The 1153433-nt window shown below is 44.8% G+C and overlaps 1 protein-coding gene and 1 pseudogene across 9 annotated transcripts; both read right to left on the reverse strand.

The window, feature by feature from the left end:
• Positions 1-143056: 143056 nt before the first annotated feature.
• On the reverse strand, positions 143057-678155 carry ZMIZ1 (zinc finger MIZ-type containing 1). Of its 9 annotated transcripts, XM_086922442.1 has the most exons (23): positions 677976-678155; positions 543786-543878; positions 431265-431348; positions 323179-323288; positions 304903-305016; positions 297150-297255; positions 193330-193474; positions 192647-192761; positions 191463-191680; positions 189783-189978; positions 187557-187844; positions 186521-186703; positions 185061-185229; positions 179885-180071; positions 177713-177923; positions 175637-175742; positions 175207-175367; positions 173265-173332; positions 172718-172786; positions 170464-170708; positions 169636-169799; positions 151152-151403; positions 143217-143469 (listed from the first exon to the last, which is right to left on the reverse strand). In XM_086922442.1, the coding sequence occupies exons 4-23, from the start codon at positions 323236-323238 to the stop codon at positions 143362-143364; spliced, it is 3165 nt and encodes a 1054-aa protein (XP_086778568.1). In that variant the 5' UTR covers positions 323239-323288; positions 431265-431348; positions 543786-543878; positions 677976-678155; the 3' UTR covers positions 143217-143361. The 9 variants fall into 9 exon arrangements, with proteins under 9 accessions (XP_086778565.1, XP_086778564.1, XP_086778562.1 ...); XM_086922439.1 differs by lacking the exon at positions 151152-151403 and having other exon boundaries at positions 143057-143469; positions 170464-170723; positions 186521-186700; positions 187557-187826; XM_086922438.1 differs by lacking the exon at positions 151152-151403 and having other exon boundaries at positions 143057-143469; positions 170464-170723; positions 187557-187826.
• Positions 678156-764568: 86413 nt separating this feature from the next.
• Positions 764569-765948, reverse strand: LOC147711718 (endogenous retrovirus group PABLB member 1 Env polyprotein-like; annotated as a pseudogene).
• Between the last annotated feature and the right edge of the window lie 387485 nt (positions 765949-1153433).

Consider the following 1153433-nt stretch of genomic DNA (forward strand, 5'->3'; position numbering starts at 1 on the left):
TGGTTCACCCCTGTCACCCTCTGGTTCACCACTGCCACCCTGTGGTTCACCACTGCCACTCTCTGGTTCACCACTGTCACTCTCTGGTTCACCACTGTCACTCTCTGGTTCACCACTGTCACTCTCTGGTTCACCACTGTCACCCTCTGGTTCACCACTGTCACCCTCTGGTTCACCACTACCACCCTCTGGTTTACCACTGCCACCCTCTGGTTCATCACAGCACCCTCTGGTTCACCACTGCCACCGTCTGGTTCAAGACTGCCACCCTCTGGTTCATCACTGCTATCCTCTGGCTCATCACCCTCTGGTTCACCACTGCCACCCTCGGGTTTATCACTGCCACCCTCTGGTTCATTACTGCCACCCTCTGGTTCGCCACTGCCATCCTCAGGATAATCACTGCCACCATCTGGTTCATCACTGCCACCCTCTGGTTTGCCACTGCCACCCTCTGGATCATCACTGTCCCCCTCTGGTTCACCAGTGCCACCCTCTGGTTCATCACTGCCACCCTCTGGTTCACCACTGCCACCCTCTGGTTCATCACTGCCACCCTCTGGTGCATTACTGCCACTCTCTGGTTCGCCACTGCCACCCTCAGGATCATCACTACCACCCTCTGGTTCATCACTGCCACCCTCTGGTTTGCCACTGCTACCCTCTGGATCATCACTGTCCCCCTCTGGTTCATCACTGCCACCCTCTGGTTCATCACAGCACCCTCTGGTTCACCAGTGCCACCCTCTGGTTGATCACTGCCACCCTCTGGTTGATCACTGCCACCCTATGGTTCAAGACTGCCACCCTCTGGTTGATCACTGCCATCCTCTGGTTCATCCCTGCCACCCTCTGGTTCATCCCTGCCACCATCTGGTTCATCCCTGCCACCCTCTGGTTCATCTCAGCACCCTCTGGTTCACCACTGTAGATTAAGGGGGGAAAGCACACCTGCCTAGCCTCAACTGAGATGAATTAATTTGGGGCTGGTTAATGTGTCACTGAATTTGAGCTTCAAGTCTGGCACCTGCTTCCTTAGCTGTAAGTGCTTCCTGTTTCAGTTTAATTTTTTTACAGGAGAATTGTGCCATACTTGTAACTATTGTCTGACCCTGCTTTGAGGGTCAGAGCAGGGTCAGAGAATAGTTGCAAGTAGGCAACTGAACTCTGGAGGGGCCCCTCAGGAAGCACTACAGGGAATGGTTACAAATTAGCTTGAACTTTTGCACCTGCTGAGTGCTTTCAGTTTTGCCAAAATTTGTTTTTCTGCAATTTCACGAGATTCGTGGGGCGCGAATTCACGCGAAATCGAACTCTCAATCCGCGAATTTGTGCAAATTAGCGGATTGTTTTTTTTTTCGTGTTCGCAGGGTTTTTTGAGTCTTTGTGGGCCACTTGCAGCCAAGTTACCCATGCGGTCGTACATGGGCGCGGCCATCTTGTGCGCGTTGCATATTTCCGGTTCCGGGCGCTATTGGCAATCTCGCGTTGTGTGCGGCGCGCTATTACGAGTTTGCGTGTGTTTTTGCGTGCTCGCGGGGAAAATATTGCGTGAACTTACCCACGCGGTCCTCTATGGGCCCGGCCATCTTATTTTTCATTCATTGCTGGGAAGGTCTAATTTTGTTCTAAAATGGTAGTTTACAGTACACCTAGCTTGAGGGGAAAGATCCGCAAAATTTGCCCATACTTATTTATCCTTCAAAAGGAGACTCAGAGTACGCCCTTTCAAAACTATTGTACTGTCGATTCTGAAACTGAAAGTGTGACTTTTTGCACTACACAGCGTACGTACCTTATATTTTTTTCACAGTGGTGTTTTAATATGACTTCCTGTTTTTCCATCAACATTTACAGGGTGGCTTTCACACTGCAATGGAAAAAAGGATGAAGTCAGGCTTCACATTAGCGAGCCCCAATTCAGCATCCGCCAGGCAGGCAGTGGACAGGGTGTCTTCTGGTCATACAACATTGATTTGGATCTTTCCCCTCAAGCTAGGTGTACTGTAAACTACGATTTTAGAACAAAATTAGGCCTTCCCAGCAGTGCTCCCAGACCCTTAAACCCACACGCTAAAATGTAGAATACCCCCAATCAGACCCCAAAAAACGTGCAATACTGCTACCTGTCTAAGGCCTAGTGGAAAATGGTGACAAAACGTACTTTGAAAGTAAAGTAGGCACAAATCCCCCCTTTACCACCATGGTATTTCATCTAACCACTTGCAACCAAAATTAGACATTTCTCGACAAGTGCTCCAAGAGTAGACCCCAGAACCCAGTTGCCAAAATCTCGAACACCCCCAAACACATGTAATACTGCTAACCCTAACGAGCCCTAAGTTAAAAATAGTGTCAAACGCTTTCTTCAACTAGGCCCTGAGGTTCCGTGAGAATCGTAACGACGTTTTGGGCTTGTTCGGATATGGAAGAGTTTAGTATCTACGAACCGCAAATGATGAGATTAGTGGGTGTACGCGTTTTCGCTACACTACTTGGAAGGGTTCGTCTTATTTACGGGTTTCTCCATCTGAACCCTCGGGTTCCATTTTTGATACGGCATCCATTTTGTTTCTTGCCCTCACGTAGCCAGCGAACGGACAATATCCGCTCAATGGCCCTGGGATTCCCAAGCTCTTGCGGAAGATGCATAATCCTATGACACGGCAGAAGCAGATGGCTCCGCTCGGGGCTCATCTTGCCGTGCCGGTCTATTGTTTCAGCCTTGCATGCGTTAGGCTCGAATCCTTTGATCCTGTGATCACGCTTCCGATATTGCCCCCACACTCTTTTCAATCTGTTGTCTGTCTTTGTTTTCCTTGCACCTGTTTCTGTCCCTTCTCTTATCTTGTTTACGACTAGAATGGAATGTGCTTAATGGTGGGATAGCGTGCTTTTACAGTTGGGAACCGGCAATGTTTCTGTAATTATGTTCCGGGCTTCTGAAAACATGAATGCGATCCTTTTGAAATTTACTGTGGGAACTGAGTTGTAACCTTTTGTTCGTTATGTTGTGCAATGACGAAAATGTGTATAAAAGGAGAGATCCACTTTTGCAATTTGAAGCAGACTCTCTGGACATACACTCTGTTGTACTTCTAGCGATTTCTGTGTCCCTGCAGTAAATAAACGCTGATCTTTGACGCCGAAGGAAGTGTCCCGTGTCTCTGTGATTTGTACGCCGGAACAGGTATCCCACGAAGGTTTCAGGTGTTGTCCCCTGGCACCGCTGGGCCTTAAAATAGCCCAGTCCTTCAGTTGGCGCCCAATGTGGGGCGACATCATGCGGTACCGGTCCAAAGCCTGACGATCGTGAGGAACTTCATGTGAAATCTCCGAGGGAAGGTGCACCCCGCTTCATCGATCCTGTTGTCGAATTAAGTGGTCCGAAGATTTTTCCCGCGAAGATTCCCGCTTCCTGACGGCTGCGACGGACTGATGCCCTGACTGTCGACCTGTTTTGGCGCCTGGCGTAGTCCTTTGTACGGGGAGACGATAGACGGGCCTTCCTGGTGACGCCATTGTTCTTTCAGTTAAGTATTTGTGGGTCGCTCCCAGTCCGTAGGTTAATTCTTTGGTTCCTTTTTGGGACATTTGTTTCAAATTTGAAAACTTGGCATTTGCGTGACATTTGCTTCGTATTTTGAAACTTGGTTGTTGTTGTTGAAACTTGGTTGATTGCATGGTTCCATTGCATTTGTGGTCCTTAGTTGTTGGTTCTATCTTTTTGGGTTTTTCTTTGACAATTGCAATTGCCAACAAGCACTGGCGTTGCCAATAGGTTTCGCATTTTGAAAGTTGGAGCTATTGGTTTTGTAAATGACATTTTATATTATTTTTTTGTTATTGGCATTGTCAATAACAATATATAAATATAAAATGTCATTTACAAAACCAATAGCTCCAACTTTCCAAATGCGAAACCTATTGGCAACGCCAGTGCTTGTTTGTTCTTGCCTTTTAGGACAACAGCAGTGGGCAAACAGAGCTGTAAAAGGCAGCATTTTTGTTGCGGAAGTGCACCTCCGGACTGCTTTCAGTCCGGCAGGAATCCATCCTGTTCGCTGTTTTGTGACGGGCATAAAAAGGCAGTCTTCCTGAAGCAATTTAAAGAAGAAAAAAAAAGAAAAGTACGCTGACAAAAGGCTTAAACGCACTCCTGTAACAAAATATTTAACTATTTTCCATACAAATATGTAGGTGGCTTAGTGACACTTTCCCGACGGAGAAAAGTGGCTTTGTTTTCTGTGTCTTGGTATGACTTGCTTGATTTGTTTTTATGTCTGCTTGCTTCCCCTTTCTTTGAAAGAGGGTCCCATCTCTTCATGGGACACTTCACTGATAAATCTATTGTCCTGGCCCTGCCTCTGGGCCACACCACTACTTCCTTCCACCACTCAGCCCTGGTATAGACAGGCCTCTGCATGGAATACGGTTTTTACACAATGCGCGAACCTTCTTTTACATCCACACAGCAACAGCATGTGAAAAAAAAACGGAAACAGCTACAGCAAAGCCGCGATTCATATGTAACAGTGTCAACCCAAGACACATCAACAAATATTACCAAATGTAGGTAAACTTTGCCTTAGGTCGAGTTTTTCCATGCGGCGATGAAGGGCATCTAATGCTTGTTACCCCAGGGCAGGGAATCATCTGTTTGTCGATTAAGACAAGTACCTGCTCCTTCTGTGTGCGTCTTTCATGTCGAAGCACATTCACGTTTTACCGTGTGTCTGTGGCGTTTAATCCACCTGTTTTAGTAAGTGAGGGATGTACTGAACGTGGCTGTATATACCTCACAGGCCGCCCCCTACGATTGAATGCTGTAACACCCTATATTTGATATTTCTTAATACATATACACCCACACCTCTCACACATATATTTAATTGGTTAGGCCATTACAGGCGCATTCCGCTGTAAATAGCACTTGGTCACACACATTTATACACTCGGTTCGTGTGCACTTAAATCAATTAATCAAAACTTCAGCGCAAATACTCCGTGCAAAGAATTATGTATCGAACAATATATTTGTCTTTGTGCTCATGTTGTAATTACAGCTCGCCACAGCCTTCTATCCCTCAGACACGTTATACCTCACACTGTCACAAAGCATGTCTCTAGCCACGCCGCCCTGTCACTGCACACTCCAAGTTATAAATAAAGATAGGCATTATATCCTGAGGCTGCAGCACACTATACATCGCTTGCTTTAGGGAACCTTTTAAAAGCTGCCCATTTGCTAAGGGCAATATCCATTTGAGAATTAAATGCAGAGAGCTTTGGAGGCCAGCGCAAAGTTTAATCATGTCCAGATTCGCATTTCAGCGTGCAGGGGGCGTCAAACCTCCTGCTCCAGGCCGTGTGTTTATCATTAGCAAAATTGAATATCGCTGAAACCCATTTCATTAAACGCACGACCTGATGTAAACCTTTGTACCGGGGACCTCGGTGAGACTGGTTTAAAACCTTCTCCACCTAATGATGAGTACTCATGGTTAGATTGTACAGGCTGGAATGGAGCCATACTACACACGTTGCCCGCCATGTTGAATTGCGCGAGCCCATGTGGGCTACTGGGTTTATTTTTCAACAATCAGTGCGTGTGATTTCCAGAAAAAAAACTGACATCGCAGAACACAACCAGATGTCACAGTGAAGGGTATTTGCCATGTAGCAAGCTCACATTAATGAACACACAAAACAGACATACTCCAAAGAGACCCACGAGCACATAAACACAATCGCACAACAGAGACACGCAAATACTCGGAGATACACGCATACACAACGCACACAGGGCAGCTTTAATTTGTTCTAATGTATTGTTAGTATGAGACCCCTGTGTTCTTGTTTTTGTTTGTACTAATTGTGAGCTAAAATATGTTTACAAACTTGTGATCTGGATGTTGTTTTGGCGGGAGGGGGCATTGCCGCATTATTGTTAATCCCACCGCCTGCACGAAACTTTACTTCTGATGACAACATCGGCAGCTTCTGGCTCCAGTCTCCAGATGTGTGCCCAAAAAACGGGAAAGCGTGAAAAGTAGGAGAAAGCTGCTCTCTTTAAGTCCAAGGGTGCCCTGGGAGGTGATAAACGTGGGGGTTCAGAGTGCAGCAAAGAAGGATGAGAAAACATGAGAAGGAGCGAAGGAGAGAAAAGTCGTCGGCGAAAGAAGCTTTCAGGGGCGGGACTGCGGATCCCTTTGAAGAACGGCCTCGCGGCCGTGAACAGGGATGTAATTAGGGGGGAAGAGTGGGGAGGAGAAGTGAGGCCGGATGGGGGCGGGAGTGTGAGCGAGGGGACAGGCAGATTAGGGAGATGCGCGTGAGAACCTGGTGTGGGGGCGGGAATGCGTGTGAGGGGAGAATTGTGGCAGGCAGATGCGCGGAGGGAAGCCTAGTGGGGGCGGGAGAGCCTGGTGGGGGCAGGCGGATTAGGGAGATGCTCGTGCTTGTGTGGTCACGTGACCCGTGTTTGTGGTCACGTGACCTCACATGCATTGGAAAGAAACCGCAGTGGAAACCGCAGTGGTTTCACTATTCGATCAAGCCCTTGAATTTTCGCCTATTCCATTCGCAAGCGAATGGTAATAGGCGAAACCTAAAAACCGAGGGTCTCGTATTTTTGAGAGGATATCGTAATTCGATAACCCTTGAAGTTTGAAACTCGGTTGGTGTGCACGATGCCTGGCCGTAGTATTTTGTTTGGTTTCTTTAAATGTTGCAGCACGGATTCCCGGTTGGAGGACTCGTGTCCGATACCTCCAGTTGGAACTCCGATTTATGAGCTCTATAGTCGACATGGAGTAGGTCCCATTATATATAATGAATTTTGGATCCATTATACGAGAAACGATGGTGTCCTTAGTTGGCTACCCCATGGTAGTTTTGAAACTGAGATTTTAGATAATCTCGAAGCAAAATTGTTTAAAAAGAAAGCTAGGCCAGAAATGTTTGATTCCTTTCGGTTATGGCGCAAAGAGGCCAAACAGAAATAAATCAAGCAGATTAAGAAAAATAAGAGAGAGGGTATCATTACGATGATGCAAGGTGCGGAACAGCATCAGCGAGACAAAGCAGAGAAGGAAAAGGAAGTTTCCACCAGACTGCATCGCATGGCGGTGGATAAATGTTATCCGGCTTTACCGTCAAGTTCTGAAAAGAAGGGAGAAGAATCGAAAGAGGATCCTTTGTTATCTTATTTATTAAAGTCACCACCCCCTTATGTACAGGGTACTACAGCCCCTATAGTTCCTCCTGTTCTTCCACCTGTTGTTCCGGCGGCTGCTGGTCAGCCTGTAGTTGGTCCTGTTCCTCCGAATCCCCTTGTTCCTCAAGTGGGCCCTGCTCCTTTACCTCCTCTTCTTCCTACTGCTCCTTTGCCTGTACCTTCTCAGTCTATTGTTACTACTACTCCTGTTGCCTTGGCTACTCCCACTGCTCCTACGTTCAGTCCTCATATTGTTGCTCCTGTACTTCTCTCCTCTTCTCCTTCTGTTCGTAACCGTATACCTAATTCTGTTGCTAATCTCTATTCTCCACTTTTCGGATCGTTATTTGAATCCGATGCCTCTGAAATCTCTCAGAGACGGAGTCAAATTCCTGGTGGAAGGGAGAGTGCGACGCTTGTAACTATGGCGCGCAGGTGGATTAGACACCCTGCTAAGTACACTTCGCGCATAGTTTTTGATACGTTCTCTCAGTTTAATGAGCCCACGCAGAGATTCGTGTTTGAAGAGATGTGCAAATCATTGAGAGAAGAGTGGGATAATGATGAGCTAGATAACGTACCGCCCGATATGACTGAACTTCAGAGTCAATTTTCGAACGGTATGATTGTAGGTGGTGATGTACGGCGTGCATTAGAGCGTTTGTTAGCTTTTAGATCTACAGTGCCTTCTCGAGTGTCGTTTGACGACGACTCCGATGATCCGAAAGCGAAATCTGGTTATTATCCTATGCAAGAAGTTCCCCCAGTGTGGATGCCAGGTGATGCTACTGCCAATCCTGCAATTTTGCCACACTTCCAGAGAGTTTGGATACATCTCCCACGGAAGCGATCAGAAGTCTTGCAGGTGAAACAATCCTTGCCTGACCCGCGGAAAAATCCGGCAGGTTATTACAAGGAGTTATCCCAATTAGTGGATGCTTCTATTATGAACCTTGCTGATATCGACATGTTGTTTGGTAACGTAGTACCGCAACCGATTTGGGCGAAAATTCGTCAAGAGAATCATGCAGCTGAGTTAGGTGGTGATTGGGCTGCAATTGTAGCGGCCGATGGACAGCAAGTTGGTGGGGCTAAGCCTGAACAGTTAATTACGGATCTGCCCCAAAGAATCATTACGCTCATGAAAACACTTATGCCAGCGATGAGGGTGAACTGGGATAAATTGTCTGCTTGCAAACAAAAGAAAGACGAGAGTGTCTCTGATTTCTTTACTAGGTTTGAGGAGGCATTTATCGATCATAGTGGTCAGGACATGAGCACTGAGGGAGGTCAGCGATTGTTTGTCGATAAGTTTGTGTTAAATCTGTTGCCCGACCTATGCAATAAATTGAAAAATTTTGATAGTGCATGGGCTGTTTCAACCATGGCTCAAATATTAGCAACGGCTCAATATTATGAGAAGAGGGAAAAAGAGGAGAATGATCGTGCAGATAAGAAAACGAAGGAGTTAAAAACTAAGGTTTTATTGCAGCAAGCGTATCCTCCACGCTCGAATCAGAATGACTCGCAACAGCAGCATGTGCAGTATCGACCGCAAGCACAGTCTTCTAGGATGCAGTCACGCTCTGACTCCTCTGCATCCAGATCTATGCTTGGGTATAATCAGTGTGCATATTGTAGGGGTGAGGGCCATTTAAAGTTTAATTGCCCTGTTTTACGTGACCGAACGAATGGTGTTTCGGTTCGAGGAGGTCGTGGTGGTCATCAGCAAGCATCTCGAGGTAGAGGTCATGGCACCTCTCAAAATCAAAATGAGCGTTCTGCTCCTTCATCGGACGCGAACAATTGTTTTGATCAGCGAAATACATCGTCTGGTAGATCTGCACAGTACCATGTGGATGACTATTATGTTGAGCATGAGATTGGTGCAGACAACAATTACTAGGACAGCCATAGACAAAGAGAGGGAGTAGTATCAGTTCCGGTTGATCAGAGAGGGCCTTACGTTGCAGTTGCCACATCGGGCGTAGTTGAGCCTTTTCTATTGGACACTGGTGCAGCAAAAAGTTCCATCATGCATTCGAAACTCCCTGGCGCACCTTTGTCTGGCTTAACGAATGTTTCCGTTGGATTCTCTGGCGCCCTGGTTAGCAATCCAGTTTGTAGCCCTTTGTCCCTTACGATAGGGCCACGTGAGCTAGAGGCTCCTTTGATTTTAACTACTGGTTGTGGTGAGAATCTCTTGGGTCTGGATTTGTTGAAGCTGTTATATGCGACTCTGTACTGCTCTCCTACGGGAGTGGAGCTTACATTAGGTCAGAGAGTGATCTCTCCTATGTACTTGTCAACTGATAAGCTCCCGCCGGAATTGAGTTCCCTTCCTGAGTCTTTATGGGCAACAGGTCCCAATGATGTGGGCCTACTGGACATACCACCTTATGTAGTCCAATTAAAATCACATGTGAGATTACCACGTATCCCCCAATATTGTATCTCTTTTGATGGCGAGCGAGCGCTATTAGCGATCATTTATGACTTGATCGAGAAGGATGTTATTGAAGAAACTCGGGGAAATGTGTGTAATAGTCCCGTGTTACCTATTTTGAAACGAACTGACCCATCCAAGCCTCCTGTGTACCGTTTTGTAATTGATCTGAGAGAAGTGAATAAAATCGTGATCCCACAGTTTCCAGTGGTGCCTGACATTACAGCTTTGCTGACCCTGATTCCAGCCTCTGCCTCCTGGTTTTCGGTGATTGATCTAAAGAATGCTTTCCTTAGTATTCCGATTGCTGAGGAAAGCAGAGATCTATTCGGCTTCTCATTAGGTGGTCGCAGTTTTAGGTTTAAACGTGCACCACAGGGCTACTGTGAGAGTCCATCGATCTACAGTCAAGCCCTTAAGAGTCAACTAGATGCATTTGTGTTACCTGCTGGTGCGGCCTTGACTCAATACGTTGATGAACTGTTAGTGGCTGCCGACACTGAGCAAATTTGCAAAACTGCTTCGGTATCGTTGTTAAAGCATTTATGTGACTTACATCACAAGGTGTCACCTTCTAAGCTACAGTATTGTTGTCAAGAAGTAACCTATTTAGGTCACTTATTGTCAAAGGAGGGAAGAAGGTTGACCCCAGAAAGAATTGCAGCGATTGCTCGAATGACTGTGCAAACAACTCAGAGAGATGTACGTGCCTTTCTAGGTATCACCTCATACTGCAGACAATGGATTCCAAACTTTTCATTGTTAGCGAAGCCATTGTTAGCTCTCACGTGCAAGGACGTTCCGACTCCTTTGCCATGGACTGAAGAGTGTCAGAAAAGTTTTTCTGAATTGCGTGATGAGTTGTGTTCGGCTCCTGTGTTAGGTACCCCTGATTACAGTAAGCCGTTTACACTATACGTTCACGAGAGAGAAGGTTGTGCGTTAAGTGTTTTGACGCAGCAATTTGGCGGCAAACAGCGTCCATGTGCATATTTTTCCTCGACTTTAGACCCAGTAGCTAGAGCATTGCCGAGTTGTCTAAGAGCGACAGCGGCAGCTGCGGTGTCCATTCGACAGTCCGCAGGTCTGGTCATGGATAATATGCTTACAGTGATGGTTCCGCATGCAGTTGACACTCTCTTGAATCGAACGAAGACTCAACACTTGACGAGCGCAAGGTTGTCCAGTTATGAGTTGACACTTTTGGCAAGTCATATACAGATAAAACGTTGTAATGTGTTGAATCCAGCGACATTGTTGCCGATTAATATGGAATCAGGTGATGTAGCACCACATGACTGTTACTTAAGAACTGAGGAAGAGACGAAGGGTCGTATTGACCTGAAAAACACTCCATTGGTAGATCCCGATGGTACTCTGTATGTTGATGGTTCATGCTTCAAGTTGCCGAATGGTGATGTGACGACTGCGTATGCTGTAGTGACGTTGACTACGGTTGTGAAAACTGCGAGATTGAGTCAGAATTCGGCGCAAGCGGCAGAGTTGATTGCTTTAACGAGAGCGTGTGTTTTGTCTAAAGGAAAGCGAGTGAATGTGTTTACCGACAGTCAGTATGCATTTGGCGTAGCGCATAGTTTTGGTCGATTGTGGCGAGAGAGAGGATTCATGACGTCGCATGGCACGAAGATCCAACACGGACAGCTCGTGAACGATCTTTTAGATGCACTTACATTGCCTAAGCAAGTGGCAATCATTAAATGCAGCGCGCATCGAAAGGTTACAGATGATGTTGGTCGTGGTAATGCGTTTGCAGATGAGATCGCTAAGGAAACGGCCAAGAATCTGACGAATCGAATGTATGTTACGAGTTCAGTGAGATGGCCGGCGGAGACTGGTATGTGTGAGGACACAGTTGAGAGTGTGAAAGCGATTCAGAATGAGGCCACCGAAACTGAAAAGGCTAAATGGAAAGAAAGCACGGGGAAGTTAGACATGAATGGATGTTGGGTTGACTTGTCAGAATATCAGAGATGGATGTTACCGGAGGCGTATGTGCTTGCCGTTGTTACTATGGCCCACGGCATGTCACATATTAGCGCGAAAGGTATATGTAAGTTGTTGTCTCCAGTATGGAAGAATGATGGGATTGCTAAGTGTGCTGAGAGAGTGGTCAAGACCTGTATGGTATGTTTGATGCATAATCCTGGCAAGGGCACCCCCACTCCACCTGGTCATTTTGCTCCTCCTACATGTCCCTTTGAAGTTATCCAGTTGGACTTCATCCATATGGAGAGATGCAATAATTTGAAATATGTATTGGTTGTGGTTTGTGCGTTCTCCAGATGGATTGAGGCCTACCCTCTTAAGGATAATACTGCCCTGTCCACAGCAAAAGTTCTACTCAAGGAATATTTTCCCAGATATGGCATGCCACGGATCGTATGGTCAGATAATGGTAGTGAGTTTGTGGGAAGTGTGATGAAGAGTGTGTGTGCGGCTTTGGGTATTCGCCAAAAATTTCATAGTGCTAACCATCCTCAATCGGCGGGTTTGGTGGAAGGGTACAATGGTACTCTGAAACTGAAACTTGCCAAAATTCAAGCAATGACTGGTTTATCATGGCCTGATGCATTGCCTTTAGCTCTCTTGTCAACCAGGGCGACTGTGCACTCTCGAGTAGGGCTTAGCCCATATGAGATTGTGTTCGGCCGTCCTGCGAATGTTTGGGGAGTTCCAAGGCCTAAGGAATTTTGTAGAATTGAATATCCAATGTTGATTGACTATCTTTACGATCTGACTGCTAAATTGAGTTTGATTCATCAACAGGTTTTTGAAGCTCTACCGGCACAAACAGAAGGACCTGGACATCGGCTCCAACCTGGAGAGTGGGTCCTCGTCCGCAATTTTGGGAGAAAACGAAATCTCGAGCCAAGGTTCGTGGGACCCTACCAAGTCTTGTTGGCAACGAGGACTGCAGTTCGGCTGGACGGCAGAAAGCACTGGGTGCACGCCACCCACACGAAGAAAGTCCCGCTCCCATTGCCAGCAAATAATTGGATAAGGAAAGGGTTTGCCCCGACTGAGACCGATGTCATTCAAAACTATGTGCCATTTAGTGATGCTCAACCTGTAGAGATTGATCCAGCTCAGTCAGATACACCTGTTGAATCATCTGGAACTGTACCTTCGTCTTCAGCATTGGAGAATTCAAGTTCTGAATTGTCACCTGAACGATCGAACATTGTTTCGCCATCGGAACCGTTGTTTGAAGAGCAAACTCGACCTGGGAAATGTCGATATTTTCTTCGATCGCGTGATTAAGGACAAATAAAAAATTCCCTTTTGTTTTTGAATTTACATTATCCCCTCACTGTTGCTATGAACATTGTGGACATTTGCATTTTTCCTGATTTTGAGTTCTTTTTATATATCACGTGTGTTCCTCTTCTGTGCAGCTAGGAGACTTATATTAAATTGAATGCTTAATTGATTAAAACCTTCCATCTGGGTTGGCCGTAGGGCCGTGCGGGTACCTACTTCTGTTTAGCAGGTTTCTGACACTAGGTCGGTTACTTTTGTCGGTTTCTGGGAACTCCTGGGAATTGATAATCGCTACTCAGAACCAGGTGCGTCAAGAACGTTACGGACGGTCTTTAGAGGATGGAGTTCTCTAAGCTGTCAGAAATAGAGAGGATGTCAGCGCAAAGATCTAAATTGCATAAGATTTTACGAACAAAATGTTTTTTGTTTCAGATTTTCATGTTGTTCCTAACTGTGTCTATGTTACTGGTGGGTGGAGTGTATTTTGGGATTCAGTCGCTATTGCCTTCCACTTCACCTACCTCCCCCTCTCATGATCTGAATTCTGTTCTCGTTCCCACTATTTCTCCACATTCCTTTCATCTTCTGCCCCAACATGAACAGGTCAGACGTGCGGAATTTATGAAAAATTCCTTTGTCCAACTTTTGCATCAGCATCAGTTGGTGATGAACACTACCAACTGTTGGGTGTGTGGGTTAATGCCACATACCATGGATAAGGGTATTCCGTATTTGGTTCTTCCCTACAGCTCCCAGGGATCAGCACGAGCATTCCAAACCATGTTCCGTAGTGCACTAGATTCCTACCCCCGTCGAGAGCCACGCTCCACAGACCTTGGTTCTGGCCCGTACCATAAGTCTTTGGCGATAGCGATTGCTGATCTGGATAGAGATATTTTTGATACATCGCTTATTCCAGAGGAAGAAGTGCGAGTTTACAAGGATCTGAGTGAGGCCGAGTATAGTATGTCAGTGGGTGATAGACAGCTTAAGAGCTCGTCTCCGATCTGGATCGTACCCCACCTTGGTCATTTCTGCCTGCAAGGTCTTGGTCGAAATCCGAGAGCTCAGCTTGGGAAGAGTGCTTGTACTGAGACATACGTTTTACCGATGCTCTCTTCCCCTGTATTTCTGACTGCCAAGGGTACCTATTTTGTGTGTTATGATCGCGCTTATACGTGGTTGCCTTGTGACTTCTCGGGCACCTGTTATATCGCAAATCTTTTGCCACCGACTTTCACAGTTGCCTCAGACTATCACAAGACAAGAGTTGTGAGAGGCGTTATTAGCAAAGAGGACACTGCCGGTCAAGAAGCAGGAGACTTCTTTAAGGGTTTCCTACCGTTTTGGGGACCTATGGTTAATAGTAGGAACCTGAGACAGTTGACTCGTGTGGTAGAATCGACTGCTAACATAACTGCAAGTGCTCTTGGTAATCTGACAGCAGAGCTTCAAGCGGATAGACTTATGACGTTACAGAACCGTATGGTTCTAGACGTTGTACTCGCAGATAGAGGTGGTGTGTGCAAGGTGATCCATTCGAGCTGCTGTATTTTCATACCTGATAATGCTCCAACTGTTTATCAAGCCATCTCGAAGTTGCATAAAATCTCCGAGTCCATACACCTGGATGAAGGTGATTGGACGCTTCTAGGATGGTTTTGGGGTCTGATGTCGACTTGGGGTTGGAAGATTCTGATGATTGTAGGGGTTGTTGTGACGTTTCTGTTCACGTGTTGTCTTTGTGTGCAGTGTGGTCCAGCCTTATGTGGCCTTTGTGCTACAACGTGTATAAGAAGGCCATCTGTTACCAGAGAGACATAGATGGATAGAATAATGTTCCAGAAACATCTAAACGATCTGATGAATATCGATATTGATCCTGATATCGACTAGTGCTTGCCTACATGAGGGCAAAAGGAGCGTCTGAGGTTCCGTGAGAATCGTAACGACGTTTTGGGCTTGTTCGGATATGGACGAGTTTAGTATCTACGAACCGCAAATGATGAGATTAGTGGGTGTACGCGTTTTCGCTACACTACTTGGAAGGGTTCGTCTTATTTACGGGTTTCTCCATCTGAACCCTCGGGTTCCATTTTTGATACGGCATCCATTTTGTTTCTTGCCCTCACGTAGCCGGCGAACGGACAATGTCCGCTCAATGACCCTGGGATTCCCAAGCTCTTGCGGAAGATGCATAATCCTTTGAGTGTGCCTTTATGACTAGGGGAATGACACGGCAGAAGCAGATGGCTCCGCTCGGGGCTCATCTTGCCGTGCCGGTCTATTGTTTCAGCCTTGCATGCGTTAGGCTTGAATCCTTTGATCCTGTGATCACGCTTCCGATATTGCCCCCACACTCTTTTCAATCTGTTGTCTGTCTTTGTTTTCCTTGCACCTGTTTCTGTCCCTTCTCTTATCTTGTTTACGACTAGAATGGAATGTGCTTAATGGTGGGATAGCGTGCTTTTACAGTTGGGAACCGGCAATGTTTCTGTAATTATGTTCCGGGCTTCTGAAAACATGAATGCAATCCTTTTGAAATTTACTGTGGGAACTGAGTTGTAACCTTTTGTTCGTTATGTTGTGCAATGACGAAAATGTGTATAAAAGGAGCGATCCACTTTTGCAATTTGAAGCAGACTCTCTGAACATACACTCAGTTGTACTTCTAGCGATTTCTGTGTCCCTGCAGTAAATAAACGCTGATCTTTGACGCCGAAGGAAGTGTCCCGTGTCTCTATGATTTGTACGCCGGAACAGGTATCCCACGAAGGTTTCAGGTGTTGTCCCCTGGCACCGCTGGGCCTTAAAATAGCCCAGTCCTTCAGCCCTAACTCCCCTTTGCCATCATGGATTTTCTCCAAACCACTTTTATCCGGTATTAGACATTCCCAGAAATGCCCCCAGACCCGTCAACCCGGGGGAAAACAAGTTTAACACCCCCAAACAGCCAAAAAGCAAAACGCAAAAAGTGATGTTTAGCAAATTTCGGGCCTACCTGGAATTCAGTCCAAATGACTCTGCAGCTAGGCCCTAACTCCACTTTTCCACCATAGATTTTCTGAAAAACAAATGCAATCAACAGTAGCCTATGCCAGCAGTGCTCCCACAACCCAAAACCCACCCACAAAAACCTAGAAGCCCCTCCAAACAGCACCCCAAAGACAGGCAAATGAGCAAAAACTCAAAAACGTTTTCACCTCCGATTTTCTCCAAATCACTTTTATCCGTTATTAGACCTTCCCAGCAATGCCCCCAGACCCATCAACCCAGGCAAAAATAAGTTTAACCCCCCCAAACAGCCAAAAAGCAAAAATGCACAAATGGGGACTTTGACAAATTTATGCCTACTTCCCACATACCTCCATGCGCGCTCTGCGGCTAGGCCCTAAATCCCCTGTGCCACCATGGATTTTCTCCAAACCACTTGCAATCAAAAGTATCCCAACCCAGAGTTGCTCCAAGACCCCAAAACCCCCCCACAAACACCAGGAACCCCCCCAAACAGCCCCCCCTGAAAACACTAAAGTGAGCGAAATGTCTGAAAATGTAGAAACTTTTTCACCTCCGATTTTCTCCAAACCACTTTTATCCGGTATTAGACTTTCACAGCAATGCTCCCAGACCCGTCAACCCAGGCGGAAACAAGTTTAACACCCCCAAACAGCCAAAAAGCAAAAATGCACAAATGGGGACTTTGACAAATTTATGCCTACTTCCCACATACCTCCATGCGCGCTCTGCGGCTAGGCCCTAACTCCCCTTTGCCACCATGGATTTTCTCCAAGCCACTTGCAATAAAAAGTATCCATACCCAGTGTTGCTCCAAGACCCCAACCCCCCCCCCCCACAAACACCAGGAACTCCCCCAAACAGCCCCCCGAAAACGCTAAAGTGAGCAAAATGTCTGAAAATGGAGAAACTTTTTCACCTCAGATTTTCTCCAAACCACTTTTATCCGGTATTAGACCTTCACAGCAATGCCCCCAAACCCGTCGACCCAGGCGGAAACAAGTTTAACACCCCCAAACAGCTAAAAAGCAAAACCGCAAAAGTGACACAGAATTATTTAGCCCTCAATCCCAGATCACTCCGTGCTCGTTCTGCAGCTAGGCCCTATCTCCCCTTTGCCACCATGGATTTTCTCCAAACCACTTGCAATCAAAAGTATCCATACCCAGCATTGCTCCAAGACCCCAAACCCCCCCCACAAACACCAGGAACCCCCCCAAACAGCCCCCCGAAAACGCTAAAGTGAGCGAAATGTCTGAAAATGGACAAACTTTTTCACCTCCGATTTTCTCCAAACCACTTTTATCCGGTGTTAGACCTTCCCAGCAATGCCCCCAGACCCCTGCAGCCACCCGCCAAAAAGCAGAACACCCCCAAACAGGCAAAAAGCAAAAATGGGCCTTCCTTCAATTCAGTCCAAATAAGCTCTGCAGCTAGGCCCTAACTCCCCTTTTCCACCATGGATTTTCTGAAAAAAAATGCAATCAAAATTAAACTGTGCCAGCAGTGCTCCCAGACCCCCAAACCCACCCCCAATAACCTAGACGCCCCCCCCCCCCCAACAGCACCCCAAAAACAGGCAAGTGAACAAAAACGGAAACACTTTTTCACCATGGATTTAGTCCAAAACACTTGATTCCGATATTAGACCTTCCGAGCTATGCCCCCAGACCTCTGCAGCCACCCCAAAAAAAGCAGAACACCCCTAAGCAGGCAAAAAGCAAAAATGCAAAAACTCATACTTAGAAATTTTTCAGCCAACCATTCAACATCGGTCCAAACGCGCTCTGCAGCTAGGCCCTAACTCTTCTTTCCCACCATGGATTTTCTTCAAATCATTTCCAATCAAAATTATGCTATCCCAGCAGTGCTCCCAGACCCCCACACCCTCCCCCACAAATCTAGAACACCCCCAAACAGCCCCCCAAAAACATGCAATACTGGTATATTCAAAACATGGCAAATTGCGCTGTTCACAAAACATTGCTGTTTTCAGCACTTCCACTACTTCGATCCTCTTGAAACTTACCTGGACAGTCACTTGTTCCAGCGATTCACAAGAATCTCAGCAAGGCAGAACAAAATCGAACCACTGCGCTCTTTGAAGAAGAAGAAGAAGAAGGTCTACGACTAGTTTTCACTTAGTTTTCACCCAAACACACGCGCCCGCAAAACACCCAAAAAGGCCAAAATTCTGCCAATTCTGGGCCAAAGAACACCAACCCCCCCTAAAACATTGCCAATATCATTATGAACGAGCCTGCATCGAGCCCCGAGCCCTAGAATCAGCGTGAACCATACCAACCTAAACCCAAAAACCCTAGTAAATCGCACTGAACCCTAAACCTTAAACCGCAGGTATGCTTTGTCTGTATTTGTCAAACAGCCTAGATATGCTACATCATGAGTATGCTTCACTCAGTGGTGCCTGCCTTGACCGTCTGCATGGCCCTGCCGCAAGCATGGGACAAAAATCTGTTCCGCTCAAGAATTTGCGATTTTTCGGTACTTTCGCGAGATTTGCGAAATACTGAAAAACAGCAAATTTTGCAAACATAACGGATGTTTGGCCCAAGCTTGAGGCAGTACCATGCAGAGGGTCAAGGCAGGCACCACTGAGTGAAGCAACCTGATGTAGCATACCTAGACTCTTTGTCAGACAGACAAAGCATACCTAATTGTATGCAGCAAGCCACATAGCCCCAATTTTACATGAACTGCTGTCTGGAGTGGACTCTGCCTGGCATAACAACAACAGTACACTGCCTCAACCTCGACCAATACATACCACTAATAGACAGACATGTAGTCCTGCTGTAGTAGTTGTTGTAGACTGGTTTACCTGTTTGCCACTCACGAATTGGCCATAGTTCTTCCGTAAACCGACGCTGATGATCCATCCATCCCAGTGAGTGACTGTACAGAAAAAAGATATATTATTTAATCAATCATTTTGGTATATTGGCAAATGAGTCCGCTCCAAGGACAGTTTGCATATTTTGTGAAATGCAATATAGTGGCCCCTGAATTTGAAGTACAATTTTAAACAAGGTAAAAAAAAACAGAGTTGTTGACATGAGTTAAAAATACTGTGTGAAAAATTAAATAATAACTAAGACAAGACATATGAATCATCATTTCATGCACAAAAACAAACAGCAATTGATTTCATCAGAGCCAGACAGCCATTGCTGTCCACTGCATGCCATCTTCTCAATTATTCATTACCTGTTCTACTTTTTGTCTGCATCTTCTTCAGAAAGTGAGGGCCCACAGGGCAGCCTCTCCTGTCAATATCAGAAGTAACTCTGTCAGCAATCAGCAAGCATGTAGTCAGTCAGTAATTTCAGTCCCACTTGAGGGGACTCGTCGTAATCCATCCATCTGCCTTGAGGGAAATGGATAGGGGGAGTCTGTAGGAGGAGTATAAAGGAGCATGATTGAGTTGTGAACTTGTGAACCTCAGGAATGCAGACTGCGGCACCTTCAAATCAATAAGGAATATAAGATGAAGACAGTGCTGCTGATGGACTTGTTGTGATTAGGTGATTAGAGTTTTGTTGTGGTAAAAGTTGCAAAACAAAGAAAGACACACAGGAATAAAAGTGAATAAGGACGAAAAAAAGGAAGTCATTTTCAGGGCTCGGTGTCAGGGAAGTAAAGCTCGTCCTCAAACTCCATGAATTGAGAAGGGAGTAGGCCAGGTAACAGAGAAGAACTTCTGTCACCTAAGTCGGTGTCCTCTTCTTCCTGCGTGCATTCACGTACTTTGTAATCTGGTGGTATCAAGTGCTGATTCATCTTGATCAGTGTTAACCTCTCCACATTTTTGGCCGAGAGGCGGGTCCTTTTTGAAGTTACAATGGCACCAGCAGCACTGAAAACACGTTCAGAAGACACGCTTGCGAGTGGGCAAGACAAATAATTTATAGCCAGGTTGGTGATCAGTGGCCATAGAGCCATTTTCCTGTACCAATACAGCAATGGGTTCATATTAACAAAGACCTCTGTTTGGTCATCCAGATCGGCCTGCACCATCGACTCAAGGTTCTCCACGGTTGTTCTACTTTGCGTACCATCTGTGGGCTTCGCAGCATTGGAACGAGCAAACCCTTGATGAGTTAGTCAATCCGCTTCCAACAATATTATCGCTGGGCCTTGTACATGTGAGGATGATGATACGGTTGCTGCTGGTGTCGTTAACGGCTGTGAGGGAAAGTGACTCCCTTCACCCACAGATTCAGAAGTGGAACTTGACACTGGATGGCCTGCTGATTCAGTTGGACTTCTGACGGCTCCTTGAATTCTCTGCCGATCTTTTTCGAACCTAGTGGCTGACACAGCTAGCCAATGTATGTACTTTGAAACATCTGCTTCATCAAAAAGATTGAATGCTTTGCTGGCCACTGAACCGTGGATCCAGAATAGTGGCACAAATGTAATGTTGTTCTGTATGTATGTTTTTAAGCCTTTCATTGGCTACTAGGCGGCTTAATAACCTCTCAGACAACAGATATGCGTCTTGCTTGTCAACATCATCTCTGAACGTTGAAGACACCGCCTTCAGTTGGTGCTCTAGCATGACCAACAATGGGATAGCTTTGCTCAAAGAACAGTCCCCCTGCTGACTTCACACGTGAAGACCACAAAAGGACGAAGCATGTCTGTCAGGATTTTAACTAGCTTCCATTCCTCCAACTCTAGCCTCATGCCTTTCATAGTAGAACCTAGTTGAAAGACATAGTCATTGATTACCATGCACTGCTCAAACAGACGGTCAAGCATGTAAAAGGTTGAGTTCCAACGTGTTGCCACCTCCTGGATGAGTCCTTTGACTGGCACTTTACGTTCATGTTGAAAGCTCCTCAGCTCCTTCCGGGCCTTAAAAGAATGGCTGAAATGTGTGCAGATTCTTCGGCAGGTGGTCAGCAACTTCTTGACTGTGTTTTCATTTCCCAAGAAATCTTGAACAACCAGGTTTATACAGTGCGCCAAACACGGCACTCTGAAATATTCACCTTTGTGCATGGCCTTAACTATATTACTGCCATTATCCGTGGAAACATAACCAACTATGCAATTTCTTGGTTGCAGCCATTCAGAGACCTTACTGTTAAACTCCTCCAAAATGTTTTTTGCAGTATGAGTTTTCTCCATGGCAAACCTGGCTAATGTTGCATGTTTCCGAGTAGCTTGAAAAACTGTGTCCAGGTCAACAACTGCACTTGACTTATCTCTAACCCCTGCAAAAGACCCTGCAAAAGAGACCCAGTGTGCAGTGATGCACATGTAATCAAGGGCTTGGCAACTGGTCCACATGTCTGTTGTCAAGTGGATAGTGTGAACAGCACTCTTCTGCAAAGCTGCCCCAATCACCTCCAGCACATCTTGATGTAGTGCTGGAACCGCAACTCTGGCAAAATAGGATCGGCTAGAAACCTTCCATTTAGGGCAGACTGTTGCCACTAATTCTAGAAACCCTACCCCTTCCACGAAAGAAAAAGGGAGAAGGTCCAGCGTTAGCATTTTAGCCAGCTTTGCGTTATACAGACGTACCGTTGGGTGGTTGCATTCAAATGGCGCCTCCGACCACAACATTCCGCGAATGGTGGGCTGGATCATTTTACGTGATGATTATGATGACGTCTTCAAACCAGTTCGGCCCAGTGATGTAGTTTTTCGCATTGGTGTCCCTCCCAGACTCTTAGTGTGCCTCATAGATGTTGCAGGGGTAGAGGGTGTGGGCAATACCACTGCAGTGCTGCTGCGACCAGAACTGGGTGTACCAGAAAAAATGTCTGTCGCTTCTTCACTTCCCCCCTGCACGATCAGCCTCTCATCATCATCAGATGCAATATCAAGGGATACATTTGGATTTGTTTTTCTTTTGCCTTCCTCCATCTTCCTCATGTGTGCTTCCCAAATGATAGTGTGGTGTTGCTTGAGATGACCTCTCTGGCATCCGGTACCATAGTTGGTACCAAGCTTACCCCGACTAACGGATACTTTACAAATCGAACAAACGACCATGTTTTCCACCTTTGCACTAACAGTAAAGAAGTCCCAAACTGGGGACTGGTGATGTCTGCTGAAGGTGGAGGTGCCACTTTGACTTTCAATGCCAGATGAAGTGGAGGATGGGCGTGGCTGAATTCCTTTCTGTTGTTCACTTACAGCACCACTACTTGAGGTCGAGCTGGATGGAGGTCCATGCCGGCCCTTCTGATTAAAAAATATGGAAGCTGTAGGTCGTGTTGGTGTTGTAGTTAATGGTGGTGGTACCAGTGCCACGCCGCCCATATCCCGCTCAGCAGCCATTCGGGATAGGGTCAAAATGTGTGTCTGCTGCATGCCCGCTGGGGCTGGAGTGACGACTGTGATGACTGGGTCATCGTCAGACTGTTCATCAGCAGCAGAAGACACCACTTCTTGTTCCTCGTTATCACCCATAAGTCGAAGGCTTGCGGGAGCCTTCCTTTTAGGCTTAGGTACCTTTTATCGGCTCATGGCGTGACTAGCTCTCAGACTGCATTGCTGGGTTCCAATCACAATCAAGGTCATCAGAATGAAGGGGGCTTTAAGAAGAACTTGTAGTAGTAGTAGTATCCCTCCTTGATCTTTTTCTTGCTGGGGATCTGGAAGACAATGGATCATCATCATCAGGAGGAGTGGCTTCCTCGGTTGATACCGCCTCTTAAATATCAATTTCCTGATGTACCCCTACTTCTGGAGGAACAAGCGTTGTAGGCAGTTGTGCCGCTCCATGAACCTCTAGTTGCACCTCTCCATGCACCTGTCCATGCGCCTCTCCTTGCGCCTCTACATGCGCCTCTCCTTGTGCCTCTCCTTGCCCATGTACTTGCGCTTGTCCTAGTTGCACCTGTTGTTGTCGTTGCTGCTGTGGTTGTTGGACCTACCTTGGTGTGGTGGCACTAAGCCCAAAGAAGCGGAGGTGCTGCTTCCAGCTTGGTCCCCGGCGGACACCGCTGCTGGCGTAGTTTTTTTTCTCCCAAAAATGGTGTAGATGGGCACACCAGTCTCCTTGGTAGGTGGTGCCACTTGCTTCTTCCGCTCCTTTTTTCTGGCAGTGGAACTGGCAACTTTTTTCACTGAGGCGCTACGGACACCTTTCTTTGGGGCCATCTTCTTCAGATGTCAGAACAGCAGGCCGCAGTTGCACGAGTTGCAGTGTTGTCTTGTCTGTGGCCACACGTGATGTCATGTGACGTTGTGCTGCACACACCGCTGCAGGACTACTTCCTGGCACTGGGGGTTCTCTTGAAGCCTGAGGAACATCAGTTAAACACCCTAAAAAGTCGAAAAACACACAAAAATCACCCGAATCCAATGCCATCCATGCCCTCAATGATGTTTAAATTCAAGACACCCCACAGAAAGACTAGGTCCATGCACCACTGAGTACCCCTGGGCATAATGGTTGAAAGCAAGGCAAACTGGGTGCAGGCCTGAGCACACTGCCTGGCTTCAAAATGGCCCCTTGACCCCCACCACATGGACAGCCCCTGACTGTACCAGGCCTCAAAATGGCCCCCACCCACATGGTGTAGTGTAGTTCCTATATTCCCAATAGGCTCTGCGCATTGGAATAACAAACAGCAGTGTAGACGTAAGACTGAGGTCATCTAGGTCTCTACTGACTATGTTAGACTTAATTAGTATTTCCAGCTAGCTCAGAGGTCACTAGAAACATTCTCGAATGAATAGGGAGGGGTTAACTTCCCTGATTTAGACAAGAAGGGATTAGCTTCTGACAACCATATAACATGACAACTTTGCTCCCCCAGAATAAGGAGTAAATCTCCAGAGTCGTGTGAACACAATAGACAGCTATTTCACTCAGTCAATCGTGCATACTTAGTTTCACCAGAGTGCAGAGAATTAGAGAAACGGGCGTTTTCAATAAAAGGTGTTATTTTATTGAGCAGTCTTCTTTCTCATGGAAGAGAAATGAATTGCCACAATTGCAATACTTATCATGAAGTAAAGTGCTTACAGTAAAAGGAGTATTGTGAAATAATACTGTAAAAGCATTGATATGGTTTCTTAGCCATATGATACTTTAAAACAGATAAAATATTTACATACATAAAAACATTGACTAACGAACTCAAATGGTGCTTCTAAGATATGTCTACCTGACCTAAGCCTAATACGTGGGAAGGAGTAAGTCAGTTGCAGTTTTAAGTTAAGTTGGGTTTTTGGCAAGAATCTGAATCAATAATTCTCTTTAAGGTTTGAATCAGCTCCGTACCTTGGTTATAGAATGAAGGAGGTCTTGTATCTCGTTCTCAGGACTCGATCTCCCAGTAACCTGCAAGGGTGACTGGAAACACCGGAGCTGGATTTCTCGGCGTGAGAAAAGGCAGCTTCTTTCCCGGTGTGTCAAAGGGAGGGACGACTTCCTTCGGCTCTATAATCAGCTGGGCTTCAGATAAGTAGATAGCCGCTCTGCTCCACACCATTGTGTGTCGCTTAAGGCAAGTGTTGGTATATTTATACCTGCAAGGTGCCGTGTTTGACGTAAGGTTGGACATAAGACGTCAATAAAAGATGTCTCTAAGAACGGGCCGTTCTTTTAGTGCTTGCAGGAGTTCTATGACAAATCAAAACAAAGGCATGGGGAATTCCCAGGTTGCTGGAGGTTTGGTTTGTTGAAAGAACTCGTTGTGCTCTCTAGGAGTCTAAGGAAGGAGCCTTGCCGTATTTGGGATGCAGGGGCTATGACTAAATATGGGTATGACTCTTATGCCTTTTAAGGACATGATTTATTATAACCATATAAGGGCATAAATCTGGAATATTTAATCAGGGTCCTAGATACATTCACAACACCCACTCCACGCATAATGTCCATCATTACTAAATACTAAGCAATATAGAAACATATAGGTATGCATGTGTTTTCCAGCCCACCCCAAAATACAATGGATGCATTTGAAATGTATAGATACATGAAAATGAGTATTATACTGTCTGCTTTCAAGCAGAGTTATCATTCAGGAAATTCAAATATAAATATTGGCTGAATGAATTGCGAAAATTACATTTATGAAATGGCTCTGAATACAGAAAAAAGGTTGAGACCATTTCATCACATAGTTATACAAGATTGTTCATATGCTAGAGGCTGATTCAAAATATTGTCTCTAGAGTCTCTAAAAATAGAAGTTCTGTTCTCTAAGAATAGTTCTACTTTAATCAGAGTACCATGTGACAAAAAAAATGGTAAATATTTTGGAAATTTGGGAAAAATAATTTCGCTCTCGGGAAGGGTGAAAAAAATTGTTCCACTGTTTTTTGGAGTTCTGTTTATCAAAACTGAAGGCCGAATTCAGAGTTCAGGGAACGCTGTGAGCTCGCTTTTTCAAATATTATTCTCGTTGTTAGGGGAGAACATTACTTCTGATAGGCCGGCAAAAAATGCGTCTACAACAGTAGGTGAAAGTTGGGCCAACTCCGAAAAGGTGGAAATAGTGCATATGTGCGATGCATTGCCATCATCGATGTCTGGATCAGCAATGTTCACAGAAGGTTGTACCTGTGTGGTGCCGCTTTCATCGCGTACCTCACCGCCACCTAATCGTAATGGTGAAGTCTCAACGAATGCCGTCATCAGAATAGGTAGCCGCTGGGGACAACACGTTGCATGAGTCGTTACAGGACAAAGCAAAGCATCGATATCCATTGGTACTGCTGATGGTAGTGTAAGACAAACGTCCAACACGCATTCTTCTCCGCATAGCAGACATCGAAGCACAGGTAAGATGCAATTTTGCCAAATTGGTCTGCAGGAAAGAAACCAGGTAGTATTCAGATCTCTTAGCTGGGCCAATCCGAGGACTTTAGTGATACGTTCTCGGTATCGTATTGCTAGGATCGTTTCTTCTATCGTAGCCAGAGTTTTATCTGTGGCTTGGCTTGCCATATCGGAGCAGAAGGAACAAAAATAAAATTCCTGCTACGAGTCCCAAAATAAGAGGCAGGCCACCGAAGAGCGAATGCACAAAATTCGGGAAGATGCCAAGAGCTGCTTCGAAGGGTGTTAGCAGTCCCGAAAAAATTGTCTTAAATACATGTGCAATGCCACTGGTATCTGACATGTTTAAGATTTGACTTAACATTTCTACGAAATGCATGGGGCAATTTGTCGATAATAGGGTATGTATCTCTGCCGCTGTCCTTACAACTTGCAGGTCATACGTTTCTTTGGACGAGGTTAAAGGCACAGTTGTCTGTAAAAGAATAGACTTCATTCTGCTTAAAGTATCAATTCGAATAGAAGAGATATTCACATAAGGCCATATTGCCGCCTCCATGTTTGGATTGCTGTTTGGATACAATACTTGCATACAGCAAATGACCCTGGACATTACAGTTACGAGATAGGATTTTCCTGGCACCATGCCACAGCAGCTGTGGTCCCTTTTTAGAACGTAGCTACCATTGGATAGTTGTCTGAAAAATGGCTCTATCTCTGTAGTAGGGGTGCCCTGCAGATGACATGAAAGGTTGTTTGATGAACCTTCGCAGGCCCCATGCAAGTTAATACCTTGACACAGGAGAGTACTGCTCAGTGATTTTTTACAATTATTACCGCTAAGAAATACCTCTTTTTTCCCTTCACTGTAACATTTGTGTGTATAAGGTAAATCCCAGGTCGATTTGATGTATCCTATACCCAACCTTTCATACAGGCCTGCTGGTATATATTTTTGGCAGTATTGAAACTGAAAAGTTGTTATCGGGATTGTAATGGTGCCATGTATTATCCATTCAATGACAGGTCTTTCTGACATTGTCAATGGTAATCTCTCAAGTTTTTCAATGCTCAGTATCATATAGTCTGCTCCTTTTTGTGGCAAACTGATTTGTTTATCAGTAAGGTTAAATATAGAAAATAATGACGTTGTGTTGCTTAAACGCCATGGCACATAGCCTGAACACAGGTTTTGCAACGTCCAGCCTAGTTGTACAATAGAACGTAATTGGGACTGGCCATGTTGTAACATTAGCATGTCCTGCTCTATTATATCAATAGCAGATGATACAATGCTGTCCAATGCATAGATTCTGGAGGTCAGAGTCGTTAACCCATTGTCCACTACAGAAAGTGATTTTTCCAAATGAATACGATCAATTTCTCGTATTTTTCTGCAGTTTCAATTTGTTTTAATTTCCAAGCTTCATTATAAGCTGCGTATATACCGGCGTATATGAAACGTTTTTGACCCTGTTTGCGAGGTCCCATTATGAAATCTCGCAAGTTAGCACCTTCTTTAAGTAAAGTTAAGTGTTGCCTAATTTCGTGAAGTGTGGATTTCTCTAGCCAGTCAAGGCATAGTTTTCCTACACTATATGTTGTAACTATCCCTGGATGTTGTCTCTGGTAATATCTAGGATCTGGCCTGTTCTGTTTGAACCCCTGTATTTTTTTCAGGAATCTATTTTGACAGTTATTAGTGTCTGTGGGCCAGATCAACCATTTTTTTCCAATCAGGAATTGTTCTGTTTTGTTTTAAAATATAGGACACGTCTAACCCCTCATCTGTAGTAGTGTTTCTATCAGGCATAGGCTTTGGTATAGACAGGTTATTTAAATCTTTTATCTTGGCTAAACCAAGACAGGTTGTTTGCTGAATTGTGTCATTCAGGAACATTATTTGTTCTGGGATCATGCAGGCTCTGAACAATGCTTCTACACCTTGTACCTGCCATTCTTTTGTACCCCAGATGGTTTTTGTTTCAATGTTTTTCCAAAACTCAAAACCAAATGTAGACATTTTATCATAAAAAATTTTCAGAACAAATCAATTTAGTATTTGTCAACATGTTTTTCATTCCTGTCTTATTTAACATTTTGAAATAAAAAGTTTCTGGATCAGTGTAATTAAACCCTGAAAAGTATGGGAATTTTTCATAAAATATTTTTGAACTGCCTATTGGCGGAGTTGGACAATGTTCCCATTGATTATAAGTAAAAACATTTCTAGGATTTGCAGACTTATGCAGATAATGGTTACCATAGTGGTTGTAACAATACATTTCTTCATAATTCGATGAACCCTGTAAATAATCCTGTTCTGTAAATTTTGCTGACATTTCTAAATCTGACATCATATTATTAATATTTTCAAAGTCCCAATCATCAGAGAAAGAACTTGGTGTCACAAAGTCACTTAATGAAATCTTGAATTGGTGTGGATATTTCAAGAGCTCTACAGGGCCATAGATTTTATAGTCAGTTCTGTCCCATGCTATACCACCAGGTATAGGCTTTGCTGTGATGTTCACTGATGATAGTTCTCTTTTCTCTATGTGAGAGGATCTGTGTGGTTTCAGGACGAAGTTGATGTTCTGACTTGCTGTGTCCATTGTACTGTATTTTCCACAATAAATGTTCCCAACCATAGAACCATGATGAGCCAAAGTAGTAGGAAAAGTACACCTAACACAATCCATAGTTCAATCCAAGGGGAAATCAGATATGTTTCTTTGAGTTGATGAAAGGGCTCTGTAATTCTCTTTTTGAAAGTTTTTGTTTCTGGCTTGTCTCCATGTTCACTCGGATCATCGGAAAAGTCATCAAAGTTGATAAAGTAGCCAGATGCAGTTTTTTCAATTGGTGGGATTGCTTCCGGATTTCCATTGATCTTTGCATTTTCTTTAGTTACATTTGTATAGTCCGAGGCTACATCGTTGTAGACTGGTGTTTCTTCATGAACTGTTGCAATTTGGGTTTCAAGAGGCACAAGTTCTATGGGTTTGTTGCATAGTCCTTTTTTATTCACTGAAGGTTTATCGAAAGTGATTAGTCTCTCAGTTTGAACCTCTTGGATTGTAGGAAGATTTGGTCTTCTGCTCCTTTTTGGGAGTCCACTGGGCCTACTGCTTATTATTGGCCACATGATTGTCGTTTCACCAGGTCGATGGATACAACTCTGCTCTCCTTTTTACCAGCAAATGGCGGTAGTACTACTGATCTTGTTCTGCTGACAGCTAAGACAGGTACTGCTTTTCTGTAAGAAGGCCCAAATTCCTTCTTCACCGCAATCTTTTCTCTGACCATATCCCCAATCTTTGGAATTCAGACAGGTCTTGCTGGGACAGGTGGTTCTTCAGTGGTTGTTGGCTTAGACTTTATGTTACTTAGACTTTTTCTTGTTTCATTCAAGTCCTGTAAAACAACCAAACGATCTTTGATATCAAAGGTTTTTTCTTCCACCACTGAAGTTTGACAAGCTAAATCCTGGATTTTCATTCTAATGCCGAAAAATAGTTCGTATGGAGTGAAACCCTTTAGAGAATTTCTTGGCAGATTGTTAAGACTACGTTGGACACTTGTTAGATGTTTGACCCACCCATCACCCGAACCTAATACTCTCGATGTTATAGATTGCTTTATGTCACGGTTTTTTCTTTCCACAACCGCATTTCCCTCAGGATGGAAGGGAGAAGAGTACCGCAATGCAATGCCCATGCTGGTCATGGCCTCTTTGTAAGCTCAAGAGCTAAACGCAGGACCCTGGTCAAAATGTAGCATGCCAATTGCGTATGTGCCGATAAAGACTCGCAAATCTTTTATAACAGTTCTGGCGTCAGCCGAGCGCTGGGGCCACATCTTTAGTGAATCTAGTCTTAATAATTATGGGACCGCATTCTTCCGTGTGGATGTCTGCGTATAGATAGTCTAATGCTGTCTAATAGAGGTGTCTGGGCAGGTGTCTGGTCCGGTTCACCACTGCGATCTCTGTTGCAGTCCTGACAATTCATTGCAAAGTTATAAACTTGCACGCTCATTCCCGGCCACCAGTACTGTGCTTGTAATTCTATTAGAGATTTCAGGATCTCTTGGTGCCTCAGACCCAATCCCATGTGTGCTTCTTGTATCAAGAAGATTCTCCGGTTCGTGTTTGGAATTACTCTATCTCCCACTCCAGGGATTTGAGCAAACAAACGGAACGGAGTTCGCATCAATTATGTATGTATTATTGAGTGGATAGTTGAGAGGTAATGCTGCATAGTCGCCTTTTAATGAGGCTTTTACTGCCAGCATGGTTTTTTCATCTATTTGTTTTTCTGAACGCTTTTTAGTGGCTACGGAATTCGGTTGACCAGCTGCCGCTGTGGCTCTATCAGCCAATGAATTCCCTGCAACGTAAACGCCATCACGTTGATGACTCAGTGTATGTATCACATGAGTCTTTTGTAGTTCTTTCTGCAAAATAACTACTTGTTCCCATAGTTTTTTATGCTTTATTGTGGCACCTGTGTCATACTTGTAACCGTTTTGAATCCAAGTCTGCATGCTCTTATTGTAAGACTGGACGCAGTAATGTGAATCGCACACTATCAGTGTGGGGAATTCGCGATCGGCATTTTCAAGCGGCATTTTTAGAGATCTTATTTCAGCTCGCTGAGCTGTACAGTTTCTGAATGATTCGGTTTTAGTGATCATTGGTCTGAATTTACCTAAGCGCCACCGACCTTTAACAATCGCGCACACGTTATTGTAAATTTTCTTTTTCACAACAAAATGTTGTGCAAATCTGTCTGTGTAGATTACACAGGTGTATTGTTCGAGAGGCAGAATTTCAGTTGGCAGAGGATATTCATATTCGTATTCTAGATTTTCTAGTTTTTTCATTTTTGGGTCAAACGCGTGTTTCACGTCTTCAGCAGCAAGAGAATTTTCCCATTGTATCCATTTTGGATCTAATACCACAGCATTTGGAATGCGTGGTCTTGTTACTACCTCAAGTGCTGATACTGCTGTTAAAACATATGCTCTTGCCTTAGGCTAGGGCTCTTTCGTTTGCTACAGCAGTTTGAACCGCTGTCAGAATTTTTTCTGTAGAACTGAATTTCATTTCAGCTTGTGTGTACAAATGTGATTTGTAAGCTATTGGTACCGTTTCTCCCTCATTAGAGGTCAGGTATGTGAATCTGCATCTTCCTGGGATGACTCGGATTACAAGGTTGCGTTCGTTTGCGCGTGTTTGCAGTTTTGTTTTAGTTAACATGTCTGTCTGTAATGATCTCAAAATTTCTGTGTGTTTTTGAATCCAATTAATTGGTTTGAAATCAGGTTTTATTAATTCGTAGAGAGGTTTAACCCTCTCTGCATAATTTAGAATGTATGTTCTTCCGAAATTCAGGAAACCTAGTATTGATTGTAAATTCTTCAGCGTTTTAGGTGCTTGGAGTACTGCACATTTCTCTAGGAAATTGTCTGCTAGGCTTTTGCCTTCACTTGATAATTCATATCCTAAAAATAGGACAGTTAGATGGGCTATTCTTGACTTTTTGAAGTTGCATTTGTAACCTTCCGATGCGAACCCAAGTATTATGGTGTTCACTCTTTTCAAGTGCGTCTCCAGGTCATCGTCTGTGAGATAGATGTCATCGACATAGGATAAGGCCTCATCATCATACATTTGTAGTAATTCTGTTACACTTGCTGAGAATAATCCTGGGCTATTTTTGAATCCCTTTGGGAGTCGACAGAATTGTTTTACGCGACTCCATTATTGAGAAAGCGGTCAAATACCTGCTTTCAGGTGCAATGTTTTGACAGAAGAATCCATTAGAGATATCTAATGTCATTTTATATTTTTTGCGCACAATGTTATTCATTAGTGCTGCACTGTGTGAATTTTGGACTGCAAAAGTTTTACAGCAGGAGTTTAGATGTCTGTAGTCCAAAACTAGACGATATGAATCGTCAGGCTTGGAGACAGGAAACAAAGGATTGTTCATTTGTGAGGTGCATGTTTCAATCACCTCTTGATATTCAAGTTGATCTAAGATCTCCCTGAATTGCTTTTTAGCTTCTTGTTTAACTGGGTACTGCCTTTGTGCAGTAGGTGGATTTTTTAGCTGGATTTTGTGGGGAGGAGAATCCTCATCCCATCTTACATGATTTTTATATAAAGCAGGGGCTTGGGCCACTGCTCATTTTCTTGCAAATGTGTATTTTTTATGAATTGGGAAATGATTTGAGAAGGCAGGTATAATCATTTTTTCGCCATGTGGGCACTCCCTGACAAACTCTGGTGGCCAGTCTTTCTCTACTACAAGGATATCATAGCCTTTAGATAGATTCTCCCAAAAGAGACCTTTAATTTTCCTAGTTTTATCTCCCTTTATACATAATGTTATTTCATATAGTTCATGGGGCACGCTAACTCACATGTCTGCAGTTTCCACTTGACTGTATTCATTCGTGTCCACTGTCTCCAGAAGATTCATAAGGATCTTGCGAGCTATGGTCACTTCTGCTGCGCTGTCTAGCATTGTCTGGGCCCACTCCCCGTTTTTCAGTTGTGTGCTCAGGATTCTCGGCATGTTTCATTTTAATACTTGCTACCTTCTTTCTAGGAAATTGTAATTTTTTACTTTGATGAGCAGGTTCTTTGTCTTTGGACTTGACGTGCTCTTCCTTGTGATCTGACCGTCCTCTTCTTTCCGATTTCTGTGAGGAAGTCTGAAAAGATCGAGAGGGACGTGTATCAATATCTTGATATCTGTCAGGTTTTCTTAATTTATCCCTATTTCTAAGGTTGGATCTTTTTTCAGAGGGCTCCCTTTGGGGAGACTTGCCCCCCTCTTCTGGAGATCCATTTCTCCGTTGGGGAGACCTTCCTCTGGACTGAAATTGTTTTTCTCTGGGAGTGGTTTGTTTATTACCCTCCCACTTCTTCTTTTGAGAATTAAGATTGTTTTTAATAAAGGTTTTTTCAGGATTTTCAATTAGTTGGGGTTTTAGTCGGTGGGTTGTACCGTTAAGTGTAAATTGAACTAAATCTCTATATGCTGTTAATTTTTTTATTTTAACTAAGAGTTCTTCGTTTGACATTTTTTCAATGTCTGGATGTGGTGTGTAGCTAGCTAGAACCGGCCATGTGGCTCCTAGTCTACCTAGTGGACCGAGCCTGGTAATGTGATTTTGATGTTTTAGGGCACCATTAAATAAGAGCAGGTGCTCTTGGTATGTTAGTGGAATTTCAACTTCCTCGAAAGGAGAGTATTCCTCTGGAGATTCCGCTATTTTATACTAGTGGAACTCACGTGTCACAACATGTGCTGCTGGAAAACTTATCCAGGAATAGAATACCTCTGTCTGCCGATATTTATGGGCCTCTACCACAAATACAACTGTACCACCTCTCGATGATACCCCATTTTCTAAAAGTTTTATAGTTATGGTTTTTCTTATATTGACTGGAATGAGTATTGCATTCAGGTCGTCATTTTGGATAACTGTGTCATCCGCTAAGAGTTGAGCTGCTAGTCTAGCTCTCTCCCTCTCATCCTCACTTACTGACATTTTCCATGACAAAAAGTTTTTTGTTGCAGATCAAGTTTCAAGGAAACAAAGATTAGGTGCACAATATTTTGAAACACTGTATCCTTCAACGTTGACTATTCCGTAAACTAATACATAGGATTCTCATCCTACTAAGTTCCGGCGGATATTTAACCTTTCACCCACTCCAGACGTCTATTGGAGTTTTTACGGGAAAGAGGGTCTGTGTGAAAAAGCACCCCTGACTTACTCTAGTATCTAGCGTTAGATTATCGCCTTACCAAACGTTGGGCACCATGTAGTGTAGTTCCTATATTCCCAATAGGCTCTGCACATTGGAATAACATAAACAGCAGTGTAGACGTAGGACTGAGGTCATCTATGTCTCTACTGACTATGTTAGACTTAATTAGTTTTGCTAGCTAGCTCAGAGGTCACTAGAAACTTTCTCGAATGAATAGGGAGGGGTTAACTTCCCTGATTTAGACAAGAAGGGATTAGCTTCTGACAACCATATAACATGACAACTTTGCTCCCACAGAATAAGGAGTAAATCTCCAGAGTCGTGTGAAAACAATAGACAGCTATTTCACTCAGTCAATCGTGCATACTTAGTTTCACCAGAGTGCAGAGAAATAGAGAGACGAGCGTTTTCAATAAAAGGTGTTATTTTATTGAGCAGTCTTCTTTCTCATGCAAGAGAAATGAATTGCCACAGTTGCAATACTTATCATGAAGTAAAGTGTGTACAGTAAAAGGATTATTATGAAATAATACTGTAAAAGCATTGATATGGTCTCTTAGCCATATGATACTTTAAAACAGATAAAATATTTACATACATAAAAACATTGACTAACGAACTCAACTGGTGCTTCTAAGATACGCCTACCCCGGTGTACCTGACCTAAGCCTAATAGTGGGAAGGAGTAAGTAAGTTGCAGTTTTCAGTTAAGTTGGGTTTTTGCCAAGAATCTGAATCAAGAATGGCCCCTTGACCCCCACCACATGGCCAGGCCCTGCCTGTACCAGGCTTCAAAATGGCCCCCACCCACATGGCCAGGCCCCAACAGCACCCCAAAAAGTCTAAAAACACTCAGAAATCACCACAATCCCATGCCATCCAAGCCCTCAATGATGTTTTAATTCAAGACACCCCACAGAAAGACTAGGCCCATGCACCACTGAGTACCCTTGGGCATAACGGTTGAAAGCAAGGCAAACTGGGTGCAGGCCTGAGCACACTGCCTGGCTCCAAAATGGCCTTTTGACCCCCACCACATGGCCAACCCTGCCTGTACCAGGCCTCAAAATGGCCCCCACCCACATGACCAGGCCCCAACAACACCCCAAATAGTAAAAAAAACACTCAAATATCACCACAATCCCATGCCATCCAATGCCCTCAATGATGTTTTAATTCAAGACACCACACAGAAAGACTAGGCCCATGCACCACTGAGAACCCCTGGGCATAACGGTTGAAAGCAAGGCAAACTGGCTGTAGGCCTGAGCACACTGCCTGGCTCCAAAATGGCCCCTTGACCCCCACCACATGGCCAGGCCCTGCCTGTACCAGGCCTCAAAATGGCCCCCACCCACATGGCCAGGCCCCAACAACACCTCAAATAGTCAAAAAACACTCAAATATCACCACAATCCCATGCCATCCGATGCCCTCAATGATGTTTTAATTCATGACACCCCACAGAAAGACTAGGCCCATGCACCACTGAGTACCCCTGGGCATAATGGTTGAAAGCAAGGCAAACTGGGTGCAGGCCTGAGCACACTGCCTCGCTTCAAAATGGCCCCTTGACCCCCACCACATGGCCAGGCCCTGCCTGTACCAGGCCTCAAAATGGCCCCATCCACATGGCCAGGCCCCAACACACCCCAAAAAGTCAAAAAACACACAAAAATCACCACAATCCAATGCCATCCATGCCCTCAATTATGTTTAAATTCAAGACACCCCATAGAAAGACTAGGTCCATGCACCACTCACTACACCTGGGCCTACTGGCTAGTGAGGCTTTACAGTGTAACAGTGAGCTAAAATTCCATGACATAAATGAGAATTAAGTTTAAAAAAAATTCAAAGAAGCAGTTGCATCATGCACCCATGACTAACCCTGGGCCTACTGGCTAGTGAGGCTTTACAGTGTAACAGTGAGCTAAAATTCCATGACATAAATGAGAATTAAGTTTAAAAAAAATTCAAAGAAGCAGTTGCATCATGCACCCATGACTAACCCTGGGCCTACTGGATACTGTGGCTACCCACCCCAATATATATTTTGTTAAAGTTGTGAAAAAAGTTTTAGAACTGTAGTTGCCTCAACTGCAATGCCCCAAACAAACAACACCAACTTACTTGTAAAATCTCAAGTCCAAAAGTGATCCAAACTCCAAAGTCTAAAAAGTCCTCAAATACAAATATACAGCAGCAGCCACAAAAAGCAATCCTTCCAGCTCCACAGCCAAATCAAAAGTGACCAGGACATGGACAAAGCACTGGGAGGAGCCTGCTGGACAGGAACAGGAAGTTGGAGACTCTGGGGCACTTCCTTCCTCCCACCCCACCCCAAAAAATGGACTCCTGCACCAGAAAGTGCAGCCAAATGTCAATCTGAGGAGTTATTCTGATCGAAATCATCATTTTCACAAGGTTTATGCTTCCTGCGGTGGATTTCTTGTGCAGAATTGCAATATTTGCAATTTCGGGAACGCGAGCTGTTCAAAACTCCCGCCGGAGGTCAGCTATGCGCGCATCTACGTGTTCGGCATAGTTTACTCCCGCAATGCGTGATCGCGGGCCTTTATGACGTACTCGCGTTGTCAAACTCTCGCTGTGCAAGATGGCAAGCCGCGATAACGTAATTGTGTTCCAAAAACTCTTGCACAATCACGCAGCAAGATCGAAAATGGCGCAGCACAAACAAAACCGGGAGAAAAACAACTCGGCGGACTCAGAATCACGGTAAGTCAACGCGGCGCGCGCGATATTGTATTTTTCAAGCGCGACCAAGCAAAATAATTCGTAGCTTGCGAATTCGCAGATTTTTGAGCAAATTCACGCGATTTGCAGATCGCGAAATCGTCAAAAATCCGCAAATAAGCCAGTGAAACAGATTTTACGCCCACGCTTAAACATCATGTCAATCACGTGATGATGATGAATGATGACATACTGAGTGATTTGTAAGTATTAGTTACTCACCATGCAGCCGCTAAGCCACCCATGGCTGACACAGAGAAGGGCCTGGAGCGGAAGTGGGCCTTGCCGTTGGAGGGATGCGATTATCGGTAGGGTATAGTCATCTACAACATTATGTTGTGCTTAGTTGCAAATGACTGAGTTAAGTGAGTATTCCATTCTGAAATACAAGTAAAACCCCAAACCTTTGAATCAAAAACCGTGCAAAAAAACAGCCCTTGTTCTTCCCATGGCTTGTTTTTTCATTTACATTCAGTGCATTGCTCTTCTAGCATTATTATTATTGTATTCTTAATCTTCTTCAGCCTTGGCTTTAGTACTCTGGCACAGTTTAATTTTCTTTTACATCCTCTTCATCCAGTCTGACTCTGCTTTCACCTACTGTGATGCCATCCAGGCATCCATCCATCCAAACATGGCTATCATAAACCAGATTTCTCTGACACAAACAACATTCATTTGTCATAGATATAATATATAACCAAACACCACCCATGCCATGCATCCTCGCTTGCCTTAGAGTTTGACCCTTCAACCCCCCCAGAGGATTCCTTTGATCCATACAGTTCACCCACCCAGACAGGCATCCATTCTGCTTTCTCTTTCACCTTTCACCCATCCTTCAACTACCCATGCATCCTATTCCTATCATCTCCATCCGCCACCTATGCATCCCGGGACCTCTTCCTTCACCCATGCATCCTTCTCTGCAGTCATACTTAGTAAGTCTTTGTCATAAAACTGTCTTTGCTGAGTTGAAGAAAGAATATGCCATTAGTTATTCAACCCCCACCACTAATGCTAATGTTTAAGTAAAGGGTGTCTTCTTCAACTGTTCAGTGTTCAAAACAACAACTTAGCCTCAGCAGAAGTAAAGTGTACTAGAAATGACTGAGTGCTGTACACTCTTGCACTAGTGTATTCATCATTCTCAATAATTAGGGATATATGAAGTACCACTGCCTGCCACTGCTGCTGGCTCAACCCTGTGGCAGCTGCATCCGCTCCCTCCGGAGTGGCCTGGCTCTCACCGCTCACCCCGGCACTGGTGGTCGGTACATATGGGGGGAGGGGGGAACATTTTTTTTTTAGATGCCATATATACGCCACCCCTGTTTATTTTTCTCATTAGCAAAATTGAAAATACATCATTATTAATACATGAATACACCACACACTTCACTATCTACAATTAGGATACTAAAGTACAGTAGACAGTATGTCCTATCAAAAGAACTAACTAATATCCGGCTGGGCATTTTGTTGGTGCCAATTTTTGAAAAGCCTCTCAAGAAGAGGACAACCCAAAGGACTGGACTCAGTGACTAGAGCTATTGGTGCATCTCATTTTTTTGAAAGAAGAAAGAGTAGCAAAGTGGGTGGACATGAGTTCACTCTTAGTTGGAAAATAATGGTGCCGTCCTTCTACTCCTCCTACTTCCTTCCAGCCATAGTGCACAGTAACAATTGCTCAGGGTTACTGGTCACCATCAATTGCTGCTACTAAAAAAGTACTAGGCCTGCATTTCAAAAAGTAAAATACACCACTTTGGGGTGTTCTATGACCACCATTACTGATTGAGCATGATGAGACAGTAAAAGAAACTAAAGCTTTCTCATCTCAGAATTTACAAATTTGTGGATATTTATAATACTTTACTTGGGCGTGCAATCTGCACAGCACATTAGTGCTAAGTAGTAGTAAGGAGTCCTTACTAGTACTAGTATTAGCCTAGGATCAATGGGTTCTCTGAGTCTTTCAGTACCACTACTAGGCAATCCACATATAAGGGGAGAGGAAAAGCTGAGTGAAACCCAGATGAAAGCAAGCTACAGACAGACTAATACAGAGGCAGAGCAGAAGTTAGTTAGATGCAGTTTGACTTAATGTAAAAAAAATATGACACTAGAAGAAACAATGTCAGTAGTCGTACTAGTACTTAGTAGTAGGTAATGGACCAAAAACAAGAATTTAAAAACAGATAGATTGAAGAGGATTTTGGAAAAATGGAAATTAGGAAATAATTGAGCGGAAAAAGTTAGGGAAATAAATGTAATATGACCAAACCAGGAGGACTTACTGTGTTCAGCAGCAGAGCCAACAGAGCCTGAGGCTGCTTCCTGATGCTCAAGGAGGCCCCTCCAGCTCCCACACCCGCTGCAATGCCAGCTCCCCCAGTCTTCTTCTTGCCCCTGGATGCTGATCATCATGTAAAGAAAGATACAAAAATTATCGAGTCGCCGTCGGGTACCATCCGATCATTACTATTTCAAATTTCAAATCCGATTCCTGAAAACTTAAACATACCAAGCCCGCCTATTCCAGACTTTGGAATGAATTGCAAAAAAATTATATTTGCTTCTAAATTCTAATCTCATTCCCAATCATCTCATTAATGCATAGATGGGCGCATGCATATTGCATCCAACAAATTGGTTGAAGAACTACAAAAGGTTGTACCAGGACTGAAGTCATGTGAGAGGACGCAGGGCGCTTGGCACTAAATTAAAAAATAATATTAACTAACTGCTACCCCTATCTTAGTGACAGGAGGACACAGGACAGCCTGACAGGGCAAAGGAAAGGACTGGAGTCTACCCTATCTGGATTACCTACCTAACTTAAATTCTCTAACCTAACCAGCCCAAGTGAGCGTAAAGTTGCAATCAAATACTATTACTTAGTAGCGCCGACTCGAGCACCTGTCTGAAAGTAACAATCACATAATACAAGATATTTAAACATAGGTTATCTGCATGTTCAGCAGCAGCATGTTAGCCCCAGGACCTCAACACCTAGCAGGCCCAGCAGGTCCTGCTTCTGGTCCAGGATATCGGACCACTGGTGCTTCAATTGGTTATGGGTGCTCCCGACGCCAGAGCAGCGAAATACTGCCCGGCACACGTTTCCTCACCACCGGTGACACTCCCGGAGCCCGTCCCGGACCCAGGCCTGCCACCTGCTGCCAGGGTTAAGGGGAGGTGGAGTTGCACAAAGAAATACAGTGCGGCCACTTCCGCCTAACTGAATAGGTTCTGAGACTGCACCCCTTGTGGGCGCCGCTTCCGCAAGGAAGGGGGTTGCGACTCAGACTCCGAGTCTTGCTCTTACTCTTTGGCATGGTTCCCGGACAGGTGGGGGCAGAAAAGAAAAGGTAGGAGCTTAGAAAGTAAGTAAAAGAAATAAAAAATGCAAGTAATAAAAAAGAGTGAAAAACGCAGTAAAAAACACACAAAAGTAGGAAAAAACGCAAAATATAGAATCAGGAATAGAGAGGGATAGATAATAAATAAAATAGTTTTAAAAAGTTTCTAGAAAGAAAGGATTGAAAAGATACAGGGAGGACAGAAAACCAGGCCACAGAGCCATAGCAAAAAGTGAAAAACAAGATAGCCATACCCATTGGCGATCGCATGGGTAACTTCGCGCAATATTTTCCACGAGCACGCAAAAAGCGTCCAGAAACACAATACACGTTCCCGAACAGGAAAAACGCATCACGAACAGGCGGAAGAAGCAACTCCGTGTGCTTACGGAACTTCACGAAGCTTGCAGAATTTTTGGGCGACCTTGTGGAATTCTGCGTAGCGCAACTACACAAACTCCGCCCAGGTTTAAAATGTATATACAAATATATATATGTATATACATATATATATATATATATATATATATATATATATATATATATATATATATATATATATATTCACTGAAAAAAACATATATAGTTAGGAATTAGCATTTACAAAACCTTGAAAATTCACTGAAAAAACCATGGGTTATAGACCATATATAGTTAGGAATTAGCATTTACAAAACCTTATTTTACTCACACAAAACCATTGAAATTTCATATATAGTTAGTTGCACTAACTATATATCGCGCACCCGCAATCCACTGCTGATCATGTCACATATTACATCATTCATGACATGATCAGTGACATCACTGATGACATCACTGATGACATCACTGATGACATCTCAAATGACACCACTGATGACATCACTGATGACAACATCCAGTGACTTTATGTTTCTGAAAAGTCAAAATATGTCTTACATATTGAAGAATGAGTGGATGTATAAGTGTCTGGATGAAGGATTTTATAGGTGCATGACTGACTGTATGAGTGAGTGATTAAATGTGTCTCACTGAGTGCATGGGTTAGTGACTAAATTGTCTTAATTTGTGCATCATTATATCTGTTGTTCTGTAAACTGCTGCATGTGTTGATCAGTAGCTTTTTGATTAAGTATATGGGTTATTGATTGGTTGCCCAAGTATTTGTATGGGAGACTGAGTGTGTGTGTGGGTGGCTGGGAGGTGTATGACTCTGTGCATAGATGTGTGAGCAGTTGATTCACTAGATGTATGGGTTCAAAAGTGCATGTGGAAACAGCTGCATGGGTGGTTGACTGTGTGCATGAGTGTATTGGTGAGTGAATGGATATCTCAGTGCTACATGTCAAAGTAAGTACATATGTAAAACACAGTACATGTGAGAGTTGACATATATAAATAACTGTGCATAAGAGCCAGTGAATTTGTGAGTGGCTGTATGGATCATTGTGAACTTGTATCAGGGTGATAGAATTCAGTTTTCGAGGCTCTAATTACCCTATGATGACGTGTGAGTTAGCATCATATGACTAACTAAGGCATTTACGTAAACGCACTTATGCTTATATCCAAATGTATGCGTGACCATATTAGTTTCTTAGCTTAGCCTGTGTGCCACCATTTTGTGTAACTCTCTGTGCCTGCGGGTTCTGCTCGCTCATGCCCCTCCCGCAGGAATACAGAAATATACTAAGACAGCAGTTTTCGTTTCTCGGCTTACTGTGGCCGAAAGTAACAAGTTCCGCTATCTGCAATGTTCTCATGCCCAGAGGCGCTGAAGCCTAGCTCCATGGCCTTGAGCAGAGATAATAATGTATCCCTCGCAGGTGCAGATGCCTGCTGTATGAGAGCATTGTTCACTGGTCTGGGGCTCAGTAGTTTTCCACAAGGGGCGTACCCTATTTACTGTGTTGCATTATAATGTATTGCTGTGATGCAGAGAGTCAGTCCTCTCGTTCGCACTCTTAGGAGTGAGGTCGGACAGGGCCCTCTCATATGAGTGTTTATTTGGCCTAATAAAAGACTTTTGTTATACTTCTCCACTGTCCGGCTGACTTCCTATAAGGTAATTATAGGTGAGTGCTGTAAGTCACTCGGGTGGATTTGAGCCACGCTTATCAGATGGCGCCCGAATAGGGACCCCGCGATAAGGATCTTTCTCACCCGTAAGTGGGTAGCAGAAGACCGGGGACCCGCTGGTCGGCACGGTGGGTCCGGGATCCCATTTGATGCCGAGCTTGGTTCTCGCAGCGCTGCCCCACCCTGCTGATCGGGAGAGGTCCCGGTTCGGATCTTACGCCGGGGTCCAGAAGGCGGAACTTGAAGCTGACCGTGTTGGTCCTGGCAGCCGGAGGTGGAGAACGGTAGAGGTCGGTGCCGCCAACGGAAGGTGAGTGGTCCACCTGTGATTGCTGCAGGAACAGGAGTGTTCCGGGAGACTAGAGTGTCTCCGATGGTTTGAGGAGCTGGTGTGCTCCTGGGGCCAGTGTGCTCCGGGGAACTCAGAGTACGAGTTGGTGCTCTGACAGACTTGACGGGGTTGGGGGACGTATTTCGAGGTAATTGTTTGTAGCGATCCGACCGGATGGTACTGTGGTGACGGCGTGGCTCATTGTGGGCAGACTCTGGTGCGCTTACCCTGAACTCCTAGTGTGGTGATTCAGTGGAGGTGTGATCTGGGTTTCCCGCGGTAAAGTGCGCAGTGATCCGCAGTGCCGCACGGGTGGCGGATTCGTTCCCCTTCCTCAGAACAGTTAGTGTACTGTTCGGTCTGCGGTGGAGTCCAGGTTCCCCAGGACTTGGTCGACGGGCCTTGTCCCATTTGGTAACACGTGTTTGGAGATATTGTATATGTGTACGTGGTTCTTTGGTGTACGTCTATATGTTTGTGTGTGAATGAACTCGAGTTGAGATTCAAGATAAAGTAAAGATGCCGTGTTTTAGCAAGTTGCGATGTTTTGGATGTTGTTGTCGACCCTCAGATACTAGACTGGCCGAGAGCCAACCTGCACCCCCTGAAGGGACACCGAGTTTTGATATGTATGTTAAACATGGACTGGTCCCGATTATGTTTGGCACTTTGTGGCATCGATACACAGCTGATAATGTGGATTTACAATGGCCTTTGACGGGTTCTTTTGATGAAGCTAAGTTGGATTATTTGCAAGATAAACTGTTTGCTAGGCGTAGCCGTCAGAGTATGTTTGACTCTTTGCGAATATGGCAGAAAGAGGTCAGGAAACGTAAGATGCGAGAGGAGAAAGAGGAGTATAAAAAGTCCACCCAGACTATGGCGCAGAAAGCGAGGGAACAGGTGGGGAATGAGAATGCATTACGCATGGAGCGCGCTGATAGACTTTGTAGGTTGAAAGAAAATAAAAGTTACGTAGTACGAGAGGACGACCCAGATGAGATGGAGGACATTTTGAATGCCCGACCCCCTCCCCCTTATGCCCCGCAGCCATTGTACCCCTCCTTGCCACTTTCGGCCCCTAGTAGCGCCATTCCGGGTCCTTCAGCGAGTGCCCCCCAACAATCCCTGCCCTCGACACCCCTCGTTTCTCTACTTCAGCCCACTTCACCCGCCCCCTCACCATTTTCCTTAGCACTCCCTACCGTCTCAGCTAGTACCACCCCCAGTCAGGAGATGCTAACACCGAGTCGCGGCGCAGGTAGCGGATTGCTTTCACAGGTACGGAAGTTGCTTACACGTTCTACAGTTGGTTTAGATGAAAAAAGTGTGGTGGCTAATCAGGCATGTCAATGGGCCAGGAATAATATTTATTCGTTCGAAGACATTTGGTCCACCATGAAAGATTTTGAGCCCTTGATGCAGCAGCACGCTTTGTGGCACATGGCTGGTGTATTGATACCGCTATGGGAACAGGGATATGGAGGTGTGGCTCCGGCGGTTTTGCGGGATATACAGGCTGGAGCGTACAGAACGAACACAGGGGTGAAGGAAGTGATGAGTAGTCTGCGCGCGCTATTGCAATACAGGAATGAATTGCCCTCTGCCGGTACACCCCATTTTCCAGGTCTCCACCCGATGCGAGAGGTGCACCCTATTTTTCATCCTGAGGTCCCTGAGTTGTTAGACCCACTGACGAGGGCTGTTACAAGGAACAGAATTGATGCGCATTTTCAGGAGCAATGGGTGTATACGCCATGGAAGAGAAGTGAGGTGTTGTCATTGAAAGCTCAGCTGCCGGATTCTAGAAAGAATCCGACCGCCTATTACAAAGAGCTTACGGAAGCGGCGTCTTCTACTGTGATGACGTTGGCTGATGTTGAATTGTTTTTTGGGCTTTTGGTCCCGGTTGATGTGTGGCGACAAGTGAAAGGTACGGATCATACGGAGGAGCTGGGAGGTACATGGCAGGAGTTGCAAGATTGGGACAAGGAGCGTAAGCCAGGGGAGAAGCCGAAGGCTGAGATATTGGCTTTGCCAGGGCGTATTATAAAATATATGCATTCCCTCATCCCCCCGAAAAAGGTAGATTGGGACAAATTGACGGCTTGCAAGCAGAAAAAGGATGAGGCGGTCTCTGATTTCTTTACGAGGTTTGAGGAAACGTATATGGATTTTAGTGGGCAGGATGTGTCACAGGATGGAGGGTTACGGCTCTTCGTCAACAGGTTTGTCACAAACTTATTGCCTGAGATATCGGCCAGACTGCAAGCGTCGGAGAGCACGTGGACAACGTCCTCTCCTTCGGGAATACTAAGTATGGCGCAATATTACGAGCACAGGGAAAATGAAAATAAGGACAAACAGGAAAAGAAGGCTAAAGATTTGAAGACGAGGGTTTTGTTGCAGCAGGTGGCAAGAGGCAGAGGAAGGGGTGCAGGGCTGAGCCGCGGAGGTGGATTTGGAAGAGGTGAGAGCAGGGACAGGCTGGGACCGAATCAGTGCGCGAAGTGCAAGCAGGAGGGGCACTGGTGGAGGGATTGTCCGCTGCTGCAGGCAAGCGCTGGTGTAGGGCGCGGACGAGGAAGAGGTGGCGGTGATTTTGGGAGACAGGCTGCGCGATCTGAAGGAGGCGGGAGACCGGGAGGCAATTACTTTGACAACGGGACAGATAGACAACAGTCACAGAGGAGCGGGGGCCAGTATTATAACGATGATTATTCAGTGGACGATTTGACAGGGTTTTCCCACAACTAGGACAGCGTAGGACAGAGCATGGGACCAGTACTTATGGAAGTGGATCAGAGGGGACCTTATGTCGAAGCCGACTTACTAGGGTCTCAACAGAAATTTCTCGTGGATACGGGTGCAATGAAAAGTTCAGTGGCTCGTTCTCGGGTCCCAGGGGCGGCTCTGTCTGGCAAGAATAACATATCCGTGGGTTTCGCAGGAACTCCGGTGATTAGCCCCATTTCTAAACCTCTCACGTTAACGATTGGTCCTTTTACTGTTGATTCACCGTTTTTATTGACATCAAATTGTGGTGAAAATTTGTTGGGTTTAGACTTATTGAAGAGATTGCATGCTACCATCTATTGTTCCCCGGATGGCGTATACCTTACTCTAGGCCCCAATGTTGCCCGCCCACTACAGTGCTTTTCAAAAGACGACCCGCTGCCACCTGAGTTTCGAGGCATACCAGACAGCTTGTGGGCCGTCAGCGATAATGATGTGGGAAGAATGGACATTGCCCCGGTGTCAATTAGAGTGAAGGTGGGAGCCAAATTGCCCAGAATTCCACAATACAGAATACCTAGAGAGGGTGAGAAGGCCTTGTTACAGATAATTCAAGAATTGATACAGTCTGGAGTTGTAGAAGAGACTGATTCGAATATATGTAACAGTCCTATTTTGCCTGTACTTAAAAGACGATCACCTGATGCAACTGATAATACTCCTGATGTCTATAGATTTGTGATCGATTTGCGGCAGGTGAATAGAGTAGTGGAGCCACAGTATCCGGTGGTCTCGGACATCACTACGATATTAACAATGATTCCACCTTCGGCCAAATATTTCTCTGTCCTTGATTTGAAAAATGCTTTCTTCAGTATTCCAGTACATGAAGATAGCAGGTATCTCTTCGGATTCTCATTGGCTGGCCGAAGTTTCCGCTTCAAGAGAATTCCTCAGGGGTACACTGAGAGTCCTAGCATATATAGTCAGGCTCTAAAGGCACAATTGGATGATTTGGAACTTCCACCTGGCAACGTGATGTTGCAGTACGTGGATGATATCCTGATAGCATCGGATGACGAACAGGGTTGTCGGGATGCTACTGTGAAATTGTTACACCATTTGGCTAAAAGGGGGCATAAAGTGTCCCTTCCGAAATTTCAATACTGTCGAACGGAGGTCACCTACCTCGGTCACCTCCTTTCGAAAGCGGGGAGGAGATTGACGCCGGAGCGCATAAAAGCGATCACTAACATGCAAGTACCTAACACGCAGCGAGAGGTGCGCGCGTTCCTAGGCATAACATCGTATTGTCGTCAGTGGATACCTAACTATGCGTTACTAACAAAACCCCTATTGTATCTGACTACCAAAGAAGTGCGCGAACCCCTACCCTGGACCCCCGCATGTCAGGAAGCGTTTGAGTTACTAAAAGAATCTCTGTGTTCTGCGCCAGTTCTTGGAACACCTGATTACCAGAAGCCTTTTGTCCTTTACGTGCACGAGGCGGAAGGTTGCGCGTTGTCTGTCCTAACTCAGTGTTTTGGGGGAAAGCAGAGACCGTGTGCGTATTTCTCTGCAATGCTCGATAATGTGGCAAGAGCGCTGCCGAGTTGTCTGAGAGCCACAGCGGCTGCTGCGGTCTCTATAAGACAATCGGCAGGGCTCGTGCTGGGGACAGATCTCACAGTAATGGTACCGCATGCTGTGGATATCTTACTAAACAGGACACAGACACAGCATTTAACAAGCGCTCGTCTGACGGGTTACGAGATGACTCTTTTTGCACCCCATGTGACAATAAAAAGGTGTGCCACATTGAACCCCGCCACCTTGTTACCTATCCCCACAGACACTGACACAAATGGTGACATACATGACTGTGTGTATAGGACTGAGGAGGAGACAAAGGGGAGGGTGGATCTGACAGACAGGCCCATGGAAGAACCAGACGGGGAACTGTATGTTGATGGATCCTGTTTTAAATTACCAGACAGGACATCGACAGCAGCATATGCAATAACAACATTACAGACGGTGGTAGAGACTTCTAGAATACCTTACAATTCTGCTCAGGCTGCTGAGATTATTGCCTTACTGAGGGCATGTGAGTTGAGTGAGGGGTTGGATGTGAACGTTTACACTGATAGCCAATACGCCTTTGGCGTGGTTCATAATTATGGGCGACTTTGGGCAGAACGGGGATTCTTGACCTCCCATGGACAGCGCATCCAACATGGTCCACTGATATTACGACTGTTAACGGCATTGACATTACCCAAACGATTGGCTGTGATAAAATGTAGCGCACACAAGACAATAGTGGACGATGTCGGGCGAGGCAATGCTTTTGCCGACGAGACAGCAAAAGAGACTGCTAGAGAAAAATTACCACGAATGTTTGTGGCAGGGCCAGCACGATGGGTCCCAGATATTCATATGTTCGCAGACACGGTACAGAGTGTCAAGAACATACAAAGTAAGGTGACGGATGAGGAATTGAGAGCATGGAAGGATGGGCAGGGACGACTGGATGCGGATGAATGTTGGACAGATGTAACAGACAAGAGAAGATGGATGTTACCGAATGCGTATGTCCTTCCAGTAGTGACGATGGCACACGGGCCTGCCCATGTGAGTGCGAAGGGTATCTGCAAACTATTAGACCCGGTGTGGAGCAATAAAAATATCTCTAAGATGGCCACCAATTTGGTTCGTCAATGTATGGTGTGTTTGAGACACAATCCTGGAAAGGGTACCCCTGTCCCAACTGGAAATTTTGCACCCCCCTCTTTCCCTTTTGAGGTGATCCAGATGGATTACATAGAAATGGAAAGAGTCAACAACTTGAAGTACGTCCTTGTAGTCGTATGCGCCTTTAGTAGGTGGGTGGAGGCGTTCCCAACGAAAGACTGCACGGCTATGTCTACTGCTAAAATGTTGATAAAGGAGTATTTCTCCCGCTTTGGATTACCTAGGGTGATCTGGAGTGATAATGGCACGTCCTTTAATGCTGAATTAGTGAAAAATATATGCAAAGGTTTACACATCACCCAGAAGTTCCACTCGGCCTTGCATCCTCAGGCAGCAGGACTGGTGGAACGCTTTAACGGGACGCTCAAGTTAAAAATGGCCAAAATATGTGAGAGTACAGGTCTCCGTTGGCCAGACGCACTTCCCTTAGCCTTGCTATCCACAAGAGTCACTGTAAATGCAAAAATGGGCGTCTCCCCGCACGAGGTGGTATTTGGCCGCCCGGCCAATATCTGGGGAGTGCCCCGACCAAAATGTTTTTCCGAAGTTCCTTATCCTCTGTTGACAGACTATCTGTATGCTTTGACTAAAGATCTTCGTTCTATTCATCAGCAGGTAGCAGACACTCTGAAGCCGTTGCCGGAGGGGCCCGGACACACCATCCACCCAGGGGACTGGGTCGTGGTGCGACGATACCAGCGGAAGTCCTGTTTGGAGCCTAGGTGGTCGGAGCCTCGTCAGGTGCTCCTGACAACGCGCACTGCACTACGAATTGACGGCAGAAAGGCGTGGACCCATGCCTCTCATGTGAAGAGGGTCCCGCTCCCGTTGCCCTATGATCAATGGGTACAAGATGGCATCGCTGACCAGGAGTTTGAACATATTCCGAGGTATGTTCCTTTCTCGGATGCTTCACTGATTGGAGAAGAGCGAAGCGGCATTGAAAATTCTGTGAGCTCGACAACTCCCTTTGTTGCTAGCAAAGAGATACCGGAAAGTTCAGCATATGCCACGGAGACACCTGCTTTGTTCTCCGACCCTGAAGTGCCAGGGAGCACTCGCTACAATTTGAGGCCCCGAAAGAAATAAGTGCAGTGCTGGAATATGATGGACTAAATACTGGAAGAAGGGCTTAGTGGACATTCTGAAAAAGAAGATTTAGTGGTAGGGATGGACTTGTAAGAGCCCTGGTGTTTAGCCGAAGATTGTGTTCTTTGAGACTATAGAGTGGTGCGGGGCCCAAATAAAGTGCTTCCCTTATTTCTAAGTATTGACCAAGCGACGTGGGAATAGGTATGGACGGTAAAAGCCTGCCTGTGAGGCTTTGAAGGACACAGGGAGAAGATCCCTTTTTAAGGGTTGAAGAACCCCTCTGGCCGGTGGAGGATTGTCTGGGACTATTTTTTTAGTAGCAGTGTGATTTTTATTTTTTCCTTTGATTCTTGATATTTTTTGAACGATTATTAAAAATGTATCCCTTTGGGCGGCCAATTCCTGATGAGGAGCAGCCTTTCGCAGCCCCCCCGAGACGTGAGCCCGATTCCCCCTGGTTGGCCCTTCCCCGAAAGGGAAAGATTGTTGTAATAATAATTGTTTTAATTGCCTTTCTGGTGACTCTTGGAATACTGTTTTTCGTAGATAAACATTATCCCGTTCATACATTTGCACCCACACCTACTGCTGTTCTAGAACATAAAATGTTAACTGTTGAATATGGTGAGAGAATGATACGTAAGAATTATAGGGATAATGTTTTTATTAAAACTTTGCATCATGCACATGCCACTACCAACATGACAGATTGCTGGGTATGTGGGCTTTTGCCTTCTGCTGCCTATAAAAAAGATAGGTTCCTCGCTCTCCCTTTAACGCCAGTGAATAGCTGTGTGGGGTGGTATACTCTTATAGGTCTTGTTAAATATTTCCAGCAGCCAGATTCCTTGACTCCACTCCTGCAGAATAGGGGGTGGACAATGACAATGCGAGTGCGGCCCTTGCCTTCAGCTTCCCTTGGACGAATATACACTGATGGACGTTTTGACCAGACTTTTATACAGACATGTGAGAAAAAGTTGGGTCGCTTCCTGACACCTAATGATACTGATCGACTAAGGGATAGTTTCATGAAATTGAACGCCACTTTGTCTTATAGGCATCCCCCTAGGAGTAACGACAGCTCCAAAAGTTTGATACCCTTGGCTGTGGTGGGTCCTCCTCCATTTTTCTGTATAGAGGGAAGGGGTCCCATCAAGGTTGGAAATAGCTCTTGTAACGTGACTGCTTCAATACGCCTGCCCGTTAGCCCTTCCTTGATTGCCCCACCCAGTGTCTATTTTGTTTGCGGTGAAAATGGGTACTTATGGTTGCCCGAGGGTTGGGGTGGGGTGTGCTACCTGGCTTATCTGATTCCTCCCGTATATGTGGCTCCCTCTGATTACCACAGAACTCATCGACGATTCCCCAATACTCCAGAGCAGCCGCAGAGGCAGCGTAAAAGGAGGGACCTTCAGGTAGAGGACGTTGATCAGACAGATACCTCGTATCAGCAGTGGACTGATTTTTCTAAGGGTCTGCTTCCTTTCTGGGGTCCTATATTCAACAGTAGAGCTATCAGACGACTCTCTAGGGTAATGGAGAAGGTGGTTCTGGTTGAGGCTGACATTACCACTAACATCTCTGTTGAGGTTCAGGCTATGAGATTATTTACGATCCAGAATAGGATGGTCCTTGACGTCATACTAGCTGATAGGGGCGGGGCCTGCCGCGTCATCGGGACCTCTTGCTGTGTGTATATCCCTGACTCCGCCCCGACTGTTAACTTGGCAGTACAAAAATTGCATAGATTAGCGACTGAACTACACCAAGATAATGGAACATGGTCTCTCCAAGGGTGGCTCTGGGGTGCCTTTTCTTCCTGGGGCTGGAAAATACTGATGGGATTGGTTGGAGTAGTGAGTGTAATTCTGTCATGTTGCCTTTGCATATATTGCCTTCCTCCATGTTGTTCAATGTGTGCTGCAAATATACGTCCGAAAAAGAAGTTACATGGTCAATATGCCACTTCTATGATTACTGAAATTCCTGCTGATGCAAGTTTTTTAATGTTTATTGCAGAAGATGTTCTCGACTGAGGTGGTACAGTTCTGCCCCTAGAATGGATGTCGGCACTACCTTTGGCAAATAAATGAGGCTATAGTTAGCCAATGATGCTAAAAGGAGGGTCTGATAGAATTCAGTTTTCGAGGCTCTAATTACCCTATGATGACGTGTGAGTTAGCATCATATGACTAACTAAGGCATTTACGTAAACGCACTTATGCTTATATCCAAATGTATGCGTGACCATATTAGTTTCTTAGCTTAGCCTGTGTGCCACCATTTTGTGTAACTCTCTGTGCCTGCGGGTTCTGCTCGCTCATGCCCCTCCCGCAGGAATACAGAAATATACTAAGACAGCAGTTTTCGTTTCTCGGCTTACTGTGGCCGAAAGTAACAAGTTCCGCTATCTGCAATGTTCTCATGCCCAGAGGCGCTGAAGCCTAGCTCCATGGCCTTGAGCAGAGATAATAATGTATCCCTCGCAGGTGCAGATGCCTGCTGTATGAGAGCATTGTTCACTGGTCTGGGGCTCAGTAGTTTTCCACAAGGGGCGTACCCTATTTACTGTGTTGCATTATAATGTATTGCTGTGATGCAGAGAGTCAGTCCTCTCGTTCGCACTCTTAGGAGTGAGGTCGGACAGGGCCCTCTCATATGAGTGTTTATTTGGCCTAATAAAAGACTTTTGTTATACTTCTCCACTGTCCGGCTGACTTCCTATAAGGTAATTATAGGTGAGTGCTGTAAGTCACTCGGGTGGATTTGAGCCACGCTTATCAAGGGATTGTATAAGAGAGTAAATATGTGTTAGTATATGTTTGAATAAGTAAGGTGTGTATAACTGTATAGTTGAGGAAATGGAAGTGTGATTGATTCTTTGCATGACTGACTAGGTTGTGAGTAACTCCATGGATGAGTGACAGTCTGTGAGTGTCTATTTACTCTGAGTGTATGTAAGATTATATTAGAGTCTGAAGAGGTTCACCGTATTATCACATGAATGATGTCATCAGTGATGTGATCAGTAATGTCAAATGAGATGTCATCAGTGATGTCATCAGTGATGTCATCAGTGATGTCATTTGAGATGTCATCAGAGATGTCATCAGTGATGTCACTGATCATGTCATGAATGATGTAATATGTGACATGATCAGCAGTGGATTGCGGGTGCGCGATATATAGTTAGTGCAACTAACTATATATGAAATTTCAATGGTTTTGTGTGAGTAAAATAAGGTTTTGTAAATGCTAATTCCTAACTATATATGGTCTATAACCCATGGTTTTTTCAGTGAATTTTCAAGGTTTTGTAAATGCTAATTCCTAACTATATATGGTCTATAACCTATGGTTTTTTCAGTGAATTTCAATGGTTTTTTAATAGCAAATATCAAAAGCTTTAAAATGTCAAGTACGTGGTAGGTAAAAACATTTTCGTGTTTTAAAGATGGCTCTGGGCAACCGTGGAACTCGGACGCTTGACTGCTAGGGCATGGGCCCCATTCCCAAAAGAGTCCCCTCAGCCTTGAAGATTCTACAACAGTCACCGGGACCCCCGACTCCCGTAGACTTCCGGTGGGGAGCGACTGCCATGATTGCTCGTGGAATGGCCACGACATAGCCACGAGATGGTGGTGCTCTCATGCTGACGCCAGCTTCAGTCTGAAACATCCAGAAACACTGAAGACTACCAATTCGATCAGTTCCGGTGGAGCCCCAACGTGACCCGGTAGAGAAGAACTTGCCCTCCCCTCTTTGACTGATGGTTCTTGTTGCCTGTCCCTTCTGTTGTCATTTAACAGAACTTTTTGGACTGCTGAAAGGGGTTGTGTTCCGACCGCTGGTTGGTGGAGACATTTTGACTATATTCTGGACCTGCGTTGTCGCGTAATGCGTCATATGACGCACCGCGTTAGCGCACCCGGAAGTGCTCCGGTGCGCGAGGCGCAGCTTCCCGGAAGCGATCCAGGGCGCGGCGCGCAGCGCATAACGTAAGCATAACAGGTCATGTGACTTGTTAATAAAACTTTTCATTGGTTCATTTTACTTTTGTTTTTCTAATGATGGAAGGCTTGGTCATATGACCTAAAAATAACACTTTTCATTGCTTTCGAACATTTTTTTTTCCCAAATGATGAAAGCCCCACCTTTTTTTTTCTCACTCTGACTTGTAAAGCAAAGGACCCAGATGCATTTACAGTTTATCACTAACAATGTTCCAGGCTAATGTATTTTCCCGGGAAATTTACAACTGTCCTGCAAGTAAAATATTCCTATTTCGAGAAAAAGGGCGTTTCTTCGTCCCATGAGGGAGCCGTTGAACAAAAGAGGCTCGGCCTGCTGTCTTAGTCGCTGATAGGCATGAATATCGGATTCTTATTGATCACTTTATGTTGCAGAAGTGGAAAACACAACAGCCCTTGACCATTTATCTTTACTGCATTCCTGCGTGTTATACCTTTTAACCGTCATGTAATCGGGCTGCTTTGGGCAAGATGGCCGCTGGAGCATTGTAGGGAGTAGTCGCATTACACTCCCTCTCCTGGGCTGACTGTTAAAGCTAGAACTAGACCAGGAATGTTGCAGTAAAATGCGAGTATGTGGATAGCGTATTGGATGCTCCTGAGGCTCTGGAAAAAGGCACAGAGGAAACGCTGGGCAGGACCTCTTAACTCGAAGATACTGACAATGTCAGCACGATCAAAGGAAGGCAGCGGACCGGGGGCCATCCCGAAGACCTCACAGCCAGGCAGAAAAATCACCCCCGCATTAAGTGCCACACAGAAAGCACAGCAGCGGAAGATTGAGCGGGAGAAAAAAGCCGAGATTAAAGCGCAGATTGGTGCGGAAAAATGCGCTTTGCTACATGGGGAAAAAGGAAGTATAGCGGCGGAAAAAGAGCGTGTAGAAAATAAGCAGAACACCAAAACCCCCAGCATACTGATTAAGGAGAAGGAGACATCGTTGAGACAGCCTACCTTATCGGAGACCTTTACACGGAAACCCTTGGCGGCTCTGATCGGCGGGCCTGGCGGAGATGCAAAAGCGGGGCTTGTGCCCACCCTGGCGAGGCAGACAGAGGAGAAGGCAGCCGGGGATGCAAGTCACACGAAGACCGAGGAGAAGGCAGCAGAGCGTGGCGGGGACCCGCCGGGATACAACAGCGCGGGCTCAGCAGGGCAGAACGCTATACAAACACCCTACGCGGAAGGCAGCATTGGGGTTGCTGAGCAACCAGGGGAACACGCAGGAGCGAGCACGCCCAGGCCCAGGTCAGAGGAGGAAAGAACGCTGGGAGAGACAGGCCAAGTCACGGAGGTGGAGGCTGCCGCTGAAGCGGCTCATGGAGCAGCAAGATACATGGAGGAGAGGAAACTCCAAGGATCAAAAGGTAACGGCAAGAGTAATGGTGAATTAACATTAAAGGGGATTGAAGGCATGAATAATAATGCCTCAATGCTGGACGCGCTGCTGCAAGTAGAGGCTGAGATAAGTAGTAATCTGAGGCCAAAAACAGACACGAACTGGGGAAGTATGATGAGCATAGATTCACAGAAAGAACGAGAAGGGGACAAATTCTTTTCAGTAAATGAGGGCTCAACCTCATCAAGTGCTGAGGAATTAGGGTCCTCTGAGATATCATCATCAGAGGAGGAAAGTACTGAGTCTGACACATTAAATGCACAGAAAAAGAAAAAGTCTGCCTTAAAACGCAATTCAAACGCCAAATCAAATAAAAAGCTCCTGTGGGACTATTCTGCCACTACAGGCCTTTTTCAAGAGGGGATGCAAGGGTTTCAAGGATCACAAGGGGTACAAGATAAAGACATGGCAAGTGAGGAGGATAATCTGAGAGAACAAGCCACCCTGAACCTGCTAGTCAATATGCTAAAACAAATCCAGGGTGAAGCCAGGGCAGAGAGCCGCAGAGCTAGGCATGACACAAAAAAAATACAGGCCTCCATCAGGAAGATGAACAAAAAGTATGAGGAAGTGGAGGGGAGAGTGGAACTGGTAGAGGAAAGGACGGGAAGATTGGAGGACGAGGCAACTGAGTGGCACAAATTTAAGAGGGATCAGACAAAAATAATGGAAGACCTACAATGGAAAGTGGAGGACTCTGAAAATCGTCAGAGACGGAACAATGTAAGACTTTTGGGCCTGGAGGAAGGAGTGGAAGGGCAAGACGCAAGGGGGTATGTGATCAGGCTTCTAAAGGGAGCCTTCCCTGAGGCTAGGTGGAGATGGGAAGACGAGGTTCAAAGAGCCCATAGATTTCCACTGTCAATTAAAAAAAGGCAAGGAGAGTCCCAAGAAAATATGCCTAGAGCAATGCTGGTATTTTTTGGCAACTTTCTGGCAAGGCAGGAGGTGATGGAAAAAGCTAGACCAGACTCTAAAAGATCCGCTGAAGGGGTTACATTCTTTGCGAGGCCTGATTTTTGCCATGTCACTGTCGAGAGGCGATGGCGCTTAAGACAGTTAATAACCCCTTTTCAACAACAAGGAGCTGAAGCATATCTGATGTTCCCGGCGAAACTTAAGGTTATCAGTGGTGGGCGCACAAGGTGGTTTTTTTCTGAGATAAAAGCAGGGGAGTATCTCGAAGAGCTAAAGGAGCAACGTAAGGGGAAATAAGAAAGATCAATAAGGAACAAGACTATGGAATATGTATCAAGGTCTATGGACTGTAAATTCGGGACAGCTAGGAGGGAGAGGGAGGGCGACGCTACAATGCAAGCAGCCAACACATAGGTCAGGATTGACCTATTTGCCTGTAGAAGGGGGGGGTGGGGTTGCCGTGGGAGGGAAGGGGCGGGGGGGAGTGGGGTGGGAAAGGACCAGGTAAAGTCGGAGAAACAACACAAAAGAATAGAATGGAATGAGATAAAATTTGCAACAAAACAGAACAAGTGGGTAAAATCTTTAGGAAAAATTTATAAGGTGAAATGGCGTTAAGGATTGCAACAGTGAATATATGTGGATTAAACGATGGAGGGAAAAGACAAAAGGCGGCGTCACTGTTCAGACTGCTAAAACTGGATGTGATTTGTTTACAGGAGACGCATATCCTGGAGAAAGAAAAGTTCAAACTGGAACAGTTGGGATATGAGTTGTTGGCTAGCACAAATCAAGATACCAGAACAAAGGGGGTGGCTATATTAGCAAGGAGAGGGGCTATTAAACTTAGAAGGAAAAAGGAAGATTCTGAGGGGAGATGGGTTATCATTGAAGGGGAAACTACTGCTGGGAATTTAACAATAGCATCTGTATACGGCCCAAATGACGACAACCCGGAAATGTTTGAATGGCTAGATCAGGAACTTGCACTCTGGATAGAGCCGGTAATTTTGTGCGGTGATTTCAACATAAACGGCTTGCATGGCTTGGGGGGGGCAGGAGGGGGGAGATACGTAGGCAGGAAAAAGAAAATATGTAATGCTGTAATCAATATGCTGCAGAATAATGCTCTTTCAGATTTTTGGTCTAAACGCAACCCATTCGGGTCAGGAGCTACCTTTTATTCGGCACCCCACAAAATGATTGCCAGATTAGATTATATCATAGTGTCTAATGATATAATAAACGGGGCCCAGATAGAGCGAATACCGAGAATGATTTCGGACCATAATCTATTGGTAATAACCATCCCATGGGTAGACAGAGGGAGTATTAAACCCTGCACTTGGACATTTGAGAGAAGATTACTGAAAGAGGAAGAATATATCAACAGGATGAATAAATGGATCACACAGTTCTGGGAAATAAACAGGGGATCGGCTCCAGCTAAAACCGTCTGGGATACATTTAAGGCCGGAATAAGGGGGGAAACCCTGAGTTATACCTTAAAAAAGAGTAAGATGGAGAGAACAAGGTTGGACAGATGGGTAAAAGAGATGAATAGTTTAGAAGAACAATTAAGTTGTGCAGTGCGGGGACAACACACAACTGAAATAGAGGACCTTATACTGGAAATAGAAGTCAAGAAAGCAGAAACGGGAGAAGCCCTCTTGGCAAAGGCGGCGGGGAATTACCTGGCTAAGAAAGAAAAGTGCTATGAGTACAGTGAGAGAGTAGGTCATCTCTTAGCTATTAGAATTAAACAAAATCTGGCTGCAGGGGAAATCAAAGAAATTAGTAATAGCGATGGGATAGTGCTAAACAAGACAGAAGAGGTTCAGGAGGTATTTAGAGAATTTTACGAGAAATTATATGATCAGAAAACAGAGGATATAGGGGATGAGTGCAGGGACTATCTGACAGGGATATCCCATGAGAAACTGGACAGGGAAGAAAGAGACAAATTAGATCTACCGCTAACATTGCAGGAGATTAAAATGGCAGTGAATAACTTACCAGGAGGCAAGGCTACAGGGCCAGATCAAATACCAGCTGAATTTTACAAAACATTTTGGGAAAGACTTGGGGAAAATATGCTGGAGACTTTTAGACAGGCACAGTTGCAAAAATCAGCATCTCAGTCTTGGGATGATGCAAATATTATTGTGATACTGAAAAAGGATAAACCCCCACTAGACCCAGGGTCATATAGACCTATTACTCTCCTGAATGCAGATGCAAAATTATATGCCAAAGCTCTAGCACAAAGATTGAGTCGAGTTATCGAGAAACTAGTAAGCAAGACACAACACGGTTTTATTCCCGGGAAAGGGACTACTCAGCACACCAGGCAGTTAATTACTATACTAGATGCTGCTGAGGTAGCAGGAGACCCTGTCGCAGCCATATTCCTTGATGCTGAAAAAGCATTTGACAGGGTCTCCTGGCAATTTTTGTGGAATGTAATGGACTGGTTTGACATAGGCAAAGGGTTTATTAGTGCTATACAGGTGTTGTATTTGCAGCCAAAGGTGAGGGTGAAAATAAACAAGACATATACTAAAACGGTAAAGATCACACGTGGAACTAGACAGGGCTGCCCGGCATCACCCCTACTCTTTGCCTTATATCTAGATCCGTTTCTCAGGAGACTAATAGGTAACATTAACATCTCGCCAATAGTGATACAGGAGACAGAGTACAAAGAATTTGCATACGCAGACGATGTGGCACTGATAACTCCGGAACCAGGAAGGGCCATCAGGGAAATAGAGCAGGAAGCAGCAGTTTTTGGGGGCTTATCAGGATACTCAATTAATAAAGGGAAAACCCAGATCATTCTGAATGAATTTACACCCTGTGCGGATCCCAGAGTGGTAAAGGAGGCAGTATATTTAGGAGTAAGAGTGTCGGCAGACTTGGCGGAGTTAGTGAAAATAAATATGGAACCGTTATTAACTAAGGTAAAAAGCAACACAGAAAGAATTCACAACCTGCACTTGACACTATTGGGTCGCATAAATGTAATCAAAATGGTTACGCTACCTAAACTTCTTTATCTGTTTAGGGCTATACCTCTATTTTTCGAACAATTTTGGTTTACCAAGCTGGAAAAAATACTTAACAGACTAGTATGGGCACAAGGGAAAACTAGAAGGGCCTACAGACATATGACACTTACACGGGAGAAAGGGGGATGGGGAGCACCGGATTTCAAATTGTACTATTGGGCAGCAGCTCTGCAATACTTTCAAGGACTAATCGGAGGGGGTCGGGAATACACAAATGTGTACAGAACCATAATGGGGGAGGCCGCGGTTGATGGTCTTCTGAACACAATTGATTATAGACTCTTTAAGAACACCAGGTTTAAAACACTAAAAGCTGTATATATGATCTGGAAAGCTGTGGTGAAAAAAGTGGGTATAGGCAGATTTAGCAGATATACTAGGTTAATAGATAATGAAACCCTTCCGGGGGATATCTTTAGGGATGGAACGATGAGGATATGGAATGAGAGGGGCATCAGGAAAATAGGGGATCTCCTGGATATAGAAGGAGATATAGTAGAATTTGTAGATTTACAAAGCAGATATGAATTACCCACTAACCCTTTCTTTAAGTATTTACAGGTGAGGAGCTACTTGAGGGATAAAAAGGGTGGTCGGATAGGTTTTAAACACTGTAGGCTATTAGATTGTATAGAACAAAGTAAACATTGTAAGATACGGCAGATACATGCAGAATTGTACGCATACAAAGTAGATGACAGAGAGAAATTTTCAAAAAAATGGACAGAAAAAGTGGGGACCTCCCCGGAAGGATTTCAGAAGTCCCTAGATTTAGGAAGAACGGTTTTATGCTCGGCCACGCTGCAGTCACAGCACTACAAAACATTATATTGTCTCTATTACACGCCGGCAAAAATAGCGCAGTGGGGTGGGACAGAAGGTACTACATGCTCTAGATGTAACTCTACGGAAGCTGATATAGTACATATGTTCGCCCAATGTCCACAGCTGTACACCCTGAAAACGGCCATAGAAGAATTCCTGGGGAAAGCTCTCGAGATTAAGATAAAATTAAGCAATGAAAGATTATTGCTGGGGGTGAAGACTGAGGAAGTAGAAAATGACTCTACAAAGTTTTTGTTTATGGTGGCAGCGGTATATAGAATTTGTATTGCTCAGGCTTGGCTTGATAAGACACCTCCTACATTCCAAACATGGATAGCTAGATTACTAGCGGCATATAACCTAGAGAAGGCTATATATGAGAGAAAGGGGAAAAGAGCAAAAAAATTGGGAGAGGAGATATGGCAACCCATCACGAGGTGGAAGTATAAGCAAAATAGAGTAGGGGTTGGCTAAATAGCTGTAGGAAGGATTGGCCTATTCATTTTTTTTTCTTCTCTTTCTTTTTTTTTATTTATTTACCTATTTATTTATCTTTTTCTGTCTCTCTCTTCCTCTTAAGCACAAATTTTGGGGAGCAGTGCTGTAAGAATGTATTTGCCCGGCATTTAATTTTACTCTATATTGTATAGGTTACATAATATATGCATTTTGTGTTGAAAATTTGATGTCTGTAATATGGGGGGGGAAAAAATTGTTTTTAAAAATGTTTCAATAAAAATATTTAAAAAAAATAATAATAATAATCGGGCTGCTTTATTTCACTTGCCTTTTACTGATTCGAAAACAGTGGCTATTATTCAAAACTTTACCAATCTAGGTACTACTACCATGTTTTGTTTTAAAAACCTTTATTGTGAAAATGTCAGTATACAAATACGGGCCTATAACCACGTGGGCCGGCCACGGAGCAAACTGGAATCGTATATGATGAGGGGACATTTACACTGTAGAAGAACGTAACGGGCGGGCCATTAGGTTGCAAGAACTAAGGTGTCTAACAGTTGCGGAATCGGTGGACGTACATTTTATAATTAAAGTACAACAGGGCAAGTTACAATAAAATTATCTAGATATACATTTGCGGGCAAGTACCATGGGTGACGTTAATTCGAACTTTCAATAGTACAGTAATCAATAACACATCAGAACTTAATATCAATAGGGATGTCCAAATGTTCAATCAGTACTCGTCCCCGCCCGCCATGTGCTTCAAAACTGCATACGTATCTCGTGATATCAAGGTTGGGCAACCAGTACACAACAACGAGTTACGAGTCCCATTTATACCGGTGCCATTTTGGGCGAGGCCGGGCAGGTCCAGGATATAGTCAAAATGTCTCCACCAACCAGCGGTCGGACCAGAACCCCTTTCGGCAGTCCAAAAAGGTTCCGTTAAATGACAACAGAAGTGATAGGCAACAAGAACAATCAGTCAAAAGAGGGGACGCTTTCGGGAATGGGGCCCATGCCCTAGCAGGCAAGCGTCCGAGTTCCAAGGTGTCCCAGGGCCATTTTAGTGGACCAGGCCCAAATCCAAAGAGCCGGCCGCCATTTTGAGAGTCCTGTTGCAGCCGCCTATCGCTGCACCGCAAGAGTGGGCGCAATTCAGCTGGATGGTGGGCGAGACGCTGTAGCCGCAAGAGCGGGCGCAACTGAACTGGATGGTGGGCGAGACGCTGTAGCCGCAAGAGCGGGCGGTAAACAGCTGAATGGCGGATGAGGCACAGTGCAGCAAAAGCGGGCGGAAAACCGCTGAATGGCAACTGAAACGGTAAAGGGGCGCCCCATTGCAGCAGAGGAGCCTCCACCTGGGGAGGCCCGTTCACGCCGCCTCCCCCCCCCCCCCCCCCCAGGGCGCCCCACGCCGTTTTTTGGTGCAGCATTGTAGGATGCCAAGACCAGTGCGGCAAGTAAAGGACATCACCTGGGTGCCGTCCAGATCTCAGCGCGTTGTGCTGCCTTCGGACTATTCGCACAACAGACCGCTACTGACGCCACCTCACAGCAGCCCATTGTTGCTTTGTTTTAAAAAAAAAATGTTTAACGTGTTTACTTTGTTGGAGCGTTGTATATATTTATAAGTTATTAAAGTGTTATAATCCTACTACTTTGTTGGAGTGCTATATATTTTTAATGTGACACATAATTGTGAAGACTTTGATGTACAAAAAGGCATCACTGGAATCCTCCGCTTCAGGCTCGGTCCCACACACCCTCACAGTGAGAATCCCCTCCCCAATCACAATACAGGATCGTTATCAGATAGTAGGAACGCGTGTGGTGTGACGGATCTCATGGGGTGGGGGCCTTGATCTACTGTAACTCCTTTGAAGAGGGGTGATTCTTTACAGTTGGGGCCATAAACTACATCCGCAGGGCTAGGTGATAGCCTGGGACCGGCATGGACAATCAGACACAGAGGAAGAGGAGTGTCAGAGGGTGCGGTAGTGAATAGGGTGAAAGGGAGGTGTCGGGCGGGCACAGGGTGTGATTCTCTGGGAAGAGCAGCGCAAATGGGGGGAGGTTTATGGCCCATGCATGAGAGAGAGAGCGGGGGTGACCAGTGCGTGGGGGAGATGCTTGCGAGGGTGGGGAGCCATGCTGAGGATCGGCGGCGTGCAGAGAGTGGGTCTGGTCAAGGCATCTAAAATGGCTGCCGTGCACGACAAAAGTGTGGCATTGGAAAAAAGGCAAGATGGCGCAGACAATGTTTATCAATACGGATTAATTTATAACAATTATTTTTAACAATATATTTACTCGCAGTGACCAAATGGCGGTCAACACTTCCTGATTTCCTTCGAATCGAACGTTAACAGACGTCACGCAGCAAAAAAAAAAAAAAAACGCTCACGCGCAGCCGCTGGAAGACAAGTATCAACATATATGAGCATCCTCAGCCACCCTCAGAAAACATAAGGGGTCAGGATACGTCTCCCCTACCCCCTTATACCCATTTCTCACATTGTTTTTCCTCCATCTTGTAATTTAATTAAAACGAAACACAAAATGGCGAATTCCCGTTTCGCGACCCGGTTCGCTACCCGGTTCGCGAACCGGAAAGCGCTTCTACCGCAAAAAATCATTTTTTTTTATTTGCCCCACGGGACCCTTTAATAACCCCAACATCATTCCTAGGGGGTCAAGAAGGGTCTACCTTGCCCCCTTTCATTAAATTCCCCCTTCGATTTTCTCCTCCTCTTGTCTCTCGATCCTACTGAGAGACAAGATGGCGGCCGTTCCGGACTGTTTAGAATGTTGACAGACACCGGAGAGCCAATCAGCTTCGCTTCGCAACGTTCCGTTACGCGAAAAGTTCGCGAACCGGAGCGCTACCCGGGACGCTGTCACAGATATATCTGTTTTTTAAAACGGTAATTTCTCAAAATCCACTGGAGCACATATCTTGAGACCTAGCAAAGGCACATCGGGCTAACAGTCCCTACAATTTTGCCAAGTTTCGTGCAAATCCATTCAGCCGTTCGAGCTAAAAGTGAGGCCAAAGGCCCTATGGAAAAATGAATGGGAAAAATGTGTTTTGGGACCCCCCTTTTTTCTCAGCCCCCCCTTGACGAAACCCCCCCAAACTTTCAGGGGCTGCTCAGAAACAAGATGTGCCATTTTCCTGAAAATTTCAGCCGATTCCGTCCACAAACACCAAAGTTATTAGACATAGAATTTTCAAAAGTCCCATAGAGAAAAAATCCTAACTATATATACCTACTGGCGACCGCCAGTAGGTAATATATATATATATATGATTGAGCAAAGTGCGCAAGCGCTTCAGTGAGGGCTCTCCGCAGCACCTTAACCCTCCGGTTTGTATATGGCACCCAGACGGTGATTGAAGGCTCCCTCTGGGTTCAAAAGAATGTCCGACGCGTTTCGGGGCCAAAAACCCGCCCCTTCTTCATGGACTGTGAACGGAGATCGTCAGGCTCAACTTGCACTTTTCAAAACCATTTTATTTGAAAGAAGGGCGTTGACCGCCCTAAGTGGGTGGAGTTTCGACACCAAGACTTGTGGTAATTGAAAGAGCGAAGGTAAGCTTCAAACATCGCTCTTTTTGTTCCCAAAGATGCCATGGTCGAAGTGAGGAGCTCCGTTTCAAAAGCGGAACAAGCATCCAAGCAATTGAATCCTGAGGCAATGTCAACTATCATCGCCTGTCAGCACAGCATCTTTGGGAACAAAAAGAGCGATGTTTGAAGCCTACCTTCGCTTTCCTACTCAAGGATTTTAAAGACATTAATACAAGAGGGGAGACGCCAACCTACTAAAGGTTCTAACAAACCACTCAACATGTAAAGACTACAATTACCACAAGTCTTGGTGTCGAAACTCAACCCACTTAGGGCGGTCGACACCCTTCTTTCAAATAAAATGGTTTTGAAAAGTGCAAGTTGAGCCCGACGATCTCCGTTCACAGTCCATGAAGAAGGGGCGGGTTTTTGGCCCCGAAACGCGTCGGACATTCTTTTGCACCAAGAGGGAGCCTTCAATCACCGTCTGGGTGCCATATACAAACCGGAGGGTTAAGGTGCTGCGGAGAGCCCTCACTGAAGCGCTTGCGCACTTTGCTCAATCATATATTTATATATATATATATATATATATATATATATATATATTTATATATATATATATATACAACAAAGTTCTCTTCTCCTGAAAAGAACGAGCCCACGCGGTACATCAGGAAACTCGCTTTAATGAACAAGCAAAGGCATGATGCATTTCGTCTGGAGTGACTTTCTCAAATGCCGGCAAATTAAAGTTTTCACAGGTGTCCACATTGAACACTACGTGCCTCACTACGATTGGCTGAGGCACTGTGACAGGTAGAGGGGGATGTCCTGAAACCTACTGATGGTCACCAGTAGGTAGTTATAATTAGGACCTCGTTTCTATTTAAAAAGTGTTCATATTTTGCCAATATTATTGGTGCTGTTTGACGAATCTTCGCAAAATTTTCAAAACGCCGGTCTTGAAAGTTTTGGGGTGATTCGTCAAACAGGTGCCGAGAAAAAAGGGGGGGGTCCCAAAACACATTTTCCCCATGTTAATTATATAGGAACTTTAGACAAAGCTACAGCCCGTACTGCTCAACGGAATTACACCAAATTTTGCAAAAAGGTAGACATTGGTCAGAAAGTGACCTTTCTTTAAAATGATGTAAATCCGTTCAGTAGTTGCTGAGCATTTTCTTTAAATCACCCAAATTCATGCTGGGTGCGCAAATCCAGCCGAAAATATTTTTTTAAAACAAACGCGGGCTCCCGTTCTTTGTTTTCAACAAGCCCACAAGTGGGCCAGGTCCGCAGGGCAATGCCTAATTAATTTGTGGGTGCCCCTTCACCAGTGCTTTTTATTTAAAATGCATGGTGGGCTACTGCCCCCCACGCTGTCTTAGGGACCGCCACCTCCCCAGGGCATTTGCATTTTTGTGCGGGGGGACATCGAGGGCCCACCAAGCCCTAGGGATCGCAACCTCCCAGGGGCTTTGAATTATTTTGGGTGGGGGTGCCTCGCAGGCCCAACCAAGCCGGGGACCACCACCTCCTCGGGGCTACAAGATTTAAATTTGGGAGGCCTGGGGACCACCACCTCTCCAGAACGTTGAATATGTAAATTTAGGGGTCCATAGTGGACCCCATCCCTGGTGGCCACCACCTCCCCAGGGCTATTTACATGTTGGGGCCCGCCTCCTGAGCCCTCAATGGCCCTGGGGACTGCCACACCCCAGGGCCAGCTCCTGCAATGTCCCGGGGTGCCCACCCCAGGGACATTGCTGTTTGCTATGTTAGGGCGGGAGCATGGCTCCCACCTGCTATAGCAAACAAAGCTTTGCTTCTTGGAAGCTAGAGCAGGAAACTTGCTCTTGCTTCCCAGAAGCAAAGCAGAATTGATTTTGAGCAAGGGGAGCTGCGTGTTAGCAGCACCCCGTGCCCAAAAGCAATGCAGGCTCCCGCAGGAGACGGGGAAATGGCTGTGGCCACTGGGGCATTGGGGCTCACCCGTGGTCCCCAATGTGAGGGCCGGACCCTCCCTGCACCACTCCACAAACACGCCTCCTGGCACGTTCTAAGTTGGAGGATTCAGTCTCCTTGAATCCTGAGGGTCCCTGGAAGCCAATTAGCCCACCAAGTACCTCCAGTAAGACCCACACAGTGGGATTGTTGAGAGGTGGTCATAGGCCATGCCTCTTTTTACACCACTTTGCAAACACACCTCTTGGCTCACTGATGGTGGGGAGAGGAGGTCTCTTGTGTCCCTTATTTCTATACCCCTCATGCCTCTTTCACACCCCTCTTCCCTCTTTCTGCACCCCTCTTGCCTCTTTCTACACCTCTGTTCCTTCTTTCTGCACATCTTCGGTTTCTTTCTGCATCTTTCTTGTTTATTTCTGTATCCCTCTTGCCTCTTTCTCCACCCCACTTCCCTCCTTTCTGTTTCTCTGTTACTTTTCTATGCATTTCTCTTGCTTCTTTTTGTACCCCCTTGCCTCTTTCTCCCCCCCTCTTCCCTCTTTCTGCACCCCTGTTGCCCCTTTCTGCACCTCTGTTCTTTCTTTCAGCACTTCTTTTGTTTCTTTCTGTATGTCTCTTGCTTCTGTCTGTACCCCTTGTGCCTCTTTCTGCAAATCTGTTGCTTCTTTCTGCACTCCTCTTGCTTGTTTTTGCACCCCTCGTGCTACTTTCTGCACCTCTTTTGCTTCTTTCTGTACTTCTCTTGCCTCTTTCTGTACTCCTCTTGCCTGTTTCTGTGCTCCTCTTGCCTCTTTCTGCACCCCTTTGGTTATTTCTGCACTGCTCTAGCCTCTTTCTGCACCCCTCTTGCCTTTCTGCACCTCTTTTGCTTTTTTCTGCACTTCTCTTGCCTTTTTTTGTACCCCCTCTTGCCTCTTCCTGCACCTCTGTTGGTTCTTTCTATACTGTTCTTGCTTCTTTCTGCACATGTTGTTTCTCTCTGCACTTCTTGTGCTTCTTTCTACACCTCTCTTCCTTCTTTCTGCACCACACTTGCCTCTTTCTGAACCCTTCTTCCCTCTTTGTGCACCCCCCTTGCCTCTTTCTACACCCCTCTTGCCTCTTTATGTACCTCTTTTGCTTGTTTCTGTACTTCTTTTGACTCTTTCTGTACCCCTCTTGCTTACTTCTGCACCTCCTATTTCTTTCTGCACTGCTCTTGCTTCTTTCTGTACCCCTCTTGCTTCTTTCTGCACCCTTTTTGCCTCCTTCTGTACCTCTGTTGGTTTTTTCTGCACTGCTCTTGCTTCTTTCTGCACATCTTTTCCTATGTCTGCAACTCTATTGCTTCTTTCTGCACTTCTCGAGCCTCTTTCTGTACCTCTGTTGCTTCTTTCGGCACTTTTCGCGTTTTTCTGCACTTCTGTTGCTTCTTTCTGTACCTCTCTTGTCTCTTTCTGCACCCTTCTTCCCTCTTTCTGCATCTTTCTTGACTCCTCTTTCTGCACATCTCTTGCCTCTTTCTGCGCCCCATTGCTACTTTTAAACTGACATCAGGCTCAGCAGTGCACACATGCAAGTGCAGACAAGTGCCGATGGTCCGAGGCCATGCCCCTTTTTACACCACTCTGAAGTCCACTTGTGTCCTGAGCCCTGAGGAGCTCAGGACACAAGTGGACATCATCCCCGAGTAGCAGTGCGCCAGGAGCTTCGTTTGCTGAGTGGTGTAAAAAGGGGGCGTAGCCTCGGACCACCCTCAGCAATCCAGGTGTGTGGCACTTACTGGAGGTACTTGGTGGGAAAGCTGGCCCCCAGGGACCCTCAGGAAGGAAGGGGACTTAATACCCCAGCTCAGAATACGCCAGGAGGCGTGCTTGCAGAGTGTTGGGGAAAGGGGCGTGGCCTTTTTCCACCTCTCAGCAATCCCACTGTGTGGGGCTTACTGGAGAGAAGAGGTAGGCTAGTTGGCCCCTAAAGGAACCCCAGCAGTGAAGGGGATTTCAATCCTGATCCAAGAACGCACCAGGGAGCCCGTTTGCAGAGTGGTGGGCAAAGGGGGCATGGCCTGCTATGAGAACTTAGCAATCCTGCTGTGTGGGACTTTGTGGAGGTAATAGGAGGGGTAGTTGGCCCCCAAGGACATCCTTGGGGGCCAACTACCCCTCTTGTTACATCCAGTAAGTCCCACACAGTGGGATTGCTAAGAGATCTTCGGAGGCCATGCCCCCCTTTCAGTGGCATAACAAAACTTGAGGGGGCCCCCTACAAAACACATGGAGGGGGCCCCCCTCCCCCGGTGGCCCGGCCCACCACCTACCACTTTGCCCCACTTTGGATGGATGGACAGATGGGTCGGTGGACGGTGGTACGGATGGATAGATGGATGTGGATGGATGGATGTGTGGCTTGGGATAGATGGTTGGATGGATGGACGGATGGATGGATGGATGAGCGGACGGAGGTACGGATGGATGGATGTAGATGGATAGGTGGAGGGATGGGTAGATAGGTGGATGGACAGATGGGTGTGTGGTGGCAGGGTGGACGGATAGATGGATGGATGAACGAATATGTGTGTGTGGCTAGGGATGGGTATGTGGCTGGAGATGGATGGACGGGTGGACTGAGGTACAGATAGAAGGCTGGATGAAAGGATGGGTGTGCGGCTGGGGATGGATGGATGGAAGGATGTATGGATGAAAGGATAGGTGTGCGTTTGGGGATGGTTGCATGGGCAGACGGATGGATGGGTGGGTGGGTTGATGGATGGATGGATGGATGGGTGTGTGACTGGGGGGATGGGCGGACAGACAGATGGATAGATGGATGAACGGATGTGTGTATGGCTAAGGATGGACAGATGGATATATCTGTCTGGGGATGGACGGATGGATGGACAGAGGTACGGATGGATGGATGAAAGGATGGGTGTATGGCTGGGAATGGATGGCTGAATGGATGGACGGACAGAAGGATGGATGCAGCAGCGGGTGATGCAGTTAAGCTCGGCGTTCGTGTGTTGTTGACTGATGTTGTAATAGGATTTATTTATTAATTAAATTTGCTCTATTCTATGGTCTATAGATCCCCCACCCTCCGGCGCTTAACTTACAGGCCGCTGCTGGATGGATGGATGAATGGATAGTTGAATGGATGGACGGGTGGATGGAATGATGGGTGTGTGGCTGGGGATGGGTGGATGTTTGGTTGGATGGATGGATGGATGGATATTTGGGTGAGTGGAATGGGTGGGCTGGATTTGAAGGTTAGAATGCACATGACGTAGTAGGCAGTGGGAGGCGATGGGACACTAGGGCCAGCTGGGGTCTGATTTCTGAAGTAGGCATGCAGCACTAGTGGCTGGGAGGCAAAGAGGCGCCAGTCATAGACCCTCCTCTCCCCAGGCCTGTAAGGGGTGCCACAGTAAGCAGACCCTTCCTTAAGCTTCTCTTGAGAGTCTCGACACCCCAAAGGGACCACGAGCCCTTGCCAGACTGTCCCCGACTCATCAGTGAGTGGGGGCCCCATGCCACCCAGACTCGGCCTGTGATTCTCTGCCCCTAAAGGCTTCTCCACAGCCTCTCTCCAGCGCTCAGGTATGTGCGGGCGTGTACATGTATGTGGATGCTTGTCTATGTATGTGCACATATGTGCCCGCATGTACATGTGCGCTTGCATACCTACATGTGTGTGTCTTAATGCGCATATTTGTTTGGGTAAGTCGGAGTGCCTGCATGTGTTTGTACTTGTAAACATGCATGCGTTTGTGTGTATGTATTTCCCCTCGGTGATGCTGTATGGCTATGTGCGTGCTTATCTGCGTGCAAATCTATGTGAACGTGTCCGTGTTTGTGTGTATCTCAGCGTGCCTGTGCATGAGTATGTATATATAGTTTGTGTGTGTTTGCGGCTGCACATGTCTGTGTTTGTGAATTTGTGCCTGCTTGCCTACGTCTCTATGTGTGTCTGCGTGTGTGTGCTTCTGTGTATGTGTGTGTGCGTGTTTATTCTGGTCTGTCTGTGTTTATTCTGAAGTTATTTTATAGCACATAGAAGGCCCGGGTGGTGAGAGTGCTTTATTGAGAACAATATATGTGACAATAAGTAATAAGCATAGCACACATTGAGGTGCAGGAAACACAACATTAGGAGCCCAGCCGGACACAAGATGGCACAGTTACTAACCTGTACTGTTGTGATGCACAGGTGTCCTCCTCTGTGTTGTGTGCTTTGGCTAGCGTGTATTTATTTGCTGTCTTCTTTGTGCATGCTTCGAAGCTGATCTCATGGCATGTCAGCGCTATATACACTGGATACACATATTCTAGTATGAATAACAAAATCATAGTCAATAAGAAAAAACACTACACCAGCGCATTCTGTACAACACGGACATACACACAAATGCAGCAAAATTAACACAGCTGATCCTAGTGACAGGGAAGGACTAACAGAGGTTTGGAGAAAGAGACATTCAATCCTCAGACCACACAGAGCAGAAAAACCAAGGGCAGGACCCAGGTGTGTGTCTGTGCTCCTGTGGGCCTGTGTATCGGTGTGTGTGAGAGTGTGTACCATTCCGTGTGTCTGTGTGTTTCTGTTGCTTTTATCAATGTCTGTGTATAACTGAGTGTGTGTGTGTCTATCTGCACTTGTGAGTCTTTGTGAGTGTGCATATGAGAGTGGAGGGTGTATATATAAGTATATGTGTATCTTTGATGAGTGCCCGGCTGAGTGTATCACAGTGAGTGTGAGTGCTTAGTTGTGCGTGTTTGTGTGTGTACGTGTGTGTGTGCCCCTAACTGCAGCAGTGGGTCCTTGTGCCTGTGCATATGAGAGTGGTCTGTGTACAGAACATATCTGCGCATCTGTGCTGAGTGCACAGCTGAGAGTATCACAGTGCGTGTGTTTAGTTGAGTGTGATTGTTGGTGTGTTACTGGGAGTGTGAATGTGAGCCTTTGGTTGAGTGTATCCATCAGTATATCAGTGTGTGTATATCACGATGTTATATGTCTAAGTTGTGTGCATGAGAGTGGGTGTACACTGAAAGTGTGTTCGTGTGCATTAGTGTGACATCACACTGTGAGTATCTTGTGTACATGAGTGTGACAGCAAACTGTGAGTGTGTTTGTGTGCATGAGTGTGACAGCACACTGTGAGTGTATTCGTGTGGATGAGTGTGACATGTTCGTTTGCACGAGTATGACTGCACACCGTGAGTGTGTTCCTGTGCATGAGTGTGACAGCACACTTTGAGTGTGTTCCTGTGCATGAGTGTGACGTGTGTTCGTGTGCATGAGTGTGACAGCACACTGTGAGTGTGTTCGTGTGCATGAGTTTGACATGTGTTTGTGTGCATGAGTGTGACAGCACACTGTGAGTGTGTTCGTGTGCATGAGTATGACAGCACACTGTGAGTGTGTTCATGTGCATGAGTGTGACGTGTGCTCGAGTGCACGAGTATGACTGCACACTGTGAGTGTGTTCCTGTGCATGAGTGTGACAGCACACTGAGTGTGTTCATGTGCATGAGTGTGACCTGCGTTCGTGTGCATGAGTGTGACAGCACACTGTGAGTGTGTTTGTGTGCATGCATGTGACGTGTGTTCGTGCGCATGAGTGTGACAGCACACTGTGAGTGTGTTCGTGTGCATGAGTGTGACAGCACACTGTGAGTGTGTTCGTGTGCATGAGTGTGACTTGTGTTCGTGTGCATGAGTGTGACAGCACACTGTGAGTGTGCATGAGTGTGATGTGTGTTTGTGTGCATGTGTGCATGTGTGACAGCACACTGTGAGTGTGTTCGTGTGCATGAGTGTGACAGCACACTGTGAGTGTGTTCGTGTGTGAGGAGTCTGTGCTTGAGTGTGGTTTTATCACCGTGTGTATGCGACCGTGTGTACCTATGAGCCTGTTTATTTGAGTGTATAACACTTCGTGCATATCACGTATTTGTGTATGGAAGTGTTTGTGTTGTGCTGGTATCACTGTAGGTTTTTGTGTGTGACTTGTGCTTATGGGTTTATGTGCCTGTGAGAGTGTGTGTATATCTGTGTGTGTGTCTGTGCTGTGTGCAATGTGCAGGCCTGTGTGTCCTCTGAGATGTTATTTTAGCCACTGGAGTGAGTTCACAAGAAGGGGAGCTTGAAGTGCCCTGTCTTTGAAAACATCCATCTCCGTGCTCTTCAATAGTGAATGTGCCTCTGTATTTGTCACTAGTGAGTGCGTGTGTGCCTGTCACCAGCCACTGTTATTAGCATGCTGTCGCCGCCAGGGTGCAGTAAAGAATGCTAAATACTTCTGTGACGTCATCGGGTGAAAGGACGTTGTATCACATCTGAAGAACTGATGCTGATTGTATTGCAGCTGTTCTATAGCGCTTACTACACCGACGTGGGGGACTGAAGCGCTTGTCTACTTGGGCAGTATCTACACTATGTCCATTGGCCAAGCGATGTCACTTCCGGCCATTGTGGTGTTCACGATGGACGGTTCTCAGTGACAGATGGACCAATCCGGGTGCAGCGCTGTGGCCCCAAACATACTGTGGTTCTGCCCACAGTGTTACTTCCATCGGCGCCTCTTATAAAGCACTCAACGTGTTCACTTTCTACCCAGAATCCTTCAGTCAGTCACACGTACAAAGCAGGCTAAAAAATAACACATTTCAGTGCCCCATCTGAGGACTGCGTCAGATCTGGTCCGGTACTCACTCTGAACCACTCCAATGATGGATTTGCTGTTCTGCGACAGTAAATGCCTTCTACAAACTTGACTTCATTTGTTCGTCCTCTGTGGCTGTGAAATAGTTTCCAAAGGGTGCCCTGTCTGTCTGTCTTTCGCTTCACTTCCATTGACTTGTAAAAGGGAAGCTGACAGTAGCTGGAGTGAAGGCCCTTTCTGTGCAGTGCCCTCTCTGGGGCCCCCACCCCCTGGCCTGCTCGTGGCTCTGACTGAAGAGAAACAATGTTGCTACTTTGTTTCTCTTCAGTCCACAGCGCATGCAGGCTGCTTTACAGGCTGCTTTAGGTAGAGGGAGTCACAGCTCTCTACCCAGTTCTCTACAAGTGCTAAGGGGGCCCCCTTCACTTACTGAAGACTGGGGGTCCCCCCCGCACCGCATGGGCTGCTGGGGTGTTTGTTACACCCCTGCCCCCTTTCTCCACCACTCTGCAAACTCACCTCCTGGTAGCCTACGGGATGGGGTATGAAGTCCAATTTACTCCTGAGTGACTTTGGGGACCAAGAAGCACTCTACCAAAGAAAGAGGTAAGTCGTACACAGCAGAAGTTCTGAGCACAGGTCGGAGGCCCAGCACCCTTTCTCCACCACTCAGCAAACGCGACTACTAGTTAAAGAACTGTTTGCAATGTAATAGCTTTAACATTTTGTGAGTATTAGAGCTATTAGCGTTGTAAATGCAAAAGTTGTTACTAATGTTTTTTGGAGTGGAGTGGATGTACGTTGTGTGAAGTGAAATTATGTGGTATGTTGTGCAGTGAAATTATGTGGCTAGAAAGTATGTGGTGTTTAGTGTATAGAAATTATGTAGAGTGGGAGTATGTGTTATGGAGAGTAATGATGTGGTAGGATAATGTGAGACGGCACATATGAGGGTCAGTGCAGTACCTGTTCGTCAGGAACGGCAGGTTAAAAACACTCCGCGATTCACACAAAGCCCAGTGGACTACAGGGCGACGCTGTCAATGATAACCCCGCCCCCTTGTCATGTGTCCTTACAGGAACCAACCCCGAGGCGGGAGGCGGTGGAAGGGGGCGGAACTGCCCCCGGAAACAGAAACCTAGTGCCGGTAAATACAGCACGAAGGAGAAGGGAAGGCGGGGCATCTGCAGGAGATGAGGAGGACAAGCAGGAGAACCAGAAAGGAGAAGAGACTAAGAAGACCCCAAGTCAAGTGGATGAAACCAAAGGACCAGAAGGAGAAGAAGAGTAGAGTGAGAAGTGGTGGAGCCTATCGGCGGAGCTGTCGAGCAGAGCCGGTGAGTCACTGAGAGAGAGAGAGAGAAAGGGGTGGCGGGAGCAGGGGAGGTGGGTGGTGGGTGGTGGATGAATACCAGGGGTGGGATAGGGAGGGTCTGGGTGTACAGCACGTAAGATGCACAAATCCTGAAACACCCTAAACCTCATGTCCACTCATAGGCACCATAGTCCCCCCCCTTTCCATAAAGTTCTGCGCCCTGTACCTTATAGTTTGTATATCAGGCATTCCCTTTTTTGCACATCCCACAGTCCAAAACTGTGTTCACCCTCATATCACCGAGAGGGTGTGGTGACGGATAACCTTAGGCACAGAATTAAAGACAGGACAACAGCTGACAGCTCGCTTTTGTTTCTTCCCTTTGTATGAGCCTCCGGAGGCCATCCCCGTTGTCAGGAGCCACCTCTGGACGAGACCAACCAACCGAAGAGGCCAAGGGAAGCGAACAACAGAGAGAAGAAACAACTGAGGAGAAAGAGGAGTCTACCAAGACAGCTTGCTGTTATTAATAAACCAACTAAGATTGCCGACTACATCCAGCCTCCGCGTCTGTGTATCTAGCCCGCACTCCCCCCACACTCACAGGTAGTCTGTGTTATGGAGTGGTAAACCTCAGGTTTAGTCTTCCTCGAGTCCATAGAAGCTCAACTATGAACTCAGTGAGACAAAAAAAAGAAGGAATCACTGAGGAGTACTTGTGGACCTAGTCAGAGGTATGAGCAGGGCCACTGGAATTATGTGACTGTTTGGCTCCACCGACTTTTGCACAATTATAAATTTTCTGCATTACCCACACAATTCATCATCTGCTCCCTAATCTGCAGATTTGAACAAAAAAAGCCTTGTTTCTAGCTCAAACGGCTCAAACGTTACAAAAAATGCAGCGGCAAGTGTTACAGCATGGTGGAGGCCCTTTGCAAACCAAGAATGGTCATCTGTTACTTATTGCTTAATAAAGGGTGTTAAATTGGTATTAATGATGTTCAAGCCACTCTTGCTTCCTTCTACGCCTCTCTTGCCTCTTTCTGCATTTCAGTTGCTTCTTTCTGCATATTTCTTTATTTTTCTGCACTTCTCTTCCCTCTTTCTGTACGTCTATTGCCTCTTTCTGCACCTCATTTGCTTCTTTCTGTATTCCTCTTGCCTCTTTCTGTCCCCTTCTTCCCTCTTTCTGCATTACTCCCCTTTTTCTGTACCCCTCTTATGTCTTTCTGCACCCTTTTTGCATTGTTCTGCACCTCTGTTCTTTCTTTCTACACTTGTTTTGTTTTTTCAGCATCTGTCTTGCTTCTTTCTGCACCCCTCTTCCCTCTTTCTGCACTTCTGTTGCTTCCTTCTGCACTTATTTTACTTCGTTCTGCACCTCACTTGCCTCTTTTTTGCACTTCACTTAACCTCTTTCTGTAACTCTTTCCTTTTTTTGCACCTCTCTTGCCTCTTTTTGCACATCACATGCTTCTTACTGCACCCCTTTTGCCTCTTTCTGCACCCTTCTTCCATCTTTGTGCAACTCTCTTGCCTCCTTCTACACCTTTGCTCCTTCTTTCTGCACCACTCTTGCCTCTTTCTGTAACTCTGTTCCTTCTTTCTTCACCTGTCCTGTCTCTTTCTGTACCCTTTGTGACTATTTCAGGACCTCTGTTGCTTCTTTCTCCAATTCTCTTCTTCTTTGTGCACGCCTCCTGCCTCTTTCTGCACCCCTTTAGCCTCTTTGTGCAACTCTCCTAAGACTTTACGCACCCCTCTTGCCTCTTTTTCAATCTCTGTTGGTTCTTTCTGCACCTCTTTGGCTTTGTTCTGCACTTCACCTGCCTCTTTCTGTACCCCTCTAGCCTCTTTCTCCACCACTGTTGTTTTTTTGCACTGCTCTGGCTACTTCCTCCACCTCTGTTCCAAATTTCTGCATCCCTCTTGCCTTTTTCTGCACCCCGTTCCCTCTTTCTCCACCTCTCTTGCCTCAGTCTGCCCACCTGTTCCCTCTTTCTGCATCCCTTTTGCCTGTTTCTGCTACTCTCTTTCCTCTTTCTGCAGGTCTCTTGCCTCTTTCTGCACCTCACGTGCCTCTTTTTACACCTCTGTTGGTTCTTTTGCATTGCTCTTGCTTCTTTCTGTACCTCTGTTACAAATTTCTATACCCCTCTTGCCACTTTTGCACTCCTTTACCTGTTTGTGGACCTATTTTGCCCCAGTATGCACCACTGTTCCCTCTTTCTGTATCTCTTTTGCCTGTTTCTGCCACTCTCTTGCCTCTTTCTGCACACCTTTTACATGTTTCTGCACCTCTGATGCCTTGCTCTGCCTACCTGGTGCCTCTTTCTGTACCCCCTTTGCCTGCTTCTGCAACTCTCTTGCCTCTTTCTGCAGTACTCTTGCCTCCTTCTGCACCTCACTTGCCTCTTTTTGCACCACTGTTGGTCATTTTGCACTGCTTTTGCTTCTTTCTGTACCTTCTTTCAAATGTCTGCATCCCTCTTGCCTCTTTCTGCACCCCTTGAACCTGTTTCTGCACCTCTCTTGCCTCTGACTGCACCTCTGTTCCCTCTATTTGTACCTCTTTTGCATATTACTGCAACTCTCTTGCCTCCTTCTGCACTTCTCTTGCCTTTTTCTGCACCCTGTTGCTTCATTCTGCACTTTCCATACTTCTTTCTGCAACTGTCTTGCTTCTTTTTGCACCCCTGCTGTCTTTCCTCACTCGTCTTCCCTCTTTCTGCACTTTTCTTGCTTCTTTTTGCACCTCTGTTGCTTCTTTCAGCACTTCTCTTGTCTATTTCTGTACCCTTGTTGCTTCATTCTGCACGTTCCATACTTCTTTCTGCAACTGTCTCGCTTCTTGCACCCCTGCTGTCTCTTTCTGCACTCGTCTTCCATCTTTCACGACTTTTTGTGCTTCTTTCTGCACCTCTGTTACTTCTTTCAGCAATTCTCTTGCCTCTTACTGTACTTCTCTTGCCTCTTTCTGCACCTCCCTTGCTTCTTTCTGCACTGCGTTTGCCTCTTTCTGCACCCCTGTTATTTCTTTCTGCACCGCACTTGCCTCTTTCAGCACCTCACTTGCTTTTTTCTGCAGATCTCTTGCCTCTTTCTGCACCTCACTTGACTTTTTTTAGCACCTCTGCTGCTTTTTTTCTGCAGATCTCTTGCCTCTTTCTGCACCCCACTTTTCTCTTTTTGCACCTTTCTTGCCTCTATCTGCACCCCTGTTCCATCTTTCTGAACCTTTCCTGCCTCTTTCGGCACATTTGTAAATTTTTTCTGCACATCTCTTCCTTCTTTTTGCACTCTCCATGTCTCTTTCTGTACCTCACTTGCCTCTTTGGGCATCCCTCCTCCCTTATTCTGTACCCCTTCCCTCTTTTTGCACCTCTGTTGTTTCTTTCTGCACTCCTCGTGCTTCTTTCTGCACCTTACTTGCCTCTTTCTAAACTTATCTTGCTTCTTTCTACACCTCTGTTGCTTCTTTCAGCAACTCTATTGCCTCTTTCTGCACTTCACCTCCTTCTTTCTGCATCCATCCTGCCTCTTTCTCTACCTCTTTTGCCTCTTTGTGTACCTCTCCTACTTCTTCTACTTCGTCTACACCCCTCTTGCCTCTTTTTGCACCTCTGTTGGTTTTTTCTGCACTGCTCTTCCTTCCTTCTCTACCTCACTTGCCTCTTTTTGCTCTTCTCTTGGTTCTTTCTAAACCTCTGTTTCTTCTTTCAGCAATTCTCTTGCCTCTGTCTACACTTCTCTTGCTTGTTTCTGTACCTCTCTTGCCTCTTTCTGCACCTCTGTTGCCTCTTTCTGCACTTCACTTGCTTCTTTCTGCACCTCTCGCGCCTCTTTTGGCACCACTGTTACCTCTTTCTGCACCTCTCCTTCCTCTTTCTGCATGCCTCTTCCCTCTTTGTGCATCTCTCTTGCCTCTTTCTACACCTCTCTTCCCTCTTTCGGCATCACTCTTGCCTCTTTCTGCACCTCTTTTGCTTCTTTCTGTAGGTCTCTTCCTCTTTGTGCACGCCTCCTGCACCTTTCTGTACCCCTTTAGCCTCTTTGTGCACATCTCGTACCATTTTACGCACCCCTTTTGCCCCTTTTTCCACCTCTGTTGGTTCTTTCTGCACCTCTATTGCTTCATTCTGCAATTCACTTGCCTCTTTCTGTACCCCTCTAGCCTCTTTCTGCATCACTGTTGGTTCTTTCTGTACTGTTCTGGCTTCTTCCTGTACCTCTGTTCCAAATGTCTGCATAACTCTTGCCTTTTTCTGCACCCCTTCCCTCTTTCTGCACCTCTCTTGCCTCAGTCTGCCCACCCGTTCCCTTTTTCTGGACCCCCTTTGCTTGTTTCTGCTACTCTCTTGCCTCTTTCTGCAAATCTCTTGCCTCCTTCTGCACCTCACTTGCCTCTTTTCGCACCTCTGTTGGTTCTTTTGCACTGCTCTTACTTCTTTATGCACCTTTCTAGCAAATTTCTATAACACTCTTACCTCTTTCTGCACCCCTTTTACCTCTTGTGGACCTCACTTGCATCTGTATGCCCCGCTGTTCCCTCTTTCTGTATCTATTTTGCCTGTTTATGCCACTCTCTTGCCTCTTTCTGCACCCCTTTTAACTGTTTCTGCAACTCTCTTGCCTCTGACTTCACCTCAGTTCTCTCCTTCTGTACCTCTTTTGCCTGTTGCTGAAACTCACCTGCCTCTTTCTGCAGTTCTCTTGCCTCCTTCTGCACCTCTTACTTCTTTCTGCACTTCACTTGCCTTTTTCTGCACCGCTGTTGCTTCATTCTGCGCTTTCCATACTTGTTCTTGCAACTGTCTCGCTTCTTGCACCCCTGCTGTCTCTTTCTGCACTCGTCTTCCATCTTTCACGACTTTTTGTGCTTCTTTCTGCACCTCTGTTACATCTTTCAGCAATTCTCTTGCCTCTTACTGTACTTCTCTTGCCTCTTTCTGCACCTCCCTTGCTTCTTTCTGCACTGCGTTTGCCTCTTTCTGCACCCCTGTTATTTCTTTCTGCACCGCACTTGCCTCTTTCAGCACCTCACTTGCTTTTTTCTGCAGATCTCTTGCCTCTTTCTGCACCTCACTTGACTTTTTTTAGCACCTCTGCTGCTTTTTTCTGCAGATCTCTTGCCTCTTTCTGCACCCCACTTTTCTCTTTTTGCACCTTTCTTGCCTCTATCTGCACCCCTGTTCCATCTTTCTGAAGCTTTCCTGCCTCTTTCGGCACATTTGTAAATTTTTTCTGCACATCTCTTCCTTCTTTTTGCACTCTCCATGTCTCTTTCTGTACCTCACTTGCCTCTTTGGGCATCCCTCCTCCCTTATTCTGTACCCCTTCCCTCTTTTTGCACCTCTGTTGTTTCTTTCTGCACTCCTCTTGCTTCTTTCTGCACCTTACTTGCCTCTTTCTAAACTTATCTTGCTTCTTTCTACACCTCTGTTGCTTCTTTCAGCAACTCTATTGCCTCTTTCTGCACTTCACCTCCTTCTTTCTGCATCCACCCTGCCTCTTTCTCTACCTCTTTTGCCTCTTTGTGTACCTCTCCTACTTCTTCTACTTCGTCTACACCCCTCTTGCCTCTTTTTGCACCTCTGTTGGTTTTTTCTGCACTGCTCTTCCTTCCTTCTCTACCTCACTTGCCTCTTTTTGCTCTTCTCTTGGTTCTTTCTAAACCTCTGTTTCTTCTTTCAGCAATTCTCTTGCCTCTGTCTACACTTCTCTTGCTTGTTTCTGTACCTCTCTTGCCTCTTTCTGCACCTCTGTTGCCTCTTTCTGCACTTCACTTGCTTCTTTCTGCACCTCTCGCGCCTCTTTTGGCACCACTGTTACCTCTTTCTGCACCTCTCCTTCCTCTTTCTGCATGCCTCTTCCCTCTTTGTGCATCTCTCTTGCCTCTTTCTACACCTCTCTTCCCTCTTTCGGCATCACTCTTGCCTCTTTCTGCACCTCTTTTGCTTCTTTCTGTAGGTCTCTTCCTCTTTGTGCACGCCTCCTGCACCTTTCTGTACCCCTTTAGCCTCTTTGTGCACATCTCGTACCATTTTACGCACCCCTTTTGCCCCTTTTTCCACCTCTGTTGGTTCTTTCTGCACCTCTATTGCTTCATTCTGCAATTCACTTGCCTCTTTCTGTACCCCTCTAGCCTCTTTCTGCATCACTGTTGGTTCTTTCTGTACTGTTCTGGCTTCTTCCTGTACCTCTGTTTCAAATTTCTGCATAACTCTTGCCTTTTTCTGCACCCCTTCCCTCTTTCTGCACCTCTCTTGCCTCAGTCTGCCCACCCGTTTCCCTTTTTCTGGACCCCCTTTGCTTGTTTCTGCTACTCTCTTGCCTCTTTCTGCAAATCTCTTGCCTCCTTCTGCACCTCACTTGCCTCTTTTCGCACCTCTGTTGGTTCTTTTGCACTGCTCTTACTTCTTTATGCACCTTTCTAGCAAATTTCTATAACACTCTTACCTCTTTCTGCACCCCTTTTACCTCTTGTGGACCTCACTTGCATCTGTATGCCCCGCTGTTCCCTCTTTCTGTATCTATTTTGCCTGTTTATGCCACTCTCTTGCCTCTTTCTGCACCCCTTTTAACTGTTTCTGCAACTCTCTTGCCTCTGACTTCACCTCAGTTCTCTCCTTCTGTACCTCTTTTGCCTGTTGCTGAAACTCACCTGCCTCTTTCTGCAGTTCTCTTGCCTCCTTCTGCACCTCTTACTTCTTTCTGCACTTCTCTTGCCTTTTTCTGCACCGCTGTTGCTTCATTCTGCGCTTTCCATACTTGTTCTTGCAACTGTCTTGCTTCTTTCTGCACACCTGTTGTCTCTTTCTGTACTTGTTGTTAGACGGGGACCTGGAGGGTCGGCCGAGGACAAGGGGAGAGGCCTCCGGGGAGGGCCATCTCCAGCGATCGTACAGACAAGTAACTTCCCCCCCACAGACGGACACCACACAAGGATGAGTTTAACGTTCTTTATATGCAGTTCTTGAAGCAAGGTATCACGGTACAGTGAGATCGGGACACGAGGGTCCTCTCGATTCTAGTCTCTGGAAGGGAAGGGGGTAGTGGGACAGTCTTGATACCGATCTGGTATTGAGGTGCACTGATGGATAGCTCACAATCCTCGAGCTCGGAGTTCTGGAGGGTCGGGCCGCGGCAGCGCCAGCAGGTCCCTACGATGATGTAGTTGGTAGAGGGCCGCGGCAGCGCCAGCAGGTCCCTTGGGCGACGGAGGTTGCAGAGGGCCGCGGCAGCGCCAGCAGGTCCCTTGGACGACGGAGGTTGCAGAGGGCCGCGGCAGCGCCAGCAGGTCCCTTGGACGACGGAAAAAGGCTGCAGAAGGCCACGGCAGCGCCGGCAGGCAGGACGATGGTTCACAAGGCAGGGCTGCGGCAGCGCCAGCAGTCCGTCAAGGATGAGTTCTTCAAGGTGTCTCTCGACTCCAGGATACAACTGCCTTCCTGCTCTGGAGGTCCGGGATGAGAGAGTCCAGACACCCAGCAGGGGGTGGAGCCAGCGCCCGGCGAGGCTGGGGGCGATCGGCACCTGGCGGGGGAGAGCCATCGACACTCCTCTCTCCCATTGACCTGCCAAGTGGTCCGTTCACCTCCTGGGTGGATGGTGGTGCCGGGATGTCGGGGCCTGGCCAGGCCCAGGGTTGGGGTTGAGCTGAGGCCACGCGGCCTCGTGGTGCAGTGTCCAAGATGGCGGCTGGGCCGGGCAATGGTGCTGGTGGCGGCCCGGTCCAGTGACACAGAGATGTCCGGGAGTAGGCGTCCGTAGGGGACGGGTTGCGGGTTGCTTCTGTGGGTCGTCGGGGTTGTTCTTCGGGGGACCCCAGGAGACCCGGTGCCCAGGCTCTGTCATGCGGGGAGGGAGCAAGCCCTTCACGAGGCCTGTCCAACACTTGTCTTCCCTCTTTCAGTACCTTTTGTGCCTGTTTCGGCATCTCACTTGCCTCTTTCTGTACTTTTCTTGCTTCTTTCTACACCTCTGTTGGTTCTTTCAGCAATTCTCTTTCCTGTTTCTGCTTTTCTCTTGCCTGTTTCTACACCTCTCTTGCCCCTTTCTGTGCCCTATTGCCTCTTTCTGTACCTTCCTTGCTTCTTTCTGCACTTTTCTTGCCTCTTTCTGCAACCCTGTTGCTTCTTTCTGCACCTCACTTGCCTCTTTCAGCACAATAGTTACTTTTTTCTGCAAATCTCTTACCTCTTTCTGCACCCCTCTTTTCTCCTTCTGTACCTCTCTTGCCTCTATCTGCACCCCTGTTCCGTCTTTCTGAGCCTTTCCTGCCTGTTTCTGAACCTCCCTTGCCTCTTTCTGTACCACTTTTGCCTCTTCCTGCACTGTTCTTGCTCTTTTTGTACCCTTCGTGTCTCTTTCAGCACCTCTGTTACTTGTTTCTGCACTTCTCTTTTTCTTTCTGCACTCCTCATGTCTCTTTCTGTACCTCTCTTGCCTTTTTGTGGACCCCTTCTACCTTATTTAGCATCCCTCTTCCCTCTTTTTGCACCTCTGTTGGTTGTTTCTGCACTCCTCTTGCTTCTTTCTGTACCTTACTTGCCTCTTTATGTACTTCTCTTGCTTCTTGCTACACCTCTGGTGCTTCTTTCAGTGACTCTCTTGCCTATTTCTGCACTTATCTACCTTATTGTTGTACCCCTCCTGCTTCTTTCTGTACCTCTCTTGCCTCTTTGTGCACCCCTCCTACTACATCTGCACCGCTCTGGCCTCTTTTTGCACCTTTGTTGGTTCTTTCTGCACTGCTCTTCCGTCTTTCTGCACTCCTCATGTCTTTTTCTGCACCTCTCTTGCCTCTTTGTGCACCCCTTCTACCTTATTCAGCATCCTTCTTTTTGCACCTCTTTTGGTTGTTTCTGCACTCCTCTTGCTTCTTTCTGTACCTTACTTACCTCTTTCTGTACTTCTCTTGCTTCTATCTACACCTCTGTTGCTTCTTTCAGTGACTCTCTTGCCTATTTCTGCACTTATCTACCTTATTGTTGTACCCCTCCTGCTTCTTTCTGTACCTCTCTTGCCTCTTTGTGCACCCCTCCTACTTCATCTGCACCGCTCTTGCCTCTTTTTGCACCGTTGTTGGTTCTTTCTGCACTGCTCTTCCTTCTTTCTGCACTCCTCATGTCTTTTTCTGTACCTCTCTTGCCTCTTTGTGCACCCCTTCTACCTTATTCAGCATCCCTCTTCCCTCTTTTTGCACCTCTGTTGGTTATTTCTGCACTCCTCTTGCTTCTTTCTGTACCTTACTTGCCTCTTTTTGTACTTCTCTTGCTTCTTTCTACACCTCTGTTGCTTCTTTCAGTGACTCTCTTGCCTATTTCTGCACTTATCTACCTTATTGTTGTACCCCTCCTGCTTCTTTCTGTACCTATCTTGCCTCTTTGTGCATCCCTCCTACTTCATCTGCACCGCTCTTGCCTCTTTTTGCACCTTTGTTGGTTCTTTCTGCACTGCTCTTGCCCCTTTATGCACCCCTATTGCTTCATTCTGCACTTTCCATACTTATTTCTGCACCCGTCTTACTTCTTTCTGCACCCCTGTTATTTCTTTCTGCACTAGTCTTCACTCTTTCTGTACCTTTCTTGCCTGTCTCTGCATCTCAATTGCCTCTTTCTGAACTTTTCTTGCTTCTTTTTACATCTCTGTTGCTTCTTTCAGCAGTTTTCTTGCCTGTTTTTGCATCCCCCTTGCCTCTTTCTACAGTCTTCCCTCTTTGTGCAACTCTCTAGCCTCTTGCTACATCTCTCTTCACTCTTTCTGTAACCCTCTCCCCTCTTTTTTTATCTCTGTTGTTTCCTTCTGTACTGCTCTTGCCTCTTTCTGCACTTTTATTGCTTCTTTCTACACCTCTGTTGCTTCTTTCCGCACTTCTCTTTCTCCTTTTTGTACTCCTTGTGCCTCCTTCTGTACCTCTGTTGCTTCTTTCTACACCTCTGTTGATTCTTTCAGCAATTCTCTTACCTCTTTTTGCACTTTTCTTGCCTCTTTCTGCACCGTCTTTCCTCTTTGTGCAACTCTCGAATCTCTTACTACACCTCTTCCCTCTTTATGCACCACTCTTGCCTCTTTTTCTACCTCTGTTGCTTTCTGCCCTTCTCTTACCGCTTTATGCACCCTTCGTGCCTCTCAGCACCTCTGTTGTTCTGTCTGCACTCCTTGTGCCTCCTTCTGCACCTCTGTTGCCTGTTTGAGCATCTCTTTTGCCTGTTTCTGCAACTCTCTTGCCTGTTTCTGCAACTCTCTTGCCTCTTTCAGCCATTCTCTTGCCTCCTTCTGTACCTCTGGTGCTTCTTTCAGCACTTCTCGCCCCTTTCTGCACCCATGTTGTCATTCTACACTTTCCATGCTTCTTTCTGCATCTATCCTGCTTCTGCAACCCTGTTGTTTCTTTTTGCACTTGTCTTCCCTCTTTCTGTACCTTTTTTGCCTATTTCTGCATCCCAATTGCCTCTCTGCACTTTTCTTGATTCTTTCACATCTCTGTTGCTTCTTGCAGCAATTCTCTTGCCTCTTTCTGCAGTCCTCATGCCTGTTTCTGCACCCATTGCCTCTTTCTGCACCCATCTTTCCTCTTTGTGCAACTCTCTAGCCTATTTTTAGGTCTCGACCTACAGCATTGCTTTGGCAATGCTTGTTTGTGTCGAGATTATAGTGAGGCTTTCAAAAGTCTACCCAAACTGCTTCGGATTGGGTACAGTTCATGTGAGCGAGGCGCGTGCACAAAACACCACAAGCCTCGGCATCAGAATTGAAAGGATCCGCTCCCCCGCCCCCGCATCAGACTTCAAAGGAATGCGCTGCCCCGCCCCGCCACAGCAATGCCGAGAGCTTCATCACACTCTCCTAACGAGTCTTCCTTCTCCCGCATGTGACCCTACTTGCACCCTCTCGGATCCATCTCCATTCTTTTCTGCTTTTCCCTGTTTCCGTCACACACTCCACTCCTTTGTATCTCCTTTCTGGCCTCTTTCCTACTTAACTTTTCATCCTTTCTCCTTTAATCCCATTTCCACCTTCCCACAACCCCTTTGAGCACTGTTATCCTAATATTTGTGTTTCCCTCTGTCTTATAATGTCTGCACTGCCACCATTTACTTCGGACCCTCACACACCCTCACACCTCCTTACCCTCACATACCCTCACTCACCCTCACACCCTCCCCCTCACCCACCCTCACTCAGCCTTACACCCTCACCCTCACACCCCCTCACTCACCCTCACCGTCACACCCTCACACACCCTCATACCCCTTCACCCTCACACCCCCTCACCCTCCCTCACACCCCTCACCCCCTCACCTTTAAACCCTCACCCACCCTCACACACCCTCAAACCCTCACCCTCACACCCCTCACCCTCACACCCACCCCCTCACCCTCACATACCCTCACTCCCCTCACACCCACAACCATCTCCCCCTCACACACCCTCCCCCTCACACCCTCCTCCTCACACATCCCTACCCTCACACACCCTCACCCTCAGACACCCTCACATACCCACACACCCCCTCACCCTCACACCCCTCACCCTCACACACCCTCTCACCCTCACACACCCTCTTACCCTCACCCACCCTCACCCTCATACCCCCTTACCCTCACACACCCTCACACCCTCATCCTTAAAGACACCCTCACCCTCACACCCCCTCACCCTCACATCCCCTCACCCTTACCCCCCTCACAAACACCCTCACCTTCACATCCCCTCACACCCCCTCACCCACCCTCACTCACCCTCTCACCCTCACATGCCCTCTCACCCACACACACCCTCTCACCCCCTCACACCCCCTCACCCTCAGACCCCCTTACCCTCACACACCCTCACCCTCACACACCTTCACCCTCACACTGTCTCACCCTCACACCCCCTCCCCCTCAAACGCCCTCACCCTCACATGCCCTCATTCACCCTCTCACCCTCACACCCCTTCACCCTCACACCCCCTCACCCTCAAATACCCTCACACCCCCTCATACCCTCACACCCCCTCATACCCCCTCATACCCTCACACCCCCCTCACACCCCCTCACTCACCCTAACACCTTCACATACCCTCACCCTCACACACCCTCACCCTCAGACCCTCACACCCCCTCACCCACCCTCACACAACCTCACTGACCCTTACACACCCTCACACACCCTCACCCTCACACCCTCACGCACCCTCACACACCCTCACTCACCTTCACACACCCTCACCAGAATAGCATAACAAAACATAGTATAGCATAACAAAAAAAATCATAGGATAGAAAAACATAGTATAACAAAACAAAACATAGCAAAACACAACAAAGCATAGCATAGCATAACAAAACACAACAAAACATAGCATAGCATAACAAAACATAGCATAACAAAACAAAGCATAGCATAACATAAAGCATAGCAAAACAAAACATAGCATAGTATAACAAAACATAGCATAGTATAACAAAACATAGCATAGCATAACAAAACATAACAAAACTTAGCAAAACAAAACATAGCATAACATAACAAAACAAAGCATAACAAAACATAGCATAACACAGCAAACCACAACAAAACATAGCATACCATAACAAAACACCACAAAATAGCATAACAAAGCATTGAATAGCATAACAAAACATAGCATAACAGCATAGCAAAACATAGCATAGCATAATAAAACACAACAAAACATAGCATAGCATAACAAAACATAACATACCATAACAAAGAATAGCATCGCAAAAGACAAAACATAGCATAGCATAACAAAAAAATCATAGGATAGCAAAACAAAACTTAGCATAGGATAACAAAACATAGCATAACAAAACATAGCAAAACACAACAAAACATAGCATAGCTTAACAAAACACAACAAAACATAGCATAACAAAACAAAATATATAATAGCATAGCAAAACATAGCATAGCATACCAAACACAACAAAACATAGCATAGCAAAACATAGCATAGCAAAACAAAGCATAGCATAATAAAACACAACAAAACATAGCATATCATAACAAAACATAGCATAACACAGGATAGCATATCAAAACATAGCATAGCATAGCAAAACATAGCATAACAAAACATAGCATAGCATAACAAAACACAGCATAGCATAACAAATCAAAACATAGGATAGAAAAACATAGCATAGCATAACAAAACAAAACATAGGATAGTAAAACAAAACATAGCATAGCATACAGCATCACTCAGGGGCACCACCACAGCATCACTCAGGGGCACCACAACATCACTCAGCTCCACCATAGCATCAAACTGTGCAACCATTCAACAACAACTGGTTCAAATATGTTCTCTCAATGTTTCAAGCTTTATTACAAATGTAACAAAAAGATGTTAATATTTCACTTCTGTTCTTGGATTTTCGTCACAATGAAATACACTGAACATAATCTTCACAAAAGTTATTTGCAAAACTTTAAGCTATTGCCATTATAAATTACAATAACTTTTATTTAAGTATTAATTATTTAAAAAAATAAAAGCCATTGTTATTTGTAATATCAATACATGTAAGTCACGCAAATACAACACATATTGCATTACAAATGCTATAGGTGTCACATTTGCGAAAGTTATAGCTATTGGCATTGTAAATAACAAAGCTGTTAATTTCGCAATTTTCAAAAACAAAACATAAATAAAAAATGTGTCATTGAGAATACCAATAGCTCAAACTTTCCTAATGCGAGACCCATTGCATTGCAAATGCTTGTTACATCTCTCTTCACTCTTTCTGCACAACTCTTCCCTCTTTTTGTATCTCTGTTGGTTCTTTCTGTACTGCTCTTGCTTTTTTGCTGAACCTTACTTGCCTCTTTCTGCACTTCTCTTGGTTCTTTCTGCACCTCTGTTGCTTCTTTCAGCAATTCTCTTGCCTCTTTTTGCACTTCTCTTCCTTTTTTCTGCACCCCTTCTGCCTCTTTCTGTACCTCTCTTGCCTCTTTGTGCACCTTTCCTACTACTTCTGCACCCCCTCTTGCCTCTTTTTGAATCTCAGTTGATTCTTTCAAAACCTCTGTTGCTTCTTTCAGCAATTCTCTTGCCTCTTCCTACACTTTACTTGCTTGTTTCTGCACCTCTCTTGCCTCTTTCTGCACCCCTCTTCCCTCTTTGTGCATCTCTCTTGCCTCTTTCTACCATATTCTTCCCTCTTTCTGCACCACTTTTTCCTCTTTCTGTACCTCTGTTGCTTCTTTCTGCACTGCACTTGCCTGTTTCTGTACCCGCAGTGCCTCTTTCAGCACTTCTGTTGCTTCGTTCTGCACTTCTGTTCCTTCTTTCTGCACTCCTCGTGCCTCCTTCTGCACCTGTTGCTTCCTTCTACATCTCTGTTGCTTCTTTCAGCAATTCTCTTGCCTTGTTTTGTACTTCTCTTGGCTGTTTCTACATCCCTCTTGCCTCTTTCTGCACCCGTCTTCCCTCTTGTGCACCACTCTTGCCTCTTTTTGTACCACTGTTGCTTCTTTCTGTACTTCTCTTACCTCTTTCTGCACCCCTCGTGCCTCTTTGAGCACCTCTCTTGCTTCTTTCTGCACCTTTTGCGCCTTTATGCACTCCTCATGGCTCCTTCTGCAACTCTTTTGCCTCTTTGAGCACCTCTTTTGCTTCTTTCTGCACTTCTCTTGCCTCTTTCGGCAGTTCTTCTGCCTGTTTCTGCACCCGTCTTCCCTCTTTGTTCAACTCCCTAGCCTCTTTCTACACCTCTCTTCCCTCTTTATGCATCACTCTTGCCTCTTTTTGTACCACTGTTGCTTCTTTCTGTACTTCTCTTACCTCTTTCTGCACCCCTCGTGCCTCTTTGAGCACCTCTCTTGCTTCTTTCTGCACCTTTTGCGTCTTTATGCACTCCTCATGGCTCCTTCTGCAACTCTTTTGCCTCTTTGAGCACCTCTTTTGCTTTTTTCTGCACTTCTCTTGCCTCTTTCGGCAGTTCTTCTGCCTGTTTCTGCACCCGTCTTCCCTCTTTGTTCAACTCCCTAGCCTCTTTCTACACCTCTCTTCCCTCTTTCTACACCTCTCTTCCCTCTTTATGCACCACTCTTGCCTCTTTTTGTACCACTGTTGCTTCTTTCTGTACTTCTCTTACCTCTTTCTGCACCCCTCGTGCCTCTTTGAGCACCTCTCTTGCTTCTTTCTGGACTTCTTTTGCGTCTTTATGCACTCCTCATGGCTCCTTCTGCACCTCTTTTGCTTCTTTCTGCACTTCTCTTGCCTCTTTCTGTACCCTTGTTGCTTCATTTTGCACTTGCCATGAGTCTTTCTGAATTGGTCTTGCTTCTGAGGAAATATAAATTTCATGGTCAAGAAATGTTCCCTAACGTGTACCCCACCGTCTCCATGTACCAGATTAAAGTGCATGTAACTTCCCTCCTGTGCCAGCTATGAAGACGCAAGTACATTTGCGTCCAACGTTAACATGTCCTCTTTCAGATCCACCCTGAATGGGTTGAATATTCTGTTCCTAAGTATGCCATGCCAACGTCTTTTTGTGGTGTACTTTACACGTTTTTCAGCTCTGGCGAAGTAGGCCCTGAATTCTGCCATCGAGCCTTTTTCCTGCTTTCTGACTCTGAAAGCTTCAGCCCAGGCTGTCTCTGTACCCGTGACCTCTGCCTTACTCCCTGTGCGGCTAACGGCGCTTAGCTCAGCCTGCTGCCTGCCAACACTGTATTCAACCTTCGAATTATCTGTTCCGCTCCTCGAAAATGCATTCCTACCTACTAGTTTAAGTAAACATTCCCCCAGCTGCAGAGCAAAGGGCCCGGCCTCACTGTCTCCGTGCAAGTAATTCATAGCCTCTGTTACCATGGTAGGCCCATGCCCCTCGCATCTCATGCAGACACTTAGGCGCTTATACACGCACTCACAGTCAGTATAGAATAGCTTCTGCCCCAGAGACCTTTTCCCTCTAGATAATATGGTTCCCAAACATCAGATATCAGATATGATAGAGTACGAGTTGATCTGACATGCCAGACTTCTGTCTCTTTCCGCCAGTGTAAATGTCAAGTCCCCTGCACCCTCCAGTTTCACGTCAATCACACGTCATGCAGCTGCGCGCGCATCCAGGCCTCAGATTTCTGCTGACATTGCAAGATTCCGCTAAGTACCCACCTACTTGTGACACCTACCTATGACGTTTCTAGCACACACCTCTATGTTCACGCCTAGCTCACGCCTTCTAATTACGTATTACTAACACGTGGATGCTGTTATCTTGTTTCTCTCAGCTGTTACGCCTACTGTATTGGTTTCTATAATATGACTTAAGTATATAAGCTATGTATTGTCAATAAAATATTGCTCTATCCCTTCCTACACCCCAGTGGTGGTAGGAACATGATATCCGGTCTGACCATTCCTTTTTAAGGAATAAAACCCCTAAGAACTCTAACACCACGGACTCTGCCTCTTTCTTTCCGATTGAGTTATTATTGATTAAGTACTTACCTGCATAGAAATTAGGACGGTAAATCAAATATTTACCACATTATTTTGGCGCCCGAACAGGGACCCCTCCCCCACCCCACGCGCCGGTTGGTGCGTTGCAAGCTCTGTCCCCTGCCATCAGTTAGACGGAACTACGCGTACTGGCAGGATTTCCTGTATCTCCCTCTGGCCCACGGAGGTGACGAAGACTGCGATCAGCACCCAGACGAGGCGGTGAGGAGTGCGGAGGATCCCGACCAGAGCCTAGCCGAAAGAAGTAAGGTCCGAGGTGTCAAGAGGCCCACCAGTTTCCGAAGTATCCACGTGTCGAGTCGAGTTGAGTCCAGTCCGGTCCAGTCCAGTCCAGTTTTCCGAGGCCTTCCGATTCCGTGCTTCCCGGTGAGTACCATTGCTGGGACGTATCTAGACGGGTGCATTATTATGTATCCGGTAAAGATGGGTTTGGGTACACAAACGCAGTCTGCACTGTTTTAGACAGTGTATCTGTACTGTTTAGCAGTATATCCGTTGTTGCAGTTCTTGCACTGTCGTCGACAGTGTATCTGTGCTGTTTAACAGTACATCCAGTATCTAGAGTAGAGATCTATGTTCCAAATGTTTTTCATGTGATTAATGTCGTGGTATGAGTGACTGTTCGATGTACATTATTGTGTTTTTGTGTAACTAGTTGTATTCAGAAGTAAGTAACAAGTACCGAGTATCCAGTACTAAGTAACAAGATGCCGTTCTTCAATAAGTTAAGACAGATAGGAACTAGGAAAGGGATACTAGAGGAAGAAATTCCTATCCCCCCTAGGGACACTCCTGGAAATTTCATGTATCATAAGCATGGCTTAGATGCCATATTGTATCTAGATTTATGGGCCGATTATACTAAGCATCTAGACGAGAGACACAGATGGCCTGTTACCGGAACATGGGATGCTGAGTGCATCATGAAGGTAGAAGAAGCACTGTGGAAAAAGAAAGCCAGACAATCTCAGAAAGACGCCATAGAATTTTGGTGTAAAGAATCACATAAACGTGCTGAAAAAGCACTCCGTAGAGAAGACAGACATAGAGAAGAGTCAGATAAAGCCCGAGAAAACAAATTAGTTACTGAAGGGATCCGAGTAAAAGCAGAACAAGTAGACCGCGCACGAAACAATCTCGTAAATGGCATGTATCTTGTGGCCGAGGGTTCGCCTGAAGCCACTTCAGAAATACCGAAAAATCTGCCGCCACCATTGGTTCCAACTAAAGTAAATCACAGGACTACTAAAGACATATTTCTGAATTCCTATCTAGACGATGTAGCACCCGCTTACACCAACTCACCCGCCCCGCCTACTGACGGTGACGGGGATGGAGGTGGCAACCCGCCTACAGACCATATCCCGCCATTACCGCAACAAAGTTCCCCCGTCCGACAGCCTGTCGTTCCTCCACCTCCACCACTTCCCTCACCTAAGGTTAAGATACCAAATCCGTTTTTGCCTGATCCTATTAAGAGACAAGTTCAAGTACACATACAGACTCCACAGAGGGATAATGCCCAAGCTTCCGCCTCAGGTGGTGCAACCGGGGGTCACCAGACCCCGCCAGCAACACACAGATTACACCTTAGAGACATGCAGAAGCACCCTACACTCCAGTCACCCCGTCTCGACATACTCAAAGAACAACTTCCAGTTTGCAGATACGATCCAGTACCAGGCAAAGACGATAGAATGTTGATAGCATCACTACGTTTGCGACAAGCTACAGATTACCTAGTGTTATTCTCAGGGATGACTGATCACCTAGATAGAATATATCATTTTGTCCAGACTGGGGAAAATCCTGAAAGTATTAAGGAGGCCCTGGCACATCAGAAAGTAGAGAATCAAGCATATATATTACGTTTTTTCATAAATTGCTTAATAAGAGAACGAGACAGGCCTGGGACAGACCAGGATGAAATGGACGCACTAAACAAGTGGGGTCAAAATATAGCCGATGGAAAGCACGATAAAGTGAATTGTATAGCGAGCATGTACAAGAAAATCAGAAAAGCAGTAATAGAAATACACGAAAAAGAAAAAGAAAATGCTTCCTCCGAAGAGGAGGAAGGACCTGAAGAACAAGAAATAACTACCGATACGATAGCATATGTAGGTAAGGGAACTTACCTTAGGAAAGGCATTCGTCCAGAAAGCAAGAGAGTTTTTCTCTCTGACATATCAAAACCGAATTCTCCTGAACATCAGTTCCAAGACACTGATAAAATGCTTCGAGAACGAATGGGGTACCATGTACTCAATTCTATGGATGAACAAGAACTAGCCCGATCAGCAGTACTATGGGCTGACAATCCTAATATATACAATGATGACACAGTAGCGCAGACATTCCTGAACCTATCTCCAGACGAGCAGAAATTAGCAGGTACCTATATGATTCAGCACCTCCTCACGTTATACAGAAATCAACATTCTGATCCAGGTCCTTTACACGATACATTAGAAGCACTACTCATGGATAGATGGAGAGGTCTAAGTACCAAGTTAATACAAATAATTCTAGAGCAACGGCATAGATTCAACACTTTCTTAGGCCCACAGTACGTTCCCGCTCCGCCCCCAGAAAGAAAAATGTATCATATGGAGCGTCTTGAAATACAGAACCCTTTACGAGAAGTACATCCAGTTATGGGTGCCGATAATGCTTTGAAACGTGTGTATGTACACACACCTCTGACCAAGTTAGAACTATTGGAAATGAAAAAGCTAGTACCCTGTCACGATAAAGACCCTGCAGGTTTTCACAGAGAACTTAAAGACATGTTACTGATGGGAGATTACACATATGCAGATATCATGAAAATGTTAAAGGTACTGCTGCCCACCGGCATCTACGAGAAACTGAAGGAAAGAGAATGGGAGGTGGGAGACAAAAAGATTATATGGACAGAAATAGAAGACGAGGAGAAACTTCGTACCCCAGGGCTAGGCCTTGGGGAGAAAACTAAAGCATTACCAGGTTTAATAGTACAGGTTCTGCCAAGATTACTGACAACTAGAAAGGAAGACTGGGACGCAATTTCGGCCTGTAAACAGAAACACGATGAAGATACCAGTGACTTCTATTCAAGATTCGAGAAATGTTTCATTATTAATAGTGGCCTTAAACCAAGTAGCGAGTCGTACCCGCATCTTTTTGTATCAAAATTAGTCGAGAATTCCCTGACAGCAGTTAAAAACCGTGTATATAAAGTTGAAAGTACATGGCAAGCAAATACGCCATCACAAATGTTACAAATGTTACAATACCACCAGAACAGAATTAGAGAAGAACAGGATCACGAACAGAGACGTATGAAAGACACGAAAATGAAAATGTTAGTAGCCCAGTCGGTTCCAGCCGACGGCCAGAGAAAGGGTACGACCCAGACCCAGAATTCAGCAGCTCCCGTTAAGGGGACATGCAATTATTGCAAGCAGCCAGGTCACTACGTACATGAATGTCCAGTCCTGAAACACAATATAGCAACAGGTAAAACTAAAGAAAGACCGCATCCGCCTAGACAAGATCAGGGTCAGCAACAGACTTCACAGAATTCACAACCTATGCATGCTCCACCACATACAGCACAGACAGCAGCGGTATCACAGCCACAGTCACAGCCCATAGCCGCAACGCAGCAAGTTTCACGGCAGATGTGCCAGTATGCCCAATCTGATTATCCCGATTATCAACGGTACACATGAAACAGCCTAGAGAGGGAGGTTGGCTTGCCTCTTATTGAGATTCCTGTAGATCAAGAGGGTCCTTACGTACACAGTCGAGTATTGGGAAAAGATAGAAAGTTTTTAATTGACACAGGGGCAAGCCGCACAACAATCAGCCATAATGAAGTCCCAGGGGCACCCCTCTCAGGCTCACAGAATGTTTCCCTTGGTTTTTCAGGACAGCCTATTATAAATGAGGTATCGAAACCGGTCCCCCTGGCTGTGGGTCCATTATCACGCGTTACCGACTTGTTACTTACGAAATCATGTCCAGAAAATCTGTTAGGTATCAAAACATTGAAGGCTCTAGGAGCTGTGATATGTTGTTCTCCGGAAGGAGTTAGACTTTTCTTGCGAGATTTTAAGGGTCACTATGTATTACGAGAGTTTGATGTCAGATTGAAAAATGTACCGAAGCACCTGTGGGCACAAGGCCCGACTGATGTAGGCTGCATGCACATTACACCATACCGTGTCACACTGAAGCCAGGTGTTGTTTTACCCCGAATCAGACAATACAAGTTACCACCCGATGCTGTAGTGGCTTTACTGGAAATCGTTGAAGAACTCATTGCCCAAGGAGTGGTCGTAGAGACCGACTCCAATATCTGTAATTCCCCTATCATTCTGATTCTTAAACGTACTGATCCCAATGCACCGCCAGTATATCGGTTGGTGATTGATTTACGAGAACTGAATAAATGCATTGTTCCACAGTACCCTGTGGTTCCCGACATCTCTTCCCTATTGACTGCTATTGATTCAGAAGCAACGTTCTTTACTGTAATTGACCTCAAGAACGCCTTCTTCAGTGTGCCCATTGATCCAGAGAGTCAATACCTCTTCGGATTCAGTTTAAATGGACGAAGCTTCAAATTTTCACGCGCACCTCAAGGATTCACAGAAAGCCCCAGCATCTATAGTCAAGCACTGAAAAGACAACTCGATTGTATTCAAATGCCAGTTAACACCGCTTTACTGCAATACGTCGATGATCTGTTGATCACCGCACGAAGTGAACCCGAATGTGAACAAGCATCACTGACAGTTTTACATTTTCTGGCCGACAAGGGACACAAGGTGTCTCCTTCGAAGCTACAATTCTGTGTTCAGCAAGTTGTGTACTTGGGTCACTTGCTGTCCAAAGTGGGGAGACAGCTCACTCCTGACCGTATCCAGTTAATTGTAAATATGCCACAACCCCAGACACAAAAGGAAGTGCGGGCCTTTATAGGCCTCACCTCGTACTGCAGACAATGGATTCCCCAGTATGCATTTCTAGCTAAACCACTCATTCAGTTGACAACACAGGAGGCAGCGACTTCGACTGCCCTTCCCTGGACTCAGGAACATACACAGGCCTTTGAGGAATTAAAGAAAGCTTTATGTCAAGCACCAGTTTTAGCGACACCATGTTACAGCAAACCTTTTACACTTTTCGTCACAGAACGTGATGGTACAGCGTTGTCTGTCCTCACTCAAGATCAAGCCGGTTCACATAAGCCTTGCGCTTATTTTTCAAGTACATTGGATTCAGTAGCCCAGGCGCTCCCTGCGTGCTTAAAGTCAGTAGCAGCAACAGCTCTAGCAATCAGACAGAGCGACTCAATTGTTTTAGGACATCAATTAACGGTACAAGTTCCACATTCTGTAGAGGTTCTTCTAAACCGAACTCAGACCCAACACTTGACTATAGCACGACTGACAGGTTATGAACTGACGCTATTCCAGCCACACATAGAAATCAGACGCTGCAGCATCCTGAATCCCGCAACATTGTTGCCTTCGATTATGACTAATTCAGCCCCGCATGATTGTATAGAGATCATTAATGCAGTAACAAAGCCCCGACGAGACTTAACAGATGTACCATTGACAAATCCAGACCTGACACTTTACGTGGATGGTTCATGTATGAGAACAAGTACAGGAGAATTAGTGGCCGCGTATGCAGTGACCACTGAAACTGAAGTAAAAGAAACATATCGTATTGATACACTGTCCGCTCAAGCGGCAGAGCTCATTGCTCTGACCCGAGCCTGTATACTAGCCAAAAACAGAAATGTTAACATATACACTGATTCCCGTTATGCTTTCGGAGTCGTACACGACTTCGGAGTGTTATGGCAAGAACGAGGTTTCCTGACCTCCCACGGTGCCAAGATCCAACACGGTCCCCTCATTCAAGCACTGTTAGAAGCAATACATCTGCCTTCAGGCATATCCATCATGAAGTGTAAAGCACATACTAAAATTACAGATTCTGTTTCCCAGGGTAACGACCTGGCAGACCAGACAGCAAAACATACAGCATTGACTCACACTCAGACAACTGACGTGACAAAGACAATAGTACCGACACATTGTATGACAGTCAGGGATCCCACACTAGATGTAATCGATATTCAGACACATGCTACTACAGATGAAATAAAGAAATGGACTGAACTAGGAGGGATCCAGACAGATCAAGGTTGGATGACGAAGGGAAAATCTACATGGTTTCTCCCCGACTCTATGGTTCAAGTCATAATAAATACAGCACATAGTCCAGCACATCTAGGAGAGAAAGCGATGTTAGACAGTTTACAGAATCTCTGGTACAACAAACACCTACGAGCAGCAGCAAAACAGAAAGTGCGTACTTGCATGATCTGTTGTCAGTTCAATCCAGGTAAAAGCGTCCCTGTAGAGCAAGGTGGATTTCATCCTCCCGATCACCCTTTTGAAGTCCTCCAGATGGATTATATCCAGATGGATCGTTGTCGAGGATTCAAGTATGTCCTCGTAGTTGTTTGTGCACTTTCCCGTTGGACCGAAGCATATCCAGTCTCAGATTACACTGCCCCGACCACTGCCAGGCAGCTGGTGCGAGAATTCTTCCCACGGTACGGCTTGCCTCGTGTCGTGTACTCAGATAACGGACAGCCATTCTCATCCGAGCTCATTAAGCAGGTTTCCCTTCTGCTAGGATATCAGTGGAGATTCCATTGTGTCCGACATCCCGAAGCCGCTGGCCTTGTAGAAAGGCATAACCAGACACTAAAAACACGCCTCGCTAAAATATGTAAAGAGAAAGGGGTCGACTGGATAGTCGCCCTGCCAGTTGCACTGTTCTATATGAGAATGGTCCCCCATTCGAGATCAGGACTATCCCCGTATGAAGTGGTCTTTGGACGACCACCGAATATGTGGGGGACGCCCATGCCTAAGAAAATAACCGATGTAGATTGTAATATGCTGACAGATTACCTTGCCTCCTTGATGTCTGCATTCCAATCATGTCGTTCACAGGTTGCCGCAGCCTTTCCTGACAACACAGATGTAAAGCCACATGATGTCCGTCCCGGTGATACGGTGCTAATTAGGAACTTCGACAGGAAAAGTCCGCTGGAGCCCCGCTGGAAAGAACCGAAGATCGTCCTCCTTACAACGCGGACCGCTATCAAAGTGGAAGGACGAAAGGGGTGGATCCACACGAGTCATATTAAAAAATGTAATGAACTGCTGCCAGAAACCGACTCGTCCACCCCCTCCAAGGACTGCCTCGATACTAAAGACTTTAAAGTTACGAAACAAGAGAAAACTCCCCAAGAGGAGTATTGCATGAAACTTCGATCTAGCAAGTCAGACAGTTTAATTGTTTAAGTCCTCCCCTAGGTGAATCGGTTAAATAGTTTCTGACATGTATCCCCTAGATCGAGATAGAGAGAGAGAGAGACAACTCAAGAAACATGCATATTGTAAATCACTCCGTAGTCACTGTATAGTGACATTACTGATTATGTTTTTTCTAAGTCTTCTGATTATTGTTGCTAGTATATTGCTTCCCATATACTACCCTATCTTCAAGCGTGAACAATCTGCTTATAATGTCACTGCCGAACATTCTTTTAGCGAGTTACCCCCACATGAACTATCTTACAGACTTGCGCTGCGCAACAACACCTTCATTAGTATGTTACATCACTCCCATCAGACTAACAATGCTACAAACTGTTGGATATGTGGCCGACTCCCCCCTTATCAGAAATACAAGGGAGTTCTGCCCCTCTTTCCGTACCCGTTCACACACAATGGCTCTTGTGGAGCATGGTTTAGAATAATTAATTCCTTAGATCCTGATATTGCTGTTTTCAAAGGAAACTGGGTTTGGGGAAACTTGAACTTAGTTCTACTTAACGCCTGTTATCCTGACAAAAAGGGACTTCCCACTAGAATAGGAACTGATCTAGAAAATGAAGTATATGGATTAGGTAATTATACAATTAACCTTATGATTCTTACTGTCGAATCCGAAGCTGCACCAGTTCTCCCTGCTATGTCAGTATTACCAGTCAAAGGTGATTTATGTGTCAGAAAGAAGGGTTCAGTACACTTAGGTCATAGCAAATGTACTACTATAGTCGAATTCAGTGATCAAGGCAAGTCTTCCTTTAGAGCTACTCGTCATTCCTATTTTGTTTGTGGCCATACCGCATAAATACGCTTACCTCCAGATTGGGATGGTACCTGTTACATTGCATTCCTTCTGCCACCTGTTTTTCTAGCCCCTCCTGATTATCACAGAAATACAAATCTAGTAAAGAATAGACTCAGAAGAGATCTCCCGATTGTCGACTATACTGAAACGGCATGGGAACAATACACAGATTTCAATAAAGGATTCTTTTTCTTCACAGGCCCGTCCAAAATAGTAAACTAATACGCAGATTAACTAGAACACTCGAAGCAGTAGTGAATGAAACTGCCTCCGCCCTGGGTAACTTAACAGAGGAGCAGTCCGCCATGCGGGTTGTTGTTCTTCAGAATCGTCTTGTTATTGACGTCATCCTAGCAGATAGGGGCGGAGCTTGTAAGGTCATCGGGTCAAGTTGCTGTGTTTTCATTCCAGAAAACGCGCCTACAGTATATAAAGCTATTACACGTCTTCATAAGATTGCAAGTTTGATACATCAGAATCCAGGCACCTGGACTTGGTCCGGTTGGTTCTGGACAACGTTGACCGCTTGGGGATGGAAGATCCTATCCTTCCTAGGCATTGCCCTTGTCATAGTATTCAGTTGCTGCCTGTGCCTACAGTGTGGGCCGGCGATCTGTGGACTATGTGCCACATCGTGCATTGAACATTCCAGTTTTCACTTAAAACGCGGAACGAAGAAAGAAGAGCAAATAATGTTACAAGAACAGACTGATCGGTTCATGAGAATCGATATATCATGAAGGGTCCGTAGGGAACAAGGAGGGAATGAGGAAATATAAATTTTATGGTCAAGAAATGTTCCCTAACGTGTACCCCACCGTCTCCATGTACCAGATTAAAGTGCATGTAACTTCCCTCCTGTGCCAGCTATGAAGACGCAAGTACATTTGCGTCCAACGTTAACATGTCCTCTTTCAGATCCACCCTGAATGGGTTGAATATTCTGTTCCTAAGTATGCCATGCCAACGTCTTTTTGTGGTGTACTTTACACGTTTTTCAGCTCTGGCGAAGTAGGCCCTGAATTCTGCCATCGAGCCTTTTTCCTGCTTTCTGACTCTGAAAGCTTAAGCCCAGGCTGTCTCTGTACCCGTGACCTCTGCCTTACTCCCTGTGCGGCTAACGGCGCTTAGCTCAGCCTGCTGCCTGCCAACACTGTATTCAACCTTCGAATTATCTGTTCCGCTCCTCGAAAATGCATTCCTACCTACTAGTTTAAGTAAACATTCCCCCAGCTGCAGAGCAAAGGGCCTGGCCTCACTGTCTCCGTGCAAGTAATTCATAGCCTCTGTTACCATGGTAGGCCCATGCCCCTCGCATCTCATGCAGACACTTAGGCGCTTATACACGCACTCACAGTCAGTATAGAATAGCTTCTGCCCCAGAGACCTTTTCCCTCTAGATAATATGGTTCCCAAACATCAGATATCAGATATGATAGAGTACGAGTTGATCTGACATGCCAGACTTCTGTCTCTTTCCGCCAGTGTAAATGTCAAGTCCCCTGCACCCTCCAGTTTCACGTCAATCACACGTCATGCAGCTGCGCGCGCATCCAGGCCTCAGATTTCTGCTGACATTGCAAGATTCCGCTAAGTACCCACCTACTTGTGACACCTACCTATGACGTTTCTAGCACACACCTCTATGTTCACGCCTAGCTCACGCCTTCTAATTACGTATTACTAACACGTGGATGCTGTTATCTTGTTTCTCTCAGCTGTTACGCCTACTGTATTGGTTTCTATAATATGACTTAAGTATATAAGCTATGTATTGTCAATAAAATATTGCTCTATCCCTTCCTACACCCCAGTGGTGGTAGGAACATGATATCCGGTCTGACCATTCCTTTTTAAGGAATAAAACCCCTAAGAACTCTAACACCACGGACTCTGCCTCTTTCTTTCCGATTGAGTTATTATTGATTAAGTACTTACCTGCATAGAAATTAGGACGGTAAATCAAATATTTACCACACTTCTTTCTGTACCCTGGTGGTCTCTTTATGTACCTCTTTTGCCTGTTTCTGCAACTCTCTTGCCCCTTTCTGCCATTCTCCTGTCTCCTTCTTCACCTCTGGTGCTTCTTCATGCATTTCTCTTGCCCCTTTCTGCACCCCTGTTGCTTCATTCTGCACTTTCCATGCTTTTTTCTGCATCGGTCTTACTTCTTTCTGCACTTGTCGTCCCTCTTTCTGTATCTTTCTTACCTGTTTCTGCATCTCACTTGCCTCTTTCTGTACTTTTCTTGCTTCTTTCTACACCTCTGTTGCTTCTTTCAGCAATTCTCTTGCCTCTTTCTGCAGTTTTCTTGCCTCTTTCTGCACCCGTCTTCCCTCTTTGTTCAACTCTCTAACCTCTTTTAAACCGCTCTTCCCTCTTTCTGCACCACTCTTGCTTCTTTTTGTACCTCTGTTGGTTCTTTCTGTACTTCTTTTGGTTCTTTCTGCATCTCACTATCCTCTTTCTGCACTTTTCTTGCTTCTTTTTATACCTCTGTTGCTTCTTTCAGCAATTCTCTTGCCTCTTTCGGCAGTTCTTCTGCCTGTTTCTGCACCCGTCTTCCCTCTTTGTTCAACTCCCTAGCCTCTTTCTACACCTCTCTTCCCTCTTTCTGCACCATTCTTGCCTCTTTTTGTACCTCTGCTGGTTCTTTGTGTATTTATTTTGGTTCTTTCTGCACTGCCATTGCCTCTTTCTGCATCACTCTTGCCTCTTTGAGCACTTCTTTTGCTTCTTTCTGCACTTCTCTCACCTCTTTCTGCACCTCTCTTGCCTCTTTGTGTACCTGCGTTGCTTCTTTCTGCACCTCGCTTGACTGTTTCAGCACCTCTGTTGCTTTTTTCTGCAAATCTCTTGCATCTTTCTGCACCCCTCTTTTCTCTTTCTGCACCCTTCACGTCTCTTTCAGCACCTCTGTGACTTCTTTCTGCACTTACTCGTCTTTTTATCTGCAGATCACTTGCTTCTTTTTGCACCTCACTTGCCTCTTTCAGCACCTCTGCTGCTTCTTTCTGAAGATCTCTTGCCTTTCTACACCCCTCTTTTCTCTTTCTGCACCTGTCTTGCCTCTTTCTGCATCCCTGTTCCCTTTTTCTGCACATCTCTCGACTCTTTCTGTACCTCTGTTGCCTCTTTCTGTACCTCTCTTGCCTCTTTCTGCACTTGTCTTGCTCTTTCTGCACCCTTCGCGCCTTCTTTCAGCATCTCTTGTTTCTGCACTTCTCTTCTTTCTTTCTGCACCCCTCCAGCCTCTTTCTGTACCTCTCTTGCCTCTTTCGGCATCTCTGTTGCTTCTTTCGGCACCTCTGTTGCTTCTTTCAGCACCTCAGTTGCCTCTTTCTGTACCTCTGAGATAGAGGTAGTTTTAATCCCCCTACCCTATTATGTACTAGGACCTTATAGGGAAGATCATGCCAATCACAGGGGTACCCCAACCCATAGTGTTCCCTAGTGTATGTAGGTGTTTTCACTATATTCTAAGTGACTTTTAGCATAGCACTGGCTCCAGGCCTGGTTAGTCTGAGTCAGTTACCACCAGTAGCAGTCAGCAAAAACTTGGGGTCACAGGATGACTTTGCAACAAGGAATCTTTGTGCACCTCTCTCGGTTCTTTATGCATATCTCTTGCTTCTTTCTACACCTTTCTTCGTCTTTCTGGACTTCTGCTGCCTCTTTCTGCAATTCTCTTGCTTCTTTCTGCACTTTTCTTCCTCTTTCTGCACATGTCCCACCTCTGCAGGAATAGTTAAAAAGTAGCATTTAAAAAACCTTTGAAATTCACTTAAAAAAAACAAGTTTTAGGGACGTTCTAGTTAGTTAGACATTTCAATCGTACAAAACCAGAGAAATGTAACCGTTATAGTTAGTTGAGCTAACTAGAACTTGCGCCCCCCGCAATGCACTGCTGATGACGTCACAAATGACATCATTCATGACATGGTCAGAGACATCACTAATGACATCTCAATTGACATCACTAATGACATTACTGATTACATCACCCACGTGATATTCTGATGCATCTCCTCACACCCTAATATAACCTTTGATACACCTACTCTAAAGTACAGACTACCATTTTCGAAACCATAAACACGCCAATACCAGTTACTATATACCCACTCACTGATTCCTAGGTCTACATTCACATCTACTCATTCACCCATACAGTCATTCATACATTCAGTCACTCACCAATACAGCACTATCATATGCACTCATACAACTACACAGACACTCACACCACCAGTCATCCATAGAGTTACTCACACACCTAGTTAGTAATGCAAAAAATCAATCACACTCTCATTTACTCACCTATACAGTTATACATATACCACCTCACTTATTCATACAAATACTAACATAAATATATAAAACATATTTAAACTTTACAGAAACACACAGTCACTGGATGATGTCATCAATGATGTCATTTAAGATGTCATCAGTGATATCACGGACCAGGTCATGTACGATGTAATATGTGACGTCATCAGCAATGCATTGCGGGAGTAAGTTAAAGTTAGCTCAACTAACTATAACGATCGAATTTCTCTGGTTTTGTACGAGTGAAATGTCCAACTATAAAGCCCCTGAAACCTGTAGTTTTTTCAGTGAATTTTCAAGGTTTTTTAAATGCTAATTTCCAACTATAGTGTCCCTGAAACCTATGTTTTTTTTCAGTGAATATATATATATATATATATATATATATATATATATATCTGCTCCAAAAGCCCCCCCACCAAGGAAGGTGGTGAGTCAAGATAAGTTCAATTTATTTTTGCACAAACAGACAAACAGGACGCGTTTCGGCAAGCGTGCCTTTTTTACCTGTGTCAACCTGATTACAGAGGCTGCCGCCATTTAAAGCATTCAAAAAACAATCATATTTTTTCTTGTGAATTCACAAACACAAAAGACAGACAAATTCATCCATGTTACTTTGGCGGCCATTTTAGAGTGGCTTCATATGCAGTTAAAAGAGCAAACATATCACTGCATATTTGTATACAGTCCGTTTCCATTCTTATGTAACCATTGTGAAATTATTACATTTTGAAAATAAGTAAATTATTAACTCTAAGGCAATGATTGACAATTTAAAGTCCTACGCATACAAATTATGCAGAAAACAACAAAATTGAGCCCTGTATGGGCATGCACCACTTCAGGAATTATAGAAAGATAAAAAATAAGCCCTGGATGGGCTAGTAACACTTTACCAATGGTTTGTCTAATTCATGCATATAAAAGTTAGAATTACTACAATGTAGAAATAATACATGATACATTTGTGAATCTCAATCAATGACCACCATGGATATCCACTCAATATAGAAAACCCTAGTTTACTACAAGCAGAACAAACATTTGCAATGCAATAGGTCTCAGGTTAATTAAGTTTGAGCTATTGGCATTGCTAAATATTGCAACACCAACTGTAATATTCCATGCAGCACAAGAGCAGTGATGAATGTGTGAACAGGTGGCCGTGTTTGCCCGTGCATGTGTGTGTGTGTGTGTGTGTGACACATTGTGCACGGATCCATGTGTGCACATTTGGATGTGTGTGTTGGCTTGAGAGCGTGTATGCCTCGTGTGTGCATGGATCCACGTGGCATATCTAAACAAACTTTTACATGTTTCTGTGTGGCATTGAGTGTGCGTTTTTATGTAGCCGAATGGAACCATGTGCAATTGTGTGGGCTGCGTGAGTGCCTATATATGTGTGTATGCATCTGTGGGCTTATATTTGTGTTTGCTTGTGTACTTGCATGGCAATATAGAAATGTGTTATTGTGTAGGTGCTTGCATGTGTGTGCGGTCTTATATGTGCCCTGGTGTATTTGTGTGCTTGTATGTGCTTGTGCTTCGATGTGTGCGTGCTTATATGTGCCCTGGTGTATTTGCGTGTCTGTGCTTTTATGTGCTTGTGTTTCGATGTGTGCATGTGTCTTCATGCTTATATGTGCCCTGGTGTATTTGCGTGTCTGTGCTTTTATGTGCTTGTGTTTCGATGTGTGCATGTGTGTTCATGCTTATATGTGCCCTGGTGTATTTGCGTGTCTGTGCTTTTATGTGCTTGTGTTTCGATGTGTGCATATGTGTTAATGTTTATATGTGCCCTGGTGTATTTGCGTGTCGGTGCTTTTATGTGCTTGTGTTTCGATGTGTGCATGTGTGTTCATGCTTATATGTGCCCTGCAACAATGGTTATTTAGTCAACACTGTGGCCCCTGCCTAAATACTAATGCAGACCAAAAAAAGTCTGTAATCGGAAATAAAAGGGCAAGGAACAGCAACAGATGTAAGCAAAGGAGAGAGAAAGGGGAGAGCTTCGTGGAGTGGCTGCTAGGCTGCGTTAAACGATCCCTCTAAGTGCTCCGACGAGTATTATCTGCCAGGGCCCCTCAAGGGATCCATTCAATTGAAATCATCTGGAGTCAATCAAATCAACTTGAATATAATTGGAGGTTTAAGCACTGCAGGTGAATATAGAGATCATTTGGCTGCCGTGTAATCAACACTCCCCCCACGCCCCCCGCCAGAAGACAGACTTGGCAGCCATATGCTCCAATGATGGTCGTCGATTCGTGAGCAAGGACCGCGAGACCCCTCGCTCTCCCCTGAAGATGCTCGTGCTCCTTATCCGCGGATAGAAAGCGGCGCGTGCGAACAGATGAGCAGCTGGCACTGCAGAACCCCGACACGTCCTGCAATGACTTAATACTGCCTGGTCGCCCTTCCAGGCTAACTTATGCTCACACGCGTCAGGAGGGGAGGGCTCGCCTTTCTTCTGCTCTTGCGACTTCGCATCCGTTCCACACTGTTGGACGGCATCGGACCGCCCAGATTACTTGACCATCCGTGAGTAACCAATAAGGATTTCTAAATGGATTCCTTCATTGAAAAATATTCAAGCACATTTTAGTGCTTAATAACCTTTGTTGTTAGCTTTTCATTTTTACTCTTTAAGCGGCAATACTTGTTCTCTGCTCACTTAAAAAGCTATTTGAAGTATTAAATAAACACTTCAACACTTTAAGACTACACGGTACAACCAACGCCGCATCTCTGGGCTGCCAGTATTTATTTGTCCTAGCTTAGAATATGCACTCGGTCTTGATTTTATGCTGAAACTAAGATACAGGTAGCAAATTTAGTCTCTGCATACCCACGAGGCACAGATGTTTTCTTATTTATCCCGAAAAATCCCTGTCACATTCCCATTTCTTTCGTCAAGGGCTATAATAAAATGTTTTACCCTCTAAAAGGAGATTTAGAAGCTGACAGCGCTATAAGGCCTTTAAGACTGATTTTTGTATCCACGTTTTTAAATGTTTGGTGACCACAAAGAAGATGAGATGACAAGCCACGCGTCGAAGCAAGCTGGCCGAGCCACTGCTGCAACCAGAAGTAAACTAACGTCTGCATGCACTCTGTCCTATCCAACACCAAAGGCAGCCAAGGTCAGCTCCCTTAAAAGCACCCAGGCGGGTAGTTTGTCCAGCGCCTAAGCACTACCACGGAGACCTTTTCCAGGTGTTAGTAAACAAACAGCAAGATGGCTCAAAGTTACATAATTGTACATAAGCAGCAACATTTCTTTAGAGTGTGTGAGAGCTGCAAAAATCCCACTGAGAGAGGTTTGTGTGCAGGGCCGGACAGGCCTTTTATTCAACAGGCATTGCCTTGGTGGGCTGGAGCCTTGCAGGCTTCTAGAGCGAGAAAGAGGGCGAAGAGGTGGAGAACGTAATCAGAAAGAGAAGGAGTAACAGAATGGATAATTGAGAGATAATGTGAGCAGAAAAAGAGCGTAGCTGGGTTGAGCATTTGTCAGGGCAGCTTTTGATTCCCCAGTGAGTCCCTGCGCTCATGAAAGCCCAAAGGACCACGCACTGGTAAACTCACAGCCGGTGAAGCGCCACTTTCCTAAACTGAGCTCAATTCATGCCAGTGCCTTACACAGCTTTGAAGAGCAATGAAGAGAATTGTCAACCACCACAACTGTGTAAAATTTAAAAGTGCTCGCATTTACATTGCGCGAACCGGACCTGATGGCATTAAAGCGTTTTCTCAGTGCCTGCCTGTTTATCAGCGCCGCGCGCCTCTCTGCAGACTCCCCCTGTATTCCAGAGAGGCGCGCGATGCGATCCGGTCAGCCCTGGAATGCTGTGGAGACAAGACCTGGCCGCGCGCACAACGTTATCCTATGGGGAAGTCTTGTCTCACTTCGGTGTTCTCAGACTGCCGAGACGCCGACAATAGTTCTCTGGCGAGAACGACCTTTCAGCGCGTTACTAGCCGAGACCTAAAAAGCACACCACAATGAATCTCAGGAATCATAATCTTATCATCCCAGGTGTATTGATAATTCCTCTTCAGAGTTAAGACTAAAGGGAATGATGGTGTGCAAATCAATAATATATCTCGATTCAAGTCTGCGCAGTTTTTGCAGCCTATCTCCACCCCGTTCACTCGCTGGGACATGCTCAATGCAATAGCATTTCAGCAGTGAGTGGTCACTGTTGTGAATTTCAGAAAAATGTCTCGCCACCGGATAGGTGGGATCCTTATTCTCAATAGCTCGGGCATGCTCCAAGATTCTCTTTTTGGCGGGATGTTTAGTACTGCCAACATAAATTTTAATGCAGGTGCATACTAGACAATAAACGCAGAAAGGTGTGGTACAAGTTTGAAAATGATTTATCTTCTTCATGACCTTTCTGCCTGGCAACTAAAATGTTTGAACCTTTGTACTGTTCTTACATGCCTTGCACTTAGAGCAGGGAAAGAATCCTGTCATGGCATTCAGCTTGGGGACAAAGGCAACTGGTTGATAATGACCCATCACTAGGTGATCTTTCAGTGATCTGCTACGTCTAAAAGTTATCTGCGGTTGTTCTGGTAATTCCTTACCAATATATATATATATATATATATATATATATATATATATAAATATAGTTACCTGAGCTAATTATAAGTTACGCCTCCACAATGCACTGCTTATGACCTTCCATATAACATCACTCATGACATTGTCAGTGACATCATTCATGACATTCCAAATGACATCATTGATGATATTATCCAGTGAGTGTCCATGTCTTCTAAGTTAGAGTGTTAAACATATATACCAAGGTACTACATTAAACTTGTATACTTTCTATACTACTGAGTGATACTATTTCTAACATAAATTAGGTGAGTGGCTGTGTGACAGTGTATGTCTGTGAGTGCGTTCTAAGTGTCAGTTTGGGTGTGTGAGGGGCTGTATAAGTAGGCATGTGAGTAGCTGTGTGGGCGAATGAGTGGCTGTGTGAGTGACTATATTGGTGAGTAAGTGGGTGACAGTGGCCGTATGGGTGAGTGAGTGACTGTGTGAGTGGCTGTATGGTTGAGTGAATGAGTGTGTGACTATGGGTGATTGAGTGGGTGTCTGAATGTCTTTATGAGTGAGTGACTGGCTGTGTAAGTTACTGTATGGGAGAGTGAGTGGCTGTTTGGTTAAGTGAGTTGGTGTTTGAAAGTCTGTATTCTAAGGTAAATTGTCTGTGTGAACAGATGTATGGGTGGGTGAGCAGATTTGTGATTGCTTGTATGGATGTGTGAATAGGTATAGAAGTGGTTGTGTGGGTGGTTGTGTGAGGAAGTGTTAGTGGTTGTATAATTGAGTAAGTGGCTGTGTTGAGAGGTTATATGGTTGAGTGGGTGGGTGTGTGAGTGGATGTATAGGTCAATAATTGGGTGTGAGTGTAGCTAAGTGGTTATATGAGTAGCTTTATGGGCAAGTGAGAGGTTGTGTGAGTGCCTGTATGAGTGAGTGAGTAGGGGCCTGAGTGGCTCTATGGATAAGAGAATGGTGGTGTTAGTACTTATAGGTCTGTGAAAGGGTATGCAAGTGGTTGTGTGGGTATGTGAGTGGGTGTAATGTTAGAACCGGGCGTCTCTAGTTGGCAGAGGTAATTACCTTAGCCCAAGTAGGGACCCTCACTTCCAGTCAGGGTGATGGAATAACCCTCTGAGATAACCCCTGCTCACCCTCTAGGTAGCATGGCGCGAGCAGTCTAGGCTAAACAGAGGCAATGTGGATAACATTTGCACTTAACACAACAATAATCGCCAATCCACCACAAACTGAGACCACACAGGTAAGTATATTTTTATAAAAATATATAGCTTTATCTAGTTTCAGCATGTAAATGAAGCAGTTGCATGATAATCACTTCTGTAGACAACTTAGCATTTTATCTTAACCCCTTGCATGCTGATGACGAACCCCAGCCGTCATGCACTACGGTGCTCGTGTGCTGATGACGGCTGGGGTTCGTCATGGCCCGCCCCTGTTCATTTGTTTACCACACAGGGGCGGAAACGGGCCAGCAGTGAAGGGGTTAAAGGTTGCACTTAATTCTTAATGGTTCTTGTAAATAGGCCGTTCTCAGAATCAAAACAAAACAGTCTCAAGTCTCTCAAATCAGGGGTCTAAAACTATGGCCCCTGATCTCTATTCAGTCCGCTCTCAAAAATGAGCAGTCAAAGCAGTGCCAAAGCGAAGTTATGTACAGCCAGCCTTCATAGGCATTTAGCCCCCAAGCGCGGCAAGCGTGCCTCACCCGGTATCCTGGGGACTTCTTTTCTGCTGTGTGGAGGCTTCCGCGTGCGCCGGATGGTCTCAGGCGCCTCGCGCCTAGAAGCGCACACTCGCCCTTGCCCCGGCCGGTCCCCTGGTGCTCTCCTGCCCGCTCTCGACAATCCAACGAGCGGCGGGGGATGCAGCACACCTCGGGGGACGACAGGCCCGGGGTGAGGAACTCACGCGGACTCACTCCCTCGGCGAGGACGGGTCAGCCAGCTGCTCCGGCGGTCGGCTCCTCGCTGGGGGGGTAATCAGGTCGCGATTCCCTCGGCGGCTTCCAGGCTGCTCCACGCTGTGGGCCAATCAGGTCGCGGCCCTCTGTCGAGCCCCTTCAGTACCCGGGAGTCAGCCAATGACAGAGCGGCTCCCGGGACAGTCAGGCGATGACGCTCCGCTACTTCGGCCAATCACGGCCCACCACCGCTGAGGACGCTGCGCCGCACGGGCCAATCCCGTCGCGGCGTTAGTGAGGGGGCTCGGCTCCCTCCACCAATGGGAGCGCGGCGTCTTCGGTCTCTGGCGCTTCAGCTCCCCCACGCAAGGCAATTCACGTAGGGTGTTTCTGGCCCCGAGCCGCGTCGGTGATTTGGCGGCACGGTTCCCTGGGTCCTGGGATCGCTGCAGGACGTCTCTGTGGCCCCCCAATCAGCAGGGGGGGGGGGAATCCTCGTTAAAGGACCACACCACGGTCTCTCCTCGCTCCTGGGATCTGTGCCGATGAGCACAGCGAGCTCCAGACAGCTGGCAATGGGGACCCACGGGTTGGGGCCGCTCCCCACGCGATCTTTCTGTAGTTTATGGCAAAGCTTCAGGAACCTTTAGCCCTGGGTTCCAAGCAGGAGGCCAGCTCTTCTCAGGCCCTTGGAGATTCAAGTTGCAGACACAGCACACAGCAAAGTCTTGGCAGTTTCAAGCAGGCAGGGTCACAGCACACAGCAAAGCCCCTTTCTCCTCCTCAGCTTCCAGTCAGACAGCAGAACAGGTCAGCCCTTAGAGCACACAGCAAGGCAGTCTTCTTTTAGTTCTCTCACCGTCCTCCTTCCAGCAGAGGTTCCTTCTTGATTGTAGAATTTCAGAATCTAACTTCTGTAGTCAGGGGTCCTTTCCTTATACCCCTGCAAGCCTTTGAAGTCTTTGTGCAAGGGGGCTCTGGGCACTGGAATGTTTCTGGTGTTCTTCTTCTTGTCAGCTTCAGGGCCAGAGGTGACGGTGGGCCGGCAGGGGAGTTCGCCAGCACGGTGGTCAGGCAGACACAGCCCAGTACTATCAGGCGCTTCTTCCTCCCCTTCCCCTGGCAACAGATGTCGCCTTTCACCCCTGGGCTGACTCCAACCCCCTCCGGGGCCCTGCAGCTCCCGTCACGCAGGCATTCCACACACAGGCCCAGGCACACAGAAAGGTTTAGACAAAAGAACAGCCACTTCTAAAAGTACTATTCTCAATTCCAGGATCTAAAAACAATCCTCACTAAAAGATGTGTCATTGAATTCTGAGTTCAGGGATATCTTTCACTTATGTCCCCTCTTGTTCCTATGAGCAGATAGGCTGGTATCCATTGGGACCAGCCTCCCCCATGTTATCCTAGGGAGCCAGACAGGCCCTGCGCTGGCAGGCCTCAGACACCATTTTAGAGCTACTCATGTGGGTGGCGCAATCTGCGCTGCAGGTCCACTAGTAGCATCTGTCATCACCAGCCCTGGCACACCCAGTGCACTTTACTAGGGACTTCATGGTGATACAAATATGCCAATCAGGTATACCCAATCAATATGACAATTTACAAAGGGAGCACTTACCCTCTGACACTGATCAGCAGTGGCAGAGGGTCCAAAGCATCTAAATCAGCAAAAACGAAATCCAGCATAGCATCAAAAATACATGAGTCAGAGGCAGAAAGATGGAGAAAAACCACGCCAAGGATGTCAGGTCTAACAGTGTATGAGAGGTTTTATAGGGGTGATTTGCCTTTGCGGATGAGTTCATTAGAGTGCCATCAATTATGTAATTAGTGATGTCATCAATCATGTCACTGACCATGTCATAAGCAGTGCATTGCAGGGTGTAAATTATAGTTAGCTCAGGTTACTGGAACTGCTGAATTTTCCTTGTTTTGTATGAGTCAAATGTGAGCGTAACTATGACATCTCTGTTACCTTTGGCTTTTTCTGTGAATTTCTAAGGTTTTTTAAAAACTCTACTTCCTAACTAAAATGTCCTGGGGAGGTGGCGGGCCCACCCGCCTATATATTTGTATTGTGTCCTGGAAAGGTGGCTGTCCCCGAGGCTGCAGGGGGGGGGGGGGGGGGGCGGTCGGACCCCCTACATGAATTTAAACATTTGCCCCAGGGAGGTCACGGTAGCCGGGGAGTGAGGAGCACTGCATCAGCAAGCCCATGCATTTTTATATTTCCTAATGCCCCTCGGACATGGTCCACCCAGGGGTTAAAGATTACAGATGAGCGGGAGCCCGTTCTTCCTTTTTTTGGCAGAAGCCATGGTTCCAGCGGGGCTTGCACCATAAATATTTTTTTTTAAATGTTCATTTGCCCTGCTGGACCTCCCCCAAGAGGCCTAGGGGATCAGGGTGTTTGTACTCTGCCCCTTCTGTTTTTTTAGGATTTTTTCTTGGACATGGCTGAAGCAGAGTCCTAAGGTGGATTGCAACACTTCCTGGTTAAAGTGCTAGCAGCCAGTCACATTTCAGCTTGAGGATTGTTGGATCCTCTAAGGATTTGCATCCCTATATATATATATATACACATTTGGATTTCCCTTAATTTAACAGAGCCTAATTTATTAGCAAAACAATTTAAAAAAATTCTTTGGATAGTATACCTGCCTCCTGGCAGTCGCCAGTTATAGGTAGGACCATGTTTCCATAGGAAAAATGTCTTCACTAACTTTTCCCCAAAAAAGTGTGCTGGTGATTCTTGTTGCGCATGGAAAGTTTAGGGGCATTCTTCCCTGATTTTTCAGCGGGAGTCACGCTGGATCCGTGGAACTCACCCAAAAGTAAAAGCACAGGCTTCCCTGGTGGTAAGGGAGCATGCAGGCCTAAAGAAAATTGAAAGGACGGGGCACACGGGCCCCACTCCTTGGGCATTTTTATGACATGGGGACCAACACCTCCTTGAGGCTTGTATTGTGTAACGGGGGTGCTTGGAATCCCCGAGGACCACCACATCCCAGGGGCTAAACTATTTGTAATGGGGGGCTTCACAGACCTCCCCCCTCAGGCATTGGGGACCACCACCCTGGGCCCAAATACTATTTTTTAAATGGGAGGGGGGGATGTGCGGCCCCATTCTGAGACATATACGGCCCCAGATACCACCACCTCCCCAGGGTCGGCCCATGAACTACAAAGGAGAGGGAGTTGTGCGGCCCCCCTCCTAAAGCCATACATGGCCCTAGGGATTGCCACCCCCAGGGCAGGATCCTGCTATGTCCCACAGTGCCCACCCCTGGGAAGTAGCTGTTTGCTGTGACTTTGACAGGAGCTTTGACAGCTCCTGCCAAGTCCCTGCAAACACTTCGCTTCCAGAAAGCAAGAGCTGATAAATGCTCACTTACTGGAAGCAGCACTTTTGTCTGTTTCCTCGCTCGCTGTCAAGCGGGCAGGAAACCAGATGAAAGGATTGCTCCTGCACGGAGGGATCTGCCATTCAGCAGCTCCCTTCGTGCAGGAGCAATACCAGCTCCAAATGAAGGTGAGAAACAAATAGAAACAGGCAGAATAAAGATCAACTACGAGCAAAAATTGGCAAGATAAAAAAGAGAAATGAGCAGTAAGAGGAAGAATAGAAGTCAGAAATGAACAGAAAGAAGCAGAATAGAAGTCAGAAAGAGCAGCAAGAGGCAGAATAAAGGTCATACACAAGCAGAACGAGGCAAAATAGACATTAGAAACTAGCAGAAAGAGGCAAAATATAGGTCAGAAACGAGCAGAAAGAGACCCCCTCAACACCCTCAGCAGCCAAGGAGACTTCATCCTCCAACTAGTAGTACCCCAGGTGACGCGCTTGCAGGGTGGTTGAGAAAGGGGGTGGGGGCCTCCCACAAGTTCTCAGCACTCCCACTGTGGGGGGACTTACTGGTGGCAACAATAGGGGTTCTTTGCCCCCATGGACACTCAGCAGTCTAGGGGACTTCATCCATCAACCTGTAGTGCGCCAGGAGGTGGGTTTGCAGAGTGGTTGAAAAAGAGAAGGTCTCAGCAATCCCGCTGAGGGACTTACTGGTGGCAACAATAAGGGTTCTTGGCTCCCAAAGACCCTCAGAAGTCAAGGGGACTTCATCCTACAACCAGTAGCGCACCAGGATGCATGTTCACAGAGTGGTTAAACAAGGGGGCAGGGCCTCTGACAAGGTCTTAGCTATCCCGGTCTGGTAGACTTACTGGTGGCAACAATAAGGGTTCTTGGAGAAGTGTGGCTCAATCGTTAGAGCGGCAGACCCTGATGCAGAGGTCTGGCCCGGGACCAGGGTTCAATTCCCCGCCTCGGCGGGTCTTGGGCTCAAAATTCCACGGACCTGATAATTCTCGCCTCGGTGCCTATTCCAATCATGGAGTCCCACTCTGCAACTCTGGGCAAAAGCTTGCTTAATCTCCACAACGGCCCCCACAACGCTAAGGATGCCTGGCCTCCACCTTGGGGGTGCCCAGGAGTGGACGCCTCACAGGGAAAGCCAGGATGGGTTCCACAGCGGTATTCGTACAAGCGCCTGAGACCCTTGCGGGTGAGTAGTGCGCTATACAAGTATCAATTTACATTACATTTACATTTGGCCCCCAAGGGCCCTCAGTATCCAAGGGAACACACTCACTCACACATCCACTGAGACTCTCATGCACTCACTCACATACTCAGTTAACAGATTACACTTAGGAAATAAAATTAAAACACAATAGAAATTCACTTAAAAACCTAAGGTTACAGGATCGTTATATTTTGAAAATATAATTTTTTTTAAACCTTAGAAATTCACTGACAAAACCAAAGGTTACTGGTACATTATAGTTAGGTTCAGATTTCACTCGTACATAACCATAGAAATTCAGCAGTTATAGTTACCTGAGCCAACTATAACTTATGCCCTCACAATGCACTGGTTATGACCTCACATATTACATCACTCATGAGATGGTCAGTGAAATCACAGATGACATATCAAATTACATACACTCATGCCCCATACAACCTCACATACACCCACTCCCACACAACCACTCACAAACCCATTCACAGACCCATACAAGTACTCACACACCCACTCGCTGATTCATAGAGCCAGTCAAAAATCAAGTCACTCATATAGCCACTAGTACCTACTCACTCAACAATACAGCCACTAACATATCAAGTCAAACAGTCATGCAGACACCCATACAGCCACTTACACATCGAGTCAGTTTGACATACAGCTACTTACACACATACTCACTCACCCATATAGTCAATCATGCACTCACCCATATAGTTACTCACACATTCACTCACTCATACAGATACTAACACATTTACTCACTCACCTATAAAGTCACTGGCACAAACACACATTCACATATACAGCCAGTCACATTCACTCATTCATCCATACACTCACATATCCAAGCACTCACTCATACACCACTTATGCACCCACTCACTCACCCATACATCCACTCACACACACCATCACTTGCCTATATAGTGTCTCACTCACCCATACACCACTGACAACACTCCTCACTCCCCCACACAGCCGCTTACTCACCCCTACAGCTACTCACACACCCCTACAGCCACTCACACATCCATACAACCACACACACACTCAGAGCCTCTCAAACACCACTCACAAAGTCACTCACATAAGGATTACAAATAGTAACACTCTTTAGTAGTATACAAACTATACTCATTTAACTTTTGTAATATCTTAGTAAGTATCTTTAACACTTAGAAACATTTAGAGAACACTCACAGGATGATGTCATGAGTGATGTCCTTTTTCTATAGTTTTGTGTGTGCAAATTCTGAATCTAACTATAACATCCCTGTAACCTTTGGCTTTTTTGTGTGATATATATATATATATATATATATATATATATATATATATATCCAAAACTACAAGTTGCTCTCAGGGTTGCAGTGGCCCCGAGGGAGGTGGCGTGAACGCCGGCCGAGCACGCCGGTAATCATATAAATCCAACGGTTCAAATGTATTGTACCACGCCCTCGGAATCCCGAAAAACACCACACAAATCAGCAGAGTCCAAGGGTGTTTATTAACACCTACTACATGTTTCGGCATCCACGAAGCCTTGATCACGTAAGTGCCGTGCAAGCATGCAAAACATAAATACTGTACAAAAGTGCAGTAAATTTAGACACTAGACAGTGGTCTCCAGTTGTAAATCATGGCAGCCATCTTAGAACAGTCAAAATACCAGTGCACACAGTTAGTTTGTAACACAATCAAATGATATGCAGTGAACAAAAGGACACACCAGAATGCATAAACCATACATGATTAGAAAAGTAATGAATAACGGCAGGGCTCAAATTATAGATGCGCTAGGCGAAATGGTGGTAGCGGTTGTCATGGTGATACCCAGGGCAGGAACGCCGCATCTCGCTACGCAGCGCAATGGATTGGCTGGTGAGAGATAGTGGATGGGACAGTGTCAGCCAGTACTTCGACTGAACCCAGACACATAGTGTGGGTCTGGCGGAAGACTGGGACGGAGAGCCTGCTCCTACTCCGCTAACCCAAAACAGTTATCAGGTAAAATACCATACTTAGAAGGGGGTGTGTCGACCTCTGGAAAATGATCAATGAAGAAATGACAATAAATCCAGAGTAAGATTGGTCCAGTTACTAGGTAAGATACCCCTGTGTTAACCACTGGCATGCAAATGAAATATGACTGAAACTGGAAAACCAGTACCATGGCAATGTCTAATAGTTCAAGGTGATGCCCGGAGTGGGCGTGCTCTTATGGTGCTAACAGGAACGTGATAGACTCTGGGCCTGGCGCAAAGTGCAGTGTGGGGCCTCTGTCCCTGTGGTGCTACTGCAAAATCAAAAAGCAAAACTTTAAAATCAGACATGACAACATCGTATGCATGCTATTAATAAACAGACTTGCCCAACATGAAAGAGGAATTCATTAATGTGGAGACAAAACTGAACTGGCAGAGGAAAGCAAATCAATAAAATCAATAAAAATCATCTTTCAAATGAACTGCCAATTCTTCATCGTGGTTCAAGCCCCCGGGGGCCTTGGTTTGAAAATTGATAATGTATCTGGATTCTGTTTGTCTCATCCTAAGCAGTCTGTTACCACCCCTGGGATTTCTGTTGATCTGTTCTAGGATAAAAAATCTCATGAGTGCTGGATTAGAGAAATGATGATCGCTAAAGTGCCTAGCCACAGGATATTTGACATCCTTGTGGATAATAGCACGATAGTGCTCCTGTATACGCTTTTTGGCATGGGCGGTGGTACTGCCAATGTACCATAGTCCACAGGGGCAGACTATTACATAGACCATGAACATGGTGCTGCAAGTAAGAAATTGAGTGATCTCTTTGGTAATGCCATTGTATTCTACTTTTTTAACCAGAGTGCTGTTTTTACAGGCCTTGCAGTGGCCGCACGGAAAATATCCCTTCAGTCCCAAATCTTGGCTGTTGGAATACTCCGTGATGTCACTGTGCACACAAAGATCTCTTATGTTTCTGCCTTTCCTGTAGGTAATGCTGGGTCTATCAGGGCTGAGATTCCCTATAATTCCGTCACTTTTCAGGATGTTCCAGTTTCTGGCTACAATTTTCTGGATCTGTTTCGACTCTTTGTTGTACATTAAAATGAGTCTTGTGATGTTGTCTTCCGGAGTAATGTCATCCAAGACACTCTCGGTTAGAGTGTCTTTGCGATTGACAGCATCCGCCTTAGCTATGGCTTTTTTCAACACCCATGCCGGGTAGTCACGGTCTTTGAAATGATCCAGCATTTCCCTGGCGATCTGCTGGTAACTGGCATCAGTGTTGCAGTTCCTCCAAGGAGTCGAAACAGATCCAGAAAATTATAGCCAGAAACTGGAACATCATGAAAAGTGACGGAATTATAGGGAATCAATACAAAAGGTGTGCGGCTGATGTTAGCTAAAAGATACTGGGTATGCGAACAGTTAAATTTTAAAGACAGATAAAGAAATCTTCACTGATATTAAGACCATTGGGTGTTTTGCTATTAAGCTCTAAAATGTATTTGGTTTCCAATTTCCTGAGGAGGTACTCACGATTGCCACCCCTTCTAAGGGGCAAGACAGTATCCACAGCAAAATATTTCAGATGCTGTATATTGCTGTTGTGATGTTCCTGGAAATGTCTTGCTACCGGATACGTGGCATCCTTGTTGGTGATAGCCCGCATGTGCTGGAGTACCCGTTTGTGAACCTGCAGCTTAGTGCTCCCCACATAGCACAGGCCACATGGGCACTCCAGCACATATACTGCAAACTCGGTTTTGCAGTTCAAAGCTTTGGTGTTATTAACAGGTTTAGGTTTGAATGGGGTGGTGTATGTTTTGGTATTCACTCCCTGCTTACAGGCCTTACAAATAGCACACTTGGAAAAGCCTGTCCTGCTGCTAAGCCAATTCTTGGTCTTTATCACCTCGGGGCTGCTCCTAACCAAATCATTACTCATAGAGCCCGCTTTCCTGTAGGAAATGCTTGGAGTTTTTGTTAAGCAACTACCTAATACTGGGTCATTCAATACCAGTGGGCAATTTGTTGACAAATCTACGGAGGGTTTTGTGTTGCCGATTGAATGTAAACACTAGTCTTGTTGGTTGTGCTATTGTTTCTTAATTGGAATTAGCCTCAGACGTTTTTGGCAGTAATGTTACTGAGCGCTGAAGTTTATCTGCCTTCTCCATTGCTGTCTGAACTACCACTTCAGAGTACCCCCTTGATATGAACCTTTGCGTAGGGGGATGCTGTTGATATATATATATATATATATATACATATACATATACATATACATATACAAACACACACACACACACATACATACTCAGTTATAAAAAAAACAAAGGCTACAAGGACGTTATAGTTGGGCTCAGATTTTGCACGTACAAAACCAAAGAAGTTTAGCAGTTAAAAATACCTGAGCTAACTATAACTTATGCCCCCGCTAAGCACTGCTTATGACCTCACATATTACATCACTCATGACATGGTCAGTGACATCACTGAAGACATCTCCAAAGGCTGAAGTAGGCAGAAAGTACAGGTAATTGCAATTCATATTTGTTTAAGAACAGCTTGGTCCTCTTGGGCTTCTTCCTTGCATGAATGTTCAAACAATAATATTTTGGTAATGTGTCTGTAGGTGACCATGTTGGTGCCTTGCAAATATCTATGGTATGTTGCCTGGGAAAGTTATGGTGGCATCTTTTTTGTGTGTAGATTGAGCCAGAGGAAGGAGCTATTTGCGCTGCATAGTAAACTTGAAGGCTTCACACAATCCATCTAGTTATGCCCCATTTTGAAAATGGCTTACCCAGTTATGCAGGTGTGAAGGAAACAACTGTGTTGCGTAAGCGTTTGATTCTGTTAATGTAGCACATGGGTGTACATTTGACATGTAGGAAATGTAATGCTCTTATTTCCCTGCTTGAAGGAATTTGAAATATTAGAATTTAAATTGTTTTATTGAGCTGAAAGTGTGATATTAACTCTGGGAGAAAGCTTGAATGTGTATTTAAGATTATTTTTTTCTTTGTGAACTTAAATGAAGGCCTCATCAAATGATAGTGCTTGTTATTCGACAGAAACGCAGCTTTTTAAGTTAAAACTTGCATTCTGCATGAATGAAGTGGTTCAAATGATGCTGCATTATTTTAAGACAATATTAAGATCTCAATTGAGTACCTGACGTACTTTAGTTGTATAACCCTCCTTAACCCTTCCATGAATGCTTTGGCTACAGCTTTTATAGAATTTCATTTATAGTAATTAACAACGATTTACAATTTGTTGCATAGCATGCTCGTGAAGTGGGTTGACTTAAAAGTAATGGGAATTTAAGGTAACTTAATTCAATCACTGCAGAAGCTTAATTGTGCAACTTGGTTGTTTGGGACGGTAAATTTTGTCTTCTTGCAGTATTAACAGGTCTGGGCTGATCATCAGCTTGAAATGCACCTATTTTGTCATCTAAAGCGACTGTGAGAACCATAATTGTTTGGTCAGTGTTGGTGCAACTTTGATTATGTCCTTTACTTCGGACAGAAGTTGAAAAGGTGGAAAAGCGTACATACATATCCCTGACAATTATTTATCTTTATTTAACATATTCAATACAAGAAAAACAGAGCATACCTTACAAAGAATGCTAACAGGTCAGTAGATTGTGTACCTCTTGAAAGTCATGTTGCTTCAAGTTGTATGGTTTCCTTAACAGCACACCAAACTCCCTATGTCCTTAAATTAATCAAATGTACACCCCTTCGCATCGTTAATGGGGTAGTGCATTGAATATTACTGCATAACACAATATATATTTGCGGTATTGCAATTATAATTAGGTAGTTTTGTTTTCTTGGTTAATGTTGCTATCCGACTTATGTGATACATCTTGTTTTTCCAGAAGATAAGTTTGTAGACGACCCTAACTATCTCTGGGCCTGGAGGCGTTGGGGTTGTATGGAAGCATATCACTCTGAGGTATTTTGCAATATGCAATGTCCTTCAACCGTGCCTTTGATTTTAAGAGGAAGGACCTTTGCCCATCTGACTCCTGTTCATCATCCTAAGAGTTTGTGCTGTGAACTTGCGCACAGCCCGGGGAATTGTTTTAACATATACTAATAGGCTGTCTGGATAGATATTTGAATTGTGATGTTTGCCATTGTGGTAAGTTCTTAAAATGTATTAAACACTGCATGCAATTAACTGAGACTTCCTTGATCTGTGCCCAGCAATATGTCCGTTTCTGGTCTGTCACTGATTTACCTAAATCGTCCTCCCAGGCTTGTCTAGGCTGGTTGGCTATTTGTTTGTGTAAGATTGTAAAGTTGGATATTTAATTCAGTTTGGTTAGTAATAGTGATTATATAATAATATATATAAATTATATATATATATATATATATATATATATATATATATATATATATATATATATATATATATATATATATTATATAATCACTACTACTAACCAAACTGAATTAAATATCCAACTTTACACATATATATATATATATATATATATACATATATATATACATATATATATATACAAACGCACATACATACATACAAACTTACACACGGTTACTGATTGGCGCTCCTAAGGGTATGCTGAAAACACAGATTGAGCTTTTCGTCTAAAACACAAGAATGTGACTGTTGATTTGATTTCGGTACTGCCTATATAGGTGTGAAGAGTGATATATTACCTTCTTTAAATAGTTTTTCCAAAGTATATATTGGTAGTTTGTAGAATTGTATTTTCGACTTAATTTCTGAAGCCAATAGTAAAAGTGGGTTCTCTTGAATTTTAGCAGCCGGCATGTATAATGTGAGATTACCAACACGTTCACCTAATTCCCCCCAAGCTCATTTGGTAACTCACAACGTTATGTTCTCTGGGAAGGCCATATCTGCCTTTCCATAGCACTTTTTTTAGTGGGATTGGTGCATCTGTAGCATTCCCTGCAATCAGATTGGTGGGGGGGGGGGGCAAGATGCCACCATCAGTATTTGCGTTGTTTCTGTTCACATTAATAGCATAGTTAGTTCATTGACTGTGGCAGCAGTATCCCTCTCCACTTGCTCTATGGTTGTGTGTTTCCCATTTATCCCTGCCAGTTTAACCATTTATCATTCCCTTTATATTGTGGGTAAAAAACCTGGTCATACAATATGGCCATTTTCTGTTTTTAATTGTGGAAAACAGATCTGTGTTCGCATGACCTCTGAAAGTAAAGTTGGAGATTTGTGGGTTTTTTTCTCACATGCGTGTTTTTGTATTGTGCCAGTTAACCGATTTTTACAGCAGTTGTTCAATAGGGGATCTCCTGCTAGAGGTATTTTTTATTTATTTATTTTTATTTGTTATTTTTAAAGTTTTATATAGCGCGGACAAGATCTTTGCAGATATCAGAGCGATTTACACAGAAGGGGTACATGAGGGAGCATAGTCAAACAGGTAGTTCAGAGGAGCAAACAGTACAGTCATGAACATCAATAATACAAACTTGAGGGTCCACAGTTTGAAATTTAGCAAGTAATAGATTTGCTTCCACACAATGAATTACTTCTTACCCTAATGCCTCTGAGAAACTGCATAAATGGAAAAACCCCAAAGGAGTCAAGTCAAGGCTTGCAATTCCTGTGGCGAAATGAGGGTTTTCAATGATGATCCTCACACGAGATACATATACTGCCTCTACCCAGACAAGGCAGAAGGATGCAAGAGCTGCAGAACTTTTTCTGCCAAGAACCTCAATGACTGTGAGGGGAGATCTCTCAGATGGCTCCAAAAGAATAAAGCATCGGAACACCCCTCTTCAGGGGGTGAATCTGAGGCTAGATCCCTTAAATCTGAGAAAAAAAGGAAGCCTGGTGAAGAGGATTCCTTAAGGGTGTTAGAGCGTGATGTGCTCTCTCATTCGTAGGGGTGCATCATAATCATGGGTAGTTCGCGCCCGCATATAATCCTTTGTCGTGTTAACATTGGGTCATTAGATTGTGTATTGTAATAACGTGAAAAGTGAAGTTCTAGGGATATTTCAAAGAAAACATGAAGAAATGAATGTTGCAATATATGTGGTTAGATGAAAACCTTAACGTGTAGGGTTTATACATGTGGCTAAAAAAAATTCTCACAATTAATGTGCTTGTGTAATGTCTTGATTTGACCGTGCTCAGTAATAATGTTCATTTATATGTGTGCTTTATAAAATGATGTGCCATTTCTTTTGTTGGCTGATTTCTGTAGGCCTTAATTGTATTTCTCCCTGGAAGCTCTTGTATTAGACTTGCTATTGAATTTCATGTGAATGTGGAATTTGTTCTTTCTCATGTTTCTGTTGCAGGTGAAGAAACTCATCCTTGTTAGATAGAATAATGTCTTTGTTTTAGGAGTTAGGCTTAGGGAAGAGAAGATACATTGAACGGCAATGCTGATAATGAGGGACAGTGTTTTTTTCTCATCGGAGAGAGCCTGGGAATCAAGGTCATCGAGCGAAGGCCTGGGAGCTTTGCTGCCGCATGGAAAGTTACCTACAAGGAGGTGACTTGCTTGGATGGTTTGAGAGGTCTCGTTGCATCTTGGGATACTAACTGCAAGTTCATGTAATGAAGTAGGGACAGTGTTCGGGGGACTTCTGCCTTGCCCTGAGAGAGAGCATCTTAGAACGAGCTCTGTAGCTTTATGCTACTTGACCCACTCAATGTGTATGGACTTATTAGGAAGCCTTCACGTGCTGACACCTTTACAGAACTTGTCGGGGAAATGCTAAGTAGGGCTGGCATGTTAGTGGTAGTGTAGGGACTGACTAATGCTTTTCACTTACAAGCCCCATTGAAGGGAAATTTGGATGTCGTACCCCTTCTTTTCTGAATCCTGATTTTGGAACTGATTATTCTGTGCATGTTGCACCATCTCGACTTCACTCGTAGGTTTGGCTTTGTATCAGTTCCAAAGTATTTCTACACCCTCGTCTTGAGGTGCTTGTATGTCCAATTGTTCTTGGCTTTGTAAAACTTACTAAACTCGATTGATATGTGACCATTCGGTGTCATAGTCAATTGGAACAGTAATGATTGATAAGCTAACGATTTTCCCCCCTCCACACTTCTATGCAGACAAAAATAGATATTGGCCTACGGTTCCAGAGTAAATCTACAATATGTAACCCGGCTTCTTCAAGGGCAAAGACCAAGCCTAAAGAACCTTCCTCAGCATGTAATAAGTGAAAACACCACAAAAAGCTCTGAAAAAATCAAAAGGTATGTCTATCCAAGAAAAAACAAGGGAAAAAGAGGCTTTCTCCATCTTCAATGCCTCCAAATTTATAACCACTGACTAAAAAACCTGAAGTTAATCTCACTGTCGACAAGGAGCCCATTGATGTCATCAACAATGCCAGAGAGATCCAATGCTCTTAATATGAGGATGTACAGTCAGCCCTCAGCTTCTGTGGCGGAATGTGCAGTATGTATTCTTAGATATGCCAGACAGGGTCAGGTGTACAAAGCACCAATTCGGAGTGTGACATCTCAGGAATGCTTTTTGCAATGTACAATGTTGCGATTTAGTAACGGGTTGCTGGATTGCAAAATAGGATTCGAAGTGCATAAAGAATCGCTACTTAGAAGGGGCGGTTTCTTCCAAGAAGTTATCCTCTACAGTAAGTAACATTCAATCAATCAATCAATGACATTTATAGAGCGCACTACATACCCGTAGGGTCTCAAGGCGCTGGGGGCGGGGGGGGGGGGGGTGCCGCTACTGCTCGAACAGCCAGGTCTTCAGCTTCTTCCTGAAGGAGAGGTGGTCTTGGGTCAGGCGCAGGTCGGGAGGGAGGGAGTTCCAGGTCTTGGCGGCCAGGTAGGAGAAGGACCTTCCTCCTGTAGTCGCTCTTCGGATGCGGGGGACGGCGGCGAGGGCGTGGTTGGCTGATCGGAGGTGGCGTTTGGGAGCGTAGAAGTTGATTCGGCTGTTGAGGTAGCTCGGGCCTTGGTCGTGTAGGGCTTTGTGTGCGTGGGTGAGGAGGCGGAAGGTGATTCTTTTGTTGACGGGGAGCCAGTGAAGGTCTCTCAGATGTCCGGAGATGTGGCTGGTTCGTGGGATGTCGAGGATGAGTCTGGCTGAGGCGTTCTGGATCCGCTGGAGTCTCTTCTGGAGCTTGGCGGTGGTACCGGCGTAGAGGGCGTTGCCGTAGTCCAGTCGGCTAGTGACGAGGGCCTGGGTGACGGTCTTCCTGGTCTCGGTGGGGATCCACCAGAAGATCTTCCGTAGCATGCGTAGGATGTTGAAGCACGCCGAGGAGACGTTGTTGACTTGCCTGGTCATGGAGAGGGAGGAGTCCAGGATGAAGCCCAGGTTGCGTGCATGGTCTGTCGGTTTGGGTGCGGTGCCCAGGGCGGGAGGCCACCAGGAGTCGTCCCAGGCGGAGGGTGAAGAGCCCAGGATGAGGACCTCCGTCTTGTCCGAGTTCAGTTTCAGGCGGCTGGTCGTCATCCACTCGGCTACCTCTTTCATCCCTTCGTGCAGGTTGGCTCTGGTGGCGGCGGGGTCGTTGGTCAGGGAGAGGATCAGCTGGGTGTCGTCGGCGTAGGAGATTATGTTGAGGTTGTGTTGGCGTGCGATGGCCGCGAGGGGGCTCATGTAGACGTTGAAGAGGGTGGGGCTCAGTGAGGATCCTTGAGGGACGCCGCAGATGACTTCGGTGGCCTCTGACTTGTACGGTGGTAGGCGGACTCTCTGTGTTCTTCCGTCGAGTAAGGAGATGATCCATTCCAGCGCCTTGTCCATGATTCCGACGTTGCTGAGGCGCTGTACTAGGGTGCGGTGGCAGACCGTGTCGAATGCCGCGGAGAGGTCTAGGAGGATGAGGGCCGCTGTTTCTCCGTTGTCCATCAGGGCTCGGATGTCATCGGTGGCGGCGATGAGGGCGGTCTCGGTGCTGTGATTGGCTCGGAAGCCGGACTGTGAGGGGTCGAGGGATCCATTCGTCTCGAGGAAGGCGGCCATCTGCTTGTTGACGGTCTTCTCGATGACTTTGGCTGGAAACGGGAGGAGCGAGATGGGGCGGTAATTCTTGAGTTTGGTAGGATCCGCTGTGGGTTTCTTGAGTAGAGCGCTGAGTTCGGCGTGCTTCCAGCTCTCAGGGAAGGTGGCGGAGTCGAAGGATGTGTTGATGATGTCTCGCAGGTGGGGTGCGATGACAGCGACGGCCTTGTTGAAGACGTGGTGAGGGCAGGGGTCGGTCGGTGATCCGGAGTGGATGGAGTTCATCGTGCGGATGGTGTCTTCGGTGCTGATCGGGGTCCAGGCGTGGAGGGTGGTGGTGGGGGGTGGTTGTTTGGTGTTGGTGTGCGTTGGTTGGTTGTTGAAGCTGTTGTGAATGTCTGCAATCTTGTTGTGGAAGTATGAAGCGAGGGAGTTGCAGAGGTCTTGCGATGGGGTGATGTCGTTGTTTCCTGCGCTGGGGTTGGATAGCTCTTTCACGATGTTGAAGAGTTCCTTGCAGTTGTGTGCGTTGTTGTCCAGCCGGTCCTTGAATGCAGTTTTCTTGGCGGCGCGGATCAGCTGGTGGTGCTTCCGGGTGGCCAGCTTGAAGGTGGTCCTGTTGTCCGGTGTAGGTTCCCTTCTCCAGACTTTCTCGAGGGCTCAGCAGTTCTTCTTGGAGCTCTTGAGTTCGTCGGTGAACCACGGGGCTTTTATTGCTGCCGGGTCTGCTGGGCGGGGTCCTCAGCGGGGCGAGCTCATCCGTGCAGATGCTGATCCACTTCGTGAGGTTGTCGGAGGCTTGGCTGGGGTTTGCTGAGCTGGCAGGAGGGTGCTGGCTCAGGGAGGTGGCGAGCTGGTCTGCTGTGATTTTGTTCCAGCTTCTGCGGGCGGCCTGTTGCTGGTGGTGGTGGGTCGTTGCTCTCTTGAAGGTGAAGTGGATGCAGCTGTGGTCCGTCCATTGAAGCTCTGTGGCGTGGCTGAAGTCGATGTCTGTGCAGGAAGAGAAGACTGCGTCGAGTGTGTGTCCGGCGAGGTGGGTGGGGGTGGACACCAGCTGCTTGAGTCCAAGATTGGCGAGGTTGTCGAGCAGGGTGCTGGTGTTGCGGTCGTTGTTGCTCTCCAGGTGGAAGTTGAGGTCCCCCAGGAGGATGTAGGGCATGCGGGCTGACTAAGTCGGCGATGTCCTCGCTGAATTGGGTGCGTGGTCCCGGAGGTCGGTAGATCAGGGTGCCTCTGAGGGTGGTGTTCGGGTCGGTGTGGATCTGGAAATGCAGGTGTTCGGCGGTGGTCAGGGTGTGGTCGGTGCTGGTCGTGAGACGGATGGTGTTCCTGTGGATGATGGCGATGCCTCCTCCCATCTGGTTGGCGGTGCGGTCCCTCCGGACGATCTTGTAGCCCTCTGGGATAGCGATGGCGATGTCGGGAGCTGAAGAGGCGTTCATCCAGGTCTCTGTGAGGAAGGCAACGTCAGGGGCTGTGGCGTCTAGGAGGTTCCAGAGTTCGATGGCGTGTCTGTGGACGGAGCGGGTGTTGAGCAGGATGCACTTGAGGTGGGTGCTGCTGGTGTTCGACTTGGCGGGTGCTGGTGCGAGGCAGGTCCGGATGCAGGAGAATTTGCAGGCGTGGCAGCTGAAGGGTCCGTGGGTGCGTCGTGGTGTGGCTTGGTGGCATCCTGGGAGTCGGCCGGTGTTGAGTGCGATGAGGGTGGCTGCGGAGTACGTCAGGCGGGTCGGTCGGGATCTTCGTGGGCCAGGGGTCCTGGCGCTGGGCGCGATCCGGTCGCGGACGGGCGCAGAAGGGCTTACCTTTGGCGCGCCTTCGGCGCACAATCGGCGCGCCCGCTGCGCGTGACCGCTGCGCGTTCGCACGGTCGCCATATAAGGCGAAGTGCGCGGGTGGGCGGAGCAGCTGGGAGGCGGGAGCAGGGAGGGTACAGAAGAGAAAAGGGGCGGGGCAAATGGCGGTGGCGGGAAGCGGGGAGGGAGAGCGGAGGGCGGCGAGGTAGGCGGGCAAACAGGAAGGAAACTGTAAACACGGCACAAAGATTACAATAAATGAAACAAGCACAGATGGAGGGCAAAACAAATGGAGAAAACAGGAAAAAAACGATAACACGGCACAAAAAAATACAAGCACAAATGGAGGGCAAAACAAATGGAGAAAACAGGAAGAAAAGCGATAACACGGCACAAAAAAATACAAGCACAAATGGAGGGAAAAACAAATGGAGAAAACAAATGGGGAGCGACCAAGGCGGCAGCGAGGCCGGCGGCGAGGCAGTTAGGCAAGGCAATGGGGCACACGCAGCAGCTGGTGGCCGTGCGGCGCGGGGGTGTCCACAGGTCATTCTTACATCCCACATTGAACTTTTATTAACTCCCAACATGGGGTGTTATGCCACTTGCATAAGGGAAGGTGTCCCTTTGCATCAACTTGCCTTTTGTGAATGTAAATTTAAAAAAAGGTTGTTGGAACTTTTCAAACTTTTATTTTTTAAACCAGAACTTGGTTTCCTTTATGGAAAACAGGCTGCATGTTAAAAAAAAAAGTATTTAAAAAGTAGTCACAGATATGGTGATCTGCTGACCACCCACAAACCACAATGCCTGTGATGGCCATCAATTGTAGCATGTCGCAACTTGAGACCGAACTCATGAATATTAATGAGGTAGGTCAGATTGCTTAACACTAATATTTGTAAGTAAGTCGGTTCATAAAATTCAACATTGGTCGCTAAAAAACCTGGTCACAATTTGCTCCCAGTGTTTTGTACATCTGGCCCTTAGTCGCTTATGTATCTTCCTGAGAAAGGGGGGCACCATGTTTGGGATTTTCTGTTCACAAACCGAAAATAAGGAGAGTGATGATAGGAACAGTGAGTGGAGTCTCAGTAATGTGCCTTAGCCATTTTGAAATCAAAAATGTAATTTCATCTGTGACACAGGTCATTCTTACATCCCAATATCAAAGGATCAAATGATCCTGGAAAGTTCATACTTTGTAGCATTTGTTTTTGTTTAAACTGCTTTCATATAGTCTTAGGGCATATATACTAGAGTTGCATTAACCGCATTGCTACGGCGGTAGTTCTGGATTATTATTTAACTAGCTGTTTTAGTACTTTTTGATTTTCTACAATACTTATCTCTAGAGTACATAGGCAAATGGCGCTTCGCTCAGGGAAAGGAAGAAATGCTGAGACTAGTACTATTGGGGGGACAGTGACTGGAACCCTTGATCAGTTCATCACTAGGGCTGCAGACGTGTTAGAGTATGAGATAGCTTTAACAGAAAGCAGACTCTCTCTAGATCCCCTGTTTGCCAAACAATCATCATTGGGTTCTATTAGGTCTGCTGTAACACCTGAACAGTCCTTCATCGCTCAACCCAATGGTGTTCTCAGCCTGAGAAATAGCCCAGTATCGGTAGGGTCTGGAGGGTCGGCTGTCTGTACTTCATTGAATACTATTAACAATAGTACACCACCTACAGAATCCAGGCGGGTAGAAGTAATCCTACTTACCCCATCCATTTCGATTAGCACTAATGTAACCACCGAGTCGAAAACTAGGAAAGGTACTAAAGCCAAACAGCCTACTGGTAAAAGAAAGCGTGGGGGTGGTCCCCAAAAGGGTAGATGTGCCATAGTCATTAAAACCACTAGGCCACATCCCTCCACACCCACTATTGAGAAATCCTCTACCCCTTCCATTGATAAAAGCATTTGGAATTCCAAGCAACCTCCTAGCTCACAAGTTGCCAAAGAAACAAAAGAGGGCCTTTTGGGACAAATAGAGCAGCTAGTGAAATCCCTGATGCTACCACTATTAGAAAGAATAAAACAAATTAATGAGAACCTGGCGAAATTAGAAAAAGTTGTCACGTCGAATTCCAGTATGTTGGAAAAAGCCGTGAAGAGCTTACAGGGTCCTAGCCCCCAAGCACACCATAGAGAGGCCCCTGGCCATAAGAGACCCTCAAACGATATTCCCAAAGAAGTAGTTGGTAATGCGGACAATCGACAAAACCTACTCTGTCCTGAGAGTTGCACAGATACAAGAAAGACAACCCATAGTAGCAGCAGAGAGGGTGCAACAGAGAATGGTAGGGATGATGGAAAACAGTTCGTGACTCCTGATCAGGTTGGGGAAATACATCCCAAAGGGAATAATGTTCTAGGTACAGAGGGTGGGAAAAAGCAGTTCCCTTGTATCGATCTACCTCCTGAGTCTGTACCCTATACGGTAATACTGACAGGTGTCTTAGGTATTAGAGATGACACACTAGAAACCCATAGAGAGCTGAAAAACAAGGTCATCTACTGGCTAAATAGGAACAGATCGCTCCCAGCTTTCACTAATGCAGAAATCATACATGTTAGAAGGGTGAGCTGGTTGGGTTGTAGACTGAAGGATATAGCGGGGGACTGCATAATCATGAACTTCAGGGATCCTAGGGTGGTTATGTTTATCTGTAATGGGACAGGGCCTGGTGGGGAGGGTGGAATCCAATCTTTTGATTTGAATTATTTTTATGCTCGTATATCTCCCCACCTGCAAACCATCCCGCAAAATTGGCGAGAGAAACAACTTGGCAGATCTAACCCCGAATGTTTGTATGAGTTCTGTCCCCCACCCCCTCACCCCCTCCCCCTGTCTAACAGTTATTATGAGATTCTTTCTGGCCTGGAGGGGGTGGACTGACTGGGTCATGATTTCAAAAGTTCTACAGTGGATCAGCATATGGTAAATATAATCTCTAGCCCGGGCAAGGATAAAATTAGAGGAAACTACAGAGAGGAGGGAGATGATTCAGGGCGGGTACCGCTTGATAGAGCCTCCACTTTGGCTGGCGAGGGGACAGGTTCGTCCACCGGGTTCCCCACACTGATTTCTGGGGAATTTTGTGCTGTGGATTCAGTGGGGGGGGGTTTCTCGAAGGACGGCCGTAAACATAAAAGGATGGTTTCTGAGTCTACTGAGTGTGGGATTACAAGCGTGGGAGGGGTGGTCTCCAAGAATTCCCAACTGGCTGTGGTCCCCAACCAGATTAGCCAAGCAAACGTAACACACAAGATAAAAATCGTCTCCTGGAACATCGTAGGATTAATGAGTAAAACATCTATAACTGAGTGGATTGAATTAGTGGAGGAACATGACATCTTGATCTTCCAGGAGACGTGGGCTGTGGCCCCTATCCACCGTCCAAGGTACCTAAACTTTTATAAAGCGGCTGCAAGAGGGAAAAAAGGTAGACCATCAGGGGGCCTAACCATCTGGGTTAGGCAATCTATTAACTATAGACCTCTTGAAATTATTGGAGATAGCCCGGACATTCTTGTCATAAATTTGAAACGGCCCGACCAGCTAGACATCCTTATTGTAAACGTGTATATTAGAGGACAGCCGGGAGGGAGGGGTTCTCCAACCTTCCTAGATCTGGACACCTTTTTGACACTGTCAGGTTTGATTGTTATACGATAGTAGCTGGGGACCTTAACTGCTCGTTCGAACCCCTAAACCACGATGGGGAAACTCTCTTGGTTGAGGACGTCCAATGGAACATTCCTCCTCTGGATTTGAAGCCAATTAAGAAGTGGACAGGAGCAGCCCTGCAGTGGTTGGGTTTCTGCTTGGAGCATGGCTTTAGGGCAGTAAATGGGCGTTCCACCTATGATAAAATCGGTAGGGCAACCTTTGACAATGGAATATATACAAGTCGTATTGATTATATCCTCATCAAGATAGAGTACTGGTCTATACTTGATGATATGCTGATTCTCGACCGTCCAGAGAGCGATCATAACCCGCTTTTGTTGAGCCTCCACTTAAATGGTGGTGAAAAGAGTAATGATCATACTGAGATAGTTACTGCGGATGACCTGCTTACAAATGATGTGCGCAGGGTACGTTGGGCTAGGATCATAGATGACCCAGAGGTTCTAGTTAAGATAAATCTGGAGGCATCTCGGACTCTGTGTGTCCTGCGATCGCTCCCTACTCCGGAAGATATAATCGGGAAGACAACCGCACTCCACGAATTACTTTTCTTGGAGTTAAAATCCTATTTTTCCAAAACCAGTAAACCTCAAAGGCCCAAAACCCAAGTGCCTGGCAAATCTTGGTATAACAAATCTTGCCGTGAATCTTATGGCCTACTGGCGTTCACTATAAGGTCTGGAAACATGCCAGACATTAGAATGGCCAGGCTCAACTATCGCAAAGCCCAAAGCCACGCCAAAAAAGAGTGGGATGATCAACACTGGCAGAAGCTCCTCGAAGCTGGCAGGTTGAAAATCCTGACAAAGTTTTGGCATATAGTTAAGTGGGGAAATAATGCCCATTCTCAAGATCCAGTTAACCATGTGTCGCCTGAGGACTGAGTTGGGTATTTTGAAATCCAATTTAGGGGGTTGGAAATGGAAAGAAATTGCTCTCCAAATGAAATATGTCCCTCGTCCAAGGGTCAAGTTATAATGTTTGATTGCAAAGATGTGGAGGATGCTTTAAGAATGGTTCCTTGTGGAAAAGCCCCGGGAATAGACTGTGTTCCAGCAGACCTTTTCAAACATGATTTAACAAATTGGGTGCCATACATTGCCTTTCTGGGCAATGCTATTGCGAAGGGGGCACGTATTCCGGATTCCTGATGTGGAGCGGAGATCCTGCCAATATTTAAGAAGGGGGATCGCTCCGCCCCGGGAAACTTTCAACCAATAAGTCGGATAGATTCTATTCAGAAAATTGTTGCAAGGATGGTGTTGGCAAAAATACAGAGCTGGATAGAACTTTAGGACATCCTGTCTCCCTTGCAGGCTGGGTTTAGATTCTGCAGAAGCACAAATGAGCAGGTGTTCAGGTTTATACTGATTTATTGGAGGGTAGTTTGTTTGGGAGGTGGCACCATTTATGCCGCCTTTGTAGACCTTAAGTCTGCATTCGACTTAGTTCCTAGGGCTAAATTATGGGGGGCACCAAGTAGTATGGGGATGCCCCAGGCGCTCCTGGATTTAGTGATTAAGTTACACAAAGCAAATTTTGCGCAGGTTCGCTGGAGAAAGCAAGGGCAGGTCACTAAGAGATTCCCTGTGTCCTGGGGTGTACGACAAGGGTGCATACTAGCACCAACCTTGTTTTTGCTGTTCATTAACAGGGCTGTGCAGCACTTTTCAGCTTTTTCTACTGATGCTCCGGCTTTGGGTGGCTTCTGGTTTCCGCAACTTATGTTTGCGGACGACACCCTAATATTGTCCAAAACACAGAATGGCCTGCAGGCGGCGGTAAATAAATTTGAGGAATTTTGCCAAATTAATGATTTACAGGTGAATGTAGTAAAAACAAAATTTATGATTCTTACAAAAAATAGACCAGTGGTTGGCCAAGTCACAATGAATGGCTCACAGCTAGAACAGACTAACATTATGACTTATCTAAGGGTTGTTTTGGAGAGTAAGCTTAGCTGGAAGACACAGATTGACACTCTTTCGCTCAAGTTTGCCCAGTTATCGGTGTGCTTAGTAAAAGAACAGAGGTCTTCACAAACAAAAAGGATAGGTCCTGCTCTAAAGATATTTAATTCCAGGATTAGTTCAGCAATCCTGTACAGCGCGGACCTCTGGGGTTTTGCGGACCTTACCCAGATTGTAAGAATCCAAAACAAATTTCTAAAAAACATAACAGGCCTCCCCCGTTCTAGTCCTTTGAAGCCACTTTTAATGGATTTAGGATGCAACCAAATCGATGATGTGGCACATTTTAAACCGGTGGCTCTTTGGAGGAGGAATGGCACTTTTTGCTAAGGAAATCTTGGATGTTAGATCCGTTGTGGGTTCGGGCAACATACATTGGTTTAAAAAAGTAAGAAAGCTTTTAGAGAACATGGGATTGAGTAACCTGTAGATTGATCCAGCAAATAACCCCTTTCCATCGAAAAAAGCCTTTAAAGATTTATATTAGCAATCAGTTCAACTAAAATATATTGCACAGATAAACACCTCATCCCTAATAGGAATGTTCCTAGAACACAAACTTGATCCGTCCTTAGAAGACTACTGGGACACCATCACTAAGACTAGTGATAGGAAGTTATACCACCAGTTTAGGATCGGCTCACTGCCAATAAGAACATTCACAAAAAATTGGAAAGGTCAGGGGGATGAACTTTGCCTTTGGTGCAGGGACCAAAATCGGCCACATATTTTTTATATGTCCTGCCTATTCAGCCCCACGAATAAAATGGCTTAAACCTATCTGTCAAAATATTGGCACGAGGGTGGAGCTGGAGGCCCTAAGGATTCTTAGGACCACCACAAGGGAACCTTTGGTAATTGCTATTGCAACATTTCTTGGTTGGGTGTGGATCATTAGGGCCTACCATCAGGTAAGGATTTGATCCAGTATAGGTCTGTTTTGTATAGAGTTATTTTAGAGTACTATTTATTTTATCTTTTAGATACCTTTACATAATGTATTGTTTAGGTAGTAGTACCTTTTATTCTTGGTATAAAATCGTATTATGTGTATATATTGCAACATTTTTAATGGTTTTTTAGGTCGAAGGCCTAAAAGGCTGCGCTTGCGCAGTCTTAGGCCTGAGATTTAATGACTCTCAGTAGCGCAGAAGGTCCCGCCTCCCTGCCCCGTCTCTCCTTCATTGGCTGGCTTCCTAAACGGAGGCCAGCCATTGGAGGAGAGATGCGTCACTCCAAACAAGCCCCGTCCTTTTCGGATTTGGGGGCGTAATTTTTGATGTTCTTTAGACAGTGACGTTGTCTGTCACTCAGAACTTCAAAACCACGCCCCCAAGTCCGAAAATGGCCGTAGGATTCTAAATGCCATTTTCCCCTGATCGTCTCTGCTAGAAGTCGCTGTTACGAAGCTCTTGAAACGGGTAAGTATGTTGTTGTTGTTTTCGTTTAGATGTAAGCCATGTTTGTTTTTTTAGGCTAATCTTATGTTTCTTTTCTTTTTTCTAGGTCCAACATGGCCCGTGGCGTCTCCCTGCAGCGATGTGCACCACTGTGCACGGAGTGGTTCCGATCCGCGGCTCTTTTGCAGTTTGAGGTAAGCTATCTTTTCTTTTGCAATAATCTTATGTTTTTTTTGTCTTTTGTAGGTCCAACATGGCCCGTGGCGTCTCCCTGCAGCCGTGTGCACCGCTGTGCACGAAGCTGTTCAGACGGGTATGTATGTTGTTGCTGTTTTCGTCTAAAAGTAAGCCATGTTTGTTTTTTTAGGCTAATCTTATGTTTCTTTTCTTTTTTCTAGGTCCAACATGGCCCGTGGCGTCTCCCTGCAGTGATGTGCACCGCTGTGCACCGAATGGTTCCGATCCGCTGCTTTTTTTTTAGCTTCAGGTAAGCTATCTTTTCTTTTGCAATAATCTTATGTTTTTTTTTATCTTTTAGAGGTCCAAGCCATTTTGTTTATTTTGCTAATCTTATGTTTATTTCTTTGTTTTCCAGGTTTAACATGGCCCGTGACGTCCGCGTGCAGTGGTGTGCACCGCTGTGCACGAAGTGCTTCCGACGGTGGGTATGCTGCTATTTTTGGATGTTAAAGGTAAGCCATCTGCTTTATTTTGCTCAGCTAATGTTGTTTTGTCTCTTTTCCAGGTTTAACATGGCCCGTGACGTCTGCGTGCAGTGGTGTGCACCGCTGTGCACGAAGTGCTTCCGACGGTGGGTATGCTGCTGTTTTTGGATGTTAGAGGTAAGCCATCTGCTTTGTTTTGCTCAGCTAATGTTGTTTTGTCTCTTTTCCAGGTTTAACATGGCCCGTGTCGTCCGCGTGCAGTGGTGTGCACAGATGTGCACGAAGTGCTTCCGACGGTGGATATGCTGCTATTTTTGGATGTTAAAGGTAAGCCATCTGCTTTATTTTGCTCAGCTAATGTTGTTTTGTCTCTTTTCCAGGTTTAACATGGCCCATGACGTCCACGTGCAGTGGTGTGCACCGCTGTGCACTAAGTGCTTCCGACGGTGGGTATGCTGCTGTTTTTGGATGTTAGAGGTAAGCCATCTGCTTTGTTTTGCTCAGCTAATGTTGCTTTGTCTCTTTTCCAGGTTTAACATGGCCCGTGTCGTCCGCGTGCAGTGGTGTGCACCGCTGTGCACGAAGTGCTTCCGACGGTGGGTATGCTGCTGTTTTTGGATGTTAGAGGTAAGCCTTCTGCTTTGTTTTGCTCAGCTAATGTTGTTTTGTCTCTTTTCCAGGTTTAACATGGCCCGTGTCGTCCGCGTGCAGTGGTGTGCACCGCTGTGCACAAAGTGCTTCCGACGGTGGGTATGCTGCTGTTTTTGGATGTTAGAGGTAAGCCATCTGCTTTATTTTGCTCAGCTAATGTTGTTTTGTCTCTTTTCCAGGTTTAACATGGCCCGTGACGTCCGCGTGCAGTGGTGTGCACCGCTGTGCATGAAGTGCTTCCGACGGTGGGTATGCTGCTGTTTTTGGATGTTAGATGTAAGCCATCTGCTTTATTTTGCTCAGCTAATGTTGTTTTGTCTCTTTTCCAGGTTTAACATGGCCCGTGACGTCCGCGTGCAGTGGTGTGCACCGCTGTGCACGAAGTGCTTCCGACGGTGGGTATGCTGCTATTTTTGGATGTTAAAGGTAAGCCATCTGCTTTATTTTGCTCAGCTAATGTTGTTTTGTCTCTTTTCCAGGTTTAGAGGTAAGCCATCTGCTTTATTTTGCTCAGCTAATGTTGTTTTGTCTCTTTTCCAGGTTTAACATGGCCTGTGACGTCCGCGTGCAGTGGTGTGCACTGCTGTGCACGAAGAGCTTCCGACGGTGGGTATGCTGCTGTTTTTGGATGTTAGAGGTAAGCCATCTGCTTTGTTTTGCTCAGCTAATGTTGTTTTGTCTCTTTTCCAGGTTTAACATGGCCCGTGACGTCCGCGTGCAGTGGTGTGCACCGCTGTGCACAAAGTGCTTCCGACGGTGGGTATGCTGCTGTTTTTGGATGTTAGAGGTAAGCCATCTGCTTTATTTTGCTCAGCTAATGTTGTTTTGTCTCTTTTCCAGGTTTAACATGGCCCGTGACGTCCGCGTGCAGTGGTGTGCACCGCTGTGCACGAAGTGCTTCCGACGGTGGGTATGCTGCTATTTTTGGATGCTAAAGGTAAGCCATCTGCTTTATTTTGCTCAGCTAATGTTGTTTTGTCTCTTTTCCAGGTTTAGAGGTAAGCCATCTGCTTTATTTTGCTCAGCTAATGTTGTTTTGTCTCTTTTCCAGGTTTAACATGGCCCGTGACGTCCGCGTGCAGTGGTGTGCACTGCTGTGCACGAAGAGCTTCCGACGGTGGGTATGCTGCTGTTTTTGGATGTTAGAGGTAAGCCATCTGCTTTGTTTTGCTCAGCTAATGTTGTTTTGTCTCTTTTCCAGCTTTAACATGGCCCGTGACGTCCGCGTGCAGTGGTGTGCACCGCTGTGCACGAAGTGCTTCCGACGGTGGGTATGCTGCTATTTTTGGATGTTAAAGGTAAGCCATCTGCTTTATTTTGCTCAGCTAATGTTGTTTTGTCTCTTTTCCAGGTTTAACATGGCCCGTGACGTCTGCGTGCAGTGGTGTGCACCGCTGTGCACAAAGTGCTTCCGACGGTGGGTATGCTGCTGTTTTTGGATGTTAGAGGTAAGCCATCTGCTTTATTTTGCTCAGCTAATGTTGTTTTGTCTCTTTTCCAGGTTTAACATGGCCTGTGTCGTCTGCGTGCAGTGGTGTGCACAGCTGTGCACGAAGTGGTTCCGACAGGTAAGTGCTATATTTATATATTGTTAGGGAATGTGTTTGTGTTTTGTTACATTATATTTGGACTAGTTTTTCCTTTGTTTGTCTTAAATAGCTAGTAGTTTCTTTAAAAAATATAACTAATGTTTTTGTAATTGACGCTTTTTTAAGGAAAGTGCTTTTGATGTATTTTAGGTCCAATTTTCTTCAGGAGACTTCTAGAATTCACCGTTTGTGATGCAGCGAAATTCAGGTAAGTGCTATATTTATATATTGTTATCTTAACCAGAGCTGGTGATGCTGTTTGAAATAAGTCACTGTTGTTGGTGAGATGTCGCTACGCTGCGCGGCCTGGGTTTTATGTAATCCCGTTTAAAGAGAAAGCAGACAGATTTGAGTGAAATCTCTCTACTTTGTTTGTGCTTTACGAGTGTATACGTCCACTATTTTTAGATTCAGACGTAAATCACTGCAGGGCAGCTTCTTTGCTTTTGAGCATGGGGACTGTAGTAGGTGGTTGGGCCCCTTGCGATAGAATATCTTGCATCTTTTGGAAAGCTCAGTACTTGTTAAAGTCCAGTCAACTTGCCGGTAATCACCCGCTGTCTTTTCATTAGCACTGAGAGAGATTTGTTTGTATTTTTTTTCTTTTTTGTTGGCGTGTGTTAAGTAAGCCATCTACTGTTTTGTGCTTTTCTAATGTTCTTTTCTATTTCTTTTTCTAGGTCTACCCCAGCTCGTGTTTGGCTAGTCTCGTCTCTGTGCATCGGCTGTTCTTTGTGCGTGTTAAGTTGTATTTTGTGCTCATGTAATGGATTTTTTTGTATCTTTTACAGGTCGACCTTGGCTCCTGTCCGGTTCGTCTTGTTTTTGTGCAGTTGATGCTGTTTGCACGTGTTAGGTATGCCATTTTCTCTTTTGTGCTCCTTAAACTTATTTTTCTGTTTCTTCTCTAACTTAAGTAAGGCATGTTCTGTTTTGCCACATGTATTGTGAAAACTTTACTTAAAGGTAAGTGTTATCGGGTCTACCCCTGCTCGCTACTACTAACTATACTAATGCACTAACTGTACTACTCACAATTCCCACGACTACTACTCACTGTTAATAATAATATTACTCCCTACTACTCACTTTAATACTGTACTAATAACTATCTACTGCTCACTCTCTAAAACTACATAACAAATAATAACTCTACTACTATTACTCACTCTAGTACTTATTCAACAACTCTTACTACTCTATACTTACTGTAGTACTAAATAGCATCTAATGTATAGTACTTACAGTAATACTGTACTACACACACTGCTATACACACTGCTATACTCTTGAATACTCAACATTACTCACTCTATACTACTCACTCTTTACTACTAAAAATAAAAATACACTTTAGATATGTAAGAGTGTTGCTGTGCATGTAAATGTGTGTGGCTTTAACACTCTTTACTACTCACTCTCTCACTATTTAATACTCACTCTTTCACTTTTTACAACTAGATATCTAATACTCTATTTGCTAATAACTCTCTCCTACTCACTATCAACTACTCACCCTACTACTCTACCACTTACTCTTTGTGTAAGTGAAAATGCAATAAATCTCGTATATGCAAACAGTTAAGCTATTAGCAATGTAAATAACAATGACATTTACTTAAGATTTCGAGAAAAAAATATCATAAGCAATACCAATAGCTCTACCTTTAATAATGCCGAGACCATTGCATTGTAAATGCTTGTTAAATATTGGATTGTACTTTTGTACTGTACTATTTTTTTTTACGTTTGTGTCTATTATGATGAAATATTCGAAATAAAGACGAATGAACTGAACTGATTTGAATTGGAATCTTAGTGCAGTCGCAATCTGGTTGACCTTTTGCGTAGATTTTTGAAAGTTAATCGTGTGTGCATGTTATTTGTCAGTAATTGGTGATCTGTACTTAGAGTTTGTTTCCTCCAAATTTGTATTCTTAGGTCGTCTGTATATTTTATTCTAAAAGTAAAGTGCAACAGCAAGTATCTGCTTTAAAAGAAAAATATACACACTTAACATACAGGTTTCATCTGAATACATATTTATTAGATAAATATTATGTTGTCACATCCAGCTACATACAATTTTGCAAGACTAAAAATCACAATTTGTATTTTCTGACCAGTCTGAAGTATGAAATGATGTCATCGTACATACAATGTACAAAGGAAAGGATATGACCATTTGTTTGCATGTGCTACTTTATTTAGATTGTACCTCGGTGTTTATCGTCTTAATAATTCGTTATCTGAGCATGATATCAAAAGTTGTACAAAGTATGAATTTGGTTACAATCTGCTTTTTTTCCAGCTCATTATCATTCCTCATTGTCCCACGTTCATTCTTCATCATTATTTTGTAGCACCTTCAAAATACAAAGGTGAAAGAGAAAGACAGGTACACTTACACCAAATATTACACATATTGATAAAACAAAAAAAAAAAACTAAAAAACAAAAGTATCTTTTTTTCCACAAAGGGTCCGAGTATATTACACAAGAGAAACAAATGCGGAGATGTCACGAACGCCAGCACATGGAGTTCATTTTCCACGCAGGATGGAGTGGCAAGCTTTTTTTTCCTTCTTTCTTTTTTTTGCAAAATAAAAAACAATGCACATTCCAAGGAAAATGAATGCATTTCTGTTAACATTTCTTTCTTCGTCATTTACATATGTACAGAGCAATGTGTCCCTTGGGTCTCTGCTGCAGACTTTATTTTCTTTAAATGTTTGTCAGTCCGTTGTTTTAAAATCCCTTTACAGCAAAAGAAATAAAAAAAATAACCTTGCAATTTAATCAGATTCTATCCAAGGGTGGGGCCTACTTTCCGTAGTGAGAAAGTGAAAGAAAATTTACAACAGAAAGAGAACCAAACGTTTGAACCAGAATTAGAATGGAGTGCTCCCTAAACTCACAATGCAAACATTTTAAAACTATTTTGATTACCACTGCCTCCCATCTTTCTTGCTGGCAGTGGACATTTTAAATTAAATCAGTTGGCATTCATTCTAAAAAAGACTTTTCAATCTTAGTCCTGGCAGAGATAGTGTGAGCAACTGCCCACCACCTAAATCCATCATAGATTCCATTGAACTGATAGAAAGTGTGTGTTAACCATCCGATTCATAAGCTCACTATGTAGGTACTATTAAACATTCGATTCATTGGCTCCCTATGCAGGTACTCTGTGTACCAATGTATGCCCTTCAATGCAGACAGAATATGCCCTTCATCTTGCAGGTGGTGCCCTTGTGATTTGTATACAGGTTATTCTAGTGTTGCCTGACACATCTGACCGCTCTGGGCAACTTTCTGCTTCCCGTCATCTCCAACACTATTCATTCTGAATTCACATATGTATGTAAACATGTGTGGCTCATATGCACAATTTCCAGGGCATGCCGATTTCTGGAATATATCCTCATATTTCTCCAGCTGCAGTTTTGATCATAGATGGACTGAACGACCAAATTATTTCTAGAATTAGAGGCGACTTACTCCTGAAGCTCAAATAAGAATGGTTTGTGAAACTTACCCATGGTGTCAGAAAACTGTCAGAATATCATGGTTCTGTTCCCTGCTTTATTTCCATACTAGTCTATTTGTGATCAAAGAGCTTCATTCCGGTACAGGTTAAAAACAAAATGGCAATCTACAACGTAAGCTCAGCTACTTACATCAGAAGCATAAGAATGTCGCAGGCTATGTAATTTACAAAAAAACAACATTCAGAGGCTTGGTGTAATTTGTCCAAAAAAGCATTATGTCAAAAAAATATCCATGCAAGTACTATCTCAAGATGAAGGCATACTGAAACTATGGTAAGAAAATGCAACAAAGGTAGCACACGACCAAAAAAGTGTAGAAGGCTGCTGTCATCAGAAAATTATGACCCCGCAAGGTTCTCAATAATAGGGGCAACTAAGTGGATCACAGATAGCTTTAGTTAGAAGTGCCAAAGGCCAGCATGCATATGGATGTTTGTAGTATTTCAGCACAATGAAGGCTTTTGGACTTATCTGTAGGGACCAAAAAAAGAGACCCTGTCATATGAATTGATCCAACCCTACAAGTTAAGGTTGAAATAGGATGGAAAATAATAACTAAGGCAAAACTGATGATTTTCGATGAGGCTGCGGTATAATACCAGACAAGAAATTTGCTTGGTGGAAAACGACCATTAAATTCACAGTGATCAGTCATGCTCAAACTTGAAGAAAACTAAAATACATAGCGAACTTGCATCCTGATGACAATATTAATGCACAGAAATTGTATGCCATTTGATTCTCTATGGTCCTCAACATTCTATCATGACCACTGTTTGCATCCGAAGCTAACACTCAAAGTACCTTTCAATGCCAGTTTGTTTCTTTTTCCTATATTTGTCTTTTTGAAAGTTACCCTGAACTGCAATTTGAAATCCTGTTTACCAGTTATGGAGCGGATTACTCCATAGCCAATTCTACCATGCTCATACATCTTACCAAGAAGGCTGGCTGTTGGATTGAGTTCATTTCTGGAATGCCAACAATCACACTCCAGCAAGTACCTTTGATGGCCATTTACAAACACATCACTTAAAATATGCCTCCGATAAAGTGCTTCACTTTTATGCTATCAGACAAAGGGACCATATTTTGTCTGTTTACTCAACACTAAAAAGAGTTTTCCTGGAGTGTGATATTTTGGCTCCACAATACCTTTGAGGAAGTACAGAGAATGTTCTCTAGACTAGAAGTGGAAAATCTCAGGACCGCAGGAAACAAATTCATCCTCTTTGGAGCATATCCAAGCTCAGTAACCATGTGAAACTCGCAGATATACACTTTGTGAATATAGGTCTTAAACTGACTCTAATTAGTGCTTATAATTTGTTGGCAAGTATGGAAAAGACCACATGCTTTCTTATCGCTAGCACAGCTGTGACCTAAGGAAAGGCATACTTCTACAAGTGCTAGTGTGTCACTCAGCAATATGAAAAGGACTTTCTTCCAGCAAACTGATATGCTGTTCATGGGAAGCCAATATGAACGTGTGTGGAACTTTTGCTGAGCATACCTTAGATTACACTGCATCTTGGAAGGTTTCAATACATATCAGTTGCGTAGGACAGTTGTAGGTCTGCCTGACAGTGTTATAAAATACTATAGAAACAGTTAACAATGATGGCTTGGTGAAATAGCATCAGAATTTAGTTATACATCAATTGAATTGATCAGAGCAGAATTGGAAACAAATCGCTTATAAAGTAACTCCACTTGAGTTTGTGCCAAACTCAATACAGGATCAAAGAATATTTCCCAATGACTGCAGTGAAAAGACCTGGGAAATTGGTCAGAGGTTACTGAAATTTGAAATGTTGTTCTAATACGCACTGCACGTGGCTAGTCTAGAGAACAGTTAAGAAAGCTACAGGCAAAATCAAAGAAGCATTTGCATTCTGTTTGCAGCAGTCAGAGACCAAGTAACTTTATCCTCCCCACTATTATTTATACATTTTTTTCAAATGAAGGGTAATATGAGCCTGTGGAGCCGGTCAAACGAAACAAACACATTTTTAAAAACACAGATGAAGTGCCCCCATCCTGCAAAAAGGGACTCCAAGTATTTAAAACACCAGCAAAAGTGGACCAAATGAGATCATTTGAACAGTGATTATCGTTATTATTATCAAAGACATTATTAAAATATTCAGAGATTATTTACAATAGCGGGTTATGGTTTCTTCTTTAAAAGAACTGATTTTGCATACTGAGCAACACTTAAAAAAAACACAAATAAAATAAAGGAAAGAAAAAATAAGGCTGGCAACCTTCTTCAGATAGTTTCACCACTACTGCTAACAGAAATGGGGGAGGAGGTGGAAGCTTACTTACTGATCCTTCTCGTCCCCAACACTTCCCCACCCAAAAATATAAATGGTGTTGCAGATCAATCTCTAAAAACCGTGCATGTAGAGACCAATAGAGGTCACTTGTTTTTTCAATTTTTGCTGTTGCTGCGATCGCTTTTTCATGTTTTTTTTCTTAAATAAAAAAATTAATTTACAAATACAACTTTGGTACTTAATTTAAAAAAAAAAAAAAAGCAAATGCCCTAACATGTGCCATCCTATTTACATTGTGAACAAGAAAATGGCAAGGTGAAAATGGAATTCTGAAAAGATTCAAAAACAGCAGCGAAAATCAGCTGGCACTTTAAAGAAAATAAATTTAAAAACATTTGCTTTGAAGTGGAACAGATTAAAAGATATGTTTTTTCTTCTTTTAACCTAGACAGGATATTGAAACATGATCGTGATCTGTGCAAAAGGTGGGAGAGGATGTGGTCTAAGAAAACAGGGTTTAGCACCCAGATTGGCACGCATGCACGTTGTTGATATATCAAGTGTACATCGTTTATCAAAGGAGGCAAGGGACAGAAACACAGACAGCACGTGGGGCCAGTGAACCAATGGAACACATGCAAGAGATGCCACCAAACAACCATAACAGGCCAAGAAAGGCTTGGTACCTTAGTTCAATGAGGATCATTGGGATACCCCTAATTTTGTGGTTTAAAAAACTCTAATAGGTAAAATAAAAGACTAGACTGTGTGTACATTATGTAAATTAAAAAAAGTAATTTTGACTGTCAGGTTAGAATGCCCCATGTTCCACCTTATAACATGATAATGACGATCTTGTAGATGTTTTCCTTTCGACACTCCCTTCGTTGCTCCATCTGACCGAGGGAACCAGAAGACTTTCCGGTGGGGAGTGAAAGCAAACCGCATTCTCTCTGCTAGGTCCAAGAATATCTGAATGGACATATACGCCAACTCTACCTACCTAAGAAAGGACAGAAGGTTTAGAATCTTTAAGCAAAACCAGAGGGATTGTCCGTGGACTAGACTAGACTTAGGCCCGGTAGGATTGCTGCTACTTCCTTTTGAGTTCCTTTCCATTATTTTCGATAGACTGGGTACTGACTGATTTAACTGTGTTCAATCACTTCACCCCAAGTCTGAACATGTTCAATGTTGGTGAGGGAAATATAGCCAGTCTTATAACTGCATGCCCATCCAATCTCAAAGTCCATCTGATATTTGAGAACCTCCTACTTCGCAAAAGGAAGAACTCTGATGAGTGGTGGCCAAGGAAGGGGTGGGAAGACATGCCGGAATCCGGGCACAAGGCAGCAGGTCCATCTGTTTCTTCCCAGTTCATATTTCGCTGGACACCACTGCTTAAAATCCGAACTGTTCTTTTTTCACGATTAAAAAAATCATTGATTTTGTATATATATATATATATATATGTTTTAATATTTATGTGTTTGTGGCAGAAGGGGTCATATATATATTTATAAAGCTGCGCCACTGTCTTAGCAGGCTGGTTCTGACTCCTTAGGGATAGTCAATACAAAACAAACAAAAAACCTCTACAACATGGTCCATTCCTGTCTCCACGAGCTTTATGGCCAGCTGGTGTGGGATGCAGTCCTTCCCATGCCGTCACTCAGTGTCTGTCGAAGGAGGAGGAGTGCGTAGTACTGAGGGTAGAGGTGGCGGTTCCTCATTGTGTGGCTGTGCAGTGCCACTGACTCAGCCGAGAAAAGACAACACCAGTTTTGTTTCAGTTGTTCTCAAAGAGGGATAGAAGGTCATCATTGCTGTTGGTCGGCAGGTCAGGGGGATCCAGGTAGGAGAGGAGTTCATCAGGATTGGTGAGTTCCGGAAGCAGCTGTAAACAAGAGCATAAGGTAAATTGCACAGATTAATGGTGATGTGTAGAAGTGCAGGTCAACTGAAAGCACATATACACTTGCATTAAAAGGTAGAAAACGACAAAACCAATGGCCGACAAAGACTCCTTAATATTAACTGCTAATATAAAGCATATCACAAATGGCATTTACCCATGATGATTTAACAATAGGCGTTACTAAAACCCATCTCTATGATATTTATTTAAATAAGGGCAGAAGTATGAAAACGTCAATGGACAGCACCAGATGTCAAACCTGTGAAAGGGAGTTTACACACTGATCTGCAAGAGGTAGCTGACGGAGTAGAGCCGTCTAACTGACAAGGACGTCATGAAGGTAGCAATATTTGAGGCATTTGATTAATATTAACATGTATGGACAGTAAAAGGAACCTTCGACAGGATGTCATGCTGTTGGCCACAACAATAATTTGTGGGAGCTATAGCTTGTTGCAGCATAATAATATGTATCTCCTCGTCTGTCTTCTCATATCATACGAACACAGATAGCATTCAGATATTTCTCATTCCCATCTTTCTCAGTCTACTTCATGACATCCATTTTCAGAATGTCCATCAGAAACTCGGCATTGTGACACTCTGGCGACTCATGCTGAAAAGTCAGCCAAAATCCAGCCAGTCCAAGTCGTAGCACCCAGTGCCCCATTTGGAACCATCCATTTATCCAAAATGCCTTAATCCTATACCCACCTATTTGAAATGTCTAAGTGTGCTTTATTTTCATCACCACTGCTGAATCTCAAGGTATCCACATTTAGTATGCATCTGCAAAGTTACCTCGACTTCCTTTGCACACTGTCAGGGCCCTTATCAAAAGGCTTGCTAAGAGCAGATTGAGTTTCTTAACAGCTCTTTAATCCGTCTGCCCAGATATTGGTTCGGATTGTTGGACAAGGTTATTTGCGTCACCATGAAAATCTTTTTCAACCTCCCTAGGAACTCTGACATCTCTGCCGTCAATATCAAGCCTTGCTGGGTATCCATGTAGAACTGTTTTGCATACAAGTTCTGTGCATTGCTTTGTCATATTTAAGGTGTTCAACAGCACTGCTCCAACGTACCTCTCAAAACCACCTCCCAGATAAACTCCCATCGCAATCTGCAACCACTGAAGTACAACCTTTATGTTAGCCCCAAATCTGCCTTCAAAACATTCAGATTTTGGTTTATGGCACGACCATGTCATTCACTTCTCAGCCTTACAAACCCCACCTTCAGCAGAAAGAATATCTTAAGGACCTCAAGGCCTCTCTTCATTCCATTCTCTCAACACATATTCCTTCTTTTGTACTGTATGCCACCAGGAAACATTCTAACTGTACTAAAGTACCTCTGTAAATTTGCTTAGTTTCGTGAAATGACTCACAGCTTCTCTATGACCACAAGAAACACATTTCTGCAAGTATGCCGATCAAACAACCAAACATATACAAAAACAAGACTGCAAATGAGTAACTACAGACAGAAAGATCTCTTCCCTTACTTTCACACTAACTTGGGATGGAGATTTCCCAGCTAATTCAAAAGAACTCCATGTTCATTAATATAGAGGGCTCTTATAAAAAATGTTTATCATATTATATTGAATAAATATTACAAGAAAGACACTATAGTTCGAAAGCATCCACCTCAGCCATTTCTATATGTCAGTTTGGCCACAAAAAGGCAGCTCTCATTATGTCTCGCCTGTGACAGCGCATGTGCTGCATCCGCTCCGGATTGAGAGAGATATATGAAAGAATGGGCTTACAGCCTGCTCACTGCTTAACATTCATTGCCACATTTACCCATGATGCGTTAATAACAGGCGTTACTAAAACCCATCTCTATGATATTTATTAATTCACAGCAGAAGTATGAAAACGTGAACTGACAGCAGCAGATTTCAAACCTGTGAAAGGGAGTTTATACACTGATCTCTACAAGAGCCAGTTGAAGAAGTAGAGCCTTCTAACTAACAAGGAAGTCATGAAGGTAACAAGATTTGAGGCATTTGATTAATATTAACATGTATGGACAGTAAAAGGAACCTTCTACAGGATGTCGTGCTGTTGGCCACAACAATAATTTGTGAGAGCTATAGCTTGTTGCAGCGTAATAATATATATCCCCTCGTCTGTCTTCTCATATCATACATACACAGATGGCATTCAGATATTTTTCCCATTCTCTTCTTTCCCAGTCTACTTCATGACATCCATTTTCAGAATGTCCATCAGAAATTCGGCATTGGCATTGGATGACATTCTGGCTTCTGCTTGATTGCTGTCCTTCCACTGATCGTGCTGTGATTGAAGTAATATTTTATTTTATTTTCTCCCTGTCTTCCTTGTTAAACTTTTTGCCATATGTTGCTGTTTTACTAAGCCACTTGCAGAAAGAAACAATTTTCCCCTGTGAAATGATTGTTTATTTTGAAATATGTAATCTGCTTTCATTATGACAACAGATCGTATATGCTTACAAATGTATTTTCACCAAGACATGTACATGGGTGCAATCGCTTTCTTTATGCAATAGTATTTTTCTGTTAATCGTTTTCTTTTTCATGCATGCGGAGATCAACTGACTTGCTCACAATCACAGGGGAGTTGTGCCAAGGCCAAACAAGCATTGGCAAAGCCAATAAGTTTCGCCTTCGAGGATATTGGCTCTGCCATCTGCTTTTTTTCATGCTGTACAGCATCGGAATTTCCGACTTAGGAAATATTGTGTAGCAATACTGTATAGCAGTATGGTTATTGTGCAGTATGGCTAAAATAATTATTTAAAAAAAGACTATGAAATCAACCAGCCCAGCCCTAATGCACGTAAAAAAAAAAACATGCATGAGCCCTAGCTTCTTCATAGTGCTTTTTAAAATTAGTTCTAGTCACACTGCAAAGCATCTGCACTGTTGTACAGCACGGCTTCAAAACATTGCCATGGCCAGTAACTCTCAAAAGCAAGACCTATCGACTTTGCCAAAGCTCGTTTTGCGATATTAAGAAGCAATTTAGGGTACAAGGTTTTTTTTTTTTTTTAAAGTGGGCACCATCAAGAAACAGCAAACAGAAAATAATCACTAATTCTGTGTAAAATTGCACCTTCAATTGTTACAACCCTTGTGTACTTTCTTTTTCTAACCAAGTATCAGAAAAACAAAATGCATCGCTACTGCTGAAAATCTACATTTAAGCATAAATCACAGGAAGGTCACAAACCTCTTGCTACTTTATTTGCACACATTATCATTCTTCTGAGACAGAAAATCTGTCTTAATACAGGAAACTGGGTAAAAAGTGTTGGGGTTGTAGAGTATTTTTTTCAAGAGCCCCATTAAGTTTGCCCGTTCCTAACACAGATTCATCGGTCACATAGTAAGGTTGGAGCTATTCCTTTAGGAGAATCACTCGTTAATCCGCGACATTACTCATGAAAATTTAACCCCTTCCATGTTGGTGACAGAACCGTTCCATCACCAGCCTCGGTTGCGCTGTGCTGGTGACGGAGCGGTTCTGTCACGACCCGCTCGGCACGCCTGCGCGGCGCTGATTTCGCGCCTGCGAGGCTCATTCTGTTGAGCGGGCGGGGCCGTGATGGAACCGCTCCGTCACAAGCACAAGGCGCCCGAGGCTCGTGACGGAGAGGTTCCGTCACGAGCATGGGAGCGCCCAGCGGCACCCCCTTCCCCTAGCGCTGCGGCGGAATTGCCGGAGCAGCAAAGAGGTTAAAAAGAGAAAGCCATGAATGATGAAAGGCGTAAAAAAAAACAGTTTCAAAAGTTGCAGCTTTTGAGAAACCCATAAATTACACACGGTTTTTAAAGTCACCAGAGAAGAAGTTTAAACGTAAAAAAAAAACACCCTAATGTTGGTTTTAAGGATATTCTTCCTTTGTTCACCCCTTTCAGTGGGATTTTTACGATTGGCAGTAAGTGCTTAATACAAACCAGTAGCGGTATTTTGTAGATTGCCAACAGACAGTGTCAGCCAAGGTTACGCCCGGCACAGTACTGGAAACAAAGGGTCCCAGGTACATTGGAGAAACTTGTGTGGTAGGGAAGGGATGCTTACTCTCCTAGATTGTAAGAAAGGGTCCAGGAGCAAAGGACATGAAGGCACAGTCGTAACCACAGGGAATGAGGAAACCTAACATTCTGTGCAAACATGCATCCAACCTTCTCTATGGACACCATTCGCTCTGTCTATTGCCACCTGGTCTCACCCACAGCAAGCATGTAACATAACAAACTGTGCTCCACATACAGTCAATAGAATGCTAGATTGTTAAGATGTACTGTTTTAATTTTAATTAGGGAGAGACTATGAGGCTGATGCCTTCCAAGTGTGCTGGTAAAAAACACTATACCCCTGTCTATCAGCAGCCGCCAATACTTCAGGCATCCTACAGCATGATGTAGGGGGGCAGTAACCACTCTCTACTATCAGTCGTGGTATAGCAGGCAAGACCTTGATTTAAATTATGCTCAAATGTCTAATGTCAAGCAAGGTCAAAGAGCACATCCAACGGCCTCGCTATTTGTCTAGTCCACTCGTAGACAGACAGAACACAAAAAAAGAACAAGCCAGGCCGACACAGCTTTTCCAAGGCAAGCTATGCCTTTAGTCTCTACAATAACAGACAATTAAAGTTACTTCAAATTTGCAGAAGATAGAAGGTTGTGTGGGCCAAGCCTCTACAGGGAAACTTGGCCAAAGATGTAGTCAAAAAGCGGCATGATACATTCTCTGGCAAGGCAGTGTAAGCAGTCCTTTCTGGCAAGAGCCTGGTGCATAAATATTTTCTAGTCCCTTCCTGAATAGACATTTCAAATATGAAGTGCAGAAATTAGGGGTGTGCTAAATTCAAGTAATTTGCTTTAGCATAATAATGCAAACTGTTGGCAAACTACACAAAATGCAAATCCATCATTTTCACACCATATTTTAGCATAAAATGCTTCTTCACATCTTTTTTTTGTCATGAGGATACATTCATACGAAACACCTTGAACATCCGCTCTCGTTCTGTTGTTCCTGTGTGTTCATGGTGAATTTTTACTGCAAATGGTGTATAATTATGCGCAGTGGCAATATGGCATAATTTGGGGAATTTTACCAAACAAGTGTAACACGGAATTGTGCTAGCACCAGAAATGGTTGTCAAGGACTGCTGAGAAAAAAGCTCTACCCCTTATGGTACAGAGAGAGCATATTGGCTCCAGTGCTTGAAAAGTGTTATGGTCTGTTGACAGACTGACGCAATAAGTAGAACACCTACACTGTGACAGCATATTAAAGAAGCCATGTGTGCACTTTGCAACCACACATATTATTTTAAATCCACATGGTGTGACCAAAGCAACCAATTCACAAATGTACAGAGACTCCTAAACGACGTGTCACCAAATCAACCACTGATTAAACAATTGTGCCAAAGATACCAGCCAACTTATACATAGATCTGCTGATGTTACTAAGCAACATAACGTCTGTCCTGACAAAGCAAAGAACTCACATGATCACTGTGACACAAAATGACCTGTCCACTTATGCACTGTAACAGCAACAGCATCATATAATGTAGGCACTGTTATTGGCCATGCACTCAGTGGTTCATGGCAGTGATTAATTTGTAAAAAAACGTAAGTGCCAGGGCTCTTGTTAAGAGGCCACTATAGCTTGCACCACCCAATGCCCTTGCCAGCGCTGCCAATGGCAGTACCAACACAACAACAGACCATCATACTCCTACAAGCATGACAATTCAGACTATTACAGGACCCCAAAGCTTTAAGATATGCATGGGAGGCAGGCATTAGTCATTTTACATGTAGGATGAGTTAATAAACAGCTGTTGTCAGTGGCAGCTGGCATGTACCGGCAGTGGTGAGGTGAGGGGCACAAAGAAATAGTAATAATAAAATAGACCTACATTCCTTGCTTGCAGCGTGACGTCCTCCTCCCTCGGGTGACTTCTCAAAGCTCCAGACCCAGGAAACTGCACTACCCAATCCTGGCGCTGCTCTCAAAGAATGAGAGAAGTGCTAGAATTGGAGGGAGCAGCCTCATTCAGCACTCTAAATAGCACTGGAGGTCTGTGCTTTCTCTAACCCAGCTGTCTAAGACAGCTGGGTTAGAGAAGTTTAAAATGTGCATGCCTGGCTGGCCATCACAAGACGGTCAGCCAAAGAGACATGCACATTTTAAACTTTATTGCACAGCTCCCTGCTGCTGGCAATCGGTAGCAATAGCCCCAACCCATCTTCTGACACTTTGGGACTGGTTGACGAAAAATAAAATGGTAATAAATAAACTTTATTTCCATTTTATTTTTCATCTATGGGGATTGTGGGCCGATGCTCACCCAATCAAATGGAGGAGTCGCCCCTGGTTGTTTTGCTCAACATTAAATTATACAAACACCGCCACCATGGGGCAGACTGGTATAAGTGCCGGTGCTGACAATTAACTGCTGGTGCCGAGCACAGGGAACCACTGGCTCAAATTAAGCACTGATCCACAGTACCCCTTGTTAATGTGCTGTGTATCATTAGAAAATAGTGCGACAATCCTTATCACGCGATAATATGTTGTGATACTATCAAAAGAGTCGAAGTGAATTCAGAACAAGGCCTACCAAAAATATTTTATTGAATCCAATAGAACAAATCCTTTCTAATAATTATTCACAGTAACAAATGTGTTTTAGCCTATCATCAAGGGCTTAACAAACAGAATGTGTATTAATTTGAACACATTCATGCACAGAAACAGAGGATTAATAAAGAGCATAAAATGTCTGACTTCCGAGTGGAATTTCACAGAAGAGGATAAACGCATTGGCAGATGTAGGTACGCTCACTATCTTACAGTCTGTGCTTGAAAGTGGCTGCTCACTGAACGAGGCTCCATACAAATGTCAGATTCTTCCTACAATCTTAGGAACTGACCAATCTTAACAGCAATGAGACTACAAAACGTAAGTATGCTCCAGCTGAACAGGAGTTTATAATCAGACTATTTTCCAAAGCGTATAATCACCCTGACTATAGCACATGCTTTGCAATGTACTGTACTCTTAGGAAAATATTAAATCCCAACACTTAAGTTTAAAGTGACGTACCTGCTAGGAATAGGAGCTAAATCAATCTAACAACACTACAGGGCCACGGTTATTTGAGTTGCTAAACTCCTGCTACAAATCATCACATTAACATTAGCACCATAAAGCTGAAATAAAGTGTTGCCAAAGGAGACGAGGAATAATTCACATTCATAGTAGAATTATTTGAATTCAGAGGCACCTCAACTTTAAAGGTATAGACAGGTGCATATATGACTCATGCAACTGGAGAAAGGGAAGGAGATTAGAAATAACCTTATTAGAAGACTTTCGGTGTGATTGATCCAATATATGGTACAATAAACACTGAAATTCAACCTTTAAGACGTTTCTGCTTCATTTATCATTATCAAGAAAGATGCCTATGGTTTTCGCAGGTTGTGCAGATGCTTACAAAACGCTGCTGGAAGATCATCTCGCCTTCAATGCAGATGTACCCACAACCCCAATTCCCGCCTCCCCAACTGCCCCTCTTCAAGAGACCAAAAGAACATTCTCAGGCAGGCAGAGAGTGGTTATGAGAAACTTACATCCAGCGAGGGTTCCGTCATGTCGGGCGCTCCCTGTCCTCCCGCCTGACCGTGTAAGGCCGAGGCGGGGTGAAAGGTCAGGTCACCGTGTGGATGGTTGCTAGGAGCGGCCTGTGGCGGCTGCCGGGACAGCTGTGTAGGACCACTGGGATGTAATGGCTGCCCTGACTGGCTGCTGGGGTGGTGGTGGTGTGCATGCAAACCTTGCTGCAGGGAACTATGTAACTGATCAGAGCTGCCAGGATGAGGCATCTGCGAAGGAGGAAAAAAGCAGGAAAGAAAGTGAGGCCAAACGATGTCCGAAGAAAAATTAACACACCCTTTGTGGATTTTCTTTAGGAATAAAGAGACGGTATCACAGATAAGCGAGAAAAAGACCATTCCCATCCTTACAGGTGATATCATTTTGTCTCTTCAAACTGTGTATATGGCTAAAGCAATGGGTATTATCCATCCAGGAACTATTTAAAGTCCTTCTTGTTCACCCAAGGCCATTTCTAAAAAAATTTGGTCAAAACGTTTACTTCTGTTTACTGGTTCATGTATTGGGCACTCTACCAATGCTAGGATCACAAAACAAATGTCTTGTATCCTACACATGGTTCACGAGAAATCCTTTTATGGGAACATGGAGAGCTGGTCTACATACTTCCCTGTGTAGTCCCCAGCATTGTAACTGGGTATGCTGAACAAGCTACCAGTCAGTGCTACTCCTTTTAAATGAAGACCACATTCAGACTAAACTAACTTCATATTCAAGGGAATGTGCCTAAGTATGCAGAATAAATAGCATGGATGCTGGAGTGTCACACTGCACATGTAATAGCCCTTATTCCTAGACCCTCTAACATGTTTAAAATTGAAATCTCGCTCAATACTTCTCACAAATAATGTGCGCCACATAGAAGATCCTGACTCGACCATCAATTTATAAGTAGTTTCTCTTCTTCTACCCAGTTAGTTCGGTGGCAATGATACAACGTGGTAAATTCAAATGAGCTTTATTTACAGGTCCAGCACAAAAAACGTCTTTGAAGTGGAGCTCTCAATTTCTGAATACTCACCGTTGTGCAATGCACCATAAACTGGTAATATCATTATAAGAAATCAGTGGTAGCAACCTTCCCATCTTTCATTTCTCTCAACATTAATCATGGTTAATATAAAATAAAGGATAAAGTAATATAGAAAAACATATTTCTGAAGACTTTTCTCTAAGGACTTGGACAACCCATGGAGAAAACCAATGCCATTAAGATAAAGCCTGCAAAGAAAAATCCAACTCTACTATGATTCCAGGTCTCTTTGTTGATTACTGGACAGATTTTGATCTTAAAAACAATCTACATTTGAGAATATGATTATACCGAATTCAATGCATTGGGGACTCACTTCCATTGTCGGCCCACCTTAGATTAAAAGAACTGGTCGTTGGTTGATACAAGAAGGCACAGTCAAAGCTGAGCTGGCGGTGGAAGAAGGGCTAATACCCGGCTCGCTCATATTCCAAAAAACAACGGATTACCTAACAAAGTTATTGTTTAGGAGTTGACGACTAATTGCTTGAGACATGATTCAAGCAAACAGGTTGTGAAAAAATAGACCAATATAAGCGTGAACGACCTCCAGGGATTGTCTATCTCAGGGGTGTGGAATTTTATGAAATATGTACTTGTCCATGGGACAAGTAGCTTCATAAATCTACAAGTCCTGTAACAAAATCCACTTGTCCATTTGGTGCCATGTAGTGCGCCGTCAAATAATGGCTGAAATCTATTTATAGAAGAGCTCTGATAATAGCCTCTCTGGTTATGTCAGGCTATTACAATGGAAGGATTTTAATTTTGGAGTTTTTCACCAGCTCTTCTCTAATTTTTTCCCATACTGAGAAAGGTCGGCAATTTACCCCTGACAATGGCAGAAGTAAAGTTTCTTCCAGGGCCGGGAAACATTTGTTTGTAGAAAAAGTGAACTTGTAAACAGTCAACAGATTTCCGCTGGAGCATATTCATATTTGCTCATGCTAAGATGCAATTCTCAAATATTTTCTAGGACTACGGTTTCCTGGCCTACTTAAGGAAATTCATGTGAATTCATGAAAAACATAAATCTGCATTAATACAAAGACATTTATCATGGGTGCACTTTTGTGACTTTAACATTTGAGCCCCTAATTAAATCGAAGTTAACCAAAACCTTGTGTTTTTATTAAAATGCTATCTCTTCCTATCTGTGAGCTGGCTTCATTGTGTGTCACAGCATTCTGCTCTTTTACAAAGTAGTTTTGTTCAGAGCCAGGAATCTCTATGGCAATATGGCCTTTATGAGACCAAATACTAGCGGTCTAGTAAGAATGCGCTGGCATACAGCACCACGCCTACCTGATAATCCCAAGGTAGAGAAAGGAGCATAGTGTAGGCCAAGTGAGTAACCAAAAACTTAAAATACCCACCACGTTGATCCAAAGTTCTTATGACACCAAGAAAGCGAAAAAAGTCATTGGAATCCTCACTAGAATAGCTCTCTTGTCTCTTCCATCTAAGCATCTATCCACCCACTGATATCTAGCATTTCACCTTTACATTGGCACCCATTCATTCTTTTATCCATTAGCCTTTCACCAATCTGTTCGTCCGTCAGTCCATCTGCTCATACATTCCCAAACCTACCCATCCATCTCCAAACCTATCCATTTCAACCATCCATCCATCCATCCTTTCGCTCATCCATACACCCTCCCTTTCACTCATTTATCCACCCTCCCTTTCACTCATCCCCCCCATGACCCATCCATCAATCCATCCTTCCATTTATCCTTTACACTCATCCATCCTTTCGCTCTCTAATCCTTACACCCTGGAACCCATCCACCATCCCTGTCACTCAACCATCCTGGTCACTCATTCATCCATTCATCCATCCATCTAGCCAGCCTCACTTCCACTCACTCATCCTTTCACCCACACATCCATTCATCCTTTCACATTAATTACAAATCTTTGTCTGCCGAGCTGCAGACAGAAGAGGCCCATCAAGAGCTCCACCTCTACTGTAGCTGCTAAAGTGGGGCGTTCACGAAGCCCCTGTTCAAACCTATCCTGCCATCTCCAAACCTATTGATCCAACTGATCCATCCCGCCTTCCTTTCACTCATCCATCCTTTTGCTCATCCATCCTTTCACTCCACACATCCTCCTTTTCACTATTCATCCATCCTTTCACTCATCCATCCTTCCTCCTTTTCACTCATCTATCCACCTACCATTTCACTTCCTCCATTTATGCTTTCGCTCGTCCATCCACCCTTTCACCCGTCCATCTTAAGTTTCCCTCATATATCCATCCACCCTTTCACTAATCCCTCCATCCACCTTTACACTCAACTGTCCACCCATCCATCCATCAACCCTTCCACCCAGAAACCCACTTATCTATCCCCACCCACTCATCCATCTATTCATCTACTCTCTCACCCATTAATCCACCCTTTCAATAAGCCGTCCATCCTTCCACTCATCAATCCACGTTCAACCTATCCATCCACTCACCCATCCCTTCATTCACCCTTGCACTTATCCTACCATTCTTTCAAGCATCCATCCTTACATCATCCACTCATTCATCCATGTATCTATCCTTTCACTCCACTCATTCATCCATCTATCCATCCAGCCTTTCACTCATTCATCCATGCATCTATCCATTCACCCTTTCACTCAATGTATGCATCTATCATCCACTCTTGCACGTATTCATCCATGCATCTATCCATCCACCCTTTCACTTATTCATACATGCATCTATCCATCCATGCACCTATCCATCCACCCTTTCACTCATTCATTCATTCATTTAAGCATCTAAACATCCACCCTTTCACTCCACTCATTCATCCAACTATCCATCCAGCCTTTCACTTATTCATCCATGCATCTATCCATTCACCCTTTCACTCATTAATGTATGCATCTATCATCCACTCTTGAGTGTATTCATCCATGCATTTATACATCCACCAGTTCACTTATTAATCAATGCATCTATTCATCCACCCATTCACTCACTCTCCCACCCACCCTTTCAAGTCCATTATGGGCCTTTGTCTGCGGACCTGCAGACTGAAGAGGCCCATCAAAAACTCTACAGCTGCTGTAGTTGCTACAAAGGTGTGTTCACAATGCCCCCGGTGCAGGCACAAAGTGAGATTAGAGGCCTAGTGCAAGGACAGAATTGGGGGTGGCCTTAGGCCTGCATGAAAGCCCATGGGGAAACTAATGAGCTTTAATGTAAGCCCTTGATGAAGTAAGATATGAGAGGCCAAGGGGAGCGGGTCAGGGATGTCAGAGAGTGCAGCGGAGGGTGGAGTGGTGGTGTTAGCAGGTTCAGGCACCGGGTGTAACATAAGGTGTACAGGAAAGGCAAAGTGCCAAGGAGGGGGTGCATGAGAAGGGAAATCAAATTGAGTTGAAGATGAGCATGGATATTGGAGCCCTATGAGGCCCAGGAGTGGAGCAGAGAATACAAGGCAGGGGTCACATAGTTCAAGTCAGAGCAAGGGGCCAAGAGGCACAAAAAGCAGCCTCTTACATGCCATTGCTGCAAGTGTACTGGAGCTGTAGAAGCTCGATGTGATCTCATGCTTGAAGAAAATAAAAGGACCAGGGGAGGGCCTGGAAACCACACGAGCTTTTCGAGCTGGCTCCAACTTTGAGCTCTGCTTTTATCATTTTGTTGTTCTGCTCTGGGGAAATTAAAGTGCAGGCCCCAGCTTTTTTCATTGACCCTTTCACTGCCAATAAACTGCTCAGACCAACTTATTTACTGGCTGTGACCTACAGGGCTGAACAGCTGTGTATCGTATTACTATAAAACTGTCTACTTGTCCTTTGGACAAAATGTAAATTAAAACCTCTTGCCCTCCTAAGAAATCTAGATGTCTTGGGCGTCGGGAGATAGGAATTCCCCACCCCTGTATCTACAACATGCTTCTGAAAAGCTAAGGATGCTGTTTGAAAGAGTATCGATAGAAAGGACATGAGGCAGACCATACATTTTGCTACTAAAGAATATCCAATAATAGTTCACCAATATATCCCTCATAGGATTCAATATCGGAGGCATTCACACTGTAAATGGTGGATCAAGACAGTGATTTGTGTCCTAAGTTCTGCTGAATCAGAATGTAAGGCCTCCTCTAGCATCCTGATTATGAACAATTGTTACTTACCTGTAAACAGGTGGTTCTCCAGTATTGGTGTCTTTCATAGATTCACATGCTTGAATATTCCCCGTCGTCGGAGTGGGAGTCCCACGGTAAATAAAATAGCAATAAATACTAAATATATAATAATATATAATAAATATATATATATACATAATAAGGAAAAACCCAAAAAATGCATACAAGAAGCATCTGGTACCTAACCAAAAAGTTCCACATAGGAATGCATGGGGATAAAGAAGTTCCAATGCAGCCTATCCTCGTCATTATGTTAGTCCAAACTGCAGCCAATCAGGCGCCAGCAGCCCTCTAGAACCTTCTCCTCAGAGCTCAAGCCCTCAGATTTTCGTAGCACAAGAGTGACCACAGCGTCTATGAGGAGAAGAGAGCCTCTGAGGGGAGGAAGGGAGGGTCGCATGTGAATCTATGAAAGACACCAATACTGGAGAACCACCTGTTTACAGGTAAGTAACAATTGTTCTTCTCCAGTATTGGGGTGTCTTTCATAGATTCACATGCTTGAATATAGAATAGTAAGCAGTCTGTATCCGAACACAAAGTTTCCAGAATGCAATGTATACACAAAAGGTTGGAATCAACAGGTGTAAACCCATGCCATAGAAGTTATACAACTATATGTATACATAGAGAAGACATGCATAAGACTGGAAACCATAGGAGGAGGGTAGAACAGAGGCTCACCTTATTGGAAAAGATTACGGAGCACAGCTTGTCCCACTGCGGTATCTCCTTCAGCCATGGCACCCAGATTGTAGTGCTTTGTGAACGTGTGCCTGCTGGACCACGTGGCTGCTCTGCAAATCTGATGCAATGGAACTCCGGCAAAGAGTGCAGTCGAAGAGGCTACAGACCTGGTAGAGTGGGCTCTTACTGCAGACTGTAAAGGCTTTCCCGCTTTCTGATGGCAGAAAGCAATCGCCGAAGCCACCCAGTGGGCTACTGTAGGTTTGGTGACTGGTCGCCCTTTTTGAAAAAGGCCATAGGCCACAAAGAGCTGATCCGATTTTCGGAACTGGGCTGTTCTGCTGATGTAGAACTTTAAACATCTTCTAATGTCCAAAGAGTGCAAGCGTTGTTCCGCAGGAGATTGCGGGTTGGCAAAGAAAGACTTCAGTATAACAGGCTCATTAATATGGAAGTCTGACGGCACTTTTGGAAGGAAAGTAGGGTTAGTGCGTAAAAGCACAGAATCCGGTTTAAACTGCAGAAATGGTTGTTTGATCGTGAAAGCATGTATATCACTCACTCGACGTGAAGACGTCAAAGCAAGTAAAAGCGCAACCTTCCAGGTGACATACTTGAGGTCTGCTTTATGGATTGGTTCAAACGGTGCAGTCATTAATTGTGATAGGACAATGATGAGGCGCCACTCGGGAGGGGGACGCCGAACTGGAGGAAAAGTCCGAAGAAGTCCCTTGAAAAATTGACGTATTAACCTGGATGAGCATAAGGAGGCGGAGCCATCATGGCGGAAGCGTGATATTGCCGCCAGAAAGACCCTTAAAGTAGCATGTGACAAACCCGACTGAGCCAGATGGAGAAAGAAAGGGAGGAGCTCAGCGGGCGTGGCACGCAAAGGATGTACTCCGGCGTCTGCACACCAGTGGCAAAAGCGTTTCCATTTCAACTTATAGGTCTTTATAGTTGATGGAGCCCTGGCCTGAGCGAGGATGTTACGACACTCCTGAGGGATGATTAGATGTGCAAATTCACAGTGCTCAGGTTCCAGGCTGACAAGCTCAGGGAAGAGGGGTCCGGATGGTAGATTTGACCCCTGTTCATGGAGAGAAGATCCATTCGAGGATGAAGAAGAATGGGTTTGCATTGAGACAGGAGTAGCAGCTCCGAGAACCACGCCTGTCGTGGCCACCTGGGAGCAATCAGAAGGATGTGGCAGGGTTCTCTCCGCATCTTCCAAAGTACTCGAGGCACTAGAGGGATCGGAGGAAAAGCGTAGGCGAAGAGATTCGACCAATCCATCAAAAGGGCATTGCCTTGGGATCCTTTGTGGGGATGCCAGCTTGCGTAAGCGGGGCATTTGCGGTTCTCTGGAGTCGCAAAGAGGTCGATTTCCGGGAATCCCCAACGGTGAAAGACCATATCGAGTGTTGGCTGGTGGAGTTCCCACTCGTGGTTGGATGATCGGGACCTGCTTAGGGAATCCGCCAGGAGGTTGGACAACCCCGGAAGATGAACTGCGGTGATTTGGATTTGATGATTGATGGACCAGTCCCAAATCTCCTCTGCCAGGCGGGATAACACCGGAGACTTTGTTCCGCCCTGCTTGTTTATAAAGTCCGTCTGTATGAGAACTGACTCTCCCTGCAGCACTGGTTGAAATGATTTCAGGGCCAAAAAGATAGCCATAAGCTCCAACTTGTTGATGTGCCAGGTCTTTTGATGCAAAGTCCATTTCCCTTTGACGGACAGGTCTTGGAGGTGAGCTCCCCAGCCCTCCAGGGAGGCATCCGTCGTTAGAGTCAGATCTGGGGTGTTGGACAGAAAGGACGTGCCTGCCGCTAGCTGGTGTGGTTGTGCCCACCATTTGAGCGCTTTCTTCATGGGAATGGGGATGGAAACCTGATCGTTGAAGGAACCGGTGACTTGACGCCACTGTTTGTCCAGAGCCTGTTGGATAGGTCGTGCTCGTAGTCGGCAATGAGGGACAAGAGCGATGCACGACGAAGCCATCCCTAGAAAGGACTTCAACAAACGGACTGAAACGCACTTCTTTGCTAGAAGTAGCGAAACTAGTCGGAGAATCCTTTGCTGACGTTCTCGGGAGACAAATGCCTTGGCTAGTTTGGTGTCCAGCGTTGCTCCTAGGAAATCCTTGCAAGTTGTTGGCTGCAATTGAGATTTCTCCAGATTGATGGACAGACCCAAGGAACGGAATACTGTCTGACAAACTGCAGTATGGTGTAGAAGTTGTGAGCGGGATTGTGATTTCAGGAGGCAGTCGTCGAGATATGGGAATATCTGTATGCCTTGGAGACGAAGAAAAGCCATGACCGGAGCCAACATCTTTGTAAAGACTCGGGGGGCCGAACAGAGGCCAAATGGAAGGACCCTGAATTGGAAATGAAGGTGCCCCACCTTGAAGCGCAGGAACTTGCGATGACCCGCTAGAATTGGGACATGGAAGTAAGCGTCTCGGAGATCGATGGTAGTCATGAAATCTCCGACTGAGAGCAAACGCAAGATCTCTGCAAGCGTTAGCATACGGAAGGTCTGATCCTTGAGATAATGATTGAGTGCTCTCAAGTCCAGTATTGGTCTCCATTCTCCGTTCTTTTTGACGACAAGGAAAAAACGGGAATAAAACCCCTTCCCTCTCTGAGACTTTGGTACTACTTCCACCGCACCTTTTTGAATGAGAAGGCGAACTTGATGAAATAGTTCTTTGAGGTGCGGAGGTGGCGGTCCGGAAGGTGGCGTTGGAGGAGGTACCTCGACAAATTCCAATGCATGGCCTCTTTTCACAATGTCGAGTGCCCAACGGTCCGTAGTAATGGAGGACCATTGAGAACCAAACAGAGAGATTTGACCTCCAATTCTCCGTTCGATAGACAAGTCATTGACGTTTGTTGGATTGTCCTCTGAAATTAGACTTCCCTCTGTAAGTTCTGGCAGGTTGCTGGCGGGAAGACTGTTGGCGGTTACCGGTGAAATGTTGGTTACCTTGGTTGAAGGACCGATATTGACTGCTTCCTCCACGAAAAGTGGATGTAGTGCCACGTCCTCGAGCACCCCGAAAAGGCTGCTTCTTAAACTGAAGGGTACCCAAAGCACGTGCAGTGTCCGTGTCCTTTTTAATGGATTGTAGCGCTTCATCAATATGCGCTCCAAATAATGACTCGCCGTCATATGGCATATCTAGGATTCTTGCCTGAACTTCCTGTCGAAACGAAGTTGAGCATAACCAACCCTGACGACGCAGGACGGCCGCTCCAGCGAGTTGGCGAAAACCAGTGCAGGCTACATCCACTGCACAATCAATAAGTTCTTCTGCCGTTCTTTCTCCTTCTTGCAGAATTTTCTGTGCTTCTGCCTTGGAAGCATCCGGGAGTAACGCCACATAGGCGGACATGTCAGCCCAAGCCTGACGGTCATAACGACCTAATATAGCCATAGCGTTAGCTACTCGAACCGTTGTAGAGGACATGGAGGAAAATTTACGCCCAATAGCATCTAGGCGACGGCCCTCCCGGTCCGGAGGAGCAGTGATTGTAGACGCCGGATTCTTTGAACCTCGTTGAGCTGCCTGCGTGACGACAGAGTCGGGCTTAGGTTGACCTGTAAGGCATGCTGGAGATCCTACAGGAGCTTTGTATTTCTTCTCTAACCTCGGCAGTTGTGCTGGTAGAGAGTTTGGCGTCTTCATTATTTTCTCCCCTTCAGACCAGATGAAGTCTATAATCGGGACTGTGTGGATCTGTTTCAAGGGCTGGTTCTTGAAATCGTATAGGAAGCAATCTTCCTCTCTGTGTGCTTGTGGTAATTTGAATCGTTGAGCCGCCCTGTCCATTAACTGGTGGAAGCCTGCGATATCTACTGGAGGAGAATCCCCTGTTGGCACCTGAGAAGGGGATGGTGTTTGAGCACGATAGTCATCCCACTCCGCTAAATGTTCTTCACCATCCTCATCTACTTCCGAAACTTCACCATCCTCACGCTCTGGAGGATTCTCGTCATCATCATCCTCTGGATAAATTGTAGTGTGAACCCGAACTGATGTAGTTCTGTGAACAGTTACAGGCGACGCCGGTTGAGGAGGAGCCAGAACCGGGTCAGAAACTGGATTCAGCACCGATGGAACAGCTGTAACCTGTGGCGTTGGTGGGAAACGCCGATTGTAATCTTCCAACATACTTTGGAGGTTCTATATCATTGAAATAGGCAACATCGCAGTTGGAACTTGAGGGTGAGTTGCTTGATGTTGGCCATACTGATCTTCCTCGTCGTTACTGAATTCTTGGCACTTAATATTCAGATCCGAAAGACTCTGAGCTTGGTCATCAGACTCTTGATCAGAATCAGTAGCAAACAGCGGAGATGGAGGATTAATCATCTCTCTTTCTGTAAAAGTCTCGAACTGAGTTTTGCTGGACTGTAAAGGCAATAAAGGCATTGAAGCAAATGAAGAGGCTGGCGTGGAAATTGTGCCTTGCGTACGCGTCGACGGCATGACATCAGTCGACTTCTGCGATGGAATTGACTTGGAAGCCATCGTCGACGAGGAGACCGTCGACGGAGTAATCTTCATTGGCATCGTCGGAGCCATCGTCGACGGAACCTTCACTTTCAATGTCTTCGTCGACGGAGTCGTCGTCGACGGAGTCATCGTCGACGGAATCATCGTCGACGGAATCATCGTCGACGGAATCATCGTCGACGGAGCGGTCGTCGACGGAGCGGTCGTCGACGGAGCAGATGGAACAGGCCCTCTCGTCGACGGGACAGACGTCGGCGGTGCGCTCATCGTCGAGGGCGTCGACGGAGTCAGAGTCTTCGAACTTCTAGTCGACGACGACCGGGTCGTCGACGAGTGAACTTTCTTCGTCGACGAAGATGAAATAGGAATCAAAGAAGACACGGTCTTAGAACTGAGAACCACTCTCATCGACGACGAAGACGTCGACGCCAAAGCTGACGACGATCCAGAGGCCAGCGTCGTCGTGACCGTCGTCGTCGATTTGGAACCAGAGACAGCCATTCTCGTCGACGGAGCTGGGACTACCGTCGTCGACGAAAATTCAGTTTTCTTCACAGAAAAACTGGACATTGAAGCAGAAGGAGCCTGAGAGCTTTGTCTCGTGGGCCCAGACGTGGTAGGTAAAGGTGAAGACACCGCAGGGGTCAAAGCGAGGGAAACTTTCCTCTTTTTAAGAAATGGTGAAGGCACCTCCTGCACACTACCACGCTTAGAAGCTGCTTTAGAACGGCCTGACACAAGACTTTCAGCATCAGAAAGTATATTGTCCTTGTCCTTTAGCCTTTGAAGCCAAACAAGTAAACGGCCTTCTCTGTCCTTAAGAGTTTTCTCTGAGAATTTTCTACAGAGCTTACAGGTGCCTACTTCATGGTCCGGGTAAAGGCAGTAAATACACTTACTGTGTGGGTCATCATGAAATAATCTCAGCTTTCCGCAGGAGGAACAAGCTCTGAAGAGAGACTTCTTACTTGAAGACATTGTGGAGAAACTGGAACACTTGAAGAAAGAAAACTGAGCAGAGCTCAGGGAGACTCCCTTACACACGACGTGCGGTAGAAAATCTGAGGGCTTGAGCTCTGAGGAGAAGGTTCTAGAGGGCTGCTGGCGCCTGATTGGCTGCAGTTTGGACTAACATAATGACAAGGATAGGCTGCATTGGAACTTCTTTATCCCCATGCATTCCTATGTGGAACTTTTTGGTTAGGTACCAGATGCTTCTTGTATGCATTTTTTGGGTTTTTCCTTATTATGTATATATATATTTATTATATATTATTATATATTTAGTATTTATTGCTATTTTATTTACCGTGGGACTCCCACTCCGACGACGGGGAATATTCAAGCATGTGAATCTATGAAAGACACCCCAATACTGGAGAAGAATGATCTTCTCAGCTCTTTCTTTAAGGATGTCAAAAAAAATAAAAGGCAGAAAAAATTAAGATCTAATTTGAGCTGAAATTTAAGAACACCTGAGGAATGGAGTTTCACACTCACTGTCTCAGAAACACTTCGTGGGTTCCGGTATTTTATTGTGTTATTGATGAAAATTGCTGCAGCAAAGCAGTTGTGGTAGGTGTTCCATAATAAGAGGGAAGGTGAGATTTAAGCCATTCAAATAGGTATCTGGCTTCACCACTAGAAAATAAACGAGACCTATTGCACTGTGTGAGGGTGAGGTGTTGAGGGTGAGTGGGGGTGGGGGTGAGTGAGGAGTTGAGTGTGAGTGAGGTGTTGAGGGTGAGTGAGGTGTTGAGGGTGAGTGTGAGTGAGAGTGAGTGAGGGTGAGGGTGAGAGAGTGTTATTGTGAGTTAGGGTGAGGGGTTGAGGGTGGATGAGGGTGAGGGTGAGGTGTTGAGGATGAGTGAGGGTGAGTGAGGGGTCGAGGGTGAGTGAGGGGTCGAGGGTGAGTGAGGGTGAGCGAGGGTGAGCGAGGGTGAGTGAGGGTGAGTGAGTGTGACTGAGTGTGACTGAGTGTGACTGAGTGTGACTGAGTGTGAGTGAGGGTGAGTGAGGGTGAGTGAGGGTGAGTGAGGGTGAGTGAGGGTGAGTGAGGGTGAGTGAGGGTGAGTGAGGGTGAGTGAGGGTGAGGGTGAGGGTGAGTCAGAGTGAGTGAGGGTGAGGTGTTGAGGGTGAGGCGTTGAGGGTGAGGCGTTGAGGGTGAGGCGTTGAGGGTGAGGTGTTGAGGGTGAGGTGTTGAGGGTGAGGTGTTGAGGGTGAGGTGTTGAGGGTGAGGTGTTGAGGGTGAGGTGTTGAGGGTGAGGTGTTGAGGGTGAGGTGTTGAGGGTGAGGTGTTGAGGGTGAGGTGTTGAGGGTGATTGAGTGTGAGTGAGTGAGGGTGAGGTGTTGAGGGTGAGTGAGTGAGGGTGAGGTGTTGAGAGTGAGTGAGGTTGAGGTGTTGAGGGTGAGGATTTGAGGGTGAGGGTGTGAGGTGTTGAGGGTGAGTGTTTGAGGGTGATGGCGAGTGAGGTTGAGGGGGTGAGGTGTTGAGGGGGTGAGGGTGAGATTAAAGCACATGCTTGGAAAGTTTTCATTTTCCTGAGCTATTGAACGCAGAGCTTGGAAGCATTTATAACTTTTTAAACAAAAAGTAATTCCATTCACACAAATATGCCTTATCTTGCTTTCTAGGTCATTCCTTTTGGCACATACTTGTACAAACATTCCCAAAATAATAGAAGAAAGGAACTCCGGGCCACGGGAGGTGAGGGCCGAGTTAATTTGATTCAGAAAATAACATTTGTGTAGTGAAAAAAAAGTGATTCAAGGGCTCAACGTGTGCCTGTGGGGCTATCCCTCCCACCGAGAGCAATTCACTGCTAAAGCGAAACCCCCCTCGGCAGAGGGGCAGGGGGTGTTCTGGGATTGCCCCCTGCAGCCTCTCTTGGTTCATGTCCATGGCATTAAGCCCTAGCAGAGGAAAGGGAGATAGATTTAACTTGGATTGATGCTGTGTTTTTTCTTTCTTTCAAAAGAAGGTCCCCCCCGGCGAAGGAAGGAGAAATGACGTTTCCCCGTTTATTTGGGAGGTATAACATTGGGAAACCTCAAACCAGTGTGTGAGTCAGGTCTTGAAAAACCAAGTGTAAAGCTAGATTGTGGACACTAAGCAGTAACGGGACGGAAAACCAGTACTATAAAACAACTGAAAAAGTAGGATTTAAAGATGCAATCGTTAGAGGTGTCATTCTACTAGGTTGTAATCTGCTAAATGCAATGTTCTATTTTATACAATTTTATTCTGGCAGTTTTAGCAGGGACGGTATCATCCAAAGGTTTTCTTGTGCCAACATGAAACACAAAGTTATTATTGGGTGGCTAAAATGTCAAGCGTGCTATGTATGGCTAGACTCTTATTTAAGAAACCTCTCTGTTTGGCACAGCGTTGGGATTGCATTTACAGCAATGTGTCAACATGACCAAATGGAGAACACTGCCACCCATAATTCCACATATTTGCAGTAGAACACATTCAAGCACACCACAAAGGTTGCTCCTCCACTGCCACAATTCTAGTGGCGCTGAAATTATCATACAGAAGTGGATATTAAGGTAAGGTTATGAATGGGTCGACTTTGACAATAGCTCCAAAATGTCCCCACCTCACAACCTCTTGAGCCATTTTAGAATTCTCTACATGGGAGAGTACAAAATAAAGCCACTGAGCAGTGTCTAGGCAAGATTATTAGGCACCACAGAAACAATCCACAATAAGATGTTTTACAAACTGAAAAAACATTTAAGCGTGATGTGAGGGCGAGGTTTCTCAAGAGAATTGAAAGACAGATAGGGGAGGTTTGATTCTTAACATAAATGTTCTTCTGTTCTTTTAATGGCAACCCCCAACTTGAAGTTTCTAATACTTTTTTGCAGGTGTTTACCATCGCACTTGCATGCAAGGCACCAGAAATTGTGCTAATTTAAGATCTGTGCACGCCTGACAATATGAACTATAGAGGCAGTATTAGGCAAACCGTTTCAGGTGCCGGTGGTACTATACAGCGCCATGACTAGAGTGCCACTGTAGAGCCATATAGAGAAACGCCTAAAAACAAAGTCAACCTTAACGGGCAAGTCAGTCAGTCAAAAATTCTTTAATCGGCTAATAAGAGCACAAGATGAATACACCAGGAGCAATTATTAGAGCAAGACGAATGGAACACCATAAATGCACAGCAAATACAACTTATGCATACACATATCCCTACAACCATATTAAAATAAAAGGATAAATTATATCAATTAAAAACAGACTATAAAAATTCAACGTGTAAACTTCATCAGAGAAGAGTTCTTGTGCATTTCATCAGTGAAGGTACAAATTCATGTACACAGGAGGCATCTTACGCCTAATTATTATAGTGCCAGCGAAATAGCTAGCAACTCCAAAACAAATCATGGACGAGGAGCTCATGTGCAGGTATAGTAATGCTGACCTTGCTTGGACAAAATTGGCATGAGCTCTGAAGCGGAAGGATGTATTTTTGGCGCAGATGGACATAAAATTCACATAAAAGATGAAAGTGCAAAACGTCACACGGACATGGCTTTGAGTCTCAGGGCTTCAATAAGCCTTTTGGAAAGGTTAATAGCCAATGGATACGACTCAATCTGATTAACAGGAAACAATCAAGCCACAAACCATTCACGATTTAAAATAAACAAAAATAAACAGACTACGAATGAATAAGAACACAGAGCCTATGAAAAGAAATATGAATGTCGGATAAGTGAGACATGTTTGACCACAACTGCCAAGTGAACCACCACATCAGGGGAGACCTTCCTTCACTTCAGCTAGTCCTGGATTTTGAAGGCAACAGCACTTGGTAGCACGAAAATGCAAAATTACAAGTTCCAAAAATGTAATGGACTGTAGACTGAAAGTCAGGTGCTCTAGGGGGTATTTGAAGACATAGGTACCACTTGGAAGCGGCGAATCATGCGGCGTCAGCTGAGTTACATTAAACCTCTGAAGAATGCCGCAACCGGAACTCCGACAAAAGCATTAAATCATGGGGAGACTAACATGGGTGCAGAGACATGGGGGGCAGGGAGATGGGGCACGGGGATGTATCCTGCATTACCTCCCTAAAACAAGGCTTTTTGAAGCATGACTCGTTTGCCCTTTGCCACGGTGTAGGAGCGTGTGATTTTGCTTGTTTCTCCAGGCGTGCGCTCAGAAGCAGTACACACTCACGCCACAGGCTTGTGAGCCACACCTAAACAAGTGTTAAACAAGTGACGTGTCACGTTGGCGATGGAGGGGGGGGGGGTGTTAATTAAGCATTTTGAGGCTCGCGCTTCTCCTACCTGCCACATGCTCATAGACAGCCGGATAAACAAGATGTCACCTAAATCTATTGTGCACGATTTAAAGGCACAAGGGTCCTCAAGAACAAAAGAAGGGAGCGATCCGCAGCAGAACGATGAGCCGCAAAGCGGCCATATTAAAAGTGTGCGGAATATAAACAGGCCACGAGGCCAATACATTTCAGCAGGCGGCGGGAGCATATTTTAATTTAAAAATACCTCAAACTGGAGTGAAATCCATCCTGTTACGGCCGCAGCAGGGGGCGGAGCGGGGAGAGAAATGTAATTGACACGGCCGGCCGGTCGTGAAACTGAAAGCATGGCCGGCCGGCCGTGAAAGCCTTTGATGCGGCAGGGGGAAATGCGAGACGGCGGGAAGGGGGCGGAGCGGGTAAACAAAGACGGACATGCACGCGCCCGTGACTTTTAAGGTCAATGCGCATGCGCATAAGCTTAATGCGCATGCGCATTGACCTTAAAAGTCACGGGCACTGCAAGGAATCGCCACGATTCCTTGCAGTGCAGATAAAGAGTGGATAACTCGCAATACTCTCGCCTTGCTCGATGCGCATGCGCATCGACAGGCGAGACCTAAAAAGGCTGCTGTGGTCTCGTCCTGTGAGCCAGACCAAAATGACTGATGAGGTGGGTACAGTCCGACGGTTGTACAGATACCCAAGTTTCTTAAATTAAAAATCAGGCTTTGATCTGGAAGCTATTGTGAGTCCAAAGGCATGCTAGAATCAGGGAGTGTGAAGGAGATAAAATGGTATAGGAGGATTTCGTTCCTCCTACTAAAAAAAATTTAATAGCAGAACCTCATTCACTTTTATTTATAAGCAAAAAAACAAGTCAACGAAACCTAGTACTGGTAGGCTACGGCTCCCAATATGCGTCCTAGAAACACTGGCCAAGTCACTGTATGCTGCCTGCTGACACTATTAGATGTCTTCCCCTTGTCAGTGTGAAGAATATAGCCTGTCCTGAAATGTAATGCATTTAGATTTCCCTTACGAACCTCGCCCAGACACCCAAACACCTTAAGTCTGCTAACGCACGGTAAAGGGATTAACAAGATAATTTTGTATTGAAGACGAATAGCAACACCCAACACATTGGTGAAGAGGAAACACAAATCAAATTGTATTTTTTGTAGACCAAGATGATTTCCAGTTTACAAACTTGGGCAAGTTAATTTTAAAGCAAGGGTCTGTGAGGGGAAGTCCCTGTCCCACGTTTATGATTTCTGTGTGTATATGTGTACAGTGGAGACAGCCGATGGCCTGTTAAATTGCAATGTATATATATTTTTATGATTTCCCTTAACTTCCTAAGAAAATCAGAATCTTTATCAGGGTTTGAGGTAATGTTTAAATGTTTTCCAGATTGCTTTACCTCCAGCCACACTTGTTTTAAAATTTAGTGTCAACTTTAAAAAAGCATTTGTACATGTTTAAACTAAAATATCCACAGAAAACATTTTGCATTAAAAATAGTTGTAGTAAGTTGCTGAACTTGTTAAACTGATGCCTTTTGTGTTATTTGTAACATTCTGTAAGGTATTAAAAACATCTAATTTTGACAGGCTTTATAGCAGCTGCTCGTTTTGTACTGTTATGCATTAGGAATGGGAAACTCGTCCAAATACAAGTCTTGAGGCACATAGAAAACAAAAGAAACCTGACTGCAGGGTTACAGCATAGAAAAAATAAGCTTTGAATTACAGCACAAACCTATCAGCTTCATGTTTGGTAGAAGAAAAATCTACAATTGTTAGAATTTCCTTTCTCATTATAATGCAGCGACTAAACAAAAAAAACAGGTTCCTTATGAAAATATCACAAACGTGGTCCAGTTCTTGGTTCTTCCTCACAAAGGTGGGGATGTGGTAAAATCAATCCCAAATCCCAGCTGCTGTTCCTAGGACCTATGTACCCCCAATTAAACCCATTCATCCCTATAAGCCCTTTATGATCAATTATGCAAAGAAATGTGATCATGTTCATTTAATACTGCCAAGGGATTTAACCATGCCTTCTCATGATCTGCCCTCGCATGCCTGAAATCTCCTCGAAAAATGCCATGTAGCACTTATTCTCCAATAAGGCTGTAGAAACTCATCTTTTTTTCTATCCTTCCATTACTTCCTAATTCACCCTCTCTCTCTCCTTTCTTGGTTTCCGGTACTTGGAAGACAAAAAGTAATTTTTAAGTCTCCTACTGTGATAAAGTGCTCCCATGCATATGTGACTAGAGCTGTGCTATAAATGCAATAAAAAAAAAAATAACACTGTCTGCTTTAAGTATGTAGTGTATCCCTTTTAACCTAATGACTTAGCGCTATTATATCATCTCATCATACATGAACTCAGAGAGCACAAGTATTTCTGATGATGCAAATTACTGAAACCTTGAACGTTTATGTGGAAATCTGTACTTATGGCACTAAAACAACTAGATGTCATATTTAAAATGTGGAATTAAGTAAATTTTCCATGCAGATCATTCAACTTTGCAATTTCAACATCTCATTTTTTAGATCGGTCAGATTTTGACAGTAACACTGCTCTTTGGAAAGTACAAGGCTTTAGTTCGATATGAAAAATATTAAGATGGTATCAGGGCCACAAACAGTGAGGTTTATTCTAATTTCAAAGGCAAGCAACAGAGAAGACCGGCCAGAGATGAGGTCTGGGAAGCAGGTTACTTACAGACTCTTGCATTGGATGGCTTAAGGGCTTGTCCAAGGCCCCCATACTGTTTGGTAAGTCTGGTGGATGGGACAGCTGTGGACCATGCATGAAGTCATTCATGGTGGTGCCCCCGGGGTTCCCATGGGGGAAGTCAAAGTTGCCATGGCCCTGGTAGGCGTTGCCTAGAAGAGAAAAAAGTGGAACAATTTGTTTTGTACTTTCTCCTTAGTAGCCCTAGGGGCAGTTGAGTGTGTAATGTAGGAGAGTGTATTCTAATGTGTGCATATCGCATAAGCAACAATCAGGTGTTTTAAAAAGTTCACATTAAAATTGTGCCTTTCACATAGAAATACAAACATTCTGTACAATAGAGCTAATGATTGTGAGAAACTTAGAGCTGTTATGTCGCTAATTGCATTAAAGTCTGGCACTGGGATCAGTCAAAAGTCAATACAGTTTGCTTGCATGCCAGTATAAAACGCTAGTCTTCTAACTCTTCCTTGGACAGTCTTGGCAGATAAGCCATACTGAATCTGGCAATGCTTCAGAACTGTGTTCTCCTCTTGTGGAGGTCTGCAAAGATCACTGGTATGGCACCGCACTGAAGCAGTTGAGAATTCTGTGCTGTCACTGTTTTTACTAGGTTTTCTATGTGGTAGAGCGAGAAGAGTATTCCCAAATAGGTTACTGAAACACTTAAGCATAATGTTGTTTCAAAGTCAATGACTTGTCAGGATGTTCTCCCATTCCGCGCAAGGTCTGGTCTTCCAAGAGGACAAGCTTTGACATAGAGAACGCACATTTTGTTTTTTACAATTAGTTTTTCACCTAGCAGTGAAGACCTACCTTGGCCAACGTATTCAGGGTTGTTGCCCCCGGGTGGTTGCTGGAGGGAGGAGTAGGGTGACGGTCCAGGGCCCAGAGCTGCTATCATTTCCATCACATTAGGCATGATCATTTGGCTGGGGCTCATGGTCTTGAAACGCTTGGAGGGCATGCCATCTGGGTCATCTTTAATGTGGATCTCAGACTTAATGGCAACCGGCCGCCAACTGCACGTTGGGTCGATCGTCACTTCTTCAAACTCAGAGCTGCAACACACAGGACTATTTGAATAAGAAACATTTTCAAGAGACTGCAAGCACCAACAGCCCAAAGAACCTCCAAATTCTGGGGCAGAACATCGCCCAATACGGCGTGGGGCAAATACAAAGGTGCCATAGTTTCAGGGCTTAACCAAAATGCAGGTTTAGCAGGGCCTGCAGTCTTGTTTTAGGCAAAAAAATATACAAATGAGACATGCAGTCTTCGTTTAATATCAATAGCATCAAATTAAACAAGAGCCAAGGTAGGAGAGGCACTTCCTTGATATCCAAAACGCTGAGGCTGTTGGGTTTTTCCTCCCCAAATACCAACCTTATGAAAAGGCAACTTGAAATCCTGTTTTAGAGTGAGCAGGAAATGTGTTATGTAAACAGCAGTTTGAAAAATATTCTCCCAGTCTACTGCAGCATGAAACAATTTTTTCCAAACATGTGATAAAACAAATATTTGTTAAAATCAATGGTCAATAGTTACACAGACATGCTGGTATAGTGAACGTTTTTAATGAAAGATCAACTCTAAACTCCCTGAACATTTGCCCCTGTTTTCCTTGGTGCTCAAACTGCCTTGGGCCAGTGGTGGTCGGACATAAATTGTCGACATAAACAATTCTATTCTGGGGAGCGGTGAGAATTGAAAGGATACCTTCCAAGATAAAATAGTAGTTGCATTCCAGTGCAAACAACAACCAGGATAATAGAATAGTGGTTAATGGAGGCAGACTGCTTAACTGTTAAAAAAACAGGTAAACAGCTTTCCGAAATTCCCATAAAAGTAATACAAGTAAAACTAAACTTAAGAAAACTAATTAATACGCTAAACAAAAATATTGTGGCAAGAAAATATAAAAGATTTGCTTAAAGAAAGCAGAACGGCATGTATAACTCTTAAAGGGAGGCAGTTCTGGTTTGTATAATATTGACCAGTGTTGGTTTTGCAATAATTATTTTTAGGAGGTTCTTCTAGATACCATTTTTAAAACTAAAATAGGGATAGTAATTTCAAAATGGATCACCCAGTGATTTATCTGTAAGATACTAAGATGTTTTGAAATATTCTGTGCACTGCAAATGGGGTCAGCATGTTCAAGATAAACTTATAACACAATCTATTTTAACACAGGCAGAAAACGTAGTTTGAAAAACGAAACCTGCTGACTTATCGTGGCTCTATGACAAGAGTTTTGGACTCCTGTGTCCTCTTTCAATGCGCTCATGCTCACATGTGCCATTCATTTTTGAGAACACATTTTAGCCCCTCAAGCAGACACCTGGGGCCGTATTATGCATTGTGATTGGATGCAACCGGCACACCTTTTAAAAGGTGCGCCGGGCACAAATAATCACAAAGTGCCCTATTATGATGTATGTGCTGCCCCACAGCAGCCACGAACTTGCACTGCCCTGGGGGCAGCACATACATGTGAAAACACAGAGCACCTGCTCTGGGTTTTCACAGTGCAGGCGGCACCCGCCTGAATTTTTACATGGTAGTAGAGATCCCCTTGCAGGCAGGTGGAGTCAGTGACTGCACCCGCCTGCAAGGGGATGTCTGGGTGGTCCATGGGACCCCCTTTACCTAGAGGGCTGCTCTCAGGAAGTGCACTGACATTGCACCACCTTGTAAATGGTGCACTGTCAGTGCGCCTCCTGAGAGCTGCTTTGACTCTGCGTCCGCGTCTGTAATATGGTGCAGGCGCAAAGTCAAAGGAATTCCCTTAGTTGCATAGGGCACGCCCCTATGTAAATGAGGGCACACCCTCTGAAGGTAATGCTGGTACTTTAAATGTGCCAGCACTATCGGTATTATAGAAGGGGACGTTCAAGCATCTGTGCCCACTTTTATAATACCAAAGAGCCCCGGAGGCACGCAAAGCGGGTGCAAACGCCATTTGTGCCCCTGGGGCACTTATTGTAATACGGCTCCTGGATTTTCCTACTGATACCATGCAGCTATCAGTGCAATGAAAAGAACGAAAACTAACTGTAACACTTACTTCTGAATGGCGTTGAGAATGCCCCACATGTACTGGTCCACCTCCAGACCTTCCAATAGCGCAGTTTTACTGAATAGGAGAGACAGGAGACAAAAAAGGGCGTTGAAGCAGCAAACCTCTCATCATTTTATGCAAGAATGTCACCAATAATCATGTGGTCAGAGCGCCAGTAAAGTGCGGAATGTGGGGCACCCATTCACTGACAATGCATGAAGTTTACATTTATACAAATAGAAGGAAGGCAGAAATGGATGTTGGGAGTGTGTTGATGCACATGGTGCAATCTGCATCTACCCTCTGACATGTCGCTCTGTGCTACCCATGTCTAAGCACTTAAAGGAGACTATGTATTCAGTTAGTGTAACCCAGGTCACAAAACCACGTACCCCTTTATACTAAGCCCCATTCAACATGGGCCAACTGTAGTCTGGTTAATATTTCAATGTAACTCAATCAGAGTGCTAGTTTCCTCGAAGCTTCCTATCCATAACAGTGCATCATGGCCAAGCAAAAATCAAATGTCGAAACTCCATTCCCATGTACATACTTGCATACAGGACACCGCCACGTCCCTCGCTCACAGTTCAGCTGTAGGTAGGATTCGAGGTCAAAGCACTGCAAGAAGTACAAAACAGACAAGAACATTAGGCGATCCACCGAAGTACAAAGAATAATGGTTCAGGATGTTTCAGTTTTCTCATACATGTTCGTGGGAGTTTCAGGCTATCTTATTTTTTCCTTTCAAGTTGTGATATCAAGAATGCTACCTAAAAGGCAGTCGAGTCCTCTTATGTGCAAAATAGAAACTAGAAGGTGTATCACATATCAATTTAAAATAAGAGAAACCCCTAAAACAATTGGAAAAACATTTTTTCATTTAAAATGATTCGTAATTTACTAGAAAAATGGTTACAAGCGGACTTCATGACCGAGGATAAAAAAAAACCATCAGAATCAGGTGATGACATAACAAAATACATGAACATTAGCTATTGCCAACAATTTTCCAGAAATGAACAAGGTTCCCCATTCGCTTCACCAGCCCTAATCATTTACCCCTCGATGTCACAGACTCCAAGACTTCCAGAATAAGGCAGGGCAAACAGTGCTAGGTACACGCTGATTACAGATATAAAATAAGAAATTTGTACTAACTTTTGTTTCTGTATTTATTTATTTTTTATACTCCAGACTAACTGAGCACAGCATGCTCCTAGGCTCCGACTGTCAAAGTGGTGTCAGTCTCATTAGATGTTTTTGTGACTACATGCAAGACTCATAAATAAGTCTGCGCGGACTCATTCCCTCAGCCTTGGCTAAAGGCTGTCACCCTCTCTTTTTATCATACTACTGCTGTACCTATGTAGCATCTCATTGCAACACTAGCTGTATATCATAACTCAATGCCGCACTATCCATGTGGCAGCTCTCGGTTGCACTGGGTTATAAACAGCTCACAGACAGCACATATGGCAGCCATCATCTGCACTAGCTCCGTACGGCAACCATCCACTGCACTAGCTCCATATGGCGGCTATCAACTGCAATTTTGAAGTATGACAGCTATCCACTTCAATTGTTCCTTATGGCAGCTATCCACTGCACTAGCCCCGTACAGCAACTATCCACTGCACTAGCTCCATACGGCAGCTATCCACTGCACTAGCTCCATACGGCAGCTATCCACTGCACTAGCTCCATAAGGCGGCTATCCACTGCACTAGCTCCATACGGCGGCTATCCACTGCAATAGCTCCATAGTGCAGCTATCCACTGCACTAATTTGTATGGCGGCTATTTACTGCACTAGTTCTGTACGACAGCAATCCACTGCACTAGCTCCATACTGCAGCTACCCACTTCACTAGCTCCATACAGCAGAGAGCACTGATACTCAATTTGTCAGCTCACCAAGACGCTTAATGTTAACTCTTTGAGATAATGGATTTATGGTGTTATACAAGGCACTAGCCTTAAATGGAAGCTCAGTGGTCCTTCCAGCAGTGGTGGCCCACTACCTCTAATTTATGGCAACTAAATGCTTCTCTGCCAAATGGACGCTCACTGCCCTCTACCAATATCATCACACAATGTCTGTCAGGTGGCTCTCTGCTCCTTTGGACGTCCACTGGCTATCTGGCAAAATGGACGCTTGCCGGGCCACAATCCACTTCCAACCCTTTTAATTTGTACTGCCCCCACAGCTATACAAATACTCTATGTGACAGAAATGGCTTGACTCACTGCCCCTCGAACAATTTGAACACTCATTGCAGTCGCTAGCCAGATACACATTTACTGCTTCTTTAGCCATATGCATTTGTATTGCCTCTCTAGGCACACAGACCTTCACTGTCACTGTAGTTGTTCACTACTGCTTTAACCACTGCACAGATAGCCACTTGGAGACTAACGCGTCACAGGAGCCAAGATTCATGCGTTTTAAGGTTACATCCGGAATCTCGTCATTAGCTGAATGGGGACCTTACCTGTACATGCTTGCAGTCATGACCTCGCGCTGGGAGTTGAATCCGCCGGAATGTGATTGGACACTTGAGGGACACCTTGATTGCTGTCTGTTCCACACCGTCCTCACTGTTTAGAGTTGCATTACCTGTTGAAGCTGCCACGCTGCTGAAATTTCTCTTAACTGTGATGAAAAGTTATCACACATTACCACTGGTTTCAGAAATATTTATGGATTTAGCTTCTAAGGCATGCAGTGTGGATTCCATTGCGGCCCTAACAAACAAGGACCACATCAAAAAGCTCCCAGTCAAAAACCTAAAGTCAAATCTGACTGTGCTCCACACATTACAAAAATAATATTCCAAACGCAATACATTTTGGTTTTCAAGAGAATCCATTTCATGTTTCATCGATACTCGTATTGTTCCAGCTTTCAGAAGTCTGACTTACTTTTTGTGATGCAATGTTCTGCTGGGAGAAGCCTCTTCTTTAGTAACCCCTGCAGTACAGAACGTACTGACGGCCGATGCACCAACTGTAAAACGAACAAGTGCGACTGCGAAGGAGAAAAGAGCATAGCATCAGGGACACAGTATCAAGACTGTTAGAATTCTTAAAAGCAGTCAAAGAAATGGTTTCAAAATAACAGAACTTTTTTATAACTGCCAGCGTGGAGGACATTTCTAGTGGTGATCCACCAACTTCAGTTAAACTTTCCCCCCATTGCTGTTCCAAACCAAAGACCTATAGCTGCATGTTTGTGAGACATTATTATTATACAGCACATCTTTCACAGATTCCTTGATCTACGGGTGCCCTCATAATGTAATATTGAAATATAACCCCTTCAGTGCTGCCGTCGGCCAACGGTCGTCGCGAGCACTACCTTGCCAGTGCTGTGCACGACCGTTGGCCGACGGGCCAGCATTCGTTCTTCGAACGTTCAGCACTGGGCGCTGAACGTTCAACGCTCCTATGAGGATAAAGTACCACTGCCATTTAGCATCAATAATTCATCACAATACACGGGTAGTTGCTAGGCATTGAGGTTGTTATGGACAGACAAACTGCTTATGTGTGGTTTTGTGAGAGTAAAAACTTTCACACAAGGAAAAAAACAGTGTGGTACTTAGGTGCGTTTTTGTGACTGCAACGTAACCCTCAGAAGGGAAAAAGTGTGGGGAGCAATGTAACATTGTTAAACTTTCTGACTGTCCTTTTCTCTGTGCAGAAGCAGCATGGCATTGGTGGCTTTTTCCCAGCAGCTTTTTTGCTCTTGAGGAGATGCACTGAGCAGGGATCCTAGTACTATGTTTCATAGCATAAGAGTGTTGAGTTCTGAAATCAATGACGAAGTAGGATTTGCTTTTTTTAGGAAAGTTGTTGGTTTAAGCTGACCCTGGGGCCACTACTGCAGTACAAAGCATATATATAGAAGGAGGACTGAAAAGAAGTTTCTAGAATTGGGCTGAAATATTTCAGTAATTACTTCGTTTTAGGAAACCAGATGTAGTCTGAATGTCAGTATGAGGCAACCCTATTTCATTTCAGTAGTGCATCACAAAACAATCTGTCGTGTACTTCTCATTTTTAGTAACAAAAAAATATGTTGACCTTTTTTTAACTCATGCCCCCTCTTAGTGTGGGTCAAAAAAATGCCAGGTTTTAACTATTGCTTATTTTCAGGCAGTCAGTTTGCAGTATGAACTATATAAAAACCTATATAAAAACCACACCATAGCAGCAGATTTCAGCTCAAAAAAAGACAAGTGAATGAGCTGCAGGGATGTTCCTAGACTCCTTTGGATAGTCAACTTTAGTTTCCTCAAGGTACCTAAAATTCTTCAAGCCCCACCTTCAAAGGTAAGATTTAATTGGGGTTTTTAAAAGAAAAGATTCCACTGAATTCCCTTTCTTCTTTGGTCTGGTGTCTGCTTAGTTTCGGGATGTATAACAAAGGTGTACACTGAGGACTATGAAGCTACCAGAAGATTTCCTTCACTGATAAAAGTGGTACAAAATATGGTTTCTGACCAATAAAATGGTCATAGAAGGTTACAGAAATGGGCCATTTTGCAGTCCGAACATGGTAAAAGGTGGTGGTGAGCAGTGACACAGAACAGTAACTGTACATTACCGAAGGCAGCAAATTCAATGTCTTTGTTAAGACACGTACAGATATCATCACAAAGTTTTTTCAACGTTCCCTCTTGCTATCCCCAATGAGGACAGCAAAAACCTTCTACACAGATGCAAAGACTTGACCACAGGCCTTAAAGATTCAACTCACCTTTCTTAACCTAAATTCTTGTCAAGATACAAGTCAATTTGAGCCCTAAAGAATAACTTGGAGTGCATACCATGTGCACACAAAGAGCACCACGACAATCTCTATAGTCACCAGTTAATTGAACTGAAAGTCAAACTCAACCCTATGTGCACAAACATCAGGTAAATAAAGTCACCACATTCCCCTCCTTCAATCCCCATAATCCAGGACCTGACGTTCCAGAAGATTGTACTTACACAACAACATGCTGTCACCGTGATCTGTATGGTGTTCCTGCCTGGCTGGCATACGTGCTTCAGGTGAAGGGGTTTGTGGGAGGTCTTGTTGTCCCCACGTTCGATGGTCAGTGGAGTGGCATTGACACTGACCTGGACGGAGGCCGGCCAGTTTGTGTTCATTTGCCGGTCTTCGTGGTGGTAGCACTTGAATTGGAGCTCAAGATCAGACCTGCACATAAGGGAAGAGCACAAATAACTTCTGGTCAGCATTCCCTTTCATTAACTTCAATGTAACGGAGGTTCAAAGGGGAACATCTTTTGCGAAGTATAACAGGAGAGAAAGTATATTTTCTGAGAGCATTCACCACGCTTCCCTTTGCTGAGGGATAAAAGGGACAGCCCGAATCTAAAGCTATGAAAATTTTCAGTGAGCTCTGCTCACAATCAAGTTTTCACAATTCCAAATAAGAATTCAGAATAATGTTTGCATAGATTTAACCATAACCATGTCCGAGTATAGTGTACAACAAGGGACATAGTAACAAATGGTCAACTACTCAACGTCAAACAAGCAAAACAAAAAAGACTGCAAGAGAATTCTGGACCATACCACTAGATGGTGGAATAATGCACAGCATGTGAAACCAGAAAAGATTCACGCTGCAGAATTCTCAATGGTGTACAATGACGGACATGGCTGGTGGTACTTGGGTTTTGTCAGTGTGACCTAGCAGCTAACCTTTGTAAGTAATATGGCTTGAGGTTTGCCTACTACTGAACAGTTTTATAGTTATGGCAATCAAAAATAACGAGAGAGAATGGACATCCTCTGTTGTGTGCATTATTTAACTACATATTAATTAGGGGGATTCATAGGGCAGGAGTGGAATAACTTAAAAAAAAAAAACAACAGAGTGGGGTACATAGCAAATGGAAGCTGCAAGAGCAAGTCATACATGTAGCGTAATCCCTGTCTTCAGGTCCTTATTAAATGTTTTCACCCCATTACTAGACCTTATGACCAAGCTTATAGGCAGATGAAGAACAATGACCCCTCTGGCAGTTTCTACCACTGGACTGATACTAGACTGTCCGTGGCACGTGGGAGATGTGTCTACTCTCTGCACTCCCAAAGCAAACTGAAATACCAAGCTGGCACATTAAGTTTTATTTCAGCGTATGTCATGTATTGCAACAACTGCCTCTTGGATGCAGGCGGGCAGCAAGGAGCCATTTTGCTGTCGCCAGCAGCCACAATGCAGAGGTATAAATTTGCAGGCGGTATCTGACAGCCCTCCCCGGCGCTGATTACCTATTAATAAGAAGCTGCAAATAAACTGCTGAAATCCGCCACACACCACCGTACACCCAGGCATAATGACATGCCGGGCTGCCCAAACGACTGCAGAGAACGGCGGCAATTACTGGCCTTCCGTCCGCCCCCCCTTCGTGAGTATGAGTTTAGGAGTGCACTGAAGTGAGAGCTGTGGCCACAAGGGAGGAACGAAGGCGGCCATGTCAAAGGTTGCCATGGTTACGAAAGCAATCAATCTCCCTAAAAAGGGTAGTTTTTTCAGGGCACACTGACTAGGAGGTAAAAGCAGATAATAAAGCTCGGGGCTTTACATGGAACAGAGGGGCTCTCACCTATGTCTTCACAGCTGCCATACAACAAGCAGAACAGTGTCTCCACTGTGAATTTGAAGACGGACAGACGAGGAGCTGCCAGAGTGAGTTTAATGAGAGATGCTGCAGCTCATTTGTTGGTCTGCATGCTGGGCTTAGAAGGGGTGAGGAAATGTAGATGCTGTTGGTCAGCCACCCTGTAAAATGAATGTGTAGGTGGACAGGGCAGTGTGACCTTCTTCTTGGACAATAAATGCTGCAGGTTAGGGGATCTGCATTATGGGCTGGAAATAGACAAAGGCAGGTGTCCTCTGCTTGGATAGTGGTAGATGATGCAGGTCACGGGTCTGTATCATAATGGGTTTGGAATGATTGCTTACCGCAATAATGAAGTTCAACTGACCTGGTCCACTTTAGCCCCAGAGCGGAGAGTCACATTACGGTTCCCCCATTCCTAACCCACTATCATGTAATGCCTAGCAGAAAGGCAGCAATAAAAGTGAGTGGAAAATGTAACCCTTTGGAAGTATTCAGTTTCTCTCATGCCACAAGATGCATACTCACCTCCACATCAGCGTCTGGTGGACTGTCGGCCGCAAGTGGAAGACATGGTTGCTGACGGCCAGGTTATGCTCCAGCCGGAAAGGCTCCAGCACCACACCATCCCGCACGGGGAAGGTCAGCCGCAGCTCGTCAGCATGACTGGATGGCATGGAGGATGGGGAGAAGGTGTGTACTTTGCCTTTTGCATCTGGCAAGGATAGAGGAGGTCAAAATGTGTCAGTGGCACAATAGAAACCAATGAAAAGCAAAGAGCTAGTTAGTCATCTGAGCTTGACTAGATGCTCTACAACCTCTTACCACCCATCACAAATCTATGCACTAGCTCCTATGGTAGTCATTCATGTTACAAGGCAATTTAGTCTTCGCTATGAAGCGTGGACTACTGTAGAGGACCTCCTTTCCCATTGTTATCAATCCTGTACCTTGCACACCAAAGCAAATTCACACCATTAAAACTGCTTTAGAGCCTAGAGAAGATTCTGCTTGTAGAAGGAATATATATAAAAAAATTCAGACATTGTTCAAGTCCACGCTTACATTTTTACACATGCATAGTTTAGCCACATTCACAAGCTTCATCTTCTTTTCCTTGCTGATCTACAAGCCTGTCTTGGTAAGGATTCCTCCTAACCCCACACATTGCTCTCCCACCACAACCCATGGAAACGCCCCAGGGCTCCATATTTGCTGTATGCAGATGATGCTGCTGTTGTGATTCTTATGCCCACAGACACCATATTTATATAGATAAAGCTGCGCTTGATATCTAACAAACCAAAACCAAGCGTTATGAAAACCCAAGTACAAAGATAGACTCTTAATGTTTCATCCAGTAAGCCACAAAAGATGAGTAACTGACAACACATATAAAGTACTAGCCTTGCTAAAGGGGTTTCCTGATGCCGTTCTGAAAACGTTCTAGCCAAACAGGTATATTTCAGATTTTTTCGAAAGCTTAAAAGTGTGCGAGAAAGTTAAATGTCTAAAGGAAATGGTTTCCATAACAATGGTGACTGGAGGGAGAAGGAGCGACTTCCTCTGACACAAGACTGTATTTGAGCGTCATTAGCCCCATCTGGTGTTTGCTGCAAACATTTCAAGTTGCCACCTGCCGACTAACTTTGGTACCCTGGGTAAGTGTAGTCCTGCTGCTGCTATAAGGATACGAACACGAAGCACAGCATTTTGAGCACAATCCTGTCACTGACAGGAAACCCCTGAACTGCTGCATGTGGATCCTTATGGAGTCCGAATAAGGGGTTCTCAGAGAGCCTGTTTAAAGGGGATTGCAAGACTCCAGACGACAGTTTATATCAGCCCCCGCAACCAGAGCTCCATTCTTCATCAATAGCACTAATAGTAGTAGTTTACGAGGTTGATATTATGAAATCTGTTTTTGACCATCGTATGTACCCGAGGATCCAGAGAGGCTTCTTTACCTTATTTAAAAAACGTGACTGAATAGAGGAAGTACGTGGAGATTGAAAAAGTTGATGAGAGAAAGGACCATTGTTACACCCATAAATTTGTGTATTTGGTTGGAAAAGGAAGACTCCCAACCTCACCTTTTGAGTCCGTCCTGCCAAGATGTATTGGAACAATCGACACTTACTATAATCTAGCCATTCCATTTGGATAAGCAACTAACAAAGGCTACAACTTCCTCAAATAGTCCTCACATTTTCTTTGTGATTTACAGTGGATATTCTCAAACATATTTTTAGGCCTTCATGTTGCCAGAGTTGAGGCAGCTGGTGTTGGCCAGTATTTACATGTACCCATTGCCCCTCTACACCCGAAAACTGATCTCATTAGTCGGCTTTAATCTGATGCCCTGGAACTGAGTCACCCACCATAAAGTGTTGTGGTGCACGGGGGTGGTGTGATTCAGCAGGGGAAACCAGCGCTAAGCTTCTGCCCATAACAGTCATATATCTGCAATGCCACTGGGCTGTTGTAGAAGTTTGGATCCAAGAAGGTACCAGAGGAACAAATTTGAGTGGGAAAAATCAAAGTGGTAGTGGCACTAAGCTCCTAGGTATCAATACTGAACTAGAGTGATCTTGATATTACTCATGTTTTTAAGTGAACAATGCTACACCATGAGTAATGCAGAGGACTTCATTAAGCTTCAAGTTCACGAAACCTAAAAATATTTGCTTGTGCGTTCAGTAAAAAGGACCGGGGGGGGGGGGGGGGGGGGGTAGATTTGCCATTATGGGATATAAAAATAGAAAAATCGGAACCCTAAAAACATACCGAAAGTGTTAAGCTGAAATACTTTCACAATGAAATATTTTATTTTGAAAACACAAATGCACAGGTTTGTGTTAGGCTTAGGTTTGGCATTGGTTCATGGCATGTTTTAATGCATTTCATATCACGTTTTTAGAATTATAGTAACAGAAATCGTTTCTGTTCTTCAAGTATAAAAATGTCGTTTTCAATAAAATTGTTTTTAGGCTATATATTTAAGTTTTTGACCAGTTAATTATTGTGCACATCTAGCATTTGGGAAATATTAGCTTTCCTAAAAAATCCTAATTGTGTCAAGTTGAGACAGGGAGGCGGAAGAGCATTGTAAAGCCACTAATTCAATGTAATTGGTATTTTAATGGTTGGATGATGAAGAGGAAATGAATGAACAACTGATAAATTGTAGGACATTTTGTTTGCTGTTATTGCAGTTGACACCCTAACAGTGACGATACGCCCAGACGTGGTTCCCATACTCACTGCGCCACTGGAACCAAGATACCTGGCTGATGAACCCAAATCAGGGCGAAACAAGTCTTGGCTTGCTTTTGTTCTCGTTCAGGGAGGACCTGGCCTGGCAGATGGGATGGACTGTTCCTATTGGACCAGGGTCAAGAAAGATTTGCATACGAGGCTGAGGCTAATCAGGAAGTCCATCCATCCATCCATCACCTTATTGCTGTTGCACATGCACAAGAAGACAGGCCTCCTAGTAACCCTACGGCCAGAGATCTGATATTATTACATTTCAGTTGATCTAAAAACATTACTGGGGGATCCGTTGAGCTGGACTGTGAATTCCCGCAGCACTTCTTAGAACAACATCTCCTTTTGAATTGCAATCCTGCACTGGGCGGTCAAAAAGAGATCACATTGATTCCCTTTCCAACAATTCACCCATCTCTCTATGACCGAATACTGTCCTCTGGCTGCCGCAGTCAAACGCTACCAATAACCCTGACAGCAAGCTGACGCTTTTTATTTTTTGTCCAGATACAGCCAGCTAATGGATGTGATGCTCTATCGCTTCTGGTGGCGTGCGGCCACGGTGGCCTCTGCTGAACCATACTTTTACTGCAATTAGTAACCTTTCACTCCACAACGTCTTGTCCCCAGCACCACGAAGCTAGGAAGATTGTGTTACCCTGTTGGCTCTTGCAGTCAAATGCGGCAAGGGCAGCGAGTGGCTACAAGAGGCACATACATCAATGAACGCACAATATTGAATATTCTTGGTATAGACGCTATTTATATTCCCCTCTCAGGCAGCGGCTCAATGACATACATCCCTTTGTCCTTGAACCGGGTTACTCCGCGGCCAGAATATCAATGGAGGCCATTAGAGGAAAGCACTTCGGTGATTACTTCAGACAGTGTAACCTAATGGATCTGTGTTTAAGGCCGTGAGCGCACATGTGTCCAGAACAATAAATGTACCGTCTGTGCAGCCTGGTGACCTAGGGTGCATCCTTCAAAACAACATAACATTTAAGAGGGTGCTATGTAATATCTGTGGTTATAGAAAGACGCAACGGTAATAAGGTGAGGCAGTGTAACAGCAAGAGCTATCAAGGAATACATCTGTAATAATAAAAATACCAATAAAGGGGCAAAATGTAATAGCTAGTAGTTCCTAGAATGAAACATATGGTCTAAAGCACATTCCAGATGCTACTCATGACAAATGATATGCTTTGTACAAGCGACTAACACAATATACCATCAAATGAGCAAATGCAGTGATCACAAAATGATACCAGTGATACATTTAGGAATATTCCAATGATGTGCAAAGTGGCTTGTCAGATCCGTGTAAACTTGGGACAATTCTCACTACAGATCCTGGAGGACACTAGAACTTCCAGAACACGTGTGCACATAAAATCCCAACCTCTCTCCTAGCATCAGCTTTACCACTCAATCTTCTCTGCACACGTGTATGGCTATGTATGGAAATAACGAGCAAGTCTACCTGGTTTGCCTGATGCAACACAATTGACACTACTTGGCGTTCAGGTTGGCTTTACTCTTGTGCTATGATTTTTACGTCTATGTGTCTGTCCAAACTTTTTGAATTATGCTACTAATCTTTACCGATCAACCTAGCTGAAAGGCAGCTTCGTGTATCTACCATAATTTCTGTGTACAATGTCTTTCTCCTGTTACTCCCCATCTTCCTAATGACCAGATACCACCTTATGGCACCTTATTCTAGACCTCACACCTGTACAACTCAAGCAATACAATGTCTCAGCAGCACGTCACCACTCTCCAACACTATACATATGTGTGATCTTCCATCTCGCTTCAGAAAATGAATGTTGCATGGCAGAAACTGTAAACATGCGTTGATAATCCCTGCCTACCTTTCTGTAGTTTCCACTCCTTGTCCTTGCAACTGAACAGCACATGGGAGTCTACTTTAGTGCTGAGGGTGGAATGAGGGGTGGGTCAACCTAGTGATAAGATCTGCGGTCAAAGGTCTCGGATGTCAGTTTTGCCTCCCCTAACATTCTAGTGAATTGACATCTTTTAGCTGATGCAGAATTCGTACTTTCTTGCTAGCTTTCCTACGATTTATTCTGAAGAAAGGGCCTGCAGATCCAGACATAATATTCCTGATTTATCCTTCAGTACTTGGAACAACTCTACCTGTGTCTTCCCAAATTAAACAAAATACTCTAGATAAGATTCTGTATATGCCTTCCAGACCCGGCTGTCATACGCAAGCTCCGGATTGCTGAACTGCAAGCCTACTGCAAATGAGACACAAGGAGTGGAGGTGCAACGACAATTTAACTTCATACTTTTCCTTATACATCCCAACGCACGTCACTTTACAACACTACTCAAACCTTACATGTTCATGACCAAAATCACGGGTCATTAAGGCATGCAAGCAAGTTGATGCTTGACTCACTTGGAGGCGGAGGCAAGGAGTTCATGTTTGGCTTTATATCTGGGGGGAATGGTGGCTTCACATCCTGGTTGGGCGACAGATACGGTGGCATACTGCTTCCTGGCGTCATGGGAGGCGTGGGGTTTCCTGGAACAGGTGAGTGGGGGTAATTTGCCACAGGCCGCGAAGGCTGCAACAAAGAGGTAAAGAAAGTAAATATTTGAAAAAAATGAAAATACAAAAAAAAAAAGTAAAAGGTGAACACTTCATTAAGTTTGCTGCGCCGATCATCCAAAACATGAGGGAAACATAGCAAGTGCGATGAACTTAGACAATCCCATAACTGGTAATGTCATGAAATCCCCTACACAACCGTTGAAGATCAAGTAGGCTCGATTAGACTTGCAAAGTCCTAAAAGGTCCAAATTATGTGTAAATATTTTGGAAATGACGGTATTAAGGCTCTCATCCCGCTCCAATATGATACTTGGAAAGCCGTATTCACATGGGGAAAAAAGAATTAAAGGTTCCAGAAAGTAAAGTGAGGTGTACTGAAAAGCCAAGACTAGCTCTGACAACTACATCACAAAGTTGACCTCAAGCATCATGAATCAAAGCCTGTGCCATATCAATCTGCATGCAAAGATAGAACAGGCCAGTATGTAGGCAAGGTACCATTTAGAGATCCTTCCTGGTCCAGAGGAAAGTAAAAGAAATGAGAGCCTAAATAAAACAATGAAGTGTCAATAGGACCGTCACTGTCAAAGGGTCAAAACGTGGCGCCTATTGCTAGTGATTCCAGGTGGTGAAATGCACACTGCAAATAAAGCAGTGCAGCATTTGAGTGAGCAGAGTTTGAGAGAGCTCAGGTGAGCATACGGCCAGGAGAGCGCAGCAAGTGAAAATAGAGATGTAGGTTAAGAGAAGAGTGCCCCGTTTGAGGGGAGAGCTTCCTTTAACAACAGGATAGAGTACTGACAGACAGATGTTGCAACGTTTGAGAACTCACAGTAAGACAAAGGACAAAAGCAGGCAGAGCAGAACTTGAAAACAGTCACTCCAGATCCTAGGAACACGCACTGCAGCACCTCGATCGTCACATAAGTTGTCATCATGAACATGATCACAACATCTATGTTGACAATGAGTGCCGTGGGAAAATGCGTCATCACAACTAAGTCTGACAAATCATGCAATAGCAATAGAAAACTCTAAAACTGTTGCCATTTGATGAACCATAATTGGAAAAGTTCTCCTGGCAACTTACATTCTCCAAGCATCCATGACGACTGTCCATGTCACAAGAGGTGTCAATTCAACAATGATCACAACTGCCCCATCGCAGCAGTCTTTCTGGTCATAAGGACAGTCATATTCACACAACAGCCTTTATCTACACATGTGCCTTGGCAACAACCATCATTACCACACACCCATCCTTCTGTCCGTAATATAAATCGCTCAACTGAAGAGGGCCTTACCTTGTAATATTGCCCCATATTGACGGCCTGTGGAGGATACTGCCCCGTATTCTGCTGGCCTGGCATTCGCTGGCCGGAGTAGTTAGGCGACGTCAGCGGGCGTTGAGAGTTGGGTGTTGGATACTGTCCAGGCTGCGTTGGAAATTGGCTGTTTGGTCCATATTGCTGATTTCCATAATTCTGCTTTTATACCAAATAGATTAATAGGGGAAAAAAGACAATCAAGGGTTATCATTCCATCACTTACACAAGAGAACATGGACTACTCGCTCTCGAGCTGGTGTAAAAGATAATGTAAAGAATCCATTAAACAAAGCATGTTAAAGTTTACATTCTAAAGAAAAGCCTGCTTCTGAAATGAAGCGTCCGAATGGAAGCGAATTTGAAATGTTAAAATATGAACCACCAAAGGCAAGAGGCTCAGTCAACTGTGGCCCTCTTCCTAACTGAAAATGAGAAAGAGACAGGACTCGACTAAGCTTTTGAGTACCTTCATTTGTGATATAGCTGAGTCTTTAGGGAAACCAGTAGCCAAACAGAACAAAAGAGAATGCGTAGCCATTCACTAAGGCTGTGTCGTGGGTCCAATAATTCTCATTGGAAATTAGCTTTTGCAGTGCCAAGGGTTTTTCTATGAAATATGCACCATTCCAACTGGATCTGTGTGGCCGCAGTGTTTTTAATGGCCGGGTATATGAGTTCTTACAGAGGTGTTGTATTGTGAGTTTTTTTTAACCCTAGTGCTGTGGGCTGATGCTTATGGTGACCGGTCCACAACATTTGGACACATCAAATTCATTTTTTTTTTTAGAATCAAGATTAGCCAAGTGTTGAAACTAGGGACAATGCCTCCTCATTTTGGAGAAGCCCAATGAAACTGCCCAGATTATGGCGTTTAGAAGGAAACCTGGTTCTACTCTACCACAGCAGAAAAGATTCGATACTGGGGATAAGCAGAGGGTGCAAACTCAGGAATGCTGTTGTGCCAGACTCAAACATAGGTGTCCTTTCACAACGCGTACTTGCAGGTACTGACCTCTCCTGGGTATGGCCTCTTCATGCCCTGGATGGGCAGCGACTGTGGGCGGGGACCTGGGTAGGCTTGCTGGGGCATTCTCTGATTATGGGCGCTGAAGGGGTTCATGCCAGGCCGAGGCTGATTCATGCCCATCGGAGGACCACTCATACTGGACGGGGCCATCCCAGCACCCATATTGCCTGGGTTCATGCCGCCTTGCATCGAGGCGGGCCCACGTGCCCCCTGCTGGCTCATGAACTGGTTGTTGTAGGCTTGAGACGGGCCCATCTGGAAAGAGGAACAAACCTTCACCGGAAGAGAAAAAAACAAGAATAAAATGCGACATGCATTACAAACGGGGAAAGGGCGGGGAGGGGAAACAGATCATCAGGTAGGGGGAGAGGGTCATGTCGCATTTTCTATCATGTTCAGTACTCTGCGGCATTGCACATTTGCAATCCAAATGGATTTCTAAACGCAAAGAAAAAGTATGTTTGTTAAATCATTTTATAAACAGAATTAGATAAACAAGCAGCACATACAGCTTCTGAAAACAGTACGCACACATGGGGGGAGTTTTAAAATTTGAATTGTACCCTGGTTCGGAGTGACTGGCCTGGCGACCCGCAGCATACCGTATACATCAAAGAAATGATAAAAGTAAATGTGACAGGGTCTTATACGAATCAGATGTCTGCCCTAATATGCACTAATGTGATTAAAAACACATTTGAAATCACCCACAGGCAAGAAATGGTATATGGTTTAAAGTGTAATTGGTGCATGGATTGCATCTGGGTCTCCAACGCGTATCTGAAATGAACCCCCCCAGTACAACCAATTTATAGAATACAAATATGTCAATCCCTGAATGCTGTGGCTTAGTATTTATTTTAGGTGTGGACTTTGCTTCTGTACACCACTTTAAAACCTAACATGTGTTTATCCTAAAAAGCCTATTAGCTTCAGTAAAGAGCAGCAAGGAACTGCTAATGTGGGGTACAGTCGTTTTCGGATGTGCTGAGGGGAGCACAAGTGACAGAAAAGAGGACACCTCAGGCCGGAAAGTGGACGAAATGCCCAGAAACATTGAATGGAACACAGGAACTCTCTCATCCGCACAATGCTACACTCGAGGATGAAAAGTTTGTAGCTAACCACGCCGCCCTTAGTGTACCTCACTGTACGAGACAAAATGTATTTTGCTGAAGACAAGCTGATGGAAGGCAGCAGAATTCTAATAGCACCTCTTCACTGTAATGATCCCTTTATAGGAAGATCATTCTCTGCAATATTAATTATAGAAATTAATCGGAGTGTGTATGAAGTGCAGATGTAATATACCGTTTCTGATACAAATAACCTTCAACTGGGTGTTAAAATGTGTTTTCAAACACAGAAGGTGCACACGACTTCTTTCTACCTTTTTGCAACTTTCTCAGACTCTTATTCTGTATGGAATAAATGTGATTTTATGTGTATTATTAAGTAACTCTTGAATGGAAATGTTGTTACCAAACCGGATTGTAAATCTAGAAGTGTTTAGAGTGATCTGTTCCCAAACCACTATTTACCATGCATCTGACATGGGGCTGCTCCTCCGCTATGGCAGGGGAGCTTCCCTTCACTGCCTTTCAGCATGGAAAAAAAGGAAAAATAAAATAATAACACAATGTTATTATGATTTTATATTTCTGTGCTGGGGCAGTTTTGTGGGGCGGGGCTAGGCTGCGCAAGTGGAGTGGGCGGGGGGATCGTGGTGGCACCCTCCTAAGTGCACATGAATGTTTGGCTGGCCCTCTGGGGCTGGCTAAACATTCATGCACACTTTGCATGTTCTCTAGGCATGGGAATGCGAGCCTCAGTGGAGAACATGCCTAGGCTTCCATACCCCATCAGAGCGCAGAGCCATGGTGCTCAGACCAATCACAACACTGCAATTAGGCTTACAGGAGTTTATACTGCTTCCTGTTCCAACAGAAGCCAGAAAGAGGATGGAAAAAAAGCGGCAGCCTGCCAGCAAGTAAGTGATGTACCCCCTTCCCAGCCCCACTACAGATTTGCAGGAGCAGCCGCGACTGCATCTGACCATTACTTTTCCTAGGAGGTAAGTTCACCTTTGTGTTTTGTTATTTTCCAAAAATTCAGTGAAGGATAACAAATGGTACACTTATAGCAAAGCCAAGAATCATCGGGTAGGGAAAGCTTTCAAAATATTTAGGGGTAGACAGGTTCCGACTTTACCTGCCCGTACTGGTTCATCTCCTTGTTCTGCGTCTCCTGCAGGGCTGCCACCGTTGCTGTGGCAGTGGCGGTTGCAGTGGCTGCTGCTGCAGCCACAGCAGCAGCTGCAGCAGCAGCAGCCGGCTGGGTAAAATCCTGTGACCGGCCATGCTGGGACATAGACATCCCACCAGGGTTGTTCGGGCCACCAGGATAACTAGGGAGCAGAAACCATAAATAGATTATTTTTAATCCTCTAGATCATCTGGTAACAGGTATCAGATGATTAACAACACATTCATCATTATATAATTTCACAATATTTTATAAATTCTCCTAAAATTGGGTTAATTCAACAATTCAAAAAACAGTCAAGTTTATAGTATCAGAACATTTTTAGCAAGGGATCTACAACGTGCAATCCAAATTAAAAACATCAATCACTCTTTAAGAACTATGTTTGGAACCACCAGTGTTCTAGAAAATATGTTTCAAAGTTATGGCTACATTTGCTTCCTCTGATGCAGCTGCAGTGTCAGAATATTTTTTTTAGCACTTCTCAGTCATCCCGTAAATTTCCGATAGATTTTTTTCCTGCCCAATCTCCCATAATGTTGGATAATTCATGGGAACAGAAAATGATCAGTTTCATACTGGTCCGCCCATCTTCCATGTGCCTTCATCACTGCTCAACGTGGACTGAGCAAATAGATTTTAGCAACTAAGTCCAAAGTTCCAGAGTGATGTTGGTGGAGTGGTGTGTGGCCTTGGCATAAACAAGCTGTAACAGTTAACATGCTCATTGGGAGTTCCATTGAGGGTAAATGTAAATGTGCAGGTTTAAAAAAATATATATTTTGCTCTAAATGTTATGGCTGTTTTTGCTTATAAGTGCTCTAAATGTATTTCTGCGGAATAGAGAATGGACATAACAAGATATCGAGTGAATTGCGCACAATTACACAATAATAGTCCCCCGGGAAAGTAGAGATTAAAAAATCAGTTTCAGGATACGCATTCACTGCTTGCAATCTGCTACAAGGAAACTAATTACAGCTGTTATTCAACTGATCCAAATATTGCCTTTTTGTTAATTTTTATAATATTGTGTTAACAGCTCTTACTAGGATAGGTGCAAAAGAAAGTCAGGTTAAAGCAAATTCAAAAGTTAGGCAGATGATGTTAATTGTTTTGTTTCAAATAGTAATTACAAGTCGGCTGGCTGGCAGGCAGGCACGCACGCACACTCCCCACAACTCCCCCCTCCCACCCCCTCTCCTCCATCCATACACACCTTCTGGTTTAATAGCTACCAACTTCTTCCTGTAACCGGCTAATTTCGATTGGAACAAAAGTGTAGCAACTGTTTAAACTATATCCTATGAGGGAAGATTCTCTCAAAGGTATGTAAACTTTCAAGGTAATAAAGCTTACTTGGTTTAGTAAGAAAGGCCTATCGCTGTAGATGAAAGAAGATAATATTTAGTATTTATGGTTCTATAAAAATAATGTTTCTCTTGATTTCAGCGTGGTGGTCATGCATGTGCAACTCCAGGCAAGGGTTGTATTGTTATGAAATGAAGTTTAAATTCGAAAGGGACTCTATTTCTGTCGTTCTCTGCTGCAATCTGGGTGATTTTGTCAAGAGTTTGTATGGCTTGTATTCAGAGAGTTACAGGAACACACACAAATGGGTCTTACCTGCCCCCAAATCCTCCGCTGCCAGGGTAGTTTGGCCGCCCATACATGCCCTGCTGTAGGTAAGGCTGGTTAGAGCTTCCTTTCGTTGTAAACTGCTGCTGCTGTGCGGAGTACTGCGGGGAGTTCATGCCTGGGTTGCTGTTCGTCATCCCAGAGCCCATGGGGTTCCCTCCAGGGTTCATGGGGTTGTTAGAATTAACCATTGGGTTACCCAGCACCTAATGAAGGGGTGAGTAAATCATGACTTGAAGAATTTAACATTTGCATCTAACTAAACCATATTCTAGGATATCTAAGCCTCTGTAATTCAAAACATGCCCTACTCCAGTGGTCATCAAATTGCTTAGTAGGCGCAGATCCCTTGTGTAAAGAAACTTGAATTGGGCCCACCATGAACGAGACCCTATTTATTTTACAATTATTCTATAAAATTAGTAGCAATAAACACATAACATTCAAACTTTGCAGTTATTTATGGCTGTCCCTCTTAAAATTTTTATCAAATACACGACTACCAATATACTATGGGAAGCTTCGTCTCTCTGATGTGTTAAAGTATCCACAATATGACCCTATACCAAAAATGGGGGAGGGAATTTGAATCTTTTTTCCACCCACACCTGCCACACCCCTTTGACACCTACTCCAAATCCAAGACATGAGTGACAAAAGATGTTACTGATATTCAATTCCAGAGAGGCTCACTGTAACTGTTTGTTTTGCTAAAAATATAGCACCGTTTTAAGCATAATGCCCGGCGCACACACCTCCCAAGATGAAGCCCAGCCCCCCACTTTGAAGTTGTTTGCCCAAGTCAATTGTGGATCATGTGTCTGATAATAAAAACAATAGCCTCTCATGGAGACCTCTATAATGGTTACAATAAAACAATCTACCATAACCATCATCTTGTGTGTCGATTCCTTCTTTGGTAAACAATATAATTGACCTCTCCTTCAGCCCAGGTTGACCATGAGGATGCTAAGCAGCGATCTATGCAGGAGGAGAGTTTCCACATGTACTGTGGAGCATTCATGGCGATGTTAGGCTAAGTTAATTGCCACTTTGTTTCTTGAATTCCTATAACATTTATGAGATGTAGCTAACAATCCACAACGTGTTTCAGATTCAAACCCACACAACTGCACATTTAATTGGGGAATTGGGGCGTGTCCAAAGCTCACCTGGCTCTGAGAAGTGTTTGTGACTCCCCACACCGTTGTCACCACGGAGAGAGAGCCTGGTGCCTGGTTAGTGTTCTGCTGCCATGGAACAGAGTCATAGGAGAAGGACCCATCACTGAAAAACCAAGGGGAAACAAACTTGTAATTTGAGAACTATCTTGTGTGAAAAGAATGAAAGCATTATTAATACAAATAAAAAAAAACTATGTCAAACGTAGCAATGACAGCAAATTACCTGACTGTTACACAAAAATAAGTAATTCATGACCAAATGGCAAAGGCAGAACAATAAATTACCATGCTGAACATACAGACTAACAAGAGACCTTAATATCAAACAAAGAGTAACTACAAGTGAACTTGATATAAAACTTGGGGGGGTACTACCAAGTGACCTCTGTATTACAACCAGAGCCTCAACGAGTGACCTCATTACAAAATGAGTACCGCCAAGAAGTTGCCATATAAAAAAGCCAGAAAGATCAAAAATACACTAACTTGAAGTACCAGGACTTTAGAGAGTGACCTTACTTTTCAAACAATGAGGCTACCACTAGGAGACCCACATATCAAACACAGAGCATTCCAACAAGTGGTCCCACATGGGTGGTTGACAGATGCCCCATGTGTACCTTGGGTGCTCATTGCAGTTAGTTTATGGTTTGCTGCTTCGCCTGACTTACCCATGCGACAGAGTGGGTTTCATTGAGCTCATAGAGTTCATGGGGGGCTGCATAGGGATCTTCCCTGCGGGGTCGTTCTGACGGCTCTTCTGGTGGCGGAGCAGCAAGAGCCTCCCCAACTCTTCACACCAAGAAGAGAGCAGGGCTGTAAAAAACATAAGAAACAAAGCAATTAAGTAATTAACTTGAAGGACAAAAGGCTGCTAAATGTTGTCAATAAGTATGCACACTGGCTGCTTAGCGATCACACCAGCTTGAGGAGTCCCTGTACCCCTGCAGAGACGTGGAGTAATTACACAAATATTCTCTGAAGGTGCACAGAGGCAACCTTACAAAGTACCAAACATGCCACTAGGAGCACTCAACATTCTGACGTTCAATAAACATATGGACTAAACAGGTTAGAGTGGATAAACTCACTGAATTTGTAATCTAACTACACCGCACATTCTGTGAGAATACCACTCTTCACATTCCATAAGATTACCACATTTCACTTTTTAGAAGACTATCACTACATTGTTTAGATCACCACAGTACACACTACTACTTCCGGTCAGTCAATTAATACAACATTTGACTAGTTTCACACTTTGAACTTTTGGCATTCCCATACTGTGCTTTCTAATAGATTAAAACATGGCACATTCTAGCGAATTTGTACAGCAGCGGTCCTTTAGACCCTCAGTGAAGCCCTTATGGAAGCTGTGGACCCCAGCCTAAATTATTTCTACAACTTGAACCTGAAAGCAATACATAATAATATGGGAAGAAGTCTACATGAACAGCTACACAAATTAGGAAATATTTCATTTAATTCACAAACAAATATATATCTCTAAGTTTAAATTTTAAAGGAAACATTGGAGCTTTTCAAAATGTGGTTTTATTTCTAAAAGACAAAGCGATATGCTAGAATCTTGCATGCCAGTCTATCTTCCATAATCTCTTTGTTAAGATCATACCAGTACTTCAATTGAGACCATCAATCATTCATACTCGATTCTGTTTGCTGTACTTGCAATTGAATCAAACTATGGATACCAACTTAATTTTTACCCTCCTATTTCAGATTCCTTCACAATTACAGGGAGTCTTAATATTTTTAATAAAGCTTTTTTAGATACATACCCTTTATAAATAAGCTAATATTTCCCTTTCTAAACAGTCGCTTACCCCCGAGTGGCGCCGCATGCCCCCAAGGGTCTGCAGACCTCGGATTAAGAATCACTGTTTTTTTTTTGGGGAGTTACCACACTGTGCATGCTGCTGAATTACCAGGCTGTATACTTGTGAATCACCAACTGCACACTAAGCAATTAACACACCATGGTTCCTTACAAAATATTACATATAGTATGCATTGACACAAATTCTAATACTGTGGATTGTAGAAAAAGAGAAAGACAGCTGAACTGTGTATTTAATAGGTGCCATGCTGTGAATTCTAACAACGCTATCACACTGTGCATTCAAATAATTCACCACACTGTGCAATATAGCAAGTTATAATGTTGTGCACTCCAATGAATTTCTGCCTATTCAATTGTGAATAGCCACACTATGCATTCTAGCAGACTGCAACGCTATCGCAATCATCCGTGTATTCAAGAGTGCATTTTATGTAAGGACACTACTATGCACGCCCAAGGATTGTAACACTGTTTAGTAGCAGTTTCTGGTGTAGTGCATTCGATTACTACACTGTGGGATTCCCACAACTCACATTCAAAAGGATTCATGGGGTACTCATTTTAACACACTGTCCAAATGCAGAATTTTGCGAATTACCACACTGCACACTGTAACCTCTATCAAGAGGATGCAAATGTTTGCGGACTAATAAACTGTGTCCGACTGACCTACCACTGTGCATGTTTGTGTAGATTCCTCCACTGCTCACTGCCACAAAATACTAGTTTTCACTTCCAAACAGTAAGCATGTGAAGCACTTGTATAGGTGGTACTCCCACATAGTAAACCTATAAACTGACATGCACACCGCAACAAGGATCTGATTTGTGACTAGTCACCTACTGGGGGTGTTCTTCCGTTGCCTTGCTCTCATTCATCCGTCCTGTGTGCTCTGTGAATATGATCTGCAGTTTTTGTACCTTCCTGGCTACCTCCCAACTCTTCATCCATCCATGAAACAGATTCGTGACTAGACTTTAAAAATACAGCAAAAAAAGGGAAGGCACAGATGTGAAAGCGCTCTGCCTTTGTCTGCCTCAGTGGTGCAGGACTGTGATGATGGCAGCGGCACTTAGCAGCATCAATATGTCCAACGCGAGGATGGTTTACAGAAAGGCCTGAAGAAGATCGCGTCTGACGCGTGGCGAAGGAAAAGGCAATGTGACACTAGGGGTGACTCTCACATATTTGTTGTTGAATATCTGTGCACCCAGTTGGTCTAACTATTGTCAATCTCTACTCTTGATATGAGTGTGCTTTTTGGGATGTCACTTTCTGATCTCGAATGCAAAATCATTAGACACTAATCCCTTTATGAGTTTATGTTCCCCATAGGCACTCCTGTGATAAATCCCCCGCTGGGTTTCTCAAGCTTAATACATTATAATATATTCCTCTCAATATTTCCACATCCGTCAAATGAATTACTCTTGATTTCAAGGTTCATTTCACTGAAGATTTTTATTTAATTTTGTGTATTTTTGTTGTGTCCTAAACCAATAATATATTTAGTACCCTCCTCTCCCCAATGCATTTTGGACCTAATGTGCTCCTTCATCAGGGGGAAACTCTGCTTATCATCTCTTGCATTTCTTTTTTTTGGACTTGAAATGTCCTCCTGTTTGGGTATGTGTGAATGTTAAGAGAGCTTCAAGGCCAAGGGAATCACTTTCAACCAGACATTTATTTATTTATTTATTTAGAAAGTTTTATATAGCGCGAACAAGATCTTCGCAGATATCAGAGCGCTTTACAGAGAAGGGGAGCATGTATACGCAGATACATCAATCATGTTAGAAGTACATTGAAGTTATATCATAAAACAGTGAAGTAAATCAAATTCAGAGTCAAAATAAAAATACAAAGGGTTCGAACAAATAGTACAGATGAGTAACGAGTCTTTGTAGTTTTATCTCCAGTAGTGGTTCAAGTGTATTTAGCCATGAGGATCGCTTTTACTTCTTTCTTGAAACGTATGGAGGATGTGATCAGCCTGGTTTCAGGGGGAAGCGAATTCCAAATCCTGGGAGCCATTCCCGAGAAGGAGCGTTTATAGGTTTTTTCCTTGCGGAATCTTTTAGGCTTCAGCAAAAGGTTGTTTGTACCTCTAGTGTTCCTGGTGCCTCCAGAAATCGTCAGCTTCTGTGCGAGGTATCTAGGTGAGCTCAGGTGGATAGCCTTGTGCGTCAAACAAGCGATTTTCAGGTGTATTCTGGCTTCAAACGGCAGCCAGTTCAGGGATTTGAAGTCAGGGGAAATGTGTGAGTGTTTTTTTGATCCAGTGATAAGTCTCGCTGCGGCGTTTAAAGAGGCTCTTAAGGGTGCCGTAGTAGCTAGGGGGAGACCGCAGAGTGCGGTGCTGCCGTATTCTATTCGAGGTATGACTAGTGAATGTACCGCAGTTTGGAAGTCTTTGGCTGGAAGGAAAGGTTTAAGTTTCCTAAGGGTGTTGATTTGGTAGTTCGCTCCCTTAGTTGCTTTGTTGATGTGTTCCTGCATGCTGAGATTGGTGTCAAGTGTTATGCCCAAAGATTTTGCTGAGTCCACAATGGTGGGTTGAACATTAAGTGCTGTGAGGTCTTTAAGCCACCTTTGTGCGGTAGTGATCTTCGCGGGTGGTGAGATCAGAAGGAACTCTGTTTTAAGGGCATTGAGTTTGAGATGATTAGCGGCCAGCCAAGATTGAGTGCTTCTGATCGTTGAGTTCAAGAGCGTGATGTCTTTGGGTGATTGTAGTTTGAGATAAAGTTGGGTGTCATCAGCATACATGTGGAAGTGTACATTGGATTCTTGCAGCAAAGTGGTTAGAGGTTCCATAACTAAGTTGAACAAAGTTGGGGATAGGGAGGATCCTTGTGGTACGCCTAGCGATACAGGTCTTGGCGCGGACATCAAGTTGTTGCTCTTGAATTTCTGCGACCTGTTTTGCAAAAAGGACGTAAACCATTTGAGCACAGTTCCAGATAGGCCCATTCTTGTGTTTAATAGTTCGAGTAAGTTCTCATGTTTGACGGTGTCAAATGCGGAGGAGAGATCAAGGAGGATGAGGAGGCAGGTGTCGTTATGATCTAGGATTTGGAGGGCGTCGTCGATTATGTGAGTCATAGCAGTTTCAGTACTGTGATTTGCTCGGAAGCCTGATTGATGAGAGTTGAGGAGATCAAACTGAGTAATGTGTTTAGTCAATTGTATTTGTGCGCATTTTTCCAGCAGTTTGGCAAGAGTCGGAATGTTGGTAATGGGACGGTAGTTGTTTAGGTCAGAGGGGTCGGCTGTAGGTTTCTTTAGCAAAGGTGTGACTTGTCCGACTTTGAGGGAGTCGGGAATGATCCCTTGTTGAAGTGAGCTGTTAATGATTTTGGTCCAGAGTGGAAGGAGCGACGGGGTAAGGACTTTGACAGCGTTAGCAGGAAGGGGGTCCGTGAGGTGATTGGATGGTTTCAGAGTGCTGAGCAGTTTGCCAATTTCTTCTTCTGAGTAGGTGACAAAGGTTGACCAGTAGGCATTGTTTTTTGGTTTAGTGGGTGCTATGCGGTGAGGTTTGGGGAAGAGGCTTGCGTCCATGAGGAGATCATTCTTTATGTTGTCAGTTTTTTGGTTAAAGAAAGAGGCGAAGTCTTCGCAGGAGGGAGCTTCGCGCATGGTGTTGAGAGGTAGGGGTTGTTCTTTGGATTGTGTTCGGATAAGCTCAAACAGCTTTCTCGGACGATTTTTGGCTTGGTCGAGCTGACGACTGAAGAAGTCTGATTTTGATCGTTTTATTTTCCTGAAGTAGGCATTTCTCTTTTTCTTCAGGTTTTTTAGGTTCAGTGCAGAGGGAGCTGATCTCCAGGTGCGCTCTGCCATTCGCATTGCGCGTCTATCGTCATTGAGACTCCCGTCGTACCAGGGGTTGGAGATTTTTGCGGTGGCTTTTTTTAGCTGCAAGGGTGCGACTTCGTTAATTATTGAGGTCATAGTGTTAAGATAGTGATCAGTCAAGGATTGGACGTCCTTAACGCCAGCAGGAGGAAGCAGTAAGTTGCAGCTGTTGGGGGGCAGCGAGTTTGAGTTTAGCTTTTTCATGTCTCTTTTCCAGACTTTGGGCCTGGCGGATTGAGCAGGGTTAAGTTTAACTTTTTCATTGATGAAGAATGTGACAATATGATGATCTGACCAGTCACAGGGTTGGATAGATTCGAGTTGGATAGAGCCCTCTTTGGAGATGATAAGGTCAAGGATAGAGCCTTTATCGTGTGTTGGACTGTTGCAAATTTGGGTGAGGTCAAGGGCGTTAAGGAAATTCTTCAGACCTTTTACCACCGCATCATTGTGATCGTTCCAGCGGAGGTTGAAGTCACCAAGGTATATTTGTGTGAGTTGTCGCCCGGAGTTGGTTGAGATCATGTCCATGATTTGTTGGGAGAAGGTAAGGTTGTCACCGGGTGGGTGGTAAACGCCGTGCAGAGTGCAGATCTGTTTGCCCTCACTGACAATATCGAGGCAGATGTATTCACAAGACGTTGGGGATGGTATGGAAGGGGAAGTTACTTTCAAGACAGAGAGGTTGCTCCTGTATATACATGCGATTCCGCCACCTTTTTTATTGCCAGACCTATCAAGTCTAGTGATGTGGTAGTTGGGGGGAACCAGAATGTCCATTATAGGTGTAGAAGCTTCTGTTAGCCATGTTTCAGTAATGATGATTAAGTCAAGATCCAATTTTAGGATGAGATCGGCAATGGCGGCGGAGTGTCTAGCGGCTGATCTGCAGTTGAGCAGAGTGCATTTGAGACGGGGTGTGTCGATGGCAGAAGGGTGTTCTAGAGCGAGGGGGACATTACTCAGGTTACTATGGATAGCGATTCTGTTGTTCAGTGTGGGGGGTCTAAGGGGGTTGGAGTGAATCGTGGGAATGGCAGTGAGAGTGTCGGGTGTGATGCTATGGGGACCTGAGTCATAGGAGCGGAGGAGTGTGGTTGTGTCTAGGTCTGAGAGAGTGTTGCAGGAGCGGTGGGGGCGATTTTCGCGATTGTGAACAGGGATTGAGGTCCAATGCGGTGGGAGTCGAGTGCGAGAGTTCGCCGCCCGGTTGGAGGACCATTTGGGAGGGGAGGTGATGGTGGAGGCGCGTGAGTGGTGTCTGGGGTGTGTGCTGAGTATTTGTTTGATGCTGTGAATGTCTTGTTTGATCTGGTGGAGGGTGTTGGGTGAGGGGTGATTGGAGTGTGATAGACGGAGTAGTTGTTGTTTGATGATGAACATGTCTTCTTTGAGCTGGAGGAGGGAGGCCGTAATGTGGTCTATTGTGGGAAATGTGTTGGAGGTGGGGATGGGAGGGTCGGGCGTGGATGACATAGGGGAGAGGTTGGTGGCGTGGATGAGAGTATTGGTGGTAGGCGTAGAGTGCAAGGTGGAGGATGGGCGTTTATTAGTGGTGGAGGTTGGGTAGTGGGGGGTGAGACTGGGGAGGGTAGCGGGATTGTAGATGGTTCTTTTTTGAGAGGGTATCTTTGTAGTCAACAACACTTTCTTGGATTCTAGGACTTGTAGTTTTGTTTTCCCCATTTTAAGCATGGATCTAAATGCAACAGATTGCAGTGAACAGTGGGAAACAATACAACACATGCGTTTGTTGCCCTCAAAGTACGAGAAGAGCAAGAAGATCAGTGAACGAATGAGGAATGAGAGAATGAATGAATAGTGAGATATCTACAGCACACAGCTACTCTGAGGAGTGTCCCAGCTCTGAGTAGAATGTAAGGGAGCAAAGGATGTTGAATTGGTTAGTAGTCATCCACTGGAATACAACTGAAAGGCAATTGGCTGGCCTTTCTTAAAAGACACCAGAAGCTGAGTGCCATTGGCATAGGAGATTATCTTGGCCCCAAAAGAATCGACAAATGACGCTAGAGGGCCATATAGATGTTAAACATTGTTGGGCTAAGGGCTGAGCCCGGGACACTCCTACAGAGACACTTCTCTTACCCGACGAGAAAGGTGGTATCCAGACCTCTTACATCCATCTTCGAGGAAGGATTTCAGCCACTTCAGCGTTGTGCCCCTGATGCCTATGTCATGAAGACGGGCAAGCAGTGTGAAGCTGAAACACTTCATTAGTCCTAACAAGGCAGCAAGATCACTTTTATAAGTTTAGCCCCTCCAGACTTACTCAGCATGTCGAGCACTGTCTGTGGTGTGCACAAACTGACTCAGGCTCTTGTGCTGCATGTTGAATAGATTTAGAAATACAGCAATGCTATTTGCTATGCATTTTTTCTATGTGTTTGGCGTAAGGGACTCAACTGTGTACATACTGGGCTAAATTTTAAAAAAAATAGATGCACATTATGACACACGTAATTTGCTTGTATGCATGATAGTAATTTACACTTTGTTATTCCACAGTCATCTCATGTCCACCTAGCACATTGAGTTATGCCTTATTTCTAGTTATATGTATGGGTTCGCAGGCATTGCATAGACCAAGTGCACCGGTTAGGAAATCAGAAAAATAATGACTTGTTTCTTCTTTCAATTATAATTCTCTGTGCAAGTCTCTTGCCTCTACACACCCATTGCAATTTTTCAGCAGCACTCCCACAATGTTGAGCTGAAGTCAGTGGAGAAAATGCCTTAACAAATGTCTGAATTCACCACTTTGTTAAAACTGAGTGGGTATTCACCATATTTGCAAAAGATCATCCAGACTACTCTTCAGACACACCCAATTTAAGTTAAAAACAAGGCCTATATATTCTATACATTATCCAGTAGACTATACAGTAGTGCATTGCAGTAATTTACACGTTTCATGCTTAGTGACTCAAGAGTAAATTATGCAGTGCAATCTACACTTTTTACTTTCACATTTTGGAGTCCGTCCCATACAATTCTTAGATACATACATTACACATATGCAGCGTTATTATTTTCCGAAAGTTCAGAGCCTGGTACCACATTCGCTGTGAAAGGCGATTGTGTTAAACTCGTTTCTCTAACCCCTTCATCAGAATAAAATTAAAGGGGAAACTAGCTGCGTTTGAAATGTTTGTTTTATGGTGCAAATCAGGTCTTGCACTTCAGCTCTCAGGGAGTGCTTATTCGAACATTAATGGCACTCGTCTAATTCACCACTAATACTTTTTGGGGTCCAGAGTAGCGCGCTACTTACCAAAAAGCGCTTTGAAGCCTCCTCAGGTTAAGTATGCGCTATATAAATGCAATTACAATTACATCTACTTGCACTGAGTGGTTGGCCTGCCACCGCTGCTTGTTGCCAGGAGAATGTATTAAAGAGGCAAACAGAAACACCACCGGCTGCGCCCCTGCTTTAAACGAGGACAGGGATGTTTAACCCTTTCGCTTCGGCGGCTATTCCGCCGCAGCGCTAACGGGGCGGGGCGGCCGCATGCTGGTGACAGTACCGCTCCGTCACCAGCCGCGTTTGCGCTGTGCTCGTGACGGAGCGGTTCCGTCATGGCCCCGCCCGCCTAATACAACGCGCCGCGCAGGCGCGGCGGCCGGGCCATGACGGAACCGCTCTGTCATCAGCACAGCCCAACCGTAGCTGATGACGGAGCGGTTCCGTCATCAGCAGGGGAGGGGTTAAAGCTTAAGAGGCCTAAGTTGCTGACACCCGCTGCGCCCTTGAGGGCTTAACATGCTGCATTTGGCTTGTCAACAAACGTTTACCTGATTCCACACAGAATTGCCACTAGGAGGAGCAGCAACGGCAAATTAATAAACAAGTGTTGGTGGGCTCATCTCTAAATTAGACAGACAGCAAAATGTTGCAGACTGTCATAAGTGTCATAAGCGCCGGAGTTGACAATTAAGTGCCGGTGCCAAGCACCGGAAAATACCTGCTCAAATTAAGCATGTTGTAAAGAGATTGTCCAGTCCAATTCTGCCACAACAGACAACGGATACACTACATGTGCAGAGATTGTCTCACTACTGTCCTCTTGACGTTCACGTCCGATAATCAGAATGGGTGAATCTGCTTTGTAACTTAAAAATGACATCTGCTATCATTTCTACTTTGCTAGTAACCAGAGGTGAACACGCTGGAGGGTGCCAAAACCGCTGCAAATCCATCAGTGTATAGAGAGATGTTGTGAGCTGTGGACACCATGCCTATCACCCTAAGTTTATTTCACCTTTTACCTTCTAGTTTCCTTTTTAGTGTATTCCACATTGTCACCTCTATTAGTCTGTTGGTGGCTGAGACAGACACATCCGCTTAGAACTACTGGATGATTACACTGCTAGGGGTGAGAAGTGGGAGGTGTACGGCGCTACCTTAGCCGGTGTTTGCTGGATACAGTCTTTTTATTCATTGCTCTGAACCGCAATTGCTATTTTTAAAATTGTACAATATTGCTACAGCACTTACTATTTTTAACTCGTGATTTCTCCACCTGTTTCCTTCTCCCGCCCCGGTCCGCCGCGTCAATTGTGGGCGTTTGTGCGGAGGGTGAGGAACCCACCACTTCCTGATTCCTCAGCAATCGGGTCAGTGCTCTAGTTGTTCTTGCCCTCTCCCTACGTATGAGAGAAGGACAGCGGCCGCGCAGCGGGCGCGCCGAGTGCGCCCCGAAGGCGCGCACAAGGCAAGCCCGTTTGCGCCGGTCCGCGACTGGACGCGGCCAGGGGCCAGAACCCCTGCTCCAAATGCTAATGAGACGGTGAAAGGGTCGCGGTATTCGCGGAACATTTACTATCACTACGTCCTACCCCTAACGCCGCCTGTAGACACAGTATGCTGTTGGAGAATCTGCTCCAGGAGGGCAAAGTATGCCACTTCAACCCTTTAAGTGCCTTAGAGAATGTGAGGGTAGCAGGCCTACTCTCCATGTTCTTAGTGAACATTCGCTCATTTAAAAAACATAGTCTGGACATCTATGATGTTCTAACTGACTATCAGCCGGATCTGCTGTTCTCAACAGAGACCTGGCTGGACGAGGCTTCAGCTCCGGAGATTCTAGAGGCCCTTCCATCGGCGTATGGTCTTCTAAGGATTGATAGGGGGGTTCAGAGAGGGGGGGGGGAATTGCATTGGTGCATAAAATTGAGCTTCCGTGCTCCCTTGAGCCAGTGAAAATTAGCAACAGTGAGTCAGGCTTATTCTCTATTATAGTTTCCCCTGAGTGTACTATTAAGAGCTATCTTATATATTGCCCCCCAGGGGGGTCCACGCAATTTGTGGAGAGCCTACTGGAAACTGTGACTCAACCGGCTTTACGTTATAGTAAATTCCTTATGTTAGGTGACCTGAACCTGCATTTTGAAGATGTTAACTGCTTAGAGGCACAATCAGTTATCGCCTCTCTGAAGTCCCTGATGTTTAAACTCTCTGGTGGAATGCCCACGCATCAGGCGGGGCATCTCCTCGATCCCATTTTCTGTAATTGGGATGAAATCAAGGTGCTTCAGCCCATCAGGATTCCATGGTCAGATCACCACCTAATTCCGTTCTCAGTGATGAGCTCACCTAGAGAAGATAAGCTTAAGAGACTTACCCTACCTAAACGTAGGAATTGGAAAAAAATTCAGCCATGTGGCGTTCAAATGTGCTTTAAATCAGGAAACCCCATTTCTTAGTAAGACTCTTGAGGAAGAATGGAAGGATTATGAGGAATGGGTGCCTAAGGCATTAGATGAGGTGGCCCCTTGGACCCAAAAGGACCCTGTACGTGGGACCAGGTCAGCCCCTTGGTATAGTGAGGAACTGCGCACAGCTAAAGCTGCATGTAAAGGTATGGAACGTTCTTGGCGTAAAGACTATGATACTGCCTGTAAGGAATTATACAGGAACAACCTAAGGGAGTACCATAGTCTGATCAAGAAGGCAAAAAGAAAATTTGTTAAAGAGAGGATTGAGTTATCCGAAAACTCCTCTAAAGAGCTCTTTTTAATTCATAAGGAGCTAATGTCACTTACGAGAACAGTGACCAAAGACCTCTTTTCCACTGAGATATATGAATCCATCGCTGATCACTTTGTGAATAAAGTGGAGAAGATTTATTTGTCTTTTGAGGAGAGTTCGGACAATGACGTCCCTGTCTCGGGTACTGGTCAGAGGCACACTAAAGAAATATGTCTCAATGAGTTTAAGGTTCCTCCAAGGGAGGAATTGATGGGACTAATCAATAGTATCCAATCAGGCTCCCCTATCGATGTTGTTCCTCCTAAGATTCTCAGGAATCATTTAAATCTCCTGAGTAATCATATTGGTAATCTGGCTACCCTATCTTTTCATGAAAGTCATGTGTTAGAAGTATGGAAACTAGCCCAGGTGGTTCCTATAAAAAAGAGACCTAACCAGAGCATATCCCAGCTGGACAATCTTCGCCCCATCTCCCTCCTACCTTTTTGTGCCAAAGTGGTGGAGGAATTGGTTAATAACCAGTTGGTGAAATTTGTGGAGGATAATCATCTTCTACACTTCTCCCAATCTGGTTTCCGGGCGAAACTTTCCACAGAAACAGCCCTCCTCTTCTCCACAGAATTGCTTCGCCAAAAATTGGATGAGGGGCAGACAGCTGCCTTGACATTGCTGGACCTGAGTGCGGCTTTTGATACTGTGTCGCACTCTAGGCTTCTTGCCCGCCTGAGCGAGGTTGGGTTAGCCGGGTCAGCCTATCAATGGATGGGCTCTTTTCTGGCAGACAGAAAATTTCAAGTTCACTGCCCCCCTTTTAAATCCATGCCTTGTTCTCTTAGACAAGGGGTACCTCAGGGCTCCATATTAAGTCCTACGCTGTTTAATTTGTATATGGAACCTCTTGCTAGGATGGTGGTATCTTATGGGGTGGATATTGTGTCATATGCCGATGACACCCAACTGGTGGTCACTCTATCACATAATCCAGTTGAGACAGCAGATAACTTCTCCGCTTTCCTGTTGGCACTCGCTGGTTGGATGAAGACCAACTGCTTGCACCTCAATGGGAAAAAGACCGAACTGCTAGTGATTGGTTCCCTTCCCTCGGTCTGGACGTCGGCCTGATGGCCTTCTGACCTGGGTCCCACACCTACCCCCTCTGTTACTGTGAAGAACTTGGGTGTACTTCTGGACACCAACCTCTTGTATGCCGAGCACATTGGAAATGTGGCGGGTAAGTGCTATGGCATACTAAAGGTCCTCCGTAAAATCCTGGATCTATTACCCATTAAAGCTAGGAAAACACTAGTTCATGCCATGGTCACTTCTCATCTTGACTATGGGAATGCCCTATTTTGCGGCCTGAATAAAAAAGGTATGCACCAACTTCAATGTGTCTAAAATGCAGCTGCCAGACTTGTCCTGAACCTGCCCAGGAAGTCGTTGGGAAAACTTGTGTTACAGACCCTGCACTGGCTCCCTATGCGGGAACGTATACTGTTTAAAGCCATGTGCATGGCTCATCGTATTGCACAGGGCAAAGGCCCAGTGTAGCTCCAAAGGATGCGGTCTATGTACCGTCCCAAACGCATGTTGAGATCCATGGGTAGCATGCAATTTCTGGCGCGGATGGGTGGTCGCTCCTTCAGGTACCTAGCCAGCAAACAATGGAATGAACTCCCTATTGAGCTGCGGATGGAACCATCAGAATCTCGGTTCAGGCTCAAACTCAAGACCCACTTATTCCCCAAAATCTTAATCGGAGGTCCGTTCGTCTTTCTCTCGTCCTCCCCCCTTACTGTAAATCTGTTTCGAGTAGTCCTAGTGGACTGCATCCTCAGCGCGGGGACGCAATGTTCTTTAGTGTAACCAGGCACTTTATAAATGGTTTTAATATTATTATTATTATCCCCAAATTCCAGGAGCGTGCCAACTAAATTGATCCCCATGAGAGTCCTAGGCAGCTGACGATTGTTTTTTCCCCATCTTTCGTTATTGAAGGAGTACTCTCCCTTCATATCCCACCAGGAGAAAGTTCGGTTGTACCAGTAAATTGAGAGTTCTGAAGTATAACTTTTTACTATACTGTGATTTAAAGGTCTACTGTTCCCTATGTGTAACCTCCAAAAAGCCCCTTATAAGACCACTTTACCTCTCTCTTAAGGATATGGTACATGGTGTGTGGTAAAGAGCTTACAAAGTGAGTAAGTATGTCTCGCTGCTGCTGTGGTAACCCCGTATTTTGGAAAATTGCCTTCCCATCCTTAAATAAGTAGCCGTTTCTCAGATGTAAGTAACTATTGCAAAAATATAACCTAATGCGACAAGTCAACTCTCTCTAAATTATCTGGGGAAGAACCATGTGAACATTTTCTCTATGGAGAGCTAGAGTCTCGATCTGTGAATGATGCTTGCATTTGGATTGGTGCAGCTCCACCAAAAACTGATGCCTCCCAATAGCCAGTACTTTGTGGTTGAGGACTAGACTGGCTTTTCAGAATTTCGATCCAGAGTGGTGCCTGTTTCCTTCATCTGGGGCTAACTTGAGAAAGTTGGCTTGGAGCCAGGCCAGCCTGCCTGAATTGCATGCCACAAGTAAAACACTCAAGGTGACATACCAGGAGACCAGTCAAACAAGGTGACTACCGCAGTTCTGAATGAGCCATAGCATTACAAGCCTCAATTGAAGGAGTGTTACGCTCACTATACTATTGTGAGAGTGTTCCGAGGTATGCTAGATGCCATCCACAACATCCATGTGTTGGCAAATGGCAGAAACTTTCCACAACTTTTAAGACCCTTTATCCCACTAGCATCCACTGATTGGCAAAAGTGACTTCTTAGAAGAAATTCAACTCTGGGAACAGCCAAGTCAAATGAAAACCCTCTTGAGGACACTAACCATGGGCTGCCACGCTCAACTCATCCCAAAACAATAGTTAATGACCTCCAAGGAACCAGCGATTTAAACTAGTTTTGTAATGTGGCAGGTTTCAATAAGCAAGCCGAGCAACTAAACAAGGACATCAAGAAACCTGCAAAATCATGAGTACAATGGCAGGTAACCAACATACAGGTCGATTGCACTACCCGGTTGGGGCCTAATCATAATAGTGAGGGTACTAACGGCACAAATGAGCAGCAGGGCACTGAAAAATCCTGACCATGCAAGTCAAGAACTAAGACCTTGGTCCACTTCCCTTCATTGATGGCCTCCAACAGGTAGCTTACCATGGCCAAAAGGACTGAAGGGCATAAAAAAGATAACTCATTCAAATTAAGCATTACAGCCCACTGCCAAGGGCAATAATGGCCGTTCAAGGCCCTGAACCCAATTCATAGGCCCAAGGTCTTTCTTCAAGAATCTCATTGTGATGAACTTCGAGTCAGAGCTACCTGTTGTGCTTGGACGTCCAAGAGCTTACAATGGCCCATTTCAGTACTTTGCAGCCTGAACCTGAAGCTTTGCAAAGGTTAAATTCGCAGTTAGATTATAAAAAGCCCATATGGCCCTCCCCGCCCCTTTCATAAAGTTCACAGAGATTATTTACATAGTTAATAGTGGGAAAGTCCAAAAAACAAGACTGTTCGGCTTCACAGATCCTGATTCCACTGCAAAAACGATATTGATAAATGTTGAACTATCTGGATATAAGCTATAGGTTTTTAGTGCCGCTCATCATTTTACCCGTTTGTGTTTTAACAACATATTCTTTTTAAAACCAAACCTTTGAGTGGTCACCGAGCTGTAATGACAGAGTAACTACCTGTGCTGTGCTACACTGAATCAGATACCCGGCTCTACACTACCTCCTAGGTTCAAGGACTAGACTGCTCTATGCAGATCCACTGGACACTCGAAGAACCTCCTGGGCCCTTTCTTACTCCGGCACTCCTAGTCCTTAGACTCTCGAGGACAGGAGAGGTTTCAGTGTCTTAAAGTTAAGGATACACAGGCCAACTTAAGGGAGGGAGGTGTAAATAAACATTCAGCATGTAGCGCCACCAGAGGAAAAGTATTTTGTGTGAACGTTCCTCCCCACCGCGCCCTAACGAAGAGACATGCCTGGGCTGGGATATTTCCCTGCTGCATGAAATCCTATCCTGACGAGTGTCAAGAGGCTTTTATCGATCAATAGACTTATTTATAACAACTTGGTAAGAAACGGCGGGCTGTGGTACCAGTGTCCACCGCTGGGCTGTGGGTAAAGCATGGAGTAGGAGGGGAGGTGGAGGGCACAAGATAAGCCGTGTGGCACTGCAGGACAGATCATTTGAGAGAGCAAAAGGATCTCTGCAAGTAAGACTGCATTCCCCAGTATTGCTGCACTTAGAAGATTCAAAAATACTGTTTGCTTTTTGGTTTGTACATAGCACTTTTTTGAAAGACGCCCTAGGATGGCGGTTTTTAACGTGTGGTCCACAACGATATTCTGGGGTCCACGACGGTTTAGAAAAATAAACAATATTAGCAGCTTAAGATGTATATGCATAAAAAAATTTAAATTGACAATTTTAGAACATTTTAAGTGTCAATGAATTTGAAATTGAAGTCTAAAAATAAGTAAGAATCCTTAGCTTAATACGTGGGAGCAGCACAAGTACAGCAAACAAAATCCAGAACAGATGACTGGTGACTAAAAGTAGCACTCTTATGAGCTGACAAAAAGAAAACATGTCTGTTCCAATGGGATGTTGCCACTGAGTCCGCTGCAGGTAAAAGCTGTCGCTGAAAGAGTACAGTCGCGAGACTGTCCTGGTATACAAACAGATCTGAAACAACCAATGAGTGTGTAAAGTGGTTTTAAGGCTGCAAAGGGACTAAAAGGATGCAGAGGAACCTGATAAGAAGAATTAAGACTTTTTGCTCGAGTGATGTCTGAGGTCAAATCTGTTCACGGCCTTACTGGTGGGGTAAATACCTGTGCCTAATTAATCCTCCTGGGTAGAGGGTAGAGAAAGGAGGTGTAGTTCTTTACTGAAGTTAGCAATTGTGACTGGAACCTTGTAGTTGTGAATCCTACTGAATTGAGAAGTATTTTGTTCTGCTTTGAGGTTGAATAACTTTCATTTAAAAAATGATAATCACTGGCCTGAAGAATATATTAATGTGTCAGCTGATTTACCGTTGTGTTCGGAGCTCTTGTCCTCCGTTCTACCTCCCTGAGAAAACTTTGACTGCGCACGATAAGACTTAAGAGCAGAAAAGGATGTACTTGGCCCAATTTGAGGAGCCACAGAAGGAGCGATCGCAGGACATTAGTGGGACCAACCTCAACGAGCCTCTCTTTCTTGTTGAAAGAGGTGTGATATGATGGGGGTTGCACTGACGGTGGTGTTGGTGGTAGTATCAGTGATGGTCTTCACTTGGTTATAGTACTAGTGATGGTGTGAAATCATATGGCATTAATGGTTGTAGTACTGGTGGCTCTATCAGATGCCTGCATATTGACACACATACATCTCGTGCAAAACTGCTTTTTTTTGTTTATTGCACTGGGATTCCATGGACCAAGGATGGTCGCTCAATGTGATAAACAAAAAGCAATTAGAAAGCCATGTTTGGGTCAGGTTGGCACAAGAGTTAAGACAAAAGCATTCTCAAATGACGATGTAGTTAAAAAAACATTCTGTAGCCCCTGCATTAATGAGAACAAGGAGTGAATGTGACAAGAGGTGAGATAGTTGAGTGTACTTTATAAATACACAATAGTCCCTCATGCATTACAGTACCAGCACTCTATAGGCAATAGAATGATGCAACAGTCAACAGCAGGACAGTGAGAGAGATATTCCTCAGATAGTGCCAGTGAAACACTACATAGCATGCACTGGCGGCTGCTGTTTAATAGGGGTGTCGAGGATTTAGAGTGTGGTGAGGCTTTAGGGTGTGGTAAATGAACAAAACAAATTAAAAAACACTTACCTTCAGGCCGGCCAGCCGCTGTCTCTAGCTCCTGTCCAGCAGGAACCAGGAAGCATCCAGGCTCCTGAGCCCCCATGTCAATCACAACGCTGCAATGCACCGTTGTCATGGGCCCGAGCGCTGTGGTTCGACGCTCAAATGGGGAATGGGACCCCGGGCATGTTCTCCACCCAGGCTGTAATGCAGCCTGGGTGGACACAGCCTGGGTGGAGAACATGCAAAGTGCGCATGACAGTTTGGCCGGCAAAACATGCATGCGCACTCGGAGTGGGCAGACCACTCCTCCCCCTCGCCCCGGCTCTGTCAGCCCCGCCCACACCAGGAAACAGAAAACTAAAATGATAACGTTGGTTATTATCATTTTATTTTCCTTTAACTACTACTCAGAGAGCAGTGGGGAGCCGCTCCTCATCCTTAGCGGAGGAGCCCCCACTGATGTCATATTTTTAACACACTGAAAAGTCAAATAAATGAATACCTTTACCAACCACTTGGTCCACCGGAATATTTTGTTCACAATGAGGGACAGCACCGGGTCTTGCATAAGCTTCTCTGAAGAAAGTTAAGGCTTGAGAGACTACACTCAAGGATGATGTATTTGCACTTTTATGATGTAGATTTTCTCTCTCATAGTTTCCCCACTAGTAAACTGTCCTCTACTCTGTGCACAAAGGTCTGGAGATTAAGCTAGGTTAAAGTGAAAGTGTGGGACAGAAAATTTCACAACGCTAAGAAACTACAAGCAAAATGTGCACTAAATGTAACAGATGCAGTCTTACAGTAGGGAACTACGGCCATCAAGAGACAGCAGAATTTCAACAGGTCAGGGTAGACTAACAGAAAACAAACATATCAAACTTCATGAAGCACGTGGCAAATCTTCATACATGCATGCGGGTCAGCCTACATCTATAAAGTAACTCAGTCAGACGGGATAGGCTACTTCTGTGGGTATGGCGGGCTCTTGGTAGGATCAGCAAGATGCCTGAAAGTTGGGGCAGTCTTGAAGTTTAGAAATCAAGGGCAGGCTACAAATAAGGGTGGTTGGGATGCCGTTAGTCTTTGGCGAGACCCTGCAGGCTTGAGCAGGTTTGCAGAGTTTTTGCTCTTATGCATCACAAAGGAGGACCTGCCTTGACAAAGATGGTGAAGGCAATTGGTGTTGGCAAGCTCATCGGGGTTATAAAGTACAATTCCGGCAAGGAAAATCCTTCAAAGTTTAAAATTTAAACATTCCTTATTAATGTGGCAAAATTCAACGCAGGACAGGAAGTTGGCATATTATCCACTAAAACAGAGATGGGGTTGAAGACGTTAATGAAGGGGCACGCTGATGGCGTATTAGGCTGGGTTTTGTTATTGATGAATACCACTGACCGTTGCCTTCTCCAGCTACTATGAGTATAATCTTTTCACTCTCTACTAGATGAAACCCAAGCCCTGGGACGTCCTCCTGGCTGTTCGCATCTCCCCAGGGAACTGTATACCTGTTTACCTGAAGAAAGGGAGCATATGGCTTTGAAGGGAGTAGAACAGTAAAGCCACACAAATGGCCACAGCTGTTTCCCTACAGCTAGAGAGGGGCCGAACCATCTGCTTCCACTGGTTCGATGTAATTCTAGCCTCCCCCAGAAAGCAGGGCAGGTGGCGAATTTGAGGTGCTCAGTTTGCACGACCTGCAGTTAAAAACTCATAGATACCGACGGCCACCTCCTTCTGAAAAGCAAGGTGTCCGAATTAATCTGACCCACAGTTCAACTGATAGATAAACAAGCATTTACAATGCAATGGTTTCGCCTTTGGAAAAGTTAGAGCTATTGGCATTGTAAATGACAAAATTTGTATTTACGTGTTGGTTTTGAAAACAGATAAATGGCATGGTCATTTACATTGCCGTTGGCTTAATCTATTGCAAATCCGAGACCTATTGTACCCTACGGACGACAGCAGACAGCAATTACTACCACACACACACCCAGAGCCACACACACACACACCCAGAGCCAGCCACACACACCCAGAGCCAGCCACACACACACACCCACACCCACACACACACAGCCAGAGCCACACCCAGAGCCACACACACCCAGAGCCACATACACTCACCCAGAGCCACATACACTCACCCAGAGCCACATACACTCACCCAGAGCCACATACACTCACCCAGAGCCACAAACAACCACCCAGAGCCACAAACAACCACCCAGAGCCACAAACAACCACCCAGAGCCACAAACAACCACCCAGAGCCACAAACAACCACCCAGAACCACACACACCCACCCAGAGCCACACACACACTCAGGAGAGCAAGCACAGCGAGGGGGCAGGGAAGCAAGCACAGCGAGGGGGCAGGGAACTAAAAGTAAAATACTAAAAATAAAATATTCCATGTCGCAATTAAAGTTACCATCACCCAGTCACTCGTTAATGACTGTAAAAACAGCATCATCGCCTATGTACTAAAGGGAGGAGTAAAGAACCTCAGGATGCCCTTCAGTGTAAAAGTCTTCATTGGCTTAGGGTGCAGGTGAGCCTTACTTTTGTTTGAGAAAATGATTTGAGCAGGCCCTGTCCCGTCCTGATGCTCTATTCATTAGGTAAAGACAGGCACCAAGAAACAAGTTAAAATAATACAATAAGATGCACACATGCCACATCAAAATGTTGCTATGATATTTTTCATCTTGGGGTACATGATTCATAAGCTGGACTTTAGTGCACCCAATAAGTTATTAAGTACCATAAAGAGAGAGATAAGGGGCCTAAGATAGAACGTCAAAGGCTTCATTAAACTGGAAGGTTTAAAAAATGTTGCTAAAATGTATGTGTTCTTGCTGTTTTCTGCAATCCTGTGGTAGGCATGCCACAGAACAACTGTTGTACTAAAACTGTTTTGCCCCCAAAGCTGCAACGTGCTCTGCCAGAGTCCTTGGATTTGGAGTGTGCATATCTTTTCATCCCTTTGTTGTCCAAAATATACTGGGGTGCGGGGGGTTGCAAAGATTGTGTATAAGGGAATAGCGAGCCAGGAAAGAGGACTTTCTGTCGGAGATAAATAACAGGGCAAGTCTTATGAAAAGCTTCCTGTTTATGGCAAAGTTGAAGTTCATCACAATTCCAATGTTCTTCACCTTGGAGGCCATATAAAATCCCCAAGAGGTACACACCATGTAAATAGTAATAACTGGGAAAGTTCTGAGGAGTTTGTATGCCGCTGGCAGCATTCTTGTATCCACCATAAAGGAGTCATGGATGGTCAGAGACTCAAACAGTTGCATAAGCACCTGTTGGCACATCAGCCTCAAATTCCAGACAACATGAACTAAATGTTAAGTTGCTCTGAGAACCAGAACATTTAACAGACCCTGATATCAAACAAAACAACCTAGGTCTGGACTATAGTCTCTATTAACATTAGGAAATTCCTTCCTGGATTGCAACTAGTAGCAACCTGCATGAGTCTCAATCTGAGACCTTAGCTCTCAAATCTCCTAAAAAGGCATCAGTACTTGCATGAGCATTGAAATGATTCTCTACAATTAACATATTTTGGGGCTGAGCAGCATGTAGGGGCATAAAAATTCACTTTCATCTTAGCTGACGGACAGCACCACCACAGTAGAAATATTTCCTACAAAGTTTAGAATGGACTCCAACCGTCATCAACAACTGATGGAATGCAAAAGCGCACAGCAGAATGCACCCAACATACGAATCCTCAAGGCAGCCATTGCCAGGCTCACACGTTCACCAGGTGAACATCCAGGGTGAATTAAGAGATCACAATAAATAGTACAAAGAAACAGCACAATGACATTAAGAACAGTTCGCTGTGGTCCTGCAATGAGCAATTTCCACTGCCAGCTGGCAGAAATAAGACCTGGGCAAAGGGGGGGGGTGACTTCCAGCTTTCAGGACTCTCTCCAATAGGAGAAGGCATTTAAATACACAAGTAGGGCTTTCCTCAACTACACAAAGCTAAGCTTCTCCCACTCCACCATCAGTACCGCCAGCGTATGCAGCTGCCAGACTCATTCCTCCAATAAATATTACTTTTTATGTCAAACTTAAACACTGTAAATACATCTTTCTCTGTACTTTAACAGACATGCACGAAGCCCGGGGTCAAGCATCTGAAAGTAGTTGTGCAAACATCTGCACTCGACTGGCACAAAGCCACGTCCTACTTCTGGACTGAAGGATTATTAAGGCAGCTTTGTGTTGTTGGATCTGTAATCTAACAGGCTGCGACAGGGGTCTACAGTGGAAGTCTGGACTGTCCCGATATAGCAATATGTACATGGACTGTGAGCATCTATACCTGTCTGGTCAAATACAGACTCTCTTACATGTCCGTACAATTGCACCATCACTATGCACACGTACACAACTTTTTAGACCAGGCAGAGTAACAAAACGGACAACTGACTTGTGTACTAGCAATTCTGCCACGGACTCAAAAACAGAACCCGAGCCCACGAGCGTCTGCCCAACTAGATCCGAAACCCTATGGTCTAGTATAATAAAGAGTAGTTTCAGGCTTTTTTTAGGATTATTGAAGGAGTAAAGCTCAATTACATGTTCCTCTGCCCACAGAGGCACGCCAATGAAACAATGAAACTCACAAGAAAACCTCACAGACTTCTAATGATTGCAACTTATTTACACTTAAAGGATAAAAATCAAATACATGCTGGAGCGTCAACAGAGCCGGTAAAAAGTGAAGAGGTTTGAAACTTTATTTCACTCTGCACTGCTTTGTTTCTAGACTGTCAAACGTAGGGCTCGGCGCCACATAACCAGCAAGGAAGGTTCGGGGTCGAAATGGCTTTTTTTTCAGAAGGCACGTTAAGCACTTCGTGCGTCTTGATTTGGCTTAATCAGTTAGACTTTTTTTGACAAACGTAAAAAAAGTATGTAAAACTTCCAACGAGACAGCATGACACGAGAAATGCTTAAAAAAAAACAAATAACTGATTTAATTTGATGATTTTAAAGCTTCTGCATTTACAGAACGTTGTTACTGGTTCGAGACCCATATGAGCAAATTCAAAAGATTGAACTTAAAAGCAGTTCACTCGCTTCATTCACTCCCCTAACTTTTCTGCTGAACAAAACAAAGAACTGGAAACGGGCAAACCAGTGCCCCCACAGTAGATTCCCATGGTAGATTCCTGATCTCCCCTGCCTGCCTCAAGCCTTTGTTCACTGAAAGCAGTGCCTGGAAACCTGAAAGAAACTTAAGTAGACAAAAACAGCAGTCAAACAAAAAAAAAGTGCAAAACAGCATCTTGCCATCCAGGCTTATTATAGCAGGCTGTGGCTTCGTTTAGGCTCTCGCTTATAAGCCTTACATTTTTGTGTGTTTGAATGGCAATAGTTTTCTTCATGCAGTGAGCGTGTAAGCCTTGGATGCGGCTAGCACACCGGCGTGCAGACGGAGTTTAGCCAGCCACGCAGCTCAATAGAGTGAAACGCAAAGAGCAGAAACTTACAGGATGGTAGTCTGAGGCGAGACGACAGGCAGGGTTTCCAGCATGAGATGCATGCAGCGCACCGTGGTGCGGAAGCACAGTCAGCGGCTGGGGCAGGAGGCTGCTTGCTGCAGGAGGGCGAGCAGCACCGCGGCAAAGAGTTGCCAAAGGACAAACCGCCCTGCCATGGCGAGCGGAGCTGGGGGCAGGAGGGTCCGGAACCAGTGGCTGAAGTCTGCAGAGCGGTGCGACGGGGGCAGCAGCAGCACCTCCGCTCGCGCCCCTCGCGGCTCCTCTGGTCGCTCCAACTGCAGAGGCTTTCCCAGCCTCGGGGCAGGGGCCGTGACGTGCAGGACTGCGGCGGGATGGGTGGAGCTGGGCCAGTCAGAGTGCAACGTTGGGAATCCATGGTGGGTCGCGAGAATTAGGCCATAACACTCAAGCTGCTCTAGGCACCTACGAGGACACGGGGGGGGCGGGAGAGGAACGGACGGCGGGAGAGGACACAGGCACGAAAATTGGCACAAGTGCGGCGTGGGCAGCCGCGGATTAAAAAAAAATAAAAAAAAATGGCGGCAGCACCTACGAGGACACGGGGGGGGCGGGAGAGGAACGGACGGCGGGAGGGGGCGGGAGGGGGCGGGAGAAGACACAGGGGGCGGGAGGGGGGCGGGAAAGAACACGAGAGGAACGGACGGCGGGAGGGAGGCGGGAAACGGCGGGAGGAGGGACACAAGGCAGGACAGCAGCAAACACGGCCGGACCAGACACGGGGGCGTTCCCGGCGTCGCGTGACGTCGGCAAAAGCCAAAGAATCTCGGGAACGCCCCCGTGTCTGGTCTGGCATTGACGGACGCCTCTCTGTTCCAATGGCTAGCCTCCATTTATGGAGCTAGCCAATGAAGCAGAGAGGCGGGTTCAAGTCACCCATACTAGAAACTACAGATTTCGCTGGAGGAGGAGCCTAACGGCTCCGCCCCCCAGCGAAACCTAAAAAAGGAGATAAACAGAACTGAGGGGGACCTAGGCTCAGGAGGTCTCGGAACAAACCCAAACCGGTCATGTTAGGGAGGGATAGGAAGGGATTTTTTTTTAGCAAAAATAACAAACTTTCCCAATACATTATACACAATGCAAGCCCCAAAAATCCACTTTTCAAGCTATCGCACCCAAAATTAACACAGTCAAATGCTGAACGGACCTTGCAAAAAAATGTTAACTAACACAGAAGTACTATCGTTCAGTTTACGGCTTGCGAGTCTAAAGTGCTTGATCTACTTTGAGATGACATGGGTAACCAATATCGAACAATTTTCTGGAGATTGATGTGGAAACAAATCTGTATTTTGAAGACTGTACCATGGATTGTTTGATTTTCTTCTGTACTTGATAGTGGACGGTGTTTCCACTATTCTGTGTGGTGTAAAGGTATGGACATTTAGAAACTGCAGCAGTCATCCAGTGCATAGCTTGGCTCCGATAACCTAGTATTCATGATGTCAGTGGGTGAAAGAGGGACGTTTAGACAGCCTCCGCAAACTTGAATAACAGGGCTTAATCTAATCGATTGCGGCAATGTGTTTCACAATTTTGCAAGCAAAACGATCAATACCAATTTTGATTTTCTTAAACGGTGGGCGTTTCAGAGTCGTAACATTTGAGCGCAAATATCCCCCCAAGTAATAGATTATGCAACTCAGAAGGGGATGAGAACCTTTCCCCCACTGTGGATGGCCTAATAGACTAAAAATATATATTAACATTTGATATGTGCAGCACATGCAGGGCAACCCAGGAATCTCGTGTTGGGGAGATATGGTCAGGATATTAGAGTTTTAGCACCATTGGCATTGTTGTGTTCCTTTAAAAAAAATAATAGTCGTTATGGAAGATCCAGCTAAAATACATTACAGAAATCAGAGCCGAGGGAGATAAACCTCTTCATTGGCAATAGATGGTCTGGGAATGAAAACAACGACAAAGTCACAACAGGCGCAGCTAGAAAAAAACATGCACAGGCTACTGAGTTGATGGTGGGTGGATCAAGTGAAGCTCCCTTCGTTTTAACAACATGACTGTTCACCACTCTTTCCTATGTGGATCCCTCGCCAAATTCAATTGGCTAGTAATTATGAATAAATAGCAGGACTCGTTCTAGGGGAGAAAGATCTCGGTTTTATTACCGCTCAGTTAGTTCTGCTTGAGGCACATCCAACCATCCATTGCTTTCATACATTCATGGATTCAACAACATAGGAGAGAGAATGCAGCACTGTGGAACAACATAGTTCAGCATTTGTAAGGAACGCTTGGCCAGAAATCCCTTAAACCTTTGCAAATTTTGGTACATCAGGCCCACTGCCAGCAACTGATCTTTCAGCTTTAAAACTTTATCAAGAAAACAACCAGCACATACATGCATTAGTTAATCACGGGGATGGTACATGGGATCTTCGAAATTCATTAGCTACTAGAAAAATCTCTTTAGCAATATTTATTCTGTGTCTCGAATATGTAAATGGTAAAATGCCAAATTTTTGCTTTCTAAATTTTACTTTTTAAAGACCGGACCGCTACTGTCCACAGTCCTTGGACAAGATTTTCAGTTGGAAAACTGTGGTAACCAGACCATTCAAACACCAATATTTCTTTCAAACCCAATAAGTCTAATTAGGCTATTTTAATGGAACACACAGAAAAATAAGGTCAAATAAGGGACCCAAGGTCTTCTGAGTCGCCTCACGGTGTCCTTAATTCTCTTTCAACTTTGCTTCTACTACTTTTCATATTTCCCTGTGTTGTTTCTGTGATTTAGGCAATTTGATCGCGGTGTAAGAAGATGGACTAACATGAAGGATACTATGTCATAGTACATAAATTCCAAAAGGTTTTCCGTCACAGAACAAGAAGTCCTTATGTGCTGCTGTCTATTTTGTTTGTCTACACTAAACTCAAGATGATCCGACCATACAGTGATTGAAGTAAGTCTAGTAGCACATGGTGGAAATATTCAGTTGTTTGTTTTTTGTATAGCCACTGAGCATGCAATACAAATCTGCTTCTATTGTGGTCATTTGTAAAGCGCACACTCTGCCTTCGCTCTAGCCTTGTGCACATTCAGCAGTCCAACAGCTACTCACATGTTTCTTAGATAACCATGGCAGATCAGAACCTAGTTCACTTTTGATGATGTGTTAAAAGTAGTGTGCTCAGGTCATGTTCTCCACTAGGTGTCTATGGCATACACAAGCATCTGTGGGTATATGATTTTGCAATGTTTAAAACCTTTAAATGCAGGAGGGCTTCACCACCTGTTTAAGCTACCTTTCACTGCCCTATGGACAGAAATGTGCGGGTGTGGTGTTATTAGAAAATTTTGAAAGGTACTTTAAAGCCAAAAATGAAAAGTAACAGAATGTGTTGGCTGTATGTTACGAGATCCCTTCAAGGTGATCTATGGTATGTTATTAAGTGGTGTGATGTGAGTAGAGTTATAGTCGGCACAGCAAGAGTCAACAATACAGCTTATCTAAGCTGAGCTGGATTTCAGTAAGGTGGTCTTGTCCAATGGTCAAGTATTTTCTGCCTTTCTGGCAGCAATTACTCCATGCTCACAGAACATCATGAAAATAGTGAATATTTTTAAAGTACGAACGTATGACTGAATGAAATGCAGGTCAACAACCTGGCTCATTAATATGAAGTTAGACTTAAAGACCACATCAAACCTTGTTAAATGTCTGAAAAGAGAAGAATTCACTGCCAGGGAACAGCGTCATTTAGACACGCCCCAGGTTATGCCCTTCATATTGCTGAAATGTGATAGAAGAAATAATCATACATAAACACAACAAACTGTGAGAGCACTTGTGGTAGTCCCCACACTGCTCTGCCAATGGTGCGCCAATGTGACCATCTTTGGGTCAGACCCTGGGGACACAGAATCGTGCGGATACCACACAAACCAGCAACCTGCCTGCTGTCTCGCCCACATAATACATGTCCATTTGCCGAGCTTCAATTCGGCAAAGCTTTATGTATAATGGGAAGATGGGGAGGGATGGACAGCCTCCAGGTGAGAATAACTATTGCCAACTGCCACCTGAGGCCAGTGAACAACCAGGAATAGGTAGAAGACAGATGTTTTCATGCTATTCCCACCTCTAAATCCATCACGTTTCAGCTTCCCAGCATCAGATCCATTACATCCTTCCTAGCGTGAACTTAAAAACAAGAAAAAGTTTTTCAAACAAATCAGCTCTCAAATCAAAGGCCATGAACCCATTCATGAGCTTCTCAGAGCTTTAAATCACCAACACAATTTAACAACTCATTTTTTTTCGACTTCTGAAGGACAAAAGTATACATATAAGCATGAAAGAGCCCATGGCAGCATTGATCCGAGTTCAAAGCAGCTTCACTGATCGTCACTTCACCCTGGTAGTCTGACCACTATATTAATTTCCTGTATACAGAAAAGGATGGACCTGATATCCAAGGAACCTCTGTAATTAGGACAGTAAAAAAAAATGGGGCTTCCTTTGGAATTACATTTGAAAACCGTTGTGCGAAATCTGAAAGATCACATAGCATATAACCTGTAGAGTAACATACAATTTAATCATTGTAAAAAATGACGCAACACATTTTAAATATGTTCACCTATCTCACACAACTCCTTATTCATCATACAGCTATCTGGTGCATTCCATAACACGATAATCACACCTTGTGTTTCCAACCACATGCCCACAAGGTATAGCATGCTACTCACAAGGACAAACACTTAATCCCATATCGGGGTATTAAGCACTGTGCAAAAAAAGTGCTGTTTTTGTTTTAACAATTTTTTTTTGAGAAATGCAATTGTTTATGTACACGTGCATGCATTTTAGCGGTATGTGTGTATGTCTACAAGGGAGTCGGCCTGAAAACACAAGTACTCCTACGGAACCCTTGAAAAGAAAGAAAGAAATAGCTCTGCAAACTGTGAGCAGTGTAAGGAGACATGTACTTGGTCCATGGGCTATGTGAGGGCCAAACACAAGAAGAGGACATGACGCCCGCATGCCGTGATGAACGGCATCAAAGATAATTAAAGTGACACTGAAGTTTACCAATGGTAGGAGGTGGGTGGCCGGTAAGCCTACAGAAAGAACACAACATGTCTCTTCGAGACAGTGCATGCACTGTCTAGCCGAGACCTAATTACTTGCCCGGATATGGCCTAAAATACTTTTTATCTGAAGCTGGAGACAATATCTGCACTTTCGTTCACGTTGGCTATGCTCACTGGCCAAGCAAGGGTGAGTTCCTCAACTCGAGGCAGACATTTGTGAGCCCACAAGGAGAAAACACAAATTACTTCACCAAACTTCAGCGACTGTGTCTGTTGCAACTCACCAATGTTGATGAAATTACGACAGTGCTTGAAACTGCTCATTTTAAGTTTATTATCCCTATAATTATGGACCGTAATCTGCCACGTCTCTTGCCAGGGATGTTGTCTTTATTGAAACCTGCTAATTATTTAAAGATCTAAACATACGAGTCCCTATCTGTAAAAATGAATTCAGTAAAACAACTAATTCAATAGGAAATCCATAATCAATTTTTATATACATGTATTCTTTTGGACAATGAATCCCTAAACAATTACCTCCATATTAACATGTTTTTGTCTCACCCGGACAACGAAAATAATCCTTTCCCTAACAGCTTTTCTTTTTACCTCCGAGATAATTTCCAACCCTGGCAAGGACTAATCGCCTGTCCTTTACCTTCTTCCATTCTGTAATGATTACCACTAAGGTCACATCTTCTGAGGTCCTTAGGCTAAATGCTAACCCAATCTCTAGCACAACACTTGCCCTTAGTGTAACCCTTACCCAAAACCAACCCGTGACAAAATCCTTAATCCTGACCCTAAAGGGTAGGCATATCCTAATACCTACCCTGTACCCTAGTCTCATAATTTATACTGACTTCAACTTCAACTTCAACACAAGTTTATGGCCTTGTGGATGGGAGAATGGCACTTTTTGAAGAACCTCCCAGAATGGCGCCGGCCGGGTAGTAGCACGGAATGCAGATTGTGTGGCTACCATTCAGAAACAATGGAACATATCGTCTGCGCATGCCCTGCACTGCTCACAGCCAGACGGTCACTGTTGCGAGGCCAATGTATTATGCTGGGCGTAAGATGTTGTCGCCAAGCAATAATGGCCGCTCTCAACCCTGACAACACCAAGTTAAACATTGGACTTTTGAAATTTGTCCACAAAGCGTTAAAACTCTTTGAAGCCACACTCCCATCCAAATTCTCCCCACCATAGTAGAGCGGCCAATTTAACAGACCCAACATCCAAATTAGAGACTATAAGAAATCCAGTTAGGTGCTGTATTAGAACTTTATCAGATCTTATTGGCTTCGCGAATTTTAAATCATTTTAAATTAATTGTTTTAATCTCTTATTACAGTCATCTCTATTACTCAATTGTTGTCATGTTTTAAATTGTAAATGTTTTTTTTTAAACCAATCAATAAAGATTATTATTACTGACTTCAACAAGTACAAACAAAAAAGTTTGTGATTACTTTATTTTTGTCCATTTGATGTGTCGAAGTCTAGGTGAAGAGATATTCTATTGTCATTTGTTTAATGACTGCACGTTTGGACTATTCAGCACAGGACTTGGTTGCCTGTGTGGTCCGCCCAGTCTAAAATCTTAATACACCCTTCACATGGAGAAGGGCCTCACCGTAGCAGTGAAACTCTATCATGAAGTCATGAAGTTCACAGGGGCAGAAAATAGACTGGGACAAAGAATACCCCAACAGTGAAGCAGAACACATTAGATCCACACATGCAGTCCGGGAGACAGTGACACATACACACTGTAATGAAATCCAGGACTGAGTGACCCCCATCCCAAGGATTGTTGGAAGGTGATAAGCCCCATTGACAATTCGGAAGTCTAGCCATTGGCATTATCTACAACATGCAGACAACAGCCTGTGTACTTAAGATACCCAGGAGTGCCTGAAAGTCATAGTAATGGTGAACACTACAAAAAGTAACAGAAACAGATGTGCAGCAGCCATGTTGCTACAACATTCTTACAAATGGCCTCTATGACCTTGGTATCAAGAGGGACACTTGAGACGAGTCTCTAGCTTGCGGGATCGGGAGGGAAGAAGGACGCTTTTCAAACATGTGCCACAACTCCTTCTTTGTGATGCACAGCAATGAGTTTCATAGCAAAATGATATTTTTATGCCTGCCTGGACTCCGTTGGCCTAATATTCAAAATGTGTGCCAAGCTGATGTGGAAAGATGGATCACAGCAGCTTTATGTGCTGCCTCATCTTCCTAAAAGGAAACCCGCTTTCCAGCCCGGAATTAGGAGACTAGACCGTTGAAGCAATGTCTCTCAACCTTTGGGGTGACTTTACTTAGGGGGATCCCCATTTGGCTGATTTTATTTTAACATTGAAAGCAAGCTGTGACGGCTCTGGAGAGGCTGGGGCTACATAAAACAAGCATTTACAATGCAATAGGTCTCGCAGCACTAAAGTTTGAGTTACTGGCATTGTAAATGACAATGCTTTGCATTATTATTTTTTTTAATTTGCAATTGGTATATAAACATTGTTTGTGAATGGTTAGCTGTTGCTTATGCTAAGCAAAGTTGGCAGTGCTAGTGTTGCTTGTTATAAGCATGCTGATTTAAAGCGCTCTGATACCTGCGGGTAAAGTTTGCGCTATATAAAAGTAAAAACGAATAAATAAATTTTAAAAAAGCCTACCTGTACCACGTTCGTTCTTATTCTGCGATGCCACATATCTTTGGGTCCCTGTACTTATTAACTGCACCCAGCTGTTGGAAACCACCATGGCAGGAACGTGTTGCAGGGCAGACACAGGCAATGTAGCCACTGTCCTGTGGCTGCATTGCGGGGTAACAGTGTAGGGGCAGGAAGGCAGGCAGTTGGTAGTGCTGTGCCATAGCAGTGTAGTTCTTTGTGTATGCTGGGCATGGGGGTTGCTATTGGCTGACAAGAAGTGGTGAGGAGGTGCCGGTTCGGTTTGCCTGCTTCCTGATGTTGGGCAGGCGACAGGTAAAAAATAAGTTTTTAAAAAGGAGGCGGAGGACATGACACCCAGTGGAATTAAGGTACAGCATGCACACTAACCTCATTTTGAAGACTCTCTGGAAAGGCACTACATTGGAAACACCGACTGAGCATCTTCATTTCCCAAGTCAGTTAAGTGGTCTGAAAAAGGCTCAGGAGCTACAGGTGCTTTACAAAAAGCATCACTTAAATAAATGCATAAATACACTAGAGAATGTGCTTGTACTGTGCTGTTTAAAAGAAAGAAAGGTATGAAGGAAGGAATACATCAAAGAAGACCGCAACAAATTCAGGCAGGAAGGTGAGTAATGGAATGAGGAATTAAATGAGTAATGGATAAAGAAGGAGGAAATAAGAAAATAATGTGAAAGGAAGAAATGAAGGGATAGAAGGAATGAGGGAGAAAGGAAGTGGATGATGTGTGATGGATGAATAGAAAGAAGAAAGGAAATGAGGAAGATAAGCAGAAGGAAGGGTTGAAGGTAAGAAAAGAAGAAATTGAAGAAGGGCTAAAGGAAGGACCAGGATAAAAAGAAAGAATTGTATGAAAGGAGGAAGAAGGAAGAAATGCACCAAGGAACGGGAGGATGGGAAATGGATGAGAGTGTAAGGAAGCAAGAATAGAAAGAGGAAACAAGGCATGGCTGAAGGTGCTTCAGAGACACCTGAAGGCGGGCTGACGTTATTTGAGACAGACAGACAGATAGTGGAAACTAAAGAGGACCGTTTACAGACACTCAGAGACCAACAGCACAGTCAGGCACAGAGTATAGTCAGACACAGACGGACCGAGGAAAGTAACTAGACAGTTTACTGACACTCCGAGACTCACGGGACGGTCAGACACTGACGGACAAAGGTAGCAAGACAGTTTACAGACACTCAGATACCCACAGCACAGTCAGACACAGACAGATCCCGGTAACTAGACAGTTTACAGACACTCTGAGATACACAGCAGGGTGAGACATAGACAGAAAGACATTACTAGACCGTTTACAGATACTCTGAGACCCACAGTAAGGTTGGGCACAAACAGAGGAAACTAGACAGTTTGCAGACACTCAGGACCCATGGCATGGTTATACAGGTAGACACTGTCAGTTTACTCACACTCAGAGACCCACAGCACTGTCAGACACCGACAGACAGACAGAGGTAAGTAGACTAGGTCCACTCAGCAATTCATCCTTCAGAGGACGATAAAATGAGTCTCATTGAGTTGGGTAACCATAAACATCTGTTATCAGAGCCAAGATACCAAGGGTGAACGTGTGCTTAACAAATACGCATGTTATGTTAAGTTACGTTATGTTATTTGTGTTGGTGTGTTTGCAGGGTGCTTTAGCTCGAGGCACAGATGGTAAATAAGACCGCGAGACAGGGGGCGCCCGAGGTAGTGAGACACACAGAGGAGCCCGCGGGGTGGAGAGGCAGAGACAGAGCGAGGAACAGAGAGAGTTTCCAACAGACATGAGGAGGGGGGCCCGAAGCACGATGTTTGATTGATGGGAGGTAAAGAAAAAGAGGTGACTGTAAGAAATATGGCGATGGACGCACGGACTGAGCTCCAGACAGACTACCAAAGGCACCAACAGCTGCTCTAAAATCAGGTCTCACAGAGCCCGGAGAAGCTACTGGCTGCGTGCCGCACACCCTGTGTACCTTGCTGCACAGTGTACGTACCTCACCCGCTATTCCCTTTGTACCTCAGAGTGCTGCCCCTGTACACGACCCTGCTGCTCATAGCGCTGCTCCTGCTCGCCTCTCGGCGCTATCCTCCGAGTGTTACCCACCGTACCTCTCAGTGCTGCATCGTGTGCATCACAGCACAGGCTCCCAGTGCGAATGGTAAAGAGTACAAAGGTCTACTGCATATACTAGTGATTAGCCAATGGCTTACGTGGGCTACCCATTGCCCCATGCTGCCTGCTGTAGATGGTGAAAGATAAACGATAATGAGACAACAGACCCATGGAAGAAGATTCTGCATGAGAGCCTCTATAAATAAGTATGTATATCACATATAAAATGTTATTAAAATCAAAAGGTCTTTGCTAACACCAGACCCAAAGAAAACCCAGAGGAGTTTATTATGGATGGGCTGAAGGGATTCAATAGAGAGAACATTTTCACTGAATTTTCTCTCGCTTAATGAATGAAAAAAGCTGCACGTTCTAAAGTTTAGTAGAATATTCACCGAATTTGCAAAGTGAAGTCATAGGTTGTTCAAGCAGGACACTCGTGGTAGAAAAAGTAAACTGAAGTTTACATACAAAACCCGAGCTTGAAAATGAGTACCTTAAAAGCTACTGCCATCTTCCCTTTTAAAATCAGATGTTTTACCTCCCCTCTGACCCCCAAACCACCGACACAAACATGAAGCCCACGTGTGGGAGCCTCACTTGTCAGTCCTCTACTTGGAATTCTGGATTGTGTTGACTTGACCCCCCCCCCCCCAAGGGCCCGACCTCCCCCCTCCTCCCGAGAGGGTCTCCCGGGCTTTGAACCTTCAGCCATTAAAAGGAGCCCGGATTGAAACGTCAGTCTCGCGCTGGACGGGCATCAATCAGCCAGCGGAGGCCCCCGCCGGAGCGCGCACCCCTGCCCTCCTGCACGTGCTCTTCATGTCCGCGCACTACTGCAGGCTGGGTGGCTGAGTGGGTTCATTTCCTGCTCCGGCTGCAACGAACGCGACCTGTTGCGGTGCCACAGCTGAGGCTAATAGGAGCCCGGAGGCAGCGAGCTCTCTTCCGCCCAGATCAGCCAAATCTCTTGTGACAGGCGGCATGTTGTAGGGCCACGGGCATTAAGTGGCTACAGTCGGCAGAGGGGCACAGGGCAGGCGCAAAGACACGCCCAAATCAGCTTTAAAATGGCTGCGGGCGGATGTAATATTACGCAGCACCTCATAAGCGTAACTAAATAATAACACACTTCCTGTAATGTAATTTGTTTTTAAAGGGCCAGCACTCCCTGCATACCATTACGAGTTACCAGGAACAGTGCAAGGGGTTTCACGGCTCAAGTGGCAGACTGCGTTGTCCGGCGTCGGAGGAGGGGGCGAGGGAGGGCTGCTGTGACGTCAGCCTCGTTCTCGGAGTCCATTGGCCTCGGCCTTGGATGTTCCGCGCGCTGGAGGGCGGACACAACTCACAGTGACGCGGGGGTGTGTGTGTGTGTGTGTGAGACGGCGGGGGGTGGGGGGAGTCTATGTGTGCGTGCGTGTATGTGCGCTCGTGTGTGTGTGTCTCTGTGTGCGCATGCGTGCAGGGGGAGGTGTGCCTGTGTATGTTTGCGCTTACCAGTAGACAGGAGATGGCCACGGCGAGCGCGTTCTCGTGCGCGCGGCCCGCTCCAATCGCCTTTAGCAAGATGCGCGCGGCCAGCTCCTGTCCCCTCTCCTGGGAAGCAGAGTCGCTCACAATAGGTCTCTGGCGAGACCGCGCTTTCGCACAGTTCAACGCCACGAGACCTAAAAAGTGTGTGGTTCTTTCAAACTGTTAAGAAGCACAGCTTTAGTTTACACTGTTCACTCAACCATCCGAGTGTAGATTGGTTTATTTGCACAGAAGGTAATCTTCTACACCACTCTCTCTCTGCTGGACATATTCTATCATCTTCCTTTTGTGTCTTTGCTCCAGTTATACTCATGTCACCACAGTCCCTTCAGTTCCCCCTAAGTGCAGCAGACAACCAATAGTTTCCTTAAGGATGTGGAGAAGTGTAGCTCACTGGTTAGAGGAGGCAGATCTGGAAGCAGAGGTCAGCCCGGGACCAGGGTTCAATTCCCGGCTCAGCGGGGTCTTGAGTCCTAAAATGTCCATGGACTCGACAATTCTCGCTCCGGTGCCTAATCGATTCACGGGTTCACACTCTGCGACTCTGGGCAATAGCTTGCCTAATCTCCACAACGGCCCCTCGCGGCGGGATTCCTGGCTTTCACCTTGCAGATACCCTGCCGGGGTTATCTCACAGGGAAATACCAGGACGGGTTCCCTAAGCAAGCGCTTAGAAACCGCTCGATGATTTGCGCTATATAAATTCCTGTACATTTACAAGGATTCATTTCTGAAATTTTTTGGGCCGATGGTACTAAGTTGCAATACATGGTAAAGGGATTTAGAACCGAATTGTCTCACCAGACCATCTAAATTAATATGTAGACAGCCACAAAGCAAGCAGTGCATTTGTGAGTGTGCCACTAAGTACTTCTCACATACATTCTTTAAATAGAACAGTTTGTATTGTGTGCCGAGACTAGACAGACACCCAGTTGTTATTACTGTATAATTTGTATATATGCTTAGTGCAACCACACAGAATGTAAAAACAACACAGTTTGTGTCATGTCTTGTATAAGGAGACTGTACACACCGTACGATTGGCAACATGTTTAGATCAAGCACAAACAGAGACAGGAAAGACCACAACACCCAAGAGATCTATCATGTGAAATATTGGCTATCTTTACTTCTTGCCAAGTGATAGTGAATTCCTGAGAGCACTCGTGAACAAACGTGGGCATGACAGTGTCTGCGCCAACTAAATCGCCTGTAAAAGCAGAAACACAGGCTGGGTCACACAAGCGCTTCGATATGAGGGCTTATCTAGAGAATACAACAAACATTGGTATTGCTGATTTTTGTTGAGCACAACTTCATGGTTTGGGAAATTGCTTATCAATCTATAAAAAATGATGAAAACTAAAATATTGTTAACCTCAAAAAGTGCACATTGCTATAACAGTCCTTGTCACTGAAGGGAACTATTTTGTGTGTGGGTGTGCTTCTTTGGAAGGACACAATACTGTAAGCCACAGCGCAGTTAGTCAATAACCTACTGCCCCATGCTGCAGTGGACGGAACAAACATGTGAACAACACAATAGCAGACCAATAGATGAAAAGGGCCAGCTGACTGTCCATATATGTATACTAAACAAACAATTATATCAAAATCAAAAGGTCTTGGTTAAAGCCAGACCTAAAAAGTGTAGGAAGGATTTCCCAAAAATGTGAACGCGGGGCTAACAGAAAAGATTTTAAAAATGGCCAAAATTCACAACTTCTGTCTTGCAATGAGATTAAGTATCCTAATGTCCACTGAATCTGGTAAACGTAGTGGTAGGAGCCTGGAGGGGCGTACTACTGCTGTAACCTACACTTAAAAACAATCACAGCCCAGTTGCAGGAAAATATCTTCCAAGGCAGTCAACTCATGATTTTATAGGGATTCCCTGCTTTATCATGAAACGCTGTCTTAATATAAACCGCTGATTACTTTGTTCCTGGAAATCCTGAGTCGCATGATCTTTAGACATATGGTCTCTGCCTTGTTTGAGAGTTCATCTCTTTGTTAGACAAAGAGAAACTCCCCACTAAAACATTACAATATAAGTACTTTTGAGGGCTTTTAAGGTATTATATGATGAACACCATGGCCATCCATATCTACTCTATTCTGCTAATACTCATTTTTTGACAGGTATACATAACACGTTTGGAACTGGGCGGGTCTAGAATGGTATTATTCCAAACTGCCCAAATTGGAATTAAATTGGGCACATCTACATTGATTTGACCATGATCTCTCCTATGGTGCAGTAAATAGAAACGCCAATCCATAAACTCATGATTTTAGAGATACAAGAAGGGGGATTATAACATGGTAAAAATAAGTCACTGGAAAATTTGTAAAGTAGATGCACAGCTCGTATTGACTGAAGTTAAGTCTTTGTTAAAGGTGCTCCATAAGTGACGTCAAGTGTCCTATGACGTCGTAACAATCCAAGGCATGTGTAGGACCAGTGGTTCACTGGTACTATCCTTATGTGCACACTTTTATTCTACTGCGAAACAGAGAATTCGTGGAGTTCAAAATGTTTTTCGTGATTTTATCTTGATAGGTAAAGTAGCTTTGATACAGTGTGAAAAGCATAAGTTCCAACAGGAATGAACCTAACCTGAAAAAACATCTCCCGTTCTCACAGATGGCACGGGTCAAAAGAATAACTTCTAACCCACACAAAGCTGAACTAAGAATAGATGAAATAGCAACTAAATTTCACAAAAGAGGGTACCCTACAGCCATCATTGAGGAATCCAAGCAGATGATTTCAAAAATTGAGAGAAACAAACTACTACAACCAACCGAAAAGAAACAGCAAAACCGTATAGTGGTAGTTTCTAAATATTCTACATCTAGTGCGAAATTCAAGAAAATCATACTCCGACACTGGTCGCTGCTTAACCTTGAACCTGACTTCGCCCACATCTTCACACAACCTCCCATGTTTGCTTTCACCAGAGCACGCAATTTAGGTGAACTACTACAACACAAACCCACAACTACAACTATATTCACAGGTACTAAACCATGCCACAACTGTGGAAACTGTAACATCATCATAAAGGGTAACAAAATCAATCATCCCATGAAAGGACATGAAATTAAACTTCGAGTTCACGCCACGTGCGATTCCAGCAACGTCATTTACGCTCTCAAATGCCCATGTGGCAAACTATACATTGGAAAAACCGAGCGTAAAATCAAGGTCAGACTCACTGAACATAAATCTAATATTCGTCTGAAAAATGAAAAATCTACTGTGGCAACCCACTTCAGTGAGCAAAAACACCAGATTTCGCAAATTAAGTTTATCATTGTGGAAACCATCGCCAAAAATGAAGGCAGAGACAATACTAAATACTTACTCCAGAGAGAAAATGTCTGGATACAAAGACTCTCTACCCATAAGCCATTTGGTCTTAACGATAGAATAGAACTGTCATGTTATCTATAATACTGCTCCTTGGTCAATCTAGTATATTCTGTACTTTTTCTAGTTCTTTTATGTATACCAGTGATACACGAACACTCTCTTTTCCATTACACGCCTCTAGACTCCACTATTTCCTTCAATATCCTCACCCCACTCACTTTCCCTATGTTGATCCTGTCACATAGCACACCACACTAACGCCCTTACGTACCACTCACAACCCCACAGGTTCGATTCTCCTGATACCTGGTTTATTTTTTCCAGTTTATCTTCATTCTAAATTCATTTTTTACACCTTTGATCGGTTTCACTGTGCCTACATTTATTCTTTATTCACCTAATCCTCTTTATCTACTACCACGCACACATGTTATCTACAATATTATCTATACACGTCGGCTCGGCCCCAGAGTCTTTCGTCCATGCCAATCCACCACATGAGCGGAACCTTTTAGCTTTATGAAACGCTGGCAATGGCGATTATGTCTAACCAGCGTCTATGAGAGGAGAATGATCGCGTTCACCACACCGCGACTTTTTCAGGTCAGTTTACCGACCCACTTTTTCTAACCATGAACTTATCTTTTGCTTAACCCCATTCGTATCACCAACCGTTTCTTCGCTTCTCATTTTTTATCACAGCTATAACCAAGGCTACTCAGCAATTAAACGACACGTAAGACATTTCATATTTTACCCCTTTTTAAAAAAACACACACACTTGGGAACGGTAATTTCTTAAGGTGATCCCCTAACTACACACCAACCACGATCGCGTGTCAGGATACTGTACACCCTTTGCATTACTTATCACACAAGAGGCATACTGAGAGGATGTTCTTTATGTTTTATTTTTCACAGCGTCTTTTCCCTGATGAAGGGCTTAACCATTAGCCCGAAATGCATTGGAACCAATTGAAAGACTGTGTCATATGCTGAATTATATGAGAATAATGCATATATAATGTTCACGTTTTGGAAAACTTTTTTGCAACCTATTCTTTTGAATTAAAATCACGAAAAACATTTTGAACTCCACAAATTCTCTGTTTCGCAGTAGAATAAAAGTGTGCACATAAGGATAGTACCAGTGAACCACTGGTCCTACAAAAATAAGTCACTAGCATGAGCCTGGTTGAACTCAGGTGTAACAGGAGCTTCCTTACTATAATATCGCAGCAGCAGACAAAGGAATTCAAGCACCGAGAGAGTTAGTGAGAATATGGGGCATGGACCACCATGTGAACCAACCATTGATGCCTTCGCGCTGGTGTCTAATGCTATTCTTCTCCTTAATCAGGGCATGCATGCTTAGTGGAGCTTTGTCAGTAATATTAGCAAAACTGGACAGGGAACACCTGTATCATAAATCAGAATTATGCTCATGTGTCCAACCCCCAATATCTCAAACAGCACACAATAAAGAGGACACGCCATATGCCCCTTCTCCCCACTCACAAGGCAGCCATTCTATTAAATTATAGGACTTTCGTTTGATGCAACAATTACTAGGTATGCCGCTCTGTACACATGCCGTCACTTATTCATCGTGTTGTTGCAGACGAGAAGTATGCACAGACCATGCTTCAGAGAGGAACGAACAACAAACTGTAACTGGCGAGCCCCCTTGGAAATCCTACCAGTTTTGTAGTTATCCAGTTGATTCCTTAACAGAAAGTAAAAACATTCTATTCTTGAGTAGCAGGAGACCTTGGGGTTGTGACTGTGAATGTACATTAAGAAGCCAATACAAATGGCACACTTAAGCCTTGTGGCTTCTTTGGTGTCTCCTACAAACACATCAGGCACAAAGATGACCTCCTTAATTAAATGTATCAATTAAATGTATCATTAAACTGCCTTTCCCTTTAAAGAAATTGGAAGAAGCACACTTTATTGGAACCTTATTTGAACGGTAGACCATAATAACACGTGAAGGAAGATCCTTCTGTCTTTTCTTGACTCGCAGACAAAGCAAAGACTTTAGCTGGACCTTGACCTTTACATTTCTATTTGTCTATTCTGTCCCTGACTTTTTGTATTCCATAATGTTTCTCGTGTCCACCACTTTTTGTGACTGGCTGTTTAGTCCACCACACTCTTTTCTGTGAAAGAATATTAAAGAATATCATCCAGCACTACTCTCCAGCCTTTCCACTCCCGTCATAAATAACCGCCTCCAGTGCTATGAGACTATCTCCACTGCAAAATGCAGCCTTTTGCATTAGGTGTTTTCCCTTTAGTGTACCGAATGTCTATTATCTCCCCCTCCCCTCCTTCCCTTCTATTATGTAGATTTTTGACCTTTAACTCCTAATACTGGATTTAAACCAGCCACCGTTTCTGATCCCGCCACAAAAGGCCATGAGCTGTTTCAAATGATTTTTTTCTTTGGGCATGTGAACTACAGAGCTCGACACACAACTACGAACTTGCTGCCCCTTAAAACGAGATGCTAACAGTTCTAAAATCTCTGTCCGTTGCATTTATCTCTACGCAGAAATGTGTGTAGCATAGGGGCAACACTGTGAAAGCTGATGCCCGAGCTAGCCGAGAACAATCAAACAAGACCTTCCATTTGTTTTGCTTTTGGGCAAAGTCTCTTCCACTCAGGGCTGTGATGCTTCGAGCTCACATAAGTGCTAAATTCTAAGACTCTAAATACATTTACAGAAAGGCTGCTAATGAAAGAAATAGGGTTATGCCTCTACTTGTAGTCATAAACCACAAATTTGCCTTATCCATGTATGGGTGTCCTAGTGATGTTTGGCACCTAACCATCACTCCCTGTGTACTGCATTGGTCTCTGAAAAACTCTGTAGTCACTAGCTCCACCCGGCCTCGAGCATTCCTCTGGGCCAACCCTTGGCATGCTCTAAAAGCATCCTCTGTTCTCCCTGGAGACCCAAACCCATCTCGACAAAACCTGGGCTGCAGGGCCAGCCTGGCTGGCTGCACTGGATATCGACAGGCTTGAAAATCCATACTGCTCAGTACGGCTGCCGCCAAAGGTAAACTCTGCCTCCATTTATGGAGCACTTTCCGCTCTGGAGGATGCTGGATTGCCTGGCTCCTGCAGAACTTCTGCAAATTATCTTCAGACAGAATGACACATATAAGCTCGTGGGTGTTGAATATATGTTAGCATGTGGATAATGCCTGTGATCCGGAACTCATTCGTTGTATGGCAATTACAATATCAAGCAGCTTACAATTAAATGTTTTCCTACTTTGCTTCAGGTGAACTAGAGTTTCACATTACCTCAGGGGTGTGTCCATCATAAAGATCCGAGGGGTTCTCCAACAATCTTTCCCAAGAGCTGCAAAATCTGCAGAAAGTTGCAGGCTGACTGTAAAATTGTTCTCCTCTATGACTCCTTCTGCACAGCTTGTGATGGTGGTACAAAAGGGGGTGGTGATGGACGGAGCATCTGACCTTTTGGCCGCCATAAGTGTGGCAGGGTATGCTCAGACGTGAGTCCCTTGCTCACTTTGCCACTGGATTCAAGCAAGCCGGGCTGAAGACGGCTGGAATGCCAGAAACCGGTCCTCAGAAGCTTGTTTCCGGTACAGGGAAGACATGGCTTGGCAGTTCGGGCTGGACTGTTCCCATAAGGCAAAGGGTCAGACTGGTTTGCATATAGCCATGTCTGAACTGGGGTGGCAGAGTGGGCTAAAGAACGGTGATGGATTAAACCCAGATCTTTTGACTGGGTGTGAGTGTTTGATTCAGATGCTCCGTCCATCACAACCCCCTTTTGTACAGCTTGTGATGGTGGGCCACTCATTTATGAGTACATTTCCAAAAACTGCATACATAATTCTGTCCAGCAAGGCAAAGGTCCCTTTTATATGGATCCAATCTGCCCCTTTTCATTCCAGATCAAAGCAATGCCGCTTACAATCATTACATTCTTATCAGTAGTTGGGAATATTTATCCATACTTCTGACCGTCACACCATTTTTCATTGATGGTTATTTAAGTCTATTACCAAATATTTGTTTTGAACTTTCACTTGCAATTTATTTCCATTTACAAATGTTACTCTGATGACAAACGGCACTTCTCCACCAGGTTTCACAGACTAATATACCATACAAATGGCTAAAAAGCTTTCAAATATGAATATCAACTTTTGTCACACAAAACAGTGTGAGAAATGCGATAAAGTACGTTTCTTATGGAGGATTTATCCTACATTTGAGAAACTATGCAATACAGTGGTTTTCAATATTAACACATTAAATAATAAGTAGACGCCTTTTGATGTGTGGGGAAATGCCTAAAATCGATGCTTTCTGAATTTGTAACAAAATTTGGTTTAAACCTATACTGGTTTTGTATTTTTAATTTACCAAAATAACTGACGTGCATAACTCCTATTTCTGGGCTAAGCAAAAGACAAGTAAATTAAACCTATACAACAAGCCAAATAATAGAAAAACTACTCTTAATGTGGATGGAGCAATGAGCTCCATTTGAAGTTGGTTTGTAGGTTTATATAATTGAAGGCAAGGGAATCAGTAGCACTGCAACACATCAATGTTAATGATTACATTCCCCAGGGTCGGTCTCCTTCAAACCTTTCATGCGGGTTACAATGGTGTGTACCTGTGTAAAAACTACCTTTCCAGAGGGAATCTGGATCTTCCAACCCTTCCCCCTCTTCAGCTCAGCCACCTAGGGCTGGCCAGTAGGGAGGCTGGAGGACTAACTGGCAGGGCACTGTCACTAAAAGGGATGAAAGGTAAAGGAAAGGACAGTCGATTCACCTGTCGTAGAGACTGACTTTATCAGCATGATTTCCCATCCCTGCCATGTCAATGTGCCACCTGCTGTTGAGATCTGTGCACAAGTTGAAGATTGCAGGTTGGTTTCCAAATCCTAACTTTATTACTCTGGGGTGATGGGGTCATTTTTGGTCTGTGGTACATCAACAATTAATTCGAGAACCAGGTAGCAAGCAGAAGGAGGTAAAGGGAAACTTTTGCCTTTGAAAATAAATCTCTGACATCACACCGAATAAATTAGTTTTGTCCAAAAAAAAATGATCTGCTTATGATCACCATAGGTAACTGCCATGAGTATAAACTTGACAGATAGTAGGATTTTACAGAAGAGCAGATCATGTTTACTGTGCTTGAACCTACAAGTCTGCTACTACAGTGCAACCCTGAAAATCTAAGAGTCAAATTTCTATGATTAAACACATGGTAGGCTGGTCCTATCTTCTTGAAAGCCTGCCCCAGAAATATGTGCGGCTTGATTCCAAAAAAGTGTTCAATATTGTGGTACTTTCTCCTTAGTGGCAAAAGCCAGACTCATGTTGCTTTCAGGACAGCAATATTGAATTGAAGTACAACATTGTGCCAATGTCTTGCTAAAATTTCTGCAGAACACGTATAGAATTAACTGTAAAGTGCCAAAATGTTTTTCTCCTTCGTCCCTGCTTTTCTTTCTGTTTCCCTTTTGATTCCCGAACATCTGTTGTGAAGAGATGAATGTATACCTATGTAATGTGCAGTTATCCTAAATCATTAACTAAAAACACGATCTAAAAAACTAATCTGAAAAAGAAGATAACGCCTACCAAGTAATAAACCAAGTGTCTCTCCAGAATAATTAGTGAGACACCCATGCAGTAATTGGGGATGGACAGATGTGATTGCAGACTACCCACTTGGATATGCTGTATCTGCTCTCTACACCTTTTGACTTGAATGCTCGAAGGGGGCACCCTGCACTCCTGGTCCGTATTGCAGGGCACAAATGTTCTCCAGGAACAAGAAGCCGCAATATTGTCTCTTTCCACATCGATGACCACAGAAGGTTTAAGTTATCAATGGCTCCAAAACACACTGCTTTAGACGTACTCAGACGTTCAAGGTAACAGGTACCGGGTGGCCTTGACATTTAGGATGGACACACACTGACAGTCTGGTGAATTCTAAAACGCTGCCAGGGCAAATGATTCTAATCCTCATAGAGGAGGTAACTCGGCAGCCGTTTGGGCAATCCAGAAAGTATTGCAGTTACTCTAGTGACCAGGCTACTGATGTATAGAGAAAGATTAACTGACCATCCTTTCTTCAGGTAATACAGACAGCAAGATATCCCTCAATTCCATCGCTCCACCATCCAGTTGCATTAATGCGAGTTACATACAGGACACTCGCCAAGTTATGCCCCGGGACCAATTCACAGTGAAAGGCTTGACAATCTAATCCCTCGGTGACAAGGTGTACTTTTCCTGGAAGAGCCACACATGCTCAAGTGAGCGTCGTAGTAGGAGAAACGATGAACCTGTCATTACAAAGAAAGTCTCAAATGTGAATTGTATACATAGCTAAAATCGGAGCGGTCCGTGTAACGGTTTTGTGGCACTTGCAAGCCATGCGTCTCTGCAGCCTGCCAGAAACATTCATGTGCAATAAGTGGCGGCCATGCACCTCCCGGCAGAGTCAAAGGCACACATAAAACACAGAATGGATGCGTTTCAAGGGTGCTCTCGCAGAAACAACAGTGGATACAAAGCCACCAGTCGATAAATCAGGACAGACACAGCTGCGGATTTTTCTTCAAAAGCCCATCTCACATATCCCACCGCTCCCACTGTGCAGTAGGCGTGGACGACCGGTGGGGTCGAAAAACACATGCTGTCTACAATTAGGCGGACCAGCTGGCCGGCGTCCAAGAGCTTCTTTTCCATCTATTTGCAAGTAAAGTTTACACAGCGCATGGTGATCGGGGGCCTTTAAAGGGGCAACAATGTTGAGCCAAAAATACAGCAATCATTTAAGTTTGCGCTGAGACATAGAAGTCCTTTACGTCCCATGTTGCAAGAAAGTTAATGGAAACAATGAGCTCCAATTATATAACATGTCTTTGCCCAATGTCTAGTGAGCCTGACAGGCACTGTTGGAGCTGCTGCAGCAATGCCACATACTTAGGACATCACCACACCTAGTGTTTGGTATTGCCTGAATGCCCCAGAACACTATTTGCTAACAATTGAGATTTCAGAATATTCAGCTGCGATGTTATTGTCAGACATAATAGATTACGAGTCTTATTGTGCTTGTTTTGGGCCCCACGCCACAGTGGGCAGTATTAGGCACAGCAAGCAGGTGGGCAACCCTCTCTCCGCCAGCTCACTGCAGCACAAACCTGTAGATGTCTGGCACTTACTGCTTTCTAGATTAACCAGGCCAATCCGGGGCCCGCACCACAAGCCCTGCCACCTTCTACGTTCATAGTACAGGTAGGCCAGGGAAAAACTCGGGTTCAAGTGGAAGGCAATACTATGCTTTGAATCCTAAAGACCCCTTAGAGCACAACAACATGCCCCTGGCACTAGTGGTACAAATAGGAGAGTTTGTGTAGGACTTTAACATCCCACAGGAAACCAAGAAGAATTCCCAGATCCTGCCTCAGACAAAGCCTTCATAATGCCACGCTCTCCCAGCAGAAACCAACTAGGTGTAGCGTGACAGAAGAGCATCTGTGAAACGGCAAAGTATGTCGCCATGTTAAGGATCTCTGCCTAGATCCGGTTGGGCCATTAGGTCACAAATTCGTATTCTGGTAATGCCAACAAAGTCTTTCAATTCAAATTACATATACGGAGTACCATTTAACCGAGTAGTAGTAGTTCTGTGAATCCTAACATATATAGAGCTCCTAAAAACAGAAGAAACGGTGCAATGAATGTGCAACAGTAAATTGTGCCCAAAAACATTCGGAGAACTGCTTCTCAGACTTGGTCTATAATACAGATAATTGGTCATGACAGGCATTGACTTTGGAGTTAGAGATACAAGAGGCAACAGAGATGAGGAAGCAAGGGCGTGGGATAGAAAGTTATTTTCAGAAACACAGGATTTTTTTGGGCAGACGTAGGCATCAGCTTCAATAATTGTTTAAATATAGAGCAGTCATTTATGAGGATACAATTGACTGTGGATTTTTGACCAATTTAGGAGCACGTATGTAACTACATAAGACATTTCAGAGGGCTTTCTACTGTCCTGATAAGATGCTGATCTGTTCAACCAGGTTTGAAACTTCAAACATAAACACTGAAACAGTTGATCCAACGCATTTGAATGTCGAAAAGGTTTCAGCAGTATACAGTTCAATAAAGTTATCTGAAAACACTTGCATTGTATAATCGCATAAATAACTGTAGATCTGTGCCTAATTAAGCTTAATTGGGAAATCTATTGACATTTGTAATCTCCTTTACCTCTCAATCTGGATACCTACTGATTTGGAACTCATGATTGACAGTAGAAAAAAAACATCCAAAGAAGGCCTATGTTCCGTCTTTTTCTACATTTATAAAAAAAATACAGGCAGGAAAATTAATAGTTTTCTGTCTGTATTTACCTGTAAAAACAGTAAAAACGGAAAACTGGGTACCCGAGTTATAACATGTGCTACATCTCAGGACTCGTTCTTCTTTTGCTCAAAAGTAACACTGTCCTTGTCACAGGGCACTGTGTGGTCTCCGCCGAGATCTTATGTCAGGGACGATGCTTCCCAGGAGACAGCCTTGGTCACGCGCATTGCCTCAAGGAGGCGATTTCCGCTGGCCACGCGCTCGCGAACGCGCTCAGCTGCTGTCTCCTGGGAAGCAGCTACACCACACGCGCATGCGCAGAAACAGCGACAGACACACACGAGCGCTCATGCACGCACGCACCCACACATACAGCGAACCCAGCGTCGCATGCATACACACACACACACACACGTGCACCGAGCATCCCCCCCCACCCCTCCGTTGTCGCACCCCTCCCCTCCGCCGTCGCACCCCGCCCCCCACCCCTCCGCCGTCGCGCACACACACACGCAGACATACAGGCATTCTCTCCCCCCCCCCCCCCCCGCTCCGCTCACCGGTCAAAGGCCCTCCGGACACGCAGACATACAGGCATTCTCTCCCCCCCCCCCCCCCGCTCCGCTCACCGGTCAAAGGCCCTCCGACCGCGGGGCTCTCCCTCGGTGCTCCTCCAGGCACTCCGTGGGCGCGGGCTTCACAAAACGGAAGTCCCGCCCCACGCTAGGTTTCGTTTTCTCAGTCCCGCCCCACGTTAGGTTTCGCTTGCAGCTCGTTGGGTATAAAAGCTTGTCGATCCAAGTGTGTGTGTATTGCAGATGTTATCCCTTTTTACAACAAACCTTGACCTCACCAGAGATTCGTAATTGTCCAAACATTCCTCTATCTTGGTTAGTTTTTGTGTAATAGGAGATAGCAAGGTAGTTAAAATACTCTCAAATGTCTTCCACTGTTCTAAATCACAGTTCGAGTTAATACCATTTCCCGCTGCATAATTGGTATCACCATCAACCAAATCGGCATTAATTATAGGACTGCCCTCCTCGGGTGAGACACTGTCACGGGTTTTGTTCGACCTTGCCACTTTTGCTCTACAAGGCTCTACAAGGCCTTTGTGGTCCTCCTCCCCGCTTCCTTTTTACTGCCGGTTCCAGAGTTAATCATTTGGTAGAGGTTTTTTTATTTGGGGATGTGGCAGATGCACGTGTAGAGACGCTGGCTGTAATGTTACTTTGGGTCAGTGGCGATTTTGGGGAATCCTCTAGTGTTCCAAGGGGATATGGAACTTCAACGCCAACCTCAATATTAGTCGATGGTATAATAATGATTACATCTTTATGAGCTGGCGAGCGAGCTGTAGCTATAGTCCCTAGGGAAGATCTCCTATTTAATAACTGGACCAGAGACAACAGATGCTCGGTACAGAGGTCCCCTAAGAATAAACTGATCAAGCGTCCCCACCACGCTGCCACCATGAGAAGTACCTAGGTATTTCCTTTCCTGTTTGCTCATCTTTAATAACTTAAGTGAACTTAAGCCAACTGGTAATGCAGAGTAGTGAGTAGTGAGTGCAGAGTGGTAATGCAGAGTAGTGAGTGTAGTGAGTGCAGAGCAGTGAGTGCAGAGCAGTGAGACCAGAGCAGTGAGTGCAGAGTAGTGAGTGCAGAGTAGTGAGTGCAGAGTAGTGAGTGCAGAGTAGTGAGTGCAGAGTAGTGAGTGCAGAGTAGTGAGTGCAGAGTGGTAATGCAGAGTAGTGAGTGCAGAGTAGTGAGTGCAGAGTAGTGAGTGCAGAGTAGTGAGTGCAGAGTGCAGAGTAGTGAGTGCAGAGTGCAGAGTAGTGAGTGCAGAGTAGTGAGTGCAGAGTGCAGAGTAGTGAGTGCAGAGTGCAGAGTAGTGAGTGCAGAGTAGTGAGTGCAGAGTAGTGAGTGCAGAGTAGTGAGTGCAGAGTAGTGAGTGCAGAGTGGTAATGCAGAGTAGTGAGTGCAGAGTAGTGAGTGCAGAGTAGTGAGTGCAGAGTAGTGAGTGCAGAGTGCAGAGTAGTGAGTGCAGAGTGCAGAGTAGTGAGTGCAGAGTAGTGAGTGCAGAGTGCAGAGTAGTGAGTGCAGAGTGCAGAGTAGTGAGTGCAGAGTAGTGAGTGCAGAGTAGTGAGTGCAGAGTAGTGAGTGCAGAGTAGTGAGTGCAGAGTAGTGAGTGCAGAGTAGTGAGTGCAGAGTAGTGAGTGCTGAGTAGTGAGTGCAGAGTAGTGAGTGCAGAGTAGTGAGTGCAGAGTGCAGAGTAGTGAGTGCAGAGTGCAGAGTAGTGAGTGCAGAGTGCAGAGTAGTGAGTGCAGAGTGCAGAGTAGTGAGTGCAGAGTGCAGAGTAGTGAGTGCCGAGTGCAGAGTAGTGAGTGCAGAGTAGTGAGTGCAGAGTAGTGAGTGCAGAGTAGTGAGTGCAGAGTAGTGAGTGCAGAGTAGTGAGTGCAGAGTGCAGAGTAGTGAGTGCAGAGTAGTGAGTGCAGAGTGCAGAGTAGTGAGTGCAGAGTGCAGAGTAGTGAGTGCAGAGTAGTGAGTGCAGAGTAGTGAGTGCAGAGTAGTGAGTGCAGAGTAGTGAGTGCAGAGTAGTGAGTGCAGAGTAGTGAGTGCAGAGTAGTGAGTGTGCAGAGTAGTGAGTGCAGAGTAGTGAGTGTGCAGAGTAGTGAGTGTGCAGAGCAGTGAGTGCAGAGTAGTGAGTGCAGAGTAGTGAGTGCAGAGTAGTGAGTGCAGAGTAGTGAGTGCAGAGTGCAGAGTAGTGAGTGCAGAGTGCAGAGTAGTGAGTGCAGAGTAGTGAGTGCAGAGTGCAGAGTAGTGAGTGCAGAGTGCAGAGTAGTGAGTGCAGAGTAGTGAGTGCAGAGTAGTGAGTGCAGAGTAGTGAGTGCAGAGTAGTGAGTGCAGAGTAGTGAGTGCGGAGTGGTAATGCAGAGTAGTGAGTGCAGAGTAGTGAGTGCAGAGTAGTGAGTGCAGAGTAGTGAGTGCAGAGTGCAGAGTAGTGAGTGCAGAGTGCAGAGTAGTGAGTGCAGAGTAGTGAGTGCAGAGTGCAGAGTAGTGAGTGCAGAGTAGTGAGTGCAGAGTAGTGAGTGCAGAGTAGTGAGTGCAGAGTAGTGAGTGCAGAGTGCAGAGTAGTGAGTGCAGAGTGCAGAGTAGTGAGTGCAGAGTGCAGAGTAGTGAGTGCAGAGTGCAGAGTAGTGAGTGCCGAGTGCAGAGTAGTGAGTGCAGAGTAGTGAGTGCAGAGTAGTGAGTGCAGAGTAGTGAGTGCAGAGTAGTGAGTGCAGAGTAGTGAGTGCAGAGTGCAGAGTAGTGAGTGCAGAGTAGTGAGTGCAGAGTGCAGAGTAGTGAGTGCAGAGTGCAGAGTAGTGAGTGCAGAGTAGTGAGTAGTGAGTGCAGAGTAGTGAGTGCAGAGTAGTGAGTGCAGAGTAGTGAGTGCAGAGTAGTGAGTGCAGAGTAGTGAGTGCAGAGTAGTGAGTGCAGAGTAGTGAGTGCAGAGTAGTGAGTGCAGAGTAGTGAGTGCAGAGTAGTGAGTGTGCAGAGTAGTGAGTGCAGAGTAGTGAGTGTGCAGAGTAGTGAGTGTGCAGAGCAGTGAGTGCAGGTGCAGAGTGGTGTGTATTGGCAATGTAAATGACAATGCCATTTATTTATGATTTAAAGAAAAAAAAGAAATGTCATGAGCAATGCCAATTGCTCTACCTTTAATGATGCCGAGACCATTGCATTGCAAATGCTTGTTAATTTCTGTTGTGAAATGTATGTGACGTGTATTATTTACACTGAAGTCAACACGTTTACATTATTTTTTTTAGCATTGGGTCCCTCTTTTTCATTCTGATGGTGAATTAATTTGTATCTGCAATAATAAGATCAATAATGAATGGACTAATTATATATAATTATATATATATCTTCCTGTATTGCCTTGTGTGTGTGGGTTAGTCCTGGAATAAATCTGTTTGGAAAAAATATTGAGTCTGTTTTTCACTTCCTTCTTTGAGGCTCCACATTTTGATCTTCTGTTGAACACCCATGTCCATGACATCTCTAAGCATTTGTAATGATGAGCTTCTGTGGTGTACGGCTTTTTTTCACTACTTCTAGGACCAATGTGATTCTTAGGATGGAATACACATACCACAGATGATTCTGCACTAATTAAAGTAGGGGTTGTGATCACCAGACTGGGGTGACCATGTTTTACACTAGGTAGAGTTATACATGTATGTCCCCTGTGGGAACAGGCACATTCTGAGACAGCATATTCAACACAATTTAGGCATAGACATAAAAATGATCAGCCACATTATGCACCACCAGCAAGTCAGGCACTTATATCAGCACAAGACAGGGTCATCAAATAAACACATCTTTTATTGGGTCTGAGAAAGGGACAGCTACATTCTGCACTAGTTGGGATTTGGGATGTTTTCAGAAGCACATCTTCACTATACAGTCTCGGTTTGGGAAAGCATCTATCTCCTCACATTCCAGCAACCTTTGTGTCTAAATAAAGAGTGAAAAATGAGGAACTATATATATTTTAGGGGGATACATATGAATTCCCAGTGGCTCCAAATGATGAAACTCCATGAATGGAATTTGTAGTGAGAGAGCATGTTCTTGGTGGTGTTGGGAGCTAAAAGGTCCCACTATGATCCATATAACTGGATTTGGCTGCATTTCTGGTTTGAGAAGCACAGTGCATTCCCATTTTTAAATTCTATTTTGCCTAATAGACTATTTTGAAATATTGCAACAGCCACAATCTGATCTCTAAGTGTTCAGATAACTCCCTTAATAGATGCATCCCTACACATACCCAATATTATTTAAAGAGTTGGCCTTTCCTCAGAGACTACCCAGGGCACAATCAAATCTCGTCCCTGCCTCCCGCACTCGTCCTCTTTAATTGTCTATGTATTGAACATTTTGGAGGGGTGGGAGGAAGGTGAGGTGGGCAAGCTTAAGCATGTCCACACGATAACAAAAACAAACTTAAAGCAGACATTCCTTGCTGAACCGGGAAGCCAGTGGTTTCTGCCCACCATCAACACCTCTCCAGCCTGGCTTAACATCCAAAAAGACCTGGCTAAACCCTTATCACTTGCATCCCTAATACCTATAAAAAAATGAAAATAGAACACTTTGCTAACATCATCTCATGCACAGTACAGGCACTACACAAAGTTTATAACAAACTACCCAACAGAATGCATCACTCGCACCTCGCCTCCTTATTGCACAACGAAAACTTCAGAACACAGGGTAGAACACTTTTCATTGAAGAATGGGCACAAGAGTGCATACTGTCAGTAGGGGACGTTGGCACCCCCTCAGAAACCAGATCAAGATGAATTTCAATCTCAATGACATGGACGTCTTTCACTTTTTAAAAATCAAATCACTCATAGCTAGACGTAAACCGCCAACCCATCCAGATCTCCTAAAGGCCCTAAATACTTACAAGAAAGGGGGTCACTTGGCATCCAAAATATACGCTCTACTTTACCCCAGTAAATCTACGTTAACCAAACCCATCCACAGTAAATGGGAAACCCTACTGGCTGATTCTGGCAACTCCCATGTGACAACACCTGACTAGTCGTCCATTTGGGGAAACCTCACCACCAACGAACTAACTCCCTCACTGGCACAATGGTGTTACTGAATTGCTAATATGGTCCACTGGAACCAAGCCAAACTTTACTAGCTAGGCCTACGACCCTCAGACACCTGCTGATGTTGCGAGAAGGAAGCAGGGGACTTGAGGCACATGCTTTGGAAGTGCCCCTTCACTAAAACATTCTGGAAGAACATCAGTGATACTATATCACAAATTCTTCACACAAAGTGGACTCCAGACTTAGCGGCTATTACACTAGAAATACTTACACCGGCACTAAAACAAGCACTGAACAAACACGGACAAGCCTTATGGGATATACTAGTCACAACCGCTCTCAAAGTCATCCTCTCAAAGTGGAAGGACTCATCCAAACTCTCCTCCCAAACCTGGTGGGAATGGGTTCAATTCACCAGAAGCGCAATTATTTCACTGAATACATATCTTAAATTCTCTCTACAGATTAAAAAGAAAACGTGGACCAAAGTAGACAAGTTTATATATCGAATTATCCCCACCATCCAAGTAAGGGAACACTCGCACCCACCCACTCCCTACCCTCTCCCTCCTGCCCTCTTATTTCCTATATACCTCCCTCCTCCCCAGTGCCCCACCCCTCACCCTGACATTTCCTGACACACCCTGCTGAATTCCTCACACCCTTTTTCTTTCTGCCTCTCTACCCATTCAACACACTCAACAGCCATTGCTATACAAACAAGATACCGTACAGTCCTCTCTTAGTAACCAACTCAACCCATTCACCACGCCAACGCCAATCAACTATACTTGAAATAAAGGCCAACAAAACTGTACAGGTAGCTTTACTCACACTACCTTAATGTTCAAAATAAAAGGTGCTATAAATACCAAATGTATAACGACCCACTTTATCAGCTTGGAGCAGCTGAATGGCTTTGTGTGCCCTTCCTGGATGAGAACCTGTAACTGGCATGTTACACAGAGATGGATGCAAAACAAAAAGACTTTTCAAGCACACCGTGGGAGACCACTACTCGTTAGCAGGTGCCCAGGAATTTCTCAATTAACTAGAGATTCACGGACATTCACAGCAGATAAGGACCCTTCATACTTCTGTACGATGCTAATTTCACGGCATATTACGACACCCAAGTTCACCCTACTCTCCCACTTTGTACATTGTCTAACATTGTTTTTGTTGTGTATATCTCAGATTTGTTTACCAATCTCTTCCTTATTTATCTGTTGTTGGTTGCGTATTATCCACTCCCCCACTTAACGGCAATGTTTACAGTTTCTCTAAAGCAGGTAACAAAAACAAGCGATGGAGAATAGGGCCATATGCATAACAGAAAGTGTGGGAAGACATACAATCAGTGTTTGATAACCTCTGGGTTTATATGCGCAATTCAAGGGAAACTATATGGTATATAACCGCATAGCAAATCAAATTGTTGCAAAAATGAATGTGCAACATGATGTTGTAGTTTCAAGAAATGTAAGTTAGACTAGCGAGCAGCAGTGCTGAAGAGACTATCGGCCAGATTCATCAATGTCCCAATTTGCGAGTCCTTAATAGCGATTATTAAGGAATCGCTATTAAGGACTTGCAAATCGGGATTCATGTAGAAATCGCAAAATAAATTGCGATTCCTACAACCTCCTTATTTGCGATTAGCAAATTGCTAATCGCAAATAAGGAATGAATGGGGAGTCATTCCTTATTTGCGATTAGCAATTTTAAAGGACATGTGTGTGTGTAACATCCAACTTAGAAAAATGCACCAAAGCGCATTTTTCTAAGTTTTCGCTATTTACCACGAAGTCTGACTTCGCGGTAAATAGCGGCCAAAAATAGTGAATTCGCAATTTAAAAATGGTTAATGAATTGCATTTAAGGAATCTCAAATAGAGATTCCTTAAATGCAATTCCTCGCAATTTAGCGATTTCGCAATTAGCGATTTCTGCATTTGGGGTGATGAATCCCAAATGCAAAAATTGCGCTCGCAAAGGGCCAGATTCTCAGAATCTGGCCCTTTGCGAGCTCATTTTTCTTTGATGAATCTAGCTGTATATGTTTCATGTTTCAATGCGTCATTAGATCATAGAGTTTGCAAGTCATACAAAGAAAAAATATACATGACGGTTCAAACGGACATCAACACAGACAGGAAATGTATGCAGCTACGTTCATAATGATAGAGTAGCAAATAAATCTATAACCAATGTGGAAACAGGAAATGAAATTACCCTACCAAGTGTATCTAAATCTAAAGCTTTTCACCAATCTGTCAAAGAAAACACAGCTACAATAGTATCGCCGCAACAACGTAACTCGAGAACTAACATGCCTCCATCGCATTTCACTTCATCCCTATCCATGAATGGAGGACTGATAAGGATGGTGGGCTGAGATGTGAAAACAGCATTCCACGTGCATCCTGAGAGCCTGCACCTGCCAGAATTAGCCGCGGCGCGCAGCCCTCCCCTCCTTTATTCTACCTTCTGCCATTTGACAGCAGGCTGCACCCCGCGCTACCCACAGTCCCCCGCGCCGCTCGCTCCCGCGCGCACATAAACAGTCACAGTGACAACAGCGAGCACGAGCCACCCGGCCAAGATGTGCGTCCCCCCCAGCCCCTCCCCCACAAGTCCCCGTGAGCCGCGCGCCCTACACATTGAGGAGGAATATTAAGGGGAGATAAAGATCCCAACTTACCCACCAGTTGTGTGTCATGGAGTCAGGTGACGCAGCTCGCCGCCGCTAACCGCCCTTGAGGTCTAGGTACAACGGAGGCCACACATATGCCTCGAAGGTGGGGGGAGGCGGGAGGCACCGATGGCGGAACAAAGACGGCCGGGCCAGCCTTTAATCCTGGCGCTGAGCTGGGGCCAGCGGCAGTTCGCTGGCGCGCGCGCGCGCTCAGAGTGCGCCGCGTGCGTGCCCGCGCGCGCCCCCTCCCTTCTCACATGCAGAGACGCATACATGAATAATTCAGTGCCCGTCTCCTGGCTCCCCCGCGCGGCCCAATCACCGGAGCCCGCGGCTAATGGGCTTCTCCGGCGCTTGCCAACGGGCATCTTTTCTGCGCTCGCGGCCCCCACGGAGACAATGAAGGTAAACCGGCTCCGGCCGGGCGACCTCGCCCGCGCGGACCCGGGCTGGAATTGGAAGTTAGAGGCTCGAGAGGAACGGCATCTTTGCTGTATGGCCAGGGCTTCAACATTAACAATCCAATGAGCCCGAGGTATTAAGGTGCAGCCTTTCTTCCAGGGAAAACAAAAAACCTGCAGTGGGTAAAGCTACCTTGTTTTATCACGAGGACGTCACGTACCGCTTTTAATAAAATATATTTTAGGCCAGTCGGCACAGCAACTCCCTATATACAGACCCGCAAGGCGTACTCCCATACCAAACATTACAATAAAGTGGTATTCATCAATAGCCCGAATCCTGGTACGCACTACTTTGCACGAGATGCAGAGGTGTGGCGCCGCCACCTCAAGTAATCAAACCACATGGAAATAGGGCATGACACGATAATTTCATTTTTTATCCCCTTGGATTGGAAGCTGGGGAAAGGAGAGTGGGTGTCCGAGGAAAAACAGAAAGAGCAAGAAATCCTCACCTCAGCTGTGTCAGGGCATTGGTTGTCTCTGCTCCTGACTGTACTGATCCATCCCTGGATGTCCCTTATGCACACCCCCCCTTCCTCCTTCACCTCTAACACATCTGAACAGACACAGCTACTTAGCCAAAAGGGAGGGAGACAGAGAGACAAGGGAGGAGGGGTGGCAGAGTGGGGAAAGAGAAGTGGGAGAACCAGGCAGCTCACATTTCAAACTAGCATCGAGGGGGAGGTGCTTAGTGCATCAGACAAAACCGGTGCCCTGGAGGGCGGCCAGAGCCCTTGAATGACCCCCCTTCCCCCATTGAGGCCACAATGGGAGGAGGGCTTTTGAGGACTGGGTCCAAATATTCTGGACTCCCGAGTATCCCTCCGTCCACAATCCTACCCGTCCCATGGTAATTACGCCAGACCTCCATACACTACTGAACAATCACGTACAAATACAGTACCACAAATAAAAGCTTAAAATCCCATCAAATAGCAGATGTCCGCCACCTCATTCCACCCCACGTGGCCAGCTTCTCCAACCGTCTTGGACAGGGCGCTGCCTCAAAATGTAGCAGAGTTAGGTCAGCAGACTTTAGGTTCTCTAATAAGGGACAGTTTTTTCTCTCCACTCTGGCGGAGGCTAGTGTCAGGGCCGCAGAGTTGCACATACCAATGTGTTATATCCAGGGCCAGGTTGCCCAGGCAGCGGCAGACGCTGTGCTATATACCATGCCGTCAGTCTCTGTGTAGATCACTTCTGCCACTTGTTGGACCTTCTGGCGTGCTTTGATGTGCCTTTCCTCGTGGGTCTGGGAGTTCTCACTGACTGCATCCATTTGTGGGCAGGCATTCCTTTCTGGTCTGGTATGAGGGGCCCTTGGATTATATATGAGTTTAAGAATCTGGGTGTCCTGGTGAGTGACTATTAGGACTTTGCTGTTCATTTCATAAATCAAGGGCGAACTCCCCAAATAATAGCTATAATAATTATTAACATAATTAACATTATCCTGAATTTTATTCGATTTGGTTTTAAAGACTAAGGTCTAAATAAAACAGAGTTTTTCTATAATAAGATATTACGCCCAAATATCCATAAAGACATTTCTCCACACTCTGGATGGAGAATGTGACAACAATAATTGGGCATTTATTTTTTAAATAAAACTTATTATTGAAACCTTCTTTTTGTAGGAACCCTCTGTGACCTCAACCCATTTCATGCCCACAACTGGGTACTCTAAAGGCACAGAGACCCCTGGATTTAGATTAAACATCTAGTTCTGCGAGCAAAGTCAGGACAAGACACCTTTGCGTATTTCTTGCTTATGATCAAAGATATCCATTCTACAGAGACTAATTGCATTCCACAGTACAGAGGATAGCAAGGGAAATGTGGAGGATAGTCGAGGCGATTGGCTATTATTATCCAATAATATCTGTGCAATAGCTTACTAACTCATCTAAAATTCTTCACAATGCATCTATAGGAAACTGAATTTCTGCCTGTATGAGGTTTATAAAGGGATCAGAACAGTTCATAGCAGAGTCTCTATTCAGCACTAATGATCCCCGCCTTATCCTGCAGTTTTCATCGCCAATTGACTGTTCCAATTAGAAGATGCCTAGAAACACAAATGCCATAATTATGTCTTAATGTTTTTGCATTTTATGTTCTCAGCTCAGAAAAAGGGCACTGGCCGGTCAGTGTAAATATTAGCACATGCATGCAGTTGTGAACACATCAAAACCGGCAAACCAAATTGCTTCAGTGCTGGTGCTAATGCGATTTGTAAAGGCAGTTTTCAACAGCTGGTCAGTTTAAATCACTAGCGAAATCAGTCCTTATCAATATAGTTTCGAACTGATGGTATATTATATCCATCTTGTGTTACAAAATTGTTCTAACAATGAATTCTTGGGTAATATCTGTGGTTCTTGACAACAAGAGGACCTGGTGCCACAAACGGTAACACACAGCAAACTTTAGTATGGCAGGTTCTACTGCAACCTTGTCCTGGGTTAAAGGTGCTCTATGAATGCTGTAAAATACAGCATTGCTGGGGCTTAGCAGAGGAGTGCCGTCCCACTGCTCTCAGAGGAGTGTAAAAGGGAAAAATAAAATGATAATAACAAGGTTATTATCATTTTATTTTTCATTTCTACCTGGCTGGGTTAGGGCAAGGGGGGGCTGGTGGCTCAGGGAGGAAGAGTGGAATGTGCACACTAAGTGCACAGGACTGCTTGGCCGGACGTCTCGGGCCGGCCAAACAATCCTGCACACTTTGCATGTTCCCCACCCAGGCTGCATTACAGCCTGGGTGGGGAACATGCACAGGCTCCCTGGTGATTGTCTCAGTAGAGCCTGTGTGCTTCCGGACTCTTCAGCAATGAGGCAGACAGAGGCTTGAAGAGGTAAGCAGTGTCTTTTTTGTTTTTAAATATTTTGTCGCCCCCACTCCCCTGCCTGCCTTCGCCCCGCCCCTGTTCTCTGCCAGCCGCCACTGCAGCACTGGATAAATGAGATCCTAGGTAGTGCAAGGAGAACATTAGAAATGTGGTAAACAGTGGTGACAACGCAAAAGCAATCACAATCTAATACTGCATCGTGACAATTGTCACTTCAACTTTCCCCATCAACACAAGTCCCTTTGCCTTACAGGATTTCTTCCTGTCCGTGACTGGAGGAAATGATGGGGGAAGAGGCTAGGCACATTTGATAACCACCTAAGAGCCCCAAGCAAAAACTATTTTGATGAGCATGCAATGATCTGTTTGAAAAATAAAGTGTGTGCATATACTACAACAATAGAAGCTGGAGCGACAAATGTGACTATGTAAGGAAGGCACTCAACTGGAGATGGGACAGAGAACAAAAGGTCATGACTAGTATAAAACTAAAACAGCATGCTGCGTTGTGGATTATAATTTATTCATTGTTTAATGTTCTGCTGTTGGCTAAAAATGCTGTAACTGATTGTAAAAATAATTTTGCTAAAGTGTACAAGACCGGTGAAGCAACTGGTAAGAAATCAAACATAGCATTAGGAGAAGCAAGAAAGAAAGTCATCCTTTTTCCTCAGTCAGTGGTATGGACATTAGGCTACGTATGACAACATAAATAGACCTGCAGATGCCCTCAGAAAACACAGAAGAAACTGCGAAGCTCACAACAACAAGCATTTACAATGCAATGGTTTTGCCTTTGTTAAAGTTAGAGCTATTGGCATTGCTCTTGACATTATTTTTATTTATGTTTTTTTAAACATAAATAAATGTCATTGTCATTTACAATGCCAATAGCTTATTCTCTCGCAAATGACACACACAAACACCCACAGAGAGCCCCCCCACACACAGAGCCCCCCCCACACACACACCCACACAGAGCCCCCCACACACACAGCCACACAGAGCCCCCCCACACACCCACCCAGAGCCACACACACACCCAGAGCCACACACACACCCAGATCCACACACACACACCCACACACCCAGAGCCACACACACACCCACACACCCAGAGCCACACACCCAGAGCCACACACACCCAGAGCCACACACACCCAGAGCCAGACACACCCAGAGCCACACACACCCAGAGCCACACACACCCAGAGCCACACACACCCAGAGCCACACACACCCAGAGCCACACACACCCACACACCCAGAACAACCAAGGTCAGCCTCTTGTGCTAAAGAAATGGCTAGGAAGGACACAATTTCAGATTCTCGCGTTTGTAACTCATTTACAGAGGTCCCAGCACTTCTAGACATCTGCGTGCTTCGTGCCATAACTTTAAGTGGACTTCTGGTTTGAGGTGTAGGGCAACACCCGTAGTCAGACAGTTTTTACCAGTTTTATTAGACAGACCTTCCTAGCAGGCTGAAAGCCCCATTACAGATCTGTGATGGTCATGTTAGCGCTACACCTTGAACCATGAACCGAAGAACACAGATGCATGGCCTGAGGGTGGGAATACAGAGGACGCTGCCTACGACCTTCCAGATAAGGGGCTCTTGCAGAAAAAACATTGATTGGAAGGTCTGTAGGATGGAACTGTACAAATATAGCACCCTAGAAATGTGGTGTGACTATAGACAGATACATGTATCCCTGCAGGGCTATAGTAACAATATTTGACGCACGGCAGCTCAGCAAGCCGTCTTCTGGGCTGCTGTATGTCAAAAGGAAAGGGAAGGAATGCTCCATATTTACAAGATACGGCGCATTCCTGTCCTTCTTCCCTGCGTCGGCGCACAAGGGGCTGCCATGCGCCAACGCAGGCATCCTTACTCCATGGTTCGAGGGTGTTTGCGTTGTGGGGGTGATCGTTTTTGTGCAGGAAGGGAAACTTTCCTGCACAAAAAAGCCATGAGAGGTGTTTTCCTCTTTCTATGCAGAATGAAGCACATCTAGAAAAGGGAAACATGAGGAGAAATAAAGGTATTTCTCGTTGTTGCGCCATTCCTACGCCTCCTCTGGGAAAGCGTAGGAATCTGACGCATTTCCAGGTTTACTTAGTAAATCTGTGAACGCGTCAGGTTCCATGGATGTTTTATGGGAACACGCTCAGCAACACCCATGGAACGCCACTTTCATGCAGAGTAATGTGTGAAAGGAGGCCATATTTACAAAGCCATGAATAAAAGCCACGCAGGGTGGCTTCACCTGGCTTGTGAATATGGGCCAGCACACTGCACCGCCGGTGTGTCAAAAAAGTGACGCCTGCGTTCATTGGGGTGTGCCTGACGGTACATGGAAGTTTGCCCCCCTGGGGTGCGGTGTGTGACCATAAACAGAGGTGTGCGCCCCTGGAGATGTTGTGTGACTGCGCACACAGGCATGTGCCATGTGGACACGTGGTGTGACTGCAGCTAGACATGTGCTACCCTTGGAGGTGTCACGTCACCACAAATAGGCACATGCGCCTATGGAAGTGTGGTATGACGGCAGAGCGCCCCCTAGAGGCGTGGTGTGAATATTGAGAGGGACAAGCACCTGCCCCCCGCTGAAATTGTGGTTTCTTGGAAAATATACGTTTATTCGCTTCCTGGTCTTCCTGGCTTCAAGTTTTTTTAAAAATATTTAAATAAATGGTTTTGGTTTTTATAATGAACAGCAATGCAGAGAAATGAGGAGAGAGAAGAAAACGATTCAACCTCCGACAGTTGCATAATGTGTAGAATAATGTGGTCCACACAGATACTGATGATGAAGGCATGAGATACAGACACGAGTCCCCTGCATAAGAGATCGCAGCCTCCTCGTCGTTGAAATATGTCTCTGCCGGGAAACGGGGCCCCGAAACCCAGAGCCGGGCCTAAACTCAGGAGGGAGTGAGCGATCCGCCCCCTCCCCCGTGCCTGCTGTCAAAAAAGAGTCCACGCCGAGGAGAGGCCGAGCCGGGCATTTCACAAGCAAACTATTGTTGTCACAAACAAACCCGAAGTGACTGCCCTGGAGGTGGGGGGGGGGGGGGGGGGGACTCAGCTCTGTAACTGACTCCGCTGTGCCGTGAGTGTGGTATGTGTGCGTGCGTGTGTGCGTGTGGACGCATCTCCCACGGCAGAGCTGGGACTCACCTCAGCCCCCCCCCCCCGTCCCTCTCCATCACCCCCAGGAGCCCCCCGCTGTGTGGCACCCCCTGCCAAGACCAACAACGCCCCACCGCGCCCCCGGAGATGGTGCCCTAATGATGCAAAAAAAGACAGTGCAGGTGAGTGCGTTATTTCCGAATTCTTCATTTTCTGTGTCTTATCTACATGTTATGATGCAAAGGGTTAATTGGGGGGGGGGAGATATATCAGTTCCTTTGATGGTTATAAATAACACGTCATCGGCGGTAGCCCGTTTCTAAGCGCTCCCCACTTTTGACAGCTAGGGAGCCTGACACAGGCGGAGATGAGGCAGTCTGCCCAGGATCACACACACTGTGTACTGGCAGCGAAGCTGGGATTAGAGCCGGGATCTGAGGGTTTCCCGTCGATATTTTAACGGTCGGACCTCGCTGTATCCGGTGTGTGTAAGATCCCTGAATATTGTAGTGACATTGTACGGTAAGAATTAAGGCTATGAAATAATGACGTGCTTTATTTGTAGCGCGTGCTACGGCGGATTTTGATTATTCGGTTGCAGTCAATTAAAGGTTTCATTATACTCCAACCCAATGGTACTCCTTTTATCGACTTGTGAAAAAATGAAAGGCAGAGTTCACTCTGCGTAGATTGAATAAACCTGGAGCCCGCATGAAACTCACACATCCCCGCAACGAGCTCCTCCGTATCTGGTGTTTTAATTCATTGAGTGGAAACCCGTCACGCCGACGAGCATGGAAACGTGTCTATTTGTTGATGTTTTTAGGACGCTCTAAATGTGAGGATTTTCCGACAGATGTAATTCCTAATGCAACTAGTGTCAGTGCGTTTGTTTCTCGGGGGCAGTCTGTTTCTGAGCGCCCATAGTTTTGGCAGAGAAAATGAACGGGGCACAGACAAAGCCAAGCGAGATTTGCCCAGGGTCACACAGTTCGCAGGTGGAAGCCAGATTCAAGCACAGATCGCCCAAACCGGCCATGATCTCTGTAGAAATATAATGCATGAATGCTAATAGTGATAACGTGAGTTCGATTTGTGCTCATTTAATGATATTCTCAATTGTAAATGTTTACCAGACTTTCTACTATTAAACGAGGTGTACTTAAGACCAACCCAGTGTCACAGCTTAAGCACGAAGAAAGATGTATGACTCGTTACAATGTGTGTTACAATGTGTGATCTTCGGCGTGTGTCAATGGGTTATAGGGAACGCGCCCTTCTCCTTAACGGAGGGGACCCTGAGGTACCCCACCGTGTGCTTCACGGAGAGGGGGGGGGGGGGCATTCGGTACTGGTGAAGGGTGTGGGGTCGAAAGTACTGAGGCCTGCAGTACTGTCCGTGCCTACCAAAGGGCATCGACCTCTTCAGGGGTAAAGGAACCCATGGAGAGAGTGAGAGCGGCTACTGTGTTGGCAGGAGAGACGAGATAAAAGCGAGTCCCAGGATCACACAAAGCTTGCTGTCAACAGGGTGGAGCTGGGATTAGAGCATAGAGCTTCTAAATTGTCAACGTAAACATTTAGCAACTAGAAAACACCCCCTTAACCTGAGGACATCGCTGCAAGAGGTTCTCCCAGAGCACGTTTATTTCAGGAGATCGTTCGCCCCTTCGTGTGAAGTTGCTGCACGCGCTCCGATGACAGCATGTTCCTTATCTTCACACATACATCCTTGCCATGTCGATAACAGTCTAATATCTATCCGCATGTCCGATACATTTCGACAAAGGCGCTCTTTTCTGGGTGTTTTTAATTAAAGCGCGTGTGCAGGATTGAGTGGGCGGGGGTGGGGGGTGCGTCCAGGTCACGGGGTGAATGTCACAGTTAGTGTGCCCTGCTTGTTTTACCGGGCCGCGGGCGGGGCTCTCTCACCCTCAAGAGCCTCGCCGAGGACAAGACGCTGGGCTCCTTCTTCCTCTTGGGCAGTACGTGCGGCCGGCGCCCCAGCCGCGATTAGGCCGCCATTTTCCCCGACGTCCTCGAGGACGCTTCTCCCGTTGCCGGGCAACCCTCCGGCCAGGCTAAAGCTTGATAGGCTGGCGAGACAGCCAATGGCAGCGCGGCCCTGCAGACGAGCCCCCCAGGCTCCGGGTCGCGCTGCTGAGGCCGAGGGGAACTTCTTTTTGCCGCAATCCGGGGTAGCCTCCCGGGAATTCACAAATAAAAGCGAGGTGGCACTCGCTTGGGCGGACAAAGCGCTCCTCAGCGCTAGATGCAAAATACAGCGCTCTCAAGCGCTAGAACAAAATCAAGCAAACACGCAGAGCAGGAAGGCAGGTGCACGGAGAGCGGGAGGGGGGGCGGGGGGGGCAGGGGCGGGAACAAACACGCAGAGCAGGAAGGCAGGTGCCGGCAATGCCGGACCAGATTCGGGGGCGTTCCCGGCTTTCAGCTGACGTCGCGTGACGTCGGCAAAAGCCAAAGAATCTCGGGAACGCCCCCGTGTCTGGTCCGGCATTGACGGACAGGCCCCTCGTCCAATGGCAAGGCTCCGTTTACGGAGCCAGCCAATCAATGACGAGGGCCGACCCAAAGCCACACACACAACTCAAGAGGTTTTTTGGCACATGCGCAAAGCGCATGGCCAGTCAAAACCTAAAAACAACACTTTTGGGGAACTACCAATAGTATCATATGCAGCCAGGTTATTCTGGCAAGTTGAGCAAAGTGCACTATATTGTGCGACTGAAAATGAAAAAAAATCACCAAAAAGCAGTAGATGTCAGAGTCCACCACACATGTGTTCTAGCCAAGACTCTAGCAATAAAAAACCAGTAACATACAAGGAAATGCCAGAACACAAATCCACATCCCTTCAGGATTCCGTGCATGTCCCCAAGGTGAAGTGTCCTGGTGCCTCTTTAGCAACGCTATAATGCGGCTCATTTTGTTGATACCAATAATTTTCTATTTGCTTACCAGTTATTCAGTGACAAAAATATTCCAAATACTATGCCACAGCTAGTATAAATTCAAACACTCACAAAAAAAATATTAATATCAAATAAGACCTTCATCCTATTGCACAGAATCATAGAAGTACACAAGTAGCTGGGGAAATTAACAGTATTAGAACGAAGGTCAAAAGAGAAAAACATGCATTTACGTACAGCCAAGACAAATCAACACTTCCACAGAAACAGAGAGACATACTGTACTAAACATTAATGCCATGTCCAGCTTTCTAAATGGATCTTGGATCGTTTCCACACTGAACTTATACAAATAATATCAACAACTTGAGTTACAGCCTCCGGCACAATACACTGCCATCATTTCCACATATTAAGTGCATACATGTTACACATGGCTCAACTGCAGAATATCATCTGCTGCAGAAATAATCTAAGAAGCAACTGGACAAGTTGTTCAGGACAGTTTCAACTGCAATGACAAATTTGGTATTTTGAAGAATCACTGAAAAACATGATCTTGCAGTCTATGAGGTATGTACAGCCCTCACACATACATACATATCTCGTCCTCAGTCGTAACAAACATGAGCATGATAGATTGAAACTCACTTTCTCAGTCCACATTATCTCTGAATGAAAATACATCCAGATGTAAGAGAAAGCTATAACATTAGGAAATGTGCCCACCCCTCTGAATATAGTTGAACTCAGATTGCTACAGCTAATGGCAAAAAACTGCTTCCTTGACATCAGTGATTTTGTCACCGTCTGAACTATTCTGAGACAGCTTACATTTAAAAGAAAGGTCTTCTGCGTGCTAAAAGTAATTTCATAAGATTAAGGATGGGCTGGCATCAGAAGATAACATGATGTATTTTGACTTTTACCTGCACACTGAACCCAGGGTAGATGTCAGCCCAATGGAGTTAGGAGCCATTCTTGCACAACTGTCAGTAGGAAAAGTAATGCTATTTGCAACCAGGTCCTACCTGATGTGGAACTTAACTCTGATAATAGAAAAAGTCTGGCTGTGGGGAGGGCCTACAAACAATGCGTTCACCACCATGATGGACCATCAAGCAATATAGCAATGATGTAGAAGTAAAAATGCTACTTGCAGCTGATGATGTCCCCATCATCAGTTTCAAGTTGCATTTTTAGTACTTCTACTTTGGCTCTTAAAATAGGACTTCAGTGTAATTCACAAACTTGGAAAAAAGTACAATATCGCTGATTATGTATCTAGATATCTTTTTTGTTGAACAATTACCCAACCTTTTCCAGCAGAGAAATAAATCAGTTTGTGGTGCCAACAGTCAAATTCTTCAGCAATAACAATTGAACATATTGCATAACAGCCAAGTGAAAATATCACTCTATAAGTGATTTGCAAATTGCTGATACAGCACAGATGGAAGCATGTTAATGACGTGAAGAGATACACAGTAAGTGTCAACACAGAACAATTTAAATGTTTCAAGCACACAATGAGGAAGTTTTAACATCTGATGGGATTTTGCTATACAGAATCCACAGTTCATTTGAAAATCTGTTGAAAATAAAGTAATGAATGTTTTACATTTAAGCAGCTGAGTAGTAAGTGCCACAAAAAGCACTTAAAGAAAGGGTGGAGTTCATGATGTTCGAAACCTGGGGCGAAAACAAGTGATGAACCTCTGCCAATGTCAGACATTTCTTAAATGTTTTTCTATTGCCTCTTGACAGTGAGCTTCATCTCTTGTCCTCTCTGATAAGTACTCAAGAGTAGTAAATCTGGTGGCATCCTCGGAGAGGCTACCAACTCCTGAAGTAATGTATGCACAATGTGGATCCCAGACACACTGAAAACAGATAACAAGCGTCCGTTGCACTGCCATGAATTTACAAGATTACTCAAGTATGTCTATGTGGGCATAAACCACTGAGAAACAACACCACTGCAACCATAACAAAATGGCATGACACAGTGATCTATGTCAGCAGTCAAGACGATGATTGAAAGAGCTACATCCAGGAACACAGAGGCAATGATGGCTTGTGAATGGATTAAAAACCAAGAGGGTTATGCATAGTTTCTAATTGATGAGAATGCCACCTCACTCTTAGAAATACCACATCTCTTGTCAAAGGGTGGCAATCTTAGTGAGGCCAGCTTTTAGAGCTCGAGTCTGACAGATCAATGCTCAAGTAGGTTTGGTACTGGTCAGGGACCACAGCTTTGCAAGACACGCTTAACCAAGTCTCAGGCAGGACAAAAACACACTAAAGAACCATCCTTTCCAATAATAAAATGCTGCCACATGGCTGTAGGTCACCCATGGCTACCGCCCCTCATGCAGTCGTGGCACAGTCACAGGGCAGAAAGTGCCCGCACACCTATCTTGCATTGGGGCGAAGAATAAAGCAAAAAGCAGGTGGCCAGGATGCAAGACACTGTGCTGAGAATTCTGCCATGTACCACTAGCTGTTTTCGTACGGTTACCCAAAATAATGGCGCCTGATCATTTAAATATTAAAGTCAGACTCGTTTTATATTGGCATGAGGCTTGTCAATGCCGGTTGAAGTACGTTGACCCCCTGAGCGTGTTGTTCGTCGATGCTCATCCTGTTGCATGCTCGTGTCTTCCGCTTGGCACGTGCATGCAGGGTTTACTGCACGCAGACACTTCTTGTCGCACGTCAATCTAACACTATGTCTTGTATATTTCATTAGTAAAGTGACGCCTTTATTTTGTCTGCAAGATGACACACAGACATCCGTGGCTGGCTGGCACAAAGCCAAAACATTATCAGCAGTATTTCAGAAGCACAGAGGCAGCCAGAACAGGCTTCTGAAGAAATGTTGACAGCTGGTGTGAACAGAGCAAAGACCTCTGAATAGTGGTAACTAGTTAAAAATAATTGATCGCATACCTTTATCGACCACCAGACCTAGATCCAGGCTAGAAGGGTTCCCAGAAGAGGCTCACACAGAACCCTCCTAGAAGGATGGGGGCTCATGCAGTAACCTGTGTGAAGGGTGGAGGCTCATGCATGAATCTGCAAGAACAGGAGGAGACCCACCAGCAACCCGCAAAAAGAGGTGGGTGTTTTCTCATGAACCTGCAAGACGAGGTGCATGATCATTTAGAGCCATGAAAGGGATGACATCTCAACCAGGAACTTGTAAAAGAAGTGGATTCCTACAGAGAAACGACTCACATTGAAACGTGGGTATGGTGTGGAATTTAAAGTAGGAAAGTGATGAGACGGAGGCTCGTACAGAAAACGGACAACTGAGGCAGAAACTTATGCAGGAGCTGCAACTGGTGGAGAATGACATAGTAGCCTAACACAGGGAGTTGCAGCTCATGCAGGAACCGGTCACATCAGTTTGGAGGCTCACCAGGAGCCTGAATGCGTGTCTGGAGATTCAAAAATAAACCTGTGGCAGAGGACAGTCGTATACACAAAGCTCTATGTATCTAGACAGGTGAAATAGGTCTGATCCCAGAGTTTCCTGCCAAACTTGTTCAGCTCTCTCTGCAGGCATATATTCATGAACTCCAGCAACTGATCTCTATACAGGCCAAACACAAAACCCATCAGCAGCTAATATTCGGAATATTCAGCTTCAGTTCTGTGGCCTTGGTCCAAGGCATTGTGCCAGTAACTGCCTGGTGAATGGACTAACCATTGAGGATCAAGAGGAACTGCGCTGCAATATATGTCTTGATGTAGTATTGTTTGTATGGCTTAAACGTAGCTACAAATAAATCAGGTGATGTAAAGTGTTGACCTGTGGACACCTCTCAACAGATACTGGTGATTTTTAGGCCAATTATGCCCTGAGCAGGTACCCCATAGCAGGAGAGGAGCTTAGAAGAACCAGAGTGCTTAAAGCACAGTGACAGGGATGATAACAAGATTCTCTTTGATGCTCTAGGCTGAAACATTTAATTGCTGCATTAGCGTGATCTTGGTCAGGTCACTTCGTACCTTCATTTGTTAGACGGCAAGTCCTCTGATGGGCTCTTCTGATCAGACAACTTTCCACATTCATGAACAGAGCACCACTGGGACTAACAGCATGTCATGACATGTTGCTTGTTCAGCTCTCTCATATGTTGCCACTCGCTTCCTTCAAAAATGGAAGATGGCAATCGGGTAAAGGGAGAGGGCACAGACAGAGGAAAGAAGAATGAGGCCAAAACTGTGATATTTTGGTACTGCCATTTTTTAATGCCCCATGGCTCTGGATATTGTGTTTTTGTTGGCTACGGTTGATAGTTATGGCCCCAAACATAGCTCAATGCTTTTCTATGGGGACGCAATTGAACTCAATGTTAATTTTATGTGTCCAACCTTAAAAGCGCTTCGGAAGTCCTTGGGACTCAGAGTAACTTTTGTGCTTACTATCAGTACAGCAATCAATTAAATGGTACAACATTATCTGTGAAACCCTACATTCCTTGGACAATCTGGGTACTGGTGATTACACCTTGGGGATAAGCGGAAGAACACCAAGCGTAATTCTTTACTGGCTAAGTTTAAATCTGTACAGTGTCACTGACAACAGGTGCCTCAGTGTCCTCTTGGATTTGGACTTCCAAGTGAAAGCATTGGTAAACAGTAGAACTTTCATAGGTGAAATGTTTGCTAGATGGTTCACCAGCGACAGGGATATTTGTCCTTATATTCGCGTATATAGGTTGGCTATAAAGTGTTTATACTATTTTAAGTATGCTTCATGCAACAAGGAATAACAGGAGGAGGAAAGTGGTGGACAGGAAATGGGAGGGAATGGATTCAGGGTATCAAAAAGTGCTTCTGTGTCAAACACCATGCAGGCACACCCTTCTAGCACTTTAGGCATCGCAATGAGTATGTAATATGCATATTATAGTACAAAACTACAATCTACATAGGCTCCACACCCACTCTCCCTCTTCAGTAATGGAAGTGCACCCTCCCCATCTCTCTTACCAATAGCACAGGCGCCTCATTCATGTCTAGCACTCTACTGAGTTATGGGAACACCCCTGCTACTTTCTGCCACATCTACTAGTCTCAAAACTGAAATCTCCCTGGATTGGCTCTCACTGGTCCTCGCCTCTCAAGAGTACATGTTCCACATGCACACAGCCTTTCTTCTAGACTCCATAGACACACCACTGACCTTATGTCATTTCTGTGTACTCCTAGACTCCAGCGAATGAACTCTTCATTGCCCTACTCTCTTGTATTGGGAAAACCCCAGGCACACCACTTACGCTTGCCACTCTATCATCCATGCTGAATAATCAGAAAACAACACTTGAATTACCCCATGCTCTCTATAGAGACAGAGGCAAATGAATGTATGAACACCACCCTGTCCTGAGTAATGGGAGACCCCACTTGTGCTATATCCACTTGTACTCTGTCCAAAGTGCTGGGGTACAACCTAGATCCTCCAGTTCTACCACTGGCAAATTCACATTCCCCGTTGGCATATTGGTAGCTCTGGCACTCTGGTCTTAGAAACAGAGTTCATGTTTTAGGACCATTGCGACACAAACACTGACACACACACTGACAGACACATTAGAAAGTGCCTGACAACCTATGGAAATGCCTGAAATTAATGGTACAACAAAGACATTTACAAGGTCGCTGAGTGCACAGTCTGATGTATGAGAAAACATTATATAGTTTTAATGATTAAAGTCCAAGCAGTCTCAGGCCACGTGTGGCTGTATGCAGAAAACAAAACTGATATCACAAGTCTGAGAAGGTCCAGCATCAGAACAAACCTAGGGCACCCTATGTCATGCCTGGGAGTGAGTCCATACGCCTTGCTTGTGATATCCGGAGCTCGAGAGAATGCGTAGAGGCCAGTTCTAAACATGGGTGAACCATGCTTAGGAGTGGATATCTTTAGGACTTGAATTGAGTGACTTGACACCAAACACAACAGTGTGCGAGCCCGAGTTGCTATGAGCATCCCTAGGCCTGCGTCAAGCTGATCAAAGTCTGAAAAGGAGGGAACGAAGATAGTCCTGTAAGTGAGCACTGCGCACCTGAGAGTGAATTACCCTGATCTCAGCCGGACAGCTCGGGACCACTAGTATTGGTGTGAGAGACCAAAAGCCTGATAATGGGAGATCCCAATTGTGAGTAAACAGCACTACATCCAGCTGTTGCAGCCCCAGATAGGTGGCCATAAGGTCAACCTGAGAGTGAATGAACCTAGATCTAGACGTGAGTGACCCCCCGTCAGTAAGTGGCTGCAAGCCCAGCTTTAGAGTGAGTGAATGCAGGCTCAGTCTGTAAAAGAGCCGCCCCATACCAGAGAGGTGCACGCCCGATCCCAGCCTGAAAGTGTTCGACTGTCTGTCTCCTTTCCCTAAGTAAAGGACCTAAGGCATGGAAATGAGTGTTTCAGCGTGTGCCAATCTGAAAACAACTTAATATGTTTTTACAGAATGGAGGAATGAGATTACAGGTTTACACAGAAGACGGCCTTAAATTTCTCTTCTCTGGTTTTGTGTTTTTAACTCCTGGATACAGTATTGCAGCAATTTGCAACATGACAATATAAAATACAGGAAATGCTTCAAAATGTTCTAGCTGACATCATTATGCTAATAATGTGCGATAGCCAGAACAGAGCACAGACAAGCAATTTCAAGCATAAGCTACTACGCGAGTCACATACCACCCTAACAATTCTGGGACAATCTTGAGAGAGTACTGGTGACATTCGGCTCCAGGCCTTTTGTCTGAGAGAAAGTTAGTCACTGGAACTGGAACGGCAACATTCTTGCATGTCTGGAATTCTGTGGTGTATTTGGTGAGCCTACAACAGGATGCCCATCCAATCTACGACTGGGACCACAATGGCACACCAGTGCCCACCTTCAGGAAGCAGAATTAAACTTCTGAATGTGACCTAAATGGCCCCTAGGAGCCAGGATGTTGGTGCTACTAAAAAGTGATGTGCTGATTTTGATGCTACTCTCCACACAGACTCCATAAATTCTTTCAATGTGCAAACTCCTCAAATACATGTCCATCCATGTGACAAAATTTCTTAACATGCTTTCCTTGTGCTCCAAGCACCTTGCACTGTTTCTGCATCAAGGTCCACACATTGTGCTCCAAGCCCCTGATGCTGTCTGCACATGTGCATCAACTCATCACACCATCGATCCAAAAGTCTAAAGCTCGAATTATCCACATTTCCCAAATCATACAGCCCTTGTACACCAAGCAACCCGCACTCTTTGGTAACCTGCAGCCTACTCCTCACACCTCATACATTTCAAGACCATCACATTGTCTTGATACTTCAAGTTCTTCAAACTTCTTGTCTATGTGACCTCAGCTCCTTAACTTTGCCTTGTCCCTGTGCCACCAGATCCATGTACTGTCAGCACATTTGCAACAATCGCCTTACATACTTTATCAATGTGCCGCAACTTCTAGCATTCTCCCAAGGAGCTTAACATCTTACCTTATTTGTGTGCCCCAAGCTTCTTACAAAATGTGTCACTTTTTCCATGTGCGCTTCTTAATTCTTTACACTGACTGCCATATACACCAAGCCTCTCACATTGGCTACAGTGTGTCCCAAGCTGCTTATGCTGACCACTTTGTGCCCCATGTCCCTAACACTGTTTGCCATGTGCTCCTAGCACCTCAACATGTCCACGTGATCCAAGCTCACCACATGCTCATCATGGGACCAAGTCTGCATATGCGAGACAATAGGAATTATGATTCTGATGGCGGAATCTTCCCAAATTTTCTCTTAACACACCCAACTCAGAAGGTACATGATTTTATAGGCACCTCAGGTGGCCTGTGCTATACTGCTACATACACAAATGGACGAAACTCCACCACCATCGCAAGATGGCTTGATGAGTGTATGATAGCCACTGGCATCTTTAGATCACACATTTGAAGCCTAGCCAGGCAGATTCAGTCAGCCACCAATCTGAGGTCAGTCAGTTGTGTGCATATAATTAATTCATAAATGCAACTGTTATTTACAGTATTTAGAAGTGGAAAAAGACAGGTGTGAAAGTGATACATAGAAACAAATTATATTAGTAGGTCAATTCTAGTAGGCTGATAGCAATCAATCAAATGAGAAGACTTTTTAATATCGAATACTGAAGGCCAACGTAATAAGGGGTTGGATGGCACACAGATGGAACTATATTCTACAAATGAAAACACCTGCATGGCCATTTGGGCAGGGGGAGCGACTGGTTGGGCATTGAACGAGAGGCTTCCCAAGTAAGTCTCTAGTACTCTCAGTGTAGTGTGTCTCAGAGTCACATTTCAAAGCAATGGCTACATTGCACTTCGTGCATTCAAGAGCAGCGTGCACCTTCAAAGCACACTTCTGCCAGCGTTTTGACCTATTTAAACGGGGGGAAGGAGCTCCTGGCACCTCTGTAGAGAGTGGGAAGCACTTTAGCGCTCCCCTCCTTTCTTCTCCCAAACAGACGTGGAAGATCAAGTGAAAATGCTGCAGTCTTCCAGCTGCAAAGAAGTGCAAAGCCTTCCAACCGGCCTTTGAGGGAATAGTAAGGTGGCGAGAATTCAAAGGCTGGTCAGGTAGGAGTGGCAAACTTTGTGCCTTTGTGTCTGCACAACTGCGAAACCATACCAGAAGCGCACTCTCCTTACATTGGAAACGACGAATCCTCTGGGCTGTAGGGTAAGGTCGGAAACCAAGGCATAATAGGGAATTAATATGAACACCTACAGATACACCAAAGTGTCAATTAAATGCAAATGTATCTAGCACGTGCACCGTTGGCCACCCACGGAACAAATGGATTGCCTTGGCGTCTGAGACGCACGCGGCCAGTGACGCAACGACGCTGACGTGCTGCCTGCAGGCGTGACGTGGCAGTTTGCTTTGACCGCTGACGTGATTACTGGGGCTGTTTTCCAGCTTGAATCAAGTTGCGCGTGAAGGCCGCTAAGCTCTTAGCTGGCAGGACCGGTTATTATGAGCGCGAGGCTGACAGCCAGTGAGAGCTTTCTAATCTTGCAGGTGTTGACCTGACACGTAGATCCTTCGGCGGATAGGGCCATATTGCCTCTGCGGTGCGGACGTTATGTTTCAGCGCGCCCAAACCGCCCGGGCAGCGTGCCTGGGGCCACAGCCCCGCCGCAGTGTGAATTCCAAGGCCACGTTTGCTCTTACCAAAGGACGAGCCGTGGCCTAGGTAAAGAGAAAGGCTCAACTGCAGGAGAGGGTTTCTTCTTCCGCGTTGCGCCTTCATGACTGAAACCGCCAGTGTATTCTGTCTGACTCTGAGCTGTACTTAACATTATAAAACAAAGATCTCTGTGCTAAAGAACTTGAACTTGGAGCCACAGCGAGTTGAAGGAAAAAAATTGACATTTCCAGTAGGAATGGTGCCAAGGTTTGACAAGCACAAGAGGGGCTAGTGCTAGAGGAAGTCACGAGTCAAGTGTGCCTGAAAAGGGCAGTAGACCTAAGGAAGAATCGACTTAATGTCATGCAAGTCTGAGGAATGGAAGCGAAAGGGTGGGGCGGTAATTAGCATTTTGGAGTTTACTCAGGTATATTTATTTGTTTGCAGAAGACTCCCTGAAGGTAAACAGGATTATCAAAGGCAGGCAGAGAAACAGGCATACTAACACTGGCAGACACTATGGGAAAAAATGTAGTGATGCTATTTCATTTTCTTGCCCAGGTTCAAATGATTAATACAGGGCATACAACAGAGAATACAACAAATAAAGCTTTTTAAACTTACAATTCAATGACCATACAGTTGATGGCATTTAACATGGTGGTGCGTTTTGCCATTACTTTATTAGATGGGGGAGTGAAATTGGGTTCCCTCTATGTGACCTCAAGTACTCTGCTTTCAATTAAGATAGGGCACTTGTCACAGCTGGGGAAAGGGTGTTTCAACAAAACATTCCACAACACACTTTTGTATGGAGTGCTAGGCATTTGAGAAAGCCTTTTGATACATCTGTCCAATACAGCATACCTGTCAGCTGGTTAAATGCACAATGTGTTGAATTTTACTAAGTCTTTACGCATTCTTATCGAGCACAAGGATCCTTAAGATAACAGTACAATGCAAAGCACATTACAAATAAGAAAGTAAGCAACTGTGCAAGTGAAACGATTATGTACATCAACACATCAAAACCACATCATGGCACAAAAGGAGGAAGGTAATACAGAACGAGAGAAAAGGAGGTAGGAAATAAACTAGGGAGTGGACAGAAGAGAAGTGGATAACAGAAGAAGATTTAGCTCAGATGATTGAGCAAAGGAGAACCAGAAGAAATTACTGGTAGCTAGAAAGCACTCCAGATGTAATTTGAACAAAACAGTTTTCAGTTGAAACTGGAGAAATGTTTCCGAACATCTCAAATCAACCAAGAGAGAGAGATCCAGAGCTTTGCAGAAAATTTTTGCCTTGGCACTTTTTGTGTTATGTACGTCTTGGTTTTTAAAATTAGGTTTTGGAGACTTCTCAGCTTTCTTTTTTCCCCCTGATAAGTTTAGGGTAGTGTGAAGGTAACTGGGCTGTTGTAGATGGAAACATTTATAAGCAGGCTAATTTGAATGTAATCCTGACTTCCTGTGGTACCCTGTGCAAATCTCTAAACCATCACATTTCCTTGTTCCCAGTATTAATCTGTATTCCACAGCAATAAATACCTACACCTCTTTGGCCCCATTAACTGTTACCACCTCCGTCTCTTAGATTCCCTTTGACCTGTCTTCCTATCCCCACTCCGGTGTCCTCTCTTGCTTCCTTGTCAAAGTAGACGTAAAAGCAATTAAACATATTTGTCTACTTATTTATGTGTCCTTTGAACTGCTGCCAATGTTTTTGGAATTCTACACATGTTTTCCTGTTCTCCTTGAGTCAGGATTCCTACTCGGATTAAGGCCATGTCGTTGTCAAAAGTATTATGATGTTCATTAAAACATTTTTTTTGTTATTCACCTTAATTAACATACACTGGTTTTAACTTGTTACACTAGTACTGTCTACTTCGATGTTCCACCAAACGCAGTGCATGGAGGCATATCAAGCATTCTGCTAAAGTTAATTGGAATTTAATGTACTTTAGTCTGAAAGATGGAAAATTAGCATTTGTAGTGACACAAAGAGTGGCGGGGGTGCCCCATTATATCGCACGTGCTTTACAACATGACCAAAAAATTGCATCCGCTGCATCGACCCAACTTCTAACTCACAAGCTTAAGTGTAGGTAAGCTGATGTTGATTTAAAAATAGAAAATATATACCAATATTGAAGATGAGGTGGTAGGTATTGCAGTGGATGGAATATATTAGTAGGTCGAAATTATTGACCTCGATTTAGTGTCACATAGGGCAATAGAAAGAGAGGGGGTGGCAAGATGGCAGCTTCAGAATGGTGAATTAAAACAAGGGGGACCAGGGCACTAGAACTGCTGGCTAAAGGAGTACATCAGCAGCTATCCACCCACACTAACAAAGACCACCAAATGGCAACACAGGAACCACCAAAAAGATCAATAACACCCAGATACCCCACGGAGATCTCTAACAACTACCTGGCTAATTACACATAGACCTATGGCTTCCACCTGCCTACCCATGCACAAATCCACAATGCCTATCGAACCACTACCAGTGAGATTGATGTAACAATTGGGTTACACCCAAGAATACATCTACCATCCTTACCAGAAAAACAGCTGAGCAGCACACATCCAGCTATCATCAAATATTGCACCAGCACCGACCTTCAAAGTCCAAGACAAAACAAAAGCCATCAAACAGCTAACCCCAGGGAAATCCTGGTGACCCACCTAGCGACTCAGGAAGAGATTCCCGACACCCACCAGCCTATCTCCGAGATATTGCTTGCTAACTACACTAAGACCCATCCCAATATCCCGTCTCCTACCCATCTTCCATCCAACATAACTCCAGCCCCGTGTTGGTTTAGCAACAAAAACATGAAATCCTAATATGCTAAACAATCCGTTTTTATGTGTTGGTAGGTATGTTTGTGTATGTGTTTTAAGGTATGTTTATGGTTATAGGTGCTTATGGACATTTACAGATATGCGCACACAAACACTTATTGAACACAATCATGTGCACACAGATTTTAAACAGTAAACAAGATATCCATGTGTAATGTAACTGGTGCTCGTGTAATGCAATCCAATACCTTCTGGGTAAGGTTTGCGCTGTATAAAATAGCACAACCAAAAAAGCAGCATAGTGCTTCTCTGGCACCGACAGCCTAGTAACGGGGCCCTGAAAGGACTCCCTGGTGCTATGAGCTATATTTAACCTAGTGCGGACTACACAGCCAAATGCGACTCAAGGATTGATATGGTGTGTGCAATAAAAGTCTTTGTGATCTTGCTTCCAATTTGGACCTCTGGTGCAAATTCTGAGGGCACCTCTTTCATGTTCACTTTTCCCATTTAACATGTCCTTTTGTGGGTCCTCTCTATGTCTCAGCCATTTTGAAAATAATTTTCATTTATCAGTGGCTGTGGCCAAGACCAAGTCTTTAGAAAGCTTTCCTGGGATCAGGGATTTGCAGTTTTTATAATATAGCCAACTATTTTTTGCTTTACAATGTATTGTAGATTCCATTAGGCACTTCACCCATGGGCATAGTTACCATTGGTACAGCAGGTGCAGTGGCGCCAGGGCCCATTGAGTCCCGACAATTGCTGTATTTTAGTATTTCAAAAGCAACCAAAGGGAATAGTTTTCTTGCTTGCACGAGGGCCCATGGCATTCTTGCTACGTTACTGATTTTACCACTTAATTCCTTAACTGCCGCACCATTCCATGCCAGTCACTCCCAGACTTTGCTTGCGCCTTGGGCACCTGGATGGGGGTATAGGCTACTTGAACAGTTTCCTCTCTGTGCAATAGCCATTTATCAAACGCACATCACAGAATACTCTTTAAGCGCTTTAGAAATAATAGGTAGTGTTATTGAGTTAAGAAGGTGGAAAAGCAGGCTCAGCACTGATGAGATTCAAACCTTTGACCTGCATTTTACACAAAAATCATTGTAGGGGGTGCTCAAATCACTGAGCCATTTTGTTGGCTACGAAAACAAAAAAAACGGGTGGGCTACTTTGTCCCCAATATAGTCACATGATGGTCGATCGATACTAACGCATGCTGAAGGTCAAGTACCAGTAATTACACTGCCAAGGGCTAGATGGAATGTTGCAATACCGTACTTTCCCCACCCTACTTCAAATAATCCGTGCAGCGAAAATTCCTAGTTGGTTCACAACAGTGATCCTCTCAAGATGCCTGGACAAGATAAACACTCGCTCTTAAGATCTACAGTCACCTGTGGTCAATATACTGAATCCAGACAAGGTCTCCACCGCCTTTCATCCTTCTGGGATTGATAAACTGAGCACCATTAGACTGACTAATATAACATCTATTATTTGCCTTACTTTGAATGAATAATAACAACTGCAATATTAAGCACATATTTTAAAAAACGAATTATTATTTTCTTCTTTTACAGAGAAACTCCTTTGGGGGAAATCCCCAGCTATTCGATGATACAGAGCACAATTCAAACTGGTCAGGTGGAAAAGTCCACGACCTAACCTCCCAACGAAAAAAGCCCACAATTTGCTGGAAATTATCTGCTCTCCGAAACCCATAACAATGGCAATAGATTGTCAAACGTAATGTTAGCAAAACAGCAGGTATATCATGGAAAGCCTCCAAGGACTATTTTTTTTATTTACTTATTTCTTTGCAAAGATACGCAATTTACATATAAAAGTAAAAATACGAACTTCTAAAAGTGGCATGCAGGTTTGCAAAAAACAAAATTAAGTACAATGCAGGTCACTGCTTTTCAAGTGGATGTGTACATGTGCAATAGCAAATTGAATGCCACCACTCACAGTGAATTAGAGCGAGTGCCTGAGGTGAGGTGAGCCGTTGGACCATGCTGCAGGCTGTGGTGGGTGGAGCAAAAAGCAAAAGGAACTTGAGCAGTCTGTTGGATGAAGATAACTGACCAAAAGTCACTCATGTATGTATGTATGTTTTTGTATAAGGTAGATTATGGAAACACATTTTGAAAAATACGAGTCTGGCAAGACAGCTAAAATTGACTCTATCATCATTGGGGGCTTGTTGTATAATTAAGGAGCTCACGGCTCTGAACTTTTTCGGAGGTGGCCCTTGAGTGAATGGCTGACCCTGGATCCTCTCAGCACACTTGAAGCATTTCTCCCACCAGGCAGCAACTTCACCAGGCCCTGTGTGAGCAGCAACCCAAACCGCAAGCGGCTCCTGGTGGTGCCTTGAAACCCCTGTGCGCTGCCTCTGATGAGGCAGCCATGCCCGGGAGGGTATCATATTACTCCTAGCCTTCCCTCGGCCCAGCCTTCACTTCAACAACAACCAAACAACAAGAAGTTCAAAACAGTAGGGCAGGTGGGTAAGATGAGCCCCTACGCAGATGGTATCAGATCTATCCTGTGGTTGGTACCCCTGGGAACCTACACAAAGAGTCCTGTTTTATGTCGTGTAAGAGTGCGCCACAATGTTCCAGCTTAGGCACAATGCAACCGAGTGCAAAGTCAGGCTCTTACAGAACTGAAATCCTAGGGTGTAGAAGCTCTGAGAGGGGCGTGGGACTCGGGTTATAGATCAGCGAAGTGGAGCAAGGCCCTCAGATTACATCAGATAAACCCCAATAAATGGCAATTATTTCTGGATGTTCTATCTTGGGTAGCTTGTACAGTTCAGAAAGCATCATCTGAAGAACTGCTCACATTTCTAGATGTCTCATTTGAAGTACTGTGCCTGGGATTGAGAGTTCATATGAAGTACTGGACGCCTCAACCACACCCGTGTACTGTTTCATAGGCCATTTCAAGAGAATTTTGGGCAGTCCTGCTGGTCATTCCTAGAGTGCTTTGTTTAATTTTGCAAATCACATCTGATTACTCTGTCCACCATTCAATGCTTAATTTTGAGCCGGTGCTCAGTACCGGCCCTTAATTAGTTTCCGGGGCTCGGCACCGGCACCTAATTGACAAAACCATACTTAGAACAGTTCACCACATGGTGGCGCTGCTCATCTAATTTAGAGATGAGCAGAACAACTGTAGTTTAGGACTACAATATACATTAAAATTGCTAATGCCTGTCTCCCCAGCTATTCCTTTAGCTTTGGGGACCTGGAATAATCTGAACTGTAGCATTTACATGTGAGAAAGATGGTTAGTAGTTGTTTTGGCAGCAATGAGAAGGGCGATGGCTGGTGCAAGCTGCAGTGGCCTCCTGGTCAGAGCTCTGGCACTTAATATTTTACAAATTAAGCACTGCCACCATTAAAGGTCACATGTCCAAAAGAGAAACATTCGGTACGTGTGTCAAAAATGGCATCTAAAAATGAACTAAAATGGATGCTCATATGAGCCCACTTTTCTATGTGTAATCCATACTATAATGTTTAATCAAACTGAAAGTGAGTCATTTTGACGATTCACAGTTATTTTATCACAGCTTTCACAGTAAATCATGTCGGGAAAATTGTGGCAAACTAATTTCGGGTTGTGATCAATGCAAGTGAAAAGAGTGCACAAATTATGTGGGCAAGATGCATGTCGATCACTCTGCAAACTTACAAATGGTGACCTTTTTATGAAGTTATGATGTTGCCAGTGAACCTCCTGAGGCGTCTGTCAATTACAGATTCTAAATCTCGCAACGACGAGTCATCCATTCATCAATAGAATACTCTGAGTTTGATAGACCACCTGTCATTTACAGTGTTGTAAGATTAAGGTATTTAGCAAAAGCACTTTATGAATACAGGTTTGTCCAAGGAAGAATTCTACGCCATCTCTGTACCTTTCCTTGATACAACAAAAAGGTATCACGTCCTAGAAATGCCATTAAAATGGCATGAAAAATTAACAGTTTTTGTAGATCTGGTCCTTTTCACTCTTCAAAACCCATTCGGCTAAACACATTTTTAATAGGAACCTACACTCCTCTCTTTCTGACTCAAACATTCATTCTAAGCCTCTGTGCTTGGGATGCCATTCTCACCTAAGTGCATCAAGCCCTGGTGATCTCACTGAATCTCTTGGCCACTTTCGCTTCTGTGGACCACCTTTGACTTCTAAACAGATCCACCACAATCGAAAGAAAAGCACCCTAAGTGCTTTGATGATTTACCTCCTTTTTAAAGCACAGAGAACAACACAGGGCAGTTTCTATTTGCTCGCAACTGTGCTGAGCTGATGTAACCAATGTCCAGGAACTTTTTCTTGTATGTAGTTTTGACACCTGGTAAGTGCTTTAGAGATAAGACAAAAGTTACTTACCTGTACAATAGTTTGGCAGCTTGAAAAATCACACGCTCTGAAGATATTCTCCCAGCTAGTGACTGGAGTCTGAAAGTTCCGTTTGTTTTTATTAAACTCATCATGTTTGCATTAGAGATCTGAATTCAGAACCCTTTAAAGCAGGCTATTAAACCCAAATGTATCAATTCACATGCTGCCAGGGGCCACGTATCTCATCTGCGAGGAGTTGATATCAAACTATGCACACACAGTGAGCTGGAAACCCCAGCCAAGAGAAGGTTTGAAACGCATTTGGTGGAAGCCTTTGCAGCCAGTGTTATCTTGGGGAGGGGGGTACACTCACCCATGGACATTGGCTGCATCCACAGAATCCAGTTATTTGTTTTTGGGATAGACAGTAGGTGTCTGCTCTGCCCAGTTTGAGTCTCGCCTCCTCTCCTTGCCCCCCCCCACCCCCACCTCCATGTGAAGCCATATTGTGATGGGCTCAAAGCGCTGCCTGCACAACAGACCTCACACCATCGTGGCCACACCCCCTTTTCACATAGTAAAACAAATATGAAAGTTGACAGGTCTGTAACCCCTCTTGAGAGGGCATTCCTTTCTCTTAATGCTACTTTACAGTGCCAGTGATACTACCGCCAGAACGTCCAGGGCCTCAATGGTACTTGACAGGCTCTGTCAGCATATAGCTCCAAAGGCACCATCACCATGGATTTTGCCTCATTTATAACTAGATGGTTTCAGGTATATTTTCCCATAAACACCTTGAGCATTTTATGGAGGACTGTCTAGTGACTGTTCCAATGCAGTACTGAAGAGGCGTCACCTCACCCCCTGCTGTTCGACTGTCCAGGTTAGGTTCAGGCAATTTATGGTGCCATTCCTTAGCAAACCTTAAAACAATAACGAGCCAAAAATACCTTAGCCCGACGCCAATGGGAAATTCAGTTATTTTTCAGAGCTTGGCAACAGCATGTATATTATTTGCAGTGGGCCGTGTCTCACCGGTGCTTAACATCGGCAATTCTTTAAAGGGGGCCTCGAAACGAGTTCGTTTCGGGCTCTGTTTTGTGCCCTGGCACAGGCGGACTGTAGTGACAGCAGGCACATCAATGTGAGCGTGCTCACACTGCTCACTTCTAACTAGTGGAGAAGTTACGAATGACGTCATGCCAGGAGAGCGTTGTAGGGGGAGGGAAATCCTCCAAGAGAGCCATTTTCTCTCTGGATTTCCCCTCTCTTTTTGAAACTCAGGAGAGGCAACATTATTGTGGTGTCACCAGAGCTTCAAGTGGGAAGCTTTTTTTAAAAATTATATACAAGCCATGGGTCTTGCTTATTTATCTTATGCAACTAACAACCATTGACAAAGCCAATAGTCCGGACTTGATGCAGGTATATCAGAATGCAATGACAGAAACAGAAAAATACAAGTGGGCAGCACCCTATACTAAGCACAGATTGTTAGTTTACGCGTTTTAAGCCACGGCCTTAATTTTATTATCCACTCCCCTTTGAGACCCCCCCCCCCACGTTTTTTTTGTTCATCCAACTTAATGCCCTGCTTTTATGGAAAACCATGGTGTGTGGGTTATTGTCCGTACTCTTCCCCCAAATCACTCACGGATTCTCTCAAGCCGCCCCCTCCAATCCCGCTAAAATTATCAACAAGTGAAAAAGCATTCTCCAAAAGGAACAAACTGAAAGGAACAAAATGTGTGCAACGGTTCCATCATGTGAAGAGATTTACAGAGAAATGTAACTCTTTACAAAACTACCTGCCCGAACTCCTCAGGGTTGGTTAGATGCGTGAAACATAGCCACACAAATGTGGCAACACACACGTGCCTGCGCTTCGTCTCCCTCGGTTGGTACAATTCGGAGCGCTTAGAAGATTTAGCGCTATAGAAACAAACTAGGCATTAACATTTATTTTCTCTCACACCCCGCCTGTAACTCTTAATACAATTTTCAATTCAACCAGCAGAATATTTTTTTTTCTTTGGGGGGAGGGGGTTAACCTTAAGAGACCAGAGACTCTGACTCTAGTAAGGAATAAAGAAATGCCAAGAAAGCTTTCAAACAAAACGACGCTCCCCTCCCCCTGCCTTCACATTCCCTGACTCACATTTGAAGGCCACCCTGCTTGCTCAATCCCCCCCCCCTCCCCCTCGGCACCCTCCTTCTCCAGAGAGGGGGGGGGGGGGTCAATGCATTCCTAACCAGCTGCATGTGCTGCTGTCGCTGCCAAGCCGGCAGCGCGCGGCTGGCTATCCGCGAAGGCCCAGCGTCTCTTGACCTTCTCTACGGTCGCAAGGCAGGGACAGCCACTGCAAGGTCACGACACACAGGAAACCGGAGAGACGGTTCTCTCCGGAGGAAGTGGCTCTGGGATCTGACGGGCGAGGAAGGGGAGATCCGGCTGGAGGTCCTAAACAGCTCCAGGAGTCGAAGACTAGCATAAGGCTCCAGCCCCCCCCGGGCCTGGAGAACTAGGCAATGCCTGACCTTGGAATGGCTCTCCTCCTCTGGCTAGACACCGGCTGCACAGGCCTGTCAATCAGATCACAATACGCGATGAACCCTGACCCGGCCCAGCTAGAACAGCGTCAGCCTTCGCACAATATCTGTTTTTCAGACTCTAGGCCACCCCAAGGCAGGGGAGTAACGTAATGTTAGGTTGGACACCGGCAGGCGAATTAACAGCGGTGTACAGCACACCTGCAAATTGGGTACCACGAGCCAAGAGTAGCGCCTCTTATTTACAGCGGTCGGACACGGCATTGCGAAAGAAATCGCCATAAAAAATATCAGTCGAACGACAGGGTGGTACACAGTGCTCTGAAAAAATACTGGACTTTACCTAAAACTCCCCAAACAATGTAGGACATATTACCCCCTATAATACTGTCCTCCTTAAATGGCCGGCAGAACGATGCTACGATGCGGGCTGTATCCAGGTATGCAGGTCAGTTAGAAGCTAAGGGTTCTTCCAGGACTTCTACACAGAAATGCATGCAGCTGTCTCAACATTTATCCAATAAAAGCCAGGCCTCAGTATAAAATATTAAAGTTGAAAGAAAGCACGCAGAAATCAGGAGGTTTGCAAGAAGTTTGCTCCAGAAGTAAAAACCATCATCTTGCCTTAGCCATGTCAACTTTTGCGTTCAGAGAAGTAGTCATTGCTAGAGACTCCATTCAGAGTAGGGGGCTTGGAATATCTGCAATGAGAAGTGATGTATGGAGTAGAGAGGTAGGCCGCACAAATTTAATATCGCACAGGCTTTTCTGCGTACTAGGTATCACGCGCCTCTCCACCTTGTAGTCTATGGCTACAGTGTTTATTGCAGCACTTGAAAAACAATATGTGTCAGAGTGCTTGTCAGGAGGCCACTGCAGCCTGCTCCACCCATTGCTTCTGCCGGTGCAGCCAATGACAATACCAACACAACTACTAACCATTACACGCCTGCAAGTGTGACACTTCAGACTATTCCAAGCCCCTAAAGGTATAAGAAAGGCTTGAGTGGCAAGTTTTAGTAATTTCCGAGGTATACAAAATTAATAAACAACTTTGTTGTGCTCATCCCTAAAACAGACAGACAGCACCACCATGTGGTAGACGCTCATAAGCACCGGTGTTGACAATTTATTGCTGGTGCCGACCACCGGACACTACAGACTCAAATTAAGCACTGGTTTGCTGAGAAATCCTGCTGCCTTACCAGGGTAAACTAAGTGATCCTGGGGAAATTGATTCACCCTCTGCCACAGGGCTCTGGTTACAAAGCCGGTACGAAATGGAGGGATCAGCTGAGGTAGAAGACAGTGGTGAATTCAGGGGGAATGGACACTGAGGTGTTGAATATAAGATGATAAATATGAACATTGCCGGCGCCATCTTGTGTAACATAGGCCTTTGCGTGCGCGTAAGCGGCAACCATTTTGGACATCACGGCCATTTCATACACTGCTGGTCACCTGTGTGTCACCCTGACCCCGCCATCATCCCACGCGCTCCGATTAAGCCCGAGCACACATACTGGGGTCATGAAACCATGTCAGCATGACAGTGCCCGGGAGTCACTTCCCGCGCCAAACCCACTTGTCCTTTCATCCTCCATGCACAGGCAAGCCCCCTTTTATAACCTCCTTCCCTGCACCTGGCCACTCAGTCCGGTCCCAGGCACTAACCGACCCCTGTGGACATTGTTTATTGCCTACACACGCTTGTTTCACCAACAAAGGAGCCTGACTTTTTCAATAACCCAAACCCTTAGATCTGACCGATCCCAAGTACTTTTAGATCCTGTTGAAATGTCCAGCTGCGAGATAGCGATCATCTGTTATATCTGGGTGGGGGACGATTGCAGCAAGGCCTGTGTGGGAACTAGCTTAAGGCGGGGATTCCAAGGATTTTTGAATATGCAATAAAGTGATGTCAGGAATGTTTTACCATGTAATAAACAGACAGAAAATAGTATAAAAGGCCATGCCACAGAGATGCAGTTAGAGCACCTCCGGACGATAGCCCCGGTGTCCGAAGTGATGTAGTCTCCTCTAGAGCAATAAACTTGTTCTTCGCCTTCCAACTCCCAGCGCCTGCCTCGTTATTTTGATCACTAATCTTAGAGTGAATTAGAGGTGGTTTGCACCAAGCGGCAACAAAAGTCTTGGGAGTCTCGCTGCTTTTCATCAATTGGCGCACCAACGTGGGGGCCTTCAGAGACATGTGGGTCCGGTAGACAGGTCCTAACGACGGAGTGAAAGTCTGCAACGATCGGGAAAGTGCACCTGCCTGAAAGAGACCCTCATCTCACCGGTTCCGAACAGACCTCTCTAAAGTGACCCAAGGTCCTGACTGGGACCTTGCAGGAACGCTGCATCTTTGGAATGAGAGGACAAACGGGCGCTGGAAGGAGACAACGAAGAAACTGTCCGTAACGGTCCGGGTAAGGTCGTGATACACGACGGAGAATAATTGTTTGATTGTATTGAAATTGTTCACTCGAATACTAGTATTCCGTTCTTTGAAGTTATTGGTAGTAATTGAGGTATTCCCTGCTTACAAACAAGCATGAAATAGGAATATTCCATCTTTGTAGGCAGCCAAGTACAGGTAGACCTCTGTCCACGACCTATTGAGATATTTATTTTGACCGCTTGTACATCATGCCTGTCTTCTCAAAATTGTTTGATTGTTTTGTACCGGACCGTTTGTTAGAGGTCAGTCATCCAGCACCGCCGGAGGGCACCCCTAACAAGGACATGTATGTCAAATATGGAGTAGCCATCGTTGCTTATAGCAAACTATGGCACAAATATACAAGAGAGGACCGGGTAAATCAGTGGCCACTGACGGGATCTTTTGATCTAGCTAAAATAGAAATCTTAGAAATAGCGCTGTTTAAAAAGAAAACTACGCAAGCCATGCTTGACAACTTCGGCCTATGGCAAAAAGAAGCAATACAACGAAAGAAAAGAGATGAAGCCAGGCAGGATAAGGAAACACGAAAGTCTGCTTACCAGAACTATAAAAAGTTAGAAGATGATATCAAAGAAAGAGAGAACGATAAAAGTGAACAAGAAGCGAAAATATCGGCCAGTGCCCTGTTAGAACGCCTTCAACTCTGTACCCAAAGTTACCGTCAAAACAAAGAATAAACGATGACCTCTTACTGGGTCCACCGATTATCTACATGCCACTTCCTTATGCCCCTAATCATTCTGTAGTTCAACAAGAACAGCATGGTACCAGCGGAGACGCCACGATCATTTCCGCTCCAATCGAGCCACTTACACCAAGTGCCTCATCAACGAACGCATTAGTGATAATAGGACCAATAGAAAAAGGGTTACCCCCGGGTTCCGCGATTAAGTACACACGAGCGGACAAACATTGATAAGATAGTCAAAACCCTTGTAAATAGGACAGAAACAAAAGAGTATGTGACTGACATATGCAATTCTTATAACGCAAGCCACAAGCGGTTCTTCATTGTGCGCTTCTGCTACTATGCTCTTACTGCCTATGAAGAGAAATATCAGGATGTAGGACCAGGGAGGCTAATGGCTCTTTATAGAAAAGTCGACATAGGAGACGAGAACAACAGCGAGGTAGAAGAACTCTTCTTTTCCACGTTAGAAGTATTCCGCCACCTCGTAGAACAAGGGCGGATAGATGCAGACAGAGCATCGAAGCCAGTGACTCCCCCAATAGAGAAGCTAGATAACATGATGCCGATAAAAGAGGCTGCCCCATATTGAGTCCCCCCGAGAGGACAAGGACTCATGATGACATAAATCACCAGGACGCTAAAGGGAGGGTAGTGTACAATTGGTTGTATCAGCCATGGGACAGACAGGACATCCTGACATTCCGTAAATCTCTTCCAGATTTACGGAAGAATCCCACTGCCTTTTACACTGAATTAAGTACCGCTTTGGGGTCCACGATAATGACACTTGCCAACATTGACTTGTTCTTCGGGTTATGTTTGCCGGCCGATGTGTGGAAGCAGATCAGGAAGATAAACCACACAGAATTGTTCGGTCATACCTGGGAACAACTCGACACATTAGACAAGCAGCGGAATCCTGGCCAAAAACCAGTTAAAGCTATATTGGACCTCCCCGATAAAATAGTGCAGAAAGTAAAAACATTGATACCAGAGAAAAAGATAGACTGGTCCATAGTGACAGCATGCTGCCAGAAACCACAGGAGGATGTCTCAGAGTATTTCTCGAGATTCGAAACAGTGTTCTCCGACTACAGTGGACAGGACATGTCCACTGCGACCAGACACCACTTATTCGTGCAGAACTACGTCAAAGGATTACTACCGGAGGTATCCCAGAAATTACAGACTAGCGAAAGTAGTTGGGCAGCCTCTAAGCCAGCGGCAATTCTCCAAATGGCCCAGTATTATGAGCATCAGAAAAACGAGAATGACAGAGCCACAGAAAAGAAAAAGAAAGATTTGAAGGAACGAGTAATGATAGCTCAGATCCAAGGGGTGAATACAGGATGGGAACTGTATAAAGGAGGATACTAACAGAATGTCCCTAGAGTGCAGCCCCCTAGAAATGACTCAGTAACACCATATTTACAATGCCAGGACTTAGGACAAGACCAATGTGCATTGTGCAAGGAATACGGACACTGGAAATCTCAGTGCCCAGCCTTATTAGGAGCTAGTAGAGGCAGAGGGATGAGAGAAATACCACATGAACAAGGAGGAAGAGGGCGTGGAAGAAGGTATGCGAATGAAGCTAGCGAAGGAAGGCCAGGAAGAGTGAACACATTTGACCGCCCTAGACAGAACCAGTGCCAACAGACAGATAATGACAATATGTATGACTTTGCATAGGATAGCCAGGGGCAAGGGAGGGATCCAGTCGAGCTCCATGTTGACCAGCAAGGCCCTTATGTCACCACAAAGGTCCTGGGCACAGAGTCGCCATTTTTGGTAGACACAGGAGCAACATGTAGTGCACTATCCAAATGACTGATTCCACAGGCACCCTTGTCTGGCTCACATGTAACCTCAATAGGATTTGACGGTACGCCCTCCACCAACCCTTTGTCCAGACCGATCCCCTTCAAACTTGAAAACAACGTTATCGACACGACGTTCCTTCTCTCCTCCAACACCCCAGACGCCATTGTGGGTCTCGATCTACTAAACACTTCCGTGCGACTATCAGATGTTCGCCGGACGGGAGTACGAGTCATCTAATATGACAATCACGAACACCCAAGAGATAATCCATCCCAACACATGTACCTCATTTCCGAGGCAGACACGTCCCTACTAGACACTTTACCCTCACATTTGTGTGCTAGGGCTGATTCTGATGTAGGACGAGTGATGATCGACCCAGTGCACGTGACTATACAGCCAGACGCAACATTACCGAAAATACCCAAGTACAAGATATCGCCAGAGGGCGAGAAAGCCTTGACCGAAATCATACAGTCACTCGTAGGGGCAGGAGTGGTGGAAGAGGTAGTGAGCAATGTTTGTAATAGCCCCATTCTACCAATCATAAAGAGACAGGGAGAGGGAGATGGAAAGGCCTACCGCTTCATCATCGACCTGCGGGAGGTAAACAAAATAGTAGTACCACAGTATCCAGTAGTTTCTGAATCACCACCATCCTAACCCTGATTCCGTCAACTGCTACCACTTTCACAGTTATCGACCTTAAGAATTCCTTCTTCTCCATACCCATTCACCAAGACAGTCGCTATCTCTTTGGATTCACTCTAAGATCCCGCTCATATAGATTTTGTCGAGCACCCTAGGGGTACACAGAGAGCCCAAGCATCTATAGCCAGGCGCTCAAGAGACAGTTAGATGCTGTTCAATTACCGGACGGAGTGGTGTTGATACAGTATGTGGACGATATCCTTCTAGCAGCAGACACCACTCTACTAGCTGTCACAGCCACCATCCAACTCCTACACTTCCTTGCAGACAATGGCCAAAAAGTTTCTCGAAAAAAATTGCAGTTCTGCCAGCCACAAGTGACCTATTTAGGTCACCTCTTGTCTAAAGAAGGAAGAAGACTCACACCCGACAGAATCCAGACAATCCTAGACACTCCCATTCCCAAGAATCAGAAGCAAGTCCGCTCTCCGATAGGCCTCACCTCATTCTGCCGACAGTGGTTACCAAACTTTAGTCTCACTGTAAAACCCCTTCTGTGCCTCCTAGCCAAAGACACCCCCTCACCTTTTCCCTGGACACCCGAATGCCAGTCAGCATTCAAAGAATTGCGAGATGCCTTCTATTCAGCTCCTGTTCTAGGTACCCAAGACTACTCCAAACCATTCTTCCTCTACACTCATGAAAGGGATGGATGTGCATTGTCAGTCATAACACAGTTGATTGGTCACAAACATCGCCCATGTGCATACTTCTCTGCCACCCTCAACCCAGTAGTTAGAGCGCTGCCAGCATGCTTGCACGCTGTGGCGGCTGCAGCCGTATCCATACGCCAGAGTGAGGGAATAGTGCTTTCCAACCCAATCACAGTGTTAGTACTCCATGCAGTCGACACACTACTGAACCAAACCAAGACCCAACACCTGACTTCCACACAATTGGCAGGCTAGGAGTTAACCCTGCTAGCACCACACATCACCCTGACGCGATGCACCACTCTCAATCCTGCGACATTGTTACCCCTACCCGAGACCGACCCTGGTGTGACTCCACTACACGATTGCGTAACCCTCACTGACGAACAGACAAGGAGTAGAGTAGATGTCCAAGACACTGCCTTCCCAGAACTAGACGGCTCGTGCCTCAAACTTCCCGATGGCACCACCTCAGCAGCATATGCCGTAACTACAGCCCGAACCATCCTAGAGACAGCCCACATTGCCCAGCGATCCGCCCAAGCGGTTGAGCTCATTGCCCTTACACGAGCATGTATTTTAGCGGCTGGCACTACAGTCAACATATACACTGATAGCCAGTATGCCTTTGGGGTGGTTCATAATTTTGGGCTCCTTTGGAGGGAAAGAAGGTTCCTGACATCATACGGCACACCCATCCTACATGGAGATCTAGTCTCAGCATTAACGGAAGCAGTCCTCCTTCCCAAGCAGCTAGCAGTAATTAAGTGCCAGGCTCATAAGAAAGTGACCAACCTCATTGGCCAGGGAAATGCACTAGCTGACATTACTGCCTGAACCACAGCCCAGGACAGAACCACGACACGGATGTACGTGACAAGGTCACAAGCAGAACAATGGACTGATGCTAGAACGACTGTAAGGGACATACAAACGACAGGCACACAGGACAAACTGGCTGAATGGGCTCGGGTGGGACTGAGAGACGAGGAAGGCTGCTGGAGGACAAACGACGGAAACAAATGGCTGCTACCGAATGCTTATCTGATCCCCATATTGACCATGGCACATTTACCCGCACACATAGGTTCTGCCCCCATGGCCGAATTGATCACCAGGGTATGGCATAACAGCAAGATAACAGAAGGCGCAAAACGACTAGTACAACAATGCCTAGTATATCTGCAACACAACCCAGGGAAAGGGACTGTAGTACCGCAGGGAGGGTTTGGAGTCCCCGACCATCCTTTTGAAGTCCTCCAAATGGAGTACATCCAGCTAGAAAGGTACCCCGGTCTTAAATACGTAATGGTGATCGTGTGCGCTTTTAGTAAATGGGTGGAGGCCTAACCCCACCCATTACAACACCGCCTTAGCCACAGCGAAGGCGTTACTAAAAGAATTCTTCCTCCGATATGGCCTTTGTAGAATTTCATGGAGCGACAATGGCCCCACATCGTAGCAGAAGTTATACAAAACATATTGAAAGGGTTGGGGGTAAAGCAAAGGTTCCACACCGTTTTCCACCCCAATCAGCAGGCCTGGTAGAGAGACACAACGCCACACTAAAACTGAAGCTAGTAAAAATAGTCGCCACAACTGGGTTGAAATGGCCAGACGCTCTCCCACTGGCATTGCTATCAATGCGCTCCACCCCAACAAAACACTGACTAACCCCCTATGAAGTGGTCTTTGGCAGGCCTATGAACATTTGGGCGGCACCAAAGCCAACTTCCATCCATGATATCCTGGACATACTAATGTCTGATTACTTGTACAAATTGACGAACGCCTAACTCTTATCCACCAACAGGTGCTGCATGCCATTCTAGACGTGTCCAGGGGCCCAGGACATGATATCCAGCCTGGGGACTTCGTGCTGACTCGAAATTTCCAGAAATCGAAGAGTCTAGGACCCAGGTGGACGGGCCCCTGGCAGGTCCTGATTACCACCCGAACTGCCCTCCGAGTGGAAGGAAAGAAGAACTGGGTGCATGCGCACCATTGTAAGAAGATACCTCCAACACGGACGGCCCCCAGAGAAGTGAACAGCCAAGAAGAGCTCCTGACCAAAGACCAACCCGCCCTGAGTTGCTATCCACAAACATAGACACTTGAATTGGAAAAGTTTCCCGACCCCACGGTACCATCCAAGGAGGGGTACAATTTAAGATTGACGAAAGGAGAGTGATCCGACAAGCAGGCCACTAACTGAGTCAAAGGTCTCAGATCGGTAGCTAACGCTACAAGGCTACTAGGAGATACGCTAGACGAAAGTATGTGGTCCTGCCATTCGTCGAGTCTCTTGAAGGTGATGGAAGATCCTGGACGACCAAAGAACCACTGCGACGACTCCAAACTTGCCGAACTGCACAGTGCAAAGACAATAACTCTTGTGGCAGCATCTCTCACCTGCCTCTTGCTGATTGTTGTCATCTGGTACCATGAAGAAAATGCTCCCGCTTACAGAACAATGTCACCCACCATGCAACCCACCACCAAGAAAGAACACTATCTGGTGTCACTGTCACCGCGCCTCCGAGAACGGCGCAAAGAGTTCTGGAACAATTCTTTTGTACAATTGTTGCACCAACACAATCTTGCCGCAAATGCCACCAACTGTTGGATCTGTGGGTTGCTACCTCATGCCACTGAACATTCCATTCCTTTCATCCCTTCACCCTTCTCTGTTCATGGATCCTGCCTTGCCTGGTTAATGCTCCTGCAAGAGAGCTACAAAGGCAATGCCACGTCCGATTGGACCATCAAACAGTTTTACAATGAGTTCTGATTGAACAAGACTGGGAGAACCTCTGCTCCCTTCTGCCCTCTGACTTCGAATGCAACCTTTTCTATGAACATCCCCGCAAAAAGAAAGAATTGAAATGCAGGTGTACCACAACCCAGCCAGTCCCACCTTTTCCTATCTGAAGAAACGAACTGCTGCAACTCTAACAGTGGCCCTATCTGTGGTGAACGTCTCAGGCCTCATCTGCATGGAAGCCACAGGACTAAGATCGTAGGTCCCTGCTCTTGCCAGATAGTAAGGACTATGAACACTGCCGAACCCCCTTCATTTGTTGCATCACCCAACATGTACTTATCTGTGGTACCAAAGCCTACACCTGGCTCCCAAAAGGCTGGGGGGGCACTTGCTACATTGCCTTTGTTCTGCCGCCAACCTACACAGCATCTGCAATCCATCACAGAGAAAGGCGGTCCAAAGACACAGAACAAGCAGACTCCGCCGCGTCACAGTTCCTTGATGCAGCAAAAGGACTCGTCCTGCTATGGGGCTCGATGGCAAACAGCTGAGCCATCAGACACCTATCGCTAGCAGTGTAAACAGCCTTGAACGTCACAGCTGGCATCCTCACCAACAACACAGCCGAACTTCAGGCGGTCCGCTTGGTAGCTTTGCAGAACCGTCTTGTTCTAGACGTGGTACTAGCAGAACGTGGAGGAGCATGCCGCATCATCGGTGCCAGCTGCTGCACTTTCGTCCCTGACAGCTCGCCATCAGTCTACAAGGCAATTGAACATCTCCACAGGCTGGCATCCGAGATCCACAATGAACCAGAGACTTGGACACTGGGAAATTGGTTTTGGGGCATATTAGAGGAATGGGGTTGGAAGATATTGAAGGTCCTCTTGGTTCCGATCTTAGTAATATGTGGCTGTTATCTGGGGATACATTGTATACCGCCCCTGTGTTCTCTTTGTTTGCATTTTCTACGCTCGAAGACTTTGGACACTCAATGCGAAAACATGAAAGCAATGTATGACAGAGAGGTACAGGACATTATGGACATTCACGCAAACTGACAAGCTGGCCCCTATATGTTCAAAGGGGCGACTGTTGAATATAAGACGATAAATATGAACATTGCCGGCGCCATCTTGTGTAACATAGGCATTTGCGTGCGCGTAAGCGGCAACCATTTTGGACATCACGGCCATTTCATACACTGCTGGTCACCTGTGTGTCACCCTGACCCCGCCATCATCCCACGCGCTCTGATTGAGCCTGAGCACACATACTGGGGTCATAAAACCATGTCAGTATGACAGTGCCCCGGAGTCACTTCCCGCGCCAAACCCACTTGTCCTTTCATCCTCCATGCACAGGCAAGCCCCCTTTTATAACCTCCTTCCCTGCACCTGGCCACTCAGTCCGGTCCCAGGCACTAACCGACCCATGTGGACATTATTTATTGCCTACACATGGCAGGGCTTGTTTCACCAACAAAGGAGCCTGACTTAATCAATAACCCAAACCCTTAGATCTGACCGATCCCACATCCTTTTAGATCCTGTTGGAATGTCCAGCTTCGAGATAGCGATCATCTGTTACATCTGGGTGGGGGACGATTGCAGCAAGGTCTGTGTGGGAACTAGCTTAAGGCGGGGATTCCAAGGATGTTTGAATATGCAATAAAGTGATGTCAAGAATGTTTTACCATGTAATAAACAGACATAAAATAGTATAAAAGGCCATGCCACAATGATGCAGTTAGAGCACCTCCTGACGATAGCCCCGGTGTCCGAAGTGATGTACTCTCCTCTAGAGCAATAAACTTGTTCTTCACCTTCCAACTTCCAGTGCCTGCCTCGGTGTTTTGATCACTAATCTTCGAGTTAATTAGAGGTGGTTTGCACCAAGCGGCAACAAAAGTCTTGGGGGTCTCACTGCTTTTCATCAGAAGCAGCGAGGAGAGTGGGCATGCACAAGCAAGGGATTGGAAGTAGAGTATGACACACTGATGGGAAAATTATCATGGGTTATATGGAATTCAGGTGAAAAGGGCTACGAGAGACAGGTGTGAGGCAAGGGCAGAGAACGGGCATTACAGAGAGAGTGGAAAAAGGTGAGCTTGGAACATGAATCTGAGTTAGACAATGGCAGAGGGCAATAGCAGATGGGAAGTCAGGCAGAGGAGAGAGGAAACACATGCAGTGAATGACCATGAGCGAAGCATGGAAAAAGATCAAGAGAATATTCCAGTGATTGGGAAGTGTTAGATCAAGTTGACCGATCCATTACATTTGTGTTGTCTGAGTGAATCTCACGAAGGATGAAAGGTATGACCAGACCAGAGTCCTGAGCTTTTAGTGCAAGGGCTGAAGCTGCACCCTACAAATGGGACCCAAAATAGCCTAATACATCTGGAGGTGCCTATATTTCTGTGCCAACTGGTCAATTATGGCTGAGTTTGGACTAAACAGCTCATTTACATCTATTTTTCTCATTTGAAAAGGTATAAACAGCTACAACACCATGTTATGCTGATTTGTATGGTGCACGTCGCCCATGAGGGTATCCTATTACCTGAAAAAGAAGCAGTGGAGAACTATCAGGAGCAGTTTCTTGTAGAATTCTAATTTGTTGCCGGTGGCTCTGATGTGAAGAGGAGGTCTTTCTAGACTTTGGGGGCTAGGTAGTAAAAGAAGCAGACCCGGGCTCTGGCTCAGTGGAAGCAGAGGACTTGGGCTAAGAGAAGGTATACTGAGCCTTGGTGTCTAGATGGTGTGTGGAACTGGTTGAGGAATGCCGGGCCATGCTTATGAAGTGCCCAGTAGGTGCATGAGGAGTTTGACGAGGGCACATTTGTGAATGGGGAGCAAGTGGAGGTCTTGAGCTGTTTGGATAAGCGCTGGTGTGCTTTGTGGAAGTTTGAGAGTGAGTCTAGCTGCTGCATTCTGTGTAACCTGGAGCCTCTTTGCGAGTTGAACAGTGATAACACCATGTGTGCTTCTGTCGGCCAACGGCCGCCGCGCGCACTACCTTCGTAGTGCTGCGCACATCCGTTGGCCGATGCGGCCCCTACCACTCAGCTAAACCGCCGCCCCGCTGCGGAATTGCCGCCGCGGTTAAGCGGTTAAGGACTAAAGGGGTTTTGCCGTAATCTTGTCTGCTGGTGATAAGGGCTTGCATGATGGACCTTCAGGTACTCTGTGAGAGCCATCTGAACACATTTTGGAGGAGCATGAGGGTGTAAAATCAACGCCTCTACGCGGGAACCACGGCCAAACTCCAGAAAAGACTCCAACGCTTACAAAACACCTCCGCACGCCTCATCCTCGGAATCCCCCGCCACAGCCACATCCCTGTCCACCTAAGAGACCTTCATTGGCCCCTGATCAACAAGAGGATTACCTTCAAGCTCCATACCCACGCCCACAAAGTACTCCACAACGCCAGACCGGTATACCGCAACAAACGACTCACCTTCTACACCCTGAACCGCCAGCTTCGCTCCGCAGACCTCGCCCTCAACAGCATCCCACGCATCCACCGAACGACGAAAGGCGGCAGACCATTCTCCCACCCCGCCGCCAAGACCTGGAACACCCACCCCATTCACCTGTGACAGACCCAGGCACTGCTGACCTTCAGGAGACTCCTCAAGACCTGGCTGGTCGATCAGTAGCTGCGTCAACCCCCCCCCCCCCCCCCCCCCCCAGTGCATTGAGACCCTCACAGGTGAGTAGCACGCTCTAAAATTGTTCTGATTGATTGATGCAACTGAGGTGAATTTGTTGGCCATTGAGATTTGATTATTGATCAGAACCCCCAAGTTGTATGGCCAAGAGGTTATGTTATATTGATTTGCATAGCACACTAATGACCAGAGAGGGTATCCAGGCGATTGGGCAGGTACGTGGGTCCCCAAGGTGCATATATGAAGAGCCAGGTCTTCAGCTTCTTGCGTAATTCACGAAGTGAGGAGGATTTGATATGTTGAGGGATGCATTTTCATTTCTTGGGTGTGATGTAGAAGAATGAACGACCTCCAGGTTTGCTTTTGAATGATGCAGGAACTGTGTGCAATGAGAGTTAGGCAGAGCGTTGGTGTCTGGTAGGTAGGTGGAAGTGTATTCGGCTGTTCAGGTATTCTGGTCCTGTGTTGTGTAAGGCTTTGTATGTGTGTGTGAGGAGTTTGAAAAGCCTATGCTTGTTAATGGGCACCCAGTGAAGCATCCTGAGGTGTGGTGTGATGTGGGTGCAGCATGGGAGATCGAGTATGAGACTTGCAGCGGTGTTCTGGGTGGTTTGGAATCTGTGCAGGAGTTGTTTGGAGAGTCCAGCAAAGAGACTGTTGCCATAGTTCAGCCTGCTGTGATGAGTGCTTGCATGATGGTCCATCTCGTGTTCTGAGGCAACCATTTGAAGATCTTTTGCAGCATGCATAGAATGTGGAAGCAGGAGGTACATACAACATCATCTTTGGCTGTCATGTTGAGCTTATCATCTAGGATGATCCCCAAATTTCTTGCATGGTCTGTGGGTGAGGGTGTTGGTGTTGTTCCAGGGGAAGGTCTTCTTACAGAAGATCAATACTTGCTTCTTGTCGGAATTGAGCTTCAAGCAGTTGGCTCGCATCCAGTCTGCTATCATGGCAGTGCAGTTGGTGAATTTGGTTGTGGTCGTGCTTGTCTTGGCTGTCACAGAGCATGAGTCTGGTGTCATCTGCATAAATGAGAGAAATGTCTTGTGGTCAGATGATGTTGGCGAGTGGTGTCCTGTATATTTTGAAAAGGGTTATGCTGAGGGACGATCCCTATGGTACAGTGGTGTAACGAAAGGTGAGAGGGCCCCCTGCAAGGTACACGGAGGGGGCCCCTCCAGATTTATTCTGGGGCTCTCAGGCCTGAGTACTGTGCTGAGGAGGCCCCCGCAACTCAGGGCCCCATTGCACCATGGGGGCCTGTGTTCCGCCCCTGCTATACTACTACGGGTGACAGCGGATCCTTGTATGCCAATATCATGAACTCTTCTGATGACAGTGTTATGAGAGACCGTGTTGAAAGAGGTCAAACAGATGAGGACCGCTGTTTCCCTTTGGTCCAGGATGATTCAAATGTCATCAGTGGCCGCGATGAGTGTTATTTGGCTGCTCTGGTTCATTCTGATTCCTGATTGAGTGCTGTCTAAAAGATGGTAAAGTTTGAGGTTGGTTCTAAGTTTCTTGTTGATGGCCTTCTCAATCACCTTGCCTGGATAGGGGAGCATGGAGATGGGTTGGAGGTTGCTCAATTTATTCGGGTCAGCTGTTGGCTTCTTGAGGAGGGCGTTGATTTCTACAAGTTTCCATTCACCCGAGACAACGGCAGACGTGATGGAGGGGTTGAAGATGTGGGTCGGGGTGGTGATCATTGGTGATGATCCCAGGTTGTAGATGTAGTGGGGGCATGAGTTCTTTTAGACCCCCTGAGTGGATGGTCTGCATGACTGCCACTGTGTTGTTTCTGGTGAAGGTTGTCCATTTGGTCAGGTCGCCATCTTGGTTGGTGGCGAGCAGGTTAGCAATGAGTTTTCTGGGGTTGGATTGGAGTGCGAAGTTGCAGTAGATGTTTGCGATTGAGATGGTTGGGCTGGGTGTCAGGCCTAGCCCTGTTGGCCACCAGACCAAGGACAAAAGAGAGGTGTCTTTACTGAATAAGACCACTTTCGTTTTGTTGGTGTTGAGTTTTAGGCAGTTGGTTTTCAGTGCAATGAAATACAATATAATGCAACATATTATTATAACGCACATATATATTGACTTTTCAGTGGTTAATAGGTGGCAACCAGAGTACTTCCATTCATCCTCTTCATGGTGGACAAACAGTGTTAATAATTTCTTCTAGTTGGACAGAACTTCTCTAGGTAGGAATATTAACTAAGCTAACTTGTAATAAAGTCAATAACTGTTAAGCCATAGACAAGGTTGTCAATGTTGTATCTATGAAGAGTTATGCAAAACTGATTTTGGTAAACACATTGGAAACTCATGATCACGTCAAAACAAATCTGGCTTGCATTAATTACTTGGAGGCACCTAATTTTACACACGCAAAAAGATTAGGGTAGAAGAACTATAAGTAGTTTGCAGCGCTTAGAAGAGATTAATACCCCAGTATTGCACTGCATTTCCCGGGGAGCTCTAAATCAAAACAAGCCGCCAGGTTGATGCAGCACTTTCAGAGTCCCAGCAAATTTTTTAGATAAACAAAAACCTGCCAATCATCTCCTGCTATATATTCTGCTTAAGTGATATAACACAAAATGCCACATTACAGTTTTTATGGTTTTCTTGAGGTCCATCACCACAAAAAAAGGTAAGAAAGGATAGAAATCTTGAAAGGGCATCACCTCAAACAGTCTGCGAGAGGGGCATCCGTCGCAGGCAGATAGTCATTTTGAAGCACTCCGCAAGTTTGGTGTCAGTCTCAAGTAATCCACCACATGGTTATCAATCGCGACTGTCATTAATCACTAGGCCCACCAAAGGATGGAGATCAACCACAAAGAGAGACCATTACCAGACCACTTGTGCAAGCGTGTGGCCATCCCAGAGCATTTGACTTTTCCAAAGTACCGGGTCAGAGTCACAGTGTTGCTAGAACGTTACCCGAGGGAGTATTGCATCCAATAGTACTCACTGAAGGGTATCTATTGCAGGCCGCAATTGAAGCAAGAGCATTTGGCTACGTAAAGGACAATACTCGATCAAACAGAAACCAGTGCCTGGGCATTTGGTGAAACTGGTATCCATATCGAAATACTCAGTTGAGTGGTATCATTCCCAGATCTCTCAGTCACGTGGGTATCAATCCCGCTCATCTATAAGCAGCTTAGCGGTCAGTGTCCGATGTCCACCATGCCACACATACTGAGGTGGGCTGAATTCAAAGGCCCAAGTCAAGTAACACTCCATAGCATCAGGAGTGGCGAGTGTCAATCCCACGGCCCTCGGCAGTGGAGTGTCAATCTTTGCATAGCCCTTAGCTTGTAGACACCATTTCCAAGCCTCAGCTAGCAGGTGCGTTACAGATGAAATACACACACCACAAAAACACAAAAATAGCACCAACCCTTTTAGAATCACTGAACTGGCTGGTGAAATGTCCTGAAATTTGTGTTGAAAAGCACGAACCGCTGTATTTCAAAACAAAATATGCTATTAATTCTCCCTTGAAATGCAAGTGTGTTGCCCGGGCAACGGACCATTTCTGCAAAAAAAAAGTATACATCAGTAAGAGGAAAGAGGTAGGTAGGGGGTTAGAAGCAGGGTGCCCCATTTCATTCAAAAAAATCCGAATCGTACAATACAGCTTATTTTAGTACATATCAAAGCATAATCTTACAAGAAGGATACCTTGATATCTCAAACACCCTTTGATTGCTATCGTTGGCATCTCACTGGCCTTTTCATCAGGCAGTTATAAACCAAAGTAGGCGTCCTTTATTAGGCACGACGAGCCTGCTCTCTGCACTTGTAAGCAAATTACATTTCTAGGAAAGTGTGAAAGGGAAGTGTGACACTACCATGCAACTTCGATAGCTACAAGAAAGGCAGAATGGTGTTAATTTGCCAGTGCTGCTGTCGGCAGAAATTCAGAGCAATTAGTGTACCTGCAAGGCAAGTCTCAGGCTGCTGTCTGCAGGGCTATTAAGCACTCTCTCCAGTAGGTGTCAGCGCAGGCCCACGAATTCTCTGTTCTGGAGGAGGGGAGACTATGCTTCTATACGGGAATATCAGACTACATCATCCTCTGGTACAAAGCGACGGCACTCCTCTTTATCACTGCCCTTGGTCCTCCCCTTCCACCTACCCTCATACAAAGCATCTCTTATTCTCACTGGACATTTTAGATTACATTCATCAATAAATATCTGGAAACTGCAGGCAGATACACCATTGAAATGGGGTTGAGTTACATTTTTCATGTTAAACTGTATTGAAAATGATTACTTGTTATTTTCTGTCCCCCCCCCCCCCCCAAAAAAAAAAAAATGGAGCTGCCCTTGTAAATAAAATGGGTGTCAGGGGAAAAAAAGCAACACTCCTCACAGTAATGCCTTTCTGTAAATCAGAGATCTCAGCTTTGAGTAAATCGGAGATCTCAGTTGAATGGTCATTAAGTACCGGAAAGGGAAACTCTCCTTAAAATAATTTACTAAACCATTTAAAAGTTCTTAGGTGGCTTTAAGTTTCTTGTGTGTGCCTGGCAATTCAGTTTTATGAAATGGAGCCTTTATGGTTGTTTAGGTAGAGCGCAGATCTAGCACCAAGAAGTGGTGCTGCTTTTCACAGACAGCATTTTCATTACACCAGTCACTCGCCGGTAAGTACAGAATACAGCCAGACACAAACTCAACAGAACACTTTCGAGTGCAGTCAAAAGGTACCTAAAACCATAAAGGGTACCGAGATCCCAAAAGCACTGCAGGACCATGGAGGCAGTGCCTAATTTGTATAAAAATAAAAAAAAAAGTGCCAGGGCCATTGTAGGGAGGCTACAGCAGCTTTCACAACCCATTGCCCCTGCTAGCTCTCGCATATACAGTATCATCACAACTACTAACCATCACACTACTACAAGAGTGACAATTCAGACTACTCAAGGCCCCCGGAGCTATGAGACTGGATTTGGTAGCAGGAATCAGTCCCTTTAATGTTTATTTAATGAATAAACAACCTTTGTGTGCTCATCTTTACCTTGGACAAACAGCGCCACCATGTGGCAGACTGTCATAAGTACTGGTGTTGGCAATTAAGTGCCAGTGCTGAGCACCGGAAACCACTGGCTCCAATTAAGCACTGCATATAAGTGGCTGTAAAGCTCCGTACAAATGCATGTTACGGTAACAACTTTAGGCATCGGTATTTGGAGGTGATTTCAAGAATCACACTTCACCTGGTTCAATAATCCTGGCAAATGGATGTCAGATGTGCTGAGCTGCACCTGTTTTAGGCAAACTGGAACCTTTTAAACAATTCCAGAGGGCTGGAATGCATATCCTATTACAGACAAGCAGATGTATCATTTAAACAAAAAAGTACTTTGGCACTATATTCCTTAGTGCTCGTTTCCTTGTGGGGAAATATTTTGCTAAAAAATTGCCAACAGCCACATTATTTTTTGAAGAGTTTCTCCCCATTCCCACCCCAAAAGCATATTTTTTTTATTGCTAAGAACGCACATACAAATCATTTTCCGGATGGGGAACTACTGGCAAAATGTTTGTTATCACCCAGAAACTCGCAAGTTTGTGGTTGTTCACCACATTTTACAGGTGGACCCACCCAGCACCACCAGCATACTAGCCCCAAGAGCTGATCCTCTCAAACGAAAATACCATCATACTGGTAAAATTTTTATGTGAGTAAATGCCATACAAAGGGCTACATCCCATGAGTCCCGATTGGGAACCAGGAATGGGTTTTAGCTCTTATTACCTGTCTGCATTTCCTTTATTTGCATTAGTTTCACTCATGCACATAAATACATTTGAGACTTTGGTTGAATGTATATTGCCTAGGGCCAATGCTGGGGTTATAGCCCAACCCGCCGGGGTCTAAAACAATCCACTGAGTCATTTATCCACATCTCCTGCCACAGTACTAGACTAGAAACATTAATACATTTTTTTCATACCAGTTTCTGCTAGTGCTGTAGTCTTGTTTCTATACAACTAAGCAGAACTCATCATCATTCTGAAGTCCATGGAACCTGTGTAGAGCTAGTAGAAAGGAGGCTCAAGATGTGTAGATCCAATTCATACTTAAGTTGCAGTCCTATTCCCCCACTGGACTAGCTGTCTCATGCACAAATATCTTTTTATGCAAACGATGAAGCATGTCACCTGATCACGAAGAAAACAGATCCGCTGATGCCTGCGTTTTTTGTGACTCATTCCTCCATCCACCTTTTCGGTTCACTTCTGATCGTCTTTTAGTGCATATTACCCTGTTTCAAAACTGACAGCATAAGCCTTTGCTGTGTCCTTTATGGAAATCACAGGTTATTTTAAGACGTACAGATGTAAACTATTATTGGGTACACAGTAGTTGCGTGTCACACTCCTTCAGTGGGTGATAGAAGTGAATCTTTAAAATTGAAAAACAAAATCTATTGGCTCAGTTCAGAATGCCTCTGAGTCAGGAGTCCGGCATCTACTCTCCATGATGACACACACCTTTGTAGTAGATTTCCAACTTAGATACGCTAACAAAGAATACAAGGAGTACTCTCGGAAATGTCCACTAGATGTATATTACCAAGGGTGCTCCAAACCCCAAAATGCATAGTGTGTGGAATGTCCATAGGAGTAAACCATCACAAATTGTACACTTTCAAATTAACTGGTTTTTTTTTGTTTTCTCCATACTTTTTGCCTTCTGGAGAAACCCCTTACTGTGCAGCCCCATTAAACAGTGGGATTTTCCTCCACCCCACCAAGGAGCCTAGCTTATGTCTGCCTCAAACAGGAGTAACTTTGTGTGTGTCACTACAGTGGGAAACCATGTGCAACCGGGAGGCGGATACCCTCAACCACAAAAGTTTGTCAGTTATCTCCGACTTAAGCATCATCTTCACTGAAACGCCCGTCACCTGTCCGTCATAAACTCAATTTTCCGTGGTACGTGCACTTTAGAAAGATAGCATTCTACAAGTCAGACTTCCATGACAATCCATATTCTGTGAATAAGTATTTGGGTTTGGGGAATACAACACGCTTTTCTAAACACACAATTGTGTGAACTTAAGTCATCATATTGCTACTAATGAACCACACATCTTCCGTTAGTGTAGTCTCTTGGTGCTTCGGGCTGTCTGGAGATGGGCATTGTGCTGCTTTTGGATGTACGAATCTGAGTAAGTGAGTGTAGGTGTGATATTGGATTAGTGTTTTGCTATTGGTGCGGTCTATGTGTGTCTTGTGTGTGGAACATCTACGGGTTCTTCTGAGATGGATCTCATACTTCTTCCAGGATGATAAAGGGTGGCTGGTGTACAGCGTTCACCTTATGTGTGCTTGCTAGGGTCTTCTAGGTTCTGTATTCCATGTTGTGGTGGTTACCTCGCTGGTGCGGACCATGTTTGTAGTACTCCCTTGGGATCACGTTGCTTAGTAGGTCCATCTAACGTTCTCATTTAGAGATTCTCGCAACCACCCACCGGCTTCTTGCCACACCAAAATCCCTCGAAAAACGAGTTTTGTTTGGGTTCTGCTTACGAAACCATATTAATCAAGTCAATTTAAAATACAGTGCGTAGCATGAGTTTTGTGCCACAATAAACAAAGCGGTGCATTTCAGGCTGTGTAAATCACCTTTGCAAAACGGAATACTCCTTCCTCTATCACAAAAGAAGAAAACAAAAAAGTCAGGCTGCACAGTAATACTTTTGAGCCGACTGCCCTTTGTCTAGTTGATGATGTCATCTACCTGGACTGGGACTGATATTAAGCTTTACCACTAAACTCGAAAGTGTAAGTGTAACTTTATGCGTTCAAAAGCTAAGAAATGTTTCTGTGTGGAACAGACTCCAGTTTTCTCTTCAGCAAGAATTGGTTGTATAAAATCACCAAACAGAAAAACTTCCTAGCTGGAATAGTTGTTAACGAACTCGGGCCTCGTGTGATGCAAACTTAGAACTGGTTTGGACTCCAAATTCAGCATGATTGCCCTGCCGGGAAACTTCAACAAACTACAAAGAAAGAGGATCACTTTTGTCGGCTGAATCTAACTCCTCAATTTTTTCCAGATGCCCAATCTAAATAAATCTCTTCTACTTTTACTTCGAACTACCTGTTGCGCTGACTGTAACTAATGGACCAACACAGAGAACAACATCCAAATCCCATCATAACTTCCTGATTTCAAGAGGGCCTGTAAAGGTGGCTGTAGAACAATGAAACTGAAAATGGCGCCGCTCCCATACAATTCTTAGGAAAATAATGCATCTAAATATCTGCCACTTGAGCAATTTGTACACTACCCTCCAATTACAATAACAGCACGTGGTTCGAGGCGAACAAAAGCTGCAAAAACACCTTTTGTAAAAACAGACTCTAAATTATATACTGCTAAAAATCTGGTAAGTGCTCAAATATCTCTCTACAAAAACTTTGAAAGGTATAGAATTCATAAATGCAGCCATTTTCGCTTAATAAGATTTTTAAAGTCTGTATTTTGGAGTTTTTATTGTAAAAGGTATTTTTTTAACCTGTATTTTCACATGCTACTACAGTTTGCACTTAAAGAAGAGTAAAATCTGCATGTGGAAAGATAGCAACAACGTTCATGAAAAAAAGTGTGCTTTCCTACCAGCAGATTTTGGAGTGAATTTATCTCTGTTGGCAGCACATACGGCAAGTAGCCGGTACCCCAGGTCTAGATCGAACCCTTGTTGTGCCGCTACTCTGCTTACAACCTACAGAGAGTGAGAAACAAAAATTAGATTCACAGTAATGGCACAGACGTATCCAAAGAAAGTTTGTTCCACACTATGGATATTCACACCCAAGAACTTAGACCCCACACTCAATGCTTGTGCACAGAAAGCTCTTATGGCCTACACGCATGCATCTGTGCAGAAGAATTTACAAACTACTGTGTGTGTGCTACAACTTACACCATATGCTTACATGGAGCAAAAACCTAGTGAGGGAGCAAGGGAACTCTGAATATAGTAATGGGTTAGGGAACGATTTATGATAGTGTACAAAAGCGGCTTGAGTGGAGGTAGAAACATGAGTTTTCCTTCAAGGTGTTTCTCTAGAACTAGAGGTTTTTTTCCGTATCAGTTTTGAATGGAGTGCTACTTAGACAACTTAATTTTCAGCTCCTTTTTCTGAGCGAACAGGCATACTCGATATGCAGAGTGATGTTGCGTCCTCTTCTGGTCATTTCTTAATTGCATTCTTTGATTTGAAGTTTAGATGTCTTTGATGCTAGTTGCACTCTCCCACCCCGAAAATATGCACTGAAGAGTTACTGTTCTACACCTTAGGTGTCAACAACGTAGAATTTACACCCTATGATTCATGTGTCTGCACTCAGTACCGAAACTCTTGCATTACGTTCGACCTCTCAATAAGTTACGTCTTATACTGCTGGTGTCTACACCAAAGACCTTCCATCCTACACCACAAAATGTTACACCCGTTTCCTTATGTGCCTACTCTCTCTTTATGCGATATGTGTGTGTACTAAAGTCCTCATGTTCCATAGTTCTCATGGCTGCATTTACCAGTTTATCTACCACTCTGTCAATGTCTGCACACAGTATGTTAAATCATGCACTTGCGAGTTTCTGTACGCAGAGCCTACATTTTACATTGGATGTGTCTAACTCCAGTAGATTACATCCGATTTGACAAGCGTTTGTCACTTGTTAGCCAATATGGTACTACTGCAAAGGTCTATACTAAAGAAATTGTGTCTTGCAAAGGATATCAATTCAGGCAATGATGGTGTCTGAACATGAAACAAGTTACATACCCTTAACTATAGTTTTGCAGTTTTATGCTATTCTAGATTATATGCTGTGTTTAATTCTACAATCCAACGGTTAGGCTCAAAACAGCCTCTTTTTTACGACATAAATGTGATTTTGTGTGTTGGCTGTAACCATGCTTGGAATGACTCAACATACATCGACTCAAAGTCCACAATCCACCAACACTAAACGCCATTGTAAGATTTCACGGCCGTGTTTGACAGAAGCATTCACATCCATTATTGTAGATGGGTATCATAGCAGACCTTGCAATATGTTTCTTACCACTTAAAGTTATATTTTGCACTGTGCCTTTCAAGAGCAGCTACATCCTACATTGCAGAATGCTGGAGTCCGCAGCCTGCATATCACTTACCTGAGCCTTTACGCAGACGATTACTGTCAATAATGCAGTGGCTTGCCACAGACATCACAACCTGAACACCGCACAGTTCTGCAATCTTCCTTGGAAAGCCATATCCCATTACAGCCCCACAAGAGCTGGGTTGCTCTTATTCTGTTTAGCGGAGTCTTTCATACAAAGGTGACAAGGCCCCCACAGATATACACCCTACCCAACAGGTCGTCAAGATAACAATGACAGATGTCCTTTTGCCAAAGGATACAGGGAGCAAATCTGAGGAGACGCAGAATACACTGACTGGTCTGAAAGGTTGTGCCCCACTACCACAGCGATGTGGTGGACCAATGAAGAACATTATCGGTGGAATTCACCAATCAGGACTGCGTGCAGCGGAAGATGAGAAATGAACCTATAACGTGGTCAACTGCCACGTCATTCAGCTGCCATGGCCATCCCTTTCACCCACCACGCGGCACAAAGGCCTTTCGTCGACCTGGGCTTGGGCAGGCTGATTATTATGCACCAGGGCTAGTCACCGTGGCCACTTGTACGCACGCGGCATCCAAAACATGCAGCTGCGCCATCTCACCAAGTGACACCTTTCATTAGCACTCTGAGGTAAACTAACCCGCGCCGCGATGGCAATTTAATTACTCCCGACTGTTTTCCAACATCCACTTTTCTTAATTAACAACAAAGACTCCGATTGTCATTATCAAGGAGAAATATTATGGATTAGGCCATACAATGTTGAGGTTTCAGAGGCGGATAATTTCCAAATTGGAGGGAAGATTAATCGCGCTCTTGCAGAGGTCTTTTTTTTTTGTTTAAGCATCCAATCTACGAAATGGAAAGGCTCCGGAATCGAGCGGCTCCGGGAGTGCATTTTAATGATCAGACATGCTAATGCGGCTCAGATGGCGAACGCTTTAAAATACGCTTACACAACATGCGGCGCCGCGCGCGCTCCTCCCTCCAAAAATACAAACAGAAAAAAAAAATCTCAGGCGGCACGCAGGAAACGCGCCTGGGCCAAAGCACGCACTCACGCACGCCGACTCCTTTCTCCCGCCATCTGTGGCTGCGCGAGGAAGGTGATGGCGGGAATGCAGCGCTGGCGCGAGCAGGGATGGCGGCAGCTGTGAGGGGAGAGAGTGCAGCCCCCATGCGTGGCGGCGGCTGCTTCTGTGGTGGAACATTCCAGATGGCTGGCGGCGGGCTCTGTCCGCCCAGTTCTTGTGCTAGTGTAGGACTGGTCAGCCTCTATTCGTCTCCCACTCCTGCCCCAGAAGTTCTTACATCTGGAGCGCGTGCGTCAAACCCCCCCCCCCCCCCAACCTCTTTTGGGGGGCTGCGTTGCGAAGGGAGAGGTAAGTGAAATGGCACACTCCCTGGCTCGCAGAGAGGCACTTTAACTTCTCATAGATGGGGAACATTCACAGCTCCGCATAGGGCAGAGTTCCTTGTGCATTGAGCCAATGCAGGCTCTGTGCTCCCCTGGATAGCTGGCAAGACTGCTCACCTCTTAGCTACAACCCTTCATCCTATAAAGGGTACAGCTACTTGGAGAACAATCCAGACTATGGTCTCCCCTCGCCCTCTGAGCATAGAGCTCTCCTTTTCAACAAAGACAGATCCAGCATCCATTCAGCAAGTAGACTGGATGGAACCACTACTGCCTTCACCACGGAATGGGAACTGAAACAAGGCCAACTACATCACCAGTGCTTTACGAGGGATGAAAAAGGTGGGGCGATCTCCAACAGAGGCGTGACAAAGAAGCACAACTAGGAATCCCTCTAAAAATGCTGAGTATATGCAACCAGTGAGGTTACCCAAGGCACTCCAATTCAAACATGAACATTCAGACTATAAACATGAGATGCTTAGTGCATAGGCAGGCAAATTAATGTTACTCTAGTAATACCGCTAAGCACCAATTGTGGGTAATTTTCCTCCTAGCAAAAAATGAAAATAGATAGATATATAGACAGATAGATCAGATTCCCATTTGGCACCAGCATTGCTATACCACTGGAAATACGGAGCAACCTTCCTACCCTAGTAAACGTTCACTGTGCCTCTGAGCGGTGCACCTGTATTGACATCTGCCAACAGCATGGGCCTGCAGCACCTGATTATGCATACTACCTGCCTTCCAGAAAGCGCTGAGAGGCGCTAATGAAGATGCAGCTCTGTACTCCAACTAACTGACAGTAAGAACCTAAAGGGTTGCAGTTTGCAATGTTCATGTCTCCTGAATGCTCGCAGCGCGAGAAGGGAAATACATCTGAGCCCCCTGCACCCATTCAAGACCAACACATTGCAGAAAAAAAGGATCCATGAGGCAAGGCACATCTGTATATCACATACAAATGCTAGTAGGATTCGATAAAAAACATTATGTTTGCCCAAACTAGTTATTTGTCATTTCTGTGCAACTGTTTAAAAAAAAAATAGAATGTATTTTTTTTCTATTAGGGTAAGTTTGTATTTTTCCCGGTGAGTTAAAGGCAAGAATAGAATACTTGCTAAAGATCAGTTTCAATGTCTGTTCTGTTTTTTACTGCTGGGGCAGAGCCCAGCAGGTTTAGCTCTGTATAAAGCCCTGCCTAAAACACTGCGTCGTGTGCAATAGCAGCTTGATTCAAGAACTAAAGGATTCTCAATCAACTGTAAATTCCAGAAGCACAGTGAGCTATAGATGTCAGGACAAAGTCAGGATGACCAATTGATCTGCAACACTGGGACCATGAATAGGGAAACAAGTGAGAATACATTGATGGGAACCACCCATGTCATGATCGCACCTCTGCGGAAGGGGCTGTGGATCTCAGTTAAGCGTCTTGCAAACAGCCAGCACTAAACTATGTGATCTAACATCTAACTTTCATGGACAAAAATCCCAACATCTTAAATTCTGAAACATGACTTGACCACCTTGCTAAAACAACTGATATAGGTTCCCGCTAAGCTCACTCACGGCCAGAGCGGACAAGGGTTATTAAGACCCAAGCTCCCACTATGACCAACAACTTAGAGATAACCCACTAGGCATACAGATGGGTCAGGTTGGGAGGTCAGAAGGTCAATCGTGTACCCTCCAAACAACTCCCCCACATAAAATTAGGGTTGGGAATGAATTGACAACTTATGAGAGCCTCGACATGGATGCAACACAAATAGAGACTGAAGTCTGCACAAAGCACCAACAGAGGTCAAGTAAGTGGTAAATGCAGCACTATACAAATAGCCAGAAACGTAACATAACTGGAGCATGTTACATCTTGCATGCTTTTTGGCAGTAGAGGTGATGGGTCTGCCATCCTATCCTCCAGGTTAATTCCTGCCACTCGATGCACAGGGAGTTAATGGTGAAAATCACAACAGCAACATCTTGGGACCCATACTTCATATCTTCTTGGTACATGCCTTTTTGAATATGAAAGACGTTCTCTGAAAGACCAGGAGAACAAGCAAGCATCGAGGTCCTTCAGACAGGCTGCAGTACGGCCCACTCTCAAACCTACTGGGTAAGAGGCACGTTATTGGAAACACTAATTCAGTGACTGACTGCTTAGGGTTGCAAATGGCCACAGATTTTATAGGTAGTACAAGCAAGGTGCAATACTAGCAAAAGTTGTACTTGTCTGGGGATACAGCAACAATATTGAAGATATTCTACAGACTGCATCTTAATGTAATCTGAAATACTAGTCACCATCTCCTAAACTAACTGTGCAAAAAGCACAGACCCAGTGTAGGACTAAAACTTTTCCAGTAAGTTTACAACTGAATGGGGAAAAGTCACCCACTGTCAACTACACATACAACCAAGAAAAAAAGACCTCCTTATAAACTGGGGCGTAACATCCGAATCGTAGGTCCCAGACTTGAGCGTCTCAAATCGGATGCTCTAGCACAAGGAAATCAACATTCAATTCATAAAAAAATTAATTTGACTTCAGGCCAGTCCATGGGAAGCAGCCATATACAGTGAGTTGACAATGGGTGGTCCATGGCTCACTGCTCAAATATGCACACTAGATATCTTGAGCAGGATAGCAGGAAGGCTTAAGGTACCCAGTAGTAGACCAAAGAAACACATTTTCATTTACATCACTTGTGTCTCTACGTGATCAAAAGCACACATTTGAGGGAACCCAGCCTGGGCTTAACATTCCCAGACCGAACAAGCTAGAGTATCTCAAAGTCAGACAAAATGCTGTGGCAACAAGACCACAAGGCACATGCTCTTAAAAAGCTCAAGCACAAATAATAGCCGAAACAAGATTAGGGCCAGGCACTGCTGTGTTGAGACAAGATCTGGAAACAAGAGCTGGAGAGAGTCTACCAGAAGGGGATAAAGGTGATTTGGAGGATGGGGACAGAAAATGGAGAGCGAGAGAGAGAGACAGCTAGAGAGAGAAAAAGGAGATGGAGAGTCAAATAGGAGAGGAGACTACATGGGGAATGTGATAGGGATCCAGGAAGGAAGATGGGAAGCTCGTTGAAGGAAGCTCCTCCATATCGTTTATGCATTGGACAGAAACATGGCATGGCTTGGTAGTTCGGGCTGGACTGTTCCCATGAGGCACAGGGTCAAGGCTGATTTGCATATAGCCAGTGTCTGACCTAGGGTGGTGTGGAGTGCAAAAAAACGATGGATTTAGGCCCAGATCTTTGTACTGGGGTGAATGTTCTGTATTCAGTCCATCAACTGTGTTTTTTGCAATTGGACAGAAACAGAGCAGAAGATGACATTCACAACAAAGTAAGATCTACCACTCTGAAGCTACCTATAGCTGGAAGCATCTATGCGAATAAAGCAATTTAAACCACTTCAACACACCTACAATGGCATTCCTCAACCCATTCCAGCTTTGCACTATATCTGCAGTATGGTCTTTCTTAGCCAGTACAGCAGGATTAAAGAGGTGGGGCTGCAACGTTACTATTTCAAGGGATGGCTAAGTATCACAGCGCCAATATCCTCTTTACGTCTCCTGTTTAAAACCCGACTGGGCAACTAGCAGGATTTAGTGTCCAAATTCAGATTACAAACTTTGCGTAAAAATCTGTACCTATGGATTTTTCGGGGCATGTTTCAGTAGTATAGACTTTGGAATTTTCTTGGGAAACATTTTTGGAATGATTAAAAATCTGCAGAAATCAGTGCACGAACACAAATTTCCAAGGTTATTCCTCATTCCAAGATTGTATGGTCATAATGGTGAAATAATACCACATTAGCATACTCGGCTATACCAGTCTTAATGCATCAGTTTATTGTAGACTCGTGAACTGCCCCTAACAGAAGGATCTTTAATTTGTTAACCAGTTTGATTTTGTTCCATTTTTCAAACTTTTTGCAACGGTGCAAGCTAACAGAGGCAGCAATGCATGCCCACAGTGCAGCAATGCCCAGCAGCAATCCAGAAAATGGAAAACTGCCAGTACCTTTCGATACTCTCATGCCAGGCAGGCACCTACGGCTACTGCCTTTCACCATGCACCAGAAAAGTGAATCTCCTGCTACAGATTTACAGAATAACACAGCTTTCGGCTTTTTTCCAATTGTTATTTTTAGGAATCTCTTCTAGGAACTTGAAAAGACAGGTTGTTCCAGCCTTTCCGGGAGCAGCACATTCTTGCCACAATTATGCAATGATGTTTTACTTTGCTTAAGGAAATGGTGCAATGTGTCAGGTCAGGAACTAAGCAGTAGCGCTGTACTCCCTCATAAAATACTTTTTAATAAATCAACATGTGTTTTGCATACAGGTGTTCAGTTTGCTTCTTTTCAAATCTGGTTGATCATCTCCCTTACTTTCCACCAACAGAGGAATAGAGCACCCAATCCCCCGACAAAAGGCAACCATCCAATCCCTCCACTCCACACTTTGATTGAAACATACTCCGTTCAGCTCTGACTGAGGCAAATTTTGCCTGACCGAGGCAAGATTCCTCTCTATCACAGTTCTCACCGATCCTCAGAAGTAGCACAGCTCTGCCCCGTCCCTTAAGAGAGGCATAGTGCCATCTCCAACCATTGATTCCTGAAAACCTGATCTGAGGAGCCTCCTCAGGGCAGGTGAGAAGCAGTATTTGACCTGACTGTGAGGCTATGGCATCACGGCTCCAACAGGTTCTGGTGGCAATATCTGGACATGGCAGTGGGTGGAGGTGTGAACCACCGCAGAAAGGGCACCTACCGTTAAACAGCCCATCAGGCTCTGCTCAAAGGGTCTCTGGAAGGCTCGAGGATCCCCACACCAGTCCAGCAGCTCAGTGGCCGCATTCTGAAAGTTGGCAGGATTCTGTAAGTGCTGAAAGAGGAGCAGACGAGAAGAGGATCAATGGCCAGTGGTGATCAACAAGAGAACGACAGAAAAACCAACATCCACCCCACCCTCATTTTACTTCTCAGAAGAAAAGTTCAAAGAGCAAAGGCAGGTCAAGGTCTGTCCACTGATACCAAATGTGTGGTACTAAGGCCAAACGAGATATTGCAGCCAAAAGTGGTGGGAAAGTCAGAGAAGTGAGGAACACCAATGTCCTGCCCGTCAATAGTTGGATTCCTACTCCACATGGTGAGATCTTTGTTCTGATATTGCTTACCAGCATCTCAGTCACAAATTTATACATAAGAATGTGTAAATAATTTGGGATAAGTAAAGGAGTAGACAGGATAAGGGGCACTGCACAGTTCAAGACATCACATATGAGGCTAAAGAGAGCATCGGGGTAGGGGAGTAAGAAGCTAGTTACTTACCTGTAACAACAGCTGTGAGCTTGAAGCTTTTCTAGGTTCTCTTTGCTGTGTATTATTTAGGCCCCTGTCGTGAATTACAAGTCATGTTGCCTGGAGCTTGAACAGAGTTTTGGGCGTGGGGATTAGGTACAGCTTCAGAAGTAACAGGCTCGGGAAACAGCGTTTACATTGCATGCTTTACATCGCATGCCATTACAACATGGTCGTTACGACGACCGAGTTGTTACATCGCGAACTATTACATCGTAAGTCGTTACAACAGCTTGCTGTAGGGGGCAGAAGGTGTTGGATTTACAATGCAACACCTTCCCTGCTGTTGCACAAACTGGAGTAGGAATAGTAAATTATACTACTCCTAAATACAGTGTGCCCCCTACAGCAAGTCGTAACAACTTGCAATGTAATGGTTCGCGATGTAACAATGCAGTCGTAACAACTGCGTTGTAATGGCAGGTGATGTTAAGCATGCATAGTAATGACATATGTTCGAAGGCACAGATGAAGAAAATGAACAGTTTCTCAACAAAAATATACAGAAGTAGAAAGAGAGGCCCTGATGATGATGTTGCTATAGTTCCTTATAATATAACGTAGTTCAAGATTGTAAAACGTTGATCACAAGGGACCAATCTATGCCAGATTTAAAACTAAAGCTATGTAAATGACTCCTAGTATGTTCTCTGCATCTGAATGCATCTTCTGGGTGTCTTTGAAGGTATGGCGTGGAATTTGGTATCTTTGGCCAACCCTGAACAACTCTAGCCTAAGTATTTTTCAAACCCCAAAATAAAATATTCATACATGTCCCTTCACCCCTAAGGAGGGTGTGTCCAGCTGTTTGTTCGTCAATACAAAGACACAAGAGATGGGTCATGAGCCCCCAGACAAGCTCCTCCCACACATTCAATCAAAAAACTGCTTTTTCAAACATGAATTCTACGAAGATGAGCTATGTCTGCACCACTAACCCGCAGTATCTAAGGTTTTCACTTTAAATTACACCGCTACTCTCACCGAGTCCATAAGCGCACATATATATCTCTTGCCCCATAAAATTCTTAACCAAGACACAATGTCCTTCCGAAATAGTAAAATACACACATCTCTTACTCCTCTCGTCCCGCAGAGCTTTTCACTATATGAGCATTTTCCTCCTCATCGCCTCTTCATCGTACTTTTCATTCTGCTAAGGTTTTGTAAACTGGTGAGACCGGCTCTCCTTTTTCCTGTGACAAACAGGTCAGACTTTACAAATGTGACACAGTTATTGGTATGTCCAACATTCAATCGACAGCGCAAGCCTCTACACTGCCCATGTGTATTGTCAATGCAGATTTCAGGATTGCCGGCCCTGCCTTGTCCCCACCTGCTACTATTTTAGTCTTCTTCACTGCCTCCTATCCAAGGTGCACTGACTCCACAGCATTTTCTAGTTCCGTACCTCGAGTTTACCAAGATCCACCACAGACATAGCCGGTGTCACTAAAAGGCAGGCCATTACCAACATATGTTTAACTATCACTGCCAGCCCCCGCTCACACCAGAGGCCTCTCTGCGTCCACCAAGGCCCCATCAACTACATCCACATTTTTCTCCTCAAACACAACGGGCCCAGTCATTACATCCACATCCCACGGCTGGACCCTATATGCTGCTATCACTACTTCCTCCCCTTCTATCATTGCCCTCTCGTCTGCCACCAAAGGTCTACTCGCTACCTAGAATGGGTCCACCACCGCAGCCACATGCTGCTCTGGTGTCACTCCCTCCATGGCACGCCAAGATCATCACCGTACTCAAGAAACCCAAGGCAGACCCCAAGGACCTCAAGAACTTCTGGCCCATCTCCCTGCTCCCATTCCCAGCAAAGGTCATCGAGAAGACCGTCAACTAACAACTGACCCGCTGCCTCGAGGAGAACAACATCCTGGACCCTTCCCAGGCTGGGTTCCGCAGCAACGACAGCACCGAGACTGCCCTCATCGCCCCCACCGATGACATCAAGTCCCTGCTGGACAACGGAGAAATGGCGGCACTCATCCTCCTGGACCTGTCAGCTGCCTTTGACACGGTCTGCCACCACACACTACGAACACGCCTCCACAACGCCAGGATCCAAGAGAAGGCCCTGGACTGGACCACCTCCTTCCTCTCCGGCAGAACACAGAGCGTCCGCCTTCTTCCCTTCCGCTCCAAAGCCACCAAGATCATCTGCGGCGTACCCCAGGGCTCATCCCAACTCCGTTTAACATCTACATCGCACAGGTCGCCCGTAATCACGACCTCAACATAATCTCCTATGCCGATGACACCCAACTGATCTTCTGCCTCACCAAGGACCCCCACACCGCCAAAACAAACCTTCACGAAGGAATGAAGGCCGTCGCTGAATGGATGAGGAACAGCCGACTGAAGCTGACCTCGGACAAGACGGAGGTCCTCATCCTCGGATCCACCCATTCGGCTTGGGATGACTCCTGGTGGCCAACCGCACTGAGAACCGCTCCAACACCCACCGACCACGCACGCAATCTAGGGGTCATCCTCGACTCCACCCTCTTCATGACTAAACAGGTCAACGCCGTCTCCTCCTCCTGCTTCAACACCCTCTGCATGCTCCGCAGGATCTACAAGTGGATCCCCACTGAAATGAGAAGAACGGTCACCCAGGCCCTCAAGCAGCAGGTTGGACTACGGAAACGCCCTCTACGCAGGAGCCTTGGCCAAACTGAGGAATAGTGCTCTTCTGATCGGCATCATTTGTACCGAGACTCCATTGCTTTTTCATTGCCATCTCGTGTCAAACACTTCCGCACGACCCACCTGGTCGTTTCTGCTGATGCCTGAGGAAAATCTAACTAACACGACAACAGTCATCTTGCAGCCTGCATTTCTGCCCAGGAACTGTCGCACACCCAACTCCCCCTGTTCTTGCAGTTCAACAGAAAGCCATGAGACACTCACACCCCCTGTGTAAATGATTTGTTTTCCATCTCCTGCTCCCAGCCTGGTAAACATCCTTGACATCGTGATCAGGTTATCTGGACAATGGTTTGACTGCTGGGCCTTGATCAAGGTGATTAAACAATGACCTGAAAGACTGAGCCTTGATCAAGCCGAGTGAACAATGATTTGTGTTCCAAGCCTTGACCACGTCACCATCTACAAACGTCGTCTGGATCTAGTTATCAACTACAAACACTGCCCTGTTTGAACAATTAACTAACAGCCAAAAGATTGAGATGAAAACGTATAAAAGGCTTATAAGCTGCGGAGTAAAGCAGCAGCCTCCTCTGTCTTGTTTCTGAAGAGCTTGGGACTCTGTTCCATAGACCGGGCTATTAGAATAAATCTGGGTTCCTCCTGCATACAAAGGCTCCTGTGTCTCCTTTTAGTACGTAGAAAGGGTATGGAAGGCTTGGGCGGTTCCCCCGCCGCAGAGACCCAGTAAGTGGGTTAATCCGGTTCTTCAAAACTCCTGAGATGGCTCCAACTCATCCAGAACGCCTCTGCACGCCTGATCCTCGACATCCCTTGCCGCAGCCACATCACACCCCACCTGAGAGACCTGCACAGGCTCCCGGTCAACAAGAGGATAACCTTCAAGCTCCTCACCCACGCACACAAGGCACTCCACAACACCAGACCAACGTACCTCAGACGACTCAGGTTCTACACCCCCACCCGCCAGCTCTGCTCCGCTCTGCCGACCTCACCCTCGCCACAGTCCCCCGCTTCCGAAGAGTGACCTCCGGCGGCAGATCGTTCTCCCACCTCGCCGCCAAGACCTGGAACACCCTCCCCATCCACCTACGGCAGACCCAAGACCTGCTGACCTTTAGAAAACTCCTCAAGACCTGGCTTTTCGAGCAGTAGCAGCATTCCCCACTCCAGCGCCTTAAGACCCTCATGGGTGAGTAGTGCGCTTTACAAATGATATGATTGATTGATAGCCCTAAACGCTGCCATTGTGGATGTCTCTATGGACTGTACTGCACTCCATGCACCTGTAGCCTCCAGACTCGACCCTTTGCTCCCTGACACTCCACAACGACAGACACATTAAGCTAAGGTATCATTTCCTCCCCACCCTCATAAAAGCGGACTGCTATGTCCCCTCCGAGGGCTTCCAGCCATTCTCTGACAGAGATGATCATGATGTGGAAGAACACGTTTTTTTTTATTTTTTATATACATATAGAGTTGTACAGACTGCACCTTATTCAGCTCCAGGGGTGCAGGCCCAGTCGAGTCTTTGCCACAGACACTGAGGGGCCCCTTCAGCCACAGCGCCCTACATACACTCTACAACACACAGGGAAATGCCTCTTCTGCTCAGTTGCTTTGAGATTAAGAGCGCCTTTCAGGTGTGTGTTGTACGGGCTGGTCTGCAGAGGTCAGTGCATGTATTTTCTTTTTTTCTATATCCCTGTTTTCCGAACCAGCTAATTACCAGCGCTGCACAGCATGAAAGATTCAGGTACTTCACAAAAAAACTAAAAAAAATGTTAAGATGGGAAGCTACAGTGTTGGTCAGCTTTGCCTTAAAAAAAACTTCAAACAATTTTCAAAATATTCCCAACACTAAATACAATAAAGGCCTTCGCCTAACATGCCTGTGCGTGAAAGCCACAAGTTTGAGCCCAGACAGTGTGCATTAGACCTTTTAATCTTTTTGGAGGACCATTTTTTCTGTTTGAATCTTCAACCCTGAGAGACAGTTTAGGTTGTGAAATGTGCATTTAAAGGTGTAAATTATAAATAGTAACAAAAACAATTACAACAATAATAATAATATTATAACTATGAGTCCTATTGAGAAAAACGATGCAAGGGTCATATAAATATAACAATACAATAAAACAAATACTGTCAGTGGGTTGAACCACTGGACTGAGTACCCAATACCAAACGCTCTCCTGTGGTTGTCAAATAAAGGTGCCCATCGTTTCCAGGCACATAGGATCAGACAACCGTGGCTTTGGCCGGAAGACCTGGGCCCACTTGCGTTAGACTACACACTAAACGCTGCCACACCTCAAAAGAATACCCCTTTATGGCCACTGTGCTAATGCAGACAGGGTAAGAGCTCTGAATGTAGGTACAGCGCTTGGAAGTAGCACACTAGGCCCTTAAGTAAGAAGAACAGTCTACTGTTGTCTGCTGCGGGTCCAGCACAGAACGAAGGTGGACTAGCTACAGAGCAGTGCACAGGCTCAAAGAAAAGAGCACAAGAATCGAGTCTACCCTACACTGAAACAGCTGCGCAGACGCACCCAAGATCACACTGACTGTCTGCCTTAAGTTAGAGGCGACCTACACAGACAAGAGGGGTTAAGAAGTTCACATTAACAGCAGCGCGAGGCAGAGTGGAAAAAGCGTGTCTTGCTCGCGAGGAGGAAGAATGTGGGACCGGGCCAGAGGCCTGTAGTGGCCCGCCCTGGAAAGAGCTGCAGAGGAATAATGACTTCCAGGCCCTGAGCTCTGGAGCAAGGCAAGGAGGCTGGAACCTTGGTGATGACTCAACAGAGCACTTTTTTGGGGGGGGGGGGGGGGGGGGGGTGGAGAGACACTAGGGCTTTAAGTCAGATTTAAAAAGTGTGTGTGTGTGTGTTGGGGGCGGGGCTTCTAAAGAGGGCATTGCCTATGTAATTAAGGGAGTGTCTTAAACGCCTAAACTACATTTCTGTGATTCCCATTGTGGCAACTGACCGGTATTTGGTATTTAAGTTCCTCTCTCAGCTTTCTATTATTGAATCTAGATACATAACACAACAACTGACATACTCTGAAAACCAGCCAGGACTACTGGCTTTGTCAATGGTCGTTAGCTGTTAATAAATGAGTAAGAACAATAATAATATTGAATGCATTTCAACCCTGAAATTGTGAGACTGAATAAAACACTACTGAGGCTTGTGGAAGGAGTAGTGATCTTCAGAGCTTCTAAATCCCTTCAGTTATATTCACTCAAGGTCAGATATGCACATCAATTTTCTCTCCACATCTTGTTCATCTGCATATCTTACTTACACTTCATCTTTTTCCTGTTCATCACCCTCTTTTCACTCTCTCCTGAATGCACTTTCTCTCATCTCCTTCACGTCACCACATGCCAAACACACAGCGCACGCACTCACCTGTAAGTTCACTTTCGGTTTAATCAATATTTTGACAAATGTGTGCCTCCTTCATACTCAGTTGCACAGAATCACCATTACTATTGGAATACGTGGCCATTGCTCAGTGTGCTCTACAGAGAGGCCAAGGATTGGATGACCATGTATTCTGAATACCTTTCTGGCCCTCTGCCAGCCAGTGTGACAAAGTCACACTGCCCTCATTCAGCCTTCACTCCAGAGCTCTGAGTCGTGGCCCATTATAAACAGCTAGAGGTGACTCATTTAAAAGTATGCACTATGCAAGAGTCACAGCCTACACAAAAAAGAAATACAAAATTCTGAAAATAGCTAACACTCTTGGGGAATACATGATTAATAAAACGTGAAACATAAACAGGAACTAAATTGCTGACATGGATTACTTTACCATTACATTAATTGTTCAGAAACTGGATGTGTTTTTGCCAGTAAAGTTAAGGACATGAATATATGACCTGATGTGGACCCGTTTCAATATCCGTTTAAATTAGTACCAGGTCTGAGACCCGGAGGGATCCAGTCCACTCAAAGTCCCGACAAACACCCTCCTTTCAGTCTGGAATCTCAAAAATCACTCCCACTCCAAACTCTTAAAAGCACCCGGCAGCAGCCTGAAGCTCAGACAAGGCCCCTCCTGGCGGCCATGTTCCGAGATAAGCACCTGTCTAATGGTGCAAAGCAGAGACAAGCACCACCCTCAGACACTCAATCAAACAAGCACACTCCAGAAGGCTGGACTGAGACAAGCACCCTCTGAGTGCACTTCTCAATGAAAGCAAGTGGGGCTCACCGGCACCCATTTTTGGGGAAGACTGAAAAACGGGCACAAAGACAGAAAGCAGGGGCCGCAAGAGTGAGGTAAAAGGACAGCAGCGCCTGGTAGTGGATTAACCCCTTTCATGCTCATGACGAGCCCAGCTCGTCATGAGTCACAGTGGAGCTGTGCTCATGACGAGCTGGACTCGTCATAACGGCCGCAGCCCGCCCACGCACGATTGATTCCCCGCCTGTGTGGGAGAATTAATCTGTGGACGGGGTTGTTACGAGCCCAGCTCGTCATGAGCACAGCTCCACTGTGACTCTTGACGAGCTGGGCTCGTCACGAGCACCGCGGCCCCACCCCCCTCACCCCGCGCCGTGGGGGAATTACCCCCGTGGTGAAGGGGTTAAAGATAATTGAGGTGAACTCAACACTATTAGTTGATTTTGTGTGCTCACTGGCAAGCATTCTTTTACAAAGTAAGCACTGTTGTGTGGCCTGTAACTGTGACAAGTGGCATTACCATGAATAAGAACCTTGCAGCCAACCTGGACAGACACAAGCACCCCCTCAATGGCCTGCCGCTTGGGTGAGCTCTCTCTCCAGTGGGCCTGAATAGATACAGGCACTCAGTCCAGCAGCGCAGAACCAAGTGAGGCTCTCTCCTCCAATCCTGGAACTGAGAGAAGAAGCACCACTCCCCTGGCCTGAACCCAAAACACACTGTTAGAACTCTGACCCGCAAGAGACAAAACCCACCACAATCATGTCCTTGAACCCGCAAGGCATCATCACACAACCCTGACCAAATTAAGCACCCTCCTCGCTACCTGCACCCAGACTGGGAATGCCCAACGACAAACACTCAAACCGGAAGTGCTGTAGTGCTTTGTTCTTGTAGGTCAACCTTAAATGGACTTGTATAAAATGTACTAATGTTACGGTGTCAACGAATGTCAAATATAGCCACAGAAACATTTCGGAAGGCTAAACACACACTTCACTACTACCTGCCACATTTCACCATACTACACTAACAAAAGTCACTTACTACAATTTCCCTATACTGCTTTTATTCGGTGAATCGGGTAAAGATTTTTTTATGCGAAGGGAATGAGGGTAAAAGTTAATAGCTAAACATTTAAACCACAAATGCTTGACCTGAACACCTGGTCCAGACAAGCAGCCATTCATTCGATCAATGATTGGCTTTCTGACTACGCAGTCCCCTTTTAGGAGGACTCAAATTACAAACGTAATATTGACAGTTCTGTGATTCTCAAGATGTATATAATTCTGACAACCCCACCAACAGAAACATGCAAAACAATAAAAAGCTGTACGGAAAAAACAACAAGCCTGTATCACGTAGAACACCAACACAGACAGGGCTCAGTCAGATGCAGGTTTAAGAGTAGACTCTACTAGTGGGTGAACGATCATGAGTTAAGGGGGTTTTAGGATTAAGCTCCCACATATCTAGAGGTGATCAAAAACAATAAAGTAATAAATAACCTCCCTCAGAATATGCACTTGTGAGCTACCTGCCACATGCTACAGTCGGTAAGCAACCAGGTAATCTCCCTTGGCAACATGTCGCAGTGTAATTATTGCACCTAGGACGGCTACACACACACAGAAGGCTGAGTTTCTATTTTAATGCACAGTTATGTAGCTTGTAAGTGAGGTTTAGCCAGGAGTATAGTAGAGACTCCTAACACTTGAATCAAACACTGACCTCTACCTGGTGACGTCCACCAGTGAGTACATTTACCCTAACTTAACGTGAAACAGTAGCAAGACTGTTAGTCTACTACAGGTCAGCATGCCTGGGTGGGAGAGGTAGTACTAAGGAACAAGGGATCCCTAGAGCCATTCAGGGACCTTGAGTAGTCACCGAACAGTGGTCCCGAGACACACAACATCAGCAATCTTAAACACAGAATGGTTGTTTATTAGTAACAAAAGAAAAATTACAAAAAAAGTAAAATCAAACTTATTAACAATGGTACAGTGGGTGAGGGTGCTCTCTTTTATGTGATACACACAAGTGATATTAGAGGTCAAAGTGCGTATCCAAAACAAGAACAGCACAGCCCGTTACTTGGTGATAAACTGAGCAAATAGGGTCCTTAACAACAGTGAACCTTTCAATCATTTAAGTGAGTCCATCAGGATTCAAAGGTTTTTTTAAGATCCTGAAAGTTAGATGGGTAAAGCTTCAAGGCATTTAGGGTAGAAATACTCTAAAAAATGCACGTGAAAAGTTCAAATTAGGAGTAGCCACTATCGAGCATGCTTAAAATAGCCAGGGACGCGTACACTGGCTCCAGCAATCCGAAATGACAGAACCCTGTGACAGGTAGAAGTTACAAGTCTTGCTGACTTGCCAATTAAGGATTGATATGGGACAACGACCTTGATTGCTGCACAAGGTCATGTATAGGAATTCACTATAAAGCAGACACAGTCATTCACTGGTAGGCCTTGTGGAACGATAGAACATGATTTGCTCCTCAGATCCTTGATGAAACAGGGACTTTAATATCGGACGCTGAAGGCATCAATAATCCCTTCGCTGTCTCCAGTGAACATTTTATGCTGTCAACATGCCTAATAGCATGGCGGCCGCCTTCAAACCTACGAAGAACTTCCAGTGGAGCGCCTGAAGAAGGGTAATAGTAGTGGCCTTTGATCCGCCACCAGAAGTGGATGAACTGATGCTCTCTCCTCCATGCAGCTGGGCTAAAGGCACCCCAGCTGAACTCTTAAGCTTATGGCCTCACTCCTCCCACCTCACATGTTGGCTATGTTTGACTAGGCCTCTTGAGGATAGGCAGGAGTACACGGTTTTAGAAAGCTATAAATGGGGCTATACGATGTCATGAACATTTTGGGGTCAAAGGTGGGAGCATTTCCATATTTCTTCGGGATTCAATTCACAAGGGTAGGCCTAATTAAGTACATCTTGCTATGCATATGTAGTCATGTGCATGTATATAATAATAGCCCTTAAGTATTTTGACATGCAATGATACAAACTACACCGTGTATGTCTGAGAGGTTGATCTATTTAAATGATAATCAAATATTTTATATAAAAACCGCATTGAATAGCCTTCATGTCCTCAGATGACTTCAGACAGCACAACTCGTTTAAACTACCTGGATAACAGGACAGGCACTTGAGGACATGGCGCCCACGTTCCTCTGAGAGTCAGTAGGGTAGGCCGGGGAGTATCCAAGTCATAACACAACAACCTTTCCCAATTGCGAGTATCATTTTTCTCTCGTCCACAGATACCTTTTAGCCCTCTCCCATACCCCAAACTCCGTCCTCCGCCACAAACAAAGCCCTAGTTACTGTGTTAGTACACTGTGTAACCGAGCCATGGCCCTATTGGCACCTCTGGCTGACGCAGGCAGGCCAGTGCGCGCCAAAAAAAGCGCCTCCATCGAATGACCTTGCCGAGTTTGTTTTTCCCACCCTTGTGGCGACGAGGATTGCACAAGAGTTTGTCACCACCGTAAGTGAACCTGCGAAAATCCCTCGCGCAGCGCATGAGTCACCGTCAACAAAGGGGAGATAGTGAGAGAGTCCTCCACGGGCTGGTACCGGCCCGCCGCTGGCATCACGTGCCCTCCCATGCAGACCGCAAGCCGACCGCAGGTTCCAGGCGCCCTGGCATCTCGTAATCCCGGTCTATAGTAAACAGCGAAGGGAGAGGGCCATTTAAATATATACACGCGGCGCTTCGTGATGGGTATAGTGGGTGCAGCGGGAGAGACCGCTGGGGGCGGGCAACTGCATGAAGTATGCGAGAGGCCCTGGATGCATGCAACGTGTGAGAGACGGCCTAAAGTATGCAGGGTATAAGACATACCTGTATATAGCATGTGTGAGATGCCCTGGGAGAGCGACATTTGTGCATACAGTGAGTGCCAGCAAGACCCTGATTATATGCTGTGTGAGGAGAGGAAGAGAGGCCCTGGCTGCATGCAACGTGTGAGAGGCCCTAAAAGTATGCAGGGTATAAGACAGACACGGATATGGCATGAGTGACATGTGCTGGGAGAGCGACATTTGTGCATACGGTGAGTGCCAACAAGACCCTGGATATCTGCTGTGTGAGGAGAGGAAGAGAGGCCCTGGCTGCATGCAACATGTGAGAGAGGCCCTAAAATTATGCAGGGTATAAGACAGACCCAGATATGGCATGTGTGAGATGTGCTGGGAGAGCGACATTTGTGCATACGTTGAGTGCCAACAAGACCCTGGATATATGCTGTGTGAGGAGAGAAAGAGAGGCCCTGGCTGCATGCAACGTGTGAGAGGCCCTAAAAGTATACAGGGTATAAGACAGACACGGATATGGCATGAGTGACATGTGCTGGGAGAGCGACATTTGTGCATACGGTGAGTGCCAACAAGACCTTGGATATATGCTGTGTGAGGGGAGGAAGAGCGGCCCTGGCTGCATGCAACGTGTAAGAGGCCCTAAAAGTATGCAGGGTATAAGACATACCTGTATGTAGCATGTGTGAGATGCCCTGGGAGAGCGAAATTTGTGCATACGGTGAATCCCAACAAGACCCTAAATATATGCTGTGTGAGGGGAGGAAGAGAGGCCCTGGCTACATGCAACGTGTGAGAGAGGCCCTAAACGTATGCAGGGTATAAGACATACCTGTATATAGCATGTGTGAGATGCCTTGCGAGAGCGACATTTGTGCATATGGTGAGTGCCAACAAGACCCTGGATATCAGCTGTGTGAGGAGAGGAAGAGAGGCCCTGGCTGCATGCAACGTGTGAGAGAGGCCCTAAAATTATGCAGGGTATAAGACAGACCCGGATATGGCATGTGTGAGATGTGCTGGGCGAGTGACACTTGTGCATACGGTGAGTGCCAACAAGACCTTGGATATATGCTGTGTGAGGGGAGGAAGAGCGGCCCTGGCTGCATGCAACGTGTAAGAGGCCCTAAAAGTATGCAGGGTATAAGACATACCTGTATGTAGCATGTGTGAGATGCCCTGGGAGAGCGAAATTTGTGCATACGGTGAATCCCAACAAGACCCTAAATATATGCTGTGTGAGGTGAGGAAGAGAGGCCCTGGCTACATGCAACGTGTGAGAGAGGCCCTAAACGTATGCAGGGTATAAGACATACCTGTATATAGCATGTGTGAGATGCCCTGCGAGAGCGACATTTGTGCATATGGTGAGTGCCAACAAGACCCTGGATATCTGCTGTGTGAGGAGAGGAAGAGAGGCCCTGGCTGCATGCAACGTGTGAGAGAGGCCCTAAAATTATGCAGGGTATAAGACAGACCCGGATATGGCATGTGTGAGATGTGCTGGGCGAGTGACATTTGTGCATACGGTGAGTGCCAACAAGACCTTGGATATATGCTGTGTGAGGGGAGGAAGAGCGGCCCTGGCTGCATGCAACGTGTGAGAGGCCCTAAAAGTATGCAGGGAATAAGACATACCTGTATGTAGCATGTGTGAGATGCCCTGGGACAGCGACATTTGTGCATACAGTGAGTGCCAACAAGACCCTGGATATATGCTGTGGGAGGAGAGTAAGAGAGGCCCTGGCTGCATGAAACCTGAGAGGCCCTAAAAGTATGCAGGGTATAAGACATACCTGTATATAGCATGTGTGAGATGCCCTGGGAGAGCGACATTTGTGCATACAGTGAGTGCCAGCAAGACCCTGATTATATGCTGTGTGAGGAGAGGAAGAGAGGCCCTGGCTGCATGCAACGTGTGAGAGGCCCTAAAAGTATGCAGGGTATAAGACAGACACGGATATGGCATGAGTGACATGTGCTGGGAGAGCGACATTTGTGCATACGGTGAGTGCCAACAAGACCCTGGATATATGCTGTGTGAGGAGAGAAAGAGAGGCCCTGGCTGCATGCAACGTGTGAGAGGCCCTAAAAGTATGCAGGGTTTAAGACAGACACGGATATGGCATGTGTGAGATGTGCTGGGCGAGTGACATTTGTGCATTCGGTGAGTGCCAACAAGACCCTGATTATATGCTATGTGAGGAGAGGAAGAGAGGCCCTGGCTGCATGCAACGTGTGAGAGGCCCTAAAGGTATGCAGGGTATAAGACAGACACGGATATGGCATGAGTGACATGTGCTGGGAGAGCGACATTTGTGCATACGGTGAGTGCCAACAAGACCCTGGATATATGCTGTGTGAGGAGAGAAAGAGAGGCCCTGGCTGCATGCAACGTGTGAGAGGCCCTAAAAGTATGCAGGGTATAAGACAGACACGGATATGGCATGAGTGACATGTGCTGGGAGAGCGACATTTGTGCATACGGTGAGTGCCAACAAGACCCTGGATATCTGCTGTGTGAGGAGAGGAAGAGAGGCCCTGGCTGCATGCAACATGTGAGAGAGGCCCTAAAATTATGCAGGGTATAAGACAGACCCAGATATGGCATGTGTGAGATGTGCTGGGAGAGCGACATTTGTGCATACGTTGAGTGCCAACAAGACCCTGGATATATGCTGTGTGAGGAGAGAAAGAGAGGCCCTGGCTGCATGCAACGTGTGAGAGGCCCTAAAAGTATGCAGGGTATAAGACAGACACGGATATGGCATGAGTGACATGTGCTGGGAGAGAGACATTTGTGCATACGGTGAGTGCCAACAAGACCTTGGATATATGCTGTGTGAGGGGAGGAAGAGTGGCCCTGGCTGCATGCAACGTGTAAGAGGCCCTAAAAGTATGCAGGGTATAAGACATACCTGTATGTAGCATGTGTGAGATGCCCTGGGAGAGCGAAATTTGTGCATACGGTGAATCCCAACAAGACCCTAAATATATGCTGTGTGAGGGGAGGAAGAGAGGCCCTGGCTACATGCAACGTGTGAGAGAGGCCCTAAACGTATGCAGGGTATAAGACATACCTGTATATAGCATGTGTGAGATGCCCTGCGAGAGCGACATTTGTGCATATGGTGAGTGCCAACAAGACCCTGGATATCTGCTGTGTGAGGAGAGGAAGAGAGGCCCTGGCTGCATGCAACGTGTGAGAGAGGCCCTAAAATTATGCAGGGTATAAGACAGACCCGGATATGGCATGTGTGAGATGTGCTGGGCGAGTGACATTTGTGCATACAGTGAGTGCCAACAAGACCTTGGATATATGCTGTGTGATGGGAGGAAGAGCGGCCCAGGCTGCATGCAACGTGTGAGAGGCCCTAAAAGTATGCAGGGAATAAGACATACCTGTATGTAGCATGTGTGAGATGCCCTGGGACAGCGACATTTGTGCATACGGTGAGTGCCAACAAGACCCTGGATATATGCTGTGGGAGGAGAGTAAGAGAGGCCCTGGCTGCATGAAACGTGAGAGGCCCTAAAAGTATGCAGGGTATAAGACATACCTGTATATAGCATGTGTGAGATGCCCTGGGGGAGCGACATTTGTGCATATGATGAGTGCCAACAAGACCCTGGATGTATGCTGTGTGAGGAGAGGAAGAGAGGTCCTGGCTGCATGCAACGTGCGAGAGGCCCTGAAAGTATGCAGGGTATAAGACAGACCCAGATATGGCATGTTTGAGATGTGCTGGGCGAGCAACATTTGTGCATTCGGTGAGTGCCAGAGAGACCCTGGATGTATGCTGTGTGAGGGGAGGAAGAGAGGCCCTGGCTGCATGCAACGTGTGAGAGAGGACCTAAAAGTATGCAGGGTATAAGACAGACCCGGATATGGCATGTGTGAGATGTGCTGGGAGAGCGACATTTGTGCATACAGTGAGTGCCAACAGGACCCTGATTATATGCTGTGCGAAGAGAGGGAGAGAGGCCCTGGCTGCATGCAACGTGTGGGAGAGGACCTAAAAGTATGCAGGGTATAAGACAGACCCAGATATGGCATGTTTGAGATGTGCTGGGCGAGCGACATTTGTGCATTCGTTGAGTGCCAGAGAGACCCTGGATGTATGCTGTGTGAGGGGAGCAAGAGAGGCCCTGGCTGCATGCAATGTGTGAGAGAGGCCCTAAAAGTATGCAGGGTATAAGACAGACTCGGATATGGCATGAGTGAGATGCCCTGCGAGAGCGACATTTGTGCATACGGTAAGTGCCAACAAGACCCTGGATATATCCTGTGTGAGTGGAGGAAGAGAGGCCCTGGCTGCATGTAATGTCTGAGAGAGGCCCTAAAAGTATGCAGGCTATAAGACATACCTGTATATAGCATGTGTGAGATGCCCTGGGAGAGCGACATTTGTGCATACAGTGAGTGTCAACAAGACCCTGGATATATGCAGTGTGAGTAGAGGAAGAGAAGTCCTGGCTGCATGCAACAACTGAGCGGCCCTAAAAGTATGCAGGGTATAAGACAGACTCATATAGCATGTGTGAGATGCCCTGCAAGAGCGACATTTGTGCATACAGTGAGAGCCAGCGAGACCCTGGATGTATGCTGTGTGAGTGGAGGAAGAGAGGCTCTGGCTGCATGCAACGTGTGAGAGAGGCCCTAAAAGTATGCAGGGTATAAGACAGACCCGGATATGGCATGTGTGAGATGTGCTGGGCGAGCGACATTTGTGCATACAGTGAGTGCCAACAAGACCCTGGATATATGCTGTGTGAGTGGAGGAAGAGGGGCCCTGGCTGCATGCAACGTGTGAGAGGTCCTAAAAGTTTGCAGGGTATAAGACAGACCCGGATATGGCATGAGTGAGATGCCCTGCGAGAGCGACATTTGTGCATACGGTTTGTGCCAACAAGACCCTGGATATATGCTGTGTGAGTAGAGGAAGAGAGGTCCTGGCTGCATGCAACAACTGAGCGGCCCTAAAAGTATGCAGGGTATAAGACAGACTCATATAGCATGTGTGAGATGCCCTGCGAGAGCGACATTTGTGCATACGGTGAGTGCCAGAGAGACCCTGGATGTATGCTGTGTGAGTGGAGGAAGAGAGGCCCTGGCTGCATGCAACGTGTGAGAGGCCCTAAAAGTATGCAGGGTTTAAGACAGACACGGATATGGCATGTGTGAGATGTGCTGGGCGAGTGACATTTGTGCATTCGGTGAGTGCCAACAAGACCCTGGATATATGCTGTGGGAGGGGAGGAAGAGAGGCCCTGGCTGCATGCAACGTGTGAGAGGCCCTAAAAGTATGCAGGGTTTAAGACAGACACGGATATGGCATGTGTGAGATGTGCTGGGCGAGTGACATTTGTGCATTCGGTGAGTGCCAACAAGACCCTGGATATATGCTGTGTGAGGAGAGGAAGAGAGGCCCTGGCTGCATGCAGGTCTAGTCCAGAGACCCTGCTTTAAAGTCCAGAGGCCCTGGCTCTGCATGTTGGGTGGAAGCAAGGGCCTGGAAGTATGCAGCAAGCCTGTGAGGGTTCCCCAGCGTGCTCTGGGAACGGCACCCTACGTTCCCAATGCCAACACATCTTTTTAGCTTCCCAGCCAAGGTCGCTAACTCCGCTATTTGCATCGACAACAATAGGGTGAGAAAGTAGGACCTGACTTTTTACGTGCTGGCGATTCAGATGATTTTAAGGCACCCCTGGACTTAAGTCTAAAATACAACTCCCGAAGCCCTTCAAGGGAAAAGCGCCCCCGCCCACGTCACTCCGTGGCATCTCCCTGCCCACTCATGAGCCACGGGGCACGTTCAATTGCATGCCCACCCTTTTGCAGGGTCCGCTCTTACACCTGCATCTGACTGAGCCCTTCTTTGGAAAGTGTACCATGTGCTTGTCCCTGGAGCCTTTTGGGTGTTAAAAGTTCTCAGTGGTGTAAGAGCTACAGACATCTTGATATGACCGAACAATCACTGCTATGGCTGGGTTTTGCGTCCTCGTGCAGTGATGGGCTACTGGTCTGAAGTGCTGTGTGAATTCTTACCTGGAACATTGTGTCCAGTTCTGGAGGCCTCAACAGCCGTGTTGTGTTGATTACTTGGCAGGAGAAAGGGAAGCAGAGGGACCAATAGAAGCCAAAGAAGGGGACAGAAAGGCAAGAACGAAGGTGTTGTGTGGATAGATTAACCTTCCCAAGACACAGGAACATCACCAGATGCAGCCACGGGGCACCATAGTGTGCCCGACCTTGATAAATAGCAGGAGGGAACAGGAGAGGGAGTACAGGACATCAGCCGGAGCACTGTGTCCAGCTCCAGGGGCCTCATCTGGAGCGCCAACTCTGGAAGCTTTATCTGGCATTTCTATTCTTGGAAATCTCATGTCAGGAAGGATAAATGGGAAACGGCAAATACCACGACCGCCGAACAACGCGTTGCCTTTGCAAAGCGGGTGGAAAAACGAAAGCGTCTGAACCAATCATTCCATTTACAACGCAAGTCTTTCCAACTTTCCCTTCTGTTGCGCATACTGGAGTTGGAATAGTAAATTATACTATTTGAAAGTCCAGCGCCCCCTAAGGCAAGTTGTTGTAACGACTTGCGCTGTAAATTGAATGAGTGATTCAGATTAATTCGTTGTTCTGCCCACATTGTTAAGGAACGCGTGGGAAAGGAAAGCGTGGTTGTGTCATACAACCATAAAGACAGACTGGAGACAATCCAGAGGTGGGTGACCAAAAAGGCGACTTGCTTATACCACTCGTCCTCTCTAGTGATGTGCTAGGTTGTCAACATACACATACTGGAAGACCATATGTAAGGCAGAAAGAGACAGCCACAGATAATCCACACTGACGCAAATCAATACAGGGGACTCCTGGGACGCAAGCAGCAGGATAGGAGCCTGGAGAGGCCACGGCGGAGGGATACATACCTGTTTTATGCACTGCAGCCTGTCGTTGGTCTGCTGTATGTGTCTGTCCATAGAATTCATTCTGACCGTCTCCTCCAGGCCTCTACCTGGAAGCCATTAACTGCGCCAATCTATGAGAAAATGAAAAAGAGATGGAATAAGACACTAAGTCTGAGCTGGTGGTGCAACAGTCGAGTCATCAACTTTCGGTGTTCATTTTCATATGGCTCTACTGTCAGCTACAGGCATTACTCTTGTACAGCATTAAAGGACATGATTACAACATATAACAAAGGATGCATTTCATAGTGCCTAACTGCACAGATTGGCTTATAGGCACTTTCCCTTTAGTGCCCATCAAGAGTGAAATGTAATTGAATGGAGAAACTGGAGGTTAAAGAGACAAAAACAATTATGGAAAAGAATATGTGTTCACGTGTGCACGCACTATATTTAGAAGGGTTTGAACAGGACATGCTGAAAGGCTGACCAGCATTACCAACATGCTATAGTACACGATATTTATACACAGGTCCACAACACACACACTTGAGTTGAAAAAAGTCCCCCTTCAAAACAAACACAAATATACACACTCGTCACAAGCAAAGCTTCAGACACGGGTGTACTCAGGTGAGTACACGGTCCAATCACATGTTAAATTAAGGAGCATAAACCCAGATATGTACACAGGTGGTTATAACTTGCACAGGTTCATTCTGAGCAAATAATCACACAATACGAAGCCTAGCCTTGTGTGTTGGGAAGAGTGATGAGGAATCCTGCACCTCATTTCAGCCGTGGGGCGCTGGTTGTTATGGAGTAGCGAGTGTGCGACAATCGTTGCATCTGTCGGTGAGGGTTGTACCAAGCTGGCAAGGCTGATGGCTCACAACTCCATATAGGTTTCTTTAATCTACGGGTACCTAAGTCTAGTGCATTGCTACTCTCAGTATAAAAAATCTTGTCTGTCTCACTGGCCCTGGGTGACAGTGGGAAACTATTCCTGCTGATGCCCAGGTGGGGGGATTGGAAACCGGCAGACTGTCAATGCTCGGCAGCCACCCACTCTTCCCATGAGCCACCATCATCCTGCAGAAAGCATTCCAGGTAGCTGGCACATCCTCCCCTCCCCAAACCACGAGCCACCAACACAAGGAATTGCCTGGTACAGCTCACCTGCATCCTTTATGGGCCCCACTTGAGACATGCCAACTTAAAAAAAAAAATCAAATCATCATGTGAGGACTGGGTGGAGCCATGTGGGCGTGGCTTCCGGTGAGAACTGCATGGGAGGTACTTCTGCCCCTCGTCCCAGTGCTCCCCCACACAACAAGCATTGGAAATGCAAAAGGTCTCGCATTAGAAAAGTTTGAGATATTGGTCTTGTAAATGACAAATATTTTATTTATTTGTTGGTTTTTATAATAGCTAAATTGATAGCTTTGTCATTTACAATGCCAATAGTTATAACTTTCGCGAATGTGACACCTATAGCATTAGGAAGGCAACATGTTTTGTATTTACATGACTTAGATGGCAGCTCTGGTCATTAGGCCACATCTCTAGAGAGCAGGAGAGTGCAGCAGGGGAGAGAAGCACAGCAATGCAATAGGTATCGCATTAGGAAAGTTTGAGCTATTGGTATTGTAAAGGACAAATTTTTTATTTCTGTGCTTGTTTTGAAAATAGCGAAATTAATAGCTTTGTTATTTACAATGCCAATAGTTTTATTTTTCGCAAATGTGGCACCTATTGTAACACAATATGTGTTGTAGCACTGAGTGGTGTGAGGGTGAGGGGTTTGAGGGTGAGGGGGTGTGAGGGTGAGGGGGTGTGAGGGTGAGGGGGTGTGAGGGTGAGGAGGTGTGAGGGTGAGGGGGTGTGAGTGTGAGGGGGTGTGAGGGTGAGGGGGTGTGAGGGTGAGTGGGTGTGTGAGTGTGTGAGGGTGAGTGAGGGAGGGTGAGGGTGTGTGAGGGTGAGGGTGTGAGGCTGAGTGAGGGTGTGAGGCTGAGTGAGGGTGTGAGGCTGAGTGAGGGTGAGAGGGTGGTGAGGGTGAGTGAGGGTGTGTGAGGATGAGGGGGTGAGGATGAGTGAGGGTGAGGGTGGGTGAGGGTGGGTGATGGTGAGGAAGTGTGAGTGTGAGGGTGACTGAGGGTGACTTGAGGGTGTGTGAGGGTGAGGGGGTGAGGGGGTGAGGGTAAGGGTGTGTGAGGGTGAGTGGGTGTGTGAGGGTGAGTGGGTGAGTGGGTGTGTGAGGGGGTGTGAGGGTGAGTGAGGGGGTGTGAGGGTGAGTGAGGGTGAGTGAGGGTGAGTGAGGGGGTGTGAGGGAGGGTGAGGGTGTGAGGGTGAGGGTGACAGGGTGTGTCAGGGTGAGGAGGTGAGGGTAAGGGTGTGTGAGGGTGAGGGGGTGAGGGTGAGAGGGTTGTGAGGGGGGTTGAGGGTGTGAGGGTGAGTGAGGGTGTGTGAGGGTGAGGGGGTGAAATGGCCTTGGTACTGTGTGAAGCAACATCTAGGTCCCTTTGGCTGTATCCTGTATGAAAAAAAATAACACCTCAAATGGCTGGGCTCCGCGGTTGCAATGGACTGTGCTTACGACACAATTCAACAAGCACTGGCAAAGGCAGAAGCTAAACGGCTGAGAGAGGGGCCACATCCTGCACAACAGGAAGAAAACAAACAGAAACAAGTCGGGCAGCACAACAGGGGCTGAAAAAAGGGGAGGCTGAATCCACTGACTTTCTTTATATCCTGACACTGTGGTGCTGATATGATTACCTCATTTTATGTTCCTCATTTCGATGCCTCTAATGACAGTGAACCCTTATATTTGTACTGCACTTACATGTTAAAATGATAAAGTAAAAGAAGAAAAAAAATACTCCTCGTAATAATAAAAACACAATGCATCGTAGCCCGCAACTCTGCGTAGTAACACGTGAACACCGAGATTCTGGTAAGAATGTTATATAATAAATAAATACAGAAAAACATCTAAAGATTCAAACAGCACAATGCAACAGAAATAGATCTGTGCGGCTAGCTTGGGGTACTAAAATAGTACATACAAGTCTTCCGAACTGCTTCGTTTACATTAGGATTCGAATGAAATGATACACCTGCTGCTGTGTTAACATGTTCATCACTGCAGAAAACTCAATTAACCCGACTACGGGTCAACTAATTAGCAAACGTTTTAGATGTCGACACATTCTTAAATACAGACTACCATGCACGGCTGTGTGAGGGCCCGTGCAGCATTACCATAGCGAGTGATCGCTGACAAATGAGCCGCTCGCGCTTACACATCAAGAACACCCACTGCCTGCAACGCTTGGGCAGGCAGGAAACATTCCTCAGATGAGCGGCGACCAATGGCAGCACCAGCTTGGAAGGTCGGGCCAAGGCATGCTGCACACTTGCGGCGGCATGTAGGGCGACGCTTTTAACCGGTATCGAAAGTTAAACACGAAGTGAAGCAGCAACCAGAAAATTATAAAAATAAAACACATTCTACAGTTTTGAAAAACACGCCACAAGCGCCACTTCCACAAAATATGCCACCCAAAAACAAGTTTTGTCTGCAAGTTTTTGGATTAAACTTGTCTAAATCCAAGTTTTATAGACACGCACGACAGGCATTATTAACCGATTGAGATCTACATAATATCATCCTGATGCAGGGTTGTAGAGTATTTACACATTGGACCAAGTCAGTAGATTTGAAATTACTTAATACATTTGTATCCAGAGCAAGAGCAAGTGTAAGATACAAACAACATTTAATACAACAAGACGGAGGGCATTGCTGTGGGGAGGGGGATGAGAAATGCGACACGGCCGCAGCAGGGGGCGGAGCGGAGAGAGTGGTGATGAGGGAGAGACACAGCCTGGCGGCCGTGAATAGTGTGAAGCAGCAGGGGCCTTTGAAGTGAAGCTAAGCTTCCCTTCAAAGGTTTGGGAGGAGTGCGGCTGAGGCAGAGCGCACTCTGGGGGAAGCTTGTGGGGCGGAGCGGGAAGAGCATCTGGGGAACAGATGGCTGGCGATTTGATGCTGTGCATGCGCATTTTAGGTCAATGCGCTTGCGAATTGACCTAAAAGCGCACGGGCACAGCATCAAATCACCATTTTAGTTAAACCTCTGTTTAAGCCCCTATAGTCTCGCTCCGCTCAATGCGCATGCGCATTGAGAGGCGAGACCTAATAAAAAGCTAGGTGAAGCTGCTGCCGATGTCCTGTGGTGTTTTTACGCTGCTTAAAGCCTTCAAAGAGGAGCTGGAAACCCACTCAGTGCAGGGCTGTCCAGTTCACCTTCCCTGCCACTATGTGATATCTGTTCTTCGCAGAGTGATCGCATGAGGGAAGCAGCTATTGAGTGACGCATAGTGGCACCATGTGAAATAGCAAGTCTGCCACTTCCCCACCCTTCCCCCTGACTCCCCCTTTGTCCTGTCCTGGTTGCCCTCCATTTCGAATGCTGGTATTCGTAGGAGGGATTAGTCGTCAATATCTCCATTTTCCTGCTCCTGGATGAACCTGCACTGCAGTTGCGCGAGTGTTTCTCAGTGTTAATGTACGCATCTGTCTGTCCGCACCGGTCTCTCTAGCACTGTCGCTCTTGGCTAGCTTGATCTACAGGCATGCACCTGGCAGTTCCAGCATGCATGTCTGCTGCATGTATGATGGTGTGATGCGGCTGTCTGCGGTAGATCTGTCTGCATTTGCAGATTAACTCTCTGAAATTGAATGGTGAAAAAACGGAGGTCTTGGTGTGAGGAAAAAACCCACCCTTATGGGATCCTCAACATTGGCCGATAAATCAGGATGCCTGGAAGGTGAAGAACCCTGGCTTTATTTTGAACTGGCCCTTCATTTACAGCAGGCACTGCAGCACCTCAGTCACTGGAACCATTTTTAGAGCAGGGGGTGGGGTGTTGGCCATTAACTTCACACACTAAAGAATTTGGAATGAGAAAAAAAGTGCGAACAGTAAATGGTCACACACATGAGCGAGAAAATAGGCGGAAGGTCTAGTGGAACGTTTTGAACTGCATTTTTGCACATATATGGCAAAGCCATTTGGTAGGTTAATGCCAATCATATACAACACATGCTCCATTTAAATGGTCTTTTTATGCATCTATATAAACAGAAACAACCACTGGGCTTGATATTGACTAGGGAAGAGAGAGTGTCTAATCTCCTTCACGGCTAAGAATGGTCTGTTTTGAACGCAAGCATGGAGAACCATGGCACGTGAACAAGAAAGAGCACTGTGCCACGAGACTTACAAATCCAAGTGACAGTCTCAATTCCAACCTCCACGAGGGATTGGTTCATGTAAACATGTGAAGTGAGGCAGATGTTCTCAGCAAGACTCACATAACCAAATATGCCAAAGGAGATCATCTCATTTATTTTAGTACAACCTACGAGTGTACTAAGTTTTGCCAGCATTATATCTCTATCTACGCGCATTTACAAAAACGTTAGGCCATTTACACCTAGAGTTTACAAAAAAACAGGAGTTGACATTTAAGCAGCAATTAAGGTTAAAAAAAAGTCAAGATACTTAGGTGGGTTAAAACACTTGCTTTGAAAAACCATAGACCATTTACGAAAAGAGGGTTAAGACCGATACTATATGTCTACATTGATTGCACAGTGCTTATCATGTAGCATAACATGTAACAAACTTTAGGTGGGGGTTTCCTACTGGATTTATGATGTTATATGACCATTGATTCGTCTGTGTTTATGTGTGTATTGTACAGAAAACCAATAAACGACGTCTTTAAAAAAAAGACCGATACTATATGTAAAAAAAAAAAATAACACGGCCTATGTATGGTACACTAAGCAATATGCATCATTCTAGATCACAAAGTTAAATAAAACACAATGGTACTCATTTACACACCAGTGCTAAATCAGTAGGAAATGCCCAACAGCAGAAATATAATTTCCACTCGACTTAAACTCACAATTTTTAATTTTAAATACAAATTAATTGGACCACAACACTGTTTTTGCATGTTTTTACCACTTCTTACTTCCATATTTACCACCAGCGTTCGCAGGTCTAAATGAGGGACAGTTTATGCATGCTGTGATAAAGTTGTCCTAGTCACTGATGTGATGAAATGTTTTTTGTGAAAGCGGTATCACACCCGTATTTACAATACATGCAAATGGCAATGTGTGTAGATGTCGGATCTCCGAAAATGTTGTGCAGCATCTTAAAACGTGCAGATGTGTACAATGGATATAAAATGTAATTCTATTCTCATTCAGTGGACATTCATATTAAAAGAAAGGTAGTGAATTTTAGGCTTGCTGCCTTTTCAATTAAAACACGAAAATCTTTCTTCCCTTCAGACTTCAGGTTAGAGTGCCACATTCTTGAAACATGTATTCCATCTGCCCTTTTGGGTTTAGTCTCTTGATTGGGAGCTGATTCACAAATGTATCGAATACACAAATCTTTCAAGAGCCCTGAAAACCTGTGATTGTTACAGGTTCATAGGATTTGTCCTGAAAAAGGTTTATGAATTCCATAGTAGAGGTGTGAAAATTATGCAAGGAAAATGCTTCTGTATTGGTGAAATTCCACTCCTATATAATTTTTCCCCAATATGAAATCAATTTTCCCCACAAAGAAACCCATTTGCTTATACCCCTATAAATGTGAAGGTGTTCCCTTCCTATTCCATCTTGAAAATGAGTACGTATATTTGAATGTTTCAAGAGTGGAAATGGGCTGTGGTGAAGGTTGTGAATACTAACACATCCATGCTTGGAACACACACTACCCACCCCGACACGATTTACTCTTGCCAAATTACACCATATTGGGATGTTGTTCTGCTTGACTACAAATTGACTTTTGTGAATTTTAATTGGAAATCTGCATTCCTGAGGTAAGCTATCTGCATGGTTAGGTACAACTTGCCCATGAAAATGACTTTTGCGAACCGATCCCAAAAAGTCAATATACCCTCATGTGCACGTCACATACTATTGGAATATGTTGAAATACTTGTAACGATTAGCATGCAACAAAAACAAACGTATATATGAGCGTGTGTGTTGGAAAACCTTTGCTGAAGCTTCACACACTCCTGCACATATTAACAAGATAGAAAAATGAGATAACTTTGTAATTCCAAACACAGAAAGGAAAATAAAACAAACCTTTCAATGTAAGAATAATCAAGAGTTTTCAGACACAGTGGCCTGATATCTGATAGTAGGCCTTTAAAACCACAACAAATACAACTTGTTGAGGCGATTTCAGGAGCCTCCAACCTTTTCACTAACGCGAGCTACTTTTGTCAAACAGAAATAACGCCGAGCGACTGAAATTATTTGTGCAATACACTTCAGATAAGCGTAGATTAGTTACCACCCTATGCAAGATTACCAGCCGTGATCTCCTCAGTGCAGGACTGGCAGCAGTAATGTAAAAAAGTCTTCATCAGTTTGGAATACCTCTACAAGGGTCATGCATTACGGCAACAGCAATGGCCCAGCACAAACGGGATAACGTTAGCAATACATCTCCCAATTCTGCATGATTTATCATTCAGATATCAGCTTTAAATATATTTTTGATATTATGGGTTCTGAAAATACACACATTTTCCCCTCAAATACACACGTTTCAATGTTGGTATACGCTTTTTGATTCAACCAAGCAAATGCTTCTAATTTAGCAGGCTGGACTGCACACAGGAGAACTTCTCACAGGTAGCCGGAGAGCTACCAGTGGCTCAGGAGCTAATCGTTCGAGAACCCTGGGCTATTTATTGTTTTTCCTGCATCTGAAATCTTACGTTTACATGAGTGTGTTGCAGAACCTTCTAACTCCCCTCAATCCAACTCCACTGCCCAGGAGCTGGCTGCCACTGAAAACAAACACAGGCACCAAGTGATTGATTCACCAAGGAGTATCTACTTATGCTTGTCTGCTGGTACTTTTTTTTTTTTTTACTACAAATGCAGAAGGTACCATTTATTGCTGCCGGACCTCAAAATGTGACCGGAAGGAAAAGATAAATCAATATGTAGTGGTGGTGCTGCATCAAAATCAGCCCATTTGAGTCCTTCTACCATTCCACTCCCAAATGTGGTGTCCTCTTTGGACTCAATATGCATTAAATGTTTACCGGTCTCGAAGATGGGCACCTGTTGGAGGTGGTCCGGCAGTGATGTTGAGAACAGTAAAACAGTTTGTGTATGTGGATGTTGTGAAAGCCACCAGGGTGAAGACAAGCAACTCCTGAGGTTCTGATGTACATCTACTGATTACCACTCCATAGCGTCACTTCCCAGGAGTGGGTACATGGGGCAATATATCAAGGGCCAGAAGGATGGTGAATTTACACTAAGGTAATCACAAAATGGCAGAAATTATTTTACTGGAGGAAGGAGGTTATGGCAGAAGATTACAGTGATGAGGCTTCTCACTTTCTTACTCTGTGCCTGCTTCTTGAATCACCACTGTATTCATTGCTTTGCCCATTGTGGTGCCAAATATGCCATAACAGAGACACACAAAAAATGTCATGGACACCCCATTAATAAAAATCTCACAAAATACAGAAATCATTTTTGCCACATGTAAGAAAGAAAGTGTTGGTAACAAAGAAATATGTTAAATGGCACCTCAAGGGAGGAACCAGCACCACTCTAGACTTGGACAAGTCCTTGATTTGTGACTAGAAATTCATGGGTGCTTTTTTTACAGTTGCTTTTAAGTGCTTGGAGGGGAGTGAGTCTGATATACAGGTCTCGTCCTTCCAAGACTGTATTCATAGGTACACAAGAACACGACCTGCAGTTTTTTAATTCCAAAAGCTTATTTTCAACCAATGTGTGGTATGTTCATCAAAGCGGCCAAAACCCTGGAAACACCAGCTTATCAGCCAAGTGTTTGAGAAGAAAGGGTCCAGTTTTTAGGAGACACTTTTTGGCTGTCAGTGGTACTTTACAATGCAATATCGGACTTTGAATCCACCGGGAGTTGGAGTGTTGTTCACAGCATTACCGTAATGAAATATTACTCTAACTTTCGCTGACGAACCTCAATTTCTGGGTGAGAGAGCGATCAAAAAAATGTATGTGATAATAAATTGTGAGTAATTCTATGCGGATAGTTGCCTTCCACACAGCAGTTACATTTACATGAACATCAGCCACATCCTTGAACACTGTTTTGAGGAAAAAGATTAAGTTGGTATGCCCAATGAACACTAAAAGTTTTGGTAAGGAAGGACTTTTGATGTTGTGCCAGAGTCCAGTAAAGTGACCACAATCGTAAGCGACACGTGGATGCAAAGGACCGGAGGCGAAGTGGTGCCTGAGGAAGCGGCAGTAGTCCTAGTAACAAGCAGGCGCTCTGGGTTGGCCAGTGTACACATGGTTCCTGTCCCTGTATTAATCTGTGTGTTGAGGACAAGCCAGATGCAGATAGACTATCCTTGGCAGGAGCATAACGCATGCCCCTGAGATGCACAGGCGCAAACCTCCAGCGGGACCCAAATCTCAAGGGGGGTCCCAATTCAGTCAAAACCCAATGAATATCTGTGAAATATGGAAAGCCTAGCTAGCCTCATCACGACACTGGTTGGGCCCCATCATTTTGCGTTTCATCACTGAGCCTTGGGGGAGCCTTCCAGGGGTCTCCAACCTTTTCTGTATTGAGAGCTACTTATATTCAATAAAACACATTAACAGCTACTGATATTATTAGTGCAGTATAACTTCAATTTCATTATATGTATATTAATTCAACCAAGCAAAATCATTCTAATTTAATAAGCTGGGCTGCACACAGGTGAGCTACTCAGAGTTAGCTCAAGAGCTACAGTAGCTCACGAGCTACTGGTTGGAGACCCCTGCGTGACCAGAGCAATAAGGTCAGAAGAAAAAGCAGTGATAGCATCCTCAACTGAAGCCTTACACCGTTCTTCTATAGGACCCAGCAAGGAGGCGCATAAAGTCCTAAAGTGGGGAAAGGGTGGCACATGAAGTCTCGCACGGGGACTCGTTTACATGAGAGGTGTCCGGAGGGTGAGAAGATCTCATAGCTTGCAGGGGCAGAGGAAGATAATCACGTGTCAGGTTCTACCTGACCCATCACTGACTCTTTTTTCAGTCCAGCCAGTCCTTTTTTTTTGTATCTCAATTCTTTATTGACGTTTTTTCAAAATTACATGAACAATGATGAACATTCAAATATCCTCATATAAACAAAAAAAAGTCAAGGATACATTAGAAGATATGAGCAGAATAAAGCAAAACTAAATAAAAACAAATTAGTAAAAGTACCAGAGTTGCCTACATAGACAAATGAATGACATAAGTGGTGCTAGCCTGGCAGGAAATCTAAGAGTTAATTCCCATGTCAGTCTATCCCTCTGGGAAGACAAGACAGGCACAGTATATCAGAAGGGCTAGGGAGGCTCGTACCAACGGAATATTTCACTACTTGCTGAAAAGACATACGCATTGTCCTGTGGTGGCCCAGGCTCACGCATGAGAAACGCAACCAGGCCTCCAATCAGCCTTGTAATTCGGGACTTGTAGTCCTGCATATCCCACTATAAAATAAGGACTACATGTACCAGAATGCACAGCAAAAACAGACTGGGTGAGCTGCTCACACATGCACTGCTTTAAATGGGTAAGTACTGGGTATCTTTAATTTAAAAAGGAAGAATACCTGCACTTTTGCAATACTTACAACTCGAGAGCAGCAGCACTTCTTAGTAGCACCAAAGTACAGAAAGGACATAGGTACTATAGCATACTAAGTACCTGCACTTCTGCTTTTCAACTGACAGCACTGCACCCATGTACCCAGGAAACACCACGACTCTGCATTCTCTCTCGCTGGATCAGTGGCTTTATCACCCCACCAAATGACTGTTCGCCCCCTCCCCCTAACCACCGCCGGCTGAGGGGCAGCTCTCTACAGGTACAACAGCAGGTGCAATGGCACTGGGGCCCATGACTGTGAGGGACCCCTTCACCCCAATAAGTGCCTATTTTCTACTCCCCTAACCCAGGAGATGAGGGTCTAGCTTCCTCACCTGCATTAGGGCTTGCTGTGCCCCTGCTACGCCACTGTCCCAGTGCCGTGTTGTACTCCAGTTGACATTTGCTCCCATCACCCTCCCAGGCTCCCGTTTCAGTAGGCGGGGGACACGCATTCCCACGGCCCTTTCCTTTTCCGTGAAAGGTGGGGTAGGAGCAGCCGGCGAGCCTGCACTTCAGGTTTATCAAGGGGCAAATGGGGCGCTGCGGGTCAGCCGCGAGCCCCGCTCTCCGGGCCCGACCTACGAATGCACATCCGAAACTACAGCACCTGGGGGGGGGGGGTTCAAACTCCAGGGCGAGGTCCCCCGGTGGAGCGGCCGCGGAGGGTGTGAAGGGGGTACTCTCACTGGACGGCTAGGGGTCAGGCTGATGGTGCGGGCAATGGCGTATCACAGAATATTAGTACTGCCCCCCCCCCCCGCCCTCACACACACACACACACACACACACTCCTACACACACACCACCACCCTTGACAAATTGTGATGAAGGGCCTCTGAGCATCCAATAATCACACTGACAATCACAGGCTGTAGACCCGAACAGGCCTTTAGCGAAGGGAGGGGGGGGGCTCCCTGCTGTGACTTGCGTTACGCCCTTGCGCATTGGCTGGGTTGTCGCTAAAGGGGGCAGTACCTAAAGTGCAATGATTATGGTGCACTGAGAGCTGAGAATTTTAGGTGCACCGCAAAGCCCCTGAAATGTTTTTGGCTGAGGTGCAATGTTAGAGCTACGGTCTTGGGTGAAGGAGGGCAGTCACGGCTAGACCAGGCGTGGGTAACCGCCCTCTGCTGTCCTCGGTAGGCACCGACTTCCGTCAGCCATGGCACAGCCGCGCCCGAGCGAGCTCACCCACCCCCGTGACCTCCACATGCACAAGGGTCCACCCTGAGAAACAAAACCGCAGCGACAGCGGGGAAGCCGAGCACTTGCCAACAAACAAAGGATGCAGGAAGGAGGCCTCGACGTGTTTACAGATCCATCCCGGCTTTGAACCGGTGCCACGGGGCGAGTCACACGCACTGGCAGAGAGCGCCCGCACTGCGAGGAGACGGGCCTTGGCAGACGCTGCCCAAACTACCACCAAGGCCTGTGCATCACCAAGGCGCACGAGGGAGGCCTATGCACCGGGGGAGCTCCGCAGCGCCCAGGAAGTGCGCACTGCCTCCCCTTGGGGTCTCACGTGGAGCCACCGCCTTCCAAGGCTCCCGGCCGGAGGAGCCGTTTCCAGCAGAGAAAAACATTGGTTCAGTGATAACTCTTGACATGCGCATTTACGCAAAACACACCAGCTGACGAACTCTGGAAGTTTCCAGTCTGCAATAGGAGAAATGCTCCTTTTTCACTGAGCGAATATACGCCACCCGCCACGCGCTCGCGCTGCCCACCTCAAAGGTCCATCTTTCTAGCTCACTTTAATCACACCGATAGATTCTGCTACATTGGTACTACCCATGCCGAGCGAGGCAGGTGGCAACCCCGTTGCAATTTTTTGCAATGAAGTCGTTGGGCAAATCTTTAGCATCTGCCAACACCATTTCCAGCTCCAGCCGTATTTCCCAAGGTAGCCAGTTTACGGTTTTCAGGGCAGTAAACTTTTTTGTAGACTAGCCGTGGTATTGCAGCAGCATGTGGGTTCCTAGATTTTGTGGTCCAAACCAGTATACCCTGAAATAGTGGTCCGGTGGAATAAACTGAGCACTGACCCTCACCAGAGAGGCACAGAGATGCAATACTACCCTCGGATGACATTAACTTACCCACAGCCACTACAATGTTGATTAACTGGACTTTTATCCAACTATCATATATATTGATTTGACTTCAAACATAATTTCGCTTTCACAATATAAACATATAACGAGTCAAGACTTTGTGTGGAGACTCAGTGGCAGACCCCAATTGGTAACTTTTTGCTTTAAACTCATGAAATCTTTCCGTATTGTCCCCTGGGTTTTCCAGATTTTTAAGTTCGCAACTTTCAGTTCTTTGGACATCTTCATGATGACTACCGTGATGAAGTCCCATTAGCAGTGCCCCTGGAATTATGCGGCAGGGGAAGACCAAATTATTTGGCAGTGCTGGCTGAATTATACCTTCACACTCCAAGCTGAGACCCAGGCGCTTCCTTCTTTTTATCAAGCTCCCGGTAGCATAGCATCCAACAACCATTTCAGGAGGAGGCAGCCTTATAGCCAAGTGACGTTCTGGGAGCTGCCACAAGGTGGCAGTATTGCACCACCTTCACGTAAAACAGAGTTGAGATGCTGCAGGTCTCTAAAACATTTGTCGCTTATATACATTTTGAGCGAACCCATTTTTTTGGTAGAAAAATGTTGCCACACAAGAAACTGCAGGACACACTATTGGCACATACACTGCAGATGTAGACGCGGTGAAACAGCGCAGCGTACATCATAGCGCGGGACAGAGAACGGTTCAAGAGCGTGCTCGCATGGCACGGATTAATGGGGCCCCCTTGTGCATGGATGGGTTGCAGAGGGTCTGTCTCTCTGGTCTTATGTCCCCTGGGCGGTTCCATCTTCGTGGCAGACGGGGCTCTCCTAGTAGAGACCGTTACTCTGTTCCTCTGCGAAGTGCTCGAGTGACACCTCAAGATTCCCCTCTGCAGGGATGTTGTGCCGGGACCTGGGTACGTAGCTTCAGTGGAATTCTCTCCAGGTATTTTCATCGCTGCTCTGGCTCTTGTCAGTGTTTTGGCTTCACGCGACGCTTCGCTTCACAGTTGGCTGCTTGCAGCTCCAAAGGATCCGAGCAGAAAACAAGCATAAGTCAGAACAAGAAGGACATAACCCGAGGGGTGGGGAAGAGGGGCGGTGGACCCTCGGGGGTCCTAACAGCAGGCCTCGAGACAGACGTAAGGGCACCTTGATACATTTTCCTGGCCCACAGGGCCGTGTAGTAGGGCGAACCACTACATATTCCAAAACCAGATGAAGACTTATCCAGGAGCGTGTTGACAAATCTGGCGGGTGGGTGGTAGATTCGATCATCCCTGCTTACCATGGACTCGAGTGAAGTTAACCCGTTACTTTCCCTGGTGCATTATATGCATAAAAAGTGTTTTCACAAAACGTAAACATACTCCGCTTCCAGTCCCGGCTCGCAATTTGAACCCGCTATTCGCACACAAATCACTGCAGCTGGCCCACTGTCCTGAGGCGTCTCCAGAGCGACATTCGCACATTCGAGCAGAACAATTAGGGTAGATTTCACTCAACACCCCCCCCCCCCCCTTGCCCCCACCCATCCCGCGGACACTTCTCATCCACCGTTAATTTGGGGTCTTGTCGTAAATGCTAGTCTCTCGGCGCCAGGACACCTTTCTGGTATTTGCACACGTACAAAGTTCGAACAAAACATAACATTTGAGGAGAAAACGGTTTGCTTTGCAGTGAATAGCTGCTGCACGTGCCTTGGTCTGGAGCAAAGTTCTTGGTGTAGGACTGCAGGGTTAGACGGTGATCTGCTTGCTTGCTATTTCTAGCTTTTATTCCATCATTCATTTACTTGCTATTACATCAACAAGGCATGGGAAGGGTAACAATCACTGTTGTATACAGCATGAATGATAATGTCAAGGGTTGAAGGGGAGGGTCTTGACTTATCCCCCGGCCCCACCCCCTCCCACACACTTGGGAGGCCTAGGAATCCGGTACAGGCCAGGTAATTTTGGAAAACACACTTGTGACGCATCATTTTAAAAGGACGTCCCGGCGAGTTCGCTCTGATGACTCTTAAATCGGTACACGTCCCCTTGGAGGCCTATGGTGGCTGGCTGTGGGCCCCACCGGTTTCACAGCCCGGCCCTACTCGGAAACCAAACATGGCTCATCCCAGACGGCCGGGGCCGCCGCCTAGGCGCAGGCGGGCACCCAGATTGGCGGAGGCCCCCAGGGCTGGCACCTTGCCCGTCCCTGCGACTTTAAAGCAAGAGCCAGGCTCTGGGATCAGCGTCTGCCAGCAAGGTGCACGCGGATTAAGCATTTCCCACGAGTCTTTCGCACAAAGCTGCGACGCTGATCCGGAGCGCGGAGACTGCCAAGCCAGGCCCAGGCTTCCCCGGCAGAGGGCGCCCTTTCCCCGCCAGAGCCCGGCCTCAGGCCCCGGTCCCCCGAAGGATGCGCGCTCTGTTGTTCCTCTAAGCCCCTACAAGCCCCCGACAAATCCTCTGCCGCCGCCTAACAGGGAGCTCGGGAGCTGACACTGCCTGCCCGACCCGCTGCCTACCAATGAGGCTTCCCTCGGAGCTCCCAGGCTGGGGGCGGCGCACTAAGCAGGGGCAGTCATCCCGTGTGACAGAGACGCACCAAGGAGGCCTCAGTCAGACGCGTTGACAGCCTGAGGGGGGCGGGGCGGTCTGAGGGTGGGAAATAATTCTAGAGAGCCCCCTCTGGTAACAAGTACTGCATTTTCTATTGGGGATTTCGTTTTTTTCCCTACACAAGAACCAGAAGAATTGTCAAGTTACAGGATGCTGGAAATTAAAATAAGCATCAAGCATTCAGGAAGACTCTCGAATTTGGATCATGTCAATCTGTATTGGTATTGATATACGATTTGACAGAGGAAGTCTTGGTTTTATTAGTGACGTGTATTCAATCACTTCAAAGATGTCTATGGTCATCTATCCACAAATGTATGTTTTACATAGAGGTGGATGAATCACTGAAATCCAGTCTAGCTCGAGTCAAATGACAGCCTCTTGCTCTGGGAACCTTGAACCCAAAATGAGCCGATCTTTCTTGGCAAGTGAAGTGGCCTGGTGGCTACAGCTACACACCATGTATTATCAGGAGGCGGGTTTGAATCCCGGCCTCGGATCAGCATCCTGTGAATTCTGACAATTCTTCCGGTGCTGCACAAAAACAGAAGATGTAACACAGGCTGTACTTGTTATGAGGTGTGTTTGTGCCCTTGGGCAAGGTTCTTGCTAAAACAAAACTCCCCAAAATAAAATCTGAATTCTGCTTCCACAAAATCTAATCTGATTTTCCAAGAATTAAGTCCAAAGCATTAACCCATGGTGGCAGAAAGAGATACTAATCTAGTGTATGAATGTAATATTGTGAAACTGGAAAATCTGTGATTAAACACAGCTTCTCTGCTTGACCATTTTGTGGGAAACTGGACAAGTACTTTATTTCACCAAGCTTTTTTGTTCATTACCACACAAGAGCACCTTTAAATACAGAGTTCAGAATGTGCTCTAGAAAACCCTTGCCTTGTGTTTGATTCAATAACCTATAAAGTTGCTATCTACAATACAAATCTAGGCCAGGTATACTCTATACAGGACAACTGACCTGCTTCTTACTTCACTAATAGCATTGTCACCAGGGTGGGTGCAAGAATGTTTCCCAGTACATGTTTAAAAACTCCCAGTTTAATGAACATTTTAAAAATAACCTGATGTGCTATGATGGAATGCTTCTGTGTGATAAAGAAACACTGTTTATTGAATTTTGAAAACAATTTATCACACTCTATCATAATATTTGTTGCATGATTTTCATGCCAAATATTGTCTGGGTTCTGCTCATGCACGGCCTTTTAGAGTCTTCGCTAGGCTCTGATCTCCACGTCAATCTGTTGGCTCGCCCACCGCTAGTTTTACATTCTTAGATATAGATACATGCATACATTTTTAAAGATGCAAAAAGACAAGACCAGAACATAGAGCACCTCCATTTTAGATCTAATAAAGAAAAGTCAGAGACCGGAGCAGAAAGCCTGTGCGCATGCCTGCACAGTAGAGCGCACCTTGGAGAACGCTTTACCCATGTGCAAGCTCTTGGAGAGGGATGCACAAAAAAGAATGATATTAAAGTACATCATGCTCGCAGTAACACAGTAACACATCAACCGGCATGCTCAATGCTGTTGGTAGCATGATTTGTTGTCTATAGCTGTTCCATATGGTCCTGATGGGCACAAAGAGACTAGTTTCATAACCACTCTCCAGCCAAAGGAGGTGGGCAAGAAATAGGGCTTAGGCCGGGGGGTTATTTCGCCACATGGCCAGCCAATTCCACACATTTGTACACTGCAAATGATAGAAAACTTCACGTGGTTCTGTCAGGTGTCACAATTCTGGAAAGAGAAATCCTCTCGGGAGAGGATATGGCCTAACAGCTAGGGCAGTCGATCTCGAATCTTGGGACCCAGGTTTGAGTCTCGGCAACAACGCTCAACATCCTGCGATTCTGAGCAAATCACCTAATCTCCCTGTGCCCAGGCCCGGACTGGCGGTAGCGGGCACCGGGCGTTTCCCGGTGGGCCACCAAGGTGGGGGCCAGGTTTGGGCCTCTGGGGGGCCATTTTTTCTACTGGGCCGGCATTATTGGCCCGTATCAATATAGGCAAAAACTGGCCCTAGGAAAAAGCAGGGCTGCACCCCTCCTACCCCACAGGGGGGGCGGCTGAGCAGTTTGCCAGGGCCGGTTTCAGTTCCCAGTCCAGCCCTGCCTGCGCCTCACAAAAAAATGAATGTATCACTCTGTAAAGCAACTAGTGCTCATGCAAATCCCTCTGATACCCGATACCTTCGGGTCAAGTTTGCGCATACAAAGCTCACAAAAAAAAAAAAAGTATTGCGAAAGATGAGATTTACTAAGAATGAATATTAAGGGTCAAATATTGATCCCTATTAGGCAGATTATGAGAGCATTGGGGACTTCTAATTGTCCACACAACACGACACAAAGAGTAACTCATCAATAACATGTATTATTCGGCTGTCTATAACACACAAAATACAAACAGTACAATAACTTCAACTGACATAAAACACATGGAAAAACAAAAGTTCACAGTGTTTACATATACAGACATGAAAACATAAAAAACATATGTAGTCAAATGTCCACATTTATGAAGAAGTTTAAGGTATCCTTGTATTGTTTATATTTGTAGGATAGCTGATGTAGGACACAGGATATTCCCGTTGACGTTTTGACCCTCTGATAACGTCTTATTGGTTATAGATCTTAGTGGGTCTTACTCAGGACTAAAAAATCAAAGGGATAGCCTGCAGGGGAAGAGTCCAGGAACACAAAATGTGCGTCCTATGGAATATCATAAATGTATATTCCAGGTCATCATGGTACCCAGCAGGGTTACACAAGGTGAGTAAAATAGAGTGGGTATCACCTAAAATCCTTTTCCTTGGATACAAAAAACCCTTTAAACTGATTTCTTGGTTACTGGTATGAGAGACTAATTGTAATCAGAAGCTGGCAGGTTGCTGTACAGTCTCTTTGGGGTACAAGACTCCCAATGAAAGGCAGTGGGGCACACAGGCATTGCCCATCGGTGATTCCTTGAGCTCAAATCACTCCTATTAAGACCACGAAAAAAACGCTCCTGTTTCAATTCATAATGTCATTCCATTCTGCAGGCCGATGGAAGCAGGTGAGGATCTGCCCCTGGATGAGGTGCCTCATGAAAGAACAGACATACCATTTGTAACGATGACCGGGACTACGCTGCTGATGAATGAGTGAAACCTCCATTTCTAATCAGGGGTTTTGATCAGTCATTTTCATTAACACTTGATCAATAAAGTCACATCTGTGCGCTTTACTACATGAGAATGTGGTTCAAGATCTGCCTTATTCCTTCTGTTGCCATTATCCTCTCTCATCTAGATCACAGCAATTCTCTTTGTCTATTTGTTTCTGGACGTTGTGTGGCCAGGCGGCAGAACATGCAAAATGTGGCAGCCCATCTTAATTCTTGGCCTTCAAAGGACTACTCAACTATTAGTACTTCATTGGTGTTCCATCATCAAATATTTATCTTTAGGAGGGTATGTCTTGGTCATCGAGTGATACAGCTAAAGGGACCACTCTGTCCTCTGAATTTCACATCTATGATCCAACCAGCAGCACCTCATCTGTACCGCCTGAAGGGCCACGGCCCCCACCTTTTTCCAGGCAAAAAGAGTGTGTCAGGCTGAGCAACGGTCCGCCTGGCAGACATTCTTTTTGTTCAGGTCAGGCAGCCAGGAGCTAGACATGTGCTAAATGCGCAGGCTCCTGGCTTCCCGAGCGGAACTTTGCAAGGATGAGGATTTCACAACCCTGCGGGTGTGACCTCCTCAGCCTGGCAAAAGTGCGAGGCCCTCCCACTAGTGAAGAAAGTGAGCGTCACTGATTGCCTCAGACCTGGGAACTTCAATTTAAACCCTGAAGTGCCCAAGGCCGTGTCAATCAGTCAGACCTCGTCACAGAGTGGGGTGGGGTCAGCAGTCTCACTGACCCTATCCCACTCATAGGAGATTGGGACTGCCACCTTCCCTCATCAGTTGAACTTAGGCAGCAGTTCCAATCCTCCTGGGACCTCCAAGGCTTCCTGTCGGAGGGCTGTTGTTGAGGTAAGTTTTTTGTTTGGTACGTGAGTGTATGTATGTATATTTGTTAGTGAGAGGTGTGTGTGTGTGTGTGTGTGTGTGTGTGTGTGTGTGTGTGTGTGTGTGTGTGTGTGTGTGTGTGTGTGTGTGTGTGTGTGTGTGTGTGTGTGTGTGTGTGTGTGTGTGTGTGTGTGTGTGTGTGTGTGTGTGTGTGTGTGTGTGTGTGTGTGTGTGTGTGTGTGTGTGTGTGTGTGTGTGTGTGTGTGTGTGTGTGTGTGTGTGTGTGTGTGTGTGTGTGTGTGTGTGTGTGTGTGTGTGTGTGTGTGTGTGTGTGTGTGTGTGTGTGTGTGTGTGTGTGTGTGTGTGTGTGTGTGTGTGTGTGTGTGTGTGTGTGTGTGTGTGTGTGTGTGTGTGTGTGTGTGTGTGTGTGTGTGTGTGTGTGTGTGTGTGTGTGTGTGTGTGTGTGTGTGTGTGTGTGTGTGTGTGTGTGTGTGTGTGTGTGTGTGTGTGTGTGTGTGTGTGTGTGTGTGTGTGTGTGTGTGTGTGTGTGTGTGTGTGTGTGTGTGTGTGTGTGTGTGTGTGTGTGTGTGTGTGTGTGTGTGTGTGTGTGTGTGTGTGTGTGTGTGTGTGTGTGTGTGTGTGTGTGTGTGTGTGTGTGTGTGTGTGTGTGTGTGTGTGTGTGTGTGTGTGTGTGTGTGTGTGTGTGTGTGTGTGTGTGTGTGTGTGTGTGTGTGTGTATGAATAGATGTGAGTGAGGTGCATGTGTACTCCCTCATGGTAAAATTACCAGCCACCACTGCATTCAACAAGAACCATAAGGTCTTCTTATGCTTGCCCACTATTCGCTCACATCCGTAAGCCCTGGGTCGGTGGCTGCTGCTTCAGACGTCTTGTGGCCAAATATTTCTTCACTTTACACCTACAAGAAAACAATATAATGTTCTCCATGTCTCTTACAACTTGACACTTTACTACTAGAACTTAGGTTCTTGCACTACGATCTATCTAGACAGTCCAGAGTCAGGCCTTCCCTTACGGCACTTACACAATTTACAAAAGGCAACTCAAATCAGAAATGGCCAGTAGGTAAGAGAGAATGGCATGTAACGGAGGCAGACAGATGTGAAGGAGGCAGACAGATGTGAAGGAGGTAGACAGATGAGAGAGAGGCCAACAGACGTGAGAGGGGCCAACAGATGTGAGACAGGAAGATGTTAGAGGCTAGCAAGTGTGAGGGGCCCCAAATTGTGAGAGGATGACAAATGTGGGAGGGCAACTGCTGTGAAATACTATGAAGTGCGGTATGCCTGGAACAGTCAGATACTAGTAGGAATGAGATGCAGGCAGGTGTGAGATGCGTGCAGGTGTGAGGCGCAGGCAGGTGTGAGGCGCAGGCAAGTGTGAGGCGCAGGCAAGTGTGAGGCGCAGGCAAGTGTGAGGGGCAGGCAGGTTTGACATGCAGGCAGGTTTGACATGCAGGCAGGTTTGACAAGCAGGCGGGTTTGACAAGCAGGCGGGTTTGAGATGCAGTCGGGTTTCAGATGCAGGCAGGTTTAGTGGTGCTGGCAGGCGTCAGAAGACGGTTGTTGTGAAACACCATGAAGGGTGGTGCTGGCAGGTGTGAGAGGGCAGCAGGCAAGCTGTGACCTAATGCACAACACACGATTTCTTGCCTGGGAGCACCTTACAGTTTGCAGCTGTCACAATCCCCAGCCCACCACAACCACACAATGAAGAACCAACCCTGGCTACAACTACACACGTGGAAACAGTCAACCACACGCCATAAACAAAGAACACCACAACATTATAACAGCGTCCTTCTAGCAAGATGACAAGTCACCTCTGAAGGCAGAGTGCTGAACCCGAGAGATTAATGTTCGACAGAATCAGGGGCACTCAGGCAGGGTACACACATAGTTGAATACAACTTTATTCCGAAAATCCTGTGAAAAGAGCACCCGGACGAGGCATCTTAGGGACGCACACCGAACTCATCACACCGGGGAGGGAGGGCGGCTGGTGCTAGGGATCAGCGGGGGCAATCGACCCATGAGTGAGGTCTCCACTGACTGTGCCGCGTCGAATCTTGAAAGGTCCCCAGCCGAGATTTGCAGTCACTTCAAGGGGCACAATGAGGGGGAGGACTCAGTCACCCTCTATTGTCAACCCAAGCTCAGGACACGAGAGCCCCGAATCATTGTGTTAATCCGCCAAATAACCATCCCACTCTCCCGTTGGAGCCCCAACATTAGATGCTCGAAAGCAGATCACAACAGCAGGCCGGATCTCGTCGCAGCACGTCCCTCGCGCCCCCGCGCGTGCGCCGAGCGCTCGCATCTCGTGGACGGAAAAGAATGGGCTGGCAGCCGGCAGGAGCAGCCCCGCCGGACTCCTCGGGGAGACAGAGCAGCGGGGCGAGGCGCCAATCAGAGGCCGCATCTGCAGCCTGATTACAAAAGCCACCGGCGGCGGCTGCGGGGAGGGCGGGAGGGGGCGCAGCTCGGCGCGGAGGACACACAAAGAGGTGAGGCGCGGGGGAGAGCGCGAGCGCACCGCGCGCCGAGTGCAACGTGTCTTTGACGCCGAGCGGCGGCCTGCACGTGCGAGGAGCGCGCGCCCACTGGAGTAGCAGGTACAGCGCAGTACCAAAAGAGACGAGTGCTCCTAGTCCAGCGGCAGGTGTTCCAGATGAACAGGTGCGAACATTAAAGCGAACACCTTTTGCCATTTGCTAAATGCGGACGGATCTAGGCCTTTATCATACATGCCAACATTTTAGAACAGGAACGTGGGAGATTTAAAATAAAAAAAATCGGGAGAATGAAAATTCCCCATTGACTTATATTGTAGAAAATGCAGTTTCAGGCAGGAGACAGCTAAAATAAAGCAATTTTTGGCTTGAAAAATCGGTAGTGTCCCGCCTGAATCAGGTCTAGTGGCATGTATGGTTTATCAGGGTGATCCTATTTATGTGAATGAAAATTTAACACTCTTGGAGGGTTGATATGTGACAAGCGGGCAACCATACTGGAGTATATGGACGCATTTTGTAAGACAGACGGATCATAGAGCGTGACAACGGCCAAGTACTTTATGTCGCAGCACCGGTTTGACTTTTTCATTGTAAACTCTCCTTTTTTTTCAGCTGATTTTTCTGAATACAAGAGACCACCCATATGTAAGATAGTGTGTGCCACTTGGCAGCAATAAACGCTCCCTATATCATCAATAGGGAGCAATTGATTCTGTAAGACTCTATGGTTAATGGCAGTTGCATTGAATTGCAGGGTAGAGAAATTTTTTATGGACTCTGGGGAAGAGATCCGTGGACTTGTACTGCATAAAGTCCAATATGGCAGTTGCTTTTCGTGTGCTTCTGTGCATACGTGTGCTTCTGTTAATATGTGTGCTTCTGTGGGAAGTGCAGGCTCATGCATGCAAGAGAATTAACTTGGCTATGGCGTGACCACGGTCACCTCTGCCGGACTACCCAGGTTTGGCACTGGTCCTGGCGAGGCTTCCCGCCCAGTCAGAGGAATACACAGACAAATCCCACATGTGGATAAATAATGGTCCCACTTTATTACAAGTTAATAGAAAATTAGTTACAGATACCACAAATTCAAAGTGAAGGTTAGTATTCGTGGTATCACAAGGGGACAGCAGTCGGGGTCCTTTGCTGTGGGCTTTGTACTATAAAAACCCTCATTATCCGGCTACAAAACTGATTTATATAATAAATAATGAGAAAATAAGGTCTGGCGTGTTTGAATGATAAGGCCCCTAAAGGCTACTAAACAGCTGTAACAAATTCACCTTTTCTCTTTCCCAGAAACCATGTTGCTTCGGTTTAAACAGTGAAAGCCAGAGTTGGGACGAGCAAAAACATTTTGATCCGGACATCACAAAGCTGGGTCACACTGTTATTTCACAGAATAGGGGGTGGGAGGTAGGATGTGGAAAGCTGGACACAAATAGAGAAGCACCAACCCATCCAGTCATCCTGTGGATAGTACAGATAGATTTCAAAGAGTTATGTTGAAGAGCTCCCTGCCCCCAAGATGACTCTGAACCTCACTGACCACACTTGGTTAAAAGCATTACAATGTATTCATCTTAATAAAAGTATACGTTGCGATAGGGATACGTAGAGTGCTCCTCCCTGATCAAACCAAGCTAACACTATGCAATATATGGCCAAAAAAGTCACTTCACCAGCTGATTAAAATGCACAGCTTGGTGGGCTGGAATCAAAGTTCTTGTTAGCAGCGGTCCCATACAGAGGTCACGGGGTTCGAGGTGGAAAAAGGAGGAAATGTGATATTGAATCCAGATATTGTCCTTTATGCCCTGCATGATCATTCGCTACAGGAAGAAGCTGTTTTCCTGCTCTTCAGATAGAAGCTGCAAGACGTCTAGCTAGTCCCTAAACAACACCCTGCAAACCAAAAAATCCACCTCTGCAAAGCTGATGCCCAGATTTTGAAAGAAGCATTTCTTCTGATGGGAGGTGGAGGCTTGTCCTGCTCCTCCGAGAACTGAATGCAAATTATAAGGCATGGGCCAGTGTTCTTCTGAAGAGCTAAACCGACCCAGCACCATGGTGGACTTTGTACAAGGCGCAGCTACTTGCTTCCCATCTCTCTCTAGCAGGCCACAGGCAGGGAAGACGGTTTCACTAGGGTCTGTTAAGTCTGCCTTCTAAAGAACTGTCGTTATGGCCACAGGCATCTCAACAAAGGGAGCCAGTGATGAGTCCAAGGCCTCCTGCATGCTCTTGTCCAGAGATTATGGGTACAGCCTGAACAAAGAGCCAATGGTTGATGAAAGAACTGGATCCAGAAGGCCAAGTAAGAACAACTAGTTTGATTATGTCCAGGTGTCAGACGAGCAACTATATCGTAGTGAGCTTAGCTCCTTGCCCCGGAAGAGAACATTTTCCTACCCTGCAAGGAGTCCCCACTGCCTGTGTCATGGCCTCCACGAGGGTTTCTGAGCGTTAGGCCACTGGATTAGTATTTTTAGGTTTGTGAACTTTACTGGAAAATTTGTCCCACATTCAGAAACAGGGCTCAACCCTGCTGAGCTACCCTGATCAGGCGCGTAACACCCATTGGACTCAATGGGCTTCAGCCCCACCCTCCCACCCCTCGTCGAGGGTGGCAGTCCGGGATGAGACCGCTTCCCGGGCGAGCACACACACAGCCGCACCGAGCACTTCACAGGTCTTTAAAGACCATTTGCATGTTAATGAGGCCTTGCTGTTGATTCACCCCTTCTAAGAGCCCCTGCAGCTCCACTCTGCATGTTGCTTAAAATTCAGCCCCCCCCCGAATATTTTTCTTAGCCCCCCCCCCCCCCCCCCCCGAAACTTGGCTCTAGTTGCGCCTCTGACCCTGATACACCTTAGTGGTGCATCTGACCGGCAGCATGACACGTTGTTGAGTGCTAATATGCTAAAAGGTAGCAATCAGGTGCACAACACCCATAGGGTTCAAAGGGCTTCAACCCCCCCACCCTGTTGTGTGTGTCAGCCCAGGCTGAGACAGCATCCCACACACATGAACAGACAGTTTTGGAGCTGCTGTGTGCTGGCTGGTCTGGCGTCCGATTGGAGCTGCACCGGTCTTTAACCCAGAGGTCTTCAAACTTTTTGATGCAGAGACCCCCTTGTAAAACCTTTTTAGGGGTAAGCACCCCCTTCTGACAAAATTTTCTAGAAACTGGTACTCCTCATCATCATCTTTTGACAACCATAAATGCGCCTGTTAGACCTCATCACATCCATCCATCATTCATCCACCCACACTTTCACACATCCATCCATCCTTTCATCCTTCCATCCATACATCCATCCTTTACCCATCCACCCTTCCATCCATCCACCCATCATTCATCCACCCACCTTTTCACACATCCATCCATCATTCATCCATGCAACCTTTTATCCATCCATACATCCATCCACCCTTTCATCCTCCCATCCATACATGCATCCTTAATTCATCCACCCTTTCATCCATACATCCATCCACCCACCCTTTCATCCATCCACCCACCCATCATTCATCCTCCCACCTTTTCACACATCCATCCATGCATCATTCATCCATGCAACCTTTTATCCATCCATACATCCATCCATCGGTCCACCCTTTCATCCTTACATACATCCATCTATCCTTCATCCATCTATTCTTCACCCATCCACCCTTTCATCCTTACATCCATACATTCATCCTTCATCCATCCACCCTTTCATCCTTCAATTCATACATCCACCCTTTACCCATACACTCTTCCATCCATCCACCCATCATTCATCCACCCACATTTTTACACATCCATCCATCATTCATCCATGCAACCTTTTATCCATCCATACATCCATCCACCCATTCATCCTCCCATTCATACATCTATCCATCATCCATCCACCCTTTCATCCATCCACCCACCCACCCTTTCATCCATCCATCCATCATTTATCCCCCCACCTTTTCACACATCCATCCATGTATCATTCATCCATGCAATCTTTTATCCATCCATACTTCATCCACCCACCCTTTCATCCATCCATCCACCCATCATTCATCCCCCCACCTTTTCACACATCCATCCATGCATCATTCATCCATGCAATCTTTTATCCATCCATACATCCATCGTTCATCCATCCACCCTTTCATCCATCCATTCCCCCATCATTCATCCACCCATCTTTTCACACATCCATCCATCCATCCATCATTCATCCATGCAACCTTTTATCCATCCATGCATCCTTCATCCAGCTACCCTTTCATCCTTCCTTCCATCCACCCTTTCATCCATCCATCCTTTCATCCATCCACCCTTTCATCCATCCACCCTTTCATCATTCATCCACCCACCTTTTCACACATCCATCCAGCCTTCATCCTTACATCCATCCATCCACCCATCATTCATTCACCCACCTTTTCTGTGCCTTTCTCATGGGGGAGGGGGGGGGGGGGGGGGTCAGTATCTCTCTGCGTGTTTTTCCTTCTTTCCCGATCATGGGAGGACATCTCTGTGCCTCCCCAGCTGGGGGCGGGGGATGTGTCACGGGACCCACAGCTCCAGGCTCGAAATATCCATTGACCTCAAAGGGCAGGCTACACTACAGCCTGCTCCCCCAGCCCCCCTCCCCCACTTCCCCCAGCTCGAAACGGCTTCAGGGACACACACAGCCACACCCGAGTACTTGACAAGTCTTTTACTTGTTAATGAGGCTTCGATGTTTTTCACACCTCAGTGTGAATTAGGCCTCGCCATGAGCACCCTCATCAGCCCAAGCCAGGGACAGAATCTGCGACCCCCTTCAAAGGACTCCACGACCCCCTGGGGGTCGCGCCCCACAGATTGAAGACCTCTGCTTTAACCCCTTCGCCACGGGGCTAATTCCCCCGCGGTGCGGGGGGTGGGGGGGGCCGCGCACAGCGCCGCGGTTCTGATGACGAGCCCAGGCTCGTCATGCAGCACGGTGCTCGTGTGCTCATGACGAGCCTGGGCTCGTCATGAACCCGCCCGCGCAATGGAACGCTCAGCACAGCGGGGGAATTAGCCCCGCGTGTGAGCGTTCCAAGGCTCATGACGAGCCCAGGCTCGTCATGAGCACCGTGCTGCATGACGAGCCTGGGCTCGTCATCAGCACTGAAGGGGTTAAAAGACCATTTACTTGATAACAAGGCTTTGTTGTTTTTTCACTTGTTCCTAGAGCCCCTGCATCTCCACCCTGCCTATTCCTTAAAGTTGCAAGCTACTTTTGCTGCCACAATGTGAGAATGCATTTCCTGAGAAGTAACCTTAGGCTTTGCTTTTTTGCAGTTTTGTACAGCTCCAACTCCACCCAAAGGTATTGAGGCACTTTTGCATGAGCGCCAGCTACATTATACAAGGACTGAAGTATTAGCTGAAGAGCACTGGCAAATCACAAGCGAACTGGGCTCTCGCCATTTCTGTAAATCCCACGTGGATAACGGAACTCTCCAGCATTGACCAAATACAAATCTGAACGGTCGTCGCCTAATCAAATGAGCACGATTATCACTCCACACACTCAAACTGCTCCCATCCAGTGAAATACTCAAAGCGTACAACTCACTCAGTAGATAACAAGTGTATTCAAATGAGTTAGAGGTCTTGTTCCATCAGCAAATACCAAGTTGGAAAGGCTCAACCTCCCTTACCAATCAAAGCGATACACACTTTCAAGGCACAAGGCTTTGCATGGCTACGCCTCACTTCATACGCGTACCACAGTGAATAATATTTTACAAATCTAAAGTGAATGTGCAATACAGCAAGGACTGAGTTGACAGTAGAGGAGATCACACAATTTGACGAAACACAATCAAATGCTATGCCGCTCTCCGATCAACAAAACCTGAGCAACAGGGTGGCCGCAGTCTGCATAGTCTGTGCAGTTTAAACCAAATTTAGCTATGTTTAACACTGAAACTGCCGAAGAGGTCCTGACAATGGGTTGATGATCATAAAGAAAGAAATAACTTGCCTCTAAAAACGGTTCGAAAGATTCAGACTTGTAGATTCACCTGCTGTACATTAGTCACTTGTGATGCTGGCTCCAGAGTAACACACAAAAATACAAAATATATTTTGTGGGTGTCAACTACAGGCGGAGTCACTCAGACTTGGGGTTGTCCTTCAAAACATTCCTACACGTCCCAGTGTGCAAATATCTCCTCCTCCCACCGTACAGAAAATGATAATAAAATGATATATTAACTCCGCGTCAGGAAAGTGCCCAGGAATAAAAGGTAGAATCCACGCTGAGTCAGCCATTGCATAGGCCACCGGTGGTCCTGTGTGAGCGGTCAGAGAAGCCGGTGCGACAGCTCAGTGACTTGAGCACCTGCAGGGGTCTTGGTTACCCGCAGGTCACATGTTTTGACTCCTGAGGAAATCAACTTGCCTGTTCACATTTTCAACGCTATTAAAATGAGCACCATTGAGTTGCAGTTGGATAGTAATCCCTGCTGTTCAAGGAGGGACAGTTACGTTGATGTTAGCTCTAAACAGGGCCGGATTAGCCCATAGGGCAGTGAGGAAGCGCCCAATGGTAGGGACAGACAAGTCATTGCGCGGGTTGCTTCTTTAGCTGTTTGTGGGCTTGTTTTGTGGTCTGCAGGTCGGTGTCTACTGTTCATTTCCCAGATATTAAAACAAACATTGCCTGCAGCAAACTCAAATTCATGCAGTCTTCCATACTTTGCATAATTCTTGATCGGCATGGATTTAACACAATCACTGCTGCAGCAATTCGTCACGGATGCTGTACTTTCTGAAATCCCATTGTTCATGACGAGCTCAGCTCGTCATGAGCACACGAGCAGTGTACTGCATAAGGAGCTGAGTTCGTCATGAGCATCGAAGGGGTTATGCAGTCTTCCATACTTTGCATAATTCTTGATCGGCATGGATTTAACACCATCACTGCTGCAGCAATTCGTCACGGATGCTGTACTTTCTGAAATCCCATTGTTCATGACGAGCTCAGCTCGTCATGAGCACACGAGCAGTGTACTGCATAAGGAGCTGAGCTCGTCATGAGCATCGAAGGGGTTAAAAGTTAAAAACGGACCCTATTTGCAAATATGGACCACATTTTTATCTATTGGATTTCCTAACGGAGGATCTTTTTTTTGTTGGTGCCCAGGCATATTCGCAATCAATCAATCAAACTGAATTTGTATAGGGTACCTACTCACCCATGAGGGTCTTTGGGTGCTTGAGAAGCTGCTGCAGGAGGCTCAGTTGAACAGCCAGGTCTCGAGTCATCTTCTGAATTCAAGCAGAAAGAATGCAGTCTGTAGGTAAAGTGGGAGGTCATTCAGGACTTCGCAGCGAGGTAGGAGAAGGAGCGCCCTCCACTGTTGCATTTTCTGTGCCAGTCCGACAATGGCACTGCACAAATGCTCTGTACTACTAGTAGTATTATAATCATGCCTCAAGAATATTCCCTCACTCAAATAGCTCATCATCTACTCACAAAGGAGACGAAAATTTACTGGAGTTTGAGTACTTCAACCTCTTTAGACAATCCAAACATTATTTTCCAAGGCACACGGTCCCATTGAACATGTTGAAATCCTGCAGGCTTGAAACCTTTGAGAGGCAGTTGGCAGACACATGGCCCGGACCTCTTCACTGTATGTTTGCTTTTCATGTGCTGAGAAGGAATCAATCCAAGGACCTAAGCTTGGAAACCCCACGCCCAGCATTTCTATTTGTGTATCATTTTACTAATCCTTGTGTTTACCTGGGCACTATATATGTTTGACTTGTATTGCTACTAACATAGTTAGTAATTTAATGCTGCGTGGCGGGCTCTCCCGAACATGCATCTGGAAGGCTGGTGCGGCTGTGGCACAGTCAGCCACACATTTGTGGCTCATGTCAAGTTCAAAACCCGTCACAGTATTCAGCTAATTAGCAAACATCACTTTGCATGAAGGGGTGTGGGAACAAACCCTTATACAGTAAAAAAAAAAAAAAAGCAATTCTACATGTACCAGAATAAACTCTGCTTTTGCAGTGGCGGCTGTTCTATTCTCAAAGCAGTGAGGCAACGCAAATACCATTGGGGGGGGTAAATAAATCAAAAGCACTTACCTGCCGCTGCGGTCTATGCCTCGGTGCTCCTCTTCTGATCCTGTGCACACTACACAGACTCCCAAGGGCCAATCACGGTGCTGGTCTCCTGCTGTTAACACCAGTGTGAAAGCAGTGCCATGTTTGGCCTGAGCAGGCTCAACTAACGCTTGCTCAGGCACTGAAAGTCTATGCCTTTTCTCCACCTGGCTGTGCAACGCAGCTGGGTGGAGAAATGTAAGTGCGCATGTCGGTTTGCCCATCCTAAGATGGACGGCCAAACCGGCTTGCACACTTATAGTGCACAACTCTCCTCCACGCATGATAATAAACTGGTTTAATTATAATTTTATTTTTCAGTGTGGCCCCTGTGCTTTCGGCTAATTGACCGAGACGGACTGAAGGTGTCATACGTGGCACGTTCCATCTTGGCAGAACTGCAGTAACCTTGTGGGCTCCTTTCTGAAAGGCTGAGACCCTTGGAGCAGAGACGAAAACATGCAATAAATGCCGCTAGCCAGATAGCAAGACGACGATGCCAGGATCATTTGTAAATGACCGGTACTGCTGGTAAGGGTAAGTCACTTAACAGATTTGCTTTTGAAAGGCTAGTGTGCCTTGTTAAAAATTAAGAGGGATAGTACAGATTAACCCCTTCCATGCTCATGACAAGGCCAGCTCGGCACCTCATCTCCGAAAGGCCAACTTGGCTGGGCAGAACGAGTCCGAACAATCTCGGATCAGCATGAGTACGTTTCAGCCATGTCCCTTACACCCTCGTGTGTCTGACTGACTCTGCCCTACTGTGCCATAGGATGAAATGTAAGTGAACATAAAAGACATAACTGTAGTATTTGCAGAGTGCACTTTGAGCCCGAGGGAACTCTTGACGCCATTGACGTCTAAAAGATATTCCTTCTTTCCCGCCTCAATGGTATTCAATTGATCAATCTCGGAAGGAGGAAAGACTGAGTTGACAGGCTGCGATTTCAGCCCGTGACCATGGGATGAAAGGGAGACCACTGTAGAGAATGCACGAGTTCCCTAAGCCACCTCCCAGATTAATACAATCATTTTATGACAAGTGAAAAAAACAGTACCTGAAAGGTTCATTTTACCCACACTTTATCAACACTGTGTCTAGGGGAAACCTGGCGTGTCTAATAACTAACTGATGTCAGGCAGCAAGGGACACATTGTTTTCTGAACAAGAATAGCATTCCTGGTTCACATTCCCTTGAATAACATTTGTTTTAGATGCTACATCGAAATAGAAAGTAGATGGCCCTGACATTTATGATGTTGTCAATGAGAAATCATCTCAGGTCAGCTGCATACCATAAGTGGTTGACAGATGAAAGGTTTCTCACACATCCACAGGTGATTCAATGTGGCAAAGCCAAACTCTATCTGGCTGGGTTTACATCTTCCGGCTACTGAGAGTGGTGACACCAACAGCTGGAAATGACGTTAAATCCAAAATAAATAAATATAATGAGGGTATCCATGCCCAGCCAGTGATTTACGACTGCTTCCAGCTCCTATAGGCAGCGCCTTCGCATAAGTGGCTGTTGCATATTAATTACCAAGTTAATTAATGGTGTACTGTATAATCACGCTGTAATTCATTAGTCGTCTCTCGAGTGCTAAAACGCTGCATAGCGCTGAGCAGTAGGCCTGATCCAGAGGGCTGTGTCAGGCCGCTCGGAGGCTGGCACTTGAGATGACACATAAAATGAGGGGGCTGAACCCTCGGGAAGGGCAACACCACCCACCTTTGGCGTTCACATGCATCTGGGACGCCAGCTCCGCCGCGGCTAATGCAACCAATAACAATATAAATAAACTGGGGACTTCGACTACGTGAAAGTCGCCGGGCGGCTCCTCCATTTGAGCGGAGGCGCGTCGCCCCACCAGCCCCAGAGCTGAAAAATAAAACGATAATGGAGTTTATTTGTTACCATTTTATATTTCAGAAACCCGTCCCGAACCATCAGGATTGGGGCTGGGCCAGTGCTGCCAAGTGGCAGCAGCAGGGAGCTGTGCGCTTTAAAATATGTATGTCTCTTTGCCCGGCCGTCTTGGGAAGGCCATCCAGACATGCACATTTTAAAGTTCTCGGCCCCAGCTGACAGACAGCTGATTTCAAGAAAGCTCAGGCCTCCAGTGGTCTTGTGAGCACTGAGTGAGGCCGCTCTTTCCAATCCTGGAGCTGCTTTCATGCGGAGAGCAGCGCCAGGATTGGGTAGTGCAGTTTCCTGGTCCGGAGCTTCCAGAACACACCAGAGGGAGGAGGATATCGTGCTGCAAGGAACGTACATTTATTTTATTTATTTATTCGTTGTGCTCCACCGTCGGTACATGCCAGCCGCCACTGAAAGTCACTCGCTACTGTAGAGGCCCGAGTAAGAAAGGGAAACAGACTTTCCCCACCCAAATAACCAAGCACACATCCCTGCTTCCGTTAGACTATCCATGCCACCTCCAGTGGTCAAACTGAGGGAAGACATACATTGCATAGGGCTGCCATTTTGAAATAGTGTTTGCTAATTGGCCAGATGCACACCTGATCCAAATACCCTCCAGCACAGATCTCCTTCTTCAGGGTTTTATGTGGATGAGAAAAGTGGGGAACTTTAAAAGAGGTGGTCTGTGTAGTTCTAGGCGTGACTTAAACATGTAAATGAAACTTTTGTGCTTCCCATAGTTTGCCAACCGATCAGATGTTGGTGTCTCTGAGCTTTTTATTACTGCATCCAGATATTTGAACACAACTGCTGACTACACCTAAGATCAATCTGGACTCTTGGCGCTGTCAACGGTGGTCAGTGGGCGCTCTTCAGAGAAGCAGAGGATTTGCTGACCGTGTGTTTGGAATACCTTTTGATCCACTGACAGGCCCTGCAAGAAACTCGCACTGCCTTCAGCCTCAACTCCATTGCTCTTAATTGTGGCCGTTATAAACACCTGGAGGCGACTGAGATCCTGTATGTACTATACAAGAGTAATATACTGCACAAATAATTATACAAAACGCAAAACCATGGGAATCGCTAACACTCTAATGGAGTGCAAGATTCAGTAAAATATGTTAAATGTAAACGGAAACGAAGTCACTGACGTGAATTACCTAAACATTTATTACATTGATTGTTCAGAAATCCGAAGTGTTTTTTCCAGGTACAGTTAAGAGCAGAGCATAAATCTAAGGACAGGTAGGGACCCGTTTCAATGTCCGCTCTCAAATACTATCAGATCTAAGACCCGAAGGGACCTGGCCCACTTAAAGCCTTGGGTTGGTTTATATCCGGCTAAAAAGAACTGCTGCTTCTTTATTGGTAAAACCGGAGATACAGAGCTGTGTTCCCTTATTGGATAATACGTGGAGACAGAGAGCTGCTGTTCCATTATTGGCTAATACATGAAGGCAGCCTCAAACTCCACTTCTGTGAGACTGCACCCAAGCTTGGGAAGCGAGAGCAGGCTGGCAGGGTCCTTAAGTCTGCCAATGCCCTGCTGCCCCGATGCTGTGGCCTTACCAGCAGGGTCATGCACATGGGTCTTTCTCTTTCCCGGGCATGCTGCTCACCTCTGGGTCCGGTGTGTCTTCCGGTGGCTGCCTCGCGGACGAGATGCACCAGGAAGTTCTTCATGGGATAATGATGTTGGGTTTGGAATTGAGTGACCAGGAGATTGTTTGGTATTTTCTTCCCACAGCATGGACCTTACGCCTACTTTTTATTTTGATATAGCGTATACAAACAACCTTTGTTATTTAAATAGGATGTGAGTCAAGAAGGTTGTTGATCTTGCCCAGAAAACAAGTATCACTTACTGTCTGACATCACATAATTATCAAAGCCTGAAAAATCACCAAATTGCCACTAGACCTATGCGTCGAGGAATCCTCATAGGACCCACCAGCTCTCCACTGCACAGTATTTTCTTAAAGGTTGAGTAAAGAGTATGTCTTAGGTACTTGTTGTTTGAGGAGGGGAGGGCAGAGGTCCCGGCCACGCCTTCTGTTGGGGAAATTCCTTTTTCCTTGCAATTTATGGTAGAGAATCAGACCTGGGTAGCAGTGAAGCGACTCCACATCAGTCTTGTTCCTACAGGCAGGGGTCATGGTCTCTTATGTGCTGTGGCGGTCCGGGGACTTCTGACCCTACTCTTAATGCTAGAGTGAGACCCCCGGCAGTCTGGTGGGGGTGGGGTCTGGTGCCTCTTCTGTTGGTGGGCGGGAGAGAGTTGTCCTGGCTGGGATTGCCCCACCATGTATCTGGGCGGCTTCATCCATATGAAATTTGGACGAGTGGAAATTGGTTTTATTTCTAGTATGCCAGGTCCATCCAATTATTTCTGCTGACGCTCGGTCTGAGTAAGTCGATTGGTTGAGGTGCATTAGCTTAGTTAGAATAAATTAGAACCTGTATAAATATTGTATTCAACTTTGTTCTTGAAACAGACTGTGTTTTAATGTATTTTCCAAATAAATTCCAGGTGGGTGTAATCCATGAGGAAGTATATAGTCATTGTCTCCGTTGAATAGGGGGGGTGGGGATCAAATTGTGCGTTTTGTAAGCCTTGTGATTGACTACTACCTGGTAACTGATAACTGGGCCCCCTGGTAAGACTGGTCCAGACACACCTCTTAACTTCCTGGTAAATAGGTGCTTTCCTATAACGCTCTGCCGCTTTGATGGGTTACTTCCTGAACGTGCTACGGGGATCACTTTCTGAACGAGCAACACCTGTCACTTGAAAGCTGCTGCTCCCCGACTGGTTAATATCCAACACCCGATGTGATTCACATTCACGACACCTGCTCGGGGTTTTGGTCCCGGCACAGCGCTTCCATCAATAGATTCTTCCTGCCGGTTGCCTCATTGGGTCCGTCCCACGTTGCCATGACGCCGACATCATCCACAGAAGCCCCCTGACCTGCCTCTGGCGGCCACTGTTTGCCATGCTGGTAAGTGAACAGAGGCTGCTGTCGCTGCTCACAAAACTCAGCCTCTTACCCCCCGACACAGCCATGCTCATGGATTCGATGGATTCTCTGTAGGGGGTGGCTGTCTTCATTCTACGGCACTTTATCTCTATTTACAATCTATCCTCGCTAGGCTCAAGGCGTAAGCCATTTTATGCACCATTTGCTCGCCTGTGTACAGTTTATCCTATGGACACTTTCAGACCTGGGTACAATGGCTGCTATGAAAAGCGAGTGCAAGGATTACGCACTATCATTTCCTGCACGCAGTGTGGCACAGCATGTGCCCACCTCCCCAGACTGCCTCCCTACAGTGCCTAGATGTTATCTTTTATGCGCCACGCGACACCTTTTAACTCAAAAAACATGCACAGATACTCACAGTTAATGGGCGTCCTGTCCCTTAGCTTTGAGCATATGTGCATGTTTGGTGAGTGGCCAAGGTCATAGTGTGACTGTCGGTGAGCTGAGACCGTGCAAGATGCAGAAAGACGTCTTCGCTGCGCAGGCTGCATATTCGGTGATCTCATGCTCATGAAAATGTCAAATTGACTTTCAGAATTGAAAGGTTCGGGACATAATATTTCATGGCATCCAGTTGGTCCCTAACCTTGGCCACCTCAGTCGCCAGTGTCGTCACTCGTACACAAAGGCTGCAGAACGTCTTTGTGTATGTAGAAAGGACGACTGCAGCGTATTTTGGGTGTACGACGCACCACAGAATGTTTCTGGGTGTATGGGGTGCAAAACATTAATTTGAATATCATTGTTTACTTGGGGAAGGGAAACAAAGCCCCAGGGTCATGTGAAGATGGAGCAACTGAAAAGGACTACAATGTCTTGAATTTATGGATCCAAGTAGCCCCAGCTCTCTCTAGAAACTTTATCTCCCATCACAGTGGACAGGAGGCCATTGTCCAACAGGGCAGACCACTGGTGGGCGGCAGCCAAAGGCTCACTCACATTTACTATTTGATGCTTATGAAGTCTGTGTATGGTCCTGGAGTTACTCCTCCACTGTGAGCAGTCCTTGTTCTTCTGCAATCTGCAGCATCTTTGGTTTCTTTGGCAGAGAAAGTGTATGGTCCTGGGCTGCTTCTGTGTCTCCTTCGGCGCTGGGAGAAAGGATCTTTAAGCAGGCCAGGCTATCTGCTTGAGCACTCCAAGATAGCATTGCTCTGAGGAACACACACAAGATCCGCTGATGACGTAAATGTTGTAAGTATTCTGCCGAATGAGCGCAGTGGTTCACTGCTTAGCCGGTTTCCTGAGTTGAACAGGACCCAAGCCTCTGGTCAGGGCTGGTTCTACATCATGTATCTTGACAGAGACCGGTATCAGACAACCCAGGTTCATGGCCTTTATTCCTTGGGCTTGGCACCCATGAACTGGCTTCTGCCAAGCATTTTCTGTATTTGACCCCAAAATCCAGACAGTAAAAAAGTTGTTCTGCATGAAGGCACAATATGGGGTAGTCCACCAACTAACCAAGGCCCTTCTTGGGCCACAGGGAACCATGACAACAACCATATAGACTTGGTCACTTTATAAGGGTAGGTCTTGCCATGGAAAGACATGGTCCCGGGTGCGCCATCATGCATGCAGGGTACTTATCTAAGATTTAACAAACACACCCAGCGTGGACGCAAGCTGAATAATTGGGGTTCTCACCATGGCTTTAAAATAGTTGGCGATGTTTCTCACTCCTAGAGATACAGGAAAACGGTTCTTCCTACAACTATTTCTATACAGGGCCAACATGCACAGGGGATTACTTGGAAGGTTACTCTGTAGGACTTTAAAAGAAGTAACCCTTTGGTTTCCTCATACAAGTTAGCCTAAATCAGCCTAGTTAGACCTTAAACATCTTACTGGCCACAGGAGGACAATGCCATTGACAGGAAGAATTAGAGGAGAAAAGGGGCACAGCGGAAAATGGCAGAGGATGGTTGCTACAGCAGTAACAGCCAAATTGGCCTATCATTCACCAATCAAGGAAATCCACACCAGTAATTGACAAAAAACACCCAACCCTGTTAAACAACTTTTTGATATATGCCACAATGAGAAAGCAAAAAGATATTTTTAACACATCAGCAGCAGTATTTGATGCGCAAGCCAATGCTAGCCATTTCCTTGGCTGAATGCGACACTATCTGGGCATTAGGTACCAAAATCACAGGAATTATTCAAGGCTATTTTGCAATGGATGCCTCTGGAGCAGGGTGGTTCATGCAAGCCTTTCACATGTCCGCAGTACTGGTCATTGGTTTCCAATTCACTGCTACATGGGAGTAATCATCTTGCTTGCTCTCTAGTCCAATTCGATTTCTGATCTCTGCAGTGGGGATGACGCAGTGGGTGCGTATTTAAGAATTAAAGCAAAAGCTTGATCTCAAGAGCACAGAGTCACCTCTTGTGTTCACTGGTAAAATCATCATTTGGCACTTGCCACATCTTTCAACACAGATTGGAAGAGATGTATGTACTTTTTTTGAGAGTTCTACCGAGTGCAACAAACTTGTTAATCAACAATGCTACCACCAAACAGTGATACTTATATTGTGAGTAGAACACATAACCCTAGTCTCTTCTACAAATATCCTCATGGTAAACTGAACAGAAATAAGTTGGAAAGGTGCAAATCTTTCAGTTTATATGTTTACAACAGAACAGTTTACAAGTGCATTCAATTTTTTTGCTGGGGGGAGAAGAGCAGATCTACACAAATCCAGCATAGAGCATCCAAACAAAATACAGACAACGCAGCTTCTATTTCTGAATGGATTTGTGTGCAGTTGCATAATCACTAGTGAATGCTTACAATATGAAAAGATCCATCAAGAATGAAGAGGAAGTAAACAGAGAGATGTTCCAAACTGGAACCTAACACCCCTGGGGTTTGACAGCGGAAATATATACTTCTTGTTTACTTGATCTCTATAAACCAGCCTTACTTACACCTGTGGGTAAAGTGCATGGAGGGAGCGTCTGAAAGCTCCTGACTGAGGCAGGGGTACATGGTGCAAGTTGGTCATTCCCTGTCCTTTGCGTGCAGTCTGAGGGGGCGTGTGCCAATTCCCACCGATGGCAGCTTCTTGCGTGTGCCTGGCGGCCCTGCTTGCAGCTTATGCCTCTGGATTCTCAGCACACTTGACACTGTGTCAGATTTTGCCAGCTCATTAAGTACGCGCGCTCTTTCCCAGGAGTGATTGACACATTAGGCTCTTGTCGACAGATCAGTTTTGGGCATGAACATCAACTAAGAGGCTTGGGTGGGCGAGGCGAAAGGGATGTTGCTGTTCTTTCCATACATGGGTGTAGTGCCTCAAATCCCGTATTCTAGAGACACTGGTGGGTGCACTGGACGCCAGGCTTTGCCTTCTCTTCGCCTTGTTAGATGTACCTTTGTTTACCCTGTGGGCAGGCAGTAATGCCTCCAAGGTGGCTGGTGACCAACTCAAAATCCATTGAACTAGCATATAGCAGTTGGCGACCCAGCAAAGGTTTTAGGAACTCTTTGCATTGGAAAAGGCCCGCCCCAGGTTGGTGACCCTTGTGAGGCTTGCACCATTAACTTGACACGTGCAAGATTCCACAACCCCGGTGTGGGGCCTTGCAAAGACTTGCTGCAGTAATGCCGGAGAACTGTCGTGCCCGTCCCGGGGGACTCAACTGTGACTGCAGCGCCTCTAAGGTAGGGGGCACTCGCGAAGTGCTCTGAGCGCATTAGACTACAAACGACACACCACAAATTGAAGAGAGCGCCTTGTTTTACAGTGAGCGCGGGCATCTCATTAGTCTTGCCTCCCGTACACTGTCTATGTGCAGGCCATATAAAATACAGCAGGCAGGCTAATTAAAATATGACAGATCCCATCTTCAGGACCGGCCTCCCAGGATAACATGTTTTCTATTATTAGCAATGAGCCTTATCTGCTCCCCTCCCCCCAGACACCCGATCCCCACAAAGGCACCTTGCCGCCCCCACCGCCGATGCCACGGCAAGCGCTTCACGCGATCACAACCAGTGATTTGTCTGCGTGGCGCTCGGCGGACATACATTTTTTTTTTAACTTGCCCAGCGCGTGTAAATTACAAGACGCTGGCGGGGCGGGGGCGCTTGGCCTGCCTTCGCTCAGTGGATAACCCCGTGGCAGGGCGGTGCCACGACGGATGACGGATGGCACCGGTGCCTGCAGTACCAGCTCTCGGGGGCCCTCCCAGGGCAGACAGGGAGGCAGCTGCGCTCTAGAGACGTCAGGGGCCTGGCCTGCCCCGGCTCAGGTTATCAATGGCCTACAGTGTTCCAGCCGAAGCCCAGCTACCCCCTGCAGCCATTACTTTTACAGCTGAAGGCGACCTTCGTCTCGCAGCAATTAGCCTTCAAGCCACACACGACTTCTTAGAAGCCAGGCGTGGGGGTCTGCTGAAGCCGCACGGACTGCAGCGGGGTTCATCTCTATATATTCGCAATTAGTTTACCAGCTAGTGCTGCGTTTCTGTGGCCTCGCAAGGTGTTTGGGAAGCGCTACACAAATACCATTTCAATAGCACCCTCGATTAAGCTTCTAACTGGAGCATAGCCTTTTATAGTCCCGAACAACACTGGGGCGAGCCCGGAGTTGTACCTCCGCCTAGAGTCACGCTTGCCCTAGCTGTGACTACCTCCTACGACCACGCCCATTCTTTCGGCTCATGCCAACATTGTGCCAGCGTTGAATGGAGCAATGCGTGGCTAGTACAAAACAAGCATTTCCTTGCTAGAAAACGGAGTCACTTCTCATAGCCTTGCTTCGCTGCTCTGGCAAGTTTCTTGCAGAAGGGTCCGGCCTTACTGCTAGCGCCGAGGGTTTCTTTGAAAATGTAAGCAGCGCCGTGAAGCCTCTTCAAAGCCCATCTAGGCGCTGCAATGCTCAGCCTTTCTTCTAGCTAAGACCTAATGCCAACAGAGCATGCTTTCTTGTAGTGCCGAACTCTTACAAGCGGATACAAAACGAGGTGATGGAATACTTGAAGGAATCCCAGCATTGCTGATAACGCAGGGCCGCATTCCAGCACACATCTTGTCACCTCAGTTTCGACCCAGCTATATGCAAATCAGTCTTGACCCTTGCTCCAATGAGATCAGGCCAGGTCCTCCTTGAACGGGAGCGCAAGAAACCCAGGATCGGTTTCGCTCTTATTACAGCCAGGTAATGGTTGATTCCCTTTTTATTAAGGGTGGAGGTCGCTTTAAGGGGTCAGGGTGGGAAGGTTGGGGTACTTTTGGAAAGGGGGTAGGTTTTTAGGGCTCCGGGCAGGGAGAGGGGTAGGTTTAAGGGCTGGGTTTGGGGGGAGTTTTTAGGAGTGGGGCAATTTTAGGGCTCAGGGTGGGTGGAGGATAGGGGTAGCTTCTTAAGTGGGGGCAGAGTTTTAGGCCTCGGGGCAGTGGAAGGGATTGGGGTCGTTTTGGAAAGGGGATGTTTTTAGGGATCAAGGCGGGGGTGGAGTTCTTTTAGGGACATCAGGGTGCCTGGATAGTCTATGGTAAGGGGCATAGTTTTAGGCCTTAGGGCAGGGGGAAGGGAAAGGGTAGTTTGAAGGGCAGGTTTAGGCCTCATGGTGGGTGGGGGAGGTCAGGGTTCGAATTTTAGTGCTTAGGGCAGGGGCGGTGGGGGGCGGGTTAGTATATGGTAGGATGCATGGTTTTAGTACTCAGTATTGGGGGAGGGGAGGGGTAGTTTTAAGGTCAGGTTTAGGCCTCAGGGGGCGAGGTAGGGGGGTTTGAAATTTAGTTGGAAACCTTAATCACACATACCCCCTTACCATTCATGCCTTTACAACTAAAATGCATGCTAAAGGCATGCATGGTACAGGAATTCATGGTTGAGATGCATTCGTGGTTCAGGCTGCGTGGTAGAGGCACAGGTGGTTTAGCTATCATTCAACCCCCGTTCACACAATGCTCTTTTTTTACACAAATATAACTCTTTTTAATAAGATTTTGAAACATCTGCATGCAATCTAGAAGCTGGCCAACCGGTTCCAGCACAAGGCATCATGTCATACAGTGCGCACATTTGGGCCCATCGGGGCCTAGGAGTAGATGTCACCATTCCGGCCAACTGGCATGAGATCACCCCTTGCCCTGAGCTTTCTAATTGAGATTGCATTTAACCAGTCCTCTAAAAGCCAGTGCGTGGGCTACAGGGGAACAGGAGTGAATGCGGTAAGACAACTAGCTCAGGGGATTGTGTGTCAATTGCAGTGATAATCAGGACGCAATTTACCACTCGCAAGTTCCTAAACAGACTCGGACAAAAAATAGGCCCATTCACCTAGTTAAACTTGGCCCCATTAGCAAAGCAGATAGCAAAACATGGGTAGTATCAGCAAAATGAACAGTAAAACCCGGCCTGTGGCCATAAAACTGGCCAAAAACGGCAAAAAAAATTGGCTCATACACTGACCAGTCCATCAGGGACTGTTGACTGCTCTGTAGGCTAGTCCCACCTGGTTAGACCGGAGAGCCTTTGGAGTGTCCCCCCCCCCCCACTCTTTTTGACTGCCTCCCTCCATTTTCTGTACCCACTTTTGCTGGCTCTAGAACTTTGTGCACCTTAACACTGCCAATCAGTGCTAATGTGCGTGTAAGTGCTCTCTCCTCTAAAACATGTTAACATTGGATCGTACCCAATTGGCATATCTAATTTATTTAAAAGTCCCTCGTAACCTGCACTACAGTTCCCAGGGCCTGTAAATTAAGTGCTACAAGTGGGCCCGCTGCACTGATTGTGCCGCCCACGTAATTAGCCCCCTAACCATGTCTCAGGTTTGACCTGCTATTGCATGGCCTGATTGTGCAGTTTGCTGTCACTATGACTTGGTAGGTAAAACTACATGCCAAGCCTTAAACTTCCCTTTTTAATACATATTTCACCCTAAGGACGGCCCTTGCCAACCCAGAGGGCAGGGTGCTATGTAAGTAAAGGGAATTACATGTGCATGTATGTTTTACAGGTCCAGCTTTATCATATGTGGTATGGGTGGAATACTAGGGATAAACGTGCTTTCCTGGTAAGGTTGGATTTAACACTACTAGTGCAGAAATGCCACTTCCGGACAGTGGACATTTTTCTGCTCTTAAATTTGCTCTATGTGACCTTTAGCCTGACTACAATACCCATTTGGACACCCCAGGGTGAAGGATCCCATTTGTGCCTTCCTTCCAGACAGCCATAAACCCAGGAAGGACTGGCTTGAAAGGAGTGCTGGTGCACTTCAAAACCACTCTTTGAAGTTTCCCCCACATCAAAGGCACATTTGGGTATAAGTACTGGGTCCCTAACCCTCCCAAATCAGACACTTCTGGACTTATACCTAATCTCTGTCAGACGAACTGTGGCGCTGCCCAAAGGACTCAACTGGACTGCTTCTCTGGAAGGTCTGTTTTTCTAATTGTTGCCCTGCTGCTCTAGGACTACTTGAAAGGGAGCTAGGGGTCTGCCTTCCCTCCGAAGTGATCTACAAGAGTTTGTTAGCTTGCCTCTTGTTTCTGAAGTCTCAGAGACACCAAAAACTTCCTGCCGTTCTGCTGGTGCAGCTGGACTCTACCTTCTGTGAGTCCTACCCTTACTTGAAGTGCCCCCCTCCAAGTTCTGGGCCACAACCGGCCCTGGCAAAGTGCTCGGCCGGCCCCCCTCCCCACTCGGGGGGGGGGGGGGGGGGGGGGGTGTAGGTGCCACTGAGCGCTTTGCCACTTTTGCTATGCTGCAAAAAAACGTCCCTGTAACAAAATCGCCCCCCAGGGGCTCAAAACCGGCCCCCACCCTGGCGCACCAGGGGATTGCCCGGTGCCCGCTATGGCCTGCTCAGGTGTGTGTTATTCAACTGAGTTTCTGCCAAATCCGACGTAGTATGACACAAAGCCTTGCTGAGCAGCCTCTCGGAAAGGACGCCAGAAAGTTTTGCTATGAAGACTGTGCCCCAGGATCCAAAATACTATGTTCAGCGGGCCCAAGTGATTCCCTATAACCGGCCCACACTCCATCACGGTCAGCCTGAACTTTGGATTTGCACCAGTACCTCACAACCTGAAGAAACTTTTTTAGTGATACCCGATACCCGATAAGCACGTTATTGAATTTATTTCTTCACAATTCCATATCTCAACTTCTACTTGATGGATTTTTAATTGTTTTTGACTTTTTTTTTACTCCGATATTCTCTATTTATCTAAACTGCGGTGAAGTCTTTTTGTGGTGCGTTGATGTCTTGTTGTAGGAGTGACTGCACACATATTTTACACATTGGCCTCTAAGTTAAGCCTGCCTACTCTGTGCCAAGCTACCAGATGGTGAGCACATGATAAAGTAGGACTGTGTTGTGACTTACCCTGACTAGGATTGCGGTCACCATTTGGACAGGGTGCATACCTCGGTCCACTAGTGACCCAATTGCTAATGCGCGACCCAAAAGCGATTATTATCGCTTAAGGGGCGCGAACCAACAAACCAATCACAACTGAGGCGCGCCCGCTGCGACACTATTGCGCGCGAAGGACCCGCCTCAGTGTTGTCATCGGGGACAGGCACGACCACCATACATGTGGCGTGTCCAATGGTGGCCCGCCTTATTAAATATGAAGGTTGCGCCTCAGGAGGGGGCTTAGAAAAGGAGTATCTATCCTTTCGGCCTCTGCTGTCTATGCACGTGGGGGCTCAGGCCTGCCACTGCACTTGCAAGATCGCGAGACATTTCTCTGCTGTAAACCTCATTCCGGAGCAGACAAACCGAGGATTAAAAATGTGTTTTGACAAAGATAGAGCCGCCCCGGTGTTCGCGGAGATTCGGCGCCCCTGTTGCATTTCTTTTCACCTAGAGCACCTGGCAGCTTCAGATAATGCGCGGCTCTGCTGGCGGCGTCGCAGCACGGCTCAGCTCCGTCCCACACACTGCTAAAAATAAGGCGAAAAGGCTTTTCATTCTGCACCTCCAGCGGGCTTCCTGGAGGAATCCGGGGACAGGAATCCAGCCGACCGGCAAGAAGGCTGCACAGAAGCGGCCACAATGCAGGCTTGAAGAGCGCGGCATTCTTAAAGGGTACGCAGGCAGTGGGTTGTATAGCGCTTCAAGCCACCGTTTAGCCTGCTTCTAAGTGCTTCCCATTTTAAGCACACAAGGGGTGGAGGGAAATAGGAGGATTTGTCCAGGATCAGATAAGAGTGCTTTAGTGTCGAGCCAGGATTAGAATCCCGATAACACATGAATGATGACGTTTTTCCTTCTGCTCTTAATAGTCACATTTTCACAGGTATGTTTAAAAACTCCGTATGTTTTGCTTTGAACATTACATTTTACTAACTGTTATGTGCTGCGTCCTCCGAAACAGTTGAGGAACCTTTTGACTGCATTCTCGTGGCGTCTGCATCCAAACTGCAAATTAAACGACGGATGTACCTGCCTGTTGTTTTCACTTTCCTGTGAACCTTCACCAATTACCTAGCTTATTTAACCCGACAACGCCGGGTTGGAAATATCACCGGCTATCCGATACAGTTACACGTACACCGCCTACAGCCCTGAAGAGTCACGAGCTAACAGCTCGCTTGACGAAACACGTGTCGGCTGGTTATGTGTTCTTTTGTCTCGATGTCACCCTTCCAGAACAGGAGGGCCTAATACATCTTAAGAAGTTTGACCTACATGTGTCTACCTTGTCTCATTACTCAGGACTTGCACTTCTTGTTCTTGGCACAAAGGAAGAAAACCTGTATGACTAAAACACTACAGCGTGTGCACTGGAATTGTGTTGCGTTATGTGCTGCACTGTTTGAGATTTCATCTGACAATAAGTGACCTAATAAGAACACACATATAAATGCTGGAGCGATGCCCATTTCTTGGCATTTTTAATTTGCGTGAGACTAGGCACAAAATGTAAAATTGATTTGCCAAGATCACACAATGTGGTCGAGTGGGTGAACTAAATTAAAATCCAGGTCACCAGCTTAATCACCGAAATTGGGGCCACTTTCACTTTCAAGTCACATAGGCCTTTGCAGCAGGCACATTTACCTTCTGAGCCATTGTAGGGATGCAGGTCTACTGGTCTATGTGCAACAAGTGGCCCCTAATCTAAGCAGCAACCAGGACCCCATCTCTAGTTCTCCTTGCAGAGCCCTGGGCTGCTGTCTATATATGGGAGATCCAAATGTCACCAGCCAGCATCTTCAAGTGAGTGTCTTTCCTGCCTCTTACAAATGGCAACAAGAGACAAAGGGTTTGTTGCCCTTTTGTTGTGCTTCAGGTCCAAAGACTAGTGATACCCTATAGGTGAACCATGCAACCTACACAAAGCAGGTCTTCTCCCAGGCCCTCGAGTGTGTGGTATAGGTAGGTGTCTGAATAAATGACCCATTTCTAAAGGGCGCATTGTTGTGCTTGTAAAAATTGTTATGAACTTCCCCTGCAACACACTCACCTCCTCTACTCTCTTCCCTATCTGGTTTGGATGGATGGAATCCACACAAATCTCAGCCATGTCTGTGCAGAACCTGTTCAGGGATGAACACCTTCTAGACTGGGATGTTCATGGATGGCTTGCCCATCCCGCTCCAGTCTTGGTTCTTGTAACTCACACAAGGACAAAGCCTGTGAATCGCTCCTACCTCTAATTAGCTGAAATCCCACAATGTCAAAGTTACTCCTCTGTTGACTCTGTGAGTACTTGCTGCTTTTGGTCAGGTCTTCAAAGTCTTTTTGCCTTACTGGACGCTGGACCTGCAAGTTGCTACTCTCCGCTAAGCTGGAAGAAAGCATGAGAGGCGCTACATCCCCTGCTGCTTCGGCGGTCCGGCTGCCGTACAGACTTTTTGGCGGACAGGAGCATCCAGGACAGTGAGAGGAGGCTCCTAGAGGAACCTCGCACTATTCTCGCTCAGTCTCCACAACCATAGATAGAAGTCAAAGACAACTACGAGTCTCGCCTGGAACGCGGCACATTTAGGTTAACATCACTAGAGCAGCAAGTCGGCCTGACTTTCTCACTCCACGCAACAAGGGAACCTTATATAATACCTAGTGTCCCTCCCTCTGCTAGTCACGCCCCCAGCCTGTTATTCCAGCATGACTTTGAGAGCAGGCGGCTCAACTCTGCCTAGGGCTCCAACCAGTGTTTCAAATATTTTCACTGTGGCACAGTCCACAGTCCCTGCCAGGTAGTGCAACAATACATTAACTTGCAAGCTTCGCTCTACACCCTCAATTCAGGGTTTGACAAAAGCATTGCAAATCCAACTCTTAACTTTGACCCATCTGGGACCACTCCAACTATGGACTGAGTTATGGAGAGTCATTCATGCCCATCACCTACAAGGAGCGCACATGGATCCTGGCAAGTTGGACTTGGGCACCTAGTACTGAAGGTCCCCAAGATAATGGCCTCTAAGGGTTTGGACATCCACTTACACCCAAAGCAGAAGACACTCAAACTTTCAAGTAGGTCACAGTGGTGCTGGAACAATTTTTGAGTGGGGGTGCTGGCCAATATAGTCACCTCACTAAAGGCATAGGGAATATGTGACAGCCTGTCTTTGAAAATACAGAAAATGCCACGAGAAGAACAACATTCAAAGATCCCCTGTATTATTTATTCTGCATCTAAATCTTTTCAAGTTGTATAGGGGGAATGCAGCATCATTCACACCCCTAGTCCGAGAGCCACTGGTAGGTCATTTGCCTTTTTTTATTTTCTAATACGCTTTAGTGATTCAAAAAATCTATATTTTAACTGGGGAGAGGAGTTGGCCTAATGGCTAGGGTGGATGACCTAAAATCTGGGGAATTGGGTTTGAGTCTCAGCAATGACACTGAACATCCTGTGATTCTGGAAAAATCACTTAATCTCTCAGTGCCTAACAAAATTGGATGTGTTCTCTTGTAAAACAACTGGTGCTATGTAAAGTGCTCTGATACCCGATATGGGTCAAGTTTGCGCTATATAAAACTTTGTAAAATAAAAAAATGTAAAAACAAAAACTCTGAGGTAAGTAATACACTGATCAACGGATGGCTTGGTCTCTCGGTGGCCCGGAGCGCTACATTTTTATGTCAGGGGTGAAAGCATAGCAGTCAGAGAGACCTATTGTTAGCAATTCTGTAAGATAAGCATAGAGAGGGCTTTGGCTCTAACCAGGTCTTGCTTCTCTGCAGACCAGTAGGTCACTAGCTATGGATGCCAGCAGCTGCCAGGGATTCCAGTCACTAGACTGTCTAGGACACATATTTTCCAGTAGAAGGGAGAATGCACTAGTTTGGAGAATGCAGATGGGGAAATGCGATGCAGCAAAATGTATCAGTTTTTTATATCAACTTTGGTTTAATTCAAGAAATAACAATGATACGATGCCTAAACCATCAGTTGAGCGTGAAACGTACACACTGACTGTGACATCGTAATCTACATCACGGTAGCAGCTGTAGCAGTGCTTCATTTCAGCCGGTGGTTTCCAATGCTTGGCACTGGCACCACATTGTCAGCACCGGCACTTATAACAGTCTGCCACGTGGTGGCGCTGTCTATTTAATTAAGAGATGAGCAGAACAACAGTTGTTTATTAATCCAATATACATAAAAAATGACTACTACCTGTCGCCCAAGCCATTCTTAAGGCTTTGAGAGTCTGAAATAGTCTGAATTGTCACACTTTTAGGAGTGTGATGGTTAGTAGTTGTTTTGGTACTGTCATTGGCAGCGATGGAAGTGGCAATGGGTGGCGCCACATGCAGTGGCCTCCTGGCGAGGGTCCGGGCACATTCTTTTTTCAAATTAAGCCCTGAGCAGTAGTAAATCACCGTACCCTGCAGGCACCTCTATAGGATACCATGTTAAAAGTCAACAGCAGCCCCAAAATTGTACTTGGTATTTAGCTCTCAGGGAAAGGCTTTGGATCATAATAGACTCTGAAGACTGTTTTACCAAAGCAAACCAGGAAACAAACCACCACCCACTCCAAAAAACACACACCAAGTCATTACGTCCAAGGGAGTTTTCTTCACAATTTGTAATGTCTTGCGATAAGCAACAACGTGCTCGTTCTAACTTGCACTGTACTTACTCTTGGGAGTCTATTACAAAGGCCTTCCTTTCAAAACAACAAAGGCAGGGCACGGATCTTTATTGTTTTTGGGAAAACTAATCAGGTGATTCTTTTTTGGTTCAAACCCAGCACCATTTCCCATGGGCTGAGTGTTGATTACTCACCTTAACTACCAAGAGAGTCAAAGTGGCCTTGGAGCCATAACTTTCAATCACAGACTATCAGCATCCTGGGCAGTAGGGAACCAATGCATCCCACTTTTGAGCCTGTCGGAGGTTCCTGCAACTTTGGCGTCCGCGACACGCTTGATTGTGGTCTTAACTGCTTTTCTGTAGCAGTCAGGCTCACCAGCGGGTTAAAATCCTAGGTGCCCCCAAGGCGGAGGATAGAAGCAAGGTGAGCAATGGACACTTAACCCCTTCGATGCTGATGACGAGCTCAGCTCGTCATCAGCCATGGGTGACGTGTGCGGATGACGAGCTGAGCTCGTCATCTAACGCGGTTAATCGAAAACAGCCGCACAGCGCAAAAATAACCGCAACAGCGATGCGGTTAAGCAGACACTACTTTCTTACATTTTCCATTGACCAACGTTGCCAACATGAAGCGTGGCAACAGGTGTTGTACAGCCATTACAAGACCTTGGAGTCTTCAAGAGCTTCCTCTGGCTGCAGCTCTGCCTCTTGCCGTACAGAACGGTCCTCAGTTATCACCCTCACAAGTAACAGGCGCAGTGTGCGCATAACAAGGCACACGAGCAGAGGTCTCATGGGCTGATGCACAGGAAAGGCGGGACAGGGGCTGAGGGGCCTGCAGTGAAACTTCCTGCACAACAATGTGTCTAGGCAGCGTCAACCACGTGACTTACGTGGCCCCAGGCCCAGCAGCCTTTGAGAGGTATAGACTGGAGATTAATAAAATAACTTGTTGGGCACTGTTTTGGAAACGAGGCGGAGTCCAAAAGAGGGACTGCACAGAATTATTGACTGAAGGTCATCAGCTATACCAAAACAACCCAGCTTTCCTAGCCCCATCTTGCACTTCCGACCTGATTGTGCCTTCTAGTGTCATTTCTAGCTTCCTCTATTCGGTGCTCCTCTTACATCTATGACCCAATCGAGGGAACTAGGAGTCTGCAATAATTCCTGTGAGAGCAGAAAAACTGACGAAAGCAAGTAGAGAATGAGATAGAAAAAGCAAGAGAGAAACAGTGACTGAGTGAGCAGGGGTGAGTGTGTCGACTTTCGATATGTGAATTGGTGGCAGACAGTAAAGAGAATGGGAAGAGAGAAAGAAAAGAAAGAAAGAAGGGAAGAGTAGAATAAAGCACAATAATGCAGAGAAAGGAGTGATGGAAAGAGGAAGAACGAAAGGGTGCCAGACAGTGCTTGAAATGGAAAAATAGAAGTGTAGGTACTATGTACCAGAGTACCTGCTTGTTTTTGAGAAGTGCCGGTACTCTCCAATTAAACGTTTTGCATTTCTCTTGAGAAGTGCCGGTACTCTCCCACTCCAAAAAAAAGTGTTGGTACTCCGTACCGGACACTACCGCCCCATTTTAAGCACTGGTGCCAGAAAAACACAAAACGGCTAAATCATCAATGAATAGGAAAAAAGGCACAGAAGAACAGCAAATTGCGAGCAAAAGCAGGATAAAAATAGACAAGAAGGAAAAAATAAAGAAAGAATCTGAACTTCGAGATAGTATAAAAAACTGGATGAGCAAAATAAAAAAAGTTTAGACAAATTATCAGAAGAAAGTCTCGGAGACAAAAGTACAAGTCGTCGGATGGGTCGTAAAGAGGTGCAAAATATTAATTTAAATTGTAAACGTTCGTCTGTGATGGTTGAAACAAACGTCCCACAAAACGACTCCCTAGTCATGCCCCGACCCCGCCATGTTCTTTTTCATGTCCCTCTCCTTGATTAGTCAAGATTAGATGTGAAAAGTTTGACGCCTAGGAGAAGCTTCCAGTTAGAGTCAAGTCCATGTTCCGAACACTTTATAACCAGCATCCTGGCCAGGATGAATAGCAATTATACCCCCCCCCCCCTATTCTCCATTGCCCCCACCCCATTCACTGGCCTGGAATCAGCCAGGCCTCAGATGGCTGTTGCCATGGCAGCGGTGCTCATTCAATCCTGGCACATAATGAAGACAATGTGTTTTCCATTTAGACGAGTTTTTCGAGCTGAGGAGCCTCCTGCCTCACAGCCCCTCCCTCTCGGACTGGGGGCTAATGCGATCAGCATCCTTCCCTGGCCTTTGAGTGAAAGGCCAATGTGCATCTGAAGGCGCTCCAGCGACATGTGGCGTGATGTCAAAGCCTACGTAGCGACATCAGACAAAGAGGATTGGTTGGTCTTTGGAGGCGCTCTGTCAAGAGTTGGCATTGTTGGTATATCCACCACCACCAGAGCCATGGCCCGAAGAGCCAGACAGGTGAGAGATGTTGGAAGACCAAACCCGACAAAGTGAGCCATCTGGATGAACAAGGCTAAGTCCTGAGATTCGGGATAAGGTGCCCAACATGAAGAACATCATGGCTGGCGGCCTGACACTGCATTGAAATCTCCTGTGGATAATCCTCTAGTGGCAGCTTAGCATGTAGGCCATGTGGCATTTAACTATTGGTATAGTGTTTCATATTTTCTGCTGCAACACAGTCTTATGATGTGGTGATGCATAAAGAAGCCAAGAACTAGACATTTGTGCCATATCTGAAAAACACAATTTAATAAAGATTTAAGGTATACAAGACTAACTTGGTAGAGGTGAGGCCACCCCGAAAGGGGCTATGGGCCGCAAAATGAAAATCCCAGAGAAGAAGCAATGGGTATTTGCAGCTCACTAGACCTTTCAGTGTACTTTAATGACATCTTTGTGGGAATTCCATTTTTTGCATGGGTTACACCGAGAAGGTGGGCCCAAGGGCTGAGAGCAAACCAGTTACACAGACAGAATGTCGAAAGTTGCTGCCACGCACAAAGGCATCCCTAACAAGGTGGCATGAACAGGTAATACTATCTGGAGGAGACAGGTGGATTTCTGATTATTGAGAGGTTTATAGACCACATAAAAAAGACAGTTTTGGTGGCTTTTAACGCACGGCACTACCAAAGGAACAAATGACAGAACGGAGAAACAAAATAGATACAAATGCAGAACTGATAGGAAAAGTTGAGCAGCAAATGTTAAAGATTACCTGGCAGTGTAATGGAAGGCCTGGCCAACAGGTATCCTGACCAGGAAGGGGTAAGCAGAGGGCAGGAACATCACCCACGCTTATTCATCTGACTATTTCTTCAGGCTGGCCTAGTCCAAGGAATCCAGACTCTGAGGCAGCAGTCTGAAACGGATTCGCAGGGGTTGACCATTTAGCGATAGGAACCTAGCCCCATTGCTTACTAGGGAGGCAGGCTTGGGCGCAACGATTAGTGGCACCCTATTCCAAGATAATAGGGTACCAGTACTACACCATTTCTCCAGCTCCATTAGCCCAAACCTGGTAGGAAATGGCTCAAGCAGTGTTACATTCATTTGGAAACAGAAAATATACAGTCTGCAGGAGCCAGGGATCGGCAGAAGGAAATGACAGAGCTGCACGTCAAAAGAAAAGTTCTACAGAAAGACAGGCAGTCTATTAAAACGTCCTCAAAAGATAAACTACAAGAATGGGTTAGACCAAATGGAGACTGCAGAGCAAAATTGATCCCTGTTCAATGAATACCTATTAAAGCATGAAGCATCTGCACCCAGAATGTCGCCATTTATCACCTCCTGGCACTGTTCGACCTGGGAGGCCTGTCTCTCCTCAGCGAACACGGTGCAGAATGCGACAGGGAAGGTTATCATGTTTTAGACACATGTTAAGTGGTAAACCATATATATGCCTTGTATGGGACAACCTTGTCGCAAATATCTTGGTGGAAAGCAGATAATTGCAGCATCCACGGGTGAACCGTCAGCCACTAAGGCAGGCTCCTACTGTAGACCTAGAGCCCTCTGGCAGCAACAAAACGAAGGCCCTGAAGTAGCCAGGAGGTCGTAGTAGGGGGTACTGGGGCAGGAGTGTCGGGGAGGATGGTGAAGAGGTGGTAAAAAGGCGTGCAAAGGAAAGTGAGGTCGGCTATTTACTTCCCTTACGGACCAATCAAACACTCCAGAGGATGGATCCGATGTAAAGTTTGATTTGGAAGATGCTGCCACTGGATACAAGTGTGCGAGGGCTTTTAGAGCCAGCCGGTAATGTAGGACGCAACAAACCTTTCGGGCCTATGACAAGGCAGACAAAATACAGATGATTTTCAAAGTGTTCTAGATATGCACCTGATTGGTAAACAAAAAATGTGATTACACTTGTGACGAGAGAAACAGAAAATAGGATTATACTTGTGACAAGAGAAGATCCAATGATAAAGAAGAGCCTTCTTGAAAGAGGTTTCACAAGAACACATTTTGTATAGGTGTGTCAGGAAGCAGTCAGGCCAAGAAAAGTGTCATGGAAGAAAAATTGTGAAACTGGGACAATGCAGCAGCAAACAATTCTTACCACGAGCTTGGGAGACACAAAAAAGAGAATGAAAAGTAAGCAAATACTAGAAGTCAGATGGCAGCAGAGTAAAGGATCAATCGGTTAATAAAGAGAAATTAAAAATAACCGAAAGTAGCTAGATGTAACTTTCAGCGGAAAGATTACAAAATAAGATAAGCCGGTGAGCCCTAGGACAAGGGTAGGGATGAAACCAGAAAACGACTGGGAATGAAGTCTTCTCGGGGAATGATGTCACTAGATGCACAGAGTGCTGACATTTACCAAGAAAGGGAGCCAGAAGACACCACAACTGATTATGAAATCTAACACTAATGATAAAAATAGCAGAGACAAGACACCAGAACCGATGATAATACAAGCAGATACAGGAAACTCGCAGACACCAAAACACATTACGAAATTAGCAGACGCTGTGCACAGAAACACCGGAACATACAATTAAATCGAAAAACAAAGGAAGCTTGATTACAGCACAACAGATTGTGTGATAGCACCAGAAAAGGTGAAGAAAAGAGCAGACACGGGTAGCGTGGAGCTAACAAACTGTTAGTGGCATCCAATCAGAAAGAGAGCAGAAAAAACATAACTGGTGCAGAAATCCGTAGAAACAGACAACCCGAAGACACCACACAGACTATAAAACCAGCAGACACCTGAGACCTTAAAGACACACAACCGATGATTACAGCACACATCGGAAACCTTGAGACACACAACTGATGGGGTAATCACAGCAAACACAGAAAACCTGTTCGACACCAAAAGCGATTATGAAATCAGGGAACACCGACAGAACAATGAAACACCGGACCAGGTGACGAAAAAAAACGCAGGCAGACAGAAGACAACACAGCAGATCAGAACATCACTTTAGGACACCAGAAGAAGTGAAGAAAAAAGACAACAGTCACAGGAAACCTCGAGATTCAAGAGCAAATGATAAAATCGGGTCAAAAGGGAGCAGAGGACAACGAACAGAGGATAAAAACAGCTGACACAAGCAGAGTGCTTTAACAGAAACAGATGATGAAGTCCCCAATCAAAACAGATTGAAGGCACCCCACAGAGATGATGTTCACTCCCAGATCTGGGGCTTCGGAATGCCATTCTTGCTACTGCCCCAGAGCTCGGAGGCATCCCTTATATCTCTACGCCACCCCCCAAGTCCATTCACAAGAACGCCAGTGCCAGCTCTGCCAGACACTGGAAACAAGCGACGCTCTATGAGACTCTATGAAGATGTACTTATGATTCACCCAATTGAATATTACATTTTTTAAAAAGCCAGGAACTCGTCTGCTGACTTCTTTCTTCTGTTTACACTGGAAGGGAACATGGACTTGAACAGATTCCCAGATACTTTTCCACTGTTTTTTTTCTTCATTCTTTTTAGAGCAGCGTGGAACAGAACTTCCTGGCGCAAAAGGCAGCTTTCCAGGCAGCAGATCAAATCCAACTTTGTACACGTCTTGGAATGGGAAATGCAGTGCTCCGGCACTACTGGGGCTGCAGTGAGCAACCAGCTGGCCAGGTTCAGCAGAGTGCACCAGAAGATGCTTGCGCTAGGGCGGAGGAGCTGATGCGCCCTCCTGAACAAGGATCAAAACCTTCATAAATTTGTTTTGTAAACTTTTAGATGTAGAAACTCTGCACACCTATGGTCCAGTTTAACGGCCAATAAAGGCGTTCCAATCGAGAGCTATGAGCGTAAATGAGAAACAAGGCATGTGATGTCAGATCTGATCAGGTTCAAGTGTGGGCAGGGGTGCTGCATTAAGGCCAGCTCTCCAATGTTGCAAGCTAGACTTAAATGATTTACTAATTTAAGTTGATTAGCAAGTACGCTGTACGCCTAAGCGATCAGGGGCCTTTGGATAGAAAAGAAGCAAATTTATAATTTCATCTCGTTTCTTCTGAGAAGCAAACCCTCTCGCTCAATAGCACACGCAAATCAAACCCAAGTCATGTCAAAGTCAGAGTACCAAAAACATTACACGAGTCCCGAAAACAAGAACTAGCACAAACACTTAATTAAACCTATGCAATCATGAGGGGCAGCTCATCTCTCCAAGGCTTAAGACCAAAGCTGATGTACACACCAGGGATGGATTTGCTCCGTAAGTTAGACGCCGGAGTAACTCTTCTAAAGAATAAGACAAAGGGCAGGGGGGAGTGATCAAACGTGAACAATATTGCACTACTGAAAGGAATAAGACAAGAGTCTGTACATACATGATAAATAGCCGGGCTACGCCCAGTTCTAGGGCTGATGCATGAGCAACAGCTCTGCAATGTAAGGCACAAGACTGGGGTTGTCGGGAGCCTGCAGACCATGTAGACCTCATCGTCCATATTCACTCTCACCCCCCACATCGCACTCCCATCACACCACGCCACACCTGAAGGAGCTCCACTGGCTTCCCAGTCACAGACGAGCACTAGTCAAACGCCTCACCCACACTTACAAGTCGCTACAAAGCACTGGCCCAGCACAGCACACCACACCAAGCACATCTTTTTCACAAACCTTCCAGACACCTCCACTCTGGCAGGTTCCTACTTGCACAAATCTAAGCAATATGGAAAACCAGATCCGGCAGTCGAGCCTTCTCCTACATCACTCCTAAGGTGTGGAACAACCTGCCACTGTTCATAAGAGCCTCCTCCTCACTTATTGCATTGTGTAAGAGGGTGAATACCTGGCTTTATGAGTATTGTATTGTATATTGTATTTATATAGCGCTATCACCCAGGGGTCTCTAAGTGCTTGCCTTGGGAACCCGTCCTGGCTTTTCCCTGTGAGATAGCCCCTACAGGGCATCCCCAAGGTGAAAGCCAGGTATCCCGCCGCGGGGGGCCGTTGTGGAGATTAAGCAAGCTTAATGCCCAGAGTTGCAGAGTGTGAACCCATGATTAGGTCAGGCACCGAAGCGAGAACTATCGAGTCCGTGGACATTTGAGCTCAAGACCCTGCCGCATCGGGAATTGAACCCTGGTCCCAGGTCTGACCTCTGCTTCAGGGTCTGCCTGCTCTAACCAGTGAGCCACACTTCTCCCCACTAGGGCCTAGATGTGCCTAGACTCACACCTGCTTACGCCAGGATTCCCTCCCAGTTGCTAGTGCGTTCTTCATAACAGATGCTAATCAGTGCTAAAATGGCAGACCCCAAGTATAAGATTCCAAAAACATATCGTCGGCTTTCGACTGCACATTAGCTCCAGAGGTGGCAGGTTCCAAATGCCTGGCAGGGATCTGTCGGGCACAGTGGGTGTCATGTGCTTGACTGTCAGATCACATGGCCGTTGTAATACATTCCAGCATTTGTACAGCACTACATACCCTTTAGCAAGGCTACAATGCCCTTTCTGGATGGCCGAGTGAGTGGCTGTCCTGTCTTCTGTGCATGGTTCTTTGAGTGTAGCAGCGCTTATGCTGGACGATGACACAGAAAGTAGTTCCACAAACCAACACTGGTGCATAGATGGCACTTCCCAGCATGTGATTGGAGGTCCTCAGCCCTGCGGGCTGTGGTACAAGATTAAAAAGAGCAGACGCAGTGCTCAATCCAGCACTTGGCAGTAAGGTGCTGGACTGAGACCACTGTAGGGTGACGCTTCTCACCTAACAGTGACAATCCATCTCAGCCCTACTCTGTAGAGATCACCACTAGGGGCAGAAGGGTGTTGCATTAGATTTTTTGTTTTTATTGTTTTTGTTTAGCGCTTACTAGACCCGATACATCGGGTATCAGAGCGCTTTACATGAGCCCCAGTTTAGTTACAGATGAACACATTATTATTTTTTTTGTAAGGCAAGGGGAGATTAAGTGATTTGCCCAGAATCACAGGATGTTGAGCATCCTTGTCGAGACTCAAACACCGTTCTGGAGATCAAAGGATGACCGCTCTAGCCATAAGGCTACATCCTCACCCCTGATTTGCCCAATGTATCACGATCTACTCGGCTTAGACTGCCAATTAAGATGAGCGAACAAATGTAAGAGAGCTTGTGGAAAGTGACTCCTGTCTACCCTTGATTTACTGCATAAATTTGATTTTAGCTAGGGCACGGAACAATTTATACGAGGTTTAGTCAATGCAGTCACTACCAAAACAATGTTCAGGGTGTGAAGTGTTCCTTGCCCTGCTTCTCGAAGAATAGCCAATCTGCTCCATACGTAACTTGTTCGCATTTGTTTGCTTGCATTTGGTCAATAATGAAAAGCATATTCACAAGCCTTCGTGGTAACTGGACTGTCTAGACCACGGGTTATGCCACAGTGTTCTCAAAGCACACCTACTTGGCACCATAGGAGAAGAACAAGTCCTTCTCCGGTAAACTGGTTGAGCCTCTTCCACAGTTGGCATCCTCAGCTTTCAATGCACTCTCCCTTCTTAGCTCAACCTCTCACATCCATGTTAATAAGCCAAGCCACCTCCAGAAGAGTCAGATCCATACGTCTGCTACTCAGTCAATGTAACACTGGCACAATAAGTTAATACGCCAACTACATGACTGACCCCACCTCCGCCCTGGAGATCTTTCAGTGAATTCATTCCCATAGGTAATGCCTCAGAAACTCTCTCTCAGTCCACCCTAATTAATGCGCAGTCCTGTTGGGGATGCGCCTTGCAGACTCTCTCAGCGTGAAGTTGCAGACTTCGGGATAATAACATTGCTGTGCAATGCTGGGACTTTAATTTCATATTGTAACACCCTAATGGATTCATTGTTTCCAAGGCGGCCCAATTGCTCTTGCTATTATCTTTTAAACACCTGTATTACCAAGACGTCTCGCTTGAGCAGGGTAGAGATAATTTACTGATGAGCGGGAAAAAACAAGAAAATACAGCGAGGCTAACTCACTGCATAGCAGTAGGTTTCCCCGACTGTGAGAAAGTTTATCTCAATACCACAGGCGGGACTAATCCGCGGGAAAGGCTTTGCAAAGATTATTCCAAGAGCCGGTGGGACCACGGCAGATTTGCCCGGACAAGAGGGCGGCACTTTCGCCTCACACGTGCCAACACAAACACTGTCAAAAGTTGTCTGACTGGTACCTTTGATGAATGCAAGAAAGGGGCAGCAAATAAATGCAATGTCTGAGCATTGCAGCGTCGCATTTAACAAGGGCTACTCTAGCCTAGTTCTGTGGCACTCATATTGACCTCAGAAGGAATACAAGTTTCCACACAAAGCAAAGTCAGAGCGACTCAGACCCAAACATGTATTCAAACCAATAGGAGTATCTAGGCACTGTTTATGGATATTTATTGTTTCTTAAGTCAATTGTTTCATATGATCTGACATCAGAAGGAGGAAATATTAGTGCACTGCCGCGATTCGAACCTGTGAACATAGGGCTAAACACAGCCTGCCACAGTGGATAGGTTAGTCCACTTACCCATCAGGCCTACTATGTTGGCCGGTTACAATAGTACATGAGCGAGCACAGTGGCTTACAGAGCAACATATTCCAAACTCTTTTGTGTCTTGATGCTACATAGTGCTCGAGTCTGCTCTGCAAAGCAAATGCAGGGGTACGCAGCATTGTGCTTAATTTGTATTAAAAAAAAATTAAAAATGAGTAGGACGACTGAGGCCACTTCAGCTTGCACAACACATTGCCCATACCATGTTGCCAACGATCCTAATAACACATCTACTAACCATCACACTCCTACAAGTGTGACAAGTCAGACAATTCCTGGTCCTCAAAGCTATAAGACTGGCTTGGGCGGCAGGTAACAGTCATGTTTTAATGTATATTTAATTGATAATTAACTGTTGTTGTGACCGTTTCCAAATTAACCAGACAGCTCCACCTTGTGGCAGCCAGTCACAAGCCCCAGTGTTGGAATTGACGTGCTGGTGCTGAACACTGGAAACCACCAGCTCAAATTAAGCCCTAGGTACAGATTATCAGGGTGTACCTTTTGCCTGCTGGGAGTGTGTGAGTGCTGGTGCCACAGTCATGCCCAGGACACTGCATCTGTTGGTTCCTGGGTACCAGTATAGACACACACAGACAAACCATGGAACACTCCATTATGCAACAAGTTGGTAGGCAGTGATTCTGTGGTTCAAGCGTACAAGACAAAATAATTGTTATTACTTTCGTTGTTTTATGCAGCGCAACCAAGTCTCTTCTATAAATCTATGTGCCTGTACATTGTTGCTATAGTGTGAGTAGATTAGGCCTTCTGTGGGTGTGGCCTACATGGACTGATCGATTTTAGATTGGACTAACTGTATCTAGGGGCTGGTTATAAAACTGGATCTGTGTACTCACCTTGATGGATGGCCATAAAGAAAGCATTTGGTGGACCAGACACAAGCTCAGGCAAATAAACTGTATCGAACACAAAAGCACATAGATGTGTACAACCACAGGCAATCAGTATAAAGTGCAGAAACACACAACAAACACACACATACAGTTACAAAGAATGTGTGATCTGACACACATACAGGTACGCAAGGACAAGCTGGCATACAAACAGACGGCCAAAAACACAGTCAGGCAAGGTAGCACACAGATAAGAGAATCATTACTGAATCACAGACAAGCAAGCACTAAGACTCAAACACGGACACATGAGAACACAGCTATGCATGCACTAAAATAAATGTGCCAACAGTCTGTTAGTGGATACACGCGAGCACACACTTCCTGAGACATGAACAAGCAGTCACAGGTGCCAAACATGATCGTACAAAGTATGCTAGCAAACACAGAGACACTGCTGCAAAACCATTTATCATGACACACATGCCCAGACTGAAGGCAGGCAAAGAAAGAAGCCGAAATATGTGGCTAGCTAGATACAGACAACAAGCAGGCATGTGCCAAGTCCCAATACAAGTGGAGAAGAAGCCCCCATGCCAAGTCCCATACATGCACCCCAATGTTCCTGCTGTATGCATGGGGGCAACAAAACACACATATAACTTTCATTTGGACATACTTGTCATAAAAGCAACTAAGTGCACAGGTTACATTTCACACACTCCAAGTAAGCAGCAGCCTGCAATCTGACTACCAGGCCCACAAAGGCAAACACAAAGAGGACACACCAGAACTGCTGTTGTATGTTGTGTCCCTCTTCCTTACAGCATGCACTTTTGAGGTTAACACTAGTGAGATGCAAACATCATTCATGAGGTCATTGTTGATGTAGTATGGCATGTTCTGTATTAGGATTGCACGATCAACTATATTAATTCATGTTTTTTTGTTAGCGTGTAGGCATCCGCAACATTACATACGCTTGTACACACACAACTATGTTTGCTTTCAGGTCTGTGTAATCATCTTCCCAGTTCAGCGCTGAAATGACAGGGAAAATATCGCAACCATATGTGAATTCTTCACACTTTCGTACGAAATATGCAGACTTTTCGGCTCTGATCCAGCATGTCTTGCACGCCACTGAAGGAAGGGAGTAAGTACAAAATGCAATGCCAACTCAGCTCGTCTTGTCTGCGGTGCTTGTTGATGTGGCAGCCAGCATTTCAGGGCGCTACAGAAGTCCAGGCAACGAGACTTGCCTACATGGACAAATTTCACAATGTGAATAGTGGTTGGATCTCTTAATGAATGATGCCTTGTGATAGCCTAATGGTAATACATCGCCAGAGCGAAACATGTGTCAGCTTTATTATATAAAAACTTTTATGGCCTGAGGTAAAATAGAAACACCAGATGTCTAAGAGTGTCTACATTTTCTAAAGTGAGTGCAATCGGTCTCTTCGAAAGTCTTGAGACAGCTATTCGTCGAGATCTGGCTTAACAAAGGTCAATGACCATAAGTTAACAGAAGGCTGCCCTTACAATAAAAGGTAATTGGCTGCCAAGGAAACGGACCAACTGATGCATCTTATCTAAAAAAGAAATTTAAATGAAGGGCACCTATCAGCACTTGGCATGTCCTCCTATGGGTGACTGAGGGTTAAAAATGTAAGCAGGGCCAAAGGAATTATGTGTTTGTGACGCTGAAGCTTTTTTTTTTTTTTTTTTGCAGAATTTGCCACATATTCCACCCATCTTTTCCCTAGTTTTCAGATTTCATCTAAAAAGTTTTTTTTGGTACGTACACATGGGATAGAAGTTAAAAAAACAAATGAGCCACGTGTGGTGCAACACACTGGAAAACACTTTGCAAAATGTAAAAGCTGACCTTTAATTTGCTGATTGCTGCATTCGGGGAATAAAATGGAATTAATGTGGTCAAGCTTTTGCCCAGACGCTCATAATACTCCCAGTTGATGGGCTGTGGAGGGGCTTTTGTCTACAGCATAGAAAAAAATTCTTACATGTTTAAATGTAATTCAAATGGGGTGGATATAATGATTCTCTCTATTATGAAAATATTTTGCTTCATTATTCATGAAAATAGCATTCATTTCAAAGGGGTGCAAACAAAATATTGAAAAATCACAAATATTGTAATTGACTTTTTAGGGCCTGATGTCTTGAATGCTATGCAGACGTGCTTACAACTCTGTTATGCAGTGCTGTTTCATTATGGAAGAGGGTGCTTCCACGAACACACAGGGTAGTCACAGTGTTAACAGGACATGAAATCTGATGGTTAGTCCCAATTTTTATTTTATTTCTATTTTACTTTATTTTATCTCATTTATGTCTGTTCACATAACCCTGTATTTACACCTACCTTCACACACCCCTCCTCATTAATTTTTATTCTATTCTTATCTTACGTCATTCTTATTTCATTTATTCTTTTTCATATAACCCTACAACTACACCTACCTCACACACCCCCCCCCTCACCGACCCACCCCACCTCCCCTAACATGGAAAACACGGGCAAGCACACATACAAAATTAACTACCCACCCGAGCTCACCAAAAAAAACGCCAAATGCTTCAAACACAACGTACTGAAGGCCCACCCTGAAACCCCTTTCGTGGACTCCTACTTCTCACTGATCAATGGAGCCACGAGCACCGATATCATCTTCTACACCACACGTAGAGCGCAATGGAGGAAAGCGTTCCTCTCCCTCCTCACTATCTCCACCACGAGGAAATCCGCTCATGGCCTAACACTCTCTTGCACACCATCCCAACTCTTCCCAGGCAGAGCTACCATCACTATTTACAACAATGGGATCATCCTATTCCAATCCACCGATAAGAACCTTGACCTACTCGACAACTTGTTCCCCACCTTCAAAGAACATATCTCCAATAGGCAGACCTCCAATCCAAGCACCTTGGACTACACAACACCCCCTACCTCGAATCGCCTATCTGACCCTCCTAACCGTGCACAGCATCAGAACGACATGCACCCCCACCCCCAGCCTCCCATTGTAGCCACTTCACACCCCACAATTACAGACGTAGATCACTCCCCCTCTCACATCCCCCACCCCCCCCACCCCCCACCTCGCACCTCCTACTTTCCCCGCAGAATTCCCCACCCCCCTTAACTCATCTCCCCCTCCTCGCAACATGACCTTCTCCCACCCTATCCCCCCCACTCTTAGCCCCTACTACACCACTCTCCCAACTAGTCTCTCAGAACACAACACCCACCTTACCATAACTCCTCCCCCTCTCTCTCCCCCCATTCTCAGCCCCCACCACCTTACCTGCACCCCAACCTTCCCTAGCCTACACTCATCCCCCAATTTAACAACAACAAGGGGCCCCAAATTTAGTCAGCAGGGACCTCGGGGAGCATACTTTTTAACAAACAACATTGGTCCCCAACATTGAGAATTTCAGCACAAAATAACATATAGACGGAGTCAAGCTATATGTTATTTTGTGCTGAAATTCTCAATGTTGGGGACCAATGTTGTTTGTTAAAAAGTACACTCATCCCCCAACTCGCCCTCGCCGCCTCCCACCAACGCCCTCACTTATACCACAATCCCCCCCCCTTACTCCTCTCACTCCCATCACCCAGTTACTCGCTCACCGGCCGAATAACATCCTACTTACCAATACCGCAAAGCCCTGCACTAACACTAGCGCACCCCTCCCCCCACACTCCAGCTCCAGTTACAATCATCCACCATCGGCTTTCATCCCCAACACCACCTCCAATCCTACACTGGACATGATTATGTCCACCCTCCTCCAAGTCAAAGAAGAACTTCGCACCATCAAAGAACTCCTCCTCATACACCCCCCTACAAACACCACTTCCTCGTCCAACAAGTCCCACAGCGTCCACACTGCCCCTCTCGCTCAACACTCCCCACTTGGCCCGGCATCCCGGCGCGCAACCACACCAACCGCCCCCGCCGCGCCCTCATCCTCTTTCGGTGCACGACATTCACACCCTCCTCCGCTCATATGGCCCAGTTCCCGTTAACCACACTTCCACCACACACCTCTCCATACCCACGATTCTCTCAAATCCCCTTAGGCCCCCCCCTCAAAACAACAGATGCTCCGTCCCAGATAACCTTAGAAAAGTCCCCCTCTCTCTAGAACCCTCTACCACCCTTTTCACCCCCAGACTCAAATGTATCCTACTCAACTGCAGATCAGCCCCTAGACACTCCTCCGACATCGCAGATCTCATCATAACAATGGACCTTGACCTAGCCATTCTAACGGAAACCTGGCTATCTGAATCTTCCACACCCATAATGGACATTCTTGTCCCCCCCCAACTACCACATCATTAGACTCGAAAGGTCCGGCAAGACAGGCGGGGGAATCGCATGCATTTTTAGGAGCAACCTTTCCGTTGCTCAAGGCACCTCCCCTTCCCTCACCTCCTGTGAACTCATCTGCCTCGACGTCAACAGTGAGGGCAAACCTGTATGCTCTCTACATGTCATTTACCACCCGCCCGGGGACAACCTCACCTTCACCCAACACCTCATGGACACGATCTCAGCCAATTCCGGACTACAGAACACACAAATCTACCTGGGTGACTTCAATCTCCACTGGAACGACGAGAAAGACGCAGTGGTGAATAGTCTTAAAACTTTCCTTAATGCGCTTGAACTCACCCAAATCTGCAACAGCCCGACACATGACAAAGGCTCTATCCTTGACCTTATCATCGCCAAAGAGGACTCTACCCAACTGGGGCCAATCAAACCCTGCGATTGGTCAGACCACCACATTATCACATTCTACATCAACGAAAAAGTCAAACTTAACCCGGCTCAACCTATCAAATCCAAGATCTGGAAAAGGGACCTCAAGAAACTTATCCCCAACTCCTTGCCTTCACACAGCTGCAGTCTCCTCCTTCCCCCCACCGGCGCATCAGACGTCCAATCTCTGACCGACCTCTACCTCACCTCTATGACTTCAATAATCAATGAAGTCGCCCCCCTGCAGCTGAAGAGTCTCCACCAAGAACTCAAACCCATGGTATGATGGCAGACTCAATGAAGACAGGCGTGCCATGCGAATGGCTGAGCGCACCTGGAGATCTGACCCATCAGCACTGCACCTTAAAACTCTTAAGAAGAAGAGAAATGCCTATTTTAGGAAAATCAAGCGCTCAAAATCAGCTTTCTTCAGCCTCCAGTTCGATCAGGCAAAAAACAGACCAAGAAAATTGTTTGAACTAGTCAAAACTCAAACCAAGGAACAACCTCTACATTCAAACATCACCTCAAGCGATATACCAACCTGTGAAGAATTCTCTGCTTTCTTTAAGACAAAGACCGATACTATAAGAAGTGATCTCCTCAATGATGTTTGCCGTTACTCCAACCCCATCGGCATAACTTCCACTCAACCTAAAAACAATGCCACATGGTCATCCTTCGACACCTACTCAGAAGAAACAATTAACAAACTGCTGGGCACCTTGAAACCCTCTAATCACCTCACTGACCCCTTACCTGCGAATGCTGTAAAAGACTTCACCCCCTGCTCCTCCCACTCTGGACTAAAATCATTAACTGTTCCCTTCAACAAGGTCTCCTCCCTGACTCCCTCAAGGTGGGGCAAGTCACGCCTATACTCAAGAAACCTACAGCTGACCCTGCTGACCTTAACAATTACCGCCCTATCACCAATATCCCTACCCTGGCCAAACTGCTGGAAAAATGCGTTCAACTCCAACTGAATAAACACATTGATCAGTTTGACCTCCTCAACCCACATCAATCAGGTTTCCGAGCAAGACACAGTACGGAAACGGCCATGACACACATAATTGACGACGCCCTCCAAATCCTAGACCGCAATGACTCCTGCCTCCTCATCCTACTTGATCTCTCCTCAGCATTTAACACCGTCAAACATGAGAACCTACTTGCGCTGCTAAACACCAGAATGGGTCTATCGGGAACTGTCCTCAAATGGTTCACTTCCTTCCTACATCACCGGTCTCAGAAGTTCAAGATCAACAACGTGCTATCCCCAGCTGTGCCTGTTTCATTAGGCGTCCCTCAAGGATCTTCACTATCCCCCACATTGTTCAACCTAGTCATGGAACCACTCACCACCTTGCTCCAAGCATCTAATGTACACTTTCATATGTACGCCGATGACACTCAACTCTACCTCAAACTACAACCCCCGGAAGACATCAAACTTCTGAACTCTACGCTCAAAAACACCCAATCATGGTTGGCCGATAATCATCTCAAACTAAATGCTCTGAAAACTGAGTTCCTTCTAATTTCACCTCCGGCGAAAATCTCCACCACTCAAACCTGGCTTAAGCACCTAACTGCATTCAATGTCCAACCCACCATCGTGGACTCCGTGAAATATCATTAGGCATCACTCTTGACGCCAACCTCAACATGCAGCAGCATATCAACAAAGCAACTAAGGGAGCTAACTTCCAAATCAACACTCTGAGGAAACTTAAACCCTTCCTCCCAGCTAAGGACTTCCAAACTGCAGTTCAAGCCCTAGTCATTCCACGCATAGACTACGGAATCGTGGCTCTCAGCGGACTCCCCCTATCAACAACAGCACCCCTAAGAGCCTCCTTGAACGCTGCAGCGAGACTTATCACTGGTTCTAGAAAACAGTCGCATATTTCCCCTGACTTAAAATCCCTGAACTGGCTCCCTTTTGAAGCCAGAATACAGCTGAAAATTGCCTGTATGACACACATGGCTGTACACCACAAGTCTCCCAGCTACCTCACTCAAAAGCTGACTTTATCAGGAGGCTCGAGAAACAACAGAAGCACAAAGAATCTCCTCATGAAACCTCGAAGATTCCGGAAGGATAAAACTTACAAGCGCTCCTTCTCAGGAATGCCACCCAGGATTTGTAATGCCCTCCCTCCCGAAACCAGGCTTATCTCCTCCACTGCACTCTTTAAGAAAGAAGCAAAAGCCATCCTTATGGCTAGTCGCACTTGAACCCTTTTTTGGTTGTCCCGAAGACTGTGCACAGACTTTGTATTATTGCTTATTCTGATTGTCTATTGTACTAAGTTGTTTATCAGATTTTTACTCTAGTTTGTTACTCACCTACTACCCACTACTATCTTGTACCCAAAAGTTTGCTTTTGCCGGTCTATCTTATTGTCTATTTGTTCACAAGTTGTTTATCTGGTTACTATCCTAGTTTGCTACCCACCTACTACCCATTACTATCTTGTACCCACAAGTTTGCTTAATCTCCCGCTTGTTTCCCTTACCCCGTGTTTACTGTAAAGCGCTCTGATATCTGCAAAGATCTTGTCCGCGCTATTTAAAACTTTGAAAATAAATAAAAATAAAATAAATAACTGGGCACTGCAGAAGAGAAGCAGCACCCCCTTTATTAAAGTAATTGTGCGCATGTGGGCTTGTTTTCTGCTGAATGCAGTGTCACAGATTTTACACAAACTATTTAATTTGGCAGATACAAAGGACATTCCTAATAAAATGTGCTTCCATGCATGGAAATGGCATTATTTGTTGGGCAATAACTTTTTCATAAGGTTATGGCAAAATGTGAAACATTTGTGTTTTAGTTTGCATTGGAATCACTTCAGTATGAATTCATTCTAAAATGGCAAAAAAATGCAATAGTATTACCCGAAATGTGCAGCCTAATTTAGTCAACCCCGCTACATCATTTTGTCATCCGATCCCACATGAGTCCAGAGTCCTGGAATATACCAAGGACCCCCTCCATAAGGTGAAGCAACACTGACAATGCCGGGTAAAGATGAGATAAACATTAAGCCCCCCATCAGAACTACCCCCATGGCTATGAATGCATAGCGGATAGGTCCTGGAGCAACAACTGTCCATTCGTCCGTGAGACCCTGAGTCAGACCTATGTATAAACTAGCTTACTATATATACACACATCTCAGCAGGTACTCGTGCAAGATGGGCTATGTTCAGCGTCATAGTAAGTATTGCTAACTCCTCCAATGGTGGGCTTCCAAAGGAAAATTTATCTATTTTACAAAGAACATGTCTGCACCCAACCTCTAGGAGGTAGAATAATGCAGAGCAAATTAATCTAAAAGAGATTTACCATTTAAAAACAGTGAAGCACGCTAAACCCAGGGCCCTTAGAAATATCCGGCAATTGGGAACCCAATTAAGCGTCGGGGTTCACAAAATCCTGAGGCATAACCTGCCACAATCAATGGCAGTGAAAGTAGTGTGTTGCTATTTTGGTGTGTGTATCGTTGGTGTGAGCGGTTGTAGTTCATTGCGCCCAGAGACGTGGTTCTCATAATACAGTGCAATGAGCTTCAATCACATTCAGCACAAACATCAACCCTCATCCATATCTCCAGTCACAAAAACACACAAAAAAACACACACACGCGCGAGAGAGAGAGAGAGAGAAAAGTGCTTGGTGGCGTATTGAAAAGTACTCTCTAACACAATCTCCTTATAAACATAGATTTCAACAACCCTTCTCTTACAGTCCCAACACTCACATCTCTCATCTAACAAGGGTCCTCCTGAAAGCAGGCGCTTTGTGCCTCAGTCCGCACAAACTATCCCCCACCGCTGCCAACACACACACACACAAAAACCTATGATAAATGCTACTCTTGTTACCATGGAATAAGAGCATTGCGACAGACAGAGGTTTTCTACTGCAACATCTGGTACTTCACCTATTTTAATTAAAACCCACCGAGGCCTGCAGGAGGCTTCGGGAGGCAAACGAAAGCCCACCGTGCTGAAAATGACGGGGGCTCTTCAAGGACGGCCATCTTGGCTTTCAGTCACTGCTGGCGGGAAGCACGGCCAGCATGTCAATGGCGGGGCCGGGGAAGGGGAGAACAAAGGCCTTCAGAGGCAGCCTTGTAAAGATTGAAAAGCCTGCCTGGTGTCGGGAGAAATATATGGACAGCCAGCCATCGAACCTCATTCCTTCCAGCCCCCGCTCCACCGCCCTCCCCGCCTCACTCCGTGCAAGGCAAGGTTAGCTGAAGGCAATCATTCTTCAGGGGGGCCCTCTGCCGAGGGGGAGGGACGGCTGGCCCCGTCTCATCTGAGGCAGCACCGGGAGGAAACACATCTTAATGGGTGGCATCTGTAACCATTCCCTGCCTGAGCATTTGATTTCATTCGAAAGGTGGACAAAATACAACTCAATCGGTTTGATCCGGAGGGGGGAGAAGAAGGGTGGGGGCGATTGTAAGCCTCCCCCGCACACTTTAAGACAGGGTTTTCCAGTAGCTTTCAACAACAATGGTATCGGTGATAACAATAACCGTGAATATGTTGCTTATGGAAACAGACGTGCAGCCTCATGGCTCCGTGAACACCAGGGGATGCTCAATCTCTGTACCGCGAAGAAAAACAAGAGAGCCGCGAATCGAACCTGCGACAATCGTTGTGCACAGGCCACTACCTCAGGCAAACTCCAAAGCTACGTCTCGGCTTTAAAACAGGGGTTAACGTGGCGTCACGGGACAGGTCGTATTGGAGTAGAGCTTTATCCACACCGAACACGTCATTTCCTGCCTCTCTGTGTCCAGTGCACCAGGCTGATGCAGACTCCAAGTGCAAGAAGCTTGCAGAAGAGGGACGGTGGTATGTAACTCAGTGCCAGGTCATCTGTCAGCGACAGGCGTCTCATTTGCATTAGGGATTTCTTGGGCCTCCCAACGAAGTCAGACATCGAGATAGACATCAAGAGTATGGATTATGTAATAAAGAGAGACATCTAAGGCATAAGGCATGCTTGCAGAAACAGACTTCTAGGTGTACTTGTCAAGCATCCTGAGAGAGGACGTGGCCTAAGGGCTAGGACGGTCGACCTCAAACCTGGGGAAACGGGTTTGAGTCTCGGCAACGACACTCAAAATCCTGTGATTCTGGGAAAATCACGTAATCTCCCCGTGCCCAACAAAAAAATGAACGTGGTGCCCTTGGGTAATGCACGGGTGCTCACGTAAAGCGCTCTGATACCCGATACCTTAGGGTCAAGATCGCGCTAAATAAGACTCTAGGAAAAAAAATCATCAGAAACAAACTTTCAGAACATGGACTAAAACGCGGAGAAAGACACCAAGGACATGGGTCAGGCATCAGAGACAGATTTCTAGAACATGAACCTGGAACAACAGACATCAAGGGCAAGTATCCAGCATCAGAGACATGGACCAGGAACCAGAGGCATGGGCCATGCAGTAAAAGCAGATTTCCAAGTCCATGAAGTCTACAGAGGACAACCGCTCGCAGAAGAGTAGGATTGTGGTCAAAACACCCCTAGTGCATCGATAATGTCTTGGAAATATAATATGCAGCAAAAACTGACAAAAGAAACCCATAAATAACTTCTGGTGACTGCAATTTCCCTTTGTGCCTGCCCAGGGAACAGGGGAAGAAATACATTTGGGTTTAGGATGGGTCCTACATGATCCAGATTAATGCAGTGATTAGCTCTGGCTGTACCCCGGAAGCTCTGTCACAAAGTTCTACCATTACTGAGCATAAGCAGGACAATTCTCAGCAGGTAAGGTGACTTCACAAATGGTATAACTATAGGAAACTGAGAGACCAGGTGGGCCTGGCGGTCGTCTTATGTTGTCAAACTGTGCCTAAACCAGAGTTTTCGTGTCATGCATCTTAAAACTGTGAGGTTTCTTCATCATAGTGGTATGCACCAGAGCGAAACCCATTAATAAAATAAAATGACCTCTTGATGGGTTTTATTTCTTTATTTACTGAAAGGTCGTACAAGTCTAGTTTTATTAGCAGGCCTACCTTTATGTGCCCGTTAACCAGTATGAAAGATGCAAAGGCAAATAGAGATCATACCCCATCGTTTTTTTCTTCTTTTTTTATAAACTTACTTTTCCATTTTTTTTTTTAAACAAACCGGAGAAAATCAGACACAATTTTTTGCATCATTGAAAACTCCACAGTGACTTGGCGAGATAGACGTAGGGGACATTACAGAGGTATAAGCAGCAACAAATCTAAGGCACGTCACTCAAGCTTTCTTGGCTGCAGCCACATCATTAATCGCCTGTCCACATGTTGTTTGCATTCTGTGAGCAACACCTGGAAGAAGCCACAAAAAGAGCCGCTGACAACACCGTACAACACTCTCTTGTAGTTCCACTTTGGTCACCAGTAATTAGCATGTGTTCTAGGCCCGTTCGGCTACAGAGGAGGGATCTGAGAACGTCTCCTTCCCTTGTCGCACAAGATCACCCAGGGGAAGGCGACCACATCAGATCTTTGTGTCGCCGAGTAAGATTTGAACATGTTATGCCGTTTCCAAAAAGCAGAGTCGATTCTCTGGTGAAAAGCGGAGAAGAATGCGCTAGCGCGCTTAAAAGAGCGCGTGAGCATTCCCAGACTGCTGCCCTTCAAGTGCCTGTGAAGTGCCTCTAGTCACAGCAGAAGGCTTTTTTTGTGTGACAAACACATAGATGAAGAACTCAATGGTGAAGAGGAGTTTGAAAAGAAAGACACATCTGGGAATTCAGAGACATTGTGAGAAGAGGGTGAAACAGGGCAGCCAGGGCTTCTCTGGGTGGGATGTGGAGGAATAAGCATAGAATATTAATTAAGGTGTTTCAATACAACACCATGCAGTGAAACAGTGCATCCAATAAGATGGAGACTCAGTGCTTCATTTGTACTGGTGTTTCCTCGCGCTTAGCACTGGCACTTGTTATTTAACCCCAGCATATTTTATGGCATTCCACCACGTGGTGGCAGTATCCATCTGTTTTTAAAGTGAGGGTATTAGCAGCATTTTTAACAATTCAATATATGTTTTAAAAAAATAATACCAGCAAGCGCAGGCCATTCTTACAGATTTGGGCTAGCTAGTGTATTCAAAATTGTTACGTTTGGCAAAGAATGATGGGTAGTAGGCATTGTCAGTGCTGGTAACAGCTAGAACTGGCAAGGACAAGCCGCAGTGGCCTTCAGAGTTACATACTGGGCCATGGTACCTATTTTTTTACATATTAAGGGCTGTGGTGGGTAAAGGTTGCTAGGCAGATACAGAAGCCCCCGCTTAAAGCTGGGCACTTCACAGATCTTCATCTTAGCTCTTTTTGGATTTCTTATGACGATTCCTCAGCCGATCTTTCCTAGTCCCCCAGTTTTGACTTGCACTCAGTCTGCTGCGAAAGCAACACTTGCAAACCTGGACCACTTCTGGCTGACAAGAAGACTTGTAAATAAGGATTCCGGTTTTCCGTTTTTACAGATAAATACATACAGAAATCAATGTATTTCCTGTCTGTATTTAATTTTAAAAGTGGAAAAATACTGACGTACCATGCGGTCTTTAATGAATTCCAGAGAACAGCTGAACAGATAAACAGCATGGAGAGTTAAAAAATAGGATGAGATTTCCCTAAATAAAGGCATATGCGAACATATATTTTTAGTAGTAGTAGAACGCTAATATTTACCTGTGAGTGTAGTTTTTTTTTAAACGTGACTGCTTAATTTGCAAAACATAACAGGCATCCATGTATGAGTGCACGTCCAAGAGTTAAATAAACGTGGAAATATACAATTTTACAGCTCCATTTATTCTCAAACACAGAATAAATATGGATAAACACCAATGGGATGATAAAACAAGAAATATGGATAAATACAGACGGAAATGTTAAAAAAGAAATACCATAAAACTGGGAGACCTACTTGTAAATGACTGTGATCTACCACTGTAAGATGCTTTTGTTTTGTTTTTTCTCACTTGCATACCTTTCAGTCAGGACTCCATGTTTACTCTTTTAGGCATACAAAACAATATGTTTTTTTGAATTTGCTTAATGAGAGGAAAACCCACGTGCTAGTGGTAACCCAGGCCAGCAGCAAGAACCAGAAAGCAAATCTGTGACAGCTGGGGAATCCCCAGTTTATGGGTTTGTTGTGGATTTCACCCCAGCCTCAAACATCTTCACTCAGTCAAAGCGAAGCATTCTAGAGGGCTATTGGTTTGCAGAGAACATGGTCCAACGCTATATAGTATACCAAAGGCAAAGGAAGAGCTTCTTTCCGGGTACTCCTGTCTACAATGGTACCTCTCACCACTTCACAAATGCTCACCAAAAATGACAATATATTTAAAAACCTACTATAGATCAGTAATAAACCTACAAAAGCACATTAAACGTTCAAATCGAATGTCTAAAAATGTAACTATAAGTTTGAACATGTTTATATGTCTGTGTGCTTTTAACAGTACAATGTATCTAGTGTTTCGGAACATTGTTTTGGTTTTAATTAAATAAAGAATAAAAAAATAAAAACTCACTTTCACTTTCACATCACTAACGCCTCACTGGCGGATGCAAATCTTGTTCCGAATCATCTACTTGATTACGATCACAGCTTACCAAAAACAAAGAGGAGTGATTGGCGCCACTCATAAAAACACATGTTCCTCTTTTTCCTCTGAAAGACAAGTAGGTTTGGCGCATTTCCATAGTGCAGGCAGATTATAAAGCAGTCAGCTTCATGCAGTCTGTAAAGGATGCTAAGCCCCGCTCGAAGAGATTGCTAAATCCCTTGGTGCAAAATGGAAGGCTCCGAAACGCAATAGCGGTCGATGATCCAATCACGTTGAGAAATCCCCTGATGAAGGCCAGGGTCTGGGAGTGATCGGGATGATGATGGTGGACGTGCTCCCTGAACACAAGGTCTGCAGCGACAATCAAGAGCTAGGCCTCTTTTTGCCCTTCAGTTAACCTTGTTAGATGTCAAAGTGCCCTAGAAGCAACTATTCTGCCTAAAGTAATCGATTAATGGAGAAAGATTCACTCCACTAGCTGCCATATCTCCTCAGTGCCAAGCACTACGAAAGCAAAGACTACGAAACACTACAAAAATGATGTTATGTTATTTCAGATCAGACTGCTCAAATGGTAGTATTTTCTCACCTCACACAATTCTGAAATATTGAAAAACATTGACAAATATATAAGGCACAAGGGGTAAATTGCTGGGAGATATTTTCGTGGTTCAGCTCCTGGGGGTGCTTTGTAGATATGATAGGAAATATTCAACTTGATATTCAACACGCGTGTGCTGAGCGATTTGACTCCAAAATCGAAGCCAAGGCAGAAGCATGAAAGTTGGTTATGGGGAGCCAGGGCTAGAAAATGAAATAATATTAGCAGACTAATAATGTATATACATAAAAAGTAAAACTGTACATTTTAAACTGCTCTGTAAACAAGAAGAAATTGGAGTCTAAAATGTAAGTTGGTGTTCTTATCTTCACTGATGGGAGCAGCGCAAGTGTAGCAAGCAGAGTCTAGCATACATTAGTGGCTTTGATTGAAGACCTGACATGTAAGACAAAAAGAAAGCCTTCTTCAAGAAAGAAAAAAGTGACATACTGTGAGAAGTTGGCCTGGTATATGCTGACCACTAATTATAGTGGGCACATTGTACCAGTCCAACCAACCCTTATTGATGATTAGGTTAAAGACAACCTTTATTGGAAGCTATCCTAGTGGTAGCTATGTAGAGCAGCCTTCAGGCTAAGCCTCAAAGGAATGTGAAGCAGCTTGGTTTACCAGATCAGAACCTCCTGAATGACCAAATGAAAGGAGAACCACACAACTTCCCTCACAACTTCGTGGTAGACTGCTGGCCTACAAATTGCCCACATCCAGGATCCCCGAAAAATTGTGTCAAGAACTTAGGAATTAAAATTGACTGCTCATTATCTTTTTTCTGCAGATCCAAGCCTTGATGGGGTCATGCTTCAGTGCGGTCTGCAGGCTGAAAAAATTCCAACTGCTCTTTTCCAAGGCAGCAGTCAGAAAGGTGGCACAGGCTCGAATTACATCTAGATTGGACTACAGTAATGCGCTGTACCTGGGCCTTCCGGACTACCTTTTCAACAGACTCCAGGTAGTACAGAATGCCGCAGCTAGACTTCTGCTTCTCTCCCCTCAATATCTTATATGACTCCTCACTTAAAGGCCCTCCATTGGCTTCCTATGAAACAGAGGGTGATGTTTAAAGCCATGGTCCTTATACATAAATCCTTGAACAGGACGCATCCATCTTATCTCAAGGAGAGAATTAGTCCATACGTTCCTCCCCGTACTCTTTGCTCTTCTTCGACTCACATGGCAAGGGTCCCTCGAATTAACCGTCTCCGGATGGGTGAGAGATCCTTTGCATATTTGGGTCACTGCGCTTGGAATAGTCTTATTCAGTACCTGAGGCTGATGGACAGTCTTGAACTGTTCAAGAAGAAACTCAAAACCCATCTTTTAAATGACTAGTCCCTTTTCTTGTTGTCTGTCCTCCCTCTGCCCGCCCCGGGACACTCCGCCGAGTAGCCGCATGCTTTATAAATTGTTCTAACATAACATAACAACATTGCAGCTAGAGATAGATAGCTAAACTTGGTAATAGACAGATAGATAACCAGATAGATAGACCAAAGAAGATAGATAGATTTTAAAAGAGTTAGATAGATAGATAGATAGATAGATAGATAGATAGATAGATAGATAGATAGATAGATAGATAGATAGATAGATAGATAGATAGATAGATAGACTGGTAGACAGACAAGGATCAAAGGATCCAGATACACATAGTGATAGGTAGAGGGGTAGATAGACATAAATGTAGATATATAAAGCTAGAGATGCACAGTTCAATTAGTAATATAATAGTTAAATATCTATATAAGCTCGATAAACAAGAGCAGTGAAAGCAGCAAACTAGAGAGAAATACAAGCAGAACACACAGAATAAATTGTATAGCCGCAATCTTCAATTAAAATATACACAGTGGTGGAATTATACATGCATTTCTTAACATGCATTCTAAAGAGAGAGAATTAATTCATAAAGAATAGATTCTAAGTGACACAATCTGGTATACTCAGAAACAGTAACAATCAGCACAAAAAGCAGCACCAAAAGGAATTTACAACATCATTAGCAGAAGGAAGAACAGATAAAGCTGGAATGTGACCTGTCACTGAAGAGCTGGTAGAAAGTGCCCTTACTACTGTGAAGGCAACACTTATGTAATAATTAAGTACAAACAAAAACAACGAATCTGAAGGGATCTACCTTCTGAGCGGGTGTGCTCCTTGCGAAAGAGCAAAATGCAGTCACTCAATGTGAAGTTAACCACTTGCTAAAGTAGGCTAACCCACTGCCCCTTGCTGTGTGTTGTAGTGGGCGTAAATAAAATGTGAATGACACAACAACAGGCCAATGGATAAAGAGCTGGCTGAAATTATATTTCACATTGTTTTTGTTTTAAATCACAAGGTCATGGCTAACGTCGGACATAAAGAGGACAATTCTCAAGTTTTAGCAGTCATATGATGCCACCTAATGGTGACGAGCTAAGACTAACACATTACTTAACCTTGTTCAAGGAATGTCCCTGCTGTCAGATGGAGTGACCAAAATGTACATTCGTTGCCAGGGTGAGCACTGATGCTTCCACACCAGCCGAGATGGGACTAGCAAGTGTTGCTTAAAAAAGACGTCCTTATCAGCGGGTCGCACATGGAGGTGAATGGCAAAAAGACCTGGATTTGGAATACTATATCAGTCACCAGTGGGACAAGTGCAATATATATTATACAGTAGCAAGCAGCGCAGTTTCTTTCATCTTTTAAGGACGAGCAGGGCATAGTAGAGCTTGACGCTGTAGGTCTCCACCTGACAGTAGCAAACAAGGACCCCAAGGTAAATACATTCAAATGAACACATCCATAAAGCTGTGTGCTTCAAAAGAACTCGGAACAAAAATTCAACACATTGAAGATTGTGCTTGAATAACAGAGTATAGAAAAAGAAAACGTATTTATTGAGTCGATGGCCGACCATAATCTTAGGTAAGTAAGAAAAAAATGATTTAATGTGTGCAAATACAACTTTTGAAAACGGATTGTCCCGTCAGTAGATTCCAACTACTGGGCTCCCCTAAAAAAGGAGGTAATAAACAAATGTGATGCAAGAGAGAAAGGTTGTTGAGCTGTAGGGGCGCAGTGGGGTAGTAGCAGTGGAGTGGGTGGCTAAAAAGTGAATGATACTCAGTGGGTGGTGGCGAAGGGGCAGGGCAGAAAATCAACAAGAGGCTGGAGGTAGAGGTTTAAAAAAAATAAAAGCCAAAGGAGGAATGGGGAAGCAACGCAGGAGCTTGGGAGTGGGAGCATCTCTGAAAAGTGCCAGGGGCAAGGACTTGAAGGGATAAGCAGCACGCGAGGGAAGAGTGCAAGAACACCCAGACACATGCATGGAATCCTGAAATAATAACAAAACAAAGTAGTACCAGGAAAGATAAAATGTATCCCGTCAAAAGGATGGTAGGTAAGATATCCCCCCGGGGTGGGATAAATAAAAGAGGAGGAAGATAAGCAATCAAATGAGAAGGTAGTAAATGAGTGTCACAAGGAAGCCAACTTATGGTAAGCACTCTCTGGTCCAAAGCTCACTGAAAGTTTTTGGTATTGTCCACTAGAGGTATTTCGAGACAACAGAAAGCTTGGCAGGAGAGGCCTTAAAAAAGCATATAGCGGACTGGAAGATAGTAAAAGATTACAGGAAGAAAACTTAACAGAGAAATTAAAAAAGAAGCCCAAGCAGCAAGAGAGAAACATATACATTATAGAATGTGGGAGTCATTTATTGCACTCTCCAGAAGTCCGCATCTGTGCTAGCAGAAAGCTATAAGCGATAGACATGTTGGAAATAGGGGCATAGGAAAGTCTACTTATTGCAGTAGACAGACGTAAAGAAGACGTATGGAAGCTTAGAAATGGGTGGGGGTACTAATGGTGGACAGGGCAAGGGTATTCCCCACTGTCACATTGTTTCTTTTACACAGTTCTGAAATTTCGATATTTTCATAGACTTCCATCACACTAACTTTTATTTATCTTTAAACTGCAGAGCAAAAGAAGTCTGGTAACAGTAAAAACACCGAAAGTAAGGAGAGCCCAACAGTAGGTGACGACAAATGACAAAAAAACACAATCTAGGAACTGTGGGTATTATTAGAGTAAATATTAATAAATCATTATTATTTAGTTGCATGACTGCAGGCCATATGAAACAAATTAATTGCATTCTACAGGACTGTGTTTCCTTAAGTTGGCCAGGCTGGGCCCTGACCCCATCTTGAAATTCAAAACGTGACCATTTTTCCATTCTTACTGTCTCCACATGCAGCAAAATTTGAACAGAAATATTATTGAATGTACTATGTATTGAGCTTCTGTCATAATCCAGTGTCGTTCTTTGTAAGCATCAGATGAAACTTTCTTCTCAAAAGTTACTGTTCAAGGTTCTTCCTGCCTGAATCTCAGCGGACTGGTTCATTTCATAAGTCTCTCATTGTTGTACATGTAACAGGATTTGTACGGTCAAATGCGATAACAGAGCAAATGGGGACTAATTTTTATTTATTGCGGGAGTGGTTTTAGCTACTGTTGCATTTTATTCTGTATTATGATTCACTGAGCCTATGTATCAATTTACTCACCTCATGCCGACTTTATGATTTTATTGTGAAATTTCCTATAAACGAGGTCTCATTTTGGAGGGAAGCCGGGGTTGCTTGCCCCGATTCTTAAAGAGCAGACTTGTAATTATCTTAAGTCAAATATTAAGTCTGACTTCATGCTGCTTTCGACTGAGTTTCATGCTAAAGCCTTGTAGATGGGACTATTATGATTGTGACCGATTTACCATATTTTGCCTTGTATATGATCTTGAGCTTTTAATAAACCTTCATAGTTTCTAACTTGTATCTTGTCTCAAGAAAGCTTATTTAACTTAATGTGCTATCTGATGTATTACCAATCCTAATCTATTCAGGAGCACATTTCCTCATACGTTCTTGAAGGCAGTACCTCACCTGATTCTGTGTAGAAAGCGTCATCAGTACTGATGGCAGAAGTTCACAAGACACAGGCACAGCTCACACAGGATTAGGTAGGGTTTCACAAGACATAGGGACATCCCAAGACAAAAGCATGGAGGGTTTGCGGGCATCCGTGACATATAGACACTGTTTTGTTGCAAGAACTGCTTATGGGGGTCATGAAATAGAACTGGGTGTTGCGTTGTACAAGGCAAACTTTCCTGGAAATTGATTTCAGAGCGCAGTACAAACAGCGTAGGATTACAATACAATAGTACACCTATTCGAAACAATAGCGATAATAATTAAAAAGTATGCCGAACAATAGGTCACAAATGCAGGGGGTCACCAAACTGTACAGCACGAACCAAAACAAAATAAATTAATATAGACTGAAATAATGGCATCATAAGACCATACTTAAGAGTCACATAGTTACACAGCAGGTAAGAACCATAGTTATGGTTCTGACAGGTTAGCAAAAAGAATAGAAATCAGCTATGCAAGGCACTAAACAATAAAAGGTGCAATATTCAGCACTGGCGTTTTAAAGCCCTAACAGATGAGCTTAAAAAAGTTGAGAATCAACAGGACTACAGATAAAGTGGATAGGGAGGGAGCGGTAGCAATGCACTGTAGGGAGGAAGCAGGCATGGCTTCACACGCAATTTAGGGGATTGACACTGCTGATTTACTGACTTTCAATAATATGGAGTAAGATTATAAAGCATAGGTGCAGGAAAGAACAAGAGGCTAGACCCACCCAAAAGCTGGCGAAAAAAGTTGGTTGAGTATTTTAAGGCAGTACCATACAGAGAACTGTTCCCCTGATCAACCCCATGTAACTCCCCAATTAAATACCAGCGCAAAATTCCCATAAATACCAACATTTTAGATCAGGCAAGTGAGAGATTTTTAAACAATAGTTGGGAGAATGCAGTTTCCCCGCTGACTTTTGTTGAAGCAGAGGCAATCTGCCTGAATCAGGTCAACTGGTATGTAAGGTGATAGAAAACCAGCATTTCATTTTTGGCTGTTTAATAACAAAAAAAGAGTTCTAAACTCTGCTTTTGTATGTGCTATGTAAAACTTTTAAAAATAAAATGTCAAAGTCTCTCATATGCTCTAATTTTCCCCTCCAAGAATGAAGGCCAAAGTGTTTACCTTTGATGTCGCAGGTAATTCTTGTAGGGGTAAATCTGGAGCGTGCATGACAGGCATCGACACTTTATGTTTGGCAGTTTTACAAAACTGAGAATCGGGTTTCTGCATGCAGGAGACGGGAGACTAGCCTTGATATTGGTAGTCTCCTACTTGACTCGGGAGGGTTGGCATGTATGTATTCCTCACCTTTCCCGAATAATCTTATTAATCTTATAGGGAACCATATACAGCCCTTGGTTCTAAGTCCGTACATAATAACTCCACCATCCACAGGCGGTAGTTTAAAAAGTCCCAGAGCACACCAGCTAACTTGGCAGGCCTATACATCTCCGAGGCAGCTCTTCTGGAAACAGGAAATATTCCAGACAGGCAGAATGCATACTCCCCCAGTCCTGCACGACTCTGCGAGACAGATCTATTCATCCTTAGCCAGCACAACTAGACTAGATTGATCCATAGCCTAGTTCCGTCCAGATCAGTCGACCAGGACTGCAGAATGCAGTTCTTCTCAGCAAGTCAAGGCTCTTTAGTAGGGGTGTAAGAAAAAGTTGTTTTTTAACGAAATTCAGTACTATGGTGTACATGCATCTCGCTTTTTTTTAACACAAGCACACATCTTGAATACAACAATCTTGAAAGATAATGATTGGAGACTGGTTTGGTGAGAAAATGTTCATCAGTAAGACATTTTCTCCAAGAACCATTTACCCTTCTGCAAAAATTAAGTGAAATTATGCAATGCTACATTTTGCGGCTTTCCCATAGCACTCAATTCAGTCAAAGCACTAAATTCAGTCAATTCTTTGTCGTCATATTCATTTCTCCAAGGTTCACTCCTTAGGATGTCTACTACATCACCATTTGGTGATGACTGCGTATCTTGGACATACAAGAGACTGTCGGTGGCACCAACACCGGTGTGGCATTCAGGGACGAGATCTCTTTAATCACGCAGACAAAACTTGCCACCACTATACAACAATAGATTGTTCCCATATCCTCAGTAAACACCTCTGGCCACACAGGCTATAAAACCCTTGTTTTAATTTACATGATGAAACTTAGATAGAAGAGGATGACCCCCACCTCCTGTCCCACAGGCTCACAATTTGCCAGCTCAGCTCCTCAGCCTGGTGTGGTCAAGTGCCAGGCGCGCACTTTGACATCATCGCACCTGCTGAACCGGAACTTCTACACACACCTTAGTGGGGTGAAGACACTGAAGCGACCCCCTCTCAGGATCACTCAAGATGCAACAAGCAGGAGACACTACTCTCCTAACCCAACACAGCCAACAGCCTCGAGAGGCCTTGCACATGCCACACTCGAATGACGTCACTTTATAAACAGACGTGCGCTGTCACTAGGGCCACGGAGTGGGGAAACCGCATTGTGGTTGACAGTGAGGCAGAGAAAAAGCCACACTCTCTCGCCTGCTCTAACTGTAATTATGCTGAATTTCCACACGCGGTTGCAGAGCTGTGCTTCGGCTTTCACGGTGTAATATCCCCCGCGCAGGACCCTCGTGGGCCTGACTTCCTAATAAAATGCCCGTGTCTGAAGACATATTGTCAGCGCAGGACAGGCCTCCTAAGGCATTTAATTCAGACTGCATGTGAAAGCATTTCCAGCTCCCATTAGCCCGGAGTCTTCCAGTAATAACCGATAGGCCTCCCGCACTTACGCAGCAGGGGAGCCCCGGCGCGCTCCCAATTAAGGGCCCGTTGCCTGGAAGCCTTGCACCGTAAGCTAATATTTCAGTAATGTGTTTACCACGGAGCAAACCGGACGGCGGGGAGCGGCCGTACCTTAGCAAGGGACACGGAGCGGGCTCCGGGGGGCGCGCGAGCGAGGAGAAGCGCAGAGTGCACGTGACCAGAGAGGTGGAGAGCGGACTGCGGGGGGCGTGCGAGCCAATAGGAGCACAGAGTGTGCATGACCACAGTGGTGCATGATGGTACGGCCTACAAGCCCAGCCTAATTTGCCCTCTCCCACTGCAACACCTTATGTTCTCTGTAGTCTCCAGCGTTGTCTCTGCAATTACACAAAGAACACGTCCCTGTGTCTCCTCACAGCCTTAAGTCTCTCATGCCGAAGCTAAAATAGACAGTTATCTTCAAAAAAGAAAACACATTAATGGTGCACTGCAATATATCTGCATTTAGACCAGGGAAAACCAATATGGCGTATAACATGCGTTATTTAGAGCAACTATACCAAAAAAACAAATTCACACGTTTATTATTACAGTATCACAAAAAGTACAGCACCAGTGACATGAGAGGAATGCTTGTTACTGCCTCAGAGATTGCATACCACAATTATATTACACACGGAAACAACTCTGCAAATTGTGAAGGACTCTTGATTATGATTTTACCTTACTTCACAAATGTAACCCCTGCATCCTGGTTTTTGACAATTAGCTCTAGTGAGTCATAGCCTCCCTATAAATAGAATATTACACTCTGCACATCAGCATGCATACTATGTAGCATAATCATTCTGTTCATGAGAGAAAGAGTAGTGTGTGTGTGTTTATGTGTGTGTGTGTGTGTGTGTGTATATATATATATATATATATATATATATATATATATATACGCCCACAGACACACACACACACAGGTGTGTGGGTGGGTGTGTGTGTGTGTGCGTGTGTGTGTGTGTGTGTTATGCCCACAAGGACATGCAGGCACTGAGCTGGTGGGTGTGCCTCACCCTACCTATGGTAGGTTGGTTAATTGAAAAGCCAGGTCTTTAGCTTCTTGCAGAATTCTGTCTTAATCTGGTTCTGTGTATACATGGGATGTGTGCGAGTAGGAGTATTTCGGAGCTGATGGGTCTGGGTGGTTGGTGACAGGAGATGCAGCTGTTCAGGTAGGCGGCCAAAGTAGTGGTGCATTGAGCTAAAAAACGGTGTTGGATCTAGCCCTGATCTCTTGACTGGGTGAGAGATTTCTGCTTAATTCAGAGACTCTGTCCCTCACCACCCCTTGTTGTAAATATTTTTGTCCACCCTAAGCGTGGAAGGGTATACTCAGATGTGAGTCCCTTGCTCATTGCACCATCAGGATTCAAGCAAACCGGGCCGAAGACGGCTGTAATGCCAGAAACCGGTCCCCGGGAGCTTGTTTCCTTCCCAGTGTAAGAATTGGCTTTTGTAGTTTGGTTTGCCCTGTTCCCATCATGCACTGGGACAGGAACAGACTAATTTGCATACAGCCAGGTTCTGAAACTGGGATGGTGCAGTGAGCTAAAAAACGGTGTTGGATCTAGCCCTGATCTCTTGACTGGGTGAGAGATTTCTGCTTAATTCAGAGACTCTGTCCCTCACCACCCCTTGTTGTAAATACTTTTGTCCACCCTAAGCGTGGAAGGGTATACTCAGATGTGAGTCCCTTGCTCATTGCACCATCAGGATTCAAGCAAACCGGGCCAAAGACGGCTGTAATGCCAGAAACCGGTCCCCGGGAGCTTGTTTCCTTCCCAGTGTAAGAATTGGCTTTTGTAGTTTGGTTTGCCCTGTTCCCATCATGCACTGGGACAGGAACAGACTAATTTGCATACAGCCAGGTTCTGAAACTGGGATGGTGCAGTGAGCTAAAAAACGGTGTTGGATCTAGCCCTGATCTCTTGACTGGGTGAGAGATTTCTGCTTAATTCAGAGACTCTGTCCCTCACCACCCCTTGTTGTAAATATTTTTGTCCACCCTAAGCGTGGAAGGGTATACTCAGATGTGAGTCCCTTGCTCATTGCACCATCAGGATTCAAGCAAACCGGGCCGAAGACGGCTGTAATGCCAGAAACCGGTCCCCGGGAGCTTGTTTCCTTCCCAGTGTAAGAATTGGCTTTTGTAGTTTGGTTTGCCCTGTTCCCATCATGCACTGGGACAGGAACAGACTAATTTGCATACAGCCAGGTTCTGAAACTGGGATGGTGCAGTGAGCTAAAAAACGGTGTTGGATCTAGCCCTGATCTCTTGACTGGGTGAGAGATTTCTGCTTAATTCAGAGACTCTGTCCCTCACCACCCCTTGTTGTAAATATTTTTGTCCACCCTAAGCGTGGAAGGGTATACTCAGATGTGAGTCCCTTGCTCATTGCACCATCAGGATTCAAGCAAACCGGGCCGAAGACGGCTGTAATGCCAGAAACCGGTCCCCGGGAGCTTGTTTCCTTCCCAGTGTAAGAATTGGCTTTTGTAGTTTGGTTTGCCCTGTTCCCATCATGCACTGGGAGAGGAACAGACTAATTTGCATACAGCCAGGTTCTGAAACTGGGATGGTGCAGTGAGCTAAAAAACGGTGTTGGATCTAGCCCTGATCTCTTGACTGGGTGAGAGATTTCTGCTTAATTCAGAGACTCTGTCCCTCACCACCCCTTGTTGTAAACACAAGGACATGCAGGCACTGAGCTGGTGGGTGTGCCTCACCCTACCTATGGTAGGTTGGTTAATTGAAAAGCCAGGTCTTTAGCTTCTTGCAGAATTCTGTCTTAATCTGGTTCTGTGTATACATGGGATGTGTGCGAGTAGGAGTATTTCGGAGCTGATGGGTCTGGGTGGTTGGTGACAGCAGATGCAGCTGTTCAGGTAGGCGGCCAAAGTAGTGTAGTGACTTGAATGTGTGTGTATGTGGGTAGTTTGAAATTAGTGTGTGTGTGTACTGTAAGCTCCCTTTGGGATTGTGAGATAAAAGTTCTGATTGAGAGGATGGGTCTGGTTTCCAAGTTCTGGATGGATTGTAGTCTTCAAATAAGTTGCTTGGTGATCCTGGCGTTCAGTGTGTTCCCATAGCTGAAGTTGCTGGTGACTAGGGTGGTAGTGACAGTTATCTAGGGCTGCTTGGAAGACATTTGAAGATCTTCCTCAGCATCTTCAGGGTGTGGAATTACAATGTAGTTACTGTTAGGGAAATAATTTTACTCGACAGTAATAGCACTGAGCTGTGCAGTCATGTTCATTTTGCAGTTGGTAATTATTACAAGGTTCCTGGGGTGAGTGCAGGGTTTGGATCCAGGTTCTGTCGGCCACCAGTTGGAGTCCCATGGTGAGGTGTTACAGCCAAAGTTCATTAATTCTTTCATGTCAGATTTGAGCTTGAGACAATGGTCTTTCATCCAGTTAGCGTCTTCGGTCCTACAGGAGTTGAATTTGTTTCTTGTGTTTGGGGCGGGCCCTAGACGGAGAGTGTGAGTTGCGTTTTATCAGCATGGGAGACGATGTTGATGTCATGTACGAGGATGAGGTTGACAGGGGGACTATATATCCGTTGAAGAGGGTAGGGCTGATCGATAAACCTTGAGGCAATCTGCAGATGAGTTTGCTGGCTTCCAAGAGTAAGATGCCCGGCTGACAGCTTGTGTTCTATCTGTTAAGAAGTAGTAGATCTAGCAGAGAGCGGGTCCTTGGGTGCCTATATTGTGTGAGCCCTTGATGAGGATGGGGTGCGAGACCTTGTAAAATACTGCAGAGAGGGTTGCTGTGTCCCCTCTGTCAATGATCATGCGGGTGTTGTCTGGGATGGCGATGTGTGATGTTACTGTACTGAACATATTTTCTGCCACAGTAGTGATAAGAATGTGAACTCAACCCAAGTTATTTAAAGCACTGAACTAATAAACACATTAACCCATAATATTACTGCAATGCAAAGGTCAATTTGAGTTTAGTACAATAGTACAGCAAAAGTGAAAACACGTTTTACTGTCTTAGATTCCCAGAAGCATTTACTTTGCACATGAAATCAACTCTCCTAATAGTCATGACATCTCTTGAATGTGATTTTTTTTTACCTGTGTGCACAAATTTAAACCCCTTGCATCCTGGCTTTGGTTAAATACATTTGTTAAACAAATGCACATGACAACATACCATGACATAAACCATATGCGCATATGCTATTTATCCCATACTTGAGGGAGGAGATGGGCACCATGACTCACTCGAGGCTTCACTTCTTGTGAGTCGTGGCCCCACTCCACACTCAACAATCACGTAAACAGCATCTATAAACATGAACATATTTTTTTACTACCCTTTTAGTGCCCTTGTTTATTTTTACGTACAATAGTTCAAAAGTAATATATTCACTTATCTCTGTCTCCGAGATCAACAATATTAGAAATAAAACTTAAGGAAAGGGCAGTGAAAAAAAGGAAAAAATGCAAAATGGACATCAGAACAATGAAAGAAATGCTGCTGTCTGGACCAGTGAGTAAGGTGGGGAAGGTTTGAGAGGTAGCACATCTTGCAGGCTAAACCATCCCACATGCATACAGGTTAAAACCTTTCTTGACAAGACAAAAAGTCTCCCAAAGTGCTGCCTCCATCTTCTGATGATGGCTCCCAACGCTAGCCTATTGAGGGGTGTGTGTGTGGGGGGGAGGGGGTCAAGCCAATCAAGGATTGAAAATCAAGTTACCACTGACATATAATATAGTCCCCTTTGAATTGAATGCAGCCAGTGGCGTAGCAAGGTCAGGTGGTACCCGGTGCAGAAGATTTCTAGTGCCCCCGGCTTGACCAAATGGCAAAAATATGTGTTTAAAACACATATTTTTGCCATTCTGTCACCCCCTCTCAGGGATGACACCCGGGGCGGCCCGCACCCACCGCACACCCCTTCCTGCGCCACTGAATGCAGCAAGCTGCTCAATCGGATATCATGAAAATCTGACGTGGACCGACCTCCGTAGAACAACATAATCCTGGCGGAGACAATGACAGAAGCAGAAGAAGTGATGGCTGCTTACAAGGGGGGGCTTTAGCCCAGCAGAGCACTTATCCACTTACATGCAGCTGAATTTTAAAAAATGTCATTATTGGAATTATAAATTACTGAAGGAAGCAATTCACTTTCTTTAAAAAAAAAAAAAAAAAAAGTAGCTCACGATTTGGCTATGACTGGCGGAGGACGGAACAAAGAGGATGTCCTTGAGTACAGACAGGTTTGCGTGCGTGTCCGAGCCATTGAGGCGAGCTAAGACTCATTTTCATTTCAGAGCATGTCCACCGGCTATTCTCATTTCCCACGAACTTGTGAGCATTCAAAACTTGGCTGGTATAGCATTGCATTATTTACACTGTATCCTTACTAAGGAAGAGCCGGAAACTCAGCAGCAATACTGCTATCTGCCTGCATGGAATCTCCCCCCCCCCCTCCTCCCCCCTAATTTACTTTTCAGGAATGAACCCTACAATGCCCGGATTGTGGCACCCATTTTCTGCACACTGCTTGTTCATACTTCATGCCCTCATCAGGGCTGACTCGAGAGAGATAGATAGATAGATAGATAGATAGATAGATAGATAGATAGATAGATAGATAGATAGATAGATAGATAGATAGATAGATAGATAGATAGATAGATAGATAGATAGATAGTCCACTGCCTGCACTGTTAAAAGCCAGGGGTTGCTCAATGCCAACTTGACAAATCCCAGGTCTGCCTACTCTTGATTCCACTGCATTACTCTTTCACTGCCCTACATTTCTCATCTTTTCATCTAACTCTTGAAGGTTCTTCTTCATCGGTCTCCTTTTCATAACTCCTTTCTCCCTTTTCCTGTTCTGGGTCTACGTCTGATGATGAAAAACAGCAGGGATGTCGGAATTATGTGGCACGGGAGGACCAAATTGTGTGGCAGGGTCTACTAGATTATGCAACAACTTAATGTGGCACACACATTGTGATAGTATCAGTTCATTAGTTAGTCATTTTTACAAGTCAACACTGGACAAAGCTGTCACCTCATTAGTACTAGTTTGACATACAAATGCAGCAATAGGCATCCGAAAGGTGAACTGACTCATACTGTGGATGGACACACCGAAGCACAACCCTGCTAGATTTATCCTAGGCTGCACAGAAACCACACTGATGCGAACACACCCTCGAGAACGCCCACATTGCTTCAAGGTCGCGCCTGTGCCAGAAGAGAGTAGAAATACAAAGTGACAAACTAGGGTTGCACGCTATAGGCATATGGCGCAACTGGCAGCCCGAGACGGCACACCTCGTCCCTCCTCGTCCCTCACATGCGATGTTCCTCGTACAAGGGAACCCGACGGTACCAAGCAAAAGATGGGGGGCAGCCCAATAGGGGCGATCGGAGCGGGAGGCAGTGCTGCCTCACCCCTCTTGTTTCGACACCCGCTCAGAGAGAGAGAGCTGACGCTCCCGGACACCTGGCGGCTAATCTTCCAGGACTCTGGCGGCCTTTGAAGGTCTGTTATGGTAACTGCCGCCTTGACTACCACCACGGTGGCCCCGCGGCCTCCAGGCAACATCAAACGCCGGAGGAGGAAGTGGCAGCGCCTTGGCCGGCCTCCAGGAGCAGTGGCAGGAGCGGCTCTGAACCAACCTGCCCGGCAGCCGCCATTGGCCTCTCGCTTTCTCTCCTGGCTTCGCACGAGGGATGCTTTCCTGGCCTGGCGCCCAAAGCGCGCCGACTCAATGCATGTCTGTCAGGTGTTGTGCTTGGCATGACTTCACTGCGCCCGTTAACATCCCACTGACGCCTCCAGGGCCCCGGGCACGTACCAAGCCCACTCCCTGCTGGGGGGCTCCAAGGATCCGCTCGAAGATTCTGCAGGTAGGTGTAGGCGTGACCATCTGTGCTTGGACCCGCAGCTTCGAGCCGCCCTGCACCACGGGCCTGGACTGGAGGCTTCGGACAGCTTCCCTAACGCACGTCACAAGCAGCCTGATCTCTGACGCTCAAACAGCAGGGTTCATTACCTACCTCAATGATACGCGTTTTATCCATCATGAAAGGGTACACCGGTACTGGGCACCACGCTCCAAACCCACTCAGCAGCTTACAGTGCTTAATTTGTAAAATATTCAGTGCCAGGGCTCTGACCAGGCGGCCACTGCACCTTGCACCACCCTTTAGGTGCCACTGCCAAGCACCGGAAACTAATTAAGTGGCGGTGCTCAGCATCGGAAAGCTCCGGCTCAAATTAGGCACTGACTCAGCTATCCTCCTCCTGCAACTAAACCTTTCCTTACTGAGCGATAACATTATGAGCAAGTCGGGGGTGACTGCTGCTTCCCACCCCTTTCAGCCTCTTCGCCATCCTACAGCCACAATTGTTCAACACCCTACACCCAAACCTCACCTGTCTTGTACCCAGGGCCTGTGTGGAGAGCGCGCGAGCATACGCTGGAAAAAACAAACTATAAATGCTGCAAAAAAATAAATAAATAACGGAAAACGGATGTCACGGGGAGAGGGCCTTATCCCAAAAATGCAAAAGTGTCGTCCAGAAAACTTATGACATTGTAAACATGCAACGTCACTCGCACTGCATACTGCGAGTTAGTTCCCCAATTGTATTGAAGCACTGAAACCTTTCTGGCCAACGCAAATGGCGCACAGCAGGTAGACATGCCCTGCCCTCGTGAACCTAATTTTGGTCACTCCCCTTTTTCAGGCAACTTGTGAAAAAAGTAAAGATGATCTAAGTGCTGATCTAATGATACACCATTAATGCAACAGCAGGAAATTGACCCACTCTGTAAACGCCTGCCAGGTATTGCCACACTTGCTCCCACCACGAAGCCCCTAGCTGGTACCCCTTCATCTACCAACCCCTGCCAAAGCTCCCACCACTTACAGAGCACACCTTCCATCCTGGGCTCACTTTGATTGTGAAATATCCTATGCCCATTAAATTCCCGACTGCCCACCTTTCCTCCGGTGCCTACTGCAACTGGAATATATTGAATATATACAGTTGGTGCAAAGACATGTTCCTGCGTATGGATTAAGATTAAACCTGGTCCTCTGTATACGTACTGGCACCCATGCATTTTGAGATGGACACTGTGGAATTATGGGAGAAGTGGCCACTAAATCCCTTCCAATTATGTAGGATCTGTTATTGCATGGGTTGAGGTTCAGTCAATGCGACCACAATACATCTCTGAACAACCTTGGAAAAACAGACCACAGGATTTGGCCTCGTTCCCATAAATGTCACTAGTAAACATTTATTTAAATAAAAAAAGCAACACCCAGCCACATGGGTTGAATACCACAAGTAGATTAATATCCATGTGAAACTGAGCCGTTGACATGATTTCCACACATATATCATTGAGGCGGTAAGTTCTGCAGCGTGCCTTGAATTCAACCTCTCTCATCCACAGTCACCCTGGAAAAGAGCTCACATCCCTGGGAAGGAGGAAGACAGAGCAGCATTTGCACGCCGCCATGGTGATGGAAATGCTGCTCATTCCGGATAGCCACATTCTGAGGGGGAAATCTGCAGGGACTTCAGTGAGGCGCAGGGCAATGCAACTACAAGCTCCACTTCTTCCGGGATACTTTGGGGCAGTCTAATTGAGGTCAGGAAGAGAGAGGCCAGGGCCTATGGCTAGCTGGCTATGCGAGAAGCTTCTGGAAACTAGGTTCTATGGTGATGATGGCCTAAACAACTTGAGAGCATGCGCGGGTTCTAGTTAATGAGCGATACAGAAATGAAACGCACACAAACAATGGAAATTTACATCTACTGAGAGGGATCAGTTAAAAGGAGGTACCTCTGTGCTCTCTTGCAATTCAGGGAGGTATCCACGCTAGTCACATTGCCGCAACAGTTTGAATCAGGTACAGAGTGACCAATAAAGTCAAAGATCCACCATGAAGCTCAGAAAGCACCATAAGGCAGCCTGGAGCTGGCAAAACCAACGTCTCTGAAGCCCTCAACTGTAAGACCAGGTGGATTCAGTCAAGTCACAGGAAGGAAGCTGCTGACTGGCATCATAGAACGACCAGATGCAAGGCCCAACAGGGGACCCGAGCAGGGAGTGCTTATAGAACGTCCCATCATAAGCAGCAGCACTGCCTGCTCAAGGAAGAAAATTATTAAGTGACTTTTTTTAATGCGCACTTTGACTCGACTGAAGCTCAAGAGAACACAGCCAAGACTGGAAAAAGCCAAGCGCGCAACAAAAGCTGCAGCAAGCGTATCGATTAGGCTGGTGCACCAAAAAGAGGAGGAAGCGCTCGTTCTTCGTTAATCAATGGCTCTGTGTTAATTAATTGGCAAGAATGTCTATAGTATCAGCAGAAACAGAGAAGCACTGGCAGACAACAAGTACTTGCCCATCTACTGACAGGATGAGGAAAAGCCGTGTACAAGTAGATGTTGCGAGACACGTCGCAACCTCAGTAATCGGCAGATATGGGGGGCTGCCCAGAAAGGGAGCCCACCCACAATAGAATAACTCATTATCTAGGCAAAGCAAGGTCGGGCACACATGCAGTAACTCGCCCCTGGTTTGCGGACGGATAAAAAAAAGATTTGCTCCAATTACTCTGACCGTTTTGCACAATGCAGTATTGCACTATACATCTTTTCAGCGGATACTCTAGCATACTAGTGTAATAATCGTTCCTGCTTCATCCCAAAGTGATATCTGAAGACAGTACTAAGGACCCAGTGGGGACTTCTTATTTAACTTGTGGCGGTTGCCTGTGGAGGCACCAGCGCACGTTTTAAGACAATGGGACTATGTAGCACTTAATGTGCTGTCCTGGTCCCCCTCTGCAGCCTCGTTTCTGAACACAGCAGAGAGAGGGACAGTGCTTTTTAGCTTATTTCCACAAAGGCCCATGGCCACCAGTGCTTAAAGTGGGTTGGAAAAGGTAGGGGTCCCAAAAGGGGCGTGGCCATGACACAAATAGGGCTCCTGTAAAGTGGATTGCCCTCTGTAACAAAGGGTGTGGCCTAGTAGAGGGGATTAGAATTCTGTGTTACACAAATTCCTAAATAGTCCTTTCACAAAATCATAAACAACAATACTAAATAAAAAAAAAGCCCCGCTGCTTTGTGTTTCAGTAAAGCAAAACGTTCCAGCAAAGAGTTTACCACAGGGACATCAACTCGGAAATTTAAAAAAAAACACACACACTCAACAGAAGTTTGCATCAGTTGTTGTGAATGGTCTATCCCAGTAACTGCAGAGAAACACGAGTTTTTCACAGTTTCTCTACTCTCCTATAGTCTGATCAGATGAAAATGTGCCTCAGAGATGTTTTAAACCATGGGCAAAGTGCAGGGCCGGACTGGGAACCAAAGCCGGCCCTGGCAAAGTGCTCGACCGGCCCCAGACCCCCCTCCGGGGATTGGGGGTGCCGCCGAGCTCTTTGCCGGGGCCGGTTTTCGGCTGATTTTGTTGCAGGGCCGATTTTGCAGCTATGCTGCAAAAACGGACCTTTAACAAAATCGGCCCCCAGGGCCCCAGAACCGGCCCCCACCCGTGCGGCGCACCGGGGGATTGCCCGGTGTCCGCTACAGCCAGTCCGGGCCTGGCAAAGTGGGCTCTGGTCGAGGGCCCCAGCCTTTCAGAGGGGCTATCTTATACAGCTCTGTTCTGTAGAGAGTCTTGCCCTGATAATTCTTGAACAGATTGTTTTAAATACAATTTTCCTTTATTGTTTAAATGGGTGATGTGTGAGAGTCTATTACAGACATTTTGCAAAGAAAACACATTTAGAATTTGGACGAGTGTGACTGTGCACTGTCAGTGACCTGGCCAAAGAGGGCACGAAAGAGCAGAAATTGGTTAATATATTCAAAGCTGTCCCGCACAGGGGCCCTCAAAATAAGTTTGGCCCAAGGCCCCTACAATACAGAATATCATAGCTACTGATAGTGGCTGCATATGTATCAAAACCACCTTGCCGAAGTTCCATCAAAGGCTGGGGAAGGGTGGTTCCTCGCCGATGACATATATGTTTCCTGCTGAGGACGAGAGCAAACACGGACAGCCCCATAGGCACCCGTCTCATCACCTGGTTTAGACAACTGCCCGTGCTGAGTACAGAGAGGACCCGGCCCACTGAAAGCCCTGATAGCCCCCGAGGTAGATTAGCCAATACAGTGATCATTGAGGGAACAGGCAACCCATCTTCCACATCCATAAGCCACAATAGACATAAAAGAAGGACTTTTGCTCTCCCTTACTACCACTGCTGACTCAGCATTAACACCTGCCTCAAAGCCTCCTTGATCCTCTAGCTTGAGACTACAGAGTCTGCATGAAGCTCTAGGGTTACCACTGTCTCTGGACAGGGAGGAGCCTGCACTGCCCTAACTCTGCAGATAGAGACACTAGCCTGAGAAACGTAAGCAGAAAAGTGAAACAGGTAACCACCTCCTTTTCACCATTGCTTCTATAGAAAGGCATATTGGTTTGTGGCCATGGGATTGTGCGGGCTGCTTTGAAATAATGGCGTCCACCCATTGGATGGCTGATCCCGGTATGATGGTGAGAATGCTTAGCATAACATAGGCATCAAGGCCCAGTCCTGGCACAAAGTTGATCACTCACTGCCGGTTTCAAAATCCTTAGCATGATAATGCCAACCTTGAAATGCGGCTGGCCTTGGCAAAACCAGCTAAGCTCATTCTTGGCATATTTTTGGGCATCAATGGCATGGGATGGTGGTTCAGGGACATGCCAGGCAGAATCCATCTATGTGCAAACGTGTATGGGTAAGTACTTGTATGTTTAAAGGAGATACTTTAGTGAATATCATTATCATTGTATAAAACCACAACATGTTACATTCGTGTAACCAGCCGGATGGGTGTCCACATTTGTGTAGTCCACTGTAACATGAGCAGCATCACTGCAGTGTGAGCATTAAAAACGGGACTAGCTCTACTAAATCAAGATGTATCTCTATTCTTTTTAACTTTCTACTATGCCCTCTTCCAAAAGGATTCTCAGTTATGACAGATGCTTAATATCTACTCACAAAGGGAAGGAACAGTGAACAGTGTTGAAATTTAGAGTGGCCGGTAGACTTTAAGGCAAATGATAGCCCATGCAGAGTTACATTTATGAATAGCCTGTAACTACGTAGAATTATTTTACGGAAACAGTGCTTAAAATACATTATTTTTATGTCGTTTTCTCAAACATACCTTAGATTATGCAAGATGTTATGTTATGTTATGTTATTTGTGTCTTTTATAGCGCTCGGCTACTCGAAAGAGTGTCCCGGCGCTTTATTGACAACACTCATGTGAAGGTTCAAAGATGCTTGTGACAATATGACAGTACTGTGATAGTTCCTAGTGTACTTTAATACTGCGATATGAATGCACATTTTTTTCTATTGTTTTTAATGGGGGGAAATCTCAAGACCCCGAACTCCTAATGAGGAAGGTGGGCTCACTTGCTTTGCTCTCACTCAAATTCTGGTGCTGGTGGTGCAAGGGCAGTTTCCAAGGGAAGAATTTGGGTAGCAGCATTTACTTATGTATTATAAATTAAGCACTGGATGTAATATCTCTTTAAGAATGTTTTCACCCTTATTTCAAAAAGCCAGACTGTGGCTTCAAGGATCTGCACTTGAAAAATGCTCTGCCTTGCCATGATCATATGGGGGAAAGAGGCTGAAAGTGCAAAATATATTTTACGAAATAAATAGCTCAGCACCATCAACAAGCAAGAAATTCTACAAATGCACCCCCCTAAGAGGATCTAAGTGGGTAACAGGGACTGAGGACTAACAAGGATCCAAATTCTTCCAACAACCGACTTTAAGGTTTAAAAATAAGGCATTTTGGTTGATCTGTGGTGTTGTAAAATGACCATTTTAGAAATTATTACCCCAGACAGTGTGTCAGGCAAGCATATGCAAGAAGGGCCTTAGCCCGGGCTCCTCGTCTCTTATGGTCAATAAATAACCAGAGACCTTGCCTAACTGCTGGTTTAGCTGTCCACTTTCTCCTTTTTTTTCCAGACCCAAACGCTATCTCCACAGAATGTGCGGGTGGGGAGGGAGAGAAAGAACAGAGCAATGGAGGGGGAGAGTGCTGGGGAGAAGAGATTGAATGCTAATAACGTTCTTAGAATACCGATCAACAGCATAGGAGGTGGTAAGCGGCAGCCCCACCTTTCTCCCGCTCGACATCCATGGAGGAGTACACTGAAGTCAATTTCAGGACCTTTTCATGGTGGACTGTACTGCTGTTGCCTTAGTGCCAACCTGCGATGCTTCTAGTCTGTGATACCCCTGGCTTACAATGCTGCAGCTAGGTAGATGTTACTTGTCCTGTTCAATGTAATAGGACTAGATATGTACCGACACATCCAATCAAGAGGAATATTCATTTAGCAGATTGTGTTCAATGATCCTGCATTACATTTTGTATTCTGATTTGTCAATCTGTGCCACAACTCTATTACCTTATGCCAGAGGTCTTCAAATCTTTTGATGCCGAGACCCCCTTGTAAAACCTTTTTAGGCGTAAGGACCCCCTTCCGACAAAAGTTTCTAGAAACTGGTACTCCTCATCATCAACTTTTGACAACCATAAATGCGCCTGTTCGACTTCATCACATCCCTCCATCATTCATCCACCCACACTTTCACACATCCATCCATCCACCCTTTCATCCTTCCATCCATACATACATCCATCCTTCATCCATCCACCCTTTCATTCTTCCATCCATACATCCATCCTTTACCCATCCACCCTTCCTTTCATCCACCCATCATTCATCCACCCACCTTTTCACACATCCATCCATCATTCATCCATGCAACCTTTAATCCATTCATACATCCATCCACCCTTTCATCTTCCCATCCTTCATCCACCCACCCTTTCATCCTCCCATCCATACATCCATCCTTCACCTATCCACCCTTTCATCCATACATCCACCCACCCTTTCATCCATCTACCCATCATTCATCCCCCCACCTTTTCACACATCCATCCATCCATCCATCCATCCATCCATCATCCATCCATCCATCCACCCTTTCATTCATCCATCCTTCATCTGTTCCCCGTTTCATTCTTCCATCCATACATCTATTCTTCACCAATCTATCCTTCATCCATCCACCGTTTCATCCTTCCATCCATACATCCATCATTCATCCATCCACCCTTTCATTCATCCATCACCTCATCATTCATCCACCCACCTTTTCATAAATCCATCCATCCATACATCCATCATCCATCCATCCATTCACCCATCCTTTACCCATCCACCCTTCCTTCCATCCACCCATCATTCATCCACCCCCCTTTTCACACATCCATCCATCATTCATCCATGAAACCTTTTATCCATTCATACATCTATCCACCCTTTCACCCTCCCATCCATACATCCATCCTTCATCCATCCGCCCTTTCATCCTCCCATCCATACATCCATCCTTCATCCATCCACCTTTTCATCCTCCCATCCATCCACCCTTTCATCCATACATCCATCCACCCACCCTTACATCCATCCACCCACCCTTTCATCCATCCACCCATCATTCATCCCCCCACCTTTTCACACATCCATCCATGCATCATTCATCCATGAAGCCTTTTATCCATCCATACATCCATCCACCCTTTCATCCTCCCATCCATACATATATCCATCCTTCATCCATCCACCCTTTCATCCTCCCATCCATACATACATCCATCCTTCATCCATCCACCCTTTCATCCTCCCATCCATACGTCCATCCTTCATCCATCCACCCTTTCATCCTTCCATCCATACATCCATCATTCATCCATCCATCCACCCTTTCATCCATCCATCCATCCATCATTCATCCATCCACCCACCCTTTCATCCTTCCATCCATACATCCATCATTCATCCATCCACCCTTTCATTCATCCATCACCTCATCATTCATCCACCCACCTTGTCATAAATCCATCCATCCATACATCCATCATCCATCCATCCATTCACCCATCCTTTACCCATCCACCCTTCCTTCCATCCACCCATCATTCATCCACCCCCCTTTTCACACATCCATCCATCATTCATCCATGAAACCTTTTATCCATTCATACATCTATCCACCCTTTCACCCTCCCATCCATACATCCATCCTTCATCCATCCGCCCTTTCATCCTCCCATCCATACATCCATCCTTCATCCATCCACCTTTTCATCCTCCCATCCATCCACCCTTTCATCCATACATCCATCCACCCACCCTTTCATCCATCCACCCATCATTCATCCCCCCACCTTTTCACACATCCATCCATGCATCATTCATCCATGAAGCCTTTTATCCATCCATACATCCATCCACCCTTTCATCCTCCCATCCATACATATATCCATCCTTCATCCATCCACCCTTTCATCCTCCCATCCATACATACATCCATCCTTCATCCATCCACCCTTTCATCCTCCCATCCATACATCCATCCTTCATCCATCCTTTCATCCTTCCATCCATACATCCATCATTCATCCATCCACCCTTTCATCCATCCATCCATACATCCATCATTCATCCATCCACCCTTTCATCCTTCCATCCATACATCCATCATTCATCCATCCACCCTTTCATCCATCCATTCACCCATCATTCATTCACCCATCTTTTACATATCCATCCATCCATCATTAATCCATCCACCCTTTCATCCATCCATCCTTCATCCGTCCACCCTTTCATTCTTCCATCCATACATCTATCCTTCGCCAATCTATCCTTCACCCATCCACCCTTTCATCCTTCCATCCATACATCCATCACTCATCCATCCACCCTTTCATTCATCCATACACTCATCATTCATCCACCCACCTTTTCACACATCCATCCATCCTTCAGCCTTTCATCCATCCATCCACCCATCATTCATCCACCCACCTTTTCTGTGCCTCTCTCATGGGGGGGTGGGGGTGGGGGGGTTCAGTATCTCTCTGTGTCCTCTTCCTTCTTCTTTCCTACTCATGGGAGGGCATCTCTGTGCCTCCCTGCTGGGGGCGGGGGACGTGTCACGGGACCCACAGCTCCAGGGGCGCAACATCCATTGAACTCAAAGGGCTACACTACAGCCACTCCACGAGCCCCCCCCCCCCCTTCCAGCTCCTCCCAGCTCGTGTATGTGAGCCCGCTGTAACAGCTTCAGGGACACACACACAGTCACACCCAAGTACTTGACAGGTCTTTAAAAGACCTTTTACTTGTTAATGAGGCGTTGATGTTTTTCACACCTCTGTGTGAATTAGGCCTCCGCTGTGAGCACCCTCAGCCCAATGCCAGGAACTGCACTCTGCAGAATCTGCGACCCCCTTTTCAGGACTCCACGACCCCCCTGGGGGTCGCGCCCCACAGATTGAAGACCGCTGCCTTATGCTGACAATGCGATGTGCCACTGTATATTTTGTTTTTATAAGAGCTCCATTTAGGAGGTGAGCAAAGTCCGGTTTGCCCTGATTTAGAAAGGGGACCCTTGTCACTAAGTCTCTTGCTAGGAGTATTTTTGCTCAAGAGACTCGACTTCATGACATTTCTTTTGATGCATTTGACGGAGCCTTATGCGTATTCCCTATATTGATTTACCATGCATTTTGACTTTAGTACTTGGTGAGGGGGCTGAAAGGGAGACTGGCTGCAATTAGGAGAATGCATTTGGGGTGGAATGGAGGGCGCCCACTGACAATAGAGTATCAGGCATGGCAGCTTTCACACGGATCCAGCACCCCAGTGTTTAATTTGAGCCACTGGTCTCCAGTGCTTGGCACAAGCACCTAATTGTCCACACCAGTAGTTATGACAGTCTGCCACATGGCGGCGCTGTCTGTTTAACTTTGAGATGGGCACAACAGGTGTTTATTAACTCAATATATATTAAAAATGGTTGATGCATGCCATCCATGACATTCTTATAGCTTTGAGAGCCTAGAATAGTCTGAACTGTCACATTCGAAGGAGTGTGATGGTTAGTAGCTGTGTTGGTACGGTCATTGGCAGCGCTGGTAGTGGCAATGGGTGGGGCAATATGCAGTGCCTTCCTAGCCAGGGCCCTGACATTTATGTTTTTTATTTTTTTTTTACAAATTAAGCACACACTCCTAAAACAAGTAGGATCGCCAGCAACCGTCTTTACCATGAGGGTGGAAGACTGATCCAGGACATAGCTACATTAGAGCTTCCTGATAGATGGTCCTAAGTGCACCACCCTCACCGCTTCAGTGGCTCAACAGCTGTGATGCGCCACCAGCCAATCATTGGAAAGGGTGACACAATGAAAACTGGTTTCATACTCGCCGCTCTTCGGAGTCCAGAACTTTGATGAGTTCCTGACATAACTCAAGGAATATGATTGAGAGACTCATTTTTACAATTAGGGTTTCAAATTTTCCCCACTTTCTGCACGTTTCACCTTTTTTAGCCTATCAGTCAATCATCCTTAAGTCAAAAAAATACCCATACATGTAATATGTAGATTTCTTCGTAATACTTTATTCGATAGATATATATCATAAAAGTACAAACATTTAAGAAATACATAAAACAATCCATCCAATAGTACTACAATTCCACCCAGAACAGCAAGGGTAAAACAAAGGTAAAAACAGTACATTCTTTCTAAAAAGAGAGTTATACATTGCCCAACAACCTTGAGCGAATTAACCAAGCACCCGCTAGATATTTGGCAACCCCGCAGATAATAAACATGGAGGCAGTATTGGTTGAAATAATACGCAGGGCTGATCTATGATCCTTCACTCCCAATTCCCTGCATACTGGTTTCAACCATTTAGCTCTAACATGCTTATAAGCTGTACATGCAAACAGAAAGTGGCCAAGGGTTTCCTCTGGACATGGGCAGCCGGGGCAATTTAAGTCATGCCCTCCCTTGATCTTCCACCCCTCCATAAATTTTTTAAGGGGCAGGATACCATATCGTAGTTTCAAAAACAAAGTTCTATCTCTAGGTAATTGGATAAAATCCAGAAAAGGTTCTAGCTTCTTTGTGGATTTATGATCCAAAAAGTTGGACGTCAGGGTTCCCTGATTTGAGTTAGAATTATCCTTAGCCTCAACCCAATCCCAATAAAGTTTTTTAACAACTTGTTTGGCGGGGGGGGGGGGCATTGTGAGACCCAAGACTCTCCCAAACCTAACGATATTACCAGCGTTTTGAGCTTGTTTAGCCACTTTATTTTATTTGCGACATTTAGGGAAATTAACTCGTCCAACACTCGAGCATATTGTGCTAGTTCTTGTGTCTTTCTAAGGCGTACCCAGTATAACAGCGGCCTTAGTTGGACTTTATCTGTAATTGATTTTTTACCCATATCAAAAAATAGTGGTAACAAGGGGGTTGAGACTGGGAGTGAGACTAAATCCCTAATGAACTTATTCTCCGCAGTAGCCAAGGCCTTATGTAGATTTATTTTTGACTGACAAGATGTGCTAATCTTTTTTGATATATGTTTTGATTTGTAATCTCTCCTTTTCCCTAGCAGTACCACGATTCTGGAGAGACACTACCAAGGTACAAGAGATATGAGGCTATTTTAAAGTCTATTTTTTTTTAAGTAACAGGAAATTAAGACAATATTTAGACCTATGACTGCCTGTATGCATCTGTAAAATCACTCTAGTCCACTCCACACTTAAACTAGGATCCGCAGCGGCCCGTCCGTAAGGTCTGAGGGGTGTCTGTCAGGCTGAACAACGGTCAGCCTTTAAGACACTCGTCTGGTTCAGGTCAGGCAGCCAGGAGCTAGACATGCACCAAATGGGCAGGCTCCTGGCTGCCTGAGCTGAACTTGACCAGGCTGAAGATTTTACAGCCCTGTGGGCGTGAACTCCACAGCCCAGCATAAGTGCATCAAGGCCCTCCCCTCATGACGAAAGGGAGCGTCACGGATTGCCTCAGGCCTAGGAGGTTCAGTTTTAAGCCCTGCTGTGTCCAGGCCCGAGTGTCAATCAGTCACACCGTGGATTGGGGTTAGCAGTCTCACTGACCCCACATTGTTTTGAGATTGAGATTGCTGCATTCCCTCTTTGGATGAGCTTAGGTTACAATGAGGGAAGGCAGCAGTCCCAACTCTCCTGGGATATTTGAGGCATGGGACAGGTGCCCAAGGTCAGCCAATGAGGGAAGGCAGCAATCCCAATCCTCCTAGGAACTCCAAGGTTTCCTTGTTGGAGAGCTGTTGTTGCAGTCATTTTTGCGTGTATGTTTTTTGTGTGGTGCGGGCATGCGTGTGTGTGTGTGCATGTATGAATGTATGTGTATTTGTTAGTGAGTGTTGTGAATGGGTGTATGTGTGCATGTGCCCCCTCCCTGCTAACATTACCAGCCACCACGGACTAGGGTTCTCCTTTCTTTACTTTTGCTCTTCTGCCGCTATTTCGTCTCCCTGCCCCTTTTGGTCTCCGCCGCTTCTTGTTCCCTTTTTTGCCTCCATTTTTCTCTCCATTTTTCTCGGATTCTTCACTTCTCTTCTCGCTTTACATTGTATCGCTGCATCTTATTTTACCCCACTCCCTTGCTGTCTCATCTTTTTCCCCTCTCTCCAGTCCTGATTACCACTATTTCACAATTTCTCGTTTCTCTTTATGTACCTTTGTCCCTTTCTTTATCCGTCTTTCCTTTTAGGCCTGTATGTGGATGTCACATACTCGCTCCATTATCCACTAGCATCCTAGGTGCCTTTTTCTTTTGCTCAATAGTTCTACCCCTCTCTCTTCCTGTGCCTCTTTTTATTTTCCTGCGTGTCTTTCTTCCTTTGTCTCCCTTGCTGATGTTTCGCCTTACTCCTCATTTTTGCTTCTTCTTTGTCTTTCTCTTCCGTTTTTCCGTTTTTAACAAGCCTTTTTCTCTTTTCTTTTATTTCTCTCCCTTCTCTTGTGTGTTTTTCCTCGACAGTTTTATTGCTCATTTTCTACCATTGTCTCTCATGCCACCTTAGTTTTTCATGCCCCCCATTTCCCTCTCCTCTGCCCTTCTGTCTCTCATGCCTCCTCTCTCGCCTCCCATACACTCCCTTGTGTTTATGAAATCTCAGGAAATGGCAGGGCTCACATTCCAGTTCCACAGCAGCAAGAGAGCCGGTGACCTGATGCCACAGCTTCAGCGGTGGGGGGCACAGAAGAGGGAGACACTGGATAAAGTTTCCTCGTGGAATGCAAGAGGAACATTTCTTTCAGGCGCCAGAAAAACAAGGGAAAAAGGTCAGACTGCAGGACTGGGGCTGCCTGTTTTTTTCCACAGAGTTTGGCCCCAGAACTCGGGCTGGAAACGCGATCATTTCATGTGACACACTGCACTCATTTTAACAGCAGCGTGGCGGGAAGCCAACACCCCCACCCGACCCCCACCCTCCCACATCACGATCACGGGAGCCGTGCAGCCGAGGTCAGCATCAACATGCACGGTATTGCACACTGCAATCCACTCCTCTGCTCCCCCTCGTCACAGATCACCGTCCCTGGGAGGCAGCAGCAGTAGACACAAGTTAGCAAAATGAGGGTCGAAAAGATGTGGTGTAGGCAACCCGCAGCACAACACCTTCCTCCCACCACCAACCACAAAAACGTCAGGGGCATTTATATCTGGTGTAAGAGCGAAACCACAACGCTAAATATTTCACAGAGTGAAAGTGTGGGTGAGTGGGTGACAGAGTGTGAGTGAGTGAGAGTGTGTGACCGTGAGTGAGTGAAAGCGTGTGAGTGAGTGAAAGCGTGTGAGCGAGTGAGTGTGTGTGTGTGTGTGTGTGTGTGTGTGTATACACACACACACACACAAAGGATTTCCAAGGAATGCGCACATTTGCAGTTTCGCTCTTACACCAGATATATATTATCACAAAAAAAGTTTAAAGTGTCTTTATAGATAGATAGGCGTTGAAATGGGACAAGAACTAACCACTTATATATAGCACTTATAGTTTTGTCTATTAACTAAAACCTGCTCCCCTTACATGGGCTGCTGATGACCTTAGATATTACCTTGGGGACCATAGTACTCATTAGTAATTTGAAAAAAATGGTACTTTACATCTACTAAGTGATGTCATCAGTGATGTCATTCAACATGTCACGAGTGATGCCTTATGTGAGGTTATAATCAGTGCCCGATGGGGTGGAAGTTAATGTTAATGGACTAAACCAGAACTGGAGTATTTCAGTAGTTTTTTGAACACTAGTTCCGGTGTCGTTTCAACACCTAACTATAACATCACTTTAAGCATAATTTTTTTCAGTGCTTAAAAAAAAATTATATTCTAAATTGCCTGAGCTCCCAACCCTCAGTGAGTTCCCAGCCCTTGCTGCACAAGGCCTTAGGCAGCATGCAGTGTGAATTGCCTGCAAGGTCTGGCCTTACGGACATGCCCTCTGCCCAACACTCCACTGGCACCAATCCGTGCTGCGCATGACCATTGGCCATGCAGAGGTGTTGGCCGCACCAACTCCTCAGAAGGCAGCCAAAGCCCACCCCGGACCATGTGCAGGTGGGGTTGGCCACTGGGACAGCATCCAGTCCTCTGCAGGCTCGCCCCTCTGTCTACGCCGAAGCGCCGATGCGCACAAAGATTGCCTACCAAAATATTTTTACTCTTTTAAAATTAGGCAGATGTTATGCAGCTGAGACGATGAATAGGGTGAGTAAAGGAACGTGGAAAGGGGATGCTGAACTAATGCAGGAGTCTACCTCTTCAACTATTTTAGTTCCTTTAAAAATAAATTTACTCAAATTTGTAACCCGCTGGTTTTATGCCTTCATTATCATCTCAATGCTCATTTACTACAGCCCGTTCCCCAGTAAAGGCTTCAAATTCCACAGCTCCTATGACAACAAAATGGCATTCAAAAGATCCTCATGTTTGTCTTGAATACAAGGTGTTAGTCCCTCTAGTTATTCTTTAGAACTCTGTAGTGAAGCTGTAGTTGATCACGAGGGAGTTAATTACGAAAACTGCTACTGGTGTTGAAAGTACGTTTCACTCTGCATGTCAGAATGCTGTCCTGAGATCGATGAGACAGATATTTGAGAACTCACTGAAAAAGTGTCCTGATTTTTGCTTTGTAGAGGATGAACATATTTTTTATGACAAAAAGAAACTAATTTGTCCACTTACTGCAGTATCATCTGCATGAAATGCTTTTAGTTTTACAACTTTGATTCCATCAAGATGGCATTCAGGTGTGCATCACTTTTGTCAGCGCTCTAGTTTGTCAATAGAACACTATGTTGAAGCTGCAAAAGAACACTAGGGAAGTCAACTAGCAGGCTCATGCTGGTGCTGCAAGAACATGGCAGAGGAATATAGCGTAAACTCACTGAAAACGTGTTCTCTTTTTAGCTTCTAGAGCACCTACCATAACTTCTATTGCAGAATCAATGGAAACTACTCTTTTCTCTCAGAGGTGGTTCATCCAATCCTAGCAGAGGATCCGCATTTTTCTCACTATAAATTTACCTTTGAACACACCACAATATCTAAAATGAGTACAGCACCAGCAACAAATGATTTACATTATGTCGTACAACTGCTATCACCCATTATATGTGCTCCATTTTGTGACCTTCAATACTTGGAATTTACTACAATGCATCTCAATGGGAACCATGTCCCAGAGTCCTGTAATGTCTGCTACCTCATGTTGTCCATGTTGTGCCCAGCCAATCAGGATTGACCAATCAGAGCACAGCTGAACACCAACAGTCCAAATAACACTTCCTTTTTTTCGTGGTTAATCACTTCAAGGCAACCGGGCGCTCTTTTAAATGATAATTTCTTCAAAACTATTGAACAAATTTACACCAGTAAATTAAAAGCACACTTTTTGAGTAAAGTGAGTAAAAGTCCATCATTGTACTATAGGTGCTGCAAGTCCATTCAGGTTTTTTTTCCATGTATCAGAGACCAGACTTGTATATGCAAATTAAAATGGAAAATCAATGTTTGGGACAACCCCCTGCTCTGGTGCTCCACCCAGCCCCCTTGCCCCACCCCCTTTTTTCTTGGCCCTTGCAAGTTTCATTGAAGGATATAAAGTGGATACAATGTTTTTGTTTTTTATGTTCTATTCAGATTTGTCAAACAGCATCAAAGTTATTAACAAAACAAATATTCCTTCTCTAGCGAAGTCTAACCTAACTAATCATAACTATATATTCTTGTAACAAGGGGTGTGCAGGGTTAGAATTCCACCAACACAACAGTCAGACTTTGCTCAGTTCTACCTTTGTGAATGCCACACAACTTAAATTGTGAGTTAAGTTTTTCTATTAGAAAAATGTTTTTGCTGCCTAATTCTCCAACAGACCTGTTTTTGTTTGCAAGAGACTTTATGCAAAAAAGGTATTTTTTTGCTCTCATGAAAGCTACTACTTGTTTTTTCATTATACCTTCCAGGGGTTCAAAACTCTCTAGCTATAAATACAACTGCAAAATGAACGATTTCATACAAACACTAAGGCAAAGCCTTGTACGGTAAATCTAATCAGAACTTTGCCAAACGTAATAGCAAAATATACATCACCCATCTGTACACAGACCCTTATTGAAGAATCTTGCGAACAAATTAAGTCTCAAGCAAAAGTTGTGGGCACATTCACTGAGAAAAGAAAAATGCATTTTGTACAGGGCTGGCCATCGGCTGAACAGTTACAATAACTTTGCCAAATCTGTATTTCATGGATGCTTTCATTTCCCTACATCTACATCTTAAAATTCTTAAGACATTTTCACTAAGCTGGGCTGAGATAAATAGTCTAACACATTATGTATATGAAAAGTGTGCTATTGTTATTGGCACTTCCTTGCTGTTTTGATCTATCAAGACAACAAGTTATGTGTCAAAAGAGGACCAACTGGAGGGTTTGCTAAATTATGTGACAAGTACATGCAACGTAGGGGTCTAGAGTCGGCAAATTATATGGCAAATGGCGTTAAATGCAAATTAAGTAAGACATTCAGTGATATTATCGAGTAGCTATTTTTAATGTTAACATTTGAATACAATGATACAAAGCTGAATCCATCGTATACATTGCTGATAAAAGAAAACTATGCACATTCTACACAAGCCATTCGAAGTATCATTCATCAATAATCATTAATTTGATCCTGCATGGAAGAGCTGGAATGCCATTGTAATATCTGTGTAAAACATATACAACGTTGCGCTTAGCAGAAAATAAGCCTAAATGTATACACTTCTGTTATAAAAGGTGATCCTCATTCATTTCGCACGTCTCACTTATGTTTTAAAAGTTGCTTTAGTTTCACATAAATAGAGCCTCTGGAAGCTTCTTTAAAACAGTATAGTCTGTTTAATAATGGTACAAGTTTCACTAAAAAGTACTTTAGGAGTCAAGGCATAGGAGCCTACAAAGAAATTCAACATAACTTAGTTTTCGTATGAAGCCCACTATTGAAATGACTGCTTCTTTAGAGAATGATGTCTGTGATGTGAACATGAATTTTTGTAAAAAGCGAAACAAACAAAAAAATCTTCATAAAGGCACATTTTTTCATTCTATGCTGTGAAATTTAAATTCAAGTATTTAAGGCTTAGGTGTCCTACTTCAAGCAAAAGTCTCTGCCATAGTGTATCAAAGGGGGATGTTTACACGGTCTGGGCAACATTATTATCACAATAAATGTCTGTTTTTCAGCAATCAACAACGTGAGGTGACTAGTTAATTTCTGCAAATCATCTGTTAATGCACAACACCCTGTGTGCAACAAATTCACTAACGTGTGATCTGTTTGAGAGTGAAACACATGTTTTGGGAAACTCTGCAATTCATGAATTTGATGTGGCTTATATAGAGTATTTGAGCTCACATTGAAGCATAAAACACCACAAAATTGCATATTTCCAGTGGTTCTTGTAATTAAATTGATTCTTGCAGATAGAGCTTTTTGCCAGCCTTCAGAGTTGGCAAGTGAACTCATGTCCTGTGTGACACCAAAAGTAAAATTTGACGTTTTAGCCAACGGCATTTGGTATTGTTCTGAAATACTATCAGCACTTATAACTGGAAAGATGACACAAGTGCCATAATGCAAACTCCTGCTAGCTAAAAAGATTGGTTGATGGTACCTCACAGGACATGGCAACGCATTGAAGCATCATTTGCCCAAAGCATCTCAAATTCTCTGGAACACCAATTAGAGAAAAGTTACACTTGGGTTAAGTGGATGTCTTTACCCAAAGAAAAAACTTTCTGTCCAAGTTTTTTTCTAAATTGGAGCTTGTCTCACAGAGCGTTCCACCGTCATGGCCTCAGTGTTTTTAGGCTTAAGGGAAGGAGACGGAAATCATACAAAAATCTCCAGCCCGAATAATTTCATATCTATCCCGCATACTTTGACACACCTCCTCTAACTTTCTGTGTGACACCCTTTATTCCACCATATAAAGTATGACACATTGGAACTGACTTTTCAGTTAGCTTCTTCGAAGCAATAACAATCAAACTCCGTATTCGCAAAGGATGTACTATGCTGAAAAACTCTTTTCACCATATGGTCTCACAATAATGGGAGACAGACAATAACATGTGGTGAAACGCACCACTGGTGCAGTAAACAAACTGTAATAAATAAAAAAAAGAACAGGCAGAAGACACAACTGAACATTCTTCAATATTTAGCCAATTCAGTCAGGCCCTTAAATCACCAAATAGTTTCTGACAACATGTTTTTCAATGAAACAACACTCATTACAGAAAATACGCAGTTTCGTCATAGACGACCAAGTCAATAAAATCTCAAATTCAAGCCAATCGTTTGCAAACTATTACAATTTCCATTAACAAACAAAAGAGGGCAAACTTTTAATTTCAATGTGACCAATTGAGCAAAGAAAAGTAAAGTCCGAAATAAAAATATAAACATCAAATATCAATTTATTCATAAAGTAACATTTCATTGCAGATAGTTCAGGCACCACAATAGCACTGAAATAAGCAAAACATTCTGTGTTGAAAATTCAGTCCTACTGTTTCTAATGTACATCTACCAATGTTCATTTGTAAAATCTTCTGCAAAACTATCTTGACCTTCACAGTAGGCATCATAATACTTCCATAGTCAAAGCTAAATTGCACTATATACTGATTTATAAACTGGATTTAATTCTTGTATGCAGTATATTTAACTGTTACATTTGCTTACATTGTGGATGTTAAACTGGACACTGCGGTGCAGACCCATATCATAGTTATCATCTAATATTCTAGTACATTCATCTATAAAACAATTCAGTGGATAGGCACAATTTGTATCGTCTGAATATCAATTACATTTTCCCCTTTCTTCTCTCCTCTTAATGATATCTGAAGGATTTAAGTATGCAATTTACCTGTGTATATAAATGTATTGGAAACAGGTAAATATCTTGTCATTTCTAAATTGCAGGCAGTGGGTTATAAAATATTATACATTGGTATGAGTTTGACGACAAATATAAGTCATGCATATGTTGCATTTTTTATTATTAATATACTTATATATCACAACTGTTTTCAATTGCCTATCATGTTTAATATATGTATTGTTTAAAATATTTTTTAAATCTTATACTAAATGACAACAAGCTCACCCACATGAAGGGCCTACATCTAGGGTATGATTCTTGCTTCTGGTGACTGGTGCAGGCTGTTGCATTCTCAGAGTGGGCAGAAATGGGGCCCCACTTGCATAACGTTCCAGACTTTTTACCTATAGAGGGACCCAGGGCTTTGCCAAGATGGAGGCAAGCAAATCCAATCAACTTTTAAAACTGAATGTATGTGCTATTGGAGCCAAAAATAGGGGATAATAAAGGCTCCAGGGGACTCCGATGAAAGAGACAGATGTAGTGAAAATGTTGGGCTTCAACATAACTGCATGCCGACACGCAACCTGAAAGATGTATGTCAGCTTCCGCACGTCACCTTCCATTCTAGTTTTCTAGGAGTTGAGTTCTCGAAGGGATATCTTAATGAAATAAATCTGTGACTCAGCAAAAAAAGCAACAGAAGTACAGCTAAGTTTGCCTGCCACAGGAGAGCAGGCAAAGACTTGAAGGATCGACAACAGACAGAGTACATCTCTTCTCTTACCTGGGAGTTTTCTTGTGAGTCCCTCACCACTCCCCAAAGTGGACTTCTGCTTCCTCACGAGCCTCACATCACAAGACCTCCCATCTTCAGAGCAAGGAAAGAAAGCAAGAAGAGTGGGTTAAATAGGGCTTTCTCTGGAGCAGAGTGTACTACATTTTGTATTGATACTTATTACATGTATAACCCAACAAAAATCCTTTACATGTGTTGACGGTAGATCAGACAAAAACAGAAAACATGACTGCAATAGAGAGCAGGTTCATTGGGAGAGCGAGTAAAGGGAGGCTGCAAACAGAGAAACCCCATAATATCGGCCTTGAGTTGAGGGTTGGGATGTCTTTGGGAGCCATCTGACTGACCGAGGTTCTATCTGAGGACATCTGTGAGGGTTCTGTTGGTGGACTGGCTGTGAGGTTAAGGAGTTGGATATTTCCGGGAAGAGGTGCCAGTAAGACCCTGAACGATCTACCACAGGAAACCTGGGAGCAATGATCTGGTGAAGGGATTCAGATCAGAGGTGGGTGCAGGAATAGAAGAAGCTGGTTTGGCAGAGGTAAGATGGGCAATGCCACAGAAAAAAGTAGTCTTTGGCACAGCTGTAGATCTACATTTAATGTCCCACTGCACTGAAACAAATGCCTTCACAAATGACTTTGTAAACATGCTAGTCCTTGCAGGATTTAAAATGGCAGGAATAAGTAGCAAATGGACTGTTTTTGGTCTAAAATGCATATGGCAGATACATAATTGAATGTGATAAACAATGTGATGACTGAGCGCACTTTTCAGACGTAAATAGTCTATCATATATTCCAATGGAAACATTTACTAGAAGAAGAAATAATATATCAAGCAGCCAATACCATGAGGTGAGAGTGCAATAAAACTCTAAGTAAATGCAGCCAAAACCGTATCTGTGTATATGTTAAAGCAGTGCCCCCCCCCCACCAAATAAAGGTTGGGAGCCTATTCTTGGTGAGTAAAAGTCCAAGCAATAAATAAAACAGCCTTTAAATTCTGTATTTATCTAGTCCTATTTGCTGCACTTCAAATGCAGAGATTACTTGTCAGGCTATGTCTTCTGACAAATTGCTTCTTCTTATAATATGGGGATTGGGGTTTACTAAGTCCTCACACTTTGCAGTCAGAGTAAGAAAAGTAAAGTAAATTATGTGGCAATCTTGCTGGCGTACAAGGAGTGGAAAGGAAAGGATGCAGGATGTCATTTTTTTATAACGCAACAAAATGCAAATAACTGCAATCAAACTATGAACATTTAGCACTTAAGAAAGCCAAAATAAAGCACAAATTGTTTGTAATCCTGAACTGTGATGGAAACAAATTTTATTAGGCTCAAAATAAATCACAGCATTTTACTTGGTGCTGCACACATGATAAATGTTCACTGAAACCCGAATTCCACACATCCTTTGTATGCAATAAACTTGTATCCGTAAAACTGTATGTCTGTGCCAATTCAGTGGTCATTTCAATGGAAATCGTGCAGTCTGTAAATGACAGAGCGATTTGTTTCCAAAAGTTACCTACAATAGAACTGCAGAAAAAAGGGACGCAATGAAAAATGCCCTAGCTCCCCTTCAAATAAGATTAACATCCCATACAACTGACGAATCCCGCTGTTATACGCCCGAGACCCCAAGTATTTAAAAAAAAAAATTATTTTATGAGTTTTATATAGCGCTGGCTAGACCAGTATGTATCAGAGCCCTTTACATTCAGTTACACAATGTTACAGAAAATGATAACAAGTAGTCTGTGATAACTGCAAGCGGAAATGTCGAGCTACGTAAAACTTGCTAACTAATATCTGTATGGCCTAGCAGTGTGTTGCGTGTGTTAAAGTGTTGTGTCAGAGACTCTAGGAGGTGTTGTGGTTTGTTCCCTTGTAGAAAGAGAGCAATGATTATTGGTAGTAGTAAGGCGCTTTATTCGATAAAATTTTATCATAAAAGCGTACACAAATAAAAATCCAATTTGTAGAACATGGAGCACTTAAATAAACAAAAACAAAAACAAAAAAGCAAAGATTATTAGTTGGTGGCAACTGCTTGAATTATTCACTCGCCTACTGACATTTGTACAGTGCAAAAGACGTTAATAATAAAAAAAGCTAGTATACTCCAGCTGGCCACAGGAGCAGAACCTTTAGTGGCAAAGTTCTGCCTATTTGGTATACCTTATATCAAACGCGCACAGCAGTCACTTTGGCACTATGTCCAGTACCAATGCTGCCTTTTAAATGTACAGATTTAATGCACTCCCCTCGACGTCCTGCCCCAGCTTTGCCAGTGAAAGGCAGGTTTTCAAGGTATTCAGGCCCTAAACCCATCTCATGCTTCCAGTAAATCGGTGAGCACTACTTTTGAAGGGGGTTAGACATCCTTTTTTTGCTGGGTTTTCTTTAATTTTTAGAATGGTTGTGTTCCATCTCAGTCCCAATTTCACTTTTTCCCCCAATCCTACTAGGCTCTCTGATAGAATCATCATTAGCTCTGGCATCTTAGCAGATAGTCTGGTTTTATTTATTTTCCTTTTATTGTGATTTAAGCCACTCTTATGTGTCTGACGAGAGGAAGATTCTCGACTGAATGAAAGGCATATGAGTCGAAGTCTGTCCACCAACCCATCAGTCTCAATAGACCCTATGAACGTTTTAGCGACTCACTCTTGCTAGGAGAAGACATCTGAAGGCAAGACCTGAGACGGGCAGGTTCATAGATGGTTTAGTTCAAAGCAAGTCTCTTGAAAGCACATGGGCTCTCTCAGATTCGACAATAGTCTCTGCTGATTCCAGCACACAGGCCAATTTCGGGTTGGAAACCTGCAACAGAGGTGGATTCTTTACTTCAGAACATGCATCTCTATATTGGGAATTTTGCAGCACCTCAACCCTTACTTCCAGACTTCTTAAACACACAGGAAGCAACAACAGGCTTATTTGCTTTGTATGCTCATGACCCGTCCCCTCACAGGATGAAAGGGAAACTTCCGTTTTGCAAGAATAACTATAACGTGAGAGATTCTTGCTTACGAATTAGTATTCCGTACATACTCTTGGAGTATAGAGCATCACAACCAATTATAATTTTGGTTAAGTGGCTAATCCGGAGCAAGCTAGGAGAGGTATGTTATTGTCGCGGAACACCTTGTGGTCATTGCTGCAAAACTCAGCTCCTGTGTCCACAGGCCTCGAAACCCAAAGTAATGTTACGTATTTGGGTTGGTAAGGTCCAGTATTTTTCACCTCTTGTTCCAAAGCAAGGCTACACTCAGCTGTTGTTTCAAATACTTTAGAGCATAAGTTGAGTTAGATCACGCTCCTCACAGGACACTGCATCATGCATATCCTTTGGCACACTTCCAGGCACTTCCAAATCAAAGTCCATCGTGGGTAGAAGGCCAGCAACTGGCCAGTCTGAATAGAAGGCCTCGCCTGGATCACTGGGTATTGAAAGTAGGACCACAGGAATGACATGCATTAGGGCCCAGGGCACAAGTCCTAAAAAATGAAGTGGGGGGACACTGAGGTCACGACAGGAAGTGACGTCACGAAAGGTGGCTTGCACCATCAGACTCATTGCTTCCCCTCGCCCACCCCTTAGATGCGATTGCATCACAGAAGCCAGCGCATGAGCAGCGTTCTGAATGAGCTCCGATCTCGCTACAGAGAGGCCAAAGAGTGAATGTGTGGCTCCATTTGCTCCAGTTATCGAGCTCCCGTTAAAATAAGTGGAGGGACGCCGTCCACCCGCGTGGTACCCCGGCTCGAGCCTTGTTAGGACCTCAGCACTGCGCAATTAGGCATTTGTCACATAATCCACCATTTACTGCGTAAATTGCAGATTTCTACCAAAAAACAGGTTGTACATCACACCTTTCAAATTAGTAAAAGGCTGCATGCGGGATACAGCTGTATTCAGTGTTAAAGAAATGAAATTGTAGCTAATATCCACACATGATGGACTGATGGAAGGACTTTATCTACACCCAGAACAAAACCCCATCCTGTCTGAAATCCAATTCAAACAGAGCAGAAAGACTGCCTTTTCCTTCTCTTGAGAAGGTTTTGTTTCACTATTCATGCAAATCCACATTTTCATCAGATATTCTCTTATCAGCAATTATTTTAAGATGGCACTCAAAGCTTCAAAGAGTTCCATTTTTTATCCATTTTTAGAGTAATATTTTGAAACCTAAAACGGACTCCAGAACATGGGTTTGAAACCTACCTGGGATGCACAGAATAAAAGGGGTGCGCCTTTAATCATTTAAATACAAGTGGGTACATGGGGCTACTTTCCTTGCAGGAGTAACAGTATATTTCTTATAAACCATTACTTTGGGAGATTTGAGGATGGTCCTGTACTTCTACGCTAAAGAAAATCAATAATTGCTGCTAAATAAAACTTAGAACACAATTCCAATATCGCTTAGTAATAGTGCTGCAGAATACGCTGCATGACGTTCTTTTAATCACCAAAATGCGGCATAGTGCTTTCTTAGCTGCATAATTTAGTGAAGGTCAACCCTGAACACACCACTCGGATACAGACTGATCAGCGCCCACGGATCAGCAAGATATCATTAAACTGCTGCACACCCACGGCCTAGATACAGTCAAATCAATGAACGCACATAAAAGTAGCACATCCAGACACTATACACCTCAGTGGTTGCATATTGTAATCCTCCTTTGCCACATAGTTCAGGTGAGCCAAGCCATACTTCCTGAGTCACCACTTTTTAGCATCTCTACCAAGTCTGCATGTTTTGAAGCTTGATTCAGTTGCTCGTGGTTTTCATGGTAAATGCCCTTGTTTTAATTTGTTATGTTTAGCTTCATTGACAATCCTTCGATTTTGGTGTTTTTCACACTGAAAGAGCTAGTGTTGGAATTCCTGTTCCCTTTGGAGGCCTGTTACCAGTGAAACAGAACCATCATTGATGCCAGCCCACACTGCTGCAATACACTCGATATGGAACTTTCTGAAAAAAAAACACTGCGCGACTGCAGACGCCGCGCCAGGATTGCGGCTACAGCCGGTCCAATGACGTACACCGCTCCAGCCCTTCGGAAACTACCCCCGCCGTTGGTAGCTATGTATGCTAAAAATTACTTACAAAGACTCAGTAACTTGATTACATTAGCAGAAACCAGACTAAAGCACAAATGCTACAGAGCTGTTGCAAGGTGCATACATTAAAATGCGGTAATGCTCTAGAAGGCTTCCGCAGAAGGACTGCCGTGCTATATTCAAATGGAAATTAAGTTAAACCTTTCGCAAAACCTGCCAGGACAAAAATTTTAATCAACCTCAAAGGGAAGAGGATAACTGTCCAATGGGGACTAGTGCTATCAATGAATGTCCAAATCCACACAGAGTGGACGACCTAGTTCCTTAACTTCATGAAAAAACAAGCATTGCTAAGCTTTGGCTTCCAGGCTTTTGGCTTTACCAATGCTAGTTTTGCTTCTTCATTGCTTTTAAAATTGTTATTGTTGTATAGCTTACTGGTCCCTTGCCAATAGAAAAAAAAATGGTCCAACAGCAAAAAATGATGAAAGAGGAAAATTGTTGTCAATCACACAGAGGTTATTGTATGACTGAAGAGGTCTGACCTACTGCCCTGTGATGTATACAATAAAGGGCAGACGAAAAATGTCAATGACAACAAAAGACCACTGAATGAAGAGGGATGGCTAAAATCCCCAATATGTTAATATATTAAATGGATAATTTTAGTAAAATCAAAAGATCTGGGCTAACTCTTAGACAGAACACTGAAAGCCACCAGTTCTAAAAAGACAAACTCACAATCTGCTTGTAGAATTAGTTCAAGCTTTCCTAATATTTCAGGTCCATTAAACATCTACCAATTTAGGAAAGAGTGTCTAATGTTGCAAATCGGTCCCCTTTTCGCACATTTTTAGTGTTCATTATGCATCCTTTTTGTATTTTTGTTGTTGTTGAAAAAATGCTCGTTACACAAGAACGGTACAAAAGGGGGTGGTGATGGACGGAGCATCTGAACCAATCAAACCCTCACACCCAGTCAACAGATCTGGGTTTAATCCATCACCGTTCTTTAGCCCACTCTGCCACCCCAGTTCAGACAGAAGAAGTCACTGTCATGCTCAAAAGATATGTGAATAAAATAAGGACAACAAGATTAACCCCTTCGATGCTTGTGACGGAACCATTCCGTCATCAGTCACGGCTGAGCTGTGCTGATGACGGAATGGTTCCGTCACAACCACACCCTGTTCTGGAATGTCCAGCACAGGGGAAAAATTCAAGTAGCAGCCAAGGAGTTAAATAAAGATTACTGCCCAACAGCTATAAGGAGCACTTATTTTACAGTTATTTTCGGCAGAAAATTAAACCCATCACAACCCCACCATGAAAAGCTGTCTCAAAAAGTACAGTTCTGGGGTTGTCCCTAGGCAGCACAGGGGCTACAAATGAAAGACTTTACCGGATCTACTAGGCCCCAAGAACCAAAGTTGGTATAATCACACATAATTACATCTGTGTAAGAACGAAATTCGCCCTTTTATATGAGCCCAATGACATGCATTTCGTAGGCACAGAATACATGTTTTAAAAAAGGTTGTGAGCCACCCCACCACCCCCAAAGACCCACCCCAAAATAATGGCATGATTTCTTTCCTATTTATTGTAACTTAGTTAATGGTTGGCACACCTAGTGGTTTAAAGCATGCAGTCCAACACTGATGCCTTAATCACCAGCTGCGGCTCATCAAAAACACAAGTATCTCAACAGTGGTCAAGTGACACCACAGGTGAAGCAGCAGTGGCTCAGAGTGCACAAAGGTCTCAGAAACGACCCATCAAATTCCCACAAACCAATGCGATGAACCAATGACAGCCTGCAAGTGCCAATGTCAGGCATCTAAGAGCCAGCAAATGTCAGCAGTGGGCTATGGGTGACCCACTACTGACAGCAGAGATCCATCAAGACCTCACAAGAGCCAGCCATGGCTCAAGCAGTCCCCACGTACCGAACAATGGCCGATAAAGAGAACCGACAAGCACACACAGCTATCCCTTTAAGGTCCTACAAGGGCCACACTGACTCAGTGAGTACCAGCAGTGATTTACATGGAACCTTACTAGCGCTAGGAGCACCTCATTCACGTAAGTGTGCCAGCAACAACCCACTAAGACCCACTGAACCTATGCAGTTCTTCTGTGAACTCCTAATAGAGCCAGAAGAAGTCTATCGAAAGCCCAGGAGTGCCGCTACATATCATCCTGAGCCTGAACACTAGTGTGCACATAGTGCATCACAGATAAGGCCATCTCTCCTACTTCAGTTCCTGCCGGGGGAAACAGTCTGTGTCGGCAATGTAGAACAAACTCCCAGAGTGACACGAGTGAAATGAATGTATGCAGACTGGGAAAAACTCGAGCACACCAGTCACTCCGAGCACAATCAAACAAACCTGCAGACAGAAGAGCAGCATAATTCCCCAGCGCAGGTGTCCCAGAAACACATTGTTATTTCTGTGCAACTTTCCTGTCAGGGTACAAAAATATCGATCTGTCAATGACCCCTCTGTGCACTGTATCCGAGAAGCAAAATAGTTTTTCACAGAATTAAAATGGGTTAAAATAATGGGCTCCTGCATCTGATATGTTCCACCTCTCTCTAGTGCACACCCACAGACTTACAGATCTTTGTAAAGATACAAAGAGAACGAAAATATCCCCTTACCAGGACTAATGTGTCCCCTTGTCCGCGATTACTATCAAATTGATGGCTATGTTATTGAGAGTCTACATCCTTTCTGTTCACGCAAGATCACAAAATTACCCTCCTCGTACATTAATATTCTCCACACAGGGGGCTCGGCTTGTCAGTATCCCAAGGTAAATATGGTTTTCGTACACTGTTATCCTATTGCCCCCAACAGATAATGCCGTGCTCTAGTTGGGTACAGAACATGCTGGATGCTAATACAGTTTTGATAAGGATTAGGTGTAAAAGACAAAGAAAGAATATAACGAAAAATTTTAAAATATATTGCAAAAGAAATAAATGTGATTTAAAAAAAGAATGGAGAAACATAATGAATGAGAAAAGGAAGATGAAATAAACAAAGAAAAAAAGAAAAGCAACTTTACTTAAGAGGAAAAGAGACAAGGTAAAAGACGAAGAAAAAGACATAGTAGTAAGAAAGAAGGTAAAAAAAAAAAGGTTTGTCATGGATAAGCATTTATTACTAAACTTATATACCTAAAGTCAGGTTTCATTTGACGAATTTAAGAAAACATTGGTAAAAAGTAAAAAACTGTGCTAAGTAATAGGCTTAAATGGCCTCGAATCGGCCCCAGTCCTGTTCGTGGTTTACTGCTTGAGGCTGGGAATAAACACATTACCTTCTGCTGTAGTGGTCTATCAAAGTGTGCAAATTCTGCAGAAAAGGCAAGGATAGCCAAGAGAGCTAACGCGTCACAAGAGATGGAAAAGTATCACATGGTAAGCGAACATAAAGACATATTATGCATTAAATACTGACAGAAGAATTAATTACACACAACGTTTACTAGCATTCAGACAAACCCACTGGCTTTCAGAACTCCGAATGGAGCTGCCACCATAACTGCCACTTTATAGAACTTTCTGCACCACGGGCACCATTTAGCAACTAAGGCGTCCACGCGTAGGTCTCTAATGGCACTCTTCTTGTAAAGGCAAACTGAGAAAACAAAACTGCAGCAGCCACAGGGAACCTTCTATGCTCACTTTCAGACTGTGCAGCTCTGCGTCTTAAAATGTTGGAAACATGTCTCCTTGTTACATAAACACGGCCTTCTAAAAATAAAACGCCCCTGGTCACTTAAGGGCTGAGGCATATAATCAGGCCAGAAGAAAAGGACAGCTCTGCGGCCGAAACGTATCTACAGACCTGCTTTACCTGAGAGATTGCTCAGCTGTGCTAGCCCTGAGCCGGTAAAATTCCTGTGACCAAATGGATACACTCTCTTAGCTAAGCCTGGATGGTCTCCAGAGACACCGGGATAGCTCCGATGCTGCAGTGCCTGAAGCGGCCAGCTTTAAACCTGTACGGTTTGTGTAAACGCACAGATAGTTCTGCTGTGTTATACAGAAACTTCTAAAAGCCTTGTAACTGGAGAGATAGTTCTGATGTTTAAAGTCAATGTCTGAGCTCCGTCTGACCTGCCAGAGACTTCTGTTGTCCAGACCCTGAGGGGGGCCAACCAGTGAAAAGCTTGCCCTCGGACTAACAGGGGCTGGCTCCCTTTCTCGCTCTCCATCAGTCCTCGTTAATTTGTCAAAGCATCTAGTCCCTCCCTTTTCATGCTCTTGCTCCCAGTCGTCCTTGGAAACTTGACTGCCTCCGTTGTTGATTCCAGTTTCGATTTGTTACACTATAACTTTCGAGGTGAGTAGCCGGAAGAACATGGTTACCCTGCGCTTATTGTATATACTTCTGTCAACGCGTTATGGCAATAAAAGAATGTTTTGTGACAATATAACCTTTTTTGAATTAATAAAAGGATTCTTTAAAAAAAAAAAGAAGCCAAACAATATGGGTGCAGTAGGTCTCTGTTTGATGATGGCTGGATAGATTGTGAATGCTATTAACACATCTTTCGTCAGACACACAGTAGTACAGGCCACTGGTACAGAAGAAGAAAATTACCAGTGGTAACCAAAACTTTACAAAAAGATATCCAAGCGCAGGGTGTGCCTGCTGTAGGTACAGGGGGCCACATCTATGCCAGATTTTAGGTGATATACTTAAGATAATTTTATGTAAAAGAAAAACTCAATGGCACTTCATAGTCCATGGACATCCTGAAAATCTGGCATAGATCTCAGGAACCCATGGATGAAACTCCTATTCAAGTATATCAATAATTACTCACTGAAAGGGTTCTAGCTTAAAGAAACAGTTCGACTCAAATGTTGTTCAAGGCTGGGAGATCTACTTGCTCATGAACTCGACATTACATTCTCTTTTGGCCTTCAGGAAACTGTAACTTACTCTAGAATAATAATTCTGCGACAACAATTTTGAAAAGTGGGTACAGCTGCCAGCCAGTTTAACATATCATGACAAGAAGACTCTTGAAATCCTGTAGTCCAACCAACCAACATGGTTGCGTCCCACAAGCGGCACAGAGGTTCTTTATAATACGCTTGTCACTCTCTACAGAACACCACAACTTTCACACAGAAGGATTCAGTTTCACAAAATCGTTTATTGAATTCAACACTTCTTAAAAAATATAACACCTTGCCCAGACACTTTTTAAAAAACATTGTTTGTAGTAATCTAGGACCCTAATGAAGACTTAGGGGCAGATTTATGATAACTGGCGCATCCCCAGGGATGCGCCAGTTATTTTGCGCCGCTGCTCCGCCACCCATGGTGCGCCGCATTTACAAAGCGGCGCACCATGGGCCAAAAAAACTGCACAGATGCGTGACGCATCTGTGCCGTAAAGGTGGCGCATTGCTGGAGTTGCGTCGCAAGCGCGACGCAGCTCCAGCAAGGCTCGGGGGTGCCCCATCTTTACAATGCTGCGTCAAGACCTACGCCTGCTTCAAGCAGGCGCAGGGTTTTGACACAGCATTGGCCTGAAAGTGACTGAGTGAAATCTTATAGATTTCACTCAGCCACTTTTGCGAGGCGCACCCGCCCCGGAACGCCCACCCTGCGCCGGAACGCCCACAAGTGGCGCAGGGCTTTACAACGTGACGCATCTGCCTAGATGCGTCACGTCGTAAATGGGTCGTAGGGATGCGCCACGTTTACGCCGCAGTTGTGTGACGCAAACGTGGCGCATTCCCAACATAAATTATCTCATTAATCTCAACAGATGTGTTGAGATGAACGCAAGTTAATTTCAGAAGAAAAATTAAACTGGACTCACTGCCACAACTTTCTTTAGAGGGCCAGTGAATTAGGCAACATAGCCAATTAAACATAGGAAATGTCAATAGGTCTTGTCCACAGGACCTATACAAAACTTAAGCAACAGAAACAGCTGATGGACATTGATAAAAGATGAGGTTAACAAGTCTATATAGGCTGCCCTTCGAATTGCTCAATCTTAAATTACAGATTCACTTTGGAATCCAGCTTGAACACTGTGAGTTGAAGGCAAGTTTATATCTTGCTTGTGAGAGAACTCTTGTCAAAGCAGTTGGAAATGGCCTTTGTGATTTCTTAATGTACAGAGAAACTCCGGGCTAAAATAATGTAGCCAGTTCTGCAAATGTAAGATGGTTGAACAAAGTCAATGTGAAAAGTTTGGAAGATGTCTTCCTTGCGGACACGTAGCTGAAAATTAAAAAATTACTGGTGGGCTTAGGTTGGTTTTCCCCTAAATTTAAGTAAACATTAAGTGAAGGCGGCACTCGGCTGCATGGTAGAAAGATACTCTGTGCAAGTGCACATTTTCCATGGCTCCCGAGAAAAGCACAAGAGTTCTTTATGAGCGTGGGCTCTTTAGACACTCAGGCTGCCAAGCTGCCAACCGCCAGCACTTGGTCCCCTCCCAAAAGTCCGCGCCGGCCCACCGCAGACACACCGGGCGCGCGACATCTGACTGGCACGGACGTCGTGGGTCCACAAGGCTTCGCAGACGCGCACCCAAGGGGAGACGGGTGGGTCCGGTTTCACCAGCCCCCAAAAGTCTCCGCCTTCTGTGAGGGAGGATAATAATCAGAGCAGCATGTAACCGAGGCTTCCCCTGCGCGCCCCTCCTCCCGTCATGGACTGCTCCAGTGCGACCTTGAGAAGATGGCGGGCTATTCTCAGAAAAGCGAGACGTTTACGCGCGGCGGGCCCGGCTCTGGAGGCCTCCAGTCCTGGTGCGCTTTCCCAGGCATCCGATGTCAGAGCACTGGGCTGTGCAGGAAGAATGGGGTGGAGGGAGCACCACAGGCAGACCACGTGCTGCAGGAAATTCTATTCTCCATGTCTATTGAAGTGCCTTCCCAGTGTGTTCTTGTGGTTTGAGTGTCTGCCATTTATTGCAGTATTATCCTTCTACATGTATTTTGTACCCTTTTGTAACATGCACACGTCACTTTTCTCTTGTAACGTACATTGTTTGCTACCGTCTGCATTTTGTTTGCTTTTGATACTTGCACAAGTGCCACCATTGCCTACGTAACGTTTATTCTTGTATTTTGAGTGTCTGCCATTTATTGCAGTATTATACCTCTACTTGTACTTTGTACGCTTTTGTAACATGCACACGTCACTTTTTTCTCCTGTAATGTACCGTTTGCTACCTCTTGTATTTTGTTTGCTCACAATTGTCACTATTGCCTCATGTAACGTAATGTTTGCTTTTGTAATTTGTTAATTTGCTTTTGTAATTTGTTCACTTATAATTTTCTCCTCATGTATCATTACTGTTCCTATTGTGAAGCGCTCAGACACCTTCGGGTAAAGTCTGCGCTTTATAAACACGCATAAAATAAAATAAAGGTTTTCCATTGGTTTCTCCCTCTGTTAGCTTCCATGTCCATCCAAGACCTTTTAATTGATATAATGTTGTGGACCAACTTGTCTGCTGTGAGGAGGTCCAATTGGTCGCACCCTGCATCAGATGTCCAGTTACTTGTGTTGCAGCCCTAAGCATCCCTCATAGCAGTTAGATACTTCATATGCTCAGGGCTTTAAGTGGGATGCAAAAAAGTTGGGGGCTCTAAAAGGGTCAATTTAATTAGGGATGTGGCTTAGACACGGAAACTAAATGTTTCTGATCCTTACATTATGAACATCCCACACTTCACTGACCAGTATTTTGGGGCAAGGTTAAATAAAATGTGAAATATGAACAGGAACTGTATCTCTAACATGTAATATCTTACAATTTTGTACATTATTAGTTCAGAGATCGATCAGTGTTTGCCAATAAAGTTAAGGACATTAAAACAAGGCCTGATAGGTACCAGTTATAAGGTCTTACGGTCTCGCTTAGCCAGCACTTGAGCTGTCTCGTCGAGACATGCTGTATTAAGGCATGGACTTGAAACTCCACCTACTTTGCACCCATCTTCACTGTCCTTTGTAAATGGTGGTTTTTCATTGGTCAGTAGGCTTAGTAGCCCCACCCTTAGTACCGCCTTTTCTCTTCTTGTAAACTTCCATGAGGACACCCAGTTACATGTGTTGTTACTCAGTAAAGTTTAATTACAAACTGTGAGCTCAAATAACTTTCTTTGCCTGCCTTTGCATGCAGGACATGCTGTCCTGCACCAGTTTTTTTTTAACCATCCTTAAGTTTGACCTCTTTCCAACACTTAAAAGAAGCGGCATGCGATATGAAGGGCCGTTGTGTAAGTAAAACATTTTTATTTGATTTCAGAACGCGCCACACTGCGCTGTCTCTAACATGGTGTCCTTGCGCCTTTCTCTTGTTTTGCGCTCTGCAACCAAACATTTGTTAAATTATTTCAATGACCTGCAGACCTTAGCAAATTCTCCAGTTTTCCCATAACACAAGTGCACACAGTAAGCAATGGTGCCTGCTGGCCACTTTTACATGAACATGGGCGCACACAGTCGCCAATGGCGCCCGCCGCCAGCTTTTACATGAACACAGGCACACACAGTCACCAATGGTCTCCGCCACCTGCAATTACATGAACCTGGGCGCACACAGTAACGGAAGGGAAGAGGAGATCGCAGCGCATGCTGCACATTAGAGAGGCAAGGGGTGAAGCACATAGGGCTTTAGGGCCAAGATACCCATGCATGTAAGTGCTACCAGTTCGTTAATTTCTTTAGCCCTCTTCTTCCCAATTTACCAGTTGTTAATGTTATAAAACTGGTCGTGGCAGCGCATGCACGTCAGTGATTGCATTGGTGCTACCCTAGGTGGAGTTTCAACACCGTTTGCTCTGATCGCCACAGTTCAGTCACTTGTGCATAATAATCATTCTGCACTATGTGATGTCCCCCTAGCTGACCAGTTTTAAGGAAAAAGCTGTGTTGCCTAATAAATAGGTAGGTCTGCTCCTTAGTAAGGTAGCTATTATTAGTGCAGCAGGTGGAACTGCATCAGGCTCCATACGTGAGGGGTCCACTGTACCGTGGTGTAGCTATATTTTACTACCTAAGCAGGTGTCGGGGAAGCAATTTACTTGCCTGCGTTAGTCCCCATGGTATCCTTGTAAAAGGTGTTTCTCTTTAGACTTCGATTATGGTATTTCAGCCTGCTACACAAGAGACATGGGCATTAGTGGCCCATTGGAAGACTTCGTATAGTAAATTACTTTATAAAAGTCCCAGCACCCACGTGATTCATTATTAAGAAAATTACGTGGGTTGAGTAGTTGATTTTTCGAGAGATAACATTTTTAATCTTGTGTGGCTATTATTTTTATGGCTGGCCCTACATTTCATCAGGCTTGGGACCTAGTATTGGAGCAGCAACCGGTTATGTAACCTCGAGACGTGGACAAGTAATAAGCCTTTTACATGTATCACCATAAATTTGCACACTGCTGGTTTTGGAGTACCTTGCTTTTCTGTACAGGAAACCTGTGACTCTGTGTGCCAGAACCAATCCTTTTCAGACAGCCTGCCTCTTACGCTGTGGTAAGGCAGGTTCGCAAACTTCCTTTTTTACCTAGCCATGTTGTGGGTGCAATACCATATGTGGCCAAAAGAGGTCAATTGGGACCTCTATTGGTCACATATGGTACTGCACCCTGCAACATGACTATGTAAACAATCATTTGCAATGTAATAGGCCTCGCATTTGTCAAAGTTAGAGCTGTTGGTGTTAAAAATGACAATGTTTTTCACTTTTGCTTTTTTATACCAATGGCAATAGCACTATGCAAATGTAATTACTCAATTGCAAATATTAAAACAAAAGTAACATTTTTTAAATTTTCAATTCTAACAACTCTAACATTAACAAATGCGAGACCTATTGCATTGCACTCACTGAGCCATGCAGGCGCTATATCAAACATGTTGAACAATTCAAGGGCTGTGTTGACCGTGTTATACCATTTATTTCACTGGGCCCTCACTCATTTTGAGGGAGCAGCAGAGTTCAACCCATTTCCACCAGCCACTGCATGCAATACTGAAGGACCAAGGAATGCAAGTGCAGAGTGAGCACCCAGCATCAAAGCATCAATTCACGAGTGAAACAACGGTGTAGGAGCATTGATTAATACAAGTGCAATGTGAGCTCACAGCTTCTTACAGATTAATGTAGGTGCAGAGCGAGCTCACAGTATAGGAGTATCGATGAATGCAAGTGCAGTGCGAGCTCACAGCATGAGAGTACAGATTAATGTAGGTGCAGAGCGAGCTCACAGTATACGAGCATCTTTGAATGCAAGTGCGGTGTGAACTCACACCACAAGATTACAGATTAATGTAGGTAGAGAGTGAGCTCAGAGTAAAGGAGTATCGATGAATGCAAGTGCAGCGTCAGCTCACAGCATAAGCTCACAGCATAGGAGTATCAATGGATGCAAGTGCAGCGTCAGCTCACAGCATAAGCTCACAGCATAGGAGTATCAATGAATGCAAGTGCAGCATAAGCTCACAGCCTAACATTAAAGATTAATGTAGGTGGAAAGTGAGCTCCTCATAGGAGTATCGATTAATTTAGGTTGAAGTGCAAAGTGAGCTTTGTGTATCAGTGCATCAATTACATCAAGATCAGAGTGAACTCACAGCATAGGAAAGTCTACTAATACAGGCGAAGAGTGAGAGCCCAGAGTCACAAGAGTAGCTCACATTACGTTTAACAAGCATAGAGTCAGCATACACAACCTCTGCATCAGTTAGTGCTGACTGGGATCAGTTATCATTGTCTCAACTGTTGCAACTGAGGGGTAAGCGGACAACAACTGTAGCAAATGCAAGTTTAGAGTGCGCACGCAGCAGCCAGTGCACTAACTAGCTCGTGTACAGAGCGCACAACAACCACATCATGGCTAATTTTAAACACACAGTGAGTCCTGAGTAACAGACACATTGATACATGCAAGTAACGAACAAAAAGTACACTGGTCAATGAAGGTGCGCGCGCGCGCCCACAACAAGCACTAGAACCAAATATGTAACTGCAGAGTGGGGACTCAGCAGCCAGAGGATCGATATGAGCAAACAATAGAAGCAGCTAGTTGTGCAAGGTCCACGAGAACACAAACACAATGACTGCACAGCAGCTAGTGATAGACAAGCACGTATTAAGCTAGGCCACTGATTAATGCTTTCACTTGTAAACTTACAAGGCCTTTCTAGCGAAAACCTCAATTTTTTCAGTTTTTTGTTTTAATTGTGCAAATATTTTTGTTGGCGATGCTAAGTAAATCTCAAGACAATTATCACAGAACATCTAGAAAATTTAGATTGTTAAGAAAATTCCACTAAATGGTAACACTTTCAAAATTCATTTTCAACAAAAAAACAAGAAAAAAGAAGCAATGTTGCCTAAATATACATTAACTCTTTTAAGAAAAGTTTTGCACAATGATCGGATTCTGTTTTTTGCATAAAAAATTCAAGAACCAGAAAATGTTTTTTCCACGAATTTGCTCTGAAAATTGGCAATGGAATTGCCATGGGAATGCTGATGTTAATTTCTGAAGAAATCTTAAAAAGTAAACATCCTCCTAAAAAAGCCCCAGAACTGACGTGCGTTTTCTCAAAATGTTTCACTTATGTTTGGTCAAAATGTATGTATTTTTCAAATATATATTGTTACCCCAAACATGTACCCCCACCCATTCTCCTGCCACTCACACATAGGGGAACATGACTTATGGCTGGTGCTAAGGGGGTTTCTACATTAACAGCAATAGAAAGAATCTTTGTTGCGACACCTTTTCACTATTAAGGAATAGATTCAAATAGACTATTACTGACACATTTGTATTAAATTTAATTACATGCGAGTAGTAATTTATAACAACACAAATTTAATCAGATTATCTCCACGTTTTTCTACAGTTTTTGCAGGCCTCTTGTGTGTTCTAATGCATAATTTGAGGAGGATTGTTTTAATAAGTGCTTTAGTGCTTTGGGCATTGGTATCACTGCCGTCACCACTGGATTGAAGTGTATAGTGTTGGCGTCTCTTAATATCAGTGCACAATTGTATTTCTCTGCATATTTGTGTTACAAACTTGTGTTGAAAAAGTTCTATGGTAAAACAAGAGTGCATGCATCAACACCACTATGTAATAAAGTAAAGGAGCGTAAATCAATATGCGCGTCTGTCTGTCTGGTAACACAAAGGTGTAAACATTAACAGAGTACACAGTAATATAATTCAATAACACCAGGGACCTGAACAATACTTGCAGAATCCACTCATTAATGCTGAGGCAGGTGGTGGATTTTGACTGACAGATCTAACATCACCCAGATTACAAACAGTTCTTAGCTAATCTCCCCATAGACAACCTAACTATATCGATGTTTCACATGAAGACCTTTGACTACAACGGTTGGTTAACACAACCAACATGCATTGATTCATTAATCAACTGTGTGAAAAACAGCAAAAGCATTCTCATAGCTCTATTAGCATTGACATACCTGGCAGTAGCAACATGTAAAATATGACAGACACCATGCCAGGACCAGACCCTTACCACACAACAAACTACAGCCACACACAAACAAATATACAGCCGAGAGATCCACCTGTAAATGTGCAGTCCAGTTCTGGTGTACAAGATGCCACTTTAGTAGAACTTGCATCCTTTTCAAAACGGTAGAAACCATAATGTGGGCAAAGAACAACATAAGAGTGACTAATAGTGTTTACACCTGTCCCTCTCTAGAGGGGTTATGCAAAAATGTCATCTAGTTCATGGAGAACATTGGCTAAACACTAAGCCTGCCCTGCCGCCAATGGAAAAACACAATGAAACAAAAGTTGAGATCACACAAAACTAAGTCGTAATGCACCAGACAATAGAGGCAAAATCAAGTTTCATCACACAATAATTTGAAAAAAGTAAATAATGTTTTAATCATTCATAGTTTTAGTGCATCTGAGGTCTAATTTGAAGCACCTTAAACTATTATCATTTGAAGAGACATAAATACCAAGAGATGGAGATGTTTGGCAGATGAGGTAGTACACCAACAACTTGGCGGAGTACCCTATCCGCCAAAGTAATGGTCCGCCCTCCTCTGTATTCAATAGGGAGTACCGTCATATTTCTGACAGCGGTGCTGCCAAATGAAAGACAGAGTTCCCCGATTCGGCTGCAAACTGGTATTGGTTCTCTTTGGTATTCTAGGATGCGCAGTATTTCTACATGCTGTATTACTGCACCGAGGAGTGTCAAGAACATACACCAGGTAAAACGCCTTCATAACTCTGAGAAAACACAACTGAGCAGCAATTTCCTATAGCACAGCGGCAATCTCTTAATGTTGCAGGAATTTTCATAGGGGCAATCTCTTAATGTTACAGGAATATAAATGGGGCAATCTCTTATTGTTACAGGAATACCACAGGGGCAATCTCTTAATGTTGCAGGACTATCACAGGAGCAATATTTTAATGTCGCAGGAATTTTCACAGGGGCAATCTCTTAATGTTACAGGAAAACAAATGGGGCAATCTATTAATGTTACAGGAATACCACTGGGGCAATCTCTTAATTTTGCAGGAATTCAACAGGGGCAATGTCTTAATGTTGCAGGACTATCACAGGTGCAATCTCTTAATGTTGCAGGAATACCGCAGGGTAAATCTCAATGTTGCAGGAACACCGCAGGGGCAACCTCTTAATGTTGCAGGAGTTCCCACTGGGGCAATCTTTTAATGTTGTAGCAATACCACAGGGGCAATCTCATAATGTTGCAGGAATACCACAGGGGCAATCTATTAATGTTGCAGGAATAAAAAAGCGGCAATCTCTTAATGATGCAAGATTCCTGCATAACATAAGTAAATTAATACACACTGAGACATTGGGATTTCCAGGTGTCAGATTGCCGTTTTAGGAGTCTCACAATTCCCTGAAGGGGGGACCGTTTTTAAGGTGAGGTGAAAAAAATAGAAAGAAATTTCAAAAAGTTACAAAGTACACGATTACTATGAAATGCTGTAAATTTAAAACAGCTTTCAGCCGTCAAGCCTGGAGAATTAAACATGTTCAATTGTGGTTTCCCCCCTGAATCAGTGCTTGAAATGGAAAAATAGAAGTGCAGGTACTCTGTACCAGAGTACCTGCTTGTTACTGAGAAGTGCTGGTACTCTCCAATTAAAAGTATAGCATTTCTCTTGAGAGGTGCTGGCACTCTCCCTCTCAAAATAAAAAAGTGCCGGCCCATTTAAAGCACTGCCCTGAATGCACCTAGGAGTACCTCCAAGTCATGTTTGAAAAACAGAATTCCTCCAGATTTCACTTGGGACCCCACCTCACAACTTTCGTTTTGTGTTTTGTGTACACATCACTTACTCGTGAAACTGTAAACCATTACAACACACTAACAATAATACAACAGATGTCGAAGGAGCAAAATATTAATTAACACGGGACAAAATAAGATCAAGGGAAATCCTTAGAGAAGGAATTGAGATTATCCAGGAGGCTCGAGCCTTCGATGGACCCAGAGAAGTGGGAACCATATAACACACTGTGCCTCCTCCGCATATAAAAGTCTTTTTTTTTTTTTAATGTGTTGGGCAGAAATTCCGTTTCTCTGCGATGAACCAAGTCCCTCGCTGCAGCCTTATGCGCCCGGATTCTGCATGGCGAAGTCGTCCTGTTAAGATATTGGTTTTCGGATTACAGAGATGAAATGCCTCCCACTGGCCTTTTTTTTCATCTTTAACTTTTTTCTTAATAATTTCCAAGCCGGCACAGCCAGCGTCTCCCGCCGACGCATAGAAGTGAAAGACTTTATCAGCATACACTCGAAATACAGTGATAAAAAGAGACATCTCGCCGCAGTTAAGAGCAGGCCTGGCCTCTCACGGAGGAGATACCTCATCACCGAAACATGTCTACTTCCAACGGGGGAGAGAGAAAAAGCCCAGCAGAGATCAAACATGTACCAGGCACATTCAAGGGAGGGAGGGAAATCGACAAGCGAATTATCGCCGCCTTCAGCGTAAAAACCCCCGCCCCTCCTCCCTCTAAAGTGTGCTCTGGAGAAAATAAAAAGACTTAATTAATGTACAGCACACTCTGCAGCATAATGTCCTCTCGGCGCTTTAAGTAGTAGCTTCAATTCACTAAAGAACAATCCTATCCTATAACATACAAACTCTACATAAACAACCACATTGTCTTCGGTATACCCTTAGACTTGCCTCGTTTGGAGGGAACCACCTTCCTTGGACTGAACTTCACCCTATGAATACGTAAAAGGCCTCCCCTGAACTTCAAAGGGAACACATCTCATTAAAAACCTTTCCACCCTCCATAATTTTTTTAAATTGTTCTAGATTCCAGAGGGATCACTTTCCAGAGCAAGTTAATCTAGTACTTGGAGGTTGAGAGGAAGGTCTGTGCTGACTATTTACATTTTACCTTTTGTTTTCTTGCCCTCTTCCAAATCATTTAGGTTTTGTGAGGCGCTGCAATGTAGCCTTGTGGCCCTTTTAGAGTGCCAGTCCACTGGGCACGCGGTGGGCACGTGTCGGGTCAGGTCCAGAAGCAGGAATATACCCCAACCCAGCTTCTCAACAGGAGTTAGACTCAGTCTGATTATCTAATTAGTGCAGGATGGGTAGTAGCTCCCTAATTTGCACTTTTGAGGAGTGCCTCGAAGACAACTAAATTACTACCCTGAAGCGCTACAAAAAAAATATATAAAACATTCTTAGGACTTCAAATGGAGCAAAGAGGCAAGGTGAGACATACCCTTCTAAAATTATGTCTGGGTACCTTTCTGCAGAGCTCTGATCGAGCTGGCCACCATGATTTCTTAGGCCATGTACCAAGACCTCCCATAGGCCTCTTGCACGGTCTGAGTATGGAAAAGGGATAAGGTAGATGTGCAGCACAACCTTAACTCACTTACTGGCCACCAACGATCACTTACAGAACAAGGCATCTGAAATGTTTACGGTGAGTTAGTGGCTACTCAGGTTACCCCTCTCATCCAGGGATTTATACTCATTAATTTTACAATACAATACCCACTCACAGAGGGCTAAAAGAGTTAGCTTTGCTCGGAGTAACATGATGCATGTGAAAGCAGTGGCCAATCAAGGAAAATATTATTGGCAGCAGCCAGTGGGACTGGTCACTCTGTCCTATTGGGTTCGGCACCGCTATGCTGCACTATAAACATTTTTTTCAAAGTGAAGACATGAACATGCATGTGGGAGAATGATTCATGACACTGCTGATAGGTATGTCATCACAACATAGGCCCTCTTACAGATTGAGGTGAGCGCCATTTTGTTTCATTTTTTTTACCATTCCAAGATGGCAGACAGCACTTGGAGCCGTAAGTTTAAAAAACAACATTTTTGCTTGTGAGAAAGTGAATTTTTAAAAAAAGGCGAAGCCTTGCAGCACATGGCAGCTGGCTGGACCCCAGAAAATGTAATAGAAAGAAAATGTTAAAAACATTTGCATGTTAAGGGGGCAATGTAGCAGCTGGTGGGAGAGAAGAAAATGCTGGACTGGATCAAACAAAAAGATGGTGTGGATAAAAGGAGGTGCTGGATGTGGTGGGCGCAAAAAGGAAAGGCTTGGGGAGGGGGAATGACAGTTGTGCATGTGTTTGGTAAGGAAGTAGCAATATGGAATATGTTGGGGTGGGTATTGGGGGGCAGCACATCGTTCAGAGAGCATGACAACATGCACACTTTCATTGAGTGTTTACAGAAAAAAGTAGTTCCCGAATGTGAGCATTCGAAGATTGCAAGCCATCTAATAAAAAAGAAGATGAAGTAGTTATGCTCCTTGGGGGAGATAATAGTAAGAACAAGAAGGAGCAACATCAAATAAAAAGAAAGCAAATGAGAGTGACAAGAAAGCCATCCAATAGTAAGCAATGTGTGGGATCTAGACTAAAAGCGGCCCGTAGACGAGACCTAATGTATTTATACAGCACACTTCACAAACTGAATCGTTTCTTCAATACATTTTGCCATCCAAGTCAATGGGCGTCATGCCAACCTCCAAAGGATGAAGCTTTGAGTCCTTCACATGTTTCCTGTGAAGCCATAACTAGCCAGTAAATATGCCACTGTGGGTAACTATAAGCCCTGTTCAAAGTTCTTCCCCACTCTGCTCTCAAAAAATAAAAAAGTCAAACGAAGCAGGACATTTTTAAAGTAAGACATCTACAGTGTGCAACTTTGTGACTGCCACCTGAGGAGTTTTTTATTTTATTGCTTAGGGGGTGGGGTGGGGTAGATTTCTAATAGATTTCAATTAAATATGGGTGTTGTTTACTGCAACCAGTTGCTGTTTCATTAGTTTATATTATAAGCACTTGCACAGCACTCCTCTGCGACTGGCGTGCCCTGCTGGCGACGTGGGCTCTCTGGAGGGAAAGTTACTACATGAATAAGGCAGTGTGGGATGGGGAGGCTTGATTAGGGAGATTTGTACTGTCATCTTTCCATTACTTATGAGTAATTCCCTTACTCTGAAGTCCAATCTACCGTACTCAGTCACCACCCATTGAGGAGCGCTGCCTCCTTCGACAGACTATCAGTTGTCCTACTTCCCTTTCCTAGACAGAGAAAATAGAGTTGAGAGCTTTGTTCCCACCTACCAAGATGGATAAAAGGAGCCATCCCTCTGCAGAAACTCATCTAACATCCTAAACCTCCTTAATCTCAATGGCCCCACAATTACTAACCACGGTGTGTGGGAGGGGGGTGGGGCTGGTGACTGGCCTAATGACTGGAGAACCACATTATCTGTGGCGTGGTTCCTTTCATCCACCATGATAGATGTAAACAAACTCCTGAGTTTATTTTCTATGTCTAGGAAAGGGAGGTATGGCAACTGAATGAATGATGAGTGGAATGAGGAAGAGTAGACTCAGAGTAATATAATTACAGTAAGTAATTAAAACATTACTTTCTAATCCGCTTCTTCATTCCAGTTATTACTCACTGTGTAATACCAAAGCTAAAAACAACTTGGACCACTGTCCGCGGGATCTAAAAAAAGAAAAAGAAAACACTACCGAATGAAAGCTTACATGCTGCAATCATGCAGCCATAATTCAGGAACGGATTCCATTGCCTTTGTCATAACATGGCCGAAAAGACTAGGAGTCCGAAATCTCCATAAGCTTGAAAGTAGATCGTAAAGCCCAAGTGACCACTGTACAAGTGTCCAGAATGGAAGCCCCCCGGACCTCTGCCAAAACAACTAAATGACTCTGGTAGTCTGCCCTCGGACTCTATCTAGCAAGGCAAGTGACTTTCTTCACAAATTGGTACAATGGTGGAGTGTACCGAATGGCGTAAGTAGAAGGTTAGAAACAACGGGGCCCTGGGACTAAAGTATCAAACAAGTAATCCATCTTTCTAAAAGAAGAATCATATTCCAAATATCAAAAAAATGAAGACAGACATTGTAATATCGAAACAATGCATGGGCTTTTAGTTTGACTAAGTCAGCGTACATAATAATTAAGGTTGAATTACCTCCTGTTCTGGATGCAAAGAAGAATGAACCTTGGGATCAAAGCAGGAGTTTTACCTCAGAACCAGCTTATCCTCAAAAATCATCAAGAATGGAGGTTTGCATAAAGGAGAACCCACTTCTCCTAATCTTCCAGTCAAAGTAATGGTGCAAGAAAAATCACCTTGCATGTAAATAATGGAAAAGGAGTGGAATCCATGGGCAAAAAGGAATTTTCTGAAGAGCAGACAATACCAGTAACAAATCCCAAACTTGGACCCAGCTCTGTACTGCAGGCGGTAAGCAAACAATTTAAGCAACTTCAAAACACAAGTGTTCACTGACAAAAACATTTCAAAGGCATTCCCAGGCCCTCAATGGATATGCACTGAAATTGCTATAAAGCAATAGCCAAACCTAGAGACAGAGCCTTCTGTAGGAACAAGAGGATGTTTCACCTCATCATAAGAAACTGCATCATTTCTAAAAAGTTGACCAGTGTTGAGTGAGCACATAAAAGTGAACAGTGGCTTGAAGTGAAGTCTGTCCCACAACGGACGACCTCCCAAATAAACCTTTCCTCTTCCAAGCCATCAAGAGCAAACATGACAATACTGTCTAACTCAGAGCAGGTGATGTCAGAGAAGAAAGTAGAAATAGGGACATCCATTATACTTACAGTGGACTAAGAAAAGGGGGTAACTAGGATGAGCGGAGACAAAAGGGAACTACCATAACCACCTGAGGCCTCGCTTTCCTGACCTTTATCAAACCACTCTAAATCAACAGACAAATGTGTAAAGGTGTAGCGTAGTGCCTGCAGCCAATAATATGTTAAGGCAACTATCACCCAAGCTTCTCCTATCTGAACCTGGAATAAAACCCTGGACAAAGAGGATTCTCCTTACTGGCAAACAGATTATTACTATGTGACTCCATCTCCTGCACCTCTCCATGTAGACTAAAGGAACTAGACAACAGCCCTGGAAGGAAGGAACCGCTCTGCTGGGTTTGCATCCCAATGTGTTGCCCACTCTCCCCTTATATTAATGACTAGTAAAGGCACTAAATGTTATTCAGCCAACTGAAAAATCATTATGCTCTTTGGCAGAGTGCCCGCTTGTCTGTTTATATAAGATCACGCTGTCATATTGTCGATTTTCAACAAGACTGGATCACCTTGAATCCAAGCAGCAAACCCGAACAAACTTCCTGGCTGCCTACAGGTCCAGTTCAATGAATGTGACCTGCATTGTGGAGAGCGTTTGCCCTGAAGGCACAAAGAGTCCTTTGTTGTCTCCATCCATAATTACCGGGGTTTGTTGAGCTAACTTTTGGAGCTGGCACCAATAACCGGGTTCCTGTCCTCAGAGGTACTGAAATCACCCTCCACTGAAGCTCCCTTCTGACATGATGACTCATCATTATCAGAGATTCTAACTTTGTGGAAACTACATTCCAAAATGAAAGGAGAAGCTGGAGAACAAACTCTAATTGGACCTCACCAAGGGAACAATCATGACTATAGCTGCCACAATCCTTTTAATTTCAAGACAGACCGAGGTGTTGGTGCAATAAGTATGTATGACTGTCTATGGTAGCAACTGAATTTGATGGTTGTTTTTATTGATTAGTAGTTTCTTGACATTATGTCTTACCGGCAGACTTCTGCTGTGTGTTGTTCACACAACTACAAAGATTTGCACGCTACTGAGTTCTGCTATCCTGACTGAATTGATGCAACTAGTTAGCATAGCGTCTTGGTTGTTTGTTACAGGTTTTCTGCATGTACACTCTAGGTACCAAGGGTAAAACACGCTGTCGTCTGAATGGAAATAGCCTAGATTTCCAAAGAGTGTCGGTCCCTCACGATGGAGTGGTCCGACACTCTTTGGAAATCTAGGCTATTTTGCTTAGATTTGAAGCAATCACTCGTATTGTTTACTAATTGAACTGACGCTTCATATTGGACTCCGACTCTGGGTTCCGTCCCCAACTTTGTTCATTGCAAGTCACCGGTTCATGAGCCCTCTCCACACGGGCTCAGTTACAGCAAATTAGGCTTGTATCGTTTAGGCATTTACTAAATGTCCTGATGATGATCCCCATAACTATGTAGTGGGATCGAAACGCCGTCGACCTTAATTGTGCACCTTATACATTTATATACCATGTGTCAATTAACATGAAAATGAAATTCTCTGTTCTACTATTGAAATTGTGATATTTACAGAACCGTAAGCTTTTGCCTAAAAGCCCTTTGTGTTTCACTTTTTGTGTTTGTTTTAGTAGGGTACAGGCTTGTGCCCCACTTTGTAAATTGTTGATGAATTTGTCGCTACTACTCTTAACTAAAGAATTGACCTCTGTCCGGCTGGACATGTCACATCAATATAGAAAAGACTGCGTCTCTATATATTTAATTTTATTCTTTTGCTTGTAAGGGACCACTGTTTTTAAAAAGAGTATACTCTCAAGGTCCCTTGCTGACTTGATAGGGTGCCCTTGTTGCTTTCAAATAAGGATCCAATCTCTGGCTTTCTTTCTCTAGATTCGAACTTAAGTAGCTACAGGGCTTTAAGTGAAACGAAAAAACTAGGGGGTATATAAAGGGGAGGTGGCCTATGTACTTAAAGGCGTGGTTAAAAAATACTCAAGCAAAAAATGTGTGGTTAGCTTAGTGCGCCACCCAACTGGTATTTTGTTGCTTCTGTTACTGCATACAGATATATAATACAACAAGTAACAATATACCTACAAGAAGTCAGGGCTATTGACTTTGGCAGTTAGTTGTATAAGATAACTAAGCAACAATGTCTCGTTGTATAGAATATTGAAAATGCTTCAGTTTTGAAGTGATGAGTGTGAAAGATCTATAGCGAGTCTCTTTGAAATTACCTCAAAGGAAGTCAAGGGAGGTACCACTGCTGCGGAGTTCAGATTATTTTTTACACCCTTGGTTGAAAAATGCAGAGCCCCATAGAGACCCGTCTCAGCACCTGTTTCTTTAGAACTGCCGGTGCTGAGCCCCGGCAGGATCCGGCCTACTTAAAGCCCCGAATAGCTCTCATTCCAGAATAGTTGGGTACCCCTGTTCTATGATCACTTGCTTGCTCGCTTGCTCCGGGGCCTGTCCTTGACACCCAGAATCACTGGCATGCAGGGCTCAAGTCGGGGTACCACGCGGGTGGACGGCATCCCCCTACTTATTTTACAGGGAACTCAGTAACTGGAACAAATGGAGCCACACATTCACTCTTTGGCCTCTCTGGTGCGAGATCGGTGCTCATTCAGAACGCTGCTTCTCGGATGCAATCGCATCTAAGGAGTGAGCGTGGGGATGCAATGAGTCTAAATGTGCAAGCCACCTTTCGTGAGGTCACTTTCTTTCGTGACGTCAGCGTTCCCCCATTTCTTTTTTTTAAGACTTGTGCCCTGCTGGCATGTGTTCCAGAGCTCACTGTACTCTGTGCATGCAGCCCAAATTTTGACTCACTGCCTCACTAATTTGTCACTAAATTACTGGTGTGCTCATAAGCAAGCACAATCTCTGCATACGCACAAGGCTCCCCCGTTGACTCACCATTCTGTGCGCGCTTTAAGCCTCGCAATACTAGAGTTGAGTGCAACAACCATCAACTCACTGAATCCACACTTGCACCTTTACTCTATGCTCACTTATTTACTAGTGCTTGCTCTCTCGAAACGCCCCCAGCTCAAGGGGTCACGAGCACCCGCTCCAGCACCTACAATGCCCGTGCATGCGCCTCAAACGGGATTTCATTGGCTGGCTAGCGCTTCCTCGGCGGCCTACGGCGCTCGGCGCTTGAGCAGCGCTCCTCTCCTCTCCGCCCAGTGAATCTGCGGCCTACCCCTGCCCCTTTAATCCCCGTGGCAGCAGCTCCGCGGTGAAGACTCTCTGGGGAAACATTTGTGCCAGCTTATCCGGGCTGAAGGCATCTGTTCATTTGTTTCCTTCTGTGGGCAGGGGGCTGGAAGGGCTGCAGAGCGGGAGGCTGAGAAATGAACCGTGCCTGAAAGGATGATGGGCGAGAGGCTGCGGAGGGGAGGGGGTGACGGGGGGGGCTACGGCCGCGCAGGGGAGGGGAGGCAGAGGAAGGGCGCGTATGCTTACAAGCCAGAGTCACACACGACGGAGAGAGGGGTCTTAAACCACAGACAGGCCAGGGTTACCACGCGGAACAAGAGCGGCCATTTAATACTATTACTGGCTGGGCCCCAGGGCCGGCTTTAGGACAGTGCGACTGGCGCAGCCGCACTGGGCGCTCACCCGTGTAGTGGGGTGCTGACCTCAGGGAGGGTGCTGTGTTTAGCAATAACATGATTGGAGAGATCAGGGGCACTTTTGCCCAGTGGTGGTGAGAGAATTTGAGTAGGCGGTCATAGGGTGTGGGGGTCCCAAAAATGATTATCGCCCCGGGTGCCACCAGCGCTAAAAGCCGGCCCTGCTGGACCCGCTCAGTGGCGTAGCAACGGTGGGGGGGATCCACCACGGGCAGCACGTGTTTTGAGGTCGTTGCCCCCCCCCCCCCCCCTTACCTGCGGCCTGTGCAGGAATCACTCCCTTTCATACGGCAGTCTAGCTACTACCCCTGGCCTGCTAGTCTTACCCCGCTCTGAAGGACGCTTCTCCTCCTAGCGCTACATTCACAGGTAACCCCTGCTGGCCATGTAAAAAGGTGCATTTAATCAGCGGTGATAGCACTGCCATACCAGAAGTACCGCAAAGATGTAGTCCTTTATTTAGAGGTTTTATAAAGCGATAAATGCCCCCAACTAGTCGCCGCGAATCACTAAGATGGAAAACAGACAATAAAGGAAAACAGGAACTCGTGAAATATATGCAGGGGGAACCACATGTCGTAGTAAAGGTAAAATGAGTTTGGAGTCCAAATATTAGGTAAGAGGACTTGAGGGACATTGGATTGTAAAGTTTATTAACCGTATATAACCTGCCAATAAATATAACATGATAATGTTCAGATAAAAGGCACCTGGTCTTAGGCCTCTGACCGGGTAACCCAAGATCAAGTTTATTAAAAGAGGGAAAAAGACTGCTGAAGGTTATAGCTCAATGGGCCTGCCCACCAGCCGCACAAAAAAGTGCTTGCAGAATGTAAAACTTGTGTTCCATTTGTAGTTCTTCTGGCAGGGAGCTTCACTGAGGTAGGCTTGTACATGCAAATATCTACCGCCAAATATGGCCCGGGGCATTACTTTGAGACCCTCGGACTCATTAGTAGCCATCCTTTTGTACATGGTCTCCTTATCTTAATGAAAGTTCCCACAGGCCACACCACAGCGTACAAAATATAGGTGCCTTGAAACAACCACTGCCCGAGACTCAGTCATTGCTCACTTTGGGCCTGATTCTCAAACGGCACTTTGAAGTACGTCCTGTAGTACTACAAAACGCACTTAACGAACTACGCGCGGAGCATGGACTCTGGACTACTTACACTTATATGTGCGAAGTTCTGCGCCCTGACTGCGGAGTCTCAGGGTGCAAAGTAACCCTGTGCAGTTTAGGGAGTGCAGAGTCGTAAAACCACACAGTTTGTGATTATCGAAAATGAATAAGCGTACTACAAAGTGTTCGTTTACCTTTGCGAATCATGCCCTCTGTATTTCGCAAGTACTGCTTACTCTCTATTCCATCAAGACAAATCCTCACACAAGCCAAAAACACCTGACCATCTGCTTTCTGCCAGTGGGCGCTCTGCGGGTAAACAGGTAACCAGGATGCGGCTTCAGCAGCCCCGTGTCTCCGGGGCTCCACACAACCACCATGTTTGCACTGTATGTGTAAGCTTCGGTTGCCGCAGGCAGAGACCGAATGAGGAGTATCACCTGCCAGCAGGCAACAACCTTGCAGAGGAGCTTGCGCTGACTTTTGTGACTCAATCTTGAGCTTCTCGCGAGGTCAGGAAGACCCATGAAACCCCTGAACATGTGGCTGAATTATTCACTGTAGAAGCCTGATCCTAGGCCCCCCTGCAACAACCGCCTGTCCCCGTGGACACAAAAGCTGCTCATTTCTCAATGACACACAAGTTAACAATGTCTCTAGTACCAGCTTCTTCTCCACCAGCATCCTTCCTGCATCCTCTACATACCAGGATCTAATGTGACTTCAGCCTCTCCTGGCCTTAGGCTGGACCACGGCAACAGCCGGACTTTGAGATTGAGGCATGTCTACAGCACACCCAAAATGATGCTTGAAGAATATCAGCGAAGGAAGCCATGCCATACTTTGCACTCTCCTTCAGATACACTGCTTACAGCACCTCCACTCACACAATTTTTTTTACAATTTCTGCTTGGCATACAGTGGAAGTACTAAACTCTGCATCATCCATAGCACTACAAGCCATTGCAGCACACAAGCGGTTAGAAACCGGATTTCTCCTCCTGTAATCAGGATTAACACCTTTCACCTAAATTCATGTTAAGCCTGGAAATGGTAGGTGCGCATAGCAGTACATGTGTTTACAAGAAACCACTGGCATATAAAGCATAAATACATTAATTCCTGTGTGAATGATGTGCAGACATCAAAGGAGAGGCTATCTGAACAAATTGCTTATTTTTGAGGAGGTTGTTCCTTTTTTTGAGACTGCACATTCTTTTCTCTAAGGAAGTTAGTGCTTAGTTTGTAAAAAAAAAAAAAAGACAGTGCACTAGGTATTTCTCAGGAGGCCACTGCAGCTTGCACCATCCACTGTCCCTGCCAGTGCTGCAAAATGCCAGTACAGGTACTATCGCCAAACTACCACACTCCTGAAAATGAACCTGTATTGACTATTCCGGGTCACTCTAATCTGTAACAATTTTTATTTATTTATTTAATTTATATAGCGCGTTATAACCCAGGGGTCTCTAAGCGCTTTGTCAGGATTGAACAATGGCCTGGATGTGCTGGTATTATTTTTATAGTATTAAATTGTTAACTAATATGTTGGTGTGCTCATTTAAAAAAAGATCCGGATGGCACAATTATTGTCTGAGGAGGGATGACCGCACACATTGTCTTGTGTTCTTAGAATTTCCAAAACTTATTTTCTTTGACTTTTTGTTCGTATGCAAAGATCAGCCATAGGCAGAACGAAAATAAAAAAAATGAACTTCAAGTGTGGCGGCCCACAGATCGCGTGTAGTCAGAATGAGTAGCACAATGAACCCAGGGCTACTAGGTACGCAAAAAGTTCTGGCAGTGATGATTTTAAACAGACAACAGGGCTCGGTTAAACAGAGAGGCCCTTGCGACTTTACTGCATCCTCTAAGGCAGCGAAAGGGTCCATCTAGGAGAGTTGTATGTTGGAACAGAGTTTCTCAACGATGACTCCCTAAACAACGCGGTCTCTAGGACGACCGCGTCTCAACCACTATTTTCTTTTACTACACATTCCTTTACCACAAATTTTCGTGGTAAAGGAATGCATGGTAAACTCACTCCCTAAAAACTAAACCGAACCCCTCCCACTCCCTAAAAACAACCCATACCTCCCACCTCCCACCCCCTAAAAACTAACCTAAATCCCTCCCACCCCCTAAAAACTAACACAAACCCCCACCTCCTAAAAAATAACACGAACACCCCACCCCTAAAAAGAAACACGAACACCCCACCCCTAAAAAGAAACACGAACCCCCACCCCTTATAAACTACAACGAACCCCTCCCACCCCCAAACCCCTCATACATGTCCTGTCCCTGTCCGACACTCCTCTCAACTCCGCTCATCCCGAACACTAGACCGATTTAGCCTTACCACGTACATGTGTGGTTAAGGCTAAGTCTTTGTTTGGGCAAGTCGTTGTTCGGCTTGCGTGACTCCAGAACTCATTGTTCCAGAGTCCTTATTCAGGATGTTTCCCGCAATGGGAGCATTAACGAAGAAGTGGTGGTCTCCTTGGCACCATTCTAAGATGGCAGATCTGCGAGAGGCGTTGATGAGCAAGCGTCTCTTGGAAACACTGAGAGAAAGATCTGGTTCCAAGAGAAGATAAGGTCGAGAACCAAAGAATCAAGACCATATGTAGCAGAAACAATAGAATACGGAGATTACCATTTTTAAGATGCCAAAAAGCACATCCCCCATCGCGGAGAGCCAAAATATTACATTTACCCAGCAGCAATTTCTTGCATTCACTACATTTTGACGAGCACGGCCAGTGATATAGCCATGAAGTCGGTAAAGTGCTCCTGGCCCAAGGTTCTGAGGGGCCACACTTACCACGATTGTAACTCTTTTTTTTCACTAGCTAGCCACAGTATTGGGTCCATTTCTCACGCTTGCATTAGGGCTCATGACGCCCTTGCTTCGCCACTGAGTGTGCAACCACACAGCACCAACACCTGCTGAGCTGCATCTGGAACAATAACTTTATGAATATGAGGCAGGCCATAAACTGAACATGCCCAACTGAATGATACTCCTACCACCGATCCGGGAAGGTGAGCCCGGTTGGATACACACACATGGTCTGCAAGTTGCACATACAAACCTCAGTCGCAGGAGCATTCACCCGATCGGCTGTCTTAACGGGTAGTGACTCTATTCTGCGGACAAACAACATTGATTGACAAGTACATTGGCCAGAGCCAGGCTCTGGAGAAAGGCTGACTTCCGCGTTGCCCGCGCGCGCCTCTCTGTGCCGAAAAACTCCCCTTTTTTTGCATTTAACTAACTCCCCGCACTGCCAGCAGTTTCTTATGAACTGCGACTACCTTGATTTATCTACTGTCGCTTCTCCCTTTTGTAGGGAAGAAGGAGAATACAAAAAAACCCTCTGAAAGTAATCTGGGGCCTGTGAAGCCGGTGCCCACTGTGAGAGCGAGAGGCAGAGCCGGCGGTATTTTTAGCCCGGCGCACAAAGCCCGGCCTGTGTGCGCATCTCTCGCAGGGCCTCGCCACCGAATTATCTCACTCCGCAGCCGCCACTTCCATCGACGCCCTCTGACCCCGCCGGATGAATCCGTGGCGGGTTATGAATTTGTGATCAGACTCCCGACTGACACCGTGCGCCCTGGCTGAGTGTACACAACGAAAGGCAACCTTAACAAGACGAGGCGCGTACGGCAACCCACAGCCCTCTCCCAGCTCCAGTTTCCACTTCAGCACAGACCACATCATTGAGTGCACCAGACAGAAGGCGCTATAGCGCCCACGGCGGACCCCTTCACTAATAGACGCACCCTATAGATTGGCAGCCCAGTCCATGTCTGCTCTGGCATGTAAACGTTCTTTTCTGATGTGGTATTTCGTTTTGAGACAGTTTTTGAGCGCTTGCATTTTTCGAACGTAAGTGAGGCATAAGTTATTTGCCAATGATCTATCAATTTGGGGGAAATGGGATAGATGTGCATACGCCAAGAACTCTTGGTCCTGAAACAAACTTTAGCAAAGATTTTTTTTTCAGAAAGATAATAAAAAAGCTCTTAAAAGTCGCAGCCATGTCTATATAGATTGCAATGCCTCTAAAATATAAATTCTGACGGAGGATGTTTCCCATCTCCTTAATTTCTGCTTTGAAGCGGCGTCCAGAGTCGGGTTCACACAAATTCAATTCTCTGCATTGGCCCTTGGCTTAATAATTAAATTGAATACACTTAAGTGTATTCCAGAGGCACACATTTCTAGTACTCCATTCTTTGTTACAGATGTTATTTTAAAAACGTAATTGTTGAGGTACTTACCTGTATAAAACAATTCCTTGGTTCGCAGATTCCATTAAAAGGAATTTTGGCAGCACCCCCCAAAAGGTAAGCTGAACCCCTGGGTCCACAGTGGCCAGCTTTGGTCAACTTTGAGAAGACCACATCTCCTCTGCATGCCAAGGGCCCTGACTGACAGTATAAGTCACCTTCTACCGGTATTGTCTCTTACCCCATCCTTTTCTCTCTGGTAAATTTCAGTGAGGGCTAAAGAAATCAAAGGGCACTCTGAGAGATCTCTGACGAAGGAACATGCTTGAATCATCTTGGAGTTGGGCCACCATCGTGGACTCTCCTGACCTCCACCCAGACTAATCAGAACATGATGAGGAGATGGCCGGTGACCTGAATATAATGAGGGTGTGGTTACATTTGTTTTGTTCATAACTCTCCTAGGGGCCATGCCCCTTCAGATAAGTTTTAAGGCATGGGCAAAGCTGGCAGATGCGCATGGCCCCCACCTTCCAAGAGGCCCCCCTGGAAAACCGGATCTCATCTCTATTTGACCTCTGTCTTTTTTACTTTTCTATCTTTTTATTATTATGTTTTTTAGAGTTTTATATAGCTCAAACGTGACCTGAAGATATCGGGTATCAGAGCGCTTTACATGAGCACCAGTTTTATTACAGATGGACACATTCATTTTTGTTAGGTAAGGGGGGGTTATGTGGTTTGCCAAGAATCACAGGATGAGGAGCGTTGTTGCCGAGACTCGAACCCAGTTCCCCATCTTTGAAGTCGACAGCTGTAGCCGTAAGCCTACATCCTCTTCCGCTAACCTCTCTGCCTACTGTTAAGTAACTCTTTCTGTCAAAACCAGTGCCATATTAAGGATTTTTGGGTACCAGACAAGACATACGTCACCTGCTTTTATGTGACCTTTTTCAAATGTAACATTTAATTTAGTATTTCTTAGCATCATGTGGGCTTGAATGTAAGTTTGTTTCATACAAGGGCTCACAACAATGCTTTGCCCAGGGCTCCCAAAATCATTAAAAGGACACTGTGCCCCCATCAATTACCTGAATGCTGCTCCATGCCCCAACATCAAAATATTTAGTGTTGGGCAGACTTCACCATCTACCCCTGACTCAGGCTCTAATTTCGAACACTAGGGTGCAGCTACTGGGCTCTTTCAGCTCACCTGAAATGTGACCAACTGGTTCTAAGTTCAATATTCTCCCCTCCAAGAAATTCCCATGCGGGTGTCTAACCAGGCTGAAACATTTGCCACAAAGTATGTTGGGCAGCCGCCACACAGACTACCATTTTTAGTTAGTTCACATCTTCACCATAGTTCAGGGAATGAGAGGCAGTGGAAGGTCTTAAAGCAAAACACAATGCACTCAGAATTCATATTCTTTATACCTAGAAGGAGCTAGGAAGTAAATCATAGGGCCTTGGTAAACATGGGACTCCGGGAGGCCTATGAATGGCAGCGGATTGATTCTCAAAGAGGCATCAGTACAAACCCAAGGGCCTCAGAAGAATTGGAAATCCAATCTGAGCCCGCTAACAAAGAAGATGAGTGATCTGGGACAACCGTTTAATTTAGCGGTGCCTCGGCAACTGTGTCTATGAAACATTACGTAAACTAACTATTCAAGTCTCTTATCTATCACCATTTAAAAATACTACAAAATATACCTGTTAGAGCATTTCCATGTTTCTTGGTTGATGGTGGTGAACTGGTTTGGGCTACTGTTCAACACTTCAGTTTGTGGGAACTGCTTTCCAAAAAAGAATGTCCCAAAGTTATTCCAGGAGACAGAAGCACCATGGAGAGCTACAGAGTGCCGAAACTTGCACATCAATGTCTTGATCATTAGCCTGAGAAGTCAGGCATCACACAATTCTACTCAAAGAAGCTCCTGTTTGGTCCTTTCAGGTGCAGCTCTTTGAATTGCTGGATTGGTGCTCCATCTCATGTTATTCATTCTTGGTATGTAGGCCAAGTGGCCAAGATTAGGACTCCCAAAATTCAGTCTCCATCCCAAATGCCATGTAAACTGGTGCCATTCTGGGCAACTGCCCGTTCCGCCCTACAGATTTCTCAGTTTGGGTCTTGCCTGAATTGAAAAGCATTGGAAGATGGCTACCCACCATGTTTGTGTGATGCCCATGTTAAACTGATTACCTTTTGCTTTGAGAAACATCATTCCAAGATGGCCAGCACACATTTGCATGCACAGTCATAAATTAAAAAATACACAATATGTAGATACATATAGAGATTTTGGGTCAGGCCTCTTCAGCCGTCATTCAATTCAACTGAGTTTTTACATTTTGCACTTGTCCACAGAATAAGGCATGAAGCATCAGGTAAGCATTCTTCAGCCATTGGCTCTCTTGCTATGCGAGTGACTACATTTTTAGCCTGAACACATGTACGAAAAAAGTTACATTTAGTGGCAGGGCTGCTGGGCTAATACTTTATTTTGCTGATGCTTTCTTCTGTCCATCATTTATACTTTTTATTTTTAATTTATTCTTGGGTGTTTTAACCAGGTCTTCAGCTACAGGAATTCAGATCCAAGAAAAGCAACTGTTTATGTACCATACCAATCATATATTCTTGTTGTTTACAGTACAACTACATAAGGGTTTATGTACTAGTACTTAAGTACACTTGCCTGCTAGAAAACACCAGTATTGTTCTATTATAATTATAGGTAGTTGTTAACTATTTTAATATACATTTTTATTTCGAGCTGAAGTAACTCTATTTATAGGCCAGCAGGTTACATATTTCTTCTGTTTATCTTAGTTGTATATGATTGCAATAAAAAATTTAACCATCACACCAGTTTGCAAGATTCAGACCTATTGTATCAATGCTTATTTTAAAGTGTGGTGTCGTTTTTAGGTCTAATTTAAGAGTGGAAATGTCTGTAAGACCTACTGTACTTCAATTCTTTGAAATATAAAAAACAGGCATTTGCAATGCAATAGGTCTCTCATTTACGAGAGTTTAAGCTATTGGCATTGTAAATGACAATGCCTTTTATTTATGTGTTTTGCCAACAAACACATATAGACAAGACATTGTCATTTCTAATGGCAATAGCTCAAAGTCTCGCAAATGCAAGACTACTTTAATATGGTGGCCGCGACTCCTTTCTATAGACACTGCTAGCCGTATTTAGCTGTGTCTAAAGAAAGGGGCACGACCAGCATTAAAGTGAAAGCACAGCATTGGGTCCTTTTACAAAAAAAAAGAAAATACATTTGTTCACAAACAAATGTTTTTTTTGTAAAAGCACCCCATGCCGTGCTTTCACTTTAACGGTGACAGCACCCCTTTGTTTAGATGCAGTTCGCTGTAACCCGAATATAGAGAGCAGCGTCTAAAGAAAGGGGCGTGGCCATTATTAAAGTGACATGTGGCCATAACAGTGGACCATGCTGGCAAATAAATAAAGAAGCACAACCGCTATACTTAAAGCGGACCACACTGCCAAGTAAATAAATAAAGAAGTGCGGTAACTATAGTTAAAATGGATCGCCATTACTAATCTATGCTACTATTATAAAGAGAGAACTGTGTCCTTTGAGCCAGGTAAACTCGAAAAGTACACCACCAATCGCAACACCCAATACAGCGTTGGAAAGGGGGGGTTCAGTAGATGGACATAGGCTATAATAAAAATAAACGTTATTTAAAAAATAAACAATAAAAAAAAAGTAGTCCCTAAGAAGTAGCGCCGGCCGTGTGTGCTAACAACGTGCGTGCTGACATCATCGGAGGACAGGAACGCGAGGAGGAGCGGACAACAGTGCAGGGAGGAGCGGACAACTTAGCCAGACTGGAGGGAATGAGGTACGTGAACCGCGAGGAAGAGCGGTGAAGTAAGGCGGACTGGAGCGGAATGGAGGACAACAGCGCATGGAGGAGCGGAGAACGTAGCAAGACTGCAGCTCCATGAGGTATGTGAAACGCGGGGAGGAGCGATGAAGTACGCGGGGAGGAGCGGTAAGTGAGGCGGAATGGAGCGGGATAGCGGACTGCAGCGGGGCGTGTAGACTGGCTTGGTGTAGTGGGGGGCGGTGAAGTGAGGCGGACTGGAGCGGGATAGCAAAATAAATTATAGGTTTTATAACGGATTTCACATTTGGTGCAGACATTTAAGTGAGAGTAGTGGGGGGCGGTGAAGTGAGGCGGACTGGAGCGGGGGCCTGGGTTTGTGCGACTGGGAGCAAGCGCTGAGGTAAGGTGCACGCAAGCCTGAAATCCTGCCCCCAGCCCCGGGCAACGCTGGGGCGGGCTGCTAGTTAAAATATAAAAGCGCTGCCTTGTAGGAAAGCATGTCGTGGGTGGAATAGGGGAAAATCATTAAAGATAATTGTACTCACAAACTAGATAAAGCAGACCGCGCAACAACACAAGTAAAAATTCCAGCCCTCATAGGAGGTTACAAATGCAGACAAGACGGAACCAATGAGGGGCTACTAAGCCTATTCATGAATCAAATGCAACAATTTAGTAAGGACAGTAACAGGAGCCAATTGGAAAACTGTGCGGGAAATGGGCAGAGTTTCAAGTACCTCCCCGACTACAGCATGCCTTGCAGTGCAGTGCATGCGCTGCCCAGGCTCGACCTAAAAAGGACTTTGTTTCCACCCGTAGGAGTACTCTTTTCTCCTTGCATCATGCTATTGGCTTTTAATGCATTCATCATTATGCCACCTACAGAATTCTTTTATTAACCATACGATTACTTAAAATCTTTACAGTAAAACACAATAAATAGCTAAAATACAATAAAATACATTATACGAGCATGGGCGCAGTTTTTAACAGAATGCTCCTCAAGGAGACAGGGTCACCATGAGTATAAGTTGTGTATATGCTCCAATTCACCCCAGCTTGTACCTAAGACCTGTGAAACAAGAAAAAGAACCCTATTTGCATGAACTTCGTCAGTTATTGTTTCCAGGTTTAGTTAAGCCCCCTTCGAGGGCCAACTTTCTCTTGTTGTCTATTTGGCCACTCTAAGGGTCCTTAAGTTAGACAGCTTCCACCAAAATAGAGCGCCCGCTAATTTAACTACTATGTAAATGACGCTCTCAGTTCAGCCGTCGAGTAATTTTCTTATTTGGTTAATGAACTTGCCAACTCTGGCTAGTAGGGAGGTTGCTATTTCCAAAAAACACCAGTCCGAAGCTTCCCTGCACGTTCTGAGGCCCTTGGCCTTTAGAGATGGGCACAGCAGACGATGACGAGCAGCAGCTAGTTTTGGGCAGCAGCATAAGAGATGTAGCAAGTTTCTATGTGATAATTACATAGCCGATAGAAAACATTGTCATCTTTTCGTGTCCATTTTGGATCTGACAGCTTACATTGCATTCTGGATGGCTCCTGAAGACAGGGACAACCTTGAGCAGTGGATCAGCTTGGTAGGAGTTCTAGAGCAAGTAGCAGATAAGGGGTCAAAGGGAGCATAAGAGAAGATGACAAATAGGAGAAAAAGACCTACTCCTCTTTACATCTACGCAAAGAGCTGAGCAATTGTCACTCACTTATATAGCAATGAACTGAGCTGAACTTAAAACGTCCACTCTAGTTCCTATCAAAGGAATCCATTTGTGCTCAATATCCACGACCTCTGTTTATATATGGAAAGGACAGAACTGAAAATGCACTCCCTTTTACGAAGAAGGAAACAGATTAAGTCAAATACACACTCCTCGTTTAAAAAGAATCGTTAAAAAACGAAATAAATGATCAAGGGTTTAAAGATTAAATTCCCACTTTCTGCTATAGCAAATATTTTGAATAAATTGTTACCAACTCCTCCATACACCCACTCCCCATTACATTGAAGAGGTTAGTTGAATACATTCTCACTACCCTTTATATCAAAGTTTATTTGAACAAATGACAGCTCACCTTTATAAGAAAAGAAAGCAGATGAATACATTACCACTCCCCCATATATATATAAGAAAAAAAGGAGCTGAACCGAAGGAATGCTCCATCATATTTGTTCAGAAGAGAGCTGAGCACGATTGAAGGCCACCCTCCTTTCTATGTAGGTTAAGATCTAAAACTGATTGTAAGAGCTAAATCACCACAAAAACCTTACAGCGAAGAATCACAAACAGGCACAAACAATGAGCCGGTTCAGAGTCTAGAGTCAACAGCCCTGGTTTGAAAATGGGAATGGTACCTACAGTGGTAGTCATCATCAGTGTGGCCTATGCTAACAAAAAGATGTGACCGTCCATCTCTCCTAAAGGTTGGATGGAAGGGACCTTTGGCAGCAGGTCCAGCTCTCTGGTACGCTTGGGTATAGATCAGCCAACAGCCCTGTGTGGCCAGTCCTGTACGAGGCGAGCTTCCATGGTAGACAGCTACACAGAACGCACAATGTGCTAAAGCAACATACAGGCCTCCGAAGGAAAGCTGCTACATTCTGCACTAACTGAAGCCTCTCAAACCGCACCAGTGGATGCTCTGCCCTGTGTATCTGGTGCTGTGTGATCCCAACGCAGGGGCACTAAGGGAAGGAACAACTACTTTAAGAGTAAAAGTGGTTTACTCAGCCTGTGCCACAGTGGAATAACCACAGGATAACTTATAGTAGACGTATAGGCATATGCACCTCAGAGTTAGTCAGTACAAAATATTGAGAAAGGAAAGTGTGACTATTCTGCAGAGTCAGGGCCCATGTTGATCGTATTTGTGTTCATTAACAGGAATCATGTCAGAACTTTAACAAACACTTTGCTTGCACCATCCAGAGAGGTGATACTCACTTGCAGGTGATTAATGGGCTTTCTTGTTCTTGTGGCTGTCAGTCTACAAAGCATTTTTCTTGTCATGTAATGCAATGTGGATTTGTAGAGCACTGCTCATCACCCATAAGGGTATCCGGGCATTGATTAGGCATGTAGTGAGGCTGGGACTGAGTACAGGCAGTCGTGATGGTCCCACAAGAAGACTAATTGAATTCAAGAAGTGAGGAGGAGGCCTTGATGTGCTAGGGGAGGTCGTTCCAGGAGTTAGCACGGTAGGAGAATAATCAACTTCCTGTTTTGCTTCTGTGGATGCGGGTGTGTATGTGTAAGTGAGAGTGGTGCTTAGAGAATGTATCAGGTGGGCTGGTGTCACTTAATCCGGTGATTAAGATATGCGGGTCCTGTGTTGTGCAGCGATTTGAATGCATGTGTGAGAAGTTTGAACTGGCAGCGCTTCTAGAGGGGGAACCATTGATGTGTTCTGGGTTTGGCACAAGGGATCGAGAACAAGTCTGGCGGCAGTGTTTTGGATGGTTTTAAGTCTGAAGAAGATGGGTTGAGATTCCGGTGTAGTGTGTGTTGCCGTAGTCCAATCTGCTTGTGATTAGGGCTTGTGTGATGGTACGTCTGGTGTTCAGTGGGAGCCAATCAATCAATCAGGGGTTTATAAAGCACGCTACTCACCCGTGAGAGTCTCAAGGAGCTAGGGGGTGGGCAGCTCTGGAGAAGTCGAAGAGCCATATCTTGAGGTCCTTCCTGAATGTGAGCAGGGTTGGGGAGCTTCTGATGTTCAACAGGGGCCCGTTCCAGGTTTTTGCTGTGATGTAGGAGAAAGCTCTCCCGCCGGTTCTGTTTCTGTGGATGTGGGGGACCTCTGCAAGGGCGGCGGAGCGGAGGTTCCTCTTGGGTATGTGGAAGGATACTCTCTTGTTGAGATTTTACATAACAAGCAGAGGATTTGGTAGAATGAGGATGTGACTATGTTGACTTGGGACTTCATGGTGAGGTTGGTGTCTAGGATGTGGCCTAGGTTCCTAGCTTTGACTCTGGGGTGGGTATTGGTCCGAGTTCAGCGGGCCACCACGTGGAGTTTGAAGGTGAGCTCTTAATTCCAAAGATGAGCACTTCAGTTTTGTTGGTGTTGGGCTTGAGCTAGTTATCGTTCATCCAATTGACCACGCTGGTCATTCATTGTTTGAAGTTTATCTTGGTGGTAATGCTAAAATCTGATAAGGAAAAAAAGAGCTGGGTGTCAGCAGCCTAAGCAACTACGTGGATTCCATGGGATCTGAAGATGTTAGCCAGAGGAGTCATGTACATTTAAAAACGTATGAGGCTGAGTGATGATCCCGGTCAGACTCTGCAGATTAGATCCTTGGGTTCTGATGTGAAAGGTGTGAGCCTAACCCGTTGAGTTCTTCCTAGAGAGGAATGAGGTTATCCATTTAAGAATTGGTTCTTGTATTCCCGCTGTGTGTAGTTTGGCGATGAGTGGGTGGTGAGAGACTGCTTTGAAGGCAGCCGAGAGGTTGAGGAGGATCAAGGTGGCGGGACGGCGATCTGTCCACAGTCAAGGAAGGTGCGTAGATAATTAGAGACCAGGACATTGAAAAGAAAAGAAGAGCGAGATCTCTGGATTGGAGAGGGAGAAAAGCCTAAGACACTGGGGGAAGTGAAGGTGAATTATTCCCCATTGAAAGATGAGAGCATCTGGGAGTTTACCAGGCAGTTGGCTTCAAGAAATCTGTAATAGAGAATGATTGCGTCCTATCCAAGCATTCAAAATCTGCCGCACACAGGTAATGATACACTTTGTTCCAAATTCTGAGGTCAATAAACAATCAGAATTCACACAAAAACACTGAAACATCTGTTAACTAAAGATAAGTATCATACTCCAGAAGAAATCCCAACAACCAACAGAACCATCAACAGGAATGTCAGACAACAAACAAGAATTGCCAATACCCAAAAGGACATTTTCAACAACCAAAATGAATTCACAACAGGAACTTACAACAAGGAGGTAATTTCCAAAAATCAACAGCAATCCCAAAAGACAGCCCCCAACAAGATCACCCAAAACTGAAAAGACTGTCGGAACACCCACAGATTTCCTACCAGGATTCCTCAACAACCAAAAGGAACAACTGTCAGCAGTCACTCACAGCAACCAACAAGAACTGACAACAATCTAAAGAAATTCACAGGTGGCATGCACTGAAGTTGCAATCCACACTGTCATTCCAATAAAGGAAAACCATAATTGCCATTCAATGATCCGTTCAAGTAAAGTCAAACATGAAATTAAAGTTCTTCTGATCTCCAATGCAGAACGCAAATCAAGTCCACATCAATGTCAGATTCATGCATCATAACATGAATCATACTGAATTCCTGTTTCCGTGTTGCTAGTTCTGCATCTAAAATATTTGAATTCCCAAAGTTTGCAACACTTCACTTGCTCATTCCTGACGACACCCATCCCAGAGACTAATGGTTTCAAGAGAAAACGAGATGCCCAGGCGACAGCGGGAGCCCTTGTATACACCTCTCACATTCCCCATTTAACATCCAACGGGATCACCTCAAAACATATTTTACATATAACAGATTTATTTTGAATAAGCTTTCAACTACACATCCATACTTCATCCGAACATTCGACCCAATAGAATTCTGTCAAAAATGCTAGGAAAAAGTGAAAACTGTACATAAAGAAGACAGATGATTCATAGATCTCACAGTGTGCACTAGGCCACACTTAACACTTTCAGTCTGAAGATGCGAACCCAGAAAACACTTTGACATCTGTGAACCACACCACACACAGACTGCTTTTTTGTGTACACCCCCACAGAACATATGTGCATGTCGGCGCATACATATAATCAGATGCCCAAGAGTTTTCACTGCTGGAAGTCCTACTCAAAACAACTCCCAGGGACACATGTGCAACCCATGGTAGACAACGATTTTCAGGCCTGGAGGTCTTCATCTGAGGCCGCACACCTGCAAAAATGTATTCGGGCAGAACAGCTGGTGTTTATTACCTATGGGTCCACACACACTCACACATATATATTTACTCAGGTGTGCTTCTGGACAAGGCCTCATTTTTTAATCAAAGAGACACACTGATCACAATTTAAGGATTAAGCCAAGTGCCAACGATGCTAGCATATTGGCTCAGGGAGTTAATCGCAGTCCCCATTATGATCTGCAGATCAAGCGCTTGAGCAGGTTAATTAAGCCTTCTATTCTTCAGTGGTCAGTAAATAGAGTACATTAAACTAACTAATAAGGACACCTGATATGTACAGCACTTAGAAATAGCGAATGGATTAGAAGCGCTGCAAAATATATATATATATATATATATATATATATATATATATATATATATATATATATATATATATATATATATATATATATATATATATATATATATATATATATATATATAGCTTTTCCACAACACAGTAGTTACTTCAGGAAGAATGCAATTTACTTATTAAGGGAACATCAGCATGTTCTTTCTCTCAGTCGCTTTGTGTTCCTCTGCCGACAGTATTGCGACTCCTTTAAGCCTCCCCCTCGCCCTCGGCGCACACGCACCCCCCCCCTTTGCCTGACATCAGAGTCCAGAGCATAATTATAGATCTGGAATTTGTGTGGCTGGCTGCGCATAAGCATCGCTCCGCGTGCGAGTTCAGTGCCAAATCGAATGCGCGCAGCGCGCGCTGCGCAGCAGATGGACAGGGAAGGCCACAGCACGGGGCCACCCTTCACGCGCCCCACTTCCCCCAGCGAGCAGAGGCCGCCTGCGCTCTAACGACTGCCGCGCGCGCACTCTGCGAGACCACGACAGCACGGCGCAGAACCTGCCAGAGTACACAAGGAGGCTGGAGGCATCCATCGGGCCCACCTCTAGCGTACTTACATATACTTATAATAACAGAACCAAGGCAAAGCACTCCTGTGCACATGCGTTGCAGCCAAAACTTGATCGAGTGGGGCGTGACAAAGATGCCAAAGACCCTTGCGCGAGGGAATTCTCACCTGCCACCTAGATCTGGGTAACTGGTGACAGCAATAATAAGAGTACAACTGCCGCACGTGCTGCTGGGCACGCATCTGCAAAGAGCACCTGCTGCATTCAAGACCCCACACCCCCTCTCTCTTAAACCTTTTGGGTTTCCAGGGAGGTTGAGATCAAGTGATTTTTTAAGAGGTATCATATTGAAAGCAATGGAAATTTCAAATAAAATATCATGGGTGGTGAAGGCAGGTTTCCAAAATGCAAGCAAGGCTTACTGGCTTGGCCAGTGCTTTTTATGTCGAGCCTGGGCATCACATGTTTTCCTCTGTGAGCCATGCTGTATTGGATTATATACTTGAAGCCCCGCCCACTCTCTGCCCATATTTGCTTGTCATTGGCTTGTGTCATTGTCCTCCTTAAATGCTGGCATCTGATTTGTTATTAGGCTTAATACTGCCTTGTTTTCCTTTATAACCTCCAATGAGTACTGGCCCTTTTACTTCCATTGTTACACAGTACGTCTTCGTTAGTCTGTAAGCATGATTTTCTTTGATGAATTTCTCTCACTGCAGGAGGGCCTCTCGTGCGCAGTTGTGACCACTGGCTCCTTCATTTAGCTTGTAGCAAACAGGGAGCTCTTCAGGGTCCTTTGAAGACACAAGGGTCTCAGTGATGCCTTCAAGCATTTGGAATGCAATAGATCTCACATTTCAGAGTTTAAGCTAATGGCATTGTAAATGACAATGCCTTTTATTTATATTTAAAAAACCAAAACATAAATAAAAGGCCTTGTCATTTACAATGCCAATAGCAGAAACTCGCATAAATGCAAGTCCTATTGCATTGCAAATGCTTGTTTAAAATGTTATATTTATATGTGGTTTAAATCAATGGAAGGTGTTTTTCTCTTCTTGGAAGACAGCGATGGAGGAGTCAAAAGGATTCCAAAGCAAGGGGGGTACCCCCTCCAAATAATGGGAAGTTTAGAGGTACATGTGACTCTCTGCAAAGTATACTCGTGATAAATCGCCTCCCTTGTTCATGGCTGCTCAACACTGACCAGGGTACTGGGCCCACCTAGACTCCCAATTCCATGGCACATCTCAAAACGAAGTCAGCCAGTCCACGGAGATCAAAATCATGTCAGATATTTAAGGTACTCGCATTGACTAAAGCTTCCTCTTCAGGTTTAAATGGAAACAATTTACCCAGGGCACAAGTCCTAAAAAAATAGTGGGGAGACGCTGATGTCACGACAGGAAGTGACGTCACTAAAGTTGGCTTGCACAATCAGCCTCATTGCCTCCCCTTGCTCACCCCTTGGATGCGATTGCACCAGAGAAGCCAGGGCGTGAGCAGCGTTCTGATTGAGCTCCGATCTCGCCCCAGAGAGGCCGAAGTGTGAATGTGTGGCTCCATTTGCTCCAGTAATCGAGCTCCTAGTAAAATAATTGGGGGACGCCGTCCACCCGCGTGGTACCCAGACTCGAGCCCTGAATTTACCATAGGGTTATGCGGAAAACTGTCACATTTCCTACCTTCCTAGACCAAAGTCTGAGATCTCTAAAGAGACCTTCATATGGAGGGCCAATTTTGATTGGTCCTTGAACATTTTTACCAGATTCCTGCTCTGACCGTCCAATGTATTCATACCTGTTCTACACGACTCAACAGTTAAAGTTAGACACCTAAACAAACCTCTAACGACATGCATTACAACTGTTGCAGACCGAGGACCAAGATTTGCCATTTTTTACTTGGTACTATTATTTATATTTCATCAGAAATTTGCCACCTAGCCAGTCAGCAGAGAGGCCATGGCTTGAATGAGCACTTCTAACTTGCCTTCTCACTCACAGGAGCAACTTTGGTGGCATTTGTGTGCAGGGTTCAATTGATGCATTGCTGTGTTTTAAGTCTGGCAGTAGGCCAGCCCTTAGACAAGCACCAAATGCACAATTTGACTCACCAGAAAGCCCAGCGGCACATCAGATTGTAATGTTTTGTTAAAAAAGAGAGAGCGAGCATCGGGGGAAAACAGTCCCCCCCCAAAAAAAAAAATACGTCTCGTGCCTCTGTACTGTTTCCAAAAGTCTCCCCTTCCCTCATAACCAGATATCAGACTGGCCTGTGCAGCTACAAAATGTTGGGGGTTCATAAAATGCATTCAAACTTTCTTATTTTACTTTTTGTGTGAGGTTCTGGTTTCTTTTGGGAAGTTTGATTCAAGACTGATGGGCGATATGCTAAGGCAAAAGCTTTTTTTTTTCTTCTTGTAAAATGGAGGGTGGTCAGGGGAGGGACCAAGCCGCGCCCAAAGCAACCAATGACTCGACCTCCCCTGGGGTACCCCTGTGCTATTCATCAAATGTTTTCCAGGTCTGTGGAGAAAAAAATCGATGTGCTTTTGTGCTGCAAACGGTTCATTACGACAGGAAAAACTCTGAAACAAAATCGATTTCCTTAGATATGTTAACACAATTCAAACAGTAAGTTGCTGGGAAAACTAAAGATGCTGGGGGGAGTGAGACAGAGAAGGTGATGCGTATCCCACGAAGCTGGAGTGATCGGAGACCAGGAGTAAACTAATAAGTTATTGTCTGATGTAGTATAGGGAAGAGCTCACCTGGTTAAAAACCACACCCTGATCTGTGTAGCTTCAGCGGTGCAGGTTCTAATACCCGCAGGTGTGACCCAACCAGTGGTATGCAGGGGTGTGGAATTTATTGAAATATGTACTTGTCCATGGGACAAGTAGCTTCATAAATCTACTTGTCCTGTAACAAAATCCACTTGTCCCTTTGGTGCCATGTAGTGCACCGTCAAATAATGGCTTCAATCTCTTTGTAGAAGAGCTCTGATAAACGCCTCTCTGGTTATGTCAGGCTAATACTATAGAAGGATTTGAATTTTGGAGGTTTTCACCAGCTCTTCTCTAATCTTTTCCCATACTGAGAAAGGTTGGAAATTTACCCCTGACAACGGCAGAAGTAACGTTTCTTCCAGGGCTGGGAAAAATGTGGCTGGAGAAAAAGTGAACTTGTAAACACTCAACAGATTTCCGCTGGGGCATATTCATATTTGCTCATGCTAAGATGCAATTCACAAATATTTCCTAGGACTACGGTTTTCTGGCCTACTTAAGGAAATTCATGTGAATTCATGAAAAACGTAAATCTCCTTTAATACAAGGACATATATCATGGGTGCACTTTGGTGACTTTAACATTTGAGCCCCTAATGAAATTTGAGTTAACCAAGACCTTTTGTTTTTATTGAAATGCTATCTCGTCCTATCTGTGAGCTGGCTTCATTGTGTGTGACAGCATTCTGCTCTTTTACAAAGTAGTTTTGTTCAGTGCCGGGAATTTCTATGGCAATGTGGCGTTTACGAGACCAAATACTAGCTGTCTAGTAAGAACTCGCTGGCAAACAGCACCACGCCTACCTGATAATCCCAAGTTAGAGAAAGGAGCACAATGTAGGCCAAGTGAGTAACCAGAACATTTAAATACCCCCCGCGTTGATTCAAAGTTCTTATGACACCAAGCAAGCCAAAAAAAGTAATAGGAATCCTCTCCACAATAGCTCTCTTGCCTCTTCCATCTAAGCATATATCCATTCACCCACTGATATCTAGCATTTCACCTTTACATTGGCGCCCATTCATTCTTTTATCCATTACCTTTCACTAATCTGTTCATCCATCTGTTCATCTGTCTCTCGATCCACTCATCCATATCCAAACCTACCCATTCATCTCCAAACCTATCCATTTCAACCATCCATCCATCCTTTCGCTCATCCATACACCCTCCCTTTCACTCCATCTATATACCCTCCCATTCACTTCATATATCCACCCTCCCTTTCACTCATCCTTCCACCCACCCTTGGTCCCATCCATCAATCCATCCATTTATCCTTTACATTCATCTATCCTTTCGTTCTCTAATCCTTACACCCTGTAACTCATCCACTCATTCACCCTTTCCTTCATTATAACATCCTTTGTCCATCCACCATCCCGGTGACTCATTCATCCATCCATCCATCTAGCCAGCCACACTTCTACTCACTCATCCTTTCACCCACACATCCATTCATCCTTTCAAATTAATTACAAGTCTTTGTCTGCCGAGCTGCAGACAGAAGAGGCCCATCAAGAGCTCCACCACCTCTACTGTAGCTGCTAAAGCCTATCCTGCCATCTCCAAACCTATCGATCCAACTGATCCATCCCGCCTTCCTTTCACTCATCCATCCTTTTGCTCATCCATCCATCCTTTCACCCCACACATCCTCCTTTTCACTCCTATTCATCCATCCTTTCACTCATCCCTCCATCCACCCCATCCATCCTCCTTTTCACTCATCTATCCACCTACCCTTTCACTTCATCCATTTATGCTTTCGCTCATCCATCCATCCTTTCACCCATCCATCTTCCGTTTCGCTCCTATATCCATCCACCCTTTCACTAATCCCTCCATCCACCTTTACACTCAACTCTCCACCCACCAAGCTATCCGTCAACCCTTCCACCCACCCAGCCACCCACCCATCCATCCATCCCTCACCCAGTCAGCTATCTATTCATCTACTCTCTCACCCATTAATCCACCCTTTCAGTAAGTCATCCATCCTTTCACTCATCAATCCACCTTCAACCAATCCATCCACTCACCCATCCCTTCATTCACCCTTGCTCTTTTCCTCCCATTCTCACACATCCATCCTTACATCCATCCACTCATTCATCCATCTATCCATTCACCCTTTCACTCCACTCATTCATCCATCTATCCATCCAGCCTTTCACTCATTCATCCATGCATCCATCGATTTACCCTTTCACTCATTAATGTATACATCTATCATCCACTCTTGCACGTATTCATCCATGCATCTATACATCTACCCTTTCACGCATTCATACATGCACCTATCCATCCACTCATTCATCCATGCACCTATCCATCCAGCCTTTCACTCATTCATCCATGCATCTATCCATTCACCCATTAATGTATGCATCTATCATCCACTCTTGCACGTATTCATCCATGCATCTGTATATCCACCCTTTCACTCATTCAGCCATGCATCTATCCATTCACCCATTCACTCATTAATTTATGCATCTATCATCCACTCTTGCACGTATTCATCCATGCATCTGTATATCCACCCTTTCACTCATTCATACATGCATCTATTCATCCACCCTTTTACTCGCTCACTCACCCACCCACCCTTTCAAGTCCATTATGGGCCTTTGTCTGCGGACCAGCAGACTGAAGAGGCCCATCAAAAAGTTCACAGCTGCTGTAGTTTCTACAGCAGTGTGTTCACAATGGCCCTGGTGCAGGCACAAAGTGACATGAGAGGCCTACTGCAAGGACAGAATTGGGGGTGGCCTTAGGCCTGCATGAAAGCCCATGGGGAAACTAATGAGCTTTAATGTAAGCCCTCGATGTGTAAGATATGAGAGGCCAAGGGGAGCGGGTCAGAGATGTCAGAGAGGGGGCTAAGGGGGGTGCGGTGGGGTGAGCAGGTTCAGGCACTGGGTGTAACATAAGGTGTACAGGAAAGGCAAAGTGCAAAGGAGGGGGTGCATGAGAAGGGAAAGCAAATTGAGTTAAAGGTGAGGCCCAGGAGTGGAGCAGAGAATACAAGGCAGGGGTCATACAGTTCAAGTCAGAGCAAGGGGCCAAGAGGCAGATAAGGCAGCCTCTTACATGGGGCCTGGAAGCTACACGAGCACGAGCTATTTCCAACTTCAAGCTCTGCTTTATCATTTTGTTGTTCTGTTCTGGGGAAATTAAAGTGCAGGCCCCAGCTTTTGCATTCACCCTTTCACTGCCAATAAACTGCTCAGAGCATCTTATTAACTGGCTGTGACCTACAGGGTTGAACAGCTGTGCATCGGATTACCATAAAACTGTCTACTTGTCCTTTGGACAAAATACAAATTAAAACCTCTTGCCCTCCTAAGAAATCTAGATGTCTCGGGCGTCGGGAGATAGGAATTCCCCACCCCTGGGTATGGGTGACCCAACATGGGTCCTACTGTAAGCAAGGAATATTGTCCCACTGACTGCCGTGTGACTCCTAAAATACATCACTAATCAAGGTTCAATGGGCCTCTCATGCCTCTGTGCCTGGTACAACTGTACCTGCTGCACCACTGACAGCTACGCCCCTGGGCTCAACCTTTCAACTTTTCTGTACCACATACAGAAGCATAATATGAGTATGTATATATATATATATATATATTGAGAACTCGTTAACTGATCTTTTGTACTGTACACTACAGGGACCAGCTTCCACAGTGGTTTGAACCAAATAATAATAATGAAATATACTTATAAAACACAACTGTTAACCCTTCAGGGGTGTCCTGACCAGATGAAAGCTGTGTCAATCTGAACCTTTTTTTTGCTTTCCTTCGAAAGTTCTCTTACCTTGATCATTACCGGTGACCCTCTAATTGAAGGAAACACTCAGTTACCAATGTCAGTGTCCTTCAGTAGACACACCGTGGTTGATGGGAAAAAAATGATGACCACCGAAAGTTTCCACTAAAATTATTTTGGGGAGTAGCCCCTCAAGTCGGTTTTCACCCACTCCAAATGTGCGAGAGTATGAGTATGCCACATTTCATCCAGGGTGCATAGTTGCAAAATGGTGGATATGTGCTTGTCAGCACAAAAAACATGGAACTTTTTCATCCTCCATTCCCACTCCTTCTTCACTTCTATCTGGAGATAATCCAGAAACATTTCCACAATGGAAGTCTTCTGAAAAACTGAAGAGAAGATGACAGACAATAGCTACCCTACTTCACAAGAAAGAAATTCCTATTGGAGTTGTTCTGTCTAGTTTCGGCCTGGAATATACGAAAGGACCTAACTTAAGTCACCTCTTCGTAAATGAAGCAAGCAGTAGGACAATAAAAATGAACTCAAATTCAATGACTTATACCCAAAACTTGAGCCATGCCTGCTTGCTGATTGCCAATGGCCTTCTGCTTAAGTACCTCAAAACGATTATAGAATCTCGTACTCAACCCCGACTGACAAAGAGCTACACATCACCAGATATATGTGATTCTGATGGTGCTCTGTTGACAGTACAAGCTGCACCATGCCCTTCTCCCAGAACCTGGATCAATATCTGAAGATTCCTCCTTGGACTAGTTGCTATTCTGCATACTGCCTTCCTGTGACTGACCAAAAAGAGCCAACATATAGCCCGAATAACCCATCAGCAGAGCCCACATGAATTCCTTCACCCAACTCCCTATGGACCAGAAATGTAAAGAGTGAAGCATCATACCCATGAAAATGTGTAGGTGAGCAGATCCATGGATAATGGCCACTTAACCTGAAGACGCTCACCTTCAACGTGTGACATTTTGTTAACCCCTTCGATGCTCATGATGGAACAGTTCCGTCATGAGCATCGGTCGCGCTGTGCTCATGACGGAACCGTTCCGTCATGACCACACCCGTGATTGGAATGTTCAGCACCGGGGGAGAATCGGCGTCGCACGCAAGGTGTTAAACGTGGGATCCCCCACCTCCTTTGGGCATCAACATAAGTCAGCATGGGCTCACTACAAGCCTTGGACATGGAGGCCAGAAATCTTTCCCTGATCCGCACTGGAGGTCCTATCTATCGAATGGCATGGTTGACAATGTCAGAGCCAGTCCTAACTCCCACTATCTTTGAGGACGCCCCAGGAGACCGGGCACACTGGCCTAAAAGCTCTTCCTTGGGTGTCAAGTCTACACAATTAGATTTAGGAAGCCCTTTAGAGAGTAGTCATATCCCCTACAGCAAACCCCTCCTGGAATTTATTGTATGGCCAGTCTGCTCTCCTGGTAACCTTGGAGTGATTGCATTTTTCAACCACTTACATTAAAAAGTGCAATGCAGGATTAGTTGGCCATTACGCCAACCTCAAGGAGTTTTCAGATCCATGTACCGTAGAGGGATTCAAATACCTGGACTTAAACTAGTGGGAACTCAGACAACTGAGCTTTATTCTACCTTGATATTGCTTCATTCAATTAATAATCATTGGGCGGCAAGCTGCTGTCAGTACACCAATAAGGTAATTCAACTTAAACGTTGCCTTCCGGACCAGGGTATCTCCTTAAGTTTCCATGTTAGTCACTTTCTGCAGTCTAGACAGCTCAGATTCCTGTGCACTCTTAGACGACAACAATGGTTTTAAGTTTCCCTTTTGGGACATGTTACGCTGAAACGTACAACATCGTTCCACACAAACTGCCCTGAAAACTGCAGACCAGAATATTCGTTGAAAGCCTGGGAATCACTGTTTTTTGTTCAGTGGCTGTACACATTGGATTTTTTTTCCAGTCTGTGCAGGGTTTTAGCCCTCTCGACTTCCACTTCCGAAAGATACCTCTAGGTGCCGCTGTTTCAACAGAGTCTGCACATGGGTCAGAGTGAGCACTGATTACTCTTGCTGCCGACTTTTCGAAATGATCCCCAGGGCACTAGAAGTGTTCCAAAGCTATTTTTTAGAAGGGGTAGTCGGTACTAGTTAAGTACGAGGGGCTGGTGACACGTTGCACATCAAAATGGAAACGTAAACGCCAAACGTCAAGTGTTTATCAACTACCTACAATTACTGGTACTCCTCTGTAATTAAACATGGATCACTCCGCCCCCTCATACCCAGAATCGTCTTGATACAGAACCTGTTCTTCGAAATGATCTTTCTTCTCTATCAGACGCATCCGTTCTCAGACTGCAGAAAACTGTCTTACTTCGGGAGACAATCACTGAATGAGAAGCAGAGAGAGGCTTGGCACGTTGCGTCACAGGTTCTGCTAAAAACAGGCTCCTTCAGTGAAGGCCACTGTCGGCAGAATGTGAACAGGCCCACCACGGTACCTTCACGTGACACCGTGGCCCCTCCGTGCGTGGGTGCTGCACGTGAACAGTTGCACGCTAACCATCAGGAAAGGGTGGTAAATCCCCCCCCAGCTCCTCCACACTCGGTGAAGGGCCCAGGAGTGTATACCTGCCTGCCTCTGACTCACAGCGCCTGCCTGCAACCGGAGTTTTTACTCACAACCTCTGCTTCTGCTCAAACAGCAGGTCCGAGTTCAAACATGGCGGCCTCCTTTCACGCCCACGTGATCACAACGGATGCCATAGCCAATCAAATATTACAAAGTCGGCGACAGACAGTGATACAGTAGGCATGGTTGCGACCACAGATACACCTTGAACTCTCACTTACTATCTCCGTGCTACCCCGACATTTTTTGACCTCACTTAGACCTATCTTCGTTTCACGAGCACTGCCACCCCGTATTTTGTCTCTAGCATCTTCCGCAGCGCACTTCAAGGCCCTAGGGCCAGAGCCCCGACACTTCTGTTGCCCTCTTCCCACTTCTGCCAACTCCTTCCTGCACAAATGACGAGGTACCCATGGTTGCCTACCCATTGTGGGGTGCTGCTCCACCAGCCAGATTGCCATGAGCGTTTAGTGGTACTTTCTTAAACTCAAGGACAGCCTCGATCCCTTTTCCTATTTTCAGACACGTAGGCCTGCTCTAAGCGCTTTAAATGCGCCCATTATGAGAAAAGCAAATTACGCTGGACATGTTTGACCTACATGAAAGCTTGAAAAAAGAAATCCACATGTACGTAAATTTGTTCTTGTGACATTTCATACAGATTGTCTACCTGCCCAGGCCCAACCAAAATGGTTGAAAATGCCTTGCTTATTTTACAATTAGGGAGACAATCATTCAGGAAGGTCCCAAAGCAGGAGAGACGCACCCAAAAATTGTGAGACTAGAGGTAGAGTGCAGACAGCATATCCAAATGCCATGCTATGCGACTATCGTATAAGGCAGAAGGCTAGAGCCTGCGGGACAGAGCACGGGGTACGGCTGAAGGTCATGTCACCTGTGCAGAGTCCATTTGGCCTGGTCAGTGGTCGGCCCAGAAGCCAATAAGAGTAGGGAATCTTTAAGTGCAGGCTATGACTAAAGGCCAAGCTCGCTCCCAGGTACTGCAAAACTTCCACAATACAACACAAGCATCAACCAAATACCACACACCACTTAGAGACTTTCCTGAAGTCTGTATACACAATTCTAAGATCCAAATGTAGTTCAACCGAGGCATCCTAATGTAAAAGTACATTATGGGGTTTTCCTAAATGAAATATGGACTAAGCTTTTCTGGTAAACAGTTCACTTCTCTGGACCCAAGGGACGCCCCAGTGCTCATGTAGCCTTTGTCTGCAGAGTAAAATATTTCTGAGCACAGTGCCCTCAGTTGGGGTCCATAATGGTCCTTTGTGTGCCCTAAATGTAGTTCATTTTTCATATACTGAGCAAGTTCAGCTAATCTAAGTGGGAAAAACAGCAGTTGTTCAAAACCCATATTTCTTGGAATGATGATCTGCCCACTAAATTATTTTTGATAATACGCAGCCCCTAGATCATCATACCTGTGAAATACAAATTTCAAATAATGAGATTACCTATTTTCTTGTTAAAAATATCATATCAAAAACCGTCATGGGCAGCGAGTATTATTATAGTCCGATCTGCCATCTCGTGTTTTGGGGACACTTTTAAAGAACCCCGCATTGGATTTCGAGGTTTACCATCAAGTAACCAGAGCCATTCAATGCCATCGGTGAACCATAAGGCACAATTACCAGTTCTCTCCCTGCTATGGATACACATGGATTTAAATATATTTTTCTTTCTCATTGTATTGTAATTTATGTGGCCCTTTCCTTCCATTTGCAAGGCCAAGGGGGTTAATATAAATCCACACAGACACCTACGCACACAAACGTACCCTCCATTTTCCTGTCTTGCAATGTGAACATTATTTTTGTAGAGCATTTACTATCACAGATGTGCCATTTTGCAGCGCTGTCAGTACAAGTGTTGTTACTGCCTGACAACATAGCAATGTTCATCTGAATCAGAAATATAAGGAGCTGAGATAACCTCGAATTCCAAACGATGACGTACAGTCAACAAGCACATGGCAGTAGCTAACATTAATTTAGTGAACTCTATGAACAGGCTAACGTTCACAACATACTGAATAATGGACCAGTTATGAGCCCTATTAGAGCAGATTTTTGTGCCTCACAAATTCAACTAATGTGAAGGTTATACAATAGCCACCTGCTAATATAGCCATTACATAGGAAAGGACATCCAGCTAGAGAATGTGCTAGGAGGTCAAGGAAAAACTTGTTAGCGCTATATTAAAGCAAACTTAAAATAACAGGATGATGGGGAGCAGTTCTGTAAGAACAGAAAGACAGAAAAAAAGATAGCAGTTGATGGAGAGAGGGTAGTATTAGACAGAGAGGGGGGTGAGCAGGAGAGAGGGAGGGAAGGATGGAAAGAGAGAAAAACGAGAGAGTCACAGAGACATGTAGGCATGTGGTTTGTGAGTTTTGCGGTGCAAGTGCGGTTCATGGCTGGCTGCATCTGCCTATGACATCCGCAGTGCAACTGGGTGCATACGTTTGAGATGCTCACTGTGTGTTTTTATTCGTATTTCAGAGAGAAAACACGAAGAAACATCACATCTTGCATGCAACAAGGGCATATCACTTTGAAAGCACGTAGGCTCATACCTTTGGGGTGATTTGCCAAATGAGGTATTGTGAGTAGTACTGAGCAGCACTGAGATATAATACTAAAGACAAGAAAGGCCCCCGCATAATATAAAGCTCCATAACCCTTCTTAATTGGCCTTCTGGCTTAAAAAAGATCTTTCACGCCCCACCTGCTAACTGATAAGTTGGCAGCCAGACCCTACTAGCACAGGAAACTGCCTGATAAAGAAGAAAACTCAAACTTGTTCCTTAAGGTGAAATCAATTTATATCTCCAGATTTTACAAACTAGTCCTTCAATCGAGTAATTCGGAGAGAAGCAACGAGCTGGAACAATTCCCAAGTAAAATGATTCCCCCTGCCCTATTTCATCTGGAGGCTGAGCAGAAGTAAATGTGTTTTCGGACCTCAGGGGAAATACACCGAGAGCTCGGACCGTCTATGGGGGTAATTGAAAAGCATCAATAAATGGTACCCTTCCTGCCTGGTGCGTTCCTGCCATCTGCACAATAACCAATGGCAGAGGTGACAGCTGAGGGGGGGAATAAACAGAGTGAGCAGGCGTCCATCTTGTAAGACCATTTTGGTGCTAATCCATAAAGGGGCAAGAGGGAAATAGAAAACTACAGTAGAGAGGTTTCTGACAAGCAGACAGGGCGACAAGGAAATCTGGAGATAGTCCGACAGGCAGAAGAGTAGTGGGCCCGGGGCAAAGTCAGTTGAAAGCTGGACTTGTTCATCACCTCAATGAATTTTCAGTGACACTGACTTGCCTGGATGAATCCTAATTTTCAAGGAGAGGACTCTGGGTAGATTCTGCATTTGAACACCAGCCGGTTTTGATCTAAATTTGGAATCCGCATGATCAATGTCAGGAAAGAAAGTCAAAAGTTCTAGAAAAAGGTCTTCTAGCATCCATACTCCGGAAGCTCGTAGAGATCAAGCTGTCATCATCAGTGAGAGACTGTTAATGGGAGGGTGTCACTGAATAATCCTGTGGGAGTTATTTTTTTATTAGAATTGTAGGTGCTTTTTAATAGGTCAATTGTAATTCAAACGAAAAAGCCATGATGTGCAGAACTATGTTTTGCTGATTAGGCTGCAACTCCGTTTTAAAATAACATGGCTGTTGTTTCATAATATTCAGTGTGTGTTTATATTTCTCATTGACCCCGCACAAAGTAAAATGTGCACAGTTTGTTTTCTACGATATTTTGTTCTTCAAAAACTCAGATGGAAGCCTTCACCTACACTACAAAGATCTTCCTGCTCGCATTCATTTATGAGCCGTTCATTGGTCATGTAACTCATTTTGTTCTCACACCTCCGATGACATAAGGTCAGAATAGGTCAATTATTGATCATTTTGGGTAGACGGTGCCTGAATTGTGGTATTATATGACGCTTTATAATGTTAAATTGTGATACGCCGCAATTTCTACTGTTTTCTATGGGGACATTTTCAATTAAAACCCTTGAATTTGGGGTGGGGGCCTACCCATTTCTTTATAGATTTACTGCACACCTCACTATCTTCTTGATTTTGTTTATTGCTGCCTCTATTTTAACTCTGAGAACCTTCATGCCAATTGATTTCTATGTCTTTGGTTGATTTATTGAGACATCTATATATTTTGCCTGTCTATATTGCACTTTAATATTTTAATAAACCTTTAAGGTTTTTCTAAATTACTGATCCGGACTCCTTTTTAGGAGTTCGTTTTTACTTATTGATTACATTCTGAAATTGAGTTTTGAAACTTATCATTAGGGATTTATTGTAGAATCCATTTTTTAGGATAACACCGTCCCTGACCCCTCCTATGGGTGTTATGAATATCATGTGGATTATCTAAGTGATAGTGCCCACATGTATTTGAGGCTTCACCAATCACCGCAGATGTCGAGACCAAGCCAAAGACAAACGGGGAAGGCGGGAAGAGAAAAAGAGAAAGAGGTGTCTTTTTCCAAAAATGTATTGAAATGCCATCTGGCAGCCCAATCTGGTAGGTACAGACGTGCATCACCAAATTGATCTTCTGTTATTTTCCCCAAAACACCAGAGACTCATTTGTGCTTTTTGTGCAAAATCAGCCATCTCGCCTTGAATGAACAAGACAGAGTTAGCATTTGGCGAGGATGTTTGCCGCATAGGTAGAGGTGTCACCACAACTGAGACTACAGTCAGTGTTCTTGTGACAACTTTCAGTAAGAGTCTGTCATGTGAAATATTCTTTTTGCAAGTCGTGCTACTTTCATACAAAAAAGTAAAAGCAAAATCCTCTTTTAACCCCTTCGATGCTGATGACGAGCTTAGCTCGTCATCAGCTACGGCGCTCGTATGCTGATGGCGAGCTGAGCTCGTCATGTAACGCGGGTTTTCGAAAAACCCAGCACACAGCGGGAAAACCGCTAGCGCGCAAGGGGTTAAAGAAAGGAGGTTTTACTAAAATTCTGCAGGCTCGCACAAGGAGTTACTGCACCCGTGTAGGTTACCTTTTGCTGTACTTGATATGTGGTATAAATGCAGCCAATTCAAAGTTGCAACAACTTAAACAGGAGTATTCCCCCATACCAACACAGTATGCAGTCATTACAACGCAGGATTTACCACGTGTTACACTCACCACGCAACTGTTACCACGCAGGGAAGTACCATTCATGCCATTTTCTGACACTGTGCAATGTGGGACTTTACCAAGTACATACGTGATTTAAAATGCATCCCTTAATTCCCTTATTAAAATGGAAGGCGTTTTAAAAGGATCAAGGTTGGAGAGCAGAGGACGGCCCGGGACCAGGGTTCGATTCCCGGCGCGGCAGGTTTCTGGACCAGGGTCAGCGGACTCGATAATTCTCTCGCCTCGGTGCCCACTCTGATCAGCGTTCACACTCGGCAACTCTGGGCATTAGCTTGCCTCATCTTCACTAACGGCCCCACCAGACCGCCGGGGATGCCTGGTCTCACCCTGGAGATACCCATTAAGGGACCATCTCACAGGGAAGCCAGGAAGGGTTTCGCAGCGGTCGAAGCGCCTTGGGACCCTCCGGGTAAGTAGTGCGCTATATAAATGCCTATACATTTACATTTACATAAACGCAAAGATTAGTAATGGGTTGTCAGGTCTTGTAAGGGTTGAGGGATGGGTAAGGGACAGTGAGGAGCAGTAAATGGTTTTAGGGTTCAGGGTTCAGGGTGCAGGGATGTAAGGGTTTTTGGGTTGTTTAATGTTAGGGGTAGGTAAGGAGTTGTAGGAGATTTTTCGAGTTCGAGGATGGGTAAGGGTCGGTGTAGTAAAGGGGTTGTATGGTTCATGGATGTGTAAGGGTACAGTGAGGTAAGGGTTTTAAGGTTCAGGGTTGAGTAGGGCCAATTAAATTGTCAATGTTGATTCAGGGTTCAAGGAAGGGTAAGAGTAGTGGTAATAGGGTTTTTAAGGGTTCAGGGATGGGTAAAGGTGCAGGTGTGTATGTTTTTAGGCTACGGGGTTAGGTAAGGGTAGGTGTAAGTAAGGGGTTTTAGGATTTTGGAGTGGGTAGGGAAAGTAAGGGAATTATTTAGGGTAGGGATTTTGAGGGAGGCGTAAACTGACTTAGGAGGGATCTAGAGTTAGCACTTTGTAATCACATTTGAAATAATTATTTAAACTGAGAATAAATAAGCGTTTGGTCCATCCATTCTAAGCAGTCTTGCACAGACAAGTATACTTTGTATTTCAGTTATTGGTCTTTAAATGGTGATTTCAAAGTAGGATCAATGGAAAATATGAAGCAGAAATCATTCTAAATATTTTTATTTGAGTACAAATGTTCTGTCTTCATGAATGGGAACCTGGAAGTTGTAGATCCTAATCCTAAAATGGGTAACATGAATAGGTTGTGCATTACCAATGCACAGGCACGAGCCAATAAGAGACAGTCGAAAGAGTTCACAGGTGTATTGACATGTGACTTCACTGTCTAATTATTGTGCACTAAATAAAAGGGGGGGTGGCCTTTGCAATATCCTTCCTGAATAGCACCACCACAACTGCTGTAAATTAGATTCACACTTTGTCACCCTTTCCACAGGGAAGAATGCCATTATGAGACCCGTGAGCATCGCAGACAAGTCACATCCCACGACTCCATGTTTTCGCAGAGTTGACCAATGTTGGTCTGCGAAAGCCACAGACAGACATGAGATAAATCTACAGACATCTAATCGAAAAGGGACTCATTTGTTAACTTCAATGACGACATTTACCCTCCGAGATGTTTACGAATCCCTCTTTTGTAGACCATACAGAGAGAGTCCTTGGACTAGTATGACGATTCCTTGCTCGTCTTGGGAGATATGCTTTTACACCAGGGGTGTCCAACGTATGCCCAGGATGGCCGTATCCCACGGCAGGATTTTAGGACATCCACATAAAATGCATTTACCTTTCATTAGTCTAATTGGAACTCATTTACATAGCCTGTGATTATCCTGAAAAGGCGGCATGGATTCAGCCCTCCAAGACCTGCATAACGCATTCCTGGTCTAGACTCTCATTTAAAGGGATGACATCCAGGACTCAACACAATACTCCAGATGTGGCCTCAGTAACTGACCACAATACTCCAGGTGATACACATTTTAAAAACAGTGAACCAAAAAAGGCTGAATCACTTTTCATGGGTAGAAAATAAATCTCAAGCACTCCCTTAGTATTGAGTCTTCCTATGTTCTTTATTTGTATAGTGTCCAGCTATTTTCTGTATCTTTCTCCACTCCACACACTAGCTAACACGTGTTTCGTCTTAGGCGGTAAATACGCCACAAGACTTCGACAGGGCTAACAAAACATTGCCACCACGAATCAAAGTTTCTATGTAGAAGTATGTATGAAAGATTCGGACAATACGTATACTTCACCCATCAGGGAACTGAATATAGATGTTTATGTGTAAAGGAAACAGTTCTTCACAACTGAATCCTTTACACACACATCTTTATTCAGTTCCCTGGAGTGTGAAGTCTACGTATTGTCAGAATCTTTCATATATACTTCTATATAAAAACTTTGATTTGTGATGCCAAAGTTTCATTAGCCCTGACTAAGTCTTGGGGTGAATTTACCGCCTAAGACAAAGCATGTGTTGGCTAGTGTGTGAAGAAAGGCACAGAAAAGTGCTGGACACTATACAAATAAAGAACATAAGAAGTCTGAAAACTAAGGAAGTAATTGATTATTTTGGAGTGGTTGATATTTCTTTCAATTCATGGACTTAGTTGCCATTGAATTAGACTTGGTGGCTTTTCTTCCACCTTCGAGCACCAGTGAAATATTGTGGGTATATAAATTGTATTTGTTCAATCAGATATTGTATACTGTGTGTGTGCACTAAATAACCAAGCTGCCATTTGCATTTGAATTAACTTTTCATAGTTAATTTGACTTTAACATGCCACGGTCACAATGAAAGAATGTGAAGAGGTTAAAAAAAAATCTTGTTGACACAGGTTAAACATGGATCTGTGCTGCATGTGCCTTAACCCACTGAGACTTCTGAACAATGAAGTGTATATGCCATGTAGCAAAATGTTTTCCTTTTGGCTCCAAGTAAAGTCACAGTGTAAAGGAAATGTAAAACAGCGCATGAGGTTTTCTCCTTGGTACATACCTGCTTGCCTATCAGCATAGATGAGCATCTAACCCCACATTATGGGGTGTTTGAAGCAACCACACACAGCCCCAAGCACTCATAGCAGGAAAACATAGCGAAAAGCTCAAAACCAACTCTAGTGAAAGGTGGAGCAAACCAATACATCACTGAATGGAAAGGGTTTTAGGAACTGTTTGGATACACTAGTTAGTGACAGAGTGTAAAATATCACCAATTACACAAGGGGGAATAACATGCAACCGTGAAATCCGATGAGCCGGATTAACGGTGGGAGCAAAGTTATTTCCGCTGTAAATCCATTAGCACATGCAGTTACTGCAATTTTGGTTATCAAGGCCTCCCCTGTTACTTATGAATCCTATTCGGCTGACAGTATTTTTTAACCACAGGCAGCATGTGGCTTGTTACTACAAAGCATGGAACATGTTCTGGTGATATGGCCATTGCCCAATGTCAGGTGTGACACCTTCATTCCATTCTTGGCTTCTTATAGCTAAAAGCACGATGAATGCTGGGATCTTTAAGCCAATACTCACAAAGTTAAAAGTGAAACTGCAAATCGCAGAGCACAATATGCTGTCTGAAAGTGCCACTTGGCATGTGGCCTCTTGGCAACTAAGAGCCTAATTACGATGTTGGTCGGGAAGCCTCTGACCACTGATCGGAGCCTTTCCAACCGACATGGTAGGTTTAAACTCAGACTGCCACATCAGGATGATGGCAGTCGGAGTTTAAACCGGCGGGGGAATCCGACTCGGTTTTGACAGGCTCGTACCTGCACCTTAATCCCTTCAGGACAGCGCTTTCACCATCGGGATTATGATGTTGGTTTCTGACAGCCAATCCATGTCGGCCTTTATGACATGGACTTTCGGAAACTAACTTCCGGGGGGCTGCAGGTCCTCCGCAATTGGGCTTGGGGGGGGCACCTCAACAACCCTGCACCGCGTGGCAGGCACTGTGAGGTGCCTTCCACACGGTGCAGAGATGTGTTCAGATTTACATTTTGGAAGTTTCTGCTGTGGGCCGTTTCAGACATGGACGTTTTTCATCACACCATTTGCAGTCACATCCTAATGGGGTTGTCGGAACCGCCGACCTAAGTTCAAGCAGTTCCTTCCGACCGACATAGTGATTAGGCCCCAAGAGTTTTCACCAGTGTTGCTAAAAATGTACCTGTATTATGCTATAGCCCTCACCAGGACAGCAAAAAACCAATGACAAAACGAATTCCACCGAGGCGTGCAAGAGATTTTGCTTTCTAGAGAGTGCTGAATTATAACCTAGAATCATGCACTCAATTAAAGCCCTCACTTATATAATATAGGAGGTGCCTCGCGAGCCTAAAAAATTGACCGGACCTTTACCATGGGACCGGTGTTGCAAGCAGAGTCCACACTTGCTAGTACGGAAATGTATATTTATGTCTTCGTTTCTCCTGAAGGATGTACATCACCTTTCTCCACTCGCCCCATATTCTTTTTCTACAACCATAAACCTCATGACTGCAGGTTCCACACCGGGAGCCGGATGTCATTACAACAAGGCCACAACACCAGGTTTTAGGTCTCGCCTGTCGATGCACATGCGCATCGAGCAAGCGAGACTATGGGGGCTTATCAACTCTTTATCCACACTGCAAGGAATCGTGGCGATTCCTTGCAGTGCCCGTGACTTTTAAGCTCAATGCGCATGCGCATTGAGCTTAAAAGCGCGTGCACGTCCGTCTTTGTTTACCCGCTCCGCCCCCTCCCCTTCCCGCCGTGTCGCATTTCTCCTCCCCCCTCCCCTCTCTTCCCTCCGTCTCGTTTGTTTAATTTAACCCGCTCCGCCCCCTCCCCTTCCCGCCGCCTCTCCCTACCCGTCTTTTTGTTGTTTGGCATAGTTTTCAAGATTCGCTATATTTAACATTTGTTGCTGCGTTATGCATTATCCTACGCATTGTATTACTTAAGTTGGTAGATACATGATGCACCACAGAGTAGCAGTCTGTTTTCTGTGTTTTTTTCTGTCTACTTTCCCACAGACGCTACTCACACAGCGAAGTCACGTTCCTCAGCAACAAGCTACAGCTGCGGTTCGGATCGGCTACTTAAACCCACTCGAGAAGACTGCACTTCAACCACCCTTCCCGCCGCCTCTCCCTACCCGTCTTTTTGTTGTTTGGCATAGTTTTCAAGATTCGCTATATTTAACATTTGTTGCTGCGTTATGCATTATCCCTCCCCTTCCCGCCGTGTCGCATTTCTCCTCCCCCCTCCCCTCGCGCCGTGTCGCATTTCTCCTCCCCCCTCCCCTCTCTTCCCTCCGTCTTGTATTTTTTGGTAAATTGCAGGCACGCGTTTATTATTCTGTTGTGCTTGGTGTCCGCAAATCCCTTTTCATGCACCCTTTTTGTTACGCAGTCAGAGTGAGCAAATGTTTTGCAGTGGTCTCCCTCATGTACTGCTCTTCCCCCTCCGTCATGCTCTGTGTTGCTCTCCCGCATGTACTTCTCGTCCCCCTCCACCATGCTCGGTGTTGCTCTCCCGCATGTACTTCTCTTCCCCCTCTGCCATGCGACATGTTGCTCACCCATGTGCTTCTCCCTCACCGGCCTCAGTGATGCGCTGCTTGACCTCGGCTTTGCCTGCTCCCGTTCCTCACCTGCCTCAGTAATGCGCTGCCTGACATGTGCTTCACCCTTATCTGCCTCAGTAATGCGCTGCTGGAACTCCTGTGCCTCACCTCCTCCAGGTTGCTTTCTTGCCAGTAGTATTCCTTGCCTGCTTCATGTTTCGCTCGTCAGTTTGCTTTATTCCACCCCTCACTGCTCGGTCACCCGTTTGCTTTACAACCCCCCCCCCACCTCCCCCCCTACCTCCCCCCTAACCTCCCCCCCCCCTACCTCCCCCCTAACCCCCCCCCTACCTCCCCCCTACCTACTATGTTCCTTCCGTACCTGCAATTGTGTTGCTTCCACCAGCCCTGCTATGTTGCTTCTGTCCCAGTGGTCTCTCCTGCCAAACCAGTGTTACATTCCCTCACCCACTTAAAAAAATTCACACTTCAACCAATTCAATTCCAATCAGCTCCGCTCCCTCCCCTTCCCGCCGTGTCGCATTTCTCCTCCCCCCTCCCCTCTCTTCCCTCCGTCTTCAGTAGAAATCGTGGCTGTAGAATCAAATAAGCTTTATTGCAAAAAGACTTCCCGTGTCCAAACAATGTTACAATCACTTGAGGTATTGAGGCGGGGATTTGCAAATTGATGCTAACAGCCGAAGAGTCAGTCTTGAAGGATCTGACTGGTACAGGTATTCAGTCTGCACGGCACCCCACCCCCGCATTGTCCAAAGTTGCCAAGTTTTCAGTCTTAAGTGTGACATTTGCACGTTTTCAGTGTGCTCCTGTGTGATATTTCATTGCCTTATAGTCTGTGTCACTTTCTAATGGCGAGTAAAGCGGTTATGTCCGTGTAGAGAAACGTTGCACAGTAATGGTATAGAAATAGTCTTGAAACAATTGCAAACTCTTTAAACGCTTATGCTGTAACACAAATTACTTTCCTTTACGGACATGATCGCCATGAAACAATAGTGGTGTTATTTATAATAATATAGATGTATTTTATTGGTATATCTCCAGTTTGTTTAAACTGTGTGTTATTTTCATAAGCTACATCAGTTCTATTCAGTGATGAAAAATTATCATTCTCAGTATTCATCTGGACATGAAATGCAGCTGTGCAAACTTAAAATAACTCTGTGGGGGTGTGTTCTTGGAGGGGAAGGGGCTCATGCTAAGTATTGCCTGAGAGGCACTTATGCACACATCAAGCCTCTTTACATTCACCCCCAAAATCTTGCTAAACCCTACGATCGTCAGGTTTTTAGGTCTCGCCTCAACCCCTCACCCTCAACCCCTCACTCACCCTCACTCTCACTCATCCTCACTCACCCTCAACCCCTCACCCTCACTCACCCTCACCCTCAACTCCTCACCCTCACTCACTCACCCTCAACCCCTCACTCACCCTCACTCACCCTCACTCAGCCTCAACTACTCCCCCTCACCCTCACTCACCCTCACTCAGCCTCAACTACTCCCCCTCACCCTCACTCACCCTCACTCAGCCTCAACTACTCCCCCTCACCCTCACTCACCCTCACTCACCCTCACCCTCACTCACCCTCAACACCTCACTCACACTCACCCACCCTCACCCTCACTCACCTTCAACACCTCACCCTCAACCCCTCACTCACCCTCACTCACCCTCACTCACCCTCACCCTCACTCACCCTCACTCACCCTCACCCTCACTCACCCTCACTCTCACCCTCACTCAGCCTCAACTACTCCCCCTCACCCTCACTCACCCTCAACACCTCACCACCTCACCCTAACTCACCCTCACCCTCACTCACCCTCAACACCTCACTCGCCCTCACCCTCACTCACCCTCAACACCTCACCCTCAACGCCTCACCCTCACCCTCACTCACCCTCACCCTCACTCACCCTCACTCACCCTCACTCAGCCTCAACTACTCCCCCTCACCCTCACTCACCCTCAACACCTCACCCTAACTCACCCTCACCCTCACTCACCCTCAACACCTCACTCGCCCTCACCCTCACTCACCCTCAACACCTCACCCTCAACGCCTCACCCTCACTCACCCTCACCCTCACTCACCCTCACCCTCACTCTCACTCACCCTCACTCTCACTCACCCTCACTCACCCTCACTCTCACTCACCCTCACCCTCACTCACCCTCACTCTCACTCTCACTCACCCTCACTCTCACTCACCCTCACTCTCACTCACCCTCACTCTCACTCACCCTCACTCACCCTCACTCACCCTCAACACCTCACCCTCGCTCACCCTCACTCACCCTCACCCTCACCCTCACTCACCCTCACCCTCACTCACCCTCACTCACCCTCACTCACCCTCACTCACCCTCACTCACCCTCACTCACCCTCACTCTCACTCACCCTCACTCACCCTCACCCTCACTCACCCTCACTCTCACTCACTCTCACTCACCCTCACTCACCCTCACTCACCCTCAACACCTCACCCTCACGCTCACCCTCACGCTCACCCTCACTCACCCTCAACACCTCACCCTCACACAGTGCAATAGGTCTCAGACCATTTCAGTTAGAGCTTTTACAAATGTTTATGGCTTTTTTTATTTGTAATTCTTTAGCATTGGCTACAGGAAACAAAAATGCTAAACATTTACCAAAAAAACCCATAAACAATTCTAAAAGCACTAACTCTAATGGTGCGAGACCTATTGCATTTCCAATGCTTGTTGTTAAATGTAATCAAGTGTGGTGAATTGATTAAATTCAACAAGATCAAGGTAAAGTGCTTGCCCCTCATCCTACTCCAGGAACCACTGCTCTTAAAGTGCAAGTGGGTAATGCCCTGCCGCAAAGTTACGACAGGGCAGTCCTGTTAGCGTAGCTACAATTTAGTGTTAAGTTTGCTTCTTCTGAAACGACCTCTCGGGTGCCTGCATGAATAATTATTTTTTTGAAACAACTTATTTTTTCGCATTTCACAAACAGAAAAAGTGAAATCGTGTATCCATTAAATTGGGAACCATGGTGATGCCGGCAAAAAAGCCTAAATAAAATAAATCGGACAACTAGGCAGTGCAATTTGCCAAGACAGCGCCTGCATCTTGTGACTCATGCGGGTTGATCCGACCACCTTAGCCTGATTTTCACCGTGTTTTGTTTGTTCTACATATCATACGCGTCAGCAATGACGCCGGTCTCCTCTCGTGCTGCTGGCGCGCTCACAAGAGCATCATTTGCTCCCAGCAATACGACTGGATTTCTCTGATAAGAGCCTGGGAATGCTAGGGCCGAACGAAGGCTCAAAATGCTGTTAATTGTATGTGTACCCTTTTATGCATCAGCTGACGGGTGGGGGGAGAGGGGCACATTAGCCCTGCTTGTTATTCTGTGGTGGTCGGCGTCTCTATGACGTCAGAGCTGTCGAATATCACAATGACGCCCCGGCTTAGGCTGACAATGGCACTTTTATCACCCCAGTTCCTCGCCTCACCGCGTTTTCACCTCAGGGTGAGTGCCTCCCTACCCCTCACACCTTCCCAACGGTTCCCCTAGCTCGCATTCCACTACATCAACATGGAATACGAGCCACGTACAACCCAACATAAAAGTGACCTCCGTTTCATCTGTGAGATTTGTGGATTTTTATCCTCTAGTTTATTTTTAAATATAAATTACAATTATTAACTTTGAACTTTACAAACGCGGGTCTAGCCGCAAACCCATTTGTTTGATGCATGTTGTGTAATTAATCGTTTGGTAAGTTAAACAAATTAATGTTGTACGAATGTTGGAAGGTTCAGATATCATAAAAGTCTTGTGATGTTATTTAACTGTTAGATTAATGAATTCATTCTATATTGATAAAAATTAATGTAATATATTTTTTGGACAGAATTGTCAGTGCATTATTAGCAAAATTAGCAAGTCTGTATAATAACAATAATATTAAGATGATTTATAGAGCACCTTGTTACTCCATTCACAGTGTCCCCACACTACCTCTACTTAGACCCGAACACCAGTACTGGCCCTACCTAGAACGCTGGACCAACCTATTGTTTTGTAAAGAGCTACGTCTTAAGTTTCCCCTCCTGTCTCGAATATAAAATCATGCTATTCCACAGTTTAGAGGCCAACAGGACAAAAACGTCGCCCATGGCAACGTCACAAATCAAGAGTGTTTTGGTGAAAAAAAGAAAAATCAAATTGTGAAAAATAGTAAAAGTTCAACATTTTGCATTTCCTGGTAGTGGGTAGAAGCAGATTCTACCGGGATCCCAAAATAAGCGGGCACTCGTGTATGAAGGTACTGCTGTGACTGTCTTTAAGCACTGAAAAGGAGTGTCTGGGGCAATATCTCACCTCCAAGATCATCTTCTAGTGTTATTAAATTTCTGTAAAATAAGCAGCAATTCCAAAAGAGTATTTTTTTTTTTAGAATCTCTTGAATGTCTGCATATGTCAGCAGAAAATATTAGTCTACCATGAGAATTTCAACTTTTTCCTCCAAGTTTTCCTATTGGTTTGTACTTAGTAAATGCTCGATTCATTGCTGAACAATATGTAAAACAGTAACATGAATGTGTTTAGGAGTTGCAGTTTGTTTTCAAACTTTCTTTGGTGTGCCTAATCTGCAACATGTTTTCCAGCATTTTCCGCTGTTCATTGAAAAGAAAGGCAATTGTAGCTTCTAAGATTAGGGGAGTTGTGGAAAGATAGGCAGAAAACAACAACTATAAATCTGTGTCAGATTTATAAAATGACTGTTGAGTCTTCTGTGGTTTGTAAAAACGCAAAAACAATATTTAATGTCACTACAATTCTCTAAATGCTCCACTCCCAGCCTGAGGTTCTCTAGCAATGGTCACATACATGTGGTATAACTGCAGCCTTGCTGGTTCAGGAAGCCTTCTTAGGAATAGGGACCCTCGCAGGGCCGACCTGGAATTTCAATTTGTTCCTACCATGCAGCAATAAATAAATACATACATACAATAAAGGCAGAATGTTGTTGACTGCTGCTCAGTACACTCCCCCTCCACATCCCCAAGCAACTGATGCACATTATCGAATTTCTAAAAGTGCCCTGCAAAAATACAAACTCCAGAGTATCGACTTCCAAAATATAAATATACATAGGTAAGTATGGCGTCACTATTCATAAGTCCGCATCTACATTACACACACAGATTTTGAAATCCACACCTACGCACCTGGAACAGCTATCTACCCAAGTGGTATGTAGCTGCAGGATTATGGTGTCCTGGATTTAATATTTTTGCATAACAATATCTTTGTCCCAATACGGGGGAATACAACTGTCCCCCCACTACTCAATAATTTTGGGTGGGGATCAAATGGCGGGATAAATTACATGAGGCCTTAACGCTCCTGACCCATGGATGGGATGGGCTTGTGTGGTGCTCGTGAAAGGTGTTGTAACGAGACCAGGGTGACCTGAAAGCTTCCACAACAGAGAGCTTTTCTCACTATCCAACAGTGAGCCCGCTTCAAAAGGAAATGAATGAACTATAGTCCTCTGTAAAGCATCCCCATAGGGAACATTTTTATAATCTTTCATATTCTCTCATATCTAGAGAGAAGAAAATTAATTTTTGTGAACAGCTGGTTTGAAACCCGGTTAGAACTGCCTCAGTATAAGAGCAGTGCAGCCCGAGTTTCTTTTTTTCACTGCTCTGATGAGTTCTGAAGCAGTTGCATATGGTGGATGCTATTCCACCGCATACCCTGGGTCGCCAGAGACCTGAAAGAAGTGGTGGAATGGCACATTAAGACCACTGATTCCCATGCCGTCCCTCGTCTCTCTCAGGTCTAGAGGCGAAAGGGTGGGCAGATGCCAGTTGCCACCCCTTAGGTCTCCAGGTAGCTAACAGGAGATGGTGAAATGGCCTGTGATCTTGCCTGTCTTTCTCTTATTCTTTCTGGTCTCCAAAGGTCAGAGAGAGGCTTGGTAAGGTGGTAGGCGCTTAGCTCTGTCAACTACCACCTTCCCTGCATACTGTTGGTCTGTACAGACTGAAAGATGCAAGAAATGTCTCTCCCGGTTTGTAGCATCTCAACCCGAGCTGCTTGCATCACTCACTCCATGTTAACAGTGGCTCTGATGGCCCCATAATTAGCAGAGCCACTGTCCGCATTATGCCTACTATCTGCTATTATAGTGAGATCAGAGAGCACAGTACTCAGGTTGGAAAGGAAAGGGGATCCCAGAGGGTGGTAGAAGAGTGTTGCAGGACACCAGGTATTTTATAATACATATCCGTAGACGCCCCACATCTCGATGTGGGAAGCTGTGCCAGCCAGCTCCTTCCAACCAATCAGATTTCACTGTTTCAGATTTCTTACATTCTGATACACATGTAAAGCAGAACCAGTCAAAGCAGTTTGGGTGGAAAAAGCATGATCTTTTACGGTTTAAATCTGCTATAGATATAGGTTTTGTGTTTTTGCAGAAGTGGAGAGAAAACAATCCTATTGAAATACCATTGAAATTTGAAGTAGTAAAGCAACTTTTGGGACACCTCCTTCACTTCTACATACCCAGGACCTTAACCAATCTTCACAAAATCTTACATGCTCAGAAGTAGTAGGAAAATCTTTTTGAAAACTATGCAGATTCTTCAAATGGGGCCTAAGTTCACACACAAAAACAATACTTTTCCTATGTATGAACCATCTTGACAGCTACTACAAAGGCGATTTTGGAAAAGGGGGTGGTGATGGACAGAGTTTCTGAATGATGCAGAATACTCTTACCCAGTCAAGAGATCAGGGCTTGATCCATCACCGTTTTTTAGCTCACTGCACCATCCCAGTTTCAGAACCTGGCTGTATGCAAATTAGTCTGTTCCTGTCCCAGTGCATGATGGGAACAGGGCAAACCAAACTACCAAGCCAATTCTTATACTGGGAAGGAAACAAGCTTCCGGGGACCGGTTTCTGGCATTTCAGCCGTCGTCGGCCCGGCTTGCTTGAATCCTGATGGTGCAATAAGCAAGGGACTCACGTCTGAGTATACCCTCCCACACAATGGGGGTCATTACGATTGCGGTTTTTCCGCATCCTCGGGGCTGGCGGAAGCCACCGCCGGCCCCGAGGATGCGGAAAAACCGCAGCGGACTGACCAAAGACCCACCGCCACATTAGGATGGCTGGTGGGTCCTGGTTTCCGTCCGCAGCTTTTCCGCTGCGGTCGGATTACAACCGCGGCAGAAAAGCTCTAATATGGTGACGGTGTCTTCCAGACACCGTCCACCATATTAGGATGGCCAGTGAGTTCTGCTTTTCCGCGGCGGGTTTTCTGCCGTGGAAAAGCATACTGAACTTCACTGCGGGGGCCCGTTGCGGGCCCCCTAGGTGAAGGGGGGGGTGCACATGGGGGGTACCTATGGTACCCCCCTGCATTTGCATGCAGAAAGTGGCAGGCACCGCACGGTGCCTGCCTCTTTCTGCATGCAAATGCAATGCGTGCATTTTTAACATTGCCGCGGGTGCAGCTTGAAGCTGCACCCGTGGCAATGTTAAAAATAGAGGATGTGACCGCCAGGGTGGCGGTCACATCCTAATTGCACAGGAGGGAACTCCGCATGCCATGCAGAGGTTCCCTCCTGCTCTGGGGTCGCGGACGGACGCAAGTCCGTCCGCGATCCTAATCGACCCCTTAGTGTGGACAAAATCGATTTTGGAAAAGGGGTGGTGATGGACAGAGTTTCTGAATGATGAAGAATACTCTTACCCAGTCAAGAAATCAGGGCTTGATCCTACACCGTTTTTTAGCTCACTGCACCATCCCAGCTCAGAACCTGGCTACATGCAAATTAGTCTGTTCCTGTCCCAGTGCATGATGGGAACAGGGCAAACCAAACTACTACAAAGGCACCATCTCAGTTTTCAATTCAGAATGGAGGCAGCATAGGTGATTCTTCGGCTATGGCTATGTCAAGTTCTACAAAGCTGATCCATATCTTATTTCTTCTAATAAAATTGGTACTGTTTGATAAATCCGCATGAAATTTGGCATGGGTTCGGTTCATCAATTGGAGGTTAACTTTCAAATGTGTGCCTACTGGTCTAGAATGGAAATGTTTGGGCACTCACAAAGTTGCTCCCTTCCTCTCTGAAGTTCAATTGTTACTTTCTGGTATGGCACAAACTACTAGGGATGACAACTGAAAAATGCTTCAGATTGTGTCCTTTCTGGTTTGATTTTAATGCTCTCAGTAGTTTGATATTTTGTATAACAAAAAGCTGCCGAGTGTGTTTCACAGAAATTCTTTTAGGTACATTTATAAAAACCTGTTTGCAAACTAACTGGAAATGCCACAGCATGCATCCAGTACTGCTCAGCATGGTTCTTTTTCCTTGAGAAATTGGTGTCCATTACCCAAACCTTAATTTGAGCCAGTGGATGCTGATGGGGCCCTGGCATTCAATGTTGGGGACTTGCACTTTTATTTGTCCAGAGCAGACATTTCCAGAGAGCTTTTCCAGGAAAAACACGCAAACAGGAAAGTAGGAGAAAGAGAAAAACATAAAACATTCACAAAGGGAGAAATCTGTAACCTGTAAGAGTGAGATAAAGGGAAAGGGAGTGCTCGTAGTGGATTTAGCAGGCCAGGATGGGTTCAGGACTACACAGTCTTAGTTACTGAAACGCCCACATTTAATAGCGCCGACCACAGGCTTCTGAGCAGGGCCTTGGGCACCAGGACTCTATTTTCCCAATCGAGCACTGCCATTACCCCAAAACTATGCTCTCAAAAAACTTCAGATGAACAGATGTCATTTGTTAGGACTCAATTTTTTTTTTTCTTTAAACACATATTTGCAAGATGTGAGCTAGGCATCTCTTCCAAAAAGCACTGCTCATCATCTCACATGTCAAAGTCGACATCACAAATGGCAAAATGACATCACGGGTGACAGCACAGATCACATAATTAATTACATCACTGAAGTCCTTGTGAGAGCTTGGTCACTGTTTGAAAGCCTGGTTCAGCGCCCAGAATGAAATGGGCAAAGGAAACTGTCTTTGGGTCCTTCCTCCCTGTTGTTTGAGCCTTGAAGACAGAGTCTGGAAAATGGGCAGGCCCGGGACTCAGAGCCTGGTGTAGGGTTGACAACCATATCCAATGGATTTTGGGAGTAGGGATGTTGAATGTGACCCTTGCACCCATAGCCCGTTGGCTAAGGCCCAACAATGAGCCCGTCTTTCAAATTGGGCTACTAAGTGCAGAGTCGGCCGACACACTTTAGAGGTGGTGCAGCGGTGGAGGGGCCGCGGGGGTTAATAATTTTCCTGTGTCAAGCCTCGGTCTTCCTTGTCCCAGCAGGCACTGCAGCAGCATCAGACTACCTGTGCAATCCCCATGCTGCTCTCATGCTATGAGAGCAGCACGTGGATTGGCCTGAGCGGGCTGAACAAACGTTTCGCTCAGGACCGGGAGTCTATGCTGTTTCTCCAGCTCAGCTGTTCAATTCTGCCGGGTTGGAGAAACCTAAGTGCCCATGCGAGTTTTGCCGACCTGAGACGGCCGACCAAACAGGCATGCCCACTTAGAAGTGCACATAGCACTCCTCCCTTCCCCTCCCTCGCACCTGCCCCTCCCTACAGCACTGGCTCAGTCAGTGGGGTGACGCTACTCCACTATTGTGGAGGAGCCACCCGTGGCTAAGTGTACAGAGTGGCCTAAGGCCAAGCTAGCCCCCACAGCCATTACTAAAGTGAGTGCTGGGCTCAACAAGCTTTCACACTGATTTCCCCGACCTGAGCAAGCAACACCCTTGCTCCCTCAGACTGCTGGTTACAGGCAAAGTTGAGCGCTGTTGAATGTGGAGTGTAGGAGAAATGAACACCGTCACTGATGCGTTAATTAATTATGTAAATGACGATGTGATAATCACTGCTGTTTTATCTGACATCATGTATGAGTAACATCCTCCTTGGTTTTGGTTGCTTAGCTCTCTAGCACGGCGATCTACTGTGGTTTTTAGGGTTTGGATTGTTGCCTCTTAGTAACACTTGTATGCTATTTCAGTGTTATATAAATATAAATGATATGCACTGATGCCAACTGGACCCAATGCATGACGGAGACTTTCTGCTGGTTCCGGTTTTCGCAGACCAGAATTAACCCAGCTGGGACATGAAAGGTTCGGTTTTCCACTAGATGTACAGCCGCACCTACAACTTCACTTAGTCACGCTCACTGAAGAGCCCGGACGGTGAAAGCTACCCTTGTGGCAGGGGAGCCGGCTAACAGGTTTTTGCAAAAGCCCTCATGGAGCGTGAGCCCACGAACTGCTGACGGTGAGCACCTCAGCAGGATGGTCTCCACAGGGATGAGCCACAAAAACAAGGCAATGTGCGTTGTTGGCTTTCCTCAACCCACCTCGCCCTCCCCTTTCGGCTCAGAGCGTTTGAACAGAGAGACATCCACGCTTCCTGTTACATGACGAGCGTCGTCTATTTTTATACCTGTACGATAAGACAATGAGGCGGCCCTCTCCTGGGCCTGTAGTGCGCAACCTCGGGGCCGCACGCTGCGCGCGGCAGCATCTCGACGTCAGTGACGACATGCGGCGGCGCGAGGCCGACGCGTCGTAATGGATGGGAGGCGTAATAAATAACGATTACGGCGTAAAACGGCCTTTTAGCCTGCTTTAACATTCAGCCACCCATTCTTCAAGGAAAAACACTCACTCGCGAGGCTGCGGAGCGTGGATTTCCCTTGCGATAATGGCGCGATATGGGAAAACTGCTGGACTAACGGCGTGAAGAGCTTCACACAGGCCAGGCAGTGAACTCCACGTGAGTTACTGGCATTCTGCAGACAGAAGCAAAAAGAAACAGAAGGCAGTTCCACTAAACAGAATGGAAGTATTCACTTTGACAATAGGACGCGCTCTTGATAAAAATATTCGTATTGTCTTGCATGATTGACTGTTAATTCTTTTTCAGCGTTCTGGTACTAATTATATTTAAAACAAATGCTACGTAAACAGAGACTTAAACGCCACTAAAATGGTGATTGGCTGCACACCACCTTTTCAAATGCTCCACATCAAGCTGAAATACCTGTACTTCACATTCTGCATTTTTGGCAAAGGCACACAGTCATGAGAAAGATCCCCACTTACAACTCGAAAGATTTTGCATGAATAATGTTGTGTTATGGGCAGCTTCATGCCAAGATTGTAGGCATGAAAGCAGACAGTTACAATGATCATGAATGCACCAGAAGCTGTTCCCTCAAATAACTACTCTTGTGGAAATTTCCCTTTTTTTGGAGTGCCCATTAGTGTCCGAAGGAGAGGAGATGTAGGCACAAAAAAAACTCAGCTGGTGCCGAAAATTATGAACACCTGTCTCCATCAAAAACTTCAGCAACACAGCGTGAGTGGCAGGACCCTTGCATTCATGGAAGACCAGATTGCATCTCTTCCAAATAAGAATATGGCTCGAGTACACGCCCACTCTGGTGACCGTGCTTTCAACAAAAATAGCCAGTTACCTTCAGCAGGATCCTAACCTATTTCTTTACAAAATTCCATAACAAACCTAACCAGCCAGAGGACTTCAGCAATTAATGGTTTCGAAAGACATGTCCTTAACCTTTATAACTTATAATTGTTTAGACCATTTAAAGTTAGACCAATATGTCATTCCATATCATCCTTTTGAACTAAGTGACTTGTGCACTCACTATCCTTAACCCTTCGGATTATTTTTCATTGAAAGACACAATGAAAAATGCATTTAAACTGAAATTTGTCCTAGAAATGTGAAATCTTCAGTTCAGTCAGCCAAGTGCAAGGGCTGGTATGATACAATTCATCAAGGGCATTAGTGCAAATGCAATGTAAGGGGCACGTTTTTTTTTTAACACGGGTGGATACGTCACAGCACCATCTAACTAGCAGTCTCACTCATGCATTCCGAATGCATTATTTCAAAAGGTAAATATTTCTTTCCTTTGATAAATAAGGATCCCAGCAATTATCCAAACGCTGGGGCTAAAATTATAAGGCATACTTTTAGACCTCAACTTTGGTGTAAAAGACCCTAGGACACTAGAAATGGATTCCCTCAAGCTTATGTTACACAGCTAGCAAAGTGAAAAGTCCAAAAGGAGGATGCAGAGTAGGGAAATTTGCAGTGAAAAGAGTATAATGGCCATCACCACCAAGATTAATAATTATTCTTCTCAGTCAATTAAGGGTAAAATGAAAAATGCTCTTCAAATTACCTCATAAATCCAATGAAGCAAGGACTGTCCCAGTCTGGAGACAGTACAGCTATTCGTTACTAACAAGCAGAGTGTAACAAAGACTGGATTAGGACCACTACACTAAAGACTAATCAGAGAGTGTCAAACTCAACATAGTTGTTTATTTGTTCTTAAATTCAATATGCTTGAGGAATTAAATTCATCTAGCATCCTTCCCTTGAGACACGAAAGGGTCACCACCCTAGTACTAGATGATAATCACGGACACATCATTCAGTACGGAGTCTGGTTGGAAGCAGCCGGAATGTCTTTATACAGTCTCCAGGACAGGGAGACCAAGACACTGGAGCAGTGGACACAAAGAGACAAGAAAACACAGACACTTGGACAGGACCCTGAGCTGTGGAATCCTAAAAGGGACAGGGCGCTTTGCCCTGTAATAATAGCCATTTGTCCCTTTGGTGATGTGCAGTGAGGTAACACATTATGACAGCATTCTCATTATGTCAGAGCACCGATAATCGTCTCTCAGATTGAATGCATGCCCCTACCACACATGCCATACCATGCGTTGACATTTACAATGAGTGGCATTAAATCTAGAAACTTAACCACACATGTTTTATATATATTGCACATGTATTCACACAAATGTACATAGACATTTTCATTTTTCGTGGTGGGGAATATATATATATATATATATATATATATATATATTATATATATATACACACACACATACATATATATAAATACATACATACACACACACGATCAAGGCTACCGTGTTGTAGCCGAAACGCGTCATGCTGGTGACAAGGGAGCAATAAAACTACCTGTGAAAGGATTCTGAAGCGTTGTTGTGGTCTGTACCTGCGTTGTGGGATCGTCGTCCAGAGCCGGTCGGTAGGAGTGATGAACGGATATTATATATATATATTAGCAACCTGACCCGGCTTTGCCCGGGGCAGAAGGGGGCAGCATTTTTAGCCTCTGTGCACCCCCCCCCCCCCGACATTGCCCAGACCGCATCCCTCCCGCCCCGACATTGGCGACATTGGCCATACCGCCTCCAGCCTCCCGCCTTGCGCCTTGAGCCTCCTGAACCGTAAAATTACCATTATCTCCCTTAACCTCTACCCACCCCTTAAACCTAAAACTACACTTTCCTCCCTTTACCTCTACCCACCTCTGAATCCGAAAATCAACCATCCCACCTTTTACTTCTAACCATCCCTTAACCGTAAAATCACCCTTACCTCCCTTTAACTCCACCCGCACCTAAACCACTTTTTGTTAAACAACATACAAAAGGTGCCTGGGTGGTAAAGCACTCCCTGGTAAATGTAGAAATACCTGTGTGGTACTTACCTGCGTTGTAAATGCTGTTTCCACACTGATTATGCCAATGGTCGTATTATACCAGGGTATGGATACTAAGAAGGCTCTGGGGTTTTATCACCTTTCAGCGAATCTATATTCAGGTGCTGAAAGTAAGCTGGGTGCTTTAGTTACAGGAATGGCATACCCTGAGAGTCTGTGCACATCTACAAAGTCTTTTCAGAGGTCTTCACATACCGGAAAAGGTTGAAAATGTATTCCTGACAAAGGCAGGCGTAAAACTTTTTCGGGTGGGGAAAATAGAAGGTGTCAGAAATGGGAATTTGCAATCGCTCAGCAGCTTTTTGCATGTGCAAATATTTGCATATATATTTGCTCATGCCAAATTTAAATTCACACAAGTGTGCTAGTAGTATGGTTTCTAAACCTACTTCTGAAAAAGTTTGTTAATTCTTGAAAGTCGTAAATCTGCACCAATGCAAGGACACAACTGTGGGTGCACTTTTTGTGCCTTTTATTTAAGAAAGGGGCTCAAAAAATGTATTTGATATTGCTCTAATGTTGTCCATGATAGTTTCCCCCAATTCTTCATTAACTACACGCAAGCATTGAACATTTTAGTCAACAATGCCTCGTAGAAATGTTATTTACGGTTGCTGGATAGTTTAGTAGCGTTTTTTGAAGTTGCACACTTTTTATGTGCAGATTTTATTTTGAAACCAAATCACCTATTTCAGGAAGCATTCTGGCAGCATAATTAGCCTCAAGATGTCGAATTCGGCACACAGGCCACTGCATTTCTTAAGATCGCTTCCCTAACAGTAAAGGTTTATATGAACCAGATTTACTTAACAACTTATAGATTCAGATACAAATGTTGCTTTAGAAGCAAACAATCATCCTTCAAAGATCCATATTCTGGTACTGTACACTGGCAGAGAAAAGGATTTGTGCTGCAGGGGGGTGGGCCTACTTGTCAAGTTGACAAAAAAATATGAAAACTACTTGTTTTTTACACCCCCACCCAAAAAACATGTTGTGGACACCAGGCAATAGCAATTCCACACCTCTGCAGGGAGACAGATCCTGGAACAGGGATATGAGAGATATAGAGGGAGATGAGTCAAAAGAGGGAGATGAGTAAAAAGAGGTAGATGAGTAAAAAGAGAGAAACTAGGGCAGGAAGGCAACCCAACAGTGAGACAAATGCTGGGACTGGAAGACTTGCATGTAGAGATCACAAAGTCAGCGGCATCAACGTGAAGACTCGTACCCAAAAGCAAGAAGACAAGGAGACTTCTATGGAAGTAGAAGAAAAGTCTGACCCAGGATCGGAGAGACTTGGGCACAAGGACAGGGAGACTCGGACACCTGAAAAGGAGGCTCGGATGCTGGGACTAGAAGATTCGGGACTGACCGAGGAGACTTCACTATCTGTGACTTGCATGGAGGCTTCAGGTCCTGGGCCCAATTTCTACACAAAAGCCAACCACTCTCGTGAAATTCCCAACTGCATCTCACACAAGTGTATTCGCAATCCTACACACAGATACAGGGGAAGACTGAAACTCCCCACCAGCTTCAGACTTCATCACTGATCAACACAGAAGCACTGAGCAATGCATGAACCATCTCCCATCCATGGCCACTCTATAAAGAAACCCAGGGCCAGGACATGACACTCTACTAACTAAGACAACTGTCCATGCAAGAGGCAGAGGCTGTGCTTTCAATATGGCGCCAAGCTTTGCCTTGAAATGTGCACGTGGGGTCTGGAGAATCTTAATTTTCAGCACGATTAAAAAGCTAAGTTTTACCTTGCAGGCCTACAACCCATACTATAAGGGGATAAAAGGCTGAGTAGGATTCTATGGTTCAGCCTCCACCCACATTGCTCAGAAATTCTTCCCACATGAATCACAACATAGACAAGGTGCCCAACTTTTCCCTTCTTTGTCGTGTACTGGTTCCTGATGTTACTTTACTTGGTATTTATTTCAATAGCACATTCATGACTGCGTACCAGGTTTTTCACTTCTTCCCAGAAATTGTCCCATGCGGTCAATACCCTTTCATGATTGGTGTGGGTTTAATTGTTGAATAGCACAATTCATGGTAAATCTATTTTAGTTTTGGCTTACAGAGGACTCTCAAGTAACTCAAGGCAAACCTACTCTATATACCATATGAGGGGAGTCGGTGATATATGAAATTGTAGCATAGTTATTGTGGTTGACGAGGAAAAAATGAAGTTTGGCAGATGCGCTGTTAGTACTCCATGCATTAATGTCATTTATGCTTTAGCTTAGCTTGTATTCGGGTTCTATGTGTGGTAGTCAGTAATTTTAGGTCACTGTTTTCATGCATTTCAGAGTGAGTGAAGAAAGAGTGGCATATGGCTTTCTCTTCCCAATGCTCCGTCCATCATCACCCCCTTTTGTACCGCTTTTGGCCGCCATAAGTGTGGCAGGGTACGCTCAGACGTGAGTCCCTTGCTCACTTTGCCACTGGATTCAAGCAAGCCGGGCTGAAGACAGCTGGAATGCCAGAAACCGGTCCTCGGAAGCTTGTTTCCGGTCCAGGGAAGACATGGCTTGGCAGTTCGGGCTGGACTGTTCCCATGAGGCACGGGGTCAGACTGATTTGCATATAGCCATGTCTGAACTGGGGTGGCAGAGTGGGCTAAAGAACGGTGATGGATTAAACCCAGATCTTTTGACTGTGTATGAGTGTTTGATTGATTCAGATGCTCCGTCCATCACCACCCCCTTTTGTACCGCTTTTGGCCGCCATAAGTGTGGCAGGGTATGCTCAGACGTGAGTTCCTTGCTCACTTTGCCACTGGATTCAAGCAAGCCGGGCTGAAGACGGCTGGAATGCCAGAAACCGGTCCTCGGAAGCTTGTTTCCGGTCCAGGGAAGTCATGGCTTGGCAGTTCGGGCTGGACTGTTCCCATGAGGCACAGGGTCAGACTGATTTGCATATAGCCATGTCTGAACTGGGGTGGCAGAGTGGGCTAAATAACGGTGTTGGATTAAACCCAGATCTTTTGACTGGGTGTGAGTGCTTGATTGATTCAGATGCTCCGTCCATCACCACCCCCTTTTGTACAGTTTCTCTTCCCAATGACACCTTTTCTGAATAGTGAAGACATTTTCTACATGTCATCCCTTCACACTTAAAAGATTTGCTGCACGTTTTCCCTCCCATTAGTTCATACTGCATAACTAATTTAAGAATGTGCAGTGGAATCCCAGCTACATGTTTTGTGCGGAACCTAGAAATGTGTTTACTTTAACTTTGAAACTTTTGATGCAATACAGACTGTAGCAAGATGTAAGCATAGTACACTTATTACACTATTTGAAGCCAGAGAAACAAAAATAAGTGAGCTTGCCAATATCATGACACCAGGTATGGTATGGAGAATGTACAGGGCTTCAGCCATGTGTAAACAAATAGGAGGACCCCACTCTAATTCATAAAGGACGGTGGGGAAAGCAATTTTCAGAAAAGAACAAACGTCCAGAGTCGGTGGACAGTGAGGATGGTGTCTTATTTTAGTGTTGGACAAATGGGCAACCTAGACAATAAGAGAAAAAGGAGGGAACAATTTTATATGTCTTCCTTCAACAGCGTAAGGTGTGGTTTGAACTCCAGAGAAGATTGGGAGAAAATAATTCTTAATTGAAGATACATACAGCACTATACCCCCCATAAAAATTACGAATAGAAAGGGACAACATGGTCTATTAGATATGCCTAAACATTCGTGCAGGAATGCATATATAAAATTATAAATAGGATTCATAAAAGATAAACCCACAGGCCCTGAAACATTCAAGAGCTAGGTTTCCCCACTATATCCAAGGTAGACTCTAAAATTAAATGCGCTTCCCACGAATAAAACTATAACTGAATGTGATTGCAAACTGAATAGATAAACATAGTAGACCCAAATCAAATAAGAGCAATGTTTCCGTAATTTGCCTAGGTCACGTCTAATAAGTGTTACGATTCTTACTAAAGAAACCGAAACTGGGTTATATCCATAGATAGAATATAGAAATCAAACAAAGAACTCATAAAATGGGCCAGCACAAAGTTTAGAAATAGTAATAAGAAATATTTATTCAGGATTTAAGCAAACACGTCTAAGCGATCCTGGGAATCACCCCGCAGAAGGGATCGCATGACGTGAGTCTGTAATCTTTTATAAGCATTAATTGAGTTAAATCGTGTAAATACAGAACATCAGGAGAAAAGAGGGACTTTCTTTGACAGGACTCGCGGCGACACATAAGCATCGATGTATATATGTTGGCCCCGCCCAGACCAATTAATGTGGTCTGCGCAACAGGTTTTCTCATTACGGGTATATCACGAGCACTTCTCATTACGGGTATATCACGAGCACTCCGCCGCAGCAACACGTCCTATAGCAACATGTCCCATGAGCAAAACCATGAGGTAGTTCACCTAGCCAAAATACTATATGATTTAACAATAGGGAAAGAGCGGTAGCGTTGCTAGAGTAACGCGTTCGTCCCCAATCCTAACCAATAGGATTGGCCCTAACAAGTAATTTAGCCAATTGGAGCGAGCTTGCTAAAACGGCGATTGCCGTAGCTCCCACTAGAACATAGAGATATCACAGCAAACCAAAACAGCGGTAATTGGGCGCCCAAAAGTAACGCGTCCCATGAATAAAACCGCCATATAGTTCATCTTCAATAAAACTATATTCTGTGCCCGGAACAGGTGTTATAACCGCAGGGACATAGAACGGCAGCGTTACCATAGTAACGCGTCCTTCCGCTTTAAACAAATAGGCTTTGTCCCAACAAGAATTTTAGCCAATCGGAGCGAGCTCGCGAACTCGGCGGTTGCCATAGCTACCGCAATAACATAGAGGCATCGTAACCATTCAAAACAGCGGCAATTGGGCGCCCAATCAACTGGCACTTACTATTTAGGCTGCCAGACGTCACGGTTCGTTCATTTCCAGAGAACGCCGTGCGGTGAGAACAAGGACGGGCTGCCAGGAAGGAAGGAGCAGGGAGGCCGACTGCAACTATATTGGTGAGTGAAATAATCATAGCGCAGACCCCTACGGTATAGATTAGAGTAAATATAGAGACAGAACGTCTATTGAAACAGCTTGGTCCGTGTTGGCCCCTTACAGTAATTAACTAAAAATCGAGTCAAAAGAAATCTTATAATAGAGCTACATGCAAAAGAGGTTTTTGCCCTAATCACACCATTGTAAAGTAAAGAAAAGAATATATATTTAGATCTAAATATAAACAATAGTGAGTGTATCTAAAAACAGGAATATAACTCTTGGTACGCAATCCCCTACAGATATCATCAAACAGAAGAGGAGAATCACGAAACATTTACCGTGTGTGGCAAACATCCTCACCTAATTGAAAGAGGTTTTGGGGTTTTTTTGCAACCAGCACTCCGGCTCCCACGGTGAGTGCCATTACAGTGAAATTTATAATAAAACCAAGAGAGCGCAATAAGAAAGTTAGGTGATACATCCTACAATATTAATATTAATTCTATAGGGAGAACAGTGCCGGACGATCGACTATATATCTGTATGTCTTTATTTAGAGACAGAGCAACTTTGCGAATAACCACTAGCAAAGCCAAATCCACCAGCGGTCCAAATTTTCAAAAAAAGGGACTCCCCGTGGAACCAACTAGTTCCATCCACGTGGATAATAAATCCATTTGGATCAACAAGGTACGCACTCAATCACAGGAGGTACTAATTTTTAGTGATGGAAATTTGGGAACACCATGATGGAAGTACACATGTCCAAGGGGAAGGCAAAAGAGAGGGCAGTATATATGTACTAATGACACCTGTCAAGAAGAAGAACATGTGATTTGTATAAAAGAGACACACAATGTGCAGTGTAATTCAATAGATATGTGTGTAGATCATGAGTAGTAGTAGAGTATTTTAGATCGGGATGACGAAATGCAACAATAGACAGATGAATAATGTAACAGACACTATTTTCTGTTTGGTAACTTTGTGTTTTATGATTTTAATTGTCTAGAATCAGTCCTGATGAAGGTGTACTAGAAAAAGCCGAAACGCCGCGTCGACCTTTTGATTCTGTGACATTTTATCCAAGACATTGTGATGATCATGTTTATTGCTAAATGTTTTTAAAGTGGTTTTTAATATTTTGTAAAGTGTAATAAAATGTATATACTGTTACCAAACACATGTGGTGATATGCTTTTAATCAAAAAAACCTGTTTAATACTTGTCGTAGTGTTGTAACCAGATGCACAGTAGTGGTTCAAGATAACTGAATCAATTTTTAATAATCTATCACTTTCCCGTGTCTACTCTACAAACTAGCATATACGTAATTTTCCTGAAAGGGACAAACAATTATATAAGTGTGTGCCTTTTGCTTTCTCAATAAGTGTGTAATTTTTTGCCTTTTCCATGGTAATCATGCCCCTCGTGGATTGATATTTATCACAGTTTATAATGGTGATGCCCATTTGTCCAACACTAAAATAAGACACCATCCTCACTGTCCACCGACTCTGGACGTTTGTTCTTTTCTGAAAACAGGGCTTCAGCCACCCAGAGGCCAAATCAAAGCACTGAAGAAGGACAGACAGCGGCGTAGCAAGGCCCTTAGGCGTGTGCTGCCCACAGTAGCCTGATCAAAGAGCCTTTGATTCTTTCGGCCACAGGTAAGAGCGGGGAGAAGAGGGGTGGCTGCCGCCCCCAAACCATGCTGCCTGGGGTGGTCCGCTCCCCCCCTCTCCTCCCCAAGCTACGCCACTGAGGACAGAATTAAAAGAACAATTAGGATGGAGGAAAGAACCAGGGTACAAGAAGTGGAATGTGGATAGAGCATTGTAAATAGGACAGTATTTCCCAAAACAATAGAATCTCTCTGGACGGAGAGAGAGTGCCCTGAGAGTAGCCCATCTTATGAGTTTACTGGTAGGTTGTAGGATAAAAAGGTGAAGGAGAGGTACTGGATAAGAAAGAACTGGAGACAGGAGGGGATGAGGAAGAAATAGTGGTGGGTCTGAGACATGACGAATGAGAGTAATCCAAGCTACACAGTTAAAAATCATTATGGAATATGAATGGGTTGGAACAAGGGAACCCCTGTGGAGCAGGATGTCAGGATCCTTTTCGATCTCTTTGTAAGACTTCTGGCTGAGATTGTGGAGTTTCATGGGCTTGCACTATTCTCACACGCTGATGATCCTCAAATTGTGGTATCCTTATCTTTCAAGGACAATTGCAATACAGAAGCGCTCAGTGCCTTTTTTGGTTGGATAAATCCAACTCACAGAAATGGGGACAAGATGGAAGTTCTGCTGGGGGGGGGCGATCATCCCCACCTCTGGGGTCCCCATCTGTGGACATCAACCCTATCCCCAGTTCAGGAGAAATCTGGGTGTATAGCAACATGACAAACTGTCTATGAGTCATCAGATCAACAAAGTAGCTGCCACCTGCTTCGGCATCCTTAAATGGCTAAGGAACATTCTGGTAGGTCTCCTCGTCCCTGCTCATAGAACGGTGGTCCAGGCTCTGGTGATCTCCAGACTGGTCTATGGCAATGTTCTGTATCTGGGTGCTGCAAAATCTTTGCTCAGACCGCTCCATATTGAACAAAACTAGGCAACTTGCCCTCACCTCCTCAACCAGTATGTTATATACTCTGCAATGGCTGCCCATTGAACGGCCCTATGTTTTTTGCACAAGTGCCGTTGTAACACAGGGCCCATGTATCTGAGACCTTTGCCATCTAGATACATCTAGCCATCAGGATCTGGCAGTGGTTCCCAGCATTAAGAAAACCTGCAAAGATGGCTGGGCATTCGCCTACCTGAAAACTAAGCTCTGGAACAACTTGCCACAAGTGCTGAGAGTCTGAAAATCGCTCACAGCCTCTTGCAAGCTGCTCAAAACTTGGATGTTTCGACCCATTTAACTGCAGTTAATTCTGGCACCTCTGTAAACATCTGGTTTACTCTGGCTCAGTGAGGAGGCTAGCGCTGGGAAACCTTTTTAGGTAGCCATGAGCTCTACGAATCAAGGATACTAATAATAATAGTAGTAGTAGTAGATAAGCTTTATTTCGATATAAAAACATATCATAAAAGCTGCACTTCACAATGATAAAAAACATAATTTAGCACATGCAATACAGTAAACAACATATTTCGCAATATACAGTATAAAAAACAATCCAATTAGTCAAATGGTTTTGTTAAGAGGGGGGAAAAGGAAGGGGAAAGCATACTACTGTATCAACAGTTTTTTTGCAGTTCTTAAGCGCCAGGCCCAGCCTAAGAATTTTGCCAGACAGCAGGCAAAAAAGGGTCTTGCGTCAGTGCACAGTATGCGCAGGGCTTCTAAATGAGATCTTGTTCCCAAACTCCTACATAATGGTCTCAACCACAACTTCCTAGGTGCTACATAGGTGTTGCATTCAAACAACAAGTGTGCAACAGATTCAACCCTCATTTCGCAAAAGGGACAGAATGGCACAGTTTGTAGAGGCGGTTTCCAGGTTGAGGTAAATTGACCAAGAGGGAGTACACCTAACCTGAATTTAATGTACAGTGCTCTGTCACCAGAGTTGTGGATAGAGTCCAAATAGGGTTCCCTAAAAGGGAGTTCTTTAATTAACAAGAACTGGGCGACAGATTTACAGTGACTAGAATTACACATTCTTTCGTTGTCCACCCACGACCAGAAGGCTTTTTTTATTACTTGTTTTGAGGGAGCTGTTTTACTATCCCAAGCATCTCCTAGCCCCAGTTTGTAGAGGAGGGACTTAACATCCCTAAGCCAGGTAATCTTATGGCATCCTGGAAGGGACAGAAGATCTTCCAGAGCATCTGCGTAGCTGTGGAGTTCAGGGACATTCCAGATTCTAGACCATAATAAAAGAGGGCGTAGTTTTGCTTGGTCACATATTGAGCGGGAACCCGCATCTAGCAAAATGGGGATTGTAGGAGTGCTGTGGGGCAGCCTCAAGAGATCTTTATGAAAATTATTATCAAGGGAGACCAAGGTATCAATTTTCTGTGAGCCCCACAGTTCCGCGCCGTATAATGCCGCGCTTACAACCCTAGCCCTGTAGATATCTAGGACTGCCCCGATGGGTTTCAGTGGCGATGCTCGCTGTTGTTTGAGCAGGGCTCCAGCTACCCTCTTGTGAGCAAGAAACACCTTCTGATGGTGTGCCCTCCAGCTCATAGAGTCGGATAGCCGTATACCCAGATAGTCAAATTCCTTGACTCTCTCTAGATGAACAGAGTCTAGAACGGGGGAAACAACTGTTTTTTTGGGGGGGTTAAGGACAAGGAACTTGGTCTTTCCTATATTTATGGCCAGGCCTTTATCATCACAAAAGGACTTGAAGCTAGATAGCAATTTTTGGATGCCCACTGGAGTCTTAGAAATTAGAAGGGTGTCATCCGCGAACAGGAGCGTCGGAATTTTCTTCCCCGCCAGGGTCGGCGCATCAGATGGATCTTGTGAAAGATGCTCCACCACTCCGTTAACATAGAGAGAAAACAGAGTGGGGGCAAGCACACAACCCTGGCGGACGCCCCTGTTCACCGGAATGCGAGGTGTTTTTTCGCCCTGTGAACCCCATCTAATTTGGGCGAAATTGCTATCGTGGAATTTTATCAGTAAGGCTAACAGGTAGGGTGGTAAGCCTAACTCATTAAGAACATTCCACAATAAAGCTCGTGGGACCAGATCAAACGCTGTGCGTAGGTCAATAAAGACCAAGTACAAACTGCCCCCCCCCCAACACCACAACTTTCCAATAGAGCATAAGGAGGCGAAATGTCTGCTCAATAGTGCCAGTCCCCGTTCTGAAGCCTGCTTGGAGGTTGGACAGTATCTGATTTTCCTCTGCCCACTGCAATATCCTGGTCAGAACAACTTTGCCCGCCACCTTTTGAGTTGAGTCCAGCAGGCTGATGGGGCGATAATTTGCCGGATCGTCTCTGGAGCCTTTCTTAAAAATAGGGACCACTTCCGCTCCCCTCCAGGAATCAGGAAAAGAGCCTCCTAGCAGTGCCTCATTTAGGAGGGAAGTGATCAGTCTGCTCCACCACGCCGGTAGGTTTTTAGCAAATCGCCCGGGATCCCATCAGGGCCAGCAGCTTTGTTGGAAACAATACCCTTAATTGCCTTTTCTACCTCCTGTCTAGAAAATGGACCATCACTGCTCATGAGGACGGTTGTAGGGCAAGGTAAAGGAGCCAAGATATGATGGCAAGCCCCCAGTGGGATGGAATACAGCTTGGAGAAATGTTCCAACCATACAGCTCCGGAGATGTTACAGGTTATTTGCCGATCAATGGGCTTTTCCCTGGCTCTTAGCATATCCCAAAACTCCTTAGCGTTTTTCTTTTTACTTGCTTCGGCCAAGTCCCGCCAGAAGTTTAGATCATATGCCTCCTTTGCTTCGATCACAACTTTCTTATAAGTCTTCCTTGCAGCCCTTACATTATCTGGCTCATTATTTTTTACTGCCGAGATAAGAGCCCCCTTCGCTGCCCGGCATTTCGAGGAGTACCACTTGGTTCTGGACGTGGAAGCACCTTTTGGGGCCACCTTGGTGCTCGGTTGAGAGATAATAAACAAATCACTCAGAGCCTCTATGGTCTTTGTAAACAAACGTAGGGTCTTGTTACCCGTGGGGCTTAGTGTATCGAGCTTGGAATCAGCCTCTAGGAGAATAGACCCAGCTTGTAATAGCCTCTCTTCGTCCGCCGAGACTCTTGCCCACTTTAAGCGCCTACTACAGTTAGAGGGAGCGATTTCACGTGAGGTTTTCCACTTGTGGTCTGAGCTAGCATAGGTCCCATCTTGCCATGGACTGGTGATCGAAAGAGAAAGTGGGTTGTGATCACTGTCACTGGATACAATAACCTCCATATCTTGGTGGAAAGTCCACAGATTAAAATTGAGCATGACAAAGTCAATTCTGGAAGTTCGCCCAGTCCTGTTATATGTATGGGCTCCCATATGGTCCGATTTGGATCGGCCGTTGGCTGGTCTCAGATTATGTTCCAGACAAAGGGCATTGAGATCTATTGCGCTTTGTGTCCATTTGGGAATCGGATCGATGGTTAGGATAGGGATACCTCTCCTTGAGTCCTCTTCAAAGGTATCCAGAATGTCTTCCCTAGACAATGGCTCAAAGCAACAATTAAAATCACCCGCAAGAAGGACATAAGAGTCAATGTTGCAAGAGGCTAGTTCATTGCTTAGGCCTGTTGATGATAAACGTGAAGGCCCACCATTGGAGCCCCTCAGATAGATGTTAGACTTCTAGGGTCCTCCCTCCTTTGTGGTGCAGTGATAACCATTGTAGGTCAAGAGATTTAGTAGACCTTTGGGTAACACCTAGCCTTAAGGCAATACTAATCCAAATCAATAGACCGCCTGAAGGGCGACCTTTAGAGCCAGGTTGTTGTACGGCTGGAACAAAGTAGGTCGTGAACCCCACTCTGTGCCTTGGTTCTTGGCACCAGGTTTCCTGTAAAAGGCAGATACTATAGGGTTCTAGGAGGGCAATCCAATCTGGATTCTCAAGATTGCGGACAAGCCCAGCCACATTCCAGCTCAGGATTTTTATTGACGGTGTGCCAGAGGTGTACTGTGAGAAGGGATAGATAGGTGGAGAAATTTCGAGTGCAGCCTCTCTGAAAGCATTTACACAGGAGTCAGAATGCTGCGGTGAAGGAGTCTTGGTTGTATCAATCCTGTTCGCCTCTGCTGCGCCCCCTTGGATTAATGGTTGGGGAGTCGCAGTAGGTGAAACTGAGCAGCCTTCCGAGACAAGTGGGTCAGAAATAACAGGGGACATCAACCCTTCCTTAGTGTTTAAGCCACTTGTAGATCCCACTAGGTCCATTGGGAGATCTGGGGATACGTGCTCAGATGGACTTCGGGTGTGCAGGGAAAAAGATCCTTCAGAGTTATGTTGAGTGTATTGGCTAGAAAGTCAATCCACCTCCTCCAGGCCACCATATCTGTTTGAGGTAGGAAAGCCGATCCAAGGTGGTTGGAATAGATTATAGGCTTTAGGGTGGCTCTTCCAAGGTTGGTGCTGAACTAAGGACCAATCATCCGCCGGGGTATGCTGGACACGGGGTGGATAAAAGAAAGACAGAGGTCTGGGTATGACCGGGGACCCTTCAGAACCAGGCCAGGAGCAGATGAATTGTGCCGTATGGGGATCCTCAAAGGTCACCACTATACAGTCCCCTGGACTGGATTTCTTTGTTGGGCCCACCCAGCGAGTTCTTCGAACCATCAGGACTCTGCTTCTCCGGCCATTGGGGATAGGTCTATTAATATTTAACCAATACATTATTTTATTTTTCAACGACCAGTGGTTCTCATGCTGGTCTACACCAATCTGAGGAACACCGGTTAGTACCACCACATAGTCGTTGGCCTCGGGGGGAAGGTCAATGTACCCCCCTCTGAAGTTGTCCTTTGAAGGAGGATCCTGTACGGTACTCAGAGTAGGTTTGGGCTGGGCGCCAGGTTTAAGCTTTCCTAATTGGGAATTTGGGGCTCGTTGGGGAGCCTTAGGTTTGGCGGCAGGTGGAATTTGGTTCACCGCCACAGACCTTGGCTTGGGTATCGGCCGTGAGGGGGCTGGGGCTGGGGGTGGGACATCCTGCCGTGAGGTGGCAGGGGTTGAGGGTGGGACATCCTGCACTTGAATGTTGGGAATTGGTGGTGTTATATCTGGCACAGGGTGCCCCTGGTTTTCAAGAGTTCTCAAACCAAGAGTGGCCAGAGCAATAATACTTTTTTCCATCTCGAGCAAGTTGTTCTCTATTCTCGAGAGTCTAAGGTCAAGAGGGGAAAGAAGTTTCTTTAGGGATGACCAGACCAGATCTATAAATTCCCTTTCATTGTTGCCCAACCCTTCAGTCTGCAAGCCCTCAATCTTTTGGTCGATACTAGGTGGGGTGACATCGGAATCCACTGTACCTCCCTCCCTCGGGAGTTGAGACCCCGTGCTTTTTTCTTGACTCACGTTAGGTGACACGTTAGGTGACGGTGCTCTTGTGGAGGTTAGGTTTTGGGGAAGCACAATTTTCGCTTTTTTGCGTGCGTAAGCAGTGCCTGTTCGACGCTTCCTTTTAGGTGGATTACCAGTAGTGGGGTTTAAGGATAACTGAGGGATAGGGGTCGGGTTCTGGGAGCAAAATGCAACTGGGAGGTTAGCTTCATCTACGTTGGAATATCGCTCTAGCGATGGAAAGGGGGTGGAGTTGGTAGAGATCCGATGGACATCAGCCTGTGTAACTACACATTGAGGGATGGCAGGGCGTTCCGGAGTAACCGAAGTGGCTATGTGGCCTAGGGAGGATTTTTTTGAGAGCGCTATCACTTGTGACAGTCTTCTGGCAGCACCCAGTTCTAATAATAATAACTTTCTCTCTCTTCTCAGTGCAATAGTCTAAAATGTCACCGTTTCTCACTAAGATCTAAGCGTATTGATGAATATCAAGGATTTTTTAAATGCACATATTATTCATCAATACATACACCCCACCAGTGTACTCAGGTTGTACCAATGCCAATCCAGTCATGCTTTATCCCACCCATGCATCCATCACGGCGCCCTTGTGTGCATTCATACCTGTGTGCACCAATGCTAGTCTTTCAGTGCACCCAGATACATGTGCACCCATCCAGACTTCTGCATGCATTGATGCCTGTGTGAGCTTTGTCTGTGTACACAGGTGTACCTCAGTGAGTCATCTTTGAACAGGAAGCCGTCCGTACGCGTGTGTGTGTGTGTGTACACGTGTGTGTACACGTGTGTGTGTGCGTGTATGTGTGCGTGCATGTGTGCGTGCATGTGTGTGTCCAACAAAGAGAAAAACGTGATGGACAGAAATGCTTGAATTAACCTAAGCCAATACCAAAATGCCAAAAGATTTGCTGTTCAGACAGAACACAGTCTGGCATTTCAGTTTTAAGTAGTGAAGTAGTGTGGCTCACTGGTTAGAGGCGGCAGACCCGAGAGCAGAGGACGGCCCGGGACCAGGGTTCGATCACACTCGGCAACTCTGGGCATTAGCTTGCCTCATCTTCACTAACGGCCCCACCAGACCGCCGGGGATGCCTGGTCTCACCCTGGAGATACCCATTAGGGACCATCTCTCAGGGAAGCCAGGAAGGGTTTCGCAGCGGTCGAAGCGCCTTGGGACCCTACGGGTAAGTAGTGCGCTATATAAATGCCAATACATTTACATTTACAAGTATTTTATTAGCTTTATGAAAATAAGAATTGAAAAAAAATACTGAATAGGAAGTAATTGAGTATATAAATATAACCTATTCAATTACCAGCCCTAATATCAAAGTGACTAACAGGAAGACAATGAAAGGGCTACTAACTAGTCAGTAAGTCTGTCAGTCCAACCAAGCAAAATATATACATATATGAAGAGATAAAGTCCAGGGAAAAATAAAATATACAGAGCAGCGCAGCATACGAAAGGCTGGCAATATAACTGTAAAGAGATTTCTAAAACAGAAAGGGTGGGGAAGGTTTCATGTGGTTTCATAAAGGTTTCTGCTCTCGGGTCTGCTCTCGGGCGGCAGACCCGAGAGCAGAGGACGGCCCGGGACCAGGGTTCGATTCCCGGCGCGGCAGGTTTCTGGACCAGGGTCAGCGGACTCGATAATTCTCTCGCCTCGGTGCCCACTCTGATCAGCGATCACACTCGGCAACTCTGGGCATTAGCTTGCCTCATCTTCACTAACGGCCCCACCAGACCGCCGGGGATGCCTGGTCTCACCCTGGAGATACCCATTAGGGACCATCTCTCAGGGAAGCCAGGAAGGGTTTCGCAGCGGTCGAAGCGCCTTGGGACCCTACGGGTAAGTAGTGCGCTATATAAATGCCAATACATTTACATTTACAAGTATTTTATTAGCTTTATGAAAATAAGAATTGAAAAAAAATACTGAATAGGAAGTAATTGAGTATATAAATATAACCTATTCAATTACCAGCCCTAATATCAAAGTGACTAACAGGAAGAAAATGAAAGGGCTACTAACTAGTCAGTAAGTCTGTCAGTCCAACCAAGCAAAATATATACATATATGAAGAGATAAAGTCCAGGGAAAAATAAAATATACAGAGCAGCGCAGCATACGAAAGGCTGGCAATATAACTGTAAAGAGATTTCTAAAACAGAAAGGGTGGGGAAGGTTTCATGTGGTTTCATAAAGACCCATGTTTACGTCTTGTAAACATGGGTCAACATTTCGAGTTGAACAAGTATGTAATGTAATGAAAAGTTCTCGCTGTATTTTTATACATCATATGGCGATTCTCGTTGATTAATAAATAGAAAAACTGAAGAAGAAATCGGTGCACAAGTGTGCTCCGGGGGACCCTGAAACAGTTCCACGTTTACAATAAAACAGACAAGCTTAAAACAATGGTATGGAATGTGTCTATTGCTAGTGGCGCATACTGACTCGATCATATCCACCAATCACTTCTGGCTGTCTATAAGTATATAACTGCATGTGCACCTGTAGGGGTGCCTAGATGATCTATGGTCATGGCTGTCCTGCGTAGTTTAGTCTGGATGTACATCTATGTGTTTGCTGTTCTGCCTGCATGTGTGCTTTTAAAGTTATTCCAGAGCCCCCTCCGCCCCATTCAGCTCCTCCCCACTTCGTCTCGTACTGTGACTTCTGCTTTTAAAGGTAACCACTTGTAATGGGGCTAAACGTCAAACGAGTTTTAATTGGTCCTCGAGAATGGTGGGACATACTCTCAACCTCGCACACAAATAAATGAATTAATGCAGATGTCCGCGTGGCCCACATGGTCTTAACAGGGGAGACGGCAGCATAGCGTTAGTGCCCAGCAGCAGGAATGGTTGTCGCTTCGCTATTTCGCTGTTTTGCCGGGCGCGCACACCAGGCCGCGTTTCCCAATTAACCTCTAGGCACCCCAGACCTCCTTCACCTCCCCGACGCCTCGCAAACGTAGAGTGGTCGTTAATATAAGGAAAACAAAGCAGGTCAGGCCCCACGAGGTGTATTAAAGTGCCTACGAGGAGCGAGAACACACGGCAGCGTCACTGCGTAATAAACTGGCAGCCAACAAGAAAGACAACCGTGCACACACATACACACAGAGCAGCTTCCAGCAACTGGAGACCTGCGACCACTGAGAGGGGGGTATGGAAGGGGTAATGAGAACTATGGAGAACGGAACAGAATAGGCCACAAACTGGCCATGCACGCCCGGTGAGTGCATCTAAGGAGACCAGCGAACCAGTAATCCGAAGGCGTCAGTCCGGTTGGACCAGCTCCGCGGATCCCTGGCAAATCTTTAACAGCCAGAAGCAGCGACGCACAATGTCAACACGGGCTTTCTCTGGTCATTCATTAGCAGGGGGCGGTGCCAGACACAGCTCGCACTTCGCGCACCTTGCTTGCTTCACCCTGCTGCAGGCTCTTTCCTTGCACAAGAGGCTCTGTGCAAGGCGGGGGGAGGGGGGTTGTGGGTCTGAACGGCAGCACAAGTTAAAGCGATCTTGGAAGCATCCTCGGCGATGACAGCTGGGAGTCACCGCAGCAAAGGCACACTCCGAGGTCAGACAACTGCAGGAGCAGCGGAAGACGAGGCAACTGTAGGCTAGGGATGTTCGGTTTGTAAGCAGTAAGTAGAACGGAGGCGATCCGCGGTGTCCTGAAAAAAGGCAACCCAGGACACAAACTGGTGAATCTACAAATCACGTGGAAGCCCCTCTGGATACTTTTAACAGGCTCTGAGGAACACACTTCTCCCGCATGACCAAAGCAGTCCAGAGACCACCGCATAGGTGTACACCCGAAATTGTACTGAAGGTTATGCCAATTACGTATAGACTGATCTACCAGTGTAAACGAGGGCCATATAAAGAAACTAAACTTAAGATCCACCCTCACCAATGGTAGCAGTTGTATGGACGGGTTTCTGGCAGGAACATGTGAGGTGAACGTGAGGCAAAAAAAAAACACACATACACACAAACAAAAAGAACCCATGGCATGTCAAAGGGTGGAAGAGAAATCTGGCGACTAAATACAACCTACAGCGCCACCACGGGTGGCGAGAGGGCAGCCCGGGTGCGCCTGGCACTCATTATCAGCCACGAACACACACCAAGTGCGTCCCGTGAGGCCTGGGGCTGTCGAGCACATGAGCGGCCTTCCGGCGCTGCTCCGGATGAGAGCCCGAGGCCGGATCCCCGACCTCGGCCAGGTGCAGGCAGGCTGCGGCCTAAATCCGGCGCAGCTCCTCGTCCTGGAGGGGGAGGTGCGACCGCAGGGAAAGTGCAAGTGGCCACAGGAAGGAGCTGCTGTTTGCTGCTGCCGGTCGGGCTCCCCCAGCCTGCCTCGGCCACATAGAAAACACAGGGCCCCTTCGCGCTGAGCTGCTTTCTGTGCCAACTTCTTAGCACTTCCGGGTCACAGCAGAACACTGAACCGGGCGGAGCAGATCAAGTTCACCAACACTCAAGTAGCGATCAAGGAGTGAGATGGGCCACTCCCTCCCACAATAAGAGGGCTGCAGACACAGACTGCATTCCTCTGCCACAGTCTAGGGCACGCTTGTGCATACGCAGGGCTTTAAGTGGGATGAAAAAACTGGGGGTCTCTCAAAGGGCCGTGGCCAGTGTAATTAGGGGCACAGCTTTAAAACACTTACGCTAAAAATCTGTGTTTAATATAGTGTGCCATCCAACTTGTATTTTGCTGTTTCTGTCATTGCATCCAGATATGTGATATGATAAGTAAAATCATGCCTACAACAAGTAGGGAACATTGGCTTTGTCAATGGTTATTAGTTGCATAAGATAAATAAGCTGCAACTATGGCTTGATACATATAATATTGAAAAAAATTCCAATTAAAGCCCTGGTGACCCTACCACAATGTTGCTGCTCTTGCCTTTCAGGAAGAGAAGGGGAATCCAGAAAGAAAATTACTTTTTAAAGAATTTCCCTTCCCCCACATCGCTCACCAGGCATGACGTCATGCCGTAACTTCTCCACTTGTAAGTAGTTTGAGCAGCGCACATCGATGTGTTTGCTATCTCGCAACGGGTCTCTATCGGGCTGTTTTGAGCCTTGGCACTTTTTTCCGGACTGCAGTGACAGCAGTATGCTGTCACTGCAGTGCCAGAAAAAAGCGGACCGCCTGTACCTGGGCTCAAAACAGAGCCAGACAGAGACCCGCTTCGAGGCCCCCTTTAAATAACTGCTGGTGCTCAGACCCCTTGAGACCCGGCCCACTTAAAGCAATGGACACAGGGTACCGACTGAAGTGCCACGTTGGTCACGTGTAAAGACAAGCCTTCGCAGCCCTCGGACACACGCAGGGTGCCAGCAGCCACGCAGGGGCAAGTCGGTGGGGGTGGCAGTCGTCTTTTCCAGTACTGCTCCTTTACTACACCACAAAAATTAGGCTTTGTAGAGCGTAAGGGGATGGAGCCTGCAATATAATGGAGAGGGGTGGCCATGGGGCGTGCAGCCCCGTGCACACTCTTCCTGGCACAAATCTGTGAAACCCGACGACCTTTAGGAAATATAGCCGGCCTTCTGCACTCCTATTTGTGGGTTTTGGGAGTCACCTTAATGCACAGCTATGTTTCAAATCTAGATTATCAGCTCCTCTGACCAGTTAAGTTTTTGCCTTGTGGCGTCCAAATATCTCTACAGAATCAAAAGTCAGAGTCAAACTTTGGGATCCGACTGATTTACAAGTTTTTTAGAGAAGGACAGAGCGTATGTGGACTTTTACATGTGTTGTTATTATCTGGTATGGCATTATTCAATATCCAGTATAACATTCTGCTCCAGTGGATTTTTGAACATTAACCCCTTCACTGCGGCGGCTATTCCGCCGCAGTGCTAAGGGGGCGGGGCGGAACAGCGGTGGGCGCATGCTGGTGACAGAAGCGCTCCGTCACCAGCGTCGGTTGCGCTGTGCTTATGACGGAGCGGTTCCATCATGGGCCCGCCCGCTCAATAGAACGCTCAGCGCAGGCGCGGAATTCGCGCCGCGCATGAGCGGCGGGCGGGCCATGACGGAACCGCTCCGTCAGCAGCACAGCGCCACCGCAGCTGATGACGGAGCGGTTCCGTCATCAGCGCTCAAGGGGTTAAACACATACTCCAGTCTCAAGGGTTTTCACCTGTACTTTTTCTTCAACACTGTTCTGCTCTAGAAAGTTTTCAACCTTACATCATCTACGGATGTCATTCTGCTTTTTCTGTAATTTCACCTTGAGATCATTCACTGGCAAAGTTAGTCTTCCTAGTTTTTTCAACCATATTTGAATTCGTTTATGATGTTCTGTTCTATGGAGTTTTCAACTGCACATCATCCTTTGGCAATATGTTGGTCTGTAATGGTTTCAACTCTAGATCATTAATTGATTAATGTCTACTGGCAGCAGAATAAACTATCATTCATTGACAATTTTCAACTTCTTAGTTCAAGCAGCGTGCCTATTTTATATTGAATGGAGGACCAAGCGGTCTGAAGTAAAAGTAGAATGATTGTTTTAGAGGTTGGGAATGGTTTGTAAATCAGAACACCAACACCCTCCTTTCCTCCCGCTCTAAAACACCATCACCAGTCATTCCTCTCTCTCTCTCTCTCTCCTGCTAGTATGAGTGGTACGCCATCAACCACCAGGGTACCGACAGATGCAAGCAATAGACTATGGTATGGAACGGTACAGTTAAAGATTGTACGCAGAGTAGCCATATTGGGCAGACTGGATGGGCCTAGCAATCATCAATCTACAAATTCTACATTTTTAAGTTTAGGTCATCAGTAGTTGCCAATGACCACGAGGGTCTTGCTGCCTAATTGCGAAGACAGCCATTTTTCAAACAACGCTGCGCCATTTAGAAACCTCGCTGCTGGTATAAACGTTACGATATTTTCTTTGTTCCTCGAGCTGTTCTCGAAGAGTCCATAGTCTAGCGGTGGGGACTGCTGCCTGCGGCGTTATCACAGGCAAACAGAGGGAAGCTAATGGCGTCAGGCACTCCTGGCAAGGTAATTATTATAGGACGGTGAATGCAAATGTGCCCTCAGCTGTCTTGCACAATGGCAGAGGTCTGGAATTTGCATTTCAACTTTTGCAGCGCTCTGCAAGACATAAGACTTTCCAGATAACAATGTACTGGGAATGCAGAAAGGAGTAGCGGCTTTGAAAGCCTGCCCTTAGGCTGGTGCAGTTCTCCCTGAAATATATACCCTTTACTTGACCTCTACCCCCACCCAGTAACTCTGTTCCCTCCCCATCCTTCCTTCCATACCCGACCTCGAGTTGTTTTTCTTCTTAAAAGCAGAAGAAAAATAATCTTTACCAACATTAAAATGGACACCATTTTACATTTGTTAAAACGTGGACATTATGCCTCACTATAAGCTGGTACTTCTTTATAGAAAGGTACCCTTGCTATCTGGTAAAATGTCCAGTTTTAATATTGCTACTAGAGGGGTTTTAAATGCTCAATGCTTTACCAAATGATGAAACAGAGGCAGTTGAAATGAAGCAATTTTCAGAATTTCACAGAATTTGACCCAAGCGACGACGCCAGTAGAAGGACTCTTGATTCCCACTTCCAAAATGAACAGGCGCGCAGGTGCAGGCTGCAAAATACCCACTGTGGGATTACTAAGAATTTAAAGTAGCCAAATGGCTCACCATTGGTTGGCTCTATGGTCACTCATTTGCTTGCTTCTTTTTCAGCATTGCACCTACAAGATCTGGGGTAGCTATAGCAATATCGTCAGCGTATGCTAACGTTTTTGTGGCGTTCCCCTGCAATATGATAGGTGCTATATTGTCATTTTTTTCCAGGTAGCAAATAAAAGAATCTATATATATATTGCAAAGCGCAACGGCGAGCAATTTCCTTATCCCAGTTTGTGAAATTTTGTGGTTGCCTCTCAACTAGAGCAAAGCTGCATCACCATCTCCCTCACAAGCTGGATTCTATCCTGCCAATGATTACTTTTAGTGAACAGCGTTTGTCTGTTTTACTTAAGTACTCAGTGAGAGTGTGCATGTGTATTCCAACTCCCTCACTGATGTGCTTTTTGACCACTGCCAAAAGCACGCCTCCGTGCACTCCATGTTGCAGTCTCCTTCGCTTTGCACATTCTCTCTCTGTGCTTGTCCCCCACCAAACTCCAAGACTTTCCCTGCGCTTCATTCTGCTTCCTCGCTTCTCCCCCAGCCCATTTACGCTGCTTCTCTCCCCCTCCCCCTCCCCCACCCATTCCTTGTTGCTTCTCCCCTACCTGGTCCTCCATTGTCCTCTACGCATCTCACTTTTTAAAAATATATTTTTAAATTTTTATGTGGAGGACAAAGAGGCAAACTGGTGCTGGCCTCTTTGAATTAATAAAACAAAGAGCTTTTGCTTTGCTGCTTTTTTCTTTACCAACACATATTTCAGATGGGTAAATAAAGATGAATAAAAAAAGTACTAAAAATGGTACAGTGTCACTCTGAATGTTCATGTGCCTAAGCAGGTACGCACGTCACAACGTGTGTACGTGTCAGCCGGGTCATCGCGCCTTACTGCAGCTACTGTACAGCATTGACAGAAAGCCTTAGCAAAGCCAATGGGTCCCAAAGGAAAGACCTACTGACTTAGCCAATACTTATTTTTAAATTTAGATTTTAGTACTTTTAGTTCTGCTTCTACCATATTAAGATTAAGACTACTAGTACCAGAAAGAAAAGAAAAAACCTTGACAGATCATCTACTCCGGCATGACCGTCTGACACTTCAGAACTCTTATTACTAGTAAAACAAAAGCTGACTTCTTTTAAAATAAGCTTTGACAAAGCCAATAGGCCAGACTTTGTCTCCAAGGTATTTTCTGAATATTATTTCATTATTATTATTTTTTATTTTCATTATAGCGCTAACTAGACCCGAAGGCATCAGAGCACTTAACATGTTATGTGATAACGTTTACAAGAGATGCACGAGGGGAGTCATAAGAGTCATAGTTGCACAATAAATCATTAAGTGGTTATAAAGTCACAAGTAGAAAAAGAAGTATACTATAGACCCTTCCACATATCTTGTATTGACTACAGAGGCACTGGAATTCACTGAGATGCCCTGTGCGATAGTAAATATGAAGATCAGAAATGAACCCGGTCCTCCCCAGCAGTAAACAAGGTGTCATTTTGTTGAAACACTTCACAGGCTGAAGTAGTACAACACAGACCTAACACTACCTATTCTCACCCCTGGCAGAAGGAGGAGTTATCTTTTAGCTGCTTAGAATATAGGAAGATGGGTTCCTTCAGTTATTTTATGAAAAAAAATCACTGATATTTAAATGAAAAAGGAGACATTTCTCTAAATAGACCTATACAGGTTCTAAATCTATTGGTGGCTGTAAACAGTTAAAAGCACATTAGTACCTGAATTACATAGTTCAATGTAAGTTACCTCTTCCTATATTATTTGTACTTTACCCAAGTTGGTAGGTATATGGGCAGCCCAATCTCACTATAGTATAGGTTGGATGCAGTTAAGCCAGCAAAGGCTTTCAGTACTACCATACACACAGGTCCCTTTCCCGTGTTTCTACTTTTCTTTCATCCACCTTACTACCAAATCATGTCTAATAGAGACATTATCCTGTAAGAAAAATATATTAAAAAACACACACTTGGGTCTTAGTTTCCGAAACCCACAAGTACCATTAATAATGCCATACTCCAGAGTAAAATAGACCAATTCGAAAAAAAGAAAAACAAATAATTTGGACTAGATTACATGGGTTTTTAATGACAGGGCATCTTAAAGGCAGAAGAATTCCATTTGGCCTATAGATCCGAAAGGCTCAGCTATATTTGCAGAAAATCTGAAATCGAGCGGGACTTAATTTACATTTTACACCAATGCTCTAGAACCTGTGTGGTATTAGAAATCAATACTGCAAAAAGACATGCTCCAAAAATGACTAAGATACTGAAGGCATTGAAGTTCTTGAAGAACAAAGTTCGACTAATGTTAAAGAAGCACTTACCAAACTAGACAAGAATCTCAGTCTAAAAATCTCAATAATAATTATCAAAACATCAAAAGAATATAGCTGCCAATGATAAAAAAGAACACTTACCTCTAAGGCAAATATTATCAGAATCCCAAAATACAGGGGCATTAGGTCAAAATAGAAGTAAATGTATGACTTTTTCTGAATCTTTCATGCACCCACTCACAGACCCACTCAGACACTAACTCACTGACCAGCCCAGAGAGTCACGCACCCACTGACAGACCCACACAGATTCATACATCCACTCACAAACCCACTCTGAGACTCGTGCACTAAATGACAGACCCTCACATATTCTCATGCACCCACTGACAGGCCCAGTAAGAGACTCATGCACCCACTCATAGACCCGCACAGAGTGACGCAGTATTATTATACTAGTTTTAAAACTCTAATATTATCCCTCTTACTATAAATAAAACTTTTTAACTGTTTATATAGGTCTTTTACTTCTACTAAAATTGTACCAGAGCCGCATACACATCGTGCATTCGGAAAATCATGCCACTATGGTGCACGGAGGTGTCCCATCTTGCCAAAAACGATTACAATGAGCTTTAAAATATTCCCCTTTGTACTTATATTAATTTTATTGCTATAGTAGTTAAGTACGTATCTTAAACAAACCCTATAATTTGCGTATATACCGGTTTAAGCTCTGGTAAAACCATGCTGCAGTTGCGAACCCACCACGACAGGTGCGCAAAGCCCAAATTTTTATTTTAAAAAATGTATATATATGAAGATTATATTATTAAACAGAGGTTAGAAGAACACTAACAAACCTCACATACAATACTGGTTGTGCCTTTTGAGACAAGTATGGCCAGCTTATGGAAAACAACTCCCAAACTTTTGACATCGATTTTCACTATCTATTCCTCATATAAACCAATAAGACGACACGTCCAGTAGATTAAAAAAATCAGTTATTTCATATTTCATGTACCCAACTGAAAGTTATCATGTTTAGTGGAGATATACCTCATTATACATATGAAATAGTATTTTTAAAAGTTGAAATTCACTGAACAAACAAAGGATACAGGGACTTTATAGTTAGGAAATGGAATTTTAAAAAAATCACTTAAAAAGATCAAAGGTTACATGCACGTTATAGTTCGGAAATAGAATTTTAAAAACTTAGAAATTCACTGAAAACAATAGTGGCCACAGGGATGCCGCAGCGAGGCCCACACCTCTGCAGCACAAAACCCGAAAAACCCAACAGCCACCCACAACCCTTGCCCCCACAAAGCACCACACACAAACTCACACACCATACCATTTTCTTTACAAGCTTCAAAACAACGCATTATTTGGGCAAAGTGAGTAATGCAGGACGACGTACAGACAAGAAACACACACATTCATTCACTTGCTTAGAGCAACCAGCTTGACAATGTTGTAAATAAAAAATGTTCTATTTGTATCCAGTGTTTAAAGTAGTAAGACATACAGAAAGGAGTACCACATTCAGGACTTCCTATCATGTGAAATGTTGCTCTTCAGTACTTCCTGTCACCTGACATGGTTCACTTCCTACAGGATCTTTTTATGTTATGCTGCTATTATTTCACACCACAGCTAGAAAAAACAAGCAAAGCCAATAGGTCACGTCCATGCAAGAGCTATTGGCTTTGGAAATGTGTTTTATCCATGTTGTACTAGGGTTTCTGCTGTTTAGCATGGCTAAAAGTTAGTGGTGGAGAGGGGAGTGTTGTAGAGTGTCACACAGTGGAGTGGCGTAGAGTGGCGTAGAATGTTTTAGAGTTAAGTGGAATGAGTAGACTAAATAGAGTGACAGGGTGTAGATTGAAGGAGCACAGAGTAGAGTAGTGTGGCACAGAGAGGAGCAGAGTGTTGTGGAGTCGTATTGAGTGTCGGGGAGGGAGTAGAGTGGAATAGAGTAGAGTGTCATAGAGTGGAATAGAGTAGAGTGTCATAAAGTGGAATAGAGTAGAGTGTCATAGAGTGTAATAGAGTCGAGTATCAGAGTGGAATAAAGTGGAGAGACATAAAATGGAGGGGTGTAGAGTGGCACAGAGTGGAGTAGCATGTTGTAGAGTGGAGTGTCGTGGAAGTGGAGTGTTGTGTTGTGTTGTAGAAGTGGAGTGTCGTGGAAGTGGAGTGTCGTGGAAGTGGAGTGTCGTGGAAGTGGAGTGTCGTGGAAGTGGAGTGTCGTGGAGTGTTGCAGAGTGAAGTGTCGCAGAGTGAAGTGTCACAGCGTGAAGTGTCGAAGAGTGAAGTGTCGAAGAGTGGAGTAAAATTTAGAAGAGTGGAGGGGCACAGAGTGAAGGGGCATAGAGTGGAGAGGAGTGGAGTGGCATAGTGTGTAGTGGTGTCGTAGAGTACAGTGAATCAGCTTGTCGTAGAGTGGCGTGCCATAGACCGTCATAGAATGGAGTGGTGTAGAGTGGGATGACATGATGTAGAGTACAGTGCAGTGGGGCGACATTATCATACAGTGTAGTGGCATGTTGTGGAGTGTAGTGGCATGTTGTGAAGTGGAGTGGCATGTCGTGGAGTGGCATGTCGTAGAGTGGAGTGGAGTGGCATGTTGTGGAGTGGAGTGGCATGTCGTAGAGTGGAGTGGAGTGGCATGTTGTGGAGTGGAGTGGCATGTCGTAGAGTGGAGTGGCATGTCGTAGAGTGGAGTGGCATGTCGTAGAGTGGAGTGGCATGTCGTAGAGTGGAGTGGCATGTTGTAGAGTGGAGCGGCATGTCGTAGAGTGGAGCGGTGTGCCCTAGAGGAAAGCGGCGTGCCCTAGAGGAGAGCGGAGTGCCCTATAGGAGAGCGGCGTGCCCTAGAGGGGAGTGGTGTGCCCTAGAGGGGAGTGGCTTGCCCTAGAGGGGAGCGGCGTGCCCTAGAGGGAAGCGGCGTGCCCTAGAGGGAAGCGGCGTGCCCTAGAGGGAAGCGGCGTGCCCTAGAGGGGAGCGGCGTGCCCTAGAGGGGAGCGGCGTGCCCTAGAGCGGCGAGTCATAGAGTGCAGCGACGAGTCGTAGAGTGGAGTGGCGTAGAGTGGAGTGGCGTAGAGTAAAGTGGAGTGGCACAGAGTGGAGTAGCGTGGAGTGGCATAGAGTGGAGTGGCAGAGAATGGAGTGGAGTGACATGTCATAGAGTGTAGTAGAGTGGCATGGTGTGGAGTATGTATGGTGTGGAAGCACACTACCATTGCAGACAACATAATTGAAATGACCATCACATTTGTACAGACATTAAGCTTTACTGATAAAAGTATACAGCGCATAAATGATAATATGTGGAAATTTATCACTTAGTGTATTGATGTGTTTGGGTCATAGTGAAGTAGTGTGGCTCACTGGTTAGAGGCGGCAGACCCGAGAGCAGAGGACGGCCCGGGACCAGGGTTCGATTCCCGGCGCGGCAGGTTTCTGGACCAGGGTCAGCGGACTTGATAATTCTCTCGCCTCGGTGCCCACTCTGATCAGCGTTCACACTCGGCAACTCTGGGCATTAGCTTGCCACATCTTCACTAACGGCCCCACCAGACCGCCGGGGATGCCTGGTCTCACCCTGGAGATACCCATTAAGGGACCATCTCTCAGGGAAGCCAGGAAGGGTTTCGCAGCGGTCGAAGCGCCTTGGGACCCTCCGGGTAAGTAGTGCGCTATATAAATGCCTATACATACATACATACATTAAAATATGTTTCCACCATCCAGACATTTAAATTTTGGTGTGGGCTAGAAAACAACCTTTGCTTTCACAGAAAGATTGTCACCTAAATCTTCTCACTTTGAAGTCACAGAAATAAAACTATAACACCAAGCTCCCTCAGAAGACAGAGCCTGACATTTGATCTCCGTTTTTGAATGCACAACAAATGTGTCAAGATAAGAGCAAGATTTAAAGGTCTGTTTACAGAAAGTGAGCACTCACTTATTTAGCAGTCTTATATTCTGGACTAACCTAATGAGGACTTTGCAAGAGGTCAAGTTATCAGGGATCCAGATACAAGAGAGTGATTACAAATAATATGAAAAGTATTAAGCAAAACCGAAATCATAAAATCGATCAATAAAAGTGCTTCATGTATGCGTCAATAAAAAGTGCTACGCCTAATGTCGATAAGTAAACAGAGAAGGATGGATAGCTGTAACCAATATAAAAACACAGAAAAACTATGCAGTTAAGTCCATCGAGAATTAAAGGGCACGTGTTTTTACATTCAAAGGTTTTAAGGTGGAGTTAAAACAATACATATATGAATTATTCTTTAAATGCTTCATAAGACGTTATGACTTGAGGCACAAATTGATGGAGTTAGAGACCTCAAGACAAGAGAGCCCTCGTGAGAAGGATCATTTCAGTGTCTTTGACTTTTCGAAAGATGGGATTTCAAGGAGGTGTGAATCTGAGATTTCAAGGAGACGTCAAGATGCCAAGGTCTGGCCTGTCATTATTATGTATGTCTCAATACAGTTACTTTAACATAGCTATTTCTGATTTTTCGCTGTTTTTTTATGTTAACCAATTGTGTTACTAGTTTGGTATATCTAATAGTGTATTATATTTTCTACGTCCTTTATCTACATTTAACAATATACTTTTTTTAATTTCATTTTATGTACATCTATTAATCAATTTATTTTTTAACTTTTTTACGAATAAGGTTATTTGTTTATTCCCTAATCAGATGCATCATATAATTTGATAATGAATAATAAAATATAACCATGTTTGTGTAAAGGTGGCACTAACCCATGAAGAGTCCTCAAATAGCCAAGCTCTCCTGGAGAGGCGTGCACTCAAATGCAGTGTTTCCAACTCCAATTCTCAATCAGGTGAACTTGAAAGGGACCTCACATGGTCCAGCCAGACAATGTACCTCCAGGAAAACCTTCAACCAATTAAAACACCTGACAAATGACATCAGAACCTGCTTCCATGGGCATGGTCTTAATGCGTTTTGCACTTAGGCTACAAAAAGGAAGGGTACGGGATGGCATACGTTCTACCAGTTATAAGGGCCAAGATTGTCAGCTTGTCATGAACAGAGAGAAAGAACCCCTTGTACGAACCAGTTTACCACACTTTCCAAACCGCTTAACTTTCATCTCATTATTATCAAAGCTCTCTGTCTGGGTCTTTACAATCCTGTTCCAATGCCACAGTGTGCTCAATCTTGAAATGTACAAGTTAGATGCATTTATATCGCCTCCATTCCAACATCAGTATGCACAAGCCCAAATAATCACTCACAGAGCAAACTTCCCAATGGATAGAACCATGTTACCTAATTAGAGAAAACACAAAAGGTCTTGGATACATCAAAGCCCTATGGTGTTTGTGAATTCAACACACCTTTCCATAATGACTCGTACTGTAACAATTTCTCACAATTTCCTTCTCTTTGGTGTATGAAACCACTTCATAAATTAAAAAAATGACCTTTTAAATGTTTCACCCTTGACGAGTTAATCATTTTTGCTAGTTAACAATTCAAGTACATTGCAATATTCAGGGTCCCGAAGTACCACTCGCTTGGCCTCTACTCGCCTTCTTTTCTTACCCTTGGCCTGAGACAGCCCGCATATCAGTCACATTAGATAAGTGTCACTTCATTGCTGAACGATTCCTGCACATAGTAATGCATTTATTTACCCTAAGAAACAGATCTGCATTGAGGGTGGATACTCTGCTCATAGACTCCCTGGTTGGACCCTTAGCCCAGACCTATTATGCCCCCACAGCCACACAGGCGTGCATTTATTCGTTCAAGCTACACAGCTCTATGCCTTGAGATATCCCAATAGAGGAGGACTTTAACATTGCAAATTCCTGACTCAGACCCCTGGCACTGCTTACTCAGACAGATCAAATAGATCTTTAACTTAATGGGACATGAGCTGGGACTCCACACCATTCGAACAATAAATGAACACAAATACACTTCATTTCATTTGGCTTTCTGTGACGGATATTTCATATAAACAATTGTTGGTTCCTGGGGTCGGGGGAGAGGGACTGGGAGGTTCCTCACATGGAGTGGGCAGCTTGCTTCCAAAAGGGGAAGGCAGGGGGTCGATGGGATGGTTGATGTTTGGGGTTACATGATATGCTGAATATTTTCAAAGGATTCTTCCTCGGATTCATCATATAAAACCCCCTCCCTTCCAGTGTCTTTGTGTTGATATAGCATCCAGAAATCCTGATGAGGGGGAGACGGTGAGCAAAGCTCTTATTGTTGTGTAAGCTCTTGTATAGGGCCAAAAAAGCCCCCTTTAAAAGCTTCTTTTCTTATATACTATTCAGCTTGATGAAGATGACAAAAAATCTCACCCACAATGACGTGCAGCTGAACATCAAACATTTCCAATAGAAGAACACTCGCTAATCTCTCTCGAAATAATTAAAGCAAAGAAAACTGCAAACCTGCAAATTTCCTCTGATATCCAACCACTTATATGCTTAACATGTTCCAAACAATGCTCCGAATACCAATCTCGAGGAAGTAGAACCTTAAACCTGATCCAAGGCAAATTTCTCTCAATGGTGTAAAACAATCACACATGCAGTGTGGCTCTTCGAAGCTGATCTATTAGATATTGTTAGAATAAAACAAGGAAAGCAACACCTTAATGATGCAGAAAGACGAGGTGGACTGTCTAATATAAATGTTTGTCCTTAAAATGGCTCTTGAAACAACAGGTCAGGGCTATAGAGATCAAATGTCTTGAGCATTGCTACTTCCTAGAGGCTCAGGAGGGATAATGGGTGTCTAATGCCACAATATGAAATTATTTGAGTAGAAACATAAGCTCCACCTCCGTGAGACACGTATTCCCTGTACCAGCCTAAAAGCACTGAATCACTGACACTGATGGTCTAAACACCAACTGTGCCTTTTTAAAAAAAAGAAACACATTTACAGATTGCAAACGTAGAGTGTGTCATCTGGCGAACTAAATGCTACAGCCTATGGATAGAGGAGTCAAAAAAAAAAAGGTGTCGGGTCTACCTTTTTGGAGACGAGTCTAAACGCTACATTGCAATAACTCCGCTTTCCCAGTGGATCAACCCGTGTGATCCCAGGAAGATCATATTTGTGTGCATCACTTTTCTTATCTGCCAAAAAATAGACCATTCAGAAACAGACCAAACGGCAGCACGATGTTCTACTGAAAAAAATGATTTCTTTAAAATGCATATTCATCAAATCTCTTATATTGACGACTAGTGAATAACGTACATGAAAGGTGAAGTAGCTTCACCCAAAACACATCAATAAAATAAAGCACATTTTAACAATCACTTATTTTTCTTGGCAGTAGCCTGCAAGGTTATCTACGACATGTTTACACTGGAGAGCCTTAGAGAAACGGGTTCACTGTGCAGACGTTATGCTTCCCCAGCCAGCGGTGTGAGAACTTCCTATCAAATTCTCTCCCAGACCGGAACTTGACCTACTCTTGCAGACCGGAAGTAGGCACTGCGTGACAAGTCAAATGGTTTCCTTTAGATGTTCCAGGGATTGGGGTGGGCTCCAAACCGAAGCAATGCCTTTTTGAAAACCACAGCAGGCACAGGTCTGTGCAGTTACAAACTTTTATTGGATTTAAGTGAAATGCCTAAAGCGAGGAAGGTAGTCGGGCGGAAGTTATTACCCGGAAGGCCTGGATCAAAGCATTGCCTTTCCGGGCCACGTGCGGCGGCAGGTATATCGCTTTCTCTTTGCGAAGGTCACAAACGACCGTAATAGCCGGGCTCGAGGAGGTGCGTTTTGTAACCAGTGGGTTTGAGGCCTGCACGTGGGGCGGCTCAAGGTGTCTTGCCAGTCTCGCGCGCGGCAGAAACCGCGGCACAATTACACCCTTTCCAGCGTAATCACAGAGACGCCGAACAGGTGCACCAGAAATATGACAATTTAAGTGCCGCGGCAAAGCGCTGATAGGCATGATTACACGTGGGGGAAGATATATATTTTCAATCGCCCCTTTCTTTGTGTTATTTCAGACATCAGAGAGGCGGTTCCTTCGGACTAGTTTGCCCTAAATGAGGAGAATCTTCAAAAAGACTTTCGATTTCAGATCCTCTTTCTAGCAAATCGTGAACCACGCGACAACCCTGCAAATGACTGAAGTCATTTCGGTTCCTGTGTGAGTCATGCGGAATGTGAGAAGTTCCCAATTTCACAACGTTCAGTGAGCAGAGCGCATTCAAGAAATACTAGTAAACGTTGTTTTCTTCAATGATTCCTTTTTACAGCATTACTCCTGCCCAAAGCATGCCTCATAAAATTAAGAATTACGAAACGAGAATACTCCTTATGATGGTTTGATAAAAACTGCAAGAGGCGGGCGCACAACATACGGAGTCTGAAGCACACCCCCTCACCACAATCCAAAAACAGAAGCTGGGAGACAGTGGCTGCGGCTACACAAACTACCCTCAATGAAGAGACTACGTCATCACCCTGGGAGGGAGGGCACTTCACAGATGCACCAATGGGCAGAGAAGAATCCCAAAGAGTGATGAGAGCCTATGCCAATAAAGGCACTGTAGTTTAAACGAATGACTGACAGTGGGTATGTTATATGAGAAACTGCAATACTGAGCCAGCACTGATTGCCTTCTGCCGGTGTATCAACTGATGCCGTTGCTTATCACGCAGTGAAGAAGAGCACTCACCAGATCCACTAGAAGGGAAAAAATTGTACCACCGGGCGACTATGTGTGTTTCGATATCCTCAATAATGATAATGCAATACGTTGTAGTGTCAGAGGGTATCTCCCCGGTCCATCAGTGTACGCAGATCAAAATGCCCCAGTGACCGAGGGACCACCACGTACTTGTGAACAGGAAACAATGCCATATCAGTCAGCCACTCTGAACGTTTCTGTGTTCATCAAAGATAATGCAATACAGTTTAATGAAATAGGGCCTCTTGCCTGGTCCATCGGTGTACACCGATCAATATGCACCACTGGAAACCATGCCATTATCAGCCAGTGAGTGAGTGGTTGCTTCAGTATCCATCACACAGAACAATACAATGCCATTTTATCTGAGAGAACTCAACCAGTACACCTGGGGAATTTTACGTCGGCACCTTTTTCTCTCCCGTGCGGGGTCCCAAAGGGCTCTTCTTTGAGCCCTACGCTTTTTAATATTTGTGTCGCAGATTTAGCGCCCTTGATTAGAAGCTTCAATCTTATTCCGAGAGGGTAAAGGTACCTTCAAGGGATTTTGTTAATACAGTTTAGAACATTTAGTTATAGATGCTGACTTAAGACCCAAATGGATGTTGGTCTACTGTGCAATTAAGCAAAGAAAGTTATTAGTTGAATTTACAATAGTCACACAATGATCTAAATATAAAGAGCGGAACAGACAGGTGTATATATAAAAGAGTTTGTATTTAATACGGCTTTAGGAATCAAAAGAAAGGGTAAGAAAGTATATGTCAACAATGTTACAAGAAGCATATATTGTAAAAAATAAATAAAGACACTTAATTGAAACAATTGTATGCGCTTTTCTTCCTTAATGCAAGTAACTGCATTAGTCCTGTCCAAACTAGACTATTGTAACAGTTTGTACATTAAGGTTCAGTCTGCCCTCCTTAGGAAATTACAGGCAGTACAGAATGCGGCTGCAATATTGATTTTGGATATTCCAAAAATTTCAATTGGTTAGAGCTGAACTGAGAAAACTCCACTGGCTGCCAGTTTGCCAGTGGATAAAATGTAAAACTCTCTGCATTGCTCATAAGGCACTACATAGAGAAGGACCAAAGTTACAAGAAAATCTGTTTAGATGGTATTCCCCAAACAGAGTGCTGCGGTCAGCAAATGCTTACCTTATGCAGCCAGCCAGGATACAGAAGATGAACTGGGGTGGGAGGAGTTTAGCCTTTAATACCATCAAAAAATGGAACTCTCTCCAGTTATATCTCGGAAAAATTACCCATCATCTGGAATTTAGGAAACAGCTTAAGACCTGGCTATTTCAGTAGTAAGTATAGGGGACACAGCACTTTTTGTCTGTTAACGCCAAGACACCTGAGGGTATTTGTGCGCTGTACAAATTTCATTAACATTAACATATAGTAACAGAGGACCTCACATTGGTCCGTCATTCTGGTCATAGCTACATGCCCTAGTGACTGCTTCTACATTAGTGTTGAACAATGCAGTATTAGCCATGCACTACAGGTGTTTTTATATCCAGCAACTATAGCAGTGCACCACCATCTGGTGACATAAGACAAAGGCCGGTCCATGACCGCAGATACAACTACTTGTCTGAGTGATTGAGGGCAAAAATCATATGAACCTAAGAGAAGCAAGCAATACAGTCTCATCCAGCGAACAGGGCGCTTCATATACCATCAAGTGATGGAGGGCTGCTCAGCGGAACCCCTCAGTGTAGAAAGAGGAATATGGTGCAAAGACTGAGGACGTATCCCATAGTCACCAAAGAAAAACATACACACCGACAGAGTATCTAACATATCCAACAATGCAATATCACACAGTGACCAAGGATGTTTTTCATTGTTTCATCAGTTACAGAAAATGCTAAACTATTCAATGTCAGATGGCAACTTACCAACCCATCAGACACCGTGATGTAACCTAGTTTCTGAGGGCCTCCTATACATTCATCAATGAGGACACTGAGGCAGCGCCTTGTGACTGAGAGCATCCACGATTCCCACCAATGACAACATGTGAAATCGCATTCAGTGACAGATGTGAATGAATGGAGCCTCTGCTATACTATGGAGCGATGCAGGATGTCATGCATATTCATCAATTGAGGCTCAGCTGTGTCAACTAATATAGGACAGCAGCCTCCATGTCCTTCAGTGAGAGACCAAATGACTTCTTGAGTATCCACAAATTGAACGCTAAAGAATTATTTTATCTCTAAGAGTTGCAAGCAAACTCATCAGAGGAGTCAGTGATTCAGGAGCACGTTAAACCCTTTAAAGAAAGCTTATAACTCAAACTATTTAATTGGGTTCTCAGCAATTTTATTAATGGAGTGCCATCACTTAGGGCTCCCGCCAATGGAAAACCATATAGCACAAGCCAATCACTAGGCTGCAGTCATCAACTCCATTAAAGCAAGGTTGATAATGCTAGCTGCCAATACTAGACTACCAGCCCCCACCACTGTCGGAATGCAAAAAACTAATTCAGAATGAAGGGCTCCAGCACACCCCAGATTGTTGGCTTCACACTACAGGGAAACCCGGGCAAGATTAAAAGGTGACACAGGAGCTCAGACAGAGAAACAGTGCCAAGGAACCACAGAGAGATGAAACCAAGACCAGTACTTTTATCTTGTGTGATTTAGCACTACTCCAACAAACAGATCAACATGCATTGCATGAGCAGTCTTGCTCAGTTCTGTGAAGATAAAGGATCCTGAAGCGGCGGCCCAGCTGTTGGTTCTAAACTAGTCTTCCATGTGTACCCAGGCCTAACCTTGTCTGGTGCAAAGTTGCCCACCTTCTCTGGAGGGGTGAGTCTTTAAGGGCTTTTTTTTCAGGAACAAGTCTTTGCAAGGGCACTCTGGTCTCATCCACTAACCACAGGAGGGAACCACTAAACCATGCTGTCTAAGAGGCCCTGAAAGGCAATTACAGCCGCAATAATTTACACCTCCCCACACGCAGTCCAATACTGAAATCCAGCGCTTACCTTCCGCCTATCCCAGGATGCCCGCGCCGCGCCTGCGCATTGCTGCGCCTCCTCTGCAATTTTGCCGGGAGCTCCACGCCACAGAATAATTTCCTGGAAACAATGGAAACGTGAGAAAGGTTAGATAACGTGCGCCCACCCCTTGCCTTCAACCGAGCGATCAGAGAAGCGCATTGCTCCGGAGCCTTCCCCTCTGTTCCTACCGCCTCGGCCATCTGGGCTGGGAAAATAATTTGTTTTTCAAATTGCTGTGGCGCGTGCAATAGGGCTGAGCAGAGCAAGCCTAGCGTGAAACAGCCTCCACACCTTCCAAGGAACAATTCTATGCGCTCGCCGAACAACTAACTTTTTGGGCGATTTTCAGTGCGATTGCGGCAGCGCCGGCTCCTTGCGTCAATTACATAATGATAGGGCATGCGAGCCAGTAAATGTCATGGCGGGAGCTGACTGTGTGGATGGAAACCTCCCCGGCGAGCTCAACCACTCGTCGTATCACGCAACCTTCATGGTGCGGGCCAGTCCCTGGAGGACACCACCCACTGCTAGAGTGTAGGGCGTGGTGCACGCCCCCTGCGGTCACAAGCACCTAGCAAAGTGCAGTCAATGGGCATGAACGCTCAATAACCGAGACATGGCACTGCTTTCACTTTAAAGCACTTGTAATAGCCAAGGTTTGTCACTTCTCAGCGGCCAGCATGCACTATGGGAAAGTGCTCCACCTACACTGAACCCATGCAGGCAGACATTCACCACAAATATCCATGCGGATGCGCACGAGCAGTCACACACATCGCAAAAGTGTTTGTGTGTGTGTGTGTGTGTGTATATATATATATATATATATATATATATATATATATATATATATATATATATACACACACACACACACATCTATATACATACACACATATATATACACACACATATATATACACACATACACATATATATATATATATATATATATATATATATATATATATATACATACATATATACACATATATATATATATATATATATATATATATATACACACACACCCATCATACGTCCGAATGCACATGCAGCCGCGAACTAACTGCACCATGAGTAATCCGCTACCACACAGATCCCTAGATTCGCAAAGCTACCATCACAGGTTCACGACCTGACTAGTATACCTCCAGTACAGAGACATAGCAAGAGTGAGAGATCCGCAAAAATACAATATCACATGGTCATGGAAACAATGACAAATCACATTCAGGCTGGCATCGAAGGCAAACGCAAAGGTCCAGCTCAACAAACACGTGGCCGCACAGACACTCACAAACACAGAAGCAACAATTTAATCGACCAGGGGCACACACAGTATACAAAATGGTACTTACAGAAACACGCAAAGTACATGATCAATGGTGTCAAGAACAAAGTATTGCCAATAAACACACCCAGCCACCCTCCACATACCAGTATTTGCAGAAGAAAGAAAAAAAAGTCACAGAAAAAAATTGCAAATAATCATGGAAAGACGAAGACTTGTAAACATGAGTCAAGAAAGTTTTTATTGAAAAGTGTGCAGTATCCAACACCCAGTTGCATATCTACGGTTATGACAGGCCACGTCTTGATTTATTTATTTTATTTATTTTTAAAGTTTTATATAGCGCGAACAAGATCTTTGCAGATATCAGAGCGCTTTACAGAAACAGTAGGTAGGATAAACAAGACTCTTGAATCAATATGAGATTCTGTAGACAGTGAGTTGCAAAAATAGGGTATCAATCATATAAGAGTATACAGAGTAATAACAATCAAGAAACAAAAATAATAAATTGATGCACAGCAAATGCCATCTCTAGGACCGTTTGAGACAGTTGTAACATGAGCCTCTCTTAACCACTTCTAAACACATTTGGCAAAATACGGTTAGGCCAGACTGAACGTCTTTAGTAAGATATGTACAAAGATGAAGAGAGAATGAGAAGAGTAAGAAAAACACAAGAGCGTGTATGTTGAGTAGAAGTGGTTTAGGTGTGGGTCCCAAAATGACTTTTCCCATTAAGTGCACCATTGAACTTAGTTGATTCTCAATAACTGGCGGTCACCGCACCAATTTTACATATCATATATATCCGAGTGAGGATTTCTGTTTATTGCTTAGCAAAAAATAGAGAAATGTGTGCCTCCAGGGAATGATCATAGCAAAAAACCCATGAATGTGTCTGTTTCCATTATTAAACACTTAAATAAAAGCAGATAAAGAAAAGAACATTCATGAAATCTTTAAAAAAAAAAAAATAATATGAAAAGGGGTGACAGTCATTGAATCGACCATGGTACACAAACAACCATATTATTTACGACTATTCATTCGCTGTTGGACCCAATAACACTTACCAAACAGCCTAGAAGTGCATGCCATTCCGAGGGATGGAAAGCAAAAGACACACAAATGATGGACAGAATGCGGAGCAAATCAAACATTCACCCCCAGTCAAGAGATATGTGTTAAAAATCCATCATTCTTTTGCTCACCATGCCACCCCAGTTTAGACCCAGCCATATGCAAATCAGTCTTGACCCTGTGCCTCATGGGAACAATCTAGCCCTAACTGCCAAGCCAGGTCCTTCCTGGACCAGAAACAAAAATCCTAGGGCCAGTTTCTATGCATCATCCCTCATCAGCCAGGCTAGCTTTAATCAAGTGGCGCAGTGAGCATGGAACCCTGGTCTGGGCATACCTGGTACACTTAGGGCGTGAAAGCAAAAGACACACAAATGATGGACGGAATGCAGAAGGGATTGCAGCACTGGAACAAATGACTCTGAGTTCCACACCAATATGACTCTGATTGGACCTTGGTTCACTTCTCTCTGCAGTGCAGAGCTTCAAACCTGATTCATATTTCCAAATAGCGAATGTATGAGATTGCAAAAATAGCACTCGCCTAATCCCAACAGCGCCGACCCAAGGCCCAGGACTTTTTAAGGAAAAAAGATGCGAGCTGCCGGCTCTTCTTGCAGAACAGCAAAATGAAATGCAATGACCCCTATTAACCCCTTCCGTGCGGGCGGTTTTCCATGCCCATGCTGACTCCGCCTTGCGCGGGCGGAGTCATGACGGAACGGTTCCGTCATCCGCACAGCTCACCCGTAGTGCATGACGGAACCGTTCCGTCAGCAGCATGGAAGGGGTTAAACACGCTGCTGACACCTGCACCTAACGTGCTGCTACTGCAAGGAATCAATACATACTGACAGATCGCAGCCTGACCAGGTTATATGGATTCAGGAAAGATACGTTCAATGGCTGACCATGGGGCGAGCACGCACAAGCGGAACCCTTCAAGGTCTTCCAAAAGGCAAGGAAGGCCAAATCAAAAAGGATCACCACCTGTGATGTTATAAGTAGATCAGTGAAATGTAAATTACAACAGCGTAATTCTCGTAATTTTTGGAATTTCGCATTACACTTGACACAATATTCCCCAAATTATGCAACATTGCATAATTAAGCTCCATTTTCAGCAAACATTTCATGCTAAAATATAACACCAAATGACAAATCTGCATTTTCCATAATACACATAATTATCTGGAAATTTCATTTAATTACACAAAAGCAAGTTGGTCGAATTTCGCACACCACTAGTTATATGGCGTTACAATCAGAGGTGTAGACAACTTCACAAGCCACAGGAAGGGGCATCACGGTGGTTATGTACCATTAAAATAAAAGGCACTGAATCATATAAAATTGTAGATACCTACTAAAGTACACAGTAATCTGCTAATAACCACTTCGAGACTTGACTTCCGTTCTGGAAATGCTGCCTTTCGTATAGGTTAGTCTGCACCCCTCAAAAATAAAAGCTACTAAGAACAAAGTAATGAGGACATCCTACCAACGTACGCTGAGCTATGACAAGATGACGGGCCTTATGCCACTTTTACTAAGTCTATGCTCCCTAAATCAAAGCCAGCATTATTTGATCCTGAAGAAGTAACTTACATTGCTACAGTGAGGGCGAAAACCACAGGTTTCTTGAAGGAGACCGAAGGATCATAATGGGTAGATTCTAAACAGTCGCAAGCCCAGAATAAATTGATTTAGGACACCCAAACTGATGTATTTAACTTATAAAATTATATAAAAGTACAAAGAAAGTACATTGAATGGCCGGAACAATATACAGGATATAAAAGGGAATCAAATCTAGTAGCCAAAAACTAAAATATTATTTCACGAGAATGAAAATTCTTTCTGGTTTTTGCCCAGGGGGTATGAAAGAGCCCTAGAAAGGAGGTAAGTGCCCCGCTGCTCCAGGGAGCCATCTTCCCCCAAATGCATAACAAGGTGATTCAACGAAGAGCACACTGGAGGTGAATCTAATAATGGTGATTTCCAGAGCAACAAAAGTGGTCATGACAAACTCACCACTGAGCAACACTCCTACCACTCCATCACCACACACGATTGACACGCGCAAAGAAGGCAGCACTAGCCGTTCAAAACCCACTAACTCAAAAATCCTCCTGGTCAATAAAGACTGTTTAAAAAAGAAAGAAAGAAAGAACAGTCTTACCGCCTTCTATGAACTCTTAACTTGTTTAGGGTGCAGGGAGACAGACAGACACCATGTATCACGGTGCTTACAATTCGAGAGTAGACGCTTTACAGATGCATGCTCTGGTAGGAGATTGCCTTTTGAATGAGTCGCGGTTTAGCCTTAACCACTTCGATGCTGATGACGAGCTCAGCTCGTCATCAGGCTTACCAGCCGTGTGCTGATGACGAGCTCAGCTCGTCATGCAACGCGGTAATTTCAAAAATGCCGCACACAGCGGAAAAAGCTGCCGCATCGATGCGGTTAAGCACTTATGCTTGCAAAGTATATAATAAGCAGCCTTGTTGGAAAAAAAAGTCAATGTTACTCAGAATCAAAACTTTCCAGCTAGCTCATTGATAAAAGCCCTCACCATGAGAAATGTGGTGGTATGGCCATTGCAGGAAAGGGTGTAACGGTAACGCAACAACACAGCCTCTTGCAGCGTGCTGCACCCTCTAACTTCACCCTTTTTCCCAAGATTGAGATTTGCAGACCTTCAGTTGCTGAGCAGAAAGTAATGGGGCAAGTAGATTGGTAAAGTGGGAGAAGACCACTCAACACATAATTCCTGCCTCTACGTGTTCCAATAGGAAAAAAATAGGTGCTATGCATTCACAGGTTAGCTCAACGTTAGTGAGCTTAGAAATGCAAAATAGCCACCTTCTGGGATAAGGGTTCTCTGCTGCATGTCCCCATTTGTAAGCAAGACATGTCTAATGACGAAACTAAAGACAGCACAAGTTGTCAGTGTTGAAGGGCCACCGTAAATGGCCTGGAGCACTCACCCGCCTCAACATCGGGTACAGTATAAAGTGTCCGTGGCGGGTACAGAACAATGGGTGGAAATGGAGAAAATATGCAGGAAACAAGTGAATGCGGCAAGGACGACAAACCCTGCAACCGCTGACATTCACTTACTAATAATGTTCACCCTCACGTCCTGACAGCCACCAATACATCACAAGTAGCTCCTAAGCAGCCATTAGTAGGTTGCTGACTGTTTTCTACAACTGGAGCTATTATTTGTGGCGCTGTGGTCGATGAGGACAACTGCATGGTGGGAGGCAAAATTCCCAAAAAAAGCCATAGCACCTTCCACCAGGAAAGTAAAAAAAAATCTAATAGGAAGCGGCAGGCATCCTGTGTGAAGCTACTGCACTACCAGGTAAAGGATTTCTTGCAATTACTGACGACAACCTGCAAAAAAGCAGGCAGAGAGCCACTGGCCATAGAAACGAGGTGTACGGGGGGAGGGGGGATCGGAACCACGAGAAATCAATAGGATAAAGTATTCAGTGCAGCACGTCCCTAAATCTCAAAGAAAAAAGACAAGGATTTGCCGGATGCCAAACACCATATAATTAAGACAATAAATGCCCTGCCTTTTTCAGAAAGTCTCTGGCAAGCTTCAAAATTGCAGCATTTGGTTTCTCCATGAAGGAGAATAGAAAAAACACTAGCAAAACAGTACTTCCAAAACACGTAAAGATCAGAACATACGTCACGAGTTCAAATCTCAAAAATGGCAAACTTCAGTGCCAATCCTTCCGTGCTTGGTAAATTTAAATCAATTCAATTGGGTAATATGAACCCTTCTTACTACTTACAGTATGTATAGACAGCAAACACTTCAGTACACACAGCGTTAAAAAAAAATCAAGTTACTCATACTATCATGAACACCTTCCAAACACAACTGCAAAAAACATTCTCAGAATGATGTAGCTAACACCAATGGGAAGTGTGTCGCCAAGAAAGCCATTAGCATTCCGGGCAAACAGCAATTTAAACCAATTCTTCAATGAGGTTGTTCAATGTATCCCTCCAAAGAGGCAATATACCAGCATAGAGCGTGTTCAACATATGTATAATACAAGAAGCCGGTTACCATACTCTGAGAAATGAACAAACAAAAATGGCCCCCAGTAGCCTGTCCAACACATTCAAAGCACGCTCATAACGCAAGTTGTAAAGCGGCATCTCTCACGGTGCTGTCCGTCTCAACCAGGCTCAAGTTTCATCCACTGATAAAGGCCAAGACAGCTAGTACTGACCACAGTGAGGGTTACCGGATACAATGCACCCCCAGGCTTCAAATGGTTCTACCTGGTGAACTTGAGACTGCAAAATGGCCGCCCTGTCTCCCAAACAAACAGAAAGTGCATTCAATTATTGATGCCCATTAAACAGAAGGAAAAAATTTAACAGCTCCCGGATTTTTATTAATCATTAATGCAGTTTCCAATGGAGCATTTTTTCCGCCGGGTTTCTGTTGCCGCTGTCGCATCGTATTGCAGCGTGGCATGTCTTTAAAAATAAATAAATAAGTAAACGAGGCTTAGTCCTGCAGGCCTTCTGCAACGGGGCCGTGGTGGGGGTGAGGTTGGGGGGGGGGGGGGGGGGCGAATACATTCTAGGCCAAACTGTAACCTTTGGCAATTAAAGCGGCAGTACAATCCATTAAAGGCAGGTGAATGAAGGGGGAAGAAAAACTGGGTTGTCAGATAGGAGGCGAATCGATGACGCAACATCGATTGGCTACTCTGCGAGCTTTGGCTGCTGCATTCACGAGCTAATACAATCACACCGTAGGCAAAAGATAACGCAGGTCGATGAACACTTGCACCATATTTCTGGCTGTGAGAGCTGCTCCGGGTTCAGGTTAGGAAGATTATTAACGATCCCCAAAAACATAAAAAACGAGACACGTTTGCATGATGCATTTTTTAATATATAGATCACAACGTGTGTGCGTCGTGCCCCTTTTGATATGAGAGTCTCTCGAAACGTTGCCTAATACATTTTTACCATTAAGTGAAAATGCAGAAAGATGTTTTGCGCCCTCTCAAATAAGGGTATGGTACAAGCTTTGCTGTGTTTAGTTTTTTTTAAACTGTGCCACACGGGATTCTACAAATGTAAGACGCTAGGAGCATGCGTTCTAATGCTGGTGAACAGACCATCTCTGGTGAGAGGGGTGTGTGCAAAGAGTGGTCACTGAATGCCAGACTGAGCAGCTGTCCCCAAGGCTGAGCATTCGATTCAGTGACAGCGCGCGGTAGGTCGGGGGTGGGGGAGGGCGGAGGGGGAATCTGGGTAAATGGAGGGCAATGAGTGAAAGAAATCATGTTACACGGAGAAGGAGGGATTATCAGTAAGACAGACTGTTACAGGATAGAAGAGATCGTATAAAGTGAAAGGGGACGTCGAGGAAGGAATGAGTCATGGGGAAATAGGACCAAACACGACAGAAAGGAGTGTAATGGTAGAGTCCAGAAATGCCAGAAGGGCAGACGAGGAAAGAACACAGGAAGAAAGGGAGCAGAGAAGGGCACAACGGCGTGGAAACGGGACAAATGTGAGGGAAGGGAACAAAGACGAGGGAAGGACACCCAGACGATGAAAGGTGACAAAGACGACAGAACAACGCATAATGGTTCCAGCCGCAGATGATGCATTGGCCACAGAGGACGTATGGAAATAGAGGCAATCATAGTGATCAACATTGATATAAAGCAATCACAGATAACATGAAGGGTCACAGAAACTAGATCATAAATGTTGGAAAGGATTGTAGCAAAGGGTGTGACGGTAATTGGCAGAGGACATTTTATGCAGTGTTAAGTTTGCGTTACTCTCAGAATTAGCCAGGGAATAAAGGTATTTTTGTAACATGATTATTGTCAGCAGGATACACCCCTCTTTCGGTGGCCATGTTATCTTCATCAAGGAAATTATGGCAACAAACACAATTAAAGACACAAATATGTACAAGTCCCATGCCAGAGTGAAAGACATTTAGTTTCAAGGGTTTGACAAGAAAGACGCACTGTTGAGAAGGCTCTACGAGTCTTGCACAACAAACAATGTCCTTTGAGATCCCTACAATACTGCATTAAAAGAAGTGTTAAGCCAATACACCAACGTAATAAAGAGGGACCTCCCTTCAGGATGAGGAGCACAACTTCTCAGAAAGTAACGGAGTCTCCCCATTGGAGGAAAAAATGGACTCCCCAATCAAATGAACATGAACTTTCCCAATTATCGGGAAGGAGGAGCCCCTTCACAATGGCAGCAAGAAGATGTCTAATCAAGAGAAAATTGAGTGTCTTCAATAGAAGGAAAGAGGCGCATCCCCAATAATAAAGAAATGAGTGTCCAAACACGAGCAACGTGTCCACAATTAAGACAAAGGTGTGCCCCAAGAAAGGTGTGAGTGAGCTACCTACCAAATCAAGAGAGTGCCTGGAATCTGACAACAGTGGTAAAGTTAGTTTGGTCACAAATGACAGTTGATGGATACTACAACGAGGCAAGAGAGGCGTCCCTCTGATAGGCCGGATAGGGCCCGCATCAATGGTCAAAGAACAGCACCTTCTCTTGAAGAGATAGCTTAGGCAGACATCTTGAAGAGCAAAAGAAACATCAGTCTAACGACAGTAAAGCGCCATGCTCCAACAGAGGTACATATCTCCCTCAAGACAGTAAGTGCCCTGAAGCAGTCAAGCATTCTCGCATATGATGGCCGAAATATCCAACCGACAGTGGCTCACCTTTGTCAAAGACTTCAGGTTCCTGTGCCCTAACTGAGGCAGCAGTCAAGCGCACCAAATCAACAACTGGAACTCTCCCAAGCGTCGAGAGGCGCTTTACATCATAGTGAGCTCTACGCATTAGAAAGTCACACATTAGGACAAAAAGGTAAGAGCAGAGAGAACCGATCCGCCAGGGTGCTGTACAGCACTGGGACTCTAGGATGGCAGCTCTTGTGAGAGCTGCGCTCACCGGTGCTCGGCTTTCACCTGATTATAAACAAAATATATGCACCAGCAGGCGGCATAATATCACAACATGCAGAGATACAAACACAGCCACTGTATGGATACATTCAGGCAGAACATTTCTGAGCAGTTGGTGGAAATGACAGCGTTCCTGTGGGCAAAGGTGATAAAAACGTGAATATTTCATACTGGCGGATCACACTGCTGGGCCTCGGGGGACTGGAGCAATTTGAACTGGCATCAGCAAATGCATTTCCCATCTTCAGCTGCCTGTATAATGAGCTGTGTGCGACTGCCAATCATCTCCCACGGCCCCGGCCTGCTCGGCAGCCAAGCTGCTCTGCTCGCCAGAGAGAGCACAAAACACACAAGCCACCGCTGCCTGCCAGCCAGAGCATCTGCACTCACTGCCAGCCCCCACCTGAGCCCCCCAGCATCGGCTCCAACATAAATGTGTGTGTGTAGCATGCGAGCATGGGCGATGTGCGTGTTTGTATGTGGTGAGAGTGTGAGACTAGCGTCTGTGTGGGGGGCATGCAAGCGTGGGGGCTGCATATGTGAGGTTTGGTTATAAGTGGAATATGAGGTACATCATGCAGGGACGGCTGCTCCTCTGTAATGGCGGATGAGCGTCGCTCCACTGCCAGCACAGGATAAATAAAATGATAATAACACGTTGTTAATATCGTTTTATCTTTGTCGGAGTTACTACGTCCGACAGGAGGGGCAGCCAAGGCAGGGAGGAGTACTCTGCACTTATAAGTGCACATATGTGTTTAGCCTGCCGTCTCAGGCCGGCGAAACAAACATGCGCACTTCTGTTTCTCTAACCTGGCTGTATTGTACAGTTGGAGAAACCCCAGAGGCTACCAGGCACCGTCTGAGCGGTAAACTAAGCCACTCAGACCAATCTTGGTACTGCTCTCATGCTAGAGAGCAGCATCTGGATTGGGTGGGGAGTCTGTGCCCTTAGGCCCATCAACTTCCAGCTTCCGGTATGCGAGGAGCATAAGGAATGATGAAAAGCAGCAAGACTTTCAAGTCTTTTCGTTGCCGCTTGGTGCAAACCACCTCTAATTCACTCTAAGATTAGTGATCAAAATAACGAGGCATGCACTGGGAGCTGGAAGGCGAAGAACAAGTTTATTGCTCTAGAGGAGAGTACATCACTTCGGACAACGGGGCTATCGTCAGGAGGTGCTCTAACTGCATCTCTGTGGCATCACCTTTTATATGCTTTTTAGTCAGTTTATTACATGGTCAAACATCCTTGGAATCCCCGCCTCAAGCTAGTTCCCACACAGACCCAGCAGCAATCTTCCCTCCACCCAGATCTAACAGATGATCGCTATCTCGCAGCTGGACATTCCGACAGGATCTATAAGTACGTGGGATAAGTCAGATCTAAGGGTTCGTGTCTTCGATTAGATCAGGCCCCTTTGTTGGTGAAACAAGGCCTGCCGTGTGCGGGTAATAAACTATGTCCACAGGGGTTGGTTAGTGCCTGGGACCGGATTGAGTGGCCAGGTGACGGGAAGTGACTCCGGGGCATTGTCATGCTGACAAGGTTTTACGACCCTGGTACATGTGTTCAGGCTTGGTCAGAGCGCAGTGTGGATGATAGCGAGGCCGGGGTGACTCACAGGTACCAGCAGAGTATGAAATGGCCGCGATGTCTAAAATGGTTGCTGCTTACACGCACTTAAAGGCCTTCCTTACACAAGATGGCGCCGGCAATGTTCATATTTATCGTCTAATATTCAACAGTCGCCCCTTTCAACATATAGGGGCCAGCTTGTCTGTCTGCGTCAATGTCCATAATGTCCTGTACCTCTCTGTCACACATTGCTTTCATGGTTACGCATTGAGTGTCCGAAGTCTTAGATCACAGAGAATGCAAACAAAGAGAACACAGGGGCAGTATACAATGTATCCCCAGACAACAGCCACATTTTACTAAGATCGAAACCAAGAGGACCATCAATATCTTCCAACCCCATTCCTCTAATATGCCCCAAAACCAATTTCCCAGTGTCCAAGTCTCTGGTTCTTGGTGGATCTCTGATGCCAGCCTGTGGAGATGTTCAATTGCCTTGTAGACTGATGGCGAGCTGTCAGGGACGAAAGTGCAGCAGCTGGCACCAATGATGCGGCATGTTCCTCCACGGTCTGCTAGTACCACGTCTAGAACAAGACGGTTCTGCAAAGCTACCAAGCGGACCGCCTGAAGCTCAGCTGTGCTGTTGGTGAGGATGCCAGTTGTGACGTTCAAGGCTGTTTTCACTGCTAGCGATAGGTGTCGGATGGCTCGGCTGTTTACCATCGGGCCCCATAGCGGGACAAGTCCTTTTGCTGCATCAAGGAACTGTGATGCGGCGGAGTCTGCTTGTTCTGTGTCTTTGGACCGCCTTTCTCTGTGATGGATTGCAGATGCTGTGTAGGTTGGCGGCAGAACTAAGGCAATGTAGCAAGTGCCCCCCCCCCCCCAGCCTTTTGGGAGCCAGGTGTAGACTTTGGAACCACAGATAAAGTATATGTTGGGTGATGCAACAAATGAAGGGGGGTCGGCAGTGTTCAGAGTCCTCGTTATCTGGCAAGAGCTGTGACCGACGATCTTAGTCCCGTGGCCTTCGGTGCAGACGAGGCCTGAGACGTTCACCACAGATAGGGCCACTGTTAGAGTTGCAGCAGTTCGTTTCTTCAGATAGGAAAAGGTGGGTCTGGCTGGGTTGTGGTACACCTGCATTTCAATTCTTTCTTTGGCGGGGATGTTCATAGGAAAGGTTGCATTCGAAGTCAGAAGGGAGCAGAGGTCCTCCCTGTCTTGTACAACCAGAACTCATTGTAAAACTGTTTGATGGTCCCATCGGACGTGGCATTGTCTTTGTAGCTCTCTTGCAGGAGCATTAACCAGGCAAGGCAGGAGCCATGAACAGAGAAGGGTGAAGGGGTGAAAGGAATGGAATGTTCAGTGGCATGAGGTAGCAACACACAGATCCAACAGTCGGTGGCATTTGTGGCAAGATTGTGTTGGTGCAATAATTAAACAAAAGAATTGTTCCGGAACGCTTTGCGCCGTTCTTTGAGGCGCGGTGACAGTGACACCAGATAGTGTTCTTTCTTGGTGGTTGGTTGCATGGTGGGTGACATTGTCCTGTAAGCGGGAGCATTTTCTTCAAGGTACCAGATGGCAACAATCAGCAAGAGGCAGGTGACAGATGCTACCACAAGAGTTATTGTCTTTGCACTGTGCAGTTTGGCAAGTTTGGAGTCGTCGCAGTGGTTCTTCGGTCGTCCGGGATCTTCCATCACCTTCAAGAGACTCGATGAATGGCAGGACCACATTCTTTCATCTAGCGTATATCCCAGTAGCCTTGTAGTGTTAGCTACCGATCTGAGACTTTTGACTCAGTTAGTCACCTGCTTGTCGGAGCACTCTCCTTTCGTCGATCTTAAATTGTACCCCTCCTTGAATGGTACTGTGGGGTCGGAAAACTCTGCCAATTCAAGTGTCTCTGTTTGTGGATAGCAACTCAGGGCGGGTCGGTCTTTGGCAGGAGTTCTTCTTGGCTGTTCACTTCTCCGGGGGCCGTCAGTGTTGGAGGTATCTTCTTACAATGGTGCGCATGCACCCAGTTCTTCTTTCCTTCCACTCGAAGGGCAGATCGGGTGGTAATCAGAACCTGCCAGGGGCCCGTCCACATGGGTTCTAGACTCTTCGACCTCTGGAAATTTCGAGTCAGCACGAAGTCCCCAGGCTGGATATCATGTCCTGGGCCCCTGGACACGTCTGGAATGGCATGCAGCACCTGTTGGTGGATAAGAGTTAGTTTCTTTGTTTTGTACAAGTAATCAGACATTAGTATGTCAGGGACATCATGGATGGAAGTTGGCTTTGGTGCCGCCCAAATGTTCATAGGCCTGCCAAAGACCACTTCATAGGGGGCTAGTCGGTGTTTTGTTGGGGTGGAGCGCATTGATAGCAATGCCAGTGGGAGGGCGTCTGGCCATTTCAACCCAGTTGTGGCAACTATTTTTACTAGCTTCAGTTTTAGTGTGGCGTTGTGTCTCTCTACCAGGCCCGCTGATTGGGGGTGGAAAACGGCGTGGAACCTTTGCTTTACCCCCAACCCCTTCAGTATGTTTTGTATAACTTCTGCTACGAATTGGGGGCCATTGTCGCTCCATAAAATTCTACAAAGATCATATCGGGGGAAGAATTCTTTTAAAAACACCTTTGCTGTGGCTAAGGCGGTGTTGTCACGGGTGGGGTAGGCCTCCACCCATTTACTAAAAGCGCACACGATCACTAGTACGTATTTAAGACCGCGGCACCTTTCTAGCTGGATGTAGTCCATTTGGAGGACTTCAAAGGGATGGTCAGGGACTCCAAACCCTCCCCGCGGTACTTCGGTCCCTTTACCTGGGTTGTGTTGCAGACATACTAGGCATTGCTGCACTAGGCGTTTTGCTGATTCTGTTATCTTGCTGTTATGCCCTACCCTGGTGATCAATTTGGCTATGGGGCAGATCCTATGTGTGCGGGTAAATGTGCCATGGTCAATATGGCGATCAGATAGGCATTCGGTAGCAGCCATTTGTTTCCGTCTTTTGTCCTCCAGCAGCCTTCCTCGACTGTCAGTCCCACTTGAGCCCATTCAGCCAGTTCGTCATGTGTGCCTGTCGTTTGTATGTGCCTTACAGTCGCTCTAGCGTTAGTCCATTGTTCTGCTTGTGACCTGGTCACGTACATTCGTGTCGTGGTTATGTCTTGGGCTGTGGTTCGGGCGGTAATGTCGGCTAATGAGTTTCCCTGTCCAATGAGGTCACTTTCTTATGTGCCTGGCATTTAATTACTGCTAGCTGCTTGGGAAGGAGGACTGCTTCTGTCAATGCGGCTACTAGATCTCCATGTAGGATGGGTGTGCCGTGTGAAGTCAGGAGCCCTCTTTCTCTCCACAGGAGCCCAAAATGGGGAACCACCCCGAAGGCGTACTGGCTGTCGGTGTATATGTTTACTGTCGTACCAGCTGCTAGAATACATGCTCGTGTGAGGGCAATGAGCTCTGCTGCTTGGGCGGATCGTTGGGCAATGCGGGCTGTCTCTAGGATGGTTCGGGCTGTGGTGACAGCATATGCAGCTGAGGTGGTGCCATCGGAAAGTTTGATGCACGAGCCGTCTACCCATAGTTTCCCATCTGGCTCTGAAAAGGCAGTGTCTCGGAGATCTACTCTATTTTTTGTCTGTTTGTCAGTGAGGGTCACACAATTGTGCAGTGGAGTCACACCAGGGTCATTTTCGGGTAGAGGTAACAATGTGGCTGGATTGAGAGTTGTGCATCGCTTCAGGGTGATGTGTGGTGCTAGCAGGATCAACTCGTAACCTGTCAGTCGTGCGCTAGTCAAGTGTTGGGTTTTGGTCTGTTTTAGTAGCGTGTCGACTGCATCGGGTACTAACACAGTGATTGGATTGGAGGGCACTATTCCTTCGCTCTGGCGTATGGATACTGCTGCAGCTGCCACAGCGCGCAAGCACGCTGGCAACGCTCTAGCTACTGGGTCGAGGGTGGCAGAGAAATATGCACAAGGGTGATGTTTGTGACCAATTGATTGCGCTAAGACGGACAATCCACATCCCTCCCTTTCATGTGTGTAGAGGAAGAATGGTTCCTAGAACAGGTGCTGAACAAAGCGCACCTCGCAATTCTTTGAATGCTGACTGGCATTCGGGTGTCCAAGGGAAAGGTGAGGGGGGTGTCTTTGGCTAGGAGGGAGAGAAGGGGTTTGACAATGAGGCTAAAGTTCGGTAACCACTGTCGGCAGAAGGAGGTGAGGCCTATCAGAGAGCGGACTTGTTTCTGATTCTTGGGAACGGGAGTGTCTAGAATTGCCTGGATCCTGTCGGGTGTGAGTTTCCTTCCTTCTTCCGATAAGAGGTGACCTAAATATGTTACCTGTGGTTTGCAGAACTGCAATTTCTTTCGAGAACCTTTGTGGCCATTTTCTGCACGGAAGCGTAGGAGTTGGATGGTGGCTGTGACGGCTAGTGGAGTGGTGTCTGCTGCTAGGAGGATATTGTCTACATACTGTATCAACACGACCCCGTCTGATAATTGAACAGCATCTAACTGTCTTTTGAGCACCTGGCTATAGATGGTCGGGCTCTCGGTGTACCCCTGGGGTGCTCGACAAAATCTATATGAGCTAGATCTTAGAGTGAATCCGAAAAGATAGCGACTGTCTTGGTGAATGGGTATGGAGAAGAAGGCATTTTTGAGATCAATAACGGTGAAAGTGGTAGCAGTTGACGGAATTAGGGTCAGGATGGTGGTGATGTCAAACAAAATAGGAGTACCACAGTACCCAGTAGTTTCTATCTCCCGCAGGTCGATGATGAAGCGGTAGGCTTTTCCATCTCCCTCTCCCTGTCTCTTTATGATCGGTAAAATAGGACTATTACAAACATTGCTCACTACCTCTTCTACCACTCCTGCCTCTACTAATGACTGTATGATTTCGGTCAAGGCTTTCTCGCCCTATGGAGATATCTTATACTGGGGTCTTTTCTGTAAGGTTGCGTCTTGTTGTTTTGTCACGTGTACTGGGTCAATCATTATTAGTCTATGTCTGAGTCCGCCTTAGCCCACAGAGCAAGGGTAAAGTGTCTAGTAGGGATATGTCTGTCTCAGAAATGGGATAGATGTGTTGGGATGGATTATCTCTCGGGTGTGGGTGATTGTAATAGAAGATGACTCGTACTCCGACTGGCGAACACCGGATAGTCGCACAGAAATGCTTCAGTAGATCGAGACCTATAATGGTGTCTGGAGTGTGGGAGGAGAGAAGGAACGTTGTGTCGATAACATAGTTTTCAAGTTTGAAGGGGATCGGTCTGGACAAAGGTTGGTGGAGGGCGTACCGTCAAATCCTATTGAGGTTATATGTAAGCCAGACAAGGGAACCCTTGGAATCAGTCGTTTGGATAGTGCACTACTTTTGCTCCTGTGTCTACCAAAAATGGCGACTCTGTGCCCAGGACCTTTGCGGTAACATAAGGGCCTTGCTGATCAACATAGAGCTCGACTGGATCCCTCCCTTGCCCCTGGCGGTCCTATGCAAAGTCATACATGTTGTCGTAATCTGTCTGTTGACATTGGCTCTGTCTAGGGTGGTTAAATGTGTTCACTATTCCTGGCCTTCCTTCGCTAGCTTCACTTGTGTACCCTCTCCCACGTCCTCTTCCTCTCTGTTCATTTGTTATTTCCCTTATCCCTCTGCCTCTACTTGCTCCTGATAAGGCTGGGCATTGGGATTTCCAGTGTCCGTATTATTTGCAAAATGCGCATTGATCCTGTCCTAAGACCTGGCATCGTACATATGGTGTCAAGGAGTCATTTCTAGGAGGCTGTACTCTAGGGACATTCTGTTGGTATCCTCCTTTATATTGTTCCCGTCCTGTATTCACCCCTTGAAGTTGGGCTATCATGACTCTTTCCTTCAAGTCCTTCTTTTTCTTTTCTGTGGCTCTGTCATTCTCGTTTTTCTGATGTTCATAATACTGGGCCATTTGGAGAATAGCCGCTGACAGAGGCTGCCCAACTACTTTCCCTAGTTTGTAATTTCTGCGATACCTCCGGCAGCAGTCCTTTGACGTAATTTTGCACGAATAAGTGGTGTTCGGTCGCAGGGAAACATGTCCTGTCCACTGTAAATCGGAAAACACGGTTTCGAATCTCACGAAATACTCGGAGACATCCTCTTGTGGTTTCTGGCGGCACGCTGTTACTATGGACCAGTCTATCTTTTTCTCTGGTATCGGTGTTTTTACCTTCTGCACTATTTTATCAGGGAGGTCCAATATAGCTTTAACTGGCTTTTGGCCAGGATTCTGCTGTTTATCTAATGTGCTGAGTTGTTCCCAGGTATGACCGAGCAATTCTGTGTGGTCTATCCTCCTAATCTGCTTCCACACATCGGCTGGCAAACATAACCCGAAGAACAAGTCAATGTCGGCAAGTGTCATTATCGTGGACCCCAAAGCGGTACTTAGCTCGGTGTAAAAGGAAGTGGGATTCTTCCTTAAATCTGGAAGAGATTTACGGAATGTCAGGATGTCCTGCCTGTCCCATGGCTGATACATCCAATTGTACACCACCCTCCCTTTAGCGTCCTGGTGATTTATGTCATCATGAGTTCGTTGTCCTCTGGGGGGACCGAATATGGGGCAGCTTCTTTTATTGGCATCATGGTATCCGGTTTTTCTATCGGGGCCCTGCCATTGTAGAAGTCTTATCCTTAACTACACGTCCTTGTTCTATGAGATGGCGGAATACCTCTAGTGTGTACGAGAAGAGTTCCGCTATATCACAGTTATTTTCATCTCCCGTATCTACCTTTCTATAAAGAGCCATTAGTCGCTCTGGCCCTACCTCTCTGTACTTTTCCTCGTAAGCAGTGAGTGTGTGGTAACAGAGGCATACAATGAAGTATCGCTTATGGTTTTCGACATAGGAGTTGCATATGTCGGTTATATACTCTTCGGTCTCTTTCCTATCTACGAGCGTTTTAACTATTTTATCGATACCTGCTCGTTTGTTTTTACTTATTCGTGGGATCCTCTGCAACCCTTTCTCTTTTGATTCAGCTTCTACTGACCCGCCTTTTGATGAGGCATTAGGCACAAGAGACTCTGTTGGTGCTGAGGCTATGGGAGTCAAGGCAATAGTGCTGCCTTCAACTACGCTTTGGGATTCATGACGTTGTATTATAGGATGGGTGGGGGCATAAGGAGGTGGCATGTAGATGATTGGAGGGCCTAATAACAAATCATCATCTACTTTCTGTTTAGTTGGTAACTCAGGGTAAAGAGTCGAAGGCGTTCTAACAGGGCACTGGCCTGATATTTTCGATTCTTGTTCATTTCTATCAGTCTCTCTTTCTTTTATATTTTCTTCTAACTTTTTACAAGCTTGGTGAGCTGCTTTTCGCATCTCTTTATCTAGTCTAGCTTCATTTCTTCTATTTCGTTGGGTTGCTTCTTTTTGCCACAGACCAAAGTTGTCAAGCATGGCTGGCGTAGCTTTCTTTTTGTGGAGCGCTATTTCTAAGATTTCTATTTTAGCGAGATCAAAAGATCCAGTCAGTGGCCACTGATTTACCTGGTCCTTTCTCATGTATTTTGTGCCATAGTTTGCTATAAGCAACGATGGTTAATCCATATTTAACATACGTGTCCTTGTTAGGGGTGCCTTCCGGCGGTGCTGGATGACTGACCTCTAACAAATGGTCCGGTCAAAAACAATCAAACAATTTTGAGAAGACAGGCATGACGTACAAGCGGTCAATATAAATATCTCAATGGGTCGTGGACAAAGGTCTGCAGTACTTGTCCTTCGCTGCCTGCAAAGAGGGAATATTCCTATTCTACATGTTTGCAAGCAGGGACTGTCTGAATTACTACCAATAACTTCAAAGAGCAGAATACTAGTATTCGAGCAAACAATTTCAATACAATCAGACAATCAGTTTTGTTGTATATCACAACCTTACCCGGACCGTTATGGACAGTTTCTTCGCTGTCCCCTTCCAGCGCCCGTTTGTCCTCTCACTCCAAAAATTTGGCATTCCTGTAAGGTCCCAGTCAGGACCGCAGGTCACTCGTGAGAAGTTCGTTCGGAACCGGTGAAGTTCAGTTGATCGGCCGTCAGACGAGGGTCTCTTTCAGGCAGGTGCACTTCCCGATCGTCGTTAGGACCTCTCTCACCGGACCCACGTGTCGCTGATGGGCCCCGACGTTGGTGCGCCAATTGATGAAAAGCAGCGAGACTCCCAAGACTTTTGTTGCCGCTTGGTGCAAACCATCTCTAATTGACTCTAAGATTAGTGAACAAAATAACGAGGCAGGCGCTGGGAGTTGGAAAGCGAAGAACAAGTTTATTGCTCTAGAGGAGAGTACATCACTTCGGACACCGGGGCTATCGTCAGGAGGTGCTCTAACTGCATCTCTGTGGCATCGCATTTTATATGCGTTTTAGTCAGTTTATTACATGGTCAAACATCCTTGGAATCCCCGCCTCAAGCTAGTTCCCACACAGACCCAGTAGCAATCTTCCCTCCACCCAGATCTAACAGATGATACCTATCTCGCAGCTGGGCATTCCAACAGGATCTAAAAGTACGTGGGATAAGTCATATCTAAGGGTTTGCGTCTTTGATTAGATCAGGCCCCTTTGTAAGTGAAACAAGCCCTGCTGTGTGCGGGTAATAAACTATGTCCACAGGGGTTGGTTAGTGCCTGGGACCGGATTGAGTGGCCAGGTGCAGGGAAGTGACTCCGGGGCATTGTCATGCTGACAAGGTTTTACGACCCTGGTACATGTGTTCAGGCTTCGTCAGAGCGCGGGGGTATGATAGCGAGGTCGGGGTGACTCACAGGTGACCAGCAGAGTATGAAATGGCCGCGATGTCTAAAATGGTTGCTGCTTAAGCGCACTTAAAGGCCTTCATTACACAAGATGGTGCCGGCAATGTTCATATTTATCGTCTTATATTCAACAGGAACAAGGCAGCCGGCAGCAGGAGTGGAGCGGCTGGTAAGTGGATTTAAAAAAAAAAAATATATATATATATATATATATATATATATATATATATATATATATATATATATATATATATATATATATTTTCCAACCTCTCCTCTTCCCCCTTCCCCCCGCCACCCTACTGGTTTTAATCGGTGTCCGCCACCACTTGGTACACATGTGGATTATGGCATTGATGGCTAAGTGTAATGGTGTGGATCCATCACAGTGTGGGCTGTGTATACGAATCGAAAGGCATGGCACTGGAGGGAAGTGTGCGTGGGTGCACGTGTGTTTGTGCATTAAGATATTTCAGTAGGAGCTGTACATGAGCGGCATAATGTTTTCCTACCTTGTACAACCGTTTGTACAATTACTAAATTCGCTGTGATACGAACGCCCGTTAGGGAGGCTGGACACAAACAGAGGAGCCGGCACTAGATGGACTATAGCCTGTAAATGGGACTGCTCAGATGTAGGCCCAGTTAGCAGTGCAAAAACTGTGGAGGGAGGGTTTGAGGGTTTGAGTGAGTGGTGCAGGCACTAGAGTAGGAAGGGTCGGTTAGTGACACGGGTACTTGCAGGAAGTAGCTCAGGTTTGCCGGGCAGGCGGTGGTGGAGGTCCTCAGTCGATGGTGCTTTCCCTCGAGAGGAGGCAGTTAACAGACTTCCAGTGGTCAACATCCTCTCTTCCTCAGCCCTTGAGAAAGGAAAAAGACTTCCCTATAGAATGCTTGAACAGACATTTATTTGAACCTTGCAGTGCCCGGATTTCGACCAAACATAACACTTATGTACAAGTCATACGCCTATGGATGTCATATTAATGCATATACTTTTTCCTTAAATATTGCAGCACCAATGAAGCCATTTGACTTCGACTGATGGGAATTTCGATAGGGTATAGTAGAAGCTTTCGGCATTAGTCTGCGCGGGCTAAACACATAATTGTCAGAATCATCCCTGTTTTATATAAAGTATTTCCATTTCACTACAGAGTATGGGAAAACATCTGTGCTGTTGCAACTGGTGTGGTATCAATTGTTGGTTCACACACCTTGCATATCTGCCGCACCTAAAATGGCCTATAATGGGAGTCAAATTCCGTTGTGACTATAGATCCGGAGGATTGGGTGCTTTTAACAAGGCACATACAATGTGGTCTCTCACGCTTTTGCCTTCCTTGAATGCACACATTTGTTTTTTTCTTTCGTGTCAAGGTCGTCAGAAACCAAGTCCCACTGGCTCTAGAATTTTTTGATTTCATTAATACGAGTACAGAAAGTAGTTACAAATATCATCCTTTGTTTGGTGTTGTCTTTTTTTTCTTTAGGTTCTAGCAAGTTGGCTTGTGGATAACACTGGGTCCTTTTTCCTGAACGTTTCAGAAGGCCCAACGATTACCCTCTCTCGTGCAGTCTCTTTAGGCAGGTGTCAGATTCCTTCAAATAATATGCCCTACATGAACAGTTCACGTAAGGACGATTATCACATACGTTTCTCGGGTGGCGGCTGGTGCATCTTAGCAATGTGTTACGTTCAGTTTCTTTACGAAATAGTGTGGTTAACAGCTGTCCATTCACAACTTTAATGCTGATGTCTAGAACATGAATTTCCTGTCTGCTGTGGGCTAAAAGGAATGTTGTCTTCATATCTACTGTTAAGTCATTCATAGAATCAGCCCAGGTCTGCCTCTTCGCTTGTCCAAGTCATCAAGACGTCATCTATATATCTTTTTCATAGCGTGATATTCACTAGGAAGGGATTACTATTGGAGTATTATATAGGTGCATCCACATTTGTCCATGAAAAGAATGGCAAGAACAGGGTCGAATCCTGCTCCCGTTGCCACTTCTTTCGTTTGGCAATATGAGTCATGTTGTAAATAGCTTTATCTACTTAGTCTGTTTTCTCTGTTTCTTATGTGGAACTTTAGTGTGTTCCTGATGTCATGATTCTATGTGAGAATTGTTATGCTGGCAGTTGATGCTTGGCCAGATTGTGATCTGCATGTTTTATTCTGTGCTGCGCATAAACTTGATATCTGCAAGTTTTACCTGCGTGACTCATCACTACAACTTACAACAAGTCACCTTGAAAGTCAAAAAATGTTTATGTCATGGCAATTGTATGTAGGTGGACTATAAAATCAATGGGGACATGGAAAGGCTGTTCCTTAGATCTAAAAACTCTCGGATTACTGATAAAGCAGGCTTGAGTGAGATGTTTGTGTAGAGCAAAGCAATGTCCATGGCCACAAGAACTTGATTTGAGGGCTCAAAAGTATGGTGTTCTATGAGTTTTAGGATTTCTATGGTATCCTTTATATCTAGTAGTGTATGCCCATGGTTTAAAAAAAAAATCAACATATTACATAGAGGTTCGAGAATGGACCCACAGCCTGATAATATTGGCCCCCCTGGTGGTTATTCCATTTTCGTGTATTATTGAGAGTGTAGATCGTGGGCATGCGCTGGTGTTTTGGTTTTCTCAGCCGGTTTTTATCACACTCTTGCTATTTCTTTTTAAGTGATTCCAGACTCATGCTTTTATCTTTACTGATGTTATATAGATATAATACTTTTAAGTGAAGAGCTGCATGACATCACGAAACCTCACTTGTTCAAAGACTAAGACTTTTTGGGACATCAAATGTGGAGGGGGTGTGAATGTAGAGGGTGTCCCGAGGCCTCTATCAGAGCCCTTCCTTTGAAATCGGCTCTTATTGGAATAATGTGTTAGCCTTATCTTTCTGAAGAATTGATGCAACTCCATGTTATTGTTGAAAGCATTTAGAACTGTTGTGGGGATAAAAGAGAGCCCCTTGGACAAAATCTCTTGTTCACCCATGGATAGAATATAATCTGTGAAATTGATGATATGATATACTTTTCACTGTAATTGGTCTACATCCGCTCTTCCTCAGCTCTTGAGAAAGCGAAAATACTTCCTCAAGTTCATTCAATGCCTGAACAGACATTTTTTTGTTTGACCTCGCAGTGCCCGGATTCCAGCCAAACTTAACACTTATGTGCACGTCATATACTCAAGACTAGCATATTATTGCATATACTTTTTCCTTAAACACCGCTGCACCAAGGAAGACATTTGACTTTGACTGATGGGAATTTCGTTAGGGTGTAGTAGAGGCTTCCACCATTAGTCTGCGAGGGCCACATTTTTAAGTGACAGAATTATCCCTAGTTTATATAATGGATTTCCATTTCGCTACAGAGTATTAATATGTACCATTTATATAAGGAACCATACAGCAGTATAACTTGATGACCAGACTCTATAAAGTATGTAGGTTTGTATCACATCACTGAACACAATGGTGGATAGAAAGTTTGCATTGATCAGTGGTGAGTGTGTATATAGACAGATATATGGACCGAAACTTACACAGCAGTGTCAGTGCAGCCTTTACCATGGCACTACTGTATGCCTCCTTATCTACATGCAGTTACATTATCAGTAAAAACCGAGAAAGCACAGCGGCCTATGCCACAACCATATTCAGTGAGAAAATTACAAAAAACAATTTGATGGACAGAATGTAGATCAATGTCTTACATTCACCCCAGTACAAGGATCTGGGCCTAAATCCATCATTTTTTGCACTCCACACCACCCTGGGTTAGATAATGGCTTTATGCAAATCAGCTCTGACCCTGTGCCCCATGGGAACAGTCCAGTCCGAACTACAACAGCCATATCTTTCCCAGACCGGAATCAAGCATCCGAGGACCGGACCGGTTTCGAGGTAACACCTCTCATCAGCCCGGCTAGCTTGACTCCAGTGGTGTGGAGGCTCTGGGACCCACGTCTGAGCTACCCCAGTACACTCAGGGAGAAAATTACAAAAAACAATTTGATGGACAGAATGTAGATCAATGTCTTACATTCACCCCAGTACAAGGATCTGGGCCTAAAGCCATCATTTTTTGCACTCCACACCACCCTGGGTTAGATAATGGCTTTATGCAAATCAGCTCTGACCCTGTGCCCCATGGGAACAGTCCAGTCCGAACTACAACAGCCATATCTTTCCATATTCAGTAACATATGCGGCACATATGCATGAACCAACATACAGTTTAAAACAAAACGGTCACCCAGTCTTGAGGGGAAGCTTCCAGTCCTACCACTCTTTCTACTGCTGCAACACAGCTCACTCTAATGTGACTAAATTTCGGTCTTTGCTCTGAGCTGGATTACTCTTTTGTGCTTGGAACAGGTTTGTATTACTTTTCCACTGTACAATTCTAGTTGCAATGATCATCTCATCTACTTCAAAAAAACTTGAGGACAATGTTTGATATCTCGCCTCCCAGAGTTTAGGGACCAAGAACAAGGATCTTGACTGTTATATTTATGTATGTACAACAGGATGCTACGGTATCATATATTCACTGGAAATACTTTTGTTAACATATGTAATGGTTGGATCAATATCTACCAAACATTATTAAAAAAACATAAAAATTGCATTTAACAAGCACTTGTAAACTGATAACATCACAAACTAAATGAACTGAGACTGAAGCCACAAAAGATCCCCCTTTTTCTAAATAAGCAAATGATTAAGCTGTCAAAGCCTACCAGCAGCTTTTTGGAATGGAAGCATCTCGAAGACCACTGGAGATTTACAGCAACTAAAAGAATGATATATTTGGAGTAAAGGGGAGAGGATGTAGCCTAATGGTTAGGACGCTGGAATTCAACTCTGGGGAACCGGGTTCAAGTCTCGGCAACGACTCTCAACATCCTGTGATCCTGGGCAAATCACCTAATCTCCCCATGCAAACATGGATGTGTCCTCATGTAACGCAACTGGTGCTCATGTAAAGCGCTCTAATACCCGATTTCGGGTCAAATTCGCACTAAATAAAACTTCGAAAGAAAAAAAAAAGTTCTATCTTCAGGCTAACAAAGAACTGAAATGCCAACATCAGAACAGCCATTACGCTCACATTTCGCAAGAAACTGAAGACCTAGCCCTTCCACTCATGCCACTGACCATCCACAACTACTCAGCGCCTGGAGACCCTCATGACTAATTAGTTAGCGCACTGTAAATCATCTTACTTTACATCGCAACTTGGGTTTAATTTCATTCAACAAGAAACAATAGCTATGGGACTTAAAATTGAAATTGTATTTTTGCATTGAACACACAATACGGATATACCCTTGAGCAATACATGTGAAACTGACAATGCAGCACGAGAAATGAAGGAGCAAATGGTCCATCAAATTTCACCTAGATTCATGAAATGTACCCAAAGTTATTAATTAAACAATAAATTATGTTTGCAATAAAAAACACTAACCCTACTATAACTACACAGTGGCCAGCATTAACTGTAATTCATTACAGTCAAGCAAATTACTCTTAGAAAGCAAGTGCACATATTTATGTCATTGCAATGAGAATAAATAGGACTCTATAAAACATGTTATTGCTAACAACTATATAAAGTCACACTAACACATATAATATTATTATAACAAAAGTTCAAGTGGAAAGTTATTACTATACTGCAGCTTAACTGAAGACATCACTGGTTACTGCCTCCCAGATTCCATGTTAGAATCGTTTTACAAGGAAAACAGCCAGTTCCTCGTTGACAAGGCCAATTTAATGAGATGTTAACTCAGCAAACTGATTTAACCTCCAGGTTCTGGTTAAATACTTTTGTTTACAACGTCTATATATCAATTACAGTATGGCCAGACCTGCCAAGCATCCAAGGTCCATGCGTGATATGCTTAGTCAGTCCAGGTTTTTTCTTTGAATTCTGGGCCCTGTAGTCTTATTTATTCCATTATAAACCAGGACTACTAGAAGAAAACCTGAACTGGAGCAGCACATAACCCAGGGAACTGGAACAATTGGCAGCTATCCGCAAAAACCATAAAGGTGGATCCACTGAGCACTTAATGTTTATTTTTAGAATTAGGAGGGACATTCAGACCTTCCTTGAAGCTTTACGGCACTTATCCACACAACAATGGTATGAAATACTACCTTACACTCAGCATAATTCCATGCTAGTAACAGTAAAGGTGGCAAAAAAGCACTTTATTTTTAGTGCATTCAAAATACATCTTCATGCATTTATACTACAGTGCAAAGGTCAAATTTCAATTTACTACCACAGTACAGCAAAATGACATGAGAAAACAATGCTTGTGTTTCAAGGAAAACATATTTCCATGACTTGACCAAAGGGAAAATGTTGCTAATTGTCATGAGCCCTATTCAGTGAAATTTTCTTTCCATGCAAGGATTTATATTCTTGTGTTCGGTTTCTAGTTAAATATCTTTGTTTATGGGCACCAGACTCTATAAACCAGCATGGTATAAACCACATATGCAGATGGAGAGAGTAATACGCTATTTATTACCTTCGTCGAGAGGCACCATGACCTACTTGAGAGTCGTGGCCCCTCCATGATAATGAACAGCGTACAATACTCTGCGCACCTGTATGTGTGGACAGACAGACAGATAATCTTAATCAAACAATGGTGGACTGCTGGCATGCACCTAAAGGGAAGGGGCTCTGGACAAATAGGGGGCTGCCCTCCTTGTCTCGCGCTTTTCTGTCCTCCATCAAATCCATTACAAAAAAAAGAGGCCCCAACGCTTGAAAGTGGTTGCTGCCCTGACAGTGTGACATACCAGCAACCCTTTTTGTGTACCGGCGCCTGTATTCAGCGACAGATTTGAGGGAGGACAGGATTTTTTAAAATATATATTATACTATATAATATATATATAATATATATATGTTATATAATGTATATATAATATATCTTGACATCTCAAAAAAGGCAGGAATGCCAGCAGGCCACAGAACATTGCGGTGCTCGGAAAAGTGCGCAGCCGCAAACACATACAAAGTTCGCCTATCGCTCTCCTCTCGATCGGGAAGAGACCGCCACTCTAGGACAGCTTTATTACAAAGCCAATTATATTATATTTATCGATATAGATACACATAGAGTTTTATATAAATATATCTATCTACCCTAGTCACTGTTGGCCCCCCCTGACCCAACCGGCAGCAAAACGCATTGCCAGGTGCAAGGTACCCACCTGAGCCAATGAAAAACATGAGAACCGCTCATCCCCAGTACTAAATATGCGCTCACACCGGTGATCATACATTTTCATCACCATATTTTACATATGTACTTATTGAGTACACTTTAAGAGGAATGCACGGCAGGGCACTTGTACTACACATGCATATTTATACAGACACCACTGGTAAGGCATACATATATGCAAGGACCCTCAGACAGCCTTATGTCCATATTCATGGTACTTGCATAGTGCATGCTCTCATAGAGTGCATATATACACATCCAGTCATTCACCCCGAGCTCTCCATAAACTCCTTTTATACAGCAGCGAACAAGTGGCAGGACAAAGACGAAGTATTACAAGGTCGTAGATCTGCCCCCACCCAGACTGAGTGAGTGAGTGAGTGTGTGTATGTATATGTATGTATGCATGTGTGTGTGTGTGGGTGGGTGTGGGTGTGTGTGGGTGTGTGTGTGCGCATGTATATATATGTTTGTGTGTGTATATATATATATATGCATGTGTGTGTATATATATATATATATGTGTGTGTATGTATGTGTGTGTGTATATATATATATATATATATCTATCTGTGAGCAAGGGCATCCGCCCGAAACGCGTCAGATTTGCAGCTCTGTAACAAATAAACGTACCTGTGCCTGATTCTTGGGATTCGTGTTGTCTCTGTTCGCCGGTGGTAAGAAGGATGGGCAACCCAAACTATCCTTGAGGGCTCGGGTAAAGTAAGAGGGATGGGTAAATGTGCCTTCTCAAAAAGGTGTACAGAACAAAAAAAAAGCAAAAAAACTAGTGTATATATGAAAATATTCAATCTTTATATTATAATTTTAAAGGGTACTTATATACAATACATGCAATGAGACAAGAAGGTAATTATTCTGCACTTGAAAACCTTCACTGATCCTCTACCAGTCCGAGGAAGTGTTTATTGATACGCCATAAAACTTGCGTACGCTCCTTCAGAGCTACCAAGATTAGTTAATTCCCAGTTCTACAATTCTAAAGAAATAAAGCCAAGCTGGGTTGACTGTTTTTAGGGTCTACAACCTTAATACTATACAGTCCTGAAGATGAGCTTTATTAATGCAAAACTAGAGACCGAAACGTCGACCTACACACTTTTTTCCTTGATATTGATTTGTGGTTTATTTCGAGAAAAAGTATTGCAATTGTTACAGTGAAGGTTTTCAAGTGCAGAATAATTACCTTCTGGTGTCATTGCAAGTATTGTATATAAGTACCCTTTAAAATTATAATATAAAGATTGAATAATTTCATATATACACCCGTTTTTGCTTGTTCTGTACACCTTTTTGAGATATATTTCATATGATTGTTCTATCTTGAACAGTGTTTTACCCGTTTACAAGAAATTGCCTAAAGAATTAAGTTTCATGAAAGAAATCAATCAGCAAGCATACTGTCTATCCTGCTTCCTAATGTTACTATAAAATAATTTTACTATTCAATTAAATAAATCCCTTGAAGGCACATTTTCCCGTCTCTGTTCGCCGACCTGGAAGTGCGGAGACGGCTTGTTTTTGAGATATATATATATATATATAGATATATCCCTGCATAGCTATGGGCCCCAGGTGACAACCAATAGAGGAACGGCTGCTAGGGTCCCTCTTCCTAGTGACCCTCACTGCGCTCGCATTGAGCAGCGTCAGCCACTCAGCCTAAAGGTATCTAAAGGCTCGGCCCGGACTGGCCGCTGTGGGCACCGGGCAATCCCCCGGTGTGCCGCAAGGGTGGGGGCCGTTTTTAGTTACAGGGCCGCTTTTGCAGCATAGCTGCAAAAGCAGCCCTGTAACAAAATTGTCCGAAAACCGGCCCGGGCAGAGCTCCGTCGCACCCCCTGGGGGCCGGCCGAGCAATTTGCCAGGGCTGGTTTTGGTTCTCAGTCCGGCCCTGCTAAAGGCTACTGAAGAGCAGCTCTACCTTGCAAGGCGCACACCTCCCGGATACTCATGGGACCCCTGATCTCTGCTCCCCGCAGCCTGCAGAGCCCTCAACGCCTCGCGCTCCAGCATTGTCCGGAACATTCCAGATGACTCTAGCGAGGCCCCGGAGAGCTCTGACTTGAAGTGCTTCCGACGTCAGCTGCTGAAGTGCCTGGAGCTTAGTCGCTCCGCGGCACTCTCCCCCCCTCGGCAGTGCTTGAAATGGAAGTACAGGTGTTCCTTGCCCCAGAGTACCTGTTAATTGCTGAGAAGTGCTGCTACTCTCCAATTAAGTTCATTGGAGCAGTGCTGAGAAGTGCATGTACTCTCCCTTACAAATGAAAGAAGGGCAGGTCCTTAACACGTGGACCGGTGGTTGTATGGGTGCCTTCCCTTGAACCTTAAGCTCTCTCCGTGTTTCACAGGGTCACTCTGGGCCTTTACGCCACAGTGCACCGATCTCCAAATCAACATTCCCATATTGCACTGGGTAGAAGAACAACAGACAGACGACGGTTTGCTGAAACACCACACAGACACATCGACTAGGCAAAATGCCACCCATACTGACAACCTGAGCAGGACTAGAAATAGAGCTCCCGGTTTTGTGGGATTGTTCTATTTGACATTTTCATCTGAATTTTACCTTCATAGTTCTTTTTTGTGGTTATAAAATAATGTTGCAACTATTATATATTCACATTTATTTATCTGATATAAACCTGGAACTCGACGGTTGTAGCGCTAGTCAAATACAAGTGAACAATACACCTGAAACATCACCTGAAAACGGCGTTGGACTCATCATAATGTGTGACCTGTTGGTCCACTCTAACTCGTGCCTTCCTTCAGTGTGTAAGAAGCAGACCTCAGATTTGGAACTGCTGAATGAGGTTTGAAAGGACCTGGGATGCAGTCTTGCTGTGCACATTTTACTACATTTTAGTCCCTTGAAGCGACCAGTCTGCACAAACCTATATATGATAACAAGCATTTGCAATGCAATCGGTCTCGCCTTTGGGACCTCAAAAGTATTTCGGCATGCGGCACATTTTCCTGGGTGTTTTATATGTTGCTCTCATTTAGCCGTGCACAATGCCCAGTACGTGCTACACTAATGCTGCTAAGGTTTCAAATTGCTGTGTGTGTTATTTTCATAATTTCTCTGTAACTATGAGTGACATTTTAACGACTACGAGTGACATTTTCTCGCAAGAAAATCAAACAATGAAGGCAATGGAATGATATAAACATCAGAAACTACACAAATTTGAGCATAGTTGCTAATGTTTCAGATTTCCTATGTGTGACATTTTCATAGATTTAGTGGATTTATGAGTCATTCAACGACTAAATGTGTGACATTTAGAGTGGCCGTTTCTAGCGACCAAAATCATGCAATGCAGTCCATGGAAACATCCTTCACCTTTTTTTTTTTAATAAAGTTGCTCTGTGATTAAAAATGCATAACTTATTCTGCATGCTACCCATCTTATCATTAGCCTGTCTGTCTATGCAAAGACATATCTGAATAAAGAATATTGGTGTAAAACATCCTTGTTGCTTTTCAAACAGTGCATTTGAAGCTGGCAGCCGAGTGGGGCTCTTTAGGCAGATGTGTTAGATACATCCAAGCATAGACAAGCGGATGCACAACAGCCCGCTGCTTACAATATTAAGCGGGAAAGTCAATTAAGTCTGTGAAGTCCGAAATGCACCTCATCGTTACAGATGCCTTTGTCTAACGTCTACAGTGGCAAGGCTGCTTCCACCTCTACAGGGAGGCCATCTTCACAGCAAATAAGGAGACTGCACTTGTGCAACGGTTATTTCAAGTTCCAACACACCAGTCTAAATCTTCATTGACAGGTGTGAGGGAAAAGTGATATTTTTTCCAGTTTTATATACCAAGCACTCTGCCAAGACAATTAAGTCTACTTACATAAGCAATAAATTACATTACACAAGGTCAGATTCGTAATTTTTTAAGCACAGGGAGATTTAGTGATCTGCTCAGAATCCCAGGATGTTGAGCAGGCGCCGGGACTCGAGCCGGGTTACCAGTTCCAAAGTTGGTGGCGCTGCATCTTCTCTCCAAGTGCATTCTGTTGAGGTTGGTGCTCAAATATTTTACTATGATATTTCAATAACTACATAAAAAAACAGTATCATCCGTCTCTTAAAATATAATATATTTTCTGCAAGTCCGCGTGCTTTGGTATACTTGCCATCTGTCCCAATTCAACTGAACAACGCCCTGATTGATCAAGAACTGACTAATAACGAGGCGTGGAACGCAGGCGAGAGAGGCGGGCTCTACTTTGATAGGCAGGAGCCTGCGAAGTTCCGGGAGATTCCCCGCCTCTGTAGCAGGCTAGTGGTGACGTAGCTCGTCCGGAGCGCGCCACATTGGAGGCAGAGGGAGCCCAGAAGAAAGCAGGGATTACGGGAGTGATGGGGTTCCCGGGAGAGTGCAGGCAAGGCATAATGGTGCGAGGAAGGTTCTCCAACTTACAGAACATCCCGTAGCAGCGCAGCAAGAAAAGAGCCCAGTGAGTGGGGGGGAGTGGGGTGTGCGCGCGTGTGTGTGTTGATGTAGCTGTGTGTGTGCATGTCAGTGTGTAGCTGTGCGTGTGTATATGTGTGGCTGTGTGTCTGTTAGCTGTGCGTGTGTATATGTGGGGCTGTGTGTCTGTGTGCGTGCGTCCTGATCATTGTGCCTGCGTGTGTGCATGGGTGTATGTGAGTGTGTGCGCATGCGTGAGTGTGGCTGTGTGTCCACGCGATTGAGAGAGGCGAGAGGCTGACTTACTGTGAATGAGAGACAGGTGATGTGCACGGCCCGGGGCTGGGCGTGCGTGCCCACAAGTTGACATCACCGAGGGAAGGCACATGCCCATCCCCTGTCCAACATTTCCGGCAAGTCGGCAACAAGATGTCTTTCTCTAGACGTGAGACCTAAAAAGGACGTCCCAGCAAGTAAAGTATAGAATGCATGCCTTGATACTCACAGCAGTAACTCCTTTAGTCATTCACTCAGTCGCTTAGCAGTGTTCGCTCTCATCAAACTGGCAGAGAATCGATTTAACCACATCTCTCAGTAAGCCGATTTATCACCTGCGCACTTTACAGTTTACACCTAGGCCCTCGCTTAACAAAGGGGAAGATCTGTACCAAGAAGTGAGAGAGAAAGAAGGAGAGAGAAAAAAAGATAGCAAGAGCGAGCGTGAGAGCGACAGACAGAGCGAGAGAGAGAGAGAGGGCAAAAGAAAAAGAGAGCGAGAGAAAGATAGAGAAAGAGAGAGAGAGAGAGAGAGAGAGAGAGAGAGAGAGAGAGAGAGAGAGAGAGAGAGAGAGAGAGAGAGAAAAGCTCAGCCACCCTTGACCATAGCTTACAAGCCGTATGTGTTAACCAGACTCCAGTGGAAGATGAAGCTAACCTACATCTAAAGCCATCTTAATAATATGCAGGTCACTTACATAGTGTTACTAAATCACCTTACACATGGGCAGGGATAGAGATCATTCCAACTTTCAAGAAGCATTTGCAATGCAAAAGGTCTCGCATTTGCGAGCGTTTAAGCTATTGGCATTGTAAATGACAATGCCTTTTATTTATCTGTTTTGCTAATTAACCCCTTCGATGCTGGTGACAAAGCCAGCTCGTCATGGGCGTTGCCTGCGCTGCGCGCATGACGAGCTGGCTTTGTCACGGAACGCGCAATTTTTGAAATTTCAGAGCACAGCAGGAAAACCCGCTAGCGCGCATGAGGTTAACATAAATAAAACACATTGTCATTTACAATCCCAATAGCTTAAATGCGATACCTGTTTAATTTCAAAGAAGCGTGCGCCATTGTCACAGGCTGTTCAGAAAGTGAAAGCACCCATGGTGCAGTGATTGTTGCAGAATGACAGAAGCCAATGACAAATATGAGTGGCGAGTGGGCGGGGCTTCTATTCCATACTCCAATACAGCGTGCCGTAGAGCAGTGCATGCACTGCCCAGGCTAGACTTAAAAAGGACCATAGGGATAGTCCAAGCAACTACAGACCGATCAGTCTTGTAGTCTTTAAAAACTTTTTTGTAGACCAATACTATATAAACAACGAGGCTGGAAGGAAGTTCATGCAAGCCCTAAAGATGGTTTGTGGAGTTTAGGTCTGCCTTTGACCTGATACCGTTGGAAATAATTTGGCTAGTTCTAAAAGAAATTGGTGTCCCTGATTTTATTCTTAAAATCATAAGGCTGTATGATGCAAAGTTTTTTGTGGGAGGGGGGTTAATATAGTACAAACTACACCCCAAGGTATTAGAGCACTTAACATGAGCACCAGCTGTGTTACAGATGGACACATTCATTTTCTTTGTTAGGCACGGAGAGATTAAATGATTTGCCCAGAATCACATGATGTTGAGCATCCCTGCCGTGACTCGAGCCCGGTTCCCCAGCTTCAAGGTCGACACTCAATTCAGATGTAGGGCATGTGATGAGCTGATGGACAGAATCCCTATTTGCAAGGGAGTATGCAAGGGGGTGTTCTGGCACTAATACTATTGTTATTATTTATAAATGGCGTAGTGGATTTTCTCAGTTCATGAAAGAAAGATTCCCCAAAGTAACTTGGGCGCAGGTCTTCTGCCCTCCTCTTTCAAGACAATTTGCTATTGATCTTGGAAGTCCCCCAATCTCTGGGATTTATTAGATAGATTTTCAGACTTCTGGAGACAGCGATGGTTGGAAGTAAACACTGCTGAGACCAAATTAATGATCTTCATCGCGCACAAGTCCTCTAGGGGTACCCTCACACTTAGACTTAACAGGGTAGAGTTCGAAGTAATTTTGAATATTTGGGTGTGAAAGTTACTGATGCAATGTGCTGCGACATGCAGATAAACAAAAGCACACTTAAATTGTAACAACTTAGGAGTCTATTAGGATGGCGGTCATCCGCCCACGATCGCAACCCAGAAAAACGCTGGTCCCATTAGCATGGTGGTGACGACCACGGCGGTGAGATTTTCCGCCTGTCACTTTTCCGCCCTTAGCAGTTCGCACGCTTGTCTGGCGGGCAGAGCTGGACTGCTAAAATGGGGCCAGAGCAGGGCCAGGCTCTGCCTGAACAATTATGATGCCGGCGGTAGCCGGCTTTCCACTGCGGCAGTAGGACCGCCATGGAAAGGCATGCAGAGAATATCTCCGGGGACCCATTGCGGGCCCGCAATGTGTTTGGGGAGGTGTGGGTGCACGGGTGGTACCCATGGTACTCCCCTAACATATTGCTGTACCAGGTGGCAGACACTGTGCTGTGCCCGCCACGCAGTGCAGGGATATGCAGGACATGCTTTTTTGGACATCGCAGCGGTGTTGCTGACAGCAGCAACCGCCGCAATGTTAAATGCAGCGATCTGACCGCCACGGTCAGATTTTGACTGCGGAGTATAATAATTGGACCAGCGGTTATGCCGCAGTCCTAGTGGGCGGTATTTTCCTGATACCATGGCGGTCGTAGTGATTTTCCGACCGCCATCCTAATAGACCCTAAGTGTGGATTCTAAAAACTCACAAAACTACCCTGTCAAAATCAGTTCTACCTGCTCTGCAGATATATGATGTACAAACATTGGGGCAACCTTACATGGCGTAGAGCTCTGGGAGTACTCCAAGGATCCTAACATGGTGAAAGTAAAAAAAGTGTTTCTCCGGTCTTTGGACATTTTACCCCAGAGTACCCCATCTCTACCACTTCAGATGGACATGGGGATCAAAGCACTGAGAAAAAAATAAGCGGCGTCCCAGGGCTCCATCTTCTATTTCACGCCGACTTCTTCCAGCCAAATGCGCATGCGTGGGCGCCCGCGCATGCGCATTCCTTGCAAGAAATGCGCGGGCGCCCGCGCATGCGCATTTGGTTGGAAGATGTGGACGTGAAATAGAAGACGGAGCCCCGGGATGCCGCTTATCAGGTAATTGCTTGTATTTTATTTTTTATACTATTTTATAACTAAATTAGGGATGTAGAAGAGGGCGGGAGGGAGGCGGCCTGCGCGTAGTGGGGCTACGCGAAGCGCGTGGGTGGGTGTAGTTTCCTGCCCTCTTCACGAAGCTTCACGAAGCTTCGCGAAGCCCCACTACGCCCACCCTTAGTTGTGGTACTGCAATATGCAACTGCTCTCAGAATTAAGAGATCAGGTACCAGTAAGACCATTGGTTTTAGTATGTCTAGATTTCTTATATCTATGTGGCACCTTAGGAGGACATTTTGTAACGATATTATCAACTAACTTCTATTAGTCTATCTTATTAGTCAACAAGGAATTTTATTATACGAGCTCATACTATAAAAAGTGTTCTGTTTTATTTCTCAACATGAATTCAGCGATATGCTCTTGTGGAATTGTCTATTGTCTGCTTCTGAACATTTTAGATAAGTGGCCCGTTAGTAGGGAAATTTGTATCATCAATAGTACTTGAATTTGGATGTGTTACTCATGTATAATGTTTTATTGATTTTTATACATTATCTTTTATATCAAACTGTATAAATTGTGTTTTATGTGATTGTTTATTGGGGTTGTACTCTGAATAAGCATTTTGACTGACTGACTTACTTAAGGACGGTGGCCATTTACAACCTCCTGGGCAGTGCTTAATTTGTGCCGGTGGTGTCCGGTGCTCCGCACTGGCACTTAATTGTCAGTACTGGCTCTAATGACAGTCCACCACATGGTGGTGCTGTCTTTTTCATTTTGAGCTATGTTTATTGAATTAATATACTTTGAAAATGAATAATACTAGCCTCGCTTGCCATTATTATAGCTTTGTGTGGCCTGAAATAGTCTGAATTGTCATACTTGTAGGAGTGCGATGGTTAGGTGTTACGCTATTACTGCCATTGGCAGATGTGGCAGGGTTTGTGTGGTGCAGGCTGCCGGCTTTCCCAGAAGGGCCCTGCCACTTAATTTTTTACAAATTAAGCACTGCCTCTGGGGCAATTTAAGAACCACAAGGGAGACCGCACCACCTTCCAGGGAACAACGCTATATGATTTCGGCGTGCTTGCTGTTGTCCTTGTTGAGCACAGCATGAGGTCATACAAGAGGAAGATGTTAGATGTTTTAATTCAAGTTTGGAAGTCCTGCCCAGTTTACTTTAAAAATGCCACTACATTGTGCATCCAGGCATTACTGAATTCAAAACACTTGTCAGAGATTGGAATGGTGTCTTTCTTGTAGAATGCCTATGGTAGAAAATGATGGCATGAAGAACTTCTGCATTGAGACACAAACACAGGAATAATTTAACACCCGGAAAACTGCCAAGTAACTCATTATACCTTTGCTAGTACACCTTGTGTGATTCTTTTTGTCAAGTGTACATAACTAGCCCAAATACTGTAAATCAAGAACCCATTAAATGTTTATTTACATATTCAGTACACCCAAACAGTAAGCTATAGACGTGAGCCAATAGCAGTTCTGTATCTGTCGGATATTCAAGGTACCAAGGTGAAAACTGGAATCCATATTTTCCTGGTTTAATAGAAATTTTCCCGCATTAGGTCCTCTCCTTTTGCATCAGCTGTGCTTCTTGGAGCAAGACTCTCTTCCTCCTCTTCGCTTTTCCACCTGTGTGTGAAGTCCGCACATCCATCTGCTTTCCTGCTACTGCTTAAACGAGGTGTCTCTCAGTGCATTTAAATCCAAATGCCGATCATTGGGCCTACATAGCAACTGATGGGGTGATCTGCACTGGTTATATTAGAGATTCCAGTTATGTGTTTGTGTGATACCCAAAGCCTCCATCTCCATGTACCGCCTCTTAGACCTATTTCTAGAGGGAAGCTTCAGAGCTTGGTAAAGAAGGGGTGTCCGACCATTGCCTCCAAAGAGGGCTACAGATTCCAGCTATCCTGAACACTAAAGGTGGTTCCCGAAATTAATTTGTTAGAATATTCTGACCATTTATCAAAAACTCCATATCTATTTAATAGATCTGTCCAACAATTTCCCGGGGACATTACAACCGTTTACCGAGAGGCTTCAACGTCAGTTTGCCAGAACATCCCCACCGTTCAACCACAACATGCCGACATTTTAGCAATAATGGTACCTTAATAGGCTTGTTTGTGTCTTGGCAGCACAACTCTGGAATAATCTTCATTTTGGCAAACTAGCACCCCCACAATCATCTAGAATATCCATATTACTTGACCAGAATCATGGCATAACGCTGACTATCCTCATTGGTGGAGAGAATTGCATCACTGTGCCTCCATATTACCATCAATGTGGCTGCAAAACATTAACCAAAGCTCTAGAATATGATCATCATGGCAAGGTATTTATTAATCATAACTTCACCAGAATGCCAGAGAATATATGATGCCACCCAATCCCTTTGGACAACAAAGATTTTTGCCTGAACACCATCAGCGTTCTCCCATATTGAATGATCGGGCCGGCGAAGAGAGCACTTCTTTTGTGTAGCAGACAGAACGTCTTGCTGCCACCATGTATCTGCCCGCGCCAAGTCTAGATTATGTCTGTTAGCCAAGCAGATGGTAAAATTGATCGCAGATGTCCCAACGTGATAAAGAATAAGAGCTATTAGTAGTGTCTAAATCCTACTCTTGGAAGCTACTTTCTTAAATGCACAAGGCATGGTGTTTCGGAAATCACATGTGCTACTTCTAGCTTCTAAAATGTTAGCAGATGTTGCTCTAGCGGAGGCAATTTCCATGTTGGAAAGGTGAAATTGTTCTTTTTATATTCATGCCAACCATTTAGTCCATGGGGATTCCTTTAAGATGACATGGGGCAACACAAAACTGCCCTGCACAAGACCTTGGCCTTGCTCCCAGGATAGCCTGTATTACACCTTCCCAGCCTGTCACACTCTGGGCCCCTGACTGCTTTACCGCCTTTCATGAACTGCCTGCTCCAGAATACACCAGGCATTTCCCTTTTTTAACCAGATCAATCTTAGTTTACAGCTGGTCAGTTATAACATATATAGCAACCATCACATCTCAATCCAACAGTTATCCATATCTTGCTTTTTTTACTTTTCTGCTTCTCCATCCACAGTTCCCATATTGTTTCCCATGCCTTCCCACAATTTTGACTTTGACATCACCCTTTATCCGCAATAACATTCCCTAAATGTCACTTTCCCTTTACTCCAATAACTTAGCAATAATCATTGCAATAGTAACTGCAGTGTGCATTGGTGTCTCTACAACGTCCACAATATCTTTCACCATTGCATGTGCTGCCCTTCTTTGTGTTTCTCTGCGAATCTTTTAAATTTAAACATGTTCATTTAGTGGTGCCAATAGCTTTGAAGAGTCCGATAATACATTTGCGAGCATAGCTGTATGATCACATCTACAGCAATTCTAATTTGGAAGCCCTGTAAACTTTTCTATTTCGTGTTGAGCATATTAAGGCAGATATAAATTAGAATACTGCGATTGTAGCATGTTTGTGGGCATATTTAGGTTGTGCATCTGCACTATTGACCAATCCCATCTCATGCTATTATAATTCCTGGAATGTCCTTCTCAATTATATTATGAATGTATTTTTATCAAAAGCTACTTAATTACTCATAGCAAATTGTGTCTTGTCCTAGGTCCTCTCTTGATGGATGAGACTACTTTTTTTATTTACTTACCTGGTTTTCCATTAACCCCTTCGCCTCTCTAAATATTTTTTCAACTGTCCCTTGTACACACGGATACAGTGCAAAAAATAAAAGGACTTTCATCCTAGGCATAAGTTACCCAAAACCTGTGCTTGTGCTCTCTTGTGCAAGTCCACTTAACTTCCAGAACACTAACCAGTTCCAGTTTGCCGCACTGATGTTAGAATATGCGCTAACATTCTGCCTTACCAACTTCTGAATGTTAGCGTGCATTCTGCCATTGGTACCCAATATGGCCAACTTTTTTTTTCACACAGGAAAGGTATATATCCCTACCCTCTGAAGTTTTTTTTAATATGTCTCTAAAGAATTGCTCTTAAGACTGACAAACAATTAGCCTTAATGCATCTCTGCCAGAGATATGGCACTCTTTCATATAGGGCTATTAACTACTCACCCGGCGCTAGGTGTCCTAGTCTTTTAATCCCAGTCAAGCTCAGGTTCAACAACTGGTCTGTTGGTGAAAACAGCCCTGATACCAGAGGTTGTCTCATGAACTAGAGGCGCAAAGCGTCCATGGTTTTTCCTCCCGCATTATTTATATGCCAAGTGCGAGACTCAGTGTACGTAGGTGGAGAAAACACAGGAGCTGCACCCGATCAGACAAGCCACCCAGAGCGAGCCCTGTCCTCCTTGGGCCAGTTGATTGCAAGGAGAATGCCTTCAACCCCCAGGGGTGCGATCCTTCTCCAACCTTGACACCCACTGTGCAGCCACGAACACAAGCACCCTCTTACGCTCCTATTCACCCTCCATCCATATCCCTAACAAGCTCACAGGTAAACAAATCTATGTGAGGGCCTTAGAGGTGTTGGGGGGAGGGTTGTGTTGGGCAGCAGACTGTGCTTAATTTGAGCCGATATTTTCCAGTGCTCAGCACCTGCACTTAAAAGTCAACACCAACCATTGCTACAGTCTGCCACAAGGTGGGGCTGGCTGGCTAATTTGGAGATGTTCCGAATGTGATGGTTAGTGGTTGTGTTAAAATCATTTGCAGCATGCAAGGGGCAATGAGTGGGGAAAGCTGCAGTTACCTCATGACTCGCGCCCTTTTTTTTTTTACATATTAAGCACTGGTGGCAAGAGCTCACCACATCCTTCCCATTTTGAGTATATTCCTGAATTTGTCGTGCCCCCATTTAGAGCTATTTGGAAGCCTAGAACAAATTCGTTTGGGTGGTGACTAATACAAAACTACAAGCCGAGCAGGAGCCTTGCTCTGGAGAGCGCGTGACATTCCATTCATGAAAGTCTCCTCTGGCCCCAGGCTGCTGCGTGATGACGTACCAGAGCACGACAGACATAACAGACCTATTTTCGGGACAGACGGTTATATTTTCGACGGCAGCTGAAGTAACACATCGTACCTTCTTAGTTTCCTCGGCGCGGGAAGCAGGTAACACCCAGAGCGGCTGTGAAAGCCAGTCAGGGGAGCGCCAGAGGCGAGAACCAAGGGTGAGGGGAAGGGGGCGGGCGATGGAAGAGTTCTCTCTCTTCAATGTTTGGTAGTATTTTCACCTGCCCCATGAAGCAGAACCGGCGGTGTCACCTCGGCTGTGGCACAGAGAGTATTTAGGGCCAGAGCGGCCGACCTTGACGCTGGGGAACCAGGTTCGAGGCTGGCAGAGGGCTCAAACATCCTGTAATTCTGGACAAATCACTTAATCTCACCGTGCCTAAAAGTGAATGTGTCTGTCTGTAACACAACTGGTGCACATGTAAAGCGCTCTGATACTTTAGTGTCGAGTTCGGGCTATATAAACTGTACACACACAAAATTCAGGCCGAGGCAGTTCTGCAACTTTTTAAGAGTATAAAACACACACACACAAAATCACATACTACAAATCTACGCATCATTTAGAGTGCGAGTAGCCGCAAGTAGATGGCAGGTGCAGGGTCGTACTACGACAGAATATAAGCATGAGTACCATACAGGGCCGCTTTAGCGCTGGTGGCGCCCGTTGCGACAATCATTTTTGGCACCCCCACTCCCCCATGACCTCCTCCTCGGATTTGCTCAAACCACCAGGCAAAAGTGCCCCTTATCTCTCCAATGATAAGTTATTACTCAAAACAGCGCCCCCTTGGAGGTCAGCGCCCCACTCCACAGGTCGGCGACTGGTGCGGCCGCACTGGGCGCCGACCTGTGGAGTGGGGCACTGACCTCAAAGGGGGCGCTGTTTTGAGTAATAACTTATCATTGGCCCGGAGTACCAAAACAAAAGTGGCCCCCAGTAGCGAATCGAAAGCAGCGACCTGCTGAAATGGCTTCTGATCTGACCATCGGAGAGTCCACCTCCGGACCCAGGTCACATTTCATCCCTGCCTCGTGGCACTGCCCCTCTACCCAGCTGTCTCCGAGGCACCATGCACTGGCACACACACGTGTGTACCTGAAGCCAGAGGTGACTGCATGGTTTAAGTGCACTGAATGAATATATCACAGTCTAGGTGATGCAAGTCAGTCACTATTGCCTTCCGCAGCTGAGGTTAGCTGGAGCAGCCAAGCCAGAGTCTTTTGCATGTCCACTTTCTCCAGCACATCCCGGCAGCTCAGTACGTCTCACCAGGTACGACCTGAGATGAGACGAATCCAAGACAGTGAGCACTGAGTGTTCCACTTTGGAAACAGCTCTTTCTGTAAAGAGAAAACACATCTGGGGACTGAAGAGTACACTGCGTACTAGGCTGTGCTTCAAAGAATGTGTTCTCATTTTCGAGAACACGCAAGCCCTTACTGTGCTTCTCACACTGCACTTTGTGAACATCCTGGATTAGCGGAACGTGCTCAAGTGGAAAGCTCCAGGACAGACAGCCGTCAGTCAGGGAGCCCCCTTGCCATCTTTCGAGGTTAACCAGCGGGTATGCTGCATCTGAAACATCTGCTTGAGTTGGCTGGGCTTGGCGCCAGGCCTTCTTCTTCCTTGAGATGGTGATGTATGGCCTAAGACGAGGGCCTGAGACAGTGGCACTGGGATGGTACTAGCTAGACAGGGCAACAGGATTTGAATCGTTGAAGCCAAGAAGGGCACCAAGATTTGAGGAGGCGAGACCTGCTGCGATTTGAGAAATAAGCGACTGCAATCCAGGGTATTGTAGCAGGTTTTCGGACCGTAAGGGCAGAGGCTAGTATCAAAAGGGGTGCCTCCTTCGTTTGAGAGGAGGAGCATCACCCCACATGGAAAAGCCCCAGGCCAGAGCTGGAAAATAAATTGATAATAAAGTTTATTTATTACCATTTTGTTTTTCAGCCACGGACCCGTCCTGAATGGAGTGACAGGACGAGGGCAGGGCCAGTGCTGCCGAGTGGCAGTAGGGAGCTGTGGGCTTTAAAATGTGCAAGTCTCTTTGGCCCGCCGTTTTGCGACAGGCAGACAGGTGCATTTTAATCTTCTCTAACCTAGCAGACAGCTGGGTTAGAGAAAGCACTGGCCTCCAATGCACTTGAGAGCACTGAGGCCGATTCCTCCAATCCTGGCGCTGCTCTCATGCTGGTGAGAGCAGTGCCAGGATTGGTTAGGGGAGTTGGCTGGGGCCTGTGGAATAGAGGCGACCAGTGGAGGAGGATGTTGCGTCCCAAGGTTAGTGTGTTTTTATTACTATATATTTTTTATGCGTCCTGCCCACCACGCCACGCCCCACCACCATTGGTACATGGAAGCCGACACCTATTATCAAGCCTGTAGACAGTGAGCTTGGGCTCAGCGCCAAGTTTACCTGCAGGGAGGCTTGACCTGTTAACAAAGACATCTGGGAAACTAGGCACAATATCTGGCCATAAAGTCAAAGTAGGACTGCTCCATTTGAGGCAGGTAAACTGGGCACAACAAACGGCCCACAGGACTGGCTGGGCCCAGCACATATTCTTCATTGGGTGAGGCCCGGCCTCTCACCAGACATTTGAGACAGCGAGGGCGAATCTTGTCCCAGGTCCATGAGGTAGAGATAGCGACACAAAAAGAGGCCTTGAGACAGCAATGCAGGACTTGACGCCACATCGCTGTCGGTGGGCAATGCTGGGTACAAGGGCTTGAAGGGCCACTTCAGACCACTCATCAGGATTACAACAAGGATGGCTACCGCGGACTGTCCGCGGCTCCGAGCAGCCATTGTCAGGGCAGGTGTACCACTCCTTGCTCCCAGAGCGCCTCACGTCAGCCGCGGTTGGTCTCCCAGTGGGCGGGAAGCACGGTGCCTCTGGGATGCGCTCTGTTACCAGGAGCTGGCTGTTACTGTCACGAGCCAATCTCTAATTGCCAGTTTTGGTTTTACGAAAAGGGAAGATTATTCCCACGAATGCAGGATTTTGACTGGAACTGCTCATCAAAATCTAATGGAGCCGTCAGACACGAGAAGTAATTTAAGCCATCAGTTCTGCAGACGGCACTTCTCTGCTACATGTAAATAAATAGCTTTTATCATCATTCGCGCACCCAAAGACGAATCAGATAACCGAACTGCATGTCGAAGCCTGCCTTGCTTGAAGCTGGTAGGTGTCCCAGTGGGTTCATGTATCTGCTGCGTAGATTTATGTCACAGGCCCCGTTTCCAGTGGGTCTGTTCAACCAGTGTGTATCTGTCTAGCCTGAATAACATGATTACCAATGACTTGGATTATAGTCGTTTTTTGGATACAACAATGACAGCAAAATTATATTAAAAAAGCAATTTTTTTCATTTCTGTCATGACATGCTCACTATAGCCAAGTGTGCAGCGACACCACAAACAGATATGATCTAAAGGAGCAGCGAATATAGCCTTACGGCTAGAGCGGTTGACCTGGAAACTTTTGAACCAGGTTCGAGCCTCTGCGTCGGCTCACCATCCTGTGATTCTGGGCAAATCACTCAATCTCCCCATACCTAAAAAAAAATGAATGTGTCCATCTGTAACAAAACTGGTGCTCATGTAAAGCGCTCAGATATCTTCGGGTTCAGTTCGCGCTATATAAAACTCTTTTAAACAAATTGAATACATTTGCTTTAATTCAAGAAGTCTCATTAATTAACATGATTTGGTCCTGGGCACTTTTAGAAATGTAGAGTATTAAAGTGAGGTGCCATCTCTTCTGGAGAGCACCCGCTCCTCTTAAAGGAGCCTCCTCAAGCCCACTTGAAGTGCCTCAACAAGGTCCATTGTGGGAAAAGCAGGTAGAGTAGGAGGCCCCCATTTAACTGGGTTTGCCATGACCGGGGAAACCATCAATAGCTCTGCTTCCGGCAACCTGCGAGTCTAAGAACTGAAAATGGTCACTTGAGTTCGCCAATGGCCATGGGGAGAGGAAAAACTTAAAAATAGAACTATATTGGCTGCGCAGGAGAAGCTCAAGAAATTCAGAGGTTGCACAGAAATGCACAGCTTGAGGAAATTCAGAGCATAGGCTGGGCACACGGCGAACACAAGTAGAGAGAATTGTGGGAAGACGTTGAGTAATCAGTAGCACACGCGGACTAAATTCAGAACACACACTGCATAAATATAGAGCATGTGTTGAGTGAATTTTAAGCACACTCCGGGTAAATTCATAGCACAAGTCAAGCAAATTTAAAACACACATCAGGCGCTCGAGAACAACAGTACGCTACTTTCCACAACGGAGAACAAATCTCTTCTCTACTTTGGTCTGACACCGGGTTAAAGTGCACCCGATGGATTTTACTCCAATATAATGTCATGACCTATACCAAAAAGAGGTTAGCTTATGAAATGGACTGAGAGTACTATTTATTCTACTCACTAAACCCAAATACTGACATCTGCTTCATTTGAGGGCAAAGGTCAAGTGTGCACGGTGCGTTATTACTAACCGCTTGCATGCTTAAGCTGCATTCTTATTGGCCACCCGCCAGTCTCTCCTATGACGCATCGCCCAGATGGATAAACAACATGCCTTTCAACACTATAAAGAACTGGTTATCTGTCACATCAAAAACCAGAAACAGACCCCAATACACCTATAGGAAACCATTGCTCACACTAGTATGGGTGGAGTTGAATTGGTATCATAGCTCAGTAGCACCTGCTGCAAGAAGAACTATTGTGTCCGGAATCAGTGAAATCAAACAAGCCTCAGAGCTCTTAAATCAACAGATCGTAGCACACATTATGTACAGTCTGCTCTCTGGGACCACTTGTGTTTGTGTATTGAACGCAACTTTCAACGATATTTGCATCTACAACGCCTTGGGGCCACCTGGAAAATCACAAGATCACCGAGCAACTTCCAGAAACCATTTGCAATCTTTAAGGGCAACACAGGAAGGGTAATGGATCCGTTTGACATTCCAGAATGCACCCCACCCTCCTTTCTCTGAAGGAGTAATTTGCTAACCCCCTTTTTAGATCTGACCTGGTCACAGTGGGCTGCAAGACCACATACAATGGGCTGAGGCTTTGTCCCAAAAAGTATTTTTTGCTCTCTCCTCGTGCTATTGGCAGTGTGGTGTATCATTCCGCCTCCTATGGTCTGTTTACAATGCATTGCAAGTGTGAATATTCTCTGTGTCAAAATTACACTGAATCACAGGACAATAATTTTTTTATCTCATGAATTTAGACATGAATCATGTTTTCCCTCCAGCAGGATTCTATACATTAGTTGGGACCTAAAATTCAAACCACTACCTAATTGGCTTTGCCAATGCTTGTTTTCCAACGCAGCGTCTTAATGCATGAATCTCCAGCCCAGATGGGTTGAAAGGGCTGAGCAGCAGTGCTTAATAGGTAATGAAATAAGTGCTAGGGATCTCGTCAGGAGGCCACTGCAGCTTCCACCATACTTTGCCCCTGCCATGCTGCCAATGATAGTAACTACACAATTTCTAACCATCACACTTTTACAAGTGTGACAATAGGGACAATTTCAGGCCCCCAAAAATATAAGAATGGCTTTGACGTCAGGTAATAGTCATTTTTAATGTATATTGAATTAATAATTAACTTGTTGTGGTCACTTTTAAATTAGCCAGGCAACGCCACCTTGTGGCAGACTATCACAAGCGCCGGTGTTGACAATTAAGTGCTGGTGCCACAGGCTCAAATTAAGCACTGCTGAGCAGCTGCTGACAAATGTTGTGTATAACCTACAGGTGACCGGTTTAAATGCCACAGTGACAAATCAGCCATTTACCTTCATAAGTTTCATAAAATAAGTACCCTGGAGTTAAGTCACGATGACACCAAACGTTAGGAACTGATTCAGTTTGTGTCAATATCACATTCTAGATAAGAATAAGACGTCATTAACGAAGGTCAGCATAAAGCACTATTACAATCCAATGAATACATTGTTCACTAAGGCAATTGCTCTGATGTGAAAGGAAAGCAAAATGTCCATTCAAATTTAAAGAAAGGAAATTTTAAAACTTAAATCTTATTACCTAGTGAAAGACCAAGCCCTACTTCCCAAAAACAGTTAAAAAAAAAATAATAAAACTCTGGGTGTGCCTCTCAAGAGGTAACTGTGCGCTTGTGCCAACAGAGCCTTAGATGCTGAAACGAACAAACTCATTAGCCTCAGGCCTGGTTTTCTTTCCACCCTGACCTAACTGTCCGCACCTGACCTCGAATAACCCGCCATTGGCCAAAATTTGGCTGGCCAATAGTGGTTGAATATGCCGCCAAGCTGCATCTAAATGTCCCCTGCCAAAGTCAGAGCATCTCACACTTATTTGCCTGTGACATATCTCACTCTGGTTGCTACTCTTGGTAGGACCAGAAACCAGTGGCAAGATTGTTCAAAGACGCTCAGATGAAAAGGATGACAAATTTACCATATTTTAACCCCCTGGCTGCGGACGGAATTCCGCACCTGTGCTGGACATTCCGATCGCGGGCGTGGTCACGACGGCCCCCAGCCGTCATCAGCACGCGAGCACCGTGACTCATGACGGCTGGGGGCTGTCATCAGCACCGAAGGGGTTGATGAAATTCTTCAGTAGTTCACACCAATTGAGCAACCTGTATTTCTAAAAGTATATCATATGGAAATCCCTTCTTGAAGGCCTATGCAACGCCTTGAGGTCACGTCAGGCATCTTACCCCGACTCGTACTTTATAAGGGGGACGTAAAGGCTACTTAAGCAGGTCTGAAAATGTTTTTCTGTAAGTATCTCTGCTAATCTAAATACCATCTTTTTCTGGCCGGATGGACCAAGAGATTTATTGGACTGGGAGATTACACACTGTGGATGACCATACAAACAAGCATTGGGAAATCCAATTGATCTGGAGTTGACCACTAGTCTTTTGGCTGTATCAATGCTGGTTTTGTTTTCTCATAGTTTGTGCACAATGTTATTGCTGTGAAAGCTGCCAGGCCCGCATCAATAAAAAAAAATTAAAATGTAAAAGGGGAAATTGGCAAAAAGCAAAAGAAATTTGGGGGCCTCAAAATGCCCACATTGCGATAGTAGTCACTCACAATCAGGAGGATTATTTGTGAGTGGGGGTGCTCCACGCAAAAGGGCAGAATGCGGTCAATCACAATGAAGGTAACAAGTGGCTGAAGAGGGGTGACCAACCGCTGTCACATGTTGTATGCTGTTGTGGGCGGGAGAAAAAATTGACTGACACAATAACAGACCATTGGATGAAAAGAGCTGTTGCAAGCCCTTATATGCAAAAATATTACTCATATAATTTTTGTAAAATTAAAAGTTCTTGGTCAGTGGGAGACGCAAAAACAAAGCTTAGCAAACATCAAATAAACGAATGGTTGAAATTGACTAATCAAGCGAGCAACTGCATCTAGAAGGTACCCTTGATCTCTGATCATAGACCGTAGCCAAAGTTCATTTCCAAAGACATTGGAAGGGCGTGGCTCGGTAAGCAATGTGGCTGATGTCAACACACAAGTTGAAGAACATTTATTTTCAATTAAAATGATTAGTTGTATTTTTATATCATTTTTTACCTTCCAACTACTCTGGGGCTCTAAGGAGAACCTTCAATTTTTAAGACAGTGAGAAGTTGTAGGGCAGGTGATACTGCATGGATCCGACGCAGGTATGGACGGTTGTGTGTGGCGATAAAGTCGACATATAAGGATTCTGCACCGACTACATCAAAGCCAATTCTACATTTACTAATCTTACCTCCACCTATCATCACCTTGTGAGATAGTGTCTATGTTAGGTGGTGGATGCAATATTATTGTCATGCGATACAACATGTGAAATATAGTGGGGGTATACTATGTGGAGAAAACCCGCCTGAAAAAGTCTTGAGCCTTTTTCTGAAAGTTTTGTAGATGAGGCCTGGACTGTGAATGCAGCGCCTCCTATCAGGTGGTCAGGAGTGGTCTCACATGGCTCCACACAGCCCACAATTGAGTACAGGAAAGAAGTCCTTAAATCCACTTCACAGACCACAGCAGAACGTCAGAGTGGAGGGGCGATAGAGACATAGTTCCATTAGCAAGACCTTCGATTAATAAACAAAACAAAGCTTCAGGTACTCCGAAGAAGCTCCTTGTGCTCGTGGACAAATAAGTTGAGTTTGGGAAGCAGGGACTTCTTGGCAGGCAGCCTGCATAGTTATGCCTTTGTTAGCCCAAGGCATGGTTGCCATCGCTTAAGTAGGGGCCCAGGGAGGCACCGTCATAGTATGGGAACAGAGTCCAGAGTGGAGCCAAGAATCTCACAGGCCGCAAAGCACAGAAAATGGAGGCATCCTGGGTGCATCGATATGCGAACTGGGCTCAAGAATGCGGGAGCTATAGAGAGAACAGCCTACGGGGCAGCCCAACTCGGGTTGGCTCGAGCTCCATTTCCTTATCAAACCTGGGAGAGCCCATTTAAGCAGATGGGGAGTCCGGCTGTCAGTCACGCTCTGGTTTTCCCTTTTAATACAGCCGAGGGCAAGGGAAGACGGACTTGGTCAAACCTGTTCTCCCAGACGTGGACTTGCTGCTAATCGTCCCACTGCGAGAAGAAATCCAACTCCGGACAAAAGACAAACAAGGCGAGGAGTCAGCAGAAACCACCCCATGGGGCGAACCATTCACTCACTTCGAGTAAGAAGGGAGAGCAGGCCCAGGAGTGGGGGAGGGAAGCCTCTGTGTCCTCTGGGCCTCATCCGCAGCCTGCATAATATGCATTCCTCTAGCTCGGCTCCACCCCCTCCGCCCTCCGTAGATACCCTGGTGCAAAGCGTGGTGGTGGGGGGAGGGGGGGGGGGGGGGAGAAAGAAGGTGTCCTGCTCAAGGTCCCTCGCTGAACGGTTTCACCTGGGCAGGCGCGTGCACGTAAACTGAAGCAAGGCTTAACAGGTGGAGGCCGCAAGTCAGGTCCATGGTCATACATTGTACAATTACACAATACTAACACTCCTACGGACGACCCCATTCAGAGCAGTAGAATCCACTTAACCCAGGAGGGAAGAAGTTATATTCTTAGCCGAAGAAATAAAATACCTCCAGGCCTTAGGGCCCACTACTCTACTGTGGTACGCAGTAGTGTATTAAATACAATGGTACATTAGCTATACTCGGCACGGTCTGTAAGGGACAACCGCAAGGAACCTTCTCTTGTAAACCCAGAAACACGGACCTCAGCGCAAGCTCGCCAAAGGTCGATGCATATGGCGCAGACACACAAAAAAATAAATCGAAGCTCACCTCAGAAAAATATGCCTGCCATTCCGAAAAAAGTACTGAAATTAAGTAAGTCTTACAGAGGCTGGAGGCTTTTCCTACACTTGGTCGGGCACAGAGTGTTTAAGTGTAAGTTAAACTTAAACACAGAGTGCCTCTCACCCTCAGCCATGTGCAGCCTGGTTCTCTCACGCACGTTTCCCCTCAGACTCACCTATATCATAAAACTGTGGTGGGCAGAGAGTGGAGTGTAAGGCATGCCGCTTGGAGAGGACACCCCACGCTATTCCCTTGCCTCTTGTGCTATTTCTAAACTATTTATGATAGAAAATAGCATTTTCGTGTGCGTAAAATAAGCTTTTGCCATTCCCACTTTTTTCCCCTTTCTAATCAATTTTCATGATGTTGGCACACAGCAGGGTGGGTACTGAGACAGCCTTTTAGGCTTTTCAAAACATCCAGGACGTAAATAAACGCCACTCGCAGCAAGAGATAGCCAAGCCGTTTCCACAAGAAATTAAAGAGAAAGAACAGTGGTGTTACTGAATAATGACGCGCTCATTTGGTCTAGCGCCACTGCCGTGCGTTCCACGCTTCCGAAGGGTCACTTCTAGAGCAGAGACCTTGCCCAATGGGTCTCCAAAGGCCGCTTCAAGACTTTGGAACTGTGATATGCAAAATATAACGATTTTTTTTTCGTTCACGATAAAGCACAGGAACCCCGACCAGGCTGTTCCTTCGTCACGCTGCCACCCACGCCTGTGGCTTCTTATCGCTGCTGTGCGACTGTAACGGAGGGGGAAATGCGACTTCCGTGACCGCATCGCGGCTGCGTGTCCATGCAGGGCTCACCTCACTGGGGCTGGAACAGAGAAACCAATATTCTGACTGTTGGGTAGTCAGAGTCTGCGGAAGCATTAACCCACCCCTGCCCGAGACGGACCACGGTGAACTGTGAAAGGACCGTATTCAGATGCCATTCAAGTCAATAGTACGGCAGAATATCAAATCGAGCACAAAAAGATTGTACTCCAGATCTACATTACCTTGAAGAAATATATACATATTTATATTTACATGGCAGCAAAAATATGGGCCGAAACCACGTTCTTTTTAGCAATTGTCGTAATAAACGCATATTTACACATGTATTACTACATGGAAAAGGTAACATTCAAGTCTATTGCTCATCGCTACAATATCAGCAAAACTGTCATTAGACAAGCAATGATTAAAGTCACACATATACATATTGCATATTACAATTGCTTTCAGCATGGAAACAGTTCTCAGTGTGGTCAGGAGGCCTCTCCAATTGATTTTACCTTGCTGTATAAAGTTTAGCCTATGCATTTTTTTGGGGGGGGGGGGGGGGCGTGTGCGTCACTCACAGGATGAAACATATGCAGGTAAGAAAGGTAATCATGACCCACTGGAGTCTTCACCGTTTGTGAGTCATGCTTCCCACCTTCCCAGACAGAATAATGTCAACAGCCTATTACGCTCTGTGTGTAGACTATATACACATTCAAGACACACATATGTGGAATTTAGTATTTTAAATCAGCACTTAATTATATACTTGCCTTCACTATATTTTGAAAGTCAGTATTCTCGAAATGATCTTGTAGTAGCACAATATTTAACCCAGGTGTTCTGGTAGTGAACCCTTAACGAGATTCCATAGGCCCCTCCTTAAAGTGATAACCCTCTGCCCCTTTTATACCCGTCGAATGCCAGCTAGCTCCTTCAGGAGAGCCCTCATCGGGGTCCTGCGCTCTTGTGGCACTGTGGTAATGCTATTGCCGAGCGGGCATTATGGTCAGCATTAGGCCCTCCAGGGGCATAGGTTAAGCAGTGCTCGCCTTGTGACTCGAAGGGGCAGACCACTCGAAGGGGCAGACCACTCGAAGGGGCAGACCAGAGGCTAGCACGGCAGCCCCGGTACCAGCACGGACTTGACCTTTGAATAGTTCACAGCCAAAACGTCACTGCAATTAACACCTCCCTTCGAAAGAAAGAGCACATTTGAACTCGAGGCCACGATCTACTGTTTTTCAAGCACAAAAGATTCGAAAAATCTTTTATTGTTTTTAATTGGGATAAAGTGAATCAGCATGGCTGAGCAGTCCCAAATGTCGAGGAAAGCGAGTGGGTAATAGTGAACAAGAGTGTGGGAATTGAAATATCATTCCCGGAACAAGAAAAGGATTGCTGCGGAGTGCAGCAACATGTACTCCAAAGCCGCCATGACACTTCAGGCATGCGCACTCCGTCCGTGACGCAGGCCCGCTCGCACACACCTGGGTGTCACGTGACGGGCGTGTGGGCCTTCCGAGGGCAGGCCCCGGACGGTGCACATGGCACTGTATTAAAGGTGAACGCGCGTCGCACGTGCACTCGTGGAATGCAGTTTGCCCAGGTGATTGTGCAAAGGGCAGCGCCGATAAGGAAAGACTTTCCACGCAGCATCTCAGATGCGGAAGAGAGGCCAGAACGCACGGAAGGGGAGTCACCGAGATGCCTAGGAATAGGGCTGGCTGCACGAGGAGCTCACGGCACAGTTCGTGGGAGGGAGCCTGCAACACTCACAGGGCTCCAGTTTCTTCAGACACGTGGGGGTAGGGTCTTGGGGGGCTGCAATGCTAAAAGTAACACGATTCTTACAGAGTCAGGGGTGTGGTGGAGCGCTGCAAAAAATAATAATATTATTAACCCGGTATTTGTAAAGCTTGAACTAATCAGGGGGCCGTCAGAAAGATTAACTAACCCCTTTATGAATGCGGTGCACATTTTCACACTGTGTAGGCGATTTGAATAGTGGGCGGGATTCAGACGGCCCGACCATCCTCCGCATGCAAGCCGTTAAGTGAGCTATTGCCCAGAGTCACATGGTGCTGGGCTGGGCTGCCACCGGAGCAGGAGATCGAACCGTGAGCCCTGTGCTCCGGAGTCAGCTGCCCTGGCCGCTGTGCCACACCTCTCCCTAGCAGCAATATCACGTCTAGAGGAACAGTGGGGTACAAGTGGTGCTGCAAACCTCACGGCCAGGCCATCCCTGCAGGCACAGAGGTGTGATGTTTACAGTAACAAATACAGAGACATACTGCGAACTCCGTCAGACATTACTACAGCACAGCTAGTGCGATGTAGGGCCATTCAGGAGAGTTTGCCCTTAGCGTTACATACGCCACACTGGGTGAGACGCAGACGGCCTTTGTTACCCGCTGTGACCTGGCAAACTAAAAAACATTTCTGTCTTGTACATTTAAAGGCCTAATGAAATCTATATCTATATCTATACTAATATAATAAAGGGAGAGCCCAAACCTTTGAGGCGGGTAATCTCAGGAACCACAGCACCAATCACAACACCCAATACAGTGTTGGAAAGGGCAGTTGCAGCCGAAGGACATAGGCTATGCAGACGCCCACCATATAGATTTAAAAGGTAAAAGAACCGTGCCGGCAAAGTAGTCCCTAGTGGGCGTGTCTGCGTTGTGCTGTGGGCGTGTACTGGGAGGGGCGGGACAAACGCTGGGGGCGTGTGGTACGCTCCGCCCTTCATGCCATGTCTCATATCGTGTGCTGTGGGCGTGTGCTGTGGGCGTGTGCTGGAGGCGTGGGAGTGTGCGGGCCGCAGGATTACAGAAAAAAAAGCGAGTGTTGTGCCCAATATTTCATTGTTTTTTCTTCCCAGGTTCTGTACATTCCAGCTCCGGGTGTGCTTGCCCCGCGCTCCCAGTGACGTGCACCTGCTTTACTGTATGGAGGTCAGGCATGGCGCTATTCTCAAGGGCCGGAAGGAGCGCAAACAGGGGCCGTTGTGCAGGAAATGTAATCTCGCCGTAACTTCCGGTGACGCCTGAAGCGCACACTGGAGATTTTCCACTTCTGTTGCGCACAGGCCTCGCGCCACGCACATCCGGACACAAGGCCCGCCTCCACGGAAATAGCATGAAAGGGACTATCCCTCCCCCGGGAATATGTGATGATATTCCGCAAACCAACATCCCGCATACTATCACTCGGCAATTTTTATAACGAATGACTATTACTCCGCAAAGACATAATTTCTAAAACTTTTACAACGCATATGACTTTATCACGCATGCCATTATAACGCAAATGCATGTGTGATAAACTCATATACATTGTAAAAGTACATTATTAAAACATCAAATATATGTTTGTATATATATATATATATATATTTATACATCTCACAGTTTTGGGTCCTTCTGGGATCCGTCCCGTTGTCAGTTGGCGCAATTCCAGCAGGCACCCCAGCCGGTTTGTGTGATCAAGACACCGCCGGGTGTCGAAACGCGCTGCGGTATCATGGTTAAAATACTGGTGATTTTCACTTTCCTTCTGAGTGTGCAATTATATATATATATATATATATATATATATATATATATATATATACTAATATAATAGGAGAGAGCCCAAACCTTTGAGGTGGGTAATCTCAGGAACCACAGCACCAATCACAACACCCAATACAGTGTTGGAAAGGGCAGTTGCAGCAGAAGGACATAGGCTATGCAGACGCCCACCATATACATTTAAAAGGTAAAAGAACCGTGCCGGCAAAGTAGTCCCTAGTGGGCGTGTCTGCGTTGTGCTATGGGCGTGTACTGGGGGCGTGACAAACGCTGGGGGCGTGTGGTACGTTCCGCCCTTCATGCCATGTCTCATATCAAGTGCTGTGGGCGTGTGCTGGGGGCGAGGACGTGTGCGGGGCGCGGGATTACAGAAAAAAAAAAACAGTGTTGTGCCCAATATTTCATTGTTTTTTCTTCCCAGGTTCTGTACATTCCAGCTCCGGGTGTGCTTGCCCCGCTCTCCCAGTGACGTGCACCTGCTTTACTGTATGGAGGTCAGGCATGGCGCTATTCCCAAGGGCCGGAAGGAGCGCAAACAGGGGCCATTGTGCAGGAAATGTAATCTCGCCGTAACTTCCGGTGACGCCTGAAGCGCACACTGGAGATTTTCCACTTCTGTTGCGCACAGGCCTCGCGCCACGCACATCCGGACACAAGGCCCGCCTCCACGGAAATAGCAAGAAAGGGACAATACCTCCCCCGGGAATATGTGATGATATTCCGCAAACCAACATCCCGCATACCATCACTCCGCAATTTTTGTAACGCAGGACTATTACTCCGCAAAGACATAATTTCTAAAACTTTTACAACGCGTATGACTATCACGTATGCCATTATAACGCAAATGCATGTGTGGTAAAGTCATATACATTGTAAAAGTACATTATTAAAACATTATATATATATATATATATATATATATATATATATATATATATATATATATATATATATATATATATATATATATATATATATATATATCCCACAGTTTTGGGTCCTTCTTGGATCCGTCCAGTTGTCAGTTGGCGCAATTCCGGCAGGCACCCCAGCCGGTTCGTGTGATCAAGACACCGCCGGGTGTCGAACAACGTAGCGGTAAAATGGATTAAAATACTGGTGATTTTCACTTTCCTTTTGAGTGCGCAATTATATATATATATATTTATATACATACACACATTTTTTAACTTTGATTAAAACTTTTATTCTTTTAAATTGCATTATTTATATTATATTAATTAGGTTATTACCTTTTACACCCTAAAAACTAATCCCACCTGCTCCCTTTAAATACCTCTGCACCCTATAATCATAACCCACCCTTAATCCTTAAAATACCCCAACACCCTTAAACACTACCCCATCTTAACCCTATAAATATACCCTGTACCCCAAAACCCAAACCTATCCCTAAACATACCCCTGTACCCCAAAACCAGCCCCGAATCCTATAAATACCCCTGAACCTCAAAACCCAAACCTACCCCTGAACCCTAAAAATACCCCTGTACCCCCAAACCCAAACCTAGCCCCGAACCCTAAAAATACCCCAGTACCCCAAAACCCAAACCTGCCCCGGATCCCTAAAATACCCCTGTACCCCAAAACCCAAACCTACCCCTGAACCCTAAAAAAACCCATATACCCCAAAATTTAAACCTAGCCCTGAACCCTAAAATACCCCTGTACCCCAAAACCCAAACCTACCCTTGAACCCTAAAAACACCCCTGTACCCCAAAACCCAAACCTAGCCCTAACAATAACCATGTACCCCCAAACCTAGCCCTGAGCCCTAAAAATAACCCTGTACCCCAAAACCCATACCTACCCCTGAACCCTAAAATACCCCTGTACCCCAAAATCCAAACCTAGCCCTGAACCCTCAAAATACCACTGTACCCCAAAACCCAAACCTACCCCTGAACCCTAAAAATACCCCTATACCCCCCAAACCTAGCCCTGAACATTTAAAATACCCCTGTACCCAGTGGTTCCCAAACTTTTTTGACCTGTGGCTCCCCTGACCTAATCGGCAGTTGGCCGTGGCTCCCCACCATGTTTTTTACCGGTGGGTGGGTGGTGTGTACCTCCTGTTATCTTCCTTAAAGTATTTGGGACACAATAAAGGTATTATATTGGTTGGAATGCTTGAATTATTAATCTCATCCACTGGCTGCATCCCAATCCATCGTTTTTTTCCCCAACAGAGTACCTGGTCCCAAACCCTTATCTATGCCAGCTGCTGCTTTCAGTACCTTTTGGTACGGAGACCCGCTCTGAGAAAATGGAACATTGAGTTTGGTCTGTCGTAATCAGTATCCCCAGCCTTATTTTTACACTAAAAAGGTCTGTCCTTCCATCTGTGTGCCCATCTATATCCAAACATATTCAACCATTTACACACCTATCCACCATATATCCTTCCGTCCATCATTTCACTCATCCATCCCTCCATCCACCCTTTCACTCATCCATCCATTATTCATCTACCCACCCTTTCACTCATCCATCTGTACAATCATCCATGCATCCACTCTTCCACCCAGCCATCCATTCACTTACTCATCCATCCACCCATTCACTTACTCATCCATTCACCCAGTCATTTATCCTTCCACCCATTCACCCTTTCAGTCATTCATCCTCCCTTTCTCTCTCCATCCCCCTTTCACTTATCCATCCATCTACCCACCCATTTACTCATCCATTCATGAATCCATCCATTGATCCTATTACTCATCCATTCTTTCACTCATCCAACCATCCATTCACTCATCCAGCCATCCGTTCTCTCATCCATCCACCCTTTCACTTCACTCATCTATCCATCCTTTTGTCCATCTACCCCCTTTCAATTACTCATCAATCCTTACATCCACCCTTTCACTCATCCATCCATTCATCATTTCACTTATCAATTCATCCATCCACCCATTCACTTGCCCATCATCTACCCTTTCATTCATCCACCCATCCATCCATCCTTTCACACACCCATCCACCAATTCACTCGCCCATCAGCTGCCCTTTCACTCATCCATACATCCTTTCACACACCCATCCACACTTTTACCCATCCATCTACCCTTCCACCCATACATCTACCCTTCCACCCATACATCCATCTATTTACCTTTTCTCTCATCCATACTTCCTTTCATTCACTCATCCGTCCATCCTTTCTTTCATTATCTATCCATTCCCCCTTTCATTCATGCATTCATCCTTTCAGTAATCCATCCAGCCATTCAGACATTCCTTCACTTATTTACTCACCCATCTTTTCACATTATGAGCTGAGCCTTTTTTGCAGAGTGGCAGGCAGAAGAGTCCCATCAAGAATGAACTAAAGCAAGGGGTGGCCTGGTGAAGAGTTCACTATGTTCCTGCACATAGGCAGACTGAAAACGTAGAAGTCATGCATGATGCACAGTGCCAGGAAGTGAGGTTACTGTAACATGGTGTTGTTTCCAGGGCTTTAAGCGGTGTAAAAAAACTGGGGGGTCTCTTCAAAGGGGGTGTTTGACATAATTAAGAGCGCAGCTTAAAACACCTAGGCTAAAAATATGCGCTTAGCATAGTGTTCTGCCTCACTGGTATTATGTTGTCTCTGTCATTGCATCCAGATATATAATACAGCAAGTATCTTTACACCCCAACAAGCCAGGACTATTGGCTTTGTCAATGGTTGCTAGTTCCTTAAAAAAAAAAGGAGCAACCATGGCTTTGTTGAATACAATATTGAAAATACTTCAGTTCTAAAATGACAGGACAGAGAGAGAACGATAACCTGTTCTTTTAAACTTATTTTACAGGCTTCTTTGAATGAAGTGTTTTCTAATGTTGCAGCGTGGGCGTTTTACTTTTTATCGTACAGAATGCCCTTCTGTACTCTGAGCAGGAGGAGGCCGCCACATGGTGTCACACCCCCAGACTGCCCCATTGTCATTCAGTAAGTGGCAATCAGCGGCATACTGAATGACAATGGGCGGGAGGGGCTGCTCTTGTGCTCCTGGAGGAGTGCGAGGCGCCTCCAGCAGCAGGGGTGAGGCCTCTCATAGGGGAGCAGCGCTGCTTCCTGTGATGGCCAAAATTACAAATAAAAGGCCCGTGGAATTTACGGACGGTTGGTCACCCTAGTGTGCGCGGCGCCCCTGGCACCTCAATACGGCGCACTGGGGCGCCGCGGCTCACAGTTTGGAAACCACAGCCTGTACCCCAAAACCCATACCTATCCCTAAACCCACCCCTGTACCCTATAACCCAAACCTGTATCTGAACCCTTAAAATACCTAAACACCCCAAAACATATACCTCAGTACCTCAAAACATATACCCCTATACCCATACTTAAGTTATCCAAACATTAAAAAAAACATGCTTTTACCATTCATGCATTTACAACGAATTTTGTTGTAAATGTATGCGTGGTAAAAGCATATAAAATGTAATGCCACGCGTTATAATGGCATTGCGGAGTCATGGTACTTTTGTAATGAAAGTATGCGGAGTGATGGTATACGGAAAGAAAGTTGCAGAATAATGGGTGTTTACCCTCCCCCGGTAAGTACATTGGTGGCACGTCGGCCCACATCTCCAGCAACATACTCCTATTTTTTCACCACCCATTTGAAAAATGCACATGTCTCTCTCATTGATGGCCAGCACCGACATGCACTTTTAGACACACCTCCTGCCACAAGTTCTAGAATTGCGAACTTTAGCACTGGGGAGCTACGTTCGAATCTCAGCATCAGCTCAACATCCTGTGATTCCAAGCAAATCGCTTTGTCTCCCCTTGCCTACCACAAATGAATGTGTTCTTCTGTAATGTAAATTGTGCTTATGCCATGTTGTCGAGTTTGCGCTATATAATATTGCAAGGAAAAATAAAGTAGGGAAACTCAAGTTCACACACTACTGAAAGTGCATCAGCAGTGCACTGTGAATCGGAACGTTTCACAGGCCTGTCACAGATAAGAAATGCTATCAAAACAAAATCCTACGAAAACAATATACTACTGGCCGGCAGCAATTCATACCCAGACAACGTTGGGACGGGCTGCTAGTGTAGTATAAAGTCACGTTTCACTTCAGTGAGTTCATCTGACCCAATACGCGCTACAGTTGCCAGTAACAGAAATGTTCCGAACTAGAGCAAGGTGTCCCATACATATCACATGGAGTCACATGGCTGCACCAGAATAAAGTCAGTGCCACAGGGATTATGTAATTTTGCAGCCGTAGTGTTTTATACATAGTATAGGTTTGCCATATCATTCATAATCTGCAGATTTTGCAAAAAAAAGTTATTAAAAATGTGGCGAAGGTGTTGCCACGCAGTGGAAAGCCCAAAGGTTGACTGGTCACCTTTCTGTTGCTTATCGCTATATTGGAGTGTTAAACCTGGGTGATAACGCGCATTACAAATCTAAATAAATAAGCCTGCACTAAGAGGTGAAACATACCCAGACAGAATTAAGAAGTGTATCATTACAAAATAAGTAATACTATCACAAAATGTGTATTATGCTGCATACTTTGACTTTTCTTGCTGCACAATTTAGCCAAGACTGCTGCATTATTTGGTGCTCCCTTGCTGCATAATTCCAGTTGCCCTGCATAAAGTAACAAGGAGCAGACAGTTGTGCATGGGCTCCCTCTCTACCTAAACTCATAGTAACAGTGCTGCAGACATGGGTGAGAAGTAGCTCTCCAAGTGTCGGACTAAAACCAGTCACACTAACACAGACGGTAAGAAGCAGTTCACAGTGTCTCATGGTGAATCAAATCACCCTCCAGGCAAAATTGTGACACAAAGCCGTTTGCACAACAGTTGTTCATCTTCACCTAAAATCGACCAGTGTTTTCTATTTTGGTATCAAGCACTAGCCAGAGTAGCGAGAACAACCAATCCCCTACTATCCATCGGCCTCGTGTCATAATCACCACTGGCACTCGATGGGACACGTATGTACCCAGTACTGTGCCACAGGTATCAAACAGGGACAGTCCAGATATGAAGATTCAAAATGAACCAGCATGGTTTGTCCTGCTCGATTTTACCTGGGAGTAGCCCATGGTTGGTCCACTGGAGCTGAATCCATGCCATATATTCAGGGTATCCACAAGTCATGTCAGAAGCTGGAATAACTACAGAGAATGGTTTACCTGGTGGTACAAGACTAATTCCAATAACTAACAATAACCAATGACACTGGTCTAACGACTAACCTTGGGTTCTGGAGCAGCAACCTGCCCGGCATAAATCGCTTCAAAGCCACGTCAGGGGTAGTGAGCACTATATAAATGTAATTACAATTTGCATAAAGTGAATCTAAATGTGAACTGTTTACATTAGGGTTGTGCAGTGTAGGTCCAGGAGGGCCAGAATCTTTAGATTTTAAGAAGACCTGCATACCAAGTCCATGGTTTTCATTTAGGTGGACATCCATTATTACTGCCACTGGCTGTTCTGAAAATATGGATTTAGCCCTCTTGCATGTAGGTGGGAAACCCATGATGTAATTTAGATTTATTTTATGCAAATTTATTCCATTGGAATATCCTGTACTTTTGGCATAGATCGCCATAAACAGCAGCTGGGTAACAAAGCATGTGTATTGGTAAAGTCAGCCTTTAACCCATGGGGGCACCATGGCACTAATAAATGTTTTGGTGTTATTCATTCAATATGTTCCTTTTATTGACCTCAGAAGGATAAAAGGCTGAGAGGGTCCACTGGGATTTGAAACAGCATCTAAGTGGTCAAACACGTTTTTGGAGTGGATACATTTGTCCACTCAGCCACCAGACCTGGCTAAAGGTAGAAGGTGGCTGCACTGTTCCCAGATCTCCACTTTTCCAGTTCTCTGCTTTTCCTTCCCAAATTAATGCCATCAGAAACGTGAATCCACATGGTTCACTTGAAACACAGCAAGACCCCAGAAAAGCCAAGGGTTGGCAGCAGGGCTTAAAGGGTCCACTGATTGCATCACCCACTCTTGTGTAATATACAGGGTCTGATGCTTTCCCAAAGGGAACTCAAACCATCCCCCATTCACTAACAAAGATGATACACTAGTCAATGTTTAGATTTGGGAGGTGGATGTAGTGGTGTCGGTGCTCACAACTGATGATAGGAGCTCTAAGGAAACTCCTTGTCATTAGCTAAGTTCGGAAGGCTAGAAGGCAAATCTGGAATAACCAGTAGTTGACATGCCGGGGCGGTGAAACGCGTCCACAGACTGGTTCATCCAGTGCCACTCCTTAGCCTCTTCGAATCTACAGCATTTTCATCTCATTCATTACAATAAAACCGGTTTCCAGCTTCCATTGAAGAATTTGTTTTGGTCTACATAACTTGATGGTATTTAGCTAAACAAGCCCTGCTCAGAGCACTACATACAAACAGCAATCACAAAAACAGAAAAATCGGAGGGGGAAAAAACACACAAAAAAGGGGAAAAAAGTTGGACGGCACCACAACCTGTTAAACTTAGAAGCCTTGAGAACAGGAAACTGATTGTAAAATGAACAGGTCATTTTCAATCCATGCTCAATAGAAACAGAAGTGATATTTACAATCAGTTTTCATTGACCGTTATGAATTGTGGCATGGATTTTGTAGCACTCTCTCGCCAAGCAAGTTCAGTCCTGCAGTACCAACATTTCAGCCGTGTCCATTTCTTTTTATTTTCCACTAACCATTCGAGTACAAGTTTAATATAATATATCTGCTCTTGCACAATATGTGTGTAGGAAGCTGGCTCTTTATATCATGTGAATCAGATCATGTGGCAAAATTAGGTATTTCGTGCAAAGTGTCCTGAGTTTCCCTTATGAGTGTACATTGGCTTGATCTAGCAATCCCAAGGTGCTCTTCTAGGGGTTAGCGTGGTCGAGCAGCCTTAGGCGTATCAGGCAGGAGTAGAAGACATCTGCAAATATACACAATAGTCCATAAATGTTGCACACGACTCAATAAGGAGATCCACGCCAATTTATAAAAATAGCATGCATCTTTATATATATTTTAGGCACCAGAATCAATACAATCAGGTAAGCATGTTTTTCAAGAGAAATACTTTTGTTTAAAAAGTTGATAGCGCATGTTTCAGAAGCTGCAATGTTATCCTATGGGAGGAAAAACAAGTACTGCATCTGGGATTTAAGGAGTGTATTTGGCAAAGTCCAAGGCTGCACCAGCAGGTCAACTCCAGCAACACTAGGTTGGCTGGGTGCTGTGGTGTGATACAGCGCCGGGTGCTCAATTTTAGTCAATAGTGATCGGTCTGCGGGAAAAGAAGCTACAGGTTGCGGCTCGGAGGCTAGTCTGGCTGAACCAACAGTAGGGTTCAAGTCTTGGGGACCCCAGTTGTCCGCTTCTCCTTGAATGTAGGAGGCCAGGTGCAGAGTGTCTTAAAGGTGCCAGTTTCTTCATCCGGGAGCACTAGTGGGTGAGGGGGGCCTGCAAACAGAGGCAGCAGGCAACATAAGGGAGTGCACAAGGAGTGAAACCAAAGTAGACTCTTCTAGAGGACTTGGAGACCACGTAGATGACACCAAGCACTACTGCGCCTGGTCCTAAGCCCATGTTTAAGTGGGCCAAAGGTGTCCGCGTGCTCAACAAGAATCGTGAAGAGCAGAGCGCATCCAACATCTTCTGTGGTTTGCACAAGTAGGTTCTACACAGTTCTAGAAGACCCAGATCTATGCCAGATTTCCCAGATACTACATACTATGGAAAGGAGTTCCATTTTCATTCAGTGATAAAAATATTATCATCTTTGAATAACCCCAAAATTTGCTGTGGATCCAACGCGCCTGAACTAAAGTTATAGGGCCATGCATTAAAGGGTAGGGCTCTAGGTGACAGAAATGCGGGGTTGGCTGAACCATACTATAAGTTATTCAGAGTGAATTGCTTAATCTACTGGAACAGAGTACCCAGCGCACTCACAAATGATAAAAAAGGTGAAACATAATATCTATTGTTAAAAATGTAAACATTGGTGACTTGGTCACTTGTAATTCATTAAAAAAAAAAAACAACAACAAAAAAACAGAGGTAATGTAGGGTGATAAGAAAAATAAAGTACTTTACTATGATTGCTTGTCACTCCTTTTGTCTTCGATAGCTTAAAAGCAATTAAGCGTGGTTCCCAAAAACATAAAGAAAGAAAAGAAGGTGGTTGCATAAAAATGTAACTCAACCATTGGAGTCTCATGTATTTGACGGATATGCAAGTGCATCTGAAAGCACCATTACAAGATGGGGCAGCCGTCACATGTTGTTGACCTATCTTCTGTCAGAAAGGCGGAATGCTGGAGCATAGACGCTCATGTCAGGTGATACCTACAGTCAACTGACTCCAGCCCAACCACATTGCCTTGGTTGAAAAAACCTGAACATTTCACAATGTCTCCAAGCCCAGTGCCAAGTGTTGCACTCTTTGTTGCAGAATTCAACAATTTCTTCAAAACTCAAAATTGTCTAGGCTTGATTTGGGTCACATGTCACCGGCACGACAGGAGGTTGAAAATCAGTGCACTGCGCTCCTTTCCTCTCCCGGACGTGGCTGGCGCAGCATCAGGTGGATCTCGAGTAAATATTAACATTGTTGATCATTAAAAGGCTTTCCTGGATAACATCCGGCAGACGTTACTAGGGTCACGTGGCACTGTGGCCCTCCCATCTGGAGCAATCCTTAACTGGAATTATGCGTGGACACCCCAGGTACCAAACTCCAAGGAAAGACTTTGATGTACCACTCTTATCAGGTGATCTACTCCATCGGGATGCATGGGCCTGCACCCATGCACAAACAAGTCAACCTCAACCAGGATTGCTAAGAGGGCCTTTTACTATCGCTGGCTCTCACAGATTGCCTTGTTTCCTGCCTAGTTAAAGGGCTGTAACAAAATGTCTGCTGAAGGTGCAACATTAATTCAAAACGATATAATCCTGAAGCACGGAGGAGCCAGTCTTTCATGGCAGACTAATAACTAGACCCTCAAGAAAAGGGATGAACGCATTCTGAACCATATTGTCTTGGAAGCAGTTTCCGCTCCACATGGTCAAACACCCTGTGGTCCTGTCAGGCTGCTGGCGTCCTCCTGGTTGCTCACCAACTTATGAGACTAGACAGTGCTCTCTACTATTGCAATGTCTTGAAAAAGCCTAAAGTTTGAAACATGAACCAAACTCTGTGATGCCTACGATCTGGACCAGTACATGAAGCTATTCTGGGGCGTTAAACCCTGTTCCTAAATGAACAGTGAAACTTGGTGATACTCCAATTGGTCTGGTGGCCTGTCTACTTTTATGCAAGCATCGCACCCTAGGGGCTGGAGGAACAGTAGACTTTGGCAAAGAGTGATTCAAACCGGCACAGGGATGACCTAGTAATGGGAATGTCCCTTAACAAACACGCCACTACAACCAGAGACGAGAAAACTCACAAGGCCTTCACGAACTCATGAAACTGCCTTAACGTAGGACCAGTTCGAGACCATCTGTGGCATGGCTGGCTAAAATGGACAATAGATTAAAAAACATTGGATACTCAGTAACTCGCACACTTTTTTTTTATAGCAAAGTTGAAGATGCCAGATACTCCATTCCAGTAGTCTATGTGCAACACAACATTACCAGACAAGGGAAATTTGACATGGCTTCATTGCTCTACAAATAACCATGCTACGTAAGGAAACATGTAATGTAATGTATACTTGTAAAGCGCACTGTTGCCGAGCGGCGTCCTGGCACTGTATACCGCTGGGGAACCAGTCCTGGCTTTCCCTGTGGGATGGTCCCTCCTGGGTATCCCCAAGGTGGAGCAAGGCATCCCCGGCGTTGATGGGGCCATTGTGGAGATTAGGTAAGCTAATGCCCAGAGTTGCCGAGTGGGACCCCTGGTTAGAGTAGGCACCGAGGCGAGAATTATCGAGTCCGCTGACCCTGGTCCATGTCCCTGCCGCGTCGGGAATTGAACCCTGGTCCCGGGCCGATCTCTGTTCATGCATAAGTGTGTATGGATACAAAGGAGTTAGCAAAAGTCTTGTGTCCCGTGGATGATACAGGGCGCACTGCCATGAACCACTAGCTTGGAAGTCTATTGAAGAATGTTCTGTGCACACAATGAGTGGACCAAACTACTATGTAGCCCTGCCGGCCCAGCCGCCCCATCATTGTTTGCTGGACTGCTGATTGCTTGGGAAACCATAACTGGCCCTCAGGTTTTGAAACTTATATGCATCAAAGGCCAAGAAGTAAAAAAAATACTTCATGTAATAATAATTCTCCTGGCGCCAAAAGCAAATCTCGTCGCTGCCTATTACCTAATTCCTTTGGCACCATATTCCAGCTTTCACATGCACCCCGGCAGAGAAAGCGATCAAGTCAGAACCTAACCCAACTTTTAATGCTTCCATCTTGTATACCTACAAGCAAGTGAGCAAAGCCATGTTAGGTTGGCTTGGCCCAATCTACACCCATTAACACTTGCTGTTCAATCGTATTTACAACAGTGTCCTTAATACAACTCAGCTCCCAAGCACTACATGCACACCTAACCATACCTTACTTTCTATACCCGGGATACTCACAGTAGGGCCTTGGGGCGGCTTGTGAACCCTCTTGAGCTTTACATGCACCCCCGGTGAACAGCAGTACTATGCTGCTGTTTACTTGACACAGCATTAACATTCAAAAAGCTGTTAAAACGGGCAAGCATTTGTTAACCCCATAAGTAATATGCAGGAGAGGAAACAAAGAAGGTGCCTTGCACTACTTATGTTTGGGACACATTTAAAGACATTGGGCCAGATATACAATCTTTTTTTGCGGCCGCAAACAGGAGATCATCCAGTTTGCGACCGCAAAAAAAGGGTAATGGCATGTGCAAATGCTATTTTGCCAGTCGCTGACTCGCAAAATAGCATTTGCGATGCCCCTTCCTAAGAGCGAGTCATCATGCCATGTACTTTTGTTTTGCAACCGCATAATGCGGCCACAAAACACTTGCAGTTTACCATCTACTTCAAGTAGGTGGCAAACCACTTGCAAACGGGAATGGGTCCCCAGGGAACCCCTTTCCCTTTGTGAGTATGTGAGAAAATATATTTTTAAGAGCATTCAGCGGTCCCAGGGACCACTGTCCTTAATAAAATTAAACTGAAAAGTTTCCTTTTTCTTTTTTAAATGCAGCCTGTTTTTCTTTAAGGAAAACAGGCTCCATTTAAAAAACTGCTTTATTAAAAAAGCAGTCACAGACATGGTGATCTGCTGACCCCAGAAGGCCACCATCCCAGTGAGTGCTAGTCATTCCCAATGGGGTCGCAATTTGCAACTGCCTCATGAATATTAATGAGGCAATCACAAACAGTGTCTGAGACACTGTTGTACATTCACATTTGCGAGCCACAAATTACGAGTCACAAATGTGAATGTTTGTACATCTTGCCCATTGTGCAACAAATGTCAAACATGATACACTATCTTCAAAATACAAAAAAAGCTAATTTCAGTAAAAGACATAAGTGACCTTAGTACTTCAGATTATATCATTGCATTGAAAGGCATTTTTTTAAATGCAATAGTTTTGAAATATAAACTTAGAAACTTTCATGCCTCTGCCTGACTCGACAACAGCGCCATTGGTGAACCAAGAGGCAAGCAGCAAGTCATTTGTCATGTGCTCCCTCTGTTTGGCCTACATTGTTATTGTTCTTGGAATAACATTACAGTTTATTCAATCAAACACAAAAGAAGGTTTTGTACAGCGCACATCCTGAACTCATGTATTACAAGATGCTCTTACAAGTGATAATGGAGAAAAAGGAAGCAAAGTGAAATAAAACAATTGCCTAGGATCACACAATCTGGTCAAGTGGGAAAGCCGGGATTGGTTTTCTGGTTTAACATCTTGCAATTCAGCCACTAAATTGGTATCACTTTCCCTTTCACTTTTTAGATCAAAAGTTAGTGCTTTGACTTTATCTAACCTCTTGTGTCAAGGATTAGACTGAGGGTGGCAGACAGAAATCACAGGAAAGGTCAGTTCATTTTAGGCTAGAGGATCCAAGAAAACCTCGAGCAGAGTCAGGCATTTGGTTCGAACTTGGCTTAAGCCATCTATGGCTTGCCCACCTCTATCACATAAACGCAATTAAGAGGGCAAAGGTGTGGGCAGTATATGATGTGACCCTCAAGATAACTCAACTCACTGTCAGTCCCATATACATGCTTTGTTTCCCCTACACCTACTTTAAACAACCTACATCTCTAACTCTGGTGGCATCAGTGCGGTGTTTGGTCATGCCTCAGACCATACTTTATGGCACCTGTGAAAATGTTGCTAGTACCCATATTCCTTACAACAAAGAGCACCGTCTGCTTTTGCTTGGAGAAGCGGGTGCCCTCTATGTCACTCTCGACTTTGATACAGTGTGGGCTAGTCTTTGAGCCACATAACAGCTTTGATTATCCCTTATGAAGAGTGCATGTCATTACAGCATTTCAGTGAAAAATAAAATGGTGGAGTGCGCAAAAAGAGACTGTCGTAATACGACCCCAGGGCACGGCACTCTAAATTAAGAACAGAGAACCCATAGGCAAAGATGGTCTTGAGGTGAGTAGTTTTTATTTCTCCAATATAAGTCTTTGCAAAGCTTCAAGTCCCCAGCCTGCTTCGTTCACCGCAAGGGAGGATCTGGCCAGGATACTCAGCGTTTTCCAAGAGGTATCGGAGAGTATCCGGAAAGAAAGAAACAACAAAAGAAAAAGAAGCTACAATCAGTTGTTTGGCCGGTTTACTCGTTCATGACTTGGGAAGGGTCAGTGAGGATCACCATGTTCCGCCACCAAGTGCAGTCCCGTTGTAACGGTTTTCTCCCTCTAAGTGCCTCCCCATCCCAGCCAGTGACCGAGAACCCCTGTATGCGGTGCTGTACCTTTTCCAGCCTCACTCCTCCGGGAGAGTGGTGGTGCGGCGCGTGCTCTCGTTGGCCTCCTGGCTTCACTTCTGCGTCCCGGACATTGACTTTGGACAGCTGCGCAGGAAACCCTTGGCGTCTCTCGAAATCCACTACGTCCTCCCTTGGTTCTCTGTTCTCTCTCTGTTCCTTCTGCGCGCACTCCTTCGACCCGGAATCCTCTTCCTCTTTCTCCGTCACCGCATCCCCAATAGGTCCGATGTCGATGATGTCAATGGACTGGGCTCCTCCCCGCAGACAGCATACGGAGTCTTAAAGGTGTAATCCTCAGCCTGTGTATGAAGTAGTAGAACCTCAGGCTCGGGGTGCATCGGGGCACAAGTCTCCATCTCCCCTAGTTCAATCAGAGGTTCCTGACAGAGACTTGGCGGAATTCTATTGACACATCTTGTTCTACAACTGGGCTCATTCTAGGGACAATGGTGCCAGAGTAAAAACATATGAAGGTGATTAAAAAAAGTGTTGAAAAATGTAGAGCCTCTGACCAGCCAGGAAAAAGATAGGAACACTTGGGTCCTATGATAAGGCAGGAAATTATGTATTTTGGCAAGGCTAATCCAGTACCCAGAGGTCCCTAATTCTAGCTGGATCCTCGGTTTGGGCCTCAGTTGTTGATTCACTGCTGTCCTCTTATACTTGAACTGTGCCGACACAGATGCTTTATCAAGTTGTCATTTTGCCACTTTGGGAAGATTCTCCCATTCCTTGGAGAGAAGAGACTGTTGCCACACTTATAGTTCTGTGCATGCATTTTAAAGCTGATAACACAAACACCACCCACGTCTTTGAGGAGCTGCCCAGGCCATGCTGGTTACTAGCAGCTTCGTGAGAGCATGTGGACTAGACCCTCCTGAGTATATGTAATCTAGTATTGTAACTGTTTCCTTAAGTGCAGTCTAGTGGTATACTCCAATGAGCACTGATATCAATTTGTGGCATACATGTAGACTCAACTTACTGCACAATGGACTTAGTTATCCGGTGCAAGACACTGCCTTATCGCGATGCCAATCATGAGAATAAACCCTCCCTGTGGAGTAGCAGCATTAAACGATAGCTGTACACTTGGAATTGTTTACATGCCCTACGGCTAGCAAGCAGTGAATCCTGAAAGAAGTTTAAAAAACTGATAAAATGCATAAACATATTGTGACGGGAACCACAGTAAAGCATATTGTATGATTTAAAGGCAGATAGAGGAAGCAGCACTGCATGAAGCTTGCATTATAAGACCTATAGAACAAGCAACATATGGCTAAAAACCAGAAAGGGAATGATGGATCCCAATCAGATATGTGTGGGGGCGACGTACAGTACTGCGATACACGGTTGAGAGAAGGGGCTTAAAATCATTGCAGAATTCTTAAAAGGTGCTAGAAGGCATTAATCCTGCATAGTGAGCCACAAAGCGTCAAGGAAAATTGATTTACAGCGACAATGGGAAAGTAGGCCAACCAAATAAAATCATGTTTTGCACAGCTGCAGCATCCCTCACTCCCCATTTCTCGCATTACAGATCAGCTTTACCAAATTATGTGCCAAAACCATTGACCTAACACAAATACAGGTGGTACATGTCTACGGGATGTTCCCTTCTTAATGACACTTATTGAACCATACAAACCTCTAGTCCCTGTGAATTACACAGTCGAGCTTTGAAGCTGGCACCTCATGTTTAGAGCCTTAACTAAATCAGTGGGCACTGTTACCAACGTTGCATTCAAAGTATAAATTCAGAACTACAATGTACCAGAATATAAAAATAAACCACTGGTTGACCTAGTTGAACTTTAAATTTCCAAAACATGAGTGATCCACGGTACCTGCAGCACCAGGTTTGGTCATAATTTAGGACTCTAGATGGCACAGCTCCGGCAGTTCAAGCAGTCTGGATTAGGACCAAAGTGTCAATACCAGCTTGGACAAGCCCTATAAATTCTCCATCTTTAAGCTGCCATCGTTAATGTCTGTTTCCACGGTCTCCTCTCACGCTGGTCAGCTACAGTCTTACTCGTCTTCCAGAAATCAAGTTACTTTGCCCGAGGTGCCATTACTACCCACATTTCCGACTGAATAACATAAGGGGGCTTGGATGAGCTCCAATCCAGACATCCCTTTCATCAGCTGCAGTGATCACATGTCCATTGCACCCCGTGAAGTCGTAGAACAAGCAGGAAACAATCTGTCACACTGCAGCATTTTCTATGACAGCACAGAAGGGAACAACCCATACATTGTTACAAAGTAGCTTTCGGGAACCTCCGGAATATTGTTATAAAGCAGCTGTCTCTGTGATGTGCCAGTAAAAAAGCACAATCACAAAAAGGAAAGAGGCACCCTGTATTCCCATGGAACGTGGTGAAGGCTATATGTACAAAATGTTCCGGCAGCAAAACTATCAAGAGAATTGAGTACAGCTGCAGGAATTATACAACTGCACTATCACAATCATTTTTTTAAGATACTTAGATTTAATTGCTCAATATCCTCATGAATAAACAGACAAATCCAATGAGTGGAAAGGCGCCACAAGTGATGGCGCAGAGAGAGTGCAAAAGTGATTGTGATAGCAGTAAAAAAAATTAAAAAACAGCATTGTTACAAAATCATTGAGAACCGCGGCAGTACGGTTACAAAATTAGGATCACGACTGCTTGTAACTAGACTGAACCGCTGGAGCACTGTTGCAAGGTAGTACTAGCTGAGTGAGATCTACCTAGGCAGGACACACTGCAAGCACTGGTACAACCTAGCCTTGTCTGTGATACAATCGGTTATGAAACAATCAAATATTGTTACAAAGTAGCATTATCCAACCGTAATATAACAGCACATGCGGGGCTGCACTCCAAGTTGAGAAACCCCATTTGGTGCGACTTTATAAGAATTCACGATGTTTTGTGTCTTCAGGAAACTTGGACTAAAGAAATAATCCATAATAATGGATTTAAAACCTTCGCAACCCCCGCGATGAATGGACAATCTGGAAGGGCAGAGGGAGGTTTTAGCACTTATACAACCAATAATCTGAAAGTAAAAAAGATAGCGCTGTACGTAGAGGAAGTTAACTATCAATTGCTTAAAATTGGTATGGATAATAGGAACTGTATAGCACTGATAAACTTTTATAATAACATCCCACCTGTTAAAGTATAACATGTGTTAAAAAAGTAAATAATGATATGAAAAGTTAGCGCAATAACTCCAATAAAGATACCTTGGTACTAGTGGTAGGAGATTTTAATTGTGCTTTATGCCCATACACTGATGGATTAAACTGTGGCCTTACAACTGGAGGTGGGCCCAGTAATACTGGGCGAATGACCAAAGTGGGTCATGGTTGTTGGCCATAATATGGGATTTGCGAATGAGTTATGTCCTATATCTGTTCCCAGTAGTTGCACATTTAGTGGCAGGGGTTTATCCTCCACTATTGATTTTATCTTGGTCTCAAATACTTACGCATCTAGACTCCGAACGTTCCATATCTGTGAAATTTCTTTGAGCGACCATTTCCCTATATGCTTTTATCACTGCCGGATGGTAGTCTTAGTAGACATGATAAGGAGGACCAGCTCCTAATAAATATCACAATCAGCAGGTTAAATGGTTATACTTTATATTGGGCGATGGTGGACCCTAAATTAGTTACTAAACAAGTAATATCCAAATGTAATCAGGCATTTGAGACCTGTCTGAGATAGTATCTTGACTTCTTTCAAACTAGAACATGCGCTGTAAGGGAGGCATTACTAATTCAAAAACCAAAAAAAAGAACACTCTGGGATGGTTTGATCCAAAACGTACACGTGCATATACCAATTAAAAAAATGTTTAGAACAATACTCCCCGAAATCCAGAGGTTGTGAGGCAGGCAAGAGGGGAGTATAGACTAGCTATTAAGGAAAGGAAAATTGCATTGAGGAATGAAGCATGGGAATGCCTGCAAAATGCCTCTATAGCGGGAGACAGTGCAGCTTTCTGGCACACTGTTAAATGTTCTTTTTTATCTCCAGAGATGGTCCTACATTGGAAATAGCCATAAGTGAGGACCAATGGATTGAGCACTTCAAGGGTTTTTAATGGTATGGGTGGAATTGAGAATAGCAGGAGGGATCTGCCCAAAACCCTTTGACTCAGTATTCAGACCTTCAATTCACACTGGGTGAAGTGAATTGGGCAATCTCTGTTAGTAAGGGCGGAAAGGTGTCTGGGCCGGATTGGGTCCCAGAAAACTTGTTTAAGTCTATTCTGACTTTATGGGGCCCAATCCTAACCCAGGTGATTAATGCTAGTTACGTCTCCCCCTTTCCACCAACATGGGTTGAGTCAATAATTGTGCCAGTCTTCAAAAAGGGGAATCACCAGGATCCTGGATGTTACAGGCCTATTTCATTACTGGGCGCCATAACTAAGGTAGCAGGGCGTATCATTTTGGAACGTCTACATCTGTGGGTAGAGGATAATAAAGTCCTCTCTGATTTTCAATATGGATTCCGTGAGGGGCTAGGGACCATCGAGCATAGTCTGAATTTGCTCATCCTAGTAGGGAAATATCCATGAGCAAAGCAGGAGAGATTGTTTCTAGCCTTCGTGGACCTCACCGCAGCCTTCGATTACATAAGACATGCGAAGCTGTGGGAGATCCTCGGAACGCTGGGGGTGGATGAACAAATCATTTTCTCGAACGTTTTGGCCTGGCGGGTAGTTGTACTGCACCCATCCCTCCAAGGAAAGGGGTTAGACAAGGATGTGTGCGGTCCCCCTTTCTTTTTAGCCTTTATATTAGTGGACTGGGAAACGCTCTGCTCAAAGATAATAAAGATTTCCCTCAGATAGCTGGGCGCCCCATACCTGCTCTCCTCTACGTGGATGATGCAGTTTTAATGTCACAAACGCAAGTAGGATTACAAAGGGTCCTAAATAGCTTATCTAATTTCATGGGTAACCTTGGACTAAAGGTGAATACCTCAAAGACTTTTATAATGAGGTATGGCCGTGGCTGTCAGGGATGTAGGGATATGTTTCTCGGCAGTCAGAATATAGCTCCAACCAAGAGATTCTCGTAGCTTGGAATACTTTTTTAACGAAATGATTCATGGACACAAGCTGTGTTAGCTAAGAAACTAGTTTTCTTCAGAACTAATACTGCACTTTTTCACTTTTGTAGAAAACTAGGTAGGAAACCCCCAGTTGATCTCCTGCAGATTTATAAAGCAAAAAGTTTTTCTGCAGCATTGTATGGAGCTGGACTATGGGGTTTTACTGATACGCACTCCCTACAAGTGGAGGAAAACACTTTCTCAAAATATATATTGTCTATTCCAAGTAGTACACCGACATACGCCTGACACACTGAATTGGGTTTAACGCACCCTTCTGATCTCAAAGATGGCGCCCGTCCTTTTATAGCACCGTATTTGGACAAGAATTGAGCCTCATTTAAACTGGGACATCCTAACAGATAGCCTAAAGTTGGATGGGGCTTTAAAAATCCTGTTGTTAAGATATGTCTGCGATTTTATGCTGGACTTGGGACACTTGGAATATTTACTGAACCTAGTACTACGAAATTGGTACAGAGGAAGGATTTTTAAAAAAGAGGGCCTTTACTGCTGGACACCCCAAGATTCTCAGGTGAGATTTTAAAGCCTAGTGTCCAGCAAAACCAGATGATTTTAACAACTTTTAGCATTCAACCGTATTTAACGATAATACCTGGCATTTATGATAGGTTCCTTCTGACAAGATTTAGGTTCGGGATATTCCATAGAATTGTAAGTTTCCAAAAATGTATGATTGGACCCAAATACTGCAATTGTGTCCATGTGACAATCGCTCGCATCATACTACTATTCATGTATTTTTATTCTGTAAATTTTATAGCGAATTGAAAAGATCTTGGGTTATGCAGATTTTAACATCCATGGGGATCAATCAGGCAGTGCCGCCCGGCGCTTATCGCCCTACAATTACTGGATAATGTACACTCAGTGTGGAGAATATCAATGTTTTTAAAGAAAGTGGTTTATTTTAGATAAAGTGTTGATATACAAGTTTACTAGACCAAGTAGTTGTAAAACAACAGTATCAATTATAAACGCTTAGTTTTTGTATATCATGTTTGTCAACAAGCTGTGAAACTATATTTATGATTTTTAATATTCACTTTGTGTATGAATAAACAGCTGGTTAACAATGTATTTTTAACTATCACTTTTTGTAATCATTTGCATGTTTTTTAAATGCTTTTATGATTGTATCAGATAGCGATCGAATAAAGAAGTGTTGACTTGACCTGCCCATAAACCTCTCAACTATTGTTACAAAATAGAATTGTCTAACTGTGTATGAACCATTCAAGTATTGTTATAAAGTAGCATTATCTGTGAAATAACTATGTATGAATCACTCAAGTATTGCTACAAAGTAGCATTCTCTAGCTGTAATATAACTTCACATGAACCTCTCAAGTTTTGTTACAAAATAGAATTATCTAACTGTGTATGAACCATTCAAGTATTGTTATAAAGTAGCATTATCCAATTGTGAAATAACTGCACAAGTATTGTTACAAAATAGATTTGTCTAACTGTGATTGAACTGTGTATGAACTACTCAAGTATTGCTACAAAGTAGCATTATCTAACTGGGAAATAACTGCTCATGAACCACTAAAATAACGTTACAAAGTAGCATGATCTGTGATTAAACTGTATGAACCACTCAAGTAATGTTACAAAGTAGCGTTATCTGTGATTGAACTGTGTATGAATCACTCAAGTATTCTTACAAAGTAGCATTATCTAACTGTGACATATTTACACATGAACAACTCAAGTATTCTGACAATGTAGCAATATCTAACTATGGCATAACTGTGTATGAACCACTCAAGTAATATTACAAAGTAGCATTATCTGTAATTGAACTGTGTATGAACCACACAAGTTCATACACAGTCATCTAACTGTGATAATGGTAGAACAAGGTTCATAATCTTTATTCGAGGTGTTTGCAGCTGAAATCCCATCTCCATCTCACTTCTAGAGATGGGTTTGAAGGGACAAACAAGTAGGAGAGAAGTCAGTATCTTCGGGGTAAACAACAGCAGAGAACAAAGACCTGGGAACGGATGATACAACTGAGAGATGGAAATAATGGGCACTAACGACATGTGTGACATGCATCTTAGTGAAAGGAAAATGCCCAGGGAGCTTCTGACTTGGGTAGTGGGTGGGGGTATATGACTGAGAAATATAGAAACAGTGAAAATGTAGATCTTTTTCAAGTGTGCTTCATGCCCCAGTCCTGCGATTTCTACAAAATCAGGTCTTACACCCTCATGTCTGTGATGGATGGAGTTTTGGGAGGGAATTATTCGACATTATAAAGGCCATCATTGCCTTGCCCACTTCCAAACTGTGTTTCCACTTGTTCAGACACTTTACATATATATCTGGGCATGTTTTGTTTGAATAGTTGCTGAACCCCTTCAGTGCTGCGCGAATTCCGCTGCGGTGCTGAAGGTTCTAAAGAACCAATAGAACCATGACGGAACGGTTCCGTCATAAGCACAGGCCAACCGACGCTCATGACGGAACCTTTCCGTCATGAGCATGAAAGGGGTTAAATAGGCCGGTCCTGTCAGGTACTGAGGACCTAGCAAACACAAGGAGATGATGGATGGCGCGCTGAAACCTTTCAGACACTCACCCGCAGTCACAGATCTGGGTTGAATCCATCATCGTTCTTTACCTCACTTCGCCACCACAGTTCAGACCCAGCTATATGCAAATCAGTCTTGACCCTGTGCCTCATAGAAACACTCCAGCCTGAACTGCCAAGCCAGGTCTTCTCTGGACCAGAAACAAGCATCCTGGGATCGGTTTTGGGATAACACCGCTCATCGGCTAGTCTAGCTTGAATCCAGTGGCAGAGGACCTGCCATTGGTGCTTAAAATGGAAAAACAGAAGTGCAGGTACTCTGTATCAGAGTACCTGCTTGTTTCTGAGGAGTGCTGGTACTCTACAATTAAAAGCATTACTTTCTCTTGAGAAGTGCAGGTACTCTTCTTCTCAAATTAAAAATATGCCGGTACTCAGTACCAGACCATTTAAAGCACTGCCTGCCCTTCTTTATTTGGAGATGGCGAGTATCTGCACTTCTCAATTGAGGTGCAATTCTTTTCATTTGAGAGTATCAGCACTTCTCATAAGTAAGCAGAAACACTGGTATAATGTACATGCACTCAAGGTTTTTCCATTTCAAGGACTAGTTTTGGATGTGTGTGTGTAAAACGGGCACACAAGACAGTAGAGGCTGGATTGTCTTTAAAATTAACAAAACAACTGCCCTGCATTCTGACCTCCGTAGGCCCAGCTCTCTCCTCTGCGCGAGACCGGAAGTGCTCCTGCACACGGGCAGGAGATGCTCCTGGATCCCCCCCTCCCCCTCTTGTGTAACACGCACGTCGTCTTACGCAGCAGCTCGCGCCCCCAGTCCGCAGCGTGAGGGAGCGCCAAGGCGTGGGGTCTGCAGCCCCCCCACCCCCCCACCACCACCGCGGAGGCAAAGCTGGGGGCTCCAGCTGCGCCGCGGGAATCATTAGACACTCTGGCTGGAGAGCAGCTGCTCCTCTCCGTCGCCCGAGTTGTTGTCAGCTGCCCCGGGCATCACGACAAAGCCACCCCCACCCCAATACACCGAGGGGGTACACACGAGGCCCCCTCCCCTCGGTGTCCTCCGTTGGCACGGCCATGTGGGTGACCACACCAGTCCTCAATCCCACCGTGACAACCTGTGCAGCAGGTTCAGTGGCACCCTTGGGCGAGTCAGTCCTCTCTGTTCCCCTCAGCTGACTCGGCAGACTCCAACGCCCGGCTGCGAGGGATCGCCGCCCCCTCCTGACCCACAGACCACTTACTACAGACATAAATAGAGCGTGTCGAGAGATAAGCGGCCGCCAGCCCATGTGGACTGCCCTGCCCATTCCAACAGACCAGCGGGGTCCATGCTCCGGGGTAACACTTAACTCCGCCCTCTCCACCCTGTTCTTTCTGATACCGGGATCACCGGTAAATCTGGGGCGGCGCTAGGGGTGTCAAACTTAACAAGGATTAAAAGTGGGTCCCTTTACTAATAAGGAACTACCGGGGGAGAACAATCCTAAATTTCAATCCCCTTGATTATTTCTGGATTAATACCAGATTATCCGACCCCACTTTCAGCAGCCTAACTCTCTGGGTCAAACGTGCGAGGTCCACCTGGTAATTCTGAATGGACTGTAAGTAACTCATTCCACGGCCCCATTTGATTCAAGTAGGCACTCCTAAACAAGCCATCAGAACTCCAGCCACTCTCCTAGATTTCAAACTCCATCACTGCGGAGTGCGGAGGCCGCCTATCTCGGCACTATGCAAGAAGCCCAGTCTGCCGCAGACACTGCCTGTGATCCTGGCCACTATTTCACGCTTCACTCGCAAGTGATAAGTACGAAGGTGGAAAAGGAAACAACCCAGCTAATTATGACCAAGTTTTAACTTTTGTATGTTTCCCCCTTGAGTGCACTTTAGAAAAATGCCAGCCTCTCCACCCCCTACGGACTTCAATGTTTTCACTTTAACAGCTATGCAGGCTAGCAGTGTTATCAAAATGTCAGTCTAATGGCAAAGCCTTGTAACCTACTCCATCAGTTCTCTCTTCTACCTTAATCTAAAGCATATACAATGGCAATCACTTGGCGTGTCAATTTGTACCAGGGCCTCCTTCACACTGCCTGTTTCACCTTCGTTGCTGGGGCCTTGTTGACAGTTAATGACTGCTGTGGGTGGTGGTGAATACAGTCCACCGTGTAAACGCCTCACCACCGCCTGTTCACGTGTGCCAAACATACTTCATGACGAACCCAAGCAACTGGGCATTATGCATGTCTGCTCAAAACTGGCACTTAACAAATGTAAAACGACCCTTGCACTGGTGGCGTGTTGTCGAGGGGGCCCTAGTGCCATATTCACAGGTTATGGGTCGGGGTTGGCTACCTTCAGTCTCTGCATAGGTAATTGAAAACCTATTAAATTCATAGGTTTTCACGCCTCCCTATGCAGGAAGCCACTATCCCCGAAAACGGAGATAACATTTCTCTTGACGAAGTCATAAGTAAGTGTATTATTTCAAGGGGGGGTTGCAGATATTTATTGGACAAGTGGACAAGCGGTTTCTCCCTGAAAATACTTCCGGCATTTTGGTGAAAACCCAGCCTGAGTAAACATGCATTGGCGTCCTGAGCACGTATGCCAATGTCCATCGGTTGGTGCGCTCCTAAGCGCCTATGCGAGCCCCCTCCCCACTTAAATCAGAAATGGCTATAAACCTATAAGTAATCATATCGTGAACACTTCCGACTTATTCCCTTTGTGCTTTGCGAATCAAGCATGTGGTATGTCCCCGTACATCAATATTTCTCGCACAGACTATGCAAGCGACCAAAGCTTCACACATTCTTATTCGCATAACAGTAATAGGATCGCCAGGAAAACAAACATTTATACATTAGCATCAATGAGTGTTTCTAATACGCCGTTTTCCTCTATAAACTGAATTCCTTCTGCAGCAGAAAGAAAATTAAAACGGTTTTGACGATGATCTGGGTTAATGAGACCAGGTAGGGAGTAAAAAGAAATAAAAGCTAAGTAGAAGGCATGGTGGTAAAGGGATGGAATATTCCAAACATTCAAAAAAGGTAGGGGTGGGAAACGTAAAGAATAGTATACCCCCACCACCAAATAAAAACAAAATTTCGAAACACTAGTTTTGTTATCGTGTTATTACTTCTCCTCCAGTTAAGAGCTTTGCGTCAGCAGCTTAGTGAGAACTGCACCTCAATCCATAGCCCAGACCCCCCTGTTCTTTTTTCGTGGGGTTAAGGTCCGTCTTTCTGGGGATATTGAACATATATTCTGAGAACAATCCGAACAGATTAATTTCTAAGCACATAAGCAAATTTTATTGGCATTGGAAGGCTAAAAGTCTGAGTTGGCGCTGATCAGTTTTACAAGATAGAAGATGAGATGTTGGGCTCGGATGGGAGCATCAATCATTTTACCCGTTTAAGTTAACAAAATACTGCACCACTAGGGCTGCTTCCAAAGGCAGAGTGGCCCCATGTATGAAAAGAAACAATCACAGTGCAAATGTCCTCTACTTATGGGTAAGACTACTTAACAAGACTCGCAGGGCCTCGGTTAGACCACGATAAAGAAGATTTAAACCTTCCATCCAGGCAGTAGATGTCTTCTGTATCAACAAGCACACACACTTAACAACTACAGGTTCGAGATACCGAGTACAGCTTCAAGCATCTTCTACTCAAGAGCTGAGATCCATTCCTCATAACAAAACTACGCAGATCCACCATTGAGAGCCTGCTGGGTGCATGCGAATGGTGTTCGAACTGGTGCCAGAGGTCCTAGTTTATCAATAGTTTGATTTTTTGAAAACCCATCCCAGGAATATATACATCCCATCCGGAATGCAGATGCTATTCCTTGAAGCGATAAGGTTCTGAGAAAGAGTTCCCATAATTACTGCTAGGCTCTTTTCCATGTGATTTATCATCATCCTTCATCTACAGGTTTCGATACCGCCCCTCAATAATGTAGAATTTATCAAGTGGCCTTCTCCAAGGCATATTAAGTGGGCGCAGCATCCTTCGACTGTCGCCAACACAAAAACTATAGAGTCCATGGCCAAGTACCAGGCCACTTATTTCGGTTGTCGTACCTGCCTACTGAAATAAGACCGCCGTACTACTACATGAAGGCACTGGGCACAAGATAGAAAGAACCGAGGAACTTAGAATATGGAGTGTACAGTAACTCTGGTACGTCAGGCCGATCTAGAGGTGCCCTTAAATTGAGACACCTGATTCAATATCCTGAAACCTCTCACATAAATGGTACCATCAAATGCCAGAAATATTTACACGAGAAAGTAAGAGAAGGATACTACACCCCAAACGTTATGCAAAACACATTCATCTGCATCATAAATTCGTGTACTAACTAGGGAAAAAAAAAACTTTTGGGATATTAGTTGCTGCTTTATTCTACTCATATAGCACCTGTGCCTGACTCCTCAATGAAGAGTTAAGGACCTTGACCCACAATGCATCTTGCTTCCGCTTCATTCTGCGAACAGGTAGGTTAGACGCAGACCTGAACAGGGTAATAAAGGCTTCCTGTATCCTTCTGGTAAGAGGAGCGTTTCTCTACCTCAGCACAGCACAGGGAGCCCAATCAGTGTCTAAGCATGTGCCAAGGATCATTAGCAGGCGTGCTCGCAGGCAGGTTTCCCCAGAAGACTGCGACAATAAGTATCCCCTTCAAATGGAAAATATGCAGGCAAGATGCAAGGCTTCAACGGAAAAGCCCGGGGGATCGGTACAACCCACTAAAGGATACCGCACCAGTGTCAACTACCATGTAAGCGGGTCCCCGAGCATAAGCAAACTTACAACTCCATGTGCATGTACTCACACGACCTTTCTCCCAGGTACTGGGCAAAGCTCTTGCGAGGAGTCTTCCAAGAATTAGAAAATTCTCCTGATGAAGCCTCCGGTGCTAGAAACAGCGCTCCAAAAGAGTTTGTGCTTGACGGAATATTGTAGCTGTGACTGCGAGATGACGCAAGCATAGAGTGCTTCAAAATCAATTAACATGACCTATCCAATCACATGCCAAAAAGCTCTACACTTTAGACACTACTAGGGTTTTACCGCTGGCTCCTAGTCCGTTTACCCCACGTTCATCCTTGAGCTTTTTTTGCTGCTGTTGTAGAGTTAATTGACTTCCAAGCACATGCTTAGGGTGGCAATAAATGGCCAAAGTAAAGCCTAGGACTTGGAATAGGGGGGGGTTGGTGCCTTGAAGCTCAGTAGTGTCCCTACGAATCCTTAAAATCCTAAAGAAAGAAGAAGCTACAAGGCAAGGGTGAGCCTGTAATACAAGCAGTGACAAACCCATGGCATACTGGTGCCAAAATTACATTTATTTCTTTTTTTAAACAAAAACAAATAAAATACATATGATGGCCATAGTCTTGCAATAAAAAAATAATTAAAAAAAAATATTGATCACCTGGTCAATATTGGTCCTGCCTACTAAGCAGGTTGTAAGTAGACCAGCATAGAAGCTCTTTTTAGTTTTAATGCACATCTCAGGAAATTATGATCTTTATTAACGTGAGGAAATAATATTAGCATAACCTAAAAATGGGAAACAGCCATAACAGCGATGGCCACACCACACGTTGGCTTCGAAACACTGTCGGAATAACAAACGCACCTTAACCATGCATTCCTTTACCATGCATGTCCTTACAACAGCATGCCTTAGGTAAGGCGATGTTGGACTTTGAAGACCAATGCTTTCCCCACTGATGCACGTACTGGAGTTTGAATAGTAAATTATACTGTTCCAAAATCCATGCTTTCCCTAAAGCAAGTCTTTGTAAAGACTTAAGTGGTAAAGGAATGCGCGGTTAAGACACACTCGTTGTTCCAACCGCGTTGTTAAGGAACGCATGGTCTAGGCATGTATATCTGTGTCATAAAACCCCTAAAAACATAGTTTAAATGCACATGGATTAAAAAAATATGATAAGGATGGGGTCGAAAAAGATTATCCGCAAAGTAAATTATTGGCCCATCAGTTCTGGCACTGAAGTGCACTTCTCTTTAGGCGGACAAGCACACATGATTAGGGAAAATCCTGTCACTCACTGTGCAAGAGAGCCAATGGCTGGAGTGGGCTGATCCACTTCCCCCTCATGCTACATGCTGATGAGATTACTTCAAAAGCCTCGGGCCAGATCTAATTGCAAAAAAAATGACTCAATCTCATGAATTAAACCCACACTATATCCCTCACTAACAAGACAAGTTCCCTATTACAGCACAAAAGAACGTGATGCCACTGTTCCTGCTGATCTGCCTGTAACTCCTGTTTGCTTTGGAGAGGCGCCATTTTGAGACAGGCATGTTTTACCTTCACAGCTAGCTTCCGTTGTTATTCAACGGGGACAGACACTCTGTACTTTTCCCCACACCAAAAATATTGTAAAGGGGATGGATACACTGCTCCTTTCTTGACATAAATGTAAAATTGGAGTTTACTTAATTAAAAAACTTTGTAAAAAGAAAAAAAAACTCTGTTCCTGTCAATCTATTTTTGGCAGTGGGGTTAAACTGTTTGATCCTGTCCATGCCCCTGGGTTCTAAGTTACTTTTAATTTTAAGCCAGGGAGTACCTTTCCTACCCTCTCCTTGTTCCAACAGCCCATTTCTTTCTTGCATTTTCCACATAAACGAAGTTTACCAATTGGTATTCACCAGCTCCTCTTTCTGTCATTTTCGACCCTCTCAGTTTCCCTCTGCTCTCTTCTCAGGACACACATCAGAAAGTGTAGGGCAAATTTGCAATTCTTCTACTCAACGGTTGTTTTTTAAGCAAATATGCAGTAAGTAAATATGTTGCAGCTTTAGTTAAGAGGTTTTGGATTTTCGGGTCTTATTTGTGGAATTTAGAAGGTTACATAGATATTTACCAATTCTTTTACTTGTCAAGTTGGAGAAACATATCGCTAAGCAGTTTGTTTAGACATGCCAGGAGCTAGCACTATTGATACATTTTGAGCACTTCCGGATTCCTGTAGCTTTAATAAATCCTCGCAGCCATCACTTGCAAATGTCCTAATGTATGAAACAAATGTTATGTTATGCCGTTTTATATAGTGCACAGCAGCCCCAGCAAAGGGGCGTCCCAGCGCTGATAGCCGAAAACTGCAAAACTATAGACAACAAAAGCAGCCTACAATGGAGGGAAGAGGTGAGTTTTGATTGCCTTGCAGAATGCCAGGTAAGTGTTCATGCTGCTAATGCAGATGGGGAGCGCGTTCCAAAGTTTGGCTGCCAAAATACAGAAGGAACGTCCACCATCGGGAACGCTCCTCTCCAGCGGAACCATCCCCAAATGCGGCCCCACTGGCCAAAGTTGACGGGAGGGGGTATAAGGTGTAAGCAAGTTGGCCAAGATGCCTGGAGGGGAGAGATTTAACATTTTGAAAGACATGCAACGGACCTTAAACTCTATAAGTTTGGCCACCGGCAGCCGATGTAACCGGCGGATAGCACTAGTAGTAGAGCATGTCCTGGCAGTCCCAATAGAGTTCTTGCAGCAGCGTGTTGAACCCTTTGCAATATTACAATTTCCGCCTTATTAGATCCCAACTAGAGCGTATTGACATAGTCCAGTCTGGACAGGATGGAGGCCTGGACAATAACCTGCCTAATAGACAGGTTAAAAAACCCTAACAGCGGTTTGAGCCCCCTCGTAGAATGCCAAAGCAGGTCCCTGCCACCTTCTTGGGTTGCGTCTGGAAGCTGAGCGCACAGTCTACCCACATACCTAAATTATTTACCACCTGTTTGGGGTCGGGTGCACAGTCCAAGGTGGCAGGCCACCGGCGTTCGCTCCACAGCTCAGAGTCTCTCCCAACCAGTAGTACCTCCGATTTGTTGGCATTGAGCTGGAGACAGTTGGCAGTCATCCACTCAGAGATGGCCTCAAGATCTCTCCGGAACATACATGCATCCTGCACGGAATCATCCGAAAGTGGCACTACTAATTGTGTGTTGTCCGCATAAGACACTGCTGTGAGCCCTTTGCTCTTGGCCACCACTGCTAACGGTTGGCCATATAAATTAAACAGTTTTGGGCTCAAGGCTGAGCCCTGCGGTACCCTATATTTGATGGTATGGACCTTGGAGGCAAAAGGGTGGACAGCAATAAACACTACAGGTGCTGGACTCCACATGGTCAGTATTTTGGAAGCCAATGCTATTGGAAGAGCACCTTTCGCTCCCAATGTGTTTATATTAGAGCTGATGACATGCGACCTTTGACCCCACCCTCTGACCCCCCCGAATATTTTGTTAACTTAAACTACACAAGGTAAAGTAAAGTAAATGAAAAACTTTTCAAATATGCATTTTCTTTGAACTGCAAAGAGAAGACCTTGCTGCAAAGGTCTATGCCTGGCGCTCCTTTTCTAGTACAGTGTACTACTGTGTGTGTCTAAAACTTCTCTTCACCTTTAGGAAATGTGCTGGAGGAGATGGGGTAAAGATTTCTTATAAAGTTAACAGTTTAACATTTTTGGATATAAAAAAAGGATCTTTACTTTATCGCCCCAAAATCTATTTTCTGTAAGTTGAAGTGGTAGACTCAGCCGTTAATCCTTCTAAAGTACTTCAAGTTTAGCACAATTGATTGGGTTATAGCAAAAGTTCGTAAAATTAGAAAACGCGAGGCGTGAACCCAAGCACTAAACACGTTCTTATAAAATGTCAGACCCTGTTATTTCAGTACCCACATGAGATATACTGCTGTGATTTTAAATAATGGTCCTATCAGTTGCAAAAGTAGAAAACGCAAAACGGCAGCTGGAGTTTCTTTCCCCAAAAGAATAACAGCGCATGAAGATGAGAACATTAATCTAGGAGACCGGACAGGCAGGAAGGTCTGGGGCTGAGGCAAGGGACACGCCAGGCATAGTCGGACATGCAACTGAGCTATCTGACGTGCAAAGGGCTGTAGTGAAACGGGCATTCCAGTATTTACATTAAAAACATACTGGCAAGGGACGCGCTTCTACTCTTGCTTCAAGGGAGTCAGCTCTGCGATGAAACATATTTGAATAAATGTAGAAAGAGGGAAACCACTGCTGAAGGATTGGTCTGAGGTACTGATGATAACTCTACGAGAGGTACTGGTCCTTACACCATCATAGTAGGTAACCCCTGGATTTTCTATCACAGATAGTTAATGTGAGGATGCAGAGGGAAGTGGAAGTCAGGGGAGCATGGAGTGGATACAAGGCAGAAGTATTCATGCGGTTTAGAGTTGCTGCAGGACAAGAGTAGATAGGGGTGGAAGGCGGAAGAGTGGGTTGGAGAAGTAAGTGGGAATGTGTGAAGTTTGAGTGAGAATGTGGAGATTGTTATGAATGTGTTTGGATGTTGTTATCTTTCTTCTTTTTTCCAGGGGCTGTTTCAAACATGCATTAGTCTTCAGTCATTTGATTTGTTATAAATGTTTGACTCATTTATATTTGATGTTATATTCTTGTGTTCTCTTTTTTTGTATTTATAAAAATATTTTGTTTGTATAAAAATTATAAATTTCACCATATCTGATGAATTCTTGAAACAATGTTATTTGAAGTAAATTTATGGAGCATATATTTATAAAAATGAAATAAATAATATATATTTTGTTGTAATATTGCAAGTTATGGTCTTGTTTTTGTCACCTATATTGTAGTAGTTGCATTTTTCAATTATGTGGTAGGTAAGGGAAAATTGTTCTTTCTTGTCTGATCATTTCATTCCCCTCCTTCCCTGGCTTGTTTAAGTCTTGAGGGGGTCCCATCATTATTGCTAAGGACATTGCATTTGAGCCTGGATGGATGAGTGAGCGGATGGGCTGAGATTAGTGTGGATGGCGGCGAGAGAGGTGCTTTCAGATCTGCCCAGGTCCCAGATGGAAGTCTGATTTTTCGGCCAGCCTCAGGGCGCCTGGTGCAGTTGCCCACCAGGATTCATGTCCCTGTGGCTTGGCACCACTGCAACTGAAATTTAAGGATGGAAAAGAGAGACTGTCCTCCATTAAAACTACAAGTACGGCTGCAAGATTCTCTAGATCTAACTAGCTGCGTTCCCCAAGCACAACTTAAAACCACGTAGTGGTGCTTGAGACCATCTATGTATCTTTAGGGCAGGAGAACACAACACGTGCCCTTGCATACTTGTGAAGTCCAAAGAGAGCTCTCTGTGGTTTGTAGGAACTCTGGAGGAAGTGAGATGAGATGGAGCAGGAAGCCTTTGTGTCCCCAGCTGCCCATTGGTCCACAGTGATTCAAAAGTCTTTATGTCCAATTAAAGTGGGGAAGCCAAAGTGGTTATTTAAGATACAGCGGCCAAACACCTGGTCTTCTCCGTAACCTTGGTGCAGCAATTTGGACAGCAGAAAGTGACTCCGGAATATGCAGCCCTTTGTTCGTATATAAGCCAGCAGTGCACCTCCCTAGAAAAGAATACACATCACTCGAAGCCAAGTGGCTCGAACCCCTAGCCCAATAACACTAAGAGCTGCAAAAGATTATGGGCGAGTCACCTGGTTTGCCAAAAGAGATCATAATGAACACACAATCAACTGATCTTTCCTCAAAATGGAGGCCGTGTGGTCATGCCAGATTCAAATATGCAACTAAATCTCCAGCAAATCCCTGCTTCTTTGACACGTTCCAGACAATGGCAGGGCTTGTTGTACCACGAAGGATGATGGATGGTAACATGAAGACAGAACAAGATGAAATTCAAGAAGTCACGTGTAAATAGTTCTGAGGCAAAAAACACTGTGTTCAAAGAACACAATGCACCATGGAGTGTTGGTTTCGTAATGGAGCCTTGGAAAGGAATGCCTTAAAATTTAAATTGTGTTTCCTGATATTAAAAACAAATGTGTATGTGTCAGTTAAAAATTACATTTTTAGTTTGCCGATAGGACAAAGTGGTGGAGAACACTACTTGGTTTTCGCGCTGGTAAACTTGAGCTGCAGGAGACCCCTTTGAGAGTCTATAGGCAGCCACAGCCAAGTGAGGGAATCATACTGTGTGGCAGCAAAAGTATAAATAACCACAGAGGAGGATTTTTCTTAACCACGTTGGGTTTTTAGATGTAAAAGTCCTCTGCCATTGCCAATGATATTTGGATGTCGTTTTTAAAAGCTCCTTTTTACTCCCTTGGGGTGGCCGCCTCCGCAGTCGGCTTCTCAATGCCACAATATCTCCATGACTTCTCCCAAAAAGCATCCAACTGGCATATCGTCAGTGGCACACAGCCCAGTGGTGGGCAAGCCAGCATGGGCACATGGCCGACTGACTGGCGCACACATTCAAGCAGATGTTTCATTGCTCACAATAGCTGCTCACCGCATCAGTTCTCATACAAACAGAGACAGATGGAACGACATCTGTACACCGTGAGATTGGAGGAGACCTGTGACCCTGGCAGCTAAATATCCAGGTGGTATAAACACAATAGAGAAAATGTAGGCATTTTGGATGAAGGGTGATGAGAGAACAAGGGGTCGCCTATCTTAGAAGAGGCTAGAGATGAATGTGGGGAATTCCTCCTTCACATAAAGGGTGCTAAAAACTGGAACCACATTCATGCTGGAGCAGCAGGGAGGAAAGGGTCAGAATAAAAAAAAGGCCAGAGTCAGACATGTTGGTAGCCATGTTGGGACATAGAATAGAGCTGGAGTCGGACTAGAAGAAGTGAAACGTCAATACTTGACAACAGATGAATCCTAGCAGGTGCATCAATGGTTTCTGCATGTATGGCTCAGCTTGGTACGTGCATGCCCCTGTGCCAGTGCGAGTTATGTTTTGATCCTAGTGCAGTCAGTAATTAGGCAATTTGCAGCGCTGGCATTTTCCCCTCAATTATGGATTACCTTAAACGTCATATAATTCACCTGATGCGAAACTTTGAGCTAGAAACATTTTTTGGTTGAAATCGCCAGACAGATCGAAAGTTACTAATAAATGCCATTTGCAAAGGACAACAGGTCATATTTTAGTTCCAGACTGTTGCATTACGGTGTTAAAAGGATACTAATGAAATTAAAATGTGGCCTGCACAGTATTGATGCATGCAGAAATGACAAAACAGTAATTAACACTTCCAGAGGAATGTGCCCATTGTGCCGCATATTTTGCCTTTTCCTGCCACATAATTTAGACAGCCATGCCTCATAATACGTTCCACATTGCCACATATTTCCAGATGTCTTGGATATAGCCTAACTTTTTAAAGTTCTATGGTAATATTAAGCCTGGGCTTCTATTCGACTTTACACTAGGGTCTGCAATTCTGACGCACTGTTGATGAAAAAAATGTCTCGTGCTTTCTAAATTAACTATGGGAGTACAAAAAAATCCAAAATTCTAACTCTAAAATGCATCACAATGCTCTTGGACCTCTTTTACGAATACCTGTGGTCTAAAAGAGTGGCATCCAAACTACATAATGTTTTATGAAGTTTCAATAAAATTAACAAGTCGCGAAATGATGACTTTGGTGTAAAACGTGAGTTACTGCTAGTCGCTTCCCTCTTTTTCCATACCTCGAGTGAGAAAATGATGTGTGATACAAGCAGGAAACTGGTTCAATATTTCTCAGCAAGTATAATGCAAAATTCAGGGCTTTTTTTCAAATTTTACCGGTGTAAACTACATTTCGCCCAGGTCTGGTCTAAACCAGGTTCCTCTTCTGATAGCCCCCTTTTGGACAGTCTTAACAAGGCATTACAAACGTGGCTCCTAGATCTGTGTGCAGTACTCAAATCAGAGCGCCCAGAAGAACACACACAGCGCTTCACAAGTAGTGCCCCGATTACGGCTATGAATGGGCCACCACAAACTGACAACAGGCGGCAGGGAGCGACCCACATACGACCTCATACACAGGTGCGCCCTCTCCAGCGCCCCAGGGATAGCTCACAGGATATCTACAGAAGTAGGATAGACATGAGTGTTAACATATTTACATGCCCCGGAGAGGGACAAAGCGGGAGTGCACCCACGTCCATGTGCCCACTGCAAATCCCAACAGCCTTCCCACTAGAGGCCCTAAAATTAAAACACGCTGCATTGTACTTGCTTTTATATAGCGCTTCCTACCCCAGAAAAGGCGCTGAAGCACTTTAACACATTAGTGGTAAATTCAGTGGTATGTGCATTTTAATACAGGTGGCTTTGGGATAGATAGATAGATAGATAGATAGATAGATAGATAGATAGATAGATAGATAGATAGATAGATAGATAGATAGATAGATAGATCTGGTCCTACCTTTAGGATTAACTGCCCACACCCCTTTATCTTCCTCTCACCCTATGCCACCCACTCCTACCACAATCTACTGTCAAGGATGGGTGTGTTGCTCTCTTTCCAAAATATAGTGGTAATATTTCCTTACTCTCCTAATTTACTTTCTTATTCCCTCCTTTCCACTCTCCGGGTCCCTCCACACCTCCCATCAAGCACCACGAGGCAGAATAGGACGAGAACAGCACTATGTAAGACACAGAGATAACAAAGGAATGTGCGCCAGCTATAGCGCCACAAAAACACGACTGTGCCAGCCCGTGCTACATAAAAAAACACCTTCAGGTAGGCTTACTATTCCAGCTGCCAACACCTGCAGGTGTTGTACCGGCGCCTGAGAGCCCCCTCGCCGGGACAATGGCCGCCCTGATGATCGCTATTAATAAAGCCGGGCGGCTCTCGGCCTTTACTGGAGCGCAGCGTCGGAGGCAGAGCCGGGGACGGAACAGGACGTTCCCCTGGGGGCAGGCGTCGTGCCACCGTCCACGGGAACATCTCCTGCCCGCCGCTGAGGTGTACGCTGCCAAGAAAGGAGGGGCGAGCTCCGGCACACCACTCGCCACCCCCTGACCGCTGCAGCTCCCGAGAACTTGCAAGCCGTGAGCGTGCACGCTTATGCAGTGGTAAACCCCATGCACAGGGTGGGAATTATACGTTCAGGGTGACTTTAGTCCTGTGCATTACCGTTGGCATTCACCCACTCCGCTCAGAAGCCCAACCAAGCTGGTAGTGGATTAGGATGTACTCCAGTGAATCTGGAATGCCTCCCACTCCAGGGTGATTAATGCGAATGAACCCCCTCCCACTCCACCCCTCCACAGTGCGTGTCTCTGTGCAGCCTCATTTATGCAGGGGGTGAATGTTGCTGTTAGCTGCAAGAGGGCCTGGACAGCTCAGAAGGATGAATCTCGCAGTGCTCTGCCCATGCCAACCTTCACAAACAAGTCAATGCCAATGGATGAATGTTGCTGTTAGCTGCAAGAGGGCCTGGACTGCTTAGAAGGATGAATGTCACAGTGCTCTGCCCATGCCAACCATCACAAACAAGTCAATGCCAATGGATGAATGTTGCTGTTCACTTCCACAAAGGCATATGTCTAACACAGGCCGGGTCCTTGTCCGATTGGCGAATGCCTCTGTTCCTTCCATTCACGGGGACAGGGGGGGCAACACAACCATGTTGAAGGCATGATTGGGCCTGCTACATGGCAATGCACTTAGGCCTCAGGCTTCCAGGCACTTTAACCTCCAATGCTACCGTGAACACATGCAGGGTGACTTGACGCTGGCACGCTGCCTGCTCTGTACTCAAAGGCCTCTTCATGAACGAGAAAGCATTGTGCAGCGTTTCCTTTTTATATAACTCACTTCCCCAGCCGCCGGTTCCGTCCGGTCGCATTTCTTTACGTGGCGTTTGAGGGCACGCCGCATCTGATATGGGTTGCCTTCCGTGCCCCTTTTACGCGGGGTTGCCACTTGCCAGCAGTTCATTTCAGTTCTTCTCTCTTGGAGACATTGCAAGTGCAAGCGTTGCAGCTCGAGGGGTGAGGTGCCCTCTGAGGAACGGCCTGGAATCAGGCTCGGACTCAATGCATGACGTTTCGCTTCTTGGCGCTCAAATAGCTACCCAATACGATAGGAGACGCTGGCTCAATCACTTTGTGATCGACGTTCTGATCCAAACGTTTACACACGTCCTTGCCCAAAAAGGCGTGATTTTAGACAAACCACATTGTGGTGTGTGCACCACATGTAAACATGCGTCACGACAAGGTTTGTGTGTACACGTGACCTATAGAAGTTGCAATTATCCATAGAGTCAAAAGGATTCCCCACTGCAACATTCCCGCCGTTTGGGGGTAATTCTTGGAGGGAAGTGGGTGTGAGAGGAGCATAGTGGGGTGGGAAGTTCACGGTATGCGACCAACTTCTGGAATTTGCGAAATATTCGAAGATAACCCAGCTTCCCAAAGGGGAAAGTGGACTTTAACATGTTTCTGCTAACTAAGGTGGTGGTGGTGGTGGGGGGGAAGGAGCAAATACATTTCCACCCAACTCCAAACGTGGAAAAGAAATCCGGCTGAGGGTGGTTGGGAGACCTGGAGAGACGGTGGTTCTTCCATCGTGGTATCAATAAGAAAATATTAAGTCTCGACCCCACGTTTTGTGCAGGGGAGTCTATGCCGGATTCCACAAGGGGCTTGTAGTTTTGCGTATTTTAGTCAACTTGGCACTTGTGCGTCTATGTCAGAAGTGAAGTCATCTTGCAGTTATACATTTCCCACCTTTACATAAGTAACTCCATTGTTGCTGCAGTCTGAAGCGTCTCCATCAACATTTGGTGCTTTGTAAGGTTGCAAAATGCACCTGTACACAAGGCAGACAGTCGCCACAATCATCCAACCTGGTAAGATCCTATTTACGTACCAGCGTTTTCTCTACACAACTTCTTGATCCATACCAAGTGTAAATCAGTATATTGTTTACACTGAAGAGGGAACTGCTTTAGACTTCTCAGTGTTGACAACCTGACTACTCCTGTCTGAGGTGAGGCACACAAGGCAAACAGACCACCAAGACATTCATGTGGCAAGACTAAGGTCCACATTCCACCACCAGTGCCCGCTGCTCACACTTGAAGATGCCGGTAACAAACCTATGGGAATGACCATAGAGCCCGCCATTTTATTCAATATACCTGCTTAGGCAGGGCAGCTCCGACACATGGGGCTTTTGCTTGCATAGTTTGTCCAGAACCAAGGTCAAATTGAGTTACTCATGCCCTCTGCGAGCGCCATAACCAATAAACCTCAATGCTGAGCTGGGATATCGTGGGTTCATTTTTAACATTATCAAACTCTCAAATAGCTCTGCCTTTCTACTGCCTGAATTATGCCAAATATGATATCTCAAGCTGATCAGCCTGGGTGCAGGTCACAAGGAGCAAATGGACATCTTCTCAGAGGCCTTGCCTCACTGTGCCACGATGCAGTCAGTTCTTCCACATTACGTAAATCCCTTACATTATCTAGTGCTTTCTGATCTTACGACTTCCTATCGCTGACTATACTGTCAGGTCTGGCTTTTTAGTGTCCGATGCACCAGATAAAGGGTTTTCTTAGATGTTCATTATGATTTGGACAAATCTTAGCATGCATAAGGAACCTCATTGCAAGACAGGGTATGCCAGGGTAACGGGCTACACTGTGAGCTCCTTGTGCCCCTCATTTGTACTTTCATCTGTTACGTTTGGAACATACTTGGAGCTCCGCTAGCTGCGGAACACATCAAGCTTGTTTCTGTTACGTCAAACTTGTTGCTTTCAATGAAAGTGCACCATAAGCAAATGAGCAGCTTCTTTTGACAATCAGGCGCAAATAAGGACACCTCTCTATGATCAGTGATAGTAACTTCTGGGATCCAATAGTACTAAGATTCCAGACACATTTGTGTATTTCTGCTACTGCCATGTCTGATTTTCTGGTGTCTTTTGATTCGTCAGTAAGAGGGTCTTTTTGTAGTGACAGGGTACATGCCTCCACGTTCAGTCAATTCTGCACAATTGGGATGATGGGAATGAGCCTCAGTCTAAGCGAGGGTTCCACCGGTTATTTAGTGCAGGGCTAGACTCCAACACCATGTGCAACAAATGGTGATACATGTATGCACAGCTGCACATGTATCGAAGTAGAGGCCTAGGTGCTATCTCCAGGGCAGTGGAAGATGCTAGGCTGGTAATCCGTAGCAGAGGCTGATATTTTATGTTGGGAGAGTCAGGCGTCCAGTCTTTATATATTTGTGCATAAAGTCGCCATAGCAAAGCACCCATTTGGGCTGCAGTTGCAGTTTCTCTAATTCCTAACAACAAACACAGTGCACCACAGCCGGGATTAGGTGAGTCTGGTAAAATGACCAACCTCCCATCCCATCCTCTGCACCTTCAGAGAAAAACAAACGATGAGGTTACAGTATTTTCCTTTTACACAATTTTGGCATTGCTACTATAGAGAGTGGTGACACCCACCAACAAGCTACTTGCTGGATAACACAAGCCATACACACGCCACTATGTCACGGTTCCTACTTCCTCAATAGTTGAACATTTAATAATTAAATATGTATGTAATGAGTACAGAGTCACGGATTGCAAAAGTCAACAACGTCAATGTTGATGGCCAGATTATGGATCTCTTATTTCTTTACTGCTAGGTTGAAAAATGATAAATAGAGTTTTAAAAAAACTTAGAGCGAGGTGTGTGATGGAGAATGTTTTAGAATGAGGTAGCAAGTGCTAAAAAGTGAGGCACAGGCGGGTGATAAAGACAGGGTGGAGAGATATTGGCTATGGCTCTCTAAAGGGCAGGCGGTAATGATGATGCGCGTGAGGTGATGTGTGAGGGAAAGGAGCAGAGTGTGGTGTTGTCGCAGACGGCTAAGTGACCATGTGGGCTGTATTAGGGGTGAAGTAATGGGTAAGTCAGTAAAGCGAAGGTGTGGATTAGCAAGTACCTGAGCTAGAAATAGAGACCTTGAGGAGGAGGGTGTCTGTGGAAGGCTTTATTGGGAATGAGTTATCTTAACTGATGGTGTTTAAGGCTATGCAGCAAAATTGGGGTGAGTTTAAATATTCAGTGAGCATGAACTTCAAGAACATCTCCTCTGTCTCGACACAACTTTGCATCTGAACACACTGACTCCACAGACAAGTAAACAGATAAACAAGAGGTGTAACCAAAGAAGTGATCACTTTACTTTCTCGTTCTTATTTTAACGATGCCCATCAGTTTCTGCTACAAGTAGAAGTAAGAACAGCTCCACCTTATCGTCAGCATTCGTGTGGACAGGACGGGTTAAGTCAAATGTATTTCACTGTTGCAGAGCGGGAAGAAATTAGCGCTTACTGTGTGTGCTGTCTGATGTTTTTAGCACTCCCAACCACTTTGCCAATGAGAAACAATTGCTTTTGCCAGACAGAGACCTTCACTTAGTTTTAAAACACTAAGTTTGGGGTATAAACCCAGGCCACATTTCCTAATCCCTTCAAATATCCTGACTAGGCGATTGTTTTATGCATTTCTGGGAACCTTGTTTTCTGTTTAATCTTTAATTTGGCCTGTTATGTGAGTGGTGTTATGAGGAGGTCTGAAAGCAAATCTTTGGGCAAAGATGATATTCAAGAAAAAGTGATCTAACAGAAAAATAATTACTAAGTAGAAAATTCCGCTAATGCTAATAGAATGGGTGAAGGCACATCAGTGTGTCGACCAAAAGGGAAACTGTGGTCCAACAGGAACCACACCAGATGATTAACATGTGCAAAAACATTCCTTGCATTTCTGACCAAATCAAACGCTTTTTTCCTACTTTGAGCACCTTCTTAGCAGTCCTCTAGAGAAGACAAGTATTTTAGGAAAAAGATTGGCTTAAAGATCCACTCAGCCCACACTGTACAGCACAGACCAATAATCTCTAGATCCATATAAAACTAGGAGGCCACTGAATCAAACACTGATCTCAACCAGCCCAATAAGGGCGATAGTAGCACAGCACCAATGTCAAGAGAGAAGCCAAGCGCATAGAGGCTACATTAATTCACATTGACTTCATACAAACTGCATCTCCTTAAAAATGAATACTTTCCTTAAAAATGAATACTTTATAACAGCCTAATGAAGACATGAATTTGACCCACCACAACACAATCGTGAACAATAAACGTGAATTGTGTGAAACCATAAACGATTTAAAACCGAAAAACCAACTCAAAGCTTGATTTGAATTGCTTTTGATGCAAATCAAAATAATAAATACACCCACATTTTATTACCACAAAATGCCTACATTTGTGCGCTTAAAGATGTAGATGGGAACAAATTAAAGGTAAGATGCATCGGACGCAGAGGATCTTCCAATTCCAATCCTTTTTCATAGCTAGATCAGTAGGTATATTCCCTTTTGAAGCTGTAAATCTTGCAATAGTCCTCGGTTGACTGGGGGGGAAAAAAAACATTCTTGATACAGATGCACAAACACTGTGCATGCCTTTTCAAACATTTCCCCAGAAGGGCAAAAAATCCCATCACAGAGATGAAAAAAAAAATGAACGGGCGACTGCAAAGGGAAATGTGTGCCACCGCCGCGTCTTCATGCTCGTGGAACGGGCATCCAATCAGCCGCACAGCAGAGCCCAACAAAAGGAGCAAAATTGGTTCTGAACGAGGAGAAAGCAATCCATCCTCCTGCACTGTCACGATGTAGGCCTGCCGCAATCCTCAAAGGAAATTAAGGCAAGTTCTCCACCAGATGGAAAAGGCTTGGGAGCCTGCTTCAGGGGCCAGAAGGTAAAAAGAGTAAAAGAAAAACTGAAATCCCTTATTTTAAAAAAAAAATGTCCTTGTGCTTCTATGTAAACACCATGGGTAAAGTCTGCATGTGTACTGCATGGGAGAAGAAAGGCAAATCATGGACATCTTGCGGACACCTGTAGGGAACCAATGTTTGGCAGAGAAGTTGATCAGCTAATAATCTGGAGAATTAATGTGGCATCCGCCACAAGATCAGACGCCTCTTTCCACTTACATAACTGGGATTATTAGCCTACTAAAGTACACTGCTGCCATATAAACCTGTTACCTGAAGTTACATGCAGAACCCTAGAGCAGAAGCATAGCCCCATACATGTACCCTACCCTCTTTGAGGACAGAAGACTGGGGCAGGGTGGGATGTGCCTCAAGTTAGGATCCGCCAAAAAATGACCCCGCCTTTGGGCTATTCAGTAGTTTGGTTCCAGCACAACCTAACTTTATTACGGATTAGGGATAAGGATTTGAGGTGTTAATATAATCTGTGTAAAACCTTCCAGGTAAGCCATAGAGAGGGCATGAATACTTCCACAATTAAGGCACTTTGTTGAAATTTAGAAAGGAACTCAAAACTTTTGTTTTGTTTGAGGCCAAACAGCACTCGCCTCTCCTGAGCTGTAATTATACCATTACAACTTACTTTGCTTCTGAGGATAGGACACAATTTTTAAGGTGTTCTCTTTTTTAAATTGTTTTAGGTTTTAAAAATAGCTTTCTTTGCAGTGCTCCACAACGAATGTCTGGTCCGGCTGGGCAATGAAAGATTTTAAAATCAAGGGTCGAGTAACCATACATAATAAAAAGTCAATATTTTCATACATTTATTATTCACGCATCAAATTTGGGAAGCTCGAGGGAGGAGCTTCGAGCGCAACCAAGATGGTCGCGTGAGCACAGGGCTCCCAAGACCCTCGCCGCCTTCCGCATCCATCCTGAATTTTATCCTGACTACGACGACGGGTTATTGAAAACGCAACCCAGCTGATATAATAGCTGCTTTAAAAAATCGATTTGGACCCCGGGAACCGAAACGACAACACTTTGAACTTTTGTGGCCTGCTCCATGGAACTGCCCGGGGCTCGAGTCACTGTGGTGTCCAGGTGGTAGTTGAACAACAACGGCCTGCAGGGTCCTGCTCAAGACCCTGGAGTTAACTTTCGGTTTCGTTTTTGGTTCTACTGCCTCTTCCTATCTTCACACCGCTCTGGCAGTCTGTGAGCCGGACCCCGCAACTTCACCGTGTGCCAGCTGCCGAGTGTTCCTGGTCGGGTTATCTCCTGCTGAGACTCACACTTGGATATCCCTGCGGGTGTGTTGTGAGGAGTCATTTTTACCAGGTCTCAAAGGCCCCTCCGGGGCGCAACATCTAATATGGCGGGCAAACCCGACCGCGAAAAACGGAAGACCAAAACCACTCACCGAGGGGGTACTATTCAAACGAACATTATGGATCGCTATACCCATCCTAAAGGTTCCCCCGGTGGTGCGAGTAGGTCTCTGGAAGATGCGGGTGATGGCTCCACCGCAGTGGATGATTTGACCCTGCGTGATGTCATGGGCGCCATTGCTAGCATGAAAGCTTCCATTGGCCAACAATACGAGGCTCTGGCTCTAAAGCTGGACACTGTGGCAATCAATGTCAACTTGATCAGGGCAGATTTATCAAAGACTAACGAAAAGGTCAAATCTCTAGATTTGAAGACCTCCAGCCTTACGACCGATGCGTCCGATTTACAGACGGAGGTTCGCAATCTACGATCCTCCAATTATCTCTTTGCTCGCCGGCTGGAGGATTTTGAAAGTCAGGCAAGACGCAATAACGTGCGTATTATTGGGGTCCCTGAAAAATCAGAAGAGTTAACCGCAGATCTCCTTGTGGAAGACCTCATCTTAAACCATCTCGCCCCCAAAGGCCTGAGTAACTTTTTCGCTGTGGAACGTGCACACAGAGTGCCGGGTGGGAAGCCGAAGCCGGGTGCCCCTCCACAGCCTATAATCGCCAGAATTTTCAATTTCAGAGATAGAGACGCTATCCTGCAGGCATCACGGGTGGGTGGCCCCACGAAGTTTGAAAACACGACGGTGAGCTTCCACCCTGATATCACCCAGTTCGTTCAGAAACAAAGGATGGGGTTGCAGGGGGTGAAGCGGCGACTGAGAGACATGGGTATGAAATATGCATTGCTTTTCCCAACTCGGCTACGTGTTGAACACAATGAGCGGACGTTCTTCTTTGACCGCCCCGAGAGAGTGAGTGACTGGCTTGATACGTTGTCTACACAGCATGATTGCTCGGAACATTCTGGAGGTGCTGAAGGTGGCCCGTTGGAACAAAAATGAGGAGTGGTTACTGGTTTCCGGACAGTGTACAGAACTGGCAGCTGTGGTTTGATGCCTTTCGTATTTGCGATACTTATGGTGTTATACCCAGAGGTGGCGATGAGGGTGGGACTCTCCCTCCTCCGGGTTTCTTCTTGTAGACTAGTTTAATGTTAGGGCGACAGGCACACTGCAAGTTGGGGTGGCTTTTGAGTCTAACGCAGGGGTGCAGGGTGGAGGGGTGTGTTTCAGGGAGTTGTTGGGGGGAGGGGGGGTTTGGGTGCGTTTCATTTTGTTTCAAGGCAACGCATTATTTTGCATCTTGATCTGGGTGTTGTGTTCGCTGTGGGGTGGATTCTGCACTTACTTCCGGGATGGGGGGTTGAAGTTATTGTGTTGGAATGTTAACGGGTTGGGGGATAGGATATAACGTGGAGTAGAGTTGCAGCTATTGAGACGCCTCTCCCCTGACGTAGTCTTATTGCAAGAGACACATCTGATCGGAAACACATGTCATGCTATGAATCGGCGAGGATATCATCTAATTGCACACTCTGGATTTACTACTGGATCTAGGGGGGTGGGTATCCTAGTTAGGAGTTCCCTCCCCCTGGAGTTGGACGACATAATTCTTGACGATAGGGGACGCTATGCTGCGCTCACTGGTAGGTGGGAGGGGAAGACTATCTCACTGCTTTCTGTGTATGTTCCACCTGGTCTGCAGACTACGACCTTTGATGATTTGGGGAGAGTAGTGTTGGGGCTCCCTGAGGGCATTCTGGTTATGGGTGGAGATTTCAATTCTGTTGTTTCCGGTAGGGAGGACCGCAGCCCCCTCCAGAGACCTCACGAGATCACAGTCTTGGTTGAGTGGTTTTTTGGAGACACTGGGACTGGTAGATTGTTGGATGCTGCTGCATCCGGGACAGGCCCAATACACCTTTCACTCTGGTGCTCACAGTAGTCTCTCTAGGCTTGACTATGTCTTGATGCCAGCAGCACAGGCCTCTTCAGTTAGGTAAGTCATACACCTGGCCAGGGGGATTTCGGATCACTCCCCACTGTGGCTTTTGATGGACATGAAGATGGGTTCTGAGGGTCGAGTGGCTCCGATCAATCCTTGGCATCTCCGTAACCCCAAAACCCGGACAGAGTTGGTCAAGTCTTTGGATCACCATTTTGCTGAAAATGTGGGGTCTGTGCCCTCTTCTGTTTCGCTGTGGAAGGCTTTAAAGACGGTTATCCGTGGTCAGGCGCTATCGTTAATTACTGGCGCCAAGAAAAGCGAAAATGAGGCGGTGGTCCGCCTGGAGACCGAAATAACTGAGCTGGAAGGGGATTTGGAGTTGGGTTTCACTTATGATAAAATGCATGTCCTCAGTCTCAAACAACTTGATTATAGGGCCCTGGTAACAGACGCTGCTAGAGCTAGGAGTAGAGAGCAGCAGGGACGGCTGTATGATGTGGGTGACAAGGCTGGGAAGCTGATTGCTTGGTTGGACAGAAAGGAGAGGGCGAGTCGTGTGGTTCCTGTGATTGAGAGAGCTGATTGAGTGCGTGTGACTGACCAGATTGAGATTGTGGAGTGTTTCGCTGAACATTTTCGAAATGTATATTCCCCAGTCTCCGACAGACCAGAGGAAGACTCACATCTGCTGTTAAGGGACATTGCGTTGCCTCGCCTATCGGACCCAAATAGGGATCTGATGGACGCAGCATTTTCTGACGATGAGGTGGCAATGGCTATTCGCTCCGTCCGCTCGGGAAAAGCTATGGGCCCTAATGGTCTCCCCATCGAGCTTTATAAGCTGCGTCCTGACAAAATGGCGCCGTATTTTCGTGATATGTTCTTGGAATCGCGGGACATCGGTTCCCTCCCCCATGATCAGCGATTTGCGACCATTGTGGTGATTCACAAGGAGGGGAAACCGCGGGATCGCTGCACATCCTATAGGCCTATATTGCTCCTGAATGCAGAGCCCAAGATCCTTGCAAAATTGTTGGCAAATCGATTGATAAAGGTGATCGGTGATCTGATCCATCCGGATCAATCTGGTTTCATTCCACATCGTAATACAGCATTGAACTTGCGGCGCCTACATGGCGCCCTGGCGAAAGCGGCGTCGCTGAATGAACCGGCCATCTTGGTTTCCTTGGATGCTACAATGGCCTTTGATACAGTGGAATGGCCATACCTCTGGGCTGCTCTAGCAAAGTTTGGTTTCGGTCCTGGTTTCATCGGCTGGGTAAAACTCCTGTATGAGGAACCACTGGCTCAGATTGTGGTGAATGGTCGGGTCTCAAAGTCCTTTGTTCTGGGGAAGGGCACGCGACAAGGGTGCCCGTTGTCCCCACTTCTTTTCGCCCTCGCCTTGGAACGCCTGGCGGCTTGGCTGCGGTGGGAACCATTGCTTAAGGGTATTCAGTGGACCCCTGATTTTGAGGATCGAATATCACTCTATGCAGGTGACATCCTGCTGTATCTCACGTCGCCTCGGAAGTCGTTGATAGTATTGTTTGACGTGGTAAACTCGTTCGGAAGGGACTCCGGCCTCGTGATTAATTGGACTACGTCCTGTGTTTATGTACTCTCGGGGGACACACCCCCTTTGCCACGCGTCTGCCCCATACAGGTGACTCAAATGGGATTTAAATATTTGGGGGTCTTTATTTCATTAGACCCCGTTGTCCGTTACGAGCGTAATCTGCTTCCTCCGCTCCAGCGGTTAAAATCGGACGTTGTGGCCTGGTGTGGTCTGCCATTGTCCCCTCCTGGGCGTGCAGCTCTTTTCAAAATGATGTCTTTACCACGGTTTTTGTACGCGCGTCAGAACACGTTTGATGTCGTTCCGGTGAGTTACTTCCGGGAGGTGGAGAGTCTGCAGAGGCGGTTGATATGGGGTGGACGTCCGCGTATCGCCCTAGCCAAATTGATGCTTCCCTGGTATGACGGCGGTATCGCACTTCCGGATATCAAGAGATACTACTGGGAGCGATTAATCAGCAAATGTACGGCCCCGCGTTAAACCCTGCATTTAAGATGGATAAGTGGCAGCTGCCGGGGGGAGATTATAATAGGGCGCTTTACTCCAAATCTGTTGGAGGGAAACTCTCAGGACCCACTAAGATAGCAGTGCGAGTGTGGCAGTGTGCGAATGCGGCAATGGGGTGGACGGACCGACTGACCCGGGCGACTCCGCTCTATGTGTCTGAAAGACTGGGTAGCTTATGGGGGACGAAAGGCTTTGAGAAATGGGATATGATTGGTATTTGTAAGGTTGGGGATCTCTGGACCAAAGATAGGATTAAGACCTTCGAGGAGTTGAAGGTAGAATATGAACTTAGTGACAAGGAGTTCTTCCGCTATGTACAAATCCGCCACGCATTGAGTTCGGTTTTTCCTGCCGGTGTCGCTATCCGGAATCATCCCCACTCGAAGATCGGGTGCTAGACGGATACGTTCCAGACAGCACTATCTCCCTGATATATAAGAAATTGATCAACGATCGTACAGACCTGCTGGTACACCTCAGAGAGGTTTGGACCAGTGACGGTTTAGAGCTGGATGATGAGGACTGGCAAGCAGCGATATCTTCTCCCAAGGAGGTCACGATTCCAGCCCGCCTCCGATTTGTGCAACTTACGATCCTGCATTGGATTTACGTGACTGGCCCTCGCCTAATTCGTATGGGTTATTCTGTGGATGCGTTGTGTAAGCGTGGATGCGGCTTAACTGGTACTTTCCTCCACATAATTTGGGAGTGCCCGGAGGTAGTAGTGTTTTGGAATCGAGTGCATGCAGTGATGGAGGAAGTCACAGGTGTTCCGCTGCTGCCCGAAGCAAGGCGTTGTTTGCTGAACGTTTGGGAACCAACTGATTATGATGTGGCACAGACTCGGTGGGTGGCCCTTGGGAATATGATCGCCAAGAGAGATATAGCACAGTTGCGGGGGTCCCAGAGACTGCCCACTATCTCGGCATGGAAGGAGAATATGGATTGGTGTATGTTTCGGGAGAAAACGGTGTATGTGGCGCGCGGCAGACCGAGGAAGTGGGGTACAATTTGGGGCCAGTGGAACTCGTACCGGGGTGATGTTTGCACACCTCCCCTCACCGATATTCCGGATGTGACTCCTTCCCCCTAACCCGACAATCCTAGTGTTGTCTTGTACTAAGGTGCTGTGATTCTGTTTCCCCCCTGTTCCCCCCCTTTTTTCTGTACTGATGATTTGTATTAAATTGTAATGCGCTCTTTTCCCCCCCTTGAACACGTATCCAGCTGTATTGCCTTGTTTGTTTATGTTTTCCTTTTCTTTTTACTGTCAATAAAAAGAGTTAAAAAAAAAAAATTGGGGAAGCTCAGCAGTGTGTAAACAGCTGAAGCCACCAAATACCCATTTGTCGCTTCGGCTCCCTTTGCTAACCAATCCTGGATTACTTCCTTGCACCGATCACTCAGATTGCTTTGATTCTCCTACAATGTTTGATCTCCATTGCGCTCTGAAAGACTTGCAAGTTTACCAAACCGACTCATCCACTCTAATTCTGACTCATCCACTCTAATTCTTACCCCTCCACTCTAATTCTTACCTCTAAAATGCACACTTAAAATCCGAGCTCCCACAAGCAAAAGGGAAATGGAATGCAGATCTTTCATTATTAGGGTTTTTAAGTGGACCGTTGGTGAGGTTGCAGATGAAATCATAGATTGAATCTGGAGTAAGATGGCTGAGAAACTTGGCATAGATTCACTTTAAGTGTTCGGACACTGGGTCAATTAGGGCAGTTAGTGCATAGCGCAATTCTCCTGGACCACCAGTATTAGAACCAGTTGGACACATGCCCATTCCACTTATGTTGAAAGCATGAAATACTATGGTAAATAGTGGGTCAATTCTCTACATGAGATGGGTCTTTACTCTGAGAGGTGGTAATATAAAGAGCAAAGGTGGTAGAATAATTATGGCTTTACGCATATGTTAAAATTCCACTCCTCACGGTTTTAGTTTTTTAAATCCATTTTATCTTCAACATTGCTGGCTGTTGTGCATTCATCCAATGTTCATGGTTCTTAAGTGCTTTTGTGTGTGCTTTAAATCACAGATGTGGGTGTTGAATATATCCATTTAAAATAAGAAAATCAACATATGAAATTGAATGCAGAATTTTATAAAAACGAAAAGATCATTACAGAATGTCTGCTTTATAAAAACAAGAGAAAGGATGCAAGCAGTTGGTAATGGAAATTTCCTTTCCGTAAATGTTCCTATTTACGGTCTTAAACTGCAAGTTTCATTCTTCAAATATGATTGTATGTAACAGATTGTGAAAATTCTGTTTTTTGAGTCTCTATTTAAGCTTGAGGCTTCAAATTATAGGAACAAAACTATAAAACTTCAACTAGAAATCCCATTGTTGTTATACCAGCATATAAACTTTGACAACAGAGGATCATAACCGTTTTGTTTCTATGTTAAAAATTCCTTCCCTCTTTTGAAGTTTGAAACCGGTCCTTTGTGACGCAAAGGGATTTTCAATCCCAGACATGCCTTTTTATGCGGATTTTCTCCTTCAGATTACTTTCTATCAAAAAGACTCAATTATTTCATTCCATGGCGACTACACCTTAATTTTAAAAGATCTATAAACTCTGCCTTCAAGGCTGACATCTTACTCAAAGACAAACTTGGGTGCACTCTACATCAGGACAGGAATATAATGAACGACCCAACTGTCATCCCAAGCTAGAGGCCTACATTAAGACTTTGCGTGCAGGGACTTGTAACAGATTTGCTTCCACAAAAATGTCACTCTACTGACAGATATTTCCATGTGGTAAATCCGACTTATGTCAGATCTGCACTCGTAAATATGGGTACTAGTACACCTAAGTGAAAAACCTGATAAATTGAACACCGCCTTTTTTTTTCCTTTTAAATTAAGCCTGTACCATTATTCTAGCCAAATTAACTTTTTCTAAACCCCTAAAAAAAGTATATATAACATAAGCCAACTCCTACTGCTTTGCCATTGACCCCACCAGCTCCTTGGCCTCATATTGAAGATTCTAGAGGGTCCTCTATTAACCCTTCATTTGCACTCAATCAGTTCTCAGGCCCATTCCTGACTGGTTAATATGCAAGTCAAGAGACCCAGCATGCGACCTACGAAACAGACCCTGTCAATCATTCACTCGAATGGAATCGGAGACTCGGCCCTAACTATGCAGGCACTACAGTTCTTCTAGAGGGTATCCTGCTCAACAGCTCCTGGCCCACAGAAAAAGTCTGAACATGAACTGCGCTCACCTGGTCTGTTGCTTCTGTGGGAGCACCATGTTTTCTTAATGAAATCATGACGGTAGCGATTAACTAACAAGACACTCCCAGAACACTGCCTCTCACAAAGCTTCCTAAACTCAGGAGATTATATGAAAGTGCTTATGCTAACAAAAATTGTCTCCTTGTAAACAAGAGATACTTATGGAAAGACCACGTGATTCCTGTTCCAGAACTTCAAAGATATGTCATCAACTGTTTTCCCACAACACATGGTATCATCTTTCACCAATCGCAGGTATGGTTACATTGTGTGCAGATTTCAAGATTTTATATCTGAAATACATTATAGAAGGTGCAAAGAACCACGAAACGAAACAGAGTAAGATACACTGAATAATAATGTGACATGCTGAATCCTGTTCAGTAGTGTCAGCGATCCTTCAGTTCATGCTAAGGTTTTCGTATAGTGTGATGATGCTTTTAAAAACGACCTGAAGAGCTATGGCTTTTAAATGATATACTCTCAATCCATGATTGTCTTACCTACCACTGAAAAATTTTCTAACCAATGAATTTCCTTTTTTTTTTTAAATTAAATTAAAGTGACTGAGGAGTCCGTTGTGTAGCATATGCTCTTGCATTGTGAAGTACAACAAAGCAAGATGGTCCCTTTTTTTGTGTGTATTCATGTTCAACTAGTATCTTTAATTTGTACACGAGTATGTACATTTGCTAGACTGAATGTACATTTGGTTGTGCAAATGCAACGTGGAAGTGCAGATTTACATTGTGTAAATGGTGTCAATGAATTTGTTTGATCGAACGTGGATAATTTTGTTCCATTTTACCTTCATCACAGCAAATATATATCTACTTCATTGAAGTTAATTGGTACATACCACACTTCATAACCTCCCAAGAACACAGCGTTGTAGCTTGTGTAACTCACTTTGTCAGAACAGGATGACAACTTTCATCTCTAAATGCATCCTGAACAGTCCTCAAGTCACGTTTTCTAGATATTCTTTGAACAGGACTTTGAGCTAAATTATAAATAACTCCAACCTTTACTTTTCTTGAAAATAATCTTGCTAGATGGTTAGCGACATCTCTGGTGGTTGTGTCTCTTGCTCACTGGAGACAGATCTGTCCTGACTCCACATGAATGGTTTATGGAATAAATGCTAAGCCCTATGGTTTTGAATTTATTTGGGAAACTTTTTTTGGGGGGTTAGATCAGGGTCTGAAAGGTGCTGGACCTCTCCTTTACGATTATGCCTCCCCCAACAATGATATGTTGCTAAACTGAAATGTGCTGAGGCACACAACACTTTGCAGACAATCGCACGATATAGTTTGCTGTAACTATTGGATGTTTCCAGCCACATGACGCCCCCTGTTCAACGATGTGATAATGGACCATCCCTGTAACGCACAACCCTGATCCTTAGTCAAGTTTCCTCTGCTGAGTGCATCTGTTCAGTCTGGGGACCAAGGTGTCTCACCCATAAATTGTGCTGAATATACTGTCCTGGCCTATCTGTTGAGTAAGAGACATTCAAATATAGCTGGAGACGGGAAGTTCCATATGGGACCATTAGAATGCGTCTGGGTTCCTAAATACTCCTGACACCCTCAGCCAGACTGGTGACGGCTAACACCATTCTGATATCTGTAACGTACACACCCTGAACTATACCGACTGGGTTATCGCACACCCTTATGAATGTCATGTACTTGTGAGTTTTTGCCCTTGATGTTACTTGTGGTTGGATGTTTTACTACTGCTTCCCTTTACCCTAGTCCGATAGTTGGTCCCATGCTATTATACCCCATCTTTACCAGAAATACATTCATGCCCTTTTATATCATATCATTTAATTTCATTTTGACTTAATTTCGGGCTTTTCTTCCAAAGGAAGGACTATTTCCACTGTAAGATTGTGTCTCCTGATAGGATACAAATGCTTCGGGTAACTTTTTCTTGGTACTGTTTCCCTTGCACAAATATTCTTTGTATGTATCCCAAAAATAAATATTGCACAACCAAAAAATAAAAATAATAATTAATAATCATTTCATCATGTCTGAATCGCATCCCTGGTCTAAATAGATCGCCAACAAATGGCAAATTTGCACAGGACAGTTCAGAGTCATTTACAAGTCACCTACTTTAAAAAAGTGAGGCACAACCAACTTTAAACTTCACAGATTAAACCAGCCTATATTTGAAACATTCTCACTAAGCACATTTACCAATAACTTGGTGGACCGTGATGAGATGTTTTTTAACTTTTTTTTTTGTTTTTTAGAAAGGGTAACATTTATATTATAATTTTAGAATTTGCTACGGACGTTTAAGATACCCTTAACTTAGTGCATTAACAGTTTTTTTTAACCGTGCTACGAAAGCGACAAAGTGTGATGTGGGCCTCTAGTCCCAACTCAGGGTGTTGCTATCATTTTCAACCAAACCGGCCTTGATTTAGCATTTTAAGACACCAGATCGCTTTGATGACAATGGATCACAATACATGGCTTCCCTTCTGGTTTCCTCTATACCAGCGTTTCTTTACCCACAATCCAGGGACGGCAAGGGAATCCATGACGGCCATTCAGGTGGTCTGGGATTGCTTAGGAAATTAAATCAACCAATTAATAAAGTGTCTAGAACTAAAGAAGCAAACTGGATATTAAAAAAAAAAATAACGTTTTGTGAATGTCAAGGAATTTGAAGTTGGAGGCTAAAAATTCGGTTGTTATTCTAAGATTGATTCATGAGAGCAGTATGAGTGCATCAAAGAGAATATATTATGGAAGATGGGTGGTCTCCATTGGATTTAGAAAAGCTTCAACCTTACCACTTTTATTATTGTGAATTAAATATAATATTTCATCATTTGTGTATTTGTTTGATGAATACGTGTTTATCTATTTTTAAGTGTTGTTTTGCAGTTCAAAATATTGAAATAGCTTAGGCTGTGGTCCCTGGCTTTCAGTATTGAGTCAATAAGGATCCCCAGAGTCCAATAATGATTAAATGGGGATCCCCAGGTTCCAGTAATTATCAAGTGTGTGTCCACAAAAGTAAAAAGATTAAGAAACACTGTTCTGTACCAATTACAGTTTTAACACAAAAACGCCTGATTAAAAACCACATCATGTTGTCCACATACCCCTGGTTGCCGGTCTCCATGGCGAGTTACGTAGTGAGTTACAGGATGACAGTCAGGCTCCAGGAGAGATGTGAGGCCTATACTTGGTCTTAGTGATAGAGGACAGGCACAATGTATGCCGGCAGACTAGATGTGCAGGACTGTGGCACACCAGCGATAAGACCATAGAGAAACAACAATTCATGGCACATGTTTAGAGGAGGGGCCATATCTCATTTAAAGCCTTAAAACATTAGAGGATTACTTTCTTTGAATGGGTTTAAAAGAAGTCTGAACTACAACCACAAAGTGCCACAGATAATCTTCTCTACCTAGGCCCAAGGGAATCATCGAGGAGATATAACCTGGACCTTTAACAATGCAAAGAAACACTTAAGAACAAGCAGAAGTTGTAATTTTGCTCACTTAATGTCCAATAAGTAATCTACTTCTGCACAGCATCTCCTGACGTCATCTTCTTGAAACGAGCAATAGGTTTATCCCTACCACCTTTGCCTCAATTTATCAGAGGAACTGAACGTCGAGAAAAAGTATATAGTCTTACATTTCTGCCCAACCCTGTGAGAGTTGGCCAGCTATGGTTCAACTCCGAAAACAGATTTTCAGTGCAGCCACATGCAAAAACTAGTGCAGAAGTCTTGGATCATTGCAAAAGGATAGGAGAAGTCCTGAAGGTCACCAGAGAGCACAGGGATCTTGGGATTATTATAGTGGATGACAAGAGCTGATTTACATCACAAGTTAAGCCTGATCTGGAAAATTGTTCTAAGTTATAGGATTCCTTTGGAGTACAGTGCCCGTTTGCAGATGTTGCATCTCGAAATTGAGCTACACTGGCAAGAATACAGAAAAGGCCAGGGTAGCTCTTGAAATTGTATGGTTCTCATTCCGAGGTAGTGGACAAATGGGTAGGCATCCCAGTCCTCATTTGTCTGCATACTATGTATCTATGCAATGGTCTCTTGTAAATTATTAGGAGTTAATGAATGACCAAGAACTAGGATCAAGATTCAACGAGTCAGTAGATCTACGCATCTGGAGTACTCCCTTTCTATGAATTTAAAGGCTATTATCAGCTTTCTCACAAGCATGGTGAGACGTGTTGGTCACTTGAACGCTTTAATCTAAAATGTTCACTTATCAAATGGAACGCTGTTGAAGAAGTGTATTTCAATCATACAAGCAACACTTTGGAGCGTGGAGGAAGTGTGCCGCATAGTCCAGCTATTCCTAAACCGCTCTTACTTGCTTTATTAGGGCTTGATATTTATGGAGTTGTAAAAGCAAGCAGCAGCCCAGCAAGTGCTTGTATTTGTCCAACGTTGAGAGCAAATACAAAATGTGCAAGTGCGAAAGAGAGAGAGAGAGGCGAGAAAACAGAGCTGAAGTCCTTGCTTCCTCAATAAAACGGTTTATCGGGTCAATTCTCCTCTCTGCCAATTACCACAGGAGGCGTATGTGTGAATTCATGAGCGCCATGGGGTGACAAGATGGGAAATCCCAGAACATCCAAATTTGGAAAAGGTAATGTAAAAGTCAGAAGGCAGAAGGGATGTTTACACTAGTTTGCATCAGATCCGTGATAAAGGCAGAGCAGCGCTATGACCAAAAACAACATTATTAGAAACAAATTTTTTTAAGATGAGGAAACGTGAAAGGATGCAAGCAGGTGCTCCTACAACCAAAGGTTGCACAGCCAAGTAGAATATTAATTGTAACCATTTATAAAGCACATAGGGTCTGTTAACCTTAAAAATGTCAGTCCAGGGGAGTGCTACTCAATTCAGTGTACATCGAAGGATAGACGGTCATTATGATACCTGCAAGTCACAAATGTTGTTCAGAAACAAACATCTCCAGTGATTGATCAATGCATTGAGCACTCTTATCAACAAGCCTTCATGGCAGAAACTCATTTCGATAAATAAAATGCTTCACCGGGAAACTACACCGCATGCCCTGGACAGTGAGTTTACAAATCATCAACATTTCCAGACCCCAACACACCAACTCACTCAACATCCACATGCCCAGAAGTCAAATCTCCCACTTAAGCTGGTCTAGAATATTGCAAGATTGGATGCTGCTCGGATGCCTGGAGACTATCTCCCGATCGACAGGTATCTCCACTATTTTACCATCAGTGCCTCAATCGGACCCATTCCCCTCTCTCCTGTATACAAAACAGTATTTACCCGTTCTACAGGCAGTTTTTCCATGATGCATTTAGTCATTCATCTTTCTTTGCTATCCTTCAGCTTCTTGGTACTCCTTACTCCCTAGGTATAGGCAAAGACGGATAGGGAAGTCAACTTCCTTGCACCGGATGGGAACACCTTGAAGTTATTGTGGATCCTGTTATGTCTTTTTTTTTCAACTGTGCTCTGTTTTTTTATTTCCCATCCCCGCACTTCTGATTTAAAAAGGAAGAGGAGCATCAAAGTTGTATCTGACACAAATAAGCAAGCCTATCAATGCCAATTAATTTGGGTATGGAGGGTCGTGAAAAATCATTTTAAAAACACTGCAAGCTTTGCCTATTTTTCCCCTTCATCAAAGGAAGAAAAAAATCCTCTCCAGAACCAGATGTGATGGTCACGGGGAAAAACCAATCATCCACTGAATATTTCCAAAACCAACCAACCTTAATTAATAAAGCGAGAGAAATTGAATCAGGGGGAACAGCTTTTGCTGTAATATGTGCAATAAACAAAATATATATATTCCTATAATAATCTACACATCATGCGGTCATGCATATCCTTAACATAAAAATTCATATCACATCTAAGTGCAATCAAACGAGAAGATTGCTACATTTTCAATGGGTAACGGTCCCACGTCTCGACTTTAAAGATTCCAAGCAGTCACTTTTGATGCAATTATTAACCAAAGACTGATTTTGCTTAAAATGCACCTAGTCTATTTGCGGGTAAAACGTGTTTTTTAAACAAAAAAATTAGAAACCTGTTGATATTACAGAAGCCAACAAATTAGCTACATGTGGAAGCTAAAAAATGTGTAACCTGTCCTGTTGATATTACAGAAGATAAATAATTACCTAAAAAATGTGTAGTTTAAAATGAGTGACCTGTTGATATTACAGACTGCTATCTCTGCCATCACAGTATCACAGCATTACTATCAATGTCAAATCTGTCGCTAGTAATCAGTTTATCAAAGATAACCTTTTACCCACGAGTGATCACGCCTTGCTATCACTGCTAATCAATCTTTGTACATTGTCAATACATCATGGTTATCCTGTAGTATTGTCAATGTATCATACCGATCATTGAAATGATTTTGGTACACAATGTTCCATAATTAATGTGTCTGTTTTTTCCAAGCAATTTCAGGAGTTATATATGGAATTGCTGCCCAAATATCAAACTGATGATCAATAATGTCAATATCACCGATCCCACTGCTACCAGGAATATATATCAAATATATTGGCTTTGCCCATTTAGCTATCACATAATTATTATTGCCAATATTTAAACAAATATACCTAATAAGCTAGCTCAGATGCATGTATTTCTTACAGTATATAAAATTTATAGGTATTAGTCCCAGTATAACCTCAATATAATTAATATTGCTGTTATAGCAAACTTGGTATTACTGCTTTGTGTCCAATATAACCAAACGGTTGACACTGTAACCGTATTTTTACTCCTCGTTTAAAATCTATTAACTTTAATGCAAATTTCAAACCTCTAGTTGACATTTGCAGTATAGAAGAAACTACTATTTTATATGCCAATAAATCAAGTGTACTGTAAATATTTCAACCATATTAGATATGTTGATATTTCTGCAAATAGATCTAACAGGTTATTAAGCTCAGTACATCAAAGCTACCTTAGTTATGTCAAAACGACAAATGTATCATAATTAGTGCTATAATTGTCCTTATATCAAACCAATTTTAATTCAAAATCTGCTCTGCTGAAACGTGATTCTTCTTGAGTGGAATAAGAATCAGTGTCTCCTCCACCTTTCATCATTCTACGGTCTAGTAAATGAGTCCAAAGAAGCAGAGCAAATTTAACATTTACTAAAGGTCTTTAGTGACTATATCTGAAATGCACAATAGTTACCCTGGCACATCGTACTAATAAATGAATAATTATGGAGAACGAAAACAGAACAAAGAAAGGTAGAAAAAAATTTAAAAAAAGACCTTTGGTTAACAGGTAAGAAAATACCCAAAACAAATTGTAGAAATCCTTTTTTTTTCAATTTCTATCATAAGGGTTGTTTGAATGTTTATGATTAGATCTATGTTAAAGGTTAATAGAGTTAAAGTTAGCGCTTGGTTTGAGGTTTTGTATAGGTGGGTGCTTTCAAGTATGGATTGGTCTAGGTTTGGAGGAGTAAGGTTCAAGTTTAAAGTTAGCATTGTTATTAGGCGTAGAGTTCGCGTTTGGGTTGATGTTTTATGTAGGTTTGTAATTAAGACACGCTTTAGAGTAAGGATTGGGCTTATGTTTAAGGTTATGGTTGGAGACTGACTCCTGATTAAAGCTAGGGGTTAGGGTTGTCTTTAGGTTTAGAGTTCAGGCGAGGGTAAGTAAAGTGGGCAGGTATGTCTAGGTGTAAAGGCAGAGAAGCGCTGGTGTTAGAAGCAGAGATAACCTAGTTGACTGGGATATTGGCTAGGATTTTCTTCATTCTGGCACTCAACATCAAGGGTTCTCATAAATGTCAATAAAACTTAAATACAATTTTCTTCTTTAAGGGCTCTTCATCTTGTTTCCTTTAGACCTGTGTCCTCAGCCAAGTCCTCTGTACCTACCGTCTACATCTTGCCCCTGTGCACCATACATACATTTTCTTCAAGTTTACTGATCAATATTTTAGTTAGGCAACATATTTTTGCAATTCCTGTTTTAACAGTTTTTAACCTCATCCTATCCGAAAGGCTCAGAAACTGTTGCATTCTCCGCTGCCAAGAGAGGAAAGCAAATTAATATTCATGCTAGCCTTGCTACAGGCCTTTGCTCTCTCGACCTCGGCGTCTTGTTTTTCATTCCACCCCAGTTTCCACCAACCAGTCTCACCAGCACCAGAGTTTAGGTCCTCCACTTGAGTGAACGTGCTCCACTGAAACATTTCAGAAAGCGTAGGTAAAGCCTCCTCCGTCCTGATCAATTCCGATGAGAGTTAAGTCAGGTTACTCTTTTGCAAAAGCAAGTTGATCTTTCAATATTTCCTTTGACCAATTTCCATTTTGCACTCATATAGGCTGTCTATTAAGCAGTTTCCACAGCCTCCCTACCAGGAAGTCCACAAAGCCTCTGCCTGGAGGTTACTGTATGTCACTCAGTAGTCAAAAGCCTCACTCATTCAGTTATTCCCTAATACTCTCTCTTCCTCAGTTCACAACTGTCTCTTCATCCTCCAGTCCCTTTAGTCTACACCCCATGCAAGCTCTCTGTGCTGTATCTCTTTGTTCCTATAGTGTCTGTCTACCAGCTTCAAAAGAGCTTTTGAATTTGTTCCCATACTCACTTCCTACAATACATCTGCCCCAGGTCACATTAAATATTTTGCCATGCGATCCTTTCCTTCGTATCCAAGTGCTTGCCTCCTACCACCCAGAGTTCACAGGATGAAAACAAGGCAAACTCAACGATGGCACCATGGATCTCATTCGAAGCAGTGTGGAAATAATAATCAGTGTAAGTGCCACAGGATAAACCTGCCACTGCTACTTGAAATGTTCCCTCAAGTAAAACTTGCTACCTTATTCTTAGTTTTCCATGTGAGGAAAACGTTGTTGGATACGAGTTACTCTGCCCAAATTCTATAAAGCTTCCTTCATAGCGACCAAGCATTACCTTTTTAAAAACCTTTTTTTTAAAGTTATACATACAGAAATAGAACTGAATCCCCAAAGTTGGCTATCTCAGAGCATTTCGAAGGAAGACAACAGTAATAATTGACCACATGTGTGTGTTGATCAGAGAGATGGTGCTTAGGGGAGGTTCTTTGCCTCTCGTACAGAACACTGGTGCATTACGGGACAAGTAACCTATCTCGTGTCCGTAGCTTTGTCAAAATACACCAAAAATTATTCAACGTTAAATTCGACATTATCGTACTCCACAGAACACTTGGATCGAGGCGAACATGGTTTACACGGGATACTGGTATTCCAGCTGCACGAAGAGAGACTGCCTCGGTAAAATCTCATTTACAAATGGACGAATCTGTGCTTGGTCAAACGGTGAAGCCGCAGTCATTAACACAGTAAAAGTAACCAAGAGCCACCATGGAAAGCATTTCCCCTGACCTTGTGTTGTGCATTATCATGGTCTGGGGATGAGGAAATCCATCTTTAATATTGCTGCTGTTCAGGTAGTCTTTTACATGCATTCATGTCTAACTTACCAACAACAAACCTGGCTTCTACCCACAAGATAGACGTATGGTAGAGTCACAAGGAGTGACCGCATGTAAGGAACAATCATTTTATATCATTCTCCACATTAGGCCTACCACAAACAAGACCTGTACCACAACTGCTGCCTCGAGTGATTTCTAAACCAACACTTATATACCTTGCACCTTTTCAGAACAAAATGATTCCAGTGTGGAACTAAAGTAGAGGAGGAGCATGCAACAAACACGAGATGTCACACGCGCGGAGGTAAAGAGGTCCTAAAACAGTCGTGGTCCGTGCATGTAAGAGTGTCGGGGCAGGGGGGTGGGTGGGGGGGGGGGGGGTGGGGGTGCAGGATTTCGATAGACGATGATGGAGGAAATTTATCATTTAATTTTCACTCGTGGTCGTCTGTCGAATCCACCCCCCCCCCCCCAAACCGGTCCCACCACCCTACCGGCATTGAAGTTTGAGTAAGTTATACCCAGCAAGAAGATGTGCTATTAAAGAATTCGCCATAAAAAGTTATATGCATTGAGAAAAACAGTAGGAGAGGGGCAAAGGTGCCCAAATGCAAATTTACGTTTAACAGATTTTTTTTCATTATATTTAATAATATATCAGTTGTCATTTTGAACCTCCCCTAAAGATTAAAGACTGGGGTCAGCGAGAGAAGGTCCTCCTCTTGCAGCAGGGTTTGTCTACTGCAAAATGCACTTTGTTGTGAATGACAGCCGGCAGCAGGCTCGCCCTCACGACATGTGCCCACTTGGATGACTGATTTCAAAGAAACCGTGCCCTTGAGTGAAAGCTGTTGACAAGTGCCATGGGTCTTCGTGCCGTTCTAACTAAACTAAGCCTGTGCTCTGTAACAGCGATGTCCAACACAGGTCCAAAAAAGGGCCTCATACATGTTGGCTATTTAGCTCCCTAGTTAACTTGACATACAATGAATATAAATGAAACCTACACCCTCTAAGGCCATTCCAGGACCCTTCTGGACCTATGATGAAAACTATAGTACAATAATGAATAGAAACTAAAAAAAAAAAAAAAAAAAAGAGAGAGAAAAGGAACTACCCGATATTTTTGTGGGGCCAGAGAGGAGGGGTTATCGAAGATGGTCAGGCCATTTCCGAACACTCAACTAGAGTAAAGGTATCTGCAACCACTTTCAAATGTATTCAGGCAAAACAACATTCTGTTGTTAAGAAACACACTGCCACCGCAGCCAGGTATTCCCGCTCTCATAACATCTTTGTGTGTGGAGGGTGTGACAATTCGAGTTGGAAAAAACCACATGCAGAAAATAAAAAATCTGTTTGGGGGGGGGGGGAGAGGGGGGGGACGGATGGGGGTCGTGTAACCAGTCTCTTCATTAGTACTGTAATACCGACAAAATGAAGCACAGGCATGAACGCGTGAAATCAAGAAGCTCTTTTTCCGAGGAAAAACAAAAGAGCGGCCCTCGGATGCAGAGGGGAAAAAAACGCACACTTCCAGGTTCTGCTCGAAGTATGTCCCTGCTGAATAATTCACGACACGTTTCATAAAAGTGTGTGGGAGCCGCTGCTTTCCGGGGCACGGAATAAGATTTGCAGAAAATCTAATACCATGACACGGTGACCTCCCGCAGTACGAACAATGCAGACCTCAGCTCCCACCACACGTGGTAACGAAGCGACGAGAGGCGGGGAGAGGAGCGGCGCGCGCCAGAAGCCTCGAGGAGGAGTGGGAATCAACCGCAAAGGCAGATATCAGGCGGGGGTCTGCCAAGATGACCCCCGGAAGCAGACCGCAGGGTGGGCACTTGCGCCATCCCTTACAGCCTAGCCAGCTGACTGATTGATTGAAGATGGATCCGAAAAGGTGACTTCACGTCACACCGTTTCCAGTTCTGGCTTTTTATTTAACAGGGTAGTGCATTCTGGTAGTTGTAGTACTGGTTCATTAGAACTGGGCTAACACACCTGATCATGATATGTACAGGCAAAGTCCAGGAATCAATCGAAAAGCAGGGCCTGATGACTACCAATGGACAGCAATCTGACCAAGGGAGGCATCATAGACTCACACAAGTGCTGGAAGAGAGCGGAAAGCCGGAGTTTAGCACCCTATTTTTGGTGCATAAACCACCACTGTAACGGTGCACCCCCCCAAAACCACCTCCGTTTCATCGATTCCCTTAAACCTAGATCATCAAAGATATTTTGATGAAACGGACCCCATAGGCGTGATTACATGACATTTGTAAATGTGAAATAGTGTAAACGGTGTGGTGGTAATTATAGTCCCCCACCGCGGGATGATGTAACAAAATGAAACAATGAAGTGGAGGCCATGTCTTAACATACAACCGTGCGGTACATATGATTGTACTCAGAGGTGGAGGGCCATCATGTTCAGGGGGACAGCTTTCATTAGTGCCACCTAGGAAGGGTGGGAACGGGTCCACCACACCCAACTTTATGGTGGCCGCCTACTATTTAGCCAGTAAGCAATTAGAGAGATCTTCCTTTGCGGCCCACGGCATTCTTGCCATGCCACGGATCCTGTTGAACACCCACTCTACAGCAGAAGAAACTGCATTAGTACGATAACAGGATCCTATTATGCTACATCCAAGCTGTTTGAGAAGTGAGAGTACTGTCAATTTGCAATTTACATGGAGACCATGGATCACAGCCAACCTAGTGATATTTTTGGGAACTCTCGCTAGACCAATTTCAAGGATCATGATGATTAGCCACTAAATATACAATCACCATCCATTGGTGGTCACCATGTGTTATTAACATCACACAATCCACAATCGTTTTTCGTTAGTTCATCATGCAAAATTTGAACTTTTCTTTCAGCGCTTGTGTTGTTTATTGCTTTGAGTAACAGACAGCACCTGGCAGGAACCAGGCTCTGGAATTTAGAGTGCTTGCCTACTGAAGTGACCAGTTTCACTGTGTGCCTGGCCACGCCACACTGGGTCAAGCAAATCCGGGATGCAAGCAAAAGCAGTCAGCAGTCTCCAGCATTCCATAGCACAATATATTTTAAAAGTAATTCTACAATTAAATTTGTTGAGGGGCAGTTCGTTTTCAATATCAAATTCCAGGAAAGTTTGGCTGGATACATGCAGACCACACAACACGCAGGTGTCTCAGTTAGTGAAGCGCAAAACAGATATCGTGCCACACTGTAACTTGTCACTAATCGGTCCATAAGTGACGCAAATAAGTGACGCAAGCCAGCGATCCCAGTCTGCCCCTGATTGAGTTGGCGTGCATCTTCAACCAAAGCCTGTTTACGAGTGAGTTGGTAAATATCAATCCCTCCACAAAAAAAATAATCTTGTTTATTAAGTGAAGGGAATTTCCCACTCAAATCCAAGTACTCCAGTAAACACCACAAATTGCCCCTGGTAAATCTCGACGTGTCAAACCGGCTGAGATTCACTGGAGCAAAAATTTGCCAATCTGATACATCCGGAAATCTCCAAATAGGAGGTATTTACAGAACCTGGTAAATTCCTCAACTATTACCTGCCCTCCGAGTTACAGGGGCCAAATTGCATGCCACAATGGAAATCACAATGAACATGGCTAGAGCACACTCTACAAGATAAATCATCTCGATGGATTGATAACAGCAGTATTTGTTTTACCACTAAACACTGCAATTTAAATTAAATTGATTTCGGATATACCGCTTTACGCCACCTTAAGGTTGCCTCGATGCACTTAGAAGCAGCAGAGAAGATAGAAAATGGGTATTCAACATAGAAAAATGAAAGGAGGGAACAAGATAATGGGAGTAATGAAAATCCTTGTGAAAGAAGCGATCTTCTTGAAAACACTTTAATCTCAAAGGACAGACCTAAGGTCTCTGGTGGGAAGACTAGCCTCACGTTCCTAAACTCACACCAGCATCACATTATCTTTTCCTTGCGTGATTCTGGGACTACAGAGAGTAACCACCTGGTGGGTGGACATAAGCGAACCTCTCACATCCCACTCCACCCCACATGTAGTACCTTCTGCCACTCTGTGCGCACTGGGTTACCTTTGTCGTCACCACCAAAACGCAGCCTGTGGCTCCAAGGTGCTTGGCAGGCAGCAAATGACTCACAGTGATCCTTTCTGTAGCATTAATCAAGTCCCACCAATCGTTGCCATGCAAACATTTCATCAGAGGAAAGTCAAATAACGAGCTCCTCGTGCTGGCAAACAGCGCACTCAGTATATTACTTCTGCAGGAGACTGGAGAGGTGCCACTCCAACTACTAAGTTCGTCACTTGGATACAAATCACTTTCTCCAGACAGTTAAGTTTGGAAAATTGATTTCAGAGTCAACATGATAGGAAGGGATATTAATTTTTTGATATCATTTATTTGACTCCGAATTCTCCTCAGCATTACAAATGTTTTAGATAATTCCATAGTCTTTTTCAAGGATAGGTGTCGATGTTGCACATTTTATTGGGTAAATTGATAAGACCATATCTATTTAGAAAAAAAAAGTTTTGAATTATGTTAAGGAGTTACATACTTCCAACGTAACCACAAAAGCAGGGTCCTGTGCAGTCAGAACAAGCATCACGACCAGAACCAAGGAGACAGTTCGCAAAACAGGAGACATACTTCATACAAGGTAACCAGTTTCAACCAGGCCCATTAAAAATGGAAGACAAACTTTGCAATTCATTGCATAGAACAGTCCACCAAGTGGTGCCTGTGCTTAGACCACCATGCATCAACACATCAACAGACTCTCCTTCGAAATGTTTTATAAATTTTGCATAATTATAACAGATAAAAAAAATCTTCAACATTTAGATATCAAAAAAAAAGTCTGCACCATGTACCCGTGGACGCATTGAGCTAGTAGCTTGTCCCTATTACTGTCATGAAATTAAATCTTTCTTGCCTCAAGAACCCACCACTGTGACAGCCAGTCAGCCCCAGAACAGGCTTCATGGCTCCTTAAAAATTAACCAACTACATCAGCAATAAAGTGCTCCCATAAAATCCCAAGGAAATGGAAACATAAAACGGTGGCTTTTTTTTTTAATTACAATTTTGTAGTGCCCACAGGCATATTGAGCTGAATTTACGGAGCTTTCACCCGAGCGGAAAAGTGAGAGGCAGGGGATTTCTCTGGCACCTGTGCATTGCATACCAGAACATCACATAGACAAGGATCAAAGTAAGAACAGTCAACACCTACCACATACTTCTAGGTCACTTTCAGGTACACATAAAAAATGAAATAGAGTGAAGTTCAAGAAGCAGAAGAGACGGCGCAGATGTGAATTATTTAGCGAAATGTGCTGAGCATCCCTATGCAGTGCATACACCACAAAATTGGAGAAAACAAGATTTGACCACAGCCCTTTCTTCCGCGGGCCTTTTAGCACCACACAGATTCCATGTCACTATGCACTCACAGTGAAGGGAGTTATTAAATTAACACAACATGCATGTAGGAAATTCTAAAAGCTACAACTTTCTTTCAGGCTTGGTGTCTTAGGAAATTACTTGCTTGGGCCAGCAAACTGAACCAATTAAAGGACATATTCACACATAAAATGAGGAAATCTGTCTCTGGTCTTAAAAGAGGTGACATGAAAGCGATCTCTTGCATCTTTTAAACCATATACCATCAAACGCAAACCTCATGCCTACTCTTTGATCCAATGCTTTTAAGGCAGCTTTCCCTATCCTGTGGCAGGAATAGGGTAGCAGGCTCAACGATAGCTGTTCATGGTTCATAAAGTGGTTCTCACTTCTGAGTGAAGCCAAACAGAAGCCTACATTAAGTGAATGGCTGTTTGAGTTACCTCTCAATTGCAAAAAGAAACTACTCTGCTCTACCACCTCGTCCCAGAAGGGACAGTATCATACATACATATGCAGTCTAATAGTACTCCCAATTTATGTCCAAGAAAAATCACCACCCTCAAAACTGTTTCTCTGCTCCTCTCTGCAGCAGCTTCTTATCGCATTCCAGGCCCCTGCTAAAGCATCTGAGGGACTTAACAAAACCACGTGACTGGTCTCAAACTCTTGAGTGGTTGTCTCTCAAAGCAGTAGCACCTTGGTGGCCTTCATCTTGTACTTCGACTTATTAGATTTTGAAGCACTTGGACTCAAACACTTTATATCTTATCTTTGCTTTAAGAGAGTATATTTTCACAGTTATGGTTCACCTTTCTATTCAGAAGCCTGACAGTTTTTGGCTGCTTCCACCCAACTATATGTGCACATGCCCTCAGACCCAAGAATCGGAGTCTATTATTATCGCACCTAACATGAATCCGCTTGTCACTGGGCATTCACTGCCCACCTTGACCGGATACTAAAAAAATCAGTCACACCAAACCCATATTTATCCATAGTTGTTCTTATGCACCTCAAGATGAAAGTAAAATGGACAAATATACACTCTCAACTGGTGCACAGGGTGAGCCTACACAAGCATTAGTACTATCTTTAAAAAAGCAAAGCAAACATGAGTCACTTGCATCCGTTTTTCTACGGTTGATGCCAACGATCTTACAGACTTAAAACAAATGTAGAGAGGGTGAGGCAGGATGAACTATGCCAGCGGCCTACAAGCAAATAAGCACCATAAAAATGAAATTACAATAGACAACACAGGCAGGTGGAGATCATGGAGTGATTAGGTTTGATGACCTCAATGAGTAGATATAGTGAGGCAAGCTACAAGGGGGCGCAAATGAAGAGAACAACCACCAGTACGAAAAGTGAAGTGGTGTCAGCACCCGCACACAACATTAGTGTTGGTGCAGTTATGAATGCTGTATCCAGTTCTGGAGACCACATCTCCAGAAGAATAAAGAGACTGAAGGAAAGTAAGAGGAGGGTAACCAAGACACTGCAAAGTTCAAAACATAAGCCACGTGTGTTTCCAGAATCACAAAAATAATATAAGGCAGATGAAAGTGGAAAGGTGAAGAAAGCCACTGTGATAATAAGGGTAGCAAGCCCATGACAACATTTGTTAACGTATGAGCCGAGGTTTCAATGTTACAAGCGTAAAGGTTAGGGGGGAAAAGTAATTATGTTTTCCCATAAAAGTTCATAAAAGAGCAGAGCAAAACCTTCAAACATAAGTAGTGGAAATAAAAGCTAGTAACAAACGCATCTTTGACCGAAACCAAGGAACAATACAAGAGAGCAACCACATGGAAGATTTGAAATCATGTGTAATTTCAATGTCAAGGGCACAGAGACAATGGACGGACTGGATAGGACCAGTGGGTCCTCAGATAAGGAAGAAGGACTTTGAAAGTGAAAAGAAGGATACTTCAGGGAAGTGGTAATCCCATTCACTAGAACTCAAATCCTATATTGACAAAGAAGATAAAGGAGTGTGTCCAAAATCAATGGCATGGGATACAGTGTAAAACCACCCACCGTCCCACCATACAACAGATACAACACATTTATGGTTCCTCACATTCTGGTTGATGGGCCTCCCAGGTCTGCATAAAAATTAAAGAATGTGCTGTGTTGCCAGAACAATGCTGGCAGGCGCTATAAAAATGTGATTAACATAACAAAACTAGGAAGTGGGATCCCCTCCAGTATTGGTGCCCTAGTGAAGCGCCTCAAACTGCTGTGCCGAGGACTGTGGGGGAATGACAGTGAGCATCATATGCCCATGTCCAGGTATCATGGAGTCACCTGTCGAGATATCACAGCAGCCCAAAGTGAGGTACTGGGCAAAGTGAACTTTGCAGAGGTCATAGTTCAGTAACAGCTCATGGGCAGAGGTTTCCACCCAACAGCAAAGGGAGCCTTTCAACGAGTTAATCACCAGCCTGCCATGTTCTAGCCGGCGTGTAACAAGCTCTGAAGAAGTGGTAACCATGCAGCGCAAACTGACACATCGCTGAAATGGCCATAAAATAACCCATATAGCTGCAAACCAATGTGGGGTCTCCGATGAGCTCTGTGTCTGTTAGAAACTAATTTCATTCCACATCAAAGCAATCGGCACCCTGCACCTCTATGTTTATCCAGTCAGTGTAGAGGTGTCTCCCGTATAAACCGAAAACAGCATTAAACTATTTCCTGTCACAGATTACGTAGATACAAGTAGAAGAAGGGCGCTAACGTATGCACGTAACGTGACCGCGTGAGCGCCTCAGTAACAACGCAGGACTCGGGGCACGAGACACCGTTGGAGGCGTGCGTGCTGGTGAACGGATCTGCCGCCAAAATCCGCGGTTAACACGCCCCCGAAGTCTGCTGCCAAATCATGAAATTCTGCTCTGCTTCCTCTCAGGAAACAGAACAATGCAGGGGATAAACCGACTTTCAACCTCCGTCTTCCTTCTCCTCAGACGCACGGCGCACAAGCCCAAGTTCTTAAAGCGCACACATTTGAGAATGTGTGGGTCGTTTTTCATTGTCTATGAGCGAAGCAGTTAAGGAACAGGGGCGCAAAATGGTCTTCTTCCAGGACTATGGAATTCCACGGTGCATTCTAGGGATGAAATTAGGAGCTACCAGGAAATGCTTCAATGTGCCATAATTAAATCCTCCCTCTGTCACTATAGGTAGCCAGTTTGACCTAAACACGCCCACGTTTATTCCTCTACAGTTGGGCAAGCTATTGCTTTTGTTTCTTAGAATTTGTGGGCAAAACTCTGCTGAGAACCAACAAAATAAGGGTTCAATGACAGTCACAAAGGGTAGGTATTGCAGACGGGAAAGAATCTCGGTGGGGCAGGACCTTCAGCAGAAAGAAGGGTTTCTCCTGAAAAGGACAGGGCCTTGTCCATGGAAGGGAAGGACACTCTCTGCAGAAGGGCGGGGCTGACTGATTTTCCAAACTGGCACTAACTATTAACATATTGTGTTGTTTGATATGTTCTGTTACCAACTCCTCTACAAGCAAAGGAAATTATCATTAAATAAAATGTGCCTAAAAAGAAATGAGCCAATGCCCTGAAGAGGCTGTGTGTGGAAGAAGTGGCCATGGTTTGCTTTCTTGAAGGTCTCCTCTTCTGTTGGCATCCTGTTAACTTGTACCATTATTACCCTGCTGCCATCTATAAGAATTCGGAGGAGTAAGAGGTGCTTTTCATGACTTTCGATGGCATATATGCACCATCTCTAGCACCCACAGCTTAGTCCCTTGTAGCGCTAACCAATTCAATGAAGAACACTGGGACGGGGCAGCTGGATTCCTTGCTTTCATTCTCTAGTGGAGGGAGCTCAAAAATAGCCAGTATCAAGAAAAAGGCCCCTGGGCCAGCTGTAACACAGGCACAGAGTAAGATATGGCCAACCATCATAGTATGGGTGGTACCCAAATTTAAACTCAACCCTCCAAGCCGTCCCTCCTTTTGGTTATAGACTCCCAGCTGACTAACTGAATCTGTTACTGCTGGATAATAGGATACAAGTCACTGAGGATCTTAAAAAATAAGACCTGGCTGCTTTGTTAAGCACAGATTGAGACCAGCATCAAGAAGTGTGCACTCTACAAATGTTGTCTGTCTGTCAGAGGGTTGGCACTGCGCTAACAACTTGCATTTTAATATTGCTATATGGCAGAATTCCACCTCAGGACCAACTGCCTTAAAAACATCCCAGCAGATTAACTCAACCTGCTTCGCAATACATCCAACTGCAGGCCCAAAAAATACAAACCCAACCACACTCCCACGATTACACCGTATCGATCAAAGCCAGTTCACCATGGACCTGCATTCCACCCTCACTCTGACACAAGACTGCCCCAACAATTCTAAACGTGTAAAAAAGGTTTTATAGGCTTTTGCACTGGACCATATTCTTATGCATTACATATACAGAACATCTCCTCAAATTCATTACGAGTATGCTTTCCAATCACTACATCTTAATATAAACACAATCCAACGTAAAAGGTTTTGACTCGCTCCCCCCTCACAGCAGCATATGGTATTTGTGATACTCTGACAGAGTAGTGTCCAACAATATAGGGGAAATGAGAGGACATGTTTACGGAGAAACTTAACTACCAATTCCCTCAGCATGCAGGGCTTATCAAAAATGGCTGGGTGGCTCATGTAGGGAAAAAGCAACCAAATTCAAGGGCCTGAGAATTTTCAGTTGTTTGCTAACAAATCCTACCAAGTTGTGCCAGCCTCAGACCTGAAAGCCTCACTGTTATGTCTGACATTGTTGTAGACGCAAAATTTGCGAACCACTTCCACAGCTCTGGACATTGTATGTACATTTATATAGCACTTACTACCCCTACCGAAGTGGCAAAGCGCTTTTTCGGCAAGTAGCACGCAACTCTGGAACCCATAAAGGATTAGTGGTGAATGAATCAGTGTAGTGAAAAACTAAAGTAATTTGAGTGGTGGACATGTTAGTCAGTTATTTGGATTGAGAAAGATAGTGGAGGGATAGAAGAGCGGAAAAATGTTTGCATTTATATAGCGCTTGGGTAGTTGAAGTGCTCTTTTGTTGAGTAGCAAGCTATTCCGGAACTATTGACATTTGTGTATCAGTTGGAAGGTTGACTGTGTAGCACCACACATTTTGAGTTTCTGCCCTTGCATAGCACCTTTGTTTTTCATTACATGATCACAATTTGAGGGCTGTGTATATACATTTTAACGCCAAACCATCTTTCCCGCTAGGGGAAAAACTTGTTCTTTACCCTACGCCCTTGAGTCAAGCCTTGAATTACTATTGATGTTTCCTGTCTTTCTATTGAGAAGATCGGTTAATTGCCATTATTTTAGCAGAACTCTGTTAACTATATAAGTAGTGCCCATTCCCCATTCCCTCGACCCAGCCTTCCTTGCACAGAGCATCACTTTCAGCAACGCCCCATGCAACTCTTTCTGAAAGGCAATTCTCCAGAAGGCATGCCGATTTTTTTGAGGGTGGAAAGTGGGGTAGGTGGTAGCTGTAAGGTGCGCAGGGGTGGGGAAAAGGAATGTGGACACATCCAGCAGCTCTTTCCAAAATTGCTGCTCTTTTTCTTCAGGTAACACACAACCGAGTCTCCTTGCCACGTGTCACCTAAAAATCCCAAGATATCTCTTCTCTGTAATTAAACTCTTCGCTTGGAAATCTTCCCCTACTCAGTGCTTTTTAGGGTTATCCAGGTACAGCCTTCCAGACCCCATGTCGTAAAAAAAGACTAGGATGTCATCACTATGCCACTCTGCACTCCAGCCTTTGGACAGTGGTGTGGATTTAGAATGAAGCCGACGTGCGAAGGAAAGCTGACATCATCACTGTGCGCCACATACCCAGGCCTTTGCTTTCAGTTGGAGATGGAGACAATGAAAGCAGCAAATGAAAGTAAACAGAGGTCCTAACTATGTGCAGAGATCTCCGTTTAGTGCAGGTGGGTTGGGAAGGAGTGAAAGGTATTTGAGATAAAAGGATATCAACCAAAATCTGTGTATTAAATAAAACAAACCACACGCTTATTAGACAGTGGTGTATGGACGCCCATAGGTCGCATAAGGGAGGAGTAGACGTAGGTGTTTATTTGTCGATAGTCTGAAATACCAATATCCAGCAGTAAAGAAGGGGGCATCAAGAGTGCAGGTTTAGTACTGCCAACAAATTACAACCAACAATTCAAGACTACAGCATAAAACACACTGTACGGTCTCTTCGAATAGTGAAAACATTAATACAATGAATACGAAGTGTCCTTTGAATATTTTTTCTTCTGCAGTAAGACAAAAGATCATAACATTTAAGGAGTTAAAAATCTTCAGATGATAAAAGCCACCTCAAATCTAAAGGCTTGATATCAATATTCTTATTAGACAGCACTTTGCATGGAAACCCTAAAATGACAAGAACCTACACACAAGCTATCCAAGCCGAGCCACCATCCAGGTTTCAGAAATAGAACAGTTTTTTTTACACGCCTCAGGGACTGAAAAATACATCTGATATTATCATATGAGGATATTACAAGCATAACATTATCGTTGGGGATTTTGCCTTCTTGAGCGGTGAATTTCCTTATTGCTAGAAGACAAATCTAGCTAGAGAGAAAGAGAGCTGAATCGAGGTGTAAGTCCAGAGATAAGAACAAGGGCCATTTACAATTAGACAATATTACTGAGTGGTAAATCCCTTTGTTTAGAGCTGTGGTGTTCTCTGAAGGCACAAATCTTCAGATCCTTCCTAAATTGTCATGATTTGGAGGTGTTTTTTATTCCACATCAAGAGAGCATACATAGACAAATTCAGTATCCTGGTTTGTTTTATTTCTGTTCTCAGTTTCCAAAATGGCAAAGTCGTGCCTTACAGTGTGTCAGTGTGTGCCTAAAGTGGTTATTTTCTCAGTAGGGTGGAGTTCCTAATGTCTCTCTAAGTGATGCAGCCAGTCATGAAGATGTTGCGGGTGGAAGGGAAGACAGTGCACTTCCCTAGGTTTTGGAGTGATCTGTTGAGGTGCGATTATGGGCACAAATGACACAGTGTTAACAAAATGAAGACTATTCAGCAGCAGAAATAACTCATGGTAACAGCAATTGAAATCCCCTCCCCCTCCTCCCCAATGTAAACGGACAGCTATGGCATCTCAATTAAGGAAGTAGTTTAATTGTTATGGGGGTTAATTTGTTTAAAATAACTAAACAACTCTAACATTTTAGTGAAAAGAAACCATGGGGCGCATAGCGATTCACCCAAGATCACACAATTTAGTGTAGCATGTGGCATTATGAAAACAGTTCTTCATCCCACTAAAGCAAGACAATACAAAAAAAGCTGACACGAGCAAAGGCATACTGTTAGCTACATAAAAATTATCAATGGGGGAAGTGAAGAGGTGGTGCTCAACGGCACCAGGTTGGGCCCATCCTCCTCTCCTGAAAGTACAGTTTATCAACAAAGGTCCACCTCACGTAGAGTTTGTATGTATCCTGATGTTCATGGAATACACACCGTGTGTTAAAATACCCCTCACACACCAAAAGGGCCCTTGGTGTCATGCTTCATCATTGGGGTCTTCCCGCCCCGCTGCGGGACGGGGCAGTGCTGCGACAAGCGACTACGCTGGAGCACCTTTTTATGTGGGTGCTATGTGAGTGAATAGGAGTGAGTGTCAGTAGGGTCAGTGGTGAAATATAGAAAAGTGGTGTTAAAAAATACCTGGCCTAGTGGTAGAAAAAACTATTTAATAGACACTGGCTGGTATTGTTAAAAAAATGTGGTTGGGAGAGATGGAGCAAGTTAATGGGCTTACTCTCCTGTGCGGGTCAACATGTTTCGGGGCGCTATTCCCCTTCGTCAGGACCAGGGTCAGATTCCCCTGTCACTCACTAATGTTTTACCACAAAAAATTATTTTACGGTGTATGTACAAAGAAGTGTGATTATCTTTATCAATGTGTATATATAATTTATATTTACACGTGTCCCTAGCTCTATCAGTAATTCTGATGATATTAGCTTAGGACGGTAGGAGGTCAGTGCCTCATGAGCCAAGTCTGGACAAAGTATTGGGGGGTCCATTCAACCCCCAGCACGTCGGTGCTTCCTCCTTCGTCCGTGGCTTCCGACACAAGAACCACTAAATTGGTACCGGCTTCATTGCTTGCGTGGATTCTGCTCCATTAGAGAGCAGTGCACAAAAAAAGGATGAGCAGTGTGAAAACCTCTTCTTAAGTCCACTTGAAAATAAAAGTGTGTAGTACAGAGATACATGGATCCTAAAACTTCACCAGAAATGGATACCTATCAAGGTTGTAAATGTCACTCTAGTCACCACTGAGACCATATAACAACCCCAGAGCAAGCAAGATTTATTCCCAAGCTCATTTTTTTAGGCCACTGTCAGAGCAGTCAACAGCAGTAATCACTGTGGCTTAAGGTGGCTGATTTTGAGGGAGTGTGCACAGTTCACCCATAACCCACACAGAGCACCAACAGCAAGAAAGAGAGCCCAGTGAGAGTGAAGGACTGGCTATCACAGAGATGTTGAATGTGTTAATTTTGTATTATGAAATGCTAATAAAAATTATAACAAAAAAAAGAATCAGCAGAGAAGATGATGCTCTTTATTGGACCTGAAGGATTCCCCGTGTGGTTGGACTCAAGCAGTCTGCATGAAGACTTCATGTCGCCAGACCGAGGTCTTGCTTGCACACTGTGATTTTTGGAACCAGAAACAAGAGTTACATTTTGGATCTGTTGAGCTTCCAAGAATCTTGCAGAAAAAAGGGCAATTCAATATTCATGAATATAATGTCTTAAGGAAGAATATTACTTTGCCATGCTAGTGTCACGTACAAAAAAGCATGTAGGAACGGACAGTTAGTAGAATGTATTAATAGCAGAATGTAAAGATTCTATGCGAGACCAAATTGAGCCCCCAGTTAACCCACATGCTACCTAAATAGAAACAGACATGAACTTCTCAAACAGATTCCATTCTGAATTATAAATGCAGCTTCAGCACAAACATAAAGATAAGATGCCCGATGTAAATTACCAAGCCTTGAAGATTCAAAACTGCAATGTAAAAGTAGCTTTCGACTCCTACTCCAGAATAATACATTTCTAAAGGCGGAAGGGTTCTCTCCTCACATTTGATTAAAACATTTAGCATATTTATATGTGAAAGAGGTTTAATACCATTATGAGAATGTTACCACTCAGAAGCCTAATACACTGTCCCCAATACTATTACTAATAATAATGAGCAATTATTTTTTTGTGCCTGATTCCGTGTTCCGGTATCTTCTTGAAACCACCTTTTGCCTAACTCAAATGCATAAGAGGACATCCAAATCAAATTCACTTCCTTACACTACCCAAATCAAAAGACACAATCTGAACAGTTAAAGCACAAAACTTTACACAAATGTCTCTGCACATTCTTATACAGTAATTCCCTTTAAGCCACACTTTTATATTGAATTCTGTGTACTCTGGGCATCAGGAAGGCATCTAAAAGTTAAGGCTGCCTAATTTTGCCAACATATGAACGGGGCAGGTATATCATCCTCATAGGTTTGAAACAATAGAAAGATCAAAAAGAACAAGTATATCAAACTAGTAAAAGTACAGAAATACTTCTCAGTCAAGCTACTTTTCCCATGCTCGGGAACAGGCTATTTTGGAAAAGGAACATTCAGGTTTGTAATAATTTCGCCCACACATTCTTTATGTTAGGAGTGTTCTGCATCTTCAACATAAAATCTTCAATTGGAAGGACAACTGTATATGTTTGCCTTGTTTTTTGACACTCAAATAGTTACAAATCCATGGTTTTGAACAAGAAGTAGCTACAACGGACTTTTCAGCTGCAACAATGTAGAAAGCACAATTGACCTCCACTAGATCAAATAGCTACACGTTTAGGTTTGGGACAAGAACTAAACCAAAACGGAGTTTTCAGTTGCAACAAAGTAACCTGCAGAATTTACCTCGAACGAGTCTAAAAACATCAGTCTGTGATCATTCAATGAAGTAATAAACAATATTAGATCCTGAAAGCTCCCCACCAGAGAGTCCATGTTGTTTACTTTGTGGTTCTTGGATTTGTGATCAAAGAAGGAGTGCAGGAAAACTATCTTCCGTGCCTTTGATAAAAATCTATTTCCAAAGCACGCGTAATTAGGGAACTTTTGTTACATGTTGGAATAATAATGTCATTAACTGAACCTGCAGTAGGCTCTGCAATAAGAGACACTTATTGGAGTACACAGCTGAACTTTCAAAAAGGTGTTTAAGAGCAGCTTCCTGGAAGGGTTCATATAGAACTGGATAGACCAGACCCAGCATACAAGCTTGTCAGAACCGGAGGGTTGGGAAGGTAGGTCTGGTGGGTAGTTGGGTACGTAGGTCTAGCTGCATGTGATGCCCAAAAGCATGAAGATACAGTATTAAAAGTCTGCAGATCTTCAGATGGGCTGGGTAGTTCTAAAATTGAAGAGGACTGGAGGGCAAAGGGCTTGATAAGGTGTTAGTTTCTCTGTCAAGACTAGGCCATTCATTCAAGTGCTTGGCAAGTGGATACAGGTAAACCAAAAACAACTCTAGCAAACAATCAGAGAGTTGCAATGCTCTCCATTAGAAACAGAGGGGTACGGTAAAAGGAGATGAAATTGACAGAACATCCTAATTAAGAGGATACAAGATAAAAATGTGTCACTGCTGCCTGCCAAATGCCTACAAAAAAATGCTTCAAAGGCAAAATCAACCAATCACCTTGTGCACACTCTTAAAACTAGGATATTAAGTTTCCTTCTCCGCTTCTGAAAAAACAGCAGATTGAATATTGTGTAGATCACATTGTCAAAAGCAGACCAGCAAAAACTTGTGGATTGCGGTCAACTCCATTGCTTCTGCCCAGTTATCCTAATTCACACTTCCAACCATTCAATCAAATTCCTCCTGTGGAAAAGAAGCCAATAAATAAACAAGTGTAAAGTGATGGAGCATCTAGGGGGTCTAGACTAGAGTGGCCATCATTCCAAAAGTGCAGCTGGATGGCTCCGTTGGGCTGGAAGAGGCTAGCAGCTGCTCTCACTAATGGCAAGCGAAGAAGGTCTTAATGCCAAAGTCTCTTGAAAGGGAACACCTCACGGGAAATCAGGTTGATCAAAAAGCAAAGAAAATATGCTGTACAGGAAGGAGACATTGTCTACCTTTTAAACATACAACTGGCTTGTCGAGGCCCTGCAACATCCCCAATGGCCTGCTGGTGGTCAAGTCACCAAAACAAAAGGCGGCACCTAAAGCAGGTGGAGGACAGAAGAGCATGGACTGAAAGGGAAACGTCAATCGAAACATCCAACACTTATCACCATAAATTTCCCCATTTGAGAGGTTCTGGTTGGCTGAGACTGGGTCGCTGACCACTTGGAATCAGGATCAGATAGAACAATGGTAGACGTTAAGGCAACATGTTTCATCCAAGGAAGGGATCAGCCAGACAGAGCAAAACCCACCATCCAAATTAACAGAACCTCCCCTAACTCCACAGACTTTGTGTAGACATCAGTCCACTTCAAAGCGTAGGGTGCAGCCAAATTAACAGTTTCTAAATGTATATATTTTATTTTTTTTAGATTTCCACAAAATAAGTCACGAGGTAAGCGGTCAGTCTGATAGCAGACATATCTATTTATTTATTTTAGGCTTATACATCATGCCGAAGGGCAAACAAAATCACTTAGAGGCACTCCCTATGGTTCAGGAGGCCACTGGGCTACTGGTCCTGATCGGAAACTGGGTCATAGGTCATCTTCGCATTCGAAAGTTGGGCGAGTGCAAGGGACCTTATCGTTTTGGGTTTTTTTTTTACGCCCCCGCCTACAAGAGCTTCAAAACTTAAAAGCAAAATGACATTTAACATCAAAGCACAAGATATTAAATGGCCCCTGACGCCTAGCTTTGTATCGATAAAAAGCAACCCAAATCAATGTTGGGCTCTTATAAGCTTTCAGCACGGAGCGCACCATGGATTGAACATTACTAGTACATAAGAGGTCTTTTCCTTTGCAATAGCATAATGGGTGGCAGGGAAGGGGGGGGGGCGCCTAACGAGGAGCTTGCATCGCAGTTTTAGTGCTTCGACGCCTTGAAACAATTGAAGCGCTATCAAAGAATGCATAACGCATGCGTGCTTTTCTCATATCATAGATGCTTGTTCTCTAATTCAGGGGGTGGGGGCGAACCACTGGCACCCCCTGCACTCAGCCGCCTGAGAGGCACACGTGCTCCTTAGCAGGCCCGGCTTTCAATGTGGCTTTTGTCTGATGGCCGGTCTTTCAACATCCTCAGCCGGAACACAAGAAAAAGGTCAACACCAGGCTCCTGGCATTCAGAAGTTAAAAAAAAAAAAAAGTAAGACGGATGACCAGAGTGAAATACCCAGGTCCAAAGAAGAACTGATGGCCCAAAGGTTATTGTCCTGCCGGGACGCCAAGCACAAAATAATCATAGTAGCTAAAAAATGTCTCAATTGAGAAACTTTTTTCCATCATCCCTTAAACTGTGCACGTCCATTGCAGTATGCCCCCCGCCCCCCAATTTAAAATAAATAAATGAAAACTACAGCCCCGCATTTCATCCCAGGCTAATCTACGTTCCAAGACATCCCAGCATCCCGCCCCCCCCCCCCCCCCACCCCCCATGACACGCTCCTAGAGTGAAGAAACTGATCCTAATTAATGAACCTTCCAACGCAGAAGGCCAAGTTCCTCACCTTGGCCAGAGCACCAGTTAAAGAAACTTCCCCTGGCACTTATGAGGGGCAGCTTGCCACCTACCCTCTCCCTCCAAACCCATGCTTCTGCCCTCTGCAAATCTCATACAACATACACAGAGCCCCCCAATTGATGCCATGTGTGTGTGTGGGCAGAACAGAGTTAAAATAATGCTCCAGGGCACCACCCTATAACTCCCCACACAGCAGCCCCGGGCCATGCACCCCCCACCTTCCTCCCTGTCTCTAAGGGAACCTTTCAGGGAGCATTTGTTCAGGCTGCCAAGTTAAATCTGCCTCCTCGTGTCAAAGCATTGAGAGAGCAGCCCGCAGACAGCAGCCCTCTCCTGGCCTGCTGGAGGTAAATGGAAAGAGGGGGGGGGGGGGGGGGGAGGGGGGGAGAGACAAGTCCTCGCGCACCGCTCGGCCATTAAAGGCGTCTGCAGGTTATTAAGTGGTGCGCGCAGGGATATGTACACAGCGCCCATCAAACATGGACTGCAGTGCCATCCCTCACCCGTGCCACGGCTGCGTGGCAAGCCCGGAGTCAGGCCCGGGGGAGGGGTGGTTCGGAACGGGACCATTATTTCACCCGAGGAGATTCCATGGGCACCTCCAGTTTTACAGTATGCGTCTTATGTCAATAGATAAAAGACAGGAAGTGCCCACAAATAAACAAGGGGCTTAGCTGGCTGAAAGAGCGAATGTTCTCCTGACAGTCGCACCTCGTCCAAGACTCTCTCCCTCTGTCATGAAGCGCCTTCACACACCGCTGATACAGCGCGCTATGAGCGCCCAATTAGCATTATTAATCAATAGCACCTAAAAGCAGGCAATAAATCACGGCCGAAAACCTATTATTTCTTCTGTTTACATTAATTAAAGCGCCTCAACCGACTGCTTTAATGAGCTGCGCGGCACACACTCTCAAGAAAAGACACATTGACCCGAAATTACAATATTTTGCACTGTTTACACTCCTTAAGGTGGCTTTTTTCCTCTAAGTTAGCGTTATTACCACTGCGATTCACAGATGATATAATTTATGACTATACGTGCGTTATTCTCTTGTTTATAGTCGATAAGGCATCTTTAATGGTTGTTTAGTCAACTACACAACAGTGCATGCATGTAACAATATCCCACGGGCATGATAAGTATCATCATCCTGTTTGTACTCTGAAAGTGCCTCAAATTACGTGTTTGAACCATTTTCAAAATAAAGGAAGCATTTCTACAATAGATCGCAGTGATATAAGCCTTACTCACGCACCCATAGCATTTAAAGTGCCTACAATCCATGCCTGATACAATTGCTGAGGTTATCCACAGACGCACAGAATGAACCATGTTTTATGTGCAGGTTATTTTCTTGTGCAAACTGCAGCGATTCCACCATACAACAACAAGGTAATACTGCAAAGAACTGAGATGCGAAATGCAAAATAATTCTCTTGCCCCCACATGGAGAAAAAACAACAACGCGTTTCATCTTTAAACAGATAACTAATATGATAAAGAATGAGTACATTTCAAACACCTAACCCTGAACGTATTTTCAACTCGCCTAAAACCATTACAATAAAGTGCTTTAAACAATATCAAGTCCAAAAGGGTTCACGCAAGATAGAAAAAAGTGGGTAACAGAAGTGGGTTTCCTTCTGTTTACATTGCTTAAAGTGCCTGCACTACCTCCCCCCTCCCCCGCTAGCACCCCCCACCTCCCCGCCGGGGTATAGCCCAGCCTCCCTTAGCCACAAACAGCTTCCCTCCTTTTCCTTTCACAATGGCACTGATCGGGAGCTGCCCCCTTTCAATCTGCTCGGGGTTTCTGCCCCCACCCCCTTCTCTCTGGCTTCCTGGACAGATGTACACAGGAGAGAGAGAGCGAGAGGGGGAGAGACTTCTTTCTCCTTCCTCCTGCCCTGCGAGAGAGGCCCCCAGGTCCCAACTGGCTTTCAAAAGCCAGACTGCAAGGAATTTACCCAGGCAGCTTCCCAAAGCCGGAGAAACATGTCCCAGCCCCTTCCCCCTCCCCCTCTCTCCACCACCAACCCTAAAAACTACTTTAGCAATAGTAAAACCACCCAAATCCTGATGGGAGGGGGGGAGGATGCACTGAGAGCTGCCCCGAGCCAGCAAAATACACACAACACATTAAAAACAAATAAAACACACAGAAGTGACAACCACTTAAAGCTGCAACCCTCTCACAAGCTTGCCATGCTCTCTCCGAGCTTCCAATCCTGTGTGTGACTTCAGCCTTCCGCACACACAAGCCAGGCAGTGTGAGCAAACACAAGGCAACAATGAAACACCTCAAAATCTGGGAGCAAGTCGCAGGGCACGGGTAAACATTAACAGCACCCCCGTCTCCCAGAGTGGACCAGCCCATGCTTTTCCTTCCATACAATCACAACCCGACACTGGCTGGCAGGAGAGAGGGAGGTCGGCGAGGGAGCGGGGGTCCCCCAGCCCGGCTGCACACCATGCTGCTTCGCCCCCGGTCTCCTGTGGGCATGTGCCCCGTCCCTCTGCCCGGACTGGTACAAACGCTCCCTCCATTGTCTCTGCAGCCGGATCCTGCCTGCGCCTCCGCTCTCCCCCGCCAGCCAAGGCTGAGCAGCGGCAGACAGGCAGGCAGGCTGCAGGGGAAGGCAGGCTCGCGGATAGACGTGAAACTTACCTTCCGAGCTCTCCAGGCACCTCAGCGAGCCTCACAATCCAAGGGGGGGCCTCCTCGGCGCTGCCAGGGGGTGCAGGGTCCGATCCGGTATTCCTGTCCCCCCTTTTTTTCCCCTTATCCCCACCCAAAACAGACAGTGAAAAGGAGCTCAGCCTTAGTAGGCGACTGAGTGAATCAACTGGCAGGGAGCAGAGCAAGTTAAAGTGTCACATTACACTGCCTATTCTATTACCACAGGGCCCTGCTCGGCGGCCGCCTGTAAAAGCTGGCCTGGATCCTCCCTACATGTGGACGGGAGCGGCGCACTACGCGAGCCTGAGCCCTCCCTCTGCGAATATAAACACACATCCATGCCAAGAAAATGGAACTTAGGGAATACAGGCCACTGTTGCTTCTGATTCAAAGAAGTGTGTGGCCTTAAAGGGCTAGTCAGCTTTCACATTTTCTTTTCTTTCCATGGTGTCCTCCTTACCTATTTTATATACGATTCCTTCATGTTTTTAAAAAAAATGTTTTGTTTTACCCTTTCGTTGTTTTAAATTTGCCAAAGTGTTTCTGTTTTTACTGAAAATGTGTCAGCGTTGTTGAAAACACGCTTTTAAGAAATCATGAGAAGTATTTTATCAGTTAAACAGTTGGGTTGTCTTCAAAAATAAAATTAAAAATAATTACTTTTCTGTCCACAGGTGAATGAAGTCTGTCGACGTATGTTCTCTGTTCCCACGCTGCACATTTAAGCAAAAATAAAATAGAACCTGTGTACTTTCTTGGACTAAAAAAAAAATCACATTTGTTGTTGCCCGAAATTGCGAGAGTCATTATTTTAAAGACATAATAAGGGCTCTGAAGTGAATGAAAGGCAATGTGCCCGGATAATGTGAAACAAGCAAATAAAATGAATCAGGACAAATGCCACGAGACTTCGAATGAAATCAGAGCAGTTGGCAAGTTTGATTGGCATTGCATGGTAAAGCCACTATAATTATGTGGCAGCGAGGGACAACATTATGCGGCAAGGAATACAATTTATGTGTGAAGGAAATGCAGTTAATTGCCTTACAAGGCAATTTAAGGTAAATTATTAAAAACACCGTCGCTAGCCTTATTGTAACACTAGTTTGGCATTTTACCACAATGAAAATACTGCTCTATTGGTATAAAATAGAGTGCTATGCCACTGCCCAACTGAAGCAATGGAAGAATGACAAGTCAGTGTATTGCCACTGTTTTACCCTGAAATGTCATTCACTAATATTGAAAGTAAAAGTTGTTCTAGGAGTACATTCTATAAGGGCAGGAGGATGCCTCCTCATGTAAACTAGAAACAAGCATTTGCAATTCAATAGGTCTCGCATTTACGCTCGTTTGAGCTACTGGCATTGTAAATGATAATGCCTGGTATTTATGTGTTGTATTTAAAACAGGTAAATAAAATACATTGTCCTTTATAATGCCAATAGCTTAAACTCTCGCAAATGCACGACCTATTGCTTTGCAAATGCATTCGGCGCCTGTGCTATAATGATTACTAAAAAAGCGCTAGGAGATAGCATGTTGTTGGACAGGCCTCGTGGCCGGGCCGTCCCCTCCCCGCATGGCGGGTCGCGGACCCCTGCTCCTCCTGTTCCCCGGACAAGAACCACCCCTGCAACCCGCCGGGGCAACCTCCGGCCCTTCCCCGACGGAACCCTGGCTCCTGAACACCATCGTATCGGCTGGCCCGGGTCCCTTCCAGAACCCCTGTCTCCGGCCCAGCCGCCATTTTGGACACTACACGACCAGGCCTCGTGGCCTCGGGTCGACCTCGGCCTCGGGCCCAGCCAGGCCCCGACATCGAGGCACCACCATCCACCCAGGGGGTGAAGAGACCACTTGGCAGGTCAATGGGAGAAGGAGTGTCAACGGCTCCCCTCCGCCAGGTGTCGATCGCCCCCAGCCTCCCTGGGCGGTGGCTCCACCCCCCTGCTGGGTGTCTGGACTCCCTCAGCCCGGACCTCCTGACCTCCAAGTGCGAGGGTCCGGACATCAAAGGGCGCCAGGCCTATAACTGGGGCAGCTCCAGAGCAGGAAGGCAGTTGTATCCTGGAGTCGAGAGACACCGAGACAAACTCATCCTTGGAGGCCTGCTGGCGCTGCCGCGGCTCCTCTTCGTGAACGATCCTGAAGGCCTGCTGGCGCTGCCGCGGCTCATCCTCCTTCCGTGAACCATCTTGAAGGCCTGCTGGCGCTGCCGCGGCTCATCCTTTTGTGAACCATCTTGAAGGCCTGCTGGCGCTGCCGCGGCTCATCCTTTCGTGAACCATCTTGAAGGCCTGCTGGCGCTGCCGCGGCTCATCCTTTCGTGAACCATCTTGAAGGCCTGCTGGCGCTGCCGCGGCTCATCCTTTCGTGAACCATCTTGAAGGCCTGCTGGCGCCGCCGCGGCTCATCCTTTTGTGAATCATCTTGGAGGCCTGCTGGCGCTGCCTCGGCCCCTACTTGCAAACCCATCAGCTCGAGGATTGTGAGCTCCACACCGGCTACCCCCGTACCTGTCCGGTACTGATACTGTCCTGCTACCCTTTCCCCCAAAGAGACTAGAATTGACCGGATCCTCGTATCATGGTCCTGCTGTACGGTCAAGTACCCTGCTTTAAGATATATAAAAGTGTGAAGAACTCATCCCTGTGTGGTGTCTATCTGTGGGGGGGGAAGTTACTTGTCTGTACGATTACCGGAGAGGGCCCTCACCGGAGGCCTCTCCCCCCTGTACTCGGCCGACCCTCCGGGGCCCCTTTAACATTGGTGGCCAGCGGCGCGATCCGAGCCGACGCGTAATCGTACAGAGAGTAACTCACCCACGACACACAGCCACCATGACGACAAAAGAGAGTGGAACAACGGAACAATTTCAGATGGAAAAGCAGGAAGAGTACAGCCACAAAGAACTAAAGCAATTTTGCATAGAGCTGGGCATTGCTACCACGGGACTGAGCACGAAAGATGACCTCAAGCACGCCTTAGAAGCTTGGGTGGAGACGGAAACATCCCCACCCCAAAATCAAAGCCTCGAGACCACCGAAACAAGTACCGCCCCTGCAGACGAAAGAAGATCGGGCCCCTCGTCCGAAGAGGCCCGAGAACGGGAGAAAAGCCGGCTCCACCAATTGGAGCTGGCTCGACTCCGCTTAGATGGAGAACTCAAATTGGCAGAACAAAAAATAACCCTCGAACACTTACGGCTCAGGGAAGAACGAGAAGAGAAAAAGAGCCAGAGGGAGCTGAAAGAAAAAAGACTAGCCTACGAGCATGAGCGCAACTTGAAGGAGCTAGAAATTTGACGGCAGAACAAAGACCTCGGCGTCTCCGGGCACCAGAGCCCCACTGCCCCTACGGACCCCAAGGTCCACATCCCCAAGGACGTCGTCAGGGAATACTACCGGAACAATGATATCCAGCAATGGTTTAAAGCCTACGAGGTAGCAATGACCTCCCACCGAATCCCACGGAGCGACTGGGGAGCCGGGCTATGGGGAAAATTTGTTAACGAAGAAAGAGACGCCCTGCTGCAACTCCCCGACCACCAGATGACATCCTACGACCACATGAAGGCCGCCCTCCTCACTCGCTATGGGCTCACGCCCGAGATGTACCGGCAGAGATTTCGGGACTGCAAACGAATCCCTGGTACAACTTGGGTGGAGTACGTGAACTTTTTTAGCCGAGCCTTCGAGGGATGGATCAAGGGCAGCCAGGTCACCACCTACGAGCAATTATTCGACCTTATTGTATGGGAGCACCTCTCCAATAATTGCTTGGTCGAACTAAGACAGCACCTCCTTGATAGTAAACCGACCGAACCTCGGAAATTCGCCATCGAAGCAGACCGATGGGAGAGCACCCGAGTCCCTCGAAACTGGCCCAGCGAACAGAACAGAGCCTACCAAGGGCCCCACCGCCCACGGGGAGGAGGAGGAGGCCAGGGTCGGGGCCGGGACACCGTCACGGTGCCCTCCACTAGCAACCCCCCCGCCCCCGGCCGGAAGAGGTAGCCCTCCAATGCGATCAGGTTTCCGCGCCAACGTTACCTGCCACAAATGCCAGCGACCCGGCCACTACGCCAATGATCCCAACTGCCCGAAAAATCAGAGCCCCATGAACCGCCAGATCACCGCCGCCGCCCTGGGAGAAGAGCCGGGCCAAGAAGACGCCGAAGAGTACGAGCAGTACCAGCCCGAGTGGGAACCAGCCGCCATGTCCCTGGTCTGTCTAGGGGAGAGGGACATGGTCCTGCGGGCGCCCATCCCCGCCAACACGCAGAAATACAGCCAGTGGGTCACCATCAATGGACGCCGGGCTGAAGCCCTCCGTGACACAGGGGCCAGTGTGACCGCAGTCCGCTGCCACCTGGTGACCCCTGACCAGATCCTACCGAATGTACTTTGTCCAGTGCGGTCGGCAGACAACTCCGAAAGCCTGTGCCAGATGGCCCGCGTCCCCATCGAGTGGGGGGGGTGTCCGGCATGCTAAAAGTAACTGTCCGCGACGATGCCCCGGTGGACTGCCTTCTGGGGAACGACCTCGAGAGGTCCCCCTGGTCAGCCGTTGAGCGGAGGGAGCACCTGGGGATGCTTGGTCTCCCTGAATGGGTCTGTGTAACGTCCCGATCCATGGCCGCCCGCGCCATCTCTAGCCAAGAGGAACCGGAGTGGCCCGAACCTCCTCTGCCGATCGTCACCGAAGAAACCACCCCTGAGCCTGGTCCTCCGGGGTCCGACAACGAAGAGCTGGATCAACCCCAAGACCTCCCGGAGCTGGCCCAGTGGCGCCAAGAAGGTGGCCCCACTCAGGAACAGTTCCGCCAGGAACAAAGAGCGTGTCCCTCCCTCGAGGGACTCCGACAACAGGCCATAGCCCAGAGCGCAGGGGATGCCTCGGGGGCCCACTGGATCTACTGGGACAATGAGCTGCTCTACAGTGAGCAAAAGATCACCGAGCTTGGAGCCAGCCGGGTGCTGGGGGTCCCCCTCCGATTCAGAGACTTTCTATTGAACTTGGCACACGATGTGCCTCTTGCCGGGCACCTGGGGCAGGACAAGACGTACAGCCGCCTGGTGACCCACTTCTACTGGCCGAAGATGCGGAACGATGTAGCGAACCACTGCCGGGCCTGCCCCACCTGCCAGGCCAGCAGGAAAAGCGGCCGAAAACTGAAGGTCCCCCTGCAACCCTTTCCCATCGTCACCACACCCTTTGAGCGGGTGGGAATAGACATTGTGGGGCCCCTGGAGCCCCGGACAGCACAGGGACACCGGTTCATCCTTGTCCTGGTAGACCATGCCACCCGCTATCCCGAGGCCATACCTCTCCGGACCGTGACGGCGCCCGTGGTGGGCCGAGCCCTGATAGGGATCTTCTCGCGGGTGGGCTTCCCCCGAGAAGTCGTCAGTGACAGGGGCACGAACTTTATCTCCAGGTACATGAAGTCCCTATGGCAACAGTGCGGGGTCACCTACAAATTCATGACCCCCTATCACCCGCAAGGGAACGGACTAGTAGAGCGATTTAACCGCACCCTCAAAGGGATGATCATGGGCCTGGAAGAACCCCTACGTCGCCAATGGGACGTGCTGCTCCCATGCCTCCTGTTCGCTTACAGGGAGGTCCCCCAGAAATCCCTGGGCTTCAGTCCGTTCGAACTCTTGTATGGACACCCCGTCCGGGGCCCCCTCAGCCTGGTCAAGAAGGGTGGGAGGTGGCCCCTCAGAAGACTCCCCCTGATGTATACAAGTACCTCTTGACTCTCCGTAACCAGACCCGGCGGTTCAGGGAACTCGCCAAGGCCAACCTCGAAGCCAGCCAAGAGGACATGAAGCGCTGGTATGATCAGAGTGCCTCATCCATCGAGTTCGAGCCGGGACAACAGGTCTGGGTGATGTCCCCGGTTGAACCTTGCGCCCTCCAGGACAAATGGACAGGACCCTTCAAAGTGGTGGAGCGCAAGGGCCCGTCACCTACCTGGTAGACCTGGAGTCACCCTGAAACCCCCTGCGTGTCCTCCACGCCAACAGACTCAAGCCCCACTTTGTACGCTCGGAACTTAGCCTCCTGATGGCTACCGACAGTGGGGCTGAAGAAGACTCCGAGCCACTCCCCTATCTCCTGAAAACGCTCGAGAAAGACGGCTCCGTGGAGGGAGTCCACCTCTCTGAGGCCCTGTCCCCAGCGCAACGCCAAGACTGCCAAGAACTGCTACTACAATTGGCCGACCTGTTCTCCCTCATCCCTGGGGTCACCCCCTGGTGCCTCCACGACGTTGACACCGGGGATAGCCCCCCTATCCGACACAGGGCGTACAGGGTGCCTGATCGGGTACGCGCCTGCATCCAGTCGGAAGTCTCCAAGATGCTAGCTCTGGGAGTGATAGAGCCGTCCGACAGCCCCTGGGCCAGCCCAGTCGTGTTGGTCCCCAAGGCTGCCGCCCCTGGCGTCGCCCCCGAGCTCAGGTTCTGGGTAGACTAGCGGGGTCTGAACGCCGTCACCAGGACCGACGCTCATCCCATTCCCCGGGCAGATGAGCTGATCGACCGCACGGGGGCCGCCCGCTACCTGAGCATCTTCGATTTGACAGCGGGCTATTGGCAGATCGGCCTCACCCCAGGTGCCCAGGAGCGATCCGCCTTCTCCACCCCGGATGGCCACTACCACTTCAAGGTGATGCCATTCGGAATGAAAAACGAACCCGCCACCTTCCAGAGACTAGTGAACAAAGTCTTGGCAGGTCTGGAGGAATTCAGCGCCGCCTATCTGGACGATATTGCTGTGTACAGCCGCCACTGGGCAGAACACCTCCACCCCCTCCAGGAGGTCCTGAACGCCCTCCGGCAGGCCGGTCTAACCATCAAGGCCAGCAAGTGCCAGATCGGCCAAGGGTCCGTGACCTACCTGGGACACCAGGTGGGAAGTGGCCTGGTGGCCCCCCTCCTGCTCAAGATTGCCCCCATCCAGGCCTGGGAGCCCCCGGTCACCCAGACAGAGGTCCGAGCCTTCCTGGGGCTCACCGGGTACTACCGGCGCTTCGTAAAAGACTATGGCAGCATTGTAGGGCCACTCACAGAACTCACGTCCAAAAAGAACCCCCAGAAAGTCAACTGGACTCCGGAATGTCAGGCGGCCTTCGAGAACCTGAAGTCTGCCATGTGCACCGCCCCGTGCTCCAAGCCCCCGACTACAGCCGGGAATTCATAGTACAGACGGACGCCTCAGATCATGGCATAGGGGCCGTCCTCTCCCAACTCAACACCAAGGGGGTCGATCAGCCAGTGGTCTTCATCAGCCGACAACTGCTGGCCCGAGAACAGCGCTGGAGCACCATCGAGCGGGAGGCCTTCGCCGTAGTGTGGGCCCTCAAGAAGCTCCGGCCCTATCTCTTCGGTACCCACTTCCGGGTGCAAACAGATCACCGACCCCTGCAATGGCTGATGCAGATGCGGGGAGAAAACCCGAAGCTGTTACGTTGGTCCATCTCACTGCAAGGGATGGACTTCACTGTGGAGCATCGCCCAGGCCAAGATCACGCCAACGCAGACGGCCTGTCCCGCTTCTTCCGCCTCGGCGAGGAGAGTACCCAAGAGGATGGCTGACTCTCCCTGCCTTCAGCTGGGGGGGACGCATGTTGGACAGGCCTCGTGGCCGGGCCGTCCCCTCCCCGCATGGCGGGTCGCGGACCCCTGCTCCTCCTGTTCCCCGGACAAGAACCACCCCTGCAACCTGCCGGGGCAACCTCCGGCCCTTCCCCGACGGAACCCTGGCTCCTGAACACCATCGTATCGGCTGGCCCGGGTCCCTTCCAGAACCCCTGTCTCCGGCCCAGCCGCCATTTTGGACACTACACGACCAGGCCTCGTGGCCTCGGGTCAACCTCGGCCTCGGGCCCAGCCAGGCCCCGACATCGAGGCACCACCATCCACCCAGGGGGTGAAGAGACCACTTGGCAGGTCAATGGGAGAAGGAGTGTCAACGGCTCCCCTCCGCCAGGTGTCGATCGCCCCCAGCCTCCCTGGGCGCTGGCTCCACCCCCCTGCTGGGTGTCTGGACTCCCTCATCCCGGACCTCCAAAGCTCCAAGTGCAAGGGTCCGGACATCAAAGGGCGCCAGGCCTATAACTGGGGCAGCTCCAGAGCAGGAAGGCAGTTGTATCCTGGTGTCGAGAGACACCGAGACGAACTCATCCTTGGAGGCATGCTGGCGCTGCCGCGGCTCCTCTTCGTGAATGATCCTGAAGGCCTGCTGGCGCTGCCGCGGCTCATCCTCCTTCCGTGAACCATCTTGAAGGCCTGCTGGCGCTGCCGCGGCTCATCCTTTCGTGAACCATCTTGAAGGCCTGCTGGCGCTGCCGCGGCTCATCCTTTCGTGAACCATCTTGAAGGCCTGCTGGCGCTGCCGCGGCTCATCCTTTCACGAACCATCTTGAAGGCCTGCTGGCGCTGCCGCGGCTCATCCTTTCGTGAACCATCTTGAAGGCCTGCTGGCGCTGCCGCGGCTCATCCTTTCGTGAACCATCTTGGAGGCCTGCTGGCGCTGCCGCGGCCCCTACTTGCGAACCCATCAGCTCGAGGATTGTGAGCTCCACACCGGCTACCCCCGTACCTGTCCGTTACTGAGACTGTCCCGCTACCCTTTCCCTCAAAGAGACTAGAATTGACCGGATCCTCGTATCCTGGTCCTGCTGTACCGTCAAGTACCCTGCTTTAAGATATATAAAAGTGTGAAGAACTCATCCCTGTGTGGTGTCTATCTGTGGGGGGGGGGAAGTTACTTGTCTGTTCGATTACCGGAGAGGGCCCTCACCGGAGGCCTCTCCCCCCTGTACTCGGCCGACCCTCCGGTTCCCCGTCTAACACATGTCCTGCCTGGTACAGCAGGCAGGACAACGCTATAGAGAAAATAGTGCTCGGAGGCTGTAATTAAAGTCTACTGAGTAACAACACAGTAACAGGGAATGTCCTCATGGGAGGTTACAAAATGAGACAAGGAAGTACTAAGGAGGGACTACTAAGCCTATTGACCAATTAAAAGCCGCAGTTTACAGTGGACAATGACACAAGCCAATGAAAAATTGGCGGATTTTCAAGTCCCTACCTGAATACAGGATGCTTCGCAGAGCAGCGCATGCACTGCCCAGGCTCGACCTAAAAAGAAAGGTTCTGTGGGAGCTAAGAAAAGCTTGGACTCCTATGGAGGGGCAGGGAAAGACAAATTGTGTAAATTATTTACAATATTGCGCTCTGAAGAAAGTAAGGCTATGTGTACCGGTTTGTAATAAATGGTGGGCCTCAATTATTATGTGCATTCTGATTATGTTCTAAAATTTGTCTTACATTTTCGATTTAGGGCCTCTGGAAGCTCATCGTTCAATTAGGAAACAGAATTGTAGAAAAATATTTCTCATTACATATTTGTTATGTAAGTGTCTGTCTGGAAGACACTTTAGAAGTCAAGAGATCTGCCTTAAAAAGACAGGTAACATATTTGAGATTTTTTAAACGTCTGAGTGCCCTCTTGACATAGCTGCTACTCTGAAAACAGAGTCTGTGATGTAAACTTCAATGGGTGAGAATAGTGTAACCAAACGTTTTCCTGAAAACAAGGAACCCCTTTGTCACAGTTTGATATACTATCAAGTATTTGAGGAATATAGAGATTGTTTCCTTCTCTAGACAAACCCCCCATCATAAACCGAGAATGTTTTATATTATTTCGACAAAATTCTCACCTATTTTAAATGCTCATTACTTCTGGAGGGTGACCAGTTTATTATTTATTTGTTTCTACATTTAGCAACATTCAGTGTCCATTTTTAATTACATCAGAGCGCCATTTGAAGAGTAACACTGCACCGTGTGAAAGAGACGAGTGAGGGGATGAGTATAATCATAAAGGGCGGGTGCCCATAACTGATATTTTTTCAACCATGGCCTCTGATTGGCAAGACAGATCACTTTAAAGTCAAGTCTCAATTATTCAGTTTTCAGAAGTTTTGTTTTAACTTTAATGTACTGTTTAGACCAGGGGTCTGCAAACGGCGGGCGGGCTCCCTTTGGGGGACCTCAAGTTATGCTGGGAGGACGCCAGGCTCTGACCAAAAGAAGAATGATGCTGATAATAGTGCTTTACTTTCAGCAGAAAAAAATGAGTGGTAGTAAGTCGCTTTGTAAACGGCCATCACTTACATCTTTTGCCATTTCTTTCCTGTGTGGGGGATGGTGTCAAAAGGGAAGGAACTCCAAATTCTCCATCTCCATTTATAATCATCACACTGTGGATACTTTTGCATGTTAGTAAAGCCTGCCTGACCAGAATAGTATGTCTGGCAATTATGCATTCAATTCCATTTTTTAAATGGCAATGGAACTTAACTTCAATGTTTAAATAAGTCGAGACCTATTTAAACATTACCAATCTACACTAATATAATAAAGAGAGAGCCCAAACCTTTGAGGCGGGTAATCTCAGGAACCACAGCACCAATCACAACACGCAATACAGCGTTGGAAAGGGCAGTTGCAGCAGAAGGACATAGGCTATGCAGACTCCCACCATATACATTTAAAAGGTAAAAGAACCGTGCCAGCAAAGTAGTCCCTAGTGGGCGTGTCTGCGTTGTGCTGTGGGCGTGTACTGGGGGCGTGACAAACTCTGGGGGCGTGTGGTACGTTCCGTCCTTCATGCCATGTCTCATATCGTGTGTTGTAGGCGTGTGCTGGGGGCGTGGGCGTGAGCGGGGTGCAGGATTACGGACAAAAAAACGAGCGTTGTGCCCAATATTTCATTCTTTTTTCTTCCCAGGTTCTGTACATTCCAGCTCCGGGTGTGCTTACCCCGCGCTCCCAGTGACGTGCACCTGCTTTACTGTATGGAGGTCAGGCTTGGCGCTATTCCCAAGGGCCGGAAGGGGCGCAAACAGGGGCCATTGTGCAGTAAATGTAATCTCGCCGTAACTTCCGGTGACGCCTGAAGCACACACTGGAGATTTTCCTCTTCTGTTGCGCACAGGCCTCGCACCACGCACATCCGGACACAAGGCCCGCCTCCACGGAAATAGAAAGAAAGGGACTATCCCTCCCCCGGGAATATGTGATGATATTCTGCAAACCAACATATCGCATACCATCACTCCGCAATTTTTATAACGCGGGACTATTACTCCAGAAAGACATAATTTCTAAAACTTTTACAACGCATATGACTTTATCAAGCATGCCATTATAACGCAAATGCATGTGTGGTAAAGTCAGGCACCCCAGCCGGTTCGTGTGATCAAGACACCGCCGGGTGTCGAAACGCATAGCGGTATCATGGATTAAAATACTGGTGATTTTCACTTTCCTTCTGAGTGCGCAGTTATATATATATATATACATACATATACACGCACATTTTTTAAATTTGATTAAAACATTTATTCTTTTAAATTGCATTCTTTTTATTATTTTTATTTATTATTTTATTTTATTACCTTTTACACCCTAAAAACTAGTCCCACCCTGCTCCCTTTAAATACCCCTGCACCCCATAATCATAACCCACCCTTACGCCTTAAAATACCCCAACACCCTTAAACACTAACCCATCTTATATAAATATACCCTGTAACCCAAAACCCAAACCTATCCCTAAACCCTAAAAATACCCCGGTACCCCAAAACCCAAACCTAGCCCTGAACCCTATAAATATCCCTGTACCTCAAAACCCAAAACTACCCTGAACCCTAAAAATACCCCTGTACCCCAAAACCCAAACCTAACCCTGAACCCTAAAAATACCCCTGTACCCCAAAACCCAAACCTACCCCTGAACCCTAAAATACCCCTGTACCCCAAAACCCAAACCTACCCCTGAACCCTAAAAATACCCCTGTACCCCAAAACCCAAACCTAGCCCTGAACCCTAAAAATAACCCTGTACCCCAAAAACCTAGCCCTGGACCCTAAAAATACCCCTGAAAAAATAAAATAATTTAAACTTACCTTGAGGCCCGGTCCAGCGTCTTCGTGGCTCCTGCTCTCATGAGTTCGCTTCTAGGAACAGGAAGCAGGCAGCCAGGCTCCCTCCCCTAAGCCAATCACAACACTGCAAGCAGCGTTGTGATTGGTCAGGATGGCACCCAGCCAGGGGCTTATGGGGTGGGCATGTTCTCCATGCATGCTGCATTGCAGCCTGCATGGAGCAGCCTACACGGAGAAGGGCGGAGTGCGTATGACTGGTTTGGGTGGATCGAGAGGTCCGACCAAACAGTCTATGAGCAAACCCCTCCTCTCCTACCCTGCTCCACGTGAGTAGAGCAACACCTGAAACGGAAATATAAAATGGTAATAACTTTTAGTTATTACCATTTTGGGTTTCTGCTTCTCGCAGTGGGGCAACGCTCCTTCATCCTGTCCAAAATATTAGTCATCTTGTAATGTTTATATTCTGTTTATAATCCTGTTGTCAAGCAAGATGTGAATTTGTTTATTTCGGAATTGCACTGTTATCAAAGACAGCCAGATAGAGAACCTACTGTAACACTTTTCAAGGACCTTCCTCTTGCACGCAGTATTGCATTCATTCACAATGGTTCACTGTTGTTTATGTAACTAGCTTGTTGACACCTCCAGATAACATTAGGGCAGAGAGGCCGAATCAATATTCATGAGGTGGCTTTATGCTGAGGGACTAAGGTTATGTGACCATTTTAAAATCTGTAATTTGATTTGTAGAAAACGCAATTCTTTGCTCACACCACTATGAGCCTCCAGTCCTTATATTTCCATGAAGAAAAAGGCTTTATAAACCCTGGGGGTGAGCCAGATCTTTTTGGGTCTCTGCTAGGGATGCTGCCCAATTGTTTTACTGATTTTGCTGCACATTTGAGACTTAAACTATTATTGATTTTTCCACCTATCCTGAATTGTTCCTTTTACTGTGAACCTTTATGGACATGATTTATGCATTTAAACGAGATTTGCTGCATCCTCACTTTAATATTTCTGCATTGTACCATTTTGAATTTTGTGCTAAACCATCATGGTTTTTCTAAATTCCAGTCCAGAGCTCATTTTTTGTCAGACCTTTCTTTAGTTGACTATGTAGCAAAATGCTGCTTTGAACATTGGCACATTGCCTTAGGATTCAAGGTTAACACAACCCCCGCTATAGCTAACTCCTGGTCATGCCACTGAGCTGTATATTTTAGGTGTAAAGCATGCCAAGAGTGTGGAAGTCCAAAAGGCAAAGGGAATAGTAGCTGGCTGTCATGAGACTGGTATAAAAGTTTACAGTTCAGAAAACGAATATTAGCTGTAAGAGATGAGTCTTCTGCCTCCTGAGGGTTGGTGAGACGGCTTAACCAAGTATCACAGCCATTGAAAATATTGGTTTGAAAACAACTTTAACGTATAATGTGTGTAGTTGCTTATTGGAAAGCCCAGGATAAATATACCTTTGGAGAGTTCCCTGTCGAGGTTGATGGACCTAACCGGATGTTTTAAATTAGAACTAGTGCGTGACAACCAGTCAAAGAATAATGAGCAGACTATGGATGATGTGTTTGCTTTTTCTGAATTATTATCGAGAATGGCAGTAAAATTGAATGCCACTGCCATCATCTGGTTAGCAGGATGCGAAAGATGCAGTTAGTCATTCCTGTTCCAGTATTTGAAGAATGCCAGTCAGTGGTCAAAAAGATGGGGCAGAATATAAATTACATCTCAAAGATGTCGATGAGGAATAATGCTCCAAAGACTAAGGCCTGTGATGAGGCAGTTCTGTTTTTGTAATGTGGATTGCATCAATGAGATGGGACCCCATTTGGTATATATTGTGGCAAGATAAATTGTTGTCCAGCATCTAGATTGTCTGTAACACCGAGCTGTGATTTTTCAGATTCAGAAGGAGGGCCGATGGGGACTTTACAGTTGGTCATTTTTAATACTGTCTGAACCTAATTTTAGGTCTCGCCTAGCGATGCAGCGCAAAGCGTTGCTCGCTATCAGCGAGGTCCTATTGATGCTGACTTGGCTCCGATGCGGGACAGGACCTGAGCACGCGTACGGCAAAGTCCTGGACAGGAGCTGTGCACGCGTATGGTGCGAGCAGGAGTTGTAATAACGTCACAAGCCATATGCGTGCACATCGACTGTCTGTGCTGAAGCTTAACAGACAGGAGATGTGCAAGCATACGGCTCGCGTCTTTATCACAACTCCTGCACGCACCATACACGTGCACATGTCCTGTCCTGGCACGGCACCCAGCATGCCTCCGGCTCAACCCCACTCATTGGCTCATGTGGAGACTCTGCTCCCAGGCTGGTCTCCTCAATTTGGCATTGAGGAAGGTGGTGTGGTCTCATGCCAGACCTCCCTAAATGGGGTGTGCTCCAGCTGGACTGCTTTCTGCGGGGTGGGCTCCTGCCTTGCTTCTCTAACACACAGGGCTCCCTCAGCTCACGGGAGCCTCGGAATCTTCTGGCTGCGAGCTCCATGCCCCGCCTATGCCCCACGCAACTGACGTCCTCGCAAGCATTGACTCTTTCGTTTTCTTCATGTGCATGCACGCTCAGCTCGGGATGTTCTCAGTAGGTAAGAACTTTCCCTGTGCGTTTCATGCTTGTTTTTTTACATCTCCCTGCAATGTGTCCACATAACGGGAAATGCTGCACCCCCTCATCCATGTTACCCCTTGCATGCGACCGCAATTCTGTGCCTGTGCGGCAAAATCGCAGTGGGCAGTTTTATGATGGCCCCCAGCCGTCATCAGCACACGAGCGCCGTAGTGCATGACGGCTGGGGGCTGTCATCAGCATGCAAGGGGTTAACATACTTTTAATGTATGTGTTTTTGGGACAAAGAAAATGTAAATATGTACAGTTTGTCATCTCAGGTCATGCTTGTTTGTGAATATTCCAACATACACAAGAACGTACGTCAGGATGGCGCTTGTTCCTGGGTCCACTTTTTTTGGCTCTGCTGCTGTGCGTTGTCACTCAGCAGTTTATGAAACTAATGTGGATGCGCTGCCTCCCGGAGCAACCCCTGCCCCCATCCTCGGCAACCTTTCGACCCTGAGTTTAAAGCTGGACCCTGAGACCCTCATGCAGGTATGGTACAAATTGCACAGAGCGCTCCTTGTGCTCTTGAGCAGACGGCTGACTTGTTTTGTATATGTGTCCCTGAGTGTGTTTGTTTGCCTGCATGCCTACCCGAGTGTGAGTATGTGCATGTTTTTCCGTCAGTATACCTTGTGCGTTCATGTAGGTAGAAGTATGCCTGTACATTTCCAATAAAGTTTAAATCAAATTTTGAACCTGGTGTCAGAGTTCAGGCTCGTTTACCCATTTGTGCTTGCTTAGGGCAGAGTCAAAATGTGTAACTTTAACAAGGGCAACTGCAGACAGTAAACAGCCCAAACTTCAGCTGGTTCCCCAATACAGTCTCGGCCCCCATGTTTATAACTATCTGACCTTTTAAGTCCGAAAAATGTAAACTAAATCTGAAATAAAGCGCAGATACGCTGGCTCGGAGGAGCTGTGAATATACAACGTTAAAAAGAATAAAAGCGTATTTGAGGCGTAAAAACTGTCAAAACAAACATTGGGAGTTCTTCTTAACATTTTTAAAACAATATTTCTAATGCATATTATTAAAGAAACCACTTAGTTGAATTTCCCTCCATGAAGTATGACGTCGACGTGCTGTGAGTAGGCTCACTTTACGATATTCTCAACTCTAAGTTTACAAACTTTCCACACTCAATGCTTGTGAATCCCGAGCAAAGTTAATAGGAGACCCATTTGCGCCATAATTTGACACTTTTATACTTTCCCTTCCTGTGTCACTGGTTAAAGCCGTGCAGTATACAACTCACTGGCATTTTTGTTATTTATTTATATGTCTCTTTTAATGCTCTAAATCTGCACCAGTGTTCTGGCATCATTCTACATCTCCAAATGCTGCAGTAGCAAGTGGTATTATAGCTTTAATTAGTGCTGCTCTTTTTACCAACCTCAGAAGGATGAATGGCAGGGTCTGCTTGCCAGGAATACGAGGCCGTGCTCTGTGTGTTCCATACCTAGACTAAGGCAGGTGTAATACCACCCCCCACCCGAGCTATCTTACCAGCTTGTCGATACCACTGAAGGTTCCACACACACAAGATAATAACAAGCATTTGCAATGCAATAGGTCTCACATTTACGCGAGTTGGAGCTATTGCCATTGAAAATAACAATGCCTTTTATTTTTGTTTTCATTTTAAGAAGATAAATAAAAGGCATTGTCATTTATAATGCCAATCGCTTAAACTTGTGTAACTGCGAGACCTATTGCATTGCAAATGCTTGTTACTTGAGTTGATGTGTGGATGGCGGCTGCAAAAAATAATGTTTATTTATTTATTTATTTAAGAAGTTTTCTATAGTGCTGGCCTGACCCTAGGGTATCAGAGCGCTTTACAGCGGATACTAACAGATAATCACCATATACATAGAAGGTAGTCACCATATACACAAAATGAGGGAAAACATGTTAAGAAGAGTGCACGATAGAAGAGAAACACATTGTAGTGCAGGACAGAATTGACTTCACGGTTATTCAGAGTTACTGAGCTTGGACAGAGCTAGATGTCTGCTAGCTGTCTCGAGTTATCCCTTCCCTAGGGAGTGGTTGAGGAATAGGATTTTGAGTTGTCTTTTTAATTCAACAAAGTAGGAAATGGTTCGGATGTGAGGGGGAATGAAGTTCCAGATTTTTGGAGCGCTTCCGGTGAAGGATCGATCCGCAGTCTTTTTTCTTCTAGTTTTTGGAGGTATGAGTAGGAGGGAGTTTGAACTTCTCAGGTTACTAGACTGGCCGGCTTTTTTGAGTTTTTTCGCCAAGTATTCGGGTTTGCCGGTGTGAAGGGCTTTATACATGAGTCAGGCTGTTCTGAAGCTGATCTGCATTAGGACTGGAAGCCACTTAAGTTCTCTGAGTCCGGGTGAGATATGTTCAAATTTCTTGATACCGGTGATCATTCTGGCAGCCGCATGCAGCGTTGTCTTGATGGGAGCCAAATGCACTTTAGGAACTCCAGAGAGGACTGCGTTCCTGTAGTCTAGTCGAGACAATACTAGTGCTTGTGTGGCCTGTTTGAGATCACTGGGCTTATTGAAGGGTTTTATTTTGTTCAGTAGTCTGAGTTTAAGGGAGGCACTTTTGGCCGAATTCTTGATATGTCTCGTCATGTTCAGTTTTGGGTCTAGGGTGATGCCTAGAGATTTGACAGAGTCTGATGGAGTGAGGTTCCCGTTGAGCGCATTAATGGCTTTTAACCATTCTGCAATTTGGGGGTTCTCTTCCTTATTCGAGATGAGGAGTATCTCCATCTTGTCGGGATTAAGTTTAAGTTGGTTGCATGTCAGCCAGTCCTGGATGTCTCTCAATACATCATTGAGTCTTTGAATGTCTTTGAGAGAAGTAGTTTCCAGATAGATCTGGGTGTCATCAGCATAGAGATGGAATCGTATGTTGGCTTTCCTAAGTAGTTTGGAGAGTGGCTCCATGTAAATGTTAAAGAGTTGCGGTGATAGCACCGAGCCTTGCGGTACGCCTTTATTGACTTGTTGGAGGTCGGAGGTGAAGTTTTTTATTTTTATTTTTTGAGTGGGCTTGTGCAGAAAGGAGGCGAACCATTTGAGGACTACCTCACCAAGACCAGCTCTTTTTTGAAGGGCCCTTATGAGGAGTTTGTGGTCTACAGTGTCAAAAGCTGCCGAGAGATCAAGGAGAATGAGGAGGCAGAATTGGTCAGAGTCTAGTGAACCGTGGATATCGTCGATGATGTTGAGGATCGCGGTTTCTGTGCTACAGCCTTTTCTGAAGCCGGACTGGTGGGGATCCAGGAGGTTGATGTCGTCCAGGTGTTGGGTTAGTTGATGTAATACGCATCTTTCTAGGGTTTTTGAAAGAAGGGGGAAGGTTCGACACCGGTCTGAAGATGTTCAGGTCCGTAATATCTAGGCCGGGTTTTTTCAACAGGGGTGTGACTTGACCCATTTTAAGGCAGTCTGGAACGATTCCGTTTTCCAGGGAGCTGTTTATGATTGCGCTCCAGAGAGGCGCTAGGGCGTGTTTCAGTTTTTTGGTCAGCAGGGGAGGAATGGGGTCTAGGACATGCGCTGAGGGTTTGGAGGAGGAGATTAGCCTGACTGTCTCAGTTTCCTGAATGGGGTGGAAGCTTAGCCAGGAATTGATGGAGGAACCAGGAGAAAGATCATTTGATCCAGCCAAGATGCTCTTCGTGGGGTGCGTGTTGTTGATGTCCAATGAAAGTTCGATTTTCGTGATCTTATCATTGAAGAAGTTGGCGAAGTTATCGCATAGTTCTTTGGAAGCCTGTATGGAGGAGAACACGGGCTTGGAGGTTTGTTGTCTAATGATACTATACAGCTCCTTGGGTCTGTTTTTGGTACTGACCAGCGCCGAGCGGAAGAAGCTGGATTTCTTGTTTTTAATGTGATTGTTGTACTTCCTACGGGCTGATTTGAGTTGATTACGGAGGATGGAGGTAGGGTTATTTCTCCATTTTCTTTCTTTGGCTCTTAATTCTCTCCTTTCAGAGTTGAGGTCGGAGTTGAACCAGGATCTTCATGGAGTGGCTCGGCTCTTTTTTAGCTTTAGGGGAGCTAGTTGATCGAGCATGGACAGTAGATTTGCGTTGTAGCGCTCAGTGAGTTCATTTGTGGAGAGGTGGTCGTTGGTGTCAGGAAGAATAGAACCTATCCGCTCTTCAAGGATTCCCACGGGGATCTGGGAGAAGTTTCTCAACCGTTTGCGAGGGTCTTACATAGGTGTTTGAAAGAGCGTTAGTTGATTGATATGAAATAAGATCATGTGGTGATCTGGCCAGTCTACTGGGAGTATGTGCTTGATTGTGATTGTGTTTCTTTGAGCGATGATGGCATCCAAGGTGGCTCCTTTGTAGTAAGTCTCCTCAGTGCAGTGCTGGATTAAATTATTGTCACTTAGGAAACTGGATAGTGATTTGATTAGCGGGTTGTTAGTCTCATTCCATCGCAGGTTAAGGTCGCCAAGGATTAGATTATTGGCATCTCCGAGCCAACCATGAGCTATCAGGTCAGATAGGTGTTCCCCGAAAGCGGAGGTGTTACCTGGAGGGTGATAGAGAAGATGGCAGCGTAAAGTTCCATTGTCTTTGGTCTTGATGTTGGTTGTGAGGCATTCAAAAGAGTTGTATTTGTATGAGTCTATTTCCAAGATGGCCATGTTGTTTTTATGGATGATAGCTACCCCTTCCCCTCTTTTGTCTTTGTTGATGATGGAAAAGCCAGGGGGAACAAGCATGTCTAAGCATGGTGAGGCTAGTTCATTGAGCTAGGTCTCCATGATGAACGCAATGTCATTGTCGTGGGAGAGAATGGCCTCTGCTGGTTCAGTTGCATGCAGCGAAGCCGACCTGCGGTTGATGAGCAAGCAATTGGTGAAAAGCTCTTTGTGGTTGGCAGTCTTTTCTATGGGCGCCCTAGGTAGGGTGGTGAGGACAGGTGGTCTCGGGGGTTTTGTGCTGGGAATGTCTCTTCGGGGACCCGTGATCACTTGGATTTTGGATTTGGGGGAGTCAAAGGGGGATGAGTCATAAGAGGAGGCTAAGTCGACTGCTTCAGTGTCCGACATAGCTGCTTCTGTTCTAGTGGGTCTTGAGGTCGGGGGTTTGTCACCAGTATATGAGTGTCTCTGGGCCCTAGTTAGAAGGTTTGTGATTTTTGAGGTAGTTTGTGGACAGGATTCCGTGTCCAGTCTTGGGGGCCTCTGAGGCAGAGTTTTGAGGGTTTCTGAGAGCCCAGAGGAGCTCTTGTGGGTATTAGAGTTGGAAGTGGGGGGAGCCCAGGGGGGAGAATGGTGTGGTCTGCGTGCCTTATCCAGGTTGGATAGGATTTCGGCCAGGCCCCGGGCGATCACGTCTATCTGATTTTCTAGTGTCGCGAGTCGTGTAGCCACCGAGTAATGGGAGGGGGTGGTGAGTCGTTTAGTCACGGAGTCATGTGAGGGGGTGCGGGCAGACTGCGGGGATTCGCTTTGAGTGGTGTAGGTCGGGATTGTGGAGTGCTGTATCTTGCTCAATGTGTGGAGCAGGTTGTCCCCTTTTGTAAACCCGGGAGGGGTGTGCATTGGGTCATGAAAAGAATTAGAGTTTCTGAGATCAGTGCGCAAACTAGTGAGGCTAGGGAACCCTGTTGGCGGAGCTCGTTCCTGATGTTGCGGTGGGAGGGTCTGCATGGGGGGTGGGATAGTGTTTTCCTTAGGGAGTTGTGGAGTATTGATAGGAGGGGTACTGAATTGTGAGGTGACTTGGGGGGTGGACAGTGGGGGTAAAAGGTGGAGTGGATTGTGTTTCCTGTTGGGGCCTATTCACTGTATCTGGGAATTGGATTGCGACAGGTCGGGGTAGGTGTGGGAGAGCGGAACGTAGTGTGGGGAAGAGGGCGTCGAAGGCTTCAAGTTTCTCTTTGTTTGCCTGAATGAGGACAGTGCCGTTAATGTAGATGGTCACGGAAGTGCTCCCTCTTCTTGACGAGCGATTAGGGAGTAAGGCTGTCAATTTGCAGCTGTATGGTTTGGATGTGGTTTTGGCAATGTAGAGTTGTGCTCTAAGGGAGGAGATTCAGACTTCTGGTCTCTCAGTGTGAAAAATGAAGTCCATTTTAATTGGACCTTTGGAGGAGGAGTGGTAGATGTCTGTAAATAGGGTTTCTCTGTGTTGTCGGATTAGTTTCTGTTTGAGGCTTCGTTTTGTTTTGGCACACAGGTGGGGGGGAGTTCATAGTGAATGAGTTTAGCCTGTGCGGTTTCAAGTGGGTGGTTAGGGATTGGGTGGGGTGAGATGGCGAGTCAAGAGCAATAGTGGGAGCTCTGTGTGCAGAGGGATAAAGCCTCTGAAAGAGAGTATGGGGGAGGAGGGGGGAAAGGCAGATCGCAGAGAGTGCTCTAGTTGTTGCGATAAAGGTTGTCGTCAGTGTCGGTCTTGGTCCAGTTAAGAGTTAGACTCGGGGCAACAATGGTCATGTGGTGGCCATCGTAGGGCTAGGCAGGAATCGGAGCGGGATGGAAACTCAATGTAGGGCTTGTGCTCTAGTTACCAAAACTACTTTTGATCATGTAGGTGGTTGCTGGGATTCCCTTAAGTAGAGTCCTTGACTCTGACGCTAAGTTAGTGGACTTTGATTGAGGGTATGATGTGGCTTTGGATGTTCTCGGGGCAGCAGTCATGTGACCAGGCGGCCTCTCCTGTGGGCGTGGGGCTTCCTGTGGGGGTGCGAGCTTTAGAGAAGGTTCTCAGTTCACTAGGGGCAAAACGGATCCTGACCCAGAGAGTTATGTGCCTTAAAAGTTTCAGGAGCCTAGGAGCTGAAGATGCACAGTAAGGGATAGGGGAACGCCATCTTAGGGTCAGGCGGAATCGAGGGAGAGGATGCGCTATTTTCAGGGTTTGGTCACGTTGTAGCGCCAGTCTGGTACACTTCTGGGCAGAGCTCAGGGGGTGAGAGGCCTCTGATTTTAAGACTGGGGGCCTTGGGGCTCGACAGGCCCTATTTCTTGGTGTTGCAGTCTTGAATGGCGGCCATTTTGGGGTCAGCCGGTCTGTGAAGGAGTCTTTCTACGTCTAGGGTCTGCGCTCTTGTTTAGGAGGGAGCCCTCGTTTGGTCTGGGAAGCCCTTAAATGTAGACAGGGCGACTGGTCTCTTATTTTGTGGTAAGGTTCCCTTGGGGCTTTGCACGCTCTAGTCTTTGGTGGCATAGTCAAGTGTGGCGGACATTTTGAGGCCAGTCATTCTGTAATTGTGTGGAATTTAACTAAGTTGGGATATGAGCCCTCTGTTCAAGCGAGGGCGAACGTCTGGCTAGCTATTTCCGGGGTGTAATGCCGGATGTAATACAGATATCTGTGTACAGGACCATCAGATGTCTTGAGATAGCTGGGAAGATTTGTTAAAGGTTTGGGGCAAGTGAATTTGTCTGTGGATGAGTGGGAAAAGGTGAGTATTTCAGATGACTCAACATAGTGTTTGTCCTGTTGACTGCCACTAGAGAGAAGAACACATGGTTAATGTTGTCTAAAGACAAGTGCAAGACAGTAGCCAAACAAATAAACTACTCCCAAACTTTGAACCATATCACAAATGACAACAAGCGAACATATGTGATGAGCGAGCCCAGCAGTCCTTTAGAAGATTGCTTCCCCTGAGTGAATTATGAAATCTCCTACCTTCCCTCCAACCTTCTTTGTATTTTTTCCTTCTTTCTTTCTTTCCTTCCTCCTTCCATATTTCTTTCTGTCATTTTCCAACTTTCCATCCGTCCTTCATTTCCGCCAATCTTCATAATCTATCCTTCTTTCTCTTCAAACTTTCTTTCTTTCTTTCTTTCTTTCTTTCTTTCTTTCTTTCTTTCTTTCTTTCTTTCTTTCTTTCTTTCTTTCTTTCTTTCTTTCTTTCTTTCTTTCTTTCTTTCTTTCTTTCTTTCTTTCTTTCTTTCTTTCTTTCTTTCTTTCTTCCATTCATCCTTCATTACAGCTTTCTTGTCATCCGTCCTGTCATTCATTCAAACATCAAGTATTCCTTCCTTTTTTAAATCCATCCATCTTTCCTTCTGTTTATCCATTCATCTTTCTCTGCATTCGTCCATAATTCTCTCCATACTTCAACTCTTCTCTCCGCCCATCCATCATCCTTCCCTCTATCAACCCTCACCCATATCGGCACTCATCCATCCAATTTGCATTCCATATCACAATCCATCCATCCATCCATTGTTCCATCCATCAATTGTTCTATCATTCCTCCCTTCCCTTCATATTTTCTTGTTTAATTTGTTCCCCTCACACTTTCCACTTACACAGGTATTTATGAGTTTTGTTTTGGGGACCAAGTCTTAGAGATATATGTTTATCAGAACTGCCCAGTGGCACCCACCCCCGCTCAAGCTGCTAAAGGGGGGGGGGGCTCATTATGCCCCTGGAGAAGTATATCCATTACCTCCTAGACAGGCCCTGAGGATTCTGAATTCCAAAGCCAGGTGATCTGCTTGGAATTGGATTTTATTGATCAGGACGAAGGGCCAGGGAATGGGTCACTAATCAATAGTACAAGATCAAAATAAAAGCATGATGCAATGTTATCTAAACATGACATAAGGGCCTCGAATTATTGAAGCAACAATGGAGTGAAGTTTAACAAACAAGTATTTGTCACCGTTTTAGCCAGGGAACCTGTGGTAGGTGTAATTTAACCCATCTCTTTGGTCTTGTTTTGCATAAGGCTTGGATCGAAGCCTGGTCGTTATTGAGATATTACTCGAAAATTAAGATTTTGCTAGTGTGTTAGCGACTGTAGATAATATGATGGTAGATCTGCTTTTGTGCATACAATGTGCGATTGTCGCGAATATCCTTTTTCATGGCTCACAGGGATGGAAGCCCGAGAGGCAATCTATACTCACTCATATTCCTGCAAAGACCCACGACCAGAGGTCCTCTGTTAGGTTCCTAGAATTGATAGCTGAGATAACTTACACAGCTCGCCTGATGGTTGGACCACCAGTTTGTTAGAATATTCACTTAGCAAGAGAAGTATAGCTGAGATTACTAGGGTAACTGTGCTGGGCAGCTGCAGTGCTCTTGCAAGTATGTCCAATTAGAGAGAGAAATGAAAAATCGGAGTAGTGTCTCAGAAGGAACCAAGACCTCTGTAAGAAATTGACTTTGAATCCACGCTAGGTAGACAACAGAGTATAGACGGAGAATCTCTGTAAAGTTGGCATTTCAAAACAGGCATGCACTGAACCACGAGATACATGTAACCATATGCATGTCCAGCAAGCAAGGCAACATTTCAAGAGACAGATAGTATGAGGAAAGCAAAGTACAATACAAGGGTGTAATAGCGTCTAATGCTGGTACGTACCCGCATATGGAGATCATCTGCCCGCTCGTTGGTTTCTTAGGAGTAGGCGGCTGGCCAGAGGTGCAGAGGCCCTCATTCAAGGCCCCTGAATGGCAGTGGCTACCGGAGAAGTAATTTATATTTGATCAGCACACCTGGGCAAGGATAGCTTGATCAAAAAGAGCAATCTGAAGGATTTGATGGAAACGTGCCCACGGACCAACAAACCGATGCATAAAAGTTTTTCTCCAATTCCTCCAAATGCACCCAACGCAGGGTGTCTAGAACACTACCTCCGTGGTATAAACTTCACAGGAAAACAACACAAAAATCATACTTTTGCTTTTTAAACACTTTTTCCAATATTGAAGCACATGTGTCAGAGTGGAAAATTTACACTAAACAAAATCTGTTGAGGATTTGTTGAAAATATAGCCACAGTACAACAATAATAAAAAACAAAAAAACACATCCACTTTTGGCTATTTTGAGTTGGTTTTCTCTGGTCAGAGCCTTGCTGGTTGCCACGCTAGACCACACCTGCTCACAGGATACACAGCTGGAGCCATATTGGTTTAGATTTCCGACCCGTAGACCATTCTAAGCTCTCTGTGCTCTACCATGATTAAATTATTCTCAATCATTTGCCGTCTCTACTGAATTCTATTTAGAGAACATTTGAACAATGAGCCTCCCCTTAGTGTGAACCATCTGTTCAATTGGGTTCCAATTGTTAGGCCTGTGACTTCCAGGTCCTGGTTCGAGTAGAGTGACAAAAGGCTTTTTCTCCAACTCCTAACTCAGTCAGTATGGATGGCCAATTCTTTGGTGTGTAACTGTTTTATACCACTAGTGTTCCCTGCCTTGGGCACCATTGCACCACTTGTTGAGTGCCCCTATGGTCTGGATCCATCAACCATAGTTTTTAAAAGAACATAAGTATACATGTTAGAGTTTATTGGACAATACTATTCAATCGGAGAAGTTCGTGATTTTCTGGCTTTGCCCAGTAACAAGCGAGAATTGTTCCTTAAGAGGAGCGGCTCTGTTACAGACCCCAGTCATAATAAGAAATATTTCAGACAGATTTCTACAAATACATCGAACACCCTACGATAAACCTACATTTTCTAAGTGGGCGTATGGTACAAGAACGTTCAAATCTGAAAGCTGAACCCAGACAGTGAGACTAGGCCAAAGTTGACACAAAACTAAACTTGGATTGGGAAAAGTATGGTTATACTATGCCAAAGAAGTAGTCCAAAGTCGGTGTTCAGCATTGGTGGCAAATTATGTTTCCAACTGGTCTCCAAAGTGAGAGTCAAAACGTTGGACACATGGTGTTGGTTCAGGGCGAATATTGACAGTAGGGCCTCATTCCGATTATGATTGGTTAAGGTAAAAATATTTAGGTAATGGAGCTCCTATAGGACATAAGACTCCAGATTCACCATGCAGTTCTTTTCCCTGAGCAGTGCACTGCAGTAGGTTGTCTCCATTGTCATTGGCTTGCTCTACTGTCTTTTCTGAGTGTGTCTGCTGAACTCTTTCTGATTACAATTTACTGGCTCTGGAGGTCTAGGTTTTATCCAGTTCTAGCATGCACTGGAGGAAAACCAAGCTGAATGAAATGTGATGCCTCATTCATAAATCAAACGCCCACTTTCCAGTGCTGGGCACACCTTGCCCAGGGGCATAATGCTGGTCCCTAGAGTCCCTACTGCACACACCCCACAACTTTCAAGAGGCACTTAATCAGTCCAAGGCAAATGAACAACCGTATGTATGGGAGACTCCGGTGCCTTTCCTTACATGTGCACTGTGGTGCCATCATTTCACATTATGCCACTCTTCATGCCTGGCATCTACACAAAATGGGATTGGGGAAGGCACTAATCTGCTCAAAGGGATCTAAATTCTAGAGCAGAAAAGCAGGAGATGATCCCAAATAGAAGCCCCTATTCTTACCACACAGCCTCAGCTTAACAACAAGGGAAGGCTACAAATAGCAACTGGAAGATGAACTGGGTCTCACACAATTTAGATGCCTTGAGCTGGAATAAGGGTCCTCGAGCCATAATCTTAGGTTAAGCGGACCTGCCTAGGTAGGCACACTAGTTTACAATTATATTTTTTAATAAGGTAGGGGATAGCCTTCAGAAATATTTCATCTAGAAAATGGAAATGGTGAATCTGCTATGTGCTTTTAAGATAAAACCCCAGGAACAGTACTAAGGATAGGGAAGCCTGAATTCCCATAAACCCATCAAAGAACCACCAACTATTTATGCCAGCTGCAATGTGTCCTTATAGAGACCACCATTGTTTCCACCATAGTCCCAGGCCCATCACATGTATGCACACAAGCACCCAACCATCTCTCCTTAAAATCTGAAAAAGGGGAATTTAGTTATCCTTTGTGCACCTTGCACATTATAGCTGAACTATTTTAGTAAGCGTAACCTTGTTCTGAAGATGACACATGAAAGAGAGGATTGCAGAAAGCAGTAGTCATCATTTTTCCTCAAGACACCTCCAACAGTTTCTCAAGGTCTTCTTGCATCGTTCGCACAAGAAGAGCCCGACACCTGCTCATTGGTGCCTATCTTTAGGTTGCTGTTTGTCATGTGTTTCTACCTCCATGCACTCGTAGTGAGAAAACGTATATTAATGTAGCATCAACACGTATAGATTTTAGCACTGCATTGCTCCAACTGACAAGAGGTGAAGCTCTGATGTATTGATTAGACATATTGAATTTACTTATTTTTTGCACTAAACATGTGAAAGACTTATCTGTGGAAACCCAAGTGTCCGTTTTGTTTTACAAGCCATTCTCCACACTTGTAATCTCGAGAAAGAGACAGTTAAATCTTGATTGAAGATTAACTTTATTCAGCAGAAACCATGTGATACCTGTAGGCCAGGCACCACAACAGCAACTGACTAGGAAAATTCTACAGTAAACAAGTATGGAACACTGAAATGACACGCTCTTAGTTGTATTCCATAGGAAACATTCAGTGGCCTCAATACATAGTTGGCGCTCAATTAAGCTAACAATACTACACATCCCCCTTCCTCCACAACAAGAAAAACAACATGAAAGAGACAAACAACGAAGAACACACATTGACTGTACACGTAACACACATATATAACGCAGTAACCCAAAGACAACCAAAGAGACACATGCACATAGACACATGGACATGACTACACAACCAAGAACAAATTCTCCAACTCCTAGGAAAACTCAATCCCACACAAAATCCCATGACTATCATGGTAGTCTACAAGACCTTGCCATGCCCAAAACAGATACTATCCACACTCATGTGGGCAGCACAAGTAGAATTGGAGTCCCCTGCAGCTTTTTCCTCAATTCCACCTGCACCGCCTCTACCAGAAATCCTACTTCCTTGAAAATCAGTGTCAGTCATAAGAAATCACTTACTACAACCATCCTCCTTCACCTCCTTGCTTGCTTTTAATGAAGAGACCAGTTTCGTTCCCGGCTGCCTGCTTCACATCGTCTCGAAAGGTGACTTTCCTGTGCTGAAATTCACTGTGGACAATGAGCCCACAGCATGTCCTAAATTGCATCCTGAAGGCACAACTCAGAATTTATCGCCAACTCCATGGTCCCTTTCACAAGCCTGTTAATCCTATCCACTTAGCCATTATCTTGTGGGTTGTATAAAGAGGTACCAACAAGCTTACTCCCATATTATGCAAAAACTGACTAATTTCCATCAAAGTCATTTCTGTGCTATTGTCAGTCACAAGGAGAGAAGGGATATCCTTACTCGTGAAAACTTCTCCAAGCACTGATAAGATAGTGGTAGCATACATACCACCGTATACACTATCTCTCAAAAAAAATCTATCTCACACATGTTGAGCTTCATTTGAGGTCCCCATCCTACAATCAAACAGTTCTCAGAATTCTTGTGGACCGCACATTCCACAACTCATTGCCTCACTCGATCGTCTTGGCTGGCCACCAAAACCTTTCTTTTAATCTTTTAAGAGTCAACATCTGACCGATGTTTCCCTTGTGCGCTATACATAACAGTTTTGGTCCCACTACAAACCTTAGCTTGTCACTTTTCATCATGACCTTATTCTCACACAAAGGCCACTCATCCGCAATCTTACAAAACAGTTGAACACCATTTTGACACCTGTAGGCCAGGCATCACACAGCAAATGATTAGGAACATTCTAAGGTAGACAAGTAGGGAACATTGTGATGACACACTGTCATTTCCATTACATAAGAAACATTCAGTGGCCCTAATACATAGTTGACACACAGCTAAGCTACCAATACTTCATCTTTTCTGGATAACTTATCTCTGGCAACAGAAACGTTAACCATATTATACCAATTCCAGCAGAGCAAAGATGGCTCTTTGAAGTTTGCAATACCAATACGTATAAGATAGCTTGTGACATTTGAAGGATAAATGTTCGAATTTCCCCCTCATTATGGGCCCGTATTAATATATATATTTGTTAGCATGATGTATCTATATAATTAGCCTAATTGTATGATAAGTATATCGAGTAGTTAGCTTTGTATGGTAAAATACACTTATCTGCGTGTAGTCCATGTTAGTTAATCAGTAGAACCGAGCCAACACCATTTTGTGGCCTTAGCTCGACTCTAGGCCAGGAACACGCGACTTTCCGTTCAGTAAGCAAAATCCCCGTCTTTGAGTTTTAGAAAGGCAGCTAAGGATGAGTTGCTTCTTCTCTGCGTTAGAAACTTCAAGGTTGCAAGTGGGTTCGAGCCTGATAAGCACATTCCTGGAGGCGCCATGCGGGCCCTCCTGAGCGTTAGGCAGAAGGGAGTCAACTTCTTTGACCTTGCTATAATGAACAGAGCTATTCTGAATCTGCTTTGTGTGCCGTATATGGTCTTTCCTATGAACCACCTGTACCAACTTGTATTTTTCCTTTCTTGGGTAATGGTTTGAGAATGTAACAGTATATATGTCAGCTCTTGATTATGTGCCGGCAGTCTTCTCTGCGAGCCTCAAGGGGTGAGGTTGGGACAGGCTCCACTTCGGAGTGTTTTGTATAATAAACGATAGAACTTTATTCACTGCCAACTGACTGATTATTGGTAATTGGTATTGGAGGGCTATTGGTAAGTGTAGCTCCATAGGTTATTTAGTTTTTCGGTACATCAGTTGGCGACTCCACCGGGACTCCGCGTTGGGGTCGTCCCCCCGTAATCGGGAAAAAAAGGGACAATAAGAGGGAGATCTTTGGTCGAGGGGGTGAACTGACCAGATTTTGGAGTTACTTCGCTCTCACGATCAGAGAGCCCCAGCTGCTACTCACCCCTCGCCGGAGTCCTACGGGTGTAACCCAGGAGCTGACCGTGTTGGTCGTCAGGAGTTGGCAGTGGAGAGCTCGCAATAAACCCTGAGTGCACCAGGTGAGTGATCTGTTTGTTGTCTTGTATTGGATACACCTCGATGGGGGTGTTCTTGGTCTCTTTCGATTTTGATTGTTTGAATTTGGTGGTTGGTAAGCCACAGAGAACTTGTTTGGAGGTCCGACGGGGCAGTATTGAGGCTGCACGGGTGGACACTCCTATTTGGAGTTGTTTGGGGAACAATAGAGATATGGACCAGGCGCCTTGGTGTGACTTGTGATAGTGCACACCCGGCGGACTGCTCTCGGAAACGCCGGCAGTTGTGCTTGGGTAGCCCTCGGACAGATCTGGAGCAACGCTAAGATAGCGGGCTGAGCCAGAATAGTCCGGGAGGTGAACGACGAAGGCTGTTGGATGGTCTGTAGGTCAGTCTGTGGTTGAAAGCCTGTGTGGCTATCTCTTGGTAGTTGATGGATGCGACTATCTGATTTTGGTTTTTGTCAGTAAGGATTGGAAATAATTAAGTTCTCCACAAGCAGGAGTCGACGGGCTCTGCTTTTTGTTTGGAAAGACATGTCATTTCCAAACAATTTTATTTTTGTATGTTGTTTGTGAATTATTTTTGTTTGTAATTCGTTTTAATGTGTTCTATGTGAGTAAAAGAAGAAGTCTGTATGAACATGGCCATGTATGAGAGAGTGTGGTAGTGAATGTGTTCTTTTTCAGAAGTGGTGAGCAGACATTAAGAACGATGCTGTGCTTTAGTAAATTATGTTTTGGATGTGTTTGCCTGAAAGGCACACGATTGGATGAAAGTCAGCCGGCTCCTCCTGAGGGAAGTCCCAGTCATGATATATATTGTAAGCACGGAATCATTCCGCTTCTGTTTAACACATTGTGGCATAAGTGCACCAAAGACAATGTGGAATTACAATGGCCATTAACGGGGTCCTTTGATGAGAAAAATATCCATTATTTACAAGACCGTATGTTTTCTAAACGTAGCAGACAGGCAATGTTTGATACACTAAACATGTGGCGAAGCGTAGACGCATTAGATCAGAAAAATTTAGCAAAATTAAAGCAGGACAAACTATCACCCATAAAGCTATCGCCTATGATAAAAATCAGACTGAGCAAAATATTGATTGTATGAATCGGCAATTTAGATTACAGACAGATAAGAGCTATGTCACTCGAAATGAAGCCGAAGATGAAATAGAGGAGTTATTGGATGTTCGACCCCCTCCTTCGTAAGCTCCTCAGCGCGTGTATCATGCTGTTCCTTTAGATTTGGCTACTGCTCCCCCGGCCCAAGCTTCTGCTATCATTTCCCCTGCCCTTTTAGGGACTCCCAATGTCCCTTCTACCTCAGTAAGGGAAATGGCTACATTGATTCCTGATACACAGCCACCCATAGGGGGTTCTCGTGTGATTCTTTCAGTCCCAAGTCCCGTATGGACTTCTCAATCTGCTGGCACAACACCCGTATCAGCGGAACCGACTCCCTCCAGGGGTCTCGGGGATTTAAGTGTTCAAAGGTTATTTACTAAGGCATCAGCAGGACAAGATGAGAAAGAATTGATAGCAGAACAGGCGGTCAAATGGATGCGAAATAATCTGTACACGGTGACTGATATTTGGAGTACCATGAGGGATTTTGAGCCTGTTATGCAGCAACATGCATTGTACCAAATGTCTCGTTATCACATTAGCGTGTGGGAACAGTGTTTCTGAGATGGGCTAGCGCCTCAGATATTATATGATATTTCAGATTGAGTCCATAAATTTGTGCTAAGCCCCGAAGAAGTATATAAGAATGTAGAAATGTTAGTAAAATATCGAGGTAGGGTATTTTTAAAATGCCCTAATTGGGACTCCCAGCATCCAATGAGAGAGGAACATCCTATTTATCACCCTGAAATACCAGAGATACGAAATTATCAGAATGTAGTGACGAGGGATAGAGTGGAGGCTCGATTTCAGGAACAGTGGGTGTATACTCCATGGAAAAGGAGTGAAGTCCTCTCCCTGAAAACGCAACTTCCTGATCCCCGAAAGAATCCCACAGCGTACTACAAGGAGTTAAATGTAGCGGCTGCTTCAGCAGTAATGACCCTAGCTGACATTGAGTTGTTTTTTGGACTCCCAGTAGATGTATGGCGTCAAGAACATTATACAGATCATGTTGCTGAGCTAGGTGGGACTTGGGAACAATTCAAAGAATGGGATAAAGATCGTAAACCAGGTGACAAGCCAAAGAATTAAATTACTACCCTTCCAGCTAAAATTATTTCATATATGCACTCTTTGATTCCGCCTCGCAAGGTTGATTGGGACAAGTTAACGGCGTGCAAACAAAAGAAGGATGACAGCGCGTCAGATTTCTTTACCAGGTTTGAGGGTACATTTATAGATTGTAGTGGACAGGACCTTGCTACAGAAGGTGGGGTTCGATTATTTGTAAATTGCTTTGTAACCAATTTGTTACCTGAGTTTTCTGCTCAGTAACAGGCTGCTGAAAGTACCTGGACTACATCTACCCCTTCCGTGATTCTGAGCATGGCTCAGTATTATGAACATAGGGAAAATGAGAGTAAGGATAAAATGGAAAAGAAAGCAAAAGATCTTAAAACTCGAGTATTATTGCAACAAGTCATCAGAGGACAAGGTGGAGGAAGAGGCGGCAGAGGGCCCACCCCAAGGGGGGTGGGGACTGGAAGAGGCAGAGGTCCGCTCCCTGCTCTAGGAATAAACCAGTGTGCATATTGTAAACAGGAAGGACATTGGCGAGCTCAGTGTCCAATATTGTTGGTGCAAAACGGGTCTGTGAGAGGAAGGGGATGTGGTCTTGGTGGTACTGATCGGAGTGATATGCGCAGGGAAGAGGTGGCACGTGGAAATTCAGAACGAAATTGTTTTGACAATTCTCAAGGTAGGCAGTACTATAATGAGGATTGTGAATTTTGGGAACCAGATGGGTATTCCTACGCATAGGACAGCCAAGGACAGAGAGGGGGCCAAGTATCTCTACCCGTCGATCAGCAAGGACATTATGTAAAGGGGCAATTGATGGGGACTTCTGAAAATGTTCTAATTGACACGGGTGCAATGAATAGTTCTATTGCTCGTTCATTGATCCCAGGGGCTGCTCTGTCCGGGCAAAATAACGTTTCAGTAGGATTTTCAGGAGTTCCGGTGGTAAGCCCCATTTCCAAGCCAATTCCATTTACTATAGGTCCGATCACAATTGACTTCCCATTTCTATTGACTTCGCATTGTGGAGAAAACTTATTGGGATTGGATATGCTGAAAACGTTAAATGAAAAAATATATTGTTCCCCTGATGGTGTTTATTTGACTATACATTCTCCCAGTAAAAATGTCAAGCAGTATTTCGCTAAAAATGAACCTCTTTCGCCCGAGTTGGCAGCTGTCCCTTCCTCGTTATGGGCTACTGGAGGTGCGGATGTTGGTTTATTAGATATCCCTCCCATTCACATAACTTTAAAACCCGGTGTGAAAATACCACGGATACCGCAATATAAGATTTTGCTGGCTGGCGAACGTGCATTACCATCCATTATACAGGATTTGATTGACAAAGGTATAGTAGAAGAAACTGCAGCTAATATTTGTAATAGCCCTATCCATCCGATTCAGAAAAAGGCCCCTATTAATGGAGAATCAGAAAATATTGATAAATATTGTTTTGTGATTGATTTACAGGAGATTAATTAGATTTTAATACCCCAATATCCAGTGATGCCAGACATTACTACTATTCTCACTATGATTCCTCCGACAGCAAAGTATTTCTCAGTTATTGATTTAAAGAATGCTTTTTTCAGCATTCCGATTCATCCAGATAGCCGTCAGATTTTCGGTTTCTCGTTGTCTGGCCGTAGTTTCAGATTTTGTTCTGCTCCTCAGGGCTATACTGAAAGTCCAAGTATATACAGCCAGGCTCTTAAAGCTGTCCTAGATGATTTGACTTTGCCCTCTGGAAATGTCCTCCTTCAATATGTGGATGATTTGTTGGTGGCCTCGGATACTGAAGAGGGTTGTAGGGACGCCACAGTTAAATTGTTGCATCATTTGATGGCAAAAGGTATTAGGGTGTCCCTTTTAAAATGTCAATATTGTCAACAGGAGGTGACCTATCTTGGTCATCTACTGTCGAAAGAGGGGAGGCGCTTAACTCCAGATCGTGTTACTACTATTTCTAACATGTCTGTACCTTGTACTCAGCGTGATGTCCGTGCCTTTCTTGGGATTACTTCCTACTGTCGCCAATGGATTCCTAATTTTTCTCTTCTTGCTAAACCTCTCCTGTATTTAACCACTAAAGATGTGCATGAACCTCTTCCTTGGACTGACGAATATCAACAATCTTTTTATTCTTTAAAATCTGCGCTTTGTTCTGCACCCGTCTTGGGTACTCCTGATTACCGAAAACCTTTTGTGCTCTATGTACACGAGGTAGACGGTTGCTCGCTTTCAGTGTTGACACAAGGATTTGGTGGTAAGCAGAGACCGTGTGCTTATTTTTCTGCAGTATTGGATAATGTCGCCAGAGCGCTTCCTAGCTGCCTGAGGGCCACTGCCGCTGTGGCTTTGACATTACCAAACATGGTGGCAATAATAAAATGTAGTGCACATAAGGCAGTTGTGGATGAAGTAGGTGAAGGAATGTTTTTGCCGATCAGGTTGCTAAGGAAACAGCTCAGTCCAAATTGACCTCTATGTTTGTAACTACCTCTGCTAGATGGGTGGAAGAATCCGAATTGTTTAATAATACCATAGAAAGTGTTCAAGAAATACAAAAAGAAGCTACCCCTGTTGAATTAACCCATTGGGAAGAGGAAGTGGGAAGGTTAGATGAAAATAATTGTTGGGTCGAATTGACAGATAAACAAAGATGGTTATTACCGAATGCCTTAGTCCAGGCTGTTGTAACCCTGGCCCATGGCCCAGCCCATATTGGAGCAAAAGGTATTTGTGCACTTTTGGACCCTGTCTGGAATAATCCGAATATTCAGAAAACAGCTGATCATTTGGTTCGATACTGTATGATCTGTTTACAACACAATCCTGGAGGGAGGGAAACTGTTCTTAGTGGAAACTTTGCACCTCCGACTCTGCCTTTTGAAGTGATCCAGATGGATTATATCCATATGGAGCGCGTCAGTAACCTGAAGTATGTCTTGGTGGTGGTATGTGCCTTCAGCAAATGGGTTGAAGCCTACCCGATCAAGGAAAATACTGCTCTAGCAACAACGAAAGCTCTTCTCAAAGAGTTTTCCCCCCATTTTGGTTTGCCTCGATTGATCTGGACAGATAACGGCAGACAGTTTAATGCAGATCTAGTCAAATATGTATGCAATGGATTACAGGTTAAACAGAAGTTTCATGCAGCCCGGCAAACCTCAGTCAGTAGGGCTAGTGGGGAAATATAATGGAATATTGAAACTTAAAATGGCAAAAATGCAGGAAAGTACTGGACTCAAGTAGCCCGATACTCTGCCTTTGGCCCTAATGTCATTATGAGTTACCCCCCATTCCCGTTCTGGTCTGTCACCTTATGAGGTGGTATTCGGGCGACCTGCAACTGTACGGGGAGTTCCGAGGCCTAGCTAATTTAGAGATGTTGAATATCCTATGCTGATAGACTATCTATATGCCTTGACTAAAGATCTTCGTTCCATTCATCAGCAGGCAGCAGGAGTGTTGCAGCCCCTGCCAGAGGGTCCCAGACATCGTTTGGAACCTGGCCAGTGGGTACTGGTCAAGAAATATCAGCGAGACACCGGCTTGGCTCCAAGGTGGTCTAAACCTCACCAAATCCTCTTGGCTACGCGGACGGCGGTGAAAGTGGATGGGAAGCGACACTGGATCCATGCTTCCCATATTGAGCGCCTGACTCTCCCGCTTCTTTATGATCGTCAGCATCCGGATGGAATTTTGACATAGGAACATGAAAGAGCCACACATTTTGTTCCTTTTTCCGACGCCCTCGAAGTTGAGCAAGGGCTAGATGGAGGAGTGACAGGATCAAACGGGGCAACACCAGCTGAATCTGTAATTGTCCCATATCCTGTTGTTGCTACAAATAACGAAGCTAGTGGCAGTTCTAATGCTGTGGAGCCGCCTTCTCCTGTGTTGTTTACTGATCATGACACCTGGTCATGTTTGTTACAACCTGCAGCCAAGAAAACAGCACAGTACCCCAGATGGTGATGTAGGAGATAAGGAAAGACTTGAATATTAGGGTTTGTTAGAATCCTTTTCTGAGGGTACTGAGCGAGACACTGGACTGAACCCGTTGAGAGCCGGAACTTTGGTATTGCTCTGTTCAGAAAGAAAGACTTGTGAGCAAAAAGGCCCAGGTTGTATGTTTGCTTTCCAAGGATTTCAATGTGAGTCAATTGATGAGATGAACGATAGGAGCCTGCCTGTGAGGCTCTAGACGGACACAGGAAAGAAGAACCCTCTGGCATTGCCCCAGTTTACTTTTGGTCTTTTAGATAGAAATTTATCCTTTTGGTCGTTTCATACCTGAAGAAGAACGCCCCCTTGCTCCTCGATATTTGCCTTTTTATGTACCCATGTTTTCAGCTTGGACCATGCGTGTGAGAGTAGCTTTTGTAATAGTAATTTCAGTTATATTAGTAATATCGATTAGTGTATTCATATATCTGGAATATCAACATCCGATGCATACAATGTTGAAAACTACTGTTGCACCCTCAGAGCATTTGATTTTCACATTAGCTCCCCATAAAGAACGACATCGCCAGACCTATGCTAAGAATGTATTTGTTGAAATGCTTCACCAGACACACAGCACCACTAATGTTACAGACTGCTGGGTTTGTGGCCTTTTGCAGTCAGTTATGCGCATGCAAAAACAACAATTGATGGACAGAATGCAGAACAATGTCATACATTCACCCCAGTACAGAGAACTGGGCCTAAATCCATCGTTTTTTTCCACTCCACACCACCCCAGTTCAGACATGGCCATATGCAAATCAGCCTTGACCCTGTGACTCAAGGGAACAGTCCAGCCCGAACTGCCAAGCCATGTCTTTCCTGGACCGGAATCAAGCATCCTAGGACCAGTTTCTGGCTATCAGCCGTCTTCAGCCAGGATAGCTTGACTCCAGTGGTGTGGAGAGCATGGGACTCACGTTTGAGCATACCCATCCCACTCGGGGTGACAAATGCAAAACAACAATTGATGGACAGAATGCAGAACAATGTCATACATTCACCCCAGTACAGAGATCTGGGCCTAAATCCATTGTTTTTTTGCACTCCACACCACCCCAGTTCAGCCATGGCCATATGCAAATCAGCCTTGACCCTGTGCCTCATGGGAACAGTCCAGCCCGAACTGCCAAGCCATGTCTTTCCTGGACCGGAATCAAGCATCCTAGGACCGGTGTCTGGCTATCAGCCGTCTTCAGCCAGGATAGCTTGACTCCAGTGGCGTAGTGAGCACTGGACCCACGTCTGGGCATACCCTTTCCACATAAGGTGAACAGCAAAACAAACAAGATGATGGGCGGAATGTTGCACAATGGCAAAACATTCACCCCCAGTCACAGATCTGGGTTTAATCCATCGTTATTTTGCTCAACAAGCAGAGTGGGCTAAAGAACGGTGATGGAATAAACCCAGATCTGTTGACTGGGTGTGAGTGTTTGATTGGTTCAGATGCTCTGTCCATCGCCAACCCCTTTTGTTATGCACAAGCATGACTTATTTCTTTCTTTGCCCTTATCATATTTAGGTAGTTGCGAAGTATGGTTTCAGATTCTATCGGCCATGTATATGCACTACACTGAAAACCCTAAGCAGTCCACAGAGACGGACTATAACATGATTTTAGCTTATATTGAGACGCATCAAGGATTTGATCCCGAGGGAAACAGTGGTGAAGGATCATTAGATCCGAATGCCTGCATGAATTTATATACCACTCATGAAAATATTACATGGTTAATAAATAAACTTTTAGATTTTGTAGAATTTAATCATATGCAATACTTTCAGCAATTTATTTCACGGAATGTGACTAGTGACCGAAATATGCCAATACCTATTCTGAACAGTTCATCTGCTTTTTGTGTACAAGGGATGGGGCATGTGCAAGTTGGAGAAAGTACATGTAATTATACTTACAGAATGAAGACTTTTAGTAGTGCCCCGTTGCTTACTCCTCCAAATGTATATTTTGTATGTGGGGAAAATGCTTATACTTGGCTACTGCGTGGATGGGCAGGCCGATGTTATTTATCTTTCTTGTATCCTCCAGTTTATATAGCTCCCTCCAACTATCATAAGAATCACCAATTATATGATTCCAGCTTTGCCTCTCATTAGAACTAGGAGACAGATTGAGATGTCTGAGGTTGACCAAACCGATACATCGTTACAACAGTTATATGATATTGCTACAGGTTTGTTTCCAGTATGGGGCCCGATTTTCACAAGTAGAGCGGTAAGACTATTGTCCCTGGTAGTTGAGCGAGTTATTAATATCACAATAGATATTTTGACAAACTTAACAGAAGAGATTCAGGCCACGAGACTTGTCTCGCTTCAAAATCGTATGGTTTTAGATGTTATCTTGGCTGATCGAGGAGGAGCATGCCGCGTAATCGGCAGCGCCTGCTGTGTGTATATTCCAGACTCCACCTCTACTGTTCATCTGGCAATTCAGAAGTTACATCGATTAGCTTCTGAAATTCTTGCTGAAAATGGGTCCTGGTCCTTTTCTAACTGGTTCTGGGGATTACTGTCCACTTGGGGATGGAAATTATTAATGATGTTGGCTGGAGCAGCAGGTGTTATATTTACCTGCTGTTTCTGCATGCATTGTGGCCCGCATGTTGTTCCTATTGTGCCACTAAACCGACTTCTGCGTAAGGCCCCTCTACCACGACTGCAAAAAATCAGATGATTCAACAGGAGATTCATGAGCTTATGGCGATTGATGAGGAGCTTTTCAAAGATTAGTTTTCAGTTAATTAGCTACATCATGCTAAAAGGGTGGATTTGAAGGATAAATGTTCGCATTTCCCCCTCATTATTGGCCCGTATTAATATATATATTTGTTAGCTTGATGTGTCTATATAATTAGCCTAATTGTATGATAAGTATATAGAGTAGTTAGCCTTGTATGGTAAAATACACTTATATGCGTGTAGTCCATGTTAGTTAATCAGTAGAACCGAGCTGACGCCATTTTGTGGCCTTAGCTTGATTCTAGGCCAGGAACATGTGATTTCCCGTTCAGTAAGCAAAATCCCCGTCTTTGAGTTATAGAAAGGCAGCTGAGGATGAGTTGCTTCTTCTCTGCGTTAGAACCTTCAAGGTTGCAAGTGGGTGCGAGCCTGATAAGCACATTCCTGTAGGCGCCATGCAAGCCCTCCAAGCGTTAGGCAGAAGAGAGTCAACTTCTTTGACCTTGCTATAATGAACAGAGCTATTCTGAATCTGCTTTGTGTGCTGTATATGGTCTTTCCTATGAACCACCTGTACCAACTTGTATTTTTCCTTTCTTGGGTAATGGTTTGAGAATGTAACAGTATATATTTCAGCTGTTGAATATATGCCGGCAGTCTTCTCTGCGAGCCTCGAGGGGTGAGGTTGGGAGAGGCTCCACTTCGGAGTGTTTTGTATAATAAATGATTGAACTTTCTTCACTGCCAACTGACTGATTATTGGTAATTGGTATTGGAGGGCTATTGGTAAGTACAGCTCCACAGGTTATTTTTTTTTCTCGATACATCACCATATACAAACAACATCAGTATGTCTGTATGGAACATAACATCAAACAGCAAAGTGCTTCTTCATCTTGAAACCTTGAAATTCAATCAAACATCCACCACAAAATGCTATTTCTATGGGAATATCTCTAGAGTCTGCAACCCCTGCCAGTCAACATCAGACTCTCTACCACCCTGAAGGGATTAACATTTGAAATAAAGAACCACCTTTTAAATCTATAGCAATAATATCGGAAAGTGCTCTAATTTTGTCGGGAGGTACATAGGTGTTGTGTAGAGTTTGTTCCATCTTGGCATTAGTATCTACCTGTTGTAGATATTACCTCAGTTAAGATCAGATGCATAAAGCTGCTCACAAACCCTCTGATTTGCTGAAGCAGAGGGGTTGTGATTGATAAAAAGCTTTTTTTAACCTACTAAACACCAGTTAGCAATTTGTAAAACATTTCCCAAATCACTGAATGGGTTCAGGAATTATGAGTAACCCTGGGAAAAGCACTACGCTCCGCTCGCGTAGTTTGCAAAGTTTGCGCTACTTGGCACTACGCGAACTGCACGTAGCACAGTGCAAACACGCGTAGCGTAGTGCAGCGGTCATTTTTTGCTTGCTCATGGTCATCAACGTCAAGTTGGCGACCGCGAGCAAGCAAAATGACATCCCGGCGAGACTTTTTCCTCGTTCGCGATCAGCCACATCAAGTTGCCGATCGCGAGCGTGGAAAATAAACCTCCCGGCGAGATTCTCAATGCGGGGAGGTCAGGTTTCTCATTGCGAGTGATCGCGTATGCTCGCGACCGCTCGCGATGAGAAAACTACCAGTCCGCGTGCAAGATGACATTTTCAATGATTTCACAGTGCCGGATGCTTGTCCGCACTGTGCAATCATAGAAAACGGCACTTGCACAGTTCGAACAGGGTAATACGCAGTTTGCGTAGTGCTACGCGTAGCTTGCGTAGTGCGAAGTGCACTTCGCGTAGCGCTACTTCGCAAACTACGCTTAGCCCTAATCATGAGTAATTCTCAATTGGGAAGGGACGTCCCTACAGATAGCGAATTGATGAGCTATATATGAAACTCTTTTCGCAACCCATTACACAGCTACCAACTCCCACGTTGGAGTTGGAGTCAGTAATCATGGTGGCTGCTTGAGAGGAAGTAGGCAGTGGTCTCAATGTCCACTCCATTCTCTCTCTCTAAAGTTTTTCAAAATGGAAAAACTTTTTTTTAAGCACCCCTGTTCACTTTTAGAAAATGGGCGACCTTAAAAAAATATTTGCCATTCTGAAATACTTTTACATGAGTGGTACTCTGCTGTTCTTTACCAGCCACAATCCCTGATCAGATAGCCAATTGTATGGAGTTGCAATTTGTGAACTGACTAATGAACTTTATTTAGGCAGGTCAGTCAGCGACCCTCTTTTATTCCTTATTTTGCAAACTGACCTATTATTTTATAGGTTGCTTCTCAAAATAAATGAAATGTCTTAAAAAGTTTGTGTCCATTTTCACCCACTTTTTGCGACTACAACAGTAGTACATTTGGCCCTTAGTGCTTACCCCATCTCTCCACATATGTGCTCTTTGATGTCAATACTACTGATCGTCCCTGCCATGTGTACACATGCCATACACATTGTTGTGCCATTATGGTTTATTTTCAGCTGGTTGCCTTCTTTTACATTCCTTACTGCATGCTGTTTGCCTTATTATTTGCCAAATGATGTAAAACCCTCTTCCACACTAATGGGGTACAGAACATGGTATAAGGAAACAACCACCTCAAAATAAACATACAGCTATGTTAAAGCAAGAGATCTCCCACACACAATGTGTGGGGAAGTAAAGGGTTGCACTTACTTCAATACATGACTATGTAGAAGATATGGAGTCCATTGATGGGAAACTGAAAGGATTAACCACAAGGGTCTGTATCCCTTCCAGTTATTCAACTGCCACCAATTGTCAGACTCCTTGGAGCCTAGGAGCCTAACATGAGGACAGTAGTCCCATTTAACAATGGATAGGGTAAACGTTTGGTGTACCCCCCTGTATAGCAGAGGCTTGAGCAGCAAGGGGTTAAGGTGAATAGTTCCCCATTGATCTTGAGATTTCAGACACTCAACAGAAATGTAGGTAAACACCTCTTTTTGCATGCTGTCCCGATGCTGCTGGCTTTGTGACTATTAGAGCGTAATGAGGCTTGCTAAGTAGACCTCAGTGCTAGGGTTATAACCCCCAACAAAGTGAATGTCGAATTGGCTACCCACAGTTGGCAGAGACTGGCTTACTTATAAGTCCCTAGTATATGGTACTCAGGGCATGTAAGAGTGTTCAAACAGGGCTGCAGCACTGATCTGCCACTCTGTGCGCGACAAGGTACAAAAATGCAACCTGCCTGCCACTGCAGACTGGAAGGGCAGTGGTAACACTGCTAGTTGGACTTTGCCATTCAAAGCAATGGCAAACCCTCCCACTTCCATTGCCAAAATATATAAGTCTCCCCTAAGGAAGGCCTATCGAGCCCTAAGGCAGGGAGCTGTATATTAAGTGGGACATGTATTTAACATATATGTCCTGGCAGCAACCATTCCAAATTGCTGTTTTGCTGTGGAAAAGTTAGTAGGCCCATTGGCTGACCATTCCGCCCAGCTAACTTCTAAATGACACTACTGAGATGTATACTGTAAGGTATCAAATTAATCAGGAGTTTTGTCTGAGCCCAGATTGGTCCCCCAAGAGGGACATCAGTCTCCACCAAAGGATATTGTTGGGGCCGCTGTGTTGGAGACCAGCCGCAGCTGACTTTCTAGTGTTTTAAAGAGCATTTTGAGGGACTCTGACCTCTGTGGCCAAAGTTACCGCACGTGACCCATGGACTGAGGAATAACCATAAAGGCGCACCCGCCGACTGCGAAGCACCCAGAGCATCCTTGAGCATCTTCCATCTCCTGCATTCGCAGCATCAGGACCACTCCATCGAAGTCTATGGCGGGTATCCTCTAAAGTTTTGAACTGCACTGGAAAATGGTTTGGTGGCCAGGTAACTGTTCATATACTCCTTACTGGCCTCCTCAGACCTTTTCCCTGTTGCATTTGATAGTTGAAGTTGGGCCTGAGTAGTCAAACTCAACTCTTACAAACTTTTTAAAAGTTTACACACTTTACAGTTGCCAATGCTAATTTGCAGTTAAACCGAGATTTAAGTTGTCTTTAAAAATCTATATCTCCTGAACCCTATGGTGGAATTTATGCACCTTGGAGTCTAAACAGTCATATAAATAGAATCTATTTTTATAAACTGGTGGCAAATTGCTTTCGTGTTGTGTGGCTCTCTTATTTCATTGTTTGGAATTGATAAATGCTTTACACTAGTTCCTATGTTTAAGCCTTGCTGCACGAAGTCACAACTAGCCAGGGTTGAGCTTAAAGATTTACATATGAATCTGTCTGGACTCATGACAGTTTTTGCGGGTGTATTACATGGTAAGGCCGCACAGCAATCCTATATAATCAGGGCCACTGGAATTATGCAGCAGTGGAAGGCCAAATTATGCAGCAGGGTTGAGTAAATTATGCAACAAGATAAGGCAAATTATGCGGTATATTGCAGCACATTTTATGATAGTATTATGTTATTATTTTGTCAATTTTAAACTTGCTAACACTGCCTGGGGATTAGTTTCACCTCTTTAGTGCCAGTTTAACACTAAAATATAGCAATAAGCAATAGAAAGGTGACCAGCCAACCTTTGTAAAGGGCCTTCTACTGTGTGGCAACATGTTTTGCTACGTTTTTAGTAACATTTGAACAGTCTAAACTAGAAATATTTTTTTTGTAAAGATATGCGGATTTTGTACCACAAATTGTTTTCTGCTGAAAAGAAAGGACTGTTATCAGCATAATGCTTCTTTTGGCCAGAGCCTAACGCTCACCCTGGGATCACTTGTGGCCCCATAGGAGGGCGTGCCCCCCCAGTTTTTAGACGCCCTGACTTTGTGCTAGGATGGTCATAAACCCAAACATGCAGCTCTAGAAAGCTCTAAGGAATGTGACATTGGAGCACTTTTGTGGGGCCCTGATTATCTGGATTTTTGAATTAAAGTGGATGACACACTTAAGAGACCAAGTAATACAGCTAGTCTATCGTAGTATTGGTTACCTGCTCCAGCTTAAGGTAGTGGTTCCCTATCTGTTGTAGGTTTGTCAGACTCTTGACTTATAAAAGGCCACTCAGCATTTTTGATTTCTGATTTTGAATGACATGTTTTTAACCCTGTTTGTTAAATAATGGAGCAAGCAGCTCCTGTAGCAATAGTAATAAAATACAGGGCGCCATTTACACACTATTTCCTGGTCGGGAGTGTCCCTATCATGGCTTTGCTGTTAATAGTTCTCATGAATGCACATGCTGCATATCCTTTAGAAATATTTTATTCATGGGTGAAGTTTGACCCTGTAGATCTCAACAGAGGAGACTTTCATACATACAGACCTGCACAGGTGCCAGCAAAGCAGGTACTCTACCGTGACCTGGAAGTCCCTTAAGGCTACCAAGAACATCAGGCTCGGATTGACAGTCAACTATCTCATGTAGCTCAGAATGTAAGATTGGGACTCCTACGTGCTGAGGGTCCCACTTGGTCTGTATTGGCTGGATAAGCACCATATCCTGAAGCAGCAAACTTTTCTTGTAAAGAAATTGCATGAATGCTGAATCAGCTAGTAAATGTCTATAGACAACTTCAACAGTATGTTTCACAAATATCTGTGACAGCCCCTCAAGGACCTGCACCACATGTTTATGCAGCAGCACAGGAAATCAGTCCACATTCCTTAAACTGCTTTCTGAGCATAGCGCCCATAACCCAAGATGAAATGTCATTTGGGACTGCTCAACAGACCAACCAGTTGGAAGTAGTATATCTTCATAAAACACCCCAAAATAAGCACAGAATTGTAAATATATGCCTTCCCTTTGGGATTGTTCCACCAGTAGATAATTGCAACACCTGAGGAAGCATATTTGAAAGTATTTACACTGCTTCGCATTGTGCACCCAAATTAGCAGTGTTATCGGAGGTGCTTAATGAGCACAAAGGTACAGCAGCTCTTGGTTTACGGATGAAATTTATCAGCAATTTTGAACCAATCACCTTGATCATTCTGAGTAAGATCTCAGGCGAAGTTGACGTTCTGGTAATTCACCAGAAGTTGGCAACGATCCATGTTCAGGATCGTAAATGGGAATTAACGTAAATGATTTCAGAAGTTTCCACCTATGTGGGCTGTGATACCTTGGATTCATGAGCCCATAACCCACATTTTAAAGTAAAAAATGAGATAGAAGGTTCCAGCAAGGAGAATGCCCCTCAGCAGACAAAAATTCAGCAGAAAGCAAAACAAAAAACAAGGGCTGAATCTCTTTCAATGCAGGAGTCTGGCTGGGGTGGATATAATTTTAGGAACTGGGATAAAGTTAAAAAGCAGGATCGATATCCATATTCTGATAGCCGTTCTTCCCATTTTTTTCAGGACTCTGAAAGAAAAAGGGCTAACAGAAGTGGATAAACTGAGTATCGCTGTACAGATTAGTACATCAAGCAGAAACTGAATCAGGATATGAGGCTGAGATCAATGTAACAAAGGAAGAGAAAGGTTCGGATTCCAAGACTCACATTAAAAACAGAAAGTTGCCTGAATAGCAAAGAAACATGCCACGAAAACGACAGATTTTTCTGCAGAATGGATTATGAGAGAAAGCGCTTCTAGACAGCGCAGTGCCAAACGTTCAAGAGCATCTGGTGGTGACTCCAACTAAAGAATATATAGAGGTTGAAGCCCAAGATGGGCATGTAATGTGTATCTGCAGTTTATAATGTAGAAATGCAGTTTGAGAGGGATAAAAGCTATATTTTGGCCACATTTATCAGATGCTTATGATATTATTCTTTCAGAAGATGACTGGTCTCCGTTTATTTTTATAGGGGATGAGCCTTGAAGAGGGGAGGTAATAATGCAATCCTTTTAATGCTTTTTAATGGAACCTGAGAGGTTGTTGCCAGCTCTCCTTGAAGAGCTACAAAACATAACTTCAAAATAAATCTCACAAAGCTGCAGGGGATGAGCACATCAAATCCTCATGGTGACTGCAAGCTTTTATTGCAGCAAAAGAGTCTAAACAGGATCCCAGGGTTGAATAAATACCTAGGTATTATTAATGTTCCCATCAAGATCAAAGACCTTTACATAAGTAATGCTCCTCTGTTGCTTGATTCTTTATATAAAGATATTTATAGGTGGGACAAACTTACGATCTGCTGCTTAAAATGAATCTTGGGCATAAGATTTAACCTTTTGCTAAGATTGCTACCTATACGTGGCACAGATCTTGCCCCTCAGGCTCAAGTAAAACCGTTTAAAGCACAAGCATAAGAAAATCATAGCATTTATTTTGGGAAATAAACAACCAAGGATACCTAAACCAGTACTGTTCAGATGTCCGGCAGATGATGGTGTGGGACTCTCTAACTTGGGAAATTCTATAATAGCTGCCCAGCTATATCAGGCCATCGACTGGCATTACCTAACCATGGGTAGTCTTGAACTAGGACATTTCCACAATAATGCTATGACTGATAATGGGTCGCCCACAAATATACTTTCCCCATCCAGGCACTTCTGACATCAGTGATCATTCTAGCAGTTTACTGGCTCCTCTTTACAAGGATAAAAGGTGTGATCACATTCTCATCCCCACTAACCCCAATCCCTTTCAGCCCTAACTTCAAACCATGAATCACAGACTTGGGTTCTAGTAAGTGGAGTCCAGAGCTGTCATCCCAAATTAGAAGAACTCTACACAAATGGAGTGACCATGAGCAGAAATAATTGTGATATATCTTCCAATTTACAAATCATGACGAATTCTGCCTCAATCAATTAGTACATTGGGTTGCCATGAGGGTTGTCAATGGAGAAGGCAGCTGAGTAATGACTATGACAGAAACATTCTTTTCACTTCCTTACACTGTAAGTGGCATCTTCAACCTTTATGCCAGGTAGTATAACTCACAAGCAGTTTAAAATCCCAGTTACATGTTAAACTGGGACAGGGAGTTAATGGCCTGATTCAGCATTTGACGTGCAGGGTACTCCATCACAAATACTGTACCCTGTCTGCCAAATCTGCCTTTGGGTTGGTATTTGAAAAACTTTTGAAAGGTTTGACGGCCCGCCATCATGGCTGAAAGTATCATCTGCCTTGATGGTGGATCCTGTCAATGTAGAGAGTTGTCTGCAGGGGACAACTCTAAATTTGGCAGGCAGAGGTTTCTCAGGATGGCAGAGGTATTGTCCTTTGCCACCCTGATGGAGAATTCTCTTCTTGTCAAACTCTAGACCAATCCCTGAGTAAGGAAATAACAGAAGAAGCAGGGGTTAACATCTGAAACAGAGCAGCAGTGTCTTCTATATGCTCCCAGGATAAAGAAACTCCTATAGAATCATTGCAACGTGGTATTTAGCACACTCTGGATTGAACGCAATGTTTGACAGTTAAATGCTCAATAGCCTGTGGGCTGGCACGGACATATATTCATTTATGGTGGGAGTTCGTGCGAACATTCTGGAAAGAAATTCTGTTCCATAGTAAATCCATTACTGGCATAGAGTTTCCACTTGATCCAGTGATACTTTTACTGGGAGTTTGAGTGGAGGACAGTATCTATACTCTTGCAACACCAATAGCCAAATTAGTCATGCATGTCTTTATGGTGGTCAAACTTACAATAGCCCAGGCTTCTCCAACGAGTAGCTTGTGCATTACTGGTAGCTCTCCAGCTATCTGGAAGTAGCTCTGCTGTGTGCAGTGCAGACTAATAAATCAGAAGATTTTACTTGGATCAATTATTATATGTCTACCAAAATTAAAGAGTGTATATTTGTGACAAAATGTGTGTGCTTTCACAACTCATAAGCTGATGTGAGGCAAAATATAGTTCAATTTCCAGAATATATAGAAATCCCCTATTGATTTATGAATCATGTGGCTTTGGGGAGGCATATTATCAACATTAGTGCCTTGGTGCCAGGGGCACTGCAGCTATCAGTGGTATGCATTTCAAATTGGCAAATCCCTTTTTACATTACTACTAGCAACACTGCCTGGTCCACAGACGTGTTTCCTGCTGGTAAACGTGCTTGGAAAGGGAGAGGGGATCACTAATATAATGTGGTTTGATGTGATCACTAGACTAAATATTAGTAACCCGGGATGATTCTCATTGAACATAAGTAGCTGTTCAAAGTCAATAATCTTTATTCGGATATTACATTATCCATAAAGTACACACATAATTACATACATGGTCAAGATATATATATTTTTTTTAAATCACATTAAAATGGGGTAGCATTGCTGAATATTTCCTTATTAAAAACGATAACCGCAAAAAAGTGCAAGGTGTCATTATTATCCGGATCCTCCAATTCATGTCTTTTTCTTTGGCATTATCAAAAAATAAAGTGCATATGCAAGAATTGCCCTTTAAAGTGACACAATATATACACAGAACACATGTTTCGAGCATCAATTAGAGCGAGATCTTGCTAGGTCATTTAGCAGCATTATTTAAGGTGCAGGTTTTATAAGGTGCATAAGTAGCTGTTATTGCCAAGAAGATTGGAGACCCCTACTATAGCCCTGACGTGGAATAGCTCTGCCCTCCCTGTATCTGTGCTATGTTTATGCTATGCAGAAGCTGTCATCAATAGCTAGCAATAAAGTGGATATATTTGAAAAAAATGGCTTCTGCTCAAGACCTATAATGCTAGATCCTCAAAATATGACACGTGCCATACACGCAAGCTGTGGTGCGAATTTCCACCTTAGCAAAAATGACATCTTCATGTGAAATCCTTGGTGGAGGCAATGCCAGTTTATTCAAATCTGAGGATATCAAGCTCACGTCTAATTATAGTCTCCATCTGTGAATCCCAACACGTCATATTACATAATATGCTCTCGGCTTGCTTTTTTATTAAGTATGATATTTGTCAGGGCTATTCAGGTACTATGACAATAATATTTAGAATATACAGATAAAACCAAGAATAAACTCTTCTTGGGAAATCATGAACTCACAGTATGGAAGTCATTTGAACTATAAGCAATCAATTATGCATATCAGTGCAAGGATCCTTCAGTGCAGGGATCCTATGGGTAAAAAGAAGAATCTTGACATTAGGGACATTATAAGCTGAGTTACTTTCAGAGGAAGACATGTCACAAGACTGAGAATGGAGGAACAGCGATTGGCATATTGTCAAGGTCTTCAGTGTGTCGGTCTGTCTCTTCTTATGCACATTTTAAATGAGAATCAAGTATTCTTGAATTTGTGTATTGTATCATGGGCTATGGCAGTCAGCTTCTCCATTGCATACACCTCCCAGACTTTCACTTACCACTGGACCGGTGGTAAAGTGGACTGATGCTTTCAGGAGTCTGCCTGGCAGCTAGCAATATGTAAGTAAGCAGCTTTCATAGCAAATTAGTAATTGAGTAGATATTATCATCTCCAGGTGCTCCAAACAGTAGCGTAGTTCTGTCTTATTGGAGGTCCAACCCCATGACTGATTTAATGCGATATAAAAATGATTTCCAATATATATATATATATATATCTCAAAACAACACCCTTTTAGGCATAGAGTGACGAATAAATTATGTAAAAAAGAAGTAGAGAACTCTGGGTAGTTCTTAAGTATAGGTGGAAAGCAGCTCCTGTACAGAGCACTCTCAACACCAGCGACACTCTAGTTCTGCTCACCTCAAATATCTGATTTCCTATCAAAATCATTAAGTATAGGATCAGCACAGTGCCATCCATCCCGAGATAGAAAAGGACAGTCATCCACATGCATCAAACAGAATTGCATTTGCAAACGGTGCGAATCGCAGAATTCGGCCGTTTGCGAATACAATTTCCTTTTTTGAGATGTATCATGTTGAAATACATTTTTCACAGATTTAGAAATCGCAATTGGATTAGAGATTCCTTAAAAAATTGCAAATTTAAGGAATCGCAATATTTTATCAAAAACAGTGCATGCATCAAAAGTCGCAAATTGCGATTCTCTAAGAAATTGCCTTTAAGGATTCTTAAATTTAGAAGTACTGAGAGCAGGTGGTAATTTTTTTGTGTGTAAAACATGTGAAACCAATTTGGAGGGTATTTAAGGGGTTCCACAGTTGAACAAGGAACTCTTTGAGGATGGCAGCAGTCATTGTCCTGGCATGTAGGTGGAGGTTGAGAGCAGCAGGAAGGACGAGAAGGATGCTTAATGAAAGAATATTCAGATTGCGCATCACTTTGTTTGGTCAGACACAGGCTGAAATATATGATAATGGCCTCTGCTTTGCCGGAGTCTTGCCAGAGTCCTGCCCGTCTGCGCCCGTCAGCGTCTCGGCAGCGGACGGAGCTGGACGGTGGGGTGCCTATTTTTGTATTTGCTTGTAGTACTTCTGTGTTATCTCACAGATATGTTTTGCTATAATTCGGCAGACTTACTTGCCTTACGCCCCCCTAGTGGCCAATGTCATTCTTTCTTTCCTGGCAGCCGGGTCTTAAGAAAAGGTTGTCCTACTTGCGGTTGGCGTCTTCCAATGTTTATCGGAACTGCGCTGGACAATATTCCGGCCCCTTATCAATGTCTTCTTCTTAATACTAGATCCTTGACCTGTCACTCCCTTGATATCTGGAATTTATTACAGAATTCCAATATATCATGCCAATTTCTTACTGAAACCTGGCTGAGTGACTGCTCTGCACCTGATTTAGCCAACGCCATCCCTCCGGAATACAACATCTTTAGGAGGGATAGAATATCAGGCAGAGGGGGAGGTGTAGCTCTTGTGGTAAATAAAAACATTCCCTGCTCAACCTTCCCGGTAGAGAATATTCAGGGATGTGAAGCCTTGGGTTTCACCCTTCAGCTCTCCCCCCTCCAGGCTTGTACCGGGATTCTCCTGTATAGAGCCCCGGGACTTGCAGGGCCGTTCTTTGATGAACTACAAGTAGCTCTCTCAGTCCCTTGTCTCAGATCTGAGCATTGTATTCTTCTTGGGGATCTCAATGTTCACATGGATAATACAGTGGACCACGATGCAATGAAACTCAGTGACATCACAGTTCCATTAGGATTGTCTCAGTTTCTGCAGAAACCGACGCACAATAAAGGCCATACTCTAGACCAGATTTTTTCAACAAAATCTATTACGATAACGTCTATACAACCAGTATTATGGTCTGATCATTTTTTGATCTCCTTTTTTGTGCCTGCCACTGCTCTTACTCGGGTGAGAGAATCAATAGAGACCACGCGAACGTCGCGCCCTTTCCATCTGCTTTCGGTGGATATGTTATCTGAGGCTCTTACCACCTTTCCATGTCCTCTTTTGGGCAATTTGGAAGAGAATCTTAGTCTCTTTCAGAATTGGCTGACAGCCAGACTTCAGACCTTAATCCTCGAAAAAAAGCTTAAATCAGGCGAACGTAGAGCGTCGGCCCCATGGTTCACTCCCCAGCTAAGGGAGCAGCGGCAGGGTTGTAAAAGGGCTGAGAGAGTTTGGAGACGGACCTATGATATGACTGAGAAATTGAAATTTCGAGCAATAACTAAAGCCTACCACCAGTCAATCTGGAATGAAAAAAAGGCCTATTTTGAGCGTCGAATTGATGAGGCTGAAAATGGCTGTAAAGAAATTTTTAAAGTTGTTCTGGATTTCACCTCTCCAGCTTTCTGTACACCATCTCATACTCATTCAGAAGTATGGATAAAACAGCTTGCAACTTTCTTCACCAGTAAAATCACAACCATTCAAGCCTCTCTTTTCCACCCTAGCTCTCAGTCGGCCGTGGGTCCCTCATCCCCCCCTTCATTTAGGGAGGGTCTAGGCCCTTCTCTTTTACAATTTCCACATCTATGCCTTGACACGTCTCTCGAGCTTTTGTCAAGCTTGAAATCAGGTTCTCCACTTGATCCGTGCCCGGCTAAACATCTGGGGAAGGTGGCACCCGCTTTAAATGCCTTGCTGAACCCCCTTCTGAACTCTTCTCTGTCAACGGGAGGGGTCCCGCAGGCATGGAAACATGCTCTGATCCTGCCATTGATCAAGAAGCCTACCTTGGACCCCCTCATCCATGCCAACTATAGGCCTATTTCCCTTCTCCCTGCCCTGGCGAAAGTGGCCGAGAAATTTGCACATCAGACGATTTCCAATTTCATCGAAGGAAACGACCTGTTGCATGACACACAATCTGGGTTCCGTGCAAATTTCAGCACGGAGTCGGCTCTTCTCGAGGTCACGGATGCCATCAGGGAAGTACTCGACTCTGGAGGAAGGGCCATGTTGGTAATGTTAGAACTGTCGGCGGCCTTCGACACCGTCCCTCGGGATCGCCTCCTTGTAAGACTCTGGGAGAGCGGCATTCGGGGAACGGTGTGGAACTGGCTTAAATCTTTTCTGGCCGGCCGCTGGCAAACGATCTGGGCGCCCCCTTTCTCCGCTGATATGGCTCCACTAGAGGTAGGGGTACCGCAGGGTTCCATTCTTAGCCCCATGCTATTTAACATATTTTTGGCCCCTCTGGCGGTAGTCGCGGGGTCTTTTGGCACCCAGATCGTATCTTACGCCGATGACACCCAGCTCTTGTTCACTTTTGATAGGGGCGGGCCATTTGACGGCGTACAGATCAGGGATTGCCTTGGTGCGGTTTTTGAGTGGTTCAGGTGTAATGGATTAAAGTGCAATTCCGATAAGTCGGAGCTGCTCTTTTTTGGTTGCACCTGTGAACCAGACTGGAAAGCTTGGTGGCCACAAGATCTGTTTCCACCTGACAACGTGTCTCTCAAGGCTAAAAATTTGGGAGTGATTGTGGACAGTGAATTGTCCTTTGGGCCACATGTTTCGTGCCTCTCAGGTAAATGCTTTGGCATTTTACGGATGCTGAGGAAGTTTCTTCCTCTAGTGTCTTTCCAGCATAGGAAGATTATTGTTCAGGCCTTGATCGGATCTCGACTGGACTACGCAAACGCCCTTTTCTTAGGTCTACCAAAATATCTTTTGACCCGTTTGCAAGTGGTCCAGAACTCGGCAGCTCGTGCTATTTATGGGCTCCCGAGAAGAGCAGGTGCCACGGCTTTACTGAATTCTTTACACTGGCTACCGATCGCTAAAAAGAATTCTTTTTAAGTGCCTGACTTTTGCCTTCAAAGCTTTACAAGGATCTGGCCCTAAGTACATAAGGAAACGTCTCTCCCGACATGTACCCAGCAGGTCTTTGAGATCATCTTGTCTATCCAAAATGACAGTCCCGGCTATCAGGCGTGCAAGGATGGGAGGTCGATCTTTCCGCTACCTAGCCCCGAAGGAGTGGAATGAACTACCACTTTCTCTCAGACAGGCTCCCAGTCTCCTTGCTTTTAGAAAAGAGCTTAAAACGTGGCTTTTTACTAAATAAACTTGATCCTTCTCTTCTGTCTGCTTTTTAGTTGTTATGTCTTGTTTTGCCTGCCGATATTCTTCATCAAAGCGCTGGGATGCTCCTTGGAGTAGCCGAGCGCTATAGAAGAAATAAATTAACATAACATAACATAACATAACATAACATAACATAACATAACATAACACAACATAACATAACATAACATAACATAAGTATAGGCTTAATGCTGACTCCATTTTAGATCTCATTGCTGAATTAGACCCTATTTTGCATAGACAAACACGTAGGACCCTATCCATACCCACCCATGTGCAGGTGTTATGTTCTCTACACCTTCTAGCCTCAGGGTCCTTCCAGTGAGTCATAGCTGTTGCTTAGGGGATTTCACAGAGTGCACTATCTAGATTTTTTAATGATTTTCTAAATGCAATGCTGCAAAGGATACGGCATCACATTTTTTTCCCCAAAACACAGCAGGAATTGCTGGAAACAAAGTTAGACTTCTATAACATGGCTAATTTTCCACATGTCATAGGATGTGTAGATGGCACACATGTTCCCATTTGTCCCCCATCTGTGAATGAGTACATTTTTCGCAACAGAAAAAGTTATCATTCTTTAAACATACAAGTAATTTATAATTCAAAATCAATCATCACCGATTTAGTTGCAAGTTACCCTGGGAGTGCCCATGACTCCTACATTTTCAAACATAGTGCCATCCATGCTCGACTGCTTTCAGGAGAATTTGGAGATGGATATTTGCTTGGTAAATACTGTCATTTGTGCATAAATTTAATTTTGTACCATGCAGTGGCATGATATGTTAACTGCATGTCTACCATTTTCCCACCCTATAGGCGATAGTGCATATGCTGTGAGGTCATATATACTCACACCATATCTTACTCCAGCAACCCGCAAAGAACAGCACTTCAACCATGCCCATATATCCACCCTCAATGTGATAGAGAGGACCTTTGGTGTAATGAAGTCTAGGTTTCGCATACTGCCTAAAACTGGTGGAGCATTGCAATATCATCCTGAGGTGTGCTGTAAAACAGTCGCAACATGTGCCATGCTGCACAACATAGCCACTAGGAGAGGCTTAGAACTGGATTTTGAGGATATACTACCAAACATTGACAACCAGCCACAACAACCCCATGCAAGACTCCATGGACCAGATGCAGCAGAAGGAAGGAGAAGAAGGGCAGAAATTACTGAACATTACTTTTAAAAGAGGTAAGAAGCATGTCAATTTTGATTAAATGTTATTTAAATTTATTTTGAAACATAAAATGAAGTAATGAGAAACACATGACACATTAATGCATGTCAAGTGAAAATGATAGAAATATTTTGCTTTGACTTTCTCCAGTCTCTGAGCAGTATTTTAATTTTGGCAATCCTTCAGCAGGCAGTCAATTTATTTCCAAAAACGTTTTTTTCGTCCTCGTACACCTAAAGCTTTGCTTTTTACATTGCTCACACCCATAGATGTGTTTGTTTTCTGTTCAAGATGTCTTGAGCTGCGGCGTTCAACTACTTGAGTAGGTTTTGAATTACAACTGGGTTTAGCACCCTCATCACTATTGCCCCCTTGTACTGACTGAAGCACACTTATGTCTGGTTGCATGACATCTTCAGTACTTTTGAGGGACATCATTCCTTCAGAAAGCTTACTACAACATTTACTTAATTTCTTCTGCATGCACACTGTATGTTTAATTATTTGAGCATTGCTATTGGTCAAATGATTTAATGCTCTGGTGTAAGTGTACATGCTAGACATTAATCTCAAGTGCCTATTCCAATTGGCAATGTTCTGTGCCTGTATTGCTTCACACATGGTTTCCATGGCTGTTGCCATGCGGTCCAGTTTATTACAAGACGCCATATGTGCACTTTCAATTACCTTTGTCAATTGACTTAGACTGTTACTCATGGCACTGATGTTTTCACTGATATGATTGAGTTTGCCCTTCATTACCCTTATATCTTTACCTTGCAGCCTTTGGACTTTGAGCAGCTTCATTTCTACTACACTGGCATGACACTCATCTTGTGAGGATGATTTCTGGTTTGCTGAACGTGCCCTTCTTCTATAGATTTTTTGTATTCTAGAACAACGACTTATCTGTGTCTTTTGATTTGCAGTGATTTCAACAGTCTGCTGCTTATGTGCATGTGCATTGGGCTCTTCTTCAGTGTCTGAGTCTTGTAGTTGCTGCACTCTTTTTTTTTTCCACAGTGGGTGAGGAAGTCATTTCATTCTGTGCTGCTGTGTTCTGCAATTCAGTATTGATAGTGTTGTCCAGATCAATTGTTTCACCTTCCTTTTAATTTTCTATGAATAAAAAAATGTATGTAATGTTTACTTTCCTATTTCTGAAAATTTGGGTCTATTGACAAAATGTACATTTGATTTCAAATAAACATCCATTATGCTTGCAAACGTACACTGACAATTGTGATGTTTAATTTTGCTTTTGGAAATCATATTTCTCAGAATGTACCTTTACATATGGTGAAAAAACTACATCTCCCATAATGCATTGCTTCATTGCCATACAATGACTATTTCACCACCCTCTTTATGTATACTTAAGGCTACATGCTGGGGATTGTTTAAATCCTTCCTTGAAGATAAAAAAGGCAGCCACACTTTCACACATATTTGAAAAAAAAAGTTTTTGGAATATAACACACTTACCTTGTGATGTGCCAGCATGCTCAGAGGTGTCTATGTCAATCACTCCAATGACTGCGTCAGTGACAAGGGTCCCCTCAACCATGTCCTCCAGGGGGGTATTTGATCTATCATTTGGGGTGCCACCACCAGTTTTTTGGGCACTTTTAATCCTGCTTGCAATTTTTTCTTTGGCACGACTGCGTAAATCATACCAGCGTTTCTGGAGATTGGTGATGTCTCGGTGGGCAACTCCCACAGCATTAACTTTTGTTTGTATTGCCAGCCACAGTTTTCTCTTCACTCCTTCAGGGACCTTAAGGGAATCTTTGCCAAAAAGCTGATCATGCCTCAAAGTGACCTCTTCTATTAAAATCTCCAGCTCCAGGCCAATAAACTTTATTTTCCTTTTTCTGGCATGCAGGTCTTCAACAGCACTTTCAGTAGCCATTTCTCCTTCAAGAGCACACCAAAACACTCCACCTCTTGCTGCAAGCAGAGCTCCAACTGCCAAAAGCCACTCCTGCAGTTTGAACTAGGCTTCAGGTGTGTGTAATCAGTCTCCTGGCTTCCTGGGTGTGTCGTCACTGAAATGCATGAAATTGCAAATTCGCACTTAAAAAATCGCATTTTTCTTGCGATTTGGTAAAAATTGCAATTTTTTCCGAATCGCAAAAAAATGCGCAAAAAATGATGCATTGCATTTTGCGATTGTTTATTTGCGATTCGCTATTTTTCGCAAATAAAGAATCGCAATTTCTTACAATGATGCATGTGGGTGAGTGTCTTTTGCCATTTCTACAGCAAAGTCTTTAAGCATAGGACTAGCACAGTGCTGTCCTTGCCGAGCTGTAAAATGACAAAAGCCATTTACCACTCTAGGCACAATATTACAGCTTTGAATTGGTAAAATACCAACCAAGCCAACCTGAAATGAGTAAAAGCTACCCCTGACAAGTGTTTCGCTCTAATTAGAGCTCTTCAAAGATTTTGATAGAAAATCAGACATTTGAGGTGAGCAGATCTAGAGTGTCAACTTTATTGACTAAAACTTTATTAAAATAACAATCATGTAAAGTATGTTTTCCATCTCTATGATTAGGGCATGAAAATACTGAGTGATGGGTACTGTAAACAGTAGTCATGTGACCGTCCTAACATTGTGAACAAGGCAGCTGAGACTGCAGAAACGGGTTATGCCGTAGCATGCTGAAATAAAATTGGAGAATTGAGAGCGATCCTAGGCAGTGTTGGTGCTTGTTTTTTTAAGTCAGACAGGAGCAATAAGTATATATATATATTACATGTGTGAACCACATCCCCTCCAGCATTGGCCAAAGCTTCTGAACATAGCTTTTAGTGTTTATGGTATGAAGTGCCACCTTATTATTAATATATATCAATTTTCTTAGAGCTGAGTGCAGTTGGAAGGCATATGGTCCTACACTATATGTGCATCCAAGTTTCCTCTGGTCTGTCTGTATTCATGTCTTCCAGTTGATCATGTAGGTGTGTTTCTGCCTCGAATGCTATTTAGTTACCTATGAGTATGGGCTAGAAATTCCTTTTCATTTTTGCCTTTGAAAAAACATGAGTTCCTTAGGGATGTATCCCTTTACTTCCCTTATCGATCTTTTCATCCCATCTGCGTGGGTGCCACTGACTGACTCAAAGCATTTTTCCTTACCCAAAACCCTCCATTTTCGAACAAAGCCGTATCAAGGGTGCATTACAGGAGTTCTATCTTCCAAAACCTGCATATTCCATATTCGGTCTAAAGTCTGGATAATAAACTGATGGCATATCCGGGTGGTTTGTTCACACTGATTTGGTAATTGAACTATAGTAGGTTTAGGGATCCTTTGTATAGCATATAAAACTGAAGAGATAGTAAACTTGTTATTTTAAAATAAAATTTTCATTTTACAACATAGAACAAGTAATGTCCACATTAATCCTGCATTCAACCTAATCACATCATATTTATCACTATACACAATCCCATGGATGCAATACATCATCAATGAGCTAATCCACTTTGAACAACCTTCCTGCCCTTGTCGACCCTTACTGGCTCAACCGAACCGGAGCCCATCAGAGGGGGGATCCCGCCCCCCCAGGGCGTAGCAATACAAGTTAGCTTTGGGGTGATATGTCTTCTCCTTCCCAAACTACTTGATAGAGCTCTCTCTATTTGCCTCCATTTGTTGAGAGAATTGCCGATATACAATAGCATTATTGGACTGCCCAAATGTTAACAATTAATGACTGCTTCTTCGCAAACAGGGACAATGCTACAATGAGATTGGAACTTCAAATGCTGGAATAAGTTGGACTTCTGAATCTTTCGTACGGTACCCCTACACAAAACACACTACCATTGTTTGCCGCCACCCCTAGATGCTGGTGGCATCAAGCAGCGAAATGGATAAAATGTAGTAAACAAATTACAAACGAAACTCCACTTTGGTGGGGATCTGGTTGCCACATGTTGCTGAGCTTAAAGGATTTTGATCATGGGACCAAATTGGTATTGAGAAACTGGAAGGCAGGTTCGGCTCTAAAATAGATACAATCCTTTTTGATGGAGCGCACTTTTCAGGTCAGACAGGGCGTCCACTACTCCAAGGCTATTAAATTGGACCATGGTGTGCCTCAGGGCTCTGCCCTGAGTCCCACCCTATTTAATCTATATGTATCTCCAGTGGCGAAAATAGTGGAGGGCTTTGCTATTAGGATTGTGTCATATGCCGATGACACCTAACTGGTGATCTCGCTATCACGGGCACCGGATCTGGGGGCTTCCAATTTTAGGGCATGCATGGAGGAGCTTGCTTCTTGGATGGCAAACAACTGCCTGAAACTGAATGGATATAACAACAAACAAGGGCTTTGACTCGTTCACAGTAAAGCAGAGTCCAATACTAGAATAAACAAAAGAGGTGCAAATACTGTGGTTGATTGACCAAACCACAACCAACTAAATTGGAACCCAGACTAACAATGACTCAATTGCTAGTCGGTTTTAGAAATAAATCAATTGTATTTATTTTTATGTTCAAAAATATCTTATTTTAGTATCAACAAGCAAGAATTAACAACATACTTTTTGTATTTATATATATATATATACGAAGACAGACCAAAAAATGAGTGACATAAATTGCAGAGTAGGACAAGCAGTCCGTGCGTTAAACATACCACTTTCACACACCAGTCATTCCACATTCATACCAAAACAAACATTGTGCATGTGAAATAAGACAGAACAAAAAAAGGTCAAGCAAGCAGAGTCAAGAGTAAATCAGAAATAACACTCAAAAATGTTAAGAAGAGACTTAATATCAGAACATTTGTATAACAAACATATTATGTACAATTCTTAATTGACCAAAAACCTAGCAATACAAGGTACACAAGGTCGATGCGTTTCGAATCGGACCCTTTGTCCGATTCTCATCAGGACCAGAGAATCTGCAAAAAGGAAAGAAATTTCCTTTAGTATTATTTATGTTTAAGAAGTGGAAACAGCGACTAGTCAAAACCAAACATGGCCTCCTACCTGTGTGTATTCAGTATAAAGTCACGGGAGTGGCTGTGAACAGAGAGTTAGTCTATGGTTAGAGATTACAAACAAAACAAAAAACAAGCCTAAAGTCATCACAATGGGTGAGTCATGGGGGCTTCAGATGAAGGAAATTACCTGCATCAAGTATTTAAGCATCGGAAATTTTAATCCAGAACGGGCTGCATAGAGTCGAAGTTGTCAGGGGGCCATCATGAAGAGGCGCTTTTCAATTGACAGCTGTTAACGTGAAAACATAAGAACCAAATTTGTTTACATTGAAGAGTGGTGACAAAAAGCGAGTTTGCTAGAATCTCAATGAAGCACTAAAGTACCTCTAGAGCGTGGCAAGTTGCTCGAAGTGCGGTTTTCGGTAGTTTGAATGGGGCCGGTCAGCAAATCTCAGCCGCTGGCTAAAAGACAACCGAAAGGGCGCATTAGTGCTTGGCTCGAGGATAGAAAGAGCAGGCATTGAGCGCAGCTGTGCGGCAACATTTACCTTATGTCAACTACTTTCGCAGCGTAGATCGGTGGCGTCTCTGTGCTCGCCGGTCTTAATGTTTTGGAAGCGGGTGGGAACAGTAAATGAAGGTGCGCGATGCGCGGGATTTCGGGACCGGTCACATGGTCTCGAAGAGAGTTGTGGGAGTTGTAGTACCAACTTGAACCGCGTTGTATTTTAGAGAACTCGAGAGACTTCAGAAAGTTCATTTAACCCATTCAGGACCGTATTAAATTTTAGGATAAGGGTGGCTTCCCGTTGACACAGTTTTTCTTCAATGTCGCCGCCCCTGATATCTAGGTCCAACTTTGACAGCACAGTCCATTTAATGTCCTGTTCCGTATGTCCAGCCGCAGTCCAGTGGCTCACAAGTGGTGCATTCGCAACAACTTTTCTCACTCTTGATTTATGCTGGCAGATACGCTGCCTAATTTCTTGAGATGTTTTTCCAACGTATAGTTTTTTGCAGGGGCATAAGATTCCATAGACAACATTTCTAGATTTACAATTAGTAAAAGTATGGTGCCTCCAAAATGTCCCGTTGTAGGAAAAAACATCACCCTCAATGGTTTTGTCGCAACATACACACGTACCACATTTATGATGCCCCCGTATGGGCTGTAAGCCAAGCAAATTTCTTAGTGTGGGCTGTTCCTTTACGGGGACAGCTGCACAGACTAGAAAGTTGGCAATGCTTTTTTCTTTTTTAAATGCAAACAGTGGTGGTTGGAGTAAACTGTCTTCAAGGTGTCTTACTAAATGCCAGTTCTGATTGATGGCTTTCTTCAGTTGATTTGCATGTGGGCAGAATGTAGTGACACATACTGTTCTTTCGAGATTTTGCTTCTTCTTTTTCTCCAGCAAGGTCTCACGCGGGGTCCACCATGCTCTGCGCATGGCATTTTTAAGCAGTTTTTTCGGGTACCCACGTTCCAAAAGGCGATCCAACAGTTTTTGAGAATGATCAAAGTATTCATCTTTAACTGAACAGTTACGTCTGATTCTTAAAAATTGGCCAAAAGGAAGGTTTTGGCGGAGATTTCTCGGGTGGTTGCTGGTGTAATGTAATGCCTGGTTTCGGTCAGTTACTTTCCTGAATAGCGTTGTCGCCAATGTCCCTTCCAGTGCATAGACTTTGACATCAAGGAAGGTGATTTGATGATTATTATAATTGATGGTGAATTTGATGTCCTGAGTGCGTCCGTTCAGCCATTCCAAAAAATGTTTTAGGTGTTCTTCTGTGCCATTCCAAATAAAAAATGCGTCATCAATATAACGCATGTAGTGACTGATACATTCCTTGAATGGATTATTGTCTGTGATGAATTTAGCCTCAAACAGGCCCATAAACAGAACAGCCAATTCTGGAGCAAAGGGGCAGCCCATGGCCACCCCTTTGATTTGGTAGAAGAAATCAGAATCAAACATAAAAAAGTTTTTTTGGAGTGCTAATTTGGCCAGAGAGATAATAAAATCTGTGGGCACTCTTACTGGTCTTTCCCTGTTGTTTAGGAAGTAGCTCAAAGCCTCGAGTGCTTCTTCTTGGGGGATCTGAGTATATAAGGCGACGACGTCCATTGTGACAAGAAACTGGGTGGTTGGATCAAACGCAATGTTAGTAAGTCTGTTAAGGAATGCCGTGGTGTCTTGTAGATGAGCTGGGATTAAAGCAGTAAATGGTTTCAAGAAAAAATCGATATACTTGGACACTGGTTCCCATAAAGACTCACAGCCGGAAATGATGGGTCTGCCGGGTGGGTTAGTTTCATTTTTATGAACTTTAGGGAGGGCATAAAAAAGTGGTATGCGTGGTTTTTTGTTCTGGAGAAAAGAGGCTTCTTTTGATCCAAGAAATCCTTGTTCAAGTCCCAGTTGAATGATATTAGACAATTGTCCTTGTAATTCTGCAGTAGGATCACTTTTAATTTTTCTGTAGCATTCCAAGTTGTTTAATTGGCTCATAACTTCTTCTTTATATTTATCCGTTTTCCACACCACTATTGCTCCTCCTTTATCTGCTTGCTTTATAGTTAAAGTCGGGTCATTTTTTAAGGATAGCATGGCGTCTTTTTGATCTTTTGGCAGATTGAATTTCACATATTGTTTTTTGGATTCCATTTCAGTGATGGCGGATAATAAAGTTTTTTCAAAGGTCAAGACCTCCTTTGGTACTCTGTTTCCTGGTGGGCAGAAGTTTGATTTACGGCGTAAGCCCGTGACTTCTTCATTAGGTTGTGTTTCTTGATCTTTAAAGAAAGTAATAAGCCTAATTTTTCTGCAGAACTCGAGGGCTTCTAACTTCATTTTTACAAAGTTTGTCCTCCTTGACGGGACAAAAGAAAGTCCTTTCTCCAAAAGAAGGGTCTCAGTTCTGGTCAGCTCCCTACCGGATAAATTGAATATCACTGAGCTGTTTAGCTCTTGTAAAATTGGCGTCTCGTGGTCATTTCCCATGGTTGGGAGTTGTATCGGGGTCTGCCCCTGTTCCTCCGTGGGCCTCGTCCTAAAAAAGGTTGCTGGTTGTTTCTTTGTTGGTATGAGGTGGATTGGCCACCACTTTTATTTGCGCTACTGTTATCTTGTTCGCTAGTACCGGCTTCAGAGCCAGACGAGGAAGAAGTGTCAGAGAAGGTGAGGAATCTGTTTTTTGAACGTCCTTGATTGTTTTGGAGATACCTCCTCGAGTTGGTCGTTGTGTAAAAATCCTTGTTAAGGTACGGGTAGTTATTTTCCAGTGAATAGTTGTTTTTGTCAGTTTCAAATTTATTTGATTTTTGAGCCACTGTGTAATCCTTAAATTCCAGGATTTCTTTTTCTACCTTCTCCAGCAGATTCTTTGAGTCGGCGATTTGCTGGTTGCTAGAAATTTCTGATATCAAAAGATCTATTTCTTCTAGTTGTTTTTTGGAAATCCTTAGCGCAGTTTCCACGGTTAGGACCATGAGGTCCCTGCTGCACTTAGTTTCAATGCAGCTGAAACTTTTTTTATATTCAGGGTCCTCAGTGAAGACCATAGGGATGTTCCGAATTTGGAGACCCCCAGGGATAGTACCAGCCTTTAGATGTTGAATGAGGAAATGTCCATGAAGATCGGTTCTGATTTGTTTTTTCTTCAATCTGATTAGTTTTTCAGATTCATTTTTAGTCTAAGCACTAATGCGCCCTTCCGGTTGTCTTTTAGCCAGCGGCTGAGATTTGCTGACCGGCCCCATTCAAACTACCGAAAACCGCACTTCGAGCAACTTGCCACGCTCTAGAGGTACTTTAGTGCTTCATTGAGATTCTAGCAAACTCGCTTTTTGTCACCACTCTTCAATGTAAACAAATTTGGTTCTTATGTTTTCACGTTAACAGCTGTCAATTGAAAAGCGCCTCTTCATGATGGCCCCCTGACAACTTCGACTCTATGCAGCCCGTTCTGGATTAAAATTTCCGATGCTTAAATACTTGATGCAGGTAATTTCCTTCATCTGAAGCCCCCATGACTCACCCATTGTGATGACTTTAGGCTTGTTTTTTGTTTTGTTTGTAATCTCTAACCATAGACTAACTCTCTGTTCACAGCCACTCCCGTGACTTTATACTGAATACACACAGGTAGGAGGCCATGTTTGGTTTTGACTAGTCGCTGTTTCCACTTCTTAAACATAAATAATACTAAAGGAAATTTCTTTCCTTTTTGCAGATTCTCTGGTCCTGATGAGAATCGGACAAAGGGTCCGATTCGAAACGCGTCGACCTTGTGTACCTTGTATTGCTAGGTTTTTGGTCAATTAAGAATTGTACATAATATGTTTGTTATACAAATGTTCTGATATTAAGTCTCTTCTTAACATTTTTGAGTGTTATTTCTGATTTACTCTTGACTCTGCTTGCTTGACCTTTTTTTGTTCTGTCTTATTTCACATGCACAATGTTTGTTTTGGTATGAATGTGGAATGACTGGTGTGTGAAAGTGGTATGTTTAACGCACGGACTGCTTGTCCTACTCTGCAATTTATGTCACTCATTTTTTGGTCTGTCTTCGTATATATATATATATAAATACAAAAAGTATGTTGTTAATTCTTGCTTGTTGATACTAAAATAAGATATTTTTGAACATAAAAATAAATACAATTGATTTATTTCTAAAACCGACTAGCAATTGAGTCATTGTTAGTCTGGGTTCCAATTTAGTTGGTTGTGGTTTGGTCAATCAACCACAGTATTTGCACCTCTTTTGTTTATTCTAGTATTGGACTCTGCTTTACTGTGAACGAGTCAAAGCCCTTGTTTGTTGTTATATACAATTAAGCGGATACCATATTCGCGAGGCTTCGCTATCTCCCCGTAGCGGTTTTTGTTTCTAATGCACTAGGTAGGTTCCCCTTCCCTGAATTCACTTTTCACTGTGTTTATATATATGTTATTTGTTGTGTGTTTAACATTTGACTAATCTAAGCATTAGGACGGTAGGACTATGAATGACGGTGATACTTTTGCGTACAGCGAAGATCACATCAAAAATTTACTCAGCGACCCCCCTACATTTGCCTCCGTTACCTTGAGTGTTACGGCTCAGACTAAAAATGAATCTGAAAAACTAATCAGATTGAAGAAAAAACAAATCAGAACCGATCTTCATGGACATTTCCTCATTCAACATCTAAAGGCTGGTACTATCCCTGGGGGTCTCCAAATTCGGAACATCCCTATGGTCTTCACTGAGGACCCTGAATATAAAAAAAGTTTCAGCTGCATTGAAACTAAGTGCAGCAGGGACCTCATGGTCCTAACCGTGGAAACTGCGCTAAGGATTTCCAAAAAACAACTAGAAGAAATAGATCTTTTGATATCAGAAATTTCTAGCAACCAGCAAATCGCCGACTCAAAGAATCTGCTGGAGAAGGTAGAAAAAGAAATCCTGGAATTTAAGGATTACACAGTGGCTCAAAAATCAAATAAATTTGAAACTGACAAAAACAACTATTCACTGGAAAATAACTACCCGTACCTTAACAAGGATTTTTACACAACGACCAACTCGAGGAGGTATCTCCAAAACAATCAAGGACGTTCAAAAAACAGATTCCTCACCTTCTCTGACACTTCTTCCTCGTCTGGCTCTGAAGCCGGTACTAGCGAACAAGATAACAGTAGCGCAAATAAAAGTGGTGGCCAATCCACCTCATACCAACAAAGAAACAACCAGCAACCTTTTTTAGGACGAGGCCCACGGAGGAACAGGGGCAGACCCCGATACAACTCCCAACCATGGGAAATGACCACGAGACGCCAATTTTACAAGAGCTAAACAGCTCAGTGATATTCAATTTATCCGGTAGGGAGCTGACCAGAACTGAGACCCTTCTTTTGGAGAAAGGACTTTCTTTTGTCCCGTCAAGGAGGACAAACTTTGTAAAAATGAAGTTAGAAGCCCTCGAGTTCTGCAGAAAAATTAGGCTTATTACTTTCTTTAAAGATCAAGAAACACAACCTAATGAAGAAGTCACGGGCTTACGCCGTAAATCAAACTTCTGCCCACCAGGAAACAGAGTACCAAAGGAGGTCTTGACCTTTGAAAAAACTTTATTATCCGCCATCACTGAAATGGAATCCAAAAAACAATATGTGAAATTCAATCTGCCAAAAGATCAAAAAGACGCCATGCTATCCTTAAAAAATGACCCGACTTTAACTATAAAGCAAGCAGATAAAGGAGGAGCAATAGTGGTGTGGAAAACGGATAAATATAAAGAAGAAGTTATGAGCCAATTAAACAACTTGGAATGCTACAGAAAAATTAAAAGTGATCCTACTGCAGAATTACAAGGACAATTGTCTAATATCATTCAACTGGGACTTGAACAAGGATTTCTTGGATCAAAAGAAGCCTCTTTTCTCCAGAACAAAAAACCACGCATACCACTTTTTTATGCCCTCCCTAAAGTTCATAAAAATGAAACTAACCCACCCGGCAGACCCATCATTTCCGGCTGTGAGTCTTTATGGGAACCAGTGTCCAAGTATATCGATTTTTTCTTGAAACCATTTACTGCTTTAATCCCAGCTCATCTACAAGACACCACGGCATTCCTTAACAGACTTACTAACATTGCGTTTGATCCAACCACCCAGTTTCTTGTCACAATGGACGTCGTCGCCTTATATACTCAGATCCCCCAAGAAGAAGCACTCGAGGCTTTGAGCTACTTCCTAAACAACAGGGAAAGACCAGTAAGAGTGCCCACAGATTTTATTATCTCTCTGGCCAAATTAGCACTCCAAAAAAACTTTTTTATGTTTGATTCTGATTTCTTCTACCAAATCAAAGGGGTGGCCATGGGCTGCCCCTTTGCTCCAGAATTGGCTGTTCTGTTTATGGGCCTGTTTGAGGCTAAATTCATCACAGACAATAATCCATTCAAGGAATGTATCAGTCACTACATGCGTTATATTGATGACGCATTTTTTATTTGGAATGGCACAGAAGAACACCTAAAACATTTTTTGGAATGGCTGAACGGACGCACTCAGGACATCAAATTCACCATCAATTATAATAATCATCAAATCACCTTCCTTGATGTCAAAGTCTATGCACTGGAAGGGACATTGGCGACAACGCTATTCAGGAAAGTAACTGACCGAAACCGGGCATTACATTACACCAGCAACCACCCGAGAAATCTCCGCCAAAACCTTCCTTTTGGCCAATTTTTAAGAATCAGACGTAACTGTTCAGTTAAAGATGAATACTTTGATCATTCTCAAAAACTGTTGGATCGCCTTTTGGAACGTGGGTACCCGAAAAAACTGCTTAAAAATGCCATGCGCAGAGCATGGTGGACCCCGCGTGAGACCTTGCTGGAGAAAAAGAAGAAGCAAAATCTCGAAAGAACAGTATGTGTCACTACATTCTGCCCACATGCAAATCAACTGAAGAAAGCCATCAATCAGAACTGGCATTTAGTAAGACACCTTGAAGACAGTTTACTCCAACCACCACTGTTTGCATTTAAAAAAGAAAAAAGCATTGCCAACTTTCTAGTCCGTGCAGCTGTCCCCGTAAAGGAACAGCCCACACTAAGAAATTTGCTTGGCTTACAGCCCATACGGGGGCATCATAAATGTGGTACGTGTGTATGTTGCGACAAAACCATTGAGGGTGATGTTTTTTCCTACAACGGGACATTTTGGAGGCACCATACTTTTACTAATTGTAAATCTAGAAATGTTGTCTATGGAATCTTATGCCCCTGCAAAAAACTATACGTTGGAAAAACATCTCAAGAAATTAGGCAGCGTATCTGCCAGCATAAACCAAGAGTGAGAAAAGTTGTTGCGAATGCACCACTTGTGAGCCACTGGACTGCGGCTGGACATACGGAACAGGACATTAAATGGACTGTGCTGTCAAAGTTGGACCTAGATATCAGGGGCGGCGACATTGAAGAAAAACTGTGTCAACGGGAAGCCACCCTTATCCTAAAATTTAATACGGTCCTGAATGGGTTAAATGAACTTTCTGAAGTCTCTCGAGTTCTCTAAAATACAACGCGGTTCAAGTTGGTACTACAACTCCCACAACTCTCTTCGAGACCATGTGACCGGTCCCGAAATCCCGCGCATCGCGCACCTTCATTTACTGTTCCCACCCGCTTCCAAAACATTAAGACCGGCGAGCACAGAGACGCCACCGATCTACGCTGCGAAAGTAGTTGACATAAGGTAAATGTTGCCGCACAGCTGCGCTCAATGCCTGCTCTTTCTATCCTCGAGCCAAGCACTAATGCGCCCTTCCGGTTGTCTTTTAGCCAGCGGCTGAGATTTGCTGACCGGCCCCATTCAAACTACCGAAAACCGCACTTCGAGCAACTTGCCACGCTCTAGAGGTACTTTAGTGCTTCATTGAGATTCTAGCAAACTCGCTTTTTGTCACCACTCTTCAATGTAAACAAATTTGGTTCTTATGTTTTCACGTTAACAGCTGTCAATTGAAAAGCGCCTCTTCATGATGGCCCCCTGACAACTTCGACTCTATGCAGCCCATTCTGGATTAAAATTTCCGATGCTTAAATACTTGATGCAGGTAATTTCCTTCATCTGAAGCCCCCATGACTCACCCATTGTGATGACTTTAGGCTTGTTTTTTGTTTTGTTTGTAATCTCTAACCATAGACTAACTCTCTGTTCACAGCCACTCCCGTGACTTTATACTGAATACACACAGGTAGGAGGCCATGTTTGGTTTTGACTAGTCGCTGTTTCCACTTCTTAAACATAAATAATACTAAAGGAAATTTCTTTCCTTTTTGCAGATTCTCTGGTCCTGATGAGAATCGGACAAAGGGTCCGATTCGAAACGCGTCGACCTTGTGTACCTTGTATTGCTAGGTTTTTGGTCAATTAAGAATTGTACATAATATGTTTGTTATACAAATGTTCTGATATTAAGTCTCTTCTTAACATTTTTGAGTGTTATTTCTGATTTACTCTTGACTCTGCTTGCTTGACCTTTTTTTGTTCTGTCTTATTTCACATGCACAATGTTTGTTTTGGTATGAATGTGGAATGACTGGTGTGTGAAAGTGGTATGTTTAACGCACGGACTGCTTGTCCTACTCTGCAATTTATGTCACTCATTTTTTGGTCTGTCTTCGTATATATATATATATAAATACAAAAAGTATGTTGTTAATTCTTGCTTGTTGATACTAAAATAAGATATTTTTGAACATAAAAATAAATACAATTGATTTATTTCTAAAACCGACTAGCAATTGAGTCATTGTTAGTCTGGGTTCCAATTTAGTTGGTTGTGGTTTGGTCAATCAACCACAGTATTTGCACCTCTTTTGTTTATTCTAGTATTGGACTCTGCTTTACTGTGAACGAGTCAAAGCCCTTGTTTGTTGTTATATACAATTAAGCGGATACCATATTCGCGAGGCTTCGCTATCTCCCCGTAGCGGTTTTTGTTTCTAATGCACTAGGTAGGTTCCCCTTCCCTGAATTCACTTTTCACTGTGTTTATATATATGTTATTTGTTGTGTGTTTAACATTTGACTAATCTAAGCATTAGGACGGTAGGACTATGAATGACGGTGATACTTTTGCGTACAGCGAAGATCACATCAAAAATTTACTCAGCGACCCCCCTACATTTGCCTCCGTTACCTTGAGTGTTACGGCTCAGACTAAAAATGAATCTGAAAAACTAATCAGATTGAAGAAAAAACAAATCAGAACCGATCTTCATGGACATTTCCTCATTCAACATCTAAAGGCTGGTACTATCCCTGGGGGTCTCCAAATTCGGAACATCCCTATGGTCTTCACTGAGGACCCTGAATATAAAAAAAGTTTCAGCTGCATTGAAACTAAGTGCAGCAGGGACCTCATGGTCCTAACCGTGGAAACTGCGCTAAGGATTTCCAAAAAACAACTAGAAGAAATAGATCTTTTGATATCAGAAATTTCTAGCAACCAGCAAATCGCCGACTCAAAGAATCTGCTGGAGAAGGTAGAAAAAGAAATCCTGGAATTTAAGGATTACACAGTGGCTCAAAAATCAAATAAATTTGAAACTGACAAAAACAACTATTCACTGGAAAATAACTACCCGTACCTTAACAAGGATTTTTACACAACGACCAACTCGAGGAGGTATCTCCAAAACAATCAAGGACGTTCAAAAAACAGATTCCTCACCTTCTCTGACACTTCTTCCTCGTCTGGCTCTGAAGCCGGTACTAGCGAACAAGATAACAGTAGCGCAAATAAAAGTGGTGGCCAATCCACCTCATACCAACAAAGAAACAACCAGCAACCTTTTTTAGGACGAGGCCCACGGAGGAACAGGGGCAGACCCCGATACAACTCCCAACCATGGGAAATGACCACGAGACGCCAATTTTACAAGAGCTAAACAGCTCAGTGATATTCAATTTATCCGGTAGGGAGCTGACCAGAACTGAGACCCTTCTTTTGGAGAAAGGACTTTCTTTTGTCCCGTCAAGGAGGACAAACTTTGTAAAAATGAAGTTAGAAGCCCTCGAGTTCTGCAGAAAAATTAGGCTTATTACTTTCTTTAAAGATCAAGAAACACAACCTAATGAAGAAGTCACGGGCTTACGCCGTAAATCAAACTTCTGCCCACCAGGAAACAGAGTACCAAAGGAGGTCTTGACCTTTGAAAAAACTTTATTATCCGCCATCACTGAAATGGAATCCAAAAAACAATATGTGAAATTCAATCTGCCAAAAGATCAAAAAGACGCCATGCTATCCTTAAAAAATGACCCGACTTTAACTATAAAGCAAGCAGATAAAGGAGGAGCAATAGTGGTGTGGAAAACGGATAAATATAAAGAAGAAGTTATGAGCCAATTAAACAACTTGGAATGCTACAGAAAAATTAAAAGTGATCCTACTGCAGAATTACAAGGACAATTGTCTAATATCATTCAACTGGGACTTGAACAAGGATTTCTTGGATCAAAAGAAGCCTCTTTTCTCCAGAACAAAAAACCACGCATACCACTTTTTTATGCCCTCCCTAAAGTTCATAAAAATGAAACTAACCCACCCGGCAGACCCATCATTTCCGGCTGTGAGTCTTTATGGGAACCAGTGTCCAAGTATATCGATTTTTTCTTGAAACCATTTACTGCTTTAATCCCAGCTCATCTACAAGACACCACGGCATTCCTTAACAGACTTACTAACATTGCGTTTGATCCAACCACCCAGTTTCTTGTCACAATGGACGTCGTCGCCTTATATACTCAGATCCCCCAAGAAGAAGCACTCGAGGCTTTGAGCTACTTCCTAAACAACAGGGAAAGACCAGTAAGAGTGCCCACAGATTTTATTATCTCTCTGGCCAAATTAGCACTCCAAAAAAACTTTTTTATGTTTGATTCTGATTTCTTCTACCAAATCAAAGGGGTGGCCATGGGCTGCCCCTTTGCTCCAGAATTGGCTGTTCTGTTTATGGGCCTGTTTGAGGCTAAATTCATCACAGACAATAATCCATTCAAGGAATGTATCAGTCACTACATGCGTTATATTGATGACGCATTTTTTATTTGGAATGGCACAGAAGAACACCTAAAACATTTTTTGGAATGGCTGAACGGACGCACTCAGGACATCAAATTCACCATCAATTATAATAATCATCAAATCACCTTCCTTGATGTCAAAGTCTATGCACTGGAAGGGACATTGGCGACAACGCTATTCAGGAAAGTAACTGACCGAAACCGGGCATTACATTACACCAGCAACCACCCGAGAAATCTCCGCCAAAACCTTCCTTTTGGCCAATTTTTAAGAATCAGACGTAACTGTTCAGTTAAAGATGAATACTTTGATCATTCTCAAAAACTGTTGGATCGCCTTTTGGAACGTGGGTACCCGAAAAAACTGCTTAAAAATGCCATGCGCAGAGCATGGTGGACCCCGCGTGAGACCTTGCTGGAGAAAAAGAAGAAGCAAAATCTCGAAAGAACAGTATGTGTCACTACATTCTGCCCACATGCAAATCAACTGAAGAAAGCCATCAATCAGAACTGGCATTTAGTAAGACACCTTGAAGACAGTTTACTCCAACCACCACTGTTTGCATTTAAAAAAGAAAAAAGCATTGCCAACTTTCTAGTCCGTGCAGCTGTCCCCGTAAAGGAACAGCCCACACTAAGAAATTTGCTTGGCTTACAGCCCATACGGGGGCATCATAAATGTGGTACGTGTGTATGTTGCGACAAAACCATTGAGGGTGATGTTTTTTCCTACAACGGGACATTTTGGAGGCACCATACTTTTACTAATTGTAAATCTAGAAATGTTGTCTATGGAATCTTATGCCCCTGCAAAAAACTATACGTTGGAAAAACATCTCAAGAAATTAGGCAGCGTATCTGCCAGCATAAATCAAGAGTGAGAAAAGTTGTTGCGAATGCACCACTTGTGAGCCACTGGACTGCGGCTGGACATACGGAACAGGACATTAAATGGACTGTGCTGTCAAAGTTGGACCTAGATATCAGGGGCGGCGACATTGAAGAAAAACTGTGTCAACGGGAAGCCACCCTTATCCTAAAATTTAATACGGTCCTGAATGGGTTAAATGAACTTTCTGAAGTCTCTCGAGTTCTCTAAAATACAACGCGGTTCAAGTTGGTACTACATCTCCCACAACTCTCTTCGAGACCATGTGACCGGTCCCGAAATCCCGCGCATCGCGCACCTTCATTTACTGTTCCCACCCGCTTCCAAAACATTAAGACCGGCGAGCACAGAGACGCCACCGATCTACGCTGCGAAAGTAGTTGACATAAGGTAAATGTTGCCGCACAGCTGCGCTCAATGCCTGCTCTTTCTATCCTCGAGCCAAGCACTAATGCGCCCTTCCGGTTGTCTTTTAGCCAGCGGCTGAGATTTGCTGACCGGCCCCATTCAAACTACCGAAAACCGCACTTCGAGCAACTTGCCACGCTCTAGAGGTACTTTAGTGCTTCATTGAGATTCTAGCAAACTCGCTTTTTGTCACCACTCTTCAATGTAAACAAATTTGGTTCTTATGTTTTCACGTTAACAGCTGTCAATTGAAAAGCGCCTCTTCATGATGGCCCCCTGACAACTTCGACTCTATGCAGCCCGTTCTGGATTAAAATTTCCGATCTTAAATACTTGATGCAGGTAATTTCCTTCATCTGAAGCTCCCATGACTCACCCATTGTGATGACTTTAGGCTTGTTTTTTGTTTTGTTTGTAATCTCTAACCATAGACTAACTCTCTGTTCACAGCCACTCCCGTGACTTTATACTGAATACACACAGGTAGGAGGCCATGTTTGGTTTTGACTAGTCGCTGTTTCCACTTCTTAAACATAAATAATACTAAAGGAAATTTCTTTCCTTTTTGCAGATTCTCTGGTCCTGATGAGAATCGGACAAAGGGTCCGATTCGAAACGCGTCGACCTTGTGTACCTTGTATTGCTAGGTTTTTGGTCAATTAAGAATTGTACATAATATGTTTGTTATACAAATGTTCTGATATTAAGTCTCTTCTTAACATTTTTGAGTGTTATTTCTGATTTACTCTTGACTCTGCTTGCTTGACCTTTTTTTGTTCTGTCTTATTTCACATGCACAATGTTTGTTTTGGTATGAATGTGGAATGACTGGTGTGTGAAAGTGGTATGTTTAACGCACGGACTGCTTGTCCTACTCTGCAATTTATGTCACTCATTTTTTGGTCTGTCTTCGTATATATATATATATAAATACAAAAAGTATGTTGTTAATTCTTGCTTGTTGATACTAAAATAAGATATTTTTGAACATAAAAATAAATACAATTGATTTATTTCTAAAACCGACTAGCAATTGAGTCATTGTTAGTCTGGGTTCCAATTTAGTTGGTTGTGGTTTGGTCAATCAACCACAGTATTTGCACCTCTTTTGTTTATTCTCTTATCCTGAAACTGAATGGAAGCAAAACAGAGGTGCTTGTAGTAGGAGGGGGTCCGTCAGTGTGGTCATCAGCATGGTGGCCGTCAAGCTTAGGTCCCACCCCTATACCGTGCTCCCAGGCGAAAAACCTGGGTGTATGGGTGGATTCTGATCTCACATTTGAACCTCATATCAGACGTGTAGTGGGGACCTGCTTTGGTGTCCTGAAGGGCCTACATAAAACTATGGACCTCCTCCCAATAGAGGCCAGGAAGACGCTAGTGCATGCACTTGTTACTTTACGCTTAGATTATGGTAACATACTTTATTTGGGTGCCACTGTTAAAAGTCTAAACCGACTTCAGGTCATGCAAAATGCGGCGGTACGGCTGGTCCTCATGCAACCGAGAAAGGCTGCCTCTAAAAAGGCCTTGGACACTCTACACTGGCTCCCAGTTAGGAAGAGAATTATGTCCAAGGCCCTCTGTACATGCCACTGCCTTATCCAGGGCATCGGTCCTGCGTACTTGCAGAGCCTTATTACCCTCTATAGGCCCGCACGGTCCCTTAGATCAAGTGAGACAGGCTTGTTGCTTGCCCCTAAAGTCAAGAGGGCCAGGATGGGTGATAGATCATTTCGGTTCTTGGCAGCCAAGAGCTGGAACAAACTCCCTCCGGAGCTTCGGCTTGAACCCTCTGAGATTGGGTTGAGAAGAGAGCTTAAAACATGCTTGTTCCTTTATTAATAAGACCTGCGCGCCACTGGTCTGGGCTTTGGGGATCTGTTTCTCCCACTTCAGCGCGGGGACACGCCGTCTGGTGTAACTAGGCGCTTTATGAATCTCCTTATTATTATTATTATATGGAGAGGTTGTCATATTAAATCGCGCGAACAGCTTGCCCAAGAAAATTCTTCATGTATAGCACAATTCTTCAAGTAGTTTAGAAACATGCTTGCCTCACAAGCAATTAGTTCAAAACCTTTTGTGGAAAGGGTGTATCACGAATATACAGATCTTTAATACCTCATACAGCTGATTCATGGAATGGACGGAGAAGTAAGTGGGAAGTGGATGTGGGTAAACTAGAAGAAGAATGGGTGGGCCAATTGGCCCCTCTGACTCTTGCATTCTCTTCCAGATTATGATTAATACAGTTTATATACTTCCATAGATCCTATTACTTCCCTGAATGGCTCTGAAAGATGAGCCAAGTCCCAGAATGCTAATGTCTCAGATGTAAGAACGAAATAGGTACATTCCTAAACACTAATTGGTTGTGCCTAACTATTGCTGGAGGCTCTTTTTATTGAAGGAGGTCAAAAGTGTAACTGACTTCAAGATTGTTATGTATCCTCAACAAGCGCCTCTGGGTCTCACGAAAGAAGAGGAGGGATCCTGGTACACAAGCATACTGATTGTGAGAGGGCTACTATTAGCCAAAAGAGGCACATCACGATTCTGGTGATCAGAAGAAGCACTCCTACTGACTGGTGGCCTTTAGATCTAGGCCCAGTCCCCAAGCCTAAGCAGACAGTCAAGAACCTAGGGGTCCGTCTGGAACAAGAACTTAGCTTGAAGCAGCATGTCACCAACATTGTTGGATCTTGTTTCCGGACCATCGGATTGCTGCGTAGAGTTTTTCCATTGCTTCCAGACACCATTAGAAAGACCCTGGTCCAGGCGTTGGTTATCAGTCGCCTTGACTATTGTAATAGTCTCCTGTTGTCCGCTAATGAGGAGGACCTGGATAGGTTACAGGTTGTGCATAACACCGCAGCCAGACTGGTTCTAAATGCTCCCCCGAGAACACCTTCAAAACCTCTTCTTGCCAGGCTTCATTGGCTTTCCATCCGTCAGAGAGTTGTTTTTAAGATCTGTTGTACGGTCCACAAAGGACTTCATGGTTTGGGTCCCTCCTATCTGGCAGACAAGTTTGTGCCGTACGTTCCTTCTCGTGCTCTACGGTCCAGTGACCAAATGCTTCTCACGATTCCTAGGATCAAGCGGGTGAGGCAAGGGGGTAAGGCCCTGTCTGTGAAGGGACCAAGGATATGGAATGGTCTCCCTCTCCAGCTTAGGCAGCTTGAAAATCATCTGGCCTTCAGAAAAAAGCTGAAGACGTTTTTTTTCCAGGTCTAACCACACAGTTTAGGAACTAGATTGGAGCCTTGGAATTCGATCTCCTGCAGGTTCAGCAGTCAAATAGCGCGGAGATACTCCCTCGGGAGTCTATTCAAGCGCTCTACAAACCCGCAAAATAAATAAATAAATGTGGTTGGGGTAGTCCTGATGGATACAGGAATGTTGTTCCAGGTCCTGTGTTTATAGTTGGGAAAGGGCTGCTAGCTTGTTTTTCTTTTTTTATACTTATTAGTATGCATTATCATGATGTTCTGGCTGCAGGTGTACCGATAACCACCAGAGATGGTGAGAATATCTTTAAGATAAGTGGGGTGCTGTTTGTGATTACTTTGTAAATGATGTCACTGATTGTGATGATGGTGTGAGCTGGCAAGGGGAGCCAATGGAGTTCCACCAGGATGGGAGTGATGTAATCATATTCCTTCAGGCCCTGGATGAGGCAAGTGTGTAGCAGGTTGGATGCCTTAAAAGAGTGTCAGTGTGGAGTCTGGGAGGCCATGTAGCAGAGTGTTGCCACCATCCAAATACGAAAGTACTATCGCTTGAACAGCAGTTTTGAAGTTGATTTCTGGATGAAAGAGTTTCACTTTCTTTAGATGAGAGAAACTGGTATCAGTTTGTCTTTTTTGGCAATGAATTCCTTGGGAGTGAGGCTGATATCAGGGTGAATTCAAGTGACTTGGCATGCTATGAAAGTTGGCGTTCAAAACCATCCAGGTTCATGTAACTGAGACAGGTTTGTATTGTTTCTTGTTTCTTGTGTTTGGCAAATGATAGGAATCCTGACTTGGCTGGGCTGAGCTTCAGGTAGGCGGTAGGTAACCTGTTCTGGTTGATGTGCAGGCACCGATATGAGGAGTAGCCTATCTGAAGCAGAGGAGACTTTCAAGTAGTGCTGTGAATCATTGGCATACTAGTGGCTCTTGAGGCTATTATCTGAGAGTAGAGCATCAAGTGACCCCACGTGGGGGTTGAAGATGTGAGAGGACAGCAAGGGATGTTGTCTTTAGTTTTGTGATCCTATTAGGAAAGAGTTTCCATGTTGGCCATGATGACCACTGAGGAGTAGTTATCATGTTATGGGATACAGAAATGTGCAGTGTGAAGGATGAAGAGGTATATGAACTGATTGATGATGGAGTCCGCAGGCACGTTCTGCTTTATGTGTTGAATGCTTGTATTTTTTCTCCACATGAGTTGTTATTGCTCTTGCTGTGGCATAAATTCCTCCTTGCCGTGATCCAAGCTACCGGGGAGCATGGCAGACAAAGGCTTGCCTTCTGGGAGAGCATGAGAGTATCCAGCAAGAAACAAGAGCCTTCCTTCTCCTCTTGCAGTTGGACATCATACGTGTGTGCCTCCAACTTGATAAGTCCGTTGTATAATAACAAGTTATCCGGCGGCAAATGCATTGATGTATAGTTGTAGATGCCCTCCTTGGGGTACTCAGAGTCGAAATCCTGCCACATATCCTTGAATTGACTCTGGCCTTCGAAAGCTGCTGACTTGTCATCATCCTCAAAAATTAAGATCTTCTCTTGTTCTTCCTCATGTGGCTCCGGGGTCGAGGGCACCTTGATGTCTGGCTGCTCATCCTCTGTCTCCCTCTGTTCCAAGGGCCTGTTGGGATGCAAACTTCCTTCAAGGAGTCATCAAACTTTTTCTTCCTTTGAAGGAGAGCCACAATCTGCCTGAAGTCAGCATTTTTTGCGTTCGCCCTTGATCGTTCTTTATTCGACCTTGAGCGTTCTTTTTTTTGGTTTCGATTTTGGGCTGCGCCTCAACTTTGGACATCGGAGGATCATTCACCTTCAGCTCCTTGCCTTTTCCCTTTGCTCCTTCTCGAGCGCATGTCTGCTTCGAGGGTAGGCTGGAAAGTTTGTCCCCATCAGTGTTCATTGGTCGGTACCCTTGTAGCCCCTTATGCCTGTGCTGACTTTCAGTTGTTGGTGCTTCGATGCTGCTATAGATTACGTGGAATTCGAGCCTGAGGACTTAGTGTTTGAGCCTTTTGGTGCCGTCTTTACCTTTTGCTGTTTCTTCTCAGTTTCTCTTGCCGGCTTCCCGGCAGTTTCCATCTTTTCAGCATCATCAATTCTATTTTCGCCATCCTCTCCTCCCTGTGCTGGTTCGGCCTTCTAACATTCTCCTCTTCCTCGCTGGAGAGGCCCATGTCTTTCAGGGATTCTTGTTTCTTGTGAGTGCTAGCCAAGGTCTGGTATGCTAGGAGTTGTTTGACTCCTGCCTTGAGAGTCTTTGGTATGAATTTGGTGCAGGCTTTGCTGTTTTCAGTGCTTTGGTCCTTCGAGAGACACGGGTTGCAAACCTCATGTGGTTCTTTCTGCACAAACCTGTAGTGACAGTTGTGGCAGAATTTAAAGGGAGGTTTTTCCATGTCCGTTAGCTGCCCTCCCTCTCTGCATTCTACGGCCATGTGGTGCTCACTGGCGGGGCCCACAGTCAGGGCAAGAAACCTCTCATTCTCTGGCCTATGGTGTTTCTCGAGGCCTCCGGTGATCTTCGTTGTTTTCCTGTGAGATTTCTCTTTAATTTCTGGTTCTTTCAAGATTCTTCAGAGCTCCTCTAGTGTGCTTCCAGGCCCAATGGTGGAAATAGAATCTGAAGATGGCAATCACACATGGGCGCTTCCGGCCGCACGTCTGATGTCACATGAGTGCTGGATTTACCACTGAATGGTGGTTGAGGACACCCACAAAAAAAAGAAAGAAAGAGGAAGAAGCGAGACACAATTCCAGGCCCAACCCCTAGATGGTGACATATTGCACAGCATGTGAATCTAGAAAACTCTTTAAACTGCAAAACTACTCCTACTGGTAACTAACCATTTAATTAGCAGTGTACAGGCTGAAGAGGTGTAAGTGATAAACATGCACGTTATGATTTTGAGTAATCTGGCATCTTTGTGTTGCTTTGCATATCCACTTATGGGATTTCTTATGTTCACAGTCTACCTATCTGCATACTACACTCGGTTGTCCAACCTGATATTTTGTTTAACGTTTGTGGTCTTGAGCAGGCATGGCTAGAAAGAGAAGATGTGGGGAGATCTACTGGGCTGGACTTTGTTAAAATCATCTGGTATCTGAATGTCATTGTAAGATGTAACAAAGCTGTCATAGATTGTAGCTAGTTTGGAACTGCAGTGGTGGACTAGATTAAAGTCCTCTGATTGGCCAGCAGAATGTGGCAGGCCTTTTCAATTATTCCATGCCTGTCAGTTGGTGAAGACTGGTTTATGGGTTGTATAATACTAGGAGATGAACAAGCCCTACAGCAGATATGTCTTATGTGAGTACAGGAGGATTAAGTAATATAAGGGTGTCAATATGCAGCCTGTAGGAGCTACTATCGGCAGCTGCCTGCTATGTCAATAGTTTTAGTGTGGGCCAAAAGGGTTATATATGAATGGACATCGCTTTATAACACCCAGTTTAGCCTTCGGTCAGCCCTTCTTAACCTATCTGCCTAAAGAAAGCGGTGTGCTGGATGGGCTGTTCCATATCTGTGGAATGCGAAGTGTCGATTGTACTTGAAGGTGCGATTATTTTTCCGCTTTGTAGGATAAATGTAGATACCTTGGAAATAGCCATGTTTTCAACTGTCTTCTGAAGTGTATAGTCCTTGTTTAATGTTTTTTTTTAGCGCAAACATGACATGAGCACCAGATTACATTACACAAGATCAGGTTCATTTTTTTAGGCACAGGGAGAAACAATGACTTGCCCAGAATCACAGGGCGGTCAGCTGATGCCGGAACTGGAACCTGGTTTCCTAGTGTCAAAGTTGTCAGCTTTGGGTAGTTATGGCAAATCTCCTCCCATATGCTTCTAGATTCTTCAAATCTTAATAGGTAGTCATTTCTAGATCTTGGTGGCTTGTACTGTGAAAGATGTAGAAGTAAAGGGGCACCTTCCTGTACAAAAACAATCCTGAGAGGGTTGCCCCTCTTTCTATGTGTACTGAAGAATGCAGCACAAATAGAAAGAGGAAAAAACGAGGAAAAATAAAGAAATTTCTCCTCATCATGACTCTCCTCAGGAGGCATATCTTTTTGGTGCATAGAGGTTTGCGTCACGCATGTACCACGCTGCATGGTGCAAGCATAAAGCAAACCTCTCATAAATATGGCGCTAGATGTGAGACTTATAAAGGAGCAAATATAGCAAGCAAAAACACTACTACATATAATTTAGGTGTTGTGTCCCCTCAAACTCCTGGGAACCAATGGAACTTAACATGTTGCACTAATGATAGCTGTGGCTCTGAGTACTGCCTCTTTCACCCCTTCCCCACTATACCTGGCCATCACTCCACACTTGAAACAGATTTTCTGTCTCTTTCAGAATAAAATGATCTCCCACATGTTTCCCACCACTTTACAGCAAGAGTGACCTCAGCCCTAAAGATAGCAAGGAAAATGAGCCTCCAATCCTCTTCTATAAATGAAAACAGTCATCATTGTTATGTAGTTGGCCCCGCAAACTCTTGGCCCAGTGCCATTCCACCTGCTTCAGTAATGACAGCAATTGCCCGGCCAAGAGGGCAGTCTGTTCTGCCCCTTTTTGAAGACATTGGACTCCAACATGCCGCATTCTCTGCTCTGCCGTCTCTCAGAGGCCTAAGGTAAGATGTATGCCCTGTTTCACTTTTCCCCTTTCTTGGCACAGCGGTGGTGCACTACGTCCTGACGTAAACAAGGAAGGATATTAAAGCCATTCTAATTGGGGTGTAGAAGGTTCATCACAACCCCAGGCCCCTGTAATACTGCATCTGCTGCACACATGATCCCTACTCCTTTACCCATTCCACTGGCCTGAGTCCCATAGCAGGCTGTTTGCCTCCTTGCATTAAAAATAAAAGTGGGAAAAATCCACATCTTGCCACCTATTGCATTGGACCTGTTCCCTGCTAAGCAAGGGTCACATGGACCATAGTGCTGACAGCAAAATAGGGTTTCCACCCATCTGTGTGCTAGTAAAACAGTTCTAATTTGGTTGAAGTGGTCCCTCATAGCATTCCCTGAGTGTCACTGCTCCTGATGCCTTGATGGCAGTGATGGCCATTTAAAAAAGTATCCACCTTTCTCAAGGGACCTCCCTGAGGAAGCTGTGTCTGTTAATTTGCAAACTAAATAATTAGCCCCTCACCCCCACACAGCACCCTCTCTTCAGGGCCATATCTTTGACACTATCCATGGACAGAGAACTAAAGAAAAAAGAGGCCATCTCACCAGGGTGCGTGTTATCTGAAAGAATGGTAAATGTGTGCAGTTGGTTAATCACCAAATGTAAAGGTTGCTTGGAACCAAGTACAGGCATTCATTTAGGGAGTCACTAGAAGCTTCATAGTGACAAAGATGTATTCTTTTTGAGATGTGATCTAGGGGTGTTAAGTTTTGGAAAGCATCCTTTTATTGGACTTACAAAAATGTTTGCACTAGGTGCAGTGTATTTCTAGCTCACAGAGATAAAAAATTACTAAAGGCGCAACAATACATGTTGCAACGCAGTGGAAGGCCCATCTCAAAGTTTGATTGGTCACCTTTCTGTTGCTGATTGCTATATTTGGGTTCTAAAATGGTACTAATGAGGAGAAACCTTTGTCCAGACAGTGTTAGCATGTGTAAAACTGACAAAATATTGAAACAACTCTGTTCCAAAAAGAGCCTCTTTAAGCCTCATATTTTGGCTTTTTTGACGAATAATTTAGCCATGTCACATAATTTAGTCCTACCATGCCGCATAATTCCAGTGCCAACATAACAGTTGATGAACAGAATGCAGAACAATGTCCTACATTCACCCCATTACAGAGATCTGGGCCTAAATCCATCGTTTTTTGCACTCCACACCACCCCAGTTCAGACATGCAAATCAGCCTTGACCCTGTGCCTCATGGGAACAGTCCAGCCCGAACGGCCAAGCCATGTCTTTCCTGGACCGGAATCAAGCTTCCTAGGACCGGTTTCTGGCTATCAGCAGTCTTCAGCCAGGATAGCTTGACTCCAGTGGCGTGGAGAGCATGGGATTCACGTCTGAGCATACCCATCCCACTCGGGGTGACAAATGCAAAAATAACAGGTGATGGACAGAATGCAGAACAATGTCATACATTCACCCCAGTACAGAGATCTGGGCCTAAATCCATCGTTTTTTTGCCCTCCACACCACCCCAGTTGAGACATGGCCATATGCAAATCAGCCTTGACCCTGTTTCTCATGAGAACAGTCCAGCCCGAACTGCCAAGCCATGTCTTTCCTGGACTGGAATCAAGCATCCTAGGACCGGTTTCTGGCTACCAGCCGACTTCAGCCAGGATAGCTTGACTCTAGTGGTGTGGAGAGCATGGGACTCACGTCTGAGCATACCCATCCCACTCGGGGTGACAAATGCAAAATAACAGTTGATGGACAGAATGCAGAACAATGTCATACGTTCACCCCAGTACAGAGATCTGGGCCTAAATCCATCGTTATTTTGCACTCCACACCACCCCAGTTCAGACATGGCCACCTGATAGCCAGAAACTGGTCCTAGGATGCTTGATTCCGGTCCAGGAAAGACATTACTTGGCAGTTCGGGCTGGACTGTTCCCATGAGGCACAGGGTCAAGGCTGATTTGCATATGGCCATGTCTGAACTGGGGTGGTGTGGAGTGCAAACAAACGATGGATTTAGGCCCAGATCTCTGTACTGGTGTGAATGTATGACATTGTTCTGCATTCTGTCCATCAACTGTGGTTTTTGCATAATTCCAGTGGGCATGCTGATACTTTGGGCAGTACAATCTTAAATAATGACTTGCATATTCACAGTGCTTGGTGTTACGGGCTAGGACTTCATAGTGTCATAAATACAGAAGCCATTATTATCCAAAGCTCCAACCAGGATTCAATTGTGTGACTCTCTGGTCACACAATTAGGCTTCAGCAGTGATCACATTAACCAACTGAGGTTTCACAACCTAAAAGAATGTTCCCAAAGTTTAGTTTCATTTGCATCTATTTTTAATGTATGGTATATGCATTATTCGACAAGCAGATGGCTGAAGGTGAATCAAAATATTTACAGAATATTTTGTTTTTTTTTAGCCTCTAAGCCATGTCTTTGACCGCGCCACCAGGGCAACCAACACTCACAGTTGACAAGCATTTTTATGCACTTTAAATGCTTGATGAAGATGAATAGAGCCTGTAAACGCTAAATAAAGAAAGTCGTGCCTCTAGGCCATGTTCATTTACAAATAATTACAAGGACATTTTCAACCCCCTGGGAACACAGCCAAGGACCCCTGGGTGGGCGCAACCCACAGTTTGAAGACCTGTGGTCTAGGATCATCAGATAGAAAATACATGTTTTATATCAACGTGAAATACATAATTTTTTGTATTTCATAGTTTCCTTTAAAAAATTACTTTTTCGAAAGTAGGTGTGAAAATGACATTGTAAAAATTGAAATGAAGTAAATAAGTACCCTTGTAAGTAAACCTGGTGCAATGAAACTGGGTAATTGTATTAATTCTTACCTTGGTTGTTTTAAAACCTGTGTGTGTACAGGAGGGGCACAGTGTAGACAGGGACTAATGTACGTAATTATAAGAGGGAGTAGGAAGTGCATAGGTGAGTGCACTGTGCTTCAAAATTAATAGATCCACATCACGGAGGAGAGGGACCTCATTTCAGCCTTGGTGCTCTCTGCCTGACAAAAGTGTGTCCCTATTTGTATTTAAAAGGACTCTCACCCACGAGGGTTACCTGTGGCATGCTTCATCATCGAGCCCACACCCTACAGTCTGTATCTGGTTGGGTCAAAATTGATAATCAAGGGAGCTCTTTGAATGTTATTGTAGAGGGATCCAAATATAAAATTGCCTAAAGATATCCCATTCATTTCTACAAAGTATTCCATGGACACCAATAGGTCAACATGTTTCAGTGATATAATTTTGCCTCAATGGTCAGACGACTTCTTCAGGACCGAACCTAAGATCCCTAAATTAATCCTTAATTTGGGTCACTATATCTCAGAATAATACACATTTTTTGCCAGATAAATCTCACTCATTCAACCACACTCATGTGCTGCGTGCCATGCATTCAAACCGTGCTGAGAAGAATACTCAATTGTGTACTGGTAAATCAGAGAAGAAACATAATAAGACAAGGCTGTTATGGAATAAATACCATGATTTGACAACACACGTTAAGCACTGCACACATATTTTTGGTGTCAGCACACACGGATACATGTATTTCCTTTCTTTTCTGACTTTGTTTTTAATATATAATCGCTACAGTAGAGCCCTGGTGACTTAACAATTTTTCTTATCCATGTTAAGTTCTTCAAGCATACATTCTCATTGAACAACCAGGAACATACTCATTGCATTGTTTTAATGGGCTCCTTAGAGGTCACCCTTGGGGGGACTTTATAGTCACACTCTGGGAAGGAATATGAGGCATATGAGTAATGAACAGTTGTGCCTTGATAAAAGGTAAGTGAGAATACAATGTGAGAAAATAAAGAATGCTCCTTTTCCCGCAAAGACTTACTTCGTCAAGGGTGCATGCCCAAAAAGAGTCCTGGTCGACTTCTCTAATCTCTGCATCTTCTTGGCATAGCCGGAAAGATACTATTTGTGTGCCTGTCGTGCTCCATATAATATGGTACACGCCTGTGCATGATGCATCCTGTGATGATGTGACGGGTTGTGGGTCTTGTGTTGTCATTTTAGTAATAAAACAGCCCAATAGTACAATAACAGAGTTTCTGTGATCCAAATCTGATCACTGGTTGTAGGGACACTCATGATAAGGGTTTTTACCTGTATAAGATAGAAACGCGAAATGTGTGTGTCGGAGACATTTTTCAGAATTTAGCAATATTCCTTGCTTTCTTAATATATCATTTGGTTTAGTATTTTTAATATTGTTAATAAAGATGTAAGCAAACCAATAATTTGGAGAAGTAATGTATTACTTACATTACTGGTTGACATACAAATATCGTCATTATAGGAAAAATGTAGGCACCATGTTTATTCTTAAGAATCGTAATAGTTCTTGTAAACAAAGAGAGGCCTTGTATAGTATTTGATGCACGGATATTCGTTTCTTCTTTTCTTTTCCAGAAATCACTGTGCCTCAATTGTGGTGGTTAAAGTCGTTTGCCACTGGTGTCCTGTTACTATGGATATGCATAATGGCCCTAGGGTAACACTTTCTACACTTGGCGGTCATACTAGTGAAGGTAAGCACTCAAAGGCTTCTCAGGTAGGTAGTGTGTAGTGCATGAGCTCAGAACTCAACAATCCATCAACAGACATAATAATGTAATGTCCAGGCCAGTGTCTATCTTCATGAGAAAGAAAGTACCATTAATGTCCGAGAAAAACTAACTGCTCTACAATCCAATTAATACGTGATACAGAGTTGTCATAAGTTGCACTTTAACCATGAGTCTCTACACTTGCCTTCCTTTCCCAGTAAATGTCTTGCCTCCTACTACCGATGAGATTCTGCTAATATCATTCTCACTACACTAAGGCATAGACAATCATTAGGCTCATCTACTGTGTCCTCAAAGATTTCCCACAAGTGTGTCAATCAGTTCACTATCCTTAACGGCTTTATTACCCCAAAGCCTCAAGCAGGAGTGGCAGATTTGTCTGCGTGACTGAATGTTGCTCTTTCTGTTTTTATCCTGACACCTTGTGCAACTAAGCCCTGTAATTACCTGTTGGTGTTTGGCTGCCATCTTTGCCATCTGGGCCAAGTGGCATGCTTGGGTTGCACATTGAAGTGTAAGATCACTGCACATGACTGCCATCAGCGTACCTGAAGTAGTAATAAGAGATGGACAAAAGTGCAGGCCTTGCCTGGAATCTTTCTCTCTTTGAACAAAAGAAAGAATGTTCTACCTCTCACCGCTACTATCTACCACATGAAGTGCTCACCCAGAGCTAATCAGCAGCCCTTTTCTAACAAAGGCATCATGGAATTTCTAAAGGCAGCTGTGTCACCATCCCTCTCACATTAGTGTCTGGGTCTCCAGCCTCTAGAAACAGAAATGCAGGCAATAGACTTTTACTGTCTGTGGAATCTATCCTTACATTCCATTTTGTGGCATTCAACAACCACGTGCATCCAAAATGCATCCCGCTGGCCTCCGTTCTCAGACCAACCCACACACAGTTCTACAACCATACCGCTGTTACACTAAATACAATCACTGTACATGGACACATAATTGCAATGCACACAAGATGTCAGCGCCGTGAACAGGATTTTACTTAATGGTGACATTTTACATGAGAGGGTTCAGTAGGCCCTGGTGTCATTGACATAGAGAAAAAGGCCTGGTTGCACAACAAATCACAAAACACAATTTCCGAACACACTTGGGGGAATTTTCTCAAGGACTTATCGCTGAGTTATCAGCACTTTATCGCAGCCAAATTGGTGATAGAATTATCGTACAATTCACAAGCTGGTGCTAACAGCCCATATCACTAGTTTCCCAGCGATAGCAGCCGCAAAAAACATCGCCACAGACGACCCCGGCAACTATCGCTATTGAGATGCAGAGTAGGCGTTCTCGTGCAAAAGGCTGCGACAACACCTCTCCGCAACATTCACAATGACCACCAAGATCGGCAATAAGAGCCCAAAACAGGCGATAAGGAGCTTTAGCAGCAGGAAATTAACACCTGCTCTGACTTAGTGCAAAGTCGACGACAACCTGCACCAGAAAAGGGAGCCCAGCCCAGAGCCACACCATGGAGAACCTGACCTTACGGGCCAAGCGGCGCAGGGCACGCCTAGGATCTCCAGGTTCACCTGCTTTGGCAGACAGAGACACGTGACACTCTGTTAGGCGTAGAAAAGCAGATTCATTAGCTGCAGCTAAGCACAGTGGTCCTGTAAGTACACCAACGGGTATGTTATCAGGAGACTGCCACTTCATTCCGTGGCGCACAGACTATTATAGTACACAAGTTTACAATGCCAACTCCCAAAACATACAAAACTGACGAATAGGACTAGTTCGAAAACAAGTTATCGAATGTCTAAAACACACCCTCCTTTCAGACCGTGTGTGCTCTCCTCCCTCCAGGTTAATCAACACTAGTGCCCGTAATTCAATTTTGCAGGTGGTAGAACATGTTGAATGCTTTAAAGGACAGTCTATGTAACAAGAGAACACACGAAGAGAATAGCGAAGGCCAGTTAAACAAGATAAAGTCAAGAAGAATGGTGGGACCCAAACAGTGGAGTAAGACATAGATTAATCAGTGTAGACATAGATTTACGAAATCCCTGGAGACCCTGACATTGGTTTCATAAACATAGGCAGAAGTTATTCTTTAACGGGAAGGACATGTAGCAGCTGCAAAAGAAAAAAAAATTGCATTCACCACGTCCGCCGTGCTGCCTGAGTGAGGCAACACAAAATGGCGGTTAAATACAAAATGGCGGCTGGATACGAAGCGAAGTCGAAAACCACGTAACCTCAGACCCTCCATTTTGCCATACTCAGGCAAAGCACAAAGACTCATGTTAGTCTGAATCGATATCGATGGTCATGAGGTCATTGAGGTGTTGCTGCAACATCTTTCTGATGTTCTCTGTTTCCTGTGTTACTGGCTTAGAAACACACACAGTGGCACAAAGTCCGCAAATAGCTGAACCGCACTGTAAACAGAGACAACAGGAAAAGATGATTGCCAGAATCACTCCAAGGAAAGTTAACACCTTCCATCCCCATGTGGACAGTAGTGCCCAAAACCATCCCATCACAGACCAATCTCCAGTGTCCTGATTAATGGACTCGGAGATGACATGTAACTTAGAGATGGCTTGGTATACTGTAGGGGCATTATCTGGAACGTAAACGCAGCAACTGGACCCAATCAATTTACAGACTCCGCCTCTATCAGCCAAGACAATGTCTAGAACCACTCGGTTCTGCAGAGTCATAAGGCGATCCGCCTGAAGTTCAGCTGTCAAATTATTCAATGCTCCAGAAGGTATATTTATGGTAGCATCAACCACACGAACCAGGCGTCTGATGTTTCTACTATTTGCCATTGGACCCCAAAACGGAAGAATTCCTTTCAGGAAATCTCCTCCCTCTTGTCCAGCCATGTCTTCCGCATCAATAACCCCTCTACCTAATCTTTTTCTATGGTGATCTGCAGGAGCAGTATATGTCAGAGGGAGAAGGAAAGCTATATAACATGTCCCCGAGAAATGTGTGGGAAGCCATGTATAAGCTTTATCATGACAGATAAAGTATGTGCCTTGTGATGGAACTAACGGTGAAGGAGTCAAGGGTGTATAGACGTATATGTGAGAACAATTACTCCTTTCCTACTTAACTTTGGTATTCTGGCCATTTATTTGTAAACACAGATTACCTCTCTGGGGTAAAACCCAAATTGGTGCAAATTTCTTCTGTTTAATCTTATCAGTGAGACTAGTGACATACCGGGTCACGTTCCATCCATCATATGTTCTCTTTTCGTCTTTGGGAATCTTGATAATATCAGCTATTTTTGCCATGGTCACTATTCCCTTGATCAAAGAGCTATGACTGAAATCCACTCCACCATTGTAAGACCCACCGGGAGGATATCGGAGTAGATTCTGGTATGCATTAGAAAACACAGCCAGATAAGCCCAGGCAGAACCTTCATACGTAAATGGAAGAACCAAATACGGCATCCCTCTCTCTGTATTATGTGGTAGGAGCCCACAAACCCAACAATCAGTAGTATTCACTACCAATTGATGCTGATGCAAGAGTTGGATAAATGAATTGTTAAAATACTCCATTCTTCTCATCTGCTCATGGTCTGGGAGTGCATAACATTTATGTGGAGAAATAGTAGTAGAGGGAATCAAAGAAGTAGACGTAGGGACAGGTGTTGGCTGCATACTGTGTACAATCCATCCTACACATGCTAATAAACTGCATAAACATACTGAAATACATAATGCTACGCTACAACGACTGAATAATAATTTCTTATAATGATTTCTTTTCATAATTTTGACATCATTCTCTTTTCCTGCGCTATCCAGTACTCTAAAGGCGTTGCTCATGATAATCTACCTTAATCACTTAGCTGTGGTTGTTAGACACTGCAAGTCCTGTTGACCTAGTCACTATTCAGGTCACAGCCTAAAACTCCTACCGTGATCCTGCAACTTGATGGATAGTGGAAAAAGAATCTTTCACTTTTTAACACAAGGCAAGAATTATATTAATTGTTTTTAGGCAACCTTTCTCTCAGGATGTATCGTGTCTTGCCATGTATCCTCTCATCTTTAAATAAAGTCTCTGGATACGATGTGTTTAATCGTAGGTGTGGAGGTACAGCTTCCTGCAAAATGTCGTCGTCCTCTTTCTCGGAACTAGTCCAATCCAGGCGTGCACTGCTGAAAGGTACGAATCTAAGTACCTTATCACACTCACTATCACCAACGCCTTCTCGGACCCACTGGTCGTAAGGTAAAGGCAATGGTACCCGCTTACAGTGCACGCCGTGGATCCAGTTTCGTTTTCCGATGACCTTCACTGCTGTACGGGTGGTGAGTAGGACTTGTCTCGGCGGCCCCCAACGAGGTTCCAGATTTTTCTTCCTCGGGAAGTTTTTCAGACACACCCAGTCACCGGGTTGGATGGAGTGTCCTAGATCTGAGGAGGCCTCCGGCAAAGCGTTTTGGACCTGTTGACGAATAATACGCAATTTAGTGGTGAGGTCGTGCAAATAGTCAACCAACAATGGATACGGAATGTCTGAGTACTTTTTGGGGTGAGGGACTCCCCAATCATTAGCAATGCGCCCGAAAACAATCTCGTATGGGCTAAGCCCCAAACGAGAATGGACAGTCGTTCTTATTGAGAGAAGTGCCAAAGGCAAGGCGTCAGGCCAGGAAAGGCCTGTGCTAGTCTGGATCTTTGCTAACTTAAGTTTGAGAGTGCCATTGTAACACTCTACCAAACCCGCTGACTGAGGGTGGTTTGCCGCATGGAATTTCTGTCTAATACCAAGACCCACACATACTTTCTGCATGATCTGACCTACAAATTCACTCCCATTGTCACTCAAGACAATGCGCGGCAAACCAAACCTCGGGAAGAATTCCTTCAGAAGGACTTTGGCAGTAGACAAAGCAGTATTGTCCTTTAGGGGGAAGGCCTCTATCCATCTGGAAAAGGCACAAACCACCACCAGGACATTCTTAAGATTATTGAAACGCTCCATATGGATGTAGTCTATTTGTAGTACCTCAAAAGGGTACGTAGGGGGAGCAAAGTGACCTGCTGGAATTGGAGTTCCCTTTCCTGGATTATGCATCAAGCAAACAATACAATGCTTCACTACATTTTCTGCACATTTAGGAATATTTTCATTTTGCCATACTGGAGCTAGGAGTTTACATATACCCCTTGCATTATTATGGGCTGGTCCATGAGCCATAGTGACCACAGGTAACACATACGCATCTGGTAACAACCATCACTGATGCTCTGACAATTCCGTCCAACATCCCATCGTATCCAACATCCCGTACTTTCTTTCCACTTACTCAATTCTTTCTCAGTTGCTTCTTTCTGAATCATTTTCACGCTTTCTACTGTATCCTCACACATACCAGCCTCTGGGACCCAATTTGACGGTCCTGCAACATACATTCGACCCTCAACATTCCGTGCTGTTTCTTTCGCTATTTCATCCGCAAATGCATTTCCCCGACCCACGTCTTCAGTAATCTTTTGATGGGCACTACACTTCACAATCGCTATTTGAGTGGGCACGGTAAGTGATTCAAGAATGTCACTCACCAACTGACCATGCTGTATTTTAGTGCCGTGGGAGGTAAAGAATCCTCTCTCTCTCCACAAACAGCCGAAACTGTGGGCAACGCCAAACGCGTATTGGCTATCTGTGTAAACAGTCACTCTTTTTCCTTTCGCCAACACACATGCTCTTTTCAACGCAATCAACTCTGCAGCTTGCGCTGAATTCTGTGAAATGCGTGCAGTTTCCACTATCGTATGTAAAGTTGTAACAGCGTAAGCTGCTGTCGTCTCGCCATTAGGAAGCTTAAAGCAAGACCCATCTACCCACAAGATCCCATCCGGATCCGTAAGTGGTGTATCTTTCAAATCGACTCGACCTTTAGTTTCTTCTTCTGTACGAAGAAAACAATCATGCTGATCGTGTACATTTTTCTCATCCAAAATTGGCAACAATGTTGCTGGATTCAGAACATTACATCTCCTGATATGTATATGATTTGCTAACAACGTCAACTCATATCCTGACAAACGAGCACTCGTTAAGTGCTGGGTTTTCGTCCTATTCAAAAGAGTATCTACTGCGTGTGGCACCATAACATTAAGAGTATGATCCAACACCAATCCAGCAGATTGACGAATAGAAATCGCTGCTGCCGCTGTTGCTCTAAGACAGCTAGGTAACGCTTTACCAACTGGATCTAATGTTGAAGAAAAATTGGCACATGGCCTTTGTTTCCCTCCAAATTGCTGTGTGAGAACTGATAATGCACAACCTTCCTTTTCATGAACATAAAGTGTAAAGGGTTCACTGTAATCTGGAGTACCCAACACAGGAGTCGAACACAAAGCAGTACGTAAATCAGAAAAACAGTTTTGACATTCATCAGTCCAAGGAAACGGTTGGGGCGTATCTTTCAGAGTGAGTGTCAACAAAGGTTTCGCCAGTAGGGAGAAGTTCGGAATCCATTGTCTACAATAAGAGGTAATGCCTAAGAAAGCACGCACCTCCCTTTGTGTGGATGGTACAGACATTTGCGCAATTGCTTGAATACGTTCTGGGGTCAATCACCTTCCCTCCTTCGACAAGAGATGACCTAAGTAGGTAACCTCTTGTTGGCAATATTGTAACTTAGAAAGTGACACTTTGTGATGTAGATCGGACAAATGTCGCAGAAGTGACACAGTCGTATTTGTACAGACATCTTCCGAATCAGCAGCCACTAATAAATCATCCACGGCAAAGAAAAGGTGTCAAGCTGAGACTTCAAGGCTTGACTATAGATGGAGGGACTCTCACAATAGCCCTGAGGTGCACGCTTAAATCGAAAACTTCGTCCTCCAAGAGAGAAACCAAAGAGATCCCTACTTTCCTCAGCAGTGGGAATGCTAAAGAAAGCATTTTTGAGAACATGACCGAAAACCAAGCTGCCGAAGCAGGAATCATAGTAAGCAAGGCAGTGATATCTGGGACAACAGGAAACTGAGGAACAACAATTTTGTTGACTTCCCGGAGGTCTATCACAAAACGGTACACAGGTGGCTGAGAAGGATCAGTACGCTTTAGAACAGGCAGAACAGGACTGTTACAAACATTTCCTCTGGTCTCCTCGATCACACCCATCTCAACCAGGTCATGAACAATAGCCAACAGCGCTCTCTCAGCATCGTTAGATATTTTATATTGTGGAATGCGTGGTAACTTAACATCAGGCTTCACAGTGATCACATAAGGTAGAATTTAAAGCAAACCAACATCATTCGGACCCATAGCCCAAAGCGTAGCAGGGAGCGAACGCAGTTCGAGTGGCAGTTGGTCTTTAGATACGTACATCGGAGAAGTCAATTTAGCACCTAAAGTTAGATGTACACCAGATGGTGAGCAATACAATGTGGCATGCAGACGTTTCAATAAATCCAAACCCAATAAATGCTCTCCGCAACCCGTCGTCAAAAGAAGTGGAGCTTCTAAATCGTATGGGCCAATGGAAATAGGCAAAGGACAAGAAACAGGGTTGCTAACTGGGGCACCAGAAAATCCTACCGAAACATTTGTTAAGCTAGACAAAGGTGCCCCAGGGAGTTTAGAGTGCATAATAGAACTTCTCATTGCACCAGTATCCAAAATAAATGGTTCTGTAACATCCAATGTTACAACATTAACATAAGGTCCATCCTGATCCACTGGAACTGATACGACTCCCTTACTCTGTCTATGGCTGTCCTAGCAAGTGAGGAAATCAGAATTCTCACCATCTGTGCAATAATCATCATTGTAATACTGTGCAGACTGAGAATTCTGCTGGTCAAAATAATTCGTAGAGTCCTGAGGGGGAGAGGGACGTCATTCCTGAGACAACGCACCACGCCCTCTACCTCTGGACACTGACCGAGAATCTCCACAACCCCGTGGCTGTGATCCGCCATAACGTTGTAACAGAATCGGGTTACTAATCTTAAAATGACCTTCCTCTTTACAGTAAGCACATTGATTAGGACCCAATGGAAATCGCGGAGCTGGAGACTCAGGTTTTTGCAACAGCTTCTGAAACTGTGGAGGCTGTTGAAATTGGGGCTGAGCAGAACGAGGAGGATAAGCCTGTTGAAGAAGAACCTTCGTTTTTAATTCTTTAGTTTTCTTCTCCACTTTCTCCTTGTCTTCCTTATCCCTATTCTCATAATATTGAGCAGTAGCCAATATCTGGGCAGTTGAGGAAACAGCCCATGCACTCTCAGATTGTTTCAATTTATGCGATAGTTCTGGAAGCAAATTAAAAACGAATTTATCTACAAATAATCGCTGTCCACCTTCAGTACTCATATCTTGACCACTATGGTCGATGAAAGCCTCTTCAAAACGAGTAAAGAAATCAGAGACACTTTCATCGACTTTTTGTTTGCACGCTGCTAACTTATCGCAGTTAACGCGTACAGCAGGCATCATCGTTTTCATGAGATCTATTATTCTACCAGGCAACTCCGTAATCATATCGTCACGTTTGGCACCAGCTACTTGTGCTGTATCTGCGGCCGTAATAGCAGCCCATTACCACCTAAAGCTTGATCATGGTCTTGTCTACGAATTTTAGCCCATAGAGCTTGTGGGACTACATTTCCCATAAGCAAATCAATATCTGCCAATTTCATAATACACGCGTTAACAGTCTGAGACAATTCTTTATAATACCCAGCAGGTTTCTTATGAGGGTCCGGTAAGGACTGCTTAAGTGCCAACACTTCAGATCTTTTCCAAGGATCATGTACCCATATGCGCTGAAAATTAGCAAGAACAGGCGGATGAGCATTTGGGTCTGCCTCTCTCCATATTGGAGGAACTTCTCGCATGGGATACTGTGCCATTTTACAACGAACCGCAGGATCAGGCTCAAGAGAACTTTGAGAAAAGAAGGAAGATTGGAAAGTAACAAGCTTCTGAACAGCAGATTCTACATCAGGGCCTACAATAATTCCCTTATCAAATTGATCCCGTATCTAGAATAAACCCTAAGGAGGTGAATCCAAATCCATATCTTCCCACCCTTTGATAAGAGTGTTGCATATAATATTAAAGACATACCTCTGCGTAGGCGCATTCCATTGCAGAAATGTGTCTAAAATATCACGCACACTATACTGTATACTACTTGTAATCCAATTACGAGCAAGAGAATCTAACTTAGTCCGTTTTTCCAAATCTGGAATCTGACTACGAGATTGTCTTTGAGATGAAGCAGGAGAAAAGAAAAGAGATCCAAGAAAAGGTGTCAAAAGACCAGAAACAGTTTCAACTAAACGAAGTCGAGCTATAGGGGAATCTGACACTAAAACAGGAGACAACGTATTCTGTACAACGGGAGAAGAACCAGTAGCAACAGAAGGTAAAGAAAACTGAGGCACAGGAGTTTGGGGCACAGAAGTCAGTGGCAAAGGGGGTGGAGGTGGAATCACAGGAAGAGGCAACTGTTCAGGAACCAGAACAGCTGGATTAACAACAGGTTGTAATGGAGGTGCATTAGCGCCTAACACATAAGGTGGAGGTAACGTCAAGAGGTGGGACACGAAAGAATCTTCGTCAGGACCCTTACTCTTTGAAGCAGTAGGGAGTACGGGATAGCATCTGTCTATTGCCATATGATGCTGTCTCTCCGAAACCTCAACCATCTGATTAGCCTCGTCATCTTTAAACTGTTGGGCAGCCTGTAAAATCGACATATCCTGCTCTTTCTTGTCTTTCTTTATTTGCTTAATTTCTTTCAGTTTAGATTCTTTACGCCAGAGGCGGAAGGAGTCAAACATTGCCGGCCGGGCTTTTCTCTTAAATAGAATCGTTTCCAAATTGTCTAGTACAGCAGGCTCAAAGGTACCATTTTGTGGCCATTGTAAAACACCATCCTTTTTAGTATACCGAATCCATGTTTCATTAAAAATAATAGGACCTAAACCATGTTTCGAATAGAGCTCATAAGTGGGAGTTCCAACCGGAGGAATCGGACAAGAATCCTCTAGCCGGGAATCCCTAATGCAACCAAAACAACAAAATTTCCTAAACTTACTAAATCCAGGCATTTCGTAACGAACTGGACTACTTACAAACGTCAAGGGATTTTAGACAATATAGTCACAGCACAAACGTACTTACCCCTTGGCTTCGGTTAGTGCACTAATCGAATAAATTTTTTTTTTTAAAAAGGGTGGGTGCTACCTACGAATACTTAACTAAATGTTTTCTCACGCCAACAGATGTCCGTCTAACGTCTCGCGATACTAATCATCACCAGGGGGCCAAAGCAGGGAGACAGTCAGGGCAGCATTCGTCAGCAGCCGTCGGGAAGGAGTAGCCGCGCCTCAAAAGACCTTCGGTCCACTTCGACATACAGGGGTCGCTCACGTGGTTTGCGAAATCCTCCGGAATTTTCTTGCGAAGCTCCTCACGACCTTCGGGCAAAACTACTACCGCTGAAGTCACCCACAAGTTGGGCCGCCAATTGGTGAACCTGACCTTACGGGCCAGGCGGCGCAGGGCACGCCTAAGATCTCCGGGTTCACCTGCTTTGGCAGACAGAGACACGTGACAGTCTGTTAGGCGTAGAAAAGCAGATTTATTAGCTGCAGCTAAGCACAGTGGTCCTGTAAGTACACCAACGGGTATGTTATCAGGAGACTGCCACTTCATTCCGTGGCGCACAGACTATTATAGTACACAAGTTTACAATGCCAACTCCCAAAATATACAAAACTGACGAATAGGACTAGTTTGAAAACAAGTTATCGAATGTCTAAAACACACCCTCCTTTCAGACCCTGTGTGCTCTCCTCCCTCCAGGTTAATCAACACTAGTGCCTGTAATTCAATTTTGCAGGTGGTAGAACATGTTGAATGCTTGAAAGGACAGTCTATGTAATGAGCGAACACACAAAGAGACTAGCGAAGGACAGTTAAACAAGATAAAGTCAAGAAGAATGGTGGGACCCAAACAGTGGAGTAAGTCATGGATTATTCAGTTTAGACATAGATTTATGAAATCTCGGGAGACCCTGACATCGGTTTCATAAACATAGGCCGAAGTTATTCTTTACGGGAAGGACACGTAGCAGCTGCAAAAGCAAAAACATTGCGTTCACCACGTCCGCCGTGCTGCCTGAGTGAGGCAACACAAAATGGCGGTTAAATACAAAATGGCGTCTGGATACGAAGCAAAGTCGAAAACTACGTAACCTCAACCAGAAGAACAACAGATGCCATGGAGCTACTGATCATGCAGCTCGGACACCCAAGAGGACCACACCATCACCCCCAAGTCCGCCACCTGCCCCTGCACTCCCCGCCTCCCCCCATGACCACCACAGAGGCAGCGCAGACAAAGACAGCGGACCTTCAGGAAACGCACCAGCCTCACAGACTTAACACCAGAGAATGTCATTGCCCACTACAGGCTCAAAAGGACAACCATCCCCTGCATCCTGACCATCATTGCCCACAGGCTGACGGTACCAACACAGCGGACAACCAACACCCCACCTCAGACAAAGGTGCTGGCTGTGCTGCACCTGTTGGCCTCTGGTACACTCCAACCAACAACTGCCAGAGTCGACAGTCGTACTGGCAGACTATCAGTTGCTCACACCTGTAGTGGATGCCATCATCTGCCTGACACCCTGCTCAGCTCTTCAGGTGCCACTAACTCAGTGCACCACAACTCATGGACCATTTCTGATTGAGTTTTGTGCTGTGGAAAGCTCACGCAGCAATGTCACCTCAGGCAGTGAGGGAGACCTGGGATGAGGATGAGGAAGATTATGCAGGTGTAACACACCCCACTGCAGCTGAATCAGGAATATCCTGAAGGGACACAATCCTATACAATTTATTCACATGAGCACGCTCAGCTCTAGTGCCCCAACCTCAGTGCACTGCAACTCACTGACACTTCTGTTTGCATTTTGGGTGACCTCTGTACTTGCTCCGGCTACCACCATGATGCTTCGCAGTTGTTTCTGTAATGCTGGTGTTTTCTGTTTCCATTTTAGTAGTGATCACTGTTCAAGTTGTTGCCAGCACCAACCACTCCGTGAGGGCTGGCTTACACTCACCCCACACACATCCAGCACAGGCGTCACTGTACATGTGACCCTGCCAATAAAGGTGCCGGACGCACGTGCCCGTAGACAGTTCCACATACTATCTGAGTGTGTCCGTGTGTTCATAATGTATGCATGAGGCCCCAAGGCCCTACAATATTACATTGTGCTGGGTACAGCGGACACAACCATGTCACCGCAGGCAGCGGGTAAGACCTTGGACATGTAGCTTTGTCGTCACCCACTCAATATGTAAGAGGAGTGGACTGGGCCATTGTACGCAGGTCAAGCGTGGGGGTGTGAATGATTATTCCAGGGCTCTGGGCATGGTTCAGTACAGGAAATGTGCAAACTCATGTGTCCCTGTCACAGTGTGGGTAAACGTTGTGGGGAGTAGGTGGTCCCTGATGGGACATAGACACCCACGTATGTGATCTACTTCGGCTTCCATGAGGTCGGACCCCACCTGCACCGTTCGGCCACCTCCTTTTGGCATTCTAACACCTGGCATTGGAATGCGATGTGTGCCTCTGTGAAGTGTAGGAGCCAGCCGTGGTGGCGGATGCTTCCTGCTGTATGGTCTGTGCAGGGGCTGGGGTCTCCTCTATGTAGTTGGGCTGCCCTGCTCCTGGAGGTTGCTTGCCTAAGATGTCCATGAGCTGCTGGAGGTGTTTTTTGTCCCTCTGCAATGTAAAGGGGAGATGCATTTTGACACTGTGTTGACGTGTGTTGGCGCATTGTTCAAGTTTACATGCAGACTGTATGACAATGTGCATTGTGACTGTTTGGGAGGTATTCGATATTTGATGTGGGACAGTGGACATATGGACTAAATGACAGATGTGAGGCTGTACATGTACATTTTCATCTCACAGTTTCCTGCTATGTTAGATGTGATTGGCTTGTTTCTACACATGAGCGGACTCAGTTGTGTCCTCTGTTCTGCAGTGCAAGTGTTGCACTTTGCACCACATTGTCGTCAATGTGGATGTGCTATTATTGCTATGTGTGTGTGAAGCATTGTGGGAGAGTCGCTACCGCAGCTGTGATTTTGCTGCCCTTATCCCTTTGACTTTTGTGCTTTTACGGTGCTGAGATGTTAGTGACTTGGGTCATTTGTGCTCTTGAATGCTTATTGTACTCTTGTGCATTGTTTGTCTGCAGATGTGTTGTTGACGTCAGGGGTCGTTTGTGCATGTGGATGTGTCAGAGTGTGACCTGCTCCTTCCCGGATGTGGTCCATACTCAGCCACCTCAGTGTCGTGCACAATCTCATGATGATTGTACTGCATCCATGCTGATTGTCATGTAGTGTCACTTGCATTGTCAGTGTGGCTCACAAATAGGCATCTTTGCTGGGTTTTGCACGTGTGCATGTGTTGGTTGTGGGGTTGTTGATGTGTGGGGTGGGACCCCTTTGGGCACATGGTAGACGGGGCCCTACTTGGTGTTTGTATGTGTGCTGCAGTTTGCCACAGGGATCAGGGACATGATCCTGGGTCATTCTGGGTGTGGCTTTTCACATCATGCCAGCGCCTCTTGGCCTCCTCCATTGAACTCCTCGACACTCCGACTGCATTCACGTTTGTTAAATTGAAGTTCAGTTGCTGGTAGGGTTCTGTCACCTCCGTGACGCTGATCCAGTTTTCCTGCTCACTGCACCCCGTCTTCCTCTTCTCCTTGGCCTTCCCCGACCATGAGGTTCCTTGCTGGTGGTCTGTGGGGCTTGTGGGGTTCGCATTGACCTCTGCACTCGGTCCGGGTGCATCCATGGTGGGGCGCAGTTTATTTTTGTTTCCCTTTGGTTTTGTTCTGCTTTTATGGTGCTATTTCACTCTTGACATGTGGGAATTACAGGCCTGTTGCTGGTTTTTGCTGGTTTTTGTATTGCAATTGGCTTCATCGCAACTTGTTTTGTGTTTGTGTTTCAAATTTTTGGGGTGTAATGTTTGAATTTATCGCGGTCATTTGACATGTTATTGTGAGATTATCACATGGTACCGCCGTGTTGAGAATACAACGTTAACACAAAGTTATTTTCCCGTGATAGACTGCGATGTTAAGAGTTGAGTTAAGCTAATTTTGCTGTAATTATCACACGTTCTTGAGAATATGCCCCTCTGTGTACTTCTCCATGTCACAAGCCAGGCCCTGGACCTCCCATGGTAAGGGACTGGCCTAGATATCTGCATTCATACTAGCATTACGTCAGGGCCAATAATCAGTAGTGGCCGGTGTACTGGACGAGCAGCGGGGCAGCCAGGGAGGGAGTTGTCGGCATTAAGGTCCCAGGGAAAAAAATAAGAAGTCTTTTTCTTTTTTAAATGTACCTGCAGCTGGCCGCGTCTCCTCTTCTGCTCCTCTTCTCCACGCGGCACATGCTCCCAGGAAGAGAGCAGCTTCAGGATTGGCCTGATCGCTCTTAATTTGCGCTCCAGGACAGTCTGTGCCTTCTCTCTCCAACCCAGCTGCATTGCGGGTTTCACTGCGCACAACAGTTTGGCTGGCCCGAGACAGCTGTCCAAAGAGTCATGGGCAGTGAAGGGAGTGCACCTAACACTTCCCTCAGTGCCTGTCACCCCCCTCCCCGGCCTCACTCCCAAGAATCGTTAGAAAAGGAAAAATGAAACATATGTTTATTATCTTTTTATTTTTCCTTTCCTGGCTTTTTTGTGGGAACGCCGCTCCTGTGCCATAGTGGAAGAGTCACAGCTGCCAAAAATAAAGTAAAGATGCTAGTTGCACTTGCGGTTGAATATTCAGGGTAGAAACCGCATCCTTATACCTTGTAGGGGACATTCCCATCCCAACAGTTGTAGGCCTGAAAGATACACAATTTGGTGCAATTGTGGTGAAAAAAGTGAATGTGTACAAGAATAAAATAAGGTGTCTTGATGTACTGAAAGGAAGCACAGGTTTCAGTGAACCAGGATTCACTGAAAGGGAATCAGATAGAGTCACTACAGTGACTCTATCTGATACGTTTGGATCAGATATTAACTAAGTAAGGAACATTTTAAACCTTAGTTATTGTGTACCACAGTCCCTGTTCATGGCCAATCTAGTATTCTCCCCACTCAGTCAGGTCCAGACGCAGTACTGCAGATTTGTTGCAGATTTCCTGAAACGTGTCTGGAAAGTGGGACTATTCGTGGGTTGCAAAAATCATTCTATTCAGTTTGACCCCATGCATGCTTTTCAATCCAGATTGTGATGGGCTCTTAGGGAACCAAGGACCATGTTACAGATAGGGCACTCAGCTCTGGTCTGTGCTGAGGTGCACCTTCTACTGGATGTACTGGACACTAACTCAGTCAGTTGCCCTATCACAATAAATATGTTATTCCTACTGCAGACAGGAATGAGTGCCTGCACTGGGAAAAGTGCATTACTGAAAGATGGGCTGGTTGATTCAAACCGTAAGTCTGTCTTTCACTGTGCAGTTGACAAGTCCGCCCCCATTTCCCAGAAATCCCAAAACAGGTGGTAACAGTGTGCGACTACACCCACCTGCAGGGGAGTGATTGGGGCTGTTCCAGGAGGTGTCATCAGGAGCACACTGATTGTTTGCCACCATTTACATGGTCCATGGTGTCCTTCCACAAAAAGTCACAGAATAAACTTCAACCAAAACAGATTGTTATGTTATGTTATGTAATGTAATGTTATGTTGTGTTGTGTTGTGTTGTGTTGTGTTGTGTTGTGTTGTGTTATGTTATGTTATGTCATGTTATGTCATGTTATGTTATATGTTATGTTATGTTATGTTATGTTACTGGAGTTTATAACGCGCAGATACTCAAGAGAGTGTCCCGACGCGAGCCTTGAGTTGCTGAAAGGAATATATTGATTAAAACAGGAATGTTTTGGGCTGCTTTTTAAATTGACCCAGATCCTGAATGCTATGCAAAGAATAAGTAAGGAGTTCCAGGCAGTGGCAGCCCTAAAAGCAAGAGACCTGTCCCCCCATTCTTTGGGCCATGTGTCCTACTCCCTTGAAGCTTAGGCCTCATATGTTGTTCTATCTGGTATACGTTTTCTTGGAGAACATGTGAAAAGTGCTGGGGAGCATGACAAATCCCTGCTGTCAACCTAGCTTAACTGAAAGAACTCCTTGTCTGTTGTGACAACCAACGGCTGAGATATCACAAACATCCCAGAGTCCCCCACCACACAGAACTACTGGCATCTGCATTGAGAACTACTGGACCTAAAAGAGACAACAGAACATAGATAGATTGGTCGAAGTCCACCTCACTTCTGAGTCGGATTCAGAAACTGGAATGAGGTCATCAACATTCAGGGAATGTGAACACCAATAGATTTAAAAAGAGCAACCAAGGCTAAGAGATAAAGACTGGACCAGGGCAAAATGAGCACACAGGCTGTAATGTATCCCTAAATTTGCATCTATTGGTATGTGTAAAAATGATTCTGTATGCCAGTATTTATTTTACAGAGTTTTATATAGCACGAACTTGACCCGAATCGGGTCAAGTTTACATAGCACCAGTTGCATTACATGAGGACACAATCATTTTATTGTTAGGCCGTCGGAAAGATTAAGCAAGCTACTGCCCAGAATCACATGGTGATGGGCTGATCTGTCGCCGGGGATCGAACCGTGATCCCCAGATTCCAGAGTCAGTCGCCCTAGCCGTGGCGCAACACCTCTTCCATTCATCAAGGGATGGGCAGATTCTTCTTTTCTCCAATATATAAAATTACTTTCCTGAATGGGTCTTTCTAAACCACATTTTTCAAAAAGGGCATTAAATGAACTCCTAGTTATTGTGAATGAGTAGAGAAGTCGGTCTGCCCTTGAGGGGACAGCTTCCACTGCGTCTCATTCTCAAATATATTCTTCCCCAACATTCTGGAAGACATTGAGGAAGAAATTCCCAACTGCCCACAGGCCCCCAGTCCAGACATAGTCATGATAGGTTAGAGGTGTTTGTTAAAGACAGTGGTCTTCAGACGAACTTGTAAAGAACATATCTTGAGCATCAAGCAGCTTTGCTGATTGTGTGGTGAACTGAAGAGCTGCTTCAATGATGAATTTGTACATAAGCATGTCTAAGATGGAATTTTCTTTTTTATAGCTTATGGATACTTTGGTTCATGATACTTTGTGAATATGGTCTCTGACTAAATACCATAGAGTTTCCATTCCTAAAATAGCATATCCGGTGCTTGCTTCCACTTCCCTGCTTCAGGGTGCCAACTAAGGGCCTCATTAGGATGGAGGATTTTCCGCATCCTCCGGGCCGGTGGAAGCCACCGCCGGCCAGGAGGATGCGGAAAATCCTCTGCGGACCCACCAAAGACCCACCGCCACATTAGGATGGCTGGTGGGTCCTGGTTTCCGTCCGCAGCTTTTCCGCCGCGGTTGGCTTACAACCGAGGCGGAAAAGCACTAATATGGTGACGTCAGCCAGATTAGGATGGGCTCCTTAACATTGCTTTTCCACGGCGGCTTTTCCGCCGTAGAAAAGCATGTGTAACTTCACTACGGGGGCCCGTTGCGGGCCCCCGTAGTGAAGGGGGGGGGGTGGGGGTGCACATGGGGGGTACCTATGGTACCCCCCTGCATTTGTCTGCAGAAAGCGGCAGGCACCGCGCGGTGCCTGCCACTTTCTACATACAAATGCAATGCGTGCATTTTTAACATTGCTGCGGGTGCAGCTTGAAGCCGCACCCACCGCAATGTTAAAAATAGAGGATGTGACCGCCAGGGTGGCGGTCACATCCTTATTGCACAGGAGGGAACTCCGCAGCCCATGCAGAGGTTCCCTCCTACTCTATGGTGGCGGACGGACTCAGGTCCGTCCGCCATCATAATGTGCCCCTAAGAATGTGAAGACAGTGCGTGTGTTCTAAAGCCGCTCCCTGCAGCCGAATTTGATGTTATGACCACATCAATGTCAAATGTGCAAGAAACTGGACCTGTTTCTTCATACTCTCAAGATAACAAATTTGACCCATCATTTGTTGCTCTGGGTAGGACCCTGAATTCTGACGGCACAGAGAGTGCTGCATGTGTCGGAAAAGTGAGACAATGAGTGCGCCTTATGTAATATTGGGCCCATCGACCCATCCACTGCATTGATTCATTATGGAAGGTCTTCTGAACAAACCTGGCAGTAACTAGATTAATGGACTCCTTGTAACCCAGCAGTAGGTGCAGTTTATACATGAACCAGGATATGGAATAATGGGCTGATTCCATACATTTCTTCCAGATGACTTCCTGAACCAATGTATTCAATGGAAAAACACATTTGAAATTGTGTCTGAAACTACCTTGTCAACTTTGCAGAGGATATCCATTGAGTGCCTGTTTATGGAAAGTCGTATCTCGGTCTTCTGCAGTCTACGCATTCAAATAATTTCCCATGGGCTCTGTTGCCTCCTCTTGCTCTTGCAGAGATGATGACTTGGTAACCTTCGGAGAAGAGGACACTTGTCAGTGCAGCTCTTATTTCATCACTGCTTTTTCTACCTGGCACATAATGGCTTGTCTACCAAGTTCTTGACTTGTTACTTTGTAGATGATTACCATCCCTTGTCACTGCTTATGCCCCTATTTATGCCACTTTGGTCGAGGAAGCGGAACAGGAGTACTCAGTGGAAAACTAAATGACTCAACATGTCTCTGTTTTCTCATGAAAAGTTTCAGAGATTGCGGGCAGTCCATAGTTAGACTTGTAACATCTATATTCCCAGCAGAATGCTAGCATTGCACGCAGGCCTCCAGAAAAGCCGCGGTTTAAGGCTTTCAGAAAGGCATGGTGTTTCTCCCTGACTTCACCTCTGGCAAAGTGCAGCCCAAATCAGTCCATCCGCTTTCCCCAGCAGACCAAATGGTTGGGAGAGCAACTACCTAGGCCGAGCGACAACCAAGAATTGTCTTAGCCATTTTCCAGGCTTAGTGGGCCAGCTAGGCTCGCAGAAAAATGCCACCTATGTCTAAACTGTCTGTGTGCCAGGCCCTTAGCTCTGTCCAGACTGAATCTGTTCAGCAAATGCTCCAACCCACCTCACTTTTGACCCATGACCATGCTGCGCCCCCTGAGGGATCTTCACTGGACGAATGTGCTCGCTCCTGAATCATCCTTCGTGCAGAACGCAACGGAATTCAGGGAGCGCTACAACTTTCACGGTCTACAGGAACGAGAAACCAGAGTCCTGCCCTACGGTGGGAACACATTTTAAGTAGCTCCACAACAATTGGATATATAATACAACACACATATATTGTAATTGTTTTTATTAATTCTAGCAGCTACTATTTTTGTTGGAGGTATGCTCATGCTAAATAAGGACTAAGACAAGGAGGCGGGCGGAGAGATAATGGTTCTTCTCTGCTTACAATTAATAGTAAATAAAACTTGGAAGTCAGACAAGAAAAATCATAAACGGACATTAAGGAAGATATATACCATTTTCTACAAGAGCCACAGGTGCCCTGGAATGCTTGGGTGGAAGGCGTAGTTCAATATAATGACAGATCTGGGGATGGCTTCCTTGAAGTCTTCAGACTACAAACAAAGGTGTTTGGTCATGGTTTGATTGAGAAGCTCACTGGTCAATAAGAGAGCCAGAATAATTACATGCCGGCTCTATGACAGGTCCGTAGAGAAGGGGATGATCAGACCCATATCTCTTATTCTGCTCCAGCCCAACTAGCCTTTCATTTGTGATTAATGCTGCTCCACCCCTGCCCAGCATTTTTCAGAGGCAGCAGCGTGTTTTAACTCACCCGCTATTTCAATTGGAAATCCCACCACCACTGAGATCGACTCCTTGCGTAAGGCACTCTTTGACCTAAGAGCTAGCCATAATAGGGTATAGGGGGCAGGTGACTTCAAAGCCGTGCCTCCCCAGGGATTTAGACCACTTGGTCGAGGCCAAGGTGGTCTGCTGTAGCAGGGATTGGTCGGTTTAGTAAGGGTCAAGGCGTGAGCGGTAAGTAGGCAATGATTGAAGGTTTAGGTCCTCTTCTGGTGAGTGCACGTGATTACCAGAAACTAGTTGGGGCCGCGGCTATAGGTTCACTAAGGTCGATGTATTGTCATGGGTCGTATTCCTCCATTTAAGAGTCTACTATGTGAGCGGAGCAGTTAAACTTGAAAACATTAAACACTTGAGATACATTCTCTGATTTCACTGTTCCAGCACTAAGAGGAAAAAATATTATATATAAATTATATATTATTATTTTGAACTTTCTAAATATTCCACAAGCAGGAAGCGCGTTTGTCTTCAAAGTTCTATGTATGTGGGAGTACACATTTTCTATTAAATATCATCAGATATCCTCTTGACTATATGTTCTAAATGAGAAAAAGGAACACATGTTTATTCTGCAAATGAACTAACACATTTTAAATACAAAAGCCTACAAATTTCCCTTAACAGTTTAAGCGATACAATATATAACTTCAGTACCATACACTGCCACAGAAATCCTGGGGAAAGAAACTGTGTCAGAAAGTCAGCAATTATAGTGAAGAAAAAAATACTGTTACCGGTTACGGTAAGATTTTTTTTTTTCAAGAACTTACTTTGAAGGGGTGTAAAAAACGCTCAAAGAAAGACCCATGTATGAACTTTAATTCTGGTTAATGAATGCAAAGTATTATAAGACATGCTTTTAGTATTGAAACAGACTGGTGTTACCATTTAATAATGTAGCATTTCATTTAAATCGTACATGGATCTGCGGTGCTTATGTAATTGAGAAAGAAAGCGAAAGAACTATTCATGAACCTTAAAAGGGCCTCTGGGCAATTCAGCTCTCTGAGTGCGCTACAGATAAATAAAACCCTCGTACCTTTTTATCTGTATTCTTTCCTGATGCACAGCGCACTGATACGTACATCTGTTTGGTAACAGGTCCTCATAGAAACTGAACATCACATTGTTGGCAAATCTCGGATGCTGTATTAGAAGAGTACACAATAGAAAATACTCGGCTCTGTCCACGTGAATAATGCCACCGAAGATCCACCACTCAAAGACATACAGCCAGATTCATCATTGAAAATTGCGCTCGCAAAAGGCCAGATGCTGAGAATCTGGCCCTTTGCGAGCGCAATTTTTGCATTTGGGATTCATCATCCCAAATGCAATAATCGCTAATAGCAAAATCGCTAAATTGCGAGGAATTGCATTAAATGAATCTCTATCTGAGATTCCTTAAATGCAATTCATTAACCATTTTTTAATTGAGAACTCGCAATTTTTGGCCGCTATTTACCGCGAAGTCTGACTTCGTGGTAAATAGCGAAAACTTAGAAAAATGCACTTTAGTGCATTTTTCTAAGTTGGATGTTACACACACACATGTCCTTTGGACATGTGTGTGCGCAACATCAGTCTACATTTTCATTTCAGGGGTGCTACAGCGTGTTCTTTGGACACCCCTGGCACCCTTGAAATCGCCTCCTTATTTGCTATTAGCAATTTGCTAATCGCAAATAAGGAAGCTGTAGGAATCGCAATTTATTTTGCGATTCCTACATGAATCCCGTTTTGCAAGTCCTTAATAGCGATTCCTTAATAATCGCTATTAAGGACTCGCAAAACGGGACAATGATGAATCTGGCTGATTGAACGTAGGGAGCGAATGTAGCCGCACGGCTAGGGCGGTCGACCTCGGAGCTGGTGAACCTGGTTCGAGTCTCGGCAGGGACGCTCAACTCTCTGTGATTCTGCGCAAATCATTTACCCCCAGATTCATCAAAGTCATGTTTTGCGAGTCCTTAATAGAGAATTTTAAGGATTCGCTATGAAATGTAAATGTAAATGTACAGGAATTTATTTAGCGCAAATCACCGAGCGGTTTCTAAGCACTTGCTTAGGGAACCCGTCCTGGTATTCCCCTGTGAGATAACCCCAGCAAGGTACCCACAAGGTGAAAGCCAGGCATCCCGCCACGAGAGGCCGTTGTGGAGATTAAGCAAGCTATTGCCCAGAGTCGCAGAGTGTGAACCCGTGAATCGAGTAGGCACCGGAGCGAGAATTGTCGAGTCCATGGACATTTAGGACTCAAGACCCCGCCGAGCCAGGAATTGAACCCTGGTCCCGGGCTGACCTATGCTTCCAGGTCTGCCTCCTCTAACCAGTGAGCCACACTTCTCCTCCTTAAAGACTCTCAAAACGGGATGCATGTAGAAATCGCAATATTTTTTGCGATTTCTACTGCTTCCTTATTTGCAAATCGCTAATTGGTAATCGCAAATAAGAAATGTCTTTTCCATTCATTCCTATGGGCCCATAGGAATGAATGGGGAGTCATTCCTTATTTGCGATTGGCACTTAGCGAATCGCAAATAAGGAAGCAATTTCAAGGGTGCCAGGGCTTTCCAAAGGACACCCTGTTGCACCCCCGAAATGGTAATGTACACTGGTGTTGCGAACACACCTGTCCCAAGGACATGTGTGTGTGTAACATACAACTTAGAAAAATGCCCTTAAGTGCATTTTTCTAGGTTTTTGCTATTTACCACGTAGTTAGACTTCGCGGTAAATAGCGGCCCCAGATTGCGAATTCGCAATTTTTAAATGGTTCATGCATTACATTTAAGGAATCTCAAATGATATTCCTTAAATGCAAGTAATCGCAATGTAGCGATTTCTAAAATTGCGATTTTTGCATTTGGGATGATGCATCCCAAACGCAAAAATACAGCTCGCAAAGGGCCAGATTCTCAGAATCTGGCCCTTTGCGAGCGGATTTTGGTTTGATGAATCTGGCTATTAATTTCCCCGTGCTTAACAACAATGAATATGTGCCCGTATGCAACGTAACTGGTGCACATGTAAAGTACTCTGATACCTCCGGGTCTAGTTCGCGCTATGTAAAACGCCCCCAAAAAAATCAATATTATTGTGCCGGAATTGGGTGCGTTGTTTTAATGAATCCGGTAAATTCCAATATCCCTAGGTAAGTACCTCATATTCAGAGCTGTGACTGCGCTTATTTCAGCAGCTACAGCGCGGTTCTCCATATTTAAATGGCTACATTTTGACAGGTTAGTGTTGCAGAAACGTGCAAGAGGAAAATGGAGGGGTGCAGTCATTACCACAGTACTAATAAATCCGAATCATGCGCATTACCCCGTTTGTGTAGACATCTGGATTTAGCCCTATTAGTTTATATTGCTAATAAGGGCCGGGTCTTGTTTCTGAGGTGTATTATGATGGTTAAAGGTCGAGCAGGTGATATGCAAACCTTGCAGGGTCTGGGAACCCTAGACTCTCAAGTTTCTACAGAGTACCAACTCCACGTGTGGAGGGACCCTAGGCAAAGGATTGCATTTCCAATACTTTATGGTCCTATGATCTTACATGTAGCCTACTTCTAGGAGTAGCTATCCTTTGACCAAGACTATTCACCTTATTGTCTTTCCCCCTCACGTGCACAACATCGCATCATAGCTTCATATTCGGCCTGTGATGCCTCGCTATAAACCACCCCACTTTGGCCAAGACACGGGTAACCACCCACACAGATTAAAAGATAAATGGAGAAATATAGCCACATGTCAACCTTTTGTAATCCACCGTTTATATCTCTTACAACTCATCTTTTCTCTCTTCCTGCCCCATATTTCGCCTTCTGGGAGACATCATATTTTTGTTTCACAGCTTGCCCGCACCCACAATTTATAGATAAAGTTTAAACATAGTATGTTCAAACTTTCTCTGTGCTTCCCCTACTTTGTCCGTATAATGTGTAGTAGTCGTCTGGTTTTCTCCGTAGCAGGTTTGCTGTAACATCTATTATTGGTCTGCAATCATGGGTTACATAACAGCTGTGGAGTCTCGTGGCACATAGTCTAAAATAAAAAGTGCGTGCTGGATGACCCGACAGTCGCACCCGCTCATCCCACCCATCAACATAGTTAAAATTCTTTTAATGCTTCTTTGACTCCCTCTTGGACATCTCATCTATTTAGAAGCTCAAGAAGTTAAAACAGTGATTTGGTAATGATGTCCAATAGTCCACTCTCCTGTTATTTCCCTCCACTCTGCCCTCTCCTCTCTGCTCTGTCCTTGCTGCCCTCCGGTTAGTCCTCGTGCAACCTTCTCCCATGGTCCCCTGATGCTTCCTGATTGGTCTTTTGAGTGATATTTACCAAACACTGCCCAATCTGCAAAGGGCTTCTCCAGCCAAGGTTTCATGCAGGGGTGACACCCTCTTGCCAATCCTGTTTGGCCTTGTTAAACCTTAAAACTCTATTCACTTTTATGTGTAAGTTTTGTATCTTCTGGCCTAAGTAGCTGCAATTCTGGAGGGTAAGGTACTAGGGAACCATTGCCCAGGAGGTTGGTCCCGCACATCACATTTGATAGCCTTGAAGGCTACTCCATCAAAAGGATGGCTACCTAAATCAGGTTGTTTATATACTTATTGCTTGTTATTGCCTTGAGCAAATGACTAGTGTGGGATCAATCCATTAGGGACAGAAGCGTTTGTATTGCCTCTCATTATGCTCATCTCCCCCAGGAAACCCTAAATCTGGAAAATCTTTGCTGTCAGCACTTGCATCCCACCAACAGTACGCTGTGCACATAATACTCAACCCTGTGCATGACACAGCTCCAAGCCATAAGAGGGGCAAGGCATTTCCCAGATTGGCTGCACATTCTTTTCAAGCGGCACTCACACATCACCCTACAACAACACTACACATTACACACATCTCCTGGTACCTCACTATGTATATTACGGCTCCAGACATCTTGTTTGCGGAGTGTTTGCCAGCTCAACAGCACAGCCAGGATAAACTGTACTCAGGTATTAGCCTACACCAACTACATATATTAAATGTGATGCCTGACGCCATCATGCCCACAATACTGTCCCAAGCCATACAATATGTTTGTTAAGTGTTTTTCACCAGAATAGAACATCTAGATCACACTATAGTCAGATATTGCAATACAATAACAATAGATATTCGACACAACAACTGGAAAAGTCACGCCCACAACACTTCTCGAAGTCCTGAAGATATCCAATTGTTTGCCACCAAAACTTCACATCCAGATGAAGCAATTTTGACACATTGTTCCGAAACACCGCTCGCAAGCCGTCTGAAGTGAGGAGAAAGCTGCCATTTCCCCCCCCCCCCGCCAGCCCTGGGACGCCTGTGGAATCATCTGTGACGCATTGGGAATCCGGTGCAACCTGTTTGTAGAGTGTGAGGACGGGCGCGGAACTGCGAGGTCCAGCATCCTGAGCGGCTTGCTGTTCGCCGCAGCTGTAGCCTATTCCCGCCCGCCTCCCAGAAGTTCATCAAGGCTCGCGGCCCCCGCTTCGCCGGGGCCGCTCGCAAGCCGTCTGAAGTGAGGAGAAAGCTGCCGTTTGTTCCCCCCAGCCCTGGGATGCCTGTGGAATCACCTGTGACGCATTGGGACATCGGTGCAACCTGTTTGCAGAGTGTGAGGACGGGCGTGGAACTGCGAGGTCCAGCATTCTGAGCGGCTTGCCACTTGCCGCAGCTGGAGCCTCTTCCTGCCCACGCCTCCTCTTACATAGCTCCACCTACTTCCGGCACATCGCGGGACACGCGTGGGTGAAGCACGGGCGAAGCCTGGGCCAAGGGCGGGCCCGTTTGAGCCCGTTCGAGCACGGGCGAGACCGGACCAGGCCACCCTCCTTGGCTTTCTGCTGCCATTTCTACTTAACAATCCGTCCTCGTCGAAAGGACTATGGCCGCTAGAGAAATGAGGAGTAAAACTACGCTGGCCGGAGGACACCCAACAGGTACTTTGGACAATTACTTTGTTAAAGCTGGCTCCCTTTTAATTGATGAAATTACCACACTGGAGAGGCGCATATCCCAGGAAATAGCATGGGTAAAAAGGTCTTCAATGGGCACTATAGCGCATGCCAGAACTCCTGAGAATGGACTTAACCCTACGGAAACTCGAGACAATGGGGGGATGGATTTTCCTAATGTATCTAATCTGACTAATCAGACCCCACATCATAGGGACAACGAATCCTTAGCTACTGAAGAATTACGGCAATCGACCTCATCCCCCGCCCAAACACAACCTTGCTCCTCTTCCCCAGTAGTAACCACCATAAATAATGAAACCCCTAGCACCAGAGATAGCCGCCAAAAACGGGGAGACAGGGAAGGAGCAGTGCCCAAAAGGAAAAGAGGGGCCCAAAATCCTGGGGGACGTAAGGCAAAAGTTGCTAAGTGTAATATCCAAGTGGAGGCTACCATCTCGGAAAACAATAAAACTGCACCCACACTCCCTGATGACTCTGCAATAACATCCTTAGTCGCTTCACCTGCCCGAGTCATAGAGCAGGTGACCCCCAGTCCCATACCAACGGAAGGAGGTGCCACCACTATGGCCAATATTGGCGCCCTCCTGAGGTCACTGCTTAGTCCCTTGGAAGCCCGTCTAACTACGATTGAAGCTAGATTGACAAATATAGAAAAAACAACGGCCTTAATAGCTGATGATCTAAAAGCAGATAACAAGGGCAATAGGGGTGGGACTTTATCTAAGAACAAGAATGGTGCAATAGTACCGTCAATTAACGACACCAGAATAGTTTCAAATACCCCATCACTGCAGCCGCCTACCACCCAGCCTGCAATTCCCCAACCCAATCTAAGTGTAATTCCGACTGACCACCCTGAGTCTAATACTAAACGTAATCAGGGGATGGGTGACAAAACAAACAAGATCTTGACCATGGACATCCCCCCTGAGGCTAGCCCATATGTAGTTATTCTAACGGGTATACCAGAGTTAAAACCAGAGATTAAAGAGTCTTCTGCCTCATTAAAAAATAAGGTAGTTAATTGGCTTACCCTAAACAGACCCCCCCCCTAGGAATAGCGAGTGAGGTACTTATGGTAAGAAGAGTTCCCTGGCTAGGTAACACAATGAAATCCATTAACGGCGATTGTGTCCTGATTAATTTCAGGGATCCTAGGACTGTTTCTCACATATGTGGGTGGTCATACCGTGACCAAGGGACATCTATTCAATCCTTACCCCTATCCTTTTTCTACCCGCCCTGGTGCAATGCACAGGACGAGGAGGAATGGGATATAGTCCCCATGAGAGGGAGAGGCTGGGGTAACAGGGAGAGAGGGGAATTTCATCGACCCATAGTCCAGCAGCTTGCCTGTCTTAGAACACATAATCGGTTTAGCTTCCCGGACATGATTGATTGACACTATCCGCTGAGGAGGGGGGTGGTTCACTATCGACCCAGGGGTGAGTAGGTGGAAAATGTCATCTTGCAAGATCGAAGTTCTGCTGGCATCCCAGGGATTGAGTCCCGCGCAGAACAACACTGTGACAAGGAACCCCAACAGTCCATAGCCACCTAGAAATATGCAACTTACCGCTAAATATGGGGATTCAAATCAAAATGCAACATTGCCGGATAGCCCAATAGGCCAGGGGCCCACCCCAAGTACCATCTCAAATTCCAGACCAGCTTCACTAAAGATACTGTCCTGGAATCTGGCTGGTTTAGGAAATAAGCTTGATTGCCCAGACTGGAGTACATTCACAAACTCTAAAGATGTTTGTATGCTCCTAGAAACTTGGGCGAGAGAGGAACACACTCGCCCAGGCTTTGCTGTGTTTTCCATTCCTGCGCGATGGGAGGCAAAGGGCGCCCCTCTGGTGGCCTTGCTATTTGGGTGGCAACCCACTTGGGCTGCAAGGCCACATCCCACTTTACAGCATTCGAGGACGTTCAATGCGTCCTCATGGAATGGCCCAATTCCATCAAATTGGCAGTGGTAAATGTTTACTCTAGGCCGGTGAATATAACCCGGGAATTGAGTACCATTGAGGAACTTTCCACCTTCCTCAATGATTTCCCCAAGGGTACACCCTATGTGGTTGGAGGGGATCTGAACTGCCACGTTGAACGATTAATAGGACTACTAGATGGAACATCAATGGATGAGGACGCGCTGTGGTCAATACTGCCTACGTTGGCCCCTCTCCCTAGAGCTTGGACACCTTTAGCAGTTCATATCACTGCCCTAACTCTTAAACACGCAATTAGGGCCTGCAATGGGCGCACAAATTCTGACATTCCCCCTAAATGCACATTTAATAAAGTGGGGAGGGAGTCAAGATTGGACTACATTTAGTCCAATTGTCCTCCTGGTCTAAAATTAAGGACTTTAGGGTGATAGCCAGGGACGATAGTGATCACAATGCGCTGGAACTAGATTACTCTCTCCCTGGTATAGATAATGAAAATCGGGCTGGCGTAGACGTGCCCACTCCAGGGTTGACCCTGGTGAACAATAGACGCAGAGTGAGGTGGGACAAACTAGACAGTAATCCAAAAAAGGTCTCAGAGTTGTATGGCTGTGTTATTCCCACACTCGAAAAAATGAGTGCACTAATGGAGCAACCCAATGTCTATGACATGCATAAAAAATTGCGGTCTGCTCATGAGGTCCTTACCAAGACCATGGCTGAGGTTCTTTTCGCCCCAGGAAAAACCGGGGGTGGCACGAGTTACCGTCCTTCGTGGTACAATGCTGCCTGCCGAAAGGCTAAATCAGATCTATTAATTTCTCTAAAGCAATTCAATAATAGATCTGTAATACAGGCAAGGAGAAGGGATTATAAGCAGCTGACCACCCATGTTAAGGCGGAATGGGAACAGGAGAAATGGGAGAATCTCACCATTACATTAGCAGATAGAGATTCCCGTAAATTCTGGCGAATTGTAAACACGGGGTCCGACGAGCCGCTCGCGGCCGTTGAACCCAATATTTCAGCCAAGGTCTGGGAAGAACACTTTCAAGCTCTTTATATGGGAGCAAATTTGGACATAGATAGGGCCTCAGCTGACCCATTGCCAACTATTGGTCCACAGATAGAGGGAGATCTTTTTACCGAGGAAAAGGCCCGAGTTGCACTTTCTGGGCTTGCATTTGGCAAGGCTCCTGGCATGGATGGGCTCCCGGGTGACCTTTTTAAACAAGAGCCTGATGTATGGGCTCCTTATCTGTTGACGATCTTTAACACCATTCTGAGGGGCATGGAGTTGCCCTGTACTTGGCTGGGGCGGAGATTGTCCCCATATTTAAGAAGGGTTCACCTTTGCTACCAGCCAACTACAGGCCCATCAGTCTCATCGATGTCTCACAAAAGCTATTCGGGAGACTGATACTAGATCGCCTCCAAGACTGGATTGAAGAGTTTTCCATTCTGAGCCCCTACCAGGCAGGATTCAGAAAGAAAACCTCAACAACGGATCAGATTTTCCATCTTAACCTGCTATTTTGGAAAACTGTAACATTCGAGGGCGGCAGCCTATACACGGTCTTTGTAGACTTGCGTGCCGCCTTCGAGTTGGTGCCAAGACCCAAACTATGGTCTGTGCTAGTGGAGTTGGACATTCTACCCGACATCTTGAATATACTGATGAGACTCCATCAAGAAAACTTTGCACGGGTCAGGTGTGGCAGGAACGGGATGCTCTCAGCGAGATTCCCCGTTGACAGGGGGTGAGACAGGGTTGTGTGCTCGCACCTACCCTTTTCTGCCTCTCTGTCAACGGGGTAATTGACCATTTGACTAGGATTAATGATGCAGATGCCCCAAGGCTCAACGGCAGCAGGGTGCCAGCAATCATGTTTTTCGGATGACACCCTGCTGCTGTCAAAATCCCCGATGGGGATACAACGTGTCCTGGATGGTTTTGTGACATTTTTTGGGGAAAGGGGGCTTGAGATTTACGCGCTGAAAACTAAATGTATGATTTTCAGGCCCCCACCCACAACTCGCCCCAATCCGACCATAGATGAAACGAGGCTAGAGAGGGTTAATACATTCGAGTACCTGGGGGTGACTATTAACCAAAATATGACTTGGGATATACACCAGACAAAGGCCAATCTTAAATTGGTGCAGTCAACGGGCGGTATTTTCAGGATAATAAACAGATCGACTTTCAAACCCCTCGGTCCATTGCTTGAAATTTACAAAATGCAGGCGAGGGGGGCAGTCACACATGGCGGGGAACTGTGGGGACATACATCCGCCCAAAACTTGTCGACTACAGAAAACAATTGGTAGCCGTACCTTCAAGCACCCCGCTTCTTCCTCTTAGACTTGATTTGGGCCTTAGATCGATTGAAGAAGAATTGGGTTTAAACCCATTAACATTCTGGCGACGACTTTGGACTACTCCAGAGCTCCTTACTTGTAGAATGGAGCTGAAAGAGATATTAAGTTTACCAAACATGAAGAACACTCCCTGGTTAAAATACATAAAAAAGACATGCGAAAGCTTAGGAAGGCCAGAATTATGGCGAGACCGTGAAAACGCTTGCAGTAAGGTCTCGCGCAAACGTTTATCAAAAGAATACTATGATTCAAAATTAAACACCTTACTAGGGAATACGCGGTTGGGGACTTTAACAAACTCATTTATTCAATCTAAAGACTCCTACCACTTGGAACAGGTCCTCGATGGAATTTGTCCCGTCTTAACCAGGAAGTTATTTTTACAGTGGAAGTATGGCACCCTTCCTCTCAGAGCATTCACAAGTACTTGGTCTCAGCCCCCCTCCACTAAGCTATGCCCTGCATGTCCAAACCAGTTGGAAAATGAATGACACGTTGTATTCTTTTGTAGTGCCTATCGAAAACCTAGAAAGTATTGGCTTGTCCCTCTTCTCAAAAACTTAGGTTTTAGGCATTGCATTCTAGCTTATAGGTTACTCAAGACGGATTTATCACCTCCGACAGTGTTTGCGATAGCTAAATTCCTAACAGCGATTTGGCATAAGCGCACTCGTTATATCCTGAACTCTGATACGGATTTGGCTCAGGCACTACAAAAATCTAATGTATAGATAAGGTTAAACTGGAAAAGGATAGCAATTGATCTTATTAACTACAAATGTGATTTGCAATAGTAATTAGTAGCCTGCTTCTTATCTTGCACCAGCACTTTTGAACCTGTACTATAAGATGACAACCGTAATGATTTTTTAATTCTTGTTTTATGAACATGTATCACACATGACTGTTTTTAACCTTGATGTACATCTTTTATGGTCCAAGTGATCGAAATAAAGACAGAATGAATGAATGAATGAAACACCAGTATACACTAAATGGAACCCTAGCACCATCATTCATGCAATCTTTCTGCAAAGCCACTTAAGCCCTAATTCTGTGTTGGATAACATTCGCAGACGGGTTGATGAGGGCCAGACCACCCTCCTGATCCTCCTAGATCTGACAGCGGCTTTTGATACCCTCTCTCCCTCAGTACTAACAACTCGGCTGAGGGAGATTGGGGTGCGTGGAGCAGCCCTGGATCTTCTCACGTCTTTTCTCACCCACCGAGTACAAAGAGTGAAGCTGGGGGAGTATCTATCTCCATCCCTCCCTGGGCAATGTGGGGTCCCTCAGGGGTCGGCTTTAAGCCCGACCCTATTTAACATTTATGTGACCCCACTTGCCAGGCTTATTAGATCTTATGGGATGGAGATAGTTTCCTATGCAGACGACACCCAGATCCTTGTCTCTCTCTCCCATGCTAGCGCCCCGACTGCCTCCAATTTTAGATCCTGTATGGAGGCGGTCGGTAAATGGATGATCACAAACTCGCTTAAACTAAATGGAGAGAAGAGAGAGGTGATGGTGTTCGGAGGGAAAGAGGAAATATGGTCTTCCAGCTGGTGGCCAGACTCACTAGGAGCCTGTCCCACCCCCACCGCCTCCGCCAAAAACCTGGGGGTCATGATAGACCCTGCCCTTGACATGAGCAAGCAGGTCAGCCGTACCATCTCTACCTGCTGGGGCATTATCCATATCCTGAGAAAGATTAGGAACTACCTCTCCCCTCAGGCCAGGAAACAACTAGCAGTTGCCCTTATAGGCTCAAGAATAGACTACTGCAATGCGCTGTATGCGGGCCTGAAAAAGAGCCTACTGCAGCGCTTGCAGGTAGTCCAAAATGCCGCTGCCAGGTTTGTCCTGGATCTTCCCAAGCGCTCCTCAGCCACAGCGGCTAGAAAGCTGCTACACTGGCTCCCTGTCGAGGCACGGATCCATTTTAAGATCGTATGCCTGACATACAAGGCTTTGGCCAGAAATAGCCCCTCTGGTCTAGGTTCTATCCTGTCCCGCTATTCTCCCACTAGGAATCTACGGTCCTCCGGCAGACTCCTGCTAGCGACCCCCCGTTTCAGGAGAGCGAAATGGGGTGGCAGGGCCTTTTCCACCCTGGCCCCTACGTGGTGGAATGCTCTTCCCCTGGAAATAAGATCACTGCCCACCCTTCAGGCTTTCAAAAGGGCCCTGAAAACTCACCTTTTTACGCAAGCGTACCTGTAGCGATGTAGCAAATTTCTTTTTGAGTTGTTCTGTTAGGCGCCTTGATACCTTCCGGTTATTGTCTGCGCATTATAAATTTTACTCATTCATTCATTCATTCAGACGGAGACAAATGTACCACATTCCACCTCATTTAGGGTAGTTAGGTTTTTCCACACCTGTCTTTTCAAACTTCAGGAGAACCATATCTGATTTTTCTGGCCAGTATTTCCAGACAGAATGAGGTTTTGGCTGGAAAAATTGGTACACTGTGGGAATTCCCTATTCCACGGTGTTTTTCTCATAATTGGACAGCAGTGGTGTGTATTTGCCCCACAGTACATGTAAAATTGCAGTACCGTACAACTTAAAATCAGGCCCATCATTGGATATGCACCATAGCAGTATATCTATTTAATCTATACTTACATATAGATATCCCCTCACTTGCCTACATATTAACCTTTCTAATGAAGTTAACGTAACTCTACTACACCCACGGACACATATAATAGCATCAAAAAGACATCATGGCAGCGATGTATTGACATACAACAGAAGTCTTGCAAAGGACGACCATACACCCAACCAGAATGAAACAAAGAGCAATGTACTCTGACACATGGTTATATAAATACAATACTGCACAGGGTTCCATAACAATATCCAAGTGGCCACTATGTATTTCCAATTAAATTATTCACTAATCAATAGTTAGCCTACTGCATCCTTGCAGGTCATCACTCAACAATATGTCATGAAAATTAAAGAATCGCAAGGGCAACCAGATTCCAAAAACACTAAAGGACTGTGCATATATCATAACAAGATATCCTCTCTCCTGGCTCAGACTTGTCACTCTGTCATCATGTAGCAGCCCTTCCCTCTCTCAGAAAAGCAAGGATCACATTTGTTTGATGAGTCGCTTGTGCCACATAATGGTCCTTCATGCCTTGTGACATTCTGGTTGGTCAGTAGTCAGTGTGGGTATAGCTTTGGCTGACCCCCTCGCTTTCTTTTTCGATACTTCCCACAGATATTCCACTTAGTCTATGCACTGTTGTGCATCAAAAGCAGGAGCCTTTCCTTGTGATGAGACATAATCAACTTGTGGCAGAGAACTCAGTCTCTTTGAATTGATTGGCCTGCAGGAATGCCAGGTTAGTGCAATTGTTTATGTCCCGTTGTTGGCACACAATGTACCATTTGACGAAGGAGCTGTAGCGAGTGTTCCTATACCTCCCCAGGCAATGACCGTATGCATGATGTTAGCTGTATTTTGCCCTTTAGTCCACCCTCTTGATGAATAGGATGCAATTTATTTAAGGTCACAGTGGGTATTCTCAAGTATCTGTGGCATCCTGCCAGTTTATTACCATTGCACAAGTGTATTATATATATATATATATATATATATATATATATATATATATATATATATATATATATATATATATATATATATATATATATATATATAATATATATATCAATGCTCGAAGGTGTCCACCTTTGAGTAGCACGCGAACAGCAGCTTGGTTTATGTATAGGTGAGGACGGGGGTCCACTCGTAGACGCCGCTCCGTACGGGATCTGCCCGACGCGTTTCAAAACTCCATATGCTTCTCTTCAGGGGCTTTAACGGAAGCGGTGTGCGCAACCTCTGACCCACTTCCCCGTTTTATATATAACACACCCACCGATGGGAGGCTCAATTGAGACTGTGCATTCTGAGAAGTGAGGACCGGGAAGCACACAATCAAGTCCTGTATGGACTCCACCAGTGGGCCCGTCCTCGATTCCAAGTACGACTGCTGCTTCACTTTCGTGACCCCCAGGGTACCGGGGTGGTGCATACTCCGTGGCTGGACGGCCGCGTATAAATCAATGCTCGAAGGTGTCCACCTTTGAGTAGCACACGAACAGCAGCTTGGTTTATGTATAGGTGAGGACGGGGATCCACACGTAGACGCCACTCCGTACGGGATCTGCCCGACGCGTTTCGAAGCTCCATATGCTTCTCTTCAGGGGCTTTAATGGAAGCGGTGTGCGCAACCGCCGACCCACTTCCCCATTTTATATATAACACACCCACCGATGGGAGGCTCAAATGAGACTGTGCATTCTGGGAAGTGTGGTCCAGGAAGCACACAATCAAGTCCTGTATGGACTCCACCAGTGGGCCCGTCCTCGATTCCAAGTACGACTGCTGCTTCACTTTCGTGGCATGCCAGCTCCCGCTGCTTATGTTCTCCGCAGTAATGGCCCCCTCATTCTGGAACAGCGCTCGAGTTTGCAAGCGCTTCAGATCCGCTCAGGTTCAGGCAGCGGGGCTCCTTCGCGGCCGGACTAGCCGCACATGTGAAGAAAAAGAGGTTGCCCAAAAGAAGAAGCCGCACATGAGGAGTTAGATGCCTTTTTATTGCGGAAGGCAGCGGGTACAGCACACCAAACACTTCGTGTAGAAATGCCAAAATGGTCACCAGACGCGTTTCAAACTCTGTCGAGTCCTTGATCACAGGCTATTTGGCTGGCAGGAAACAACAAGCTTTCAGTGGATCACATGGTAAAATACCACCAAGTCCCGCCTGCGGAGAACATAAGCAGCGGGAGCTGGCATGCCATGCCCACTGGGGATATTAACTATTGAACATTTACAACAAGCACCCACAGGGGTTTGCATTCTAGTGGACTAAAGATACCATGAGGCAATGGGTGCCGACGCCCTTCCTGGGCGGGACTTGGGGGTATTTTACCAAGTGATCCACTGAAAGCTTGTTGTTTCCTGCCAGCCAAATAGCCTGTGATCAAGGACTCGACAGAGTTTGAAACGCGTCTGGTGACGATTTTGGCATTTCTACACGAAGTGTTTGGTGTGCTGTACCTGCTGCCTTCCGCAATAAAAAGGCATCTAACTCCTCATGTGCGGCTCCTTCTTTTGGGCAACCTCTTTTTCTTCATATATATATATGTATATTAAGCATGGGCGAATTTTGCGAATCTCGCGTTCGCGAATTTTGCGGATTTGCGAACTCGCAATCCGCAAAATCCGCGAATTCTCGCGAATTTGCGGATTTTTTTTTTGTGTGTTTGCGCGGGTTTCTGCCAGTTCGCGAGGGTTTTGTACAATGTCGCAAATTGCGAACTTACCTGTCGGGTCGCAAGTTTCGCGAACTTGTTGTTTCTACGTGTCCAGCCTGTTTGGGACACTCTTCTTCATCACTGCCACTCTCTGTCACCACTGCCACTCTCTGACTACTCATGCCACCCTCTGGCCCACCCATGCCACCCTCTGTTTCATCACAGCACCCTCTGGTTGTCCAGTCAGTGTACATTATTGTGGCAACGCAAGCACACCTTCCCTGCCTCAAGTGACCTGAATTAATTTGGGGCTGATTAATGTGTCACAGAATATTTTTTTAGCTGGCACCTGCTTCCTTAGTGCTTCCTGATTAGTGAACTTTTGCACTTGCTAAGTGCTTTCATTGTTGCAAAATTAGTTACAACACCTGCCCTGCCCCAACTGACAATAATGAATTAGGGGCTGATTAATGGATTTGAACTGCCAGCCTGGCTCCTGCTTGTCTCCCTTAGCTGTAATTCAGGACCTTTGTGGCATATGTGTAACTATTCTGAGGTTCAGAGCAGGGTCACATAATAGTTGCAACTGGCAACTGAACTCTGGAGGGGCCCCTCAGCAAGCACTACAGGAAATGGCTACTAATGATGAGCCTGAACTTTTGAACCTGGTAAGTAGTTACTTTCAGTTTGCTAAAATCGTATTTCTGCAATTTTGCACTTATTCGCGGGGCGCGAACTCACGCGAACTCACGCGAACAGTGCGAGCAGTGCGAGCAAAATCCGCTGCTCGCGGATTTGCGGATTTTGCGGGAGATTTGCGAATCTCTCGGATTGCGAATTTCCCGAAAATCCGCAAAATCCGCGAGCGAAACGGATTTTCCGCCCATGCTTAATGTATATATATATATATACATATATATATATATGTATATATATATATATATATATATATATATATATATATATATATATATATATATGTGTGTGTGTGTGTGTTTCGGAGCAGCCACTCCTTGGTCACCTGACCAAGGAGTGGCTTCTCCATAACGCGTCAGGTGTTTTTGCTACATGGATAAATTAATGAACCACCCTGACTAAAGAAATTGGGCTCGGCAGCTTTGTTTGACTTTACAAAGGATTGTGCATATTGTGTAAGGATTGTGTATATATATAGAGAAAATGTTCAATGGCTGTTATCCCCAGTTCATGCTTGATGTTGGTATATAAACTGGTTATGTCCAATACCATTATTAAGTATGTCGGATCCCAAACCAAATCTTCTAGTTTTGATAAGAAATCTTTTGTGTCTTTCACGTGGGATTTCAGTTGAATCACCAGGGGAAATAAAAAACTGTCAATGAATTTGGACATGTTTTCTGTGAGTCCGTTGATTGAGGAAACAATCGGCCTCCCTGGTGGTTCAGTGGCATTTTTATGCAGTTTGGGTAGATGGTAGAAAGTAGGTATTGTCGGGTTGTTGCTACGTAAGAAGATGTTTTCCTCACTCCCAAGCATTGCTCTTTTGTACCATTTATTCACGAGTTCATCGTACTGTGATACACTCTCATTATACTTTTCAGTACCTGTTTTTTGATCGTATATCACTTATCTCAGCATGTATGTGCTCTTGTTTGCGGTCTACTAGGTTTTGTTCAGTAAGGTTTGGTCAGAAAACATATGTGAATAATATGTGATGAAATGTACCTAACCATGACAATAAGCATCTGCTGGTTTTTGTAATTGTATAATGATGTTGTATTTGTGATATGGTTAATATAGAAAAAATAGGGACACTAGCCGAAGTATGATTAGACTCCGGACAACACATCCCGAATAGGATGGTTGATACATCATATCCAAACCCCTATGTATAGGCAACTCAGGGGTTACTTGCCGATCCACAGCGAGATATTAAGACCCACATATGTGGATATACTGTGAATCATCAGTATCTCATATTTATGGTAAACATTTGAGATTGTTTGATGCGATGCCAGCACCCGGGATGACAAGCCGATACACGGCATTATTTTTAAACAGTAGTGCAAAGCCCAGGTACAATGTAAATGATGTATGCATTGTAGATAAACAAACTGGTTTGAATTGTACATTCCAAAATGGCGCGACCTTTTGCATGTATGCTGAAGTCCCCTTTCTATGTTATGCATTAATCATGTGACACTGATTTAAAAACTCTGCTGCTCCGCACGCGAGTATCAACACTGACGAAGGCTTGCAGCCGAAACGCGTTTGTTGACTCTGAAATAATTAAAAACGGGAGATTTAATACCAACTTGCCCACGAGTGCTGTTTTCCTAACTTAATCCTGTGTGTGTATATGTGTGTATGTATATCTATATATATATATGCATGTGTATATATATATCCACAGCTACCCTTCTCAGTGAAAAGGATGAGGGGACAGAGCAGGGTTTCAAAGGAATTCTTTATTTTGTATTGGCATGACGCGTTTCGGCGGTTGCCTCATCAGATGCCTCCGTTGTTGAAGTCTCAAAGTTTTTTCTTTTTTCTTTTATTGATTATGCCCCTCCTTCTAAAGTAGCGTGGGGCTCACCTGCACCACATCTCGTTAAGGAGCACTCGGCCAGTTCATGCTATGCGGACTCGAGATCCCATCATGCAGTTGGTTCTCAATGTGGACGAATGCCCCCACACAGCTTCTTCTTACTCACGGTGAGTGGCTGAGTTTGGAGAGTGGTAGGCTAGAGTTTGTAACACTGTGTTGGAAGATCGTAAATTCCTGCCCCTGCACTCCCAACCTCGCAGATCCTCTGTTGGTGAGGCTTGGAGATGCCGTTGAAGTAACTCTGTCACTCCGTGCATGTCACGGACTGCCGACTGACAGCAAGATCTCCACCTCCATCGGGTGTGTATGTATATATATATATATATATATATATATATATATATATATATATATATATATATATATATATATATATATATTACCTACTGGCGGTCGCCAGTAGGTATATATAGTTAGGATTATTTCTCTATGGGATTTCTGAAAATTCTATGTCTAATAACTTTGGCGTTTGTGGACGGAATCGGCTGAAATTTTCTGGAAAATGGCACATTTTGTTTCTGAGCAGCTCCTAGAAATTTGGGGGGGTTTCGTCAAGGGGGGGCTGAGAAAAAAGGGGGGTCCCAAAACGTGTTTTTCCCATGTTAATTTCCATAGGGCGGTTGGCCTCACTTTTAGCTCGAACGGCTGAATGGATTTGCACGAAACTTGGCAAAATTGTAGGGACTGTTAGCCCGATGTGCCTTTGCTAGGTCTCAATATATGTGCTTCAGTGGATTTTGAGAAATTAACGTTTAAATCAAGATATATATCTGTAACAGCGCTCCGGGCAGCGATCCGGTTCGCGTACTTTTCGCTTATCGGAACTTTGCGATGCGAAGCTGATTGGCTCTCCGGTGTCTGTCAACATTCTAAACAGTCCGGTGCGGCCGCCATCTTGTCTCTCGGTAGGATCGAGAGATAAGAGGAGGCCAAAACAAAGGGGGAAATTTCGATAAGGGGGCCTAGTAGATCCTCCCTGACCCCCTAGGTTTTATGTGGAGGTTGTAAAAGGTTTCTGCAGGGGGAAAAAAAAAAAAAAAAAAAAATATTTATGCGTGGTGAGCTCCTAGTACGCGAACCGGGTAGCGCTCTGGGCAGCGTACTATAAGGATAAAAGAATGATAGATTTTTTTAATACTGTATGTTAAATATTTGTTGTTTTTGTTGGTTTTTTTTGTTTTCTTTCTTTTTTTTTTTTTTTATTATGATTGTGTTTCATACTTCATTAAATTTTCTAACATTTCATTGTCAGAAATGTCATAATTTATTATAGGGTGTAATTGTTTTTCATTTTGAAGCAGGTTGTCTACTGCTTCAACACATTGTAGAAGTTCGTGGTCTCTACTGTCATCCATAAAGTCATCAAGTTTGTCTTGGCTGCTCTCCTTCAGTTCAATTGAAAATGAAACTTGTTGTTCGCCTTCCATTTTGCCTGAAATTTTGAATAAAAAAATATATATTAGTAGAGATTGGGCACTGTTGGGATTAATTTTAGATAGGTAGTTTTTATCAGTGAATTTTTCTTTTGGCAGTGTATAGTATCAGAGTGGAAATAGGACTATAAAAAAGTGTATGTAATTTAACGAAGAGAAGCCTAACTCCATTCCTAACTATAACAGAGAAGTCTATCTAAATCCATAACTACTACAGAGGGATAGTGTATATGTATCAGAAAAAGTCTACCATATCAAGTTATAGTGTTCAATATACTTCATTTTTAAAAATAACAATTTACCTTCAGAAACAAGTTGAAGTCTTAGGTAAGTATTGAAATGTGATGTACAACAAGAAGTAGCAGTCAAAATGGCTGTGTTTTCTTCTCTTCCTTTATATATATTCAGGTATATAACCAATCAAATATCAGGTAATAAAAGTAGAAAATGAAAGTAAGATTTTTATTGGTTGTCAATTCCAACACTTCAGATGTGTTTTGTGAAGTAATTTACCTCAAGGTATTTAGAGAGGTCTACAGGCTTAATGGCTAAATGGAATTTCAATCAAATTTGTGAAAATGAAAGGGATTGTTATGTAGTATGAGTTAATCTATATTTGGTGAGAGTGTCTCCAGTCCTTTTTCTTTGAATTACTTTCCCACCTTTTCTTTGGGCCGCTTCCCGGGAAGCAGTTTAGTCCGCGAACTAGAAGCGTAACGGGAGTCCACCATTTTGTGTTTCGGTCGAATTAACATATAAAATGGAGGTTAAATAATGTTCAGAAAGGGTAGAAGGGGACACGGTACAAGTATTTTGACCCCCCAGGTTTTCTGAGGGTGGCTGAGGAGGACCATATGTGCGGAGAAAAAACATTTTTAAAATAATTTTGGGCGGTTAGCTTCCAGTTCGCGTACCGGGTAGCGCTCTTTGAGCGTAGTTTGTTGAAAATTACAGAAATAAGTTAGAGAAAAGTATTAATTGTGAGTGATCAGATGAAGGGTAGCTCTGAGAAGAGCTTTTGGGTTTATGTTCCTTTTAGGTACTTATAAGTAGGTACCAATGCACAGTCTTAAATTCAGAATGAAAATTCTGTTGCCCTCATCTGAGAAGTGAACTCCATCTCCTCTGTAGATATCTTGCATGTAGTAACGCAAGTTATTATTGTACAGGGAGCCCATTCCATGGTCTCTCATGAAAGCTGAAACAGATTTGTTTACATGCTTCCTCGCTTTCTCAATTTGTGGACCAAATTGGTTGGACCACCTCCATTTCTGTCTTTGGCATATATTGGAATATACCAAGGCAGTTTGAGGAAAAAGTGCCATTAATTGCTCAAAGGTGTCCTTTAAAAGCATTTCCAGACCAACCCCAGTCATAGTGCCTAAATCATTTCCTCCACAGTGCACTATTAAGAGGTCAGGTTTTGGCAAATGCATAAAGGTTTTCACCAATGGTATCAATTGGTGACATTTTAATCCTCTTTGGCCCAACCATTTAATTTCCACATCCTGTAAATTGAGGTTGTGTAAATTTCTGTTGTCAGCATACCTTTGAGCCCAGTGGATGTAACTATGTCCAACAATCCAGACGTTAAACATGGTGGGAGAAGGTTGTGCTGCAGTCAGATGAAGTGTGGTAATGAAAGGGCAGTTGAAACAGTAGGAGTTTGTAAAGAAAAAAAACTGTGGATTTCCAATGCTAATTATTCATTAGCAGTGATTGGCGCATTTCCATTTCTGAAAACAGAAAGTTAGGGTGCATGGATGTGTTCTTTGAAAGATGTAATTTGAATGGTCAAGGAAGAAACTTTTAATGAAAGATTGCACTGGATACGCAGGTGCACTGAGAGTTCAGAGTTCAATTGAAACATTGTTGAAACTTTCTTTCCATGAGGAGGTGGAGGTGGTGGTGGGGGAACACTACCAGAAGCTACAACAGAAGCCATTTCCCTGGATTGTACAAAGGTCTTTCTCTCACCAAGATGAAAGTCAGAGTGAGGAAAGAAGGAGGGGTTTTCATCATTTGGGAAAAGCCAAAGTTCTAAACCAATGAAAAGTGTTAATTTTAGATCACATGACCTAGTATTACATCATTAGGAAACCAAAAGTGAAATGAACTAATGAAAAGTGTTATTATCGAGTCACATGACCTGCTGTCTTTACGTTTCGCGCTTTGCACCGCTATCCAATCCGCTTTCGAGTCCGCAAACTTGGCGCGTCAGATAAGTGAGCAAGCCTAACTGCGAAACGCGTCGGCTTTGTTAAACCTTTGTGGTAAATAAACATCTTTGAATATCTCGGAGTGTCCCGACCTTTTTCTGTGCCCTGGAGGGCGGACAGGAAACTTGGAATTATTTCTTCAAAAACGCCGGTTTTGAGGGAGGGACCGCTGTGCAGCTAGAGCCCAGGATTACCGGCAACTTTGTGCTAAAAAATATATATATATATATATATATAAAACCTACTGGCGGTAGTTAGGACCTAGTTACCATAGGAAAATGGCAACATTCTATTCCCAATAACTTTAGTGGCGATTGACGAATCTTCGCAAAATTTTCAAAACAAATTCTTTGTTGAGATCAGCTCCTTTGTTGAAAGTTTGGGGGTGATTCGTCAAGGGCGGAGGGGCGAGAAAAAATTGGGGTCCCAAAACGTGTTTTTTCAATGTAAATTTCCATTGGAAAGTTTAGACAAGGCTACAGGTCGAACGGGTGAACGGAATTACCCCAAATTTGGCAGGGACAAGGGTCTTGGTCTAGAAAGCACAATTTGGTTTATTTGGTGTATATCCATTCAGTAGTTGTTGAGAAATATCAAAATGTACATATATCGATATTTGCGAATTCTGCCATCTGATTGGCTGAGGCGTTACGAGCACGAGCTTGCTGCTGATTGGCTGCGAGCGGCTGCATCTAGGAAGTGTTGGCTGTCATTTTGTGATTTACCCCTACTGGTGTGAAAGTGCTGTTTTGCCCACTGTGAGATGGTGCTGAGATGAGGTGCCGGTACACTCTGGGATGAAACCGTTCCCTTAAACTGTGAGCTGAGTGGTCTGTAGCATACTGGCAGAACCAAAATATTTACCCTTACCGGTGTAAAAGTGCTGTTTTGTGTAGAGTGAGATGATGCATAGGTGAAGTACCGCTAAAGTCAGGGATGAAACAGTGTGCCTAAACTGTGAGCTGAGTGCTGTAAACTGATGTGCTCTGGGCAGTGTAGCATACTGGCCAAAGTGAAGTATTTACCCATACCAGTGTGAAAGTGCCGTTTTGCCCAGTGTGAGATGGTGCGGAGGTGAGGTGCCGGTACACTCGGGGATGAAAGTGTGTACCTAAGCTGTGAGTTGAGTGCTCTGTAGCATGTTGGCAGAAGCAAAATATTTACCCTTACCGGTGTGAAAGTGTGGTTTTGTCTAGAGTGAGGTCCAGGGAAGACAAGGCTTGGCAGTTCGGGTCGGGCTGGACTGTTCCCATGAGGCACAGGGTCAGACTGATTTGCATATGGCCATGTCTGAACTGGGGTGGCGGAGTGAGCTAACAAATGGGGATGGATTAAATCCAGATCAGTTGACTGGGGGTGAGTGTTTGATTTGCTCAAACGTCCGTCCATCATCCCCTTTTGTATCGCTTTGTTCGCTCTAAGTTGGCAGGGTAAGCTCAGACGTGAGTCCCTTGCTCACTTTGCCACTGGATTCGAGATAGCCTGGCTGATGAGGATTATGAATCTGAAACCGGTCCCTGGATGCTTGTTTCCGGTTTAGGGAAGACATGGCTTGGCAGTTCGGGCTGGACTGTTCTCATGAGGCACAGGGTCAGACTGATTTACATATGGCCATGTCTGAACTGGGGTGGCGGAGTGAGCTAAAGAATGGTGATGGATTAAACCCAGATCAGTTGACTGGGGGTGAGTGTTTGATTTGCTCAAACGCTCCGTCCATCATCCCCTTTTGTATTGCTTTGTAGTCAAATCGAAGCTCCTGCATCACTGAATTGCACATTATATGTGACCTACAGAATAGCTATTAGACATGAATAAATACATTGTATAATTAAAATAAAGGTAGTTTACGATTACCACACTGTGCCAACCAGTTGCTAAACAAAGTCGTCTTTTTAAATTTTTATCGTGAGGTTCTGAGCAGAGGATGACTTTGATTAAAAAGTGTTTGAAAGGGCTTTGTGAATAACAGGCAGGCAGAGAGGTGTGTGCACAAAGAATAGGCATGGTTTCTAAATGGGTGTCGGGTTTAGGCTAATTTTGGAAGTAAATAGCGTATTTGCATAGGCCATACATCACCGATTCCTGGTTAGACTGGAGACGTAAGGGGCAATGATGAGGATAGAGTCAAATTTCTGAGTATACTTAGAAAGTTACTAAATCAAAGTAGTAGGATTGAAGTGCATTATAAAAAATTGAAAGGAAAAAGTAAAAAAAGATGGAAAATAATCCATTCAAGAATAATGTGAGTTTCTTACAAGTCTTGGAGATTCCAGTCCAGAAGTTCTTCAACGACGAGAAATGCGTAATGTTCTAAGAGGCTAATGTTGCCATTGTGTGAGAAAAGGGAAGCAATGCAATTCATCTCCTCGAAGGGACAGTAATGTTCCTCGAATGTTGGAGCGGTAATTTGAATGGGCGGGCAATCTGCGATATTGTGAAAGGTCGCACATTGCAGGAGATCTTTCATGGCTGTGCAGAAATCCCATTCCGCTGCGATTCCTTTTTGCATTGCATTCGCCATTGCTGGCGCAGCCAGAACAATCACGTTCATGGTTTGAAAGATACTCCATTACCTGCTGGATATCAGGAGTGATTGTTGAGATGTTGGCAAGGCATACATCCATTCGTCAGTCGAATGGGCAAGTTTTGCAATCAAACGATGGTTGTACGCAAATTGCATAAGTGTAGATAAATGTTATGTTGTAGCTAGCTCCGATAATAGATAGAGGCAGGTAGCCGAAAGGTTTTTCCATTTTTTTACAGTATTGATGTAGCTTGGCGTAGAGGCGTATTTTGTCTGACATAGTTGTTACCATAGAGAGCGTAGCCATTTCTAGAAGTAGAATTAGTAGTAGGATGGCCGCAAAGAAGGCGAGAATTATGGGCACTGTTCCTGTTATTACAGAGATGATCGAAAGAATGTCTGAATGTAGTCTGGTATTAAAAGAAGAACAGTTTGAAAGCGTGTTAGAAGGCTGTAGGAAACCGTGTTAAAAAAGTGTGCAAGACCTTGAGTGTGACATGTGTTGAAAATTGTGAAACAAACCACAAAATGTAATTGGCGATTCGCATTTAAAAGGGAGTGTATTTTATTTGAAGTTTGTGGTATCTGCAGTCAATACATTCCTTTTGCAGAAGTGAGGGAGACTTCTGTTCTGAACAAGGTGCTTTTAGTTTGGTTTGGTTCTTGAAATGTGTTTTCAAACTAGGAATTAAAGGCCAAGTTGAAGTTTGGGAGTTAGTTTGTGTGGGTGGGAATAGATATTGCCAAAGGAAGTTACTGTGTTTGAAACAGTAAGGACATGCGGTATGCCAGCTCACATTCCGTAGGAGTGTATGTTATTGAGAAGCAGATAACTGTCGTTAGAACGCTGTGTGAAAGTTGGTGTGATTATGGGAGTTGGCGTCCTTTTAAGAAAGGACACAGGATTGGTGACTGTAAGCTTAGAAGCGCCGTGTAGTTGGACATTCTTCGATAGTAATGAATGACTGCCATTGTGGTCGCACTATTCACCTGTGAGAAAAAAATTTGTATGCTCTTTAAGACAGAGATATGTAAATGGAATAAACCACTGCTCATGAATAAATGTGCTACCTTATATAATGATATTCAACATGACAAACAACATGTGCACGTAGCAGACACAATGAAACTCCATACTGTGGGAACCGTGGCAAGCCATGTACACAAACAAAACATGGCATGGCACCTCTGCCTCACTATGCAGAATGCAGGGAGAGATGAGAGCAAAGTATGTGCGAAGGTGGCAAGTAATTCTCGATTATAAAAGGATACAATGCAAAGCCTTGAGGGGATGTGCCGGACAGACTTGAGTATGCAGAGCACAGACATGCACATGTCAACATACACTGATGGTATATTGAGTGAAGTGGGCGGTGGATGCAACCATTTTAGTACAGTCAGTAGGGAAGATTACGGAATGGTAGCGCATACGTGCCCCCCCCCAAATGTTTAGGGAAGTGGGCTGGCTCGGTGTACGCAAGGCTAGCGTAGGGGTATGAATAAAAGGCACGTTTCTTTGGGTGTGGTTCTTTTCCGGATTGGCGAACATGTCTGCCAGGTCTGCGCAGCTTACACCTCCACGAGACTGACGCTGTGAGCGAAGGTGGGTTTGTGAATGATGCTCTCAGCGTGCTGGTACCGAGAAACCATCATGGCTGCTGCGATCCATATATGCCCCACAGTTTACCTTTCGACACCGCTGTATGTGAAAGAGGGCCCACCATGTGCCGGCGTAAGGTCCTGGGCCGAGGTCTGCGAGCTCGGAGGGCTCCTGAGATTAACGCTGGCTACCGAGACACAGGCAAATAGCACTCAGCCTGAGGCCCGGGAGTGTGGAGTGCTCTGTTTAATAATAACACAGTAGTCCGACAGGTACCGACAGTGGAACAGTGTTTTTGATACCATAGTGGGCGATGCCAGAACTGTATCTGAGAGTGGAGATGAAGGCACTCTTTTCGACCAGGTACAAACAACGCTGGGTCCCAAACGTGGAACGCTGTCTTGATACCACAATGGATGATATTAGAACTGCATCGTATGGTGGAGATGAAGGTACTCCCTTCGACCAGCTGCAACCAACTCTTCGTCCCAACAATGGAATGGTGTCTTTGATACCATAGTTGGCAATGCTAGAACTGTATCTGAGCGTGGAGATGAAGGTACTCCCTTCGACCAGCTGCAACCAAGTCTAGGTCCCAATAGTGGAACGGTGTCTTGCTTTTCACAGAACTCCCTCCGTTGCAGTGCATCACACTCTGTGCTTCCGTAGCTAACTGCTATACAGGATTATTGGGCTTTGTTGACTGTAGTTGATGGACTGTAGCGAGGTACAACAGGTCCAAACAATGAAACAGGGTCTTGATTCTATGATTGAGGATGTCAGAAGTTAAAGTCTATGATGATTTCGGTATACCCCCTCCGATCAGGTGAAACCAACTCTAAGTCCGAACAGTGGAACAGTGTCTTGATCCCTCAATGAACAATGTTAGAACTGTATCTGAGAGTGGAGATGGAGGTACTACCTTTGACCAGGTGGAACCAACTCTAGGTTCCAACAGTGGAACGGTGTCTTGAATCCACAATGGAAGATGTCCGATATTACATTCTGCTTGATTTTTACAGAACTCCTTCCATTGAGGTGGATTAGACTCTGTGTCACAGTAGTTAACTGCTGCACTTGATTATTAGGCATTTTTTTTGCAGTTGCTGGAGTACACAGCCGTACAGCATGTTCGAACAGTGAAACGAGGTCTTAATTATATGATTGAGGATGTCAGAAGTTAAAGTGTGTGATGATTTTTGTATATAGCTTCTGATGAGGCGCAACCAACTCTAGGTACCAACAGTGGAATGGTGTCTTGATCCCTCAATGGACGATGTTAGAAGTGGATCTGAGAGTGGAGATGAAGGTAGGTGTAAGAAACTGTAGGTCCCAACAGTGGAACTGTGTCTTGATCACACAATGGACGATGTTGATATTACCTGTTGCTGGTTTTTCACAGCACTCTGTCTGTTGAGGTGCATCAGATTCTGTGCTTCTGTAGTTAAGTGCTGCACATGGTTATTGGGCTTAGTTGACTGGTATTGCTGGAATACACTGCGCTAGAGCAGGTCCAAACAGTGAAATGGGGTCTTAATTATATGATTGAGGATGTTAGAAGTTAAAGTCTGTGATGATTTCTGTGTACCCCCTCCGATGAGGTGCAAGCAACTCTAGGTCTCTAGGAGACAATAGAATGTGTACCCATATTTAATCTCAGTGAAGCCAACCTTAACCAATCTAGCCTGACCCTATTATCAAAAAGTCTTTCCTTTGTTCCCCACTCAGGGTTGAACAAATTTGAATTGTTTACAGATCTTATGTCTTTCCTTCGCAAGATCCGCCTTAAATTCTTTTTTTCTGAAATCAATGCGGATAATCATGACATTAATAAATCAGGCTTAGCACCTAAATTCATATTTACACCAACCCTTGATGAAATTGCACCAGAAGTCGGTATATTTGAGAAAGTTGTATATAACAAAATGCTTAAAGCAACTCAATATGTGCCAAGAACCCCCTACAACATCTCTACAGATGAATATCATGCTCTCCAAAACCTTAAGAACTCAACATCTGTAACCATCAAGAGTTGCGACAAGGGAGGAGGTATAGCTATTATGGAAACCAACAAATATATTGCCAAAGTTGAAGAAATGCTATCTGATTCCAGGTTCTATACAAAGATCACTAAAAACACCACAGCTAACACTAAAGCCAAAATACTCCGCCTTACCACTCAAGCATTTAATCAAGATATTATTTGCAAAAAAGAGTATGAGTACCTCAATGTGCAGAACCCTAAAATGCCTTGTCTATATGGAACCCCTAAAGTTCATAAAAATGCTTTAGACCCTCCGTTAAGACCAATTGTTAACACCATCGGATCAGTCACAGAACCCATATCTAAATATCTGGACGCCATGCTGCGCCCTTACATTGAAAACATACCTGGATACATAAAGGATACATGCCAAATAATAAACTTGTTAGAAGGAATACCATACAACTACAAATGACAATGGCTAGTCACTCTCGATGTGGAAAGCTTATATTCCAACATCCCATGTGAAGGAGCCTTGACAGCAGTAGCATGGTTCATAGAGGTATATCAAGTTGACTGTAATTCCAAATTCATTCTGGACTGCCTAAAAATCATTCTAAAAGAAAATATCTTTGAGCTCCATGGATCCATATATAAACAACAAAAGGGTGTAAGCATGGGCGCTTCATGTGCACCAACAATAGCAAATATCTATGTTGCCCATTTTGAGCACCAATTTGTTTTCAAAGAAGAAGCCCCTTTCTTTGAGTCCATACTGAATTGGTCTAGATATATAGACGACGTCATCTTCATATGGGATGACAATGAAGATGCCCTGTCAGAATACATTGAATGGCTGAATCTGTGTGATCACAATCTTCGATTTACCTCACACTGTAGTAATGAGGAAATCGAATTTTTGGACATCATGATAAAACATGACAATGGCACATTATATGTGGATCTGTATACAAAGCCAACAGCTCGTAACACGATCTTACACCATTCCAGCTTCTACCCCCTGAAACAAAAGAATGCAATCCCATTTGGTCAATTCTTGCGACTTCGTCGCAATTGTACCAAACTATCAGATTTTGACAAAAGAGCACAAGATATGAAAAAGAAATTCTTGGATCGAGAGTATCCACACAAAGTTGTGCGTGATGCATATAAACGTGCTCGTTTCTATGACCGCCAACATCTTCTAGAAGGCAACACAAACAACAAGAATGCAAATCTAGTTTTTGTTATGAGACGAACAGTTAGAAAAACCAATGTTCGCGTATCGTAAAAACAAAAACATAAAAGACCTTATAGTTAAATCGCGGATGCGTTCAACTAAACAAATGTCACAACGCAATATAATGGATCTATCACCAGTTCTAGGCAACTATAGATGCGGCACATGTGTATCATGCCCCCTAGTAATAGAAAGCCCATCAGTTTGCTACAATAAAGTAACTATACAAAGTAAATGTATGACTAACTGCAAATCTAAAAATATTGTATACATGATACTCTGTCCCTGTCAAAAAGCATATGTTGGGGAAACGGCACGATCCATGAATGTTCGACTTACCGAACACAGATCGGCAATTCCGACAAAAAAACTAACAGCCCCTTTGGTATGCCATTTCCTTGAACACCAACATAAACCTGAGGATATAAGATGGTTTATCCTAGAAAAAATCATGCCCACAGCAGGGCTCTGCTGTGATGCAATAAGGAAAAAACGTGAAGTATACTATATCTTTATGTTGAACAGTGTAAATAAAGGATTAAATTCCGTCATCCCATGGGAGCAGGCTATTATGTAATGTCATATATGAAAATATGTATTCAAAGGACTTATATCACTCAGAAAGGAATGGTTATATGAGAATGTTGTAGAGAAAGCCATTATGTGTACAACCAATAAGCATGAATCCTAGATACAAATATACACACTTTTAAACACCCAGATTGGAACAAAATAATCTATTCACCCAGCTATTGATTATATCCAATTTACTTCTATGTGTGTCTCATTATATAGACAAGTACCTTAGTAATATATACCTCTGTCTTGTAGTCCCATGTTCGCAATTCGGGACACTCCACGACCACATCTAGCTAAGGCTAAGGTTATATATGTTTCTATCATTTTTTACATATATATATTATCTAGGATAACACCTAAGTCTAGATATTACTTTTACCCCCCCTTTTTTCTGATAAACAGCCTTATAAGAGATTATATTAGATACTCAGTATGAATATACTAGACCACAATTAAAAACGCTTCAGTTTACCATTTTTTGGCATTCTATATCATTGCTTTATGCATATAAGATCTTTATACTTGTTTCTCGTTTTTAGATATCCGACTGTTTGGACTCAGTTACGCTATCTCCAGCTAACCACTGAATCTTCGACCTTCCGCTTTCCGTTTTCTATTACTATGTCCCTCCCTCCATTTTTACTGTCCGTCCTCTTTATCCATACCCTCATAGCGAGCTAACCACACAATCATCGGCTGTCCGTTTTCTAGTACCATGCCACCCGTCTCCAATTCATTGTCTGTCGTCTCTGTCCATAACCTCACAGCCAATTAACGCCCCTTTAAATATGGCGCTGTCTTACATCCGCCCGTTTCCGACACAAGACGCCGGGATCCATTCTCTACGAGACGTTGGGGAAGCCAGACGACTGAACATACTCTATCCTCATGAAGTAAGTTCATCTCGAGTAGTTCTCAAACTATCTCGCTACTTCTAGTCACTAGTTAGTGGACAATCCTTATTCTCATTAAGTAAGTTTTTTCCGAGTAGTTATCAAGTTTACTCGCTATTTTGAGACAGTAGTTAGTAGGCATCATTTACTTTCTCTAGCCTTAGGTATGGTCAGATAGATGCATGGATATTTACTGTTGTCTCTAGTGCTAGAGTAATATGGCTGTGCTCCATAAGCAAATATGCTATATAATTATGAAAGCTAGTTAGACATGCTATACTATTACAGATATTAGGAACCATGTCAGAAGAAGGGTACCTATCAGGCTGCAATTCCATCAGCACGGTTCAGCGCTAGTTAGTTCAAAATATCGATAGTCTGATCATACCATCTGTATAGCTTTATATCGTCAGCCATATATAGACAGCATGTGTGCCTTCACTATTTATTGGTCTTCAGTTGGAGTAGAAATTGATCCTTATTATCATAGGAATTTATTACTGTAGCGACTCACAGATGACTGAGTAACTGTTTCAATTTCTTTATTGAGGTTGAGACACCATGTCATCCCTTATTTCCACACCAACTCATGGGAGTTGAGATAGAACAGTCAGTTATACAAATTCCCTCATCATAGAAACAGTAGCATATATGACAAAGTCATGTTAGGTCATATATAGTAATACCTGTTTATCTACTTCTTTTTGCAGTTTTAGAATCATCCCAATATTTCCATAAGAAAATCGATCTGGCCCTTCTTCTAGATGCTCATATCCTAAGGTACTTGCCCTGGATTTCATCACTCTGCTGCTGTTTTTCTGATAGAATATCCAGCTTTCGATTTCTAATATAATGCTCCTTATATTTTAGAGCAAGTATCCACAGCGCCGAGATATTTGAAGCGATTTATTAGTATCACCAGATGCATACCCATTTCTAGAATTAACGAAATCCTTTACGTCGCGATCAAAATACATTCAAGGTACATTGACCTCGTATACCACTAGAGCCATCGGCTAGATCATACCTTAATATTACATATATACCCATTAGGTTTTTTTCCTTTTCTTTATCGTTTTAGGAGATCACACGTTTACATATCAATCCTGTATCTGCACTTCCCCTACAATCACGTTAGGTCTACAAGATTGAACCAATAATTAGCTAGGATTTTTGACCAGCTCCTCCACTCATCTTAAGCTGTTTTTGTAAGTACCAGAACAGACCTATTTCTCTTAGAATGTCGCATTAAGTATTCCTAAAAGGCCTTAGAACACGATGGTGATTATGTGTCCTAATCTCTATGAGGTCTTTGCAATACTTTTAGTACTTTTCATTGTGCTATACCCCCTACCCCTATATTCTCACCACCGTTACTGAATAAATAATGTTGTATATATGTGTCTGAAATGCTTGATGCTATATATTCTGGCTCTCTCTATAACACATGGTAAGGGCATGTTGTAGTATATGCCTGTCACAGTATGTGAGATATACTCAGTGACTCTAATATATGATCTATATCCAGGTAACAATTTGTGTACGTAAGACCTCTCAGAAACCCTATGTATGGCTATCTCTTGCAGAAAGAATAATAAGAATAAAATGGCCTTTCTATGGAGAAATTGTTAGTCATATAGAGGACAAGAAATCAACAATATGAAATGTTCAATCTATCTGATGTGGCTTATTATGAGACGATGAAATGTTAGGACCTGTACAGTATAAAATGAAATTTTAATTGTAGATAATATAAAGATGAAATGAATATGTATGTTGTTTCGATAAATAAGATCTAAGTATCACCAAGTTAAATAGATGTGCCCACTATATACATTTATATTCTGTGATGTATTGTATGTTTATAAGAATATCCTTTGTGTCTTAATTATAGAGTCAAAGACGGGTCACCTGATGAAGGCTAACGAGTCGAAACCCGCGTAGTGTGTATCTACCGCTTTGCCTACATCATGTTCATTCATCTTCCTTTGTCTGATTTTATGTCTTGTCATATGTGTGTTTTTGCACCTTTAATGATAAACCAGTATTGATTTAGAAATGTATAAAAGGCTTCTTTAAAATTATTTATCAGCTATCTTCTAAAAAATTCAATTTTTAAAAAAAGTATATATTCTTTAAAAAATCAAACAAAAATAATAAATTTTGAATAAAAGTACAACTAAGTGGTCCATGATCATTTATATATAGTGGGTTCTTATAACACTATTCATTAATGTGTTATGTGTACTAGTTATAGACCTTTTTCAAACTAGCACAATGGATGATGTTAGAACTTTATCTGAGAGTGGAGATGGAGGTATTCCCTTCTACCAGCTGCAACCAACTCTAGGTTCCAAAAGTAGAACGGTGTGTTGACTCCATAATGGACGATGTTAGAACTGCATTTGAGAGTGGAGATGAAGGTTCATCCAACTCTAGGCCTCAACTGTGGAACGGTGTCTTGATCCCACAATGGATGATGTCCGATATTACCTGCTGCTTGCTTTTCTCAGAACTTCGTGTGTTGAGGTGCATCACAGTCTGTGCTTCCATAGGTAACTGCTGCACATTATTATTGGGCTTGGTTGACAGTAGTCAGTGGAGTATACTGTGGTACAGCAGGTGCAAACAGTGAAATGGGGTCTTGATTCTATGATTGAGGATGTCATAAGTTGAAGTTTGTGCTGGTCTTTGCTACCCCCTCTGATCAGGTGCAACCAACTCCGTTCTTCCGAATCCAATGATATGTAGCTGTGAGTTGTGAATGACCACTGGATTTGGTGTAGACGGCGGTTTGCAGGGTTCACAATTTAGATTGCGTGGTGATTGTTTAATTACAGAATCCAGTAGTTAAGTAATTAGAACGTCTATTGAAACATACACAATATTGTTTTAGTATACTTGCTTCAAGAAGTTTTTTTATATGAGTTATAGGTTTAGTGAAATTACCAAATTCATCTTGCAAGTCCAAAGGAACAGTGAATAGTGCAAACTGTGGAGAGATGAAATCCCAATTCGAATTGTTTTGATTTATTCATTGTAGAGTTCTTTGTAATTTATGTTGTTTTATTTTGTAAAGAGGGAGTGAGAAAAAGTATTGATGGTTGTGTGTGTGAGTATTGCTTTTAATTAACAATGCAGACAGTAGGGTTCACAATTCAGATTGAGTTGCTATTGTAGATGATGCAGTCCTGTAAGAGAAGAGATTGCTGTAGTGTGCTCTGTCGGCACCACTTATACGCATCATTGCAGGTTCTGCACATGTTTTCTTTGCTTCGTGTATTGCAAACTAGGGCTCAAGTTAATGCTACGTGACTGTGAGCCCTTGCTGAATGCTCTCTCTGGCCTATACTGCAGATTTCAGTGTTCACATATGACATTGAGTCTGTATTGTAGATGATGCAGTCCTATAGGAAAAGACATTGCTCCAGTGTGCTCTGTCTGCACCACTCATACGCATCATTGCTGGCTCTGCACATGTTTTTTTTTGCTTTGTGTATTGCAACCGTAGAGCTAAAGTCAATCCCACGTGGCTGTGGGCCCTTGCTGAACGCTCTCTCTGGCCTACACTGCAGGTTCAGTGTCCACATTTGACATTGAGTCGGTATTATAGATGATGCAGTCCTGTAGGAAAAGATATTGCTCCAGTGCGCTCTGTCTGCACCACTGATATGCATCATTGCAGGATCTGCACAAGTTTTATTTCTTAGTTTATAGCAAACTGTAGAGCTCAAGTGAATGCCAGGTGGCTGTGGACTCTTGCTGACTGCCCTCTCTAACCTACACTACAGACAGCAGTGTTCACAATTCAGATGGAGTCACTATTGTAGATTAGGTAGATCTGTAGGAAAAGACATTGCTCCATGGTGGTCTGTCTGCACCACTCATACGCATAATTGTAGGCTCTGTACATGTTTTTTTTTGCTTCCTGTGTTGCAAACTGTAGAGCTCAAGTCAATGTCACGTGGCTGTGGGCCCTTGCTGAACGCTCTCTCTGGCCTATACTGCAGACTTCTGTGTCCACATTTGACATTAAGTCGGTATTGCAGATGATGCAGTCCTGTAGGAAAAGACATTGCTCCAGTGCGCTCTGTCTACACCACTCATATACATCATTGCAGACTCTGCACACGTTTTTTTTAGTTTGTGTATTGCAAACTGTAGAGCTCAAGTGAATGCCATGTGGCTGTGGGCCCTTGTGACCGCCCACTCTGACCTATGCTGCAGACAGCACATTCAGATTGAGTCGGCATTGCAGATGATGCAGTGTGGATGGCAACAGATATTGCTCCTAGTACGGCCTGTCTACAGCACGCATTATCGGTGGCTGTGCACATGCTGAATGCTTTTGATGTGGTTAACTGAGTGCACTAGAACTGATGGAGTGCTTATGATACAATCTTTTTGTGTATTATTTCAGATCTATTGATTGTGTGTCAGTACACCACAAGTTGTTGTTCTTTTACGATGGAATTTTTCTTTATTATTTCACATCTACTGTCCCTACCTTACTGCAGCATAAATTATTTTTTCCTTTAATATTGAATCTCTGTGTGTGATCCAATGACTACTGTTGTAGTTGATGCTAGCAGCAACCATTCTCTGAAGGCTGGTTTACACTTACCGCACACACATCCAGTACAGACGTCACTGGATATGTCACCATGGTAATAAAAAGGAGTTGAGCCTACGTGCCCGTATCCACTTCCACTATCTATCTGTGTCCATGGGTTCATTATCTATGCATGATACTGTCTCTGGGCCGTACTATATAGTACGTTGTGTTGTGGACAGCGTATGCAACCATGTTACCTGTGGTATTGGAGAAAATTTCGGTGATGAAACTTTTAGGAGTATGGGTATCATAGGTGGAAGGCTACTTTACAGAGCATGAATATTGATGAAAATGATTGTTGCATGTTGTGTGTAGTGTAAGATATGTGTATACTGCAAAAAGTTCTGAACAAAGCTCTCTAAGCAGACGAGGTTTGTCTGATGGAACGCAGTACAGATATTGACTAAAATGGGAGGCGTTTTCAAACTGTTACAATGGGAAATGTTATGAACTAATTAAATGCTTTTTTTATGGTTACATGGCGCAATGAGACCGCACCCGATGTGATTTTGAGAAAATATATTTACTATAATATAAGTTTATTAGAGTTAGAAATATATAACTGTTTAAAATTTTAATTATCACTTGGTCTCATATACACTTTAAAGATTTTTAAGATATAGTTTTGAGGGAATGGCGTATGCGGCGAGACGTACGTCTATGACGTAACACAGGGCGTGGCAGCGTGCACTTGTCGCATCCGCAACACGCAGCGGGCGCGACCCTATACTTGCATGACATAACGCACAGCTTGGTAGTGCGTACCCGTCGCATACCAAAGTAGCAGATGAAGCAACCTCATATGTACATGCTGTTAGGCGGGACGCAGTGCCACAAACCCGACAGATCCAAAATGCGTATCATTTAAATGTGGTGGATAGGATTCGTGTGTTGTTCGAGCTTGGTAGACTACTGGTACGGGACTGTAGTTTTCTAAAAAAATAAATAAATAGATATACATGTTTTGTGGGGAAGATATAAAAGATTACATAATTTGTAAAGTTAAAAAAAAGGATGATAGAGTTGCAAAAATATTAAAAAATAATTTGAAAATATATAGGTTTTGTAAATATTGAAATATGAAATTAACATTTAAAAACTTTTGAAATTCACTGAAAAAAACATAGGATTTACAGACGTTGTAATTAGGAATTAGCATTTAAAAAACGTTAGAAATTCACTGAAATAACATAGGTTTCAGGGACGTTCTAGTTAGTTGGACATTTGACTCATATAAAACCAGAGACATTTTTCTGTTATAGTTAGTTGAGCTAACTATAACTTGCGAGCCTGCAATGCACTGCTGATGACGTCACATATTACATCACTCATGAAATGATCAGTGACATCACCCATGACATCACTGATGTCATCTCAAATGACATCACTGATGACACTACTGATGGCATCATTCATGTTATAGTCTGACACACCTCTTCACACTGTAATATAACCGTACCGTTTTAAAAAGCATAGACACACCAATACCAGATACTAGATATCCATCCCCTGATTCCTATCTATATATTGTGAGCCAGATATACACTGATACAGTCACTCATACATGGTGTCACTCATAATTACATCAGTATAATATCTACCCATACACGTATATATATACATTTACACAGTGCTACTAATCCATAGAGTTACTCACACATCTATTCAGTCATGCCAAAAATCAATCATACACCCATGTACTCATCTATGCAGATATATGCACACCACCAGCCTTATTTATACACACATCACTTTCCTTATTTATATAGATACTATCACATACTTACACTCTTATACAATCACTAATACATGTACACATTTGTGTATGTAGACACTCTTGCAATCACTGTCTTTCACATAGTCAATTATGCACCCCAACACTCACATATAGTGTGTAAAAACATATATAGTTACTCACATATATACAACTGAGACATCAATTCACTAATCAACACACCTGTTCACACAGCCAGCTATCTATACAGCTCTTCTGAGATGCACTTTTGAATCGGCCATTCAGACATGAATGCACAGAGTCAGACACCACCCACACACCCACATAGACATTCAGACCCCCATACATATACTCATACAATCAATGAAAAACCCATATACACACTTATGTAGTTACTCACCAACCCATGCACCTGCTTACACTCCAAGTGAGAGAGTAAGAGAGACATTTACACAGTCTAGTCACTAATCCATGCATTCAGTGACATACATTCAATCAGTGACTTATAGAGTCAGTCATGCATCTACTAAATAATGTAGTCAGGCACTTTTACATTGACTTATTCTTGAATAGAGCTTGGCATAGCTATATATGAAAAATATTTAAACTTTACAGAAACACATATTCACTGGATGATGTCATCATTGATGTCATCAGTCATGTCATTTGAGATGTCATCAGTGATGTTATGAGTGATGTCACTGACCATGTCATGAGTGATGTAATATGTGACGTCATCAGCAGTGCATTGCAGGTGTGCGAGTTAAAGTTAGCTTAACTAACTATAACAGGCGAATTTCTCTGGTTGTATGAGTCAAATGCCCAACTAACTATAACGTCCCTGAAACCTCTGTTTTTTTCAGTGAATTTCTAAGGTTTTTTAAATGCTAATTCCTAACTATAACGTCTGTAAAACCTATGGAATTTTTCAATTAATATATATACACACAAACACACACACATATTGTGTGCTGCTCAAAGAAAATAATGTCCAGAGTAAAGTGGTCCATAGAAGTCTGTTGGCAGAGAAGTCCACACAGCTGAAGGCAGTTTCAGCATTTTTCATTTCTATGGGGTTGATGACCAGCTTGCACGTTAACTTCAAGTGCTATTGTCTAATGCTGTCAAATGGTAGGAATCACACTTTTTGATTGAGTAAATTTTTAGTGATTAGCTCTTAATGTGGATTTAGGTCAATCAGACTGAAAATACCAATGCCCCACAGCAGAAATCTTTCTTTCGAGCCTGTCAGCTCTTTTTGAGTTTGTTTGATGCCTTCAGCTACATTCAAATTCTAATGAACATTTCCTGCCTTTGCTGGCTTATCTCCATCTCTGCTGTTCTATTGTTTGGCGGACTTCTCCAAAGGCTATCTTTTCTGGTTTATAAAATACTTGGCCTCTTCTGTTTCCTTTTTAGACCCATCAGGAGTTCAAAACTATGTTTCTCACTGGCTCTAATCCAGGTTTGTGTTGTGCCAGAATTACACCCAGCTCTACTAAACAGCCATCCACAGTCACTTCCATACAGCAATAGTAACTGAAGTATGTGATGTGTTGTATTGAAGCAAAAACCTTTTTATAGTGGGCGGTGGACCGTCACTGGCATGCAACAACTCAAATGCGCTATCTTGTCTCTTTACCTTTCTCCATAGTACACTTGTAGCAGCAAATGCATTAATGTAGCTTTTAAAATACATACCATTCAAAGAGATGGTCATTAATCATCCACATCCACTGGTGACAGTGTTTTCCTGAAAGCATCAGCATTCTATGGTCTTTTTCCAATCCTTTCTCCGAGGAAATATGCCCAAAAAATGTCAGTTATTTCTTATTGCGTTCGCATTTCTCTGGGTTTAATGTGAGAGCTGCATGCTCGTTCTTCAAAACAGGTGAAAAAAAGTATATAATCTCTTAAAGGGGCTTAATATAACCCGACGATCTTCCTGGGTCTTCCTGGAAGATCTCTGCTGCTGAGGATATTCCAAAGTTGGAGGTGCTTGAACTAATGTAGGCCCAGGTACATTGAGAAGGTGATGTCCAAGCAAGGCAGGGTATTCAGCTCCTGTTCATGGTATCATTGGTACAGGTCCAGCTTAGAGAATTCCTATTGATCCATTAATTAACCTCCATATTGTTCCGTTTCAAAGCCTATGCTGGGCAATCACTTGCTCACACAGATGCAAAGTGTGTTGGTGCGTTGCTTGCAGACAGCTCAAATGGACATGGCTCCTGAGTTGGATCAATGATACCTTGACTCAACAGACATTTAGTTTCCTTCCCTATTTTTTGTTGTATGTGGAACAGAACTTTAATATGATTCTGGGCTGTGTCATGTGTATGCCAGGTATCATCTGTTTGTTCTTTAGCTTTCTTAAACCATGAAATCATTCAGGGAATTGTTATGGTATTTAGTTTAATTAGATAGGGGTTAATATCATAGCAAGGGAACGTTTGAACTGCTCAGTGATGTTGCTGGAGAGGTATTCGGTTGGTACTTCACTTCTATGCCTATGTATGTACCAGATGTCAGGTCATCATTTCAGGGAGCATATGAAAGCTAGATCTTTATTCCTGGAGTCTATGGCCTGAACTATATCTTCTTACATTAGGAGGCACACAGGTTATACACTAGTCCACTGAAGAGTGCAAACTTATGAATTAACATTCATTACTCTCCAAAGAATCTTTCTTTTAGATGTCATGCATTAACAGCATATTGACTTGCTCACGTTGTGGAATCAGTTTTCATGTTGATGTACTATGACACTGTATATGGTTGATGTGTAGTTATCAAGGACCCCCTGATTACATAGAGTTTGTGATTCCTAGGTCAGGGCTAGATAAACAATCGGCAAGAAACAACCTAGGCAATTATAACTAGAGTTTAATAATAAACACGAAAATATTAAAGGAAAGAGAGCTACCAGTGAAATCAGATTCTGATATTTATTAACATATATATTAAAAAGGACATGAATTTCATATACATAAAAAATCATAACCAAATCAATTAATCACTGTACATAAAAAAGTTTTTAAATCAATACAACACACAGTTATTAACTTATCACAAAAATAGTTAATAAATAAGGAGTGGCACAATAATTCTCAAAGTATATGGTTGTTCATCTGCTCCACTCCCCAAGTGTGATTTACCAGTGAACTTACTGTCCTTAGGTCTTATATGCAGATGCAATGTGAGTTAGTCTTGGCTTTTCTCTACGGATATAATAAAACCTCCTGATCTGAACACTCTCCCTAAGATTGTATACTATTTTTGCAAAATCAACCCATGATATCATTCAATCATGAGAGCTGAGTAAGGACGACTATGAGGGAATGACAGAGTAGCATACTTAGCTTTGAAACATACTTTCTCACACTTGGCAGTGTCTCTGTTTATCTTTCTCTCTTCTTTTTCTGTCTCATCATTAACAGTGATTGCTCACATTGCCTCTGAATCCATTGTCCTTATCCATGTCACTCCTTCATGAGGTGAGTGATGCTATCAGAGATAGCACATGTCAGGAAAATACTGAAAATGCAAGCCCCACCTACCATTAATAGGTGCCCTAAGAGGTCAGGCATTCTAAGTATCATGCTCTTTTTTCTGTCTCCATTGGAACAAGGACTTTGGGGCAAGAGATTACTGTTGGGCTTGAGCCTCCACTGATAATTTTTACATCCTCCCTGCTGGACGTGGGGGAAGACAGAGGTATATCCCTGGATCAACAGGCTTGGGAAACAGTGGAAGAGATCACTGTTCTCGCAGACTACCACTGTAATTGGAGGTAAGCTCCCCCCTTTTTTTCTAAAAGCGATTTTGACTTTGTGTGCTTGCTTCTCTCTGGGTTAGGCATGGAGTAGTGTTATACGAACATCATATGTGGTGCGCTGGGCCAACATGGGTTACTCCTTCCTGGGCTTAGAGTAAGTGGGGGGTACATCTCTATATATACATATAGGTGAGGGGTATGAAGGATCCCTACCGATTGTATTTGCTGCTACCCTAGTCTTACTTTGAAGTGGAAGGTACTTGGAGCCGGTAGCAGGAATCACATTATATGACGACATCGTTATGTCAAGATGCCCTGGAATCGACCTGCTATTCAATGCTGGGAGGTAGCGGGCTCAATGGAGCACACGAGTCAGATCAGTACAGCATACATTCAAGGTCTTTCAATTCTTCTCTGTAACACAGTATTTTTAATCAGGTGTTCTGGGACTAAGTAAGCAGGGTTTTTTTTAGATTCAATTAAGTGATGAATACGCTGTTTCTGTTTTCTTCTTTATTATATTTAAGATGTTTGGAAAAATTCTACTTCTCGCTATGGGAAAGAATGAGAGGAAATCGGGACCCACATACTCTTTTTCTGATTGAAGATCTCCTTCTTCTCTGTAGCCGCCCGTGGTGGGAGTGCTGCTGGGTGCTGACGTGGGGTGGGGGGTAGTAAACTATGGATTACGGCCGATTAGAGGTAAGTAAACATATAAATAAATAAAACAAATTTAGTTGCGCACGCTGCGTCGCCGATGCAGCTGCGCAACAAAATTCGTTTTATGTATTTATATGTTTACTTACCTCTAATCAGCCGTAATCCATAGTTTACTACCCCCTACCCTTCCCCTCCCCCGCCCCATATCAGCTCCCAGCAGCACTCCCACCACAGACCGCTACTGCTTCTCCTAAGAGGTCAAAACCTGGAGTAAAGAGGGAAAAGGATAAGAGAATCCGGAAACTAGTCACTGACATTCTGACTTACCTATAAAAGAAAGTGTGAGCTGAATCTTTGAAGAACCTTTCTGTTCCTGTGCAAGATCTTTCTGTGTCACAACAATGACTCCAGTAGTTATGATTAAAAGGGGTGGCGAGCTGATCAGAAAGTGAAATATATTGGCAGGGAGTTGTTGTCAGAAATGTATCTTCATGTCAGGGAAAATATGGGTTTTCCATTTAATGAGACTCCTGGTACTCCCGAAGACACTCTTCTTCGACAGTTCCAGAAGCCACCAGTGTGTTGTAGGACGGACAAAATATTGGAGAGAAAAATATCAGCAACAAAAACATTTAAAAAAAATATCAAGAACATAAATATTGACGTTGTGTACTTTGTATACAAAGTCAAAAAAATGTTCAACAAAAATATGCAAGACTAAAATTTTGCCAAAAAATTGATAAGGATATCAAATTATTACAATTATACACCGCATTACCTTTAAAACATATTAACGTTAAATATAATATTACATTAAGATATTTGCCTATAAAGATAATTTTAAAATGTATAACTTACAAAGCCTATATTTTATAATAGATGCAAAATATCATAAGTATGATATCCAAAAGAGTCTGTGCGCATTTTTCAATTTTGGAATGTTCATCAACACACAAGTTTTGTGTTTTCTGGAATACTGCCAGTGCACATATCAGCCAACTCTGCTTGGTCTCCGGTATCCTGATGAAAAGCAGAAGGGGGGAGGGGGGCACAGGCATGATCCAACTACAGAGTGTTGTTTCAAGATGAAACACTCTGCACTTAGATGTCTGGATTGCTCATGTCTGCGGGGGCATAGTTCAACTATGATCGCCTCACAAATGCATAATACATTTTATTTAGCAGACATACTGTACATGCCTCAGACAGCACAGTATATCTGCTAACATGTGCCTGTCAGGTGCACATCAATTTATCCTTAAAGCCAAAGAAAAGCCACACAGAGCTACAGGGTCAGGATTCCCAGCATTATCCCAGCTTCTTATAGGCTTATTCTTTCAGTTCTATTACGCCAGGAGAGGGATTGAGGTGGGGCCTCCCCTTTTCAATCCTGCCCTTGCTGCTTGACAGGCTCCTCACTGGGAATCATGGCTTGCTAATTCCAGTACTGAGCACCAGATTCCCACTCTGCTGATGCCATGAATCCTCTGAGTAGCCAGCCAAGGGTTCTAAGTAAGCAAAGTAAGTAAAAAAAAGTTATTACTCTATGAATGTGTGTATGTGTTTGTGAGCGATTGAGAGTGAAAGGGATTACGTGAAAATGTCTGTGAGTGTGTTTGAGAGTGCCAGTGAGAGTGAAAGTGAGTAAGAATCTGAGTGTAAGAGTGAGCATGACTAAGCGAAAGTCAGTACGAGGGATGAGTGAAGACGTATGAGTGTGCCAGAATGGGTGATTGATTTGACGTTGTGAGAGGGAGTGAAAGTGAGTAATTGATGTAGCTGTCAATGAATAGTGCAGCAGGTGTAATTGCACCAGGGCCCAGAGTCAGTGAGTGTGTGCAGCTTTGTTAGTAAGTGCGAATGAGAACCAGTGAGTATGAGTATGGTTGGGTTGTGTGTGAGTAACTGCCATTGGGCATGAGAATGAGGCAGAATCAGCAAGTGAGAGAATGTGAGTTAGAGTGAGTTGGTGGAAAGAGACTAAGGGGCTCATTATCTGGAAACGGGACCGCCCGCCTTAAGGGCGGGGGTCCTGAAATGTGCATTAGGATGCGCCCGCCACAGTGGCGGGCGCAATCCTCATTTTAACATTGTGGTGGGCGGTGCTCAATGCACCGCCCGCCACAATCTTAAAATGAAATGCAGGCATTTGCATACACGAAGCCGCAGTGCCTGCTGCTTGGTGTGTGCAAATGAGGGGGGTACCACAGGTACCCCCCCCCCCTTTGCAACAAACACCTCGGCCTTCACCAGGGGGGCCTGCAGGGTGCCCCCAAAGCAAAGACCACCTGCCTTTCCGTGGCGGCTGGCTGTGTCCAACAGACACCGCCACCATATTAAACATTTTCTTCCCCGGCCGCAAGGAGACCGGGCGGAAAACAGGCGGGCGGTCTTTTTTCACCGCCGCAGTCCCCCCCGCCATCCTAATATGGCGCAGGGGGAATTGGGCAATGGATGTCGAGCGGATTGCCTCCGCCAGGTCGGCAGTGGCTACCGCCAGCCTGGCGGAGGCAATCCGCCCGACATCCTAATGACCCCCTAAATGTGAGGGCAAGAGAGTATGAGTGAGGCAAATGTAGAAAAAAATAGGGTGAACTCCTGACTGGTATTACGCCCCACCACTTTCAACGATTATTAGCCTTTAATGACCCTGAGCAACAGTAGGGAAAGTGTTACAATTTAAAGAGGGTCAGATTTATTTTTCCCACCCCAAAGTAAACAACAGCAGGGAAAGTGTTACAGTTTAGGAGTTAGATTTACTGGTCTCACTCCTACGTAAGAAATAGGATGAAAAATGTTGGACTATGGAGAGGTTGGATTTACTATTCCAAACCCAACATAAGGAACAATAGGAAAAGTGTTGGACTCTGGATGGGTCAGGTTTACTATTCCCGCTCCAACCTGAGCAACAGAAGGGAAAGAGATGGACTTTGACGTGGGGGTCAAATATACTATTCCCACACTTTGAGCAACAGTAAGGAAAGAATTGTACTTTGGATGAGTTAGATTTACTTTCTCACAGGCACGGCCCGTGCCGGGCGTTATACTGGGGCGGTGACGTCAGGCAGGGGAGGGTCAGGGTGGGGGGTTGTAAAATGCGGGATATGGACTATTAAAGGTAAGTACCGAAAAATATAAATAAAACGAATTTCGTTGCCCACGCTGCATCACATTTGGCAATGCAGCGTGGGCAACAAAATTCGTTTTATTTATATTTTTCGGTACTTACCTTTAATGGTCCATATCCCGCATTTTGCAACCCCCCCACCCTGACCCTCCCCTGCCTGACGTCACCGCCCCAGTATAACGCTTGGCACGGGCCGTGCCTGCTTTCTCACCCTAATGTAAGCAGCAGTAGGGAAAGTGTTTGAATTGGAAGTGTGAGATCTACTATTCCCACTCCACTGTAAGCAGTAGTAGCGGAAATTACTTAACAAAAAACTTAAAAATAATAAAATGAATACATATCTAAATTATTAAAAACAAATAATCACTACATCCAATTAAAAAATTGACAAGTAAAAAAACACATTAATGAAGCTATCTATTAAATTACTAAATATATTAAATAATGTATTTCCTGTTAGAAAAAGAAAACTTATAATAATAAAATGTTATACTCAATTAAAAATAAATATTTAAGGATCTTCTAACCTTGTTTCCCTACGAATCCAACAAACTTCCAAAAAAGATAGAATATACATTAAATAAGGAAAACCTAAAAATGTATTACTAAATAAAAAACATTAAAAAAATAACAGATTTTAATATTGAAATAATGACTGATTGTAACACGAACTGATCATACTCAACTAAGTATTTATCGAACAATCCTATGTACAACTACAAACAACTATATAAATCACCTAAAAAAGGATATTCTTACCTTCTATACACTATCCCACAATATATTTGACATTACAATGTTTTTGAAATGATATTTGTTTCTCACAATATTTTTTACACAATATTCTGTCTGCATACCCACCAGAGTTAGTAGTTACTATTCTTATGCCATTGATGTCATCATTAGAGAATGGAAGCATCCTAAGAGCAAACATGGCATATGTCCATCCTAAATTCACTGAAAAAATCACATTTTACCTTGTAGACTATGTTGCAGTGGATTTGTTTGTGGAAAGTTTGCCTGGAAGAATATCAATTTTTCAAGAAAACATTCTGACAGAACCAGTAGATAAGACACGTGATTCAGCACTCACAAAAAGAGCACTGGCTTTGAAAGCACATTTTTTAGTATGTATACCTCTTAATTGCTTATCTCTGGATTTAGGAAACTCTTCAAGACACTTGAAGAAGGACCCAAATGTTCAGCCTTATAAAAGTAATGGAGTATCAATCTGAACTTTTGCTGGTTCTCTTTTGAAAAGGTAAGAGTTTCAGCATTGGCTGATGGAATGTCTATTACTGCCAGATGTAATTTGCACCTGAACGATTGAAACAGTGGAACAGCATGAGACCAACAAGATTATAAATGCCTTTTAAGGGAACCTCATGCTTTGACCACAATCTTGAGGAAAAGTAACCAGTTGTGTAAAGAAAAAAAGTTACCTTCCTCTTTTAGATGTTAGCAGTCAAAGTCTTCAGACTCCTTGAAGAAAGGTTTGTCTTTTCGCGAACCTCCCCAAAAGCAGCAATTCTCAGCTCAGTACTTAAACACCAAAGAAACAATTTTCCTCGTAAATATTCCCAAAAGAGAAGCACAGTCCTTGAGGCAAGAATCCTCAATCCTGACTATAGGCCTTATTATGACTTTGGCGGTATGGGAGCGGACCACTACACCAGCGTCGCACTCCCGCACCGCCAATGCCATAATTAGACCGCCCGCCGGATTCTGACTGGAATCCAGGTAGGTGGTCCTGTGGTAACTGGCCCACTGCAGTGTGTGTTTAAAGGCTCATAGAAGGACCGTAACAGACACCTCAATGCGAACGCCATTGCAGGTTCCTGCAGGGCATGGACTGTCAAGTCCATGCCCTGCAGAAACTGTTGGTGCATGCAGACAGTAAGCACACCATGTGCCCCCTGCATGCATCCATTGGTGCAGAGACAACAGGGGACCCTGTAGGGCCCCCCCTGTATTTCCTCTTCACCATACTTTTCATGGCATGAAAACTGCAGTAGAGAGAAAACTCGTAATATGCTTGGCGGGCCGTAGCGGCCCACCAAGCATATTGTGGCCTCAACACCGCCACAACAATCAGAGATCCCTGGCAGTTGCAGTGGTGCCGATGTGGTCCGACTGGCCAAGTAGTAATGGGGTCGTCGGACCGCCAGTGTGGAGGTGGCGTCACTGCTACCGAGGCTACGCGGTCTGTTGGACCGCCATAGTCATAACAGGGCCTTATGTCAAGCTTCAAATGTAAATGTTATTTAATACAGGCAAAATATTGAGCTTCCGTCAAGGAATGACCTGAGTTTTCAGTTGAAGGGCATATTCATCACTTCCTGCAGGAATGGAAGATATAATATTTAGACGCCTGGGTGTTGAAGATAGTTCAGACAGGTGAAAAAATTCAGTTCACCCCTTCTTCCACAGAACTCGTGAACCACACCTACTCCTTGGGTGAAACATCCTTTTAAGAAAGACACAATGCAAAATGCTCTGACTGCTCTAAGGGAAAGGTGTGGAGTGATTTTGGCCCCTTGTCTGTGGAGAGGGATAGGAGTTTATATAATTTTCTTATTTCCAAACTATCAGGAGAACTACAGATGCTGAGAAATCTCAAAGAAACTCAATACGCTGTTTAAGAACATTCCTTTCAAAATGGAAACATTGCAATGGACCATTCCAATGTTCGAAGATTGCCACTTTCAACAATAACATTCATGGGTGCAAATTTTCGTATTCACATAGATCATTTGTGATTCCTCAAAGGTTGCATTCAGAATCAACTTTTCCAGTTAGTGTCTCCACTCGGCACCAAGAGTGTGCCCCAAGATTTTCCCTCTAGTAGTGACACATTTACAGGTTCTTTAAATATTTCCATACATGTATGAATGTCTTCTTCATGTCCCTTCAGGATCTGTGACAAAGTAAATAATGCAAATGGTAAAGAACTGTCCCTCCCATTCCGGTTTTACTCTAAATTGTCCATGGTAGTAGCTATCCGAAGCTCAGGTTCTGATTTTCATTCATAGGGGCTAGGTTTAGAATGGACTCAGATATGGTTATTCGTTCCTATCCTGAGCCACACATCTGCAAAATGTTCTATTCACCCTTTTGAAAATCAACTAAGCCCCAGTAAGGATGCATTGGAGACTCAGAGGCACAAGGCACCAGGGGCCAGATGTAGGTAATTCCTATTTACCGACTCTTAAATACCAAATTTTACCAATTCGGTATTTAAGAGTCGGTGAATAGGAAGGGGGGAGATGTAGGTAATTCGAATTTAAGAATTACCGAATCGGTAGGATTCAGTATTTACCGATTCGGTAAAAACCGAATCGGTATTGCCCATTGATTCCTATGGGCCATGAAGCCCATAGGAATCAATGGGCAATACCGATTTGGTATTTACCGAATCGGTAAATACCGAATCCTGCAAGGGTGCAGGGGGTGTCACTTTGACACCCTCTAGCACCCCAATTCCGGACTTCTGTGCCATGTGGCACACAGACATGCCCTAAGGGCATGTCTGTGTGTCACATTGCACAGGTGTGCATGCACAGATGTGCATGCACACCTGAATTCAGTAATTTACCACACAATAGGATTGTGTGGTAAAATACCGATTCTTAAGGGCCTGTGGCACTCTTAGGAGTGCCACCCACATGTGGATTTACCGAATCTGTAAATATACAGATTCGGTATTTTACCGATTCTGTAAATTTACAGATTCGGTAAATTTACAGAATCAGTAAAATATAGGCCCCTACATCTGAAAACCCTAATACCGGTCGGTAATGGCCGAATTTGGCCGTTACCGACCGGTATTAGGGCTCCTACATCTGGCCCCAAATCTTTACATTCCCATGGATTAACGTCATGACTGTCTTGTGGTTCATATAACAATAGCGATATAGGTAGCTCTGCAATGACGGTTGGAGCCAGCATCTGTTTCTAAGGGTCTTACAATATATGTTTGGGATCTCTCCTATGAACTCAGACTTTTCAAGCACAATGCTCTCTTCTGCAAAGTCACAGATCAAGGAACTGGAAAGAACTTTCAACAATATCACACACATGTCCAAGGCCCCAATAATCTGGTAAAATTGGACAATACAGTGACTCTGGAATACATAATTCATCAGAGCCAGGTGGTGCGCCTGTTCCAGATCCTTGAATGCTATAGCAGTGCTGGTGGGGGTCTAGTACAAGAATAAACTTACATCCTTGTCATCCTCTCACATCAAGGGACAGATCAATCTTCAGGCAGATAAATTGAGCAGGGTAACTCCATCTTCCCAGGGCCTGCATCTATTGCCAGTAATTCTCTAGAAGGTGGAAGTAGGTTTGTCTCTCCCTTTCTGGATCTCCTTACCTCCCAAGGCACTGCTCAGCTCCCAAAGAGTTTGCTCTCTCAATCCACAGAAGGAAGCCTGGGATGTATGTTCTCTTTGCGAGCTAATGTGGCAAGTGTTCTTTTCTTCGCCAGCTCTCGAGAAGAATCGGTTACTTCATACCTTGAATATATACAGAGCTTTAATAACCTATCTTGAAGGTTCACAGTCCATTAGGAAGTGAGGCTAGCTAATTATCACTATTGAGATAGCAGATCAATTTAAGAAAACATCGTCCTTTACCACCAAATTCGTACTGAATTGTACCAACACATCGGCTTTTCTATCAAAACTCTGAAATAGGTTGAAGGAATGTGGTAGTAAATATCTAGGGGCAAATCCTAGTAACCTCACCAGGATATTGAATCATGGGGAACAGTAGATGATCTTTTGTAGGGAGACAGCAAATAACTGCATGGATTCAATGGCTTGTTGGCAGATGTCAGGTTGGTAAGTGCCCATTGCGCTTCTTTAGACACCGCAGAAGTGAATTGTATTTCCAATTCTACATTTAGTCCTAGCGCTGGGAGAGCTACACTCTGCCCATGCTGTTCATTTTACCCTTTTCTTAGATTCCTCCTCCCTTCCTCTGCACCTCCTCTTCCTTCTTTCCTGGCTGTGCTGCTGAGGTAATTGCACAATACTGTGGCATCTGTCTAAGGCTAACAGGCAAATGCATGGCTACGTAGGTGCAAATCTGGAGCCATGTGGCCCTTCAAGAAGGATCTGTGTTTTTCTACAAATCTGCATACACCATCCCTCTCCAAACACATTGAAATAACAGTAACATTAGTAATATTAAAATGTCATTTGGATGAAAAACACAAATAAAAACACAAGTCTACATCACACAGTTAGTCTACACAGTCACTCTATTGAATAGAGGAAGTGAGGACATGTATTCAATGCTATTACAGCCAACTGTCTCCTTAATAGGATTGTGAACGGATCCTTGTGGATTCTCGATAGGTCTAAATCTTGGATTTTCTCATTTATAGTTAAGGATTACAGCTCTGGGTGCATTAATTGCTCTTCAGCTATCTTCATCATTGTTTTCCTGGTGTGCACAAGTCTTGTGATATTCTTATTCGCTTGGGGCAAGCATGGTGAGATGCCTTGATTACTGACTTCCTGAAACCCAACATAATGGAGAAATTCACACCCTTTGTTTCTCAATTAAATTTGTGGAAAGGAAATGTCTTTTCAGGCTTGTGGAGCGATCATATGTGCTTTGGATGAAAAACCTGGTGATACCCTGCCTTTTTAGAAAAAAATCATTATTCCCCTGCTTTACTCCCATTTTTTGATATTTGGACAGAATATCGAATTTAAAATATTGTTGTATATTAATATTGTGTTTTAAATATTGTTTTTTCAAAATATCGTGGTATGTAATATTGAGGTCACGAATATCAAACTTCGGTGTTGTATTAAATATCAATGTTAAAAATATTGCAGCAGAAAATTTTGTTGTCAAAAATATTGTTTTTTAGATTTAATATAGTTTTTTAAATATATATATATACATTAAAAAGTATATATATATAATGTTTTTAATTTAATGCAAAGGAGATCATCAAGGTGTATACAAATATACAATAAAAGAAAGAAGAAAAAAAAGATAAACCGGGGTAGCACCAGATCACATCATTTCCCTAAAACAAAATTGGTTAATTGAGAACATATACAGCATGATAATCATATTTAAATTATCATTACTTAAGTACCTTATGCCACACAATTTGAAATATCCCCATAGCACGTATTCCTCTGGTTTTTGCCACAGCTTTTTCCCTTCTCACAAATCTCAACCAACAGAGTCCACCACTCCACCGAGACACTATGGGGCCCATTAGGATGGCGCCGGCGTGCGGATTGCCCCCGCCAGGCTGGCGGCGGCAATCCAACCGCCATCCGCACCTAAATTCCCTTTGTCCATATTAGGATGGGGGGGGGGGGGACCGCGGCGGACGGAAAGACCATCCGCCGCTTTTCCGCCCCAGTCGCCTTGCGACCGGGTGGAAAAGGTTTAACCACCAGCCATATTATGATGGGTTTCTTGAGATGCCTTTCCACGGCGGCGATGCCGCCACAGAAAGGCATGCGGTCTTCACTCTGGGGGCCCCCCGTGGGCCCCCAGAGTGAAGGAGAGGTGGGGGGTGCACACGGGGGGGTTTGTCTCTGCAAATGCTTTAATGCATTTTTTGCATTGTGGCGGACGGTGCTGAGAGCACCGCCCGCCACAATGCTAAAAATGTAGGATGTGCCCACCACTGTGGCGGGCAAATCCTAATACTCCCAACGGGACCCCCGCCCTCATAGCGGGCGGTCCCAAGTCCCAATCCCCACTAGGTTGACGGGCGGACTTTGTCCGCCCGTCATCCTAATAGGCCCCTAGGTTTAGGGGAGATCCAAGCCCTGGTGATGGCGAGACTTGCAGTAACCAATAAGATGGCAAAAAGTGCATGACGTACCGGGCTAGGGTCACCCTTAAAAAACATTATTCTCTCCTATATGGCAAATCTTAGTTCTAGACCCAATCTGTATCTACAAGCGTGGCTAACGCTCTCCCAGAAAGCCCAGATCGCCAGGCATGTAGCAAACATGTGCATTATGTCGACCGCAATGGCTTCACACTTGAGGCATTTTGTTTTATCGTTGGGAGCTTGATCGCCCCTTTTCCCCACCAGCTTGCTATCTTCTTAGGGGTGTAATATAGAATACACAAACTGTCCTAAAATGTTAGAGCTTTAAATTAACTGATACTGCAGCTTTTTTTAGTGTCGTGAATGCGTTGTTAATTAATACAGCAGGGATATCTGTCCCAAAGGTACGGCTTCACTTCAGGGCGAGCTGAAGACAGGGGTCTGTTCTGAGCTGTGAAAAATATTAGTAAGCAATCCGTATTGAGTGTCTACGGGGTGTTTCAAGAGTAAATGTCAGTATCTCAGAGACAGATATGAGCCTTTGTGATCTCAAGAAAAAGTCTCTAATCTGCAAATACCTGTAATACAATTGTTGAGGAAGAGAAAATGTGTTCTGGAGAATATACGGCCAGATTCATCAAGCTTAATTGCGCTCGCAAAGGGCCAGATTCTGAGAATCTGGCCCTTTGCGAGTGTAATTTTTGCATTTGGGATTCATCATCCCAAATGCAAAATTCGCTATTAAAGAATTCGCACATTTGCGAGGAATTGCATTTAAGGAATCTCTATTTGAGATTCCTTAAATGCAATTCATGAACCATTTTAAAATTGCGAAATCGCAATTTTGGGCCGTTATTTACTGCGAGGTCAAACCTCGTGGTAAATAGCGAAAACTTAGAAAAATGCATTTAAATGCATTTTTCTAAGTTGCATGTTACACACACACATGTCCTTTGGACATGTGTGTGTGCAACACCAATGTAGATTAAATTTCAGGGGTGCTACAGAGTGTCCTTTGGACACCCCTGGCACCCTTGAAATTGCATCCTTATTTGCGATTAGCAAATTGCTAATCGCAAATAAGGAATAACTCCCCATTCAATCCTATGGGCCTTAGGCCCATAGGATTGAATGGGGAGTTATTTCTTATTTGAGATTAGCAATTTGCTAATCGCAAATAAGGAGGCTGTAGGAATCACAATTTATTTAGCGATTTCTACATGAATCCCGATTTGCAAGTCCTTAATAGCGATTCCTTAATAATCGCTATTAAGGACTCGCAAATCGGGACATTGATGAATCTACCTGTATGAAAGGTCTTGAAACCATTAATGTTGTATAAGTGCTCAAGTCTCTCCACCCGGTACATAGCCCAGCTTCTTGCCATCCTATCCTTGAAGATCTCAGGCAAGAATGGGTTATCTCAAGAGGGAACCAATTGTGACCTGAGAGAATATCCTGCCAAACAGTAACAGTGTCTCTTAATGGTCTTGAAACGGACTCGCTTGTAATAATTCGGAGCCAGAGTGCGATATAAAACTCTACTACTGTCTTGGAGTGCCTTGCTCGTGTCTAACCTGCGAAGTGTCCTGCAAGTCATCGGTCTGTACGCCAGCAACAGTTCCCAAAGAATCTTTACCTAGCTTCTGGTTCATGATTGTGCCTTATTCAGCAGGTAAAATAATTTGATCTGCACCGTCTGCATTTGGGTAGTGTCCTGAGCTTACTTGTTGAGTAGGTACTGGTAGCAGGTCTCCCATTTGCACATCCCCTATTGTAGCTGTTTCCTGGGAAGCTGGTGCAACCCTAGGGGGAAAAGAAGATGGCGGATTGATGCCGCCACGGAGAGTTTCACCCTGGGTGTTCGCTGCTCTGCCACCCGCGATACCGCTGCATACACCTGTGTGGGCCCGCTTACCTGCGGGAGGACTGCTGTGTGATTTTTGCACTTATCATCTCGATGTCTGCTGGGTGGGTGCATCCCTGGTCCCCACTTGGACAAATGCCGCAGAGTGGAAAGCCGAACACGGCGAGCTGGGAGCTTTGTTGCTGGCATAAGCACCACAGGACTTCACTACTGAAACGGGAGAGCTGAATCCGGTCAGCGATAAGCCGAGCGCTACGCTGCTGCCTCTGTTATCACCTGCTTAAAGAGAAATACCTTTTGTAAAGGGAGAGTGGAATGTGGCAGGCTGAGAGCCCTGTTGCCGCCATGCCTCAAGCCTGATATGCCTTGTTTCACTGGAAGTGGGAAGTATTGTTTGTAAAAGTAATTACATCAAGTAATCTTGCTTCTTCTTGAATGACTCTGAAAAATAAACTAGACGCCTCCCATATGCTGCTGCTGACTGTTGGGAAACGCTGCCCTCCCCTCCTGCAAAACTGCTACAAGTTACCAGCTACTGAGCTGCTTGCTATTGTGGATAAATTGATCAAGAGCCGCTTCCATCAGCGTCTTGTGGAAACAGAGATACAGGGATAGTTCTCTAGCAACACTTCTCCTGTATAATGTCAAGCTCTGCTCTCTTGACCTGCAATTCCCTGATGCTGCTAAGGATCACTGGGAAACTACTGCAGCTTTGAAGCTTTGTTTGGTGCTCTCCCCTCTCTACCTTTCTCTCTCATTTCTTTACTTTATCGCTCAAAATGGCCCGCCAAAAACAACAGGCCAGAAAAAGGGTCAGAGCAGCCATGCGTGCCCTCACAGCGCCTCTGAGCAAACTGCATTGGCAGGGAAGAACCACAGCTCAAGCCTTCAAAAGGTACTGTGAATCGCTCATCCTCCAAGGTAGGACGCTCTATTTTTAAAATCCTGCATTCAGATAACGTGAATGAGCTTACCTATCTTGGGGGCACCACAAATCCACCTCCAGCGGGGGAAATGGTGGAGGCACTATTAGAGGCAGTCCTAAACGGGTGAAAGGAGTCTATCGTTGCACCTTCTGCCCTTCCTTCTCCACTGTGCAGAGAATATCCCTCAGCGCTGGGCTGGTTACAAGCTCACTGTCCATGTCCTGATGGTGATTCTCTGTGCTTTGGTTCACACTGGGAAGAGCTGACTGAAGATGTCCTTGTCTGTTCACCTTTGTAAGCTGTAATATACTTTAATTTGTTTATTTGTATTTCTTTTGTATAGACACTTATTTTTTATGATTTGTTTAATATTGTAATAATTTTTTTGTTCATAAATGTTTTTAGGAGCGGTGTGTTGGATTTATAGGGGTTAAGGATGGGCAGTGTTTTAAAATATGTATATAACATTCTGGTAATTTTTTATTTTTATTTTTTAAAGGAATATACCTCGTTATCACGCATTCTTTTTCCCCGCAGGGAATTACAGCGCGGTTGTTACAACAACCGCATTATGGTTCTGCATACCATTATCCCGCAGGTGATAACAACGACTTGCGGAGGGGGGTGCTGGATGTTGGAATAGTATAATTTACTATTCCAACTACTTCTCCCCCTTCCGCAAGTCATTGTTCCAAATTGCGGAGTAATGGTATGCGGAATTAAAACACGGTTGTTGTAATGACCGCATTGTAATTCCCTGCAGGGAAAAAGTTTTGTGGTAAACGTTGTTAACCTAAAAAATGTAATACTTGTTTTTAGTTGTAGAATGTTCGGTTTATATGGGATAAGGGTGGAGAGTGTTTTAAAATAGATATGTAAAATTTTTGAAAAATTGTAAAAATATAACCAACATTTTAAAAACATTTTGTTAGGAGTTGGATGTTGGGTTTATAGGGTATAAGGGTGGGGAGTGTTTGAAATATGTTTTTAACATTTTGAAAAATCTAAAAATTGTAAAAACAATTATAACATTTTTTTTAGGAGCTGGATGTTGGGTTTATAGAGGGTAAGGGTGCAGAGTGTTTTAAAATATATATATACAATTTGGAAATTTTTAAAAAATGAACAAAAAATTATAAAAGTTTACATTTTTAAATAAAGCTTTTCTTAAAACTATTAATTTTTTTGGGGGGGGGGATTTTTTATTAAATAAAATGGATAAAAAAGTATTTGTGTTTATATTTTAATCATACATTTATATGGTTTAAAAATGCCGCAACATAGGGGGTCAGTCCCGTGCTACGATGCGGTGGTGGGCAGACATAGTCCGTCCTCCATCGTAAAAGGCCCCTTAGTGTCCAGCACCTTCCTCGAGTTCATGTAGTGTGGAGTGGGAATAGTTAATTATATATGTTTAGGGGGTCATTAGGATGTCCGGCGGATTGCCTCTGCCAGGCTGGCGGTGGCCACCGCCAGCCTGGCGGAGACAATCCGCCAGACATCCTTCCCTGAATTCCCCCTGCCATATTACAATGGCGGGGGGGACCGCAGTGGGAGAAAACACCGCCCGCCTGTTGGTTATATGGTGGCGGTGTCTATTAGACACCGCCAGCCATATTAACATGGGCTGTGTTTCATGCTTTTCCGCGGCGGTAATGCTGCCACGGCAAGGCAGGCGGTGTTCACTCTGGGGGCCCCCTGCGGGCCCACAGAGTGAAGCAGAGTGGGGACATGCACACGGGGGTACTTGTGGTACCCCCCCATATTTACATAAACAAAGCGGCAGGCACCGCGCGGTGCCTGGCGTTTGTTTATGTAAATGCTGCAAAGCATTTTTAGTATTGTGGCGGGCGGTGCAGAGAGCACCGCCCACCACAGTACTAAAAATACAGGATGTGCGGGCACATCCTAATACCCCCCACGGGACCCCCGCCCTTATGGCGGGCGGTCCTATTTACCACGAGGATGGCGGGCCGGCAAAGTCCGCCCGCCATCCTAATGAGGCCCTTAGTGTCCAGCACCTTCCCTGAGTTTATGTGGTTTGCAGTGAGAATAGTAAATTATATATGCCTATTGTCCAATACTTTACCTGACTTAATGTAGGTTTTAATAGTAATATTATAGCCAATATGTTTATTAATAAAATAATTCAAGACAGGTTTTGCATTTTAGTAAAAGATTTTTATTGCAATTATTATATCTGTAAGGTAAAATATTAAGTAAGTAAATAAAAAGGTTCATATTTAATTTTTCAATTTATCTTTATTGAAAAAATGAAAGAAATTTAGTACACTTTATTTTATGTACAGTATTGTGTATGCATTTAAAAAAAACAAGGCAATAAACATTATTTTTGTAATATAACATTTTGTAATTATTTTAACATAAATACCATATTAAAACATAGTTAATATTTAGCATTTTTATTTTATATAATGGAAAAGTTTGCAAACATGTAAATTTTTACAAATGTCAAAATATTAAGGGGCCGATTCTGATTTGGTAAACTAATCCGTACGACGAATCAAATCTGTAGCCTTCTCCGGACGAGTCATACAATTCCGTCCGAATTGCGTAATACGATTCATACGAAAAATATACGACCTAACCGTTGTGAACTGTCCGAAAAGCAAGGGAAAATCTGTACGATACTGACCCTGAAAGTGAACCGTATGAATCGTAAACATGCTGTACGACCCGACAAGTAGGATCCAGACCGGAGAATCAGAATGCGATTTGTACGGAAAACGTCGCGTATGAGCTGCGATTTGTACGGAAAACGCCGCGTATGAGCGAGCCACACAATCAAATACGAGATGAACCCACACTGAACAAGCGCACGTAAACCCCATAAAAACGTCACTTCTGAGCGACCCACACAATCAAATACGAGACAAACCCACACTGACCGAAGCGCATGCAAACCCCATAAAAACTTCGCTTATGAGCGAGCCACAAAATCAAATAAGAGACGAACCCACACTGAACGCAGCGCACGCAAACCCCTTAAAACAGCACAAGGAGGTTGAAAACGACTCAAACCGCGAGAACGTCGCGTTGTACACACAAATAAACTGAAGCAAATACAAGTAAACGAGCCGTACTGAACCACGCGGACACTGTAAAACAGCACAAGGAGGGTGAAAACGACTCACACAACACTACAAAACACGTCTCCAGTGTACAAACCGTGGAAATGAATGTCCTGGGCAGATCCAAACAGGCAAACAGAGGGGCTAATTCAGAACCACCCCTTATAACACACCCACCAAAAATTCAAACTAAGCCCCACCCACAAATGGACCAATAAAAATGGCCCACACACACAAACCATAATACTTTGCAACAGACCCAATTTGCAAGAGACACTGACAACACACCACCAACTGCACACATCCACCTTCACACATACGCCCCCTTCACATTCAAACCCACATCTATACACACCGTCACCCCACACCGTGTCCGCACAGAAGAATCCAAAGTTCACAAAGGAGGAGATGGAGATCCTTGTAGATGAAGTCATTAGAGTCGAGCCACAGCTGTTTGGCGCATTGGCCAGACGGACCAGCATAGCTGAGAAAACCCGCCTGTGGGAGAGTATAGTCAATAGGGTGAATGCTGTTGCACCCATCAGACACACAAGGAAGCAGTGCCAGGCCAGGAGGTACGATCTGCGGAGAATGATCAAGCGGAAAATGGACAAAGAGTACGCACAGAACAGGGTACAAGGGGGAGGGCGAGAAGTATGCAAGGCAGTGGGGAGAAGGGTGTAAGGGGGATGGTGATGAAGTTAAAAATGGACGCCCATACCCAATTGCCCTTCTCCCACATGGCCCAGGTACACACCCATGCACCATGCTCAATGCACAGGGAGTGGGAAAGTACTGACAACATAGCTGACACTGGGCCCTGGTGTAGGCAGCACAAAGCCCTCCTGTGACCAGTGCAAACACAAACACCAGGACAACAAGGTCAGATATCTTGGACAGGAACTCACAACCACTGTCATGGTAGCATGCTCCATGGGGGGACAGCTACACCACGAAGCCCAGTGCCAGCTAAGACTCCAACTACCAGCATAGCCTGTCACACACACCCTTTACACAAACATACCTTCCTGAGACAGGCAATGGAGTGCCTCACTGTCACAATGCATATGTAACACAACAAAACCAATACAGATCTGCTGAAGCATCCAAGCAAAAAATGCACGGCGCAGATTCACAAGCCCCTTGTGCCTCCTTCACGCCACCGTTGCATCACCTTTGTGATGCAGCGGCGGCGCAAAAGTGGCACCATGGTGCTGGGTATTTACAAGGTGACGCATCTGGGAGATGTGTCATGCTCTAAAGCCCTGCACCAGAAGTAGGTGTTCTGGTGCGGTGGGATGGGGGGTGGGTGGGCATTCTGGCGCAGGAACGCATCCCAAAAGTGGCTGAGTGAAATCTACAAGATTTCACTTAGTCACTTTTAAGTCCATGCTGCGTCAAAACCCTGCGCATGCTTGAAACAGGCGTAAGGATTGATGCAGCATTGTGCAGATAGGGTCCCACAGAGCATTGCTGGAGCTACTTTGCGCTGGCGACGCAACTCCAGCAATGCGCCACTTGTACGGCACAGATGCGTGATGCAGCTGTGCTGTTTTCCCCCATGGTGCTCCGCATTGTAAATGTGTCTCATACATGCTGGCGAAGCTGTGGTGCACAATGACTGGCGAATCCCTGCTGATATGCAGGGATGTGCCAGTTATTGTAAATATGCCCCCACATGTCAATGACTCTGGAGCACATATCAATCTGACCTCACAACATACCCATCCACAAGTGAACATTGAGCACAATCCAAAGCATAGACAACTACCAGGTGGAACAGTGCCAACTACAATGTGTATGAAAAATGAATGTTGCATTAAATGGCATTAACATTGTCTGTCTCTCACAGCTACAGGGCAACGTGCGGAATCTACCCCCAACAATGGGGGAGATGATTCACAGTCCCAGGCTCCGCAGGACCCCCCTGATCCCACCGACAGCGACACCTCTCACCACTCCACGGATGACCCCGACCAACCTGGCACCTGTGGTGGCCAAACCTGTGCAGCACCTGGATCAGGAACATCTGCACCAAACACCACCACCATTCCTGCCACATCCCAGCAGGCATCTAGGAGCCCTGCCCACAGTGAACAACTGAGCCAGTCTGATAATGAGGGACAAGGTTCGCCGAGCACCAAGGAGGTGGCAGACAACACCACTGCCATCCTTCAGGGGCCCCGTCGACCAGATGTGCCCACAACGGCAGGCCAGGCTCGTGTGGGCAGGGGTGGTGGGAGTGGCAGCAGGCGGAGGCTAGAACCTGACCAGCCAGCTGTAGGACCCGGTATGTCTGAACTACGCAACATCATGGAGGCATACTGGCGAGACACCAGGGAGATCAGCTAGGTAGTGGGGACACTCACAGATATCAAAAACCTGCATGCCGAGCAACACACCAGTCAACAAGAACACCAGGGACGGATGGAGGCAAGACTGGCTGAGGTCCTGGCGGTGCAAAGGGACATAAGCCATTCACTCCGTCGGTTCGCAGACAACATGGAGCACCCTCCCTGTGTCACCAGGCAAGACACTTCTAGGTGAAGAGCGCCACCAGGCACAGGGAGGGAGGAGGAAGAGGAATTGTCCAACAGAGTATCCCATGCATCGTCAAGGCCTGCATATGAGGGTCCCCCAAGGAAGGTGGGTCGTCCATGGAAAAGACAGTGAGAGGCAGCGGGCCATGCACATCTCCCAGGTTACCTGGTCTGGCATGTGGACTTTGTGTGCAACAACATCACCTCATTGACTGTTCTACTCTGCCACATGGACTTGCTGGTTGCAGTCTGGTCAATGATGCCAAGAACTGTGGTCTGGACTCCTGTGACTCCAACTGCAAGGCATCACATCTCCCTCTGTGAACTTTGGATTCTCTGGATTATTGTACAACACCTATCACTTACTCAAGAATCATGTACCTGACAGATAAATAAACAAAATAATGACAAGGAAAATTGATGTTGCAGTCATTTAGCATGAGTCAACAACATACGTGTGGGGGCATGTCAAAGTATGCCTGAGTGTGGAACAAACTCAAGCCATCCATACACTGGGATCTGAGTCCGGTCGAGGACACACATAGGTCACAATGTATCATCAAATACATATATGGAGCGCAAAACTCACACGTGATGGTTTCAAGCTGCTGAGGGGTGGGGGCTTGACATACTGCTCGGACAGACAGGTTTGGAAGAGTATCATGAAAGAGTAGAGTTCATAAGTCATGTGGAGGTGCCCGGGGAGGGAGTCCCAGGTCTGTTTGGCGAGGTGGGAGAACTATTTCCCACATGCAGTTGTTCTGTGGATGTGATGAACGGTTGCCAGGGCAAGGATGGCTGGACGGAGTTGGGGCAATGGGGTGTTGGATGAGAGACGTCCAAGGTCATTTTTGGGTCTGGGGTTGTGGAGTGCCTCCTGAGTGTGGTTGAGGAGTCTGACGGTGATCCTGCAGTTGACAGTGAGCCATTGCCTGGGCCACATCCTTACTTTCCGGCAGAACCCAGAGCGTCCGCCTCCCACCCTTCCGCTCTAAAACCACCGAGATCATCTGTGGCGTCCAACAGGGATCCTCCCTCAGCCCGACGCTGTTCAATATCTACATGGTACCCCTCGCCCACGTGGCATGACAACATAACCTCAACATCATCTTCTACGCCGACGACACCCAGCTCACCCTCACCGAAGACCCCCACACCGCCAAAGCCAACTTCCACAGAGGAATGAAGGCCGTCGCCAAATGGATGAAGGACAGCAGGTTGAAGCTAAACTCAGACAAGACGGAGGTCCTCATCCTCTGGCCCACCCCATCAGCCTGGGACGACTCCTGGTGGCCCACATCTCTAGGCACAGCCCCGGAACCCACCGACCACACACGCAACCTAGGGGTCATCCTCGACTCCGCCCTCTCCATGACAAAGAAAGTCAACGCAGTCTCCGCGTCCTGCTTCAACACCCTCCGAAAGCTCTGCAGGATCTTCAAATGGATCCCCTCTGACACGAGGAAAACCATCACCCAGGCCCTCGTCACCAGCAGACTCGACTACGGGAACGCCCTCTACTCAGGAACAACAACCCAGCTCCTGAGACAACTACAACGAATCCAGAACGCCTCGGCGTGACTGATCCTCAACATCCCCCGATGCAGCCACATCACACCCCACCTGAGAGGCCTGCACTGATTTCCAGTCAACAAGAGGATCACCTTCAAGCTCCTCATCCACGCACACAAAGCCCTTCACAATGCCGGACCAGCATACCTCAACGACCGACTCAGCAGCCCCCCCCCAGTGCCTTGAGACCCTCATGGGTATGTAGTGCGCTTTAGAAATGCATTGATTGATTGATTGATAGGTATCTCAGGTGGATGGTGATATGGCTGTGGCGAGGGATGTTGAGGATGAGGTGTGTGGATGCACCCTGGATGTGTACAAGTCCTCCTGGAGTTTGGCTGTTGTTCCTGCATAGAGGGTGTTGCCGTAGTTGACCCGGCTGGTGTCGTGGACCTGGGTGACTGTCTGTCTTGCCTTGGAGTGGATCTATCTGCAGATCATTTGCAGCATGCGGAGGGTGTTGCAGCATGAGGTAGAGATGGTGTTGAGTTGCATGGTTATTGTGAGCGAGGAGTCTACGATGAACACCAGCTTGCGTGCGTGGCCACTGGGTGCTGGTGCGCTGCCCAGGCCGGTGGTACACAAGGAGTTGTCCCAGCCGTAAGGGTACAATCCTCAGATGATGACCTTAGTCTTGTCCAAGTCCAGCCTCAGGTGGCTGATGTTCATTAATTCGTCAAAGGACCTCATGCCTTCTTGAATGTTGGATCTGGGAGTTCTGGGTCTCTGGCGAGGAGCAATTGGGTGTCAATGGCATAGGACATGATGATGAGGTCGTGTGTGAATGTGATGGTGGAGAGGGGGATCATGGAGACAATGAAGATCGTCACGCTGAGGGATGAGCCCTGGGGCATGGGCTAGATGACCCCAGTGTACTACGTGGTGAAGGGGAAGGCTGACTCCCTGGGCCTTGCCTGTGAGGTACTTGGCGATTTAATCCTGGGCCCTCCTCTGGATCCCAGTGTTGGAGATGTGTGATCTGACAGTGTGGTAGCACATGGTGTAGAATGCAGTTGAGAGGTTGAGGGGGGGTGAGGGTGGTGGTGTCACTATTGTTGAGCAGGGTCCAAGATGTCATTGGTGGTGGCAATGAGGGAGGTTGCAGTGGTGCGATTACTGTGGAAGATGGACTGGGGCGGGTTGCCTGGAGGTGTTTGCTTGGAGGGAGTTGGTCAGTTGCTCGTTGACTCTCTTCTTGATGACATTTGCCGGGTAGAGAAGCAGGGTGATGTTCCAGGAGATCCTGCGGTACTGCCGTCTGTTGTTTAAGAAGGGCCTGGGTCTCTGCATGCCTCCAGCTCCCATGGAATATGGTGTACTCAAAGGAGACATTCATGACATGCTGGAGGTGGGCTTCAAGGATGGGGTATGCTGTGATTGAGATGTTTTGTGGGAAGGGTCCTGATGGAGACCCGGAGTGGATGGTGTACATGAGCCGGGTGGTATCTTTGCTGCTGACGGGAGTCCAGAACCTGAGGGGGGTATGTCCCGCAGATAATAGCGCTGTCTGACTCAGTGTGGCAAGGCTGTCGTGTATGTCCACGAGCTTGCAGTGGAAGAATGTTACAAGGGATTCCCTTGGCCTTGCAAGGGTGGGATACCTTTTGGATGGAGAGCTGGGGATAGATAGTTCACTCACGATGCTGATGAGCTCCTTGATGTCATGTGTGTTGGTGGATAGGCCCTACCTGAAGGATGTCCTCTTGTCCATGCTGATGATATGGGGATGTCTGTGTGTGGCGGTTTTCAGGGCGGAATGATAACTGATGGGTGTTTGTTTCGCAAGGTTTGCACAAGAGTCTGGCTGGATCTGTATGAGTCCAGTAGGTCTGCCTTGTCTCAGGTGGCTTAACTGTTGTTGTGCTTCACAGGAAAGTCCGCCAATGTGGCAAGAGTGTTAGATCAGTCGCTGATCCAGTGTGTGAGGTTGCAGGGTGTGGCGGTGGTGTTGGTTGGAGTGACCTGGGCGAGGGTGCCACACGTCTGTGGTGACTTAGATCAAGCATCTTTGGGGGATCTGTAGCGGAGTGTGGGGCAGTGTGTTGCTTGTCGGAGAACTCGATGCAAATGTTGATGTACCAATGAAGGATGGTGGTGTGGTTGCCCTCCAGCCAGAAGTTGCTGTACCCCAGCCACATGTAGTCTGTGGAGGTGAGGGCCTGCGTGCTGATGTAGTTGTTGATGGCTTGGTGGAATTGTGTGTGTAGGCCTGGAGATCTGTAAATGAGTGTTATTCCGAGGGTGGTCAGGGGGTTGGTGTGAAACCTGAAGTGAAGGTGCTTGACAATGCTGAGTGTGTCTTTGGTATTGTATGTGACTCTGAGGGTGTACTTCTGAATGAATTGCAATTCATCCTCCTGGATTGTTGGTGCGGTCCCTGCGGGTGATCTTGTATTTATCTGTGATGGCAATGTTGAAGTTGTGTGCTGAGGATGCGTTCAACCAGGTTAGTGTAATGAAGGCGATGTGTGGGGCTGTTGTGTTGAGGAGGTAACATAGTCTAATGGCATGCTGGTAGACGGAGCGGGTGTGGAGTAGGAGGCACATGACCTGGTTGTACGGACATGGTCTCGTAGGCGGGTCAGCGCGGTGTAGGCAGTAGGAGTTGCACACCCAGCATCCGAAGCTGTCGTGTGTGCGCTTAGGGGTTGCCTGATAGCAGGTGGTTGATTGTCCGGTGTTCATTGCTTGGAGGGTGGCTAGAGCATGAGTCTGTTGTGTTACGTGGGTCATGCAAGGACCAGAGGGTCTTGCACTGTGCACGTTGCAGGAGCTGACGGGCGCTGGCAGTCCTGCCTTTGGCACGGCGTTGGCGCAACAGTGGCACAGACAAGCTGCTGCCTGCATTTAGAATGGGTGCAGGGAGGGAGGAGCATCTGGGAGGTATGCGGGTTGCAGAATCAGGGCACTCAGTGGGGCGGTGCCACAGGGGAAGCAGCAGCAGGAATGCGTGAACACCTGACGGAGGAAGGGTTAAGAAACTAGAACAAAACTTGCACACAAAGACAAGGAGGTTAGAAAGGCACAGTGTAACAGGTGTATGGAAAGGAAGGAGTGTCTGGTTACTCATGGGTCACTCAATGAAAATGAATGAACAATCACAAAAAATGACGGGCACAGGATCAGGCTCCAAAAGGCCAAGCTGCGCCCAGGACACACAATGTCAGTAGGTGTTGCATGCCCGTTGTGGGTAGCAACCTGCACAAATACATACACAACCAAGTACTTCGTGCACAATAGGGATCATTAGCCATGAAGAACTGCATGCATGTTGCAAAAGTACACATACACCCACATGCACAATCTTTGACAATTATGGCATAGATGATGCATGCAAAGTGGCAAGAGATCTGAAGGTGACAGAGATTGTACTGTGGTGAACACATTTACTACACAAACGGATTAAGTATGTGTTGAGGCCATGCTGCATTAAGCCAATGTGCATGGCCAGTGCCATTGCTCTGCAGAAAATAACAGTCATGTAATGAGTCTACCTGTACTGCTGTTGAAGCAATGTGCACATGACTGCCTGTGACTGTCAGGGCCTTGAATCCTTGGAAGCGTGCGATGCTCAAAGGGGTCTATCTCCCAATAGTCCCTTGGTCTGAGTAGAAATAACAGACTCAAAAGGGTGATTAGGCGAGGGAAGGGAGATCTGAAACAAAGGTAAACAAGCATAGGGATTCAGCACTTCTTGTCACTGAATCACAGAATACCTCAAGACCTATACTGTAACAGTAATACCTGTAAAGGAAAACAACAGCCACTGTATCCTAGTTGGGGTCACAGTAATGAAAGTGCTACTGGATCTGAGGATCGAACAAGGACATTACTACACACTTACAAAGAAGGCTGTTCTATACGTTTCCATGTATTTATCCAGCAGTTAGCAACATACCCCAAAAAGTTTTAAGATCCATGTAATTGGGGGATTTGAGCTTTCTTCAGGACGAGCTCTACAAGCCCCTGCTGTGAAAACAGAGATGAACAATTCACATGAATTCATAGCACATGGAAAGGTGATGAAACACCATAACACACCAAAGATAATGTTGTACGAGTTGCAAAAGAAATGGCCAAAATTATGATCCTGTTCCAAGGATTGTGCGACTAGCACAGGGATCACCGTAGAAACATAAAAGGTAACAGAGTATTGCAGCGATATGAAGGGGGTATAATGCTCTGCAGGCTGCTTCAACGCAATTAGAGCCTTGCGGTAATCCAGAAATTCACAGTGTATGAATAAAGTCCAATAAACAGAAAGTCAAATGCGCTGCTGCGCGTCTCACACAAAGCGGACAATCCGTAATTTCTCCAGGGTATCAGTGAAGGTCAAGAAGGGAAATTACCCAGCCCCCGCAAGAGCCTTAAGAAGCTCGTCCAATGAGGGAGGGAATTAGGTAAACGCAAGGAAGCCCTGCAAGAGCCAGTAATCAGCTCGTCCAACTGGGCTTTGAAATGCCAAACAGAACAAGCTGCTGGGCCAGAACTCAACAGAGAGGAACGAGGAGCGATGGTGCAAAAGCACCCCTACCGTGACTAGGATATGCAGCACGCCACAAAAGAATCCTGGAATTAATGGCACCCGACTGGTGCCCGGATGCGTTTACATTCGCTTCTGCGCAACGTCGTGACGTCCTCATACCACGTTCTTGGCTTCATGGGAAATGTAATTTCTTATCCATCCACTTACCGAGAAGGCTTGCACCGCAGTGTTCTCCACCGGCCCTGAGGAAGCGACGTGACAGTGACATGACATACTTGCACAAAGGGAAATGCATCCATACGAACAGACTCACAAGACAGTTGACAGAACATGTGGGACATACGCTGGCCCCCACCTTCACAACATGGATGTTGGAAATCCAAATGTATTGGCACTCAAGATTAAGGTGAATGAGCCAAACACATCCTTCTGCACACAGAGAGGCTGCAATTCCCCATAGAGCCTGTTGTTGTGATGTTCCACACAATCTCAACCCGTGGCATCAGCAATGTGTCAGGGGCAAGGTTTACACACATTGATGCCTTCACCCGAGTCCACACTCCACTACAGATGACTGTCAAGAAGGGTGACTGTCATGTCATGGGAGTGTTGCTACATGTTATTTGATCCATGGTGATGAGACATGTATGCATGGTACTACAACATGCACAGAAACAGTTCTAACACATTTCCAAAGCGTACCAACACCAAAAAGCCTGTTTGGATCTCTTACCTGAACCAGGGCCGGACTGAGAATCAAAACCGGCCCTGGCAAAGGGCTCGGTCAACCCCCTGGGGGTGCGACCGAGCTCTTTGTCGGGCCGGATTTCGGCCGATTTTTTTACAGGGCGGCTTTTGCAGCTATGCTGCAAAAACGGCCCTGTAACAAAAACGGCTCACTGGGCCCAAAACCGGCCCCCACCCTTGCGGCGCACCGGGGGATTGCCCGGTGCCCGCAACGGCCAGTCCGGGCCTGACCTGAACTGACATTTACACATGTCCGTGCATGGAACGCTGATTCAGCCCACGTTGCAATCATCATGAGGAATAGCAAGAGGACAAAGATGACACGAGCAGACAACAGGCACAGCAACCTGGGAATTACAGACACACAAGAGGTCACCAGTAAAAAAATTTGCAGCAGACATGGGCAGTTATGAGACATTGACAATGAAGGACACGTGCAAATTTCATAAAAAGTCATTGCGCATTACTGTGTGGCATGACTTCAGCACTCGAGTGACACATCAGAACACACATCAAAGTCACTTTGCATACAGTCAGCTGGACCCACACATTGCAACACATGCCACTCAATGCTACAAGCTTGCTCACTCATACCCAGTGACTCACAATTATGAGAAGAAGTTGCGTATGAGCTGACTCCGGATATCATCCTCCTCCTCTTCATTACTTGCATCGTGACCAAGCCCTTGATCCTCAACGGGTGGATGTTCCTGCTCCTCAGGATCCCGGATGAGTGGCACTGCATTCTCAACTGCCATGTTGTCCAGCATGCAGCACACAATGAAGGTTTTACAGACCTTGTCCGGTGCATATGGGAGGGATCCGCCGGTCTTATCGAGGCACCTTAATAGGCTCTTCAGGAGGCCAAACGTCCTCTCAATCACTCGCCTGGTCTGCCCGTGTACATTATTGTACCGCTGATCTGACGCTGTTCTTGGATTGCGGAGAGGTGTCATTAGCCATGGCATGTTGGGATATCCCGAGTCCCCTACATAGATACATCATGTAAATAAGTGGGTCAGGAGATGCCGTCAGAGCAAAGATACTGAAACACAAAGGACAAACAGAGTTTACCCACCAACAAGACATGCCCACTCGTTGTGCAGCTACAGCATCATTTGTGGCACCCTGCTACGCCTCATGATGAATGCATTGTGTGCCGATCCTGGAAAACGTGCACAAACGTGTGAAATCAGCATGTTAGCAAGGCACATCACAAGGGCATTTATTGAATGGTAATGTTTACGATTGTGGTAAGCCTGCTCCTGTGCCTGTGGTGGCACCAAAGCCACATGTGTACCATCAATAGACCGAATGACATGTGGCATCCCTCCCAGGGCATATAAATCACCCTTGACATTTCTCAACTCATCAGGAGTAGGAAATTTGATGAATGTGCTCCTACATGGCTGCCAAAACATCACGCAGGATACGGCTGAACATCGTCTGTGACATTCCACCAACATCAGCTATGGTTAATTGAAACGTACCCGTAGCAAACAAATGTAGGGCTGCCATCACCTTTATCTTGGGGGTCAGTGCAGTAGGATACCTCTGTTGCGGTTGGAGATGTGGTGCCAGCTTGTTCATCAACTCCTGAATCAATTGTTGAGTGAATCTGTAACGTCAGATGCAGGCACGTTTCCTCATGGTAGCCAAGTCTGGGAATGGCCTTGGTACAGGCGGTGCCTGCAGGATATATTTGGAAATAATGAAGATTGACAGTCAGCCAACATCAATGGCAATGTACATAGCACATGCAAAACTGCTACTAGACATCAGGTCACTATGGAGTCTGGCGTGTGCAATACATCCCGGAAACATATGCCAGCTTGCTGGCACTTGTACGAAAAGCCAGATACCCCTGTTGATTGACAAATCAACATGACATGCCCTGAAATGAGCTGCTGGGCCGGTCTGAGAGAACAGTCCGAGTTATCACCAGAGCGACACACGTCACCATACCTGCAGTGGAAGGATATCATCCCATACAGACAGCTGACTGCAAGGCACAGGTCACATGGAATGTCAAATGTACATATCAAACACATTGCAATTAAGGTGTACACGTGGCAAGAAAATAACACAGCCATTGACACGACGCAGACATCTATACCTGGAGAAATATGATGTCTGATGCACACAGACCCAACAGCCGTGGGAATCCGCATGTGGCAATTGTGTGGCGTAGATGTGAAACCATTCCCATATCAACACAGACCCATATTAGATGCACCAACAGCAGATGAATCTTACGGAACACAATTAGCAAGCTCAATATTACACGACAGACACCTGACATGGTCACAAAGGGTCATGCTGAGCGTGATATGTCACTTGACAAAGTGCCCCAGTCTCTGGCATCAGGAGACAGGTGCCGGTAGTGATGACTGTGCCATCCTAGTGTCGCTGTACCTTTCCAAATCGGACTAATGATACACATGTGACAAGTGTCAAGGTGATGTGTGCCACATAGTGCCCCATCACACATGGCATGTGCCCACAGGTCATCACACATCGATTGTGCAACAAGATTAGATGCCCTGTGCTCACCTTTTGCTCTACTTGGGAGTGCTGTCTCGGTTTGCCTGCTTCTTGCTGAGCACTACGCCACGTCTCGCGACCCCCGCTCCGCTCCGCGGGCGCCGCTCGTGGTTGAAGACTTTGGCTGGGATTTGAACTTTTGGACCTTGCTTGTGCATTGGAGCACCTACGCCCTTGCTCTTTGAACATCTATCCTCCACACACGGCCAGAGGCGGGACTGCGAGGACCAGCTTGCTGAGCGGCGCTGATCGGCCGCAGCTGGTCCTCTTCCCGCCCCTCCATCCGTTAAAACATCCGTGGAGTGTGTGCTGCCTGGGTCTCACCTTTTGCTCTACTTGGGAGTGCTGTCTCGGTTTGCCTGCTTCTTGCTGAGCATTACGCCACGTCTCGCGGCCCCCGCTCCGCGGGCGCCGCTCGTGGTTGAAGACTTTGGCCTGGATTTGAACTTTTGGACCTTGCTTGTGCATTGGAGCACCTACGCCCTTGCTCTTTGAACATCTATCCCCCACACACGGCCAGAGGCGGGACGGCGAGGACCAGCTTGCTGAGCGGTGCTGATCGGCCGCAGCTGGTCCTCTTCCCGCCCCTCCATCCGTTAAAACATCCGTGGAGTGTGTGCTGCCTGGGTCTCACCTTTTGCTCTACTTGGGAGTGCTGTCTCGGTTTGCCTGCTTCTTGCTGAGCACTACGCCACGTCTCGCGGCCCCCGCTCCGCGGGCGCCGCTCGTGGTTGAAGACTTTGGCTGGGATTTGAACTTTTGGACCTTGCTTGTGCATTGGAGCACCTACGCCCTTGCTCTTTGAACATCTATCCCCCACACACGGCCAGAGGCGGGACTGCGAGGACCAGCTTGCTGAGCGGTGCTGATCGGCCGCAGCTGGTCCTCTTCCCGCCCCCTCCCGTTCCTCCCCTTGTTAATCTGTGACAGCCACGCGCACGCGGGACGCGCGCGGGACTAAGGCCGGGGCGAAGACCGGGCTAAGAGCGGGCCGTTTGAGGCCGTTCGAGGTCTAAGAGGTCTGGGCTGGGCCATATCCCTTGGCTGACCTTCTCACCATTCGTGTTATTTTCTATTTCCTATTTGTGCTTCTGTTACTCGTTGTTTCTGATCATGTGTACACGGGGCAGTCGTAGTAAAACTGCCAAGGGTCATAACAAACCTAGTGGGACCCTGGATGATTTCCTCACAAGGACCAATCTGGCCATCGATGCGGAAATTAATAAAATGCAGCATAGTGTTTCCCTAGAACTAGATGCTGCACGTAAACTGTCTCTTAATATTGCTTCTTCCAAAAAATCATCTTTAGGAAACCTTGCCCTAGCACTAACCCCGGAGCGTACATCTGGCCCTCGTTCGTTGCTTACAGTGGTAGATATACACCACCCGCAAAGCACATCCCCAACTGAGCAAGTTAAGGAATCGATATTAACACCTCTGGAGGAGTCTGCACCACCTACTTTTGTGGCTGGTACAAGCTCCCCAGTAAAAATTGTCATGCCCAAGATTGCTGCTAATGATAAAAAGGTTGCCCTTCGACAGAAGAAAAGTTTAGCTAGGTCTACTTTTGCTCGCAAAAAGGCCAAAATTGCGAGATCTCAGTTTTTCAATAGTAGGCGGCCATTGGGCACATTGGGGATTAGGGAAGGTAAAGATAAAGCTAATACAGCTCCACTAGGGAGTGATATCATCTATGCCCCAAGCGGTGTGATGCTGGATCCCCCGGTGGTTATTCTCCCTGACAAGAGCAAGGAAGGGTCAAAGGAGAGTAGATTGAGTGCGGTAGATGGGGATGGGAGGGGGGATGAGGAATTCTTAAAAACTGTTTGGGACACACTTAAAAAGCTACTTACCCCCCTGGAACTTAGACTTTCCAGAATGGAAAACCATTTGTTAGAAATGGACAGGACTATAGTCACATTGGCTAGCTTTAGTCTAAAGCAAATGGAAGGTAGGTTTCCACAGGGGGATGGTTCAACTTCCCAGGCACTAGAGTCAGAACCCCCGGCCCCCCCGACCCCCCACCTCAAGGCCCTAAACCTGTACCAAAACCTCGCATGAAAGTTGGGGATAACGCCAATATTATCTCAAATTTTGGCGTTTGTCTTCCATCCCAGGACCCAGTACCACCCAAACCCAGGCAACAAGCTTGCCCTACAAAGACTACAGCACCATCTAATGCTAGGGCACAAACTTGTCCACAACAGAATGTAGCACGTTCTAAATCCAGGCCACAAGATGCCGTACAACAGCCTAACCATTTGACTAATAAGAATCTGCCATCTTTAGAATCTAGCCAACCAAATTTTCGTGGTGGTTATATCGACTTACCACCAGAGGCTAGTCCATATGTCATTGTTTTAGCTGGTGTACCTGCCCTTGACCCACAAACTAAAGAGAATCATTGGTCTCTCAAAAATAAGGTCATTCACTGGCTAAACACGAATAGACAGCTACCTAGTCACCAAAGAAGTCAGGTACTAATGGTGCGAAGAGTACCATGGGTTGGACCCACTCACAAAACCATTACTGGTGATTGTATAGTGGTGTCCTTTGCTGACCCCCATACAGCACAGCATCTTTGTTCATGGGCCCCTTGCGAAGATGACCACTCAGTTCTTGTTAGACCACTCACCTTTTTCTATCCTCCTCGACGACAGTTTGGAATGGGAGGATCTTGGACGACAATCCAAAAGCCCAGGCACAGAGGATATGGGAATGGTGGGTATAACCAGAATACCTGGTGGCAAGGGGTTCCTACATCAAATATGTTTGGCTGTTTGGAGGAGGTTGACTGACTCAGGGGGGTGGTTACTTCAGAACATCCAGTCGACTCTACTCCATCCACCCTGTCAGTACCCAGTGTGGCTTGTTCTAAGACAGAATCAGACCCACAAACAGCATTGGACAATGTTTATAATTTAATCCCGACTGAATTAGGAGTTCAGGGACAATCTGAGACTTCTAGCCCTAGTAATCCAGATAACGAAATTAAGGTGGCCTCATGGAAAATAGCAGGTTTAAGGGGTCGTCTGGATAACGATGACTGGGTAGATTGTATTACCACACATGATATCATCGTTTTCCAAGAAACCTGGTCAGTCGATCCCCTGTTTAGAGTAGGCTTCCTAAATTTTTATAAACCACCAACGCAGGGCCCCAGGGGTAGGGCTTCGGGTGGTCTTACTATATGGATAAAAAACTCACTTGGCTTCAGCGCCAGGGAAATCCTGGTGAAGAATACTGATCTCCTTTGTATATCCCTAAGTAAGGAAAACTGTAAGGATATTGTTTTAATTAATATCTATGCCCGAGGTTGTCAGGGTGGAAGGAAGCAACCTATTCTTAATGATTTGGAAGATTTCCTAAATGAGTATAAAAGTGACCAGCTCATTTAGTGGCTGGTGACCTGAACTGCTCATTTGAACCCATCCAGAATCTTGCCGAGGATGTAGGGATGGATGAAGATATTGTCTGGAATATTCCCCCGCTAGCAATAAATAGGGTTGTCAGGGGTACGGAGGCTGCCCTCCACTGGCTTGGGCTCTGCCTGGAATGGGGGCTCCGAGCGGTGAATGGTCGCAGCCTGTCCGACAAGGCGGTAAAATCAACCTTTGACAATGGGTCTAGTTCGAGTCGCATTGACTACATATTGGTCAACATTGAATTTTGGGATACTGTAATTAATATGTCAATAGAAACCAGGCCAGAGAGCGACCATAACCCACTCTCACTTGTACTTAGGGTCCCTGGTCTAGGACCTCCCCAGACAGAAACAGCTTGTATTACATCAGACCTAGTCCTGTGTGACAACAGAAGACGGGTCAAATGGTCAAGGGTCATAGCTGACCAAGAGCTTGTCTGTCAAATAGAAGAACTAGTCCTAGACACTAGAGATAGGATGTCTGCATTATCTCTTAATGACAGGGCAAAGCCCATTATTGTTGATCTCCACGAGGCATGTTTTGCGGCTATTAGAGAACTTCTCACTAGGCCATGTAGAAAACAGAAAGGGAAGCAATTAAAAGGTTGGTATAATAAAAATTGCAGAGAAGCCCATGGCATCTTAATTGCTGCCGTTAAATCTAGAAATACTCCAGACATTAGGAAAGCGAGACGGGCTTATAAATGCATTATTTGGGAAGCTAAAAGGGAATGGGATGATTCGTACTGGCTTGATCTTCTTCAAGCCTGTGAGTCGTCCAACCAAATTAAGTTTTGGGAGTTAGTCAGATGGGGTAGTGGCTCAGAATCACTAACCCCTGAAAATCATGTTTCCGCTGCAAATTGGGTGGAATTTTTTTCCGCTCAATTTAAAGATCCTAATATTGTCCAGTTGGCAGGCGAGCCTTTAGCAGGGACCATATCAGTATCCTATGGGGATAGGCTCACCTTTTGTACCTCAGACACCGAACATGCATTAGGTTCTATCCAGTCTGGGAAAGCCCCAGGTATTGATGCAGTACCAGTGGACCTTTTTAAATTGAATTTAGATCTGTGGGTCCCTTATATAACAACATTAGCAAATTCCATTGCAGCAGGGGAAAGGATACCACAATCCTGGAAAGGGGCTGAGATACTTCCAGTCTATAAGAAAGGGGATCGATCTTCACCGAAAAATTATCGCCCCATTAGCCTGATCGATACTATTCAAAAAGTGGTATCACGAATGGCCCTGGCTAGAATACAGGGGTGGATTGAGCAGAATAACATACTCTCCCCCATGCAGGCAGGGTTTAGATCAGGCACCAGCACCCTAGACCAGGTGTTTCGTCTCATCATGCTGTATTGGAAGGTGGTTTTTTTGGGCGGTGGTGTCATCTACGCTGCCTTTGTCGACCTTAGGTCGGCATTCGACCTGGTTCCCAGGGCAAAACTTTGGGAAGCCCTCAGACTCATGGGCCTTCCACCTGAATTACTAGAGCTGGTTAGGCGCTTACATGAGGATAACTTTGCCCGTGTAAGATGGGGGAAACAGGGTCAGGTGACCGCTAGCTTCCCTGTCGAACGTGGGGTCCGGCAGGGTTGCGTGCTGGCCCCTACCCTGTTTCTCCTGTTTATCAACCGGGTGGCTGCATTCTTTAATGAAGTACAAACAGATGCTCCCACCCTGGGGGGATCAAAATATCCCATGTTAATATTCGCAGACGACACCCTGCTCCTTTCCAAGACCCGGAGCGGCCTACAAGCTGCCCTAAACAGATTTGCTGAATTTTGCACAATAAATGACCTTCAGATTAATGCTGATAAAACTAAATGTATGATTTTTAACAAAAAATAAACCAATTAAAAGTTCATTTTTATTAGATGGTGTCCCAATTGAGCAGGTCAACGTCATGACATATTTGGGCGTGACTCTTGACCATCAACTTACGTGGAACCCCCAGTTGGAGGTTTTAATTCTTAAATTTGTTCGCCTTACAGGATGCTTGCTGAAGGAACAGAAAAAAAACTTGACCAAACGCATTACACCGGCATTAAAAATTTATGAGGCCAAGGTGAATGCAGCTACCCTGTATGGTGCGGACATATGGGGCTACAAAGGCTTGTCAGCACTAACCACAGCACAGAACAGGTTTTTTCGGAACTTAGTGGGGCTTCCTCAATCGTCACCTGTAAAACCATTGCTTCTAGACTTAGGCTGCAGACCACTGAATGAGATGGCACAGTATCGCCTTGCAGCTCTTTGGCGTCGCCTCTGGACGACCCAAGAGCTTAGTCTATTCGCTCATGAATTGGGCGAGGTTAGATCATTGTGGGGTGCTCAGAAAATCCCATGGCTGCGGGAGGTCAAACAAATATTGTAGTCCATGGGCCTCCCTGAACTGTGGCTACATCCTGAATGTTCTAGGTTCCCATCTAAAGTGGAATTCAAAGAGCTATTTTGGGCTGCAAAGAAATCTGTACTGGTCACCCTTTCATCAGAAAATAGCCTAACGGGACTGTTCTTAACGCATAAGATAACTCCGTTCCTTGAACCCTACTGGGACTTGATATGCAAAACCCTTGACCGTAAGCTGTATCATCAGTTTCGGGTGGGAACCTTGCCGATCAACGCCTTTACTGCGAAGTGTGCAAAGAATACAAGTAATAAATGCCCCTTTTGCCCTGACCAGGTTGAAAGTATCGGTCATATATTTTTTGCATGCCCTGCATATCGATTGCCTAGACTGAAATGGTTGAAACCAATTTGTAAAACCTTAAATTGCGGGGGGAATCGTGTAGCCCTGTTGATATTACGCGATTTACGCACTGCAAAATCTGTGATTTGTGTTGCCAAATTTTTGGGGTGGATGTGGTTAATTCGCGTAAAGAAATTGTAACCCCTTTTAAAGCAACTAGATTTTTAATGTTTGTATATTGTCTGTAGGTAAACTCTCTTATATATCTGGGGATCCATTGTAAAATGTTGAAATGTCGATAATGTTTTTATATCTGCTGTCTTTTATGAATTTTATTCGAAATAAAGACTAAATGAACTAAGATGCCCTGTGCTACATCACTGGCTGCCACACCTAGGGCCTACACATGAAAGTATGCAATGACAAGTACTTGATAGACATCCTTGTGCGAACCATACCCCTACATCCCTGCCGTGTGTGCGCCTTGTATCAATATTGTAATTGTGCCATACGCGAGTGTGTGAAATGCACTGTACCCCTGCATTCGCATCAGCATGTGAAACGCACCGTACCCCAGCATTCGCATCAGCGTGTGAAATGCACCATACCCCTGCATTCGCATCAGCGTGTGAAAGGCACCGTACCCCTGCATTCGCATCAGCGTGTGAAATGCACCGTAACCCTGCATTTGCTTCAGCGTGTGAAACGCACAGTACCCCGCATTCGCATCAGCGTGTAAAACGCACCATACCCCTGCATTTGCATCAGTGTGTGAAACGCACTGTACCCCTGCATTCGCATCAGCGTGTGAAACATACCGGACCCCTGCATTCGCATCAGCGTGTGAAATGCACTGTACCCCTGCATTTGCATCAGCATGTGAAACGCACCGTACCCTGCATTCGCATCAGCATGTGAAACGCACCGTACCCCTGCATTCGCATCAGCGTGTGAAACGAACCGAACCCCTACTTTCTGTGCGTGTGTGCGCATCGTATCACTATTGTAATGGTGCCATACACGAGCGCGTGAAACGCATTGTACACGTGTGTGGATCTCTAAATTACTTAGGGGACACATAGGGGACGAGTAGTGGGCCCTGAATGCATCCTGGGTGTCATGGATACTGAGTTTTGAGTAGCAATGTGTCCAACAGGTGTCCTGCAAAAGTCAGTTGGCCCAAATAATACAATGTTGCAAAATGATTGTTGAGCTGAAGCTCAAATTTTAAACGATGCAAATGTGTGTCAAAGCTGTATGGGATTGGAGGAAACGTACGATGCGAACAAATCTGACCTATCACTCTGTACTCCTAGAACTGAATGCCCCTCAGCAGCACTGATTTAAGGCAGCATGAACCCCTGAGAGGGTACTTGCCTGCACAACATTGGAGTGGACCACACTGCTGCTGTCTCTGCATCCTCTTGCTACCATGGCACGTACTGTGGAGAGGGCCCAGGCATTCTCAGAGGATGAAAACCAGGCCCTGCTGGACAGCCTCCTCTCACAGTACCCGAAGCTGTATGGGAGACCAGAGGAGCAGCTGAGTGCTGATTCCACTTCCTTTGACTGTGCATCTGTTGTGTGAGTGTCACAACAGGCATTGTGTCCAGGTGGCACAGACATGCAATGTGGTTTGGAGTGAATCCCAGGGGGTGTATATGCTGATGTCTCTCATGCAGACCATGATGTAGTTCATGTGTGTTCACTCCTCACTTGCATTGTGCTTACTGTGACATTCACTGCATAGTGAATGACACATTCTGCCGTGGCAAACCTTGGTGGCTTGATTTCCAAATGTCCTGAGGTGGAACAGTGGTCCCCCCGGAGTGACAGGTAACTGTACTCACAGATGTTTATGACTTGAGGGGGCCTGTGGTGAGATTGTCCAAATGATGTGTACAACCTCATGGACATTGATTGTGTGAATGTGCCTTGTCATGTGGGTGAGTGTCTATGTGATGTGTTGCACCACAGCTGCATGGCGTATGCAGCAGCTCTCCCCATCTGATGTGACAAGTAAGCAGTGCTGTGTACCTGACTTGCTAAGCTAGCGCGACACCTGTGACACCCCACAAGCAAGTGGCACATGTGCAAAGTGAGGGTTGTATCCACTGTTGTCAGTGACAGGCGAGTGATCTGTTCCAGGGTGTGTCTGCTTGGCACGTGCTATCCGATACCCTGCTGTTGCATGTGCTGCCCAGTGTGTGTCATGATCAGTGAGTGTGTTGCAGCCGTTACACCGTCTGTTGGCTTTCAATGCCATGTAGTGCATTGGGGCTTGCACACAGGCCAAATTCACATGGACAATGATGCAAGTCCTGTCAGCATCCTATGCCCTGTTCAAATTCCAAAGATGTGCAAGTGTGTGTCTCTGGGACATGGAGCAGGTGTAGTGATGTTGTCTCACTGTGTCTTCCTGACAGGTAACACCCTACCAGAAGGGGGGAATCTGGTGGGACATCGTCAGGGCCGTCAGGTCTGCTGGGGCCCTCGCCGGCACCTGAGGAACATGCAAAAAAGGTGGCAGGACATCCGGTGCTGGACTCGGCGTATCATCCGGGTCCAGCTGAAGTTATCACCTCCACGCCGGCATGGTGGACGCCGTCGCCTGACCCCCCACATGCTCCATGTCCTGGCAGTGGTGTTCCCAGACCTCGATTGGCAGTTGCAGGAGAGACAGAAGCAAGGAGGGGGTAGGTACATGGCTGTTTGTTGTGCTGTGTGTCACCTGCTTTTTGAAGTGCTCTGAAGCCTGGCTACACTCCCACAGTCGGGGTGTCTGCTCAGACAGGTTATATGTGCAGTGCCTTTTCGTTTCCCATAGTCACCTGGTGCTCATTTTCATCCCTTCCCCACCTTAACATGTGTCCCCTGGTCTGTGTGCACTCACATTTGCACATGTTCATCTAGGGTGCAAGAAAAGCAGACTGCACATTGATTTCCGCATCATGTGGGAGGGTGGTCTGTGACATGTGTTGGGACCTTGCCTGTGCCATCACCTGTGCACTGTGTTGGTGCTCCATATGTGTTGGCACTGATGGTGACTCTCAACATAGGAGTGTATCAACTGCAAACCCTTGCAGCATGCATGACCTATGTTGTGTCCTCAGAAATTATGTACATCAGTGGGAGATATGCATAGTGCCATGACGGTTGCTCATGGTACAGTCAGCTCATTCCACACCCACGGATCAGTGTGGCCACTACAGTCCCCTGAGGCACCCTGGCCTCCTAATCATGTGTGTCATCCAACACTGTGGCCATTCTATGTGGGTTCAGCATGGGTCTGCCTCTGTGGCATTGGTCCCTGGCATAGTTTGTATTTTTCCTGTGTCTGCTACATGTGTCCACCGGACAGGGAATCAACATTTGGCTTGTGCGTACTCACACTGGGCAGTGCCTGTGTGCCTATTCACAACAATCTGTTGATGGTTGTTTGTCTCAAATATGTATTGCCAGCCCCACGAGGTGAGGTTGGGTTACTTTTGGAATTGTTGCTGCACAGTTTTTGATACCCCGATTCAGAGGTCTCACTTCTTGAGCTGTATCAATCACATTGACTGAGGTATGGGGGTGTTGGGCAGGAGAGGTCTACATGGGCACGCCTGATTTAGCCTTGCCAGGTCGGACCTGTGGGTGAGAAGTGGCTGAACATTGGTTCACCATGCACTGCCCCTGTGATGGTAGCCAGTGATCTCAGTCGGGGCTTTGCTGCCTATGTCATTTTGTTCCCGACATGATTCAGGCTTATACATTTTTGCGACATGTATGTAGTTCAGATGCAATGCTGTTTTGTCTTTGTGTGCAGACATCTGTGTCAACATTTTGCCTGGGGATAACAGTGTGTACCCAATGCAGCAATGATTTTGTTCATCACAATTGCAGGCCCATTAGCTTAAGCATTGTTCTGAGTTGAGACATGTGTGCCACTCCACATGACAGCCAGTAGGTTTTATGTGCAAGCAACTGTGTCATTAGGGAATGGATGCCCATGTGAGGAGTGACATATTTCAAATTGTGTCACATAAATGATTGTACCTTGGCACTCACAACACTTGTTAATAGTTGATCATGTTTAGAATGTGTTAAGTTGATGAATTGTGTAAATAATACTAATGTGCCTGCATGATAGATGTCTCACAAGGTATTCACACAAAATGACATTTCCACTTTCATGCAAGACGCTGGCACCTTTTCAAAGAGGCCAGTGTTAGCGATAAATGGTGTGGCTTGATCTCCAAATATAGGTTACCACAGTGGTCTTGAGGTCTTGAAAGTCCTTTGTTGTCGATTGTACAAACTCAGGAGTGTCAAGACATCAAGCCCTCCATTGGCCCATGTATATGGACAATCTGCAATGCCATTTGTTTCTAACAGGTTTTGTTTTGAAGTGTGCCAGCTTTTCCAATGAAGGTGGAAATGTTTTTTAGTGTGCATTTCCTTGTGGGACATCTTTCATGCAGGCACATAAGTGTTCTTTTCACAAAATTGCGATTTACCACATTCAATACATGTCGATTGTGTAAGGTATTGTGAGTTTCAAGGTACAAACATTGTCTTTAATTAATTTTTTGCAAAATGTAATACAGGGCTCTGAGTGTGGTGACACCTTGGGGAGTGAGGTGGGTTAGTTTGCCCTGAGGAGCACCTCTACTGTTTCTTTCTTGGTGAACAAGAGGTAGCATCACTTAATTGTATTGATCTGCTCTCCTGTAAACAAACACTAGCTTCTCTGTGTATTTCTCTTTCAAGTTGTTGCCTGGTGTGTTCTTTGGATCCGTGTGTCCAAGTAGCATTGTGCCAATACCAACTGGGCAGTACAAGGCCCAAATATGTGCAGAGTTTTCTGGCTGTTACTCATGATGCATGGCATGATTTGCAGTGTGACCTATTGATTTTGTGCTCATGTGTCAGATGTGTACAGGTGACTGATGCATTTCTGTTTCTTCTCCTTGCCCACAGCATCATTACCTGAAACTGGAGTAGACTGCTGCACGGACCAGGAGGAGGGGCCCAGCCACAGGGCCACCAGCGTGGAGGAGTCCGAGGGAGCCAGTGACATGGAGGGTGAGGGGAGTCAGTCTGCGGACCTGTTGGGAGGCGACATACCGATGGATCCGATTCTGACTCCCATGAGGAGGGGGAATTTGCCGCCACACCTGGCAGCACCACCGAGTCTGCCCCCGCCTCCTCCAGCACTATCTCCACCCTCCCAGTTGCTCACGTCCCTTCTGTCCGTGCAGACCCCCATTTCTCCTTCAGCCCGGCACCGTAGCCCCTGCCACTGTCACCCCTGCTGCCCTCAGTGCGTAGTCTGTGGACTTACTCCAGCAGTTACAGGTTGGTCAGACATCGATGCTGAATGTCCTCCATGTCCACACCCAAATCCTGACACAGTTGTTGTCTTTCATGGAGGGCATGTCATCAACGATGTCTGACCAACGTCGGATCATGCAGTCCATGGACTCATCACTGACGGCAGCAGTTTCCCTCCTGCAGTAGTCCGTCCCCTCCCCTCCTTCGGACCCATCCACACTCCCCTCTCCCATACCTGTCCCACGCACACGCAGGAAGACAGGTTCATGCACCCCAACAGACACAGACAGCACACCCCCACATATGGCTAAGCTCACACCTCCTGGCAAGCAAACTCAGGAGGCTGCAGGCACACCCACAGGGGCTGGGGATAGACCGCATACACACAGCCAGAGTCACAGTCCACACTCCTCACAGCCCTCTCCCTCCACTCCAATAGTGTCGGCGGGTGCAGCGGTTGGGCTGGACGAACTAGCTGCAGTGTGCAGTGCAGAGTATATGTCCACCTTCGGTGCTGCACCACCCACTAAGGTGGATACATCCACCCCTGCACCCATCACACCTACCCTTCCCACTCCTGTCCCTGCGGTGACTGGTCCTGCCCCCGATGATGCCCCCCCAAGGGTCAACATACCATGAGGTACTCCATGTGCAGGCAAGTTAGGGATTGACGGGCTACCCAACGTCCCCCTCCAAGGACATTTGTGTGAACTGGCCATTGGCCTTATTTGAGCATTGACTCATTTTTGAACATCTTATTTTTTCAAGCTGAATTAAGCCTTTTATTTTACGTTCACCACTATTGCATTTCAGGTACTTGATGTTGGTGATGAGGGTCTTGGAGTTGGTGTCCTGGTAATGTTTTGGGGTTTAGAAAGATGTTTTTTGTTGATGGTCATGAGGTGGACCAAGGTATCTGTGTGCCATCACAATGTCTCTGCAATTAATCATTGGGTGTGTGTGTGTTCCGTTTGGCTTGAGACATTGTCCCAAGGAGTGTTCCTTCCTCTGTTGCACCTGACATCTTCACTGCAAACAGTTGACAATTGTTGTGCTGACATGTTTACACATTTTGTTTTTTGGCGACGTTCATTTCAACAATGGCCATGCCTGCTCACAGATGTCTACTGCTCATTTGTCTGTGCATCCTTGCTACTCACTGTACATGTGCGTTGAGTATGTACAAATGCCTTCAGGGACACATTCACCCTTTTCACCACTATGTTGTGTGTAATCACTGCCTACCCCTATGATGGGAATTGTTATGCTGGGTATTTGGGCACATGACTCACAATTTTGTGCATTGTATGTAAGGGGATTCAACCCTATTCCTACCATGAGAGACTACATCTTGGTGGTCTGAACGGATATATGATGATACAACGCATGTTATTACAACGCATGCTTTTACATCGCATTTTTTACAACGCAAAAACGTTTACAACGCATGTATTTACAACGAATGTTTTTACAACGCAGGTACCTTTACAACGCATACCATTACAACGTAAGTATTGGTAAATATATATTAATTTTATAATCGTAAATTAATTTAAAAAAATATAATTTAATGTAATTTAATTTAAATTTAATTTTAATTTATTTTTACCCTGTACCCCTGTACCCAAAAAACCCAAAACTGACCCTGAACCCCAAAAATACCCCTTTACCCAAAAACCCAAAACTGACCCTGAACCCCAAAAATACCCCTTTACCCAAAAACTAAAAACTGACCCTGAACCCCAAAAATACCCCTTTACCCAAAAACTAAAAACTGACCCTGAACAACAAAAATACCCCTTTACCCAAAAACTAAAAACTGACCCTGAACCCCAAAAATACCCCTTTACCCAAAAACTAAAAACTGACCCTGAACCCCAAAAATACCCCTTTACCCAAAAACTAAAAACTGACCCTGAACCCCAAAAATACCCCTTTACCCAAAAACTAAAAACTGACCCTGAACCCCAAAAATACCCCTTTACCCAAAAACTAAAAACTGACCCTGAACCCCAAAAATACCCCTTTACCCAAAAACTAAAAACTGACCCTGAACCCTAAAAATACCCCTTTACCCAAAAACTAAAAACTGACCCTGAACCCCAAAAATACCCCTTTACCCAAAAACTAAAAACTGACCCTGAACCCCAAAAATACCCCTTTACCCAAAAACTAAAAACTGACCCTGAACCCCAAAAATACCCCTATACCCAAAAACCCCAAACTGACCCTAAACCCTAAAAATACCCCTTTACCCCAAACATATAACATTTAAAATATAATTATATACTTACCAATACTTAAGTTGTAATGGTATGCGTTGTAAAGGTACCTGCGTTGTAAATACATGCGTTGTAAATACATGCGTTGTAAAAGTTTTTGCGTTGTAAAAGTTCCGTTGTAATGGTATGTCGTTGTAAAAGTTGCGTTGTAAGTGATGTTTCCCGGTCTGAACACCACCTGGACATTCATATCAGTCCATATCAGTCCTGGGATGTGCGTTAGAGTGTGTGTTCCATTTCGCTCTCTTTGTTTGGTCGGCTGTTACATCACTATACACTATTGTGTCATGATGGTAGGGTGTGTATTTAGCCTGTAGCTGCCATGGGTGGATATACCTTTGGAATTTGACATCACACCCACATGTGGTGTGTCACGCAGTGTGTGAAAGTAATCCATCCTCCAGGGAGTGGAACACTGCTGTAAGTGATGTGTTGCTATGGCACTATCATCATAGTCACAAGTTAGGGATGTGCACATACCCCCATGTAGTTGTGGTATGCTGATAATGATGTACCCCCTTCATCTGAGCACTGCTGGGAGTCCTGTGTACCCACCCCCATACTGTTAGCCCTGCTGGGAGTCATATCCACCCACCCCCATACTGTTGGCCACTGCTGGGTCTCATATCCACCCACCCCTCATATGGCTGGCTACTGCTGGGAGTCCTCTGCACCCACCCCCATACTGTTGCCCCCTGCAGGTAGTCATATTCACCCACCCCCATACTGTTGACCACTACTGGGAGTCATATCCACCCACCCCTCATATGTCTGGCCACTGCTGGGAGTCTTCTGCACCCACCCCCATACTGTTGGCCACTGCTGAGAGTCATATCCACCCATCCCCATACTCTTGGCCACTGCTGGGAGTCATATCCACCCACCCCCATACTGTTGGCCACTGCTGGGAGTCATATCCACCCACCCCTCACATGTCTGTCCACTGCTGGGAGTCCTCTGCATCCACCCCCATACTGTTGGCCACTGCTCGGAGTCCTGTGCACCCACCCCCATACTGTTGGCCACTGATGGTAGCCATATCCACCCACCCCCATACTGTTGGCCACTGCTGGGAGTCATATCCACCCACCCCTCATATGGCTGGCCACTGCTGGGAGTCCTCTGCACCCACCCCCATATGACTGGCCACTGCTGGTAGTCATATTCACCCACCCCATACTGTTGGCAACTGCTGGTAGTCATATCCCCCCACCCCCATACTGCTGGCCACTGATGGGAGTCATATCCACCCACCCCTCATATGGCTGGCCTCTGCTGGGAGTCTTCTGCACCCACCCCCATATGACTGGCCACTGCTGGTAGTGATGTACACCCACCCCCCGTTGGAGCTGGACTCTCCTGGCCCAGACCTGCACATACCAATGTGAAGGTAATATGCAGGGCCAGATCGGCGCGCACCCTTCCGTTTGTGCGGTACGTAGGGGTTGCTGGACCCGCCTCCAGGTAACAGGACATTGGTGGTGATGTATAGCATACAGATTATGGGGTGGGACTTTGGTGTGGGTGATGTTTCCCACCCCTCACCCCGCCAGCCCCTGGTTGTTGTTCTCGCACGAGGTCCTAGGCGTACAGGACTGGGGTGACACGGACGATGTGGTTGAAGGCGTGTGTGTGCCTCGTATCACTATTGTAATGGTGCCATAGGCGAGCGCACCGTACCCTTACATTCATGGCATGTGTGTGCATCGTATCACTATTATGATGGTGCCATACGCGAGCGCACCGTACCCCTACATTCCGGGTGTGTGTGCGCATCGTATCACTATTGTGATGGTGCCATACGCGAGTGCACCGCACCCCTACATTCCTGGGGTGTGTGCGCATCGTATCACTGTTGTGATGGTGCTATACGCGAGCGCACCGTACCCCTACATTCCAGGCATGTGTGCGCATCATATCACTATTGTGATGGTCCATACGCGAGCACACCGTACCCCTACATACCCGGCGTGTGTGCGCCTCATATCATTATTGTGATGGTGCCATACGCGAGTGTGTGAAACGGACTGTACCCCTACATTCATGGCGCGTGTGTACCTCGTATTACTATTGCAATGGTGCTGTACACGAGCGTGTAAGACGCACAGTACAAGTACACTTCCGTTGTTGCGGTACATTGTTCTCACCGTATGCGCCGTTGTCGGTTTCTGTGCACCAGGTCGTAGGCGTACAGGACTGGGATGACATGGACGATGGAGTTCATGGCGTGTATGTCACGTACTGGGGATGCGGTACGGGTTGGACTCTGCTTTTATGGACGTTTTGAGCTGCCGTAGAAAGAGGGTCGTATGGATGTCGCAGAAACGAATCGTACTTGCTGGGCCGGAAAATGCTGCTTATTTTCATATGGACGTCGCGTAATGCTTGTTCCGTATACAATTTGCATGTATTTTTTTGTCGTACGGTATTTAATACGATTTTTATACGGAGATCTGCTTTGGATCCGAATCGTACTTCATCGTACGTACGAGGACGTTTACGGGTATGATTTGTACGGGAAATATGCTCCGTACGGCTATTTGTAAGGGATTTTACCAATTCGGAATCGGCCCCTAAGTATTTGGATACATATATTCATTTCCATTTTATTTTGTAACAGTTGTACAAATGTTCATAATTTTAAAACAAATAATAAATAATGATATAAAGTGTATGTTATTATTTTATATATATATTATTAAAATTTTTGGGTTTCATTTTCTTTATTTTTAATATGTTTGATATTAAATAATATAGTTATAATTTTATTGAATGTACGAGAAAAATAAACATTATATAGTTAGGAAAACTTTGTGTAAAAGTACATTTCTTTTCAACATATTAAACATTTTTTATATTTTTATCAACAGTAAATTAAAAATATTATAAGAAAGAAACATGCAATATTTTTTAATGTATAGTGATGAATATTATGTATGTTGCAATATTTTTTACTATATATTGAACAATTTGTACTTTATTATAAAAAATATTTTAATAGTTTGTTACATTGATACATATTTTATATAAAAACATATTTTAGATTTTTATTTTAAATTGAGTCCAATGGGGAATAGTCTTTTTAAAATTTCAATTAGGTGCCCATTTTTTTCAGTAACTCGTATATTTTAGTCTATCGGTGTTGTTTTGGGGTCATTTCTGAAGGAAAGAGCTCACAGTTGGAAGCTGCATTGCATCGGTTAAGGTAAGTTTATTTTAATGACTTTTTATGGTTTAAATCTTTTTATTAGTTTGAAAAGGTCAAATAGTACAATAGCCACCACCTACATCCACCGGCTTGCGGGGATCAGTATTAACTAATGAGACGAGTATAGAAAGATGAAAGTGGGAATGAAAAGGGGAGGTACGAAGATCTTTTTTTAGTATGTGTGTGAGGCGGGCCAGGTGTGCGTCCTACATGGACAATAGTCGGGGTGTTGGGTGATGTCTTATTCATGTGGGTGAGAGGGGCTAGTGAGGCGGAGCAATTTGAAATACTTTGGGCAGGTGAGTTCCTTAAATTTGTTTGACAAAAATTATTTGGTGGACCCCCAGGTCTTGTCAAACTTAGGGAGGGAGTGTGTAAGGCCTGCTGTAATCTTTTCCATACCCAGTAGTTCCCATAGCTTATATAGCCAGTCCAAGTGGGATGGTATCTCCTCCGTGCCCCATCTAACCAGTAAGACCGGATTGGCCGCACCTAACTCTAGAGCTATCGCTCTGCCTCGCCTGGATCTGAGGGGGTACATCAAAGCATTAGGCAACACTACAATTATGAATGTGGGGAGTTTTGGTAAGTTTGTGTGGGAGATTGCGACTATGTCTCATAGGATTACCTCCCAAAAGTCCTGAAATTTAGGACATGACCAGAGAATATCGGTGAGCGTGTCTAGCTGATCACACTTACGCCAACATAGTCAGGCTCAAAGCCTGTGTTTGATGGATATTAACCTTAAATCTAGATGCTAGACTAAATAACTCCAGTTCCTCCATCAGGGAGGCCAGCAAGCTATCTGGCTGTGTTAAAAAATGAACTACATCGTCTGCATATAATGAGATCTTATGCACTCTATCTCCCATTTTAATCCCTGCTATTCCCGGATGTTGGCGGACCCTCTCTGCAAAGGGCTCCATATATAACACGAAGAGCAGGGATGGCAGCAGGCATCCCTGTCTCGTGCCTCTCCGAATTTGGAATGGTGGAGACGTGACCCCATTCACCCTGATCCATGCCTGAGGATCCCCATAGATGCAGTCCACCCACTTCAAAAAGAGTACTCCTGCCTCAAATTTGCGTAGTGTCTGTTGCAAGTACGGCCCGTGCACCCGGTCCAAAGCCTTTTCGGCATGGACCGAGAGAAGGACCATGGGCGTCTGATTACGTTGGGTTTTGTCCAAAAGATGGCACATATGGTGGGTCCCATTGCTGCAGTTGCGCTCCGGGATAGACCCCGATTGGTCTCGGTCAAACAGCCCTTGCGTATGGGGGCCAGTCTGGCTGCTAGGATGCTCGTAAAAATCGTAAGGTCCGCATTTAGCAATGAAATGGGACGATACTAGGTGCAGTCAATAGGGTCTTTACCCGGTTTCGGGATCACAACAACTTCGGCCATGGTCATAGTCTGAGTTACTCTGCCTGTATCACTAAAGGAGTTAAATAATCAGGCCAGTACCGGGGCCAATTCCTGGGCAAAGGATTTATAGAAATCGGACGGGAAACCATCTTCCCCTTGTGCCTTCCCTGAAGTGAGACCTGTTACGGCTGTCAAAACTTAATCTACGCAAATGTCCGCATCTAGATTGGTCACCTCCAAATGTGGGAGGGACCCCACCGGAAAGTCCGCTACATATTTTCTGGCTGCCATGGGAACTAAGGAGTCTGCACTGTAGAGTTCGGTATAAAAGGACTAAAATCTTCCCGCTATATCTTCATCTGAGCCTAGGACCTCCCCCTGGGTACCTCTAATTTTCCCAATCCTACGAGAGGTCAACAGTGCCTGCAGATGGGTCGCCAGGTGTTTTCCGGTTTTATTACCACCCGCATAGTACTGCTGTTTGGTCCATAGGAGCGAATACTCTGCTTGGTCATAGTCTAGAGCTTTCAGCTGCTTTCTAGCGGCATTAAGCTGTCTCCTGACCTGGACAGCCCCGGTCCTGCGATGAACCCCTTCCAATTCCTTGACTTGCGATTCTAGGAGTTCCCTTTGCTCTTTTTTGTCTCTGATGGCTCCTGCTGCAATCGCTATCCATCGCCCTCAGACTACGGCTTTTAGCGCGACCCAGAGAATAGCAAGTGAGGATACCCCTTCCGGGTTAAGCTCGAGATACGTCTTGATCGTGTCTCATAAGCAATGAGCAATTTATAAATAATAATTAAAGGATAATTACGCACTTATATAGCGCACAACTACCTGTAGGCATCTCGGCGCTTGTACGAATACCGCCGAGGAAACCTTCCTGGCCTTTCCCCGTGAGGAACCCACTCCTGGGCCGCCCAAGGTGAAGTCAGGCATCCTCAGCGTTGTTGGGGCCGTTGTAGAGATTAAGCAAGCTACTGCCCAGAGGTGCAGAGTGGGGCTCATGATCAGAATAGGCACTGAGGTGAGAATGATCAGGTTCGAGGAAATAGAGCCCGAGACCCGCCGAGGCAGGAATTGAACCCCTGTCCCGGCCAGGCTCCTGCATCAGGGTCTGCCCCTCTAACCATTGAGCCACACTTCTCTTCAAGTCTCCACCGTTTACTACCCCCATGATCCCCCTGAGCGCACAACTCCAGCCTATTTGGGGAATGATCCGACAGGGCTGCAGTCCAAATTGAAGCATCAGTGGTGGCCCTCGTTGTCCTAGGGGATGTCCAAAACTAGTCGATTCGGGCATATGTTCGGTGTGCCGCTGAAAAACAAGTGTATTCCCTAGCTGTCGGGTTTAACTTCCTCCACATATCCGTCAGTCCCAGGTCATTCAATCTCTGCTACATGGAATCAGTGAGCGCCCCAGTGTGACCATGTCTCAGTATGGATCGGTCCCACTACACGTCGTGCGTTATGTTAAAGTCTCCCCTAAGACTAGGTCTTCATCCAGAGAATCCAGTAAAGCATTCAAGGTGTCACTGAGGAATCGCTCCTGTCACTCATTTGGGCTATATATGGATGCAATGGTGTATGTGTGGGGCCCTATGGTTACCCTAACTGCTAGTGCCCTGCCTGACACCTCTACCAGTGTGCCCACTACCTTGCCCCTAAAGTGCATAGCCAGTAGGATCGCTACCCCAGCCTTTTTTTCCCCAGAGGAGGAGAGATTTTGCCTGTGAACCACCTGGAGTGGAGACGCTTCCAATTTGACTGAAATAGGGGGGTCTCCTGAAGTAGGCAGATACCATTACCCAGGAGGGTAATGGTAGGAGGAAAGAGGAAAAAGCAGAAAGAGTCCACAGGAACCAAAAGAACACCGATATGTCAGCTGTGTTCGCACTCTCGTGCTTGGGTCCATGTGTCCGATGGTCTAGCATCTCACCATCTGGATTGAGCGCGGCTCGCCGGGTCCGGTTTTCGTCGTCTTTAGGCCGGTCTCATGTGTTCTTTGACAGGGTAAAAGTATGGCTGCAGATTCTACTCTTCTGCAACTGGGGCATCACTGGATCCATCTCTGTTCAGGAGCTGCCGTATCAACGCCTCACGTTCTTTCTGGCTTTCTGTGGCAGTGGGCTTAAAAGGTTTTCCCTGTCTGTTTCTTTTCTGTCCCCCTGATTTCAGCGTGCCATGCATAGCAGAGTTCCCCTCTGTAGCTCCCGGGTTGTCTTCTTCTGCCCTCTCCAGGCCGAGTGCCTCCTGAGCCTCTTTGAGGGAGCGCACAAAGCGTGTCTCTTTGCCCAAGTGAAGGATAATCGGAAGGGATGCTGCACCGATATTGAATTCCATTGTCACGTAGGAAGGTTGTGGCCGGTTTCAGGGCTTTGTGTCATTGTAGAGAGAGTGGAGACAGGTCTTGATATATTCCAAGCTGGAGGCCCTCATAGGATATGCTCCCTTTATCCTTGGTGGCTGCAAAAATAATTTCTTTCTGTTGGAAGAAGTGAAGGCAAGTGAGGATATCCTGTTGTTGTCCCGGATCTCTGGCCAGGCGCCCAGCACGATTTCTTTATCCCCCAGTTGTGGCGCCAAGTGTTTAAAGAACCGAGCACCCAGTCCTCAAGCTTACCACCATCTGCATGGAGAGGAACACCCTTAATACGAAAATTGGATCTCCGGGAGCTGTTTTCCAGGTCATCAAGCCGAAAAAACAGCTCCTCGTTACGATCTTTAAGCTCCAACAGCTCCAGAGTTATCTTCTGGTGACAAGCCTCCCCACTAAGCGCAATAGCTGCCTCTGGTGCACTGTTCTCGGCTCTCCTGCACTCTGGAGAGTCTGCAGGCTGGGCCAAGATGGTGCGATCCTCTCACTGCAAAGCAGAGTCTGTCCTCCCTTCCCCTCATGCTGGGTGGCACCTGGTGGCCTGGAGCTGCTGGGGATTCAAACTAAAACACTTGGTACCATCACAGTTCACCAGGAGTCTCCGCAGGTGAGGCCAGCATCAAGATAGGCATGTTGACCAAATTCGTAGGATGTCCCCAAACTCTGCGTTCACGTTCCGCTCCAGTGATGCTCCACTGATTCGGGACCCGGTTCCTTTTCCACCTCCTTAAAGCACCTTATTGCCTGAGGGCCCAGATCAGCTACTAGATGACCCAGTTGTCGGGCTCAGGGGCAGCGGCCGCTTCGTGAAGTGTTTTCAGCGGTCTCAGGGCCTAAGATGTTTGCAGCCTCCTAAATTCAATCTCGGATCCACCAGACCATCTCTTTCCTCCTCCGCTGCAGAAGTGCTCCCCATCCCAGCTTCGGTGATACCACAGCTAATTACAGGGCCTGGCCCACACTATGACTGTGCTTGTTAGCTCTCCCGCTGAGTAACGGGTCCTGCGGTGCTAGAGTTTGGCATGTGCCTAATCTCCAGCCACTGGTGGAGCTCCTGCCCCTCAGTCCCTACGGTCCCTTTGCACGGAGCAAACCTGCTCAGGCTGGATCTCAGCCTCGTTCAACCCAGTGCAGCTTTTTTATGATCTGTGCTCCTTCCCACGCCGGACACCCCCAGGGGACCAAAGTCGCTATGCTCCTCACCTCTGCTTGAGTGGGATGCAGGCTATCCCCGAGGCATATTCTGCTGGCTCTGGGTCCGCTAGTAGGATCGCCTCCATGACCGGGCCCCACTCTCCAACTGGTGCCTGCGGCTCGGTGGACCTGTGGCCCCCCCGGGGCACCTCGATCCATGCACAAGGGAGACGGCAAGCCCCCAAGCACCGATGCTCCTTGACACACTGGCGGCTCTGCTCTGCTGCTGCGTGCCAGACCCTGATCCCACTTCTCTCTGACCTCGCTAACTCGAGTAGGTCTAGAGCATAACTCCGGTAGGTGAAGCCCACCCCCCTGCCTCACCTCAGCTCTTGTGGCATGCAGGACCCCCGATACAGGCCGGTCGCGGCTCAAGCCTACCCCATTGCTTCTAGGTGTTCCAGTTTGCTGCCAAGGGGGTCTCCACCGTGACCTTGAAGCAGGCGGCCCAAAGCCTCCGCTTAGATCCTGACTAGGCCGCACCATACCCTCTCACCACGGCCTGTGGCCCAGAAGCCTCTAGGGAACGCTTCTGCCAGCTCACAAGCGACGCGGAGAGCACCCCGATATACAGGTACTATTCCGCCGGAAATTACTTGCTTGCGGCGGGATTTGCGGACCAGATTTGCGAATGGATGCTGTTTTGCCGGCCACGCAAGCGGAGCTCCGAAGGAACGCTGCTACTCCGCCGCCGTCTTGACCACACCCCTAATGATTTTTAAAGGTAATTTAAGATTAGGGTGAAGGTAGTTAGGTACTGTTCAGGGTTTGTACATTGTGTTTTTGGTTGTTGTTGTGTGGTGAACTAGGTAGTTATAAATATGTTTTTGTTTGTATATAGTATTACTATTGTATGTTTGTGTGGGAGGGATTTGTGTTATTTTTTTTTTCAGGTACTGTTCATTCCAGACTTTGCGTTGGAAGAAGGTTTCTTTTAAAAAAAATTCAGGAAATGTGCATTAGTTTTGAGTAAACAAAAGATTATTTTACGGTTCCATTATTTTTCGGGTGTTCATGGAGCGTTTCTTTTTTTAAACAATTTTCCTGTTTTTTTATGGTTTCTACGGATATGGTGTCGGCAAATTTCATTTTGGACCGTTGTATTTTTGCATTTTTATGGGTTCATTTTAATTAAGTAATGGATTTTCGACAACTTTGGATTTTTCCTTGCTTTGTGGATAACACTCTTCAGCTATGAAAATGTAAGTAGTTTCAAATTATTTATAGTGGGTGAGAAATGTTAGTTATATGTTTGTTATTGTTCATTATTGTAATGATATTTGTTTTCTATATAGGTAGGATTGTTATATATTTTGTTGTTTATTGTGCTTTCAGATGGCATCTATATTTTTAGATATTTGTAAGATATAAAATATTATTGTTATGTCAAATATTTATAAATATACTATTTGATATTATATTGATATTTTCTATCTTAAAAATATTTGGAAGGTTTTGTTAGAAATGTAATTTAGAAATTGTGTTTTTTATGTAGGTGTGGAAGTTTTTTAGAGTATGGGTTTTGCAATGGTTTCTAAGTATTCTAGTCTTTTAGTGTTTGGGTAGAGCCTCACTTTGAATTGTAAATGCTCATACATCGTTTTAGTTTGTTTAGTTCATTTGGGACATAGTTTTGTTACAGATTGCTCTAGCCTTAATTATTAATAGCTTTGTTTTTGGATCGATTCTGGTGATTTATGTAGGGTGGGCTAGGTTCTTCTCATTGTGGCTTGAAAGGCATTATTCCATCCTTCCACTGCGTTATTAGTTTTTACTTCCTGGTTTAGTGTACTGTTGTACACATTCCACCATAGAATGTGGAATTGTGGTTGTCTTCTATGTCGAGAGCTATGTAGTCTTCTTACCCAGGTATCCTCGAAATAGTCTAGTAGGGGACTTAGGGGCTCATTACGATGGCTGAGGGCCCACCAGTCCGTCGGTGGAGGGGGGAATCGCTGGTTAAGAGTGGCAGTCCTATAGAATGCCTGCCACGGTTTTGACAGGCGGTCCTTTTCCAACCGCCTGGCGGAAAAAAAACATTGGCTAACATTGTGGCGGTGCCTTTGAGGCACCGCCATAGGGAATATTATATCCATCTCCCCAGTTCGTTTTGCGGCGGACAACCCGCCACAAAATGAATCGCAGAAACGGATTTGGGGGCCCGTTATCCCATGTGCAGGGACATGTATCCTGGGGGGACCTATGGTGCCCCCAACATATCCCTACCCCATGTGGCAGGCATCACAGGGGACCTGCTATGTAGTGCAGGGATGTGTATGCACCCTCTATTTTGCATTGTGGTGGGGCTGCTGACCAGAGCCCCACCACATTGCAAAATATAGGTGATGCGACTGCCGTGGTGGCATTTGCATCATGATTAGGATTGTGGGATGCCGCCTCATAGGCAGCCGGTCCCAAATCCATATCGATGGTAGACGGACATCGTAATGAGACCCTTAGTTTTTGTTCATTGGTTTTTTACATGGGCTTTCAATTAGTAAATTGTCGTGTTCAGCAACTTCTGTTATTGGTATGTAGTCTAGTGCAATTTGTTTTTTTATTATATATGCAAAGTTGGTGTTAGTTGTATATTCTACACTAAGGGTAGATTTTTGTAGGTGTCTCTATATGCTTTGATTAAAATGGTAATAGCAACCTTGCATTTCTCTGAGAGGGTAATTTTCCAGTATGGCTAGTATCATTGACTGTCTATGATAATTTCTTGTGGGTAGTAGTTATTCGTTTCTTGCATTCGTTTTGTTAGCAGTTCTACATAGGTAGTTGTTTGTTTGTTAGGTAATAGTGCATAAATGAAGGGGATATTGCTATTGCGGTACTGTCCATGGATTGTGTATAATTGGGAAAATGGTTTTGGACATATTTTAAACGTACCATCCATCACCTATGTTTCACATGTCTGAAGTTATTGTTAACATAGCACCAGGTGAGTTACATGAGGACACATTCATTCAATCACAGGGAGATCAAGGGATTTGCCCAGAATCACAGGATGTTCAGTGTCATTACCGAGACTCGAACCCGGTTCCCCAGATTCTAGGTCGACCGCCCTAGCCATTAGGCCAACTCCTCTCCCCAAGTTCTAGCAAATAATCATTTTAAAGATGAGACGGAGGGTAATTGTCCAGTTACATGTTCAGAAACTCAGGGTAGGATGTCCTTTAGTATTTCTGTTGTGGGTTTTGAGAGCTAGTGCTAGCTTCTTTAAGAGTTTCTAAAACATCTTTTACTTCTATCTCTGCTAGAGTAGGGGTTAGCTTGGCTGCAGAGGGGTGCTGAGGGGCTTGCTGCCTTCTTTCTTTAACAACTGACCAGATCTGCTTCCCTGAGCAGGAGTGTTCCGTAGGCTGTGCAAAACTTGTGATCTGATTGGGATTCTGTAGGTTTGGGCCTGCATGGAAGGTCAGCAAGGAGTGCCAATAAATTGAAGATTTCGCACCTGGCTAGGTAAGGGCCTTAAATTGATAATCTAGCATATCCACACTCCGATGAGCCTGGACACAGTGGCCCCAAGCCGGGATGTAACAATTCACTTCTTTTGCACCCTGCGAGCCCCCAGATAATCTGAGAACTGCCTAAGTAACTTCAAATGTTTTGTTAGAAGATCTGGGAGCATGTGCTTAGAGCAAGCTTTATATCTTCATGAAATATACATTTTTTATAATGTAGAGTTAATGGTGTGCTTTCCAGTGAATGTTGATGGTTTGTCGGTGATAGCTGTACCTGCGTCATCCCGACATGGAAGAGGACCTGCCTGGCATTATTTGACTGTGTCCTTGAGGTGAGGGGCTGTATGAGCAGAGCTATTAGAAGCTGGAGAGACACGGCCAAAGATACTCCTCGACTGAAGCTTCTTGATTGTCTACCTATCTGTACTAAAAAGCCCTGCCTGAGAATGACAATATGCACGTTGGTAGTGTGTCTTAAGTGGCACACAAAGGATCATAACAGGGCTACCAGATGGAGAACATAGCCAAGAAAATGAAGACATGTATAGTCAAGTCAAGTCAACCAAGCTTTATTCGATTTCATTTTAGATAATCATAAAACCACACATTAATACACATTATCATAATCATGAAATTAGATATTAAAAAGTGCATCATATGTACAATATATACAGATTAAATTAGATTAAATTATATTCTTGGTTACCAGTTTACAGTAGAATGGATTTTCTACATATTAGTATGCCTTTTAAAAACTGTAGTAGATACAGTGTAAAAAATAATTTCCTAGAAATTGAAGAGTTATAAATGCAGGACAGCATTGCCTAAGACCAAGCAATTTTAGAATCAGTGGGACCCATCTTCTTCTTTGCACGGAATAAAATGTACAAAATAGAACAACATGTAATGTGTACTGTTCAGAAATATCATTACTGGGGCATTTTTCCATAACTCTAGACCAGTCATTCATTTAGGGAAAACTTAGAAATCTGTGAAGGATTCCTAATCTGAATCTGGTCAACAGAAATCTATCATATCCACCCTGAACAGTTTTCAAATAAGGCTGCATAGACTGGTTTGCCATTACTGTGGGCTTCACAATTTCTGTAGCTAGTCTGATCTCATCTAGTAATGTCAGGCATTTTTCCTTAAGGATGTTTCTTGTTACACCAGTCATTGTATTAGGCTTGTTATAAAATTCAGGATGGACAAGATCATGCATATCAACATACTTTAACCATGGTATTTTGGATACCTATTCAAGTCTAAAACAGTCATTTAAAATGTCCCGATTAAGAGAGTTCTTTGATGATATTCAGATGCTTTATTCAGATCCTATACCATAGCAAAATAGACTCTATTTTTATGAGATCTGAGATATAAGGGACACCCCATCAGAGTGGCATACATATGATGAGGTACTGGCTGGGACTGCTACTACAAATCTTAAAAAAGCATTTTTGACTACTTGTAATACATGCGACTCAGCAAAACCCCAGACACCTGAGGCATATATGGCTGTAGAAGTACACTTAGCCTGACAAATATGAAGTAACTCTGCTGGCTGACGTCTGCCCAATTTATTTGCAAAATGAACTAATGCCGCAGTGGCTTTCATAAACATTAGTTTCCTTGCTTGTATTGCCTGCGTCCAGGTTCCCTTTTGCTCAATTATTATTCCTAGATACGAGAAGTTTTTTCATAAACTCAACCTTTTTCTTGTCGGTAAAAATGTGCCTACATTTAGAGCTGCCTGCATCGCATCTCATGACAAAGATCTTTGATGTATTGACTCTTAGTCCCAGAATGTGCATGAATGATGAAAAACGATATACTAGCCTTTGAAGGCCAACTGAATACGTGACATCAGGACACATCGTCCGCATACAATAGGGCTGGTATGGGCCGTCAGGTAATTTGCGGGAGATCTTGGCACTGGCTCACAAGCGCTTGGCCTAATCCATTAGTATATCAAGTAAATAGGACTGGGGCCAGCACGTATCCTTGCCTTACCCCTCTCTGTATCTTAAACTTAGCCGTGCACTCCCCCGACACCATATCGCACTCTCGCCTTTGCGTCACTATATAGTTGCCTCAAAAACAGTATTATCGGGGGTTCCACACCTAAGCTGCTGTGAGGCCTACAAATACTAGGAGCAGCCTGCCCTGCTTTGCCAGTGTATATTTCCCTAAGATAATATTCAAATTTAAACTCTGCTCAATAGCACCTAGACCTTCGCGGAAACCGAACTATAGTTCTGAAATGATCTTGTTTTCTTCAGCCTAGACCTATGTTCTTAGAAGAAGGATACACCCTACAACTTTAACCAGGAAATCCAACAAAGAAATGGGATGATAATAACCCGGACAATGACGATCACCTTTTTTAAAAATTGGAACCAGAGTTGATTCTGAACAGCTTTCTATGAAGTGAGAAGAGCAGCTTGCTGCTATTACCTGGGTTAAAAAAGGGCCCCATAGCAGAAGATTGGACTTATAAAAATCTACGGGAACTCCACCTGGCCCAGGAGCTTCCCCCTCCATGTTACCCATAATGACACAGTCAACCTCGTCCAGTGTAAACTGGAGATCGATGGTACTAATGTGCCAAGGCTCTGCATTTTCGTGTAATTAATTGGCTCCCAGAGATTTTTCGTGCATGGTACATTTGTACATCTTAGGGTAATGTTCCACCCACTGTTCTTCTGTTATGGCCATCCCAATCGAATGGGCAACCTGGGTGGCCAAAAAAGGGACTTTAACTGCCTTCCAGAATGCCGAGCTATCTTTTGATAAGGAGGCATCATGCAGCACTTTCCAACCTTCTTTTCTTATTGTTTCTTTCCGCTCTCAAAGTGCATATTTATATACCCCCTAGCTATCCTAATTTCATTTGCATTTCTATGGAGTTTATGTATCTCACATTTTAATCTGGAGTATGCCTAGGTACATTTAGTGTCAAACCACCCTGGTTTTTTATCAATCAGATTTTTTTCTTCACAAATAGGGCCTCTTTTACAGCTTTTGCTATTTGCTGATATGAGTCTAGGACATTATCATGAGTAGATGATTAATCTAAACAAGATATGAAGGCAGTTTTACATGCAGTAACTACTTTTTTTGTAATTCCGCTAGAATGTACCATTGACCATCGCAATGAGCATCCATTTTTTTTTACCTAAGACTATCTCTTGTGCCGCATAAGGAGTTTTACATTTAGAATTTGGCTGTTTGTATGGTAGAATGATCACATAAGGCACTTTTATGAGTAGCAAAATACTGAATTCTATCTGAATGTCTGTTTGACAACAATATATAGTAAATAGTTGCAAAGCAAAATCTTCCAGTAAAGGTAGGCCTGAGGGGGACCGAGGGAGCACATACCTCATTAGCGAATCTCAAATCAGAGCCAAACATAACTTTGTTTAGAATTCCCCATATTTGGTATGTGGAAAATGCGTGACACTTATCCCATCCCCAGAAGAAAACCCACAAAGTTCCCCCATCTCTCAGACATTGGGCAGAATTAAAATCCCCGCAGCAAGCTATGAACACATCTTTTGCAGTATAATTTTGACAGATTTTAAAATCCTGATCCAATTTTTTCATTACAGTTGCAATCTGTACGGTTGGCACATTATTATAAACGTTTACCAGGGCAATACAGTATTATCTGTCAATGTGGAATATTGTTAATATACCTCCTCTTTTTTCATTAAAATTTTTCTCATGTTCACAAGGTTTGATACATAAGTCAATAGCCCCCCCTTAAACCTTCCATGCTCCACTGCAATAGCTGCGGGATGAAAAGTTCTATAGCCTTTTATGTGTACAGATTCTCCTGACCATGTTTCTTGAAGGCATATTATATTACATTTCAGAATGAAATCCACCCACAAAGAGTTGGAAAGCTTTGAGCGATTACCTGAAATATTCCAAAATACAAGATTGCAAAGGTCTGAGTTATAGTTGCCTGTGGTGTTTGCCTCTATTATATTGTCCGGGGAAACCGGATAAATAGAGAGTCTTTCGGAATTTACAGAATTTACATGAGGAGCTGTAATATCCTCAGTAATGCTTGGGATTCCTACGATGTGGTAAAGATTTATTTGAGGTGTTCTTGGGGACTCCATCTTGTTTACTACATCAAAACTTTAAGCCTTAGTCAGTGGTGCATGTACTTGGCTCAGTTGTCATTACCCTACTTCGATTCTCAGTTTCTGTACCATTTTTTAGTCAGTCAACTTCTTCTAAATTATGAAGGGTGTCAAACCGATTATAAACCGGGATGTTATATTTATAGTGCACCATGTCCATGTGATTCCTACTAATGGGTCTTCTGAATTGCACATTTTGTCGTTGGTTAAAATATCCTAGGGGTAATATATTAATACTCTGCATTTCAATAGCACAGTTCCCTGCTCTCCTCAATATTGTTTGGACTAAGTATGGAGATTTAAATGTATGAACCACACAGTCTCCTGGGAACATTTTATAGGCTTTACTAGCCCAACTGACTTTTCTGGCCAACTTGAATTCTGCAAACAGTACTTCTGCCAACCCAGTTTTTGCATCCAGCCAATGTAAAGATGTATTCCTCATGGCGACCCAGGTTTCATAAGCTGGTCCCCACAATTTTGGAACATTTGTCAGGATTATCGTATAGGGAGAGGCTTCTGGTGGTAAATCTGTGCAAGCCATCTCTGGTCTGGTAGCTGTCTAACTTGAGTTGGAGACATAATGGGGGAAACATTAGTTGGTAGTATAGATGACCGTTTACGAGCATCAAATCTTTTCTCCTGAGTTATTCTGTCATTATGTACAGGAGATGGACCAGTACAAGTTCTAGTCGGTCCAATTAAAGTATTTGTGCTGGAGTTCGTTATACGGTCCTCTTGGTTAAGCCTTGATGGAGGTTTAGAGGTCTGTCTCAAAACTATCCCATTATCCCTATTTGCTATCATCTCGTCATGGCCCCTTGCCGCAGTGATGTTAATAGAATGGTTAGTGTTACCTAAATAGTTTTTCAAAGTCTCCTCAATTATCATTAGTCTCTCAGTTAAGTTAAATAGGGCATCTCTAATATGGTTAGCTGTCTCATCCAGCTTTACGGTTAGTTTGCTTAGATATTCCTTCGGATTATAGTGCCGGTTATTTGTGGCTAGACCCCCACCTTTGCCTACCTCAAATGGAACTAATGCTTCACCCCGCTTAGCTATCTTATTGTGTGTTTTTACACCTGGACTTCTATGTACCAATTTGGAATCCTCAGTCACTTTTACATCTACGCACAGATTTCTTGGGTGTTTTGGTGGTGGTTGAGAATCACTTTCCTGAGCACTAACTAGGACTAGGTCTGCTACATTTTGTACACAGCCATTACGAGACTGTGGGAATAGATTCACAGATGATAGGCTGACATGATCACTTTTACTTATTTTAGGGTCATTTAGCTCTACTACCTCTGTTCTCAGGTTTTCAGAGTTCAGAGTTTCTTTCACCAACAAAATCTGTTTTCCGATGGCCCCCACAGCCCCTGTTAAATACTTCATGAGCTTTGTGTGTGTGCCAGCTACGGTTTTAGGGGTAGCCAAAGTCCTCTTGGTTTCCGCCTTTCTTTTCCCCATTATTAATACGAACAAAATACCCCAAATACTATAGAATTAATAATGATAATAATCTTCTTGTCCCACTTGACCACAGCAGTCCAGGAAGCTCACAGCATACAAATGTTCACAAAGCAAAGGGCCGGTAGAATTCAAAAACACCATGTGGAAAACAAGGGTGGGCAATAATGCGATAATAATGTAATGATTGTAGAATTACCTGAAATCATTGCAGGGCCAGACATCATCTTATTTATTTAGTCCTGGCCTAGATAGAGAGTGGAACCTACTGGTTGTCTCAGTTTTTGATGTAGAACGTGTCCACATCCTGATTCCAGTGCATCTCCTCTGCCCCTAGTTGCTAGATTATTAAACTTCAAAGACAGAGATACCCTCCTTTAAAAATGCCACATGTGGAGGGTTGAACTTGTTGGGCATTTATAAGGTGTTTTTCCCCAGACTACAATGCATTGTTCCAGTCTAAAAGGCGTTCCTTTATGGATACTAAAAGATGTTTCTGTCATCTTGAGCTATCTCATTCACTCATTTTCCCAGCTACTAAAGTTATTTGCTAACAGCAAAACACATTCGTTCTCTAAGGTGGAGAGGGCCTGTGAGTAGTGGACAACGAAATGGGAGCCTAAAGCCGGAAAAGGTTGATGAGGTAGATGGCGATAACTGACTTCAATGACTTCTGATGTGATTATTGCTTGAGTGCCATGCATGGTGGTAGTTCTGTATTTAGTGGAAAACTCAATGGTTGGTAATTGTATATGCTAAATTTGTTGCGTCATTATCACATGGTTACTGCTGAGTAGCTAGGAAATTTGCAGCTTAGCGGTGAGTGAGAATGTCAACTGTACCACGTGCTATAGGTGGCACTTTCATCAATAATATTGGTCTTCACATGAGGCACCATTGCACCATGTGCACCCACACACACAATATCTACCCATACACCGGTATTAAATGATCAGCTTTGCCTGGGTTTTTCTCACTTTTTCTTTGAACTGGGCTAGAGGTTTCGATTCTAGGACCATGGCTGGGGTTAGGTGGGAGTTCTTATTTCTTGGCCATGGTTGCATTCCAAAACAATTTATCCATATTAGGTTATGAGCTGAGTTGATTAGGGATGATGGCAACCTGGAACGTGTAATCTTCTAATGAATTGGGAACCATGTTGCTAAGTTTAGACAATGTACTGCTGGGAGGGTAGCCCTATTTCCTTGAATTTCTTTTTGTTAAGGTTAATGTGTGTCCTGACATATAATTTGTTAACATGGAACTTTAGGGGTTGGGCCAACTTATTCAAAAGGCAATCACATTTACTCTTACATAAAAAGAAGAGACGTTTTTTTTGCGTTCCTGCACGTGACACCATTTGTTAATACATATTGTGTGTCATTGGACAAAAGATGGCCCTTGTATTGAATGGCATATGGATTTATTGAAAAGAGATACATTGAAACTACCAGACAAATTCCGCCATCTAGACTAGAAACAGAGGCAGTACTGTCATCGGATAGTCTCCCCCTCCTGCTGCAAGCTAGAAAAGAATACCAAAATTTGGTAGATGGAGTGGGAAAGCATCATTGTAATACCTATACATTCAAAAAAACATAGTGAGGAGGAACGCAGGCCTTATTTTAGCGTGGCTATTTAAGGGAAAAAATCCTTCTATTGGAAGGGTACTAGTCAAATAACCTGGATACAACTGGCCATTACCATGACTCTTACGGAGTATTATAAGAAACTGTACACTGTGACCACTGCGTCCACTAAAGTTTGCAGTTTAGCTACATAAATGCAGCTTCTGTAAATAATTTGACGGACGAACAAAGGGTGCATCTTCACCCCCCCCCTGACTGTAGAAGAATTCAAAAATACTATTAGGTATTTTGAAAGAGGTAATGCTCCAGGAACTATAGGTCTTCGGGTTGAATTTTATGCTGCATATAAAAATACACTGGTGCGTCATTTACTGGAGATGTATCAAGCCAATAGGGCAGGGAGTGCATTTCCTTCCATGACTAAAGAAGCTTTAATCATCATTCTTCCGACACTGCATAAGGCATCAGGCTTTGGCTGTGAACTGCTGTTGTGGATTCAGTTACTATATTCTGCTCCCACAGCCCGGGCCCTTAGTTGTAAAATATTCAGTGAGATGGGGCAGGTATGTAGTATGAGTGTCACATTTCACCCATGCTTTTGCACATGCTATGGAACTCTTAGCAGCAATAATGCATGAAGAGCAGATAAATAGAGAAGTAGCATTTTATGGGCATGGACATTTGATTTCTCTATATGCGGATGATGTACTTCTCTATAGTAATAACTCTGCAGCTGATGTAATTCCATTATTTGGGCAGCCACATCAGTTTGGGCAAAACTATAATCAAACACTAAACAGAGACATGTCATGCTTGTTTCCTTTTCATGATTGAGCAAATGTTTCCCGGCTCCTGGATATATCACTACAGTGGGAGAGTGTGATTTTTAAATACTGTGGTTGCAGATATTCCTTAAGAATGAAGATACTGTGGAAGGTAACCTAGAGAAAGCAATTATGAATATTAGGAGATCCATACAATTTTGTAATAACAATTTTGTAATAAACTCCCATTGTTGAAATTTGGCTTAATTGCCCAATTCAGAATTCAAATTCTCCCTGGGCTCTTTTTTGAAAATGTAGCATTAATAATCCCTAAACAAATATTTAAAACAATAAATGCTTTACTGTTGGAGCAGAATATGAGGTGGTGGCAGTAATAAAATTGTGCTATGCAAATTGAAACTTTTCACATTGGGCGAGCGGACTTAACATACTGGACAGCTGATGAGTTGTTTGTTGGTGTGTGGACGCTGAGGCAAATGATTCAGCATATATTCACTGCAACGCTAGAAACATATTGCTTGTGCAAAGGTAATAAGGTACCAGTGCAGTTTGAATCTGGACTATTGACGATAGCTCAATATGTTTTGGAGAAAGTGTTTTACTCATATGGAGACAACGTTGGCCTATGCGCTGGCTGTCCCACTGTGGTGGTATTTGGAATTTAACTGAATAGTAAATAAAACTACTGTATCATATTGGCAGGAGATGTGGGTTGCCATCCTGGGTAATTTGCTAGATGGCGCACAAGCTTACATTATTTATGAAGATGCGTCGAGATTAAGCATGGGCGGAAAATCCGTTTCGCTCGCGAATTTTGCGGATTTTCGGTAAATTCGCAATCCGCGAGATTCGCGAATCTCCCGCAAAAGCCGCAAATCCGCGAGCAGCGGATTTTATGGCTTGCTCGCACTGTTCGCGTGAGTTCGCGGCTTCCCAGTACAACTTCGCGCCCCGCGAATAAGCGCAAAATTGCAGAAATACGATCTTAGCAAAACTGAAACTACTTACCAGGTTCAAAAGTTCAGGCTCATCATTAGTAGCCATTTCCTGTAGTGCTTCCTGAGGGGCCCCTCCAGAGTTCAGTTGCCAGTTGCAACTATTATGTGACCCTGCTCTGAACCTCAGAATAGTTACACATATGCCACAAAGGTCCTGAATTACAGCTAAGGGAGACAAGCAGGAGCCAGGCTGGAAGTTCAAATCCATTAATCAGCCCCTAATTCATTATTGTCAGTTGGGGCAGGGCAGGTGTTGTAACTAATTTTGCAATAATGAAAGCACTTAGCAAGTGCAAAAGATCACTAATCAGGAAGCACTAAGGAAGCAGGTGCCAGCTAAAAAAATATTCTGTGACACATTAATCAGCCCCAAATTAATTCAGGTCACTTGAGGCAGGGAAGGTGTGCTTGCTTTGCCACAATAATGTACACTGACTGGACAACCAGAGGGTGCTGTGATGAAACAGAGGGTGGCATGGGTGGGCCAGAGGGTGGCATGAGTAGTCAGAGAGTGGCAGTGGTGACAGAGAGTGGCAGTGATGAAGAAGAGTGTCCCAAACAGGCTGGACACGTAGAAACAACAAGTTCGTGAAACTTGCGACCCGACAGGTAAGTTCGCGTTTGCGAAATTGTACAAAACCCTCGCGAACTGGCAAAAACCCGCGCGAACACACACAAAAAAAAAAAAATCCGCAAATTTGCGAGAATTCGCGGATTTTGCGAATTGCGAGTTCGCAAATCCGCAAAATTCGCGAACGCGAGATTCGCAAAATTCGCCCATGCTTAGTCGAGATGCTGCACTACATGTGAGGCAATATTTCGCGTATGAAGTCATACAAGGTACAGTTAAAACTGTGTGGAACTGGGGTAATGCTGGGACTGCCGCACAATATATTGCAGGTATTTCTAATACATGAAAGGAACTGGAAGGATAAAACCATGCTTTACCATAGAGTTGTTGAACAAACTAAAATACGTATCTCAGATTTGAATAAGCAATTAACAGATGGGGAATTGGCAAAGATCCTTAAACGCACTGTGAATGTCTCTAGAAATGAGAAATTTACGTTAATTCATTATACAATTCTTCCCAAAGCATATGTTTTGTGTGCATAAGTTACATAAGATATATGCATAAGTAAGAGATGTCTGCCTAGGTGGGAAGTTGCTAATGCTGACCTATTACACATGCTTTGCGGTTGCTCTGAGTTGAGGGTCCGCTGGCAGGCACTCACTGGTCTATCTGCGATTACTGGTAGAACCAGATTACTGCAGCCAGGTTGGTGTATTCTGGGTCTCAGTAACAGACTTAGAAGAGACAAATTGGACTCCAGATTTATGGACCTGAGTATGTTACTGGTGGTGTGTCAGATTGGAATTGCTTGGAATTCCTCCCTACTGCTCTAGATGAAAGAGTGGGTCTCTGAAATGCTGAAGTAGATGACAGCTTAAGGTGAATCAGATGATCACACAAAACTTGTTAGGGGATCCACTATTAGTGAATTTGTCTGATATAATGTCATTAACCTTCCAAAGTACAAATTACTAAATATAAAATAAAAGTAAAAATAATTAAAATGTAATAAATACTTTTTTTAATGGGCCCGCCAGGCGGCAGAGGGGAAGAAACTTTATTAGAATGTCAATGCTAATTCTGACTCCTTTCATGCAGTTGTGCGCAGCCGAAATATCTTTTTTTTTTCCCTATATTTTTCTATACTTTTTACTAAGTAATTATTGTGTTTTTACAAAGGGTACAAAGAAAAAGATAGCCTTAATTTCATACATGGAAATTTTAATCCCTAGCCAAAAAAGCGTGAAGAAAAAGAGAGAGCAAGGGAAAGAGGAAGAAAAGAAAGAAAAGAAGCAAGAACAAAAGGAACAAGCATTAGAAATGCAATAGGTCTCGGATTTATTTGAGTTAGAGCGAATGGCATTGTAAATATTAATGTTTAAATATTGCAACACCAACTGCAACAAAAGTCTATAAATTGTAGGCCAAAAAAATGTGTCTTTATTTTTGTAGCAATGGTGGCATGCTGCGCTTTAGATGAATATGTTTAAAAGTAAAGTGTGCCATACTGCGATTGCTACAACAGTTAATTGTGGATGCGTTAACAATTGATGTGTGCACTGCCGGCTGGTGGTGTGTGTGCCTGGTGGAAGCGTGCAGTGGCGGCTGGTGGTGTGTGTGCCTGGTGGAAGCGTGCAGTGGCGGCTAGTGGTGTGTGTGCCTGGTGAAAGCGTGCACTGACAGCTGGTGGTGTGTGTGTGCCTGGTGAAAGCATGCACTGACATATGGTGGTGTGTGCCTGGTGGAAGCGTGCACTGACGGCTGGTGGTGTTTGTGCCTGTTGAAAGTGTGCAGTGACGGTGTGGTTGTGTGTGTGGTTGTGTGTGTGTGTGGTTGTGTGTGTGTGTGGCTGTGTGTGTGTGTGGTTGTGTGTGTGGTTGTGTGTGTGGTTGCGTGCGCTGGTGCACAGCCTGGTAATCCTTGGCTCAAGGCTGCAGCGGGTCAGGGACGTCGCCCTGGCAGGCAATGAGACCCTTCATTCTGGGAGGAGAGAACTGAAAAGAAGCCACCAAGATAAAAGGCGCGCACCTTCTATTGTAACGTTTTTGCACAAGTCTATTGAAAACTCAATTGTAATGAACAGACAACAGAGCACACACAGCAGAAACGAGTAGGAAATAGTGAAGACGGGGTTCCTGTAATATTTCGGTAGTAGTGCGGCCGGCTTACAATACAATGGAGAAAAAAACACAGTGGAGTGCAGCCGCCTGCGTGTGAAAGAGTAAGAAACGCGGCAAGGGTGGTGTGTCTGGAAAATTAACGAGAAGGCGCTATTCTTTCAGATTAAATGCCAGCAGCGTGCAATCCGAAGCGAAATAAACAATAATCCATGCAGCACACGAGCAGGGATGAAGGTGTGAACCGGTGGGCGTGTTTGTCCGCGAGTATGTGTATGTGTGACGCATTGTGCACTGATCCATATGCGTGTGTGTATGTGGGCTTGAAAGTGTGTTTGCCTCGTGTGTCATGGATCCACGTGGCATATCTATATAAACTTTTATGTGTTTCTGTATGGCACTGAGTGTGCGTTTTTGTGTGACAATGCAATAATGTGCAAATGTGTGGGCTGCGTGTGAGTGCCTATATGTGTGTGTATGTATGTATGTGTGGGCTTATATCTGTGTTTGTGTGTGTACTTGCATAACAATATAGAACTGCATTATTGTGTGCAGTGTGCATGTGTGTGTGTGCTTATGTATGCCCTGGTGTATTTGCGTGTCTGTGCTTTTATGTGCTTGTGTTTTGATGTATGTGTCGTATTTTGCACAGGGCTATACCGATGTGCGGGTGCTTTCAGAAACTGCAGGAAGTGAAACAAATCATTGTCTTTTCTTGTGAAAATCAAACAAAATGTTGGTCCACTTACACAAGAGCTGTGACACTTTCAATACAATGTCATACAAACAGAATCCAACGAATCAAAAATGCAAACTCACGTAAGGCGCGTTGTGCACAAGGAGAAGGGTGAACGCACGAAGACCATACGTGTAGTCACATGACCAAGTCCCTCGTAATTTCAATTGTACACTCACTAAGCTCCTGTCGTGCACACAACACGACCAAATGCAAAGTTGTCTAACTCAGCAGCAACATCCTTCTCTTAAGGTCAAAACAGAATTGATCATGACCGTGTCACTTACAAGGCGAAGTGGTAACACAACAAGACCAGACGCACAAGCTCCGAGAATGCACTTCAGCTGCTTCACCAGAGACATGGAGGGTAAGTGAAAGACTGTATGCCCGCCCCCCTTACCCCCCCCCAATAATCTGGAAATTCATTCCCATCTCCGAGCATGGTCTTCTGGTCGTTTGGCTGTTGGATGAGGGGAGGGGTGGGTGGGGGAAATGGGGAGGGGGCGCTAAAACATCCCGAATGTATGGACCACCTTCTGTTGACGAAACCCCGCAGACCCCCGTCCCGCCCTGCCCCCCCAATAAAAGTGTACTTTACTCTCTTATAAAAAGGCCCCTTCCCCACCCAGCGCCCCCACCTCCTCTAGCGTGCATCTTTTGAAGACAGTACAAACTATTCCAAAATTCTAAAATGCGGAATAATGTAACGTTTGGGTGAAATCGCATCTTATAAGACTGTATAAAATAAATGCATTGAACAGAATAGTGACGCCTGAAATGTGTTTGAATGAACCCGCTCTCCCTGCAAAAAAAAAGCACTTTAAGAGCTCGGGGTGCATGTGGGGTGCGAGGGACGCAAAACGGAAATTGTCATGTACATGACCAGTTGTGACTAGGGCATCAGCCATAACATCGTCCCTGTGTCTCTCAGGCCCCGAGACCCGCCGGCGGCCGGGAGCGTCTTATCCAAATAGAAGAAACCGGTTCTCCAGGGAGGAAGGAAGGGCTGAGAGCAGACGAGAGAGGAGAGGGAGTGGAGGGCAGAGGGACTCTATGGAGAGAGAGCCGAGAGAAGGGGGCTGAACTGGAGGGCTGAGGGACACTGCAGATGGAGGGTGTTCAACTACATCCCCGTACTTTACAGGACGGACGAGAGGCCGGAAGCCGGTGGGGCTCCGCTGGTGCATGGCCGCCTGGTAATCCTTGGCTCCAGGCTGCGGCGGGTCAGGGACGTCGCCCCTCCAGGCAATGAGACATTTCATTCTGGGAGGAGGCTGACAGCCTACCCAGCTCGCACCAGCCTCGTGCTGCCGGGATTGATGGCCTGTACCAGTGCTTCTGTCTACCCATGCCTGTGCTGTGAAATAGATCCAAAACAACAACAAGCAGCACTGAAAGCGCTATTGTTAAAAAAAAAAAAGCCGACGAGTGGTACACGTGCGCGCGCCACTGCCACCATTTGTCTTCAATTATCTCCGCTTTGACGGCCGAGATAATTAAAGATATATGGCCTTCTGGTGTGCGTAACAGACACCAATAGGCCATAGGCGGAGCTACGCGACCACCTATGGCCGATTGCGTGTTCTGTTTCTAAAGCACACGCACGCAAAGGCCAATAGCAATGCACCTAGGAAAAAACACGCACGAGCAGCGTGGAATCCCTAGGTACATTTTGAGAAGCCCTCAGAAAAGGACTCTGGGCTACGCCCACTGCTGACGCAGTGGCTAGGCCTGAGACCTAAAAAGCAGAAAAAGAAAAGGCCTAAAAAAGATATTAGAAAAAAAGTGTATATATAGGAAAGATCAGACAAAGTGGTCCCAAATGCAGTATAATTTTTTGTAAGGACCGTATGCCTCTGACTGTAGTCAATGTGCGTTACCTCTTGTATATGTCTTTCATGGTGGCACACCATTCAGGAAAGGTGGGGGGTTTGGCGAGATCCATGCTTTGGCAATGCAGATGCGAGCGGCGACAAAAGCAATAGAAAAATAAGGTCTCACGCCTCAGTCAGCTCTCTCTTTAAGACCTAACATGATCTCTTTGTTAGTAGGGATAAAATCATAGCCTAGACGATGGCCAATACATTCTATTGCTTTCCCCCAGAAAGTACCTAACATGGGACAGGTACAGCACATATGAACGATGTGCATACAAAAACACCAGTAAGCGACTGACCATGAGTTCCGCACTTCAATCTCTATTCAATATATATTGAAAGATCTGTGCAATACACCTCCGGAGCTTGCCGCAGTGAAGCTCCATGGGCACCCAGAGCAAAGATATTTCCGTTGTAGAGGGTGCACCAGAGAAGAAGTAAAAATCACTAGAATAAGTCCATAAAGTTTCTTTTATTCTTCACAATAATCAGAAATGGACAGCCGCCACGAACGATGTTAGCTGCGACCCATCCGCACTTTGAGCACTGTGTCCTATCTCCCCCATCCCCCCATACCCCGGTGCCCTTTGTGCCCATTTCCCAATCCTTTCAGGAGTGTAATACAGCATGCAAATAGTTCGAAATTGTTGCAACAGTAAACTGATAGAATTGATGGAGTTATATAAAATATCTAAAGCAGAGACAATTTCCGTGTCAGCAGTAGTTATGCCAAAAACTTGACTCCATTTAACAGCAAGACATTGAGTATCATCCCGCCTGAATTGACAGAATTGTAAATACATTGTACAAATTCGTGATTTCAGCTTAAGATTTAACAAACATGTTGGTGAATTGTGAGAGTGTGGTGTTTGTATCAGTTGTCGTCTTAAAAAGTAATCCCTTATTTGTAAGTATTTAAAAAAGGATTGTTGTGGAATATTGTAAGCAGATTGTAAAGACGCGAAAGTGCGAAAGCTCTTGGAATCTTAGAGCTGACTAAAATGAAATAAATACATAAAAAAATAAATACATAAATAAATAAAATAAATTAAAAATTATGAGATGCCACCTAGATGCGTATAATACCAAATAATTGCAGTGGTTTGTGTTCTATGATGTGCTGTTCGCAGTGATCTATGTCTGTTCTGGGTTGTTATACCATCCCTTGCAGAGTATACCAGTTTTTTCACAGGGAGTGCCTCGTTATAGAGCTGCGACAGTGTTAGCTCCTTAATTTAGATTTACCAATCGGGTGTTCTAGAGTCATGGTAGAAATGGGTGCCACATGGGCCAACAATAGTTGAATTTGTTTATGTTTAATATAAGTCGCTCTACATAACCTATTATTAAAAGCTATTATAGTGATGCTTGGAATGTAATTGAGGAAGCGGGTCAATTGTTAATTGTAATATTCAATAAAGATATAACCATTTTTTTTCTGGCATAGGTATCCCGTCATTTTAACTTTTCCTTAAAATATCAGTCTGTTTTCGTCAGACTGATGTTCTTAATTTTGGAAATTCATCAAAATTGACGAATAACTCTTTCGAGCATAGCCTCAATAACTGTGGTTTTAGCCTTACTTTTGGGGTTTGGGATTATTGGCCAACCAGCAGGGCTGACTGCAACATGAAATAGACACAGGCACCAAAATAGAAGTGCCCCCCGTTTGAATAAAGTAGCTAAAAAAGTGGCCCATGTTCGCAAATTTGAGTGGTTTTGAACTTGTAAAGACACGCTGTGTAAGTGTTTTGCAAGGTATGAAGCCTACATGAATTTGAGCTTGCTGCAGGCAATGTTTGTTTTAATAGCTGGGAAATTAATAGTAAAAATCGTCCAAGGAGATCATAAATCAAGCTCACAAATAGCCAAAATAAGCCCACACACTAACTTGTCAGACAAAGTTGTCAGGCACAGCCTGATTGATCTGTGGGCCAGTATGACCCTGCCTACCAGTATCGGCATTTGAAGTACACTTTGAGCGTCACAGACTAACCATCTACAACGGGGTTTGTGTAGGAACAGGTTACTTTAAAATTTCAGCAAACTGTCAATTTCGGTGAATAGATTCATACTCTAGACTAGACACTGGCCTTGGTTTATACCACCCCTTGATGTCTCATGGGTTCCAACTGATGGTCCCTGGAATTAGGCAGAGGGAATGAGTAATCAATGCATGATTTTCAGATCGCGAAGGCCAGATGTACTAAGCATTTTTGTATTCACAAGTGAGCCATTTCACAGAATCAGGCCATTTGTGACAGCAATAAAGCATCTTGGCATGTATGAAGCCCAAACTGCAATTCGGTAACTTTTACAAACAAATGCCGATTCTGAATTAGAAAGGGGGGTGTTTTGGGGTTGTCCATTCCAAATAACACATTAGAATGGTATGTATTAATGATGAGTGACCAAATTCCAGTCTCAGAACATTAACACTTTACCAACTACCAACATGTAGTGGTATCCAATTTGCAAATGGTAAGGGTCCCCTTGGGCCCCTTCCCCTTTGTGAATGTAAAAAAAGTTTCTTTAAGAGAAGGCAGTGGTCCACGGGAACATTGTGTCTTCTAAACAATTTTTTTTAAAACAAAGAATCTTTTCTTTTTAAACGCAGTCCCATTTTCCTTAAGGTAAACGGGCTGCATTAATAAAGCAGTCACAGAGATGGTGGTCTGCTGAGCAACATCCCTGTGATCGCTACATTTCATAGTGCATTGCAATTTGCCACTTACCTTATTAATTATTCATGAGGTAGGGCAAATTACGACCCACTACGAATCGGTAATTTGTGAACCGATCTATTAGTACATAGGTTGGTTCGCAAATTTCCACACTGGTTGCAAAAATACTAGTCGTTGTAATGACTTGCCTAGTAATGGAACGCAAGGTAACAACGTGTTTGTTGTATTGCCCACGTTGTAAAGGTACTGCGTAGTTCTGTCTACGCTGTAAAGGCTGTTTCCCTATTGCAAGTGCTGCCTAGCTCATGAAGGTGCACAAGGAAGGCTCAATGGATTCTCATAGCTCTTTCATGGATTGACAGAGAAGTAAATTCAAAGACATAGTTTATCTAAGGGTTCATAGATCATAGGCAGTCCTATCAGTGTCTAAGTTATCACAGGTCCCTGCATAGTGGAACAGCGTTGAATGTTTTCTCGTCATTTGCAAAGTTTTGCACCTTAAAGAAGTGTTTAAGAGGTGCCACCCACATTTTTCACCATGAATTCCTGCTGTCTAGTGCCACATCCAGTTTAAAAGGCAGAGGGTCTTGGGCACCCTGGTCCCAAGAAGGCTGTGGGCAGTGAGGGGGTTAGATGCGGTACTATGATCTATCTCTGAAGTAAAGCTGCTGGCAGTACCAGAATTGATATGATTGCTAGCTGTCCTTTCGCCAAGTATTTTGTCAGGAAAATATGTAGATATTTTTATAGCTGGCCAGGCATTGATATCACTATGGCTGGCCAAAAATCTTACTTCACTGTACCCCAACCAATAATGGCTCAAAGTTGTGTTACATTTCAATTATAGCCATAATCATAATTTCAAGGACCTAGTACAACTATGGTCTGCCTATGTTTTCAGAGTGAGTGTCTGAAGTGCTGGAGCACAATACACCTGAAGAATACATTGCAAAATGTAGTAATTGATGGCATTGTTAAATTAACCAGATGCAACCTACATTTGCGCCTAACATAGATTTGAGAACCACGTTATAACTGATCGAGCACGAAAATGTACTAACAATCATCCCATTAATCATTACTATCTTTGTGGGGTGACCAACAAAGTATTGAGCCTCTGGGATCCGATTCACATTTAGCATCATACTTTTTTTATCACAATTAGCAGCTTCAGACCTTGTTACAGGTCAGTAAACAATTTTTTAGTCAGCCCTTTCAGCAGGGCATCTCTCTCTGAAGGGCAAACCAGTTGGGGAACATCCTTTGATGTGTAAACGTATGAGAGGCATTAGGCTTTCTTATCCTCCCCGACCAAGGTATACAGTCCTGTGGGACATGAATGTGGTTCTAAGATTTCTGGAGCGATGTCAGATAAAGAAGGTTATCATGAAACCAACTTTCAGCCAAACATGTTATGCTCCTATGTTTGTTAGGTCTCGGCCTGATCCAGCGCATGCGCTGGTCTCAGCCGAAACATTTTGGGGTTCTGGGAAATGCTACTTTGCCGGCGATCAGCTTGCTAGAACGCGCACAAGAGCGCGCGCGCATGCGCGTTATAGCAATCTGCTCGCCGACAAGGTAGCACTTGCGTTGATGCGCCACTCGCGTTTTTTTTTTAAAACCCTGCTTTCACTTTTGCCTTCCGCCGGCTTCTTGATCGGTCTTTCACAGCATCATCGCAGCTTTGACTTCTCTCTGCTTGGTTTTCATTCCCTGCCAGCGAACCACTAGTGTAACTGTTACTTTTGGAGATCAAAGCAGATCGATGCGCAGCCTGGCCTCTGAATGGCTCCTCATTTTCAGAGTCAGAAAGGTTATCCGAAAACTTTTTCAGTTGGCCTTCATATTCTCCTCTCAGCTCCCCTAGTTTGCTTATATGGACTGGCGCTCGGAATACAAATTCTTCTAGCAGTGCCTGCGGCGGGGCGCCATCCTCCTCCTCCTGCTCCCTCTGTCGGCAGCACTCCAGGAAGCTCCGGCGTACCAGCTCCACAGCTCCCGGTCCACCAGGGTCATGTCCAGGCTGCGCTGCCGAGCCCAGTTGGAAATGCATTTTCGGCACAGCGGGCAGCAGAGGCTTTCACTTTTGCCATTGTGAAAGTTAGCTGTTCCAGGTAATATAAATAACAGACTCATACGATTACTTTTTATGTTGTATTCGTTATTAAAGTGGTTGATAAATGCCTGTTCAAAGACGGTGTTTGTGAGATACATCAAAGAGTGCTGCATTCTCTTGCTCGCCTTACAGATTGCAACATCCTATGATTGACGGCGCAGGTTTTTTTTTTTTTTTTTTTTTTTTAGTCCTCATCTGCCCGACACTCATTCCATAGATGCAAAGAAAACACACCAACCACCACACTGCCTTCGGGAGCAAGGCCCTGATAATTGAGCCGCTTCACGAACTAGGCAGAACTTATTACGGATTGGCGGGAGATATGGTGCACCTTGTTAACACTCCTGTAGGCAACTTCATGCCAGTTAGGCCAGTAAATAGATATCGGAGTCGGGGCAAACCACTAGACTGAGCCATGGAGTAGGTGGGCATAATCATCGGACCTTTGGGGGAAAAAAAAAAATAAAAATAAAAAAAATAACCCCAAGGAGCCGAAAAAAAATTCACTTCCAATCTATCAGGAGTTTCCAAAAGGTGAGGCACTGGGTACTACAGGATCTAGCCAAATCTATCTTGGATGTTTCATAGAGTGACGTTAGCCAGGCGGAGTGTGCGGGAGGGATGGTATCTACCCAGTGTATACATATTAGCCGTCTTGCCAAAAGGATAGCATAGAATAAGAAAGACCGCGCCACCCCGATGATGTTCTGATCAAAGCCAAAAATTACTAATGAAAGCGTAAGAGGAATGTTGGTCTTGAGAATTGAATCGAGGGTGACTTTAACCTCTTTCCAATAAGCAATTATGTGGGGGCATTCCCAAAACATGTGGGTATCTGAGGCTGCTGGAAGTTGACATTTATTACAGCATTTCCCTTCCTGATATTTAGATAGACGTAAAGGGGAGAGGTATGCCCGGTGTAAAGTGAACAAATGGTTTCGTCTCAGCCAGGCGGGTTTGACAAGTCTATACAAGAGAGAAAAGGATTTTATCCACAAATCCTCGTCCACTAACACAATTTCACTTCCCCATAGCTCCATTGGGAGGTTGAAATCTCCATCTATCTCCTCCAAGATGGACCAATACAAAAAAGCAACCTCCTTACCTCCTGACAGTTTTTCAACTAAGTGCTGTTCTAGGGGGCTGGGTCTCCCGATATTAGAGTTTTTCCTAATTAGTTCTCTGGCCCAACTGCTGATTTGGAAGTACTTAAATCTTGACAAAGTTGGCCCTACTTTCTCCTTAAGCTCCTCCCACTCTATCAAGACACCTCCAGATACCAGTTCACCCCATCTTGAGAGCCCAGCTTCAATTAGGGGGGCTGCCAGGGAGTCTTGCAAACACAGTGGGAGCCAAGGAGAGTCCCATATCTGAGCATAGTTGGAGAAATATGCCAGCCCCACTTTACGTTTAATTTACACCCAGGACTTCAATATCGTTAGAAGAGTCTTAAGCCTCACCTTTTTAAAAAACTTTCGGTCCCCGAACTTAAATAGAAACCCGTCTAACGGAAGGTTTGCCCCCACCAGCATTGCCTTAAACAATCTCCCATTTGAAGAATTATCTAGTGACTTCAAGAGCATTCTTGTGTGGGAAAGCTGAAATGCCCACGCATAATACTGCAAGTCTGGGAGAGCAAGTCCTCCCTTTTCCCTTCTCCTCCTCAATTTTTTCCAGGCCAGCCTTGTAGCCTTATTGCCCCAAATAAAAGAATTAATTTCCTGCTGACATTTATGAAGTTGCTTAGGATCGAAAGCCAAAGGGATGGTATTAAAAATAAAAGTCAGTTTCGGGAGGATAGACATTTTCACTATATTAACTTTCCCAAAAATTGACAATCGAAGACCCGCCCAGGATTTCAATAGGGCCCTACATTCTTGGAAGACCAGATCTAAGTTAGCCTTAGCCAAGGTGTCTATATCTTGCGTAATTTTTACTCCGAGGTAACGAATTGAGGGTGTCACCACAGCGCTTGGATTAGCAATGTTCCACGTCATGAGCTCGGTCTTCTCAGCGTTAATATCATAGCCCGATATATGTCCAAATTCTTTGGCCTTTTCGACCACTATGGGGAAGGTAGTTGCTGGGTCACTAGTGTAAATTACTATATCATCAGCGTAGAGCCCTACCCGTTTTTCCCAACCTCCATATTCAAATGAGGAGATTCTTGGATCATCCCTAAACGATTGTGCAAGTGGTTCAATATAGATATTAAAAAGTAGGGGTGATAGGGGGCAACCCTGTCTTGTTCCCCTACTAATCTGAAAGGGCTGAGTACATGCACCGTTCACCAAGATACTCGCACTGGGATTAGCATACAAAAGACCTATAGCCCTACAGAAGTTAGGCCCGATTGCGAATTTCCTCATGACTTCAGCTAAATATGACCAGTTTACTCTATCGAACGCTTTGTTGCGTCAAGGGTCATAATGGCCAAAGGGAGGGAGAAAGTTGAGGCAATGTCCACTGCCCCGATTAAATCATAAGTAAGATCTGAGAGCTGTCTACCTCGAATGAAGCCCTTCTGGTCAGTGTGGATAATTGAGCTAACTTCGCGTCTCAGCCGAGTCGCCAACACCGCCGCAAAGAGCTTGTAATCACTATTCAAAAGTGAAATTGGCCTATAAGAGCCACATTTGGCCGGATCTTTCCCGGGTTTTGGGATCAGGACGATTGTTGCCTCCCCCCATGATTTAGGTGGGGTGGCTCCCTTTACTAAGATATCATTAAAGAGTCTGGTAAGTACTGAAACGATTTCGGGTGCCAAAACCCGAAGTAGCTCACCGGGGAGACCATCGGGGCCAGCCGCCTTACCCCGCTTCACCTTTTTGATAGCTTCGCTCACCTCTATCTCCGAGATTGGTCTGTCAAGCCGGTCACTTTGTTCCGGGGTGAGGGTGGGGAGAATTATCTTCTCTAACCATCTGAGCCTAGTCACCGGGTCGTCCGAAATCTCCTCCTTATATATTTGTTGAAAAAAATCAAGAAAAGCTTCCCCTATGTCTCTGGTGGAGGATCTTTCATTAGTCTCCCCCTCTACACTAATACGTTTGATGTGTTTTTTGGCCTGGTCAGATTTGATTTTCCAGGCAAGGACCTTGCCCGAGGATTCTCCGTATTCAAAGTTTGAAAGTTTGCTTGCTGCCCATCTCTTTGCGACCCTCTCTTGGAGGATACTTTCTAGCTTCCCCTTTAGTTCCTTCCGTTGTTTCTGCTCTTCATTAGACCCAGTTCCGGAACCGGTACGTTGATCAAGGAGAGCAATTTCCTGTTCTATGTTGGCGATCTTTGCCCTGTACACTTTCCCTCGATGAGAGGCCCTGTTGGTGATATGACCTCGTAAATTTGCTTTAAAAGCCTCTCACACGATATCCAACTGAGCTGAGTTTATGTTAGTGTCCATAAAAAACTTAGTTTCTTGAATAAGGAGGTCAGTTTCCTCTTCCTCTAAAAGAATAGTACGGTCGAATGACCAAGACGTGTGAGGGATTTGCTGACCTGATTTTAAAGAAAAAAAGATGGCAGAATGATCTGATAGATGCGAGGGCAAGTAAACTAGTTCCTCAAGGGGATCTCTTAATGAGTAGCTGAATAGGGCGTAATCAATTCTAGACTTATGGTTATATTTGAAGTTATGATAAGATATACCAAGTGCATTACCCGCTCTTTCCCTCCAAGGGTCTGCCAATCCAAGCGTTGACATGATCACCCTAAGCGTTTGCCTGGATTTCTCATAAGTTAGTGCCCTTGAGTTGGGGGATTTGTCCAATTTAGGATTAAGTACTAAATTAAAGTCTCCCATCCAAATTATTGGATCATGAGTTGTTAAAAGGTGGCTCTGGATTTTATGCAGGTATGCGGGGTCGTCCTGATTAGGGCCATAATAACCCACCAAGTTATACGGTCTGCCCTCTAAACTTACTTTAACATATAGCCACCTACCGCTGAAATCTTCTTCATGATCTATAATCTGCGCTCTGGCTTGTCTTTTAAATGTGATGAGGATGCCCCGGATATTAGCATTGTGGTTAGTACAGATAAAACTATCAACCCATCTGACATTCCTCAACATATCCTTCACTTCTTGCTGAAGAAGATGTGTTTCCTGGATGACAATGACCTGCGCTGGGGAGTCCCTCAAATACTGTAATATTCTATGCCTCCTCCCCCTTACACACAGCCCATTGACATTCCAGGACAAAGATGTTATCCCCAGCATCTAATGTCATTCCCCCTCAACTAGCTCATCGGATCAATAAAGAGTAAACTACTCCCGAGGCAGATTAGATGAGACTGAATTACGTTAAGTGAGGATTGTGAATTTAGAACGATGTCTGACAGATGAAGATTTTTTGCGATTTTACCCCTACCCCCCCCCCCCCCCCCTGGAAAATCCTCCCTTACTTAACCTGGCCGGTGATGCCAGATTTGTCTCTCTGAGGAGCCCCCCCGCCCGGCCCTATTACGTGTTGTTGATATGAAAGATGAAATCCGGCAGAGCCGAGGTTAATACCTTTGGGGAAATCTCAGAGGAAAAATATGAATGAAGAAGTGCAAAAAGTGGTAAAAGTAGAAGTAAATAAACCTCGGAGAGTTCTTCCCATTTTTAAGGCTTCACCCATGAGTCCTCCCCCCCCCCCCCCCTATTCCCAACCCGTGTCATTGCTTTTTTTTTTTTTTTAAACTTTACTTGCTTTTTTTTTTGTTGGTTTTTTTTTCCTTTGAAACACCCTCCCGTGATTTTTTTTTTTTTTGGGATATGCTCCTACTATACAAGCTATACAAGCTGTCAAATGGTGTTATCAAATGGAGTTATTAGGATTGAGTTCAGCTATAAAGTACTATAGAGTACTAAGGGATGGATGTTATAGGGAACTTAATCTCTTTATCTCTTAGTCTCTTATTCTCTTAGTAACTATCCGGCTCCCTGCTGATGATCGCTGATAGAGGCTAAGAGTTCGTCCACCTCCAGAGGGGAATGGATGTTATGCATTTTATTATTATACATGACCCTCAGGAAAGCGGGAAACCTCATCTGGACCGTGGCCCCTAGACCCCTGAATTTCTCCATTCTCTGGCCTAGCTCCCACTGTCTGTCGAGGGTTGTTTTAGACAAATCGGACCTAACAACAAAGGAGAAATCTGGGGCTTTTAACGATGTAGCTTTAAGCGCCAAGTTTAATATTTTCTCCTTGGTGGAGTAGGTTAGAAAGTTCACTAGGATCTTTCTGGGTTTTGATCTCCCTGGTTTTAAGCGAAATGGGTCTCTGTGGGCTCGCTGAATATCCCTCTCCAAGTCTTCAGCAGATTCCTCCAAATTCAGGGTCTCTTTAAGCATGGAGGTAATGAATTTTTCCATTTCTCCCCCCTCTTTTCCTTCCGGAACCTTCAGGAGTCTAATATTGTTTCTCCGTGAGTAGTTTTCCAAAGACTCCACTCTTTCCTTTGTTACGTCTCCATCACGTCTTAGACAATGTATCTTTTCCTGTGCGTAATCCAATTTAGCTTTTAGTTCCTCAACGGTACTTTCTAGAGTATCTGTCTTCTCGGCAAGCAGGTCTACTCTCTTGTCAAGGGCGTCGAACGCCGCTTTGATCTCGTGCTGGTTGCGTTTAGATTCATCAAATCCACTCTTGATCTCATGTAGGAGTATCTCCAGAGATATCCCTTCCCGAGTTTCACAGTCTGAGGGTACCGGTACCGGTTCATCGTTATTCCCACTGGCAAGTAAATTTAGAGACCCTAGCTCCTCTGAAATATTATCAGCAGATTCCGGGATCGCCAGGATTGAAGACGCGGTCCCTTGGGTATTATCTAGGTCACTCATCCCTTTGTCTTGAGGACTATTCTCCCCCGCTCTACACGTGACTTCTAGGACCTGTGGCAATACCTTGAAGAATGTCCTAAGCGAGGGGGTAAGTCGCACAGCGATACTGTTAGTATTTCTGTTTTTTTTTTTTACTCCAAGCTTAGGGTCGGAAGCCCGGGGAATAATGGCAGTGTGTTTGCCGGTGAAAACAAAAATGGAAGACCCTGGAGCACTCTCCTCAGTAATACCATCTACTTCATTCGCTGCGCAAAGACCCGGTCCTGGATCAATAACATTGTTTATAAGAGTGTCAGCAGTGTGCGGCTCCGTCGCAGCTCCACGGCTGCCTCGGTCCACCGCGGAAGAGAAGTGGGAGGTAGGACCCTGAAGCCGCACATCCGCCGGGCAGGCGTTCACTCCCGGGCCCGCTGAACTGCCGATCCCAAGGCTGACTCCGAGGTGAGCGCCGCCACAGACGCTGCCGCCACAGACGCTGCTGCAAATGCCTCCACACAACACCGTGAGCCACGTCCGAAAGGATCGAAAGGACGCCCTGAAAGAATCACAGGCGGCAAGACAGTCCAGAGCCGAACAGCACCGCGCCGCGCTCGAGAGGCTCAAGCGGAGCAGGGGCACTCAGACGGGAAGATGGAAAGAGGAGAGAGACCGAAAGGATAACCAAGAAAATCAAAGCCGTAGGAGATTCATGTTCTGCCGAATATCTGCTACGTCTTACACCGGGGTATGGGAGCACCGCTAGAGAGACGCGACCTGCCCTAGCCGGCGGCCGCCATGTTTTCCCCCCAGGTGGGCGACGGCGCAGGTTTTAAAGTCCACCCTCCCTGCCTTATGACTGGTAGATTAGCTGTGTGACAGCTTCTGCCTCCATGTGCGCCAGCTGTCCATTTGGGAACAATCCTGAAGTGCTGTTCCTCTGGATTAGGTATGGAATCAAAAATTAGCTAGCATTCGCGCCAAGAATTTTCAATTCTATTAAGGACACAGAGGCGAGGATTATGCTTCTCATTCTTTACTGCAAACATCACAGCAGCCAATGAAAATGCATATTTTTCATTAAATAACAGTAAACAACTACATTTCCCATCATGACTTGTACATAGGCACGCCCCCATAGTCCATAAGAACCCCTTGCGTGCGGACATCTTCCTCTTTCTTTGTAGCGAACAAGTCCAAAATAACTTGAATAACATCGTAACTCCTCCAACATGGAAGAAAGAACGTCCTCCTCAGGTTGAATATCCTGGCAGTCTTCTGCGTTTAACCAGATTTCTTGTCTGAACCTGAAACAAAGGAGATGAAACAGTAACCACCGAAAAACAACTGGGTGGGTAAGCTGTAACACACAACCACATAACACATAACCGGGTGGGATAATCCTTGCCTCCGTGTCCTTAATAGAATTGAAAATTATTGGTGCAAATGCTAGCTAATTTTTGATTCTATTACAGGACCGGAGGCTTCAGATTATTTAGTTTAACGCTCTTTGAAAACAACAGAGGTAATATCCCCCACTGGCTTATGATAGTAAGTCTTAAAAGTGGACTCTGAGGACCAATCTGCGCTACGCATAATGTCCTGAATGCTGGAACCCAACATAAATGATTTTGACGCCATAGTGCCTCTTGCAGAATGAGCACCGAATATGGTGATGTCAATGCCAGCTTCTTTCATAATATAACAAAGCCATCTGGCTATGGTGGCGGCCGCCACAGCCTTAAAACGTTTTTGCAATGCAATCAACAATTGTGAACAGCCCTGAGGCCTGATGGCCTTTGTGCATTCCTCATATGTCTTCAAACATTGTACTACACATAATTTCTTCTGGAGTAAATACTCTTCCTGTAACGTCGAGAGCTCGCACGTCCGATGAACGTCTGCATGCTGAAAGGCAAAGTAGCATGGCCAATTTGGCAGATAATCGTTTCCTATTTAAGAGCGTGTTGACAGGCCATCTGTTAAACAATGTGAGAACTAAAGAAACATCCCACAAATCTGTATACTTGGGTTTAGGTGGGATGGCCACCCGAATACCCTTAAGCAACTTGCACACCACTGGGTGCATACCTACCGGTTTCCCGTCTATCTGGGCATGCCCCGCTGAAATGGCCGACCTGAAATTGTTCACCGATCTATAAGCTAATCCTTCCGCTGCTTTATCCGATAAAAAGTTCAACACGTGGGGTACCTCTGCCCCCACGGGATCCAAATGTCGTTCCACGCACCAATCCACCCAGTTTTTCCAGGCCGAGGAATATCGTTTTCTCGTGGATGGTGCCCAGGCCTGCCTGATGAATTCTGAAGTCTTGTTCGAAACACCTGGCAGTTGCCACTGTTCCCGGAAAGCCTCCAAGCCATCAGCTGAAGCCTGCCTTCCACTATCAGTGGGTGTCGCTCCTGATGAGGGCCCAGCAATAGCAATTCCGACTCCGGAAGGAGTCTGGGGAGATCGCAACTCCACTGCAATAACTTGGGGAACCACGACTGGGACATCCACCACGGCGTCACCATGGCTATCTCTGCCTGTTGTCTGATCACCTGTGACATCACTCTGGGATCATCATGAAGGGGGGAAAGGCATATTGGGTCGCCTTCGACCAATCCTGAAGAAAGGCATTGGTCGCTTTCGCTAGTGGGTCCGGCCTCCAACTGAAGAACTGCAGAAGTTGGCATGTTAGTCTGGAGGCAAAGAGGTCCGTCTGGAATGGACCCCAAATAGTCTGTATCCACTGAAAGACCTCCGGAAACAGCTTTCAGTCGCTGTAATCTCTGAGGTAACTCGAGTTCCAATCCGCCACCTGATTGGACTGGCCCGAAGGTATTCCGCCACTACCGATATTTGATTTGTCAGGCAATAATGCCAAAAATCCTTGACTATATGCATAAGAAGCGACAACCTCGTGCCGCCCAACTTGGTAATGTACCTCACTGCTGACACATTGTCCATGCGAAGGAGGATACAACAAGAGGTCTGCCTCGGGGATAACGTCCGCACTGCGAACGACCCTGCGGGCAGTTCCAAGCAATTCATATGCAAGGCAAGCTCCTGTGGAGACCATCTGCCACCTGTGGAGATGTCTCCGCAGCGCGCCCCCCCAGCCCCACCGGCTGGCGTCAGACTCGATTATGACTTCTGGTTGGGAGCCGAAAATCGCTCTGCCGTTCCAGGCGTCTACATGGCCTAGCCACCATTGTAGCTCGGTCCGTACTTCCTCTGATAGAGGAATGACATCCGAATAGGACAGTCCCTTCTGAAGATGTCTGATCTTTAGCCTTTGCAGGGCCCTGTAGTGAATAGGGCCCGGGAACATCGCTTGGACAGATGAGGCCAAAATCCCTACTACTCTGGCAATCGCCCTGAGAGTTACTGTCTGATTGCTCAACAACTTCCGGATTTCTTTCTTGAGATCTTTCAGTTTCGCCTTTGGAAGGCACAGCTGAGCCGACATCGAGTCTATTGTGAAACCCAGGAAATCTATTACTTGAGTGGGGACTATCACTGATTTCTTTGGATTGATGACAAACCCTAAGGTTTGAAGCAGCGTCGTCGTAAGGGCGAGGTGCTGCAGAAGAACTTGTTGACTCTGTGCCATTATCAGGATGTTGTCCAGATAAATTATGAGACGTATCCCCCTCTCCCGAAGATGAGCCACCACCGGCTTCATTATCTTGGTGAAACACGAAGGAGCTTAGGAGAGCCCGAAAGGCAGAGCCAAGTATTCGTACCATTGGCCGGTCCACCTGAATTGTAGGTACCTGCGATGCGGAGGGAAAATGGGAACGGAGAGGTAAGCGTCTTTGAGGTCTAACCTGACCATCCAGTCCCCTTCCTGTAATAAGTCAGTTAAACAATGGATGCCTTCCATCTTGAAGTGATTGTACGTTAGAAATTGATTGAAATCCTTGAGGTTCAGAACCAGTCTGTTTCCACCTCCCTTCTTTCGTACAATAAAGATGTTGCTACAGAAGCCGCGAGGCCCTTGGATGACTGGTGCTATCGCTCGCTTTTTCAGCAAAGCAACGATCTCTGCCTCTATAAAACTGCAATATTGTTGGGAAAAATGGAGATCTGCAGGCGTACCTGTTTGAACAGGACGAGAATAAAACTCTAAGTAAAAACCCTGTACTGTCTGTAACACCCAGGCGTCCTGTGTTAAGTCCTGCCACTGCCGCAGGCAGTGTTGAGTACGACCCCCCAACGGAAGAAGAGAAAGGTCTGAAACGCTCACCTATGTTTTGGTGAACTTTGAAGTTCGCTCTGTTGTTATTTGACTGGTAGTGCCCCCTGTTGAACCTCCTGCGGGAGGGGTAGTAGGTCCCGTCTCTGGTGGAGTCGTAGTCACTTCTTCCACGACCATAATCACCTCTCTGGCAGCCTTGGGGACCTCCACAGCCTGACGAGCGACCCCCGCCTCGTCCGGCCCTGTTAAAAACACCCTGGCTAAGGGCTCTCTTGATCCCTGTCTGCGCCTTATCCAAGGCCGTGAAAGTTCTGACGTATTTGGAGACGTCTTTTACGAACTTGTCGCCAAAGAGCTGACCCGCTGCTAGGGGTCCCGGTTCCACATCTGCCAATTCGGTCAGGTTACTGTCCATCTTGATCAAGAGAGATTTTCGTCTCCCTGAAGATATGGCGCAGTTGGCGTTGCCGATGAGGCATATGGCCCTCTGGGTCCATCCAGCCAATATATCCGGGGTAGAGGATTCTTTGGCCGCTAAGGCCATCTCCAGAATCTTGGCCAAGGGTCCCACCACATCCAGCATTTTGTCCTGGCATCCTCTCCATGCTCAGTCAAGACCGCGTTTAGGGTCTTAGAAAATTTGCGGAGAAAAGTCAAGAGGCTAGCATCTATCTCTGGCGTTTCCGCCACCTTGTCCGGGAGTTCCGGCCGTGGACGCTCCGATTATAGGCGATTGCGTACTTCTCTAGGGAAGCTCTTTCTAAGATTCTCATGCAGATATGCTGCGACTGCGGTGGGAGGCACCCATTCAAAGGATCTGGGGTGCATGATATCAGAAGGGTCGAAGGTGAATGGGGTATTGGTAGGTGTCGCCCCAGTTGGCTGAGGTGTCTTCGCCTTCTTTGGTGGAGGAGGCTCCTCCGATGTATCTGTATCGGTGTCCGTGTTCGTGGTGTTCGTGTCGGGTGTCGGTATCTGTATCGGCATGGGTCTTACGCTTGGCTTTAGCCTTGCCCTCTGAATATGAATGGTCAGCTGCCTTGCTGGCCAGCAACTCAGCGAGTGCTTGTGCATGTGGCCACTTAACAGTGTCAGACGAGCTTTGAATTTTTGAATTTAAAAGCATTTATTAAGCGCGCGTATACCAGGCGGTTTCTTGGCGCTGGAGGATACAAGGACCTGGGGGTAAGAGGTATGGGGGATTTAGGGCGAGAAAGCTTGCAAGAAAAGGAAAGTTTTAAGCGCCATGCGAAATTTAGAATACAAAGGTGTTTTAACTGAATGGGACTGTGCAGGGGGAGAACCAGGGGAAGGGGGCCAGAACATGGGGGTCCAGGGACTGGATGTTCCGCCAGTGAGAACTAACTCAGTTTTGTCCGGGTTGAGTTTAAGGTGGTTAACACCTTCCATGCTCATGACGAACTCAGCTTGTCATGCAGTACACTGCTCGTGTGCTCATGACGAGCTGAGCTCGTCATGAACAATGGGATTCATGGGAGTGCAGCATCCAAGATGAATCACCCTAGCATTGAAGGTGTTAAGGTTCATCCAGTCCCTGATGAAAATCATAACTGATTGAAAATTGTGAGCGGACTCAGGGGAGTGGGAAAGGTTGAAGATGAGCTGGAGGTCATCGGCATAGTTGAAAACCGTGACCTCCAGCTGCTGTAAAGCAAAAATGAGGGGGAAGATGTACAAATTAAACAAAAAAGGGGGGAGAGGGCAGAACCCTGAGGGACACCGCACTGCACCTTGCAAGGGGGGGCAGAAAAGTCTGCCAGATGGACGGCCTGAGTGCGGTCTCTCAGAAAAGAAGTAAGCCAGGCCAGAGGGGGCCCCCTGATGCCCGCAGCCTCGACACGGGTGAGAAGAATGGAGTGATCAACTGTGTCGAAGGCTGCGGTCAAATCAAGGAGGACCAGAGCCTGGGGCCGGTTGACGTCAATCCCCTCCCTAAGTTTGTCCATGACTGAAACCACGACTTTCTCGGTAGAATGGAGCGGACGGAAGCCAGCCTGGCAAGGGGCTAAACAGCCACTGTCCTCGACAAAGGAGCTAAGGACAGTGGTAATGTGGCACTCCAGGATTTTACCCAGATATGGGAGAAGGGAAATGGGATGGTAATTAGGGAGGGAAAAGGGGTCGGCACCAGATTTTTTCAGAATAGGGATTATTATTGCCGCTTTGTGGTGGTCAGGAACAATGCCTTTATTGAGGAAAGATTTGAGGACAACCAAGGGGGGGTAGGGCAAGCTAGAAAAATCTCTCCCCCAGACATCCGAGGGGGAACCGGATTTAACCCGGGCCAACAGAGGAAAGAGAGTTTCCCTGGTCAGAGGAGGTATGTGATCTAGATGGAGTCTGTTGGGTGGAGGTTCAGGAGCAGCGAAGGAGGGGGAAGGCGATGGTATGTTAGCCTTGATGACTGCGATTTTCTCAATGAAAAAAATTGTTTAGGGAGTCACAGAGAGATTGAGAGGGGGGAGGTTTGAGGGAAGCTCTGTCTGACGAGGCCAACTCATAGACAGTAGAGAAAATTTCCCTAGGCTGATTTTCAGCTGAGAGTATTTTGCCCGAAAAGTAGTTGGTCTTAGCAAGAAGGATAGCCTTTTTGTAGGTATTAAGTGTGAGGGAATAGTGTGTTTTTTGAGTCGGGAAATAAGCGCGCCTCCAGGCGCACTCAGCCTGACGCACAACCAGTTTTTTCTCCTTGAGGTCATCAGTAAACCATTTGTTGGCATTATGGGTGCGTCTGACTGTAACGCGTCTAAAGGGGGCCACTTGGTCGCACGCCCTAGAGAGCCAAGTGTTGATGGCAGCTAGCTGAAATGGGGGAGCCAGCTCCTCTACGGCGGGATAGGAATCTTGAAGGGAGGAGCAGAGGGCGGGCATGTCAACCTTGTTCCAATTGCAAGCCCAGGTGTTCTTGGGAAAGGAAGGGCGTTTGGCAAGGCTGAGGTCAAGGAAGAACAAAATCAAGAAATGGTCAGACCAGAGGCAGGGCGTGATGATTGGGGATGTGACTGGAACGTTGAGTGACCAGATTTGGTCCAGGGTATGCCCCCTGGCATGGGTGGGCGTGTGAACATGTGACATAAAATTTAAACTGTGAAGGAGATCGGTGAAATCTTTAGATACCGAGTCTTCCGCGGGATCAAATGGCCAGAAATTGAAGTCCCCAAGTACTAAGACGGAGGAGTTGTTGACTGCTAGCGTAGCGAGCAATTCCTGAAACCTAGCAATAAAGTGAGGGGTTGATGGGGGGGGGCGGTGTACAAGAACGCAGGTAATAGGGACTTGAAAAGAGGCGGATTGCATTACTAGACAGTCGACTGCCATGATGGCCCGGGAAGAGAGCACTTGAAAGTGAAGGTCAGAACGGGCAATCAGGGCGATGCCACCACCTGCCTTGCCTGCCGGTCGATCAGCCTGCAGGACATAATAATAGGGGGGAGGGCTGCGAGTACATTGGGCAGAGAATCTGGGCAAAACCAGGTTTCTGTCAAGAACAGGAGATCAGGTTTGTGGGAGTCAAGGAACATAAATAATTCGAGATGGTGTTTGACTGCCGATCTTGTATTTAAGAGAAAGGCCGAGATAGTGGACACTGATCTAGACGACGGGGGGGGGTCCTGAGGAAGGAGGGGAGGGGAGTGATGGAGAAGGCAGGGTAACTGGGGGGAGGGGGACGAAGTGAGGCCGGGCAAGGCCAAATTTGACAATTCTGGCTGTAGTTTCAGGGCTAGTAATCCAGGGGCCCTGATAATGGTAGAGTTCCACCGAAGTGTAGGTTAAAAATTGGGCATAGTGGGGTTCCCCTTCCCCCGGACGGCCGTGGATGGGCGCAGACGGGCTTGCCTTTGGCGCGCCTTCGTCACGCCACCGGCGCGCCCGCTGCGCTTACGCTTGCTGTCCACCCTAAGTAGTCTGGGGCCGTCGAGAGACTGGAGCGCTACTTGCGGCTTTTGCTGGAAGTGAGGGTCTGTCTGCTCCCGGTATAGCCCTCCAGTCAAATGGCACAAGCCGGGCTGGAACGGGGCCTCGGGGCACAACAGGAAACAGAGAAATTGCAGGTGTTTCACTGATGGTGCGGTTTAAAAATAACAGTACAAGTGAGTAAAAGTTTTTAAAAGCATAAAGCGAAAATACAAGCAAGCGGCGCCTCTTACGTCAGGCAGCTCGCATCCACTTGACTGCTCCGGTCTCTCCGCCCTAAGAAGTCTGGGGCCGTCGAGAGACTGGAGCGCTACTTGCGGCATCCGCTAGAAGTGAGGGTCTGTCCGCTCCCGGTATAGCCCTCCAGTCAAACGGCACAAGCCGGGCTGGAATGGGGCCTCGGGGCACAACAGGAAACAGAGAAATTGCAGGTGTTTCACTGATGGTGCGGTTTAAAAATAACAGTACAAGTGAGTAAAAGTTTTTAAAAGCATAAGGCGAAAATACAAGTAAGCGGCGCCTCTTACATCAGGCAGCTCGCATCCACTCTTTCGCCAGATGTAGATGCCTCAGCTTTCTTCTTCGGCGGCTTGTAATAGCCGTGTCTCTTAGGGAAGCTCTCCAGTTGCTTCCTGATAGGGCATAGGGCTGCTGCTAGGGCTTGTTTAACCGTTTGTGGGACCGTGGTCTCCATAGCCCTGTTCACCGAGGACTGGACCGAAGCGTCCAAAGCATTTACTAAATTGTCCTCCAAGACAGCCTCCTGCTGTCCCTCATATGTCTCCTCCTCAGCATACTCCTCAGGGTATTGCTCCCACTCAGCCATTGTCAGGGTGGCCTTGAATCAAAAGTACAACTCAGTCACAGACTAATGGGGCAGTTATCTCCAACTGCAAAACTGCCACAAAGGAGGGTAATGGGGGGGGGGGTCAGCCCACCAGCACACAGAAAACAGAAAATATTTCCACTATATAAACCCCCCTCAGCAAAGCTGTAATCAATCAGGTCAAAGACCCAGGCCCAATATCAATACTTAGAGCATGTGCACACTCTCAAAAGGCCAGAATTTTACAACCTTTCCAGGCGCTAATAGAGGCAGAGCTATCACCGATGAGAAACTCGAGTTTTATAAGGCAGGGGATTCACCCTGCTAATGCGCCACCCAACGCCCCGCCCAACGCTACCAAAAACAGCCCAAAAGGAGCCCAAATTCAGCGCGTTGAGGAGCGCGCCGCAGCCGAGAGCCACCCGGACTGTACCGCGTCACAGGGCGATGAGGGAAGCCTTTGTGCGTGCGCCTGAAGCGCGTTATCGCTGTGGGAAGACTAGGGACCAAGGCTCAATTGAATAACTGGTGACTGTCTGCCCCCGGTCAGCGACCGTAAACTCTAGGCGTCCGCAGTCAGCGTGACTTTCGCGCAAGCACAGAGGAATGACTGAAGGCGGGCAGAGGAGACGCGTTGCCGTCACGTGCTTGCCCGCCGAGCACCCAAAATCCCTCAACAACGATTGACAAAGCAGGTATGAACCGAGAAGACTCTAATCAATGAATTAAAAGCAATTATCATCAGAATAGTGCCTATTCACACATACAGTCAATTAATCAGTATAACCATAAGGCAATGCACTACAGCAAAAAGGAGGGAACAAGGTGCACTTATCTCTTGCTGTGAGCAGCAAAGAAAAAGGAAGATTGCCGCACGCAAGGGGTTCTTATGGACTATGGGGGCGCGCCTATGTACAAGTCATGATGGGAAATGTAGTTGTTTACTGTTATTTAATGAAAAATATGCATTTTCATTGGCTGCTGTGATGTTTGCAGTAAAGAATGAGAAGCATAATCTGAAGCCTCCAGTCCTGTAATAGAATTGCGACGTCTGTTTACTCTGTGCTGTAGGTTCTTTTAGACCACTTGGAGGACCACGCTGAGAAGCCCCGCTGTTGCACGCATTCAGTATGTGTTTCTCCGAAAAGCTGTGTCTTGGTTACTACCTGGCAGGCTTTAGAACATGCATTTCTGGTATTACAAATTCTGTGTTTCCTGTGCAGTTGTATTGGTAGCCCTTGGGAATGGTTCAGATGATCCCCACCCTCCAAACGTCAAAACTGTTTTTTATTAAGTTACACATAAATTAACATTAAAAAAAGGCGATCCTTTAGTTTTCACTTACAGTATACAATGTGTGTGCAATAAATGCAGGTACTTAGTTTTACAGTTGTGGTGCACACACTAATTATAAATGTTTATGCTAAGAGCATTGCATCAGTCCTCAACTCTGATCATGCTCTCCCCCCAAAGCAAGTGGTTTCTTATTTTGTATTTAGGTCTCTTTGGTCCTCGCTCGTGTTTCTTGCCCTGAACTGTGTTTTCGGGGCAGCAATGGGAGTGGAGGTATCGGAACGTCAAATTTACTATTCTGACTCAAGTCCTACAAATATTTGTGGAAAGAGCAACTTTCCCCAAAATTCTCCAGGAGACTTGTTCATAATTGACACAGTTGCCAGGTATCTAGTACCAAACATATGCAAAGTTCATGCAAACATCCTCTTTCATACAACTAAAACACTACTGATCTCTGCACCCAGCCCTTAGCAAGCTCAGCTATTGCAGCAGTCTATTGGTGGGTCTCATCTAGACGTCTCCCCATTACATAATGTGATACACTTTTCCACAAAGATCCTGAACAATCTCCCAAGACACACAGTCCTCGTCATGCCAAATTATTACTACCCAAAATAGCCTCTCCTTTGATAATACTTCACTTGCACCTTACGTCAGTCAGAAATGTCTTGTTGGCTTTCAAGCTTCTGGTTCTTCACTCTGCTGAGGACCCATTCCCCCAACCACTCGGACAGCGTTCTGTCATATTTCTTTCAACCTTGGTGACTCGGTCCTCCTACTAGAATGCAGTAATGACATAAATGACATCCCACATTCAGGTTTTTTCTACTTGGCTCTCTTCACTGACAGAAAATCTGTAAATATGTATTTAAATTACAAATGTTTGTATTGTTTTATTGTTATCACTTATCCTACATTTTATCTACAACCACCTTTATATGTTACCCAGGCAAGCGACCTGTGTGTCTTGTTCCCAACTGCTGCTTTCTTTTGTTGAAATGCTCCTGCTGGTCAATGGAAATAAATGCAAATGCCAGAACTTCAGCAATAACAATAGTAGTATTAAACAAATCTAACTTCTGGAAGTGACTGTCACACAGTTTATTGCCAGAGGAAATCGAGTACCCAGGTGCTGGTGTCCTCTTGTTGCTCTTGCAAGGTTGCTTTGCCTGGAATACACACAAAGGATTAGCAGTGTCCACAGTATCTTAGTTTCAACAAAGCCATGCATAGGTAAAACTTGAACCAGTTAACTAAGATTGACATGGTTATTTGATATTTGCTAGTAGAAACCAAGGGATGTAACCTCACCATGAGTTCATGAGCAGATGTGGCAGACAGAGCCTTGCTGTTATTTTAGAGCTCCACTTGGCCCCCTACTTAACATAAGCCCATACTGAATTTCATGGTGCAGTTTGGTGTTTTAGGAGGCTTCACATTATTAGATCAGGCATTGGCTATGCCAATATGTCTGCCCTTTGTAGGTTGATGCAGTGGTTATGTTTTTTTGCTAGCACACGCCAGCTATCACCTAATTCTGTTGCCAGCTGCTTGCAATAAAAATTCTCAATAACATAAATAATCTCATATCATTTCTAGAGAATGGTACAAGAGCTTCCTACTAGGCAAATGAACTTAGAAAAGGCATAGAAGGCCTTGTGTGTTAATACACCTCAACAGAAAACCTGATCCTGATTAGTGCAAAGAGTAAAATGGAGGAAATGGCTCTATTAGCCTTGTATTCGATAGCTGTTCCATTAAGGTGCATACCCGTTTGATTTAGTGATACTGCAAATCAGTGGGTTCGATAAGTTGAGCTTACTGGACAGAGTATGCGCTATCTATGACGGGGCATAGTGTGGCTAACCAAGAAGAAAAAGAGGCATGGAGGACGCCCATTTGCCTAACATTGTTTGGCTTTCTTTGTCTGAACTCAACATATGTCTGAACTCGCCATTGGTTGAGGCTAGAAGACGCTACTTAAATAATCCAATTTAGATACAACAGCGCATCTGTGCAGAGAATGATCTCGCTTTTTAAATCTCCCCCAGATAAATGTGTGTCATAACCTGTTTAATTTTTTTTAAACGTTTCTAAATTTGTATTGAATGTTCTTACGTCTATTGTTATAACAAATGTCTTGCTCGAAATTTGTTTTTCTCAGTAGAGAACTAAATCAAATAAAATTAAACTAAACTTGGCTTTCTTTGTCAGTCTCATTTGCCTGCTTCTTATTGATGCCCCAGCTTGTCATTCTTTTGTTTGCCCCTCCCATGGAGCATTACCTCTTTACAGATTAATTGGCTGGTATCGCAGCTTACACTGCTTGCTTTTCAACCCCTTTCCTATGTCTAGGGGCTTCTTAGACCCTGCCATTTCTCTAGTATCCTAGGATTTGGCTGAACTCGGAGTCCTAGTACAGCAATAAATTTCCCATAAGCAGAATGGACACATTTATTGACTGGGCCTTCCTTTATTTGGCCTAGACAGTCACTCAGGAAAGGGCAAGAGACATCCTAATATGGACCAAATATTTATACCATGTATTATCCAGAGGCCATGTCTCCCAAGCAACAAAAACAGACTGGAGACATTTCAGGGATGGGTAATCAAAATGGTGCATGGTTTGAACTATAGGAGAAGCTTATAATGTAAACACATGACCAATCACAAGCTACTGTTCCAGAGCCGTTCAACTCGCCTAGGCACAGAGAGCTCATTCCATGAGTTGGTTTATATTTTCCATGTGCCTGGGCGCAAGAAAACAACTTTTATTTGGCAAAGCTATCGTGAAGAGTATTATCAGCCGGAATTTCTCGATATCCCTCTTCCTATTTAACATCTCTCTTCGACTCTGGGTAGCATCATCAAAAGTATGCCTTTGAGCAGGAGCGTCGCCACTGCTTTCTCGCAGTGCGAGAAGCAGAAACATACAATGGTGTTTTAAATACCATTTTATGTTTCTGCTTCTCGCTCTATGAGAAAAAAGAAGGGTATACCTGGTTGGGGGCTGGCGGGTCGGGGGGGAGTGGCTTGCCCAATGCTGTGGGCCCCCACTGCTTGGTCGGCTCTCTGGGGCCGACCAAACCAGTCATGCGCACTCTGCATTTTCTCTATGTAGCTTACATGCAGCCTACACAGAGAAAATGGCCTCCCTCCATAGGCACCCGGCTGGGCGCTGTCCTCAACAATCACAACGCTCCCATTATAGCGCCCCTCACTCTGTCTATCTATCGCCCTCAATCTATCTCTCTATTGCCCTCACTCTATCTATCTATCGCCCTCACTCTATCTATCGCCCTACTCTATCTATCTATCTATCTATCTATCTATCTATCTATCTATCTATCTATCTATCTATCTATCTATCTATCTATCTATCTATCTATCTATCTATCTATCTATCTATCTATCTATCTATCACTCTATCTATCTATCGCCCTCACTCTATCTATCTATCTACTGCCCTCACTCTATCTATCTACCGCCCTCACTCTATCTATCACCCTCACTTTATCTATCGCCCTCTATCTATCTATCTATCTATCTATCTATCTATCTATCTATCTATCTATCTATCTATCTATCTATCTATCTATCTATCTATCTATCTATCTATCTATCTATCTATCTATCTATCTATCTATCTATCTATCTATCTATCTATCTATCTATCTATCTATCTATCTATCTATCTATCTATCTATCTATCTATCTATTGCCCTCCCTCTATCTATCGCCCTCCCTCTATCTAGCTATCACCCTCACTCTATCTATCTATCGCATCACCAAAGCATCACTCAGGGGCACCACAACATCACTATGCGCTACCACAGCATCACTGAACGCCACAGCATCACTTGTCGCCACCACAACATCATTCAGCGCTACCACAGCATCAATCTGTACAACCATTCAACAACTGGTTCAAATATGTTCTCTCAATGTTTCAAGCTTTATTACAAATGTCACAAAAAGATGTTAATATTTCACTTCTGTTCTTGGATTTTTGTCACAATAAAATACACTGAACATAATCTTCACAAAAGTTATTTACAAAAGTTTAAGCTATTGCCATTATAAATTACAATAGCTTTTATTTAAATATTATTTATTAAAAATATTAAAAGCCATTGTTATTTGTAATATCATTACATTTAAGTCACGTAAATACAACACATATTGCATTACAAATGCTATAGGTGTCACATTTGCAAAAGTTAAAACTATTGGCATTGTAAATGACTTAGGGCCAGATGTAGGTAAAATAGATTTACCGATTATTAATTACCGAATTTTACCGATTCGGTAATTAATAATCGGTAAATCTGAGGGGTGGATATGTAGGTATTCCAGATGTGCTGGAATAACGAATCGGGAAAATTCGATATTTACCGATTCGGTAAATACCGAATCGGTAATGCCCATTCATTCCTATGGGCTTTGAAGCCCATAGGAATGAATGGGCATTAGCGATTCGGTATTTACCGAATCGGTAAATACCGATTTTCACAAGGGTGCAGGGGGTGTCACTTTGACACCCTCTGGCACCCCCAAAGCAGGCTCGGGTGCCATGTGGCAGGCATACATGCCCTAAGGGCAGGTCTGCCTGTCACATGGCATAGGTGTGCATGCACACATGTGCATGCACACCGGAATCGGTATTTTACCATCAAATTGGATTTGATGGTAAAATACCAATTGGGTAAGGCCTCTGGGACTCAGAAGAGTCCCACCTACATCTGAGTGCCTCAGATTCGGTAAATTTACCGATTTGATTTTTTACCGAATCGGTAAAATTACTGATTCGGTAAAAAAAATGCCACCTACATACCTGTCATCCATTTACCGATCGGTAACGGTCGAAAATACCGATTGTTGGTTGTTACCGAACGACCTACATCTGGCCCTAAGCTATTAATTTCGCTATTTTCAAAAACAACACATAAATAAAAAAATTGTCATTTACAATACCAATAGCTCAAACCTTCCTAATGCGAGACCTATTGCATTGCAAATGCTTGTTTTTATGTAGGAGAGTCTTGGATATCCACGGTCTCAACCTTACAGGTAGAGTATTTTCTCTGCAAGAAGTTTCTTTCTCTATATCAAGACGAACAAAGACTAATTCTAGATCTGTCTCATATCCGTTCTTTCTCAATAATGGTAAGTTGTGTGTGGTTAGATGGCTCCAGGTGTATGAGGCGTTTTATTGAGGAGCTATGACAAGACCTTCCGGCCCATCTCTCTGCTCCCCTTCCCGACCAAGGTCATCGAGAACATTGTCAACAGACAGCTAACCCGATATCTCGAAGAAAACAGAATCCTGGACCCTTCCCAGTCAGGGTTCCGCAGCAACCACAGCACCGAGACTGCCCTCATCGCCGCCACCGACAATGGGTTCACAGCTGGAGGATACTACCAGTGTTGCAGATTTGTTGATGGAATCTACCTTCAGAGCCTTTGAGCATAAATCAATTGTCGATGTTGCTTCTGTTGTCATGACATAGCTGTAAAGTAGCATAATCTGAAACTCTAGAATTGGCATAGAATAAAAAAAATTCTAGCTAATGCAACAAGAATATACAATTTTATTAAGGACACGGAGGTGAAGATTATCCCACCTTATAATATTCACTGAAAGTTAGATTGTTTGCAGTAGAATTATCTAATGATTCATTCTACTGGATTTGTTTCTGCTTTGTAATGCTTACTATGATATATCATGAACCCACCAGATAACATTTGTTTGGTATTCAATGAAGTTGGTACTGTGATTATAGATTGGTATTTTTCTGTCTTCAGGGAATGAATAGACACTTGGGTGATGGTTTTTAGAGCAGAGTTGAAGCCAGATAGAGGTGATAACTGCCCATGAGCGTAAGGATTGCCTTCAGTTCAGTGATGCTAGAGAATTTTGAGCTTTTTGTTCCACGTTTCATCCTGTTTTGATGAGAAGGTTGCCACGGTTCTGGAATGCTCATTCAATATCTTCTGAGTTTGCAGGATCAGTTGCAGTGGAAATGTTTTTGTTGGATATTCATATTGGCTGTCTGCAGGATAACTGTTCTACTTTATCAAAGAAAGAGGAGGCAAAAGGGTGTCTCATGTACTTAAGGGATCAGATTAATTGTGACTTGAGCATGTGTTCTTTGACAGTGTACACATTTTGTTCATGGAAAATGTACTTTTGAATTTACAGTATTTTAATTAGCTGCTGTCAGTTTTGCAGTAGATTGAAACCATAATCATAACCTTATTGTCAAAAGGGGCCCTGAAATCCATACATGAAAAATGCAAGAGAGCGTGGCAGGGAAGGCATACTGTTTACGTTTACCTAATGACAGGTGCCCATTGAAAGAAGGTCTAGCATGAAAAAAGATAACCTCAAAACAAAGTCACACCACATAACGATGACATTTGGCCACCAAAGTCAAGAATTAACATCTATCTTTGCGCTTTTGTATTTTCTGAGTCCTTTTTATTTTTCCTTCATTCATGTTTTGTCCCACTACTTGATTTTCAGTTTACCCATTCCTGCCCTCTTTTGTGTTGTGGTCCTGTTTTGACCCTTGTTTTTTTTTCCATTTAAAGCATTTTTTCAAACTCATTCAAACTTTGCCATTGCAGCTGGCCGGACAGTGCACTTGCCACTGTCCATTTTACTTGTAATCTGAAGCCCAATTGAAATTAGGAAGCCTAAAACTTCATATGCCAACTTCATTCAGTGGAAACAATTTGGTAACTGGTGAACTGAAATTACCATCAGATTACTACTGCTCATCTAGGTCTCTTGTTTTCTTGCCATACAGTCCTACCCTATGTTTGCATCATCTGACCGCTAATTATTGTGCATTATAACACATAGAGCTCAGCTCCATCTGTGTTCAGTCAACCCTCCCTGAAAACCAGGACATGTACAAAATATACTGAAATTTGAGACAGACGTCATGGCAGATCCAGGATGTCTGGTCTCCCGATACAAGTGTGACATTTCTACTTCATTTGACCACATTGAAATTTCTCTCCTTTGCCCAATTTCCAACCTTTTCTCTTCAATAGGTTTTGTTATGTTCATAGAATTTATAACCTATCCATTCCAATGGTGTACAAATTACACTAGGAAAAAAAGCAATTACCAGGTTAAAGTAACGCTATAGTTACATGATAGAATGAGACAAGAATTAATGTTTAACGTCCCCCCAAAACTGAAATTCACCAGTTATAGTTCAGTTATCTCAGTCATCTGACTGTAGCTTGCACACCTGTCATGCACTGTTCATGACTTTGCATATTACAATATTCATGACTTGTTGAATGACATCATTAATGACATAACCGTTCACACCATTCATGATACCAATCAACTGATAATGGATGTAGCCTTTGGCAGCATTTTCCATGCATTGAGGGCCATATTTATCAAAGGGTTGAAAAAGCGACACAACTGTTAAGATGCTATTTATCAAGCCACACAAGGCCCCCTTGCGTGGCCCTGAGTGGCTTGATAAATCTAGAGTAACAACGCAGCACAAACCGCTGTGTTGCAGTAATCTGCCCCAGGGAGGCGTTCCAAGAGTGCTACGTGGATGTTCCCATGCAAAGCACGTGGATTTTTATGCATTCCCAGATTTACCATAGGTAATAGACCTGGTATTACGCCAAACCTGCTACGCCCAGGTGACGCGTAACTATAAGATATATGCCCATTTCTCCTAATTTTTTTTCTTTTTCTATATGTACTGCATTCTGCAGCATACATAAAAAGATGAAATATTTTTGTGCAGGAAGATGCCAATTCATGCACAAAAATGATCCTGCTAACAATGTAGGCACCCTTCCACCAGGGCGCAAGAGTGCCTGCGTTGGCGCTAGGCAGCATATTTGGCGACAGCACTGGGAAAAGACAGGAATGCGCCATACAATGTTAAGTCCTGATCATGCAGCACAGCAAGGTGACTTCCTGAGCTGCGTGGTATAATAATAAATATGCCCCTGAATAATTGCCATCTCATTAATATTTGCAGTATTTCACCATCTTTTTTTACAGGTATTCACCCGCCTCACACACAAAATGCCTAAATAAAATTTAAAGGTGTCACCCACTTTTTAAACCTTGAACATCCTCCAAAAAACATTTATTCTCTAATAACCTTAATGGGATCATGTGATCCCATTAAGGTTATTAAGGTTATTAAACACCTCACATGGCCCGCAATTTTGAGTTGAGAGATTGAGAGTCATGTATTAGCCACTTATAAGGCACCCTAAAGCAGTCCTCAATGGAGAACCCTTCAGAGTTTGGTAAAGGTTTGCTAAAATACAGTACGCACACTTCTGAAATTACCAGGATATTGTGTAGCCATAGAGCCATATTTACAACCACATTGTGAGTTAAGTCTTATCTCCATGGGTTACCCATGCATTGTACATTCTACTACAATGTGGCATGCCTCAACATCCTCAGGGAAGTTTTGCAAATAAACACCCACTCCTTCGAAACTACCACTTTGCATACATGTATGGATACGGTATTTCTGTAGCGTAAATCTAGCAAAAAGACATCTGAGAACTGTAGATTGTCAAAGACAAGCATAACGTCAATAAGCAATAAGAGAGGAAGCTTGTTTGCAGATGATACATGCATTGTGGTGTAGAGTTCTTTGAAAAGGTGAGTCTTCAACTTTTATCTAAATTGCAGCCCCTTGGGGACAATCCTAATGGATACATGTCTGTTGTTCCAGGCCCTGGGTGTATAGATTGAAAAGACCTGCTTTCGAATTCTTTCTTTTTTTTACACTTCTCAGACTGGGCACTATCTTGATAGATTTGTAAATGATGCAGCTGGTTTTGAAGATGGTTTGGGCTGGCAAGGGGAGCCAATGAAGTTTCATCTGAACAGGGACAATGTGATCATATATACTCAGACGTTCTGCATGTGGGATTCCCAAAAGGGTGCCAGTGTGGAGCCTGGGAGATCATGGAGTAGGGAATTACCACCATCCACATGGGAGTGTATGACAGTTTGAATAGCAGTTCTAAAGTCACTTTATGGAAGAAATGGTATGACTTTATTTAGAAGATTTTGTCGATAGAACTGCATGACAAAAACATAGGCCTGTACCCAGACATCCACTGTTGGATCTGCAAACCACAGCAGGTGCATTCAGCCTTTATCTTGTTTAACATGGAGTACTATGTGCACCCAAAACTTTACTGGCTGGTAATCCATGCATCATATAACTTTTGCAATGCACAGCGAAATTGTGGTTCCAAGGCATACGCTATTTTCATTTGATTCACCCACATGTACATATGCAGTAAATCTATGCTGTGAATAACTGTAGGGCCTTTGCTACCAGCTTTCGTAATGTGAATGGTAGCATCATGAGTGATGTGATCAATGATGTCATCAGTGATCTCATTGATGATGTCATTTTAGTTGTCATCTGTGGTGTCATCAGTTATACCATTTAACATGTCATGAGTGATATAATATGTGAGATCATGAGCTGTGCATGGGCACACATTTTAGTTAGCTGACTAATCTGTAACTGGCAAATCTCAGTGTTTTTTAGGTGTTTAAATGTTAGATCCGTTCTCATTCCATCAATCAACCATGCAACCCATACATTTAAGCCCAGATGTAGGTAAATCCCATTTACCGATTTTGAAATACCGAATTTTACCGATTCGGTATTTCAAAATCGGTAAATGGGATGTAGGTACCAACATCTGGATTTTTTACCGATACCTTGAAATTTGGTATTTACCTATTCGGTAAATACCGAATCGGTATTTGCTATTGAATCCTATGGGCCTTGAAGCCCATAGGATTCAATTCAAATACCGATTCGGTATTTACCGAATCGGTAAATACCGAATTTGTCAAGGGTGCAGCGGGTGTCACTTTGACACCCTCTAGCACCCCCAAAACGGGCATGTGTGCAATGTGGCACACAGACATGCCCTAAGGACACGTCTGTCTGTCACATGGCACATGTGTACATGCACAGATGTGCATGTACACAGGAATCGGTATTTTACCATGGATTTGAATTCCATGGTAAAATACCGATTCTGAAAGCCATGTGCCAATGGAAAATTGGCTACCCACATTGCATTTTCGGTAATTTTACCGAATCGGTAAATATTACCGAATCGGTAAATTTACCGATTCGGTAATAATAACGATTCGGTAAAATTACCGAATATGTGCCCCTACATCTCCATAGCCCTTTACCGATCGGAAACGGCCGAAAATCGGTATTTTCGGCCGATTCCGATCGGTAAAGGGCTACCTACATCTGGCCCTTAGTTAAGTATGGCATACTCCAAACTGTCAATTGCATATGTTGCTCATGTATCCAATTGCACGAGTATGCAAAGGCCGGATGTTTGTTAAAATATAAGGTTCCATAGACATAAAAGTATCAGATATGTGGTTAAATATGATATTGTGGGATGACAGAAGCCACAGAAAACTCATATATGGTAATGATATGTCACACGGCCTCCATGATCATATCTACAATTGTTGAGATGTTCGCTGTATCACAGTTCTGAACACACAGTGGCCAATCATTTGACTGAATGTGAAGTTGTCCTCCGACACTTTAGAACAAACATCAGCTATTGGTTCATAATCATATCATGTTAATTAGGTTGTGATGCATCAGCACCAGATTTGCATGGTGTGCATCGAGTTCGCTTAGTAGACAAAAAAAGCTCATTGCAGTAGAGAGCGAAGAGACACCGAAGGTATTTTTTCAGCACAAGACATTGCAATGGAAAATACATGACTAAAAATTCAAAGCAACAAACGTGCTATCATCTGCTTAGTTGGCTGTGGCCTCTTTGATTGTTAGACTGTGTTTTCACTGTTCTTTGTTACCCCTGGTCACCTGTTGTCTGTTGCCTTTCCTGTATATTGCCTATGTTGCTTTTATGCTGTGCTCAACCAGGGTCGGCTCCTCCGTAATGGTGGAGAAGCTCTGCCCCCCCACTAGAAGATGAAAAATAAAATTATAATAAAGGCATTTTATTATCATTTTATTTTTGCTTCGCGTCATCGGCTTTCAGCAAACGTCTTCAGTGGAGCGGGGCCACGCAGTCCTCTCTTGACAGGCATGGGAGGGGGAGGATTGGTGGGCACATTTAAGTGCACATGTCAGTTTGGCAGGCTCTCTTGGGCTGGCCAAACCGTCATGAGCACTTAGGTTTTTCCAACCCAGATGCGTTGCCCAGCTGGGCTGAAGAAACACCCCAGGCTACCAGGCACTGCCTGAGCATCAAACCAGACCTCTCAGACCAATTCCAGTGCTTCTCTCATGCTGGGATAAGAATTCCCAGGATGAGAGAAGCACCTGGATTGGCATCTGGGGGCCTACGCAGTGTGAGTCAAGGATAGAGCGAGAGGAACAAGGTGGTGGCCGGCGGAGCAGCAGGTGTGTCACATTTATTATTTTTGTATTCCATTTATTTTGTGTTCCCTTCACCCCCGTCCCCCACCAAGCAATGCGAGCATCTGCTACTGTGTTTAACCAAAATATAAGGTGCATTTGAACTGACCATTTTTATGTCCCGAGAGATAGATGTCAGTGTTAGAGCATGAGCTTTTTACCGTGGGGATGGTCTTCCAGTTAAAGACCAACCGCTTCAAAACAGTAAGAATTAAATTAGGAAATGATCCTCCATCCATCTGACTTTTTGAATTTCCCAGTGAGGAACTTGTCGGAAAAGATGATGTTGGCTTAAGAAGCCCACACTGCTCCAAGAGAACACCAACTTGGAACATGAAGTTTGCAGATCCAAAATAAAAGTATTTGTATGTCCTGTGATGTGAGGAATAACCTTGCAGGCAATTAAGTAGTTAAAAAAAACATGCCTTAAGGGGTGCTTTAAATAACAAGTAATTAGTATCACTTGCCCAGAGAAAGGTAAAATGAAACTCTGCAGTGGTGCTAAACTGAAAAATGACTGCACAGATCAGGCGTTCAGTGGAGCAGAGTAACATAACACTGGCATTATTCAGGTATGCACAAAAAGACTGTGCAACTGGGATATAGCACCAGTTAGAACCTCAAGCGCCCGCCTTGTCGTTCATAGTTAGAGCCACCTGCCCGCTCCTATCGACTGTTCCCTTCAACATCCCCTCTATTGAAGTCCTTGAACAGACAGACTCCCCACTCAACTTGCCATGGCTTCCAAGTGTTAAAGCAACATGTTCTCAGTGCAAAATGTGTGGAAAAGCCAAGGGCAGTAGATGGAATCAGCTCAGCTGCATGGATAAGTAGCACTCCACTCCTGATAAAATCCAGAGCGGGGCCCCTCCATGCATCTTGCAGGTTGGCCATCTCAAATTTTCATAACACCAGTGCCATGAGGGAAGGGTACAGCGGGAAATAGATGCCAATGGTATCTATGTTTACTAGCTGCTACCCCTGGCTTCTCCTTTGCTACCCCGAACACTACCCGTACTGTCTACTCTTGGGAGACTTGAAGGCAGCAGCAAATACAGAAAGAAAACAGGACTCAAAGAACCCTGTTTACTTCTCTGTAAACACGTGTGTGTGTAAAATGCAAATTCTCCCCGAAGGGCATCTCTGTGCCCCACGACAGGTGTTTGTCATTCCCCAGCTCAAAAGTACTCATTGGCACATGAGACATGAAATATTGCAAACTAGCTAGCCCAGCTAAAACAGTATACATTGTTTGTACATGTGCAGGCTATTTACTAATTCTCATAAGTGCAGCAAGGCGCCTGCTTGTACTATCGATGAGAATTAATTTGTGTGATTGATACTAACAAACATGTATTTAGTAGTGTAGATCTTCGGGTCCTGCCTTCTCCAGGAGTGAATTGCTGACATCAAGCGAATCCTCTTGTCGGTTATATCTCTGGTTCATATACAAGTCATTTTTGTAATAAACACTTTGCACACTCAACCAAAACCTAAGACACTGTTTTTCTGACAGTTAGTAGATAAAACCAACATAAATTAACACCCCAACACATGTACAACATTGCTACCATCTTAGATTGCGAAACTTAGCTAGAAAACACCATACTTGATCCATGTAATGGACCAGGGTTCTCTAGTGTTGGTCCTGGAGGGATAGATCCAAGGCAGATTTGTAAGATAACTACATTTATCTAAATGCGGACAAGCTAAAAATCTGGCATGGATCCGGCTCTCCAGGACTGACTTCGGAGGACATTGTAATAGACGATCGGCCACCTGGTCGACAGAATAACACAAATGTCCTTTTGCACACTCACTCACACCTATAAACCGCCACAAAGACCTTCCAAGTTCAAACTCATCATTTCATACTCAGTGACTTGCGATTTTGAAACTGAACACTAAGCAAATGCAGCGAACCACACGCATCTAAACATGATCAAAGCAACATACACTATCAAACTTTAGTTCATCCAGTTTGATCGCTTGCCTGTCTTAATTCACAGGAAAGGGTGTACATAACATAACATGACATGAGATTGCATGACACGATATGACACATGACATGACATATGACATATGACATAAGATACCATGCCTGGAACCTCCACAATGAAGTTGTGATATTCTTCTAAAATATAAGATAGCCACACTGTGATGTCCCATGGCTCCTCGCTGAATACTAGAGACTCTTATTATGGTTCCATCTGCTCTTTTTAAAACATGTTCCTCTACGAAATTACTACTCCTATATTGATTTAACCCCTGTAATGTAACCAAAATTACATCTGAATTTTGAAAAAGTCCTCATCTCTTTAGTGTTTCCTAGTTTGAGCAGCTGTTTGTTGGTACCGGTTATAATTCACTGCTTATTAACACGCTCCTTCATTGTGCTGTCTCTGGATAGTTGGAAAAACAGAGACAATGAACAATATGATCTTGTGGAAATTTGCTTTTTAATGAGCACACCAGTGCAGGGTTCACCCTTCTCTGTCCACGGTCCTTAGACTAACAAAATAGAGATTGGCACTGAAGCTGTTAAAATCTAGCTTGCGACATCAACATTATCGGCGCCATCTTGTCCCTTTTTCAGGCTCATTCGTGTGCGTAAGTGGCAGCCATTTTGAATGCCATGGCCTCCCTGCCCACTGCCGATAGCCAGCGCGTCTCTCCCTCTCTCTCTCTCTCTCCTAACCCCGCGAGCATCCACCGCACGCTGACAGCCCCCGCTCTCACATGCTTGGGCCATAAACCCCTCTTCAGCGCGACCTTGCCTCGGAACCAAATCCCGTTCCCAGCCAAACACCTCCCTCCTTTCCTTTCATGATCCTGTATCCTTTGATAAACCCCTTTCCTCTGTGCCCGATTGTCCTGCTTGTTCCCAGGCTGCCACCTGGCCCTGCGGATGCAGTTTATTGCCCCCATACAGTAGGAAGCTTCCCCCATCAAAGGATCCATGACTGATCAAAGCCCCCACCCCATGAGATCCGATCAGCCGTATGCATTCCGGGAATCGGCGGAATGCCCAGCTGCGCGACAATCATCACCTGTTGAGACTGGGGTGGGGACTTCTACTGTAAATGTGTGTGGGAACGGGCTTGAAGTGGGGATTCCGAGGATGTCTTTCCGTACATCAAAGTGTTGACAATGATGTGTTTCATGCAATAAAACCATAAAACTGTGTATAAGAGGCCAGGCCTCAGAGATGCCGTTAGTGCACCTCGAGAAGATACCCTGTTGTCTGATTTGACGTGTTCTGCTCCGTCGGAATAAACTCCTGTTTCCTGCCTTCCAGTCTCCAGCGCCTGCCTCTTTGTTTGATAGATTCAAGTGGTATGAGAGGCGGTTAGCGCTGGGCAATACTTAAAAAGGTTCTTGGTCGACATCGGCCCTACCCTTTTTCTACAATTGGCGTCCCAAACGTGGGGCCCATCAGTGACACGTGGATCCAGTGGGAGAGGTCCTGACGACAGAGTGAACGACTGCAACGATCGGGAGAGCTCCTGTCCGATAGACCCTTGTCTGACAGCCGATCATCCGAACTTCACTGGTTCCGAACAGACCTCTCTCTCGAGTGATCTACGGTCCTGACTGGGAACCATCAGGAGTGCCGCGACAGTCACGGAGAATAGAGGACGATCGGGCGCTGGATGCGGAAGACAAGAAACTGTCCATGCGGTCCGGGTAAGGTCGTGTTGATAGAGCGCGCAGTTCACCCGGGTCACTGGGTTTCCCAATTCTCACATGCACTGGGCCCTGGCGTGCACATTCAAACCAACGACTCGCGTTTGGCGTGAACCGGGTGAGTTTATACGCGCTACTATGAGTAATCTGTGGATGACTTCTCACCACTGCTGATTATGTACCTGACTTACCACAGGCACATTACTCCAGACAGATCAGGAGCTAGCAGGGAAGAGGCGACAGGGGTCCTAGAAGAAAATACACTTTATAAATCACCATACATTTTCCTCATTATAAATCTGTAAAAATAACCACAGACACCTTATGGGTTTGAAAATGTATCTGAAGATTTCAAAGTGAATAGGTTAGGACAAGCAATATACAAAATAACACATCCAGCATTAGAATCACAACTAAAATGTAACTATGAATTAGAGCAAGGACCATTGGGTATACGGGAGAACTATGGGATATGAGTATTGGGAAACACACTATTGAACCCAAGCTTAAACTAAACACGAGGGACCTAAAATGTATATTTAGACTAAGCTACTTATGCTGTTCTTATTAAGTTCACTGCAACCATGCTAAGGGAGAGGGAAAAACGGGAACACACTAATAAAATATGACAGTTTTGACAATCTCCTAAAGGTGGGGAGAGAAGTGGAACAATTCTAATCAATACTTGCATATAAATTGCAGTTCAAAGTGATAGGGCATTATCACAAGCAAGAGCGCTTTATTCAGGAAAAGGAGAGTAAGTGAGGAAAAGACGCAAACCCATAAGGCAATATTTACCTAATTAGGAATGAGGACTAACCCTGGCCACGGGTCAGTTTGGAAGGACGGGGACAAGGACCCTCAGAAAAGGAATGCCAGAATGGGAGCAGGTACAGCTCACGGGCAGTCAGGACAGGATACCCCTCAGGATTTGGGATCAGGACTGGGCTCACCAAGGTACGACCAACACCCACAGCTTCAGAAGCAACGCCAGCGTTACCCCTTTCTGCAAGTAATCCGCCAGTAACCCCGATTGGGTTTTCGAATTTCCCAGCAAAGTGCTTCGCCAGCACTTAAGACTATTTCCACCCCTAGGAGTTTGTGGAAAGTAAGGACAGAGTGCTCCGCAGCACTCAAGATTGGATCACCTATAGAGTTCGTAGGGTCAGTGACAGGTCTGCTACTCGGACAAGTCGGACAATTTTCCTAAGCTACACTAGGGTAATTATACAATTTTGGGGACCCTTAGACCACCCACCAATGTTGCAAGTGACAGTTTTCGCATATTGTGATTGGTCAGGAGAGGTGGCTCGGACATTGTCACCTCCTAGAATTCAACGTTCCCATCACGAATTTGAATTTTGCTTATCCGCCCCTTGGGTTCACGTTCTCATCCATAGGAATACAATAGAAAATACGAGTGTACAAGGTATGGCAACAAAGTCTCTGGGTTTCAAGGTGAATCACATCATCTTGTGCTGGGTTCTCAGGCGCATTGGGCTTCAGGAGCCAGCTGGCTTATTTCAGCTTCTGCGCAGTAGAGTTTCTCCCAGGTCACATGGCAATACTCAGAGGAGCCTCATCATGGCGCCGGTTATGATTTTTCCAGCCCCAGAGACGTGATACATGAAAAGTAAGCGAGAACAAATTAAAATCACACATATAAAATGATCACACTGTATACCATGATAAATTCTACACACCCCTTACTTTATAACAGCAATAGTATTAAAGTTTAGTGCGAAAAGACAGATAGGCTAAAGCAGCAGTTGCAAGCGTAGAGCGTGGTGAGAGACAAGCGGCCATGTTTGCAACAGTGCGCATGAGCACAGGTTCCCTCCAGAATGCGAGTGCGTCACATCACATGGGTATGACCGACGCATGCGCAGACTGAATTTCAGCGAAGCGGCCATTTCGTTAGTGCAAGCTTTGTGAGAAATGAAAAGACACATAGGCAAGCCTCGTGGGGACACCCGTGTGTTGGGGAAAATGCTAATTACGAGACGGACAGTAGGATTAATATGATTATACATTAGACGAGGTTCTTGAATGAGAGCAAGTCGCTTAACGTGCGAATCCTTGCTCCATCAATCCCCTCTTTGATGATATTTACTATCATCACTATAAAGGAAACAGATGCCAACTTTCATTCTTCCATATCATTCATTTCTATCTCAACGAACTTATTGTTGATTTTTCTTTCAGCTTCTCTATGAGAGTGGTGATTCTTCACCTTTTTGTAGATTTCATTCCTTAATTCTTCTAATTCTAATTCATCAATGTTTCTCTTCACCCCTCTTTTGTTTACAGGTTTTCTTTTGCACTTTTGACATTTACAGCAGATGAAAATTATCAACACAATCATACCTATTCCAATTATTGGCATCAGTATTTTCCACAGAATGTTTCTACCTAGGTTAGAAAACCAACTACCTATAGAGGAGAGACCTCCAGTCAGTCTCGTCCAGGCACTGTCAACCTCTAATGGTTTGAGCTCTTTTTCCAAATTAGTTATGTTCTTCACATATTGTTTTAATTCGATACTTTTGTCAGGAATGTAGGTGCAACAATGTTGCGCCTTCAGCATTCTACAGACTCCGCCCTCTTTTGCCAATAAGGTATCAAGAGCAAGGCGATTCTGCAAAACCATTGATCTGATCGCAACCATTTCAGTATTGACCAGCAGGAATCCAGCAGCAGTGTCAGTAGATAACCGATCCACTACTGTAGATAATTTGCAAATTCTGTGAGTATTCAGAACTACCCCCATTCCAGGTATCAGTGCACTAAAAATATCACCTATTTTTTCTCCTACGCTTTCACGTTTACTACGCACTAAGCCATTAGTATCTTCATCATTGCTTCCAGCAGCATTATTCACATGGTATATCTTCGGGAAAACAATGCCAAAGTAGCAGCTTCCATACCAGTGATCCGGCAATTTGAAATAAGCCTTGTTCCCACATATATAATATATTCCGGGAAACACAGGTTCTGACCCATTTTTGAAACCCCAACCTCCAATTACCTTATAATTATGTTCACACTCGCTGGCACCAATGAATACATTGTTATAATATTCTGTCCTTTCTCTATGGAGACAAAGTTTTCCTTTCCGTTCAAAATCCAGCAACAAAGCAGGATTAGCTTCGCCTTGTGAGGTGTTATCCAAGTGCTCAGCCCACCTAGGGATTCTATCCTTTTCATCATTTGCCTTTTTCTGAAACTTTTCCCTCCTTCGGTCTGCCATTTTTATAAACATCTTTTCCTGCTCTTGCAAAGAACAGGTCAGATTTTCTTGTCGTGCTTCATCTAAGTCTATGTCACCTATAGTCAGGAAATATTCACCCATATAACGGGTTACCTCGCTTTTAATATGGACAAGGTTCAGATGTCCTCTAATAGGAAGTTCAGAAAACACTACGTCAGCATTTGAATAGTAGTACTGCAAAGTGCTTCTATAAAACAAGCTAGCTAATATACTGCAAGAAATTCCGTAGGTTAGGGGCAAGTGGTGATATGTCACACCTTCAGCTACAGATGTGGGTAGCTTCATGCAGACATAACAGTCTTCTATTTCCATAGCTTCTACATAATGCACTAACAAGTTAGCAAAAACATTTAACTGCGTCCGGTTTCTCATCTTGTGAAAGTGCAGTTCACCCTCATCTGATGCTTCTAAATTCTGTCGTGCGGGTCTTTGCTTAACTGGATTGTCATGTCGTTCTAAGCTTCGTGGTGTTTCTGCAGTCTGTGCAACGTCTGTGTCTAATATTTCAGGCTCAGTAGGGGACAGGTTAGGATTTTTACTTATCATGAAAGGTAAAAAGACGGTTAATCCTATCCACATTACTATTAGCATTGCTATACTACACAAGCATATCTTACAGCAAGTCTTACAACACCCAAATCTGGATCTCCCAGTGTCGCTTGAATCAGACATTTTAGCTTACAGGTGGCTTTTGCAACCCCTCTTCTTTTCTTTATGCAAGGCTTCGCTCTGATTTGTCTCAAGGAGGGTCTTCGTCCGAACTCCGATCAGTGACGGACTCCTCGTCACTTTTCCCACTGTGATTGGGCTCATCAATTTCTTCCAGCACCAGGTATGTCCATTCGGGGCTCCGATACAGTTTGTTCTGTTTCTTCAATCTGTCGCTTTTTCTCAGAAACTTGCCTCGGGCTGGTTTTCTTTCACTTTCAGCCCTTTCACGGTCTTTCAGTTTCTCCTCAACTGTTTTTATTCGGAGTCTTAGCCTTTTGACGTACCTGGGTGTACTTTTGTTTCGGTGACTTCCTGTGGTCGAGGACACTTGGCCTTCCTCGTGCACTCTCTTATTTTTCTGCTTGTGCTTGGCAGAGTCTATTTCCCTCCCTGTCTGACTAGTTCCAGGTCTTATATCTATTTCTTCTGCCTGGTCCTCAAACTGGTCCTGTTCAGGTTCGCTTTGCAGGTTTTCTTTGCTGTTAGGTGAACTGGAGTCTGATTCCTGAACACGTTCATCTATTTCTATCTGCTCTGGTTCATGCACTTCGTTCTCTTCACTGTCTTCCGCATGAACTTCAGCTCTGACCACTATCTGTCCCTTTCCAGACTCCGGAGTTTCAGGTGGAGTGTCGACGTCTTGCTCTGTCCCTACTTGGCCTATTTCCTGATCAGGTGTGATGTGTGTCTTGCTGACCTGACCTTCTTCTTCTAGTTCTGTCTCACCTGGACTATCCCACTCACTGTCTAGGTAGGAATATTTCCTGGTTCGTATTGGATCATGAACCTGGTCGTCGGCGGGGTACCACTCAACGTCTCGACTGGTGCTCGGCAGTTCGATGTCATCAAGATCCGGACTCTCCTCGGGAGTCTCCTCAGCGTTGCTGCCTTCAGCTTCAGTCGCGTTTTCTCCGGTTACCCGCTTTGTGTGGCTGGCATGGATCCACTTCGGCACACCAGCACACTTTACAGCAGTAGTGGTGACAAGAATCACTTGTCTCGGCTTTCCCCACTTTGGTCCAAGGCAACTCTTCCGGGTGTGTTTCTTTAACACCACCCAATCGCCTGGTCGTAGCTTATGTGCTGGAGTCTTGGGCCATTCGTCTTCTGTCTCTCCAATCTGGTGGGAGATAGAACGTACTTGGTCACCCAGCTGCTTGCAGTATTCTAGCACCAAATCATCAGTAATGCTTAGCAGTTTGTGTCCAGGTACCCATGCTTGTTGCATCACTCTCCCCATTAGTACCTCATGGGGGCTCAGGCCTGTTTTTCGATTTGGAATACTTCTCAGACTCATCAGCACAAGGGGCAAAGCGTCTGTCCATTTCATTTTTGTGGAATCACACATCTTCGCCAGCCTGGACTTTATCGTGCCATTTATCTGTTCCACCACCCCAGATGCCTCGGGATGGTAGGCACAGTGCAGTCTTTGCTTCATTTTAAAAGCCTTACAGAGCTCTTCTAGGACGTCGTTGGCAAAATGCCCACCTTGGTCCGTTTCAATCGTCTCAGGGATCCCAAACCTAGGTATCAACTCCCTGAGCAACAGCTTGGCTGTAGTTAGGGCATCATTTTTCTTAGCTGGGTAAGCCTCCACCCACCGGGAGAATAGACAAACTATGACCAGGATATATCTATATCCCTTGCATTGGGGCATTGTTATAAAGTCTGCCTGCATTCTGACAAAGGGACCTACTGCCTTGCCGATGGTACTCTGCTCTACTACAGTCCTCTTTCCTGCATTGAATTGCTGACACACTAGGCACCTCTGGCAAAGCCTTTCCGCCTGGTTCCTGAACCTTGAATTATAGAACACCTTGTCAAACACACGACACATGGCATCCCTTCCCATATGTGTTGGTTCATGTATCATTCGGACCATGGGATCTATCAGACTGTCGGGCAGCACGGGCATTCCACTTTTGTCTACCACCACACCGTCAGTCCTCATTCTGCAGTCATTTTCACTCCATCTAGCTTTTTCTTCCCTGCCTGTTGACTGTTGTAAGTCTTTCAATTCATCCCACGTTGACACATTATCACACAACATCAGTTGGCAGCTGTGTCCACCCCACAACCCAATTTGGAGGGACATTTGGTGTCGGGCGCAAAATTGGGCAATTTGGTCAGCGTATCTATTTCCGGCTGTCACATCATCATTTCCTGACTTGTGAGCCGCACACTTGACCACAGCCAATTCTTTGGGCAATTGAATAGCTTCCAATAATTCCTGTACCACCTTTCCGTTTCTGATAGGGGTACCTGAGGAAGTCATGAATTCTCTTTGTAACCACAGTTGGCCGAAGTCATGAACAACCCCGTAACAGTACTGACTGTCGGTGTAAACAGTTATTCTTTTGTTCTTCCCTCTCCTACAGGCTCTTGCCAGGGCGATGAGCTCAGCTACTTGGGCTGATTTCACTTCGCATAGGTAAGAGGCTTCTATGGTGTTTGTCAATGTGACAACAGCATAGGCAGCACACAGACCCCCACTCTCATGTCTTAAACATGAGCCGTCTACGAACATTGTATGATCCTCATCAAGCAATGCTACTTCTCTGATGTCAGGACGGGGCTTAGTGCTGAATTCTGTTAGATCAATGCAATTATGTTCCATTTCACCTTCGTCGTCTACATCCAGGGGAACAGGTACCAGAGTTGCTGGGTTTAGGATATTGCACCGAGAAATCGTTACATTCTCAGCACCAATCAAAATTCTCTCATACTTAGTCAGCCGACTGGGTGTGAGATACTGGGTCTTGGTTCTTGTCAGTAGGATTACAACAGAATGTGGAACATATACGGTGACAGGATGTCCCATGACAATATTCTCACTCTGTTCCAGACTGACGCAAGTAGCAGCTACTGCTTTTAGGCACCCGGGTAATCCAGCAGCCACCGGATCTAGAGTGGCAGAGAAATACGCCACAGGACGTCTGACCAGCCCATGTTCCTGGGTCAGGACTGAGAGCGCACAATTTTCTCTGGTGTCACAGAATAGCTCAAAACGCTTGGAATAGTCTGGCATACCTAATGCAGGTGCGGTGCATAGACAATTTCGCAATGTCACCCATGCGGACATGCTTTCGCTGTCCCAACGGACTGGGTCTTCCACTCCTTTCTTGGTCATTTTTATCAAAGGTTTGGCTAGATTTGCGAAGCCCACAATCCATTGTCTGCAGTACCCCACAACTCCTAGGAACATCCTCACCTCTTTCTGAGTTCGGGGTAGGTCTATTGCTTTAATTATCTTGATCCTTTCTGTGGTGACCTTTCGGATCCCTTTCTCTATCTGGTGCCCCAGATATTTTACTGAGTTCTTACAGAACTGCAATTTGTCAGGGGATACTTTATGTCCTCCCTTTCCTAGGTGATTCAACAAGGCGATGGTGTCGGTGACACAGTCATTTTGAGTTTTAGATGCCACTAAAAGGTCATCTATGTACTGTACCAAAACGGACTCTCCGGGCAGTATCAGGGTCTCAAGACATTTCTTTAATATCTGGTTGAAAATCGAAGGACTTTCAGTGTACCCCTGGGGGACACGATTCCAGACATAGATATGGCTGTCAAATTCAAAACTAAAAAGGAACTTGCTTTCGGAATGCAACGGGATGGAAAAGAATGCATGGCACAGGTCAATGACAGTGAACCATTCCGCATTCCAAGGAATCTGATACAAGATTACTGCAGGGTTGGGCACAATGGGACAGCAAGGTACAACAATTTGGTTTACCTTGCGCAGGTCCTGCACTACTCGGTATTTTCCACTAGGCTTTTTAATCCCAATGATAGGTGAATTGCAGGGACTGCTCATTACTTCTTCTATGATTTCTGCTTCGAGCAATCGGGTAATTTCAGTTGCGACTCCGGCCTTTACTTCTGCACTCATTTTGTACTGTCTTGTTTTGGGATATACCGCATTTGTCTTTATTGCTATTTTAACTGGGTCCACATTCGCCATTAAGCCTACATCCTTTCCTGAGAAATCCCACACTTCTGGAACTACTCTTAACTGAAGCTCTTCAGGCAAGTCTTCGATTGACAAGGTTTTAATGTCAGCATCAGGTCTTACTAACATTAGTTTGTACAAACCATCTTCATCGGGGGTCTGAACCTCGACGCCTTTTGGTGAGCAAAAGATGGTGCAGTTCATTTTGCACAACAAATCGCGTCCTAACAGGTTCACAGGGCTAGAATCACAGACCACAAATCTGTGCATTTCTTTAAAGTTTCCTATGGATATTTCCATAGGCTCGGTTACTGGAGTACTTATTATCTGATTTGAGACACCCACTACTTGGATAGCTTCTCCCGAGAGGGGTAGGTTAGGAACATCCACTGTTCTCACAGTGGACCGGGTAGCACCAGTGTCCAACAGAAAGGTGATGTCTTTTCCCTCAACCTTCCCTTCAATGTATGGTCCAGTCTGGTCTACCGGTAAGGAGGCGCCAAGCACGCACTCCCTGTCCTCCCCTCTCAGGCCCCGTCAATCTTGTTCATCACAGAGGATCGAATCATTTAACAGGTACTGTGGAATTGCTGCATTGCTTCCATTCTCTCTCTCCCATATTTCCGCCCTCTCATTCTGCTGGCCTTGGTTCTTATAATTCTGTCTAGGAGCGCGAGGTACTGGAGGTAGCTTTACCTGTTGCTGGTTCCTTTTCGTCCCCTCTTTCTGCACCTGTGAATTTAAACCATTTATAGGGGCATTACCGGCCTGCAGGTGTGGACACTCGTCTCTCCAATGCCCTAACTGGCCGCACCCGTGGCAGGGGAACTTCTTCATAGCCTCTTCCCGACTCAATTTTGCCCGGGGCTTCCCTCCTCCCCCAGCAGTGGCATTCTGAGCATTATTACTGGAATTCAATTTACTTAACTGTTTTTCTTGCTGTTCAGCCAATTTCACTTGTGCCCACATCACTTTTTCCTTGAGGGCTTTCTTTTTATTTTCGATTTCATCTTCGCAATATTTTGCGTATTTCAGGACATCATCTATGGGCTTTCCCTGCCAACTTATTTTATTGTCTCGAATCCAATGAGATATTTCAGGCCTTAATCCTAGCACGAATCTGTAACTGAAATGGGTCATGTCTTTCATGTCCACATTATCGATACCACTGTAAGTCTTGAATACTTGCAGTAACCTTTCATAAAAGGAATGGACAGTTTCATCACGTTCTTGGGTGGTTCTATCTATTCGGGTCCAATCTGTCTCCTTTGCGGGCACCTTTTTCTTGAGGTACTGTATGACCTGATCATACTTCCTCATTACTTCAGGTGAGGGAGCTCCTGTTTTCTCGTCTCTTGCATATTCTTCATTGGGCCAATTAATTTCTATTTTACATTCGGTCCACAGATCTACAGGGACCACAATGTCGAAAAACCCATATAGGTCTTTCAGAAGACATTTCTGAACTTTTATAAAGCGATCAACCTGCCGGTACCAGTCAACAGGTTTTTCCCGTAATTTCGGGAAGTCATTGGTAAATGACACAATATCCTGTCGGGACCAAGGGACATGGACATATTTTCCTCCCGGGACCTCTCTCATGGGACACAATTTTTCGGTCGGGGTTACTTCTTTTAACACGAATTCTGACGTTTGAGACTTAGCCCTGCTATCTTCCTTTTTCTTTGCCCACCGGGTTCTCCATTTCCCCACCTCTCCCCATTTCTGCAAGAGTTTCAATAATTCCTTTATCTGGATCTGTTTCCCTACCACATTTAGGCTCTCTAAGTCTTTGTCCGAAAAATCTACTCTGTAGGGTTTCTGAAGGATTTTGGAGCGACTGACATCGATTCCCATTTCTGTGGCTGTGTCCATTAATCTTTCATGGAGCAATCTAGCATTTCGGGTAAGATTTTTACTGATAAACAGTAATTCTTCTTCACTGTAGGAGTTTAAGCGCTCTAATCCTACGTTTCCAGCCATCATTTCTTCTATTTCTATCCTTAGTTTATAGATCTCTAACGGTCTGGATTGGGGAGTGGTCTCTTTCTCCAACTCTTTGGTCCATCTGTCTAATTCTTCTGGTGATACTACTGTGGCACTCCTAACCCCAGATGCACCTTCAATCAACACCTCTTTTGGCCTACTCTGACTTCTTGCCCCCGACATACTAGTCCTAGGTTCTCTAATGGGCAAATCCATCAGAACCACGGATTCACATTCACTCTCTTGATCATCATCTATGAATACTTCCTTTCTCGGGGGTGGGATGCTAGGAGTAGGCAGTATTGGGGAGATAACAGGAGGACGAGGACTAGCCAGGTTATCCCTATAAAGAGGAATAGCGGGTCCAATGGTTACTGGGATAGTCAGGGAATCTGGATGGGGATGTATCTGGGCTATGGTCCGGACTAAATCATCTCGCTGCCTAGCCAGGGCTTCCTTTTCTTGTTCTCTCAAACCCTTTCCTGTGGGATTGTCATGCAAAACTTGAGGTACCAAGGGAGGGTAAATACTTGGGGCAGTAGGAGTGACCAATCGTGGTGGTCCTTCTCCAAACGGCTGATAATTCGGGACTGCGGATTTTGGTCTGCAAAACCCATCTCCTTCACTGGTTTTACTGTCTGTACCTGTTCCATCTGTCTCGCTATCCCTCCGGCATCTGGGATATTTGGCAAACGGGTTTGGTGAGTTCAAAGGCTCAGACTCGGCTGCATAGGGAGGGGGGTTTTTCATCAATAAATCTTCTAGGTGCTCATCTTCTGAGTCCCCTACGGGCATTATGTGATGGGTCTTTTCTGTGCTTTTTCCTTTTCCTTGCTCTAATACCCCCATCATTGGAAACAATCCCTCTGTCATCATGCTTTGTCTCCACTGTTTCATTTTCTGCTCTTTGGTTTCTCTATGGACCCTCGGATACCATTTACTCACTCCCTTGTCCATCCGGGGTCTATCTCTTTCCAAAGCCTCAATTTCCCACTCTTCTAAGGCCTCGTACTGGGTCAATCTGGGTCTGGGATGCAATTCATTCATGCGGGTTCTTAAGTTAAACAGGATCCTACCATTAAAGGTACCATCAATAGGAAATGCTAGAACTCCGTCATCTGCAGTATACTTTGCCCAATTCTCTAGCCACACACAGGTATGATACCCCTTTTCAAACATCATGAAGGAAGCAGGAGTATTCGGTGGAGGAATGATCACACCCTCTCTTGTTCTAATGGGCTTATCTGTTTTAAAGAAATTCTTTACTTTGTCGGCAAATGACATTTTTCTCTTTATTCCATACATCATGTGTGGTCTACCTCGTATAATCTGTTCCTTATAGAAGCCTGAGTTCTGTGGATTAGGTAAGAACTTGGGATACCACATATGCCTTTCCAGGCTCGCTTCTAACTCGGCCTGATTAATTTTGTTTACTTTGGTACTTCCAATGCTAGCGCGACTCTTAGTTTGTAGAAACCAATCAACACTGTGAATGCAAAAATCCTTATCCAATGGGTGCGCGGCCTTTCGCGAGACCAAGTCCCACGCTCCGGCACTCACCCCTCCCTTACAAATTCGGCTTCACTATACACCCGCTGTCCTGACCAATACCAGCGCGGCACGGAGTGACGTCAGAGCAGCCTTCCGCCCGACTCCCTCCTTCACAAGGTAACGGAAACTTTCAACTCTTCCTAAAGTGCGAGCGCAAAACTTAGTAACTAACACACAACGTCTGCCACTATGTTTGAGTGTTCTAAATAGATAAACAAACTTTCTCTCACTACAAGTAAACCACTTCTGTCTACTTTTCATTCACTCTGGATAGGCTTCTTTGCCTGTCCCTTCACTCTAGTAATATAGAACCCGTTATTCTTCTGACTCATCCACCTTAGTCGGGGATATGTACTGAGCCAGGATTTCACCAGCGAACTATCTTACTTACCAGACAAGCCTCGGAGACCCTATTACTCCTCCCACATGTGACCCTTTCTAGGTGATATCACAAGGGAAGTTTTATACAAAGGACTCGTGGCTATCAATTATTCAGATACGAAAAGATCCTAATTAGTGTTTCCAGGTATTTCTTCACCCTACACTAATGACTCGAAACACGTGACTTTTCCAGCTAATCGGATTCTACTCACCGTTAGCTATATACTTCCCCGGGGATTCGGACTACACTGAACACGTACAAACAGTTCTTGTTTAGTATTACATATAATTATCTATAGCAGCAATGCAAAATCATATACACAGTCATATAAATCCTTAAAACATTGCAAAATATTAAAAAATGCAAATAGAGAAATCAGCAGCATAGAAATTTTAGCAGCACATTTTAATTTTCACAGTTTGTTTATCAACTATCTTGTCTACCTAATTTAACTAGTCCTAACCATTACCTCTGCTACCAGAAAATTACTGATAGAGCGCGCAGTTCACCCGGGTCACTGGGTTTCCCGATTCTCACACGCACTGGGCCCTGGCGGGCACTTTCAAACCAACGACTCGCGTTTGGCGTGAACCGGGTGAGTTTATACGCGCTACTATGAGTAATCTGTGGATGACTTCTCACCACTGCTGATTATGTACCTGACTTACCACAGGCACATTACTCCAGACAGATCAGGAGCTAGCAGGGAAGAGGCGACAGGGGTCCTAGAAGAAAATACACTTTATAAATCACCATACATTTTCCTCATTATAAATCTGTAAAAATAACCACAGACACCTTATGGGTTTGAAAATGTATCTGAAGATTTCAAAGTGAATAGGTTAGGACAAGCAATATACAAAATAACACATCCAGCATTAGAATCACGACTAAAATGTAACTATGAATTAGAGCAAGGACCATTGGGTATACGGGAGAACTATGGGATATGAGTATTGGGAAACACACTATTGAACCCAAGCTTAAACTAAACACGAGGGACCTAAAATGTATATTTAGACTAAGCTACTTATGCTGTTCTTATTAAGTTCACTGCAACCATGCTAAGGGAGAGGGAAAAACGGGAACACACTAATAAAATATGACAGTTTTGACAATCTCCTAAAGGTGGGGAGAGAAGTGGAACAATTCTAATCAATACTTGCATATAAATTGCAGTTCAAAGTGATAGGGCAATATCACAAGCAAGAGCGCTTTATTCAGGAAAAGGAGAGTAAGTGAGGAAAAGACGCAAACCTATAAGGCAATATTTACCTAATTAGGAATGAGGACTAACCCTGGCCACGGGTCAGTTTGGAAGGACGGGGACAAGGACCCTCAGAAAAGGAATGCCAGAATGGGAGCAGGTACAGCTCACGGGCAGTCAGGACAGGATACCCCTCAGGATTTGGGATCAGGACTGGGCTCACCAAGGTACGACCAACACCCACAGCTTCAGAAGCAACGCCAGCGTTACCCCTTTCTGCAAGTAATCCGCCAGTAACCCCGATTGGGTTTTCGAATTTCCCAGCAAAGTGCTTCGCCAGCACTTAAGACTATTTCCACCCCTAGGAGTTTGTGGAAAGTAAGGACAGAGTGCTCCGCAGCACTCAAGATTGGATCACCTATAGAGTTCGTAGGGTCAGTGACAGGTCTGCTACTCGGACAAGTCGGACAATTTTCCTAAGCTACACTAGGGTAATTATACAATTTTGGGGACCCTTAGACCACCCACCAATGTTGCAAGTGACAGTTTTCGCATATTGTGATTGGTCAGGAGAGGTGGCTCGGACATTGTCACCTCCTAGAATTCAACGTTCCCATCACGAATTTGAATTTTGCTTATCCGCCCCTTGGGTTCACGTTCTCATCCATAGGAATACAATAGAAAATACGAGTGTACAAGGTATGGCAACAAAGTCTCTGGGTTTCAAGGTGAATCACATCATCTTGTGCTGGGTTCTCAGGCGCATTGGGCTTCAGGAGCCAGCTGGCTTATTTCAGCTTCTGCGCAGTAGAGTTTCTCCCAGGTCACATGGCAATACTCAGAGGAGCCTCATCATCGCGCCGGTTATGATTTTTCCAGCCCCAGAGACGTGATACATGAAAAGTAAGCGAGAACAAATTAAAATCACACATATAAAATGATCACACTGTATACCATGATAAATTCTACACACCCCTTACTTTATAACAGCAATAGTATTAAAGTTTAGTGCGAAAAGACAGATAGGCTAAAGCAGCAGTCGCAAGCGTAGAGCGTGGTGAGAGACAAGCGGCCATGTTTGCAACAGTGCGCATGAGCACAGGTTCCCTCCAGAATGCGAGTGCGTCACATCACATGGGTATGACCGACGCATGCGCAGACTGAATTTCAGCGAAGCGGCCATTTCGTTAGTGCAAGCTTTGTGAGAAATGAAAAGACACATAGGCAAGCCTCGTGGGGACACCCATGTGTTGGGGAAAATGCTAATTACGAGACGGACAGTAGGATTAATATGATTATACATTAGACGAGGTTCTTGAATGAGAGCAAGTCGCTTAACATGCGAATCCTTGCTCCATCAGTGTAACACGACAAATTGCGAAATGATTGTTTGATTGTTCGGAAAATACTAGTATTACTATTCGATTGTTGGTTCTTTTTGGAGATATTCTCTGTCTGCAAACGGGGAAGAATAGGAAGATTCTCTCTTCCTTTGCAGATAGTGAAGGGTAGGTAACGCAGACTTTTGTCCCCCGTTGTAACCCGTCGTGCCTATTTTCTCTCCCCCACTGATTGCTTGATTGCCCGAACATTTGATTGTTCGAGGTTTTGTTCTTTTGAGATTCTCTCTGTCTACAAACGAGGAAGAATAGAAATATTCTCTCTTCCTTTCAGATAGTGAGGGGTAGGTAACACAGACTTTTGTCCCCCGTTGTAACCCGTCGTGCCTATTCTTTCTCCCCACTGATTGATTGATTGTCCGAACATTGACTGTTCGAAGTTGGTTCTTTGAGATATTCTCTGTTTGCAAATAACGTAGAATAGAAATATTCTGTCTAGTCTTTGCAAGTAGTGAAAGGATAGGTAGTGCGGACCTTTGTCCCCCGTTGTAATCTGTCATGCCTATCTTCTCCCCACTGATTGGTAGTTGGTTCAGCCCGGACCGCTTATTAGAGATGAACCATCCAGCTCCACTGGAAGGCACCCCTAATAAGGACATGTTCATGAAGCATGGATTAATCGCCATAGCCTATAGCAAACTATGGCAAAATATACAAGAAAGGATCAGGAAAGTCAGTGGGCACTGATAGGATCCTTTGATGAGGATAAAATAAGCGCTCTAGAAACAGCCCTTCGTAACAATAAGACAACGCCCACTATGCTTGATAGTCTCGGCATGTGGCGCAAAGAAACAGAACAACGTAAAAAGAGAAATGAAATCAGATTAGAGAAAGAGCTACAAAAAGCAGCTCACCTAGCTGCCAGAAAATTAGAGGAAGAGATAAAAGAGAGAGAGGAAGCCAAACGGAAACTAGAGTCCGAGACATCGAGTCAGTGTCCTGTTAGAACACCCTCTACGCTCTACCCTGAGTTACCCTCGAAACAGCGAGCCAACAATGATCTTTTATTAGGCCCTCCAATCATCTACATGCCCCCTCCATATGCCCCTTCCCAGCCCTTAGTTTAGCATCTGCCACCCCCAAGCACAGACGAGAGCAGTACCAGGGCCTCGGTCCACACGGCCTCCGCACCGGCCGAACCCCTCGTACTCGATACAGCGCAAGCAGCAGTATTAGACGACCCCGAGACCCGAAAGACAGATTCCACGAGAATGAACAGGTTGAACAAGGATGAGCGAGCAGGGATCGACAAGGTAGTAAAGACACTAGTAGAACGGAAGGAGAGTGAGGAGTACATCATGGATATGTTCAACTCATGTGCTGGGAGCCACAGACGACACTTTGTCGTACGATTATGTTACCATGCCCTAAATGCTTATGAAGACCGATACTGAGACAAAGGTCCTGAGAGCCTAACGGCTCTATATAGAAAGGTCGATATCGGAGATGAGGGCGAGTGTGACGTGACGGACCTCCTTGTGGGTACGCTTGAGGTTTTCCGCCACCTCACTGAACAAGGGTTGGAAGCTAAACCTACGACTCCTGTAGCGACCGAACCACGAATAGAACAAGCTAGCACCATGATGCCTATAAGAGAGGCTGCTCCCTACTGGGTTCCCCCACGAGGTCAGGGGACACACAATGATGTTAACCATCAAGATGCAAGAGGGAGGATAGTGTATAACTGGGTCCACCAACCATGGGATCGGCAAGATATTCTGACGTTCCGAAAATCTCTGCCCGATTTACGTAAGAACCCCACTGCCTTCTATACTGAACTAGGTACAGCCTTAGGTTTGACGATTATGACCCTAGCTGACATCGACTTGTTTTTCGGGTTATGTCTGCCAGCTGATGTGCGGAAGCAAATCCGGAAAGTCGACCACCTTGAGCTGTTTGGACATACCTGGTCACAACTCGATGGCATAGATAGACAACGAGAGCCTGGACAGAAGCCTTTGAAATCCATTTTGGAACTCCCAAACAAAATCGTGCAGAAACTGAAAACCCTGATCCCAGAAAAGAAAGTGGACTGGTCGATAGTAACGGCCTGTCGCCAGAAACCCCAGGAAGACGTATCAGAATACTTCTCCCGGTTTGAAACGGTGTTCTCCAATTACAGCGGCCAGGACATGACCACTGCAACCGGACATCATCTGTTTGTCCAGAACTATGTTAAGGGTCTGTCGCAGTAAGTCTCTCAGAAACTGCAGGCTAGCGAAAGTAGTTGGGCAGCCTCCAAACCCACGGCTATCCTCCAGATGGCTCAGTATTATGAGCATCAGAAAAATGAAAACGATAGAGCGACTGAGAAAATTAAAAAGGACTTGAAGGAGAGGGTGATGATTGCACAGTTTCAGGGGGTGACTATAGGACGAGAACAATACAAAGGAAATTACCAGTCGAATGCTCCTAGAAACCCACCCCCTAAAGACCGTACACCCGCACCCTATGTTGGACGTAAAGATATTGGTGAGGACCAGTGTGCACTTTGCAAGGGATTCGGCCATTGGAAATCCCAGTGTCCGGTCCTGTTAGAGATGAATAAGAATAGGGACCCCAGAGATGTAGCGGGTGGACCAAGAAATAGAGGACAGGGACGAGGGTCCACAAATGACACGAATAACGACAGATCAGGCAGACCGAATACATTTGACCGTCCCCGACAGAATCAGTACCAACAGTCTGACTGCGACAACGCCCACGACTTCGAATAGGACTGCCAAGTGCAAGGGAGGGATCCAGTCAAGCTCTATGTTGACCAGCAGGGTCCTTATGTCACTGCTAAGGTCCTATGTACGAAGTCTCCATTCCTGGTAGACACTGGCACAACACGTAGTGCGTTATCTAAACGACTGATTCCAAGGGCACCCTTGTCTGGCACACTTGTAACATCGATAGTTTTCGATGGAATGCCCTCCACTAACCCCTTGTCCACACCGATCCCCTTTGACTTAGAAAATAACATCACTGACACAACGTTTTTGCTTTCTTCCAATACCCCTGACGCCATTATGGGACTTGATTTGCTGAAACATTTCCGAGCCACTATTAGGTGTTCGCAAGATGGAGTTCGGGTCTTTCTGTACGACAACCCGGCTCTGCTCAGACATTGTCCTTTCCGACGCATGTTTTCCGTCTCTGACGCTGACTCGTCCCTACTTGACACTCTGCCTCCATATCTGTGGGCCAAAACCGACTCGGACGTAGGACGCATGATGATCGACCCAGTGCACATAACTGTTCGACAGGACGCAATACTCCCAAAACTTCCACAATATCGGACATCGCCTGAGGGCGAGAAGGCATTGGTAAAGATTATTCAGTCCCTGATAGATGCAGGAGTGGTAGAGGAAGTAGTTAGCAATGTTTGCAACAGCCCTATCCTACCCATCATAAAGAAGCAAGGAGAGGGAGATGAGAAAGCGTACCGCTTCATCATCGACCTGCGAGGGGTCAACAAAGTAGTTGTACCTCAGTACCCCGTGGTCTCTGACAGCACCACTATTCTGACTCTGATTCCTTCCACTGCCACCACCTTCACTGTCATTGATCTAAAGAACGCCTTCTTCTCTATCCCCATCCACCCAGACAGCCGATACCTCTTTGGTTTCACCCTAAAAGCCCGCTCGTATAGATTCTGTCGATCACCCCAAGGCTACACTGAAAGTCCCAGCATCTACAGTCAGGCCCTCAAGAGACAACTGGATGCAGTCCAGTTACCAGATGGAGTGGTGTTGATACAATACGTCGACGATATCCTTTTGGCGGCCGACACCACTCCACTTGCAGTCACAGCCACCATCCAACTCCTGCACTTCCTTGCGGAAAATGGCCACAAGGTCTCCAAAAAGAAGTTGCAATTCTGCCAACCTCAGGTCACTTACCTAGGCCACCTCTTGTCAAAAGACGGAAGGAAACTTACTCCCGACCGAATCCAGACCATTCTAGAGACCCCTGTCCCTAAAACCCAGAAACAAGTCCGCTCCCTGTTAGGCCTCACTTCCTTCTGCCGACAGTGGTTGCCAAATTTCAGCCCCACTGTAAAACTACTGCTTTCTCTGCTGGCTAAAGATGTCCCCTTCCCACTCCCTTGGACTCCCTAATGCCAATCCTCCTTCATCGAGCTAAGAGATGCCCTCTGCTCAGCCCCCGTCCTAGGTACCCCCGACTATATGAAGCTTTTCTCCCTCTACACTCACGAAAGGGAGGGATGCGCTTTGTCTGTCTTGACCCAGTCCATTGGCCCAAAGCAACGCCCATGCGCTTACTTCTCTGCCACTCTTGACCCTGTAGCAAGAGCTTTGCCTGCCTGCCTTTGAGCTGTAGCTGCTGCTGCTATCTCTATCCGACAAAGTGAGGGGATCGTGCTGTCGAACCCCCTCACGGTATTAGTGCCCCATGCGGTTGACACCCTTCTGAACCAGACCAAGACGCAACACCTGACTAGTGCACGACTGACTGGGTACGAGCTGACTCTGCTTGCACCCCACATCACCCTGAAAAGATGCACCACACTGAACCCGGGCGACTTTGTTATCCCTACCAGAGAACGATCCCAATGTGTCCTCTGTACATGACTGTGTGACCCTCACGGACGAACAGACTAGGAGTAGGGTCGACCTCAGACACACAGCCTTCCCAGACCCTGACGGAGAGCTGTGGGTGGACGGCTCTTGCATCAAACTCCCCGATGGCACCACCTCAGCTGCTTATGCAGTTACCACAGCCCGAACCGTAGTAGAGACAGCCCGCATCACACATCGATCTGCTCAGGCAGCAGAACTGATTGCCCTCACCCGAGCATGTATCCTGGCAGCAGGAACCACCGCAAACATTTACACCGACAGCCAGTACGCCTTCGGGGTGGTTCATCATTTTGGGCTCCTATGGAAGGAGAGGGGATTCCTGACCTCACACCGCACCCCCATCTTACATGGAGATCTAGTCTCCGCCCTAACTGAAGCAGTCCTTCTTCCCAAACAACTTGCAGTAATAAAATGCCAAGCCCACAAAAAGGTGACGGACATCATTGGGCAGGGGAATGCACTGGCTGACATCACTGCCCGAACCACAGCTGAGAATAGGACAACAACACGCATGTACGTGACCAGGTCACAAGCAGAGAAATGGACAGACGCTAGGGAAACTATTAGGGACATCCAAATGGCCAGCTCACAACACGAATTGACTGAATGGGCACGGGTGGGACTGAAAGATGATGAAGGCTGCTGGCGGACGAAAGACACGAATAAATGGTTGCTACCCGATTCATACCTGATCCCCATACTGACCATGGCACACTCCCCTGCACACATAGGATCTGCCCCTATGACCGAGCTTGTCTCCAAAGTTTGGCACAATGACAAGATCACAGACTCCGCCAAACGTCTGGTCTAACAATGTCTGATATGCCTGCAACACAACCCTGGGAAAGGAACTGTAGTACCCCGGGGAGGGTTTGGGGTTCCCAATCATTCGTTTGAAGTCCTGCAGATGGACTACATCCAGCTAGAAAGATGCCAAGGTCTGAAGTATGTACTTGTTGTCGTGTGCACATTTAGCAAATGGGTGGAAGCCTATCCAACCTGTGACAACACTGCCATTGCCACTGCAAAAGTACTACTGAAAGAATTCTTCCCTCGTTATGGCCTTTGTCGAATTTTGTGGAGCGACAATGGCCCCCACTTCGTAGCCGAAGTTATCCAACTCATCTTGAAGGGGTTGGGTGTAAAACAGAAGTTCCACGCAGTCTTCCACCCCCAATCTGCTGGACTAGTTGAACGGCATAACGCCACACTGAAGCTCAAACTAGCTAAGATAGTGGCTACCACAGGACTGAAATGGCCAGACGCTCTCCCACTGGCATTGCTATCAATGCGTTCCACCCCCACCAAACACAACTTGACACCCTACAAGGTCGTTTTTGGCCGGCCCATGAGCGTCTGGTCTGCACCAAAACCGACTTCCATTCACGATGTCCCGGACGTCCTAATGTCTGATTACTTGTACAAGCTGACTAAGACACTGTCTGTTATCCACCAACAGGTGCTGCATGCCATTCCTGATGCTTCCAGGGGTCCCGGACACATCCTTCAACCCGGGGACTATGTGCTGATCCGAAACTTCCAGCGTGCAAAGAGTCTGGAACCCCGGTGGACGGGCCCCTGGCAAGTCTTGATCACCACCCGAACAGCTCTTCGAGTGGAGGGGAAGCGCAATTGGGTGCATGCACACCACTGTAAGAAGATCTCCTCGACTCTGACAACGACCGAAGACGTGGCCACCCAAGAAGAGCTCCTGAACAAAGACCGACCATCCTTGAACTGTTATCCTGATACAGAGACACTCGAATTGGTAAAATTTCCCGATCCCACTGTGCCATCCAGAGAAGGGTATAACCTGCAACGAAAGGAGGGAGCTTCGGCTAAGCAGACCACTGACTAAGTCATAATTCTCAGAGCGGTGGCCAGACGAAGTTTGTGGTTCTGCCCGCTACCGAGCCCCCTTGAAGATGATGGAAGCGCCCGACAAGAAGATGATGGAAGCCCCTGGCATGAAGATGATGGAAGCAACCGGAGATCCGAAGATTCGCTACAGAAACCCAAAGACTGACAAAATCCACAGTTCAAAGACTATTGCACTTTTTATCGCCTTTCTCTTTTGCCTCCTCCTCATGACCACCCTCTGGATTGTGGAAGAGAGCGTACCAGCTCATGAGACATTCCTGACCACTGCACAGCCTACCACAATGAAAGAGCATTATCTGATTTCTCTTTCACCCCAACTCCGAGAAAGGTGTAAGGAGTTTTGGAACAATTCCTTCGTGCAACTGCTGCACCAGCACAATCTTGCCACCAATGCCACCAACTGCTGGATCTGTGGGTTGCTACCCCACGCCACTGGACATTCTATACCCTTCATCCCTTCACCCTTCTCAGTTCACGGCTCCTGCCTTGCCTGGCTGATCCTCTTGCAAGAAAGATACAGGGATAATGCCACTTCCAGCAGAACTATGACACATTTCTTTCATGGGGTCTGGCAGAACAAAACGAAGAAAACTGCTGCACACTTTTGCCCCCTGACAACCAATGACTCTATCCACATGGACATCCCTGTCAAAGAACGGATTGAAATGCAGGTGTTCAACAACCCGACCAGACCCACCTTCTCCTACCTCTGGAAACGAACAGCTGCCACTCTGACTGTGGCCCTATCCGTCATCAACGTCACAGGCCTTATGTGTATCGAAGGGCTTGGGGCACAGCTGGTAGGCCGCAGAACTTTGGACTCAACCGATCCAAACTCTTTTGTCACTTCTCCGAATATGTACTTTGTTTGTGGTACAAAGGCTTACACCTGGCTCCCCAAAGGCTAGGGGGGCACCTGGTACATTGCCTTCATCCTTCCTCCGACCTATGTAGCTCCAGCGAATCACCACAGACAAAAACGAGCCAAAGACATTGAACAAGCCGACTCCACCGGAGCACAGTTCCTCGATGCAATGAAGGGACTAGTTCCACTCTGGGGTCCGATGGTGAACAGCCGTGCCATCCGACATTTGACCCAAGCAGTTGAAACGAAAATGAACATTACAGCTGGCATCCTTGCGAACAATACAGCCGAGCTTCAAGCGGTCCGCCTGGTGGCTCTCCAGAACCGCCTTGTCCTAGATGTAGTTCTAGCGGATCGTGGAGGAGCATGCCGTATCATTGGGTCCAGCTGTTGCACCTATATACCGGACAATTCACCCTCAGTGTAAAAAGCCATTGAACACCTCCACAGACTTTCCTCAGAAGTTCACCAGGAACAAGAAGAATGGTCCCTTGGTGGTTGGTTCTGGAGTACTGTGAAGAACTGGGGGTGGAGGTTATTTATGATCATACTGATACCGATTGTCGTGATATGTGGGTTCTGCCTGGGCATTCAATGCCTGCCACCTTTGTGTTCACTATGTGCAAATTGTATCTGCCCTAGGACTCTGGACTTCGAAAAAGAACGCATGAGAGCATTGTACGATGTCGAGGTTAGGAACATGATGAGGATAGACATTGATTAGACAAGTTGGCTAGATATGTTGAAAAGGGAGGACTGTTAAAATCTAGCTTGCTACATCAACATTATCAGGGCCATCGTGTCCCTTTTTCAGGCTCATTCATGTGCGTAAGTGGCAGCCATTTTGAATGCCATGGCCTCCCTGCCCACTGCCGATAGCCAGCGCGTCTCTCCCTCTCTCTCTCTCTCTCCTAACCCCGCGAGCATCCACCGCACGCTGACAGCCCCCGCTCTCACATGCTTGGGCCATAAACCCCTCTTCAGCGCGACCTTGCCTCGGAACCACATCCCGTTCCCATCCAAACACCTCCCTCCTTTCCTTTCATGATCCTGTATCCTTTGAAAAACCCCTTTCCTCTGTGCCCGATTGTCCTGCTCGTTCCCAGGCTGCCACCTGGCCCTGCGGATGCAGTTTATTGCCCCCATACAGTAGGAAACTTCCCCCATCAAAGGATCCATGACTGATCAAAGCCCCCACCCCATGAGATCCAATCAGCCGTATGCATTCCGGGAATCGGCGGAATGCCCAGCTGCGCGACAATCATCACCTGTTGAGACCGGGGTGGGGACTTCTACTGTAAATGTGTGTGGGAACGGGCTTGAAGTGGGGATTCCGAGGATGTCTTTCCGTACATCAAAGTGTTGACAATGATGTGTTTCATGCAATAAAACCATAAAACTGTGTATAAGAGGCCAGGCCTCAGAGATGCCGTTAGAGAACGTCGAGAAGATACCCTGTTGTCTGATTTGACGTGTTCTGCTCCGTTGGAATAAACTCCTGTTTCCTGCCTTCCAGTCTCCAGCGCCTGCCTCTTTGTTTGATAGATTCAAGTGGTATGAGAGGCGGTTAGCGCCGGGCAATGCTTAAAAAGGTTCTTGGTCGACATCGGCCCTACCCTTTTTCTACAAAGCTGTAATTCAAAACAACAAGTTTATTCACTCATGAGTGAGACCACGTCCTTACACAGACCATGGTGCTTATATACAGAGATTTCTGCACTGGTAAGCATGTAGTTACAAATAGAAGGTACAATCATACACAGGAGTTACTACCGACATACATGGGCAGATGGAGATCACTTGGTCAGCAAAGTGGGAGGGGGAACAGAACTGCTTACAGTAGCAAAGAGTGATTGACAGTTACATCTTTAGCCAGGTGCATTCTAGCCGCTTCAGGCCTTTTCTCATACATTGCTTTGGCTCAGTACAGAAGGAGTCAACTAAAGCTGATGACACAAGCAGAATAGAAAGGCAAGTAACCGTGAAGAAGGAAGAATGGATGCCACAAACAAGATGGCTTGAGCTCATGCTAATGCCAGTTATTTTCGATTTCTACAGATGGACCTTTTAGCATTGGCTGAAGACATCTCTGTGATTTGGAACGCACATGGAAGATATCATTTACATCTATTCTCATGAGTTCATTATTTCCTGGTCCATTGCTAGGCGGGCATTTACATTCTTAGCATTTTGTTAAGTCGGTATTCACTAGGTACAGGTAGAGATACAAAGAGAACAGAGCATCGGGACACATTGGATACATGGGCAAAAAATGAAAAGAATTGCAGCAAATATACATAGACCTGACAGTAATTTCCAGCCCCATACAGTAAACATATTCCATAGCCATCCAGTCAAAGTCCATGTCCCTGAATCCTTGTGGATTTCAGTGGCTATTTTGTGCATCTTGGAAATTTCTTCAATAACTGAAGGGGCGTGGTCAGGGATGTATGCGCAGCAGCTCCACCAGGGTCGGCCAGGATGACATTGAGGACCATCCTGTTTTGGAGCGCCACAATTCTCGCAATTTGTAGTTCTTCTGTGATATTTCCAAGTGCCATGGATGTCTGATTGGTTACAGCCTCTACAACACGTGTCAAGTGTCTGATCTTACTACTGTTTAAGGCCGCACCAACAAATAGTCCCTAGTTAAAGTCAATATACTGCTGCAGTGCAATATCAGTTTGATCCACCTCATCATTGTTTATTGTCCTCTTGAATCGGCTCTTAGAAATGTTATTATACAATGTATAGTCTTTATGGTAGGATGCAGGTGCCAAAAACACAGGTGGACACATAGGAGCTTCCAGACGACCCATTAGGCAGGTGGTAATAGCCTTTACTTCCACAAATGAAATAGGTGCTGTGTGAGGACCAAAAACTACTATTGTTTATTGCAGGACAAATACTGCTCACACAGAGATCCATTCGAGCTCAATTAACAGTGAGTCCAATAATGAACATACTCTTTCAAACACAGACTCTTGCAGCAGTTTGCTTCTTTTCCTTAGGCATGTTCACCTCGTCGTTGAACAATAAAACAGATGGTGCCCTAAGGTCCTGGGCAGACATTGGTTTCTTCACTGAGGTTGAGACGAACAGTCCATAAAAAGCTACCCCCCTTTGTAGTCAGTCTTCAACCACCCAGGACAGTGGCTCAAACAGTCTTTTTCAGCAATGAAGTGTCTTTCTTCCGGGATCGCAGCTGAAATCAAGATGTACCAGGGATCATGTGGTCTGGGAAGACTTCCTCAGGTCCTTCTGGTGACGTAGCGTGTCCTTTTTCTGTAGCCGCGATGTCGCGGTGGTCTATCAAAGCAGCTGGGCTCACTAGGTCTTGCAACACTTTCCGTCAATGTGTCACATGGACCCAGTTCTTCCGGTTGGGTACTCGAACCACAGTCCTGGTAGCCAAGTGTATCTGCTCAGGGCCTCGCCATCTGGGTGCTAGGGAGCTGGCTCTCTGGAAAGACTTGACTACCACATAGTCTCCAGGGCGCAAGCAGTGGCTTTCACTTTGTGACCTGTCTCCCAAACTTGTTGATAAAGAGAAGACAAACTGTCAGTCAACTGAGACAAATAGTCATTCATCAATACATAGGGTACATCAGTATAGGGCGTGGCTTAGGAATCCCCCATATATTCATTGGCCTTCTGAAAACCACCACATACAGTGTGAGGCCAGATCAAGTATGTGGTATTGATCTAATAGATAGCACTGCTAAGGACTATGCATCAGGCCATTTCAAAGATGTGGAAGCCTGTATTTTAGACAATTTTAGTTTCAGGGTAGAAGTGTAACGTTCCCCTAGTCCTGCTGATTGTGGGTGAAAAGCAGCCTGAAACTTTTGCTTAATTCCTTGCTTCGAGTAGCTCCTGTATCAACCAGAAACTGATCAGTAGAGCCCAAGACATTTGCATCAACATAAGAACCTTTCTGATCTACTGGCAGCTCAACCGGTTCCTTACCCCATTCTAGGCATTCCTATGCATAATTAGAATCCCCAAGACCATCAGTCGAATAATCTAACATTTGATAATGATTCCATCTGTCAAAAGTATTAGAATAGTTTGGTCCATCTTCAACTGCCTCAAATTTGGTATGATTTCCTATTCCTCCCTTTTGTCCTGAATTCCCTGGGCATCCTCTCATGCTTCCTTTACCCCGTTGATACTGCTGACCTCGCAAAAGGGGAACTCAGAACGCCAATGTCCAATCTCTTTACAATAAGCACACTGGTCAGAAGACAAAGTTGCTCAAGAGAAAGGGGGTATATACTGCACGCCCTCCTCTACCACTACCTCTGAATGGTAAACCATATACTTGAGCCAACTTAACTTTCGTCTTTAAATCCTTAGTCTTCTTATCCTCTTTGCCTTTTGCTTCCAATTCCTGACGCTCATAATATTGGGCCATAGTCAAAAGGGAGACTGGGGAAGACGTAGTCCATGAACACTCGCTGGCCTTTAGGCAACTAGCTATTTCTGGCAACATTTTAGCAACAAATTTGTTGAGGACCAGATGCTTACCCGTGTCTCTGTCAATGACTGCCCACTAAAGTCATGGAATGTCTCTTCAAATCTTGAAAAGAAATCATAAACGGACTCATCCGCTTTCTGTTTACAAGACTAACGTTGTCCAATCTATTTTCGTAGGGGGTATAAGAGTTTTCAACTTAGTTACATTAGCTTTGGGAAGATCTAATATCACCTGTTGCAGTTTCTGCGCAGGCTCTCTAGCCACATCTATTTCCTCTAAATGCCATAAGCTGCAATATCTTCTACCTTCCGAATTGTTCTCCACATATCAGGGGGCAAAATAAGTTTAAAAAAATATCAATATCTGGCAGGGTCATAGTACAGGAGCTAATAGGTCCTTCCACTTCTTCATAAAAAGCGGCCAGATTTTTCTGCTGATCAGGCAAATCAGCTCAAGAGCCATAACATCTGTTCTACTCCAAGGGGTATAGACCCAATTATAAATAGAATATACGTTTGCATCATCTGAGGTTTTATCCTCATCCGATCCCGCTCCCTTTGGGGGAACATACAGAGGTTCTGCTTTACGCATTTGTTTTTATAACAGCTTCACTACTACTAGGTTTGCTCGCATCTACTGAAGCATCTACTACCTTTGTCTGAGATGGAGCTATTTCTACAATGTTATTTTTTTCTAGCTAACTCTTTCTCTTTTCGTAAATGCAATGTTTCATCTCGTAATTTGACCACTCGCCTAATCATATCAGGTAAGTTTGAAAAAAGGAAAGTCCCATCTACTGTTTATAATCAATACTTATATCATCTGTCTCTGTTTCATTAGAATTATGCCGTCAACCATATATTCCCTCCCAAGAGAATTTTCCTAAAAAATATAACTGATTGGCATTTTCCCAAGTTAAAACTATAACTGTGAGGATCGTCGCTGTAGTAGTCCGATGCGCTTCCTCTATGGCAATGTCCCGTAATTTATCTTTATCTTCCTTGGTCAAAGTAGAGCGAGTTAGCCACCCACCTTGCTTATCTTTATCTTTTTCATCTGAAGACAAATGCTCCTTGACAAAAACCTCATTCTCAGGGGCACTAGGGAATTTATATGTAGGTGGATGTTTATCTAACAAGATGGAATCATCTTGAGGTTTATTAGGTATGGGATAAATAGGGCACCTAATAGGGTACTGGCCAGTTACCTCTAAACAACGCTTCCTATGCTCTTTGTCTTTTATTAACTTAATTTCCTTATTTTTGCAATTCCAATGCTTTTTGATATATCGTTTTAAGCTGCTTTTTCTGCTATAGCTTCTTCTTTCCTCACTCTGTCTTGCACTTCTTTCTCCCACATTCATACACAATCAAATATATCTTGCTGACTCTTATGTTTAAACAAACACTGCTCCTCATACGGAATCTTTTTAAAGTCAAATAACCCATTCACAGGCCATAATAAATCAGGATCCTTTTTCGTATATTTGTTCCACAGTGTACTATACATTATGGAAGAAATACCGTATTTAATGTACATATGCCCATTAGGTGTCCCCTCTGGGAGAGCTGGCTGACTTCTTTCTAAAGCCATTTTGGTACATCCAAGACAGCAACACAGCCTAAGGAGTGTGCTGGGAACAGGCATGCTACCAAATTTTTGTGAAATATTACGTTCCGAAAATATTCAAAAGTAGAGAAAAATCTCCACATTACCTGCCTTTATTTTCTGCAAAAAATAAATCAAACAAACAAAACCAGAATCTTGGGCAAGCAAATCAAGAGTGCCACTTCAGCGGCCTTACCAAATAAGAGTCTCCAACTTCCAGCTGCCAATCTCTTGGTCGACCTAATGGTCACTGCAAATACTTGCGCCAAAGGAAACCTCAGTTAGGACCGGCCACCACCTGGAGGGTCGGATCAAGAAATCCCGAAAAATCACTTTCGATGCAAAGACAAGGGTCTCCTCATGCAGGACGTCTCCTCAGTAGAATTCCAATCTTCTGTCAAGACCATTCCTTTGGGCGGCCGTGTCTCCGATAAGGTCCCACGTTGGGCGCCAAACTGTGGAAATGTGCTTTTTAATTAGCACACCGATACAGGGTTCGCCCTTTTATGTCCACAGGTCCTTAGACTAACAAAATAGAGATTGGCACTGAAACCTTTATACAAAATAACTAGTGTATTCACTCATGAGTTAGACCACGTCCATACACCACCCTCAAGTGTTCCAGGAGGTAGAGGCTTGAATACACAGATCATAGTGCTTATATACAGAGTTTTCTGCACTGGTAAGCATGTAGTTACAAATAGAAGGTACAAGCATACACAGGAATAACTACAGACAAACATGGGCAGATAGAGATCACTTAGCAAAGTGGGAGGGGGAACAGAACTGCTTACAGTAGCAAAAAGTGATCGACAGTTACATCTTTAGCCAGGTGTATACTAGCAGCTAAAGGCCTTTTCTCATACATTGCTTTGGCTCAGTATAGAAGGAGTTAACTAAAGCTGATGACACAAGCAGAATAGAAAAGCAAGCAACAGTGTAGAAGGAAGAATTACATAGCTGACAAAATGGATTTCACAAACAAGATGGCATCAGCTCATGCTAACGCCAATTATTTTTGATTTCCACATTCTTAGTCAGAGGTTCTGTGATAGCTTTTTTACAATGTCACCAGAGGTCAGAGAGCACGTGAATCCACTTCTGTTCCGATTATGATTTGGGTGATTTGAGTCATTCTCTATACTATCATATCATGAAAATTCATTTATGCAAAGGTTATTTTCAGCAGGGGGGCACCCCCTCTCCTGAATGTTTACCAAGAAAGACGAATGTGTGATCTGAAACTGAAGGTTTCAACAGAATCTAATGTTGCTGGTGTTCCATTTGGTTCCCTTTGTAACATTATTTTTTATAGGTGCACCTTTCTTTCTGGGTGTTTATTGATTCTATGTCTGGACCTGAGGCAAGGATTATGCTCAAAACTTTCTTTTATTCCTCTTTCCTGCAGCTTCAACTAGCAGGACTAAAAACGATATCTCCCATGATGCACATGGTAAACGTGAATACACAGTCCACCAATAGGCAGTCAAGGATATCCACAAAGGCGGACTCCCCCTGGAAGACTTCCTCTTCCTTTTCCTGATTCCAGCAGTTAATTACACACTCATTTCTTTCTCAGGCTTTGAGGGATTCATTGGTTGAATATTGTGTGTATATTACTTTGCAATGATTCTATGTTATTTGCCTTGTTGTTTTCTGCTTATGTGCAGTGAGTAGCCTCATTGTTATGTTATGTTAAAATTAATTTGTAAAGCGCACGTACACTAGGGTGGTTTCATGGCACTATTTTCAATGATACCCAAGTCCTAAAAAGTTACTCAAAAAGCCTGTTGAAATAGCCAAGTCTTAAGGAGGCTCCTAAAGCCAAGGAGATTGGTGCAGAAGAACATTTCAGGGGGGAGGGAATTCCAGAACATGGGGGCCAAAATAGCAAACCTGGCACCAGCAGTACGCTTCAATTTAAGAGAGGGGATAGATAGAAGTTGCTTGTGGACTGAGCGGAGATTGCGTGTGGGGGCGTATTTGTTAATCAGGTTGTTCACAAATTTAGGGCTTCTTCCATTGAGTGATTTAAAGATAAGACACCCAACCTTGAAGGCACAGTGTTATACAACCGGAAGCCAATGTAATTTCTTTAGAAGAGGAGTGACATGGTAGAGCCTAGGTTGATGAAGAATCAGACGTGTGGCCTGATTTTGTACCATCTGCAGACTTTTGATAGGTACAGGGGGATGCCAAAGTATAGCAAATTGGCATGGTCGACATGGGACATAACCATGGCGATAATCGCCTGAATCCAAGCATCATGGGTAAGAAATCTGCAGCTCTTTTTTATTTTCCTGAGTTGAAAAAAACAGGTAGAGATCACAGACCCAATCTGAGGCTTCATAGTGAGGTCCTGACTAATTATTACCCCAAGGCTCTTGGCCGAGCTGGATGGAGAAGGGGACTGGCCCAGCTGACTGGGCCAGAAGTGAGGGCCCCAGGAATTTTTAGAGGTACCACCGGTTAAAACCAAATCCGTCTTGTTCATGTTAAGTTTTAGATGGTTGCTGTTCTTCCATTGACTAATGAACAGCATGGTGGACTGAAAGGCATGGACCGACTCCAGGGAGTTGCTGATGGAAAAGATACGTTGAAAATCATCAGCGTAATTAAATGTACAGAATTGACGCTCTTTCAGGGCTCGGACAAGAGGGAGAAGGTAAAGATTGAACAGCAGAGGGGAAAGCGAGGAGCCCTGTGGGACTTCACAAGAAATTCTCTTTCTGGGGGCAGTAAACTGGGCGGTACAGACTGCCTGGGAGTTATTTTCCAAGAAAGAGCTGGTCCAGCCCAGAGCAGGTCCCGAAATTCCCGCGTCCGTCAAACGGTCGACCAAAAAGATTATGGTCTACCGTGTCAAAGGCCGCAGAAAGATCAAGTAAGACAAGAGCCTGCGAGGAACCACCATCGACCTCACTGCGAAGAGTATCCAACACTGTAAGGATCACCGCCTCAGCGGAGTGAGCTGGACGAAAAACCCGCTTGGTGGGGATCAAGAAATTCAGATTCCTCCAGGAAGTCGGTAAGGCATCTCATAACGTAGGCTTCCAAGACCTTAGGAAGAAGGGAAAGTGGATGGTAGTTTGCTAAAATCAACGGATCGGTGCCCACCTTCTTCAAAAGGGGGACAACGATTGCCTCTTTAAAAGTTGCAGGGACAATGCCCTGGGACAGCGACTCATTTAAGAGATTGGGAGCCGGACTGGGTAGGGCAGTGAATATTTCTTTCAAGATGCTAGGAGGGCAGCAGTCCGAAGGGGAAGCAGATTTAACTTTAGAGAGAAGGTCCACAAAGTTGTGCCCACTAATTGTGGGAAATTGCGTAAAGGTGCTTTGATTTTGGGTAGTACACAAACTGAAATCCAGATTTTGGCAGGCCGGGATACTAGACTTCATTTTTTTAATTTTATCAATAAAGAAAAGATTCAGTGAGTTGCAAAAAGTTTGGGACGGAGTGGGCTTGATTGAGATTCTATCAGGGTTAGACAACTCATTCACAATGGAGAAAATCTCCTTAGAACGATTGGCTGCAGACAGAATTTTAGAAGAAAAGTATGCTGCTTTGGCAGTCAGAATCGACTTTTTATATGTTTTCAAGGTGTTCAAGTAGGACCATTTATCTTCGGGTAGATAATTACATCTCTACTTTCTTTCCTTTTGCAGCAAAGCTAGTTTTTTATTCATTAGATCGGTAGAGAACCATTTCTGAGCGTCATGGCGACGAGTGGCATGGATCTTCCTGGGAGGCGCAAACTTGTTGCTAGCAGCCAGTAACCAAGTAGTTAACTGTACATCAGCCAAATTAATAGAAGAATTAAAGGGAGGGACAGAGTTAACAAGTGAGTCAAGGAATAAGAGTTTCTAAATCTAATTCCAGTTTCTGCATGTACCCCCTCCTGAAAATGGGGTTTTGATCGAAAGTTTATCATGAATAGTGAATTTGATAACATGGTGATCTGACCATGTGCACGGTGAGACTGATTCAGGGGACATAGTGAGGTTAGCTGTCCAGACCTGATCAAGGGTATACCCCTTGATATGTATGGCCGAGGACACCTGTTGTATAAGGTTCAGTCCTGTAAGTAGCTCGGAAAGTTCCACTGATTGGGGGCCGCCAGATGTTTCATTGGCCCAGTAATGAAAGTCACCAGTCAGCAGAATTTTCCCATAGTTGATAACTAAGGGCCAGATGTAGGAGCCAAAATACCGGTCGGTAACGGCCGAATTTGGCCGTTACCGACCGGTATTTGGGTTTTCAGATGTAGGGGCATATATTTTACAGAATCGGTAAATTTACCGAATCGGTAAATTTACCGATTCTGTAAAATACCGAATCGGTATTTTTACCGATTCAGTATATCCAAATGTAGGTTGCACTCCTGAGAGTGCCACAGGCCTTACAGATTCGGTATTTTACCACCCAATCCAATTGGGTGGTAAAATACCGAATCCAGGTGTGCATGCACATGTGTGCATGCACACCTAGCCATGTGACAGACAGACATGCCCTTAGGGCATGTCTGTGTGCCACATGGCTCACATGCCCGTCTTTGGGGTGCTAGAGGGTGTCAAAGTGACATCCCCTGCACCCTTGCTGGAATTGGTATTTACAGAATCGGTAAATACCGATTCGGTAATGCCCATTGATTCCTATGGGCTTCAATGCCCATAGGAATCAATGGCATTACCGAATCGGTATTTACCGATTCGGTAAATACCGATTTTTAGAGATTCGGTAATTCAATTACCGAATTGTCCTACATCTCACACCTTCATATTTACCGATTCATAAATACCGAATCGGTAAAATTCGGTATTTATGAATCGGTAAATACGATTTTCCTACATCTGGCCCCAAATGCGCTACCTGTTTACCCAAAGAGTGGGGGAAAAGGGGCATCCTCTGAGGAGGTCTATAGAGCAGAATGTATACTAAAGGGGCAGCATTGGATTCTAATTCTCTCTTTGCAGGTTTAATCTGGGCCCAGAAGAGCGTTGTCATCCCTCTGCCCGTGGCGCCCTTTCTAGAGACACTTGAGCGTTGGTGTAGTGTGCACAAGATTTCCTAGAGGGTGCGAGTCTCAGCGTGTCTCGCTGGACCGTGTGGGAGTGCTGCCCCACAGTATCAGCACAGCTCGAGACGCCTGGAAGTCGGGTACTCGTCGAGTCATTGATCTGTACATTCATAATTGCTCAGCTTAATGCCTGCAGCTGGTCTGTATTTCCTCTTGAAACGTTGATACAGCAACTATTTCCACCTTCCCCCTCGGCTGGCAGGGATAGGCCCAGGCGTTCTTGACACCCCAGCAAGGCAGGGTAAGTTGCCCCAGGTCAGAGGCACAACGTTTTTCACGTGCTCAGCACTCCAAAATCCATAACTCTCAGGTTGCCAAAAATTAAACCTCAGGCTGCCCAAAAACAACATGCTCAGCGTGAAATCTATAAATATTAGTCACGTGGTGGTCACAAGCCTTAGGCTGCTGAAAGTTTTAACTCTTAGTGGTGGGCTCTAGAATTACTGGCTCAATTCAAGACGTCTTGAATTGACTGTATGCTGCGCTGCATCTCGCCACTACTGCTCCGATTAGACTATCACTCTATGGTTCTTTGGAAGTCTGCCCCGAAATTTACTTTCTACGTGCGGCACGACCAGATATAACTTCACTCCGTATCCCCAGGAGATTGGTCTCCGATTTTAAGTCGACTTTAAACTCACTGCATTATTGACCGAAAATCTTCCCCCATCACATTGAAACCTAAAATTCGTTTTTAACATCAAGAAGTCACTTAACACATCTAATAGGAGCGGTCCCCAACCCTACACGATACTGTGGCCGTCTCACAACCATCCTAGACCGGCAGCGTTAGGAATTGAGATTACAATCTTTCTATACAGATTCCAATTGACATCAGTCCTGAAGATGGTTTCTACAATTAATTCTTAGGAAACCGAAACGTCGACCCTTCATCTTATCCCTGTCTTGTTTTATTCAGTGTGATTTGGGATAGGTGGTCTTTGGTTCTGTTGAGTCACATATTAATTTACTTTTGTGTGTACCCACAGGCCTAAGCTTTGTTTGTTCACTTATCTGTATATGAAACAATTCATCTAAATGATTTTTTGATAAAACTATATTTTTCTAATACACCTTGTGTTATTGTTTATATGTTGTGTCTTGACAAAACAGAGTTTCTATATTGAATCAGAATTTTATTGTGTCCAATTGGTTGTTGATAAGGATTATTAATTCATCCTTCTAAAATCACCTTAAATTACTGAATACGTTCAAAATAAATCCCCTTGAAGGCATCCTTACCTGGATGTAAAGGAAGCCTGCCTGGCAGTACCCATTTTTGATCCACACCGCCGTTTCATGCAGTTTAGGTGGAATGACCAAGTGTAAAAGTTCACCACCCTTCCTTTTGGTCTGTGCATGGCCCCATGGTGCTTCACCAAGGTCCTCAAACCGGTTGTGGAGACCTTAAGGGCGAGGGGCTTCTGCCTCATAATTTACCTCAATGATCTCCTCTTGGATCAGTGTCCGCCGAGACTGTTACAGCAGTTACAAGTGGCAGTCAGCCTATTGCAGGTCCTAGGCTTTGTGATCAATGCCAAGAAGCCTTTCATGGTACTGTTCAAACAGATGGCTTCCTTGGGTTCATCACAGACTCAGTAGTGCGTACTTAGTTTGAGCCTTCCTTCCCAGAGAGTGATCAAAATCCGCTAAGAGCTGAAACGGATGCTGGCATGTTCCACCACTTTCTTAAGGCAGGCAGCTTGGTAGGCCTTCTGTCATCAACAGTACAGGCGATCTTTCCAGGGTTGTTCCATTACAGAGTCTTGCAGTGCCTTAAGGCGTTCCACCTTCGTCAGGGGCTGCAATACTCGGACCAGATCCTCCTAACAGACGAGGTGAGAGTGGAGATGGTGGCTGGAGCATAAGGAAGCCTGGAAAGGGCGGGCCATTTTCGGCTCAGAATCCAACATTGTGATAGAATCCAATGGCAGCAAGTCCGGGTGGGGGGTTTGATGTGGCGACTCCTTTACTCGAGGAAAATGGTCCGCAGATGAGGGTCACCTTCACATCAACTGTCTAGAACTGATGTTGGGGTCTTTTTATATTTAACGTTTGACGAAGAACAAGGTTTCATGCAGTGTCCTCCTAAAGATGGACAATGTATCTTCAGTTCGCTATATAAACCATCTTGGAGGGACCAGATACAAGGCCTTGCTGGACCTAGCCATGGTCTTTTAAAGCTTCTGCCTATCCCACAACATCTCGGTGAAGGCAGAGTACCTCCCAGGAGCCTACAATGTGATAGCAAATTGGTGCGACAGAATTTGGTTGGACATAGGTTTGTGTCATCTGCCGCCCCCGCTCTTCCAGAGGTTAAGTGCCCTTTGGGGCCCTTTCTCTGCAGACCTTTTTGCTGGGTGGCTGGATCATCAACTACCCAGCATCTTCATGACTGTTTCTCCTCTGCTTGTTGGTGTGGTCTTGGCAAGTTGTTTAATATATCCTTCGGTATTGCTGTGGCAATGTCTGGGGGTGATGTGGGTTTTAGCCAGGTCTTAGTGAGGAAGATGATGTTGGGTGCGAGGGTGGTGATGAGATCCCATAATTCACTATAATGCTTGCATAGTGAGTGTGTGTTGAGAAGGGCACAGGTGAGTTGGTTTTGTTGTTATGGTGATATCTGTGGTGTATTCGGGGTGGGGCTAGTTGGTGGGCTGGTGTGTGTGCAGTGGCAGGTGGAGTGGCAGTGGGTGCAGATGTAGAGTCCTACTGTGGAGCGTGGGTTGGTGCGGTGGCAGTGTTTGTTGTGGCATCTGGGGTGGATGGTGTAGAGTTTAGCAATGGTGTATCTTCTGGGAGCGGGAGAGTCAAGGGTTGTGGTGCTAGGTGTGGTCCCAGCATGGATGGGCACAGACGGGCTTGCCTTTGGTTGAGCCTTCGGCGCACCCATTGTGTGCATCCACTACACCAGGGGTACTCATAGTACGGCCCGCGGGCCAGTGGCGGCCCGGCAAGCCTTCCCTGGCGGCCCGCGGACCTTTCAGACATCGTACCCGAGTTTTTTTAATTTTTTTTATTAAAGGCTGTCTGCAACCAGAGCTCGACTCAGAGACTCTGTTGCCTGTGGGGGCCGGGGGATTTCGGCCGTAGTCAGAGTGGGGCTGCAGGAGCGCTGTGAGGTGAAAAGAGCCTCATTAACATGCTAATGGTCTTTTGAAGACCTGTGAAATGCTTGGGTGTGGCTGTGTGCGCGCGCCTGGAAGCTGTCACAGGGGGAGGGGGGGGGGGAGAGACAAACAGGTAGGGTCACGAGAAGGAGGCATTCAGAGAAAAGGTGGAGTATGGGGTGATAGCAGGTGCGGGAGGGGGGTCCCGAGTTTACACCCGCCTCACTTCACAGCCTAGAGACCACGTGGCTAGCTTCGTGAAGCTGTAGAAGTCCTCAGCCTTCCAGATGCCCCCAGTTGGTCCCTGTTAAAGTTCGTTCGCTTTATTTAATGGTGAACTATGTGTGCGCCTCTATTTCCTTAGAATATGTTCATATCTCAGATGGGTTTCAGTAATGTTGCACGAATCTTGCATAACCGCACTGCAAGCCCGGTCACCTCAAGGTGTCTGTGTGAAACATAATTAGATGGGCCTACCATCTCCTTCATGCAACGGAGGGAACTCTTAGATTTCTGTTACAAAAAGAGACTTTTGGCACAGATGTAGTTAAGCAAACTTTCTTAGGGAACATGTCTGCGGCGTTCCAAATGGCTGAAATTTCTACAGAAATCTTGCAGACTTGGTCCGTGTCACAACTAAAACTCTTTCTCAAATGTTTTACTCCTAGGTTGAGTTATGATTTGGACTATGCTCACAGTTATAGGCTAAAAATATTCAAGCCATTCACTACGCTTATAGAGTATAAACATATACAGCCATATATCTCTTTTTGTCTTTCTCATAACGCAAGGAGGGTAATTTTCATGTGTCGAGCTGGGATTTTACCTGTACAAACTTATAAAGCAAAATGGTTACCTGGAGAACTCTCCCATCTATGTTTGTTATGTCAAGGGGGTGAGCAGACTGTGGAGCACTTACTGTTTATTTGCCCCAACTCTAAAGTGGTAGCAGCTCGCGCTCATTACATTTCGCCGATATACAGATCCTGTAGGCTAACAAAGGAAAAAGAAATATTAACAGCGGGCATAAATCCTCCGAACGAATTTGTATGTTATAATTTGTACAAATTTTTTAAATCCATGTTACCTTTATATTAATTTGTGATGTACTTATCTTTTGTTAAATTCTCTTTTTATATTATATTTGTGGTCCTCGGTTGAGTACCTACACAAATAAAATCTTTTTGACTTGACTTTGACTTGACTGTGTGAGTTCAGGGTGTGGGTGACTGTTCATGACTGGGCATGATTGAGAACTGCAGCTGAGGCTGAAGGCAGTTCGACTTTCTGACAGAGACTCGCATAACGGTGTTCTAACTAAATGCTCATCCAATCCTTGGCCTCTCTGCTGGGCGCCCAGAACGATGGCCACATGTGGGCCAATTGTAATGGCGATTCTATGGGAAAGTGTATGGTGGTATGCAGCTGTCAAAATAGGGACAGTGCCAATGGAAAAGAAAATGTGGGGCGTGTGAGAGGCGATGTTGAGGAGGAGGAGTTATAAGGAAGGATGTGTAGGAGAGAGTGAAAGACAGTGGTGCAGATGGCGTGAAATATGTGGATGGAGAGACTTCAAAAAGATGAGTGGAGCACAGGTTGTACGTGAATGACAGAGGGGGGCCTGCAGCAGGAAGTGATGTGACAGGAAGAAAGTGAGTTACTCCTTCATGTGACATAGAACAAAAATCTGTGCTAACAAGCATTGGTACAGGTAATGGATCGGGCATGTTTTAGGTTTTTGTGTTACCTGAAGTATGATGGTTTTATAAGCACTACCAGACATCACACATAAAGGTGCCTTGAATACTTGTCAGGTGGCATGCCGAGTTTAGGTCCCGTTTAGGCCCAACCCATAATTTTCCCAAGATTTCCTAGTTACACCTAAATACCCCTTTTGGAGACACCACCACCTTTTCCATCCACTAAAGCACTGACATGGGAGATCGGGTCCCGAGAGAGCAGCTTGTGTGTTTTTGGGGGATAGGTGAGGGTGAGAGAAGGAACGCATCTTCTGCATCTTTCAACAAGTTTAAAAACAAGCTATTAGCCTTGCGCCACTGCCAGTGATTGCTTGTGTTTTAAGGATTAAACACAGACAAAACCATATGAAAAATGAATTCCATTACGAGGGAGGGAGGGAGAGCGAGGGAGGGAGGGAGAGCGAGGGGGAGGGAGAGCGAGGGGGGAGGGAGAGCTAGGGAGGGAAGTAGAGCGAGGGAGGGAGGGAAGGAGAGCGAGGGAGGGAAGGAGAGCGAGGGAGGGAAAGGAAGGCAGACAGAGGGGGCGAAACAGAGGGAGGAAAGGGGAGGGAGAGGGAGACAGAGGGAGGGAGAGCGAGAGGGAGGGAAAGAGAGGGAGAGGGAAAGGGAGGCAGGGAAAGGGAGGGAGAGCGAGGGAGAGGGAGGGAGGGAGACAGAGAGACGGAGGGAGACAGAGGGACGGAGACAGGGGGAGAGAGGGAGGGAGGTAGACAGAGGGAGGGAGGGAGGGAGTCAGAGTGAGTGAGACAGGAAGAGAGGGAGTGAGAGAGTAAGAGCGAGTGAGCCAGAGGGAGAGATGGAGAGATGGAGACAGAGGGAGAGATGGAGACAGAGGGAGTGAGAGGGAGTGATAGAGTCAGAGGGAGACAGAGAGTCAGAGGGAGACAGAGAGTCAGAGAGGGAGAGGGAGAGAGGGAGGGAGAGAGGGAGGGAAGGAGAGAGAGAGAGAGAGAGAGAGAGGGGGAGTGAGAGGGAGAGGGGGAGTGAGAGGGAGAGGGGGAGAGGGGGAGAGGGAGAGAGATGTGTGTCTATGCTGGGTCTGGTGGCTCAGTAGACGAAGGCGTCCGCTGCAGGGACCTATGATCAACCTCATGGTCACAGTTTTTTTTGTTGCTCTAGCCCCGCCCCTTCCCCACTGACCCCGCCCCCACCGGTGCGGCCCTCGGACACAAACCACACTGTAAATTTGGCCCCCGAGAGAAAGTTTGTGAGTACCCATGCACTACACAGACGCTCTGCGGCCTGTATTAAGTAGCTCATGGGCTGGGTGGGGCTTCTGTTGACGGGAAGAATGGTGAGTGGGAGAACCTGGTCGGGAAAACCTCAGTGGGAAAACCCCGGGAAGCTGCGGTGTTACTGGATCAGTCTGGAACGAGCAGGAATTGGAGCTACAAGCTAGTGGCAAGCTATGTGTCCAGGTGTCCACTGATGTGGTTGCACTGCGGTCTGAGTTTAAGTAGGTCTTGGGGTGGGCAGGGCTTCTGTTGGTGGGAAGAACGGGGAGTGGGAAACCCCAGTTGGGAAAACCCCAACGAAAAAACCTGGACAACTGCGCTTCTTGAAGGTTTAGACACTTTGATTACTCTGTTTATACAGTCTACCGTGTTGTTGATTATTGTACTGTTTATGTCTCTGTTTCATTCACAGTATTCTGCCTGGTTTCAGCCTCATCTTGCAATCCCACTCCAGTACTATTCAGAACTTTTTGGTACCTATCATTTAGTCCACAGTGTATGCCCATAGCCTTTTTTTCTGATCACCTCATGCCCTCAAAAGACATATGCTGTACTTAAGTATATCACCTTGGTATGCAGTATCTTAAGAGAAGTAAGAGAGAGGAAACATGTGGTTGGTCAGGTATCTAAGCGAACTGACAGGAGGTCGGCTCCTTTAGGAACTTGTGCCTTCACACACCCAGTTGAGTGTCATGCTTCATCGTAGGGCTTGCTACTCGTCAGTTCGGCTCTGCTATGCCAAAGATCGTATGACAACTGTAGTGGTATTAAAGCTGTCGTTTGACTAGCATTCTATGCTGTAAGACTCAACCCCAATAAGTGAGGCCTGAGATGATTGATTTCATATACTGGTGAACTTTCAACAAGGTGGGATCTAAGTCATATCTGATTTGCACTAAGGCTCGATTCTCCCCCAATAAGTCTTTGACAAGAATGGGACAAAATCGTCCATTTGGCAGGACAAAATATTGAAGGTATTGATTACAAAGTAGTAGAAAATCAGGCAGTTCTGAAGGGGCACTTCATAAAATGTATTGCAATAATTCATAGCTAAACACTCATTCATTTTTTGGTGAATCCCACCCCCCAAGAACTATAATGGGAGTATTCAGCTAATTGTAATGCACAATTTGCATTAGAAACTGGCAAAGAAATCCATCTATTGAATGGCAGTCTAATTAATCTTGATACACTACTTTGGATAACTTATGTGTCAAAACGTTATAAAGCATCTTCCCTTCGCGTTTACTTCGAATTTCTTCCTTTTATCCACCTGCACTTTTAAAGTAGATTCTTAGTTGTATAATATGATCTACTGGGAAGGAGTAGTATGTGAATTGAAAAGTTACACAAATCTCACATCTCATCTCATGCCTTAGGCAGCACTGAGGATACTAGGTTAGATAGACCTTACAGACTCAGACTCAGAAATATGCCTTGGGTTACACAGTTTAATATAGTCATGATAATTAAATGGCAAGCTGTCCATGTGAAACATGAAATATTTCCACATAATTCATGAAGTAACTTCCACAGAAGCATTTATTTCCCCTTTGGCGCCAAGGAAGTTATGCCACTGAGTATGACATAAGTGTCCCAAGCTAAGCATGAATTTTCAACCAATTACTTAATGTAAAACTATTTTGAAATGCACAAATTTCTTTTCTAAACGAAACATTACATTTTCTGAACATTTAACCATTTTGCATGTAATACCAGCGTCTAATTTCTAGTAAGTAAACCAATCTTTAGCAAACATCTAATTTTCACTTTTTGAAAAGAATCTCCTTTTGTCCCCAAAACCATTTTTGAAAATTTTACTCTATGAACATTTTTTTACGATTAGCTTTTCATTGTCTAAAAATGCAATAGCTCGTGATACCCATTGATGCGGCCTAGGCCTTTAACCAAGAAAGTTGCGAATATTTGTGGGGGTACGTTTGGCATTCTGATTACCTCCATAAACACCCTTTACTCTAATCCCTCGGCCAGAATTTGGGTAACTAATTCCCTAACACACAAAGTCTTAATAAGCAGAGGTTCACAGCAAGGTTGCCCTCTGTCACCAAATCTCTTTGATCAATTTATCAAACACCTAGCTGAAAATGAAGGGCAGATGAAATTATAATTCCCTTTGAAGCACAGTGACTCTAAAAAAAAAGGTGTGTCTATATGCGGATGATCTAATCATGTTTACTAAATATCCTGAGTCTGTGGTACAAAGATTTGAACAAATAGGCTTTACATCCAGTAAACTGTCCAGCTACTTCATAAATCAGGACAAGATGGAGATTATGGTTTGAAATATGGAAGATACCCCTGGTGTTGTAACGGAGCAAATGACATATTTGGGGATTGACATCTTCCATAATATAGACCAGATACCGAAAGAGAAGAGAACTTAGCCAGAGTTACGTCTGAAACTTAAAAATTGCTAAAGAAGTGGCAAAACCTTTTCCTGACAATTTATGCTAGAGTTAATCTAATAAAGATGTGGATTTGTCTGAAAATATATTTTATTTTTAATAATATACCTTCAAATTTGCAGAGGTGCATTAATAGTTTTGTTTGCGCTTTAAAGGGTATTGTGATTAAATGGAAGAAGTTAAGGAATGAATTGGGAAAAGGTGGCCTACAAATCCCTGATCTACATTTGTACTCTTGGGCCTTTCAACCTAAACCATTTAAGATGCTTCTGGGGGTACCTGACATGTCAGAAAAAGGTAGGTTATTCCAAGCTCTAATATCTGAGCATATGAATACGGATGGTTAATCTAATAAATTTGGATCTCGTAAATACTTTAGGAAAATAAAACATATCTTTTTGGGGCAGCAGCCAGGATATGCGCAAATGTCAAGTCCAGGTTAATTCTGAAGAATAGAATGGAGTTGGTGTAGAATTTTGTACTACGATGACTTTGTACCAATATGAGATTCACCTGGTAACCCAGATTGCCTAAAAGACTCTTTGAGTCTTCTGTTAAAGGTGACACATTTTAATCGATAGCTGACCTAATTGGTGTAGCAGACTTGAAATCATGAGATCTCTTATGGTCTGAGAGACATGGGAATCTGTACAGGTTTAAATATATATATAGATTACCTACTGGTAAATTGCGCAAAGGTGGACAAATTGCTTCTCTGAATGCTGCTTTGAAGATCTGTACTTTTCTGGGGAGCTGAAGAAAGAGGTAGCAAAGTGGCATTGATATCTATGCATTGTGGAAGATATGAAGAGGCCTTCTATACATGAAGTTTGGGATGGATACTTGTTGCATGAGGAGCTGAAAGAGTTTTGCAAGTATATTTTAAGGCAGTTTACTCAATTGTCAGTCCAGCTACCCTGAAAAGGAACAATTTTTTACCCTACACAGAGCATGTTGGATCCCTAAAAGGTTGGCATAGTGGGTGAAAAAATGGGAAACATCCTTTACAACGCAACTTTTACCACGCAGTGCCTTTACATCGCAACTTTTACAACGCAAATCATTACAACGCATTGCGCTGGGGGGCGCTCTAGGATAGGGAATAGATTTAATTTACTATCCAATACCTTCCCTACTATCCACGGGGACTGGAGTTGGAATAGTAAATTAAACTATTCACTATCCAGCACCCCTCAACACTATGCGTTGTAAAGGCATGCATTGTCAAACTTGCGATGTAAAAGCATGCGTGGTAAAAGCATGCGTTGTAATGTCATACATCCGCGAAAAACTGCTATCTATTCTTTAAAAAATGTGGAGCACCTTTCAGGTGAGCTCTATCAATGTTCTGGGACCCAGTGAGTATAACCATATCAGCTGCAATCTTTTGGAATATTGAGGTAAACCCTACTATCATTCTGTGTGGTGTCAATGTCAAAGACATCAACAGGTATGAAGGCAAATTGATATTTTACTTAATGCTGATTACCAGACATATAATTTGTAAAAAATGGTTTGAACAACATTATCTGGGGGAAAATGATTGGATACATGCAGTTTTAAGAATTTGCATTCAAGACCAGTTATGTTTTGAGAGCAAATCAACATAGTTTTGATAATAGATAAGAGATTGATCGGAATGTAATAATTGGTTCCAATGACCATACTATCTCTCCGTTTGTCGATCTGTGGGTTTAAGCGGTGCCTTTTCTGTAGTCCGGCGATGATTCGGGCGGCGATGCCACATCACAGGGGGGTTAGAACCTTGTAGACCGGTGCAGTTAGTATGTAATGGAGCATCAAATTAACAGTGGGGATAAGGACTAAAAAAAAAAAACATTTTGCCATAGAAGCGAGTATAAAGTTGTAGATACAAACATCTGTAATTTTTTTTCAGAAAAAAGGACTTACCAAATGTATGGAGTGGAAATAATATGGCGGAGTTAAACTAGTACAAACTTGAATGTAAGGAAAGGTTCTGGGTAATGGGGAGAAAGACAGCAACATTAGGTAAAGGTATAGGTAAAGGTAATTGTAATTGAATTTATATACCACTTCCTACCCCTGAAGAGGCGTCAAAATGCTTTTCAGCATGCATGAGGAAAGTGCGGTTTGCATCTTTCACTAGAGGAAGCTAAACAAATGTCCTCAGCAGCCATGAACAACAGAACTTGATTGGACAACCGCTTGAACATGTGATAAAACGGATAATCAAAGCTTGATTATGATTTTTATTAGGGTCAAAATATAGGAACAGCTATAATTAATACACTCAAACAAAAGAGATGTATGAAGCGTTCAGCAATTGAGGGGCTTATTTACAAACCTATTGCATCACTTACTTTTGATGCACCGAGGACTCAGTGTGACTGTCCATATTTACAAGGCCACGTAAAGTAACCCTGTATCGCTTATCATGGCCTTGTCAAAATGGGCCCTCTTTCACGTATTACTCTGCGTGGAAGGGGTGTTACATGGGTGCTGCTGTGGGTGTTCCCATTCAATAACCATGGAACCTGATGCATTCCCAAATTTGCAAGGTTTTGTAAACCTGGGAATGCGTCAGATTCCTACGCCTCTCTAGTGGAGACGTAAAGAAAGCGCAATGAGGAGAAATAAATACCTTTATTTCTGCTAATTTTTCATTTCACACATAGAAAGAGGAAAACAATCACCCCTTCAACGCAGAAACCCTTGCACCGTGGTGCAATGGTGCCTGTGTTGGCTCATGGCAGCCCATTGTGCGCCAGCATAGGAAAAGGACAGGAATGCTCCGTATGTTAAAGACGCAGTGCACTCCTTCCTTTTACTTATGATGCACAGCAGCACAGCAGGAAGACTTGCTGTGTTGCTGTGCACCAAAATATTGTAAATGAGATCCTGAGTATTTTAAATGAGTGTTGAAAACAATTATTATGAAAATGTTTTATTTTCCTTCATCCTATTTTTAAATGTATTAAGTGTGGGATATCCCTCTGAAGTTCATTATTGACTGAGTTACTAGTCTAACTGAAAAATGGAAGACTTTATTGTAAATCAACATAAAAGTAATTATTAAAATGTTTTTATGACAATAAATTATAAAAATGAAAAGGTTTAGCTTTCATGTAAAGACTCTTTATGAATTTATATTTCAAAACAGAAGAGTAACCCACAACTGGGACAGACTGGTAACACTACAGTGAAAAATGACTTTCCGTTTTTGACTTTAGGTTCATACCAACAGCCTCAGCAGCTATAGGCAACATTAGTTAGACCTGTTTTCCCCACCCTGCTGTTCCCAACATTTCGCTAATGATGAGCTAGTCCTGCTTGTAAATACAATTGCAATTTAAAAAATAAAAAATAAATAAATTGCAATTTCTCTCTAAGATTGGAGAGGAACTTGGTAGATACTTATCTTTTTGGTGGTCTCATTGTTTAACAAATTTGTGTATGTTAGACATGTGCACAGATAGCTTCATTTATGTTAATGAATTACTTTTAAAGCAGGAAATGTGGTTTTGCAATTGTAAATGGACTCACTCACATTGAGGATTCTGTCTGAGTAAATCTATTATGTGTGTGAACAGTAGATGTTCCAGGGAATGGAATGACTTGAGAGTTTGTGCACGCCAATGTATACTTTCATGGGTATTCTAAAATCAATTTCTTACTAATTTCCCTAGTTAGAAATTGTTGGAGATTTACTGATGCCAAGGGCAGGAGTAAATCTATTTTGAGGGTGTGGAGGGACCGACCTTAAAACTGGTTGGGGTCTAGGTGAGATAATTTTTCCACAACGAAAAACAATTCTGTGGAGAGGTAAGAAAATGCCTCTTTTGCATGATCACACTTTATTTTTTTTAACTGATGCTGTTGGTTTTTGGACTCCATCAACCAGGCCCCAGCGAATGTGCTCTGACCCCTCAACATTTTTCAAATTGGCTAAAAAACACTGATTGGCACATTTAACTTACATATATGTCCCTGTATAAAGTGACCTTTATACCCTGGGCCTGTTAGTTAAATGTCACTGGTAGACTGCAGCACCTATTGATGTAAAACAAATCCCTAGACCTGCAACAAAAGCCTAGCATTGCAGTTTTAAAACTATTTTGACCTTTTAACAGGCCAAAACCTTATTTTTAAATAGGAAGAAGTCACCCCTAAGGTAGTCCTAGCAAGTCGCATAATATTTAAAAATAGAACATATGTATTCAAATTTTTTACCTTTCCTTACAGTGAAAAAAGGCCACAACCCTGTTTTTCGCCATAGCAAAACTGACAGTGCTATTGGAAACAATTAGTTACTTTATTTCACTTAATAAAGATAACTTCTGATTTGCACTACCTACCAAACTATTGCAACCATTAATTTTTAGAGTTAAACAAAATGCAACTTAATATCAAAGTCGAATTTTGTCTAACTATATCAGGAATAGTCACTTTAGAAAGTCACTTTTTTCCTGCCTGAAAGCCTCTAGTAGACTTTTCAGCGTCAAGCCCAAACTGTCACCGAGCAGCCTGCGAGGAGTGCTAAATGGCTTCAGGGAAAGGGAACAAAAGGGCTGTTGTTTGGGGGAGGTTTGACCTCCTCCTGATGGGATGGAAAACGGTGTGTATTGTATTGTATTGTATTGTAACAGTATTTGTTGAGCGCGATTGCTGCCCATGGGCGTCCAAGCGCTGAGATGACCAGTAAGTGACGGAAGGGGAACTAGGGTACATAGGCTTTGACAAACAGCAATGTTTTTAGGTTTTTACGGAATGAAAGGAGATCTGAGTTGGACCGGAGTGAGAGGGGAAGGTCATTCCAGAGCCTGGCGGTGTTCAGCGAGAACAGTCTTCCCCCAGTCCTGGCGCGCTTTACTCTGGGTACAACGGCGAGGAAGGCATCCATTGAACGCAGGTTCCTATTGGGATGGTAGGGGGTGACAAGATTACTGTTGATCGCTGGGCTTGTTTTCCAGAAGGCGCGATGCGCCAGGCACAGTGCTTTAAAGGCCACTCTCTGCCTCACTGGCAGCCAGTGGAGACTTTTTAGAGCAGGTTTAGCAGACTGAGTGCGCGGGATTTCCAGCAAAGAACGTGCTGCACAGTTTTGAACAACCTGTAGTTTTCGGAGAGTAAACTCAGGTGCCCCCATGTATAGGGCATTGTTTGAGTCCAGGCGGGACTGGATAAGACCTTGGACCGCTACCTTTTTAGCTTCTAGCGGAAGCAGCGGAAGAACCTTCCTCAAGATTCTGAGTAAGCCAAAGCATGTGGCAGATAATTTTGTGGCCTGAGTGGAGAAGGAGAGTTTATTGTCCAGCCACACTCCCAGGCTCTTCACGCTTTCCTTGGGGGTGGGGGGGGACCCAGTGCATTGGGCCACAAGGAGGTGAACGGCACTGGGGAGGATGGGCCTAAGAGCATGAGCTCCATCTTATCTCCATTTAATTTAAGGGAGGAGTTGGTCATCCAACCCTTTATGTCCTCTAGGCAGTTTAACAGATCGGCTGAGGAATGCCTGCTGTTCTCGGTAGCCAGCGAGACCACCAGCTGGGTGTCGTCGGCGTATGACACGATTTTAATGCCATGCGGTTCGACGACACTTGCCAGTGGCCTCATGTATACGTTGAACAGCACAGGACTCAGAGAGGAGCCCTGTGGTACTCCGCAGCTCAGGGGTTTGCTAGTAGATACTGTTACACCGTCGAAGATCTGAAACGACCTCCCAGACAGAAAGGAGTCAAACCACCTTAGAGCGTCACCTGAGACTCCGATGTTGTGGAGACGGTCCAGCAAGGTGGAATAGCTGACCGTATCGAAGGCGGCACTTAGATCAAGTACCCACCAAATGCATAAGTTTCATAGGGGCATCCCCTGTTACAGGCAGATGTCACTCACACCTAGACCTGCCCATGCCATTGTCCGAGTATCCAGAGTGGTACCAATCCCAGCGGTAGCCAAACCTGTTCTAGAACTGGTTTGCAGGGACAGTTACTCATTTCCCAATGACATACTTCAGGGGTGTGCCCAGAGTTCTTCACAGGTGACGAAAGGTTCAGCCATATTGGTTTTAGTTAGAGAGAGGCACTGTGGGAAAGTTTACAGTAAAAAATCCACAGGAAGTGCCATAAAAGGGAGTATGGGCACGCAAGGAATATTTTCTCAGGAGGTTATGGAGTGACCAGGAGTTGACCCCACCCACAGGCTGCCACTGGACAAAAAAGCATCAGCCTCAGTACACTCTTCAGAACACCTCTAGACCTATGTAAGACAGAAGAAGAACTACACCCGCTGTTAAACCTGTGGAGAGAAATCCCAAGGGCTGGAACTGCTCCCCACTTGTACCCAGTACAGAAGAGTGGACTACAAGGGCAAGTTGGCTAGCCCCTTGTTCAATTCCAGGAGCACAAAATCTGCAAGAAGCCCAAAGATCTGCTGAGCCCAACTGACCAGTTCTAACTGAATTTGCCATGGAACCTGTTGATGGCTTCTGGGAGATTGAGTCCTAACCCCCAAATGCTGACCAAAAGGTCCTGGTCCCTTGGCTCATGTTAGAGTGTACTCCTTACTCCTTCAGAATTATACGACTGTACACTTAAAAACTGTTTCTGAACTTTCTGCAAGAAGAACCAGAAGCTGCTATCGGACCACTTCTTAGCCGCAGCCACTGATGCAGAACTGGTGATCGTATTCAACTTGCTGGTTTGCCCCACTGAAACGATCCTGAGTTCTAGAGACGTCCGAAAGTAGAGGTTTTTACCAGGACCAAAGCTGAGCAGCACCCCGTCAATGACAATAAATTCCTGGGCTCAGACTTTGGACTTTGTCCGCTTAGAGTTTTCATGGTGTCAACATCGAGATCCTCAAACTTCATGCCACAGGTGTGGTCAGCACTGAGGTCCTGCACTTCAGCCGGCCTTTGTTGATGAACCTTTCTTTAGGTCCAGTCGGCATCCCAACCCGCCGATTACCTATTTGAAGAGGACTTTGCTAAGAAAAAAATGACTAAGTCCGGAAGGTAAACTTTCCACTAGAATAAACCTCACCCCTGTATCCAACCAGTGCACCATTGTGGTCAGCCTCCGCAGTTGACTTTGACCCAAGATTGGAGCTCTTTGTATTTTTATGATAGAAACATCTAACACTTTGAAAAACCACATCTTCAGGCTCCTATAACAGATTTTTGTTGTTTTGATGTCCATTTGCTCATAAAATGTTCTCTGTCTTTATAAATTGGAGTGGGATTTTATTGTGTTGTGCTTTCTACTTTCCTATTGTTTTGGTACTGATAAATACTTTATACTTTTTTCCTAAGTTAAGTCTGTCTGCTCTGTGTTACAGTTAACAAGGGTTGAGCTCAGGTTTAAATTATTGAGACCTATCTATAAGGAATAGTACCAATATCAAGAGGACTTATCCTCCACTTCAACTAATAATCCACTATCTCACAGGAGGCAAAAAAGAAAAAGAAACAGCAAGTGAATTTGCACTTGCTCATATTTTTTCGCTTTTAAGAATGTATATGTTTGAACATTGGCTAATGCAAAGAAAACATTCACAGACCTTTTTTAGGATTATGCCTGGAAAGCTGCGTATGGTGCAGATTTCGATTTCTAACCTTGAGACAATTAGCGAATTCTCCTAATGAGTACACCGTCAACTTTGCAGTTTTAAATTCTTGGGGATCGGTTTTATTTATTCTTGAAGAGTCCAGTTTTGCTTATTCTTGAAGACAAAGACCCCAAGTTTCTATCTACATTGATTATAGCTCAGCTTTCTCAATTACCACCCTATAACCTCGGAGTGTAGACACCCTTTTTTGAACGATAAATCAGAATTTTTTTAAGATAACTTTTAGTGCTCAATCTCGATTAGTCCACAAATATCATCTTGGACAAAACTCTTTTTTTGTAAATAAAACAGGATTATGGTACGTGCTCAAAGTTGCTTCAATGATTTGTATCTGAGAAGCCTTAGGCAAATCACCAGAGTTAGTAGCAGAGCTTTTCTGTTTTGTATATGCAGGAATGGGAAATGACATACTATTTATTTGGTATTTTCCACTTCCCTATGATTGGTTGCAAATTGAGCACTTGCTACTTTGGATCCTTGAGCAAATTCACATTTGCTGGTGTCAAATGTTTACCTGCAAAATGTGGCATGACTATGATTGGGCTCGTAATGTTTTTCAATGATTTTAACCCTATGATCAGAATCACAATGACATTGGTGCTAAGTGACCAGCAGTGCATCGAAATAGAGGACACGGCTTCTGCTAGGTGTGTACTATCTGTGCAGGATAGGTCCTAGGCCCATTAATATAAGGATTATCACTATGTTTGGCATTTAGATTCACCATGAAAAATTGGGATTCATAATGTAATAATCCATGAAGTTTAACAGACATTGGGGCATATTACCAACAACTAGCGATAATTATTGCTATGTTGGCTTAGCGGCAATATTATTATCGCCGAGCTCCGCCGATTTTTATCGCAGATAAACCTTGCTATTATCAAGGTTTATCTCAAAAGCGATAAAAATCGGCCGAAATGCATGAATATCGCTGAAAAGTCAGCGATATTCATGCATTACCGAGCTAATGCTCTTAGCCATGTTATCCACCTACCATTGGATAACATGGCTAAGAACTGCTCTGGACAGGCGGTAGCTTTTGGAGATATTCGCGCTTAGCGCAAATATTTCCAAAAGTAGGTAATAGGATATAGCGATGTTAGCGACTGTTTCCAGTCGCTAACATCCTGGCACGCCCACTTTGCATGTCATTAGCGATAAATATCGCTGACATGCCAAGCGGGCCCCAAGATGATCGCTATCTCCTACTAGCTGTCGCTAACTAGTGTTAGCGACAGATAGGTAATAGGGCGATAAAATTATCGCCGCTTTAGCTGGAAAAAGTCCCGCTAAAGCGGCGATAAGGCCCTTGGTAATATGCCCCATTATTCTCACCAAGAGTATACCATTGACTATTTTGTTACTTAGGGCGCATGTAGCGATCCTCCCTGTACATATACCTCTGCTTCTGCCCACTCACTTATGTATTGAGGAATTATTGCAAGATATGCAGGGAGCAGATTTTTAGAAATAAAAAGCTTCAATGTTCCCCCAAGGTACAAATCGACTGCAATGCTGATCTTTTGATTTCTCGCCGCCGTGCACACCTTCCTGGATCAGTGCTTGATGCTTTCATCTTAGGCTTCAGCGGGATGCCTGCAGTAATGGAAGTTTGCAACATAAACTTAATTGATTGCTTGATTAAGTGCTTCAGATGCTTGAAATATTGCACCCACGTGATGTGTACATTATATCTTTTGTGAAGTGCAGCTTGTCCTTCTTGCCTTTTTAATGACGTCTTCCGTTTCCATTTCTCATCACCTCTTCATGTAAGTTGTCCCTGCTAAGAGTAATGGCATGTTCTGTGTTCCTCCCCACAGAACAGTTCACGGTGCTCATCCACGGAAGCCTTGGCTTCTAATGCTAATAATGCAACCTCACAGTTCATTCGAGAAAAGGGGCATATTTATAAGGAAATGGAGGAGCATTAAGCTGCTGCAAATTGTGCAGTGCTTTGCACTGCCATTTCCAAAACACAGGGATGCGCCGTATTTACAACATTATGGTGCACCCTTGTGCTTTGCTGTATACAGTAAGGAGGGATGTAGGTGGCCTTTTTCCACTCACACAGGAGTGGGAGGTCCAGCATAAGCAAAGGCCAAAACAAACGTTATAAAAAATGGGTAATGCCATTCCTCTCGAGTCAGAGAGCGCAGAGTCAGAGAAGACAGGAATCCTGGGGGCCCCAAGTGGGGTCAGTGCTGGAAATCCATATATTGGACAGTAATGCCTTCACACACCCTTGCAGGCGTCATGCTTCATCATCTGGGCTGCGTCTTGTTGGGTCGGTGGTGCAATACTCAACGGGCTCCCTATGGTAGGGGCTCTTTATCGGAGATCTTTTTATCCAACAGCCTATCTGTTGGATAGAATTGTGTAGATGTAGTGAGGTGAGTTAAAATAGGATTGGAAGTACCGACGAGAACAGACCTTTATTCTAAGTAAAAACAAAAAACAAGGCACTAGCCCTAGTGTAATGTCTTGTATGGTATATTTTCTACTCACAGTAATAGTGTCTAATACTCAATGTACCTGGTGCAACCAAGATTATGCTGAGTCAAAGACCTGCCCTCTCCACTGGACCCGGTAGAGAGGGCAGGTCTAGGACTCAGCATAATGGGCAGAAACCTCCAATACACATAGGAGCCAAGCCTTATGCGTATCCCACTGGGTACTGTTGATGCCTGTGGATTATACTGAATAGAGCAGATCCAGGTTGCACCAGGTACATTCTGTATTAGACACTATTACCGTGAGTAGAAAATATACCACGCAGTTAAGTGTAGATAGTTATTAATTTACACTTCCTAACAAGGACACCACTACACAAGACATTACACTCTGGCTAGTGCCTTGTTTTTTGTTTTTACTTAGGGTAGGAGACCCCCAGAATAGAAGTCTGTTCTCCTCAGTACTCCCAATCCTATTTTTACTCACCTCACTACATCTACACAATTCTGGCCCCATACCCGCACTTCACCACATGGCTGTTGGATAAAAAGATCTCAGATAAAGAGCCCCTATAATAGGGAGCTAGTTGGGTATTGCACCGCCGACCCAACAAGGAGCAGCCCAGATGATGGAGCATGACACCTGCAAGGGTGTGTGAGGGCATTACTGTCCAACATATGGATTTCCAGCACTGACCCCATTGGGGCACCCTGGATTCCTGTCTTCTCTGACTCTGCGCTCTCTGACTCGAGAGGAACGGCATAACCCATTTTTGATAGAACCCTTGTGTTTTACCTAGTGCTGGTGCTAGAAATAGCTGCCTATCGCCAACACAGGAACCCTTGCGCCATAGTGCAAGGGTGCCTGCATTGCAAGGAATGTTTGTTTATGTACAGGAAAGTGCGCCTTCAGCAGCACATATAAAAGTAGCAAATTACCATTATTTATTGATTGTTTATGTGCAGGAAGAGATACTTTCCTGCATTAATGGTGTTTTGCTCTTTCTATGTGTGCTGCAGAAATAATAATAATTATTTCTCCTCGTTGTGTCATTGTAATGCCTGCTAGTGCATGGCATTCATTTTTGGTGCTGCCTCAGATTTACATCGCCTTGTAAATCTGGGGCAACATCAAAAAGCAATAGGTGTTCCGGTGGAAACCCCACAGCAACAACAAATGCACGCCCCTCTCACGCAGATACCTGTCTTAAAGGGTAAATTTGAACAAAGCCACTTTGTAAATATGGTGTAGGGCACTGAGCCACCAGAACGTCGATAAAAGTGACATTCCGGTGGCGCAATCCCCTTGTAAATATGCCCTAAAGTATGACATAGGCATCCAAAAATGAAAAGACATTGGAATTATCTTTAGGTTATTGATAATTCGGCCTCCGTGTCACTGGCGTTGACATTTTCTTTACTCCAAACAAAGTATGACATCTTATCCTTATATGTTGCATTACTGCATTATCTCTCACTAGCAGCCCGTCCCGACGGTGTCCGGGTATGAATTGCGGCCGGCCAGTAGTATATTGTTTTGTAGGATTTCGTTTTGATAGCATTTCTTATCTGTGAAAAGGACTGTGAAACGCTCCGATTCACAGTGCACTGCTGATACACTTAAGAGTGTGCGTTCAATAGTGTGTGAACTCGAGTTTCCCTACTTTATTTTTCCTTGCAATATTATATAGCGCGAACTCGACAACATGGCATGAGCACAATTCACATTACAGAAGAACACATTCATTTGTGGTAGGCACGGGGAGACAACGCGATTTGCCTGGAATCACAGGATGTTGAGCTGATGCCAGGATTCGAACGTAGCTCCCCAGTTTTAAAGTTCGCAATTCTAGAACTTGTGGCGGAAATGTGTGTCTAAAAGTGTATGTTGGTGCTGGCCATCAATGAGAGAGACCTGTGCATTTTTCAAATGGGTGGTGAAAAAATATGAGTATGTTGCTGGAGATGTGGGCCGCCGTGCCACCAATGTACTTACCGGAGGAGGGTAAACACCCATTATTCCGCAACTTTCTTTCCGCATACCATCACTCCGCATACTTTCATTACAAAAGTACCATGACTCCGCAATGCCATTATAACGCATGGCATTACATTTTATATGCTTTTACCACGCATACATTTAAAACGAAATTCGTTGTAAATGCATGAATGGTAAAAGCATGTTTTTTTTAAATGTTTGGATACGGTAAGTATGGGTATAGGGGTATATGTTTTGGGGTACTGAGGTATATGTTTTGGGGTGTTTGGGTATTTTAAGGGTTCAGATATAGTTTTGGGTTATGAGTACAGGGGTAGTTTTAGGGTTTAGGGATATGTATGGGTATTGGGGTACAGGGGTACAGGGGTATTTTTAGGGTTCGGGGCTAGGTTTGGGTTTTGGGGTATAGGGGTATTTTGGGGTTCAGGGCTAGGTTTGGGTTTTGGGGTACAGGGTTATTTTTAGGGTTCAAGGCTAGGTTTGGGTTTTGGGGTACAGGGTATATTTATAGGGTTAAGATGGGTTAGTGGTTAAGGGTGTTGGGGTATTTTAAGGAATAAGGGCGGGTTATGAATATGAGGTGCAGGGGTATTTAAAGGGAGCAGGGTGGGATTCGTTTTTAGGGTGTGTAAAGGGTAATAAAATAAATAATAAATAAAAATAATATACATGATGCAATTTAAAAGAATAAATCTTTTAATTAAATAAAAAAACGTGTGTGTATATATATATATATATATATATATATATATATATATATATATATACGCATATATACAAACATATATTTGATGTTTTAATAATGTACTTTTACAATGTATATGACTTTACCACACATGCTTTTGCGTTATAATGGCATGCGTGATAAAGTCATATGCGTTTTAAAAGATGTAGAAATGATGTCTTTGTGAAGTAATAGTCCCACATTGCGGAGTAATGGTATGCGGGATGTTGGTTTGCGGAATATCATCACATATTCCCGTGGGAGGGATAGTCCCTTTCTTGCTATTTCTGCGGAGGCGAGTCTTGTGTCCGGATGTGCGTGGCGCGAGGCCTGTGTGCAACAGAAGTGGAAAATCTCCAGTGTGTGCTTCAGGCGTCACCGTAAGTTAAGACGAGATTACATTTCCTGCACAATGGCCCCTGTTTGCGCTCCTTTCGGCCCTTGGGAATAGCGCAATGCCTGACCTCCATACAGTAAAGCAGGTGCACATCACTGGGAGCGCGGGGCAAGCACACCCGGATCTGGAATGTACAGAACCTCGGAAGAAAAAACAATGAAATATTGGGCACAACACTCACTTTTTTTTCAGTAATCCCGCGCCCCGCACACGCTCACGCCACCAGCACACGCCCACAGCACACGATATGAGACATGGCATGAAGGGTGGAATGTATCACACGCCCCCAGCGGTTGTCACACCCCCAGCACAAGTCCACATTACAATGCAGACACGCCCACAAGGGACTACTTTGCTGGCACGGTTCTTTTACCTTTTAAATGTATATGGTGGGCGTCTGCATAGCCTATGTCCTTCTGCTGCAACTACCCATTCCAACGTTGTATTGAGTGTTGTGATTGGTGCTGTGGTTCCTGAGATTACCCGCCTCAAAGGTTTGGGCTCTCTCTTTATTATATTAGTATGGATATGGATTCCACCCTATGGAACTCAAAATGGAAATGTAATTTCACACTGAGGAAAAATCAAACTCTATGGTACCAGGTAGGTTGGAATTACCTCACAGTGTTAAAGTGACTCTTGCAATAAGGGCTAGTGCAGAAACTTGCAGACACATCCTCTTTACCGGAAGAGGGGCATGCCACCAATGACATTAAGCCACTTGGAGAAGATGGCCAAGAAGAACAAACTGCAGCATGTTTTCCCATTTAGTAATTAACATAGAAGATACGAAACCTTAAAACATGCCATGCATCGACAAAATGTCTGCTTCATTAGTTTCCTGATAAATATTTGCACAATATTTATCACTTACTATATAACTTCAGCGTAAATATACTTCTGGTAAGTCAATGTAAATTATAATTTTTAAATAAAGGGCTTTTTTCATAGATTTGTTCATATTTAATTAACAAACAAAATCATGATATAAAGAAAAGAAAACCCCTGGGATGCATTTGTAAACATTAATTTTTCACGTGTGAAATATAATGATTTTAATTTGTTGTCTTAATAATTTGAGATTTCATTGTAATACACCAATAATATGCAACAAGTTTTACTCTAAACATCTTAATATATTTATAAAATCTTTCCACAAATATATACCAAAACGTATCTCTCTATGAACTTCAATGTTGTGGCACGTGCCATGAAACTATGTTGTAAATCTCTGGATTAATTTTAAATGCACATTAATGAAAACTTTTTAAATGATACTGCAACCTTTCTGATAATAAACTGATGGATGTTCCAAAAATGTGAGTGGGATATCACCACAGTAAAGAGAGTACGTGTTGTACAAGGAAATTTTCCCATAACTGGGTTGTTTTCTTACTCTGAAAATAAATTGAATTGTTAAATAATTTTTAATAAGTAAACACTTGAAAAATAATGAAGAATTCTAGAATCAACATTGAAAAGTCAATACGCTTTAAAATGAAATAGTTAAGCGGTTAAATAAAAAGGCAATTAGACATAGTGCAATTACATAAAACAATGTTTTTTTTAATCCAAATTAGAAATATTCAGTCCTTTTTCTAAATGCTATTTGAAAAATGTAGTGTTACAATGCACATTGTTTGATTGCATATATTTCAATAGTGATTGTATCATTTTATGCATTATTAGTTTGTCCTGACGAAGATAGAGGTACATTGCAAGGAAAGTGTGGGGGACTTTAGATGTTGACCTTTGGGTGAAAATGCCACACTGCAAAAAGTATGAGAACCTATACCTTCCTTCACAAGTATGAACACCTGCATCAGTTTGTAATTATTGTTCAGTTTGAAGAATCCAAGCACTCCGCTTTTAAATGAACAATTTGTCTAACACTTTGAAAGTTTAATGAAAAGTGTGTAGAACGTCCAACTAGACATCCAACATCGAAAAAATATTTTTCGAATAAATGGAATGATGTGAAGCAGGGAATAATTGATACAGCACTGTTTCGAAAAGAGACTGCTTCAACTAGTGCTCATGTAAAGCGCTCTGATACCATCGGGTCAAGTTTGCGCTATGTACAACTCCAACAAAAAAAAACAGCTGCGGCTACGGGATCCCGCTGCATGGGGAGATGGCTACGGAGCACCACAACTCTGAGTAGCCAGGTGACGCTTTATTCCCCCCCTCAGTAATGGAGAGCAGTGGCGCGTAGTGGACGGCAGCGTTTCCTTGCAACCTTCCTTCCTGGCGGCTTCTCAACGCTCCTAAGTCTTTCTGTCGGACCGGATGAGCCGCGTTTCCCCCCCGCATGCCGCGGACGCAGGCAGCAGATGCTATCTGGTTTCGTAGTACTCGGGGAAATGTGATCCAAGCGAGCAGCGGCAGGCAGCAAGGAGGCACGGAGGCAGGGAGCTCGGTGAAGCTGTTTCCAGAGGAATTAAGAGCAACGAGTCCCCGCCTTACTAAAACCCCTCACCTTCCCTAGCACAGAGGTGAGAAGGTGTCAAACAGCGAAAAAATCAACAGGAGATTAAAAAAATTAAAGTAAGAGGCGGTGAAGGGCAAAAGAGAAAGAGGAGCTGGGGAGCAGAAAATTGGACATTAGCATTCTGACACACAGTGCTCGAAGCTTGAGGAGTCTCTGGAGTTAAAGGTAGAATCTCCTCCTCTTCATTATTTTTTTTGTTAAAAACGTTATGTCTGACCCACCTGAGATGAAGAAGAGTACTTGTCTCGCTAAGACTAAAGCCCACCGCCTGTTGGCGAAAGAAGTGAGAGAGGCCAGAGAGGCAAAGAAAGCGGCGCGCCTGGCTGGAATTGAAAATGCCCCCCCCCCCGCATTTGCTGGACTCTACAGTTGAAAGCTCAGAGGGGGAGATAGAAGAAGGGAGCCCTGCAGCATTTACTCAGCAACTTGCATTATCAGGGGAAAACCCCTGTGAGGGGTCAAGCTCGAGCTCAATAACTACAGCTATCTCCCTACACCCCCAGAATAGTGTACAGGAAGGCAACTGCGATTTGGAGGCGCAGAAGAAAGAGATGGCACAGAAGGGGGGTTAAGCAATTTGCTCTTTTTCACAAAAAAAACACTATGCCTTCTACACCTACTGTACAGGCTTCCCCTATTAGCCCTCACAGCCTTTGTACCCCCAAATCTAGCGTACAGAATTCCACCGACATCAGAGTGGAGGTGTTGATACCAGAGAATTTCAGAATTGCACAAGCATCTCAAGAGCCCCAAGGTCCATTATTAAATGCAAGCTGCCCGACAATCTCGGCTTCTCCCGGTATACACGTTCCAAGTAACCTGAATGTCGGCAATACAGAAATCCCCGCTATCCCCATTATTCGGATCGGAGTCCCTGTCGCCAATCTACTTAACTCAGGGAAGGAGCAAGGTAGTGTTCCACAGGCTGATCCTTTGCAGAGTTATGGGCCGGATTTGAGAGCTGCGGTTCAGAAACCCCCTCATCATCTGGAGGAGGTTGAAGAGGTTGAGTTGAGAGTTTCTCCCTCTGGTATAATTCTCCCGACGGCTCTGTTCTCTCTGTTCTCTCGGCAGACCGATCTAAGTTCCAAGGCTAGTATCGATCCAAGGGTAGAGACAACAGGGCTCTTCCAAATGAGCATTAAAGACATGCTCAATTTGATCCTGGATGAAGTCTGTGACTTAAAAAAGGTACAGAAAGCGGAACTTGCCTCCCTCAGTCTGCGTCTCGAAAAGATTGAGAACACAATGGGGAGCTTCCCTACTAGACTCCAAGAGGCTGAGGAAAGAATCTCTGTATTAGAGGATCAGTTGTCCACTGTTATGAAAGAGGTCAAAATAGCGACTAAAGTAAAACAGACACTGGAATCTAAAGTGGAAGAATTGGAAAACCATTCCTGAAGGTCTAATCTTCGCTTAGTTGGAGTACCCGAGGGGATGGAAGGCTCTCAGACTTTGAGTTGGGTGAATACCTTTATCAAACAAAAGGTAATGCCGGACTTCCAAGGGGACCTTACGATTACAAAAGCTCATCGTATCCCGGCACAGCCATTCCCCAACTCCACACTTACGCGCACGATCCTGATTAATTTTTCTGACTTTGGAGTAAAGGAAGCAGTTTTAACAAAAGCCATACAACAAAGGCAATTTGCTGTTAATGAGACTACAAAATGTCGTATCTTCTCTGATATGTCAGCGGTCGCGGCACGCCGCAGGAAATAATTTGTTAAAATGCTGCAGCTATTCAAGGCAAAAGGGGCACAAGCACCAATTGCCCAGCAATCCAAGCTAAGAGTCCTAGTAAAAGGGAAGTTCTTTATGTTTACAGATGTAGACGAAGCTCAGGGGTTTCTGTAGGGCATTTCTTCAGCATCCAACCATAGAAAGGTCTAACGCGGCGCTGGTGAGCTAAGTAATCAGTTTAAATCTCTAAACCTTATTATTAAGATGCAGGGGCAGACAAAGTGGATATGGTTCCCTAATCTAGTATTGAAGAATGTGTGATGTACAAATCACTAAGGACGCGCTCATTTAACATGAAACCCGGGGGTTTCTTAACTCATTAGTCTGTGATTTGGTTGTCTTGCTTCAATAAAACCAATCGTGTGTATCTTGGAATCATCATATGTTTTATTTCATTTTCGCATGTATTTCTTTATCCACGTTATTTTTTGGAAATTATTTTCAAAAATAAATCAGTTCAAAGCATTACGTTCTTAGTGATTTGTACATCACACATTCTTCAATTTCGTAAGGCACTGCTAGGCACAGTGTGACACGGTCAGCGCCGCCATCAACCTACCTTAAAAATCTTTTGAATTGAGTGAGTGCAAGGAGACAACAGCCATTGGATTTAATCCCTAATCTAGTATGCCAGATCAAATACTTTATCCTTAACTGATCGATTAGGGATGACCGAATAACGGAGTTAAAGGTCAGGTCCGACTGCTTCTGTGTTAGAGGGAGCAAGTCGGCTCCTGAGCCCCAGCAAAGCATCCTAAAATGGTTAATCATAGCCTAGCATATAATTAGGGAGAGATTGAATATTAAGCTGAGTAGGCTGAGTAGATTAAATAAAGATGGTTAGTTGCAAGGCGCAGAAGAGAAAGTATGATTCACATTGCTGGGGGGGACGGCAGTGAAGTGCACCAGGGTGTAGCAACATGACACCCGAATTGAGTTGGGGGAGGGGAAAGTGGAAGGTGTGGTGGTGGAGGGGAAGTCCACTATTTCAGGGGGTGGGGAGGGGTTGGCAAAGGGGAAAAAATGAAGCTGGCCGTTTGTTCATATTCTATTGCTTTTTTCTATTTGTTTCATCTGTTTCGCTAGAAAAGTCACTACTATTTATAAATGGCTAAAATTTCAACTTTAAAGGTTGTCTCTTTTAATGTTAACGGCCTCAATAATAAGAGAAAGATGCGTGCTATTGAGGCGTGGGTAAAAACAGAAAACCCAGCGGTAATTATTCTACAGGAAACCCATATCTCGACTATTAAGATCTCTGAATTTTCTATGTTTAGATCATGGGCAGGTTATGGGGGTTCTCATCTTCCTCGGCATCCCATAGAGGGACCGCTATTTATTTATTTATTTATTTTAAAAATGTATAAAGCGCAACATATACCCGTGGGTGTCTTGGCGCTGTGACTCTGCTAAAGATCTCTGATTAAGCATTATCTACCTTCGGAAGTGATACCCTGGACTATTATTGGTCAAACAACCAGGTTTTCAGCAGTTTCCTAAACTGAAGTAGTGAGGGTGAAGATTTAATTTCCTTTGGAAGAGTATTCCAAAGTCTGGCCGCGGTGTTAGTGAAGCATCTATCGCCCCATGTGACCGTCCTGGTACGCGCCACTGCCAGTAGATGCCTCTGTTCAGATCTTAAAGATCTGTTAGGTAAATAGTAGAGAAGTTTCTGTTTGAGAAACGCCGGGCCATGACCATTAAGAGCTTTAAAGGTGAGGCACAAAGTTTTAAATCTGATGCGATTTCTCACCGTTAGCCAGTGGTAGTTCCTGATTACTTGCTTGATGGAATGAAATTTAGGAGTGCCGGATAGTAGCCTTGCTGCAGCATTTTGGATAAGTTGCAGCTTGGCTACCACCCGTACCTGCACATTTGCAAATAATCTATTGCAATAATCCAGAGAGGAAAGTACCAAGGAGCTCACCACTGTTTTTCTTGCGTTCTCTGGAAGATAAGGTAGGATTTTTTTGAGGAGCCTAAGCTTGTAAAAGGCCGATGAAGCTACCTTATTAGCATGGCTGGAGAAGTTGAGCTTATCATCAAAAATGATTCCTAGATTCCTAACCTTCTGCACAGGTTCCGGGGGGGCTCCGAGTGGAGTCGGCCACCAAGTGGTAGACCACTGTGGAGATAACTTTCCAAAGATCATTACCTCAGTCTTTTCTGAGTTAAGACGTAGACAGTTCTCCGCCATCCATTCCTTGATTGCCAACATGCCTTCCTGAAACCGAGCGGACACTTCCTCGCCATCGTTCTTAATGGCAATCACCAACTGGGTATCGTCGGCGTATGAGGTCAGGCTCATCCGGTAGTATTTGATAACCCTAGCTAAGTCCGACAAGCAGAGTTTATTAACTCCGGTAGTGATCCATCTGGGAGGTGGTTTTGGGCCTCCTTTTTGTTTAGATCTAAACTTCGCCCTCTCACATTTGTGAGCTTTTATGCACCGGTAGAGGACAATATGAAACCCTATGAGGAACTCTTTCTAGCACTGATCAGGATCCCGGGGGATTTATTTTAGGAGGAGATTTTAATATTTTAATGGATCCACGGTTAGATTCTACAATACAGGGGAAGAGGCTGACAAAGCCTAGATTAGCGTTCTGTTCCTCCTACCGTATTGATTTTTTTTTTATTTCCCAGGGGTTAGAGTTTTTTCAACAAAAATGTTTCTTTAATGCATTTTCAGACCACTTAATGCTGACATTGGAAATCCATCTGGGGGAAGGATTGAGACTCCCCAATGGTGGGTTTTCAATAAGCAGTGCTTCAACAATAAAGAGTGGGTAAAGTTTATGGATGCAGAGATCAGACAATTTTAAATTCGAACACTCTGTCTGTTGCACCACATATAGTTTGGGACTCACTCAAAACATTTGTGCAGGGACTTATAATAGGCAAAGATGCAGCCATGTCCAAGAAAGCTAGGCTGGAGAAGTTACAACATGAAGACAAGATCCATGCCCTCAATGAGATATTTTTGAAAAATCTTACTGTCTATAATAAAAAAACTTCTTGATCAGGCCAAACGCGAGCTCTGCTCTGCCTGTAACATCCAAAGTGAGATCTTTTTTCAACGCTTTCAACAGAAAGTATATGAGGAAAGTAATTTCACAGGTAGGCTATTGGCGTGGCAGGCCAAAGAGCAGGCCGCAGCAAATCAAATTAAGGCATTAAGGCCCTCTTACAGCAGTTCCCACAGAAGACCCAGGGATAATTGGAGACATCATGATGGCCCACTACGATTCTATCTATGGTAAACTACAAAGGGCTGATGACCAACTACTTGCTAAATTCCTTCAGGAAAATCCATCCGCAACTCTTTCTGAAATAGATAATCAATCTAGGGCGAGCTCTTTTTCCTTTATAGAATTGGAGGAAGTTGTAAAAAGTCTGGCGAATGGCAAGGCCTGTGGTCCAGACGGATTACCCGCAGAATTTTTTGGGTATTATCAGACTTGTTTTTAGCCGTGATTAATTCTTTATTAGAAGGAGTGCCCGTCCCGGAATCTTTTAGGCAGGGGAACATTGTTAGTTTCCCAAAGAAAGCTAAGGATAAGATGGATCCTAGCTCCTATCCTCCGATCACGCTGCTGAATTCGGACTACAAAATTGTAACAAAACTTTTATCTTGTAGGTTCAATAGATTCGCAGCACAGTTGATCCATCCAGACCAGAACGGGTTTCTGGCTGCTAGACAATTGGCCACTAACACCCACTTTCTTGCAGAGGCCCTAGATTACTTTGAGGGTCACCAGATTCCGGCTCTCGTCTCATTATTAGACGCAGAAAAGGTCTTTGACCATGTGGTCTGGGAGACATTATTTTCGACTTTACACTCTTTTAATATCCCACGGTGTTGTAATCTTTCTTCTTGTTTATTTATTCACTTGGTGCACTCCGCCTCCCCCTGTTTGTCCCTTCCCTGTTGGTATGTTCCGTGAGAGCTCGCCTTGGAATGTTGGCATCTCTCAGGCAGTCCAGGAGAGTGGGTGACGAATAAAGACACGTTTTTACCTTTTATTGCATCAAGAGTTATTACTTTACAACACTGGCGACGAGGTGAAGAACCTGGCGCAGGGGGCCTTGCTGTCACCTCCCCTTTCAGTAATCTCTCCATCCAGTGAACAGGTGCTATAGTTACTGGTGAATGCGATGCGTTACTTGAAGGAAACTACCTGCTAATCTGTAGATGATGACAGATTATTGTCCCGAGTGCCAAGTGACAAGTGATTCAGATAAGAAAAAGGAAGGATACTTCAGGAATTTCGAGATGCGAAGAAAGATGTGAATATGATGACAGTGCCGAGTCTATTGGGTGAAAAAGTAGAGGAAGATAATACCTGGCAGAGGTGAAAGAGGCGTCTGGCGTGGTACTTGCTGTATCAGACTCTGATTTCCAGCTAATCATATCCCTGACTCCACTGGCACTACGTGGGACTTGTTCGGTGAGTGGAGTGAACCTTGAGGCCCCTGCAGTAGGGGGGCTGGTGGCTGATTCACCGCTGTGTTTCAAGCCTCACCCAGCACCGGGTCCGCCTGTGTTGTCTCACGCTGTGGGGGTGAACGAGGCTGTCATTGAGGACGGTGTTTAGAGGTGCCTTGTCCAGCTGACGTCCTCCGGTGCCTTTGCCGCGTTCTTTAGTGCTGCTGTTCGACGGTTCCACCGAGGTTTTCTCTCGGTTTGCCCTGCCTGTGGCCCTTTATCGACCGTTGCTCCATGCTGCTTCACTGGCTGACGAGCACCGAGAGTGGTTTCCCTCAGTGTGCTCCGCCAGTCATAACCTGCAGTGCGCAGAACCACACTGGGAGAGGGCAGAGGGCAGTCATTCCTGTCAGCCAAGAGGCGCTCGTCAATCGTCTCAGAGCAACCTCGTCAATTTCATTTTGCCTGCGCTGTGTCTGAAGAGATTTCCAGTCAGCGTTGGACAGGCGCAGTCTTCAGACACTGCTCTCCTGGTATCGTTGTGATTGCTGGGTCTGCGCAGCTGTGTGGCAGGAAAATCCTGTCAGGAAGCCTTGCAAGTCAAGAGGCAGTGTTGTTCCGGCGCTCCAGCCATTTCAGGGCCGCCATACTTTTATCTTCAGATTTATTTCTGTTCGTGCTGTGAACCAAGTGCTGCAGCAATTTGGTGTGAGGATCGGGGAGGGTGAGAGAGGGCAGTTTTCGACCTGCGGAGCTACTCCTGTGTAAGAAGGAAGAAGTGAGAACTACTGGTATTCAAGTAAGAAGGTTGCGAGACTGCTACTCTCACAGTCCTATTTAGTCCTTGTTCACTTTGGAGACTGCTCATTTCAAAGTAAGACTGCCAATAGACTGCCTCACTCCCATTACATTTTGGGTCCTTTGTAAGACGGTGCTTGGGTGACGTGGGGACTGCTGGTTTTCATATAAGACTGCCTAAGACTGCTACGTCCCCCAGTCCTATCAGTCCCCGTTAGACGTTATCTGGTTGCCCTCCCCTCCTAACCTTTAGCCCTCTGCAAGACATTCCCCCGATAAATTTCGTTCCATTCTGCCTCCCAACGCCCCTGCAACCTAATGTTTTGTCTTTCTTTCCCCCCAAAGGAAAAAGAATAATCTATATTTCAGGAACCATGGGGCAGCAAACTATATCCTGTCATGGTTTACTCCGTACTGTGTTTGATTCTTAATTACAGGTGTGACAATAATTCTTGAGCTGCGGCCTATGTTTGAGTGATTTCATGACGATAGGCCTCGGCGTTCTTTTGATCCTTGGGGTTCAGTTCTTAGTGTAGCTGCTTTATTAGTGAAGTGTGACACTGTGCATTTTTACAAGTTACAGGTGATGGAAAGCAGTGATATCTGGGTATTCCAGGGTACACACTCCAAAGTACCTACCTTCAGTTTTACGGTGCAGTGTGTGACATCCCATATACAGGTTTGACAAGTACCCCAGTATTTCAGGTTCCATTCGTGTGTTGGCAGTGAAAGTTTAGTTCGACACACACCATATCACAGTCCCTAACTGTATGGTTGCTAGAGCCTATTTAACATATAGTAATCCACTATTGAACTTTGACCCTCGTCAGTGAGTCACTGCATTATTCACGGTGATTCACACACCATTTTATGTTGTATCTTATTACTACGATGGTATCAACTTTTTATACGAGATTATCCATTGGACAGATAGGCATTTTAATTTAATTCAATTAACAGGTGTTATCTTTGCTGAAATGATCCTGCATCCTGAGTTATTTCTCTTTCCTACCTTGTTTGTTTTACGCCTTGTATTGGGTGTTTTGGTAAAAAGGGTGTATCTTAGTTCTTTGTGCAGTGATAATGTCAGCCTATGAAAAGCTAAATATCTTAGTTCTTGGTGCAGTGATGGTGTACAGCCTGTGAAAAGCTTATTTTGTAATCTCATAGCAACCCTAGTACTCCAGTGATACAGTACAGTGTGTTACATCTACCCACACAGTAATTACGTGGTACCCCTGTACTTCACATAAAGTTTTTCTTACTGTTAGTGCGCCTACAGAACATTTTGGGGCATTCTCATTTTTCAATGTCTTTGGGATCTTCAGCGGATCTTCAGCAATATATATACGGTCAGTTGTACTGCTAGTACCCAGAGTACTTTGGTGTGTCCACATTTAGTTAGCTCCACCCTTTGGTAAGTGGGCTTCCTCTTTCCCCCCCCCATTGTCTCTAGTGGGGTTAGCATTGTAGGGACCCCTTCCTCTGGGTGCTTATGTCCGCTAGCCAATTGTACTTCTGCTCCTTCCTTTAAATTTATAGGGAGTTTTTCCACCCTTCCCTCCTCCATGGCTGCCCTGTCCACATACTTCTGGGACCAGCATGCATGGTGTACCCACAATCCCTGCATTAGAGAGGAACTACGTAAGGTGAATGATCGGGATAGCTTTGCCACGCACTATGTGTCTAAACACAAGGTATCGCCAATGAGTTATGCTGGGGAGCCCACACACCTGAGGGGCATGGTAAAGATGAAGGCCTTACCCGCACAGGGGAGTTGGGAGAGTAGTACCCTCATGTCAGGGATCTTTGGTAAGATGTACCCTCCATCCACTCATTAAGAGAAGTTTTCAGTTTGGCCAACCTATTGGATACACTTCCAGTGTATCTTGGAGAAGTTCCACCAGTAGAACCTGTTGGTGGTGTATGTCAGGTTTAAGGTACCTTTGAGGTTAATTATACTATATCTTTTCCCGCACAATAGGAGTATATAAATGATAAAGGTCCAGATAATGACTCATTGTGCCTTGTACATTTACATTATGCTCCCCAGCATCTTGTAGGTAAATGCGTAAGGGGTTTCTGGGTTGTGGAAATGTACATTTGTGATGGAATTGTACTTAAGTGACCTATGTTCCATACAACTTTGCTATTCATGTGGTGTCCTCCCTCCACTGTCTCCTTCCAGCTGGGAAGGCCTCCCTTCGCCCCCCCCCCTCCCCTCCTTGGTTGAAGTCTTTTCAGGTTGCATTCTGGCTCATCAACGACTTCCTGGACAGTTTGATCAACTTCAAGTACCTACCTTCAGTTTTACGGTGCAGTGTGTGACATCCCATATACAGGTTTGACAAGTACCCCAGTATTTCAGGTTCCATTCGTGCGTTGGCAGTGAAAGTTTAGTTCGACACACACCATATCACAGTCCCTAACTGTATGGTTGCTAGAGCCTATTTAACATATAGTAATCCACTATTGAACTTTGACCCTCGTCAGTGAGTCACAGCATTATTCACGGTGATTCACACACCATTTTATGTTGTATCTTATTACTACGATGGTATCAACTTTTTATACGAGATTATCCATTGGACAGATAGGCATTTTAATTTAATTCAATTAACAGGTGTTATCTTTGCTGAAATGATCCTGCATCCTGAGTTATTTCTCTTTCCTACCTTGTTTGTTTTACGCCTTGTATTGGGTGTTTTGGTAAAAAGGGTGTATCTTAGTTCTTTGTGCAGTGATAATGTCAGCCTATGAAAAGCTAAATATCTTAGTTCTTGGTGCAGTGATGATGTACAGCCTGTGAAAAGCTTATTTTGTAATCTCATAGCAACCCTAGTACTCCAGTGATACAGTACAGTGTGTTACATCTACCCACACAGTAATTACGTGGTACCCCTGTACTTCACATAAAGTTTTTCTTACTGTTAGTGCGCCTACAGAACATTTTGGGGCATTCTCATTTTTCAATGTCTTTGGGATCTTCAGCGGATCTTCAGCAATATATATACGGTCAGTTGTACTGCTAGTACCCAGAGTACTTTGGTGTGTCCACATTTAGTTAGCTCCACCCTTTGGTAAGTGGGCTTCCTCTTCCCCCCCCCCTAAGATATTTAGCTTTTCATAGGCTGACATTATCACTGCACAAAGAACTAAGATACACCCTTTTTACCAAAACACCCAATACAAGGCGTAAAACAAACAAGGTAGGAAAGAGAAATAACTCAGGATGCAGGATCATTTCAGCAAAGATAACACCTGTTAATTGAATTAAATTAAAATGCCTATCTGTCCAATGGATAATCTCGTATAAAAAGTTGATACCATCGTAGTAATAAGATACAACATAAAATGGTGTGTGAATCACCGTGAATAATGCAGTGACTCACTGACGAGGGTCAAAGTTCAATAGTGGATTACTATATGTTAAATAGGCTCTAGCAACCATACAGTTAGGGACTGTGATATGGTGTGTGTCGAACTAAACTTTCACTGCCAACACACGAATGGAACCTGAAATACTGGGGTACTTGTCAAACCTGTATATGGGATGTCACACACTGCACCGTAAAACTGAAGGTAGGTACTTTGGAGTGTGTACCCTGGAATACCCAGATATCACTGCTTTCCATCACCTGTAACTTGTAAAAATGCACAGTGTCACACTTCACTAATAAAGCAGCTACACTAAGAACTGAACCCCAAGGATCAAAAGAACGCCGAGGCCTATCGTCATGAAATCACTCAAACATAGGCCGCAGCTCAAGAATTATTGTCACACCTGTAATTAAGAATCAAACACAGTACGGAGTAAACCATGACAGGATATAGTTTGCTGCCCGATGTACCCTCCATCCACTCATTAGGAGAAGTTTTCAGTTTGGCGACGAGGTGAAGAACCTGGCACAGGGGGCCTTGCTGTCACCTCCCCTTTCAGTAATCTCTCCATCCAGTGAACAGGTGCTATAGTTACTGGTGAATGCGATGCGTTACTTGAAGGAAACTACCTGCTAATCTGTAGATGATGACAGATTATTGTCCCGAGTGCCAAGTGACAAGTGATTCAGATAAGAAAAAGGAAGGATACTTCAGGAATTTCGAGATGCGAAGAAAGATGTGAATATGATGACAGTGCCGAGTCTATTGGGTGAAAAAGTAGAGGAAGATAATACCTGGCAGAGGTGAAAGAGGCGTCTGGCGTGGTACTTGCTGTATCAGAGACTGATTTCCAGCTAATCATATCCCTGACTCCACTGGCACTACGTGGGACTTGTTCGGTGAGTGGAGTGAACCTTGAGGCCCCTGCAGTAGGGGGGCTGGTGGCTGATTCACCGCTGTGTTTCAAGCCTCACCCAGCACCGGGTCCGCCTGTGTTGTCTCACGCTGTGGGGGTGAACGAGGCTGTCATTGAGGACGGTGTTTAGAGGTGCCTTGTCCAGCTGACGTCCTCCGGTGCCTTTGCCGCGTTCTTTAGTGCTGCTGTTCGACGGTTCCACCGAGGCTTTCTCTCGGTTTGCCCTGCCTGTGGCCCTTTATCGACCGTTGCTCCATGCTGCTTCACTGGCTGACGAGCACCGAGAGTGGTTTCCCTCAGTGTGCTCCGCCAGTCATAACCTGCAGTGCGCAGAACCACACTGGGAGAGGGCAGAGGGCAGTCATTCCTGTCAGCCAAGAGGCGCTCGTCAATCGCCTCAGAGCAACCTCGTCAATTTCATTTTGCCTGCGCTGTGTCTGAAGAGATTTCCAGTCAGCGTTGGACAGGCGCAGTCTTCAGACACTGCTCTCCTGGTATCGTTGTGATTGCTGGGTCTGCGCAGCTGTGTGGCAGGAAAATCCTGTCAGGAAGCCTTGCAAGTCAAGAGGCAGTGTTATTCCGGCGCTCCAGCCATTTCAGGGCCGCCATACTTTTATCTTCAGATTTATTTCTGTTCGTGCTGTGAACCAAGTGCTGCAGCAATTTGGTGTGAGGATCGGGGAGGGTGAGAGAGGGCAGTTTTCGACCTGCGGAGCTACTCCTGTGTAAGAAGGAAGAAGTGAGAACTACTGGTATTCAAGTAAGAAGGTTGCAAGACTGCTACTCTCACAGTCCTATTTAGTCCTTGTTCACTTTGGAGACTGCTCATTTCAAAGTAAGACTGCCAATAGACTGCCTCACTCCCATTACTTTGTGGGTCCTTTGTAAGACGGTGCTTGGGTGACGTGGGGACTGCTGGTTTTCATATAAGACTGCCTAAGACTGCTACGTCCCCCAGTCCTATCAGTCCCCGTTAGACGTTATCTGGTTGCCCTCCCCTCCTAACCTTTAGCCCTCTGCAAGACATTCCCCCGATAAATTTCGTTCCATTCTGCCTCCCAACGCCCCTGCAACCTAATGTTTTGTCTTTCTTTCCCCCCAAAGGAAAAAGAATAATCTATATTTCAGGAACCATGGGGCAGCAAACTATATCCTGTCATGGTTTACTCCGTACTGTGTTTGATTCTTAATTACAGGTGTGACAATAATTCTTGAGCTGCGGCCTATGTTTGAGTGATTTCATGACGATAGGCCTCGGCGTTCTTTTGATCCTTGGGGTTCAGTTCTTAGTGTAGCTGCTTTATTAGTGAAGTGTGACACTGTGCATTTTTACAAGTTACAGGTGATGGAAAGCAGTGATATCTGGGTATTCCAGGGTACACACTCCAAAGTACCTACCTTCAGTTTTACGGTGCAGTGTGTGACATCCCATATACAGGTTTGACAAGTACCCCAGTATTTCAGGTTCCATTCGTGTGTTGGCAGTGAAAGTTTAGTTCGACACACACCATATCACAGTCCCTAACTGTATGGTTGCTAGAGCCTATTTAACATATAGTAATCCACTATTGAACTTTGACCCTCGTCAGTGAGTCACTGCATTATTCACGGTGATTCACACACCATTTTATGTTGTATCTTATTACTACGATGGTTATTACTTTACAACACACGGTCATTGATACTTTTAATTCAGAGCCTATATGAGAATGCAGTGGCTAATATAATTATTAATTCGGAAGTGGTAGGATCTATTAAATTAAGCGAGGCACAAGGCAAGGCTGTCCTCTATCACTGGTGCTATTTGCGTTCTTTATTGAACCCCTAGCAAAAGCCATTCGCAATTGTGTCGATATTCGCCCTCCAATTACAGCAATGCCTAAAATAAAGCTATAGGCAGATGACATCTTGCTTTTAATTAAGCCCAAAGTGGAGGTGCAATCCAAGGTCTTCAAGTTGTTTGAGGACTTTGAAGCTTTAGGGGGATATCGCATAAATAAAGGCAAGACGGAAGTTATACAGTGTGGGAGTGACACTATAAATCTACACCCTGATAAACCCTAATGCAAAGAGATATTTGGGAATATTTTTCTCCAATCTAATTGATGATTTATATAAATTAAACTTTCTTCCCCTAATAAATAAAGTTGAAGTGCTGTTCTCCCGATGGAACTTACTTCCTTTGTCTATAATGGGATGTGTGGCTTTGATCAAAATGTCTGTTTTACCGTTATTTAATTTTTGTTTGCCTCAATTCCGTGCACTTTATCAAGCTCTTTCTTTTCTCAGGTTGAGTCAATGTTTACAGCCTTTATTTGGGCAAAAAAAGTCCCACGTCTAGCACTTAGCACTTTATATGAAGACTTGGATCAGGGTGGTTTAGCACTTTCCAATCCTAAAAGCTACTATGATGCGTTTTTTGCACAATATTTATCGAGGTTCAAGCCCATACCACAAGTACATTTTTTTACCAACTTTTTTATCAATCTCATGTGTCAGGACAGCCAAATTCATTCTCCCCTGTTAATGTTCAGATCTCCAAAGCTGGTTCGCTACAAGAGCTTGCAATGGCTTTTTAAAAGAAGGCAGGCATTCTTTAAAAAATATTCTATACGGCATTTAACTCTGCTTCCTTGTTAGAAGAAATCCTCCCCTTCATAGGTGTTACACAACCCAGATATCTGGCCGTAAAATGGGCAGAAGCGGGGTATGTTAAAATTTCTGATTTTATACGGGATGGTAACTGGGTGTCTATAGTAGTATGCGCCAATTATTGACCAATGATTTTATCCTAATGAACTCTTATAGCACTTTATTTAAATATCTTGCTGAAACAAGTGTCATCTCTTCTTTGGCTCAAAGTCAGTTGGTGGAGGATATTTTAGTTAAGGTATCAGACAGGAAGCCTGGTGCCTGGAAAAAATATTTGTCCTCTGTAAGGGGAGTGGATGTTGAATCTAAAGCCTTAAGGAAATGGTTAGACAAGGAAAACTGTGAAATCTCCCCCATATTTGGACCACTATCAACAGGCTAAATTTGAGATCTTTAAGAGGGACAAACTGGCACAGGACGTTATTTTTTAGTAAATGCTGCTGTATCGAACCGCAGTTGCCCTCGCAAAGATGTACCCCAATCAGTCTTCCCAATGTTTCCGATGTCTGAATTATCCTGTTGCCAATTGGTCACATATCATGCTCCGCTGTCCAAAGATTAATGTGTACTGGGTAGAGGTATTTGTGTATCTTGAAAAGGAATGTAATTTACAGTTGGAACGAAATGACAGGTTAATTTTATTTGGCTTTGATCCGGATCTCCCTTTTGTAGATTCAGTGACTAGATTTTTATACATAGCTATGGCGATTGCAAGGTCACTAGTCCTATAAAATTGGCGTTCCGACTCAATTCCGTCAGCTTTGGAATGGGGGCAGAAGATGAGAAGGGTGAAGAAAAGTGAATATACCTTCGTAGCAAGAAATGTGGGACGTAAGAAATTTAATAAAACATGGGGTTCGAGCTTTGATTAAAGCAGAGGGAGAGGATGTAGTTGCTTGTTTTTTGTTGGAGGGGTGGAATGAGATTTTAGACCTCGTCAATTGTCTATTTATCTATTTATTGTGTGAATGTTTACAGGGGGCTTTTTCTGTGGGACATTTGTATTTTTGTACCTGACTAACTCTTTTTTATGAAATGTATAGCAAGTCTGTGATGTGGGATAGTGACTCATTGCGATTCATTTTGTTAAAATAGATTTTAATTTTTTAGTCTCTTTGCTATGATATAATGATGTAATATATAAATTTTTATGTTTGACAAACCCCAGCTTCACCCACAGAGAAAATGCTAGGGGTAAAAAGAAACTGAAGAAAATCTGAAAAGAGTGATAAACACATTTTCTGATGAGAGATACAATTTTGATGAACCTGAAAGGGCAAACAAGGGATAATCATTAAAACAATAGATATAACTTCTAGTAACAAAACAGCTAAAACCTTCAAGCCAAAACAAATACGGGAAATTCTGACAAATTAATATAGTAAAGAATCCTCGAATATCAAATGAATCTTTAAAAAAAAACTGGCACATCATGAAAAGGGAACCTGCAATTGGACATAATCAAGAAAAACAGTTTAGATTGTCTCCAAGTTGTACTGTTAAGAGAATGTGGTTTTCATTAAGGACAGGGAGGCTAGCATTGTGAACTAGTTATTTATTACCACTCTTTAACAGCCACTAAATCAAATTTCAGCCAAAGCCAACATTTCAGAATTAGAACATTAACACAGTCCATATAAACCTCAACATATCAGCCATCTTCCTCTTTGCATCTGCTCTGAAAACTGCACCAGAAATTGCACTTTCTAAAGGCCAAACCCTTCTTCCTTGCCAGAAGATGGAAACTGTTTAACATCTGTCACATGAATTAATAACAGTAACTGCCTTTTGAACACTGAAATCCCATAAAGGAAAAATATGAGCAGATTTATGAATATCTATAGTCTGATCCAGCTACCAATGCAGAGGGTGGGCTGGGAGGAATAATGCTTGCCTCTGTGTGTTTAATGAAATCCAGATTCTCCTAACACTCTCACTTGGGGAAATCTACATTGTGTGACAAGACTGAAGACTAGTGTTACGCCTCTTCAAAGCTTTTAAGAGCTACTTCAGACACCTGCTCAATCTAACTAAGGTAAAACCACATACACGCCTGCATTTGACAATCTGCTGATCCCAGGAGCGAGTCACCTATTGGGGTATAGCTAGCACTATGTAGTACCTCAGTCTCCAAACTAGCAACCAGATCCTCTGTATCATAACAAATAGAGGGAAATTAATTAATTAATTAATTGTGGGTTTGTAATGCACTAGAATCGAAAAGGAGTATCTCTGTGCAGTAGACCGCTGGGGAACCCGTCCTGGCTTTCCCTGTGAGATGGTCCCTACTGGGTATCTCCAAGGTGAAACCAGGCATCCCTGGCGTATGTGGGGGGCCGTTGTGGAGATGAGGCAAGCTAATGCCCAGAGTTGCCGAGTGTGATCCCTGGTTAGAATAGGCACCGAGGAGAGAATTATCGAGTCCGCTGACCCTGGTCCACAACCCTGCCGCGTTGGGAATTGAACCCTGGTGCTGGGCCGTCCTCTGCTCTTGGGTCTGCCGCCTCTAACCAGTGAGCCACACCACTCCACGTGCATATAAATGTATCCCTGCCAATCTTGTTGAAATGCATCTACCACCATGCATGCGGATCAGGCCTCCATCTGAAGTACTTCACCAACAGGCTTGTCAACCAAGATCCACCTCAAAATGACCCAATGTTTCTGCACCTTCCAAAAACTTCATGACTGATGCTCCAGGCACTATGGTTTTCAATCCCCTACTCAATCACTAGCCTAGTGAATATTCCGTTCTGAGCACTATTGTATTCTCCAAACAAGAACAGCATAACTCTTTTGCCATCCCTATCAACCTGAGTGACCTGTTACCAGGGCCGGACTGGGAACCAAAACCGACCCCGGCAAAGTGCTCACCGGCCTTGCCTTGGGGGAAGTTGGGGGGTGCGACCGAGCTCTTTGCCGGGGCCGGTTTTCGCCCATTTTGTTACAGGGTCGTTTTGCAGCTATGCAGCATAAACAGCCCTATAACAAAAACGGCCCCCAGGGACCCAAATCCGGCCCCCACCCTTGTGGCGCACCGGGGGATTGCCCGGTGTCCGCAACGGCCAGTCCGGCCCTGCCTGCTACTACCCAAATGATTTATATACCGAACCCCACACAAGTTGTCCATCTTCATTAAAACATTGCACTTAGCCAAGAGTTTCTAAAAACTCTTCATAGCAGAGAAGACAGCCTTTATCTCCAGACAATTCATAGGTAGACATGTTTTTGTTTAGAGTCACCATCTTCCTGTCTCCTGATGGCACAAATGTGGCCCCAACTGTACAACCAAACATCTGTTTCTAGCACAAAATCTGATGTTACTCCAAAACTTGCTCAACTGTTCCACACTTCTAAGTTCTCCACACACCAAATTAGCTTCTCTTTTCCCTCTTCTCTAGGATGTCGCTAGGGCAGTATTACAGTAAGTGTGCACTGTCTCAGGTTGTGCCACAGTGCACTTTTAGCTAGGTGCGCTGGGCGCAAACAGGACAGTGTGCTCTGGTATTGATAAAATGCTATCCTCAAGTCAGCTGTAAACGTGTGCTGCCCTGGGGCCAGCATATTAGTGACAAACAAACCATCTGATTGAAATTGCCTGTCGCCTGTCACAGTGCAGGTGGCATCCGACCTGCACTTTCAAGGGGGGCAGAAATAGCTCTGCAGGCAGGTTTACCGAGTGACTGCACCTAGCTGTAGGGGGATGTCTGAGAGTCCGTAGAAACCCATTCTCTCACTCTAGGGGGTACCTAGGGTGTGCACTGACTCTGTACCACCTCTGTTTGCACCCTTTAGCACTCACTTTACCTCTGTGCCCATGTCCCTCATAAGACTCTGTGCAGAGCCAAATGGTTTCTCTCAATTTAATGGGTTCACACCCCCAAAGAAATAAGGAAACACCCTCTAGGAAAGCCCCAGACCTACTGTGCGAGCTAGTGCTATCTGTACTGCAGAAGGGACAGCACAAGAGTCTGTGGCCATGGGGATGCAAAAAGCAGTCACGGATTCCTGTTCCACTGCACTTAATGTAATATGACTCCTGAAATCCATAATACAAACCTTTTCTCAGACCAAGGGGGTCATTAGGATGACGGGCGGACATAGTCCGCCCGCCATCCTATCGGATTATGGGACCGCCCGGCATAAGGGCGGGGGACCGGGGGGGGGGGGGGGGAGGTATTAAAATGCGCCCGCCACAGTGGCGGGCGCATACTGCATTTTTAACATTGTGGCGGGCGGTGCTCTCAGCACGGCCCGCCACAATGCTAAAAATGCATGTGATGCTTTTGCATACACAAAGCAGCAGGCACCGCACGTTGCCTGCCGCATTTTGTATGCAAATGCAGGGAGGTGCCACAGGTACCCCCCATGTGCACCCACATCACGCCTTCACCATGGGGGCCTGCAGGGGGCCCCCAAAGTGAAGACCACCTGCCTCCGCCACGGAAAGGCATTCCCCAAAGCCCATACTAATATGGCTGGCGGTGTCTGATAGACTTCACCACTATTTTAAACCTTTTCCGACCTGCGACCGGGGTGAAAAAGCGGCGGACGGTCTTTCCGTCCACCGCGGTCCTTCCGCCATAGTAATATGGCGGGAGGAAATGGGTGACGGGTGGACAAGGATGTCGGGCGGATCTCCACCGCCCGCATGGCGGTGGCGATCGGCCCAACATCCTAATGGGCCCCTAAGTGTTTGTAACTGCTGACGTTCTTATAATGCATTGGGCATAGAAAAAGGCTTGTATTGATAAAGAAATCAGTTCTATGGCCCAAGTCAGAGTTCTTAATGAAACCTCCTCCTTGTTCAAAGTGCTCCTCGCTTCTGCTTTTATCATCTTTTTCTGCACCAGAAGACTTACAGTCGTCTTTACTATATTCACATGGAAACAGAAAAATTATCTCACTCTCTGTGGGCTCCAAAATCAACTTCACACTGTTATAGTAAAGCCCAAACACTCTAACAACTCTACTACCAAATCCAGATGATCTTTCAATTCCATGTAACTATGATACATACACATGAAGTCATCCAGATACATGATCATTCATACACCTCTCTCCATCAGCCTCTATACATTTGAACACCACAGAGTCAAAGCTAACCAAAACTGATAAACATTCTTGACAAACTGAATTGTAGGAACCTTCAAGCGTCCTCTGCTGTGGAAATCGTGATGTAAGCATTCTTGAAATATATCTTTATGGACCATACCATATCTGTAGAATTGCACTCAAAAGAGAAATCCCTTCCATCTTGAAATATCTGTCCACAGTACCTTGTTCTTTACCTGGAAAGTCATATTCACAAAAGATTTTCACTCTTCTGATACCCTATTGATAGCAGCCTATACCAACAATTTCTTGTGCCTCCAAAAACCTCTGATCCTTTGAAAACACAATCTTTCTTGTGTCTACATTTTAATATGACAGTTCTCTGAAATATTTCATATATCCTTCCGCTATCCACAGGACCCACTGATCTTTTGACCAAAATTCTCCCAAATTATTCTGAAAGCCTTCACTCTCTGCTACCTTTTTGGTAGAAAAACCAAGAGACATTCTCATGCATGCATGGCCTTGCACAGTCTGCTTGGCACTGCCTCTGGGAGTTTATCCTCTGCCAGATCTTCCTTTTTATGTGGAAAAAGTATTGCTGATTGGGACCCTCTGAAGGTTCCTTTTACCTGCATCTGTTACTAGGACTTTGAGAGCATGTGGCCAGAGAAAAAGCTCCTTGTAAATAGACACCCTCTAAATACTCTTCACAAGGAAGGCTGGCTTTGTTCAAAGCCATAAAGGATGATACATATTTACATACTCACTTCAGTATGTCACCTCTAAAGAGCAACCCATTTGAGTCCTCATTAGGCACCCTTTTGGTAAATTTACCTAACTTCTGGCTTCTCCCCATAAGTACAGCATGTTTCTTTTCTTTGAATGATGCCGGATTAGCTTTTTCCGAAAGACATATTGCATGTTGGCTCCATCCTCTTAACAAACCCACATCCTTGGTCACCCCCTTAGAATGTGCTTCCACAGCCATATCCAGTATATGAGCCGCCACCTAACTACGTTCAGGAACCTATCTTGGCACAAATTTAATGCCCTCTCTAGTCCTTTTATATGGTTGCAACCCAGCTTGAAAAGGAAACCTTTAAAGTCTAGTTCAAAATCAGTTGACTTCAACGGCAAGTGTGAGTGGTCTCCAACAGTTACAACATATGACCGAGAAACGTTTGAAACTAAACTGTGTATAGTATGCTTCTACGAAAATAGATCCCTTTTCCTTGTTTCACTTCTCTAAAAAAATCCACCCAATGGAAAATGCATCATCAACTGGGATTACCCACACCAAATCAACCACATGTCTCCATAAACACATAAACAAATCAATCTAAATACCTACCAAACCGATTAAAATGACTTTATTAAAACACAAGTAAATAGACACTTAGGTGTCAAAGAGCAGCAAAGAAATGAGGAGCATGACTAATATGTTAGGTGCTTGTAGGATCTGTGTTAATATTCTAATTCTGGATTGTTGGGTTTGGTTGAAGTTGCTTTTTGTTGGCTGCTAAGGAGACGCAATAACATACATAATTCTAGTTCTCGTCTCGTCATGAGATTACCTCTGCATTTCAAGTAATAATATAAGAGAAGTAGTGATCTGGTGTTGCTATCTCAACAGTGTGTACGGAGCTGTTAGGATTCACCCGACAGCAAGCTTCAAAGATCACACCTCTGACTACATGGGGTTGTGAATGTGCTGGAGAATCATGGAATTGGAAGGTAACATGGCATATAGTAGCGGCTGCTGCTATTGTAAAGTGGTAGGGCGGTGAGGTGGAGGCTTGGGGTTTGATTTTTAAAATAAAATAAAATAAAAACACTTACCTGCCGCTCCACTCCTGCTGTTGGACGCCTCATTGATCATCTCATCCCAGAAGTGGATGGGTTTCACGGCACAGGCTCCCCACCCAAACCAGACGTTGCTCTCATACTATACCTAGAATAAGAGCAGTGCCTGGATTGGCCTGAGCGGGCTAGTTTAACGCTCACTCAGACACAGTGAGTCTGCAGCTATTCTCCAACCCATCTATACAACATAGCATGGCTGGAGAAACCTAAATGTGCACATCTGTTTGGCCGGCCTAAGACGACCGGCCAAACTGACATGCGCCCTTATAAGTGCCTACCACTCCTCCCTACTGCTGACATGACACTCTTCAGCATAGCCCGCTCCGCCCTAACCTCGGCTCGGCTGATGATATGGTAAGGAAAACAAAATGGGTCCTAAATCCAACTCCGAGGCCTGATAATTCTCGCCTCGGCGCCTACTCTAACCTTGGGTTCCACTCTGCAACTCTGGGCAATAGCTTGCTTAATCTTCACAACGGCCCCTTCAACGCAGGGGATGCCTGGTCTCACCTTGGGGGTGCCCAGAAGGGACCATCTCACAGGGAAAGCCAGGACGGGTTCCCCGGCGGTATACAGCGCCGGGACGCCCGCGGTGCGGGCAGCTGTGCGCTTTACAAGTATACAACATTTACATTTACATGGCCATTATACCACCGAGCTTCCTTCACCTCCAAGTCGTCCTCATATAGAGGACAACATGTTGTTAGGTATCAGGGGTGGGTCTAGCAAGGGACAAGTGGAAATTAGCAGAAGAGGGACATCTACGTGCAAGTTAACCCCTATAAACACTAGTGCAGAAACCCATGATGGGGCAGACGGTCCTATCACTTTTAGAAACTATGAAAACCCGAATAACGTGTCTCACGCCAGCACAGACTAAGGGACAACCTTAAGGCTTGTCTCTTCGGAATGTGGCAGGGGTAAGCAACAAATTGCCCCCCCCCCCCTCATTGGAATAACTTTATGGAGGGCTATGACTCTGAAGGGCCGTGAAGAAAATCCTTAGACATTTAAAATATAGATGCCAAAGGAACGAGGGGGGGGGGTGTCCATCTGCCACTATCAAACAGCTATGAGATTTTCTGGATAAAAGAACTACCGAAAATCCTTTGTTGATAGGAGGAGATCTGAATGTCACATTTGAGCCTTTAGATAGGAGTGATGAGTCAAGTGAGGAAGACACTGAGTGGTCAGTCCCCCCACTAGAACTCCCTCCAATCATGAAATGGTCCCATGTTGCACTCCAAGTAAAAGCTCAAACCCTAGATTATGGGCTAAGGGCAGCTAATGAAAGGACAAGTTCAAATAAAATGGGTGCCCACACTTTCAATAGGGTAAATAACCTGAATAGGGTAAATACCTTGATAGATTTGCAGCTATGGATCGAAGTCATTGATATGTCTGTTGACGAAACCATTGATAGTGACCATAATCCACTCAGCCTAAGTTTAAGAGTGACTTGGGCGGTTCCTGTCATTCAGACTGTAGACCACCAGATCACCAAGGAAGTCCAGGCATCCAACAACCAATGACCTGCATAAAGTGGCGCAAGATAATTTTGCATGACGACAAATTATACGGGCTGCACAATGATCTACAAGAAGGCGTGTCTAAACTAGAGTTGCTATGAGAAAACAGGAGGCCTAGCCGGGGTAACTAATGTTCACACAGACCTCAATTATTCTCATATTTCACTGTAAAAGAAAATGGAGGAGCATTCCAATATCACTGATATAACTGGCATCTATTTGACAATGTGTCTCTCTGTCCCAGACAGATTTTCTCATCGTGTTGGAGCCCTAAGGAGCCCCGCGTATAGAGAACTAAGGATATTATTATAAAACCTACCTCTGAAACTGAGGTGGGTAACATGTTTTATATTTTTTTGGAAATCAAGATGTATAAACATGAGGATACCGTATTTAGAGTTGTTGCCCAAATAAGGCAAACCTAAAAGAGCTGTGAAAGTTGGGGAGTGCTTGTTTATATGTGGTCCCTGCAGACAATTGTGTACATCACTTTTATGTTTTGAGATTATTGCTAATGATATGTGTATTTTATTGTGCCCATTAAGAAAAGATTCTCATACATTGATGTTGATATGTATGTTTTTATGCTCTGTTCTCATTAGGTTCTATAAGGCTTTAATACAAGGGTATATATATTGTGCTCATTTAGAAAAGATTTTTAAATATTGATGTTGATATGCATGTTTTTATGCATTGTTCTTATTAGGTTTTTATCGTGCTTCAATACACGGGAGACTATTATTCTGTGTGTCTTGAAGAAGGTGGTTGTTATCAAGGGAGTATCACCGAAACGCGTTGACGCCTTTTTTTCTATTCATGCGGTTATATCCAGGGAACATGTTCATGCCCAATAGATGATTTTATTGATGGACATTTGAACAGACAAATGAAATGAATTCCATGTGGAACAATCCAAATGTGATGTGACCAATAGATTTCACTCTTTCTTTGTCTTTCATAAATTACTTATGTATGGTATTGTGGTTCTTAATGTAGTGTCATGATTTTGATCAGGTTATGAACTTTTGAGAGTAGTAAAATTGTTTTTAATAAATATATATATATATATATATTTTGCATATAACTTTGGCAGTCATCAGTGTGTGTGTTATAATTTGCTGAAAGGGTCCTTTTTCTAACTGTGTGTGTGAGGATTGTGTGCATCTGCCCCATTAAATATTGAGACTTTTATGAATGATATGTGAGTTGAGTACCTTTTGGTTGTCCCAAGAGAATTCCTAATCTTTATTTACCTGTGGTACCCCTTCTCTTGGGTAGGGGGGTCGCTCCCTGTCTCTATAAACATATTTCACTGTAGCCAGGCATCGGGTGACACACTGGAACATCAAAAGGGACCCCGCAACCTGGTTTAACAAAGAGTGTAGAGCCTCCCAAGTTCATCTATCTAAGACAATTAAATCTAAAGATAGAGTAGACATAAACATTGCGAGAAAGAAATATAAATCATCCCTACAAAAATCTAATAGAGAGTAGAACGAACTATGCTGGCAGCAAATCAATAAAGCCTGCAACACAAGAGATTCAAAGAAGTTTTGAGCACTAATAGTATGGGGCGATGAAGCAGGAGTGCCATCTCCACTGAACTTTATCTTGGTATCTGCATGGTATGACCACTTCTGCAAACTTTACTAAGACAATGAAGCACACTGACTACCTAGGGAAGTTTTAAATAGACAGGCCAGACACTAGGCAGTGACCTATTTTTAATAAAGGACATTGAAGCCTCCATTGATAGAATAGTCAAGTCGAAAACTCAAGGCCCAGATGGTATACCATGTGATCTATTTCTTTTAGACAGCTCAAGCTGGTCCTGTTACATCTTATTGCTCTCAAAAGCCATAGGAAGACGTGCTCCAATTCCCTGCTCCTCGCGAGGGGCTGAGGTGGTCCTCATACACAAGAAAGGGACAGAGAACTCCCCAGTAATTATAGGCCCATTAGCCTAATTGAAACAATTCAAAAATTATTTTGTTGAGTGCTTCTACTGGGCTAAGGAAAATGCAATTTTAACCCTTTCCAAGCCGGTTTCAGGAAAAAACTGGGACTGTTGACCAGGTGTTTTGACTCCTCCTTTATTGTAATCAGCAAGGGTAGTCTGGTATAGATTTTATTAAGTTGAAGTCAGCGTTTGATCCAGTCCAAAACCGAAGCTGTGGCAGGTACTCAACAATGTGGGAATTCCAATCGAAATTCTAAACTTAGTCATAAGACTACACAAAGACAACTTTGCTAGATTGAGGTGGGGTACACCGGGGCAACTTAACGAACCAATCCCTGTTGGCAAGGGAATCCAGCAGGGATGCGTACTAGTGCCCACACTCCTCTCACTTTACATGAATGACATAGTACGATTCCTCTCCTTAAATCCTGCTGATGCTCCAATCTTAGACAGGGAAAAGGTTGTTACCCTCCTCTTTGCAGATGATACCTTTCTGGTGTCCAAAAGTGCAAGCGGGCTCCAGTTACTCCTGGATGGATTTAAATGCTTTTGTTACATGCGGGCCTAAGGATAAATGCCATCAAAACAAAATTTATGACTTTATACCCCCATAAATTCCAGAGGGGCAGTCCATCATTGGGAGGAGTATCGCTAGAAAGAGTAAATATGCTTGAATATCTAGGCATTAAACTGCCTGACAAAATGACGTGGAGACCCCATGTCCTGAAACTCAAACAGATAGTTGGGACACAAGGGAAAAAACATCACCAGTCATGAAGCAAACCAGTAGCTGCAGCCCTATACGTGTATGATGCAATGGCAGCTAATTCTGCCATGTACTGGTCAGAACTATGGGGTTTTGAGAATCTAGAGGAGCTTACTAAAACGGAGCACAAATTCCTGAGGAATCTGGAATTGCTACCCCAGAGCACCCAACTTCACCCCTTAATGTTGGACATGGGCAGGAGATGATACATGATATTTCCAAGCTCCACCCATTGCTATTCTTGGCTAGAATTAGAACAAACCCCGGAACTCTCCACTTACGCAAATGCTATGACAGAAGTAACTTGCCTTGATTAAAACAAAGAGATTAGCTGGTTGCGCAATGTAAGGAGGCTCTTAATATACATAGGGCTACAGGATGCTTGGCACAACCATAGTACACCTCCACCACAAAGAAGTATAATCAAACAACATTACTGGGATTGAATTACACAGGCAGCCTGTCAGAAATCTTCCTGGGGGAGGCTAACAATGGAATTTAGACCCCATAAGCAAACCATCCATTTGGAGCCTTATTTAGATCTAATTATAATTTCGTTTGATAGAAAACTGTATATCCAGTTTAGGCTTGGTTCACTCCCTCTATTCGACCTCCAAAGCGGGTTTCAAAACAACACACTAATGCTAAGAAACTGCCTTGGATTCAAATCCCACAAAGAATTCATGCTTCACGTTATGTTTGCATGTCCGGCTTACTCACAGACTAGACCAGGGATCTCCAACCTTTTCTGTAGTGAGAGCTAATTCTGCTCAAGGAAAACCCTGCTGAGCTACTAGCATATGTTATCACTGTAAAATGCTGATGATATGTATTAACATTACACTATGACCACCCTAAGCACAATTATCAGTAGTAACCATCCAAAAATTCCAGGTGAAGTTATCAGCAGAATGCTAGGAAAACGTTTATCAATATTAAATGCTTGTAATCAAGTAAAATTCAAATCATCACATGCTGTGTGCCACAAAGGGTGTTACAACAGCAGTAAGTCTCCCCATCTCAAATTGAATTATCATTCAGCTAACAAATTTAAATGTGTTTTAGAATTGCAATATTTTATCGTCATTAGTATATTCGTTTTTGAAAATACACATATTTTCTATCAAAATCCCTTTCCACTTTGAGCAATCAAACTCCATTTTCCAGAAGAAAAACCTTTTCTGAATAAGCATAATTCTTTCCTTTAAAAATCAAATCACTTTTCATTGTTAGAAAATACACAGTACCTAAACATCAGCTTTTAGTTTTCATTGAGTATTGCCATGTAAAAATGCCTCTCATGGACAAATTATGCTTCAAATACCCTAGTGGGTGAGTAGCGCGCCTTACAAATACTCTTGATTGATTGATTGATTAGAATCATAGGCCATGCTTCCTCACCATAACACTAAGAATGCCTCTAATATGCCAATAATGCCCACTATTAATCCAGGGATATCACTGTGCCACAGCTGGATGCCCAACATAGATCAGTTATGGCCATTGTTATGGGAGAAGCGGTTGCCACTCTGTCAGGAATGGCTAAAAGCAGGCCAGTCATGCTCTTAATATGTCAGTGATGGCAGCAAGTATGTAATTACTAGACTTGTATGCCCAAAATTGTCAAGGACGAAAATATTATGGCTATGGCACAATTATGCTATGAATGGGCGCAATTACGTCAAAGATAACACTCTTATGAAGCAGACCAGCATACATATTTGGCAGTCCTTGATGCTAGGAGTAGCTTTAAGGAATAAACACTGTTTATTTGGGAAGGACACTGTTACACACCCACACAAAAATGAATGTGATGCTTTTAACTTTCTGTGCCCTGGATGCATACTCTCTTCTCCTCAGCTCTTTGGTTGATCATGCTCCCAACTAACACATTTTCACTCTAGTTCTTGCAGTCACACCATTTGGTGGGTCAGCCCTGGTTACTGCTGCTACTATTCTTTAACGTCACACACAGTGCGACTGATCGAGCAGGGCGGATAACATGGCCAATCTCCTTCTTAGGCAGATTTAAAATGGATAAAGATGTTTCATGTGGCAGACGCATAGGCCAATCCTGCAGCTTCCACATGCTTCAACACCCTCCCCATACTCAGCAAGACCTTCAAACGGACCCCCCCCCCGAATCCAGGGAGACCGTCACCCATGCGTTCATCACGAACAGGCTGGACTATGGGAACGCCCTCTATGCCGGAATCAAAAAATCTCTACTCCACAAACTTTAGACTGTCCAGAACTCCGCAGCCAGACTCCTCCTTAGCATCCCACGACAAGCCCAGATTACCCAGCACATACGAGCACTGCACTGGCTCCCCATCGAAAAAAGAGTGACCTTCAAGCTGCTCACATACACCTATAAAGCCCTCCACAACACTGAACCCCAATACTTCAACAAAAGAATCTCCTTTTACACCCCCAAAAGAAACCTCAGTTCCGCTGACCAGGCCTTGGCCGAAATCCCCTGCAACCACAGAACTAGAACAGGAGGCACACCCTTCTCCTACATCATATCCAAGACCTGGAACAAACTCTCCCTCAGCATCAGATGAAGCCCCTCACTGAAAGCATCCAGTAAGAGTCTCAAGACCTGGCTTTTCGAATGACCTGAGCTGCCCAAATCCCCCCACACACTCCCCCAGCGCCTTGAGAACCTCACAGGTGAGTAGGGCACTCTATAAATCCCTGATTTAGGGATTGATAGGCCACCACAGTGTGTTTGAGTGTTATCAACAGTTCCTGCCATTGGGTTGGCTGTCTGTAACTCTTAAGGGTAGTGAAATGAGCAGTACTACCTTCTTTAATATACACAGAATCTCTGAGATTGGCTTGGTTTGGCTTCACCTCTGAGAGCTACTTTGAACTTTGAAAATGCTCAAATCAGATGCCAGACCTTTGTTCGCCTGCGCCATTGCCACATTTCTGGCCATATGTGGTGCATCAGGCGAAGAGTCCTGGCCGGAAGGTCATGAAGTCGCACTGGCACTTTGCAGGGATTGATCAGTTAATTTTATTGTAAAGATACTATAATTATGTATTGTATGTTTTTTAATATTATAGTGTAAATTCCTAAAAGCTGAGGCATGTTTTACCGTAACCTTTTAACTTCTTAACTATAGCTGATATATTTTAAATAACCAATTAGGAAAAATGATTTTATAGTAATTGATGATGAGTTATGATGGAGGAAAACTTTGATGGCATGTTGCCGTAATAACATATTTCTGGATTGGTTTTGTTATCATGTTCTTTTTCAGTGGGGCTATGCTCCTCCGCCATATGGCTTTCATGGCTGTCTGGCAGATAGAGTTTGGGGAACCATTGCTGCAAGTATTGGTGTCTTAACTACTTCAAGATTGTGGTGGTTCACTTCATAGAGAATAGGTGTAATACTTATCCAAGATGGTGAACTTGTTCCTCTTGTTCATTATGGTAAGCAGAGCAGTATAAGAAGGCTACACTTTCAGTTTGCCTGGCAGATCTATGTGTTGGGGGTTCTCATAATCCTCATTTTAATTCATACCCAGCTTCCACTCTGTAGTACATTTGTTGTTTTCTTGACTTACTGAAGGTAGCGCCCCTTAGGCAGGAATTGTTTAATGCTGCTATATACCTCTTACTTTTCCTCACTCTGCTTCTTTCATTCTGCAGTCCTTGGATTCACCTGGTTGGTGAAACTGTCCCATAGCCTCCAGGTTGTGAGTTCCATTACAAATGCTGTATGTCTAACTGTGTAAACACAGTTAGATTATGATTAGATTGTGTAAACACAGTTAGATTGCTCTTTCCCATAGAACCAATTTGCATATGATTGTGCGATGCCTTTTCTTTTAAAGGTGGTGATCACGGCTCACAAAATCATATATTTCAATGTTTCTTCCTTCCCCTTGCCTTCTCTCCTGGTTTCCCAGGGCCTGATTCTAGGTGCTTGTGTTCCTAATTTTTTGGGTGGTAAATTATTTTTAATTGCATTTTGTTGTATAGAGGTTACAGACATCTTCATTGACTGTTAAAAGTGCACATAAGAGTTTGTACTTGCAATTTAGCGTATTATCATTTCAACTGCAAACATTATCAACAGTTACTGCTGTACTATTACACCTCATGCTTAAAAGTAATGAAGAAAGGGTGCGTTATGACAGAAAGAACATTTGTCTACATTGTGTACTTCAACTGTGGCACTTATCAGCTATTAATGGTACTAGAAGATACATCATATTGCATCGCAATGTGGGACATAACATTTAATAGAGGTGAGTTCAACTGGGATACACTATAAAGGAGGATCTGCTTTGTGATGGATGTAGGCGAGCCTTGTAGTGGGCTTTAGTATCTAGACATTATAGGCCTGGGCCCAGGAGGGACTGGCCGGGATGGGCAGGATGTTTGATAATTATGTTTGGCTGGTGTCTGCTCTCTGCGGGATAGCTGTCGCCAGGGGGTCATCCTGCGCATTACCTGGGCGCATTTCCTCAGGTGAGATTTGAGAGGGGGATGGAGTAGTCTGTGTAGGTTGTGCATTTGTCACCTCTTGTTTTAAGGCGTGTAGTAGTGTCGCCCACTGCATCGATATGTCATACTTTCGGGTACCCCGGACTTCTTCAAATCTTAGTGCCTCCCACCTTTACTGACTTTCCCCTTGAGGCCGCCAGTGGGGGTCACGCTGGCTTATTTCAGTGGATGGCTATACTTCACTTGGCTAGTAAGAGGGCTAGTTGTGCAAACTGTGTCTCTGTTCTGTGGTGTTTTCGGCGTCTGATTACGCCTAAAAAACTAGCTTCCCATGTTTTGCTGTCGGTGAGTTCCGTCACCTCATGTAATGTGGTGTGTATCGCTGTCCAGTAAGTCCGGAGTGTCGGGCAGCTCCAGAACATGTGGAGAAAGGACGCACTTGGTTCTGAGCATCTAGGGCTTAAGAATTGTGTGTCTGGGTTATAGCGTTTCATGGTTTCCGATGTTAAGTATGCACATTGGAAAGACAGTGTTTACAACGCTATGAGTACCACACGCTTTTGTAACAATGCATATGTTACATCGTCCGCGTTGTTACCACACATGGCATTACAAAACAAGTCGCTTCTACGACTTGCACTAGATGGCGTGCAACACCAGGGAATGTGTTGGATTTTAAGTCCAACACATTCCCTACTGTTGCGCTAACTGGAGTAGGAATGGTAATTGATACTATTCCTAAGTCCAGCACGCCATCTAGTGCAAGTTGTAGAAATGACTTGTGTTGTAATGCCATGCGTGGTAACAACGGGGACAATGTAATGTCCGCATTGTTACCTACCGCGATGAAATATGTGGCATTGTAACGTCACATATTCGCACAGTGTAATATTTTCATTTTCAAAGACCTTTATTTCGATCACAGATCATAAAAGATGCATAGTAATTGTACACAGTAAAAAAGATTAAACATAGTGTGATCCAATGATTAAGAACATTTTAAAAAAGAAGGAACATAGTATGCAATAAGTAGTAAAATTTTCAGGGGTGCTATTATATAAGTCTTTTGAGCGCACGATTCCGGGTGAACCACATAGAAGTCAAGAATTTAGAAAGGGCGTAAACCACAATGGGAGAGAGGTCTGACTTTAAAATTCTATAGGCAGGTTGGAAATTTCTAAAGCCCATGTTCTTAAGTAGCGGGACTAGCCAGTATCTTCTGCTCTTCTCGTAGCCCTTACAGAAGAAGACGGCATGAACATCGTCTTCTTTCTGGTGAGCACACACTGGGCAAAGTTCTGTGGTGGATCGTAATTGCCATGACGCTGTGAATGAAGCTAGAGGGAGGCATCCATACCTCCACTGTAGGAATAGTTTTCTCGTTAGTGTTGGGGAGATTGAGTCAAGGACACTTTCGAGATGGTAAGAGTCTTTCACTTTGAGGAATGAGTGTGTCAAGGATCCTTCTCTCGTGACATCAATAGCTTTTGTCAGCATCAATTCATAGTAGGCTCTCACAAGTACTTTCTTTGGAGTCTTTGCGCAAGAGTTTAGGGGATCCGTCCATAGTTCCGGGAACCCTATCTTCTCAAGCATTGTCCTGACATAGGTCAACCACGGAATTCGTTTGGCGTTCCTCAGCTCTAGAAATTCCTGTAATTCCTCTCTGTAGCTTATAAGGTCTGGGCTAGACCACAGGCGTCTCCAAAAGGTTAGCGGTTTGATTCCCAGCTCTTCTGTTATAGATCGAATTCCCAGGTCTAATCTGAGGGGGAGTAGGGGGGTACTCTGGGGTAGAGCGACAACCTGTCTCAGGAATTTGTTTTCAATTGTCTGTAGTTTTGGGAGTTTGGAATGCCCCCACAATTCACCCCCATATGTGACACCCGCCCGGGCCTGGGTTTTGTAGATATGAATAATTGGGGATAGTGGACGATACGAAGATTTATTCGCCAGACGCATCGTGCCACCCGCCAACTGAGCCAGTTTGATGGTCACTTTGATCTGGTGAGTCGTCCAGGTTAGATGTTCGTTTAAAGTTATCCCCAGGTATTCAATATTATGGACACGTTCTAATTGGACAGCGCCTAGCCTGGGTGGAGCTCGGTTATGGGGGTTTGGATTTAAGATCATAAATTTAGTTTTTTGTGGGTTGATCTCCAATCCACGTTCGGAGCAAAACTCCAGAAAGCCATCTAAGATGCGCTGGATTCCCATAGGGGATTTAGACAGCAGCAGGGTGTCATCTGCAAACATAATTGCTGGCACCCTGCTGCCTGTCAGCTTAGGAGCGTCGGTGTTGGCAATCCTGTTTAGGTGGGCAACAACCCCGTTCACAAAGAGGCAAAACAGGGTCGGTGCGAGGACACAGCCCTGTCTCACTCCTCTGCGAACGGGGAACCTTTCGGTTAGCTTGCCACCTTTGCCACACCTTACGCGGGCATAGTTGTTGTAGTGGAGTCTCATCAGGATTGCCAAGATATCCCCAGGGACGTTTAGCTCCTCCATGACCCTCCACAGCCTCGCTCTGGGTACCAAATCGAAGGCGGCACGTAAGTCTACAAAGATGGTATATAGAGTGCCGCCCTCAATTACAGCTGTTCTCCAGTAGAGTAGGTTTAACCTGAAGATCTGATCTATGGTCGAGACACCCTGCCTGAAACCTGCCTGGTAGGGGGACAGGATGTCCATCTCTTCTATCCAGGCCTGTAAACGATTCAAGATCAGTCTACCAAAAAGTTTCTGGGATATGTCGATGAGACTGATAGGTCGATAGTTCGAGGGAAGCAGAGGGGATCCCTTTTTGTAAATTGGAACCACCTCAGCTCCCCTCCAAGTATCGGGCACCTCCATTCCCCCCAAGATGGCATTGAAAATCAGCGTGAGGTAAGGTGCCCATATCCCCGGTTCTTGTTTAAACAAGTCCCCTGGCACCCCGTCTAGTCCCGGGGCTTTTCCTGCAGCTAAACCTTTTATGGCGTCTCTCACTTCTTTTTCGTTGAAGGGAGCTCCAGTGGCACTGGGTGTGTGTGTTATTGTGTCAGTGTTTTGATCCCCCCCTCCCTCCGCATACAGGGCTTCAAAGTGACTGTGCCACACCAGAGGGGATATATTGGGCTCTATTGCGGAGGATAAGTCCTCCGTGCCATTCGCGACTATACGCCAGAATTTACGGGAATCTCTTGTTGTTAGTGCTTTGGTGAGATTTTCCCAATAGTCGTGGTCCCATTCGGCCCGGGCATTCTCCAGGAGAGTTTTGTACGCTTTCCTCCTGGCACGGATTTCTTCTCTACTAAGGCGTTCTTTTATGGCATGTAGCAGGAGGGTTTTAGCTTCCCTACAGGTGGCGTTATACCAAGACGTCTTGGGCGTGGGACCTTTCCTTTTCCCAGAGGAGAAAAATAAGTCCTCTTCTAGGGAATTAATCATATTGGCATGTGTTAGTGCAAGCTTATCTCTGCTAGCATTGTCTTGAACCTCATTCCCAACCTGGAAGGCAGTCTCCAGGAAGGGGATGATCCGTTCATATAGGCGGGATATCCTGTCTATACTGTTAGCCAATTTCTCCCACTTAACTTTCCTCCGATTGTTTTCTAGTAGGAGACCCTCCTTTTCTTTGCCTGATCCGTGGGGTGTGACCTCACCCCCGGGCAGGGAAAGAATCAGTTCCAGGGCGTTATGGTCACTATCCATTCTTTCGGTGACTTGGAAGTCGACTATTGTTGGCCACATGAATAATTTAATCATTATGTAGTCCAGTCTAGATTCACTGCCAGTTTTGTTATAAGTATGGAGGCTGGGTATATCTGATCTACAGCGGCCATTGCAGGCCCTTAGACCTAAATTGAGGGTAAGGGCAGTTATCTGCAAGGCCAGGGGAGTCCAGGCCCTCGGAGGTGGTGCCACCGTCTCTGGGATGAGCCAGCATGAGTCTTCCTCGTGGGAGGGACCATCACGCAGTCCGGGGAGGGGTTCATATTGGCAATTAAAATCCCCTCCTACCACGCATGCGAGTTCACCTGGGATGTCTTCTAGTAGCCCTGCTAACTCATCTACAGTACCTGATTCTTTGTGCATTGGTACTGGCCTTGAGTAGATATTAATAACTAGCAGCTTCGTGGAGTCAGGCCACTCGAGTAGAACAGCCAGTAGGTCGTCCGAGGCGGTTTCTAGATAAGAGGCCTGGCAACCTAGGTCCGTGGCTACCCATGTCGTGAGCCCCCCTGATGGCCTGCCCCTTCCCCCCCATTTGGCAGCTTTATAAAAGGAGGCAAAACCCGGGAAGGATGTTTCCTCACGCGCCCATGTCTCTTGAAACAGGAGTATGTTTTTAGAGCCAATATAAGAGCCCCACTCTGGGCAGTCAATTTTACTAGCAAGACCTGCCACATTCCAAGAGGTCACTATTATTTGTGCTAGAGCATTGGTTGCTTGACCCTGAATGGCTGAGTCGTTGGAGGTAAGCTCAATGGACGCCTGTTGGATTACAGGGGGATAATTCGTACCCGTAGGCTTGGTGACAGTAGGTGTATTTAAGTTCGTCAAACCATGAACTTGACTAGATTCAACTATGCTGGGTGCATCGGGAGGTGTCCTACTCTCGTTCGTAGAAACTGCCATTAGAGCATTCCGCTCCTCCACCTCCTGTCAGTCCACTGTTTCTAGGCTACTATATCTGTTGTGCGTAGCGAGATAGGCAGGGTAGTGTATTCTATAAGGGCCAGGGATTCCTCTCATGTGGGCGCCACCTCCCCCCCTCCTTCTCGGGACAGTTTCCCAGCCCGCCTCATTACCGTATGAAGAAAACTGTTCTAATGGTCTTCCTCTATGTTGCTGATAGTCCAACCTCTCCCTGTAGCGGTTTTCCCTACCCTCCAACAACTCTTGGTGGTACCCCCATCTATGGTCCTCTGTATTGTAGAGATTGGAGGGGTAGAAGAATGAAAGAGGGAGTGGTTGAACAACGGTAACAGAGTCATCATCGGGAGCCCACGTACAAATGTACGCGGCAGTATTCGGGTCTCTAAAAGTGACCAGAATGCAATCTCCCCCGATTGATTTCTCTGTATAGCCCACCCACGGTACCCTCCTGGCCATAGAAATGTCGCTAGTTGTTCCTCTCGGGAGAGGTCTGTTTTCCGAGAGCCAGTTGATGACTTTGTTCTTCAATGAAGTCATAGATTCGTGAGTGGAGTGATTTAGTTCCGGTACCCCTGCCAGAACTAGGGTGTAGGGTGCTACCTCGGGAGGGAGATTTATTGGCCTAGATCTACGGTTGGGGTTCAATTTCTCTCTAGTTTGTGGTGGATTACCTTTGGTGCTAGCCGAAGGTAAGGCCTTATCTTTTGCTGTCAAGTTTGTTTTTGGAGTGGCAGTGACAGTTTGTGGTGTTAGGATTGGGGCCTTGTTGGCCTCAGATGGTTGCAGAGTATTATTAGATAGGGATTGGGCTGGTTTGGGGTTTGTGAGGGGGGGCTTATTGTTTGCTACTGTGGGGGGTCCATTGCCCCTAGTAGGTTTAATGCCCAACCCCTCCTTCGCTGTCTTTGCCCCATTGTTGTCCGTTTTCCTAGAGTCGGCCAATTGCACTGTGGCCTTTTCGATGGTGACTAGTCTCGCTTCGATTTTGATCAGTCTAGCCTCGAGGGGACTTAACAAGGACCTAAGGAGAGTGCCTATATCCTCTAATGTAATATCCTCAGAGGTAGTGTCTAGTTGCGCATTGTTAATGGACTGTGGTTGTGTGGTTTGGTTGACAGTGCTGGGGGTAGTAGGCATTGCTGATCTTTCTAGCAATTGTGCAGAACTGGCCCCCTTCCCCCCTTTACCTCTAGGCTTTTTAGGTGTGGGTGCTTGGATCTTATCATCGTCTATGTTTGGAGTACCCTGCTTCCTTTTTTTAGGTATGGCCCCCTCTCTAGTCCCCCTATTTCTATCTTTATTAGGCTCTGTGACTTTAGCTGCCTCTGTATTCTCTGTTAGGAGCGGTTGGATGGTTTGAGAATTTGGTAGAGCCATGAGGCTCATATCCTCAAGATCGCTTGGAGCCTCAATAGTAAACTCTGGGTTATTTGTTGTGGGATTGGGAAGTAAGCGGGTTACCTGGTCAATGCTGTTACTAGTAGGTAAACCCGTTCTATCTTCAGGTGTTCTAGCTTGAGCCATCGGGCCCATTGAAGATCTCCTTACCCAGTCTATTTCTTGGGAGATTCTTCGCTCGAGGCCCTCAATTTCTTCAATCAAGAGAGAACCCGCTTTGACAAAGTAGGTATCCATAGGGCCTTTGACAACTCCCGCCGCCGCCAGGGAAGATGTTTTGCTCCTGGTTTCCCTTGTAGTCATATTGATAGTGATCAGACACCTCGGTGTGGCAGGCAAGAAAGAGGGCCCGGACCGGACTCTGCCGTACTCGAACGGCCTCAAACGGCCCGCTCTTTGCCCGGTCTTCGCCCCGGCCTGCGTCCCGCGGTGCGGAAGTGAACTAGTCAGAATATACGAGGAGGCTGGGGGCGTGGCCGCCGGGGGAAGAGGCACCAGCTGTGTAGAGCAGAGGCTGCTGGACCTCGCAGTCCCCCGGCAAGCTCAACGCGTTGCTGGCGCTTGTGAAATGCTCACCCGGCCTCTCCTCAACTGGGAGCGCGTGTGCTCTCTGCCGACCGCAGAGCCGCTCACACCAGCAGGAGACCGAGGGAACAGCTGAGCGGCACCCGCGCAGCGGGTGTCGCGAAAGGTAAATCCGAGGGTGAATGGCAGTCAGGCAGGAATCACCGTCTCAGGCGATCTTAGGCGCAGTGGAAATCCGCTGAAAAGCACCCACCACAGCCGATGGAAGCAGCGATTCAAATGCTGGAGGCTGGGGGCGTGGCCGCCGGGGGAAGAGGCACCAGCTGTGTAGAGCAGAGGCTGCTGGACCTCGCAGTCCCCCGGCAAGCTCAACGCGTTGCTGGCGCTTGTGAAATGCTCACCCGGCCTCTCCTCAACTGGGAGCGCGTGTGCTCTCTGCCGACCGCAGAGCCGCTCACACCAGCAGGAGACCGAGGGAACAGCTGAGCGGCACCCGCGCAGCGGGTGTCGCGAAAGGTAAATCCGAGGGTGAATGGCAGTCAGGCAGGAATCACCGTCTCAGGCGATCTTAGGCGCAGTGGAAATCCGCTGAAAAGCACCCACCACAGCCGATGGAAGCAGCGATTCAAATGCTGGAGGCTGGGGGCGTGGCCGCCGGGGGAAGAGGCACCAGCTGTGTAGAGCAGAGGCTGCTGGACCTCGCAGTCCCCCGGCAAGCTCAACGCGTTGCTGGCGCTTGTGAAATGCTCACCCGGCCTCTCCTCAACTGGGAGCGCGTGTGCTCTCTGCCGACCGCAGAGCCGCTCACACCAGCAGGAGACCGAGAGAACAGCTGAGCGGCACCCGCGCAGCGGGTGTCGCGAAGGGTAAATCCGAGGGTGAATGGCAGTCAGGCAGGAATCACCGTCTCAGGCGATCTTAGGCGCAGTGGGGGAAGAGGCACCAGCTGTGTAGAGCAGAGGCTGCTGGACCTCGCAGCTGGGAATATCCTGCTTTTTCTGAACTTGTGGGTTGCTCTCCTTCTCTTTATAATATAAAGTATTGTATGTTTTTGCAGCGGTAGTTGCATGATACTTTTTGGGGAAATTCCAGTGCTCGTTCCCATTCCTTGTCATGGAGGGACTGCTGAAATTCTGTTTCCAATTTTTCTCAAAGAGGAGTGAGCGTGACTGCGCTAAGCGCTCAGATTGCCTAATAAAGCCATGTCACAATGTAGTATTGCATGTAGGACGAGGTGCATGGGTGGCTCAGTGTCTATTGTGTGCCAGACGCGGCGACAATCTGCAACCAATTGCCTATGTAGGAAAAACTGCCCCATGGAAGATCCGTGTCATTTATTAGTTCTGCAAATGATAGTAGTTGGCCGTTTACAAACAGGGAGCCTGATTCTGTGATTGAGTGTTTGTGTGTGTGTGTTTCTAATAATAGCATCAAGAACTCTAGGCTTGGAGGGTGATGGGCCAATGTGCTTGGTTTCCAACCCTACCTAAGGTTGTGGCAGGGGCCATCTTGAGTAGGAAGGGAAATGATTGTTGAAATAAACTATAAGATTAAAAGTTCACCAGTCAAGAGGTTAATCATGATTAACTAAATGCACAATATGTAACAAATGTAAGGATGTCCTATAAGTAAAACTATTGCACGCAAAGAACAATTTCTCAATTGTACTATTACCCATGAACCATGAAAGAAAATGTCAACATGGATGGCAGGTTTTGCCTCAAATACTGTCTTTATTTGACATTTTATTTGATATTTTGTTAGAAACAAAGTTTCTGTTTTAAATTGTGCCTGAACAAAAGATTTGTGATAAAACAAAATATTATCTGTTAAAGACTCAAAGAAGACACCACTACACACCTTTGGTGCAGTAGGATCACATGCGTTTTGGAAACACTTAAACCGATTAGCTGGACACAGAGTGGTAGATTCGATTCGGGATAAAAAACCGTCCTGCGATTCGTATTCGGAGCCGTTTATGTACGAATCATAAAAAATCTTCCAAATTGCGTAGTATGATCCGTATACAAATAGTCCGTACGAATATGTACGATTAGTACGAAAAACAAGGAAAGATCCGTACGACACGGACCCGCCTATTGAACCGTACAATTTGTAAACATTCCGTACGACCCGCCAAGTACGATCCTGACACCGGAGCCCGAACACTGTCCGTATGGGAAAAAGCTTTGGCGTACAAACTGCGGGATGCGCGAGCCACACATCAAAAGAAAAAGCAAAGCCCCCTCAATGACCCGCACGCGTACACCCACAATACATCGCGTATGATCGAGCCACATATTAAACCTCGACGAGGAACCCCCAACGACCCGCATGCATACCCCCACAATACATCGCGTATGACAGAGCCGCAGATTAAACCCCGACGACGAACACCCCCCCAACGACCCACACGCGTACACCCATAATACGTCGCGTATGATCGAGCCACATATTAAACCTCGACGACGAACCCCCCAATGACCCGCACGCGTACCCCCACAATATGTCACGTATGACAGAGCCGCACATTAAACCCCGATGACAAACACCTCCCAACAACCCACACACGTACATCCACAATACGTCGCGTATGATTGAGCCACATTTTAAATCTCGACGACGAACCCCCCAACGACCTGCACGCGTACCCCCACAATACGTCGCATATGACAGAGCCACAGATTAAACCCCGACGACGAACACCCCCCCAACGACCCACACGCGTACACCCACAATACGTCGCGTATGAGACACACACACAATAAAGTTCCAAATCATACACCCCCACAATGAAGCGCAGGCGTACCCCGTCAAAACGTCAAACTTCACTGTATGAGAGAGCCATGCACCAAAGTACGCAACTATCCCCCCACAAACAAATCACGCGTATCCCAAATACAGCACAGGGAGTGTGCAAACGAGTCGCACAACACCACAAAACTTATCTCCTGTGTACAAACCATAGCTAAACAATGTCCTGCCTACAACTAAACTGACAAACAGAGGGGCAAACTCAGATCCATCCCTTATGACACATCCACCTTAAATTCAAACTAAGCCACACCCACCAATGGACCAATAAAAAGGGCCCACACAATCAAACCAGCATCCTTTGCAACATATACATCAACCTACAGACTGACAACACACAAACAACTGCCCACATCCACCTTCACACATACCCCAATCACATTCAGACCCACACCCCCTTTTCACATTCAGAAGCACAACCCCCATCCATACACACCCCCACACAACCAAGCATGTCTGGCCCAAAGAAACCAAAGCTCACAAACCCGGAGATGGAGATCCTTGTAGATGAGGTCATCAGATTTGAGCCCCAGCTGTTTGGCGCATTGGTCAGACAGACCAGCATACAAGAGAAAACTCGCATGTGGGAGAGGATCGTCAATAAGGTCAATGCTTTTGCACTGATCAGGCGCACCAGGACGGTTTGCCAGGCCAGGTGGTACGATCTGCAGAGGATGGTCAAGCGCAAGATGAACGAGGACTACGCCAACGCCCATCACACCGGAGGTGGTGGTCCGCGCAGACCAGTACAGTACCATTCCTGGGAGGAGAAGGTCATGGCCCTGCTACCACCAGTGGGAGTACATGGAATTGAAGGAGTCGTGGAGCCTGGCGAGTATACAAACAACTCATTTGACATGGGGGCACTCCCAGCAGTGCCCAGACATAGGAGGGGTGGGTGGATCTGACTCCCAGCAGTGCCCAGACATAGGAGGGGTGGGTGGATCTGACTCCCAGCAGTGCCGAGACATGACACGGGTTGGTGGATGTGACTCCCAGCAGTGCCCAGACATAGGAGGGGTGGGTGGATCTGACTCCCAGCAGTGCCCAGACATAGGAGTGGTGGCTGGATAGGACTCCCAGCAGTGCCCAAACACAGGAGGGGGGTGTAGATAGGACTCCCAGCAATGCCCAGACATAGGAGGGGTGGTGGATCTGCCTCCCAGCAGTGCAGAGACATAGGAGGGGTGGCTGGATAGGACTCCTAGCAGTGCCCAGACATAGGAGGGGTGGATGGATCTGACTCCCAGCAGTGCCCAACAGTATGGGGGTGGGTGCAAGGCATGAGTTCCAGAAGGCTGCATGGGGAATGTCAGGAGGGTGCAAGGGGGAAGGTGAATATGGCAAAACTTTGGCCACCCCAGTGGCCAATAATGTGTTGCACAGGCCCAATAGCACCCATCCCATATGGCCCAGGTACACACACGGCCCATGCGCATTGTACTGGGAGTGTGAATGTACTGACAACATAGCTGATACTTGGTCTGGTGTATGCAGCACAATGCCTTCATGTGAGCAGTCCAAACACTAACATAAGGACACCAAGGTCAGATTCTTGCACAGTAACTCACAACCACGGTCATGGCGGCATGCGCCATGGGGGGACAGCCACAACATGAGTGAGGCACAGTTACAACTTACACTCCAAATACCAGCCAAGCCTGTCACACACACCCCTCACCTAAACATAGCAAACTGGCCTAGGCAATGTAGTGGCCCACTGTCACAAGCGTCATGGTACACAACAAATTCCAATTGCATGAAGCAGTCAAGCAGGAAATGCAGCGGGCGCAGTCTCAAGTCCCTTGCACTCATATCACGCCGCTGTACCTACACCTTACTGAGACAGCAGACCTACATCAATTCTTGCAATGGTGCTGGGTATTGCCAAGGTGATGCACCTGGGAGATGTACAACACTCGAAAGCACTGTGCCAGCAGTAGGTGTACTGGTAGTGGTGTGAGTGTGGTGTGGTGGGCACTGGCTGCCCGTTACGCCACTGCAACACCTCCTAAAATTGGTCAATTAAAATCTTTTCCATTTTTCTCTGCCACTTGTATGCGCATGCTGCCTCAAAACCTGGGGCATGCCTGAAGCAGACGTAAGGAATGACACAGCATTGTGCACATTGGCATACACAGAGCATTGCTTGATCTGTATCGTACAAGCAACACAACGCCAGAAATCTGACAATACTATGGCACAGATGCAGGATGCTGCTGTGTGGTATTTCCAGCATGGTAACCGCAGTGTAAATGTCTTGCATCCCTGCTGCCATAGCTGTGCTGCACAATGACAGGCAAATCTCTGTTGAAATGTCTGGCTGTGCCATGCATTGTAAATCGACTCTCACACAGAAAAAGCAACATGAACACAGATCACTGTGACTGCACAAGTGAACAGTGAGCAAAATCAGACACATGTGTAACAGTGATAAGGACAATGCACATTAAAAATACAAATACCATGAAATACCATTAACATTGTCTGTCTCTCACACCCACAGGGCAAAGTGCACAACCGAACCCCAACCAGGGGGAAGAAGAAGGTTCACAGTTCCAGGCTACACAGGACCCTGAAGCCCACCGACAGCGACGCCTCTCACCACTCCATGGATGACCCCAACCAACCTGGCCACTCTGGATCCCAAACCCGTACAGCAGCTGGATCAGGGGCATCTGCGCCAACCACCACACCCATTCCCGCCACATCCCAGCAGACAGCTCAGAGCCCTGCACACAATCCACAACTGAGCCAGTCTGAAAATGAGGGACACGATTCGCCGGGCACCCAGGAGGTGGCAGACAACACCACCACTGTCAACCCTCAGGGGTCCCGGCACCCTGATGTGCCCTCAACGGCAGGCCCGGCTCTTGTGGGCAGGGGTGCTGGGACTGGATCAAGGAGGAGGCGAGAACCTGACCAGGAAGCTGCAGGGCCCGGTATGTCTGAACTCAGAAACATCATGTTGGACTACCGGGGGGACACCAGGGAGTTCAGCCAGGGAGTGGGGGCCCTCATCGATTAAAAAAACCAGCAGGCCGAGCAACACGCCAGTCAAAGACAACAACTCGGACGGATGAAAGCAACACTGGCTGAGCTCTTGGCAGTGCATAAGGACATTAGACACTCACTCCGTCGGATTGCTGACAACATGCAGCACCCTCCCTGTGTCACCAGGCCAGAAACATCTGGGCAAAGACTGCAAAGAGCCACAGGGAGGGAGGAGGAGGCAGAATCATCCGACGGAGAGTCCCAGGCATCGTCAAGGCCTGCACATGAGGGTCCCCCAAGGAAGGTGGGTCGTCCACGCAAAAGACAGTGAGAGGCAGAGGGTCATGCACATCTCCCAGGTCACCTGGTCTGGCATCTTGCCAATGTGTACAACAGCATCACCTTATTGACTGTCTGATTCTCCCACATGGACTTGCTGGTCGGAGTGTGACCAATGATGCCAAACACTGTGGTCTTGACTCTGGTGACTAAAACTGCAAGGCATCACATCTCCCCCTGTGAACTTTGGATTTCTCACTTTTCTGTACAGAACCTAACCCCTACTCACAATTCACTCACAGGATGGAGAATTAAACCTATCAAACACATTACATATTGATGGAGAGTCCTTTTTGATGTGAGTCAAAAACATATGTGAAGGGATATGTCAAAGTATGCCAGAGAGCAGATCAAACTCAATCCATCCATACAGTGGGAACTGAGTCTGGTTGTGGAGACACATAGCTCACCATGTATGATCAACTACATCCACGGAGGGAAATACTCACGCAGGATTGTTACCACCTGGTGAGGGGTGGGTGGGCTGGCTTGCCATACTGCTCTGACAGACAGTTACTGAAGTCACATGAAGGTCTACCGGTCATGGTTAAAATGTCTGTCTCCAGTGAGGGTCTACCAGGTCTCTTAGTTGATGTGTTAGTAATTTTCTATGCATGCATTTGGACTGTGGAGGTGAGGAAAGTTGCACAGGGCAAGGAAGGCTGGATGTACCTCAGGCAACGTGGTGTGGGATGGGAGATGTCCATAAATTGTGTCTGTTGGCCAGAGGATGTGGAGTGCCAGTGTTTGAGGAGTATGAAGGTGATCCTGCAGATGATATTGTGACTCCCAATCAATCTGGATATTTGTAAAGTACATCACATACCTGTGGGTGTTCCAAGGGGCTGGGGGTAGGGGAGGGGACTGCTACTGATCGAAGAGTCAGGTCATGAGGAGTCCTCTGAAGGCCAACATGTCCTGGGTCAGATGATAGTCATGATGGAGAGTGTTCCAGGTATTTGCGGTGAGGTGGGAGAGGGATCTACCACCGGTGCTGGTGTTCTGGATGCATGGAACTGTGGTGAGGGCAAGGTCAACAGAGTGTAGACTGTGGGTGGGGGTGTAGCAGTTGAGTTGGCTGATTAGGAATGCTGGGCCGGCATTGGGTATCGCTTTGTGTGCGTGGATGATGAGTCCAAAGGTGATCCCCATGTTGTGGAGCCAATGCAGGCTTCTCAGGTGTGGTGTGATGTGACAGCGTCAGGGGGCATCCACGATGAGTTGTGCCGAGGCTTCCTGGATGTGTTGCAGCCGTGTCAGGAGCTTCCATGATGTTCATGCAAACAGGGTGTGGCTGCAGTCCAGTCTGCTGGTGTCGAGGGGCTGGTTGATGCTCATTCCTGTGTCGGTGGGGATCTGCTAGAAGATCCTGCAGAGTATCCGTAGAGTGTTGAAGCATGAAGTACAGACAGCTTACACTTGATGGGTCATGGCGAGGGTGCAGTTGAGGATGACCCCCAGGTTGTGTGCGTGCTGGTTGGGTGCTGGGGCAGTTCACAGTGAAGTTGCCCACCAGGAGTTGTCCCTGGATGATGTAGTGGTGCTGAGGATGCAGACCTCCAAATTATCTGTCATCAGCTTCAGCCTGCTGACCTTCATCCATTATGCAAGGGCATTCATTCCCCTGTGGAGTTTGGCTTTGGTGGTGTGGGGGGCAGTAGTGAGGGATGCGACCAGTTGGGTGTCGTATGTGAAGAAGACGATGTTGAGGCTCTGTTGTTGAGCAACGTGGGTGAATGGTGGCATGTAGATATGGAACTGCTTTGGGCTGAGGGATAATCCCTGCGTGAGGCGGCAGATGATGTCGGTGGTCTTGGAGCGGAAGGGTGTGCGTCGAACGCTCTGGGTACAGCGGGAGAGGAAGTACGTGGTCCAGGGCTGGGCCTACTCTTCGATGCTAGCCATGTGGTGGTGTGCTGTTAGGGTGCAGTGGCACACCGAGGTGAAGGATGCTGATAGGTCCAGAAGGATGAGTGCTGCTGTTCCTCCTTTGTCCTTCAAGATGCAGATGTTGTTGTTGGTGGCAATGCGGGCAATTTTGGTGCTGTGGTTGCAGCAATTTCCGGACTGGGATGTCTCCAGGATGTATTTTGCCCTTGAGGTAGGTGGTCAGCTGTGCGGTGACACTTTCCACTGTGACTGCTGGTGGGAAAGGGAACAAGGAGATGTGCCTGAAGCTATTGAGGTCATTGGGGTCCATCTTGGGTTGTTGCAGTAGGGCATTGTTCTCGGTGTGCTTCATGCCCTCCGGAAAGGTTGCAGTCTTGAAGGAGAATATGAATGTCAATCGGAGATGGTGTGCCATGGCTGTGCTTGCTATGTTCAAACGTGCTAAGGGCATGGGTCAAATGGTGATCTGGAGTGGATGGAGATCATGGTCTTCACGGTTTTCACTATGCTGGTGTTGGAGCAGGCAGTCGAGTTGATGGTGCGGGTGGGGGTCGCAGGGGTGGTGCTCTTTGCAGAGGATGAAGGGGTGTCGGTGTTGAAGCTGTTGGGGATGTCGGTGATCTTGCGGGAAAAGAAGGTGGTCAGTGATTGACACAGGTCTTGGGATAGTCAAATGTTGTTGGTGTAGGAGCTGGGGTTGGGGAGATCATTCATGAAGTAGAAGCGCCATTTGGAGTTGTGTGTGTTGTTGTGTGGGCAGTCCCTGAAGGGGAGCCCCATGTCACTCCAGATGAGTTGGTGGTGTTTGTGGGTGGTGTGCTTGTGGGCTGTGCAGCTGTCTGGTGTATGGTTGCAGAACCAGTCCTCATACACTTTCCGACAGGTGTGTATTGTGGCCAGGTGGACCTTGTTGATCCAAGGGCCTTCCCTGTAGGTGTGATGGATAGCAGAGTCATTGAGTGGGTAAAGGGTGTCGGCCCAGTTGTACATTCACTGTTTCAGTTTGATGGGAGCGGTGTTGGTGTTGGTGGGGTCGGTGGTTGGTTCGTGGCCTAGGGTGCTGATCTGTTGGTCCTAGGTGAATCTGAGCCAGCAGAGGTGAGGCAACTGTTGGGTGCAGTGTTGTCTATTTGCCTTCCTTTATGTGAAGTGGATGCATCTGTGGTCAGTCCAGTAATGTTTGGTTGTGTTGTCGAATAAGACATGGTGATTTGCAGAGAACATGGGGTCCAGTGTGTATCCAGCAGTGTGGGTGGTTGTGGTCACGAGCTGTGTGAGTCCGAGTATCCACAGGTTGTCAATCAGGGCAGTGGAGTTGGCGATGTCGTTGTCTGAAGTTCATGCCCCCAAGGAGGATGTGGTCTGTGGAGGTAAGGCCGTGGCTGATGATGATGTGGCTGATGGTGTTGCTGGGCAGTGTGCTGGGGTCTGGGTGGTCTGTAGACAACAGTTACTTTGACGGTTGTTTTGGGGTCGTGTTGAGTGGAAGTGCAGATGCCCGGCGGTGGTGAGGGTGTTGTTGGTGTTGCTCGTGACTCCGTGGGAGTCCTTGTGTATGAGCGCAAATCCCACACCCACTCTGTTGGTGCTGTCTCAGCGGGAGACATTGTACCCCTCTTGGATGGCAAGGGCGATGCCTGGTGTGGCGTGACGTTCAGCCAGGTCTCTGTCAGGAAGGCAACGTTGGGGGTGGTTGTGGCTAGGAGGTCACAGATTTTGATGGCGTGTTAGCAAATGGAGCAGGTGTAGAGGGGGATGCAGCCGAGGTGGTGGGTCCTGTGGTCTATGTATTTGTCGTCCAGATGCTGCAGAAGCTGCAGTTGCAGCAGGTCAAGTGCCCTTGGGTGTGTTGCATGGTAGCCTGGTGGCAGGTGGAATTGTGCCCGTGGTTGAGTGCTTGGAGGGTGCTGGATTTGTGCAGTCTGATGAAGTGGCCATTTTGGGGTGCAGGGGTTTGGGCACAGTTTGCGGTCTAGGTGCAGACTGTCCAGCCTTTGCCATGGAGGTGGTGCAACAGAGGCACGAACAAGCTGCGTCCAGCAGTAACAAAGGATGGATGTACGGAGGAGGATTTTGGAGGTGTGTGTGTGGCACAATCTGGGCACTGGGGGTTGCAGGGTCCCTGGGGATGCAGCATCAGGAATGGGTGAACAGATGATGGCAGAAGGTGTGACACATCATGGAAAGGTTGCACACATACACAAGGATAGTTGCTCAGCAACATGTGAGATGTAAATAGAAAGGCTGGAGTGTCTGGTCGCTCATGGTGCAATTCTAGTAAATGGGTGATGCATCACCAAATATGGCGGTCACATGCTCATGCACCAATAAACCAAACGGGGCACAGGACAGACAGCGTCAGCATGTGTTGCATTACTGTTGTGGGTAGCAAACCAATATAAGTACATACACAAACATGTATGCCAACTACATAATGGACCTTGAGCCATCACAAACACCATGCATGTTGACACTGGACAAATACCCACATATGCACTAACATCATGTAGTATGCCATAGATGATGTATGCAGACTGTCAAGACCTCTGCTGTAACAGTAATTGGGCACAATGCACACTCAGAAATACATTAACAACCTAAATGGTTCAAGTCAGATCTGAGGTCATGCTGCTTTAGCCAATGTACATGGCCAGTGGCATAGCTCACACAAAAAATAGCTGTCATGCAATCTGGGTACCTGTAATGATGCTCCAACAATCTCCAACCGACTGCCCGGGACTGCTGGTATCTTCGACCCTCAGATGTGTGCGATGCAGAAAGGGGTCCATCTCCAGATAGCCCATTGGTCTGAGTTTGATTAACAGACTCAATCGGGTGATCAGGTGAGGGAAATAGAGGGTGGGAACAGCAGGGAGGGAGATCTGAAATGAAAGGTAAACAGGCATCACAAATCAAACATTCTTGCCAATGCATCACATCAGACCGCTTGACGGATACTGTAACAGTAACACCTGTGTACCACAGCCACTGTAGCCTATTGGTGAGCACAGGTCTTACAATTATACACCAGCTGAGGTATTAATTGGGACACATAAAAGGTAGCCAAGTCTCTCACCTAACTGAAGGGGGTTAGACTCTCCCCAGGCTGCTTCAATGCAATTCGAACCATGAGATCATCAAGTCAGTCACAGCCTATGATTGAGGTCATAAGAAATAAGTGGATTCCATGTGTAGCACAGCTACTTACACATAGGCTATACACCTTTGTCTGTCCTGGACATCTGTGGAAATCATGAATATGACATACACATCGCCTACAAGAGCCCTACTTAGCTCATGCAACCAGGAAGGGGAACATTGGAAAACAAGGAAGCCTAGCAAAAGGCAATCCTTGGCTATGGCAACCGAGCATTACAATGCCAAGCATGAGAAGCTGGTGAGACCAAACTCTACAGAGAGTAATAAACCTCAAATGCAATACACCACCCCTACAGTGACTAGGATATGCAGCTGGGCACAAGATATTGCTGGGATTAACGACAACCAACTGGTGGCACAGACCTGTAAACACTTTCTATAGCACTACATGGGTACGTCATCAGTGAAACAATACTGGGATAATGGAAAATGAAAAATTACATTAAGTTACCAAGAAATCTAGCAAATCTGTGTTCCTCACCGGCAATGATAGTGTGACGTGACAGTGACATCACATAGTGGCACAAGGGGCAATGCATCCATACGAACAGACTCAGTGCACAGTTGTCAGACCATGTGAGCCTTACACTGGCCCACACCTTCACAACATTCCATCAGGAAAACCTAACTGTACTGGACCACAATATAAATGTGATGAGGCACACACATCCTGATGCACACAGTCACAGTGCTATTCCACACAGATCCTGTGGTTGTGATGTCACATGCAATGTTAACCGGTGAGTACCGCAATGTGTCTGTGCCAAGGTATACCCACATTGATGCATTCACAAGAGTCAACACTCAACAACAGATGACTGACAAGAAGGGTGACTGTCCAGTGATGGGAGTGTTGCAACATGCATCTAGCTCCATGTTCATGACACATGTGTTTATGTGACCACAATCTGCACATGAACACTTTCCACACATTCCCATAACATACCAGCACAAATTAGCCTGTTCAGATATCTTACCCAAAATGACATTCCCTCATGTCTTTGCATGGTACGCTGATTCAACACACGATGCAATCATCAGGATGACTAGCAGGAGTTGTTTAACCAAAGAGATTCTATCAAAAAAGTGAGTAGGTGATGGTTTTTTAATTTTTAACTGTTTCTGAAGTGGTGCTAGGCTCTCTCTTACGCATGGCAAGATGGGAGCACAATGTGCTTGTTAAAATACCCCTCACACACTAAAAAACCGTTAGTGTCATGCTTCATCATAGGGGTCTTCCCGCCCCTATAACGGGACGGGGCGTGCTACGACCAGACGAAATACGCGGGAGCACTTAAGATGTGACAGAGGCTATGTGTATGTGCATGGGTATCAGTGAGAGTGTAGGGACCTAACACTAGTGAGTGTGCAAAAAGTGAAAAAATGAGAAAAGTTTAAAAATTCCCTGGCTTAGTAGAAAAAAACAAATTTATTAACTTCTCTAGCTGGGAACATTAAGAAGGGGTTGTGTGGTAGAGCATTAGCTACTACCTAGTCGACATGTTTCGTAAGCAGTCCCCTACTGCTTACTCTTCAGGACCATATAGCGATCCCTACTAATTACTACTCAGTTCTATGAGGTTATGCCTGCTGTCCTACAAACAACCAGCAAAAATAAGCTGGCTGTTTGGGCTTCGGGGCATGAGTTGGCCCAGGTGAAGCAGAAAAAAGTGACCTGATGTGGTCTTTATCTCAATAATTGTCATCACCCCATGAGTTTGCAGGCGAGGGGTATTCTGCACAGTTTAATGTCTGCCAGAGAAAGAAATCATTATTCCTACCCCCGTGCTCCTCCGAGGACTGTCCTCGGAGGAGCACGGGGGTAGGAATAATGATTTCTTTCTCTGGCAGACATTAAACTGCGCAGAATACCCCTCGCCTGCAAACTCATGGGACGATGACAATTATTGAGATAAAGACCACATCAGGTCAATTTTTTCTGCTTCACCTGGGCCAACTCATGCCCCGAAGCCCAAACAGCCAGCTTATTTTTGGTGGTTGTTTGTAGGACAGCAGGCATAACCTCATAGAACTGAGTAGTAATTAGTAGGGATCGCTATATGGTCCTGATGAGTAAGCAGTAGGGGACTGCTTACGAAACATGTCGACTAGGTAGTAGCTAATGCTCTACCACACAACCCCTTCTTAATGTTCCCAGCTAGAGAAGTTAATAAATTTGTTTTTTTCTACTAAGCCAGGGAATTTTTAAACTTTTCTCATTTTTTCACTTTTTGCACACTCACTAGTGTTAGGTCCCTACACTCTCACTGATACCCATGCACATACACATAGCCTCTGTCACATCTTAAGTGCTCCCGCATATTTCGTCTGGTCGTAGCACGCCCCGTCCCGTTATAGGGGCGGGAAGACCCCTATGATGAAGCATGACACTAACAGTTTTTTAGTGTGTGAGGGGTATTTTAACAAGCACATTGTGCTCCCATCTTGCCATGCGTAAGAGAGAGCCTAGCACCACTTCAGAAACAGTTAAAAATTAAAAAACCATCACCTACTCACTTTTTTGATAGAATCTCTTTGGTTAAACAAGTCTCGCTTTGGAGGGTGATTCTGTCAGTACCTCTACACTTCCCCTTTTTGGTTTGGAATGACTAGCAGGAGTACCAAGATGACCCGGACAGACAACAGGCAGAGCAACCTGGAAATGACAGCCACACAAGGGTTCACATATGAAATTTCGTCCTACAGACATGGTAACTAATCACAATGTAGTACACATGTACATTCTGAACACACACATTGCACATATGCGTGTGTCCCGACATCATCACTTGTCTGATACATCACAACAAACTTCTAAGTGAGTTTGCATGAAGTCAGCTGGCAACACATGCCACTCTATGGCAGTAGTTTGCACACAAATGCTCAGTGACTCACCATTAGGAGAAGAAGTTCCGTATGAGCCGACTCCGGATGTCATCCTCCTCCTCCTCATCGCTTTCATCGTGTCCCAGTCCGGCATCCTCAACAGGTGGATGGTCCAGCTCGTCAGGGTCCAGGTAGAGTGGTACGGCCTCCTCAACTGCCATGTTGTGTAGCATGCAGCACACGATGAAGATGTGACACACCTTGGCCGGGGCGTAGTAGAGGGATCCGCCGGAATCGGCTCTTTAGGAGACCAAACGTACGCTCCATGACTCGCCTGGTCTGTCCGTGTGCATTGTTGTACCGCTGGTCTGCAGCTGTCCTTGGGTTGCGGAGCGGTGTCATGAGCCACGGCATGTTGGGATATCCCACATCTCCTACAAATATACACCGTGTCACTATTAGAGTTATGCCATTCGGTCGGGGCTAACAAAAAATGAAACATACAGGACAAAGAGAGTATACCCACCAACAAGACATGCCTGTTCGTTGTGCAGCTGCAGCATCATCTGTGATGAATGCATCATGGCACGATCCTGGAAAACGTGCACAAACATGGGAAATAATCATGTTAAATAGACACACCACCAAGGCATTTATTGAGTGGTAATGTTTCCTATTGTGGTAGGATTGCTCCTGAGCCTGTGATGGCACAAAAGCCACATGTGTACCATCAATGGCCCCAATCACATGTGGCATCCCTCCCAGGGCATAGAATTCACCCTTTACATCTGTCAACTCTTCGGGTCTAGGAAATTTGATAAATTCATCAATATGCTGTAACATGGCAGCTAAAACATCACGTAGCACACAGCTGAACATTGTCTGGGACATACCTCCCACATCTGCAATGGCAAATTGGAACGTACCTGTGGCAAAGAAATGTAGGCCTGCCATCACCTTTAGCTATGGTGTCAGCGCAGTAGGATACCTGTGTCGTGGTTGCAGATGTGGTTCCAGCCTGGCCGTCAAGTTCTGAATCAACGCACAACTGAATCTGTACCTTCTGATGCAATCACGTTCCCTCATGGTCTCCAAGTCGGGAAAAGGCCTTGGTAGAGGGGGTGCCCTGCAGAACATATTTGGGGTAAATCGATGACAACTGTCAGACAACAACTATTACACTGTACATGGCAGAAGCTACAATGCTTCTACACATCAAGTTACTATGGGCTCTGCCACATGCAATACATCGGGGACACATATGCAAGCTTCCTGACACTCCTAACAGAAGTCACACCCATCTGTTGATTGTGATCCTATATTTAATTAAACACCAAGGAGCTACTGGCCTGCTCTGAGTGAGCATAACAAGATGTTAGAGGAGTGGCACACGTCAATAGACATGCATTAGGAGGATAACATCTCATACAGACAGCTGACTGCAAGGCACAGAGCCAGGTTACGGGGAATATACATTTAACATATCCTAGGATATGATATTAACGGTGTGTATGTGACAATACAACACCACAGCAATTGTCACAATGCAGTCAGGTACCCATGGTGATCAATGATGTATGGTGCCATTAGACACAGAAGCCATTGGCAATGCACATGTTACATGTTGTGCGGACATGCAACACCATTCCCGTCACGACACAGACACACATTCAGAGCACCAACAGCAGATGCATTTCACAGTCCCCATATAGCATATTCTATCTTTACCATGGCACACCCATTAGATTGTGACATTGGGAACATGATGTGCGTCAATTATTCCAGGGCAAAAATGGTGTGGCCTTTGGCATCATGAGACAGGTGCCCTTAGAGCTGACTGTGCCATCCCAGTGTTGATGTGCATGACAACATGTGCATGAAGATACCAATGGGGACAGGGAGGGTGATGTTTAACACATAATGCACCATCACACATCACATGTGTCAAAAGGTCCTCACACATCGATTGTGCAACGTGACCTGATATCCTGTGCTATATCAGTGCCTGGCACACCTACGGCAGGAAAAAAAAAACATCAGGAGAGGGAGGTAGAGTATAGAAGTAGGATTCTTACTCCACAGGCACAGTTATATAAACAAAGGGAATCCTACTCGCAGTGAATGGGGAAAGTGTCACCCACAGGGGTGTGGGGGCACTCAGTGTTTTGTAAAATACCCCTCACACACCAAAAGGCCCCTTGGTGTCATGCTTCATCATAGGGGTCTTCGCACCCCTCTAACGGGATGCGGCGTGCTACGACCTACGACTACGCGGGAGCACTAATAGTATGGACTATGTGTGGTGCATGTGGTGTACGTGGTAGGGGTATTAATGTGAGTGGTGGGATATAGTGAAGGATTAAAAAGTACCTGGCTTGTGGGTGTATAGGAAAAAACTTTATTCACAACCCCGGGCTGGTACTGTTAAAAGAAGTGCAGTGCGAGGTAGTTCTCTGTCGTGACTATGGACAGTACCTCAGGTGTGCATCGACATGTTTCGGAGCATATGCTCCTTCTTCAGGACGGGGGCACAACTTCCCCACCTTACTCACGTATCTCTATTACTTTAGTGTAAATAACAAAAAGTGAAAGACTATTTTTAGTGTTTTAATAAAAGATTATAGGCTATAATGTGCCTACAGCGGTTCGGTTTTTGGCTCAGGACACATGCATTTGCATGCCCTGAAAAAAGAAAAAAGAAAAATGGATATGGTTACCCTAATCAGGGTGGCTCAAACAGGTGCAGTCACCTGGAACACCATTGGCACAATTGCCCTATAAAGGAAAGTGACAGACAAAACATACAACATAGATAACACACATAAAGTTGTTTAAAACACTTTGGTCATACTCATTGTTAAAAGCTGGCTTGCTTCATGAGCACTCAAAAACGTCTGGGGTTGATTGCTATTTTTGCAATCTAGATGGATAAAGAATCGGTTTTAGTACGTTGTACTCACTTTTTCAGAAGGAAATGTTGGGTTTTTGTACCCTATACTCACAGACTCGGGACGAGTTTTCCTCCGTACTACCCCACACGCTGCTCCGCTGGTACTGACTGTGGATGCATGCCGTGCGGTATTTATACTCAGTTTCCCTAATTGGTTTTGCTATCGTGGGATAATTGTCGGATGTGCTTTTATGCCCAAATAAGGATAATCCGTCTTGTTTGCAGATAATTGTCACACCTTAGAAGGTATATCTGGTAGAATCGGCAATTTGTTTGTTCCCGGTGTTGGCGTAACCACTGAGCGCATGTTCAGTAGTGTTCCTCTAAAGAGCTCATGCGCTGTTGTTCATTGTGGTGCGCATGCGCCTTGGGGAAAGCGTCTGACGTAGCGTGAGCAATTGTCCTTGCGCATGCGTTGATCTCATTGACACAATATATAGCGGGCACAGCATAATCTTTATGTTCCAGTACTCCACAAGTCAAACGTGGTCGCTATGCGCATCGCTACAGTAATGCAATTGTGAGAACATGATATACACCACCAAGATCACAATAGACCCGTTGGTGAGGAGCCTGCCAGTAATGTGATGCAGGGAAATCAATATATTGAGCCACCAAAGGTTTCAAGGTTGTTGACCAATTCTTCTGCAGGGGGCATTTTTTTTGTTAGTTGGACAGTTGACCCCAGGGGACGTCATCGTTCAGACCCTGGATGTGTGTGCCAAGACAGAACACCCACCTCTGTTCCTTTTGGAATAGACCTAATTCAGATGGCATGTGTTCAATTACTGTCCATTTTAAATCGTTCACACAGTGTTGTTTCTCCAAGTAATGTGTCGCCATTTTTGTTGTGGATTTTTTGCAGCGGACATTGCTTTTATGTTCACTCAGTCTAGTTTTGACTGGCCTCGTGGTCATGCCCACGTACTCCATGTGGGAATAAAACACACTTTTCCTGAAGTATAGGATTGGCGCGCCGCATACACTTATGCGCGGCGGCTGCCATCACCACTTAGCGTATCATGGCTATACCTCGCGATCCCAACATACTCTTTGAATTGGAGTGCTATACAATACCTTAAACAAAACATTGCCCCATCCGCCGAAGGCTTTTCTTTGCCACTTGGTGCCCCCCGGCCGGCCAAGCGGGCCGCAAATTACCTTGCCCTACGTGACCCCCAGGTCATTGCCGCTTGAGGCTATTGCCCCCGCTGCGCCACCGAAGGCCTTTTTAAGCTAAACCGGCGGGCCATACGGGCCACACGTTCAACTTGCCTTTCTCGACCCTCGGGTCTTTCTCGACCCTCGGGTAGTTTTGTGCTCCAAGCACGGCTAACTTTTGCTCCTCTCACTGTATCTAGCAGACTTTCACCTGGCCCTAAACTAGTTTAAAATGTTTAGGTTGAATTTGTGGTTCGGGCATATCCCAAGTATGCTTTATGCGGATGATATGTTTGTGCTAGATTGTATCCAAAGATGTTGCACTATTCGTAAATACATTACATATTTTAAACGTTAAATGTGCTAGATTGTATCCCAAGGTGTTGCATTATTTGTAAATACATTACATATTTTAAATGTCAAATACATTAGACAGATTCCACAAATTAGCAATAAAGTAAACATAAATGCAGATCATGGTCTGTGTAAAAAGCAAGATATTGGAAAACTGAAGGCTGGAAAAAGACAAATTACAATCCTTCTGTTAATAAACTGTCTGTGGGTAGGGATAGATGATACAATTTAGTGGATCCAGCTAATTACAAAAAGCAGCAATGTAGTGCTTGTTCAATGGTGGTATGCCCTAGTTTCAAATAAACCTATCAATGTCAAACGCTTTTGTTGCTGTGCATGGATTGTCTCTGGTCTAGCGCATGGGCGTACAGTTTGGTGTTTTTGCCCAACTGGAGGTCTGAACATGGCAATCATTTGCTCCATTCCAGGTGGGTCCATCGCCCTCTGTTAGAGTAACAATGCTGCATTTATCACAAAAGGGTTAGTGATACATGCACCTGGCACTTTTGTAAAGGCTTCTTTCAAGAACCACTTGCTGTTAGGTAATGTGAGCTTAAGATATGGACCCATCAGAACTACTTGTGGCAATGGACCTCTGAAGCATTTTATTCAATAAGTGAGGAAATCACATTTTAAAATCTGATTGAAGAGAGAACAGAGAAGTGGCAGTGTCAAAAAGAATACTACAACAAGCATTGGCATAGCCAACAGGTCTCGCCTTGGGACCTTATACGTTTTTAGCAATGCAACAACAGTTGATGTTGTTGCACCAAGGATATTGTTCTGCATAACTAAATACTTATAAGGTCCCAAAAGCGGGACCTATTGGCTATGCCAATGCTCGTTTAATTAAAGGCACCCCTACCCGAGCCTCATTAGATCATTGGGACCCCTTCCCCTGGGCTTATTTTTAATGAAAGATGACAGTGACCGTGTGGCCCCCTTCACAAGCATTATTAACCCTAAGGGACACCATCCTCCAGGACTGTTTTTTTAAGTTAGAGAGGAATGTGACATGTGGCCCCCTCTGCGAACCTCATTAGGCACTGAGAACCGCATTGTCCAGAGTCACTACTTAAAATAAAGGTGAGGGGACTGCATGGCCCCCTCGCTGAGTCACATTGCTGAAAGGTGCCCACCCAGGGTGCACACCGTATGCTTGTTGGGTACGCCGGGAGGGAGCCCCACGGCCCAAATATGCACTTTCAACTCCAGCAGCAGCCTGCCATTTAACTCCTTGGTGATCAACTTCAGCTTCACCATAGTGTTCTAATGAGTAACTAGAGTGCTAACATTCTGTATTTATGACAGAAGTGTGGCGCATCAAGCAGCAGTGACAGTTGGAGACATAAAAAAACGCTGAGGTGCTACAAACATTAAAACATACCTACATTTAAAAAAATACAAATACATTAAAACATATTTAAAAATAAACATCATAGAAGGAAAGAATAAGAGTTTCACTTACCTTATCCTGCAGCATCTGTCCCTGATCTCCAACCCAACAGTCTAAGTGAGCTGGTTTGAAGAGGTTTGAAGTGTGCATTTCGGGCTGGCCATAGTAATATAGCCAGCCAAACCTACATGCCCACTTCAAATTAAAGTGACGACTCCTCATTGCTGCCAATCAGCAACAATGACGCACTGGCCCCACCTCCACACTCCGTTCGGCAGAGAGTAAAAAATAAAATGGGAATGAATTAATTTATTACCATACTATTTTTCACTCTTTCTGCACCCATGTGGGGGGCAACACTCCTCCTCTCCTATAGTGGAACTGCCACTGTCAGGCAGTAGTCATCTTGATGGAATCAAAGCTGTAAAACTGAATGCATATCCTACAGAGGATACGGCAGTAAATGAAGAAATGAGGGAGCGTCATAAATAAAAAAGTGTACCAAGATATTGGTCTGAGGAAAAGATCCCAAATGTAACCCCAATTATTACCCACATGTAGCTCAATGATAGGAGTGTGCAAAAAGCTTGAGTAACTCATGCAAAATGATAGTGATCAATTGGACGAAAAAAAAATAAACGTAGCAAACATTTTGAAAGTCCCTCGTCGATATTGAGAACTAAGAAAAGGTGTCCAAATTGTTGCTTTCTAGAGCACTAACAATAATTTCTCTGAGGAACATAACCCTTATTTTGTTCATTTCTAAAGGAAATGCTTTAGATCTTTGTAGTTGTGATTCCCTTAAGATGACTTCAGGTATGCCCCAGTTTTGTCATTTATAAACATACATGACATTTTAGAACATGAATGTGGGAGCTTAAAAAAATAATCATGGTAATTCATTTTCCACATTTACTTTATTGAATCAGACACAGTGGTAGGGGGGACGCACCTCAAATAAAGCTATTTTTGGCCCTAAAATCAGGAGTCTCCCTCCAGAAACGGGTCTGTTGGCATGCATCTATACAGAATGTTAACAGGCGAGAAAGGCTATGGCAGCTAAAAAAACAATGGAGGGAAGGACAGTGGCATCTAACTTGTCAATGGAGGGATGAAAGGATGGGGTAGGAGCACAGACTTAGACAACAGAGGACAGAGGACAGGAGGCATGGGCAGGCTCGCAAGCTGCCCAATTAGGGCTGGCAGCAGGGATAGTGGTAGGACAATAGACCACACATGGCTGGTGGGATGGCAGGGACAGCACAACAAACCATTAATGGCAAGTGGGAGGGGCAGGGGCAGGGGCATGCCCCCAGAGAACAGAGGGCAGGGGAACAGAAGTGAGGGCCTCAAGATGACCATATAGGGCAGGTGGGAGGTACAGTGGCAGCATAATAAAACATAGAGAGCAGGACGGAGCAGGCAGGGGCATATACAAGGACATGGACAATAGAGAACAGGGTAGGGAGGCAACAAGCTGGCCATGCAGGTCAGGCAGAAGGGGCAGTGGTGGTGCAACAGACCTTGAAGGGCAGGAGGGAGGGTGCAGAGGCAGGGCAAAATACCATGGATGGCAGGAAGGAAGGGCTATGGGCACTTACATTAACAATGGAGGGCAGGAGGGATGGTAGCACTGCAGGGGCAACAAGCTGACTGGTGGGAGGGTTAATGGAAGCACAATGGACCATGCAGTGTAAGCAGATGAGACAGTGACACCACACAGACTAAGGAGGGCAGAACAAAGGGGCAGTGGGGAAGGAGGCAGGGGCAGAAAACTGACTGTGGAGGTCTGACAGGATGAACGGGGCATGAAGATGGAGAACAGATGGCAGGCAGAAAGTGGGCAGAAGTAGCAAGGTTACATCTGTGGGCAGGAGGTGAAGGCATGCAGATGGACAACAGAGGACAAGCAGGAGAGTAGTAGGGCCTGTGACTGCAATCTGAACACACAGGACAGGTGGACATGTGGCAACACCCAGTTGTGAACGGCAGAAGGCTGTGAGATGGAGAGAAGTTGGCAACTATGTTTAAAAAACCCTAGAAATGTACTGACAAAAAATAAGATTGAATAGACATTATACCCAGGTAATAGTAATATGAAAAAAATATATATTTGCCAGTTATAGTTCAGTGAGCTAAATATAACTTCTTCTTCCGTCACACACTGCAAATGACCACAGATATTCCATCACTGGTGAAATGTTAAATGACATCATTGATTGCATCACTAATAACATCATTCAATGAATGTGACAGTTTGCTATACACTTTTCATACTGGAAGGTATCAGTGGCCTACCCTTAGACCAAACAGCAGGACAAACTGTGGTGAGCACATATCGCATCTGGCCACCTCAAGAAATGACAATGTCTTGGTCCATTCACTAGTCCTTCTCCATTTCTACCTTGTGTCCCATTCTACCCTTTGTGACCCCTCCAGCTTGCCCTCTACTTCCTGTCCCTCAGACAGTTTTGGATGCTGTGAGTTTCAGAAGAAGGGAGACAAGTGTAACTATCAATGTTACCCCTTCTTTTCCACTCAGCTTTCACTGTGAGGGAGTCAGAGCTTGCTCACAGTATAGAGGCCTAAATCTTCCAGGTGCTCACCTGAGTGGACCCCTCTGCTTTGGGTAATAATTTAACACAGCTGGAGGGTCCCATGCAGACCGGCTCTAGGATTCTTGTGCTGGGAGGGCCATGAACAAGGATGGGTGGGCCACGAATATGAATGGATATTAACTAAATCACAAAAAAGTATTGCCGAGATCTGATATTATAGGTACTGACACCTGTCGAATTTTGATATTTTAGCACCATAACCAACAGTCAATGAGGTAGATATTTTGTTTTCCCTGCTAAGCTTTTGGTTTAGTGGAAGTGAGGGACGCAGCATGGAGATGGACTACAGCATGCTCCCGGCCATGTGCAGCAGAAGAAACTTTGCTGCTGCCACATGCTCCCTTTGCAGCTTTATGTTTTTGTTTTTTTAAATTGGCAACTTTGCAAAGCAATGAATTCTAAAAATGTGGTGCAGTTAGCAATGTAACTACTTCACCCTCCCCCAACTAATACCATAATGCACACTTAACGATTAGTGCACCTCCCTTTCAATGCACATATTAACTCAAAGCCAAAGTTAACAACTAACATGGTTCTGGCAAATACAGAAAACCACTGGAACTCCCCATTTTTGGTAACAAATGCACACAACCCTGACCATAGCTCACGCTGCCTGTCATGCTCCAGACACTAGTTCCCGACAGAACAGAGTCGAAGAAAAGGGCAGCAACATGGTGAGTGGCTCAATGTATGTCATGCATTGTGTGCTTTAGTAACCATAAGCGGCAACTTTGACTGGTTGTCTGCTTTAGAGTCAGAACCATAACTCAGTTTTTAACTTCTGTTTTTTCACTTATCCATTTACCATCACCATTGCTGATGGTTATATCAACATTGTTTTAAAGAAATGCAAAACAAATTATTCTAATTCCCTCAGTGCCCACTGTTAGCTGGACTTTAAAGAAGACAGCTTGCTCAACTAAATACCCAAAAATAAACATGTAATTTAAAAAAAAACTTAACAGTTCCACTAATGATACAGTCCTCTAGTGGCATCTCAGGGTTCTAGTGGAATTTACAAACCGCTCAGCTTTTGGCCTCATAATTTATGATGTCACCACAACATCTGGATAGGAGCATTGAACCATATTACACAGTTAGTTACCTGTTAATGTAAGCCATAGACATAGCAACATCATTATTGTGGGTAAATATTTGACATTTTTTACGTAATTAAATTTCGAATAATACCCTGGTATGTACATTTGGTTACACAAACGAAGTTAGGGGAGCATTGATCAGGGATTTCATAGATTACATGATGAAAAATAATCTTTAACAATTATATTTTATTAAGTTTTTCATTGTTTTATGGTCATTCAAATAATTGCTAACTTTTTGTGACAACATTACAACAGGAACATGTGAGGTCTGCTAACTGTACATATTAAAGTATTAATCAAATACGAATATAATGCAGGCAAAATGGCGCAAAAAACACACATACCGTTGTAAGCAGTTTGAGCCACAAAATCTTAATAGAGGGTAGTTTTTAGGTAGCAACACTATTGTACATAACTACACACTCTGCTTGACTTGCTCTCCTCACTTTGCCAAGTCCATTATGTTCCTCCTAAATTTCCCACATCTACATTTCATTAATAATTCTCCCAAATGTCCACAGCTGAATCCTGGTGTAGTGCGTTAAGTAGAACATTTTCATTTGAACCACGTGTAAGCTGGATCTTGCTGTTAGGTCTGGTGCAGATGCAAAAGCTTCATTCCATAACGCATTCTCTATGGGCCTGTGTCTTTCTCGAATCTGTTTTTCAGCCATGCATTTTTATTTTGTCTTTTTAGGCCATTCTAGCCTCTTGTAGGAATCCACCACTAGCGGTGACACTTCCAGCATTCCCAGCTCTCCCTTAATGAAATAAATAACCACTTGCCTGAGCTGCTAATATTGAGTTTTCTGTGTGTTCTGTAACATGTATTTGGCTTTCAAAAATCAGACAAACAATACTGCAGTGCCCTGCAGTAAACAAACAAAAACATACATGCTTAGACCAGACAGCACAATACTGTGCACTCCATAACTCTGCTTCCCCATTCATTTAATATAGAAACTTCAACAGGAGGTAAGGGTACAAAGGGTGTACATCATGAGCCTTAAAACACGTCTTGAGGGCACAGAAATATGCCAGCTATGGAGGTCTTGGAAAAAAACATAATAATGCATCACACACACTCATACAGAGACAACGAATCATACGTGTGTAAATCAGTGTATAGGACATTTTACATAAGACAAAGGAGACTACAAGGTGCAGGATTCACATGTCATCCATACTGGCAGGCATGTTTTCAGTCCTTGGTCTGGAGAATGTGACACAGTGGTTAGGGTTGGATTTACTAATTAGAATTTACTTCTACCCAAACAAACCCTTTTTAGCAACATCAGGATAATGAAGTACTGGAGAAGAAAAAAACATAACTTTCTAACCTGCACCATGGAGTTTGCATTCAGCTTTCTGATGGCAGTTCATAGCTCACTGTGCTAGATTACAACTGTAACTTATGAACTGCAAAGTAACAAAAGGAATCTATGTGACAAAGCAGAATCCCACTAAGGTATGCACATAAAATACTGTTCTGCAATCTGCACGGCACACATTCTTTGCTGCAGGCATATTACCCCTCTGTGCTACCTTAGATAAATCAAAACTGCCACTAAACAAATGTCTAATCTCTCTACACATTAGTAAGTGCATTAGCCACCAGAGTTACCTTGACACTTTTATTGTTGCCTGAAAACTGTTGGATATACAAGAACTCTGAAGCCGATGCTTTTAAAACTGCTGCACTGCCACAAAACTGGTCCCCAGTAAGAAACCCGCCCCCCGAGCCCCCCCCCCAGCCTTCCAGCCTCCTAGGGAAATGCACGATACTGAGTACTGCCAGTCTGGCCATGTTTGACATCACCCATCTCTTCACTTTTTGATTCCTATCCTTCTCTCTACAGTGCTTAATAGTGGGTACCCAAGGGTGGAGTGATCTGAAGTTATTTATGAGGGACCAGCATTTTTTGCCTCCGCTATTTTACCACGCGCAGGAGAGGAAAAACACAGATATCAGAAAAATTGAGGCAGAAAAAGATGGAAAACCCACCACAAAGGTCCTCTCCACTTCTCTGTTTGTCTCTATTCCCCACTCAGTTTCTCATTTCCTTTTATCTTTCCCTCCTTTGCTTATCTCGCTTCTGCTTTCACCTCAGGTTGAACTGCAAAACATCGCTGCGCTGGCGCTTGGCAGCGAGTAAGGACTGCGACAAGCGTTATCTTTTATCTTTGTTTTAGCCTGCATTTTAAAATTGTGTAATATCACTTGTACTCTGCTCGCTCACTCCCCGGTCCACCGCAGCAACCAGTGCTGTTTGTTGTGGAGGGAGGCAAGCGGTACCACTTCCTGGTTGCTCTATTCTAGGCGGCCATCTTAGGTGGGTTGACGCGATAGTCTCCCACTCCGCCTAATCTATTTAGCCCCGCACCTTCCCGCGCAGTGGTAGCGCCGTAGACGCGGCGAAGAGGCGCCAAAGAGAAGCCAGTTTGCGCCAGTCCGCGTCCAGACGCTTCCTGCTTGCTGGTGGCCAGGCTCTTTCACAATGGTAGGGCCCCTACTTTCCTATGACTCCTCATCGCTTCTCGCCCTACGTCCTTGCCCCAATCTGTTATGTCGTCACACGTTCCTCCCATCCTTTACTGAGTACCTCTGTAAAAGTTGTAATCGGAGTCCATCTCACACCTGCCATTCACCCCCTGGTGAAGAATGGAGAATGTTCCTCCTTAACTGTAGGTCCTTATGCAAACATTATACCGAACTGCACTTACTGATTGAAGAGCTCAAACCTGAGGCTCTCTTCCTAACTGAAACGTGGCTTCACACAGATAACGATCCGACTACTGTATGGGCCACCCCACAAGGATACACGCTTAAAAGACTGGATCGCCAGACCGGGAGAGGTGGTGGATTGGCCATCATTTATCGAGACAGCTATAAATGCCGTATTACCCCCACCACCTCACCAACTTGTGAGAGCTTCCATTTTTCACTAGAATTCTCCCCCACTACCACCTTTTCTGGCATCCTAGCCTATCGCCCACCTGGCGCGCTTAACAATTTAATTACTAAAATAACAGACCTTGCTGCAAGTCTCGTGTTGTCCTCGCCCAATTTCACTCTGTTGGGGGATCTTAACTTACATCTAGATGATCCTCACGACACTACAGCTAATAATCTTCGCTCCAACTTACAAGCCTTGGATCTACATCAAAAGGGCTTTCACGCAACCCATAATAGGGGTCATCTTCTTGACCACATCTATAGCAATATAGACTCCCTTGTGGTGGATCCCCCTACACCACTACCCTGGACCGACCACTTTTTGATACCTTTCACGTGGCGCACAAACCCCCCTCCCTCGACTCTCCATCCTGCTAGACATCGAGGTAGGAAGTGGTCCTCAATCCCCCTCCCTGCATGGGAAGACGCCCTTGCTAGAGACCCACCTAGGAAGGTAACGAATCCCAACACAGCCACCAACAATTTCGATGGCTGGATCTCTAGCACACTCGATCTGGTCCTCCCCATACAATCTAGTAACTCCATAAAAAGACCCAAAGCAGCCCCATGGTACACACCTGCCCTTAAGACCATGAAATTAGCTTGCCGGAAAATCGAGAGAGCCTGGAGACAGGACTACTCCCAACTCAGGAAAACTGAATATAGAGCTGCCATTAAGCTCTACAAACAGGAGATAAAGGTGGCACAAGCTTCTTTTTACGGTGGCAAAATTAACGCAGCCGCTAATGCCCCAAGGGAAATTTTTAAAATTGTCAAATCCCTTATTTCACCCCCTGCTGAGTGTCCCTCTGCCGAGGGCGCCCAAAATCGTTGTAACGATTTGGCCGTTTTCTTTTCCCAAAAAATCGAGGCCATATACTCCTCTTTCAGGGACGCTAACAATGATACGGAACCCCTCGTATCTACAACTTCCGATTCCTCTGTCCTTTGTACGCTTGATACAATCCCACTTTTGGACATTCCTGCCTTGGATAAACTCATCCCCAAAATTACCTCTGGTTCCCCCAACGATCCAGCACCCCCTCAGACCCTCACTAAGGTCACGGACATTATTCGCCCGGTCATATTGGACGTTCTCAACACATCCATCACCTCTAAATCCGTACCACCTTCATGGAAGTGCGCGATGGTGAGGGCTCTGTTGAAGAAGCCCAACCTCGACCAGAACAACTTGGCGAACTACCGTCCTATCTCCTTACTCCCCTGGCTGAGCAAACTGCTAGAGAGGCACGTAAATAACACCTTGATAAACTATTTGGAGTCTAATAGTCTTCTGCAGGCCTCTCAGACAGGGTTCCGTCCTCTGCATGGGACTGAAACCGCTCTCTTAGCGGTGACGGAAGAGGCAAGAGCTGTGTTGGACCGGGGTGGAAAAGTCGCCATCATCCTTTTAGATCTCAGCGCCGCGTTCGACACGGTGAACCATGTCACGCTATTACAACGACTGGCGGACATGGGCGTGTCGGGCGCGGCCCTGGAATGGCTGACATCCTTCGTGGCTGACCGTTTCTTCCAGGTCTTTGAGGGCGAGGCGGTGTCTCCTAAACACCCACTCAGGTGTGGGGTCCCTCAGGGCTCCTCCCTGAGCCCTACCCTGTTTAATGCCTACATGCCACCCCTAGACAGGATAGTCCATCCCTTCGGTGTGCGTATCGTCACCTACGCGGACGATACCCAACTGGTGGTCTCTCTAGACCACTCTGATGGATCGTCCCACACCTTAGGCCCCTGTCTGGAGGCTGTTGCCAGATGGATGCAATCTTCCTGCCTAAAACTTAATGGGGAGAAGACAGACGTCATCCTATTGGGCAATCCTTCTCCCTCTGTTCTTGCATCCATCTGGCCACCATGTTTGGGCCTGCCCCCCGTCCCCAAGTCCCAAATAAAAAGCCTCGGGATCTGGTTCGATAAAGCTTTGGACTTTTCAGTCCAAGCCACAAAGACCGCCGCCACCTGCTTTGGGCTTATGAGGATGTTGCGGAAGGTGCTCCCTCTGCTCCCATTCCAGGCAAGGAGGATCCTGGTCCAGGCCCTCATAATCTCCCGCCTGGATTACGGGAATGCCCTCTACATGGGAGCTCCGACCTTTGCCACCCAGAAGCTCCAAGTCACACAAAATAGTGCGGCCCGCCTACTCTATAACCTCCCTCGCTGGCAGTCAGCGAGGAATGCCCTAAGGGAGCTTCACTGGCTCCCTATAGTGGCAAGAGTACAATTTAAGGCTATGTGTATCCTACACAAAGCCTTTCATCGCACAGGTCCCGCCATTCTGCATCCCTTGGCTACTCCCTACGTCCCGTCCCGTTCCCTCCGCTCCTGCACCCTCCGGCTGGCCACTTCCGCCAGAGTCAGGAAAGCCCGATGGGGAGGCCGCTCTTTCTCCCATACTGCGGCCAAACTCTGGAACACCCTCCCTCTATCCCTTCGAGGCAACAGTAACCACCTGTCCTTCAGGAAAGCCTTGAAAACACACTTGTATGCCAAATTCTGCTGACCTGCCCTGAGCCTGCGTTAAGCAAATTCAGTCACAAGCGCTACGAGGCCTCCGGGTAGTTTAGCGCTATACAAGTGCAATTTTCATTCATTTCATTCATTCATTCATTCATTCACTCTCCTTTTGCTTCAAGAGAACAAGTAAAATAGGGGCATATTATCAAGAAGGGCGTTAAAAATTTGCGGCGGTTTAGCGGCGGAAAACTGCCGCTAAGGCGACGATAATGGGCTTGATAATATGCCCTTGAGAATTCCAATAGAAGTCCATGTTCTGGTGTGAAGATGGGCTTCTATTGGAATTCTGCAGGGCATATTATCAAGCCCATTATCGCCGATTTAGCGGCAGTTTTCTGCCGCTAAACCGACGATAATTTTAATGCCGTTCTTGAACATATGCCCTTAGTTTTTTACTACAGCATTGTCAAAAAATGCATTCTATATTTTTTTCCCATTTCTTGTCATATGTTTCTTTAAATGTAAAGTAATTTCAGTTCAGTGTTTTAATGAATTTCCATCACTCTTGAGTTGTGCACAGCACCCACTCCATTCCCTGATTGGATGTAATTTCACTAGAATTACAAACTCAAACTCAACCTGCATAGTTTTAAACACAGGAAGGGTGGCACTAGGCACCCGCAGCTTTTATAGCCGACTGTTGTGACTAAAGCCTATGTCCCCCACCCAAGACTTGCTAAGTGTACTGCTAAAAGCAGCAACTCCCTGAGGTTTGGAACTGGTGGAGATGCCCACATGCTGTGACTCCGGGGCTTGCCTAGACTCTGTGGCTTGCTCTGTCACACTCACCTAAGCTGCAACGTTCTTTCACATTTTGTGGAAGAAGGAAAGTCGGCCCAGGTGTGTGGACCTGCTTTTCCACTTCTGAATTGCCTTGGGTGGGCCAGGATGTTCCTTGGGTGGGCCTGGCCCTATGTAGGGCCATGAAAGGTGAAAACAGTATATTGACTTTGCCTTCGGTAGCAAAACTGCTGCAGGCCTGTAGCCAAACAGAACAGTTCTAGGGCAGAAGGTTGCATGCCCTGTACTTAGAATCCTCCCCTCAGTAGAATTTCAATGAAAAGCACACTTTGGCAGAGCCTTCTAAAACATGATATACTATTTTAAAATCAAGACAGCATCAGGAGAAGAGGAAACAACATTTCAGCCACACAGCAGGAGATCACTGCACTCATGAGGATCTCATGCTACTGTGTGAATGTAATAATGTGGGGAGATGGACACAACAGAATAGGGGTAGGGAAGAAACAACTTCTCTGGTCTGAGCTTTTCTGGAATCACTTGTTTTTTTATTTCTGTTTGTTCGTCTAGTACAACTGAAACAGCATCCACAACCTACAGATTTATTACATGATAGACATGACTTGAAATGGACTATCCAGATGACATGGAATCTTTAACAAGTGTTGGTGCTAGCAGCAGAGCATTATAAACCATTTAAGGGCTTGTTTCTGGTTGAGCCTCCCATTCTCTACCAAATTATCCTTTGGTGGATTCACTCATTCATCTAACTCGCCCCTTTACCCCGACAACCACCCTTACACCTATTCGGCTGTCTGTTCCTCTACTCAGTCTCTCAGTGCACTTGTGTGCACATTGATCCATCTATGGACTCATCCATTAATTCTTCCATCCGTGCACTCAGTCATAGATCCAACCACTGACTTTCTAGCATTCACCCCTGAATCAATTAAACACCCCCACACACATGCCAACCAGGTGGCAACAGGGCCGGTCCTAGAATATGTTGGGCCCCGGGCAGAATAGGAACATGTGAGACCCCTAAGCAGCGATGACATGGAATTGGATCGGACCGGCTAAGGAAAGTTTGGGATTTTTTAATAAATAAAATTAAACCAACCCCCGCGACCCCCACGCCCACGACTCATGCCGGCCACAACTGGGTTTTGCCAATGGTTGTTAGCTGTTTAAGCTAAATGATTTACAACAATATATTATTTCACTTTCCCTTTGTTGTTTTCACCAATAAGTAGCTCCTTCACACACATTTGTATAGAATCACAACTGGAATGCACCACTATTACTCTTTGTGCTCTGCAGAGAGACCATATTTTGAAAGATCATGTAAACTGAACACCTTTTTGACCCACAGACAGGCATGGTGTGAATGTTGTGCTGCCTGCAGCCTCAAGTCCAAGGTGCTAAATTGTAGCCTGTTATAAACACCTGGAGGCAACTCAGTACAAAGAGTATATCATCCAAGACTAATATTGTGAGATGAAATACAGAACACACATGGTGGAAATAGCTACCACTCTAGGGGAATGCAAGATTAAGTAAAGCATGTGAAATATAAACAGGAACAAAATCACTGCCATTGATTACCCTAACATCAGGACCACAGGAATTGTGCGGCAGGAGAGGGCTAAATTATGTGGCAGGGTGAGTAAATTATGTGCCAAGAAAAGGCAAATTATGTGGCTTAATCTGGCACATTTTGAAATAGTATTACTTCATTTTTTTGCCATTTTTAAACTGGTTTCCCCCATTAGTACTAATTTAACACCCACATTTAGCAGTGGGAAACAGAAACTTGACTATTCCAGCTTTTCATAGGGCCTTCCTACATGCAGCAAGATGTGTCACTGCATTTATTGTATTTTTTGAACCGCTTGAGATAGAAAGCAATTTTGTTGTTAACATCTATAGATTATGCAGCAGATGATTGATTATGCGGCAAATGTATCAAATGCATAATTCTGCAGAAATTGCCACTGCTGCCCAATCGCATAATGCCAGTGGCCCTGCCAAACATGCTGCATCAGACTGGGAGAGAAAATAGAACCAGACCAACATAAAAGGGGCCCCCATTAGTGAGTTAGTTAGATAGAAAAGTGTCCCATGTTTGCAAACTGGGGCAGTTTTAAACTTGTAAAAATATGCTGTGTAAGCTTTTTGTAAGGTATGGAAGACTGCACTGATTTGAGTTTGGTGCAAGCAATGTTTGCTTTAATATCCTAAGAATCAGTAGTAAAAACCGGCTCACCTTACCATAAAGCAGGTCAAGAACTAGCCAAAAAAATGGTCTACATAGTGACCTGACAGCAGGGCTTTAAAGTGGGAAGAAAAAAACTGGGGGTGTCTTTCAAAGGGGAGTTGCTGATGTAATTAAGGGTGTGGCTCAAAAACATGTAAGCTATATAAATCTGTGCTTAGCATAGTCTGCCGCCTGACTGGTATTTTGCTGCCTCTGTCATTGCCTCCAGAAAAATATTGCAACAAGTAAAATTACACCTACAACAAGCCAGGACTATTGGATTTGTCAGTGGTTATTAGTTACATCAGATGAATAAGCAACATCTACAGCTTCCTTGTATATAATATTGAAAATGCTCCAGTTCTGACATGATGAGACTGTGAAAGAATTATAACAAGTCTCTTTGAAGTTTCATTGAAGGTAGTGAAGGGGTGCACTGCTGTAGAGTTAAGATTTGTTTTTTCACTCTGAGGGTGAGGGCAAAAATGGAGAGCGGGCCGTCTCATCACCTGCTTTTCAGAAATTTCATTCATTGTGCAGACACTGGATCAATGTTTTTGCAGTCAAACTTAAGGACATGAATATAGGGCCTCTTTTGAATGTCCATTTTAATTCACTACCGGGTCTGAGACTCGAGTGACCCAGCACACTTTAAACCTGCTCCATTCACATTTACACGCTGATTCTGCTCCGGGTGCACCTCTTGTCTCACTGCCGTACACACACATATCTGCTCCCCCCTAACTCTATTCAGTGTGTCTCACCCCTTTAATCCCCCTCTCTGCTCCCTTTCCACTTGTCCTAGGTTAGCAGTTTCCATTGTGATGCGCCAACATCGCCATTCAATCTTTTGCTCTGCAACCAGCAGGATATTCTGCTTTTTATTGATACAGGGGCAGGGCAATCTTCACAGCAAGGGCACTTCAATAAACTATCTAATTCTGCCATCAACATGGAGAGGCATCCATTAGGCCCACAGAGACAGGCCTGCAGGGGACATTGTTCAAAGAAAAAAATAAACTCTTAGGGGCGCCCTGGGCCTCAATAGTCTGGAGTCTCTAAAGGTGCGGGGCCCCACGGCTGGGAGAAGGCGCGGGGCCCCTGGCGGCTGCCCACGCTGCCCATGCCTAGCGCCGGCCCTTGGTGGCAATGCTTGTTTTTCTATTGATTATGTTCCCTTGAATCATAAATAGGGAAGTGGCTGAAATGACACCAATCATCTCACGTGCAGTTGGGCTTCCCGGCCAGAACTTATCTCTACTGTTGACTGTGTTCTTGGGATCTGAGGTTCCATTGCTAGGAGGTGAGGGAGCTTGTATTCATGATGAGTGAAGCACGAGGACTTCCTTGTCTGATAATGGAGATGTCATGCCATAGGTTGGTGGACCAGGAGGTGTCTGGGCGACGGGGCATAAGTGGGAAGGGCGAGGAGGGATGGAAGTCATGCCTTGAGGCTTTGGACTGAGGGGGAGTTCCATGCATGGGGAGGTGCACGAATCGGTGTATGAGTGTGCCGGGATGAGCAGTAGGAGGGTAAGTGCTTCTATATTCTGAGACCATCTTATTATATTTCTGCACAATGGGTCTGACACTGTAGAAGAAAACATTGTGAATATTCTTCCGGGAACTCGTCGAACGGAAATAGGTTAAAATTCCACCACAAGAGCAAGTCTATGTACAATTTACAAATAAAAGGTGCACTAGATTCACACCTTTGTCTCTTTAGCAAGACTGCTTAGGCAGGTTTATTAACGGATAAAAACTACGGTGCAATGCCCCAAAATGACTCTCTGAGCTGCTAATGTATTTGCCACCCACAATGGCAACATGCTTTGCAAGTCGCATACTATACGAGGCTTTAAATGCCAGGGGCTTCCCTTCTGCTCGCAAGAAGCATCGAAAAGTTGCCCATGGCCAGTGTTTCAGAATCGGTTCCTGGTCTCGGGGTCACGGTCCTTGACCATTGCCCCGGATTCGAACTACAGGCTTCAGAGGGGAGACTCAAAGACTTACCCTTTCTCTTCACTGGCTTAAATAATCACCTTTGATAACTCTTACTGGTATCATTATAAATGATATTTGCACTTCTTAGAGGGAGGGAAGGGGATGACTGAACAATCCCTGTCTTTTTGGTTCTCCTGAATTATTTTCCCCTTTGCCGGGCTTTCCTGGCCTAATCTTCATTCCAACTCCATTTTACTCTTCCCCTCTTCCTTCTATACCCCATAGGTTGTGTGTATATGCTAAACTATGCTCTAGTAACAGTTTTTTTTCCTCTCTATGTTATACTAGGCTCCTGTAACTGACGTAATTTTGTAACTCGCTAATCCTCATGTGAAGCGCTCTTTTACCTCCGGGTCTAGCCAGCGCAAAACTCTGCAAATAAATAAATAAATGAATAATACCCGAGGGGAGGAACAGGGCAGCCAGAGATGTGGATATGGGCCAGTAAACATCATTTAATAGGTACATCGGAGGAGCGCTGTGTGCGCAAGCTGTCGCAAAGAGCCTTGTAATGAAAATGTTTATTTCAAACGAAAAAACGGAGACAACCCCCGTTTTAAATTTCATGTGAAAGCCCCCCTGCCTTCCCGGCAACACCAGAAGCAGAGTCCTGTGAACAGAACACCCATGACGTGCCAGGTAGTCCAGTGTGACGTCACGAGGCCCAGGGTACTGCGCAGAGAGGGTAGGCCTCCGCCTGCAGGCGAGAGAAAAATGAGAGACCACTGTTGGGAAAGTATGTCGGGTAGGATGAGAGCTTCTTTCAGATTGACTGCAGGATAATTTTTTGTGACTAAATACTTAGGGTTTCTTAAGAAATGTTACTGAATTGTGCCGTGTCTGCACCCTCTTTTAAACTGTAACAAATGGTATCGTCCAAAAAGTGATGATGTATGATGACACAGTGAATATCGCCATTGTGACGTGTCCTTGGTATTAAAGGCTGGTTACCAGGCAGCTGCAGTGTTGTACTCAAGGACACCGGACGGAGAGGACCACTTCTGGCGGCTGGAGCTGTGAACAGCCAGAGGCCGAAGCTACAGGGGCTGAGCACGCTACAAAATGTAAGGGGGCTGGGGTGGGTCTAAGGGTGCAAGGTAAGTGAATGAACCAACCGAAAACGGAACTGAAAACTAAACTAGACTTAAAACTGAACTTGAATTCGAACTGAAGGCTAAATTGAAACTAGCTTGAAACTGACTTGAAATTTCAATTGACCTAATTGCTTAATTTGTTCACACTCATTCTTTCACCCCATTCTTGAAACCATAGCCCCTACTTCTCTATGCTTACCTCCCAACCTTATATTTCACATTTACAAACCAATCACGTCCTTTCTCTTTGCACCCATTTCTAGCCTTCTTTCCACTTTCACGTGTTTCACTTCATTTTCCAACCCTACCCCCTTCTTTGATCTCTCTTTCCTTAACCTTACTTCACCACATGTACCCACTCTCCCCAATTATCCAATCCCTTTCCTATCATTCCCTTCCCCTGCCCTGCCCTGTCCTGCAGCATGCTAATGGGAGCTGTCCCCATTCTTTTGCTTCTCCCCGGGAAGGAGAAGCATCTTTTAGTACCCTCACTGGGTGGCAGCAAAGGTCTCCTTTCTGCCCGGGAGAGTGCGGGCATGGTATGCTCGCACTCTTCCGGACAGAAAAGAGTAGTGTCCCAAAGGATTAGGGTCCCTGGGACACTAGAGCAATATCAGACCCCTGAGGTTGGGGTCTTTGTGACCAATCATCAGCTCAAAGGAGAGGGGCCGTGCACCCTCTCCCTTTTTGCAAATTAACGACCCCAGGGGATGGAGTTCCCAGGACCTGTTTAAGGTTCGTGGAGTAGGGGCCGCATACCAACCTCCCATTAAAACTCAATGTGGCCCCAGGGGATAAGATGACTGGAGACTGTGAAAGGCTTAGGAATGGTGTCTCCTGGACCCACGCAAGGCTCAGGAAAAGGGCCACATGCACTTCTCCCCTTATTTATTATGAACTCCGCCCAGAGTTTCCCACACTTTTTAACACTTTTCCCTGATCCACCTCAAATTCATGGTAAAAACAAAACGTTTTAGCCTCCGAAGAGCTGCTCTGGGAACCCATACCAGGTCAAAGGAAGGTCAAAGAATACTTATCCTGCACCTTTATGTGTTTTTAATACTTTGTTTCAGGAGAAGGGACAAGTCCTACGTCTGAAAATGGTGCCCGCCACATCTCTGTGATTTAGTGGCAGCCAGGTGTTTAGACATAATATCAGATCATTATTATCGAACTACAGAAATATAGTTTTTTTTAATATTGTGACACATTAATATCATGATGCAGAAATATTGTGGAAGACATGGCTTGGCAGTTCGGGCTGGACTGTTCCCATGAGGCACAGGGTCAGACTGATTTGCATATGGCCATGTCTGAACTGGGGTGGCGGAGTAATCTAAAGAATGATGATGGATTAAACCCAGATCAGTTGATTGGGGATGAGTGCTTTCAATGTGTAACACTCTGTCCATCATCCCCTTTGGTTTTGCTTTGTTTGCTCTAAGTTGGCAGTGTATGCCCAGACGTGGGTCCCTTGCTCACTTTGCCACTGGATTCAAGCTAGTCTGGCTAATGACGGCTGATTAGCCAGAAACTGGTCCCAGGATGCTTGCTTCCAGTCCAGGGAAGACATGGCTTGGCAGTTCGGGCTGCACTGTTCCCATGAGGTACAGGGCCAGACTGATTTGCTTATGGCCATGTTGAACTGGGGTGGCGGGGTGAGCTAAAGAATGATGATGGATTAAACCCAGATCAGTTGACTGGGGGTGAGTGCTTGCAATGTTCAACACTCGTCCATCATGCCCTTTGGTTTTCCTTTGTTCACCCTAAGTTGGCAGGGTATGCCCAGACATGGGTCCCTTGCTCATTTTGCCACTGGATTCAATTTGAACTAGCCCGGCTGATGACGGCTGATTAGCCAGAAACCGGTCCCAGGATGCTTGTTTCCGGTCCAGAGAAGACATGGCTTGGCAGTTCGGGCTGGACTGTTCCCATGTGGCACAGGGTCAGACTGATTTGCATATGGCTATGTCTGAACTGGGGTGGGGGAGTGAGCTAAAGAATGATGATGGATTAAACCCAGATCCGTTGACTAGGGGTGAGTGCATGCAATGTTTAAAACTCCGTCCATCATCCCCTTTGGTTTTGCAGAAATATTGTGGACATAAATATTGAATTTTAGGTAAGTAATGTAGTTTTCAAGAATATCAGTGTTTTTTTAATCGTTTGCTAGAATTTCTGTGTTTTTAATATCGTTAGCAATAATATTGTAAAATATATTGTTTTTTAATTATTTGAGTGTTTTTTCTCACATTTTAATTGTGTATGTTATATATTGTTTGTATAATTGTTGTTAATATTTTTAAATATAGTATTTAATTTACTTTATTTATAATTTTGAATGTAATTGTTATATTTAGTAAGTTATAGTGCCCTACCGGTTTGTGAGGTTTGCAGGAGAAACAGCCATTACAACAAATTCAATAAAAAACATGCCATTACAACGCATGCCAGCACAATGCAAGTACCATTACATCTCATTGCCATTGCAACACATGGCATTACATCACATATGCCTTTACCAAGCACACCTTTACAACACATTTTGTTGTAAAGGCACAAATGATAAAGGCATATGTGTTTTACATGAAAATATAAGGTAAGTATAGGGTTTAGGGTGGGTTTGAGTTTTGGGGTGTAGGGGTATAGGTTTTGTGGTGCCAAGGATAATTTTAGGGTTCAGGGTGGGTATGGGTTTTAAGGTGCTAAGAGTAATTTTAGGGTTTATATTAGGTTTTAGGGTGCCAAGGGTAATTTAAGGGTTCAGGGTGGGTTTGGGTTTGGGTTTTGGGGTTCTAAGGGTACATTTAGTGTTCAGGGTGGGTTTGAGTTTGGGAGTGCCCAGGGTAATTTTAGGGTTGATGGTGGGTTTGAGTTTTGAGGTGCTCAGGGTAATTGTAGGGTTCATTTTAAGGTTCAGGTTAGGTGTTGGTTATGGGGTGCTAAGGGTAATTTTAGGGTTCAGGGTGGACATGGTTTTTGGGGTGCCAAGGGTAAATATATGGTTTAGGGGTATGGGTATTGGGGCGATATTGGGCGATAGGGGTAATTTTAGAGGGCTATGGTTATTGGGGTACAAAGGGTAATTTTTGGGTTTTAAGGGGTATTAAAATATATATAATATAAATATATATAAATATATATATATATATATATATATATATATATATATATATATATATATATATATATATATATATATATATATATATATATATATATATGCCACAAAGCCTCCAGTATACACCGAAGGAAGGAGCCACACGCAGGGATTCTCGAGTGGGATTTCTTTATTTGAAGAAGCAGGTAAGGCGTAATGCATTTCGGTAAAAAACCTTCTTCGGACGCCTGCTGCACACCTGAAAGTCCACGCAGCCCAGCGTAATTTGTACTCTGCAATGCTCCCAATCCTTGGAGTGAACGCCCCCCTGAGTCATGTGATCGCCCACCTGGTTGTTGCGTCGGTCTTGCACTTCAACCCCCAGAATCCTGTTTGACTGGGTAGGTTTTGACGCGGGGAAACCAAAGATGAATCTTTGTGTTTTTTGGCGTTTGCAGCGCTGGACAACCTTCATTCAGCTGATTATTTCATTGTAAATCCCTCGGGTCCCTGCATTACATTCCCCCTGCAGAACGCCGGTCCGCCGGTCGTGAATTGGAAAAAGTTCACCAATTACATCCGTGAAGTCACGAACTGTCTAGTAACAGCGTCCCAAGCTAAACTGGCCTCTGTAGGTGAGCTGCCGATGAGTCAATACCTTGACAAACACGAAAAGCTGCTTGCGCAGACGCCAGGAAAATCGGCAGCCACTTTGTGGAACGGTGCTCCTGTCCGTGTCTTCTGGCTGACACGGAAAATATGCCACAAAGCCTCCAGTATACACCGAAGGAAGGAGCCACACGCAGGGATTCTCGAGTGGGATTTCTTTATTTGAAGAAGCAGGTAAGGCGTAATGCATTTCGGTAAAAAACCTTCTTCGGACGCCTGCTGCACACCTGAAAGTCCACGCAGCCCAGCGTAATTTGTACTCTGCAATGCTCCCAATCCTTGGAGTGAACGCCCCCCTGAGTCATGTGATCGCCCACCTGGTTGTTGCGTCGGTCTTGCACTTCAACCCCCAGAATCCTGTTTGACTGGGTAGGTTTTGACGCGGGGAAACCAAAGATGAATCTTTGTGTTTTTTGGCGTTTGCAGCGCTGGACAACCTTCATTCAGCTGATTATTTCATTGTAAATCCCTCGGGTCCCTGCATTACGTTCCCCCTGCAGAACGCCGGTCCGCCGGTCGTGAATTGGAAAAAGTTCACCAATTACATCCGTGAAGTCACGAACTGTCTAGTAACAGCGTCCCAAGCTAAACTGGCCTCTGTAGGTGAGCTGCCGATGAGTCAATACCTTGACAAAAACGCGAAAAGCTGCTTGCGCAGACGCCAGGAAAATCGGCAGCCACTTTGTGGAACGGTGCTCCTGTCCGTGTCTTCTGGCTGACACGGAAAATATGCCACAAAGCCTCCAGTATACACCGAAGGAAGGAGCCACACGCAGGGATTCTCGAGTGGGATTTCTTTATTTGAAGAAGCAGGTAAGGCGTAATGCATTTCGGTAAAAAACCTTCTTCGGACGCCTGCTGCACACCTGAAAGTCCACGCAGCCCAGCGTAATTTGTACTCTGCAATGCTCCCAATCCTTGGAGTGAACGCCCCCCTGAGTCATGTGATCGCCCACCTGGTTGTTGCGTCGGTCTTGCACTTCAACCCCCAGAATCCTGTTTGACTGGGTAGGTTTTGACGCGGGGAAACCAAAGATGAATCTTTGTGTTTTTTGGCGTTTGCAGCGCTGGACAACCTTCATTCAGCTGATTATTTCATTGTAAATCCCTCGGGTCCCTGCATTACGTTCCCCCTGCAGAACGCCGGTCCGCCGGTCGTGAATTGGAAAAATTTCACCAATTACATCCGTGAAGTCACGAACTGTCTAGTAACAGCGTCCCAAGCTAAACTGGCCTCTGTAGGTGAGCTGCCGATGAGTCAATACCTTGACAAACACGAAAAGCTGCTTGCGCAGACGCCAGGAAAATCGGCAGCCACTTTGTGGAATGGTGCTCCTGTCCGTGTCTTCTGGCTGACACGGAAAATATGCCACAAAGCCTCCAGTATACACCGAAGAAAGGAGCCACACGCAGGGATTCTCGAGTGGGATTTCTTTATTTGAAGAAGCAGGTAAGGCGTAATGCATTTCGGTAAAAACCTTCTTCGGACGCCTGCTGCACACCTGAAAGTCCACGCAGCCCAGCGTAATTTGTACTCTGCAATGCTCCCAATCCTTGGAGTGAACGCCCCCCTGAGTCATGTGATCGCCCACCTGGTTGTTGCGTCGGTCTTGCACTTCAACCCCCAGAATCCTGTTTGACTGGGTAGGTTTTGACGCGGGGAAACCAAAGATGAATCTTTGTGTTTTTTGGCGTTTGCAGCGCTGGACAACCTTCATTCAGCTGATTATTTCATTGTAAATCCCTCGGGTCCCTGCATTACGTTCCCCCTGCAGAACGCCGGTCCGCCGGTCGTGAATTGGAAAAAGTTCACCACATACATATATATATATATAATTTTCTTGTATCGCGGCAGTAATCAAATTTTCTGCCTCGATTGTGTGATAATGCATTTTGAGAATGCTGTGGAGAAATGGTGATGAATTACGCCATTCTTTATTTGAATTTATGATTTATTGATTTTTCTGTAACAAACACACATTATGCCTGACATTAAGATGGCGTCTCACGGTGACACAATCCACATGATCGCATGTTTGTTTGTTTATTTAAATCAGTAGCATCATGGCCGCTGCCTTACACTGACGAAGGCGTACCGCTGAAACGCGTTTGTACCTATTAACTTTGTGCCAATAAACACCCGCGAGTGCTGGTTTCCTTTTTTCAGAACTTTATTATATATATATATTCACTGAAAAAACCATAGGTTTCACACCAGTTATAGTTAGCTGGAAATTTTACTGACATAAAATCATTGAAATTCCACGTTATAGTTAGTTGGACTCACTATAACTTGCGCGCCTGCAATGCACTGCTGATGACGTCACATATTACATCACTCATGACATGGTCAGTGACATCACTCATGACATCACTGATGACACCATCCAGTGAATGTGTGTCTTTCTGAAAACTAAATATGTTTTATATATGTATTTGTAAAGGTTGATGGAAGAATAAATGTTTAAATAAGTGTGTAAATGGATGTTTTTTAAATAAAAAATTGATTGGTTAACTGGCTTATTAAGTGTATCTTAGTGAATACATATATTAGCAAGTAATTTTTAAATATTTAAATATATGTATCAGTGTTTCACTTTGTGTATAAGTGGCTCCATGGGTTGGTGACTGACTCACTGTTTGTATGTGTTTTGAAGACAGCATATGTTGAGGACTGTATGGGTGGATGAGTGTGTATATAAGTGTGTTAGTGAGTGAATGCCTGCCTCACTAGTGTCTTTATGAGTAACTACATATGTTTTAATCTAGTATATGTGAGTATTGATGTTTATAAGTGAGTATATGTGAGAGTGAGAGATTGTAAGAGTTCCTGTTTAAATAAGTATGTCTTTCTATAAGTGATTGTTTAAGAGAGTAAGTATGTGTAAGTTTCCTTAGAAGTAATGTGCTGGTGTGTGTATAGCTGTATATGCAAATAAATGGATGTTCAATAATTTATTTGCATATGTGAGTATGTTTGTGAGTAACTTTTGGAAGACTGTCGGTGTGTAACAGGATGTATATGTGTATCACTACATATGATGAGTGAGTATATGTATGAGTGACTATATAGAACTGTTGGTGAATGAGTGGATGTGTATATAGATGGTGGTATTACTGGATTGGTTGTTGTAACTGGTATGGGTATCTCTATTTATATGAAAATTTTAGTTTCTATTTTTGAATATGTGTTTCAAGGGTAACATTACACTGAAAGGAGGTCTGTTACTCTGTCACAAGGATGGTGTCATCAGTGATGTCATGATTGATGTCACTGACCATGTCATGAATGATGTAATATGTGACGTCATCAGCAGTGCATTGCAGGCGCGCAAGTTATAGTGAGTCCAACTAAATATAACGTGGAATTTCAATGGTTTTATGTCAGTAAAATTTCCAGCTAACTATAACTGGTGTGAAACCTATGTTTTTTTCAGTGAATTTAATAGGTTTTCTAAATGCTAATTCCTAACTATAACTGGTGTGAAACCTATGGTTTTTTCAATGAATTTCAAAGGTTTTTTAAAAGCTAATTCCTTTCTATATCGAGTTTCTAAACTACGAATTTCTTATAAATTTGCTGTTTTGTGTAAGTATTAATTATTATTTTTTATTTTTTATAATATTTAAAAAACATTTTTTATCATTTTTTCCTGGGGCGCTCTGGGTGTGTGCACCGGTAAGCTCTCCGGAAAGTGCACCCAGAGTGCTACTTGCGTTCGTGAAAAAAAATATGAATGAAAAGTAAATAATATCGCAAGACATTTAGTACCATACATATAAAAGCAGTTTTTTTGAATAAGGAAATGAAAATCATTTTGCATTTCCGTGAAACTATCAAAACGTCACTTAGGGGCGCCGCGTAAGCACCCCCGGAAGCGCCTTCATTCGCGCCGCGTATGCGCCCCCGGGAGCGCCTACGTTCGTGCCGCGTTAGCGCCCCCGGAAGCGCTTCGGTGCGCGCAGCGTAAGCGCGTCAAGTCATGTGACCTTAAAATAACACTTTTCATTGGTTACTAACAGTTTTTTTTTACAAAGAAGGAAATCCCCACCCATTTCCTTCACTTCTTCTTTCACTTTTGTGACTGAAAGACCTGCCTTTTTGCTCTCGGTTCTTTGTTGGATATCTTGGATTATCATGGCTGCCAGACCATCTAGCAGTGAAGATGACTCCAATGATTTCATTGATGAAGAGCCTCCTCAGCCGAAGGTCAAAGAACATTTCATCTGGAATTTTTTTCCATACCTGATGACCAGAAGAAGGTAAATGCTCCAAAAGTGGAGTGCAGGATCTGTCACACAGTCCTGTCACGGGGTGACCCCACTAAAAAATATTCTTTTGGGAACTCCACAATGATTCGCCATGTGGAGAGGAGGCACCCCCAGAATTTTGCCCGGGAAAGTGTCAGGGCTCTGGCACAAGAGGTTCCCAGTGATGGGGCCTCTACATCAACCGGAGGACCAACAACATCAGTGAGGGGGAGATCACAAGAGCTGGTTCCGAACATTCAGCCTGCATTTAACAAAAGCGTCCTTAAATGCAGATACTGAGATCAGCTACTTTGCTTTGGGGAGCAAAGTGTTCTGCTCATGGTTCGATCATTGGAGAACCATCGCTGCCGTTCCCAGCCCTAATTTTATTTTTGTTGCTCCTGTTGAGCAGTTTCCATTCCCTGTTTTTTTTTTGTTCTAAAAAAAGAAAAAAGAAGAAAAAAAAAGTTCTTTTCAGAACTACCTCCAATTCTCATCAAAGAGCTATATTCTTAAAAAAATGAAAAAGAGTAAGTGAAGTGGAGTGCATTGATAACGGAAAGGAAAATAAGTAAGAAAGAACAGAGAGGTATGAGAGGAGAAAGGAAGTGAAGTAGGGGGACTAAAAGAAGGTGAGTGTTGGGAAGGAAAGTAAGGAGAAGGAGAGTGAACATGGGGAATGTAGATATTCAAAAAAACTGTACAAAAGGAACAGGGGTGTGGAAGGGTAAGAAAAGATGCATTGCTGGAGTTGCATCATTTTTGTGACGCACTCCAGCAATGCATCACTTTTGCGCTTACAGATACATTTGAAATACTGACGTATCTGTAAGTACTTGCAACATAATATGTCATATATTTAATATGACGCATGAGTAGAAGACTGAAGGCCTAATTTAAGAGGCCATGCGTCACTTTTACGCCACCGGTACGTCACTTTTTGTGACGCACCAGTGCTGTTAAAAATGCACCTTATTGAGTCATATTTACAAAGTGACGCATCTAGGTAGATGCGTCACTTTGTAAACCCCTGCGCCACATTATACCTATGTCAGGTGTAATGTATGCAAAAGGGATATATTGACGCAAGAAAGAGTCATAGAGGTGACGCAGTAAAATCTATGAGATATCTCTGCGTCACTTTTATGATGCTGTTGCGTCCAAATCTTGCGCCTGTTTCACATCAGGCGTAAGACTGATGCAGGCCCTTTCACATGGGCCTGGCCCCATGTGAAAGGATGCATTGCTGGAGTTGCATCATTTTTTTGACACACTCCCGCAATCCATCACTTTTGCGCTTACAGATACGTCTGAAATACTGATGTATCTGTAAGTACTTGCGACATAATACATCATATATTTAATATGACGCATGAGTAGAAGACTGAAGGCCTCATTTATAAGGCCATGTGTAACTTTTACGCCACCGGTACGTCACTTTTTGTGACGCACCAGTGCTGTTAAAAATGCACCTTATTGAGTCATATTTACAAAGTGACACATCTAGGTAGATGCGTCACTTTGTACTTTTACGCCACCGGTACGTCACTTTTTGTGACGCATCAGCAGCGTAAAACATGCACCTTATTGAGTTATATTTACAAAGTGACGCATCTAGGTAGATGCGTCACTTTGTAAACCCCTGCGCCACATTATACCTACGTCAGGTGTAATGTATGCAAAAGGGGCGTATTGACGCAAGAAAGGGTCGTAGAGGTGACGCAGTAAATAAACTGAGTTTTCCCCATGCTACGCTCCCGGGTCCGCTCCCCAGTGCGCGTACCGGGCGCTCCCCCCGCGAAAATCGATTATTTTTATTTTTTATTTTTTCTCCCGTGGAGCCCTTTTATAGCCCCCACATCAAACCTAGGGGGTCGGGGGGGTCTACTCTGCCCCCTTATGGTCATTTCCCCCTTAGTTTTTGCCACCTCTTGTGTCTCGATCTTACTGAGACACAAGATGGCGGCCGCTCCGGACTGTTTCGAATGTTTGCAGACACCCGAGAGCCAATCAGCTTTCTGCGCGCAAGTCGCGTAGCGCGCCCGTTGCGCTCCCCGGTGCGCGTACCAGGGCGCGCTTATAGATATATATATTTTTTTGAACCTAAATTACTCAAAAACCACTGGAGCACATATCTTGAGACATAGCAAAGGCACATCGGGCTACCAGTCCCTACAATTTTGCCAAGTTTGGTGGAAATCCATTCAGCCGTTCGGGCTAAAAGTGAGGTTGACCGCACTATGGAAATTAACATGGGGAAAACACGTTTTGGGACCCCCCTTTTATCTCGGCCCCGGCTTGACGAATCCCCCCAAACTTTCAGGGAAGGACCGGAGAGCCGCGAGGCAAATTTGAGGAAACTTTCAGGCAGATTCCTCAACCGGCGCCAAAGTTATTCCCAATAGAATGTTGAGATTTTGCATTGAAAATAATCCTAACTATAACTACCTACTGGCGACATATATATATATATATATATATATATATATATATATATATATATATATATATATATATGTCCAAAAGGTCGTCGTAGTACAATCTGCCTTCCGCGCAGAACAACGAAGAAATGCGAGACCACAAGGTAGGTGCAGTTTCTTAGTGCAGTTTATTACGTGCCAAAATTAAAGCCTGCAATTCCGCCATGACACGTTTCACCTCGAGAGAGGCTTGTTCACATAGCGTGTCATGAACACAAACGAGGGTTTTTAAAGTGCGAATGCATAATTCAGTTCACCTGTGCAAAATGCGTTTTTCCAGAAGTTATAAACAGTGAAGACATACTGCGTTCATTTAAACATGGATAAAGGGCATAGTGCCCGAGGGGTTCCAACGTGTAAAAATACAATGATGGAGTATAACCCTTATCGTTTTAAAATTTATACAAATCAGTAGATAAATTTCATTTTATGTATATACATGGTTAAAAAGTTATATATATATTAATTAGACCATAAATGAGTTTCATTTCATATATATACACATGGTTAAAAATTATAAAACCATAACGATTAAATTCATTGATTGTACTCCATATATATACACGAAAATTAGTCAGTATATGACACAGAATAGTTTCAGGAACCTTCATTTATCACTTTTAGAGACGCACGGCTTCACTTAAAAAGGTTATTGAGCCCCAGTGGGCATGCATATAACAATTGCACAAGTTAAATAACGAAAATAAGGGCATGCACTTTTAAAATATCCTCCTATAGTTACTGCAGAGCAAAAAATATTAATAAAGTGAATAAGTGCTAATACTGGTGATTAAAAACATGCTACAGTTAACTGCAGGTAGCAAAGTCAGATAAAAGCAGAATGAGAGTCAGCTAGGGGAAATGACTATTTACATCAGGAATAATTCTGGAAGAGTATGTTATACAACTAGAGGCAGGTGTAAAGATCCTCGCTATTATTGAGACCTCCTGGGCTCTTGGTATTGAATTCAAGAATGAATCTGGTTTCCAGGAGACGCAGTTTTGCGTCCCGGTTACCCCCTCTTTTCAGAGGCAACACTGAGTCCACAAGGAAGTACTGTAAGCTACTGGGGTCACTATTGTGCACTGTTTCAAAGTGTCTGGCCACTGGGTAGGCCTGGTCCTTCCCGGAGATTGCCCTCAGATGTTGTAGAATGCGCTTGTGTGCAGGTGGGCGCGTGCTCCCAACATATTGCAATCCACAAGGGCATTGCAAGACATATACAACGTATTCTGTCTTGCAGGTTAATCTTTTGTTGATAATGAAGGGTTCATCAGAGAAAGGACGTGGGACTTGAGTTTTGTTAATTCCGTGGCGACAGGCCTTACAGGTAAGACACTTTTTGAAACCAGTGATGTGATCCATCCAGGACTTCGTGGGTTCTAACATGTTACTGACTAGGGCACTGGCAAGGCTAGGAGATTTGCGGAAAGTTATATTGGGTTTATCTGGTACTAGGTCACCTATACATATACTATATATATAAGCTCCAAAGTTGCCCTCTCGCACCCCCCAGCACTTGATGCTCTTTAATCAGTAAATCCAGGAACCACCAGCCAATGTACAATTACAGCGTTCTGTCGTGTACGCCTGATGCGTTTCAATGCTTTCTGCATCTCTTCAGAGGCGCAACAGTCTCCTCCCACTTTCAATAATGTTCCCTCCAATGGACGGCTTTAATGAACACACACGCATTCTGGGTTCTGTAGTGTGCTCAGCCAGTCATTAAGCTGTTACCAAAATTCAAAGCCCACAGATGAGCCTCGGCACGTGGGTCCTGTATAATATCCTTTAGGGATGAGTCCATAGTGAAGCAATGTAAAATACAATGCTCCTGGCCCCCTGTTATGGAGCGGTGCGTCTTTCGCGGCTGGGCCGCCGCGTTAACATGAAAGCTCCAAAGTTGCCCACCTGGCAAAGACGCACTCTTGCACCCCCAGCAGTTGATGCTCTTTAATCGGTAAATCCAGGAACCACCTTCCAATGTGCAATTACAGTGTTCTGTCGTGTACGCCTGACGCGTTTCAATGCTTTCTGCATCTCTTCAGAGGCACGACAGTCTTTAATGAACACACACGCATTCTGGGTTCTGTAGTGTGCTCAGCCAGTCATTAAGCTGTTACCAAAATTCAAAGCCCACAGATGAGCCTCGGCAAGTGGGTCATGTATAATATCCTTTAGGGATGAGTCCATAGTGAAGCAATGTAAAATACAATGCTCCTGGCCCCCTGTTATGGAGCAGTGCTTCTTTCGTGGCTGGGCCGCCGCGTTAACATGAAAGCTCCAAAGTTGCCCACCTGGCAAAGACGCACTCTCGCACCCCCCAGCAGTTGATGCTCTTTAATCGGTAAATCCAGGCACCACCTGCCAATGTGCAATTACAGCGTTCTGCCGTGTACGCCTGACGCGTTTCAATGCTTTCTGCATCTCTTCAGATGCGCGACAGTCTCCTCCCACTTTCAATAATGTTCCCTCCAATGGGCGGCTTTAATGAACACACACACATTCTGGGTTCTGTAGTGTGCTCAGCCAGTCATTAAGCTGTTACCAAAATTCAAAGCCCACAGATGAGCCTCGGCAAGTGGGTCCTGTATAATATACTTTAGGGATGAGTCCATAGTGAAGCAATGTCAAATACAATGCTCCTGGCCCCCTGTTATGGAGCGGTGCGTCTTTCGCGGCTGGGCCGCCGCGTTAACATGAAAGCTCCAAAGTTGCCCACCTGGCAAAGACGCACTCTCGCACCCCCCAGCACTTGATGCTCTTTAATCAGTAAATCCAGGAACCACCAGCCAATGTACAATTACAGCGTTCTGTCGTGTACGCCTGATGCGTTTCAATGCTGTCTGCATCTCTTCAGAGGCGCGACAGTCTCCTCCCACTTTCAATAATGTTCCCTCCAATGGACGGCTTTAATGAACACACATGCATTCTGGGTTCTGTAGTGTGCTCAGCCAGTCATTAAGCTGTTACCAAAATTCAAAGCCCACAGATGAGCCTCGGCACGTGGGTCCTGTATAATATCCTTTAGGGAGGAGTCCATAGTGAAGCAATGTCAAATACAATGCTCCTGGCCCCCTGTTATGGAGCGGTGCGTCTTTCGCGGCTGGGCCACCGCGTTAACATGAAAGCTCCAAAATTGCCCACCTGGCAAAGATGCATTCTCGCACCCCCCAGCAGTTGATGCTCTTTAATCGTTAAATCCAGGAACCACCTGCCAATGTGCAATTACAGCGTTCTGTCGTGTACGCCTGACGCGTTTCAATGCTTTCTGCATCTCTTCAGAGGCACGATAGTCTCCTCCCACTTTCAATAATGTTCCCTCCAATGGGCGGCTTTAATGAGCACACACGCATTCTGGGTTCTGTAGTGTGCTCAGCCAGTCATTAAGCTGTTACCAAAATTCAAAGCCCACAGATGAGCCTCGGCATGTGGGTCCTGTATAATTTCCTTTAGGGATGAGTCCATAGTGAAGCAATGTCAAATACAATGCTCCTGGCACCCTGTTATGGAGCAGTGCGTCTTTTGCGGCTGGGCCGCTTCGTTAACATGAAAGCTCCAAATTTGCCCACCTGACAAAAACGCACTCTCGCACCCCCCAGCAGTTGATGCTCTTTAATCGGTAAATCCAGGAACCACCTGCCAATGTGCAATTACAGCGTTCTGTCGTGTACGCCTGACTCGTTTCAATGATTTCTGCATCTCTTCAGAGGCGCGACAGTCTCCTCCCACTTTCAATAATATTCCCTCCAATGGGCGGCTTTAATGAACACACACACATTCTGGGTTCTGTAGTGTGCTCAGCCAGTCATTAAGCTGTTACCAAAATTCAAAGCCCACAGATGAGCCTCGGCAAGTGGGTCCTGTATAATTTCCTTTAGGGATGAGTCCATAGTTAAGCAATCTCAAATTCAATGTTCCTGACCCCCTGTTATGGAGCGGTGCATCTTTCGCGGCTGGGCCGCCGCGTTAACATGAAAGCTCCAAAGTTGCCCACCTGGCAAAGACGCACTCTCGCACCAGGTCCAAGTTCATAAGGACCTGGTGAATCCTCCGGGGCGACCCATTGTTTCATCCAAAGGGGGATTAACAGAGAATCTATCAATCTATATTGATTCATTTCGAGCAAAATTTGTCGTGGATCTTGGATCATACGTGAGAGACACAAAACATTTCATTGAACAGATTGAACACATTACATGGGATTCTTCCTTTTTGCTCATTACCCTAGACATTACCAGCCTATACACATGCATACAGCACGATAAGGGGGTTGAGGCTGTCAAATATTTTCTGGATAAGAGACCAGCCAAATATCTAGAACATGGCATGATGTTGACTGTAATGTTGTAGTTCTGTTTACAAAATAATATCTTTCTATTTCAGAACACACTGTATAAACAGACCTCAGGGACGGCGATGGGAACCTGCTTCGCCCCCAGCTATGTGAATCTTTTCGTGGGCTGGTGGGAGGAGCAGGTGGCCCTTGCCGGGGACAACATAAAATGGGCAAATCACATTGTAGTGTGGCGTCGTTATATAGACAACTTGTTCTTGGTGTGGAGGGGCTCCTCCACAGAAATCAATGACTTTATTGTGGATCTCAACAAAAACAATCTGCATCTAAAATTCACTGCAGACATCAGTAGTGAGCAAGTGCATTACCTAGATCTGAGGGTATTTGTTAGTGAGGAGAAATTGCAGACTGCCCTGTACAGGAAACCGACGGCAGGGAACAGCATACTCCATGCCGAGAGCAGTCATCCTCCCAGCCTCGTACGAAGAATACCGTACGGTGAATTGCTTAGGCTAAAGAGGAACTGCTCCCGTGACACTGACTTTATGTCATCAGCAAAGGAGAGCGTACAGAGGTTCCGCATGAGAGGATATGATCCGAATATGCTGAATAGAACCCTAGAGAAGGTAGCCAGAATTCCGAGGCAACAACCACTTGTTTGTGATCAGAAAAAGAAAAATGATTCCGAGACCGAGAATAAATTTAGGATGATCACAACATACTCGGATGGGGCTAACGCATTAAGAGGTATGCTCTCGAGAAGCTGGCATATTTGGCGCACCGACCCAGTAATTGGGTGCGATGTACCTGAAAGACCTCTCATTACTTTTCGAAAATCTAGATCCATAAAAGACATGGTAGTACATACCCATTTAACATCCACCAAAACTCCCATGAAAGGTACCCTCAAAGATATGGCAGGCTTTTTCCCATGTGGAAGATGCTGGGCGTGCGAGAACAGCAAGAGGGTTCTCTCCTACCAAATCCCAGGGCTAACCCACCTCAAGAAAATCAAGAAATGTATCACGTGTACAACACCTTATGTGGTATACTGCCTTGTGTGTCCCTGTGGCCTCAAGTACGTAGGCAGTACAATCAATAATGTGAAGATGCTAGTGCTAGAACATCAACGAGCCATAATGAATAAAGATGTATCATATCCGGTGGCCAGGCACTTCGCTCAGGAACATCATAGTAACGGTGAGTTACTCCAATACTTTGGTCTAGACCATGTACCATCTAACCCCAGGGGGGGAGATAGATTGTTATGCGTACGTAGACTTGAGTCGCGACATATAATAGACATGCAGACTAAACAGCCTGGTGGACTTAATATTGGGGAGGAACTTACAGTGCATCTGGGAAGGTAATAGAATAGGCTGGTACAATGTTATATTCAATGTTATATTCCATGTCTACAGAGGATCAATAGAAATGCTATCTATATAGAGAGCTGTTCTGTTACTGTGGTCAGCTCAGTCTACTCTCTACTCTCTTTCTTTCTTTCTCTCTGTGTTTTCCTTTTCCTTTTTTCTCTCCTTTCCATATCTTTGGAACTTTTCTTATACCTTTCAATTTTTCTCCTCTCCAATGTACTCTTATGCAATGGAACATTATAGTACCTTGACCTGTGGGTAAAAACGTGGTTTATTAACCAACTCACCAAGATGAATTTGAAGGGGAGTTTAAGGTCAAATGTTACTACATTAGCCGATTTATGGCTAAATTTTGAGACTTACAAACGTTGCATTTTGTTGAAATGTTGAAATGAGATAACAAACGGGTGATTAGTTAAGACATTGCGGTCTTGATGTCATTGCATTAGTCGGTAACGTGCCGATACACGGCGAGATTACCTTGAGTTCACCGACAGGGGAAGTGATATCCCATTGATGGGTTTAAGTATACAAGTGCCTTCTAGCACACATAATATGAAAAAGCCCTGTGTAATGGACAGATGACTGCACTGTCTTAATATGGTAATTTTAAGGTATTGATGCAATCGAAATTATAAATCGTTGGCAAAGTCATAACTTGTGGCATAGAACTTGCCGGTAATATGCTGATACACAGCAAGATCGAGTTCAGTCAGACCGGCAATGACATAATATAACACTTGAAATTGTGCTATTGTATGTGAAAGAAACCACTACAAAATGGCCGCCGTTTACGATGTTATTGAAGTGTCCATCATTCATTTCACTGACAGGAAATAATGTGTATATAATGTGTCGGAAAGACACGGAAATGTAAACACTGATGAAGGACTCTTAGGTCTGAAAAACGTCTGTTTTTTGTCCATGGCTGATTAAAAACTACTGCTGCATAACCCCCGTGAGTGCGTTATCGTTTGTTGGGAAAAGGAAACGATTTGAGCTGCCATTTACACGCGTCAGTACCGACGCGCAACAGCACCCGTCCGGGAGTGCCTCGGGATTTTGGTACATTTGGAGTTGGAGATATATATATATATATATATATATATATATATATATATATATATATATATATATATATATATATATATATATATATTTGTGTATGTCCACAGCAGGCAAACGCTCCTCCCGAGCTCCAGGAAACCCGTGGGAGGTGGCGCGCTCTCGGTGCAGCCACTGATAATGAAATTCAAAGAGAAGAATGTGCAGTTAGCGCGCTCTTAAGGACTCAGTCCACAAGGATAGCGGTATCAAAAGAGGATTTATTCCATCATAAATCCACACATCGTGATGCGTTCCAACCGTCAAACCGGTCTTGCTCACATATATTTGTGTGTGTATATATATATATATATATATCTATATATGCAGCAATGTTCCTGTTTCGCTAGTCCATCAGCGAAGGGGAAACCAGGTGAGGACCTCAAGTTCGCCTTTCACGTTCGCAGCAAAATAGAACACAAATTCCAAGTTCGAGTGAAAAGCAGAGTGAATAATTTATTTTAAAGAAAATAACGGGAAAAATGCCCCTCCATGACGCGTTTCGCTCCTATATATATAGTCAATTATCAATAATTATTCATTTCTAATTAAATATTAACTTGATTAATATTCATGTACATTGTTTAATAATTATTTTTGTGTTGCATTTGTAGGGTAATAGGGTGGGAAGTTATTCAATTATAATTAACAAATATTTAATCATTGATGAATAATCATTTTATATACTACTGAATTAGTTAATAGTGTTACCTTTTTTAATTTTAATATCTTAATTTTGTGTTGTTATGTTTGGAGGAGTATAATGTGTGTTTTTACTTACATGATCAATTAGCAACAAATATTTAATTTTTAAAATAATTATATATATTATTTTAAATGATGTAAAATGTTTAATTGTATTTTGACATTTATATGTATAATTTTTATATTAATCATTTTATTTTTTTGGTCAATTAATAGAGCTATTAAAATATTTGTTTGAAGTAAACTACTTTTTCTACTGTTGCACTGACTGGAGTGGAAATATTAATTTTACACCCCTGGTGTCCAAAGCTTTCCCTACTGTTGCACAAAATGGAGTGGGAATTGTAAATTGTACCCCTTCCGTGTCCAATGCTTTCCCTACTGTTGCAAAGACCCTAGTAATGATGGCTAGCACTTACTACAAGAACAACGTAGATGAGCATGTGATGGACAGATCTACATATCTACAACTTGAATATGATCCTACAAGGGACATTTCAGATGTTTTAAGCAAGATCTTGGACAAAGCTGTTGATTTGGAGTGGATTAATACAAAAACCAGAACCTATTTAACAAATCATTTTCCCAGATGACCTAGGCTATACATGTTATCAAAGATTTACAAGAACAGGATTGACCCACGGTGTAGACCCATTGCATCTGGTTGTGGTTCACTTTTTGACCCAGAGAGCAAATGCATTGATTCTTTTTTACAACCTATAGTGCATTCATGGCCCTCATATGTACAGGATTCAACAGATGTTTTGGTACAACCCCAAAAAATAAACATGGAGAACATCGAACAATTCATGTTGTCTACGATTGATGTTATTTCGTTATATACCACTATTCCTCTTATTCAAGGATTAGAAGCAGTGGAGTGGGCATTACTACACCAACCTGTGATTAAGGCCAACAAGAGTTCCTGCTGGGGCTCCTGCAGTTCAGCTTACAAAGTAGTTATTTTCAGTGGCAAGAAGATTTTTTCTTTTAGAAATCATTGGTAATTCTATGGGCTTTGGGGGAGCACCGGTGTATGCAAATATCTTTATGGCCAAGTTTGAGCACAACTATATTTTTTCTATCCCTGAATGGAGTGACCGTTTGGCTTTCTACCGCAGGTATATAGATGATAGTTTTCAAATTTAGCGCTATACTGAAGAAGATTTGATTAAGAATATCATGCTGTTAAACACCAGAAATGACAGAAATAAATTTACTTACATGATCATTAATACAAGTCTAGCATTCCTAGATGTTTGGAGTGAAAAAACTCATGCAGGTTTGAAAACCAGCATGTACTCAAATCTGACAGATAGGAACAACACATTATTTTGTCAACGTTTCCACCAGCCTAAATTATTGGAGAACCTACCATACTCACAAATGATGTGGGCAAAAATAATTTCTTCAGACATAATGATCTTTTATTCAGCAATTAAAACAATCCGACAAAGATATGTAAATCAGGGTTACCCCATCTCGATAACTGAACAATTGAAAACCCACATTCAATTGTGTAAATGCCAGGACTTGTTAAGAAAACAACTGAAACCTAAAAAGGAACAAATGGTGTATAAGTCGAAATGCATTAAAAAATCATCTTAAATCATTGGGAATTATTGCAGTCGGAACCAGATTTCAAAGAAATATTCAAAAAGCAGACCGCTGTTTGCTTAGAACCGAACATGAAACATATAAGATCTATTCTCTTCCAAAAGTAATCCAATATGCAAAATGGAGGAGGGGAAGAGAAAATGTCATAATTGTATTTATTACAATAACATAATTTGAAGGAATACTGTGAAGCATCCTCGTTCAGGGAAATCTGTAATTCTTAAACACACTTCAAATTGCAACACATCTCATGTAATCTACTGCATTAAATGTCAGTGTGGACCTTTATATATTGGCAAAACTGAGAGAAAAGTTAAAGTGCGGATTACAGAACATTAGAGTATGATCCTGAGCAAAAATGTCAATTCAAAGGTAGTCGATCATTGGCTTATAGAAAAACACAATATTACTCAGCTTTGGTTTCTGATTTTGGAGAAAGTGATCACCAGAGATGGAGTGGATCCTGGTAAACTATTGGTGCAGAGGGAGGCATTCTGGATAAGAAAATTCACCTTGACTGCGAGGAAGATGGTGTGTTGAAGTGCAGGAGGTGACCCTCAAGGAGTCCACTTGAGGACATAATGACTGCAATTTAAAAGAATCCACACTCAGGACGTCTTGTGCCTAAATGTAACAAATCGAAGAATTGGCTCACTCAGACAACTTTCGTTGGTTCTAGATTGAAAGCCTCTCCTCGGTGGTATATGTGTCCCTTGCATTAGGACAGGATATTGACCTGTGGACACAATACACCATCTGAACAACCTTTAAAGCTTTAATACAACATAAGATTTTATTATTTTACCTAACTATACCTTACTTTATCCTTTTTTTCAATATATTTCCTGTTTTTTAAAACTAAAATGAAGTTCCTATTACCATGTCAAATCCCTGACCAAAGCACTGCCAATCACGCCCTTAGGATAGTTACCTCATGCAGGTGCGCAAAGGGTCTGTCCTGAGGCCAGGCCCTGCACCCCTCTGTGTGTGGGCAATCCTCCATAGTCACCAAAAAAACAATTAAAAACAATAAATGTTCCTAGTCTCTGTGGAGTCCCGGTCACTCAGGAGTCCATGAAGACTCCAGAGGCTTCCAGACAACAATAGTGGGCCTGTGGTGGGGGGCTCTCTGGCAATACTGCACATTGGTTCCCAGAGGGCTAGGGGATCAAGGGCAGGGAGGTCAATGTATTCCTACCCTGTCTCCTTAAGCAATGTTTTAAAAACCTTTTCAGGACAAGGAACTAAGAGCACAAGTCCTATAATGGCTGCCGCAAAATGTATTTTCATGTTGCGGCCAGCCTATCCGAACACTAGCTCTGAAAAGAACAACTCAGCCCATCAGAAGGCTTGATTTTTTAAATTTCAGCCCAGTGTTCCAGATTATCCATAAAGTTTGAACCTTGAGTTCTTAAAAAATATGGAATGGGTTTAGACTATATCACAAAAGCACACTTCCTGGATAAAGATCTTGCTTTCTGCCAAATTTGGCGCAATTCCATTCAGCGGTTTTGTCTGTAGCAGTGTATAAAATCCCCTATGAAATTTGCACGTGGAAATTGCATTTTGAGACAGCTCTTTTTTCTGGGAACCCGCTTGACAGATCACCCCAATACTTTCAAGGCAAGAGCTGAGGTGGGTGAATTTTGTTTTTAGGAAGTCTATACAGTGGAACTTAATAAAAAAAGTAGGTTAATCTACCTCTGCTCCTACCCGGAAAATATTGGGTGATCTGTCAAGTGTGGAGTCAAGAAAAAAAAGGTGTCCCAAAAGACAATTTCCCTATGTAATATCTGAGCTGATTACATAGTGGTGTCCTGGAGACCCCATCCCCAAGAACATTGAAATAGTAATGGGCCAACACGTTGCCTGCATCCCTGCATCTCCGGAATGTGAGCACAGCGCAACAGGTATCCCGCAGGCTTTGACCAAGACGACTGGTCAAACCCCTTACTGATTCACTCCAGGAAGCATCGGACGCAAATCGCTAGCGTATGCTTCAGAAGGGAATCCTCCTCTCACACCTAGAACACCTTAGTGAGTGCAACACAAAGTCTGTAAAACACTCCACTTATCGTTTTCTAATTGCACCAACACGTTTTTAAAGGTCCTGAGGAAAGCCAGCATTACTAAAGGCACTGGCAGAAACATGTCGACCAACTTCGGATGTAGGAGGTCTTAACTAGCCACCACAACATCCACCTGCCTTGTTTTAACCCTGACGGAGGCCCAGTTATTAAAATGTTAATTTACCCTCGGGTACTGGGACCCCCCCGCCAAGCCATTTTAATCTCTTTTCACAATCCCCCCCACTGCGCTTTCAGAAAAATACCAGCTCCGCTGTAACCAGACGTTGTAGCACACCCGGGACACATTAGGTGTCACTGGGTGAGTCCGATGATGAAGCATGCCACCAACTAAGTTGGTGGGTGAGGGCTTCATGAACACACCTAACAGGTGCCAGCTGACAAAACAAGTCAGAGTCTTATAAAGTCACATGTAGCTAGTTCTTGTTGATAAACATATAAAACCCTTGGGGACTCGGACTAGCTATCTAGTCCTCGCTCTCTCTCTTGATACGCCCAGACATCTTCAGTGCACACACAACTCAATAACGAGATCAACACTGATTTATTAAAATAACATGTAGGCATCAGAACCGCATAAATTCACTGAAACTGAAGATTAAAGTTACCTTATTGTTAGGTTTGATAATAGGTTCTAAACACATGTTAGTGTACAAACCTCAGAAATGAACTGTAAGAATAAAGGTTACATTGATGTTAAAGTTAGGTGTTGAAATGAGATAAGAAACTATGTTTAAAAACTAAAAAAAACACTGAAATTCAGCAGTTATAGTGTAGTTAACTAACTATAATGTGTGCCTCCATCATGCGCTACTTATGACCTCAAATATTAAATCAATCATGAACAAACTTTAAACAAAATGTTAATCTGGCATAACTTTCTATGCTTTTGTGCAAATCTATTCACAAGGGTACCAAAAACAAATAGAAGAGTTAAAAAAAATTGCATTTCCTATTTTAACTCCTATAAGAAACTTTGCTGTCTGATAAAGGTAAACCCCTGATCAGAATTACTCCAAGTTAATTCCGATAAAAGTAGAACTTTACCTTAGGGTGTGCCTTTGCTTTTTTTGGAGTCAATCTGTTCAAGAGCTTTTGAAATAGTAGCGTTGGAGAAAATCTTGGCAGAGTGATGAAGGGTTAAAGTATATTGACATCTTGACACTTTAAAATGTGTTGTTATATTTGCATATAGCTCTAACTCTGTTTGAATTGTCCTGAAATGTGGCAGATGCTAAGCATGTTTAGCCACTCCTGCAGATCTGTAATGGGTGCACAGTTAGAAGGGGGGCAAAAAGTGTATGTTTTCTAATAACTATGATAGCCAATGATGGAGTGATGTGAAATTAAGCAATTATTTAGCATGTTTAGTTTTCTGTGGGTATAGCATGTTTTGTGCAGATCTTTAATTGGGGCAATGGGAAGAGGGGAAAACATATTTATGCACCAATATGGTTGTTTAATAAATACACATAAAATCTGGCAGGCCTTTAGCAAGTTAGAGCAAACTTAACAGTAGTGGGGTCCAGAAACCACTGATAATAATAACTTTAGCACAATTTTACAGATTTTCACAGCACTTGGCAAATGCTTAGATTGTTTAGCTAACTTCCGATATGAGTTGCATGCAAATCTGTCACGGGCGAGGCACAGTTGGTAGGGTAAAAAAGATGAATTTGTTGATAACTTAGGGCCCGATTACGATGGCGGGTGAACTTATGTCAACCCGCCACACCATCGGGGATTGGGACCGCTTGACAGGATGTAGGCAGTCCCACATTAGCAAATAGGATGTGACCGCCAACACAGCAGTCGCAATTCCTAGATTTTGCATCGCAGCAGGTGCAGCTCGCTGCAGCACCCGCCACAATGCAAAAAAGGGACACGACATATGCCTGCACTATGTTGCAGGCACCATGTGGTGCCTGCCACATGGTGCAGGGATATGTACGAGGGTACCATAGGTGCCACTCAGGTTCCATGTCTAGAGGCCTCGGGGTAAAGTAGTAAGGAGGGCCTGCTAGGTGCCCCCCAAATCCCTTTCCGCCAGCCTTTTCATGGTGGGTTCACCGCCATGAAAGGGTCACAGGAAAGGAACATCGCAATGCCTACTGCTGTGCCTGGTAGGCACAGCCACCATTGTAGGCATTACTGACCATTCGACAGTCTGACGGGCTCCTTGAGCCCGTCAATCAATCATCAATCAATCAAAGCATTTATATAGCGCACTACTCACCAGGAGGGTCTCAAGGCGCTGGGGGGGGGGGGGGGGGGCGCTACTGCTTGAACAGCCAGGTCTTGAGCTGCTTCCTGAAGGCGAGGTGGTCCTGGGTCAGGCGGAGGTGGGTCGGGAGGGAGTTCCAAGTCTTGGCGGCCAGGTAGGAGAAGGACCTTCCTCCTGTTGTGGCTCTTCGGATGCGGGGGACGCTGGCGAGGACGTGGCTGGTCGATCGGAGCTGGCGGGTGGGAGTGTAGAAGTTGAGGCGGCTGTTGAGGTATCTTGGGCCTTGGTTGTGTAGGGCTTTGTGAGCGTGGGTGAGGAGACGGAAGGTGTTTCTCTTGTTGACCGGGAGCCAGTGCAGGTCTCTCAGGTGATGTGGCTGTGTCGGGGGATGTCGAGGATGAGTCTTGCTGAGGCGTTCTGGATCCGTTGGAGTCTCTTCTGGAGCTTGGCGGTGGTTCCGGCGTAGAGGGCGTTGCCGTAGTCCAGTCGGCTGGTGACGAGGGCCTGGGTGACCGTCTTCCTGGTCTCGGTGGGGATCCACTGGAAGATCTTGCGTAGCATGCGCAGGATATTGAAGCAAGACGAGGAGACGGCGTTGACTTGTCTGGTCATGGAGAGGGAGGAGTCCAGGATGAAGCCCAGGTTGCGTGCGTGGTCTGTCAGTTTGGGTGTGCTGCCCAGGGCGGGGGGCCACCAGGAGTCGTCCCAGGCGGAGGGAGAGGAGCCCAGGATGAGAACTTCCGTCTTGTCTGTGTTCAGTTTCAGGCGGCTGGTCGTCATCCACTCGGCTACGTCTTTCATCCCTTCGTGTAGGTTGGCTCTGGCGGTGGCGGGGTCGTTGGTGAGGGAGAGGATCATCTGAGTGTCGTTGGCGTAGGAGATGATGTTGAGGTTGTGTTGGCGTGCGATGGCCGCAAGGGGGCTCATGTAGACATTGAAGAGGGTGGGGCTGAGCGAGGAGCCCTGAGGGACGCCGCAGATGACTTCGGTGGCTTCTGATCTGAACGGGGGAAGGCGGACTCTCTGTGTCCTTCTGGCGAGGAAGGAGATGATCCACTCCAGTGCCTTCTCCTGGATTCCGACGTTGCTGAGGCGCTGCACTAGGGTGCGGTGGCAGACAGTGTCGAATGCCGCAGAGAGGTCCAGGAGGACGAGGGCCACTGTTTCTCTGTTGTCGAGCAGGGCTCGGATGTCATCGGTGGCAGCGATGAGGGCGGTCTCTGTGCTGTGGTTGGCCCGGAAGCCAGACTGCGAGAGGTCGAGGGATCCATTCGTCTCGAGGAAGGCGGCCAGCTGCTTGTTGATGGTCTTCTCGATGACTTTGGCCGGAAACGGGAGGAGCGAGATGGGGCAGTAGTTTTTGAGTTCGGTTGGGTCCGCTGATGGTTTCTTAAGTAGAGCGCTGAGTTCGGCGTGCTTCCAGCTCTCAGGGAAGGTAGCGGTGTCAAAGGAGTTGTTGATGATGTCCTGCAGGTGGGGTGCGATGACAGCGTCGGCCTTGTTGAAGACGTGGTGGGGGCAGGGGTCGGTTGGAGATCCGGAGTGGATTGTGTTCATCGTGCGGATGGTGTCTTCGGTGCTGATTGGGGTCCAGGCGCGTAAGGTGGTGGTGGGGAGCGTAGGTGCGGTCGTGGGGAGCGTTGGTTGTGTGCTGAAGCTGTTATGAATGTCAGCGATCTTGTTGTGTAAGTAGGAGGCTAGGGAGTTGCAGAGGTCTTGAGATGGGTTGATGTCGTTGTTACCGGTGTTGGGGTTGGAGATGTCAAGGTTACAACCACTCTTACCTGTAGGATGCTTGTAGATGGATTTCGCAGAGACGTTATGGACCACTTCCTCGAGTTCTAGGCAACACCCAGTGGTTTTATTGTACACTTAGGTAATTAAATAGAAAAGAGGGAGGTAGGCCGGATCGGGGACGCTACCTGTTCCTTGGTTGTTGACCTGCGAGGCAACAAGAAAACTTTTGTAATTTTCACCCTCTTTATTTTCTGTAAACAAATACTTTCTAAGCTACTCTACCAAAGACTCTTTTTATGTATTCTAAATGAGCCTACCTGCGACTTCCAAAAGCTAAACGTCGCATCCGTGTTGTCGTTGTGAAGAGTCTGGTAATTGTGTGGGTTGTTGTCGGATGAGTTGTAGCCAAAGAGATAGTTTCGGTATTACTAAATAAATAATTACATTAAGAATAAGTTACTATCTTTTCCTAAATTGCATTACACCACATCAAATTAGCCACAATTCTTTGTATCACTTACTCTTAGTATTCACTTAGTATTCACTCAAGTCTTTCTCTTTCTTCACAACCTAAATTGAAATATAAACTGAGCCAAAAACTAAAACATAACTTCAAATGTACATTTCCTAAGTTTTCTCATAGAGTAATCAAAAAGTCTTTTGTTCTTTTCAGGAAAATCAAATATCGAAATATAACTTTCACTTGGATTCAGCAAAAGTCCTCGGATGATCTTTCAGGTAAGTTTCAAGTCTTTTTTACAAATTGCAGCTTGCTTGCGTTGGGCGCCTTGAAATAATTTAGAAAAGGTTTCACTTAGCTTTTAGTCCCGTGTGTTTCTTTTCTTGCAGAGCTGCGTGAAGAAGAAGGATTCCAATTCAGAAGTCTTGGGCGTTGTCCGGCGTTCTAACTCCCAGGGCTCTTCAAGGTGAGTTCCTCTCAGGGCAGCAGGAGGCAAAGCGTTGAGTAACATCAGGTGTGGCTATTTATAGTCGAGCCACACCCGAGGGATGATGATGCATCGCGCACCCTTTCTCTGCGTGCGTGTGCGTCTGGAAGGTTCTACAACATGCCGATCTGCACTCTAAGTTGATTGTCTGTATACAGCCTCTTAGAGCGGATCCTTAAACCTAAACGAGGTTATCCTTTGGCAATTCAAAACCTCAGGGCTCAATACAGCAAACGGAATCTCAATAATGAAAGCCTTGACATAACAATCAAGAATAATATGAGTAGAACAATAAACAAGGAGAATTCACAGTTTTTAGTTACACCAAACATTACACTTTTCACTTTGGCGTGCTGGATGCACGGGACAGGGGTGGGTTTCCTGAAGGAGTAAACTGCTCTCTTTTAGAGCTTAATGTATGGAGATGTACGGATTCATGACAGTACTCCCCTCTCAAGAGCCCACCTAAAACCTGAGGAACTGGTTTTGGTTTTCCTGGATTCTGAAGATGGAAACGCCTCACCAATCGAGGAGCATTTTGAAGGTTAGAAAGAGGTTCCCAGGATCGTTCTTCTGGGCCATACCCCTTCCAATGTATCAAATAAAATAATTTTCGCCGCATTCTTTTTGAATCTATAATGTTCTGAACTTCAAATTCTGGGACTCCATCAACTTGTAAAGCCGCAGGAGGTTTCCTAAATCTGGTCATAGGATTGCAGGGTTTAATCAAGGATACATGGAATACCGGATGAAATCGATATTTGGTTGGTAAAGTCAATTTAACACTAACAGGATTTATCAGTTTTTCAATATCAAATGGCCCTATAAACTTAGGACAGAATTTTTTACAAATTTTTATCTTTACATTTTTTATGGATAACCATACTTTATCTCCAATGGAGTATGTGGGTTGTGGTCTCCTATGTAGATCTGAGACACTTTTTTGTCTTTCTTTTGCTTGAGCTAAATGATAATGGGCCAGGTTTTGGATGTGAACTAGTTTCTTTATATGATCCTCCAAAGATGGGATTATAAAAGGAAACCGTATTGATCCGGGGGTATTTTCAGGATGAAAACCATAGGTACTAAAGAATGGTGATAGAGTAGTGGAAGAATTATCCATGTTGTTGTAAGCGAATTCCAAGATCCATAAAATATCTGACCATTCTTGCTCTTCCTCTGCTAATGCACATCTTAAAAACTGCTCTATGGTTTGGTTGGTTCTTTCGGTTAAACCATCCGTCTGAGGATGATAACCAGAAGATGTACGGACATCCATGTCTAAAGTTTTTCCTAAATTTTGCCAGAAGTGAGAAATGAATTGAGGTTCCCCTATCAGAAATTACTACTGAGGGGATACCATGTAGGCGAATTACTTCTCTTGAAAATATTTGTGCTAACTCTTTAGCAGATGGAATTTTCTTTAACGGGATAAAATGTGCCTTACGAGAAAAATGGTCTACCACGGTTAAAATAGTGTTAAAACCATTCCTAGTTTTAGGGAGTTCAACTATGAAGTCAAGGGATACTGTATGCCAAGGTTGAGGTGGGATAGGCAGAGGAAGTAACAGACCACTAGGTGCTTGGTGTTGTGTTTTATTCTTGGTGCAAACCACACAGGTTTCGATATAAGTTTGAACATCCTTAAACATGGAAGGCCACCGAAATTTTCTTTTAATTAACTGACTGGTCTTTGTTATTCCTGGGTGGGCAGACATTAAAGTATCATGATGTAAGCGTATTACCTCTTTTTGAAGTTCTTGTGTGGGTACCATAATTTGCTCATTCATGTACAACAAATCATCTATATTTTGTAATAAAGGATTCTGATTTTGCCATTCTAGTACTGTCTTTTCTTGTATCTTTTTTCTTATTTCTTCTACAATATCAAGTTGAATAACTCTAATCTTAAAACAGTGGTCAGACAATACCGGCTGAGGTTTGTCAGGTGTACAATCTTTTTCTTCAGTGATTCCTATGCGTGACAAAGCATCAGCTTTTAAGTTCTCTTTTCCTGGACGATAGGTGATTATAAAATTGTAATCATTGAAGAATAATGTTCAACGCAACTGTCTAGCAGTGAGAGCTTTAACGGAGCGTAAAAATTGTAAATTTCTGTGATCCTTATAAATTGTTACTGGATGTCTAGCACCTAACAAATAATGACGCCATTCTTCAAAAACTGCTTTGATAGCTAATAATTCCTTGTCAGCAATAGCATAATTTTGCTCTGTAGGGGTGAGTTTTCTTGAGTAATATGCTATAGGATGCATCTGACCGGTTTCCTTATGCCTTTGGGATAGAATGCCTCCAATAGCAAATTGTGAAGCATCTGCTTCGACTATAAAAGGACTGGAAGGATCTGGATGCATTAACACCGGTGCTGAAGTGAACTGTCTCTTTAGGTCTTGAAAGGCTTTTTCTGCATCACTATTCCATTCAAATTTCACATTCTTTCGCAAAAATCTAGTTATTGGGGTTATGATTTGAGAAAAGTTACAAATGAATCGCCTGTAAAAATTGGCGAAGCCCAAAAAACTTTGAATTTGTTTTACTGTGGAGGGGCTGGTCCAATCGAGAACTGCCTGAATTTTCTTTGGATCCATCTCAATACCTTTGGGACTTAAAACATACCCAAGGAATTCCACTCTTGTAGTATGAAAGGTACTCTTTTCTAATTTTATGTACAAGGAATTGTCAAGAAGTTTTCGAAGAATAGCTCTTACTTGTTGTACATGTTCTGTGGTCTTTTTAGAATAGATGAGAATATCATCAATATAAACTATACAACAAATGTCCAGAAATTCCCTTAAAACTTCATTTATAAAAAATTGGAAAGCTGCTGGAGCGTTGCAGAGTCCGAATGGCATGACCTGATACTCATATAAACCGAATTTGGTTTGAAATGCTGTTTTCCATTCGTCTCCGCTTCGCACACTTACCAAGTGGTAGGCTCCTCGCAAGTCCAATTTGGTGTAAATGGTAGCATCTTTCAATTGGTCTAATAAGGTTGGAATTAGTGGAAGCGGATATCTATTCTTGATGGTCACATTATTCAGAGCACGATAATCAATACAAGCATGCAATTCACCTCCCTTTTTTAGGGATAAAAAAGAGAGGTGAAGATACAGGTGACTTAGAATGTCGAATAAAACCGTTGGCCAGATCCTCGTCTAAATATTCTCTCAAGTGTTCATTTTCTTTTTCGGTGAGAGCATAGATTCGACTACATGGTAAGGTAGCCCCTGGTACTAAATCTATACGACAATCAAAATCCCTATGTGGTGGTAGGGTATTGGCCTTTCTTTTATCGAAAACATCTTGGAGGTCAGAATATTCCTTTGGGACTCCTTTCAATAGTAATACACTTTTAGAGTTCATGGAAAAATTACTGCCTTGTATTAGTAACTCCGATAGTTGAGGTTGAAAACAAGAAGATTGACAACATTCAGAATCAAACAGTACAGTTTTCTTCACCCAATCAATTTTGGGATTATGCTTTACAAGCCAGGGTATTCCTAGAATCAAACGAAATTGAGGGGCATCAATAATGTCAAAAGTAATGTTTTCTTTATGTTTATTTAAACAAGTAATTTGAAGAACTCAGTGTGGAATTGAATCAAGCCAGATGATAATTTTTTTCCGTCAACTGCTCTAACTACTTCTGGGTGTACTTTGGACTCTGTTTTGAAATCTAATTCCTGCAAGAAGTGAGTGCCAATAAAATTGCCTGTTGCCCCTGAGTCTATCAAAGCGTCAACAGACCAAACCTTTTCTTTTCTTGCAAGGGACTGTAAAGAAATCTTTATACTGAGATGATGAGACGTTACGTCTGGAGTTGTGGAGGCCAAACTAGATAACATACTCGACAAACTGACCTCTAGATCTGTCGAGCCAGCTAGTTTTCCGCCTGTTGAACTAAACCAACCTCTGTGTTTTTTCCTTTAGGTTTATTAGGGCGTACTGGACACTCTTTTACAAAATGTCCTGGTTTACCACAATAGAGACATTGATTTAACTTTCTCCTTTTATCTTTTTCTTCCTTAGTCAGAGGTCCTTTGATGGTACGTATCTGCATAGGTTCCCCTAAATCTAATTTAGGTGTTGTTTCTGGCTTGACACTTATTCTATCTTTGAAAGAAAATATCTTTTGTTCAGATTTTCCTTTTTCCCCTCTGCGTTCTGACAAACGGTGATTTAGTTTTACCACTAGATCAATGAACTCCTCAATATCATCAGGTGGATCTAAAATTTGGGTAATCATATCTTTTAACTCATCCTTTAAGCCTTTATAAAAAAGCGAAACTCTCTTACCTTCTGGCCAGCGAGCTTCTATTACTAATCTGTGAAACTGAGAGATATAATGAAGCAAGTCTGAAGAACTTTGTTTTAAGTGAAGTAGTTCATGATCTGCAGACTGAACAAAAACATGTTTAGCAAACAATTTTTTCATTGTATTTTTAAAGCGTCTAAGATCATAAAGAATGGGGTCATCACGTTCTACTATTGGTACTGACCACAGAGCCGCGTCTCCTCCTAAATAAGATAAAATGAAAGCTATCTTAGAGGAATCATCAGGAAAAGCTGTGGGTTTAGCTATAAAATGTAAATGACATTGGTTTAAAAAGATTGAAAACTTGTTACTATCCCCATAAAATCTTTCAGGTCGTGCTAAGGGAACAGGTACAGGAGTCACCACTTGAATCTGAGTTGGTGCTGTAGGAGAACTAGAATGCAGGGTTTGCAATCCAGGTTGAAAGGTTGGTGGTTTTAATACTGATCTCTGAGTTGCGGAAAAACTCCAAGTACTAGGGCCAGATTGAATACTGTTTTGAATTACTGTGACATCTCTACGAAGAGCAGCAATTTCGGATTGTATTGCAGTCAGCATATTTGCTATATCTTGCAAAGAAATCGAGGCGGAAGGATCCATAACGTCTGGGCGAAATAATCGTCGTGGGCTTTGCCTTCTGTCAAGGTTACAAGCACTCTTACCTGTAGGATTCTTGTAGATGGATTTCGCAGAGACGTTATGGACCACTTCCCCGAGTTCTAGGCAACACCCAGTGATTTTATTGTACACTTAGGTAATTAAATAGAAAAGAGGGAGGTAGGCCGGATCGGGGACGCTACCTGTTCCTTGGTTGTCGACCTGCGAGGCAACAAGAAAACTTTTGTAATTTTCACCCTCTATTTTCTGTAAACAAATACTTTCTAAGCTACTCTACCATAGACTATTTTTATGTATTCTAAATTAGCCTACCTGCGACTTCCAAAAGCTAAACGTCGCGTCTGTGTTGTCGTTGTGAAGAGTCTGGTAATTGTGTGGGTTGTTGTCGGATGAGTTGTAGCCAAAGAGATAGTTTCGGTATTCCTAAATAAATAATTACATTAGGAATAAGTTACTATCTTTTCCTAAATTGCATTACATCACATCAAATTAGCCACAATTTTTTGTATCACTTACTCTTAGTATTCACTCAAGTCTTTCTCTTTCTTCACAACCTAAATTGAAATATAAACTGAGCCAAAAAACTAAAACATAACTTCAAATGTACATTTCCTAAGTTTTCTCATAGAGTAATCAAAAAGTCTTTTGTTCTTTTCAGGAAAATCAAATATCGAAATATAACTTTCACTTGGATTCAGCAAAAGTCCTCAGATGATCTTTCAGGTAAGTTTCAAGTCTTTTTTACAAATTGCAGCTTGCTTGCGTTGGGCGCCTTGAAATAATTTTGAAAAGGTTTCACTTAGCTTTTAGTCCCGTGTGTTTCTTTTCTTGCAGAGCTGCGTGAAGAAGAAGGATTCCAATCCAGAAGTCTTGGGCGTTGTCCGGCGTTCTAACTCCGAGGGCTCTTCAAGGTGAGTTCCTCTCAGGGCGGCAGGAGGCAAAGCGTCAAGTAACGTTGGGTGTGGCTATTTATAGTCGAGCCACACCTGAGGGATGATGACGCATCGCGCACCCTTTCTCTGCGTGCGTGTGCGTCTGGAAGGTTTTGCAACATGCCGATCTGCACTCTAAGTTGATTGTCTGCATACAGCCTCTTAGAGCGGATCCTTAAACCTAAACAAGGTTATCCTTTGGCAATTCAAAACCTCAGGGCTCAATACAGCAAACGGAATCTCAATAATTAAAGCATAACAATCAAGAATAATATGAATAGAACAATAAACAAGGAGAATTCAGTTTTTAGTTACACCAAACATTACACTTTTCACTTTGGTGTGCTGGATGCACGGGACAGGGGTGGGTTTCCTGAAGGGGTAAACTGCTCTCTTTTAGAGCTTAGTGTATGGAGATGTACGGATTCATGACAGGAGAGCTCTTTAACGATGTTGAAGAGTTCCTTGCTGTTGTGTGCATTGTTGTCCAGTCGTTCCTTGAATGCAGTTTTCTTGGTAGCGTGGATCAGTTGATGGTGTTTTCGGGTGGCGAGCTTGAGGGTGGTCATGTTGTCTGGTGTAGGGTCTCTGCGCCAGCTTCTCTCGAGGGCTCGGCAGTTCTTCTTGGAGCTTTTGAGTTCGTCGGTGAACCAAGGTGCTTTCTTGCTGCCGGGTCTGCTAGGCGGGGTCCTCAGTGGGGCGAGGTCGTCTGCGCAGCTGCTGATCCACTTCGTGAGGTTGTCTGCGGCTTGGCTGGGGTTCGCTGAGCTGGTGGGGGGGTGCTGGCTCAGGGATGCGTCGAGCTGGTCGGCTGTGATCTTGTTCCAGCTTCTGCGTGCAACCTGTGGCTGGTGGTGGTGGACCCTTGTTCTTTTGAAGCTGAAGTGGATGCAGCTGTGGTCCGTCCAGTGGAGTCCGGTGGCGTGTCTGAAGACGATGTTCTTGCTGGATGAGAAGACGGGGTCGAGTGTGTGTCCGGCGTAGTGGGTGGGGGTGGTCACCAGCTGCTTGAGACCGAGGTTGGCGAGGTTGTCCAGCAGGGTGGTGGTGTTGCGGTCGTTGTTGTTCTCCAGGTGGAAGTTGAGGTCCCCGAGGAGGATGTAGTCAGCGGAGGGGAGGGCGTGCGGGGTGATGAAGTCAGCGATGTCTTCGCTGAATTGTGTGCGGGGTCCCGGGGGTCTGTAGATGAGGGTGCCTCTGAGGGTGGTCTTCGGGTCGGTGTGGATCTGGAAGTGCAGGTGTTCGGCGGTTGTCAGGGTGTCGTCAGTGTTGGTCGTGATGCGGATGGTGTTCCTGTGGATGATGGCAATGCCTCCTCCGGCCTGGTTGCCGCGGTCCCTCCGGGTGATCTTATATCAGTCTGGGATGGCGATGGCGATGTCGGGGGCTGAGGAGGCGTTCATCCAGGTTTCCGTGAGGAAGGCAACATCTGGGGATGTGGTGTCGAGGAGGTTCCAGAGTTCGACGGCGTGTCTGTGGACGGAGCGAGTGTTGAGCAGGATGCACTTCAGTTGGTTGCTGCTGGTGCCTGGCTTGGCGGGTGCGGTGCAGGTCCGGATGCAGGTGGGCTTGCAGGAGTGGCAGCTGAAGGGTTTTTTTGGGAAAGGAAAGAACACACCGGGTTATGTGTACTAATTATTCATGAGTATCTTAGACATGTATATAATAACTCATTTTCCACTCATAGAAATCTAATTGATGTTATTTATTTTTTATGCATCTTTGATATTCTTTTCTCTTTATGTTTCTCTTTTTATCTCCTTGTTTTATCTTTTTTATATATATATTTTCAATTATTTAGTTTACAAAAGACATTTTCACATACAACACATTAGGATAGTTTTACATAAAATCTGAATCATATAAAAAACATCATTCCTGTTTGAAACTTCATATAAACGCAGAATTAATTCCTTCAACGCGTTTCGGCGGTCGCCTTCGTCAGGAAATCTGCTTTGGTCTTTGCTATAATACCCGTAGCTTGTTTATGTGGACATCGTGGCTTCCAATAGATTTACTTTTTAGATCTGTATCAGGTTTAACATGGGACCAGGCTTTGTTTCTCAAGCGTAGGTTATCTTTAACTGTCTATGCGTGTATATCCGTCTTGAATCCGACGTGGCAACTCCGTTCCTAGTTTGCCAATACAGGTGCTCTGGATATATAGGTTGTTCCCTTAAAGTAATCAAATTAATCCGTTAAATGTACTGCTTCTGTCGGTTAGAATAGTTTTCGGTTTTCAGTTGCACCTAAAGACGTCAAAGTCCGAGTTCCAATTAAAATTTATGTTTTAACCTTTAGTAAAAAAGTTGTTTACTTGTGTTAGCTGGGCCAGCTAAACAAAGTTCTCCTCTTGATAGTGCAGGATTTTATTTCTGTACAAACTATCTGATGTTTGAAATAAAGAAGTCCTCGAAGTGCCTCCGGTTCAGGATCGGGTTTCTCCTGGCAGCTGAAGGGTCCGTGGGTTCGTTTCGGGGTGGCACGGTAGCATCCCGGGATTCGGCCGATGTTGAGTGCGTTGAGTTCGGTGGTGTTGTAGGTCCGGCGGGTGGGGCTGGTGTCTGCGGGGGCCAGGGGTTCTGGCGCTGGGCGCGGCCCAGGCGCGGACGGGCGCAGACGGGCTTACCTTTGGCGCGCCATCGGCGCACAATCGGCGCACCCGCTGCGCATCAACGCAGCGCGTTTGCCACTCTGCTATATGTGGAGAGTGTGGGGGGGCGGAGCGAGGGAGGAGCAGCTGGGAGGCAGGAGCGGGGCGGCGAATGGGAAGGGAGAGAGAGGGAAGGGGGCGGGGCCGCAGGGGGGCAGCGGCGGGGAGCGGGCGGGAAACGCGCCTGGGGCTGGGCGAGAAAAAGGTACAGAGCAAAGAAACTACGAGCAGGGGGCAATGCAGAGGGAGAAACGAAGACAATACAACGGGGGAAAAATGAAGAGAATACAGCGGGGAACAAAGCAGATAAAGCAGACACAAGCGCTAGCAGTTACCACAGCGCAGCGGAGGAAGTACCGCTACAGCAGTCCAGGAGCACAGCTGCGGGCAGCGGCGGCACTCGGCAGGAACGGGGGCAGCCTGGGCTCACTCGCAGAGAGTTTGCGTGGTGCGTGGGGTGACCGGCCCAGAGGGTCAGTTGGGTTACAGTTGGGCAGCCTTTCCTCCCCCGACCATCCCCCCACCATCATAATATGGCGGGCAGTATACATACTCACTCTGGTGGTGAGACCCCCACCAACAGCCTGTCGGTGGCGGTCTCACCGTCATTGTAATTGGCCCCTTAGGCACTAGTTAAAGAATCTTTGTAAATGTTTGAAGGCATTATTAAGTTAAGTCCAGTGCAGGGATTTCAGTTTCAGGTTTCAATATAATCCGATATGGGGTTGGGATCAAAGTTAAACGGAGGTAAAAAAAATGTCATTTGCTAATACCTTTGTTGCAATTCCATAGATTGTCATGGAATTTGGCAGATGGTAGCATGTATTTTTTACTTTTAATAAGCTGAGCTTAATACAAGGAGCCGTAGTTAAAGAGGCGGTGGACAAAAAGTGTTCACTTGCTAATAACTTTTGCACCTTTGACAAATTTGCACAAAACTGAAGGAAGTGACCCAATTAGGGCACCCAGGTCACTCGCGACCACCTCTCAGCCATCCTCACAAATGAAAAGTTGGCCACAAAGTAGACAATACAAACCAAAGTTATTTATTAGAAGTACAGTTGATAGTTGGTGAACAAAGGAGATACAGAAGGATGGGTTGCCATCCTGGGACCGGGTAAATGCTATCTCAGCGTCAAGGCTACTCTGCCTGTGCCCGCCGCTCTAAGGGTGGGAGCAGCCTAATCTAGTGAGAAAGGTATGTGATTGGAGAAAAACAGTCTTCATTGGTACAGAGAAGCTCAACCTTGGGGAATACAAAAAATATTACAGCTGCTTTCTGCTGAGGCAGACAGAGTGAGACAGAAGTTAGTTTCGATCATGGCTCAAAATGGCGGCTGAACACAAAATGGTGCCGCGAATGCTAACTTAAGGCATGCAATGCATAAAGAATTCGGCTAAAACATTTCTATTCCAACAAAACCCACCAAGAATTTGCCTGTTTAGTTTTATGCTGGTATGAGAAGTTAAGCCCAGAGCAAGGGTTCCTTGTTTCATGCAGATCTTGTGAAAGGAGTCACTGTTTAAAATGTTGGGGGGTGGGTTTCAAAAAAGCTTTGATTTGCTAATAATTTTGGGATGATTAGGCATCATTTCTAACATCTGATCTCAGTTTACATGAAAACTGAGATCAGATGTTAGAAAATGGGTTATCAGTTTAGGAAGGGTGTTTCTTTACTAACTTAGTAAACACACCCAGTTAAGTCTCAGTACTGTTCTATGAGAAACTCAGCTCAACCCTGGTAAATCTGGCACAAGCAGCGGACAATTAATTCCACAGTGAAATACATTCAAGCAGTATCAACTATTTTAAAGTCAAGAAAACACAACACATTAAAATGCACATATTAATTTAGAAATATAGAAAACAATTGAAACAAGCACAAGAAAACAAACACAACATTATTAAAACTAGGTAAGAGGAGCCAAAGACATTAAGAGAAAATGGTCAAATAAGGCCCATTGGAAAAATTGAGGTTTAAAGGGCAGTTTCAGGCTACATGCATTACCTGAAAATGATCACCAGAGGCCATACTTGTACCAGAATCAAAGTTACCAATGAACTGTTCTGCCTTACAGTGTCACTCTGGGAGGTCAAGGTTAGAGTCAGTAATATTCCACACTAGTATACTCCAAAGCTTCTCTTCATGGGTACTCAATTCGCAGATTCAAGAGCGGGACGGGCCACTTTATGCCTGCTTTCTGCTATAACCAAGAGCTCCACAATTTGTTTGATGCTAGGAAAGTCACAGCTGTTCTTTCCTTCATCCTTTACCCTCAGGGCAAGCTTTTAGGCACCTGGTAATTCTCCAGCCAGGGTTATCTTAGAGTCCCAAGTGGTCAGATGGGCCTTCTTCAGAGTTGTGAGCCAACTACTTGACCTTTGGAGAGCATTTCCAGTACATGCTAACCAATAGGAATTGGGAGCCCTTTATTCCTTTTTACCCTGCAATCAGACAGGGCCTTCTTTTCTTTCAGATGTTTTCCCAGGTCCAGGAATGTTCTGAAGAAATGGTGGTGAGGTGCCCATCTTATGTTGTGCACTAGCCATTGATTGTAGAATTCCATATAACAATTCCTGTTTATTTTCTAGACATTTTCTCACCTCCTTCTTCAACATTTCCTCTATCAGTGTAATGGAAACATTTCCAGTAGCCTTAAAACAAGATGGCCCAGGCATTCTTCACCTGAAGGAGTTCTGGTTCTTCTACTGCCCCCCACCCGAATATCAGGTGTCCTCCACTTGTCATGACCACAACTATTTTCCACATGGCTAGGATGGAGCTAGAAAGTCTATGGAGGACCAGAGAATGAATTGTAGCTGTTCCTGCCTGTCTCATTTGGCACCTCAAAGTCAATGGCAGTACTGTGAAAGTTTCCTTTTGTTTTACTAGCTGTTCCTATCCTCTTTCTTGTGGTTATTTTCCATTAAATGGACACTTGTGGATGATACCTATACCTTCTTTGGCTCATAGGCCAAGCCTTTGTTGTTGAGAAGCAGGGTGATTTATTAGTCAGCCAAGGGCATATATTATGCCTATGGAGTAGGAATGAGAGGCAAATCAATTCTACTTCTTTCTGCACCAAAACTTTCCTCAGAGCCATTTTCCGCTTTCTATGTGTCCTGCAGAATACAGCACAAATAGAGGAAAAACCTAGGCGAAATAAAGATATTTATCCTAGTTACACCTCACCTGGGGAGGCTTAGCCGTTTTGGCACATTCCCAGGTCTACCACTTATGGTAAACTTGGGAATGTGTCAAAACCAATTCTGCTTGCAACGCAAGTTCCCTTGCACCATGGTGCAAAAGTACCTGCATTGGCGCTACGCAGCACATACTCGCCAGCACTGCGAAAGGCAGGAATGCCCTGTATTATGTTAAATATGCACATTTCTGCCTTTTCCCTATGACACAGCACAGTGCACCAAGGTATACTTGCTGTGCTGCGCGATAGAGTGATACAAATGCATCTAATGTTTGAATTGCAGTATATATTTCCTGGCCTGTTGGGAAATTGCCTAAATATAATTCCTATAAATAATTATGTTTCCTGTTTGGGAAACGTCCATTACAACGCAGGCGTTACACCTCAATGCCTTTACAATGCAATTTTTACAACGCAAGTGCCTTACCATTGCATGCCATTGCAAAGCATGTCATTACAACGCATGCCATTACAACGCATGCCTTTTTTTCAAACAACATTGGTCCCATGCATACAAGAGAGTTGAGAACAAATAAAATATAGACAGAGTCAATCTATATTTAGAGAGACATGTCCAGCGGGACAGTGGTCTTTCAGAGTTTTTACTCAAATTTCATGTAGTTAAATCACACAGAGTACCTTCCACAGGTCAGCCAGTGTGGAACACAAGCCTGTACCCAGCACTTACAGAACGGGTACAAAGGGTGGATGTAGAAAGCAAAGAAGGGCTTAAAAGGTCGACGGCGTTTCGGACCCCTAGTAAATCACAGGGTCCATCATCAGGACACGCACGCCAGGAAGCTAGATCCTCTACCGACTGACCCGGTCCCCTGGCTGCCGACGGATACCACTGAGTATCGCGGCTACCGCCGCCCGATTGTGGCATTTAGAGGCTAAATCATTTTTAAGGCTTTCATTGTAATTGTCCTGATGATGGACCCTGTGATTTACTAGGGGTCCGAAACGCCGTCGACCTTTTAAGCACCAAAACTAAAACGTGATTACTATGTGTTTCAAGGTGCTCAGTTGTGATACTCTGTACAATTGCATTTATGTCAGAGAAACTTGCTTTGCCTTATGAAGCCCTTCTTTGCTTTCTACATCCACCCTTTGTACCCGTTCTGTAAGTGCTGGGCACAGGCTTGTGCTCCACACTGGCTGACCTGTGGAAGGTACTCTGTGTGATTTAACTACATGAAATTTGAGTAAAAACTCTGAAAGACCACTGTCCGGCTGGACATGTCTCTCTAAATATAGATTGACTCTGTCTATATTTTATTTGTTCTCAACTCTCTTGTATGCATGGGACCAATGTTGTTTGAAAAAAAGTATGTTCCCCGAGGTCCCTGCTGACTGAATTGGGGTCCCTTGTTGTTGTAAAATTACAACGCATGCCATCACAACGCATGCCATCACAACGCATTATAAGGTTAGTAATGGAGATTTTTAAGTTTTAGGATGGGTATAGTTTTTGGGGCTGTTGGGAATAGTAATTTTTACCCCTACGATTTCCAACACTTTCCCGATTGTTGCACTCACTGGAGTGGGAATAGTAATTTTTACCCCTACGCTATCCAACACTTTCCCTACTGTTGCACTCACTGGAGAGGTAATAGTACATTTTACCCCTACACAATCCAACACTTACCTTACTGTTGCACTAAAAGTATTATGCATTGTAATGGTATGCGTTGTAATGTTATGCATTGTAATGGAATGCATTATAAAGGTAGTTTTAAACAATGCGTTGTAATGTTATGCGTTGTAAAACCATGCGATGTAATGGTAGTTGTGTTGTAAAAACTGTGATGTAAAAGCATGTGTTGTAATTGTTTGCATTCTAATATCATATTTTCTTCCTGTTTGGAGTCTTGGCTCACTTTTGGTAGTGAGTGCAGGGTGACAAGGTAATCTTTAGTGAATATATTACAGGACACATTCATTAAATATAACTAAATAAAAAAAATTAAAAATTATAAGAGGTCAAGAAAACGATTCCTTTATCCAAAACGTCTACTAAGGTGCAGATAGGCATTGGGATCGTTCATTCCAGGGTAAACAGCCAACCACAAACAGGGCTTTATACATGCCAGAAGACTGTGACTATTAGAAGAATACTCTTATAATGGCTGTGGTAGGTAAGGTCCAATAGGTTTCCAAATTTCTAGCACGCTCCAGATGTTTCATCCTTAGCTGTAAAGCGTGCAGACCTCTTGGCAAAAATGGTTGTAGGCTCCTCATAATCACCAAGTTCAGATTTATCCTTTCCAACAGCTCACAAGTCAGAAGAGAAGTGTTGCCGCTCTGCATACCTCCTTTTAGCTTCACAAAATCTTCCTGATCCAATCTAACAAGTCTGTGGAACTCGATTTTCATCAGGAAAAAACTTATTTCAGGCTTTTTTCTGGTCAGCATCTTCCTTGCTGTTCAGAACTGGTCATATTCCAAGTATTTAGCTTCTTGAAGAGAGCTCCTTCTCGGATGATTTCCAGCAGAGAAAGTTCAGATAATCGGTTGGACCGGGTGAGGTATTTGGCTTCTACAGTTCTGATCTGGCTACTTTGTCCTTTTGAGAATAAGGAAAACAATAAACCAGGTAAGATATCACCAGCCTTTTCACATCGGCAAAGACCCTGATTCCGATGCCGTTCTGAAGGCTTCCAAATTGGATTTGGCTTTCCCGGAACCCGATTCGCAGCCCTTGTTTCCGACCGAATCGTACACAGGTCTGAATGACCAAGTACGATGCGAAGATCATGCACGCACCGACCAAATCATTTCCGGGACCCGAACCTGTCAGTTCGACTCATTCGTAGCCAAAGCATGCGTGCTATGGAGCCGAATTCCGACTGAGCGAGTACGATGCACGATTCGGACAGCTGCTTCACCTCGGTCTCAGCGAGATGAAAGAGCTGTTGTAAGCGTACTTCGGGGCTGTAGCTCCCGGGGCACTCCAAATCTGTCATGGGGGTGTGTCCAAGGGTCCCCCTGTTCAAGGCATGCATAGTGTGGTAGGCACCATGGGGTGCCCGCCAAAGGGTGTACGCTTTTCCCCACCCACCACCTTTTTGCTATGGGAGCCTGTCTGTACTCAGGCTCCCATAGAGTTCAATGAGAGTCAGAGCAAAACTAGTCCATAAGCATACAGCTGCATTGTACTCACTCATTCGGACCCCCCCTCCGGAGCACCTTTCGCTCGAAAAGCCCTCCAGATCTGAGTCGCACGGAGGGCTTTCCTAGTGAGATCGGAATAAGCCCATAGGTGCTACTGCCTGCTCGCCATCCACCACTGCATCTCTACTTGTGTCCACTTGTGGCCGGCTTCCACCGCATGTAGAAGAGATTGACATTCCTGTAGGTATCATCCTTGGGTAACTCAGTGACACTTGAAGCTTCAGGTGGCTTCGCGGGCTGAAAAGGGGCTGATGCGATACTACACTGTTTGATGGGCAGCTATGCAGGATACAGAGAGGTATCAATGGTAGAGGCGTACCCGTTCTCACACAACACCTTCTAAAGATGTGTGATGCTTTTCGATTTTAAAAAGGCGTATCATCCATCTCACACTTGGTGCAGAGACAGAATATTGAGTACAATATCGAGTAGCAGAAATATTGAGTCATTGATATCGCGGGTCAGAAATATCGACAGCAAGAATATCGTGGTCAAGAATATCGAATTAAGGTAATACCGATTTTAAAAAAGTGTTTAACATCATTTGCAAAAATATAGTTGTTAAAAATATCATTTTTTTATTATTGATATGTATTTTAGTATATATTTTATATGTATGTGATGTATGTTTTTTTGTATAAGAATTGCTTGTATTTTTAATATATGTGTTACATTTTTAGTAGTTATTAATTTTTTACTATTTTAATTTTGCACTTTTAGTTCCGTAGCTGGTTGTGGGTTTATAGGGGAATAGGGTAAAAAGTAATTTAATTATATTAAATGTATTACATTTTTATTTATTTGAATTTTGCGCTTCAGTTCTTTAGCAGGTTGTCGGTTTACAAGGGAAAAGGGTGGGAAGTAATTTAATTATATTTTTTAATTTATTTGAATTGTGCATTTTTAGTTCTGTAGCAGGTTGTGGGTTTATAGGGGAATAGGTTGGGAAGTAATTTAATTATATTAAATGTATTGATTAATTTTGATTTATTAATATTTGTTTATTTGATATTTTATACTGTTAAATGTGTAAAGCAATTTATTATTAATTCATTAATAATGGATTGTTAATTGTTATTAATTAATTGTTAAATAATTATGGTAATTGTATAATCATTTTAGGTGTGTATTGTGGTGTTATAGGTGTAAAGGGTGGGAAATAATTTCATTTTAATTTATACATTAATAATTGGTTGTTAATTTTAATTAATTAATTTGTAATTAATTTTGGTAATTGTGTAAATAATTTTAGGTGTGTGTTGTGGTTTTTACAGGTGGAAAGGGTGGAAAGGGTAGGAAGTAATTTGTTTTTAATTGATGAATTAATAGGTTGGTAATTGTTTTTAATTAATAAATTGGTAATTAATTATGGTTATTGTGTCATTAATTTTAGGTATGTGTTGTGATGTTTATAGGAATAAAGGGTGGGAAGTAATTTGTGTTTAATTAATTAATATATAGTTGTTAATTAATGTTAATTAATAGATACATTTTTGGGGTAATTGTTTATTTGTTGTTGTATTTATTTTTAAAGGTGTAAAGGGTGGGTATTAAATACATTTTAATTTTTAATTATTAGTTGTTAATAGTAGTTGTTTTTAATCTTAAAATACGTTTTAATTGTGTTTTATTATTTTATAGTTTAATTTAGGTGTGTTGTGGACATGATAGTGTTAAAGAGGGTGTAGATAAATAATGTTTATAGTTTTTTTATTACTAACATTTTTTTAATTGATCATTAATTATGCTAAATATTCAAATACATTAAATAAATTGAAGTGTTTTGTTATTGATGTGGTTTTACAGGTCAGGAAATAAAATAAATACAGTTATTTTTAGTTAATTATCTTGTTTGTAAATATTTTCTAGTTTAAAATAAGTATTATATGTATTTAATTGATTATTACATATAGTATTTGTAGGTTTTTGATACATGTAAGTAATTTTATAATATGCTTTCTTTTTCATATGTTTAATAAATGTTATTTGCATTTTTAAAATATTGTTTATTAATTTTTATTCTTTTTTAAATTTTCTGTTTTTTACGTGTTTGAGTGTGAATAGTAATTTTTTTCTACAGTATTCAACACTTTCCCTACTGTTGCATTCACTGGAGTGGGAATAGTAATTTTTACCATTCCGCTATCCAGCACTTTCCCTACTGTTGCTCTCACTGGAGTGTGAAAAGTATTTTCACCCTTCCGCTATCCAGAAATTTCTCTACTTTTGCTCTCACTGGAGTTGGAATAGTAATTTTTACCCCTCTGCTATCCAGCACTTTCCCTACCGTTGCACTAATTGGAGTGGGAATAGTAATTTTTACCTCTCTGCTATCCTGCACTGTCCCTACTGCTGCACTCCCTGGAGGTGGAATAGTAATGTTGACCCCTCCGCTATCCATTACTTTCCCTACTGTTGCATTCAGTCGAGTGGGTATAGTAGTATTTACCTTTCCGCTTTTCTGCACTTTCCCTACTGTTGCACTCACTGGAGCTGGAACAGTAGTTTTTACCTCTCACCTATCCAACACTTTCCCTACTCTTGCACTTTCTGTTCTGCGAATAGTAATTTTGACCCCTCCGCTATCCAACACTTTCCCTACTTTTGCACTCACTGGAGTGGGAATAACTTTTTTTACCCCTCCGCTATCCGACACTTGTCCTACTATTACAATCAGTGGATTGGGAACAGTCATTTTTTTCCATTCGCTATCCAACACTTTCCCTACAGTTGCTCTCACTGAAGTGGGAATAGTAATTTTTACCCTTCGCTATCCAATACGTTCTCTACTGTTGCACTCTTTGGAATGGGAATAGTAATTTTTACCTCTCCGTTATCCAACGCTTTCCCTACTAGTGCACTGATTGTACTGAGCAGTTTAAGTTTAACAATTATTTTCTTTTGTTTTCATTTATTCTAGAATGTTTTTTTTCCATTTTTAATTATTTATATATGTCTTATTTTTATATAAGTTTACATTTTTGAAATAAATTAGAGATAATAGATTATTTATTATTTTAAAGTAAATATACATGTATAAATTATTATGTTTGTGTGTTCATTTCTTTTAATTAAGTTTATTTGTAATATTTGTAATATTTTGTAAAAATGTATATTACATTTAATTTATTTGTCAACATTAATATTAATATTTACTATATATTATTTTATATATATATATACTTTTGAAAATTCTATGTCTAATAACTTTGGCGTTTGTGGACGGAATCGGCTGAAATTTTCAGGAAAATGGCACATTTTGTTTCTGAGCAGCCCCTGAAAATTTGGCTGGGTTTCGTCAAGGGGGGGCCGAGAAAAAAGGGGGGTCCCAAAACGCGATTTTCCTATTCATTTTTCGATAGGGCGTTTGGCCTCACTTTTAGCTCGAACGGCTGAATGGATTTGCACGAAACTTGGCAAAATTGTAGGCACTGTTAGCCCGATGTGCCTTTGCTAGGTCTCAAGATATGTGCTCCAGTGGATTTTGAGAAATTAACATTTTAAAAAACAGATATATCTGTGACAGCGTCCCGGGTAGCGCTCCGGTTCGCGAACTTTTTGCGTAACGGAACTTTGCGAAGCGAAGCTGCTTGGCTCTCCGGTGTCTGTCAACATTCTAAACAGTCCGGAACGGCCGCCATCTTGTCTCTCGGTAGGATCGAGAGACAAGAGGAGGAGAAAAACGAAGGGGGAATTTAATGAAAGGGGGCAAGGTAGACCCTTCTTGGCCCCCTAGGAATGATGTTGGGGTTATTAAAGGGTCCCGTGGGGCAAATAAATAAAATTTGATTTTTTTGCGGTAGAAGCGCTTCCCGGTTCGAGAACCGGGTAGCGAAACGGTAATTCGCCATTTTGTGTTTCGTTTTAATTAAATTACAAGATGGAGGAAAAACAATGTGAGAAGTGGGTATAAGGGGGTACGGGACACGTATCCTGACCCCCTATGTTTTCTGAGGGTGGCTGAGGATGCTCATATATGTTGATACTTGTCTTCCAGCGGCTGCGCGTGAGCGTTTTTTTTTTTTTTTTTTGCTGCGTGACGTCTGTTAACGTTCGATTCGAAGGAAATCAGGAAGTTTTGACCGCCATTTTGTCACTGCGAGTAAATATATTGTTAAAAATAATTGTTATAAATTAATCTGTATTGATAAACATTGTCTGCGCCATCTTGCTTTTTTCCAATGCCACACTTTTGTCGTCCACGGCAGCCATTTTAGATGCCTTGACCAGACCCACTCTCTGCACGCCGCCGATCCTCAGCATGGCTCCCCACCCTCGCAAGCATCTCCCCCACGCACTGGTCACGCCCGCTCTCTCTCTCATGCATGGGCCATAAACCTCCCCCCATCTGCACTGCTTTTCCCTGAGAATCACACCCCGTGCCCGCCCGACACCTCTCTTTCACCTTATTCACTACCGCACCCTCTGACACTCCTCTTCCTCTGTGTCCGATTGTCCAGGCCGGTCCCAGGCTATCACCTAGCCCTGCGGAAGTAGTTTATGGCCCCAACTGTAAAGAATCACCCCTCTTCAAAGGAGTTACAGTAGATCAAGGCCCCCACCCCATGAGATCCGTCACACCACACGCGTTCCTACTATCTGATAACGATCCTGTATTGTGATTGGGGAGGGGATTTTCACTGTGAGGGTGTGTGGGACTGAGCCTGAAGCGGAAGATTCTAGGGATGCCTTTTTGTACATCAAAGTCTTCACAATTATGTGTCACATTAAAAATATATAGCACTCCAACAAAGTAGTAGGATTACAACACTTTAATAACTTATAAATATATACAACGCTCCAACAAAGTAAACACGTTAAAAAAAAACCATTTAAAACAAAGCAACAATGGTCTTCTGTGAGGTGGCGTCAGTAGCGGTCGGTTGTGCGAATAGTCCGAAGGCAGCACAACGCGCTGAGATCTGGACGGCACCCAGGTGATGTCCTTTACTTGCCGCACTGGTCTTGGCATCCTACAATGCTGTGCCGAAAAACGGCGTGGGGCGCCCCGGTAGGGGGGGGGGGAGGCGGCGTGAACGGGCCTCCCCAGGTGGAGGCTCGTCTGCTGTAGTGGGGCGCCCCTTTAGCGTTTCATTTGCCATTCAGCGGTTTTCCGCCCGCTTTTGCTGCACTGTGCCTCGTCAGTAGCGGTCTGTTGTGCGAATAGTCCGAAGGCAGCACAACGCGCTGAGATCTGGACGGCACCCAGTTGATGTCCTTTACTTCCCGCACTGGTCTTGGCATCCTACAATGCTGCGCTGAAAAACGGCGTGGGGTGCCCCGGGGAGGGGGGGGGGCAGCGTGAACGGGCCTCCCCAGGTGGATGCTCCTCTGCTGCAATGGGGCACCCCTTTAGCGTTTCAGTTGCCATTCAGCGGTTTTCCGCCCGCTTTTGCTGCACTGTGCCTCATCCGCCATTCAGCTGTTTACCGCCCGCTCTTGCGGCTACAGCGTCTCGCCCACCATCTAGTTGAATTGCGCCCACTCTTGCGGTGCAGCGATAGGTGGCTGCCACAGGACTCTTAAAATGGCGGCCGGCTCTTCGGATTTGGGCCTGGTCTACTAAAATGGCCCTGGGACACCTTGGAACTCGGACGCTTGCCTGCTAGGGCTTGGGCCCCATTCTCCAAAGCGTCCCCTCAGCTTGAAGATTCTACAAAAGTCATGGGGGCCCCCGACTCCCGCAGGCTTCCGGTGGGGAGCGGCTGCCATGATTGCTTGCGGAATGGCCACGACGGAGCTACGAGATGGTGGTGCTCTCATGCTGACGCCAGCTTCACTCTGAAACATCCAGAAACACTGTAGACTATCAATTCGATGACTTCCGGTGGAGCCTCAACGTGACCCGGTAGGGAAGAACTTGCCCTCCCCTCTTTTGAATGATGGTTCTTGTTGCCTGTCCCCTCTGTTGTCATCTAACGGAACCTTTTTGGATTGCAGAGTGAGAAAAAAAAGGTGGGGCTTTCATCGTTTGGGAAAAAAAATGTTTTAATCCAATGAAAAGTGTTATTTTTAGGTCATATGATCAAGCATTTCATCACTAGGAAACCAAAAGTAAAATGAACCAATGAAAAGTTTTATAAAGAAGTCACATGACCTGTTATGCGGCTTTGGGCTATAAAAAGCCTACAAAATCCGTTGGCCTGTGAGGCGGCGTCAGTAGCGGACCGATGTGCGAATAGGCCGAAGGCAGCACAACGCGCCGAGATCCGGATGGCACCGAGGTGGTGTCCAGCAAGTTGCCGCACTGGTGTGGCCATCCTACAATGCTGCGCCGAAAGACGGCGTGTCCAGCTGAGTTGCGGTCACTTTTGCTGCTATAGTACGCCGAAGGCAGCACAACGTGCCGAGATCCGGATGGCACCGAGGTGGTGTCCAGCAAGTTTCACTGGTGTTGCCATCCTACAATGCTGCGCCGAAAGACGGCGTGTCCAGCTGAGTTGCGGTCACTTTTGCTGCTACAGTACGCCGAAGGCAGCACAACGCGCCGAGATCCGGATGGCACCGAGGTGGTGTCCAGCAAGTTTCACTGGTGTGGCCATCCTACAATGCTGCGCCGAAAGACGGCGCGGGGTGCCCGGGGGCGGGGGGGAGGCAGCGCAAACGGGCCTCTCCCTCCTCCCCAGGTGGAGGCACCTCATCTGCAGTGGGGCGCCTCTTAGCGTTTCACTTGCCTTCCAGCAGAGTTCTGCCCGCTCTTGCGGCACAGTGCCTCACCCTCCATCCAGCTGAGTTCCGCCCGCTCTTGCGGTACAGTACAGCGTCTCGCCCGCCATCCAGCTGAGTTTCTCCCGCTCTTGCGGTACAGTGACTCGAACGCGCCGAGATCGGATGGCACCGAGGTGGTGTCCAGCAAGTTTCACTGGTGTGGCCATCCTACAATGCTGCGCCGAAAGACGGCGTGGGGTGCCTGGGGAGGGGGAGGCAGCGCAAACGGGCCTCTACCTCCTCCCCAGGTGGAGGCACCTCATCTGCAGTGGGGCGCCTCTTAGCGTTTCACTCGCCTTCCAGCTGAGTTCCGCCCGCTTTTGCGGTACAGTGACTCACCCGCCATCTAGCTGAATTGCGGCTACTCTTGTGGTGCAGCGATAGCCGGCTGCAACAGGACTCTCAAAATGGTGGCCAGCTCTTTGGATTTGGGCCTGGTCCACTAAAATGGCTCTGGGACACCTTGGAACTCGGACGCTTGCCTGCTAGGGCATGGGCCCCATTCACAAAAGCGTCCCCTCTTTTGACTGATTGTTCTTGTTGCCTATTTCTTCTGTTGTCATTTAACGGAACCTTTTTGGACTGCCGAAAAGGGTTCTGGTCCGACCGCTGGTTGGTGGAGACATTTTGACTATATCCTGGACCTGCCCGGCCTCGCCCAAAATGGCGCCGGTATAAATAACACTTTTTTTTAATTATTACATATTTGTAAAGCTCACCTATCACCTAACGGGCATCTTGGCATTGTTAACTTATCAGTAGAGAAGGGAGATCATTATATTTTCTCTCAACTAAATCCCATAATTGGCCCAGCAGTCACAAAAGTTCTTAACCAGTCCCTGGAGCAAGCTGTATTCCCAGAAGTTTGGAAAAAATCGGCGGTAATCCCATTACTAAAAAAGGCGGGCGCGGACATAAACGACCCTGCCAACTATCGTCCCATTTCACAGCTCCCCTTTCTATCCAAGGTTTTAGAAAGACTGGTAACAAAACAACTGTCAAGTTATCTAGAAACCAACAAACTACTAGATGTCTCCCAAACCGGTTTTAGATCAAATAACAGCACAGAGACAACGCCCCTGGCTGTAATGGACGATATTCGAATGCAGGTCGATAAAGGCAAAACGGTCGCCCTGATACTCCTTGATTTATCAGCGGCGTTTGATACCGTATCCCATAAACTGTTAATTCACATACTTGCCGCAAAAGGAATACAAGGTAAAGCCCTAAATTGGCTGGAGTCCTTTCTATCAAACAGATCCCAGTCCATCTGTGTAGGCAACTTTACCTCTACCCCTCGAAAGATTAAATATGGAGTGCCCCAAGGGGCAACATTGAGCCCGACATTGTTCAATGTATACGTCTCCTCATTGGCGTCGATTGGCAAGAAATGGGGCATTAATATCTGCTCCTACGCTGACGATACTCAGCTGATGGTAACCCTAAATGGAGAAAATGACGCCAAAAGTAGACTGCAAAACTGCCTGTCAGAGCTATCCAATTGGATGCATGGCCATTATTTAAAACTAAATGCTGACAAGTCAGAAATTCTCCTCTTTGGTGGGGCTAAACAGCTCTGGGATAACACCTGGTGGCCAACTTCCTTAGGTTCTCCACCTAATCCCACATCGTCTGCTAGAAACTTAGGAATTAAGATGGACATCACTCTACCGATGAAATGCCATGTCACCTCAATATGTGGCAAAGGATTTGCCATACTAAAAAGGTTGAAACGGGTCTTCCCCTGGATCCCACTGGAATGCAGACAGATCCTAGTCCAGTCACTACTAGTTAGCAGGCTGGACTATGGCAATTCACTATTTGTTGGTATGTCGGACTACTTATTTAGAAAACTACAACTGGTCCAGAATGCTGCAGCTAAAGCTGTTTGCAATAAGAGAAAGTATGATTCAGCCACAAGCTGCTTGAGAGCCTTACACTGGCTGCCCATGAGGCAGAGAGCCACGTTCAAAATGCTATGCATCGCCCATAAAAAAATATACAATACTGGCCCTTACATTCTACGGAATAGAATTAAGTTCTATGCTCCAGCACGGAACTTACGTTCACAAGCCTCAGCCAAAGCAGCCATCACACGGATCAGGCTATCCAGGATGGGCGGACGTGCCTTTTCACACATTGCTGCTAAATGTTGGAATGATCTGCCCATCAACCTCCGACTCACGGACTCCTACCCCATCTTTAAGAAAAAACTAAAAACTACATTATTCCCCACCTCAGAATAATCAATAAGTCCCAGGAAATTGCCCTAGGTTTTACTGCTCAATTTTGCAGCGCTGTGATATCCTGGTAGGATGAATGTTGCGCTTTACAAGTACACCTAACAATAACAATAACAATAACAATTACTGGAGTAGGAAGTGATTCCAGATGGTCTTCTATTTCCAGTGGTATAGCCAGGTTTTTACGTTCATCCTAAAACTCAATAGATTGGCATTAGTTCTTAGAGAAAGTGGGAGGTTGTTCCAGGGTTGAGCACCTTGGACCTGGAAGGTTCTACCTCCGAATCGTGTTTTATTGAAGGGGGGAATGGATAGGAGGCTAGCATGAGATGATCTTAAGGTTCGTACAGGCTTTCACGGCCCAATTATTTGTTGAAGGGCTTTAAAAAAGACCCGTTCCTTAACTTACACCCTGAGAAGTTTCTGTAGTGTTTCAGTTGCAGAGTCCCTTCTTCCCTTGTTTACCATCAATTTGGCAGCTAGCACCTGGATCCTCTGGAGCAATTTGAGTAAATACTCAAGGCTACCTAATAGCAGGGAATTGCAATAGTCCAGTATACTTAATATAGAACACATGTACCACAAGTTTCCTATAGGGCTGGAGGAGCAGTGGGGACCGTTTTCTCAAATTTCCAAGGAGTCCATGACATACTGCTACTGTTTTATTCATGTGAGTTTCCATTGAAAGTTTATTATCGATTTGGATTCCCAGGTTTTGTAATGAATATGTTTTCCTGATGATTTTCAAGGAGGCATGGCTGTGAGGTGGGGGAAACATTAAGGGCTTTCTAACCCATACAAGTATTGTTACCAGTCTGCTTTATTTGAGGGGTAACAATTAGAAACGCTCTGGTGGCCCTGGGAATTGGTGAATTTACCAAACATGTGAATATTTATCTACCCCTGTATAGAACAATAAAAATCCACTTTTATTATATATTTATTTTGACAGACCCATCTTAAACTACTACAGGGCTGGACTTGTTAAGTTGTAATATAATAGCGAACAGTCTGGGTGACTGCTAGGATGGTCTCTAAATGTTCATACTAGCAAAGAGGTTGCCTACTGATCAAAAGATACTGGTCCCTATACCTTCATGAGTTACATGTAATATGTTTTCAAAGGACTTCAACCCATGTAAAATTCTTTATTGAGTCCTCGCCGGTACGTATAATACATCTGGGCGGACTCAGCTTCACTTTTTGTGGTAGTGCTTTGGTCTTAAGGTTAAGAGATGCTCGCAACTTAGATAAAATTGCCTAAAGATACCTCCATTATGTATTGTATTTATATTAAGGGGTTCTTTGGCAAATTAAAAACACCATCAGATGTTTATAGAACGTATTATTACTCCCACATCTTTATTCCATGTCTGCATGTTATAGCCTGCCTTCTCCTGCCCAGTGGGTCACTCGACTTTGTGGAGGACCGTAGAGATCACTAAGAGTGTTGCTATGGCTAAATCACTGTTCATGATAACCTAACTATATTGTGAATGGCACATCATGTTAGCAAAATGTTGACTAATGTGAACAAATGATATTGCTTTGATTTCCATATACCGGCAGATCAAACCAGGAAGTACCTGCGCGGCTTGTATGATACGAACATAGGGGGTCATTAGGATGGCGGGCGGACTTAGTCTGCCTGCCATCCTATCGGTTTTTGGGACTGCCCGCCATAAGGGCGGGGGTCCCTTGGGGGGTATTAGGATGCGCCCGCCACTGCGGCGGGCGCATCCTGCATTTTTAGCATTGTGGCGGGCGGTGCTCTCAGCACCGTCTGCCACAATGCTAAAAATGCACGTATGCAATTACATAAACAAAGCGGCAGGCACTGAGCGGTGCCTGCCGCTTTGTTTATGCAAATGCAGGGGGGTACCACAGGTACCCCCGTGTACACCCCTTACCTCTCCTTCACTCTGGGGGCCCACAAGGGGCCCCCAAAGTGAGGACCATATGCCTTTCGCCGCAACGGAAAGGCATCTAAGAAAGCCCATGTTAATATGGCTGGCGGTGTCTATGTGTGTATTAGACACCGCCACCATCTTGGACCTTTTCAGAAAAGCGGTGGATGGTCTTTCCATCCGCCGCGGTCCCCCCCCCCCGCCATCCTAATTTAGCGGGGGGTCACCCCCCCGCCATCCTAATTTAGCGGGGGGTCATTAGGGTGAGGATGGCGGGCGGATTGCCCGCCAAATGGATGTGTGTTAATTTGCCAAAGAACACTGGCTAAGAGGTTATTTGCTAGATATATAGCTTTTAAGCAATGAGTGCTACTTCATTCCGTGACTGTCTATTATCTATGTCCAACTTTGGACCATGGGCTTTAGATTCCTTGCAGTTTATTCTGAACACAAGCCAGAGCTCAATTCTTTTATAGTCCACTTGCACGTGCAACTTGATGGCATCACTTGCGGCAAGAGGAAAACACCCTTAGGCTCCCCCTGAGCCTTTTCCTAATCCCTTATTCCAGGAAACATATCAACATGGCGTTTGCCTGGTGAAGCACGGTCCCTTAGATATAAATGCCTGAGAGGGGCTGTGGGAAGCATGTGAATGCAGTTAGAGTGAAACCATACTGCAGTGCTGTTTCTCCAGGGTGAAAGAGCAAGATGCAGGCAGCCAGCACTGGTAGTGGATTGGAAATTCCATGGTCACGGTGCTGGAATTGGAAAAACGTCTTTCAGGATCCCATAAATTGGGGATCCAGGAGAAAGCGGCTGGAGTCAAAAATGGAAGATTCATTAGGAGCTAAGTCTGGCAGCCAACTTAAATATGTATTGGTTAAAACATTTGCATTTGCCCCGAAGAAGTTGGTAACAAAGTCAAACGTGACAATAAGGCCCTAATTTGGATGTCAGTCATGGTTGCCTCTGACCAACATCCCTGTGGTTTCGGAACTGAGCGACCTCGGGTCGGCGGTCTGAAACCGAAATTAAGAAGCGACCGCACATGGTGTGGTCGCAGACTTCCATTTCCCTATGGGGGCTTCGGCAGTGGTCAGAAACCGGCCACAGCACAAGCTCCAATAGAGAAATACGAGTCGCTGTGCATCCCTGCACAGGTGCCTATCAAACTGTACTGCCCCCAACCAGAGACCGCGGAAGAAGGGGAGCCCTATAGGGGCCCCCAAAGTTGCTTTCCAACAGGCTTTACATGTCGGAAAGTCAAACATGGAAAGCCTGTCGGAAACCTACATCATAATCCAGGTAGCGGAAGCACCAACCATAAGGGATTATGTTGTGGTTCCGACTGGCCAACGGGCTCCTTGAGCCCTTCAGATGCCAGTTGGATTGACCGGCTGTTTCAGTTCTGACTGCCTTCATTGTAATACATTGGTTGGATTTGAAACCTTGGCTGTCGGTCTCAAATCATCTGACCTGTGTTTGGAGGCTTTCAGTCTGACATCCAAATTAGGGCCCAAATGTGTTGATTTACTTAATTGGTCACAAACAGGCTACATTTTAAAATATCTTATAGAGTTCAAGCATCTGTGACAGGGATGTTTGACTAGCCTGCAATTTTAGTGCGTAATATGGTAAGAGAACTTTGGTAGTTCTCACACTTGCTGGAGCTATTACAGCCATAGAAGGTTAATGTGTATGCTGTAAAGCCAGGTTAAAACACAGGTCACTGATTTGCATGGTATGGTGATAGCTCAGTGTGCTACTGCTTTTGTTGCAAACATTATTGGGCTATCAGCAGGTCATAAGTTATAATCCTTGTAATTTTGCGCAGTGAATTGACCTGGCATCAAGGTACTGCATGCAAATTGGAAGAACCTTATTATTTTGTCTTCAATCTTTCAATAACCTAATTTGCTAAAAGGGTTCTCTAGTCGTAATAAAGACTTAATACTACTGAGGTAAACTCAACTCAATATATCTTTGGTCGATAAAAAAAAAAAAGATACAGTATAGTTCCGCAAGCAATATATAAATAACATGAAAATAAAAGGTCAAAATAAAATGCGGCCAAAGATAGCTGCAAAATAAATAGGACATTTAATTTCTGCTCCTGGAATGCAAATCACATAATAATATAGGCTGCATGTCCGGTGGTTGCTCTAATAGGTCGATGGTGCTCCTAGGCAGTTTGCAGGTACTATTTGGGTGTAGAGTAGTGTAAGTGCAGTGAAAAGGGGTAGGGAGAACCACCCATCTCCCTAAAATGTGGTAAGACTGTTATGTATTATTTTAGGACCCTATTGCAAATTTCCCGATTCATGCCAATATGTAGGTATAGATCAGTATGTCCTTATATAGGCATAAGAATCATAACCATATTTAGACACAGCTCAAGCAGTCCAAATATGGCAGGGCTACTTCCACTAGTTCCGAAAATCTACAACGATTTCTTGGAAAACTCGGCTTCAGCAGGTAGGGACTTTCCCTTGTTTGAGAACTGACTTGTCCAAGAACTCATGGAGTTTTCAAAGAACCCAGAGTCTTTATTGACGTTATTATGTCCACCTTTATGTCAAACTCTGCAACTTCACTGTATAAATATGACCACACTCGCCCAAGCAAACACACAGTGGATAGGAGCAGTTTGACTATCTACTTGCCCGACGTGCCCGGCTACCGCAAGTGCCGAAGGAGGTCGACCGTCCAGCAGACGCACTGAGAGAGACGCTGTCTTTTCTCCTGCTGAGAAATCCAGCTCCAATGTTTCCAAGCTACACTTGCGGGTTGTTATGAAATCAAGTCCCGAGACCGACCTTCTCCATTCTAAACTAAGGTACGGAGCTGATTAGACTCTTAGAGAAATCTTGGGCAGATTCTTGGCAAAAGAATACTACTTTTATGCTACACCTCACTTACTCCTTCCCTCGTACTAAGCTTAGGTTAGGTACACCGGGGTAGGCGTATTTTAGAAGCACCAGTTGAGTACTTTTAGCCTTTGTTATTTATGTATTTATATATGGTTTAGGAACTATACAATGCTCTTACAGTATTATTTTATTCTACTATTTATACTATATGCATTATATTTTACAACCAGTTTTACGATTGTAGCAGATCATTTCTTATGCTTGAGAAAGAAGACTGTTCAATAAATCCTTTTAATGAAAACGCCTGTCTTTCGACTTTCTCTGCACCTCTAGTGAAACGAAGCATGCACGATTGACTGAGCGAAATATCTATCTATTGTTTCCACGACTCTGAAGATACGTTTTATCTTAGGGAAACAAAGTTGTCATGTGTATACGGTTGTCAGAGACTAATCCCTTCTTGTGAATTCGACAAAGTTTCTAGTGACCTCTGAGCTAGCTGGCACACACAATTGAGTCTAGTATATTCGATAGACACCTAGTCGACCTCAGTCCTACGTCTAATCTATAGGATATACTATTCCAATGCGCAGAGCGTATTGGGAATATAGGAACTACATTACATGGCGCCCAACATTTGGTAAGGCACTAATTTAACGCTAGATACTAGAGTAACTCAGTCGTGCTTTTCACAGAGACCCCTTTTTCCTGTAAATACTCCAATAGATGTCTGGAGTGTGTCAAAGGATAAAATATCCACCATAACTGAGTAGGTTGGAAATCCTATGTATTAGTTTTTGGTTTGTTCAACGTTGAAGGATACAGTGTTCCAAAATATTGTGCACCTTATTTTTATTTCCTTGAAATTTGCTCTGCTAAAACTTCTTAACAAAATGTCAGACGAATATAATCCCGGGGGCAGTGGAACTGCAGTAAATGCAAACTAACCAGGTTTTGACACTACAGGCTTTAGACAGGATGACGTGGATGCTATAATCATCCCGGAAAATGTGAGGAAAACCGTAGCTATAAAGCTTATAGAAAATGGTCTATCATCAAGAGGTGGTAGAGTCATATTTGTCATAGAGGCACATGAATATCGGCAGACAGAGGTTTTCTATTCATGGATTGTCTTTCCACAGGCAAATCCAACAACACATGTGTTCCACTTCTATTAGATAGAGGAACCTCCAGCGGAATACTTTCCTTTCGAGGACATTGAAATTCCACTAACTTACCAAGAGCTTCAGCTCTGATTTAAAAGCGCCCTAAAACATCAAAATCATATTACCAGGCTTGGTCCACTAGGTAGACCTGCTTTATGGTGCAATGTTTTGACAGAAGAAACCGTTTGAAATATCTAAAGCAGTTTTATATTTCTTGTGCACGATGTTATTCACCAGTGCTGCACTGTGTATGTTTTGTACTACAAAAGTTTTGCAACAAGAATTTAAATGTCTGTAATCCAAAACTAGACAATATGTTTCGTCTGGTTTCGATACAGAAAAAAAAGGATTGTTCATTGACGAGGTGCATGTTTCAATCACCCCTTGCTATTCAAGTTGATCTAAGATCTCCCTGACTTGTTTTTTAGCTTCCTGCTTAACTGGATACTGTCTCTGAGCAGTTGGTTGATTTTTTAACTGAATTTTATGGTGAGGAGAGTCCTCATCCCATCACACATGATTTTATATAATGCTGGAGCCTGGGGAACAGCCCATTTTCTGGCATAGGTGTATTTTTTATGAATAGGAATATGATTAGAGAAGGCTGGCCTAATGATCTCTTCGCCATGTGGGCACTCCCTGACAAATTCAGGTGCCCAGACTTTTTCAGGTAGAAGGATGTCATAACCTTTAGATAATTTTTCCCAAAGAGTGCTTTTATTTTTCTAGTTATGTCCCCCTCTATCCGGAGTGTTACTTTGTATATCTTATGGGGTACACTAACCCTGGTGTCAGAAGTTTCAACCTGAATGTATTCATTCAGATCTAGGTATCGTATCCCTCCCCATACAGGCCGGAGTCACTGCAACACACCCGCTGCGTCCAGTGAAGTTTCAAGTGAAGGCAAAAACCTGGCAGCAAACTTTTTAGAAAAATGTGCGCTGCTACAAACTCCAAAAATGCTGAAAAACTTACAGTCAATTCTAGGATTCCTAAACTTCGGAAGAACTTACATTCTAAATTACGCAGAAAGGGTTAAACCTCTATACAAATTAATCAAACTTTATTTCAAACAAACTAATTCGACTCAAAAACACACCGAAATTTTGCGTTCAGTACAAACAGACATGTTGGCAAAAACACACTTACAAACACGCTACAATGTACGCAACCTTGTAATCCGAATCATCCCAGGGAGATGCGGATTCACATACCTAACCTTTAACGAAGGGGAAAAGGTACCAATAGCTTACAAATCTCACTTGTACACACAAGGTGAAATGAAATTCACTTCAACAGAAAAAATTCTGACAGCGGTTCAGACTGCTGTAGCAAAGGAGAGAGCCCTAGCAAAGGATAAACGCATAAAAGTCGTTACACCCTTACCTGCCTTAGAGGCAGTGACAAAGGCTGGCATTCCAAATGCAAAAGCTCTACATTCCAGATGGATACAATGGGTTAATTCTCTTGCTGCAACAGACGTTGAATACGTCTTTGACCCTTACTTGAAGACACAAGAATTTCTCCAATACGAACAAGAATGTCCTCTGCTTACTGAAATCCTACCTCTAGAACATTACGGCTGTATAATATATACAGAAGGATTAGCACAGCCCGCAATTGGGGGTAAACAAGCTTATAGTGCAGCGTGCGCGATTGTTAAAGTTCGCTGGTGCGATGGTAAATTCAGACCTATGGTCACAAAAACTCAATCTCTAGGAGACTGTACAGCTCTGCCAGCTGAACTACAGGCTTTCAAGATGGCGCTTGAAAATACCGATCGCGAATTCCCCTCACTTATAGTGTGCGATTCGTATTACTGCATCCAGTCTTACAATGAATATCTGCAGAACTGGGTTCAAAATGGTTTTAAAGACGCAAAAGGGGACACAATCAAGCATAAAATGCTTTGGGAACAAATAGTTCTTTTGCAGAAAGAACTACAAACAACTCATGTGATCCACACACTGAGTCATCAGCGTGATGGCGTTCATGTTGAAGGGAATTCATTGGCTGATAAAGCTGCTAAGGCAGCTGTGCAAATGGCTTCCGTAGCTGCAATTACTCGTTCAAAAACAAAAATAGACAGCAAAATAATGCAAGCTGTCACTGCCACAGTGAAAGACAGTGGTAAAACACTTCCAAAAGGCTTTCCACTCAAGTACTCATATATAACTGATGCAAATTATGTTCCTTTCGCTCGAATCCCTGGAGTGGGGGATAGAGTAATCCCAAACATAGAACACAGGTTAGGACTAATCTTAGCGGCACATGAAGGGCTTGCCTCTGCACATGCAGGTGTTTCTGCCACATTTTCATTATTAAAACAGCGATACTGGTGGCCACGCATGAGGAAACAAACCAGAAACGATGTTTTGGAAAGTGAAATATGCCAGAAAATGAAAGTTTCAACAGTGAAACGCCGGTGCAGACGCCCCTTTTGATTTCAGATAAACCACTAGCGTGTGTTTACCTGGACCACTGTGGTCCCTTACAAAGGGATAGCAACTATAAATATATCATTGTCGCAGTGGATTCCTGCTCAAGATTCCTTTAGATGTGGCCTCAGCGCTAGGCTGACGCCCGAACTGTTATAAAAGATTTGCGAGTCTTTATCGGCACATACGCCATCGGCATGCTACATTTTGACCGGGGTCCTGCGTTTAGCTTTAGGGCTTACAAGGAGGCCATGGCCAGCTTGGGCGTTGCATTGCAATTTTCGAGTCCATTCCATCCTGAGGGAAATTCGGTGGTGGAGAGAGACAACCGTGACATAAAGCAATCTATAACAGCTAGGGTATTAGGTTCGGGTGATAGGTGGGTCAAACATCTAATAAATGTCCAACATAGTCTTAATAACCTGCCAAGAAATTCTCTGGGTGGAAACACTCCATATGAAATCCTTTTTGGTACTAGAATGTTGGTTGAAGACCTCGATCGTCACACTTCAGTGGTGGAACAAAAACCCTTTGATATCAAAGATCGTTTGGCTGTTTTACAGGACTTAAATGAAACAAGAAGAAGTCTAAGCAATATCAGCGAAAAGCCAACGACCACTGAAGAAAAACCACCTGTCCCAGCAAGACCTGTCTGGATTCCAAAGATTGGGGATCTGGTCAGGGAGAAAATAGCGGACAAGTAGGAATTTGGGCCTTCTTACAGAAAACCACTACCTGTCCTAGTAATCCACGGATCGAAAACAGTACAATTGCCGCCACTTGCTGGAAAAAAGGAGAACCGGTCTGTGTCAATTGACCTGGTAAAACCACACCATGTGGCCGATAATAATTAGTAGGCCCAGTGGACTCCCAAGATGTAGCAGACGACCAAATCTTGCTACAATCCAAGAGGTTCAAACTGAAAGACTCATCACCTTTGAAGAATCTACAGTGAGAAAAGAAGGACTATGCAATAAAGCCATGGAACTTGTGCCTCTTGAAACGCAAATATCAGTTTGTCAAGAAACTCCTGTCCACAACGATGTAGCATCTGACTATACACACATGTCAAGGGAACAAGCAACTCCAGCGATTTCAAAGAATCCGGATGCAAAACCAACTATTGACAGAACTGCCTCTGGCTATTTTATCAACTTTGATAAATTTTCTGAGAATCCCAGTGAACCTGAAACTACGCCAGCAAATAAAACTTTCAAGGAATAATTAACGGAACTTGGTCAAGAGCTTGCAAATACATATCTGTTTTCACCTTGGGTTGAATTTTGGAGTGTGTTAGGTGTACTTTATCTCCTGCTATGGCTCATTCTTGTGTTAAGTTTGGGAAAACGGATAGATGGAAAACACATTAAAATGAACACAGCAAGTAAGAACATCAACTTGCTTCTGACGCCACACAAATCATCTCATTGTGAACGAGACCTATCATTAGTGAACATCACAGCAGTTCCTCTACCTGGTGGAATAGCTTGGGATACAACTGATTATGACATTCATGGCCCTGTTGAGCTGCTGAAAATTCCACACTAATTTAAAGTTTCCTCGAGTGATTTCGTTTCACCCAACACATTTTCTGATGATTGGGACTTTGAGATTGTTAATAACATGATGGCAGACTTAAAAATGTCAGCAAAATTTACAAAACATGAATACTTAGAAGGTTCATCAAATTATGAAGAAATGTATTGTTTTAATCATTTTGGCCATCATTACTTGCATAAATCTGCAAACCCTAGAAATGTTTTAACTTATAATCAATGGGAACATTGTCCAACTCCTCCAAAAGGTAGTTCTAAAGCATTTATTGGAAATTTTCCATATTTTACAGGTTTTAATGTCACAAACCCAGAAAGTTTTTACTTTAAAAATGTAAATAATACAGGCATGAAAAGTATGTTGACAAATACTAAACACATTTATTCTGCTGCCTGAATGGAAGAAATGGTTAATCTGGCCCACAGACACGAATACCTGTCAAGATAGATTCCTGAACAAGACACAAGGGTTCACAGTAACTCAGCCAGATCCAAGATATATCCAAAGACAACATCTAGGGATAGTAACAACTTATAGTGTAGGAAAACCATGCCTTGAGTGGCTACAGAGATCCACACTTCCAGAAATAAAACAACACTTATCTTTGCTTAAAGATGGCGTTGAATTACGAGAATTCTTACTGGGACATCGTAATCCACGTCGTAAACGTTTCATATTCGCCAGTATATACACTGCATACAGTGAAGCATGGAAAGTCAAGCAAATTGAAACAGCTGAAAGAATACGAGAAATTGATCGTTTAAACTTAGGGAAATCACTCTCTGTAGTTGACAATGGGTGGAGCTTCCCTCAAGCCCGAGTTTATTGAAATCATCAATGCAAAGCAGTGAGCTGACCCATGTGCTTCTCGCCTTAGCCCAACAAAATGGCTGAACTGAGGCATTCACGTCCACATCTTTGCATAAGTGGATGTCCCTCATGGACTGACCTTTGCGATCCAGAACGGTTGTGGAAAATGTAATATTTAATTGTTTACTATACTCTGTCGTCCAGAATATATTCTTTGGACAGCATTTTATCCTCTGCCTAGACATAATGGAACAGGACTTGCTAATGTTACAACATGGCCAGTCTCAATTACGTTCTATAATGCTGTTAGGCTGGATGTTACAAAACCATTCTGGCTATGTGCCTTGGCATTTAATCAACACTATGTCATTGTTTACTGAGTTTAACCTTACAGATAAACAAATCTCCTTGGCACAAAGGGGAGCAGACTATATGGTGCTGAGCATAGAAAAACTGGAGAGATTACCATTGACAGTTTCTGAGAAACCATCAGTTGAATGGATAATACATGGCACCTTAACGATACCAGTGACCACTTTCCAGTTTCAGTATTGCTTAAAACACATACCAGCAGGCCTGTATGAAAGGCTGGGTAAAGAATACATTAAGTCGACCTGGGATTTACCATACACACACAAATGTTGGAGTTGGGGAAAGGAAGTATTTCTTAGTGGTAAAAATTGTGAAAACTCACGAAGCGGTACCCTATTGTGTCAAGGTATTAATTTACATGGAGCCTGCGAAGGTTCTTCCAATAACCTTTCTTGCCACCTGCAGGTTTCGCCCACGGCGGTGATAGATCCAAATTTCAGGCAGCTTTCCAATGGCAGCTACATTATGTTAAATGATCACAGCTGTTGTGGAATGATGCCAGGAATAAGCTAACTCGTTATTCTGTCAGCCAGGGTCACTTGCTGTATGCAAGTATTGTTTCCTAAAGCCAAGACAGACAGGGAGTCGCCACTATGGCCTTCACTGAACATCTTTTCTTTATGAATTGATACTTTAAGAAGAATGGAAGCTATTCTTTTGCAAACAACGGTGCCACTAACCTCGTCCAGAGAGACGTGTGATCTGCAAGTTGCAAGGACTTCGGCAGAGTTACATGCATTATTATCAACAAACTGCCCAATACATTTTGCAGAAATGTTAGGTCGTATCTTTAACATGTCTGATACCAGCGGTATTCCACATGTATTTAAGACAATTTTTTCGGGACTGTTTGCACCCTTTGAAGCAGTCCTGGGCATTTTTCCTAACTTCGTCCACTCTGTGTTCGGCGGCCTGCCTCTCATTTTGGGACTCGTAGCAGGGATCTTACTTTTATTCCTCCTGCTCCGTTATGGCAAATCCGGCCACCAGCGATACCCAAGCCAGCATGGAAAATGCGCTGCAGGCTATGAGGTACCGTGACAGAATAACACAGATCCTTGGCTTGGCTCGTTTGAGAGATCTGAATACCACATGGTTCCTGTCATTCAGACCAATCTGGCAAGATTGCATCTTACCTGTTCTACGATGCCTGCTTTGTGGAGAGGAATGCGTGTTAGATGTCTGTCTAACACTACCATCGGTTATGCCAACGGATGCTGACGCATTACTGGGTCCGGTAACGGCTCATGTGTTGTGTTGCCCCCAGCGGTTACCCATCCTGGTGATGGCATTCATTGAGATTTCACCGGCAAATTCAAATGGAGGTGAGATACGCGGACCATCAGGCACACAGGTACCATCTGCTATGAGCATTGCTAAAGCGGGTGACGCTAACGGCGATGCTTCACATCTGTGCACAATTGACCTTCTTAATGAAGTAGTTGAACTTTCACCTACTGTGGTAGATGATTTCTTTGCCAGCCTTGATGACTTAATGTTTTCTCCTGACACCGAGAATAACTTTTGAAATTAGCACACAGCGTTCTTTCGAACTCTGAAAATTCGACCTTCACCTTTTCTTTTTTCTCTTTCTCAAAACAAAGCTACCAAGTATGGAACTCTATTTTTACGACAGATTCATTTGACTTTTTCGAAAAAACATACTGAACTTTGGCACAAAAAAGTAATCTGCTTAAAGTGGAACTATTCTTAGAGAACAAGAATTCCTTGAACAGTTCCTAGAAACAACATTAGCCTAATCCAAAAACCAAAACAGTTTATATATTCTGCTATGGGATGGTCTCGACCTTTTTTCTTCTGTAATTAAGAGCCATTTCATAAATGTAATTTTCGTGATTTATTCAGTCAGCATTGCTAATATCATATCATATGCTTACAATGAAATCATTACCTTTAAATGTGTACTGTACAAAATGCTCAATTTTTTATGTGCAACCATTTTCAAATGCATTTTATGTGATTTTTTGGGGATTGTAAACACATGCTCTAGATTATATGTTTTAGTGCTTGAACTTAGATGAACATGATAACGTGGAGTGGGTGTTATGTATTATTTTAGGACGCTATTGTAAATTTCCCGATTCATGCCCATATATAGGTATAAATCACTCTGTCCTTATATAGGCATAAGGATCATAACCATATTTAGACATAGCTCATGCAGTCCAAATAAGGCAGGGCTACTTGCACTACTTCCGAAAATCTACAACGATTTCTTGGAAAACTCGGCTTCAGCAGCTAGGGACTTTCCCTTGCTCGAGAACTGACTTGTCCAAGAACTCATGGAATTCTCAAAGAACCGAGAGTGTTTAATGACATTATTATGTCCACCTTTATGTCAAACTCGGCACCTTCATGGTATAAATATGCCCACACTCGCCCATGAAAATACACGGTGGTTTAGAACAGTCCGACTATCTACATGCCAGACGCGCCCTGCTACCGCAAGTGCCGAAGGAAGCCGACCTTCCAGCAGACGCACTGAGAGAGACTCTGTCTTTTGTCCTGCCGAGATATCCAGCTCCAGTGTTTTCAAGCTACCCTTGCGGGTTGTTGGGAAATCGAGTCCCGAGACCGACCTTCTCCATTCTAAACTAAGTTACGGAGCTGATTAGACTCTTAGAGAAATCTTGGGCAGATTCTTGGCAAAAGAATACTACTTTTATGCTACACCTCACTTACTCATTTCCTCGTACTAAGCTTAGGTTAGGTACACCGGGGTAGGCGTATTTTAGAAGCACCAGTTGAGTACTTTTAGCTTTTTGTTATTTATGTATGTATTTATATATGGTTTAGGAACCAAACAATGCTCTTACAGTATTATTTTATTCTACTATTTATACTGTATGCATTATATTTTACAACCAGTTTTATGATTGTAGCAGTTCATTTCTTATGCTTGAGTGTAGAAGACTGTTCAATAAATCCTTTTATTGAAAACGCCCGTCTTTCTACTTTTTTCTGCACCTCTAGTGAAACGAAGCATGCACGATTGACTGAGTGAAATATCTATCTATTGTTTCCACGACTCTGAAGATACGTTTTATCTTGGGGAAACAAAGTTGTCATGTTCATACGGTTGTCAGAGACTAATCCCTTCTTGTGAATTCGAGAAAGTTTCTAGTGACCTCTGAGCTAGCTGGCACACACAATTAAGTCTAGTATATTCGATGGAGACCTAGTCGGCCTCAGTCCTACGTCTAATCTATAGGATATACTATTCCAATGCGCAGAGCCTACACTACAAGACCAGTGACAAGAAACACAACAATCCCCTGCACATGCCTGTAGTTTACAATCAAATTAATTACAATATAAGAACGCTGTTTGTCCACTGCTTGATTTCGTATCTTGGTTTATTGTACCTCTTGTAAGCACTTCTATTCAGACCCTTAGCCTGAGCACTTTCATTCAAAGCCTTAGCCAACACGTGTTTTGTCATGTCCAAAGCAGTAAAGAGCGACTTCTTCAGGGCTAAGAAACAAACAAGATACACATTTAGAACATGGTGGGTAAAAAACAATTGCAGGCATTGGCAAACACCCACTGTGACATGGTATCTTGAACCTGTGGAAACCCACGCTACTATATATAGACCACCGTATGGGTCCATAGTTGAATGACCAAATAGTAATCTAACAATACAGGGTCATGTTTTAAATAAATGCATTGGTGATCATGCAGTATGCCAATTGTGTGAATTTCTTTAGATACAAATCATCTGTGTCATAACCAATTAGGTGACTTTTATAGGTTTATAGTGGTGACTGTTCTGAGGCTGATACAGGTAAAAGTTCTCTCCTTAATGTTACCGGTTATTTAGTGAGTTTGATATAAAGATAAAGGGTACCTAAACTCCTGTGATTCAGATCCTAGGGAAAAAAGGGATAAAGGAAACAGAGATATTACTACTCCACACTGTAACCCAATGGGCGTAACACTGCATGTGAGAATGAGTATTAGATAAACCCAACCTTAATCTCGGTTGTAATTCCATCCTGAGAGTTATATCAATACTGTTGTCTCCACGTACAGAGACCAAGCATCTGTTCCCTACATCTCGTAAATAACAATCTCTCTCCAAGTGTAAAGCTCATTGCCAATCGTTGCCACATAAGGGTTCTAAAGGTAAAAAAGGGAACACAGATTAACCCGTCATCCACTCTTCACTTCTTGTCAGGAAGACTTGGTCTAACCTACAATATGGTTAGGAAATAGTAGCCCTATGTACCTCTATCAATTACGATTGTCATCATAAGTAGCCGTGTTTGGTTATTCAATATCAAACGTTTCCCTTCCTGTAGATATTATGGCTGTAGGCCAACAACTATGCTGCTGCCGTCGGTCACCAAATCGTAAAAGAAATCGGGGCCAAAGGACAAATAAAGGAAATATATCAACAGTTATTTTTAAACTTTGTAAGAATTGGAGCGGCACACCTATTAGGGCAAGCCTACTCCATATGGGCGTCTACATTTGGGGCCATGAGTAAATGAGCCCCCTGGAGGTGTGCTTAGCGGTAACCTGCTCTGTGATCCCTTCCGCGTGTATGCAGGACAGCATTACATGCATCTGTACTGGCATTTGAATAATTTTTGATGCATGGCTGATTGGTTAATAAGGTGTCGGCCATCTTTGATTGTAGTCAAAGTGTAAACACTTCTGTGTAGTTTACATCCAAAGGCATTAGTGCCATCTAAACAAGGCTCGTGTCAGGAATTCCGATAATCTTCGTTTAATAAAGTGTGCTCTATCAATTTGACCATTGTGTCTGTCAATAAAATAATTACCGGTGTATGTGTAAATAAGTGATTTACCGGTATCATGTGGCCCATGTTATGGATAACAGGGTGTCGGCTATCTTTGAGTGTAGCCAAAGTGTAATCATTCCCGTATGGCTTAAATTCAAGGGCGGTATAAGCAAGGCCTGTGTTGGGAATTCCGATAGGCTTCACTTAATAAATGGTGCTCTATCGATTTGGCCACTGATGTGTCAAGAAATAAATTAACAGTGTCATGTGGCCCGTGTTATCGATCCCTCCGATCCAATCGGACGGTGGCCATCTTGAAATAGCTATACAGGTGTCAGTGTGAACTGAGCAACCTGGACAATAGAGTCACTCAGCTCAGCTCAGGTTTTAAACTTGTTTTATTCTCTTTTTTCAAAACATTTATTAAAGTGCTGGCGGGGGGGTGGGTGACTCTCCTCCGCCATAGCTGAGGAGCCGCTGCTGCCTAAAATGGAAGAGAAGTGATCTCTCCCACTGTGAAAATTCAAGGATAAATAAAACACAGTCTCCACTGGAACTAAAAGCATGAAATACTCTCTAGTAGAGCCTTTGCTAAAAACTCTGTCCAATCTTTGAGTAATAGAAAAATATGTATAAGTGAACTTTGGTACAGAAGTCCAAACCCCTGCGTTCTAAGATCACACACAAATTTTAAATTCTGACTTTGTGTTTCTTCAGTACAAGTGCTTTTAACATGTAATACCTACCAGTGTGTATGACATGTGACTCCTGCACCGTGTAACTTTCGTGTAATCAATCAATCAAGGGTTGGTAAAGAGAAACTACTCTCCTGTGAAGGTCTCAAAGCACTGGGGGGAGCAGATCCGTGTAAGTGCCAGGGTCATTCAAAGAACCAGGTCTTGAGGTCCTTCCTGAACTGGGGTAGTTCAGTCTTTGTCTCTTTAAGACTAAATAAAAATATACTGAGCATCTTTGTTTCCCTCCATGCCATTTGCTTCAGGGTATCAGGCCCCTGTTATCTTTTAGCCTGGAGGTGAAAAAAAAAGTGGTGGTAATGCATTTGAGTTGGGGAAGCTGAAAGTGAGTAAAAGAAAACCTCCCCTGTAGGTTGCTGCTCGGAACTCAGAATAGACAAAGTAAGTTTGCTTCTGAATAAGTTCCAATGGCTGAAAATTATTCCAGGACAAAGTCAACATATTTCACTGGGACCAACTCTAGCGTAATGCACTGCATTTCCTGCAATACAGACTTCCCGTCTGCCCATGAATGGATTTGTGCCACGTCATGTCTCATTCTCATACAAGGACATATATGCAGAAAAGACAGGTGAGCATCTGGCCTTCTCCCGTCCAACATTCGTAGAAACCACTCCATGACATTGCCAGTGTTAGTACCATAATATGGGCAAGAGTCCCAGTTCTGGCCTCGGCTGCCCATGATGTCCCATTACTCACTAGTCTGTTTAAGGGTTTTAGTGTATAGGAAGTAATAGCACTCAGCAAATTCACGTTAGTGTATATGGTTAACACTAGTGAGTATGGTGCTAGCCAGGAAGGGGAGACCCTTATAACACCTTGATGTGTATAGGGAAACCCTACAGCAAAACAGTATAGCTAAATCCTGTGCACACATACATAATCATGCTTATGATTGACAGTAAATACAAGTGTCAATCATAAGAAAATTGTACAGAATTGTGATGCCGTAATTTCTTTATTTTGGTGAAAACGCAACCAGCCGACAAGTGTTTCGTCAGGGAAAAGTGGTCTCACGACTCTTCAGGGCTGAAGAGAGTTACGGGAACTCACTGATGTCCCAAGGCCGGTGATAATTCCAACCCGGTTGGGTACGAGTACAGAATAAAGGGTTCCAAACTAGATAGAAGTGAGGCGTCATGAAAATGTATCTGCGATTTCCTCGTTGGAGTGACACTCCAACGAGGAAATCAGTGCCCCAAGGACGCGTTCTTTTGTTTGTACTCAAACGGATATGGAGAACACACACACGGGTTCAGTCCTGACTATGAATGTGTTCGGACTTATACGCTGGGAAGTAATTATTCCTCACATAATAAAGTGATATTAAATTGGATTTAATGTATACCTTACTCGTGGCCCCGGTCGATTGGCTAGCCTAAATAAGATTACAACACGGGTACTCAAAGTACGGCCCGCGGGCCGGCAGCGGCCCTGCAAGCCTTCCTTGGTGGCCCCCGGACCTTACAGACAGCATACCTGTGCTATTTTTTTTTTTTTAAAGTGCCAGCAAACACCACTGATTGCAACAGCACGGACTCGGAGAGAAGGGCCAGGCGATTCGAGCGATATTCAGAGGGCAGCTGCAGGGGCACTAAGAAGGGGTGAACAAAGCCTCATTAACATGTAAACGGTCTTTTAAAGACCTCTTAAGTACTGGGTGCGGCTCTGTTCGTGCAGGGGAAGCTGCCTCACACCGGGCTGACGCGCAGAGTGAGGTGACAGAGGACAGCAGGGACTGAGGAGGGGGATGGTGGTTGAGGTGGTTTGTGCCCCATTTTGCTAAACATATTGACATTAGCATAAAGAAACAGTGACTATCCTCGGTGCCTTTGCAGGAACTTTTACTGCTGGCTTTCATAGTTAATTAATCTCAACTTCACAGCAGGAATTTTTTCGGAGCACAGGCAAAATAAGATTTTGCGTTTGGGTACTCCCTTTGTCATGCAATCTGGCGCCAACTTGCAGTTTCAAGCGGCCAGGCAGCTGCCTACAGTGGCTTAATGTATCCCCGGGACTGGTTAATCTTTCAAATATTGACATCTGAGAAATCGCGTCTGTGGCATGTAAACATTTTACATAATATTGCTACAATTTAAATAGCATTGCTTCTTCCGAATGGTGAACTTACTAACCTTTATTCCATTCCTTCAAATTGGTCTGCCTTTTCTGCCCTTTTTTCCTCAGCTTCTTTCTATATGTAGGAGTGCCGAATGCAAATTGCTGCCTGCCAGAATTAAAGACAATAAATCCTATTTACTGCATTGCCACTTTAACTGCTAAAAAGATGCTAAAATAATCAGATATTTGTGATGCGGGTGACGAAGGGCAGCAGGGAGTGAGAGCCAGGTGAGATGGCAGAGGGTGACAGAGGACAGCAGGGACTAAGGGGGAGTGAGGTGACATAGGGCAGCAGGGAGTGAGAGCCAGGTGAGATGACAGAGGGTGACAGAGGACAGCAGGGACTGAGGGGGGGAGGTGACAAAGGGCAGCAGGGAGTGAGAGCCAGGTGAGATGGCAGAGGGTGACAGAGGACAGCAAGGACTGAGAGGGGAGGAGGTGACGAAGGGCAGCAGGGAGTGAGGGCTGGGTGAGATGGCAGAGGGTGACAGAGGACAGCAGGGACTAAGAGGGGGTGAGGTGACATCGGGCAGAAGGGAGTGAGAGCCAGGTGAAGTGAGACAGATAGAGACAGAGACAGATAAAGACATATACAGACAGATAGAGACAGGGGCAGATAGAGACTGGGGCAGACAGAGCTAGATAGAGACAAGGACAGACAAACAGTTTGAGGCAGAGACAGTGATAGAGAGAGAGAGACAGAGAGAGAGAGAGAGAGAGAGAGAGAGAGAGGGAGACAGAGAGAAAGAGAGGGAGACAGAGAGAAAGAGAGGGAGAAAGAGAGAAAGAGAGGGAGACAGAGTGAGTGAGACCGGGGGAGACAGCGAGAGAGGGAGGGCGAGAGAGAGAGACAGAGAGAGTGAGGGAGAGAGAGAGAGGGAGGGATAGAGAGAGAGGGAGGGAGAGAGAGGGAGCGAGGGATGTGGGTATGCCGGGTCTGTTGGCTCAGTGGACGAAGGCGTCCGCTGCATTGGCCTGTGTTCAACCTCATGGTCACAGTTTTTTTTGTTGCTCTAGCCCCGCCCCCCCCCTCCCCCACTGACCCCGCCCCCACCGGTGCGGCCCTCGGCCACAAACCACACTGTAAATTTGGCCCCCGAGAGAAAGTTTGTGAGTACCCATGGATTACAACATGATATTCGCTTCTCGCTACTGATTCCGATTTAGGACTGCGGGGTTGGAAGTATCACCGGCATTCCGAAAATGAAATTCTGCTGATACATTTTCCAGACGCCTCACTTCTATCTAGTTTGGAACCCTTTATTCTATACTCGTGCCCAACCGGGTTGGAATTATCACGGGCCTTGGGACATCACTGAGTTCACAAAACTCTCTTCAGCCCTGAAGAGTCGTGGGACCACTTTTCCCTGACGAAACATGTGTTAGCAGGTTGCGTTGTTCACCGAAATAAAGAAATGATGGCATCACTCAAGAATTCTGTACAATTTGCTAACAATTGACACTTGTATTTACTTGTTTGATTTTGTATGTGTGCACGGGATTTAGCTATACTCACTAAACTGTGCCTAGTGAGTGTGAAAAATTTCAACACAACTGGTTGCCAATGGGCCTTTAGGTAATAGGCTGGAGACCTTTCTCACTCCACCCCCGGATGACCTCCGGCGGAAATGCTGCTCCATCAAGTCAGGATCCCCTCGCGACCCAGCTTCACCGAAACTGCTTGCGAGGAGTATTGAGATCTTTGAGCCCTATATTAGGGATGTTCTGGATCTATCATTTAAAACCCATACTGTACCAGAAAGATGGAAGCAAGCAGTGGTATTCCCGATCCAAAAAAAGCCTAATCTAAGTTGGGAAAAGTTAGACAATCTTCGCCCGATTTCACTCCTTCCCTACCTGGCCAAAGTGGCGGAAAAGGTGGCCAATCTTCAGTTGATGGCTTATGTGGAGGAGGCCAATCTGCTCCATCCTACTCAGTTTGGCTTTTGCTCACGGCACTTCACCGAGTCAGCACTGCTTATGGCCACCAAGACCATCGGGCAAGGGGTAGATGAGGGGCAGACGATGGCCCTCATTCTACTCGACCTAAGCGCAGCGTTCGACACTGTAGCACATTTCACCTTGCTACAGTGTCTGAACAAGGGCGGAGTTACAGGGGCAGCGCTGAAATGGATCCAATCCTTTCTGTTCAACAGGGGCTTTCAGGTTAAACTGGGGGGGATATTACTCTCGCTTGTTCAGCTTGGACCAAGGGGTACCACAGGGCTCTGCCCTGAGCCCAACCCTGTTTAATCTGTATGTGTCCCCCGTAGCCAATATTGTGGAAAGCCATGTCATGCAAATAGTGTCATATGCCGATGACACACAGTTGGTCATCTCACTGTCACGGGCGCCCAATCTTGCGGCATCCAGCTTCAGTGCCTGCATGCAGGAGCTTGCCTCCTGGATGTCTAACAACTGCCTCAAGCTGAATGGTGCCAAAACTGAGGTGCTTGTGGTGGGGGGTGGCCCTGATATGTGGTCCTCGGCATGGTGGCCATCATGCCTTGGCACCACTCCCGTGCCCTGTCAGCAGGCCAAAAACCTTGGGGTGATGTTTGACTCGGACCTATCATTCACTCCTCAGATTGGTCGAGTTTTGGGGGTGTGCTTTGGAATTCTTAAAAGCCTACGGAAGATTCTGGACCTGCTCCCCGTTGGTGCTAGGCGGACGCTGGTTCACGCCCTTGTGACCTCGCGACTAGATTACGCCAAACTTCTCTATCTGGGGGCCACGGTCAAGAGTCTCAATCGCCTCCAGGTACTACAGAACGCCGCAGCCCGGCTGGTGCTGAGGCTCCCGAGAAGATCGGCCTCGAAGCCCGCCTTGGAGGCTCTCCATTGGCTCCCAGTACGAGAAAGGATCACTTTTAAGGCGTTATGCACCTGTCATCGCATCATCGTGGGAAAGGCGCCTAGTCCCTTACGGAGCCTTATTACACCTTACAGACCTAAGCGGATGCTTAGATCCGCTGGTACTGGCTTGGTAGCTATCCCAAAAATCAAAAAAGCACGCATGGGGGGCAGATCTTTCAGGCACCTTGCAGCCAAGAGATGGAACTCGCTTCCGATAGAGCTGCGTCTGGAACCCTCTGAGACCAAGTTCCGAGGAGCTCTCAAAACCCACTTGTTCCGGTCCACACTTGTGTAATCGATTCCAGTGTGGCCTCCACTTCTCTCACACCATAGCGCGGGGACACGCCGGTGCGTGTAACCAGGCGCTTTACAAACTTCCTTAATAATAATAAAGGTATTGACTCTTTGTGGGTTGTCAAAAAGGCTTCATCAGCAAAACACCTCATTATTTTGGGAGCCATTCCAACTGACTGAGAAAATTTAAGTATGAGATGGCAATTTAATCTCACTACAGTGTTGCTGCTGCTGCTTGAACTAAACCCGTCGTGCAGCTCTGACCTCTGGCAATTTCGAGTTTGGCATTAGCTTAGTACCAGAAGGGAGCAGGCTCTTCCTGCACTGACCCCTGATGACCTCTCAAATCGAGGCATTTGGAAAGAGGGATAGGATGAAGCTGCAGTTTGGCAATTGACAGCAGCTCTTATCTGCAACATCAGTGATGGAAGGGAAGGCATCAAGGACTGTTAGAGAATGGTACATGGTATTAATTAGAGTACATTTTTGATACAACCATTTTTTGTATTCCAAATCTCTTACTAATCAAGGAAGTTGGGATCTGGGATCAGAACCAATAGCTCTTGGTTACAAAGTTGAAAACTTGTTCAGTCGATCACATCCCTTTAATGATATAAAAGACACCTGCACAGTAGTGTCATCGCTGGGATCAATTTCCGCGTGTGACTAACCCAGGTCGAATTGGTCTTCTGATGGAAATCGTAGCAATGAGGTTGTTAAGTGAGGGGAGCTTTTTAGAGGCTGATCAAAATGCTCAGAGTGGGTGTCGGGATGCCAAAACCAAATCCCTAGTTAGGGAATCGGTTAGGTTATTCATCTGGAGTATATCTACTTCCGGATTCAGTCAAATTGTGGCTTTAGGCGGTGCGTATAGTATGCTCATATTGCGAGTGAGCAAATATACAGGAAAAACACAGATATCATACTCTCCGAAATACATTTGTAGCCCTAATTCAGAAAGAAGAGTGGTTAGGAGCAAAACTTTTCAGGGGTAAATGGCACTGTAGTCAATTTACAGAAATTGAAGTACAAAATGATTTTTAAAAAAGTATGCACCTCTGTTCCTTACAGCTCTATGGAACATGTGGAAAGTATGCAAGCATCTGAGGGCCTAGTGCATGGGTAGCTAACTCTCACCCCCGACCAGAAAAATAGTACTAGAACTTGAACTTCGAGGACTTTCAATCTAGGACATAATCTGGCTGCTGGCCTCGTGTAGTGCTCCATCTCAAACAAAAGATGAGGGCTGCCCCTGATGTACCAACCAAAGGGTCGATGGTCTTATCTGCTGATGGGTGCCCTCTTTTTGTTCCTTTTTGTCATCCTCTAAGTCATTTTGCCACCTGGAGCCAGGGCACAGCTGTACTAAGAAGCCATTGACCTGGTGACCAGGCCCCAGGGAGTCACCTTCCAGCGATTCACTTGAGGCCAAGTGCTAATCTGGTCAGCTTTTGAATAGCCCTAAGATTCTTTCACTGCCCAGAAAGGCTGATGCTTTTCAGCACCTCCAGGGATGTTACTTCCTTTGGGAGTCTTACCTGGGAACGTTCTCCCCAAGACTTAGGGAAGAAACACCCAATAAAGAACAAAAACAACTGTGCTGTATCTTAAGTTTCTCATCAGACTCACGGCTGACTCATTCGCAACAACATTCTCTCTTTAGGGAGAATTCAGACTTACCCCTTTTCCCATTCAGGCTTTCACACCCATTCATCATGCACACTGACATTGAGACCATTGCTCCAGTAGACTCTCTTGCCAACCTTCTGTTGCTAGGGAACTCTAGCGGTTGTCCCACCCTCTCTAGGCCGCGTATGACACTGCCACCTGATGGGCATATAAGGAACAATCGCGGAGCCCGCACATGGTACGCCCACCATCTTGATTAGGAAATCGACTGGGAGCTGGCATCACAATGCCACTCCACCATTCACTGTTTCAAGTCAGGCGCTTACACACCAACAGTCAACCTATAAAATGTGGATAGTCACTGCGCAGATTGTATATGTTTACACAGGAACCCACATTGTTTTTTCTCCTAGCTAACCGGCAGCAACGCAACATATCTATGGCCCACTAAGACAAATTATATGTGTGATGGGGAAAGTGGGATTGAATCCAAGTGTCTGAATGAGGCATGCTCACATTATTACCAATGGTAAGAACAATCCAAATAGCTATACATATGTTAGTTAAATTCCAGGTATTATAATTAGTAACATACTTATTGTTCCTTGTTATTTTGTATGATTCAGTGTTATGGTGAGCATGATACATGGATATAAGACAATCTCAATGTTGTCTATCATATTTCAGCACCTTGTCAAATTGAAGTACAACTTTACTCAACTGGGAATTGTAGCAATTCATTATTCAGAACATTTGGAGAAAACCTGATGCTGTACCTGTGATTCAGAAAACGATCTTGTCTTGTATTTCTCGCAGTCGCTTCCGTCATTTGATTCGATTTTCCCTGTTTACTGCCATTTTGCATATGCAAATTGAGCCATTTGCCAGCTGCATCCTTCCATTTGCCAAAGCTGTGCAACTCGTGTGAATTCGCACTTTTGGACACCCTAGATGCGCTTGTTCATGACTGTTGCTCATTTTGAACATGAGCGCGTTTTTTACACGACAACATATGTTTGGGACTAAAAAGGCCTTTGTGAACTTGGTCCTGTGTGCACATTTAATGAAAGCTGCTGAAGTGGAAAATTACAGTCAACCGCCATACTGCAGGTTTGACCACGCAGCCCACCATAATGACTTTCCTAGCTCCCCCAAGGAGAGCATGGAAAGTCCATCACCATTTGTGCTTTATATGTTAACAATGATATCACCAAGATGTTTTCTGGTGCCACAACACCACATCTTTACTCGTCAATCAAACAGGCCACATTTTGGAACAATCGGTACAATGCAGTGTAGAGTTTAGTGGAGGCCTATTATGTCCCCTTTTAAGCTATTGCAACACCACTAACTGGTAACAACGCTATACAGTAATGAGCATTGGCAAAACCAATATGGCTGGAGTTGGCTGCCAGCTTGTTGGCTTTGTCAATGCTTGCTTTGTCATGTGTTTTGTAAAATAATACTGCAGGGAAGCTTCGAGACCCACAAAAATATAAAAAGTAAAACGCTGGCTAAAATCTAAAATATTTATTGGTCACAAAAAGCACATATTGTCATAATAGTCCCCAGACTTGAAGGGATCAATTTTGTGTATGGATGTGCTCCTTGTGAAAGATCAGAAAGCCCTCACTCGCAGTGAAGTTAGCCCCTTGTTGAAATGGGCTGACCCATGCTGTAGCGGGTAGAAGAAAACCCTGTATGACACCACAACAGAGCAACGGATGTAGAAGGCTGACCGAAAGTGTCTATTAGTATGTATATTGAATATATATGATTTTAATAAAGTCAGAGTTTTTGGTTTATGGTAGACCTATATATATATAAAAAAAACATTAGTGAGTACTGATCTATTCTTGATTGCGTCGTTAGTAGGATTTACAGACCCCACCGAGATTATGAAATCCTTGGCGAGTCTGCTGTGGAGGCGAGCATGCCTGCAAGAAATATGTGCTGTGTCTATGATTAGCCTGATAATTCCTCATTTCTGAGGGTACCCAATGGGAACCCGTGTAATCTCTAGTAATTGCTTCTGGAATTACTGATGCCCCAGTATCTGTAACCCAGGGGGGGGGGGGGAGAGAGGTTGTGAGAACGGGGAATCCATACTGGGGCACTTGTCACGAAGTCCACATTTTGTTCAGCGTTGTAGCTGCTGTTTGATAAACTATTAATAAAAACATTTTAATTTTACACTTTAGGATGCCATTTTCTTGGGACTTTTTTCCCTGCCTTACTACATTAAAAATAGCTATTTAAACAAATGCTGCCCAAGATTTTCGACTAATGTAACTGATTTATAACGGAATATTTTACTAGCAGTACATGAAAATGTTCCTTGTGCTAGTTTTTCTACGTCCGGTGGGTTGGACGATAAGCGCTTCATACATTAAATGAATAAATAAAAAGGTGTTGTGTCGAAAGATAAAATGCTACACAGATTACTGCCAGAGACTGCGGCTGTTGCAGCACTCTCCAGTACAAGCTATTAGGGGCTTTCATCGCCGGCAGAAACAGTATCTAGGTCATGACGTCGGACAGACGTTGACTTGTTTTCTCAACTTACATAACGGTAGCACATAATTTTTACCAAGAAGAAAAGTACCCTGAATGTAAAATTCTGTTGACCATTTCAGAGACTGTTTTTATGCTTCGCCAAGATGTTAGCTAGTGTCTGGGCTCTGGTCGTAGCAGTCACACAAATGTCAAAGGTCACAATTTACGAAACCGGAAAGGCCTGTCCTTATGCTTGCTAGGAGGTTATTGTACAGCGCATAGGTTGTGATTTATACGTTCCTTTGGACTGATTGATTCAAGCAGGGTGTTTCTATAGGGGCACTAGGGTCTGGTCCTGACAATCAGGGTCGGATTGGTAACGCGGGCACTGAGGAAATGACCGAAGGGCCGTAGCCTCGTTCCAGCTGAGTGGCCTTTCTAGAGGCAGATTGGCGGAGGTATCACTCACTTTCTCTCGCTGCGCCGGCCCATTAATGTATGCTGATTGAGCGGGGCAGGGGGCTTGAGCAAAAGTGGCCTCACTTGCATTCATGCGTGACTCAGCAGTGTGAACATATATGTGCATTCTTTTTTATCTAAGTGAAGTTAATAAAACATGCTTCCGTCCCCTTTCTTTTCATAAAACAAGCAGTGTTTGTGGAAAGGCAATACGCAAATGTGGGCCCTCTTTTTTTTTGGTGTGCCTGGGCGGATTTTTGATCCCAATCCAACCCTGGTGTCTACCCACCTCAAACCAAAACTACTGAATAAGCGGCCGCGTCCTCCATGCTAGGAAACACTCCACTGCCGTGCTTTGTGTGGCGTGTACCAGAGCTGAACTGAGTTCCCATGAGTTGCCTGCTTTCACAAAGTGAGCAAATTCTCTGTCTTCGTGTTATTTGCCTTGAAGAGCCCGTTAACTACCAGTCTGTTAGCTTTCCGCAAGGATGAATATCTTTTTGGAGGGCGGGTCTTGAGACATTCCTGCCACCATGTGTGTGTTGTGGGTCAGGCATGCATGGCTGTTGATGGGAGTGGGTGCAGACATTTTAGGCCTGTGGAATAGAGGATTAGTATAACGTTGTCAAAAGGTCCCTAGGGAGAGATGTTCAAACTTTCCTTCAGCTTCCTGCACTATCCTGTTGTCAATTGGAAAGCAGGGTAGGTTTTATTGGGTGTATGTAGCTTAAATGCAAGCTTTAGGACAGGAAGCATGCCCAAGACACGGGCACCTTACTGTTTAGTTGCATATGTCCCTCCTTTGAGGTTATAGAATGTCTGCATAGATGTATTATATGGTTGACCGGCACTGCCTTGCTTTCTATGGTTTCCATTAAAACATTTTGTTGTACTATTCTAAGCCTGAAAACTCTTCTATTGAGAGGATCCTTTCATTGCTGAAGTTATTATTCTGCTGCTTTCAGATCTAGTACCATGTATACACATTTTTTTATAGATTTATTGTCTGAACTTTTACCCTCTTCCTACCATACACACATTTGGTTGGCTGTACCTTGCCTAAAGGAATTACTCCAGTCAAAGAATAATTCCCTTTGGGCGAGTTAACACTAATACATAGGTACTTACAAACATACAGTGATCTGACCAATAACCAACATATAACAAGGAAGCAATGAAAATTGGTGAAAACTTCAATATATGTGAAAACACTCTAAAAGAATAAAATATTTAAAACAATTTATTAGCATACATTACATAAATTGAAAACTGAAAATTGGGAAACACATACAGGACGGAATAATAATCAATGAAATCAACATTCCAATAAAAAAGGAGCTACAGGGAAAAAGGACTAAACTCAAACACTAAACAGTTATTTTGAATCTTCCTTAATTTATCAACCCGGATTTTATGATTTTTTACCAGCCATAACGCTGGACCTGTCATCTATACTGAAACTTTGATAAAGACCTCGCCAGTATTTTCAATCAGAATTCTGTGTATTTAAAGAAGATAATTCGCTGGACGAATATCTCCACTAAACTATAAGGAGGCAGCATACTCTATATGATACACTGCTAGACCCTTTGCTTGCTTTAAAAGTATTGGGAAACATTTATACGCACTGTCCTGATGAAGGCGGGTTCTAACTGAATATACCGCCGAAACGCGTCGATGCAAGGAGTTAATCCGGGTTGATAAATTAAGGAAGATTCAAAATAACTGTTTAGTGTTTGAGTTTAGTCCTTTTTCCCTGTAGCTCCTTTTTTATTGGAATGTTGATTTCATTGATTATTATTCCATCCTGTATGTGTTTCCCAATTTTCAGTTTTCAATTTATGTAATGTATGCTAATAAATTGTTTTAAATATTTTATTCTTTTAGAGTGTTTTCACATATATTGAAGTTTTCACCAATTTTCATTGCTTCCTTGTTATATGTTGGTTATTGGTCAGATCACTGTATGTTTGTAAGTACCTATGTATTAGTGTTAACTCGCCCAAAGGGAATTATTCTTTGACTTGTGTCAATTGTGGAACCCTATCCCTTTGGTTTTGGGGTCCCTCTCTCTTTTACTAGAGGCTAAAGGAATTACTGACAGAATATCGACGTCAAAAATATTGATGTAAAAAATATCGGAGGCAGAATATGGATGTCAAGAATATCGAAGTCCTATCTACATTATGGTAAGTACAAAAATATCGGAAAAAAAATATCGTCAAAAATATTGTAGTTAAAAATATTGTTTTTTAATTTTTTTAAAATATTGTAAAACAACATAAATAATACATATATTTAAAATAAACATAGTTAAAATATGTTTAAAATTATAAGTAATACATCTAATGTAAACAAAAAATTAAATATGTACATATAAAATATAATTTTTTTTTTTTTTTTTTTGGACAAAATAGCATCGGAAACGAAAAACAAGATTAACCAGAAGTCTTCAAACATAACAAAAAAAGAGTGGCAAGCTATCAGATCATTAAAGGAGGACACAACGATCGAAATCAAACCTTCTGATAAAGGAGGGAACATTGTCATCTTTGACCGGGAGCATTATTTGATGGAGGCTCAAAGACAACTCAAGACAAAGATTGTTACACTACTATACAAAGATCAGAGTATAACAGAAGTATTTTGTCATTCCATAATATGTTGGACGAGTGGCACAAAGAGGGTATGTTGACCATGGACGAATACCTCTTTTTAAAATGTGATGCACCGATACTTCCAACTTTTTACCATCTTCCAAAGGTGCATAAACATCCAACTATGCCTCCGGGACGCCCCATAGTGTCCTCGATTAATAGCCTACTCGAAAACACCTCGAGATTTGTCGACTCCTATCTGGCCCCATTTGTCATCAATCTTCCATCATACTTAAAGGACACTCAGGACTTTCTTAATATCATGGACAGTGTAACGTGGGACTCAGAAATGTTATTAATCACCTTAGATGTGGTTAATTTATATACTTGCATAAACCACGAACAAGGTTTAGATGCGGTCAAATGGTTCTTAGATCTAAAACCACAACATTTCAGAAGCCATAACACCATGATTCTGTCCATGATCAGATTTTGCCTATTTAACAACATGTTTTTATTTGATGGGACATTGTATAAACAAAAGAGGGGCACTTCGATGGGCTCGTGCTTCTCCCCCAGCTACGCGAATTTATTCGTGGGCTGGTGGGAGAAGCACGAGGCATGGAGTGACTCCAAACAAAAATGGACCGATAAAATACTCATGTGGACTCGTTATATTGACGACCTATTCATAATCTGGCAAGGGGATCGTCAATCAGCAGAAGAGTACATCACTACATTAAATAAGAACACGTACAATCTTAAATTCACCAGTACCATAAGCTCCAACAGCATTAATTATTTGGACCTGGAAATATTTGTGCATAATAACACCTTGCACACACGCTTGTACAGGAAACCAACGGCAGGCAATGCGGTCCTGCATGCCAAATCTTACCACCCCAAAAGTCTCGTATAAAATGTACCTTACGGTGAATTTTTACGTCTTAAGAGGAATTGTTCTCTTAACCAAGACTATGAACAGGCAGCGTTGGAAGCTAATACTAGATTTGTACATAGGGGATATAATGTTAACATCTTACATCAGGCCAGGGTCAAGGCTTCGCAAACTAACAGGAGGGACCTCCTGGTTTCGAAACCTAAACCAGCAGCCCCTGAGGAGGTCAGAATGATCACAGAATTTAGTACCAAATCAGGGGAATTAGTGAACATCTTACGAAAACATTGGCACATACTCACTGCAGACAGAGTCCTCAAAAAGGATCTGCCGGAGAGACCTTTAATAACCTATAGAAGATGCCCCTCTCTAGCAGATCATTTGGTCCACAGCCATTTTAAATCCTTGGCTAAACCCATCAAACTATCACAGTCAGTCGGATTTTTTCCTTGTCTTAAATGTAAAGCATTTAAATTCAGCCGAAAAATGACAGATTACCCTAATCGTACAGGCGACAGTAAACCCAACATAAAAATCAAGCAGTTGCTGAATTGCAACTCGGAATACACGGTTTACTGTCTCACCTGTCCTTGTAAGCTGCGCTATATCGGCAGCACAATCAAGCCTGTAAAGCTTAGGATACTTGAACATATGCGGGCTATCACTAACAACGATAGATCCTATCCAGTAGCCCGCCACTTTGCACAAGAACACCAGAGCAAGTGGGAAAAACTAAGCTTTTACTGCATAGATCAGGCCCCCAAATTAGAACGAGGGGGGGATAGAGACAAGTCTCTAAGGATTCTAGAGTCAAAACACATCATTGGCCTAAAAACCATCACTCCGTGGGGTCTGAACAATAACGAAGAACTTTGGGTTCATCTGTGAACAGATGAAGTATAGGGAATACATAGTAGAGTAAAACACTGAACTGAAGAACTTTTCTACTTTCCCAACCATCCATGCCTATCATGCTAACCTTTAGTCTTCCCTTTTTTCTATCTTGCACTGTTTTATGATTGCCCATTCAGGGCTCAATAAGGAAACAAAAAATGAGAGAATTGTAAATACCTCATTTGTTCGCTTATTATTTTGGCGTACTGTGAATATGTTAATCATGAAAAAATATATGAATTGTGTAACAACGTTACTTGTTTTTAAATGAGCACTACGCACTTTTCACGTAATCACCAGGTTTAGCCATTGCATTACTAGCATTTGCACGTTAAAAGATGGCGCCCATAATAATGTGGAGAAAATTGTCCCTTTTCCATATTGACTAATATGTAATGAACCAATGGCTTTAAAATGGTGTTTCAAATCCAACACTAACGTTGCACTGACGAAGCCTGCTAAGGCGAAACGCGTCTGCTTGGGGTGAGAGGGGGTTTGGTGAATACATTTTTGAAAACTCGGATACCAGTGTGCCAGCCTTTCTTTTCTGGATGCAGAAAAACGTGCAGCAATATAAAATATAATATATACGTACTTAATAATATTTACAATTCATTATTATAATAACTTATACATTGTTAAAAACATTTTATAAATAATAAAAACATACATACACATTCAACAATAATATAAAAAAATATCAAAACTATATATAAACAAATACAATTTTTGTTTAATGAATTATACCCTACATTAACTAAAACAGTAAATATTGGATAGCGTAGGGGTAAAAATGTAGATTTTCCTAATACATTATGACGGAAAGTCTTCATTTTATTAAAGACACGGAGGCAAGTATTATGGTTTCTTATCTTGCTTTATTTTCCATAGCAGCCAAGATAAGTAAAAAACTACAGTTCCCAGAGGGCCAAGGGAGACAACGGGCCGATGGGAACGCAAAAGACCAAAACCTTGTAACCAATCAAGGAACACTAATATGGATAACGTCACATCTGACTGCGAACATTCCTCTGTTCGCTAGCGAGCAGTTCAGATAGAGTCAATAAACAGTGGAACAATAGAAAAAACAATAGAAAGGGCTAAAGTCCAAGAACAAAAGGTTTGCCCAACATCCAGCCAGGATCAGCGAACCACAGGAAACGCTGTAGAAGAATCAAAATCGGGAGGAGACTTGTCCCGATGAAGTGGCAGATGCTTTTGCAGGTCATCTGTAAGTATGGGTGAATTTTGCGAATCTCGCGTTCGCGAATTTTGCGGATTTGCGAACTCGCAATCCGCAAAATCCGCGAATTCCCGCGAATTTGCGTATTTTTTTTTATGTTCGCACGTGTTTCTGCAAGTTCGCGAGGGTTTTGTACAATTTCGCAAATTGCGAAATTGTACAAAACGCGTGCGAACTTGCAGAAACCTGTGCGAACACAATGTGCCCAGTAGGGTATGTGCCTCCTGTGTGAATAAAAGGTCAGAGAAAGATCAGTTCAGCAGATGAAGAGAAAGAAGCTCCTGGTCACAGGAACAGCACGGGTATTGCGCTCTTGAAAGTCAAGGATGCAAAGCCTATCCAGCATCACAGCTGATTTTCCACGGTAGATTTGGGAAGAAGGCACACCTGTCCAGCCTCGACGACGCTCACGATTGTTTTTGGGCTAATGAATGAGTCACTGAATTTGAGCATCAACTAGTTCGAGCGACCATGTGTGTGTTACTATGCAATCGCCCCGAAGGGCGCAGGGGTCCCTTGAGTGAGCTGCAGACCTGTGCCCAGCCATGCAACTATTTTACAATGGCGCCAGCAAGCTGCCAGCGCCGTTTTAAAATAGTTACAAAGTTAGCTTGCACAGGAAGCACTTAGATAAAATAAAGCAGCACCTGCTTCGTTTTATCTAGTGGTTCCTGTGCAAGCTAACTTTGTAACTATTTTACAACGGCGCTGGCAGCTTGCTGGTGCCATTGTAAAATAGTTGCATGAGTGGGGGTTCAACTTTTGAACCCGTTACCTTCGCGGATTTTTTTTTGCGGATTTTGCGGGAAATCCGCAAAATTCGCGGATTGCGGATTTCCCAAAAATCCGCAAAATCCGCGAGCGTAACGGATTTCCCGCTCACACTTTGTCATCTTTTCGATCATGACGATGCAGAAGGCAACGCTGGAGTCGCTAAAGGGAGGGAGAAACACAGTTAAAAGTGTTGTGGTGGCATAATACTCGCCACTGTGTCTTTAATAAAATTAAGACTTTCCGTCATAATGTATTAGGAAAATCTACATTTTATTGCAAGACTGGAGGATCCTATAATGCTTGTTTAAAGCATATCCACTACCAAAGATGCAACAGTAACAACAGGTTTACAATAAAACATTCGAAAAACATTGTCATTAGACCAATCTGCTGATCTCAGAATGCCCTACAAGCGAGAGCCTGCCCAAAAAGCTTTGGAGGCCATGGCCCCTCCTGTTGGAATGAGCTCCGAAAACTGAGACATCAATGCCCGCAAGGGACATGACCCAACGGATCCAACGGGTCAGAGTAGCAGAGGAAACTGGAAGATGGGGTTTGCGAAAGGAAATGAGGAGTTGGGAGTGAGAGGACTTTCTCGGCTCAGAAATTCTTTGTTCATACACTTTGAGACATTGACCTACACATAATTTAGGATGGGAAGGGAAATAAGGATAAAAACGGAATTTAAATTTGTCTTAGTCCTTCTATTAATGTTGAACAAAGCACCGGTAGGAGAAAATTGCCTGGAGGAAATATCCAAAGCTTTAACATCTGAAACATGTTTTATCGAGACAAGGCAGAGAACATAGTAAGTTTAGCTGACAACATTTTCAGACAAAGAGCAGAATTATCTGGCCAATCAGAAAACAAATTGAGAACTACATTAACATCCCATGAATATGAATACTTAGCCAACGGAGGTTTGGAAAAATGAACTCCTCGCAGAAGGCTACACATCAAAGGATGAAGGCCCACCGTCTTGCCATCGATTGGGGAATGGTTAAGTGAAATGGCAGATCTGTACAGATTGGCAGTCTTGTATGACTTACCTGCACTGGCTTCAGAAGCCAAGAAATTGACCACAAAATTCAGAGGGTCTGAAAAGGGATTGATATGTCTCTCCATACACCAGCTTGCCCATAAAGACCAAGCTGACTTGTAAGCTTTTGAAGTCCCAGGGGCCCAGGCTTTGCTGATAAAGAGAGAAGCCTCCTGCGAAAGGAGGAAGTCGGGAGGGACAGGCTGGAAACTTTCCAGGCCGACAGAACCAGGGAATTGTCCAAAACAAGATTGTGTGGTAGGCCTAAGGGGTTCAGAAGCAAGTCCTTGCTACCCAGAAATACCCCACCATCTCCAGAAGAGACGGAAATCTAATTTGAGATTGTCAAACGGGGCCACAATAACTAATGACGTCGACTGACGACGTACCTGGGAAAGTACCCTGCTGATCATCAGAAAAGGAGGAAAAGCGTAGTTGAGGTGAAGCCACCAATCCTGAAGGAACGCATCCGTTGTCAGGTCTGAACGATCTGGGCGCCAGCAGAAGAAACGAGGTAACTGAGTGTTGAGGCGGGAAGCAAAGAGATTGATATAAAAAGGGCCCAATTTTTGAGATAGAGATCAGAAGACGGATGGAATAAGCTTCCAATCGCTGGAGTCTCGAAGATAGCGAGAATGCCAATCAACCACTGAATTGAGATCTCACGGAAGATATTCCGCTGTCAGGTATAATTTGTTTGACAGACAATACTCCCAAAGACTCTTTGCCAATTCCGCAAGGGGCTTGGATTTGGTGCCACCAAGATGGTTGATATAGCGGACAGCAGAAACATTCTCCATACGAAGAAGAATTGAACAGCGAACCCTGTTCTTTGTTAGGCTTTGAATCGCAAAGGAACCTGCAAGCATCTCTAAACAATTGATGTGCAATTTCGACTCCTCGCAGGACTATGTACCGCCAGTAGATATTAGTCCACAACAGGCACCCCAACCCAACAGGCTTGCATCTGATTCTAACACATGATCTGGGGTAGAGGCGAAGATAGTTTGCCCGTTACACTCATCCAAATGGTCTATCCACCATTGAAGTTCGACGCAAGACTCTTGATCCAAAGCGATAAGGTCTGCGTAAGCCAACCCTTGACGTAGATGTCAAATTTTTAGACGCTGAAGGGCCCAATAATGGAGAGGGCCTGGAAAGAAGGCCTGAATGGAAGCAGAGAGAAGGCCAACTATTCCTGCGAGAGATCTGAGGGATATAAGGGAGGTCCGAAGAAAGTGAGAAATCTCCGACTTGATGATCGAGACCTTCGATTGAGGGAGCAGGAGGGATGCCGTGGAGGGGTCCACGAGGAAGCCCAAGAACTCGATGTGCTGGGAACGAAGAAGCATTGATTTTTCGTGATTGAGAAGGAAACCCAGATCCAGAAGCAGGGACTGAGTGGTGTTGAAATTGGACAGAAGCAGTTGTTTGTCTGTGTTCATAATCAAGATGTCGTCCAAGTATATTATAAGTCTGATACTGAGGGATCGCAGGAATGCCACCACTTGTTTTAATATTTTTGTAAAGCACCATGGTGCTGAAGACAGACCGAAAGGGAGAGAAGTGAAACGATAAGTGATGTTTAACCATTGGAATTGAAGAAACTTGGTATGGGAAGGATGAATTGGAATGGTGAGGTATGCGTCCTGTAAGTCCAATCTGATCATCCAATCGTTTGGACGAAGGGTATCCCTTAAGGGAAAAATAGTCTCTATTTTGAAGTGGCGATAAACCACAAATTGGCTGAACCATTTTAGATTGATAACTGGACGCATCTTTTTGTTCTTTTTCTGAAGTAAGAAAATTGAACTGAGAAAAACTGAGGAATCTAAAGGAGCGATTTGAATGGCCTGTTTCTGAAGAAGGGATTGGATTTCCAGCGAGACTAGCTGAGACATTTTGGTGGAGAAGACCAGAGGAGGAGGGAACACAGTTTGGGAAGGCGGCGCATAATGCTCTATAAGATAACCTTGAACCATATTTAGTACCCGAGGATCTGAGCTGATAGTTCGCCACTTTGGGAGAAAATATTTTAGACGCCCTCCTACTGGGGGGGGGGGGAGAGAAAGACGTACCTTGTTGGTTGTTGTTGCAGTAATTTTTTTTACCTCGACCTCTGAATCCAGGACCTCTTTGTGGGTAGAATTGAGGCTTGTAGTCTTGGGAACTGGAATTGAAGGAAACTCTGGAGCCTTGATTGGGATAGGAACGGCTGGAAGAGCGACCCCTGCCGGCCTGTCCAAAAACCAGAGGGGAAAACACTTTTTTGATTGATTGCTGTGCCTTGTCGAAGGAGGCGAAGGTAGAAAAAACCTGCTTAGGTCTTTAACTAGAGTGTCACCAAAGAGAAGTCCATTCGCCTTGATGCCTGGGTCTTGTGGGGCTAAATTAGCCAACTTTGGGTCGAGTTTAATGAGAAGTCCTTTGCGGCATTCGTAAGTGAGAGCGGCATTGGAGTTCCTCAGAAGGCAAAAGGCTCGTTGAACTTGCAAAGAGATGTCCTCAGCAGATAAATCAGTGCCCTCTAGACGGGCAGAGTCTGCCAAATCAAAAACACGCGCCAAAGGACCTACAACGTCAAGCAATTTATCTTTGCAGGTGGACCAAGCTTTGTCCACTCCTTTTCGTGGGTCTTTACCAAACTTGGAGAAAATAGTAAGTAAGGGCTGATCAATGGAAGGGACGGAGGTGACTTTCTCAGCTAACGAGAGCTTAGGGCACTCAGACTTCAACTTTGATCTAGCAGAGTAATCCAATGGAAGACGAAGGTTGCCGAAATATAATCGCCCACATGAGGAGCAGGGAACCATTCAGTGGAATTAGGCTAGCGAATGGTAGAAGGGTCAAACATAGGCACCCCATCCGAGTCTATGACAGGCTCAAAATTAAAGGAATCCGACTTGGATTTTTTAGAAGGAGGGGAGGGAGAATTAGAAAAAAACACAGATCAAATAAGTCATCTGCGTCATCCATGTCATCGTCTGTGTCCATAATGGTGGAAATAACCAATCTTTTGGGAGCCTCTGAATGCTTTGTTTTCCTTGGTAGGAGGCCTGGGAGCCACTTGGTCCTCAATCAAACACGAGGAGGCCTCGCTATCCACACGTGATGCAGTATTAGAAGCATGAAAAGAAGCAGAGGAAACCACCTTGCTATTTCTGCTATCCCCCGCAGATTGGGCCAATGCTTTTAGCAACAGACTCATCATAGAATTTTCCATGCCTTTGGATAGGCGCTTCATGGACATTTCTACCGCATTTTCCACAGAATGATTGATAAACTTATTTAATACATTCCTGAAGGCTTCGCCTTCCTCATGCTGCCAGTCAGAACCGGGAGAACTATCAATTTCCATTGGCTTGCAGTAATATTGGAAAAAGCAGGCAGTAAGGGGTTAACTGGAGTGAGGAGGGAGGAACAGAAACTAGGACTCTCCCTTTAGGGGCGTGAAACAAGGCATCGTGCTCACAGAAACTCCATGAAGCGGCTGCAAGTGGAGAGATCGAGCGCTCTAGTAAAAAAACTGAAGGAAACAGTCGGAGCACTCTGTGAGGGCAAAAGAAGACCTTCTAGCTGACAGACGCTCGGGAAAGGCGGCATGAAAGGCTGGGATACCTCCGTGTTCCGCAAGGCGGGACACAAATAGCAAGTGCGCAACTGTTGAAAACAACCGGACTCCGCGCGCATAGGGGGAAAACCGGAGCAGAAACCCAACAAGTGAGAGCAAGAACGCTGAAACAGAGCGGTAAGCTAAATATGATAATATGAGCCAAATATACGATAATACACAGCATAAACAAACACCAATAAGCATAAAAACATTGTATGAAAAGGAGCAATGAGGATAAGTCACTTATCAGATTGAGAGCAGCAAGAAAAGAGGAATGTTCGCAGTCAGATGTGACTTTCCATATTAGTGTTCCCTGATTGGTTACAAGGTTTTGGTCTTTTGCGTTCCCATCGGCCAGTTGTCTCTCCTTGGCCCTCTGGGAACTGTAGTTTTTTACTTATCTTGGCTGCTATGGAAAATAAAGCAAGATAAGGAAGCATAATAGGAGCCTTTGGTCTTGCCATAAAATTACTATTCCCGCTCCAGAGAGCGCAAAAGTAGGGAAAGTGGTGGATAGCGTAAGGGTAAAAATTACTATTCCATCTCCAGAGGGTGCAACAGTAGGGAGAGTGTTGGATAGCGTAGGGGTTAAAATTACTATTCCAACTCCAGAGAGTGCAACAGTAGGGAAAGTGTTGGCTAGCTTAGGGGTTAAAATTACTATTCCAACTCCAGAGAAGGCAACAGTAGGAAAAGTGTTGGATAGCATAGGGGTTAAAATAACTTACTAATAATTAAAATATAAAAAAAAATATTGAATTATTAAATAACAATAAATTAATTAACAATACCAATAAATAATTACTTAAAAATTATTTTCGCACCGCAGGAAGATGGCGGCTCTCCTGTGAGCTCCATACGACCGTGGAGCTTCAAGGATTTCAGCCCGCATTCTGCAGTCTGTAGCATCTACGATGACGGATTCCTCTACATGAAAGGTCAGAGCGGTGATTAAAACAGCTCTGACCACTCTAACCTCTTCCAGCAAACCTTTGGCAGCGGCCTTATTTTCCCTCATCGCGATGCGAGCGGCGGCTGCCATTTTGTATCAGCCGCTTGCCTCACGCAGTTCCAAGGTAAAACGGCATTTTAGACCATTAACGCGCGGCAACTTGTGTGTTTTTCTTCACCTATTTTTTTCATCTGACACTAATCTGATTCATTGTCTTAAGCACTGTCATTGCATGCCATAACATGCAACATCTGTGACTTCAGCTTACCTAATGAACTTATGCTGCCATTACTCTTCCCCTCAAATTTTTTTGTATGCGCACCTCTTTTTTTTCTCTTTCTCCAGCTAAATGAATGGAAATTACTTCAGAAGCTGCTGCATTACTTGTGCCTCTGACATTTTGTATAAGCATGTGCCAGTTTAATATTTTTCTCTACATGTTGGTCTTACCATCTAGCCTCCTGAAAATTAGCATTTGATTTAATGTTTGCCACGTCGCCTTTGCTACATCACCTGATAGCGAATATCATAATGCTGACGGAGGGTGACATAATTCTTTTGATATATTATTCTCTGGAGCCTCATTGATTATTGATGTGTCTTTACTAGGCTTATGGGCAGATTGAAATCGTTATTAAAAATCACATCTCACCCTCCTCCTCATTTAAAGATGGCTAATGAAGCTCAAATCTGGGTCAGAGCCTCGTCTTCAGGTACCAAACCCAAGAGAGCCAAAAATTGTCCTCCTTCACCCATTTTATCCTTTCAAAACCCTGTTCTTGATATTATTTTTAATGAAGTGAGAGGCCTTAAGTCTTTTATGACCACGACTAATGAAAAGCTTCAAAAAATAGAGGATAGATGGATTAGTATGGAAGTTAAGGTGTTAGATATGGAGCAACGCATCAGTGATCTATATGATGTTTTTACAATAATCCTGATTTTGGAACAGGAAGTACAACGTCTAAAGCTTCACACAGAGGACCTTGAAAATTGTAAAAGGCGCAATAACCTATGTCTTTATGGTCTGCCAGAAAATCTTGAAGGTCCAGATATGCTTCTTTTTCTAAAGAAATTCTTGTCAGAACTTTTGGACCTTCCATTAGAGCCTTCATTAAATATTCAACGTGCCCATAGACTTGGTTGAATCCAACCTCATGCTTCGAAATCTAGAGGAATAATTATGTTGTTTTTGGAATTTACTGACTTAATGTGAGTCCTCAGCCAAAGCAAAACGTCATCTCAAATGGTCTGGTCATACCTCTTCATATCTCAAGACTTATCTAATGCTACTAATGCTAGAAGAAAATAATTCTTGGCTCTACGTCCTCAAATGAGACAATTGAATATTCGATATGGTATCCTTCATCCTTGTTTATGCGAAATTACTCACGATGGGCCTACATGTTCATTTGATGATCCTCTTAAATTGTAAGTATTTTCTCTAGAGCATCTCTACAAATTCTGCAGCTGGTTCTTCCTATCATCCTTAGTGTTCTTGTTGCTTCTTCTACATACCATAATCATTATGGCTGTTTGTAATTCTATCACTTTTATCATTCTCTCTGTTGCTTCATCTCTCGTTGGTGCAGTTACGCCACATGCATCAGTTGTTGTTACTTTCTCATAGATCTGGACTTCTTTCTTTGATCTATCTTCTCTTTTTTCGATTTCTTTTTTGTTTCTTTCCTTGTTTCTGTTCATCTATTTCTTTAACTAAATGATGTTTAATTTGTTGCATGTGTCCATTAGTAATGTTTGTTTTTCTGTAGCTTATTTCTTCTATTCATCTCATATGTGGTGTTTTTTCCTTTTTAGCTGTATCTCTGACGTGTATCAACTCTTTATAAGTCATTATCTGTACAAATTTTATCTACACAAAATGATGAAGATGGAGGTTGGGAAATGGGTAATGGCCAAGGTTTTTTTTACAAAAACAAAATTCTGGTCTTACTGAAGATTTATGGCCCTGTCAAACCAGACCCTAAATTTTGGAATGATATTAAGATTTTACTTTCTCCCATTGATTGCCCTAATATTTTTATAGCCGGTGATTTTAACCAATGGATTGACCCTTTTTCTGATATTCAATCTAAATGTAAGTTTAATCCTGATAAATCCCACAAAGCCTTCCAATCGGCCATTACATCTCGTTCATTATATGATGTTTGGAAAACTTTTATCCCCAACTCTCTTGAGTTTACTTATTATTCCAATGTTCATCAAACACGTTCCAGGATTGATTATATTTTGGTTAGCAAATCCCTACTCCCATCCATTCAATCATCGGAAAATGGGTATATTTTCATTTCTGACCATGCACCAGTCCATACTGTTCTGGACCTTTCCGTTAGTTCCCTAGAATTCAGCCGTTAGAAGCTTAATAACTTTTTATTATCTGCTACTATTTTCATCAAAGAAGCCACTACTTTTATTAATGAGTTTTTCAAATTCAATAAACCATTAGACACTTCTATTTCTAATAATTGAGATGCCTTTAAGGCCTCTTTCCGTACCTTTACTATTTCATATGTTTCAAGAAAAAAGAAAACTAATTGGAAAAAGTATACAGATCAATTACAACAACTTAAATTATTGGAGCATAATGATTTTCCTTCAAATCGTCCTCAACTCTTCATGAGTTGATTAAAGCCAAATCTGAACTTAACAAACTTGTGACAGTCTAAGCTTGTAATTTTCTTCTTAAAATTAAATCTAAATATCATGGAGGCCAAAATAAAGCGGGTTAGATGTTAGCCAATTATTTGAAAATCAAATCTGAGCGTAAAAATATTGGACCCATCTTGAATGAATCCACTAAAAATTTAGTGACATCGGATGCAGATATTGCTAATGCTTTTCATGAATACTAGCAATCACTTTATTCTGATGACACAAATCCCTCTAATCAAAATCTGGATGCTTTCTTTATGGGCCTTCCAACCCCCCTTCCATGCCCAATGAATTCAACTCATTAGAGGGAGAGGTTACTGCCCAAGAGATAACAAATGCCATTTTATCCTTAAAAAAATCAAAAAGCACCAGGACCTGATGGTCTCTCCATTGAATTTTATTCTACCGTTGCCTCCATTTTTGTCCCCAAACTTTTGCAACTTTTTAATTCTTTTATTGATGATGCTAAAGCCTCCGGCTCTTTTATGGATGCCTTAATAATTCTCATTCCTAAACCTGACAAAGATCATTCCCTTTGTAAAAATTACCGCCCTATTTCATTAATCAACTATGATTGTAAAATATTTTCTAAAATTCTTGCATCTCGTCTTGAAAATATTATTCCATTATTGGTTAAGACTGACAAGTTGGATTTGTGTAGGGCAGGTTAGCAGCGGATAAGGCTCGAATAGTAGGCATCCACCACCACCACCATGTCCACCACTGCCACGTCCACCACCACCATGTCCCCACCGCCATGTCCACCACAACCACATCCACCACCACTGTGTCCACCACCAGCACCACGCCCACCACCACCACATCCACCACCACTACCACTATGTCTACCACCACCACGACCACGTCCACCACCACAATGTCCACCACCACCATGTCCACCACCACCACCAGCATGTCTACCACCATGTCCACCACCACCATGTCCACCACCAACATGTCCACCACCACATCCACCACCACCACATCCACCACCACCACTACCATGTCCATCACCACCACGTCCACCACCACCATGTCCACCACCACCATGTCCACCACCACCACGTCCACCACTATGTCCACCACTACCACTTCCACCACCACCAGCATGTCTACAACCTCCATGTCGACCACCACATCCACCACCACCATGTCCACCACCACTTCCACCACCACCACATCCACCACCACCACCACATCCACCACCATCACCACGTCCACTACCACCACCTCCACCACCACCACCACCACCACCATGTCCACCACCACTATGTCCACCACCACCACGTCCACCACCACCACCATGTCCACCACATCCACCACATCCACCACCACCATGCCCACCACCACTTCCAGGTCCACTACCACATCTTTTCTCTTTTCTTTTCCCTTTTAACTTTTTTTGCTTTTTCTTCTCCTTTTCCTTTCCTCATCTTTCTATTGTTTTTCATATATTGCATTTTTATATTACTCGTTCATTTATAATTTGTAATATGGTTTATAACTTGTGAATGCTTTTGCCCTTTTTTTCTTGCTTTGTTTCTTTTCCTTGAAAACGTAATAAAACATTCTTAAACAAAAAAATAATAATTAACAATTAATAATTAATTAACAATTACATTGATGATAAATACAATTAAATAATAATTATTAAAAAATAATGACCAAATAATAATGAAATAAAACATAACTAATTGTCAATACCCCAAAAATAATTATCAAAAAATATTTAGTAATTAAAAATTAATACCAATACATTATTGATGAATACAAATAAATTATAATGAATCAAATTTAATTACCAATTATTAATTCATGAACAATAAATTGATTTACTACCCACAAATATTAATTATCAAAAAGTTATTACCAATTAATAATTATTTACCAATACATTAGTTATCAATACTCAACAATAAAATAAATAATTACTTAATTACAATTAAATTACTGCCCACCCTATTGCCCTATAACCTCACAACACACTTGTATAATAAATAAATCCACTTAATATAATTACCAATTAATCAATTAATAAAAATTAATTACCAATTAACAAAAATTGATTACCAATTACTAATTCTTTAACATAAAAAAATTAACAATACCAAGAAATAAAAATAAATAATTACTTAATTACAAATAAATTACTTCCCACCCTATTCCCATATAAACCCACAACCCGCTACAGAACTAAAATATTTAAAAATAATTCCTAATTCCTAATTTATTTAACATTAATTTACTAAAACGCATAATTTACCTAAAAAAATATTACCAACTTCAAAAAATGTAATACATATATTCTAAAACTAGCATAATAATATAAACACAAACATATAAAATACATAATAAAATACATAGCACTGATATAAATATCGATATTAGTAACATCGATATTTTTGCTATCGATATTACTAACTTCGATATTAACAAAAACTATATTTCTTACCGTCAGGTCGATATTCTGGTCGACGATATTCATGATTTCGATATTGTGTCCCTACTATATTTCCAACTCGAAATTCTTGTAGGTCAAAATAAAAAACTCAATATGTAGACTGTTTACCACCTAAAGATGTTACCTGTTTTATTCACCTGACTTCTTTCTCAAAGCCTTTTTGACTTTCTTAACAATCAAAATCACTCTTATCTGTGCTTGGAAAAATGCTTAAATTAACATATCTTGACTAGTAGTTGAAAGCCTGCATTCCAGCATGTTCCTGCTCACGTAACTCTGTCCAATATCTTATTCCACAACTGAGCAGGTTATCCTTCAAACACAGCACCTGCAATGCAGTTTTTACAGAAGGTGCGAGACAGAAATAGGGAAACTTGGGTTGGTTTTAGGTTGCTGCTCAGTACATAGTTACACAACACACATCTAATGACTGACTGTCCTGCTGCTTGAGTTGTGCTTTATATACCAACGGCCGGCACAGGTAAACGCGGTGGGGTGGAGCTTGCGCCACTTTGCGCTTACCTGTGCCGGCCATGCTGGCTTTATAGGCTATGCAGTAGGCTGTAAATCTGAGGAATTAGAGCACAGAGCCTTATCGGGACAATTCTTTTCACCCCTCATTGCCTGTATGTCAGGAGATCGCATTCTATCCCTATGACACTGACACAGCAGCATGAACAATTTTTGCCAAAACTTAGAATAGAGCGAAACAGAAGATTCTTGCTTTGCAGTCTATCCCTATGAGTTTTTAGATTTTGGCTGGCGATGGCAGTGAGCATGCGCTGCTCTCAGCATTAGAGCTTCTTGGAATCAATACAGATTCTGAAGTTGTGTTCCTGCTCCGCCTGAAGTTTTCATTTGTGCACGTCGTTTGGCGTCATGAATTATGCAAAAGCAGGAATAATGATTGCACCAGAGGGATTTTAATCCCACTTGGTTGCCACCCTGTCCAATTTTGGCCCTGCCCCTTCCCCCCGGGCAGGATCTTTTACTGGCGGCAGAACACGGTGGGTTTTATAATGACTGTTGGCACTTTTTTTTAACCTTTGATTGCCTGTGGGCTGTGCGTTTACTCGTGGGTGACATTTAATAATGTGCTTTACATGAGTACCAGTTATCTTACATTGGAGCGCTTTACGTGAGATCCAGTTACATTTCACAAGGACACGTTCGATTTTGGTAGGCACGGGGTACAAAAATAGTCGTGCCACGCTGTTGGTGTAGTTTGGCACATTACCAGTACCTTTACTACGAATGTCACATGGTTCTTGACCAATTGGAGCAATCTGCCTGAAAGATGCACAAAAGCACCAGTAAGCACAGTTCGTATATACAGCGTGACATACATACAGGAAACAAAAACACTCACAGCGGTCATACAGGCTTGTGGGCAGCCATACAATCGGTGCTCAGTGATACCAGCAACATAACAATCCATAATGAATCGCGCGCGCCCTCTGATGGTTAGTCTGGGCGCCAATACTGCACTGAGAAACAGAACCATTTTAACAAATCTAAAACCCTATTCTTTCACCCCAACCACCACCACCTCATCCACCACCACATCCACCACCACCACCACCATGTCCCCCACCACCACATCCACCACCACCACGTCCACTACCACCAACACTACCACGTCCACCACACCATTTCCACCACCCCACCACGTCCACCACCACCACCACCATGTCCACCACCATCATGTCCACCACCACCACCACCACATCCCCAACCACATCCACCACTACAACATCCACCACCATGTGCACCACCACGTCCACCACCATGTCCACCACCACCATGTCCACCACCACCAGCATGACCACCACCACGTCCACCACCAGCATGTCCTCCACCACCACCACCATGTCTACCACCATATCCACTACCACGTCCACCAACACCACCACGTCCACTGACACCACCACATCCACCACGACCACCACCACGTCCACCACCACATCAACCACTACCACGTACACCACGTCCACCATCACGACCACCAGCACATCCACCACCACCATGTCCACCACTACATCCACCACCACCAACACCATGTCCGCCACCACCACCACGTCCACCACCACCACATCCACCACCACCATGTCCACCACCACGTCCACCACCACATCCACCACCACCACTTCCGCCACCACATCCACATCCATCACCACCACCACGTCCTCCACATCCACCACCACCACCGCATCCAACACATCCACCACCACCACATCCACCACCATGTCCACCACCACCACATCAACCACCACCTCCACCACCACCATGTCCACCACCACCACCATGTCCACCACCACCATGTCCACCACCGCCATGTCCCCCACCTTGTCCACCCCCACCACTATGTCCACCACTACCACGTCCACCACCACCATGTCCACCACCACCACCATGTCCATCACCACCACCATGTCCAAGTCCACCACCACCACATCCACCACCACCACATCCACCACCACCACCGCATTCACATCCACCACGTACACCAACACCACCACCACGTCCATCACCACCACCATCCATTACAGGTAAGTGTCACTGAAGGGCAAGGGTAATAGGAGTGCCAACCCCAGATGTACATGGGACATTTAAGGATGCATTGGGTGCAAGAAGACCGGAATAGTTGCTAGAAGTATTACACCAGACCCAAGATACTTGCAGCATATCTACCTCACAGTGGCATACCAGCATGAGCCAATCACTCAAAACAAGCATTGGCATAGCCAATAGGTCTCGCCTTTTGAACCTTATAAATGTTTTGCCATGCAACACTTGATGTTGTTGCACCAAGGATATTGTGCTGGATAACTAAACACCTATAAGGTCCAAAAGGCGAGACCTATTGGCTATGCCAATGCTTGTTAATTTACCAGTTATTATAAGATAAGACTTTAAATGGATCTAGATATACTTTCAAAACGTACTTTATTTGTTTTCAGCAACTGGCAGATTGTTTCTCCTTTTTTCTTCTACAATTGAACTAAGGGCATCCTTTAAGAAATTAAATCTAAAAGCATAAACCTAATAATTTCCCGTTCCCACCAGGGACACCTTCTTGCACAAAAACACTCCTGAGAGGAGTTTTCCTCTTGCTATGTTTGCTGCAGAATGCCTCCCTGGGGCAGAATAATGCAAGGCAGTGATTTGCACTGCTTTGTGTTACTCCAGATTTATCAAGCCATGCAGGGCCACGAATGGTGACCTTGCGTGGGATGATAAATCTCGCGTATGTTTTGTATTGCGCTTGCACCTCCTTGTGTGGAGCAAGGGTGATGCAAAACCTTGCTAAATCTGACCCCCAGTGAGGGCGTTGCTGATTGAGCTTGGTGTGTCAGGAGGTTCCAATGTTAATGAAAAGTCTTGTGTTTAAGGGTGAGGAGTCTAATGCTATTGGTTAACGTTCAACTTCAGCCTCATGCTCAGACGTGATGAGTGAGCTATGTCATCGACAGGAACTAATGCTTAGGCTGTGAAACCACTAATGTTCATTGTGGTAAGGTCCTGCAGCTTTTCATGTGGGCAATTCAACATTAGAAGTAACAACATTCTGAATCGTACAAGTCCTATGCACTTACACTACAATATTAGCACTCACCTACATATAATATGCCTAATCTATACTAAACCTAAAGAAAGACAATATGTCTAAGCTTGTATTACGTAGATGACTCAATGATATTGGACTAGGAAAAGTGACTCAATGGTATGAAAGGTGACTCTAGTAAATGTGACTCTTTGGCATGGAAAGTCATGCATTACCACTAAAAGTGA

Source organism: Lissotriton vulgaris, chromosome 5, assembly GCF_964263255.1.
Source record: "Lissotriton vulgaris chromosome 5, aLisVul1.2, whole genome shotgun sequence".
NCBI lineage: Eukaryota > Metazoa > Chordata > Amphibia > Caudata > Salamandridae > Lissotriton > Lissotriton vulgaris.

Excerpts from the sequence above, each read along its gene's own strand:
- ZMIZ1 (XM_086922442.1), bottom strand. The coding sequence starts at position 323,238 with ATGAATTCTATGGACAGACACATACAGCAGACCAACGACAGGCTGCAG. Across the intron at positions 173,333-175,206 it reads ATGACTGCAAGCATGTACAG|TGCTTTGACCTCGAATCCTA; the intron begins GTAAGGTCCCCA and ends TACTTCTTGCAG. Across the intron at positions 170,709-172,717 it reads ATTCTCAACGCCATTCAGAA|CTCTGAGTTTGAAGAAGTGA; the intron begins GTAAGTGTTACA and ends TGTGTGTTGCAG.